The sequence below is a fragment of the Triturus cristatus genome, chromosome 9 (genome assembly GCF_964204655.1).
Source record: "Triturus cristatus chromosome 9, aTriCri1.1, whole genome shotgun sequence".
NCBI classification, from domain to species: domain Eukaryota; kingdom Metazoa; phylum Chordata; class Amphibia; order Caudata; family Salamandridae; genus Triturus; species Triturus cristatus.
The window spans coordinates 448811114-449659709 of NC_140592.1; the positions used below are offsets into that span (position 1 = coordinate 448811114).

At 44.3% G+C, this 848596-nt stretch overlaps 1 long non-coding RNA gene and 1 pseudogene across 2 annotated transcripts; both read right to left on the bottom strand.

Annotated features, from left to right (window-relative positions):
- Nucleotides 1-4992: 4992 nt before the first annotated feature.
- Nucleotides 4993-56122, bottom strand: LOC146798116 (uncharacterized). The gene is made up of 3 exons (XR_014969110.1): nucleotides 55951-56122; nucleotides 5880-6150; nucleotides 4993-5190 (listed from the first exon to the last, which is right to left on the bottom strand). It is a non-coding gene; the product is annotated as an uncharacterized LOC146798116 (long non-coding RNA).
- Nucleotides 56123-218981: 162859 nt separating this feature from the next.
- On the bottom strand, nucleotides 218982-811075 carry LOC146798117 (cytochrome P450 2C16-like; annotated as a pseudogene). The gene is made up of 10 exons (XR_014968608.1): nucleotides 810812-811075; nucleotides 744209-744371; nucleotides 667459-667608; nucleotides 656713-656873; nucleotides 613287-613463; nucleotides 434852-434993; nucleotides 434654-434673; nucleotides 416311-416478; nucleotides 412686-412826; nucleotides 218982-219187 (listed from the first exon to the last, which is right to left on the bottom strand). The product of XR_014968608.1 is annotated as a cytochrome P450 2C16-like (transcript).
- Nucleotides 811076-848596: the final 37521 nt, after the last annotated feature.

Consider the following 848596-nt stretch of genomic DNA (forward strand, 5'->3'; position numbering starts at 1 on the left):
CTACAAATGTAAATAATAATAGGCAGAAGCAGGGGAGCCACTAGACCAGAACTTCAGAGAGGGGGCTAACACTCCCAGTCAGGGCTGGTCCTAACGCTGGTCGCACCCGGTGCATCAGTCTTTTTTGATGCCCCACCCCCGTTTCCTCCTTCTTCATGAATTCCTTCACTGCCACTCACCAACAATGCACCGCATCTCTCTATAGCACCTTTCTGTTTCATTTCATATTTTATAGCACTACTCATAGTTTACTCACACTCATTTCTGGGATCTGCATGGTACATATTCTTTGTAGCAGGCACATTAACCCTCTGCACTGTGTGGGTGACAAGAGTGCCCATGTGAGTGCACGGTGAGCGATGCAACAGTGAGAGTAGGACAAGAGGAGTGACTGCAGGGTGAATGAGGTGGCATATGAATTTGGGTGCGGATGCAAGTTCAGAATGGGATGAATGAATGTATGATTACTGATGGGCTTGTTTGAGTGAGTTGCATATTGAGTAGTGAGGGGGACAGGTGATTGAAGTGTCACATGAGTGCAGGATGAGTAGTGTACTCGTGTGACTGCAGGGTGAGGTATAGGGTGAGCAGCACAAGTGCATTGTGAGTGCAGAGTGATCACTTATTACAGTACATCCCTCCCTCCCTCTCACCTGGTCAGACCACTACTTTCTCCCTTTTGACCTCACGCTTCCCTCGGCACCTGGTCCGGTGGTGCTTGGTAGGGAGTACAGGAGAAAATGGCATAAAGTTACCTGTACTGCCTTAGATCCCTTTTTCTCATATCAACCAGACTCACTGTCTAAAGATATTGATGCTAGCGTGGCTCAGCTCAATTCTGCTCTACTGCTTGCCATCGACGCCATCGCACCCCTACAACTTATCACCTCCGCTAGATCTCGACCTTCTGCCCCGTGGTTCTCCCCTGCCCTACGTGAGGAAAAGAGTCGCTGCAAAAAATTAGAACGTAAATGGCGGCAAACTTATGATCTAGAGGCTAAAACTATCTACAAGTCTGCTTTAAAAAACTTTTTACAATAAAAAAAATCCACGATGAGAGATTTCTTTGCTCTACAAATCAAGAATGCAGATAACTCCTCTAAAACTCTCTTCAATATTGTAAAGGACTTTGTTAAGCCCCCCGCTATGGTGCCTCAGAATTCCTCTTGCCAGGCTTTATGTAATGGTTTGTCGGTGTACTTTCAAGACAAAATTGACAACATTACGTCTTCTTTTCCTACTGACCTCCCATATCTCCTGTGCCAGTGACTCTGCGAGATCGTCATTGGTGGCTTTTAAAGAGCTTACTACTGAGTCTGCACTTAATCTGCTTACCCAGTGCAAGTCTGGCTCCCCTCTAGACCCGGTCCCTGCTAAGGTCATGGGCAACCTGGCTCCCCTGTTGGTCAGACCATTCCTCTTTATTTGGAATTCATCATTGCGCACGGGCCAGTTCCCGACTGTTTGGAAGGAGGCCATGTTAGTCCCCATTCTGAAGAAAGTGGATGCGGACCCGGCGCAATTTTGCAATTATCGCCCCATCTCTCTCCTCCCCAAACCAGCGAAAGTCCTGGAAAAGGCTGTGCAGTTACAATTGGCAGATTATTTAGAAGCCAATTCACTGCTTCATGACTCACAGTCAGGATTTAGAACTGGTTTTAGTACTGAGACTGCTCTATTAGAGGTCTCTGAGACGATCCGGGAGTTTGTGGATAGGGGCGAGGAGGCCATTTTGGTCCTTCTCGACCTATCCGCCGCTTTTGATTCGGTGTACCACGAAATTCTATTGGATCGTCTGAGGCAGATTGGATTGGGTGGCGCCGCTCTATCTTGGATTGCCTCCTTTCTTACAGGACGAACTCAGAAGGTTCTTCTCAAACCATTCGAATCAGAGGGTAAACCCCTCCTCTGTGGTGTGCCTCAGGGCTCTGCGCTGAGCCCTCTGTTTTTCAACGTGTATCTTGCCCCTTTGGCTGAGGTGGTGGAGTCCTGGGGGGTCAGAGTGATCTCTTATGCTGGTGATACTCAGCTTATGTTTTCCTTTAGAGATCACTCTGACTCCAGCTTCGCCAGTTTTCGCCATTGTCTTGGCAATATATGCTCTGGATGACTTCTAATCATCTCAGGCTCAACACCGATAAGACGGAGGTCTTATTTTTTAATCAGAAAACTACTCTACCTGCCACTTTGTGGTGGCTGACTGTGCTTAACCCCCCTCCCACTCCTGTCCAAACAGCTCGTAATCTGGGCTTTCAATTAGACAACGCTCTTTCCTGTAAGGCTCAAATTAATAAGGTCACGCCAGCCTGCTTCGGGAAACTGCGTATGATTAGAAAGATCTTTCCGTACCTTCCTTTTGATGCCCGTAGAACTGTCATCCACGCCCTGATTACGTCACATCTGGATAATGCCAACAGTCTCTATGCCGGTGCCCCCTTGTACCAAATTGAACGTCTTCAGATCGTTCAGAATGCGGCGGCGAGACTGATAGGTTATATCCCCTACCGTCAGTCGGTTGCATCCTACCGTAAGAAGTTACACTGGCTTCCCATCTCCCGTTGCATTCAGTTCAAGATGCTGACTCTTGCTTTTCGGGTCCTTAATGGGTCAGGCCCGGGTTACTTGAGAAAGAGACTTGTGCTATCCCAATCGGTCAGATCCTTGCAGTCGAACAACCTACGTCTCCTTACTGTTCCTCGCTTTCGCCGCTCCAGAATGGGCGGTAGAGCATTCACCGTAATGACGGCTAAACTCTGGAACAGCCTACCACTAGATCTTAGGTTTATTCCTTCAGAATCTCTTTTTCGTAATAAATTGAAAACCTGGCTGTTCACCATCCCTTAAAATTGCTTCTCTTTCAAAGTCTGCAGTCTACAGCGCCAGGACACCCCCTCTGGGGGTAGCCGTGCGCTTTACAAGCTTCATAAATAATAATAATAATAATCACTGTGAGTGCAAGGTGAGCGGGTGAATGGTGCGAGTGCATGGTGATCAGTGTGAGTGCATTGTGATCGCTGTGGGTGCAGGGTGAGCATGAAAATGAAGGGCGAGAATGAGGAATGAGTTGTCTGAATGCAGGGTGCATTCCCAGACCCATGAAGTAACTCAGCATGTTATTGATGGCGGTGTAGAGTTTAAGATCTAAGTTAAACTATTGTGGCATTAATTGGGGATCGAGGGTGAAGGAAATAAATAATGTGCTGATCCTGTAACAAACTTCCAGTCCTATGGTTAGGGTTGCCAGCAGATTATTTTGATGGCCCAGTCGGTACAAAAAAAAGCAGTCAACTAAAGCGGTATTTTCAGCACTTATCTGTGCATACTTCCAAAAGCAAATATAAATAGAAAGCACTTTTAATTGTGTTCTAGGGCTGCCTCAATGATCCATGACTGATAATTAAAGAGAACAAAGACAGAAAAGTCACATGATGAATGCATACATACTTTTTTATTTCTAAGTCTATTTAGTACCAAGAGGAGATCTTTGCAGGCTCTTTAAACAAAACACGACAGGCATTTTTCTTTTGGCAAGCCTATTTTGTATTCCTTTCCTTGAAATGTATTCTCACACTACAGCAGTAAATGTAAAATACAAATGAAAGGAATAGGCTGAGTGGGGACCCAGGGAGTACTGGAACCAGGAAAAAAACCTAAGCCTCTGTAACCAGTTTGCAAAGGCATGTAAAAATGCAAATGGTCTTTAAAGACCTGTGAAAAACATGGGGGTGCCGGAGATAAGACTCCAGACACTGCCCAGCTGAGCCCCCAGCAGCTGAAGTTTCACTGCAGCAGCCCGGGCTGAGACACAGGATGGGGGAAGAGGTGGGGGGGGCTGAAGCCCTTGGGCCTGGGCAGAAGTGTGACTGGGAAGGCGTGACCCCCTTTGCATGACTCCACGGCCCCCCTGGGGGTCGCGCCCCACAGTTTGAAGACCCCTGAGGTAGAGTCATGCAGACGGGAGACACGGTGTGGCTGGGAGATTATGGAGGGGTGCCCTTCCACTTCTTGGGGATCCTAAATGGCTTGCCTGACTTTGGATCAATGGGAAGTGGTGTGGGCACAACAGGCACACTCACCACCACAGCTGCAGCAGGTGCAGACACTGGCAGCCCCTCTGGTGATGTGCTGGACCCAGCGGAACACTTTGCCTGGCTTCGCCTCTGCCCCCCCTTCCCCTGTTTACTAGGTATTACCCCTACAGTGCACTCTGGCCCCTGCTTCACTGGGCTTGGAATGGGAGTCAAGGTGGTTGGTGATTCTGCCTTGGAGCCCTTCCTAGGTGTACCCTCGGCATGCACCACCTCCATGGTGGGCATACACACTGTATGCTTCTCTTTGCACAATGCTTTAAGGACAGGAGAGTCCTTGGATGGAGATGCCACTGAGGCATGTGTGCCTGAGGTCTGCTGCTTTGCTTTTTGTCCACTGGTGTCACCTGACTGGCTTTTCTCCCTGCACTCTAAGGTGGCTTTGGTCTTCTGTGGGGATGGTGTCTGCGCCCTGGACCGCTTAGGTTGCTGCTGCTGTGTGCTTTGTGTGCTGTATCGTGACTTTGACGTATGTGGACCGTGGTCACTATCGTCAGTCATGGCCACTGCCAGGGGGGTGGACAAAGAGACCAGAGCTGGACTGTGAGCATTTGCCTGTTGCAGGGCAGACGTTACAGTTGATGACAAAGCCTGGACTGTCCGGTGCAGCCCACCCACGTCTGAATGTATGCCCTCCATGAAAGCAAGCACCTGGGCCAATTTCTTGTCATGGTCAATGAAGGCATTGAGGAGAGCTGTCTGGCCTACAAACAGCTGGCGCAAAAGGTCCATAGACTCAGAACTGATGGCAGCAGGGGGACAGGGACAGGGCCAGCAGTGCCAGGGGTGAAGGACACTCTTACCCTCTTACTGAGGAGGACATGGGCAGCACCAGAGGAAGTGGCTGGGAGGGTGGGCACTGGCTGCTGTGTGGTGGAAGTCGATGCAGAGTCCCCGTTCCCTGTGCCCTCCAACTTGGAAGCATCCCCGCTGGCATCAGAGGATGTGGTGCTTTGCGTCTCTGGCTGGGATTCCTCCAGCAGACTCCTGTCCCCCTCTGAGGCGCTGGTGACATCTGTGTCACTGGGCTCCTGGGCAGCTGTTGTGCTAGTTTCACCCCCACTGGTGTCCGTCTCCTGTCCCTCCATGACCACAGGTGATGCTGCATGAGAGAGAGAGATGTAGGGTCAGGTCAGTGACAGCAACAGAACAAACATATACAAGCAATGCAACACAAAAGATGACCAAATCTACATGTTGCACACCACCCTGTGCAATCACATCGTGCCAACTTACTATATTGACTCAAGCAGTGCGTGGAATCTGGAAACTCAGGCATGAGTGAGCCATGTGATGACCACACAGCACAACACCCTGCTTGTGGCCCTGTTCAAACAGACACACAACTAGCGCTGAGCATACCTAGGGACATGATGGGGGCACAGTACTTGTTGTCAATGACAGATCTGGATGGAACAGGAGGGGACAACACAGACCCAGACTACAACATGACAGTCCACAATGGACATTAGCCCATGCCACCCACCATGTCGTACCTTGTGGACAATAGAATGGTGCACATTACTGTCAGATGTGTAGGCCTCCCCAATCCCTCCCATGGGATTCCCAGGACTACCCCAATGCAGAAGAAACCTGAATGTAATGTGAAGGCACAGCATCCAAATCACCTTTGCAATTACAGGTAGGGCAAATGCATGCCACCGGCACCCAGGACAGCAGCCACTTACATGCCACAGCATCACACTACCAACATCACATAGGCCAGCGTTGGCACAGGCTCTGTACACATGCAGCCACTCCCAGCCAAAGTCAGACTCCCCAAATGCTCACCCCTGGCTTGCTGCTGATGCTCCTTCAAACGTGCATCCAGCTCAGGCTGTGTGACTGCCAAGATGCGCCCCATTAGTTGTGTCATGCTGCGCTGTGCCAAACGCCCAGTGCGAGGAAGCAGCCCCAAGGTCATCTCCGCCACATTCTTTGCCAGCCGACTGATGTCATCCCATCTCTTGTGGCAGTGGGTGCGCCGTCAGTTTGAGACCCCCAGAGCTCGCACCTTCGCTGCAATGGCCCTCCACACGGCCTTACGCTGGTGTACCTTGAGCTGCAGGCATGGAAGACAAGAGGGGGAGATGATCAGTGACACAGTGTCATGTACCAACATCTATCAGTATAGCAGCAAGATACAAAATCATCACATATCCAACAATATGTCAATCAGAGACTGTAGCACAGATCACATGGGACACCTACATGGGAAAAGCTGATGTTAAAGCATGCAGGTGTGAGGGGAACACAGTCCCTGCACATCTCACGCACATGCAGGATACCAGCACTGAAACACCCATGTAGCCTGCCCACATCTCCAGTCCATTGTTGGCTTGAGCAACACATACATCACATGTCAACCTGTGTTTGGGGGTGGACTCACTGTGTCCAAGACTGCGCAGCCATCAATGTACCTGTCCTGTGAATAGATGAAAGTGTAATGGTGGTCACATTGAGGGACATGATCTCACAAATACAAAATGCCATTCACACAAGGGCAGTTGTGTGCAAAATACAGTACTGAGATGGCCCATGGCTGGAGTGCAATGTGAAAAGACTGATGTCATACTCTGTAAGTTAAGTGACGTGTCCTTGTCTTTGTAGGCGGGGACTGTGCAGGCCAGCTGGGCTCACACTGAGATGGACTACAGGGGTACACACAGCCATCCAGCCAAGCAATCACTGTCCTGACTACAGCATGAACAACCTTCTGTGTCACTGTATGGCTGACAACACAACACAGGTCACTCATACTTACATGTGCATGGAGGGAAAGCTGTGGCATTGGGTACACACACCCTCCCACTGGAGACAGCATGTCAGGAAGTGCATGACACCACCCCACACTCCCAGGCACATACTGCATCAGTCCAACTACATGTTGGGCCCCCTGCCTCACCCCACCACTGTTGAAGACTTACCACGACATTTGGGGCACCATATAGCCTTGGGTACTGTGTGAGCACCTCGTCCACCAGGACCTCCAGCTCCTCGCTAGTGAAGGGACTGGCACAGATCTTCTCTGTCCTTGCCATCACTGTGGACATGAGACAGCAACGGAATTGGGTGGTGAGGGGTCTCTGGCAGCAGTCCCTGGAGGCAGCAGCAGGTGAGGGGTCTCTGGCAGCAGTCCCTGGAGGCAGCAGCAGGTGAGGGGTCTCTGGCAGCAGGCTCTGGTAGCAGCAGCAGGTGAGGGGTCTCTGGCAGCAGTCCCTGGAGGCAGCAGCAGGTGAGGGGTCTCTGGCAGCAGTCCCTGGAGGCAGCAGCAGGTGAGGGGTCCTAGGCAGCAGGCTCTGGGAGCAGTGGAAATGTGAGGCTCACTCCCACACATATATAGCCCCCTGGGGTCATTTCAAAAGTGCCAAGCTGCAGCAATTGGTGGTCCAGGTCTGCCTCTTTCAAATGCATCCAATGACCACCTCTGCGGTGGCAGAGCACGCCTACTGTGATCTTCAAAATTACATCATGCCACCGCAATCATGGCTCCCATTGGCTGTAAGGGCATGCTCCATGGTGGTGACACAACGCTGGGGCCCGGGGTGCTCTACCGCGATGGTGCATCTTTCAAATGTAGCCAATGACTGCCTCTGCGGTGGCGGAGCACGTGTACCGCGATCTTCAAAATTGCATCATGCCACCGCAATCATGGCTCCAATTGGCTCTAGGGCAAGCTCCATGTCGGTGACACACTGCAGGGGCCCGGTATGCGCTACCGTGAATTTAGCGGCAGAGCATGCCATCAGCCATTTCCACATGTCTCCATGCCTATGACTACCGCACTTGTGTGAATGAGGGTGCTGGTAACACACCGCCGGGGCCAGGCGGTAGCTACCGCGATATGGGTGCCATACATTGACACGAGGCTCCACCATTCATGCGGCGGAGCATGCCAACCACCATTTCCACATGTCTCCATGTCTATCAGTACCACAATTTTGGGAATGGGGGTGCTGGTGACACACCGCAGGGGCCAGGCGGTAGCTACCGCGATATGGGTGCCATACATTGACACGAGGTGCCGCCATTCATGCGGCGGAGCATGCCAACTGCCATTTCCACATGTCTCCATGCCTATGACTACCGCACTTGTGTGAATGGGGGTGCTGGTGACACACCGTCAGGGCCAGGCGGTAGCTACCGCGATATGGGTGCCATACATTGACACGAGGCTCAGCCATTCATGCAGCGGAGCATGCCAACTGCCATTTCCACATGTCTCCATGCCTATGACTACCGCACTTGTGTGAATGGGGGTGCTGGTGACACACCACCCGGGCCATGCGGCAGCTACCGCGATTTGGGTGCCATACAATCGCAATGCCCATCTGTCAAACATCAACAGGGTACAGTGCCAAGGTAGTCAATGGAACATCACCGTGCACACGAGGCCATTGTTCCATTTACTCCACTGATGGCTACACATGCCATGTTTGTGTGTGTTTTTCGTAGATTGGTCTGTACCCACTCACATGTCACTTATGGATCTGAAGTTGGTGTAGGCAGGACAGTGATGTTCTGGACTCTACAATGTGTACACATGTCAATGTTTTGCGATGCAGTGACAATCACAGCGATGCTCATCTCAATGACTGATGAACTATGTTTCATTGTCTCTCATGTCTGCTCATGCACACATTCGTCATTCCAGCGCCGACTGTGGTCATTGTGTGGTGGATGTGTGCCAGGTTGTAATGATGCATTGAGGTGTGACAGGTACAGCAGCTAGGTATGAGACAGTGGGTTAGATTAGTTACACATTTGCTGGATGCTATACTCCCCGGTGTGCCCATTTGAAATGTGGCCGTATCCCTATGTGCATTCACATTGACCAAGGTGGTGTTTGAGGTACTTGCCTTGTGTAAGTTGACAGGTGTGGCCTTTGTGTACATGAAGGTGTCCCTACATGTGAGCTGGTCTGTTAGTCAAGATTGAGGTCAGTCATTGTAGTCGTATTGTCATCCAGAATGTGATGTGCTGTGCACATCTCATGCTGTATTGCATTGACATGTATTCACTATCATCTCCAATAGGAGGAGGCCAAATTTGATTCGTCACTTGACGGTGCTGGAGGACATGAAGGATGTTGCGATCATACGGAAATGCCACCTGGACAGAGCCACCCTGAAAACCCTTTGTGATCTGTTGGGGCCCCACCTGCAGCCCCGCAGAACATATCCAACAGCCTTCACCCCTACTTATAAGGTGATGGCAGCCCTGCATTTTTTAGCCACTGGATCGTTCCAAGAGACAGTGGCCAGCGCTGGTGGGATGTCACAACCGATGTTCAGCATGGTGCTACTTGATGTACTGGCCGCCATGATGCTATACAAGGACAGATACATCCATCTCCCCAGGGGTGTTGAATTGCCAGCTGTGAAGGGAGACTTCTATCCCCTTGGACACATACCCAATGTTGTTGGGGCCATTGATTGCACCCATGTCGGGCTTGTGCCACCACAGGCAAGTGAGCATATTTACTGCAATCGCAAGCATTACCACTCCATCAATGTGCAAGTGGTGTGCCTGGCAGATATGACCATCTCGCATGAGTGTGCCAAATTCCCAGGCTCGGCCCATCACTCCTACATCCTGCAGAACAGCATTGTGCCCCAGCTGATGGCTAATCTTCTTCCCGAGCGTGCATGGATTGTGGGTGAGTATGCCTAGTCGTGTCGCCTGCTGGGTGTGTGACTTGCTGCCCTCAGCCTCTGCAACATTGCAATGTCTATTTGTGTTTGTCATACCTAGGTGACTCTGCATATCCCAACCGTCCCTGGTTGCTGAGCCCACTGCGGAATCCCAGGTCCCCGGCTGAGGTCTGCTACAATGAGGCCCATGGGAGGACACGTTGTGTGGTGGAGCGTACTTTTGGTCTGCTAAAGTCACGTTTCCGCTGCCTGGACAAGACAGGAGGTGTACTGGCATACTCGCCTGGGAAAGTGTGTCAGATTGTAGTGACATGCTGCATGCTCCACAACCTAGCCATTCGCAAGGAGATTCCCCTGCTCCTGGATGATGGTGAGGACCCAAGGTCCCAACCTGCAAACCAAGCCGTGTCCAGTGATGAGGACAGTGGAGAGGAGGAAGGTGTTGACCTGCGTGAACAGCTCATCACCCGCTACTTCACTGGAAGGTGGGTGTCAATGTACAACATACCCATTGTCTGCTGATAATGCTGTTGTCATGAAGGGGCATGTGAGAATTGTAGCAGCAGCCAGTTGTAGACTCAGTGGTGGTTGGAAATGTTTCTGGGACAGGTAATTTGGGTACATCTACAGGACGTGTATGTTGACACTTGTTGCACATTGTGACATGTGCATGTTGGGTTATCCTGATGGTAGGTGTTGTGTGGTGTCTGTGATGCCACACCCAGACCAGTGAAAGTAGTTCTGTTGTGTTTCCCTAGGTGCCTTCGACTACTCCTGGCCTATATACAGCCCATGCTTCTGGTACATTGTGATCATGTTGAAGACTGTACATCGTGCAATAAAGACAGAGCAGACACGACAACATGTATGTGAGGATATTTTATTTGCAATGGTGAGATGCGAGGGGGTGTGTACATTTCCATTGGGGGTGGAGCAGTGAGCTGACAGTTGTGGTAGATGAGATAATCGAGTAGTCACCACATTGCTGTGGTGACCCAGTCCAACAGACAGATGCCATTCACAAGGCAGTGTGGGGAAGGACAGTCCAAAAAGTCAATGCAGTGGTGGAGAGGGTTGCCATCATGGCTGGCTCTGTGACTGGTGTCTGGCAGGTGCTTGTCCTCCAGATACTCCAGTGTCTTCTTGGGACGGCCCCTTCGTCGCTTTGGCTGGGGGGGGCTCTGCTACAGGGCCAGTGGGGTCTGAGGACTCAGCCCTCTCTGTGGGCGCAGGGGAGGATGGTGAACTGTCACTGTGCGCCCACCAGAGGGAGGTGGAGGTGTTGTCTGTGGTGCATGCCTGTCCCTCAGTATCGCCACTTGCTGGCCCAAGAGGTCCACGATTTGTTCCATGCGGGTGTCGATGGACCTCATTAGCAGGATGAGCTTGTGTAACAGTTCGTCTGACCGGCCCGTTCATCCCTGGGCCTGTTCGTATGCGCCCAGGACTCTGGTGATGTGTTCCAGGGATTGGGTCCCAGCCTCCTGGTGTCAGTGGGTGACCCTGCCCCTCCCACCTGCCCTGCTGCCACGGACATGTTGACTCACCACTGTGGGCACACGCATCCTCTCCCTGCCCTCCTCTGTCAGTGGTGTGTGCTGGTCATCCTCTGGGACAGGGAGGCTGTTGCAGGCAGCACTGCTGGTGGTGGTGGCCGCACAGGCTGTGACAGCAGGGGTCTGCTGTGAAGTTATTGTTGGCACAGATGTGGTGGGAGGGGCGATGGGGTCCTGGGACCTGTTGCTCCCTGGCACACCAGATGGACCGGCTTCGAGCTCATCGTCCATGGAATCCTGGAAGTCAACATCCGAGAGTCCATGTACCGGGGGGGAGACTGGCTCTGCAGGTTTCTGGTGTTGTCCTCTGCAGTGAGTTCTTGGTCACCTGTGGGTCAGATTGGAAATGGTCATTGTAGTGCACCAGATAATCCAATTGGCCGCACTCTGCTCGTCCTACCAGCATGTTACCCCAAGGAACTGTGGTCCATGTAGTGGCGACGGCGATTACGCCTGTGCCAAAAGTATTCGAAGGAAGTAAGTGTCGCATTAGCCATCCCTGGACACGTGTTTCGAGGTAGTTGCCTCTTGTCAGCAGGGAGTAGGTGAGTGTGTGGGGTTGCCGCGTAGACTGCCAAAAAAGTATTATCAGGTAAAGTACCACTCATGGCGTGCAGGTGCTGGTCCGGGGCTCGTCAGCCCAATGGCTCATGGGAGCCTTAATACAAAAAATCCAACTGGCCGCACTCTGCTCGTCCTACCAGCATGTTACCCCAAGGAACTGTGGTCCATGTAGTGGCGACGGCGATTACGCCTGTGCCAAAAGTATTCGAAGGAAGTAAGTGTCGCATTAGCCATCCCTGGACACGTGTTTTGAGGTAGTTCCCTCTCGTCAGCAGGGAGTAGGTGAGTGTGTGGGGTTGCCGCATAGACTGCCAAAAAAGCATTATCAGGTAAAGTACCACTCATGGCGTGCAGGTGCTGGTCCGGGGCTTGTTACATTTTGGCAGTCCACTCGGCACCCCGTTACACTGTCCTGCTCCCTGCTGACGAGAGGCAACTACCTCGAACCACGTGTCCAGGGATGGCTAAATGCAACACATACTGTTTTCTTTTTACACATCGTGGAATAGGCGTACCCGCCGTCGCCACTACATTCACCACAGTCCTTTGGGGCAACTTGCTGGTGTGACGAGCAGTGTGCGACCAACTTGTGTTCAAATTATTACGGCTCCCGTGAGCTAACGGGCTGACGAGCCCTGGTTCTGCACCTGCGTGCCATGAGAGGTATTTGACCTGTTTTAATTACATTTTGGCAGTCCACTCGGCACCCCGTTACACTGTCCTGCTCCCTGCTGACGAGAGGCAACTACCTCGAAACACGTGTCCAGGGATGGCTAAATGCAACACATACTGTTTTCTTTTTACACATCGTGGCATAGGCGTACCCGCCGTCGCCACTACATTCACCACAGTCCTTTGGGGCAACTTGCTGGTGTGACGAGCAGTGTGCGACCAACTTGGGTTCAAATTATTACGGCTCCCGTGAGCTAACGGGCTGACGAGCCCTGGTTCTGCACCTGCGCGCCATGAGAGGTATTTGACCTGTTTTAATTACATTTTGGCAGTCCACTCGGCACCCCGTTACACTGTCCTGCTCCCTGCTGACGAGAGGCAACTACCTCGAAACACGTGTCCAGGGATGGCTAAATGCAACACATACTGTTTTCTTTTTACACATCGTGGCATAGGCGTACCCGCCGTCGCCACTACATTCACCACAGTCCTTTGGGGCAACTTGCTGGTGTGACGAGCAGTGTGCGACCAACTTGTGTTCAAATTATTAGGGCTCCCGTGAGCTAACGGGCTGACGAGCCCTGGTTCTGCACCTGCGTGCCATGAGAGGTATTTGACCTGTTTTAATTACATTTTGGCAGTCCACTCGGCACCCCGTTACACTGTCCTGCTCCCTGCTGACGAGAGGCAACTACCTCGAAACACGTGTCCAGGGATGGCTAAATGCAACACATACTGTTTTCTTTTTACACATCGTGGCATAGGCTACCCGCCGTCGCAACTACATTCACCACAGTCCTTTGGGGCAACTTGCTGGTGTGACGAGCAGTGTGCGACCAACTTGTGTTCAAATTATTACGGCTCCCGTGCGCTAACGGGCTGACGAGCCCTGGTTCTGCACCTGCGCGCCATGAGAGGTTTTTGACCTGTTTTAATTACATTTTGGCAGTCCACTCGGCACCCCGTTACACTGTCCTGCTCCCTGCTGACGAGAGGCAACTACCTCGAAACACGTGTCCAGGGATGGCTAAATGCAACACATACTGTTTTCTTTTTACACATCGTGGCATAGGCGTACCCGCCGTCGCCACTACATTCACCACAGTCCTTTGGGGCAACTTGCTGGTGTGACGAGCAGTGTGCGACCAACTTGTGTTGAAATTATTACGGCTCCCGTGAGCTAACGGGCTGACGAGCCCTGGTTCTGCACCTGCGCGCCATGAGAGGTATTTGACCTGTTTTAATTACATTTTGGCAGTCCACTCGGCACCCCGTTACACTGTCCTGCTCCCTGCTGACGAGAGGCAACTACCTCGAAACACGTGTCCAGGGATGGCTAAATGCAACACATACTGTTTTCTTTTTACACATCGTGGCATAGGCGTACCCGCCGTCGCCACCACATTCACCACAGTCCTTTGGGGCAACTTGCTGGTGTGACGAGCAGTGTGCGACCAACTTGTGTTCAAATTATTACGGCTCCCGTGAGCTAACGGGCTGACAAGCCCTGGTACTGCACCTGCGCGCCATGAGAGGTATTTGACCTGTTTTAATTACATTTCGGCAGTCCACTCGGCACCCCGTTACACTGTCCTGCTCCCTGCTGACGAGAGGCAACTACCTCGAAACACGTGTCCAGGGATGGCTAAATGCAACACATACTGTTTTCTTTTTACACATCGTGGCATAGGCGTACCCGCCGTCGCCACTACATTCACCACAGTCCTTTGGGGCAACTTGCTGGTGTGACGAGCAGTGTGCGACCAACTTGTGTTCAAATTATTACGGCTCCCGTGAGCTAACGGGCTGACGAGCCCTGGTTCTGCACCTGCGTGCCATGAGAGGTATTTGACCTGTTTTAATTACATTTTGGCAGTCCACTCGGCACCCCCTTACACTGTCCTGCTCCCTGCTGACGAGAGGCAACTACCTCGAAACACGTGTCCAGGGATGGCTAAATGCAACACATACTGTTTTCTTTTTACACATCGTGGCATAGGCGTACCCGCCGTCGCCACTACATTCACCACAGTCCTTTGGGGCAACTTGCTGGTGTGACGAGCAGTGTGCGACCAACTTGTGTTCAAATTGTAGTGCACCAGGCAAGCTTTGTGTGAGCTGTGTGTCATTCACTTTTTGTACACTGCACAATTGACAGATCATCACATTGTTTACTATGTGCACTACTGTGCTTCCTGACCTGATGCAGTGGTACAGGCATTACTTGTCCATGGTATGAGGTGTCAAGGCATACCATGTGACCCGTGCACAATTGAGGATTACAGGGACTTGTTGCCATCTAGGGCTTGGCACAACATGTGTTTAATTGAGAACTCATTGTTTATTTGTCTGACCTGGCAGACGTCACATCTGGCCATGGACTGGCCATTGTCATCTCCTGCATACCTTTGTCCTGTAATGTGCAGATCTTGATTTGTACCACCACGCATGCTTTCATATCTTTCTAATGGTCCTTGTTGTACTTGCCCCATGGCGATGCACATGTAACTAGGTGCTGTGCATGATTGTGCCCTGACTTTCTTCTACTTGTGCATTGGTGTGTAACACTTTGGTAGCTGTGACAGTTTCCTTAGCTTACCTGTGTGCACACTGTGCTGGGCAATGGGGTAGCTATGCCTATTTGTGCAATGATATGGCTGGTGTTGTCATATGGCACCATTACATTTGTGAAAAATGGGTGGGTGCATGTACTGGCTACCTACCTGTAAGTTTGTTTGGTGTACTGCAATGGCTTCCAACTGCTTCTGCGTGGGGAAGTGCTCCATCCTGCTGAGGGGGGGCAGGGTGCATGGTGGGAGCAGTGGTGCAGGCCACCCACCCACAAACACCCTCACTGTGAAGATGGCTACCTACCTGTAAGTTTGTTTGGTCTACTGCAATGGCTTACAACTGCTCCTGGGTGGGGGAGTGCTCCATCCTGCTCAGGTGTGGGACAGAGGGTATGTTGGGAGTAGTAGTGCAGGCCTCCCACCCACAAACACCTTCACTGAGAAGATGGCTACCTACCTTTAAGTTTGTTTGGTGTACTGCAATGGCTACCAACTGCTTCTGAGTGGAGGAGGGCTCCATCCTGCTGAGAGGGGGCAGGGTGCATGGTAGGAGTAGTGTTGCAGGCCCCCACCCACAAACACCCTCACTGTGTAGATGGCTACCTACCTGTAAGTTTGTTTGGTGTACTGCAATGGCTTCCAACTGCTTCTGGGTGGGGGACTGCTCCATCCTGCTCAGGTGTGGGACAGAGGGAATGTTGGGAGTAGTAGTGCAGGCCTCCCACCCACAAACACCCTCACTGTGAAGATGGCTACCTACCTGTAAGTTTGTTTGGTGTACTGCAATGGCTTCCAACTGCTCCTGGATGGGGGATTGCTCCATCCTGCTCAGGTGTGGGACAGAGGGGCTGTTGGGAGTAGTAGTGCAGACCTCCCACCCACAAACAGCCTCACTGTGAAGACGGCTACCTACCTGTAGGTTTGTTTGGTGTACTGCAATGGCTTCCAACTGCAGGGGGGAGGGCTCCATCCTGCTGAGGGGAGGCAGGGTGCATGGTGGTGCAGGCTCCCCACCCACAAACACCCTCCCAGGGAAGATGGCTACCGACCTGTGAGTTTGATGTGGGTTGTGTAATGGCTGACACATGCTTCTGGGTGGGGTGGGGGGAAGGATCCATCTTGCTGATGCTGTGGGCAAGGGGGCGGCTGGGAGTTGTAGTGCTGTCTGCCTGTACACATGCCCCCTTGGTTATGTTGGTAGCTATGTTTGAGGTGAATGGGAGTGGGTGAATGTTGGATCTGTGAGCCATGTTTTTGTGAGTGTGTGGTGCAGATGGATGGTATGTGTCTTAGGTGGTGTAGCTTTGTAGTTGTGCAAGCAAGTACATAGCAGAGTGGCGGTAGTCATTTGTTTGTACTTACCAGCCTCCACTCCCCCGGCTACTCCTGTGAGACTCTCTGGATACAGTATGGCAAGCACCTTCTCCTCCCATGGTGTGAATGGTTTTGGTGGAATGGGAGGGCCACTGCCAGTCCTCTGAGCCAGCTCACAGTTATTTCTCCTCCTCTCCTTGACCACCCTCTTAAGATCATGCCAACGCTTCATCATCTCCTTTTTTGATCTTGGGGTGGTCCCTACTGCATTGACCCTTTGGACTATCCTTGGCCACATTTGTGTCCTTGTGGCTAATGGTGTCTGTTGGACCAGGGTACCAAAAACATGTGGTTCCACTCTGACTATCTCATCTACCATGACCTTCAACTCACTCTCAGTGAATGTGGGAATTTTCTGTGTGGCGATGGTGTGTGGTGTGCAAAGTGGTTGTGGGTGCAGGAGTGTGAGTGTTGGTTGTGGTTGTGCTGTGTATGGTGTGTGTTGAGCAGGGGGGTTAGTTGTACTGGTGTGGAGGTGGTGGTGGTGCTGTGTGTGGTGTGGCTAGTGATATTGTGTCCTTTGCCTCTCCTGTCAGCTGGGGTATGTGTCCCTTCTCTCCTGGAGTATTGCAAAGGATTGTGGTCAGGGAAGGGGCTAATTTTATACTCAGCTATGTGGGTGTGTCCAATTGGGGTGTTGATGACAGGTGTGTTGTCCTGGGATTTGTATTTTTCTTTTTTCCATGTGGTTGTGTCATCGGGTGTGTTTTGTGTATTTGGGGGGCATGGCTAGTTTTCTGTGTGCACTTTTTGGCCTTCTTGTGGGTTTTTTGCTTTGTCTGCCATATTTTATACGGATTGTCCGCCGCGGTGGCTGTCCTTCAGCTCTTCAGCTGGCTCTCTCATTCATCCCATTGTGCGACCGCGGCGGTCGGAGACAACGGTACGTACCACGGGACCGTCGGGGATATCCTAATTTCCGGTTCCGGTGTCTCCGCTATACTTGCGGCCAGTCGGTGTTTTTCCGCCGCGAATACGACCACTGCGGATGGATCTTGGTCATCTCTGCCCCCTACGGGCATTTTTTCTTGGCCTCGTTCCGCCGCGGTAGGAGTTTTTGGGCGTTTGATCCTAATTTGGTCGCCGGTTTTACCACGGTGCCGGCGGGCGGTTGTTTTCCGCTTCCATGGCGGTCGGGGTGCTTTTCCGACCGCCATCCAAATGGACCCCTTAGTTGTTAATTAAAATTAATTAATTAATTGATAATTAATTATGGTAATTGTGTCTTTTTTTTTGCAGGTTGTAGGGCTAATAGGGGCAAAGGGTGGGAAGTCATTTATTATTAATTTATTATTCATTAGGTGTTACTTAGTATTAATTAATTCATTGATGATTCGTTCTGGTAATTATGTATTTTTTTAAGGTGCGGTTTGCGGGGTTAATTGGGGCAAAGGATGGGAAGTAATTTATTTTTAATTAATTAATATTTTGCTGTTAATTAATATTAGTTAATTCATTGATAGTTAATTATGTTAATTGTTAAATTATATTTTTGGGGGTTTGTGTTTTAGGTTTATAGGGGTAAAGGGTGGGAAGTAAATTAATTTTGCTTAATTTATAATTAGTTGTTAAATACAATTAAAATCAATTTTAATTGTGTAATGAATGTTTTCTAAGTTTAATTTTAGTTGGGGGTTGTGGGTATTATGGGGTTAAGGGAGGGAACTTAAGTAATTTTAATGAATTATAATTTGTTTTTTAATTAATAACATTTGTTTAATTGATCATTTATTATGTTAATTGTGCAAATACATTTTTTTACATTGTAGATTTAGGTTCCAGGTTTTGTAGGAGTATGGGGTGGGAAGTAAATCAATTTCATGCAATTAATGATTTTTATAGAAATAATAATTATGAATAATTTAATAATTATTTGTGTTGTGTGTTTTGTGTGGGAATATTGTGGGACGTACATTAATTATAATGAATTAATAATTAATATTTAATTAATGAAAATCAATTTGTTGATGAATATTTATATTAATAGTATAAAAAATAATTAGGTGCAGGTTCTGACTTTGGTGGTGTTATAGGGTAGGAAGTAACTAAACTAGATTTATGTAAGAATTAATGTTTTTGTTAATAATTTCTAAATTAAAATATTTATTTGTATCAAAATCATTTTTCTATTTTATTGATATTAATATTTGTAGGTATTTTTTATATGTATTGAACATTATAATATGTTTTTTTTTACATTTTCAAATATATATCTATATTTTCAACATATTTATATATTTTTTTAGTTACTTTGTTTTTAAAATATTTTTATTTTGTTGAAGATATTTTGTTTGATGTTAATGTTGAACGGACTGTAGTGGGAATAGTAAATTGTACCCCTCGGTTAACCAACACTTTCCCTATTGTTGTATTTACTAGAGAGGGAATAGTAAATTTTACCCATCCGCAATCCAACCCTTTCCCCATTGTTTTACCGAGTGGAATGGGAATAGTAAATTGTATCCCTCAGCAATCCAACTCTTTCCCTACTGTTATACTGACTGGAGGGGAAATAGTAAATTTTGCCCCTCCGCAATCCAATGCTTTCTCTACTGTTGTACTGACTGGAGTGGGAATAGTACATTTTACCCCTTTGCAATCCAACGCTTTCCCTACAATAGCACTGAATGGAATGGGAATAGTACATTTTACCCGTCTGCAATCCAACACTTTCCCTACTGTTGCACTGGTTGGAGTGGGAATTGCTTTTTTTGTTACTTATACATTTTGTTGTTGTGTTAAGCGTAGTGGGAATAGTAAATTATACTATTTTGTAATGTTATATTTTATGTAACTTTATACATATTGTAGTTAGAATAGTAAATCGTATTTTTGTGTAGTGTAAAATATTTCGTTATTGTTGTGTTGTTTTAGGTGGGAGTAATTATGTTTATGTTTATATTTTTTTAGTAGAATTTTTTTCTTTTTAATGTTGTGGGAAATATATATATTACATTTATTTGGAAAACTGACCTGGTTTTAGCATTTGAGCGGGCACTGTATTTACTTGCTGACATTCCAGACCAAAGTCGCTAGTATTTCACATTCATGTTTATCATAGCAACTGACAGTGCATCACATGGTACTCTGGGACCATACAAAAGTGTTTTGACTCACCCGTCAGGCGCTCATGTGATCAAGGCCACTGCATTGACCGAAACGAGTTACGACCGCTTTGCACCGTTTATTTATTTAATAAACACGATATCCTGAACAGTAGAATACAGAGTATTCAAGAGTCCGTTTTTCTCTGCGTGGTGCCTGCTTGCATCTTGGAGCATAAACTGATGTTTATCAGGAAAAATCTGCTTGGTTTTCCTTCAACCGACCCCTCACTCGTAAGGGGCTGACCACTGTTTCTCAAGCCGGCACGGATTGGTAGCTTCGTTGGAGCTTTTTCGTGGACAGCCCCCTGCCCGACTTTTACACACAATCAGCCAGTTTGCAGTTGCTCGAGTGACCCTGGAGGGTCGGAGGACTCATGGGGACACAAGAGAGACATGCAGTAAGTCGGTGGACAGCAGGGTCATATGTGGCAGGTGGGGAGGTACTGAAATCTGCTTGTTCTTATGTTCGAAAACCACAAAGGATTTTGAACGAGTGTTAATCGATTAAAATAACAAAGGGTGCAATGTCGGACGAGAGGCTGCGGGAAAGAGAAAAAGTAGCAGAAGAACTATTTTTAAATTTGCCTACCATTTTGACAGTAATAACCAGAAATCAACACAAGTGGATCAAAACTCGGACGTTGAGAGCTTATTAAAATCTTTGAAAAAAAAGCAGTCGAAGCGATCTCACGAAGTGGTGGGAAATGAAGTCCCTAGAAAAGTACTGGCCGGGTACCGAGAGGTCTGCGCATAATGCTTGCCCCCAGCTTTGAAAGTCCTAACCCACTTCTCCTCAAGGAGTGGGCGGAAAGTCACCTCGAAGCTTCCATGCGACTCGTCTGTCTATTGGTAAAATATGCAAGGATCGAATGGGAGATTAACATCAAGGAAATAGCAAGTGTCCTCGATTTGGGATATTTGATATGGAACAAAGCGCTGGAACGGACGTTTAAATATAGAATCAGGCCTGTGAGGACTGATTGTGACGTATCAATATCCTGCGTTGCGTCGCTCATGCCCCTCTATCCATACCGTGATTCCACTACAGCCTATCCTGATCGATATCCTTCATTTTCATCATCTACCTAGCTGCCTATTGGAACAGTCTCTTGTGTAGGTGTTATTTTCATCTATATATCAGTACGGCGGCCATTTGGTATATCGGCGGTTTATGATAGGCCATAACTATAACTCACAAGTCTCGATCATATTTACCTGTTTTAATACATCGAAGAATCCTTGGCGCTTTGTTCCATATCAAATATCCCAAATCGATGACACTTGTACCCATTTGCAGTAGACACATCTTTGTGGTGTTGTGTTGCTCCATCACGTTTGAAGTATCGATATCCTCTTACTTACCTCAAGTTTTTACATCGAGGATTTCTTGTTATGATATAGATTCAAAAGCAATAGACGGTCTCCTGACGAAGGCTACACTGCCGAAACGCGCGTAGTTCTACATCTGCCGCATTGCTTGTATCAATTGTATTTGTATATATTGTCTGTCTGATTATTTAGTGATGATATATGAACTTGTATATAAAAGAATAAATCAACAATAATAAAACACTAAATGAATGATATATATACAGAAAATGAATAAATAAATATCATATTTATATTTTTCTAATTAATAACTGTGTATGGTCAATAATTTTCTCTTGATTTGTCATGAATAGTTGACTGTATGGTTTACACCTAGATGCTGGTTTTTTATAGATTCATCCACTTGCTATAGCACTTTTTACATAAATAACATATTTCTATGGCACTTTGCGGTGCAGGAAGTTACTTGATGAAGGCAAACGCTGAAATGCGTCGTCCTCGATAGTTAGTGCACAATAAAGTTTTTGTGCCGTTTCCTGGTGTGCTGTCTCTTGAATTCCTGGAACTTTCATGGAAAAAAGAAATTTATCGTACGATAGTGGCCGCTGCCGCCACTGACGGCATCAACGTCGCAGGCAAGGGAACTGCTCCGGCAGTGAATCAGCAAGTGCATACATATACATATATGCATACACATGCATGTTATATACATGAAAGTTTGAAAAACACTAATAAAAGCAAAGCTAAAAAGCCACCTTATTACAAACAGAATTGCTTTAACTTAACCGAGGGCGAGACCTATTGCATTTCCAATGCTTGTTTACTTTGGTTCCATCAAGAAGTTATTCAGATGTATCACACATTTGCCATAAATTCTGAATGTTAGCACTCTAGTTGCTCGTTAGATCACTGTAGTAAAGCTACTGCTCACCAGGGAAGCCTGCTGCTGGTATTCAAAGTGCATGTTTCGGTCTGCATGTCAGAATTTTTTAATGAAATAGAAGAGGATTTGACAAGTCAAAATGTGCCCTAATTTTCCTTTCTGCAGCACTAATCATAATTTCTATAGCAAAATAAATTCCCTCATTTTGTTCCTTTGCAAATTAAATGTTTTAAGTGTTACCACTTTATTCCAATCAAGATGGCTTCAGGTGTGCCATACTTTTGTAATAAGTAAGGCTGTTAGTGCTCTAGTTGTTCTTTAGAACGCTCTGGGACATTCTGTCATTGGGCTATACTTGGGCTACATCTGGGTGATATTTGTGCTATATTTGGTCTCTTTTGTCTCTGCTGGCCATCTTGGGAGACTTATTTGTTATGAAGTTTTCTAATTTCCTCATTTACTACAGTCTCCTCAGTAGGAATACTTTCAGTTTTTTACTTTGATTCCATCAAGAAGGCATTCAGATGTGTCACATATTTGCCATATATTCAGAATGTTAGCACTCTAGTTGCTCATTAGATCACTGTAGTAAAGCTACTGCTCACCAGGGATATCCGCTGCTGGTCTTCAAAGAGCATGTTTCAGTCTCCATGTCAGAATTGTTTAATGAAATAGAAGAGGATTTGAGAAGTCACTCAAAATGTGCCCTAATTTTTCTTTCTGCAGCTCTAATCAAACTTTCTATGCCAAAATGAACCCCCTCATTTTGTTCCTTATTAAATTAAATGTTTTAAGAGTTACCACTTTATTCCAACCAAGATGGCTTCAGGTGTGCCATATGTTTGTCATAAGTAGGACTGTCAGCACTCTAGTTGTTCTTTAGAACACTCTGGGAAGCTGCAGTAGAACACAAAGGAATCAACTGACAGTCTCTGTCCTTGTTGGATGTACATGTTTTGCTGAGAATGTCAGACTTCATTCTCACATGACTGAGAAAGATAATGTGAATTTACAGAAAATATGCTCTCAGGTTAGCTTATAGATCACCTTCCAACCCTCTGTGGGAAAAGCATGAGAAAATATTTTTCTCTCAAATATGATTCATGATATCCCAGCAGAAGGCGTTTTCACATGGTAAAATCAGCTGAGAACACATCAGATTTCCTAAAATGAGTATGATATCATCAAGAAATGATTTATAATGTAACTAAAGCCTTAAAACCTTCTATTAACTGCAATGCTTTTTAATGAGGTGGTATCATGTATATTGGTCCCAAGATGGCTGCCAATACTTCTTGGATGAAGTGCTGACAGCCAATCAGATCTCACGATGAGATGTGTGGTTAGGCTCCGCCCACATATATATGTGATTTTGATTTTGATTTTCTCAGGAACTGCTGAACAGAATGACACCATTTAAGCAAAAGGCACGAGTCTGAACTACCTCTTTGCCAAATATGGTGTAATTCCATTCAGCAGTTCGGGCTGTAGCTGCGGCTAAAGGTCCTATGGGAAATTGCATGGGAAAAACACGTTTTGGTACCCCCTTTTTTCTCGGCCCCCGCTACATGAATCATCCCAAGACTTTTAGGATAGGAGCGGACCGGAGCTGGCCAATAGTTTTGAAAGTTTCGCAAAGATTCGTTAATCGGCGCCAAAGTTATTGGGAATAGAATGCTGCGGATTTCATACGGAAAATAGGTCCTAACTATAACTACCTACTGGCGACCGCCAGTAGGTAATATATGTATATATATATTTTAATTTGTAAAAATTTATTTTATGTTGCAATTTATATAAATTTGTGTTTGATTTATTATAATAATATTATAATTTGTAATATGTTTTGTTTGCAACTTATTTTTAAATAATTTGTAAAGTATGTGTGTTGTTTAAGTTTTATTTTGAATTAAATTGATTCCCCTTTTTAATATTTTATGTTTTTGGTATATTTAAATATGTTTACATATATTTTTGTTAATATTATGCTATTTAAGATTTTTTAAATTATATTATCAATTCAAATATTAGTTTGTATTTTTTATATATGTATAATTACATAGATATATGTGTGTGTGCTTACATTTTTAAAAAATTGCATTTGTTCAAATATACATTTAATTATATTTTATAAATTAAATTTAGTATTTAATTTATGTTTATTTTAAGTTTTTTAATTTACATATATTTAAATTCAATATTTAATACAACTATATTATTGTAAACTATATATTTTTTTCCCAATATTTTTGTACTTACCTGTTTAAGTGTAGGGAGTCGATATTTTTGCATTCTATAGTTTTACCTCAATAGTCTTTACATCTATATTTTTGTGGTCAATATTCTGTCAGTGAACCACTAAACACTAGCAGCAATATTCTGAGACTCAGTAAAACCTATAGTTTGACTTAGTTATAATTACTTATTTGTACTCATAAACTGAGTCTCTGTGAGTGGATCACTGACAGAATATTGATACAACACAAAAATATCGGAAACTAAATATCGATCACAAAAATATCGACTTCCTATACTTCACTATAAAAAGTACAACTATCGAGAAAACACATATTGTTGTTAAAAATATTGATTTTTACCTATATCGAGAACAAAAACATTAGAAATAATGATATTGTTTCTTTTAAATAAACATAAAGTATATCAAACGTATTGATTCAAACAATATCAACTACAAAATAATTACAAAAATTATTCATTAATAATAGATTGATAAAAAACACTTTTACATAAACAATTACTTCAAATGAACCCAAAATGTGTTCTACTCATATTAAATAAAAATATATTACTTCAACAAAATATTTTTAATTCACCCCAAAAAATTATATATCTAAAATATTAACAATACAAACCCCAAAAAACCTTAGCATCAACTGCAACCATTTAAACACCAACCTTAGGGCCTCATTTCGATGGATTGTCTCCTATTTGGGCCAACCTGCCAACTGTGCAGCAGTCCCACAACAGAAATTATGATGCAACTGCCACCGTGGCGGTCGCATTACCCACCTTTAACATTGCGGCGGGTGCTGCTGGATGCAACACCCCCCGCAATGTTAAGAAGGGATGTTACACAAATCCCTGTGCTACGTGACAGGCACACTTGGTGCCCCCCAACACTCACAGGAATGGGACAGGGGGAAGGGAAGCCTGCTATGGGCCCCCAAAGCCCATCCTCGTCAGTCTTTTCATGGCTGTTGAACCGGCATGGAAAGGCAGGCGAGGATGGATATCATAATCTGTCCGACGGTGTTTACCAGGCACTGCCACCATTCTGTGTATTGTGGGCGGTCCGTTTGGTGGTTGGAATCTATCCGACTATCGGGACCGTGGTGGTTGGATATTCTGACCGCCACCGATCCGACCGCCATCGTAATGTGGAGGTCTGATTGGCCCTTAGAATAGGCGGGCTGACAGTGGCAGTCCTCCTGCGAACGTAATGAGATCCTTAGTATTAATAAATGTATATATCAATACATTTATATCCAAAAATAGCAAATTATATAGCATACATACAATATAAAACCTAAATTACTGTTTATCATAGAACTCAACTGCTCCCAAAAATTTCAAACTAAACTAAACCAACCAATAAAGTAAAACTATTAACCACTTTAATTAATAAAATCAAGCAATAAAAAAATATACATCTGAATAACTACCTAACCAAGTCAGTAAAAGTTACTCCTAAGCTAAAACGCAACTGTTATTAAACTTAAGAATGTAAAATAGCAAATAAATATTAACACACTCTCCAACTTCTACCTCTTTACATAGGCTTCATAAAGGAAAACATCCAGGATTTGAAAAATGATAAATTACTAGAAAATAATAACTATAACAAACAAGTAAAAAGGTATAAAAAAAGTAAGTATATACAAACTGATAAAAAATATAAACTTACCCATATAATGAGAACAAATAACCCTAATTACCTCAACCTCTACAAACTACCAACAAATTGTCATTTAAACTGAAACACAAGTTTTTTTTCATTCATCAGAAAGGAAAGCACTGGCTCCACATTAGAACATCCCCCTACGGAAAAGTTGCAAAACTGTGTTAAACATGTAAACATACATGTAAGTATGCTAAATAGAAGTAGTTGCATTTTTTTACATTTTAATAACAAACTTTCAATGATTAAAATATGATATATATTTATACGACTACTCTACTTCCATATAGGACAGAGGCTCCCAAATGTATCACTTCACAGAAAGGAAAGCAATTACTAAATCACATGGGCTACACCTACAGCCAAGAAAGTTCATCATCAGACAATATAAACTGGAAATGTACTAAATATTATTCTAATGCATGTACTGGGAGGGCAACTACAAAATATAATGTTGTAATTCTTGTAACAGAGCACAATAACCCCCCAAATGTGTCAAAAATAAAAGTAAGAGAAATATTGTAGGATATAAGAAAGGCAAGCATTAGCTCCCAGCAAACCACAAACATAATCCTTAAAGATATACTTCCTAAAGCATTTGATCACATAAACTAAAAAAGACACCTGTAATACCCTACCTGCCCCTAAAATATACCAAGACATACACATACGTGAACATTTAATAATAACACATAATGCGAACCTTTCCTTTTACACGACAACCTATATAATTGGAAGTGAATACTAGTATTTTCTACAGTAGGCAACTTAATAAAACTTATGCAATGTCAAACCTGGATGATGGATGGAACCTTCAAAATGTGTCCCAAACCATTCACTCAAATATATACAATACATGGTGAATATAAAATCTCAAGTATCGCTTTTATATATGGCCAACTATCAAATAAACAAAGCAGCACTCATTTCGACTTTTAGACCATTTTAGACCATGTAAGGCATAAAACAAATAACTAACACCACCCAAAAATAATCATAGACTTTGAGCAAGACATGATTCAACCATTCTCAAAATTTGCCGTCACACAGTCATACAAGGCTGTTACTATCATTTCAATCAAGTATATGGAGACACCTCCGAAAACCATCTGCACTAAGGGCCTGATTAAAAGTTTGGTGGTCCCAAGACCACTCTGGCATCGGATTGACCGCTGCACCGCTTGCGTTCTGACCGCTATATTATGAGACATGTGGTTACATGAACGAAAGACCGCCGCAGTCCCATGCAAATCTGACTGCGGCGGCATAGAGTAGGCCAGTGAGACTGTCGGAGGCTCAGGCTTTCAGTGTAACGGCCAGCCCAGTTAAGAGTTACCTTATAGCAGAGCTGGTGGAAAGGGAGGGAATAAAGATAAAACTCACTTCTCCACTTCCTATGCTGCCATGGAGCTGTTCATACATCTCATGCTGCAGCTGTACCTACTTGATCACGTCCAAAACCAACACAACTGACTTTAAGTCATACTACTACTTGTTTCCACAGACTCCTCAGCAAAACACTGCCCTGCCTTGTACCTGGCAAGGGGGTTGGATTCCCTTAGTCAAACACATTGTTTGAGACCCTGTTTGGGATTGTTTTAAATGTATAACCCCAATATATCTGTATGATGTCCTCCGTGGCCAAGTCACTGACACTGCACAGGCTCACCACACACAAATGGACATATTTTCACAAATCATAATCAGTGATAATGATGTGTGCATTAAATTGGGTTACACAACCTCCTTATTAATATTATACCGATGAATTTCTGTGATACCCTCACATTGGACATATCCTAAGTCCTGTTTTGATATCAAAGATGCGTCTGTATGATTGTGTCATGAAACTGAAATCCACCTTCTCTGCAACAACTCTGTATTGGACTCTTACCCTCATAAAAAGGCAATGTCAGTAAATGGGACTACAAAGAAAGAATCTGAGTGAGAAGCATTCTAAGGGCACAATGTAAACACTTTCTGCAAAATAGGTATGCATCTACCAGGGTGTACCCTGATAGGCTGAGGCCCTGGGGCACAGAACATTTTGCAGTTGCTTGAAAATGTGCACAGGACCTGTGGATTGTAGTATATCAAGGACAGCCAATAGCATAACCAAGTGCCATGCAGGTGTGTACAGGTGTGTACAAAAAAGGTGCGGATGCCCTCCGGGGTTACTCCCTTTCATTGTCGACGACAATGATGGGTAGCATGGCTAAAGCTGCTTATCTTCCTGTGGGCCCGAATAAAAAATTCAATTGACGCGTCATCAGCCCAAGGCAATGTCTGTGGAGATTCACAAAGAACATTAGGGGAGTTAGAGAAAATAATGTCCAATGTGTGGCCAGATGTATGCGTAGGGCCCTCATTAAGATTGGATAGCCCTAATGTGGCTAAGTCCGCCAGGAGTGTCTTTGCATCCACGTTGGAGGCACATTCACTGTGTATGTTGAAATCGCCCAGCAATAGAAAATTGCTGCTCGCGATCACATGCGGGGCGATTAATTCAATGAGTTGTGGGAAAATTCAGTTAGAGGGCCAGGAGGTCGGTAGACAAGAGCCCCCTTCCAACTTGTTTGGGGCGAGAGGTCTATACGAAAGACCATGACTTCCATAGTCAGATCACTTCGTTGTTCTAATATGGTGACCTTGATACTGTCTCTGTGCACTATGGCAATTCCCCCCCCCCCATCTTGGATTGTCTGTCCAAACGAACAAGCCTATATCCCTCAGGTAAGGCAAGTGTGATGGAGGGGACAGAATGGGGCTTCAGCCAAGTTTCAGTCAGAAACCCAAGGTCAGGCTGCGCAGATGAAAGAAAATCCCAAACCTCGGCAGAGTGCTTAGGAAGAGGTCTTACGTTACATAATAGACTTCTCCAGCCTTGCTTCGTGGGGCGTTTACTTGTATTAATGATGGCAAAGCCTGCATTGGAATATTCGGAAGGAGCAGGTTTATAGCCTGAAGATTGTGTAGTGACCGGGGCAGGTGGAATTGGAATACTCTCGTCCAGAGAGCCCTGAAACCGGCAGGCTAGGCATGCAAAAGGGCCCTCCGGAGATGGCCAGGTTTCAAACCAGTCGGCGGAACAGGGCTTAGTTCTGAGCTCCAACAACTCTCCAATAGAGTACACCAGTCTCAATGGGAGGTCGTCTGCTACTTCGGATTGGCCAGGGTCCCTGGCTCCAGGCGACTCCCGGGCGCAGACGTGCTAGCCTTTGGCGCGCCGGCAGCGCACCACCGGCGCGCCCACTGCGCGTCTCCGCTGCGCGACCGGGAGAGCATCCGGTTTTGTACAGGGGGTTAAGCCACTAGAGCGCTAACCCGCCTCCCTCCACTCCAACGAGCTAGCCGCGCGGTGGACCGGAGAGGGGTGTAGTGGTGTAGAAGTGCAGGTAAGTAAACAAATTTTACAAATATACAGTTTTTAAAACAAGTGCAGATTAAAAGGACCAGCTTGCCAGCGTAACACTCACTTCACACTGCCAGTGCGCGTCTGCTGCGTGACCAGGAGAACATCCGGTTTTGTACAGGGGGGTTAAGCCACTAGAGCGTTAACCTCCCTCTTGCCCGGAAAAAGGACCTGCCTCCCTCCACACCAACGAGCTAGCCTCGCGATGGACCGGGGAGGGGTGTAGTGGTGTAGAAGTGCAGGTAAGTGAACAAATTTTACAAATATACAGTTTTTAAAACAAGTGCAGATTAAAAGGACCAGCTTGCCAGCGTAACACTCACTTCACACTGCCAGCGCGCGTCCGCTGCGCGACCGGGTGAGCATCTGGTTTTGTACAGGGGGGTTAAGCCACTAGAGCGCTAACCTCCCTCTTGCCCGGAAACAGGACCCTCCTCTCTCCACTCCAACGAGCAAGCCTCGTGGAGGACCGGGGAGGGGTGTAGTGGTGTAGAAGTACAGGTAAGTTAACACATTTTACAAATATACAGTTTTTAAAACAAGTGCCTATTAAAAGGACCAGCTTGCCAGCGTAACACTCACTTCACACTGCCAGCACGTGTCTGCTGCGCGGTCGGGAGAGCATCCGGTTTTGTACAGGGGGTTAAGCCACTAGAGCGCTAACCTCCCTCTTGCCCGGAAACAGGACCTGCCACCCTCCACTCCAATGAGCTAGCCTCGCGGTGGACTGGGGAGGGGTGTAGTGGTGTAGAAGTGCAGGTAAGTGAACACATTTTACAAATATACAGTTTTTAAAACAAGCGCAGATTAAAAGGACCAGCTTGCCAGTGTAACACTCATTTCACACTGCCAGCGCACGTCCGCTGCGCGACCGGGAGAGCATCCGGTTTTATACAGGGGGGTTAAGCCGCTAGAGCGCTAACCTCCCTCACGCGCGTCAAATAGCAGAGGCACACAGAATGGTTAAACAAGAAAATGCCTACTTTCTAGAAGAGCTGTGGCAACAAATGATGGAGGAAATGCTGAATGAATCACGAATCCCCCCCCAGTTAAAAGATCTGGGTTGAATCCATTGTTCTTTTGCTCACTACGCCACCCTAGTTTGGACCCCGCCATATGTAAATAAGTCTTTTTTTTTTTTAGGTTTTTTTTTTTTTCACTGAAAAGCAAAATTTACAGATGGGAAAGGAAGTCGTTAATGCAAGAAGTGTGACCAATAGCAAGCATACAAGTACATCAGTGGACAATAAGTAATGTTGCAGGCTTGCCAATGATAAACACAGACTCACATCACCATTATCGACCTGTAAGTACATATGTCTAAACCCCCATAGTCCTGGCTCCGGATGTAAGGTAGGAAGGCAGTTATTAAGGGCCTGATCCTGACCACCCAGGAGACAGAGCGAGGGCTTTCCCTTCTACGGCTAGATCCAGCTTGTAATACTTCAGCCATGGGGACCAAATTCTCCGGAATTTACGTGGGCATCCCCTCGCTTTATAAACCACTTTCTCCGCAGCCATGTAGAGATCCATATTGGACTTCCACTCCGTAAGTGTAGGAAGGTGTTGTGCCCCCCAGTACTTGGCTATGTCCCTTTTGGTCACCACTAACCCAAGATTGGCCAGCAAGAGCCCGTAGCGCGGCAGGTCGATATCTGTGGGTATACCTAGGAGTAAGAATTTCACATCCAGCCCTAGACTCGCCCCTAGTATTGTGTTCAGTTCACCCATGATCGTATGCCAGTACGTTTGAATGTGGCTGCATTCCCAGAGAGTATGAATGTATGTGGCGTGCTCCGCCCGGCATCTGAGACAGGCAGGGTCTCCCACCCTCCCCATCTTGTGTAGACGTTCCCTATCAAAATAGACCCTGTGGAGGATCTTATACTGTATAAGGCGCAACCTGAGTTTGATCGCTACTTCACACGGGTCCATGAGGGCCGCTTCCCAGTCTATATCCTCAAGTGGCCCAGTGGTGAGTTCCCACTTCGCGTGAAGTGGATCAAGATTGTCAGGCATGTTATTAATTTGCGTTTTGTGTGTCAGGGATATCGCTTGGGTCAGGATCTCTTCCTGCAGGAGCCTGCCTTCAAGGGGGGCATACTCTGGCAGCGTCACACCGTCTAGCCCCTCCGCTTGCCAGGCATGTTTAAGTCTAAGATATGCATAGGCTTGTGAGCCTTTGGTAAATCCCGCGGGAGCTAGAGTGGTATAGCAACCCCGTCCCAGGAAAGAGAAGGTGGACCCCAGCAGGTGCGTTTCCTGCAGGAATACTATGTCGGGTTTATGCCTCTTAAGGTAGTGGGTTACCAACCCCCTCTTCACTTTATTTCCTAAACCATTGACATTCCATGTCATTACTGCATATCCATCATCTGACATAGTAACTAGACCTTGGGATCTATCTCAGTGCTTGCTCTGGGCAGGAGTCCACCCCCTCACCACCCCCTCCACCTTTTGTGGCAGTGTGATCATGACCCTGAATCAAGCTAACTCCATTCCGATCAAACAACCTCAAGACATTACTCAAAACAAAACAACAACCACCCCCCTCCCCACACTCTTCAGACATCCCCACCACCCCCTGCTCATCAACATGACAACTGTGGAGCAGATAGTCTGCTAAGAGGTCTGATACCCCCTTCCCTCCTACCCAATTACCTACACAATACTATAACAAAAGCTGCACACAAAATGCACCGGCTTAGCTCTAAGTCAGTGGATATCCACCAGGCCTCAGGAAAGCCTTACTGTCCGGTTGTGGCAGGCGGGCCCCGCTTCTCAGTTCTCCTCACCTTCATCAGGCGGCTGCCGGGTCTGCGTATCGGGAGCTTGGAGGTTTTAATCCGTCGCTTCTAATCGTAGGATACCGTTGAGTAACGGGTGATCACTAGGTATCTCGTCAGAGTCCTCCCGTCAGATAGGTCGGTTTGTCCAGTGTCTTCTGGTCTGATTATGGGATCTGCAAATCGCGAGCGAACCACATCGTCTCCAGATTCTGATAGGAGTATGTCCGTACCTCTGGATCTCAGTGTTCTTCCCGGAGTATTTCCCGCTGAGATCCTGGCCAGCAACCATCATCTCTGACGTTTGTCTTTGGGCCTATCTTGAGACCCGCTCACTCGTTTTAATGGAGAGTGGGTTGGATCTTTCAGTGTCGGCCGCCGTAGTTGCGGTCGTTCCTCTACCCAGGCCCACGCCTCCTCAGGGGTTTGAAAGAACAACGTGGACTCTTGAAAGATAACTTTCAGTTTGGCCGGAAATAACAACATATACTGGATCCCCAGAGCACATAGTTTGATCTTGACTTGGTCAAAGGTCCGCCTCTCCTTTTGCACGTCGCGGGAATAGTCAGGAAAGACCATCACTCTAGTATTTTCGTAACGGATCTCCCCTTATTCCCAATTTCCCTCAGTATTAAGTCTCTATCGTGAAAGTTCAGGAAACGTGCTATTAGGGGTCGAGGGGGGGCCCCAGGTGGAGGAGCAAAGTGTGGCATCCTGTGCGCCCGTTCTATAACAAAACATGTAGAGAACTTCGCCTGTGGTAGTACATTATTCAGGAATGTCAGAAGAAACTGTCCCGGGTCAACCCCCTCCACCTTTTCAGGAAAACCAACAAATCTGAGGTTGTTCCTCCTGGCCCTATTTTCGGCGTCGTCCACTCTCCAGGCCACTTCCGCTACTGTTGACAAGAGACCTGCAACATCCTTGCGTGTGACTTGGGAGGTATCTTCCAGCTCCGAGATGTGGTGTTCAATTTCGGTCACCCATTCTGAGACCTTACGGAGATCCTGGCACAACAGTGTCACCTCTGAATGGACCTCCGCAATTCTCCCCTCCAAACTTTCCCTGGACTCGCAAATAGTCTGCAGTATGGTCGCCGTATCCGGAGGTGGAACAGGACCGCCTTCCGCACCCAGCGCGGCCGGTACCACCTTGGTGAAGCGGTCCAATTTACCCTGCTGAGATTGCTTGGGTTCCTTGTCTTTGTCTTTGTCCTTCACCATCGTGAAAGGGCGTGGAGAAGGCGACAACCCGGCCAGCGTCAAAAGGGTCCTCTATTCCCACCTCTATTCAGCAGCGGAGCCAGCAGTCGAGCCCTAATTGGTTCATTGGTGGCCAAGGCGTCGGGCAAAGTCTGAGCAGGGTCCTGAGGCGGTGCGAGGTCTTGCAGACGTCCCTCCAGACTCGACGTCCCAGCGATGGATCTTCCCAGACACCGTTTTCCTCCAAAACATGGTCAAGATCACCCCAGACAGGAGAAATGGGAGTCGTCAGCATCCTGGGAGAATCGGCACCAGGAAGTAATGGTCTTCAGAGGAACTGCATGGGGACAAGGGATCCAGAACCAGTACCATGAGGGGTGGGGAACACCAACATCTGCACTCCTCATATATCCGCCAGCTGATAATAGGATCTTGTCACGCCAGTGCCACCAGCCGATGGCATCCCCCTCCAGTCACAAGTCCCACCGAAGCACCTGGAATCCGAACCCCGCCTGCGCTCAAAGAGGAGGGTGGGTCGGCCTGCAGGGAGAATGCGCGCCGGTCAGCGTGCCGTGATGGCTCTCCAGCATGGTGCAGAGGTTCCAGCTCAATGTTCGGGGAAGGGCACTGGCGCGTCAGGATCAGCCGACATCCAAGGCATGGTCTAACTGAGTTGAGTGGAGGGGTAGCAACGCCAGGGCAGCAAGCACGGTGCTTAGGGACCAAGCAGCACCCAGGTCGCCGCTGCTCACCTGGGCAAGTCATCCCTGTTGATGGAGGCAGCTACCGTGCCAGTCAGGAGCGAGGGGGCCCAGCTCAGTGCTGGTCACACGGGTCGTGAATCAGGCGACCGGGGTCCTCGCCGCACCAGCGTATCTCCACGTTATGCAGCCCTCCGCGCGGCCCAACAGGAACTAGAGCCCTGGAGAGGGAAGCAGCATCACCGTCTTCTCGGGCCAGGCCGCCTCCGTGGAGCAGAGAAGTGGCGGAGCGCTGACTGCGCCTGCGGTTCTCGCAGCTCGCCGCAGGGAACAAGCAGCAGTGCTGCACTCGATACTTCCGATGCAGGCGCTTACGTCTGCGCCCCGGGATCACAAACAGCCGGCCATCCTTTGCAGTGTCCTCAAACTCAGGGAGGCACATCAGGCACAGCTCCGGGTGTTTCTCTTACAGTTTTAGGTCCAGGTGACAATGCCAGGCTCCCCTTCCGGGCGGTTGCTGTGTCGGAGCGGCTCTCACTTGGCGCCGGGCTCCGGCTAGTGTGCCAGCGCCGCCATTTTGGAAGCGATCGCGCTCCAGCCCCAGTGCCAGACAACTTTGCGGTCACCGGGTCAGGATGGCACCTCAGGACCCAGCGGTGGCACCACCTTGTTCCAACAGGTTTCTGCCGGCAGGACAGCCGCTTAGGCAGCGAAGAGAAGCAGGATTACGTCAGGATTATGAGCGGGCCAGCGGAGCTCTCGTTCAGCACGTCTACTCCGCCATGCTGCTGGCCACGTCCCCCCATGTAAATCAGTCTTGATCCTGTTCCTCATGGGAACAGTCCAGCCCGAACTACCAAACAGGTCCTCTCTGGACTTGAACCAAGAATCCTGGAATCGGTTTCGGGGTAACACCCCTCATCAGCCAGGCTAGCTTGAATCCAGTGGCACAGTGAGCAAGGGACCCTCATCTGGGCATACCCATCCCACTTAGGGCAAAAGGTGCTGCAGCAACAAATGATGGACAGGATGCTGAATGAATAAAACATTGACCCCAATTCAAGAGATCTAAGTTTAATCCATCATTCTTAGGCTCACTACTCCACCCCAGTTTGGACCCAGCAATATGCAAATCAGTCTTGACTCTGTTCCTCTTGGGAACAGTCCAGCCTGAACAGCCAAGTTGGGTCCTCCCTTGGACTGGAAACAGGCATCCTGGGACTGGTTTCAGGGTAACACCCCTCATCAGCCAGACTAGCTTGAATCCATTGGCACAGCGAGCAAGGGATCCATGTCTGGGCATAAAGATGGCACAGATTGTTCATTAAGTTAGACTGATACACATAAGCATCAGAGAAGATAATAAGAAACTATTGGATAAACTCAATGAGAAAGGTATTATTCAAGGTACTGATTCCTCAAAGTGTTTTAGTCCCATTGTGAATGTCTGGAAAAAAAACAGGTGGCATTTGCTTGTGTGCGGATCTCCACGCACTCAATAAAAATATAATTGTAGATTGTCATACATTACCTAAGATTCAAGGCTTGCTGGCTAACAATGGGTATACAAAATTATTTTTACTTCAGGACTTGAGATTGGCTTGTCATCAGATTCCACTTTCCTTAGAGTCTCAAGACGTGACCACTTTTGTGATACTCTTTGGGGGTGTATAGATTCCATTGGGTTGGCTTCAGCAGCATGTGTGTTTCAAAAATTGATGGATACGGTTTTTGCAGGAATTAAAGGCGTACATGACCAGAAAAAAGACCAGAAGCTATGTAAGGTGCAAACCTCAGCCTCACAGACTATTACAAGTAACTACTCAAAAGGGGGTTAACCTACGTTATCGTGATCTCTTTGGACTGAGAGATTGGTTGCGGGGTCCTAGTAAAACACAAGAAATTGAAGGATCTACACCCATGTAAATTAGTGAGATCCTGGCATCTCTCATATATTTTTGTAGAATCCTATCCCACAGGTACCACCCGTGGCATGCTGCATCATCGGATTCTCACCCTCTACACCTAGCGTGAGTGGGTGGGCTCAACGCAGTTTGTAAGCTGAGCTCCTATTCTAAGAATGAGAGATTATCAGTAAATTAAAATTGCCTCCTTATCCTAGCTCTTTTTAATATAAAGGTTATTTGGCAGAGATAAAAACAGTGAGATGTTTTGTGGGTATGATGACCCAAAACATGAATAGGTCGACATGTATCAGCCTATAGTATGCCACACATGGTCAGTAGGCTTTCTTCAGGACCAAGAATTATATTGAATCCCTACAATTTGTGCTTGATATTTCCAATTCTAGGCTAGTTCAATTAGACAAACAACATGAAGCATGCATGCAACAAACAGACCATAGTGGACCTTTTCCTCTTTTTGGCCTCTAAATTGGAAATTGAAAATATGGTTATGTTTCTGTTAGAGGGGTCTTTTGCCTCTTAACATTCTGTTAGATCATGCTTTTAATGATCAGTCTCAAGCTTGTGGTGGTTCAAAGAAAATAATAAAGTCCCATCTCCAGTTGTTTCGAATTCCCTCAAACTGATTCCTGTTCACAAACTGTAGAATCTGACATTAATGCAGAGTTTCAATTGCAGGAAGATACTTCGGGGCAGATGTACACTAACTGGCGCATCCCTGCATATCAGCAGGGATGCGCCAGTTATTTTGTGTCACCGCAGACACCTCTTGTGCCACCATGGATGCGCCGCATTTACAATGCGGCGCACCATGGGGCAAGAACAGACAGATGCGTGATGCATCTGCTGCCATAAAGGTGACGCATTGCTGGAGTCGCATCGCAAGCGCGACGCAGCTCCAGCAAGGCTCGGGGTGCCCCTATGCCAAACATGCTGCGTCAATCCTTACGCCTGCTTCAAGCAGGTGCAGGGTTTTGACGCAGCATGGCCGTAAAAGTGGCTGAGTGAAATCTTGTAGTTTTCACTCAGCCACTTTTAGGAGGCGTTCCTGCGCCAGAACGCACCCCCCCTGCGCCGGAACGCCTACATGTGGCGCAGGGCTTTACAACGTGACGCATCTCCCTAGATGTGTCACGTTGTAAATACCCCGCAGCATGATGCTGGCTTTGCGCCGCCGCTGCGTCACAAAAGTGACGCAACGGTGGCGCAAATGTGGCGTACGGGGCTTGTAAATCTGCCCCTTCATCTTTTTCATTCAACGATTCTGGCAGCGATGGTACTGGTGATCGAATCTCTTCTGATTTACAATCAGATTTTTGTCCATGTTTTCAAAATAGTAGCGTGTCTCACAATGCGTTCATGCCTTCAAAGTTCAAAGATTTTTATTTTCATTGAAGAGTAGTCAAAGACTTTTTTTATAGTGTTGTATTTTATTTTGTGCTAACAATATTATTTCAGTGTTGATTTTTATTTAAAAAGGGGAAGATGATGTAGTGTTTTTGATGGTATCACTTTGTTTACCTTACTTACCTGTCTGTGATGTTTTTGTTGTATGCTGGGTGTTCCACCTTTCAGTTCATCTATCTGTGGGTTCCAACCAATGCAGCCTGAAGCAGTTGGAGTTGGAAGACACAGGAGTAGGTTGTGCTGGGCATGGGCTCATTTTATTTGGAAATAAAGCATCTTTCCTATCCCTGCTTTTGCTGTAACTTCCTTTCTTGACATTAGCACAGATTTAAAGTTGGTGCACATAAACCACATATTACTTAATGGTGCACATCATTCTCTATTGAGTTTGATGCACAGAGAAATAGACAAATGCAAATGCAGGCTTAAAAATAGGGGCCATGTTCTGGTTGTCTCTACGTGAGCGGGGGCAGTATAGCCCGCAACAATGCCCCCAATGAGGTGACCGGCTCCAGGTATATCGAGGCGTCAGCTCCAGTGACGCTGACACCAGCGCTCTCTGCTCCACTCCACTTCTCGCAGCCTCAACCTTTAGCGTCTCCTAGCATGTGAATGCATGTGTGTTGCAGTCGGTAATTCACTGTCACTTAAATCCTGCCATTCAAGTGTAAGGAAAATGTGAGAATCTGGTTGTCAAAAACAGATTGGGTGAAGCCAGCTATATATTTTAGAGTGGCAATGAATGGCCTAACACAGTACCAGTAGTGATGCCATCTTGAGTGGAAGACCACTTCACACCCTCTTGTGTGTATAGTACTCAAAACTAGCACTAGGGCCTCCGCCCACCCACCCTCCGATGAACATAAAAGCATAGATACAGAAGGCAGGTTTGCTGAAGTCAAAAGCAACAATGCTCCTTGGTAATGGTTAGCTTTAAGATGTTTCTAAACCACTTCATGGCCCTTTAAGTCACATCAGAGCACACATCGAGGGGTGGTGGCAGATGTAGAGAAACTTAGGGGCATATTATCAAGCACGGCGTTAAAATTATCCCCGCTTTGGCGGCAGAAAACTGCCGCTAAAGCTGCGATAATGGGCTTGTTAATATGCCGCAGAGAATTCCAATAGAAGTCCATGTTGACACCAGAACATGGGCTTCTATTGGAATTCTCAAGGGCATATTATCAAGCCCATTATCGCCGCTTTAGCGGCAGTTTTCTGCCGCTAAAGCGGTGATAATTTTAACTCCGTTTCTTGATAATATGCCCCTGAAGTGGCTGTCAGTGTGAGACCATATGATTTGCATCTTCCCAGAATTTACAAAGTCAAGTCTTCTTGGGCCCGATTCACAGAATTAACTTAAGACTAAATCCTAAACTTACTACTTTGTAGTATTCACAGAATGCACTTACTACTTTTGGTATTCACAGAATGCACTTACTACTTATGGTATTCACAGAATGGATTTACGACTACTAACTTTACGTCCGCGCTCGGGCTGGAAATTCCGGCCCGGAGGCGGGGCTTCTGGCCCAGAGGCGGGGCTTCCGGCCCAGAGGCGGAGCTTGCGGGCCGGAGGCGGAGCTTCCGGGTCGGAGGTGGAGATTTCGGCCATGGCTAAATTTCCGCCACCGGCCGGAATCCCCACCTCCGGGCCGGAAACTCCGCCTCCGGCCCGGAAGCCCCGCCTCCGGGCCAGAAGCTCCGCCTCCAGGCCGGAAGCTCCACCTCCGGGCCGGAATTTCCGGGCCGGAATTTCCGGCCCGAGTGCGGACGTAAAGTTAGTAGTCGTAAATCCATTCTGTGAATACCAAAAGTAGTAAGTGCATTCTGTGAATACCAAAAGTAGTAAGTGCATTCTGTGAATACCACAAAGTAGTAAGTTTAGGATTTAGTCTTAAGTTAATTCTGTGAATCGGGCCCCTTGTGTTTGCTTGCAGAGAAGATGATAACATCTTGATAGTGGTGGAACCATTGAAAATCTTTTGAGGCCATCTCAGTGGCAGATGTCAAGGGCAGGCCAGCGTGCATTTCTTTATTTTGTAGTACATCAGCTTTAAGCTATAACCGTGTCAAAGCGCTTGCAGAATAAATGGCAAGATGAGGCAAGGACAAATGCAGCTGCTTTCTCCCTCCAGAGCGGTAGCTAAACATGGCTTGTCGAGCATGAAGTATGTCAGTGCAGTAGAGCAGCAAAGATGCCATCAGCACTGGTAAAAGCTAGGAAAATTATCATTTTGACTACCGGTGTAGTAGTAAAATAAACCACATATCAGGGCTCAATTGGCCCCTCAGGGTTCTGGGCCCGATGCCACCACACGTGCTATACCAATGGTAGTTCTTCTTTGGGCTTCAGTAAAGTCCTGGTATTCAGCTGATTTATTCAATTCTGTGCCTCTTTGTAAAAAGGCATTTAGTGACACAAAAGTGGAACAGCACTCACACTACGCAGCAATCCCAAATGCAGTAAGAAGCATCCCCGTGGAACATAAACCACATGAAAAGTACTTTGTCAGGACAAAGAGTGAATGGCAGTAAACACTTTTACCACAACAAATGAGCAATGTAAGTGGTTTTATACTAGGATATTGTGTAAGAATATCTTCTGGGATCCCAGGACTGATGAGAGGAGGCCTCTTTTTCTTCATAATGTTAGGATACGGTTTTCTGTTGAATAGGCCCTTTAATGTCAAATGAGTATTGGACCCAAGGTCTATCGGGTACTCTTGTGTGGGCGAGTCGAGCCTTTCTGACTGCATGTGTCCTGTCACTTTCTGAACATCATTGACAACACTTTACCTTGCTGTCTATCAGACTGTCCATTCCTGGCCACCAATATTCTGAACGCACCTTACTCTGTCAGGCTGCGGACGAAATGAACCTCTTGTGCCAAATCTACCATCTTTTCTCTTAGCATGCATAGAGGAATGACTTTCTCACCACAACATACAGCCGCTTTTCTGACTCAACTCATATATGATGTCCCAGTACTTACATAAGCATTTTATTTTTATTTTATTTATTATTTTAATTTATAGGGCGCAACAGCTTCCCAAAAAGGGTTTCCCGGTGCCAAGCGGACTAGATGTAGCTAATAGAAGGCAGTAATAGAAGGAGTTACTGGTTAAATAACCAGGTCTTGAGTGATCTGCGGAAACGTGTGTAAACAGTCTCTTTGCGTATGGCGAGAGGAAGGGTGTTCCACAGTGATGGACCTAGGTAAGTGAAAGATCTTCCCCCCATCCTGGATAGTTTGAACCTAGGTACTGTGAAATATCCGAGAGTGGTAGATCGTAGATGGCGAGTGGGGGCATAGGGACGGACAAGAGAGTTAAGATACTGTGGTGCCGTTCCCATTTTGATCTTGAACATATAGCTCAGGGTTTTAAACTTAATGCGGGTCTCCACCCTGAGCCAGTGCAGGTTACGGAGGTAGCCAGATATCGGGGTGGCTTTGGGAACCTTGCAAAGTAATCTTGCTGCAGTGTCCTGTACTAACTGCAGTCTTCGAGTCACTGCTTTGTTTGATCCAAGGTAAAGGATGTTTCCATAGTCCAGCCGAGAGGTGATGAGGGCATGGACCACTGTTTTCTGGGTGTCATCTGGGAGCATCCAGATGATCTTCCTGAGGCATTTCAAGATGGTAAAGCAGATAGCTGTGACCTTTACTGCCTGATGGTGCATGGTTAGAGAGTCATTGATAGTTATCCCCAAATTACAGACATGACTGGAGGGTTTGGGGAGGGCGCCCATCTCAGCAGGCCAATGTAGTGGGCCCCACAGATCTTTATTTTTGCCTAGGATGAGGACTTCCGTCTTATCACCATTTAATTTCAGGTGATTGCGGTTCATCCATGTAGCAATTTTCCCTGGGCCTGTCTGAAGAAGGGAAGTCGAGCCGGGGTCAGTACTGGAGAGGGAAAAGATGATCTGGGAATCGTCTGCATACGTAAAAAGAGTTAGGCCTGCTTGTTCTGCTATGTCTGCTAAAGGCCTGACATATAAATTGAAAAGAAGAGGACTAAGGATGGAGCCCTGGGGCACACCATAGGGTGATGGGTAAATGTTGGAAGTGTCTGTGACAGAGAAGATCTGGAAAGTGCGGTTGGTTAAAAAAGAAGTAATCCAGTCCAAGGTTGAGCCACAGATGCCGAAAGACTTCAGTGTGTTGATTAGGACTGAATGGGAGATAGTGTCGAATGCCGCACTAAGGTCTAACAGTATCAGTGCGACTGTGTCCCCAGTGTCGAGATGATGGTGCAACTTCTCTGTGACCCCCAACAGTGTGGTTTCCATGGAGAATCCGGTTCGAAAGCCGGATTGAGAGGGGTGGAGGATTTTGTGAGTTTCGACAAACTGAGAGAGATGGGAGTGAATGTGTCTCAAAAGAATTTTGGAGAAGGCAGGCAGGAGTGAGATGGGCCTATAATTAGAGAGGACACTATGGTCGGCAGAGCGCTTTTTCAGGAGAGGGGTTACCATGGCGTGTTTCCAATGCCCAGGGACTGTGGATTCGAGCAGGGAAGAATTTAGAGCATTCAGGCTGACGGACAGATGAGAGAGGTCCAGCTGTTTTAGTGTGGAGATTGGCAGGGGATCCTTCAGGGAACCGGATTTGACCTTTCCAAGGATGGTTATCAAGGAGTCTAGGTCAAGAGGGGGCCAAGAGACTAGCTGTGGAACTGTTTGGGGAGAGACAGTGAGGTGTGGTAAGGGTAAGGTCTGGGGTAAGATGATGGATTGAGACTGTGGGGTTTTGCTTATATGTGAGTTAGCAATTTCAAAATAAATTTTCTCTATTTTTTGTGTGAAAAATTGGGCAAGATTGTCACATTTAGTTAAAGGCAGAGGTTTTGCTAGGGTCTCAGAGCCGGCAAGCTCTTTAACTAGGCCAAAAAGTGCTCTTGAACAGTTAGTGGCATCCGAGATGGTTTTGGAGACAAAGCTAGCCCTAGCGGAGTTACAGTACAGGTAGGTCTCGACCTGGTTAGGCCACCCCTTACACATGCTGTTCATAAGCGACTTAATTTGATTGTCACATTTCATGCTCTCTTCCGTATCCTTTTTACTCACACCTGCGGGTTTGATGGCAAAGACCATTTCATCCATTACACCATTCTTCTTCACTAATATCTGTTTCAATGGGCATATGTGAAAGACAGTCTGCCACAACATTTTTGGCACCTGGTAAGTATTGCTTCCTAAAGTTGTACACCTCTAAACCAAGAATCCAACAAGAGATTTTTGGCATGGTGCATTCAGAACCTTTAGTGGTATAAGGAAAGCCCCAAGGGTTTGTGGTCAGTCCTAATCACAAATGGTATATCCCAGAGAAAATAAAAGTGAAATTTCTAATCGCACCGTTTAAGAAAAATAACTATTTAGCATGTTCACCCTCCCTCTAATTTGTGGACTGATGCTGCTAGTGTATGAATTTTGTAAACACTGGGGTGCTTCCATAGAGCATCCAGGTTATTTGTTCTGTCTCCTAAAAACAAGTCGAATTGGCTAATCCCTCACTGGCATATTTAATTTACCTATGCATCCCTAGCATACAGTACTCTGTGTAGTCAGGGCCCGCAAGTTAAATGTCACCAGTAGACAGCGGCACCAATTGCACCACCACTAAAGTGACAATGCAAGGCATGTTTTCAGGCTTGCCCCTGCAGCTTGAGTGTGCAATTTTAAAACTGCAAATTCGACCTGCCAAAATGAACCCTTTTCCAGACCTAAACCTTCGTCTTTAACACCTAAAAGTCACCCCTAAGGGAGGCGCTAAATGCCAATGGGGTCGGGTAAATGATATTTGAAAAGTAGGACATGTGTAGTTACGTTATACGCGTCGTGACAGTGAAACATCTCCAAAGTTGTTTGTTACAATGGAAACCTGGCTCTTCCGTAGAAAAGCACTTGGTTACATTATAACACCTTAAAATGTATACCATCAGTTTGGGAATAGCTAGGACCATGAATGAAGGACTGAAATGAATAGGAATTTAAAATCCAATCTGATGGTAAAGTCAGGTTTAAACTACTATGCTAAAAAAGTCACTTTAAGAGAGTTGTCACTTTCCTGCCTAAGTGCCTCCAATAGCTTTTTCATAGATAATCCCCCACTGTCATGTAGCAGCCCACTATGAGGTGTGAATTGCTCTCAGGAAAGGAATCAAAGGAGTCTTGTCTGGGAGGAGGGGTTACCTCCTCCTGACAGGATAGCCTGGGGGATGTGGCCACCAACTGTACAAGCTACAAAGGGGTAGCCCTTGTCCCAGGCAGTTTTAACTCACACTTGGGTGTGCCCCTGCAATTGTCCATGTAGATAGAGTGGCACCAGTCCCAGTGGGGGGGGGACCTGTCCCAGAAAAGGTTTTGCAGGAAGGGTTCTTTATTCCCCCTAGACATACTTCAGAAGTGTGTTGAGAGCTCTGACCAAGAGAATAAAGATTCTGCCATTTTGGATTTTGGCCGAACAGCGTACTGTGGAAATGCTTAAGGTCAAACCTCAGGAACTTATGTCAAAGTACGTAGGATTGCCCCTGGAAACTTTCCCCTTTTGGTTAGGGAGTTACCCACACCCACTAGCTTGTGCTGGGGATGAAAGTGGTACCCGTGGATACTGTCTTCAGAACTCTGCTGGACCTCAGAACGACCGAGGAAGGACTGCTCCTGTTGAACACTGACTTCAAAAAGAGGGATGCACGTGATGTTATATGTGGAGAGAAACCACAAGGGCTGGACCTGCTCCCACTTGTATCCAGGACAGCAGTGTGGACTCCAAAAGGTCCTGGACAGTGGGCTAGTAAAGATTGGACTCTCTCTCCAACAAAAACTGCAAAACTGGACACTCGGTCACTTTTTCCCAATTTTCCCAAAAAGGACCATAGACTACAACTAGACCCTCACCAAGCCACAGCCTCCGACATTGCATCGCTGTTCAGATTCAACTTTCTGATATGCCCCGATGAAAGAAGTTTGACTTCTAAAAAAGTTTATAAGTTCGCAGTTGAAAACCCTAACCAGGAGAAGGTGCTATAAGCATCTGGCCTGTGAGGGACCTTCCCAGGGAGTGAATTTCAAACTTATCATACTTGGAGCCAAAAGTCAACGGCTTCACTGGCACTTCTACCAGTGGCTATCCAGCCTTGTGGTACCCATTTCAGCCACAGACTGCTGTCTTGACCTGCTGGGGATTTTCTACTTTCATAAAGCTTCTAATTCAGAAGGTTGAACTTTCCACCTGACAGAACTTGGCCCCTGTATCCGACCCATGCTCCATCGCAGTTGGCCTTAACTGTTTACTTCAACCCGGTCTAGTGTAACCTGATACTCGCGGGTGGTACTTTGCACATTTTGGAGCTAGAAACATCTAAAAATTTAAATCATATCTCCAGTTCACTACATCTGATTTTGTCATTTTTGTGTCCATTTGCGCATTACATTTTACTCTAATTTTGTAAAATTTAGTGTTTTTTATAGTGTTGTGTTTTCTACTTTTTAACGGAAAAGTTACCAAGGAAGAGCACAGATTTAAATGATTGAGACCCAACTGGACTTTGCCAGGAATTGTGCTATTTTTACTTGAAGGGGAATACCATCCACTTCAACCAATAATCCCCATTCTCACACACTCTATAGCTTCTCTTTTATCCATGGAGTAGAGCTTCTCTGGCCCTCTCAATGAGTGTGATGCAATGGCAATTTTCTTCTCATTCCCATCAGCAAGTTGAGTAAGAGTGGCTCCCAACCCTTTGTTGCTGGCATCCATGGTTAAACAAGTTGGTTAATTGGTATCAAATTTACCTAATGATGGGGCTTTAGTAATGCCTGATTTGACCTTTTCAAATACGCCTTGCCAATTTGAAAAGTTGGTTCATTGGTATCAAATTTACCTAATGATGGGGCTTTAGTAATAGCTGATTTGACCATTTCAAATATGCCTTGACAATTTGTTTTCAATAAGAAGCGTGTGTTTTTCTTTAAGAGAGGGCGCCAAGGAGTAGTGGTTCACTGGCCCTTTCAAAGAGCTGGATGCAAAATCTAAATTCTGCTCATTCCATCAACAAGTTGAGTACGCAATGGCTGATTTGACCTGTTCAAATGCACCTTGACGATCTGTTTTCCATAAGAAGCATTCTTTTTTCTTTAACAAAGACTGCATAGGTTCCACCAGACTGGCAACATGTTTGACAACTTTGGCATAAAATTCAGCAAGTTCCAAAAATGACTTGAGCTCTTCTTTTGTTTGTCAAGGTAGGAAGCCTAATAATAGCTTCTATAAGGTTCAATTTGGGTCTTATTCCCTCTCGGATTATGGTACGGCCAAGGTATTCCACTGACCATTCTCCAATGGGGCACTATTGTCTTTCAACTGTGATTCATGCTTGGCTTAGTAGCACAATCCTCTTTTACGATGAGATCATGGTCTTTTTCAATCACCCCAAATATCTCAATCCCGTTTTGAAAGCAGAAGACATGTGATAATCATTTTAGCTCATGTTGCATTATACATTGGAATACTGCAGCAGCCGAGGCTAGGTGGAAAGGGATTCTAAAATAATGCTCAGTTCCCAGGGGCATGACAGACAAGGTTAGATGATATGATGAAGGATGAAGTTCTGCCTAGTGATAGGCAGAGGATAGGTCCACTACACTAAATCGGGCAGCATCCTTAATCAAAGCAAGTATTTCATGGATGTGAAGAAGGGAATGTGATGGAAAGGATGCGACCTAACAGATAAAACGGTCTGCCTTGAAGCCGGAGAACCGGGTGCAAGTCTGGTGATAGTGGGCAAATCACTTAATCTCCTTCTCCCTAACAAAATGAGTGTGTCCAACACAACTGGTGCTCATGTAAAGTGCTCTGATACCTTCAGGTCGAGTTCGCGCCATATACAACTCTAGTTAAAAAAAATGTCGATCAACCCAAATATTGGCATATATCATGTTGGTCTACACAGAGTTTAATGTCCTTCCCACCAGATTTTGTGGCAATGATGACAGGAGCAAGTCAGTCAGAATTTTGTGTGGTTCGATGATCCCTTGGTTTAACAATGTGCCTTTTTCTTTTTGTAAGTTTGCCTATATCAGATGGAGATTGGGCCCTACTTTTAATTCTATTCAGTGCTGATAATACCTTGATAACCCTAGTTTATCTAAATTAGTGGACAAAATGTAGACAAACATAATTCCCAGAAATAGATGGATCCACAATGAGCACAAAAAGGATCAGAACAGTTGCGATCAAGTTTGATACTGAGATCCTTTTGGTGTCTCCACCCTAGTTAGGTCCCCTTTCCACCATATAAACTTTTCCTATAGTAGATCTATCTTTAAAGGTTATGTGCATCCTCACCATGCCTTCTAAGAGTATAGGATCAAAATAATATTGGGTTGCTCCTAAACATATTGGTCATTAGAAAACATTTAATTAAACACTTGACTATCTAGTAGTGTAATTGGAGAACAGGAGTCTGCAAACACAGTCACGGGTTTCTTGTCAAAAGATTTTCTTAACTGGGGTATTTAAGATTGTGAGAAAAGTGGTTTATTATAGGGTGTTTTTAATCAATCTCACCATTTAATAAAGACACAATACATTATCAGGTCCAGTCATGTTTGTTTGTAAAACCTGAGCTCAGTCCTAGGTAGCTGCAACTCAGAGCAAGCATACTTTATCAGAGGGACAAGTGTAAAGCATTAAGGGGTACTAAAAAATTAGAATAGGAGAAAATACAACACAATAAAGATCTGAAACAAATTTATACAAATAAGTTGTACTTTTATCTGAAAATAGACACCTCAATGACAAAAATCCCTACAGAAGGGTTCCAGAGATATGAATTTTCAATGAAACAATAAATCATTGTTTTCACTGAATGCAATAAATCTTTGCAATCTACTGCACTATTGGTTTAGGGTTAGTCACAACAAGCAATTTGAAAACAGCTATACTACTCTGATCAGAAGCCATTCACAGGGACCATTCCGGTCCACTTGGATAGCTACCAGTCTGCTTGAGTGATCTCCAGTCTAGTTGTTAACCTTATGGGCAATCCACCATTTAAGTCAATGGAGTGGGCCTGATGCACAGAATGCAGGATGCTGAAGATGCTCAAGCATACTGAGGATGCTAAACTGGTGTTGCGGGTCTGCCTGTGGCCACCCCTTGGTCTTCGGGGTTGGGGGGTGACTTTGGCCTCAGGGGTCAATGTCTCATGAAGTCTGGGTGAAGTCCAGCACAAGACCAGTTACCACTGGTCTACATGTTTCCGGTTATATTCAAAACAAGCGATTTCCTTTGGTTGGCAAATGCTTCCTGGCTGGGCAGCCAAACAGCTCTCTGATGACTCTACCGGGTCCAACAGATTTGGGTGCACATTTTGAGGATCAGGGCATGGTCTCCCAGGCAGCACCTCAGTGCCCATCAGTGGTCAGGCTTCTTGGCGCTGGGCCCCCTTGAGGGTGCAGACTTCTTAGCTTTTATCGCTCTGTGGCTGTAACAGGGAGTCAGCCAACTGAGACACATACTTAGTCTGGCAACTGTAGACAACGTTTTCACAAGTTGGGCACCGCAGGTGTTGTCCTCTCTTTCTTAGTCCACAAGTCAGCACGTGCAGTACAGTCTTTGGTATAACCTCCCTATGCTGGGTCCAGGGAACACCAAGGCAATCCATCTTCAGTCCTCTCTCTAGTACAGATGTGATCTGAGGTCTGGGTGCCAGAGTGCCACGTTTATGTCCGATATGAGCATGGTGGGATGTTGCGACTAGCTAATCAAGGGGCTACCAGGCCCCCTCTCACCTGATGACAACTTCCTATGTAGTGTGGCATCTAATTAGCCCAGAATGCACTATTCTGACCACTCCCAACATGGCAGAACCTTTTCTTGGTGTGTGAAGCCTCTTAGCCCAACCCAGAGATGTGGCTACCCGGGGGCTATAGTTCCTTTACAAAACCAGTTTGACAACGGCTTCTCCCTCTCTGTTCAAGACGCTAGCCTGTCTACCCAAACAAATGAGCATCACCTCCTCAGTGTGACTGCCATTTGCCTATCAAAGGTGACTTCCCCTTTGAAGCTAGTCTTTTAGGCACACAACAACTTTGGCCATCCCACCAGGAGGAGGTCACATCCCTTCCCTCATTAGGTCCTTTGTTCCTCTTCCTGAGAGTCATTCCCACGTCTCTCCAGGAGGGCAACAGGCTGTCTTGAGGACAGCGACTTGCATGAAACCCTAAACAGCTACTCAAACCTTTTGGGAAACAAAGTGGCAACTTTCTAAAGTTGCCATTTGTGAAATAGTTACATTAAATTTGACTTGAGCAGTGAGTTTAGTTTAATGCAACAATTCTTTTGATACCTTGAATTACCATATTTAGTAGTCCCATTTGAAAGATAGCACTGCTGAGTTGGCAGCACGTAAATCTATACTTCCCAATGGGGCTACTGTACTTGTAACAGTTAAAACAACAATGCAGGGTTTTTACTTCCAGGACATGTAAAGTTAACAAAACCCATGTCCTTCTTTTTTATATATTGCACCTTGCTTTAAAGCTCACCAAGCCTGCCTTAGGGGTGACTTATAAATGCAAAAAAAGGAAGGATTTGAGCTTTGCCATTGGTTCAAATGGCAAATATGTGTTGGCAGTTGAAAAAACGGTTTGCCAGCCTGCACTGGCATGCTGGGAGACATACTTTGCCTTGTCACGCTCATAGTGGCACAAATAGATCTACACTCCATGAAGGACACCTAACTTACAGGACCTAGGTACTGGAACCGTAAACTAGGGACTTATAAATAAGCTACCTTGTGCCAGTTGTGATAGACCAATTAGACATATACCTTTTAAAGGGCACCTCACTGGCACTGAGGCCTGTTTTACCGAACCCAGTACATTCTCAGAATCGAAAAACCAGCCACATCAGTCCAAAGGTTTGAAGGTGATCACATAAAAAGAGGCATTTCCTAATTTAGATCGTTATTCTTTTCCAGTTTTTGAAAGACCGATCTTTCCTCTGCTTCCTGTACTGGTTCATTCATATGATATGTCTTAGAGCTGCTTCTTTACAGACTCTCACATAAAATCCTTTCTACCACATTTGCAACCTATATCCCTTTTGCCTGGGAGATAACATTTTTCACCAGATGTTCACATCTACCACAGTGGTAGTTTTTAAGTCTGCATTGATAACAGCAGGTTTGGGTACTATGGGTGCCTAGTTCTTCATAAATTAATCTTGATTTCTGATGACATTAACTTCAGCCACTGTTTCCGAGGGAGTCAACCTTAGTTTTATGCGGTCAGCACTGTGTTTAATCTCTACTGCAATTGCTATGCTTTCTTTAAATCTGGATTATTGGCCGACGTTTTTCTGGTACTCGCAGATTGATGGTATACCTAAACAAGTTATCACAAATGAAGGAATGGGGTCTAATGGAGATCCAGATTGACAGATGAGGTCACCTAGAATGTGAACCAAAATTGCAAGTGTTTTTAAATGCCTCTCAGGGCACCTATATAGGGAATACCCTTTTCATTAGGGAATACCTTTACATGAGGGAATACCTTTTCATTAGGGAATACCCTTTTCACTTTTTCCTTGAATTCTACAAAACAACAGATCAGCTATGTTTTCATATGTTTTTCTTCCTTCAATACCTATCCTACGCAGGAGCATGTATTGTTTACATAAGGATATTATTTTTCTCCTCCAATTGCAATAGAATAGGGTTCAAACATATTTGTGCATTGTTTCCAGGGAAGGGAGGCTTCTCCAATGTCATTAGGAATTGGAGGAGGCTGTGACATGCTAGCTGCAGACATGATGTAAAGGAAGAAAATGGTAAGTAAAATGTTAAAGAAATACTACTGAGTAGCATGATGTCATGCTGAATGTGGTCCAAAGGCGGACCGGCTGACTAACTGCTTTACAAATGGAATCTGACTGTAGGAGTTCATAACATGTTGAGCATGACTTCTAGATAACCTTGCTGAGATTAGTCAGTATAAGATCATGGCCAACAGTGTCAAATGCCACTGAATAATTCAGTAGAATCAGACAATTGACACCACTGCAGTGCTGCCACTCTCCATAAAACATTCAGGAAGAAAGCTAGTCAGGGATTCATCTAGTTCTTTCCTAGACTCCAAGGAAAAGCTTAACTGCTTGGCTACAAAGTATGATAACATTTTGACCAATGCACCTAGGACAGCAAAGGGAGGGGCATTTCTCTGGGTAGAAGGGAACCATGGCAGATTTATTTTTAAGCAGAGGGACTATTGCTCAGTTTGAAGGAAGGAGGTGTCACATTGATCAGAAAATATAGTGTTAGAATATCAAGCAACGTTTGATTCACATTTGACTTTTATCTCAAAAAGAATATGAACAGAAATGGTATCTAATGAAGATCCAGATTAGAAAATGGGGTCATCCAGAAGATGAGATTAGTGCCAAACATGTATTCCATGTGGTTGGCTAAAGCTTCAATAAATATAGAGTAAAATGGAAATGAGTCTGTCAAACTTCAAGCAATCACATCTTAGATACTGCCAATTTTAGGCACAAAGTAAACTGCTCACAAAATGATTGCTAGAGATTGCAAAAGGGTGATATATGTTTTCAGCTCATCTATAATTGTAAAAATGACTTTTTTGCAAATTACTACACACTGTGATTAAACAAGACCTTCATTATGAGTTTTACACCCAGATACTTATTCCCAGGCGAAATTCTTCAACTTGCATTTCCATATCTCTGCAGGCCCGGAAGTATCATGTCTGAAAACTCTGCACCTGACAATTTTGGGCCTGTTGTCTTTTAGATGTTGCCTGGGCAGGATACTAAAGGCAGCAGCATTGCCCAGTACCAGCAAGCAGTCCAGAGGGAGAAGAAAAGGCTCTGCCCCGGAACAGACCCAAGCCTGCTCTGCACCCTTGATACTGCTTGACAGCCCCAAACCCCTTACAGTGTTCCTGCTGACATATTTTGTCTGCTCAGAGCAGGTGAAAAATGTCCTCAAAACTGGGCAAAATACACACTTTAAATGGCACAGTTTCACTGGGTCTCAGTGGTTATTTCCTAATAAAAAATTCTGAGAAAACTGAAAATAGCTGGAATTTAGTGCAGCTGTATGTAGTGTGATGACTCCGGAGCCAAGGTAAGTTAATAGGTTTAATTATTGGCTACACAGTTGTGGAGCAGGAGGAAACTGCTCTAACTGTCACCAACTGCCTCAAAATTTAAATTTCAACATTTTGAGTACACTACGCACGGGCATCACTAGGCAACATGGAATACTAAGGAGAACGCTCATTGAATTCTACGATTATGAATGTGTCATAATCAAACTTCCAGTAGCGATTTTGTCTATTGGATCATTCATCTGGTTCTACCGCTGCAAGTTAGGGGTATTCCTTTTGATATGTATGTTCTTGTTGCATACTACTGGGAACGCAAGGAGCATTTTCAACATTGAAAACACTGTATTACACACGTAGCATTGCGTTTGCTTGTAATTTTGTGTTTATCTTTTACAGATTTCTTCCTGTCTTCAAATGGGATGACAGGACACCTGACCGTGAGTAAATGGTTAGGTTTCTGTGACCAAGGGTAGGGTACATCTTAGCGTATTTACACCGCCCGGGTCACTTCATTCGGTCCTGACGAAAACCTAAGTAATATCATCACATAGGTTGAAACATGTAGACCTTCTTTTTGCACTTTTCAGCACTTCATTTCACTTTTAGATACCAGTGGGCAATTTAACCAATCAAGGTATCTCAGGCTTCTCAGCAACGTTTTTAATATTGGCCAATTGCTCCAGAATAAACCTTTTTAGCGAGTATATCTGGCCCATTTTTAAGTCACTATTCACACACTTGCACTACGAAAAACTACCAGCTCCACTGTAATCAGGTGTTGTAGCACACCCGGACGGCATTCAGCTGTTCGGGTGGAACCCCCTATGATGAAGCATGTCACCAACTAGGTTGGTGAGTGAGGGGTCTTTTAAAGAAAAGAAGGTTTTTCGTACCTTGCGCGTGTTTCCCAGTATTTCGGAGACCCTGACCAGTCTCCTGGATATACTCCTCTTTGTGTTTTTCTACAAAACAATCATCACAGTCTTCCTTACACAACTCACTGAAAGCAACATCAACACTTTCAACCCTCTTTTGAGGAAAAAAAGATAAGAAATCAGCCCTCCCATTTCTTCCCCCAGAAATGTGAAAAACATTAAATTGATATTGCAATAATTTACAAACCATTATTAAAATCCTTGATGTACAACACTTGTTGACACCAGCACTGAGAATAGAAACTAATGGTTTGTGATCAGCCATTAGCATGAAACGTCTGCCCCAAATATACAGGCGAAATTTTTCTATAGCCCACAAACATGCTAAAGGTTCTTTCTCAATGACTGAATATTGTGTTTCAGCATCCCTCAGAACTCTTTATGCAAAAGCACCTGTGTCATCACAATCATGATGTTTTTGTGTAAGAATTGCTCCAAGACCAACCTTGCTAGCATCAAGTGAGATACAACATGGTAAATCAAGATCAAAAGGCTTTAAAGCATTGCTCTCACTCAACAACGATTTGATAAGATTTAAAGCAGATGCAAACTCATCAGACCACACAAATCTAACACCTTTTTTAAGCAAATTACCAATAGGTTGAACTATAGTTGCAAAATCAGGAACAAAACGTGAGTAGTACTCACATAAGCCAAGAACGCACTTGACACCAACCTTGTCAGTGGGAGCAGAAGCATTGACTGTAGCCTCTACTAAACCTCCTCTAGGCTTAACTCCCTCTTGAGTTAATAAATGGCCTAAATATTAAACCCCAGAACACAGAAACTTGCATTTCTCAGGCTTTAAAACAAAACCTATCTCCTCAAAACGTTTAATAACTTTATGTAAAATGATGTCATGTGAACAAGTATCCTTTGCAAAAATTAAGACATTGTTATGAAAAACTAGGACTCCTTCAATATCTTTCAATAATCCTTGCATCACCCTCTGAAAAACAGAGGCAGCGGATGCCAGACCAAAGGGCATGCGCCGGTATTGGAATGTCCCAAGGGGTGAAATAAAAGCAGTAAGATGACGAGACTCAGGATGGAGTTCTATTTGATGGTAAGTACAGGCCAGATCTAATTTGGAGAAAAACTTGGCTCCATTGATACATGCAAACAGATCATTAATCTTTGACAAGGGATGGGAATCAATCCAAATCTCCTTATTAAGAGACCTAAGGTCCACACAAATCCTAAGTTGGCCACACCTTTTATGAGACACAACTAAAGGTGATAACCACAATGATGATTTAGTAGGTTCAACGATACCCTTCTCACAAAGACCCGTAAGTTCCTTGACTAAATCCTCTCTAACACTGAATGGAACACCCCTACATGTATGTTTAATAGGGATGGCATTATCTTTTACGATGGTTTTGTGCTTGAACCCATGGATCTTGCCCAATTCAACCCTAAAAACAATCAATTTTGACCATTGTCAATACAACTGGCAAGGAAAACTTGTTCTTTGGTACCCGGCCTGAGGATAATGCCTAAAAGCCCTTGGTAAAACCACCCTAATATGTTGAGTCCTTTCACAGCTACATAAGCTTTCCCCCTTATCTTCTTCCCCTTAAATTCCATGTCATCTTCAAAGAAACCTAGTAACTCAATGCGGCGTCCTTCATAAGAAACCGGACATCAATCTGGGAGTTCTAGGGTTTTGTCACCTCACACTTCTTCAAAAAGTTGTTGTGTGATCATGGCGATCCTGGCTCCAGAATCAACTAATAATTTCAAATCTTTACCACCAACCATGACTTTGCGATAGGATCAACACACTTAGAAGAATCACAAATTTCAGATGATGTAGTCACTCTGACCACCCACAGAATTTTCAAAAATTACAGAAACAACTTCAGACTCTGAGTCTTCCTCCGACTCAACAGCACAAACAACAGACTTCTTAGAGTTTTTAAGTTTGAGACACACTTCTGCAAAGTGTCCGACTTTCTTGCAATAATTGCATGTGACACTAACTACAGGACATTTCCCACCTTTAGGATGCGGTGGATTACCACAATGCATACAAACATTACTATTAGAAGATCCACCAGTTTTTGATTTGTTAGAAAAATAATTGCCAGAACGTACATTTTTTTGTTTTGGTTTGTTGACAGAAATGACATTAATAGGTTCTACTAACTTGTCCTCAAGTTCTTTTAAAGAGACTATGGAAGTTTCAATGCTTTTAGCAACCTTAATAGTCTCCTCAAGAGACGGATTGCCCATTGCTAACAGTTTCTGTTGTATTTGTTTGTCCTTACACTGACAAACAAATTGATCACGAATAAGTTGGGTCGTGAAGTTTTCAAACAAACACACTGCTGCTAGTCTCCTTAAAACTGATAAATAGGCATCAACATCCTCTTCATCATTTTGTTTCCTCATAAAGAACTTATGATGAAGGACCATGAGAATAGGCTGTTTGTCGAATCTATTTTTTAGTTTGATGATAGTCTCCTGATATTCGTCAATATTGTCATCATCAGTTCTCGTAAAATCGGGAAGATGTTGGAATATAGAACGTCCATCGAAAGTTTCGAAACCAAGAGAATGTAATAGAAGACATTTCTTTCTTTCTGCGCAAAATCTGGATGCACCAGTGGCCCCCACATAGGTCTCAAAAGCATCAAACCATACCTCCCATCGCACAGGTGGTTCACCAGGATTATCAAGAAAAGATGGTGGAGGAGTAACAGCTTGCATGTTAGATAAAAATAAATGCTGATTTTGTTTTTATAAAACAAATCAAAATGTAGGTATGCGAACAGCTGTGATGTGCACTGTTATTAGCGATATGAGAGAACAGATTCAACTATATGTAAAACATCAAACTTTAATTTATTGAAATAAGTGTAAAATGTATAAGTACTTGGATGAGTGTGCACTTAGTATGTATCAGCAAAATGCACAACTTAGGTAGCAGGTTAAACAAAACAAATGTAATGAGATAAGACTTTTGAAATACAGCTTTGTTGCTCAATGAAAGAGAGTTTTCTTTATTTTTTTTTTAACAAATAGATGTGGTGCGTATCAGCGAAAATATGCAGAGAATGCCATGTTGTTGAACACACAAATATGCTGATGTAATTATTTGCCATGCGTATCGGCAAAAATACGCAGAGAATGACACATTGTTAAACACACAATTATGTTGATCTAATTATTAGCTGTGCATATCGGCGAAAATACGCAGAGAATGTCACGTTGGTGAACAAGGATCCTACTGCCGCTTCGCTTCAGCATAGAAACATCTGCCAGGAATGCACAAATCTAAAAGCGCAGCTTCCCTTCATGAGTGATGTTAACAACAGCTTGTTGTTATTAAGGAAACCTTCAGCAGAATACGTAAATACAAACGCACCACTTCCCTTCAAGAACGACGTGTCTTAGGAATGACGTGCTGACACACCCCGCTTGACTTCTCCGACTCCCTCTGCATGTTCAAAAACGTCATCAAAAGGAAGAAGATGTAGTGACTGAAAGACCTCCGCACCGACCAACAGCTGATCCTGAGGTACGTGGCAGGCGATATCATGCACACCAACAGAACTGTAATAAAACACACCTGTGATACAAACTTCACAGTTCACCCAGCTGAACTAGTGAATAATCGCGCGAAGTTCATGCAAAGTGGGGCTCATACAACGCAACAACCACAAGGGGAAAAACGTCTCACCGTGTACTATAGAGGTGCTAGCCGGAGCAGTGCGAGTACCTTGAATGTTGTCAGGTAATTGCCTCAAAGCATCGGGAGTGATGTACGGCGAAAGTGAGTGAAGAGCAGGGACCACCAAGCCAAACTCACAGAAGAAATATCCCTGAACATGGAAACCAGAAGAAAACGGAGCCCATCAGTCAGTTGCACGCAGAAGGTTTGTCTGTATAGCCAGTTAGTCGCAAACAATCTGTAGTGACGACTCCGGAGCCAGGGTAAGTTAATAGGTTTAATTAATGGCTACACCGTTGTGGAGCAGGAGGAAACTGCTCCACCGGTTACAAAGCCTTTACAACTGTCTCAACATTTCAATATCAACATTCTGAGAACACTACGCAAGGTCATCACTAGGCAACATGGAATACAAAGGAGAATGCTGGAGGAGGCATAGGAACTTTAATGAACAGGTAAGTAAGATACAACAGTGTAATGGCCTCAACCCTCTCGTATCCCCTCACCGAATTCCAGACAAAGGTCAATAAGGGGCTTAAATTCTCTTGGAGTAAAAGAAGTAAATGGTTTTATGGTCAATGTGGACAGCAGATTTTGGAAAGGATAATTTAGTTGTGTACTCAAGCTTTTTTCCCTACATACTGATTAGAACACCATGTCGTGTTATCTTCTTTTGTACAGAGCTTGAGGCCCAGAATAGTTTTGTTAAACCAAGGTGTTGTTTCATTTGTCTTTAAGTGAGGGAGTAGAGTGTCAAGAACAGCAAAATTCTGATTGCAGTAATCCATATGGTCAATAGCAGATCTAAAATAGCAGCATAAAAATTGATGAGACAGTTTAAGAAAAGCTGAACAAAATCAGGGAATATTTTCCACCAGTCTCAGGTTTACTGAAATATTGTGGGGTTGAAATAACATTTTTTTTAAAGTGTAGCTCATACCCAGTATTTGTCATACTTAAAAATAATGTGAATATTGCCTTTATCAGTGGCTGCAATGTGCATACTGAAGTTTGACTTTAGTTTGTTTTCTGATTTCTTTTCCCGGATTGGTGTTTCAGTAAAAAAGTAGGAGTGCGAAAGGGATAGCATGTTAAATGGAAGGGGAATGTTTGCAAATCCTCGTCTGTCTCCTAATAGACTCCACAATTGCCAGTTAATGTTTTATCACAGGGCTATCCCAGGTCAGGGTCAGTTTTTCTTATGTCAACAACATACTGTTTTCTGTGTGATCAACTCAGACCAATTGAGTCCAGGTAGGTAACAGTGCCACTCAGCAAATGGTGCAATAGACAAGTGCAAGACAGAAAAATTCCTAAAAGGTTAAAACTATATATATACAGGCGGCAGTGGCACAGTGGTACACCCAAACATTACACCACTCTGATAGTCTGAAAAGATTCAAAAGTAGCTGTGAAGGGTACAATTGCTTCACTTTTGGGGTGCTTTCTCCCTAGGACCCCTATAATCAAAGAAATCTCCAATGAACCCTTGCTAGGTAAACTCATTGAAATCCTATCTTTTACATAACTCGTGCAATCTGTAAAAGAGGATTTCACTCTGTTTGTTGTACTAAATTATCCATAATCACCATCTTGTATGACATCCAGTGAACTTCTGTTGAGAAAGGAGTTGCTGCAACCCACGGCTGAAAACATGCCTCTGCCTTTACTTTTGATACAGTATCCATCCTTCTATTTGACCTCAACATTCAAGGAGTTGTATTGGACTTGATCTAATCACATTTCTCCATGTGATTCCAGGTAGTTTCCCTATTTCCGTTCAAGTTACCACCTTTCCTCTCCTATGCATGTACCTGGATAGCACACTTTTGAGATCCAATCTACTTTTGGGGAGGTGTTTTTTCAGACTGACCTGACTGAGCCAACTTCTAGCACAACCATAACTCACTGGAGGACTATTAGAATTAAACTTTCTTCATCACATTGCGCACTAAACGACTTGCAACCTAAACCTTGAGGACAGCTCTAGGGAAGTCTTAAGACTGATATTAGCTGAACTTGAACCACTTGCATATAAGACCATTAAGTCAGTTTATTGTTTCCTGAAAAGTCAGTTGTTGGCTGTGCCTTTGAAGCAAGATATGGAAAAGTACATTTTTACTTCCTTATATGCATATTAGAATGGGTCAAGCCCAACGATCTGCTAGGCCATATAAAGTTTCTGCATTTCTACTGTGGGCAAATTCATCATTTCATTTATCAAGCCCTACTCTCATTAAAGCATGGTATTTCTTACCTGTGTTTGTAAGGAATAGGCTCACCTGAATATTTAAATATATTGGGCCATATGTAGGTAGCATACAAGTTACCACTTCTTAAATACCGAACTTTACCGATTCGGTATTTAAGAAGTGGTAACCCGTATGTAGGTAATTATTCGGTAAATATTACCGAATCGGAGAAATTCGGTAATTACCGAATCGGTATTTACCGATTCGGTAATGAGGCATACCTTCCCATTGATTGAATCAATGGGAAGGTATGCCACATTACCGAATCGGTAAATACCGATTCGGTAATGGGGGGAGCACATTCAAGGGTGGCAGGGTGTCACATTGACACCCTGTTGCACCAATGATTCCTGCATGTGTGCACATGTGGCGCACATACATGCCCTAAGGGCATGTATGTCTGCCACATGGCACTGTTATTCCAGCAAAATATTGCTTTTTGCAATGAATTCGGTATTTAGCACCAACATATATTTGGTGCTAAATACCGAATTATTTTCCCTACACATCACTCATTTGAGTGTCACCTACATCTCATTTCAGGATTCGGTATTTACCGAATCGGTAAAATTACCGAATCGGTAATTTTACCGATTCGGTAAATACCGATCCTGAAATGGTCCCCCTACATAGCAAAAGCCTAAATACCGGTCGGTAACGGTATATTTACCGAAAATCGGCCGTTACCGACCGGTATTAGGCTACCTACATATGGCCCTAAGTATTTATTAGAGCCTAGTGATCCTAGTACATATTACTTATAACTCCTGGTCTTAACTAACATACCGTTCCTTGAAAACCCTTCACCCTTCTCAAATAGAAGTTACCATTCCAGGTGACATCACAGTCAGTGTCACCACGTCCATCATCACATCATTACATTCTCACCCCTCCCCACTTTTGAAACAGAGAAAGTAATAATTCAACAATGTTCAATAAGTCGCTCAGGTCTTTTTGAAACTTTTTCAGCTTTTCTGTGCATCTGCTCATTTTGTTGACCATTTAATTGTATATTTTCTTGTTCAATGCTCAGTTTGATTTTTCGAAAACATTCCTTATTTATTGTTGCTGTTGATGAAAGTTATTAAATAGAAAATCTATGCTGAATGTTATGTACTGGTGGTGAAGGAGTGTGGTGCACTGAAAGGACATTCACAGTGTAAAAGTAATTTATAGCACTGCCTGTAGCGGCTACAGCCCCACACGTTACTGTTACTGAAAAAATACAACAGAAAAAAGCAGCAAGTAAGACTGAAGTGAACCTCAACTGTGAGCTAATCTTAAAAAAAGATTTGAAAAATTACACCGCAGGAAGGTTAAAACAGTCCTGTGCAGACCAAATATTCGTTCACTTTTTCTCAGTTCTACTTTAGTGTCACTGCGTACACCAGGGAAAGACGGCTCATTTACCTCAATGATGACAAAACAAGAAATCCTGATTCTACACCTAGAGACTAGTCACCAATGGGACTGCCTATAAACTTACTGTGCTACAAACAAGAAATTGCGGGGCAGATTTATGTTTCCTGGCGCATCCCTGCAAATCAGCAAGGATGCGCCAGGAATGATGCGTCACGCAAGTTTACCCTTGCGCCACACATGATGCGCCGCATTTACAATGCGGCGCATCATGGCGCAGGAATAAACAGATGCGTGACGCATCCGATGGCGTAAGGTTGGCGCAGTGCTTCAGTTGCGTCGCAAGCGTGACGCAACTCCAGCACTGTTCCAACCTACCCTATCCCTAACATGGTGCGTCAAGCCTTACGCCTGCTTCAAGCAGGCACAGGGTTTTGGCGCATCAGCGTTGGGAAAGTGACTCAGTCAAATCTTATAGATTTGACTGAGTCACTTTTCAGGGGTGTTCCTGCGATGGAACGCCCCCCCCCCTCTGTCGACACACCCACGTGAAACCTGACGCAGGTTTTACGTGGCGCAGGGCTTTACATCGTGACGCATCTCCATAGATGCGTCACGATGTGAATATGGCGCAAAGTGGCGCAGGGTTTACACCGCCGCTGCGTCACAAAAGTGACGCAACGGTGGCGTAAAAGTGGCGCATCTCCAATATAGATCTGCCCCTACATTTGGCTTAATAAAACACAGACTATTAAACAAGGTACCCCTCTCACAATAAGCCTTAAAGATGGCCCAGGCAGTGCTACTCTTTTGCAACAGCATCTTCAAATTAACTGAAACAGATACAGCTCCTGGCCTCTGCACATGTGTTGTCTGATCAACCGAAAGCTAACATGTTAGCCTCTGTCTTCCCCAACTTCTAACTGTCAACTGATTACTCTTAAATCCCAAGCATTCTTCCTCACCTCAGCACCAGTTCCATGATCTCATTGATGAACTCACTGGAGGCCTAATGCCTGGTTGACACTGGAACATTTTGCACAAAATAACACATACAAATCAAGTAATTCTGATAAAAGGTACCACTGATCAGTAAATAAAACAATTAACTCTTAAAACTGCGAAGAGTAAGTGAAACTAGAATCACTGTGCCTTGTGCAATTAGCAACATCCCTGCTAACAGAATGTCCTATGCAATCAACTAAATTAATAACCTTAAAGGAGCTATGTATGAATGTTTCTATAAATGTATGTGCTTTTTATAAAGCAGAAACCTAGCCAAAAGGCTAAGCTGCCAAATTACATTTTGGTTTCCCTACTTCTCTTCTAACTGGCACGAGATGTTGGCCGAGGGAAAGTGATGTGAGATTGAAAACCGGTAGGTGCACATTTAAGAAATACTGTGTAAATCTGGCGTAAAATTTATAAGGGGAGATAAAAATGTGCATATATTTTGAAATCAAGGTTTACAAATCTGAAATGCTGATTCTGGTGAAACACAAGGCTTTATAATTTAAAAAAAACGTAAAATTCTACTCATGCTTATTTCAGCACCAAAAGTGATGATTCACACCCAAAAGTGATTAGTAGTCAAAAGATACATTTAAAAACAAATCATTTTTGGCAATTTTAAGGCACTTCCTAAGGGTTATTGTCAGTGATTTTAAAAAATTCAGACGTTTTCTCTTGACAGAAAATGACTCCAAGAACGGTTTATATCACACCCCATTCTGAATAAACACGACACTTTTTACGACCTCGAAGTGATCGAATAGATGTTTACTCATACTGTAAATTTTATGTTATGAAAATGACTATAAACATTCTCATTTTGGTGTTTGGCAAAATATGAAGTTACAAATATCGGGACACAGAAATTTCAGAAATTAAATACCGTGACACACAAATATCGTGACACACAAACATCGTTGGCAAGAACATGTTTTTTTTGTAAGTAAGCAATATCATTTTATATAATAATTATGTGTTTAATATCGTTTTAGTAATATAGTGGTTGACAATATGTGTTTTAGTTGATATATATTTTATGTATTCCTATTTTGTACATAAATGTAACTTTTTTTCAAATATAGCTTGTAATTTAGCATGATTTTGAATTTTTCATTTAAGAGTAATTTAAAATTCTGTACTGGTTTGTTGTGTTTGTAGGGGGATATCGCCGGAGGTTAGTTAGGTAATAATTGCTTATGAATTTTTCTAAAACTATTTATACATGATTGATATTTAATCTGGAAATTATGTATTACTGATTTATTTTTGTTCCATGTTATTTGTGGGCTGTTAGGTTTGTAGGGTTACAGGGTGGGAAGTAAAATAAGTAATAATTAATTATTAACTGTTAATTAAATATTTAAATGGTATTCACTAGGCCAGGGCCAAAATTTCGTTCCGTTCGTGGAAATTGCGATAATTTGGCATTTTCGCGTTCCGCGGAAAGCGCAAAAATGTCAAAATTTCCGCATGCCGCAGCTTAGCGATAATTTGTTTCTTGCTCGCGCTGTAAAATAATACATTCTCGCGTGCGCGCGATCGCCTTACCTGAATCCCCGCGTTCGCCGACAAGTTTTCCCGATCCGGTCGCGTTCTCCAAGAGATGTTGGATTGTTGGTAGCTATTTGAGCTGTCTAGCGACAGTTCGCGCCCGCAGTAACGTCATGCGTTGCGCGATCATGTCTTTCTTCTCGCGATCATGCACCGCGAGACAAGTGAAAACAAGATGGCCCGCGCCCGCGAGCAACCGCATGGGTAAGTTGGCGAGCCGCAACCACGCAGAAAATACCGCGAACGGGCGGGAAAAAAACTTCCGCATCTTCGCGATATTTCCACGTGTTTGCGGAGATTTTAACATTTTCGCGATAATTTGCGAAAGTGCATTTCGCAAATTCCGCCCACCCCTAGTATTTACCTAGGTAGTTTATGAAACACTTATTTATTTTACTCATATTTTAGTTAAAGGCTGCTAAGTTTGTAGGTTTCTAGAATGGAAAGTTAATTAACTAAAAATTAGCAATTTATTAGTAATTGTTAAATAATTATTTAATTGATTTTTATTTTTGTCAAATATGTAATCCTGATTTCTTTACTTAGATTTTAGTTGCGGGATGCTAGGTTTGTAGGGGTATAGGGTGGGAAGTTAATTAAGTAGTAATTAATTAATTATTATTGCCAAATTAATTATGTAAGTGAAGTTGAAATATGTAAATTATTGATTTTTTTTAGAAATTGATAATTCTTTAATTAAATTGTAATTATGTCAATTTAATAATTATTTTTAGTTATATATATGTGCTTGTGTGTGTGTTTTGCATGTCAATTAACACTTTTGATATCAAGAGTTTAATATTTTTCCTACATTCATGGGGTTACATATACATGTAATGTGTTTGAAGTGAAGTGCTTTCCCTACTCTTGTTTAGACTGCAGTAGGAATAAGAAAATGTACCTCTTCGCTGTTCAACACTTTAGATACTATTGCACTGTTTGTAGTGGGAATAGTACATTTCACACCTCAGAAATCCAACACTCTCCCTACTGTTGCACACACTGGGGGCGATTCCGATAGCCGATCGGACAGCTGTCCATAGCCCTACCGTGCGACCGACACGTACCTGGAGCCGGTCCGTCCTGTAGAGTAAGTACGATACGCACAACAGCCAAAAACCCGACCGACACGTAGGCTGTGATTCAAGCTCCATTCTCCGTCCGAGCCGTAACTCCTAACGCTGAACCGAGTCACCCGGAAGCAGTATCCATAGGAGTTTCCGGCATGACAAGTACGATGCGTACCTCCTACGTGCTGGATGGGTCGCTACGTACTGCACGTCACAGCATCCGGAAAACAAGCATATCAGCTACGATTCGCGCTACAACGCAATACACGGCTATGAGACCGACCAGCTTGCAGCGGGTATGAGACGGAGCAACAAGAAGCGTGTACGACACGAACACATCATGAATCCCATCGCGCATGTCATACCAGGCTCAGGAACCGACAGCGCAGGCGGTAAGTCAGACACCTACCACATAAACAAACGACACGTACCCGCAAAATGGCACACACACACAGGAGATCCACTTCCTGGCCACTGACAACAGCCCACAATAGGGGTTGCATGGCCAGCACCACTAACACCCCCACCCATAGGGCTTATGTTGCCCATCACCCCTGCCACCCCCACCCTTAGGGCTTATGTTGCCCATCACCCCTGCCACCCCCCACTCACAGGGGACCTGTTGCCCATCACCCCTGCCACCCCCACTCACAGGGGACCTGTTGCCCATCACTACTGCCACCCCCACTCACAGGGGACCTGTTGCCCATGACTACTGCCACCCCCACTCACAGGTGACCTGTTGCCCATCACCCCTGCCACCCCCACCCATAGGGCTTATGTTGCCCATCCCCCCTGCCACCCCCAGCCATAGGGCTTATGTTGCCCATCACTACTGCCACCCCCACTCACAGGGGATCTGTTGCCCATCACCCCTGCCACCCCCACCCATAGGGGACCTGTTGCCCATCACCTCTGCCACCCCCAGCCATAGGGGACCTGTTGCCCATCACTACTGCCACCCCCACTCACAGGGGACCTGTTGCCCATCACCCCTTCCAACCCCCACCCATAGGGCTTATGTTGCCCATCACCTCTGCCACCCCCACCCATAGGACTCATGTTGCCCATCACCCCTGCCACCCCCAGCCATAGGGCTTATGTTGCCCATCACCCCTGCCACCCCCGCTATAGGGCTTATGTTGCCCATCACTACTACCACGCCCTCTCGCAGGGGACCTGTTGCCCATCACCCCTGCCACCCGCACTCACAGGGGACCTGTTGCCCATCACCCCTGCCACCCCCAGCCATAGAGCTTATGTTGCCCATCACTACTGCCACCCCCATTCACAGGGGACCTGTTGCCCATCACCCCTGCCACCCCCACTCACAGGAGACCTGTTGCCCATCACCCCTGCCACCCCCAGCCATAGGGCTAATGTTGCCCATCACCCCTGCCACCCTCACTCACAGGGGACCTGTTGCCCGCCACCCCAGCCATAGGATGGGTGATGAGCAACACATCCAGCATACTCCAACATCAGGTATGTCCGCAAAATACATCCCCCCCAACATCATGTCAACAGTGTGTAGTCTTTGACAAATGCCCACAACAGTGATTATGGCTACAAACATACAATGTAAGTAACAGCACATGTGTGACCAACACATGAGTGTGACATACACAAGGCAAGCATCACCATAGCACTGTGGCAATGTAAAAAGAACACCACCTCACTGTGTAGAACAGAAGTTAAGTGTGGGCTTACAAAATGCAGCAGATGTTGAGCATTGTGGTGATGGGGACTAAACCCCCCCTCATCACAGTGACCAAAAGGTAAGTGTCATCATGGTCAAAGCTGCAAATAACAAACAGCATGTATGATCCCTGCTCCCAACACATTAAACACTTCTGGGGCAAACTAGTGGTTGTGTCCCATACACACAGAGATGTGGTGAGGCTAACAGTGCTGTGAAAACATAACACACTCTTGGCCATGTGTAGACAAGCACCACACATGGGGGCTGACAATGCATACAGTGTACAATGACACAAGAGCAGAAGTGACCATCACCAAGCAAGCACACATCTCGAAGACAGACACATCAATCAAAACAACATGTGTAGACTGTAGGTGTCAGCTCACAAACTCACATTCCATGCCAGCAATGGCACCTAACAATCAGGATGAATGTGCACAATGATGTGATATGACTCACAGGGTCAGCATGCAAAATCACAGAAACAGCATCCAGACAAAGGCGCACAACAGCAATACCAATGCACTGGTGCAGATGCACAAACACAAACAGGCAAACTCACACTGCACATCTAACACAGCATGTGTGTGTGTGTCACAGTATCCCCAGGCAACTACACAACACATGAGGGGGGCTGAACCACAGTGACACAGATGTGGACACAGTGCCATACAAAAGTAAACCATCATTGGGATACCCTCAGTGGGCAATCAGGCATTTGGAGTTGAGAGGGAGCACAACAGACACATGGGACACAAGCTGGAATGAACACCAACTAACACAGCAAGAGACTGACACACAGCAGCACTACCCCCAGGGACCAGACATTAGGGTGACACAAGCATGCATGACACCTCCACTGTGATGACAAAGGCAGATATCGTACAAACTGGGATACCCAGACATGTGTCGTGTTCCACAAACGTACATCACACATACACAAACACAAATCACTCAGCTATGGCCCCTCATCCATGGACAAACGGGAGCTAGGGGACTATCCATGCAAACATTCACATCAGTCCACCCTCAACACCACACACCCTGAACTGCAACAATGTGTATCTGTGAAGTCCACATGGACAGGTGACATTGCACATGCACCCATGACAAACACAGGAATGTTTGGAGGAACTAAGGTGCACAGACACACCACACAAGGACAGTTTACAAGCCTGGTGAATGACAGACATACTGCACAGTATGCGGTACATGGCCATGACCTCAAAGCTCATGTAACCTCCAGAATCCCTGCCACAGTCCCAGGACAATGCAGAAGCCAAGGAGAACCACAAGGCACACATGCTGACACCTGCCAGCATCGTAGCCATGAACCCGACAAGTGGGAGCAGTCACACACACATACAAATATCTCAATCACTGAAAACTACCACCTAGGGACAACTACATGATTTAGCAAATAAACAGGTACCCTGAGGGACCCTGACTGTGTCCGATCTGTGTCTCACAACATCATCACCACTCAGGACTGACAAATCCCAATGATGATACACCAATTAACAGTAGTATGTCTTGCACCCACACATCTGGTAGCCCATTGGAAAAGTAGTGGGATGAACCCAGTACCACTCAGCAACCATCAACAACAGGAACATATCAAGGGAACACTGTTTGTGTATGAACAGGGATGTGGACACACACACACATGCTCATACAACACACACCATGGGCCCAGGCCATTTCACTGGACAACACACTTACTTGAGGGGACCCAACTCCTGTGGAAGCCCAGCTGTGCCAAACATATTCACCGCAAGTCTCACTCATGTCTGCAGAACACTTGGTCAGTCAGCCATCAGTTACCACACAATGAAGGCTCTGGTCACAACAGCCTGGGGATGTGAGTCTCCCCTAAGTCATCTGCACATACCCAAAACATATGTCTAGCAAGTTGCACAGAGGACCCAGTTGGTCCTATTACAATGATGCCCACACCTGTAGGTCCAGTGTTGATGAGCACATGTGGAAGTGAAAAATTGGACAATGGGAAGCACATCATATGTGCATGGATGCAAGCCAGAGATGTGACCATGCAAATGAAATGCTCACAGAGAGATGTTCACAAATAGTTGATCCTGACACACCCAGGTAGCTGCAAAGGATGACATGGATACCCACTAGAATAGGATACATATCTCATGGACCCACAGGGAGTACCTCACAGCAACACATCAGTATTCAACATTGTAAACAAAGCATCACAGGTGCAAGGGCATGTTAAACATCATCAACATAATGTACAGCTAAATATAGTTTACAGGGAGAAAGAAAAAAGCTTTATTCAGCATTTTAAAGTATTTTAAAAGTTAAACGTCTGCAAAAACAAAAGGCCAATGTCCAGTCCATGTCCAAATGCCAAGGAGTGAAGTAGAGTGACAACTGTCACACCTTGCTTGCCTGCACTGCTAAGGACCGGGGTCATCCCCTCGGAGGGGCATACATGGGGACTGGCCAGGCACCGCAGGGACAGGATCAGGGCACAGCAGAAGGAGGCAGTGAAGAGGTGGGGGATGCAGGCGAGACACTTGCAACTGCAGTGGAGCTGACTGAAGTGGTGGGTGCTGTCACAACTGTGGGGCACAAGTCAGATGGTGTGGGTGCCGGCACAACTCCAGTGGGCAGGTCAGATAGAGTGGATTGGCTCACCACTGCAGTGCCCAAGTCAGACGGGGTGGTTGTGGACTCCAATGCAGTGCCTACATCCATGGGAGCAGAATGGGGGACAGGTGAGGTCGGAAGGGCAGGGGGGACACGGTCCCCACATCAGTGGCACTAACTGTCTGACCAGGTGAGGAGGAGCAAGTGCTAGGGGGGGATGGCCTTAGCATTTTGGGGATGGTGTATCTGTGGGTGGGGGAACCCAGGGTAGGGAGTGGTGGGGGAAACTCTGGAGTGGTGGCCTGGGGGATGGAGGACGGAGACTTTGCCTTGGAGTTGTGTGATGGTGGGGGTCTTGCTCTTCTGGTGCCGGGGGGACTTGCGGGTGGGGGTCTCTGTCTGACTGCACCTGGGGAAGGGTGGCTGGGTGTGAGGGGCACTCCCCTCTGTGTGTGGGGACTTCCTCTCCCCCTTGTAATCAGGATCTGCAGGGTCGGTGGGAAGAGGCCAAGGTCACAGAGGAAGAGCTTCTGGGGAGATGGGGTTGCAGGTGAGGCAAGGGAATGGGGCTGGGAGGGAGAGGTCTCGGAGGACTGCGGAGTGGTTGTGGATGACTGTGTGTGTGTCTGCAAACCAGCCCCTGTGAGTGTGGTATCAGTCCCCTGCACTTGCTTGTGTGCACATCTAGACCTTGGTTTGGGAGTTTCTGTGCTTGGGACAGGTAGGGTGCTTGGAATCGTGGGGTAGGAGGGGTGCAGGACTGTTGGAGGAGGGACACTGCTGCCGTCAGGGAGGAGGCCACGGACTGATTGGTCCTCTGTAGGGCAGACATGCCTGAGGAAATGCCCTCCATGACTGACACCAGTTGTGTCAACAGACCTGTGTGTGCATCAAAGTCTGCCCTACATGGATTTGTTGAAGTAAGTCCACAGACTCCTCACTCAGGGCAGCAGGGGACACAGGGGCAGGGGGTGCCGTGCCTGGCACAAAGGAGACATGCTCACGAACACGGGAGCCCACAGAGACCTCTGGGATGGAAGCCGATGGGAGGGTGGTGGTGGTGGTGGTGGCGGTGGCAGTGACAGCCTCACTAGCTGGGGTTTGGTGGCTGCTGACACCCGCCTCCACAGGGGAGTTATCCTCAGAGCTGCTGTGGCCCTCAGCTGGGGGTGATGGTGCTGACGTCTCCTCTGTGTGACTCCACTCGCCCTCCGTGCCACTGGGTCCACCCGACTCCTTTCCTTCTGTCCCTGTCAGGCTCTGTGGCTCCTCCTGGTCCGTGGAGCTGTCCCCTCCTGTGGCCGTGGATGTATCTGGATAGGAATAAGAAGGAAGAGAACAACATCAGTCACCTGCACCGACTGCACACAAAACAGTGAGAACATCACATCACAGGGCAAGCCCTGGCATCATCCGCTGAACACAGCTCAAAGTGCCAACACTGTTTAGCATAAGACAATTGTCATTCTCAACATCAACCATGGCAAACATATCCCTCCTTGACTTTCACACATATGTCTGTCGCATGTTGGATGCTAACACCCCAATGTGCCAACATGCACCACCCACACATTAGTTGTACATGCAAGTGAGCATGTAGGAGTATGTCACTATACACACAGCACATCTCTTGCTACTGATTCGCGCTTTTCACTACTTTGGCTGCCGTGAGGTGAACGGCCCTACGATCTACATACCCCTGCGTGAGGGGAACGGCCTTTGGGTGCTGAGAAACTTACCGCACACTACGGCGCCGTGAGGGGAACGGCTTCTGGCTGCTGAAAACCACATCCCCCATAAGGCCCTGCACAGCGCCGAGAATCGGCATCATCAGAGGGCGTCAGAAGCCCTCTTAATCAGCGCGGGGCATACGCAGCGCGGGACGCGCGTGGGCGTGCCCGGGCTCAGCCTGGGCCAAGGGCGGGCCCATCCGTGCCCGTCGGAGCCCGAAGGAGTCTGGGCTGGGCCACCCCTCCAACAATTCCAGATGGGTAAGCGCAAACATCTGGGTAACTCTGACAAGGGGGGCTTAAAAGCTAAAATACCCAGAATGGCACAGTCTATTATTTCTTACCTGACTTCGGCTGTGGGTGCCCTGAATAAAGAAAAAGCAAATGCGGAAAAGGTGTTAAGCTTGGACACAAGTGAAGCCCCTAGGGAAGGGATTGAGGCGACAGCATTTTTGGCATCTGCCCCCGTACCCCTGGACCCGGTGGTATTGATTAACGTCCCCAAGTCTAAGAGTGATGTTTTACCCCCTGTTTTGGCCGATACTGATGGCATGGTTAGCCCCCAGAGCTTTTACACTTTACCATGTGATAAATCAGAAAGGGCCCCATTGGAGGGGTCTATAGGAGTAAAACGCTCTTATAAAAAAACTATAAAGCGCTCTAAGGGCTCTAAGGACAGCACCTGTAAGCCCTCCCAGGAAATTGATGAATCTACTCAACAGACTTTGCGGTCCCTTATTGAGGATATTTTTAGGGCTAGATTTGAACTAATGTTGACTACTATCGCTAAGAATATTATTGATACCATGAACTCTTGTGTGGCTGATTTAAAAAAGAAATGTGAATGCTTAGACACTATTTTAGATTCTCATTTGAGAGAAAAATCGTGCCCCACGGAAGTTAATATTGATGTGTTTCCAGCAGCAACTGGTTTAACTATCAGAGGGAACAACCAATTGAGTGACTTGCTGCCATCCTCGGGGAGGGGCGGTATTATGAATCCAGGGGATAGGTCGGATGTCCCGCTTATTTTGAGTCAAAGGGATCCTAATGTTGCCCCCTGTACTGTTACTACGCAACCTAGAGGGTCGCCTATAGCTTTGAGGGGGAATTCTGAACAGTGTATGAATCCTATATCTTATAATAACAACAGGATTGATCTTCCCCCAGAAGCCACTCCTCTGGTTGCTGTTCTTGTTGGAGTTCCTTCCCTAGATCATCCGGAAAAAGAGTCAACAAATGGTGCGATGCGCAAAACAAAAAACTGGTGTAATCATTATTGTTCTGGCCCTTCTAAGATCTCAGATCATATTATTATAGCTAGACGGGTGTCTTTGGTGGGTAACCATCCCAAAAAATCTCTGGTGACTGTATAATAGTCAATTTTAATAAAGCTGATATAGCGGACAGATGGTTTTGGGATGCTACTGACCTAAACGGGGACGGCACAAGAGCTGTCCCTCTGGGTTATTTTTATCCACCAATAAGTACTGGTTATCTTCATAATAGGTCAAAGGTCAACAATACTTTCCATCCATTGTTGCACCCGTCCAGACCTTTAAGCATTGTCTCTAGCCCTGCAAGTTTGAGTGGGGTTGGTGCTTTGTCTCCTAATTTCACGGGTGTGCGGTTAGGACCTAAGGAGGAGGGTCTACCACTGTCAAATAGATTCAATCCATTAAGACAGCTGGAGTCAAATTATTGACTTTTGGTGAAAGAGGTTAGTTTATTTGCACCTAGCCTTAATGATCTGGAGGGCATCGATATCGGGAGCGAGAATTGTTTATCCGATATGCCTCATATCAATTATGCCCGAGAAGTTATTGGCGATCTAAATTTAACTAACTGTAAAATTATTAACTGGAATATTGCGGGTATAAGAAGTAAAAGAGACAACCCCCACTGGTTAGAATTTATAAAAACATTTGACATAATCGCTCTTCAGGAAACTTGGGACAGGGGGAATAATTTTTGGTTGGATGGTTTTAGCTCTTATTTTCTACCAGCTCGAGCTGTTCCAGCAGGAAGAGCAAAAGGGGGTCTTATGTTACTTCTGTCCCTAAACTTAAGGGGTTCTATAAAAAGGATTGACATAGACTCCTTTAACTGTCTGGCAATAGAATTATGTTCCTCAAACTATCCCAAGATACTTCTTGTGAACTTCTATAACTTCTATAACTCAGGGGAAAATGACTATAGGAACCAACATTTGAATATTCTGAAACTTTTTTTAGAAAATTACATAGCCATACAAACTACTCTGTACTATGTTGTGCTTATGGGTGATTTTAATATACATCCTTGCAGTTTGCACTGCTGTATTGAAGATGTTCTTGGGTATAATCTTGCTACGACCCCCCATTTTGAACACTCAGAGCGGGGGGAGGGCCTAGAATCTCTCTTGTCTGAAGCTGACCTTTTTGAACCTGGTTTTGCTAACATCCTCGAGCGGTGTCCTACGTTTAAATCTATAGTTAGAGATACCATTATTGATTACATTTTTTTGTCTCCTATGCTATTAGGTAAAGTAGTTTTTTACAACGCCAGGGAATCGCCTTTTAGCGACCACAACCCTGTCATCCTGGAACTACAAAAAGCTGCTGCCTATTAGCACTTGGTAGTAGGCACCTTGCTCCTAGTACTGTGACCACTTGTGATCAGGGGAGAAGGCTCAGATGGTCTAAAGTTATGCCGGACATTTTCTTTACAGATTTGTGCGAGAAATGCAAAGGGAATATTTTAATTTGTGCTGAGCCTTGAGCACGCAGGATGCTATTTTTAGAGCCTATGAGGGTATTTGCAATCAAATAGCTAGTGATTTAACAGCTAATTTTAAACAAAGAGCGTCACGTGGCCTAAAATGGTTTGATGATAAATGCTCACGTGCTCACCGATTTTTAAATGTAGCATTGAAAAGTTCACCACGTGATAAGGCCTTAATTGCTGATTTGCGGAGATTAGGGCTGAAGCATGGCATGCGCTGTTATCAGTAGAAGTACTCAGGGATAGTTCGAAATTCTCGGGAATTATCAATATCCCTTTTTTTCTGGCATGGACAATGAAATCCAGGAATGTAACATCACAGAGGCTCAATGGTTGTTGCATTTTAAGGCAATTTATGCCTCTCTAGAGACTCAGGACTTGTTTTTTAGACCATCATCCACTCAAGTCCTAGCCCCACTTGTGTTTCTTGAAGAGGAAGTAGAGAAAGCAATTAGGGAGCCTATTAGTGACAAGTCCCCCGTCCCCGACTCTGTTCCTGCAGATCTTTATAAAAGTGAACCTAAATTTTGGGCAAAGATTTTGGCTAACGTTTTTAATGCCTCTGGCACCTCAGGGTTTCCTGTATCATGGTCTCGATCGATTATTATTCCGATCTTTAAAAGGGCCAGAGAGGGGACCCGCGGTATTATAGACCAATATCCCTGATCAATTCTTCTGTGAATTTTAACTAAAATTTCGGATTGGGCCACTGAGAAGAATATCATTTCTGTTTTACAATATGGGTTTAAAAAAAGTAGAAGTACTATCGATCAGTGTCTCAATTTGTCCTGATTAATTAGTAAATATACCGTGGCAAAAGAAGGCTGTTTAAGGATGGCATTTATGGACCTATCCTCAGCGTTTGACCTGGTTAACAGGTCAAAGCTGTGGAATATTCTGATGGACAAAGGTCTTGACCCATCTTTAGTGTATTTCCTAGCAGATCTTCATCAAGATCTTACTGCCTCGGTCAGGATCTCACAGGATGGGAAATGCTCAAGTTCATTCAAATCAGCCCAAGGAGTCCGCCAGGGGTGTATCCTGGTGCCTGTACTTTTCACTCTGTATATTAATGACTTAGATAAATCCCTTTTGACGGCATTTTTGGATATCCCGCGTGTAGGAGACTGTTCTATCCCGGTTCTCCTATACGCGGATGCTTTAGCACGTACGGCGGTGGGTCTCCAGCGGCTCCTAGATGCATTTGGTGCCCACATGCAGGCGCTGGACTTGGTAGTAAATAATGGTAAGTCCCACATTTTGTCATCTGGTCGCAGAGCAAGAAAAACCTATTCTTTTTATTGTAATGGGTTGGAAGTGACCTCGGTCTCTTCCTTCACCTACTTAGGGGTTGTTTTTGATGAGAGGTTCTCGTCCATACCCCAACAGAAAATTAAAAAGAATTCTATTACTCAATCTGCCCTAGGATGAATGGGGTTTGCAAAGCGTCTAGGAGCCAGACCGATTGAGAGCATACTGAAAATATATAGTGCAAAGTGTGTGGCGATTGCGGCCTATGGTTCCTCTATATGGGGTTTTAAGGAACAGCCTGATATTCAAATAGCCGAAAATAAATTTTTACGCAGTCTCTTATCAGTTCCTCAATCTACTCCAGTCTTTTCGATTAATCAGGAACTGGGGATTGGTTATATCTCTGATATTTTGAGCCTAGCTCCGTTGCTTTGCTGGCTCAAAACATGGATAAACCCTGAATTGACCTTGAATCATAAGATCCTACGAGACTGTTAATTTAGAGAAGTCTAATAAGATCAAGTGGTTGTCTTATGTTAAACGTATGATAACTAAATTGGGGCGGCCAGAGCTATTTGAAGCTCCCGAAAAGATTCGAAAGGAGGATGTGCTGTGGGTGAAAACTAATTTTAAGAATTTATTGTCTGCGGAAAGGGAAGATTTTGAGCTGCATAAACCCTTAGTTAGGGCCCATTTTTTAACAAAAACTAATACCTGTATTGAACCTTATCTGGTAATAGTAAATAAGCCCCTCCATCGTTGGCTTTTAACTAGGTTTCGTTTTAATCTGGTTCCATGTTTATTAGGTGATTTTCAGGAGTGGTGTAATCCCAAGTATGCGGTTCCTTGTCATTGTGATAATTTTTCTTCCCAGAATACCCTCCATTTTATGATGTTTTGTCCTTTTTATACCAATATTTGCAAGAAGTATATAATTCCTATTCTGAGAGGAAGAGGTTTCCTGCAGGTTAGACCAGCGCTACTTTATCTCCAGACATTGAGTACTCCATGGGATATTTTTAATATTGCGTGTTTTTTGGTTGCTGCTATGAGGCTTAAGAAAAACAGACATTTGTCACTTGATTATTGTCCAGATATCTAAATGTTATTATATAAATCTAAAGGGCTGTGATTTTAGTCATAATGAATTTTATACAATGGATTGTATACATATTGTTGTCTGTATGTTTGTATTTATTTTGTATGTCAGTTGTGTATTGTACATTTATGATTTTAAATGAATCGAATAAAGTGATATGACTGACTCAGTACAGGTGTCCGGATGAAGGGATGGGCAGAGACTCATTTGACATGCTTGTGATGCATGCCAGCAACGCACACTATGATGTACCCATGTCCTGATGGGCAATGCCACAATGGGGGGCATGGTGCACACTTGAACACAATGCAGGATCACTCATAGCAAGTTCAATGCCATGGCACTGGGATGTCCTGAAAGTCAGTCAACACTGTCTCCTGTCACAGGGGCAGGGCATCCAGACAACAACAATATGCACTGACTCACAATCCTAGCTCAGGGGTAAAGCTAACTCTGCAGATGACCGGAACACTTGCCCATCCCATGCAAACAACATATCCAGGACCCACAAGACCCCACATCATACGAATCATACATATGAGTCTCTGCAAACACAAATCCCTGTACACTAACAAATCAGTCTGCCATGCATGTAACCCAGCTGCATGAAGGACACAGTTGCATATACCATTAAGCGCTGTCAGATTGAGGAAATATGAATTTTGTGATCAGTTATGTCCCCTATCGTAGACCCCAACGGCTCCATGTGCATGCTATAAGTACATGTATATTCCCTCCTGCTCCAGTTCTGAAGACGCAAATATATGTGCGTCCACCATCAACATGTCCCCTTTCAGATCCGCCATGAATGGGTCAGATATTCCATTCCTAAGTATGAAAGGCCACCGACTTTATGTGGTTCACTTTCCACATTTCACAGATTCAGGCGAGTAGGCCCGAATTCTGTCATCAAGCCTTTTCCTGCCTTCTGCCTCTGAAAGCTCCAGTCTGAGCCTGCATCTGTGACCATGAACTTTGTCTTACTCTTTGCGCGGCTAACGGTGCCTGATCCAGCCTGTCGCCTGCCAAAAAAAAAACTGTATTTCACCTTCGAGATTATCTCCTTCGCTCCTCATCCGATGCATTCCTGTCTAGCAGTTTAGGTAAACATTCCTCCAGCTCCCGTGCAAAGGGCCAGGCCTCGCTGTCCTCATGCAAGTAATTCATAGCCCCGTTACCATGGAATATTCCTACCCCCATGCATCTAGTGTAGACACTTAGACGCTTGTACACGCACTAACAGTCAGTATAGTCAGTATAGAATAAGATTCTATCCTAAGAGACCTCTCTTTTTGGATAACACAGTTCTTTAAACATAGGATATTAGATATGATTCGGGATTAGGTTGACATAACCCCAGACTTCTGTCTCCACATGTAGAGCTAAATGTCAAGTCCCCTTCACCCTCTCGTTGCACGTCAATCACACGTCATGCGGCTGCGCGCGCATCTCTGCCAACTATTTCTGCTGACATTGCAGGATTCTCTTATGGATCCACCCACTTATGACATCATGTATGATGACGTTTATTAAATTACGCCCTCTATAAGCTACGTATGCACATTTTATCAGCTGTTACGCCTCTTGCATCTGTTTTACTGTAATGTATTTTCTATAAAACTGCCTATCTGTCAATAATATATGCTCCCTTCCTTCCTGAACTTTCGTGGTGATGGAACAGAAGGCCCACAATTCGAATTGTCTTCCTTTGTATAGGAATAAAGCCTTTTAAAACCTCTAATACCACGGATTCTGCCTCTTATATTTACTGAGTTATTCTTGATAGATTTTACCGCATAAAAAATAGTACCGGTAACGAAATATTTACCACATAAATTGGCGCCCGAACGAGGACACTTTCTCATCTCACGCGCCGGCGGTGCGTTGCAGGCCCGGTCTCCTGCCACAGCTGAACGGACAAAAACGCGTACCCGCAGGATTTCCTGTATCTCCCTCCGGCCAAGCGGGAACGACTGAGGCTGCGATCAACACCCAGACGAGGCGGTGAGAAGTGCGAAGTATCCCGACCAGAGCCTAGCTGAGAGAGCAAGATCCGAGGTATACAGAGTCCCGCCAGGTTCCGAAGTTCCGAGTCCAGTCGAGTCGAGTCCAGTCCGGTCCAGTTTCAGTTCCGTTCCGAGGCCTTCCGTTCCGAGCTACCCGGTGAGTACCATTATCGGGGAGGCATTTTACGTGCACATAGTCTGTGCCGGTCAAGACGGGTTTGGGTACACAAATCCGGTCTGCACTGTTTCAGCAGTGTATCTGTACTGTTTAGCAGTATATATAGTAATATAGTATGTCTTGCATATAAATAAGTATCATCTAGTGTCAGTATAATGTCAAATAAATAGTTTTCTATTAGTTATCATTGTTCGTTAAAACTGTTAAGCGTTAAATGTTTTAAATACGTTCTATATACTGTGGTGTGAATGACTGTTCATTATTGTGTTTTCTTGTATAAAGTGTGTTCTAGAAACAAGATCTAAAAATGCCGCTCTTTTCGAAACTAAGACAGATCAAAACTAGAAAAGGTGTACTCGAAGAAGCTGTTCCCATTCCACCTAGGGACACTCCAGGATACTTTATGTATCATAAGCATGGCCTAGATGCCGTATTATTTCTTGATTTATGGGTGGACTACACCAAAGAATTACCAGAGAGTCAGAGATGGCCCCCAACGGGGACCTGGGATGCAGATTGCATCATGAGAGTAGAAGAAGAATTATGGAAAAAGAAAGCCAGACAGTCACAGAAAGATGCCATTGAATTATGGCGTAAAGAATCATATAGACGTACAGAAAAAGCACTTAGACACACAGAAGATAAGGGTAAGGAGAATTCAAATAAAACTCGAGAAAATCTATTACTTGAGGAAGGTACCCGAGTAAAATCAGAACAAATAGATAGACAAAGAAACGCCCTTATGAATGGTATGTATCCACTTCTGGCCGAAGGGTTACCTAAGGCTACTCCGGAAATACCAAAAGACTTGCCACCTCCATTGTTTCCGATAAAAGCACATCCCAAATCACATCCCAAAACAGAAAAGGACGTTTTTCTTTCGTCCTATTTAGATGACGCAGCTCCCGAGTATGCTAATGCCATACCACCCACACCGCTTGCCGATGGTGTTCAACACCAAGAGCATCCGTCTGTATCCCCGCAATTACAAACTCCTACACAAGTTCCAACAGACCCGCCCGTTTCTACAGTTTTTCCCGCATCTACAATCTCTATCCTACACCCAACGAATCCTTTCGTGCCTAGCACCTCAGACGGTGCTACAGGAGGTACGACAGACATGTTTGCCACCCCGCCGCGAAATAAACAGACTCTTAGAGATTTAGCCCTCCAACGTACGCCCAAACTAGCAACTCCCGACATGCTTAAGGAACTTCTAGTAGATTGTAGATATGATCCTGTGCCCGGTAAACGGGACGAAATGCTGCTGTCATCATTACGTATTCGACGAGCTGCAATATATTTAACGAAGCTACCAGGAATGACTACACATTTAGAAAATATATATCACTTTGTCCAGTCAGGGCGAAGTCCTGAAAGTATTAGCAGAGCCATGGAGTACCAGAAAGCGGAGGTACAGGGACAATTGTTACGTTTCCTCATAAACTGTGTAATCAGAAATCAAGACCGGCCTGGGGTAAATCCGGAAGAAATGCAAAAACTTGTCACTTGGGGTCGGAATATATCAGAAGGGAGACATGATAAACAGTTATGTATAGTAGCTATGTACCGAAAGATCTGCAAAGAAGTAGAACGAATACACGAAGAAAGATTAGAGGTAGACGCCGCTAACCTAAACAGAGAAGAGGAGGAGCAAGAGTCAGAGCAAGTAGAAACGATAGCTTATGTAGGTAGAGGAAGACCCCATAATAATTCCAGAGGTTTTAATGATCCGGTACGTCCAATACGTCTAGAATATAATAGACATTTTCCAAACCCTATGTTAAATACAAAATCCCCCGAACACTTATTCCAAGCCGCTGATAAATTACTCCGAGATCGAAGGGGGTACCACATGCTCGATTCCATGGACGAACAAGAATTAGCCAGGTCAGCAGTACAATGGGCTGACAGTCCCAGCGACTACAACGATGATGTACTTGCACACACGTTCCTGAATCTAGACCCATATGAACAGCGTTTAGCTAGTATATACATGATTCAACACCTCCTTATATTATATAAAAGCCAACACTCTGATCCAGGACCCTTACCTGACATATTGACAGAACTACTCACGAACATATGGAAAGGGTCAGGTACTGATTTGATTAAAGAAATACTAGAATCCCGAAACCAATATTTAAATTTCGTATGCCCAGAACACGTTCCAGTTCCCATCATGGGAAGAAAAATGTATCACATAGATAGACAGAACCCGCTACGCGAAGTACACCCAATTAGAGGTGCCGGTGATAATTTTACACGCGTATTTGTGTACACACCTATAACTAAATTAGAATTATTAGAAATGAAGAAAGTAGTACCCAGCCATGACAAGGACCCAGCAGGTTTCCACAGTGAGATAAAAGACATGTTACTCATGGGAGAGTATACCTACCCTGACATTATGAAAATATTAAAAGTCCTATTACCCGCCGGTGTTTATGAAAAACTCAAGGAAAAAGAATGGGAGGTGGGAGACCAAAAGATAGATTGGACAGCATTAGAAAACGAAGAAAAGGCCCGAGCTGCAGGAGCAGGGCTTGGGGAAAAGACTACAGCACTAGCAGGATTACTAATACAGGTACTGCCACGTTTATTAACTACGAAAAAGGAAGACTGGGGTGCAATCTCAGCCTGTAAACAAAAACCCGATGAAGACACTAGTGATTTCTATTCCCGATTTGAAAGATGTTTTGGTATAAATAGTGGCATAAAAGCCAGTAGTGAGTCATACCCACATCTGTTTGTGACAAAATTAGTTGAAAATTCTCTGATACAAGTTAAGAATAGAGTATTGAAATTCGAAAGTACCTGGCAAGGTAATACCCCATCACAGATGCTACAGATGTTACAATATCATCACAATAGAATTAAAGAAGAACAAGAACACGAACAAAGACGTATGAAAGATACAAAAATGAAAATGCTTGTTGCACAGTCGGTTCCAGCCGATAGTCATCAAAGGAGTTATTCCGCAGGCCCTGCAAAAGGGACATGCAACTATTGTAAACAACCAGGTCATTATATACACGATTGTCCAGTCCTGAAACATAATATTGCTACAGGTAGAACACATGAGAGACCACGTCCACCTAGACAGGATCAGAACCAACAACAAATATCTCAGCAAGCACAACCTAGGTTAGCTCCGCAACAGCTAGCTCCGCAACAGGCAGCTCCACAACAAATTGTAGCACCACCACAAGCGCAGCCTATTGCTGCAACACAAGCAACGACACAACAGATGTATCAGTATGCACAAGCAGATTATCATTATCCCGATTATCAGCGATACTCATGAGATAGCCTAGAGAGGGAAGTTGGCTTACCCCTTATTGAGGTTCCTGTAGACCAAGAGGGACCTTATGTACATAGCGAACTATTAGGGGAAGACAGAAAGTTTTTACTTGATACAGGGGCAAGCAGAACAACTATAAGACGTAGTGAAGTTCCAGGGGCACCCCTCTCAGGCTCACAGAATATTTCCCTTGGATTCTCAGGAAAACCTATAATTAATGATGTAACACAACCTCTTCCACTTACGATTGGTCCATTGAAACGTACTACAGATTTATTGCTTACTAAATCATGTCCAGAAAACTTGTTAGGCATAAAAACATTGAAAGCTCTAGGAGCTATAATATGTTGTTCTCCGGAAGGAGTACGACTATTTCTACGTGACTTTAAAGGTCACTACGTATCCAGAGACATGGATCACCGACTGCAGAATTTACCTACACATTTATGGGCACAAGGCCCCACTGATGTTGGTTGCATGAATATTACACCATATCGAGTTACACTGAAACCAGGAATAGTACTACCACGAATACGACAATACAAGTTACCACCCGATGCTGTTGTGGCTTTGCTGCAAATCATTGACGAGCTCATTACACAAGGAGTGGTTGTCGAAACTGACTCCAATGTATGTAATTCTCCGATAATTCCGATTCTTAAAAGAACGGATCCAAAAGCTCCACCAGTATATCGATTAGTTATTGATCTGCGCGAATTAAATAAATGTATTGTGCCACAATACCCCGTGGTCCCAGATATCTCTTCATTACTCACAGCTATTGACTCAGAAGCAACGTTCTTCACTGTAATTGATCTCAAGAATGCTTTCTTTAGTGTCCCAATTGATCCGGAAAGTCAATATTTATTCGGATTTAGTTTAAATGGACGAAGTTTTAAATTCACACGCGCACCTCAAGGATTTACAGAAAGCCCCAGCATCTATAGCCAAGCACTGAAACGAGAACTTGACAGTATCCACATGCCAGTTAACACTGCCTTGCTTCAATATGTCGATGATCTGCTGATCACCGCCCGAAGCGAACCTGAATGTGAAAAAGCGTCACTGACGGTTTTAAAATTTTTGGCTGACAAGGGGCACAAGGTGTCCCCTTCTAAGCTGCAATTCTGTGTCCAGCGAGTTGTTTACCTTGGGCACTCGCTGTCCAAGGAGGGAAGGCAGCTTACATCCGACCGCATCCAGTTAATCGCTAACATGCCACCACCCAAGACACAAAAGGAGGTACGGGCTTTTATAGGCCTCACTTCATACTGTAGGCAGTGGATCCCTCAATATGCATTTCTAGCAAAATCACTCATCCAGTTGACAACACAGGAGGCAGCCACATCGACTGTCCTCCCTTGGACTCAAGAACATACACACGCCTTTGAAAGCTTAAAGAAAGCTTTATGCCAAGCACCTGTCCTAGCAACACCATGTTACAGCAAACAGTTTACACTCTTTGTTACAGAACGCGAAGGTACTGCCTTGTCAGTACTCACTCAGGAACAAGCAGGATCACACAAACCATGTGCTTATTTCTCTAGTACATTAGATCCAGTAGCTCAGGCTCTTCCTGCGTGCCTGAAATCGGTGGCAGCAACAGCTTTAGCAATCAGACAAAGCGATGCCATAGTGTTAGGACATCAATTGACAGTACAAGTACCACACGCAGTAGAGGTTCTTTTGAATCGCACACAAACACAACACTTGACTATAGCGAGACTCACCGGTTACGAATTAACATTGTTTCAGCCACATATAGAAATCAGACGTTGTAATACGTTAAATCCTGCCACACTGTTACCAGTGGGCGGAACAGATCCATTGGCACATGATTGTGTTGAAGTTATTACTATCACGACGAAACCCAGACAAGACTTGACAGACATCCCTTTGTCAGATCCAGACTTGACATTGTATGTAGATGGGTCATGTATGAGAACAAGTACAGGAGAGCTAGTGGCCGCTTACGCAGTCACAACAGACACTGAAGTCATTGAGACAAATCGTATTAACACTTTGTCAGCTCAAGCAGCAGAGCTCACCGCTCTGACACAAGCCTGTATTCAAGCCACAAACAAAAAGGTCAACATATACACAGATTCACGTTATGCCTTCGGAGTCGTCCATGACTTCGGCGTACTGTGGCGAGAGAGAGGTTATTTAACTTCTCACGGTGCCCACATCCAGCACGGACCCCTTATTCAAGCCCTATTAGATGCGATTCATCTACCTACTGAAATATCGATTATGAAATGTAAAGCCCATACAAAAGTTACCGATATCATTTCTCAGGGTAATGACCTAGCTGACAGAACAGCTAAACAGACTGCTCAGAATCAGACTCTCACAATTGACGCGACAAAGACAATAGTCCCGATACTAACACATTGCATGACAGTTAAGGATCCCGCCCTTGATGTAATTGACATACAGACACATGCTACACCAGAAGAAATAAAGAAATGGACTGAATTAGGAGGGATCCAAACAGATCAAGGATGGATGACGAAGGAAAAATCTATATGGTTTCTTCCCGACTCTATGGTCCAAGTTATTATTAAAACAATACATAGTCCAGCACACCTCGGAGAGAAAGCTATGCTAGACAGCATTCAACACATTTGGTCCAACAAACACTTGCGAGCCGCAGATAAACAAAAAGTTCGTACCTGTATGATATGTTGTCAGTTTAATCCAGGTAAAAGCATCCCCGTAGAGCAGGGTGGATTTCAACCTCCTAATCATGCTTTTGAAGTCCTCCAGATGGATTATATCCAGATGGAACGATGTCGAGGATTCAAATATGTTCTCGTAGTTGTCTGTGCTCTTTCCCGTTGGACAGAAGCATACCCGGTTTCAGATTACACTGCCCCGACTACTGCCAAACAGTTAGTTCGAGAATTCTTCCCACGGTACGGTTTACCACGTGTTGTCTACTCAGATAACGGCCAGCCGTTCTCATCCGAACTAATGAAACACGTTTCCCTTCTATTAGGCTATCAATGGAAATTTCACTGTGTCCGACATCCCGAGGCAGCAGGTCTCGTAGAACGCCATAATCAAACTTTGAAAATTAGATTGTCCAAAATATGTAGAGAAAAAGGAGTCGATTGGATAGTAGCCTTACCAGTTGCGCTCTTTTACATGAGAATGGTAGCACATTCTCGAACAGGGCTATCCCTGTATGAGGTGATCTTCGGTAGACCACCAAATATGTGGGGGACGCCTATACCTCGTAAAATCACTGACGTTGACTGTAATATGCTGACAGATTACCTGGCTTCCTTGATGTCTGCACTACAATCTTGTCGTTCACAGGTATCCGCAGCTTTTCCCGGCAATACTGAGGTGAAGCCCCATGACGTGGTTCCTGGTGACTTGGTGCTGGTCAGGAACTTTGACCGGAAGACCCAACTGGATCCTAGGTGGAAGTCACCGAAGTTAGTTTTACTCACCACAAGGACAGCCGTGAAAATCGAAGGAAGAAAAGGGTGGTTGCACTCGAGTCATATCAAGAAATTGTATGGACTACCACCCAGTGTAGATACTCAACCCTGTATTCCCTCACAAACAGACTCAAAGCTCCCCTTGGTTGAGCAATCGAACTCTGAAATTTATAAACTAAAATTGAGGTCTAATAAGTCAGACAATTTGATTGTTTAAGTCCTCTCCAAGGTGAATCGGTTGAATTTGTCTCTGACATGTATCCTCTAGACCGGAATAGAGAAAGAAATCAGCGAATACAGCTGAAGAAGCATGCGTATTGTGAATCACTTCGTAGTCACTGTACAGTAACATTATTAATTTTGTTTTTTCTAAGTCTTCTGATTATTATTTTTAGCATACTATTGCACATGTATTACCCTATTCTTGAACGTGCTTATAATATAACTGCAGAACATTCTTTTAGCGAATTACCTCCACATGAATTGTCTTATAGATTTGCGCTGCGCAATAACACTTTCATTAGTATGTTACATCATTCCCATCAAACCAGCAATGCCACAAATTGTTGGATATGTGGCCGACTCCCCCCCTATCAGAACTATAAGGGAGTTTTGCCCCTCTTTCCCTATCCGTTTACACACAATGGCTCCTGTGGAGCATGGTTTAGTTTGATTAATACCCTAGATTCAAATTCTGCAGTTTATCAAGACAACTGGGTATGGGGCAACCTGAACTTAGTTTTGCTTAAAGTCTGCTACCCTAACAAGGAGGGACTTCCCAAAAGAACAGGAACTGATCTGGAAAATGAAGTATATGGATTAGGTAATTTTACACTTAACCTCATGATCCTGAACGTTGAATCTGAAGCTACACCAATCTTGCCCGCCATGTCAGTATTCCCAGTAAAAGGGGAATTATGTATAAGAAAGAATGGTTCCATACACATGGGCCATAGTAAATGCACCACTGTAATAAAATTCAGTGATCAAGGCAAGTCTACATTTAGAGCTTTCCATCATTCCTACTTCATATGTGGTCAGACCGCATATATATGTCTACCTTTAGATTGGGATGGTACCTGTTACATAGCATTCCTTCTGCCACCTGTTTTCCTAGCTCCTCCTGATTATCACAGAAATACCCATTTAGTACACAATAGACAACAGAGAGATCTCCCAATTGTCGATTACACTGAAACAGCATGGGAGAAATACACAGATTTCAATAAAGGTTTCTTTCCCTATATAGGTACAGTCACTAATAGTAAGCTGATACGTAGATTAACCAGAACCCTTGAAGCAGTAGTGAACGAAACTATTTCCGCCTTAGGCAATTTAACAGAAGAACAGTCTGCTATGCGGATTGTTGTGCTTCAAAATCGTCTTGTCCTTGACGTCATCCTGGCCGATAGGGGCGGAGCTTGTAGGGTCATCGGATCAAGTTGTTGCATTTTCATACCAGAAAATTCACCGTCAGTATATAAAGCCATAACCCGCCTTCATAAGATTATAAGCCAGATACACCAGAGTCCAGGCACCTGGACTTGGTCCGGTTGGTTCTGGGGCGTGTTGTCAGCCTGGGGATGGAGAATCCTATCCTTCCTAGGTATTGGCTTTCTCATACTATTCAGTTGCTGCTTATGTCTACAATGTGGGCCAGCGATTTGTGGTCTGTGTGCCACCTCGTGTATCCCACCTCCAAGTTTTCATTCGAGATCCCGGAAGAAGAAAGAAGAACAAATGATACTATATGAACAGATCGATGGATTGATGAAGATCGATATCTCCTAAGGGTCCGAAGGGGACAAGGAGGGAATGAGGAAATATGAATTTTGTGATCAGTTATGTCCCCTATCGTAGACCCCAACGGCTCCATGTGCATGCTATAAGTACATGTATATTCCCTCCTGCTCCAGTTCTGAAGACGCAAATATATGTGCGTCCACCGTCAACATGTCCCCTTTCAGATCCGCCATGAATGGGTCAGATATTCCATTCCTAAGTATGAAAGGCCACCGACTTTATGTGGTTCACTTTCCACATTTCACAGATTCAGGCGAGTAGGCCCGAATTCTGTCATCAAGCCTTTTCCTGCCTTCTGCCTCTGAAAGCTCCAGTCTGAGCCTGCATCTGTGACCATGAACTTTGTCTTACTCTTTGCGCGGCTAACGGTGCCTGATCCAGCCTGTCGCCTGCCAAAAAAAAAAACTGTATTTCACCTTCGAGATTATCTCCTTCGCTCCTCATCCGATGCATTCCTGTCTAGCAGTTTAGGTAAACATTCCTCCAGCTCCCGTGCAAAGGGCCAGGCCTCGCTGTCCTCATGCAAGTAATTCATAGCCCCGTTACCATGGAATATTCCTACCCCCATGCATCTAGTGTAGACACTTAGACGCTTGTACACGCACTAACAGTCAGTATAGTCAGTATAGAATAAGATTCTATCCTAAGAGACCTCTCTTTTTGGATAACACAGTTCTTTAAACATAGGATATTAGATATGATTCGGGATTAGGTTGACATAACCCCAGACTTCTGTCTCCACATGTAGAGCTAAATGTCAAGTCCCCTTCACCCTCTCGTTGCACGTCAATCACACGTCATGCGGCTGCGCGCGCATCTCTGCCAACTATTTCTGCTGACATTGCAGGATTCTCTTATGGATCCACCCACTTATGACATCATGTATGATGACGTTTATTAAATTACGCCCTCTATAAGCTACGTATGCACCTTTTATCAGCTGTTACGCCTCTTGCATCTGTTTTACTGTAATGTATTTTCTATAAAACTGCCTATCTGTCAATAATATATGGTCCCTTCCTTCCAGAACTTTCGTGGTGATGGAACAGAAGGCCCACAATTCGAATTGTCTTCCTTTGTATAGGAATAAAGCCTTTTAAAACCTCTAATACCACGGATTCTGCCTCTTATATTTACTGAGTTCTTCTTGATAGATTTTACCGCATAAAAAATAGTACCGGTAACGAAATATTTACCACATAAATTGGCGCCCGAACAGGGACACTTTCTCATCTCACGCGCCGGCGGTGCGTTGCAGGCCCGGTCTCCTGCCACAGCTGAACGGACAAAAACGCGTACCCGCAGGATTTCCTGTATCTCCCTCCGGCCAAGCGGGAACGACTGAGGCTGCGATCAACACCCAGACGAGGCGGTGAGAAGTGCGAAGTATCCCGACCAGAGCCTAGCTGAGAGAGCAAGATCCGAGGTATACACACCTATATGTCACACAGGTCTTGTCTCTCACAGTCACATCTCAGATGTCATGCTGACCCTCTGAATCATGGACACCCCAGTTGTACATAACAACAAGCCACACCCTAATGACAAAGAGGCAGACACCCGAGGGCACATGTCACTAAACACAACCTGCAATTTCATACACAGGAGTGGGATTACAGAGTGTTTCTAAATGCCCTTGGGGAGCCATAACTGGCCAGGTCTACATGAAACAGTGTTTGGCCCTGGACAGTAGTCAGGTGGCTAAGCAAGTGTGACATACTTGATATACATACTCCTGAGGCCCCAAAAGTGGAGTCCCCTGCTGCATGGGTTTGTTTGGAATACCCCAGCCACATGTTGCGAGTCAGACCAGCAATTGGTACACATCTCAAGGGCACACACAGATCACATGTCAGATCTCAGGCATTGTGTAAACAGACCCACCCATGTAACACACAACAGAGTCACGGGACCAGATGCTGACCGGTAGCTGAAGCATAGCTGACTGCAGGGACACAGTGCCCTAGTGACACAAGCAACAGACTGTAGGGGCCACACCTGTGGAACAGATGAGGAGGATGCATCACACAATTGAGGGACCTGAGTATTGGACTACAAGACCTACGTAATGTGGAAGTGTGACCAGACCAAACGACTGCAATTAGCATGTCAGACATAGTACACAGATTAGGCATGGACTTACCCCCTTCCTGCTGCTGTCTGGCCTTCAGCTGTCTATCCAGGTCTGGGAGACCACTGCCAGTATCTGGAGCATATGGGGAGTCAGGGTCCGGTGACCGCCCCTCCTGCGTGGAGGTGACAGCTTCAGCTGGACTCTAGCTATCCTCCGGGTCCAGCCCCGAAGGTCCTGCCACCTCTTCTGGCAGTTGCGGATCCGGCGCTTGTAGACCCCCACAGAACGAACAGCCCGGGCGATGGTCAGCCAGATCTCCTGCTTCTGGTGGGCATCAACCTGTGAGGATGACAAAGTGAAAAGTACATTAACACACATTCCCCAGATTTGTGCAGCACACATTTGGATATACATGTCATCATCATAAAGGGAAATGGATTACACAGGTAGTGCAACCATGGGGAAGGAAAAATCACCTGCATGTCTGACATGTTAACAATGCCTGGATAGTTTAAGCTTGCAATAATGCACTTTAGCAGCAGGAAACCTATTCATTACATGTACCCACACACTTTGGGGGATGAAAGTAGTCATTGAGAATGCTTGCCACTGGTGTACACACTGGTAGTACTACTAGTCAGCCAACATGCATAATTAGGAAGTCAGTGGACTGCACACTCACCTGCTCCCCTGGTTTCCCACAGAGCTTGTCGTACTGTGGAAGGAGCCAGTCCAGCAGGGCCTGGTTCTCCTCCTTAGTGAAGGCTGGGGCACTCTCCAGAGTATGTGCCATAGCAGGAGCCGGAGGATGCAGAGACAGCAGCAGTGGTAGCAGGGATGTGGTGCAGTAGCATGTAGTGCAGGCCAGTGAGCTCCCTGGGGGCCAGCCAGCCTTATGTATCTGTGCTGCAGAGAGAGAATCAGTGCCATGTGTCCCAAGTGATAGGTCCAACACGTTTGCATTCTATGAATCTGGCCAATCCATTTAAGAGTACGACTCATACACGCCTTCCGCATCGTTCAAATCTTCACCTTCATGGAACACTTGAAATTGCAACATTGTTGTAGGCATGCAACTGAATTTCCAGTGCACAACTCATACAAGTTTTGAATCCGCATCCGTCTCCATGACAGTCCGGAGCCAATGGGTGCGCCCGGCTCATTCAACTGACGTTACAACGCATATTTTGAATATACACATGCACCCGTCTCCATACGATTCAATGGCCAAGGCATACGCCTGTCTTGGACCATGCCTGTCCGACGCGTATGCATGATAGTCACCCGTGTCGGTCCTCATTGCATTCAATGACAAAGCGAACGCACGGCTCGGACATGACCCGTGCAATGCGTACGCATTGTCACCCGCGTCGGTCCTCATTGCATTCAATGACAAAGCGTACGCACGGCTCGGACATGACCCGTGCAATGTGTACGGATTGTCACCCTCGTCGGTCCTCATTGCATTCAATGACAAAGCGTACGCACCGCTCGGGCATGACCCGTGCAATGCGTACGCATTGTCACCCGCGTCGGACCTCATTGCATTCAATGACAAAGCGTACGCACGGCTCGGGCATGACCTGTGCAATGCGTACACATTGTCACCCGCGTCGGACCTCATTGCATTCAATGAAAAAGCGTACGCATGGATCGGACATTACACGTGCAATGCGTACGCATTGTCACCCGCGTCGGACCTCATTAGTGTGACTATTATATGGATGCAACACACATACGCCTGTCTTGGACCATGCCTGTCCGACGCGTATGCATGATAGTCACCCGTGTTGGTCCTCATTGCATTCAATGACAAAGCGAACGCACGGCTCGGACATGACCCGTGCAATGCGTATGCATTGTCACCCGCGTCGGTCCTCATTGCATTCAATGACAAAGCGTACGCACGGCTCGGACATGACCCGTGCAATGTGTACGGATTGTCACCCTCGTCAGTCCTCATTGCATTCAATGACAAAGCGTACGCACCGCTCGGGCATGACCCGTGCAATGCGTACGCATTGTCACCCGCGTCGGACCTCATTGCATTCAATGACAATGCGTACGCACGGCTCGGGCATGACCTGTGCAATGCGTACACATTGTCACCCGCGTCTGACCTCATTGCATTCAATGACAAAGCGTACGCATGGATCGGACATTACACGTGCAATGCGTACGTATTGTCACCCGCATCGGACCTCATTAGTGTGACTATTATATGGATGCAACACACATATACTGGCCAGGGACATCTGTGCACACCTACCACACTAGAGCATTGGCCACACAGTGTCCCATGGCATGTAAGGCTGCATTCCCTGGGTGTTTGGGGAGGACACATCTGTTTTTTTGGCTGGCACTTTGTGCAGCCACTCCCAGGCTGTGCACATGTACACTGTGATGTGCAATTGGACAGTAATGGGCATGAGTCACAAGCACAGTGTCAGGTTGGATATGTTTAGGTCACATACACCCTGAGTCCTGGGGGTGATGGCATGTACATCACAGTGATACCTGTAGCCACAATACTGATGTGCACCCACAGTCTGTGTGCATGCTGTGTCTCAGATGTGTCTGATCAAATGTTCCCAATGGGTGACAGTCTCCACATCCATGTGGTATATGCATCAACCTTGATGGGGTGTGTATCTAAGAGACGTACATGTCGGGCCAGCAGAACCAACAGTGGCCACTACCTGTGGAACTTAGGCTTGCCTTGTGGTGTGTACGTGCTACGCCATGTCCCTTGCTGTGTTGATGTGGCAATACAGGGAGCCTGGGTTTCTGCATGGCAGAGATCTGTGATGCCTGGGAGACATGAGGCCTCAATTGTCACTGTGGTGTGTGTTTGGAATGTTGCAGCAGCACATAGGTTGGGTGACACAGCCAGATGATTGGCCATTGCACTACATGGTACTCATGTGGACATGTGGAATTGAGATGTGAGGTGGTGGTCTTGTAGGTGACATATGTGTCCATGACCAACAGCACACACCTCAGTACATTGCGTAATGTAAAGAACTAGCATGTGATATTGATCTTGATCATGGCCACATGGGTGGATGAACTGACAATCTTCCTTTGTGCATCTCTGTACTCCAGGGCACCAGCTGTCCATCGGCCATTCCCAGACCTTGCAACCATGCAGGAACGCGACTGCATCAGACAGTACCGCTTCACCAGGCCACAGATTGTGGAATTGGCGGAGCAGTTGGTGCCACATCTGCTACCTGGCCGGACATACCCTACAGCACTGACCCCAGAGGTGAAGGTGATGGCAGCCCTGCACTTCTTTGCTACTGGTACCTTCCAGTACACTGTGGCTACTGCTGGTGGGATGTCGCAAACGATGTTTAGTCGGGTGCTACGCAATGTCTTGGAGGGGATGTTGCAATTCCTCGACCTGTATATCAAGTTCCCCAGCCCAGCTGAACTTCCTGAAATAAAGGATACCTTTTATACACTGGGGAGGATGCCGAACGTCATCGGATCTATTGATGGGACACATGTTGCCCTGATACCACCACAGGGACATGAGCAGGCATACCATAACAGGAAGCACTACCATTCGATCAATGCTCTGGTGGTCTGTCTTGCTGACATTTCAATCACACATGTGTGTGCACGGTTCCCTGGTTCTGCGCACAATGCCTACATTATGAGGAGCAGTCGCATTGCAACGCTGATGTCACAGATGCCAGCTCAGCATGCCTTGCTTGTCGGTGTGTACTGACTGTTTCTCATTGTGTGTGTTTGTCAATGTTGTATTCCGCACTCCTACAAAACTCAGCTACTTGTTCATTTTTGTGTGTGTAGGTGACTCCGGATACCCCAACATGCTGTGGTTGCTGACACCGCTCAGGAACCCTGTGACACCAGCCGAGCTGCGCTACAATGAGGCACATGGTCAGAGTAGGAGGGTGATTGAGCGCACATTCGGCCTCCTGAAAAGCTGCTTTCGCTACCTGGACAAGACCGGAGGAGCCCTCCCATATGGTGGTGCGGAAGGAGGTGCCTCTCATCCAGGATGACGATGACGATGACCAACGTCCGGTACCTGTGGAGGATCCCGGCCTGGGCCAAGATGCCAGTGATGATGAAGATGATGGTGACGTCCGCTCACAGCTCATCAACAACTTCTTCACCTGAATGTGAGTTTCCATGGTTGTTATGTGAATGTATGGAGGTAGCCTGGAATGTGTTGTGCCAGCTCTGTTGCTGACTGAGTGTGTCTGTGTGCCACTTGACTGGATGCATGCTGTGATGTGTCCATTCAGGCGGTGTGTACTCTACAATAGGGTAGTACTGCAAGCTAGTGTTTGTGTAGGTGTCTTGCAACATGTTTTGTGCATGTGTATGACATTTCTCTACTGTTCTTCTGTGCTTTTGAATGTATCTTGTCTGTTCTTCCCAGGGTACTTTGCATGTTGTGTGGTCAACACTGACCCCCAACATCCAGAAGCCAACACCAGTGTGGAAGTTGACAATTCCCATCAACTGATGTACCACACATCCCTGGACTTCCATTCTCCAACACATTGGGAGCGTGTGTCCACTGTTACGTAGAATTACCGTGCAACTAGTGTCGAATAAACGTGTTGCTGATGTGTAATGAACCTGTGCTACGCTTTGTTATGTGCGTTGTCTGTCTTCCCACATCTGAGTGACATCTGCTTATCTCACCTGTGTACTTGTTACCACTGACTGGGGTTGGTGTTGTGTCTGTGCATGCCAATGCATTTCAGGTCAACATCATTGTGTGTGATGAGTAACATGGCCATGGTGAGTATGTTTTGTGTTGCCATAGTGCTGTATCTCCCGCACATGTGTCACATCCCCATGACTCACCTTACGTTGGTCACATTGTTGCAGTATTTGGCATGCACTGTGTTGTGTAGCAGATCGACATCTCCCTGAACATGATAAGTTGGAATCACAACAGAGGCAAGTATGGTGTACTGGTGAGTTTATTTACAAACATGTGTGAGGGAAGTGCACAGGATGATGGGTGCTGTACAGTGGTTTGGGAATCCAAAGTTCACACTGGAGTTGGAAGTGCTGGTAGATGAAATGTCCAGAGTAAAGTCCACAGTCATCTGCTACATTGGCCCAACATAAACCCTCCATGTCATGTGGGCGATTTGTGTGCGATTGGACAAGGTGAACGGGTTGTGCACATAGAACATTGTCCAGAACAGGTTTAGAGGCCCTGGGGGATGTGCTGGGACATCTGCCTCTCACATGTCCTTCTTCGGACGACCCCTCTTCTTCCTGGGGGGGGGAGGGATCCTCATGTGCAGGCCTCTGCGGTGCAGGGGACTCTCTGCCAGAGTCCTCCTCCCTCCCTGTGGCGCTGGCAGATGGTGTTGCGACAGATGTTGTGGGCACACAGGGGGGTGTGGACAGGTTGGTGTTGATCTGGCGGAGGCATTGTAGTATGTCACGATGCAGTAATGTCATCCCACTTGGCCTCCATGCGGGCATGGTGGGCGACCTGCTCATGTTGCATGTCCTTGAGGATCCCCACTACCTGGCCAAATCCTCCGGTGCTATCCTGGTATGCATCTAAGATGTGTGCCAGGGTGGGGGTCATCATGCAGTCGACTCCAGACCCTCTGCAAGGCGCACCCTGTGCCTCCCACCCCTCCCAGCACCCCTCTCCACACGGGCAGGACCAGCGGCGGGATGCCCAGGTGACACTGGGACCCCTTGGGTAATGTTGCTGGTGGTGTTTGCTGTAGCTTCCGGGGGGTCCTGTGTCCCTGTGCTGTGGGTGTTGATTGGCCTTGGTCTTTCTGTGTTGGCGGGGGTGCCCTGTCGGTTTCCAGATGCTGGAGGCGTGAGTACAGGGGGGCAGATGTTGATGCTGCTGGTGCTGCATGATGGCTCACACCGAAGGGGCCAGGTTGGTCGTCGTCATCCGAAGAGGACAGTGAGAGAGTCAGACCAGAGAGCTCAGTGTCCACCAGAGTCTAGGACTGGGTATCCTCATCATTTGTTGCTGGGTGCCCAGCACCACCTGTGTTTGGAAGAGACACACAATGTGATATATGTTTCTACATGCATCGTTGGTTCACAAACATTACATTTTCTACTTTTCGAACAGATGCCTGCCTGTACACTGCTTTTTCCCAGCTTGTCACGGACAGAGTTTGATATTGTTGTTCGCCATTTCCCAGCATGGCCTTGTGCTCCCCACAACAGAGCCCAGTGTCAGACATCTTGTCAGTCCCTTCCTACTCCCTGTGAGGCGAGAATGGTTCAGTTTGATCTTGCTGGGCCATGTGGGTGGGAGTAGGTTGTCTGTGACTGTGAGTCCCATCATACTCTTGGCTACAACCCCCTTCCCAGCATGCCCATACTTCCTCCCTCTTGACTCTGCTTCCCTGTGAGGGGGTGTGACAGCAATAGCAAGATGGCTCACTGTGAATTCCTGATGTTTGTTGTTGGCCATTTCCCAGCATGGCCTTGTGCTCCCCACAACAGAGCCCAGTGTCAGACATCTTGTCAGTCCCTTCCCACACCCTGTGAGGCGAGTATGGTTCAGTTTGATCTTGCTGGGCCATGTGGGTGGGTGTAGGTTGTCTGTGACTGCGAGTCCGATCATACTCTTGGCTACACCCCCCTTCCCAGCATGCACATACTTCCTCCCTCTTGACTCTGCTTCCCTGTGAGGGGGTGTGACAGCAATGGCAAGATGGCTGACTGTGAAATCCTGGTGTTTGTTTGGCTACAAGTCCAAAGTGAGCCCCTGTGCTTCACACAGCAGCACCCAGTACGGGGTATCTTTTTCTGATATTTCAATGAGGTGTGTGCCAATGCATTGTACCCGGTGAATTGTGTGGAGTTTGTGTTGAGGGGGGTGTCTCCCCATGCTGATAAGTATGGTCAGGGCTGTCAGTCCTCCTTCCCATCATGAAACATGCTTCCATTGTTGGGCATGCAAGTTGTCTTTCAGGATGTCAGTCAGTGGTGTCCTGCTTCTGATTTGCACACAAGCCCTAGAAGGGCCTTGTGCTCCCCACAGCAGGACCCAGTGTCAGTCATTTTCCACTCCCTGTGATGTGGGCATGTTTCAGAGAGGTCTTTATGGGCCAATAAGGAGGGGGATCATTATCTGTGACTACAGGCCCCATCATGCTTTTGACTACACTCTCTTCACCTGCATCCCCACTATTCCTTCCTGACAGTCAGCTGCACTGTGAGGTGGTGTGTTTGTGGTGGCAAACTGTCTGGCAGGGTCTATTTGGCTTAGTGCCACTGGCTTGCTCTATTTGTTTGTAGGTTGGTGCATGTCATGACAAAGTTCCCAGTCACTCTGAGATGGCAGGTATTGTGTTTGTCTGACTGGAATACACACCTTGGGATGATTATCTATTGGTTACTGTAGCTTTGCTTGCGGTGCATGGTTTCACTGTTCCCTTGCCACACAATCTTGGGTATGTTGTTTGTGTACTCACCAGGCTCTGGGATGTCTGTTAGGCCATGGACGCTCTCTGGTGGTAGGATGTCCCGCACCTTCTCCTCCCAGGTCCTGAGTAGACTGGTTTGGCAGGAGGGCCACCGCCATTGCACTGACTCAGGGCGTGATCTTTTTCAATGAGTTTCTTGACCCTCCTGCGTACGTCATACAACCTGTTCTGGATATCGTCCTTTGTGCGCCTTGCTGGTGCTTGTGCGTTCACCTTGTCCACAATCCTCGACCACATCTTGGTTTTCTGTGAGATGGGGGTCCTTTGAACCAATGTACCAAACAAATGTGGCTCTACTCTGATGATCTCGTCTACCAGCACTTCTAACTCACTATCTGTGAACTTTGGATTCTTCTTTGGGGACATGGTGATGGGTGGTGGTGGTGAGTGATATGTGTGTGAGGGTGCAAGTGATGGTGGGTTGGTGTTGGTTTTGCTGGGTATATGTGTGTGTGCTTTTGTATGAGGTGCTGATGGTGTGTGAGTTGTGTGATGGGTGAGTTGTGAGTGTGTCTGTGGTTGCTGTGTACTGGTGTTTGCTGCTGGCTGTGTCTCCTGTTTGCAAGGGATGATGGTAGTGATTGCAGTCCTTTATATAGTTGGAGTCTTGGGTGTGTCTTTGTCCCATGTTTTTTTGGGGGGTATTTATTGGCTCTGTCATTGCTTGTTTGGTCCTTTTTTTGTTTTTTTTTCCTTTGTGTTTTGTAGGCATGAAGGAGACGTTCATGTGATGGAAACGGACGCTGCTGTTGTCTCGTGCGGGCTTCTCCGCCTCGTTCACGCTGCCTATCTTCTGTGTTTGGTACGCGTCGGTCACGGTGGTCTCTATTGCTTGTGTGCCGGGTTGTCTGTGCGTGTCGGTCGTGTAGCTTGGTCTCCGTGCGAGTCGGTTTGGTTTTACACGCATTGCATCGTACTGCGCAAATCGTACATCAAGGGTACGGGTCGGTCGGCTTCATTCCAGGTTCGTGTCGGTCGGTGATAATCGCGTCGGTTTTCCGGCCGGATCACTATTTTCCCTACGGCTCGGTCGTACGGCCTGTATTCTGTACGTGTCGGTTGTAATTCACACGCGTTGCATCGTACCGCACAGGTCGTACGGCGCTGGTCCGTGTCGGTCGGTATTCGGTCCGGGTCCGTGCCGGTCGGTTCGTTTTGCGGCCAGAATCGGAATCGGCCCCACTGTAGTGAGAATAGTCAATTTTACTCCTCCAAACACCAACACTTTCCCTACTATTGCGCTGTTTGGTGTGGGAATAGTAAATTTCACCCCTCCAATGTACAACACTTTCACTACTGTTGCAGAGACTAGAGTGGAATAGTAAATTTTACCCCTCCGAAGTCCAACACTTTCCTTACTGTTGCGCTGTTTGGAGTGAGAAAAGTAATTGTAACCCCTCCGAAATCTAACGCTTTCCCTACTGTTGTGTTGTTTGAAGTGGGAATAGTAAATTTAAACCCTCCAAAGTACAAAACTTTCCTTACTTTTGGACAGACTGGAGTGGGAATGGTAGATTTTACCCCTCTGAAGTCCAACACTTTCCCTACTGTTTCGGTGTTTAGAGTGGGAATAGTACATTTTACCCTACGAAATCCAACACATTCCCTACTGTTGTGCTTTTTGAAGTGGAAATGGTAAATGTAACCCCTCCCAAGTCCAACATAGTCCGCCCTCTTGTTTAGCCTGAAGTGGGAATAGCAAATTTCACCCCTCAGAAGTCAAACGTCTTTCCTTACTGTTGCAGTGACTAGAGTAAGAATAGTAAATCTAACCCCTCTGTAGTACAAAGCTTTCTGTACCATTGCATTAACTAGAGTGGGAATAGTATACTTAGTCTCCAATAGTTTTTATTATATTGATAAAAATAGATTTTTTAGCATTGTTTATTTTTATATTTTATATTATTTATTTAAATTTTATCTTTACATTTATTTTAATGTTTATAGCATTTATAGTAAATCTGCTTTTTGGGGTTTTAATTTTTAATATTTTAATTAATGTCTACATTGATTTATATATTTTTTTCTTATTGATAGTTCATAATTTTTTTAGGTTTTATTGTGCAATATATATATATATATATATATATAGAACAAACTTCTCTCTCGCTTCACCCTTAGTCCTGGGGTACGTCGCAATGAAGAAAAGCACGGCACCACAGAGAACACTTGAAGTGTTTATTCAGCAAAAGAACATCAGTAACACGCACAAAAGGACGGTCGACGCGTTTCGGCACTCAGCCTTCAACTGGACCATAGAGTCCTAATGTCCAGAGTGTCTTTTTATAGAGACATTTTTTTATACATGAAAAAAACGAAAAATAGAAAGTGAAAACATACTGGACTTGAAATGCATCGTTGATCAAGGTATGTTATTTGAAAGTAAATAAAGTTTTTAGATCACAAAGAACCACAATAATTCATCCATCATGGTGATTGCTGTAAATTAAATAGTGATATAAAATAAATGTAGTTTAAGCGGAAACAATTTTAAAGAATTTAAGAAAAATCGCAATCAAGGTAAAGTACCTATAGGCTCTAGAGGAATCAATTGGAATCAGACAATTTTAAATAATTTTGACGAATTCTAAATAAGGAAATCCTATTTGGCAATTCATGAAGTGAGTGATAACAACTTTAGACTACTCACTAAAAAATGTTAATCATTGGCGAATTTTACATAAAGTATGTAAAGTCAAAGTTGATTATTTGTCAAAAAATTCCAAATGTTACCAACATATAATTGTTTCAACTGTTACAATGTAAAGTTCATATGTAGATCACAGTCAGCAATCAGAAGGGAGAGAGATGAAAATATTGTTATGAGAGCAGGCGAAGATTTTGCAATGTTTTGATCAACAGTGGGATTTGTGTATGAGTATAAAAGGGAGAACAGGGATGAGTCCATCATAATTGATCAATTGAAGATGAATTACAGGTGCACATGTAGTTCAGCATCCAAATTGTGTCCTAATGGGTTTTCTGTACCCATTAGTAATATCATTCTCGACTCTGCTCTTCTTAGCTCAAGAATGCGGTTTCCACCCCTTTCTTTTTGTTTGATGATTTTGATACCTGAATACTTGAGTAAATTACTGTCACTTGAGTGAAAATCAAAGAAATGTTTAGCAATGGGATATGTGAAGTCCTTATTCTTGATAGCACGTAGATGTTGTAGGATGCGAAGTTTAAGTTTGTTAATTGTGCTGCCAATATAATATTTTTGACATGGACATCCCAGTCTATAAATTACATATTTCGATTCGCAAGTGATGTGATCTAGAATCTTTTCATGATGGCCATTCTGTAGTTGGTAAGAAGTGATGTTTTGGCCCTGTTCACACGCCTTACATTTTGAACATTTCCAGAATCCCGGTGTCGTTAACCAGGACGTGGTAGTTAGAGGTTTGATTTCAAAATGGCTGTGAGTGAGAATATCTCCCAGAGAGGCAGTTTTGCGGTAAGTAATTCTGGGTCCAGCTGGGAGAATGTTTTTAAGGGTATCATCTAGAAGCAGTACATCCCAATGTTTGGAAATGGTTTTTTGGAATTCTTTACTTTGGTTGTTAAAGTCGATTATGAGTCTAGTTATGGACGCAGTGTCCTCTTTGATTCGGCCTACTTGGAGTAATTCATCTCTATTTTTGTTTTTGACTCGGTTGATTGCAGTTAGAATTACTTGCATGGGGTAGCCGCGTTGTAGGAAACGTTGACTCATCTCGACTATTTGTGTATTAAAATCTGAGACTTCTGAGCAATTTCTTCTGGCTCTTAGCATCTCCCCGTAGGGGATACTCCATTTGAGTTTGGCTGGGTGTCCGCTGTTAGCATGAAGGATGCTATTGCTAGCCGTGGGTTTTCTATGCATTTTAGTGCAAAATTTACCATCTAGTATGTATACTTCGACATCCAGAAACACAATTTTAGTAGTGCTGGTAGTGAAGGTAAAAGTCAATTGGTAACTATTGGTGTTGAGAGAGACCAGAAAGTTCGTAAAGAGCTCAATATCGCCTTCCCAAATGATGAACAGGTCATCAATATATCTTGACCAAAATTTGATATTTTTTGCACGAACATCTTTTAAGACTTCAGTTTCCCATGTTGCCATGAGGAGATTGGCATAGGTTGGGGCAAATGAAGTGCCCATCGCGGTCCCTTGTTTTTGTAGGAACACTTCTCCTCTGAACAGGAAGACGTTGTGTGTCAAACAGTAGGTTAGCATTTCAATCAACATCTCAGAATGTTCCAAAAAACAAATTGCTCTGGTGTCAAGGAATTTTTTTACTGCTGCGATGCCATCAGAATGACGAATCGAAGTGTAAAGTGATGCAACATCAATGGAAGCCATGATGTAGTTGTCGTGCCACTGAAACTGATCAATTTTTTGCAAAAAGTCCATTGTGTCCCTCAAGTATGATGGGAGAGCTGTAACATAATTCATTAAAAAGATGTCAATGAACCGGGATGTGGATTCTAATAAGGAACCAATGGAGCTAACAATGGGTCTACCAGGTGGGTTGATAATTGACTTGTGGATCTTTGGTAAGAAATAAATGGTTGCCGTAGTGGGATGATTAGTTTTTAAATACAAATATTCTTCCAGATCAATAAGTTCTCTGTCTTTCCAAGCGGAGAGTTTCAGATGATATTCCTCTGTCCAATCCCTGATAGGATTCTTGGATAATTTTTCATAATGATCCTTGTTATTGAGTTGTCTGGCAGCTTCTTTGATATAATCCTCACAATTTTGAATAACGATGTTACCCCCTTTATCAGAGGCTTTGATAATGATGTTTTGATCATTGCGTAGTTCTTTTAATGCATTGTGTTCTTCATAGGTGAGGTTCCATGTCTTTCTCATGTTCTTGGATTTGGTTGAAGATTTAGGCTTTTTAGTAGATGACATAAGGCAGTTAGTAGACATTTTGTTGATCTCCTCCACCATGATTTCCTGAAAGAGATCAATTTTGTTGCCAGGAGGAAGTTGAGGACAAAAAGTTGATTGGTTTTTAGAACCGCTGTTTCCTCCTCTGTTAGTTTCAAGGCCAGTGTCTTGACAATATTGTAGATCCGACATGGAGGGAAGGTTGCTGGCACCAACTTGAGTAGAAGATTCTGTTTGTAATGAGGTGGCTGTTCTTAATGCTGGAATATCTTTAATACTTAAAGATTGAATAGTTTCGCTTGGTGGGAGTGTAGAAGATGGTTGAGAAGGTCGTTCTTCAAAATATTTTTTAAGTTTAATTTTACGGCAAAATTTGTACAGGTCAATGCGTATGTTAGCAAGATCCATGTCCTTGTTGGGACAGAAAGAAAGACCCTTGTTGAGCAATGAGGTTTGCGCTTTATTAAGAATTTTATTGGAGTGATTCACAATGAGGTTGAGATTTTGTGGTTTTAGTTTTACTTTGCTCTTCCTCTTCCTCTTTTGGGTCTGACCGCCTCTCCTGGTTCTCCGTTTCGGGTTTGTGGTCGTCCTCTCCCCCGTGATGGTCCTTGGCCGCGCCCTCTTTGTCGCGTTGTCATCTGCATGAGGCGCATTTCCCCGGAAAAATCCAGGCTAGAGGTGGTTTGATCCTCATCAGCTGAGCTCAATTCAGAGCTTTCTTCTGACACAGGAATTTCTTGTCCGCTGTGTTTATCCATGACTACACGATTTCTCAATGTATCGTATTTTCTGGCAAAAGTGTAGATTCGGCCATAAGTGTAGTCGAGTCTGTCCCTGTTAAATTTGTTGGCTTTACGTTTTTCCACATCATCTTCATGTTTATTGACTTTCTTTTCCATAGATTCAATTGATTTGGTAATTTCCTCATCAGTGGGAATTTGATTCAATTCAGTCTCCAAATCTTTAATAGTTGTGGCGATCAAAGCTAGTTTCCTATCGGCGTGAGCAATCAAGGTGGCCATTAATCTGAATGAGCATTCGTTGGTATCAGTTTGCCATTGTTTAATTAAATCTATATCCAAGTCATTAAGGGTGGGCATAATGAGAATTCTCAAGCCTCTGGGAATTCTTTTGAATTCGATGTATTTTTCAAGTGTAGTTTTCTCCCACCATTTATTAACTTCTTGGATACGGGCCGCTTGTAATTCCTTTAAAATGCAGGAGACGGTTCTATTTTCTTGTCTCCACTAGATGCGCCGTTGCCAGCTTTGTGAGAGAGATTGGAGTCATCGTTAAGAAGATCACATGCTCTCTGTGCTCGATTTTTTACTCTCTCGGCCATGGTGGATTGTGGGTATTGTGGTTCGGATTAGTTTGGTACGATGCAAAAAAATAATTCAATATTGTTAGTGCGTGTAAGTCGATGATAATGCAATGATTATTCCTACTGGGGTAATGTCTCTGTTACTTGACTAGTAATTCGTACTAGTCAATTCCGGGAATATGGTCATAGTACGCTGCTTCAAAAGTAATGGTACGATAAGTCAGGTTACGTTCCGGTATTGTGGGAGAAAGTGAGCCGAGGGTCTGTCGGTAACAATTCTGTGACACAGTTCCTTTGCACTTGAGCACTTTAAGAGAACAAAGGGTGTCCGGAGGTGCTAGGTATACGGCGAGGGTGACCCGGAAGCCGCACCCGCAGTCCCCAAGGTCGCCAGTAGGTAGTTATAGTTAGGACCGTGTTTCCATAGGAAATCCGCAACATTCTATTTTGAATAACTTTGGCGCCGATTGACAAATCCTGGCGAAATTTTCAAAATAGGTGGGGCGCTCCGCTCCGCTCCTACCCTGAAAGTCTCAGAGGGATTCGTCAAGTGGGGGCTGAGAAAAAAGGGGGGTCCCAAAACATGTTTTCCCCATGCATTTTTCCAGAGGACCTTTAGTCCAAGCTACAGCCCGAACGGCTGAACAGAATTACTTGAAATTTGGCAGAGAGGTAATCCTCAGGTCAGGGATGTGCCTTTTGTAGGTCTGGTGTAAATGTGTTCAGTATTTGCTGAGAAAATAGCATTTGAATCAATATATATATCTATAGGCGCGCTCCGAGCGCGTACGGTAAGCTTACCGTACGCGTACGGTGCCGTGCGCGAGCTTAATTCTGATTGGTGGTTACATGACTGTAAACATTCGAATCAGTCGAAATCAGGAAGTGTCGGCCTCCATTTTGTGTGTCTCACACTGATAAACAAAGGAGGAGAACGTGGAAAGGGGGCAACGAAGAGAGTTGCAGACCCCCTAGCGTTTGTCAGGGGGGTCCAAGAAGGTCATAAAAGTATGAAAAATAAATGTGACATTTTTTTAAAAAAATCCCGTGGTGCGCGTACGGTAAGCTTACCATACGCGTACGGTAGAAAAAAAATAAAATACAAAAAAAGAAGTAAAATACAAATTTAAGTGTTAAGATATTAGGGGGCTCTAAAAAGAGCCGTTGTGTTTATGAAGTGTTTTTTGGTACCTATAAGTAAGTACCGATGCAGAGTCTAAAGTTCAAGAGGAAGACTCTGTTGCCTTCATCATTGAAATGTACACCGTCTCCTCTATAAATGTCTTGCATGTTGTAACGCAAGTTGTTGTGGTGTCCTTAATAAGCATTTCCAGACCTACACCAGTTAAAGTGGCTAGGTCATTTCCACCACAGTGCACAATAAAAAGGTTAGGCTGTGGGAGATGTTGAAAGGTTTTCACCAAAGGCATTAATTGGTGCCACTTTAACCCTCTCTGACCAATCCATTTAATGTCTACATTTGGCAAAGCAAGGTCTCTCACCATACCTCTTTTTTCTGCATACTTTTCACTCCAGAAGACATAGCTGTGACCTACAATCCACACTGTGAACATCTTTCAAGGAGATCTGGATGCACTCAGAAGGTGTCTTTCAGTAGAATGGCAATATGAAATGAAAGACAGTTGTAAAATGGAGGCATACATATTTTTTTAAATAAAAAGAACTCATTGGCTGATTCAAATCTTTTTACAGTAAAAAGTAGGCTGTATGTGTACATTTTTAGAAGCATGTTTTGTATTGGTTCAGAAAATTGTGTTCCCACAGAAGATTAGTTTGGATTTGCTGTTAGATTGGACAGGTGAAGCTCTCTTGCTCTTTGGATTTGAAACATTGTGTGCTGAACTTCTGACCTCTCTCCTCACAGCAGTGTTCCATGAGCTGTTGCTAATGTAGCAGGCAGAAGTCAAGTTGGGGGAAGGGTACTTTTTTAAAAGGGTTGAAGTTTTCAACCAATAGAAATGTGTGATTTAATTTGAAAAAAAGTGGGAAGCACTGAGATTTGTAATTAACATGTATATGTGTGAAAAAAGAGAGGGAAACATTGCCATTTACTGGTTCTGGAGAGAGGAGAGAGGTGTAGAGCTCGGATATTCTGACTCTGATAGTCTGCTGTTTGAGTGCCACATTTCTTTCTCAACTAACTAATTTTAAAGGTGAGTTATGAGTTGAAATATGAAAATATGTGCACTGTATTATAAAATGTATTGTTAAATATTAATACCTTTTTCTTTTTTTTACAGATTGAGAAAGGAAAAATATGAAAAAATAAACTTCTTTATAGAAAGTTAAATAAATCACTTATTTTTAATTAAGTTATTTTGATTGGCAGGTAAGTGTGATGTTTCTGGAATTATCACACATTTACTTTAATGCTCACTTTTTTTCACTACTCTTCTCTATGTTTTTCTCATTTCTGTAGTAGTCCCTCAAGGACCTTGTAGGGTGATTAAAATTTTGTTGTTTTAAAAAATAAATGCGCGTACCGTACGTGTACGGTAAAAAATCTTTTTTAAAAAAAGTGATTAAATTTTTTTTTAAAAAGTTAAGAGGTAAGGTTGGCTCTTAAAAGAACCGTTGTGTTCATAAAGGGTAAGAGGAAAGAAAGAATGGGAATATTAACAAGGACCACAGATGTGCGGGTCTATCCTATTGTTTATTAGGGAAACACTGGTCTCCGCATGAACAATTAGGCCATGACATCTTGTGCACCTCATTGAAACCCTTCCAAAACGAGGGTTTATTTCCAGAGGAGCAGAAGAGGGTGATGCTCCCACCGCATAGGAAGGGCTCAGCTGAGCTGCCGAAGATGTTCTCGGCTGAGCTTCTGCAGGTGTGCTCGGGTGACTTACTGGAGATGTTTCTCCAGTATGTCGAGCATAAGTCCTGGGATGTTTATCCTTAATGTGTCTAACCATAGAGTGATTTCCAAAGGAATACTTCTTCCTTGGATTCCCTCTAGATAAGACACGCTCACAAAGTGAGCAGGTGACTAAAGGAGCATTTACCTTTTTCTGCCCCTCTGGAAAGGTAAAATATTCCCATACAAAAGAAGTCTTTTGTTTCCTCCTTCTCTCTCTGATGATGCTGCTACCAGGCTCACTCTCAGAAGAGGACTGCTGTTCTGCCATCGTATCTCAAAGACAATTCAGCTCCTTCTCCTAAGGGGTCACAAGCAGTAATGAGGGGAATGGGTGTGGTGTAGGAAGGTTCTAGAACTGAAAGTAGTTTAAACCAATCAAAAGTGTTGTTTCTTGATCACATGACTAACCGTACGGTACGCGCATTTTTTTTTTATTTTTTTAAACAAAATGTTTTTAATCACCCCACAAGGTCCTTGAGGGATTACTACAGAAATGAGAAAAGCATAGAGAAGAGTAGTGAAAAAAGTGAGCATTAAAGTAAATGTGTGATAATTCCAGAAATTTCACACTTACCTGCCAATCAAAATAACTTAATAAAAAATAAGTGATTTATTTAACTTTCTATAAAGAAGTTTATTTTTCATATTTTTCCTTTCTCAATCTGTAAAAAAAGAAAAAAGTATTAATATTTAACAATACATCTTAGAATACAGTGCACATATTTTCATATTTCAACAAACATTTATTTGCCCTTTTTTGCTGTTTTCAGAATATATTGCATTTCACTGTAAATCGTAAAAGCAATTGCATTCATCACTTGACAGCGGGCAAAAAAAAAAAAACAATCAGAAAGATTGTTTAAAAAAAGCCCAGAATCTCTTCTCACTAAAACATACCGTAATAGAAATGTAACATTTGCAATAAAAATCTCACCTAAGAACAATAACTAATTCCAATAAATATTGTCTGAAAATTCTGATGCATTAGCATAATCACCAAAATAATTTGTGTCAAAGAAGTCCACAATGCAAATTATTACCTTTCCTTTAGGCCAAATGGTAATTTTTAAAATATTTTTTGATGACATTTCCAATGGTAATCCAATTAAATTGCAATAATGTTTTATACAGATGTTGCAATTTCTGTCTAAAATTTTGGTTTCAGAAAAATTAAATAGGAATTTGCTAAATCAAAAGGCAAACGTTGCTTGAAAACCAATTGAGAATCATTACACAGTGTCCAGCCTTTTTCACATTTAAGAAAAACTGTGTAATGACCAGAAGTTACAATAGGCCCATCATGGAAAATTATTGCAACTGTGACAAAAGTTTTTCCAGAAATTGATAATTGCTGTCCTGTAAATTTCTTTATTAAAGTGTCCAATTTTGTTCCATCAGCTCTACAACGTTGCATCATTAAAATTACATACTGTCCATATTTCTTTAAAAGTAAGGTTGAAAACATGTCAGATTTACATTCACAACATTCCATGCTATGATTGGCATCTTTAACTAATTTACTAAAAGTCACTGATTTAGTCTCTGGCAATGTTAAATAGATAAACCTTTCTGAATCAACATTAGAGCTGCATGTGTAGAAACAGTTTTCACAACTTTGGGCCATATGTAGGTAGAAAGTGTTTTGCGATACTCTAATTGCAATTTTTAGGGAATCGCAATTAGAGAATTGCAAAACGGAATGTAGGTAGGATTAGCAAATAATTTAGCAAATCCTACATATTCCTTAATTGCGAATTGCAAATTGCAATTCGTAATTAAGGAATACCTCCCCATTCATTCCTATGGGCCTAGAGGCCCATAGGAATGAATGGGAAGACATTCTCAATTTGCGATTCTCAATTAGAGAATCGCAAATTGAGAATGCAATTTCAAGTGTTCCAGGGTGTCAAAAGGACACCCTGTTGCACCCCTGAAATGAGCATGGGTGCACATGTGGCACACATACTTGCCCTAAGGACATGTGTGTGCACCACATTCCACTTTGAAAAATGCAAAAATATGCATTTTTGAAAGAAATCTCAAATTACCACCAACCTGTAGTTGGTGGTAATTTGCGATTCCTTAAGGCCAAATTGCACTTTTTTGGTGCTTCCTACATTGCATTTAAGGAATCGCAAAATGTGCGATTCCTTAAATGCAATTGCAAAATAAGGAATCGCTAATTTAGCGATTCCTTATTTTGCACGCAGATTTGCCTTCCTACATTCCACTTAGCAAAATTGCGATCGCAAACGCCGAAATTCGGTGAATTTCGGCGTTTGCGATCGCAAATTTGCTTTCTACATATGGCCCTATGTTCCCATTTATAACAGAGACCAAACAAATTTTCAATTTCTATCCCTTCATCTTCAAGTACCAAAAGGATGTACATCAAGAATTCCTGTGCATCTTGCTGGACATTTTGAGAAAACTGTGTTCGTCCTGAACATACATCTAATAGATTTCTAATTTCAGTCGCACTTTCTATTTTAGCTTTATCAACACTCAGCTTCTCATAAAGAAGACTTAGCACAGAACAGAATCTTTTTTCATGATTTTCTATTATCTGCTCTTGCAAACTTTCAAGATAAAATACATCATTCAGCACTACATTAGCGTAGCAGTTGACACCAGAGCTATTTTCAAAATGACAACCAACAACCTCTTCAATACTGTTCTTTTTCTTTTTGCTTGCAGTCACATCACTCTTTTTTTGTTTTCTGTTCTCTACATCCTCATTACAGATATTCTCAAATTTCCTTTTCCGACAAACAACACGTTTTTCCAACACAGGATACTGACCTAAATGAGGAGCATAGGTTCTCCTTAATCTATTGTACTCCTTTACACAATTTGCATCTGCACTAACTTTTGTGTCATCAAAGTCTATCATGAATAAACCAGATAATGTTTTTACTCGTGACAGAGCAACATATGCCATACCTTCTTTGAACACAGTAGATCCAATGTTTACAAATGCACTATCAACAGTTAATCCTTGACACTTGTGAATAGTTACAGCATATGCTAGAGAAAATGGAAACTGCTTCCTACGTACATATAAGTCTTTCACAAGCAAAAAACGAACTGAACAACGACTAATGTCTTTTACCTCTTCAATCTGATCAAATTTTATTTTTAAAAACTCAATTCCTTCTTTTTTCTGGTGGTTAACAAAACCCACAACTTTACCCATAGCTCCATTTACTAAACCTTTTTCAACATCCAAATTTCTCCTTAAAAATACTCGACAGTTCATGCAAAGATATAGATTTTTTTCTAATCCAGCTGTTTTCGAAATGTTCTTCTCTAGAGAATCCAATTTATTTTTCAGTTCACCTGTTAATGTAATAGTAATTCTTTCATGTTGGATTTTGGCCACTGCTTCCATTTTCTTAATCTCTTCCTTTTCCAATTTCAAAAGTTCCTCATTGAATATTGAGCATTCGCGTAGTGTTGGCATTAAGCAGATTACAGTATTTTTTTCTGCAATGTTCTTGTATATTTTTTCTGCAACTAATTCTTCACTTGGAAATAAATTATGTAGCAACCGACTCTGTAATGCTTTTCTGCCAACTTCTATGAGTAGTCCAATTCTGATATCTTTCAGAATACTTCCATATTCTTCATCGTTTGCTTGCCTCATATTGGTAGTGAGTTCTTTGTACTCAAAGAATGACCAAATATTCGCATTACCAATGCTTCCTAATGACTTCTTCGTGTCCTCATGTGTCACAGTATTAAACACTGGTTGTCCTTTAACTGGAGTAAGCTGTAGAAGATCCCCAAAAACTATAACATGTTTTCCACCAAATAACACGTCATAGTCTCTCTTTAGAATTTGCAGCATTCTTAAATGCACAAAGGCAAGCATTAAGTTTGATACCATGCTTACCTCATCAATAATGAGAACTTGCATCTTCTTCAACACTCTTGAAACTTCGAAGCATGCTTCGCCAGTTAGCTTGTGATATTCTATTTTGTTCTCATGCTCCACTGGTAACATTAGCAAGCGATGGAGAGTAATTCCTTTAATGTTATATGCTGCTAACCCAGTTGGAGCAGTAACAACACAAGATAAAGTTGAATCAGTTTTTTGCTGTAGGTAGCTCCTGATGACTTTAATTAAGAAACGTTTCCCAGTTCCAGCTTGTCCACTCACATACAACCTAATTGGTTCAAATGATGTGCATGTGCACTCTTTATTTTCATGTAGTAATCCGTGATCAATTTTTTTCTGACTTCTTCATAAATTTGTTGTTGTTCTTCATTCAGTTGTTGTTCCAAATTTGGTAAGTCTATTAAATCTTCCTGAGCTTGATTCATAGCCGTTTCCACTTCAGTCATGGCTATTGCAGCTTCATTTTCTAAGACTGGCTGTCCTAGTGGATCTTGACTGAGCGTTCCAGAACTTTGGCTGTCTTGAGAACTGTCTCTAGCTACTTCAGCTGAAATTGTAGCTTCCTGTTCAATTTCTTTGTTTAACATTTGGACATAATTCCTGAAACTACTGCATTCAATGGTATCTTTACATGCATTAAATGAATCCTCATAGCTTTGAAATTCTCCAAGTAGTTCGTCCTCTGAACGCCATGGTTTAAACAGCTGTAAAAGTGCCAAGTAGTAAAATTACTTTTTGTCAGTAGTGTCACAACTCAGCTTCCTGTGATTAATCAAACTTCCTTTTGTTTGCTTCACCAAACATCCTTCCTCACCAATGACTTTATATTTTCCATTGTTGATGTCTTCTGTGGCTTTCCGTGAAAAAATGTAGTTCTGCAGCACTTCATAGAGACACATGTTCTCAAGATGATGACTTCTTTTTGGGTAATATGTGTCCAACATGTTTGTTTTCAAAATATCTGTACTTTCTGGGTCGTTCTCGGACAAATATTCAATTTCTCCAACAGATTTCAGTACCCGATTTCGCATTCCTGCAAGGCCTAAACTGACCCAAATTATTCTTCTTGATTTCGAGTACAAACTTGCAGATGATAACCTATCTGAACATTCGTAGGATCCAATTTCTCGATGGGATAACATCTTTAAACGGAAACTGTACAGCTTCTTACTGACAGTCTTCTCGTGAGAAATCTCTTCCCACATTTCCTTCAATTCCGTTTTCTCAGATTTAGTGATGTAAGATGTGACATACCGAGCAACAGCAATAGAATTGTCTGCCACATACTGAATATCCATGTTAGCATTCCACATGGATAAAATGACTGGGTTGTAGTCATTTATATATTTTGACTCTTCTTTCCTTCTTAGGTTGTACGTATTTTTGGGAGATTTTCTTCTAATAGTATGTCGCAGAGCTGACATAAAACTGTTGACTCTTCCTTTTGAAAGAACAGGTCTAGGAAATCCAAATCGACATTTTGTGTAGAATTTATCTTTGGTCTTGTACTTCCGTCGACAGTATTTTCCACACCGATGACTTTGGAAACGGAAAACTTGCTCTTTTAACTTTTTCTCTTCTGTGCTTTTAGGTATAGCACATGTTGCATATTCTTCAATGAAAGATAACACTGCTTCATCAGCATCTGTTCCAAATTTTGGAGCATCCTTGATCCACAACAGCATATGAATATGAGGAGCACCTCTTGCTTGGTACTCTTTTCTCCAAAAGAAATCCACAACTTCTCCAAGAGGTAGATTTTTTTTATTGCAGATGAAGGACATCATAGCCTCAAATCTATGATTGAAATATCTGCAAACATTAACCGGATCCAATGAGCACAGTTCTCCTGCTGTCTTGTATTCGATGTTTTTAATGTTTGAATTTGCCTCTCGTAGAAAATCCAGTCAATCATCCCAAGCGTGCTCGGCACAGCTTAGGGTTAGGAACCATGTAGGAGTTCCTAAATTCCGTAGCATACATTTCAATTCTCCATGGCGTCGGTACCAATATTCATTTGTCCCACGCTGACAAGCCATCAGATTGATCAATTGTGATTCCAAATGATCATCTCGCTGCAGCACTTTGTTCATAAAATCCTTAGCAGACACATTATGTAGATGTGTTCCACTTTTTAAAATGTGGTTTACTGCATAAGATAGTGCAGACAAGTCACTTTCAAATAACAGATGGAACAAATATGGAATACTTTGACGAAATCTTGTATCTTATGCATATAATCTTGTAGTCCGATACTCAGAAGCAGGAATCTGTACTGGGCGTTCATCGTATCGTCCACCTTCTCCTGTAGGAAACAGCTGGGGAAAACAACGAGCTTCCAAGCTCTCCTCCCATACACTCACGGGAGTTCCTTTGGCTTTTTTCATTTGAAACAGATCAATGGTGTTTGCCATTACTTCTTTTGAATGAAGAGGATGTATGCTGAAATGTTCATAAATACTTTCCATACATCTACCAGCTCCTGCCAAATTTTCTTATTCTTCGTAGGTACACCATTAACCAGAATAACTAATGTTTCAGTTTCCAAAGTATCTGCATCAATAGTTTCCATTTTTTTTTCAAATCCAACGGCAAATAGACCACTCTTCCTTTTAAACCTCTCTGTAAATCTGAAGGAGGTAATTTACCGGTTTTTGGCTCCGTACGTACTATGGTCTGGAATGGATGAACACATTGAATGAGTATAGACTCATACGTATTTAATTCAGAAAGTTCAACTGGAATATCAACCAGTTCTAAATTATTATGTACAGCTCTAGCAGGCATTTTATTTTCTTCTAACTTGTTATAACAATATTTGCAAATACGCTGATCTTCACCCAAATCAAAACATTTTTCAAGAAATATATATGTTGCAAAATCCTTCCACTTATAATTATCTTCTTCTTCACTTTTTTCATACAGATCAACATTCCTTGTTTGATTTTTGTAATGGCTTCTCCGGCAACATATACAAGTAATATTTGGTCTTTCATTAGAGGTGATAGCAAATTTTGTCATATGATCTTCAAATTTCTTACTTACAGAGGGTCCTACATTCTCTTCCACATTTTCCTCAATAACTGTGTCATTTTCTGCACTTTCTTGTTCCGGACCAAAGTAACTAAACTGAATTTCATCAGTAACCTTCTGAACATCTGATACAGTTCCACGGAACAGAGCCCTATTCAACTCATTTAATTTTAGTGCTGGACTTTTAGCAGAATACAATCTTTTCACAAATTTTCTTATTTCAGTATGATGTACTGCCAGCATCCTAAAATGGTGAAAAACACTTTGACAAATTTTCCTAGAAAGACAAGCCAGAGAATGTCCTTGCAAACCAGTATTCTCTCTCACTCTGCATGGATCTAGTCTTTGAAGCACCTTAATCTTCTGTTTAACACTTTTTTTTACTATATTCTCTTAGAAACTCACGTAATTTATCAATAGATTCCTGTCGCACAGTACAAATACTACTACAATTCCAAGTGTACACTGGGGCTTTAGGACGTCTCCCCATAACCTCAGCCGCCATCACTTCTTCCTCACTTCATAAGCTCGGCCACTGGTGTCAACTGGATGCAACAAACTATTGCTTTGAAAATAACTCTCTTCATTAAAAAATGGTTCAGAACTTGAACTATGCATCCATTTTCCTAAAAACACTTTACAAAAGTTATTTCTTTTTACTACTCTTTTCGTTTTGCTTTGTGACTTCATTACATTGACCATTTTATCTAATGTACGCATCCTGTTCAAAATTAAAATGAATAGTTTTCTTTTTAATTCTAAAGCCTTAGCTACAATGGCTTCAATATCTTTTTTTCTCTTGTAAAATTTAGCTCTTTTCTTATATTTTTTCACATCCTTTAGCAAATTGGACATCACTCTTCTCTGAAACATTTTCCTACGGATCTCTTTAAATGCTGATTTTCTTTTCAAGTCAATTTTTATTGCTTGTGCTTCTACATTAGCATTTAGTATATTCTCACTATTGTCCTGTTGTTTTCTACTTGAAACAGTTTTTCCACTGGGGACATTTTTTAAATTTTTCCTTTTTTTGAATATATTTTTAAAGAATTCCTTTGTCTGCTTACCAGAAGACTTTTTCTTTTTCCCAACATGAGCATCTTCAACTAACTTGGGTCCTCCAGTTGTCTTCAAATCTACATGTTTTTTCTGTTGTTTTCGCTTTCTTGATTTTATAGGCATCTTATATTTCCTTCACTGCTCTGCAGCAATACCTGAAAGAAACTAAAAAAAAAATACCTTTTTGTAATTTAAATATATTACTATATTTGTTATGATCTTTTCTAATCTTATAACACTATCTACCCCTTTCCTACAAGTGAAAAACACAACAAAGCCAACACTAATTTAATCTCTAAGAACAATTCCTGTGTGCACACAGACTCTTGGTGTGATTCTAGGCAGAACACGATATTTCATTTGCAATTCAAAAGCACACTTACTTTTTTTTTGTTGCAACTGTTAATTACTCTAACAGTCTGACACATTTTCTTTATAGTTTAGAGAGGCAGAAAAGAGCACATGTCCAATCAGCTCTTTCAGAGCATGTACATGTGTAACCTGGCTGACTGACTACACTCCAGCAAAGATAATGAGCCTTGGTGATGTTCAATGCATTAGCGTTCCTCACTCCTACCTAAAACACCACACAGTGCTGATTAGTAAGCATGAGTGTACAGGAAAAACAGCTAGCTCTCTGCTAAGAGTGTGGTTCTTGAGACTGTCTACTGTCAGGTGCAAGAGAGACTTGAATGGACCCTTACATAACTGCATAAACACTGTAAACATGTATGTAAGACTACATGTGTGGTAAGGGTTAATATGAGTTTTTTGTATGTAGCAACTACATGACCCATTGCAAGAGTGGAAGAAAAATCTGCCATGTTGATTTCAAATATGTTAGCATTTGCCTCTTATTTGAGAAACTGTTTTGGGCTGAATGCTAACCATCACATTTCCAGAAAACAAGCTTCCCCTTTCATACGAATGCAATTCTAAATGAAGCAGAGTATCACGAAATAGATCTCTGAGAACAATTCCTCTGTGCTCACAGACTCATGCTGTGATTTTAGGCAGAAAATGAAATTTGCTTGCCAATTTCAAAGCACACTTACTACTGTTTTTTTCTGCAAGTGTTAAGTACTCTAACAGTCTGATACATTTTCATTCCAGTTTTCAGATACAGATAACAGCACATGTGCAAACAGCTTTTTGAGACCATGAACATGTGTGACCTTGGTGACTGACTACACTCCAGCAAAAGAAATCAGCCTTAGTGATGTTGAATGTATTAGCGTTACTCACTGCTACCTGAAACACCACTCACTTGTGAATACTAAGCATGATTCTACAGGATAAACCAGTGGGTGTGTGCTAAGAGTCTGCTTATGGAGACTGTGTATTTTCAGTTACAAGAGACATATGCATGGATACATCCAAAAAGAACCAGAGTGACACGAAATACATCTCTGACAAAAATTCCTGTGTGCTCACAGACTCATGCTGTGATTCTAGGCAGAAAATGAAATTTGCTTGCCAATTTCAAAGCACACTTACTACTGTTTTCTGTGATTTTAGGCAGAAAATGAAATTTGCTTGCCAATTTCAAAGCACACTTACTACTGTTTTTTTCTGCAAGTGTTAAGTACTCTAACAGTCGCATACATTTTCATTACAGTTTTCAGATACAGAAAACAGCACATGTGCAAACAGCTTTTTGAGACCATGAACATGTGTGACCTTGGTGACTGACTACACTCCAGCAAAAGAAATCAACCTTAGTGATGTTGAATGTATTAGCGTTACTCACTGCTACCTGAAACACCACTAACTTGTGAATACTAACCATGATTCTACAGGATAAACTGCTGGGTGTGTGCTAAGAGTCTGCTTATGCAGACTGTGTATTTTCAGTTAAAAGAGACATATGCATGGATACATCCAAAAAGAGCCAGAGTGACACGAAATGCATCTCTGACAACAATTCCTGTGTGCTCACAGACTCATGCTGTGATTCTACGCAGAAAATGAAATTTGCTTGCCAATTTCAAAGCGCACTTACTACTGTCTTTTTCTGCAAGTGTTAAGTACTCTAACAGTCTGATACATTTTCATTACAGTTTTCAGAAACAGAAAAGAGCACATGTGCAAACAGCTTTTTGAGACCATGAACATGTGTGACCTTGGTGACTGACTACACTCCAGCAAAAGTAATCAGCCTTAGTAATGTTGAATGTATTAGCGTTACTCACTGCTACCTGAAACACCACTCACTTGTGAATACTAAGCATGATTCTACAGGATAAACTACTGGGTGTGTGCTAAGAGTCTGCTTATGCAGACTGTGTATTTTCAGTTACAAGAGACATATGCATGGATACTTCCAAAAAGAACCAGAGTGACACGAAATACATCTCTGACAACAATTCCTCTGTGCTCACAGACTCATGCTGTGATTCTAGGCAGAACATGAAATTTGCTTGCCAATTTCAAAGCACACTTACTACTGTTTTCTGTGATTTTAGGCAGAAAATGAAATTTGCTTGCCAATTTCAAAGCACACTTACTACTGTTTTTGTCTGCAGGTGTTAAGTACTCTAACAGTCGCATACATTTTCATTACAGTTTTCAGATACAGAAAACAGCACATGTGCAAACAGCTTTTTGAGACCATGAACATGTGTGACCTTGGTGACTGACTACACTCCAGCAAAAGAAATCAGCCTTAGTGATGTTGAATGTATTAGCGTTACTCACTGCTACCTGAAACACCACTCACTTGTGAATACTAAGCATGATTCTACAGGATAAACTGCTGGGTGTGTGCTAAGAGTCTGCTTATGCAGACTGTGTATTTTCAGTTACAAGAGACATATGCATGGATACATTCAAAAAGACCCAGAGTGACATGAAATACATCTCTGACAACAATTCCTGTGTGCTCACAGACTCATGCTGTGATTCTAGGCAGAAAATGAAATTTGCTTGCCAATTTCAAAGCACACTTACTACTGTTTTTTTCTGCAAGTGTTAAGTACTCTAACAGTCTGATACATTTTCATTACAGTTTTCAGATACAGAAAACAGCCCATGTGCAAGCAGCTTTTTGAGACCATGAACATATGTGACCTTGGTGACTGACTACACTCCAGCAAAAGAAATCAGCCATAGTGATGTTGAATGTATTAGCGTTACTCACTGCTACCTGAAACACCACTCACTTGTGAATACTAACCATGATTCTACAGGATAAACTGCTGGGTGTGTGCTAAGAGTCTGCTTATGCAGACTGTGTATTTTCAGTTACAACAGACATATGCATGGATACATCCAAAAAGACCCAGAGTGACACGAAATACATCTCTGCCAACAATTCATGTGTGCTCACAGACTCATGCTGTGATTTTAGGCAGAAAATGAAATTTGCTTGCCAATTTCAAAGCACACTTACTACTGTTTTTTTCTGCAAGTGTTAAGTCCTTTAACAGTCTCATACATTTTCATTACAGTTTTCAGATACAGAAAACAGCACATGTGCAAACAGCTTTTTGAGACCATGAACATGTGTGACCTTGGTGACTGACTACACTCCAGCAAAAGAAATCAGCCTTAGTGATGTTGAATGTATTAGCGTTACTCACTGCTACCTGAAACACCACTCACTTGTGAATACTAAGCATGATTCTACAGGATAAACTGCTGGGTGTGTGCTAAGAGTCTGCTTATGCAGACTGTGTATTTTCAGTTACAAGAGACATATGCATGGATACATCCAAAAAGACCCAGAGTGACACGAAATACATCTCTGACAACAATTCCTGTGTGCTCACAGACTCATGCTGTGATTCTAGGCAGAAAATGAAATTTGCTTGCCAATTTCAAAGCACACTTACTACTGTTTTTTTCTGCAAGTGTTAAGTACTCTAACAGTCGCATACATTTTCATTACAGTTTTCAGATACAGAAAACAGCACATGTGCAAACAGCTTTTTGAGACCATGAACATGTGTGACCTTGGTGACTGACTACACTCCAGCAAAAGAAATCAGCCTTAGTGATGTTGAATGTATTAGCGTTACTCACTGCTACCTGAAACACCACTCACTTGTTAATACTAAGCATGATTCTACAGGATAAACTGCTGGGTGTGTGCTAAGAGTCTGCTTATGCAGACTGTGTATTTTCAGTTACAAGAGACATATGCATGGATACATCCAAAAAGACCCAGAGTGACACGAAATACATCTCTGACAACAATTCCTGTGTGCTCACAGACTCATGCTGTGATTCTAGGCAGAAAATGAAATTTGCTTGCCAATTTCAAAGCACACTTACTACTGTTTTTTTTCTGCAAGTGTTAAGTACTCTAACAGTCTGATACATTTTCATTACAGTTTTCAGATACAGAAAACAGCCCATGTGCAAACAGCTTTTTGAGACCATGAACATGTGTGACCTTGGTGACTGACTACACTCCAGCAAAAGAAATCAGCCATAGTGATGTTGAATGTATTAGTGTTACTCACTGCTAACTGAAACACCACTCACTTGTGAATACTAACCATGATTCTACAGGATAAACTGCTGGGTGTGTGCTAAGAGTCTGCTTATGCAGACTGTGTATTTTCAGTTACAAGAGACATATGCATGGATACATCCAAAAAGACCCAGAGTGACACGAAATACATCTCTGACAACAATTCATGTGTGCTCACAGACTCATGCTGTGATTCTACACAGAAAATGAAATTTGCTTGCCAATTTCAAAGCACACTTACTACTGTTTTTTTCTGCAAGTGTTAAGTACTCTAACAGTCTTATACATTTTCATTACAGTTTTCAGAAACAGAAAAGAGCACATGTGCAAACAGCTTTTTGAGACCAAGAACATGTGTGACCTTGGTGACTAATTACACTCCAGCAAAAGAAATCAGCCTTAGTGATGTTGAATGTATTAGCGTTACTCACTGCTACCTGAAACACCACTCACTTGTGAATACTCAGCATGATTCTACAGGATAAACTGCTGGGTGTGTGCTAACAGTCTGCTTATGCAGACTGTGTATTTTCAGTTGCAAGAGACATATTCATGCATGCATCCATAACAGCTTAAACATTGTAGTAATGTATGTAAAAGTACATGTGTGGCAAGGTTTAATTGCAGTTTTGTATATGTATGACCAAGCTCAGCAATTGCATGATTAGAAGCAAAATCTGCGATATCAATTTCAAATGTGTTAGCATTTGCCTCCCATTTGTGTCTTACTGATTTATGCTGAATGGAAACCATCATATTTACAAAAAGAAAGCTGCCCCTTTCCTACAAATGCCATTCTTACAGAACCGGACCATCACTATTAAAATCTCTAACAACAATTCCAGTGTGCACACAGACTCATGGATTGATTCTAGGCACAAAACAGTATTCCTCAGTGATACCAGTACACCTTAACTTATGGGAAAAACACACTCCATAATATTTAACTAGTTAAAGACAGTTAAATATCTCCCAAACCACAATATGTAAAACACAACTTTAAAAGAAGAATGACAATTCTAATATTTATATCAAAAATCACCACATACATCCCCTCTCAAATTCATAACTCACCTTTAAAATTAGTTAGTTGAGAAAGAAATGTGGCACTCAAACAGCAGACTATCAGAGTCAGAATATCAGAGCTCTACACCTCTCTCCTCTCTCCAGAACCAGTAAATGGCAATGTTTCCCTCTCTTTTTTCACACATATACATGTTAATTACAAATCTCAGTGCTTCCCACTTTTTTTCAAATTAAATCACACATTTCTATTGGTTGAAAACTTCAACCCTTTTCCAAATGTACCCTTCCCCCAACCTGACTTCTGCCTGCTACCATAGCAACAGCTCATGGAACACTGCTGTGAGGAGAGAGGTCAGAAGTTCAGCACTCAATGTTTCAAATCCAAAGAGCAAGAGTGCTTCACCTGTCCAACCTAACAGCAAATCCAAACTAATCTTCTGTGGGAACACAATTTTCTGAACCAATACAAAACATGCTTCTAAAAATGTACACACACAGCCTACTTTTTACTGTAAAAAGATTTGAATCAGCCAATGAGTTCTTTTTATTTAAAAAAAATATGTATGCCTCCATTTTACAACTGTCTTTCATTTCATATTGCCATTCTACTGAAAGACACCTTCTGAGTGCATCCAGATCTCCTTGAAAGATGTTCACAGTGTGGATTGTAGGTCACAGCTATGTCTTCTGGAGTGAAAAGTATGCAGAAAACAGAGGTATGGTGAGAGACCTTGCTTTGCCAAATGTAGACATTAAATGGATTGGTCAGAGAGGGTTAAAGTGGCACCAATTATTGCCTTTGGTGAAAACCTTTCAATATCTCCCACAGCCTAACCTTATTATTGTGCACTGTGGTGGAAATGACCTAGGCACTTTAACTGGTGTAGGTCTGGAAATGCTTATTAAGGACACCTTTGTACAATTGAAGTCGCTTTTTCATCAATCTGCCTTTGTATATTCTAACATATGCCAAAGGCAAAAGTGGAACTGGTCCAACCAATTTTGTCCGCAGATTGACAAAACAAGAAAGCACATCAACAAATCTATTTCTGCTTTCCTCAGAGACTATGGTATGGGTTCTATATACCACAACAACTTGTGTTACAACATGCAAGGCATTTATAGAGGAGACGGTGTACATTTCACTGATGAAGGCAACAGAGTCTTCCTCTTGAACTTTAGACTCTGCATCGGTACTTACTTATAGGTACCAAAAAACACTTCATAAACACAACGGCTCTTTTTAGAGCCCACTAATATCTTAACACTTAAATTTGTTTTTTACTTCTATTTTTTTATTGTGTTTTTTTTCTACCGTACGCGTACGGTAAGCTTACCGTACGCGCACCACGCGATTTTTTTAATAAAAATTTAAATTTATTTTTCATACTTTTATGACCTTCTTGGACCCCCTGACAAACGCTAGGGGGTCTGCAACTCTCTTCGTTGCCCCCTTTCCACGTTCTCCTCCTTTGTTTATCAGTGTGAGAAACACAAAATGGAGGCCGACTCTTCCTGATTTCGACCGATTCGAATTTTTACAGTCATGTAACCACCAATCAGAATTAAGCACGCGCACGGCAGCGTGCGCGTACGGTAAGCTTACCGTACGCGCTCGGAGCGCGCCTATAGATATATATATTGATTTAAATGCTATTTTCTCAGCAAATACTGAACACATTTACACCAGACCTACAAAAGGCACATCCCTGACCTGAGGACTACCTCTCTGCAAAATTTCAAGTAATTCTTTTCAGCCGTTCGGGCTGTAGCTTGGACTAAAGGTCCTATGGAAAAATGCATGGGGAAAACACGTTTTGGGACCCCCCTTTTTCTCAGCCCCCACTTGACGAATCCCCCAGAGACTTTCAGGGTAGAAGCGGAGTGGAGCGCCCCACCTATTTTGAAAATCTCGCCAGGATTCGTCAATCGGCACCAAAGTTATTCAAAATAGAATGTTGCGGATTTCCTATGGAAACACGGTCCTAACTATAACTACCTACTGGCGACCGCCAGTAGGTAATATATATATATATTTATATATCAAAACACACCTGGTCCTCAGCTAGTGAGCAACGTCCGTTACATCCACCTTCACACCAAGGAACCACGAACCACCGATTAGAAGCAACAAGATGTTTATTGAAGCTGTTAGTTCTCTAGAAGACGCGTTTCGGGCGCCACTCGCCCTTGTTCATATCAATCCATATATCAATCCACGAAATTACTCCTTCTGAAGTTCAAGCCCCCGTAGGAGGGGTGGCGCGGACCGGCGGAGACAACCGGCAGTAATATGATCCCAAGCGGTGTCCCAAACGCGCTCTCGGAGTAAATAATAATTACCAGGGAAACGGATGGTCACATTGACACAGGTAGGTTTATTCACATCATAAACCTGCTGCAACGCGTTTCACCCGCGAACGGGCTTGTTCACACAGCGTGTCACACACTAATGCCACAATACATACTGTTCCGTAGACAAGTCAATAACGTAAACAAAGGACTTGAAAAATACATGCAGTCTGCAATGTTACGCTAAGTAAGGCGCCATATTATAATGTGTTTTCACTGGTAGTTAATATAACTGATCATCTACAATTTTTTCTGTTATTCTGTCAGGAAGTATTAACCATGATGGAAAGTGTCACCATTATAATAGTACTCGTATTTCATTAGTTAGCGAAAAAATCCACATCAATTTCAAACTCTGGCACATGTTGCGTTAATACAAACATCGATACACAAATTTCTTCAAGGCATACGATACTAATTTAACAACATCGTGTGATTCTGATTAAAGCATCGTGCCGTTCGTAATGTGAGGTCTCTAGTGTCGGGTTTGATCCTTCACATGCTAGGTAACCGTCTTTTGAATAAAACTTTATGCGAGCATGTGATTACAACGTTATCCCTAGGGTCGCGTAACGTTCGCCTAATAGTGGCAAGCAAAATTATATTGCATCTGTTTAGACATAAACAGTAACACGTTCCCCAGTTAGCCACCGTCATCTTTTCAAATAATATGATAAATTAATATGCTCAGTAAATGAAATTGTTCATTAACTTGTCAAAATGTTCAGACGGTTAAACAAAACTTCGCCATATAGTGGCAAAGAGAACATAACTTCTATCTCATGTTCTTCAGTCAATTAATTACGTCAGTAATACTTCGCCAAATAGTAGCAAAGAAAGCATAACGTCTATTCCATGATATCCTGGATGGAAAGAGCATCAACCATGATCTGAAAAATCTGTATAGAACTTTCTTCATGTATACGTAATGCTTTAAGCTATACAAGAAACGTCCTATGTCTCTATCGGAACTATAAATGTGGCATGTTGTGTTTACCCTGTATTTCTAGGGCCAACAGGGTCCCTACCCTTTTCTTCACTTACCTTCCAGACATTGGTGTTTTGACAACTATCAAGTAATTTATTGAAGTTTGAGGTTCCGAGTATATATAAACAAACTTTTGCCTTAATGCTGTACTTAATAGGCATGCCAGAGAATTTGACCTCTAATTTTACCTTTTGTCATCTAACAAAGTAAGGTGTTCTCTTCCCTCTCTATCTTCGATATAAATTCTTCTTCTTATATCATTTTGTTTTCACTGATGGGTGTTTTATAGGAAGTTAGTTTGAACAGGGTAAACACAACATGCCACATATTAATTTATCATATTATTTGAAAATATGACGGTGGCTAACTGGGGAACGTGTTACTGTTTATATCTAAATAGATGCAACATAATTTTGCTTGCCACTATTAGGCGAACGTTACGCGACCCTAGGGATAACGTTGTAATCACATGCTCGCATGAAGTTTTATTCAAAAGACGGTTACCTAGCATGTGAAGGATCAAACCCAGCACTAGAGACCTCACATTACGAACGGCACGATGCTTTAATCAGAATCACACGATGTTGTTAAATTAGTATCGTATGCCTTGAAAAAATTTGTGTATCGATGTTTGTATTAACGCAACATGTGCCAGAGTTTGAAATTGATGCGGATTTTTTCGCTAACTAATGAAATACGAGTACTATTATAATGGTGACACTTTCCATCATGGTTAATAATTCCTGACAGAATAACTGAAAAAATTGTGGATGATCAGTTCTATTAACTACCAGTGAAAACACATTATAATATGGCGCCTTACTTAGCGTAACATTGCAGACTGCATGTATTTTTCAAGTCCTTTGTTTATGTTATTGACTTGTCTACGGAACAGTATGTATTGTGGCATTAGTGTGTGACTCGCTGTGTGAACAAGCCCGTTCGCGGGTGAAACGCGTTGCAGCAGGTTTATGATGTGAATAAACCTACCTGTGTCAATGTGACCATCCGTTTCCCTGGTAATTATTATTTACTCCGAGAGCGCGTTTGGGACTCCGTTTGGAATCATATATATATATATATATATATATATTCACTGAAAAAACCATAAGTTTCAGGGACGTTATAGTTAGAAATTAGCATTTAAAAAACCTTAGCAATTCACTGAAAAAACCATAGGTTTCAGGGGTGTTATAGTTAGCTGGACATTTCACTCGTACAAAACCATAGAAATTCCCCCGTTATAGTTAGTTCTGCTAACTATAACTCGCGCCCCGCAATGCACTGCTGATGACATCACATATTACATCACTCATGACATGGTCAGTGACGGATCACTGACATAATATCGACTACCAAAATATAGACCTACAGAAATATTGATGCCAAAATATCGACTACAAAAATATCGACTTCCTATCTACAAACAGGTAAGTACAAAAATATCGAGTCAAAATATCGTTGTAAAAAATATAGTCAGTCAAAATATCGAATTTTTTTAAATGTATTAAAAGTAATGTAAAAGTAATTAAATAATAAATATAATTAACTAAAACATATTTAAAAATACTTAAATAACCTTAAAAATAATAAATAATTAATGTAACTTAAAAGAAATAAACTTACATTTTTATTTTTTAATAGAAATATATAAACGTAATATTAATACAAAATAATCAATATTTTTACCGTAGGATAGCGGCTGGGTAAAATGTACCATTACCACTCCAGTGAGTGCAACAGTAGGGAAAGCGTCAGATAGCGTAGGGGTAAAAATAACTATTCCCACTCCAAAGAGTGCAACAGTATGGAAAGCGTTGGATAGCGGGAGGGTAAAATTTACTATTCCCACTCCAGTGAGTGCAACAATAGGGAAAACGTTGGATAGCGTATGGGTAAAAATTACTATTCCCATTCCAAAGAGTGCAACAGTCGGGAAAGCGTTGGATAGCGGGAGGGTAAAATTTACTATTCCCACTCCAGTGAGTGCAACAATAGGGAAAGCGTCAGATAGCGTAGGGGTAAAAATTACTATACCCACTCCAAAGAGTGCAACAGTAGGGAAAACGTTGGATAGCGTAGGGGTAAAAATTACTATTCCCACTCCAAAGAGTGCAACAGTAGGGAAAGCGTTGGATAGTGGGAGGGTAAAATTTACTATTCCCACTCGAGTGAGTGCAACAATAGGGAAAACGTTGGATAGTGTATGGGTAAAAATTACTATTCCCACTCCAAAGAATGCAACAGTAGGGAAAGCGTTGGATAGCGGGGATCCTTTCCTTGCTGACTTGGGGACGTGCTTCCAGCGCCTGTGCCTGTGTCCCACTCACCTTGTGCCCTCTGCCTCGCTGCTGCTGTTCTTCGTCCTCCGCCGCCGCCATTTTCACCAGCGGCCGCCGAGAGGGGACGAACTGCAAGTCCCATCATCCTCTGAGACAGGAGACCTGCTGACATCGTTTCCCGCGCTAGGAGGCGCTTAAAAGCCCGGCGCTTCCTCTGCTGAGCGGGATCCTTTCCTTGCTGACTTGGGGACGTGCTTCCAGCGCCTGTGCCTGTGTCCCACTCACCTTGTGCCCTCTGCCTCGCTGCTGCTGTTCTTCGTCCTCCGCCGCCGCCATTTTCACCAGCGGCTGCCGAGAGGGGACGAACTGCAAGTCCCATCATCCTCTGGGACAGGAGACCTGTCGACATCGTTTCCCGCGCTAGGAGGTGCTTAAAAGCCCGGCGTTTCCTCTGCTGAGTGGGATCCTTTCCTTGCTGACTTGGGAACGTGCTTCCAGCGCCTGTGCCTGTGTCCCACTCACCTTGTGCCCTCTGCCTCGCTGCTGCTGTTCTTCGTCCTCCGCCGCCGCCATTTTCACCAGCGGCCGCCGAGAGGGGACGAACTGCAAGTCCCATCATCCTCTGGGACAGGAGACCTGCTGACATCGTTTCCCGCGCTAGGAGGCGCTTAAAAGCCCGGCGCTTCCTCTGCTGAGCGGGATCCTTTCCTTGCTGACTTGGGGACGTGCTTCCAGCGCCTGTGCCTGTGTCCCACTCACCTTGTGCCCTCTGCCTCGCTGCTGCTGTTCTTCGTCCTCCGCCGCCGCCATTTTCACCAGCGGCCGCCGAGAGGGGACGAACTGCAAGTCCCATCATCCTCTGGGACAGGAGACCTGCTGACATCGTTTCCCGCGCTAGGAGGCGCTTAAAAGCCCGCCGCTTCCTCTGCTGAGCGGGATCCTTTCCTTGCTGACTTGGGGACGTGCTTCCAGCGCCTGTGCCTGTGTCCCACTCACCTTGTGCCCTCTGCCTCGCTGCTGCTGTTCTTTGTCCTCCGCCGCCGCCATTTTCACCAGCGGCCGCCGAGAGGGGACGAACTGCAAGTCCCATCATCCTCTGGGACAGGAGACCTGCTGACATCGTTTCCCGCGCTAGGAGGCGCTTAAAAGCCCGGCGCTTCCTCTGCTGAGCGGGATCCTTTCCTTGCTGACTTGGGGACGTGCTTCCAGCGCCTGTGCCTGTGTCCCACTCACCTTGTGCCCTCTGCCTCGCTGCTGCTGTTCTTTGTCCTCCGCCGCCGCCATTTTCACCAGCGGCCGCCGAGAGGGGACGAACTGCAAGTCCCATCATATGCTGACATAGTTTCCTGCGCTAGGAGGCGCTTAAAAGCCCGGCACTTCCCCCGCGTCACGGGACCGCGCGCGGGTAGCGCCGGGAGAAGCCCGGGACAAGGGCGGGACCGTCTGTGGCCGTCCGGGGCCGGAGGAGGCCGGGCTGGGCCATATCCCCTTCGCCCTGAGACTGTGAGTCACTACGGTGTTTTATGTTATTGATTCGTAGTTGATTAGTACTAGACACAGGCATATGGATAAGCTAACTACCCACTGATGCACAAGACCCTCCATTTACGGACTAGAGACTACCAACAGTTTGGATTGCTATTTCCATCTACTGTTTACTAGTGGCAGAATTATCTCTATAGTTTATTAATTTGCTCTACGTGATAAAATAAGGAAATGATGAAACGGGGAAGGAAAACAAATGCCAAAACCCCTGCAACACGGTCACACACTAAGTCTTTAGCTGCAGGTCCCCAGCAACTACCAACGTTGACTGCTATTGATAAGATGTTGCAGCAGACCATTGGGGTTGTGGCTAATGCTATCGAGAATACCGAGAGACGGCTTTCCATTACACCATCACTGTACATTCCAAGTCAGGAAAGAGACACTTCGGTCACTATGACTGAAGCGCTGGAGGCTAGTTCTTTTATGACATCATCTTATATAGATCTACCTTCCAGCCAGGTGCCAACAGAAAACTCTAAAGATCCCCGAGATAGATCTATTATACTGGCTTCTCCCCCTGTTGTAAAGAAAAGGGTGGATACATGTAAGCCGTGTCCGAGGAATAAAAATAAAAATAATATTGCCCCAACTAAATTAAACAAAAATATCCATACCAACCATAACCTGGTGACTCCATCCGAAAATCTACGTGACTTAGCGCCAGGAATACCGTGTTGGGTTGCTAATATGGTCACGGACCTACAAACTTCCTTGGAATGCACAATTCTCACCCAGCTTAAGCCACTGGTATCAAAACTTGATAAATTGATTTCCATGTTGAATGTCAGAGGTGGGGGGAAAACTGAGGCAGCTAATCCCCAAAGATCGTTGGCCCCTCTTGTTATGGAAGCCCAACAACATAAAGCTTCCTGTACTTTAGTACCTGGCACTACTAGTCAACCGGTACAGATTGTAAATACGGGAGTGACTTTGGACACCCACAAACTTACATCCTCTCCACCCCAAGACACTTTTAGTGTTGCTTCTCAGCAAAGAAATAGCCAACCTACAAAAACTCTGGCAAGTAAACCTGATAAAGTCCCGATTAAATCAAAGCAAGGCCAACTGAGTAACAATACTAGCATCCCCATGAAAGTTAATATGATACCAGAAACTAATGCCCAGCACTTACCCACAATAAACTTACCTCCCGAAGCGCAAACCTTTGTCGTTGCACTGGTGGGTGTTCCACCTTTAAGTGAGGGCAAAAGAGAAAACGAGGGTGAGCTAAAAAATAAGTGTATTCAGTGGCTCACAGTAAACAGGCCCCTACCAAGAGACATTTCAGGAGAAATTTTGCTGGCTAGAAGAGTGGGCTGGATTGGGAGGAACCCAAAGACTGTAGCAGGAGATGTAATAATCCTAAATTTCAGGGATGCCACTGCTGTACAATACATATGTAGTAGTGGCACTTATAGACAAAACACCCAAATATCTGCTCTACATCTCTCCTATTTCTATCCTACCCCTAGCTGGGAACCACACTGTTCTAGAGCCAGGCTCTTCAATAGGGGGCATCACCTCCCACCCTGCAATTCGGAAAGTAGAGGAATACATAGAGAAGGTTGGCCTATCCGTACTCCTCTCTACCCGCTCCAGCCACATTGGAATAGATTCAGTGTACTGGAAGAGGTGGATTGACTTAGCTTAGGCGGAAAATTAGATCAGCAACCCACCAGTAAAACCTCTAGCCGGACAAGGGTCACAGAGGAAGAAGTACCGCTAGCAGATTGTACAAACAGCTCACAAACTGATCAGACGAGTGTGAGCAGGGAAACCAATATAAATAGCTTGGACACTGAGAGCTCTGATGATCTGTCACAAGGTTGTATAAAATTGGTCTCTTGGAATATAGCTGGCCTAAAAAACAAGTTGGGTACCCCAGATTGGACTGCATTTATGACTAAATTCGATATCTGTCTAATGCAGGAGACTTGGGCATTGGAGGATAGCAGTAGCCCGACCTTTGCTACCTACAATATCCTCGCAACATCACTAGGTAAAGGCCGCCCCTCTGGGGGATTATCGATATGGGTAGCCACACATTTGGGAACCCAGGCTGTACAAATACCAACAAAATCGCTGGATTTCCAATGTGTTTTATTACAACCGCTAAATAACCCCCCAGTAGCACTAATTAATGTTTATTCAAGGCCAATCAGAAACGGTAAAGAATCAACCACACTGAGTGAGCTGACATCATTTATCTCAGGGCTAGATCCTTGTATTTCTATAGTCCTTGGTGGGGACTTCAACTGCCAGTTTGAACCATTGGGTGGGGTGGATCAGGGTGAGCAGGATGAGGTAGATGCGCTATGGCACATTCCAGACCCTGATATTTCCCCAGCCAGAGCTTGGACACCTTTGGTATTACAAGTAAAATCCTTCTGCCTTACAACGTCTCTGCGGGCGTGTAATGGGAGAATGGACTCTGACCGCCCAGCAATAGGAACGTTTAACCGGACAGACAGGGTCTCCATCATTGACTATATAATGATAGAAGCTAAAAACTGGAGTAAGTTAAAGAACTTCAAAGTTGAAAAAAGGCAGGATAGTGACCACAACGCTCTGATTTTAACTTTGAAGCCAGGGTCCTTCGGGCTAAAAAACCCTGAGACTACATTAAATGTGGCAATTCCTCCCCTTGTATTATCTAACAATCGCAGAAGGGTGAAATGGCCTCGTCTGGAAACGTCACCTTCACAACTCGCGAAAATGTATCAAACTGCGATACCCTTGATAACCCGGATGGCTGCTGAAATAGGGCCTATGCAGGTAGTGGAAACACACAAACAGTTAGTGTTGGAATTGGGGGATGTTTTCTATCCAATAGCTAGAGCAAAGAGGTATGTGCCCAAAGCTTTTCCTTGGTTTAACACTAGGTGTAGGGAACAAAAAAAGAACCTTCTCGCAGCAATTAAATCAAAAAATAAACCCAACATTCGAGATGCTAGACAAGCGTATAAGAAGGAACTGTCTAGGAGTAGGTTGGAATGGGAAGAAGAGAGGTGGGAAGCGCTGAGGGATGCCTTGGTGACAAAGGACGCTAAACTCTTTTGGGAGCTAGTGAATTCTTCTGTAGGAGGCAGTGGGGAATCTTTTCTGCCAAATATTGCTCCCTCAGTATGGGAAACGCACTTTGCCACATTGTATTCTTCCCCCTCGGTCACCTTGGAGCCACTGAATAGGGCTCTGATAATGCAATCAAATGACCAACTCGGTGTCCCATCGGATTTAGATCCTACTCACGAGCATTGTTTACAGGAGCTGTCAGATCATGGAAACCACTCTGGCCACCTAAGAATTAGGAAGCAGATGACTTCTGAAAGTATTGAGGATATCTCAATCAAAGAAGTAGAATCCGCTATTGCCAGGCAGCCCTCTAATAAAGTCCCAGGGCTTGATAAAGTGCCAGGCGATCTCTTTCGTTCACAACCTAAAATCTGGGGACCTTATCTAGTTGTATTATTCAATGCAGTTTTGGCAGGAGCTAATTTACCAGATACCTGGGCAGGGGCTGAAATTGTTCCTATTTATAAAAAAGGTTGCCCTTTAGTTCCCTCGAATTACAGGCCTATAAGTCTCTTGGATACTACACAGAAACTTATGGGCCGGATCATACTAGATAGAATACTTGGGTGGACAGAGGAGAACAAGATATTAAGTACCTACCAGGCAGGGTTTAGAGCAGGGATCTCGACCTTGGACCAGCTCTTTAGATTACAGGTCTTGTTTTGGAAGACCGTAATTCTGGGAGGGGGTAGCCTCTACCTGGTCTTCGTAGACTTACGGGCTGCTTTTGACCTCGTGCCTAGAGAAAGTCTATGGAAGGTCCTGAAAGATCTAAACCTCCCGCCTTACCTACTAGAAGTTTTGAAGCATTTCCACAAAGAGAACTATGCCCAGGTACGCTGTGGGAAAAATGGAGAGCTTTCAGAACGTTTTCCAGTTACCAGAGGAGTACGTCAGGGCTGTGCCCTGGCCCCCACTCTCTTTAGCCTCTACATTAATGGCCTGGTGGGTGAGTTAGATAAGGTTAAGAATAGCGATGTTCCTCGGTTGGCATCTGGACGGGTGCCTGCATTGATGTTCGCAGACGACACTCTACTGTTGTCTCGAACCTCTACAGGCATCCAGAGGGTATTGGATGGCTTTGTAATATTCTGCGCTTCGCGGGGGCTTGAGATCAATCTAGAAAAGACAAAGTTCATGATCTTTGGCCCCCCGAAGCGCACTCGCCCCTGCCCAGTCCTAAATGGCATCCCATTAGAAAGGGTTGGCACCTTTGTCTACCTGGGTGTTACCCTGACTGAAGATTTTGGCTGGGGCCCACAGGTGGTTAAATCTGCCCTGAGGCTCACACAGATAGCGGGGGGTATAAATAAATTTCAAAGGAAAACGCTATTTAAACCAGTCTCCCCTGGTCTTGAAATATATAAAGCCCAAGCTAGACCTGCTGCAATGTACGGTGCAGAACTCTGGGGCTACACCCGTGTATTGGCCCTTTCCAAGGTCGAACATACATTTATTAGAAATTTGATAGGGCTCCCCCAGAGCACCCCGCTGATACCACTGAGACTAGATTTAGATCTAGAGCCTATATCTGAACTCCTGGCGAGCAGACCCCTCCTGTACTGGAGAAGGTTGTGGACAGCACCAGAGCTCGGCGATTACAGAGCTGAGTTTCTAGCAATTTGGGATCAGCTGAAGAGCAGAAACATACCTTGGCTATCCCATATAAAGGCCACATTATACCAGATTGGTCTCCCTCAATTATGGGAGACTCCAGAGGAAGGCTGTATGGCGGTAAAAAGAACGGAGTTGCTAGCTCTAGTTAGACAGCACAATCTGGACCAACTATACCGCCTGTCATCCATGGGTAGGCTGACTACGGAATTCCTGCAAGTAAAATTGACCCCTAGCAGGGAGGAGTTCCTAGATTTGATCCAGCCGCCCAGAGCAAAGAAATTATATATCCAATTAAGGTATGGTTGTGTCCCGATTGGGGAACTGACTTGCAAGTGGACGGGAAGAGGTGCGGGGGTTTGCCCCGTCTGTAATAAAACCAAAGAAGACCTTGCTCATGTTTTATTTTTCTGCACCGCTTATAATGAAATACGCAGAGCCTGGCTTGTGCCATTGTGCAGAAATTTGGGATTAAAGCATTGTGCACAAGCCTGCAGGATTTTACGCTATGACACTTCCCCCCCAATTGTGTTCTCTGTTTCCCGTTTTTTATATGGTATGTGGAGAAGAAGGTCTGCCTTGATAAACTAATCAACTGTTTACTTTTAATACAAATGGAATCTAATTGTTCATTGCTGCTACTTTGATAACTGTTGTTTAATAACTTTTTATCTAAAATACGGAATTATTTATGTATTTTATGTATATGTATATATTTTATCTGTGGTTTTATGGTCACCGACCGAAATAAAGCTATCAAAGTGAAGTGATAGCGGGAGGGTAAAATTTACTATTCCCACTCCAGTGAGTGAAACAATAGGGAAAGCGTTGTATAGCGTATGGGTAAAAACTACTATTCCCATTCCAAAGAATGCAACAGTAGGGAAAGCGTTGGATAGCGGGAGAGTAAAATTTACTATTCCCACTCCAGTGAGAGCAACAATAGGGAAAGCGTCAGATAGCGTAGGGGTAAAAATTACTATACCCACTCCAAAGAGTGCAACAGTAGGAAAAACGTTGGATAGCGTAGGGGTAAAATTTATTATTCCCACTCCAAAGAGTGCAACATCAGGGAAAACGTTGGATAGCAGGAGGGTAAAATTTACTATTCCCACTCCAGTGAGTGCAACAATAGGGAAAGCGTTGGATAGCGTATGGGTAAAAATTACTATTCCCACTCCAAAGAGTGCAACAGTAGGGAAAGCATTAGATAGCAGGAGAGTAAAATTTACTATTCCCACTCCAGTGAGTGCAACAATAGGGAAAACGTTGGATAGCATACGGGTAAAAATTACTATTACCACTCCAAAGACTGCAACAGTAGGGAAAGCGTTGGATAGCAGGAGGGTAAAATTTACTATTCCCACTCCAGTGAGTGCAACAATAGGGAAAACGTTGGATAGCGTACGGGTAAAAATTACCATTCCCACTCCAATGAGTGCAACAGCAGGGAAAACGTTGGATAGCGGGAGGGTAAAATTTACTATTCCCACTCCAGTGAGTGCAACAATAGGGAAAGCGTTGGATAGCGTATGGGTAAAAATTACTATTCCCACTCCAAAGAGTGCAACAGTAGGGAAAGCATTGGATAGCAGGAGAGTAAAATTTACTATTCCCACTCCAGTGAGTGCAACAATAGGGAAAACGTTGGATAGCGTACGGGTAAAAATTACTATTACCACTCCAAAGACTGCAACAGTAGGGAAAGCGTTGGATAGCAGGAGGGTAAAATTTACTATTCCCACTCCAGTGAGTGCAACAATAGGGAAAACGTTGGATAGCGTACGGGTACAAATTACTATTCCCACTCCAAAGAGTGCAACAGTAGAGAAAGCGTTGGATAGTGTGAGGGTAAAATTTACTATTCCCACTCCAGTGAGTGCAACAATAGGGAAAGCTTTGGATAGCGTATCGGTAAAAATTACTATTCGCACTCCAAAGAATGCAACAGTAAGGATAGCGTTGGATAGCGTAGGGGTAAAAATTACTATTCCCACTCCAGTGAGCGCAACAATAGGGAAAGCGTTGGATAGCATATGTGTAAAAATTACTATTCCCACTCCAAAGAGTGCAACAGTAGGGAAAGCGTTGGATAGCGGGAGGGTAAAATTTACTATTCCCACTCCTGTGAGAGCAACAATAGGGAAAGCGTTGGATAGCGTAGGGGTAAAAATTACTATTCCCACTCCAAAGAGTGCAACAGTAGGGAAAACGTTGGATAGCAAGAGGATAAAATTTACTATTCCCACTCTAGTGAGTGCAACAATAGGGAATGCGTTGGATAGCGTATGGGTAAAAATTACTATTCCCACTCCAAAGAGTGCAACAGTAGGGAAAGCGTTGGATAGCGGGAGGGTAAAATTTACTATTCCCACTCCAGTGAGTGCAACAATAGGGAAAGCGTTGGATAGCGTAGGGGTAAAAATTACTATTCCCACTCCAAAGAGTGCAACAGTAGGGAAAGCGTTGGATAGAGTAGGGGTAAAAATTACTATTCCCACTCCTATGAGTGCAGTAGTAGGGAAAATAATAATTTAATATTTTTATTAAAATAATTTAATTATTAATACCAATACAAAAATTATTAAAATTAATTACCAATCACAAAATATGTAATAATCAAATAATTATAAATACCAATAAATATTGTTTATTTAATTAATTATCTATTAATAATTAATTAACAAACAATTAATTTTCAATACCACAAATGATTAAATACAAAACTACCAATTAATAATTAATTAATAGTAAATTAATTATCAATATACAAAATTAATTTCAATAATTAATTATTTAAAATTAAATTACTTCTCACCATATTCCCCTATAAACCCACAACCCACTACAAATAATAAATTAAAACAATTAACATAATTATCAATTAAACAATTAATACAAATTAATTACCAATTAATACAAATTAATTACCAATTAATAATTAATCAACAACCAATCACCAATTAATACAAATTAATTACCAATTAATAATTAATCAACAACCAATTAATTTTCAATACCAAAAATTGATAAATAATCAAAAATGAAAATTAATAATTAATTAACAGTAAATTAATTATCTATACCAATAAATAAAAATAAATATTTACTTAATTAATATTAAATTACTTCCCACCCTATTCCCCTATAAACCCACACCCCGCTACTGAATTAAATTACGCAAAAATGTAATAACATAAAATTCATTACTTTAACAAAATTAAACATACATTACAAAAAATAATATACACTTTTAACACATATACTAACATGCAAAACACTTTAAAAAATCGATATTAATAAATATTCGATATTTTTTCATGCCTATATTATGACATTCGATATTACTTACCTGCAATTCGATATTTTTAACGACTATATTATGTCCATTCGATATTGTGTCCATTCTATATTTTAGACTCGATATTATGTCCATTCGATATATTTTTTTCGATATTATGTCTAGTTACCGTCAGTGACATCACTGATGACATCACTGATGACATTTCAAATGACATCACTGATGACATCATCCATGTGATAATTTCATGCATCTTCTCACACACAGGACTATCATATGCACTCATACACCTATATAAACACACACAAACCACCACTCATCCATAGAGGTACTCACACACCTAGTTAGTCATGCAAATAATTAATCACACTGCCATTTACTCACCTATACAGTCATACACACACCAGCTCAATCGCTCATACAAATACTAGCACATTCTTACACTCTTGTACAATTACTGATACAAGCACACACTCATCCATGCAGCCACTCTCACATTCACACACTCTCACTTATGGCCATTTATATACTCCAACACACATATACACTACCTTTCACATATGTAGTTACTCACATATGTACCACTGAGATATACATTCACTCACTAACACACCCATACACACACTCACCCACCCATACAGTCCATCACAGAAGCACTCTTGAAACTATGCACCCACTGAATCACCTACTCACACATCTATGCACAGAGTCACACACACCCCACCCACATAAACACTCAGGCACCCATACAGATACAACCAATCAATAACCCATGTAGACACTCATGTAGCTATTCACAAACCCATGTAGCCGCTTACACACCAACAGACAGACGATATAGACATTCACACAGTTTAGTCACTAACCCATGCATTCAGTAAGATATGTTTAATAACTCACTTATAGAGTCAGTCACGGACTTACTAAATCATCCATTCAGACACTTATACACCCACTCATTCTTCAATACACCTTTCCCTATATATATTAAACATATTTAAACTTTACAGAAACACAGTCACTAGATGATATCATCAGTGATGTCATCAGTGATGTCATTTGAGATGTCATCAGTGATGTCACTGACCATGTCATGAGTGATGTAATATGTGAAGTCATCGGCAGTGCACTGCAGGGGGCACGAGTTATAGTTAGCAGAACTAACTATAACAGGGGAATTTCTATGGTTTTGTACGAGTGAAATGTCCAGCTAACTATAACACCCCTGAAACCTATGGTTTTTTCAGTCAATTTCTAAGGTTTTTTAAATGCTAATTTATAACTATAAAGTGCCAGAAACCTATGGTTTTTTCAGTGAATTTCAATGGATTTTTAAATGCTAATTTCTAAGTATAATAGTAGTTATACCTATGTTTTTTGTACTGAATTAGAAGATTTTTTTAAACTGTTAATTTGTAAATATGTTATTTATTAAACAATATTATATACTTTTCTGAAAATTGTATAAACATTTTTTTTAAATTAAAACTGACATATACTGTTATTATTTTGTTTTATTTTAATATATTTATATTATTTTTATGTTTTTTAAAGAAATTCTGGAGTCGCGCACTCAAAGCGTACCTAAAACGACGGGTGCTCGTATTAAAGCCGCCATATTGGAAAAGTCGTGAAGGATCCGCGTACGGTGTGCGACGGGCGCGTGTTTTTCAGTTACTTGATATACGTATATTATTACGTGTTTTGCGAGATAGGCATGCGACTGATGCGCGACTCCTGCTCCCGCTAATTCACGACACATGCGCATTACGGTACGTGACGCTTGTGCGGTGGCGGGCCCCGCGTGACGTCATATGCAGGGCGTGCTGCGTGTGCGGTTCCCGCAAAAGTTTTTATATATTAAAATGATATGTAAGTGTCTTTAACTTACATATTAGGGCAAGAGATTATCTAAGGTATTCATAAAAATAATACATTTCTACTTATAATAAACTAATATTATTTTTAAATATATTTTCGCGGAGTCGCATCGGGTGAGTTCTTCGTGAGCGCAGGGTGCGCGACTCCCATGTGACCTTAAAAAAAAGGATTTGATTGGTTTATAACATTTCCCACTGTAACTATTGAAGGACCCCATCCATTTTAATCATTCTTCTTGGACTATCTTTAGAGAAGCATCTCTTCTCCAACTTGAACCTGTTTGTTTTTTTTGTTGTTTTTTGTGAAGTCTAATCAAAAATGGCATCTGGAGAGGAGCAGCAGGTACTACTACTTTCTGAAGAAGAAGTGTTGGAGGAAGACCCACCCAAGAAGAAACCAGAGTCTGTTGTCTGGAAATTCTTCACTTTTCCAGATGGGGAGAAGAAGGTAAATGCAAGAACGGTGACATGCTTGCTGTGTGGGAGGGTCATGTCGTGAGGCAGTGAGAAGAAATACTCCTGTGGTGCAGCAAGTATGTACAAGCATTTGCGCACCATTCACCCCCGGAATGTTGCTCGGGAGGAAATTATGCGAGCTGCGGAAAATCCAGCACCAACAGTTGCTAGCACCTCAGGAGCATCACAACCAACACCTCCTATGGACATTAGGGCAGAATTTGTATTTTTGGAACAGCACTGTGTGATGTGCAAAAAAAATTATCTGCTACAGCGAGCAGTCGGTGGATGCAGTTTGTGCTGTCCAACGCAACCACCGCTGTTAATTTTTTGTTGTTGTTGTTTTTGGAATGAATACTAATTCCAAAAGTTACCTGTTTATTTCCTTTTTTTGTTCAGTTTTGAAAAACCAACAAAAAAATTGCTAAAAAAAATACAAAGAAAATACAAAAAAAAGAAGAAAAAAAAAGTTCTTGGCAGAACTACCTTATCTGGTTAAACAGAAGAACTATAATTGCATGGTAATGTGTGAACGTTTGGTTGAATATATGTGTAGAGCATGATTGACTGAAAGAATGCATTAGTAGTGTATGGTGAATGTATAGGGGCAGATGTATGAGGAAGTGCTGAAGTGTGACACTGCAAACCTTTTTGCTGTACTGCGCTGCAGCACTTCTGAAGCACAGAGATGCAACATATTCACACGAATATGTCGCAACTCTGTGCTTCCCTCTGCATTGGTGCACAAACTGTAGCCATGTGCTGGCACAGGCACCCTTGCACCATGGATGCCTGCATCAAGGGGAGATTGTTTTTGTGCAGGAAGGGACACGTTCCTGTACAAAAACAATCACTAAAGGCATTTTCCTCCTTCAATGTGTGGTGTAGAGTGCAGCACGCATTGAAAGAGGAAAAAATGAGGAGAAATGAAAACTTTCTCCTCGTTGTGTCTTGCTACGCCAGCTCTAGAGTGGTGCAGAATTCACACACATGTCTAGATTTATGATTTCTTGTAAATCTAGAGATATGTCTTGTTCCATGGGTGTTGTGTGGGAACATACACAGCAACAGCCAAGGAACGCACCTTCAACTGAAAGTGTTGCGTATAAAGGGGCTGTATTTACAAGGAGAGGAAAAGCCATGCAAGATGGCTTTTCCTCTCCTTGTAAATCTGGAGCTGCCACCAGCACCACCACTAGGTCACAAAGAGTGATGTACTGGTGGTGCAGGGGGCTTGTAAATCTGCTCCATATGAGCTTACATATTGGCAGAGTAATATGATAAGTACATAGTGCTGGATGGTTGATTGAGGAAGTGCATAACAGGAGGATTGCTACACCGCATGGGTAGTACCTTAGTATTTACAGGAGTGTTCCAATAGTATGTATTGGGTTAGAGGTGTGCATGCATAGTGCTGTGAATACTGTAGGTGTACTTGTGTTAGTGGCTAGGCCACTCTATATGTATATCTTTAGTCAGGATAATTACAAGAGTGGCGAGAGAGTGACAGTGTGATTGGAGCACTGCATGAGTACTACCTAGATTATTGCAAGAGTGAATCAGTAGTCTGCAGGGGGTTAGAGGCCTGCATACATTGTGCACATTTAACTGTAGCACAGTGTCTCTTCATGTCTGAATCATTGTACAAGTGCATACTCAGTGACTGAGTAGATAGAGGGTGGGTAGTTGACAGAAAGATGAGTTTATAAGTGCTTGTATTTCGGCACAGAGATTAGTTAAAGGCCTTGGTTCTGTCAGGATGATTGCAAGAGTGGCGTGAGCGTGACAGAGTGATTGGGGCACTGCATAAGTACTACTTAGATTGTTACAGGAGTGAATCAGCAGTCTACATGTGATTAGAGGCCTGCATACATTGTGCACATTTAACTGTAGCACAGTGTCTCTTCATGCCTGAATCATTGTAAAAGTGCCTACACAGTGACTGAGTAGATAGAGTGCTGGTAGTTCACAGCAAGGTGAGTTTATAAGTGCTTGTGTTTTGGCACAGAGAATAGATAAGGGCATGGTTCTCTGAAGATGACTGCAAGAGTGGAGAGAGAGTGACAGAGTGATTGCGGCACTGCATAAGTACTACTTAGATTATTACAGTAGTGAATCAGTAGTCTACATGGGGTTAGAGGCCTGCATACATTGAGCACATGTAACTGTAGCACAGTGTCTCTTCATGCCTGAATCATTGTACAAGTGCATATGCAGTGACTGAGTAGATAGAGTGCTGGTAGTTGACAGCAGGGTGAGTTTATAAGTGCTTGTGTTTCGGAACAGAGATTAGATAAGGGCATGGTTCTGTGAGGATGATTGCAAGAGTGGAGAGAGAGTGACAGAGTGATTGGGGCACTGCTTAAGTACTACTTAGATTATTACAGGAGTGAATCAGTAGTCTACATGGGTTTAGAGGCTTGCATACAATGAGCACATTTAACTGTAGCACAGTGTCTCTTCATGCCTGAATCATTGTACAAGTGCATATGCAGTGACTGAGTAGATAGAGTGCTGGTAGTTTAAAACAGGGTGAATTTACAAGTGCTTGTCTTTCGGCACAGAGATTAGATAAGGACATGATCCTGTGAGGATGATTGCAAGAGTGGAGAGAGAGTGACAGAGTGATTGGAGAACTGCATGAGTACTACCTAGATTATCACAGGAGTGAATCAGTAGTGTACAGGGGGTTAAGGGCCTGCATAGATTGTGCACATTTAACTGTAGCACAGTGTGTCTTCATGCCTGAATCATTGTACAAGTGCATACACAGTGACTGAGTAGATAGAGTGCTGGTAGTTCACAGCAAGGTGAGTTTATAAGTGCTTGTGTTTCGGCATAGAGATTAGATAAGGGCATGGTTCTGACAGGATGATTGCAGGAGTGGAGAGAGAGTGACAGAGTGATTGGGGCACTGCATGAGAACTACTCAGATTATTATATGAGTGAATCAGTAGTCTACATCGGATTAGAGGCCTGCATACATTGTGCAAGTTTAACTGTAGCACAGTGTCTCTTCATGCCTGAATCATTCTACAAGTGCAAACACAGTGACTGAGTAGATAGAGTACGGGTAGTTCACAGCAAGGTGAGTTTATAATTGCTTGTGTTTCGGCACAGAGATTAGATAAGGGCATGGTTCTGTGAGGATTACTGCTAGAGTGGAGAGAGAGTGACAGAATGATTGGGGCACTGCATAAGTACGACTTAGATTATTACAGGAGTGAATCAGCAGTCTACATGTGGTTTGAGGCCTGCATACAATGAGCACATTTAACTGTAGCACACTGTGTCTCGTCATGCCTGAATCATTGTTCAAGTGCATACACAGTGACTGAGTAGATAGAGTGCTGGTAGTTCACAGCAAGGTGAGTTTATAAGTGCTTGTGTTTCGGCACAGACATTAGATAAGGGCATGGTTCTGTCAGGATGATTGTAAGAGTGGCGAGAGAGTGACAGAGTGATTGGGGCACTGTATGAGTACTACTTAGATTATTAAAGGAGTGAATCAGTAGTCTACAGGGGGTTAGAGGCCTGCATACATTGTGCACATTTAACTGTAGCACAGTGTCTCTTCATGCCTGAATCATTGTACAAGTGCAGATGCAGTGACTGAGTAGATAGAGTGCTGGTAGTTTAAAACAGGGTGTATTTACAAGTGCTTGTCTTTCGGCACAGAGATTAGATAGGGGCATTGTTCCGTGAGGATGATTGTAAGAGTGGAGAGAGAGTGACAGAGTGATTGGGGAGCTGCATGAGTACTACCTAGATTATCACAGGAGTGATACAGTAGTGTACAGGGTGTTAAGGGCCTGCATAGATTGTGCACATTTAACTGTAGCACAGTGTGTCTTCATGCCTGAATCATTGTACAAGTGCATGCACAGTGACTGAGTAGATAGAGTGCTGGTAGTTGACAGCAGGGTGAGTTTATAAGTGCTTGTGATTCGGCACAGAGATTAGATAAGGGCATAGTTCTGTGATGATGATTACAGGAGTGCACAGAGAGAGACGATGTGATTGGGGCACTGCATGAGCACTATCTGGATTATTGAAAGAGTGAGTCAGTAGTCTAAATGGGGTTAGAGGCCTGCATACATTGTGCATATTTAAGTGTAGCACAGTGTCTCGTCATGCCTGAATCATTGTTCAAGTTCATACACATTGAGTGAGTAGGTAGAGTGGTGGGAATTGACAGAAGGGTTAGTTTTTAAGTGCTTGTGATTTGGAACATAGATTAGATAAGGGCATGGTTCAGTGAGGAGGCTTGCGAGAGTGGAGAGAGATTGACAGAGTGATTGGGGCACTGCATGAGTACTACTTAGATTATTACAGGAGTGAATCAGTAGTCTGCATGGGGTTAGAGGCTTGCATACATTGTGCACATTTAACTGTAGCACAGTGTGTCTTCATGCCTGAATCATTGTACAAGTGCATACACAGTGACTGAGTAGATAGAGTGCTGGTAGTTCACAGCAAGGTGAGTTTATAAGTGCTTGTGTTTCGGCACAGACATTAGATAAGGGCATGGTTCTGTCAAGATGATTGCAAGAGTGGAGAGAGAGTGACAGAGTGATTGGGGCACTGCATGAGTACTACCCTAGATTATTACAGGAGTGAATCAGTAATCTACATGGGTCTAGAGGCCTGCATACATTGTACACATTTAACTGTAGCACAGTGTCTCTTCATGCCTGAATCATTGTACGAGTGCATACAGTGACTGAGTAGATAGAGTGCTGGTAGTTAACAGCAAGGTGAGTTTATAAGTGCTTGCGTTTCGGCACAACATTAGATAAGGGCATGGTTCTGTCAGGATGATTGCAAGAGTGGCGAGAGAGTGACAGAGTTATTGGGGCACTGCATGAGTACTACTTAGACTATTACAGGAGTGAATCAGTAGTCTACAGGTGGTTAGAGGCCTGAATACATTGTGCACATTTAACTGTAGCACAGTGTCTCTTCATACCTGAATCATTGTACAAGTGCATATGCAGTGACTGAGTAGATAGAGTGCTGGTAGTTTAAAACAGGGTGAATTTACAAGTACTTGTCTTTCGGCACAGAGATTAGATAAGTGCATGGTTCAGTGAGGATGATTGCAAGAGTGGAGAGAGAGTGACAGAGTGATTGGGGCACTGCATGAGTACTACTTCGATTATTACAGGAGTGAATCAGTAGTCTACATGGGGTTAGAGGCTTGCATACATTGTGCACATTTAACTGTAGCACAGTGTGTCTTCATGCCTGAATCATTGTACAAGTGCATACACAGTCACTGAGTAGATAGAGTGCTGGTATTTCACAGCAAGGTGAGTTTATAAGTGCTTGTGTTTCGGCACAGAGATTATATAAAGGAATGGTTCTGTCAGGATGATTGCAAGAGTGGAGAGAGAGACAGAGTGATTGGGGAACTGCTTGAGTACTACACAGGAGTGAATCAGTACTGTACAGGGGGTTAAGGACCTGCATAGATTGTGCACATTTAACTGTAGCACAGTGTGTCTCCATGCCTGAATCATTTTACAAGTGCATACACAGTGAGTGAGAAAATAGAGTGCTGGTAGTTGACAGCAGGGTGACAGCAGGGTGAGTTTATAAGTGCTTGGGTTCTGTGAGGATGATTGCAAGAGTGGAGAGAGAGTGACAGAGTGATTGGGGCATTGCATGAGTACTACTTAGATTATTATAGGAGTGAATATGAAGTCTGCAGGGGGTTTGAGGCCTGCATACACTGTGCACATTTAACTGTAGCACAGTGTCTCTTCATGCCTGAATCATTGTAAAGTGCATACACAGTGGCTGAGTAGATAGAGTGCTGGTAGTTCACAGCAAGGTGAGTTTATAAGTGCTTGTGTTTCGGCACAGAGATTAGATAAGGGCATGGTTCTGTCAAGATGATTGAAAGAGTGGAGAGAGAATGACAGAGTGATTGCACAGCATGAGTACTTCCTAGATTATTACAGGAGTGAATCAGTTATCTACATGGGATTAGAGGCCTGAATACATTGTGCACATTTAACTGTAGCACAGTGTCTCTTCATACCTGAATCATTGTACAAGTGCATATGCAGTGACTGAGTAGATAGAGTGCTGGGAGTTTAAAACTGGGTGAATTTACAAGTACTTGTCTTTCGGCACAGAGATTAGATAAGTGCATGGTTCAGTGAGGATGATTGCAAGAGTGGAGAAAGAGTGACAGAGTGATTGGGCACTGCATGAGTACTACTTAGATTATTACAGGAGTGAATCAGTAGTCTACATGGGGTTAGAGGCTTGCATACATTGTGCACATTTAACTGTAGCACAGTGTGTCTTCATGCCTGAATCATTGTACAAGTGCATAAACAGTGACTGAGTAGATAGAGTGCTGGTAGTTGACAGCAGGGTGAGTTTATAAGTGCTTGTGTTTTGGAACAGAGATTAGATAAGGGCATGGTTCTGTGAGGATGATTGCAAGAGTGGAGAGAGAGTGACAGAGTGATTGGGGCACTGCTTAAGTACTACTTAGATTATTACAGGAGTGAATCAGTAGTCTACATGGGGTTAGAAGCTTGCATACATTGTGCACATTTAACTGTAGCACACTGTGTCTTCATGCCTGAATCATTGTACAAGTGCATATGCAGTGACTGAGTAGATAGAGTGCTGGTAGTTTAAAACAGGGTGAATTTACAAGTGCTTGTCTTTCGGCACAGAGATTAAATAAGGGCATGATCCTGTGAGGATGATTGCAAGAGTGGAGAGAGAGTGACAGAGTGATTAGAGAACTGCATGAGTACTACCTAGATTATCACAGGAGTGAATCAGTAGTGTACAGGAGGTTAAGGGCCTGCATAGATTGTGCACATTTAACTGTAGCACAGTGTGTCTTCATGCCTGAATCATTGTACAAGTGCATACACAGTGACTGAGTAGATAGAGTGCTGGTAGTTCACAGCAAGGTGAGTTTATAAGTGCTTGTGTTTCGGCACAGAGATTAGATAAGGGCATGGTTCTGACAGGATGATTGCAGGAGTGGAGAGAGAGTGACAGAGTGATTGGGGCACTGCATGAGAACCACTTAGATTATTATATGAGTGAATCAGTAGTCTACTTCGGATTAGAGGCCTGCATACATTGTGCAAGTTTAACTGTAGCACAGTGTCTCTTCATGCCTGAATCATTCTACAAGTGCAAACACAGTGACTGAGTAGATAGAGTACGGGTAGTTCACAGCAAGGTGAGTTTATAATTGCTTGTGTTTCGGCACAGAGATTAGATAAGGGCATGGTTCTGTGAGGATTATTGCTAGAGTGGAGAGAGAGTGACAGAGTGATTGGGGCACTGCATAAGTACGACTTAGATTATTACAGGAGTGAATCAGCAGTCTACATGTGGTTTGAGGCCTGCATACAATGAGCACATTTAACTGTAGCACACTGTGTCTCGTCATGCCTGAATCATTGTTCAAGTGCATACACAGTGACTGAGTAGATAGAGTGCTGGTAGTTCACAGCAAGGTGAGTTTATAAGTGCTTGTGTTTCGGCACAGACATTAGATAAGGGCATGGTTCTGTCAGGATGATTGTAAGAGTGGCGAGAGAGTGACAGAGTGATTGGGGCACTGTATGAGTACTACTTAGATTATTAAAGGAGTGAATCAGTAGTCTACAGGGGGTTAGAGGCCTGCATACATTGTGCACATTTAACTGTAGCACAGTGTCTCTTCATGCCTGAATCATTGTACAAGTGCAGATGCAGTGACTGAGTAGATAGAGTGCTGGTAGTTTAAAACAGGGTGTATTTACAAGTGCTTGTCTTTCGGCACAGAGATTAGATAGGGGCATTGTTCTGTGAGGATGATTGTAAGAGTGGAGAGAGAGTGACAGAGTGATTGGGGAGCTGCATGAGTACTACCTAGATTATCACAGGAGTGATACAGTAGTGTACACGGTGTTAAGGGCCTGCATAGATTGTGCACATTTAACTGTAGCACAGTGTGTCTTCATGCCTGAATCATTGTACAAGTGCATACACAGTGACTGAGTAGATAGAGTGCTGGTAGTTGACAGCAGGGTGAGTTTATAAGTGCTTGTGTTTCGGCACAGAGATTAGATAAGGGCATAGTTCTGTGATGATGATTACAGGAGTGCACAGAGAGAGACGATGTGATTGGGGCACTGCATGAGCACTATCTGGATTATTGAAAGAGTGAGTCAGTAGTCTACATGGGGTTAGAGGCCTGCATACATTGTGCACATTTAAGTGTAGCACAGTGTCTCATCATGCCTGAATCATTGTTCAAGTGCAGATGCAGTGACTGAGTAGATAGAGTGCTGGTAGTTTAAAACAGGGTGTATGTACAAGTGCTTGTCCTTCGGCACAGAGATTAGATAAGGTCATTGTTCTGTGAGGATGATTGTAAGAGTGGAGAGAGAGTGACAGAGTGATTGGGGAGCTGCATGAGTACTACCTAGATTATCACAGGAGTGAATCAGTCGTGTACAGGGTGTTAAGGGCCTGCATAGATTGTGAACATTTAACTGTAGCACAGTGTGTCTTCATGCCTGAATCATTGTACAAGTGCATACACAGTGACTGAGTAGATAGAGTGCTGGTAGTTGACAGCAGGGTGAGTTTATAAGTGCTTGTGTTTCGGCACAGAGATTAGATAAGGGCATAGTTCTGTGAGGATGATTAGAGGAGTGAACAGAGAGAGACGATGTGATTGGGGCACTGCATGAGCACTATCTGGATTATTGAAAGAGTGAGTCAGTAGTCTAAATGGGGTTAGAGGCCTGCATACATTGTGCACATTTAAGTGTAGCACAGTGTCTCGTCATGCCTGAATCATTGTTCAAGTTCATACACATTGAGTGAGTAGGTAGAGTGGTGGGAATTGACAGAAGGGTTAGTTTTTAAGTGCTTGTGTTTTGGAACATAGATTAGATAAGGGCATGGTTCAGTGAGGAGGATTGCGAGAGTGGAGAGAGATTGACAGAGTGATTGGGGCACTGCATGAGTACTACTTAGATTATTACAGGAGTGAATCCGTAGTCTACATGGGGTTAGAGGCTTGCATACATTGTGCACATTTAAAAGTAGCACAGTATGTCTTCATGCCTGAATCATTGTACAAGTGCATACACAGTGACTGAGTAGATAGAGTGCTGGTAGTTAACAGCAAGGTGAGTTTATAAGTGCTTGTGTTTCGGCACAGAGATTAGATAAGGGCATGGTTCTGTCAGGATGATTGCAAGAGTGGAGAGAGAGTGACAGAGTGATTGGGGCACTGCATGAGTACTACCTAGATTATTACAGGAGTGAATCAGTAATCTACATGGGGTTAGAGGCCTGCATACATTGTGCACATTTAACTGTAGCACAGTGTCTCTTCATGCCTGAATCATTGTACGAGTGCATACACAGTGACTGAGTAGATAGAGTGCTGGTAGTTAACAGCAAGGTGAGTTTATAAGTGCTTGCGTTTCGGCACATCATTAGATAAGGGCATGGTTCTGTCAGGATGATTGCAAGAGTGGCGAGAGAGTGACAGAGTTATTGGGGCACTGCATGAGTACTACTTAGACTATTACAGGAGTGAATCAGTAGTCTACAGGTGGTTAGAGGCCTGAATACATTGTGCATATTTAACTGTAGCACAGTGTCTCTTCATACCTGAATCATTGTACAAGTGCATATGCAGTGACTGAGTAGATAGGGTGCTGGTAGTTTAAAACAGGGTGAATTTACAAGCACTTGTCTTTCGGCACAGAGATTAGATAAGTGCATGGTTCAGTGAGGATGATTGCAAGAGTGGAGAGAGAGTGACAGAGTGATTGGGGCAATGCATGAGTACTACTAAGATTGTTACAGGAGTGAATCAGTAGTCCACATGGGGTTAGAGGCTTGCATACATTGTGCACATTTAACTGTAGCACAGTGTGTCTTCATGCCTGAATCATTGTACATGTACATACACAGTGACTGAGTAGATAGAGTGCTGGTAGTTCACAGCAAGGTGAGTTTATAAATGCTTGTGTTTCGGCACAGAGATTAGATAAGGGCATGGTTCTGTCAGGATGATTGCAAGAGTGGAGAGAGAGTGGCAGAGTCATTGGGGCACTGCATGAGTACTACCTAGATTATTACAGGAGTGAATCAGTAATATACATGGGGTTAGAGGCCTGCATACATTGTGCACATTTAACTGTAGCACAGTGTCTCTTCATGCCTGAATCATTGTACAAGTGCATATGCAGTGACTGAGTAGATAGAGTGCTGGTAGTTTAAAACAGGGTGAATTTACAAGTGCTTGTCTTTCGGCACAGAGATTAGATAAAGGCATGGTTCTGTGAGGATAATTGCAAGAGTGGAGAGAGAGTGACAGAGTGATTTGGGCACTGCATGAGTACTACTTAGGTTATTACAGGAGTGAATCAGTAGTCTACATGGGGTTAGAGGCCTGCATACAATGAGCACATTTAACTGTAGCACAGTGTCTCTTCATGCCTGAATCATTGTACAAGTGCATACACAGTGACTGAGTAGATAGAGTGCTGGTAGTTGACAGCAGGGTGTGTTTATAAGTGCTTGTGTTTCGGCACATAGATTAGATAAGGGCATGGTTCTGGGAGGATGATTGCAAGAGTGGAGAGAGAGTGACAGTGTGAGTGGGGCACTGCATTAGTACTACCTAAATTATTACATTAGTGAATCAATGGTCTACATGGGATTAGAGGCCTGCATAGACTGTGCACATTTGACTGTAGCACAGTGTCTCCTTATGCTTGAATCATTGTACAAGTGCATGCACAGTGACTGTGTAGAGAGAGTGCTGGTAGTTGACAGCAGGGTGAGTTTATAAGTGCTTGTGTTTCGGCACAGAGATTAGATAAGGGCATAGTTCTTTCAGGATGATTGCAAGAGTTGACGAAGACTGGTAGCGTGATTGGGGCACTGTATGAGTACTATCTAGATTATTGCAGAAGTGAATCAGTAGTATATATGGGGTTAGGGACCTGCATAGACTGTGCACATTTGACTGTAGCTCTGCGTGTGTTAATGCCTGAGTCATTGTACAAGTGCATGGACAGTAACTGGGTAGATAGAGTTCTAGTGGTTGACAGTAGGGTGAGTTTATAAGTGCTTGTGTTTGGTACAGAGAATAGATAAGGACATAGTTTTGTGAGGATGATTGCTAGAGTGGGCAAAGATTGATAGTGTGATTGGGGCTCTGCATGAGTACTACTTAGATTATTATAGGAGTGAATATGTAGTCTGCGGGGGGTTAGAGGCCTGCATACATTGTGCACATTTAACTGTAGCACAGTGTCTCTTCATGTCTGAATCATTGTACAAGTGCATACAGAGTGACTGAGTAGATAGAGTGCTGGTAGTTCACAGCAAGGTGAGCTTATAAGTGCTGGTGTTTCGGCACAGAGATTAGATAAGGGCATGGTTCTGTCAGGATAATTGTAAGAGTGGAGAGAGAGTGACAGAGTGATGGGGCACCGCATGAACACTATCTGGATTATTGCAGCAGTGAATCAGTAGTCTTCGTGGGGTTAGAGGCCAGCAATACACTGTGCACATTTAAGTGTAGCACAATGTCTCTTCATGCCTGAATCATTGTACAAGTGCATACACAGTGACTGAGTAGGAAGTGTTCTGGTAGTTGACAGCAGGGTGAGTTTATAAGTGCTTGTGTTTCGGAACAGAAATTAGATAAGGGCATGGTTCTGTGAGGATGATTGCAAGAGTGGAGAGAGAGTCACAGAATAATTGGGGAACTGCATGAGTACTACCTACATTATTACATGAGTGAATCAGTAGTGTACAGGGTGTTAAGGGCCTGCATAGATTGTGCACATTTAACTGTAGCACAGTGTGTCTTCATGCCTGAATCATTGTACAAGTGCATACACAGTGACTGAGTAGATAGAGGGCTGGCAGTTGACAGCAGGGTGAGTTTATAAGTGCTTGTGTTTCGGCACCGAGATTAGATAAGGGCATAGTTCTGTGAGGATGATTACAGGAGTGGAGAGAGAGTGACAGTGTGAGTGGGGCACTGCATTAGTACTACCTAAATTATTACATGAGTGAATCAGTATTCTACAGGGGGTTAGAGGCCTGCAAACATTGTGCACATTTAACTGTAGCACAGTGTCTCTTCATGCCTGAATCATTGTACGAGTGCATACACAGTGACTGAGTAGATAGAGTGCTGGTAGTTAACAGCAAGGTGAGTTTATAAGTGCTTGCGTTTCGGCACAACATTAGATAAGGGCATGGTTCTGTCACGATGATTGCAAGAGTGGCGAGAGAGTGACAGAGTTATTGGTGCACTGCATGAGTACTGCTTAGACTATTACAGGAGTGAATCAGTAGTCTACAGGGGGTTAGAGGCCTGAATACCTTGTGCACATTTAACTGTAGCACAGTGTCTCTTCATACCTGAATCATTGTACAAGTGCATATGCAGTGACTGAGTAGATAGAGTGCGGGTAGTTTAAAACAGGGTGAATTTACAAGTACTTGTCTTTCGGCACAGAGATTAGATAAGTGCATGGTTCAGTGAGGATGATTGCAAGAGTGGAGAGAGAGTGACAGAGTGATTGGGGCACTGCATGAGTACTACTTCGATTATTACAGGAGTGAATCAGTAGTCTACATGGGGTTAGAGGCTTGCATACATTGTGCACATTTAACTGTAGCACAGTGTGTCTTCATGCCTGAATCATTGTACAAGTGCATACACAGTCACTGAGTAGATAGAGTGCTGGTATTTCACAGCAAGGTGAGTTTATAAGTGCCTGTGTTTCGGCACAGAGATTATATAAGGGCATGGTTCTGTCAGGATGATTGCAAGAGTGAAGAGAGAGTGGCAGAGTGATTGGGGCACTGCATGAGTACTACCTAGATTATTACAGGAGTGAATCAGTAAGCTACATGGGGTTAGAGGCCTGCATACATTGTGCACATTCAACTGTAGCACAGTGTCTCTTCATGCCTGAATCATTGTACAAGTGCATATGCAGTGACTGAGTAGATAGAGTGGTGGTAGTTTAAAACAGGGTGAATTTACAAGTGCTTGTATTTCGGCACAGAGATTAGATAAGGGCATGGTTCTGTGAGTATGATTGCAAGAGTGGAGAGAGAGTGACAGAGTGATTGGGGAACTGCATGAGTACTACACAGGAGTGAATCAGTAGTGTACAGGGGGTTAAGGACCTGCATAGATTGTGCACATTTAACTGTAGCACAGTGTCTCTTCATGCCTGAATCATTTTACAAGTGCATACACAGTGAGTGAGAAGATAGAGTCCTGCTAGGTGACAGCAGGGTGAGTTTATAAGTGCTTGTGTTTCGGCACAGATAATAGATAAGGGCGTGGTTCTGTGAGGATGATTGCAAGAGTGGAGAGAGAGCGACAGAGTGATTGGGGCATTGCATTAGTACTACTTAGATTATTATAGGAGTGAATATGAAGTCTGCAGGGGGTTAGAGGCCTGCATACACTGTGCACATTTAACTGTAGCACAGTGTCTCTTCATGCCTGAATTATTGTAAAGTGCATACACAGTGAATGAGTAGATAGAGTGCTGGTAGTTCACAGCAAGGTGAGTTTATAAGTGCTTGTGTTTCGGCACAGAGATTAGATAAGGGCATGGTTCTGTCAAGATGATTGCAAGAGTGGAGAGAGAATGACAGAATGATTGGGGCACCGCATGAGTACTTCCTAGATTATTACAGGAGTGAATTAGCTATCTACATGGGATTAGAGGCCTGAATACATTGTGCACATTTAACTGTAGCACAGTGTCTCTTCATACCTGAATCATTGTACAAGTGCATATGCAGTGACTGAGTAGATAGAGTGCTGGGAGTTTAAAACAGGGTGAATTTACAAGTACTTGTCTTTCGGCACAGCGATTAGATAAGGGCATGGTTCTGTGAGGATGATTGCAAGAGTGGAGAGAGAGTGACAGAGTGATTGGGGCACTGCATGAGTACTACTTAGATTATTACTTCAGTGAATCAGTAGTCTACATGGGGTTAGAGGACTGCATACATTACGCACATTTAACTGTAGCACAGTGTCTCTTCATGCCTGAATCATTGTGCAAGTGCATACACAGTGACTGAGTAGATAGAGTGCTGGTATTTCACAGCAAGGTGAGTTTATAAGTGCTTGTGTTTCGGCACAGAGATTAGATAAGTGCATGGTTCAGTGAGGATGATTGCAAGAGTGGAGAGAGAGTGACAGAGTGATTGGGGCACTGCATGAGTACTACTTTGATTATTACAGGAGTGAATCAGTAGTCTACATGGGGTTAGAGGCTTGCATACATTGTGCACATTTAACTGTAGCACAGTGTGTCTTCATGCCTGAATCATTGTACATGTACACACACAGTGACTGAGTAGATAGAGTGCTGGTAGTTCACCTCAAGGTAAGTTTATAAGTGCTTGTGTTTCGGCACAGAGATTAGATAAGGGCATGGTTCTCTCAAGATGATTGCAAGAGTGGAGAGAGAGTGGCAGGGTCATTGGGGCACTGCATGAGTACTACCTAGATTATTACAGGAGTGAATCAGTAATCTACATGGGGTTAGAGGCCTGCATACATTGTGCACATTTAACTGTAGCACAGTGTCTCTTCATGCCTGAATCATTGTAGAAGTGCCTACACAGTGACTGAGTAGATAGAGTGCTGGTAGTTCACAGCAAGGTGAGGTTATAAGCGCTTGTGTTTCTGCACAGAGATTAGATAAGGGCATGGTTCTGTCAAGATGACTGCAAGAGTGGAGAGAGAGTGACAGAGTGATTGCGGCACTGCATAAGTACTACTTAGATTATTACAGTAGTGAATCAGTAGTCTACATGGGGTTAGAGGCCTGCATACATTGAGCACATGTAACTGTAGCACAGTGTCTCTTTATGCCTGAATCATTGTACAAGTGCATACACAGTGACTGAGTAGATAGAGTGCTGGTAGTTGACAGCAGGGTGAGTTTATAAGTGCTTGTGTTTCGGAACAGAGATTAGATAAGGGCATGGTTCTGTGAGGATGATTGCAAGGGTGGAGAGAGAGTGACAGAGTGATTGGGGCACTGCTTAAGTACTACTTAGATTATTACAGGAGTGAATCAGTAGTCTACATGGGTTTAGAGGCCTGCATACAATGAGCACATTTAACTGTAGCACAGTGTCTCTTCATGCCTGAGTCATTGTACAAGTGCATACACAGTGACTGAGTAGATAGAGTGCTGGTAGTTCACAGGAAGGTGAGTTTATAAGTGCTTGTGTTTCAGCACAGAGATTAGATAGGGGCATGGTTCTTTCAGGATGATTGCAAGAGTGGAGAGAGAGTGACAGAGTGATTGGGGCACTGCATGAGTACTACTTAGATTCTCACAGGAGTAAATCAGTAGTCTACATGGGGTTAGAGGCCTGCAAACATTGTGCACATTTAACTGTAGCACAGTGTCTTTTCATGCCTGAATCATTGTACAAGTGCATGGACAGTGACTGGGTAGATAGAGTGCTGGTAGTTGACAGCAGGGTGAGTTTATAGGTGCTTGTGTTTTGGCACAGACATTAGATAAGGGTATAGTTCTGTCAGGATGATTGCAAGAGTTTACAAAGACTGATAGTGTGATTGGGGCACTGCATGAGTACTATCTAGATTATTGCAGAAGTGAATCAGTAGTATATATGGGGTTAGGGGCCTGCATAGACTGTGCACATTTGACTTTAGCGCTGCATGTGTTAATGCCTGAGTCATTGTACAAGTGCATGGACAGTAACTGGGTAGATAGAGTTCTAGTAGTTGACAGTACGGTGAGTTTATAAGTGCTTGTGTTTGGTACAGAGAATAGATAAGGACATAATTCTGTGAGGATGATTGTAAGAGTGGGCAAAGATTGATAGTGTGATTGGGGCACTGCATGAGTACTACCTAGATTATTGTAAGAGCGAATCAGTAGTCTACAGAGGGAAAGATGCCTGCATACATTGTGCACATTTAACTGTAGCACAGTGTCTCTTCATGCCTGAGTAATTGTCCAAGTGCATAGATAGTGACTGAGTAGGTAGAGTGCTGGTAGTTGACAGCAGGGTAACTTTATAAGTGTTTGTGGTTTGGCACAGACATTAGATAAGGACATAGTTCTGTCAGGGTGATTGCAGGAGTGGACAAAGTTTAGTAGTGTGATTGGGGCACTGCATGAGTACTATCTGGATTATTGCAGGAGTGAATCTGTAGTCGACATGGGGTTAGAGGCCTGCCTACATTGTACACATTTAACTGTAGCACAGTGTCTCTTCATGCCTGAATCATTGTTCAAGTGCATACACAGTGACTGAGTAGATAGTGTGCTTGTAGTTGACAGCAGGGTGAGTTTATACGTGCTTGTGTTTCGGCACAGAGATTAGATAAGGGTATGGTTCTGTCAGGATGATTGCAAGAGTGGAGAGAGAGTGACAGTATGATTGGGGCACTGCATGAGTACTACTTAGATTATTACAGGAGTGAATCAGTAGTCTTCATTTGGTTAGAGGCCTTCATACATTGTGCACATTTGACTGTAGCACAGTGTCTCTTTATGCCTTAGTCATTGTACAAGTGCATACACAGTGACTGGGTAGATAGAGTGCAGGTAGTTGACAGCAGAGTGAGTTTATTAGTGCGTGTGTTTCAGTACAGAGATTAGAAAAGCAGCTGATTCTCTCAGGATAATTGCAAGAGTGGACAGAGACTGATAGTGTGATTGCTGAACTGCATGGCTAGTACTTTTATTTTTGAAGGAGTGAATCAGTAGACTGCAGGGAGTTATGGGACCATATAGATTGTGCACATTTACCTATATACTAACTACGAAAGTAGACATTATAGAACCACAAAAACACTTCTCATGCACTTATAAAATCACATATTCACTTCCTTTGCACTCTTCTAATCAATCAGGTAACCTCTCATTAATTCAGTAAATATGGAGACAACTATATAAATATAATCTAAACAAATACATGACTCGTGACATACAATCTACTTAAGAAGACCACTACTACATACCAGAAAGAGGAAAATCTAGTGGCTTTGTTTTGAACTATATGTTGCCAATTAAATGTAGAAATATGCAACATCATCAAACTGCACCTCTCAACAGACTTAATTAAGAAGTGTAATCAACAACACCTTTTTTATGAGGATTCCTAAAACCACACAAACTGTACAAACTAATAACAGAATAATAATCATTAACACCTTATATGATCAATTTGCAAGCAGCACAGTTGTACCCCCTTTTCCCAAACTATGTATAATAATGCCATTTTGTTAAACTATACCTTTTAACTCAAAAAAATATGCATGCCTAATAAACTGCACCTTATATAAACAGTGTTGAAAATACACATTCTTCATGCATATTTAACCAATTAATAATAAATAAGAAGCATCATTCAACTATACCTTTCAAGACACTTAATAAATAATATATATATTAGTACACATACTATTTTTTAAACAAAGTTCAAATACAATAGTAATTATAACATTATATATTTGTGCATTTCATAAATTAATTTAACCAGCAGGGTTTCATATAAATGTCAAATCTATATTACATAAATCTCTTAAAAATATAACTCACCTTTTAAATAAATCTGTTGAATGAAAAATCTCATACACTCAGTCAGGATTTTCTTTTTCACATAGAGAATGTAGATGAGCACACTCTCCAATGTAAAACCAGTAATGGCAAACTGGCCCTCTAATTTTCCATACATATACACATAACCAACAAATGACATTGCTTCCCAGTGTTTTTCAAATTGAAAATTAATTTTCCATTGGTCACAGAGAATAATACTTTTCAACTGACATCTTCACCCCTTGTCCTTAATATCAGTTTCCATAGCAACAGGTCATGCAACATTCAACTTAACTGCAATGTCACAAGTTCACCACACAATGCTGCAAATGACAACAGTAGGTGTGGTTGGCTTTGCAAAGCATGCCCTTATCCTTTCTGCTGTAACTTTCAAACATTTCAAAATAACCAATTAGAAACATGCTTTCTAAACAAAGTAAAATGCACCCTATATTTGAATGTAGAGTGTTCTTAAACAGCCAATCAAATCTCTATTTTCTTAAAAACAGCATGTTGTCCACCATTTTAGGTAGATTTCATTCTACCACCTGCCTACCTCAGGTAAAGACATCTTATGATTACCTACAGAGATCCCTTCAAGATGCTTTCAGTGTGGATTACAAAAGGTATGCTGAAAGCAGAGGTATTGACAAAGACCTAGCTTTGCAAAATGTACATATTAAATGGATTGGACAGAGAGGATTGAAGTGGCACCAATTGATGCCATTGGTTAAAACCTTTATGCACTTCCAACCCCCTGACCGCATGATTGTGCAAAGTGGTGGCAATGACCTAGGCACATTGACTGGGGTAGGTCTGGAAATGCTAATGAAAGACATCTTTTCAGAATTGATGATTTTTTCCCTCAAAACTGCCTTTGTGTACATATGCCAAAGATAGAAATGGAAGTGGTTGAATCAATTTTGTCCACAGATTGAGAAAGCTAGGAAAAATGTAAATAAAGCTGTTTCTGCTTATCTCAGAGACCATAGTATGGCGTCCATATACAACAACAATCTGCATTTTGATATAGATGGTATCTACAGGAGTGATTGTGTACACTTCACAGATAAGGGAAACAGTGTCTTTCACAACAACTTAAGACTCTGCATCGTCACTTACATGAAGCTTCAATAAACACAAAGGCTCTTTTTAGAGCCACCCAAGATGCTAACATATAATATAGCTTTTTAATGAAAAAATCTTAAATTTTTGTATTAAGAGTCGCACACCCAGTGCGATTAGAAACAACCTCGTGTTCACACCAGGGGGCCATTCTGGGAGTCACGCACCCCTCACGTTCACACCAGGGGCCATGCTGGGAGTCACGCACCCCTCGTGTTCACACCAGTGGACCGTGCTGGGAGTCATGCACCCCTCACGTTCACACCAAGGGCCGTGCTGGGAGTCGCGCACCCCTCACGTTCACACCAGGGGGCTGCACTAGGAGTTGCACACCCCCCGTGTTCACACCAGGGTGCCGCGCTAGGAGCAGTGCACCCCTCGCGTTCACACCAGGGGGCCACGCTGAGCGCCGCGCTGGGAACACGACTCCAATTTGTTTTTGTTTTTTAATTCCGGCTCCTACCACTAATTTTTATTCGCCCCTCGACCCCATCCCCCGGGGCCTACTCACTTCATTGGGCACTGTGGGGGGAGCCCCAATGCCCCCATGGTCCCGCCGGCTCCCCGCGTCCTGCAAGAGCCGGCATTGCTTTTCCACATGGGGAGCTGCTGACATGCAGCTCCCCGTGTGGAAAAGCAATTCTGCTTTGGATTTTGGAATAGAGAGCAGGTTTCCCTTCCTGGTTTGGATTGTTGACAGCCAATTAGAATAAAGCTCAAGGTCGGGAGGGTCCGCGGATCCTCCACGGCCATAGATATCGAAATTTTTTGGGGGGATTTTTTCAGCAACTACTGAACAGATTTACACCATTTAAAAAAATGGCACTTTCTGAACCAAGCACTACCTTTTTGCCAAATTTGGTGTAATTCGGTTCAGCAGTTCGGGCTGTAGCCGTGTCTAAAATTTCCTATGGTAAATAACATTGAGAAAACACGTTTTGGGACTCACCTTTTTTCTCAGCCCCTGCTTGCAGAATCACCCCGAAACTTTCAAGATAGGATCTGACTCTAACGGGCCATAAGTTTTGAAAATGTCGCGAAGATTCGTCCACCGGCGCCAAAGTTATTGGGAAAACAAAAAACAAGTTTCCTATGGAAACTAGGTCCTAACTATAACTACCTACTGGCGACCGCCAGTAGGATATGGATATATATATGGTGGTGTGTAATCAATAAACGATTTGCAGCACGGATTTGGGTCCACACTCGTCTTTTTTCAGAAGAAACAGTGGAACGAGGAGTTTAAATATATATGGACCTAATATCCATAGGAAATCCGCAACATTCTATTTGGAATAACTTTGGCGGCGGTTGACGAATCCCCGCGAAAATTTCAAAACTTGTGGCCTGCTCCAGTCCGCTCCTATCCTGGAAGTCTCGGGGTGATTCGTCAAGCGGGGGCCGAGAAAAAAGGGAGGTCCCAAAATGTGTTTTCCCTATGCAATTTTCCATAGGGACCTTTAGTCGCAGCTACAGCCCGAACTGCTGAAAGGAATTACACCCAATTTGGCAAAAAGGTAGCCCTTGGTTCAGAGTCATGCCTTTTGGTTAAATAGTGTAAATCCGTTCTGTAGTTCCTGAGAAAATCAAAAGTAAAATCACATATATATCTGGGCAGAGCCTAACCACACATCTCATCGTGAGATCTGATTGGCTGTCAGCACTTCATCCAAGAAGTGTTGGCAGCCATCTTGGGACCAATATACATGATAGCACCTCATTAAAAAGCATTGCAGTTAATAGAAGGTTTTAAGACTTTAGTTACATTATAAATCATTTGTTGATGGTACCATACTCATTTTAGGAATTGTGGTGTGTTCTAAGGTGATTTTACCATGTGAAAAAGCCTTCTGCTGGGATATTATGAATCATGTTTGAGAGAAAACTATATTCTCATGCTTTTCCCACAGAGGTTTGGAATGTGATCTATAAGCTAAACTGAGAGCATATTTTCTGTAAGTTCACATTATCTTTCTCAGTCATGTGAGAATGAAGTCTGACATTCTCAGTAAAACATGTACATCCAACAAGGGCAGAGACTGTCATGTGATTCCTTTGTGTTCTACTGCAGCTTCAGTAGGGGGACCATCAACAGTGCCAGAAAACACTGCCCTGGAGGAGCTGGTAGAAGGGACCATCGAGCCAGAGGCCGTCGTGGGAGTCACACAGATGGACACCTCCGGCGCAGCCACAAGTGCCCAAGGTAAGATGCATGGCTGTGCCCATACTCAGCATTGCGTACAACCATTCCCAAACCCCCAGCACGATCACAGTGTGCATGCAGAATTGCCACACACATCTTCACTCATAACAATAGTGCATCATGGGAGTCGTAGTCATGTCAGGCCGGTGTGCATGTACAGGAAGAAAAAATATACTTTAGTCAAAACATCTGTAGAAGCTAGAAATAGACTTTAATTCAGTGAATTATATAAGGACATGTATGTATTAAAATACACCTTAGTAGTAACAATCCCACTAACCATGCACTGTTTCACACACAGATGCATCTCCTGGCGATTCCGACGACAGCGGCCGGCTAATCATATCAGAGACACCAGCCGATTCAGACGTCGATACTCCGGCAGAGCCGCATTCACCACCTCCACCACCACCACCACCACCTGCTGATGCGCCAACTGCAACGAGACAGCGGAGACGCAGGTCACAAGTCCCACCCATGCAGGTGATGGATGCAAGTCAGACACCTGCAACACCATCGGGCCAAAGTCCAACATTCGTCCCACCGCGTGAAGCACCACCAGCACGTGTCCGACTCCCACTGCGCCGCAGGTCTCTGCGCAGTACACCAAATGTAGGCGAAGATGCAAGCTCCCCAAATGGTGGCATTGAAGAACAGATGCTGCGTGTCCAACGCCTGCAGGGAAGACACATGGCTACCATCAGCAGTCACATAGCGCGCCTAGCAAAAGAAATGCGTACCCTGACTGCGGCAGTGAGGGACATGACCACTGTGGTGGTAGAGGGTAATGGGAACCTGAGGGAGGACATCCAGTAACTCACCCGTGCCATGACAGCAGGGCATGACAGCGAGAGAAGGAGGAACCGGCAGAACTTGCTCCGATCCGCAGCCTCTACGAAGGCCATCACTAGGCTGTACAACAGCACAGCTGTTTTGTCACGCCGCTCGGTGTCACTGCAGGTGGACCTGGGCCATTATTGCGGTGATGTTGCCAAGGCCCTAGGCCAGGTGACCGCTGCAGTGGAACACCTGCAGAGCGGTACTTTCAGTGCTAGCGCATTGGGAGGGGAGGACAGCAGTGAGGCTGCCTCAAGTGTGAGCAGTGTTTCCGTGGCGGAGGCCAGCACCAGGAGGCGCAGTTCGCGCAGCTCCACAGCCACAGGGACAGGCCGTGGTGAGGTAGAGGAAACACCTGAAAGGAGGCTGGGCATTCGTGGCAAGCGCCACTAGACAAACTGAAAGCCAGCCATGACCATGGTGGGGTAACCATGGTCCTCTCCTATTTGACACTTGCACACCCGTGACTACAACGGGCATGTTTTGTTACACTTGTTTTGGGGAGCTCTTATTTTCTATCATGCGTGCCCGCACATACCTCAGTGCTCCTGTGCATTAAACAGTAGCACCACAAAAGAAATCGTCATGGTTCATTCTTACCTGGATCAGAAATTATGTTGCGTGATGTATGTCCGCCTCCTTTGCCCCTCAGCTGTGTTAGGGACGTGTGCCTGACGGTGTTGTGCGGGTGGTTGGTCATCCAGGTAGTCGTCATTCCTGTCCACCTCTATGGGTATCCCCCTTCTGGTTGCGATGTTGTGCAGCATGGCACATACAGCTACAATCCTGCAGCAGGTGTCAGGTTTGTATTGCAAGGCACCGCCAGTCTTTTGTAAGATTCTAAAGCGACTCTTCAGAATCCCAAAGGTCCTCTCTATTACATTCCTGGTGCTTATGTGGGCCGCGTTGTATCGTTGCTCCTCTGGTGTTGCTGGAGTGATGTAGGGGTGAGTATGTATTCCCGCAGGGTGTATGCACTGTCACCTAAAAGATGGAAGCAAAGGCTTAGCAACGGTGATGTATATACATGTGTGGTGCTCATGTTTGGAAGAGGTGTGTATACGTACCAAGCAGTAGTCCCTCTCCAAATTCTCCATTGAGTAGGCGCCTGTGGATGCCACTGTGTGAATATGTAGGAGTCGTGTGTGCTCCCCGGAAATTGTGCCACTAGGTCCGTGATGATGTGCTTGGCATCGCACACAACCTGCACGTTGATTGAGTGGTAGGACTTCCGGTTACGGAATATGTACTCATTGGCAGAGGGTGGACAGATGGGGACATGCGTGCAGTTGATGCATCCAATAACATGGGGGAAATGGGCCACCTGGTAGAATGCCTTTTTGTTGCGGTCCAACTGCTGTGGGGTTGTGGGGAAGCTGATGTGGGTGTGTATCATTGTCAGCATAGCATCGATGAATTTGTGGAAGAAGCGTGAGAGTGCGCTTTGCGATACGCCTCCGGCTACGGCGATGACCCCCTGGAAACTTCCTGAGGCCAGTAGGTGCAGGCTGCATAGGACCTGGACGTGCGCAGGAATTGCATTGGTCCGATGTGTCTGGTGCTGCAGTAGTGGTTCGAGGTCTGCAATTAGGCGCATGATCATGGCACGATTCAGTCGATACTTGTCGTACACCTCATCCTCATTCTGTCCTAGCAATGTGATACGCACTCTGAAGACTCTCTCCTGGACCCTTCTCCTGCGCTGTCCTGCTGCATTGATTCGCATCCTCCTTGCAAGCACGTAGAGGGCTGCCATTTTGTGCAAGCCAACAGGGTCTCCAGGGCCAATTTTAAGGGCTTACTGATTAGTACCATCTGTGGCACATGTTTCTTTTTTTTGAGTTTTTTTTTTTTTTTTTGTAACTTTACCTCCAGGTTATGATTCCCCTTAATCTGCTCATGCTAAATAGCGATTTTTGGCATTTTCGGTATTAGCGATTTTTGATGCATTGAGTAGCGATTCGTTATTAGCCATTGGCACTTGCCGGTAGCTAATAGTGATTTCGGTGATAGCGAGTTCAGTATTTAGCTAATCTTTATTTTAGCGGGTTTGTTATTAGCGATTCTTTATTTTTCCGGGTAATTATTTTGCGATTCTTTATTTTGGCCCGATTACTGTTGATGCATTGGGATTCGGTTTTTGACACTCGCTAACGGCTGATTTTACTGATTCGGTATTTTACCGACTGGATTTTTCCTTGATGCATGTGCCAGTTAATTTGCAAAGGAACAAAATGAGGAGGTTCATTTTGCCATAGAAATTGTGATTAGTGCTGCAGAAAGAAAAATTAGGGCACATTTTGACTTTTCAAATCCATTTCTATTTTGTTAAAAAATTCTGACATGCAGACTGAAACATGCACATTGAATACCAGCAGCAGACTTCCCTGGTGATCAGTAGCTTTACTACATTGATCTAATGAGCAACTAGAGTGCTACCATTCAGAATTTATGGCAAATGTGTGACACATCTGAATGCCTTCTTGATGGAACCAAAGTTAACAAGCATTGAAAATGCAATAGGTCTCGCCCCCGTTTAAGTTAAAGCAATTCTGTTTGTAATTAGGTGGCATTTTTAGCTTTGCTTATATTAGTGTTTTTCAAACTTTCCTGTACATAACATGCATATGTATGCATATATAAATATGTATATATATGCATGCATTTATATTTGTATTTATATAGATATGCAGATTATATATATGTTCACATATGTATGTATATATAAACACATACATATATATAAATGCATTTGCATATATATATATATATATATTACCTACTGGCGGTCGCCAGTAGGTAGTTATAGTTAGGACCACGTTTCCATAGGAAAACCTCAACATTCTATTTTGAATAACTTTGGCGCCGGTCGACGAATCCTCGCGAATTTCTCAAAATAGGTGGGGTGCTACGCTCCGCTCCTACCCTGAAAGTCTCGGGGGGATCCGTCAAGCGGGGGCTGAGATAAAAGGGGGGTCCCAAAACGCGTTTTTCCCATGCATTTTTCCATAGGACCTTTAGAACGAGCTACAGCCCGAACGGCTGAACAGAATTACTCAAAATTTGGCAGAGAGGTAGTCCCTAGGTCAAGGAAGTGCCTTTTGTAGGTTTGGTGTAAATCTGTTCAGTAGATTCTGAGAAAATAGCCTTTAAATCAATATATATATCTGAGCCAGCTTACGGTACGCTTACCGTACGCTTACGGTAAGCGTACGGTGGCGTGCGCGAGCGCGATTCTGATTGGCTCTTAGATCTTAGTAAACATTCGAATCGGCCGAAACCAGGAAGCGGCGGCCGCCATTTTGTGTATTTCACTCTGAAAAAAAAGAGTGAAAACAAGGAAAGGGGGCAATGAGGAGAGTTACAGACCCCCTAACAATTGTAAGGGGGTCAAAGATGGACAGAAAAGTACAAAAAAAATATTTATTGATTTTAAAAAAAATCACGGGGTACGCGTACGGTAAGCTTACGGTAAGCGTACGGTAAAAAAAATAAAAATAAATAAATGAAAAGCAGATTTAAGAGTTTAGAAATTAGGGAGCTCTAAAAAGAGCTGTTGTGTTTATGGAGTCATTTTTTTAGTGGTACCTACAAGTAAGTACCGATGCAGAGTCTAAGGTTCAAGAGGAAGACTCTGTTCCCTTCATCATTGAAGTGCACACCATCTCCTCTATAAATGTCTTGCATGTCGTAACGCAAGTTGTTGTGGTAAATGGCACCCATACCATAGTCACGGAGGAAAGCAGAAACAGATTTGTTGACGTGCTTTCTTGCTTTGTCAATCTGTGGACAGAAATGATTGGACCAGTTCCATTTTTGCCTTTGGCATATGTTGGAAAACACAAAGGCAGTTTTAGGGAAAAGTGAAAACAGTTGTGCAAAGGTGTCCTTCATAAGCATTTCCAGACCTACCCCAGTCAAAGTGCCTAGGTCATTGCCACCACAGTGCACTATTATGAGGTCAGGGTGTTGGATTTGCATGAAGGATTTCACCAATGGCATCAATTGGTGCCACTTTAACCCTCTCTGACCAATCCATTTAATGTCTACATTTGGCAAAGCAAGGTCTCTCACCATATCTGTTTTCTCTGCAAACTTTTCACTCCAGAAGACATAGCTGTGCCCTACAATCCACACTGTGAACATCTTCAAAGGAGATCTGGATGCACTCAGGAGGTGTCTTTCAGTAGAATGGCAATATGAAAAGAAAGACAGTTTGGAAATGGAGGCATACATATTTTTTTCAAAACAAAAAGAACTGATTGGCTGTTTCATACCATTCTAGAATAAAAACTAGGCTGTATGTGTAAATTAATAGAAGCATGTTTTGTATTAGTACAAAAAAATGTGTAACCAAAGAACAGTACTATGGATTTGCTGTTAGGTTTGAAAAGTCAAGCACTCTTGCTCTGTGGAATTGAAACATTGTGTGTCGAACTTCTGACCTAACTGCACACAGCAGTGTTCCATGAGCTGTTGCTATGGTAGCAGGCAGAAGTCAAGTTGGGGGAAGGGTACTAGGCAGAAGTCAAGGTGGGGGAAGGGTACTTTTGGAAAAGGGTTCGTTTTCAACCAATAGCAATGTGTGATTACATGTGAAAAAAAGGGGGAAGCACTGAGATTTGAAACTTACATGTATATGTGTGGAAAAATAGAGGGAAAGTTTGCCATTATCTGGTTCTGCTGAGAGGAGAGAGGTGAACACAACAGAGATCCTGGCTCTGATAATCTGCTGTTTGAGTGTCACATTTCTTTCACAACTAACTAATTTTAAAGGTGAGTTTACAGTTTGAGAGGGTATGTATGTGGTAACTTAAGAAATGAATAATAGAAATGGGAATTGTTTTTGTTGTAGTTACACATGGTGGTTTCATAATGTGTCAGTGTGTAAAAGTGATTTACACTTGCCCCTGAAAAAAAAAAGAGCAGTAAGTGTGCTTTCAAATTGGCAAAGAAATTTCGTTTTGGGACTAATGTGAAAATATGACTCTGTGTGCATAGAAGAATTATAGGCAGAGATTTATTGCGTCTTGCTCTGGTGATTTCACAGTTGCATTAGATGGAAAGGGGGAGCGAATTTTTGGGGGAATAAGCAGAGGGTTAGCACACACCCATGTCCTTGCCGTGTATAGTCATGCACAGTATTTACAAGCCAGTGGGGTTTTCAGGTTTAAGTCTGTAATGCAAATACATTCAGCATCACTAAGGCTGGTTGCCCTTGGTGGAGTGTAGGCAGTCACAGAGAATGCACATGGTGGTGGTCTGAAACAGCTTGGACACGTGCAATTAAATAAATCAAAAATAGTGGTTTCATAATGTGTCAGTCTGTAAAAGTGATTTCCAATTGTTAAAAGAGGCAAAAATATTTTTGGGAAAAAAATGTAAATATGTGTACTGTATTATAAATTGTTATAAAAATATTAATACTTTTTTCTTTTTTTTCAGATCGATATAGAAAATTTTTGAAAACTACAACCATTTTAAAAACTATTTTTTTAAAAAACAAATGAATAAATATTTTTTTGAGTGAGTATGGTAAGTCAATGTAATGTGATAAATGATTTTTAGTGTTTTTTTTAAAAAAAATAAAAAAGGTACGCTTACCGTACGCGTACGGTAAAAAAAAAATAAAAAAAAGTTTTTAAAAACATATGTAAAAAAAAGATGAAAGATAAGGTTGGCTCTTAAAAGAGCCGTTGTGTTCATGCAGGGACAGAGGAAAGAAAGATTGGGAATATTAGACGGTACGACAAGTGTGCTGATCTATTTTATTGTTCACTAGGGAAATACTGGTCTCCCTATAAGTAATTAGATCGTGACAAGTGGCGCACCGTACTTCAACCCTCGCAAACCGAGGGTTAATTTCCAGAGGGCCAGCAAAAGGAGATTCTCCCCCCACAGATGAAGGGCTCACCTGACCTGCAGAAGAAGGAGTCTGCCCTGCAGATGATGGTCCAGGCTGAGCTGCTGTGGATGTACTGGCTCGTCTTTCTGAAGAGTTACCTCCAAAAAGATGACCATGTGTCCTTTTGTGTACATCCTTGAGGTGTCTGATCATGGTATGATTCCCAAAGGAATACTTCCTGTCAGGATTACCTCTAGAAAGTACACGCTGACACAGCCTGCAAGTAACTAAGGGTGCATTCACCTTTTGCTGGCCTTCTGGAAAAGTAAAATAATCCCAAACATAAGAAGGCTTTACTTTCCTCGCTCTCTGCCTCAAGACAGTGCTGCTGGTGCTAGCCTCACTCTCAGAAGGGCTCTGCTGTTCTGCCATCGTATCCCAAAGACAAACCAGCTCCTTCTTCCAAGGGATCACAAGCAGAAATGAGGGGAATGGGTGTGGTGTAGGAGAGTTCTAGAACTGAAAGTAGTTTCCACCAATCAAAAGTTGTGTTTCATGATCACATGACCTACCGTACGCTTACGGTACGCTTACGGAGCGCTTACGGCAAAAAGTACGCGTGCGCGTAAAAAAGACACGCGCTTGCGCGCATGCGCATAACAGTCATTTCCCGGCACTTCCGCGTAACGTGCGCGTGTTGCGTAAGCGCGCACGCGTCCCACGCGCAGTACGCGCGGCTACGCAAAGTACGTAACTATGCGCAAGCAGCGTAGATAGATTACGGACGTTGCGTAAACCGTACGCTTACCGTGAGCTTACGGTACGCGTACTATAAAAAAAAAAAAAAAAAAAAAAAAAAATCTGGAAATACATTTTACATGTTTATTTTAAAAAATATATATAAAAAAAATATTTAAGGATTTTAAAAATTTAAGCATAGTCTTTATAAAAGATAAGAAAATTAAATTAAAAATATGTTTGAAAAAAATGAAGAATAAAAAAAAAAAATAGCATTTAAAAAACCTTGCAAATTCACTGAAAAAACCATGGGTTTCACACACGTTATAGTTAGGAATTAGCATTTAAAAAACATTGCAAATTCACTGAAAAAACCATGGGTTTCACACACGTTATAGTTAGGAATTAGCATTTAAAAAACCTTAGAAATTCACTGAAAAAACCATAGGTTTCACACACGTTATAGTTAGGAATTAGCATTTAAAAAACCTTAGAAATTCAGTGAAAAAACCATAGGTTTCACACATGTTATAGTTAGCTGGACATTTTACTCGTAAAAAACCAATGAAATTGCCCCGTTATAGTTAGTTCAGCTAACTATAACTCGCGCGCCCGCAATGCACTGCTGATGACGTCACATATTACATCACTCATGACATGGTCAGTGACATCACTCATGACATCACTGATGACATCTCAAATGACATCACTGATGACCTCACTGATGACATCATCCTTGTGATAGAGTGGCAGACCTCCTCTCACCTTAATATAAGCTTTGATACACACATTCAAAAATAGAGACTAAAAATTTCAAAACAATGGACATACCAATACCAGTTACAACAACCTCTTCAGTAATTCTAAGATCCACATACACATCCACTCATTCACCAACAGTCCTATACAGTCACTCATACATGTACTCACTCATCATATGTACTCATACATCTATACATCCTGTTACACAATGCCACTCATCCATAGAGTTACTCACACACATAGTCACTCATGCTAATAAAGAATTAAACATACATTTACTTGCATATAAAGTAATACACACACCACCATACTTACTTCTACGGAAACTTACACATACTTAGTCTTTTAAACAATCACTTATAGAAACACATACTTATTCATACAGGAACTCTTTCAATCTCTCCCTCTCACATATACTCACATATATACACCAATAGTCACATATACTAGTTTAAAACATATGTAGTTACTCCTGAAGACACTATTGAGACAGTCATTCACTCACTAACACACCCATACACACACTCATCCACCCATACAGTCCTGCACACATGCTGTCTTCAACACATACAAACAGTGAGTCACTCATTCATGCATCTATGCACTACGTAATACCCCCCACCGTACCATACAGACACTCAGACTGATACTCAAAAAAACAACTAATAACCTATATAGACACCCATGTAGCTACTCACCAACCCATGCAGCCACTTATACACAAAGTGAGAGATACACTTAATCAGTCAGTTACACAATCAATTTTTCAAAAACAAATCATCCATTTAGACACTTATATACCCATTTATTCTTCCATCGACCTTGAGATATACATATATAAAACATATTTAATTTTCAGAAAAACACACATTCACTGGATGATGTCATCAGTGAGGTCATCAGTGATGTCATTTGAGATGTCATCAGTGATGTCATGAGTGATGTCACTGACCATGTCATGAGTGATGTAATATGTGACGTCATCAGCAGTGCATTGCGGGCGCGCGAGTTATAGTTAGCTGAACTAACTATAACGGGGCAATTTCATTGGTTTTTTACGAGTAAAATGTCCAGCTAACTATAACATGTGTGAAACCTATGGTTTTTTCACTGAATATATATATATATATATATATATATATATATATATATATATATATATATATATATATATATATATATATATATGTGGATATGTGTGCGTTTAGAGAGAGGTAGAGAGGTAGAGGTGTAGAGGTAGAGGTAGAGAGGTAGAGAGGTAGAGGTAGAGAGGTATAGAGTAGTAGAGAGAGAGGTAGAGTGTAGAGAGTGAGTAATAGAGAGCAGAGACTGAGCAGTAGAGAGTAGTAGAGTAGTAGAGAGTAGTAGAGAGAGAGTAGTAGAGAATGAGTAGAAGAGAGTAGTGGAGAGTGAGTAGTAGAGTGAGTAGTAGAGAGTGAGTAGTAGAGAGTAGTAGAGAGAGAGTAGTAGAGAATGAGTAGTAGAGAGTTGTAGAGAGTGAGTAGTAGAGAGTGAGTAGTAGAGGGACAGTAGTAGAGAGTGAGTAGTAGAGAGTAATAGAGAGTGAGTAGTAGAGAGTGAGTAGTAGAGAGTAGTAGAGTGAGTAGTAGAGAGTAGTAGAGAGCGAGTAGTAGAGAGCAAGTAGTAGAGAGTGTGTTGTAGAGAGTTAGTAGTAGAGAGTGAGCAGTAGAGAATGAGTAGTAGAGAGAGTAGTACAGAGTAAGCAGTAGAGAGAGTAGTAGAGAGTAGTAGAGTGTGAGTAGTAAAGTGAGGAGTAAAGAGTAGTTCAGAGTGAGTAGTAGAGAGTGAGTAGTAGAGAGTGAGTAGTAGAGAGTGAGTAGTAGAGAGTGAGTATTAGAGAGAGAGTAGTAGAGAGTAGTAGAGAGTGAGTAGTAGAGAGTAGTGGAGTAGTGGAGAGTGAGTAGTAGAGAGTAGTAGAGTGTGAGTAGTAGAGAGAGTAGTAGAGAGTAGTAGAGAGTGAGTAGTAGAGTGAGTATTAGAGAGTAGTAGAGAGTGAGTAGTAGAGAGCAAGTAGTGGAGAGTGTGTAGTAGAGAGTAAGTAGTAGAGAGTAGTAGAGAGTGAGGAGTAGAGAGAGTAGTAGAGAGTGAGAAGTAGAGAGAGTAGTAGAGAGTAGTAGAGTAGTAGAGAGTGAGTAGTGGAGTGAGTAGTAAAGAGTAGTTGAGAACGAGTAGTAGAGAGTGAGTAGTGGAGAGTGAGCAGTAGAGAATAATAGAGAGCAAGTAGTAGAGAGTGAGTAGTAGAGAGTGAGTAGTAGAGAGTAGTAGAGAGTTTGTAGTAGAGAGAGAGTAGTAGAGAGTGAGTAGTAGAGAGTAGTAGAGTGAGTAGTAGAGAGAGAGTAGTAGAGAGTGAGCAGTAGAGTAGCAGAGAGTGAGTGATAGAGAGTAGTAGAGAGTAGTAGAGAGTGAGTAGTAGAGAGAGTAGTAGAGAGTGAGTAGTAGAGAGTGATTAGTAGAGAGAGTAGTAGAGAGTAGTAGAGTGAGAGTAGTAGAGAGTGAGTAGTAGAGAGTAGTAGAGAGCGAGTAGTAGAGAGTGAGTAGGTGAGAGAGAGAGGTAGAGAGTAGTAGAAAGCGAGTAGTAGAGAGTGAGTAGTAGAGAGTGAGTAGTAGAAAGTGAATAGTAGAGAGTGAGTAGTAGAGTGAGATTGTAGAGAGTGAGTAGTAGAGAGTAGTAGAGTGAGTAGTAGAGAGTGAGTAGTAGAGAGAGAGTAGTAGAGAGTGAGTAGTAGAGTAGTAGAGAGTAGTAGAGAGTAGTAGAGAGTGAGTAGTAGAGAGTAGTAGTAGAGAGTAGTAGAGAGCAGCAGAGAGTAGTAGAGTGCGAGTAGTAGAGAGTGAGCAGTAGAGAGTAGTAGCGAGTGAGAAGTAGATAGTTTGTAATAGAGAGAGAGTAGTAGAGAGTGAGTAGTAGAGAGTGAATAGTAGAGAGCATTAGAGAGTGAGTAGTAGAGCGAGAGTAGTAGATAGTAGTAGAGAGTGAATAGTAGAGAGTGAATAGTAGAGAGTATGAGTAGTAGAGTAGTAGAGAGTGAGTAGTAGAGAGAGAGTAGTAGAGAGTAGTAGCGAGTGAGTAGTAGGGTAGTAGAGAGTAGTCAGTCAGTGTCAGTCAGTGTCAGTCAGTCAGTGTCAGTGTCAGTCAGTCAGTCAGTGTCAGTCAGTCAGTGTCAGTCAATCAGTGTGAGTCAATCAGTGTCAGTCAGTGTCAGTCAGTCAGTGTAAGTCAATCAGTGTCAATAAATATCAGTCAGTCAGTGTCAGTGTCAGTCAGTGTCAGTCAGTGTCAGTCAATCAGTGTTAGTCAGTGTCAATCAGTCAGTGTCAGTCAATCAGTGTCAGTCAATGTCAGCTAAGGCAGGTCTGCTGACCTGGTTCTCTGGCTCTAAAGCAGCTCTGCTGACCTAGTTCTCTCGCTCTAAAGCAGCTCTGCTGACCTGGTTTCTATGGCTCTACAGTAGGTCGGCTGACCTGGTTCTCTGGCTCTAGAGCAGCTCTGCTGTCCTGGTTCTCTCCCTCTAGAGCAGCTCTGCTGACCTGGTTCTCTCCCTCTAAAGCAGCTCTGCTGACCTGGTTCTCTCCCTCTAAAGCAACTCTGCTGACCTGGTTTCTCTGGCTCTAGAGCAGCTCTGCTGACCTGGTTCTCTGGCTCTAAAGCAGCTCTGCCGACCTGGTTTTCTGCCTCTAGAGCAGCTCTGCTGACCTGGTTCTCTGGCTCTAAAGCAGCTCTGCTGACCTGGTTCTATGGCTCTAAAGCAGCTCGTCTGACCTGGTTCTCTGGCTCTAAAGCAGCTCTGCTGACCTGGTTCTCTCCCTCTAATGAGCTCTGCTGACCTGGTTCTCTGGCTCTAAAGTAGTTCTGCTGACCTGGTTCTCTGCCTCTAGAGCAGCTCTGCTGACCTGGTTCTGTGGCTCTGAAGCAGCTCTGCTGACCTGGTTCTCTGGCTCTAGAGAAGCTCTGCTGACCTGGTTTTCTGGGTCTAAAGCAGTTCTGCTGACCTGGTTCTCTCCCTCTAAAGCAGCTCTGCTGACCTGGTTTCTCTGGCTCTACAGCAGCTCTGCTGACCTGGTTCTCGGTCTCTAGAGCAGCTCTGCTGACCTGGGTCTCTGGCTCTAGAGCAGCTCTGCTGACCTGCTTCTTAGGCTCTAGAGCAGCTCTGCTGACCTGGTTCTCTGGCTCTACAACGGCTCCGCTGACCTGGTTCTCTGCACTCAAAATGCACGCACCCGACTTCGCAAAAATATATTTAAAAATAATATAAGTTTATTATAAGTACAAATATATTATTTTTATGAATATCTTAGATAATCTCTTGCCCTAATATGTATGTGAAAGACACATACATATAATTTTGGAACATACATTTTTTTTGCGGAAGTCGCGCACCCAGCGCGACTCAGCACGTATATGACGTCACGCGGGACCCGCCACCGCGCAAGCATCTTGTACCGTAATGCACATGTGATGCAAATGCGCGGGAGCAGGAGTCGCGGACTGGTCGTATACCAATCGCGCACATCACGTAATATTAAATGTATATGATGTAACTGAAAAACACGTAGACGTCACACACCGTACGTGGATCCTTCACGACTTTTCTAAAATGGTGGCTAGAATCCGTGCACCCACCGTGATGTGTACACTTTGAGTAAAAAAAAATAATATAAATATATTAAAATAAAAAATGAAAACAAAAAAACAAATCAATATTTCAGTTTCAATTTTTTTTCCATTTATTTTTGCAATTTTCAGAAAAATATATAATGTTACTTAATGAATAAAATATTTATAAATAAACAGTTAAAAACTGTAGAAAATCAGTAGAAAAAAATAGGTATAACTACTATCACACTTAAAAATTAGCATTTAAAAAACCTTTGAAATTCACTGAAAAAAAACCATAGGTTTCAGAGATGTTATAGTTAGCTGGCCATTTCACTCGTACAAAACCATAGAAATTCCTCCGTTATATTTAGTTCTGCTATGCACTGCTGCTGATGTCACATATTGCATCATTCATGACATGGTCAGTGACATCACTGATGACATCACTGATGACATCTCAAATGACATCACTGTTGACATCATTGATGACATCATCCAGTGAATGTGTTTTTCTTTCAAATTTAAATATGCTTATATAAATACCAAGCTGTATTGCAGAATAAGTGGATGTATAAGTGTCTGGATGGAGGATTTAGTAGGTGTGTGACTCACTGTTTAAGTGAGTGATTAAATGTGTCTTACTGAATACATGGGTTAGTGACTAAACTGTGTGAATGTCTGTATCAGTCTGTCTGTTGTTGAATAACCTGCTGCATCAGTTGGTCAGTAGCTCCACAGGTGTCTATATGGATTATTGATTAGTTGCCTGAGTAATTGTATTGGAGACTGAGTGTGTGTGTGTGGTTGGGTGGGGTGTGTGTGACTATGTGCATAGATGTGTGAGTGGTTAATTGAATGGTGTGTATGACTTTAAGAGTGCATGTGAAAACAGTTCTATGGGTGAGTGAGTGTGTGTATGGATGTGTTGGTGAGTGACTGGATGTCTCAGTGGTAGATGTCAGAGTAAGTACAAAAGTAAAAGGCAGTGTATGTGAGAGTTGGAGTATATAAGTGACTGCATGTGAGAATCAGTGATTGTGGGAGCGGCTGTATGGATGAGTTTATACTTGTATTAGTGATTATATAAGAGAGTAAGTATGCATTAGTATCTGTATGAATAAATGAGGTGGTGTGTGTATAACTGTGTAGGTGAGTAAATGGAACTGTGATTGATTCTTTGCATGACTAGGATAAGTGCATGACTGACTAGGATGAGTGGTGGTGTGTGAGTGTCTGTATAGGTGTATAAGTGCAAATGATAGTGTTGAATTGATCAGTGACTCCATGTATGAATGGTTGTATGGATGAATGAGTGCATGTGTCTGTAGACCTAGGAATTAGTGAGTGCGTTAGTAGTAACTGATATTGGTGTGTCAATGGTTTTGAAAATCGTAGTCTGTATTTTACAGGGGGTGTATCAAAGGTTATATTAGGGTATGGGGAGGTGCATCAGATTGTCATGTGGAGGATGTCATCAGTGATGTCATTTAAGATGTCATCAGTGATGTCATCAGTGATGTCACTGACCATGTCATGAATGATGTAATATGTGACGTCATCAGCAGTGCATTGCGGGGGCGCGAGTTATAGTTAGCTCAACTAACTATAACAGCCCTGAAACCTATATTTTTTTCAGTGAATTTCAAAGGTTTTTTAAATGCTCATTTGTAACTATAACGTCCCTGAAACCTATGGTTTTTTCAGTGAATTTCAAAGGTTTTTTTAATGCTAATTTGTAACTGTAACATACCTGAAACCTATGGTTTTTTCAGTGAATTTCAAAGGGTTTTTAAATGCTAATTTCTAATTATTTTCTTCTTTAAACCTATAGTTTTTTCAGTGATTTTAAATTATCACTTCATTGTCAACCTAGCGAAAACAGCCAATATCCCCAGTTTTCCAGCAATAGCTTCCACACAAAAAAATTAGCCGCAAATGAGAACAACAACTAACGGTAATAATATACAGAGTAGACGTCCCTGTGCAAAAATTAACACAAAAGCACCAGTTCACGGTATTTTCAACAAGCAGCCAAATCTGGGGTGCGATCAAAAAACAGGGAATAAGCCATGTTTGCAGTAGGTATCTAACATCTGCATATAGGCTGAGGGCAAGATGGCCGCGGACGGGCTGTGCTGAGCGGTCGCTGCTGACATCTCTCCCATCAGTAATGAAATCGGCATCAACGATGAGTTAGTTTACAGGATTTTGGACCCCTGATGACTTTGGTATAGACGTGGTATCCAGATTTGTATACTCATCCACCAATGCATTCATCCATCACAGCGTTTAAATATAATATGCTGGTAGAGCTGGTCTGGCTCAAGGAAAGTTGGGGGAGATTTTGGAGGACTATTGGTTGCATAAAGGCACGATATACACAGCCACGGAGAATGCCACCATGCCCTGCTAAAAGTGATAAACCAAAGGGGAAGGAGAAGGCAAAGGAGCAAGCGGAGGCCGGTAAACACCCCCCAAAAGTTCTAAACGAAGAAGCAGCACCAACCGCCAAGGAGCTAGGGGCGATACGGAAAACGGCGGCCCCGCAGCTAAATAAGAAGATGGAGACGGGAGGGGGGGAAAAAGTGTCATAATCGGTGCTACTGAGTCAGGTAGCCAGCCAGGCAGTCTCGTTGAAGCAAGGAGTAAGCCGCCAGCAAAATACGCTGAAAGGGCTGAAAGAATTGACAGATTTGACAAAACTAAACCAAAAACTAGGGAGACCCCCCTCAGGCAGCCTACCTTGTCAAAAGTATTCACCGCTCGTTCTATGGCACCAGGCGATCGGTCACCAAACGAAGGCAGCAGAAGCATCGGCGGATCTAGCGATCCTGGAGGCGTCCTCGAGGACGCTGGAGGTATGTCAATCGCGGATGCTCCCGTTGCTAGGCAACAGCAACAGCAACAGGCACAGCGTTCTGCGGGGGCTCAGGATCGAGCGAGGCTTCAGATAGAGTCGGACTTGGCTTCTGCAACAGGCTCCCCCCTGGTATGTACTGAGCAGGGACAGGCTCAGTCAGGGAATGTAATACCAGGTGAGAGGGGGAATGTGGATGCAGACATGTTGGGCGCCATCATGGTGCTAGAAGCAGAGTTGTTGGCCTCCAAGAACCCCAAAAACCCCAAAAGAACCCTGCCTACATGGGGAAGCTCTGTTAGTTTGACAAATAAAGAGAAACTACTTGGTTGCAGAGAGGAGGAGGCAATTGAAAAGGACGATGTGGATTCGGGTGAAGGAGAGAGATTCTTCTCTCTCAATGAAGACTCAGACTCAGCACAGCCAAGTGAGGAGATCTCAGAGGAGGAAGATGACGAAGCAGAGGAGGTCTCATTTTCAGGCTCCAGTTCCTCTGGGGGGGATATAGGTACAGGTAACGACTCGACCTTGAGGAAGAGACAGCTAAAGCCAAAGCTAAGTAGCCAACAGACCGGATCACCGGGAGGCACAGATAAGGGGCTGCTGTGGGACTATTCAGGCACTTCCCAGATATATCAGGAAGAGGATGTCACTGGGTCGCTAAAACAGAGTGCTCCTTTTGACATCTTGTTTAATATGCTGAAACAGATGCAAGCAGAGACTAGAGTCGTGTGCCAGAAAGCAAGACAGGATGCTAAAAAAATACAATCTTCACTGAGGAAGACTAATAAACTGTACGATGATTTGGTGGGCAGAGTTACGGAGGTGGAAGAACGCACGAGTAAGCTTGAAGATGATCTTGGCAATTGGCAAAACTTTAAATCGGCTCAAGAAAAGGTGGCAGAGGACTTCCAATGGAAAATGGAGGATTTTGAAAATCGCCAAAGGCGTAACAATGTCAGAATTTTGGGTGTGGCTGAGGGGTTGGAAGGGCAGGACATAAGGCGCTATGTGATCAATTTACTTAAAGGGGCGTTCCCGGAGTCTCAGTGGCAGTGGGACAGGGAAGTCCAGAGAGCGCATAGGTTCCCTTTTACCCACAAAAAGGCGCATGGGGCAGATGGTGGAGGCAATGCAGCTTTTCCGTGAGCTATCTTAGTTTATTTAGGGAATTTTCTCTTAAGGCAAGAAGTAATCGAGAAAGCTAGACCTGATAGCAAGAGATCATTTGAGGGCACCACCTTCTTCGCCAGGCCGGATTTTTGCCATGTGATGGTCGAACGGAGGTGGAGGCTGAGGCAGTTGATCTCAAAATTCCAGGTGTTAGGTTCAGAGGCTTATTTATTGTTCCCTGCCAAATTAAAAGTAATTACTAAAGAGTTAGGATGTTTTTTTCAGAGATCAAAGCCCAGCAGTTTATGGACGATTTGAAAAAGCAGGTTCCGTAAAGGTAACGTTATCTCTATTTTAAAAAGCCAGGGTGGTGCTGTAACACTTGGCCTTTTTGTTTAGAAGCTTGCTCGGATCCAGGGGATATCAATATCTGTCTAAGATGGGGGATGGGAGAGGGGTGCGAATGTCGCAGCCCAAAACCGGTCACATATAGACTCTTATGGACCTATTTGCCTGTACAGGGGGGGAGGGGGTGGGTGTGTAGGGGTGGATGGTGAGAGGGTGTGGGTGGGGGTCTTTCAATATGGTTAACATTTTTTGACTTTTGTTGTTTGAAAATGCACATTTTTTTCTCCTTATTCTTTTGTGTGAGACATGGTACATACAATACAGACCAGGGGTCTCCAACCTTTTCTGAATTGAGAGCTACTTCAGCTCAAGGAAAGTCCTGTTGAGCTACTAGCAAATTTTATCACTGTAAAATATTTACAGCACATGTAAACATTACACTATGACCACCCTAAGCAGGATTATCATAGTGCCACCCAAGTATTCCAGGTGATAGTAGCAGAAGAAATGCTAGGGAAACATTTATCAATATTAAATGCCCCCACCTGACTGATAAAGTAACATTCAAATCTTCACATGCCTTGTGGCACAAAGGACATAACCGCAGCAATACGTCTCCTCAATTCAGCTAGACTTATCTTTCAAGTATCAACTTTAAATGTGTTTTGGAATTGCAACCTTTTTTCTTCATCAGCATGTCAATTTCTGAATAAATACAGATTTTTCTATCACCACTTTCCATTTTGTGCAAACAAACTAAATTTTCCTGAAGAAAACCCTTGTTTGAATTAAATGCCTTTAAAATACACATTTTTATTTTTAGGAAATACAGAGTACCCAAACATCAGCTAGTCATTTTAAATGGGCACTCACCTGTACAAATGCCTCACATGGACAGACTGCTTTAAATGCTCAGGTATTAGTCATTATCCATGGCACCATAGCACCGAGAACGACTGTATAATGCCAATAATGCCCACCAGTTTAAATTGTGCCAAGTCTGAACACCATATTATTAGTCATGGTCATTATTATGCAAGGGGCAGCCACAATTATATCAGGGACACCTAAATATAGTGCAGTCATGCTCTTAATATGTCACTGATGGCTGACAGTATACCATAACTAGACAACGAATACCCAAAATAGTAAAGGATGGCCATAATTATATCATTGGCACTATTATGCCATGAAATGACACAATTGTGCCACAGACAAAACCCATATGATGGGTGATAGCATACCCATTGGGTAATCCTTGATACCAGCTTACAGGAAGCAACAGTGTTTATAATGGACGCACACATAGATGAATGTATATGAGGCTCTTCATTTTCTCTGCTCAGGATCATAGCTTTCCTCAGACCCTGGCTGCTCATGCACCCAACTGAAACATTTTCACTCTGACTCCTGCAGTCTCACACTTTAGTGGGTCAGCACTGATTACTGCTCAGGCTACCACTGCCACTCTTAATTTATGGCCCACTGTTCACACACATGGTGAAATTGATAAAGCAGGGGACTACCACATGGCTAATCACCTTCGGATTTAGTCCGAGACTGGATAAAGCTGACCATGTGGCAGACTCAATAGGCCGACACAGTGTGTGTTTGATTGTTAATATAAGTCGCTGCCATAGGCGGTTTGGCTAAAGATCTTCAGATGAGAAGTGCTGCCTTTTTCAATATGCTTAGAGTCTCTGCAAAGACTCTCTGAATGAGATACTGGGATTGACTTTACCTCTGAGAGCTACTTTGAGGGTACTGGTGAGCTACCAGTAGCTCCCGAGCTATTCGTTGGAGACCCCTGGCATAGACAGTATCAAAGGAGTGTAGGTTGTTGTAATTTTATGCTATCTACTATCTGGCTGATTATGAGTAGGAATTTCTCGGATATCCCTTAATGCCTTGCAAGATTGCTTCAATTAATGTATGTGGCCTCAATGATCCTAGGAAGAGAGCGAAGGTAACAGGTTTGCTGAGATCTTTACATTTGGACCTGGTATGCCTCCAGGAGACCCACATTGAAGTATCGCAGGTATATCTTTTGAAACAGCTAGGATTTGATGTATAAGCAGCAAGTAAGCAAGGGACTAGAACTAGGGGGGCAGCAATATTAGGGAGAAGTAGTGATTTAGTGGTGCATAGGAAAAAGGAGGATCAATGGGGTAGGTGGGTCATTGTGGAATTATGTTTTAAAGGGACGTGGTTTACACTAGCCACTATATATGGATCCACGGAAGATAATCCTGATGTTTGGCAGTTTATGGATATGGAATTGCCGCAGTGGCCGGAACCTATTATATGTTGCGGGGATTTCAATATTCATGACCCAAGAAGCTCCTTTGCAGAACCAGGGGGAAGGTACTTAAGGAGAAAGAAGAAGTCATACAGAGCCCTTGCCGCTATGGTTCAACATAATTCCCTTGGGGACCCGTGGATGAAGTTCCATCCCTCTATAGATGGCAGCACCTTCTTTTCCGTCCCACATAAAACACTGGTCAGGTTGGATTATTTTTTAATCTCCAACTCTTTAATCCCTCATTCAAAAATAGAAAAACAACCCAGAATTATTTCAGACCATAGTCCTCTTGTTTTAACACTAAATACTACTCAGGTAAATGTTAGGAAAACCCAGTGGACCTTCGAGCGTATTCTACTAAAAGATGAGGCTTATCAGAAACATATGGAATGTTGGATAAAATTCTTTTGGGAAGTTAATAGAGGTACGGCTTCCCCTGGCGTGGTCTGGGATTGTTTTAAAGCTGGGGTTAGGGGGGAAACGATGAGTTATGTATTGGCAAGACGGAAAAGGGAAAGAAGTCACTTGGAAGATATAAGGCTTAGGTTACTTGCAGCAGAAGAAAATCTTGCCATAGCTATAACGCAGGTTATCCCACTTGAGCCTTATATACTTAGTATAGTTACCCTCAAAGGAGATGCTACGGAGGGTATCATTTCGAAAGCCGCTGAGAAGTATCTTACACATAAACAAAATACCTACGAGTTAAGCGAGAGAGTTGGACATATTCTCGCTGTTAGAACTAGGCATCGTACAGCCACTGCTGATATCAAGGAGATCCAAGATCCCCAGGGAAACTTAGTTATGGATCCTGATCTCATTAGGGAAGGCTTCCGCAATTTTTACACCAAGCTTTATTCTTTGGATGATGTGAGGGGCTCAATAGAGGTAAATAGGTACCTTAGCAACATCTTGGCTCCTGCTTTACTGTTAGATGATAGAGAGTTGTTAGACGCCCCCTTTCATTTGGATGAACTTAGGGGTGCCTTGGAGAGTCTCCCCTTGGGAAGAGCTGCTGGGCCAGAGCAAATCCCGGTGGAATTTTATAAATTGTTTCAGAATATTCTGCTGGTCGAGATGTTTGATATTATGCTACATACGCAACGGGGTGGTTCTCCTCCGGAGTCTTGGGGGGGGGCAGATATTATAGTTATTCCAAAAAAAGGGAAATCCCCGACACTCCCTGGCTCATACAGACCCATTACCCTTATGAACTCTGATGTTAAAATCTATTCGAAAATGCTCGCAACGAGGCTTGCAGGGAATATAGAGCAGCTTGTAAGCCCGTCACAACATGGCTTTATACCAGGTAAGAGAACTACCCAGCATGTAAGGACAGTTATTACAATGTTTGACGCCGCAGGCACCCTGGGTGACCCTATCGCAGCGTTGTTCTTAGACGCTGAAAAGGCCTTCGATAGGGTCGCCTGGGAATACCTTTTGGCAGTCTTGAGATGGAGTGGTATAGGGGAAGGCTTCCTAACAGCTATCCAAGCCCTATACAAAGGACCAACAGCTAAAATTAGAGTGAATAGAGGACACTCAGATGCAGTAAAAAATGTTAGGGGAACGAGACAGGGTTGTCCTTCATCCCCTCTCTTATTTGCGTTATTTCTTGAGCCCCTAATACGAAGGTTGGAGAGAAATAGTGGGATTTCTCCAATGGCTCTGAATGGTCGTACAGTTAAAATCTTGGCATATGCCGACGATGTGGCTATACTCACCCCCGACCCGGATTTGGCTATCATAGAGGTTGAACGGGAAGCTAGTATATTTGGGCAATTCTCTGGTTATAGTTTGAATAAATCTAAGACCCAGATAGTTAAGAATAAATATGCCACTTGTGCCCATCCCAGGGTGGTTATGTCAGCTATGTATTTAGGTATAGTAATAGTAGCAAACCTTGATGCTCTCGTTGAGGTTAATATGACTCCTCTACTAGCCAAAGTAAAAACAGATTTAGACAGAATCAACAATTTACATCTTTCTTTAGTAGGCTGTACCAACGTGGTGAAAATGATGATTTTGCCAAAGTTTCTTTATTTATTTAGAGCAATTCCATTATTTTTCGAAGCTAAATGGTTTAATATACTGGAAGGTATCTTAAATAGGTTTATATGGGCGCATGGAAAAACGCGTAGAGCTTATAGATTTATGTCCCTACCTAGAGAAAGAGGAGGGTGGGGAGCTCCTGATTTTAGATTATATTATTTGGCAAACGCCCTTCAATATATGCAGGGTTTAATTGGAGGAGGGGGGATCCTGCAGAAAATTACTTCCTCATCTACAGATGTTTATGCAATTGTGTTAGGACAGGAGACAGAAAACAGTTTCTTATACTATACTGATCTTGGGTACCTCAGAAGGAAACAGTTTAGGACTCTAGCTGCGGCTATTAAAATATGGAATGCTTTTCTGAAAAAGATGGGACTTGGCAGATTCAACAGATACATCAAATTATATAATAACAAGTCTTTTCCTTCGGAAAATTTTTCAGACACAGTTATGGCCGCATGGGACCAAAAGGGAATTAAGCAAATTGGGGATTTAAGATACTCTGTGGGTGTAGCACAGTTTGGCGCACTTGTAAACAAATTTGATATAAGCAATAGAGACTTTTTTAAGTACCTAGAGGTTAGGAGCTTTCTGGGCAATAAACAGGGCGGTTCAGTAGGATATAAGATTAATGACTTTCTGGAGACTTTAACCACTGGTGGCGCACACACGATTAGCTCAGCGTATGCGTTATTAGTTAAAACCAAAGTGGATGACTTGGAAAAGCACAGGCATAAGTGGGTTGAGAAGCTTGGAGGAGAATTTGATGATTTCCAGGATTCGTTGGATTTGGGTTGTACTATACTGTGTTCGGCTCCTCTGCAATCCCAACATTATAAAACCTTATTCTCACTTTACCATACGCCAGCCAGAATTGCTAAATGGGGGGGTACGGTCGGGATAAGCTGCCCTCGATGTAGCTCAACTGATGCAGATATAGTTCATATGTTTGCTACCTGCCCTCAACTACATACGCTAATTAAGGACATAGAGGGTTTTCTGGCTAGGGCACTGGGGTTACAGATATCCCTAACCCCCTTGCGGATATTGCTGGGAATAGGACATGATGGAAATAATAGTAATTCAGACAAGGAGTTTCTGTTCATGATTACGGCTGTGTATAGACTAACCTTAGCCAGGGCTTGGCTTGACAAGGCCCCCCCCGGTCATGCAAACATGGTTGGCGAATCTAATTGCTACATTTAATCTGGAGAAACCTATATACGCAAGAAAGGGAAGAGCAGGGAGAGCTTGGGGTCTAAGAATCTGGGAGCCACTAGCGCGGTGGAGGGACGGGATAGGGTAAAGGGACTTTGTGTCTGGAGATGGGATTATGGATTACTGATTATGATTTGATTTGTTAAACATGATTTATTTATGTGTACTACATTTTGTTTAAAAAGTGTTGTGGAGTTAACAACTAACTGATTTTATGAAATGTGCGCTATGGAAAGTATAATAAAAATAAATAAAAAAAAGAATGAAGAAAAGGTATCTAACATCTGCATTTTACAGGTGTAAACCAGGACGACTACCTACAATGTGAAAGGGATCGCAGCCCAGAATCACATCTGAAGTGAAACATATGTCATAGAGTTACTGATCATGCAGCTCAAACACCCATGAAGGCCACAATACTCACTGCCACCAGCCTCAGGACGTCCCCCCGGACCACCCCCCTCCCTACTATCACTGAGACAGCGCAAAACAGGACAGGGGACCTTCCAAAAACGGCATGGGTCCCTCAGCCACAGAATACTTGAATGTTGGCAGATATGGCAAGCAAATATGTGTGAAGGACGCAACTCATCCATCAATAATAATAATGCACACAATACCAAGTGTAGCGGTGATGTGCTGGACAGACCTCACTATACAGATCATAAACCTCTCCATCTGTACATATATTGCTGGTGCTTTTAGTGTTGTGCTCAATTGAAGTAACCATGTAACCTCCGGCAGTGGGGAAGATCTCGGACATGTAGCTGTGTTGTCCTCCCCTGGAAGCAGAAGCGCAGTGGGCTGGTGCAATGTATGCCTCTCCAGCGTAGGAGTATGACTAAATAAGCCGGGGCTCTGGGCGTGGTTCACTTGTGAACTGTGAAGACAAACAAGTCTGCCAGACCGGCGGGCCTCACCCTGCCACGTGGCTGCCGCCATGACCGCGGGTCTCCTCAACACAGGCCCCCTGCGAACCCAGTGGCACAGCACCTCAGACTTATGTCTGTACAGACTACTGCCTTTGATCTACACTGCGGACAGCAGGCATCACAATTCAGATGGAGTAGCGATTGCAGATGACGCAGTCCAGTACGCAGGATACATTGCTCCCAGTGCGGTCCTCTTGGACCACGCATCATCGCAGGGTGCGCACACGCTGAGTGCTTCAGGTGCCACTAACTCAGTGCGCCACAAGTCATTGCCACGAGGCCTTATTGAGGCAGAATTCAATAGACAAAAGACATTGCTCTGAGTGTGGCTCCCCCCGGACCACCCATCATCGCACGGTACGTACACGCTGAGCGCCAAAGGTACTACTAACTCAGTGCACCATAAGTCATTGCCTCGTGGCCTTATTGAGGCAGAATTCAAAAGACAAAAGACATTGGTCCGAGTGTGGCCCTCCTGAACCACGCATCATTGCAGGATACGTACACATTGAGCGCCAAAGGTACTACTAACTCAGTGCACCATAAGTCATCCTTATTGAGGCAGAATTTAATAGACAAAAGACATGGGTCTGAGTGCGGCCCTCCCGGACCACGCTTCATCGCAGGGTACGTACACGATGCGCACCAAAGGTACTACTAACTCAGTGCACCATAAGTCATCGCCACGTGGCCTTATTAAGGCAGAATTCAGTAGGCAAAAGACAGTTCTCCCAGTGCAGCCCGCTCAAACGATGCATCATCACAGGGTGCGCACACGCTGGTTGCTTCAGGTGCCACTAACTCAGTGCACCACTTATCATCGCTGGCTGCACACATGCTGAATTGCCAATAACTGTGCAGCTCTACTGAACGCCACGTGGCTGTGGGCCCTTGCTGACTGCTGCCTCTGGCCCACACTGCAGTCAGCATGGCTCACAATTAAAATTGAGTGTTTATTCATTAATTACAGAGTCCAGTAGGCATCTAACTACAACATCTTCGAAACCTAAATAATATCCTTTTAGTATCCTTGCTTCAAGAACTTTTTTGATATCAATTATAGCTTCACGAAATTCATCTTGCAAGTCCAAAGGAACACTGAATGGCAGTCTGCACTGCAGCCAGCAGAGCTCACAGTTCGAATTCAGTCTTGATTCATGAATTTCAGAGTCCAGTAGGCAACTAACTGGAATGTCCCTGAAACCTACCCATCTCAACAATGTATTCTATACATATTTCATCTTTTGTTACCTACACTGCGGTCAGCACAGCTCACAATTTACATTGAGACAAGATTTATTAATTGCAGACAGAATTGTACTCTATGTCCTCGGATTTTGTCAAGAGGAAGTGACAAAAAGCATTCCTCGATATCTGTGCTGACTACTGCCTTCCATCTACATTGCGGATAGCAGTGCTCGCAATTCACATCAAGTCGCAATTACAGATGACGCAGTCCAGTAGGCAAGAGACATTGCACCCAGTGCGGCCCACCCGGAACACGCATCATCGCTGGCTGCCCAGACGCTAAATGCTTCTGATGCCCTCATCTCAGTGCATCACAACTCATGCACCCTTTCTGATACCATATTTTATGTATAATTTCCCATCTGCTGTCCTACCTCAGTGTATCACAAGTCATGAATCCTTTACGATAGAATCTTTTCTGTATGATTTCTGGTACCCGTACCTTAGTGCAGCACAAATCATTGACCCTTTATGATTGAATCTCTGTGTCTGATCCAATGATTACTGTTGTACTTGTTGCCAGCATCAACCATTCCCGGAGGGTTGGCATACAATCACCCCACACGCATCCACCACAGACGTCACTGAACATGTGACCCTGGTAATAAAAAGGAGTTGAGCGCACGTGCCCGTACCCAGTTCCACTCTCTATCTGTGTCCGTGTGTTCGTTATGTATGCAACATGCTGCCCCTAGGCCTTACCTCATTATATAGTACTCTGAACAGTGTATGCAACTATCTTACCTTTGACAGTGGGGGAAACTTTAGTTATATAACTTGGTCTTGGTCATTGTACAAGTACGTACATAGAGACTGCATCATTAGAGTACTGCAAGCAGAGTGTATAGAGAATTCATAAGTGCGTGAGGATCATTGCAGTGATTGTATAAGTACATATGTTGGCGCAGCCTAACTCCGACAACAAGCTTGTCTCTAATTGGCTGCCCTCCATGTGCCAAAAACTGAAACTTCAACTTTCCGTGACCCTGTATTGCTAGAGCTGCAACACTCCACTGAATGTGCAATAAACATTCATATCCACACAGATGTCTCTTTTCCACCATCTTTCTTGTGTGGAACTATGGAGGAATATAGGGTCAGTAATTCCCTGTACCTTCATCGTTGGCCATATTGTTGGACTTGGCTCACAGAGTGACACTTTGGCTTTTGCAACCCGGTGACGGTAGAACACGGACAGCCACGCAGCCACTCCCTCACGGCTGGTATACACCCACACCACACCTATCCAGCACAGGCATCACAGGACAAGTGACCCTACTAATAAAAAAGACTGGGCACACCTGCTCTGCGCCATTTTAGAGTTGCTCGCAATGCATGCACTGCGGCCGGCACAGTCACACCGCCACGGTGATGGCCCGTCCAGGTGGTCCGGACACTTGATGTTTTGTGTGCTCTGCTGCACTGCAGTGTAGGCCTGAGCCCAACAGCTAGGGCCTACCGCCATGTGCGTGGCCTCACTTCTCACTGAGTTAGTAGCACCGCAAGCACTGAGCTGGTGTACAAACTGCGATGATGATAGGTGCACTAGTATGTCCTCTGCCATGGCGATATCAAAGACTGACTACCAAATGTGAGACCTATTAGCTTGCAGAACGGAGCTGCATGATGTGGAGGGTGTCGTGACTGCAAAAAGGTGAGCAGTGAGTCCTTGGTGCGCAGATACCTTTGGGTGGCGGGAGTGGATGGGATACAGCAGCCTGAATGCAGAAACACGGCAGAGTGATTTAGGCGTACGCACTCGTATATACTCTGCCACAGCTTCGGATTGGTAACGCGGGCACTGGTGCAATGCCTGAGGAGCCGGTGCCGAGTTCCAACTGTGGGCTGCTTTTTTTAGCAGCTGGGGGGCAGATTTGGGCGGTGTCACTGTTGTTTGGATATAGCCGGTAGCCCAGTGGGTGTCTGAATGGCCTTTCTGGAGGCAGATGGGAGTCATTACTTCACGTTTAATAACAGGCAGAGGTGTCACTTTCTTTCTCTCGCAGGGCCTCCCATAAATGTATGCATACCTAGCAGGGCAGGGGGCCTGAGCAGAAGTGGCCTCATTTGTTTTTAAGTCACCAGTGTAAACGAATCCGTGCATTTTTTTGTATCTCCCCCACACCCCCTTTTTGTAAATCAAATTTCGCCGAAGCAGTGTTTTCAGGAAAGGTAATATGCAAATGTGGGAGACTTATTTTTTAGCATGCCCGGGCCGATTTTGAAGCCTAATCCAACCCTGCCTTGCCATTACTAATTCTGTACTACCTTTCAGATGTGGGAGCTTGAGAGTTCCACTTGGTCGTGGCACGTGGCTGGAGACAGAGCGGTGGCGTAAAGGTAAGCTGTGATGGTTTTGTACACAGTGTGGGCACTCAGTGTCCCTCCTCATCTCTTCCTTTCTCTCCCTCACACTCTTTCTATATCCCTCTTCCTCTTACACTGTTTGTCTCTTTCTCTCTCTCTCGCTTCCTCTCTCTCTGTTTCACTCTCTCTCACTGTTCCTCTGTTTCTCTGTTCCTCTTTCTCACCCTCTTTCTCTCTCTCTCTCTCACTGTTTCTCTCTCTCTCTCTTCGTCTTTCTCACTAATTCTCTCTGTTTTCTTCTCACTTTCTTTCTTTTTTCTCTCTCTTTCTCTCACTCTCACTGTTTCTCTCTTTCTCTCTGTCTTCTGCTCACTCTTTCTTTCTTTCTCTCTCTCTACCTCTCTCCTTTGATGGATGCATGACGCACAATCTTATCTTGCTTTTTATCTAATAGGCTGTGAATCACAAATCGACGTTCACCCCCCAACACCACCAAAGCTGAATGCGCAAACAATCTGTGATGATGCTTGGCCATCCTGAACACATGACAAAGTTGCTTCAGCACGTGGTGGACCCTCTTACACACACGCTGGTGGTGGAAGGTGAGCAGAGAGACTTCTTTCCGCAGCAGTGGGCAGTCACCTCTGGGCGGTGGGAGTGGATAGTGTGCAGCTGTCTGGGCACACAAGAGCGTACAGACACCTCAGAGTAGTGGGAGTGGATGGGGCGAACCAGCCTCATTACGCATTAGCCAAACAGAGAATTACGCGTGTGCAGTTGTATGTACTCTGCAATTACTAATTCTATACTATCTTTCAGATCACTAAGCTTAAGGGCTGCACTATCTCCCAGCACATGGTTGGAGACACACTGATGGCACAAAGGTGAGCTGCGAAGATTTTCTACAGTGTCAACACTCCCTCGCCATCTCTTCCTTTCTCTCTCTCACACTTTCTCTCTTTCTCTGTCTCACTGTCTCTCTCATTCTTTCTTTCTCTCTTCCTCTCTCTCACTCTTTTTCTTTCCCTTTCTCTCACTCTTTCTCTATCTCTCTTCCTCTCTCTCACACTGTTTCTTTCGATCTACCTTGTATCTTACTCTTTCTCTCTTTTTCTCCCACTCTTTCTCCTCCTCTCTCTCACTCTTTCTCTCTTTGTCTGTCTTCTTCTCTCCCACTCTTTCTCTCTTCCTCTGTCACTCTCTCTCTTCCTCACTCTCACTCACTCTTTCTCTCTCTCTCTTCCTCTCTCACACAGTTTCTCTCTTTCTCTCTTCCTTGAAACAGAGACTTACGCGTGTGTAGTTGTATGAACTCTGCAATAACTAAATCTATACTATCTTTCAGATCACTAAACTTGATGGTGCACTATGTCCCGCACGTGGTTGGAGACACACCAGTGGCACAAAGGTGAGCTGCGAAGATTTTCTCCAGTGTCAACACTCCCTTACACTTTCTCTCTTTCTCTGTCTCTTCCTCTCTCTCTCATTCTTTGTTTCTCTCTTCCTCTCTCTCACTCTTTCTCTCTCTCCCTCTCTAATTTTCTCTCTCTCTCTTCCTCTTTCTCTCTTTATCTCTCTCTCTTCCTCTCTCTCACACTGTTTCTCTCGTTGTCTTCCTCTCTGTCTCACGATCTCTCTCTTTGTCTGGCTTCTTCTCTCTCACTCTTTCTCTCTTCCTCTCTCACTCTTTCTCTCTCTCTCTTCCTCTCTCTCACTCTTTCTCTCTCTCTTCCTCTCTCTCACACTCATTCTCTCCTTCTCTCTTCCTCGTATCTCACTCTTTCTCTCTTTCTCTGTCTTCCTCTCTCTCACACTGTTTCTCTCTTCCTTGTAGCTCACTCTTTCTCTCTTTCTCTCTCTCACCCTTTCTCTCTCTTCCTCTCTCACACTTTCTCTCTTGTCTTCCTCTCTTTCTCACTCTTTCCCTGTCTTCCTCTCTCTCTCACTCTTTCTCTCTTCCTCTCTCTCTCTTCCTCTCTTTCACTCTTTCTCTCTCTCTCTTTCTCCTTTGCTGGACGCATGATGCACCATCATATCCTTCTTTTTGTCTTGTAGGCTGTGAATTACAAATGGACCAGCGATGACACGCCACGGATGTACATAGTTTTATTTGTTGTTGTTTTGTTTTAATAAAATGTTTTATATGTAAATTTATACATGACTAAGATTCTTATCTCTCCAACCTCACAAGCATCTTTTTATTAATAGTTCGTAGAGGGACACTTCCGGGCCGAAGAAGGTTGTTGGGGGTATGCTGGTGAAGTGAGAAGAGGGTGCGTTACCTGCTAATGTGGGGAGACGCAGCGTGAAAGGGGTATCTCTCACAGAAAGAGCTCCGGTATGTTTTCAGAAATGCCTCGGACAGATGCCAGCTGACGGAGTGAATCACAAAATGGCTTTTCAATGCTCATATAGTGTGACTTATGAACAGTTCGTACCCAGGCTCGCAGAGGGACAACTGCGGCTCATCCGCTCGACTCACAGAGGCAGAACTACTAGCCGTCCACTCCCAAAGGAACAGCAGCGTAGTAGCTCGCAGAGGTAGAGGCACAGCAGCGTACTAGCTCGCAAAGGTAGACAGCTGCAAGCCGACAGACTGGCTTTAAAAGGCATAGCTGAGAAATGGTGATGTTGTGCACAGGGAGCCTGAAAGGGTTATCTTCCTACTGGTGTCCTGGAGTGGAAGTTTCGCTGCCTGCTGCTCCCCTATTTCTCCTTTATTGTTCATGAATCTTAAACCTTCACTGAGTCCAAATCATCATTACACACAGCTCCGCTATATTAAATAGCCCCGGAATCTTTCTTTTATATTTTCACTCGATGCGAGGCACAAGATGGATGCTTACAGTTCCTGGTTTGAAGTGTTAGCAGCCAATCAGAGGACACTTCCTGCTTTAAAGTGTTAGCAGCCAATCAGAGGCAAGTTTGTGCTCGGGAGTTAGGCACCGAGGAGATATATATATATTTTTTTCCTTTATTATCTAAAAAACTACTGAACGGATTTACACTTTTTCTACAAAACCACGCTTTCTGGACCAAGACCTTTCTCCCTGCCAAATTTGGCGTAAATCCGTTCAGCAGTTTGACCTGTAGCCTTGTCTAAAGTTTCCTATGGAAAATGCATTGAGAAAACATGTTTTGACAGCCCCCTTTTTTCTCAGCCCCCCCTTGACCAATCAACCCTAAAATTTCAAGATAGGAGCTGATCAAAAAAGAGAAACGTTTTGGAAAATTTCGGAAAGAATCATCAAACGATGCCACAGTTATAAGCAGATGGAGGGCTCCAGGAGGGGGGCCGTGCAACCCCCCTCCCAACATGAGTAAAGCCCCAAGACTGCTGGGACACCAGCGGGCCCCCGCAGCCCAAGCGAGCTCCCGCTATTATTTTTTAAGAAATGTCACCGGACCTAGCCCAACCCGGGGTCTCATTAAAATAAAACACGGGAACCCACGACCCCAGCGCAAATTGCGTCAATTTTTTTAATGGTTTTGTTTACCCTGGGGGTACTTCTGGGACTCCCTGAGCAGGCCTAGGGGGTCAGGGTGTTTCTACCCTGCCCCCTTCTCTAGTTTTCTACCTTTGTTTCTCTGTTTTCTAGCGACTCGCTTTTACTGAGTCACAAGATGGCTGTCAACACTTCCTGGTTTGGAGTGTTGGCAGCCAATCAGAGTGAAGCTCGTGCACGGAACTTAGGCTCCGCCCAGATATCAAAACTTTTATTTTTCTAATTTCTCAGCAACTACTGAACGGATTTACACCATTTAAAAAAAAGGTCGCTTTCTGACCCACACACTTTCTTTGTGCCAAATGTGGGGTAATTCCGTTCAGTAGTTTCAGCTATAGCCTTGCACAAAGATTCCTATGGGAAATTAATTTTTTGACTCTTATTTTTTGAATTTCTCCAAAACTACTGAATGGATTTACATTATTTAAAAAAAAGGTCCCTTTCTGAACCAAGCTCTACCTTTCTGTCAAATTTGGGGTAATTCCATTCAGCAGTTCGGGCTGTAGCTCATCGCAAAATTTCCTATAGAAATTAACATGGGGAAAACGCGTTTTGGGACCCCCCTTTTTTCTCAGCCCCCCCTTGACGAATCACCCCCAAACTTTCAGGATAGGAGCTGACCTGGATAGACTTTTTGTTTGGAGAATTTTGCAAAGATTCATCAAAGAACTCCAAAGTTATTAGCAAATCAAAAATGACCACCAGTAGGTGATATATGTATATATATATATATATATTCACTGAAAAAAACATAGGTTTCAGGGGTGTTATAGTTAGCTGGACTTTTCACTTGTACAAAACCATTGAAATTCTCCCGTTATAGTTAGTTCAGCTAACTATAACTCGCGTGCCCGCAATGCACTGCTGATGACGTCACATAATACATCACTCATGACATGGTCAGTGACATCACTCATGACATCACTGATGACATCTCAAATGACATCACTGATGACATCACTGATTACATCATCCAGTGAATGTCTGTTTTTCTGAAAATTAAATATGTTTAATATATGTATATCTCAAGGTCGATGGAAGAATAAATGGGTATATAAGTGTCTAAATGGATGATTTGTTTTTGAAAAATTGATTGTGTAACTGACTGATTAAGTGTATCATAGTGAATACATGGCTTAGTGAGTAATGTTTAAATATGTAAATATCTGTATCAGTCTCTCACTTTGTGTATAAGTGGCTGCATGGGTTGGTGAGTAGCTACATGGGTGTCTATATAGGTTATTAGTTGGTTTTTTGAGTATCAGTCTGAGTGTCTGCATGGTTCGGTGGGGGGTATTACGTAGTGCATAGGTGCATGAATGAGTGACTCACTGTATGTGTTGAAGACAGCATGTGTGCAGGACTGTATGGGTGGATGAGTGTGTGTATGGGTGTGTTAGTGAGTGAATGACTGTCTCAATAGTGTCTTTATGAGTAACTACATATGTTTTAAACTAGTATATGTGACTTTTGATGTATATAAGTGAGTATATGTGAGAGTGAGAGATTGAAAGAGTTCCTGTATGAATAAGTATGTGTTTCTATAAGTGATTGTTTAAAAGACTAAGTATGTGTAAGTTTCCGTAGAAGTAAGTGTGGTGGTGTGTGTATAACTGTATATGCAAGTAAATGTATGTTTGATTCTTTATTAGCATGAGTGACTATGTGTGTGAGTAACTCTGGATGAGTGGCATTGTGTAACAGGATGTATAGGTGTATGAGTACATATGATGAGTGAGTACATGTATGAGTGACTGTATAGGACTGTTGGTGAATGAGTGGATGTGTATGTGGATCTTAGAATTACTGAAGAGGTTGTTGTAACTGGTATTGGTATGTCCATTGTTTTGAAAATGTTAGTCTTTATTTTTTAATATGTGTATCAAAGGTTATATTAGGGTGAGAGGAGGTCTGCCACTCTATCACAAGGATGATGTCCTCAGTGATGTCATCAGTAATGTCATTTGAGATGTCATCAGTGATGTCATGAGTGATGTCACTGACCATGTCATGAGTGATGCAATATGTGACGTCATCAGCAGTGCATTGCGGGCACGCGAGTTATAGTTAGCTGAACTAACTATAACGGGGGGATTTCAATGGTTTTGTACAAGTGAAAAGTCCAGCTAACTATAACACCCCTGAAACCTATGTTTTTTTCAGTGAATTTCTGAGGTTTTTTAAATGCTAATTCCTAACTATAACGTGCCTGAAACCTATGTTTTTTTCTGTGAATTTCAAAGGTTTTTTAAATGCTAATTTCTCAATTTCAAAATATCTTTTTTGAAAAGTTTTATGAAAACAAAAAAGAGAAACAGTACAGGAGTTGGGATCAGGGCGAGGGCCCCCGAATACCCATGACTGTGTTTTACCGGATCAGCAGATAGCTGACAACATTAGAAGAACACCATACCAGTGATGTCCCCCCGAAAACTCCAACTCCCGAAGAGGGGGAGGAAGAAAAAAGAAAGAAAGAGAGAGAAAGGAGAGAGGGTGAATGGAGAGACAGAAAAGAGGGGAAGAAAAGAAAGGGAGAGTTATCCGGCGCCTCTAGCTTCACAATAATATACCGTGATGCAGCATCAAGTGTCCGTTCTAACAGTAGCCATGGTATGATGACAACTTGCGAATTTTCTTCTAGAGAATAGAGTCATGGCGGCTTATGAGAAGCAAAGTAGTCATCCAGGGTAGACCAAATGTTCCTCGTGGAGGATTTCCAGGGTGACTGTTGTAGGACAATATTATCTGCTCCCCTGAGATGAATGACCCAGTTCATCCAGCACTTGTAAGAGACCTTGCTAGTGTCCTTCCAATTGGTGAGTATCATTTTAACTGCAGAAATCAACAGTAGATCAAGGAGATCACGATCCCCCTCCGAATGCAAGTCCTCCTGTAAAAAAGCAGTTACTACGGTTGACAAGGACCTAGGAAGAAGACAGTTAAATAATTTATACAAAAACAGATAGACCTTATCCCAGAAGGGTTTCACAATAGGACAGTGCAGAATAAGGTGAGCCAAATCCCCTTTGTCTTGCTTACAATTCCAGCACACATCGTCATCCCGGATCCCCACGGAAAACAGCCTGGCCGGTGTCCAAAAGGCTTTGTGTAATAGCCAAAATTTTGTTTGGGAGAGGACTGGGGAAATCTTATTACGTGTGACTGATCTCCATAACTGGGGCCAAGAAGCATCGGATAGCTGAGTATCAGACAGATCGTTCCAGTAGCTTACCACCTTAGTATTAAGCTTGGAGGATTTGGGGCGCAGAAGTCGGTAGATTTGGGAGACATGGTGACCAAGCCTATTAAGTTTTGCCACAAAGTTGGGAAGCGAAGGGGAGCTGGGAGACATTCTGGATTTCGTAATGGCAGCCCTCACTTTCAGGAAATTATAGAATTCGATATCAGCCAAGTGGAAGCGGGTTTGGAGATCCCTGAATGTCAAAGGATATGTGCCATCCATCAATTGGTGTGGAAAAAAGATACCTCTTCTACACCAAGAGTCAAGGAGTAAAGGTTCGCCATTATAAAGGAACTTGGAATTAAGCCAGAGTGACTCCATATCGGATCCCCTCATACCAACCTCCAAGGACCTGTCCACTTTTAAGAGAGCCAGTTTAGTGTTCCTAAATATGGATCTGGAGTGGGTGGCAGCAAGGCGGTTGGCCGTGAGAACTGACAGAGGACGTATGTTCTGTAAAAGAGCCCCTTCCACCTCTAGCCACACCGGCGTATAGTGAACAGGAGGAGAGACCCAGAGCAAACCCTGTCTCGCTAGGAAGGCATATTGGTATAAACGAAAGTCTGCAAGGTTAACGCCGCCCATAGACTTGTCAAGCCTCAATTTACGGATGCTGATTCTGGCTTTTTTACCACGCCATAGAAAGGACGTTAGAAGAATATCTAGTTTGTGGTAAAAAGGAGTCGGTAAGTAGCAATGGCAACATACTGATGAGATAATTGACTAAAGGAGTAACCATCATCTTAATAGTTTCAATTCTCCCCCACCACGTGATGAATTTAGGGGAACAGGTTTCCAGGAGTGTTTTAATTTTCTGCAGGAGTACCTTCTCATTTTGATACAGGGTTTCCATGATGTTATTACCAAATTCAATCCCCAGGTATTTGATGAAACTCGGTTGCCAAGCTAACCCAGAGTCCCCCAGTATGTTGCTAGTACAAAAAACGTTCAGTGGTTTAACCTCCGATTTGTCTCTGTTAAGTTTGTATCCAGAGTGCAGAGAATACTCTGCAATCGTCTCCATTAGAGCAGTAATGGAGGAGTCTGGACGCTCTGTAACTATCAAAATGTCATCCGCGTACGCGGCCAGTTTGACCCGGATGCCATTGATATCCACACCCGCAATATCCCTGTTAAGTTTGATAGCCTGAAGAAGGGGTTCTAGCACCAGAAGGAAAAGTGATGGAGACAGAGGGCATCCCTGCCTGGTACCCTGATATAGGGGGAAGGGTTCCGAAAGAGCCCCATTGACAGCTATACGCCCAGTCGGTTTTAGGTAGAGTGACATAATCATTTTAATAAAGTCCTTACCCAGACTAAAAGAATGCAGACAACGCTCCAGGAACGGCCAAGAGACTCTGTCGAAGGCCTTCTCGGCATCTAATGTGATGGCAATCGAGGGCACAGTTTTGGTTGCAGCGTTTTCTAATACGTGGCATAACAGTCGTGTGTTGTCATTAGATAATCGTTACGGAGGAACCCCACCTGGGAGTTGCTTATCAATTTATGGAGGACCGAATTGAGTCTGACCGCGAGAATTTTGGCATAGATTTTGCAGTCAACATTTATAAGCGAGATTGGCCTATAGTTTTTTGGAAGAACAGGGTCCTTCCCCTCCTTGGGGATAACTACAATGTTTGCTTCCGTCATGGAATCGGGTGTGTGTCCAGTATCGGCCATATGATTAAAAACCTGCAACATAACAGGACCTAACTGGGTTAAGAAAGACTTATAAAAGGATGCCGTGAAGCCATCCGGCCCTGGGGCTTTATTTTCCTTCAAAGACCTGACCGTCTTATCTAGTTCCGAGCTACTGATTTTCATTGCTAGCATGGCAGAGTCATCGTCTGAAAGGCATGGGAGATTAAGATCACGGAGAAAGGCAGAGCACTTCTCAGTGTCGAAAATCTGGTTATTTGAGTATAGGTCCTGATAGAATTGTTTGAAAGTATTAAGAATGGCCTTGTGAGATGTGTGGGTTAGGTTATTAGCGTCCTTGATGGAAGAGATTACGTGTTGATTTTGTCTATGCTTAAGGTATGAAGCCAAGAGTTTCCCCGCCTTGTTGGCCTCGCAGAGATTCAGTGCCTTAAATTTATTAATCCACACCCCCGCTCGTTCACTCAGTATCTTATTGTACTCATACTTCTTCTGTGTCAGAGTCAAGAGTAAATTGGAGTCATTCAAGGAGGCAATATGGGCGGTCTCTAAGTCTCTAATTTCCCGTTCTAATTGAAGGAGTCCCTGGTTCAATCGTTTATTTATTTTAGTTTTTATCGCAATGATTGTCCCCCGTATAGTGGCCTTCAAAGCGTCCCAGTGTGTGTTTATATTAGTGTCAGACACCTTATTGTGGTCAAGGTATTCTGAGATGGCCTCCGTAATCTTTTTTTTATCTTCAGGATCCGATAGGACATCATTGTTAAACCGCCACCGTTTGGGAGTTTGTTCTCTGTGGCTACCGGTCAGGGTGAGAGAGATGCATGAGTGGTCGGAAATCAATCGTGGAGCAATATTAGAGGACTCAATGAGGCTGGTGTATGCACCGGAAACAAGGATATAGTCGATCCTAGAGTATGAATTGTGGGGGGGCGAGTAGAAAGTATAATCCCTTGAGTCTGGGTGTTGGAGTCTCCAGGAATCCTTAAGGTTAAATTTTGAGCAAATAGAGGTGAGCTCAGCATGCGCGCTTGTGGGGTGATATTGGCAAGTGGACTGTCTGTCAATTATAGGGTCCAGGGAAAGATTGAAGTCTCCTGCCATTATTATCAAATCTTCCCGAGGGATACCATCAAGCTTGTCGGAGACGCCTGACCAAAAGGTGGGATCATCTGTGTTGGGCCCATAAATATTGATCACATGGAATACGTCTTCGCCCCTCCTCAAGTGAGTGAGCAAGAAACGGCCCTCATCATCGTGTTGGGAGGATTCTAGCGTGATGTTAGCAGATCTCGAGATCAAGGTTAAGACCCCTCGCTTCCTCTTAACTGCCGATGAGCATGCCAATTGCGAAATCCAGCTGCCCTTTACCAGATTATTGTCTACTTCGGAAAGCTTAGTCTCCTGTAGGAGAACTATATCACTTTTGGTTTTGGCTAAATACTCCAAGACCTTACGTCTCTTCACAGGATGGTTGAGGCCCTTGACATTCAGGGAAGCTATCTTCAGATCACTCAGAAGAATCCCCTGCTTGTCAGTGGTCATGAGTAATGTGTCTATATGGTGGATTCAACAAGTATGGGTCATAACATAAGAACAAATGTGAAAGTTCTAATGACACCGGCGCAGGCCCAATGTGGGCGCCAATATAAACATACAACCATAACTGTATTCCACATCTGGAGACTGGACAACCCCAACCCGAACAAAGCATACGGTACATAGGCCACTTGTCATATCTAGAGAGTAGGAGGCGCCAGATAGAGAGAGGAGACAGGCAGAAGGAGGAAAGGGAAGAGAAAAGAAGACGACAGGAAAGTAGAAGGAGAGCAATTGAGGAAGCAACTGTGAAAACCATCAAAATGGTCGTATAAACGTGGGCGCTCTCAACCCCAATCCCCCCCACACCCACCCACCCCACCCCACCCTCAAAACCTAGCATGTGGGAGGTGCGACGACAGAAGCGTCCACCCGCCCCCCAGGGGAAACAACATGTCGAAATATATACATAAACGTACCTTCCCAGTATCCAACTTTCAAAAAGCCGTTGGTAAGAATGCAATTCAAGTACAAATAACTGTTGACATATCAGCATGGCAAATCCCACAAAGAAAGATCCATACCACCCATATGGGGGTCTGCCACTCTATCACAAGGATGATGTCATCAGTGATGTCATTAGTGATGTCATGAGTGATGTCACTGACCATGTCATGAGTGATGTAATATGTGACGTCATCAGCAGTGCATTGCGGGCGCGCGAGTTATAGTTAGCTGAACTAACTATAACGGGGGAATTTCAATGGTTTTGTACGAGTGAAAAGTCCAGCTAACTATAACGCCCCTGAAACCTATGGTTTTTTCAGTGAATTTCTAAGGTTTTTTAAATGCTAATTCCTAACTATAACGCCCCTGAAACCTATGGTTTTTTCAGTGAATTTCAAAGGTTTTTTAAATGCTAATTTCTAACTATGCCTACAGAGATAGGACATGTGAAGAAAGAAGAAAAAATGCACAGAAAGAAAAAAAAGAAGTGCAGAAAGAAGCAACAGAAGTCCTCAAAGACGAAGAAAAGTGCAGGAAGAAGGATAACGTGCAGAAAGAACAAAAAGAAGAGCAGAAAGAATCCTTTTTGCAAAATCATCCTGTACCCTCAACTTTTTCAGACGGATACTGGTGGTAACTGAGTCTGACTAACCAGTCCTAGAGCCAGTGCTATGTTAAAAGACACTTAGAATACAGTGAAAACACCTACATACACTAGGGAACATTATGCGTTGGGGTCCCCCTGTGATTAGCATGACCTCCTCTGTAAGCCCCTAGTATATAATAGGGCAGGGGGATTAAAACTACCTCTTAAAACAGGCCACCGGGCGTTTTTGCACACGTTAACTCAGGCCCCGTCCCCTCCCTTCACCACTGTGTAAACACGCCCTGTGTCCGTTTTTAGTTGGGAGATTAAGTTCATTTGAATCCTGAGGGTCCCTAGGGTCCAACTAGCCCACTAGGTACCTCCAGTAAGTGCCACAGAGCTGCGTTGCAGAGAGGTGTAAAAAGTGGCACAGCCTGAACCACCTCTCTGCACTGCAGCTCAGTGGCGCTTACTGGAAGCACTTGGTGGGCTAGTTAGCCCCCAGGGCCCTCAGTATTGAAGGGAAATTATATCCCCAATTTAAAACGTGCCATAGTGCGTGTTTGCACACGTCACCTCAGGCCCCGTCCCCTCCCTTCACCACTGTGTAAACGCGCCCTGTGGCTGTTCTAAGTTGAGAGATTAAGTCCCCTTGAATCCTAAGAGTCCCTAGGGTCAAACTAGACCACTAGGTACCTCCAGTAAGCGCCACAGAGCTGGGTTGCAGAGAGGTGTAAAAAGGGGCTTGGCCTCAGAACACCTGTCTGCAGCGCAGCTCCCTGGCGCATACTGGAGATGCCTGTTGGGCTAGTTGGCCTTCAGGGACCCTCAGTATTGAAGAGGAATTAATTCCCCAACTTAAAACTCGCCAGGGGGCGCATTTGCAGACTGCTGCAAGGAGGGGGTGTGGCATCCGGCACGATGCCAGTCTTTTATTTATTTTAATTTTTTAAGAAGGGGGGCTGTGTGGTTCCCCTTCTTATTCTAATTTATTGGCCCTGATGACCCCATCCCCCAGGGCCTGTCTCCTAATTATATTTTTTTACCCCAATCCCCAGGGCCGGCCACTGTTTTTTATTATTTTTAAAAAATATATATTTATAGACACACCTAGGACATGCTGGACAAACCGTACGTACCTATCACCATGACGATTTGAGTGATATTCATTAAAAGGCGACTATGCATACAATGAATCCACGTGGAATGTATTTACACCACTAGTGAAGCTCTGACATGTCTGATGCCCTACCGTGCCTAATCCCGGTAGACACCCTTGTCGTTTATTTATACAAACATGGGTAGCTATTTGCGGGCACATTTAATACACATGCACACCAAGCCATTCAAAGGGGATTCGACAAAAATTCGACCAAAACTATGTAAGAAACCCCCCTCACGGTTAATAAAACACACATCCACTGCCGGATGTGTAATACTTTTTATTTTACTCTCTGGAAAGGGGACGAACATCACTTGAGAGTCACAGTGCGCTCCTGGCAGAGCCCAATGCTGTGTTACACCCACCATTGCCTGCCGAGTGCCACACACCTCTGTGTTGTATTCCACCAGCTAGTGCATATGCTATGACACTCTCTAGCCCATGTACACTGTAACACCACCCCGTGAATATGTCATGCCACATTTGTCTTCGCACGGGATATATTGCCCCATCTAACGTGCCTTCCTCGATGCCTATGTTATAACGCACAGTGCTATGCCATACATATTAAAATCTGGGATCCATATCTTTGTCACAGTGCATATGCAACGTTACTGTGAGACCGGCCTCGTGGCGTGGGCCCTCCCGACCAGCAAGTTACCCTGCAACCACGCCGAACCTCGTTGATACAGCCTTCCGGCTCCCGCGGGCCAACATCCCGAGGGCCGACCAAATCCCCAACACGCATGCCCGGCCGAGGTAGAGCGAAACCCCCCCCCCCAAACCAGACCGAGAGGCGCCGATCCTGGGACACCTCTGGTCTCTCCCCCGAGGGAGGTTTCGATCAACCACCAGACTCCCGGGGAGCAGGCGCCTCGCCCGCTGGGTGTCTGGAGTCCCTCCCGGACCCACCTGAACAGATCAAAGGGCCGAGCGACAGGACACCCCGACACACCGCCCCCCAGGCACCAGACCCCTCTCCGCGAGGACCCCGGACTTCAAAGAGGAGGGGGAGTATAACAAGGGGTGCTGGAGGGACAAAAGGAGAGAAGACCTGGACTGACGAGAGCCTGCTGACCTGGTCGGAGTGGAAAGAGTGGGGGGAAGCGCAAGGCTCTGCTGCAACCCTTCCCAGTCGACAGTACCCCTTTTGAGCGGGTAGGGATCGACATCGTGGGACCACTGGACCCCAAGACAGCCCAGGGCCACCGGTTCATCCTCGTCCTGGTGGATCATGCCACCCGTTACCCCGAAGCCATCCCTCTCTGCACCGTGACGGCCCCCGTGGTAGGCCGGGCCTTGATGGGGATCTTCTCCCGCGTGGGGTTCCCCCGCGAAGTCGTGAGTGATCGGGGTACGAACTTTATCTCCCGATACATGAGGTCCCTCTGGCAGCAGTGCGGAGTATCGTACAAGTTCACCACCCCATACCACCCCCAAGGGAACGGCCTAGTCGAGCGCTTTAACAAGACACTGAAAGGGATGATCATGGGCCTCGCGGAACCCCTACGCCGGAGGTGGGACGTCCTCCTCCCCTGCCTCCTGTTCGCCTACCGGGAGGTTCCCCAAAAATCCCTGGGGTTCAGCCCATTCGAACTGTTATATGGACACCCCATCCGGGGACCCCTGAGCCTGGTCAAGGAGGGTTGTGAAACGACCCCCCGGGGGACCCCTCCGGATGTGTTCCGATACATCTTGGCGCTCCGCAACCAGACCCGGACATTCCGCGAACTCGCAGAAGCGAACCTCGAGGCTAGTCAGGAAGAGATGAAGCGCTGGTATGACCAGAATGCTACGCTGGTCGAGTTTCAGCCAGGCCAACAAGTCTGGGTCATGGCCCCGGTGAAGCCCTGCACCCTCCAAGATAAATGGACTGGACCCTTCAAGGTGGTCGAGTGGAAGAGCCAAGTCACCTATCTCATCGATGTGCAGTCCCCGCGGAACCCCCTCCGGGTTCTCCACGTGAACCGCCTCAAACCCCACTTTGTAAGGACAGAATTGAGTTTGCTCCTGGCCACCGACGATGGGGCCGAAGAAGACACCGAGCCCCTTCCAGACCCCCTGGGGGCGAAAGAGACCGATGGCTCCGTGGAAGGGGTGAGACTATCCACCACCCTCACAGCCCAACAGTCCGCCGACTGCCGCCAGCTCCTAAGGCAGTTCGCGGACCTCTTCTCCCTAACCCCTGGGGTCACCAACTGGTGTTTCCACGACGTGAACACCGGCGACAGCCCACCCGTGAGACACCGGGCCTACCGGGTCCCTGATTGGGTCCAAACCAGCATCCAGACCGAGGTAGCGAAGATGCTGGCCCTCGGGGTGATTGAACCCTCTGACAGCCCCTGGGCCAGCCCGGTAGTCCTGGTTCCAAAAGCGGCTACCCCGGGTGTCGCCCCCGAACTGAGGTTTTGCGTGGACTACCAAGGACTCAATGCGGTCACCCGAGCGGATGCTCATCCTATCCCCCGTGCCGACGAGCTCATTGACCGCCTTGGGGCCGCTCGCTACCTCAGCACCTTCGACCTAACGAGTGGGTACTGGCAGATTGCCCTCACCGAGGGAGCCCAGGAGCGCTCTGCCTTCTCCACCCCAGATGGGCACTACCGCTTTAGGGTGATGCCGTTTGGAATGAAGAATGCCCCGGCCACCTTCCAGCGGCTGGTGAACAGGGTCCTGTCTGGACTAGAGGGGTTCAGCGCAGCATACCTCGACGATATAGCGGTATTCAGCTCCCAATGGACCGAGCACCTCCAGCACCTCCGACAAGTCCCGCTGGCTCTGCGCCAGGCGGGCCTCACCATCAAAGCCAGCAAATGTCAAATTGGGCACGGCTCCGTAACCTATCTGGGGCACCAGGTGGGAAGTGGGCAGGTCGCCCCCCTCCAACCGAAGATCAATGCCATCTTGTCCTGGGAACCCCCCACGACCCAAACGGAAGTCCGGGCCTTCCTGGGCCTCACCGGTTACTACCGGAGGTTTATTAAGAACTATGGTGGCATCGCAGGCCCCCTCACAGAACTAACCTCCAAAAAACACCCCAAGGAAGTACACTGGACTCCCTCCTGCCAGAAGGCGTTCGACACCCTAAAGGCCGCCATGTGCGCGGCGCCGGTGCTCAAAGCCCCCGACTACGCCCAGGAGTTTGTGGTCCAGACGGACGCCTCGGAACACGGCATTGGGGCAGTCCTCTCCCAGTTCGACGACAAGGGCATAGATCGGCCCATAGCCTTCATCAGCCGAAGGTTGCTGCCCCGAGAACAGCCGTGGAGCACCATTGAGAGAGAGACCTTCGCAGTAGTCTGGGCCCTCAAAAAGCTACGGCCCTACCTGTTCGGAACACACTTCCGAGTACAAACAGATCACCGACCCTTGCGGTGGTTGATGCAGATGCGAGGGGAAAACCCCAAGTTGCTACGCTGGTCCATCTCCCTCCAGGGGATGGATTTCACGGTGGAACATCGCCCCGGGACGGACCACGCCAACGCGGACGGCCTGTCCCGATTCTTCCGCTTCAGCGAGGAGAACCCCCAAGTGGATGGGTAGTTCTCCCCGCCTTTCAGCTGGGGGGGCACGTGTGAGACCGGCCTCGTGGTGTGGGCCCTCCCGACCAGCAAGTTACCCTGCAACCACGCCGAACCTCGTTGATACAGCCTTCCGGCTCCCGTGGGCCAACATCCCATGGGCCGACCAAATCCCCAACACGCATGCCCGGCCGAGGGAGAGCGAACCCCCCCCCCCCAAACCAGACCGAGAGGCGCCGATCCTGGGACACCTCTGGTCTCTCCCCCGAGGGAGGTTTCGATCGACCACCAGACTCCCGGGGAGCAGGCGCCTCGCCCGCTGGGTGTCTGGAGTCCCTCCCGGACCCACCTGAACAGATCAAAGGGCCGAGCGACAGGAAACCCCGACACACCGCCCCCCAGGCACCAGACCCCTCTCCGCGAGGACCCCGGACTTCAAAGAGGAGGGGGAGTATAACAAGGGGTGCTGAAGGGACGAAAGGAGAGAAGACCTGGACTGACGAGAGCCTGCTGACCTGGTCGCAGCTCGATCGCTCCCCAAACCGAAGAACGCTATCCGAACTCTGAACCATCTGAGCCCTGCTGACGCTGTCGCGGCTCCCCGAACTCTGAACCATCTGAGCCCTGCTGACGCTGTCGCGGCTCCCCGAACTCTGAACCATCTGAGCCTTGCTGACGCTGTCGCGGCTCCCCGAACTCTGAACCATCTGAGCCCTGCTGACGCTGTCGCGGCTCCCCAAACTCTGAACCATCTGAGCCCTGCTGACGCTGTCGCGGCTCCCCGAACTCTGAACCATCTGAGCCCTGCTGACGCTGTCGCGGCTCCCCGAACTCTGAACCATCTGAGCCCTGCTGACGCCGTCGCGGCTCCCCGAACTACGAACCCCCGGTGCCTGCTGAGTGACTCGCCGTCCCGCTACTCCAAGAGAAACGGCAGAGATTGCCGATAGAAGCAACATCCCCTCAGCTCGAGGATTGAGAGCTGTGCGCCGGATACCTCACAGAGACACTGATTCAAAGACTGTCCCGCTACCCCTTACCCCTCATTACGAGACCACTGCCGCTTCTGGCACAAATTCTGCTCCTGCCTTCCGGATCATAAAGATTCCTATACCCTGTGATAAAATCTATTATCCTGCAGAGAACTACTGTGTGGTGTCCCTCTATCTGAAAAGAGTAGTGCAGCGTGTGCGATCCTAGGTATGAGACCCTTCCAGGAAGGGCCTCCCCGCTCTTGCTCGGCCGAACTCGAGGAGAGGTGGGCCTCCGGGTGGTCAGGAACGTATTCCGCAACCTCCCGGGGAAACGCTTTCCAACAGTTACACTCCCCAGCACATATTTTATATTACAACTTTAGAGACTAGTTAGGTTACACAACACTGCCCTGTGCATATTACACTCCAAGGCGCACATCGCATAGCACGCGCTAGTGCCTGTGCTATCTCGCGCTCTCCAATGAATCTGTCATTGCGCACAATGTATTGCATATTATATTTCACGCCCGGTTCATCTTATATCACACTTTTTGGTGCATAGTTTATACCATACACTATATCTAGTTTTCATTTTCAATCGTGCTCTCAGGACTATGTTCTGTATAACACTGTGTTCACCTACCCTTTTCACGGGCATTACATTTTGCGATAGGGGGTGGAGGGTCAGGGGGTGTTTCTGCCAAGTGAGCCCGGAGTCACAGTCACAAACGTCCTCTTCTTCCTGAATAAAAGTGAGATTATGCTGCATACTTGTTCATATTTTAAGTAGTTCGCACAGACACACGTTTTAAAAACAATAAAGTTCCTAATACCCGCCTTCTCTGAACAGTTAGCTTGCTGCCCCATCCCCCTCCTCCCTATCCTCTGTTGTGTGAATCCATGGACTAGCCTCCTCCCTCCTGCCATGCATGGTCTGATGTGCTGCCACTGCCCTCAATTTAGTATGATGTACCAGTCCCCTCCTCCTGCCCTCCATTGCCCAATTCTATGCCCCATCATTGACCTCCTGCTTAAACTCTGTGCTTAGCTTGCTGCCCCTATTCTCCTTCCCCCTGCCCTCCGATGTCTTTGTGCATGCCCCTGCTCCATCCTTTTTGCCCACCATGTTCCATGGACCTGCCACTCCTATCTACTCTGAGTGTTCTGTTGAGCTGCCACTCCCCTCCCACCTGCCTAGCATTGTCAGATGACTGTAACCTGTCCCTACCACCTCCACCCTGCCTGTCCACATGCCATGCCCCTATCCTCTTCCTCCTGTCCTACATGGTCCATTGTTCTGCCACACCCTTCTGCCCTCCCTGGTCTGTTGTGCTGCAACTGCTCCTCCTGCCTGCCCCGTGCGGTCTGTTGTGAGGCCCCTTCCCCTGAACTTTCTTGTCTGTGCACAGGTCCTGACCCTTCCTTCTATCCCCCATCGTCCTTTGTGCATGCCCCTGCACCCTCCTTCTTGCCCATCATAGCCATTGTGCTGCCACTAACCCTCCCACTTGCCATGCATGGTCTTCTGTGCTGCCATGGCCCCTCCCACCTTCCCTCTGTGGTCAGTTAGCTGCCCCTGACCCCCTCCCACCTTCCCTCCATGGTCTGTGTGTATGCCATCACAGTCTCACTGTTGCTCTTCATGGTGTGTCTTGCTTCTAGTGCCCATCCTGCCTGACCTCCATGGCTATCTTGCTGCTCCTGCCCTGCCCTCTTGCCCCCAGCCCTCTGTTTACATGTGCAGACCCCTACTCTCTCCCTCCTGGCTTGTCTGTTCCATTGTAATGCCCCTGATCCGTCCCTCCTGCCCTTTATGGTCTGTTATGCTGCAGCTTTCTCTCCTGTCTGTCCATTATGGTCAGCTAGCTACCATTGCCTCTTGCCCCTCTGTTCTCTGTTGTCCATGTGCATGGTCCTGTCCCCTCCCTCTTGCTTTCTATGGATTGTTGTGCTGCACTTCCGTCCCGCATGCCCTGTGTGGTGTATTGTGCTGCTGCAAACCCTGATGCCTGCCCTGCAGGGTCAGTTTGGTGCACCTCTCCATGTCCCTCCTGTCCTCTGTTATCCAAGTCCATGTCCCTACCCCATTTCCTTCCATGATCCAATGTACCATACTTGCGAACATTTTGAACTTGGTAAGAGGGAGATTTTAAAAAAAAACTGGAGTATTGATTTTCCCCTTTGAGTTACATTGAAAAAGAGGAGATTGTAGACAGGAGACAGATCAAATAAAGCCCATTTGAGCTTAAAAACATTGGACGTTTCCTGGCTGAATCAGGTCTGTTGGCATGTATGGTTGTACTACCATTGCCTCTTCCTTCTGCCCACAATGGTCTATTACATTGCCACAGCCTCTCTTGCAAGTCCTATATTGTTGGTTTGTTGCCCCTGCCCCCCTTTCCACTGCCCTCCATAGTCTGTTGTGCTGCCACGGCCCTTCCTGCCTACTCAGTGTGGTTAAATTGTTGCCTTTGCACCCTCCTACCTGCCTTCAATTTTCAGAGTCCGTGCCCCTGGCCTATGCCTCTCAACAGTATCCTAATGAACAACTAGATTGCTAACATTCTATATTTATTACAAAAGTGTGGAACACCTGACGTCATCTTGATGTAATCAAAACTGTAATACCTAGAGCATTTCCTTTAGAAATTACATATATGAGAGGGTCTTAGTGGCATCAAAATTATGGTTAGTGCACTAAAACACTAAAATAAGACATATTTTCTGAGTTTTCAAATAGCAACAAAGCACTTTTAAATTATTTTTTATCTTTATGTTTTTTTATCCAGTTGACCACTTGATTAAATGTTGCACTTAGGGGAGAGGATGTGGTGTTACTTCCAGAACTACAGACTTTGCAACTGGGGAACCAGGTTGGAGTTTCTGCTTCAGCTCGACATTCTGTGATTCTGGTCAAATCACTTAGTCTCCCCATGTCTACAACCAAAATGAATTTGTTCTTGTGTGATGTAACCAATGCTCATGTAAAGCACTCCAATACCTGACAAGTCTGCACTATATAACACTGCAAAAACACAAAATAATAAGTGTTTTGCACACTTCTGTCATTGGGCTATATGTGGGCTACATCTGGGTGATTTTGGGCTACATTTGGGCTCTTTTGTCTCCGGTGGCCATCTTGGGAGATTTATTTGTTATGAAGTTTCCTAATTTCCTCATGTACTGCAGTCTCCTCATTAGGAAATGCCTTCAGTTTTTTACTTTGATTCCATCATGAAGGTATTCAGATATGTCACACATTTGCCATAAATTCTGAAAGTTAGCACTCTAGTTGCTCATTAGATCACTGTAGTAAAACTACTGTTCACCATGGAAGTCTGCTCCTGGTATTAAAAGTGCATGTTTCAGTCTGCATGTCAGAATTTTTTTAATGAAATAGAAGAGGATTTGAGAAGTCACTCAAAATGTGCCCTCATTTTCTTTCTTCAGCATTAATCATAATTTCTATGGCAAAATGAACCCCCTCATTGTGTTCCTTTTTAAATTAAATGTTTTAAGTGTTACCAGTTTATTCCAATCAAGATGGCTTCAGGTGTGCCATACTTTTGTCATAATGAAGACAGTAAGCGCTCTAGTTGTTTTTAAGAACACTCTGGGACATTCTGTCATTGGGCTATACTTGGGCTACATCTGGGTGATATTTGGGCTACATTTGGGCTCTTTTGTCTCTGGTGGCCATCTTGGGAGAATTATTTGTTATGAAGATTCCTAATTTCCTCATTTACTGCAGTCTCCTCAGTAGGAAATACTTTCAGCTTTTTACTTTGATTCCATCAAGAAGGCATTCAGATGTGTCACACATTTGCCATAAATTCAGAATGTTAGCACTCTTTTTGCTCATTAGATCACTGTAGTAAAGCTACTGCTCACCAGGGAAAACTGCTGCTGGTATTGAAAGTGCATGTTTCAGTCTGCATGTCAGAATTTTTTAATGAAATAAAAGAGGATTTCAGAAGTCAAAATGTGCCCTAGTTTTTCTTTCTGCAGCACTAATCATACTTGTTATGGAAAAATGAACCCCCTCATTGTGTTCCTTTTTAAATTAAATGTTTTAAGAGTTACCACTTTAATCCAAGCAAGATGGCTTCAGGTGTGCCATACGTTTATCATAAGTAGGACTGTTAGCGCTCTAGTTGTTCTTTGGAACACTCTGGGAAGCTGCAGTAGAACACAAAGGAATCAACTGACAGTCTCTGCCCTTGTTGGATGTACATGTTTTACTGAGAATGTCAGACTTCATTCTCACATGACTGAGAAAGATAATGTGAATTTACAGAAAATAAGCTCTCAGTTTAGCTTATAGATCACCTTCCAAACCTCTGTGGGAAAAGCATGAGAAAATATTTTTCTCTCAATCATGATATCCCAGCAGAAGGCTTTTTCACATGGTGAAATCACCTTAGAACATACCACAATTCCTAAAATGAGTATGGTACCATCAACAAATGATTTATAATGTAACTAAAGTCTTAAAACCTTCTATTGACTGCAATGCTTTTTAATGAGGTGCTATCATGTATATTGGTCCCAAGATGGCTGCCAACACTTCTTGGATGAAGTGCTGACAGCCAATCAGATCTCAGGATGAGATGTGTGGTTAGCCCACATATATATATGATTTTACTTTTGATTTTCTCAGGAACTACAGAACAGATTGCCACCAGACCTGCAAAAGGCACTTTCCTGAGCTGAAGTAATTCTGTTCAGCCGTTCAGGCTGTACCTTGGACTAAAGGTTCCTATGGAAATTGCATGGGGAAAACGCGTTTTGGGACCCCCTTTTTTCTCAGCCCCTGCTTGACGAATCCCGCCGAGACTTTCAGGGTAGGAGCGGAGCGGAGCGCCCCACCTATTTTGAAAATATCGCGGGGATTCGTCAACCGGCGCCAAAGTTATTCCAAATAGAATGTTGCGGATTTCCTATGGAAACACGGTCCTAACTATAACTATCTACTGGCGACCGCCAGTAGATAATATATATATATATATATATATATATATATATATATACATATATATATATATATATATTACCTACTGGCGATCGCCAGTAGGTAGTTATAGTTAGGACCCTGTTTCCATAGGAAATCCGCAACATTCTATTTGGAATAACTTTGGCGCCGGTCGACGAATCCTCGCGAAATTTTCAAAATAGGTGGGGCGCTACGCTCCGCTCCTACCCTGAAAGTCTCGGGGGGATTCGTCAAGCAGGGGCCGAGAAAAAAGGGGGGTCCCAAAACGCGTTTTCCCCATGCATTTTTCCATAGGACCTTTAGACACAGCTACAGCCCGAACGGCTGAACAGAATTACTTGAAATTTGGCAGAGAGGTAGCCATAAGGTCAAGGAAGTGCCTTTTGCAGGTCTGGTGTAAATCTGTTCAGTATTTCCTGAGAAAATAGCATTTAAAAGCATATATATATGTGGGCGGAGCCTAACCACACATCTCATCCTGAGATCTGATTGGCTGTCAGCACTTCATCCAAGAAGTGTTGGCAGCCATCTTGGGACCAATATACATGATAGCACCTCATTAAAAAGCATTGCAGTTAATAGAAGGTTTTAAGACTTTAGTTACATTACAAATCATTTGTTGATGGTACCATACTCATTTTAGGAATTGTGGTATGTTCTAAGGTGATTTCACCATGTGAAAAAGCCTTCTGCTGGGATATCATGATTGAGAGAAAAATATTTTCTCATGCTTTTACCACAGAGGTTTGGAAGGTGATCTATAGGCTAAACTGAGAGCTTATTTTCTGTAAATTCACATTATCTTTCTCAGTCATGTGAGAATGAAGTCTGACATTCTCAGTAAAACATGTACATCCAACAAGGGCAGAGACTGTCAGTTGATTCCTTTGTGTTCTACTGCAGCTTCCCAGAGTGTTCCAAAGAACTACTAGAGCGCTAACAGTCCTACTTATGATAAACGTATGGCACACCTGAAGCCATCTTGCTTGGATTAAAGTGGTAACTCTTAAAACATTTAATTTAAAAAGGAACAAAATGAGGGGGTTCATTTTTCCATAAAAAGTATGATTAGTGCTGCAGAAAGAAAAACTAGGGCACATTTTGAGTGACTTCTCAAATCCTCTTCTATTTCATTAAAAAATTCTGACATGCAGACTGAAACATGCACTTTCAATACCAGCAGCAGTTTTCCCTGGTGAGCAGTAGCTTTACTACAGTGATCTAATGAGCAAAAAGAGTGCTAACATTCTGAATTTATGGCAAATGTGTGACACATCTGAATGCCTTCTTGATGGAATCAAAGTAAAAAACTGAAAGTATTTCCTACTGAGGAGACTGCAGTAAATGAGGAAATTAGGAAACTTCATAACAAATAAGTCTCCCAAGATGGCCACCAGAGACAAAAGAGCCCAAATGTAGCCCAAATATCACCCAGATGTAGCCCAAGTATAGCCCAATGACAGAATGTCCCAGAATGTTCTTAAAAACAACTAGAGCGCTTACTGTCTTCATTATGACAAAAGTATGGCACACCTGAAGCCATCTTGATTGGAATAAACTGGTAACACTTAAAACATTTAATTTAAAAAGGAACACAATGAGGAGGTTCATTTTGCCATAGAAATTATGATTAATGCTGAAGAAAGAAAATGAGGGCACATTTTGAGTGACTTCTCTAATCCTCTTCTATTTCATTAAAAAATTCTGACATGCAGACTGAAACATGCACTTTTAATACCAGGAGCAGACTTCCATGGTGCAGTAGTTTTACTACAGTGATCTAATGAGCAACTAGAGTGCTAACATTCAGAATTTATGGCAAATGTGTGACATATCTGAATACCTTCATGATGGAATCAAAGTAAAAAACTGAAAGCATTTCCTACTGAGGAGACTGCAGTACATGAGGAAATTAGGAAACTTCATAACAAATAAATCTCCCAAGATGGCCACCGGAGACAAAAGAGCCCAAATGTAGCCCAAAATCACCCAGATGTAGCCCAAATATAGCCCAATGACAGAAGTGTGCAAAACACTTATTATTTTGTGTTTTTGCAGTGTTATATAGTGCAGACTTGTCAGGTATTGGAGTGCTTTACATGAGCATTGGTTACATCACACAAGAACAAATTCATTTTGGTTGTAGACATGGGGAGACTAAGTGATTTGACCAGAATCACAGAATGTCGAGCTGAAGCAGAAACTTCAACCTGGTTCCCCAGTTGCAAAGTCTGCAGTTCTGGAAGTAACACCACATCCTCTCCCCTAAGTGCAACATTTAATCAAGTGGTCAACTGGATAAAAAAACATAAAGATAACAAATAATTTAAAAGTGCTTTGTCGCTATTTGAAAACTCAGAAAATATGTCCTTATTTTAGTCTTTTAGCACTAACCATAATTTTGATGCCAATAAGACCCTCTCATATATGTAATTTCTAAAGGAAATGCTCTAGGTATTACAGTTTTGATTACATCAAGATGATGTCAGGCGTTCCACACTTTTGTAATAAATATAGAATGTTAGCAATCTAGTTGTTCATTAGGATACTGTTGAGAGGCAGAGGCCAGGGGCACGGACTCTGAAAATTGAAGGCAGGTAGGAGGGTGCAAAGGCAACAATTTAACCACACTGAGCAGGCAGGAAGGGCCGTGGAAGCACAACAGACTATGGAGGGCAGTGGAAAGGGGGGCAGGGGCAACAAACCAACAATACAGGACTTGCAAGAGAGGCTGTTGGAGGGAAGATCTATTACGGGTCAAGGAAGCTAGGGGCGGTCCCCAGATCCCCGGGAGCCACCACAGAACTGAGCAGGAGAGTGAGTCAGGGACAAAAGGGGCTCCTTAATTTGAGCCGGGGTGCCTAGGAACGCTTGCTCCAAAAATGAAGAAAACAGACATATGAGACATGGAATTGGAGGCAGAATACAATGGCAGTTTAATGAGAAGATGCAACTTCAAAGAAACCGCAGAATAGAGACATAAAGTACAAAATACAGAATCCAGATAATCATACAGCTGTCATAATATTCTCTGTATCTCAATTAATGTACTGACAGAGAGAGAGAGAAAACACATCTATAAATGCATCATGGGAAACAAGTTACACCAAGGAAAATGTTACCTAGGAACACTCACGTTTACTCTTAGAGCAAGCATTCCTGCAATTACAATACAAAATCTTTTAAATGCAAAAGTAAAGAGAACAATGGTTAAACATAACATGACATTTCATATAGGTAAAATAGAATAAGATACTTCAAGCAAAGCAGAGCAAGACATTTTAAGCAAAGGAAGACAAGAGCTCCCAGCTCTTGGGGAAAACCTGCACTGCCTGTTAACCTACATACAGACGGCGAGGTAGTCCGTCGATATCTGTGGGTGCTCCCTTTTTATATCATTTTGTGGGCTCCTTTGCACGCTACATCTACCTACGTATGCTACCCAAAAGCTTCGTCTGCAGATTTTACCAGACATTTCGTCATTTACCCACTTAATGCTGACAATGGACTGGGTGAAAAGGTCAGTCTCTCAGGCCAATCGCTTATCGTAAGTTCCATAGAGCAAGCAGAAAATAATGGGTATTGTACGGGAATTCAATATATTCATGTATAAAATCTCCTCAGTTCTCCTAACTTGACGCTCTGCGGTTGCCACTTCCTTAAAAGCGGGAAACCTGCCCAGGAAGCAAGTACCAGTCCAGGATGCAGCCTACTGTATGTCGACAGCTTCAGGGGGATGTTGAACTTTGATACCGAGCACGGAGCACTCGGGTAGGGTGGGGGCTACTAGTTTGGATCAGAAGGCCTCGCAGACCTGCCTTCAGACTGCTATACACTAAAATTGCAGAGCTATGGTCAATTTAACAAAGAGGCCTACATATTGAACAGAAGGGCCTACACAGGGGTTTTATGCTGGCTGAGTGGTAAGGATGTCTCAGGATAATTATATAGCAACACAGGACCCGCTGGTCAATTTAATACGGCCTACAAATGCAGCTGGCAGGGCAAGGACAAGGGTCTCATACTTCAGGTGTGGACAGAACGGGCCAGGGGCCCCCTGTGATACAAAATCTACCCTCCTTCAAGGCTGTGGCAATGTAATAGACCATTGTGGGCAGAAGGAAGAGGCAATGGTAGTAAAACCATACATGCCAACAGACCCGATTCAGCCAGGAAACGTCCAATGTTTTTAAGCTCAAATGGGCTTTATTTGATCTGTCTCCTGTCTACAATATCCTCTTTTTCAATGTAACTCAAAGGGGAAAATCAATACCCCAGTTTTTTTTCAAAATCTCCCTCTTACCAAGTTCAAAATGTTCACAAGTATGGTACATTGGATCATGGAAGGAAATGGGATAGGGACATGGACTTGGATAACAGAGGACAGGAGGGACATGGAGAGGTGCACCAAACTGACCCTGCAGGGCAGGCATCAGGGTTTGCAGCAGCACAATACACCACACAGGGCATGCAGGACGGGAGTGCAGCACAACAATCCATAGAAAGCAAGAGGGAGGGGACAGGACCATGCACATGGACAACAGAGAACAGAGGGGCAAGAGGCAATGGTAGCTAGCTGACCATAATGGACAGACAGGAGAGAAAGCTGCAGCATAACAGACCATAAAGGGCAGGAGGGACGGATCAGGGGCATTACAATGGAACAGACAAGCCAGGAGGGAGGGAGTAGGGCTGGGGGCAAGGGGGCAGGGCAGGAGCAGCAAGATAGCCATGGAGGTCAGGCAGGATGGGCACTAGAAGCAAGACACACCATGAAGAGCAACAGTGAGACTGTGATGGCATACACACAGACCATGGAGGGAAGGTGGGAGGGGGTCAGGGGCAGCTAACTGACCACACAGGGAAGGTGGGAGGGGCCATGGCAGCACAGAAGACCATGCATGGCAAGTGGGAGGGTTAGTGGCAGCACAATGGCTTTGATGGGCAAGAAGGAGGGTGGAGGGGCATGCACAAAGGACGATGGAGGACAGAAGGGAGGGTCAGGACCTGTGCACAGACAAGAAAGTTCAGGGGAAGGGACCTCACAACAGACCACACGGGGCAGGCAGGAGGAGCAGTTGCAGCACAACAGACCAGGGAGGGCAGAAGGGTGTGGCAGTACAATGGACCATGTAGGACAGGAGGAAGAGGATAGGGGCATGGCATGTGAACAGGCAGGGTGGAGGTGGCAGGGACAGGTTACAGTCATCTGACAATGCTAGGCAGGTGGGAGGGGAGTGGCAGCTCAACAGAACACTCAGAGTAGATAGGAGTGGCAGGTCCATGGGACATGGTGGGCAAAAAGGATGGAGCAGGGGCATGCACAAAGACATCGGAGGGCAGGGGGAAGGAGAATAGGGGCAGCAAGCTAAGCACAAAGTTTAAGCAGGAGGTCAATGATGGGGCATAGAATTGGGCAATGGAGGGCAGGAGGAGTGGACTGGTACATCATACTAAATTGAGGGCAGTGGCAGCACATCAGACCATGCATGGCAGGAGGGAGGAGGCTAGTCCATGGATTCACACAACAGAGGATAGGGAGGAAGGGGATGGGGCAGCAAGCTAACTGTTCAGAGAAGGCGGGTATTAGGATCTTTATTGTTTTTAAAACATTGTGTCTGTGCGAACTACTTAAAATATGAACAAGTATGCAGCATAATCTCACTTTTATTCAGGAAGAAGAGGACGTTTGTGACTGTGACTCCGGGCTCACTTGGCAGAAACACCCCCTGACCCTCCACCCCCTATCGCAAAATGTAATGCCCGTGAAAAGGGTAGGTGAACACAGTGTTATATAGAACATAGTCCTGAGAGCACGATTGAAAATGAAAACTAGATATAGTGTATGGTATAAACTATGCACCAAAAAGTGTGATATAAGATGAACCGGGCGTGAAATATAATATGCAATACATTGTGCGCAATGACAGATTCATTGGAGAGCGCGAGATAGCACAGGCACTAGCGCGTGCTATGCGATATGCGCCTTGGAGTGTAATATGCACAGGGCAGTGTTGTGTAACCTAACTAGTCTCTAAAGTTGTAATATAAAATATGTGCTGGGGAGTGTAACGTTGCATATGCACTGTGACAAAGATATGGATCCCAGATTGTAATATGTATGGCATAGCACTGTGCGTTATAACATAGGCATCGAGAAAGGCACGTTAGATGGGGCAATATAACCCGTGCGAAGACAAGTGTGGCATGACATATTCACGGGGTGGTGTTACAGTGCACATGGGCTAGAGAGTGTCATAGCATATGCACTAGCTAGTGGAATACAACACAGAGGTGTGTGGCACTCGGCAGGCAATGGTGGGTGTAACACAGCATTGGGCTCTGTCAGGAGCACGCTGTGACTCTCAAGTGATGTTCGTCCCCTTTCCAGAGAGTAAAATAAAAAGTATTACACATCCAGCAGTGGATGTGTGTTTTATTAACCGTGAGGGGGGTTTCTTGCATAGTTTTGGTCGAATTTTTGTCGAATCCCCTTTGAATGGCTTGGTGTGCATGTGTATTAAATGTGCCCGTCAATAGCTACCCATGTTTGTATAAATAAACGACAAGGGTGTCTACCAGGATTAGGCACGGTAGGGCATCAGACATGTCAGAGCTTCACTAGTGGTGTAAATACATTCCACATGGATTCATTGCATGCATAGTCGCCTTTTAATGAATATCACGCAAATCGTCATGGTGATAGGTACGTACGGTTTGTCCAGCATGTCCTAGGTGTGTCTATAAATATATATTTTTTAAAAATAATAAAAAACAGTGGCCGGCCCTGGGGATTGGGGTCAAAAAAATATAATTAGGAGACTGGCCCTGGGGGATGGGGTCATCAGGGCCAATAAATTAGAATAAGAAGGGGAACCAAACAGCCCCCCTTCTTAAAAAACTAAAATAAATAAAAGACTGGCATCGTGCCGGAGGCCATGCCCCCTCCGTGCAGCACTCTGCAAACGCGCCCCCAACAGGCATCTCCAGTATGCGCCAGGGAGCTGCGCTGCAGCCAAGTGTTCTGAGGCCAAGCCCCTTTTTACACCTCTCTGCAACGCAGCTCTGTGGCGCTTACTGGAGGTACCTAGTGGTCTAGTTTGACCCTAGGGACCCTTAGGATTCAAGGGGACTTAATCTCTCAACTTAGAACAGCCACAGGGCGCGTTTACACAGTGGTGAAGGGAGGGGACGGGGCCTGAGGTGACGTGTGCAAACACGCACTATGGCACGTTTTAAATTGGGGATATAATTTCCCTTCAATACTGAGGGCCCCTGGGGGCTAACTAGCCCACCAAGTGCTTCCAGTAAGCGCCACTGAGCTGCATTGCAGAGAGGTGGTCCAGGCCGTGCCACTTTTTACACCTCTCTGCAACGCAGCTCTGTGGCACTTACTGGAGGTACCTAGTGGGCTAGTTGGACCCTAGGGACCCTCAGGATTCAAATGAACTTAATCTCCCAACTAAAAATGGACACAGGGCGTGTTTACACAGTGGTGAATGGAGGGGACGGGGCCTGAGTTAACGTGTGCAAAAACGCCCTGTGGCCTGTTTTAAGAGGTAGTTTTAATCTCCATGCCCTATTATATACTAGGGGCTTACAGAGGAGGTCATGCTAATCACAGGGGGACCCCAACGCATAATGTTCCCTAGTGTATGTAGGTGTTTTCACTGAATTCTAAGTGTCTTTTAACATAGCACTGGCTCTAGGACTGGTTAGTCAGACTCAGTTACCACCAGTATCCGTGTGAAAAAGTTGAGGGTACAGGATGATTTTGCAACAAGGCTTCTTTCTGCTCTTCTTTTTGTTCTTTCTGCACGTTATCCTTCTTCCTGCACTTATCTTCGTATTTGAGGACTTCTGTTGCTTCTTTCTGCACTTCTTTTGTTTCTTTCTGTGCATTTTTTCTTCTTTCTTCACATGTCCTATCTCTGTAGGCATAGTTAGAAATTAGCATTTAAAAAACCTTTGAAATTCACAGAAAAAACCATAGGTTTCAGGCACGTTATAGTTAGGAATTAGCATTTAAAAAACCTCAGAAATTCACTGAAAAAACCATAGGTTTCAGGGGTGTTATAGTTAGCTGGACTTTTCACTTGTACAAAACCATTGAAATTCCCCCGTTATAGTTAGTTCAGCTAACTATAACTCGCGCGCCCGCAATGCACTGCTGATGACGTCACATATTACATCACTCATGACATGGTCAGTGACATCACTCATGACATCACTGATGACATCTCAAATGACATCACTGATGACATCACTGATGACATCATCCAGTGAATGTGTGTTGATTTTCCCCTTTGAGTTACATTGCAAAAGAGGAGATTGTAGACAGGAGACAGATCACATAAAGCCCATTTGAGCTTAAAAACATTGGACGTTTCCTGGCTGAATCGGGTCTGTTGGCATGTATGGTTGTACTACCACTGCCTCTTCCTTCTGCCCACAATGGTCTATTATATTGCCAAAGCCTCTCTTGCCAGTCCTGTATTATTGGTTTGTTGCCCCTGCCCCCCTTTCCACTGCCCTCCATAGTCTGTTGTGCTGCCACTGCCCTTCCTGCCTGCCCAGTGTGGTCAAATTGTTGCCTCTGCACTCTCCTACCTGCCTTCAATTTTCAGAGTCCGTGCCCCTGGCCTCTGCCTCTCAACAGTATCCCAATGAACAACTAGATTGCTAACATTCTATATTTATTACAAAAGTGTGGAACGCCTGACGTCATCTTGATGTAATCAAAACTGTAATACCTAGAGCATTTCCTTTAGAAATTACATATATGAGAGGGTCTTATTGGCATCAAAATTATGGAGCGCCCCACCTATTTTGAAAATATCGCGGGGATTCGTCAACCGGCGCCAAAGTTATTCCAAATAGAATGTTGCGGATTTCCTATGGAAACACGGTCCTAACTATAACTATCTACTGGCGACCGCCAGTAGATAATATATATATATATATATATATATATATATATATATATATATATATATATATATATATATATACACTGAAAAAACCATAGGTTTCACACACGTTATAGTTAGGAAATAGCATTTAAAAACCTTGCTAATTCACTGAAAAAACCATAGGTTTCACACATGTTATAGTTAGCTGGACATTTTACTGATAAAAAACCAATGAAATTCCCCCGTTATAGTTACTGTAGGCAACTATAACTCACGCGACCGTAATCCTCTGCTGATGCTAATACTGTATTTAGACACTTATTTGCCCATATCTTCTTCCATTAAATTTTAGCTATACATATATTACAAATATTTTTTTTTCATAAAGACACATATGTCATCAGCAGAGGATTACGGTCGCGTGAGTTATAGTTGCCTACAGTAACTATAACGGGGGAATTTCATTGGTTTTTTATCAGTAAAATGTCCAGCTAACTATAACATGTGTGAAACCTATGGTTTTTTCAGTGAATTAGCAAGGTTTTTTAAATGCTATTTCCTAACTATAACGTGTGTGAAACCTATGGTTTTTTCAGTGAATTTGTACGGTTTTTTAAATGCTAAGTTACTTTACGCCATTTGTGGCGTGCGCGCCCACTTAACGCAGTTCGTTCCGTGCACGGTTTTTATCAACTTTAATAAGCCCTGTACATTTGGTGGCCTTCGGCCACCAAAAGCACAGGGGGTGAGGTCAATGTGGATAGTGTTTTTTTTATTTCGATTTTATAATTTCATGTTGCCAAAATTACGTTTTTTTTCTCTATTAATAAGCCCTGCACATTTGGTGGCCTGCGGCCACCAAAAGCACAGGGGGTGGGGTAAGTGTGGATAGTGTTTTTTTTATTTTTATTTTTTTACCGTAAGCGTACGGTAAGCTTACGGTAAGCGTACGGTAAGCGTACGGTAAGCGTACGGTAAGCGTACCCCGCGAAATTGCCGAAAAAAAAATAAAACCGTTTTTGCTCTTGGGGGATGTTTGGGGACTCCCTCAACATGACTATGTGGGAGGGAGTTGTCAAAACAGCCCCGTAACATGTTTTTGGCCATCATGTTTGATAAACAACACTCAGTGCGAGAGACAAAATGGCGGACGCCGCTTCCTGGTTTCGGCCGATTCGAATGTTTACTAAGATCTAAGAGCCAATCAGAATCGCGCTCGCGCACGCCACCGTAAGCTTACGGTAAGCGTACGGTAAGCGTACGGTAAGCGTACCGTAAGCGGGCTCAGATATATATATTGATTTAAAGGCTATTTTCTCAGAATCTACTGAACAGATTTACACCAAACCTACAAAAGGCACTTCCTTGACCTAGGGACTACCTCTCTGCCAAATTTCTAGTAATTCTGTTCAGCCGTTCGGGCTGTAGCTCGTTCTAAAGGTCCTATGGAAAAATGCATGGGAAAAATGCGTTTTGGGACCCCCCTTTTATCTCAGCCCCCGCTTGACGAATCCCCCCGAGACTTTCAGGGTAGGAGCGGAGCGTAGCGCCCCACCTATTTTGAGAAATTCGCGAGGATTCATCGACCGGCGCCAAAGTTATTCAAAATAGAATGTTGAGGTTTTCCTATGGAAACGTGGTCCTAACTATAACTACCTACTGGCGACCGCCAGTAGGTAATATATATATATATATATACATATATATATATATATATATATATATAAAACAAAGCAGATACTGGTTTTGGTACAATCCAGTCAATTGTGGGCGGTTCGTGTACGGGTTACCAGCAACTCTGTATTTGCAATGCAGCTCCTCTGTAATACCAGAAAGTCACTCGAACACTCTTGAAAGCTGCAGCAAAAGGTATTTTCACACGGTCAGACCTTAGCCCACCATGCTTTGCACCCATATTAACTCCCCATCTGTCTCTGTATATACAATACACCAAATGATTGATTAGATGGCTGCCTGAAGTCAGCATACACAATACCCTCACCTAAAAGTGAAAAAATATAAATTAATATGAAATACAGTAAAAAAAGAGGGGAAGAGACCAGCAGCAAAATTGCATTACAAAACACACAAGTGGTTAACTATGTAAGTGGACAGCCAATTCTTCATTTGAATTCAGGCCCCTCGGTGTCATGGTTTCCAAATCAATAATGTACCTTGACTCCAGTTGACGTAGTGAGAGTTCTCAATTACCACTTCTCACATTATTGAGCACAGTATCAATTACCACCATTCTGAGTAGTTTTTCGTTTTAAAAATGATGGTCGAAAAAGTGGCGTGCAACAGGGTACTGTCTATTGTTGTTGCGAATAGCACTCACATGTTCAACTACTCTCTTTTTGGTGCGATGTATAGTGCTGCCTATACATCGTGCCAAAAAGAGAGTACTTGAGTGAGTGGATGTGTTTACACCTGTGAATCAGTGAGTACTAACTGGCATTGGTTTGTTTATCATTTTGAGAGTGGTAGTGTGTATTTTACAGTGGGTGTATCAAAGGTTATATTAAGGTGTGAGGAGGTACATCAGATATTAAGTGCATGATGTCATCAGTGATGTCATTTGAGACGTCATCAGTGATGTCATCAGAGATGTCACTGACCATGTCATGAGTGATGTAATATGTGATGTCATCAGCAGTGCATTGCGGGGGCGCGAGGTATAGTTAGCTCTACTAACTATAACGGCCGAATTTCTCTGGTTTTATACGAGTGAAATATCCAACTAACTATAACGTCCCTGAAACCTATGTTTTTTTCAGTGGATTTCTAAGGTATTTTAAATGCTAATTTCTAACTATAACGTCCCTAAATCCTATGGTTTTTTCAGTGAATTTCTAAGGTTTTTTAAATCCTAATTTCTAACTATAACATCCCTGAAACCTATGTTTTTTCAGTGAATTTCCAAGGTTTTTCAAATGCTAATTTCTAACTATAACATCCCTAAAACCTATGTTTTTTCAGTGAATTTCTAAGATTTTTTAAATGCTAATTTCTAACAATAACGTCCCTGAAACCTATGGTTTTTTCAGTGAATTTCCAAGGTTTTTTAAATGCTAATTTATAACTACAACTTAGCAGTCAGGTTTGCAGAGTGGTGGAGAAAGGTGAGCGTGGCCTCTGAACACCTCTCAGCAATCCCACTGTGTGGGATTTACTGGAGGTAACAGGAGGGGTAGTTAGCCCCCAGCATCAACCTTGGGGCCAACTACCCCTCCTATTACCTCCAGTAAGTCCCACATAGCAGGATTGCTAACTTCTCATACCAGGCCACGCCCCCTTTCTCCACCATTCTGCATACATGCTACCTGGCATGTTCTGGGTTGGGGGATCAAGTCACCTTGAATCCTGAGGGTCTCTGGGGCCAACTAACCCACTAGGTACCTCCAGTAAATGCCACAGAGCTGGATTGCAGGGAGGTGGTCCAAGGCCACGCCCCTTTTACACCACTCTGAAAACGTACCTCCTGGCACACTGCTGCTCAGAGGATGAAGTCCACTTGTGTCCTTAAGTCCTCAGGACACAAGAGGACCTCATCGCCCCACCAGCATACCTCAACAATAGATGCTATTGTTGAGGTATGCTGGGCCAGCGTTATGTAGTGCCTTGAAGGTGTGGGTGAGGAGCTTCTTCAGATGTGGTGTGTTCTGAGTGCGGCATGGTAAGTTGATAGTGATTCTGGCCGCAGAGTTCTGAATGGTCTGCAGCCTTCTAGTAAGTTTCGTATTGATCCCGGCAGAGAGGGTGTTCCCATAGTTCCGTTTGCTTGTGACTAGGACATGCACGACTGTTTTCCAAATGCTGATTTGGAGCCATTTGAAAATCTTCCTTAGCCTCTGACAGCATTGACTTCGGTGGTCCTTTCAAGTTTGTTGTCGATGATAATCCCGAGGTTCTTGACGTGGATTGTGGGTGTCAATTCAAGCTCTGTTGGCCAATAGGTGGAATCCCACAGTTATGTGCTCTTCCTGAAGATCACGATTTCAGTCTTGTTGGTGTTCAGCTTTATACAGTTGGTCTTCATCCAGTGGGCTATTTCAGTCAAGCAAGCATTGACGTTAACCCTGGTGCTGGACATTTTGTCCATTAGGGAGCGAATGAGTTGTGCTCTACATCCAAAAGTCATAAATAGTAGAAAGATGCAACGTTTGAAAATGAATAATTTTTTACTTTTTAAGGCATTTCTTAAGGTCTGCAGTCAGCGATTTAAAAAAATAAAAGTTACATTTTTAGTTGAATAAAAAATTGCACCAAATGTTGTTTACATCACACCTGTAGTGGATAAACACTTTTTTAGATCTCAAAGTGGCCAAATAGGCCATTTTGATAGATTGTAATTGCACCGGAGTAACTGGAGTAATTTCAGTAAGTTTGCCTTACTATTGTGAAGAAAAATTAAAGAAAATTGGATGCTGCAGTTCATGTTCTGCTGTATTTTGTACTACTTTCTTAGTGCAAAATGCATCCTCTGGTTCCTTTTGAACGCAAGGGTGCATTTTGCTCTTAAAAAATTATGCAGGGTTTCGTTATTTTCATAATTATGTGTAATCTTGCATAATTGTGCTGTAATTTTGCATAATTACACAACAGCAAATTACATGAGTTACACTCATCCATAGTAGGGTACCCTTCACTAGGGCACTATCCAGCTATTATCTCTCTCTCTCTGAACTCTTAGGGCCTTTAGTTGTAACTTTTTTGATGTACATTTTTTTTTGTCCTCATGTTGTGAAAATTCTCAAGTCAATGTTGTGTCTTCAAATTTTCTGCTTCATTAAATGAAATGATGTATTTATTTAATCTGTTCTTCCCTCCTCTTCTTCGTTGTTAGTTCCTTTCACAAATTCATGTGAGGGACTTGTATTAGAAACTGATCTGTAGCACAATGATAAAACAGAAAAACAATAACTCAGCATTATGGAATGAACATCTAACACAAGTTTCCATAGGTCAAGCAAGACTCAATCCACTGGATAAATTAAGTTTTGCTAGGATTTGTATGTGATATGCCTGGCTTGGCACTGCCCTTGCTGTCCCTATTCTTAGGATCCATGATGGCAATAGCAGAAGGCGAAAGTAAATTGTTCTTGTAGACTTGATTAACTTTGTATGATGTCCACTTTTTGCCCTCCCTTAGAACCATTAGCAAGAAACCGGGGGCCTTTGATTTGTCAAGGATGAAGCACGGTGTCAACCCTCATCGGGTTCTTGGAGGGGTTCATGTTGCTTCCACCACTGAAGCATTTGGTGAATCAACGTCCATGGCTCACTCATAGAACAATCACCTTTTTTCATTTTGAATAAATGGAAAAGTAACTTGTGGGAATACCCACGGATATCAGGAGGCTATTTTTGTATATGTAGAATTTTATCATTTTGAAATTTCTAATATATCCCATACTTTCAGTTTTAGAACAGAACACTTAACAGAAATTTTTAATTCTAAAATAAAAAATAATTGCTCTCTTCTTAAAAGTCAGATAGTTCATATGGGAATTTGACACCTTCATTTAATGTACATAATGAAATCTCTAAATTAACAATCTGCAGTGGTTTATTTAAACCGTGGAATAAGATGAAGTGTATAACATTGGGGACATTTAAAAAATCCACTCGTCTCTGGACTAAGGTCAATATCATCAGCATTTCCAGCCACTTTTAATGCGAAGTTCTGCAGTATGGTGGTGAAGAACAGGAACAACTCCATGCGGGCAAGACCCTCTCCGAGGCACATGCGCTTCCCTGAAGAAAAAGACATGATTTGATCAAAATATTAACAATCACGGGCAATTGAGAAACTTCATAAACAATTTGAGTGGGTACTGAAAATGGCGTTGATCAACACATTTTATAGTGATTTACCTCTTGGATAGAAATATGCCTATTAATTTCCATGCACATTTAGAATTTGTTCATAATTTCTTTCATTATCATTGAGTTTGAAAACAGGAACAAATTAATAGCATATAACTATACTAGTGATTTGCAGACAATGGTTCTTTTCATCCACATGTCATTTGCTTGCTGTTACCATAAATGTGATGATCTGTTTCACAGGATGAAAAAAGACCTCTTGCACAAATTACAAAAGAACATAAGTTGCCCTTTTGGGTGTATTAAAATATCTCGGGTAGGCCAATATTACATATATGGTTTAAACATAAATACTGTGTCCTAAATATAGTTTGCAAAACATTGACCCACTGGAGTTAATGATAGAAATCTACACTGAGAGGAGGCAATATTTTGTAAACAATATTTAGGACACAGTATTTATATCAGACGATATACTGTATATGACATTCTGGTACCATACCACTAAAATATTTTAATAGCCATTATTTGTTAAATCTTTAGCATTTGAAAAAAAGTGAGAATCATAATTTGCTTTCTGTTTAAACCAGATATCTAATCTTGGCCTTCCTGAGATATTTTAATAAACCCAAAATGGCAGTTTCTGTTCATTTGGAATTTTTACAAGAGATCTTTCTTCAGCGTGTGAAACAGATCATAACATTTATGGCAACAGCAAGAGACAATATTTGGTAAACAATATCCGGGGCACATTATTTATGTCAGGCCACACTTTTCTTTGCAATATTTTGAAAGATATTTATTTTTCCATAATACAAACATGTCAAAAGTCTCAGATGGTCATGTCATTGGAGAGAATCACTAGTTTTATATTAAAAAAACAATAAAATGCTTTAGGTGTTCATTGAGGTCAGCTAATCTTTTGGACGTTTTGTTTTTTGTTCAGAAATACTTTCCTTCGTACCTTGAGACATTGTGTATTTGCTACAATAACATTTGAATCAAAAAAGTAAAGAAGGAAAAAGAGAAAGGGTAATAGAATTTGAAAGGATATGATAAGCAGGTGATATGAAAGGGTAAAAAAAAAATCAGGAATGAGTGAATAATTAATCAGGAGGTGTGTAGATATTTTTTTTTTTTAAGTAGCAATATATAGACTAGGGTGCAATTCTCCGCTGTTATCTCTCCAATGTCTTGATAGTCTCTTACCTTTAAGAAAAAAATTAAAATTAATCTGCTAGCCATGTCCTCGGCAACCTAAGCAATTTGTCAGCCTTGAGCCCCAGGACACCATATTCCTGGGCATTTGGATGCTTTTGAAATGTTTATTTTTATTTTTATAGCTTTTCTAAAGCTAACGCCCACCGGAAAGTCCCGTACACTGAAACAACATTCAGAACTATTAAAAGGCAGAGCCCTATGGAAACCAATAGTTTGCTAGAGAAAAAGCCAGGGTTTTAGCAGCCCCCTAAATTTTAGTAATGGTGATTCAATATGAAGTGGAATGGTACAGTATTCCACAATCTTGCCGCTGCAACAGAAGGGGCTTGCCACTCAAAATTACTCACTTAAAATCTGGAACATTTAATCTGCACACTTTTGCAGATCTTAAATTGTACCTTGGTTTATAAAAAGAGAATCTCCCAGATTAGAGGACTCATCTTATCTCTATACAGAGTTTTATGTCTCTAGTATAAAGCTTTAACTTTGAAACTTGGACAAATGGTAGCCAATGCAAATTTAATCAAATTCGGTCTGATGGATTCTGATTTCTTCATATGTAGAATGAATATAGATGCTGCATTTTTGACTAATTGCAATTTGTTTATTGATTTTGCTGGTCATCTTAGATAGTGTTTTGCGATAGTCCTATTCGGCCAACACAAAGGCATTTAAAATCTGGACCTTTGGTGTGATATTATACAGACAGATGATTTTTCTTAGTTCCCGCATTTGAAAGAAACAATGTATAACACCAGACTTTATATGACCATTTAATAGAAATGTTTGGTTCAATTATGAGTCTCAGAGTTTTTACTTTGTGAACAGGGGAGGATCGACACCCATTGACCAGATTTTTGAACTTCAATTTAAAATTTCTCTAATATGTGAGACTAAATAATACATTTATTCATTCATTTAAGAGTCAGTAAAGCTAATTCACCACCCCACCAAGCCTGCTGTTCCCCCATTGCTTTTAGAGGTGATAGAAGTCAAGGATTTCTGCTGGTAAAAATTCAGCTATTTCCTATTGCCGAATCCAGAAACCCTTGACCTGGAAGACTGTGCACTGTGGGGCTATAAGTCACAGAAATGGCTATAGTGATGGTCTCCATGCTCAATTATTTCTGCAAGTGTCTTTAACTATAGGCTCAAATCTCCAAATCTGTCACACCAACAAGGTCCACATTCAAATCCATATGCTAAAACATCACCACCCTCCTCTTCTTCTCAGGACTGATCAATGTTGAAATGAAACAAACGTCTGTTCTCATTCACGGACAAGATCATTGACGTAACAAACAATTCAAGCAACGAACAGCCCAAGCATTTACTAGTCATCTGTACCTTGGACAAATGTAACATGTGTGGCATGGTTATTATATTTGGATAGTGTTACATACAAGACAGCCTTGTTTTGTGGTCATTTCATCAATTGGATATACTGGGTTGGATGACAAAAGGAATTACTTAGAAGAAATGCCTATTCATTACTAACATGAAGCTTTTAGTTTTGTGGAGTCACATATTTTTCTGCTGCTCACATGAACAAGCTAGGGAAACAATTTTCCACTCTCTCCAGTGCTTTGCTTTTGACAGTAGCTGGGTATCTGTAAGTGTGAGTGAGCTTACATGGTTCAATAATATAAGGATTGGAGAAATACCACAAACGCACCTTCTGCCTGCTTTTCAAATTAAAAAGGGGGCATTATTTATCATCCTTTTTAATAAATACAGAATCTAAGTGTGAGTAGGTTGGTCCTTGCTTCATAGAGCACCATATACAAAAAAGGTTTAAGAGATACCAGTGATTGGGGGAGGCAAAGCACATTGGCTGGTTGCTACACGGATGCCCCAACTGTTGCCTGCTGGCATAAAGGTATGTATGGATAAACATTCAAAGGATAAAACATTCCAGAGTAACCAGCTGTATATCAGATAATCTTGAAAAATGTAGGATTCAAACTAAGTGGTTAGGAATATGTGATGAATTATGATTGACCTGTATTTAGTGTTTATCCTTTTATTTATTTTGTTTGCTAATTAGTTAAATATGGCGATAATTCTTACACTATTTGAAGGATAATACACAATAAAAGTTAGTTTATTGTAAGATACCAATCCTTGTAAGTACTTATTTCAGGGGGGTAGAGTTGAGCTCTGTAAAGTCATCTGCAGATGTGGGATCTGTGACAAGCTGATGACAAGCAACTTTCATAATAGAACACAAATAAACTGGATAAGGTGAGGGACGCTTGCTTTCCTTTCTTTCACAAAGGTTGTAGTTTCCTTTTAAGGCCTGGGAAATTTACTGGGTGTGACCCCATTAGTTTTAGCACACATACTCACTCTCCCACACAGATATTAACACAACCACTCACTTACCTATACAACCAGTCACACATGTACTCACTCATCCATACAGCTACTGAACATGTAGTCACCAACCCACCCATACAGCTACTGACACACCCACATACTCACCCATATACTACTCATGAATGCACCTATACACCCATAAAGCCAGTGACATACCCACTCACTCAACCATACTCTACTAATACATCCACTCAATCACGCAGACAGATACTCACACACCTACTCACACAATCATATACCTACTCATTCATCCATACATACACTCACACAAGCACGTATAGACCCATACAGACATAGAGAAACCCACTCATTCACTTATACAGGTAGGAAGGCATCCACCTCCCCATCCATACAAGCACTCACACATCCACTCACTCACCCATACACCACTCATGCATCTACTCACTCACCCATAAAGCAACTAGCACACCTACTCGCCCACCCACACAAGTACTCAAACATCTACTCACTTGCACATACAGCCACTCACACATGTACTCACTAACTCATACAGCCACTGACACACCCACTCACTCACCCAGACAGCCACTCACATATGCATTCAGCCACCCAAATGCCCACTCACTCATCCATACAGACACTCACACAGGCAGTCACTCACCCAAATAGGTAATCATACATTTATGCATTTACCCATACAGCCATTCATACCTACTCACTCACCCATATGGGTACTCATGTGACCACTCACCCACACATACAGCCACTCATGCATGCACTCACTCACCCATACAGCCAATCACACACCCACTGGCCAATCTACACAAAAACTCACACACCTACTAACTCACCCATATACACACTCACACAGGCACTCACTGACCCATACAATGACTTACATACCCACTCACTCACCCATATAACTACTGACACATACACACACAGTCACTCATAGTCTACTCATGCAATCTGTCACTCGCTCATACAGATACTCACACATTTACTCACTCACCTATATACCACTTACGCACTCACTCAATCACCCATTCCCAACTCACACATGCACTCACCCGTATCTACAGCTACTCATACACACATTCACTCACCCATGCAGCCACTCACATATCTGCTACCCATCCATACAGCCATTCCCTTACCCATACACACACTCCTATAATACAGCTACTTACACAGGCCCTCACTTACCCATACAACCACACACTCACTCATATACCCATATAAGCACTCTTAGACCCACTAAAAATCCATGCACTCACTTACATATGCAGTCACTTTCCCCATACAAATACTCACACACACATACTCATTTATCCATACAGTCACTGACCTATACACTTATTCATATTACAGGAAACAGTGGTCCCTGAAAGCAAAACGATAGAACAAAAAATGAATATAGTCAAAATTGAAACTATATTATAGCCAATGTCCAGCCGGGCATGGCAACTTTAATAAGTGGAAGTTCTTAACAGTGAACCAGAAAAAGCAAGTAGAATCTCGGTGGGACACAAGCCTGTATCCTATGACTTACATATCAAGTTGACAAAAAATGAGGGCCTGAGGGCAATTTAACTAAATAAGTCCTGATGATGATCCTGTATCTCTCTCATAAGGATCGAAACGCCGTCGACTCTGTTGCCCACCCTACACCTTAATATTGCTGCATGTAATATAGTGTGAAGGTGGCAATCTGAATACCAGATGTTTCGCTATTCATTATTTCTAAAAAGAAACATCAATGTAATTGCCTGAATGTGTCTTATCATTTTTTGTCAACTTGATATGTAAGTCATAGGATACAGGCTTGTGTCCCACCGAGATTCTACTTGCTTTTTCTGGTTCACTGTTAAGAACTTCCACTTATTAAAGTTGCCATGCCCGGCTGGACATTGGCTATAATATAGTTTCAATTTTGACTATATTCATTTTTTGTTCTATCGTTTTGCTTTCAGGGACCACTGTTTCCTGTAATACTTATCTACCCAAGGTCCCTGTCTAATTCCTTTGGGTGCCCTTGTTCCCCCTTTTGATACTATACACTTATTCAGCCATACAGCCACTGACACACCTACTCACTCACCCATGTACCAGTCATGCATTCACTCACTCACCTGTACAGCCACTAGCATACATAGTCACTTACTCATACAACACTCATGCATCCACTCAATCACTCATACAGCTACTCACATACCAACTCACACACCCATACAGCCACTGACACGCCCACTCACTCACCCATAAATCCACTGACACACCCAATCCTTCACTCATGCAGCCAGTCATGCACCCACTCAATCATCTATGCAGGTACTCATGCATCCAGTCAATCACCTATATACCACTCATACCCTCAATCACCCATACACCCACTGACACACACACTCATTTACTTATAGCTTACTTACACAGCCTGTCAGTGACTCATACAGATACTCACACAGCTACTCACTCACCAATACAAAACGTATGCACCCACTCACTCACTAATACTCATCGTATACATCCAATCATTCACCCATACAGCCACTCCCACACACACTGGCTCCCCTACAGCTATGTCACTGTATGGGTGAGTGAGTGAGTGGGTATGCAGGTGGCTGGCTGTATGAGTTGATGAGTGGCTCTTTGAGTGGGTGTAAGGGTAAATTAGTGGTTGTGTGAGTGGCTGCATTGCGCAGTAGTTATTTGTGTGAGTGGCTATATAGGCAAGTGAGTGGGATTATAAATCCTTGTATGGATGTGTGAATGGGTATGTAAGTGGTTGTGTGGGTGAGTGAATGGGTGTGTGAGTGGCTTTATTAGTGAGTAAATAGCTCTGTTAGTAGCTGTATGTGTGAGTGAGTGCTTGTGTGTGAGGCTATATGAGTGAGTGTGTGTGTGTGGGAGTGGCTGTATGGGTAAGTGAGGGGTCATATGACTAGGTGTATTGGAGAGTGAGTGGGTGTGTGAATGGCTATATGGATGAGGGAGTTGGTATGTGAGTAGTTGTATGGGTCTGTGAATGGGTAGGTAAGTGGGTATGTGAAAGGTTATATGGGATTATGAGTGGGTGTGTGAGTGGTTCTGTGGATGATGTCATCAGTGAGGTCACTGACCATGTCATGAGTGATGTGATATGTGAGTTCATAAGCAGTGCATTGTGGGGTGTAAGTTATAGTTAACTCAGTTGACTATAACTGCTGAATTTCAATGGGTTTGCACAATTGAAATTCAAGCCTAACTATAACACCCCTGTAACCTTTTGTATTTTCAGAGAAAAAAATGTTATATATATATATTCACTGAAAAAACCATAGGTTTCAGGCCTGATATAGTTAGGAATTAGCATTTAAAAAACCTTAGAAATTCACTGAAAAAACAATAGGTTTTAGGTGTGTTATAGTTAGCTGGACATTTCACTCGAACAAAACAATTGAAATTCCTCCGATATAGTTAGTTGTACTAACTACATCTTACGCGCCTGCAATCCACTGCTGATGATGTCACATATTACATCATTCATGACATGGTCAGTGACATCACTGATGACATCTCAAATGACATCACTGATGACATCACTGATGACATCATTCGGTGAATGTGGTTCGGTTCGTTATTTAAATATGTATATATATCTATATGCCTTAGAGTCTTCCGTTTATGAAGTGCCTCCACCTGAGCGAGAGTTGCTTCGTTGTAATGGACCGCACGGAAGCCGGTCTCTATCAAATGAAAAGAATTTTCTCCCCTGTATACGGAAGAAAAACGAAGCCGTGTGCGGTTGGAAAAATGCTTTTATTCCTCAGTCAGCCGTCCGTCAAACGCGTTTCGAGTGCGCAGCACCCTTGTTCACTGACGCTGAGTAAAGTTTTCACAACCATTTTAACTTTGTGCTTTCCACGTGACTATACAACTACACAGTGAGTGTATTGGAAGACAGACTCGTAGTTTTTACATATATTCCTACGTTATTAACATAGTCAACTCAATGAGATTTCATAATATTAAACTTAAATAGTAAATCAACAGTGATTATGTTGGAAATCAAATACTCTGTCATCCATTGCATTTTTAAATAACAATAATAATAATACATTGAGCGGTATCAGTAATGCCCAAGTGGGCTTTCATGTAGTTGTTGCACATATTTCCACGTTGCTGGCATACTCATCACAGTGCGATTTCATTGATGTTAAACTAAAATAGTTCAGCAGTGATCAATCAAATAAACCACGTCAAATGATGTAAGCCCACTGGGGCATTATTGACGTGGTTTATTTGATTGATTAATGCAATGGATGATGGAGTAATTGTTTTCCAATACAATCACTGTTGAACTATTTTAGTTTAACATCAATGAAATCGCACTGTGATGAGTATGCCAGCAACGTGGAAATATGTGCAACAACTACATGAAAGCCCACTTGGGCATTACTGATACCGCTCAATGTATTATTATTATTGTTATTTAAAAATGCAATGGATGACAGAGTATTTGATTTCCAACATAATCACTGTTGATTTACTATTTAAGTTTAATATTATGAAATCTTATTGAGTTGACTATGTTAATAACGTAGGAATATATGTAAAAACTACGAGTCTGTCTTCTAATACACTCACTGTGTAGTTGTATAGTCACGTGGAAAGCACAAAGTTAAAAAGGTTGTGAAAACTTTACTCAGCGTCAGTGAACAAGGGTGCTGCGCACTCGAAACGCGTTTGACGGACGGCTGACTAAGGAATAAAAGCATTTTTCCAACCGCACACGGCTTCAATTTTCTTCCGTATACAAGGGAGAAAATTCTTTTCATATATATCTATATATATATATATTACCTACTGGCGGTCGCCTGTAGGTAGTTATAGTTAGGACCCTGTTTCCATAGGAAATCCGCAACATTCTATTTGGAATAACTTTGGCGCCGGTCGACGAATCCTCACGAAATTTTCAAAACTAATGGGGCGCTATGCTCCGCTCCTACCCTGAAAGTCTCGGGGGGATTCGTCAAGCGGGGGCTGAGAAAAAAGGGGGGTCCCAAAATGCGTTTTCCCCATGCATTTTTCCATAGGACCTTTAGACACAGCTACAGCCCGAACGGCTGAACAAAATTACTTGTAATTTGGCAGAGAGGTAGTCCTCAGGTCAAGGAAGTGCCTTTTGTAGGTCTGGTGTAAATCTGTTCAGTAGTTCCTGAGAAAATAGCATTTAAATCAATATATATATCTGTAAGCGCGCTCCGTGCGCTTACCGTGCGCTTACGGTAAGCTTGCCGTACGCGTACGGTGCCGTGCGCGAGCTCAAATCTGATTGGTTGTCACATGACTGTAAACATTCGAATCGGACGAAATCAGGAAGTGTCGGCCGCCATTTCGTGTGTTTCACACAGAAAAAAAAGGGAGATAACGTGAAAAGGGGGCAAGGAAGAGAGTTACAGACCCCCTAACATTTGAAAGGGGGTCAAAGAAGGACACAAAAGTACGAAAAAAAAATTATTAATTTTAAAAAAAAATCCCGGGGTACGCGTACGGTAAGCTTACCGTACGCGTACGGTAGAAAAAAAAAGAAAAAAAGAAATAAAATTCAGATTTAAGTGTTTAGATATTAGGGGGCTCTAAAAAGAGCCGTTGTGTTTTTGAAGTGATTTTTTAGTGGTACCTACAAGTAAGTACCGACGCAGAGTCTAAGGTTCAAGAGGAAGACTCTGTTCCCTTCATCATTGAAGTGTACACCATCTCCTCTATAAATGTCTTGCATGTCGTATCGCAAGTTGTTGTGGTAAATGGAACCCATACCATAGTCTCGGAGGAAAGCAGAAACAGATTTGTTGACGTGCTTTCTTGCTATGTCAATCTGCGGACAAAAATGATTGGACCAGTTCCATTTTTGCCTTTGGCATATGTTAGAATACACAAAGGCAGTTTTAGGGAAAAGTGAAAACAGTTGTGCAAAGGTCTCCTTCATAAGCATTTCCAGACCTACCCCAGTCAAAGTGCCTAGGTCATTGCCACCACAGTGCACTATTATGAGGTCAGGGTGTTGGATTTGCATGAAGGATTTCACCAATGGCATCAATTGGTGCCACTTTAACCCTCTCTGACCAATCCATTTAATGTCTACATTTGGCAAAGCAAGGTCTCTCACCATACCTGTTTTCTCTGCATACTTTTCACTCCAGAAGACATAGCTGTGCCCTACAATCCACACTGTGAAAATCTTCAAAGGAGATCTGGATGCACTCAGGAGGTGTATTTCAGTAGAAAGGGAAAAAGAAATGAAAGACAGTTTGGAAATGGAGGCATACATATTTTTTTAAAATAAAAAGAACACATTGGCTGTTTCATACCATTCTACACTAAAAACTAGGCTGTACGTGTCAATTTATAGAAGCATGTTTTGTATTGGTACAGAAAAATGTGTTACCAAAGAACATTACTATGGATTTGCTGTTAGGTTAGAAAAGTCAAGCACTCTTGCTCTTTGAAAATGAAACATTGTGTGGTGAACTTCTGACCTGACTTCACACAGCAGTGTTCCATGAGCTGTTGCTATGGTAGCAGGCAGAAGTCAAGTTGGGGGAAGGGTACTAGGCAGAAGTCAAGTTGGGGGAAGGGTACTTTTGGAAAAGGGTTGGTTTTCAACCAATAGAAAAAAAAGGGGGAAGCACTGAGATTTGAAATTAACATGTATATGTGTGGAAAAAGAGAGGGAAACATTGCCATTATCTGGTTTTGCTGAGAGGAGAGAGGTGTATAGAACAGAGATCCTGGCTCTGATAATCTGCTGTTTGAGTGACACATTTCTTTCACAACTAACTAATTTTAAAGGTGAGTTATGAGTTTGAGAGGGGCGGTATGTGGTAAATTAAGAAATGAATAATAGAATTGGGATTCCTTTTGTTGAAGTTGTGTTTATCATTTTGTGTTTTGGGAGAAATTTAAATGTAAGGAACATGTAAAATATTATGGACTATGTTTTTACCATAAATTAAGGTGTACTGGTATATATGAGGAATACTTTTAGGGTTTGAGGTTGCAGTCAGTAATGCAAATACATTCAGCATCACTAAGGCTGGTTGCCCTTGCTGGAGTGTAGTCATTCACCCAGGTTACACATGTTCCTGGTCTCAAAAAGCTGTTTGGACATGTGTTGTTTTCAGAATCTGAAAAGTGGATTGAAAATGTGTCAGACTGTAAAAGTACTTATCACTTGTCAAAAAAAGAGTAGTAAGTGTGCTTTCAAATTGGCAAAGAAATTTCGTTTTCTGACTAATATCAAACCATGACTCTGTGTGCAAAGAGGAATTATAGACAGAGATTTATTGCGTATTACTCTGGTAATTTTACATTTGCATTAGTAGGAAAGGGGCAGCTATTTTTCTGCAGAAGCAGACTCTTAGCACACACCCAGCTGCTTATCTTGTAGAATCATGCATAGTATTCACAACCGAGTGGGGTTTGAGGTTGCAGTCAGTAATGCAAATACATTCAGCATCACTAAGGCTGGTTGCCCTTGCTGGAGTGTAGTCATTCACCCAGGTTACACATGTTCCTGGTCTGAAAAAGCTGTTTGGACATGTGCTGTTTTCAGAATCTGAAAAGTGGATTCAAAATGTGTCAGACTGTAAAAGTACTTATCACTTGTCAAAAAAAGAGTAGGAAGTGTGCTTTCAAATTGGCAAAGAAATTTCGTTTTCTGACTAATATCAAACCATGACTCTGTGTGCAAAGAGGAATTATAGACAGAGATTTATTGCGTATTACTCTGGTAATTTTACATTTGCATTAGTAGGAAAGGGGCAGCTATTTTTCTGCAGAAGCAGACTCTTAGCACACACCCAGCTGCTTATCCTGTAGAATCATGCATAGTATTCACAACCGAGTGGGGTTAGAAGATGCAGTCAGTAATGCAAATACATTCAGCTTCACTAAGGCTGGTTGCCCTTGCTGGAGTGTAGTCATTCACCCAGGTTACACATGTTCCTGGTCTCAAAAAGCTGTTTGGACATGTGCTGTTTTCAGAATCTGAAAAGTGGATTCAAAATGTGTCAGACTGTAAAAGTACTTATCACTTGCCAAAAAAAGAGTAGTAAGTGTGTTTTCAAATTGGCAAAGAAATTTCGTTTTCTGCCTAATATCAAACTATGACTCTGTGTGCAAAGAGGAATTATAGACAGAGATTTATTGCGTATTACTCTGGTAATTTTACATTTGCATTAGTAGGAAAGGGGCAGCTATTTTTCTGCAGAAGCAGACTCTTAGCACACACCCAGCTGCTTATCTTGTAGAATCATGCATAGTATTCACAACCGAGTGGGGTTTGAGGTTGCAGTCAGTAATGCAAATACATTCAGCATCACTAAGGCTGGTTGCCCTTGCTGGAGTGTAGTCATTCACCCAGGTTACACATGTTCCTGGTCTGAAAAAGCTGTTTGGACATGTGCTGTTTTCAGAATCTGAAAAGTGGATTTAAAATGTGTCAGACTGTAAAAGTACTTATCACTTGTCAAAAAAAGAGTAGTAAGTGTGCTTTCAAATTGGCAAAGAAATTTCGTTTTCTGACTAATATCAAACTATGACTCTGTGTGCAAAGAGGAATTATAGACAGAGATTTATTGCGTATTACTCTGGTAATTTTACATTTGCATTAGTAGGAAAGGGGCAGCTATTTTTCTGCAGAAGCAGACTCTTAGCACACACCCAGCTGCTTATCTTGTAGAATCATGCATAGTATTCACAACCGAGTGGGGTTTGAGGTTGCAGTCAGTAATGCAAATACATTCAGCATCACTAAGGCTGGTTGCCCTTGCTGGAGTGTAGTCATTCACCCAGGTTACACATGTTCCTGGTCTGAAAAAGCTGTTTGGACATGTGCTGTTTTCAGAATCTGAAAAGTGGATTCAAAATGTGTCAGACTGTAAAAGTACTTATCACTTGTCAAAAAAAAGAGTAGTAAGTGTGCTTTCAAATTGGCAAAGAAATTTCGTTTTCTGACTAATATCAAACCATGACTCTGTGTGCAAAGAGGAATTATAGACAGAGATTTATTGCGTATTACTCTGGTAATTTTACATTTGCATTAGTATGAAAGGGGCAGCTATTTTTCTGCAGAAGCAGACTCTTAGCACACACCCAGCTGCTTATCTTGTAGAATCATGCATAGTATTCACAACCGAGTGGGGTTTGAGGTTGCAGTCAGTAATGCAAATACATTCAGCATCACTAAGGCTGGTTGCCCGTGCTGGAGTGTAGTCATTCACCCAGGTTACACATGTTCCTGGTCTGAAAAAGCTGTTTGGACATGTGCTGTTTTCAGAATCTGAAAAGTGGATTCAAAATGTGTCAGACTGTAAAAGTACTTATCACTTGTCAAAAAAAGAGTAGTAAGTGTGCTTTCAAATTGGCAAAGAAATTTCGTTTTCTGACTAATATCAAACCATGACTCTGTGTGCAAAGAGGAATTATAGACAGAGATTTATTGCGTATTACTCTGGTAATTTTACATTTGCATTAGTAGGAAAGGGGCAGCTATTTTTCTGCAGAAGCAGACTCTTAGCACACACCCAGCTGCTTATCTTGTAGAATCATGCATAGTATTCACAACCGAGTGGGGTTTGAGGTTGCAGTCAGTAATGCAAATACATTCAGCATCACTAAGGCTGGTTGCCCTTGCTGGAGTGTACTCATTCACCCAGGTTACACATGTTCCTGGTCTGAAAAAGCTGTTTGGACATGTGCTGTTTTCAGAATCTGAAAAGTGGATTCAAAATGTGTCAGACTGTAAAAGTACTTATCACTTGTCAAAAAAAGAGTAGTAAGTGTGCTTTCAAATGGGCAAAGAAATTTCGTTTTCTGACTAATATCAAACCATGACTCTGTGTGCAAAGAGGAATTATAGACAGAGATTTATTGCGTATTACTCTGGTAATTTTACATTTGCATTAGTAGGAAAGGGGCATCTATTTTTCTGCAGAAGCAGACTCTTAGCACACACCCAGCTGCTTATCCTGTAGAATCATGCATAGTATTTACAACCGAGTGGGGTTTGAGGTTGCAGTCAGTAATGCAAATACATTCAGCATCACTAAGGCTGGTTGCCCTTGCTGGAGTGTAGTCAGTCACCCAGGTTACACATGTTCCTGGTCTCAAAAAGCTGTTTGGACATGTGCTGTTTTCAGAATCTGAAAAGTGGATTGAAAATGTGTCAGACTGTAAAAGTACTTATCACTTGTCAAAAACAGAGTAGTAAGTGTGCTTTCAAATTGGCAAAGAAATTTCGTTTTCTGACTAATATCAAACCATGACTCTGTGTGCACACAGGAATCGTTTTTAGATATTTAATTTGTGATGGTGTTATTGTGATTTTCACTTGTAGGAAAGGGGTACATAGTATTTTAAGATTTGAAAAGATCATAAAAAATATAGTAATATATTTAAATAAAATAAAGGATTTTTTTTTTAGTTTTTTTCAGATATTGATGAAGAGCAGTGAACAAAATTTAAGATGCCTACAAAATCCAGACTAAGGAAAAACCACAAAAAAATCTATATTTGAAGACAACTGGAGGACCTAAGTTAGTTGGAGATGCTCATGTTGGGAAAAAGAGAAAGTCTTCTGGTAAGCAGACAAAAGATTTTTTAAACAATATCTTCAAAAAAAGGAAAAATGTACAAAATGTCTGTACTGGAAAGAATGTTTTAAATAGAAAACAACAGGAAAAAAATGAGCATTTAGTTAATGCAAATATACCTTCAGAAACAATAAAGATTAACTTAAAAAGAAAAACAGCGTTTAAAGAGATTCGTAGAAAAATGTTTCAGAGAAGAGTTATGTCCAATTTAATAAAGGATGTGAAGAAATATAAGAAAAAAGCTAAATTTTATAAGAGAAAAAAAGAAATTGAAGCCATTGTAGCAAAGGCATTAGAATTAAAAAGGAAACTATTCATTTTAATTTTGAACAGGATGCGTACATTAGATAAAATGGTCAATGTACTGAAATCACAAAGCAAAAGGAAAAGACTAGTGAAAAGAACAAACTTTTGTAAAGTGTTTTTAGGACAATGGATGCATAGTTCAAGTAGTGAACCTTTTTTTAATGAAGAGAGTTATCTTCAAAGTAATAGTTTGCTGCATGCAGTTGACACCAAAGGTCGTGCTTATGAAGTGAAAAATGGTTGTATAATGGAGAAGGAGAAAATGGTTCCAAGAGATGAGGAACAAGTGATGGCGGATGAGGCTATGGGGAGACGTCCTAAAGCCCCAGTGTATACTTGGAATTGTAGTAGTATTTGCACTGTGCGTCAGGAATCTATTGATAAATTTCGAGAGTTTCTAAGAGAATATAGTAAAAAAAGTGTTAAACAGAAGATTAAGGTGCTTCAAAGTCTAGATCCATGCAGAGTTAGAGAGAATACTGGTTTGCAGGGACATTCTCTGGCTTGTCTATCTAGAAAAGTGTGTAAAAGTGTTTTTCATCATTTTAGGATGCTGGCTGTTCATCATACTGAAATGAGAAAGTTTGTGAGACGATTGTATTTTGCTAAAAGTCCAGCAATAAAGTTAGATGAATTGAATAGGGCGCTGTTCCGTGGATCAGTATCAGATGTAGAGAAGGTTACTGATGAAATTCTGTTTTGTTACTTTGGTCCAGAACAAGAAAGTGCAGAAAAGGACACAGTAAATGAGGAAGAAGTGGAAGAGAATGTAGAACCCTCTGTAAGTAAGAAATGTATTGATCACATAACAAAATTTGCAATAATCTCTAATGAAAGACCAAATATTACTTGTATTTGTTGCCGCAGAACTCATTATAAAAAACAAACCAGGAATGTTGATCTTTACAGAAAAAGTGAAAATGAAGATAATTATAAGTGGAAGGATTTTGCCACATATATATTTCTTGAAAATTGTTTTGATTTGGGTGAAGATCAGCGTATTTGTAAATACTGTTATAATAAGTTAGAAGAAAATAGAATGCCGACCAGAGCTGTACATAATAATTTAGAATTGGATGCTATTCCTGCTGAACTTTCTGAATTAAATACATATGAGTCTATACTTATTCAATGTGTTCATCCGTTCCAGACCATAGTACGTATGGAGCCCAAAACTGGTAAATTACCTCCTTCAGATTTACTGAGAGGTTTAAAAGGTAGAGTGGTGTATTTGCCCTTGGATTTGAAAAAAAATATGGAAACTATTGATGCAGATACTTTGGAAACTGAACCATTAGTTATTCTGGTTAATGGTGTACCTACAAAGAATAAGAAGATTTGGCAGGAGCTGGTAGATGTACGGAAAGTACAAAGAGCAAATTTGTATTTGAAAAGGAATAACAAATGGTATGAATCAATTTAAATAGAAGAAGAAGAAGAAGATTTACAAGAAGACACAGAAACACCAACTGGACAAATTGAAAAAGTGGACAAGTCAAAGGAAGAAGAAATTTATGAACATTTTAGCATACATCCTCTTCATTCAAAAGAAGTTATGGGAGACACTATTGATCTGTTTCAGATGAAGAAAGCAAAAGGAACTCCCGTGAGTGTATGGGAGGAGAGCTTGGAAGCTCGATGTTTTCCCCAGCTGTTTCCTACAGGAAAAGGAGGACGATACGATGAACGTCCAGAACAGATTCCAGCTTCAGAGTATCGGACTACAAGACTATATGCAGAAGATCCAAGATTTCGACAAAGTATTCCTTATTTGTTCCATCTTTTATTTGAAAGCGACTTGTCTGCATTGTCTTATGCAGTAAATCACATTTTAAAAAGTGGAGTACATTTACAAAATGTGTCTGCTAAGGATTTTATGGAGAAAGTGCAGCACCGAGATGATCATTTGGAAACACAACTGATCAATCTGATGGCTTGTCAGCGTGGGACAAATGAATATTGGTACCGACGCCATGGTGAATTAAAATGCATGTTACGGAATTTAGGAACACCAACATGGTTCCTTACCCTAAGCTGTGCTGAGTACGCTTGGGATGATTTACTGGATTTTCTACGAGAGGCAAATTCAAACATTAAAAACATCGAATACAAGACAGCAGGAGAACTGTGCTCATTGGATCCGGTTAATGTTTGCAGATATTTCAATCATAGATTTGAGGCTATGATGTCCTTCATCTGCAATAAAAAAAATCCACCTCTTGGAGAAGTTGTGGATTTCTTTTGGAGAAAAGAGTACCAGGCAAGAGGTGCTCCTCATATTCATATGCTGTTGTGGATCAAGGATGCCCCAAAGTTTGGAACAGATACTGATGAAGCAGTGTTATCTTTTATTGAAGAATATGCAACATGTGCTATACCAAAAAGCACAGAAGAGAAAAAGTTAAAAGAGCAAGTTTTACGTTTCCAAAGTCATCGGTGTGGAAAATACTGTCGACGGAAGTACAAGACGAAAGATAAATTCTACACTAAATGTCGATTTGGATTTCCTAGACCTGTTCTTTCAAAAGGAAGAGTAAACTGTTTTATGTCAGCTGTGAGACATACTATTACAAGAAAATCACCTAAGAATACCTACAACCTAAAAAGAAAAGAAGAATCAAAAAATATAAATGACTACAACCCAGTCATTTTATCCATGTGGAATGCTAACATGGATATACAGTATGTAGCTGACAATTCCATTGCTGTTGCTCGATATGTAACGTCTTACATTACGAAATCAGAAAAAACTGAATTGAAAGAAATGTGGGAAGAGATTTCTCACGAGAAGACTGTCAGTAAGAAGCTGTACAGTTTCAGTTTAAAGATGTTATCGCATCGAGAAATTGGATCCTACGAATGTTCAGATAGGTTATCTTCTGCAAGTCTCTACTCAAAATCAAGAAGAATAATTTGGGCAAGTTTAGGCCTTGCAGCAATGAGAAATCGGGTACTGAAATCTGTTGGAGAAATTGAATATTTGGCCGAGAATGACCCAGAAAGTACAGATATTTTGAAATCAAACATGTTGGACACATATTACCCAAAGAGAAGTGTTCATCTAGAGAACATGTGTCTCTATGAAGTGCTGCAGAACTACATTTATTCACGGAAAGCCGCAGAAGACATCAACAATGGAAAATATAAAGTCATTGGTGAGGAAGGATGGTTGGTGAAGCAAACAAAAGGAAGTTTGATAAATCACCGGAAGCTGAGTTGCGACACTACTGACAAAAAGGAATTTTACTACTTGGCTCTTTTACAGCTGTTTAAACCATGGCGTTCAGAGGACGAACTACTGGGAGAATTTCAAAGCTATGAAGATTCCTTTAATGCTTGCAAAGACAGCATAGAATGCAGTACTTTCACAAATTATGTGCAAATGTTAAATGAAGAAATTGAACAGGAAACTACAATTGCAGCTGAAGTAGCTAGAGACAGTTCTCAAGACAGCCAAAGTTCTGGAACACTCAGTCAAGATCCCCTAGGACAACCAATCGTTGAAAATGAAGCTGCAATAGCAATGACTGAAGTGGAAACGGCTATGAATCAAGCTCAAGAAGAATTTATAGACTTACCAAATTTGGAAAGACAACTGAATGAAGAGCAGCAACAAATTTATGAAGAGATCAGAAACAAAATTGATCACGGATTACTACATGAAAAAAAAGAGTGCTCAGGTACATCATTTCAACCAATCAGGATGTATGTAAGCGGACAAGCTGGAACTGGAAAAAGTGTCTTAATAAAAGTCATCAGAAGCTACCTACAGCAAAAAACAGATTCAACTTTGTCTTGTGTGGTTACTACTCCAACTGGGTTAGCAGCATATAACATAAAAGGAATCACCTTACATCGTTTGCTAATGTTACCAGTGGAGCATGAGAACAAAATACAATACCACAAGCTAACTGGAGAAGCATGCTTGGAAGTTTCAAGAGTATTGAAGAAGATGCAAGTTCTCATTATTGATGAGGTGAGCATGGTATCAAACTTAATGCTTGCCTTTGTGCATTTAAGAATGCAGCAAATTCTAAGGACAGACTATGACGTGTTATTTGGTGGAACACATGTCATAGTTTTTGGGGATCTTCTACAGCTTACTCCAGTTAAAGGACAACCAGTGTTTAATACTGTGACACATGAATACACAAAGAAGTCATTGGGAAGCATTGGTAATGCAAATATTTGGTCCTTCTTTGAGTACAAGGAACTTACTACTAATATGAGGCAAGCAAACGATGAAGAATATGGAAGTATTCTGAAAGATATCAGAATTGGACTACTCACTGAAGCTGGCACGAAAGCATTACAGAGTCGGTTGCTACATAATTTATTCCCAAAGGAAGAAATAGTTGCAGAAAAAATATACAAGAACATTGCAGAAAAGAAAAGTGTCATCTGCTTAATGCCAACTCTACATGAATGCTCAATATTCAATGAGGAACTTTTGAAATTGGAAAAGGAAGAGATTAGGAAATTGGAAGCAGTGGACAAAATTCAGCATGAAAGAATTACTATTACATTAACAGGCAAACTGAAAAATAAATTGGATTCACTAGAGAAGAACATTTCCAAAACTGCTGGATTAGAAAAAAATCTATATGTTTGCATGAACTGTAGAGTATTTTTAAGGAGAAATTTGGATGTTGAAAAAGGTTTAGTGAATGGAGCTATGGGAAGAGTTGTGGGTTTTATTAATTTCCAGAAAAAAGATGGAATTGAATGTTTAAAAATAAAATTTGATCAGATAGAAGAAGTTATAGACATTTGTCGTTGTACAGTTCGTTTCATGCTTGTGAAAGACTTATATGTACGTAGGAAACAGTTTCCGTTTTCTCTAGCATATGCTGTAACTATTCACAAGTCTCAAGGATTGACTGTAGATTGTGCTTTTGTAAACATTGGTTCAACTGTGTTCAAAGAAGGTATGGCTTATGTTGCTTTGTCACGAGTGAAAACATTATCTGGTTTATTTATGATAGACTTTGATGACTCAAAAGTTAGTGCTGATGCAAATTGTGTAAAGGAGTATAATAGATTAAGAAGAACCTATGCTCCTCATTTAGGGCAGTATCATGTGTTGGAAAAACGTGTTGTTTCTCGAAAAAGGAGAATTGAGAATATCTATAATGAGGATGTAGAGAGGAGAAAAAAAAAGAGGAGTGATGTAATTGCAAGCAAAAATAAAAAGGAAAATGTTGAAGAGGTTGTAGGTTGTCATTTTGAAAATAGCTCTGGTGTCAACTGCTACGCTAATGTAGTGCTGAATGTTGTATTTTATCTGGAAAGTTTGCAAGAGCAGATAATAGTAAATCAAAGAAAAAGATTCTGTTCTGAGTTGATTCTCCTTTTTGAAAAGCTGAGTAATGATAAAACTAAAATAGAAAGTGCTACTGAAATTAGAAAACTTTTAGATGTATGTTCAGGACGAACACAGTTTTCTCAAAATGTACAGCAAGACGCACAGGAATTCTTGATCTATTTTCTTCAGGTACTGGAAGAAGAAGGGGTACACATTGAAAATATGTTTGGTCTCTCTTATAAATGGGAACATAGTTGTGAAAACTGTATCAATACATGTGGCTCTAATGTTGATTCTGAAAGGTTTATTTATTTAACATTGCCAGAGAGTAAAACAGTCACTTTTGCTAAATTAGTTAAAGATGCTAATCATAGCATGGAATGCAGTGAGTGTAAATCAGACATGTTTTCAACGTTAATTTTAAAGGAATACGGACAGTATGTAATTTTAATGATGCAACGATGTAGAGCTGATGGTTCAAAATTGGATACTTTAATAAAGAAGTTTATAGGACAACAATTATCAATTTCAGGAAAAACTTTTGTAACAGTTGCAATAATTTTCCATGAAGGACCTACTGTAACTTCAGGACATTACACAGTTTATCTTAAATGTGAAAAAGGCTGGACACTGTGTAATGATTCCCAATTGATTTTCAAGCAACGTTTGCCTTTTGATTTAGCAAATCTTCCTGAAACCTAAATTTTAGAGAGAATTGGCAAGATCTGTACAAAACAATTTTACCATTTTATTGGATTACCATTGGAATTTTCAAATAAAAAGATTTTTCAAATTACCCTTTGGCCTAAAGGAAAGGTAACCAATTGTATTGTGGACTTATTTAATTCCTAATGAATCTTTCGGAAACCAAAAATTTAGAGAGAATCGGTAACATCTGTACAATTTAAATTTTGGAATTTTATTGGATTACCATTGGAAATTTAATCAAAAAAGATTTTTAAAATTACCATTTGGCCTAAAGGAAAGGTAACCAATTGTATTGTGGACTTATTTAATTACTAATTAATCTTTTGGAAACCAAAATTGTAGAGAAAATCGGTAACATCTGTACAATTTAAATTTTGGAATTTTATTGGATTACCATTGCAAATTTAATCAAAAAAGAATTTTAAAATTAACATTTGGCCTAAAGGAAAGGTAACCAGATGTATTGTGGAGTTATTTGAGATGTATTATTTTTGTGATTATGCTTCTGTAACAAAATTGTCAGATGGTATTTTAAAGAAAAAGTTTTTGTTATTAGATGATATTTTTTTTGAATATTTTGCATTTCTATAATGTTATGTTTAAGTGAAAAGAGATTCTGGGCTTTTTTTAAAACAATCTTTGAGATTGTTATTTTTTTTTTGCCCGCTGTTAAGTGATGAATGCAATTGCTTTCACGATTAATAGTGAAATGCAATATATTCTGAAAACAGCAAAAAAATGGCAAAAAATTGTTTTTGGAAAATATGTAAATATGTGTACTGTATTATATAATGTTTTATTAAATATTAATACTTTTTTCTTTTTTTTCAGATTGAGAAAGAAAATTTTCGAAAAAAAAAAACATTTTTACAAGCAATTTCAATTAAATATAAATTGATAATTAAATTGTTGGGTGGGTCAGGTAAGTCAGAAATTAGATGGTCCCTTTCTTCCACTTCTCCTCAAACAGATTTTCAGTATTTTGTTATTAATCCCTCAAAGACCTTGTAATGTGGTAATTGTTTTTTAGTGTTTTAAAAAAAAATTAAAAAAAAATACGCTTACCGTACGCGTACGGTAAAAAAAAAAAAAGACGTTTTTATGAAAAAAATTTAAAATGTTGAGAGGTAAGGTTGGCTCTTAAAAGAGCCGTTGTGTTCATGCAGGGACAGAGGAAAGGAAGAATGGGAATATTAGCTGGTAGGACAAATGTGCTGGTCTATTTTGTTGTTAATTAGGGGAACACTGGTCTCCCTATGAACAATTAGACCATGGCAATTTGAGCACCGCATTGTAACCCTCGCAAATCGATGGTTAGTTTCCACAGGATCATAAAAAGGTGAATCTGCCCCCACAGATGAAGGGCTCAGCTGAGCTGCCGAAGATGGACTCGGCTGAGCTGCTGTGGATGTGCTTGGTCGACTTACTGAAGGGTTTCCTCCAGTATGTCGAGCATGTTTCCTAGGGTGTACATCCTCAAGGTGTCGTAACATAGTGTGATTCCCGAAGGAATACTTCTTGTTAGGATTACCTCTTGAAAGTACACGCTGGCACAGCTTGCAAGTCACTAATGCAGCATTCACTTTTTTCTCACCCTCAGGAAAAGTAAAATATTCCCATATAAAAGAGCTCTTCTGTTTCCTCCTTCTCTGCCTGATGGTGGTGCTGCTAGCCTCACTCTCAGAAGTGGAGTGCTGGTCTGCCATCGTATCCCAAAGACAACTCAGCTCCTTCTCCTAAGGGATCACAAGCAGAAATGAGGGGAATGGGTGTGGTGTAGGAGAGTTCTAGAACTGAAACTACTTTAAACCAATCAAAAGTTTTGTTTCTTGATCACATGACCCACCGTGCGCGTACGTTACGCTTACGGAGCGCTTACGGAGCGCTTACGGAGCGCTTACGGAGCGCTTACGGTAAAAGTACGCATGCGTGTATAAAAGACACGCGCACGTGCGCATGCGCATAACAAGCACGCCGCAACACTTCCGCGTAACGTGCGCGTGTAGCGTATGCGCTTACGCGCCACGTACGCAGTACGCACGGCTACGTAAATTGCGTAAACATACGCAAAAAGAGTAAAAATATTATGCACATTACGCAAACCGTACGCTTACCGTAAGCTTACCGTACGCGCACGTAAAAAAAAAAAAAAAAAATGGATAAAAAGAATCACTATGTTATAGTAATATATCTTTCCTGTTTGGTAAAAAAAAAATGAGAAAAAATAATATATTGCAGAATTTTTTAAAATTAAGCATAGTGTTTTTAGAGAATATAAAGTAAAAAGAAAAATTGTAAAAAACCTTGCAAATAAAAAAAAAAATCACATGTTTAAAATAAGAATTTGTATTAAAAAAACCATACAAAATCACTGAAAAAAACATGGGTTTCACACACGTTATAGGTAAGAATTAGCATTTAAAAAACCATACAAATTCACTGAAAAAACCATGGGTTTCACACACGTTATAGTTAGGAATTAGCATTTAAAAAACCTTGCAAATTCAGTGAAAAAACCATGGGTTTCACACACGTTATAGTTAGGAATTAGCATTTAAAAAACCTTGCAAATTCAGTGAAAAAACCATAGGTTTCACACACATTATAGTTAGCTGGACATTTTACTCGTAAAAAAACAATGAAATTCCCCCGTTATAGTTAGTTAAGCTAACTATAACTCGCGCACCCGCAATCCACTGCTGATGACGTCACATATTACATCACTCATGACATGGTCAGTGACATCACTCATGACATCACTGATGACATCTCAAATGACATCACTCATGACATCACTGATGACATCATCCATTGAGTATCTGTTTCTTAACAATGTTAATATGTTTAATATATATATAGAGAAAGGCCTGTTGAAGAATGAGTGGGTGTGCAAGTGTGTAAATGGATGATTTTCTGTGGTGCATAACATTATTCTTTAAGTAAGTCATTAAATGTATCTTACTGCAGACTAGCGACTAAACTGTGTAAATGTGTGTATGTATCTGTATGTTGGTGTATAAGTGGCTGCATGGTTTTGTGAACAGCTATAGGAGTCTCTATATGGGTAATTGATTGGTTGTCTGAGTATCAGTATGGGTTCGTGAGTGTTTGTGTGGGTAGGGTGTGTGTCACTCTATGCCTAGATGTGTGAGTTGTGATTCTATGGGTGAATGGTTTTAGGAGTGCATCTGTGATGGACTGTATGGTTGAGCGAGTGTATGTATGGGTGTGTTAGGGATTGAATATATATTTCAGTAGTACATTTGTGACTAACTACATATGTGAAAGGCAGTATATGTGCGTGTAAGAGTATATAAGTGAGTAGATATGAGAGTGTATGATTGTGAAAGTGACTGTATGGATGAGTGTGTGCTTGTATCAATGATTCTATAAGAGTGTAAGAATGTGATACTATTTTTATGAGTAAGTGAACTTGAGTGTGTTTTACTGCATAGGTGAGAAAATGGGAGTGTGATTATTTGCATGACTGAGTTGGTGTAACAGTAGCTCTATGGATACTTGTTAGTGTGTGAGTATCTATATAAGTGTTGAAATGTATATTATAGTTTTGTATGGGGTGACTGTAAGTATGAGTGTCTTTACAGGTGAGCAAGTGGAGGTATATGAAGACCAAAGAGTTAATAAGTGGGTATGTAATGATTGGTTTTGCAGTATATATGGTTTTGAGAATGGAACTGTTAAAATTTTACTCGGTGTATCAAAGGTTATATTATGGTGTAAGAAGATGTGGTAATTTTTCTCATGGATGACATCATCAGTGATGTCATCAGTGATGTCATTTAAGATGTCATGAGTGATGTCATGAGTGATGTCACTGACCATGTCATGAGTGATGTAATATGTGACATCATCAGCAGTGGATTGCGGGTGCGCGAGTTATAGTTAGCTTAACTAACTATAACGGGGGAATTTCATTGGTTTTTTACGAGTAAAATGTCCAGCTAACTATAACGTGTGTGAAACCTATGGTTTTTTCACTGAATATATATATATAGATATATATATATATATATATATATATATATTATCTACTGGCGGTCGCCAGTAGATAGTTATAGTTAGGAACGTGTTTCCTTTGGAAATCCGCAACATTCTATTTGGAATAACTTAGGCGCCGGTTGACGAATCCTCGCGAATAGGTGGGGCGCTCCGCTCCGCTTCTACCCTGAAAGTCTCGGGGGGATTCGTCAAGCGGGGGCTGAGAAAAAACGGGGGTCCCAAAACGCGTTTTCACCATGCAATTTTCCATAGGGACCTTTAGTCCAAGGTGCAGCCCAAACGGCTGAACAGAATTACTTGAAATTTGGCAAAGAGGTAGTCCTCAGGTCAGGCATGTGCCTTTTGCATATATGGTGTCAATCTGTTCAGTAGTTCCTGAGAAAATCAAAAGTAAAATCACATACATATCTGGGCGGAGCCTAACCACACATCTCATCGTGAGATCTGATTGGCTGTCAGTACTTCATCCAAGAAGTGTTGGCAGCCATCTTGGGACCAATATACATGATAGCACCTCATTAAAAAGCATTGAAGTTAATAGAAGGTTTTAAGACTTTGCGCCAAAGGTAAGCCCGTCTGCGCCCGTCCGTGCCTGGACCGCGCCCAGCACCAGAGCCCCTGGTCCACGTCGCAGCCGGCGCACCCGACTCACCTACGATGCCACAACCCTCCTCGCACTCAACGCCAGACAAAACAACACCTGCCACCACGCCACCCCGAGACGCACCCACGGACCCTTCTCCTGCCTTGACTGCCGATTCTCCTGCCTCCGAGCCTGCACCGCACCAGCCAAACCGAGCCCCAGCAACAACCATCTGAAGTGCATCCTGCTCAACACCCGCTCCATCCACCGACACGCCGTCGAACTGTGGAACCTCCTCGACTCGACATCACCAGACATCGCCTTCCTGACGGAAACCTGGACGAATGCCTCCTCAGCGCCCGACATCGCCATAGCCATCCCGGATGGATACAAGATCACCAGGAGGGACCGCGTCAACCAGACGGGTGGAGGCATCGCCATCGCCCACAAGAACACCATCCGCATCACGACCAACTCAGATGACACCCTCACCTCCGCCGAACACCTCCACTTCCAGATACACTCCGACCCCAAGACCACGCTCAGAGGCACCCTCGTCTACAGACCACCGGGACCACGCACACAATTCAGCGAAGTCATTGCAGATTTCGTCAGCCCACACGCCATCAACTCCACCGACTACATCCTCCTAGGGGATCTCAACTTCCACCTGGAGAACAACAAGGACCGCAACACCGTCGCCCTGCTGGACAACCTTGCCAACCTCGGACTCAAGCAACTGGTAACCACCCCCACCCACTACGCCGGCCAAACGCTTGACCCAGTCTTCTCATCCAGCAAGCACGTCGCCTTCAGCCATGCCACCAAACTCCAGTGGACAGACCACAGCTGCGTCCACTTCAGCTTCAGAAAAACGACGACCCACCACCACCCGCAACAAGCCCCTCGAAGGAACTGGAACAAGATCACAAACGACCAACTCACCACCTTCCTCAGCCAGAACCCCCCCACCAGCTCAATGGACCCCAACGAAGCCGGCAACAACCTCACTCAGTGGATCACCAACTGCGCTGTCGCCCTTGCACCACTGAAGAACCCCCCCAGTAGACGCGGCAGCAAGAAAACCCCTGGTTCACTGACAAACTCATCACCTCCAAGAAGAACTGCCGCTCCCTGGAGAATATCTGGCGCACCAACCAGACCACAGACAACATGACTGCCCTCAAGCACGCCGCCCGCAAACACCACCAACTGATCCGAGCCACGAAGAAGACAGCCTTCAAGGAACGATTGGACAACAACACCCACAACAGCAAAGAACTCTTCACCATCGTCAAAGAGCTCTCCGACCCCGACAACAACATCACTCCCTCGCAAGACCTCTGCGACTCTCTCGCCGCCTTCTTCCACGACAAGATCGCCAACATACACAACAGCTTTGGCCCTCCTACCATGACCCCCACCACCGAACCGACTCCCCCCATCACCACCCTCCGCACCTGGACCCCGGTCAGCACCGAAGACACAACACGCACAATGAAAACCATCCACTCCGGATCCCCCACGGACCCCTGTCCACACCACATCTTCAACTCGGCCGACCACATCATCGCACCCCACCTCCGCGACATCATCAACGCCTCCTTCAACACCGCCACCTTCCCGGATAGCTGGAAACACGCCGAGATCAACGCCCTGCTGAAGAAACCTACAGCTGACCCCACCGACCTCAAGAACTTCCGCCCCATCTCGCTCCTCCCGTTTCCTGCCAAAGTCATCGAGAAGACCGTCAACAGACAGCTAGCCGCCTTCCTTGAGACCAACGGCTCCCTCGACCACTCGCAGTCCGGCTTCCGAGCCAACCACAGCACGGAGCCACAGATGACATCAGATCCCTACTGGACAACGGGGAAACAGCGTCCCTCATCCTCCTGGACCTCTCCGCAGCATTTGACACTGTCTGCCACCGCACCCTGGTACAACGCCTGAACAACGCCGGAATCCAGGAGAAGGCCCTTGAGTGGATCACCTCATTCCTCGCCGGAAGAAGCCAGAGAGTCCGCCTCCCCCCATTCCGGTCAGCGGCCACTGAAGTCATCTGCGGCGTTCCACAGGGGTCATCGCTCAGCCCCACCCTCTTCAACGTCTACATGAGCCCCCTCGCAGCCATCGCACGCCAACACAACTTCAAGATCATCACCTACGCCGATGACACCGAGCTCATCCTCTCCCTCACCAACGACCCGGACACCGCCAGAGCCAGCCTACACGAAGGGATGAAAGACGTCGCCGAATGGATGGAGAACAGCCACCTGAAACTGAACTCAGACAAGATGGAGGTTCTCATCCTGGGGTCATCACCCTCCGCCTGGGACGACTCCTGGTGGCCCCCTGCCCTGGGCGCCACCCCCAAGCCAACGGACCACGCACGCAACCTGGGCTTCATCCTGGACTCCTCCCTCTCAATGTCCAGACAAGTCAACGCCATCTCGTCTTCGTGCTTCAACACCCTGCGCATGCTTCGAAAGATCTTCCGATGGATCCCCACCGAGACCAGGAAGACGGTCACCCAAGCCCTCGTCACCAGCCGGCTGGACTACGGGAACACCCTCTACGCCGGCACCACCACCAAACTCCAGAAGAAACTCCAACGGATCCAGAATGCCTCAGCTCGACTCGTCCTGAACATCCCCCGTCACAGCCACATCTCCGGACATCTGAGAGACCTTTACTGGCTCCCTGTCAACAAAAGGATCATGTTCAGACTCCTCACCCATGCACACAAGGCCCTCCACGACCTGGGCCCCAAGCTCCTCAACAACCGCCTGACCTTCCACCAGCCCACCCGCCAGCTCCGCTCCGCCAGCCTCGCCCTCGCCGCCGTCCCACGCATCCACAGAGCCACCGCCGGAGGAAGATCCTTCTCCTACCTGGCAGCCAGGACATGGAACTCCCTCCCCATCCACCTCCGGACAACCCAGGACCATCTCGCCTTCAGGAAGCAACTCAAGAACTGGCTGTTTGAGCAGTAACTTCCCCCCCCCCCCAGCGCCTTGAGACCCTCCGGGTGAGTAGCGCACTATACAAATGCCATTGATTGATTGATTGATTGAATAAAGTGGTAACACTTAAAACATTTAATTTACAAAGTAACAAAATGAGGGGGTTCATTTTGCCATATAAATTATGATTAGTGCTGCAGAAAGAAAAACTAGGGCACATTTTGACTTCTGAAATCCTCTTTTATTTCATAAAATCATTCTGACATGCAGACTGAAACATGCACTTTGAATACCAGCAGCAGACTTGCCTGGTGAGCAGTAGCTTTACTACAGTGATCTAATGAGCAACTAGAGTGCTAACATTCAGAATTTATGGAAAATGTGTGACACATCTGAATGCCTTCTTGATGGAATCAAAGTAAAAAACTGAAAGTATTTCCTACTGAGGAGACTGCAGTACATGAGGAAATTAGGAAACTTCATAACAAATAAATCTCCCAAGATGGCCACCAGAGACAAAAGAGCCCAAATGTAGCCCAAATATCACCCAAATGTAGCCCAAGTATAGCCCACTGACAGAATGTCCCAGAGTGTTCTTAAGAACAACTAGAGCGCTTACTGTCTTACTTATGACAAAAGTATGGCACACCTGAAGCCATCTTGATTGGAATAAACTGGTAACACTTAAAACATTTAATTTAAAAAGGAACACAATGAGGGGGTTCATTTTGCCATAGAAATTATGATTAGTGCTGAAGAAAGAAACATTAGGGCACATTTTGAGTGACTTTTCAAATCCTCTTCTATTTCATAAAAAAATTCTGATATGCAGACTGAAACATGCACTTCTAATACTAGCAGCAGACTTCCGTGGTGAGCAGTAGCTTTACTACAGTGATCTAATGAGCAACTAGAGTGCTAACATTCAGAATTTATGGCAAATGTGTGACATATCTGAATACCTTCTTGATGGAAATAAAGTAAAAAACTGAAAGCATTTCCTACTGAGGAGACTGCAGTAAATGAGGAAATTAGGAAACTTCATAACAAATAAATCTCCTAAAACAAAAGAGCCCAAATGTAACCCAAATATCACCCACATGTAGCCCAAATGTAGCCCAATGACAGAAGTGTGCAAAACACTTATTTTTTGTGTATTTGCAGTTTTATATAGTGCAGACTTGTCAGGTATTGGAGTGCTTTACATGAACATCGGTTACATCACACAAGATCAAATTCATTTTGGTTGTAGACATGGGGAGATTAAGTGATTTGACCAGAATCACAGAATGTTGAGCTGAAGCAGAAACTCCAACCTGGTTCCCCAGTTGCAAAGTCTGCAGCTCTGGAAGTAACACCACACCCTCTCCCCTTGGATGCAACATTTAATCAAGTGGTCAACTGGATAAAAAAACTAAGATTACAAATAATTTAAAAGTTCTTTGTCTCTATTTGAAAACTCAGAAAATATGTCCTCATTTTAGTTTTTTAGAGCACTAACCATAATTTTGATGCAAATAAGAACCTCTCATATATGTCATTTCTAAAGGAAATGCTCTAGGCATTACAGTTTTGATTACATCAAGATGACGTCAGGCATTCCACACATTTGTAATAAATATAGAATGTTAGCAATCTAGTTGTTCATTGGGATACTGTTGAGAGGCAGAGACCAGGGGCACGGACTCTGAAAATTGAAGGCAGGTAGGAGAGTGCAGAGGCAACAATTTGACCACACTAAGCAGGCAGAAAGGGCAGTGGCAGCACAACAGACTATGGAGGGCAGTGGAAAGGGGGACAGGGGCAACAAACCAACAATACAGGACTGGCAAGAGAGGCTGTGGCAATATAATAGACCATTGTGGGCAGAAGGAAGAGGCAGTGGTCATACAACCATACATGCCAACAGACCCGTTTCAGCCAGGAAACGTCCAATGTTTTTAAGCTCAAATGGGCTTTACTTGATCTGTTTCCTGTCTACAATCTTCTCTTTTTCAATGTAAGTCAAAGGGGAAAATCAATACCCCAGTTTTATTTCAAAATCTCCCTCTTACCAAGTTCAAAATGTTCGCAAGTATGGTACATTGGATCATGGTAGGCAGGAGGAATTGGGGTAGGGACATGGACTCAGATAACAGAGAAAAGGAGAGACATTGAGAGGTGCACCAAACTGACCCTACAGGGCAGGCATCAGGGTTTGCAGCAGCACAATACACCACACAGGGCATGCGGGACGGGAGTGCAGCACAACAATCCATAGAAAGCAATAGGGAGGGGACAGGACCATGCACAAGGACAACAGACAACAGAGGGGAAAGAGGCAATGGTAGCTAGCTGACCATAATGGACAGACAGGAGAGAAAGCTGCAGCATAACAGACCATAAAGGGCAGGAGGGACGGATCAGGGGCATTACAATGGAACCGACAAGCCAGGAGGCAGGGAATAGGGGTCTGCACATGGAAACAGAGGGCTGGGGGCAAGGGGGCAGGGCAGGAGCAGCAAGATGACCATGGAGGTCAGGCAGGATGGGCACTAGAAACAAGACACACCATGGAGAGCAACAGTGAGACTATGATGGCATACACACAGACCATGGAGGGAAGGTGGGAGGGGGTCAGGAGCAGCTAGCTGACCATACAGGGAAGGTGGGAGGGGCCATGGCAGCACAGAAGACCATGCATGGCAAGCGGGAGGGTTAGTGGCAGCACAATGGCTATGATGGGCAAGAAGGAGGGTGCAGGGGCATGCACAAAGGACCATGGAGGATAGAAGGGAGGGTCAGGACCTGGGCACAGACAAGAGAGTTCAGGGGAAGGGGCCTCACAACAGACCGCACGGGGCAGGCAGGAGGAGCAGTTGCAGCAAAACAGACCAGGGAGGGCAGAAGGGTGTGGCAGTAAAATGGACCATGGAGGAAGGGGATAGGGGCATGGCATGTGGACAGGCAGGGTGGAGGTGGCAGGGACAGGTTACAGTCATCTGACAATGCTAGGCAGGTGGTAGGGGAGTGGCAGCTCAACAGACCACTCAGAGTAGATAAGAGGGGCAGGTCCATGGAACATGGTGGTCAAAAAAGATGGAGCAGGGGCATGCACAAAGACATCGGAGGGCAGGGGGAAGGAGAATAGGGGCAGCAAGCAAAGCACAGAGGCTAAGCAGGAGGTCAATGATGGGCCATAGAATTGGGCAATGGAGGGCAGGATGAGTGGACTGGTACATCATGCTAAATGCAGGGCAGTGGCAGCACATCAGACCATGCATGGCAGGAGGGAGGAGGCTAGTCCATGGATTCAGACAACAGAGGATAGGGAGGCGGTGGATGGGGCAGCAAGCTAACTGTTCATAGAAGGTGGGTATTAGGAACTTTATTGTTTTTAAAATGTGTGTCTGTGCGAACTACTTAAAATATGAACAAGTATGCAGCATAATCTCACTTTTATTCAGGAAGAAGAGGACGTTTGGGACTGTGACTCCGGGCTCACTTGGCAGAAACATCCCCTGACCCTCCACCCCCCATCGCAAAATGTTATGCCCGTGAAAAGGGTAGGTGGACGCAGTGTTATATAGAACATAGTCCTGAGAGCACGATTGAAAATGAAAACTAGATATAGTATATGGTATAAACTATGCACCAAAAAGTGTGATATAAGATGAACAGATTCATTGGAGAGCGCGAGATAGCACAGGCACTAGCGCTTGCTATGTGATATGCGCCTTGGAGTGTAATATGCACAGGGCAGTGTTGTGTAACCTAAGTAGTCTCTAAAGTTGTAATATAAAATCTGTGCTAGGTAGTGTAACATTGCATATGCACTGTGACAAAGATATGGATCCCAGATTGTAATATGTATGGCATAGCACTGTGCCTTATAACATAGGCATCGAGGAAGGCACGTTAGATGGGGCAATATAACCCGTGCGAAGGCAAGTGTGGCATGACATATTCACGGGGTGGTGTTACAGTGCACATGGGCTAGAGAGTGTCATAGCATACGCACTAGCTGGTGGAATACAACACAGAGGTGTGTGGCACTCGGCGGGCACTGGTGGGTGTAACACAGCATTGGGCTCAGCCAGGAGCACACTGTGACTCTCAAGTGAGGTTTGTCTCCTTTCCAGAGAGTAAAATAAAAAGTATTACACATCCGGCGGTGGATGTGTGTTTTATTAACCGTGAGGGGGTTTCTTGCATAGTTTGGTCGAATTTTTGTCGAATCCCCTTTGAATGGCTTGGTGTGCATGTGTATTAAATGTGCCCGTCAATAGCTACCCATGTTTGTATAAATAAACGACAAGGGTGTCTACTTGGAGAGTACCCACCGGCGGGGGCGCAGGGATTAGGCACGGTAGGGTGTCAGACATGTCAGAGCTTCACTAGCGGTGTGAATACATTCTACATGGATTCATTGTATGCATAGTTGCCTTTTAATGAATATCACGCAAATCGTCATGGTGATAGGTACATACGGTTTGTCCAGCATTTCCTAGGTGTTTCTATAAATATATTTAAAAAAAATAAAAATCAAAGGCCGGCCCCGGGGGATGGGGTCCCCGGGGCTAATAAATTAGAAAAAGAAAGGGGGCCACACAGCCCTCCTTCTTAAAAATAAATAAATAAAAGACCGGCATCGCACCGGAGGCCACGCCCCCTCCTTGCAGCACGCTGCAAACGCGCCCCCTGGCCAGTTGTAAGTTGAGGAATTAATTCCCCTTCAATACTGAGGGTCCCTGAGGGCCAACTAGCCCAACAGGTATCTCCAGTATGCGCCAGGGAGCTCCGTTGTTGACAGGTGTTCTGAGACCACGCCCCTTTTTACACCTCCATGCAACGCATCTCCGTGGCGCTTACTGGAGGTACCTAGTGGGCTAGTTTGACCCTAGGGACCCTTAGGATTCAAGGGGACTTAATCTCTCAACTCAGAACGGCCACAGGCCCTGTGGCGCGTTTTTAAGTTGGAGAAATAATTCCCTTTCAATCCTGAGGGACCTTGGGGTCCAACTAGCCCACCAGGTTCTTCCAGTAAGCACCACTGCTCTGCGTTGCAGAGAGGTGGTGCAGGCAGTGCCACTTTTTACACATCTCTGCAACGCAGCTCTGTGGCGCTTACTGGAGGTACCTAGTGGTCTAGTTGGACCCTAGGGACCCTCAGGATTCAAGGGAACTTAATCTCCCAACTTAAAACTGCTACAGGGCGTGTTTACACAGTGGGGAAGGGAGGGGACAGGGCATGAGATGACGGGTTCAAACACGTCCTGTGGTGCGTTTTAAGAGGTAATTTTAATCTCCTGCCCTATTATATGCTAGGGGCTTACAGAGGAGGTTATGCTAATCACAGTGTGCCCTAGTGTATGTAGGTGTTTTCACTGTATTCTGAGTTTCTTTTAACATAGCACTTGCTCTAGGACTGGTTAGTCAGACTCAGTTACCACCAGTATCCGTCTGAAAAAGTTGAGGGTACAGGATGATTTTGCAACAAGGCTTGTTTCTGCTCTTCTGTTTGTTCTTTCTGCACGTTATACTTCTTCCTGCACTATTCTTCGTCTTTGAGGACCTCTGTTGCTTCTTTCTGCATTTCTTTTTTTCTTTCTGTGCGTTTTTCCTTCTTTCTTCACATGTCCTATCTCTGTAGGCATAGCTAGAAATTAGCATTTAAAAAGCCTTTGAAACTCACTAAAAAAAAATAGGTTTCAGGCACGTTATAGCTAGGAATTAGCATTTAAAAAACCTTAGAAATTCACTGAAAAAACCATAGGTTTCAGGGGCGTTATAGTTAGCTGGACTTTTTACTCGTACAAAACCATAGAAATTCCCCCGTTATAGTTAGTTCAGCTAACTATAACTCGCGCGCCCGCAATGCACTGCTGATGACGTCACATATTACATCACTCATGACATGGTCAGTGACATCACTCTTGACATCACTGATGACATCACTGATGACATCATCCTTGTGATAGAGTGGCAGACCTCCTCTCCCCCTAATATAACCTTTGATACACACATTCAAAAATAAAAATAAAATTTTCAAAACAATGGACATACCAATACCAGTTACAACAACCTATTCAGTAATTGTAAGATCCACATCCACATCCACTCATTCACCAACAGTCCTATACAGTCACTCATACATGTACTCACTCATCATATGTACTCATATACCTATACATCCTGTTACACAACGCCACTCATCCATAAAGTTACTCACACACATAGTCACTGTTGGAGGGAGGACCACCGGGGAGTCGGGAAGACTAGTCCGGCACCCTTCCTACCGCACAGTTATAGCCGAGCGCCGCTGAGAAGCCCCCTTCGGGGAGGACTTTCTCCTATAATCGTACTAGGCCCAGTAACACCACCACACAGGACTCAATATCAGTTGCTTGATTCCGTTCTTTATCAGATGTAGCACGTTTCAATATTTACAGTGGGATCGAGGGATCCAGTAAGAGTCTCAATGTCTGTTAGAGGGATAGGGTAGCGGGACAGTCTTGGTACCAACCAGGTACGGGAGGCTCTGTGCCAGACCTTGGGTGCTGGCCGCGGGGTGGCTCGGACGTGGGGAGCCGCGACGGCGTCTGCAAGGCTTGGGTGGTAGTTCCGCTTGGGTTGAGCCGCGACACAGTCAGCAGGGCTCCGGTGGTAGGTCCACTTCAGTCGAGCCGCGACGAGGTCAGCTGGGCTCTGATAATGAGGTTCGACAAGGTCAGGCCGCGACAGCGTCAGCAGGGCCCCAAAGTTTCGTGAAGGTCTTCAAGCACGGGGGAGCCGCGACGTCGTCAGCAGGGCTCAGAGTGTGGGTTCAGGATGAGTCTTCTTCCGTAGGGTCAGCCGCGATCCGATCAGCAGGGCTCTTGACTCCGGGATACAACTACTGTCCTGTTGTTGGGTTGCCCCAGATATAGGACTGGAGCCCTTTGATGTCCGGACCCTTGCGCCCGGAGGGGGCGGAGAGGCCGGTTGGGGAGCGGCCAGACGCCCAGCAGGAGAGGCGCCAGGCCCCAGAGAGCTGTGAGGTGATCGCACCTAGGTGTGGAAAGACGGTTGGGGGTCCCATCGATACTGCCCTCCGCCGGGAGTGGGAAGGGTTCACGTGGTATCCCCCGGGCCAGGGGTTGGCGCCTCGATGTCGGGCCTCGCTGGGACAGAGGCCGGGTGAAGCAGGGTCACGCAGGTGGTCACGTGAAGTGACGTATAATCCAAAATGGAGGAGCCCCGAGGTGCATGGGACCTCGTGCGGCTTAGCGAGGGGGAACAGGACCACGCCACGAGGCCGGCTCCCACATGCGTCCAGCTGAAGGCAGGGAGAGTCACCCATCTCCTTGGGGGTTCTCCTCGCCGAGGCGGAAGAATCGGGACAGGCCGTCAGCATTGGCGTGGTCGTTGCCGGGCCGATGTTCCACAGTGAAGTCCATCCCTTGCAGCGAGATGGACCAACGCAACAGCTTGGGGTTCTCGCCCCGCATTTGCATGCAGTTTGGACCCTGAAGTGGGTGCCGAAAAGGTAGGGCCGGAGCTTCTTGAGGGCCCATACCACGGCGAAGGCCTCCCGCTTTATGGTGCTCCACCTCTGTTCTCGGGGCATCAGTCGGCGGCTGATGAAGGCCACAGGCCGGTCGAGGCCCTTGGCGTCCATCTGGGAGAGGACTGCCCCTACCCCGTACTCCGAGGCATCGGTCTGGACTACAAATTCCTTGCTGTAGTCAGGGGCCTGTAGCACAGGGGCAGCGCACATGGCCGCCTTGAGGGTCTCAAAAGCGGTCTGACAGCGGGGCGTCCAGTGCACCGCCTTGGGCTGTTTCTTGGAAGTGAGCTCCGTAAGGGGCCCTACAATGCTGCCATAATCCTTGATGAATCGTCGGTAGTAGCCTGTGAGGCCTAGGAAGGCCCGGACAGCGGTCTGGGTTGCGGGGGGCTCCCACGCCTGGATGGCGTCGAACTGGAGGGGCGCCACCTGGCCACTCCCCACCTGGTGGCCCAGATAGGTCACCGATCCTTGACCTATCTGGCTTTTACTGGCCTTAATAGTGAGCCCGGCCCTTTGGAGAGCGGCCAGGACTTCTCTGAGGTGTCCTAGGTGCGCGGCCCAGTGATCACTGAAGACCGCAATGTCATCGAGGTAGGCCGCGCTGAAGGCTTCTAGTCCAGCCAGGACCTTGTTCACTAGCCTCTGAAAGGTCGCTGGGGCGTTCTTCATCCCGAAGGGCATTACCCGAAAGTGGTAGTGCCCATCAGGGGTGGAAAAGGCGGATCGTTCCTGGGCGCCGGGAGTGAGCTTGATCTGCCAGTACCCGGCGGTGAGATCGAAGGTGCTCAGGTAGCGGGCGGCCCCCAAGCGATCGATCAGCTCGTCGGCTCGTGGCAAGGGGTGGGCATCGGTCTTCGTGACTGCGTTCAGGCCCCGGTAGTCGACACAAAATCTGAGTTCTTGGGCAGTGCCGGGGGCGGCGGCCTTCGGCACCAAGACTACCGGGCTGGCCCATGGGCTGTCGGAAGGCTCGATGACTCCGAGAGCGAGCATCTTGGTGACCTCGGTCTGTATGCAGGCTCGGACTCGGTCAGGTACTCTGTAGGCGCGGTGTCGCACAGGGGGGCTATCCCCAGTGTCCACGTCGTGGACGCACCAGGGGGCCACGAGGCCGGCTCCCACAGTCACTCATACTAATAAAGAATCAAACATCCGTTTACCTGCATATACAGTTATACACACACCACCACACTTACTTCTACAGAAACTTACACATACTTAGTCTTTTTAACAACCACTTATAGAAACACATACTTATTCATACAGGAACTCTTTCAATCTCTCACTCTCACATATACTCACTTATATACACCAATAGTCACATATACTAGTTTAAAACATATGTAGTTACTCATAGAGACACTATTGAGGCAGTCATTCACTCACTAACACACCCATGCACACACTCATCCACCCATACAGTCCTGCACACATGCTGTCTTCAACACATACAAACAGTGAGTCACTCATTCATGCACCTATGCACTACTTAATACCTCCCACCAAACTATACAGACATCAGACACTTATACTGATACTCAAAAAACCAACTAATAACCTATATAGACACTCATGTAGCTACTCACCAACCCATGCAGCCACTTATACACAAAGTGAGAGACTGATACAGATATTTACATATTTAAACATTACTCACTAAGCCATGTATTCACTAAGATACACTTAATCAGTCAGTTATACAATCAATTTTTCAAAAACAAATCATCCATTTCGACACTTATATACCCATTTATTCTTCCATCGACCTTGAGATATACATATGTAAAACATATTTAATTTTCAGAAAAACACACATTCACTGGATGAAGTCATCAGTGATGTCATTTGAGATGTCATCAGTGATGTCATGAGTGATGTCACTGACCATGTCATGAGTGATGTAATATGTGACGTCATCAGCAGTGCATTGCGGGCGCGCGAGTTATAGTTAGCTGAACTAACTATAACGGGGGAATTTCTATGGTTTTGTACGAGTGAAAAGTCCAGCTAACTATAACGCCCCTGAAACCTATGGTTTTTTCAGTGAATTTATCTCTCTCTATATATATATATATATATATATATATATATATATATATATATATATATATCAAAACGCACAGGTTGCCCATGAGGGGAGCCACACACCTCCAGACTCACACCAACACATGGGTGGAAGTGCACACAACGGGCGTTCTTCATTCCATTCGCCATACGCGTTTCGAGCTCAGCAGCTCTTGATCACTGGCATAGAGAGGCAAGAATCTGGTTTAAAAGAACACTGCTTTATTGGCTTAATAAGAGTCCCGCCCCAGTGGGCGTTGTCAATGAGGCATGCTGGTTATGATAGTCCCAAATTGCTGCCCAGGACTCTGATGTTCTCTTGCCCAGTGGCCCCAGTCCTGCCACTCGATATGATAAAATCCCCAATCAGGAGGAAGGCTAAAACTGTCCCGCTGATGTGCATCTCCAATATCACCAAAGTTCTTCACACACTGCTTCCTGTCTCTGATTGCCAGTGAACAAGAGCGTCCTAATCGCTCGAAACGCGTATGGCATTTGTAACGCGTGGAGCCTTCTGTCTACACTGTCGCCTGTGGACTGGTGTGCAATCCTGACGTGTGAGGCTCCTCTCAAGGGTAACCTTCTGCGTTTGATGTTTAAGCGGCTCGCTCGGTCGCGAGGAGCCCCGACGCTTGCGGGCGGATCCCGAGTGCTGAGAAACCTTCGGTGCTCTTGGGACGTCAGGAGCCTCGCCCACAGAGATATTTGACATTGTGGTACAGCGGTGCATCCTGCGCTGTACACCCAACAGGGTATTTGACTTTTTAACATTGGCAGGACTTGTGGCCACTTGGCAAAAGAACGATGGAGTCCTTCAGCAATACCTGAACTACTAGTACCAGCATGCTAATGGACACGCCCACAGGGGCCGGCCTCCAGATATTCAATTAAAACAAAGTTCTTCACACACTGCTTCCTGTCTCTGATTGCCAGTGAACAAGAGCGTCCTAATCGCTCGAAACGCGTATGGCATTTGTAACGCGTGGAGCATTCTGTCTACACTGTCGCCTGTGGACTGGTGTGCAATCCTGACGTGTGAGGCTCCTCTCAAGGGTAACCTTCTGCGTTTGATGTTTAAGCGGCTCGCTCGGTCGCGAGGAGCCCCGACGCTTGCGGGCGGATCCCGAGTGCTGAGAAACCTTCGGTGCTCTTGGGACGTCAGGAGCCTCGCCCACAGAGATATTTGACATTGTGGTACAGCGGTGCATCCTGCGCTGTACACCCAACAGGGTATTTGACTTTTTAACATTGGCAGGACTTGTGGCCACTTGGCAAAAGAACGATGGAGTCCTTCAGCAATACCTGAACTACTAGTACCAGCATGCTAATGGACACGCCCACAGGGGCCGGACTCCAGATATTCAATTAAAACAAAGTTCTTCACACACTGCTTCGTGTCTCTGATTGCCAGTGAACAAGAGCGTCCTAATCGCTCGAAACGCGTATGGCATTTGTAACGCGTGGAGCATTCTGTCTACACTGTCGCCTGTGGACTGGTGTGCAATCCTGACGTGTGAGGCTCCTCTCATGGGTAACCTTCTGCTTTTGATGTTTAAGCGGCTCGCTCGGTCGCGAGGAGCCCCGACGCTTGCGGGCGGATCCCGAGTGCTGAGAAACCTTCGGTGCTCTTGGGACGTCAGGAGCCTCGCCCACAGAGATATTTGACATTGTGGTACAGCGGTGTATCCTGCGCTGTACACCCAACAGGGTATTTGACTTTTTAACATTGGCAGGACTTGTGGCCACTTGGCAAAAGAACGATGGAGTCCTTCAGCAATACCTGAACTACTAGTACCAGCATGCTAATGGACACGCCCACAGGGGCCGGACTCCAGATATTCAATTAAAACAAAGTTCTTCACACACTGCTTCCTGTCTCTGATTGCCAGTGAACAAGAGCGTCCTAATCGCTCGAAACGCGTATGGCATTTGTAACGCGTGGAGCATTCTGTCTACACTGTCGCCTGTGGACTGGTGTGCAATCCTGACGTGTGAGGCTCCTCTCAAGGGTAACCTTCTGCGTTTGATGTTTAAGCGGCTCGCTCGGTCGCGAGGAGCCCCGACGCTTGCGGGCGGATCCCGAGTGCTGAGAAACCTTCGGTGCTCTTGGGACGTCAGGAGCCTCGCCCACAGAGATATTTGACATTGTGGTACAGCGGTGCATCCTGCGCTGTACACCCAACAGGGTATTTGACTTTTTAACATTGGCAGGACTTGTGGCCACTTGGCAAAAGAACGATGGAGTCCTTCAGCAATACCTGAACTACTAGTACCAGCATGCTAATGGACACGCCCACAGGGGCCGGACTCCAGATATTCAATTAAAACAAAGTTCTTCACACACTGCTTCCTGTCTCTGATTGCCAGTGAACAAGAGCGTCCTAATCGCTCGAAACGCGTATGGCATTTGTAACGCGTGGAGCATTCTGTCTACACTGTCGCCTGTGGACTGGTGTGCAATCCTGACGTGTGAGGCTCCTCTCAAGGGTAACCTTCTGCGTTTGATGTTTAAGCGGCTCGCTCGGTCGCGAGGAGCCCCGACGCTTGCGGGCGGATCCCGAGTGCTGAGAAACCTTCGGTGCTCTTGGGACGTCAGGAGCCTCGCCCACAGAGATATTTGACATTGTGGTACAGCGGTGCATCCTGCGCTGTACACCCAACAGGGTATTTGACTTTTTAACATTGGCAGGACTTGTGGCCACTTGGCAAAAGAACGATGGAGTCCTTCAGCAATACCTGAACTACTAGTACCAGCATGCTAATGGACACGCCCACAGGGGCCGGACTCCAGATATTCAATTAAAACAAAGTTCTTCACACACTGCTTCCTGTCTCTGATTGCCAGTGAACAAGAGCGTCCTAATCACTCGAAACGCGTATGGCATTTGTAACGCGTGGAGCATTCTGTCTACACTGTCGCCTGTGGACTGGTGTGCAATCCTGACGTGTGAGGCTCCTCTCATGGGTAACCTTCTGCTTTTGATGTTTAAGCGGCTTGCTCGGTCGCGAGGAGCCCCGACGCTTGCGGGCGGATCCCGAGTGCTGAGAAACCTTCGGTGCTCTTGGGACGTCAGGAGCCTCGCCCACAGAGATATTTGACATTGTGGTACAGCGGTGTATCCTGCGCTGTACACCCAACAGGGTATTTGACTTTTTAACATTGGCAGGACTTGTGGCCACTTGGCAAAAGAACGATGGAGTCCTTCAGCAATACCTGAACTACTAGTACCAGCATGCTAATGGACACGCCCACAGGGGCCGGACTCCAGATATTCAATTAAAACAAAGTTCTTCACACACTGCTTCCTGTCTCTGATTGCCAGTGAACAAGAGCGTCCTAATCGCTCGAAACGCGTATGGCATTTGTAACGCGTGGAGCATTCTGTCTACACTGTCGCCTGTGGACTGGTGTGCAATCCTGACGTGTGAGGCTCCTCTCAAGGGTAACCTTCTGCGTTTGATGTTTAAGCGGCTCGCTCGGTCGCGAGGAGCCCCGACGCTTGCGGGTGGATCCCGAGTGCTGAGAAACCTTCGGTGCTCTTGGGACGTCAGGAGCCTCGCCCACAGAGATATTTGACATTGTGGTACAGCGGTGCATCCTGCGCTGTACACCCAACAGGGTATTTGACTTTTTAACATTGGCAGGACTTGTGGCCACTTGGCAAAAGAACGATGGAGTCCTTCAGCAATACCTGAACTACTAGTACCAGCATGCTAATGGACACGCCCACAGGGGCCGGACTCCAGATATTCAATTAAAACAAAGTTCTTCACACACTGCTTCCTGTCTCTGATTGCCAGTGAACAAGAGTGTCCTAATCGCTCGAAACGCGTATGGCATTTGTAACGCGTGGAGCATTCTGTCTACACTGTCGCCTGTGGACTGGTGTGCAATCCTGACGTGTGAGGCTCCTCTCAAGGGTAACCTTCTGCGTTTGATGTTTAAGCGGCTCGCTCGGTCGCGAGGAGCCCCGACGCTTGCGGGCAGATCCCGAGTGCTGAGAAACCTTCGGTGCTCTTGGGACGTCAGGAGCCTCGCCCACAGAGATATTTGACATTTTGGTACAGCGGTGCATCCTGCGCTGTACACCCAACAGGGTATTTGACTTTTTAACATTGGCAGGACTTGTGGCCACTTGGCAAAAGAACGATGGAGTCTTTCAGCAATACCTGAACTACTAGTACCAGCATGCTAATGGACAGGCCCACAGGGGCCGGACTCCAGATATTCAATTAAAACAAAGTTCTTCACACACTGCTTCCTGTCTCTGATTGCCAGTGAACAAGAGCGTCCTAATCGCTCGAAACGCGTATGGCATTTGTAACGCGTGGAGCATTCTGTCTACACTGTCGCCTGTGGACTGGTGTGCAATCCTGACGTGTGAGGCTCCTCTCAAGGGTAACCTTCTGCGTTTGATGTTTAAGCGGCTCGCTCGGTCGCGAGGAGCCCCGACGCTTGCGGGCGGATCCCGAGTGCTGAGAAACCTTCGGTGCTCTTGGGACGTCAGGAGCCTCGCCCACAGAGATATTTGACATTGTGGTACAGCGGTGCATCCTGCGCTGTACACCCAACAGGGTATTTGACTTTTTAACATTGGCAGGACTTGTGGCCACTTGGCAAAAGAACGATGGAGTCCTTCAGCAATACCTGAACTACTAGTACCAGCATGCTAATGGACACGCCCACAGGGGCCGGACTCCAGATATTCAATTAAAACAAAGTTCTTCACACACTGCTTCCTGTCTCTGATTGCCAGTGAACAAGAGCGTCCTAATCGCTCGAAACGCGTATGGCATTTGTAACACGTGGAGCATTCTGTCTACACTGTCGCCTGTGGACTGGTGTGCAATCCTGACGTGTGAGGCTCCTCTCATGGGTATCCTTCTGCTTTTGATGTTTAAGCGGCTCACTCGGTCGCGAGGAGCCCCGACGCTTGCGGGCGGATCCCGAGTGCTGAGAAACCTTCGGTGCTCTTGGGACGTCAGGAGCCTCGCCCACAGAGATATTTGACATTGTGGTACAGCGGTGTATCCTGCGCTGTACACCCAACAGGGTATTTGACTTTTTAACATTGGCAGGACTTGTGGCCACTTGGCAAAAGAACGATGGAGTCCTTCAGCAATACCTGAACTACTAGTACCAGCATGCTAATGGACACGCCCACAGGGGCCGGACTCCAGATATTCAATTAAAACAAAGTTCTTCACACACTGCTTCCTGTCTCTGATTGCCAGTGAACAAGAGCGTCCTAATCGCTCGAAACGCGTATGGCATTTGTAACGCGTGGAGCATTCTGTCTACACTGTCGCCTGTGGACTGGTGTGCAATCCTGACGTGTGAGGCTCCTCTCAAGGGTAACCTTCTGCGTTTGATGTTTAAGCGGCTCGCTCGGTCGCGAGGAGCCCCGAAGCTTGCGGGCGGATCCCGAGTGCTGAGAAACCTTCGGTGCTCTTGGGACGTCAGGAGCCTCGCCCACAGAGATATTTGACATTGTGGTACAGCGGTGCATCCTGCGCTGTACACCCAACAGGGTATTTGACTTTTTAACATTGGCAGGACTTGTGGCCACTTGGCAAAAGAACGATGGAGTCCTTCAGCAATACCTGAACTACTAGTACCAGCATGCTAATGGACACGCCCACAGGGGCCGGACTCCAGATATTCAATTAAAACAAAGTTCTTCACACACTGCTTCCTGTCTCTGATTGCCAGTGAACAAGAGCGTCCTAATCGCTCGAAACGCGTATGGCATTTGTAACGCGTGGAGCATTCTGTCTACACTGTCGCCTGTGGACTGGTGTGCAATCCTGACGTGTGAGGCTCCTCTCAAGGGTAACCTTCTGCGTTTGATGTTTAAGCGGCTCGCTCGGTCGCGAGGAGCCCCGACGCTTGCGGGCGGATCCCGAGTGCTGAGAAACCTTCGGTGCTCTTGGGACGTCAGGAGCCTCGCCCACAGAGATATTTGACATTGTGGTACAGCGGTGCATCCTGCGCTGTACACCCAACAGGGTATTTGACTTTTTAACATTGGCAGGACTTGTGGCCACTTGGCAAAAGAACGATGGAGTCCTTCAGCAATACCTGAACTACTAGTACCAGCATGCTAATGGACACGCCCACAGGGGCCGGACTCCAGATATTCAATTAAAACAAAGTTCTTCACACACTGCTTCCTGTCTCTGATTGCCAGTGAACAAGAGCGTCCTAATCGCTCGAAACGCGTATGGCATTTGTAACGCGTGGAGCCTTCTGTCTACACTGTCGCCTGTGGACTGGTGTGCAATCCTGACGTGTGAGGCTCCTCTCAAGGGTAACCTTCTGCGTTTGATGTTTAAGCGGCTCGCTCGGTCGCGAGGAGCCCCGACGCTTGCGGGCGAATCCCGAGTGCTGAGAAACCTTCGGTGCTCTTGGGACGTCAGGAGCCTCGCCCACAGAGATATTTGACATTGTGGTACAGCGGTGCATCCTGCGCTGTACACCCAACAGGGTATTTGACTTTTTAACATTGGCAGGACTTGTGGCCACTTGGCAAAAGAACGATGGAGTCCTTCAGCAATACCTGAACTACTAGTACCAGCATGCTAATGGACACGCCCACAGGGGCCGGACTCCAGATATTCAATTAAAACAAAGTTCTTCACACACTGCTTCCTGTCTCTGATTGCCAGTGAACAAGAGCGTCCTAATCGCTCGAAACGCGTATGGCATTTGTAACGCGTGGAGCATTCTGTCTACACTGTCGCCTGTGGACTGGTGTGCAATCCTGACGTGTGAGGCTCCTCTCAAGGGTAACCTTCTGCGTTTGATGTTTAAGCGGCTCGCTCGGTCGCGAGGAGCCCCGACGCTTGCGGGCGGATCCCGAGTGCTGAGAAACCTTCGGTGCTCTTGGGACGTCAGGAGCCTCGCCCACAGAGATATTTGACATTGTGGTACAGCGGTGCATCCTGCGCTGTACACCCAACAGGGTATTTGACTTTTTAACATTGGCAGGACTTGTGGCCACTTGGCAAAAGAACGATGGAGTCCTTCAGCAATACCTGAACTACTAGTACCAGCATGCTAATGGACACGCCCACAGGGGCCGGACTCCAGATATTCAATTAAAACAAAGTTCTTCACACACTGCTTCGTGTCTCTGATTGCCAGTGAACAAGAGCGTCCTAATCGCTCGAAACGCGTATGGCATTTGTAACGCGTGGAGCATTCTGTCTACACTGTCGCCTGTGGACTGGTGTGCAATCCTGACGTGTGAGGCTCCTCTCATGGGTAACCTTCTGCTTTTGATGTTTAAGCGGCTCGCTCGGTCGCGAGGAGCCCCGACGCTTGCGGGCGGATCCCGAGTGCTGAGAAACCTTCGGTGCTCTTGGGACGTCAGGAGCCTCGCCCACAGAGATATTTGACATTGTGGTACAGCGGTGTATCCTGCGCTGTACACCCAACAGGGTATTTGACTTTTTAACATTGGCAGGACTTGTGGCCACTTGGCAAAAGAACGATGGAGTCCTTCAGCAATACCTGAACTACTAGTACCAGCATGCTAATGGACACGCCCACAGGGGCCGGACTCCAGATATTCAATTAAAACAAAGTTCTTCACACACTGCTTCCTGTCTCTGATTGCCAGTGAACAAGAGCGTCCTAATCGCTCGAAACGCGTATGGCATTTGTAACGCGTGGAGCATTCTGTCTACACTGTCGCCTGTGGACTGGTGTGCAATCCTGACGTGTGAGGCTCCTCTCAAGGGTAACCTTCTGCGTTTGATGTTTAAGCGGCTCGCTCGGTCGCGAGGAGCCCCGACGCTTGCGGGTGGATCCCGAGTGCTGAGAAACCTTCGGTGCTCTTGGGACGTCAGGAGCCTCGCCCACAGAGATATTTGACATTGTGGTACAGCGGTGCATCCTGCGCTGTACACCCAACAGGGTATTTGACTTTTTAACATTGGCAGGACTTGTGGCCACTTGGCAAAAGAACGATGGAGTCCTTCAGCAATACCTGAACTACTAGTACCAGCATGCTAATGGACACGCCCACAGGGGCCGGACTCCAGATATTCAATTAAAACAAAGTTCTTCACACACTGCTTCCTGTCTCTGATTGCCAGTGAACAAGAGCGTCCTAATCGCTCGAAACGCGTATGGCATTTGTAACGCGTGGAGCATTCTGTCTACACTGTCGCCTGTGGACTGGTGTGCAATCCTGACGTGTGAGGCTCCTCTCAAGGGTAACCTTCTGCGTTTGATGTTTAAGCGGCTCGCTCGGTCGCGAGGAGCCCCGACGCTTGCAGGCGGATCCCGAGTGCTGAGAAACCTTCGGTGCTCTTGGGACGTCAGGAGCCTCGCCCACAGAGATATTTGACATTGTGGTACAGCGGTGCATCCTGCGCTGTACACCCAACAGGGTATTTGACTTTTTAACATTGGCAGGACTTGTGGCCACTTGGCAAAAGAACGATGGAGTCCTTCAGCAATACCTGAACTACTAGTACCAGCATGCTAATGGACACGCCCACAGGGGCCGGACTCCAGATATTCAATTAAAACAAAGTTCTTCACACACTGCTTCCTGTCTCTGATTGCCAGTGAACAAGAGCGTCCTAATCGCTCGAAACGCGTATGGCATTTGTAACGCGTGGAGCATTCTGTCTACACTGTCGCCTGTGGACTGGTGTGCAATCCTGACGTGTGAGGCTCCTCTCAAGGGTAACCTTCTGCGTTTGATGTTTAAGCGGCTCGCTCGGTCGCGAGGAGCCCCGACGCTTGCGGGTGGATCCCGAGTGCTGAGAAACCTTCGGTGCTCTTGGGACGTCAGGAGCCTCGCCCACAGAGATATTTGACATTGTGGTACAGCGGTGCATCCTGCGCTGTACACCCAACAGGGTATTTGACTTTTTAACATTGGCAGGACTTGTGGCCACTTGGCAAAAGAACGATGGAGTCCTTCAGCAATACCTGAACTACTAGTACCAGCATGCTAATGGACACGCCCACAGGGGCCGGACTCCAGATATTCAATTAAAACAAAGTTCTTCACACACTGCTTCCTGTCTCTGATTGCCAGTGAACAAGAGTGTCCTAATCGCTCGAAACGCGTATGGCATTTGTAACGCGTGGAGCATTCTGTCTACACTGTCGCCTGTGGACTGGTGTGCAATCCTGACGTGTGAGGCTCCTCTCAAGGGTAACCTTCTGCGTTTGATGTTTAAGCGGCTCGCTCGGTCGCGAGGAGCCCCGACGCTTGCGGGCAGATCCCGAGTGCTGAGAAACCTTCGGTGCTCTTGGGACGTCAGGAGCCTCGCCCACAGAGATATTTGACATTTTGGTACAGCGGTGCATCCTGCGCTGTACACCCAACAGGGTATTTGACTTTTTAACATTGGCAGGACTTGTGGCCACTTGGCAAAAGAACGATGGAGTCTTTCAGCAATACCTGAACTACTAGTACCAGCATGCTAATGGACACGCCCACAGGGGCCGGACTCCAGATATTCAATTAAAACAAAGTTCTTCACACACTGCTTCCTGTCTCTGATTGCCAGTGAACAAGAGCGTCCTAATCGCTCGAAACGCGTATGGCATTTGTAACGCGTGGAGCATTCTGTCTACACTGTCGCCTGTGGACTGGTGTGCAATCCTGACGTGTGAGGCTCCTCTCAAGGGTAACCTTCTGCGTTTGATGTTTAAGCGGCTCGCTCGGTCGCGAGGAGCCCCGACGCTTGCGGGCGGATCCCGAGTGCTGAGAAACCTTCGGTGCTCTTGGGACGTCAGGAGCCTCGCCCACAGAGATATTTGACATTGTGGTACAGCGGTGCATCCTGCGCTGTACACCCAACAGGGTATTTGACTTTTTAACATTGGCAGGACTTGTGGCCACTTGGCAAAAGAACGATGGAGTCCTTCAGCAATACCTGAACTACTAGTACCAGCATGCTAATGGACACGCCCACAGGGGCCGGACTCCAGATATTCAATTAAAACAAAGTTCTTCACACACTGCTTCCTGTCTCTGATTGCCAGTGAACAAGAGCGTCCTAATCGCTCGAAACGCGTATGGCATTTGTAACACGTGGAGCATTCTGTCTACACTGTCGCCTGTGGACTGGTGTGCAATCCTGACGTGTGAGGCTCCTCTCATGGGTATCCTTCTGCTTTTGATGTTTAAGCGGCTCACTCGGTCGCGAGGAGCCCCGACGCTTGCGGGCGGATCCCGAGTGCTGAGAAACCTTCGGTGCTCTTGGGACGTCAGGAGCCTCGCCCACAGAGATATTTGACATTGTGGTACAGCGGTGTATCCTGCGCTGTACACCCAACAGGGTATTTGACTTTTTAACATTGGCAGGACTTGTGGCCACTTGGCAAAAGAACGATGGAGTCCTTCAGCAATACCTGAACTACTAGTACCAGCATGCTAATGGACACGCCCACAGGGGCCGGACTCCAGATATTCAATTAAAACAAAGTTCTTCACACACTGCTTCCTGTCTCTGATTGCCAGTGAACAAGAGCGTCCTAATCGCTCGAAACGCGTATGGCATTTGTAACGCGTGGAGCATTCTGTCTACACTGTCGCCTGTGGACTGGTGTGCAATCCTGACGTGTGAGGCTCCTCTCAAGGGTAACCTTCTGCGTTTGATGTTTAAGCGGCTCGCTCGGTCGCGAGGAGCCCCGAAGCTTGCGGGCGGATCCCGAGTGCTGAGAAACCTTCGGTGCTCTTGGGACGTCAGGAGCCTCGCCCACAGAGATATTTGACATTGTGGTACAGCGGTGCATCCTGCGCTGTACACCCAACAGGGTATTTGACTTTTTAACATTGGCAGGACTTGTGGCCACTTGGCAAAAGAACGATGGAGTCCTTCAGCAATACCTGAACTACTAGTACCAGCATGCTAATGGACACGCCCACAGGGGCCGGACTCCAGATATTCAATTAAAACAAAGTTCTTCACACACTGCTTCCTGTCTCTGATTGCCAGTGAACAAGAGCGTCCTAATCGCTCGAAACGCGTATGGCATTTGTAACGCGTGGAGCATTCTGTCTACACTGTCGCCTGTGGACTGGTGTGCAATCCTGACGTGTGAGGCTCCTCTCAAGGGTAACCTTCTGCGTTTGATGTTTAAGCGGCTCGCTCGGTCGCGAGGAGCCCCGACGCTTGCGGGCGGATCCCGAGTGCTGAGAAACCTTCGGTGCTCTTGGGACGTCAGGAGCCTCGCCCACAGAGATATTTGACATTGTGGTACAGCGGTGCATCCTGCGCTGTACACCCAACAGGGTATTTGACTTTTTAACATTGGCAGGACTTGTGGCCACTTGGCAAAAGAACGATGGAGTCCTTCAGCAATACCTGAACTACTAGTACCAGCATGCTAATGGACACGCCCACAGGGGCCGGACTCCAGATATTCAATTAAAACAAAGTTCTTCACACACTGCTTCCTGTCTCTGATTGCCAGTGAACAAGAGCGTCCTAATCGCTCGAAACGCGTATGGCATTTGTAACGCGTGGAGCATTCTGTCTACACTGTCGCCTGTGGACTGGTGTGCAATCCTGACGTGTGAGGCTCCTCTCAAGGGTAACCTTCTGCGTTTGATGTTTAAGCGGCTCGCTCGGTCGCGAGGAGCCCCGACGCTTGCGGGCGGATCCCGAGTGCTGAGAAACCTTCGGTGCTCTTGGGACGTCAGGAGCCTCGCCCACAGAGATATTTGACATTGTGGTACAGCGGTGCATCCTGCGCTGTACACCCAACAGGGTATTTGACTTTTTAACATTGGCAGGACTTGTGGCCACTTGGCAAAAGAACGATGGAGTCCTTCAGCAATACCTGAACTACTAGTACCAGCATGCTAATGGACACGCCCACAGGGGCCGGACTCCAGATATTCAATTAAAACAAAGTTCTTCACACACTGCTTCCTGTCTCTGATTGCCAGTGAACAAGAGCGTCCTAATCGCTCGAAACGCGTATGGCATTTGTAACGCGTGGAGCATTCTGTCTACACTGTCGCCTGTGGACTGGTGTGCAATCCTGACGTGTGAGGCTCCTCTCAAGGGTAACCTTCTGCGTTTGATGTTTAAGCGGCTCGCTCGGTCGCGAGGAGCCCCGACGCTTGCGGGCGGATCCCGAGTGCTGAGAAACCTTCGGTGCTCTTGGGACGTCAGGAGCCTCGCCCACAGAGATATTTGACATTGTGGTACAGCGGTGCATCCTGCGCTGTACACCCAACAGGGTATTTGACTTTTTAACATTGGCAGGACTTGTGGCCACTTGGCAAAAGAACGATGGAGTCCTTCAGCAATACCTGAACTACTAGTACCAGCATGCTAATGGACACGCCCACAGGGGCCGGACTCCAGATATTCAATTAAAACAAAGTTCTTCACACACTGCTTCCTGTCTCTGATTGCCAGTGAACAAGAGCGTCCTAATCGCTCGAAACGCGTATGGCATTTGTAACGCGTGGAGCATTCTGTCTACACTGTCGCCTGTGGACTGGTGTGCAATCCTGACGTGTGAGGCTCCTCTCAAGGGTAACCTTCTGCGTTTGATGTTTAAGCGGCTCGCTCGGTCGCGAGGAGCCCCGACGCTTGCGGGCGGATCCCGAGTGCTGAGAAACCTTCGGTGCTCTTGGGACGTCAGGAGCCTCGCCCACAGAGATATTTGACATTGTGGTACAGCGGTGCATCCTGCGCTGTACACCCAACAGGGTATTTGACTTTTTAACATTGGCAGGACTTGTGGCCACTTGGCAAAAGAACGATGGAGTCCTTCAGCAATACCTGAACTACTAGTACCAGCATGCTAATGGACACGCCCACAGGGGCCGGACTCCAGATATTCAATTAAAACAAAGTTCTTCACACACTGCTTCCTGTCTCTGATTGCCAGTGAACAAGAGCGTCCTAATCGCTCGAAACGCGTATGGCATTTGTAACGCGTGGAGCATTCTGTCTACACTGTCGCCTGTGGACTGGTGTGCAATCCTGACGTGTGAGGCTCCTCTCAAGGGTAACCTTCTGCGTTTGATGTTTAAGCGGCTCGCTCGGTCGCGAGGAGCCCCGACGCTTGCGGGCGGATCCCTAGTGCTGAGAAACCTTCGGTGCTCTTGGGACGTCAGGAGCCTCGCCCACAGAGATATTTGACATTGTGGTACAGCGGTGCATCCTGCGCTGTACACCCAACAGGGTATTTGACTTTTTAACATTGGCAGGACTTGTGGCCACTTGGCAAAAGAACGATGGAGTCCTTCAGCAATACCTGAACTACTAGTACCAGCATGCTAATGGACACGCCCACAGGGGCCGGACTCCAGATATTCAATTAAAACAAAGTTCTTCACACACTGCTTCCTGTCTCTGATTGCCAGTGAACAAGAGCGTCCTAATCGCTCGAAACGCGTATGGCATTTGTAACGCGTGGAGCATTCTGTCTACACTGTCGCCTGTGGACTGGTGTGCAATCCTGACGTGTGAGGCTCCTCTCAAGGGTAACCTTCTGCGTTTGATGTTTAAGCGGCTCGCTCGGTCGCGAGGAGCCCCGACGCTTGCGGGCGGATCCCGAGTGCTGAGAAACCTTCGGTGCTCTTGTGACGTCAGGAGCCTCGCCCACAGAGATATTTGACATTGTGGTACAGCGGTGCATCCTGCGCTGTACACCCAACAGGGTATTTGACTTTTTAACATTGGCAGGACTTGTGGCCACTTGGCAAAAGAACGATGGAGTCCTTCAGCAATACCTGAACTACTAGTACCAGCATGCTAATGGACCCGCCCACAGGGGCCGGACTCCAGATATTCAATTAAAACAAAGTTCTTCACACACTGCTTCCTGTCTCTGATTGCCAGTGAACAAGAGCGTCCTAATCGCTCGAAACGCGTATGGCATTTGTAACGCGTGGAGCATTCTGTCTACACTGTCGCCTGTGGACTGGTGTGCAATCCTGACGTGTGAGGCTCCTCTCAAGGGTAACCTTCTGCGTTTGATGTTTAAGCGGCTCGCTCGGTCGCGAGGAGCCCCGACGCTTGCGGGCGGATCCCGAGTGCTGAGAAACCTTCGGTGCTCTTGGGACGTCAGGAGCCTCGCCCACAGAGATATTTGACATTGTGGTACAGCGGTGCATCCTGCGCTGTACACCCAACAGGGTATTTGACTTTTTAACATTGGCAGGACTTGTGGCCACTTGGCAAAAGAACGATGGAGTCCTTCAGCAATACCTGAACTACTAGTACCAGCATGCTAATGGACACGCCCACAGGGGCCGGACTCCAGATATTCAATTAAAACAAAGTTCTTCACACACTGCTTCCTGTCTCTGATTGCCAGTGAACAAGAGCGTCCTAATCGCTCGAAATGCGTATGGCATTTGTAACACGTGGAGCATTCTGTCTACACTGTCGCCTGTGGACTGGTGTGCAATCCTGACGTGTGAGGCTCCTCTCATGGGTAACCTTCTGCTTTTGATGTTTAAGCGGCTCGCTCGGTCGCGAGAAGCCCCGACGCTTGCGGGCGGATCCCGAGTGCTGAGAAACCTTCAGTGCTCTTGGGACGTCAGGAGCCTCGCCCACAGAGATATTTGACATTGTGGTACAGCGGTGTATCCTGCGCTGTACACCCAACAGGGTATTTGACTTTTTAACATTGGCAGGACTTGTGGCCACTTGGCAAAAGAACGATGGAGTCCTTCAGCAATACCTGAACTACTAGTACCAGCATGCTAATGGACACGCCCACAGGGGCCGGACTCCAGATATTCAATTAAAACAAAGTTCTTCACACACTGCTTCCTGTCTCTGATTGCCAGTGAACAAGAGCGTCCTAATCGCTCGAAACGCGTATGGCATTTGTAACGCGTGGAGCATTCTGTCTACTCTGTCGCCTGTGGACTGGTGTGCAATCCTGACGTGTGAGGCTCCTCTCAAGGGTAACCTTCTGCGTTTGATGTTTAAGCGGCTCGCTCGGTCGCGAGGAGCCCCGACGCTTGCGGGTGGATCCCGAGTGCTGAGAAACCTTCGGTGCTCTTGGGACGTCAGGAGCCTCGCCCACAGAGATATTTGACATTGTGGTACAGCGGTGCATCCTGCGCTGTACACCCAACAGGGTATTTGACTTTTTAACATTGGCAGGACTTGTGGCCACTTGGCAAAAGAACGATGGAGTCCTTCAGCAATACCTGAACTACTAGTACCAGCATGCTAATGGACACGCCCACAGGGGCCGGACTCCAGATATTCAATTAAAACAAAGTTCTTCACACACTGCTTCCTGTCTCTGATTGCCAGTGAACAAGAGCGTCCTAATCGCTCGAAACGCGTATGGCATTTGTAACGCGTGGAGCATTCTGTCTACACTGTCGCCTGTGGACTGGTGTGCAATCCTGACGTGTGAGGCTCCTCTCAAGGGTAACCTTCTGCGTTTGATGTTTAAGCGGCTCGCTCGGTCGCGAGGAGCCCCGACGCTTGCGGGCGGATCCCGAGTGCTGAGAAACCTTCGGTGCTCTTGGGACGTCAGGAGCCTCGCCCACAGAGATATTTGACATTGTGGTACAGCGGTGCATCCTGCGCTGTACACCCAACAGGGTATTTGACTTTTTAACATTGGCAGGACTTGTGGCCACTTGGCAAAAGAACGATGGAGTCCTTCAGCAATACCTGAACTACTAGTACCAGCATGCTAATGGACACGCCCACAGGGGCCGGACTCCAGATATTCAATTAAAACAAAGTTCTTCACACACTGCTTCCTGTCTCTGATTGCCAGTGAACAAGAGCGTCCTAATCGCTCGAAACGCGTATGGCATTTGTAACGCGTGGAGCATTCTGTCTACACTGTCGCCTGTGGACTGGTGTGCAATCCTGACGTGTGAGGCTCCTCTCAAGGGTAACCTTCTGCGTTTGATGTTTAAGCGGCTCGCTCGGTCGCGAGGAGCCCCGACGCTTGCGGGCGGATCCCGAGTGCTGAGAAACCTTCGGTGCTCTTGGGACATCAGGAGCCTCGCCCACAGAGATATTTGACATTGTGGTACAGCGGTGCATCCTGCGCTGTACACCCAACAGGGTATTTGACTTTTTAACATTGGCAGGACTTGTGGCCACTTGGCAAAAGAACGATGGAGTCCTTCAGCAATACCTGAACTACTAGTACCAGCATGCTAATGGACACGCCCACAGGGGCCGGACTCCAGATATTCAATTAAAACAAAGTTCTTCACACACTGCTTCCTGTCTCTGATTGCCAGTGAACAAGAGCGTCCTAATCGCTCGAAACGCGTATGGCATTTGTAACGCGTGGAGCATTCTGTCTACACTGTCGCCTGTGGACTGGTGTGCAATCCTGACGTGTGAGGCTCCTCTCAAGGGTAACCTTCTGCGTTTGATGTTTAAGCGGCTCGCTCGGTCGCGAGGAGCCCCGACGCTTGCGGGCGGATCCCGAGTGCTGAGAAACCTTCGGTGCTCTTGGGACGTCAGGAGCCTCGCCCACAGAGATATTTGACATTGTGGTACAGCGGTGCATCCTGCGCTGTACACCCAACAGGGTATTTGACTTTTTAACATTGGCAGGACTTGTGGCCACTTGGCAAAAGAACGATGGAGTCCTTCAGCAATACCTGAACTACTAGTACCAGCATGCTAATGGACACGCCCACAGGGGCCGGACTCCAGATATTCAATTAAAACAAAGTTCTTCACACACTGCTTCCTGTCTCTGATTGCCAGTGAACAAGAGCGTCCTAATCACTCGAAACGCGTATGGCATTTGTAACGCGTGGAGCATTCTGTCTACACTGTCGCCTGTGGACTGGTGTGCAATCCTGACGTGTGAGGCTCCTCTCATGGGTAACCTTCTGCTTTTGATGTTTAAGCGGCTCGCTCGGTCGCGAGGAGCCCCGACGCTTGCGGGCGGATCCCGAGTGCTGAGAAACCTTCGGTGCTCTTGGGACGTCAGGAGCCTCGCCCACAGAGATATTTGACATTGTGGTACAGCGGTGTATCCTGCGCTGTACACCCAACAGGGTATTTGACTTTTTAACATTGGCAGGACTTGTGGCCACTTGGCAAAAGAACGATGGAGTCCTTCAGCAATACCTGAACTACTAGTACCAGCATGCTAATGGACACGCCCACAGGGGCCGGACTCCAGATATTCAATTAAAACAAAGTTCTTCACACACTGCTTCCTGTCTCTGATTGCCAGTGAACAAGAGCGTCCTAATCGCTCGAAACGCGTATGGCATTTGTAACGCGTGGAGCATTCTGTCTACACTGTCGCCTGTGGACTGGTGTGCAATCCTGACGTGTGAGGCTCCTCTCAAGGGTAACCTTCTGCGTTTGATGTTTAAGCGGCTCGCTTGGTCGCGAGGAGCCCCGACGCTTGCGGGTGGATCCCGAGTGCTGAGAAACCTTCGGTGCTCTTGGGACGTCAGGAGCCTCGCCCACAGAGATATTTGACATTGTGGTACAGCGGTGCATCCTGCGCTGTACACCCAACAGGGTATTTGACTTTTTAACATTGGCAGGACTTGTGGCCACTTGGCAAAAGAACGATGGAGTCCTTCAGCAATACCTGAACTACTAGTACCAGCATGCTAATGGACACGCCCACAGGGGCCGGACTCCAGATATTCAATTAAAACAAAGTTCTTCACACACTGCTTCCTGTCTCTGATTGCCAGTGAACAAGAGTGTCCTAATCGCTCGAAACGCGTATGGCATTTGTAACGCGTGGAGCATTCTGTCTACACTGTCGCCTGTGGACTGGTGTGCAATCCTGACGTGTGAGGCTCCTCTCAAGGGTAACCTTCTGCGTTTGATGTTTAAGCGGCTCGCTCGGTCGCGAGGAGCCCCGACGCTTGCGGGCGGATCCCGAGTGCTGAGAAACCTTCGGTGCTCTTGGGACGTCAGGAGCCTCGCCCACAGAGATATTTGACATTGTGGTACAGCGGTGCATCCTGCGCTGTACACCCAACAGGGTATTTGACTTTTTAACATTGGCAGGACTTGTGGCCACTTGGCAAAAGAACGATGGAGTCCTTCAGCAATACCTGAACTACTAGTACCAGCATGCTAATGGACACGCCCACAGGGGCCGGACTCCAGATATTCAATTAAAACAAAGTTCTTCACACACTGCTTCCTGTCTCTGATTGCCAGTGAACAAGAGCGTCCTAATCGCTCGAAACGCGTATGGCATTTGTAACGCGTGGAGCATTCTGTCTACACTGTCGCCTGTGGACTGGTGTGCAATCCTGACGTGTGAGGCTCCTCTCAAGGGTAACCTTCTGCGTTTGATGTTTAAGCGGCTCGCTCGGTCGCGAGGAGCCCCGACGCTTGCGGGCGGATCCCGAGTGCTGAGAAACCTTCGGTGCTCTTGGGACGTCAGGAGCCTCGCCCACAGAGATATTTGACATTGTGGTACAGCGGTGCATCCTGCGCTGTACACCCAACAGGGTATTTGACTTTTTAACATTGGCAGGACTTGTGGCCACTTGGCAAAAGAACGATGGAGTCCTTCAGCAATACCTGAACTACTAGTACCAGCATGCTAATGGACACGCCCACAGGGGCCGGACTCCAGATATTCAATTAAAACAAAGTTCTTCACACACTGCTTCCTGTCTCTGATTGCCAGTGAACAAGAGCGTCCTAATCGCTCGAAACGCGTATGGCATTTGTAACGCGTGGAGCATTCTGTCTACACTGTCGCCTGTGGACTGGTGTGCAATCCTGACGTGTGAGGCTCCTCTCAAGGGTAACCTTCTGCGTTTGATGTTTAAGCGGCTCGCTCGGTCGCGAGGAGCCCCGACGCTTGCGGGCGGATCCCGAGTGCTGAGAAACCTTCGGTGCTCTTGGGACGTCAGGAGCCTCGCCCACAGAGATATTTGACATTGTGGTACAGCGGTGCATCCTGCGCTGTACACCCAACAGGGTATTTGACTTTTTAACATTGGCAGGACTTGTGGCCACTTGGCAAAAGAACGATGGAGTCCTTCAGCAATACCTGAACTACTAGTACCAGCATGCTAATGGACACGCCCACAGGGGCCGGACTCCAGATATTCAATTAAAACAAAGTTCTTCACACACTGCTTCCTGTCTCTGATTGCCAGTGAACAAGAGCGTCCTAATCGCTCGAAACGCGTATGGCATTTGTAACGCGTGGAGCATTCTGTCTACACTGTCGCCTGTGGACTGGTGTGCAATCCTGACGTGTGAGGCTCCTCTCAAGGGTAACCTTCTGCGTTTGATGTTTAAGCGGCTCGCTCGGTCGCGAGGAGCCCCGACGCTTGCGGGCGGATCCCGAGTGCTGAGAAACCTTCGGTGCTCTTGTGACGTCAGGAGCCTCGCCCACAGAGATATTTGACATTGTGGTACAGCGGTGCATCCTGCGCTGTACACCCAACAGGGTATTTGACTTTTTAACATTGGCAGGACTTGTGGCCACTTGGCAAAAGAACGATGGAGTCCTTCAGCAATACCTGAACTACTAGTACCAGCATGCTAATGGACACGCCCACAGGGGCCGGACTCCAGATATTCAATTAAAACAAAGTTCTTCACACACTGCTTCCTGTCTCTGATTGCCAGTGAACAAGAGCGTCCTAATCGCTCGAAACGCGTATGGCATTTGTAACGCGTGGAGCATTCTGTCTACACTGTCGCCTGTGGACTGGTGTGCAATCCTGACGTGTGAGGCTCCTCTCAAGGGTAACCTTCTGCGTTTGATGTTTAAGCGGCTCGCTCGGTCGCGAGGAGCCCCGACGCTTGCGGGTGGATCCCGAGTGCTGAGAAACCTTCGGTGCTCTTGGGACGTCAGGAGCCTCGCCCACAGAGATATTTGACATTGTGGTACAGCGGTGCATCCTGCGCTGTACACCCAACAGGGTATTTGACTTTTTAACATTGGCAGGACTTGTGGCCACTTGGCAAAAGAACGATGGAGTCCTTCAGCAATACCTGAACTACTAGTACCAGCATGCTAATGGACACGCCCACAGGGGCCGGACTCCAGATATTCAATTAAAACAAAGTTCTTCACACACTGCTTCCTGTCTCTGATTGCCAGTGAACAAGAGCGTCCTAATCGCTCGAAACGCGTATGGCATTTGTAACACGTGGAGCATTCTGTCTACACTGTCGCCTGTGGACTGGTGTGCAATCCTGACGTGTGAGGCTCCTCTCATGGGTATCCTTCTGCTTTTGATGTTTAAGCGGCTCGCTCGGTCGCGAGGAGCCCCGACGCTTGCGGGCGGATCCCGAGTGCTGAGAAACCTTCGGTGCTCTTGGGACGTCAGGAGCCTCGCCCACTGAGATATTTGACATTGTGGTACAGCGGTGTATCCTGCGCTGTACACCCAACAGGGTATTTGACTTTTTAACATTGGCAGGACTTGTGGCCACTTGGCAAAAGAACGATGGAGTCCTTCAGCAATACCTGAACTACTAGTACCAGCATGCTAATGGACACGCCCACAGGGGCCGGACTCCAGATATTCAATTAAAACAAAGTTCTTCACACACTGCTTCCTGTCTCTGATTGCCAGTGAACAAGAGCGTCCTAATCGCTCGAAACGCGTATGGCATTTGTAACGCGTGGAGCATTCTGTCTACACTGTCGCCTGTGGACTGGTGTGCAATCCTGACGTGTGAGGCTCCTCTCAAGGGTAACCTTCTGCGTTTGATGTTTAAGCGGCTCGCTCGGTCGCGAGGAGCCCCGACGCTTGCGGGCGGATCCCGAGTGCTGAGAAACCTTCGGTGCTCTTGTGACGTCAGGAGCCTCGCCCACAGAGATATTTGACATTGTGGTACAGCGGTGCATCCTGCGCTGTACACCCAACAGGGTATTTGACTTTTTAACATTGGCAGGACTTGTGGCCACTTGGCAAAAGAACGATGGAGTCCTTCAGCAATACCTGAACTACTAGTACCAGCATGCTAATGGACCCGCCCACAGGGGCCGGACTCCAGATATTCAATTAAAACAAAGTTCTTCACACACTGCTTCCTGTCTCTGATTGCCAGTGAACAAGAGCGTCCTAATCGCTCGAAACGCGTATGGCATTTGTAACGCGTGGAGCATTCTGTCTACACTGTCGCCTGTGGACTGGTGTGCAATCCTGACGTGTGAGGCTCCTCTCAAGGGTAAACTTCTGCGTTTGATGTTTAAGCGGCTCGCTCGGTCGCGAGGAGCCCCGACGCTTGCGGGCGGATCCCGAGTGCTGAGAAACCTTCGGTGCTCTTGGGACGTCAGGAGCCTCGCCCACAGAGATATTTGACATTGTGGTACAGCGGTGCATCCTGCGCTGTACACCCAACAGGGTATTTGACTTTTTAACATTGGCAGGACTTGTGGCCACTTGGCAAAAGAACGATGGAGTCCTTCAGCAATACCTGAACTACTAGTACCAGCATGCTAATGGACACGCCCACAGGGGCCGGACTCCAGATATTCAATTAAAACAAAGTTCTTCACACACTGCTTCCTGTCTCTGATTGCCAGTGAACAAGAGCGTCCTAATCGCTCGAAATGCGTATGGCATTTGTAACACGTGGAGCATTCTGTCTACACTGTCGCCTGTGGACTGGTGTGCAATCCTGACGTGTGAGGCTCCTCTCATGGGTAACCTTCTGCTTTTGATGTTTAAGCGGCTCGCTCGGTCGCGAGAAGCCCCGACGCTTGCGGGCGGATCCCGAGTGCTGAGAAACCTTCGGTGCTCTTGGGACGTCAGGAGCCTCGCCCACAGAGATATTTGACATTGTGGTACAGCGGTGTATCCTGCGCTGTACACCCAACAGGGTATTTGACTTTTTAACATTGGCAGGACTTGTGGCCACTTGGCAAAAGAACGATGGAGTCCTTCAGCAATACCTGAACTACTAGTACCAGCATGCTAATGGACACGCCCACAGGGGCCGGACTCCAGATATTCAATTAAAACAAAGTTCTTCACACACTGCTTCCTGTCTCTGATTGCCAGTGAACAAGAGCGTCCTAATCGCTCGAAACGCGTATGGCATTTGTAACGCGTGGAGCATTCTGTCTACACTGTCGCCTGTGGACTGGTGTGCAATCCTGACGTGTGAGGCTCCTCTCAAGGGTAACCTTCTGCGTTTGATGTTTAAGCGGCTCGCTCGGTCGCGAGGAGCCCCGACGCTTGCGGGTGGATCCCGAGTGCTGAGAAACCTTCGGTGCTCTTGGGACGTCAGGAGCCTCGCCCACAGAGATATTTGACATTGTGGTACAGCGGTGCATCCTGCGCTGTACACCCAACAGGGTATTTGACTTTTTAACATTGGCAGGACTTGTGGCCACTTGGCAAAAGAACGATGGAGTCCTTCAGCAATACCTGAACTACTAGTACCAGCATGCTAATGGACACGCCCACAGGGGCCGGACTCCAGATATTCAATTAAAACAAAGTTCTTCACACACTGCTTCCTGTCTCTGATTGCCAGTGAACAAGAGCGTCCTAATCGCTCGAAACGCGTATGGCATTTGTAACGCGTGGAGCATTCTGTCTACACTGTCGCCTGTGGACTGGTGTGCAATCCTGACGTGTGAGGCTCCTCTCAAGGGTAACCTTCTGCGTTTGATGTTTAAGCGGCTCGCTCGGTCGCGAGGAGCCCCGACGCTTGCGGGCGGATCCCGAGTGCTGAGAAACCTTCGGTGCTCTTGGGACGTCAGGAGCCTCGCCCACAGAGATATTTGACATTGTGGTACAGCGGTGCATCCTGCGCTGTACACCCAACAGGGTATTTGACTTTTTAACATTGGCAGGACTTGTGGCCACTTGGCAAAAGAACGATGGAGTCCTTCAGCAATACCTGAACTACTAGTACCAGCATGCTAATGGACACGCCCACAGGGGCCGGACTCCAGATATTCAATTAAAACAAAGTTCTTCACACACTGCTTCCTGTCTCTGATTGCCAGTGAACAAGAGCGTCCTAATCTCTCGAAACGCGTATGGCATTTGTAACGCGTGGAGCATTCTGTCTACACTGTCGCCTGTGGACTGGTGTGCAATCCTGACGTGTGAGGCTCCTCTCAAGGGTAACCTTCTGCGTTTGATGTTTAAGCGGCTCGCTCGGTCGCGAGGAGCCCCGACGCTTGCGGGCGGATCCCGAGTGCTGAGAAACCTTCGGTGCTCTTGGGACGTCAGGAGCCTCGCCCACAGAGATATTTGACATTGTGGTACAGCGGTGCATCCTGCGCTGTACACCCAACAGGGTATTTGACTTTTTAACATTGGCAGGACTTGTGGCCACTTGGCAAAAGAACGATGGAGTCCTTCAGCAATACCTGAACTACTAGTACCAGCATGCTAATGGACACGCCCACAGGGGCCGGACTCCAGATATTCAATTAAAACAAAGTTCTTCACACACTGCTTCCTGTCTCTGATTGCCAGTGAACAAGAGCGTCCTAATCGCTCGAAACGCGTATGGCATTTGTAACGCGTGGAGCATTCTGTCTACACTGTCGCCTGTGGACTGGTGTGCAATCCTGACGTGTGAGGCTCCTCTCAAGGGTAACCTTCTGCGTTTGATGTTTAAGCGGCTCGCTCGGTCGCGAGGAGCCCCGACGCTTGCGGGCGGATCCCGAGTGCTGAGAAACCTTCGGTGCTCTTGGGACGTCAGGAGCCTCGCCCACAGAGATATTTGACATTGTGGTACAGCGGTGCATCCTGCGCTGTACACCCAACAGGGTATTTGACTTTTTAACATTGGCAGGACTTGTGGCCACTTGGCAAAAGAACGATGGAGTCCTTCAGCAATACCTGAACTACTAGTACCAGCATGCTAATGGACACGCCCACAGGGGCCGGACTCCAGATATTCAATTAAAACAAAGTTCTTCACACACTGCTTCCTGTCTCTGATTGCCAGTGAACAAGAGCGTCCTAATCACTCGAAACGCGTATGGCATTTGTAACGCGTGGAGCATTCTGTCTACACTGTCGCCTGTGGACTGGTGTGCAATCCTGACGTGTGAGGCTCCTCTCATGGGTAACCTTCTGCTTTTGATGTTTAAGCGGCTCGCTCGGTCGCGAGGAGCCCCGACGCTTGCGGGCGGATCCCGAGTGCTGAGAAACCTTCGGTGCTCTTGGGACGTCAGGAGCCTCGCCCACAGAGATATTTGACATTGTGGTACAGCGGTGTATCCTGCGCTGTACACCCAACAGGGTATTTGACTTTTTAACATTGGCAGGACTTGTGGCCACTTGGCAAAAGAACGATGGAGTCCTTCAGCAATACCTGAACTACTAGTACCAGCATGCTAATGGACACGCCCACAGGGGCCGGACTCCAGATATTCAATTAAAACAAAGTTCTTCACACACTGCTTCCTGTCTCTGATTGCCAGTGAACAAGAGCGTCCTAATCGCTCGAAACGCGTATGGCATTTGTAACGCGTGGAGCATTCTGTCTACACTGTCGCCTGTGGACTGGTGTGCAATCCTGACGTGTGAGGCTCCTCTCAAGGGTAACCTTCTGCGTTTGATGTTTAAGCGGCTCGCTCGGTCGCGAGGAGCCCCGACGCTTGCGGGTGGATCCCGAGTGCTGAGAAACCTTCGGTGCTCTTGGGACGTCAGGAGCCTCGCCCACAGAGATATTTGACATTGTGGTACAGCGGTGCATCCTGCGCAGTACACCCAACAGGGTATTTGACTTTTTAACATTGGCAGGACTTGTGGCCACTTGGCAAAAGAACGATGGAGTCCTTCAGCAATACCTGAACTACTAGTACCAGCATGCTAATGGACACGCCCACAGGGGCCGGACTCCAGATATTCAATTAAAACAAAGTTCTTCACACACTGCTTCCTGTCTCTGATTGCCAGTGAACAAGAGTGTCCTAATCGCTCGAAACGCGTATGGCATTTGTAACGCGTGGAGCATTCTGTCTACACTGTCGCCTGTGGACTGGTGTGCAATCCTGACGTGTGAGGCTCCTCTCAAGGGTAACCTTCTGCGTTTGATGTTTAAGCGGCTCGCTCGGTCGCGAGGAGCCCCGACGCTTGCGGGCGGATCCCGAGTGCTGAGAAACCTTCGGTGCTCTTGGGACGTCAGGAGCCTCGCCCACAGAGATATTTGACATTGTGGTACAGCGGTGCATCCTGCGCTGTACACCCAACAGGGTATTTGACTTTTTAACATTGGCAGGACTTGTGGCCACTTGGCAAAAGAACGATGGAGTCCTTCAGCAATACCTGAACTACTAGTACCAGCATGCTAATGGACACGCCCACAGGGGCCGGACTCCAGATATTCAATTAAAACAAAGTTCTTCACACACTGCTTCCTGTCTCTGATTGCCAGTGAACAAGAGCGTCCTAATCGCTCGAAACGCGTATGGCATTTGTAACGCGTGGAGCATTCTGTCTACACTGTCGCCTGTGGACTGGTGTGCAATCCTGACGTGTGAGGCTCCTCTCAAGGGTAACCTTCTGCGTTTGATGTTTAAGCGGCTCGCTCGGTCGCGAGGAGCCCCGACGCTTGCGGGCGGATCCCGAGTGCTGAGAAACCTTCGGTGCTCTTGGGACGTCAGGAGCCTCGCCCACAGAGATATTTGACATTGTGGTACAGCGGTGCATCCTGCGCTGTACACCCAACAGGGTATTTGACTTTTTAACATTGGCAGGACTTGTGGCCACTTGGCAAAAGAACGATGGAGTCCTTCAGCAATACCTGAACTACTAGTACCAGCATGCTAATGGACACGCCCACAGGGGCCGGACTCCAGATATTCAATTAAAACAAAGTTCTTCACACACTGCTTCCTGTCTCTGATTGCCAGTGAACAAGAGCGTCCTAATCGCTCGAAACGCGTATGGCATTTGTAACGCGTGGAGCATTCTGTCTACACTGTCGCCTGTGGACTGGTGTGCAATCCTGACGTGTGAGGCTCCTCTCAAGGGTAACCTTCTGCGTTTGATGTTTAAGCGGCTCGCTCGGTCGCGAGGAGCCCCGACGCTTGCGGGCGGATCCCGAGTGCTGAGAAACCTTCGGTGCTCTTGGGACGTCAGGAGCCTCGCCCACAGAGATATTTGACATTGTGGTACAGCGGTGCATCCTGCGCTGTACACCCAACAGGGTATTTGACTTTTTAACATTGGCAGGACTTGTGGCCACTTGGCAAAAGAACGATGGAGTCCTTCAGCAATACCTGAACTACTAGTACCAGCATGCTAATGGACACGCCCACAGGGGCCGGACTCCAGATATTCAATTAAAACAAAGTTCTTCACACACTGCTTCCTGTCTCTGATTGCCAGTGAACAAGAGCGTCCTAATCGCTCGAAACGCGTATGGCATTTGTAACGCGTGGAGCATTCTGTCTACACTGTCGCCTGTGGACTGGTGTGCAATCCTGACGTGTGAGGCTCCTCTCAAGGGTAACCTTCTGCGTTTGATGTTTAAGCGGCTCGCTCGGTCGCGAGGAGCCCCGACGCTTGCGGGCGGATCCCGAGTGCTGAGAAACCTTCGGTGCTCTTGTGACGTCAGGAGCCTCGCCCACAGAGATATTTGACATTGTGGTACAGCGGTGCATCCTGCGCTGTACACCCAACAGGGTATTTGACTTTTTAACATTGGCAGGACTTGTGGCCACTTGGCAAAAGAACGATGGAGTCCTTCAGCAATACCTGAACTACTAGTACCAGCATGCTAATGGACACGCCCACAGGGGCCGGACTCCAGATATTCAATTAAAACAAAGTTCTTCACACACTGCTTCCTGTCTCTGATTGCCAGTGAACAAGAGCGTCCTAATCGCTCGAAACGCGTATGGCATTTGTAACGCGTGGAGCATTCTGTCTACACTGTCGCCTGTGGACTGGTGTGCAATCCTGACGTGTGAGGCTCCTCTCAAGGGTAACCTTCTGCGTTTGATGTTTAAGCGGCTCGCTCGGTCGCGAGGAGCCCCGACGCTTGCGGGTGGATCCCGAGTGCTGAGAAACCTTCGGTGCTCTTGGGACGTCAGGAGCCTCGCCCACAGAGATATTTGACATTGTGGTACAGCGGTGCATCCTGCGCTGTACACCCAACAGGGTATTTGACTTTTTAACATTGGCAGGACTTGTGGCCACTTGGCAAAAGAACGATGGAGTCCTTCAGCAATACCTGAACTACTAGTACCAGCATGCTAATGGACACGCCCACAGGGGCCGGACTCCAGATATTCAATTAAAACAAAGTTCTTCACACACTGCTTCCTGTCTCTGATTGCCAGTGAACAAGAGCGTCCTAATCGCTCGAAACGCGTATGGCATTTGTAACACGTGGAGCATTCTGTCTACACTGTCGCCTGTGGACTGGTGTGCAATCCTGACGTGTGAGGCTCCTCTCATGGGTATCCTTCTGCTTTTGATGTTTAAGCGGCTCGCTCGGTCGCGAGGAGCCCCGACGCTTGCGGGCGGATCCCGAGTGCTGAGAAACCTTCGGTGCTCTTGGGACGTCAGGAGCCTCGCCCACAGAGATATTTGACATTGTGGTACAGCGGTGTATCCTGCGCTGTACACCCAACAGGGTATTTGACTTTTTAACATTGGCAGGACTTGTGGCCACTTGGCAAAAGAACGATGGAGTCCTTCAGCAATACCTGAACTACTAGTACCAGCATGCTAATGGACACGCCCACAGGGGCCGGACTCCAGATATTCAATTAAAACAAAGTTCTTCACACACTGCTTCCTGTCTCTGATTGCCAGTGAACAAGAGCGTCCTAATCGCTCGAAACGCGTATGGCATTTGTAACGCGTGGAGCATTCTGTCTACACTGTCGCCTGTGGACTGGTGTGCAATCCTGACGTGTGAGGCTCCTCTCAAGGGTAACCTTCTGCGTTTGATGTTTAAGCGGCTCGCTCGGTCGCGAGGAGCCCCGACGCTTGCGGGCGGATCCCGAGTGCTGAGAAACCTTCGGTGCTCTTGGGACGTCAGGAGCCTCGCCCACAGAGATATTTGACATTGTGGTACAGCGGTGCATCCTGCGCTGTACACCCAACAGGGTATTTGACTTTTTAACATTGGCAGGACTTGTGGCCACTTGGCAAAAGAACGATGGAGTCCTTCAGCAATACCTGAACTACTAGTACCAGCATGCTAATGGACACGCCCACAGGGGCCGGACTCCAGATATTCAATTAAAACAAAGTTCTTCACACACTGCTTCCTGTCTCTGATTGCCAGTGAACAAGAGCGTCCTAATCGCTCGAAACGCGTATGGCATTTGTAACGCGTGGAGCATTCTGTCTACACTGTCGCCTGTGGACTGGTGTGCAATCCTGACGTGTGAGGCTCCTCTCAAGGGTAACCTTCTGCGTTTGATGTTTAAGCGGCTCGCTCGGTCGCGAGGAGCCCCGACGCTTGCGGGCGGATCCCGAGTGCTGAGAAACCTTCGGTGCTCTTGGGACGTCAGGAGCCTCGCCCACAGAGATATTTGACATTGTGGTACAGCGGTGCATCCTGCGCTGTACACCCAACAGGGTATTTGACTTTTTAACATTGGCAGGACTTGTGGCCACTTGGCAAAAGAACGATGGAGTCCTTCAGCAATACCTGAACTACTGGTACCAGCATGCTAATGGACACACCCACAGGGGCCGGACTCCAGATATTCAATTAAAACAAAGTTCTTCACACACTGCTTCCTGTCTCTGATTGCCAGCGAACAAGAGCGTCCTAATCGCTCGAAACGCGTATGGCATTTGTAACGCGTGGAGCATTCTGTCTACACTGTCGCCTGTGGACTGGTGTGCAATCCTGACGTGTGAGGCTCCTCTCAAGGGTATCCTTCTGCGTTTGATGTTTAAGCGGCTCGCTCGGTCGCGAGGAGCCCCGACGCTTGCGGGCGGATCCCGAGTGCTGAGAAACCTTCGGTGCTCTTGGGACGTCAGGAGCCTCGCCCACAGAGATATTTGACATTGTGGTACAGCGATGCATCCTGCGCTGTACACCCAACAGGGTATTTGACTTTTTAACATTGGCAGGACTTGTGGCCACTTGGCAAAAGAACGATGGAGTCCTTCAGCAATACCTGAACTACTAGTACCAGCATGCTAATGGACACGCCCACAGGGGCCGGACTCCAGATATTCAATTAAAACAAAGTTCTTCACACACTGCTTCCTGTCTCTGATTGCCAGTGAACAAGAGCGTCCTAATCGCTCGAAACGCGTATGGCATTTGTAACGCGTGGAGCATTCTGTCTACACTGTCGCCTGTGGACTGGTGTGCAATCCTGACGTGTGAGGCTCCTCTCAAGGGTAACCTTCTGCGTTTGATGTTTAAGCGGCTCGCTCGGTCGCGAGGAGCCCCGACGCTTGCGGGCGGATCCCGAGTGCTGAGAAACCTTCGGTGCTCTTGGGACGTCAGGAGCCTCGCCCACAGAGATATTTGACATTGTGGTACAGCGGTGCATCCTGCGCTGTACACCCAACAGGGTATTTGACTTTTTAACATTGGCAGGACTTGTGGCCACTTGGCAAAAGAACGATGGAGTCCTTCAGCAATACCTGAACTACTAGTACCAGCATGCTAATGGACACGCCCACAGGGGCCGGACTCCAGATATTCAATTAAAACAAAGTTCTTCACATACTGCTTCCTGTCTCTGATTGCCAGTGAACAAGAGCGTCCTAATCGCTCGAAACGCGTATGGCATTTGTAACGCGTGGAGCATTCTGTCTACACTGTCGCCTGTGGACTGGTGTGCAATCCTGACGTGTGAGGCTCCTCTCAAGGGTAACCTTCTGCGTTTGATGTTTAAGCGGCTCGCTCGGTCGCGAGGAGCCCCGACGCTTGCGGGCGGATCCCGAGTGCTGAGAAACCTTCGGTGCTCTTGTGACGTCAGGAGCCTCGCCCACAGAGATATTTGACATTGTGGTACAGCGGTGCATCCTGCGCTGTACACCCAACAGGGTATTTGACTTTTTAACATTGGCAGGACTTGTGGCCACTTGGCAAAAGAACGATGGAGTCCTTCAGCAATACCTGAACTACTAGTACCAGCATGCTAATGGACACGCCCACAGGGGCCGGACTCCAGATATTCAATTAAAACAAAGTTCTTCACACACTGCTTCCTGTCTCTGATTGCCAGTGAACAAGAGCGTCCTAATCGCTCGAAACGCGTATGGCATTTGTAACGCGTGGAGCATTCTGTCTACACTGTCGCCTGTGGACTGGTGTGCAATCCTGACGTGTGAGGCTCCTCTCAAGGGTAACCTTCTGCGTTTGATGTTTAAGCGGCTCGCTCGGTCGCGAGGAGCCCCGACGCTTGCGGGCGGATCCCGAGTGCTGAGAAACCTTCGGTGCTCTTGGGACGTCAGGAGCCTCGCCCACAGAGATATTTGACATTGTGGTACAGCGGTGCATCCTGCGCTGTACACCCAACAGGGTATTTGACTTTTTAACATTGGCAGGACTTGTGGCCACTTGGCAAAAGAACGATGTAGTCCTTCAGCAATACCTGAACTACTAGTACCAGCATGCTAATGGACACGCCCACAGGGGCCGGACTCCAGATATTCAATTAAAACAAAGTTCTTCACACACTGCTTCCTGTCTCTGATTGCCAGTGAACAAGAGCGTCCTAATCGCTCGAAATGCGTATGGCATTTGTAACACGTGGAGCATTCTGTCTACACTGTCGCCTGTGGACTGGTGTGCAATCCTGACGTGTGAGGCTCCTCTCATGGGTAACCTTCGGCTTTTGATGTTTAAGCGGCTCGCTCGGTCGCGAGGAGCCCCGACGCTTGCGGGCGGATCCCGAGTGCTGAGAAACCTTCGGTGCTCTTGGGACGTCAGGAGCCTCGCCCACAGAGATATTTGACATTGTGGTACAGCGGTGTATCCTGCGCTGTACACCCAACAGGGTATTTGACTTTTTAACATTGGCAGGACTTGTGGCCACTTGGCAAAAGAACGATGGAGTCCTTCAGCAATACCTGAACTACTAGTACCAGCATGCTAATGGACACGCCCACAGGGGCCGGACTCCAGATATTCAATTAAAACAAAGTTCTTCACACACTGCTTCCTGTCTCTGATTGCCAGTGAACAAGAGCGTCCTAATCGCTCGAAACGCGTATGGCATTTGTAACGCGTGGAGCATTCTGTCTACACTGTCGCCTGTGGACTGGTGTGCAATCCTGACGTGTGAGGCTCCTCTCAAGGGTAACCTTCTGCGTTTGATGTTTAAGCGGCTCGCTCGGTCGCGAGGAGCCCCGACGCTTGCGGGCGGATCCCGAGTGCTGAGAAACCTTCGGTGCTCTTGGGACGTCAGGAGCCTCGCCCACAGAGATATTTGACATTGTGGTACAGCGGTGCATCCTGCGCTGTACACCCAACAGGGTATTTGACTTTTTAACATTGGCAGGACTTGTGGCCACTTGGCAAAAGAACGATGGAGTCCTTCAGCAATACCTGAACTACTAGTACCAGCATGCTAATGGACACGCCCACAGGGGCCGGACTCCAGATATTCAATTAAAACAAAGTTCTTCACACACTGCTTCCTGTCTCTGATTGCCAGTGAACAAGAGCGTCCTAATCGCTCGAAACGCGTATGGCATTTGTAACGCGTGGAGCATTCTGTCTACACTGTCGCCTGTGGACTGGTGTGCAATCCTGACGTGTGAGGCTCCTCTCAAGGGTAACCTTCTGCGTTTGATGTTTAAGCGGCTCGCTCGGTCGCGAGGAGCCCCGATGCTTGCGGGCGGATCCCGAGTGCTGAGAAACCTTCGGTGCTCTTGGGACGTCAGGAGCCTCGCCCACAGAGATATTTGACATTGTGGTACAGCGGTGCATCCTGCGCTGAACACCCAACAGGGTATTTGACTTTTTAACATTGGCAGGACTTGTGGCCACTTGGCAAAAGAACGATGGAGTCCTTCAGCAATACCTGAACTACTAGTACCAGCATGCTAATGGACACGCCCACAGGGGCCGGACTCCAGATATTCAATTAAAACAAAGTTCTTCACACACTGCTTCCTGTCTCTGATTGCCAGTGAACAAGAGCGTCCTAATCGCTCGAAACGCGTATGGCATTTGTAACGCGTGGAGCATTCTGTCTACACTGTCGCCTGTGGACTGGTGTGCAATCCTGACGTGTGAGGCTCCTCTCAAGGGTAACCTTCTGCGTTTGATGTTTAAGCGGCTCGCTCGGTCGCGAGGAGCCCCGACGCTTGCGGGCGGATCCCGAGTGCTGAGAAACCTTCGGTGCTCTTGGGACGTCAGGAGCCTCGCCCACAGGGATATTTGACATTGTGGTACAGCGGTGCATCCTGCGCTGTACACCCAACAGGGTATTTGACTTTTTAACATTGGCAGGACTTGTGGCCACTTGGCAAAAGAATGATGGAGTCCTTCAGCAATACCTGAACTACTAGTACCAGCATGCTAATGGACACGCCCACAGGGGCCGGACTCCAGATATTCAATTAAAACAAAGTTCTTCACACACTGCTTCCTGTCTCTGATTGCCAGTGAACAAGAGCGTCCTAATCGCTCGAAACGCGTATGGCATTTGTAACGCGTGGAGCATTCTGTCTACACTGTCGCCTGTGGACTGGTGTGCAATCCTGACGTGTGAGGCTCCTCTCAAGGGTAACCTTCTGCGTTTGATGTTTAAGCGGCTCGCTCGGTCGCGAGGAGCCCCGACGCTTGCGGGCGGATCCCGAGTGCTGAGAAACCTTCGGTGCTCTTCGGACGTCAGGAGCCTCGCCCACAGAGATATTTGACATTGTGGTACAGCGGTGCATCCTGCGCTGTACACCCAACAGGGTATTTGACTTTTTAACATTGGCAGGACTTGTGGCCACTTGGCAAAAGAACGATGGAGTCCTTCAGCAATACCTGAACTACTAGTACCAGCATGCTAATGGACACGCCCACAGGGGCCGGACTCCAGATATTCAATTAAAACAAAGTTCTTCACACACTGCTTCCTGTCTCTGATTGCCAGTGAACAAGAGCGTCCTAATCGCTCGAAACGCGTATGGCATTTGTAACGCGTGGAGCATTCTGTCTACACTGTCGCCTGTGGACTGGTGTGCAATCCTGACGTGTGAGGCTCCTCTCAAGGGTAACCTTCTGCGTTTGATGTTTAAGCGGCTCGCTCGGTCGCGAGGAGCCCCGACGCTTGCGGGCGGATCCCGAGTGCTGAGAAACCTTCGGTGCTCTTGGGACGTCAGGAGCCTCGCCCACAGAGATATTTGACATTGTGGTACAGCGGTGCATCCTGCGCTGTACACCCAACAGGGTATTTGACTTTTTAACATTGGCAGGACTTGTGGCCACTTGGCAAAAGAACGATGGAGTCCTTCAGCAATACCTGAACTACTAGTACCAGCATGCTAATGGACACGCCCACAGGGGACGGACTCCAGATATTCAATTAAAACAAAGTTCTTCACACACTGCTTCCTGTCTCTGATTGCCAGTGAACAAGAGCGTCCTAATCGCTCGAAACGCGTATGGCATTTGTAACGCGTGGAGCATTCTGTCTACACTGTCGCCTGTGGACTGGTGTGCAATCCTGACGTGTGAGGCTCCTCTCAAGGGTAACCTTCTGCGTTTGATGTTTAAGCGGCTCGCTCGGTCGCGAGGAGCCCCGACGCTTGCGGGCGGATCCCGAGTGCTGAGAAACCTTCGGTGCTCTTGTGACGTCAGGAGCCTCGCCTACAGAGATATTTGACATTGTGGTACAGCGGTGCATCCTGCGCTGTACACCCAACAGGGTATTTGACTTTTTAACATTGGCAGGACTTGTGGCCACTTGGCAAAAGAACGATGGAGTCCTTCAGCAATACCTGAACTACTAGTACCAGCATGCTAATGGACACGCCCACAGGAGCCGGACTCCAGATATTCAATTAAAACAAAGTTCTTCACACACTGCTTCCTGTCTCTGATTGCCAGTGAACAAGAGCGTCCTAATCGCTCGAAACGCGTATCGCATTTGTAACGCGTGGAGCATTCTGTCTACACTGTCGCCTGTGGACTGGTGTGCAATCCTGACGTGTGAGGCTCCTCTCAAGGGTAACCTTCTGCGTTTGATGTTTAAGCGGCTCGCTCGGTCGCGAGGAGCCCCGACGCTTGCGGGCGGATCCCGAATGCTGAGAAACCTTCGGTGCTCTTGGGACGTCAGGAGCCTTGCCCACAGAGATATTTGACATTGTGGTACAGCGGTGCATCCTGCGCTGTACACCCAACAGGGTATTTGACTTTTTAACATTGGCAGGACTTGTGGCCACTTGGCAAAAGAACGATGGAGTCCTTCAGCAATACCTGAACTACTAGTACCAGCATGCTAATGGACACGCCCACAGGGGCCGGACTCCAGATATTCAATTAAAACAAAGTTCTTCACACACTGCTTCCTGTCTCTGATTGCCAGTGAACAAGAGCGTCCTAATCGCTCGAAACGCGTATGGCATTTGTAACGCGTGGAGCATTCTGTCTACACTGTCGCCTGTGGACTGGTGTGCAATCCTGACGTGTGAGGCTCCTCTCAAGGGTAACCTTCTGCGTTTGATGTTTAAGCGGCTCGCTCGGTCGCGAGGAGCCCCGACGCTTGCGAGCGGATCCCGAGTGCTGAGAAACCTTCGGTGCTCTTGGGACGTCAGGAGCCTCGCCCACAGAGATATTTGACATTGTGGTACAGCGGTGCATCCTGCGCTGTACACCCAACAGGGTATTTGACTTTTTAACATTGGCAGGACTTTGGCCACTTGGCAAAAGAACGATGGAGTCCTTCAGCAATACCTAAACTACTAGTACCAGCATGCTAATGGACACGCCCACAGGGGCCGGACTCCAGATATTCAATTAAAACAAAGTTCTTCACACACTGCTTCCTGTCTCTGATTGCCAGTGAACAAGAGCGTCCTAATCGCTCGAAACGCGTATGGCATTTGTAACGCGTGGAGCATTCTGTCTACACTGTCGCCTGTGGACTGGTGTGCAATTCTGACGTGTGAGGCTCCTCTCAAGGGTAACCTTCTGCGTTTGATGTTTAAGCGGCTCGCTCGGTCGCGAGGAGCCCCGACGCTTGCGGGCGGATCCCGAGTGCTGAGAAACCTTCGGTGCTCTTGGGACGTCAGGAGCCTCGCCCACAGAGATATTTGACATTGTGGTACAGCGGTGCATCCTGCGCTGTACACCCAACAGGGTATTTGACTTTTTAACATTGGCAGGACTTGTGGCCACTTGGCAAAAGAACGATGGAGTCCTTCAGCAATACCTGAACTACTAGTACCAGCATGCTAATGGACACGCCCACAGGGGCCGGACTCCAGATATTCAATTAAAACAAAGTTCTTCACACACTGCTTCCTGTCTCTGATTGCCAGTGAACAAGAGCGTCCTAATCGCTCGAAACGCGTATGGCATTTGTAACGCGTGGAGCATTCTGTCTACACTGTCGCCTGTGGACTGGTGTGCAATCCTGACGTGTGAGGCTCCTCTCAAGGGTAACCTTCTGCGTTTGATGTTTAAGCGGCTCGCTCGGTCGCGAGGAGCCCCGACGCTTGCGGGCGGATCCCGAGTGCTGAGAAACCTTCGGTGCTCTTGGGACGTCAGGAGCCTCGCCCACAGAGATATTTGACATTGTGGTACAGCGGTGCATCCTGCGCTGTACACCCAACAGGGTATTTGACTTTTTAACATTGGCAGGACTTGTGGCCACTTGGCAAAAGAACGATGGAGTCCTTCAGCAATACCTGAACTACTAGTACCAGCATGCTAATGGACACGCCCACAGGGGACGGACTCCAGATATTCAATTAAAACAAAGTTCTTCACACACTGCTTCCTGTCTCTGATTGCCAGTGAACAAGAGCGTCCTAATCGCTCGAAACGCGTATGGCATTTGTAACGCGTGGAGCATTCTGTCTACACTGTCGCCTGTGGACTGGTGTGCAATCCTGACGTGTGAGGCTCCTCTCAAGGGTAACCTTCTGCGTTTGATGTTTAAGCGGCTCGCTCGGTCGCGAGGAGCCCCGACGCTTGCGGGCGGATCCCGAGTGCTGAGAAACCTTCGGTGCTCTTGTGACGTCAGGAGCCTCGCCTACAGAGATATTTGACATTGTGGTACAGCGGTGCATCCTGCGCTGTACACCCAACAGGGTATTTGACTTTTTAACATTGGCAGGACTTGTGGCCACTTGGCAAAAGAACGATGGAGTCCTTCAGCAATACCTGAACTACTAGTACCAGCATGCTAATGGACACGCCCACAGGAGCCGGACTCCAGATATTCAATTAAAACAAAGTTCTTCACACACTGCTTCCTGTCTCTGATTGCCAGTGAACAAGAGCGTCCTAATCGCTCGAAACGCGTATCGCATTTGTAACGCGTGGAGCATTCTGTCTACACTGTCGCCTGTGGACTGGTGTGCAATCCTGACGTGTGAGGCTCCTCTCAAGGGTAACCTTCTGCGTTTGATGTTTAAGCGGCTCGCTCGGTCGCGAGGAGCCCCGACGCTTGCGGGCGGATCCCGAATGCTGAGAAACCTTCGGTGCTCTTGGGACGTCAGGAGCCTTGCCCACAGAGATATTTGACATTGTGGTACAGCGGTGCATCCTGCGCTGTACACCCAACAGGGTATTTGACTTTTTAACATTGGCAGGACTTGTGGCCACTTGGCAAAAGAACGATGGAGTCCTTCAGCAATACCTGAACTACTAGTACCAGCATGCTAATGGACACGCCCACAGGGGCCGGACTCCAGATATTCAATTAAAACAAAGTTCTTCACACACTGCTTCCTGTCTCTGATTGCCAGTGAACAAGAGCGTCCTAATCGCTCGAAACGCGTATGGCATTTGTAACGCGTGGAGCATTCTGTCTACACTGTCGCCTGTGGACTGGTGTGCAATCCTGACGTGTGAGGCTCCTCTCAAGGGTAACCTTCTGCGTTTGATGTTTAAGCGGCTCGCTCGGTCGCGAGGAGCCCCGACGCTTGCGAGCGGATCCCGAGTGCTGAGAAACCTTCGGTGCTCTTGGGACGTCAGGAGCCTCGCCCACAGAGATATTTGACATTGTGGTACAGCGGTGCATCCTGCGCTGTACACCCAACAGGGTATTTGACTTTTTAACATTGGCAGGACTTTGGCCACTTGGCAAAAGAACGATGGAGTCCTTCAGCAATACCTAAACTACTAGTACCAGCATGCTAATGGACACGCCCACAGGGGCCGGACTCCAGATATTCAATTAAAACAAAGTTCTTCACACACTGCTTCCTGTCTCTGATTGCCAGTGAACAAGAGCGTCCTAATCGCTCGAAACGCGTATGGCATTTGTAACGCGTGGAGCATTCTGTCTACACTGTCGCCTGTGGACTGGTGTGCAATTCTGACGTGTGAGGCTCCTCTCAAGGGTAACCTTCTGCGTTTGATGTTTAAGCGGCTCGCTCGGTCGCGAGGAGCCCCGACGCTTGCGGGCGGATCCCGAGTGCTGAGAAACCTTCGGTGCTCTTGGGACGTCAGGAGCCTCGCCCACAGAGATATTTGACATTGTGGTACAGCGGTGCATCCTGCGCTGTACACCCAACAGGGTATTTGACTTTTTAACATTGGCAGGACTTGTGGCCACTTGGCAAAAGAACGATGGAGTCCTTCAGCAATACCTGAACTACTAGTACCAGCATGCTAATGGACACGCCCACAGGGGCCGGACTCCAGATATTCAATTAAAACAAAGTTCTTCACACACTGCTTCCTGTCTCTGATTGCCAGTGAACAAGAGCGTCCTAATCGCTCGAAACGCGTATGGCATTTGTAACGCGTGGAGCATTCTGTCTACACTGTCGCCTGTGGACTGGTGTGCAATCCTGACGTGTGAGGCTCCTCTCAAGGGTAACCTTCTGCGTTTGATGTTTAAGCGGCTCGCTCGGTCGCGAGGAGCCCCGACGCTTGCGGGCGGATCCCGAGTGCTGAGAAACCTTCGGTGCTCTTGGGACGTCAGGAGCCTCGCCCACAGAGATATTTGACATTGTGGTACAGCGGTGCATCCTGCGCTGTACACCCAACAGGGTATTTGACTTTTTAACATTGGCAGGACTTGTGGCCACTTGGCAAAAGAACGATGGAGTCCTTCAGCAATACCTGAACTACTAGTACCAGCATGCTAATGGACACGCCCACAGGGGCCGGACTCCAGATATTCAATTAAAACAAAGTTCTTCACATACTGCTTCCTGTCTCTGATTGCCAGTGAACAAGAGCGTCCTAATCGCTCGAAACGCGTATGGCATTTGTAACGCGTGGAGCATTCTGTCTACACTGTCGCCTGTGGACTGGTGTGCAATCCTGACGTGTGAGGCTCCTCTCAAGGGTAACCTTCTGCGTTTGATGTTTAAGCGGCTCGCTCGGTCGCGAGGAGCCCCGACGCTTGCGGGCGGATCCCGAGTGCTGAGAAACCTTCGGTGCTCTTGTGACGTCAGGAGCCTCGCCCACAGAGATATTTGACATTGTGGTACAGCGGTGCATCCTGCGCTGTACACCCAACAGGGTATTTGACTTTTTAACATTGGCAGGACTTGTGGCCACTTGGCAAAAGAACGATGGAGTCCTTCAGCAATACCTGAACTACTAGTACCAGCATGCTAATGGACACGCCCACAGGGGCCGGACTCCAGATATTCAATTAAAACAAAGTTCTTCACACACTGCTTCCTGTCTCTGATTGCCAGTGAACAAGAGCGTCCTAATCGCTCGAAACGCGTATGGCATTTGTAACGCGTGGAGCATTCTGTCTACACTGTCGCCTGTGGACTGGTGTGCAATCCTGACGTGTGAGGCTCCTCTCAAGGGTAACCTTCTGCGTTTGATGTTTAAGCGGCTCGCTCGGTCGCGAGGAGCCCCGACGCTTGCGGGCGGATCCCGAGTGCTGAGAAACCTTCGGTGCTCTTGGGACGTCAGGAGCCTCGCCCACAGAGATATTTGACATTGTGGTACAGCGGTGCATCCTGCGCTGTACACCCAACAGGGTATTTGACTTTTTAACATTGGCAGGACTTGTGGCCACTTGGCAAAAGAACGATGTAGTCCTTCAGCAATACCTGAACTACTAGTACCAGCATGCTAATGGACACGCCCACAGGGGCCGGACTCCAGATATTCAATTAAAACAAAGTTCTTCACACACTGCTTCCTGTCTCTGATTGCCAGTGAACAAGAGCGTCCTAATCGCTCGAAATGCGTATGGCATTTGTAACACGTGGAGCATTCTGTCTACACTGTCGCCTGTGGACTGGTGTGCAATCCTGACGTGTGAGGCTCCTCTCATGGTTAACCTTCGGCTTTTGATGTTTAAGCGGCTCGCTCGGTCGCGAGGAGCCCCGACGCTTGCGGGCGGATCCCGAGTGCTGAGAAACCTTCGGTGATCTTGGGACGTCAGGAGCCTCGCCCACAGAGATATTTGACATTGTGGTACAGCGGTGTATCCTGCGCTGTACACCCAACAGGGTATTTGACTTTTTAACATTGGCAGGACTTGTGGCCACTTGGCAAAAGAACGATGGAGTCCTTCAGCAATACCTGAACTACTAGTACCAGCATGCTAATGGACACGCCCACAGGGGCCGGACTCCAGATATTCAATTAAAACAAAGTTCTTCACACACTGCTTCCTGTCTCTGATTGCCAGTGAACAAGAGCGTCCTAATCGCTCGAAACGCGTATGGCATTTGTAACGCGTGGAGCATTCTGTCTACACTGTCGCCTGTGGACTGGTGTGCAATCCTGACGTGTGAGGCTCCTCTCAAGGGTAACCTTCTGCGTTTGATGTTTAAGCGGCTCGCTCGGTCGCGAGGAGCCCCGACGCTTGCGGGCGGATCCCGAGTGCTGAGAAACCTTCGGTGCTCTTGGGACGTCAGGAGCCTCGCCCACAGAGATATTTGACATTGTGGTACAGCGGTGCATCCTGCGCTGTACACCCAACAGGGTATTTGACTTTTTAACATTGGCAGGACTTGTGGCCACTTGGCAAAAGAACGATGGAGTCCTTCAGCAATACCTGAACTACTAGTACCAGCATGCTAATGGACACGCCCACAGGGGCCGGACTCCAGATATTCAATTAAAACAAAGTTCTTCACACACTGCTTCCTGTCTCTGATTGCCAGTGAACAAGAGCGTCCTAATCGCTCGAAACGCGTATGGCATTTGTAACGCGTGGAGCATTCTGTCTACACTGTCGCCTGTGGACTGGTGTGCAATCCTGACGTGTGAGGCTCCTCTCAAGGGTAACCTTCTGCGTTTGATGTTTAAGCGGCTCGCTCGGTCGCGAGGAGCCCCGATGCTTGCGGGCGGATCCCGAGTGCTGAGAAACCTTCGGTGCTCTTGGGACGTCAGGAGCCTCGCCCACAGAGATATTTGACATTGTGGTACAGCGGTGCATCCTGCGCTGTACACCCAACAGGGTATTTGACTTTTTAACATTGGCAGGACTTGTGGCCACTTGGCAAAAGAACGATGGAGTCCTTCAGCAATACCTGAACTACTAGTACCAGCATGCTAATGGACACGCCCACAGGGGCCGGACTCCAGATATTCAATTAAAACAAAGTTCTTCACACACTGCTTCCTGTCTCTGATTGCCAGTGAACAAGAGCGTCCTAATCGCTCGAAACGCGTATGGCATTTGTAACGCGTGGAGCATTCTGTCTACACTGTCGCCTGTGGACTGGTGTGCAATCCTGACGTGTGAGGCTCCTCTCAAGGGTAACCTTCTGCGTTTGATGTTTAAGCGGCTCGCTCGGTCGCGAGGAGCCCCGACGCTTGCGGGCGGATCCCGAGTGCTGAGAAACCTTCGGTGCTCTTGGGACGTCAGGAGCCTCGCCCACAGAGATATTTGACATTGTGGTACAGCGGTGCATCCTGCGCTGTACACCCAACAGGGTATTTGACTTTTTAACATTGGCAGGACTTGTGGCCACTTGGCAAAAGAATGATGGAGTCCTTCAGCAATACCTGAACTACTAGTACCAGCATGCTAATGGACACGCCCACAGGGGCCGGACTCCAGATATTCAATTAAAACAAAGTTCTTCACACACTGCTTCCTGTCTCTGATTGCCAGTGAACAAGAGCGTCCTAATCGCTCGAAACGCGTATGGCATTTGTAACGCGTGGAGCATTCTGTCTACACTGTCGCCTGTGGACTGGTGTGCAATCCTGACGTGTGAGGCTCCTCTCAAGGGTAACCTTCTGCGTTTGATGTTTAAGCGGCTCGCTCGGTCGCGAGGAGCCCCGACGCTTGCGGGCGGATCCCGAGTGCTGAGAAACCTTCGGTGCTCTTGGGACGTCAGGAGCCTCGCCCACAGAGATATTTGACATTGTGGTACAGCGGTGCATCCTGCGCTGTACACCCAACAGGGTATTTGACTTTTTAACATTGGCAGGACTTGTGGCCACTTGGCAAAAGAACGATGGAGTCCTTCAGCAATACCTGAACTACTAGTACCAGCATGCTAATGGACACGCCCACAGGGGCCGGACTCCAGATATTCAATTAAAACAAAGTTCTTCACACACTGCTTCCTGTCTCTGATTGCCAGTGAACAAGAGCGTCCTAATCGCTCGAAACGCGTATGGCATTTGTAACGCGTGGAGCATTCTGTCTACACTGTCGCCTGTGGACTGGTGTGCAATCCTGACGTGTGAGGCTCCTCTCAAGGGTAACCTTCTGCGTTTGATGTTTAAGCGGCTCGCTCGGTCGCGAGGAGCCCCGACGCTTGCGGGCGGATCCCGAGTGCTGAGAAACCTTCGGTGCTCTTGGGACGTCAGGAGCCTCGCCCACAGAGATATTTGACATTGTGGTACAGCGGTGCATCCTGCGCTGTACACCCAACAGGGTATTTGACTTTTTAACATTGGCAGGACTTGTGGCCACTTGGCAAAAGAACGATGGAGTCCTTCAGCAATACCTGAACTACTAGTACCAGCATGCTAATGGACACGCCCACAGGGGACGGACTCCAGATATTCAATTAAAACAAAGTTCTTCACACACTGCTTCCTGTCTCTGATTGCCAGTGAACAAGAGCGTCCTAATCGCTCGAAACGCGTATGGCATTTGTAACGCGTGGAGCATTCTGTCTACACTGTCGCCTGTGGACTGGTGTGCAATCCTGACGTGTGAGGCTCCTCTCAAGGGTAACCTTCTGCGTTTGATGTTTAAGCGGCTCGCTCGGTCGCGAGGAGCCCCGACGCTTGCGGGCGGATCCCGAGTGCTGAGAAACCTTCGGTGCTCTTGTGACGTCAGGAGCCTCGCCTACAGAGATATTTGACATTGTGGTACAGCGGTGCATCCTGCGCTGTACACCCAACAGGGTATTTGACTTTTTAACATTGGCAGGACTTGTGGCCACTTGGCAAAAGAACGATGGAGTCCTTCAGCAATACCTGAACTACTAGTACCAGCATGCTAATGGACACGCCCACAGGGGCCGGACTCCAGATATTCAATTAAAACAAAGTTCTTCACACACTGCTTCCTGTCTCTGATTGCCAGTGAACAAGAGCGTCCTAATCGCTCGAAACGCGTATCGCATTTGTAACGCGTGGAGCATTCTGTCTACACTGTCGCCTGTGGACTGGTGTGCAATCCTGACGTGTGAGGCTCCTCTCAAGGGTAACCTTCTGCGTTTGATGTTTAAGCGGCTCGCTCGGTCGCGAGGAGCCCCGACGCTTGCGGGCGGATCCCGAATGCTGAGAAACCTTCGGTGCTCTTGGGACGTCAGGAGCCTTGCCCACAGAGATATTTGACATTGTGGTACAGCGGTGCATCCTGCGCTGTACACCCAACAGGGTATTTGACTTTTTAACATTGGCAGGACTTGTGGCCACTTGGCAAAAGAACGATGGAGTCCTTCAGCAATACCTGAACTACTAGTACCAGCATGCTAATGGACACGCCCACAGGGGCCGGACTCCAGATATTCAATTAAAACAAAGTTCTTCACACACTGCTTCCTGTCTCTGATTGCCAGTGAACAAGAGCGTCCTAATCGCTCGAAACGCGTATGGCATTTGTAACGCGTGGAGCATTCTGTCTACACTGTCGCCTGTGGACTGGTGTGCAATCCTGACGTGTGAGGCTCCTCTCAAGGGTAACCTTCTGCGTTTGATGTTTAAGCGGCTCGCTCGGTCGCGAGGAGCCCCGACGCTTGCGAGCGGATCCCGAGTGCTGAGAAACCTTCGGTGCTCTTGGGACGTCAGGAGCCTCGCCCACAGAGATATTTGACATTGTGGTACAGCGGTGCATCCTGCGCTGTACACCCAACAGGGTATTTGACTTTTTAACATTGGCAGGACTTTGGCCACTTGGCAAAAGAACGATGGAGTCCTTCAGCAATACCTAAACTACTAGTACCAGCATGCTAATGGACACGCCCACAGGGGCCGGACTCCAGATATTCAATTAAAACAAAGTTCTTCACACACTGCTTCCTGTCTCTGATTGCCAGTGAACAAGAGCGTCCTAATCGCTCGAAACGCGTATGGCATTTGTAACGCGTGGAGCATTCTGTCTACACTGTCGCCTGTGGACTGGTGTGCAATTCTGACGTGTGAGGCTCCTCTCAAGGGTAACCTTCTGCGTTTGATGTTTAAGCGGCTCGCTCGGTCGCGAGGAGCCCCGACGCTTGCGGGCGGATCCCGAGTGCTGAGAAACCTTCGGTGCTCTTGGGACGTCAGGAGCCTCGCCCACAGAGATATTTGACATTGTGGTACAGCGGTGCATCCTGCGCTGTACACCCAACAGGGTATTTGACTTTTTAACATTGGCAGGACTTGTGGCCACTTGGCAAAAGAACGATGGAGTCCTTCAGCAATACCTGAACTACTAGTACCAGCATGCTAATGGACACGCCCACAGGGGCCGGACTCCAGATATTCAATTAAAACAAAGTTCTTCACACACTGCTTCCTGTCTCTGATTGCCAGTGAACAAGAGCGTCCTAATCGCTCGAAACGCGTATGGCATTTGTAACGCGTGGAGCATTCTGTCTACACTGTCGCCTTTGGACTGGTGTGCAATCCTGACGTGTGAGGCTCCTCTCAAGGGTAACCTTCTGCGTTTGATGTTTAAGCGGCTCGCTCGGTCGCGAGGAGCCCCGACGCTTGCGGGCGGATCCCGAGTGCTGAGAAACCTTCGGTGCTCTTGGCACGTCAGGAGCCTCGCCCACAGAGATATTTGACATTGTGGTACAGCGGTGCATCCTGCGCTGTACACCCAACAGGGTATTTGACTTTTTAACATTGGCAGGACTTGTGGCCACTTGGCAAAAGAACGATGGAGTCCTTCAGCAATACCTGAACTACTAGTACCAGCATGCTAATGGACACGCCCACAGGGGCCGGACTCCAGATATTCAATTAAAACAAAGTTCTTCACACACTGCTTCCTGTCTCTGATTGCCAGTGAACAAGAGCGTCCTAATCGCTCGAAACGCGTATGGCATTTGTAACGCGTGGAGCATTCTGTCTACACTGTCGCCTGTGGACTGGTGTGCAATCCTGACGTGTGAGGCTCCTCTCAAGGGTAACCTTCTGCGTTTGATGTGTAAGCGGCTCGCTCGGTCGCGAGGAGCCCCGACGCTTGCGGGCGGATCCCGAGTGCTGAGAAACCTTCGGTGCTCTTGGGACGTCAGGAGCCTCGCCCACAGAGATATTTGACATTGTGGTACAGCGGTGCATCCTGCGCTGTACACCCAACAGGGTATTTGACTTTTTAACATTGGCAGGACTTGTGGCCACTTGGCAAAAGAACGATGGAGTCCTTTAGCAATACCTGAACTACTAGTACCAGCATGCTAATGGACACGCCCACAGGGGCCGGACTCCAGATATTCAATTAAAACAAAGTTCTTCACACACTGCTTCCTGTCTCTGATTGCCAGTGAACAAGAGCGTCCTAATCGCTCGAAACGCGTATGGCATTTGTAACGCGTGGAGCATTCTGTCTACACTGTCGCCTGTGGACTGGTGTGCAATCCTGACGTGTGAGGCTCCTCTCAAGGGTAACCTTCTGCGTTTGATGTTTAAGCGGCTCGCTCGGTCGCGAGGAGCCCCGACGCTTGCGGGCGGATCCCGAGTGCTGAGAAACCTTCGGTGCTCTTGGGACGTCAGGAGCCTCGCCCACAGAGATATTAGACATTGTGGTACAGCGGTGCATCCTGCGCTGTACACCCAACAGGGTATTTGACTTTTTAACATTGGCAGGACTTGTGGCCACTTGGCAAAAGAACGATGGAGTCCTTCAGCAATACCTGAACTACTAGTACCAGCATGCTAATGGACACGCCCACAGGGGCCGGACTCCAGATATTCAATTAAAACAAAGTTCTTCACACACTGCTTCCTGTCTCTGATTGCCAGTGAACAAGAGCGTCCTAATCGCTCGAAATGCGTATGGCATTTGTAACACGTGGAGCATTCTGTCTACACTGTCGCCTGTGGACTGGTGTGCAATCCTGACGTGTGAGGCTCCTCTCATGGGTAACCTTCGGCTTTTGATGTTTAAGCGGCTCGCTCGGTCGCGAGGAGCCCCGACGCTTGCGGGCGGATCCCGAGTGCTGAGAAACCTTCGGTGCTCTTGGGACGTCAGGAGCCTCGCCCACAGAGATATTTGACATTGTGGTACAGCGGTGTATCCTGCGCTGTACACCCAACAGGGTATTTGACTTTTTAACATTGGCAGGACTTGTGGCCACTTGGCAAAAGAACGATGGAGTCCTTCAGCAATACCTGAACTACTAGTACCAGCATGCTAATGGACATGCCCACAGGGGCCGGACTCCAGATATTCAATTAAAACAAAGTTCTTCACACACTGCTTCCTGTCTCTGATTGCCAGTGAACAAGAGCGTCCTAATCGCTCGAAACGCGTATGGCATTTGTAACGCGTGGAGCATTCTGTCTACACTGTCGCCTGTGGACTGGTGTGCAATCCTGACGTGTGAGGCTCCTCTCAAGGGTAACCTTCTGCGTTTGATGTTTAAGCGGCTCGCTCGGTCGCGAGGAGCCCCGACGCTTGCGGGCTGATCCCGAGTGCTGAGAAACCTTCGGTGCTCTTGGGACGTCAGGAGCCTCGCCCACAGAGATATTTGACATTGTGGTACAGCGGTGCATCCTGCGCTGTACACCCAACAGGGTATTTGACTTTTTAACATTGGCAGGACTTGTGGCCACTTGGCAAAAGAACGATGGAGTCCTTCAGCAATACCTGAACTACTAGTACCAGCATGCTAATGGACACGCCCACAGGGGCCGGACTCCAGATATTCAATTAAAACAAAGTTCTTCACACACTGCTTCCTGTCTCTGATTGCCAGTGAACAAGAGCGTCCTAATCGCTCGAAACGCGTATGGCATTTGTAACGCGTGGAGCATTCTGTCTACACTGTCGCCTGTGGACTGGTGTGCAATCCTGACGTGTGAGGCTCCTCTCAAGGGTAACCTTCTGCGTTTGATGTTTAAGCGGCTCGCTCGGTCGCGAGGAGCCCCGACGCTTGCGGGCGGATCCCGAGTGCTGAGAAACCTTCGGTGCTCTTGGGACGTCAGGAGCCTCGCCCACAGAGATATTTGACATTGTGGTACAGCGGTGCATCCTGCGCTGTACACCCAACAGGGTATTTGACTTTTTAACATTGGCAGGACTTGTGGCCACTTGGCAAAAGAACGATGGAGTCCTTCAGCAATACCTGAACTACTAGTACCAGCATGCTAATGGACACGCCCACAGGGGCCGGACTCCAGATATTCAATTAAAACAAAGTTCTTCACACACTGCTTCCTGTCTCTGATTGCCAGTGAACAAGAGCGTCCTAATCGCTCGAAACGCGTATGGCATTTGTAACGCGTGGAGCATTCTGTCTACACTGTCGCCTGTGGACTGGTGTGCAATCCTGACGTGTGAGGCTCCTCTCAAGGGTAACCTTCTGCGTTTGATGTTTAAGCGGCTCGCTCGGTCGCGAGGAGCCCCGATGCTTGCGGGCGGATCCCGAGTGCTGAGAAACCTTCGGTGCTCTTGGGACGTCAGGAGCCTCGCCCACAGAGATATTTGACATTGTGGTACAGCGGTGCATCCTGCGCTGTACACCCAACAGGGTATTTGACTTTTTAACATTGGCAGGACTTGTGGCCACTTGGCAAAAGAACGATGGAGTCCTTCAGCAATACCTGAACTACTAGTACCAGCATGCTAATGGACACGCCCACAGGGGCCGGATCCAGATATTCAATTAAAACAAAGTTCTTCACACACTGCTTCCTGTCTCTGATTGCCAGTGAACAAGAGCGTCCTAATCGCTCGAAACGCGTATGGCATTTGTAACGCGTGGAGCATTCTGTCTACACTGTCGCCTGTGGACTGGTGTGCAATCCTGACGTGTGAGGCTCCTCTCAAGGGTAACCTTCTGCGTTTGATGTTTAAGCGGCTCGCTCGGTCGCGAGGAGCCCCGACGCTTGCGGGCGGATCCCGAGTGCTGAGAAACCTTCGGTGCTCTTGGGACGTCAGGAGCCTCGCCCACAGAGATATTTGACATTGTGGTACAGCGGTGCATCCTGCGCTGTACACCCAACAGGGTATTTGACTTTTTAACATTGGCAGGACTTGTGGCCACTTGGCAAAAGAATGATGGAGTCCTTCAGCAATACCTGAACTACTAGTACCAGCATGCTAATGGACACGCCCACAGGGGCCGGACTCCAGATATTCAATTAAAACAAAGTTCTTCACACACTGCTTCCTGTCTCTGATTGCCAGTGAACAAGAGCGTCCTAATCGCTCGAAACGCGTATGGCATTTGTAACGCGTGGAGCATTCTGTCTACACTGTCGCCTGTGGACTGGTGTGCAATCCTGACGTGTGAGGCTCCTCTCAAGGGTAACCTTCTGCGTTTGATGTTTAAGCGGCTCGCTCGGTCGCGAGGAGCCCCGACGCTTGCGGGCGGATCCCGAGTGCTGAGAAACCTTCGGTGCTCTTGGGACGTCAGGAGCCTCGCCCACAGAGATATTTGACATTGTGGTACAGCGGTGCATCCTGCGCTGTACACCCAACAGGGTATTTGACTTTTTAACATTGGCAGGACTTGTGGCCACTTGGCAAAAGAACGATGGAGTCCTTCAGCAATACCTGAACTACTAGTACCAGCATGCTAATGGACACGCCCACAGGGGCCGGACTCCAGATATTCAATTAAAACAAAGTTCTTCACACACTGCTTCCTGTCTCTGATTGCCAGTGAACAAGAGCGTCCTAATCGCTCGAAACGCGTATGGCATTTGTAACGCGTGGAGCATTCTGTCTACACTGTCGCCTGTGGACTGGTGTGCAATCCTGACGTGTGAGGCTCCTCTCAAGGGTAACCTTCTGCGTTTGATGTTTAAGCGGCTCGCTCGGTCGCGAGGAGCCCCGACGCTTGCGGGCGGATCCCGAGTGCTGAGAAACCTTCGGTGCTCTTGGGACGTCAGGAGCCTCGCCCACAGAGATATTTGACATTGTGGTACAGCGGTGCATCCTGCGCTGTACACCCAACAGGGTATTTGACTTTTTAACATTGGCAGGACTTGTGGCCACTTGGCAAAAGAACGATGGAGTCCTTCAGCAATACCTGAACTACTAGTACCAGCATGCTAATGGACACGCCCACAGGGGCCGGACTCCAGATATTCAATTAAAACAAAGTTCTTCACACACTGCTTCCTGTCTCTGATTGCCAGTGAACAAGAGCGTCCTAATCGCTCGAAACGCGTATGGCATTTGTAACGCGTGGAGCATTCTGTCTACACTGTCGCCTGTGGACTGGTGTGCAATCCTGACGTGTGAGGCTCCTCTCAAGGGTAACCTTCTGCGTTTGATGTTTAAGCGGCTCGCTCGGTCGCGAGGAGCCCCGACGCTTGCGGGCGGATCCCGAGTGCTGAGAAACCTTCAGTGCTCTTGTGACGTTAGGAGCCTCGCCTACAGAGATATTTGACATTGTGGTACAGCGGTGCATCCTGCGCTGTACACCCAACAGGGTATTTGACTTTTTAACATTGGCAGGACTTGTGGCCACTTGGCAAAAGAACGATGGAGTCCTTCAGCAATACCTGAACTACTAGTACCAGCATGCTAATGGACACGCCCACAGGGGCCGGACTCCAGATATTCAATTAAAACAAAGTTCTTCACACACTGCTTCCTGTCTCTGATTGCCAGTGAACAAGAGCGTCCTAATCGCTCGAAACGCATATCGCATTTGTAACGCGTGGAGCATTCTGTCTACACTGTCGCCTGTGGACTGGTGTGCAATCCTGACGTGTGAGGCTCCTCTCAAGGGTAACCTTCTGCGTTTGATGTTTAAGCGGCTCGCTCGGTCGCGAGGAGCCCCGACGCTTGCGGGCGGATCCCGAGTGCTGAGAAACCTTCGGTGCTCTTGGGACGTCAGGAGCCTTGCCCACAGAGATATTTGACATTGTGGTACAGCGGTGCATCCTGCGCTGTACACCCAACAGGGTATTTGACTTTTTAACATTGGCAGGACTTGTGGCCACTTGGCAAAAGAACGATGGAGTCCTTCAGCAATACCTGAACTACTAGTACCAGCATGCTAATGGACACGCCCACAGGGGCCGGACTCCAGATATTCAATTAAAACAAAGTTCTTCACACACTGCTTCCTGTCTCTGATTGCCAGTGAACAAGAGCGTCCTAATCGCTCGAAACGCGTATGGCATTTGTAACGCGTGGAGCATTCTGTCTACACTGTCGCCTGTGGACTGGTGTGCAATCCTGACGTGTGAGGCTCCTCTCAAGGGTAACCTTCTGCGTTTGATGTTTAAGCGGCTCGCTCGGTCGCGAGGAGCCCCGACGCTTGCGAGCGGATCCCGAGTGCTGAGAAACCTTCGGTGCTCTTGGGACGTCAGGAGCCTCGCCCACAGAGATATTTGACATTGTGGTACAGCGGTGCATCCTGCGCTGTACACCCAACAGGGTATTTGACTTTTTAACATTGGCAGGACTTGTGGCCACTTGGCAAAAGAACGATGGAGTCCTTCAGCAATACCTAAACTACTAGTACCAGCATGCTAATGGACACGCCCACAGGGGCCGGACTCCAGATATTCAATTAAAACAAAGTTCTTCACACACTGCTTCCTGTCTCTGATTGCCAGTGAACAAGAGCGTCCTAATCGCTCGAAACGCGTATGGCATTTGTAACGCGTGGAGCATTCTGTCTACACTGTCGCCTGTGGACTGGTGTGCAATTCTGACGTGTGAGGCTCCTCTCAAGGGTAACCTTCTGCGTTTGATGTTTAAGCGGCTCGCTCGGTCGCGAGGAGCCCCGACGCTTGCGGGCGGATCCCGAGTGCTGAGAAACCTTCGGTGCTCTTGGGACGTCAGGAGCCTCGCCCACAGAGATATTTGACATTGTGGTACAGCGGTGCATCCTGCGCTGTACACCCAACAGGGTATTTGACTTTTTAACATTGGCAGGACTTGTGGCCACTTGGCAAAAGAACGATGGAGTCCTTCAGCAATACCTGAACTACTAGTACCAGCATGCTAATGGACACGCCCACAGGGGCCGGACTCCAGATATTCAATTAAAACAAAGTTCTTCACACACTGCTTCCTGTCTCTGATTGCCAGTGAACAAGAGCGTCCTAATCGCTCGAAACGCGTATGGCATTTGTAACGCGTGGAGCATTCTGTCTACACTGTCGCCTGTGGACTGGTGTGCAATCCTGACGTGTGAGGCTCCTCTCAAGGGTAACCTTCTGCGTTTGATGTTTAAGCGGCTCGCTCGGTCGCGAGGAGCCCCGACGCTTGCGGGCGGATCCCGAGTGCTGAGAAACCTTCGGTGCTCTTGGGACGTCAGGAGCCTCGCCCACAGAGATATTTGACATTGTGGTACAGTGGTGCATCCTGCGCTGTACACCCAACAGGGTATTTGACTTTTTAACATTGGCAGGACTTGTGGCCACTTGGCAAAAGAACGATGGAGTCCTTCAGCAATACCTGAACTACTAGTACCAGCATGCTAATGGACACGCCCACAGGGGCCGGACTCCAGATATTCAATTAAAACAAAGTTCTTCACACACTGCTTCCTGTCTCTGATTGCCAGTGAACAAGAGCGTCCTAATCGCTCGAAACGCGTATGGCATTTGTAACGCGTGGAGCATTCTGTCTACACTGTCGCCTTTGGACTGGTGTGCAATCCTGACGTGTGAGGCTCCTCTCAAGGGTAACCTTCTGCGTTTGATGTTTAAGCGGCTCGCTCGGTCGCGAGGAGCCCCGACGCTTGCGGGCGGATCCCGAGTGCTGAGAAACCTTCGGTGCTCTTGGCACGTCAGGAGCCTCGCCCACAGAGATATTTGACATTGTGGTACAGCGGTGCATCCTGCGCTGTACACCCAACAGGGTATTTGACTTTTTAACATTGGCAGGACTTGTGGCCACTTGGCAAAAGAACGATGGAGTCCTTCAGCAATACCTGAACTACTAGTACCAGCATGCTAATGGACACGCCCACAGGGGCCGGACTCCAGATATTCAATTAAAACAAAGTTCTTCACACACTGCTTCCTGTCTCTGATTGCCAGTGAACAAGAGCGTCCTAATCGCTCGAAACGCGTATGGCATTTGTAACGCGTGGAGCATTCTGTCTACACTGTCGCCTGTGGACTGGTGTGCAATCCTGACGTGTGAGGCTCCTCTCAAGGGTAACCTTCTGCGTTTGATGTGTAAGCGGCTCGCTCAGTCGCGAGGAGCCCCGACGCTTGCGGGCGGATCCCGAGTGCTGAGAAAACCTTCGGTGCTCTTGGGACGTCAGGAGCCTCGCCCACAGAGATATTTGACATTGTGGTACAGCGGTGCATCCTGCGCTGTACACCCAACAGGGTATTTGACTTTTTAACATTGGCAGGACTTGTGGCCACTTGGCAAAAGAACGATGGAGTCCTTTAGCAATACCTGAACTACTAGTACCAGCATGCTAATGGACACGCCCACAGGGGCCGGACTCCAGATATTCAATTAAAACAAAGTTCTTCACACACTGCTTCCTGTCTCTGATTGCCAGTGAACCAGAGCGTCCTAATCGCTCGAAACGCGTATGGCATTTGTAACGCGTGGAGCATTCTGTCTACACTGTCGCCTGTGGACTGGTGTGCAATCCTGACATGTGAGGCTCCTCTCAAGGGTAACCTTCTGCGTTTGATGTTTAAGCGGCTCGCTCGGTCGCGAGGAGCCCCGACGCTTGCGGGCGGATCCCGAGTGCTGAGAAACCTTCGGTGCTCTTGGGACGTCAGGAGCCTCGCCCACAGAGATATTTGACATTGTGGTACAGCGGTGCATCCTGCGCTGTACACCCAACAGGGTATTTGACTTTTTAACATTGGCAGGACTTGTGGCCACTTGGCAAAAGAACGATGGAGTCCTTCAGCAATACCTGAACTACTAGTACCAGCATGCTAATGGACACGCCCACAGGGGCCGGACTCCAGATATTCAATTAAAACAAAGTTCTTCACACACTGCTTCCTGTCTCTGATTGCCAGTGAACAAGAGCGTCCTAATCGCTCGAAACGCGTATGGCATTTGTAACGCGTGGAGCATTCTGTCTACACTGTCGCCTGTGGACTGGTGTGCAATCCTGACGTGTGAGGCTCGTCTCAAGGGTAACCTTCTGCGTTTGATATATATATATATATATATATATATATATATATATATATATATATATATATATATATATATATATATATATATATATATATATAGCAATTTGCATTGAAGAATGGGTGGATATATAAATATAAATATCTGGATGGAGGATTTAGTAGCAGTGTGATTGACTGTTTGCTTGACTAATTTATAGTGTCTCACTAAATATATTGGATAGTGACAAAACTGTGTGAATATCTGTATCACTTTGTCAGTTGTTGTGTAAACTGCTGCACCAGTTGGTTACTAGCTACGTGAAAGTCTATATTATTTATTGATTAGTTAACTGAGTATTTGTATGGGAGAGTGGATGTGTGTGTGGTTCGGTGGGGGAGGGGGTGTGACTGCCCAAAGATGTGTGAATAGTTGATTCAGTAGGTATCTGAAGTTAAACCTACATGTTATAACAGTTGTTTGGGTTAGTGAATATCTTTATGGGTGTGGTGATGAGCCGATATATGTCTCAATGGTACATGTCCAACAAACTAGAAAAGCTAAAAGCCAGTGTATGTGTCAGGTGTTGTATATAAATAAGTATACATAAGACTCAGTGATTGTATGAGTGACTGTATGGATAACTGTATAGTTGTAATAGTGTTGTTATAACACACTAAGTATGAGTTGTTATCTATATGAATAGATGAAGTGGTGTTTTTATAAGTATATAGCTAAGTAAAAGTAAGTATGATCCATTGTTTGCATAAGTGAGTAGGATGACTTCATAAGTGATTAGGATGTGTGCTGGTTGGCAATGTCGATATAGGTGTATAAGTATATTTGATAGTGTTCTATTGATCATTGACAGCATGTATGAGTGAATCTATAGGTGAGTGATTAGATATGTGTATAGATCTAGGAATCACTGAGTGGATGTTTAGAAACTTGTATTGGTGTGTCAATGGTTTTAAATCTGGCACTCTATTTTACAGTGAGTGATGAAAGGTTATACTAGTGTATGATGAGGTGTATCTGATTGTCATGTGGATGATGTCATCAGTGATGTCATCAGTGATGTCATTTGAGATGTCATCAGTGATGTCACTGACCATGTCATGAATGATGTAATATGTGACATCATCAGCAGTGGATTGCGGGCGCACGAGATGTAGTTAGTACAACTAACTATATCGGAGGAATTTCAATGGTTTTGTTTGAGTGAAATGTCCAACTAACTATAACACCCCTAAAACCTATTGTTTTTTCAGTGAATTTCTAAGGTTTTTTAAATGCTAATTCCTAACTATATCAGGCCTGAAACCTATGGTTTTTTAAGTGAATTTCAAAGGTTTTTTAAATGCTAATTCATAACTATATCAGGCCTGAAACCTATGGTTTTTTCAGTGAATTTCAAAGGTTTTTTAAATGCTAATTCATAACTATATCGGGACTGAAACCTGTGATTTTTTCAGTGAATTTCAAATGTTTTGTAAATGACAATTTTTAATGTATTAATTGTTATACTGATTTTTTTGATACTGATTTACTACATTGTTTAAACTGTTTATTTTTAGATAGTTTATTTTTGTATTTACATTCTACATTACAATACAAAATATACTTTCTCAGAATGAATTACTTTAGTTTAAATACTTTGCAAATAGGCAATAGACTTTTAAGTACAGTAGTTACAGTTGTTGCAATGGGCAACTCAATTTCAAACACAAAGCAACATTGAGCTCAATGTGAATTTCTAGTCAAATGCAATTAATTACTTTATGGATTACTTTTCGAACGACAGGACTGGATGCTAGATTCAGTCCTTGGACATCTCCTGTAAACAGTTGAGTAAAAGCGTTTTGGTTACAGTAGTGATTTTTAAGGATTATTATTGTATTTTAAAAGTTGACACTTAAAACATTTTTCACATAGAATCATCAATGTTATCCTATGGCAGAAAATTCACTTAGCAGGTAAGTAGTGTTATCGTTACTTTTTCTTACTCAGTGGTGGATCCTGGATCCAGCACAGGTGAATCTCCTGTAAACAGTTGAAAGAATGTGTTGAAGTCATACAGACGATTTTTTAGGAATATTTTTAGTTTGTGAAAATAGACACTTAGAAACTTTTCTACTTGAATTGAAAATAAGCTTTATTTCGATAAAAATATCTTAAAAAGAACATGCAGATGTAAAATGTACAAACATGTGAAACCAACAAACGAATCATGTAAATATAAAATCATCACATTCCCAAGATCTACAAAAAATTAAAAGAAACATGTAGACATTATAAATAGGACAATATAAAATAGATATGCAGGCAAGCAGAAGAAACAGTCGGGCTACTTAGTCAAGGACTACAAGGGCACTTAGAAACTTTTCTACTTAAAAGCACACAATGGATTCCTATGGAAGGAAATACAAGTTAGTGTTAAGTATGCTTAGAATTAATTTTCAGGGTCAGTGCTGGTCTAAAAGATACAGCCCTGGGTTCTCTCCTGATAACAGGTGAGCAAATCATAATTCGTAGTTCGGCTGATTTTAGAGGAATATTTGTAAGTTTCAAAAATGGACATAAACTTTTCAGCTGAAAACCACACAATGTATTCCTATGGAAGGAAATACAAGTTAACGATTGATATTATTTTTCAGGGTCAGTGCTGGGCTAAAATATGCAGCCCTGGGTTCTCTCCTGATAACAGGTGAGTAAATTGGAATTCATAGTTCGGCTGATTTTAGAGGAATATTTGTACGTTTCAAAAATGGACACAGAAACTTTTCTGCTGAAAACCACACAATGGATTCCTATGGAAGGAAATACAAGTTACTGGTAAGTATGCTTAGAATTACTTTTCAGGGTCAGTGCTGGTCTAAAAGATGCAGCCCTGGGTTCTCTCCTGATAACAGGTGAGTAAATCGGAATTCGTAGTTCGGCTGATTTTAGAGAAATATTTGTACAATGGTAAAGGAAGGGGGCGGGGCCTCAGGTGACGCGTTTTAAGTTGGTGAAATAATTCCTCTTCAATCCTGTGGTCCCCTGGGGGCCAACTAGCGCACCAGGTGCCTCCAGTATGCATCAGGGAGCTGCGTTGCAGAGCGATGTTCAGAGGCCACGCCCCTTTTTACAACACTCTGCAACGCAGCTCCGTGGCGCTTCCTGGAGGTACCAGGTGGGCTAGTTGGCCCCTAGGGGACCTCTGGATTGAAGAGGAATGAATTCCCCATCTTAAAACGCGCCACAGGGCGTGTTTGCACACATATCACCTCAGGCCCCGCCCCCTACCTTCACCAGTGTGCAAACGTACCCCATGGCGTGTTTTAAGTTGGGGTATAAAGTCAACTTGAATCCTGAGGTCCCCTGGCGGCCAACTTGCCCACCAGGTACCTCCAGTATGTGCCAGGGAGCTGCGTTGCAGAGAGGTGTTCAGAGGCCACGCCCCTTTTGCAAAACTCTGCAATGCAGCTCCGTGGCACTTACTGGAGGTACCTGGTGGGCTAGTTGGCCCCTAGGGGACCTCTCGATTGAAGATGAATGAATTCCCCAACTTAAAACGCGCCACAGTGCGTGTTCGCACAGTATCACCTCAGGCCCTGCCCCCTACCTTCACCATTGTGCAAACGCACCCTGTGGCGCGTTTTAAGTTGGGGGATTAAGTCCCCTTGAATCCTGAGGTCCCCTAGCGGCCAACTAGGCCACCAGGTACCTCCAGTAAGCGCCACGGAGCTGCGTTGCAGAGAGGTGTACAAAGGGGTGTGGCCTCATTACACCTCTCTGCAACGCAGCCCCCTGGCGCATACTGGAGGTTCCTGGTGGGCTAGTTGGCCCTCAGGGACCCCCAGTATTCAAGGGGAATTAGTTCTCCCTCTGCAAACACGCCAGGGTGCGCGTTTGCAGAGTGGTGTAAGGAGGGGGCGTGGCCTCCGGCTCGATCCCGGTCTTTTTTTTTCTTTTTTTTTTTAGAAAGGGGGCTGTGTAGTTCCCTTCTTTTTCCATTTTTTGGTCCTGGGGACCCCATCCCCCAGGGCCTGCGCCCAATTTTTGTTTATAAAACAAAAAATCGGGAAGGGGGCCCCCCTCCCGAGGCCATAATTTGCCCCGGGGGACCCTGGGGCATGGCCCTTTTTTTTAATTTTATTTTTTTTAATGGAGGGGGGCTGCGTAGACCCCCTCCTCTGGCCACTTTAAGGCCCCGGAGACCCCATCGCCCGGGGCCGGCCATTGTTTTTTTAAAAATATTTATTTTTTAAGTAGGGGGGGCTGTGTGGCCCCCCTCCCAGGCCACTTATGGCCCCGGACACCCCATCCCCCCGGGGCCTGGCCTTTGTTGGGGGCTGTGGGGGGTCCCCAATCCCCCATGGTCTCAGCCGGCTACCCCCGTCCTGCGGTAGCCGGCATTGCTTTCCCACATGGGGAGCAGCTAACATGCTGCTCCCCATGTGGAAAATCAATCTGCTTTGCTTCATTGAAGTGAGAGCATGTTTCCCTGCTCTCTCTTCAATGAAGCAAAGCAGATTGCAATGAAAGGGCAGGAGCCGCCCGCGAGGGCACCCCGGGACACTGCAGGAGCCGGCCCTGGGTTGTGGCAGACGCCAGGGCCTATTCAAGGCTCCAGGAGGGGGGCCGCATGGCCCCCCTCCCTCAATGACAAGTTGCCCCGGGGGGTGGCAGTCCCCGGGGCTGGGGGGGCCTGAGAGCCCAACCATCCCAAATAATTTCAAGCCCCGGGGGGTGGCGGTCCCCCACCCATTTTCAATAAGCCCCGGGGGTGGCGGTCCCTGGGGCTGTGGGGGGCCATGAGCCCCCCGCATATAGTATCTTTGAGCCCCGGGGCCCCCCTCCCTCAATGACAAGTTGCCCCGGGGGTGGCGGTCCCCGGGGCTGTGTGGGGGGTATCGGGACCCGCCCACACTCTTTTTTAAATCTGCCCCTAGGATTTGGCCCCCCCCCCTTTTTTTCGGCCGAATTTCGCGCTGGGTGCGCGAATCTTGACGGTTTTTTTAAAAAAATGCTTTTTTTGGCCCTGGGGGTCCTTGTGGGACCCTCTCAGCAGGCCTAGGGGGTCAGAGTGTTTCTACCCTGCCCCCTTGTTGCGTTTTTCACGTTTGTTTGATAGGTTTCTTGTGCCTCGGTTCTGCCGAGGCACAAGATGGCTGTCAACACTTCCTGATCTGGAGTGTTGACAGCCAATTAGAATACAGCTCGTGCACGGCAGGGTGCTCTCTGGGTGCGGGGAGGGTGTGTGGATCCTCCGAGGCCATAGATATATCTATCTTTTTAACTCTAATTTTCTCGGGAACTACTGGACGGATTTACACCATTTAAGCAAAAGGCACGAGTCTGAACTGAGGACTACCTCTTTGCCAAATTTGGTGTAATTCCATTCAGCAGTTCAGGCTGTAGCTGCGTCAACAGGTCCTATGGGAAAATGCATGGAGAAAACACGTTTTGGGACCCCCCTTTTATCTCGGCCCCCACTTGACAAATCACCGTGAAATTTTCAGGATAGGAGCGGACCGGAGCTGGCCAAAAGTTTGGAAAATTTCATGAAGATTCGTCAATCGGCGCCAACGTTATTTCAAATAGAATGTTGTGGATTTCCTATGGAAAATAGGTCCTAACTATATCTACCTACTGGCAACCGCCAGTAGGTAAAATATAAATATAAATATAAATATTATCTACTGGTGGTCACCAGTAGATAGTTATAGTTAGGACCTATTTTACATAGGAAATTCGCAACATTCTATTCCCAATAAGTCTGGCGCCGGTTGACGAATCTTTGCAAAATTTTCCAAACTTTTGGCCAGCTCCGCTCTGCTCCTACCTTGAAAGTTTCGTGGTGATTCGTCAAGTGGGGGCCGAGAAAAAAGGGGATCACAAAACACGTTTTTCCCATGCAATTTCCCATAAGATCTGTTGTCGCAGCTACAGCCCGAACCGCTTAATGGAATGACACCAAATTTGGCAAAGAGGTAGTCCTCAGTTCAGACTCATGCCTTTTGCATAAATGGTGTGAATCTGTTCAGTAGTTCCTGGGAAATTTAGAGTTAAAAGTACATATATATCTATGGCCAGGGAGGATCCGCGCACCCTACCCGCAATGTAAGCGCACCCTCCCCGAACCGAACGCGCACCCTTCCGATCGCGCGCTGAATGCTAGTTGGCTGTCGAGTGTCTGTCTACATTCGAAACCAGGAACTGTTGGCGGCCATTTTCTGCCTCGGTAGAAGCGAGGCTGAAGAAGCAAGGGGAATAAGTGTGTAAAACATATAAGGGGGCAGAGTGGAAATACTCTGACCCTTTAGAGGTGCTTAGAGGGTCCCAGAAGGACCCCCTGGGGCCCCCTTTAAAAAAAAAATGGCGAAATGCACGCAGGGTGCGCGCATCCTATCGCGTTTGGTGCACGGATCCTCTCGCGTTGGGTGCGCGGATCCAAGGAAAAACAAATTGAAAAAAGACAAGAAATCATTGGTTGTATGACAACTTTCTACATTGAAAGGTAGGGTGTATATTTCTGTTTTTTTAACGCATGATTCTTATTGGTTAACAAAAACTGATTGTAAGGAACATTATATATCATAAGCTGATATGATGAAAAGTCAAGCACACTTGCTGTCTTGTTTAGCATCATTGTGTGCTGAACTTGTGACCTGTGTGCTCAGTACAGTGTTCCATGACCTGTTTCTATGGTAACAGGCAGAAGGCAGATTGGGGGAAGGGTTGAAATGTATTTCAAATTGAAAGGGTTGAAATGTTTAACCAATAGAAATGTGTGTTTGCTTTTGAATTTGTGTGTGAAGGATTGTGATTTGATGTTTACATGTACATGTGTGGAAAATGAAAGGAAACTTTGCTATTCTTTGTTTTTGCTGAGAGGTTCACAGTGCAGAGATTCTGTATAAGAAAATCTGGTGTGTGACTGATATCTGATGTGTGACTGATATACTTCTTAATCTTCAAAACAACTTGAAAGGTGAGTTATTTAATTGTGAGGGGATGTATGTAGACTATTTTGATTTTAATCAGACTAATGTATTTCTCCTGCTAAAGTGTAGGGAGTACTTTTTTTCTCTACAATCTTATTGACAGTGTGTGTGCATGTAGAAACCATTCTGTGATAAGCATTTGTGTTTTTCATGTGTTTGCAGTCAGATAACTGTGCTGTTTTTATATTTTGGTAGAATTAGAAACCAGTCATTGTTTATGAATTTGTGAAATGAGTTATGTTTCTATACTAAAATGTAGTACTCCTTCTAGATGAAGAAATGTGTTTGGTATAGTGCAAGGGATAGTGCTGTTTGTCTAGAATCACACAGTGAGTATGTGTGCATTTGGGAACCACTGTGAGAGAAGCATATGGTAACATTGTGTATTTGTGGACACATAACTGTTTTAAAACATGTCATGTTGTCAAGTTTTAGTAACATTAGAAGCCAGTCTTTGCTTATACTTTGATTAAATGAGTCAGGCTTTGACACAAAAATGCAGTCCTGAAATATGTAGATTGTGTGTAGTTCCCTTATCACTTCCACTGTAGTGAATGAGTTTTGGTAAACTCCTAGGGATAGTGGTTGTTGTCTAGAATCACACTGTGAGTCTGTGTGCATTTGGGAACCACTGTGAGAGAAGCATTTGGTAACATCGTGTATTTTCTGGCAGATAACTCTTTTAAAACCTGTCATGTTGTCAAGTTTTAGTAGCATTAGAAGCCAGTCTTTGCTTATGCGTTGATTAAATGAGTCATGCTTTGACACTAATGTGCTGTACTTAAATATGTAGATTGTGTGCAGTACCCTTACATCTTCTAGACGAGTGAATGAGTTTTGGTATACTCCTAGGATAGTGTTGCTTGTCTAAAATCACACTGTGAGTCTGTGTGCATTTGGTAAGGATTGTGATAGAAGAATTTGGTAACATTGTGTATTTGCTGACAAATAACTGTTTTAAAACCGGTCATGTTGTCAATTTTTAGTAGCTTTAGAAGCTATTCTTTGCTTATGCATTGATAAAATGAGTCAGAGCTTGACACTAATGTGCAGTACCATGTACTATTCTCTTCACTTCACTTAATTAAACTTACCTTCACAATAATAGGAAGAAAAAATGGTATACATTTTTTCAGATTTTCATTGCAATCTAAATTCATATAAATTGCTTATTTTAAAATTTGGATCTGTGAAAGAAAAGAAAAAAAAATATAACATGTAATAATACATTTTAAACAACACAACATAATTTCCACAAAGTAATTTGTTTGCCTTTTTTGCTGTTCTCAGAATATATTGAATTTCACACCGTCAATTCCCTAGTCAGTATCCATACAGTCCAGCAAACATCCTGTTACTCCCTTTGCACTCCTCTAGTGACCCACTCAGTACCAAGTACTAATCCATTCACTGTGTCAAAAGCCAACCACTTATAAATTCACCCAGGCACTCTCCTTGCTGTACTCTAATCATTCCGTCAGTACCCAAGTACTCATGCAGTGAGCCAGGCCTTAGCACATAGACTGCTTCAAATGCCTATTCACTATGGATGCAGTCCTCTAATCACCTACACAGTTGTCTGTCACACCTTCAATTCCCCAATCAGTATTCATACACTCCTAGCAAACACCCTGTCACTCACCCAGTGTGTCTCCTTATAGTACTGTAATCATTCAGTCAGTTAGTATGTAGTCTTTTAGTGAGGTAGGCTTTAGGGCATGAACTGCTTCAAAGAAGTATGCACTATGCATGTAGTGTTTTAAGCATCATCACACTTGTGGTTCAGGGCTATAGTTTCTTATTCAGTTTTTATATAAAATGTGTTTGTACAGTAATGGAATAGTATAAATTTGAAAGTTATTAATATACATTTATTTGTGATTCTTTTTTACAGATACTGTTTTTCAACGTAAAAATAGAGAAATCATGCCAGAAAAAAAAAGAAAAAGAAAAGAAACTCAGAAAGGCGCAGGAGCAGGAGTTTGCACTCTTCTCGTGCAAGATTGTTCGGATGAAGGGTCCTTAGGTGTTTCATCATACTTGCTGTGCCGTACGAGTATTTCTTGTTAGGATCCCCTCGCGACTCTTTTGCAAATCTTGCACGTGACCAAGGTGGCATTGGTCTTTGTTTGCCCCTCGGGAAAAGTAAAACATTTCCACACCACTGAAGAACAACGTTGTGGGCGTGGTGCCTTCTCCAAAAATGTATCCTCAGATTTGGTGAATATTTTAAAGCGGCAACATTTACAGTTTTTGTAAGTTAAACTTATAAAATTTTGTTAGCCGTAAGCATTTTATATATCTGTGATTTGTATCTTGTGGTATTTTGCTGAGAATGGCATGTAGGGTTTTTTTTAACAATCTTTCTGATATTTATTTTTTTGCCCACTGTTTAGTGATGAGTATGATTGAAATCACTATTTTTTGTGAAATTCAATATATTCTGAGAACAGCAAAAAAGGCAAACAAATTACTTTGTGGAAATTATGCTGTGTTGTAAAAAATGTATTATTACATGTAATAATTTTTTTTTCCTTTTCTTTCACAGATCCAAATTTTAAAATAAGGAATTTATATGAATTTAGATTGCAATGAAAATCTGAAAAAAATGTATACCATTTTTTATTCCTATTACTGTGAAGGTAAGTTTAACTAAGTCTCAATATGCAGAATGAGGAGGTCTGCAAGAAGCTACAAAGTTGAAACACGTTTCTAAAAACACTCTGTTTATACCTATGGATTACAAGTTCTATAGTTTAATTGTTAAAAATAACATCTTCACCGGCTGGATACTGGAGACTAATTATTTAATAAACCAGATTGTTTTTCGTGTTGCCTGGCCCCTCTTCAACCATAAGCCTAAGTCGAAGCTCGGCCATGTATCTCCCAAACCTGGCCAAGTCTGGCGGTAGAGTACAGGAAAAGAGTACCGAGGCAGCTTCTTTTACAGTCCGGACCTCGTTACGCAGCCATATTTGTTTTAGAAGGATCTGACGGGGCTGAAGCATACCGGGACAACAACAAATCAAGTGTAGCAGAGATTCATGTTTGAAATTGCAGATTCTACATCTGATTTTGTGTTCAAGGAACTTCCACCCAGGATTTAGTTCTTTGAATGGGAGGGGCACTAATCTGGCCCATACAATGTTTTTGAGTGCTTTCCTTCCCAGAGCTTGATTGAGATAGGGCTTAATTTTGTGCCCTGCATAAGAAGTTGACAGCCCTGGAGGACCTCTTCCCTTTACATGTTCCGCTAGGTCATTTGTATGAGACAGTTGGTAACATTGTTTATTAATTTAGTTTTTAATGGCCAAATAGTTTATAGACCCTTTGTCCCAATTTTCAATTGCCAAACTCAGCGTTTCCACTGCTTTCTCTGTATAGCATTGCCACGGGTTGATTGATCCTCCATAAATTGGCTTCAGCATGCTTTTTAAGCTTCCGGGTGGGGCTGTCAATACTTGATAGTGATATTTTGCGTGCATTCCCAAGCATTCTTTGCTTTGTTGGTTCAGTCCGAATTCCAAACGAATTAGGCTGTTGCGAGTGTATTTGGGCAGTTTGAAAATGCATTTATAGGCCAGGCATTGTGTTTTGTCCAACATTGCTTCCATTTTTCCTGGGAATGCCTGCTGTGCATAACCTGCAGTTGCCCTAATTTTGGCTTGTATTACTTTTCTGATAGGGGCTGTTGTTGGACTATGCATTAACTCATTTAGTTTGCATAGGGCATACGTTGTTGACTGTGCTCTGGCCTTTATTTTATGGAGATGTAAAGTTGCTTTACCTGTTTCACTTAACCAGCACCCGAGGTAGTTGTAGGATTTCGCAGTGGCGATAATTTCTTTGCCCACATGCCATTTTAGTAAAGCTTTTTTAGAAAAATTACCGAAAATGAATACTTTTGTTTTTTGAGCATTTAGAATAAGCTCATTTCTTTCTTTATAATTATTGAGGGTGTCTAGGCCCCTTTGTAGCCCGATTTTTGTGTGGTCCATTACCACTAAGTCATCTGCGTATTGTAATATTTGCAGTTTGTTGGTTCCAATTTTAGGAGTTACCAAACTGCCATTGTGAAGATTCTTCCCCAGGTCAGCAGTGTATAGGTTAAACAATGTGGGGGCAAGTACACATCCCTGTTTTAGTCTGCGGTTTGTCAAGCACTTCTTCGTTGTGGTATTGTCTGCTAACTTCACTTTAATCCAGGTATTACTGTATAATGAGATAATGGCATTGAGGAGACCTACTGGGATATGCCAGTTACGCAATTTGACCCAAAGCTTATGTCGGGGCACCCCATCGAAGGCAGCTGAATAGTCAACAAAGCATGCAGACTGGTTTATTGTTTTTGTTGTTTGCTTGCTGGCTTAGATACGACATGGCCACAATGTTATCAGTTGTGGAGCAACCTTTACGAAATCCAGTCTGGTAGGGAGGAAGGATTTCGTTCTCTTTAATCCATCTATTTAATTAATTCAGTAAGGTGCTGGCATAGGCTTTTCCTTCAATGTCCAAGAGGGCAAATAATCTAAAGTGTTTTGGGTCTGTGTTGTCTCCTCTCTTGAAAATTGGGGGTAAAAATGACCCTCGTCATGAATCAGGCACCTTTGCTTTCAGTCGACATTCGATGAAAAGTTCTGATAAAACTTTTCCCCAATATGCTGGATCTTCTCTAAAGATGGCTCCTGGAAGACCATTGGGCCCGGGTGCCCCGTCTTTTCTTATGTTTTTTATTACTTGTTTGACTGCGGTACAGTCTTGTTCTTTACCCAGACATTCCACTGGGGTCTCCTGGTCTCTATTTGCACTAGTTGAGGGACAAATCTCAGAGCTTTCACGGTCTGTGGAGCCTGCTTTTTCGATAAAGATTATCGCGACATGTCTCAGCCATGCGTCTGCGTGTACAGAGTTACGCCTGTCTGCTTTACCTTTCTCCAGGCTGGCTATGAATTGCTAAAGCTGACGTTGTTTATGTGGTTTTGAGAGCTTGTGTATTGTTACCCAGTCTTTCTCTATTTTATTTTGTTTAAGTGACCATAGCAGATGTCTACGCTTTTTAGATAGGTCTTTATAAAACTCCCTTGTTTCTTGAGTTCCTACCATTCTTTGTGCTCTTTTTGCCTTCTTTAATTTATGTATTATTGAGGTTAGTTTTGTGTTATTAAGACTAAATTGTGAAGTGTACATTGTCGTTCCATGTGGACGGACTTTATGGCTGTTGACAAGTATGGATTTTAGAGCGCGAATCCACCCCGTCCAATTATCCACACTGGGTTGGATTCCAGGATGCTTATCTTTACACTCTTGTTTTTCTTTCCATACGTTAAATAGCCTGGCCTGATGCTCGTTCCATTTTAGCCTTCTAACTAGTGTGTGTTCTTCAATTCCTGTTGAGTGGGATACTACAGTTGCTGGTTCCCTCTGTGTAATGCTGGAATTTAGTTCCACCTGCAACAGTTTGTGATCACTAGTTTCTTGTGATTTTACTTCAAAATTGACTATTTTTTGTACGAGAAGGCTGCATAAAAAGATGTAATCAATTATGGAACAGTTCTTAAATGTGGGTATGCCCGGGTGTTTGGAATCCAAACTTTTCCAGGTTTCATTGGCGGAATTTAAGTCATAGTTTTGCAGAAAGGAATTAAAAGCTCTTTCAGAACTGGTTAGACACAACCTTTCATTCTTATGTGTTCCCAGGTGGTGCAGATTAAAGTCTCCTTCAATCACTTTGGCCAATTGCGGTTTGATATGTATGATTTCCTTTATTAATGTTATAATATTTTTTGTAGCTTCCAGTTTTTCCTGACCGTATGCATTTAGGTACGGGTTTATAACTAGGATTGAGGCACTATCATCTCTGTCCCTTTTTCCCTCTATTACAAGCGCCTGTAACACGTCTGACTCGATTTTTACCCTTTTTACTGTTATCTGTTTTATATGTTTTACATAAATTGAGATTCAAATTTTACCTATGTAGTTTTGAAATCTGACCATAATCAGATATCATGTGACCTCCAAAAAAAGAGATTTGACGGGTTCATAATATTTCCCATTGTACCTATTAAAGGACCACAATCATTTCAATCATTCTTCTTTGAACATCTTTGCAAACAAAACTCTGTGCTTACCTTCTATCATTCGCAAGGAATTTTAAAACCGGAAATATGTCACTTTTTGTAACATAGTTATTGTACAAGACACTCTTTCATATTTACAAAGAGATGAAAAGGCACTCTCTGCACTTTTTATACTCTATGTAAATACAACCTCATTATGCACACCACTTTGCGTTGAAAGGGTGTTCTATAAGTGTTGTTGTGCATGATTGCACTGAATACTCATAGAACAAGACACATGTCTAGATTTATCAGAAATCATAAATCTCGATTTGTGTGTGAATGCTGCACCATTCTAAAATTGGTGTAGGAAAGCACAACAAGGAGAATTGTTTTCATTTCTCCACATTTTTATATCTTCAATGCATGCTACAATGCTCAGCATACATTGAAGGAGAAAAATGCCTTTACTGATTGTTTTTGTGCAGGAAGGTGTGTCTTTCTGCACAAAAACAAACAGCACATGACACAGATATCCTTCCACTATGGTGCAAGGGGGCCTGTGTCACCACATGGCTGCAATTTAAGCAGCCGTGCAGAGAGAAGCATAGATGTGCAACATATTTATGTACATATGTTGCATCCCTGTGCTTCGGAAGTACTACAGCACACTGCAGTTAAAGTGGTTACTGTGTGATGCTGCAGCACATCCTCATAGTTCTGCACTTATACATTCACCATACACTACAAATACATTCATTCAGTCAATCACGTACTACACATATATTCATCTAAAGTTTCACACACCTGCAAACAAATATAGCTCTTTTTTTAAACCAGGAAAGTTAGTTCTTAGAAGAACTTTTTTTTCTTCTTTTTTCTTTTTTAATTTTTTTGTACTTTTTGGAACAATTTTGTTATTTTTTTGTTTTTTTCAAAAGGAAAAAAAGACAACAGGAAGAACAAAACAGTCAACTTCTGCAAAAAATAAACACAAGTTTAGCACTTGTGGTTTTGCTGCGCTCAGCAGATAAGTTCAATTGACTGCTCGCCGTAACATAGCAGTTTGTTGCATTTAATGCAATTCATTGTTAGTTTTCCAAATTCTGGACATATGTCCGGGTGAGTGTTCGATGGTGATGCTGTAGAAGTGCTTGCCACTGCTGGCTGAGGCTGCTGTCAGAGTCTTCTGCATTCATGCTTGGCCAGGTTCACAGGATGCAGAATCTTCAGGTGTTTTAACATACACGCAGTCCCACAAGAGTATTTTTTTGATGGATCTCCTCTGGAAAGCACTCTTTGACATATTTTACATGTCACTTTTGTAGAATTAGTTTTATTTTGTCCTTCTGGGAAGGTAAAAAACTTTCCACACCACAGAGGTGTATCTTTCTGTACGTGGAGGTTCCACAACAAATTCCTCATCGGACGAATGGTCTGAATCTGATGGTGGCTGCTGTGCAGAAGCTATTGTCTTCAGAAAAATTGCAGCTGTGGAAATCTTCCCCAAAAAGTTTCTTCTAGTTCTAAGGTGTGAGATGTTCCTCCAAAGAAGCTCAAAGAAGAATGATTGAAATGGGTGGGGTTTTCAATAGTTAGAATAGGAAGTGTAATGAACCAATCAAATCTCTTTTTTTGCAGGTCACATGGGATCAGCGCACCCTGCGCTTACGCATCACGCACCCAGCGCGCATCCGCGAAATTGAATTAAAAAGAAATATAGGATTAGATGTAAAAATATATTACTTTTATGACTGGTTTAGAGTTTGTCTTCAATTAATATTCACATGAAATACATATATATGTTTTAAATATTTTGCGGAATCCGCGCACCTACTGCGTCATAGATGCAGATGACGCATCGCGGAAGCACATAAACGTCGCGTTACGTACATCGAACGTGTCGCGTAAAGGCTGGGAGTCCCGTACAGGTCGCATTGCGATTGCGCACTAAGCACGTACCCAACGCATACCATGCGCAGATGCTATCGCGTAGGAATCAAGAACGGTGCGCATAGGGTGCTTGGAACCAAAAACATGGGAAAAATATATATAAAAAATGTTTTGAACATATAGTTAAAAAAATATCGTTAAAAATATTTAAAAAAAGATTGAAAAACCCAATAAAAACAAATGATATTTTTTAATTTTGAAAATATTTAAATGAAAAAATAGGTTAAAAAATAATGTTAAAAAAGGAATTCAAAAAAACATAATTAATGAAATTGACACACTGAATTTGAAAAATATAGAAATCCAATGAAAATCATTAAACATGATATCTTTAGAGATAAGCTATAGATAGGAATTAGCATTTAAAAACCCTTTGAAATTCACTGAAAAAACCATAGGTTTCATGCACGTTATAGTTAGGAATTGGCATTTAAAAAACTTTTGAAATTCACTGAAAAAAACAAAGGTTTCAGGGGCCTTATAGTTAGAAATGGGCATTTAAAAAACCTTAGAAATTCACTGAAAAAACCATACGTTTCAGGGGCGTTATAGTTAGCTGGACATTTCCCTCGTACAAAACCCTAGAAATTCCCCTGTTATAGTTAGTCCCGCTAACTATAACTCGCGCCCCCACAATGCACTGCTGATGACGTCACATATTACATCACTCATGACATGGTCAGTGACATCACTGATGACATCACTGATGACATCTCAAATGACATCACTGATGACATCACTGATGGTGTAAATATAAGTGTCTTGCGCAATAACTATGTTACAAAAAGTGACATGTTTCCGTTTTTAAAATTACTTGCGAATGATAGAAGGTAAGTACAGAGTTTTGTCTGCAAAGATGTTCAAAGAAGAATGATTAAAATGATTGCGGTCCTTCAATAGGGACAATGGGAAATATTATGAACCCCTCAAATCTCTTTTTTTGCAGGTCACATGATATCTGATTATGGTCAGATTTCAAAACTACATAGGTATAAACAGAGTGTTTTTAGAAATGGGTTTCAACTTTGTAGCTTCTTGCAGACCTCCTCATTCTGCATATTGAGACTTAGTTAAACCTACCTTCACAATAATAGGAATAAAAAATGGTATACATTTTTTTCAGATTTTCATTGCAATCTAAATTCATATAAATTGCTTATTTTAAAATTTGGATCTGTGAAAGAAAAGAAAAAAAAATTATAACATGTAATAATACATTTTTTACAACACAACATAATTACCACAAAGTAATTTGTTTGCCTTTTTTGCTGTTCTCAGAATATATTGAATTTCCCTAGAAATAGTGATTTCAATCGTACTCATCTCTTAACAGCGGGCAAAAAAAAAACCAATCAGAAAGATTGTTAAAAAAAAAACAACATACTATTCTCAGTAAAATACCAGAAAATACAAATCACACATATATGAAATGCTTACAGCTTACAACATTTTATAACTTTAACTTATAAAAACTGTAAATATTGCCCCATTAAAATAATCACCGGGCCAAATGGTATTTTTGCACTCCTTCTTTATGTAAATTGTCCAATGGTAGTCCTATTAAATTATAATAATGCATTCCTCGGAAAGTGAATTATCTTCCTAAAACTTTGGCTTTAAATATTAGGTAGAAATTTGGTAATTCACTCGGCAAACGTTGTTTGAAAACCAACTGAACATCATTACAAAGTGTCCAGCCTTTGTCACATTTTCGATAGGCAGTGTAATGTCCAGATGTTGTGGAAGGACCATCATAGAAAATTATTGCAATTGCTACAAAAGTCCTTCCTGATATTGATAGTTGTGCTGCTACAAATTGCTTTATTAAAGTATTCAATGTTCTTCCGTCAGCTGCACAACATTGCATCATTGAAATTATGTATTTTCAATATTTTGTGTCAGGCATTGACGAGCCGCGCCTACCTAAGCAAGAACTACTTTTCCCCGTCACGCCTATCTACGGAAGCACGTGAACTACATTTCCCAGCGGACCCCCCTCAGGAGGGGAGGAGCCACGGGCATATACTCGCGTACGGCGCTGGGAGCGTTGTACGTGATACTGATTAGTTCCTCGCAAAGACGTTCCCGTTTGGATTGTGGCGTTTGCTGTGAGATCGCGAAGAGCGACGAAGACGCTAACTCTGGGCTCGTTACTGAGCCACTTCTGCCGCCCCGCTCGGCTGAGCGCAGCGGACACCCTTAGCTTTGCCTAACCTTGCGCGGAGGACTCTGTTACCGCCCAAGGTGGTATCCCATCTGGTCGAGGCTAATCGCCAGGGGGACCCTGTTCCTAGTGAGGAGCGACAACCGGAGGGGCTCTTGGACCTTTGGGAAGGCCCTAGAAGAAACCGGTAAGCCTCTTGACGTCCAGCGAGACGTTCAAGAGAATCAAGAGGCATTTTTCCTTTTTCTTGGGAGTAACGGCTCTGGATGTCCGGGAAGGAGGTTCAGAGACAAGACACTTCTCTTTTTTGATTTATGCGCGAACTATGAGGGTACCCGCCTACTGACTAAAGAGGCTTTATTTTGTTGAGACAGTTATCGGTTCAGTGTCATTGGGACAGTGGACGAAGGATTTGGTTTGGAACTTCAGTACTGTTTGGCAGTTCAGCGACCAGCTCAAAACTTTACCTTTCATTTTTCACCGGAGTGGGGGCCTCGTTTTCCTTTCCTTGGTTCCTAGAGTTGGTCAAGTGTTTCTATGATTTATAGGGATAAGGAATGTGATACGTGTGTGGCGGGATGAGGGTCGATAATAAATAGGAACATTGAAGGAGCAAGTTGCTTATATATGTCTTGCCTTTTGTGTGTCACAGCTTCCCATTGGTGAGAGGCGCATCTTGCTAGCAGCACGACTGAGGGGAGAGTTTACACCCAGAGAAGGGAAACTGTTTATGGTACGGAAGTTACTTAGCGAGAATTACATGAGAGCAAGATATTGTTAACCCTTTGTTTTTCTCTTTTCAGGTATCCCTTCCCCTGCTGTTCCTACCCTACCCTATCCCTCGCTTGATTACCTCTATACTCTGTAATTATTTGTTTATTTGGAGTGTAGGAAAAATCAGGAGGTGGACCCCTCTGAGCATCACCCTGATCCTGAGGAGCTTGGACCGTCGTTACATTTTGTTAAGAATAATGTGGATAACATGTCTGATTTACATTGGCTACACTCCATGTTTTGAATTGCACCTTTAACTAATTTATTGAAAGACACTGATTTACAGTCTGGTAATGTTAAATACAGAAATCTCTCAGTGTCTACATTGGTGCTACATGTATACATGCAATTTTCACAATAATGTTAATATTTGTAAGAAAGGCCAAAAATATTTTCTATTTCTACACCTTCATTTTCAAAAATGGTAAGCATATACATTAAAAATTTCTGAGCATCTTGTTGGATATTTTGTGTAAATTGTGTAGAACCAGAACACACATCCAAAAGACTACGAACATCTGAAACAGATTGTATTTTACTTCTATCAATTTTTCATGAACAGAATGCAACAGAGAACAAAATCTTTTTTCCCGATTCTAAATAATTTGTTCTTGCAAACCTTCCAAATAAAAAACAACATTGACCACTACATTAGCATAGCAGTTGACACCAGTACTATTTTCAAACTGATAACCAACTACCTCTCCAACAGTGTGCAATTTCTTTTTACCTGCAATCACAACATTATCTTGTTCTTTTCCCTTCTTGACACCTTCAGAACAGATATTCTCTAACCTTCTTTTTCGACCAACCACACGCTTTTCAAATACAGGATATTGACCTAAATTTGGAGCACCCTTCTTAACCTATTATACTCTTTTACACAGTTCGCATCTGCAGTAACCTTTGTCTCATCAAAATCAATCAAAAACAAACCAGATAATGTTCTGACTCGCGACAAAGCAACATATGCCATACCCTCTTTAAATACGGTAGATCCAATGTTCACCAATGCACTGTCTACACTTAATCCTTGAGATTTATGAATAGTCACTGCATATGCCAGAGAAAATGTAAATTGTTTCCTACGGACATATAAATCTTTAACAAGCAAAAAACAAACTGAACAACTACCAATTTCTTTAACTTCATCAATCTGATCAAATTTAATTTTTTAAAATTCAATTCCTTCTTTTTTCTGATAATTCACAAAATCCACCACTTTGCCCATTGCACCATTAACTAAACCTTTCTCTACATCCAAATTACGCCTTAAAATTACCCGACAGTTTACACACGCATATAGTGTCTTTTCTAAACCAGCAGTTTTAGAAAAAAAATTTCTAAACAATCCAGTTTTGATCTCAACATTCCCGTTAAAATAATAGTGATTCCTTTATGCAGTATCTTAACGATGGCTTCCATTTTTACAATTTCTTCATTTTCCAGTTTCAATAAATCTTCGTTGAATATGGAACACTCGCGCAGTGTTGGCATTAAGCAAATCACTGACTTATTTTTAGCAATTTCCACATACACTTTTGCAGGAACTGCATTTTCATTTGGAAAGACATTGCAAAGTAATCGACTCTCCAAAGCTTCTTTGCCTAGTTTTGAAAGAATTCCAATTCTTATATCTTGAAGAATACTTCCATATTCAGCATCATTTGCCTGTCGCATATTTGTTGTCAGTTCTTTGTATTCAAAATTACTCCAAATGTTCACATTACCAACACTGCCAAGAGACATTCTGGTATCTTCATGGGCAAGTGTTTTAAATACCGGTTGTCCTTTTACAGGAGTCAGTTGCAGTAGATCTCCAAAAACTATGACGTGTTTTCCTCCAAATAACACGTCATACTCTGTTTTAAGAATTTGCTGCATTCTTAATTGCACAAAGGCAAGCATCAAGTTTGAGACCATGCTCACCTCATCAATAATGAGAAGTTTCATTTTCTTCAGGACTCTTGAAACTTCACAACAAGCTTCTCCAGATAGCTTGTGGTATTCCAATTTGTTCTCATGCTCTACTGGTAGCATTAGTAAACGATGTAAAGTAATTCCTTTGATGTTATGTGCTGCCAACCCAGTTGGAGCAGTAACAACACAAGACAAATGCGACTCAGTTGTTTTCTGCAGATAACTTGTAATTACTTTAATTAAAAAACTTTTTCCTGTTCCAGCTTGAACACTCACATACATTCGGATAGGTTGAAATGATGTACATGAGCACCCTCTCTTTTCATGAAGTAATCCGCGGTCAATCTGCTCTTTCACTTGCTGATATATTTGTTTCTGTTCAACATTTAGTTGCTCTTCCAAGTTTCCTAACTGTATTGCATCTTCTTGAGCTTGATAAATTGCTGTTTCCACCTCATTCATTGCAATCGCTGCTTCATTTTCAACAATTGGTTGTCCTAGTGGATCTTGACTCAGTGCAGCAGAACTTTGACTGTCTTGAGAACTGTCTCTAGCAATCTCAGCTGCAATTATAGCTTCTTGATCAATTTCATCATTCAACATTTTGACATAATTTGCGAAAGCACTGCATTGTATGCTATCTTTAGAAGCATTAAATGAATCTTTATAGCTGGGAAAATCTCCAAGTAATTCCAGTTCTGAACGCCATGGTTTGAACATTTGCAAAAGGGCTAAATAGTAAAATTCCCTTTTGTCAGCAGTGTCGCAACTCAGTTTCCTGTGATTAATTAAACTTCCTTTCCTTTGTTTCACCAGACATCCTTCGGAACCAATCACTCCATATTTTCCATCGTTGATGTTCTCTGTAGTATTCCGTTTAAAAGTGTAGTTTTGCAGCACTTCATAGAGACACATGTTCTCAAGATGATGACTTCTATTTGGATAGTATGTGTCCAACATATTCGTTTTCAAAATATCTGTACTTTCTGCGTCATTTTCTGCTAAATATTCAATTTCTTGAACAGATTTCAGTACCCGATTTCGCATTCCTGCAAGACCTAGACTCACCCAAATGATTCTTCTACTTTTGGAATATAGACTTGCAGATGATAACCGATCTGAACATTCATATGCTCCAATTTCATGATGCGATAACATCTTCAAACTGAAACTGTATAATTTCTTACTTAGAGTCTTCTCGTGAGAAATCTCTTCCTACATTTCTTTCAATTCAGTCTTTTCTGATTTAGTAATGTAAGACGTTACATATCGAGCAACAGCAATGGAATTGTCAGCAACATACTGAATATCCAGGTTAGCGTTAGAGACTTTCTTGTGATGGTATGTCGCATAGCTGACATAAAACTGTTCACTCTTCCTTTGGATAATACAGGACATGGAAATCCAAAACGACATTTGGTATAGAACTTATCCTTTGACTTGTACTTTCATCGACAGTATTTTCCACACCTGTGGCTTTGAAATCGTAAGACTTGTTGTTTTAAGTTTTTATCTTCTCTGCTATTTGTAAGAGCACATGTAGCATAATCTTCAATGAAAGACAAAACAGTTTCATCTGAATCTGTTCCAAAGTTGGGGGCGTCCGTGACCCATAACAACATATGTATGTGAGGAGCACCTCTTGCTTGATACTCCTTTCTCCAAAAGAAATCCACAACTTCTCCAAGAGGAGGATTCTTTTTATTGCAGATGAAAGACATCATAGCTTCAAATCTATGATTGAAATATCTGCATACATTGACAGGATCCAAAGAGCACAATTCTCCAGGTGTCTTGTATTCAATATTTTTTAGATTGGAATTTGCCTCTCGAAGAAATTCAAGTAAATCATCCCAAGCATACTCAGCACAGCTTAGTGTAACAAACCATGTAGGAGTTCCCAAGTTCCGTAGCATATATTTCAGTTCTCCATGTCGACGGTACCAATATTCATTAGTCCCACGCTGACATGCCATCAGATTAATCAACTGAGATTCTAAATGATCATCTCTCTGATGCACTTTATCCATAAAATCCTTTGCAGTTACATTTTGAAGATGCATTCCAGTTTTTAAAATGTGATTTACTGCATATGAAAGTCCAGACAAGTCACTTTCAAACAGAAGATGAAACATTTAAGGGATACATTGTCGAAATCTTGGATCTTCTGCATATAATCTTGTTGGCCGATATTCAGATGCAGGAATCTGCACAGGACGTTCATCATATCGTCCACCTTTTCCTGTTGTAAACAACTGCGGGAAACAACGAGCTTCCAAGCTCTCTTCCCATACTGTGGTAAATATTTCGTTACCGGTACTATTTTTTATGCGGTAAAATCTATCAAGAATAACTCAGTAAATATAAGAGGCAGAATCCGTGGTATTAGAGGTTTTAAAAGGCTTTATTCCTATACAAAGGAAGACAATTCGAATTGTGGGCCTTCTGTTCCATCACCACGAAAGTTCAGGAAGGAAGGGAGCATATATTATTGACAGATAGGCAGTTTTATAGAAAATACATTACAGTGAAACAGATGCAAGAGGCGTAACAGCTGATAAAAGGTACATACGTAGCTAATAGAGGGCGTAATTCAAGAAACGTCACTAAACATGATATCACAAGTGGGTGGATCCATAAAAGAATCCTGCAATGTCAGCAGAAATGTTTGGCAAAGATGCGCACGCAGCCGCATGACGTGTGATTGACGTGCAACTAGAGGGTGAAGGGGACTTGACATTTAGCTCTACATGTGGACACAGAAGTCTGGGGTTATGTCAACCTAATTCCAAATCATATCTAATATCCTATGTTTAAAGAACTGTGTTATCCAAAAGGAAAGGTCTCTTAGGATAGAATCTTATTCTATACTGACTATACTGACTGTTAGTGCGTGTACAAGCGTCTAAGTGTCTACACTAGATGCGAGGGGGTAGGAATATTCCATGGTAACGGGGCTATGAATTATTTGCATGAGGACAGCGAGGCCTGGCCCTTTGCACGGTAGCTGGAGGAATGTTTACCTAAACTGCTAGACAGGAATGCATCGGATGAGGAGCGAAGGAGATAATCTCGAAGGTGAAATACAGTTTTTGGCAGGCGACAGGCTGGATCAGGCACCGTTAGCCGCGCAAGGAGTAAGACAAAGTTCATGGTCACAGATGCAGGCTCAGACTGGAGCTTTCAGAGGCAGAAGGCAGGAAAAGGCTTGATGACAGAATTCGGGCCTACTCGCCTGAATCTGTGAAATGTGGAAAATGAACCACATAAAGTCGGTGGCCTTTCATACTTAGGAATGGAATATCTGACCCATTCATGGCGGATCTGAAAGAGGACATGTTGACGGTGGACGCACATATATTTGCGTCTTCAGAACTGGAGCAGGAGGGAATATACATGTACTTATAGCATGCACATGGAGCCGTTGGGGTCTACGATAGGGGACATAACTGATCACAAAATTCATATTTCCTCATTCCCTCCTTGTCCCCTTCGGACCCTTAGGAGATATCGATCTTCATCAATCCATCGATCTGTTCATATAGTATCATTTGTTCTTCTTTCTTCTTCCGGGATCTCGAATGAAAACTTGGAGGTGGGATACACGAGGTGGCACACAGACCACAAATCGCTGGCCCACATTGTAGACATAAGCAGCAACTGAATAGTATGAGAAAGCCAATACCTAGGAAGGATAGGATTCTCCATCCCCAGGCTGACAACACGCCCCAGAACCAACCGGACCAAGTCCAGGTGCCTGGACTCTGGTGTATCTGGCTTATAATCTTATGAAGGCGGGTTATGGCTTTATATACTGACGGTGAATTTTCTGGTATGAAAATGCAACAACTTGATCCGATGACCCTACAAGCTCCGCCCCTATCGGCCAGGATGACGTCAAGGACAAGACGATTTTGAAGCACAACAATCCGCATAGCAGACTGCTCTTCTGTTAAATTGCCTAAGGCGGAAATAGTTTCGTTCACTACTGCTTCAAGGGTTCTTGTTAATCTACGTATCAGCTTACTATTAGTGACTGTACCTATATAGGGAAAGAAACCTTTATTGAAATCTGTGTATTTCTCCCATGCTGTTTCAGTGTAATCGACAATTGGGAGATCTCTCTGTTGTCTATTGTGTACTAAATGGGTATTTCTGTGATAATCAGGAGGAGCTAGGAAAACAGGTGGCAGAAGGAATGCTATGTAACAGGTACCATCCCAATCTAAAGGTAGACATATATATGCGGTCTGACCACATATGAAGTAGGAATGATGGGAAGCTCTAAATGTAGACTTGCCTTGATCACTGAATTTTATTACAGTGGTGCATTTACTATGGCCCATGTGTATGGAACCATTCTTTCTAATACATAATTCCCCTTTTACTGGGAATACTGACATGGCGGGCACGATTGGTGTAGCTTCAGATTCAACGTTCAGGATCATAAGGTTAAGTGTAAAGTTACCTAATCCATATACTTCATTTTCTAGATCAGTTCCTGTTCTTTTGGGAAGTCCCTCCTTGTTAGGGTAGCAGACTTTAAGCAAAACTAGGTTCAGGTTTCCCCATACCCAGTTGTCTTGATAAACTGCGGAATTTGAATCTAGGGTATTAATCAAACTAAACCATGCTCCACAGGAGCCATTGTGTGTGAACGGATAGGGAAAGAGGGGCAAAACTCCCTTATAGTTCTGATAGGGAGGGAGTCGGCCACATATCCAACAATTTGTGGCATTGCTGGTTTGATGGGAATGATGTAACATACTAATGAATGTGTTGTTGCGCAGCGCAAATCTATATGACAACTCATGCGGAGGAAATTCACTAAAAGAATGTTCTGCAGTTATATTATAAGTACGTTTAAGAATAGGGTAATACATGTGCAATAGTATGCTAAAAATAATGATCAGAAGACTTAGAAAAAACAAAATTAATAACGTTACTGTACAGTGACTACGAAGTGATTTACAATACGCATGCTTTTTCAGCTGCTTTCGCTGATTTCTTTCTCTATTCCGGTCTAGAGGATACATGTCAGGGACAAATTCAACCGATTCACCTTGGAGAGGACTTAAACAATCAAATTGTCTGACTTATTAGACCTCAATTTTAGTTTATAAATTTCTGAGTTCGATTGCTCAACCAAGGGGAGCTTTGAGTCTGTTTGTGAGGGAATACAGGGTTGAGTATCTACACCAGGTGGTAGTCCATAAAATTTCTTGATATGACTCGAGTGCAACCACCCTTTTCTTCCCTCGATTTTCACGGCTGTCCTTGTGGTGAGTAAAACCAACTTCGGTGACTTCCACCTAGGATCCAGTTGGGTCTTCCGGTCAAAGTTCCTGACCAGCACCAGGTCACCAGGAACCACGTCATGGGGCTTCACCTCAGTATTGTCGGGAAAAGCTGCGGATACCTGTGAACGACAAGATTTTAGTGCAGACATCAAGGAAGCCAGGTAATCTGTCAGCATATTACAGTCAACGTCAGTGATTTTACGAGGTATAGGCGTCCCCCACATATTTGGTGGTCTACCGAAGATCACCTCATACGGGGATAGCCCTGTTCGAGAATGTGCTACCATTCTCATGTAAAAGAGCGCAACTGGTAAGGCTACTATCCAATCAACTCCTTTTTCTCTACATATTTTGGACAATCTAATTTTCAAAGTTTGATTATGGCGTTCCACGAGACCTGCTGCCTCGGGATGTCGGACACAGTGAAATTTCCATTGATAGCCTAATAGAAGGGAAACGTGTTTCATTAGTTCGGATGAGAACGGCTGGCCGTTATCTGAGTAGACAACACGTGGTAAACCGTACCGTGGGAAGAATTCTCGAACTAACTGTTTGGCAGTAGTCGGGGCAGTGTAATCTGAAACCGGGTATGCTTCTGTCCAACGGGAAAGAGCACAGACAACTACGAGAACATATTTGAATCCTCGACATCGTTCCATCTGGATATAATCCATCTGGAGGACTTCAAAAGCATGATTAGGAGGTTGAAATCCACCCTGCTCTACGGGGATGCTTTTACCTGGATTAAACTGACAACATATCATACAGGTACGAACCTTTTGTTTAGCTGCGGCTCGCAAGTGTTTGTTGAACCAAATGTGTTGAATGCTGTCTAGCATAGCTTTCTCTCCTAGGTGTGCTGGACTATGTGTTGTGTTAATAATAACTTGGACCATAGAGTCGGGAAGAAACCATATAGATTTTTCCTTCGTCATCCATCCTTGATCTGTTTGGATCCCTCCTAATTCAGTCCATTTCTTTATTTCTTCTGGTGTAGCATGTGTCTGTATGTCAATTACATCAAGGGCGGGATCATTAACTGTCATGCAATGTGTTAGTATCGGGACTATTGTCTTTGTCGCGTCAATTGTGAGAGTCTGATTCTGAGCAGTCTGTTTAGCTGTTCTGTCAGCTAGGTCATTACCCTGAGAAATGATATCGGTAACTTTTGTATGGGCTTTGCATTTCATAATCGATATTTCAGTAGGTAGATGAATCGCATCTAATAGGGCTTGAATGAGGGGTCCGTGCTGGATGTGGGCACCGTGAGAAGTTAAATAACCTCTCTCTCGCCACAGTACGCCGAAGTCATGGACGACTCCGAAGGCATAACGTGAATCTGTGTATATGTTGACCTTTTTGTTTGTGGCTTGAATACAGGCTTGTGTCAGAGCGGTGAGCTCTGCTGCTTGAGCTGACAAAGTGTTAATACGATTTGTTTCAATGACTTCAGTGTCTGTTGTGACTGCGTATGCGGCCACTAGCTCTCCTGTACTTGTTCTCATACATGACCCATCTACATACAATGTCAAGTCTGGATCTGACAAAGGGATGTCTGTCAAGTCTTGTCTGGGTTTCGTCGTGATAGTAATAACTTCAACACAATCATGTGCCAATGGATCTGTTCCGCTCACTGGTAACAGTGTGGCAGGATTTAACGTATTACAACGTCTGATTTCTATATGTGGCTGAAACAATGTCAGTTCGTAACCGGTGAGTCTCGCTATAGTCAAGTGTTGTGTTTGTGTGCGATTCAAAAGAACCTCTACTGCGTGTGGTACTTGTACTGTCAATTGATGTCCTAACACTATGGCATCGCTTTGTCTGATTGCTAAAGCTGTTGCTGCCACCGATTTCAGGCACGCAGGAAGAGCCTGAGCTACTGGATCTAATGTACTAGAGAAATAAGCACATGGTTTGTGTGATCCTGCTTGTTCCTGAGTAGGTACTGACAAGGCAGTACCTTCGCGTTCTGTAACAAAGAGTGTAAACTGTTTGCTGTAACATGGTGTTGCTAGGACAGGTGCTTGGCATAAAGCTTTCTTTAAGCTTTCAAAGGCGTGTGTATGTTCTTGAGTCCAAGGGAGGACAGTCGATGTGGCTGCCTCCTGTGTTGTCAACTGGATGAGTGATTTTGCTAGAAATGCATATTGAGGGATCCACTGCCTACAGTATGAAGTGAGGCCTATAAAAGCCCGTACCTCCTTTTGTGTCTTGGGTGGTGGCATGTTAGCGATTAACTGGATGCGGTCGGATGTAAGCTGCCTTCCCTCCTTGGACAGCGAGTGCCCAAGGTAAACAACTCGCTGGACACAGAATTGCAGCTTAGAAGGGGACACCTTGTGCCCCTTGTCAGCCAAAAATTTTAAAACCGTCAGTGACGCTTTTTCACATTCAGGTTCGCTTCGGGCGGTGATCAGCAGATCATCGACATATTGAAGCAAGGCAGTGTTAACTGGCATGTGGATACTGTCAAGTTCTCATTTCAGTGCTTGGCTATAGATGCTGGGGCTTTCTGTAAATCCTTGAGGTGCACGTGTGAATTTAAAACTTCGTCCATTTAAACTAAATCCGAATAAATATTGACTTTCCGGATCAATTGGGACACTAAAGAAAGCATTCTTGAGATCAATTACAGTGAAGAACGTTGCTTCTGAGTCAATAGCTGTGAGTAATGAAGAGATATCTGGGACCACGGGGTATTGTGGCACAATACATTTATTTAATTCGCGCAGATCAATAACTAATCGATATACTGGTGGAGCTTTTGGATCCGTTCTTTTAAGAATCAGAATTATCGGAGAATTACATACATTGGAGTCAGTTTCGACAACCACTCCTTGTGCAATGAGCTCGTCAATTATTTGCAGCAAAGCCACAACAGCATCGGGTGGTAACTTGTATTGTCGTATTCGTGGTAGTACTATTCCTGGTTTCAGTGTAACTCGATATGGTGTAATATTCATGCAACCAACATCAGTGGGGCCTTGTGCCCATAAATGTGTAGGTAAATTCTGCAGTCGGTGATCCATGTCTCTGGATACGTAGTGACCTTTAAAGTCACGTAGAAATAGTCGTACTCCTTCCGGAGAACAACATATTATAGCTCCTAGAGCTTTCAATGTTTTTATGCCTAACAAGTTTTCTGGACATGATTTAGTAAGCAATAAATCTGTAGTACGTGTCAATGGACCAATCGTAAGTGGAAGAGGTTGTGTTACATCATTAATTATAGGTTTTCCTGAGAATCCAAGGGAAATATTCTGTGAGCCTGAGAGGGGTGCCCCTGGAACTTCACTACGTCTTATAGTTGTTCTGCTTGCCCCTGTATCAAGTAAAAACTTTCTGTCTTCCCCTAATAGTTCGCTATGTACATAAGGTCCCTCTTGGTCTACAGGAACCTCAATAAGGGGTAAGCCAACTTCCCTCTCTAGGCTATCTCATGAGTATCGCTGATAATCGGGATAATGATAATCTGCTTGTGCATACTGATACATCTGTTGTGTCGTTGCTTGTGTTGCAGCAATAGGCTGCGCTTGTGGTGGTGCTACAATTTGTTGTGGAGCTGCCTGTTGCGGAGCTAGCTGTTGCGGAGCTAACCTAGGTTGTGCTTGCTGAGGTATTTGTTGTTGGTTCTGATCCTGTCTAGGTGGACGTGGTCTCTCATGTGTTCTACCTGTAGCAATATTATGTTTCAGGACTGGACAATCGTGTATATAATGACCTGGTTGTTTACAATAGTTGCATGTCCCTTTTGCGGGACCTGCGGAATCACCCTTTTGATGACTATCGGCTGGAACTGACTGTGCAACAAGCATTTTCATTTTTGTATCCTTCATACGTCTTTGTTCGTGTTCTTGTTCTTCTCTAATTCTATTGTGATGATATTGTAACATCTGTAACATCTGTGATGGGGTATTACCTTGCCAGGTACTTTCGAATTTTAATACTCTATTCTTGACTTGTAGCAGAGAATTTTCAACTAATTTTGTCACAAACAGATGTGGGTATGACTCACTACTTGCTTTTATGCCACTATTTATACCAAAACATTTTTCATATCGGGAATAGAAATCACTAGTATCTTCGTCTGGCTTTTGTTTACAGGCTGAGATTGCACCCCAGTCTTCCTTTTTCGTAGTTAATAAACGTGGCAGTACCTGTATTAGTAATCCTGCTAGTGCTGTAGTCTTTTCCCCAAGCCCTGCTCCTGCAGCTCGGGCCTTTTCTTCGTTTTCTAATGCTGTCCAATCTATCTTTTGGTCTCCCACCTCCCATTCTTTTTCTTTGAGTTTTTCATAAACACCGGCGGGTAATAGGACTTTTAATATTTTCATAATGTCGGGGTAGGTATACTCTCCCATGAGTAACATGTCTTTTATCTCACGGTGGAAACCTGCTGGGTCTTTGTCATGGCTGGGTACTACTTTCTTCATTTCTAATAATTCTAATTTAGTTATAGGTGTGTACACAAATACGCGTGTAAAATTATCACCGGCACCTCTAATTGGGTGCACTTCGCGTAGCGGGTTCTGTCTATCTATGTGATACATTTTTCTTCCCATTATGGGAACTGGAACGTGTTCTGGGCATACGAAATTTAAATATTGGTTTCGGGATTGTAGTATTTCTTTAATCAAATCAGTACCTGACCCTTTCCATATGTTCGTGAGTAGTTCTGTCAATATGTCAGGTAAGGGTCCTGGATCGGAGTGTTGGCTTTTATATAATATAAGGAGGTGTTGAATCATGTATATACTAGCTAAACGCTGTTCGTACGGGTCAAGATTCAGAAACGTGTGTGCAAGTACATCATCATTGTATTCGCCGGGACTGTCAGCCCATTGTACTGCTGACCTAGCTAATTCTTGTTCGTCCATGGAATCGAGCATGTGGTACCCCCTTCGATCTCGGAGTAATTTATCAGCGGCTTGGAATAAGTGTTCGGGGAATTTTGTATTTAACATAGGGTTTGGAAAATGTCTATTATATTCTAGACGTATTGGACGTACCGGATCATTAAAACCTCTGGTATTATTATGGGGTCTTCCTCTACCTACATAAGCTATCGTTTCTACTTGCTCTGACTCTTGCTCCTCCTCTTCTCTGTTTAGGTTAGCGGCGTCTACCTCTAATCTTTCTTCGTGTATTCGTTCTACTTCTTTGCGGATCTTTCGGTACATAGCTACTATACATAACTGTTTATCATGTCTCCCTTCTGATATATTCCGACCCCAAGTGACAAGTTTTTGCATTTCTTCCGGATTTACCCCAGGCCGGTCTTGATTTCTGATTACACAGTTTATGAGGAAACGTAACAATTGTCCCTGTACCTCCGCTTTCTGGTACTCCATGGCTCTGCTAATACTTTCAGGACTTCGCCCTGACTGGACAAAGTGATACATATTTTCTAAATGTGTAGTCATTCCTGGTAGCTTCGTAAAATATATTGCAGCTCGTCGAATACGTAATGATGACAGCAGCATTTCGTCCCGTTTACCGGGCACAGGATCATATCTACAATCTACTAGAAGTTCCTTAAGCATGTCGGGAGTTGCTAGTTTGGGCGTACGTTGGAGGGCTAAATCTCTAAGAGTCTGTTTATTTCGCGGCGGGGTGGCAAACATGTCTGTCGTACCTCCTGTAGCACCGTCTGAGGTGCTAGGCACGAAAGGATTCGTTGGGTGTAGGATAGAGATTGTAGATGCGGGAAAAACTGTAGAAACGGACGGGTCTGTTGGAACTTGTGTAGGAGTTTGTAATTGCGGGGATACAGACGGATGCTCTTGGTGTTGAACACCATCGGCAAGCGGTGTGGGTGGTATGGCATTAGCATACTCGGGAGCTGCGTCATCTAAATAGGACGAAAGAAAAACGTCCTTTGCTGTTTTGGGATGTGATTTGGGATGTGCTTTTATCGGAAACAATGGAGGTGGCAAGTCTTTTGGTATTTCCTGAGTAGCCTTAGGTAACCCTTCGGCCAGAAGTGGATACATACCATTCATAAGGGCGTTTCTTTGTCTATCTACTTGTTCTGATTTTACTCGAGTACCTTCCTCAAGTAATAGATTTTCTCGAGTTTTATTTGAATTGTCTCTACCTTTCTCTTCCTGTCTGTGTGCTTTTTCTGTACGTCTGTATGATTCTTTACGCCATAATTCAATGGCATCTTTCTGTGACTGTCTGGCTTTCTTTTTCCATAATTCTTCTTCTACTCTCATGATGCAATCTGCATCCCAGGTCCCCGTTGGGGGCCATCTCTGACTCTCTGGTAATTCTTTGGTGTAGTCCACCCATAAATCAAGAAATAATACGGCATCTAGACCATGCTTATGATACATAAAGTATCCTGGAGTATCCCTAGGTGGAATGGGAACAGCTTCTTCGAGTACACCTTTTCTAGTTTTGATCTGTCTTAGTTTCGAAAAGAGCGGCATTTTTAGATCTTGTTTCTAGAACACACTTTATACAAGAAAACACAATAATGAACAGTCATTCACACCACAATATATAGAACGTATTAAAACATTTAACGCTTAATAGTTTTAACGAACAATGATAACTAATAGAAAACTAGTTATTGACATTATACTGACACTAGATAATACTTATTTATATGCAAGACATACTATATTACTATATATACTGCTAAACAGTACAGATACACTGCTGAAACAGTGCAGACCGGATTTGTGTACCCAAACCCGTCTTGACCGGCACAGACTATGTGCACGTAAAATGCCTCCCCGGTAATGGTACTCACCGGATAGCTCGGAACGAAAGGCCTCGGAACGGAACTGAAACTGGACCGGACTGGACTCGACTCGACTGGACTCGGAACTTCGGAACCTGGCGGGACTCTGTATACCTCGGATCTTGCTCTCTCAGCTAGGCTCTGGTCGGGATACTTCGCACTTCTCACCGCCTCGTCTGGGTGTTGATCGCAGCCTCAGTCATCCCCGCTTGGCCGGAGGGAGATACAGGAAATCCTGCAGGTACGCGTTTTTGTCCGTTCAGCTGTGGCAGGAGACCGGGCCTGCAACGCACCGCCGGCGCGTGAGATGAGAAAGTGTCCCTGTTCGGGCGCCAATTTATGTGGTAAATATTTCGTTACCGGTACTATTTTTTATGCGGTAAAATCTATCAAGAATAACTCAGTAAATATAAGAGGCAGAATCCGTGGTATTAGAGGTTTTAAAAGGCTTTATTCCTATACAAAGGAAGACAATTCGAATTGTGGGCCTTCTGTTCCATCACCACGAAAGTTCAGGAAGGAAGGGAGCATATATTATTGACAGATAGGCAGTTTTATAGAAAATACATTACAGTGAAACAGATGCAAGAGGCGTAACAGCTGATAAAAGGTACATACGTAGCTAATAGAGGGCGTAATTCAAGAAACGTCACTAAACATGATGTCACAAGTGGGTGGATCCATAAAAGAATCCTGCAATGTCAGCAGAAATGTTTGGCAAAGATGCGCACGCAGCCGCATGACGTGTGATTGACGTGCAACTAGAGGGTGAAGGGGACTTGACATTTAGCTCTACATGTGGAGACAGAAGTCTGGGGTTATGTCAACCTAATTCCAAATCATATCTAATATCCTATGTTTAAAGAACTGTGTTATCCAAAAGGAAAGGTCTCTTAGGATAGAATCTTATTCTATACTGACTATACTGACTGTTAGTGCGTGTACAAGCGTCTAAGTGTCTACACTAGATGCGAGGGGGTAGGAATATTCCATGGTAACGGGGCTATGAATTATTTGCATGAGGACAGCGAGGCCTGGCCCTTTGCACGGTAGCTGGAGGAATGTTTACCTAAACTGCTAGACAGGAATGCATCGGATGAGGAGCGAAGGAGATAATCTCGAAGGTGAAATACAGTTTTTGGCAGGCGACAGGCTGGATCAGGCACCGTTAGCCGTGCAAGGAGTAAGACAAAGTTCATGGTCACAGATGCAGGCTCAGACTGGAGCTTTCAGAGGCAGAAGGCAGGAAAAGGCTTGATGACAGAATTCGGGCCTACTCGCCTGAATCTGTGAAATGTGGAAAATGAACCACATAAAGTCGGTGGCCTTTCATACTTAGGAATGGAATATCTGACCCATTCATGGCGGATCTGAAAGAGGACATGTTGACGGTGGACGCACATATATTTGCGTCTTCAGAACTGGAGCAGGAGGGAATATACATGTACTTATAGCATGCACATGGAGCCGTTGGGGTCTACGATAGGGGACATAACTGATCACAAAATTCATATTTCCTCAATACACTCATGGGACTTCCTGTTGCTTTTTTCATTTGAAACAACTCAATTGTATTCCCCATCAACTCTTTGGAATGAAGTGGATGTACACTGTAATGTTCATAGATTTCTTCACATCTGGACGTGTCCACTTTTTCTATTTGTCCACTTAATGTTTCAGTATCTTCTGCTAAATCTATTTCTTCTTCTCCTACAAACACATTTCTATATTACTCATTATTTTTTATCAGATACAATGATGGTTTTTGCACTTTTCTAACATCCACTAACACTTGACAAATTTTCTTATTCTTAGTAGGAACACCATTAACTAGAATGGCTAGTGGCTCATTTTCTGCATGGTATACACCAATAGTTTCAATATTTTTCCCTAAATCTAACTGTAAATACACAACTCTTCCTTTCAATCCTCTTTGCAACTCTGATGGAGGTAATTTACCTGTTTTGGGCTTCATACGAACAATAGCCTGAAACGGGTGAACACATTGTATGAGAATAGACTCATACGTATTTAAATCTATCAGCTCTGGAGGAATAGCAACCAACTCTAGATTATTATGAACAGCTCTAGCAGGCATTTTATTCTCATCTAATTTGTTATAACAATATTTGCAAATACGCTGCTCACATCCCAAATCAAAACAATCCTCTACCAGCAAATAAGTTGCAAATTCCATCAACTTATCATTATCTTCTATTTCACTCTTTAAATACAGATTGACACCCCTAGTCTGATTTTTATAGTGACTTCGCCGACAACAAATACAAGAAACATTTGGTCTTTCTCCTGAAATTACCGTAAACTTTGTGATTTCATACTCAAATTTTTCTGTAATTACAGGTTGTACATTGTCTTCAACATTTTGTTCTACTAATGTGTCAGTTTCTTCACTCTCTAGCTGAGGACCAAAGTAACAAAACTCAATATCATCACAGACCTGCTTCACATCTGATACTGACCCACGCAAAAGAGCACTGTTCAACTCACTTAACTTTAGTGCTGGACTTTTTGCATAATGCAACCTTCTCATTAACTTCCGCATTTGAGTATGATGTACTGCCAGCATTCTGAAATGGTGAAAAACACTTTCACAAACTTTCCTAGAAAGATAAGCCAGAGAATGACCTTGCAAACCAGTATGTTTTCCCACTCTGCAAGGGTCTAGTCCTTGCAACAGCTTAATCTTTTGTTTTACACTTTTTTTGTATAGGCTCGTAAAAAACTACATAATTTTTCAATTGATTCCTGTCATACACTGCAAACACTACTGTAATCCCAAGTATACACAGGGTTTTTAGCACGTCTCCCTAAAACTTCATCAGCTATCACTTCTTCTGCATTTCTTTCAACCATTTTCACTTTCTCAATTGGACAACCGTCGCTAACTTCATAACCTCTACCACTGGTGTCGACTGCATACAATAATTTTTCGCTCAGTGAATAACTCCCTTCGTTAAAAAAAGGCTCTGAACTGGAACTGTGTTTCCATTCTCCCAAAAAAACATCACAAAAATTGTTTTTATTAATAACTCTTTTCCTCCCACCTTTGGCCTTCATTACAAGGATTGGTTTATCTAGTGATCGTATTCTTTTTAACACTAAAATAAACAGTTTCCTTTTTACTTCAAAAGCCTTTTCCACAATGTTTTCAATATGCTTCTTCTTTTTATAAAATAAAGCTCTCTTTTTATATTTCTTCACATCTTTCAGCAAATTATGCACTATTCTCTTGTAAAATATTTTTTTGCGTAATTCCTTATACTGACTTTTCCTTCTTTTACCATACTTTATCTCCTTTGACTGGCCATTTGCTTTTTTACTTTTCCTCTTATTTTGAATTTTTTTCTTACTTGCAGAATTCTCAGTAGTTCCAGCATTATCTACATTCTGTTTGCTCCTACAAACATTTTTAATAAATTGCTTTGTGATCTTACCAGAAGATTTTTTCCTTTTAGCCACATTATCTTGTACATTCAATACTTGTGGTTGATGTTTCTTCAAATAATCCTCCTGTCTCTGTTCTTTTCTTTTCTTTTTTTTCTGCCATGATTTCTCTATTTTAACGTTGAAAAACAGTATCTGTAAAAAATAATCACAAATAAATGTATATTAATAACTTTTAAATTTATACTATTCCATTACTGTACAACACATTTTATATAAAAACTGACTAAGAAACTCTAGCCCTGAACCACAAGTGTGACGATGGTTAAAACACTACATGCATAGTGCACACTACTTTGAAGCAGTTCATGCCCTAAAGCATATCTCACTAAAAGACTACATGCTAACTGACTAAATGATTACAGTACTATAAGGAGACACACTGGGTGAGTAACAGGGTGTTTGCTAGAAGTGTATGAATACTAACTGGGGAATTGAAGGTGTGAAAGACAACTGTGTAGGTGGTTAGAGGACTGCATGCATACTGGATAGGCATTTGAAGCAGTCAATGTGCTAAGGCCTGGCTCACTGCATGAGTACTTGGGTACTGACTGAATGATTAGAGTACAGCAAGGAGAGTGCCTGGGTGAATTTATAAGTGGTTGGCTTTTGGCGCAGGGAATGGATTAGTACTTGGTACTGAATGGGTCACTAGAGGAGTGCAAAGGGAGTGACAGGATGTTTGCTGGACTGTATGGATACTGACTAGGGAATTGAAGGTGTGAAAGACAAGTGTCTAGGTGGTTAGAAGACTGCGTGCATAGTGGATAGGGGTTTGAAGCAGTCCATGTGCTAAGGCCTGGCTCAGTGCATGAACACTTAGGCACTGACTGAATGATTAGAGTACTGCAAGGAGAGTGCCTTGGTGAATTTATAAGTGTTTGGGTTTTGGCACAGTGAATGGATTAGTACCTGGTGCTGAATGGGTCACTAGAGGAGTGCAAAGGGAGTGACAGGGTGTTTCCTGGAAGTGTATGGATACTGACTAGGGAATTGAAGGTGTGAAAAACAACTGTGTAGGTGGTTAGAGGACTGCATGCATAGTGAATAAGCATTTGAAGCAGTCTATGTGGTAAGGCCTGGCTCACTGCATGAGTACTTGGGTCCTGACTGAATGATTAGAGTACAGCAAGGAGAGTGCCTGGGTGAATTTATAAATGGTTGGCTTTTGGCACAGTGAATGGATTAGTACTTGGTACTGAATGGGTCATTAGAGGAGTGCAAAGGGAGTCACAGGGTATTTCCTGGAAGTGTATGGATACTGACTAGGGAATTGAAGCTGTGAAAGACAAGTGTATAGTATGTTAGAAGACTGCATGCATACTGCATAGACATTTGAAGCAGTCTATGTGGTAATGTATGGTTCACAACATAAGTACTTAGAATCTGACTAAATCATCAGACTACTGCTAGGACAGTGCCTGGGTAAATCTTTTACATTTTCAGTTCTGGCGCAGTGAAGAGAATAGTACATGGTACTGCACCTTAGTGACAAACCCTGACTTATTTTATCAAAGCATAAGCAAAGACTAGCTTCTAATGCTACTAAAACTTGACAAAATGACCGATTTTAAAAGAGTTATCTGTCAGAAAATACACAATGTTACCAAATGCTTCTCTCACAGTGGTTCCCAAATGCACACACACTCACAGTGTGATTTTAGACAAGCACCACTATCCCTAGGAGTTTACCAAAACTCATTCACTACAGTGGAAGTGGTAAGGGAACTGCACACAATCTACATATTTCAGGACTGCACTTTAGTGTCAAAGCATGACTCATTTTATCAATGCATAAGCAAAGACTGGCTTCTAATGCTACTAAAACGTGACAACATGACAGGTTTTAAACAGTTATCTGTCAGAAAATACATGATGTTACCAAATACTTCTCTCACAGTGGTTCCCAAATGCACACAGACTCACAGTGTGATTCTAGACAAGCACCACTATCCCTAGGAGTTTACCAAAACTCGATCACTACAGTGGAAGTGGTAAGGGAACTGCACACAATCTACACATTTCAGGACTGAACTTTTGTGTCAAAGCCTGACTCATTTAATCAAAGCATAAGCAAAAACTGCCTTCTAATGCTACTAAAACTTGACAACAAGACAGGTTTTAAAACAGTTATCTGTCAGCAAATACACAATGTTACCAAACGCTTCTCTCACAGTGGTTCCCAAATGCACACAGACTCACAGTGTGATTGTAGACAAGCAACACTATCCCCAGCAGCTTACCAAAACTCATTCACTACTGTGCAAGGGGTAAGGAGACTACACACAATCTACATATTTCAGGGCTGCACTTTTGTGTCAAACCCTGACTCATTTGATCAAAGCATAAGCAAAAACTGCCTTCTAATGCTACTAAAACTTGACAACAAGACAGGTTTTAAAACAGTTATCTGTCAGAAAATACATGATGTTACCAAATGCTTCTCTCACAGTGGTTCCCAAATGCACACAGACTCACAGTCTGATTCTAGACAACAACCACTATCTCTAGGGGTTTACCAAAACTCATTCACTACTGTTGAAGTGGTAAGGGAACTGCACACAATCTACATATTTCAGGACTGCACTTTTGTGTCAAAGCCTAACTCATTTAACCAACGCATAAGCAAAGACTGGCTTCTAATGCTACTAAAACTTGACAACATGACAGGTTTTAAAAGTGTTTTCTGTCAGCAAATACACGATGTTACCACATGCTTCTCTCACAGTGGTTCCCCAATGCACACAGACTCACAGTGTGATTCTAGATAAACAACGCTATCCCTTGCAGCTTACCAAAACTCATTCACTACTGTGCAAGGGATAAGGAGACTACACACAATCTACATATTTAAGTACTTCACTTTAGTGTCAAAGCATGACTCATTTTATCAATGCATAAACAAAGACTGGCTTCTAATGCTACTAAAACGTGACAACATGACAAGTTTTAAAACAGTTATCTGTCAGCAAATACATGATGTTACCAAATGCTTCTATCCCTAGGAGTTTACCAAAACTCATTCACTACTGTGGAAGTGGTTGTAGTGAAGATCGTTATCTACCTATGTACAATGCTAAGTTAGCATAACCGCATTAGATGTTAAAAAGCCATCTTGCTGCTTTTGCTGCTTTTGCACACGACACTGTAGTCACATGTTATTAAATTGAGAAATGCTTACTCGACTTTGCTTCACATGAGAACTGTCTGTTGTTAACATCCCAAACAGTGAGCAGCGACCTTGGTCTGTACACAGTGTAAAAGAAACAGTCTGGGTCGCTAGACGGTGCATGTTGTTGAGTTCAGGTTGATCGGCCCACTAGTTTAGCCATAACACGCATGCAGCTGCAAATACCTGAAAGTCGAGTGCTTTTAATATTGCAGCGTTACATGTTTTCATGACATTCGGAATAAGAGCGTTACCAGGAGCAGAGCATAGCTGATCCTGTGATGTGAACTCTCTGAGCTGATCTTTACAGTATGGGGTTCCCCATTGAAGCCTAGAGACCTTTTATTAGTCTAATAATACTATTAGTGTGTTAGAGAAAGGAAGGTGGCTTAGATCCACTGTCATTTTAGTATGATTGCTCCTTTAATTTTCTATGGTATTGTAACTATGCTGATGGTTTTGATTTTAATCGTTTGTCTGCTAATGTTAGCCAAACTGCTGCATCTTAGGACACGAGGCTTATAAAATAAACTCTTTAAACTTTTACCGTGTCTCTGTTTATTCTGTTGTGGACTGGTACGAGAATAATTACGAAAAGGTATTTCTGATTCCCACCATTCCTGAGAAATATACTAAGTCGCTTGTTCTGGGTTGTCTATACATTGGGACCGCCGAGCTAAACCTCGGATAACGAATAGGACACTGATGCTGGCCGGATAAGGGGTTCTGGGTTCTGAGGTGAGTTTTTGGTACACCACAATTCACTGAGGGCCTGGGTTCCTGCGCATAGTTCTGCGCATAAGCAGAATCCCTGCAACATGGCGCACCTAACGTTTGGTCAATTGATTTGAGACGCCTTAGTAGTGCTTGTATTGGTCCACAACACCCTCACTCCGGTTTCCGGATAACGGGAGTGACGGTTTAACCTACCTGTGTTTTGACTAAATAGGTTCCTTCAAGCTTGATCATTAAAAAGGTTATTTAATCTGAACCCTAGTGCTACTAATATACTGTAGATTTACTGTTTGTGTCCTAATGGCGGTCGATATTCCGGCTCATAGCCGGGCACCCCTGAAACGTCATCTGGCGCAGTATGGGGTGCCGGACGATGGTATGGCTGTGATTTTTGTGGTAAGTGCCGATGCGTTGTTTCCGTTTGAGTTGTTCTACTCTTGGGTTACTTTGCCGGCGGTGAGTGAAGATGATGATACGTTCCACACCTATACTGCCTCGCAGCTACCAGCCAACTATACGCCATATAGGACTCAGGAAATTCCTATTTCTGCCTGGCAGCACAGCATTTGGTTTAATGGCGCCCTTCCCCATGCGGTTATACCGGCGAGAATGGACCCTTTGTAGATTGCAGGGGCCACATGGCCGGTACTAGCCGGATATACGCCTCATCCCTGCTATCTACAGGTAACAGTGGCTGAGTTGCGTGCGCTTCACACAGCCCTTATTACAGTACATAGTGCTTTAGTGCAGTACGTGTCACGCAACGTGCAGGTGGTCGCTACTGCTGTTGCGGGACAACCGACGGACCACCACGCGATGGTTATTAGTCCTGTTATGGTTAATTCAGTTGTGGGCAAGCGACCTCAAAATAGGGATGATTTGCCTTATTGGCTTCCTGAGAAATTTGACCAGTTAGAAGCGGTTTATCCGCATACGACTCCTGTGGAAAAACACAGGATCCTTACCATCACTTTGCCGAAAGACTTAGTCCCAGATATGGCCGATTGTGAGAACTGGGGTAAGGTCTTTGCAGCGACATACTCGAAAAGCTTTGGCACTCCGTCTCTGTCGGTACTGCCCTCCGTTATTAAACGTGTTCAGGAGAATCACGGTGCGGAGGCTGCCGTAGAATTGGGAATGTGGCTTGTCGGAGTGTTCGATGTGGTTGCTACCATGATACTGGGCAACCTCAAAGGAGATGCTATGCAGTTCCAAGTGCTTAATAAATTAGACGCAGTGAACGAAGACGACAAGCCAAGGGAATTCGCGAAAATTATCGCGAACGCCTATAAACAAGTTGGTCATAGCGCTTTAGGTGTTAAACCAACTGTGAAGAATCCTGATTTAATACAGCAGACAAAGGCAAACTCGTCTGGTAAGGACGAACGCCCTAATTTTCCAAAACAAAGTTGGCAGGCGAAAAAACAGGAGAAGCAGCAACAAAAACAGGGGTCTCGTCCTGCCTCTCCAGTACAGTCAGGTAGTGAACGCACTTATGATCTGTGCGATCGTGCTACTATTAAGTCACCTGATCGATTTCAGGTTTCTGAACAACGTTCTCCTCGTTCTTCACCGGAAACATCGGCTTCACAGTCCGGTGGCGGAGGCGGTGGCAAAAGTCGGGGTGCACCGCAAGCACGTGAGCAATCCCGACAGACTGACGGCAAAGGCAAGCAAGAGGACTCTGCACGTCAAAGACCCCCATTTCAGAAGAAGAAAGTTGCTGCACTGACAGCGAGGTATGCCTCAGATGGTACGGACGCAGCTTCAGAACCTGACATGGGCGCTAACGCTGCTAGACAGCGCGGCGGAAGTTACAGTAGTGCGACAAGCACTGCGTCCATATCTGGTGGCGACAGCAACTGATATTTTCGTGAATATTGAAACTGCTGTCTCCCCCTGATAGACTGTATAATATAGTGATTCAAATTGAAGGTGACATACAACGTACAATTCAAGGTTTTTTTTGGGATGATCTGACTGCTACCTATGATATTCTGTTGGCGGAGGCAGACTGGCCCCCGGCTTTCGTTTTAGATGCTCCTAGAGGGGAGGAGGTAATCCTCCCATCCTTTACCCACACAGTGCCTAAGGTCCTAGCTAAAAAGTACGCTGGGGAATGAGCTCAGGTGCAAGCGCCTGCGTTATTTCGAAATCAGGTTGGCTGGGATAAATTGTCTCCCGGCCATGAGATTCCGTTGCGGACTACACCCCAACCTCAACCCCAATACCCCATGCATCGTGAAGCTAGACCTCACGTTGCGTCGATCCTTGAACAATTGGAATATCAAGGAATAATCGAAACATGTGTGTCACCTATGAATAATCCTTTGTTCACTGTGACGAAGCCTGATGGGTCGTACCGCCTAGTTTTGGATTACCGGCACCTAAACTCTCATTGCCGGACCTGTGCAGTACAGAACACCCATAGTTTGGCTCTCGTCGATAGTCTCGTGAGAAAAAGGTTTAAAACCACACTTGACATTTCCAATGGCTTTTACAGCCATAACCTGTCCTCTCTTAGTAGTGAGTGGACGGCATTCACCTCTGGTGGCAAACAAAAACAATTCAAAAGATTACCAATGGGCTATCAGAATAGCCCGGGAGTCTTTGCCGCTCGGGTGGTCTCCCTCTTAGAGGGTATAGACCCGGATGCGTACTCGTATGTGGATGACATTTATCTCACAGATGACGAGTTGGACGCGCATCTCCGACGCGTTGATCGCATTATTGTTTTGTTTGCAGACTTCGGTTACAAATTCAACTTTGCGAAGTCACATATTGCGGAATATAAAGTGTTGTTCTTGGGGTACGAACTCAACAATGAAGGTCGAGGATTGGCTCCACACTTTCTAGAGAAGTGCGCATGCCTCCGTGCTCCTACTTCACTGAAGAAATTACAATCCCTGCTGGGTTTTCTGAATTTCGGTCGAACTTACATCCCGGATTATGCCCAGCGTATCAAGCCGCTTTATGCCTTGGTACAACCTACTTTTTCAAAATCTTGTTGGCTGCCAGAGCATTCAGCTATATTGCAATTATTGCAAGCTGATCTTCTTGCATCTAAATACTTACTGATGCGTGATAACCACAGTAACCTGGTCATAAGAATAGTGCCCGGCGCAGTTGGTTTCACATACTTAACGTTCAATGAGGGCGATAAAGTCCCCATTGCTTACAAATCTCACTTGTACACTTCAGCTGAACTGTGTTTTTCCGCTGTCAAGAAAGTTCTGACAGCAGTGCAGATGGCGATTCTGAAAGAACGACCGCTGTCGCAAGGAAAACGCATGTTGGTGGTAACACCCTATCCTGCCCTTGAGGCGGTGACAAAAGCAAGTGTACCGAATTCTAAAGCTTGCATCCAAGGTGGATACAATGGGCCACTTCCTTGACCTCGCCGGACGTCACTTTTATCTTTGAAGCGGCACTTCAGACTCAGGAGTTTTTGCAGTATGAATTTGTTCATCCGGCTCCTCTGTCCTTGCTCCCGCTCGTGGATTACCATTGTGTCATATACACTGACGGTTCTGCGCAACCCGCAACTGGATCAAAGCACGCCTATTCAGCGGCTTGCGCAATTGTAGTCGGTACTTTCGTAAATGGTGAATTCCAGTCCGATGTCGTGCATACGCAGTCATTGAGTGATTGTACCGCTCAGTTGGCGGAGCTTCATGCTCTGGTGCTTGCACTGGAGTTTGCTGATCCCCGAGGCACTACTCTTATAGTGAGTGACTCCTTTTATTGTGTTCAATCTTACAACGACAATCTACGTTTTTGGTCTCAGAATGACTACCATGATTCCAAAGGTAGCACTATTAAGCATAAACTGCTTTGGGTTCGAGTGGCAGATCTTAAAGAACGTCTGCCTCTCGTGAATGTAATTCACACTCTTGGTCACCAACGAGTTGGTGTCCATGCAGTCGGCAACAGCCTAGCTGACGAGGCAGCAAAAACAGCAGTGGCGACATACTTAGTAGCAGCAGTTACAAGATCCAAAAGTAAGATCGATGATGACATCTTGGAAGCTATTGCTGCTACAGAACAGGGAACAAGGCCACCGAGAGGTTTCCCTGCTCGTTACCATTATCGCTTAAGTCCTGATAAAGTCCCATTAGTGAGGATTAATGACGTTGGTGACAGATTGATTCCCAACGCGGACTGCAGACCTTCTTTGATATTAGCGGCTCACGAGGGCATGGCGTCCGCGCATGCCGGCGTTGCGGCTACTGTATCTCTGCTACAACAACGTTACTGGTGGTGCGGTTTGTATAAACAAGCCAGGGCTTATGTTCTTAATTGTGACATTTGCCAGCAGATTAAACCTTCAACTGCGGTGCGCCCACCACAAACTCAGTTGTACATATCTAATAAACCAATGGGTTGTGTTTATTTAGATCATTGCAGTCCTTTTACCTTTGATACTGCGTACAAATACATCTTGGTTGCAGTTGATACGTGCACACGTTTTCTGTGGGTGTGGCCACAAAGGAGTGCTGATTCTCGCACTGTCATAAAAGATTTGCGTGTCTTTGTTGGTAGTTTTGCATGTGGTACCTTTCATTCTGATCAGGGCCCGGCGTTCGCCTCTAAGGCGTACAAAGAGGCCATGAGAAATTTGGGGGTCCAAGTCAAATTTTCGTCTCCATACCGGCCTGAGGGTATAGTGTAGTGGAGCGAATGAACCGTGACTTAAAGCAATCTTTGACAGCCAGAGTTTTGGGTACTGGCCGGAACTGGCTAGCCCACTTGTATGACGTGCAACGTGCACTTAATAATCTCCCTAGAAGGTGTCTGGGTGGGCGGACCCCATACATGATGCTCTTTGGTGTTCGAATGTTTGTTCCAGACCTTGATGGTCTAGACATGGCGGTGTCAGCTGCACCCTATGACGTAGATGAACACTGTGCTGTATTGCAGTATTTTCAAGAAGCCAGAAACAGTCTAGCGAAGGAACACGTACCCTCCTCATCTGAAGCTGAACTTCAGATTCCGGTAGTCGGCTGGCTACCTCGAGTTGGTGATCTGGTCTGTGAGAAGGTGGAGAACAAGAAGGAGTTTGGCCCCTCTTATCGTGCACCGGTTCCAGTGCTTGGAGTGCAGGGTACTAGAACAGTCATTTTACCTCCACTTCCTGGTCGAAAGGATAACAGGTACATTTCGATTGACAATGTCAAACTACAACGAGTGGCCGATTCTTCTTAGTATGACTCCGGCGGTATCCTGCCCTTCGATGCTGAGAAATTCTGTTGTGGCCCGAGCTTCTGACACAGTGCCTGATGTTGCCATCGAGATGCATGCCGTTACTGGTCCCTTGTTGCCACAAACGCCTAGTGGTGTGCTTGAAGAAGTTGAATATGCTTATCCTGCGGATGTTACATTGCCTGTTTTACAATCCACCACAGTTGCCCTCTCACAAGACTCTTTTGATTCTCGTTCAATGACTTCCATTGCCCCGTCCAAGGTTTCAATTATTGTGGCTTCGTTCAAAAGACATTTTTTAATACCCCCTTGGACTTACATTTGGCTGGTGCTCATATGTGTTTTTTTGTTTATGTCCATTGGCTTTGTGGTAGTGTTTTTTAGACTTATCAATGGATACTACCTGAATGAAAGGTCTACGATTCGACTAATTAATGGAACTTTGGCCCCCCACTCCTCATCACACATTATGAAGAGGGACCAGACTTTTGTGAACATTACTGCCTGGTCTGTACATGATGGGATCGCTTGGGATGCCGTTAAATTTCAAATTCATGGCCCCACTGATGTAATTAATGTGCCAAATGTATTTCGTGTTTCTATGGGTGATGTCATTAAGCAGAACATTCATTCAGATGACTTGGATGTTCAGGCCATAGAAGCACTGTTTTCTGATTTGAAATATTATGCTGCATTTGATGCTGAGGATTTGTATTTAGATACTGCTAATTATGATGAGCAATTTTGTTATCAACATTATGGCGCGCATTTCCTACACAAAGCAAATACGTTTAGAAATTTTGTAAATTTTACGCAGTGGGAACACTGCCCCACCCCTAGGATGGGCAGCTCTGCCACGTTAGTGGGAAAGTTCACTTGTTTTTCTGATTTTAGTGTGTCCAATCCGGCCTCCTTTTATTTTAAAGGTGTGCCTGAGTCTGCTTCTAAAGTTAGACTGACACACACCAAATTGTTGTATTCCAAGTCTTTTATGGACGAGTTGGCAATTGGCGGGTATGATCTGTGGAAAGCTACAGTCGATCTTAAATCAGTTTGGGGCTCCAAACGATGGCAAGTACAGGGAACAGAAGCTTTGCATCGTGCCTGTCTTATCCCGAATCACATGTTATTTTTAAATTCATCCATTTTTCAGACAACCTGTTTTGGATTGGCTACTTCTAAAAAATTAAGTTCTCCCTCAGTTCCGGGTCTGGGTGCTTATCCCAATTGGGGTAATCATACGGATCTATCACTTGCTGTGTTGCAGACACAGGATTCCAACACGTCCTTCAATATTTCTAAATTGAATCCGGAAGGGTGGTTGGTGTGGCAAACAAGTTCAGACTCCTGTCAACATCCGTTTCTGGATCTCAAGCAGGGGTATACACAGGTTCGTGTAGACCCCCGTTTTGAATCTTCTCACACTGTAACTACTTACTCAGAGGGGAAGTTATGCCAGTCTTGACTGCAACATTCCACTTTAGCGTCTGTTAAACTTCATTTACTACGATTAAATGACAAAATAGATTTGAATGATTTTGTTAAGGGTCCTGCTGTTGGCAGGCCCAAACGATGGGCGTATGCTGTTTATAACGAAGTTTGGAAGTTATCACAAATTGAGGCTGCGTCCAGATTGCATGCTATTGATCAAGCCAATATGGAAAAGGTGTTGACTGTAAGAGATAATAGTATTAACACCCTCTCTTCTAGAATTTATACCTTAGATCAGGCGCGCAACACCCATTGGACTCACAGGGCTTCAGCCCCCCGTCACGTGTGGCAGCCTGGAATGAGACAGCCTCGCGGCGCACACACAGCTGCACCCGAGCACTTCACAGGTCTTTAAAAGACCATTTGCATGTTAATGAGGCCTCGCTGTTGTTTCACCCCTTCTAAGAGTCCCTGCAGCTCCACTCTGCCTATGGCTTAAAAGATTCAGCCCCCCCCCCCGAAATTGTTTCTTAGCCCCCCCTCAAAATTTGGCTCTGGTTGCGCCTCTGCCTTAGATACTATTGTATCGTCTGTGGTAGACATTGTGCAGGATGATTTGTCTGTATTGTATCATGGTCAAAATCAGTTGCGCTCTATTATGCAGTTTGCATGGATGTTGCAAACTTTAAAGGCAGGGAAGGTCCCTTGGGATTACAGGAATACTTCATCTTTGTTCCTCCCTTTTAATTTAACTGCAAAACAGCAGTTCATGTCCATGAAAGATGCTACATATTCATTGCTACACATTGAAAAGTTAGAACCTTTGCCTTTCTCTGTTGCTGAATTGAATTCTGCTGTGTGGCTTGTACATGGGTTGATCACGTTACTGTTTCCCCTGTTCAAGTTTAGTTCATGCATGAAACATTATGCTCTAGGCAGATATGAACAACTGGGTACTGCCTTCCTGCATGAAGTTTGGTCACTCCCTTTCACATACAGATGTGTGAGGGATGGCAAGGAGGTTTACTTTAAAGGTGAAGAGTGCACTTCCACTCCGGATCACTCTGTTGTGTGTAGGCACATTCAATTGCATGGTGCATGTAATGTGCACGCCCCTAATTTAGCTTGCGTCCTGAAAGGGATTCCTGTGCCGGTTATTACTCCATCTTTTATGCTGCTTGCTAACGGTAGTTATTTGCTGTTAAATAATGAAGCTTGCTGTGGGATGTTAGTGGGAACTCCCTACATAGTGACTGTATCACAGAGAGTAGTTTGCTGTAATAACGTCCTGTTCCCACCCCCGCATGGCCGGCTCGATATATCCATCTGGCCTTCCATTCCAAACTTGAAAGCAGAGTTCAACAAGATGAGCAGAATAAGGGCTCTATTGTCTCAAAAAGAAATCGCGTTGACTTCATCCCAGGAAACATTAGCCTATGGATTGTCCTTCCGGTTTCCATACTTTACTTGTGTACAGCCCGTTTTTCATTGCCTAGATTGTCCATTCCAATGGGCTCTGGATTTGTGTCTGTCAAACTCGGGGTCTCCGGCTCCGGATTTTGATCGGCTAATGAGCCCCTTAGTGGCTCATGAGTTAGACTGTTCGGGAGTTGCGATTATGGCCTGTGGTGCAGCACATGGAGTCCTTGGGAATTGGGACATCGGAAAGACTGCGATTGAATTCTTAGAGAGAAGTTATCTTGAAGAGCACGCCAGTTGTCCTCATCTGGTGCTGGAAGCTCCGGTGGTTGAGGAGCATGTATGTTCCTTCCCCGTCCTGAACTGGATGGCAGATAATTTTGCGGAACGTTCCAATGATTTCCGCTTGGAAGCTGTTGCAACTTATTGTGCCTATACATTGATGGATTGACTTCTGTACTTTCATTTCGTTCTACGTCCTTCAATGATGTTTTTGCTCCTCTACATGGTTTTTATTACTCCGTTTTAACTTTTTTCTTTGTTTTTTTCTCTTCAAACTTTTTTCACTTCCCTTATATGGACTTATAGTTCATGCCCTTGGTTCCGTTCTATCAAACTTGAACTCTGCGTTCTTGCAAGTGCGCCCTTACTGGTTAGTGGTCTGATCATGGGGAGGTGTAGGGAAGATCGTAATCTACCTATGTACAATGCTAAGTTAGCATAACCGTGTTAGATGTTAAAAAGCCATCTTGCTGCTTTTGCACACGACACTGTAGTCACATGTTATTAAATTGAGAAATGCTTACTCGACTTTGCTTCACATGAGAACTGTCTGTTGTTAACATCCCAAACAGTGAGCAGCGACCTTGGTCTGTACACAGTGTAAAAGAAACAGTCTGGGTCACTAGACAGTGCATGTTGTTGAGTTCAGGTTGATCGGCCCACTAGTTTAGCCATAACACGCACGCAGCTGCAAATACCTGAAAGTCGAGTGCTTTTAATATTGCAGCGTTACATGTTTTCATGACATTCGGAAGAAGAGCTTTCCTAGGAGCAGAGCATAGCTGATCCTGTGATGTGAACTCTCTGAGCTGATCTTTACTGTATGGGGTTCCCCATTCAAGCCTAGAGACCTTTTATTAGTCTAATAATACACAGTGTAAAAGAAACAGTCTGGGTCACTAGACAGTGCATGTTGTTGAGTTCAGGTTGATCGGCCCACTAGTTTAGCCATAACACGCACGCAGCTGCAAATACCTGAAAGTCGAGTGCTTTTAATATTGCAGCGTTACATGTTTTCATGACATTCGGAAGAAGAGCTTTCCTAGGAGCAGAGCATAGCTGATCCTGTGATGTGAACTCTCTGAGCTGATCTTTACGGTATGGGGTTCCCCATTCAAGCCTAGAGACCTTTTATTAGTCTAATCATACTATTAGTGTGTTAGAGAAAGGAAGGTGGCTTAGATCCACTGTCATTTTAGTATGATTGCTCCTTTCATTTTCCATGGTTATGTTGATGGTTTTGATTTTAATCGTTTGTCTGCTAATGTTAGCCAAACTGCTGCCTCTTAGGACATGAGGTTTATAAAATAAACTCTTTAAACTTTTACTGTGTCTCTGTTTATTCTGTTGTGGACTGGTACGAGAATAATTACGAAAAGGTATTTCTGATTCCCACCATTCCTGAGAAATATACTAAGTCGCTTGTTCTGGGTTGTCTATACATTGGGACCGCCGAGCTAAACCTCGGATAACGAATGGGACACTGATGCTGGCCGGATAAGGGGTTCTGGGTTCTGAGGTGAGTTTTTGGTACACCACAATTCACTGATGGCCTGGGTTCCTGCGCATAGTTCTGCGCATAAGCAGAATCCCTGCAACATGGTAAGGGAACTGCACACAATCTACATATTTCAGGACTGCACTTTTGTGTCAAAGCCTAACTCATTTAATCAACGCATATGCAAAGACTGGCTTCTAATGCTACTAAAACTTGACAACATGACAGGTTTTAAAAGAGTTATCTGTCAAAAAATACATGATGTTACCAAATGCTTCTCTCACAGTGGTTCCCAAATGCACACAGACTCACAGTCTGATTCTAGACAACAACCACTATCCCTAGGAGTTTACCAAAACTCATTCACTACTGTGGACGTGGTAAGGGAACTGCACACAATCTACATATTTCAGGACTTCACTTTTGTGTCAAAGTCTAACTCATTTAACCAACGCATAAGCAAAGACTGGCTTCTAATGCTACTAAAACTTGACAACATGACAGGTTTTAAAAGAGTTTTCTGTCAGAAACTACACGATGTTACCAAATGCTTCTCTCACTGGGGTTCCCAAATGCACACACACTCACAGTGTGATTCTATACAAGCACTACTATCCCTAGGAGTTTACCAAAACTCATTCACTACAGTGGAAGTTGTAAGGGAACTGCACACAATCTACATATTTCAGGACTGCACTTTAGTGTCAAAGCATGACTCATTTTATCAATGCATAAGCAAAGACTGGCTTCTAATGCTACTGAAACGTGACAACATGACAGGTTTTAAAACAGTTATCTGTCAGAAAATACACGATGTTACCAAATGCTTCTCTCACAGTGGTTCCCAAATGCACACAGACTCACAGTGTGATTCTAGACAAGCAACACTATCCCTAGCAGCTTACCAAAACTCATTCACTACTGTGCAAGGGGTAAGGAGACTACACACAATCTACATATTTCAGGACTGCACTTTTGTGTCAAACCCTGGCTCATTTAATCAAAGCATAAGCAAAAACTGCCTTCTAATGCTACTAAAACTTGACAACAAGACAGGTTTTAAAACAGTTATCTGTCAGCAAATATACAATGTTACCAAATACTTCTCTCACAGTTGTTCCCAAATGCACACAGACTCACAGTGTGATTCTAGACAAACAACACTATCCCTAGCGGCTTACCAAAACCCATTCACTACTTTGCAATGGGTAAGGAGACTACACACAATCTACATATTAAAGTACAGCACATTAGTGTCAAAGCATGACTCATTTTATCAATGCATAACCAAAGACTGGCTTCTAATGCTACTAAAACTTGACAACATGACAGGTTTTAAAAGAGTTATTTGTCAGAAAATACACATTGTTACCAAATGCTTCTCTCACAGTGGTTCCCAAATGCACACACACTCACAGTGTGATTCTAGACAAGCACCACTATCCCTAGGAGTTTACCAAAACTCATTCACTACAGTGGAAGTGGTAAGGAAACTGCACACAATCTACATATTTCAGGACTGCACTTTTGAGTCAAAGCCTGCCTCATTTAATCAAAGCATAAGCAAAAACTGCCTTCTATTGCTACTAAACCTTGACAACAAGACAGGTTTTAAAACAGTTATCTGTCAGCAAATACACAATGTTACCAAATGCTTCTCCCACAGTGGTTCCAAAATGCACACAGACTCACAGTGTGATTCTAGACAAGCAACACTATCCCTAGCAGCTCACCAAAACTCATTCACTACTGTGCAAGAGGTAAGGAGACTACACACAATCTACATATTAAAGTACAGCACATTAGTGTCAAAGCATGACTCATTTTATCAATACATAAGCAAAGACTGGCTTCTAATGCTACTAAAACGTGACAACATGACAGGTTTTAAAAGAGTTATCTGTCAGAAAATACATGATGTTAACAAAGGCTTCTCTCACAGTGGTTCCCAAAAGCACACACACTCAGTGTAATTCTAGACAAGCACCACTATCCCTAGGAGTTTACCAAAACTCATTCACTATAGTGGAAGAGGCAAGGGGAATGCACACAAACTACAAATTTCAGAACTGCACTTTAGAGTAAAAGCCTGACTCATTTAATCAAAGCATACGCAAAAACTGCCTTCTAATGCTACTAAAACTTGACAACAAGACAGGTTTTAAAACAGTTATTTGTCAGCAAATACACGATGTTACCAAATGCTTCTCTCACTGTGCTCCCAAATGCACACAGACTCACTGTGTGATTCTAGACAAGCAACACTATCTCTTGCACTATACCAAAACACATTTCTTCATCTAGAAGGAGTACTACATTTTAGTGTAGAAACATAACTCATTTCACAAATTCATAAACAATGACTGGTTTTCAATTCTACCAAAATATAAAAACAGCACAGTTATCTGTCTACAAACACATGAAAAACACAAATGCTTATCACAGAATGGTTTCTACATGCACACACACTGTCAATAAGATTGTAGAGAAAAAAAGTACTCCCTACACTTTAGCAGGAGAAATACATTAGTCTGATTAAAATCAAAATAGTCTACATACATCCCCTCACAATTAAATAACTCACCTTTCAAGTTGTTTTGTAGATTAAGAAGTATATCAGTCACACACCAGATATCAGTCACACACCAGATTTTCTTATACAGAATCTCTGCACTGTGCACCTGTCAGCAGAACCAAAGAATGGCAAAGTTTCCCTCTCATTTGCCACACATATACATGTAAACATCAAATCACATTCCTTCACACATAAATTCAAAAGCAAACACACATTTCTATTGGTTAAACATTTCAACCCTTTCCAAATGACATAAATTTGAACCCTTCCCCCAATCTGCCTTCTGCCCGTTACCATAGAAACAGGTCATGGAACACTGTACTGAGCACACAGGTCACAAGTTCAGCACACAATGTTGCTAATCAAGACAGCAAGTGTGCTTGACTTTTCAACATCTCAGCTTATCATATATAATGTTCCTTACAACCAGTTTTTGTTATCCAATAAGAATCATATGTTTAAAAAACAGAACTATACACCCTACCTTTCAGTGTAGAAGGTTGTCAAACAAGCAATGATTTCTTGTCTTTTTTCAAAATTGCATCTTAGCCACTATTTTAGAAACATCTTACTTTCCAAACTGCCATTCCATTTACAGAGACCATCTGAGTGCATCCAGACCTCCTTTCAAGATGCTTAGAGTGTGGATTGTGGGACACAGCTATATTTTCTGGAGCCAAAGGTATGCAGTAAACAAAGGCATTCACAAAGACCTAGGTTTGCCAAATTTAGACATTCAATGGATTAGACAGAGAGGGTTAAAGTGGCACCAATTGATGCCATTGGTGAAATCCTTTATGCAAATCCAACACCCTGACCTCATAATAGTGCAATGTGGTGGCAATGACCTAGGCACTTTGACTGGGGTAGGTCTGGAAATGCTTATGAAGGACACCTTTGCAGAACTGATTTCACTTTTCCCCAAAACTGCATTTGTGTATTCTAACATATGCCAAAGGCAGAAATGGAACTGGTCCGATCATTTTTGTCCACAGATTGAGAAAGCTGGGAAACATGTGAATAAATCTGTTTCTGCTTTTCTCTGAGACTATCGAATGGGGTCCATTTACAATAACAATCTGCGCTTTCATATGCAAGAGATGTATAGGAGAGATGGAGCACACTTTACTGATGAAGGAAACAGAGTCTTCCTCAACAACTTCAGACTCTGTATAGGTACTTACTTATAAGTACCAAAAACTCTCAATGAACCCAACGCTCTTTTTAGAGCCACTCAAGAACAAAACACTTAAGCTTGATCTTTATCTCCCAACAATTTCAATTTTTTTTTCCTTGGATCCGCGCACCCAACGCGAGAGAATCCGTGCCCCCAACGCGATAGGATGCGCGCACCCTGCGCGCATTTCGCCGTTCTTTTTGTTTTTTTAAAGGGGGCCCCAGGGGGTCCCTCTGAGACCCCTTAAGCACCTCTAGAGGGTCAGAGTATTTCCACTCTGCCCCCTTTATATGTTTTACACACCTATTCCCCTTGCTTCTTCAGCCTCGCTTCTACCGAGGCAGAAAATGGCCACCAACAGTTCCTGGTTTCGAATGTAGACAGACACTCAACAGCCAATTAGCATTCAGCGCACGATCAGGAGGGTGCGCGCTCGGTTCGGGGAAGGTGCGCTTACGGTGCGGGTAGGGTGCGCGGATCCTTCCCGGCCATAGATATATATGTACTTTTAACTCTAATTTTCTCAGGAACTACTGAACAGATTCACACCATTTATGCAAAAGTCACGAGTCTGAACTGAGGACTACCTCTTTGCCAAATTTGGTGTCATTCCGTTCAGCGGTTCGGGCTGTAGCTGTGACAACAGATCCTATGGCAAATTGCATGGGGAAAACGTGTTTTGCGACCCCCCTTTTTTCTCGGCCCCCCCTTGACGAATCACCACAATACTTTGAGGGTAGGAGCAGAGCTGGGCAAAAGTTTGGAAACTTTTGCGAAGATTCGTCAACCGGGGCGAGACTTGGGAATAGAATGTTGCGGATTTCCTATGGAAAATAGGTCTTAACTATAACTATCTACTGGTGTGTGTGTGTGTGTATATATATATATATTCACTGAAAAAAACATAGATTTCACACACGTTATAGTTAGGAATTGGCATTTAAAAAACCTTGCAAATTCACTGAAAAAACCATAGGTTTCACACAAGTTATAGTTAGCTGTACATTTCACTCGTAAAAAACCAATGAAATTCCACGTTATAGTTAGTGCAGGCAACTATAACTCACGCGACCGCAATCCTCTGCTGATGCTAATACTGTATTTAGACACTAATAAGGGATGAGATTTTATGACACGAGCTAACACCCCCTTATTATCAATCCCCTTCCAGACCACCCTAAGTTTATCTGTCGACACAGCTAGATTTTTAGCCCCTATTTCTCTCCGGTTCGTCATTTTATTAATAAATTTAAAACAGGATAAGATCGGATGGTGGTCACTATATACAGTCCTAACAACTGTGGTAAATAAAATCTTCTTTTTACCGGACTGAATTTCATACGGGATCTTGGAATAAAATAAAATAGCTCAGAATAACAAGAGGCAGAATCCGTGGTATAAGAGGTTTTCTAAATGGGCTTTATTCCATATTCAAAATGGCCGACTCGAGTCACGGCCTTCAGGTTCCGTCACCACGAGGGTTCAGGAAGTGAAGTACAATACTTTATTGACAGACATGCATTTTTATAATAAGTGCATTACAATGAAACGAATGTAGAAGGCGTAACATTTGATAAGAAAAGTGACATGACGGTACGTAATCGAAACTAGGCGTAATAAGGAATAAAAGAAACATGATTGGTTAGGTTTATCAGACATAGGTGGATCTATAAGATAATACTTGGCATAGATGCGCGCGCGGCAGCATGACGTGTAATTGACGTGCAACTAGGGGGTGAAGGGGACTTGACATTTAGCTCTACATGTGGAGACGAGAAGTCTGAGGGGTCAAGTCAACCTAATCCCAAATCATATCTAACATCCTATGTTTAAAGAACTATGTTATCCACAAGGAAGGACTCTCGGACAAGATCTATTCTATACTAACTGTATGTGCGTGTACAAGCGTCTAAGTGTCTATATGAGATGCGAGGGGCAGAAAACTTTCCATGGCAGCAGGGCTATGAATCACTTGCAGGAGGACGGAAAGGCTGAGTCCTTTGCTTGTGAGCTAAAGGAAATGTTTACCTAAATCACTAGACAGGAATGCATCGGCTGAAGAGCAAAATAGATAATTCGAAGGTGAAATACAGCTTCTTGGCAGGCAGGCGAAAACTGGCCGAGGCAGGCACCGTTAGCTGCACAGGGAGTAGGACAAAGTTCATGGATACAGATGCGAGCTCAAGCTGAAGCTGTCAAAGACAGAGAGCAGGGAAAGGCTTTGAGGACAGAATCGGGCCTACTTGCCTGAACTGTAAAAATGGAGTAACTTAGCCATATAAAGTCGGTGGCCTTTCATGTTTAGGAATCGAATATCCAGCCCATTGATGGCGGATCTGACAGAGAACATGTTGACGGTAGACACACATATGTTTGCGTCTTAGAAACTGGAACTGGAGGGAACATACATGTACTTGTAACATGCATATAGAACCGTTGGGGTCCAAGATAGGGGACATAACTGATCAGGAAAATCCACATTTCCACATTCCCTCCTTGTCCCCTTCTTGCCCTTCAAGAGATATCAATCTTCATCATTCCATCGATTTGCTCATGGAGCATCATTTCTTCTTCCTTCTTCTTCCGGCATTTTGAACGAGAACTGTGATATGGAATGCATGATGTGGCACACAGACCACAAATCGCTGGTCCACATTGCAGGCATAAACAACAACTGAAGAGCATAAGAAGGCCAATACCTAGGAAGGATAGAACTCTCCATCCCCAGGCTGATATCACACTCCAAAACCACCCGGACCACGTCCAAGTGCCTGGATTTTCGTGTATCTGGCTTACAATCTTATGAAGGCGTGTTATAGCTTTATATACAGATGGCGAATTTTCTGGTATGAATATGCAGCAGCTGGATCCGATGACCCTGCAAGCTCCGCCCCTATCGGCCAGGATGACGTCAAGGACAAGACGATTCTGGAGAACAACAATTCTCATCACTGATTGTTCCTCTGTCAGATTGCCTAGGGCGGCTATAGTCTCGTTTACTACAGCTTCAAGAGTCTTGGTGAGTCTACGTATCAGCTTACTATTTGATATTGTACCTATATAGGGAAAGATACCTTTATTGAAATCTACATACTTGTCCCATGCCGTCTCAGTATAATCGACAACTGGGAGATCTCTTCGCTCTCTATTGTGTACTAAATGAACATTTCGATAATAATCAGGGGGGGCTAGGAAAACAGGTGGTAAAAGGAATGCTATGTAACAGGTACCATCCCAATCTGGAGGCAGACGCATATATGCCGTCTGACCACATATAAAGTAAGAATGGCGAGAAGCTCTAAATGAAGATTTACCTTGATCACTATATTCTACTGTAGTAACGCATTTACTGTGGCCCATATGTATGGAACCAACTTTTCTCACACATAATTCACCCTTGACTGGAAATACTGACATAGTGGGCAGAATTAGTTCAACTTCGGATTTGACATTCAAAATCATAAGATTAGGCGTAAAATTACCTAATTTATACACTTCATTTTCTAATTCAGTTCCTGTTCTACTGGGGTGACCCTCCTTATTAGGGTGACAGACTTTGAATAAAACTAGATTCAGATTTCCCCATATCCAATGTTGTTGATAAACTGCTGTGTCTGGGTCTATGGAATTTAATAAACTAAACCATGCTCCACAGGAGCCATTGTGTGTGAACGGATGTGGAAAGAAAGGCAGAACTCCTTTGTTATTCTGATAGGGAGGGAGTCGGCCACACACCCAACAATTGGTGGCATTACTAGTCTGATGGGAATGATGTAACATACTAATGAAGGTGTTATTGCGCAGCGCAAGTCTATAGGACAACTCATGTGGGGGTAATTCACTAAAAGAATGTTCATCAGTTATATTGAAAGCACGTTTAGAAACAGGATAATACATATGCAACAATATACTTGCAGTAACTATTAAAAAACTCAAGAAAAACAAAATTAATAAAGTCACAATACAGTGGCTACGCAGTAATTTACAATAAGCATGTCGTTTCATTATGATTCTGGACTCTACATCATTCAGACCTAAGGGATACATGTCGGGACAGATTCAACCGCTTCACCTTGGAGAGGACTTAAACAATCAAATCGTCCGACAGTTTGGATCTGGACCTGAGTTTCTGCTTATAGAGTTCGGTGCTACTGGCCTCAGCCAAAGGTAGCTTTGAGTCAATGGGGGAAGACACACAGGGAGTACTGTTTGTGTCAGGAGGAAGTCCATGAAATTTCTTGATATGGCTGGAATGCACCCAGCCTTTTCTCCCTTCGATCTTCACAGCTGTTCTGGTCGTCAGCAGGACCAACTTAGGAAGTCTCCACCTTGGCTCCAGTTGGGTTTTCCGATCAAAATTCCTGACGAGAACATAATCGCCGGGAATTACGTCATGAGGTTTCACCTCGGTGTTGTCGGGAAAAGCTGCGACTACCTGTGAACGACAAGATTGTAGTGCAGACATCAAGGAAGCCAGGTAATCTGTCAGCATATTACAGTCAACATCAGTTATTTTACGGGGTATAGGCGTCCCCCACATATTCGGTGGTCTACCAAAGATCACCTCATAAGGGGATAGCCCTGTTCGAGAGTGTGCTACCATCCTCATGTAAAATAGCGCAACTGGTAAGGCTACTATCCAGTCCACACCTTTTTCCTGACATATTTTAGACAATCTGATTTTTAAAAGTTGATTATGTCGTTCCACGAGACCTGCTGCCTCGGGGTGTCGGACACAGTGGAATTTCCACTGATATCCCAACAAAAGTGAGACATGTTTCATTAATTCGGATGAGAAAGGCTGGCCGTTATCTGAATATACAACACGTGGTAAACCGTACCGTGGGAAGAATTCTCGAACTAGCTGCTTGGCAGTAGTCGGGGCAGTGTAATCTGATACGGGATACGCCTCTGTCCAACGGGAGAGAGCGCAGACAACTACGAGAACATATTTGAATCCTCGACAACGTTCCATCTGAATATAATCCATCTGGAGGACTTCAAAAGGATGGTCAGGAGGCTGAAATCCACCCTGCTCTACGGGAACACTCTTTCCTGGATTAAACTGACAACATATCATACAGGTACGAACTTTTTGTTTAGCTGCTGCTCGTAAATGTTTGTTGAACCAAATGTGCTGAATGCTGTCTAGCATAGCCTTCTCTCCTAAATGTGCTGGACTGTGAACTGTAGCTATAATGGCTTGAACCATGGAATCAGGGAGAAACCATACAGATTTCTCCTTCGTCATCCATCCTTGATCTGTCTGGATCCCTCCTAGTTCAGTCCACTTCTTTATTTCTTCTGCTGTGGCATGTGTCTGTATGTCAATTACGTCAAGTGCGGGATCCTTAATTGTCATACACTGTGTTGGTGTCTGAACTATTGGCTTTGTCATGTCTAATGTGCGATTCTGAGCAGTCTGTTTAGCTGTTCTGTCAGCTAAATCATTGCCTTGAGAAATGATATCAGTAACCTTCGTGTGTGCTTTACATTTCATAATTGATATAGCAGTGGGTAGATGTATTGCATCTAACAGGGCATGAATGAGGGGTCCGTGCTGAATGTGGGCACCATGGGAAGTTAAATAACCTCTCTCTCGCCACAGCACGCCGAAGTCGTGTACAACTCCGAATGCATAACGTGAGTCAGTGTATACATTAACTTTCTTATTTGTGGCTTGAATACAGGCTTGTGTTAGAGCAATAAGTTCTGCTGCTTGGGCTGACAAAGTATCTATACAATTTGTCTCAATAACTTCAGTGTCTGTTGTGACTGCATACGCGGCCACTAAATCTCCTGTACTTGTTCTCATGCACGATCCGTCTACATACAACGTCAGGTCTGGATCTAACAATGGAACGTCTGTCAAGTCTTGTCTAGGTTTCGTCTTTATTTCAATGATTTCAACACAATCATGAGCTAGTGGGTCTGTTCCAATTACAGGTAATAGTGTAGCAGGATTCAATGTATTACACCGTCGGATCTCTATGTGTGATTGAAACAATGTCAGTTCATAACCGGTAAGTCTTGCTATGGTCAAGTGTTGTGTTTGTGTTCGGTTCACAAGAACCTCTACTGCATGTGGTACTTGTACTGTCAATGGGTGTCCTAATACTATGGCATCGCTTTGTCTGATTGCTAAAGCTGTCGCTGCCACTGATTTCAGACATGCAGGCAAAGCCTGAGCTACGGGATCTAATGTACTGGAAAAATAAGCACATGGTTTGCGTGATCCTGCTTGATCCTGAGTGAGTACTGACAAGGCAGTACCTTCGCGTTCTGTAACAAAGAGTGTAAAATGTTTGCTATAACATGGTGTTGCTAAAACAGGTGCTTGACATAAAGCTTTCTTTAAGCTTTCAAAAGCTTGTGTATGTTCCTGAGTCCAAGGGAGAACAGTCGATGTGGCTGCCTCCTGTGTGGTTAACTGAATGAGTGGTTTTGCTAGAAATGCGTACTGAGGGATCCATTGCCTACAATATGAAGTGAGGCCTATGAAAGCTCGCACCTCCTTTTGTGTCTGGGGTATTGACATGTTAGCAATTAACTGGATGCGATCTGGTGTAAGCTGCCTTCCCTCCTTGGACAGCGAGTGACCAAGATAAATAACTCGCTGGACACAGAATTGCAGCTTAGAAGGAGACACCTTGTGCCCCTTGTCGGCTAGAAAATGTAAAACTGTCAGAGAAGCTTTTTCACATTCTGGCTCGCTTCTCGCGGTGATCAGCAGATCATCGACATATTGAAGCAGTGCAGTATTGACTGGCATGTGGATACTGTCAAGTTCTCGTTTCAGTGCTTGGCTGTAGATGCTGGGGCTTTCTGTGAATCCTTGGGGAGCGCGTGAGAATTTAAAGCTGCGCCCATTTAAACTGAATCCGAACAAATATTGGCTTTCCGGATCTATTGGGACGCTGAAAAAGGCATTCTTGAGATCAATTACAGTAAAGAATGTTGCTTCGGAATCAATTGCTGTCAACAATGATGATATATCAGGGACCACAGGGAATTGTGGTACAATGCACTTGTTTAGTTCACGCAAATCAATAACCAATCGGTACACTGGTGGGGCAGTAGGATCAGTTCGTTTAAGAATCGGAATTATCGGTGAATTACATATATTTGAGTCTGTTTCTACAACTACTCCCTGGACAATCAGCTCATCAATGATTTTCAGTAAAGCCACTACAGCATCATGCGGTAACTTGTATTGTCGCATTCGTGGTAGTACCACTCCTGCTTTCAATGTGACTCGATAGGGTGTAATGTTCATGCAGCCAACATCCGTAGGGCCTTGTGCCCATAGATGTACTGGTAAAGTCTGTAGTCGGGGATCCATGTCTCTAGACACATAGTGACCTTTAAAATCACGCAAAAACAACCTTACTCCTTCCGGAGAACAACATATTATGGCTCCTAGTGCTTTCAGAGTTTTAATTCCTAACAGATTTTCTGGGCATGATTTAGTAAGCAATAAATCTGTAGTTCGTGTCAAAGGTCCTATCGTAAGTGGTAGAGGCTGTGATACTTCATTAACAATAGGTTTTCCTGAAAAACCAAGGGAAACATTTCGAGAGCCTGAGAGGGGTGCCCCTGGAACTTCACTACGTTTTATGGTTGTTCGACTTGCCCCTGTATCGAGTAAGAATTTTCTATCCTGACCTAATAATTCACTATGTACATAAGGTCCTTCTTGATCTACAGGAATCTCGATAAGCGGTAAGTCAACTTCCCTCTCTAGGCTGGTTCATGCGTAACGCTGATACTCAGGGTATTCATACTGTGCAGTCTGATACATTTGTCGTGTTGTGGTTTGTGTGGCAGTAGCAGGCAACGGTGGTGCAGCTGGCACAAACTGTATGGGTTGCTGTGAGGCTGGCATGGACTGTTGCTGAACTGGCATGGACTGTCCATGCTGCATAGTTCCTTGTTCATTCTGATCTTGTCTAACTAATCGTGGTCTCTCTTTTGTAATACCTGTAGCTATATTACGTTTCAGGACTGGACAATCGTGTACATAATGGCCTAGTTGTTTACAGTAATTGCAGGTTCCTTTTACAGGAACTGCAGAATCACCAGAATGTGTCACACCCTTTTTGTGACCATCTGCTGGTACTGTCTGAGAAACTAGCATTTTCATTTTTGTATCCTTCATGCGTCTATGCTCGTGTTCTTGTTCATCCCTAATTCTATTGTGATGATACTGTAACATTTGTAGCATTTGCGACGGAGTGTTACTTTGCCAGGTACTCTCGAATTTCAATATTCTATTCTTTACTGGAGGTAATGCATTTTCCACTAATTTTGTCACAAATAAATGTGGATATGAGTCACTACTTGCTTTTATACCACTATTTATACCAAAACATTTTTCAAATCGAGCATAATAATCGCTTGTGTCTTCATCTTGCTTTTGCTTGCAGGCTGTGATTGCACCCCAATCTTCCTTTTTTGTAGTTAATAAACGTGGCAGTACCTGTACTAGTAAACCTGGTAACAGTTTAACTTTATCCCCGAGCCCTGAACCTGCAGTTCGGCCCCTTTCTTCCTCTGCTAATGCTGTCCAGTCTATCTTTTGGTCTCCCACTTCCCACTCTTTTTCTTTCAGTTTTTCATAAATGCCAGCAGGCAAAAGCACCTTTAATATCGTCATAATATCAGGAAAGGTGTACTCTCCCATCAGTAACATGTCTTTAATTTCTCGGTGGAAACCCGCTGGGTCTTTGTCATGACTAGGTACTACTTTCTTCATTTCCAATAATTCCATTTTTGATATGGGTGTGTAAACAAATACACGGTGAAACTCATTGTCTTCGCCTTTTATTGGGTGCACTTCTCGTAAAGGATTTTGTCTATCCATATAGTACGGCGCTCTTTCTCTGCGGGGCAGCGAGAGAGAATCCGGACTTACAAAAAGGACATACTGTTTACGTGACACTAATATCTCTTTAACTAGCTTGTTACTAGAACCTCTCCATCTGTTCGTGAGTAGTTCCGTTAATATATCAGGTAAAGGACCAGGGTCAGCATGTTGGCTCTTATATAATACGAGGAGTTGCTGAATCATATATATTCCAGCTAAACGTTGTTCATCTGCACTGAGATTAAAAAACGTGTGTGCTATGGTCTCATCACCGTATTTTTCAGGACTGTCAATCCAGTGAACGGCTGATCTGGCTAATTCTTGCTCATCCATGGAATCGAGGAGGTGGTAACCTCTTCGTTCTCGTAGTATTTTATCTGCGGCTTGAAACGAATGTTCAGGAGACTTCAGATTTATTACAGGCGTCGGATACGTTCTGCTATTATTTGGGCATACAGAGTGTATGGGATCAGAAAAACATCTGGTATTTTCACAGGATCTTCCTCTGCCTACATAGGCTATGGTCTCTGACTGTCTTGCGGAATTCCCTGATTCGGACACTTCATCTTGCTCAAACTCGTCTGTTCCCAATCTTTCTTCATGAATACGCTCTATTTCTTTACGGATTTTTCGGCACATGGCTATTATACAATTTTGTTTATCGTGTCTCCCTTCTGATATATTCTGACTCCATCTTGTAAGAATAAGCATTGTATTCGGGTCTACCCCCGGACGGTCTTGATTTCTGATCACACAGTTTATGAGGAAACGTAACAGTTCCCCCTGTATCTCTACTTTCTGGAATTCCATAGCTCTGTTAATACATCCTGGATCTCGTCCCGTTTGAACAAAATGATATATGTTATCTAGATGCGTAGTCATTCCTGGTAACCTTGCTAAATACTCTGCGGCTCGCCTGATACGTAATGATGCCAGGACCATTTCGTCCTCTTTACCAGCCACTGGGTCATATCTACAATTTACAAGGAGTTCCTTAAGCGTACGTTCACTTACGAATTTAGGTGTACGTGAATGCGCTGACTCTTGAAAAACAAGTTTATTTATTCTGGGTGGTGTAAAAGTACTGCTAGCACCTCCCGTGGCCCCATCTGGGGCGTCGGGTGTGAATGGATTCGTTGAACGTGACACAGCAACTATGGGTGTCGATACCCCTGTAGAATCGACTGCGGAGACAGATGCGGAAACAGATGTGCTTGCCGAAGCTTGTATCGGGACTTGCTGTTGCACGGGGACAGATACCTGATCCTGACGTTGAACCCCTCCGCCAGACGGTCTATGTGGTGTGGCGTTAGCATACTCGGGAGCTGCGTCGTCTAGATATGAGGAAAGAAAAACATCTTCTGCGGTTCTGGGATGCCCTTTAGGATGTACCTTAATTGGAAATAATGGGGGTGGCAAGTCTTTTGGCATCTCTGGAGCCGCCTTAGGTAGTCCTTCGGCTAGAAGGGGATACATACCATTCATAAGAGCATTTCTTTGTCTATTTATTTGTTCTGATTTCACTCGGATACCTTCCTCAATTAATAGATTTTCTTGAACTTTATTTGAACTTTCTTTACTCCTCTCTTCTTGTCTACGTGCTTTTTCTGTTCGTCTATGAGATTCTTTACGCCATAACTCAACAGCGTCTTTCTGTGACTGTCTGACCTTTCTTTTCCATAACTCTTCCTCCACTTTCATGATGCACTCTGCATCCCAGGTTCCCGCTGCGGGCCACCTTTGACTTTCCGGTAATCCCTTGGTATAATCTACCCATAGATCAAGAAACAATATGGCATCTAAGCCATGCTTATGGTACATAAAATGCCCTGGAGTGTCCCTAGGAGGAATAGGAACTGCTTCTTCAAGCACCCCTTTTCTGGTAGTAATCTGTCTTAACTTCGAGAAGAGCGGCATATTGACAACTGATCTGATACTTACTCTTGAACTCACTTAATACGAAAAACACAATAATGAACAGTGAACAATGAACAATCATTCATACCACAATATTTGAACACTTTAAACATTAAACATTAAACATTTTAACAACGACCGACAATGATGACAGTCTGCCTAACTAATCACCACGCTGAATTCTTGACAATAACTGAATACTTCGGAATACTTGATATACTGCTAAACAGTACATATACACTGCTAAACAGTGCAGACCGGATTTGTGTACCCAAATCCGTCTTGACCGGCACAACCTATGTGCGCGTCAACACGCCTCCCCGGCGATGGTACTCACCGAGTAGCTCCTTGAAACGGAAGGCCTCAGAGAATGGACAGGACTCGATGACTGCGGACAGCGGACCCTCTGGACATCGGGATTTCGAGAAACCTGGTGGGCCTCTGTATACCTCGGATCTTGCTCTCTCAGCTAGGCTCTGGTCGGGATACTTCGCACTTCTCACCGCCTCGTCTGGGTTGATCGCAGCCTCAGTCGCCCCCGCTTGACCGGAGGGAGCTTACAGGAAATCCTGCTGGTACGCGTTTATGGTCCGTCCAGCTGTGGCAGGAGACCGGGCCTGCAACGCACCGCCGGCGCGTGAGATGAGAAAGTGTCCCTGTTCGGGCGCCATTATGTGGTAAATAAAATCTTCTTTTTACCGGACTGAATTTCATACGGGATCTTGAAATAAAATAAAATAGCTCAGAATAACAAGAGGCAGAATCCGTGGTATAAGAGGTTTTCTAAATGGGCTTTATTCCATATTCAAAATGGCCGACTCGAGTCACGGCCTTCAGGTTCCGTCACCACGAGGGTTCAGGAAGTGAAGTACAATACTTTATTGACAGACATGCATTTTTATAATAAGTGCATTACAATGAAACGAATGTAGAAGGCGTAACATTTGATAAGAAAAGTGACATGACGGTACGTAATCGAAACTAGGCGTAATAAGGAATAAAAGAAACATGATTGGTTAGGTTTATCAGACATAGGTGGATCTATAAGATAATACTTGGCATAGATGCGCGCGCGGCAGCATGACGTGTAATTGACGTGCAACTAGGGGGTGAAGGGGACTTGACATTTAGCTCTACATGTGGAGACGAGAAGTCTGAGGGGTCAAGTCAACCTAATCCCAAATCATATCTAACATCCTATGTTTAAAGAACTATGTTATCCACAAGGAAGGACTCTCGGACAAGATCTATTCTATACTAACTGTATGTGCGTGTACAAGCGTCTAAGTGTCTATATGAGATGCGAGGGGCAGAAAACTTTCCATGGCAGCAGGGCTATGAATCACTTGCAGGAGGACGGAAAGGCTGAGTCCTTTGCTTGTGAGCTAAAGGAAATGTTTACCTAAATCACTAGACAGGAATGCATCGGCTGAAGAGCAAAATAGATAATTCGAAGGTGAAATACAGCTTCTTGGCAGGCAGGCGAAAACTGGCCGAGGCAGGCACCGTTAGCTGCACAGGGAGTAGGACAAAGTTCATGGATACAGATGCGAGCTCAAGCTGAAGCTGTCAAAGACAGAGAGCAGGGAAAGGCTTTGAGGACAGAATCGGGCCTACTTGCCTGAACTGTAAAAATGGAGTAACTTAGCCATATAAAGTCGGTGGCCTTTCATGTTTAGGAATCGAATATCCAGCCCATTGATGGCGGATCTGACAGAGAACATGTTGACGGTAGACACACATATGTTTGCGTCTTAGAAACTGGAACTGGAGGGAACATACATGTACTTGTAACATGCATATAGAACCGTTGGGGTCCAAGATAGGGGACATAACTGATCAGGAAAATCCACATTTCCACACAACTGTGGCTTCTAATAAAAGATCCACGAGCGGGGAGGTTATAAATACGTAGTCAATTGTGGATGCACTCCCACGCCCGAAAAAAAGTAGCCACGGGACATTTATTTACGGCAGTGTTTGCCTTTTACATAACATTAGCTAGGTCCCGTGTGACCAAATGGTTAGACAGTTCTTCACCTCTTTTACAGGGAGGGGTTTGACGGTGAATGTGTGCATTAAAGTCTCCTCCTAAACATATCCCATCAAATTTACCATACTTTTGACCATCTGTAATATCATCAATAAAATCAAACAACTTTATAAAATTCATATTAGGATGTGTTTTAAAATCATTGTTATAAAAGTTAATTAAACATATTCTTATTTTGCTGATGTAAAGCAATGCCTGAAAACTCATATCTTTTGTTTCCAACGGTTCAATTTTGACATCTGGGCTAATTTTAGCCCAGATGGATAGTCCCCCGCTGGGTCTACCCATAGCCGGGGTTGGTACAATTTGATTAAAACAGCTGTATCCATCAAAAAGTAGAGGGCTGGTGCACCAAGTTTCTTGAAACATCAAGATGTCAAATTTAGAAACCCAGTCCACCCAGTCCCTAGTTGTTACTTTCGCATTGAGGCCTGTAATATTCCAACTCAGGATTGTCAGATTATACTTAGGTGTTAACAAGGTAGTGACATGACTGTTACCTTTAGGATGGGATAACAGTGTGGGCACCTTGGTGTCATTGAAGGTCTCTATAGTCGGGTGGATAGTTAATTCACCCGCTAAGCTGAGTGTATTGGAATAATTCCTGCTTACTGGATCTGAGAGGATAGTTGATGGTCAGTCCAAGGTGCCCAGATCAGACAATGCGCTAAACCTATTATGCAAAGGAAAAGGTGGTAAAACAGGCCTGGGTGGTCTATGATGGGGTCTATAAAAGTAGCCCAATGGCAAAGAGGTTATGACAGTAGAAGGGGAAAAATACATGTTAATACTGCCAAGGATGAATTTAACTGTGGAGGGATTTCTAAAGTTAATAACAATGCAATCCCCTTCTATGTTCTTAAATAATGGCCCAACCCAGCTCACCCGTCGAACGGACAGGATTTCTCTCGAAATATTAGGACCTACCCCTTTGTGTTTAGATAGCCAATCTATACACTGGTTGTTTAGCTGAATCCATGACTCGCTCTGTCCCTCCCTTAACTGAGGTACGCCTGCCAAGATTATAACATAATAGCAGGCGTCGGGGGGCAGATGAAGGGCAGGCCCCGGGTGTATAGTTGGCCTAGTAACGATAGTTTGGCCCTTGTCTAATCCAATATTGATAGGTACCTCCATCCTTGTAGAGGGCAAAGTAGGAGCATCCTTTAACGTATTGGTGGCCGTACTAGTGGGGCGAACTAGTTCCGTTACTCCAACCAGGGTATGCTGGGGGGACTTTACAATGTGGTTGCTCCCTTCATTAACGCCTTTAGATATGGTATTGGATATAGTTGCGCTATTTAAAGTATTGGATCCTCCACCCAGAATGCCCTTATTAGCAGCTTCCAACTCTTTCAGAAGGCGATCTCCCCTCATTAAATCAAGGCTAATTGCCCCTTTCCTTTTAACATCTTCATTTTTTATCAAAGTTTCTATTCGATCTAATATTATTAAACTGTTTGATCATTTGACATTCTAACTGTTTAAAAATAGTGTCCACAATGGTTTCCCTAAAGTTTGCATTTGGCTTTTTTAATGTGGTGCTTTCAATAGCAGGATCAGTCTGTGTGCATGAGCAGTTATAACCATTTCTTGAGGGAACGGTGTCCGAGGGTCCTTCAACAGATTGCACTTGTTCAGTCATAACGCTACTGCCCCCTGATATTTTTTGCTTCCCTCTAGTCCACATGCTCTGTGGTGTTGGTTGGCTTTTATTACGTGTGGGTTGTTTCCTTTTGTTGGTTAATGGTTTCGAGGAGCCTCTTTTCCTTTTTTCCCCAGCGGTTTTGGTATTCGGGGATAGAGGAGGGATGGGGGAGTGCGCAGTAGGATCAGGCTGTGAGTCAATGATAATAGTGCCACTTTTTCCCCCAGAAGAAATAGGTGGTAAATTAGATAAATTGGGTTTGGCAACTGTGACCACGGGGGATAAAGGTAAAGTGTACTCTATGCTTAAATCCTGGGGCTCTGGATGTACAAGTAGATGCTCCAAAGACATCCGTCTCTCAGTACTCGCTATTTCATTAGCGACCATATTGAATGCGTTATCCAACATGCTTTCTAGGGATAGCGGCATTGCAGAGTGGGCGATAGCCGATTTACTGGTTAAATTTGCAGTGCATTTCCCCCTGATAGACATGTTGCCTCTCTCACCTTACTTTGCTGCTTAGTGGGATGGCCCGCCCGACCACTGATGACCTCTGAGGGCCACAGAGGGCCCGCCCTTTGCCCGGGCTTCGCCCGGCGTGTCCCGCGCGCGTCTCGCGAAGCGGGCCTCAGTGTTATTTGAAGGCGCCTCCTGGTGCTGGCGCTGCGTGTGGTGATGACGCGCCGCCACTGGGGCAGCCGGGAGATGAAGTCCCGGGGCGGCGACGCGGGAAAATGCCGGTTTTCTGTTGTGAGCCAACTCCCCGTGACTCTTGGCGGTGGCGGCGTGCTGGCGTGCTGCTATGCAGGTAAGTTTTGGCTCCCCCTGCTCCGCCGGCCTCGGTGTTATTTGAAGGCGCCTCCTGGCGCTGGCGCTGTGTGTGGTGACGACGCGCCACCGCTGGGGCAGCCGGGAGATGAAGTCCCGGGGCGGCGATGCGCGAAAATGCCGGTTTTCTGCTGTGAGCCAACTCCCTGTGACTCTTGGCGGTGGCGGCGTGCTGCTATGCAGGTAAGTTTTGTCGCTATTTGAAAACTCTTTTAGAGCACTAACCATAATTTTGATGCCAATAAGACCCTCTCATATATGTAATCTCTAAAGGAAATGCACTAGGTATTACAGTTTTGATTACATCAAGATGACGTCAGGCGTTCCACACTTTTGTAATAAATATAGAATGTTAGCAATCTAGTTGTTCATTAGGATACTGTTGAGAGGCAGAGGCCAGGGGAACGGACTCTGAAAATTGAAGGCAGGTAGGAGGGTGCAAAGGCAACAATTTAACCACACTGAGCAGGCAGGAAGGGCCGTGGCAGCACAACAGACTATGGAGGGCAGTGGGAAGGGGGGCAGGGGCAACAAACCAACAATACAGGACTTGCAAGAGAGGCTGTGGCAATGTAATAGACCATTGTGGGCAGAAGGAAGAGGCAATGGTAGTACAACCATACATGCCAACAGACCCGATTCAGCCAGGAAACGTCCAATGTTTTTAAGCTCAAATGGGCTATATTTGATCTGTCTCCTGTCTACAATCTCCTCTTTTTCAATGTAACTCAAAGGGGAAAATCAATACCCCAGTTTTTTTTCAAAATCTCCCTCTTACCAAGTTCAAAATGTTCGCAAGTATGGTACATTGGATCATGGAAGGAAATGGGGTAGGGACATGGACTTGGATAACAGAGGACAGGAGGGACATGGAGAGGTGCACCACACTGACCCTGCAGGGCAGGCATCTGGGTTTGCAGCAGCACAATACACCACACAGGGCATGCGGGACGGTAGTGCAGCACAACAATTCATAGAAAGCAATAGGGAGGGGACAGGACCATGCACATGGACAACAGACAACAGAGGGGAAATAGGCAATGGTAGCTAGCTGACCATAATGGACAGACAGGAGAGAAAGCTGCAGCATAGCAGACCATAAAGGGCAGGAGGGACGGATCAGGGGCATTACAATGGAACCGACAAGCCAGGAGGGAGGGAATAGGGGTCTGCACATGGAAACAGAGGGCTGGGGGCAAGGGGGCAGGGCAGGAGCAGCAAGATGACCATGGAGGTCAGGCAGGATGGGCACTAGAAACAGGACACACCATGGAGAGCAACAGTGAGACTATGATGGCATACACACAGACCATGGAGGGAAGTTGGGAGGGGGTCAGGAGCAGCTAGCTGACCACACAGGGAAGGTGGGAAGGGCCATGGCAGCACAGAAGGCCATGCATGGCAAGCGGGAGGGTTAGTGGCAGCACAATGGTATGATGGGCAAGAAGGAGGGTGCAGGGGCATGCACAAAGGACCATGGAGGATAGAAGGGAGGGTCAGGACCTGGGCACAGACAAAAGAGTTCAGGGGAAGGGGCCTCACAACAGACCGCGCGGGGCTGGCAGGAGGAGCAGTTGCAGCACAACAGACCAGGGAGGGCAGAAGGGTGTGGCAGTAAAATGGACCATGGAGGACAGGAGGAAGGGGGTAGGGGCATGGCATGTGGACAGGCAGGGTGGAGGTGGCAGGGACAGGTTACAGTCATCTGACAATGCTAGGCAGGTGGTAGGGGAGTGGCAGCTCAACAGAACACTCAGAGTAGATAGGAGTGGCAGGTCCATGGAACATGGTGGTCAAAAAGGATGGAGCAGGGGCATGCACAAAGACATCGGAGGGCAGGGGGAAGGAGAATAGGGGCAGCAAGCAAAGCACAGAGGCTAAGCAGGAGGTCAATGATGGGCCATAGAATTGGGCAATGGAGGACAGGATGAGTGGACTGGTACATCATGCTAAATGCAGGGCAGTGGCAGCACATCAGACCATGCATGGCAGGAGGGAGGAGGCTAGTCCATGGATTCAGACAACAGAGGATAGGGAGGAGATGGATGGGGCAGCAAGCTAACTGTTCATAGAAGGTGGGTATTAGGAACTTTATTGTTTTTAAAATGTGTGTCTGTGCGAACTACTTAAAATATGAACAAGTATGCAGCATAATCTCACTTTTATTCAGGAAGAAGAGGACGTTTGGGACTGTGACTCCGGGCTCACTTGGCAGAAACATCCCCTGACCCTCCACCCCCCATCGCAAAATGTAATGCCCGTGAATAGGGTAGGTGGACGCAGTGTTATATAGAACATAGTCCTGAGAGCACGATTGAAAATGAAAACTAGATATAGTATTTGGTATAAACTATGCACCAAAAAGTGTGATATAAGATGAACCGGGGCGTGAAATATAATATGCAATACATTGTGCGCAATGACAGATTCATTGGAGAGCACGAGATAGCACAGGCACTAGCGCTTGCTATGTGATATGCGCCTTGAAGTGTAATATGCACAGGGCAGTGTTGTGTAACCTAAGTAGTCTCTAAAGTTGTAATATAAAATATGTGCTAGGTAGTGTAACATTGCATATGCACTGTGACAAAGATATGGATCCCAGATTGTAATATGTATGGCATAGCGCTGTGCTTTATAACATAGGCATCGAGGAAGGCACGTTAGATGGGGCAATATAACCCGTGCAAAGGCAAGTGTGGCATGACATATTCACGGGGTGGTGTTACAGTGCACGTGGGCTAGAGAGTGTCATAGCATACGCACTAGCTGGTGGAATACAACACAGAGGTGTGTGGCACTCGGCAGGCACTGGTGGGTGTAACACAGCATTGGGCTCAGCCAGGAGCACGCTGTGACTCTCAAGTGAGGTTTGTCTCCTTTCCAGAGAGTAAAATAAAAAGTATTACATATCCGGCGGTGGATGTGTGTTTTGTTAACCGTGAGGGGGTTTCTTGCATAGTTTGGTCGAATTTTTGTTGAATCCCCTTTGAATGGATTGGTGTGCATGTGTATTAAATGTGCCCGTCAATACCTACCCATGTTTGTATAAATAAACGACAAGGGTGTCTACTTGGAGAGTACCCACCAGCGGGGGCGCCGGGATTAGGCACGGTAGGGTGTCAGACATGTCAGAGCTTCACTAGCGGTGTGAATACATTCTACGTGGATTCATTGTATGCATAGTCGCCTTTTAATGATTATCACGCAAATCGTCATGGTGATAGGTACATACGGTTTGTCCAGCATGTCCTAGGTGTTTCTATAAATATATATTTTTTAAAAACAACAAAAAAAAACAAAGGCCGGCCCCGGGGGATGGGTCCCCGAGGCCATAAGTGGCCTGAGGAGGAGGGCAACACAGCCCCCCTCCTAAAGAATAAAAAAAATAAAAAAAGGCTTTGACCTGGGGGTTGGGGTCCCCGGGGCCGATTAAGGCCTTGGGAGGGCCAAATTAAGTTTTTTTCAACAAAAAAAATTAGGGTGCAGGCCCTGGGGGGTGGGGTCCCCAGGGCTAATAAATTAGAAAAAGAAAGGGGGCCACACAGCCCTCCTTCTTAAAAATAAATAAATAAAAGACCGGCATCGTGACGGAGGCCACGCCCCCTCCTTGCATCACTCTGCAAACGTGCCCCCTGGCCAGTTGTAAGTTGAGGAATTAATTCCCCTTCAATACTGAGGGTCCCTGAGGGCCAACTAGCCCAACAGGTATCTTCAGTATGCGCCAGGGAGCTGTGTTGCAGACAGGTGTTCTGAGGCCACGCCCCTTTTTACACATCCATGCAACGCAGCTCTGTGGCGCTTACTGGAGGTACCTAGTGGGCTAGTTTGACCCTAGGGACCCTTAGGATTCAAGGGGACTTAATCTCTCAACTCAGAATGCCCACAGGCCCTGTGGCGCGTTTTTAAGTTGGGGAAATAATTCCCTTTCAATCTTGAGGGACCCTGGGGTCCAACTAGCCCACCAGGTGCTTCCAGTAAGCACCACTGCTCTGCGTTGCAGAGAGGTGGTGCAGGCCATGCCACTTTTTACTCCTCTCTGCAACGCAGCTCTGTGGCGCTTACTGGAGGTACCTAGTGGTCTAGTTGGACACTAGGGACCCTAGGAACCCTCAGGATTCAACTTAAAACGGCTACAGGGCATGTTTACACAGTGGGGAAGGGAGGGGACGGGGCATGAGGTGACGTGTTCAAACACGCCCTGTGGTGCGTTTTAAGAGGTAGTTTTAATCCCCTGCCCTATTATATACTAGGGTCTTACAGAGGAGGTCATGCTAATCACAGGGGGACCCCAACACATAGTGTGCCCTAGTGTATGTAGGTGTTTTCACGGTATTCTGAGTGTCTTTTAACATTGCACTGGGTCTAGGACTGGTTAGTCAGACTCAGTTACCACCAGTATCCGTCTGAAAAAGTTGAGGGTACATGATGATTTTGCAACAAGGCTTCTTTCTGCTCTTCTGTTTGTTCTTTCTGCACGTTATACTTCTTCCTGCACTTTTCTTCGTCTTTGAGGGCTTCTGTTGCTTCTTTCTGCATTTCTTTTTTTTCTTTCTGTGCATTTTTCCTTCTTTCTTCACATGTCCTATCTCTGTAGGCATAGCTAGAAATTAGCATTTAAAAAACCTTTGAAATTCACTGAAAAAAACATAAGTTTCAGGCACGTTATAGCTAGGAATTAGCATTTAAAAACCTTAGAAATTCACTGAAAAAACCATAGGTTTCAGGGGCGTTATAGTTAGCTGGACTTTTCACTCGTACAAAACCATAGAAATTCCCCCGTTATAGTTAGTTCAGCTAACTATAACTCGCGCGCCCGCAATGCACTGCTGATGACGTCACATATTACATCACTCATGACATGGTCAGTGACATCACTCATGACATCACTCATGACATCACTGATGACATCATCCTTGTGATAGAGTGGCAGACCTCCTCTCCCCCTAATATAAACTTTGATACACACATTCAAAAATAGAAATTAAAATTTTCAAAACAATGGACATACCAATACCAGTTACAACAACCTATTCAGTAATTGTAAGATCCACATCCACTCATTCACCAACAGTCCTATACAGTCACTCATACATGTACTCACTCATCATATGTACTCATACACCTATACATCCTGTTACACAACGCCACTCATCCATAAAGTTACTCACACACATAGTCACTCATGCTAATAAAGAATCAAACATCCGTTTACCTGCATATACAGTTATACACACACCACCACACTTACTTCTACAGAAACTTACACATACTTAGTCTTTTTAACAATCACTTATAGAAACACATACTTATTCATACAGGAACTCTTTCAATCTCTCACTCTCACATATGCTCACTTATATACACCATTAGTCACATATACTAGTTTAAAACATATGTAGTTACTCATAGAGACACTATTGAGACAGTCATTCACTCACTAACACACCCATGCACACACTCATCCACCCATACAGTCCTGCACACATGCTGTCTTCAACACATACAAACAGTGAGTCACTCATTCATGCACCTATGCACTACGTAATACCCCCCACCGAACCATACAGACATCAGACACTTATACTGATACTCAAAAAACCAACTAATAACCTATATAGACACTCATGTAGCTACTCACCAACCCATGCAGCCACTTATACATAAAGTTAGAGACTGATACAGATATTTACATATTTAAACATTACTCACTAAGCAATGTATTCACTAAGATACACTTAATCAGTCAGTTATACAATCAATTTTTCAAAAACAAATCATCCATTTAGTCACTTATATACCCATTTATTCTTCCATCGACCTTGAGATATACATGTATAAAACATATGTAATTTTCAGAAAAACACACATTCACTGGATGATGTCATCAGTGATGTCATCAGTGATGTCATTTGAGGTGTCATCAGTGATGTCATGAGTGATGTCACTGACCATGTCATGAGTGATGTAATATGTGACGTCATCAGCAGTGCATTGCGGGCGCGCGAGTTATAGTTAGCTGAACTAACTATAACGGGGGAACTTCTATGGTTTTGTACGAGTGAAAAGTCCAGCTAACTATAACGCCCCTGAAACCTATGTTTTTTTCAGTGAATATATATATATATATGTCACCAGGAATCGCCTCACCAAATACGCAGCTTCAATGCGCAGAGACGAACACGGACCCAAAGTAAGTGCTGCAAATCTTTATTCGGACAAAACCTTTACACAGCCGCCATGACGCGTTTCGGCCTACGGGAGGCCTTGATCACATGACGCTGCTGTCAGAAGCCTGACCTTTTAAAGTGCAAGTGCATACATAATTGATGACATCATAGCAATGGACATAGAAAACAGCTTGGGAATAGCACTGTAGGATGAAAATGACCGTGCAAAATACAAAAACAACTATATATTTGTTGTTTAAGATAGTCCTCCTTATACATGTAAAATACGTGATCATTCCTAGATAGGACCATAATCAGGAGTCAAATTTCATACATAAAAAATTATTGTTCCCATAATGTTAAAGTTATATGAGGCAAAATGCTGGAAACCCAAAAGGGCCTAGTATGGTTTTTAGATGTTAAAAGTTAAAAACTTAAACTAAACATCAACAAAGACATAAGCGCCAAATAAACGTCACTCCACATATATAATTCAAATGAAAGGAGAAACTGGCTACAGATGTCTAATGCAATAAACTAATGCAAATTAGGGTTATTCTAAATACCTGGTTGAATCCAGTGCCACAAACCGGCATGATGCCCCAAGGTTAACCCGATTGATCATAAAGGTTACCCACACATTATACCGTCCACTGTACCTCATGTCATGATTCAAAAGAACATACATAAAAAATTCGTGAAAAAATTATATATAATAGGTGAGAGAGGAAGCAAAAACAAATAACAATAAATAATAAAGTATAAAAAAAGAGATACAGTTCAACCTGTATAGAAATCGGTTACATCATAATTCATGTTTCAAGATTCAGGAGAAACCTGTGCCACACAGCATATTTGTTCAACAACAGGAAAACTCATAAAGTAACAGGAACTGACCATGCAACAAGAGTGCAGACTTAGAGCCAAGTGAAGAAGTCCTCGCTAGAGTTCAATCCATTGGGGACCTTGGAGTCTAGCTCCAAGATATACCTAGTCTCTAGCTTTCTGAGGGAGGCTTCCCTATCACCACCCCGTCTAAGTGGAGGCACTGCATCTATGACAAAGTAGCACAGATGTTCCAGGCTGCTGTTATGCTTGTCACTAAAGTGCCTTGCCACCGGGTAAGACGCGTCATGATTGGTGATAGCCCTCATGTGCTGGAGTATACGTTTGTGTGCCTGCAACTTGGTCCTCCCAACATATTGCAGGCCACAAGTACACTCCAGCACATAAACTGCAAAGTCTGTCCTGCACGTAAGTTTCCTGTTGATCTTACAGGGGGTACTGAAGAAGGGAGAGATGTAAGATGTTGTGCTCTTGCCAAGGACACAGGCCTTACAAGAGGAACATTTAATGAATCCCTTGCTGGCCTGTAACCAATTACTGGTATTGCTGCTCAGTTCAGGACTACTTTTAACCAGCATATCGCTCATTGAGCGGGCCTTGCGGAAAGTTATGGCAGGGGAATTGGGTATACCATTGCCAATTACCGGGTCCTGACGAATCAGTGACCAGTTCTTTTTAAAAATTCTACGCAAGTTAGAATGCTGGCGACTAAAGGTTAAAATCAGTCTTGGTACATCATTTTGTGCAGAAAGAAGGCTAGGAGTGGCTGCTGAAGGGGAATCAGCTACAGAGGGACTCAAAATCTGATCTCTAGCCAGAGATCTGGTGCGAGAAATAGCTTTGTCAATAATGGCCGGGGCATAACCCCTTGCCAAGAATCTAAGCTTGCTCTGCTCCTGAGCTTCCCAACAATGTAAGTCAGTACTGCAAATACGTCTTATACGCAGCATCTCCCCATAGGGAATACTACGTATAAGATGACTGGGATGATGACTAAAAGCATGCAGTACAGTGTTCCCTGCAGTTGCTTTGCAAAATAATTTGGTTTGAAGCTTGCCCTCTAAAACAAAAACCTCAACATCTAAAAAGTTGACATGTTCCTGGCTTAACTCAGCTGTGAAATGCAAATTCAACTGATTAATATTGATGGCCTGAATAAAGTCAGAGGCTGCTGATTTCGACCCCTTCCAGATGACAAAGAGATCATCAATATAGCGATGCCAGGCAATGATGTTATTTGCCATGACATCGCTGTAATCATTGCGGAGGACTTGCTCCTCCCACATGCCCATGTGTAAACACGCGTAGCTTGGGGAGAAGCAAGCCCCCATAGCCACGCCTCTTAACTGTTGGAACACTGTATTCTGAAATAGAAAAAAATTATTGTTAAGGCAGGTGTTAATCATGGCTAGAATCATCTTGCAATGGTCCATCATGTACATGGGTTCTGTTCTTAAAAAGTATTCCACCGCCTTGATCCCATCCTGGTGCTGAATACTAGTATACAACGCAACAACGTCAAGAGTAATTAGCCAGTAATCATCATGCCACTCCATATCCTTAATCCTTCTCAAAAAATCATTAGTGTCCTGTATATCGGAAGGTAAATTCCTCACATGTTTTTGTAAAAAGAAGTCAATATACAGTGACGTCTTCTCCAAGATACTGCCCCTTGCCGAAATAATTGGCCTCCCTGGGGGTTTAGCTAAATTCTTATGTATCTTGGGGATAATGTAGAAGACTGGCATGACCGGGTGGTTTACTTTCAAGAACTTGAATTCATCTGAACTGAGGAGACCTGTACTTTTCCATGCCAATAAGTTGTTAAAAAAGTCACCCCAAGCTGCTTTTACTGCTTTCCACTCACTCCTTTTATAACACGACCTGTCATTCAGGTGGAGCAGGGCTTCCTCAACATACAACTGTCTTGGCCATAAAACAACATTACCTCCCTTGTCCGATTGTCGGACGATCACGTTGTCATCACCTTGGATCTTTTTCATCAAACTTCCATAGCCATGGTTCCAATGTTGTTGATTTTGCCGAATATTCTTGACGGTTCTATGCAAGGATTTTAGCTGGCCGGTTACCATTTCGTTGTAAACTTCAATGTTGTCATGAACCATGACAGGACTAAAGGTGGACTTAGGTTTGAAAGAGGTTGTACCTGGTATATTAGTAATGGGAGCAACATCGCTTTGAGTAGAGTCACACGTGCGGCCCTCTTCGTGCAGTAGTTGGAGATCTCTGAGGAGATTGAAGTCACCCACAGTCCCCACAGGGGAACCAGAAAACCCAGTAGAAGTTTCTCCTTGTTTGGTGCTCATTTTATCTTTATTGAGCTCAAAAAACTTTCTAAGTTTTAGCTTCCGTACGAATTTGTAAGCTTCTATGCGCGTTTGCGCATAGTTGAAGTCATCCGCTGGGCAAAAAGAAAGTCCGAGGGCCAGAATTTTCTCCTCATTGGCACTTAATTGCATGTTGGTAAGGTTGATAACTGCACGGGGTTCAGTTGACGTGTTTAGCGTTTGCGAACCCATCGCTTCTGGCCCCTTTTGCTGTTCTGTGTTCTTTGACCGCTGTTTGATCCTGTGCTGTTGCCTACATTCCCTTCGCTTGCTGTTGTTCCTTCTGTTCCTCTCACATTTGGTGCGCGAGGTCTTAACGTTTGGCGTCTGTCTTGCCGTAGGTAATCCACCTCCTGTGCCGGGGTAAGCCTTGTAAACCCCAATTCCTTAATCGTGGAGGTTTGTTCATTCTCGGACTCACTGCCCGGGACCGAGCTTAGATCGGAAATTGAGGATGAGGAGTGACCCACGGTCTTGTTGGTTGCTGCAGCTACAGCCGACTGACATGCTTTCTGTTTGAGGGTAACAAATTTTCGTGCAAAAGTGAATATTTGCCCGTTCTGATAATCGATCTTGTCCCTTTGAAACTTGAAAGCCTTCCGTTTCTTAATTGCCTCCTCCTCCCTGGACAACCGGGTCAGCATTTCCTCACGAAACTTTTTTTCCGTGTCAGAAGGACCAAATTTATTGATTTGTTTATTTAAATCGTCAATTGTTGATTGCATTTTTAGACGGTCACTTTCAGCGTATCTGACCAAGATTTTCAACAGGTTAGCTGATGATTGTAAGTTACACTCTGCCCATTCGACCAACATCTGAGGGTCCGGGTTCTCATAACTGGGTGCCAGCATGATGCGTAACCCCCGCGGTATACGCCCCACTTCCAAATAGCGTGACAGAGACCGATGCTCCCACCATTTGGAGGTCTCAATGCGCATCGCTTTCTCAAGTTTCTTAAAAAGATCCTTCAAATCAGTATTTCCCGCCCTGGGAATCTCCTGAGAACATGTTGGTTCCGATTCTATCACAGGTGAATCATCAAACATGGCTGATGCCGCTTCCTCGCGGCTTCTTGCAGCGCCGGCGGCCATTGTTTCAAGTTTTAAAATAAATATCCGTAATAGTGATCCCACTACCGTTGAAACTAGCCAAATGGCAGTGTTCACAAGGGTGGGTACGCACACTTCTTCACCGGTTACTAATGCCGATTCGCCTACCTCAGCAGTTTTCACGGCCGCGTGCAATCCGGGCAGGCTGACCTCTGGCTTTTCGGTAGGTGTAGTTGTCGGCTGACCGGGGGCTCTCACGTCTGCTCCAAGCCGGAGCTCCACGAACTTCCGGAGACCCAGAAGGATACTTCCTTTCGCTTGGCCCAAACTCGAGGAAGGGGTCCGTGACACTCCGTGGAAGATAATCGGAGAAAACGTGAATGTCACCAGGAATCTCCTCACCAAATACGCAGCTTCAATGCGCAGAGACGAACACGGACCCAAAGTAAGTGCTGCAAATCTTTATTCGGACAAAAACTTTACACAGCCGCCATGACGCGTTTCGGCCTACGGGAGGCCTTGATCACATGACGCTGCTGTCAGAAGCCTGACCTTTTAAAGTGCAAGTGCATACATAATTGATGACATCATAGCAATGGACATAGAAAACAGCTTGGGAATAGCACTGTAGGATGAAAATGACCGTGCAAAATACAAAAACAACTATATATTTGTTGTTTAAGATAGTCCTCCTTATACATATATATATATACATATACGGAGAACCGAGCACGTATTTGTGACTGCGACTGCCTCTGAAGAAGAAGGATTTTGCCTTCGAAACGCGTCAGGTGTATCGCGTCTGCAGCTGTCAAATCATATCTACCAGCAGCATCTTGCCTGTACTGTTTATTAAAGGCTTGCCACCTTAAGTCCAGCATTCGAGTGCAGCTCAATTTTGGGGTATGGCAATCAAGCATTCATATATATATTATGTACTGGCGGTCGCCAGTAGATAGTTATTGTTACAACCTAGTTTCTATAGGAAATCTCAAAATTCTATTTTGAATAACTTTGGCGCCGGTTGACGAATCCTCGCAAAATTTTCAAAACTAATGGGCCGCTACGCTCAGCTCCTACCCTGAAAGTCTAGGGGTGATTCGTCAAGCGGGGGCCGAGAAAAAAGGGGGGTCCCAAAACGCGTTTTCCCCTTGTTATTTTCCATAGGACCTTTAGACACAGCTACAGGCCGAACGGCTGAACAGAATTACGTGAAATTTGGCAGAGAGCTAGCCATAAGCTCAAGGAAGTGCCTTTTGCAGGTCTGGTGTAAATCTGTTCAGTATTTCCTGAGAAAATAGCATTTAAAAGCATATCAATAGCTATACGCACGCACACTGCGCGCACAGTGCGCGCACCCTGCCGTGCGCGTGCGCAATTCTGTTTGGTTGTTAGATGTCGGTAAACATTCGAATCGGTCGAAACCAGGAAGTGTCGGCCGCCATTTTGTCTCTCGCAGTCTGAGGGGGTGTAAAAAAAAGGTGGAGAACGTGAAAAGGGTGCAGAGTGGACAGTTCCTGACCCCCTAGCCTTGGTCAGGGGGTCACAGAAGGACCCCCAAGGGAGAAAAAAACAATTATTTTTTTTTAAATCGCGAGGTGCGCGCACCCTGCGCGCACGGCACGCACTGCGAATCGTGGGTGCTAGGTGTGGGAAGCGCACCGTGCGCCCACAGCGCGCGCACGGGGCACGTAGTGCACCGTGCGCGCAGGGTGCGCGCACCTCGCGATTTAAAAAAAAATTTAAAATTTCACGTTGCGCGCACGGTGAAAAACCTGAAAAAAAAATTTTATAAATACATAACTTAGCATTTAAAAAAACCTACAAATTCACTGAAAAAACCATAGGTTTCACACACGTTATAGTTAAGAATTAGCATTTAAAAAACCTTGCAAATTCACTGATGACATATGTGTCTTTATGAAAAATAAATATTTGTAATATATGTATAGCTAAAGATTAATGGAAGAAGACATGGGTAAATAAGTGTCTAAATACAGTGATGTAATATCTGACGTCATCAGCAGAGGATTGCGGTCGCGTGAGTTATAGTTGCCTGCAGTAACTATAACGGGGGAATTTCATTGGTTTTTTACGAGTGAAATGTCCAGCTAACTATAACATGTGTGAAACCTATGGTTTTTTAAGTGAATATATATATATGTATATATATTTATATCTACCTATCTATCTATCTATCTATCTATCTATCTATCTATCTATCTATCTATCTATCTATCTCTCTGGTCCTACAAAACTGCATGTCTTTATTTAGGAGAGCCGGAACACGCTATACAGCTTCTAGCCACTTTGAAAAACTGCTGTATTGAATTGCAGCATTTGTGTATCGCTTCCCTCCCTAATATGGGGCGCTGAAGTGCTTATCAACACAGATAGCTCACTACACTGTGTGGGGTATTTCAGTTAATATTAATCAATAATATTATTAATCAATTATATAGTGGTGATGTGCAGACTCTATTTTGTGTGACTATGAATATGGGTGATTAGCACTGTAATTAGCAAAAACATAAGGTGGTTTTATGAACAGTAGAAAAAAGCGTTCACTCACTTGCCTTGTATTTGTACATATAGTATTTTTTCTATGTTTATTTAAAGGCAGTGATTGGTGTCACATGTTTATTTGAATTCACCTATGAGTATCTACCGGCACTAGCGCGATCATGTGACCAAGGCCACTGTGTTGGCTGAAACGCGTCATGATGACCGACTGCACATCAATATGAAATAAAACGTTGAAATTTGGCATCCAGTATATTGAAGTTGTCCGTATTTCCTGTGTGTGGAAACAGCGCGAAGGAATGGTAGTTTGAGATTACCTGGGAATTGTCGCTTGCATTCCCGCTACGGACCCCTCACCCTAAAAGTTGGCTGGTTGTCTTCGCAAGCTATGAGGATTTTTGCTCAGAGGAAGCTTTTTTACGGCCAGCCCCCTGCACAGCTGACAAACAGTTTCTCTGCCACGCATGCGGTGTCGGAAGCGAACTCAGTAGGTCGGACGACTGGCGAGAACGCCGAGATACGAGCAGTAAGTCGAGCAGTTAATTAAGCTTTAGCATTTTTACTGCAGGTGGGGAGGTACTGATTTTGTGTGCCTTGTGAAAGTCTAACTATTTACTGTCAACGTGTGTCAGTAACTCTATATATATCATGAGTGCAATGTCGGACGAGGCGTTACGGCAGAGAGAAATGGCAGCAGAGGAATTATTCACTAATTTACCCAAAGTCAATGACAATTTGAACCGCATTACTAGCAATACGGATCAAAGCATGGATGTAAGGAGTTTGTTGAAATCACTCGAGAAAAATAGCAGAAGCGAGCTCTCCAAGTGGTGGGAAGTTAAATCCCTGGAAAAATATCATGAAGTAGATCGAGTGCCAAGAGGTCTCCGGATTATGCTGGCCCCGAGTTTCGAGAGTCCAAATCCTTTGTTACTAAAAGAATGGGCCGAAAGTAACTTAGAGGCATCGATGCGATAAGTGTGTTTATTGATAAAATATGCTAAAATAGATCATGACATCAATATATCTGAGATTGCACGCATTCATAAAGACTTGGATACACTAACGAATCCTAGCAATAGGGAATCTATTGAAAAAAGCATCAACAATATGAAAGAGCTTTTAAAGAAACAAGAGGATGTCATTAAGAATAGAGAGGCATATAAATTTGCGCGCGACAAAAATGACTATGAACAGGGACAAGTATTTACATTCGCGCGCAAATATGATACCATCAAAAAACAAAAAATGATAAAACCAACTTTCAAACACACTAATACTAATGTTAATATGGCTACCGACACGTGTGCCACAACATCGGATATTAGTACAATTCCAAGCGATACAGAGTCAGAAAGAAGCAGTGACTCTATTTATGCAGAAAGATCAGGAATGGGGCCTCTAACCTATGCCGAGGAAATGGATTTTATCAGGGAACAGAGAAAACAAACATTACGACCGAGGAATATAAACGTAACATCAAACAAAAAAGAAATTTCCGAAGACGCGAAAGGCGCAAATGCATCAGGCGCCAGAGGTAGGGGTTATTCGAAGAAAAACTGGCAACGACGTTAAATACAATTGACAAAACAATCATCAATCTTACCAACATTGAACTTAATATGGCCGAAAAACAACTCTTAGCCTTGGGACTCAGTTACTGTGCGGAAATTAATTTTAATTACAGTGCGACTCGAGTTGATGTCTACAAATTCATTCGAAAACTCAAATTAAAAAAGTTTTTTTCAATAAAGAATCATGAGCTAAAAAACAAAGAGCCACTGGCACAGACTTCTACATCTAGCTTCAGTGCTGGCGACATGCCCCTTCTAATTACACTGCATATGCTGCAAGATGACCATTACAATATCGACTCTGAAAATGTCAGTAGCCAAGAGGTGGCGAACAGGGAAGGAATCACCATCTCGGCCCCCGGAGAGAGCCCATTTAAAACATCATCCACCTTTGTACCGATTATGCCCCGTGATGCGGTGGATATATTTCCCGATAGGGTCACTGACCAACTGAAAAAACTCTATCACAAGTCTAAAAAAATAAATCGAGAACCTAGCCACCGCATGAAGCAATATTTTCAATTAATGACTAAGCTTAAAAACAATACAACGGTAGTCATAAATAACTCAGACAAAGGTGGAAATATTGTACTCTGGGGGAAAGACAAATATAAAAGAGAGGCATATCGCCATTTGAATGATCCAGAATGTTACTGCTCAATAAATGCATTGGACATTAAGAAAATTAGTAAGAACTACAAAGATGACCTAGCTGTCTGGAAAAGAGAAGGATTAATAACGAAAGACGAATTAAATTTCTTAAACAAAGAATTTCCGGTAACACCAACGATCTATTTTATACCTAAGGTCCATAAGGATGTTACCCCAGTTCCAGGAAGGCCGATCATCTCTGCAATTAACAGCATTTTTGAAAACACTAGCAAATATGTTGATTTTTATTTACAGGAGTTTGTAACCAGTCTTCCAACATATATCCGTGATTCTAAGGATTTCCTTTCCAAAGTGAGCAAACTAACATGGTCCAAAGACTATATTCTCCTTACGTTAGACATAACTGCCCTGTACACGAGTATCAAGCATATAGATGGACTTAATGCAGTGGAATTTTTACAGAAAAAAGACCTTTGTCCATGTATAATCATAACATCATGCTTTTAGAAATGATCAGATGGTGTCTATGTAATAATGTATTCACATTTAATGGTAAATTATTCAAACAGCTACAGGGAGTTGTGATGGGGGCATGCTTCTCCCCCAGCGACGCGTGTTTACACGTTGGTTGGTGGGAAGAGCATGTCCTGAAATTACAACATCGTGATATTTGGACTAACAGCATAGTCCATATGTGGAGATACATAGATGATGTCTTTATAATTTGGAAAGGATCTGAAATTCAGGCAAAAAACTTTGTAGATGACATTAATTGTAATCAGATGAATTTGAAGTTTACTGCACATATAGATTAAAGTGCGGCCAATTTCCTTGATATCACTGTTTTTATCAAAGAGGGCAAAATAGAGACATCACTATATAGAAAACCAACTGCCGGCAATACTATATTGCATGCAAGTAGTTTCCATCCGAAGCATACGATAACTCCTTATTGTGAGTTCCTACGTATTCGACGAGCATGCACACAAGAGGCCCTAGTCCTTCATCAAGAGGCCGCCAAGCAGAGATTCTTGGAAAGAGGGTACAATCGTATCGGCTTAGAAAGAGCTCTGACTAAAGTTAACAGCAAAGATAGGCAGACACTTCTGGTCAATAAGCACTGAGACCACTGTAGAAATTCCTGAACTAAGCAGTTCAGCACTTATTGATATTAGGGATGAACCAGAAAACTGCCAATGTAGGATTATCACTACATATAGCAAACAGGCCAATGCTATTAAGGCCATCATAAATTCACAATGGCCTATCGTATTAACTGATGTCACCTTAAAATGTATTTTACCCAAAAAATCTAATTTAACTTTCCAGAAACCCTACTCCAAGAGAGATGATTTAGTTAAAACCAGCCCGGAATGCAATAAAGTTACCAACTGGTTCTCACCTAAAAAAGGCTTTTATAAGTGAAGCACATGTCATGCTTGCAAATTTGGAATTAATACGGCCACATATTCCACGGCATTTTCAGATGTGCCAGTCAAACTGAAAAGCCATTACACATGCCGATCTGATTTTGCAGTGTATGTGTTACAATGTAACTGCGGGCTACGCTATGTTGGAAGTACTAAGCTTCAAGTTTATGTTCGCATATTACAACATCTCCGAGCCATCGTAAACTCGGACCCTACATACCCTGTGGCCCGACACATAAAGATGAATCATAACAATGATCTCAATTGTATCCAGTATTTCGTAATTGATACAGTACCAGCTAACAAACAGGGAGGGAATCGAGAAAAGAAATTGAGACAGTTAGAAAGTAAATATATTGTCGAGCTTGATACTAAGTCCCCGATGGGCCTAAATTTATGTGAGGATTTGCATAACTATTTGTAGGCAGATACACATATATATATAAAATGCGTAACATTTCCAACACAGCTTAATGGGGTATTATAACCACTGTATTTTCCTCTTGATTCCAATGTCAAAATCTGATATTTTCCATGCAGTTCCTTAAGGGATATTTCTAGAGTCAGACATGCAATTAATGATGTCTAATTTAATTCAAACTGTTTATAAAGAGTTTCTCTTTTTATTTTTGATTCAACCCTAGAAAAAAACAGCATATATTTGAAATAAATTCAGTCCACTGCTAGCCATATGTTTATATATAATTTCATACATGCACTGCAGACACCTTTTTATTATTTTTCATTTTTATTTTTGCACTAAGTATTGCACTTTACCAGTTTAGCACTGCATTTTTAATGGACAGGTATGCTACAATTATTGAATATAAAATTCACCTGCAGGCACTTGATTTGCATAATCAAGTGTATAAGTGATGCTACAGCAATTAGATGTACAAATTTGCTTTCTGTTCTATGCCTAAAACCAATTGATATTGATAATGATTAGATGAATTTGTTAATATAGTTTTTGGTAGTCCACAATTCCTCCACCTTAAGAAAATGTCAAAAATATGCATTGGTGCATTTCAGTTAATGTTAATCAATAATAATATTAATCAATTATATAGTGGTGATGTGCAGACTCTATTTTGTGTGACTATGAATATGGGTGATTATCACTGTAATTAGCAAAAACATAAGGTGGTTTTATGAACAGTAGAAAAAAGCATTCACTCACTTGCCTTGTATTTGTACATATAGTATTTTTTCTATGTTTATTTAAATGCAGTGATTGGTGTCACATGTTTATTTGAATTCACCTATAAGTATCTACCGGCACGTAGCGCGATCATGTGACCAAGGCCACTGTGTTGGCTGAAACGCGTCATGATGACCGACTGCACATCAGTATGAAATAAAACGTTGAAATTTGGCATCCAGTATATTGAAGTTGTCCGTATTTCCTGTGTGTGGAAACAGCGCGAAGGAATGGTAGTTTATACCATTATTTATTATGCATCGTTAAAATGTTCAAAACTTCAAATGCAAGCTCCATCGATATCAGTATGGTACAAATTATCTTTGTTTTCTATGTCCATGAATCCAACATTGTGTTTTTTTATGCACTAGCACTTTATATAACTGGCAAAAAAACCTGAGCAGTGTCATGTGATCAAGGCCGCTTGGACAGCCGAAACACGTAATGGCAGGCGAGGAGGAATAAAAATATTTAATTTCACCTAATGAGGTCTACGTTCGTTCTTTTTCCTGGAGAAACTTGTGAGCGAAGAGTGGTCATATTGTGCCGGTTTTTCGACTGTCGCCGGTTCGTAGACCCCCTCCTGATGAGAAGGCTCTGCAATTGACAGCCGTTTGCCCCGACTTGGACCTCCTCCTTCAGTGACACGGGCGCGTGTTGCTGCAACGGTGGGGACCCCCGGGGCACTGTGTGGTGTTCGTGAACGAAAGGAGCAGAGCCCCCCGATGTGGTGTGACTAAACAGTATTGGACTGTACTAACCGCGGACATTTGCAAGCAGTTCGAGGGCACGCAAGGATATCTCAGCCAGAGGCCACCGGTGTTTCCGTTGGATATATCCCGCTCGGCCGAGCGGGGGATAGACGGGCGCACCACGGAGTGACCGAGCTGGGAGTTCCCAAGGCGAGAGCAACTCAAGGTACGCAATACAAAACACCACATGGGTCGGGTGGTATTTATCCCTTTGTACAGCCCCGAATTTCATTTTAAATTACGAGGGCTTTATTGGAGGGACTTTAAAGATTTTTTCCAAATACTCAGTATGTCTGCTGACATGCTTAGAAGTCGAGAACTTGCCGCAGAGGAGATGGTCTCAGATGCAATTGGAGACGCTAATAGTGTAAATAAAGGGGGAAATGAAGAGTTGAATGCCAATGCCAGCACTAATGGAATCAGGGAGAAGTTTAAATCATTGGAAAAACTGAAACGGCAGGAGCAATCTAAATGGTGGGAGGCACGCTCCCTTAAAAGATATCTTGACATAGAGTGAATACCAAGAGGACTCCGCATCATGATTGCCCCCAGTTACGAGGCACCAAACCCAATAATGATGGCAGAATGGGGGGAATGTAATTTGGAATCATCACGGCGCTTGGTGGAAATTTTGGTCAAGTATGCTGAAAGAGACAGAGAGGAGCTACAGAGAAAAATTGAAACCCTAGAGAGTGACATTAAAGATAAGGAAGGAGACTCCCATGTAGGCCATAAATTGAGGGAGGAAATGAATAGCAGATTGGCCAAAGAGGAGGAAAAAATAAAAACACGCAAAACATACAAGTTTAAATGTGATCGTGATGACTATGCTAATGGCCAAATATTCACATTTGCGCGGCGCTATGACTCACTTAGAGAACAACAGCAAATAGGCACACACAAAGTGATGATCCAACAAAGAAAGTGCAGCAACGTACTGAATTGACTTCAATATCCGACTTAAGTTCAGCCCCCGAAAGTGAATCAGATAATGAAAGTGCAAGGAGAAATACCCACACAGGAATCAAGTTCACTCTGGGGGAAGAGTTGGACATTTTAAAACAAAGCAGACGAGATACATTGAGACCATGCAACAAGGGGCCAGTTGCAAAACAAAATCCAAAAGGCGAAGGGAGCGACGCCAGGCAAACCGAAAAAGGAGAATACAGGAAATGGGGCCGGGGCAGGGGAAGGCGACAGTAGGGGATGCTAACAATGGCAACGAAAGAACAAATAGCCCCACTATCGAACATAATGCCAAAACCATTATCAATTTGGCCAATGTCAACCTTTCGGCAGCCGAAGCCCAAATCTTATCTCTCGGCTTGTCTCACTGTTTGGAATCTAATTTTCAATACACCAAAACGCGTGTAGACATATATCAGTACATTCGCAAACTCAAGTTGCTCAAATTCCATCAGTTGAGATCTTCAACAGACCAAAGTCAAAGGAACATTCAAATCACAGAAGCTGACAACTATTCAGGCCTCACTGTATCAGATCTGGGCATTTATCAGGACCTATGTGAGTTGGGGGAAGAAGCACAAGCCAGCAGTTCAAACCTGTCCCCCCTGGGCACGTGTACTAGACCAACTACACCGTTCAGAAGTAAATCCAAATTTGTGCCTATCCTGGTTAGAGATGGCTTGGACGCTTTCAGTGAGCATGTTGTAAATCAAATCAAAAAACTAAACTACGTCATCAACAGATCGAACAGAATATATACTAATAAAGAAATAAAATACAATCAACTGATTTCTAAACTACAAAAAGAAAATGTTATCAGGAACTCTGACAAGGGCGGTAATATCTTCCTGTGGCCTATGGATGAATATATGAAAGAAGCTCACATCCAGCTCAACGATGTCGAATGTTACAAAAAAAGCACTCCTTTCAAATATAAGAACCTTCAGGAAGTACTATTTAAATATCTCTTGGCATGGAAGAGTCGGGATGAATATAAATTCATTAAAAAAGAACATCCTTCGGTTCCTGTTATTTACTTCATACCCAAGGTACACAAAAATATCAACAGGCCCCCAGGCAGACCCATCAAAGCGGCCGGTGATGGGCCACTAGAGAATCTATCCAGATACATTGACTATTTCTTGCAGCCTTATATGAAGAATTTGAAATCATATGTCCAAGACACATGTGACTTCTTGAACAAAATCAAAAATTTGAATTGGAGATCGGATTACCTTTTGATAACATTGGATGTGTGCTCACTGTACACTTGTATCCATAACAAAGATGGTTTGAGGGCGGTCGAACATTTTTTGTGCAGTAGACCTATTATATATGCCCAACATACTAGAATGTTATTGGATATGTTATTATTCTGTCTTGAAAACAATCTTTTTCTTTTCAATGGCCAAATGTACCAGCAAACGCAGGGTGTAGCTATGGGGGCCAGTTTTTCTCCGAGCTATGCCTGCATCTTCATGGGCTGGTGGGAGGAACTGGTCCTCATGCATCAATTTGAGCAGATCTATAACAACAATGTGATCTGTTGGCTTCGTTTTATAGATGACTTGTTTATTGTTTGGAAGGGGAGCGAAAATGGAGCTATTAAATTCATTGAAGAGATCAATCAGAATGACATTAACTTAAGGTTCACTTCTACCATCAGCAAACAAACAGTGACTTTCTTGGATGTGCAGGTTTCAGTGGACAATAGCATTTTAACTACAACTCTTTTTAGAAAGCCCACTGCGGGAAATACTGTTTTACATGCATCTAGTGCCCATTCCCCCCACCTAATCAAAAGTATACCATATGGGGAGATGCTCCGCATACTTAGAATTTGTAGCAATGAGGAGGATGCGAAAATCAAGCAGGCAGAGAGCAGTGCTAGGTTTTTAGCCGGAGGGTACAATATAGAGATTGTAGATGCAGCCATCAGAAGGTCACGCACGAAGGCGAGGGAAGATCTTTTAACATACAAGGCCAATACACCACAACCAGGGGTCATTGCTACCGCACAACCTGTGAGATTGATTTTATCATATTCTAAACATGAAAAACAAATTAGGAGCATAGTTAAGCACAATTGGCATTTCATCCAAGATGACCCAGTAATAGGTAATCAGATGCTTACCAATCCATCAATTACTTTCAGAAAAACTAGATGCATGGGAAACAAATTAGTCAATAACAGACAAGAGGATTGCCGTAAAGATATGTGGCTCACGGCAAGAAAAGGCTTTTTCAAGTGTTCCACCTGCAAAGCTTGCCAATTTGGCATTAATGTCAAAACATACACATCAGCTTTCTCGTCTAAGATCCGAGAAATCAAACAGCACCTAACATACAAAACAGAGTATGCAGTGTATGTTCTTGAATGTAGCTGTCAGCTCAAGTACATAGGGAGCACCAAATTGGCTGCCCACAAGAGAATATTACAGCACATACGGGCCATAACAAATAAAGATCAGAACTACCCAGTTGCCAGACATTTTCAAGCAGCTCACAGCAGTGATCCCAGGCATCTTAAATACTATGTAATCGAGGCGATCCCAGTTACTAAGAGGGGAGGTGATAGGGAAGCTAAGTTAAGACGACTTGAAACTAATTACATACCGGAGTTCGATTCCAAATATCCTGGAGGGCTTAACGCAACTGAAGACCTTTACACATATTTATAAATTATGTAACCCCCTCTTGGTCTTAATTTGCCATCTTTTACTCCTTTAAGATTGTTAAATTATTGGACTTTTTTCATACTAGTCATGTTTTTATAGATAACCAATTGTTTTAGTATTTATACTGTTCTTATTTATATATATTCTTGCTTGGACTTTTTAGGACAGATTTTAGACATATAGTTTTTATTGTGTGTCTTTATCATTGTTCTGATGGTACGGAGCTTTAGGATACTTTATAAGAATGCAAGCATTACTTGAGTTATCTCGATCTATTTATGGACTGTACTTGGAATTTAGTAGCTATTTTCTCCCCTACGGCATCAACTCTGGTGTATATATTTTGTGTATATTAACATGCATTTTTTTGCACATACCCCTTTCCAATATTTGCACTTTATTTGTCTATATTGACCTGCACAGCACTTTTGAACTTTTTTGCACCTTTAGATTTTATACATTATAAACATTTTTATCACTGGGCCCAATAGTCCAAGAAGTGATTGTTTTTTTTTAGCCAAATTGGTAGAGAAATTGAGATTATCTTATTTAAAATCTCCCAGGCACCCAATCAATATCTGACAATGATCACATGTATGTGAAAGACATTCCTTACGCTATTGGTAAATAAACTACAAGAAAAGAATTCAAAATGAATCTTTTTTCCTGGTGACATCTTATACAGGTATTTTACAATATAATATTATTATCCATGGGTGTATTTATTAGGTATTTTATGCAGGTATAGGGTAGCACATTTACATATTTTTTTATAAAACACATACTCTTATTTATGGTTGCGCTCATGGTCTTATAGATTAGGCAGGGTTTTAATCTCTCATGTATTATACGATGATTACCACTATTTCTAATGTTTTGAACTGTGGTCAGCTTCAATCAATTATGCCACATGATAGGTAAATGTTGGGTATTATACCATTATTTATTATTATGCATTGTTAAAATGTTCAAACTTCAAATGCAAGCTCCATCGATATCACTATGGTACAAATTATCTCTGTTTTCTATGTCCATGAATCCAACATTGTGTTTTTTTTATGCACTAGCACTTTAAATAACTGGCAAAAAAACCTGAGCAGTGTCATGTGATCAAGGCTGCTTGGACGGCCGAAACACGTAATGGCAGGCGAGGAGGAATAAAAATATTCAATTTCACCTAATCAGGTCTACGTTCATTCTTTTTCCTGGAGAAACTTGTGAGCGAAGAGCGGATATATATATATATATATATATATATATATATATATATATATATATATATATATTTCATTCACTGAAAAAACCATAGGTTTCAGGTACGTTATAGTTAGGAATTAGCATTTAAAAATTCACTGAAAAAACCATAGGTTTCAAGGGTGTCATAGTTAGCTGGACTTTTCACTCGTACAAAACCATTGAAATTCCCCCGTTATAGTTAGTTCAGCTAACTATAACTTGTGCGCCCGCAATGCACTGCTGATGACGTCACATATTGTCCATTGTTTTGAAACTTTTAGTTTCTATTTTTGAATGTGTGTGTCAAAGGTTATATTAGGGGGAGAGGAGGTCTGCCACGCTATCACAAGGATGATGTCATCAATGATGTCATTTGAGATGTCATCAGTGATGTCATGAGTGATGTCACTGACCATGTCATGAGTGATGTAATATGTGACCATCATCAGCAGTGCATTGCGGGCGCGCGAGTTATAGTTAGCTGAACTAACTATAACGGGGGAATTTCAATGGTTTTGTACAAGTGAAAAGTCCAGCTAACTATAACGCCCCTGAAACCTATGGTTTTTTCAGTGAATTTCTAAGGTTTTTTAAATGCTAATTCCTAACTATAACGTGCCTGAAACCTATGGTTTTTTCAGTGAATTTCAAAGGTTTTTTAAATGCTAATTTCTAACTATGGCTACAGAGATAGGACATGTGAAGAAAGAGGAAACAACGCACAGAAAGAAAAAAAAGAAATGCAGAAAGAAGCAACAGAAGTCCTCAAAGACGAAGAAAAGTGCAGGAAGAAGGATAACGTGCAGAAAGAACAAACAGAAGAACAGAAAGAAGCCTTGTTGCAAAATAATCCTGTACCCTCAACTTTTTCAGACGGACACTGGTGTTAACTGAGTCTGACTAACCAGTCCTAGAGCCAGTGCTATGTTAAAAGACACTCAGAATACAGTGAAAACACCTACATACACTAGGTAACACTATGCGTTGGGGTCCCCCTGTGATCAGCATGACCTCCTCTGTAAGACCCTAGTATATAATAGGGCAGGTGATTAAAACTACCTCTTAAAACGCGCCACAGGGCGTGTTTGCACACGTCACCTCAGGCCCCGTCCCCTCACTTCCCCACTGTGTAAGCACGCCCTGTGGCCGTTTTAAGTTGGGAGATTAAGTCCCCTTGAATCCTGAGGGTCCCTAGGGTCCAACTAGACCACTAGGTACCTCCAGTAAGCGCCACAGAGCTGCGTTGCAGAGAGATGTAAAAAGGGGCACGGCCTAGACCACCTCTCTGGCCAGAGGGTGCATTTGCAGAGTGCTGCTAGGAGGGGGCGTGGACTCCGGCGCGATGCCTGTCTTTTATTTATTTTTTTAAGAAGGAGGGCTGTGTGGCCCCCCTCCTTTTTCTAATTTACTGGCCCTGGGGACCCCATCCCCCAGGGCCTGCACCCTAATTTTTTTGTTAAAAAAATAAAAAATTTGCCCTCCCAAGGCCTTGATCGGCCCCGGGGACCCCAACCCCCGGGTCAAGGCCTTTTTTTTTTTTGTATTCTTTAGGAGGGGGCTGAGTTGCCCCCCTCCTCAGGCCACTTATGGCCCCAGGGACCCCATCCCCCGGGTCCGGCCTTTGTTTTTTATTATTTTAAAAAAATATATATTTTTAGAAACACTTAGGACATGCTGGACAAACCGTATGTACCTATCCCAATGACGATTTGCGTGATAATCATTAAAAGACAACTATGCATAGAATGAATCCACATGGAATGTATTTACACCGCTAGTGAAGCTCTGACATGTTTGACGCCCTACCGTGCCTAATCCCGGCGCCCCCGCCGGTGGGTACTCTCCAAGTAGACACCCTTGTTGTTTATTTATACAAACATGGATAGCTATTGACGGGCACATTCAATATACACGCACACCAAGCCATTCAAAGGGGATTCCACAAAAATTCGACCAAACTATGCAAAAAAAAACCCTCACGGTTAACAAAACACACATCCACCGCCGGATGTGTAATACTTTTTATTTTACTCTCTGGAAAGGAGACGAACATCACTTGAGAGTCACAGTGTGCTCCTGGCTGAGCCCAATGCTGTGTTACACCCACCAGTGCCCGCCGAGTGCCTCACACCTCTGTGTTGTATTCCACCAGCTAGTGCGTATGCTATGACACTCTCTAGCCCATGTGCACTGTAACACCACCCTGTGAATGTCGTGCCACACTTGCCTTCGCACGGGTTATATTGCCCCATCTAACGTGCCTTCCTCGATGCCTATGTTATAACGCACAGCGCTATGCCATACATATTACAATCTGGGATCCATATCATTGTCACAGTGCATATGCAACGTTACACTCCCCAGCACATATTTTATATTATAATTTTAGAGACTAGTTAGGTTACACAACACTGCCCTGTGCATATTACACTCCAAGGCCCATATCGCATAGCACGCGCTAGTGCCTGTGCTATCTCGCGCTCTCCAATGAATCTGTCATTGCGCACAATGTATTGCATATTATATTTCACGCCCCGGTTCATCTTATATCACACTTTTTGGTGCATAGTTTATACCATATACTATATCTAGTTTTCATTTTCAATCGTGCTCTCAGGACTATGTTCTATATAACACTGCGTCCACCTACCCTTTTCACGGACATTACATTTTGAGATGGGGGTGGAGGGTCAGGGGGTGTTTCTGCCAAGTGAGCCCGGAGTTACAGTCACAAACGTCCTCTTCTTCCTGAATAAAAGTGAGATTATGCTGCATACTTGTTCATATTTTAAGTAGTTCGCACAGACACACATTTTAAAAACAATAAAGTTCCTAATACCCACCTTCTCTGAACAGTTATCTTGCTGCCCCATCCACCTCCTCCCTATCCTCTGCTGTCTGAATCCATGGACTAGCCTCCTCCCTCCTGCCATGCATGGTCTGATGTGCTGCCACTGCCATCCATTTAGCATGATGTACCAATCCACTCCCCCTGCCCTCCATTGCCCAATTCTATGGCCCATCATTGACCTCCTGCTTAGCCTCTGTGCTTAGCTTGCTGCCCCTATTCTCCTCCCCCCTGCCATCCGATGTCTTTGTGCATGCCCCTGCTCCATCCCATGGACCTGCCACTCCTATCTACTCTGAGTGTTCTGTTGAGCTGCCACTTCCCTCCCACCTGCCTAGCATTGTCAGATGACTGTAACCTGTCCCTGCCACCTCCACCCTACCTGTCCACATGCCATGCCCCTATCCCCTTCCTCCTGTCCTCCATGATCCATTTTACTGCCACATCCTTCTGCCCTCCCTGGTCTGTTGTGCTGCAACTGCTCCTCCTGCCTGCCCCGTGCGGTCTGTTGTGAGGCCCCTTCCCCTGAACTCTCTTGTCTGTGCCCAGGTCCTGACCCTCCCTTCTATCCTCCATGGTCCTTTGTGCATGCCCCTGCACCCTCCTTCTTGCCCATCATAGCCATTGTGCTGCCACTAACCCTCCTGCTTGCCATGCATGGTCTTCTCTGCTGCCATGGCCCCTCCCACCTTCCCTGTGTGGTCAGCTAGCTGCCCCTGCCCCCTCCCACCTTCCCTCCATGGTCTGTGTGTATGACCTCATAGTCTCATTGTTGCTCTCCATGGTGTGTCTTGTTTCTAGTGCCCATACTGCCTGACCTCCATGGTCATCTTGCTGCTCCTGCCCTGCCCTCTTGCCCCAGCCCTCTTTTTCCATGTGCAGACCCCTATTCCCTCCCTCCTGGCTTGCCTGTTCCATTGTAATGCCCCTGATCCGTCCCTCCTGCCCTTTATGGTCTGTTATGCTGCAGCTTTCTCTCCTGTCTGTCCATTATGGTCAGCTAGCTACCATTGCCTCTTTCCCCTCTTTTCTCTGTTGTCCATGTGCATGGTACTGTCCCCTCCCTATTGCTTTCCATGGATTGTTGTGCTGCACTCCCTGATCCCTGCCCTGTAGGGTCAGTTTGGTGCACCTCTCCATGTCCCTCCTGTCCTCTGTTATACGAGTCCATGTCCCTACCCCAATTCCTCCTGCCTACCATGATCCAATGTACCATACTTGCAAACATTTTGAACTTGGTAAGAGGGAGATTTTGAAAAATAACTGGGGTATTGATGTTCCCCTTTGAGTTACATTAAAAAAGAAGAGATTGTAGACAGGAGACAGATCAAGTAAAGCCCATTTGAGCTTAAAAACATTGGACGTTTCCTGGCTGAAACGGGTCTGTTGGCATGTATGGTTGTACTACCACTGCCTCTTCCTTCTGCCCACAAAGGTCTATTATATTGCCACAGCCTCTCTTGCCAGTCCTGTATTGTTGGTTTGTTGCCCCTGTCCCCCTTTCCACTGCCCTCCATAGTCTATTGTGCTGCCACTGCCCTTCCTGCCTGCCCAGTGTGGTCAATTTGTTGCCTCTGCACTCTCCTACCTGCCTTCAATTTTCAGAGTCCGTGCCCCAGGCCTCTGCCTCTCAACAGTATCCCAATGAACAACTAGATTGCTAACATTCTATATTTATTACAAAAGTGTGCAACGCCTGACGTCATCTTGATGTAATCAAAACTGTAATACCTAGAGTATTTCCTTTAGAAATTACATATATGAGAGGGTCTTATTTGCATAAAAATGATGGTTAGTGCTCTAAAAAACTAAAATGAGGACACATTTTCTGAGTTTTCAAATAGCGACAAAGAACTTTTAAATTATTTGTAATCTTTATGTTTTTTTATGCAGTTGACCACTTGATTAAATGTTGCACCTAGGGGAGAGGATGTGGTGTTACTTCCAGAGCTGCAGACTTTGCAACTGGGGAACCAGGTTGGAGTTTCTGCTTCAGCTCAACATTCTGTGATTCTGGTCAAATCACTTAATCTCCCCATGTCTACAACCAGAATGAATTTGATCTTGTGTGATGTAACCAATGCTCATGTAAAGCACTCCAATACCTGACCAGTCTGCACTATATAAAACTGCAAATACACAAAAAATAAGTGCTTTGAACACTTCTGTCATTGGGCTACATGTGGGCTACATCTGGGTGATATTTGTGCTGCATTTGGGCTCTTTTGTCTCTGGTGGCCATCTTGGGAGATTTATTTGTTATGAAGTTTCCTAATTTCCTCATTTACTGCAGTCTCCTCAGTAGGAAATGCTTTCAGTTTTTTACTTTGATTCCACCAAGAAGGTATTCAGATATGTCACACATTTGCCATAAACTCTGAATGTTAGCACTCCAGTTGCTCATTAGATCACTGTAGTAAAGCTACTGCTCACCACGGAAGTCTGCTGCTGGTATTAAAAGTGTATGTTTCAGTCTGCATGTCAGAATATTTTTATGAACTAGAAGAGAATTTGAGAAGTCCAAATGTGCCCTAATTTTTCTTTCTGCACCACTAATCATAATTGCTGTGGCAAAATGAACCCCCTCAGTTTGTTCCTTTGTAAATTAAATGTTTTAACTGTTACCACTTTATTCAAATCAAGATGGCTTCAGGTGTGCCATACTTTTGTCATAAGTAAGACTGTTAGCGCTCTAGTTGTTTGTTAGAACACTCTGGGACATTCTGTCATTGGGCTATACTTGGGCTACATCTCGGTGATATTTGGGCTACATTTGGGCTCTTTTGTCTCTGGGGGCCATCTTGGGAGATTTATTTGTTATGAAGTTTACAAATTTCCTCATTTACTGCAGTCTCCTCAGTAGGAAATATTTTCAGTTTTTTAGTTTGGTTCCATCAAGAAGGCATTCAGATGTGTCACACATTTGCCATAAATTCTGAATGTTAGCACTCTAGTTGCTCATTAGATCACTGTAGTAAAGCTACTGCTCACCAGGGAAGTCTGCTGCTGGTATTCAAAGTGCATGTTTCAATCTGCATGTCAGAATTTTTTTATGAAATAGAAGAGGATTTGAGAAGTCAAAATGTGCCCTAATTTTTCTTTCTGCACCACTAATCATAATTGCTGTGGCAAAATGAACCCCCTCAGTTTGTTCCTTTGTAAATTAAATGGTTTAACTGTTACCACTTTATTCCAATCAAGATGGCTTCAGGTGTGCCATACTTTTGTCATAAGTAAGACTGTTAGCGCTCTAGTTGTTCGTTAGAACACTCTGGAACATTCTGTCATTGGGCTATACTTGGGCTACATCTCGGTGATATTTGGGCTACATTTGGGCTCTTTTGTCTCTGGTGGCCATTTTGGGAGACTTATTTGTTATGATGTTTCCTAATTTCCTCATTTACTACAGTCTCCTCAGTAGGAAAAACTTTCAGTTTTTTACTTTGATTCCATCAAGAAGGCATTCAGATGTGTCACACATTTGCCATAAATTCAGAATGTTAGCACTCTAGTTGCTTATTAGATCACTATAGTAAAGCTACTGCTCACCAGGGAAGTCTGCTGCTGGTATTGAAAGTGCATGTTTCAGTCTGCATGTCAGAATGTTTTAATGAAATAGAAGAGGATTTGAGAAGTCACTCAAAATGTGCCCTAATTTTTCTTTCTGCAGCACTAATCATACTTTCTATGGCAAAATGAACCCCCTCATTTTGTTCCTTTTTAAATTAAATGGTTTAAGAGTTACCACTTTATTCCAACCACGATGGCTTCAGGTGTGCCATACTTTTGTCATAAGTAGGACTGTTAGCGCTCTAGTTGTTCTTTGGAACACTCTGGGAAGGTGCAGTAGAACACAAAGGAATCAACTGACAGTCTCTGCCCTTGTTGGATGTACATGTTTTACTGAGAATGTCAGACTTCATTCTCCCATGACTGAGAAAGATAATGTGAATTTACAGAAAATATGCTCTCAGTTTAGCTTATTGATCACCTTCCAAACCTCTGTGGGAAAAGCATGAGAAAATAGTTTTCTCTCAAACATGATTCATGATATCACAGCAGAAGGCTTTTTCACATGGTAAAATCACCTTAGAACTACCTCTCTGCCAAATTTCAAGTAACTCTGTTCAGCCGTTCGGGCTGTAGCTGTGTCTAAAGGTCCTATGGAAAAATGCATGGGAAAAACGTGTTTTGGGACCCCCCTTTTTTCTCAGCCCCCGCTTGACGAATCCCCCCGAGACTTTCAGGGTAGGAGCGGAGCATAGCGCCCCATTAGTTTTGAAAATTTCGTGAGGATTCGTCGACCGGCGCCAAAGTTATTCCAAATAGAATGTTGCGGTTTTCCTATGGAAACAGGGTCCTAACTATAACTACCTACTGGCGACCGCCAGTAGGTAATATATATATAGATATATTTTACAAGTCGCACCGGAGGGGTGTCCGTAGAATACTGCAGAGTCAGAGAATTGCCACAGAACCCAGAAGAACTACATCTCTCATGATGCCATGGGTATTCGACATAGCGGACGTCAGACCGTTCTAGGAGGGAGTTGCATTTAATCAGTGCCTGAGCACCGGGTGGGTGCCATTTACTATTGCTGCTGAGCTTCGTGTGTGTCGAGAGCCGGTCCAGTAGGGTGCTACAAGCACCACTACTTCCAAGTCCTTTTGTTTAATTGATGTGTGCTCAGTAGTCAGTGGCCTGATTTCTCTGGTGTCATTTTTGTCTGCTAATTTCGCCCCGTTGGTTGAACCATTATTTCTGGTTCTTGCAGGGCAAATTCGAGCAGCGTGTATTTTCCTGACAATTCCACAGTTGTATGGTATGTGGAAGAATTGTTTTAATCCCTAAAAGTGTGGTGGATGCTGTCTTGTCAAACCATGTTCACCACACTCGAGTAATTGCAGTCTGTGGTTGTTTTGCGGCTGCCGTTACCAACTGATAAAGCTATTCATTGGTGTTCTCTCACTTTTGGGAGTTGAGTCCCAACTCATGCAGAGAGAACACATTCAGCCGGGACAATCTGGCTAATACTGGTGTTTACCTTCTGAGTGAAGAAGTATCGTTATCCAAGGAACTCTTTGGGATTTCCCAATTTGTTATGACACGTAGTGTTTTGTAATAGCATTACGCATTGGTTGCTCCTACAAAGGGTTACAAACTAACTTATTGTTTACTCTTGGAATATTGGAGCCACAGTTATGAGAATTTATAAGAAGAGTGACATCTAGCTATCACCCTGAGGATGTTACACTTGGATTTCTTTGTTTGCATTTCTCTTTGGGTTATACCACAGTTTATGCACTATCATTAATAGTGCTGGGGCACTTGTTTGTTTCTTTGTGTCTCTTCAACCCTGTTTCGATTCATTGTACAGAATCCTGGGTAGGTGTTGTTTCTCGAGAATTGGGGTTCTCAGGATTGGTTTGCCAGGAGAGGTTATTAATATGTGGCTCCATCCTTAGATCTTAGTGGAGTCTTTCACCACAAAAAGCTGTCTATGAATCAGGAAGAACTTTATTTTACAGGTATGATCAGATATTTAAATAAGAGATAAAACAGGTATCACTGTGCATGTATTGGTGCACTGTGTTCTAAAAGTTTTTGCTCTCGTTACATGTCTCCTTCCCTGCTGTTCCCATCCTTCTCTTCCTCCACTTGATCACTCCATTAAGTCTGTATACTCAATCTGACCTTGGGGCTATCAGGAGGTGGACCATATAGAGCAACATACGATCCTGAGGATTCAAGGCCACAACAATATATATATCATAGTGGCAGTAGCCACTGTAGTTTTAGTTAGGGTCACCTGTTGCACCTTTTACATTGTTGGAGGACTGAAACCGTTTGGTCAAGGGGGTGGGGAAAACACGGGTGGTCCCAAACTGGGCTTGAAATCCAATGCATTTTATGGAGACTTTTGTATTTTGCATAGTGTGAAAATTGCCAGTCGGGCTCTGCTGATATTAGGGTGCACAGAAAATTCTTTTGGGTATTATATGTAAGTAAAGTAAGTATTTTTTAATTTATAAGGTTTTTCATCTTAGTGATATCTTGTAGCGCAATCCTACTAAAAATAGCTAAGTATCCCCCAAAATAAACTAGACTGCTCATGTAAAGTTTCAGATTTACTACATGAACAATTGAAAGACCGATATATAGTCACATGCTGATGGAAACCTATACAAATATATGTAACAAATAGAATACATCTTAATCTACATATGTTTTCTGTGCTCTCTGGCTCACAAAATAAAAGTGGCCCCACAAGCCAAACAAAAAACATATTTCTGATGCACTCCTGTTCAACAAAATGATAAATTGCCCAGCAGTGACCCACACAAAATACTATTTGGAGGACATAGTAATTGGCCACAAGAAAAAAAATTATAAAAATCTCAGTTTTTATAACAATAACAATGACTGCCTTTCATTCGCTTTGGAGTTCAAATGCAGCACAATCCTACTAAATGTAGCATGGGGCCCAAAGAATAAACGAGACTGCATATGTAAAGTTACAGATTAACTACATGAACAACCAAAATGCCCATTTAAGTCACATGCTAATGGAAACCTATTAACAAATACATAGAATACATCTTAATCTACATAAGTTTTTTATGCATGCTGTCTGGCCCAACAAGCCAAACAAAAACCATCTTCCTTATGTATTTCTGTGCAAATGGAAATTTGACCGAACAGTGAGCTACAAAAACTACTCTATGAAGGACATGATAATTGGCCATTAGGAAAAAAAAATCTTATTTGTATAACAATGATTGCCTTTCAATTACTTTGGACTTCATATGTAGCACAATCCTAATAAAAGTAGCAAGGAAGGTGGAAAAATAAACCAGACTGCATATGTAAAGTTTCAGAATTACTACATGAACAACTAAAAAACACATTTATCGTCACATGATTATGTAAACCAATAAACAAATACGTAACAAATACAATAGATAAAGAGAAAGAAATCAAATTAACTCGGATTTCCACTCTGTTGTTATAGTTAGTATTCCCAAAATAGGAATTCCTAGCATATTAGCTCCCTAATAACCTTTCACCCATTTGAAGAATAACCATAAAACTTTCCAGACCTATAGTATTTTCAATGGATGTGAGTGTATTAGCAATTTTGAAAAAATCTCTGGTGGGGTTATAGAGTGTTAAATGCACGATTGATAATAAAAAGCCTGAGCTGTCTTGGTTTTGTTTTATAGGAATGCAGGTGTAGGCCCTTTTCGACTCATCCATATAATTCATTCTCCACTGTCCTTTTAATGACTTACAGCAAGGTTTTGCTGTCATAACTTTGGCGGTGAACTACAGCGTTGGAGATTGGTGGCATGATTTGTAATGTTTTGGTAGTGTTTGATTTAATGCATTAGTCATCCATTTGTTAAAGATCCTGGTAATATTGGAAGACTGTAAGTTAAATGAAGGTACGTTTGTACTCTGCCTTGAGGATCATTCTTCCTTCAGACCTTCATTCAAGGATATTTGTATGAGGTGGGCCATTGAGGGGACATTTGATTTAACTACCATTTGCTTGGTGATCTTTATACTCAAAAATATAGCTTAAAGCTCTGTCCAAGGTATGATCTTATAGAATGTTATCATCATAAACTTTATTTTGGCCACAAAGGCCATAAAAGTACCATCAATTTTTACAAAATACAATTCTAAAATACATCAAAGTCGACTCACAATTGTACATAAAATAGTATAAAAAATTACCAAAATTACAGAGATATATTTGAGCTTAGTAATTAATTGCAAAATTTCCTACATTTGATCCACATAGCATTTAAAAAACGTGAAACTGCAAAGACATTTGGAGGATGGGTGTCGTATTTCAGAACTCGCAAGGCTTTTTCACACTCTCTAAATCCCAAGTTTCTACAGATAGGTTTTACCCAGCGTTTTCTTTGCAGGTGATACATTGGGCAGAAGAAGAAAACATGTTTTTCATCCTCCATTCTATAACCACAGGCATGGCAAGCAGTGATTTTATTGGGGTCCCAACTTGAGGTAAAGGACCTGAGCGGTAGACTGCCTATTCTCAACTGGAAGTACAACTTCCGAGCAACAGCAGGAAAGATCAGATCTAAAAATACCTCCCTCCTTATAGAATGTTATGACAAGGGAAGGGTTGTCTAGGATCTGGTGCAGGGTATGTCCCGCCTTGTGGGTGGGTTCTCATAACAGTTGCTGTAAGTAAGACATTAGGCAGCTGAACGTGGAATTATGGAAAATAGTGTTTTCACAATCAGTGAGGCAATTCCAATTGTAGGTAAGTCGCTTCAGTGGAGATCATTGCCATTCTGGTTTGAAGTCTTAGGCCCATATTTATCTACATTTCTTGCAATGTAGCAAGCCACCATATTTAAAATTATACAGCACATTCCTGCTCTGTGCCAAGGTGGCCTTGCATGGCTCTGGAAATCTCTTTTGGTGCAAGGGTGACGCAAAACCTTGATAAATAAGGGCCTAAATATGGTACACATTCCCATGACACTTTTGAAGAGCCTAGAAAATTCCCCAGAGTGACATATAGAATTTCCACCAGTCAAACTAGAAATCCGCTATTTAAGCACTTTCTGTCTTGATTATTGACTTCTGCATCCAATACTCTCTAGAAGTTCTATAGCTGTTCGTACTGTTGAAGATAAATTCGAATACCTGTAGAAAACGGCATGAGTGCATCATATTTCTTCACGTGTCCGTCGTCATCCAAGAAACGCCTGGGGTCAAAACATTCTGGTTTCCAAACTTCTTTTGGTCATGGAGCACGGAGGATAGTACTGTGATTACATCCATACCCTGTATGAACATATGAGACAGTAAAGTGAATTACACAGTAGAACAAAAATCCTAAGGACATTGTTCCATTTAGATTGTGACATTTTTGAGCACATATGTCTTGAAAGTAGAAAGACTAAAGTCTTTGATTAAAAGCATGACTGAGTGATGAAAAGCAAGAGTAATTGTAAGAATGGTCATGAAAGTATATAAATGCAATTGAGAAAATATGTTTCCTGGCAGCAAGTGATGCATGATTCATCCTCCATGAGGGACTTTTAGTTGTCAAGCAGACCAATTACTAAATGGTAGAGTGATATCATGTTTTGCACAATCCTGATTTCTCTTCTCTCACCCACTAGCCACACAAAGCGCCTGTCCTAAGGCAATGCCACACCATGCAGCCACCTGAGGTACCATCCGCTGAGACCACCGGATTGATCCTGAAAGCACACATAGATGCATGGGAGGCGATGTGAGTCATGGAATTTTAAACACACAAAAGATGATGGGAGGCTGCTTGCAATAAGTCTAACCAATTCAATAGTTCAGGGTAGCACTCCAACCCATTATTCTTTTGCTCACCATGACACCTAAGATTGCAGATTAGCCTTAACCCGGCTATTCATGGGAACAGGTCAGCCCGAACTACCATGCCAGGTCCTCCCTGAAACAGAACACAAGCAACACAGGCCCGGTTTCTCCATAGTTATTGGGTCTTCAGCTATATTCCAGTGACACAGTGAGCATGGGACCCACAAATGGGCATACCCATGTCACTTATAGCACTACATAAAACACACAAAAGGGGATAGGAGGCTGCTCTAATAAGTATAACCCCTGCAATAGCTTAGGGTAGCATTCCAGCCATCATTCTTTTGTTCACCATGGTACCTCTGTTTGGACCCAGCCATATGCAAATCAGCTTTGACCCTGCTCCTCATGGGAACATTCCAGCCCGAACTGACAAGCCAGGTCTTTGCTGAACTGGAACACAAGCAACCCAGGACCGGTTTCACCCTAGTTATAGGCTTATCAGCCGGGTACAGCTTGGTTCCAGTGACACAGTGAGCATGGGACCCACGTCTAGGCATACCCATGCCACTTAGAGCAGTACATGATATAAATGAAAGGTGATGGGACACTAGTAATAATTCTAACCACTAGCAATAGCTCTGGGGTAGAACCCCAGTCCATCATGCTTTTATTCACCATGCCACCTTAGTTTGGACCACCCATATGGAAATCAGTCTTGTCCATGCCCAGACTGAACTGCCAAGCCAGGTCCTCCCTGAACCCGAACACAAGCAACCGAGGATGGTTTTGCCCTAATTTTGGGCTCAGCAGCTGGGTAACAGCTTGGTTCCATTGACATATTGAGCGTGGGCTCTATGTCTTGGTATACCCATACCACTTAGTGCTGTATATGAAATACACAAAAGGTGATGGGAGGCTGCTTGCAATAAGTCTAACCACTGCCAATAGCTATGGGTGGCACTCCCACCCATCATTATTTTGCTCACAATGCCACTTCGGTCTTGTCCCTGCTCCTAACCTAATGGGAACAGTCCAGCCCGAACTGCTAAGCCAGGTCCACCCTTAACTGGAGCGCAAGCAACCCAGGACCAGTTTAGCCATAGGTATGGACTCACCCGTCGAGTACAGCTTGGTTCCTGTGACACAGTAAGCATGGGACCCACATCTGGGCATACCCATGTCACTAAAGGCAGTACATGAAACAAACAAAAGGTGATGGTAGGCCGCTTGCAATAAATCTAACCACTGGCAATAGCTCAGGGTAGCACTCCAACATATCATTGTTTTGCTCATCACGCCACCTCGTAGAAACAGCCATATGCAAATCATTCTTGACAGTCCTCTTCCTTGTAACTGTCAAACCCAAACTGCAAAGCCAGGTCATCCCTGAACTGGAACACAAGCAACCCAGAACTGGTTTCACCCTAGTTCTGGGCTCATCAGCCTGGTACAGCTTGGTTTTGGTGACACAGTGAGCATGGCACACATGTCTGGGCATGCCTTTGCCACTTAGGGCGGTACCTAACACACACAAAAGGTGATTGGAGGGTGATTGCAATAAGTCTGGGTTGCTTGTGTTGAGATGTCCTGGTGAGCAAAAGAACAGTGTGCTGGGATGCTACCTGGAGCCATTGCCATTCCATTACAAGCAGCTTACCATCACCTTTTTGTGTTTCATGTACTGCCCTAAGTAGCAGTGGTTCTCAAAATGATCCTAACTTACATGGCAAGAGCCGCTTCTGGGCAAAATGATCCATGATAACAGATCTGTCATTCCACACAGGCACAGTGTACCAGTCATCTGATATGTGTTTACCGAAGATACACTCCAACATGAGAGTCCTTCTTCAGGACAGTAACACCATGGCAGTCCTGGGTTGAAAAATCCTTGAAATGTCTACCATGCACTGACAGAAACTAGGCGTGGGTGGTGATCTCTGCTTCGTTTGCAGAGTTTGCAGAGTTTTCGGCACTCTGCGGAGCATGCAGAGTTCCAAAAAAGGAGCCGAGTTTTTCCTCGCTCGCGCTTGCCATCATCAAGTTGGTGAGTGCATGTGAAAAAAACGACCTCCCGGCGAAATTTCTCAACGCGATGGTCAGATTTCTTAACGTAGGTGGTCGTGGATGGTCACGACTGCTCACTTTGAGAAACTTTTTGTTCGCGTTGAGAAAGCAGCCGCTCGAGTAGGACATCTACTCGAGCACCAGAAAAGAAGTGGAGCCCTCTTGCACTGCACATTGTGCCATTCTTGTTGTTACAGCAAAAAACAAACACCCGGCACTGAAAATCACTGCGAACAATGTGACCAAATGATCTCCGCCACTTGCGGAACTCCGCGTAACACGGCAGTTTTTTAGTCACTTTGCAGAGTTCTGCATATTGGAACTCCATGAACTCCGGCCAGGCCTAGCAGAAACTTCCAGGCAAGGAGGCATTTCAAGAATTTTTAAGTCTAGGATCACTATGGTTTGCTTTGCATGCCAGAACTGAAAATACATCTGGGGAAATTTGTATTGGAGGAACTGCCCCACAATTGAACTCTCCTATGTTGGGTTTGCACCCATCTTCAGGCCCACTGCAAGGGAGTATCTAAATGTGAAGGTGGTTGGGGAAAGGCAGAAGTTGGCTTCTCAGATATTTGTGTTTTTTGACAGATGTCCCTTTACTGTCCACCTTTAAATTCGACTTTGAGTCTATAATTTTAAACATGTTCTCAAATTGCTACTTAAGGAAACTGATTAGATATTTGATTCACTTAACAAAGCAATCTTGAGTCTCTACATAGCATACAAAAAAGTAATTGAATAAGTGTCTATTATGAATAGTGGGTATTAAATTGAGACTACCAATATTTTCATCATATCAAGGCAGAGCATACTACATGCCTTTACCCACATTGTTTAGTTTTTCAGAAAGCCAGTTTTCAGACTACAAGTTTACAATGCTCCCTATATATTTTATATTTACCTTTGGAATGAAGTATTTCCTAAATGTGGTGTCACGTTTCAAGGAAAATGGTATATTCAGTGGTACGATATCAATGAAGCGCTGGATCTCATGGATTACTGCTTCGGTGTATGGCATCTTGCTTCGGTCCTCCATACATGGTGGGCGACTTTGGCCGATCACACGGTACTACTCTGATGTAGTGCTTAATTGAAAAAAAATCACACACACAAATAAGCACAGGTGTCCCAAACCTTTCTTAGGACGTCGCCGCTCTTTTTTACTACTGGTTCACCTACTTTATCAAATGGCACCACCTACTGAATGCATGTACAATGCCCAAACTGGATAGTGGTGAGAGAGAGGAGCAAGCAAGTTGTCTGAAAGGGAGATTAGGAGGTATTCTCCCTCAGAGACAATTTTGAAAAACGTAGTCAAATAGTATATGTTGAAGTCAGATTTTCACTTAAATTTGCTAAAAACCTTTATACCCTAAGAGGGCACTCTGAAAGGGCAACAATTAAATTTCACTGTACTTCCATGGTCTGGTATGGGGGAGAGCAAGGGCAGTCATATTTGAAGAGGTGCTTTGTCTTTAATTCTACTTGTTACATTTTACTACAATGCTAAATCATCATAGTTGTCACTAAGGTCAACAGAACTATACTCCTTTTATCTACTTAGTTAGAATCTAAGAGGCCTATTTGAGAAAAAGTCAGGCAGAGCAGTGCAGCAAGTCACCTTGCTGAGCTGCGATGTCCTGCCTGACAGGTAAAGGGCCCTTATTTGACTTTACAACAAGGTACTTAACAAGGTCGCCCCCTTTCCCCTTTACTTTTTGTCCTTTATTTAGAGTAATTCCTTGAACATATTTGTTGTAATACACTTACCTCCGGATTTACAAACAATTCCCTAGAGATTAAATTATCTGCCTATGCTGATGATGTTCTCATTTACATGATTAATCTCCTGATCTCCCTGGACCCTTTCCTACCACAAATTGTTCTATATTCTAATATTTCTGGATATAACCTTAATTTTTCTGAAGTGTTACTATTGAATTCCCTTTGTTATCAATGTATGTTTGTCGATACTAATTTTACAAGGTGTACCTCCAAAATTAAATACCTTGGTGTCTGGTTTTCTCCTGGTATCTCCAACACAGTCAGTCATAATTCTAATACTCTAAAATCAAAATTAAAAACATTACTCTCCTCTTGGTTTACTTTTATTTGTCATGGTGGGGTAGACTTGATGCTATTAAAATGATTGTACCACATGTTCTTTATACAATCTCTATGCTACACTTCAAGATCCCTAATTATTACTTTTCACAAAGCAACTACATTTGAGCAAAATTCGTTTGGAACAATAAACATCCACATAATGTCATTTCTAAACTTAAACACAAGAAGTTTGATTCCCTGATTTTAAGCTTTCTCACTCTGCTTTTTTGATTAGACAATTTCATGTTCTAATTAATGACTTTCAAGACTCACTCATTCCACGATGGATTAAATTTGAATGATCCATCTTGAATGATTTCTCGTTCAAAGATGTTTTATATCCAACAATCCTACTTTACACTACTCCCATCATTTGTTGCATACACTATTTTCGACTGATCTCAATTTTTAGCAATGTTATTATCCTCCTCAATTTGGTATAGTAAGTTTCTCAAATTTCATAATAAATCTTTTTACTTTAAACACTAGAAGGAAAAGGGCATTCACTATAAGTATAATTATGTTATACCTTTTCCACAATTGCAAATCAAATATCACTTACCTAGTTCTTTTTTTAAAGAATACGAATTAATCTCTTCTGCCCTCCATTCCTTTTTTCTCATACACAAATTCCCAACTCATTTGATTGCACCTCTGCCTTTGACACCTTTGGGTATCATTTGACTCTATTCCTAATGCGGTCAGAATATATACCAAATTATTATCACCATCTTCTGTTCAAACTAAAAGCTCCTTTGAAATATAATGGAAAGCTGATCTTTCCATCTTGTGTTCTGCACAATTCTGGCATAAAATCTGGCTTAAAACATTTAATACCTATAAAGCTGCTCATATTACGCAATCTCTATTTTTTGTTTTCAATAGAGCTGTCATTACCCCAGAATGAATTTCTTTTTTTTTTTTAAGTTTGAGTTTATTGAAAAGATAAAGAAAGGAAAAGAGGGGGAAGGGAGAGGGGTAAAGACATTGTGATAAGCATGTACGGAGAATAAGCAGTTCAATAAAAACTCTCATTAAAAGCAAACAAAACAAGCATGAGGTCTACAGAAACAAACTTCCGTAAAGTGACAAAAAATACCATATAATATAGTAGAACGCAATATCATATCAGAAAGGCAATATAGAACAAGGAAATCATGGTGGTTTACGCACCTCAACTGTGTCAGGGTCTGGAGGGACATGAACTGGGGCAAGGGAGGAGAGATAGGATACCAAAGGAAGCCAAATTAGGTCACGCTTAATTGCTAAGGAAATAGGGGATACGTAATTAGTATCTAGACGATGATGGAAGCAAACTGCATTCCACCAAGATTGATAGGAGACATTTGCAGCCTGCTTCCAATTAGAAGTAATGGTATGAAAAGCCACAGCAATTAAAAGGTCAAGTAATAAATAATGGGAAGGAGATCGTGGGAGGGACGGTGATAGGGAACCTAGAAAAACTTGTTGAGGGGAAAAGGGAATTTGAAATTGGAATATCTTTTGTATTTGCGTCCAAACTAGGCGCCAAAATTTGGAGATATGGGGGCATTCAAACAACATGTGATTAAGATCTGCAATAGGACATGAACAGGACCAACAAATAGGGGATGTGTTTGATGAAAAACGGGATAAAGCAAGTGGAGTACATAAAGTTCTATTATAAATGAAATATAAGGTTTGGGTAGTGTTAGCAGCTCTAGAGGTCTTATGAAGCTTAGCCCATAATTTGTCCCAGAGGGGTATTGGCCAATCCTGAGAAAGATCCCGTTCCCATGTATCCTCAATTTTAGATTTTGATCTGTCGAGGGAGTGACGAAAAGAGTTATAAATGGCAGAAGCTGAAGGAGACGCCTCCAATAATAAAGAAGTAGCTTTGCGGTCCGAGGGAATATCGGTAAGAGGCACTAAGGAATGGAGATATGAAAACAGAGCTGGGAGAAGAGCAAGATATTGCGAATGAGCAGAAGAGGGCAGTGAGAAACTGGATTGAAGTTCCTGGAAAGGAAGTGGGGTATCCTGGGAAAGTAATTGAGAGATCCAACACAATCCTCGAGAATGCCATGACTTCCAAAATATGGTGCGATTACGGATTTTGAGAAGAGAGTTGTGCCATATCGGTTGGTTGTGAATAGAAAGGAGGGAGGGGTAAGACGATGCTATGTAAGGGAGAAGAAGAGTACGGGAATAGGAGATAACAGGCGTACGAAAGCGAACTAAAGAAGATGAGAAGGACAAGAACTCGCGGAAAGTAAAGGGGGATAAAAAGGAAGATTCCATATTTAACCAGACCGGTGGATAGCGCGGGAGATCGAAAGAGAGACAACGGGTCGATAGTTTCAAAGTGAAAGCCCGATGATATTCTCTGAAATCCGGAAAGCGCACGCCAGATTGGGCCTTATCCTTACGTAATGAAACCAAAGCTATCCGAGACCGCCTGCCATTCCATAAGAATTTCAGCAGCAAAGAATCAATCCGTTTAAAAAAGGAAACTGGAATGTGTATTGGAAGCATGGAAATGGTGTAAAGTAGAAGGGGGGATAACATCATTTTTATAGAATTGAGCCGACCCCACCAGGACAGAAAAAGCGGATTCCAGCGTTGAATAGCTGTGTCCATTTTCTTGAAGACATAATCAACATTGAATTTGAGCGTATCGGACAAAAGAGGATCGAACCAAACACCCAGGTATTTGATCTTTGATGGTTGCCATGAAAAACCTGTTTGGGAAAAAAGGTGTTTTTGACAAATGGGATTTAAAGGAAGAATCTCACACTTATCAGCATTTAAGCGATAACCAGAGACCGTGGAAAAGGAAGACACCTGTTGGAGAAAAGAGGGAATAGAGGAAACGGGATCAGAGCAGTAAAAAAGAATGTCATCAGCATAGACCGAGAGTTTAACCTGATGCGAACCAAATTTAAAACCAGAAATATTGTTGTCCAGACGAATTTTGGTAAGGAAGGGTTCCAAGGCTAAAACAAAAAGTAGAGGGGAAAGGGGACAGCCTTGTCGCACTCCTCTATGTAACGAGAAATAATCCAAGGTCATCCCGTTGACAAAAATGGAAGCCTGGGGATTAGAATAGAGTAAAGAAATAATAGAGATGAATTTGGAAGAAAAGCCGATCCAGCGCAAAGCTTGAAACATAAAATCCCACCCAATTCCGTCAAAGGCTTTCTCCGCGTCCAAAGAAATAGCCGCGAAGGGAAGCTACATAGAGGAAGTCTTACTAAGAATATTAAGAAAAACACGGGAATTGTCAGATGAGAGACGACCTTTGATAAAACCTGATTGTTCAGGGCCAATAAGATCAGGTAAGAGGGGATCCATGCGTAATGCCAGAATTTTAGCCAAAATTCTATAATCCGTGTTGACCAAGGAAATTGGTCTGTAATTTTTGCATAACGAGAGGTCCTTATCTTCTTTGGGAATCAAACAGATTAAAGCTTGTTGGAAAGAACCACTTGAAGAGCCCGCTGCAGAGAAGGATTGGAATAATAATAATAGTTTAGGAAGAAGTAGAGAAGCAAAGTGACTATAAAACTCAATAGTGAAGCCATCAGGACCTGGAGATTTACCATGACGTAGTTTAGAAACAGCATGGGAGATGTCAGAAAGCGAAATGTCCCGTTCTAGGGCAGTAAAATCAACGTGAGAAGCCGGGGGGGAGGGAAGTGAGTGAAAATATGAGAGGAGATCCGTGGTCTCCGGGATATGTTCGGGGGTATAAAGATTGTCATAGAATTTAACAAACTCAGAAAGAATGTCTTTGTCTTTTAAGCAAGAGTTCCCAGTGGTAGTCCTAATGGATTCAATCTTTGTTCGCTTCTTCCTTATCTTTAAGTAATTTGCCAGAAGTTTCCCCATCTTGTTCTTACCTCCATAGTATCTAGAGTTACATTTTAGCAAAAGGTTGGAAGCCGCGTCCGTTGTAAATTTATTGAAGGAGAGTTTCGCATCAATAAGCTTTTTAAGAGAAGCCTCAGATTTAGAAGCTTGATAATCAAGCTCTAGGGTCTTAATAGTAGCTAAAATACGTCCGGACTCGACTACTCGGAGCTTCTTCCGTCGGGCTACAAAATTAATAATAAAACCCCTAGAGGCTGCTTTAAAAGAATCCCAGACAGTGACAAAAGAGGAATCAGGGGTATTGTTAAGAAGGAAAAATTCAGTGGCAAAGGCTTTAAAGTCAGAACAAAAAGTTGGTTCCAAAAGTAAAGCATTGTTGAAACGCCATCTGCCAGAGTGAGGGGAAAAGGGAAGTAGGTCCAGATCTACATGAATTGGAGCATGGTCCGAAATTAGGATGGAACCAATATCCGAGCGAATGGCGTGTTGTGAGAGGGGTTTGCTAAGGAAGATATGGTCAATGCGGGATTGTGACTGATGGGGGGGGAATAAAAACTGTATTCTCTCAGAGCAGGATTACATAATCTCCAAATATCTATCAAAGCATTGTTTTGAAAAGTGTTAACAAATTGGGAGTGCATCTTAGAAGGGACATATTTAACATTGGAATGACGATTGAGGAAGGGATCAACAACTTGGTTACAATCTCCCCCGAGGAGTATGTAATCTCCAGAAAGGGAGGACAGCTTAGTTGAAATAGAGGGCCAAAATAATCTGTCAATTCCAGTTGGGGCATACACGTTAAAAAGAGTAATAGGAATATTATCTATATGCAGTGTAACAATAACCCATCGGCCAGCATTATCACATTCATAAGAAATTGAAGAAACATTTAACTTTTTATGTAATAAAATCACAACACCGTTTTTCTTGGAAACTGTGGGGGAGCAGAAAACATGACCCACCCAACAACGCTTGAGTTTCAGAGCCTCCGAGTCCGAGAGATGAGTCTCCTGAAGGAGGGCAACATCGGATTTAAGTCTCGCTAAATGTGATAAAACCCATTGCCTTTTAATGGGGTTGTTTAAACCCTTAACGTTCCATGATGTAACACGGAATGGAACAACCAAGAAAAAACAACTATTAGCGACATGCTTATTATGACATAAAAATAACTTGAAAAAACTAAGAAAATTGTAACGAATTGATGAAGGTGAAAGAGCAGAAGGAGAGAGGATAAAGAGGAAGAAAGGGAAAGGAAAAGAAGGGAAGAACCTCTATGAATGTAATATTGAGTCCAAGGAAAGGTAGGAGCAAGAGAAAGAAAGAGAAGGTGAAAGAAAGTGAAGAAAGATGGAAGAAGAGAGAAAAGGGAAAAAGGTAAGGGGTCAGATGTAGAAAGAAGGACAGAAACAGAGATCAACAAGGAGACAGTACAAGTTCGAGACGAACGACTGAAGAACATACTTACAGAACGAAAAACTCAAGAACGAGGATGGGGTGGGGACGCCGGGAGACAACGACGACGACGACATCCAGAGTAGACATCAAACCTCAAATACCAAGGATCCAAAAAACGCAGTAGAAAGAAAGTGGCAAATCACATCGGGATATGAGGAAGGGATAAGGTGACCATAAAGACAAAAGAGATTAACAATTAAAGGGAAAGATGTGCCACAAGGAAACCACAAATGAATCATCAAGGGGATACATGAGAGTGAAACCTGCTGTCAGAATAAAAGACAGTAATAGATACTCAACATCAGCTATAACGGAGAAAACAACAGAATCATAACATAACGAAATCCAGGAAGAAATAGCAAAACTTGTCAACCAGGTCTGGATACATCCATAACATCTGGGCCATGCCGTTGGAGAAACGCTTGCAGGGCTGTCGGGTCTTCATACGTGATTGTTCTATCTTTATAAGTGACCTTAAAGAGACAAGGATGTAGTAGTCCATATCTAGCATTCAGGGCTCGTAGCTGGGGCCGCATGTCCAGGAACTTTTTTCTTCGATCCGCAGTGGCTTTGGAGACATCTTGTGAAAGAAAGAGGCGATGACCTTCCCACATAATTTGCTTCTTGAGCTTGGCGGCTGAAAGGACCTGTAGAAGGTCTGTGAATTGCAGGAATAACATAATGACACCTCTGGGCTTACTAGCAACCCTCGGGCCAAGACGATGGGCTCTTTGGATGTTAACAGAAGATAAGGCTGGAGCATCTAAGATCTTGGCAAGAAAGGATTGGAAGAAGACGGTGGGGTTTGACCCCTCTGTGAGTTCCGGAAGGCCATAAAGGCGAAGATTGTTCCTACGGTTCCTATTTTCCAAATCCTCTGTCTGACGTTTAAGAAGATGTATCTCCGCCTCCATTGACGGAATATGGGAGCAAGAGGATTGCAAAGAATCTGCGGAAATTTCCAAAGTCTGAACACGCGATTCCAGGGACGACCATTTTTCCTGCATAGCCTGCATGTTCTTTGTTGTGGCTTCCATAAAAGGTTTAAGTGCACGAATTTCCTCCAGAATGAGATCCATGGAAGCTGATGAGGAGTTACTTCCTGGAGAAGGAGGATCTTTTTTCAAGCGCTTAGAGGAGGCTGTAGAGGATGGCAACTTCCCTTTGTTGCGTGCTTTGGGGATAGCTCCTCGTATCAAATCTGATTTTGGTATTGTGGTATCTACCATGGCCTGAGGAGAAGGATCCGAATCCGAGTCCACAGGCAATTGAGAGGAGGCAGCCAGATCTGAGTTCCGGAGTTTCCCCATGAGGAGCCAGGAAGTCGTTGGACGAAAACAATAGGACAATAATGAAAAATATAGGAGATCTGGAATCCAAGAGAACAGGCAAATGCAGAAGGTGGATTGAAGTCACCCTAGGGCGAGGCAATGTTAAGCCGAAGCAAAAGCAAGCTTGGTCATGCAAAAATACTAAGAGGTGTGAGAGGAGACATGGTTATAACCCTGAAATTGAAAATCCCCTCATAGAGTGCCTGAATGTGAAAAACTCTTCTCCAAAATGGTGTTTACGCCCGTAAAAACGACACATCATTTCCTCGAGGAGCATCCAACTATGATTCTTGAGGGTGCGTGAAACTTTAGCGAAGTACATCCCCGATTATCCACACATCAGAAACAGCTTGTAAACTCAAGCTCGTCGCGTCAGCTCCAGCTTCAGGGATATCGCTCTGTCATATTCCTAGGACGCCAATAACGTCTTCTCAGCGCCACTATAATAATGCATCAAAAATTACAGGCATATATATCAACTTCTGCAGGGCTCAACCATAATTCAAAATAACATTTCCTCAGTAATGTTGAGAGTCAGACAGTGTTAAAAAGTACTATTTGTTATGTTCACCTTGTGTTGAAATAATGCCTGATATAGATAGAAAATTTGAGAAACAAAACAAACTGTTCCAACTAGGTAGGAGAGGCTGAGGAGAATTCACGGCATGGCAAGCAGGAAAACAAGCCCAGTTATTCACCAGAAGAGCAGCTGGTTAGTAAATAAAGTTCACTCTGCATTAATCACAGAAGAAAATCCGGTATCTGCATGAAGTTACTTCATTTAGGGGGTGTAGGTGGCACATAGAGCCTTGAAGGTAGACAGTTCCTCATATAAAGAAATGCTGACAGGAAAAGAAAACTGCCGCTTTAAAGTACAAGCATTCAGAAAGAAAGGAGTAGCTTGTTACCAGTGGCCCTTATTGCAAACATTCACACGGAAATCAGGTGACTACCGGTCACGAATATAGTAATTACCGGTGATGGTTCGTTGCGCGCCGAGGAACGTCAGGCGCGATATAAGATGGCGGGTGCTCCCGTCACTGAAGCGCGTTAGCGCGGTTGAGATGTAGCGGTCCTCATGGGGCACCACGAGAGATAAAAATGAACTCCGGTGAAGCTGTAATGGCTCCGAGCGCAAAACCGCTACTCTAGGGATCCAGGTGCAGGCAATGGCTGTGTCATGTTCGTCTTTCTCACCGCCGTCGCGAGAGAGTCACGGTCGAGCCGCCATCTTCTCGGGCGTTGGCCACGCCCCCCCAGAATGAATTTCTAAATTAGAAACATTTGCTTCTTCATTGTATTTGTCATGCTCCACATGTAACAGTTCCATGACTTACTTATTATACTTTCATGCCACATTAACTCTGGGGGCTGCATAGCAGGACTGCAGGATCTAAACTTCCTTGTGCCTGGAGGCACTGATACCCACTTCCTGCAGCATGCTGCCCTGGCACTGATAAGTGCTTCTGCACTCCAGCAGTGGCGTATACTTTCATGCCGCACATAAAGTATAGAAATCCGTGCCATCTAAGAGAAAGGCACAATGAAAATACTAAAAGGTCATTGATGCCGCCATAAGGCCACGCTTTAAGCCCAATGTTTTAGCGCAGAAAAGGGTTAACTTGATTAAGCCTGACATTAGGGCGGAACTATATGATGTGTGTATACCTTTTTTTGACCATCTGGAGACTTTGGTGAAGGATCTCCGGCCTGATGTTTCCACACAGATCAAGACCCTTGGGGACAGAGTTTAGAGTCTCACGGACCTATGCCATAATGCTCGTCAACTCCCTCCTCCGCCTCAGTTCCTTCAAGCTACACACGCTAATGGCTTGTCCTCTTTTGTGAATGTTCATCCTTATTTTATTCCCACTGATCAACTATTGCTTCAGCTTGCTCCTCACATGTCTATACATTTAAAGTCTTTGAAACCTACCCAAGAACCGCGTTCTATCCAAATTCCTCAGTCTGCCAGTTTAAAGGGTAATACGGTTATGACCCGAGAGTGTGTGGATCATTTGCAACTACTCCCTGAGTGTACACCACACGTTGCATATTAGAAGGTGTCCCACCTGTGAGTATGGACGTGCACAAAGATTGGCATAGCTCAAAAATTAAATTTGGCCACAGGTGCAAGTTAAATTCATGAGGGTCATTTGATTTAGCAGATGAAATCCTTATGGCTACAAGGGTGGGCTGGCTTGGTTACTCTCCTAAAACCTCAAGCAGCGATTGATTAGTGGTGAATTTCAGAAATCCATGGTTGGTGAACCTATTATTGCATTGATTGGATCATTTAGTGAATAGCTAGCATGAGCGTCTTTTACCGACTGTCTTCCCTACCAGCAATGGGCCACAAAATGCCCAGATTAGATTCCAACCTTGTCACTCAGCCTATCTCCCCTTTTGTTCATAAAAAACAATATGCAGCCCTTTCTAGTATGTTGGATGTCGAATGATTGGTTGTGTCTTCGGATTCCCCTGCATTTTCTTCCCTATCATTACCCCCTGTTGCTGGTTCAGAGATTCATAGAGAAGAGGCTCCAAATATAATTATTGCCCAAGATGGTGTCATCAGGCCTGGCTATCTTCCCTTCCTGTCATGGAATATAGAGGGGGTCATCAAAAAGTTGGAAAATGAGGATTAGTTGCAACTGATCAATAATTATGATATTATATGTTTCCAAGCGACCTGGGTTCTTGAAATTTTTCTCATTAATGGTTTTAATCCTTTTATGTAGCAGCTACACCCACCACATCAGGCAGATTGATTGGGGGTTTAGGAATTCTTATCTTTATAAGTATTAACAATTTACAAGTTAAAGAGCTGCTGGGCACCCCTGTAATGTCAAATTATGTGATTGTTATTTTCTGGCTTTTTGGCTGTCCTGTAATCTATTTTTAGTTTTAATATTTTACAAATCATCCCATTAACCTAATTGCTGAGATGGATCATTTTATAATAGATTTTCTTGAGAACCATTCAGCTAGGCAGGTCATTATTTGGATGGGTGACTTTAACATCCTGAGTTGTCCCCTAAGTGGAGACCGTATCTGTGGGGTTACTGATTGGCGAGGGGAAATTTTAACACCCTTTACACATACTCCATATGGGGCTGTGCTGAATAAAATTATTATCAACAAAGTTTACTTTTTAGTCCTGATTTCAATCTGCTAACCCTTATAGGTAAAGGTAAAGATCATACAAAAGGTTTTATTCTGTTGTCACAGCATATAGCCCTGTTTACTCAGGAATCAATTATTCTCTCCTCCAGTATCAGTGATCACAACCCTATCGCTGTAAGCTTAAAATGTCCCCAGGCCAAATCAGAGTCTAATTTCTCTCTCGATCTACAGCCCACCAAAAACAAAGGCATTCATATAAAATGGGAAAGTGTAGATCATGCCAAATTTTGGGAAAGTTTAACTACCATAAAACAAGTTGAAGTCATTTGTTGTTTTTCCGAGGAGGCAAAGGCATGTATGTCCTAAAAACCTTTGATGTCTTTTGTAAGTTGGCAGCTAGTATGTTAGTCACCAAGACAATGGATCTCCCCCTATATAAATGGTTCAACACCACCTGTATGGTTGCCTTTAAACAGTTAAAAGTGGTAACCAGCATGTCACCTCATAATATTGAGGACTTTAGAAAGGCAAGGCTCATTTATGAGGCCACCATAGTTAAGAGAAAACAGGAGATAAGGGGGCAGGCTTGGGATGATTTGCAAGCTGCCTTTAACTCAGGGACTCTAAGGCTTTTTGGGAAGTTCTAAATCGATCTTTCTTCCCAGACAAGAAACAACCCAGAATAGAATGCCATATTCCTGCTGAGGAGTGGGTTTGTCATTTCACTAATATTTTTGCTCAGCACCATATATTGCAAACTGCAACTGATATAGCACCCCATTCTTGATAATATATTTGCTCTAGGTAACTCTCTAGAAGTGTGTGCAGTAGAAAGAGCTATCTTAGAATCCCAAGCTGAAAAGGCGCCAGGGCCAGATGGGGTTTCCATAGATGTTTTCAAACAGAATCCCACATTTTGGGCACCTATGTTAACACCTGTTTTACGTGCTGCGATAAGACATAATTGCCCAAATTCTTGGAAGGAGTCTACCATTATTCCGATATTTTAAAAGGGGGACAAAAGCCAGCCAACTTGTTAACGATCCATCCCTTTTTTTGATTTTTCTGTAAAGAGCTTAGGGAGAGTAGTGCTCCAAAGGTTAGAAGAATGGGCAGAGAAAAATAATATCTTTATAGAAGTGCTATATGGTTTTTGCACGGGTTTAGTACAGTTGAGCAAACTTAAACTAGCACCTGTTATCAGGGAAATATGCTCAAACCAGGGGTGGTGCCCTTCATATGGTGTTTATGGACCTCTCCAGCGCGTTTGACTTGGTTGACAGGTCCACGTTATGGGATACCATGGCCAAGGCAGGTACCGATCATGCCTTGATTTACTTTTTGAAGTGCTTGCACTAGGGAACGACCGCACTAGTTCAGTTTGGTTTAAATGGCAAATACTACCCCCCCCCCCCTTTTAATTCTAGTAGTGGTGTTAGACAAGGTCGCAATTCAACCCGTTTTTTAATTTCTTTTGTTATATAAACGCCCTCGAATCAGAGTTGGTAACCAGAAGTAAGACTTTACCTATGGTTGGGAGACACCCAGTCCCCGTTTTTACTTTACGCGGATAATGTGGTTTTAATTGCTTGTATAGCAAATGGGTTGCAGTTGCTCCTTGACTGAAATAATTTTTGGAGGAATAAATCTTAAAAATGAATCACCAAAAATCATATATAATGATCTGTGGTCAAAAAAATATTTGCATACATAAATATAATATTGGTGGAATACCAATCATCAAGGTGCAGAATTTGAACTATCTTGGGGTTATGCTGGAGGATAATTTGAGATAGGACAAGCTCTTGAGCCAGAGAGTTTGCAAAATTGCTAACACCGTCCAAGCAATTCGAAATGTTCAAGGAACCCTTGGGTACATATGGGGCTGGTGTCTGGGGCTACGTCTCCCCAGGGAGTCTGCAAACCAAGAGAGTATGTTTTTTGTACAGTCTACTGGCATCTCACAAGAATACTGCTTTTCATAATGGCCATCTAGAACTAAGGCTAACTTTTTTGGAGGACATAGTTAAGGTTGCGCCCCGTCGCCTCTGGCTCAAGAGCTGCCATTTTCCATACCCCAAATTCTTCTGATCACTTCTTGAAGATTGCATTAGGCTAGACCACATGGATTCCTGTTGGTGAGTTAATGTTAAGAGAGCGCTCACCGGTTTACAAAATTTCTTTCTTTCATCGAATGAAATTGATAACAACTCAAAGAACCTGGTGAAATCTCTTTTTACAAACACAGAAACCAAGCTACATTCTCTAATAGTTTATCTATGAAAACAGCTGGTCATTATCTGGAGATAGAACTAGACAAGGGATGGAATCATATTTATTGTCGAGAGTGAACCCTAAATATAGATTTATTTGGACTCGTTTTAGATTAGGCACCCTGTACTTTCTGGTAGCTTTACCTCAGTGGGGCACCAGATTCTCTACTTTAACTTGATGTCCTTGCGATAACACTTCCAAGCAATCGCTCTCCCATTTGATGCTATTTTTGAGTTTTTTATACATCTCCTGGACAGCCGTTTTTATGCCCACTATTGTGCCTACCTGGTCTCAGATAACACATTTTAAGTTTGCAATTCTTAGAGCACATTGATTCTTAGTATATTTGCTATGCTGTTATATTTTTTTTTTATCGCGGTTTATGGACCGCCAGAATTTCCACAGGCTTTGAGCCCTTCATATTTTGTATTTCTTGCTTGAGTCATTTGGTCTATTGTGCTTATTCCAAGTAGGTTTGTTAAAATGTTTTATCCATGAATTGTGTGATAATAAGTGATTAGGTTTCATGTGACATGAAATTGCCTTCTGTTTCTTGAATCATGTGCATTTTAACTCTGCAATTTCGTATTGTTCACTGGATAGTATGCATCTGTGTTTGTTGTCTGGTTTTTTTGGGGGTTTCTAGCCGAATAAAAGTACTTGACTGACTGACTCCCTCACTTATTATATTACTGTTGTCATGTTCTTAACTTTTGGAAATCTATTTGGTGTAAATGTTTAATGATCTTCAAATGTAATATACCATTAACTTTTCAAACTGTTTTCTGATAATCTTTATCGCCTGGTTTTGAACACCTATCTTCCAAACCACTGCTGTTTGACAGTTTCATTGCACTTGCTTTCACAGTAATACTTACTTGTTGGAAAGATCCTTCTAAATGATCCTTATTAACATGGTGGAACTCTATTCATGATAAATACAAAACACATAATGTCCCTTCACTAGCGTTACACCAGAAGATCGAATTGGATTTATATTGGTTTCCTTTAATTCTTATATGTCCTCACATTCCTCATTAGTTTAATTAAATATTTATTTCTTACTCTCTTTCTCTCATTCTCTTCTCTCTCTCCCATGCTTTCCTGTTTGCTCCCTTATTCTTTCTCTCTTTTTATCCTTTCTTCCTTTTTATATAAAATAATAAACATTTTCTCTCTTACATAAGTTTCATTTTAATCACATGCAATAATATTGCTATCTATGTTCTATCGTAAGTGTTAATACTCTTGGTATTGTTTTTGAATCTTCAACAGGATAGGAAAGGATAAAACTTGTAGAGGGCACTAATACCCATAGGTGTCAAGGTGCTATCGCAGAGCAAGGGGATCAGCAGAAGAGAGAAGGCCAGGAAAAGGATACTAAAATGTAAAGAGCCAAGTTTTCAGATGTTTTTTAAAGGCCATAAAAGAGTCTGCATCTGAAATGTAGATGGGTAGGGTGTTCCATAGTTTGGCAGCTGCTGCCCAAAAAGAGCAACCACCCCATCTAGTCTTACGAAATCTCTGGATTATACGTTTTTTCAGAAAAGAGGGTCTCAGTTGCCTCCCCAGAATGTACCATTGAACAAGCGACTTTAAATGGGAGGGGCTCTATGATGCAGGGCCTTAAAAACCAGACACAAAGCTCCAAAAACGATGTGTTTTCTGACAGGAAGCCAATGTAGGGAGCAAATCCCCTCCATAGCGGAGTGCCGCTTGGTAGTGTTCAGAATGAGACGAGCTGCCGCGTTCTGTAATACCTGCAGTTTGTTAAGGGAGGAACTGTTGATGTTCAGATACAGAACGTTGTACTTATCCAGCTGTGAGGTAACCAGAGCAATGATGACTGACTGGTGCAGTTCGGATGGAATATAATAGAAATGGAGATGATAATTTGCGTGTCATCAACATATGACCGCACTTAAAAGCCAAAAGAATGCAATGCTAGAGGGGCCACATAGAGATTGAAAATGGTAGGACTCAGTGATGAGCCCTGTGGTACCCCACAGGGAAGACTAAAGGCCTTAGCCTTGACGCCTCCACAACTGACGATTTGAGCCCTGTTGGACAGAAATGAGTGGAGAAGCTGCAGGGCTGTCCCAGTGAACCCCACTTACTGCAGACACGGAACCATTCGTGCCAGGGAGGTGGTATTGAATGCTGCAGAGAGGTCAAGCATTATTAAGATCACTGCCTCACCCTGATCAACCTCGGCACAGATGCTGTCGGTAGCCACAATAAGGGCAGTCTCTGTGCTGTAACCAGCACAATCGTCATCCTGGGAGAGATCCAAAATCCGCTAAGGGTCAATACATTTAAACAACTCCTGGTTGATACACTTTTCCAAGGTTTTAGCAGAAGGTAAAGAAATAGGATGGGGATTCTTCAAGTCCTAGAGGTCCTGCTGGGTTTCTTAAGAAGCGATCTGATAATCGCTTCCTTCCAGATGACAGGATAAATTCCAGATTGAAGCATACAGTTGAACACCTTGCATAGAAATTTGGCCATCAGCTCTGGAGCCAGTTTAAGTATGGCATGCGTACACACCTTCAAGGGGGCACCTGATTTTAAACTCAGCAGTAGATCCTTGGTTTGCTGAGTATCTGGGGGAAGTCAGCAAGAAGATTCTCATAGGACAGTGAGCGGGTTTATCAAAGATGATTTCCTTTACCACAGGCGGGTCGAGATCTTGAATGATGCTAAGAACCTTTTCTTAAAAATAGACTGCAACTTTGTCAGAAAACTCCTGGGAGGAGTTAAGTGCCCGTAGGCTTGGAGGCTCAGATAATTCAGGTATTACTTTAGACAGCATACTAGAGGAGTTATTAGCAGATCTAATCATCTCTGTAAAAAAGTGTGCCTTGGCCTGTACTATGGCCTGGTTATAATTCCTAAGAAGTTCTTTCTTTTTCTCTTTTTCACTGGAATATGGGTTACCTCTCAGATCTGCTCTTGTCTGCCGGATTCCTGCCTAAAGGGCATGAGTTCTGCAGAATTCCAAGGGGCCTAGGGTTTGCTTTTTTTTCCAGTCCTGGTTTTATAGGTAGCAACAATGTACAGGGCAGCATTAACCCAATCACGAAAGCCGATGGGGAGTGCAAACTGTCCCTAGCAGCTCATAAAGATTCCAGAGCTACTTTTCATCCTTCTGCTGTTATCTTATTAAAATTCCTACAACGTAGATGCCAAGGAAAGATCAGGCTCACACCAGTAGTGGGGCGAGGAGAAAAATAACTTAAACAGGATCAGCCAGTGATCAATCCATCTGAGAGGCTGGACTTCCCCAATGACCAAAATATTGTAATTTGTGAAAATCCCATCTAGGGCATGGCCCGCCGTGTACATGGGGGATCGCACCAGCTGTTCAAAACCAAAGTTGGACATAAGTTCCAGGAGGAGGGCTGAGTCCTTTTTTAGAGGGTCATCGAAATTAAAATTAAAATCTCCTAAAATGGTGCATTGGGTGGCACTCAAATATGGTTCCAGGGTCTGGCACCAAACCCCGCAAAATTAGCTCGTGAGCCTGGAGGGTGATATATCAAGAGTCCCGTAAAAGTGTAGTTAGCTGAAACCGTAAACCCAAATAAAGCTGCCTCCTAGGAGATAACTATGCTCTTCTCCACTGGGTTAAGGGTACAGCTAAAAGCCTTGCAAGCAACTAAGGGTAAGCCACCCCCTCCAGCCCAGACAATCACATTGAAGTATAATGTACCCAGGAGGGACTACATATACCAAGTCAGGACCAGAGTCTCCCTTGGCACAGGTCTCAGAAATAAATAGGCAATTGTGGGCCAGTGTCTGAATTAAAATTGCGATTTCTGATTTGTGGTTTATAAGGGAACCCTTCCCTGGTCTTATCCTTAGAGGTTCTACCCACCACCGACAGCTGGGATGGCCTGAGTGTCCCTGGGGTAAAATCTCATGCATTTGTAGGATTAAACTGACAATGTTGGCAGTGCCCTAGTTCACAGTCCAGTAAGTTAAGTTTAGCAGTACATGCGCCATACTGATCATTAGAACGCAGCTCCAGAAGTTGTGAGGGTGAGTTTTGTCTTACCCTTGAACATTTAGCCTCGGATTTCAACTGGCCATCCAGGCGCAGATGGGTGCAGACTAGCTTGCCTTAGGCGTGCCTTGGATGCGCCAGTGGTGCGCCCACTGCATAGGTCCGCTGCCCGTCGGCACCAGCAGGAACTAAATAGGGGCGGCCCTAATGTGTATCAGCTGGTTCGCAGCCGTCCAAAATGGCAGATGTGGTAGACCAGCAGGAAGGAAATGTGAGAGTTTCAGCTCCCTCCACTCAAAAGAGAGCCGTGGGGAGCTGAAAATAAGCCAAACCAACACCGAACGTAATCAAAATCCACTCAAACGGTAAAGGAACAGCCGTACTGGGCTGTGGAAGAAGGGTCAAGAAGATCACATTCAAGCCATCATCACACAGGAAAACAGCTTAAAACCATTAGACAAAAATGGAAGGATGAATTTGCCAAGAAATAGGAAGAAAGACAAAAGCTCAAAATCTCTCCCACACACCAAATAACACAGTCTTTAACTCCAATAAAAACACCCCACAAAAAAAATGGCCGGCTCAGATGAACCTGCATCATATAAAAACATTACGGTACACCATGCCATATTTTGCACAGTTGTTTTTTAACAAGACGAATGGTTCTTGCATATTGTTTGCATGCTGAGCACTAAGCCATTTTGCGTGAAATTGGTAATTATTACAAAGTACTTAGCTATTCTTACAAAAGTGCTAATAAATAAATTCTAAGCGAGTGGACTGGAAGGGTCTCCATGCCTGACAAAATGACAATTATTATGCCTGCGAAGAGCAAAGGGGAAAGATAGGTTAGGTGACTTCCCAAAGAGCAGGTGTTTAAAGGTTTATTTGTTAGTTTGTTGATATTATTGTGAGTATCGAACCCAAAGTCAAGCACTGTATGCACTTTCTACAGACTTTGTTGAATAAACAACTGTTTATAGTATGTTCAAGCAGCTTTGAAAACTAGCCACCATTAACAGCATTCTTATTCTTAAAAGAACATGTGCAGGAATGTAGGAGAACCACTAACTAAACCCAAGTGACACAATTCTCTCTCTCTATGTCTCTCTCTCTCTCTTTCTTTCACTCCTTGTATTCATTAGATGAGGGAGATGTGTTATTGCTGTGACGTGGCGTGATATAATGATTCCATGCTGAATGTTTTTACTGAATGACATATTAGCAACCTAAAAATAATGCTTTCAGAGAAATGTATGTTGTTTTCTATTTCAAGGTGGTCTCACCTTCTATTTCTGGATTCTTCAGGATTATCATGAGCCCATATCTGAGGGTTGTGCTGACTGTTTCAGTTCCTGCAATAAAAAGATTCAATGTGGTCGCCACCAAATTCTTTTTGGAAAATTCACTGTCCGGATTCTGTTTTTCCTGAAGGAAAAGCAAGATTTGCACATGAATATGAATATACTTTTATGGCCACAGATGAACTTATATATGATGGATGCTTTTTGTGATTTGTAATGCAGGCCATAATAAATGGAAGTCTACAAAAAAAAGTATTTAACCTAATCAGGGAGCAAATAAAGTTGACTGGTAAGACCACTGTGAAAAGAGATTGATCGAAGGTAATGGGCATGATCCACAAACTTAGGTTTGCTTGTGTAGATCTACTGAAATTGAAGAGCTACTCCTACATCTAAGTGGCCTTTTACGATGTCAGTCGGAAAGCCTCCGGCCTCATGTCGGAGGCTTTTTAACCGAGATCTTTGGTTTAAATTCCAACCGCCTAATTACAATCTAGGCGGTTGGAATTTAAACCAGCCAGTTACTCCGGCTGGATTCCAAAGGGGGCCAGTCGGAGACCGGCCCATAATCCCAATGGACGGCGTTTCCGCCATTGAGATTGCGATGCTCGGTTTCCCACAGGCTTTCCATGCTGGGGTTTCCGACATGGAAAGCCTGTGGGAAAGTGAGTTGGGGTCCCCTAGCAGGCCCCTCTTCTCTTTGCAGCCTTCGGATGGGGTGCAAGGGGGCACCTACGGTGCCCCCCTGTTGATCCCTGCATCATGTGACAGGCACCATTATGTAGGTATGCAGTTATGAACACAAACTCCCATTTCTCTATGGGAGCTTGTGCTATGGCAGGTTTAGGGATGCCCACAAGCTCCCATAGAGAAATGGAAGTATGTGACCGCACCATGTGCAGTCGCATCGTAATTCCCGACCAGGACAGCCAGCCAGAGATTGGTCGGTCCCGATTCCACGATGATGTCGGTCGGAGGAAACTATGACAGACATCATTATCGGCCCCTAGGAGTTAATCTTCACTGTTGTGCTATTCACCATGTCCGAGTGGCAATCTACGATGTTTTTGGTGGTGGTAGCCGGTCGGAGTCCTGGTGCGTTTAGATGCAAGCACACTTATTTCTGAATGCCCACGCATGCTGCCACCTGTTTTGGAGCCGGTCATGATTTTGGTGCACATTGATATGAACACATTTAGTGGAGTGGAATGGAGTACAATGGAGTGGCATAGAGAGCAATGGCGTACAATGGATTGGCATAGAGTGAAATAGTGTACAGTGGACTGTTGTAGAGTGTAGTGGCATAGAGTGTAGTGGCGTATAGTCCAATAGTGGATAGTGGATTGGCAGAGATTGGAGTGGGGTGCTCTGGAGTGGCGTAAAGAGCAGTGGCGTAGAGTGGAGTGGCATATAATGGAATATCATATGGTGTAGTGGTGTAGAGTGGAGAGGCGTTGCTAGAGTGGAATAGGGTAAAGTGGAGTGGCATACAGGGGAGTGCTGTAGAGGGAATGGTATAGAATGCAGTGGTTTAGAGTGGAGTGGTGTAGAGTGTAGTAGCATACAGTGGAACAGTGTATAGTGGAGTGGCGCAGAGTGGAGTGGGGTACAGTTGAGTGGCGTAGATAGCTGTGGCATACAGTTGAGTGACGCAGAGTGGAATAGCTGACAGTGAAATTTTGTAGAGTGGTGTGGTGTCAGGAGTAGCGGCGTACAGAGCAATCGCGTAAAGTGGAGTGGTGTACAGTGGAGTGGCATAGAGTGGAATAGCACAGAGTGAAGTGGGGTCAGATGGAGTTATGTACAGGGGAATAGCTTGGAGCACAGTATCACAGAATGTAGTGGCATACAGTAGAGTGGCGTTGGCTGCAGTGGCGTAGAGTGGAATGGGTTTTAGTGGAATAGCATACAGTCGAGGGTTGTGAAGTGGGGAAGAGTAGAGTGGCGTACAGTTGAATAGGGTCAAGCAGAGGAGCGTACAGGGGAGTGGTGCAAAGCAGAGTGGAAAAGAGTGGAGGTGCAAAGAGTGGAGTGGTGTACTGTGGAATAGTGAACAGTTGAATGGTACAGAGGAAAGTGGCACACAGTGAAACAGCTTACAGTATAGTAGCATAAACTGAAATAGCCTAGAGTGGAGTAGCATAGAGTGGAGTGGCGTACAGTGGAGTGGTGTTGCATAGAGTGGGGTACAGTGGAGTAGTGTACAGTGGAATAACATAGTGTGGTGTGGTGTGCAGTGGAGTGTCATAGATTGGAGTGGCATAGAGGAGAATAGCATAGTGGTCAGTGGTGTAGAGTGTAATTGAGTACAGTGCAATGGAATATAGTAGTGTGGTGTAGAGTGGAGCACAGTGGAGCATCATAGAGTTTAGTGGCATAAAGTGGAGTAGCGTAGAGTGAAACATGGTACACTTGTGTTGTAGAGTGTTGTAGAGTGGGCTCGCATATGGTGGAGTGGCATACACTAGAATAGGGAACAGTGGAGTGGTTATGAGTGGAGTGGCATACAGGGCAATAGTGTATAGTGGAGTGGCATAGAGTGGGGTACAGTGAGATCGTATAGAGTGGAGTGGCATATAGTGGAATAGTCTAGAGAGGAGGGGTGTAGAGCAGAGTGGTATAGAGTGGACTGGGGTAGAGTGGAGTGGCATCCAGTGGAATAGGGTAAAGTTGAGTGGCATACAGGAGAGTGCGGTAGAATAGAGTGGTATAGAGTGGAGTGGCTTAAAGTGGAGTGGAGCAGAGTGGAATGGTGTGCAATGGAATAGCATAAAGTGGAGTGGTGTACAGTGTTTTGGCACAGAGTGGAGTGGCATTGAGTGGTGTAGCAGCGAGTGGAGTAGGGTAGACTGGCATGTCATACAGTGGAATAGCATAAAGTGGGGTGGCATACAGGAGAGTGACATATAGTGGAGTGGCATAGACTGGAGTGGAGTAGAGTGGAGTACAGTGGAATAGCGTACTGTGGAGTGGTATAGAGGAGAGTGGTGTCCAGTGGAATATAGTGGAGTAGGGCAGACTAGATGTGGAATAGCATAGTGTGGAGTAGCGTAAGTGGAGTGACTTAGAAAGGAATAGGTTATAGTGGAGTAGCATACAGTGGAAAAGGGTGCAGTGGAGTGGAATACACAGAATGGTAGAGTAGAATGGCATAGAGTTTCCTTAGAGCTGAGTGGTGTGGAGTGCAGCTGCATACAGTAGAACAGCATATAGTGGAGTGACATAGAGTGGGGTACATATGGATGGCATAGAGAGCATTGGCATACAGTAGAGGTGCTTAGAGTGGAATAACGTACAGTGGACTTTTGTAGAGTGGAGTGGTATAGAGTGTAGCGGCGTACATTGCAATAACGAATAGTGGAATGGTGTACAGTGGAGTGGCATAGAGTTGAATAGCACAGAGTGGAGTGGGGTTGATTAGTGATATGTATGCAGTGGAATGGCACAGAGCACAGTGTTGTAGAGTGAATTGGCATAGAGTAGAGGGGTGTTGACTGCAGTGGCATAGAATAGAGTTGAGTATAGTGGAGTAGAATTCAGTGGAGTGCTGTAGAGGGGACTGGTGTACCTTGCAGTAATGTACAGTGGAGTGGTGTTAAGTGGAGGAGCATCAAGTGGAGTGCGATGGAGTGGCATAGATTTGAATTGAGTACAGTAGGGTGGCTTAGACTGGAGTGTCGTAGAGTGGAGTGGGGTATAGTGGAGTAGTGTACAGTGGAATAGGGTAGTGTGTAGTGAAATGCAATGCAGTGCAGTGCAGTGTGGTAGAGTGGAGCAGCATAGAGTAAAATAGCATAGAGGTGAGTGATGTAGAGCGTTATTGCATACAGTGAAATAGAGTATAGTGGAGTGGTGTAGAGTGGAGTGAGGTTCAGCAAAGTAGCGTAGAGTGGAGTGGTGTACAGTGGAGTAGCATAAAGTGGAATAGCATACACTGGTGTGTTGTAGAGTGGATTGGCATAGAGTGTAGTGGTATACACTAGAATAGCAAAGAGTGGAGTGGCATATAGTGTAGTGTGGTACAGTATAATACCATACAGTGGAGCAGCACAGACTGCAGTGGCCTATAGTGGAGTGGGGTACAGTATTGTGGCATACAGTACAACAGCATACACTGGAGTGGTGTAGAGTGGAGTGGCATACAGGGGAATAGTGTATAATGGAGTGTTATAAAGTCGAGTGGCACAGATTGTAGTGTTGCGCAGTGGAATAGCTATAGTGTAGTGGCCAAAAATGGAATGGCATAGAGTTGAGTGGTGTAGAGTGAAATAGCATACAGTGGAATGGCATCGAGTGGAGTAGCATAGAATGCAGTTTTGTAGACAGGAATAGCGTAGAGTGGAGTGGCGTACAGTGGAGTGGAGTGTCATAGAGTGGATTGGGGTAAACTGAGGAGTGGTATAGTAGAATTGCATAGAGTGAAGTGACATACAATGGAGTTGGGTACAGTGGAAAAGGGTATATTAGAGTTGCTAACAGAGGAGTGGTGTAGAGTTGGTTAGCATAGAGGGGAATATCATAGAGTGGAGTGTCGTACAGTGGAGATACATACAGTGGGGTGGTGTAGACTAGGATGTCATACAGTAGATCAACATACAGTGGAAAAGCATACAGTAGAGTGGTGCACAGTGAAGTAGCATTTAGTGGAGTGTCTTAAAGTGGACTGGCGTACAGTGGAAGAGCATAGAGTGGAGTGACAGAGATTTGAGTGGTGTACAGTGTAATAGCATCAGGTGCAGTGTTCTACTGTGTAATATCATAGAGTGGAGTGTGGTGTTAATATTGATAACAATGATGTCAATGTTCACAATGATACACTCGAATATATAATCGAATCACTACTGTCAAACTCTCCCGTCATGAACTCTCCATCAACCCCAACTCAGAAATATGGTCACGAGGCTCTGTGACCTAGGCCTGAGGTTACAGATTTACAGGTCGCAGGTGGGGTGGCAGGTAGCCGGCAAACAAATGTTTTAAAAGGAAACTTTCAGTGCCAAAATGGACCAGGAAGATTGGTCCCAATAAATCACACTTGGCTAGAGGGGTGCGCAACTTCCCAAAACATCATAAAGTCAGATGCCACATAAAATTAGGAACACATGCCAATCAAGACACAACACACACAGTACAGGCAGTGATCTTACAACCCTCATGCCAGATATCTGGACACGTTACTAACTGGCCCCCATTGTGTCCACTCAAGGTCGAGGCCCAACTGCATTATTTATGACTCCACAGACAAGGCCCACATTCTTTTACCCAAAAAGGTTAGTCGGAAGTACTTTATGACACTCAAGATCTGTATAAAGACTTGTTCAGATTGATTGTACTTTGAGACAATCCTATGACTCACTTCTCTAACCGTGGTGCCGGCTGAAGTGTTTAATTAAACAAACTGGTCCTGTTTCGCCAAACGCCTATTGTCTTTTTTTTTTGTCAAGGTAAATTCATATTCGAGCAACAGTTGTAGAATGGAGTGGGGTAGAATATGTTAGAGTACAGTTTAATAACGTACTGTGGAGTGCTGTAGAGTGGAGTTTTACAGAGTGAAGTGGCATACAGTGGAATAGTGTAGAGTGTAATGGTGTGGAGCTGAATGGAGCGCAGTGGCGTACAGTGGAGTGGCGTACAGTGGAGTGGTGTAGATGGAAGCATGTTGACTGTTACTGGCATACAGTGTAGTGATGTAGAGTGTAGTGGCATATAGTGGAATAGTGTAGAGTAGCGTATAGTGGAGTGTCGTAGAGTGAAATAGCACAGAGTGCAGTTGGGTAGAGAGGGTTGGCATAGAATGGCATGGCATAAGGTGAAGTGATGTACAGTGTAACAGAGTATAGCAGATTCACAAAGAGTGGAGTGGTATCCAGTGGAGTGGGGTACAGTGGAGTGACATAAAGTGCAGTTGTGTACAGTGGAGTAGCATAGAGTAAAGGGCCATATAGTGGAATGGCATACACTGGAGTGTCATAAAATGTAGTTGTGTAAAGTCTAATAGTATTCAGTGTAGTAGTGAAGAGTGGAGTGGCATAGAGTGGAGTAGGCAGAGTGGATAGGCCTACAGTGGATTACCAGACAGTGGAGTGGCATATAATAGAGTAACGCTGAGTGAAGTTTTGCAGTGTCACAGCGTAGAGTAGAGTAGCATAGACTGTAGTGACATAGAGTGGAGTGGCGTGGAGTGTGGTAATTGAAATAGACGTAGCATGAAAGTGTGTAACTATGGCAGGTAAATACATTATTAGGTGTAATTGGTCTTATTGTTAGTATGTGTAAATAGTGTGGAAAAGTTATATGTTTTATATATTGTGCTGTGGTATACTGTTATAAGTTCACCAAATACCGTGGTACATTTGTATGAAAATGCGTTATGTGATTGTCTAATGGATGTGTTTACCACATGTAAAACACAGCTATGTAGTTTTCAGCACAGTTTAACTGCGTCCTGCATGCTGTGTTTCGCTACATTCTGGGTTAGTGTCTTAGATATCGGTAAGTAGTTGGTTTGATGTTGTTACCTGTGTATTACCACTTTATTAAAGTGTTACTGGGTGGTGAAATGTATTTCTATAATTTTCTATATATCTTTACTGCAGTTTAGAGTGTATTGCACATTTTAAAAAACATTTTCTAAGTAGCCTGGTAATTTGTAGGTATTTCTGCGATACTGCATAGACATTTTTGTTAAGATTTAAAAATCCAATCCAACAAACTTTATTGCGATTGTTTAAAATCATAAAAGTACAATATAAAACAATTCATTTAGAATACATATTCCAGTTAATACAATAGCCCATGTTAGAAAACATGATGTCATGGTAGTTTATCAGTAGACAGACCCCTTTTGGAACCAATGGATCAATCAGTGTTGTTGCTTATTAGTTTCCTACGGATTAACCACATCGCGAACAGAAACTTAGAAACTGCAACCACAACAAGTGGATTTAAATCGCTTCGCAAGATCCTAAAAAAATCAAGGTAACTCCTAATACCCAAGTTTAAACATAATTGTATGATCCATTTTTTTCCGGATACCGACATATGCTGGGCAGAAAAGCACGACATGGATCATAGTTTCCAGTTCGGATGAACAACCAGGACAACTATGCTGGGAACCGCCCACCCATCGGTCAGTAAAAGAATAAAGAGGGAGGGTTCCATATCTGAACTGTAAATACAGCTTCTTTCTAAAATGGGCTGGATAGCATCAAGGTCAGGTACAAAGGCGTAGTGAGATTTAACATCCAGGAAAGCATCTGTCAGACTAGATGGTCTGACTGAACTATAAGCTTTCATTAGGAAGTAATCTTTAAATGTTAAGGCAAGAGTTTTTTTGGAAATGCCTAGAATAGAATTCTCTGGGTTAACCCAGAGATGGGCAAGGCCAATATGGGTTAATGTCTGCCTAACATACTGGAGCCAAGGGATCTTATCGACACCCAAGTGAGCCCAGGATTACTTTCAATTCGTCTCTGTAACATGCCAGCTCTGGTGTACTCCAGAGCCTTTTCCAGTACATCACCGGTCTAGTGGCAACGACCTCTAAGATGGGGAGGATGTTAAGATCCAACCTCAATGGCATAAGCGGCGTGTTAATTGGAAGGGATAAGAGTTTCCTCATAAAATTGTTTTCAGTGGTGGCCAAATCATTTGCACGGGTATGGCCCCAAAGTTCAGCCCCGTACAGTGTGGAGGATCTAGATTGCACACAGTAGATTTCTAAGGGGGCACTTATGATTTTTGAACTACATTTCTTGTAAACTTTAAGGATGGCCCCCACAGCCTGGTTAAGTTTTAAATTGGCTTTACGCATTTGTGGGGACCAACCCATTTTGTCGTTCAAGGTCAGACCTAGGTACTCAAATATAGTAACCCGGTCAAGGGCGATACCTTCCATTTTGGGGTGTGGGTAGTTGGAGGGTTTTACATTAAAAGCCATGTACTTCGTTTTACCTATATTGACCACCAGGTTCCTTTTTTTACAAAAGTTAGTAAACTGATCCAACACCCGCTGCATACCAGCAGGGTGTCGTCAGCAAACATGAGGGCAGGATATTTTCTAGAGGCCAATTTTGGTGCGTCTATGTCAGTGGTGTCCAAAAGATCGGCAATGAGCCCATTAAGAAAGAGAGAGAACAGGGTTGGGGCAAGAACACAGCCCTGTCGTACTCCCTTTTCAACGGGGAAGGGGCCAGTCAAATTGCCATGTTTACCGTAACGGACTCTAGCATAAGTCCCATCGTGGAGAATCTTCAATTGATAGCATAGGTATGGTGGGGCCCCCATGGCTAGCAATAGGTTCCATAACTGGTTTCGATCCACCATATCAAATGCGGATTTCAAATCCACGAAGGTCATATATAGGCTACCCCCATCCAATATGACATGTTTCCAATAAAGCATCTGGAGCCTAAATAATTGATCCATAGTTGACGTTTTGGGCCTAAATCCCGCTTGAAGTGGGGTTAGTATATTATTCTCTTCTATCCAATTCTGTAGCCGTTGCAGAAGGAGCCTAGAATAGATTTTTTGGCTCACATCTATAAGGCTTATAGGCCTGTAGTTACCTGGATCAAGGGGAGATCCCTTTTTAAAGATGGGAATAATTTCCGCACCCATCCAGGTTGATGGTACCGGTGAACCTTGTAAGATGGCATTGAAGAGGATTTGAAGGTAAGGGGCCCAGATCTTCGGTTCGTCCTTATAGAGGTCCCCGGGAATACGATCTAACCCTGGGGCCTTGTTCGCTTGAAGCTGGTCCAGTGCCAGATCCACTTCTGATAGGGTCCAGGGGGGAACAAACCAGGAAGGATCCATGGCCATTAAAATGGCAGAGGGATCAACACTCCTGATTGTATTAATCGAATGCAAGTTTTCAAAGTGAGAGGCCCAAGCGTCTTCGGAAACGTTTGGGTCAATCAGGGTGTTGCCCTCCGGTTTCCCAAAATGGACAAGGTTCCAGAATGATCTTAGATCTTTTGCCACGAGAGCTAATCTCATAGCAACCCATCTTTCCTCTTCCCACTCGGTCTTAGCAATAAGAATTAGCTTTCTATATGCCCGCCTAGCTTCCCGAATAAATAAAGGATTGCCCCCCCTGATGGCCTGTAATAAGTCCTGTTTAGCTAGCCTACAGTCCTTTGTAAACCAGGAATTTTTGTTACCCGGCTTCTTTGCATTGACTGTACCTGTGGTGTAAAAAGAGGCACGCAGTATTTCTACAAGATCCTTATGGATTTTAACCAAATTCAAGGTTCCATCAGCTGCAATATTGTTAATGTCTCCTTTAAACACCTTATCAAGTAGAGGGAGTATTTTTAGGTACAAGCTGGCTATTGCCGTGTCGGACTGTTTTATAGTTTGCCAGCGAATCCTCTTCCCCCCCCTTGTATAACTCTTAGGTTACCTGCTGGAGGAGTAACTATAACTAGCCACATGTTCAATAGGTGGAAATTTAGAACAACTGTCAAGGGATCATGGTCACTTTCAGTTCGTCTAGTTATCTTAAAGTCCAGCACATTGGGCCATAGATCTAGACTGACCAAAACATAGTCAATCACAGATTCATGTCCCATTCCCCTATATGTTGACTGGCCCGGTATGTCTCCATTAAAACGACCATTACACGCTCTCATAGAGAAAGCGTAGGTAAGGGAGGTAAGCTGGAGAACCAGGGGGGTCCAATGTTTAACTGGGTACATACTAGTGGATGGTATAGATCTAGCCTCATCTTCCTCAAGTGTAAATGGGGTTACTCCAGACAGAGGCTCAAAGTGACAATTGAAGTCTCCTCCGATCATCAACATAACATCGTCTGGAAGTGATTCCAAAAGGGTTAACAAGGATTCGAAAGTGGGTGATGAACCACCCCCACGAGTAGGGCGCAAGTAAATATTAATAAGTGCAATCTTAGGAGTCTTTTTATGGGACAAAAGAATGCATATTATATCGCTACTATTCGTTTCAACCCTCTTGATGTTAAAACCAAGATGAGTGCCCACCCAGACACACAAACCCCCCGAAGGCCTCCCCCGATAGCCTTTTATGGCAGGTTGCATATAAGTAATGTACCCCAGTCTATGAATAGGTTCAGTTGACCAGGTTTCCTGGAATAGGCAAATCCCGAAGGGGTCCATAAAGGAACACCACTCTGGGTTGCCGGTATTAGTAGCTAGGCCCGCGATATTCCAGCTAAGAACTTTGAGCTGGCTGTCAGAGTTAGGGAGAACCTCTATAGAATTAGACTGGGCGGTAAAGTGTCAGTAGTTACTAGTTGGGTCACAGTGACAACCTTCAAAGCCGAAGGTTGAGTGGGGGCGTCCCACGTAGAACCTAAAAGGATAGAAGAAATGGTTTTGACTGCCAAAGGTGCAGAACCCACAAAAATGGTCACTGGTAGGTCACCGTGTCCTCCCTTGGCACCGGTCTCGTCTACAGTGGGGGTGAAGGAAGTTAGGTAGTTAGCTTGTGTCTCTAGTCATTCCACCTCATCCAACAGGCTAAACCTATTATAAGTTGGAAAGCCTAAAGCTTCATTAACAGGCTGCCTACCCCACGTGCCATCACTAAATTGCTCTCGGTCAACATAATTGTGAGACGGAGCAAGAGGCCTTAGGCATAGAAAAGGGGGTTTGGTAGACGGGGGGTAGAAATAACCTAGGGAAAGCGTTTTAATGTTGGAAGATACATTATCAAAGGCGGGGCTACAAATGTGGTCAACCACCTCAGGGTCTTGAAAGTTAACAATGACACAGTCACCTCCCACATTTTTTTGTTTATGGCCCATCCAACCAACTCTTCTGGCAAACAAAATAGAAGATCGTGCGTTCATAGGCAGGGGTCTGTAGGTGTTCAACCAGAACATTACTTTATTTTTAAGTTCCTGAAAGGATTCTGGTCTCTTAGAGGTCAGTTTGGGAACATTGGTCAAAACGACCACGTAGGGGCACTTTCGGGGGGAAGATCGATACGTGGGGATTCCAACAAATGAGGAGCCTCAACAGGAGGTTCGGGACAATGGTTGGCTGTTGGAAGGAAGCTAACAGACATATTTTTAGCAGGTGGTTTGGATAAAGAAGGCCCCCGTCTAAGACTCTGGTGGGAATTACATGCAGCTCCCCGTTGTTGGATCGACTGAGTATCAGTTAGATCTTGCAGAATTATGGGGTTTTCAGGAATTTTAGCCTGATTTTGGCATGACTGTAAGCGAGGTATAGAAGATTGTATATTTTCGTCATATTTAGCTAAAGCTGTCTCCAGTGCAACCAACCTATTTTCTATAGCAACCAATCTAAGCTCGAGTGGCCGTATGGCTAGATCTAGTACAGGAGACATCTTCCCAAGTAGCAAGTCTATATCAAAAAGCGGTAAGACTACATCTGGGGAAGGACGCTCTGTGCAAGTTAGATTGGTGGTAGCTGTAGATACAGCCAAAGAAGTGTCCAAGGTATCAGGATTGGGTTTCTGTATTTTGTTCCTCCTGCGTTTTGGTGATATCCCAGTTCGTTTCCTTTTGGGGATGGTACCAACTTCCCGAACTGGAGTTGCAGGCATAATGGAAGGGCCCAGTACAGAAGAGGGAACATTAGTGGCCGTAACTATAGATTCATCAGTGGGAACGATAGATAGAGTTGATGGGCAAGGATGACCTTTATGAGTGATCATGGTGGACATAGTAGCGGGGGAGACAACAGGAGAGCGGCTAGATGCAATGGTGCCCAATGAAGAACGTTTAGAAGAGAGTGGTTCCATAGACAACCGACGCTCAGTAATTGCAATTTCGTGCTCAAGTATTGAAGAGGCTCTTACAATAAATTTGTCCAGCGAGCCAGCAACATAATCAGTGGCACTCGGTTTCAAGCCCCTTTTATTCACCATTGTTCTCCTGCACTTTGAACAAGATTTAAATGTACTCACAAGATTGATGCAATTAGAGGGTATGGCCGGACTGGACTCTCTCGGGCACGAACGGGCATAAACGGGCCCGCCCTTGGCCCGGGCTTCGCCCGGGACGACGCCCCGGACGTGTCCCGCTTACGCGTAAGTGGAGAACAGTTATAGTGGTCAAGGAGGGAGGGGCCGGGAAGAGCCAGCAGCTGCAGCAAATAATCCGCAAGGCAGTAGGGCTGCTGGTACTCGCAGTCCCGGGGATTGATGTAGAAGAAAATCACCACTCCCGCACTTCTCCGCCCAGCAGATGCCTCCGGTGAGTTGTAGAATGTGAGCAAAGTTCGTATGCCAAATCAGGCTCCGAGCGGCACCCGCGAAGCTTTATAGTGGGAGGGAGGGGCCGGGAAGAGCCAGCAGCTGCAGCAAATAATCCGCAAGGCAGTAGGGCTGCTGGTACTCGCAGTCCCGGGGATTGATGTAGAAGAAAATCACCGCTCCCGCACTTCTCCGCCCAGCAGATGCCTCCGGTGAGTTGTAGAATGTGAGCAAAGTTCGTATGCCAAATCAGGCTCCGAGCGGCACGTAACTTGCTTGGAGGATTCTTGTTTTGAATGTTGTTGTGGTTTATTTGATCGTTGATGATACTTCATTTGTTTTTTCTTCAGGTTGGTTTAGTTTTTTTGCTGAGACTGTCACTTTTGGGACACTGTTTGCTTCTTATTGCTGTATCAGAATCTGCAGTCTGTGATGAAGTGCTGCCTCTCGGCACCCCAGGATACTGGTTACAAACTGCTACACCTTGGATTTAAACGCGTATCCAAATTAACATGACTCGAGCCTTGCCAGTAAGCTGTTGCAAGATTTAAAAATAGAAAATACACTGTATTACACTATATTTGTAAAAATATAGGGCAGTACAGTGTAATTTTAATTTGTAAACATATGTAATTTTTTAATCATCTCTTTTTGGCACCGCAGCACTCCCGTGGCAGTACAGTGGCACTCCATACATAATTTTTTTTAATGAATCCAAACTTAGAAATATTATTACCTATAGCCACTGTATTAAAGTGGTAATAGGTAGGGAAACATTATCAAACGTAATACTTACCTATATCTAAGCGCGAAGCACAGCCAAAGAGTACCTAAAACAACACATCTGCCTTTAACTTTTGCAAAGGCAGTCATCAACTAATCACATAATTCCTTGTCATTATGTACTGCAGTAGTTCAGCAAAATACTGCACAATTTTACAAACATTTCACAACAACAGATATCACTTATTTAAATTCCCTATAACTTAACAAATACTTACCCTAATTACCTTTAATTTGCAAAAGGATCATCTGTGCACCATAAGGAGTAATCCTGCCAAATTTCATGTAAATCCATCAAGCAGTTTTAGTGCTACGCGAGAAACAAGTCTATTGAAAATGCATTGGTGGAAAAATGCATTTTGGGATTGCACCTTTTATCCTTGAAGCCACTTGATCGAGTAACGCAAAACTTTCTATCCTCCAGCAATGGTAGAAGAAGCAATAGGTCTGGAAAGATTTGTGGAGATTCAATAAATGGGGGTGAGGTTATTAATGACCAAAATTCTAAGGAACTCCTATATATGTATATATATATTCACTGAAAAAACCATAGGTTTCAGGGGCGTTATAGTTAGGTATTGGCATTTAAAAAACCTTAGAAATTCACTGAAAAAACCATAGGTTTCAGGGGCGTTATAGTTAGCTGGACATTTCCCTCATACAAAACCCTAGAAATTCCCCCGTTATAGTTTGTTCAGCTAACTATAACTCGCGCCCCCGCAGTGCACTGCTGATGACGTCACATATTACATCACTCATGACATGGTCAGTGACATCACTGATGACATCACTAATGACATCTGAAATTACATCACTGATGACATCACTGATGACGTCATCTATGTGATAAATTAGTGCATCTTCTCACACCCTTTGATATACTGAATCAAAATTTCAGACGTCCATTCTCAAAACCATAGATACTCCAATACCAATAACTACATACCCACTCATTGACTCTTAGATCTACACACACATCCACTCACTCACCTGTACAGTCACTCATATTTACAGTCACTCAGTACAGGACTATCATATGCATGTATACACCTACATAGACACTCACACACCACCAATCATCCATAGAGGTACTCTGACACCTAGTCAGTCATGCAAATAATTAATCACACTCCCATTTACTCACCTATGCAGTTATACACACACAAGTTCACTTACTCATAAAAATAGTACCACATTCTTACGCTCGTATACAATCACTGATACAAGCACACCCTCATCCATACAGCCACTCTAACAATCACACACTCTCACATATACCCACTTATATACTCTTACACACATATATACTGCCTTTCACATATGTAGTTACTCACACATGTACCACTGAGATATACATTCAATCACTAACACCCCCATACATACACTCACCCAACCATACACTCCATCACAGATGCACTCTTAAAACCATGCACCCATAGAATCACCCACTCACACATGTATGCACAGAGTCACACACACCCCACCCACACAAACACTCAGGCACCCAAACAGATACTCAGACAACCAATCAATAACCCATAGAAACTCTCATATAGCTATTCACAAAACCATGCAGCCGCTTATACACCAACAGACAGACAGATACAGACATTCACACAGTTTAGTCACCAGTCTGGAGTAAGATAAGTTTAATGACTCACTTATATAGTCAGTCACACACCTACTAAATCATTCATTCACACACTTATACACCCACTCATTCGTCCATAGGTTTTTCCCTATATATATATTAAACATATTTAAAATTTACAGAAACACACACTCACTGGATGATGTCATCAGTGATGTCATCAGTGATGTCATTTCAGATGTCATCAGTGATGTCATCAGTGATGTCACTGACCATGTCATGAGTGATGTAATATGTGACGTCATCAGCAGTGCATTGCGGGGGCGCGAGTTATAGTTAGCTGAACTAACTATAACGGGGGAATTTCTAGGATTTTGTACGAGGGAAATGTCTAGCTAACTAGAACGCCCCTGAAACCTATAGTTTTTTCAGTGAATTTCTAAGGTTTTGTAAATGTCAATTCCTAACTATAATGCCCCTGAAACCTATGGTTTTTTCAGTGAATTTCAAAGGTTTTTTAAATGCTAATTCCTAACTATCTCAGGCCTGAAACCTATGGTTTTTTCAGTGAATTTCAAAGGTTTTGTAAATTACAATTTTGAATGTATTAATTGTTATACTGATTTTTTTTTTATACTGATTTACTATATTTTTAAACTATTTCTTTTTAGATTTTTTTTTTTAATTACATTATAATTACATTATACATTACAATACAAAATATACTTTCTCAGAATGAATTACTTTAGTTTAAATACTTGGCAAATAGGCAACAGACTTTTAAGTACAGTAGTTACAGTTGTTGCAATGGGCAACACAATTTCAAACACAAAGCAACATTGAGCTCAATGTGAATTTCTAGTGAAATGCAATTAGTTACTTTATGGATTACTTTTCTAACCACAGGACCGGATCCTAGATTCAGTCCTTGGACATCTCCTGTAAACAGTTGAGTAAAAGCGCTTTGGTTACAGTAGTTATTTTTAAGGAATATTATTGTATCTTAAAAGTTGACACTTAGAATTTTTTTCACATAGAATCACCAATCTTATCCTATGGCAGAAAATTCACTTAGCAGGTAAGTAGTGTTATCATTACTTTTTCTTACTCAGTGGTGGATCCTGGATCCAGCACTGGCCAACCTCCTGTAAACAGTTGAAAGAATGTGTTTAAGTCATACAGATGATTTTTTAGGAATATTTTTAGTTTGTGAAAATAGACACTTAGAAACTTTTCTGGTGAAAACCACACAATGGATTCCTATGGAAGGAAATACAAGTTACTGGTAAGTACGCTTATAATTACTCTTCCGGGTCAGTGCTGGGCTAAAAGATGCAGCCCTGGGTTCTCTCCTGATTACAGGTGAGTAAATCGGAATTCGTAGTTCGGCTGATTTTAGAGGAATATTTTAACATTTCAAAAATGGACACAGAAAATTTTCTGGTGAAACCACACAATGGATTCCTATGGAAGGAAATACAAGTTACTGGTAAGTACGCTTAGAATTAATCTTCAGGGTCAGTGCTGGGCTAAAAGAGGCAGCACTGGGTTCTCTCCTGCTAACAGGTGAGTAAATCGGAATTCGTAGTTTGGCTGATTTTAGAGGAATATTTGTACGTTTCAAAAATGGACACTGAAAATTTTCTGGTGAAAACCACACAATGGATTCCTATGGAAGGAAATACAAGTTACTGGTAAGTACGCTTAGAATTACTTTTCAGGGTCTGTGCTGGGCTAAAAGATGCAGCACTGGGTCCTCTTCTGATTGCAGGTGAGTAAATTGGAATTCGTAGTTTGGCTAATTTTAGAGGAATATTTCTACGTTTCAAAAATGGACACAGAAAATTTTCTGGCGAAACCACACAATGGATTCCTATGGAAGGAAATACAAGTTACTGGTAAGTACGCTTAGAATTAATCTTCAGGGTCAGTGCTGGGCTAAAAGAGGCAGCACTGGGTTCTCTCCTGCTAACAGGTGAGTAGATCGGAATTTGTAGTTCGGCTGATTTTAGAGGAATATTTGTACGTTTCAAAATCGACACTTAGAAAATTTTCTGCTGAAAACCACACAATGGACTCCTATGGAAGGAAATACAAGTTACTGGTAAGTATGCTTAGAATTACTTTTCAGGGTCAGTGCTGGGCTAAAAGATGCAGCCCTGGGTTCTCTCCTGATAACAGGTGAGTAAATCGGAATTCGTAGTTCGGCTGATTTTAGAGGAATATTTGTACGTTTCAAAAATGGACACTGAAAATTTTCTGGTGAAAACCACACAATGGATTCCTATGGAAGGAAATACAAGTTACTGGTAAGTACGCTTAGAATTACTTTTCAGGGTCAGTGCTGGGCTAAAAGATGCAGCCCTGGGTTCTCTCCTGATAACAGGTGAGTAAATCGGAATTCGTAGTTCGGCTGATTTTAGAGGAATATTTGTACGTTTCAAAAATGGACACTTTGAAAATTTTCTAGTGAAAACCACACAGTGGATTCCTATGGAAGGAAATACAAGTTACTGGTAAGTACGCTTAGAATTAGTCTTCAGGGTCAGTGCTGGGCTAAAAGAGGCAGCACTGGGTTCTCTCCTGCTAACAGGTGAGTAGATCGGAATTTGTAGTTCGGCTGATTTTAGAGGAATATTTGTACGTTTCAAAATCGACACTTAGAAAATTTTCTGCTGAAAACCACACAATGGACTCCTATGGAAGGAAATACAAGTTACTGGTAAGTATGCTTAGAATTACTTTTCAGGGTCAGTGCTGGGCTAAAAGATGCAGCCCTGGGTTCTCTCCTGATAACAGGTGAGTAAATCGGAATTCGTAGTTCGGCTGATTTTAGAGGAATATTTGTACGTTTCAAAAATGGACACTGAAAATTTTCTGGTGAAAACCACACAATGGATTCCTATGGAAGGAAATACAAGTTACTGGTAAGTACGCTTAGAATTACTTTTCAGGGTCAGTGCTGGGCTAAAAGATGCAGCCCTGGGTTCTCTCCTGATAACAGGTGAGTAAATCGGAATTCGTAGTTCGGCTGATTTTAGAGGAATATTTGTACGTTTCAAAAATGGACACTTTGAAAATTTTCTAGTGAAAACCACACAGTGGATTCCTATGGAAGGAAATACAAGTTACTGGTAAGTACGCTTAGAATTACTTTTCAGGGTCAGTGCTGGGCTAAAAGATGCAGCCCTGGGTTCTCTCCTGATAAGAGGTGAGTAAATCGGAATTCATAGTTCGGCTGATTTTAGAGGAATATTTGTACAATGGTAAAGGAAGGGGGCAGGGCCTGAGGTGACGTGTGCAAACACGCCCTTTGGTGCATTTTAAGATGGGGAATTAATTCCTCATCAATCCTGCGGTCCCCTGGGGGCCAACTAGCCCACCAGGTACCTCCAGTATGCGTCAGGGAGCTGCGTTGCAGAGCGGTGTTCAGAGGCCACGCCCCTATTTACAACACTCTGCAACGCAGCTCCGTGGCGCTTCCTGGAGGTACCTGGTGGGCTAGTTGGCCCCTAGGGGACCTCTGGATTGAAGAGGAAATAATTCCCTAAATTAAAACGCGCCACAGGGCGTGTTTGCACACATATCACCTCTGGCACCGCCCCCTACCTTCACCACTGTGCAAACGCGCCCTGTGGCGTGTTTTAAGTTGGGGGATTAAGTCCCCTTGAATCCTGAGGTCCCCTGGCGGCCAACTTGCCCACCAGGTACCTCCAGTATGCTCCAGTGTGCTGCATTGCAGAGAGGTGTTCAGAGGCCACGCCCCTTTTTACAACACTCTGCAATGCAGCTCCGTGGCACTTACTGGAGGTACCTGGTGGGCTAGTTGACCCCTAGGCGACCTCTCGATTGAAGAGGAATGAATTCCCCAACTTAAAACGCGCCACAGGGCCGTGTTTTCGCAGTATCACCTCAGGCCCCGCCCCCGCCCCCTACCTTCACCACTGTGCAAACGCACCTCGTGGCGCATTTTAAGTTGGGGAATTAAGTCCCCTTGAATCCTGAGGTCCCCTAGCGGCCAACTAGGCCAACAGGTACCTCCAGTAAGCGCCACGGAGCTGCATTGCAGAGAGGTGTGAAAAGGGGTGTGGCCTCATTACACCTCTCTGCAACGCAGCCCACTGGCGCAGACTGGAGGTTCCTGGTTGGCTAGTGGGCCCCCAGGGACCCCCAGTATTCAATGGGAATTAGTTCCCCCTGTGCAAACGCGCCAGGGGGCGCGTATGCTGAGTGGTGTAAGGAGGGGACGTGGCCTCCGGCCCGATCCTGATCTTTTCTACCGGCATTGCTTTTCGATCATTGGGGAGCAGCTAACATGCTGCTCCTCATGTGGAAAAGCAATCGGCTTTGCTTCATTGAAGCGAGAGCAGGTTTCCCTGCTCTCGCTTCAATGAAGCAAAGCAGTTTGCAATGACAGAGTGGGAGCCGCGAGGCTCCCGCCCTGTCATTGCAAACAGCAGTGTCCCGGGGGTGGGCACCCCGGGACACTGCAGGAGCCGGCCCTGGGGGGGTGGCGGTCCCCAGGGCCATCATTGGCTCCAGGAGGGGGGCCGCATGGCACCCCTCCCACATGGACAAGTTGCCCCGGGGGTGGCAGTCCCCGGGGCTGGGGGGGCCTGAGAGCCCCCCCATCGCAAATACTTTCAAGCCCCGGGGCATGGCGGTCCCCGGGCCTGGGGGGGCTGCGAGCCATTTTCTATAAGCCCCAGGGGGTGGTGGTCCCCGGGCTGGGGGGGCGTGAGCCCCCCCATATAGTATCCCCGAGCCCCGGGGGCTGGTGGTCCCTGGGGCAGTGTGGGGGGATTGGGACCCCCCACACTATTTTTATTTCTGCCCCCGGGATTTGGCCCCCCCGGGGGCCAATTACCAAAGAAGCGCGGGAGCCCCACGCTTCTTTTTTAAATCTCGCCGATTTAAAAAACAAAAAAAAAAAAAAAAGTTTTTTGGGACCCCCTGAGCAGGCCTAGGGGATCAGGGGGTTTCTACCCTGCCCCCTTGTCGCGTTTTGCACCTTTGTTTTTGTGCTTTCTTGTGCCTCGGTTCTACCGAGGCACAAGATGGCTGCCAACACTTCCTGATTCAGAGTGTTGGCAGCCAATTAGCATTCAGCTCGTGCTCGGGAGGGTTCGGAGAGGGTGCGGGTAGGGTCCGCGGATCCTCCCCGGCCATAGGTATCACTAACTTTTAACTCTAATTTTCTCAGGAACTACTGAATGGATTTACACCATTTAAGCAAAAGGCACGAGTCTGAACTGAGGACTACCTCCTTGCCAAATGTGGTGTAATTCCGTTCAGCAGTTCGGGCTGTAGCTGCGACAACAGGTCCTATGGGAAATTGCATGGGGAAAACGCATTTTGGGACCCCCTTTTTTCTCAGCCCCCACTTGACGAATCACCATGAAACGTTTAGGGTAGGAGTGCAGCGGAGCTGGCCAAAAGTTTGGAAAATTTCCCGAAGATTCATCAACCGGCGCCAAAGATATTCCCAATAGAATGTTGCGGATTTCCTATGGAAAATAGGTCCTAACTATAACTATCTACTGGCGACCGCCAGTAGGTAATATATTCACTGAAAAAACCATAGGTTTCAGGCACTTTATAGTTAGTTGCACATTTCACTCATACAAAACCATTGAAATTCGGCCGTTATAATTAGTTGAGCTAACTATAACTGCGACTGCCAGTAGGATGGAGATATATATATATCTGCCGATCAAAAAGGTCATGACTTATCCAAAGCCAGGAGTGCCTCGCCATATGACGGACACCCACAGCAAGCCAACAGTCAAGATCCAGCGGCAGGCGAGAGGCGATGTGACACAGCGAGAGTGAGAATAATTTCTTAAAATAACTATGTGGCAGGACAGTGGCATTAACCGGGACATTGTTTCACATAATCTGACATTGGTCGAAAAGGTTAATTAGTACCTAAATTGCATTGAAATACGGTATAATACCACGTGAAAAGGAGTCCTCCCATTGGCCAAAATCCAACCAATCAGGCCATACATTGGTTTAAAAGGTCTCTCGCTGTGGCAAAAAGGATGGCTTTTAAACGCACTGACGAAGGCGAATGCTGAAACGCGTATGCGAATATTAAAAGCCTCTTCACAATACCTCGTGAGTGCACCTCCTCTTTTGTAGTTGTTGTGTAACACAACAGGTCTCCACCCCCTGTAATTTTGGATGCACCCGCCGTGTGTTCGGCAAGCTCTGGTGGAAACGACGCTGGAATATATATATATATATATATATATATATATATATATATATATATATATATATATATATAATATGCAGGCCACAAGGTTGGTTGGGTGTCCAACCTGAAGAAACTAGTGGTCGAAATTGGTCTGGACCAGGCTTGGGAGAGCCAGATGCCCCCGCCCAAACCTTTAGTGAAAAGGCTTTACTGGGACTGGATTTCTGCTATTACCATCAAAAATCATAATGGTATTCTGTCAGAGAGATTTTTGGATGTCAAGCCTACCCTAAGATTGGAATCCTTCCTTGACCTCATCGAGTCCCCGGGGGACAGAGTGCTCTACCTAAAATTTAGGTATGGCACACTTCCCCTCCGAGATTTCCAGAATGGTTGGAGCGGCCAGTCGGGAAACAACGGGGGCTGCCCGGGCTGTGCTTGCCCCACGGAATCTATAGCACATTTTATCTTTGCTTGTAGGGCATACAGCCAAGCGAGGTCTAGGTGGCTAAAACCAGTTTGCATTAATTTGGGCTGTTCATCCCACCGGGTGGCCTTACGCATTTTAACTTATGAGACGCTTATCCCAAGTGTTACCTGTGGTACAGCAAAGTTTTTAGGACATGCATGGAGGATAAGGCAAAGGCTTGTCAAGGGAAAACTAGCTTAATAAACTGTTGTGAGCTTTGTTTACCGAGCTCCCTTGTTCTGGATGGGTTTTTAACTATACTGCCATGTGGTTTTTATGTAGTATTTTGGCTTTGTCTATTTTTAGCCCTGTTTTAGCTTTGCTTCATTCTTATATTCAGCTATGAGAACAAGAAAACTGACCAATTGCTGATATGAATTTTCTGGTCTTTTTAAATATTAACTTGTGATGTATTTTTGTAACTTTTATGATTGATATCTTATTAATCGAATAAAGTGATACAACAACAATATATATATATATATATATATATATATATATATATATATATATATATATATATATATATATATTATCTACTGGCGGTCGCCAGTAGATAGTTATAGTTAGGAACGTGTTTCCATAGGAAATCCGCAATATTCTAATTTGGAATTACTTTGGCGCCGGTTGACGAATCCTCGCGAAATTTTCAAAATAGGTGGGGCACTCCACTCCGCTCCTACCCTGAAAGTCTCGGCGGGATTCATCAAGCGGGGGCTGAGAAAAAAGGGGGTCCCAAAACACATTTTCCCCATGCAATTTTCCATAGGGACCTTTAGTCCAAGGTAAGGCCCGAACGGCTGAACAGAATTACTTGAAATTTGGCAGAGAGGTAGTCCTCAGGTCAGGGAAGTGCCTTTTGCAGGTCTGGTGTCAATCTGTTCAGTAGCTCCTGAGAAAATCAAAAGTAAAATCATATATATATGTGGGCGGAGCCTAACCCCACATCTCATCCTGAGATCTGATTGGCTGTCAGCACTTCATCCAAGAAGTGGTGGCAGCCATCTTGGGACCAATATACATGATAGCACCTCATTAAAAAGCATTGCAGTTAATAGAAAGTTTTAAGACTTTAGTTACATTATAAATCATTTGTTGATGGTACCATACTCATTTTAGGAATTGTGGAATGTTCTAAGGTGATTTCACCATGTGAAAAAGCCTTCTGCTGGGATATCATGATTGAGAGAAAAATATTTTCTCATGCTTTTCCCACAGGGGTTTGGAAGGTGATCTATAAGCTAAACTGAGAGCTTATTTTCTGTAAATTCACTTTATCTTTCTCAGTCATGTGAGAATGAAGTCTGACATTCTCAGTAAAACATGTACATCCAACAAGGGCAGAGACTGTCACTTGATTCCTTTGTGTTCTAGTGCAGCTTCCCAGAGTGTTCCAAAGAACAACTACAGCGCTAACAGTCCTACTTATGATAAACGTATGGCACACCTGAAGCCATCTTGCTTGGATGAAAGTGGTAACTCTTAAAACATTTAATTTAAAAAGGAACAAAATGAGGTGGTTCATTTTTCCATAAAAAGTATGATTAGTGCTGCAGAAAAAAAAATTAGGGCACATTTTGAGTGACTTCTCAAATCCTCTTCTATTTCATTAAAAAATTCTGACATGCAGACTGAAACATGCACTTTCAATACCAGCAGCAGTTTTCCCTGGTGAGCAGTAGCTTTACTACAGTGATCTAATGAGCAAAAAGAGTGCTAACATTCAGAATTTATGGCAAATGTGTGACACATCTGAATGCCTTCTTGATGGAATCAAAGTAAAAAACTGAAAGTATTTCCTACTGAGGAGACTGCTGTAAATGAGGAAATTAGGAAACTTCAGAACAAATAAGTCTCCCAAGATGGCCACCAGAGACAAAAGAGCCCAAATGTAGCCCAAATATCACCCAAATGTAGCCCAAGTTTAGCCCAATGACAAGAGCTAACACTAGACCCGAAACTGGCGTTACTGGGAATGGTGACCGAAGTAGACCTGCCGCGCCCACATATCATTTTCCTGGTGTTGGCGCTGGTGGTAGCGAGAAGGGACATTGCGAAATATTGGGGGGTGGCGGAGCGGCCAGTGATAGAGGAATGGAGGAGAGGTCTGGACCTCTATATGGCAGCAGAACGAGTGACATACAAAGCTAGAGGCTGTCCAAAAAAATTCCGAAAGATATGGAGCAAATGGAGACAATACCATGGTCTAGAGGTGGGACACATAGGAGGACACACATAGAGGGGTAGATGGCGGGGATGGGCGGGAGGGACCACCTGATAACGATGAGTACCCGTACAAGACAGTGACAGTGATTCATTTAGAGATTCCGTACATGCGAGATGCTATATTGTGTTATGGGAGGGGGGACAAGCAGTAATGCACTATGCACGAATGAAACCGGTGGACTGGTGACACATAGTTGGATGGACTTGGGAGCTATCTGTCAACCCTGGAGGGGGACGTGCTATTAGTTCTGTAGGGGTTAGTGGGGGAAGGGGGGGGGTGTTGTGGGAGAAAATAGACAAAAAGCAGGATCGTGGGGTTCCATGTTGAACGCGTAACATTGGAAACATTTGCACACTATTGGAATACCTAGGTGTTGCTGCCCGGCCTCAGGGTTATGGGCATAACGGCTGTGGACTAATAACAAGATGTAAGTTTGACATGATGGTATGGACGTGCCACATCTGTAATCTTTTCATGCCTGCACAAAAATAAAGTTAAAAAAAAAAAAAAGTTTAGCCCAATGACAGAATGTCCCAGAGTTTTCTTAAAAACAACTAGTGCGCTTACTGTCTTCATTATGACAAAAGTATGGCACACCTGAAGCCATCTTGATTGGAATAAACTGGTAACACTTAAAACATTTAATTTAAAAAGGAACACAATGAGGGGGTTCATTTTGCCATAGAAATTATGATTAATGCTGAAGAAAGAAAATGAGGGCACATTTTGAGTGACTTCTCAAATCCTCTTCTATTTCATTAAAAAATTCTGACATGCAGACTGAAACATGCACTTTTAATACCAGGAGCAGACTTCCATGGTGAACAGTAGTTTTACTACAGTGATCTAATGAGCAACTAGCGTGCTAACATTCAGAATTTATGGCAAATGTGTGACATATCTGAATACCTTCATGATGGAATCAAAGTAAAAAACTGAAAGCATTTCCTACTGAGGAGACTGCAGTACATGAGGAAATTAGGAAACTTCATAACAAATAAATCTCCCAAGATGGCCACCGGAGACAAAAGAGCCCAAATGTACCCCAAAATCACCCAGATGTAGCCCAAATATAGCCCAATGACAGAAGTGTGCAAAACACTTATTATTTTGTGTTTTTGCAGTGTTATATAGTGCAGACTTGTCAGGTATTGGAGTGCTTTACATTAGCATTGGTTACATCACACAAGAACAAATTCATTTTGGTTGTAGACATGGGGAGACTAAGTGATTTGACCAGAATCACAGAATGTCGAGCTGAAGCAGAAACTCCAACCTGGTTCCCCAGTTGCAAAGTCTGCAGTTCTGGAAGTAACACCACATCCTCTCCCCTAAGTGCAACATTTAATCAAGTGGTCAACTGGATAAAAAAACATAAACATAACAAATAATTTAAAAGTGCTTTGTCGCTATTTGAAAACTCAGAAAATATGTCCTTATTTTAGTCTTTTAGAGCACTAACCATAATTTTGATGCCAATAAGGCGCTCTCATATATGTAATTTCTAAAGGAAATGCTCTAGGTATTACAGTTTTGATTACATCAAGATGACGTCAGGCGTTCCACACTTTTGTAATAAATATAGAATGTTAGCAATCTAGTTGTTCATTAGGATACTGTTGAGAGGCAGAGGCCAGGGGCACAGACTCTGAAAATTGAAGGCAGGTAGGAGGGTGCAAAGGCAACAATTTAACCACACTGAGCAGGCAGGAAGGGCCGTGGCAGCACAACAGACTCTGGAGGGCAGTGGAAAGGGGGGCAGGGGCAACAAACCAACAATACAGGACTTGCAAGAGAGGCTGTGGCAATGTAATAGACCATTGTCGGCAGAAGGAAGAGGCAATGGTAGTACAACCATACATGCCAACAGACCCGATTCAGCCAGGAAACGTCCAATGTTTTTAAGCTCAAATGGGCTTTATTTGATCTGTCTCCTGTCTACAATCTCCTCTTCTTCAATGTAACTCAAAGGGGAAAATCAATACCCCAGTTTGTTTTCAAAATCTCCCTCTTACCAAGTTCAAAATGTTCGCAAGTATGGTACATTGGATCATGGAAGGAAATGGGGTGGGACATGGACTTGGATAACAGAGGACAGGAGGGACATGGAGAGGTGCACCAAACTGACCCTGCAGGGCAGGCATCAGGGTTTGCAGCAGCACAATACACCACACAGGGCATGCGGGGCGGGAGTGCAGCACAACAATCCATAGAAAGCAAGAGGAAGGGGACAGGACCATGCACATGGACAACAGAGAACAGAGGGGCAAGAGGCAATGGTAGCTAGCTGATCATAATGGACAGACAGGAGAGAAAGCTGCAGCATAACAGACCATAAAGGGCAGGAGGGATGGATCAGGGGCATAACAATGGAACAGACAAGCCAGGAGGGAGGGAGTAGGGGTCTGCACATGTAAACAGAGGGCTGGGGGCAAGGAGGCAGGGCAGGAGCAGCAAGATAGCCATGGAGGTCAGGCAGGATGGGCACTAGAAGCAAGACACACCATGAAGAGCAACAGTGAGACTGTGATGGAATACACACAGACCATGGAGGGAAGGTGGGAGGGGGTCAATGGCAGCTAACTGACCACACAGGGAAGGTGGGAGGGGCCATGGCAGCACAGAAGACCATGCATGGCAAGTGGGAGGGTTAGTGGCAGCACAATGGCTATGATGGGCAAGAAGGAGGGTGCAGGGGCATGCACAATGGACAATGGAGGATAGAAGGGGGGAGGGTCAGGACCTGTGCACAGACAAGAAAGTTCAGGGGAAGGGGCCTCACAACAGACTGCACGGGGCAGGCAGGAGGAGCAGTTGCAGCACAACAGACCAGGGAGGGCAGAAGGGTGTGGCAGTACAATGGAACATGTAGGACAGGAGGAAGAGGATAGGGGCATGGCATGTGGACAGGCAGGATGGAGGTGGCAGGGACAGGTTACAGTCATCTGACAATGCTAGGCAGGTGGGAGGGGAGTGGCAGCTCAACAGAACACTCAGAGTAGATAGGAGTGGCACGTCCATGGAACATGGTGGGCAAAAAGGATGGAGCAGGGGCATGCACAAAGACATCGGAGGGCAGGGGGAAGGAGAATAGGGGCAGCAAGCTAAGCACAGAGTTTAAGCAGGAGGTCAATGATGGGGCATAGAATTGGGCAATGGAGGGCAGGAGGAGTGGACTGGTACATCATACTAAATTGAGGGCAGTGGCAGCACATCAGACCATGCATGGCAGGAGGGAGGAGGCTAGTCCATGGATTCACACAACAGAGGATAGGGAGGAGGGGGATGGGGCAGCAAGCTAACTGTTCAGAGAAGGCGGGTATTAGGAACTTTATTGTTTTTAAAACGTGTGTCTGTGCGAACTACTTAAAATATGAACAAGTATGCAGCATAATCTCACTTTTATTCAGGAAGAAGAGGACGTTTGTGACTGTGACTCCGGGCTCACTTGGCAGAAACACCCCCTGTCACTCCACCCCCTATCGCAAAATGTAATGCCCGTGAAAAGGGTAGGTGAACACAGTGTTATATAGAACATAGTCCTGAGAGCACGATTGAAAATGAAAACTAGATATAGTTTATGGTATAAACTATGCACCAAAAAGTGTGATATAGGAAGAACTGGGCGTGAAATATAATATGCAATACATTGTGTGCAATGACAGATTCATTGGAGAGTGCAAGATAGCACAGGCGCTAGCGCGTGCTATGCGATATGCGCCTTGGAGTGTAATATGCACAGGGCAGTGTTGTGTAACCTAACTAGTCTCTAAAGTTGTAATATAAAATATGTGCTGGGGAGTGTAACGTTGCATATGCACTGTGACAAAGATATGGATCCCAGATTGTAATATGTATGGCATAGCGCTGTGCGTTATAACATAGGCATCGAGGAAGGCACGTTAGATGGGGCAATATAACCCGTGTGAATACAAGTGTGGCATGACATATTCACGGGGTGGTGTTACAGTGCACATGGGCTAGAGAGTGTCATAGCATATGCATTAGCTGGTGGAATGCAACACAGAGGTGTGTGGCACTCAGCAGGCAATGGTGGGTGTAACACAGCATTGGGCTCTGCCAGGAGCGCGCTGTGACTCTCAAGTGATGTTCGTCCCCTTTTCACAGAGTAAAATAAAAAGTATTACACATCCGGCAGTGGATGTGTGTTTTATTAACCGTGAGGGGGGTTTCTTGCATAGTTTTGGTCGAATTTGTGTCGAATCCCCTTTGAATGGCTTGGTGTGCATGTGTATTAAATGTGCCCGTCAATAGCTACCCATGTTTGTATAAATAAACGACAAGGGTGTCTACCGGGATTAGGCACGGTAGGGCATCAGACATGTCAGAGCTTCACTAGTGGTGTAAATACATTCCACGTGGATTCATTGTATGCATAGACGCCTTGTAATGAATATCACGCAAATCGTCATGGTGATAGGTACGTACGGTTTGTCCAGCATGTCCTGTCTATAAATATATATTTTTTAAAAATAATAAAAAACAGTGGCCGGCCCTGGGGATTGGGGTCAAACAAATATAATTAGGAGACAGGCCCTGGGGGATGGGGTCATCAGGGCCAATAAATTAGAATAAGAAGGGGAACCACACAGCCCCCTTCTTAAAAAATTAAAATAAATTAAAGACTGGCATCGTGCCGGAGGCCACGCCCCCTCCTTGCAGCACTGACAGATCAAATAAAGCCCATTTGAGCTTAAAAACATTGTACGTTTCCTGGCTGAATCGGGTCCGTTGGCATGTATAGTTGTACTACCATTGCCTCTTCCTTCTGCCCACAATGGTCTATTACATTGCCACAGCGCCTCTTGCAAGTCCTGTATTGTTGGTTTGTGGCCCCTGCCCCCCTTTCCACTGCCCTCCATAGTCTGTTGTGCTGCCACGGCCCTTCCTGCCTGCTCAGTGTGGTTAAATTGTTGCCTTTGCACCCTCCTACCTGCCTTCAATTTTCAGAGTCCGTGCCCCTGGCCTCTGCCTCTCAACAGTATCCTAATGAACAACTAGATTGCTAACATTCTATATTTATTACAAAAGTGTGGAACGCCTGACGTCATCTTGATGTAATCAAAACTGTAATACCTACAGCATTTCCTTTAGAAATTACATATATGAGAGCGTCTTATTGGCATCAAAATTATGGTTAGTGCTCTAAAAGACTAAAATAAGGACATATTTTCTTAGTTTTCAAATAGCGACAAAGCACTTTTAAATTATTTGTTATCTTTATGTTTTTTTATCCAGTTGACCACTTGATTAAATGTTGCACTTAGGGGAGAGGATGTGGTGTTACTTCCAGAACTGCAGACTTTGCAACTGGGGAACCAGGTTGGAGTTTCTGCTTCAGCTCGACATTCTGTGATTCTGGTCAAATCACTTAGTCTCCCCATGTCTGCAAACAAAATGAATTTGTTCTTGTGTGATGTAACCAATGCGCATGTAAAGCACTCCAATACCTGACAAGTCTTCACTATGTAACACTGCAAAAACACAAAATAATAAGTGTTTTGCACACTTCTGTCATTGGGCTATATTTGGGCTACATCTGGGTGATTTTGGGCTACATTTGGGCTCTTTTGTCTCCGGTGGCCATCTTGGGAGACTTATTTGTTATGAAGTTTCCTAATTTCCTCATGTACTGCAGTCTCCTCAGTAGGAAATGCTTTCAGTTTTTTACTTTGATTCCATCATGAAGGTATTCGGATATGTCACACATTTGCCATAAATTCTGAATGTTAGCACTCTAGTTGCTCATTAGATCACTGTAGTAAAACTACTGTTCACCATGGAAGTCTGCTCCTGGTATTAAAAGTGCATGTTTCAGTCTGCATGTCAGAATTTTTTAATGAAATAGAAGAGGATTTGAGAAGTCACTCAAAATGTGCCCTCATTTTCTTTCTTCAGCATTAATCATAATTTCTATGGCAAAATGAACCCCCTCATTGTGTTCCTTTTTAAATTAAATGTTTTAAGTGTTACCAGTTTATTCCAATCAAGATGGCTTCAGGTGTGCCATACTTTTGTCATAATGAAGACAGTAAGCGCTCTAGTTGTTTTTAAGAACACTCTGGGACATTCTGTCATTTGGCCATACTTGGGCTTCATCTTGGTGATATTTGGGCTACATTTGGGCTCTTTTGTCTCTGGTGGCCATCTTGGGAGACTTATTTGTTCTGGAGTTTCCTAATTTCCTCATTTACTGCAGTCTCCTCAGTAGGAAATACTTTCAGTTTTTTACTTTGATTCCATCAAGAAGGCATTCAGATGTCACACATTTGCCATAAATTCAGAATGTTAGCACTCTTTTTGCTCATTAGATCACTGTAGTAAAGCTACTGCTCACCAGGGAAAACTGCTGCTGGTATTGAAAGTGCATGTTTCAGTCTGCATGTCAGAATTTTTTAATGAAATATAAGAGCATTTGAGAAGTCACTCAAAATGTGCCCTAATTTTTCTTTCTGCAGCACTAATCATACTTTTTATGGAAAAATTAACCCCCTCATTTTGTTCCTTTTTAAATTAAATGTTTTAAGAGTTACCACTTTAATCCAAGCAAGATGGCTTCAGGTGTGCCATACGTTTATCATAAGTAGGACTGTTAGCGCTCTAGTTGTTCTTTGGAACACTCTGGGAAGGTGCAGTAGAACACAAAGGAATCAACTGACAGTCTCTGCCCTTGTTGGATGTACATGTTTTACTGAGAATGTCAGACTTCATTCTCACATGACTGAGAAAGATAATGTGAATTTACAGAATAAGCTCTCAGTTTAGCTTATAGATCAGCTTCCAAACCTCTGTGGGAAAAGCATGAGAAAATATTTTTCTCTCAATCATGATATCCCAGCAGAAGGCTTTTTCACATGGTGAAATCACCTTAGAACATACCACAATTCCTAAAATGAGTATGGTACCATCAACAAATGATTTATAATGTAACTAAAGTCTTAAAACCTTCTATTAACTGCAATGCTTTTTAATGAGGTGCTATCATGTATATTGGTCCCAAGATGGCTGCCAACACTTCTTGGATGAAGTGCTGACAGCCAATCAGATCTCAGGATGAGATGTGTGGTTAGGTTCCGCCCACATATATATATGATTTTACTCTTGATTTTCTCAGGAACTACTGAACAGATTGACACCATATATGCAAAAGGCACATCCCTGAGCTGAGGACTACCTCTCTGCCAAACTTCAAGTAATTCTGTTCAGCCGTTCGGGCTGTACCTTGGACTAAAGGTCACAATGGAAAATTGCATGGGAAAAACGCGTTTTGGGAGCCCCCTTTTTTCTGAGCCCTCGCTTGACGAATCCCCCCGAGACTTTCACCTATTTTGAAAATTTCGCGAGGATTCGTCAACCGGCGGCAAAGTTATTCCAATAGAATGTTGCTGATTTCCTATGGAAACACGGTCCTAACTATAACTATCTACTGGCGACCGCCAGTAGATAATAATATATATATATATATATATATATATATATATATATATATATATATATATATATATATATATTCGGCCGTTCTAGTTAATAGAGCTAACAATAACTTGCGCCCCCGCATTGCACTGTTGATGACATCACATATTACATCATTCATGACATGGTCAGTGACTGATGACATCTCAAATGACATCACTGATGACATCATCCAGTGAATGTGTGTTTCTGTAAAGTTTAAATATGTTTTATAAATGTATTGGCCAAGGTATATTGAAGAATGAGTGGGTGTATAAGTGTGTGGATGGAGGTTTTAGTAGGTGCGTGACTGACTGTATAAGTGAGTTATTAAATGTGTCTTGCTGAATTTATGGGTTAGTGACTAAACTGTGTGAATGTCTGTATCAGTCTGTCTATTGATGTGTAAGCTGTTGCATTGGTTGATGAGTAGCTACATGAGTGTCTTTTTGGGTTATGGATTGGTTGCCCGAGTATTTGTTAGGGTGCCTGAGTGTGTGTGTGGGTGGGTGGGAGGTGTGTGACTTTGTGCATAGATGTGTGACTTCTTCATTCACTGGGTGTATGGGTTCAAGACTGCATGTGGAAACAGCTCTATGGGTGGGTAAGTGTGTGTATGGGTGTGTTGGTGAGTGAATGGATATCTCTGTGCTACATGTCCAAGTAACTATATATGTAAAAAGCAGTGCATGAGAGAGTTGGAGTATATAAATAACTATATGTGAGAGTCAGTGATTGTGAGAGTGCTGTATGGATGAGTATGTACTTGTATCAGTGATTGTATAAGAGAGTAATTATATGTTAGTATCACTATGAATAAGTGAGGTTGTGTGTGTATAACTGTATAGCTGAGTAAATAGAAGTGTGATTGATTATTTGGATGACTGACTAGATGTGTGAGTAACTCTGGATGAGTGGCGGTGTGTGAGTGTTTGTATAGGTGTATGAGTATCTATAATAGTGTTGTATTGATGAGTCACTGCATGTATGAGTGACTGTATGGGTGAATGAGTGGATGTGTGTGTAGACCTAGGAATCAGTGCCTGCGTACATAGTAACTGGTATTGGTGTCTCTATTGTTTTGAAAATGATAGTCTGTATTTTAGAGTGGGTGTATCAAAGGTTTTATTAAGGTATGAGGAGGTGCATCAGATTTTCACGTGGATGATATCATCAGTGATGTCATCCGTGATGTCACTTGAGATGTCATCAGTGATGTCATCTGTGATGTCACTGACCATGTCATGAATGATGTAACCAGCAGTGCATTGCGGGGGCGTGAGTTATAGTTAGCTCAACTAACTATAACGGTCGAATTTCTATGGTTTTGTACGATTGAAATGTGCAACTAACTATAACGTACCTGAAACCTATGGTTTTTTCAGTGAATTTCAAAGGGTTTTTAAATGCTAATTTGCAACTATGACGTCATTGAAACCTACGTTTTTTTCAGTGAATTTCAAAGGTTTTTAAAATGATAATTTGTAACTATAACGTCCCTGAAACCTATGTTTTTTTTTTTGTGAATTTCAAAGGTTTTTTAAATGATAATTTCTAATTATAATGTTAATTAACCTATGGTTTTTTCAGTGATTTTAAATTATCATTCCATTCTCAACCTGGTGAAAACAGCCGATATCACCATTTTTCCAGCAATAGCTCCCGCAAAAAATAAATCGCCACAAATGAGAGCAACAACTAACGCTAATAATAATAATGAAACAGGCAATAAACTGCGTTAGCACTAGGAATGTAACATCTGCCTTTTACTGGTATAAAGTAGGATGACTACCTACAATGTGAAAGGGAGCCCAACCCAGAATCACATCTGAAGACCAACTCATGTAATAGAGCCACTGATCATGCACCTCTCACTCCCAAGAAGGCTACAAAACCCACTACCACCACCCTCAGAACCTCCCCCCAGACCGCCCCCCTACTACCACCGAGGAAGCACACAACAGGACAGCAAACCTTCCAAAAATGGCATGGCCCCTCAGCCACACAATAGCTGAATGTTGTGAGATGTGGCACAACCAAACATGTGTGAAGGATGCGAGTCACCCACCAATAATAATGCACACAATACCAAGTGTAGCGGTGATGTGCTGGACAGACCTCACTATGCAGAGCACAAACTTCTCCATGTGTACTTATACTGCTGGTGCTTGTAGTGTTGTGGAGAGTAGATGCAGCCATGTTACCTCAGGCAGTGGGGAAGATCTCGCTCATGTACCTGTGTCGTTGTCCCCTGTAAGCAGAAGCGCAGTGGGCTGGTCCAATGTACGCCACTCCAGCATAGAAGTGTGAATAAATAGGCCAGGGCTCTGGGCGTGGTTTACTTGTGTGAAGGCCAACCCATCTGCCAGAGCGGCAGCCCTCACCCTGCCACGTGGCTGCCGCCATGACTGTGGGCCTCCTCGACACAGGCTCCCTGTGAACACAGCGGCACAGCACGACAGAGTTACGTCTGTACACACTACTGCCTTCGATCTACACTGCGGACAGCAGGGCTCAAAATTCAGATGGAGTCACGATTGCAGATGACGCAGTCCAGTAGGCAAAACACATTGCTCCCAGTGAGGCCCGCCCGGACCATGCATCATCGCAGGCTGCGTACACGCTGAGCGCCAGAGGTACCACTAACTTAGTGCACCACAAGCCAATGCCACGTGGCCTTATTAAGGCAGAAATCATTAGACACAAGACATTGCTACCAGTGTGGCCAGTCCGGACCATGCATCATTGCAGGGTGCGCACACACTGAGTGCTTCAGGTGCCACTAACTCACTGCACCACAAGTAACCGTCACGTGGCCTTCCTGAGGCAGGATTCCTTAGACAAAAGACATTTCTACCAGTGCGGCCCGCCCGGACCACGCATCATCGCAGGCTCCGCACACGCTGAATGCTTCTGATGCCACTAACTGTGCACCTCAACTCAATGCCACGTGGCTGTGAACCCTTGCTGACCACTGCCTCTGACCTACACTGCAGTCAGCACGGCTCACAATTAAAATTGAGTCTTGATTCATTAATTACAGAGTCCAGTAGGCAACTAACTACAACGTCCCTGAAACCTACACAATATCCTTTTGGTATCTTTGCTTCAAGAACTTTTTTGATATCAATTATAGCTTTCGTACAATCACCAAATTCATCTTGCAAGTCCAAAGGAACACTGAATGGCAGTCTACACTGCGGCCAACAGAGCTAACAGTTCGAATTCAGTCTTGATTCATTCATTTCAGAGTCCAGTAGGCAACTAACTATAACGTCTCCAAAACCTACACATTTCGACAATGTATTCCATACATATTTCATCTTTTGTTACTTACACTGCGGTCAGCAGAGCTCACAATATACATTGAGACATGATTTATTAATTGCAGACAGAATTGTACTCTATGTCCTCGGATTCTGTCAAGAGGAAGTTACAAAAAGCATTCCTCGATGTCTGTGCTGACTACTGCCTTCCCTCTATATTGCGGATAGCAGGGCTCACAATTCACATCGAGTCGCAATTGCAGATGACACAGTCAGTAGGCAAGAGACATTGCTCGCAGTGCGGCCCACCCGAACCACGCATCATCGCTGCGTGCACACACTCTGAATGCTTCTAATGCCCCTACCTTAGTGCAGCACAAATCATTGACCCTTTATGATTGAAACTCTGTGTCTGATCCAATGATTACTGTTGTACTTGCTGCCAGCACCAACCATTCCCGGATGGCTGGCTTACACTCACCCCACATGCATCCAGCACAGACGTCACAGGACATGTGACCCTGGTAATAGTCGAGCGCACGTGCCCGTAGCCAGTTCCACTATCTATCTTTCTGTTTCCATGTGTTCATTAAGTATGCTACATGCTGCCCATGAGCCCTACCACATTCCATTGTGCTCTGGACAGCGTATGTAACCAACTTACCTTTGACAGTGGGAGAAAACTTTGGTTATGTAACTTTGTCTCGGTCATTGTACAAGTACGTATGTAGAGACTGGATGATTAGAGTACTGAAAGGAGAGTGTATAGTGAATTTATAAGTGCGTGAGGGATTGTATAAGTACATATGTTGACACAGCCTTACTCCGACAATGAGCTTGTCTCTAATTGGCTGCCCTCCATGTCCCAAAAACTGAAATTTGGACTTTGCATGGCCCTGTATTGCTACAGCTGCAATAATCCACTGAATGTGCAATAAACATTCACATCCACACAGATGTGTCATGTCCACCATCTTTCTTGTGTGGAACTATGGATCAATGTAGGGTCAGTGATTCCCCGTACCTTCCATGTTGGCCATGTTGTGGGACTTGGCTCACAGAGTGACACATTGACGCTTGCGACCCGGGTGATGGCAGCACAACAACACGAACACCTGCATGCCATCAGTTGATTCCTCATACAGCTCACGATGGAGCCACATCCATAGCTCTGGAGTCATTCTTCACAGCCTCACGTAGGACTGGCATACGCCAGGCCAGCCCACTCTGCTTACGCTTACAGGGAAGGACAACAATGCTACATGGCCCAGATTTTCCTTCTAGTGATCTGCTGGTCACAGGTCTAGTTGTCAGTATGCCACAGCCACTCCCTCACAGCTGGTATACACCCACACCACACCCATCCAGCACAGGCGTCACAGGACACGTGACCCTACCAATAAAAAAGACTGGGCGCACCTGCTCTACGTCATTTTGGAGTTGCTCCCACCGCATTCACTGTGATTGCCCGTCCCGGTGGTCTGAACACCTCATGTAGGCCTGAGCCATCGAATAGGGGGGCCTACCGCCACATGCGTGGCCTCACTGGTCACTGAGTTAGTGGTAACGCAAGGACTAAGCGGGTGTGCAACCTGTGATGATGATAGGTGCACTAGTATGTCCTCTGCCATGGAAAAATCAAGACACAGCACCAAATGTGAGACTTGTAGGCTTGTGGAGCGCGGCTGCATGATGTGGAGGGTGCCCTGTCCACGAAAAGATGAGCAGTGAGGCCTGGGTGCGCAGCGGTGGGCAAATACGTCTGGGCAGCAGGAGTAGATGGGGTGCAGCAGCCTGGATGCACAAAAGCGGCACAGCGATTTAGGCGTACGCAGTCGTATATACTCTGCCATTACTAATTCTGTACTATGTTTCAGATGTGGGAGCCTGAGGACTCCACTAGGTCCCAGCACGTGGTTGGAGACACAGCAGTGGTGTAAAGGTGGCTGTGAGGGTTTTGTCCACAGTATGGGCACTCACTGTCCCTCTTCATCTCTTCCTTTCTCTCCTTCACACTCTTTCTCTCTCTCTCCCTCTCACACTGCTTCTCTCTTTCTCTCTCTCTTCCTCACACTCTTTCTCTCTCACTGTTTCTCTCTCTCTTCCTCTCTCTCTCTCTTCCTCTCTCTCACTCTGTCTCTCTTTCTCTCTATCTTCCTCTCACTCTTTCTTTCTTTTTCTCTCTGTCTTTCTCTCACTCTTTCTTTCTCTCTCCTTTAATGGATGCATGACGCACAATCTTATCTTGCTTTATGTCTAGCAAGCCTGCGATGATGTGTGGCCATCCTGCAATCAACCCTCAACCTGAATTGTGAGCTCGGCTTCATGGCATGTACACAATGGGTGAGGAAGTTGCTTCGGCATGTGGTGGACCCTCTTCGTCACACACCGGTGGTGGAAGGTGAGCAGAGAGGCTTGTTTGCACAGCGGCGGGCAGTGGGAGTGGATGGGGCAGCAGCCTGGGTGCACAGTGGCAGGCAGTCACCTCCGGGCAGTGGGAGGGCATGGGGTGCAGCAGCCTGGGTGCGCAGCGGCTGTTATACACCTCTGGGCAGTGGGAGTGGATAGGGTGCTGCACCCTGGGTACGCAGCGGCGGGCAAACACCTATGGACAGTGGGAGTGGATGGGTTGCGGCAGCCTGGGTGTACTGCAGTGGGTAGACACCTCTGGGCAGTGGATGGGGTACACTAGCCTGGATACACAAAGGTGGGACAGTGATTTAGGCATGCGCAGTTGTATGTATTCATCCATTACTGGTTCCACACTATGTTTCAGATGACTAAGCTTGAGGGCTGCCCTATATCCCGGCACGTGGTTGGAGACACATCGGTGGCAGAAAGGTGAGCTGTAAGGTATTTTCTAGGCCTGGGCGAAGCACTACGCTACGCTCGCGTAGTTTGCGCTACTTCGCGCTACGCGAACTGCACGTAGCACAGTGCGAACACGCGTAGCGTAGTGTTGCGTAGTGCTGCGGTCATTTTTTGCTTGCTCGCGGTCCTCAACGTCAAGTTGGCGACCGCGAGCAAGCAAAATGACATCCTGGCGAGACTTTTTCCTTGTTCGCGATCGCGAGCATGGAAAATAAACCTCCCGGCGAGATTCCCAACGCGAGAAGGTCAGGTTTCTCATTGCGAGGGGTCGCGTATGCTCGCGACCGCTCGCGATGAGAAACTACCAGTTCGCGTTGAGAAAGCTGCAGCTCGAGTAAAAATCTACTCGAGCAGCAGAAAACTACAGCTCGCACTGTGCAAGATGCCATTTTCAATGATTGCACAGTGCCGGTTACTTGTCCGCACTGTGCAATCATTGAAAACAACATCTTGCACAGTGCGAACATGTTACTTCGCAGTTCGCGAAGTGCTACGCGTAGCTCGCGTAGTGCGAACTTCACTTTGCGTAGCTTCGCGAAGTGCTACTTCGCGAACTACGCCCACCCTTAGTATTTTCTCCATAGTGTCAACACTCACTCTCCCTCGCCATCTCTTCCTTTCTGTCACTCACATGCTTTCTCTCTCTCTCACTCTCTATCTCTTCCTTCCTTCCTTTCTCTCTCTCAAACTCTTTCTCTCTTTCTCTGTCTCTTCCTCTCTCTCTCATTCTTCCTTTCTCTCTCTTCCTCTCTCTCATTCTTCCTCTCTCTCTCTTCCTCTCTCTCACACAGTTTTTGTCTCTCTTCCTCTATTACACTGTCTCTCTTTCTCTGTCTTCCTCACTCTCACTCTTTCTTTCGCTCTCTCTCTTCCTTTCTCTCACTCTTTCTCTATCTCTCTTCCTCTCTCTCACTCTTTCTCTCTCTCTCTTCCTTTCTCTCACTCTTTCTCTCTCTCTTCCTCACTCTCACTCTTTCTTTCTCTCTCTCTCTTCCTTTTTCTCATTCTTTCTCTCTCTTCCTCTCTCTCACTCTTTCTCTCTCTCTCTTCCTCTCTCTCACTGTTTCTCTCTCTCTTTGTCTCTCTCACTCTTTCTCTCTGTCTTCCTCTCACTCTTTCTGTCTTTTTCTCTCTCTCTTCCTCTCACTCCCACTGTTTCTCTCTTTATCTCTGTCTTCCTCTCACTCTTTCTTTCTCTCTCTCTCTCTCTTTCTCTCTCCTTTGAAGGACGCATGACGCAAAATCTTATCTTGCTTTATGTCTAACTGACCGTGTGATTCACGAATCGACGTCCCCCTAACACCACCACAGCTGAACGCGTGTAGAACCTGCAATGATGCGTGGCAATCCTGACAACGCCTGAGAAAGTTGCTTCGGCACGTGGTGGACCCTCTTACACACACACGCCGGTGGCAGAAGGTGAGCAGAGAGGCTTCTTTCCGCAGCAGGCAGTCACCTCTGGGCGGTGGGGGTGGATAGTGTGCAGCAGCCTGGGCGCACAAGAGCGCAAGGACACCTCCGAGCAGTGGGAGTGGATGGGCTGCAGCAGCCTGAGTGTGCATTGCGGAAACAGAGAATTAGGTGTGGGCAATTGTATGTACTCTGCAATTACTAATTCTATACTATCTTTCAGATGACTAAACTTGAGGGTGCACTGTGTCCCGGCACGTGGTTGGTGACACACCGGTGGCACAAAGGTGAGCTGCGAAGATTTTCTCCAGTGTCAACACTCCCTCTCTTCCTTTCTCTCTCTCACACTTTCTCTCTGTCTCTTCCTCTCTCTCATTCTTTCTTTCTCTCTCTTCCTCTCGCTCATTCTTTCTCTCTCTCTTACTCTCTCTCACACTGCTTCTCACTATCTTTTCCTTCTATCTTACTTTTTCTCTCTTTCTTTCTTTCACTCTTTCTCCCTTTCTCTGTCTTCCTCTCTCTCTCACTCTTTCTGTCTTCCTCTCTCTCACTCTTTCTCTCCTCTCTCTCACTCTTTCTCTCTTCCTCTCTCTCATACTGTTTCTCTCTCACTCTTTTCCTTGTATCTTACTCTTTCTACCTCTCACTCTTTCTATCTTTCTCTGTCTTCCTCTCTCTCACTCTTTCTATCCTCTTCTCTCTCACTCTTTCCCTCTCTCTCTTCCTCTCTCTTCCTCTCTCACACTGTTTCTCTCTTTCTCTCTTACTTGTATCTCACTCTTTCTCTCTTTCTCTCTCTTTCTCTCTTTCTTTGTCTTCCTCTCTCTCTCTCTCTCTCTCTCTCTCTCACTCTTTCTTTGTTTTTCTCTCTCTCCCTCTCTCTCACTCTTTCTCTCTTTCTTTTTCTCCTTTGCTGGACGATTGTCGCACCATCTTATCTTTCTTTTTGTCTTGCAAGCTGCGATTCACAAATGGTCCAGTGATGACACAACATGGCTGTACATAGTTTTATTTGTTGTTGTTTTGTTTTAATAAAATGTTTTAGATGTAAATCCATACATGACTAAGATTCTTATATGTCCAACCTCACAAGCATCTTCTTATTAATAATTAAACAACATTATCCAATTGCTTACGTTCCAGATTCCCTAATGTGACTGTCACATTTGTTTGTGGGGGTGGGGGTGAGTGGGGATGGTGGACAAGGAGCTCCTGCTGGGGGATGTAGGAGCAAAGTTGGGTGTCCGACCTGCATGATCGTTGCCTCCATTGCATCTGTTCTCAGAGACTTACGAGCCGGCGGGCTGGCTCGTAGATGAAGAGCTGCGAGCCAACTGGCAGGCTCATAGAGGGAGAACCGCAGCCCGTCAGCTCGCAGAGGGAGAGCTGCGGACCAGCTCGCAGAGGAACACCTGCGAGCCGACTGGTATAGGGAAAGGTACGGGCCATCAGCTTCCAAAGGGATAGCTGCGGAACAGTGATGTGGGGAGAGGGACCGTGAAGAGCGTATCTTGCAGAGAGAACTGCAATATATTTCCAGTCTTGGCTTCACAGATACAACTGCGGCCCAAGAACTAACACCCGAAGAGCTGTGAGCCAACAAGTAGTTCGCAGAGGGAGACTTGCGGGCCCAAGAATGTTGTTGGAGGTATGCTGTTGATGGGGGAAAAGGGTGCGTTACCTGTTGATGTAGGGAGACACAGCGTGAAAGGGGTATCTCGCACAAACAGAGATACGGTATATTAAATTGCCCCCGGGACCTTTCTTTTATATTTTCACTCAATGCGAGGCACAATATGGCTGCTAACACTTCCTGGTTTGAAGTGATAACAGCTAATCAGAGGCAAGCTCGTGCTCGGGAGTTAGGCACCGTCCAGATATATATATCTTTTCTTCCTTTAATATCTCAAAAACTACTGAACGGATTTACACCATGCATTGAGAAAACACTTTTTAGGACCCCCTTTTTTCTCAGCCCACCCTTGACCAATCACCCTGTAATATGTCTTCGCAGCTGGATGGCACCGGTCGTGGGTGCAAATATCTCGCAATAAACTTGCTTTCAATCAACAACCAACCTTGTATGTCCTCAATACACCCCTAAACTTTCAAGATAGAAGCTGATCAAAAAAGAGAAACGTTTTGGAAAATGTAGTAAAGATTCATCAAACGACGCCAAAGTTATAAGCACATGGAGGACTCCAGGAGGGGTTTCACACAAACCCCCTCCCAACATGAGTGAAGCCCCGGGTCTGTGGGGACCCCAGCGGGCCCCCGCAGCCCCAGCGAGCCCCAGCTATTATTTTTTAAGAAATGCCCCCGGGACCTAGCCCACCCCGGGGTCTCAATAAAATAAAACGCCGGGACCCATGACCCCAGCGCGAATTGCGCTGATATATATATTTTTTAATGCTTTCTTTGGCCCTGAGGGTCCTTCTGGGACCCCCTGAGTAGGCCTAGGGGGTCAAGGTATTTCTACCCTTCCCCTTCTCTTGTTTTATACCTTTGTTTCTCTGTTTTCTGGTGGCTCGCTTCTACCGAGTCACAAGATGGCTGCCAACACTTCCTGGTTTGGAGTGTTGACAGCCAATCTCAGTGAAGCTCGTGCACGGGACTTAGGCTCTGCCCAGATATCAAAACTTTTATTTTTCTAATTTCTCAGCAACTACTGTACAGATTTACACCATTTACAAAAAGGTCGCTTTCTGAAGCAAGCTCTACCATTTTGCCAAATTTGGTGTAATTCCGTTCAGCAGTTCGGGCTGTAGCGCGTCCCAAAATTTCCTATGGAAATTAAAATGGGCAAAACACGTTTTGGGACCCCCCCTTGTTTGTCAGCCCCCGCTTGACAAATCACCCCCAAACTTTCCGGATAGGAGTTGACCTGGATAGACTTTTTTGGGGGAGAAATTTGCAAAGATTCGTCAAACTATGCCAAAGATATTAGCAAATCAAGGAATGCTTTCGCTATGGAAACTAGATTCTAACTATAACTACCTACTGCCAGTAGGATGGAGATATATATATATATATATATATGATCAAAATCTTGTGTTCCGTGTCAATTCCAGGAATGAGAAGACAGCACACCAGGAAACCGCACAAAAACTTTATTGTGCGCTAGCTTTAGAAGGACGACGCGTTTCGGCGTTTGCCTTTGTCAAGTTACTTCCTGCATGCCAATCGACCATAGAAATACAAGTGCATAGTTCATTAACATGGAAAAAATACTTCAAGATTGCACTGCATAGCAAACGCTATGTGAAGTGGATTCTAATACATTCATTCTATAATACTTTAAACGAAAGGGTAAATGCAGTTGCATAAAACAAAATTGCAATTTACTTGAAGAGGCATGCTATTTTAAATAAATATTTGTGTTAGATGATCGTAATGTTGAGGGAATTGTTCAAAAACAATAAAGTTGGAATTGATACAAACGCAGGTAGTGACTGCCCATTATATACATCATAATTTATATATTCCTCTGCGCGATTACGCCATTTAGAATACGGACACTTAATTCAATGTAGGCTAAAATAGCCATGTAAGTAATCTAAAATGCTCCAAATTGCGCTAGATGGCACACGCTATGTGAACTGAGTACTAACACATTCATTGTTATAATAATTCAATTGATTGCATAAGCCACAAATTTCAAATAATAAAAAAAGCATGCTATTTGGATGAGAGTTCCATCCTCATGTTAAATGTACATAATGTTAAGGGAATTGTTATGACGTAATAAAGTTAGAGTTGATATCTACACATCGATGATAGCTGCCCATTGTCTACATCATAGTAAAACATTACTATGCGCAATTGCGCCAATTAGAATGCAAATCATTAATTCAATGTAGGCTAAAATAGCCATGTACATGATCTAAAATGACATCCATTGCACTTATAATCGCATAGGACCCTAAGATCATACTGTTATTTTATTTTGTGATGGGCAGATGATGTGGGCAGTAGGTACTAAATGTATCAATAATTTTCAATAGGTTAATTACTGGACTATCCCTTTGTTAATCTGATTGTGTGACTGGCGAATTTCGGAAGTATCCATTGCTAAGTGCTAGACATGGGGGAGTGATAGGATAGTGATATATATAATGAAAATACGTGAAAGAGGAAGGGTAATGGGGAGTAACTGGGATCAAATTGGGAAACCCAAAAGGGGTTCCGATAGGAGCATCCACAATTGTGGTAAAGGCTCGTGTAATATCCCAATTGGGAAATATTGTATCATCCTCAGTACACCTATATCCCTATCTTATTAAAAGTGAATATAAAAAACGAAGAAATGAAAATAAATTCGAAAATAACATAAAATCCCAACTGTAAATTGGGAGTGCTCATATTGCTATAGAGACCATATTGTAGTGATCATGTTACTCTAGAGACCATATTATTGTTAGCTACAAGCCTATGTGAGTTGCAAGTTCCTCCCCACTATTGAGTCCTTTAGGTATTTTGCAATCCAGATCTATGATAAATCTGGACTCCAGTACTCTTAGATTTTTCTCTCTATCCCCTCCTCGAATGTGTTTCGGAATTCTCTCTACTCCAAAAAATCGCAGACTACTGTTGTCACTGTTGTGGAATTCAGAGTAGTGACGTGCTACTGGATAGTTGTGATCACAGTTAGTAATGGCACGTAAATGCTGCAGAATTCTTAGTTTGAGTGGTAGTTTGGTACTGCCTACATACCGGAGGCCACAAGGGCACTCAAGTATGTAGACAGTAAAATCACTATTGCAGTTAATCAGGTGTTTTATTGGACGTTTTTGTTTGGTACCTATACTGTATTCTTTGCAGTTTATGCCATTGCGATCTGCCTTGCACATTCCACATGTGGTGAAACCATTGGGCATTGTCAGCCACTGTGGTTGGGTAGCCTCTTCGCGGTAGCTATGGACCAGCTTGTCCTTAAGTGACCTAGCCTTTCTGTATGTAATTTGTGGTCTGGTTCCTATGGATCCCCCAATAATGGGGTCTGCTATTAGTAGATTCCAGTGTTTTCTCATGATTTTGTTAAGTGTCCATGCTCCCCTGCTGAATTGTGTTATCATTCTTGGCATACTAGCCTGGTTGCTGTCATTATTGATTCTCTTAATGGTACTCCTAGAGGGCTTAAAGAGTATGTCATGTTGTTTCAAATCCTTGACTTTACTTTGGGCTCTCTCTAAGGTTTCCTCTTTGTATCCTCTTGCTCTAAAACGTGTGAGCATAGTATGTTGCTCTTTCGCAAAGTCACTGTTTGTGCTACAAGCACGGCGTGCTCTTAGCAACTCCCCATAGGGTATGCTTTGTTTTATGGGGACTGGATGATGACTCGCCGCGTGCAACAATGTGTTGCCAGCGGTCTGTTTTCGGAAAAGACGTGTTGTAATTTTGTTTTCTTTAATTTCGACTGCAATATCCAAGAATTCGCAGTAGGTTGGACTGATCTTGTGAGTAAATTGCAAGTTCAAGTCATTGAACCCCAATCGGTCAATGAAATCATTAGCTAGATTTTGTAGGCCATTCCAGATAAGGAACAGATCGTCTATATACCTGATCCATACAAGTGTGTGATCGGTATAAGTTTTTAACTCATCTGTCCACACTATCTGTTCTTCCCACCAACCCAGGAAAAGGTTCGCTAGGCTGGGGGCAAAACAGGTACCCATCGCGGTACCCGATCGCTGACGATACACTGACTTTTCAAAGAGAAAGATGTTGTTTTGGAGACAGAATAACATCATAGTCTCTAACATTTTGTTGTGCTCCCAGAGATCTATGTGTCTACTTTTTAGAAAGTGCATACATGCTGCCACCCCTTTCCGTTGATCAATGCATGTATATAGGGAGCAGACATCTAGACTGATCATAGTGTAACCATCCTCCCATTGTATATCGTGTAGTCTGCGCAAAAAATCTGAACTATCTTTGCAGTATGACACTAAATTAAGCACATATTTACATAAGAACGAGTCCAGAAAAATTGATGTGTTTTCAAGTAGTCCCCCATTAGATGAAACTATAGGACACCCTGGTGGTAAAGTGGCGTGCTTGTGGATCTTCGGTAAAAAATAAATACACGGTATGCGTGGTTTGTCTGTTCTCAAGAAATTATACTCATCAGTATCAATAAGCCCATAGAAATACCAATCACTTAAAAGTTTATGATAATCAAAGATAGTTTTTTTGTATTGGGCCCAATCAATAAGTTCATAGCAAGTTTCGTCCATAAGCTGTCTCATCGCTTCTGATCTGTATTTCTCCACATCCATCACCACAACATTACCTCCCTTATCGGAGGGCTTAATTATAATTGTAGAATCAGACTCCAAGATTTTGATGGCTTCCCGTTGGTCCTTTGTAAGATTGTCCCATTTAGATTTTTGGAATGCCTTTCTTGATTTCTTTAATTCAATAATGACCGCTGAATTATATGCCTCGATGTTGTCAAAGGGAACGTTGGGATTGAACTTTGATTTCCTTTTTAGACCGCTATGTTCATGTTGTTTATTGGTAACACCACATGATTGTAACAGTGAATTATCATTACCACCATAGTTGTCATCCATCTTAATAGCACTTACGAGCTATTAGGAATGCAGACAAAACCTATCCAGTTGCTCGTCATTTTGCGAAGTGTCACAAGAGTGATGCCAAAGGGTTGTCATATTTTGTAATCGATGCTGTTCCAGTGAATAGCAGGGGAGGAGATCGACAAAAAACATTACGCAAGCTGGAATCCAGCTATATTATCAAACTGAACACTAAAATCCCGATGGGGTTAAATATGGAAGAGGATCTCCATACATATCTGTAATTTTCCTCAAGTTCCTAATTTTAACTGTTTGATTTTATTTCATTATGTTGACATTAGTAGTAAGAGGGTAAGAATGATTAATTAATAGGCATTGTTGCTAGTCATCATATCCATTGCCTCTTTTCTCATTATTTGAGAATGAATTGGTTAACAGCCCACTGGGGCTGTAACTATATGTATTTGACTATCTGTATGTTCTGTTACTTTAAGATCGGGAGTTGGGCACAATAGGACACCTGACTGTTTCAAGATATCATTAAGCATATTGACGTCATAGGCGATTACAGCCCACTGGGGCTGGACCCATAAGATAAAAAGACTAAAAGATATAAAGTTAAATGACAATTTGTAGTAATTCTGATTTCAGTCTTACTATATATATAGCGTGGTCTGCTCATTTTTGGCTTAATGAATGTGAAACCACCCAATTCGAAGTTATACGTATAACAAGTTCATTAACAGATGGACGGATTTTGTAAATATTTGTATAAATTGCACTTGCAAATATTTATATTTGTGAAAGTAACGATACACTATGTGATGATTAACTTTGAATGAAATGACATATAATTTATGCAATAGGAAAAGAATGCCTTCGATGTAATACAAACTACGAGTCTGTTTTCACCCTCTATTACTTTGTAGTTTTCACGTGACACGGCATATATTTTTCAGTTAAATAGAAGGTAAAACTTTATTGCAATGTTAGTGAGCAAGCCTGCAGGACAGGCGAAACGCGTCTAACATCACCAGCTGACAATAAAGAGAATTAGCTGAACGACACGGCGTCGACTCTCCTTTCATAGGATTTGGTGCATATTGGAACCGAGTCTCGGAGGTCCGGAACGCCGACGCGCCATTCGGTCTGGAGGAGGTGGGATTACCGAGGCACTTGTGGAATATATATATATATATATATATATATCTACTGGCGGTTGCCAGTAGATAGTTATAGTTAGGATCGTGTTTCCATAGGAAATCCGCAACATTCTATTTGGAATAACTTTGGCGCTGATTGACGAATCCTCGCGAAATTTTCAAAATAGGTGGGGCGCTCCGCTCTGCTCCTTCCCTGAAAGTCTCGGGGGGATTCGTCAAGCAGGGGCTGAGAAAAAGGGGGGGTCCCAAAACGCATTTTCCCCATGCATTTTTCCATAGGACCTTTAGTCCAAGCTACAGCCCGAACGGCTGAACAGAATTACTTGAAATTTGGCAGAGAGGTAGTCCTCAGGTCAGGGATGTGCCTTTTGCAGGTCTGGTGTAAATCTGTTCAGTATTTCCTGAGAAAATAGCATTTAAAAGCATATATATATATATCTGTAAGCGTGCACCGTGCGCGTACGGTAAAACTTACCGTACGCGCACGCTGCCGTGCGCGAGCGCGATTCTGATTGGTTGTTAGATCTTAGTAAACATTTGAATCGGTCAAAACCAGGAAGTGTCGGCCGCCATTTTGTCTCTCGCAGTCTGAGGGGGTGAAAAACAAGGGTGGAGAACGTGAAAAGGGGGCAGGGTGGACAGTTCCTGACCCCCTAGCCTTTGTCAGGGGGTCCCAGAAGGATCCCCAAGGGCCAAAATGTCCTTTAATTTTTCTGCGAAAAATCGCGGGGTACGCGTCGCGTGCGCGTACGGTAGAAACGGAAAAATTCTGCAAACTGCGTAACGTGGGCGCGCGGTGCGGGAAGCGCACCGTGCGCCCACAGCGCGCGCACGGTGCGCAAAGTGCACCGTGCGCGTACGGTACGCGCACGGTGAAAAACCTTAAAAAAATACATAACTTAGCATTTAAAAAACCGTACAAATTCACTGAAAAAACCATAGGTTTCACACACGTTATAGTTCGGAATTAGCATTTAAAAAACCTTGCAAATTCACTTAAAAAACCATAGGTTTCACACATGTCATAGTTAGCTGGACATTTCACTCGTGAAAAACCATTGAAATTCCCCCGTTATAGTTAGTGCAGGCAACTATAACTCACGCGACCGCAATTCTCTGCTGATGACGTCAGATATTACATCACTGATGACATATGTGTCTTTCTGTAAAATATTTGTAATATATGTATAGCTAAAAATTAATGGAAGAAGACATGGGTAAATAAGTGTCTAAATACAGTGATGTAATATCTGACGTCATCAGCAGAGGATTGCGGTCGTGTGAGTTACGAGTGAAATGTCCAGCTAACTATAACATGTGTGAAACCTATGGTTTTTTAAGTGAATTTGCAAGGTTTTTTAAATGCTAATTCCTAACTATAACGTGTGTGAAACCTACGTTTTTTTCAGTGAATATATATATTACCTACTGGCGGTCGCCAGTAGGTAGTTATAGTTAGGACCCTGTTTCCATAGGAAAACCGCAACATTCTATTTTGAATAACTTTGGCGCCGGTCGACGAATCCTCGCGAAATTTTCAAAATAGGTGGGGCGCTGCGCTCCGCTCCTACCCTGAAAGTCTCGGGGGGATTCGTCAAGCGGGGGCTGACATAAAAGGGGGGTCCCAAAACGCGTTTTTCCCATGCATTTTTCCATAGGACCTTTAGACACAGCTACAGCCCGAACGGCTGAACAGAGTTCCTTGAAATTTGGCAGAGAGGTAGTCTACAGGTCAAGGAAGTGCCTTTTGTAGGTTTGGTGTAAATCTGTTCAGTAGATTCTGACAAAATAGCCTTTAAATCAATATATATATCTGAGCCAGCTTATGGTGCGCTTACGGTGCGCTTACCGTACGCGTACGGTGACGTGCGCGAGCGCGATTCTGATTGGCTGTTAGATCTTAGTAAACATTCGAATTGGTCGAAACCAGGAAGCGGCGGCCGCCATTTTCTCTCTCGCACTCTGAGTGGGGATTAAAAAACAAAGGACCAAAACATGTAAAGGGGCTGTTTAGACAGCTCCTAAGCACCTAGCCATGTTGGGGGAGTCCCCAAAGATCCCCCCAGGCCAAAAACGGAATTTTAATTTTTTCGATAATTTCGCCGATTACGCTTACTAATCCGAGTTATCCATACTCTCCCCACCCCATGTGCAAATGGTGCCCGAAGGGCACCATTTGAGCATGGCATATCACAGATGTGAAAAATTAAAATATTACCTTTCACAACGAAACGCATCATATGTCCTCCATGTGCGCACGGTGCGCGAAGCGCATCGTGCGTACATGGCCCATCTAGCGTAACGTGGGCACGCGGCGCACGGAACGAACTGCGTTAAGTGGGCGCGCACGCCACGAATGGCGTAAAGTAACTTAGCATTTAAAAAACCGTACAAATTCACTGAAAAAACCATAGGTTTCACACACGTTATAGTTAGAAATTAGCATTTAAAAAACCTTGCAAATTCACTGAAAAAACCATAGGTTTCACACATGTTATAGTTAGCGGAAATTTTACTGATAAAAAACCAATGAAATTCCCCCGTTATAGTTAGTGCAGGCACCTATAACTCACGCGACCGCAATCTTCTGCTGATGACATATGTGTCTTTATGAAAAAAAAATATTTGTAATATATGTATAGCTAAAAATTTATGGAAGAAGACATGGGCAAATAAGTGTCTAAATACAGTATTAGCATCAGCAGAGGATTGCGGTCGCGTGAGTTATAGTTGCCTGCACTAACTATAACGGGGGAATTTCATTGGTTTTTTATCAGTAAAATTTCCGCTAACTATAACATGTGTGAAACCTATGGTTTTTTCAGTGAATATATATATATTCGGCCGTTATAGTTAATAGGGCTAACAATAACTTGCGCCCCCGCATTGCACTGCTGATGACATCACATATTACATCATTTATGACATGGTAAGTGACATCACTGATGATATCCCAAATGACATCACTGGTGACATCATCCAATGACTGTGTGTTTCTTTAAACTTTAAATATGTATTATATATATGCCAAGGTGTATTGAAGAATGAGTGGGTGTATATGTGTCTAGATGGTGGATTTAGTAGGTGTGTGACTGACTGTTTAAGTGAGTTTTACATGTGTCTTACTGAAGCTGCTGCTTGGGTTGGTCATTAGCTACATGAGTGTCTATAAGGGTTATCGATTGGTTGCCTGAGTATTTGTATGGGTGCCTGAGTGTGTGTGTGGGTGGGTGGGAGGTGTGTGACTCTGTGCATAGATGTTTGAGTGGTTGATTCACTGAGTGTATGGGTTCAAGAGTGCATGTGGAAACAGCTGTATGGGTGGGTGAGTGTGTGTATGGGTGTGTTGGTGAGTGAATGGATGTCTCAGTGGTACATGTCCAAGTAACTACATATGTAAAAGGTAGTGCATGTGAGAGTTGGAGTACATAAATGACTATACGTGAGAGTCAGTGGTTGTGAGAGTGGCTGTATGGATGAGTGTATACTTGTGTTAGTGACTGTATAAGAGAGTAATTATGCGCTTGTTTCAGTTTGAATAAGTGATGTGTTGTATGTATAACTGTATAGGTCAGTAAATGGAAGTGTGATTGATTCTTTGCATGACTGACTAGGTGTGTGAGTAACTCTGGATGAGTGCTGGTGTGTGAGAGTCTGTATAGGTGCATGAATGCTTATGAAAGTGTTTTATTGAAATGAATGAATGAATAAAATGAAAAGAGGATTTCTAATGCGCCTGGTTACCCATAGGCATACCCACGCTAATGTCTGCTTACACACTGAGCTGTGACCCATTCATTTAGGGAAGAGTAGTGTTTTAATCTGTCTCCGGAAGATGAGGTAGTTAGGTTGGGCACGGATCTGCAAAGGCAGACTGTTCCAGATTTTAACCACATTATGAGAAAAGAGGCAGCCACCACTTCGTGCTCTCTTTATTCTTGGTTTTGACAGTAAGTATTTGGTTTCTGACCTTAGGGCTCTATTTGGGCAGTACAGATGGATGAGAGACTGAATAGCCAAGGATCCCTTGTCTCCAAGTGCCCTATGAGCTATGCATAATGCCTTAAACTGAATGCACTCACAGATGGGGAGCCAATGTAAAGATGCCAAAGCTGATTTAGGTGAAGAACACTTTGGGATGTTCATGAGCATACGTGCCGCACAGTTTTGAACAACTTGTAACTTTCGTATCGAGGAGCAATTGATAGGTGACTGCATGTATGAGTGATTGTATGGGTGAATGAGTGGATGTGTGTGTAGACCTAGGAATCAGTGAGTGCGTAAGTGATAACTGGTATTGGTGTGTCGATGGTTTTGAAAATGGTAGTCTGTATTTTATAGTGTGTGTATCAAAGTTTATATTAGAGTGTGAGGAGGTACATCAGATTTTCACATGGATGATGTCATCAGTGACGTCATCAGTGATGTAATTTGAGATTTCATCAGTGATGTCATCAGTAATGTCATTGACCATGTCATGAATTATGGAATATGTGACGTCATCAGCAGGACATTGTGGGGCCGCAAGTTATAGTTAGGCCCACTAACTATAACAGCTGAATTTCTCTGGTTTTGTACAAGTGAAATGTCCAACAAACTATAACGCCCCTGAAACCTATGTTTTTTTCAGTGAATTTGTAAGGTTTTTTAAATGCTAATTTATAACTATAACGTCCTGAAACCTATAGTTTTTTCAGTGAATTTCGAAGGTTTTTTAAAAGCTAATTTCTAACTCTGCCTACAGAGGTAGGACATGTGAAGAAAGAGGAAAAAAAGTGCAGAAAGAAGCAAGAGAAATGCAGAAAGAGGCAACAGAAGTCCAGAAAGACGAAGAAAGGTGAAGAAAGAAGCAAGAGGTGTGGAGAAAGAACCAACAGAGGTGCAGCAAGAGGCCTTGTTTCGAAGTCATCCTGTGCCCCCAACACACAGGTACCGGTGGTAACTGACTCTGACAGCCCAGGCCCAAGCCAGTGCTATGCTGAAAGACACTTAGAATACAGTGAAAACACCAACATACACTAGGGTACACTTTGGGTTGGAGTATCCATGTGATTGGCATGACCTCCCCTGTAATGCCCTAGTACATATTAGGGCAGGCGATTTAAACTACGTCTAACTCAGAGGTGCAGAAAGAGGCAACAGATGTGCATAAACAGGCAGGAAAGGTGCAGGAACAGGGAACAGGGTGCAGAAAGAGACAAGTGAGGTGCAGCAAAAAGCAAGAGCACTGCAGAAAGAACCAACAGAGGTGCTAAAACAGGTGTGCAGGGTGCAGAAAGAGCAAGAGAAGTGCAGAAAGAGGCAACAGAGGTACAGAAAGAGGCAAGAGAGGTACAGAAACAGGCAGGAAAGGTGCAGAAACAGGGAACAGGGGTGCAGAAAGAGGCAAGAGAGTAGCAGAAAGAAAAAAGACGAGCGCAGAAAGAAGCAAGAGATCTGCAGAAAAAAGCAACAGAGGTGCTGAAAGAGGAAAGTGGGGTGTAGAAAGTGGCAAGAGATCTGCAGAAAAAGGCAACAGAGATACTGAAAGAGGCAAGTGAGGTGCAGAAAGAAGCAAGAGAGGTACAGAAAGAGGCAAGAGATGTGCAGAAAAAGGGAAGAAGGGTGCAGAAAGAAGCAAGAGAAGCGCAGAAAGAGCCAACAGAGGTGCAGAAAGAGGCCAGAGCGGTGCAGAGGAGAGAGAAGTGCAGAAAGAAGCAAAAGAAGTGCATAATGAGGCAAGAGGGGTGCAGAAAGAGGTAAGAGATGTGCAAAAAAAGGGAAGAATGGTGCAGAAAGAAGCAAGAGAAGTGCAGAAAAAAGCAAGAGAAGTGCAGAAAGAGGCAAGTAAGGTGCAGAAAGAAGCAAGAGAACTGCAGAAAGAGGCAAGAGAGTTGCAGAAACAAGCAAGAGCAGTGAAGAACGAACCAAAAGAGGTGCAAAAAGAAGTATGGGGATGCAGAAAGAAGCACCAGAGGTACAGAAAGAGGCAAAAGAGGTGCAGAGAGAGGCAAGAGATGTGCAGAAAAAAGAAAGAAGGGTGCAGAAAGAAGCAAGAGAAGTGCACAAAGAGGCAAGTGGGTACAGAAGGAGTCAGAAGGGGTGCAGAAAGACAGAACAGGTGTGCAGACAGAGGCAAGAGAGGTGCAGAAAGAGGGTACAGAAAGAGGCAAGAGGGATGCTGAAATTTGCAACAGAGGTGCAGAAAGAACCAAGAGCAGTGAAGAACGAACCAACAGAGGTACAAAAAGAAGTATGGGGATGCAGAAAGAAGCACCAGAGGTGCAGAAAGTGGCAAGAGAAGTGCAGAAAAAAATAACAGTGGTGCAGAAAGAGGCCAGAGAAGTGCATAAAGAGGCACAAGGGTTACAGACAGAAAGGAAAAAGGTGCAGAAAGAAGCAAGAGAAGTGCATAAAGAAGCAACAGATGTGCAGAAAGAGGCAAGAGGGGTGCAGAAAGAGGGAAGAGGGGTCCAGAAAGAGGCACAAGGGTTACAGAAAGATGAGACAAAGGTGCAGAAAGAAGCAAGAGCAGTGCAAAAAGAAGCAACAGAGGTGCAGAAGGAGGCAAGAGAAGTACAGAAAGAGGCAAGAGAGTTACAGAAACAGGCAAAAGAGGAGCAGAAAGAAGCAAGAGCAGTGCTCACCTTGGATGTACAGTACCTCTCACTGTCTGACTTACGCTCACCTCTGGTGTACAATATCTCTCACTGCCTGGCTTACACTCTCCTCTGATGTTCAATACGTCTTAAAACCTGACTTGTGCACATGTCTGATGTACATTACCTCTCACTTCCTAGTTTACACTCTCCTCTAATATACAATACCTCTACAATACCTATCAAAGCCTGGCTTACACTTTCCTCTCATGTAGAATACCTCTCACTGCCTGACTTATGCTAACCTCTGATGTACAATACCTCTCATTGCCTGACTTGCGCTCACCTCTGGTGTACAATGCATCTCACTGGTTTACACTCCTCTAAAGAAGAATACCTCTACAATACCTAGCGAAGCCTGGCTTATACTCTCTGCTGATGTTCAATTCAATACCTCTTACAGCCTGACTTGCATTCACCTCTAATGTACAATACCTCTCGCTGCCTGCATTATGCTCACCTCTGGTTACAATACCTCTTACTGCCTGACTTACGCTCACCTCTGATGTACTATACCTCTTGCTGCCTGACTTACACTCACCTCTGATTTACAATATGTCTGACTACCTGCCTTACACTAGTCCCTGTTGCACAGTACCTCATACTGCTTTACCTACACTCTCCTCTGATGCAGAATACCTCTCATACCCTGGCTTACACTTACTCTGCTACACAATATTCACCTTACATTCTTCTCGTATTTACAATACCTGTCACTGCCTGAATTGCACTCACCTCTAATGTACAGTACCTACCTCTGGCTTCCAGCCTTACACTCATCTTTGATGAACAAAACCTCTCACTGCCTGAATTGCGCTCACCTTCGATGTACAATACCACTCACTGCCTGGTTAACACTCTACTCTGATGTACAATACCTTTAAAATACCTATCACTGCCTGGCTTACACTCTCTTCTGATGTGCAATACCTCTGATTGCCTACCTTACACCTATCTCTGCTGTACAATAACAAACAGTGCCTTTCTTACGCTCACCGCTGGTACACAATACCTCTTGATGCCTGACTATTGCGCACCTCTGGTGTGCAATGCAATGTAATAAGAATGATAATCTGAAATAATGTACAATGCCTCTGGGTGCCAGACTTACACTCATCTCTTATGTACAATATCTCTCACTGCCAGACTTACGCTCATCTCTGGTGAACAATACCTCTCACTGCCAGACTTACACTCATCTCTTGTGTACAATATCTCTCACTGCCAGACTTACACTCATCTCTGGTGTACAATATCTCTCACTGCCAGACTTACGCTCATCTCTTGTGTACAATATCTCTCACTGCCAAACTTACGTCCATCTCTGGTGTACAATATCTCTCACTGCCAGACTTACGCTCATCTCTTGTGCACAATATCTCTCACTGCCAGACTTATGCTCATCTCTGGTGTATAATACCACTCACTGCCAGACTTACGCTCATCTCTTGTGTCCATATCTCTCACTGTCAGACTTGCTCTCATCTCTTGGGTGCAATACCTCTCACTGCCAGACTTACACTCATCTCTTGTGTATAATATCTCTCACTGCCAGACTTGCGCTCATCTCTGGTGTACAATGCCTCTCACTGTCAGACTTACACTCATCTCTTGTGTACAATATCTCTCACTGTCAGGCTTACGCTCATCTCTGGTATACAATACCTCTTACTGCCAGACTTACACTCATCTCTTGTGTACAATATCTCTCACTGTCAGACTTAAGCTCATCTCTGGTGTACAATATCTCTCACTGCCAGACTTACGCTCATCTCTGGTGTACAATATCTCTCACTGCCAGACTTACGCTCATCTATGGTGTACAATGCCTCTCGCTGCCAGACTTACATTCTTCTCTTGTGTACAATACCTCTCACTGCCAGACTTACACTCATCTCTTGTGTACAGTATCTCTCACTGCCAGGCTTACGTTCATCCCTGGTGTACAATACCTCTCACTGTCAGACTTACACTCATCTCTTGGTACAATAGCTCTCACTGCCAGACTTACGCTCATCTCTGGTGTACAGTACCTCTCACTGCCTGATTTACACTCAACTCAAATGAAAAATACCGCTACAAAGCTATCACTGCCTGGCTTACATTCTCCTCTGATGTACAATACCCCTGATTGCCTGCTTTACACATATCCCTGCTACACAATAACACCCAGCGCCTTGCTTATGCTCACGTCTCATGTACAGTACCTCCCACTGCCTGGCTCATGCTCACCTCTGATTTAAAATACTTCTCACTGCCTGGTCAACACTCACCACTGATGTATAAAACCTCTTGTTGCCTAACTGACGCTCACCTTTGTTGTACAAATCATTCTCACTACCTGACTTACGTTCACCTCTGGTGCACAATGCCTTTCGCTTCTTGGCTTACATTCACTTCTAATGTACAATACCTCTCACTGCCAGACTTACACAGAACTCTAGTGTACAATACCTCTCGCTGTCTAACTTATAAATACTTCTCACTTCCTGACTTAAGCTCACCTCTGATGTATAATACGTCTCAGTGCCTGACTTACCTCTGATGTACAATGCCTGCCTTACTTGCCTCTCGCTGCTGTGCCTCACCGTGGCCACCATCCATGAACTGCAGACCACACTATCTACCTCACTGGCCTTAATCTGTCTTCTAACCTGTGGGCTTATTGCCTTCCTCTCACTGCCCCGAGTATGCCCAACACACTGGTAACGCGACATACTGCCATCGACGTGTTTCTGCCATCTCACCTTGGATTCCGAGTCATGCACGACATCTCCTCGTTACCTCACCCCATTCACTTCACGGAATCCCCTCATTTTCCTGCCTCAAACTTACTTCTTCTGCACTTCAGGATGCGTAAATCTCCACCGAGACACCCTTTGCCCTGGCCCTCAACTGTTGCATTTCTTCTATGCATGTGCACTTCTAGCACCTCGGTGGACTTTGAGGCGGCTGAGAGGTCACATGGGTGGCAACATAAAACAGTGCATTACTTCGTGTCCCTCCCCACTGGATATCACTATCACTTCACTGCACGACACCTCGTGCCCCCATACCCACCGGTGCATCTGTACTCTTTGTCCAGTGTGCACTGCACACCAGCCTTCGGTTCAGTACCCCCTTGCACAGCAGTGCAAGGCTCTGTACTTGTTACTCTGCGCTCATGGCATGTCAGCCTCCTGCAATATCCAGCGCTGTCCCCACTGCACAACAGTGTCTTGGACTCTGGAATTGCAATTCTAAATGCTTTATATAGCACTTACTACCCCTGTCAAGGCCACAAAGCGTTTACTCTGTACTCTATATCCAGTGCCCATTGCATGCCTCCCACCCACACAATGCAGTGGACATCACCCCGTGGTTGCTGCACTACACAGTGCTCAGTGCGTGTCTCCGTAATGCACACAACCCTGTGCCATCTGCAGTATACAGCGTTCACTGCACGCCTCGCCTTTGCACAGCACCCTGTGCTCTCTGCACTATACATAGCTCACTGCACGCCTCCCCATGGGACATAACACTCTGCTCTCTGCACTATACAGCGCTCCCTGCACGCCTCGCTGTTGTACAGCACCTTGTGCTCTCTGTACCAAACATAGATCACTGCATGCCTCTCCATGGGACATGACAGCCTGGTCTCTGCACTATACAGTGTTCACTGCACGCTTCGCCTTTGCCCAGCACCCTGTGCTCTCTGCACTATACATAGCTCACTGCACGCCTCCCCATGGGACATAACACTCTGGTCTCTGTACTATACGACGCTCACTGCACGCCTCTCCAAGACACAACACCCCTCTGCTCTCTGCACTATACAGCACTCACTGCACGCCTCACTGTTGTACAGCACCCTGTGCTCTCTGTACAATACGTAGCTCACTGCACACCTCCCCATGGGACATAACACCCTGGTCTCTGCACTATAAAGTGCTCACTAAACGCCTCCCCTGCGGACGATATTGTTTGGAATCCATTAATACACAATTCAAGTCACACTTGGCATTCAGACGATAGTTCAATGGGCTGGACGCTAGCTACTGAGAGCAATGTATATAACGGAAACCCCAGAAGGTGCATTGGGTCTCCCATGTGGTAAGACAGCGTTATATATTTACAGTGCGCATAAGGTAGTACACAAGGTTATTGTGTGGCGGGGCGCTATTCAGCATATTTCACTTCTACTTGGCGCTCTGTGAAATAGTTGGGAGAGCTGAACACAATTCTGACCCCTCTGGTAATTAAAGCGTGTTCACAATTCACTCCTAACATTCAGTAAGACAAAGGAATGGGCTATGCCCTCGCTCCCGAGATGCCTCTGCATTAAAGCACACACCTCAGTGGTTCAAGCGTTAAATGTTGCCGCTATAAAAATGCAATTCAGTTATTACTCGGTAGGCTAGCTGAACGGGTGAAGTGCTTTATGTAATGTAATGTAATGTAATGTAAAAGGAATTTATAAAGCGCAACTAACACCAGACGATTTCTTGGCGCTGGGAGCAGAGAGAAGGAAAACCAAACAGTCCAGGGGGCTAAGGAGGTTCTAATTATAGGCTCTACGGAACAAATGGGTTTTTAGGAGAGACCTAAAATGGGTTAAGGGGGAAGCCAGTCTCAAACTTAATGGGAGAGCGTTCCAAAAGGAGGGGGCAAGGAATGAGAACCTTAGTCCTCCATGTTTTTTACGTTTGAAAGTTGGGATTTGAAGTAAGGCCAGGTGGGAAGAACGGAGGTTGCGGGAAGGGACATATGGGTGCAGGAGTGAAGAAATAAACAAGGGTCCTGTACCAACAAGGGACTTAAAAATAATGCAGCCCAGTTTAAATTTGCACCATTCAGTGACGGGGAGCCAGTGAAGAGATTTTAGAAGGGGGCGTACGTGCTGGTATTTGGGTTGGTGGTAAATGAGCCGTGGTGCCTGGTTCTGGACCAGTTGAAGCCTCTTTAATTGGTATACAGGTAGGCCGACATACAGAGAGTTGGCATAATCTATCCTGGAGATGACAAGCACCAGTAATACCAAGGTGAGGGCTTCAGTGGTCAGGAAGCGGGAAATCTTGCGGATTTTTCTCAGCTGAAAGAAGCTGGAAGACACCACCGCACTGATCTGCGATTTCATTGAGAGATCATTACTGATGATAATCCCGAGGCTCTTCACTGAGCTGACAGGATTAGGGGGGGTGCCCAGCCTGGTGGGCCAAAAGGTGGAATTCCAGGGGTTGACTATACCCCCGACAAGCAGGAGTTCAGTCTTGTCGGGGTTAAGTTTCAGATGGTTCGCCCCCATCCAATCAGTGATATGACAAAGAATGGATTGGAAATTGTCGATGGACTGGGCCGTGGAATTAATGTTGAAGACCAGCTGGATGTCATCCGCATAATTAAACGCGGTGACACCACTGCCTTGTAACGAGCGGATAAGGGGAGTAAGATATAGATTGAAAAGAAGAGGGGATAAGGAGGATCCCTGCGGGACACCACAGGTTAGCTCAACCTCATCCGCAGAAAACTGAGAAAGCCGGACCGCCTGATGGCGGTTGCGCAAGAAGGAGCGGATCCAGGCCAACGCAGGGCCCTGGATTCCGGCCTCCCCAACACGGCCGACCAGAATATCATGGTCGACCGTGTCAAAGGCGGCCGACAAGTCCAGGAGCACCAGGACCTGGCTGATGTTAGAGTCCGCCCCTCTCCGCAGTTCCTCCATAACTGAAAGTATAACAGATTCTGTAGAGTGGTTGGGTCTGAATCCAGCCTGTTGGTGGTCGAGGAACTGGGAGTCCTCGATGAAGGTACTCAGAGTGTAGGTCACATGGGCCTCAAGGACCTTGCTAAGGTAAGGGAGGAGGGAGATGGGATGAAAATTGCTCATAATTGTGGGGTCTGCTGTGGATTTTTTAAGGATAGGCGTGACCTCGGCTCGTTTAAATGATCCGGGAACAGTGCCAGAGGAAAGAGAGTTATTCAGCAATGCCAGAGGGGGAGAAGGGCATGCTGTAAAGACCTCGCGGAGGACTGAGGGGGGCAGCAGTCAGTAGGGGATACCGAAGCAACCTTCTTAAGAAGGGCTAAGAATTCTGTCTCGGAGATTGGGGGGATCTGGGTCAGCTGCCTGGGATTGAGAGAAAGCAAAGTGGATTCGGGCCCATGGTGGTAGGAAAGGGCTGAGGATAGAATACTGTTCTTAATGTTAGCTATCTTCTCGACAAAAAAGAGGTTTAGAGAGTCACAAAGTGCCCGGGATGGGAGGGGTTTAGGGGTGATCCTGTCTGGGTTTGACAGCTCCTCGACAATAGAAAAGATGTCCTTGGTTTTAGTGACAGGGCTGGCGATCTTATTTGAGAAATAGGTGGATTTAGTTCACAGGACTGCTAGTTTATAATCTTTGAGCAGGGTGGCGAAACGTAGTTTCATGTCAGGTGCATAGCCTCGTCGCCTAGGCTTTAAGATCGTCCGTAAACCATTTTTGGGCATCATGAAGGCGTCTAAGTTTTAATTGTCTAAGAGGGGCCACGATGTCGCTAGCTGACTCCAGCCAGTGTGTGAGGGCAGAGGCTTGGGTGTCAATAGATCCCAGACTGGAAGGAATAGAGGTTTTAAGTAGGGTGGCAAAGTCATTGAGATTAGCCCTGTTCCAATTCCGAGCTGAGAAATTTCCTTCCTTGGGTCTACTAAGGCTGGGAATAACCGTGATGGAGAAGGAAATTATAAAATGATCTGACCAGAGGCAGGGTGAAATGAGGGGGGTAGAAATGTCCAGGTTGGATGTCCAAACCTGATCCAGAATATGGCCCTTAATGTGGGTAGCTGCCTTTGTGTGAAATACAATTCATACTAGACAAGAGCTCAGTAAATGATATGGAACAGGTGTTCTCCTTAGCATGAGAGGGCCAATAGTTAAAATCGCCCAGAACCAGGATTCTGGAATTGTTAATGATGAGTTGGGATAGCATATCGCCAAACAGCAGAGGAAAATTCTGCAGAGGTTGAGGGGGGCGGTAGACTAACACACAGATAAGTGGGGTGGTAGAGGATTCCAGTCTAGCCGTAAGGAATTCAACTGAGGGGATGCCAATTAAGGTCAAGGCAGAGAACCGAATGGGGTTTTTAATAATCGCTGCTACCCCACCTCCCGGCCTTCCAGAGGCTCTGTTTACATGGAGGATGTAGTAACCAGTAGGGATTGCAGCAAGTAAATCAGGAGCAGAGTCGTCGTTCAGCCAAGTTTCTGTTAACAAAAGTATGTCCGGCTGCTCAGAGTCTAGCAATGCAAAGATTTCCAGCTGATGCTTTACCAGTGATCGTGTGTTGAGGTAGATCACTGTCAGCTGAATGGATGGAGTATGATTATTGGATAGAAGAGTAGTGTTTGGGGGGGCAGTTGGGAGTGGGCCTGTTATCTCGGGGAAAATGTCTCTAGTGTGAAGAACTCCCAATGACTCGGAGTCCGACAGAGTAAGGGGGGGAGGACCTGTATGGATGAAGTCGGACCAATTCTAAGGAGGTGTATTTCCTCAAACCAGCAGGGGGACGTGCCCCGTGCCCCAGCCGGCCGCGGACGGGCGCAGACGGGCTTGCCTTAGGCGCGCCTTTGGCGCGCAGACGGCGTGCCCGCTGCGCTCGTCCGCTGCGCGTCCGGCTGAGGCACATCCTTTAATGGCAATGAGGGGGGGTGTGGCCTCGCAGTGGTGGGCGTGGCCTCGCTTCAGGCTATGGCGGCGAAGGAAACATTTTTCCCGCGACAGCGTTGATCAGCTGTGCGGTGGGATCCAGATCGAGTGTTCCAAGGAGAGAGAGTGCCCAGGGGAGAATACAACAGTGAGTAATGCCACAAAGTAAAAGACAATAATTTTTAAAAAAGCGCTAAGCTTTACATTTGACTCATTTTTGTGCGCACGCTCTGTGAATGCCCTCACTGGTTTTTGGTTGTCCACGGCGTGTGCAGTGGGGGACGGACAGGCACGTGGCCAGACCGGGACACTGATAGATGGTGTGACTGTGTTGGACTATCCGCGCTCCACAGGAATGACCCTTTGGGGGTGGGGGTGGGGGTGACGGGATGCAGTTTGTAAAAAAGATTCAGTTCCAAGAAAATTAACCACATTCATTACTACTGTCACCTGCCGGTGCCTCCCGCCCCCACCTCTGGACCAGACATAGCTCTCGTGCCCTGGAGGGTCTCGCTGCCCCCCACCCGCCCCCCGCAGTGCATGTCAGAGAGTACTGTGGTCTAGGGGCACTGTTTGCAAAGGTGGGTATGTGGCCAGGGAAGACGTTTTGTGGCACCGCACGTGTGATGCAGTGATCTGAGTTTGCAGTTGTAACTCATGCTACAAAAGTACTCAACTCTAGGCACTTTTATATATCTTGTGGGGGTGCACGTTTGTTCTGAGCATCATTATAGTGCCCTGCCAGGCTAATAGACAAACGTTATGCTCGTGCAATGCAGACCTTTTTTTATCGGCAGGATTCACGCACCCAGCTGTCTTTGGGCCTGGGAGTCCCTGTGGGACCACCTGAGCAGGCTTAGGGGGTCAGATTGTCTTTACCATTCCCTCTTGTCTTGTTTTTCAACTTCTTTTTCACTGTTTTCTTGTTAGTGTGTTACGGAGTCACAAGATGGCTGCCAACACATTCTGCTTTGGAGTGTTGACAGCCAATTAGAGTGAAGCTCATGCCAGGGAGGGTTCGCAAATCCTCCTCGGTGCTCAGATATCGATATGTTTTCTTTTTTAAATTTCTCAGAAACTCTTGAGCGGATATACCCATTTGAAAAAAATGGGCTCTTTCTGAACCAAGGGCTAGCTTTTTGCCCAATTTGCTGTAATTCCGTTCAGCAGTTCAGGCTGTAGCCTGTTCCAATTTTTCTTATGGAAATTAACATGGGGAAAATGCTTTTTGGGAGCTGCGTTTGCAGAGTGGTGTAAAAAGGGGCATGGCCTCGGACCACTCTCAGCAATCCACGTGTGTGGCGCTTACTGGAGGTACCTGGTGGGCTAGTTGGCTCCCAGGCACCCTCAGGAATAGAGGGGACTTAATACCCCAACTTAGAATGGGCCAGGAGGCATGTTTGCAGGCAGAGTGGTGGGTAAAGGCGGCCTGCCCTGTGTCCAATCTCAGCTATCCCACTGTGTGGGGCTTACTCGAGGTAAGAGGTAGGCTGTTTAGCCCCTAAATGACCCCCATCAGCGAAGGGGACTTCAATCCCCATCCAAGAGCAGGCCAGGGAGCGCATTTGCAGAATGGTGGGCAAAGGAGGCATGGCCAGCTATGACAATTTAGCAATCTTGCTGTGTTGGACTTACTCGAGGTAGTAGGAGGGGTAGTTGGCCCCCAAGGTTGTCCTTGGGGGCCAACTACCCCTTTTGTTACCTCCAGTAAGTCACACACAGTGGGATTGCTAAGACGTCTTTGGAGGACATGCCCCCCTTTCTCCACCACTCTGCAAATGTGCCTCCTGGCAGTCTACCGGATGGGGGATGAAGTCCAATTTACTCCTGAGGGACTTTGGGGGCCAAGAAGCCCTCCTCGTATCTCCTCTAAGTCCTATGCAGTGGAATTCCTGAGAGCTAGTCGGAGGCCCAGCACCCTTTCTCCACCACTCTGCAAACTTGACTACTACTTAAAGAAGCATCTTTCTGCACCTCCGACTTAGAGGTAGTTTTAATCCCCCTGCGCTATTATGTACTAGGCCTTATGGAGGAGGTCATGCCAATCACAGACGTACCCAAACGCATAGTGTTGCCTAGTGTATGTAGGTGTTTTCACTGTATTCTAAGTGTCTTTTAGTATAGCACTGGCTCTAGGCCTGGTTAGTCGGTTACCACCAGTACCCGTCACCAAAAAGTTGGGGGCACAGGATGACTTTGCAACAAGGCCTCTTTCTGCTCCTCTGTTGGTTCTTTGTGCACATCTCTTGCTTCTTTCTGCACCTTTCTTTGACTTTCTGCACATGTCCTACCTCTGTAGGCATAGTTAGAAATTAGCATTTAAAAAACCTTTAAAATTCACTGAAAAAAACTCAGGTTTCAGGGACGTTATAGTTAGTTGGACATTTCACTCATTCAAAACCAGAGAAATTCGGCCGTTATAGTTAGTTCAGCTAACTATAACTCACGACTAGTGCACGGGAGGCACATTTGTGGAGTGGTGAAAAAAAGGGGTGTGGCCTCTGACAACTTCTCAACAATCCTGCTGTGTGGGACTTACTGGAGGTACCTGGAGGGGTAGTCGGGTCACAAGAACGTCCAGTAAGTCCCACAAAGCAGGATTGCTGACTTCTGAGTACTGGCTATGCCCCCTTTCTCCACCACTCTGCAAATGCACCTCCCTGTGCAATGCTGGTTGGGGGATGAAGACAACTAACCCACCTGTTACCGCCAGTAAGCCCCACAAAGTGGGATTTGCTAAGAGGTGGTTGCAGGCCACACCCCCTTTTCTCCACCACTCTGAAAACGCAATGTGAGGATGAGCAGAATCTCAATATAGCCGACATCCCTACCCCTAGTGAGAAAACAGAGAACGTTCTAGCTCTCAAACGGGACGCGACATGTGGGTGGCCAAGCCCCCTTTTCTTCAGCGTAAGTGCCAAGCTGGATCAGGGAAGAGGGGAGAATGGCGAACACAGAGGCGGTGCGGAACCGAACAGCGGAGGAGAAGACGCAAAGTAGGAGACGAGGAGAACAGATAATGCAAGGAACACAGCCCGAGCAGAAGAACCAGAAGAGAGGATGACCCGGCTTGCGGGGACGACCAGAGCAGAAGTTCCCAAGGAAGAATTGAACCACATCATTGCCTGCGGTAGCAGTGAACCCCAGAGTGAGAGCACCACCACAGTCCCATCCACCTTGACCCAGGAGGCGGGTCGTGGTCCAAGGCAAGTACCTTCACCTAAACGGTACTTCTGGTGGGGTTGGTGGGGGTCGGCAACGTAGGAGGCACTCTAGTGACATACGACTTGGGAGAGTCACAGGGGAAAATGGTGTCACTTTGCACAGTCCTCCCGTTTTGACCCTACACACACACAAACCCTTTTCTTTTTGGTGGCGGTAGCACATAGATCTCCATTTCAAGGGAAAACCCATGACTCATTATTTGTTTTTGGCTTCCTGTTTTTTTTTTCTTTGCTGCCACTTATGAGGATCGCCACTTCCTGACGAAGACAAGGAGGAAGAGCCCCGTGTATAGTCAAGAAAACCCTGAGACTGGTGTCATTTTTTGATTATCTTGGATTCCTTTTGTGAAATTAACGGAACGTTCTAAAAAAAATGTAACCGAGTATCTCCTACCCCTGTTTATTCTGTGCCTCTTAACAATACGGTCCGCTAGTATCACCATTACCCCCTTCGTTCCCCCCTTACACGCGACGGGAAACAACCTTTACAGCGCAACTATTACATCGCACTACACTTACAACGCAGGCATTACAATGCAACATCCTTTACAACACATGACACTACAACGCATACCATTACAACGCATACCATTACAACGCAGACACTACATCGCATGTCACTACAATGCAGGCATTACAACGCATACCATTACAATGCATACCATTGGAGTTAGAATAGTAATTTTTAACCCCTACACTATCCAACACTTACCCTACTGTTGCACCCCCTGGAGTTAGAATAGTAATTTTTACCCCTATACTATCCAACACTTACCCTACTGTTGCACCCCCTGGAGTTAGAATAGTAATTTTTACCCCTATACTATCCAACACTTACCCTACTGTTGCACCCCCTAGAGTTAGAATAGTAATTTTTACCCCTATACTATCCAACACTTACCCTACTGTTGCACCCCCTGGAGTTAGAATAGTAATTTTTACCCCTATACTATCCAACACTTACCCTACTGTTGCACCTCCTGGAGTTAGAATAGTAATTTTTACCCCTATACTATCCAACACTTACCCTACTGTTGCACCCCCTAGAGTTAGAATAGTAATTTTTACCCCTATACTATCCAACACTTACCCTACTGTTGCACCCCCTGGAGTTAGAATAGTATATTTTACCCCTATACTATCCAACACTTACCCTACTGTTGCACCCCCTGGAGTTAGAATAGTAATGTTTACCCCTATACTATCCAACACTTACCCTACTGTTGCACCCCCTGGAGTAAGAATAGTAATTTTTACCCCTATACTATCCAACACTTACCCTACTGTTGCACCCCCTGGAGTAAGAATAGTAATTTTTACCCCTATACTATCCAATACTTACCTTAAATGCAATTTAACATTATGCGTTGTAATGGTATGCGTTGTAAAGGTAGTATGCGATGTAATGGAATGTGTTGTAAAGGTAGTTTTTAAAAATGCGTTGTAGTGTCATGCGATGTAATGGAATGCGTTGTAGTGGATGTTGCGTTGTAAAAATTGCGTTGTAAGTGCATGCGTTGTAAAAGTATGCGTTGTAACATCATACATCCACACGCGACTTCTGGTGCTCTCTTGGTTGTGGAATGAAGTTCGAGCTGTAGCTGCGTTAAAAGTTTCCTATGGAAATTAACATGGAGAGAAAGCATTTTGGGGCCCCCCCTTTTTCATGGTCCCCGCTTGACGGATCACTCTGAAATTCTTAAGACAGCAGATGACGTGACCGCCCTATTACTTTTAAAAAATGTGTGATTTGTCAAACAGTGCTAAAGTTATTGGCAAATCAAATAATGCTTTTCCTATAGAAACTAGGTCCTAACTATAACTACCTACTGGTGACCAGTACGTAATATATATGTGTGCATATTATCTACTGGCGGTCGCCAGTAGATAGTTATAGTTAGGACCGTGTTTCCATAGGAAATCCGCAACATTCTATTTGGAATACCTTTGGCGCCGGTTGACGAATCCTCGCGAAATTTTCAAAATAGGTGGGGTGCTCCGCTCCTACCCTACCCTAAAGTCTCGGGGGGATTCGTCAAGCGGGGGCTGAGAAAAAAAGGGGGTCCCAAAACGCGTTTTCCTCATGCAATTTTCCATAGGGACCTTTAGTCCAAGGTACAGCCCGAACGGCTGAACAGAATTACTTGAAATTTGGCAAAGAGGTAATCCTCAGGTCAGGCATGTGGCTTTTGCATATATGGTGTCAATCTGTTCAGTAGTTCCTGAGAAAATCAAAAGTAAAATCACATACATATCTGGGCGAAGCCTAACCACACATCTCATCGTGAGATCTGATTGGCTGTCAGTACTTCATCCAAGAAGTGTTGGCAGCCATCTTGGGACCAATATACATGATAGCACCTCATTAAAAAGCATTGCAGTTAATAGACGGTTTTAAGACTTTAGTTACATTATAAATCATTTGTTGATGGTACCATACTCATTTTAGGAATTGTGGTGTGTTCTAAGGTGATTTTACCATGTGAAAAAGCCTTCTGCTGTGATATCATGAACCATGTTTGAGAGAGAACTATTTTCTCATGCTTTTCCCACAGAGGTTTGGAAGGTGATCTATAAGCTAAACTGAGAGCATATTTTCTGTAAATTCACATTATCTTTCTCATTCATGTAAGAATGAAGTCTGACATTCTCAGTAAAACATGTACATCCAACAAGGGCAGAGACTGTCAGTTGATTCCTTAGTGTTCTACTGCAGCTTCCCAGAGTGCTCTAAAGAACAACTAGAGCGCTAACAGTCTTACTTATGACAAAAGTATGGCACACCTGAAGCCATCTTGATTGGAATGAAGTGGTAACACTTAAAACATTTAATTTACAAAGGAACAAAATGAGGGGGTTCATTTTGCCATATAAATTATGATTAGTGCTGCAGAAAGAAAATCTAGGGCACATTTTGACTTCTGAAATCCTCTTTTATTTCATAAAAACATTCTGACATGCAGACTGAAACATGCACTTTGAATACCAGCAGCAGACTTTTGTGGTGAGCAGTAGCTTTACTACAGTGATCTAATGAGCAACTAGAGTGCTAACATTCAGAAATTATGTGTGACATATCTGAATACCTTCTTGATGGAATCAAAGTAAAAAACTGAAAGCATTTCCTACTGAGGAGACTGCAGTAAATGAGGAAATTAGGAAACTTCATAACAAATAAATCTCCCAAGATGGCCACCAGAGACAAAAGAGCCCAAATGTAGCCCAAATATCACCCATATGTAGCCCAAATGTAGCCCAATGACAGAAGTGTGCAAAACACTTATTTTTTGTGTATTTGCAGTTTTATATAGTGCAGACTTGTCAGCTATTGGAGTGCTTTACATGAACATTGGTTACATCACACAAGATCAAATTCATTTTTGTTGTAGACATGGGGAGATTAAGTGATTTGACCAGAATCACAGAATGTTGAGCTGAAGCAGAAACTCCAACCTGGTCCCAGTTGCAAAGTCTGCAGCTCTGGAAGTAACACCACACCCTCTCCCCTTGGATGCAACATTTAGTCAAGTGGTCAACTGGATAAAAAAACTAAGATTACAAATAATTTAAAAGTTCTTTGTCGCTATTTGAAATCTCAGAAAATATGTCCTCATTTTAGTTTTTTAGAGCACTAACCATAATTTTGATGCAAATAAGACCCTCTCATATATGTAATTTCTTAAGGAAATGCTCTAGGCATTACAGTTTTGATTACATCAAGATGACGTCAGGCATTCCACACTTTTGTAATAAATATAGAATGTTAGCAATCTAGTTGTTCATTGGGATACTGTTGAGAGGCAGAGGCCAGGGGCACGGACTCTGAAAATTGAAGGCAGGTAGGAGAGTGCAGAGGCAACAATTTGACCACACTGGGCAGGCAGGAAGGGCAGTGGCAGCACAACAGACTATGGAGGGCAGTGGAAAGGGGGGCAGGGGCAACAAACCAACAATACAGGACTGGCAAGAGAGGCTGTGGCAATATAATAGACCATTGTGGGCAGAAGGAAGAGGCAGTGGTCATACAACCATACATGCCAACAGACCCGTTTCAGCCAGGAAACGTCCAATGTTTTTAAGCTCAAATGGGCTTTACTTGATCTGTTTCCTGTCTACAATCTTCTCTTTTTCAATGTAACTCAAAGGGGAAAATCAATACCCCAGTTTTATTTCAAAATCTCCCTCTTACCAAGTTCAAAATGTTCACAAGTATGGTACATTGGATCATGGTAGGCAGGAGGAATTGGGGTAGGGACATGGACTCGGATAACAGAGGACAGGAGGGACTTTGAGGGGTGCAAAAACTGACCCTACAGGGCAGGCATCAGGGTTTGCAGCAGCACAATACACCACACAAGGCATGCGGGACGGGAGTGCAGCACAACAATCCATAGAAAGCAATAGGGAGGGGACAGGACCATGCACATGGACAACAGACAACAGAGGGGAAAGAGGCAATGGTAGCTAGCTGACCATAATGGACAGACAGGAGAGAAAGCTGCAGCATAACAGACCATAAAGGGCAGGAGGGACGGATCAGGGGCATTACAATGGAACCGACAAGCCAGGAGGGAGGGAATAGAGGTCTGCACATGGAAACAGAGGGCTGGGGGCAAGGGGGCAGGGCAGGAGCAGCAAGATGACCATGGAGGTCAGGCAGGATGGGCACTAGAAACAAGACACACCATGGAGAGCAACAGTGAGACTATGATGGCATACACAAAGACCATGGAGGGAAGGTGGGAGGGGGTCAGGAGCAGCTAGCTGACCACACAGGGAAGGTGGGAGGGGCCATGGCAGCACAGAAAACCATGCATGGTAAGCGGGAGGGTTAGTGGCAGCACAATGGCTATGATGGGCAAGAAGGAGGGTGCAGGGGCATTCACAAAGGACCATGGAGGATAGAAGGGAGGGTCAGGACCTGGTCACAGACAAGAGAGTTCAGGGGAAGGGGCCTCACAATAGACCGCGCGGGGCAGGCCAGAGGAGCAGTTGCAGCACAACAGACCAGGGAGGGCAGAAGGGTGTGGCAGTAAAATGGACCATGGAGGACAGGAGGAAGGGGATAGGGGCATGGCATGTGGACAGGCAGGATGGAGGTGGCAGGGACAGGTTACAGTCATCTGACAATGCTAGGCAGGTGGTAGGGGAGTGGCAGCTCAACAGAGCACTCAGAGTAGATAGGAGTGGCAGGTCCATGGAACATGGTGGTCAAAAAGGATGGAGCAGGGGCATGCACAAAGACATCGGAGGGCAGGGGGAAGGAGAATAGGGGCAGCAAGCAAAGCACAGAGGCTAAGCAGGAGGTCAATGATGGGCCATAGAATTGGGCAATGGAGGGCAGGATGAGTGGACTGGTACATCATGCTAAATGCAGGGCAGTGGCAGCACATCAGACCATGCATGGCAGGAGGGAGGAGGCTAGTCCATGGATTCAGACAACAGAGGATAGGGAGGAGGTGGATGGGGCAGCAAGCTAACTGTTCATAGAAGGTGGGTATTAGGAACTTTATTGTTTTTAAAATGTGTGTCTGTGCGAACTACTTAAAATATGAACAAGTATGCAGCATAATCTCACTTTTATTCAGGAAGAAGAGGACGTTTGAGACTGTGACTCCGGGCTCACTTGGCAGAAACATCCCCTGACCCTCCACCCCCATCGCAAAATGTAATGCCTGTGAAAAGGGTAGGTGGATGCAGTGTTATATAGAACATAGTCCTGAGAGCACGATTGAAAATGAAAACTAGATATAGTATATGATATAAACTATGCACCAAAAAGTGTGATATAAGATGAACCGGGGCGTGAAATATAATATGCAATACATTGTGCGCAATGACAGATTCAATGGAGAGCACGAGATAGCACAGGCACTAGCGCTTGCTATGTGATATGCACCTTGGAGTGTAATATGCACAGGGCAGTGTTGTGTAACCTACGTAGTCTCTAAAGTTGTAATATAAAATATGCGCTGGGTAGTGTAACATTGCATATGCACTGTGACAAAGATATGGATCCCAGATTGTAATATGTATGGCATAGCGCTGTGCTTTATAACATAGGCATCGAGGAAGGCATGTTAGATGGGGCAATATAACCAGTGCGAAGGCAAGTGTGGCATGACATATTCACGGGGTGGTGTTACAGTGCACATGGGCTAGAGAGTGTCATAGCATATGCACTAGCTGGTGGAATACAACTTAGAGGTGTGTGGCACTCGGCGGGCACTGGTGGGTGTAACACAGCATTGGGCTCAGCCAGGAGCACGCTGTGACTCTCAAGTGAGGTTTGTCTCCTTTCCAGAGAGTAAAATAAAAAGTATTACACATCCGGCGGTGGATGTGTGTTTTATTAACCGTGAGGGGGTTTCTTGCATAGTTTGGTCGAATTTTTGTCGAATCCCCTTTGAATGGCTTGGTGTGCATGTGTATTAAATGTGCCCTTCAATAGCTACCCATGTTTGTATAAATAAACGACAAGTGTGTCTACTTGGAGAGTACCCACCAGTGGGGGCGCCGGGATTAGGCACGGTAGGGTGTCAGACATGTCAGAGCTTCACTAGCGGTGTGAATACATTCTACGTGCATTCATTGTATGCATAGTCGCCTTTTAATGAATATCAATCAAATCGTCATGGTGATAGGTACATACGGTTTGTCCAGCATGTCCTAGGTGTTTCTATAAATATATATTTAAAAAAAAAGCATAAAAAACAAAGGCCGGCCCCGGGGCCATAAGTGGCCTGAGGAGGAGGGCAACACAGCCCCCCTCCTAAAGAATAAAAAAATTTAAAAAAGGCCATGACCTGGGGGTTGGGGTCCCCGGGGCCGATTAAGGCCTTGGGAGGGCCAAATTAATTTTTTTCAACAAAAAAAATTAGGGTGCAGGCCCTGGGGGATGGGGTCCCCAGGGCTAATAAATTAGAAAAAGAAAGGGGGCCACACAGCCCTCCTTCTTAAAAATAAATAAATAAAAGACCGGCATCGCGCCGGAGGCCACGCCCCCTCCTTGCAGCACTCTGCAAACGCGCCCCCTGGCCAGTTGTAAGTTGAGGAATCAATTCCCCTTCATTACTGAGGGTCCCTGAGGGCCAACTAGCCCAACAGGTATCTCCAGTATGCGCCAGGGAGCTGTGTTGCAGACAGGTGTTCTGAGGCCACACCCCTTTTTACACCTCCATGCAACGCAGCTCTGTGGCGCTTACTGGAGGTACCTAGTGGGCTAGTTTGACCCTAGGAACCCTTAGGATTCAAGGGGACTTAATCTCTCAACTCAGAACACCCACAGGCCCTGTGGTGCGTTTTTAAGTTGGGGAAATAATTCCCTTTCAATCCTGAGGGACCCTGGGGTCCAACTAGCCCACCAGGTGCTTTCAGTAAGCACCACTGCTCTGCGTTGCAGAGAGGTGGTGCAGGCCGTGCCACTTTTTACACCTCTCTGCAACGTAGCTCTGTGGCACTTACTGGAGGTACCTAGTGGTCTAGTTGGACCCTAGGGACCCTCAGGATTCAAGGGGACTTAATCTCCCAACTTAAAACGGCTACAGGGCGTGTTTACACAGTGGGGAATGGAGGGGACGGGGCATGAGGTGACGTGTTCAAACACACCCTGTGGTGCGTTTTAAGAGGTAGTTTTAATCCCCTGCCCTAATATTCTAGGGGCTTACAGAGGAGGTCATGCTAATCACAGGGGGACCCCAACACATAGTGTGCCCTAGTGTATGTAGGTGTTTTCACTGTATTCTGAGTGTCTTTTAACATAGCACTGGCTCTAGGACTGGTTAGTCAGACTCAGTTACCACCAGTATCCGTCTGAAAAAGTTGAGGGTACAGGATGATTTTGCAACAAGGCTTGTTTCTGCTCTACTGTTTGTTCTTTCTGCACGTTATACTTCTTCCTGCACTTTTCTTCGTCTTTGAGGACTTCTGTTGCTTCTTTCTGCATTTCTTTTTTTTCTTTCTGTGCGTTTTTCCTTCTTTCTTGACATGTCCTATCTCTGTAGGCATAGCTAGAAATTAGCATTTAAAAAACCTTAGAAATTCACTGAAAAACCATAGGTTTCAGGGGCGTTATAGTTAGCTGGACTTTTCACTCGTACAAAACCATAGAAATTCCCACTGCTGATGACGTCACATATTACATCACTCATGACATGGTCAGTGACATCACTCAAGACATCATGATGTCATGAGTGATGTCACTGACCATGTCATGAGTGATGTAATATGTGACGTCATCAGCAGTGCATTGCAGGCGCGCGAGTTATAGTTAGCTGAACTAACTATAACGGGGGAATTTCTATGGTTTTGTACGAGTGAAAAGTCCAGCTAACTATAACGCCCCTGAAACCTATGGTTTTTTCAGTGAATATATATATTAGTGCAAACATATGAGTATAAACATGCTTAGAAAAAAGTATGTATATAGTAATGTGTGTAGGGCAATGTTCAGAATGGATTTTTTACATATTGTTTTTGGATATGTTGGTGGCCATTGAATAACTGCTTTTGTTTTCCTTTTTAGCGACATATCCACGGGGATTGCGACGTTACGTAGTTCCCCAAAAATTAAAGTAAAACAAACCTTTTAATAAAAAACTTGTTGTTGTGTGTGATTGGTTACCGGTTGCAGAGTTTCAGATTACTGAGAAACACCCTGTTGGCTTCATTTGTAAAGTGCACTCCATCATTTCTATAAATTCCATAGATGTCAAAACACAGATTGTAGTTACAGATACAGCCCATACAATGGTCTCTGAGGAATGCAGAAACCGTTTTATTAACATGGTTCCTGGCTTTGTCAATCTGTGGACAGAATTGACTTGACCACATCCATTTCTGTCTTTGGCATATATATTAGAGTACACCAAGACAGTGTGAGGGAAAAGCAACATCAGTTCTCCAAAGGTTTAATTCATTAGGATTTCCAGCCCTACCACAGTCAGTGTGCCTAGGACGCTGCCACCACAGTGCACAATCATGAGGTAAGGAGCTTGGGAATCTGCCTTTCAACCTGCAGACTATAGGACGAATCCCGGACATGGCTCCAGCTTCATTATACTACGACCACCAATACAAACGTACATAATCCCAGAGCGCTTACCACTCCAAGGACTGGATAATACAGTGAGATACCCAGGGGCGGCTTTTGAGTCCAAAGGCTCTTTAACAGCCAATTCCTTCTCGTGCCACACCTACCTTTACCTACGATGCTAGTCACACGGCATCACTAATCACCCTGAAGAAGTCCTTGTTTGGACGAAACATGTTGGCTGTTCCCAAAATGCAAACAATGCATTTCTGAAAAAAAGTCACACAAAGACTCTCTGCCAACGGCTTGTTCTTGTTTGTCAACTTCTATACATTGCTTTTTTTTACTTGCTATTCGTTCACGCCCACTCACATAGCCGGAGACAACTTCGACCCTTCGACCCAATCTCGGAAGGACGAACATCTGCTTCAGCCACACCACCCAGCCCCCCTGAACGGACAGCCACTGCGTCCATTTCACCTTCAACACCACCACAAAGGAACTGGAGCCAGGTCACAGAGGAACACTTCAACACCACCCTCCTCCAAGACCCCCCCAGCGCCAGGACCGACGCCAACTCCACGGCCAGAGAATTTCACCACTGGATCTCCGACTGCACCGACGAGCTGGCACCCCTTTGCCACCCCACCAAACAACGCCCTCTGAAGGTCGCCTGGTTCACCATGGAACTGCACGAAGCCAGAAGCTCCTGCAGACGCCTAGAGAAAACCTGGCAAAACCAGAAAACCATGGAAGCACGGAACAACTACAGGAGCGCCCTGAAGGAATACCAAGAGCACATAAGAGTCACCAAACGGACCTTCATAAGAGAAAAAATCCAGACCAACACGACAAACGCCAAGGAACTGTTCAATGTCATATAGCAGTTCGCAAAACCCCCCAGCGAAGCCACGGAGAACACCTTCCCAGGAACTCTGCGACAAGCTCAGCTCCTACTTCCAACAGAAGATCAGGGTCCTCTATGACAACTTCAGCAAACAGACACCGGACACCACCCCCCCTACACCGCCGATAAGCCAACCATCATGACCTGGAACCCCACCACCGTCGAACACATCACCGCGACCATGAAGAAAACCCACTCAGGAGCCCCAAAGGACCCCTGCCCTCAGCACATATTCTACAAGGCCGCCGCCGCCATGTCGCCCAAACTAGAATGGACCATCAATGCCTCCTTCTTACCCGGCACCTTCCCAGACGACTGGAAGCAGGCAGAGGTCAAATCCCACCTCAAGAAACCTACGGCCGACCCAGCAGACCTGAAAAACTACCGGCCCATCTCTCTCCTCCCTTTCGCGGCCACAGTCACCGTGAGACTTGTCAATGCCCAACTGACCGCCTTCATTGAAGAGAACTCCATCCTGGATGCCTGCCAGTCTGGATTCCGCAGCAACCACAGCACCAAGACTGCCCTCCTCACCGCCACCGACGACATCCACATGCTACTCGACCAGGGACACACTGCAGCCCTCATCCTTCTAGACCTCTCCACAGCCTTCGACACCGTTTCACATCACACGCTCGCAGCCAGACTCCACGAAGCGGGGATACAAGGAGCCACCATCAACTGGATCCAATCCTTTCTCTCTGACCAAACCCAGAGGATCAGACTTCCTCTCCGAACCCACCGATATCAACTGTGGAGTACCCCAAGGTTTATTACAACACCTTCTTCAAAACTCTACATCTTTTATTCAAAGGTTCGTTTTTTATACATTGATCCAATATGTCTCTTCTTGTTTAAATCTTTACCTTTTTTCTTCAAGCACGTGTTGGCACTTTTTGGTGTTTTTGGGGTTCTCCTTAGGTTAATCTTTTATTTTGGGTTAGCTATGTGGCAAATGCTGACCATCACTTGGGCACACATTTCGAGTCCTGATTTAATACATTTGTGAAAAAATGTTCTTTCATTTTTTTCTTCACGGTTTCTTTCGGTCCTTCATCTTCAGCATGCAATCTATGCACATTAAAGTTTTCTGACTTGGCGTTTTCATAATGTTACCTAACCGATGGATTGGGATGAATGATACATTTATGCTTATATCAATGTCTTTACAGCATTGAGAAAGTCACAGTTTGTGACAAAACACGTGTTGGGTGTGTCTGTACCTGCTCACTTGAAACTGATGCACATCATCCCGAAGGAAATGTATTGCCATCTGTACCTATACAGGGATTAATCTTTGAGTGCATCTGATTTGATGTAATAATTGTCACAGTGATGCTTTTTTACATGTCTCAAAAAAGTTTTACATGTTTCAAAAAATATAATACTTTATATATATAATAAATTGATGATAATCTTTTTCAAAGATACTTTGTCGTAATCCATCTCTGAGCTCTTACTTGTGATCGATTAGAATTTGTCCATATTGATGTAATCGAATAGAATTTGTCCATATTGATGCAAAACTTATCAAGGTTACATATTTGTAATTCATAAAAAAATTTAAGAGTGCCATGATTCATTCAGTTGCATATATATATATATCCTCCCTAAAATATGAGAAGTTACTTGGAAGAAGGATTATCTTTTTATAGTGATGGACATCTGTTCTCTCTATACCAGTATACATCACACAGATGGGCTAAATGCTGTAAAGTATTTTCTAGCTAAGAGAAACATTCAATTTTTCAGACAGAATGCTGTTACTGAAAATGATTGAGATGTGTTTAATGAACAATTTCTTTTTGTTTAACAAAGAAATATACCAGCAGTTACGTGTGGTGGCTATGGGGGCATGCTTCTCTCCCAGCTACGTGTGTTTACACGTGGGCTGGTGGGAGGAGCATGTCCTCAAGCACACTCACAAGGCAGCGTTTGACAGTCATGTAGTAAAATGGTGGCGATTTATTGATGACGTATGTGTGATTTGGCAAGGAACAAGGGAATCAGCATTAGATTTTGTCAATAACATTAACAAGAATGGTCTAAATCTTGAGTTCACGGCCACATTAGCAAAGAAAGATTAGAGTTTCTTGATGTGGAGTTATACATTGATAATGCGAGTATTCAAACGAAACTTCACAGAAAAAGTACAGCAGGGAACTCAATACTGCATGCTAATAGTTGCCACCCCCTACACTTGATAAAAAGCATTCCGTATGGAGAATTTTTAAGGATTAAGAGAATTTGCAATTCTGATACTGATCTTGAGCAATGCCAAGCACATTCACTACAAAGATATTTAGTATGAGGATATAAGCTCAAGGAGTTACAAACTGCAATGCACAAAGCCAGCAATTCTAGCAACGCGCATGATGTGACTAATGTAGATGTTAATACTGTACCATCTACGATGGGCAGGAAGGATAATGAACAGAAGAGTGAAGAGGTGGTCAGATTAATAACTACAAACAGCTGACACGGGAAGCAAGTTAGAAGTATTATCAATAAAAACTGGCCAATACTCAAATCTGATATTACTCTTTCTCCTTTGTTACCTGAAACGCCTTCTATTACTTTCAGGAGGGCACCAACCATGAGGGATGCATTAGCCAAGACCAGCCCTGAAGTTTTAACATCTACACATTGGATCTCAAACAGGAAAAGGTTTTTTAAGTGCAGCTCTTGTAGAGCTTGAAAGTTTGGGGTAAATAAAAGGGAGTTTACTGATGCCTTTGGAAATATTCCATCTAAGATTAATGGAATGTTTACCTGTAAAACAGAATTTGCAGTCTACGTATTGGAATGGTCTTGTCATCTACAATACGTAGGCAGCACTAAGCTGCAAGTATACACTTGTATTTTACAACATCTACGAGCAATAGTAAATTCTGACCCCAGTTACCCAGTTGCTAGGCATTTCAAACTTGTACATAAGAACAACTTGATAGACATTAGCTATTTTGTAATTGATGCAGTACCGAGGTCAATAAGAGGAGGCAATAGAGAAAAGGAATTAAGGCAACTAGAAACACGATATATCTTACAATTCGATACCAAGATGCCTAACGGCTTGAATACGGGGGAAGATTTGCATAATTTTTTATAATAATATTTCTTAATAAATTTGCATTTACTCCCCTCCTTATGTATTCACATAAGACATTAAATCCATTTTCTGTCTCTTATAATTAAAAAACAAATGCAGTCACCAATATAGAACTACTAATTATCTTTCTCATAATTATTTTATTTGATTGATTTTAGTCTGGTTTTTATCCCTGGTTTTACCTTGTTTTATTGTTTTTTTTTACTTGGTGTCTAGGGTTTTTTTTAATGTTTGAAATGTTGTTAAGCACTGATGGACTACTAGTTAAGATTTATCTATTCTTGGAATCTACTTACAGCATTTTTTGCACCTCTATAAATATTGGAAAAGGTTCAATTAATGACCAAAACTATTGCTCAATTGCACTATTGCGTATTTGCACGTTCAATTCTGCGAGTTTTGCACAATGCGTGATTTCTGCATTCTGTATTTGCACTATGAAATGTGTTAAGTTTGCACTACTTAATCTATTGTAATCTGACTCCCCATAGAAAGTGTGTTCTTTTGATTGTCTACAGAATTTGTACTGTATATTTATGAAAACTTAGTTTGGTTTATGTGCATTCATGCATATGAGATTATGATGGAAAAATGTATTATACACTATTAAGATATAGGCTCAGCATGACCGATCAATAATATTTATGTAGGCAATGATATAAGACTATGGAAAAATAGTAGGTGTATGATTGTCAAATCACTTTGTTTGCACTAGCACTTTGTTTATGATATTTTTGCACAGTCACTGGCAGATGCTCTTTATGCTCTACAACATGTTTATTCTGCTTGGTGGCAATTCCGTGGGTTCCTGGTACACAAGTGATAACAATGTAAGGCACTTGCCGATACATGTACTCAGCAGGATGTATTATCATGATTAACCATGGAAGATATACATTTTAAATAATTACTTTTACTTGTACTTACAAAATAGTTTTTTACACAGTACAGTAGTTATTGTCACCAATGGGGGTTCTTTTAAAAGTGAGACTATACATATAGTCTGTTGTTGAGCTTTATAGAGCGAGGGGGAGGGTTCACTCTCCCAGGAAGTGACTATTTAATCACGTTTAGGGTCCTGGCAAGTCATGTGATCAAGACTGGGGTGACCTAGTCGAAACGTGTCATGCTGTGGAATACTGCAATAAAGCACTGATAACCCAACTATATGCTGTGGTCTGTACCTGCTTGCAAGACGAATACGCTTCAGGACTGTGATATATATATATATATATATATATATATATATATATATATATATATATATATTTTCCAATCGAACACGCCCACAGTTGGAGAACCTCACACAGCGTGTCTTGAATTCTTTATTACGCCAGGCAGTACAGCAATGCAGACTTGTGTTGCAAATTAGCAAGATCAGCCAAATGCAGTCCCAACATGTTTCTGGCACTTCCGCCCTTGGCATACTGGGAGAGGCAGCGGACAAGTTGCTTGTTAAAGTATTCAAAGTCCCGCCCCCACGGGTGTATCGGCGCATTGCCTCTTGGTATTTGAAGTGTTAGTCCATCAATTCTTGCGTGAATGCCGCTGTGAGGTTCTCCAACTGTGGGCATGTTCAATTGGAATATATATATATATATATATATATATATATATATATATATATATATATATATATATATAAAACCACAGGTTTTATGGACGTTATAGTCAGGAATTATGCACAAAAAGCAAAACAGTTATATTGGGAGGCAGTCTTGATCCAAACGTGGGAAACATACCCAGAGAGCAGTTTGACAGGCCAGTTATTGAATCATAAGTGTGTCCCAGGCCTTGAACCCTACATGGACAGAATGTATCCCTTACAGTCCAAACGTTTATATGTTCAGCTTCTACCCCTGAGAATTCACGCTTCGATATGGACTAATGTGCCTTCCCATCCTAAATGTTGTCCTAACTGCCCTACTATTGAAGCATCCAAGGTCCATTTTATGTTTTCCTGCCCTTTATATAGGTTCGCTCAAAATAAATGGCTCATAGCTATATGCAAACTTGTGGGCCCAAGATATTATTGGGAAGTCGTGAGACTCTTCAAGAGTGACACGAGTGAACAACTAGCCTTCGGGGTATCGCAGTACCTGAATTGTGCGTGGAAACTAAGAAAGAAGGCTATAGATAATTCCTAACTATAATAGTTAAATTGTCAAGCAAAGCTTAAACAGGCTGTCTAGTGACCTCTTTTTTTCTCTCTACACCCAGGACATTGATTGATGCCATATTGTTATGAATTGTTTTTAGATTGACATTTGAATGTGTTTCTTACATAATTATGTGATATCTTTTCTTTTTAGACTGTTTGTTGTACAGCTGGATATATTCACATTTTATAAGGAAATAGAATTATCATATAGCAACGATATGGCTATGATCAATTGCATTAATAATGATTTGTTAGCTGCTATTTCTCCTTTTTATCTATATCTCCCCATGTGCAATAATTCTGTATGTATGATGATTTTTGTGTTAATCTTATTTATCTAAACTTTTTATGGCTTGGTTGCCAAAATAAAAGATATCTGGTTAGGAATTTGCTTCAAAAAACCTTAGATATTAAATAAACAAACCAAAGGTTTGAGGGCCGTTATAGTTAGGCTGTCATGCCACTCATTCAAAAGCTGAGAAATTCAGCTTTTATAGTTAGCTGAGCTAATTATAACTTGTGCCCCCACAATGCACAGCTTATGATGTCACATATTACATCACTCATGACATGGTCAGTGACATCACTCATGACATCTCAAATGACATCACTGATGATATCATCCATTGACTGAGTGTTTCTAAAAAGTTTAAAAATGTTATTTATATCTGCTGGCAATATCCTCGAGCAGACGCGCACAGATAGGACCATGGACACAGAATATGCTGTTGCCAATAACCGGTGCTTTATTTGAAGGAAAGGTGCAGTCTCAGACGTGTTTCGGACACAGACTGTGTCCTTAATAACTTGGCGACATATTGGAAACCAGGAAATTTAAACCACATAGCACTTCCGGTTCACGTGATCGTCAGAAACTAAACATGAAAGAAATACTTCACATTTTGTTCCTTATTTAGAGGAAACCTCGCTGTAAATACAGAGACATGGCTCCAAGTTAAAATGCGAAAAATGTACGCACATTGCTATTGAAAATTGTATACTAGACATATTGCTAGCATATTAAAATATATGTATAGTTGTAACGTTAGCAGCAGTATGTCATTATTTCACCTGTGTACAGAATAAGATGACTGAAATGTCCTGTCAAATGTGCAAATACGCAATGTTAAAATTGATGAGCCAAATAGAGAAAAATTAAAAATGTCATGCCTACACGCTATCGCTAAAGTACTATTGGTGGGAGGGGTGCAAAATGAATAGTATGTGAACCTGAAGTTTTGTGCTTCCAACATAGCATAGATCACAACTACATCTAAGAACATATACAGCATGGTCGGTCCTACATGTGTAGTGTTCTCTTAGTGGATACTCAAAATCTGAAAAGTGTGTTTTATATGTTTTATATGTAGAGGTATTGATGCCAAATGTGCAGGCTCTACATGAACTACAACTTACAAAACCTTTTTTCGAGGTGAGCCAATTCCTAGACTTAATGTTCTCTGGACTTTTCGAAATGTCACAGTAGGACTGGGAGGGAGCACCTTTTTAAGGGTCAGATCGGTCATGACTATTGGCGATTCTTTTTTAATTATAGCTGTAATTGCTTTGGCCTGTTTGCTATATGTGGTCACTAGTCTGAGCTCATCTCCTTCACCATGTGTTTTTCTGTCCATATCACTGTTGGTATTAGTGGTCTCTCTATTTGGATCTAGTAGAGTTGTCCTGTCATTCATATTTGCTTTTCTCCTAGCTATATCCAGCCTCTTAGGGACATATCCTTATGCCTCTAAGCATTTCTATGTTAATTCCTGATGATAATCTCGGGCTTCCTCTATACTGCAGGCTCTATGAGTCCGCGAAAATTCTCCATACGGCATACTAGCTATCATATGAGGAAGATGAAAACTCTTAGCATGTAGTACCGAGTTTCCGGATGTGGGCTTTCTATCAAGGCTAGTTTCTATTACACCTTGTTTGGCTTGGACAGTAATGTCTAGGAAATTGGCGCTGGTTTTGTCGATATGGGCAGTAAACTGCAGATTCAAATCGTTAAGAGTGATGGAGACGACAAAGTTCTGGGCCTGATCTTTAGTTCCCCTCCAAATGACAAAAATGTCATTGAGATATCTCCACCATTTTATAATGTGATTGAACCACGGCGTGCCGGACCATGAGGACATGCTCCTCCCACCAACCCACATGCAAGCAAGCGTAGCTCGGGGAGAAGCGTGCCCCCATGGCCACATGGCGCAATTGTTGGAATACAGTGCTATTAAACATAAATACATTGTTGAATAAACATCACTTGGTCATGCACAACAGCATTTGATTGTGACAATACATTTGAATCGGTCTTTTGCCCAAATAGTATCCCACTGCCTTAAGTTCATCCTCATGGGCTATACTCGTGTATAAAGCAGTGATGTCCATATTCAAAAACAGATATTCATCTGTCTTGCTAAGTTGAAATAGAAAATCCGTAGTGTCTTTTATGAAAGTTGGCAACTGTATCACGAAGTCTTGAAGGTAAAAATCAATATACTTAGATGTATTTTCAAAAGTACTTTTAATAGATGAAACAATTGGTCTGTCTGGGACAGGCAGTGTCCCTTTATGTACTTTTGGTATAAAGTATATATTGGGCAGCACAGGGAAATCATTGTTCAGAAAGGAAAATTCGTCTTTGGAAATGAATCCTTCCCTTTTCCATTTGCTAAAATCATCTTTATAGTTCTTCTGAATTTTTTTCACATTCATCAAAGTGCTTTTGCAATAGCAGGAGGCGTCATCCAGATATTTATATGCTTCTTTGATATAGTCTTTTTTGTCCCATATAACTACGTTACCAGCCTTATCAGATTTCTTGACTACTATTGTAGCGTTGTTTTTAAATTTTTTCATAAGCTCAAAATATTGCTTGGTGTTGTATTTAGGGATAGTTCGTTGTTTTTGCGTGTTCTTCAATAGCTTTTTAAGTTCTTCTATTACTCACTCATGGTAGATATCAATAGCGTCTCGTGGCAAATTAGGGAAAAAAGTGGAGGTCGGTTTAAAGGGACTCCTGCCTGGTTTTGCAATGTCCACCCCTTCTATATTGGCTACTTCTTGTGTACTTATCTCTCCAGATGGCTGGTCACGTAGTTGGTATAACGTTTGCATTAAAGATATGTCTTTAGCCTGCAATGTTGTCATTTGTGTTACGTCAAAATTTTCCTCTTTTCTATTTGTTATTTCCACATTTTTCTTGATAGTGAAATACTTCCTCAATTTGATTTTCCAGATGAATTTATACACATCCACGCGAGTGTTGTAATAGCTAAAATTACTTTCGGGACAGAATGATAGTCCTAATGTAAGGAGTTGTTTTTCCGCCTGATCAAGATCTATATTGGTGAGGTTGATAATAGTGTTGTCTTCCATTATTGAGCTTTTTTCAGCGTTGGTTCTGCTTTTTGCGCCCTCTTATGCTTGAGACATTTCCTTCTTTGGCGCCTTCGTGCATTTCTCCTTTGCTTGTTGAGGCGTTTGGATTGCGTGGCCTCAGTGATTGTTTTCTCTCCATTCTGATGTATTCTAGTTCTTCTGCAAATGTCAGCTGGCCCAAATCTCCTTGCTCTGAACCTGGGATGCTTGTTTCAGAATCAGTATCACTATGGACTAGGCTGGCATCTGATGTGGACAGATTGGAATTACTGCCAGCATGTTCAGGCGGTCTGGTGGCTGTCGGTGTTTTGTTTGCCATCATGCCTTTTTGTCTACGTAGGTTGTCAAACTTTTGTGCAAATGTGAATACCTTCCCTTGCTCATAATCATTCTTATCCCTCGCAAATATAAAGGCTTTCCTGGTTTTAATCACTATCTCTTGTTTTTTCAGGCGGTCACTCATTCAAAAGCTGAGAAATTCAGCCGTTATAGTTAGCTAAGCTAACTATAACTCGCGCCCCCACAATGAACAGCTTATGATGTCACATATTACATCACTCATGACATGGTCAGTGACATCACTCATGACATCTCAAATGACATCACTGATGATATCATCCAGTGACTGAGTGTTTCTTAAAAGTTCAATAATGTTTTTTATATATACATCATGTGACCAAGACCCCATGTGAGGTCGAAACGCATCTTGTTTCTCTGCCGAATAAACAAATTTGAAGCAACAAGTCCCATCATACATTAAAGACGAAGAGACGTGTCTGTGTCGAAACGCGTCGGCATGAAATAAAGAATGGCAAGAGAGAGGCAAGCTGCGGCGAGGCAAAGAGACCGGATGGTTGGGAGCGCCATTGAGTGCCCCTTCAATGCTTCAGGGCATTTTGGTGATGAATTTATCTGCACGGCTGTCCGGCCGTGGAATGGAGCACCATTTCGCTACAACAGAAAGGCTTTGGAGTGGAACTGGTTTATTCCGTGCAGTACAGCATTCCCGAATAAAAACAGTGCCCGCCTTGACATTGCCTATCCTACAAACGATGTAAATATGCTTTTAAGAGATACAAACCTGGCATTGAACCTACTAAGATATTCATTTGTACTCACCTCGAGGGACTACAAGTCCCATCATGCATTAAAGACATTGCACTAAGCAAAGGCCATTGGGGAAATTGTTAATAAAAGCATGGCGAAAATGATCGGAAGTGAACCTTCAATGCCTGTTTGACTTGCAGCCCATGAAGAAGAGGCGTGTCAGCCTCAAAACGCATCGGCATGAAATAAAGAATAGCAAGAGAGAGGCGAGCTCCAGCGAGGCAAAGAGACCGGATGGTTGGGAGCGCCGTCGAGTGCCCCTTCAATGCTTCAGGGCATTTTGATGATGGATATATATCCACAGACACCAGCACTTGCTCCCATGAAGAAACTGGACCAGAATCACAGATGACCAGCTAACCTCATCACTCAGCAACTCCACCCCAACCATCGTGGAAAACGACAAAGCCAACACCGCAGCCCGAACCATGCACAGATGGATCTCTGACAGCGCCAAAACCATAGCCCCCCTCAAGAAAAACAACACCCATGCCAAGAAAGCTAGATGGTTCACCACCGAACTTCGAGAGTCCAGACGCAATTGCCGCTGCCTCGAAAATGCCTGGAGGAACACAAAATCCACAGAAGCCCACAACAACTTCAGAACCACCACCAACTCATCAGGAAAACAAGGAAAAAAGCGATTGAAGACAGAATCTCTACTCATGCACACAACAGCAAAGAACTCTTCAACATCATCAAGGAGATTGCCCAACCCACCAGCGAGTTCACCGACATCCCTCCCTCACAAAACCTCTGCGACAAACTCAGCACCTTTTTCCATCACAAAATCAAGAGCAACTACGACAACTTCGACGAAGACAACCAACACACTGAACCCTCACCAATCACCCCCGACACCCTGAAGCCAGCGATCGACAACTGGACAGCCCTCACTACCAGACACATTGAAGACGATGAAGTCAATCCACTCCGGGGCCCCCACGGACCCCTGCCCCCACCACATTTTCAACAGAGCCACCAACACCATAGCACCCATGCTTTGCCACACCATCAACCGCTCCGTGGCAAGCGCCTTGTTCACTGACGACTGGAAACACGCTGAGATCAACCCCCTCCTGAAGAAACCCTCGGTGGACCCCACCGACCTCAAAAACTACAGACCCATCTCCCATCTCCCTGCTCCCATTCCCAGCAAAAGTCATTGAGAAAGCCATTAACAGCCAACTCGCCACATTCATCGAAGAGCACAACACCCTTGACTCCTCCCAATCTGGCTTCAGAAAAAAAACACAGTATGGACACCGCCCTCCTCGCCGCAACAGACGACATCCGTACCTTACTGGACAAAGGAGAAACAGCAGCCCCCATCCTCCTCGACCTCTCAGTGGTGTTCGATACAGTCTCTCACCGCACCCTAATATGCAGACTCCATGATGCAGGGATCCAAGACAAGGCACTCGACTGGATCTGCTCCTTCATCTCTGGCAAAACGCAGCGGGTCAGACTCTCCCCTTTCCTCTCGGACCCTACACCTACCACCTGCGGAGTCCCCCAAGGGTCCTCCCTCAGCCCTACACTCTTCAATGTCTATATGGCTCCACTCACCCCCATCTCCAGAACCTACAGAGTCAACATTGTGTCATACACAGATGACACCCAACTCATCCTCTCCCTATCCAACGAACCCAACACCGCCAAACACAACTTTCGGAGAGACATGGAAGCCATCGCTAAATGGATGAAAAACAGCTGCCTACAACTAAACACCAACAAAACAGAAGTAATCATCTTGGGCCCAAACCCAGATGCCTGGAACAACACCTGGTGGCTCCCCGCCCTCAGAAACCCGCCCACCCCCATAGACCACGCACGCAACCTGGGAATCATCCTGGACTCAGAGCTCAAAATGGACCGCCAGATCAACTCTGTCTCATCCTCCTGCTTCCATACCCTCCGCCTCCAACGTAAGACCTTCAAATGGATCCCACTTGAACTCAGAAAGCCATCACTCATGCCCTGGTCATCAGGAGGCTCGACTACGTCAACGCACTCTATGCCGGAATAAACAAAAACCTCACCCGCAAGCTCCAGAACATTCAAAACGCCGCCACAAGACTGGTCCTCAACCTGCTAAGACACTGCTACATCTCCCAGCACCTGCGCACACTCCACTGGCTCCCCATCGAAGCTAGAGTCACCTTCAAGATGCTAACCCATGCTCACAAGGCCCTCCACGACACCGGACCAGCATACCTGAATAGCCAACTCAAATTCCATGCACCCCAAAGGACCCTACAATCAGCCCAGCTCTTCTACGCCGTGGTCCCCCGCACCAGAAAGACCAGATCGGGAGGCCGCTCTTTCCGCGTGGCCAGAGCCTGGAATGACCTTCCGCTCCACCTGAGACAGATAACATCGCTCCCCATCTTTGCAAGAAACCTCAAAACCTGGCCCTTCGACAGACCTCCTCCTTGATGGACTGGAACCTGCGAACCCCCCCCCCCCCCACACCCCTCAGCACCTTGAGACCCTTACGGGTGAGTAGTCGCACTTAACAAACACCTGATTTGATTTGATATATATATATTCACTGAAAAAAACATAGGTTTCAGACATGTTATAGTTAGAAATTAGCATTTAAAAAACCGTAGAAAGTCACTGGTGTGTTAGTGCCTCACAGTGTGGCAGGTGTATCCACTGTGCTTCCTGAAGTATCAGTGGCACACAGAGCGGAAGACAGTCCATCACAGTCCACTGATGTGTCAGTGGCATACAGTGCGGAAAACAATCCATCTTTGTCCACTCATGTGTCCGTGGCACACAGTCCCACAGCTGGTACAGAAAAACCCACAGGTGGGGCAATGCACACATACGAGGATGAGGACGAGGACGTGGATGGGTTTGAGATCAGAAGAAGGCACTACCATTCATTTCTGCCACCTGGCCTGTTTATCCTTGGTGCCACACATGGCCCCACGACCTTCCATTGTCCCACATTACACTCTGATGCACTCACCTTGGTCCACGACATGGCCTGCCTTATCCTCTTCAATGACCAATGACACGGCGACCTCACTGGGGACTGTACCCTTCCAGTTCCGCGGTACCTGTCATCCCCGGATGGACTCTGGTTCGCCCTCTATGACCCCATATTGTGAAGTGTGTTTGTCCTGTCCCTCTACCGCTTCAGCTGCGAAACTCCACTGGATGTGCAATAAACATCCAGTGACGCACTGCTGTGTTATGTCTTACCTAATTTATGTATGAATATGTGGAAGAATGTAGAGACAGTGATTCACCTTACGTCAATGATGCTCATCTAATGCTACATAGCCTATTGTGTTTCTAGTGCCGTAAACACTACAATGGGGACACACGCATTAGTCACTTCCTTGTCCGAACATGTACTGAACCACGCCCAGAGCCCCAGTCATTGTGGCAGTCCCTGCCCTGTTATGTCCTACGCCACACCATTCCGATTATGTTCCGACTTTGGCCCCACATAGCTACCTGTCGCAGGCGTACTCGCTGTTGGTGTGCAGGTCAGTGGTCTAGTTGTCAACATGTCACAGCCACTCCCTGACGGCAGGTTTGCACACGCACCACACCCATCCGGGTATGTGACCACGCAAATATAATGGATCGACAACATCACATCCTTTATTGCCGGTGGTGACTGGATGGCGGACGCTCCACGGGTCTGAATCATAAAGAGTCCATGAAAAGTTGCGCAGAGGGTTAGTCGCACCCTGAGCTGTATGGCCGTCACGGGCCTACCACCACGTGGCGCGGACTTGAGTTGCACAGGGTTAGTACCACCCAAAGATGATGTGGCTGTCAGGGGCCTACTACCACGTGGCGCGGACTTGAGTTGCACAGAGTTAGTGCCACCCGAAGCTGATGTGGCCATCAGCGGCCTACCACCACATTGTGCTGACTTGCGTTGCATAGGGTTAGCAGCACCAGAAGTTGATGTGGTCTGTCTCCACCATTGATGACTCAGGACTCAGCGACATGTGTGAGATCTGCTGGGCCGCGGAGCGGGTCTACATAATGTGCACCAAGCCATTGTGGCAGGACCGGGCCCTGGAGCTTTCATGGGCACGTGGAGTGCCCACTGGTAGACACTCCGGTGGCAGCAGGTAAATATTTGGTCATGGATGCGCAGGGGTGGCGGTGTCTCTCTCTCTCTCACTCTCTCTCACTCTCTTCCTTCCTTACCTTCTATCTCTCTCACTCTCTCTCCCTTCTCCCTTTCTCACTCCCTTCCTTTACTTCCCTCTCTTTTGCTCTCAGGCTTTTTTTTCCTTCACTCTTTCTCTGTGTCTCACTCCTTTGATATGCTCATTACACACATCCTTATTTTGTGCTTTATTTTCCAGGCTGTGCCATCGACATTGATGGACCCAACAGGAGTCTTCCACTTTGTTGTTTTGTGTTGAGTTTGTTAAATTGCAATAAAGTTTTTGGTTGTTACTTAAGTGCTGTGTGACTCTTTCTCGTTCTTATTATTGTTATTTGGTGGTGTCCCCCATGGTGTTAAATTTTTGGGCAGTTATCACGGGTATACTGGTGATGTCTGCAGTTTCCACCAGCTTCTGAATAGTGTGTTAGATTTATCTCAACTTTAGTTGCATTAAAGTGCTGATAATGAGATGCAGAGTAGGCGTTCCCTTGCAAAAACACACGAGGTGCACCTTTGCGATTTATTCTAAATACTAAAATCCTTTATTGAATTGCACTGTGGTAGTGGGTGCATTTACAGTGTACACACAAAATCAATGAAGAAATCTCATTGTATTTATATTGATTGGGAATAGTGGGTCAAGTGCTGGATCTTGACGGGATACACTGCCCAGTTTGTTTATTTTTCTGTACACGAAAAAACCACATCACAACTTTCACAACAAAAGGCAAAAACTGCATTGCGAAACAAATTCCGGCGATAAGCCGCATTAGCACCAGGGATTTTACACCTGCTTTCTGCTGGTGTTAAGCAGGATGACTACCTGCAGCATGAAAGGGAACACAGCCAAGAGCCACACCGGAACACCCACAGGTGCCATAGAGTCAATGAGCATGATACACGGATACCCATGAGGGCCACAACACTCATCGCAACAACCCCAGGACTGCCAATGCCCCTGAACCCGCATCTGAGCATGTGTGTCCATGTGGTCATTGTGTTAGCATGATGGGCACGGGACCTGCAACATCACAGTGTGCTGTCTTCAGCGGACGTTACCATGTCACCTCAGTGTTGGCAGTGAGCCTGGACATGTAGATATGCACGCATTCTCCTGCATGCACAAGCAGCGAGTGCTGGTCTGGCGTACACAGGTCAGCGCAGGGGTGTGCCTATCCAGCAAGGGGAACAGGGTGTCTCGGACATGTCTGTGTGTAGGAAGTGCAGTAAGTGTGTCTCTGTGGTTCTGGTGTGGCCGCCACAAGGGTCGCAGCAGTCGATGTTGTAAAGTGGCATGCACCACCTCCAAAGGGCAGTGTCATGGTGTGGTTGGAATGCCGCAGGACATACACGAATAGGCATTACAATGGTGTGCTGTAGGAGTGCACGGGATACAACAGTGCAGCGCACAAAAGTGTGGGGGCTCATTTTAGGAATTGTGGTGTGTTCTAAGGTGATTTTACCATGTGAAAAAGCCTTCTGCTGTGATATCATGAATCATGTTTGAGAGAACTATTTTCTCATGCTTTTCCCACAGAGGTTTGGAAGGTGATCTATAAGCTAACTGAGAGCATATTTTCTGTAAATTCACATTATCTTTCTCAGTCATGTGAGAATGAAGTCTGACATTCTCAGTAAAACATGTACATCCAACAAGGGCAGAGACTGTCAGTTGATTCCTTTGTGTTCTACTGCAGCTTCCCAGAGTGTTCTAAAGAACAACTAGAGCGTTAACAGTCCTACTTATGACAAACGTATGGCACACTGAAGCCATCTTGGTTGGAATAAAGTGGTAATTCTTAAAATATTTAATTTAAAAAGGAACAAAATGAGGGGGTTCATTTTGCCATAGAAAGTCTGATTAGTGCTGCAGAAAGAAAAATTAGGGCACATTTTGAGTGACTTCTCAAATCCTCTTCTATTTCATTAAAATATTCTGACATGCAGACTGAAACATGCACTTTCAATACCAGCAGCAGACTTCCCTGGTGAGCAGTAGCTTTACTACAGTGATCTAATAAGCAACTAGAGTGCTAACATTCTGAAATTATGGCAAATGTGTGACACATCTGAATACCTTCTTGATGGAACCAAAATAAAAAACTGAAAGTATTCCAACTGAGGAGACTGCAGTAAATGAGGAAATTAGGAAACTTCATAACAAATAAATCTCCCAAGATGGCCACCAGAGACAAAAGAGCCCAAATGTAGCCCAAATATCACCCAGATGTAGCCCAAGTATAGCCTAATGACAGAATGTCCCAGAGTATTCTTAAGAACAACTAGAGCGCTTACTGTCTTACTTATGACAAAAGTATGGTACACCTGAAGCCATCTTGATTGGAATAAACTGGTAACACTTAAAACATTTAATTTAAAAAGGAACACAATGAGGGGGTTCATTTTGCCATAGAAATTATGATTAGTGCTGCAGAAAGAAAAATTAGGGCACATTTTGACTTCTCAAATCCTCTTCTATGTCATAAAAAAATTCTGACATGCAGACTGAAACATGCACTTTGAGTACCAGCAGCAGACTTTCCTGGTGATCAGTAGCTTTACTACAGTGATCTAATGAGCCACTAGAGAGCTAACATTCAGAATTTATGGGAAATGTGTGACACATCTGAATGCCTTCTTGATGGAACCAAGTAAAAAACTGAAAGTATTTCCTACTGAGGAGACTGCAGTAAATGAGGAAATTAGGATGCTTCATAACAAATAAATCTCCCAAGATGGCCACCAGAGACAAAAGAGCCCAAATGTAGCCCAAATATCACCCAGATGTAGCCCAAGTATAGCCCAATGACAGAATGTCCCAGAGTGTTCCAATGAACAACTAGAACGCTAACAGTCTTACTTATGACAAAAGTATGGCACACCTGAAGCCATCTTGATTGGAATAAAGTGGTAGCACTTAAAACATTTAATTTACGAAGGAACAAAATGAGGGGGTTCATTTTGCCATAGAAATTATGATTAGTTCTGCAGAAAGAAAAATTAGGGCAAATTTTGACTTCTCAAATCCTCTTATATTTCATAAACAAATTCTGACATGCAGACTGAAACATGCACTTTGAATACCAGCAGCAGACTTCCCTGGTGAGCAGTAATTTTACTACAGTGATCTAATGAGCAACTAGAGTGCTAACATTCAGAATTTATGGCAAATGTGTGACACATCTGAATACCTTCTTGATGGAACCAAAATAAAAAACTGAAAGTATTCCAACTGAGGAGACTGCAGTAAATGAGGAAATTAGGAAACTTCATAACAAATAAATCTCCCAAGATGGCCACCAGAGACAAAAGAGCCCAAATGTAGCCCAAATATCACCCAGATGTAGCCCAAGTATAGCCTAATGACAGAACTTCCCAGAGTATTCTTAAGAACAACTAGAGCGCTTACTGTCTTACTTATGACAAAAGTATGGTACACCTGAAGCCATCTTGATTGGAATAAACTGGTAACACTTAAAACATTTAATTTTAAAAGGAACACAATGAGGGTGTTCATTTTGCCATAGAAATTATGATTAGTGCTGAAGAAAGAAAAATTAGGGCACATTTTGAGTGACTTCTCAAATCCTCTTCTATTTCATTAAAAAATTCTGATATGCAGACTGAAACATGCACTTTTAATACCAGCAGCAGACTTCCGTGGTGAGCAGTAGCTTTACTACAGTGATCTAATGAGCAACTAGAGTGCTAACATTCAGAATTTATGGCAAATGTGTGACATATCTGAATACCTTCTTGATGGAATCAAAGTAAAAAACTGAAAGCATTTCCTACTGAGGAGACTGCAGTAAATGAGGAAATTAGGAAACCTCATAACAAATAAATCTCCCAATATGGCCACCAGACACAAAAGAGCCTAAATGCAGCACAAATATCACCCAGATGTAGCCCACATGTAGCCCAATGACAGAAGTGTGCAAAACACTTATTTTTTGTGTATTTGCAGTTTTATATAGTGCAGACTTGTCAGGTATTGGAATGCTTTACATGAGCATTGGTTACATCACACAAGATCAAATTCATTTTGGTTGTAGACATGGGGAGATTAAGTGATTTGACCACAATCACAGAATGTTGAGCTGAAGCAGAAACTCCAACCTGGTTCCCCAGTTGCAAAGTCTGCAGCTCTGGAAGTACCACCACATCCTCTCGCCAAGGTGCAACATTTAATCAAGTGGTCAAGATTACAAATAATTTAAAAGTTCTTTGTCGCTATTTGAAAACTCAGAAAATATGTCCTCGTTTTAGTTTTTTAGAGCACTAACCATAATTTTGATGCAGATAAGACCCTCTCAGACATGTAATTTCTAAAGGAAATACTCTTGGTATTACGGTTTTGATTACATCAAGATGACGTCAGGCGTTCCACACTTTTGTAATAAATATAGAATGTTAGCAATCTAGTTGTTCATTGGGATACTGTTGAGAGGCAGAGGCCAGGGGCACGGACTCTGAAAATTGAAGGCAGGTAGGAGAGTTCAGAGGCAACAATTTGACCACACTGGGTAGGCAGGAAGGGCAGTGGCAGCACAACAGACTATAGAGGGCAGTGGAAAGGGGGGCAGGGGCAACAATCCAACAATACAGGACTGGCAAGAGAGGCTGTGGCAATACAATAGACCATTGTGGGCAGAAGGAAGAGGCAGTGGTAGTACAACCATACATGCCAACAGACCCGTTTCAGCCAGGAAACGTCCAATGTTTTTAAGCTCAAATGGGCTGTATTTGATCTGTCTCCTGTCTACAATCTCCTCTTTTTCAATGTAACTCAAAGGGGAAAATCAATACCCAAGGTTTTTTTAAAAAATCTCCCTCTTACCAAGTTCAAAATGTTCGCAAGTATAGTACATTGAATCATGGTAGGCAGGAGGAATTGGGGTAGGGACATGGACTCGGATAACAGAGGACAGGAGGGACATGGAGAGGTGCACCAAACTGACCCTACAGGGCAGGCATCAGGGTTTGCAGCAGCACAATACACCACACAGCGCATGCGGGACGGGAGTGCAGCACAACAATCCATAGAAAGCAATAGGAAGGGGACAGGACCATGCACATGGACAACAGAGGACAGATGGGAAAGAGGCAATGGTAGCTAGAAAGCTGCAGCATAACAGACCATAAAGGGCAGGAGGGACGGATCAGGGGCATTACAATTGAACAGACAAGCCAGGAGGGAGGGAATAGGGGGTCTGCGCATGGAAACAGAGGGCAGGGGGCAAGGTGGCAGGGCAGGAGCAGCAAGATGACCATGGGGGTCAGGCAGGATGGGCACTAGAAACAAGACACACCATGGAGAGCAACAATGAGACTATGGTGGAATACATACAGACCATGGAGGGAAGGTGGGAGGGGGTCAGGGGCAGCTAGCTGACCACACAGGGAAGGTGGGAGGGGCCATGGCAGCACAGAAGACCATGCATGGCAAGCGGGAGGGTTAGTGGCAGCACAATGGCTATGATGGGCAAGAAGGAGGGTGCAGGGGCATGCACAAAGGACCATGGAGGATAGAAGGGAGGGTCAGGACCTGGGCACGACAAAAGAGTTCAGGGGAAGGGGCCTCACAACAGACCACGCGGGGCAGGCAGGAGGTGCAGTTGCAGCACAACAGATCAGGGAGGGCAGAAGGGTGTGGCAGTAAAATGGACCATGGAGGACAGGAGGAAGGGGATAGGTGAAAGGCATGTGGACAGGCAGGGTGGAGGTGGCAGGGACAGGTTACAGTCATCTGACAATGCTAGGCAGGTGGGAGGGGAGTGGCAGCTCAACAGAACACTCAGAGTAGATAGGAGTGGCAGGTCCATGGAACATAGTGGGCAAAAAGGATGGAGCAGGGGCATGCACAAAGACATCGGAGGGCAGGGGGAAGGAGAATAGGGGCAGCAAGCTAAGCACAGAGGCTAAGCAGGAGGTCAATGATGGGCCATAGAATTGGGCAATGGAGGGCAGGAGGAGTGGACTAGTACATCATGCTAAATATGAGGGCAGTGGCAGCACATCAGACCATGCATGGCAGGAGGGAGGAGGCTAGTCCATGGATTCAGACAACAACTGTTCAGAGAAGGTGAGTATTAGGAACTTTGTTGTTTTTAAAATGTGTGTATGTGCGAACTACTTAAAATATGAACAAGTATGCAGCATAATCTCACTTTTATTCAGGAAGAAGAGGACGTTTGTGACTGTGACTCCGGGCTCATTTGGCAGAAACACCACCTGACCCTCCACCCCCATCGCAAAATGTAATGTCCGTGAAAAGGGTAGGTGAACACAGTGTTATATAGAACATAGTCCTGAGAGTACGATTGAAAATGAAAACTAGATATAGTGTATGGTATAAACTATGCACCAAAAAGTGTAATATAAGATGAACCGGGCGTGAAATATAATATGCAATACATTGTGCACAATGACAGATTCATTGGACAGCGTGAGACAGCACAGGCACTAGCGCGTGCTATGCGATATGCGCCTTGGAGTGTAATATGCACAAGGCAGTGTTGTGTAACATAACTAGTCTCTAAAGTTGTAATATAAAATATGTGCTGGGGAGTGTAATGTTGCATATGCACTGTGACAAAGATATGGATCCCAGATTGTAATATGTATGGCATAGCGCTGTGCGTTATAACAAACACATCGAGGAAGGCACGTTAGATGGGGCAATATAACCCGTGCTATGGCAAGTGTGGCATGACATATTCACGGGGTGGTGTTACAGTGCACATGGGCTAGAGAGTGTCATAGCATACGCACTAGCTGGTGGAATACAACACAGAGGTGTGAGGCAATCGGCAGGCACTGGTGGGTGTAACACAGCATTGGGCTCAGCCAGGAGCACGCTGTGACTCTCAAGTGAGGTTCGTCTCCTTTCCAGAGAGTAAAATAAAAAGTATTACACATCCGAAGGTGGATGTGTTTTTTATTAACCGTGAGGGGGGTTTCTTGCATAGTTTGGTCGAATTTTTGTCGAATGCTCTTTGAATGGCTTGGTGTGCGTGTATATTAAATGTGCCCGTCAATAGCTACCCATGTTTGTATAAATAAACGACAAGGGTGTCTACTTGGAGAGTACCCACCGGCGGGGGCGCCGGGATTAGGCACGGTAGGGCGTCAGACACGTCAGAGCTTCACTAGCGGTGTAAATACATTCCATGTGGATTCATTCTATGCATAGTCGCCTTTCAATGAATATCATGCAAATCGTCATGGTGATAGGTACATACGGTTTGTCCAGCATGTCCTAGGTGTTTCTATAAATATATATATTTTTAAAATATTAAAAAACAAAGGCCGGTCCCGGGGGATGGGGTCCCTGGAGCCATAAGTGGCCTGAGGAGGGGGGCAACGCAGCCCCCTCCTAAAGAATTTAAATTAAAAAAAGGCCATGACCCGGGGGTTGGGGTCCCCGGGACCGATTAAGGCCTTGGGAGGGCCAAATATAATTTTTTTCATCAAAAAATATTAGGGTGCAGGCCCTGGGGGATGGGGTCCCCAGGGCCAGTAAATTAGATAAAGAAGGGGGGCCACACAGCCCTCCTTCTTAAAAAAATAAAATAAATAAAAGACCGGCATCGCGCTGGAGGCCACGCCCCCTCCTTGCAGCACTCTGGAAACGCGCCCCTTGGCCAGTTGTAAGTTGGGGAATTAATTCCCCTTCAATGCTGAGGGTCCCTGAGGGCCAACTATCCCAACAGGTATCTTCAGTGTGCGCCAGGGAGCTGCGTTGCAGACAGGTGTTCTGAGGCCACGCCCCTTTTTACACCTCTATGCAACGCAGCTCTGTGGCACTTACTGGAGGTACCTAGTGGGCTAGTTTGACCCTAGGGACCCTTAGGATTCAAGGGGACTTAATCTCTCAAGTGAGAATGGCCACAGGGTGCGTTTACACAGTGGTGAAGGGAGGGGACGGGGCCTGAGGTGACGTGTGCAAACACGCCCTGTGGTGCGTTTTAAGTTGGGGAAATAATTCCCTTTCAATCCTGAGGGACCCTGGGGGCCAACTAGCCCACCAGGTGCTTCAAGTAAGTGCCACTGCTCTGCGTTGCAGAGAGGTGATGCAGGCCGTGCCCCTTTTTACACCTCTCTGCAATGGCGCTTACTGGACGTACCTAGTGGGCTATTTTGCCCCTAGGGATCCTCAGGATTCAAGGGGACTTAATCTCCCAACTTAAAAAACGGCCAGAGGGCATGTTTAAACAGTGGGGAAGGAAGGGGATGAGGCCTGAGGTGACATGTGCAAACACGCCCTATGGCGCGTTTAAGTTGGGGAAATAATTCCCCTTCAATCCTGCGGGCCCCTGGGGGCTAACTAGCCCACCAGGTGCTTCCAGTAAGCGCCACTGAGCTGCGTTGCAGAGAGGTGGTCCAGGCCGTGCCACTTTTTACACCTCTCTGCAACGCAGCTGTGTGGCGCATACTGGAGGTACCTAGTGGGCTAGTTGGACCCTAGGGACCCTCAGGATTCAAATTAACTTAATCTCCCAACTAAAAATGGCCACAGGGCTTGTTTACACAGTGGTGAAGGGAGGGGACGGGGCCTGAGTTAACGTGTGCAAACAAGCCCTGTGGCGCGTTTTAAGTTGGGGAAATAATTCCCCTTCAATCCTGAGGGCCCCTGGGGGCTAACTAGCCCACCAGGTGCTTCCAGTAAGCACCACTGAGCTGCGTTGCAGAGAGGTGGTCCAGGCCGTGCCACTTTTTACACCTCTCTGCAATGCAGCTCTGTGGCGCATACTGGAGGTACCTAGTGGGCTAGTTGGACCCTAGGGACCCTCAGGATTCAAGGGGACTTAATCCCCCAACTTAAAACGGCCACAGGGCGTGTTTACACAGTGGGGAAGTGAGGGGACAGGGCCTGAGGTGACGTGTGCAAACACGCCCTGTGGTGCGCGTTTTAAGAGGTAGTTTTAATCCCCTGCCCTATTATATACTAGGGGCTTACAGAGGAGGTCATGCTGAGCACAGGGGGACCCCAACGCATAGTGTTCCCTAGTGTATGTAGTTGTTTTCACTGTATTCTGAGTGTCTTTTAACATAGCACTGGCTCTAGGACTGGTTAGTCAGACTCAGTTACCACTAGTATCCGTCTGAAAAAGTTGAGGGTACTGGATGATTTTGCAACAAGGCTTCTTTCTGCTCTTCTGTTTGTTCTTTCTGCACGATATCCTTCTTCCTGCACTTTTCTTCGTCTTTGAGGACTTCTGTTGCTTCTTTCTGCATTTCTTTTTTTTCTTTCTGTGCGTTTTTTCTTCTTTCTTCACATGTCCTATCTCTGTAGGCATAGTTAGAAATTAGCATTTAAAAAACCTTTGAAATTCACTGAAAAAACCATAGGTTTCAGGCACGTTATAGTTAGGAATTCGCATTTAAAAAAACCTTAGAAATTCACTGAACAAACCATAGGTTTCAGGGGCGTTATAGTTAGCTGGACTTTTCACTCGTACAAAACCATTGAAATTCCCCCGTTATAGTTAGTTCAGCTCACTATAACTCGCGCGCCCGCAATGCACTGCTGATGACGTCACATATTACATCACTCATGACATGGTCAGTGACATCACCCATGACATCACTGATGACATCTCAAATGACATCACTAATGACATCACTGATGACATCATCCTTGTGATAGAGTGGCAGACCTCCTCTTCCCCTAATATAACCTTTGATACACACATTCAAAAATAGAAACTACAATGTTCAAAACAATGGACATACCAATACCAGTTACAACAACCTATTCAGTAATTCTAAGATCCACATACACATCCACTCATTCACCAACAGTCCTATACAGTCACTCATACATGTACTCACTCATCATATGTACTCACACACCTATACATCCTGTTACACAACGCCACTCATCTATAGAGTTACTCACACACAGTCACTCATGCGTATAAAGAATCAAACATCCATTTACTTGCATATACAGTTATACACACACTACCACACTTACTTCTACAGAAACTTACACATACTTAGTCTTTTAAACAATCACTTATAGAAACACATACTTATTCATACAGGAACTCTTTCAATCTCTCACTCTCACAAATACTCACTTATATACACTAATAGTCACATATACTAGTTTAAAACATCTGTAGTTACTCATAAAGACACTATTGAGACAGTCTATCACTCACTAACACACCCATGCACACACTCATCCACCCATGCAGTCCTGCACACATGCTGTCTTCAACACATACAAACAGTGAGTCACTCATTCATGCACCTATGCACTACGTAATACCCCCCACCGAACCATGCAGACACTCATACTGATACTCAAAAAACCAACTAATAACCTATATAAACACTCATGTAGCTACTCACCAACCCATGCAGCCACTTATATAAAAAGTGAGAGACTGATACAGATATTTACACATTTAAACATTACTCACTAAGCCATGTATTCCCTAAGATACACTTAGTCAGTTATACAATCAATTTTTCAAAAACAAATCATCCATTTAGACACTTATATACCCATTTATTCTTCCATCGACCTTGAGATATACATATATAAAACATATGTAATTTTCAGAAAAACACACATTCACCGGATGATGTCATCAGTGATGTCATTTGAGATGTCATCAGTGATGTCATGAGTGATGTCACTGACCATGTCATGAGTGATGTAATATGTGACATTATCAGCAGTGCATTGCGGGCGCGCGAGTTATAGTTAGCTGAACTAACTATAACGGGAGTATTTCAATGGTTTTGTACAAGTGAAAAGTCCAGCTAACTATAACGCCCCTGAAACCTATGGTTTTTTCAGTGAATATATATATATATATATCCATACACACAGAGGTTGCCCTCGTTGAATACGCCTGCACACTTTGAAGCAAACACCTCCTTTATTGTGGCCAGCAATGAAAAGTGCTCTCAATTGAAAGAGTTCGCCATACGCATTTCGGGCTCAGAACTCCCTTGTTCACTGGCTGAGCACATGTAGATCTTGGCAGCATGTGAGGAACACTTAAATACTTAATAGACACGCCTCAGTGGGCTTCACCTGCCCCGTTGCATCTTGGTTCTTGTGGTTCCTTCATTACCTTATATATATATATTCACTGAAAAAACCATAGGTTTCAGGCCTGATATAGTTAAGAATTAGCATTTAAAAAACCTTAGAAATTCACTGAAAACAATAGGTTTTAGGGGTGTTACAAAACCATTGAAATTCCTCGATATAGTTAGTTCTACTAACTACATATCGCGCGCCCGCAATCCACTGCTGATGATGTCACATATTACATCATTCATGACATGGTCAGTGCCATCACTGATGACATCTCAAATGACATCACTGATGGCATCACTGATGACATCATACAGTGAATGTGGTTTGGTTTGTTATTTAAATATGTATTATCTACTGGCGGTCTCCAATAGATAGTTATAGTTAGGACCGTGTTTCATTAGGAAATCCGCAACATTCTATTTGGAATAACTTTGGCGCCAGTTGACGAATCCTCGCGAAATTTTCAAAATAGGTGGGGCGCTCCGCTCCTACCCTGAAAGTCTCGGGGGGATTTGTCAAGCGGGGGCTGAGAAAAAAGGGGGGTCCCAAAACGCATTTTCCCCATGCAATTTTCCGTAGGGACCTTTAGTCCAAGGTACAGCCCGAACGGCCGAACAGAATTACTTGAAATTTGGCAGAGAGGTAGTCCTCCGCTCAGGGAAGTGCCTTTTGCAGGTCTGGTGTCAATCTGTTCAGTAGTTCCTGAGAAAATCAAAAGTAAAATCATATATATATGTGGGCGGAGCCTAACCACACATCTCATCCTGAGATCTGATTGGCTGTCAGCACTTCATCCAAGAAGTGTTGGCAGCCATCTTGGGATCAATATACATGATAGCACCTCATTAAAAAGCATTGCAGTTAATAGAAGGTTTTAAGACTTTAGTTACATTATAAATCATTTGTTGATGGTACCATACTCATTTTAGGAATTGTGGTATGTTCTAAGGTGATTTCACCATGTGAAAAAGCCTTCTGCTGGGATATCATGATTGAGAGAAAAATATTTTTTCATGCTTTTCCCACAGAGGTTTGGAAGGTGATCTATAAGCTAAACTGAGAACTTATTTTCTGTAAATTCACATTATCTTTCTCAGTTATGTGAGAATGAAGTCTGACATTCTCAGTAAAACATGTACATCCAACAAGGGCAGAGACTGTCAGTTGATTCCTTTGTGTTCTACTGCAGCTTCCCAGAGTGTTCCAAAGAACAACTAGAGCGCTTACAGTCCTACTTATGATAAACGTATGGCACACCTGAAGCCATCTTGCTTGGATTAAAGTGGTAACTCTTAAAACATTTAATTTAAAAAGGAACAAAATTAGGGGGTTCATTTTTCCATAACAAGTATGATTAGTGCTGCAGAAAGAAAAATTAGGGCACATTTTGACTTCTGAAATCCTCTTTTATTTAATTAAAAAATTCTGACATGCAGACTGAAACATGCACTTTCAATACCAGCAGCAGTTTTCCCTGGTGAGCAGTAGCTTTACTACAGTGATCTAATGAACAAAAAGAGGGCTAACATTCTGAATTTATGGCAAATGTGTGACACATCTGAATGCCTTCTTGATGGAACCAAAGTAAAAAACTGAAAGTATTTCCTACTGAGGAGACTGCAGTAAATGAGGAAATAAGGAAACTTCATAACAAATAAGTCTCCCAAGATGGCCACCAGAGACAAAAGAGCCCAAATGTAGCCCAAATATCACCCAGCTGTAGCCCAAGTATAGCCCAATGACAGAATGTCCCAGAGTGTTCTTAAAAACAACTAGAGCGCTTACTGTCTTCATTATGACAAAACATTTAATTTAAAAAGGAACACAATGAGGGGGTTCATTTGGCCATAGAAATTATGATTAATGCTGAAGAAAGAAAATGAGGGCACATTTTGAGTGACTTCTCAAATCCTCTTCTATTTCATTAAAAAATTCTGACATGCAGACTGAAACATGCACTTTTAATACCAGGAGCAGACTTCCATGGTGCAGTGGTTTTACTACAGTGATCTAATGAGCAACTAGAGTGCTAACATTCAGAATTTATGGCAAATGTGTGACATATCTGAATACCTTCATGATGGAATCAAAGTAAAAAACTGAAAGCATTTCCTACTGAGGAGACTGCAGTACATGAGGAAATTAGGAAACTTCATAACAAATAAATCTCCCAAGATGGCCACCGGAGACAAAAGAGCCCAAATGTAGCCCAAAATCACCCAGATGTAGCCCAAATATAGCCCAATGACAGAAGTGTGCAAAACACTTATTATTTTGTGTTTTTGCAGTGTTATATAGCGCAGACTTGTCAGGTATTGGAGTGCTTTACATAAGCATTGGTTACATCACACAAGAAAAAATTCATTTTGGTTGTAGACATGGGGAGACTAAGTGATTTGACCAGAATCACAGAATGTCGAGCTGAAGCAGAAACTCCAACCTGGTTCCCCAGTTGCAAAGTCTGCAGTTCTGGAAGTAACACCACATCCTCTCCCCTAATAGCAACATTTAATCAAGTGGTCAACTGGATAAAAAAACATAAAGATAACAAATAATTTAAAAATGCTTTGTCGCTATTTGAAAACTCAGAAAATATGTCCTTATTTTTGTCTTTTAGAGCACTAACCATAATGTTGATGCCAATAAGACCCTCTCATATATGTCATTTCTAAAGGAAATGCTCTAGGTATTACAGTTTTGATTACATCAAGATGACGTCAGGCGTTCCACACTTTTGTAATAAATATAGAATGTTAGCAATCTAGTTGTTCATTAGGATACTGTTGAGAGGCAGAGGCCAGGGGCACGGACTCTGAAAATTGAAGGCAGGTAGGAGGGTGCAAAGGCAACAATTTAACCACACTGAGCAGGCAGGAAGGGCCGTGGCAGCACAACAGACTATAGAGGGCAGTGAAAAGGGGGGCAGGGGCAACAAACCAACAATACAGGACTTGCAAGGGAGGCTGTGGCAATTTAATAGACCATTGTGGGCAGAAGGAAGAGGCAATGGTAGTACAACCATACATGCCAACAGACCCGATTCAGCCAGAAAACGTCCAATGTTTTTAAGCTCAAATGGGCTTTATTTGATCTGTCTCCTGTCTACAATCTCCTCTTTTTCAATGTAACTCAAAGGGGAAAATCAATACCCCAGTTTTTTTTCAAAATCTCCCTCTTACCAAGTTCAAAATGTTCGCAAGTATGGTACATTGGATCATGGAAGGAAATGGGGTAGGGACATGGACTTGGATAACAGAGGACAGGAGGGACATGGAGAGGTGCACCAAACTGACCCTGCAGGGCAGGCATCAGGGTTTGCAGCAGCACAATACACCACACAGGGCATGCGGGACGGGAGTGCAGCACAACAATCCATAGAAAGCAAGAGGGAGGGGACAGGACCATGCACATGGACAACAGAGAACAGAGGGGCAAGAGGCAATGGAAGCTAGCTGACCATAATGGACAGACAGGTGAGAAAGCTGCAGCATAACAGACCATAAAGGGCAGGAGGGACGGATCGGGGGCATTACAATGGAACAGACAAGCCAGGAGGGAGGGAGTAGGGGTCTGCACATGTAAACAGAGGGCTGGGGGCAAGGGGGCAGGAGCAGCAAGATAGCCATGGAGGTCAGGCAGGATGGGCACTAGAAGCAAGACACACCATGAAGAACAACAGTGAGACTGTGATGGCATACACACAGACCATGGAGGGAAGGTGTGGGGGGGGTCAGGGGCAGCTAACTGACCACACAGGGAAGGTGGGAGGGGCCATGGCAGCACAGAAGACCATGCATGGCAAGTGGGAGGGTTAGTGGCAGCACAATGGCTATGATGGGCAAGAAGGAGGGTGCAGGGGCATGCACAAAGGACGATGGAGGATAGAAGGGAGGGTCAGGACCTGTGCACAGACAAGAAAGTTCAGGGGAAGGGGCATCACAACAGACCGCACGGGGCAGGCAGGAGGAGCAGTTGCAGCACAACAGACCAGGGAGGGCAGAAGGGTGTGGCAGTACAATGGACCATGTAGGACAGGAGGAAGAGGATAGGGGCATGGCATGTCGACAGGCAGGGTGGAGGTGGCAGGGACAGGTTACAGTCATCTGACAATGCTAGGCAGGTGGGAGGGGAGTGGCAGCTCAACAGAACACTCAGAGTAGATAGGAGTGGCAGGTCCATGGAACATGGTGGGCAAAAAGGATGGAGCAGGGGCATGCACAAAGACATCGGAGGGCAGGGGGAAGGAGAATAGGGGCAGCAAGCTAAGCACAGAGTTTAAGCAGTAGGTCAATGATGGGGCATAGAATTGGGCAATGGAGGGCAGGAGGAGGGGACTGGTACATCATACTAAATTGAGGGCAGTGGCAGCACATCAGGCCAAGCATGGCAGGAGGGAGGAGGCTAGTTCATGGATTCACACAACAGAGGATAGGGAGGAGGGGGATGGGGCAGCAAGCTAACTGTTCAGAGAAGGCGGGTATTAGGAACTTAATTGTTTTTAAAACGTGTGTCTGTGCGAACTACTTAAAATATGAACAAGTATGCAGCATAATCTCACTTTTATTCAGGAAGAATAGGACGTTTGTGACTGTGACTCCGGGCTCACTTGGCAGAAACACCCCCTGACCCTCCACCCCCTATCGCAAAATGTATTGCCCATGAAAAGGGTAGGTGAACACAGTGGTATATAGAACATAGTCCTGAGAGCACGATTGAAAATGAAAACTAGATATAGTGTATGGTATAAACTATGCACCAAAAAGTGTGATATAAGATGAACTGGGCGTGAAATATAATATGCAATACATTGTGCGCAATGACAGATTCATTGGAGAGCGCGAGATAGCACAGGCACTAGCGCAGATGTGCGCCTTGGAGTGTAATATGCACAGGGCAGTGTTGTGTAACCTAACTAGTCTCTAAAGTTGTAATATAAAATATGTGCTGGGGAGTGTAACGTTGCATATGCACTGTGATAAAGATATGGATCCCAGATTGTAATATGTATGGCATAGCACTGTGCGTTATAACATAGGCATCAAGGAAGGCATGTTAGATGGGGCAATATAACCTGGGCGAAGACAAGTGTGGCATGACATATTCACGGGGTGGTGTTACAGTGCACATGGGCTAGAGTGTGTCATAGTATATGCACTAGCTGGTGGAATACAACACAGAGGTGTGTGGCACTCAGCAGGAAATGGTGGGTGTAACACAGCATTGGGCTCTGCCAGGAGCGCGCTGTGACTCTCAAGTGATGTTTGGCCCCTTTCCAGAGAGTAAAATAAAAAGTATTACACATCCGGCAGTGGATGTGTGTTTTATTAACCGTGAGGGGGGTTTCTTACATAGTTTTGGTCGAATTTTTGTCGAATCCCCTTTGAATGGCTTGGTGTGCATGTGTATTAAATGTGCCCGTCAATAGCTACCCATGTTTGTATAAATAAACGACAAGGGTGTCTACCGGGATTAGGCACGGTAGGGCATCAGACATGTCAGAGCTTCACTAGTGGTGTAAATACATTCCCCGTGGATTCATTATATGCATAGTCGCCTTTTAATGAATATCACGCAAATCGTCATGGTGATAGGTACGTACGGTTTGCCCAGCATGTCCTAGGTGTGTCTATAAATATATATTTTTTCAAAATAATAAAAAACAGTGGCCGGCCCTGGGGATTGGGGACAAAAAAATATAATTAGGAGACAGGCCCTGGGGGATGGGGTCATCAGGGCCAATAAATTAGAATAAGAAGGGGAACCACACAGCCCCACTTCTTAAAAAATTAAAATAAATAAAAGACTGGCATCGTGCCGGAGGCCACGCCCCCTCCTTGCAGCACTCTGCAAACGCGCCCCCTGGCGAGTTGTAAGTTGGGGAATTAATTCCTCTTCAATACTGAGGGTCCCTGAGGGCCAACTAGCCCACCAGGCATCTCCAGTATGCGCCAGGGAGCTGCGCTGCAGACAGGTGTTCTGAGGCCAAGCCCCTTTTTACACCTCTCTGCAACGCAGCTCTGTGGCGCTTACTGGAGGTACCTAGTGGTCTAGTTTGACCCTAGGGACCCATAGGATTCAAGGGGACTTAATCTCTCAACTTAGAACAGCCACAGGGCGCGTTTACACAGTGGTGAAGGGAGGGGACGGGGCCTGAGGTGACGTGTGCAAACACGCACTATGGCACGTTTTAAATTGGGGATATAATTTCCCTTCAATACTGAGGGCCCCTGGGGGCTAACTAGCCCACCAATTGCTTCCAGTAAGCGCCACTGAGCTGCATTGCAGAGAGGTGGTCCAGGCTGTGCCACTTTTTACACCTCTCTGCAACGCAGCTCTGTGGCACTTACTGGAGGTACCTAGTGGGCTAGTTGGACCCTAGGGACCCTCAGGGTTCAAATGAACTTAATCTCCCAACTAAAAACGGACACAGGGCGTGTTTACACAGTGGTTAAGGGAGGGGACGGGGCCTGAGTTAACGTGTGCAAAAACGCCCTGTGGCCTGTTTTAAGAGGTAGTTTTAATCCCCCTGCCCTATTATATACTAGGGGCTTACAGAGGAGGTCATGCTAATCACAGGGGGACCCCAACGCATAATGTTCCCTAGTGTATGTAGGTGTTTTCACTGTATTCTAAGTGTCTTTTAACATAGCACTGGCTCTAGGACTGGTTAGTCAGACTCAGTTACCACCAGTATCCGTCTGAAAAAGTTGAGGGTACAGGATGATTTTGCAACAAGGATTCTTTCTGCTCTTCTTTTTGTTCTTCCTGCACTTTTCTTCGTCTTTGAGGACTTCTGTTGCTTCTTTCTGCACTTCTTTTTTTTCTTTCTGTGCATTTTTTCTTCTTTCTTCACATGTCCTATCTCTGTAGGCATAGTTAGAAATTAGCATTTAAAAAACCTTTGAAATTCACAGAAAAAACCATAGGTTTCATGCACGTTATAGTTAGGAATTAGCATTTAAAAAACCTCAGAAATTCACTGAAAAAACCATAGGTTTCAGGGGTGTTATAGTTAGCTGGACTTTTCACTTGTACAAAACCATTGAAATTCCCCTGTTATAGTTAGTTCAGCTAACTATAACTCGCGCGCCCGCAATGCACTGATGATGACGTCACATATTACATCACTCATGACATGGTCAGTGACATCACTCATGACATCACTGATGACATCTCAAATGACATCACTGATGACATCTCAAATGACAAATCCTTGTGATAGAGTGGCAGACCTCCTCTCACCCTAATATAACCTTTGATACACCCATTCAAAAATAGAGACTAACATTTTCAAAACAATGGACATACCAATACCAGTTTCAACAACCTCTTCAGTAATTCTAAGATCCACATACACATCCACTCATTCACCAACAGTCCTATACAGTCACTCATACATGTACTCACTCATCATATGTACTCATACACCTATATATCCTGTAACACAATGCCACTCATCCATAGAGTTACTCACACACATAGTCACTCATGCTAATAAAGAATCAAACATACATTTACTTGCATATACAGTTATACACACACCACCACACTTACTTCTACGGAAACTTACACATACTTAGTCTTTTAAACAATCAGTTATAGAAACACATACTTATTCATACAGGAACTCTTTCAATCTCTCACTCTCACATATACTCACTTATATACACCAATAGTCACATATACTAGTTTAAAACATATGTAGTTACTCATAAAGACACTATTGAGACAGTCATTCACTCACTAACACACCCATACACACACTCATCCACGCATACAGTCCTGCACACATGCTGTCTTCAACACATACAAACAGTGAGTCACTCATTCATGCACCTATGCACTACGTAATACCCCCCACCGAACCATGCAGACACTCAGACTGATACTCAAAAAACCAACTAATAACCTATATAGACACCCATGTAGCTACTCACCAACCCATGCAGCCACTTATACACAAAGTGAGAGACTGATACAGATATTTACATATTTAAACATTACTCACTAAGCCATGTATTCACTATGATACACTTAATCAGTCAGTTACACAATCAATTTTTCAAAAACAAATCATCCATTTAGACACTTATATACCCATTTATTCTTCGATCGACCTTGAGATATACATATATAAAACATATTTAATTTTCAGAAAAACAGACATTCACTGGATGATGTCATCAGTGATATCATTTGAGATGTCATCAGTGATGTCATGAGTGACACCCCTGAAACCTATGGTTTTTTCAGTGAATATATATATATATAGCAATTTGCATTGAAGAATGAGTGGATATATAAATATAAATATCTGGATGGATGATTTAGTAGCAGTGTGATTGACTATTTACTTGACTAATTTATAGTGTCTCACTAAATATATTGGATAGTGACTAAACTGTGTGAATATCTGTATCACTTTGTCAGTTGTTGTGTAAACTGCTGCACCAGTTGGTTACAAGCTACGTGAAAGTCTATATTATTTATTGATTAGTTAACTGAGTATTTCTATGGGAGAGTGAATATGTGTGTGGTTCGGTGGGGGGTGTGTGAATGCCCAAAGATGTGTGAATAGTTGATTCAGTAGGTATCTGAAGTTAAAACTACATGTTATAACAGTTGTTTGGGTGAGTGAATATCTTTATGGGTGTGCCGATGAGCAAATATATGTCTCAATGGTACATGTCCAACAAACTAGAAAAATAAAAGCCAGTGTATGTGTCAGTTGTTGTATATAAATAAGTATACATAAGACTCAGTTATTGTGTGAGTGACTGTATGGATAACTGTATTCTTGTAATAGTGTTTTTATAACACACTAAGTATGAATTATTATCTATATGAATAGATGAAGTGGTCTTTTTATAAGTGTATAGCTAAGTAAAAGTAAGTATGATCCATTGTTTGCTAAGTGAGTAGGATGACTTCATAAGTGATTAGGATGTGTGCTGGTGTGTAATGTCGATATAGGTGTATAAGTATATTTGATAGTGTTTTATTGATCATTGACAGCAGTTATGAGTGAATCTATAGGTAAGTGATTAGATGTGTGTATAGATCTAGGAATCACTAAGTGGGTGTTTTAAAAACTTGTTTTGGTGTGTCAATGGTTTTAAATCTGGCACTCTGTATTTTACAGTGAGTGATGAAAGGTAACTAGTGTATGATGAGGTGTATCTGATTGTCACGTGGATGATGTCATCAGTGATGTCATTTGAGATGTCATCAGTGATGTCACTAACCATGTCATGAATGATGTAATATGTGACATCATCAGCAGTGGATTGCGGGGGCACGAGATGTAGTTAGTACAACTAACTATATCGGAGGAATCTCAATGGTTTTGTTCGAGTGAAATGTCCAGCTAACTATAACACCCCTAAAACTTATTGTTTTTTCAGTGAATTTCTAAGGTTTTTTAAATGCTAATTCCTAACTATATCATGCCTGAAACCTATGTTTTTTTCAGTGAATTTAAAAGGTTTTTTAAATGCTAATTCCTAAAAATATCAGGCCTGAAACCTATGGCGTTTTTCAGTGAATTTCAAAGGTTTTTTAAATGCTAATTCCTAACTATATCAGGCCTGAAACCTATGGTTTTTTCAGTGAATTTCAAAGGTTTTATAAATGACATTTTTTTGATACTGATATACTACATTTTTTAAACTGTTTATTTTTGGATATTTTATTTTTTTAATTACATTATACATTACAATACAAAATATACTTTCTCAGAATGAATTACTTTTGTTTAAATACTTTGCAAATAGGCAATAGACTTTTAAGTACAGTAGTTACAGTTGTTGCAATGGGCAACACAATTTCAAACACAAAACAACATTGAGCTCAATGTGGATTTCTAGTCAAATGCAATTAGTTACTGTATGGATTACTTTTCTAACCACAGGACTGGATCCTAGATTCAGTCCTTGAACATCTCCGGTAAACAGTTGAGTAAAAGCGTTTTGGTTACAGTAGTGATTTTTAAGGATTATTATTGTATTTTAAAAGTTGACACTTAGAAAAAATTTCACATAGAATCACCAATGTTATCCTATGGAAGAAAATTCACTTAGCTGGTAAGTAGTGTTATTGTTACTTTTTCTTACTCAGAGGTGGATCCTAGATCCAGCACAGGTGAATCTCCTGTAAACAGTTGAAAGAATGTGTTTAAGTCATATAGACGATTTTTTAGGAATATTTTTAGTTTGTGAAAATAGACACAGAAACTTTTCTGCTTAAAAGCACACAATGGATTCCTATGGAAGGACATACAACTTACTGGTAAGTACGCTTAGAATTACTTTTCATGGTCAGTTCTGGGCTAAAAGATGCAGCACTGGGTTCTCTCCTGATAACAGGTGAGTAAATCGGAATTCGTAGTTCGGCTGATAATAGAGGAATATTTGTAAGTTTCAAAAATGGACACTTAGAAACTTTTCTGCTGAAAACCACACAATGGATTCCTATGGAAGGAAATACAAGTTACTGGTAAGTATGCTTAGAATTACTTTTCAGGGTCAGTGCTGTTCTAAAAGATGCAGCCCTGGGTTCTCTCCTGATAACAGGTGTGTAAATCAGAATTTGTAATTCGGCTGATTTTAGAGGGATATTTGAACAATGGTGAAGGAAGGGGGTGGGGCCTGAGGTGACGTGTGTAAACATGCCCTGTGGCACGTTTTAAGTGGGGGAATTAATTCCTCTTCAATCCTGTGGTCCCCTGGGGGCCAACTAGCCCACCAGGTGCCTCCAGTATGCGTCAGGGAGCTGCGTTGCAGAGAGGTGTACAGCGGCCACGCCCTTTTTTACAACACTGCAACGCAGCTCTGTGGCACTTACTGGAGGTACCTGGTGGGCTAGTTGGCACCTAGGGGACCTCTGGATTGAAGAGGAATTAATTCCCCAACTTAAAACGCGCCACAGGGTGTGTTTGCACACATATCACCTCAGGCCCCGCCCCCAACCTTCACCACTGTGCAAACGTACCCTGTAGCGTGTTTTAAGTTGTGGGATTAAGTCCCCTTGAATCCTGAGGTCCCCTGGTGGCCAACTAGCCCACCAGGTACCTCCAGTATGCGCCAGGGAGCTCCGTTGCAGAGAGGTGTTCAGAGGCCACACCCCTTTTTACAACACTCTGCAACGCAGCTCCGTGGTGCTTACTGGAGGAACCGGGTGGGCTAGTTGGCCCCTAGGGGCCCTCTGGATTGAAGAGGAATGAATTCCCCAACTTAAAACGCACCACAGGGCGTGTTTGCACAGTATCACCTCAGGCCCTGCCCCCTACCTTCACCACTGTGCCCGTGGCGCGTTTTAAGTTGGGGGATTAAGCCCCCCCACCCCAAATTGTTTCAAGCCCCAAGGGGTGGCGGTCCCCGGGGCTGGGGGGGCGGAGAGCCCCCCCACCCATGTTCAAGAAGCCCCGGGGGTGGCAGTCCCTTGGGCTGCAGGGGGGCCGTGAGCCCCCCGCATATACAATGTTTGAGCCCCGGGGGGTGGCGGTCCTGGGGCAGTGTGGGGGGGATGGGGGATTGGGACCCCCCACACTTTTTTTTATTCTACCCCTGGGATTTGGCCACCCGGGGGCAAATTAGCATATTCAGCGTTAGAGTCTGCGCTGAATTTTTTTTTCTATCGGGAAGATCCTTGCATCCAGCGCGCATCCTCCCGTTTAAAAAAAATAAAAAATGTTTTGGGCCTTGGGGGTCCTTGTGGGATCCCCTGAGCAGTCCTAGGGGGTCAGGGTGTTTCTACCCTGCCCCCTTGTCACGTTTTGCGCCTTTTCTTTTGGTTTTCTTGTGCACAAGATGGCTGCCAACACTTCCTGATTCAGAGTGTTGGCAGCCAATTAGCATACAGCTCGTGCTCGGGAGGGTGCGCGGATCCTCCGAGGCCATAGATATATATGTACTTTTAACTCTAATTTTCTCAGGAACTACTGAACGGATTTACACCATTGAAGCAAAAGGCACTAGTCTGAACTGAGGACTACCTCTTTGCCAAATTTGGTGTAATTCCGTCCAGTAGTTTGGGCTGTAGCTGCGGCTAAAGGTCCTATGGGAAAATGCATGGGGAAAATGCGTTTTGGGACCTCCCCTGTTTTCTCAGCCCCCGCTTGACGAATCACCGTGAAATTTTCAAGATAGGAGCGGACTGGAGCTGGTCAAAAGTTTTGAGAATTTCGCAAAGATTCGTAAATCGGCGCCAACGTTATTCCAAATAGAATGTTTCGGATTTCCTATGGAAAATAGGTCCTAACTATATCTACCTAATTGCGACTACCAGTAGGTAATATATATATATATATAAATGCAAAAAAGAAGGAGAGAACTCTGGGTAGTTCCCAAGTTTAGGGGGACGGCAGCTCGTGTACAGAGCACCCTCAACACCAGTGACACTCTAAATTTGCTCACCTCAAATGTCTGCTTTTCTATCAAAGTTTTTAAGCATAGGATTAGCACAATGCTATCCACGCCGAGATAGAAATGGACAAAGTCTTTTGCCATTTATACATCAAAGTCTTTAAGCATAGGATTAGCACAGTGCTATCCACGCCGACCTGTAAAATGACAAAAGCCATTTATCGCTCCAGGCACAGTATTATAGCTTTGGATTGGTGAAATACCATCCAAGCCAACCTGAACTGAATAAAAGCAACCCCTGACACGTGTTTCGCTGTCATTACAGCTCTTCAGAGATGTTTAGCTTTGTCCAGACACAAGGGAGCACCCAGTATCAGTCAACACAATTCCCTTGCAGGCATAGAGTGACGCATCAATTATGCAAAAAAGAAGGAGAGAACTCTGGGTAGTTCCCAAGTTTAGGTGGACGGCAGCTCGTGTACAGAGCACCCTCAACACCAGCAACACTCTCAATTTGCTCACCTCAAATGTCTGCTTTTCTATCAAAGTTTTTAAGCATAGGATTAGCACAATGCTATCCACGCCAAGATAGAAATGGACAAAGTCTTTTGCCATTTATACAGCAAAGTCTTCAAGCATAGGATTAGCACAGTGCTATCCACGCCAAACTGTAAAATGACAACAGCCATTTATCACTCCTGGCACAGTATTATAGCTTTGGATTGGTGAAATACCATCCAAGCCAACCTGAACTGAATAAAAGCAACCCCTGACACGTGTTTCGCTGTCATTACAGCTCTTCAGAGAGGTTTAGCCTCGTCCACACACAAGGGAGCACCCAGTATAAGTCAACACAATTCCCTTGCAGGCATAGAGTGACGCATCAATTATGCAAAGAAGAAGGAGAGAACTCTGGATAGTTCCCAAGTTTAGGTGGACGGCAGCTCGTGTACAGAGCACCCTCAACACCAGCGACACTCTAAATTTGCTCACCTCAAATGTCTGCTTTTCTATCAAAGTTTTTAAGCATAGGATTAGCTCAATGCTATCCACGCCGAGATAGAAATGGACAAAGTCTTTTGCCATTTATACAGCAAAGTCTTTAAGCATAGGATTAGCACAGTGCTATCCACGCCGAGCTGTAAAATGACAAAAGCCTTTTATCACTCCAGGCACAGTATTATAGCTTTGGATTGGTGAAATACCATCCAAGCCAACCTGAACTGAATAAAAGCAACCCCTTACACATGTTTCGCTGTCATTACAGCTCTTCAGAGAGGTTTAGCTTTGTCCAGACACAAGGGAGCACCCAGTATAAGTCAAAACAATTCCCTTGCAGGCATAGAGTGACGCTTCAATTATGCAAAAAAGAAGGAGAGAACTCTGGGTAGTTCCCAAGTTTAGGTGGACGGCAGCTCGTGTAAAGAGCACCCTCAACACCAGCGACACTCTAAATTTGCTCATCTCAAATGTCTGCTTTTCAGTCAAAGTTTTTAAGCATAGGATTAGCACAATGCTATCCACGCCGAGATAGAAATGGACAAAGTCTTTTGCCATTAATACATCAAAGTCTTTAAGCATAGGATTTGCACAGTGCTATCCACGCCGAGCTGTAAAATGGCAAAAGCCATTTATCCCTCCAGGCACAGTATTATAGTTTTGGATTGGTGAAATACCATCCCAGCCAACCTGAACTGAATAAAAGCAACCCCTGACACGTGTTTCGCTGTCATTACAGCTCTATATATTCACTGAAAAAAACATAGGTTTCAGGGGGGTTATAGTTAGCTGGACTTTTCACTCGTACAAAACCATTGAAATTCCTCCGTAATAGTTAGTTCAGCTAACTATAACTCGCGCGCCCGCAAGCCACTGCTGATGACGTTTCATATTACATCATGGTCAGTGACATCACTGATGACATCACTGATGACATCTCAAATGCTGCATTGCAGAGTGTTGTAAAAAGGGGTGTGGCCGCTGAACACCTCTCTGCAACGCAGCTCCCTGACACATACTGGAGGTACCTGGTGGGCTAGTTGGCCCCCAGGGGACCGCAGGATTGAAGAGGAATTAATTCCCCAACTTAAAACGCGCCATAGGGCGTGTTTGCACACGTCACCTCAGGCCCCGTCCCCTCCCTTCCCCACTGTGTAAACACGCCCTGTCGCCGTTTTAACCCCTTCAGCGCTCATGACGGAGCCACTCCGTCATGAGCCACGGGTGCCGTGTGCTCATGACGGAGTGGTTCCGTCATGCTGCGGCCTTTGGCCGCCGCTCCTCCCACGCTGTGCTGATTCCCCGCCTGTGCGGGCGATTAGCGCAGTGGGCGGAGTCATGACGGAACCACTCCGTCATGAGCACAGCTCAACCGTGGCTCATGACGGAGTGGCTCCGTCATGAGCACAGCGCCACCGCGCTGCCACCAAACCCCCCCCAGCGCTGCGGCGGAATTCCCGCCGCAGCGAAGGGGTTAAGTTGGGAGATTAAGTCCCTTTGAATCCTGAAGGTCCCTAGGGGCAAAATAGCCCATTAGGTACGTCCAGTAAGCGCCATTGCAGAGAGGTGTAAAAAGGGGCACGGCCTGCACCACCTCTCTGCAATGCAGAGCAGTGGCGCTTACTGGAAGCACCTGGTGGGCTGGTTGGCCTCCAGGGTCCCTCAGGATTGAAAGGGAATTATTTCCCCAACTTAAAATGCGCCACAGGGCGTGTTTGCACACGTCACCTCAGGCCCCGTCCCCTCCCTTCACCACTGTGTAAACGCGCCTTGTGGCCGTTCTAAGTTGAGAGATTAAGTCCCCTTGAATCCTAAGGGTCCCTGGGGTCAAACTAGCTCACTAGGCACCTCCAGTAAGCACCACAATGCTGCGTTGCAGAGAGGTGTAAAAAGGGGTGTGGCATTAGAACACCTGTCTGCAACGCAGCTCCCTGGCGCATACTGGAGATACCTGTTGGGCTAGTTGGCCCTCAGGGACCCTCAGTATTGAAGAGGAATTAATTCCCCAACTTACAACTGGACAAGGGGCGCGTTTGCAGAGTGCTGCAAGGAGGGGGCGTGGCCTCTGGCGCGATGCCGGTCTTTCATTTATTTTATTTTTTTAAGAAGGAGGGCTGTGTGGTCCCCCTTCTTTTCTAATTTATTGGCCCTGGGGACCCCATCCCCCAGGTCCTGCCCCCTAAGTTTTTTTGGGGGAAAATATTTTGGGGGAAGGGGGCCTCGTGGCCCCCCTCCCAAGTCCTTAATCGGCCCCGGTACCCCAACCCCCGGGGCATGGCCTTTTTTGTTTTTTTTAATTCTTTAGGAGGGGGCAGCATTGCCCCCTTCCTCAGTCCACTTATGGCCCCGGGGACCCCATCCCCCGGGGCTGGCCTTTGTTTTTTATAATTTTTTTTAATATATATTTATAGAAACACCTAGGACCTGCTGGAAAAACCGTATGTACCTATCACCATGACGATTTGCGTGATATTCATTAAAAGGCGACTATGCATACAATGAATCCATGTGGAATGTATTTACACAGCTAGTAAAGCTCTGACGTGTCTGACACCCTACCGTGACTAATCCCGGCGCCCCCGCCGGTGGGTACTCTACAAGTAGACACCCTTGTTGTTTATGTATACAAACATGGGTAGCTAGTGACGGGCACATTTAAATCACATGCACACCAAGCCATTCAAAGGGGATTCTACAAAAATCCGACCAAACCTATGCAAGAAACCCCCCTCACGGTTAATAAAACACACATCCACCGCCGGATGTGTAATACTTTTTGTTTTACTTTCTGGAACGGAGACGAACCTCACTTGAGAGCCACAGCGCGCTCCTGGCTGAGCCCAATGCTGTGTTACACCCACCAGTGCCCGCCCAGTGCCACACACCTCTGTGTTGTATTCCACCTGCTAGTGGGTATGCTATGACACTCTCTAGCCCATGTGCACTGTAACACCACCCCGTGAATATGTCATGCCACACTTGCCTTCGCACGGGTTATATTGCCCCATCTAATGTGCCTTCCTCGATGCCTATGTTATAATGCACAGCGCTATGCCATACATATTACAATCTGGGATCCATATCTTTGTCACAGTGCATATGCAACGTTACACTCCCCAGCACATGTTTTATATTACAACTTTAGAGCTGTGCATATTATACTACAAGGCGCATATCGCATAGCATGCGCTAGTGCCTGTGCTATCTCGCGCTCTCCAATAATCTGTCATTGCACACAATGCATTGCATATTAAAATTCACGCCCCAGTTCATCTTATATCACACTTTTTGGCGCATAGTTTATACCATACATTATATCTAGTTTTCATTTTCAATCGTGCTCTCTGGACTATGTTCTATATACCACTGCGTTAACCTACCCTTTTCACGGGTATTACATTTTGCGATGGGGGGTGGAGGGTCAGGGGGTGTTCCTGCCAAGTGAGCCCGGAGTCACAGTCACAAACGTCCTCTTCTTCCTGAATAAAAGTGAGATTATGCTGCATACTTGTTCATTTTTTAAGTAGTTCGCACAGACACACATTTTAAAAACAATAAAGTTCCTAATACCCACCTTCTCTGAACAGTTAGCTTGCTGCCCCATCCACCTCCTCCCTGTCCTCTGTTGTCCGAATCCATGGACTAGCCTCCTCCCTCCTGCCATGCATGGTCTGATGTGCTGCCACTGCCCTCCATTTAGCATGATGTACCAGTCCACTCCTCCTGCCCTCCATTGCCCAATTCTATGCCCCATCATTGAACTCCTGCTTAGCCTCTTTGCTTAGCTTGCTGCCCCTATTCTCCTTCACCCTGCCCTCCGATGTCTTTGTGCATGCCCCTGCTCCAACTTTTTTGCCCACCATGTTCCATGGACCTACCACTCCTATCCACTCTGAGTGTTCTGTTGAGCTGCCACTCCCCTCCCACCTGCCTAGCATTGTCAGATGACTGTAACCTCTCCCTGCCACCTCCACCCTGCCTGTCCACATGCCATGCCCCCATCCCCTTCCTCCTGTCCTCCATGGTCCATTTTACTGCCACACCCTTCTGCCCTCCCTGGTCTGTTGTGCTGCAACTGCTCCTCCTGCCTGCCCCTCGCAGTCTGTTGTGAGGCCCCTGCCCAGGTCCTGACCCTCCCTTCTATCCTCCATGGTCCTTTGTGCATGCCCCTGCACCCTCCTTCTTGCCCATCATAGCCATTGTGCTGCCACTAACCCTCCCACTTGCCATGCCTGGTCTTCTGTGCTGCCACGGCCCCTCCCACCTTCCCTGTGTGGTCAGCTAGCTGCCCCTGACCCCCTCCCACCTTCCCTCCATGGTCTGTGTGTATGCCATCATAGTCTCACTGTTGCTCTCCATGGTGTGTTTTGTTTCCAGTGCCTATCCTGACTGACCTCCATGGTCATCTTGCTGCCCCTGCCCTGCCCCCTTGCCCCCAGCCCTCTGTTTCCATGTGCAGACCCATATTCTCTCCCTACTGGCTTGTTTGTTCCATTGTAATGCCCCTGATCCGTCCCTACTGCCCTTTATGGTCTGTTATGCTGCAGCTTTCTCTCCTGTCTGTCGATTATGGTCAGCTAGCTACCATTGCCTCTTTCCCCTCTGTTCTCTGTTGTCCATGTGCATGGTCCTGTCCCCTCCCCATTGCTTTCTATGGACTGTTGTGCTGCACTCCCGTCCCGCATGCCCTGTGTGGTGTATTGTGATGCTGCAAACCCTGATGTCTGCCCTGTAGGGTCAGTTTGGTGCACCTCTCCATGTCCTTACTGTCCTCTGTTATCTGAGTCCATGTCCCTACCCCAATTCCTCCTGCCTTCCATGATCCAATTTACCATACTTGCGAACATTTTGAACTTGGTAAGAGGGAGATTTTGAAAAAAAAATGGGGTATTGATTTTCCCCTTTGAGTTACATTGAAAAAGAGGAGATTGTAGACAGGAGACAGATCAAATAAAGCCCATTTGGTATGTATGGTTGTACTACCACTGCCTCTTCCTCCTGCCCACAATGGTCTATTATATTACCACAGCCTCTCTTGCCAGTCCTGTATTGTTGGTTTGTTGCCCCTGCCCCCTTTCCACTGCCCTCCATAGTCTGTTGTGCTGCCACTGCCCTTCCTGCCTGCCCAGTGTAGTAAAATTGTTGCCTCTGCACCCTCCTACCTGCCTTCAATTTTCAGAGTCCGTGCCCCTGGCCTCTGCCTCTCAACAGTATCCTATTGAACAACTAGATTGATAACATTCTATATTTATTACTAAAGTGTGGAACGCCTGACGTCATCTTGATGTAATCAAAACTGTAATACCTAGAGCATTTCCTTTAGAAATTACATATATGATAGGGTCTTATTTGTATCAAAATTAAGGTTAGTGCTCTAAAAGACTAAAATGAGGACATATTTTCTGAGTTTTCAAATTGCGACAAAGCACTTTTAAATTATTTGTTTTCTTTATTTTTTTATCCAGTTGACCACTTGATTAAATGTTGCACTTAGGGGAGAGGATGTGGTGTTACTTCCAGAGCTGCAGACTTTGCAACTGGGGAACCAGGTTGAAGTTTCTGCTTCAGCTCAACATTCTGTGATTCTGGTCAAATCACTTAATCTCCCCATGTCTACAACCAAAATAAATTTGATCTTGTGTGATGTAACCAATGCTCATGTAAAGCACTCCAACACCTGACAAGTCTGCACTATATAAAACTGAAAAAAACACAATAAATAATTGTTTTGCACACTTCTGTCATTGGGCTACATGTGGGCTACATCTGGGTGATATTTATACTGCATTTGGGCTCTTTTGTCTCTGGTGGCCATCTTGGGAGATTTATGTGTTATGAAGTTTCCTAATTTCCTCATTTACTGCAGTCTCCTCAGTAGGAAATGCTTTCAGTTTTTTACTTTGATTCCATCAAGAAGGTATTCAGATATGTCACAAATTTGCCATAAATTCTGAATGTTAGCACTCTAGTTGCTCATTAGATCACTGTAGTAAAGCTACTGCTCACCACGGACGTCTGCTGCTAGTATTAAAAGTGAATGTTTCAGTCTGCATGTCAGAATTTTTTTATGAAATAGAAGAGGATTTGAGAAGTCACTCAAAATGTGCCCTAATTTTTCATCAGCATTAATCGTAATTTCTATGGCAAAATGAACCCCCTCATTGTGTTCCTTTTTAAATTAAATGTTTTAAGTGTTACCAGTTTATTCCAATCAAGATGGCTTCAGGTGTGCCATACTTTTGTCATAAGTAAGACAGTAAGTGCTCTAGTTGTTCTTATGAACACTCTGGGACATTCTGTCATTGGGCTATACTTGGGCTACATCTGGGTGATATTTGGGCTCTTTTGTCTCTGGTGGCCATCTTGGGAGACTTATTTGTTATGAAGTTTCCTAATTTCCTCATTTACTGCAGTCTCCTCAGTAGGAAATACTTTCAGTTTTTTACATTGGTTCCATCAAGAAGGCATTCAGATGTGTCACACATTTGGCATAAATTCTGAATGGTAGCACTCTAGTTGCTAATTAGATCACTGTAGTAAAGCTACTGCTCACCAGGGAAGTCTGCTGCTGGTATTCAAAGTGCATGTTTCAGTCTGCATGTCAGACTTTTTTTATGAAATAGAAGAGGATTTGAGAAGTCAAAATGTACCCTAATTTTTCTTTCTGCAGCACTAATCATAATTTCTATGGCAAAATGAACCCCCTCATTGTGTTCCTTTTTAAATTAAATGTTTTAAGTGTTACCACTTTATTCCAATCAAGATGGCTTCAGGTGTGCCATACGTTTGTCATAAGTAAGACTGTTAGCGCTCTAGTTGTTTGTTAGAACACTCTGGGACATTCTGTCATTGGGCTATACTTAGGCTACATCTGGGTGATATTTGTGCTACATTTGGGCTCTTTTGTCTCTGGTGGCCATTTTGGGAGACTTATTTGTTATGAAGTTTCCTAATTGCCTCATTTGCTACAGTCTCGTCAGTAGGAAATACTTTCAGTTTTTTACTTTGATTCCATCAAGAAGGCATTCAGATGTGTCACACATTTGCCATAAATTCAGAATGCTAGCATCTAGTTGCTCATAAGATCACTGTAGTAAAGCTACTGCTCACCAGGGAAGTCTGCTGCTGGTATTGAAAGTGCATGTTTCAGTCTGCATGTCAGAATTTTTTAATGAAATAGAAGAGGATTTGGGAAGTCACTCAAAATGTGCCCTAATTTTTCTTTCTGCAGCACTAATCCTACTTTCTATGGCAAAGTGAACCCCCTCATTGTGTTCCTTTTTAAATTAACTGTTTTAAGAGTTACCACTTTATTCCAATCAAGAGGGCTTCAGGTGTGCCATACGTTTATCATAAGTAGGACTGTTAGCGCTCTAGTTGTTCTTTGGAACACTCTGGGAAGCTGCAGTAGAATACAAAGGTATCAACTGACAGGCTCTGCCCTTGTTGGATGTACATGTTTTACTGAGACTGTCAGACTTCATTCTCACATGACTGAGAAAGATAATTTGAATTTACAGAAACTATGCTCTCAGTTTAGCTTATAGATCACCTTCCAAACCTCTGTGGGAAAAGCATGAGAAAATAGTTTTCTCTCAAACATGATTCATGATATCCCAGCAGAAGGCTTTTTCACATGGTAAAATCACCTTAGAACATACCACAATTCCTAAAATGAGTATGGTACCATCAACAAATGATTTATAATGTAACTAAAGTCTTAAAACCTTCTATTAACTGCAATGCTTTTTAATGAGGTGCTATCATGTATATTGGTCCCAAGATGGCTGCCAACACTTCTTGGATGAAGTGCTGACAGCCAATCAGATCTCACGATGATATGTGTGGTTAGGCTCCACCCAGATATATATGTGATTTTACTTTTGATTTTCTCAGGAACTACTGAACGGATTTACACCATTTAAGCAAAGGGCATGAGTCTGAACTGAGGAGTACCTTTCTGCCAAATTTGGTGTAATGCCGTTCAGCAGTTCAGGCTGTAGCTGCGGCTAAAGGTCCTATGGGAAATTGCATGGGAAAACCCGTTATGGGACCCCCTTTTTTTCTTGGCCCCCGCTACACAAATCATCCCGAGACTTTCAGGATAGGAGCAGACCAGAGCTGGCCAAAAGTTTTGAAAATTTCGCGAAGATTCGTCAATTGGCGCCAAAGTTATTGGGAATAGAATGTTGCAGAATTCCTATGGAAAATAGGTCCTAACTATAACTACCTACTGGCGACCGCCAGTAGGTAATACACATATATATATATATATATATATATCTGTATACGCCAAGGTGTATTGAAAAATGAGTATCTGTATGGATGATTTAGTGGGTGCATGAGTGACTGTATAAGTGAGTGATTAAACGTGTCCTAGTGAATGCATGGGTGAATGACTAATCTTTGTGAATGTCTGTATCAGTCTAGTTGGTGTGTAAGTGGCTGCACAGGTTGCTGAGTAGCTACATGAGTGTCTAAATGGGTAGTCTGACTACCTGTATGGGTGCCTGAGTGTCTTTGTTGTGTGACTTTCTGCATGGATGTGTGAGTGGGCGATTCACTGGGTGTATGGGTTCATGAGTGCATCTGCGAGGGGCTGTATTGGTGAGTGAGTGTACGTATGGCTGTGTTGAAGAGTGTATGGATGTCTCAGTGGTATATGTGTGAGTAACTACAAATGTAAAAGGCAATATATGTGAGTGTTGGAGTATGTAAGTGTTTATTTGTGAAAGTGAGTGAATGTGAGAGTGGCTGTATAGATAAGTGTGTGCTTGTGTCAGTGATTGTATAAGAGAGTCAGTATGTGCTGGTATCTGTTTGAATAAGAGAGGTGCAGAAAGAGGAAAGAGAGGTGCAGAAAGAGGCAAGATATGTGCACAAACAGGGAATAAGGGTGCGGGCCTGCGGAGTACAGGATAAAGCTTGGACATTCCTGAATTTCTTCTTAGCTGACAGACTCCATATAGTCTCATTGGGTGAATTTTACTCTACACCCTTTTTGCTGCCCTGTGGAGTGCCGCAGGGGTCTTCTGTGAGCCCTACACTTTTCAGTGTATATGTGTCTTCATTGGCTCCCCTGATTAACTCCTTTGGCTTTTGCCCTACCTCGTATGTGCATGACATGCAAATTGTGGTGTTGCTGCGGCCTGGGCAGGAAAAGGCAACAGGAAAGAGGCTCCATGAATGTATGGAGGCAGTAGGAAGGTGGATGCTCCAAAATTGTTTAAAGCTCAATTCGAGCAAAACAGAGGTCTCCTGTTCGGTAACGGTGCTAACTTTTGGACCCCAACTTAGTGGCCAGACTCTTTGGGATAGCTGCCGATACCCGTTAAGAAAGTTAAAAATTTGGGAGTGTTTATAGATGATAAACTTGAGTTGGGCAACCAAGTCAACGCAGTAATTTCAGCCACAACATACACTCTCGGAACAATGAAGAAAATTCTCCCTTTTCTGCCAAAAAACAGCCTTCGAACAATGGTTAAAGCATTGACTATGTCAAAGCTGGATTATTGCAACAGCTTATATTTGAATATGCATGAGCTCTTTCTTCATAAATTACAAGTGTTGCAGAATGAGGCAGCTAGACTGCTCACCGGCACATCAAAATTTGCACTGATTTCAAGTGAAACCAAAATACTTCACTGGCTACCTGTCAAAAAGCGGGTGCAATTCAAATTCCTCTGTTTGGTCTTTAGGGCCCTACAAGGGACGGGCCCTAAACACTTGAAACAACAATTCCAGTGGTACGTGCCCAAAAGGTCACTTCGCTCCTTGGAAGCACAACTGGTCACAGTACCACCCACAAAAAAAGCAAGGTGGGGAAGGAGAAATTTTGCTGCAGGTGCAGCAAAGGCTTGGAATAACCTCCCTTTTTATCTCAGGAATGCTGCAGTTTTACTGGCTTTCAGGAAGGCGCCAAAAAGTAGCTGTTTGAGTGATAAACAGGTTGTAAGTTATGTATCACGGAGAGGATAGCAGCTAGCGCCAGGACACCTCAGGGTAACCACTGCACTGTACAAATTTCTTTAACATAACATAACAGAAAGAAGCAACAGAGGGTTACAGAAAGAGGCAAGAGAACTGCAGAAAGAGGCAAGAGAGTTGCAGAAACAGGCAAAAGATGGTTGCCAACACATTCTGTTTTGGAGTGTTGGCAGCCAATCAGAATTGAGCTTGTGCTTGGGAGGGTTCGCGAATCTCTCCTTGGTGCTCAGATATCAATATTTTTATTTTTTTAATTTCTCAGCAACTACTGAACGGATTTACACCATTTAAAAAAAAAGCACGCTTTCCAGACCAAGACCTACTGTTTTTTGCCAAATTTGGAGTAATTCTGTTCAGCAGATCAGGCTGTAGCTTTTTTTAAATTTCCTATGGAAATTAACATGGAGAAAACGCGTTTTGGGACCCCCTTTTTTCTCAGCCCCCACTGGACGAATCACCCCAAAACTTTCAAACCAGAACCTGACCTGAGTGAACATTTTTCAGTGTAATTTTAAGGTCCTAATTTAGTTCCGTTACTTATCCAGCCCTCCAGTGCGCCTTACACTTAATGAAAATGTCAGTTTTTTATTTTCTTCTCTGCTGCGCCACTAAGAGGTTTAGCAATATTCTAAGCCACTTGAGTCCCAGTGCTTCAATTCCATGGTGGTGAGCCCCCCACGGCCAGGCTGCTGTGATGCATACCATCCAAAAGTTGCCCTAAAGCAAGTACACACTCGGCAGCAGAGTGATTTATCCAAATCATTTATTTGAAGAGAACCAACATTTCAATTCCAATTCTTTTTCATTTTTCCTCCTGAGGCGTTTCAGGGCTCTCAGCCCCTTACTCATAGGCTGACATTGAAATGCATTTATTTTGCTGCCCCACCCTTCTGTTCTCCATGTTCTGCTGTGCTGCAACTGCTTCTCCTGTCTGCCCTTCATGGTCTGTTGTGAAGCCCCTGCCACCTTCCCCTGCCCTCTCTTGTCTTTGTTCAGCCCCTACCCCTCCCTTCTACCTCCATGGTTCTTTTTTCAATGCACCTGCCCTCTCCCTCTTACCCACTATGGCCATTGTGCTGCCACTTACCCTCCCACTTCCCTGGTCTTTTGGTTTTTTGTTTGTTTATCTTTTTTTTTCCTCATATGACACAAGAGGCAAGGAGTCTGTTATGCGATACTGATGGAGCCTGACCCGACTAAGGACCACCTTCTTCTGATTGAGGCTTCGGTCAATATTTTTTATGGGTTTCCAAAGTCCCAACTCTGTACTCCTCCTTTTGTTGATTTTGTCCTTAATCCTCGGACCTCCAGCCTGGCAGCGGCCTCGCTATTAAATTGACCTTCCCCTTCTTATCATTTGTACCATGCCAAAAAGAGTTCCACATTCTAATCGGTTGTTCTGACCCATTAACACAGTCCAACCTGCTAATATGCTGTCCTGATCTACCTTATTCAATGCAGGTCAATGAGTTGGTGGAAACTCATTTCATGCATATTTCTCTTCGTGCAATTAAAACTAATATAATAAGTAGCTGTGACTGTAACTTCCAAGTCTTCCATCAGGCCTTTTACCTTTCACAGATGCTGAAAATAACCAGTGCAAGGCTTACCTTAATCTCTCTCCTCATTATATCTGTTGCAACATTGTCTGCTTTCTCTAGACCACATTTAGGGCAGCACCTCCTCTTTTGCCAACCCAGCTTTAACAGCTTCTTTGAGGACCATAGGCCATATGTACTGTAATGTATGTTTCTCCTAAGAGGGACAGATTTCACAGAGGCCTAAAGTGTAGACATTGATACTAGCCATACATGTGTTAACTCAAGGGATGGCACGTCCGTTCTCAACATTTCCTCTGACAGTATAAGGGGCCTGTCTTCACCTTGCACCAGCATCCAGTACCATTTTGGCACCTCTTTCTTCTGAGGAAGAGTACTTTGCAGCTTCTCTCCACATACTGTATTTACTTGCCCTACATCCCAGTGTTCATCTGCCCAGCTCGCCAACTGGTGAAACTTAAATTTAGAGACTCTGTTGTCCGTGATCTGAGACAGTGTTTCCCATGATGTCTAAGTACCCCATCCCTCAATTGTCCTCATCTTGGTATTCCAGTATCTGTTAAGGGCCTAGCTAGTATATCCTGCAGACAAACTGGCATTGCAGGTGGGTTCCATATAGGAGCAAATTTGCTGTAATACGGAATTCCTTAAACCCGCCTATCCTGGATCCAAACTTTACACACAGCACTCAGGGTGTTTAGCCTAATCTTTTTGTAAAATTTGGGAGGTAGTCCCCTTTTCCAGTACAATTTTGATTTAGGGCTCAATAGAGAGGGAAATTCTGCTGAAAGCCTCCCCTTAGAAGTGGCCTTACATTTTTCAGTTGAAAAGCCCAACAGCATAGCTGGAAATCTGGGAAGGCTATGCCTTCGTCTAATTTGTACTTACCTGTTTCTTCCAGGCAATTCTCACACTTTTAGGAGCCCAAAGAACACTCCACAGCTCCCCATGTAATTTTCTGAACCATTCTGCCCTAAAGTTCTAGGGTATTGCGTTAAAGATGAAGCTGAACTTCGAAAGTATCATGATTTCAATTACATTAGTTCTGCTAAATATTGAAAGGGGGAGATATGCCCGTGGGTTCAAAAGTTTATTAGTTTCTGTCAAAAGTTTGCTAAAGTTTATTTGAGCAATCATATGCAGATCTTTGACCACCTGAATCCCTAGGTATCTAATTTTCTTTTCAGAGGGGGCATTCCATGTTATCAATTCTGTTTTCTGTTGGTTTACTAAATGACCTGAGACCCTCCCATAGTAATTTAATGTATGTAGAAATAGGTGAAAAGAGATTGTGAAGTCCTGCTGTAGATCATCCAAATCATCCGCGTATGGTGTCAGTTTTTTCACCCAATCATGATATTTGAAATTCATGATTTTATGATCCTACTTGCTAAAGGTTCAATGTATACATTGAATAGCAGAGGGAACAAAGAACACCCTTGCTGTGTTCCTCTTCCTATCTGAAATTGCTTTGTTAATTTCCCATTAACTATGATCCTTGCTGGTGGTTCTCTATAAATAACCTTGATTACCCCAAGGAACGTTTTCTCCTAAGTTGTACTGCTTGATTACTTTGAATAGGAAGGGCCAACTCACCCTATCGAAAGCCTTAGTGGTCTCAAACGGTGAGAGGGGAGTTCTCAGCTATCACCACGTCAATTGCACTCACTAAATCATGAGTGAATTCATATAGTTGCCTACCTTTCATAAAACCCTTTTGGTCTTCGGGCATAAGCCCACTGATCAACTTCTCCAACCTTTTGGCTAGAATTTGTGTGTCGATTTTATAGTTATTGTTCAGTAGGGATATTGGTGTGTTTGATTCATGCACTTTAGGGTCTTTGTTGGGTTTTAGAATTATGCTAATTGTCGCTTTGTCCCATGAACATGTGTAAGAATGGCCTTCCTAATATATTGCAGTTAACAGCCTACTCAGGCTTGGATTAAGTTAATCTTTTAGAGCCCTATACAGCTCATTTGGTAAACAGTCTGGAAGAGCAAGCTTCCCTTTTTTTGCCTGCTAAGTACTCTTTCCACTTTCTCTGCACTTATTTCCTTATTTAGGCTCTGCTTCAGTTCTAGTTGTAATACATGGAGAGCATCGTCCTTAAGCAAATTATTTATTAAGGGTGGGCGTAGTGGGCGTAGTGGGGCTACGTGAAGCAGCACGTAGTGTGCCCAAATCGACGCACACTACGCGCTCCGCGTAGCCCCACTACGCGCCACCCGCCTCCCGCCCGCCCTCCTTTTAAAACATACCCTGAATTTATAATAAATAAAAGTTTCCAACTTCTTGCGAGAAATGCGCATGCGCGGGCGTCCGCGCATGTGCATTTGTCAGAAGAAGTTGGAAACCAGGAAGAGGGAGCCCCGGAGACGCCGCGCTTCAGGTAAGTGTCTTTACTTTTATTTATTTTACATTCAGGGTATGTTTTAAAAGGAGGGCGGGCGGGAGGCGGGTGGTGGGCGGCAGGCAGCTACGCTTCGCCCTAGCGTGTGCGTAGCGCTGCCTGCTACGCCTACTTCGAAAACTGCGAAGCAGGCAGTGCTACGTACACTACGTGGACGAAGCGTAGTGTCACGCCCAGGGCTGCTAGTTATCTGTGCTTCTGTGGTTTTTGATTCATATGTATATATGCCCTGAAAGAAGTTAACAAAAGCCTGTTCGATGTCTGAGTCTTCTGAGCATCGTTTCCCAGTCTCCTTAATTATTATTTCCTTCTTCTGGTTTTTAGCACTTTCCACTCATCTTCCCGGCCAATAATTTCCCACAGCCTTCTCCAAACTCATAGTGGGCCAATTTGCTAGCCTCCCACTTTCTCTGTACTACTCCTTTTAAGTAATCTACCAATTAACCTCTTGTTTCTTTGAGTTTATTACGTAAGGTTAGCTGTTCCCCAGCATTTCCACAGGTGTTAAAGTACCTTTTGATCCCTCGATCTTTAATTCCAACTATCTCACTCTGTGCCTATTTTTCTATGTTTTGTGTGCCGCATAGCTAATTATCATCCCCCAAAAAAAGGCTTTAAGCATCCCATATGGTTTGTAGGGGAGTGGAGTCTTCCTATTTAACTAATAACTAATGTGTCACCTAATAATCTCATATCCAGGGTCCTTCTAGGTGGAGATGATCCTCTATCTAGAAAGAGCTCTAACTTCACCACTGCGTGATCAGATAAGTGTTCCGGCTGATGTACTACTTCTTTAACTCATGCTTATCACTCTGTCTTCTCATTGAGCACAACAGTAGCACCCTACGGGGAACATGGCGGCTAGCTGACATGCTTGTCATTAGCTCCTGTCTCTCCGGTGCTACAAACTTAATATCACACAAACAAAATAACTCACGTGCCTCAGGCGACTCAAGAGCTTTGCAGAAACCAATGAGTCTCTACTCTAATCAGCTTTCAGGGATCTCAGGGCAGCGTCAGCACAGGCTGGCAGCTGCACGCTATATCAATAGCTGCATTGTCCGCGCTCCAGGTGTTGGCCGCCAATGAGCAAAAACAAAAGGAAGCGACAACACGGAGTAGTGTTGGGTAGTAAAGGGTAAGCCCTGGGAAGTGGAATCTTTACCTGCCTCTATGAGGAAAGCCCAAAGCAGAAAAACAGCACAACTGGGTGCAAGAAGACCTGTGAAAATGGATACAGTGACAACTAAAGGTAATAAAAACAGATCTACACACCAAAATAAGCTTGTAAGTCTGGAATTACTCTTAACCAAAGGGAATGATAGTGGTAAAACACAACGGAGCAAAGTAATAAATTCCCCTCTCCCCGTTCTCAACAGAGTGTGTGTAGCATGCCTCAGGCTCCATTAACACGGCCTAGCATTAAGCACAAGCGAAGGGAAACCTGCAGAAACCTGGCCAACCCCGAGGGTAGTTAAAATCCCACCCTACTCGTGATCCTTCTTCAAGGTAAAGGCCAGATGAGAAGAGGGGATTAAGCTTAACCCCTACCAATCTGATGCATTGGCCCATTAGCTGATAGCTGTAACATGGAAGCAAGACAACAAGACAACAGAGCCTGGTTGGGGGAATAGGGTTGGTGCTCACAAACAGATTTCAAGCACTTTCTCAGGAGCCCCCTGGGAAACATAAGGAATGGGAATACAATTACCGCCTCGAGCGGTGGGAGGCCATGCGCAGGATATCTCAGAGCAACCTGGTATAGAATCTCTGCTAGAGGCACTGAAGGAGGAGATCAAATATAATTTTGCAATCTCTGAAAGGAATCAGGCTAAAATACAAGGTGTCTGACATTCTAGAGCTCAAAATGACTGACCTTACAGAGAGACTATGCTCTATGGAAGCCTCTATAGAGGTATTAAATAAAGAGGTTGATGCCAATCGCAAAGAAATTTAGACACTGAAAACAAAGGAAAAATTAACTACAAGACAAGATAGAGTACCTGGAGAACAGCACTAGAAGAAATAACATAAGAGTGCTAAATATTCCATAAGGTATGGAAGGGGTATTCTAAAAGGGTTTGTGAATAACTTGATCAAGGAGTGCATTTCTCCAGTAGTCTCAGAGGATCTGGAGGCTGATATACAGAGGATTCATGGGGATCCCTTTAAAAGAAGTCCAAATAAAGAAAAACCTAGAAAGATACTGGACAATTTCAAAACCTACTTCTTAAAGAAGCAGATTCTATCTGAAGCCCAAAGGTTAACAGTTTCAAAAAAGGTGAGCTGTCCTTCCACATTAGATCAGAGCTCTTCAGGGTGACTCAAGCCAGGCAATGGGAGTTGGGGAAGTATATACAGGAACTCAGATCCCTAGGCGCTACTGCTCAATTGAAGTTTCCCGCCACTTTCAGAATAATGAGGGATAATCCTACTAAGCATGAGAGTTTGGTGCAACAGATAAAAGCAAACATAAGTAGACATCAGAGAGATGAAGTTCAAGGGTACCATGAGCTACCCAACATGGTTGTCGAGGAGGGTTAGGAGGGAGCACTAAAGAAGACCGAAGAATAGACAGGATGATCACTGGTGGGGAGCATGTGCCAGAAAAACAACAACAAAAATCCTCATTTGAAAGAAAAGGTGCTAGAGAGATCAGAAAATCTGTTAAAACAGGGGGTCTTAAAGATATAATAGCAAACTTGAGTAAAACATGTAGCCTAAGGGTCTTGACATGGAACGTCATATGGGCTTAGGGTACAAAGTAGGAGGAAGAGAATCCTAGGATAATTAACACAATCAGACAGCAATGTCATATTATTTCAGGAAACACACCTACTCCAGGAAAAAAGGGATAAAATCCCAAAGGGGCAAAAATGGATAAGCCAGTGTGCATGCATAAACTAGTGGTGCCATGTAAAGGAGGTTGCCATCTTGTTGAAAAACTCAGCATAGGCTACTGCGGAAAACTATGTTGTTGATACCAGAGGGAGATGACTGATCGTAAATGTAAAGACACATAGAGTAGGGTATACATTCATAGGATACTACATTCCGAATATCGATGGCCTGGTGCCTCTCCGAGAATTGTAGTCAACCAGTGCAAGTTCTGAATTATATAGCGATGGGAGGTGATTTTAATTTACTATTAGACCCCATCCTAGACAAATCTTCTATCAGATCAGTGGTTAAGTCTCCCAAGATGAGGGACTGTGTACATCATATGATGAAAGACTTAGGGTTAGTGGATGTTTGGAGGCAGAGGGCAGGCCGGAAAAAGGGCTTCACATGTTATAGTAAAAAATATTGGCACAACTCTAAGCCTGGGCAAAGCACTACGCTACGCTCGCGTAGTTTGCGAAGTTCGCGCTACTTCGCACTACGCAAATTGCACGTAGCACAGTGCGAACACGCGTAGCGTAGTGTTGCGTAGTGCTGCGGTAATTTTTTGCTTGCTCGCGGTCCTCAACGTTAAGTTGGCGACCGCGAGCAAGCAAAATGACATCCCGCCGAGAGTTTTTCCTTGTTCGCGATCAGCAACATCAAGTTGGCGATCGGGAGCATGGAAAATAAACCTCCCGGCGAGATTCCCAACGCGAGGAGGTCAGGTTTATCATTGCGAGTGGTCGTGTATGCTCGCGACCGCTCGCAATGAGAAACTACCAGTTCGCGTTGAGAAAGCTGCTGCTCGAGTAAAAATCTACTCGAGCAGCAGAAAACTACAGCTCGCACTGTGCAAGATGCCATTTTCAATGATTGCACAGTGCCGGTTGCTTGTCCGCACTGTGCAATCATTGAAAATGACATCTGGCACAGTGCGAACAAGGTACTACGCAGTTCGCGAAGTGCTACGCGTAGCTCGCGTAGTGCGAACTGCACTTTCCGTAGCTTCGCGAAGTGCTACTTCGCGAACTACGCCCAGGGTTACACAACTCCCAGATAGATTTTTTTTTATAAGCATGAGGCTGAGATGCACAGTCTTTTATGCTGCCACTGTCCCTCCCACCATGGTCAGCTTTCTGCCCGACCCCTTCCCACCTTTCCTTCATTGTCTGTGGGTTTACCGCTATATTCTCCCTGTTGCCCTCCATGATGTGTTGTGCTTCCAGTACCTTTCCCGCCTACCCAATAAGTATACAAAACAGTTATGGATGGAATGATTGAATTAAACTCAGCCACTGGTAATCACTCAGGCATCATCCCAATCCGTCATTATTTTGCACACCATGCAAATCAGTCTTAACCCCACTCCAATAGGAACAGTCCAGCCCTAACTGCCAAGCCAGGTCCTCCCTTAACCATAACACAAGCAATCCAGGACCAGTTTTGCCCTAGTTATGGGCTCATCAACAGAATACAGCTTGGTTCCAGTGACAAGGTGGGTATGGGACCCACATCAGGGCATCAACAGGATATAACTTTGTACCAGTAACACAGTGTACAAAGGACCAACTTCTGGCCGTACGCATCCCACTTAGGGTGACAAAATAAGTGTACAAAACAGTGATGGATGGAATGCTTGAAATAACCTCAGCTGATGGTAATCACGCGAGCTACGTCCCAAACCACTGTCTTTTTGCACATCATGCCACCTCAGTTAGGACCCAGCTATATGCAAATCAGTCTTAACCCTGGTCCAATGGGAACAGTCCAGCACAAACTGCCAAGCCAGGTCCTCTCTGAACCAGGACACAAGCAACCCAAGACAGGTTTCACCCTAGTTATGGGCTCATTAGCCAGGTACAGTTTGGTTCCGGGAACACAGTGCACACTGGACCCATACCCTGCATGGTTTAATTTCTGCTTCTGCTCCGCCCCCTTCCCCCTTGCCCTCCATTTTCCATGTGTGAGCACCTATCCTCTCCTTCCTCTTCATCTACCTCAGCTCGTTCCTAGAAGTTTCAAGGTGCTCTGCCAAGCGGGGTGAGAAACAAGGGGGGTCCCAAAATTCAAAATCCCCATGCATTTTCCAGATACTGCTTTAAGAAGGGCTACAGCAAAAATTACAAAATGAAATGACATCAAATTTGTGGTCCACAGATAGTGCTTTTGCGATTTGGTTTAAATCTGTTAAGTAGTTGTTTTTTTTTGAAATTACAGATAAAATATATTTGTATATCTGGACTGTTGGGTCCACAAGAAGTTTAAGAGAAAAATGAAGCATTATGATTGACCCAGAGAGATTTTTTCCCCTAGGGCCGATTGGCTCCCACAGAAGTGTGGCTCCCGTGGGAGCGAGCTCACTGTTTGGCTGCCGGCAACATCAGAAAAATATTGCTGTCATTCATTACGGAACACTGGGACTTAGGGCCTTATTAAGAGTTTGGCGCGGTGGGAGCGGGACCACCCCACTCTTGCACCGCCAAACCCATGTAGAAACTGCCCACCAGATCAGGAGTTTTCTCCTCTCTGGTGGGCAGATTTTTGTGTTCCCAGGGCAGTACCTATGAAATAAGCACTGCAATGGGTATGTCAAAGGCAGTACCTGCAAGGCATGGGCTGCTCCAGTCCATGCCATGCTTTTACTGGTGTGCATACACACAGAGGGGACAAGTTGTGCACCCTTGTGTGCATTCACATGGCGTGAGGCACAAAGAGGCCATGTAGGGCCCCCTTTGTTTCCTCACCGCCACATTTTTGATGGCAGTCGCACCTCCTTAGAAAGTGTGTCGGTGAGGAAACTCGAAATAGACTTCGTGGGGTCACAGCTGCCGGCCAAGTATGTTGCAGCCTCAGGACCGCCACGCATCTGCCAGGGAATGGCGGTTGCAGCAGATGCAGTGGCCTAACTGCCCTAGTCATAATAGGGCGGTCGTGAACTGCCAGACTCACAATAAGCCCCTACGCCCCTGTCCTGAAGTGAAAAAACACAAGAGGCAGGGTAAGGATGCCCTGCTCCCCTATGCAAATTTTGTAGCGATCCCACAGGGTGGGGGAAAAACAGAATGTTTGGAGAGGGGAGGCACGGCACCCCCTCCCCTTTTAATATATAATCCCCAGAGCCATAATAGCTCAGGGATGGGGGGGTCAGGTGGCCTCCCACCCCTTTAAAACATACAAACAGCCCTGGGGTAAGGGCTCCAACAGGGTCTGAAGATGAAGATGCTCAGGGAGGAGGGTTTTGGGCCCTCCTTTAAATATATAGGGCCCTGGAGGTTGGGGTCCCCAGGGCCTAATGAGGCTCAGGGAGGAAGGCCACACGGCACCCCTCCCTTTAACAAATACACAGCGCTGGGAGATGCGGTCCCCATGGCCTTTTTAGGGCACGGGGAGGAGATCCACACGGCCCTATTTCTTTTTTCTAAAATGGCCTTGGGGGATGGGGTCCCTGGGGCTTAATAAGGATCTGGGAGGGGGTCACATGGCCCCCCCCTCCTCTTTGATATACATAAGGCCTGGGGAAGGGGTCCCTGGGGTCGAATAAATGTTGGGGGGTGGGGCCGTGCAGCCCTCCTTCCCTTTTTCCTTGTATTTGGCCCTTGATGGGATCCCTGGGGCCCGAAGGCAAAGTCCCTGCACAGCGAAGAGTTGGCTGCCTGCTGGGGATTTGACATCACTAATGACATCACCCAAACCTCTTTTGCACACATTTCTCTATAAGTTAGTATGGCATTACAGGCCTGAAAGTAAGTAAAAAATATCTCAAAATAATATGAAGTATCACTAATGACATTACAGATACAACTCCCTTAGGTGTAGCAAGCATGTGTTAAGAGCAAACATTGACCCTATAACACACACTTCATGCGTAGACTAGTTCACAATAACAATCAACCACACATATATGGGAAATCCTCATTGCACACAGTGTTCAATATGTGTAAAACTCTTCAGAGATAGCCAAGTTCTTCAAGATACTCAACATCTGTTCCAAGATGAATGCCCTATTACAGGAACTTTTTTCTGTATCAAGCCCCTCACAGCCGCCGAACCTAAATTGAGAAAAGAAGTTGATGCAGCCGCGGCCCATGGAGGGAGTTCCGTGGGGCAGAGAGGCGGGGCGGGGGATGGGCAGTGTGGGGGGTACTAAAAACCGGAATATGGATAATTGGAGGTAAGTACATAATTAAATAAATAAAACGAATTCCGTAGCGCGTGCTGCATTGCATTTTGCGATGCAGCGTGCGCTACGAAATTCGTTTTATTTATTTAATTGTTTACTTACCTCCAATTATCCATATTCCGTTTTTTAGTAACCCCCACCCTGCCCCTCCCCCGCCCCGCCTCTCTGCCCCACGGAACTCCCTCCACGGGCCGCGGCTGAGTTGATGTGAGTAGGAAAGTGGGTATTGTAATCAGTGTTTACTTTATGGAGAGAGTTTACTCTGTACCACACTGTTTGCAGATAGTGAAATGTTCATGATAAATACACCACAGAGTATTACAATCTATCCACTAAGAATAGTGTGCACTCTAAGCAACACTTTTAAAAAACAGACCCCATTCGCTTAAAATAACCAAGGCCTGAAGGTGCTAAAGATTATACTACCTGCAGCCTTCATACTGTGCTAAACACTTTACAGATAGGCTGTTTTTTTATACAAAATGAGCATATGTAGGTGGGTTAGTACCTGGTGCACACAGTCTTCTATGTAGAAAGTGTCATGCAGAGACAAATCTGTCTAATAACTCAAGGCTGCTTACAATATTTAATATGTTTTACATAGAATCCTTGCTCCAAAGTACTTGTGTGGAACATACTGGACAAGGCATCAATTGTCATCTGCACAGAGTTACTCTTCAATACTAAGATTTATAACATGTTCAATACCTTTACACACCTCATAAATTAGAAGCACATGCGTTTTGTAAACACACACCCATTCGCTGGACACAGACTGTACAAAATTAGGTAAAAACGTAATATTGTAGTTACTCGTGACTATGTAAACTATAAAACAAAGTAACACACTCATTGGATGGTGTCATCAGTGATTTCATCAGTGATATCATCTGAGATGTCATAATTGATGTCTTTAATGATGTCAGTAACATGTCATGAGAGATGTAATATGTGAGGAATGCATATTTGGATGAGGCAAGTTACAATTAGCTCTGTTAACTATAACTGGGGAATTACTTTGTTTTTTTAGTTTTAAACTTTAATGTTGAGACTGACATATTCACCTAACTAAACCGGTTCTTTAACCTTTGGTTTTTGTCAGTGAACTTCTAAGTTTGTTTTAAACAAAAACAGATTAGCGGTCTGTTCTAAAGACTTAACCTTAGTTTTTTAAATTGAATATACACAAACACAAACAAGGATGCACACATGCACACATTCGCACACATACACACACACACACATATATAAATCTATATATATCGATATTCAATTCAATTCAATTCAATTCAAAAAGTCTTTATTGCGATTATTCATCTTAAAAGACAGAACAGTCAGTATATTAAAATTAGATACTACCACATATATACCATACCAAGACCTAAGACTGGTTTACAAGTTTCTCAGTAAGATATAAAAAATAAAAAATATCTATATTTACATATTAAAACAGTTCCTAATACAGGATTAAATATATGCCACGCACAAGACTTTAAGCGCATCATAAAAAACCATAAAAATACATAATTCCACGTAGTTCGTTCAAGACCCCAAGGAAAAGTATCTTAGCTATTAGGGCCCCCCATTTTTCATCCGCAACACCCATGCCCAACTCAGGAACTTAGCTACTCCTATTACTGCGATCTCATTATAGCCAGATTTCAGCAACCTCTTAGCGGCCATCGCAGAGCTGGTTCCTAAGGACCGACATGCTGGTTTTAGCCACAAGCTACGAGGTTTGTGATAGGCCGGACATACAAATAGGAGATGGTCAATATCTTCAGTATGATTTGGGCAAAATCGGCACTTTTCACCGATTCCTGGTTGCCACTTACATGTAAACTTCCGGAGTGGCAATGACCCAACTCTGAATTGGTGGTAAAGCTTGCGGTCTGATGGCATTGATATAAGGTCCCAATAGCTTTCCAGGCAGGGTTCAACATTTAGATCTAAAAAATCTCTAGAGAGAATAGGGCTAGTGACAGAGGAGAACTTCCTTATTTCAATTAGCTCCCAATATGCTGCTCGATAGGATTCTTTGGAAGGAAATTCCACCAATTCAGGGCTCTCTCAAAGTTCCCTCATCCCCATGTCAATAAGGAGAGATTTTATGTCAATCAGCCATGGGATCCTATGCAGGTGATCCAATCGTCTTACTTCGGACAAAGCCCTAGCAAAGAGATGGAGCTCTGGAGTAATCCAGAGACACCTCCAAAAGGCCAATGGCCTATAACGGGCAGTATCTTCAATACTATGACAGCCTAAGTCAAACAGCAGTGGAGTACGGGGGAACGATTGGGGCAGGCCCACAACCGATCTCATAAATTTATTCTGGGCTGTGGACAATTGGGTCAGGTTACAAAACCCCCAGATCTAAGCACCATATAAAATAGATATATATTACCTACTGGCGGTCGCCAGTCGGTAGTTATAGTTAGGACCTATTATCCATAGGAAAGTCATAACATTCTTTTCCCATTAACTTTGGCGCCGGATGACGAATCTTCACGAAATTTTCAAAACTGGTGGGGTGCTCTGGTCAGCAACTTTCCTGAAAGTTTGGGGGTATTTCATCAAGAGGGGGCCGAGAACAAAAGGGGGTCCCAAAACATGTTTTCTCCATGTTATTTCCCATAGGAAATTTTGGAAGAGGCTACAGCATGAACTGCTGAACGGAATTACACCAAATTTTGCAAAAAGGCAGCACTTGGCTCAGAAAGAGACTTTTTTTAAAATGGTGTAAATCTGTTCAGTAGTTCCTGAGAAAATGAAAAAAATAGAAGTCAAAAAATCAATTTCCCATAGGAAAGTTTAGACACGGTTATAGCAAAAACTGCTAAACAGAATTACACCAAATTTGGTAAAAAGGTACTGCTTGGCTCAGAAAGCGACATTTTTAAAATTTGTGTAAATCCGTTCAGTAGTTTTTGAGAAATTAAGAAATAAAGATAATGATATCTATGGCCGCAGTGGATCCGCGCACCCTCCCGATCACGAGCTTCATGCTAATTGGCTGTCAACACTCCAAACCAGGAAGTGTTGGCAGCCATCTTGTGCCTCGGTTCTAGCTAGAACCGAGGCACAAGAAAACAGAAAAATAAATGCACACAACAGGAAAAGGCGGCAGGGTAGAAACACCCTGACCCCCTAGGCCTGCTCAGGGGGTCCCACAAGGACCCCAGGGGGCCCCAAAAATATATATATTTTTTTTAAATTTGCGGGATGCGTGGAGGATCCGCGGATCCAGCCCAAAAAAAAAAAACGGGGCGCGGCCTCCCGCACTTTGTTATTAATTAGCCCCCGGGTGTGCCAAGTCCCGGGGCACTGCAAAAAAAAGAATTGCAGGGGCCCAAGGGGACCTCCGCAGCCCCAGGGACCGCCACCCCCCGGGGCTTTGATTAATTATTTGTGGGGAGGTACACTGCCCCCCTGCAGCCCTGGGGACCGCCACCGCCCGCGGCTTCTTTTAAAAAAAACTAAAAATACCTGTGTGGGGGGCTCGAGCCCCCCCCCCACACGCCCTGGGGACTGCTACCTTCCCGGGGCACTAATATGTAAATTAGGGGGTCCGTTAAGAACCCCTAAGCCCCGGGGACCACCTCCTCCCTGGGGCTGTGTACAAATAGGGAGGGGGGCCGCACTGCCCCCCTCCTGGAGCCTGTGATGGCTCCCGCCCTGTCATAGCAAACACTGGTTTGGATTTTGGAAGAGAGAGCAGGGAACCTGCTCTCTCTTTCAAAATCCAAACCAGATTGCTTTTCCACATGGGGAGCTGCATGTTAGCAGCTCCCCATGTGGAAAAGCAATGCCTGCTCCAGCAGGACGCGGGGAGCCGGCAGGGACTGTGGGTGCATTGGTGCTCCCCCCACAGTCCCCAGTGAGTGGCCAGGCCTCGGGGGATAGGGTCCCCGGGCCCAGAAGTGGCCAGGGAGGGGGGCCACGCGGCCCCCCTCCCCAAAATAAAAATAAATAAATTAAAACATTTTTTTTTTAAAAGGTTGGCCCCGGGGGATGAGGTCCCCGGGGCCAGAATTGGCCACGGGAGGGGGGGCCCATGTGGCCCCCTTCCCGTTTATTTATTTATTTTTTAAAAAGGGGTCAGGCCCTGGGGGATGGGGTCCCCAGGGCCCAAAAAAGGGGAAAAAAATGTTTTTTAATAAAGGACCGCAATCGTGCCAGAGGCCCCGACCCCTCGGAGCAACACTCTGCAAACGCTCCCTGTGGAGCATTTTAAGTTGGGGAATTAATTCTCCTTCAGTCCTGAGGGCCACTGGGGGCCAACTAGCCCACCACGTACCTCCAGTAAGTACCTCAGGCCTGCGCTGCAGAGAGGTGGTCCAGGCCACGCCCCTTTTTACACCTCTATGCAACGCAGCTCTGTGTCACTTACTGGGGGTACCTGGGGGGCTAGTTGGACCCCAGGGAGCCTCAGGATTCAAGGGGACTTTATCCGCCAACTTAAAACGCGCCACGGGGCCACTGACCATGTCATGAGTCATGTAATATGTGACATCATCAGCAGTGCATTGCGGGCGCGCGAGTTATAGTTAGCTGAACTAACTATAACGTGGGAATTTCTATGGTTTTGTACGAGTGAAATGTCCAACTAACGATAACGCCCCTGAAAACCTATGGTTTTTTCAGTGAATTTCTCAGGTTTTTTAAATGCTAATTCCTAACTATAACGTGACTCAAACCTATGGTTTTTTCCGTTAATTTCTAAGGTGTTTTAAATGCTAGTTTCTAACTATGCCTACAGAGGTAAGATATGTGAAGAAAGAAGAAAAAACACATAGAAAGAAGAAAAAGCAATGCAGAAAGAAGCAACAGAAGTCCTCAAAGATGAAGAAAAGTGCAGGAAGAAGGAAGACAAGCAGAAAGAACAAACAGACTTTTTCAGATGGGTATTGGTGGTAACTGACTCTGACTAACCAGTCCTAGAGCCAGTGCTATGCTAAAAGACACTTAGAATACAGTTAAAACACCTACATACACTAGGGAACACCAACTAGCCCACCAGGTATCTCCAGTTAGCACCACAGAGCTGCGGTGCAGAAAGGTGTAAAAAGTGGCATGGCCTGGACCACCTCTCTGCAACACAGCACAGTGGCGCTTACTGGAAGCACCTGGTGGGTTACTTGGCCCCCAGGGTCCCTCAGGATTGAAGGTGAATTATTTCCCCAACTTAAAGCATGCCACAGGGCGTATTTGCACACGTCACCTCAGGCCCCGTCCCCTCCCTTCACCACTGTCTACACATGCCCTGTGGCCGTTTTAAGTTGGGAGATTAATTCCCTTTGAATCCTGTGGGTCCCTAGGGGCAAATTAGCCCACTAGGTACCTCCAGTAAGAGCCATTGCAGAGAGGTGTAAAAAGGGGCACGGCCTGGACCACCTCTCTGCAACGCAGCGCAGTGGCGCTTACTGGAAGCACCTGGCGGGCTAGTTGGCCCCCAGGGTCCCTCAGGATTGAAGGTGAATTATTTCCCCAACTTAAAACACGCCACAGGGCGTGTGTGCACATGTCACCTCAGGCCCCGTCCCCTCCCTTCACCAATGTGAAAACACGCCCTGTGGCCATTCTAAGTTGATAGATTAAGTCCCCTTTAATCCTCAGGGTCCCTAGGGTCAAACTAGCCCGCTAGGTACCTCCAGTAAGCGCCACAGAGCTGCGTTGCAGAGAGAGCTGTAAAATGGGGCATGGCCTCTGAACAGCTGTCTGCAACGCAGCTCCCTGGCGCATACTGGAGATACCTGTTGGTCTAGTTGGCCCTCAGGGACCCTCAGTATTGAAAGAGAATTAATTCCCCAACTTACAACTTGCCACGGGGCGTGTTTGCACAATGGTGAAGGAAGGGGGCGTGGCCTGAGGTGACATGTCTGCAAACACGCCCTGTGGGGCGTTTTAAGTTGGAGAATTAATTCCTCCTCAATCCTGAGGGTCCCTGGGGGCCAACTAGCCCACCAGGTACCTCCAGTATGCGCCAGAGAGCTGCGTTGCAGAGAGGTGTTCAGAGGTCATGCCCCTTTTTACAACACTCTGCAACACAGCTCCGTTGTGCTTATTGGAGGTACCTGGTGGGCTAGTTGGCCCCCAGGGACCCTCAGGATTGAAGAGGAATAAATTCCTCAACTTAAAAGACACCACAGGGCGTGTTTGCACACATGTCACCTCAGGCTCCGCCCCCTTCCTTCACCACTGTGCAAACGCGCCCCGTGGCGCGTTTTGAGGTGGGCGATTAACTCCCCTTGGATCCTGAGTGTCCCTGAGGTGCAACTAGCCCACCAGCTACCTCCATCAAGCACCACAGAGCTGTGTTGCAGAGAGGTGTAAAAAGGGGCGTGGCTTCAGAACACCTCTCTGCAACGCAGCCCCCTGGCGCATACTGGAGGTTCCTGGTGGGCTAGTTGGCCCCCAGGGACCCCCAGTATTCAAGGGGAATTTGTTCCCCATCTGCAAACGCGCCAGGAGGCGTGTTTGCAGAGTGCTGCAAGGAGTGGGCGGAACCTCTGGTGCGATGTCGGTCTTTTTTATTTTCTTTTGTTTTAAGAAGGGGGCTTGTTTGCCCCCCTTCTTTTCCTAATAATTTGGCTCTGGGGACCCCATCCCTCAGGGCCTGACCCCTTTTTATTATTTTTTGTTATATAATTTTGGAAGGGGGCTGCGTAGGACCCCATCCCCCTTATTTTTTTTATTTCTGAGGGGGGGCGCGTGGCCCCCCTCCCTGGCCACTAATAGTCCCAGGGACCCTATCCCCCGGGGCTGGCCCTCTCCGTTGGGGACCGGGGGGGCTCCCCAATACCCCCACGGTCCCGCCAGCTCCCTGCGTCCTGCGGGAGCCGGCATTGCTTTTCCACATGGGAAGCTGCGAAAATGCAGCTCCCCATGTGGAAAAGCAATCGTCTTTGGTATTTGAAAGAGAGAGCAGGTTTCCTGCTCTCTCTTCCAAATACCAAAGCAGTTTGCTATGGCAGGCCGTGAGCGCCCCGCATATATTGACATAAAGCCCCGGGTGTGGCGGTCCCCAGTGCTGGGGGGCTGTGAGCCCCCCACACATTTTGTTATAAAGCCCCAGCGGGTGGCGGTCCCCGGGGCCCCTCTGGGGTCCCCATTACATTTATTTATTATTTATTTATTTTAAGCATTTATAAAGCGCACTGTCACCATTGCAGGCATCCTGGCGCTGACTAGATCAGAGGGAGACGTAAAGTGAAGCAAAAAAACGAGAGTTGTCAGACAGAAGTTTTAGGGAATAACCAGGTTTTGATCCTTCTCCTAAATGGGAGAAGTTCAGAAATGTGCCTAATATCAGCTGGGAGCGAGTTCCAGAGCTTGGCAGCGGTTACTTCGAAGGATCTGCCTCCAGATCTAACTCTCTTGAATCTGGGAACAGCTGCCAGTTTGGCCTCAGAGGAGCGAAGCTGCCTGGCTGGAGTGTACCACGTGAATTTCGATTGTAGGGAGGCAGGGCCAGTTCCATGGAGCGCCCTAAATGCTATACAAAGGGCTTTGAATTGTACTCTCTGCCTCACCGGCAACCAGTGTAGTTTGCTCAGAGAGGAGAGCCCGTGTGCTCTACTCGAAAGCCCCAAGGCCATCTTAGCAGCTGCTGATTGAACCCTTTGGAGCCTGTCCAGCAAGAATCCAGGGGATCCCAGCAGAAGGGCATTGCAATAATCCAATCTGCTGAGAATGGTGCATCTTACCACTTGAACACGAGCATGTAGGGGGAGGAGAGGAAGGACTTTCCTTAGGGAACGGAGGATAGCAAAGCAGCAAGCAGTAGTCTTATAGATATGTGTCTCCAAACTGAGCTTATAGTCCAGCATGACCCCTAGGTTACGAACTGATTCCACCGGCCGGACAGTGGTCCCAGTTTCAGGGGGCCAGAAATTATCTGGGAAGGGTCGGGGAATCTTAGTTCCAGCGCAGAAGAGCACCTCCGTTTTCCCTGCGCTAAACTGAAGGGAGTTGTCCCTGAGCCAGCGGGAGGTGGCACGCAGGCAGTTGTGAAAGATCTCAACCGAAGAAGAGTCCTCACCCTCCAAGGAGAGGATCAATTGCGTGTCGTCGGCGTAGTTGACAATTTTAATATCGAAACTTTTAATTAGTGTAATCAGGGGTCTAAGATAGAGGTTAAAAAGAATTGGGCTACTTGCTGAGCCCTGGGGGACCCCGTGTGAAATCAGAGTAAAGACTGACTGAAAGGGAGGGATAGACACCGCCTGCTGCCTATCCTGTAGAAAGGAGTGGAACCACTGCACAGCCGACCCTCGTAATCCCGCCTCAGACAACCGCTTCAACAAGATCTTATGGTTCACAGTGTCGAAGGCGGCAGACATGTCAAGCAGGATCAAAAACATTGCCTGCTTTCTATCTGCACGCCTTTGGAGTTCGTCCATAGCGGTGATAAGGGCGGTCTCGGTACCGTGGGCGGGCCGGAAGCCAAATTGATCACCATCTAGTAGTTGAAGGAGTTCCAGATGATTGGAGAGGGTGTTGCTAACCCATCTCTCAACAATCTTGGCTGGAAATGGTAACAGAGAGATGGGACGGTAGTTTTTTGAGCAGTCCGGGTCTAAAGAGGGCTTTTTTAGTAAAGGAGATACTAGCGCCCGCTTCCATTGAGCTGGAACAGTCCCAGTCACAAGAGATTGATTGCAAATAAGATGGAGGGATGGGAAAAGTTCCTTCTCAAATTCCTTCCATATTTTTTGTGGAACAGGGTCTAAGGGCGACCCGAGGAAATCTCTCTGGCTAATTTGCCGAAAACTTCATACGTAAGAGGTGGAAACTCGAGTAAGAGATCGTTTGAAGCCAGAGATGGACCTACAAGAAGGTCCACTAAGGATCCCAATCTCAGATCAGGGGGAGGGATAAAGTCTGGCGAGACTTCCAAGTCCTTAATGATAAGCTCAACTTTTTCCTTAAACACAGAGTTCTTGCGAGGGGATGATGGAATTTTTGGTGCATTCCGGATTGGTGACACTATTCAGGATATTAAAGATGTTTCTGGAGATGTTGGTGGAATTACAGATCGTGGAGGAATAATAATCCGCTTTTGATTTATTAATCAGTTTCTTATATTCACGAACTTTATTTTTCCACAGCTCCTTAAAAGTGTCTGAATAGTCACGTCTCCACCTTCTCTCAGCTTGTTTGCAGCATTGCTTCAGATCTTTTAAGGATTCATTGAACCAAGGAGCGGAGTCATTGCCCTTACAGCTGTGCAATTTCAAAGGGGCATGGACGTCAAGGATAGATGTCATACCTGTGCAGAGTGAGGAGTAGTTATCATCTACCTGTTTTTTCTCATCAAAGACTTGTTCCAACTGGAACACTACCCCTGAAGAGTGCAGACGAGTAAGAGCTTTCCAATCTCTACAGTTAATTTTTCTGGTCAACCCAGGAGCCTTATAATGGCGATCATTCACGTGTATAAAAAATTTGATAAGTGAATGGTCCGTCCAATCCATAGGTAGGGTTTCCCCCATCCCAACTAACTGGGGATCTGCGAACAATATATCTAAGAGATGTCTGCCTTTATGGGTTGCTCCGGTGACCAACTGAGAGAGGCCAAAGCTAGCGCAGGAGTAAAGAAGGTTATTGAGACCAGAGTCGAGAGCGCCATTGCGCCAGAGGTTAAAATCCCCAAGAATGAACAGTTTGTGATGGGAAAGTGCAATATTAGTCAGGGTGACCAGGAGCGCTTGTTGATGCAGGAGGCTAAACGCCCCAGGAGGGCGATAACATAGTATCCCGGTGACAATAATGCCAGGGAGGGCCTGGAATGATAATGCCAACAATTCAATGCCTATGGTCGGGTCTAGAGCGAGAGTTTTAATGCTACAGGATGCCTTAAAAATGACACCTACCCCCCCTCCTCTCCCACTAGCCCTAGGGGTGTGTAGAAATTTATACCCAGGAGGACATGTGAAGCCAGGATCAACCAGGCAATCAGGGCGAGTCCATGTTTCCGTCATGAACAGAACATCTACTTCATGAGTTTCAATAAGTAGCTGGATCTCAATACTATGCCTAGGCAGGGACCTTACATTCAAAAGGCCACATTTTAACAGATTGTTACCCAGAAAATCGGCTCGCGGAAAGGCTGCATGTAATAAGGTAACAGTGCCTTTGTTTGCGTGTAGCTTACCCAATTGCAAGAGCGCCTCTCTGGAGTAGGGAGGGCCAGCAGGAGGCATGCTGAGGTCGGTTGGGCTCAAACAGGTAGCGTAGCTGGCGCAAGGCGCTACCTTAGCGCGGACGGGCGCAGACGGGCTTGCCTTAAGCGCGCCTTCGGCGCGCAATCAGCGCGCCCGCTGCGCTCGTCCGCTGCGCGTCCGGACATGGCACATGATTTAAGGAAGAGGAAAATAGGGGAGGGGGGGGTGTGTGGCCTCAAAAAGGGACGTGGCCTCAGCGAACGCCGGTGATGGCGGCAGCAGTGAACCCTGTGCAGCTTCAGCGACAGCGCTGTAACTGCTGCGCGGCCAGGTTAGGAGCACACAAGTTGCTTGCAAGGTGCAGGAGGGGGCAAGGGGTGAGTAAAATACACAATAAATTGGTGACACTCAAAGTTATTTAAAAACAATACACACTCCCGGCTTTCCGCCTCAGGAGATCAGGTCAGTCAGAGCGGCGAATGTATTCCACGCCTTTAAAGGCTCGGAGGGGGCGTGGCCTCAAAAAGGGGCGTGGCCTCAGCGAACGCCGGTGATGGCGGCAGCAGTGAACCCTGTGCAGCTTCAGCGACAGCGCTGTAACTGCTGCGTGGCCAGGTTAGGAGCACACAAGTTGCTTGCAAGGTGCAGGAGGGGGCAAGGGGTGAGTAAAATACACAATAAATTGGTGACACTCAAAGTTATTTAAAAACAATACACACTCCCGGCTTTCCGCCTCAGGAGATCAGGTCAGTCAGAGCGGCGAATGTATTCCACGCCTTTAAAGGCTCGGAGGAGGTGTGGCCTCAAAAAGGGGCGTGGCCTCAGCGAACGCCGGTGATGGCGGCAGCAGTGAACCCTGTGCAGCTTCAGCGACAGCGCTGTAACTGCTGCGCGGCCAGGTTAGGAGCACACAAGTTGCTTGCAAGGTGCAGGAGGGGGCAAGGGGTGAGTAAAATACACAATAAATTGGTGACACTCAAAGTTATTTAAAAACAATACACACTCCCGGCTTTCCGCCTCAGGAGATCAGGTCAGACATAAAGCACATTGCCCCAGGACTCTTTTTTTTTTACGTCAGGATCCGCGCACCATGTGCGAATTTTGCCGATTTAAAAAAAAAAACATATTGCGACGTGTACCCCCAAGCAGCAGATACCCACATAAGTAGAAGGCAAGCGTTAGCGCAAGTGTGCATAATTTCCAAATGAGACTATGGTGAACCATATAGCAACGTGCACTAAGAGATACACGTCGCTATATGGTTCACCATGGTCTCATTTGGTACTTGCCCATAACGCTATTCCCTAAGAATAGCTTTAATTCTGTGTTGCTGCCAGGCATTCTTGGGCATTACCCTAGACCACGCAGCTCTCAGGGCTCTTATGTAGAGCATTTCCAGCTGTTCACATTGGTCTGATTTGGAGATTAGGCGCACGTGCGCTCATGCTTGCCTACCTAGCCTGTGAGTATCTGGTGTGTGGGTGGGCACTTGCCTTTCATCGCTACTTAGACCTACAAGATGTACAGGCAGTTTCCTTTACCTGCACTCTGGTGCCATCTGTACCAACTGCTACTCCACACAGCATGTCCTTCCATTATGGAGTCTCTATGATACAGACATTAGTATACATTGTCACTATGTTCTTTCAATTTGTCATGTATGTTTAGATACTGGACTCGTTGCTCCCTCTACAATGCTCATTGATGTCATCATTTTCATTTTGTTATTGATTTGACTATTGGTACCTCATTAGTGATAATTTTGTGTATGCTTTCTTGTTTATTAAGTATATTCCTCTGCTTAATAACATACAAATATAACCATTATATCATGGCCGCCATGATTCCTGGCAACATTCACAGTCCTTTTTCTATTTTGTGTACTCGTTGAAACTTTATCAGTTACTGCCATTGATGTACACTTTACACATGAGCAAGGCTCTTTTCAGTCGAAAGGCGCAGTGCAATAAACTTGAACTACAGACTGGTGTCCTGCCTTTTGTACTGAGAGCGTACATTATTGGATTTTGTTCTTGATTACTGATTGTCGGTACGCTCTGCCGGCATGTACGTCACCCTTCTTGGGTCCCTGCTCTCCAGAAGGAGCAACTTTGAATTGGATATGTGTGTATATATATATATATATATATATATATTACCTACTGGCGGTCGCCAGTAGGTAGTTATAGTTAGGACCCTGTTTCCATAGGAAATCCGCAACATTCTATTTGGAATAACTTTGGCGCCGGTCGACGAATCCTCGCGAAATTTTCAAAATAGGTGGGGCGCTACGCTCCGCTCCTACCCTGAAAGTCTCGGGGGGATTCGTCAAGCAGGGGCCGAGAAAAAAGGGGGGTCCCAAAACGCGTTTTCCCCATGCATTTTTCCATAGGACCTTTAGACACAGCTACAGCCCGAACGGCTGAACAGAATTACTTGAAATTTGGCAGAGAGGTAGCCATAAGGTCAAGGAAGTGCCTTTTGCAGGTCTGGTGTAAATCTGTTCAGTATTTCCTGAGAAAATAGCATTTAAAAGCATATATATATGTGGGCGGAGCCTAACCACACATCTCATCCTGAGATCTGATTGGCTGTCAGCACTTCATCCAAGAAGTGTTGGCAGCCATCTTGGGACCAATATACATGATAGCACCTCATTAAAAAGCATTGCAGTTAATAGAAGGTTTTAAGACTTTAGTTACATTATAAATCATTTGTTGATGGTACCATACTCATTTTAGGAATTGTGGTATGTTCTAAGGTGATTTCACCATGTGAAAAAACCTTCTGCTGGGATATCATGATTGAGAGAAAAATATTTTCTCATGCTTTTACCACAGAGGTTTGGAAGGTGATCTATAGGCTAAACTGAGAGCTTATTTTCTGTAAATTCACATTATCTTTCTCAGTCATGTGAGAATGAAGTCTGACATTCTCAGTAAAACATGTACATCCAACAAGGGCAGAGACTGTCAGTTGATTCCTTTGTGTTCTACTGCAGCTTCCCAGAGTGTTCCAAAGAACTACTAGAGCGCTAACAGTCCTACTTATGATAAACGTATGGCACACCTGAAGCCATCTTGCTTGGATTAAAGTGGTAACTCTTAAAACATTTAATTTAAAAAGGAACAAAATGAGGGGGTTCATTTTTCCATAAAAAGTATGATTAGTGCTGCAGAAAGAAAAATTAGGGCACATTTTGAGTGACTTCTCAAATCCTCTTCTATTTCATTAAAAAATTCTGACATGCAGACTGAAACATGCACTTTCAATACCAGCAGCAGTTTTCCCTGGTGAGCAGTAGCTTTACTACAGTGATCTAATGAGCAAAAAGAGTGCTAACATTCTGAATTTATGGCAAATGTGTGACACATCTGAATGCCTTCTTGATGGAATCAAAGTAAAAAACTGAAAGTATTTCCTACTGAGGAGACTGCAGTAAATGAAGAAATTAGAAAACTTCATAACAAATAAGTCTCCCAAGATGGCCACCAGAGACAAAAGAGCCCAAATGTAGCCCAAATATCACCCAGATGTAGCCCAAGTATAGCCCAATGACAGAATGTCCCAGAATGTTCTTAAAAACAACTAGAGCGCTTACTGTCTTCATTATGACAAAAGTATGGCACACCTGAAGCCATCTTGATTGGAATAAACTGGTAACACTTAAAACATTTAATTTAAAAAGGAACACAATGAGGAGGCTCATTTTGCCATAGAAATTATGATTAATGCTGAAGAAAGAAAATGAGGGCACATTTTGAGTGACTTCTCAAATCCTCTTCTATTTCATTAAAAAATTCTGACATGCAGACTGAAACATGCACTTTTAATACCAGGAGCAGACTTCCATGGTGCAGTGGTTTTACTACAGTGATCTAATGAGCAACTAGAGTGCTAACATTCAGAATTTATGGCAAATGTGTGACATATCTGAATACCTTCATGATGGAATCAAAGTAAAAAACTGAAAGCATTTCCTACTGAGGAGACTGCAGTACATGAGGAAATTAGGAAACTTCATAACAAATAAATCTCCCAAGATGGCCACCGGAGACAAAAGAGCCCAAATGTAGCCCAAAATCACCCAGATGTAGCCCAAATATAGCCCAATGACAGAAGTGTGCAAAACACTTATTATTTTGTGTTTTTGCAGTGTTATATAGTGCAGACTTGTCAGGTATTGGAGTGCTTTACATGAGCATTGGTTACATCACACAAGAACAAATTCATTTTGGTTGTAGACATGGGGAGACTAAGTGATTTGACCAGAATCACAGAATGTCGAGCTGAAGCAGAAACTCCAACCTGGTTCCCCAGTTGCAAAGTCTGCAGTTCTGGAAGTAACACCACATCCTCTCCCCTAAGTGCAACATTTAATCAAGTGGTCAACTGGATAAAAAAACATAAAGATAACAAATAATTTAAAAGTGCTTTGTCGCTATTTGAAAACTCAGAAAATATGTCCTTATTTTAGTCTTTTAGAGCACTAACCATAATTTTGATGCCAATAAGACCCTCTCATATATGTAATTTCTAAAGGAAATGCTCTAGGTATTACAGTTTTGATTACATCAAGATGATGTCAGGCGTTCCACACTTTTGTAATAAATATAGAATGTTAGCAATCTAGTTGTTCATTAGGATACTGTTGAGAGGCAGAGGCCAGGGGCACGGACTCTGAAAATTGAAGGCAGGTAGGAGGGTGCAAAGGCAACAATTTAACCACACTGAGCAGGCAGGAAGGGCCGTGGAAGCACAACAGACTATGGAGGGCAGTGGAAAGGGGGGCAGGGGCAACAAACCAACAATACAGGACTTGCAAGAGAGGCTGTTGGAGGGAAGATCTATTACGGGTCAAGGAAGCTAGGGGCAGTCCCCAGATCCCCGGGAGCCACCACAGAACTGAGCAGGAGAGTGAGTCAGGGACAAAAGGGGCACCTTAATTTGAGCCGGGGTGCCTAGGAACGCTTGCTCCAAAAATGAAGAAAACAGACATATGAGACATGGAATTGGAGGCAGAATACAATGGCAGTTTAATGAGAAGATGCAACTTCAAAGAAACCGCAGAATAGAGACATAAAGTACAAAATACAGAATCCAGATAATCATACAGCTGTCATAATATTCTCTGTATCTCAATTAATGTACTGACAGAGAGAGAGAGAAAACACATCTATAAATGCATCATGAGAAACAAGTTACACCAAGGAAAATGTTACCTAGGAACACTCACGTTTACTCTTAGAGCAAGCATTCCTGCAATTACAATACAAAATCTTTTAAATGCAAAAGTAAAGAGAACAATGGTTAAACATAACATGACATTTCATATAGGTAAAATAGAATAAGATACTTCAAGCAAAGCAGAGCAAGACATTTTAAGCAAAGGAAGACAAGAGCTCCCAGCTCTTGGGCAAAACCTGCACTGCCTGTTAACCTACATACAGACGGCGAGGTAGTCCGTCGATATCTGTGGGTGCTCCCTTTTTATATCATTTTGTGGGCTCCTTTGCACGCTACATCTACCTACGTATGCTACCCAAAAGCTTCGTCTGCAGATTTTACCAGACATTTCGTCATTTACCCACTTAATGCTGACAATGGACTGGGTGAAAAGGTCAGTCTCTCAGGCCAATCGCTTATCGTAAGTTCCATAGAGCAAGCAGAAAATAATGGGTATTGTACGGGAATTCAATATATTCATGTATAAAATCTCCTCAGTTCTCCTAACTTGACGCTCTGCGGTTGCCACTTCCTTAAAAGCGGGAAACCTGCCCAGGAAGAAAGTACCAGTCCAGGATGCAGCCTACTGTATGTCGACAGCTTCAGGGGGATGTTGAACTTTGATACCGAGCACGGAGCACTCGGGTAGGGTGGGGGCTACTAGTTTGGATCAGAAGGCCTCGCAGACCTGCCTTCAGACTGCTATACACTAAAATTGCAGAGCTATGGTCAATTTAACAAAGAGGCCTACATATTGAACTGAGGGGCCTACACAGGGGTTTTATGCTGGCTGAGTGGTAAGGATGTCTCAGGATAATTATATAGCAACGCAGGACCCGCTGGTCAATTTAATACAGCCTACAAATGCAGCTGGCAGGGCAAGGACAAGGGTCTCATACTTCAGGTGTGGACAGAACGGGTCAGGGGCCCCCTGTGATACAAAATCTACCCTCCTTCAAGGCTGTGGCAATGTAATAGACCATTGTGGGCAGAAGGAAGAGGCAATGGTAGTACAACCATACATGCCAACAGACCCGATTCAGCCAGGAAACGTCCAATGTTTTTAAGCTCAAATGGGCTTTATTTGATCTGTCTCCTGTCTACAATATCCTCTTTTTCAATGTAACTCAAAGGGGAAAATCAATACCCCAGTTTTTTTTCAAAATCTCCCTCTTACCAAGTTCAAAATGTTCGCAAGTATGGTACATTGGATCATGGAAGGAAATGGGATAGGGACATGGACTTGGATAACAGAGGACAGGAGGGACATGGAGAGGTGCACCAAACTGACCCTGCAGGGCAGGCATCAGGGTTTGCAGCAGCACAATACACCACACAGGGCATGCAGGACGGGAGTGCAGCACAACAATCCATAGAAAGCAAGAGGGAGGGGACAGGACCATGCACATGGACAACAGAGAACAGAGGGGCAAGAGGCATTGGTAGCTAGCTGACCATAATAGACAGACAGGAGAGAAAGCTGCAGCATAACAGACCATAAAGGGCAGGAGGGACGGATCAGGGGCATTACAATGGAACAGACAAGCCAGGAGGGAGGGAGTAGGGCTGGGGGCAAGGGGGCAGGGCAGGAGCAGCAAGATAGCCATGGAGGTCAGGCAGGATGGGCACTAGAAGCAAGACACACCATGAAGAGCAACAGTGAGACTGTGATGGCATAGACACAGACCATGGAGGGAAGGTGGGAGGGGGTCAGGGGCAGCTAACTGACCACACAGGGAAGGTGGGAGGGGCCATGGCAGCACAGAAGACCATGCATGGCAAGTGGGAGGGTTAGTGGCAGCACAATGGCTATGATGGGCAAGAAGGAGGGTGGAGGGGCATGCACAAAGGACGATGGAGGATAGAAGGGAGGGTCAGGACCTGTGCACAGACAAGAAAGTTCAGGGGAAGGGACCTCACAACAGACCACACGGGGCAGGCAGGAGGAGCAGTTGCAGCACAACAGACCAGGGAGGGCAGAAGGGTGTGGCAGTACAATGGACCATGTAGGACAGGAGGAAGAGGATAGGGGCATGGCATGTGGACAGGCAGGGTGGAGGTGGCAGGGACAGGTTACAGTCATCTGACAATGCTAGGCAGGTGGGAGGGGAGTGGCAGCTCAACAGAACACTCAGAGTAGATAGGAGTGGCAGGTCCATGGGACATGGTGGGCAAAAAGGATGGAGCAGGGGCATGCACAAAGACATCGGAGGGCAGGGGGAAGGAGAATAGGGGCAGCAAGCTAAGCACAGAGTTTAAGCAGGAGGTCAATGATGGGGCATAGAATTGGGCAATGGAGGGCAGGAGGAGTGGACTGGTACATCATACTAAATTGAGGGCAGTGGCAGCACATCAGACCATGCATGGCAGGAGGGAGGAGGCTAGTCCATGGATTCACACAACAGAGGATAGGGAGGAAGGGGATGGGGCAGCAAGCTAACTGTTCAGAGAAGGCGGGTATTAGGAACTTTATTGTTTTTAAAACATTGTGTCTGTGCGAACTACTTAAAATATGAACAAGTATGCAGCATAATCTCACTTTTATTCAGGAAGAAGAGGACGTTTGTGACTGTGACTCCGGGCTCACTTGGCAGAAACACCCCCTGACCCTCCACCCCCTATCGCAAAATGTAATGCCCGTGAAAAGGGTAGGTGAACACAGTGTTATATAGAACATAGTCCTGAGAGCACGATTGAAAATGAAAACTAGATATAGTGTATGGTATAAACTATGCACCAAAAAGTGTGATATAAGATGAACCGGGGCGTGAAATATAATATGCAATACATTGTGCGCAATGACAGATTCATTGGAGAGCGCGAGATAGCACAGGCACTAGCGCGTGCTATGCGATATGCGCCTTGGAGTGTAATATGCACAGGGCAGTGTTGTGTAACCTAACTAGTCTCTAAAGTTGTAATATAAAATATGTGCTGGGGAGTGTAACATTGCATATGCACTGTGACAAAGATATGGATCCCAGATTGTAATATGTATGGCATAGCACTGTGCGTTATAACATAGGCATCGAGAAAGGCACGTTAGATGGGGCAATATAACCCGTGCGAAGACAAGTGTGGCATGACATATTCACGGGGTGGTGTTACAGTGCACATGGGCTAGAGAGTGTCATAGCATATGCACTAGCTAGTGGAATACAACACAGAGGTGTGTGGCACTCGGCAGGCAATGGTGGGTGTAACACAGCATTGGGCTCTGTCAGGAGCACGCTTTGACTCTCAAGTGATGTTCGTCCCCTTTCCAGAGAGTAAAATAAAAAGTATTACACATCCGGCAGTGGATGTGTGTTTTATTAACCGTGAGGGGGGTTTCTTGCATAGTTTTGGTCGAATTTTTGTCGAATCCCCTTTGAATGGCTTGGTGTGCATGTGTATTAAATGTGCCCGTCAATAGCTACCCATGTTTGTATAAATAAACGACAAGGGTGTCTACCAGGATTAGGCACGGTAGGGCATCAGACATGTCAGAGCTTCACTAGTGGTGTAAATACATTCCACGTGGATTCATTGCATGCATAGTCGCCTTTTAATGAATATCACGCAAATCGTCATGGTGATAGGTACGTACGGTTTGTCCAGCATGTCCTAGGTGTGTCTATAAATATATATTTTTTAAAAATAATAAAAAACAGTGGCCGGCCCTGGGGATTGGGGTCAAAAAAATATAATTAGGAGACTGGCCCTGGGGGATGGGGTCATCAGGGTCAATAAATTAGAATAAGAAGGGGAACCAAACAGCCCCCCTTCTTAAAAAACTAAAATAAATAAAAGACTGGCATCGTGCCGGAGGCCATGCCCCCTCCATGCAGCACTCTGCAAACGCGCCCCCAACAGGCATCTCCAGTATGCGCCAGGGAGCTGCGCTGCAGCCAGGTGTTCTGAGGCCAAGCCCCTTTTTACACCTCTCTGCAACGCAGCTCTGTGGCGCTTACTGGAGGTACCTAGTGGTCTAGTTTGACCCTAGGGACCCTTAGGATTCAGGGGGACTTAATCTCTCAATTTAGAACAGCCACAGGGCGCGTTTTCACAGTGGTGAAGGGAGGGGACGGGGCCTGAGGTGACGTGTGCAAACACGCACTATGGCACGTTTTAAATTGGGGATATAATTTCCCTTCAATACTGAGGGCCCCTGGGGGCTAACTAGCCCACCAAGTGCTTCCAGTAAGCGCCACTGAGCTGCATTGCAGAGAGGTGGTCCAGGCCGTGCCACTTTTTACACCTCTCTGCAACGCAGCTCTGTGGCACTTACTGGAGGTACCTAGTGGGCTAGTTGGACCCTAGGGACCCTCAGGATTCAAATGAACTTAATCTCCCAACTAAAAATGGACACAGGGCGTGTTTACACAGTGGTGAAGGGAGGGGACGGGGCCTGAGTTAACGTGTGCAAAAACGCCCTGTGGCCTGTTTTAAGAGGTAGTTTTAATCCCCATGCCCTATTATACACTAGGGGCTTACAGAGGAGGTCATGCTAATCACAGGGGGACCCCAACGCATAATGTTCCCTATTGTATGTAGGTGTTTTCACTGTATTCTAAGTGTCTTTTAACATAGCACTGGCTCTAGGACTGGTTAGTCAGACTCAGTTACCACCAGTATCCGTCTGAAAAAGTTGAGGGTACAGGATGATTTTGCAACAAGGCTTCATTCTGCTCTTCTTTTTGTTCTTTCTGCACGTTATCCTTCTTCCTGCACTTATCTTCGTATTTGAGGACTTCTGTTGCTTCTTTCGGCACTTCTTTTGTTTCTTTCTGTGCATTTTTTCTTCTTTCTTCAAATGTACTATCTCTGTAGGCATAGTTAGAAATTAGCATTTAAAAAACCTTTGAAATTCACAGAAAAAACCATAGGTTTCAGGCACGTTATAGTTAGGAATTAGCATTTAAAAAACCTCAGAAATTCACTGAAAAAACCATAGGTTTCAGGGGTGTTATAGTTAGCTGGACTTTTCACTTGTACAAAACCATTGAAATTCCCCCGTTATAGTTAGTTCAGCTAACTATAACTCGCGCGCCCGCAATGCACTGCTGATGACGTCACATATTACATCACTCATGACATGGTCAGTGACATCACTCATGACATCACTGATGACATCTCAAATGACATCACTGATGACATCACTGATGACATCATCCTTGTGATAGAGTGGCAGACCTCCTCTCACCCTAATATAACCTTTGATACACACATTCAAAAATAGAGACTAAAATTTTCAAAACAATGGACATACCAATACCAGTTACAACAACCTCTTCAGTAATTCTAAGATCCACATACACATCCACTCATTCACCAACAGTCCTATACAGTCACTCATACATGTACTCACTCATCATATGTACTCATACACCTATACATCCTGTTACACAATGCCACTCATCCATAGAGTTACTCACACACATAGTCACTCATGCTAATAAAGAATCAAACATACATTTACTTGCATATACAGTTATACACACACCACCATACTTACTTCTACGGAAACTTACACATACTTAGTCTTTTAAACAATCACTTATAGAAACACATACTTATTCATACAGGAACTCTTTCAATCTCTCACTCTCACATATACTCACATATATACACCAATAGTCACATATACTAGTTTAAAACATATGTAGTTACTCATAAAGACACTATTGAGACAGTCATTCACTCACTAACACACCCATACACACACTCATCCACCCATACAGTCCTGCACACATGCTGTGTTCAACACATACAAACAGTGAGTCACTCATTCATGCACCTATGCACTACGTAATACCCCCCACCGAACCATGCAGACACTCAGACTGATACTCAAAAAACCAACTAATAACCTATATAGACACCCATGTAGCTACTCACCAACCCATGCAGCCACTTATACACAAAGTGAGAGACTGATACAGATATTTACATATTTAAACATTACTCACTAAGCCATGTATTCACTATGATACACTTAATCAGTCAGTTACACAATCAATTTTTCAAAAACAAATCATCCATTTAGACACTTATATACCCATTTATTCTTCCATCGACCTTGAGATATACATATATAAAACATATTTAATTTTCAGAAAAACACACATTCACTGGATGATGTCATCAGTGATGTCATCAGTGATGTCATTTGAGATGTCATCAGTGATGTCATGAGTGATGTCACTGACCATGTCATGAGTGATGTAATATGTGACGTCATCAGCAGTGCATTGCGGGCGCGCGAGTTATAGTTAGCTGAACTAACTATAACGGGGGAATTTCAATGGTTTTGTACAAGTGAAAAGTCCAGCTAACTATAACACCCCTGAAACCTATGGTTTTTTCAGTGAATATATATATATATACACACACATATTATCTACTGGCGGTCGCCAGTAGATAGTTATAGTTAGGATCGTGTTTCCATAGGAAATCTCAAAATTCTATTTTGAATAACTTTGGCGCCGGTTGACGAATCCTCGCAAAATTTTCAAAACTAATGGGGCGCTCCGTTCAGCTCCTACCCTGAAAATCTTGGGGTGATTCGTCAAGCGGGGGCCGAGAAAAAGGGGGGGTCCCAAAACACGTTTTCCCCATGTATTTTTCCATAGGACCTTTAGACACAGCTACAGCCCGAACGGCTGAACAGAATTACTTGAAATTTGGCAGAGAGGTAGCCATAAGGTCAAGGAAGTGCCTTTCGCAGGTCTGGTGTAAATCTGTTCAATATTTCCTGAGAAAATAGCATTTAAAAGCATATCAATATCTATACGCGCGCAGGGTGCGTGCACTGTGCAAGCCCTGTGTGCGCACCCTGCCGTGCGCGAGCGTAATTCTGATTGGTTGTTAGATGTCAGTAAACATTCGAATCGGGCGAAATCAGGAAGTGTCGGCCGCCATTTTGTCTGTCGCACTGAAAAGGAAAGGTGGAGACCATGAATAGGGGGCAGGGTAGGGAGTTCTTGACCCCCTAGATATTGTAAGGGGGTCACAGTAGGACCACGAAGGGAAAAAAAAAAGATGTTAATTTTTTTGAAAAACATCGCGAGGTGCGCGCACCCGAAAAAAAACATAAAAAAAAATAGAAATACAAACCACGTTTAAGTGTTTAGATATTGGGTGGCTCTAAAAAGAGCCCTTGTGTTCATTGAGTGTTTTTCGGTACCTACAAGTAAGTACCGATGCAGAGTCTAAAGTTCAAGAGGAAGACTCTGTTCCCTTCATCATTGAAATGTACACCGTCTCCTCTATAAATGTCTTGAATGTTGTAACGCAAGTTGTTGTGGTATATAGAACCCATACCATAGTCTCTGAGGAAAGCAGAAACAGACTTATTGACGTGCTTTCTTGCTTTGTCAATCTGTGGACAATAATGGTTGGACCAGTTCCACTTTTGCCTTTGGCAAATATTAGAATATACAAAGGCAGTTTGTGGAAAAAGTGACATCAATTGCAGAAAGGTGTCCTTAATAAGCATTTCCAGACCTACCCCAGTTAAAGTGCCTAGGTCATTACCACCACAGTGCACAATAATAAGGTTAGTCTGTGGGAGATGTAGAAAGGTTTTCACCAAAGGCATTAATTGGTGCCACTTTAACCCTCTCTGACCAATCCATTTAATGTCTACATTTGGCAAAGCAAGGTCTTTGAAAATACCTCTTTTTTCTGCATACTTTTCACTCCAGAAGACATAGCTATGACCTACAATCCACACTGTAAACATCTTCCAAGGAGAACAGGATGCACTCAGGAGGTGTCTTTCAGTAGAATGGCAATATGAAAAGAAAGACAGTTGAAAAATGGAGGCATACATACTTTTTTTAATAAAAAGAACTCATTGGCTGATTCAAACCATTTTACAGTTAAAACTAGGCTGTATGTTTAAATTTTTAAAAGCATGTTTTGGATCGGTACAGAAAAATGTGCTCTCACTGAACATTACTTTGGATTTGCTGTTAGGTTTGAAAAGTCAAGCACTCTTGCTCTTTGGATTTGAAACATTGTGTGCTGAACTTCTGACCTCTCTGCTCACACCTGTGTTCCATGAGCTGTTGCTATGGTAGCAGGCAGAAGTCATGTTGGGGGAAGGGATGATTTGGAAAGGGGTTGAAAGTTGCAACCAATAGAAATGTGTGATTCCATTTGAAAAAATGTGGGAAGGACTGTGATTTTACATTAACATGTATATGTGGGAAAAAGAGAGGGAAAAATTGCCATTTACTGGTTGTGGAGAGAGGAGAGAGGTGTACAGCTCTGAGATTCTGTCTCTGATAATCTGCTGTTTGAGTGCCACATTTCTTTCTCAACTAATTAATTTTAATGGTGAGTTATGAGTTTGAGAGGGGAAGTATGTGGTGTATTTTGATATAAATAATATAATTGTCATTCTTGTTTTAAAGTTGTGTTTTACATTTTGTGATTTAGGAGAAATTTAACTGACTTGAACTAGTAAGATATTATGGAGTATGTTTTCACTGTAAGTTAAGGTGTAGTGGTATCACTGAGGAATACTGTTTTGTGCCTAGAATCACATCATGAGTGTGTCTGCACACAGGATTTGTTGTCAGAGATTTAATTTGCATTGCTGTTGTTCTGTTACCCTTGCAGTTGAAGAAAAGTGGCAGTTTGTTTGCTTAAAGTGTGATGGTTAGCATTCGGCAGAAATTAGTTACTCACAAAAAAGAGGCAAATGCAAACACATTTGAAAATTGCATGGTACATTTTCCTACCACTTTAAAAGTGGTGTTTTACATTTTATGTTAAGGAAGATATTTAACTGCCTTGAACATGTTAGATATTATGGAGTATGTCTTCACTATAAGTTAAGGTGTACTGCTATCACCCAGGAATACTGTTTTCTGCCTAGAATCACACCATGACACAGTGTGCACACAGGAATTGTTATCAGAGATTTAATTCGTGTTGGTCTTGCTCTATTACCCTTGCACTTGAAGGAAAGGGGCAGCTTGTTTTTTGTAACACATGCTGATGGTCTCAAGTACCTGTTAGGACATGTGCTCTTTTTTGCCTCTCTAAAATATAAGGGAAATGTGTCAGGCTGTCTCAGTAACTATCACTTGCTTCATCCACAGTACTAAATGTGCTTTCAAATTGCCAAAGGAAATATTGTTTTCTGCCTAGAATCACAGCATGAGTCTGTGTGGATAGAGGAATTGTTGTCAGAGATTTTATTTGTGTTGCTGTTGTTCTGTAAAACTTGTACTTTCAGGAAAGGGCCAGCTTCTTTTGTTCAAATGTGATGGTTAGCACTCAGCAGAAATCACTATCAGAAAAATGAGAGGCAAATGGTAACACATTTCAAATCAACAGGGTAGATTGTCCTTCCACTCCTGCAATGGGTGAGGTAGTTCCTACATGTATAAAACTCTAATTAACCTTTACCAAAGATGTACTCTTACACACATATCTGCAGTCTTCATGCACTTGTAAAAGTCTCCATGCAGATCTGTCTTGCAACTGACAATACACAGTCTCCAGAAACACACTGTTTGCACACATGCAGCAGCTTCTCCTACACTCCCATGCATAATACTCAGCTCTGTGTTGTGTTTCAGATAGCAGTGTGTAACACAAACAAAATGTACGTCACCAAGGCTCATTTCCGTTGCTCTACTCTAATCACTCACCCTGTAACACATGCTGATGGTCTCAAGTAGCTGTTAGGACATGTGCTCTTTTTTGCCTCTCTAAAATATAAGGGAAATGTGTCAGGCTGTCTCAGTAACTATCACTTGCTCCATCCACAGTACTAAATGTGCTTTCAAATTGCCAAAGGAAATATCGTTTTCTACCTAGAATCACAGTATGAGTCTGTGTGGACACAGGAATTGTTGTCAGAGATTTTATTTGTGTTGCTGTTGTTCTGTAAAACTTGCACTTTCAGGAAAGGGCCAGCTTGTTTTGTTCAAATGTGATGGTTAGCACTCAGCAGAAATCACTATTTCACAAATGAGAGGCAAATGTTAACACATTAGAAATCAACAGGGTAGATTTTCCTTTCAATCTTGTAATCTGTGAGGTAGTTCCTACATGTAAAAAACTCTAATTGACCTTCACCAAAGATGTACTCTTACACACATATCTGCAGTCTTCATGCACTTGTAAAAGTCTCCATGCAGATTTCTCTTGCAACTGACAAAACACAGTCACCAGAAACACTCTGTTTGCACACATGCAGCAGCTTCTCCTATACTCCCAGGCATAATACTCAGCTCTGTGTTGTACTTCAGATAGCAGTGTGTAACGCAAACACATTCAACGTCATCAAGGCTCATTTCCTTTGCTCTACTCTAATCACTCACCCTGTAACACATGCTGATGGTCTCAAGTAGCTATTAGGACATGTGCTCTTTTTTGCCTCTCTAAAATATAAGGGAAATGTGTCAGGCTGTCTCAGTAATTATCACTTGCTCCATCCAGAGTACTAAATGTGCTTTCAAATTGCCAAATGAAATATCGTTTTCTGCCTAGAATCACAGCATGAGTCTGTGTGGACAGAGGAATTGTTGTCAGAGATTTTATTTGTGTTGCTGTTGTTCTGTAAAACTTGCACTTTCAGGAAAGGGCCAGCTTGTTTTGTTCAAATGTGTTGGTTAGTACTCAGCTATCGTTTTCTGCCTAGAATCACAGCATGAGTCTGTGTGGACAGAGGAATTGTTGTCAGAGATTTTATTTGTGTTGCTGTTGTTCTGTGAAACTTGTACTTTCAGGAAAGGGCCAGCTTCTTTTGTTCAAATGTGATAGTTAGCACTCAGCAGAAATCACTATCAGAAAAATGAGAGGCAAATGGTAACACATTTCAAATCAACAGGGTAGATTGTCCATCCCCTCCTGCAATGGGTGAGGTAGTTCCTACATGTACAAAACTCCAATTAACCTTTACCAAAGATGTACTCTTACACACATAGCTGCACTGTTCATGCACTTGTAAAAGTCTCCATGCAGATCTCTCATGCAACTGACAATACACAGTCTCCAGAAACACACTGTTTGCACACATGCAGCAGCTTCTCCTACACTCTCATGCATAATATTCAGCTCTGTGTTGTGTTTCAGATAGCAGTGTGTAACATAAACAGAATGAACGTCACCAAGGCTCATTTCCTTTGCTCTACTCTAATCACTCACCCTGTAACACATGCTGATGGTCTCAAGTAGCTGTTAGGACATGTGCTCTTTTTTGCCTCTCTAAAATATAAGGGAAATGTGTCAGGCTGTGTCAGTAACTATCACTTGCTCCATCCACAGTACTAAATGTGCTTTCAAATTGCCAAAGGAAATATGGTTTTCTGCCTAGAATCACAGCATGAGTCTGAGTGGACAGAGGAATTGTTGTCAGAGATTTTATTTGTGTTGCTGTTGTTCTGTAAAACTTGCACTTTCAGGAAAGGGACAGTTTTCTTTGTTCAAATGTGATGGTTAGCAGTCAGCAGAAATCACTATGAGTAAAATGAGAGGCTAATGGTAGCACATTTCAAATCAACAGGGTAGATTGTCCTTACACTCCTGCAATGGGTGAGGTAGTTCCTACATGTACAAAACTCTAATTAACCTTTAGCAAAGATGTACTCTTACACACATATCTGCAGTGTTCATGTACTTGTAAAAGTCTCCAAGCAGATCTGTCTTGCAACTGACAATGCACAGTCTCCAGAAACACACTCTTTGCACACATGCAGCAGCTTCTCCTACAGTCCCATGCATAATACTCAGCTCTGTGTTGTGTTTCAAATAGCAGTGTGTAACGCAAACAGAATGAACGTCACCAAGGCTCATTTCCTTTGCTCTACTCTAATCACTCACCCTGTAACACATGCTGATGGTCTCAAGTAGCTATTAGGACATGTGCTCTTTTTTGCCTCTCTAAAATATAAGGGAAATGTGTCAGGCTGTCTCAGTAATTATCACTTGCTCCATCCATAGTATTAAATGTGCTTTCAAATTGCCAAAGGAAATATCGTTTTCTGCCTAGAATCACAGCATGAGTCTGAGTGGACAGAGGAATTGTTGTCAGAGATTTTATTTGTGTTGCTGTTGTTCTGTAAAACTTGTACTTTCAGGAAAGGGCCAGCTTCTTTTGTTCAAATGTGATGGTTAGCACTCAACAGAAATCACTATCAGAAAAATGAGAGGCAAATGGTAACACATTTCAAATCAACAGGGTAGATTGTCCTTCCACTCCTGCAATGGGTGAGGTAGTTCCTGCATGTACAAAACTCTAATTAACCTTTACCAAAGATGTACTCTTACACACATATCTGCAGTCTTCATGCACTTGTAAAAGTCTCCATGCAGATCTGTCTTGCAACTGACAATACACAGTCTCCAGAAACACACTGTTTGCACACATGCAGCAGCTTCTCCTACACTCCCATGCATAATACTCAGCTCTGTGTTGTGTTTCAGATAGCAGTGTGTAACACAAACAAAATGTACATCACCAAGGCTCATTTCCTTTGCTCTACTCTAATCACTCACCCTGTAACACATGCTGATGGTCTCAAGTAGCTGTTAGGACATGTGCTCTTTTTTGCCTCTCTAAAATATAAGGGAAATGTGTCAGGCTGTCTCAGTAACTATCACTTGCTCCATCCACAGTACTAAATGTGCTTTCAAATTGCCAAAGGAAATATCGTTTTCTGCCTAGAATCACAGCATGAGTCTGAGTGGACAGAGGAATTGTTGTCAGAGATTTTATTTGTGTTGCTGTTGTTTTGTAAAACTTGCACTTTCAGGAAACGGCCAGTTTTTTTTGTTCAAATGTGATGGTTAGCAGTCAGCAGAAATCACTATGAGAAATATGAGAGGCTAATGGTAACACATTTCAAATCAACAGGGTAGATTGTCCTTACACTCCTGCAATGGGTGAGGTCGTTCCTACATGTACAAAACTCTAATTAACCTTTAGCAAAGATGTACTCTTACACACATATCTGCAGTGTTCATGTACTTGTAAAAGTCTCCAAGCAGATCTGTCTTGCAACTGACAATGCACAGTCTCCAGAAACACACTCTTTGCACACATGCAGCAGCTTCTCCTACAGTCCCATGCATAATACTCAGCTCTGTGTTGTGTTTCAAATAGCAGTGTGTAACGCAAACAGAATGAACGTCACCAAGGCTCATTTCCTTTGCTCTACTCTAATCACTCACCCTGTAACACATGCTGATGGTCTCAAGTAGCTATTAGGACATGTGCTCTTTTTTGCCTCTCTAAAATATAAGGGAAATGTGTCAGGCTGTCTCGGTAATTATCATTTGCTCCTCAACAGAAGTAAATGTGCTTTCAAATTGCCAAGCAAATATCGATTTTTGCCTAGAATCACACCATGAGTCTGTGTGCACACAGGACTTGTTGTCAGAGATTTAATTCGTGTTTCTCTTGTTTTGTAAGACTTGGACTCGTAGGAAAGGATCAGCTCATGTGATAGGATTTGAAAAGTTGAAAAAAAAATTTTATAATGAATTAAAATTACATAAAGGTATTTTTTTTTTAGTTTTTTCCAGGTATTGCTGAGCAACACTGAAAAAATATAAAGATGCCTATAAAGTCAAGAAAGAGAAAAGAAAAGAAACAACAATTATATTTGAAGACGACTGGTAAAAAAAAATAGGAGGCGAAGCGTGTGTTGGAAAACAGAAAAAGTCTTCTGGTAAGCAAACTAAAGAATTTTTAAAAAATATCTTCCAAAAAAAAAATGATCGAAACATAAATTCAAACAGTGTTTCAAGTACAAAACAACAACAGAGTCGACAGCAAAAAGAAAATGCTAATGTAGACTCAGAAGTAAGAAAGAGTAACTTAGCACGGAAAACAGATTTTAAAAACATTCGTCGAAAAATGTTTCAGAGAAGAGTGATGTTAAATTTGCTAAAGGATGTGAAAAAGTATAAGAAAAAAACCACATTTTATAAGAAAAAGAAATTAATAGAAAATATTGTTACCAAGGCATTAGAAATAAAAAAAAAACTATTCATTTTAATTTTGAACAGGATGCGTAGATTAGATAAATTAGTCAATGCAATGAAGTCACAAAGCAAAAGGAAAAGAGAAGTAAAAAAAAATAACTTTTGTAAAGTGTTCTTAGGAGAATGGAAGCATAGTTCAAGTACTGAACCATTTTTTAATGAAGAGTTATCTTCAAAGTAATAGTTTGTTGCATGCAGTTGACACCAATGGAAGAGCATATGAAGGTAAGGATGGTTGTGTAATGGAAAAGGAGAAAATGGTTCCAAGAAATGAGGAAGAAGTGATGGCTGATGAGGTTATGGGGAGACGTCCTAAAGCCCCAGTGTACACTTGGAATTGTAGTAGTATTTGTACTGTGCGTCAGGAATCTATTGATAAATTACGTGACTTTCTAAGAGAATATAGTAAAAAGAGTATTAAACAGAAAATTAAGGTGCTTCAAAGACTAGATCCATGCAGAGTGAGAGAGAATACTGGTTTGCAAGGACATTCTCTGGCTTGTCTATCTAGGAAAGTGTGTCAAAGTGTTTTTCACCATTTTAGGATGCTCGCTGTTCATCATACTGAAATGAGAAAGTTTGTGAGAAAATTGTATTTTGCTAAAAGTCCAGCACTAAAGTTGAATGAGTTGAATAATGCTCTGTTCCTTGGATCTGTAGCAGATGTAGTGAAGGTTACTGATGAGATTCAGTTTTGTTACTTTGGTCCAGAACAAGAAAGTGCAGAAAATGACACAGTTATTGCTGAAAATGTAGACGAGAATGTAGAACTTACTGTTAGTAAAAATTTTGATGATGAAATGACAAAATTTGCTATCATCTCTAATGAAAGACCAAATATTACTTGTATATGTTGCCGGAGAAGCCATTACAAAATTCAAACAAGGAATGTTGATCTGTATAAAAAAAGTGAAAATGAAGATAATTATAAGTGGAAAGATTTTGCAACATATATATTTCTTGAAAATTGTTTTGAATTGGGTGAAGATCAGCGTATTTGTAAATACTGTTATAACAAGTTAGAAGAAAATAGAATGCCAGCAAGAGCTGTACATAATAAATTAGAATTGGTTGAAATTCCTCCAGAGCTTTCGGATTTAAATACGTATGAGTCTATACTTATTCAATGTGTCCATCCTTTTCAGACCATAGTGCGTATGGAGCCAAAAACTGGTAAATTACCACCTTCGGGTTTACAAAGAGGTTTAAAAGGAAGAGTTGTCTATTTGCCATTGGATTTGAAAAAAAATATGGAAACAATTGATGCAGATACTTTGGAAACTGAACCATTAGTTATTCTGGTTAATGGTGTACCTACGAAGAATAAGAAAATTTGGCAGGAGCTGGTGGATGTACGAAAAGTACAAAGAGCAAATTTGTATTTGAAAAAAAATAATAAATGGTATGAAGCCATTTATTATGGATGAAGATGAAGAAGAAATACTAGAAGACACAGGAATACCAACTGGGCAAATAGAAAAAGTGGATAAGTCAAAAGAAGAAGAAATTTATGAACATTTCAGCATACATCCTCTTCATTCTAAAGAAGTTATGGGAAACGCTATTGATCTGTTTCAGATGAAGAAAGCAAAAGGAACTCCTGTGAGTGTATGGGAGGAGAGCTTGGAAGCTCGTTGTTTTCCCCAACTGTTTCCTACAGGAGAAGGTGGACGATATGATGAACGTCCAGTACAGATTCCTGCTTCGGAGTATAGGACTACAAGATTATATGCAGAAGATCCAAGATTTCGTCAAAGTATTCCTTATTTGTTCCATCTTTTATTTGAAAGTGACTTGTCTGCACTATCTTATGCAGTAAATCACATTTTAAAAACTGGAGTACATCTACATAATGTGTCTGCAAAGGATTTTATGAACAAAGTGCAACAGCGAGATGATCATTTGGAATCTCAATTTATCAATCTGGTGGCTTGTCAGCGTGGAACTAATGAATATTGGTACCGACGCCATGGAGAATTGAAGTGTATGTTACGGAATTTAGGAACTCCTACATGGTTCCTTACCCTGAGCTGTGCTGAGTACGCTTGGGATGATTTACTGGATTTTCTGCGAGAGGCAAATTCAAACATTGAAAACATCCAATACAAGACAGCAGGAGAATTGTGCTCATTAGATCCGGTTAATGTTTGCAGATATTTCAATCACAGATTTGAGGCTATGATGTCCTTCATCTGCAATAAAAAAAATCCACCTCTTGGAGAAGTTGTGGATTTCTTTTGGAGAAAAGAGTACCAAGCAAGAGGTGCTCCACATATTCATATGCTGTTGTGGATCAAGGATGCCCCAAAATTTGGAACAGATGCTGATGTAGCAGTTTTATCTTTCATTGAAGGATATGCAACATGTGCTATACCTAAAAGCACAGAAGAGAAAAACTTAAAAGAGAAAGTTTTACGTTTCCAAAGTCATCGGTGTGGAAAATACTGTCGAAGAAAGTACAAGAGTAAAGATAAATTCTACACAAAATGTCGATTTGGATTTCCACGACCTGTTCTTTCAAAAGGAAGAGTAAACAGTTTTATGTCAGCTGTGCGACATACTATTACAAGAAAATCACCTAAGAATACCTACAACCTAAGAAGAAAAGAAGAGTCAAAATATATAAATGACTACAACCCAGTCATTTTATCCATGTGGAATGCTAACATGGATATACAGTATGTGGCTGACAATTCTATTGCTGTTGCTCGGTATGTCACGTCTTACATCACTAAATCTGAGAAAACGGAATTGAAGGAAATGTGGGAAGAGATTTCTCACGAGAAGACTGTCAGTAAGAAGCTATACAGTTTCAGTTTAAAGATGTTATCGCATCGAGAAATTGGATCCTACGAATGCTCAGATAGGTTATCATCTGCAAGCCTGTACTCGAAATCCAGAAGAATAATTTGGGTAAGTTTAGGCCTTGCAGGAATGCGAAATCGGGTACTGAAATCTATTCAAGAAATTGAGTATTTAGCAGAGTTCGAACCAGAAAGTACAGACATTTTAAGAACAAACATGTTGGACACATATTACCCACAAAGAAGTCATCACCTTGAGAACATGTGTCTTTATGAAGTGCTGCAGAACTTCATTTTTAAACGGAATGCCACAGAAGATATCAACAATGGAAAATATAAAGTCAGTGGTGAGGAGGGATGTTTGGTGAAGCAAACAAAAGGAAGTTTGATAAATCACCGGAAGCTGAGTTGCGACACTCCTGACAAAAAGGAATTTTACTACTTGGCACTTTTGCAGCTGTTTAAACCATGGCGTTCAGAGGATGAACTACTTGGAGAATTCCAGAGTTATGAAGATTCCTTCAGTGCTAGCAAAGACAGCATAGAATGCAGTACTTTCACAACTTATGTTCAAATGTTAAATGAAGAAATTGAACAAGAAGCAACAATTGCAGCTAAAGTAGCTAGAGACAGTTCTCAAGACAGTCAAAGTTCTGGGACATTCAGTCAAGATCCTCTAGGACAACCAATCATAGAAAATGAAGCAGCAATAGCCATGAATGAAGTGGAAACAGCTATGCATCAAGCTCAGGAAGAATTAGTAGACTTAACATATTTGGAGCAGCAACTGAATGAAGAACAAAAACAAATTTATGAAGAAGTCAGGAAAAAAATTGATCACGGATTACTACATGAAAAGAAAGAGTGCTCATGCACATCATTTGAACCAATCAGGATGTATGTGAGTGGACAAGCTGGAACTGGAAAAAGTTTCTTAATTAATGTAATTAGAAGCTACCTACAGAAGAAAATGGATTCCATTTTGTCTTGTGTTGTTACTGCTCCAACTGGGTTAGCAGCGTATAACATAAAAGGAGTTACCTTACATCGTTTGCTAATGTTACCAGTAGAGCATGAGAACAAAATACAGTGCCACAAACTAGCAGGAGAAGCATGCTTGGAAGTTTCAAGAGTATTGAAGAAATTGAAAGTACTCATTATTGATGAGTTAAGCATGGTATCAAACTTAATGCTTGCCTTTGTGCATTTAAGAATGCAGCAAATTCTGAAGACAGAGTATGACGTGTTATTTGGAGGAAAACACGTCATAGTTTTTGGGGATCTTTTGCAACTTACTCCAGTTAAAGGACAACCGGTATTCCATACTCTTACACATGAAGACACGAAAAAGTCGTTAGGAAGTATAGGCAATGTAAATATTTGGACATATTTTGAGTATAAGGAACTCATTACCAATATGAGGCAAGCCAATGATGAGGACTATGCAAGTATTCTGAAAGATATAAGAATTGGACTACTCACAGAACATGGCAGAAAAGCATTACAGAGTCGATTGCTGAGTAATTTGTTTACAACAGAAGAAATAGTTCCTGAGAAAATATACAAGAAAATTGCTGAAAAAATACTGTAATCTGCTTAATGCCAACACAACATGAATGCTCTGTATTCAATCAAGAACTTTTGAAATTGGAAAATGAAGAGATCATAAAACTGGAAGCTGTGGATAAAATTCAACATGAACGAATAACTATTATATTGACAGGCAAATTGGCTACTAAATTGGATTCTCTGGAGAAAAACATTTCAAAAACAGCTGGTTTGGAAAAGAATCTTTATGTGTGAATGAACTGTAGAGTGATTTTAAGACGCAATTTGGATGTAGAAAAAGGTTTAGTGAATGGAGCTATGGGTAAAGTTGTGGGTTTTGTAAAGTACCAGAAAAAAGATGGAATTGAATTCTTAAAAATAAAATTTGATCAGATTGAAGAGGTTAATTCATGATAGACTTTGATGACTCAAAAGTAAGTGCTGATGCAAACTGTGTAAAGGAGTATAATAGATTAAGAAAAAGCTATGCTCCTCATTTAGGTCAGTATCCTGTGTTTGAAAAACGTGTTGTTTGTCGGAAAAGGAGATTTGAGAATATCTGTAATGAGGATGTACAGAAGAGAAAACAAAAAGACAGTGATGGGACTGCAAGCAAAAAGAAAAAGGACAGTGTGGAAGAGGTTGTTGGTTGTCATTTTGAAAATAGCTCTGGTGTCAACTGCTACGCAAATGTAGTGCTGAATGTTGTATTTTATCTTGAAACTTTGCAAGAGCAGATAATACTAAATCATGAACAAAGATTCTGTTCATTGCTGAGTCTCCTTTATGAGAAGCTGAGTAATGATAAAAATAAAATAGAAAGTGCTTCTGATGTAAGAAATCTTTTAGATGTATGTTCTGGATGTACACAGTTTACAAAAAATGTCCAGCAAGATGCACAGGAATTCTTGATGTATATCCTGATGGTACTGGAAGATGAAGGAGTAGAAGTAGAAAATTTGTTTGGTGTCTCTTATACATGGGAACATTGTTGTGATAACTGTATGAACACAAGCAGTAGTAATGTAGATTCTGAAAGGTTCATATATTTACCATTACCAGAAAGTAAAACAGTGACTTTTAGTAAATTAGTTAAAGATGCTAATCACAACATGGAATGTTCTAAATGTAAATCTGAAATGTTGTCAACGTTATTTTTAAAGAAATATGGACAGTATGTAATTTTAATGGTACAACGTTGTAGAGCTGATGGAACAAAATTGGAAACTTTACTAAAGAAGTTTGTTGGCAACCAATTATCGATATCTGGGAAAACTTTTGTTACAGTTGCAATAATTTTTCATGATGGTCCTTCTATAACTTCTGGTCATTACACAGTTTATCTTAAATGTGAAAAAGGATGGACACTGTGTAATGATTCTCAATTGATTTTCAAGCAACGTTTGCCTTATGATTTACCCAATTCTTACTTAATTTTTCTGAAACCCAAATTTTAAACACTAACATCATCATCGGAAGAAAGCATTATTAAAATTTAAAAGGATTTAAATTGGATATTTCACTCAACAGGGATTTTAAACTTACCATGTGGCCTTAAGGAAAGGTAAAAAAAACAATTGTGGACTTCTTTGACAGATATTATTTTGGAAAATGTTCTTTTGCAACAAGGTTTACAGACGTTATTTTTCGAAAATTGTTATTGTTCTTAAAAGGTATTTTTGACATTTCTATTAAGGTATGTTTTAGTGAGGATACATTTGGGGCTTTTTTAAACAATCTTTCAGATTGTTTTTTCTTTGCCCGCTGTTAAATGATGAATACAATTGATTTCACTATTTTCGGTGAAAATCAAAACATTCTGAAAACAGCAAAAAAAAGGGCAAAAAATTGCTTTGCTAAATATGAAAAAACATGTACTGTTTAATAAAGTGTATTGTTGAATATTAATACTTTTTTTCTTTTTTTCAGAACTAGAAAGAAAATTTAGAAGATGTTTTTCAGTTTTCTTTGCAATTAAATAAAAACATTTATTTCTAAATAATTTACTTTGATGGTCAGGTAAGTTTAACATATCTGTATGTGTCACTGCTTTCGTTTCATGCTTCCTTTTCTTCACCTCTCCTTACTCTGCTTTTCTCATTTCTCTTCTCACTCTCTCTTTCTGCTTTACTACTCTTTTGTAACTCCCTTACTCCTTCTCTACTAGTCCCCTACCTTTACTACCTCCATCACTAATTTTTCATCCATGTTTCTTTCTCTGTATCCATATGTGTTAGTATTTTTAACTGCCTTACTCCTTCTCAGTTGTTTGCTTTCTGTCTCTGTCACTCTCTGTTTGTCTGTTTTACCCTTAACTTCCTTAACATCTCTGGGGCAGATTTACAAGCCACCTGCACCACCACTACGTCACTTTTCTTGACGTACTAGTGTCGCAGGGTGCTCTTCCATATTTCCAAGGAGAGGATAAGCCACTCTGTGTGTCTTTTCCTCTCCTTGTAAATACAGCCAATTCAAATGCAGCACTAAAATGAGCTATTATCTTTTTTGATAGGTTTAGGGTACCTATAGGTAAGTACTGATGCAGAGTTTAAAGTTTAATAGGAAGACTCTCTTCCCTTCATGTGTGAAATGTACACCATCTCTTTTTTAATTACTTTGCCACTCCCCTCTCTTTGTCAGGGAGTCCCTGAAGGTTTACTAAAGGTGAAGAAAATTATTTTTTTTTAAAAACCCCATTGGGTGCGCGCACCCAAAAAAAACCCCCAGAAAAATAGATTCAAAAAACAAGTTTTTGTGTTTTGATTTTAGGTGGCTCTAAAAAGAGCCCTTGAGTTAATCTAGGGACAGAGGAAGTGAAAAACGAAAAAAAAAATAACAAAATGATGGCCTTTTGCAAGGATGCTCCTCAAATTTTCTTTGAATGAGATCAATACTGCTCTCACCCAAAGTAATAAGAGTACCACAATCCATGCAGTGTGTACTCATCCTCCCAAAACAAGGACGAATATCCAGAGGTGTGGAAGAAGGTGAAGGCACCATCGCAGAAGAAGTGCTTGCCTGAGCTGCCGAAGATGTGCTCGGCTAAGCTACTGCAGATGTCGTCGGCTGAGCAGGTGGAGGGTTTGCTCCAGAAGCTTGACGAAAAGTCACAGGATGCATTGCCTTAACGTGCCTCATCATAGTGTGAATACTAAAAGAGTACTTCTTATTAGCATTCCCACGTGACAAAGTGCGCTGACACAGTATGCAGGTGACCTTTGGTGCATTAACCTTCTTTTGTCCCTCAGGAAAAGTGAAAAACTGCCATATAAAGGAGTCTTTCTGCTTCCTCTGCCTCTGTCTCTCAAGAGTGTCCTGTTCACTCTCAGAAGGTGGCTAGTGCTCTGCCATTGTCTCACAAAAACAGAGTAGCTCCTTCTCCAAGGGAATCAGAACTAACAATGAGGGGGGTGGGTGTGATTTTGGAAGAATCTGGAACTGAAAGTACTTTGAACCAATGAAAAGTGATGTTTCTTGATCACATGACTTGCCATGAGGGGATTGGGTGTGGTGTTGAAACAATTTGAAACTGAAAGTAATGAAAACCAATTAAAAGTGTTGTTTTATTAATCACATAACCCGAGTTGCGCGCACTGAGCAAGCTCCAAGCGCGCACGGTGCAATTACGCATGCGCGAACGCGTACGCACACATGTGCATAAGTATTATGCGCGTACGTAACGCGCATATGCAGCACGAGCGCATGCGCGAACGTCAGCGCGCGTACTCTACGCGTATACGTAAGTGTACCGCGTGGAGCACGTACGATGCACGTATGCGTACGTACGCATGCGTACTGGGTGCGCGCTGCGAGCACGCACTAAAACGTATGTATGCGTACGTAGATAACGTACGCCTGCATACATGAAAAACGTACGCACCCTAAGAATTAAAAAAAAAAAAAAAGTGGACATAACTTAATAGAAGATATTAACTATGCTGTTCAACTTTATCCAAATTCAAAGTAAAAAAAAAATGAGCCACACCCAATTAAAGGATACAGATAATTTATAAATGTATACATAGGGAAATTTATGAAAAAGAAATATATAAAAAAAATATAATAAAAAAATAGCATTTAAAAAACATTTGAAATTCAATGAAAAAAACATAGTTTTCACACGCGTTATAGTTAGGAATTAGCATTTAAAAAACCTTGCAAATTCACTGAAAAAAACCATAGGTTTCACACACGTTATAGTTAGGAATTAGCATTTAAAAAACCTTGCAAATTCACTTAAAAAACCATACGTTTCACACATGTTATAGTTAGCTGGTCATTTTACTCGTAAAAAACCATTGAAATTCCCCCGTTATAGTTAGTTCAGCTAACTATAACTCGCGCGCCCGCAATCCACTGCTGATGACGTCACATATTACATCACTCATGACATGGTCACTGACATCTCAAATGACATCACTGATGACATCACTGATGACGTCATCCATGAGAAAAATTACCACATCTTCTCACACCATAATATAACCTTTGATACACCGAGTAAAAATTTAAGAGTTCCATTCTCAAAACCATATATACTGCAATACCAATCATTACATACCCACTTATTAACTCTTTGGTCTTCATATACCTCCACTTGCTCACCTGTACAGTCACTCATACTTACAGTCACTCCATACAAAACTATAATATACATTTAAACACTTACATAGACACTCACACACTAACAATTATCCATAGAGCACTGTTACACCAACTCAGTCATGCAAATAATCACACTCCCATTTTCTCACCTATGCAGTAAAACACACTCAAGTTCACTTACTCATAAAAATAGTATCACATTCTTACACTCTTATAGAATCATTGATACAAGCACACACTCATCCATACAGTTACTTTCACAATCACACACTCTCATATCTACTCACTTATATACTCTTACACGCACATATACTGCCTTTCACATATGTAGTTAGTCACAAATGTACTACTGAAATATATATTCAATCCCTAACACACCCATACATACACTCGCTCAACCATACAGTCCATCACAGATGCACTCCTAAAACCATTCACCCATAGAATCACCCACTCACACATCTATGCATAGTGACACACACCCTACCCACACAAACACTCACGAACCCATACTGATACTCAGACAACCAATCAATTACCCATATAGAGACTCATATAGCTGTTCTCAAAACCATGCAGCTACTTATACACCAACATACAGACACATACACACATTTACACAGTTTAGTCACTAGTCTGCAGTAAGATACATTTAATGACTTACTTAAAGAATCATGTTATGCACCACTGAAAATCAACCATTTACACACTTGTACACCCACTCATTCTTCAACAGGACTTTCCCTATATATATAAAACATATTGAAATTCTTGAGAAACACATACTCACTGGATGACGTCATCAGTGATGTCATTTGAGATGTCATCAGTGATGTCATGAGTGATGTCACTGACCATGTCATGAGTGATGTAATATGTGACGTCATCAGCAGTGGATTGCGGGCGCGCAAGTTATAGTTAGCTGAACTAACTATAACGGGGGAATTTCAATGGTTTTTTACGAGTAAAATGGCCAGCTAACTATAACATGTGTGAAACCTATGGTTTTTTAAGTGAATTTGCAAGGTTTTTTAAATGCTAATTCCTAACTATAACGTGTGTGAAACCTATGGTTTTTTCAGTGAATATATATATATATATATACACATATATTATCTACTGGCGGTCGCCAGTAGATAGTTATAGTTAGGACCGTGTTTCCATAGGAAATCCGCAACATTCTATTTGGAATAACTTTGGCGCCGGTTGACGAATCCTCGCGAAATTTTCAAAATAGGTGGGGCGCTCCGCTCCGCTCCTACCCTGAAAGTTTCGGTTGGATTCGTCAAGCAGGGGCTGAGAAAAAAGGGGGATCCCAAAACGCGTTTTCCCCATGCAATTTTCCATAGGGACCTTTAGTCCAAGGTACAGCCCGAACGGCTGAACAGAATTACTTGAAATTTGGCAGTGAGGTAGTCCTCAGGTCAGGGAAGTGCCTTTTGCAGGTCTGGTGTCAATCTGTTCAGTAGTTCCTGAGAAAATCAAAAGTAAAATCATATATATATGTGTGCGGAGCCTAACCACACATCTCATCGTGAGATCTGATTGGCTGTCAGCACTTCATCCAAGAAGTGTTGGCAGCCATCTTGGGACCAATATACATGATAGCACCTCATTAAAAAGCATTGCAGTTAATAGAAGGTTTTAAGACTTTAGTTACATTATAAATCATTTGTTGATGGTACCATACTCATTTTAGGAATTGTGGTATGTTCTAAGGTGATTTCACCATGTGAAAAAGCCTTCTGCTGGGATATCACGATTGAGAAAAAAATATTTTCTCATGCTTTTCCCACAGAGGTTTGGAAGGTGATCTATAAGCTAAACTGAGAGCTAATTTTCTGTAAATTCACATTATCTTTCTCAGTCATGTGAGAATGAAGTCTGACATTCTCAGTAAAACATGTACATCCAACAAGGGCAGAGACTGTCAGTTGATTCCTTTGTGTTCTACTGCAGCTTCCCAGAGTGTTCCAAAGAACAACTAGAGCGCTAACAGTCCTACTTATGATAAACGTATGGCACACCTGAAGCCATCTTGCTTGGATTAAAGTGGTAACTCTTAAAACATTTAATTTAAAAAGGAACAAAATGAGGGGGTTCATTTTTCCATAAAAAGTATGATTAGTGCTACAGAAAGAAAAATTAGGGCACATTTTGAGTGACTTCTCAAATCCTCTTCTATTTCATTAAAAAATTCTGACATGCAGACTGAAACATGCACTTTCAATACCAGCAGCAGTTTTCCCTAGTGAGCAGTAGCTTTACTACAGTGATTTAATGAGCAAAAAGAGTGCTAACATTCTGAATTTATGGCAAATGTGTGACACATCTGAATGCCTTCTTGATGGAATCAAAGTAAAAAACTGAAAGTATTTCCTACTGAGGAGACTGCAGTAAATGAGGAAATTAGGAAACTTCATAACAAATAAGTCTCCCAAGATGGCCACCAGAGACAAAAGAGCCCAAATGTAGCCCAAAATCACCCAGATGTAGCCCAAATATAGCCCAATGACAGAAGTGTGCAAAACACTTATTATTTTGTGTTTTTGCAGTGGTATATAGTGCAGACTTGTCAGGTATTGGAGGGCTTTACATGAGCATTGGTTACATCACACAAGAACAAATTCATTTTGGTTGTAGACATGGGGAGACTAAGTGATTTGACCAGAATCACAGAATGTCGAGCTGAAGCAGAAACTCCAACCTGGTTCCCCAGTTGCAAAGTCTGTAGTTCTGGAAGTAACACCACATCCTCTCCCCTAAGTGCAACATTTAATCAAGTGGTCAACTGGATAAAAAAACATAAAGATAACAAATAATTTAAAAGTGCTTTGTCGCTATTTGAAAACTCAGAAAATGTGTCCTTATTTTAGTCTTTTAGAGCACTAACCATAATGTTGATGCCAATAAGACCCTCTCATATATGTAATTTCTAAAGGAAGTTCTCTAGGTATTACAGTTTTGATAACATCAAGATGACGTCAGGCGTTCCACACTTTTGTAATAAATATAGAATGTTAGCAATCTAGTTGTTCATTAGGATACTGTTGAGAGGCAGAGGCCAGGGGCACGGACTCTGAAAATTGAAGGCAGGTAGGAGGGTGCAAAGGCAACAATTTGACCACACTGAGCAGGCAGGAAGGGCCGTGGCAGCACAACAGACTATGGAGGGCAGTGGAAAGGGGGGCAGGGGCAACAAACCAACAATACAGGACTTGCAAGAGAGGCTGTGGCAATGTAATAGACCATTGTGGGCAGAAGGAAGAGGCAATGGTAGTACAACCATAAATGCCAACAGATCCGATTCAGCCAGGAAACGTCCAATGTTTTTAAGCTAAAATGGGCTTTATTTGATCTGTCTCCTGTCTAAAATCTCCTCTTTTTCAATGTAACTCAAAGGGGAAAATCAATACCCCAGTTTTTTTTTCAAAATCTCCCTCTTACCAAGTTCAAAATGTTCACAAGTATGGTACATTGGATCATGGAAGGAAATGGGGTAGGGACATGGACTTGGATAACAGAGGACAGGAGGGACATGGAGAGGTGCACCAAACTGACTCTGCAGGGCAGGCATCAGGGTTTGCAGCAGCACAATACACCACACAGGGCATGCGGGATGGGAGTGCAGCACAACAATCCAAAGAAAGCAAGAGGGAGGGGACAGGACCATGCACATGGACAACAGAGAACAGAGGGGCAAGAGGCAATGGTAGCTAGCTCACCATAATGGACAGACAGGAGAGAAAGCTGCAGCATAACAGACCATAAAGGGCAGGAGGGACGGATCAGGGGCATTACAATGGAACAGACAAGCCAGGAGGGAGGGAGTAAGGGTCTGCACATGTAAACAGAGGGCTGGGGGCAAGGGGGCAGGGCAGGAGCAGCAAGATAGCCATGGAGGTCAGGCAGGATGGGCACTAGAAGCAAGACACACCGTGAAGAGCAACAGTGAGACTGTGATGGCATACACACAGACCATGGAGGGAAGGTGGAAGGGGGTCAGGGGCAGCTAACTGACCACACAGGGAAGGTGGGAGGGGCCGCACAGCACATGGCAAGTGGGAGGGTTAGTGGCAGCACAATGGCTATGATGGGCAAGAAGGAGGGTGCAGGGGCATGCACAAAGGACGATGGAGGATAGAAGGGAGGGTCAGGACCTGTGCACAGACAAGAAAGTTCATGGGAAGGGGCCTCACAACAGACCGCACGGGGCAGGCAGGAGGAGCAGTTGCAGCACAACAGACCAGGGAGGGCAGAAGGGTGTGGCAGTACAATGGACCATGTAGGACAGGAGGAAGAGGATAGGGGCATGGCATGTGGACAGGCAGGGTGGGGTGTGGCAGGGACAGGTTACAGTCATCTGACAATGCTAGGCAGGTGGGAGGGGAGTGGCAGCTCAACAGAACACTCAGCGTAGATAGGAGTGGCAGGTCCATGGAACATGGTGGGCAAAAAGGATGGAGCAGGGGCATGCACAAAGACATCGGAGGGCAGGGGAAGGAGAATAGGGGCAGCAAGCTAAGCACAGAGTTTAAGCAGGAGGTCAATGATGGGGCATAGAATTGGGCAATGGAGGGCAGGAGGAGTGGACTGGTACATCATACTAAATTGAGGGCAGTGGCAGCACATCAGACCATGCATGGCAGCAGGGAGGAGGCTAGTCCATGGATTCATACAACAGAGGATAGGGAGGAGGGGGATGGGGATGGGGTAGCAAGCTAACTGTTCAGAGAAGGCGGGTATTAGGAACTTTATTGTTTTTAAAACGTGTGTCTGTGCGAACTACTTAAAATATGAACAAGTATGCAGCATAATCTCACTTTTATTTAGGAAGAAGAGGACGTTTGTGACTGTGACTCCGGGCTCACTTGGCAGAAACACCCCCTGACCCTCCACCCCCTATCGCAAAATGTAATGCCCGTGAAAAGGGTAGTTGAACACAGTGTTATATAGAACATAGTCCTGAGAGCACGATTGAAAATGAAAACTAGATATAGTGTATGGTATAAACTATGCACCAAAAAGTGTGATATAAGATGAACCGGGCGTGAAATATAATATGCAATACATTGTGCGCAATGACAGATTCATTGAAGAGTGCGAGATAGCACAAGCACTAGCGCGTGCTATGCGATAATCGCCTTGGAGTGTAATATGCACAGGGCAGTATTGTGTAACCTAACTAGTCTCTAAAGTTGTAATATAAAATATGTCCTGGGGAGTGTAATGTTGCAGATGCACTGTGACAAAGATATGGATCCCAGATTGTAATATGTATGGCATAGCACTGTGCGTTATAACATAGGCATCGAGGAAGGCACGTTAGATGGGGCAATATAACCCGTGCGAAGACAAGTGTGGCATGACATATTCACGGGGTGGTGTTACAGTGCACGTGGGCTAGAGAGTGTCATAGCATATGCACTAGCTGGTGGAATACAACACAGAGGTGTGTGGCACTCGGCAGGCAATGGTGGGAGTAACACAGCATTGGGCTCTGCCAGGAACGCGCTGTGACTCTCAAGTGATGTTCGTCCCCTTTCCAGAGAGTAAAATAAAAAGTATTACACATCCGGCAGTGGATGTGATGTCATTTGAGATGTCATCAGTGATGTCATGAGTGATGTCACTGACCATGTCATGAGTGATGTAATATGTGACGTCATCAGCAGTGCATTGCGGGCGCGTGAGTTATAGTTAGCTGAACTAACTATAACGGGGGAATTTCAATGGTTTTGTACAAGTGAAAAGTCCAGCTAACTATAACACCCCTGAAACCTATGGTTTTTTCAGTGAATTTCTGAGGTTTTTTTAAATGCTAATTCCTAACTATAACGTGCCTGAAACCTATGGTTTTTTCTGTGAATATATATATATATATATATGTATATGTCCACAAACTCCTTCACCCACAAAGGAAGGCGCGCTCACATGATTGGTGATATTTAAATCTTTAATTTAGCATTTCCATCGGACATCGCACCTGACACGTTTCAGTCTCAGCGACCTTTCTCAAAGGTTATAGTCAGGCATTACCATTGTTGCAAAACCTTTCCGTCCCAACAGGTTGCTGATTTTATACTGTTGGTCCCCATTGGACCTCCTCGGTGGTGTTACTTTCGCTGCATTGTGGGACTTGTGGTTTGCACATTTCCAACCCTCCAGTGGGTGAATGCCTGGTCTACAGATGTCCGTTTCATTATTATTTTCGTGCTCTTTTTCCAATCATGTTCCCTCGCAAGCCCACTTTGAAGGCTGCGCGGACCCCTACCTCGGCTGGTCCGTGTATGTTCATTTATAGATTTTAACAAAATGCAATATTAAATACCAATATAAATGTTACTGTGGGTGGTATTTTTTAAATTATTTTTTAAGAAATAGTATTTAGTACTCAAAAAATACACTTTAACTAAATAATATCTAATACTCATTTAATGTAATTAATGTGCTATAAAAAATATTTCATTATTTCCAGGTATATATTAAATATTTTCAATCATTATATATTTATATTAAAATATTTTTAATGTATTTTCTTTGAAAAAGAGTAGCAAACTTTAGTATATTTCTCTTTATTTTTCCATAAATAGATCTCCGCCATGATGGCAGAGATCTTCACCTCATTGTGAAAAGTTACTAATTTCACACTAGTAAATCCTTCACTGAGGTGTGGAGACATGTAAACCTACACTTTAGTGTAAACCTGCACATGGAAATGGTGCATGACAAAAAAGTGTAGATTTACACATAGATGCTTTAGAATAGGTACATGTGATTACATTTGCAAGTGTAAATGTACCTTTGAGAATAGGCCCCTATAGAGTTTCATTGAATTTACAGTGTTAGATGACAGTATTAAATATAGGTAAATAAAGATGATTAGTATTTATATTTGTTCTACATAATGCAGCTTGTCTCGGCTTCTTTGTATCCAACCAATAGCCTCACAGACAGCCCTAGCATAAGTGCTCATAGGAAAGGTATAAACACACTAACATCGTTTAAATATCCATAGTTAGGGGTCTCCATGGAGACATATTTATTAACTCACCTGCTGCATTTTAATGAGGAAGCAATCAATGAAGTCACGGGTGTTGCTGGGATCCAGAGTCGCTTGATGTTCTTTGATATATTCCTTCACCATTCTTCTTACTGTCTTGGCATTGTGCATAACCTTCTTGTGAGGACCAGGCAATAATTGCATAATTTGTGGAAAGTTGTTAAACAGCTGCAAAAAGAGGAGAGTATTAGCTTGCTACATAGTTCATATATGTGACTGCAGCTATTGGCTGTTCTCTTTTCCGTGTCCTTTGTTTGTACTCACATGTATCGTCTGAGGTTTTTAGCAACCTCAATCAAAATTTAGTTTTTCCCTAATGATTGCACAACTCATGTTAGAATGCTGAGAGACAGATTTATCAACATTTGTCCCCAGTGCAAAGTCAACGAAAGTGATGCTAACAGGAGACAAGTGTTGACTGGTACTCACTTTTCAGTGCAAACCTTTTTTCTGCTAATAGTTGCTTAAGAGTTTAACAAAGTAGTGCTTAGTGCTACTTTACAGGGGTGCCCAATGGAGAGATGTGGGTTTTAACCTGGAGAAATCTTTTAACTTTGCATGTGTGCTGCACTGTACTACACACATATAATTTTTGTAAAGTTGTAATGCCAGTTAAGCATAGTATTTTGTACTGGAAGGACAAAACCTGTGATAGACATCATGCACACATGTTTCGCACTGAGTATCTTAAAAGGGTGCCATAGCGGGGGAGTGAGAGCAACAACATCATATCAAAATTGATATGAAGCTGCCCCACTCTCTTCTCCTAGCACAACACAGCTCAACAACTTTAGTTGCTGTACTGCATTGCACTAGATTTTATTAATTCTTTCCCTAAGTATTACAGCTCCAGAAGATAAGTACTTATAGTTTGAGAAGTTCAGTTTCTAGCTTGGTCTCTACTAGCATTGTACAGTGAAACATGAAGCCTGGCTAGTTGACTATACCTTCACATGTACTGCAGTTGCTTCACTGATGTAAACATGTGTTTTTTGAAGGAGGTACTACATAGTGGCTTCTCTGTTGACTTTGAAACCTAAAGACCTGTCTTCTAATGTCAGCTTCAGCCTTTGACCAAATATTGTGCACAGACTCCTTCCTGTTCCCCCAATGACATTGAGCCCTCACCCATAAATGTTTATACCATATCAATGTCAATGCATAATGTATGATAAAATATAAGTAGCATACTTTTGTTCTGCCATCAATGAAGTCACATTGCATGTGATCTAGAACAAAGGGGTATGCTGTGGTTGAGGCCTCATTCAATGTATGAGAATACATAAATACCTCTATATATAGCGCAATGTAGGCATTAACGGTACCATTCTGACTTCCTCATCATCTCACATCAAGATACTAGGGCTGGATTTAATGATACTGGATGATATCCCCCATGAGATAATGAGGAGTACATATTTTCCCCCATATTGGAGAATAACACGTGGACCCGGCACTACTTGGTCAACGTCTGCATGTTTTTTCCCTCTTCTAGAGGACATAATGGACTCAAATACACACAAGTTTAATACTTGCTTGGAGCAAGTGGAAAATGTTTTGGGGCTTGGAGGTGTGATACCCAAATCCTTAAACTTCCTCTAGGGGGAGCCTTTTTGTTTCACCCCAGCTGAAATATGAGCAGGTGGGAGTTGCAGTTGCACAAAGCTCATACAGCTCTTCAACGATCTTTGGGTCTGGTGTCTTTGGGATGGAAATATCAGGCCCAGAGTTCAAGAACCCTATGATTCCAGGCACAGAGACACCGAAATACTTGTTGTTGGCTGGAGCAGTATCCTGAATAGATCCTAACATAATTTAACAATGATGGACACAATATATCCTTAGAAACAAACTTACAAGTACCAATATATTTTTCTCCTTCTGCACATTTTTCACATCCTCCCAATAATCCTAAGATACATCAGTAGATAGGCCATGAACGATTTTAACGTTTTCACCCATAAAAGACATTTATTGTTATGCATTTTGGAAATTTGAACCTTAGTATTTTCATATCACCATTCCACAAAGTTGGTGAAATTCTTATGCCATCCTGGGATTCCACATGCATTGTGGCATTACAAAACAATAAACTACCCGTATTCTTCCAGGCAGCGCTTAATTTGAGCTGGCAGTTGCTGGTGAGGTACACCGGCACTCATGTTTGAGGACTGGCACTTATTTTTCCTCTTCAAACATTTCCTGAGAGCAAAAGAGGGAACACACATAAAGAGGAAAGGACAAAAAGGAAGACAGAAAAAATGTTACAAATGGAGAAGGTAGTAACCTACAAGAGTGAGATAAAGAGCAAGGAAGCATCTGGTAATCAGTTAAAGCAGCATGGGACGGGGTGTAGCTTGATGCCTTCAGAGATGGACTCCCACTAGAGGACCTCCATGGTGGCTTGAAGGGGTGTTGTTCTCCCTGTGACTGCATGGGGGCGTGGCTTGACACCTTCAGAGATGGACGCCCGCTAGAGATGCTCCATAGTGGCTTGGGAGAGGTGTCGGCCTCCCTGCAGACTGAGCGCCACATGTTCCTTTGAAGTATTGTCCTTCGGCGTGTGAAGGACTCCAGACCCCAGGCATGTGGCTTTCATGGCACTGGTGACTGCTGATGTTCTTTTATTTCTGTTGACTTGGCGGGTGTGTTCCTCCTCACAGACTTGCGCCTGCCATTTTGAGTGATTTATTGCCGCTTTATCTCAATAGCAACCCGTTTTTCTCTGGTAAATGGAGCAACATTTATCAACACCATTTGTCAGAAATTCTGCATTTCGTTAATGTACAACATTTTAACATGAAGCTTTTCTATTGAAAACATATCCAAAGCACATATTACTATTTTCTTGTGAATTCCTGCAGGAAATGAAAATTGTTTTCCCAATTAAGACATACTTGTCAAACAGTGACTTAATATTCTTTCAGCTTTTGGCATATTTTTACCTTGCTTTCAAATTACATTTTGTCTATTGAGAAGTGTGCCCTGCCTCAGTTTCTTCAGAATTCAGAGTCATCAGCAGGATTTTTGCTCCTCATTGAGTATTATCTTTGGATTCACTGGCCCTCCTACAGTAATGGTTTTGACTGTCTTTTATTGTGGCTGTTACTTTTCAACATTATGAAAGTTCTGGTTAATGTGGCTTCTTTGTCTGTTTATGGGGAGAACGAAATCTATTCACCGCACTTCAACTACTTTTGTTCCCTCATACCTGTAGAAGATTATAATTTTTTCAAAATTCTTCAAAAGGACATGGAGTTATCTGATCCCAAAACGTTACCTCACGCAGTGGGATCTACACTATAATTATCAAATATCCCACTTCCAACTGCCATACATGCTTCTAAAGTACTTGCCTCCTCTACACTTTAATCTGGCAAATGTATTAAAAAAGACCCTCCAATGCCTGTCACATCTGCTCCGCCTATTTCCATGGAATTACTTCTTGAGGAGATGCAGTCTCTTAGACCATATATGGAAGAGACCAATAAAACATCTTCAAAATTTAGATGATAAATAGTCATGCATGGAGACCAAAGTTGTAGAAGTGGAGCAACGTGTATGGTCTTTCAAGCAGTGGTGAACCAGGTTCGCCCTATGCAATTGGAAATTGCTGATCTAAAAAAACAGGTGGACAATCTTGGAAATCATAACAGGCATAATAATTTATGCATATATGAATTGGCAGAAGACTTGGAAGGTTCAGATGCCATCTAATTTTTTTAAGTCTTTTCTTCCAAATGTCTTTATTCTTTCGGACACTCCTATTCTAAATATTCAGTGGGTTCATCGCCTGGGTCATGGTCCACATTCTACAGAATCTTCTACTAGACATAAAGATGTTATCATGTTCTTTTTGGAAAATACTGGTTTATTGAAAGCTCTTCAAATAACCAAATGTAGGGGTTGAGTTTCCTAACAGGGATCTACTCTTTTCTTTTCCCAATACTATTCTAAAGAAACGGCGGATAGGAGAAAGACATTTTTGGACATGAGACCTGCGCTTAGAAATATCAATGCTCGATTTGGTCTCTTTCGTGCATGTTTGTTTAAAGTAACTTCTGAAAATAAAACTATGACTTTTGAGGATCCTGCTATATTACAATCTTTTTTGGACAATCACAGAGAAGAATATATGGATGTTACAGGCTTTCAACTGTTTGATTAAGTTGTGACATGCTTTGAATGCTTTTCTCCTGTTCATTTGTTATAACTGCATATTGTGGTTTTTGGCAATATGTGTTGCTCAACCTTCATGTTTCTTATTTTTGTTAGGTGCGGCTTTCATGTTTGATCATTGTGCTTCCTGATCGATGGCAATTTTTCTATGTAATTTTTTGTATGTTAGTTTGTCCCTTATCTATATGTTTCTTGTTTTCTCTATTTGTACTTCCCCTTTTCCTTTTTTCTTTCTTCTATCCCTTTTATAACAATCTAGTAATATATATTTTTCTCTTGTTTTGTACATTCTATACTCTGTCTCTCTTATATCTAGCTTTATACTGGCTTTCCACTTTTACTTCATTCGTGATTATGTATTTCTTTTTATACGCTAATCAATTTTGCTGGTTTATTCATGCTTGTTTTTCGATGATTTTCACTAGCAATAAGTTTTGTTATATTTTAACTGTTGCATCAAAGTTATACACTCTTAATTGCATTATAGATGGCTTTAAGAATTCTATCTTGGAATGTTAAGAGTTTAGGTTCCCCCATAAAACCTCAGAGAGTACTAACACATATTTCTAATTTAAACTGTGATATTGCTTTACCGCAAGAAATTCATTTTCTGGCAAAAGAAATGTCTAAACTCAACAATGAGTTGGCCATGTTTTTGCTTCTCCATGGCACTGGAAAATCTAATGGAATAGCCATTTTATGTCACAAATGTTTAGATATACAAGTGCTCACACAAGATACTAATGTGAAGGATAGTTGGGTTTCTATTTCGTTGTTGGTTAATAAAATCCCTATGACTATCTTTAACCTAAATGGGCCCACTTCCCCAGACAACTCCTTTTGGTCTGAAATCCTTTCCAAATTCATGACTCACAAGTATTTATTAGTGGGTATCGATTGTAACATGGTCTTTGAACCCATTATCAACCGCAATTCTAAATCTAAATTCATTCCTTCTCACATGCATTCTCAGTTTACATCACTGTTCAACAAAGGTCTCTAGTGGATGCTTCGAAACTATGTAATCCCACACTTTTAGAATATATACGTTTCTCTCCCCTGTACATTCCTCCAAATCTCAACTAGATTATTTGTTCCATTTTACACATTCTGATATAGGCTCCATGTTAATCGCAGATCATGCCCCTGTCACTTTGGATTTTAATCTTTTTCCGCCTACTCAAGGTACCATAAGGTGAAGATTTAATAATTCCCTTCTACTGGATCCCAATTTTACTCAAAGGTTCGAAAATGTTGCCGAATACCTTTTTTTTATGAATGAGAACCCAAACACCTCTTCCTAGATTATATGAGACACCTTTAAAGCTGCCTCTAGAGATTTCATTATTTCTTTTGTATCTCATAAAAAAGCCTTGTTAAGTAAATTGAAATTACTTACAGCACATATTAAACAATTAGAAAATGTTCATTATCATAAAAATTCTAAAACTTGCTTAGAGAAACTCATTTGCCTTTAATAAATTATCTACGGAAAATGCCAACTCAATTTTACTCAAGGCTTCTGCCAAATACTATGGTGGTCAGACTTAAGCTAGAAAACTTCTGGCAAATTACCTCAGATTTAAAAAGGAGTGCACCAAGATTGTTCCTATCCTCACCTCTACTAATCACATGATTTATAAAAATGAAGAAATGTCTTCTTCCCAAGGATAATAAGGATCATACATTGTGTAAAATGTAGAGGCCCATTTCCTTAATTAATGTAGCTTATAAAATATTTCCGAAACCTTTGGCTCTTCGTTTAGAATCCTGATTGGTCAAAAACAATGTGGTTTTATTAAATGTAGGCATATTTCAGATACCACTAGATTATTTTGTAATGTCCTTGGCAATTCCATAATCTTATAAACATTCTTTAGCAGCTATCCCTTTAGAAAGTTTGTTTGATCGTGTTAGCTTGCCTTTTGTCCTCTCTACACTATCCTGTTGTGTTTTTGGTCCTACTTTTCTTAAATATGTCTGTTTGTTGTATTCTTCTCCTACATCTGCAATTTTAGGTAACGGCCTCCTCTCTCCATCGTTTTCTCTATATTGAGGTGTTCGACAAGGTTGCCTTCTTTCTCCTCTTCTGTTTCTTCTTGTCATTGAATCTTTTTTGATAAAAATTAGTATAAACCCCCAAATTAAAGACTTTCAATATGGTGATAATCTAGTAAAAACTATCAGTTTATGCTGTTGATATTTTACGTTTTATAACATGTCCACAAACTTTGTTACCTGCCTTTTTATGAGAGGTAAATGGTTTTGTCTCTATGTCAGGCTATAAATTAACTGCTGACAAGTGGGAGATTATTCTGTTAAATAAATGTTGTTATCATGCAGATTTTACCTCTTCTAATTTTAGTTGGGATTTGAAAAAAATCAATTATCTTGGTTTATGGTTTAAATCTTCTATCAAATATATATCTCTTAATTTCAAAGAATTACAAGAGACATTGAAATCTCTTACATCCAGATGGAATCCCTTATTTTTATGCTCCTGGGGTCGCCTAGAGACAATAAAGATGTTACTAGATCCTACATACTTTTTCATCTTTCTAATATTCCTATGAATATTCTTAATTCTCACAATAGGATAATTTATTCTATTTTATCTAAATTCTTATAGAATAACAAAAACGTTTGTATGTCTCTTCATAGACTCAAAAGACCTAAACATTTGGGGGAGTTAATTTTACATATTTTCATTCCTACTATACAGCTTGCCCCTCAAACAATCTTCTTTGTTGATACAAGAAGACACTTTATTAAACCTACCCCTATGGACTAATATCGAAAAATCCTTTATTCAGCCATTTTCTTTTAAAGAATTGCTATCTCTTAAACATAGACCTATGTTACTATCCTTTCCAATTTTCAATGATATATGTAAAGTTCTACAACCTATTTTTATTTATTATCAAAATGCTAACAATCAATTTTTGCAGTCCTTGATAGGGTATAATACATTTCATAAAATTAATAACAAATTCATACTATGGAAGGATTGGCATGCCATAGGAATTTGTTGGATTTATCAACTGTTTCATGATGATATTTGTATACATTTTATAACTGCTCAAACTTGTTTTTCCTCACCTTCCTCCTATGAATCTAAATATATAGCTTTAATGTTGGCGACTGAATTAATTTACAATCAAATTTCACATACTCCTATTTCTACGTCCTCCAATCCTATTATACGTTTGTTTTGAGCTATTTCTCCTTCTGCATCTCAATTATATAAATATTTAACTTCTTTTCCAGATACTCAAAGTAAAACAGAGGGGTTCTCTCTTCGGAATCTGATTTCAAACTTCCTTTTCCATTTCCGTTTGGAATAAAATCTGGACTAAAATGAGGAAATCTTCTAGAGCAGCTAATACTATTCAAACATTACTTTTCATTTACAATAGGCTTACGTACTCGCTAGTTTCATTACATAAAATAAACTCTACTTTCTCTTCTTCTTGTGGTCACGTAATGCCAATTCAGCAGATCTAAAATATATGCTTTTTGAATGTCCTCATATTTATAATTTTTGGTTGCAAGTCTGGCAACAGGTCAATGACAATTTTCACACGCAAATCCCTTTTCACTTTGTTAATATTTATCTATGCAGTGTTTCTGAAGATTGGGCCTCCCATTCTAATAACTTTCGCATAATAGATTTACTTATTGCAATTGCTTTTCAACAGATTAACAGGGCTTGGAAGAATTGTACTAAGGTGTCTTACCAAGCCCAGTGTTATGGTATCTGTAATAATCACAGATTAGATAGAGCATTTGTTTCTCAAGACTCTCTTGCTATCAAGTGAGTTTTTCTATAGCTACCCATAACTATTTTTTCTTTATATCTCTGCAAATGAAACAGGTTTTAGCCAATTAATGATGACTCTGAGGGAAAGGTAGTCTTTTGACACTTAGTCATCACTACCAGAGTGTAAGGTTAATCGGTTACCAAACCAGTACCTGGGGGCACCTACCTGAGGAAGTCGAGGCACGGCAGGGCGAGGAACTTTCATCATTCATGGGCTACAACTGGTGATTGAATGTACTTTTATTATTAATGCACGATTAGTTTCTACTAAAGGGACAGTGTTCACTTAAACGCATTTACGAGTGTGCATTTATTTTCACTTAGAAAAAAGACATTTAAAAGTGGCGCACATAAAAAAGCAGAGAAGGTTCAAGTCAGTTTTTTCTTTCTCTTTTTTCACCAGTGACCACCTGTCCAATGGGAACAAGAGCAGGTCATATAAATTGAATCCATGTGAACAGAACTGTGAGAGAGGCATTGAGAAAGGCTGTGTAGCCGAAATGTGTTTGCCAAATGAATTAGACAATGATGTTCAGACACCGTGGAGTGCATCGATGTTTTGTTGGTTATGTGATTGCATGGTAAGTCACTACTATGAACGGGAGCACCCGCCTGTAAGCAGTACGGCAAGATGAAGTTGCATTTGGTGGAACAGTACGTGGGAATTGCCTTAACCGCTGCCGACTCTGAGGGAAATGGAGCCTTTCGACACTTAGTAGTCACTACCAGAGTGTAAGGTTAATCGGTTACCAAATGAGTACCTGGAGGCACCTAGCTGAGGTAGTCAAGGCACGGCAGGGCGAGGAACTTTCATCATTCATGGGCTACAACTGGTGATTGAATGTACTTTTATTATTAATGCACGATTAGTTTCTACTAAAGGGACAGTGTTCACTTAAACGCATTTACGAGTGTGCATTTATTTTCACTTAGAAAAAAGACATTTAAAAGTGGCGCACATAATAAAGCAGAGAAGGTTCAAGTCAGTTTTTTCTTTCTCTTTTTTCACCAGTGACCACCTGTCCAATGGGAAGAAGAGCAGGTCATATAAATTGAATCTATGAGAACAGAACTGTGAGAGGCATTGAGAAAGGCTGTGTAGCCGAAACGTGTTTGCCAAATAAATTATAAAATGATGTTCAGACACCGTGAAGTGCATCGATGTTTTGTTGGTTATGTGATTGCATGGTAAGTCACTACCATGAACGGGAGCACCCGCCCGTAAGCAATATGGCAAGATGAAGTTGCATTTGGTGGAACAGTACGTGGGAATTGCCTTAACCGCCGCCGACTCTGAGGGAAATGGAGCCTTTCGACACTTAGTAGTCACTACCAGAGTGTAAGGTTAATCGGTTACCAAGCCAGTACCTGGGGGCACCTACCTGAGGAAGTTGGAGCACGGCAGGGCGAGGAACTGACATCATTCATGGGCTACAACTGGTGATTGAATGTACTTTAATTATTAATGCACAACTTTTTCTACCACAGGGACAGTGTTTACTTAAACGCATTTACGAGCCTGCATTTAATTTCACTTAGAAAAAGGACATTTAAAAATGGCGGACATAAAAAAGCAAAGAAGGTTCAAGTCTGTTTTTTCTTTCTCTTTTTTCACCAGTGACCACCTGTCCAATGGGAAGGAGAGCAGGTCATTTAAATTGAACCCATGACAACAGAACATATATATATATATATCTATATCTATATCTATATATATTACCTACTGGCGGTCGCCAGTAGGTAGTTATAGTTAGGACCACGTTTCCATAGGAAATCCGCAACATTCTATTTTGAATAACTTTGGCGCTGGTCGACGAATCCTCGCGAATTTTTCAAAATAGGTGGGGCGCTACTCTCCGCTCCTACCCTGAAAGTCTCGGGGGGATTCGTCAAGCGGGGGCTGAGATAAAAGGGGGGTCCCAAAACGCGTTTTTCCCATGCATTTTTCCATAGGACCTTTAGACAGGGCTACAGCCCGAACGGCAGAACAGAATTTAATGAAATTTGGCAGAGAGGTAGTCCCCAGGTCAAGGAAGTGCCTTTTGTAGGTTTGGTGTAAATCTGTTCAGTAGATTCTGAGAAAATAGCCTTTAAATCAATATATATATCTGTGGCAGCTTACGGTGCGCTTACCGTGCGCTTACCGTAAGCTTACCGTACGCGTACGGTGGCGTGCGCGAGCGCGATTCTGATTGGCTCTTAGATCTTAGTAAACATTAGAATCGGTCGAAACCAGGAAGCGGCGGCCGCCATTTTCTCTCTCGCTTCCTGAGTTGGGCAGCAAAAACGAACCCCAAAAATGTGTAAAGAGGCAGTTTCATGAGATCCTAACCACCCAGCATTGATACAGGGGTCCCCAAACCACCCCCAAGACCAAAAAAAAAAAATATTTTTTTTTTCGGAAAATCGCCGATTACGCTTACTGTACGCGTACGGTAAAAAATTGTAAAAAAAAAAAAATTATCCACATTCTCCCCATCCCGTGTGCAAATGGTGCCCGAAGGGCACCATTTGTGCATGGCATAAAACATGTAAGAAGTTAACAAAGAATACATGTCACACAGATGCGCAAAATATGTCCCCCATGTGCGCACGGTGCGCGAAGCGCATCGTGCGCACATGGCCCATCCCGCTTAACGTGGGCACGCAGTGCGCGCAGCGCACCGCGTGACCACTGTGCGTGCACGGCACTAACTGCGTAAAGTGGGCGCGCGGTGCGCGAAGCGCACCGCGCGCGCACGGAACGAACTGCGTTAACTGGGCGCGCACGCCACGAATGGCGTAAAGTAACTTAGCATTTAAAAAACCTTGCAAATTCACTGAAAAAACCATAGGTTTCACACATGTTATAGTTAGCTGGACATTTTACTGATAAAAAACAAATGAAATTCCCACGTTATAGTTACTGCAGGCAACTATAACTCACGCAACCGCAATCTTCTGCTGATGACATATGTGTCTTTATGAAAAAAAAATATTTGTAATATATGTAAAGCTAAAATTTAATGGAAGAAGACATGGGCAAATAAGTGTCTAAATACAGTATTAGCATCAGCAGAGGATTGCGGTCGCGTGAGTTATAGTTGCCTGCAGTAACTATAACGGGGGAATTTCATTGGTTTTTTATCAGTAAAATGTCCAGCTAACTATAACATGTGTGAAACCTATGGTTTTTTCAGTGAATATATATATATATATATATATATATATATATGTATATATATATATTCACTGACAAAACATAGGTTTCAGGGGTGTTATAGTTAGCTGGACTATTCACTTGTACAAAACCATTGAAATTCCCCCGTTACAGTTAGTTCAGCTAACTATAACTCGCGCGCCCGCAGTGCACTGCTGATGACGTCACATATTACATCACTCATGACATGGTCAGTGACATCACTCATGACATCACTGATGACATCTCAAATGACATCACTGATGACTTCATCCAGTGAATGTGTGTTTTTCTGAAAATTAAATATGTTTTACATATGTATATCTCAAGGTCGATGGAAGAATACATGGGTATATAAGTGTCTAAATGGATGATTTGTTTTTGAAAAATTGATTGTGTAACTGACTGATTAAGTGTATCATAGTGAATACATGGCTTAGTGAGTAATGTTTAAATATGTAAATATCTGTATCAGTCTCTCACTTTGTGTATAAGTGGCTGCATGGGTTGGTGAGTAGCTACATGGGTGTCTATATAGGTTATTAGTTGGTTTTTTGAGTATCAGTCTGAGTGTCTGCATGGTTCGGTGGGGGGTATTACGTAGTGCATAGGTGCATGAATGAGTGACTCACTGTTTGTATGTGTTGAAGACAGCATGTGTGCAGGACTGTATGGGTGGATGAGTATGTGTATGGGTGTGTTAGCGAGTGAATGACTGTCTCAATAGTGTCTTTATGAGTAACTACATATGTTTTAAATTAGTATATGTGACTATTGGTGTATATAAGTGAGTATATGTGAGAGTGAGAGATTCAAAGAGTTCCTGTATGAATAAGTATGTGTTTCTATAAGTGATTGTTTAAAAGACTAAGTATGTGTAAGTTTCCGTAGAAGTAAGTGTGGTGGTGTGTGTATAACTGTATATGCAAGTAAATGTATGTTTGATTCTTTATTAGCATGAGTGACTATGTGTGTGAGTAACTCTATGGATGAGTGGCATTGTGTAACAGGATGTATAGGTGTATGAGTACATATGATGAGTGAATACATGTATGAGTGACTGTATAGGACTGTTGGTGAATGAGTGGATGTGTATGTGGATCTTAGAATTACTGAAGAGGTTGTTGTAACTGGTATTGGTATGTTCATTGTTTTGAAAATTTTAGTCTCTATTTTTGAATGTGTGTATCAAAGGGTATATTAGGGTGAGAGGAGGTCTGCCACTCTATCACAAGGATGATGTCATCAGTGATGTCATCAGTGATGTCATTTGAGATGTCATCAGTGATGTCATGAGTGATGTCACTGACCATGTCATGAGTGATGTAATATGTGACGTCATCAGCAGTGCATTGCGGGCGCGCGAGTTATAGTTAGCTGAACTAACTATAACGGGGAATTTCAATGGTTTTGTACAAGTGAAAAGTCCAGCTAACTATAACACCCCTGAAACCTATGGTTTTCTCAGTGAATTTCTGAGGTTTTTTAAATGCTAATTCCTAAATATAACGTGCCTGAAACCTATGGTTTTTTATGTGAATTTCAAAGGTTTTGTAAATGCTAATTTCTAACTATGCCTACAGACATAGGATATGTGAAGAAAGAAGAAAAAATGCACAGAAAGAAAAAAAAGAAGTGCAGAAAGAAGCAACAGAAGTCCTCAAAGACGAAGAAAAGTGCAGGAAGAAGGATAACGTGCAGAAAGAACAAAAAGAAGAGCAGAAAGAAGCCTTGTTGCAAAATCATCACGTACCCTCAACTTTTTCAGACGGATACTGGTGGTAACTGAGTCTGACTAACCAGTCCTAGAGCCAGTGCTATGTTAAAAGACACTTAGAATACAGTGAAAACACCTACATACATTAGGGAACATTATGCGTTGGGGTCCCCCTGTGATTAGCATGACCTCCTCTGTAAGCCCCTAGTATATAATAGGGCAGGGGGATTAAAACTACCTCTTAAAACAGGCCACAGGGCGTTTTTGCACACGTTAACTCAGGCCCCGTCCCCTCCCTTCACCACTGTGTAAACACGCCCTGTGTCCGTTTTTAGTTGGGAGATTAAGTTCATTTGAATCCTGAGGGTCCAACTAGCCCACTAGGTACCTCCAGTAAGTGCCACAGAGCTGCGTTGCAGAGAGGTGTAAAAAGTGGCACGGCCTGGACCACCTCTCTGCAATGCAGCTCAGTGGCGCTTACTGGAAGCACTTGGTGGGCTAGTTAGCCCCCAGGGGCCCTCAGTATTGAAGGAAAATTATATCCCCAATTTAAAACGTGCCATAGTGCGTGTTTGCACACGTCACCTCAGGCCCCGTCCCCTCCCTTCACCACTGTGTAAACTCGCCCTGTGGCTGTTCTAAGTTGAGAGATTAAGTCCCCTTGAATCCTAAGGGTCCCTAGGGTCAAACTAGACCACTAGGTACCTCCAGTAAGCGCCACAGAGCTGCGTTGCAGAGAGGTGTAAAAAAGGGCTTGGCCTCAGAACACGTGTCTGCAGCGCAGCTCCCTGGTGCATACTGGAGATGCCTGTTGGGCTAGTTGGCCCTCAGGGACCCTCAGTATTGAAGAGGAATTAATTCCCCAACTTACAACTCGCCAGGGGGCGCGTTTGCAGAGTGCTGCAAGGAGGGGGCGTGGCCTCCGGCACGATGCCAGTCTTTTATTTATTTTAATTTTTTAAGAAGGGGGGCTGTGTGGTTCCACTTCGTATTCTAATTTATTGGCCCTGATGACCCCATCCCCCAGGGCCTGTCTCCTAATTATATTTTTTTGACCCTAATCCCCAGGGCCGGCCACTGTTTTTTATTATTTTTTAAAAATATATATTTATACACACACCTAGGACATGCTGGACAAACCGTACGTACCTATCACCATGACGATTTGCGTGATATTCATTAAAAGGCGACTATTCATACAATGAATCCACGTGGCATGTATTTACACCACTAGTGAAGCTCTGACATGTCTGATGCCCTACCGTGCCTAATCCCGGTAGACACCCTTGTCGTTTATTTATACAAACATGGGTAGCTATTGACGGGCACATTTAATACACATGCACACCAAGCCATTCAAAGGGGATTCGACAAAAATTCGACCAAAACTATGCAAGAAACCCCTCTCACGGTTAATAAAACACACATCCACTGCCGGATGTGTAATACTTTTTATTTTACTCTCTGGAAAGGGGACGAACATCACTTGAGAGTCACAGCGCGCTCCTGGCAGAGCCCAATGCTGTGTTACACCCACCATTGCCTGCTGAGTGCCACACACCTCTGTGTTGTATTCCACTAGCTAGTGCATATGCTATGACACTCTCTAGCCCATGTGCACTGTTAACACCACCCCGTGAATATGTCATGCCACATTTGTCTTCGCACAGGTTATATTGCCCCATCTAACGTGCCTTCCTCGATGCCTATGTTATAACGCACAGTGCTATGCCATACATATTACAATCTGGGATCCATATCTTTGTCACAGTGCATATGCAACGTTACACTCCCCAGCACATATTTTATATTACAACTTTAGAGACTAGTTAGGTTACACAACACTGCCCTGTGCATATTACACTCCAAGGCGCATATCGCATAGCACGCGCTAGTGCCTGTGCTATCTCGCGCTCTCCAATGAATCTGTCATTGCGCACAATGTATTGCATATTATATTTCACGCCCGGTTCATCTTATATCACACTTTTTGGTGCATAGTTTATACCGTACACTATTTATTTAGTTTTCATTTTCAATCGTGCTCTCAGGACTATGTTCTATATAACACTGTGTTCATCTACCCTTTTCACGGGCATTACATTTTGCGATAGGGGGTGGAGGGTCAGGGGGTGTTTCTGCCAAGTGAGCCCGGAGTCACAGTCACAAACGTCCTCTTCTTCCTGAATAAAAGTGAGATTATGCTGCATACTTGTTCATATTTTAAGTAGTTCGCACAGACACACGTTTTAAAAACAATAAAGTTCCTAATACCCACCTTCTCTGAACAGTTAGCTTGCTGCCCCATCCCCCTCCTCCCTATCCTCTGTTGTGTGAATCCATGGACTAGCCTCCTCCCTCCTGCCATGCATGGTCTGATGTGCTGCCACTGCCCTCAATTTAGTATGATGTACCAGTCCACTCCTCCTGCCCTCCATTGCCCAATTCTATGCCCCATCATTGACCTCCTGCTTAAACTCTGTGCTTAGCTTGCTGTCCCTATTCTCCTTCCCCCTGCCTTCCGATGTCTTTGTGTATGCCCCTGCTCCATCCTTTTTGCCCACCATGTTCCATGGACCTGCCACTCCTATCTACTCTGAGTGTTCTGTTGAGCTGCCACTCCCCTCCCACCTGCCTAGCATTGTCAGATGACTGTAACCTGTCCCTGCCACCTCCACCCTGCCTGTCCACATGGCATGCCCCTATCCTCTTCCTCCTGTCCTACATGGTCCATTGTACTGCCACACCCTTCTGCCCTCCCTGGTCTGTTGTGCTGCAACTGCTCCTCCTGCCTGCCCCGTGCGGTCTGTTGTGAGGCCCCTTCCCTTGAAATTTCTTGTCTGTGCACAGGTCCTGACCCTCCCTTCTATCCTCCATCGTCATTTGTGCATGCCCCTGCACCCTCCTTCTTGCCCATCATAGCCATTGTGCTACCACTAACCCTCCCACTTGCCATGCATGGTCTTCTGTGCTGCCATGGCCCCTCCCACCTTCCCTGTGTGGTCAGTTAGCTGCCCCTGAACCCCTCCCACCTTCCCTCCATGGTCGGTGTTTATGCCATCACAGTCTCACTGTTGCTCTTCATGGTGTGTCTTACTTCTAGTGCCCATCCTGCCTGACCTCCATGGCTATCTTGCTGCTCCTGCCCTGCCCCCTTGCCCCCAGCCCTCTGTTTACACGTGCAGACCCCTACTCCCTCCCTCCTGGCTTGTCTGTTCCATTGTAATGCCCCTGATCCATCCCTCCTGCCCTTTATGGTCTGTTGTGCTGCAGCTTTCTCTCCTGTCTGTCGATTATGGTCCTGCCTCTTGCCCCTCTGTTCTCTGTTGTCCATGTGCATGGTCCTGTCCCCTCCCTCTTGCTTTCTATGGATTGTTGTGCTGCACTCCCGTCCCGCATGCCCTGTGTGGTGTATTGTGCTGCTGCAAACCCTGATGCCTGCCCTGCAGGGTCAGTTTGGTGCACCTCTCCATGTCCCTCCTGTCCTCTGTTATCCGAGTCCATGTCCCTAACTCATTTTTGTTTTTATATCCAGTTGACCACTTGATTAAATGTTGCACTTAGGGGAGAGGATGTGGTGTTACTTCCAGAACTGCAGACTTTGCAACTGGGGAACCAGGTTGGAGTTTCTGCTTCATCTCGAGATTCTGTGATTCTGGTCAAATCACTTAGTATCCCCATGCCTACAATCAAAATGAATTTGTTCTTGTGTGATGTAAACAATGCTCATGTAAAGCACTCCAATACCTGACAAGTCTGCACTATATAACACTGCAAAAACACAAAATAATAAGTGTTTTGCACACTTCTGTCATTGGGCTATATTTGGGCTACATCTGGGTGATTTTGGGCTACATTTGGGCTCTTTTGTCTCCGGTGGCCATCTTGGGAGATTTATTTGTTATGAAGTTTCCTAATTTCCTCATGTACTGCAGTCTCCTCAGTAGGAAATGCTTTCAGTTTTTTACTTTGATTCCATCATGAAGGTATTCAGATATGTCACACATTTGCCATAAATTCTGAATGTTAGCACTCTAGTTGCTCATTAGATCACTGTAGTAAAACTACTGTTCACCATGGAAGTCTGCTCCTGGTATTAAAAGTGCATGTTTCAGTCTGCATGTCAGAATTGTTTAATGAAATAGAAGAGGGTTTGAGAAGTCACTCAAAATGTGCCCTCATTTTCTTTCTTCAGCATTAATCATAATTTCTATGGCAAAATGAACCCCCTCATTGTGTTCCTTTTTAAATTAAATGTTTTAAGTGTTACCAGTTTATTCCAATCAAGATGGCTTCAGGTGTGCCATACTTTTGTCATAATGAAGACAGTAAGCGCTCTAGTTGTTTTTAAGAACACTCTGGGACATTCTGTCATTGGGCTATACTTGGGCTACATCTGGGTGATATTTGGGCTACATTTGGCCTCTTTTGTCTCTGGTGGCCATCTTGGCAGACTTATTTGTTATGAAGTTTCCTAATTTTCTCATTTACTGCAGTCTCCTCAGTAGGAAATACTTTCAGTTTTTTACTTTGATTCCAAAGGCATTCAGATGTGTCACACATTTGCCATAAATTCAGAATGTTAGCACTCTTTTTGCTCATTAGATCACTGTAGTAAAGCTACTGCTCACCAGGGAAAACTGCTGCTGGTATTGAAAGTGCATGTTTCAGTCTGCATGTCAGAATTTTTTAATGAAATAGAAGAGGATTTGAGAAGTCACTCAAAATGTGCCCTCATTTTTCTTTCTGCAGCACTAATCATACTTTTTATGGAAAAATGAACCCCCTCATTTTGTTCCTTTTTAAATTAAATGTTTTAAGAGTTACCACTTTAATCCAAGCAAGATGGCTTCAGGTGTGCCATACGTTTATCATAAGTAGGACTGTTAGCGCTCTAGTTGTTCTTTGGAACACTCTGGGAAGCTGCAGTAGAACACAAAAGAATCAACTGACAGTCTCTGCCCTTGTTGGATGTACATGTTTTACTGAGAATGTCAGACTTCATTCTCACATGACTAAGAAAGATAGGTTTTTGTGACATTTTTCAAGGTATTGAAAAGCTGGGGAACACCTCAACGCCACGAAAGGAGAATGGCGGTTGTGAAGTGATTTCACCTCACACTGGGCGGGATGCATGGCAATACCTGCCCCCGCTGGATGGATTCCAAGGCACGGAGGTTGATGTGGTTCAGGGACCCAGGGGAGCGCTTGATAGACATCGCAGCAGGACATTGGTTTCGGAAGCACCTCTGTTTGTTCAGCACGCAGCACGACCATTTTGGCATCACAATACCCCCCTGCATTACCTACCTGAAAGCCAACAGCACTCTGGGACCAGTAGTTCACTCAAATCCCGTGAGCTACTATTCGTTAACAGACACACCTGGTTGGGGGTGGAGCCTACGTTGTCCAATAACAACGGAGCGGGGCATATTACAATTGGGACTGCGAAACCTCCTGAACACTGCTTGGGCACTGAGGAAGGCCGTCAGGCCGAAATGCATATGCCGTAAATAAAGTGTTTCCCTGGATTTCCCCTGTTTGGCCTCTGCTCTTTTTGTGAGGAGGGAGTCTATGGTGATGTTACTCACGTCAGCCAGAGACGTGATACAGAGGCCCCCACATTGCAAGTTGGCTCCAACTCTACTGGCTGCTGCCTCGGCGGTTTTTGTGACAATTTTCAAGGTATTGAAAAGCTGGGGCACACCTCAATGCCATGGAAGGAGAATGGTGGTTGTGAAGTGATTTCACCTCACACTGGGCGGGATGCATGGCCATACCTGCCCCCGCCGGATAGATTCCAAGGCACGGAGGTTGATGTGGTTCAGGGACCCAGGGGAGCGCTTGATAGACATCGCAGCAGGACATTGGTTTCGAAAGCACCTCTGTTTGTTCAGCACGCAGCACGACCATTTTGGCATCACAATACCCCCCTGCATTACCTACCTGAAAGCCAACAGCACTCTGGGACCAGTAGTTCACTCAAATCGCGTGAACTACTATTCGTGAGCAGACACACCTGGTTGGGGGTGGAGCCTACGTTGTCCAATAACAACAGAGCGGGGCATATTACAATTGGGACTGCGAAACCTCCTGAACACTGCTTGGGCACTGAGGAAGGCCGTCAGGCCGAAATGCATATGCCGTAAATAAAGTGTTTCCCTGGATTTCCCCTGTTTGGCCTCTGCTCTTTTCGTGAGGAGGGAGTCTATGGTGATGTTACTCACATCAGCCAGAGACGTGATACAGAGGCCCCCACATTGCAAGTTGGCTCCAACTCTACTGGCTGCTGCCTCGGCGGTTTTTGTGACAATTTTCAAGGTATTGAAAAGCTGGGGCACACCTCAACGCCACGGAAGGAGAATGGCGGTTGTGAAGTGATTTCACCTCACACTGGGCGGGATGCATGGCCATACCTGCCCCCGCCGGATGGATTCCAAGGCACGGTGGTTGATGTGGTTCAGGGACCCAAGGGAGCGCTTGATAGACATCGCAGCAGGACATTGGTTTCGGAAGCACATCTGTTTGTTCAGCAGGCAGCACGACCATTTTAGCATCACAATACCCCCCTGCATTACCTACCTGAAAGCCAATAGCACTCTGGGACCAGTAGTTCACTCAAATCCCGTGAGCTACTATTCGTGAACAGACACACCTGGTTGGGGGTGGAGCCTACGTTGTCCAATAACAACGGAGCGGGGCATATTACAATTGGGACTGCGAAACCTCCTGAACACTGCTTGGGCACTGAGGAAGGCCGAAATGCATATGCCGTAAATAAAGTGTTTCCCTGGATTTCCCCTGTTTGGCCTCTGCTCTTTTCGTGAGGAGGGAGTCTATGGTGATATATATATATTTATCTTAGATACGGGTGATCTCCTGTGCAAGTTGGAGGATATTGTATGGCATGATGATTATCTGCTCATCTCCTTGGATGTCTCTTCGCTATATACTAGCATCAACCATAGAGACGGACTTAAAGCTGTAGAGTTTTACTTGAACAAACGCCCCATTTGTTTTACTGAACATAACAAAATGCTGATGTCAATTATTTCTATGTGCCTAGAAAACAACAACTTTTTATTTCAAAAAATTGTTTACCAGCAGATTAGAGGCGTTGCGATGGGGGCCTGTTTCTCCCCGAGCTATGCTTGTTTGCATATGGGACTTTGGGAGGAGCGGGTCCTCATGGCATCGTTTCAAGAGGTTGTTCGCAACCACATAATCCGTTGGTACAGGTACATTGACGATCTCTTGATCATTTGGAAGGGCCCGGAGATTGGGGCTCTCCAATTTATTGATGACATCAACAGCAATGATTTGAATCTTGAATTTTCAGGTCAAATAAGTTGCAATAGTATTTGTTTTCTTGATGTTGAGCTATTTGTCCTTGATAACCACCTACACTCTAGACTCCATAGGAAAATGACTGCTGGAAACTCCCTTCTACATGCAACTAGTCATCACCCTGCACACCTGATTCACAGTATCCCCTTTGGGGAGATGCTGCGCATCAGAAGAATATGTACCACTGATTTGGATTGTTTCAAGGCACAATCAGAATGCCGAGAACGGTTCTTGAATCGGGGATATACCACGAAAATGATAGATACAGCTATATCTAAAGCCAATAATCAGGGCAGGACCAAGGCACTAACCAAAAAACCATCCAGGGATCAGATTATTGACCCTAATACCTCAGAATCTCCTAGATTAATTCTGACATATAGTCAACAACAGCATACTATAAGAAGAATTGTAACTAGAAATTGGGCGTTGGTCAAAAGTGATCCAATTTTGGGGGACACCTTGTGTCGATCACCTAATTTGACCTTTAGAAAGGCACGCTCTATGAGGGACCAATTGGTCAGTAGCAGCCCTGAATTGGTAGACAACATATCATGGTTATCCACTAGTAAAGGTTTCATTAAGTGTGCTAGTTGCAAGGCATGTAAACACGGGATTAACAAAACTGAGTACACCACACCATGGAGTGAGAGGATGACTAGAATTGATAAAAAACTCACCTGCAAAACAGAATTTGTTATTTATGTTCTAGAATGCCCATGTGGCTTACGCTACGTGGGCAGTACAAAACTGCAAGCACATAAAAGAATTCTGCAGCATATTCGAGCCATCAACCATGGTGACTCTAGTTATCCAGTAGCACGTCATTTTGATGAAATACATTCTAGGAGATCTAGTGAACTTAAATATTTTTTGATTGACTCAGTCCCTCCTCTAAGGAGAGGTGGTAATCGTGACTCTTGGTTAAGAAAACTTGAAACACGATACATAATCCAATTAGACAGTAAGATTCCAAAGGGATTGAATTTTAGTGAGGATTTTTTTACTCACCTATGATATACTGATTTTTATCAACATTCAATCCTGCTGTCTATTGACCACTGAATCACTAGCGCTCCCTCTTTTCTCTGTTCCTTTTTAACCTATGATAATTTAAGATTTTCTTTTTCTTTACACATACAATTTTATGATTCATGTTATTTATAGCACAATTTTGCACTTTTAGGTTACCCTACACCGTCTGTGAACTTGGCTGGTGCTGCTGCCCTTGAAGGGATTCCTCGGACTCTTATTTTAGCTTTCTTGGAACCAATACCGCGCCTCGCGGCCCCCGCTTCGCGGGAGCCGCTCGAGGGACCGGGACTTTGCTGCTGCTACTTGGGGCATTGTTGGAGTGCTGACCCTGCAAGAACCGGCGTATTCAGGACTGCGAGGACCAGGGTGCTGTGCACGAAGCAGATCAGCCGCACCTGGTCCTCTTCCTGAGTCCTCCCCCAACACTTTAAACAGGCGGTGTAGCCCAGCATCGTGGGCTCCGTCTGTGAACTTGGCTGGTGCTGCTGCCCTTGAAGGGATTCCTCGGACTCTTATTTTAGCTTTCTTGGAACCAATACCGCGCCTCGCGGCCCCCGCTTCGCGGGAGCCGCTCGAGGGACCGGGACTTTGCTGCTGCTACTTGGGGCATTGTTGGAGTGCTGACCCTGCAAGAACCGGCGTATTCAGGACTGCGAGGACCAGGGTGCTGTGCACGAAGCAGATCAGCCGCACCTGGTCCTCTTCCTGACTCCTCCCCCAACACTTTAAACAGGCGGTGTAGCCCCAGCATCGTGGGCTCCGTCTGTGAACTTGGCTGGTGCTGCTGCCCTTGAAGGGATTCCTCGGACTCTTATTTTAGCTTTCTTGGAACCAATACCGCGCCTCGCGGCCCCCGCTTCGCGGGAGCCGCTCGAGGGACCGGGACTTTGCTGCTGCTACTTGGGGCATTGTTGGAGTGCTGACCCTGCAAGAACCGCCGTATTCAGGACTGCGAGGACCAGGGTGCTGTGCACGAAGCAGATCAGCCGCACCTGGTCCTCTTCCTGACTCCTCCCCCAACACTGCTGCCCCTTATTATATGTACGTTTCCCTGCCTACACGCGCTAGCGGGACGCGCGCGGGTCTTAGCACGGGGCTAAGACCGGGCAAAGAGCGGGCCGTTTGAGGCCGTTAGAGAACGGAAGAGACCGGACCGGGCCACCCCCCTAACACCCTCAACTTTGTGTGAATAGTGTACGTATTACTTCATGTAATTTTATCAGATTATATTATTAGTGTATATTTATGGTTTTAAAAGTGCAACGATACCTGAATACGTACACTTAATCCCTCACCCATTTTCCATTGGTATCTAGAAAACATGGTATTAACGAGAGGGGAAAAATCTAAAGTGAAGGGGGGTGGAGGGAAGTGCCTAGGCCCCATGGATGACTTTATAGCCAAGGCAAACACATTCATTGACCAGAGTATCAGCCTAATAGAAGACAGGGTCTCTCTGGATTTAGCTTTGGCCAAAAGATCATCCATTGGAAACTTAAGGAATGCAAAAAGCCCGGAAACTCTTAGTACAGATGGGCGCAGGCCACCTTGTGAGGGTAGACGTAGCCTGCCAAATAACGTTGATTTATCGGCCTCCCAACTATCTGAGTTCCAGACAAGTTTAGATTTAGAGAAGACACCAGACATGATTCCTCAATTAACACCGGAAGAAGTGAGACAATCAAGAGGGAGGAGAGAGGGTGCCATAAGGAAACGAAAAAACACCTTTAAAAACTCTAGTCTTCGCCAAATTGCTGATCACTGTAGTGGGGAAGAGATAGAACCTCACAACGCAGAACATCTATCTGATCTAATAGCGATAAATCAGTCTACGCAAGACACTCTAGAAGTAACAAACGAAGAAATTCCTATGCACTCACCTCACAGTAAAACAAGAAATGAGACTGATAATTCACAATTGATTAACAATCTCACGGCCCTCCTAAAATCTTCCCTTGCTCCACTTGAATCAAGACTAATGCGGATAGAGCAACAGCTAGTGAACCTGATAGATGATATAAAACTTAAGCAAGGCCCAGGGGATTGTAGCAAGGAAAGAACTAAGTTGCCCCCTCAAAAGCCAGCAAACAGACAACATAAAGTTTTAGAAAATGTATCAGCAAAACTAACACCAAAATTACCTCCTTCTAAAGTGCGAAATGGCAATAGAGTAGTGGAACCCACCCTAAACCTCGTGACAACTCCGTCTCAGAATAACACCCCGAAAGAAAAAATATCAGCTCCGATAACCTTGGCCCCAAAAAAACTCATGCCTAACAAAAAAATAACGCCGACAAACAAAGCCCCCAAAAAAAACGTGGTGCCCGATAGTAACAGTGGCGACGTAAGGAAGCCTCCTGAACCCAGACTGGCTGTGGATTTGCCCCCAGAAGCAACTCCTTTCGTGGTTGTAATGACAGGCGTCCCCGAAATAGATAACCCAAATACAGAACCTACGTGGTCTTTAAAAAATAAAGTCCAATACTGGCTTAATACTAATCGTCCTGTACCAGTAAATTGGACTTGTAGGATTCTGATGGTACGCAGGACCCCATGGGTGGGAAACAGTAGAAAAACTATACCAGGAGATTGCATTTTGATCACATTTGAGGACCCAAGAGTGGTAAACTATATCTGCTCTTGGGAGTTCTCGAATGCAAATGAGGAAATAGGAACTAGGAGACTTTCCTTTTTCTATCCCTCTGGTCTTGTTAAAGGGATCCCAAATTATGCCGTTCGCCCCTGGGAAGCAATAGTTCTACCTCAGGGGAAACAACCTAACCATTGGCAAGTAGCGGGTTCCCGCCACTATGATAACGATGACCCCTGGCACGCATCGAGACCACAACATTGGAGAGGAGGGCGGGAGGACTGGGGTTCTCGAATGGTATACAGAGAGTCACCCCAAAGTGATTTTTGGTCTAGTATTCCGATGACAAATAGGTATAGTGTTCTTGAATCAGTTGATTGACTACCAGACATGATAGAAACAACAACATGCAAACTAAAGTCCAAGGAAAAAACAATCTGTCCAACAACTGAGCTTGTGACCATCTCGGAAATTACAAACCCTAAGACATGTTACCCAGAACCTAAAGAAAAAATGACCTATATAATAAATAAAGCCCCGGTCAATATAGAACTGCAGCATTTACCCATCCTCTTTTGGAACGTAGCGGGCCTCCGCTCCAAGATTAATGATGGGACGGCCGTTGCTTTCCTGGAGTCAGGGAAAATCATATGTCTCCAGGAGACATGGTCTATGACCGAACTCCATCTTCAGGGCTATAAAACATTTTTCACTCCCGCACAGAGTAACAATGTAGGTAGACCCAAGGGAGGGTTGACCACATACATAGCAAACACAGTCAACTTTCTGAAAGTCTCTGTAGTTGTGTATGAACCAAACTTTCAACTACTCTCCCTTGTGAAAAATAATAAAGAGACGATCCTATTGCTTAATTTTTACAATAACTTGGAAGAGGATAAATTTTTGTCTGTTCTATCTGACATCAAGGAAAGGATAACCCATAAACTAAGGATAGGAAAAGGGATAGTTCATCTTCTATGGGGAGGAGACCTGAATCTACACCCATGCCCACATGTAGGGAAAAATCGTTGCGGGATCGTGGACGAAAATGATATTCCCCTGATGCATTTTTTTCATAGCAGGGGGGGAAACGCAATGAATAATGTTTTGACAGACCTGGAACTTGTAATCATCAATGAATCAAGTCCAGGTACAAATTCCCTGCAACCAACATACGTGGGTCGGGGCCATAAAACCACAGTAGATTATATCCTCGCTTCAACAGGATTGTTGCCCCGAGTTAGGCTGTTTGAGGTGTTGACAAACGATTTAAGTGATCATTCTGCCCTTAGGATGGAATGTCATGTAACCGATTGTCAATCTCCAACCGCTTTTATAGCGAAGACCCTCGCACAAAATAATCTTGAGATGGGAAGGCAAAATGGCTATACATTAAAATGGGGAAAAGTGGATCCGGAAGAATTTACAGGCAAATTGGTCAACGAGGCATATGAAAATATAATTAAGTGTTTGGATTTAGGAGTAACAGATGTAGAAGTCCTAAATAATTTTGCACAAATTATAGAGAAAATTAAGGAACTTCTCACAGTAACTTTACACAACTCAAATCCAACTACTAAAAGATGGTTTAACCATAGCTGTACTATGGCCTTAACCAAATTAAAGGAGGCGTTAAACAAAACCGATAGAGATCAGGTTCAGATCCAATTCTTGAGACATCAATATCGACGGGCTCGCAAGCAAAGAACCAAAGACTTAAAAGAGAAACTTTGGAATGATTTACATTCTAGCGCCGTTTCTAATAATAGCGCTGCCTTCTGGAGAACTGTTAAAACTCCTTATCTACAAGATAAAGATGGCCCAAAGATAGAAGTCGCAATTGAGGAAGATATCTGGGTGTCTCATTTTTCCAATATTTTTAATAATACAGCTACATCGACAGGGGCACAATTGCTACTTCCTACAGTTGTATACCCAATCTCCCTGTACATTGATATTTCCGAAGTTATAGAGGCCTTGGTAGCGAGCAAAAGTGGGAAAGCCCCAGGCCCAGATGGGGTCCCAGTGGATCTTTTTAAATTTAATTTAGATCTCTGGTCCCCCATCCTTACGAGAGTATGCACTGCATCAGTGAAGCTGGGCCTGTTAAAATCTTGGACGAAATCGATTATGGTCCCTATCTTTAAAAAGGGAGACCGTCAAGATGTGAAATGTTACTGTCTGATTTCCCTATTAGACTCCTTGGGAAAGGTTGTTGGCAGAGTCGTGCTTGAGCGACTCCAGAACTGGGCCGAAGAGAAAGATATTGTCTCAGATCTTCAATTCGGTTTTCGGGAGGGCTTTGGAACTGTGGAGCAGGCTCTTAATCTTAGCATGATAGTGGCCAAATATCTTCAAGCAAAAAATGACACAGTCTACATGGTTTATGTGGACTTGTCCGCTGCGTTCGACTGCGTTTCGCACGCAAAACTTTGGACGATCTTAGCCCACATGGGAGTGGATTCCCCCATTCTAGACTTTTTAAGAGAACTGTACTCAAATGCAACAGCAAGGGTTCGCTTTGGCACAAGAGGGGAGCTGACAGCACCTTTTGCAGTAGAGCGTGGAGTCAGGCAGGGATGTGTCCTGGCTCCCTTCCTCTTCTCTCTATACACAAATGGATTAGAGGAGGCGATGTTGAGGGGGGCGCAGGACCTACCACGAGTAAAACAACGCCTGATTCCCGCCCTGCTCTATGCAGACGATGCTGTCATTTTGGCACGCACACCACGAGAACTGCAAAACTCCCTGAACAGATATGTCAATTTTATGGGTGGGCTGGATCTACAAGTAAATGTAAAAAAAACGTTTGTTATGGTAACAGGTAGCGGGAAAAAACGTTTAAAGAACATTTTCCTTAATGACCAAAAATTGGAGATAACCACTCAATACTGCTACCTGGGCATCATGATTGATGAAAAACTCAATTGGAGACCAGCAGTAGCGGCCAGATGTCATCTTTTCAAAAGAGCAATAATTTCCTTGATGAGTTTTTCTCAGAGATTGGGGAAAAGGCCCCCAGTGGAACTATTAAGAATATATATAGCCAAATGCCAGGCCATTGCACTATATGGGGCGGGGCTCTGGGGACATGTAGACGTTAGTGCCCTACAGGTGATTGAAAATACCTTTCTTAGTTTCCTGTTAGCAACACCACGTAGCACTTCGATCTACGCCTCCCATCTAGAACTCGGAATCCCATATTTAGAGGACCTATTAAAGATCCAACCATTATTGCTTTGGCGGCGCATATGGACCTCTGAAAAAAATAGTATAACTCAGGAAGTTGTTGCAGATTCAATGATCCTTGATCAATCATTAAAAATCAAATGGCTTCGATACATTAGAAATTTCTTCAAAGATCTTGGATTGGAGAAATATTATCTCGAACCCAAAAACGTTATCGAGCTATCAAAACGATCATTGAAACAACTGGCCCTGACACATTTAGAATCACTAAGGCTGGCATCTGAGTGGTCAAAACCCTCGGTTTTACATGCCAATACGATCCAGCTGACGTTCCTAATCCAGCCCTATCTTACATTACAGATTAGCACCTATGACAGAATGCTATTAACAAGATTCAGACTAGAGCTTTTTCACAGATTAGTAGCATTCCCTGATAGAAAAAAGTGGGATTTAACTCTCTCTACCTGTCCCTGTGATGAAAAATCAATACAGTCAAATTTACACACAATATTGTTCTGTAAATTCCATCACCCACACAGGAGGGTTTGGCTACTTCCTTTATTAAAGCAGTGGGGATTTAGACAATGTCGTCCAGCCATGTTACGCCTTCAACTGCTAGAATCTGAACTGGTCTGTGCGTTCTCAATTTTCTAAAATGTATTGTAAAACACAGGAAAAATCTGTAAGACAAAATGCCATCGAAAACATAAGAATTGCTTTCTGTAAAACACCTGACTTTGGATTTGTGTAACTATTTCCCATGATTATCATTTTTATTGTATATTTGTATATTTTTGTGTGTGAAATGTACCTTTTATGGTTTTACAATTTGTAAAAATCGAATAAAGAAGTTTATTACTATTACACCATTTAAAGATGACACCAGGTAGATTCTAGTTTTAATGTGCTACTAGTGTTTCGCTATGTGCAATTATCCATTATGGAAACTAATAATACAACAATGTTGCTTGTTTCCAATCATGTGTCAATAAGGTTATATATAGATGGTTTCTTTAAAACCACTACTATATGTAATAGGATTTTTTTTTATAAAAAAATAAGAGTGTTTATTTAAACCCTGTTTTTTAATCCTGTCTTTTAACCATATGTGAATTTTTTATGAATATATTTATATATTTATTTATTTATTCATATCTCATTTGACCATGTATTGCGTTTTGGTATTCAGACCATAACACTTGCACTTTTTTGCACTTAGCAGTATTTTGCACATGTAGTACTATGTTTACACTCTACAAAAAAACTGTATTTTCAAAATAACAAACTTGTATTTATACAGTTATTAAGGGAATTACGATGCATCAGTCAAAGATGTTTTCTATGTCTATTACTATGACGCGGCAGAATACGCCGTCCCTTTTAGTGTATTGTCTCTTTAAAAGGTGTAATGACAATCATGTGGTGTATCATGTGATCAAGGCTCTTGTGGAGCTGAAACGCGTAATGGCGGTGGTGCTGGGCACAAAATAAATCTTCATTCACAGAATTTGGGTTCGCCTCGTCTTTCCAGTATACGGATTGTGGGCGAGTTGTGGCGATATATATATATATATATATATATATATATATATATATATATATATATATATATATGGTATTCCAGCACATTAACGGAATTCTTATATACCTGGCCTCTGCTTTCTGAAAAACTGTGGAGGGCAATGTTTTCTAGATTATTATATTTGGGGGCCAATTAGAGCTGAGTCCTGAACGAATATTCGTGTCACAATTTGGGACACGTTACTTGGTTCTTGGCATCATTCATAGTTCATGTGGATTTCCTAGTAAGATCACAATTTGCAACAAGGTTACATCAACCCTTTGACAGATTCCTTATATCAGTCCATGTTCAGGTGGGGTCACAGATCACTGTCACTGCAAGGTCACAGTTCTGTCACTGCTAGGCCACAGATTACACAATTCATAATAACACACACCTGGTTTCTCTTTTTAGCTCCCATAGGAAAATGTCTCATAGATATTGAGGTGTTGAAGCTCGGGATGAATGAGAAAAACTTCTAACATCATGAACACCTCCTGCCGGCATTTTGCTATCATCCAGCTCTCATCCAGTTTGTCTATACAATATTTTCAGACAGTCTGGCTTATGCCCAAGTCTAAACAATCGTCTGCTATTAAGTAAAGAGCCAATCTAAACCACTGTACTAGATAAATGTCTTCTGTTTTCTCACAAATATCAATATTAGTTTTCTCACAAATATAAATTATTTTTGTTTAAGCAGAAGCTTTATCAGGAATTTCTGCAGATTCTGTGGCAAACGTAGCAAGTTCCTTTTAAAACTTTCCTAAAACATTGTTGCTATTGGAAAATATGTTTGTTAATCTTCACAATCTCCGCGTTTGCTTCACTTGGACTTTCAGGGCCAAAGTATTATCTATAACAGAGGTCAATTCAGAATTACTACCTCTTAATGACGAGTTATTTAGTTTTTATAAATGAAGGGATGGACTTTTTGTAAAATACAGTCTTCTTACTAGGTTACGCATTTTAGTGTGGTGCGCGGACAGCATCACTGTTCATATATAAAGGAGATTTTTGGTCTCATGTTGCAACTTTTCCTGCATGTCCACTAATTAACTGGTGCACAAAGACATTGTCCTAAGGCTTTATCAGTTATATCTTCTTCTAAGTTTCTATGTATTATTTCTTCTGTCTGTATTAGTCTGCGTTCATGCATTTTTTTATATTCATGTGCATCTATCAGTTGCAAAAATTAAATTATTTTCCTGTAAGTAACTTTCCTGACTAAAAAACTGCTCCGTACTGGAAGTGTGTATCCAGTCTCCCTGGAAAGCAGTGCAACACGGTGCAAAAGTTTGTTTTATTGACTTGCACATTTTGCTGACATTTCCTTTTAGGTGAATCAACTAGTTTATCTAAAAATTTCATACTTTTTTAAATCAGAAAAAAACTGGTTTTCTCTTCAACAAAATGCCTTATCTACTCCTGCTTGTCTCTGTACTGATTTCATGGTCCTTATAATATTTGTAACTAATCTACTATGGAAGAACTTCTGGGGAAGTTCTTTGAATTTCTTGTTTTTTAATCTAATTTGCTGATTAGTTTTTTTTCTATTATTATTATTTTATTTTTTTAAATAAAGAATGAGATTTTTTATTAGACATTGATACTTCTTCATTACAAGTGACCGCTGCATGAGAAATGTTACATGACATTCTTCATTTTTCATCATCATTTTTTATTTTAATGGCACGGCCCCCCTCCCTGTGCCAATACTGCCCCGGGGACCCCATCCCCCTGGGCAAGGCCATGTCATTGCAGACCACGGAGGAGCCTCAAGGCATTTTCACTGCTCCCAATTCCATGAACCAAGACCTCCTCCTGCCAGGCCATAGCAAACGGCACTGGACATTGCCAGTGCCATTTACGGCTCCTCAAGGGGGGACGCACAACCCTTTCCAACAAAAATTAAACCCCGGGGAGATGGTGGTGCCTGGGGCTGCGGCCCCCATATATAGTTTTCTATAGAGGTGCCCCGGGGAGGTGGTGGTCTCTGGAGTTGCCAGCGGGGCTGGAGTCCACCATGCATTATTTTTAAAACTGGCCCGGGGAGGTGGCAGTCCCCAGGGGCTGTGTGGGGGAGCTAGAGAACCCCACGCTTTAATTTTTAGCATAGCACCGGGGAGGTGGCGGTCCCAGGGGCTGCGGGAGGGCATTTATGTGAATTATTCCCAGGAAGGTGGCAGTCCCAACAGGGCCCCCTATCATTATATCTAATTGTCCCCGGGAAATGGCTCACCCAGGGGCCTAATTGAATGCAGCACGGCAACCCACGCTTTCTTTTTTTTAAACTTTTCGGCAGGACTCGCGGCTCCAATGCGACTCCCGCAGAATTATTTTTTGAAAAATGCTTTTTGGGCCCTCGGGGCCCAGAGAGTCAGGGTGTTTCTACCCTGCCACCTTAACTTTTTTTAAAAAAGTTATTTCTTGTGAGTAGGTTCAACTGAGTCACAAGATGGCTGCCAGCACTTCCTGGTTTGAAGTGTTGGCAGCAAATCGGAAGGGTCGAGGTTTCACTGCGGCCACAGTTGTAGATCTGAGAAATCTTTACATTTCTCAGTAACTACTGAACAGATTTACACCATTTAACAAAATTTGGTGTAATTCCGTTCAGCTAGTTCGGGCTGTAGCCATGTCTAAAGTTCCCTATGGAAATTAAGATGGAGAAAAGCATTCTGAGGCCCCCCGTTTTCTCGGGCCCTGCTTGATGGATCACTCTGAAACGTTCAAGACAGCAGCTGAAGCGACTGGTGCATTAGTTTTGAAAATTTTGTGAGGATTCATCAAACTATATATATATATATATATATATATATATATATATATATATATATATATATACGCGCTCACTCTCAATCTTTTCAAGACTCGGAAAGCACTCAACGGGCAACTCCTGCAATCTTTTAAATCCTTTATTGCGTTGCAAGCATGAAAAACATGACGCGTTTCGGCTATGCCTTAGTCGAATGTTCTCATTGAGCGCGCCAAAAAAGCGGCATATTTAAAAGTGCATTACGTGAATCACATGACACAGTGAAGCATGGAAATTAACAAAGGACAATCTCCTTACAAAATATAGCGCCATATTGGAGTGTAGTTTTGAAACGCTCAAATGCAGATTCGCAATGATTTCTAATAAACTACTTACATCTTTCAAAAAGTTTTCACTCATATTGACTTCCTTATTGTAAGGGAGACTCATAAAACTATATCGCCGTGTATCGGCGTAGTCGGTGTCCATATTGCATTATATCACCATGGATTGGTAACCATTCGCTCAATACTAGTGTCATGCCAATAGACTGTTTATACTAGACAGCGTATGATTAAACATTTCACAATTCAATGCCGTATATCGGCTGTCTCAACAATATGCTGATCTAACAATTATTACGCCGTGTATCGGCTTCAACTTCATCATAGTTGATCACATCGCCACAGTCTGCTGATTCACATAAAAACATCACATAAAAATAAACCTTCAAGGAATGATCAAAAATAGAGCACTTAGCTGACACAAATTATCAGTAAAAAATGATATCGTCACTTTCAAAATTCATACAATTAACATCGGTATATTCAACCAAAAAACCCCACTGTTTGTTTCATTTGGTTCAGTCCCCTAGATGAACCGCCAGTTCTTCCCCTACGTTCATACCAAAGGGGTTCTTAGTTCCCAGGTCTATGATGTATCGTGATTCCAACCTGCAAAGTTTTTTAATTCTATCCCCCCCCTTATGCTTATTGGGACATGATCCAACCCATAATAGCGTAACAGCTCCCTGTTACTATTGTGTTTCTCAGAATAATGCCTCGCAACGGGATAGGTAACATCACCCTTAGTTATGGCACGCATGTGCTCCAAGATACGTATCTTGACACAATGGATCGTGCTACCAATGTAGCGTAAGCCACACGGGCACTCCAAACAATATACCACATAATTGGTGTTGCATGTTAGAAACTTTTTGATAGGCCTAGGTTTCTTTAGGCCAGTTACTAAATAGGTGGATGTCCTCTTACTGCCCACGCAGGCCTTGCATTTTCCACAAGGGATAAAACCCTTAAGATCCCTGAGGGTTCCGGCTGCCTTGGATTTCGTAGGGAAATGACTCTGCACCAGACTATCCCTTAATGATCTGGCTTTCCTGAAAGTTACCAAGGGGACAGAAGGAATATCCGACCCTATGATGTTATCAGTTTTTAGGATATGCCAATTCTTTCTCAAGATCCTTCTTAACTCATTAGCATCACTTGAGAAAGTCGTCACCATCCTTAATTTATTTTCACCTGCCTCATTTATCTTTCCTATCTTGTTTTCGTCTTCCTCTTTCTTTGTATTTTTATCATTATCAAGTAGAGTAGCTCTAGGTATGTTCCTGACTCTTTGGAGGGTTGTATCAAGATATTCTTTATTATATCCTCTCACTAAGAATCTATTAGTACTCTCTTGTGCCGCATTATCGAAATCCCCTTCCCTAGCGCTATTGCGTTTCAAACGCAGGAAATCCCCATAAGGGATATTCCTGACTAGCCCAGGGATATGATTACTGGCGGCGTGCAAGGTTGAATTACCTGCCGTGGGTTTACGGTACAAAGACACAAACAACTGATTGTTCTCCACTCTGATTTTAAGATCTAGGAATTTAACTGTTTCCGAGCTTACTTCCCCACTGAATTCCAGATTTACAACATTCTTGTTCAGATTGTTAATGAAAATGGATGCCGATTCATCGGACCCATTCCAGATTGTACAAAGGTCGTCGATATATCTATACCAACAGATCACCTTACTCATATCAATTTCACCAGGCGTTTTGGACACCTGCTCCTCCCACCAGCCCACGAACAAGTTCGCGTAACTGGGGGCGAAGCAGGTGCCCATCGCCGTGCCTGACCTCTGATGGTAAAACTCTTCACCAAAGACAAAGATGTTGTTGTTTAAACAAAACTCAGTAAATTGGAGAATCATTTTGTTGTGTTCCGTAAATTTCAATGGCTTTTTTTTCAAAAAATGAGCTACAGCTTCCAAACCATATTCATGCCTAATCCTCGTGTAAAGACTAGTAATGTCTAATACAATAAGTTTATATCCAGGATCCCATTTTTGTTTCTCAATGCGTTTCAAAAAATCCTGTGAGTCCTTAATGTACGCAGGTAAGGTCTCCACTAGTGGAAAGAGGAAAGAGTCAATAAAAATCGATAAATGTTCTGTTAGACCACCCTGAGAAGAAACAATAGGTCTTCCCGGAGGATTATCTTTGTTCTTGTGGATCTTAGGGATGTGATAAAAAGTGGGGACCACTGGGTTGAGACATCGAAGGAACAAATACTCCTCCATACTCAGCATAGATTTATCAAGCCACGATTTGATCATATCATGGTATCTTCTGATGCTGTCCAAATACATCTCTTTGGAGACTTTCTGGTAGCTCTCATTAGCCGACAATTGCCTGATAGCTTCCATCTCATAGTTTTCCCTGGTTTGTAAAACCACGTTGCCCCCTTTGTCTGAAGGTTTGCAAATCACTGTGTGGTCATTTCCCAAATTGTCAATGGCTGCGCGTTGATCTTTGGTTACATTCTGCTTGTTATTGGAACGTGTGAGTTTTTCTCTCAGGGCTAAAAGATCTTTGTTAACTGCCTCAGCAAAAACATCAATGGCGTCCGTGGGCAATTGTGGTAAGAACTGTGAAGTTGGTTTAAATCCACTCTCATCCTTCACCTGATCAAATCCCAATCGTGTTACTCTGTGCATTAGGTCGTATTCTTGGGTACTCCCATCCTGTCCATCCGTTGAGTTACCCATCCGAAGTGATTCCATCGTTTCAAGGGCGGCCAAATCTTCACCTGTTAAGGTATCCGTCACTTTGAATGTACTCAGATGTTTTTTAGTTTTTAGAGAGTTAGGCTTCATTTTGAAGTATTTGTGAAGTTTGAATTTTCGTATGAGTTTAAAAAGGTCAATACGTGTCTGTGTATATTCCATTTTATTAGAGGGACAAAAAGTTAAACCCAGTCTCAATACTTCCTCTTCCGCAGATGTGAGAATCTTGGGTGTTAAATTGATTATGGTAAGATTGTCTAATTCCATTTTTTTCCCCTCCTGTTGCGTGAAGCTCTGGTAGGGGCCTTTGACCCTTCGTTTCCAACCGCCCCGCCTTGTTTGTCTTTTTCTTTTTCCCCCTCGGGCGGTCTGCTTTTTCCACCTCTCAGCCACGTTTGCCTCATTATGCGGAATCTCACCGGTGGGGAGTCCTCAGATGATACAGCAGGCCAATTAAGACCTACTCATACTCCTTTTCAGGAGGAATTCCGCATAATGAGGCAAACGTGGCTGAGAGGTGGAAAAAGCAGACCGCCCGAGGGGGAAAAAGAAAAAGACAAACAAGGCGTGGCTTGATAAATCTATGCTGAGTATGGAGGAGTATTTGTTCCTTCGATGTTCGGCATCCATTTTCATTAACAATCTGAACAAGAATGTTGTAAATCTGGAATTCAGTGGGGAAGTAAGCTCGGAAACAGTTAATTTCCTAGATCTTAAAATCAGAGTGGAGAACAATCAGTTGTTCGTGTCTTTGTACCATACACCCACGGCAGGTAATTCAACCTTGCACGCCGCCAGTAATCATCTCCCTGGGCTAGTCAGGAATATCCCTTATGGGGAATTCCTGTGTTTGAAACGCAATAGCACTAGGGAAGGGGATTTCGATAATGCGGCACAAGAGAGTACTAATAGATTCTTAGTGAGAGGATATAATAAAGAATATCTTGATACAGCCCTCCAAAGAGTCAGGAACATACCTAGAGCTACTCTACTTGATAATGATAAAAATACAAAGAAAGAGGAAGACAAAAACAAGAGAGGAAAGATAAATGAGGCAGGTGAAAATAAATTCAGGATGGTGACGACTTTCTCAAGTGACGCTAATGAGTTAAGAAGGATCTTGAGAAAGAATTGGCATATCCTAAAAACTGATAACATCATAGGGTCGGATGTTCCTTCTGTCCCCTTGGTAACTTTCAGGAAAGCCAGATCATTAAGGGATAGTCTGGTGCAGAGTCATTTCCCAAGGCAGCAGGAACCCTAAGGGATCTTAAGGTTTTTTTCCCTTGTGGAAAATGCAAGGCCTGCGTGGGCAGTAATAGGACATCCACCTATTTAGTAACTGGCCTAAAGAAACCTAGGCCTATCAAAAAGTTTCTAACATGCAACACCAATTATGTGGTATATTGTTTGGAGTGCCCGTGTGGCTTACGCTACATTGGTAGCACGATCCATTGTGTCAAGATACGTATCTTGGAGCACATGCGTGCCATAACTAAGGGTGATGTTACCTATCCCGTTGCGAGGCATTATTCTGAGAAACACAATAGTAACAGGGAGCTGTTACGCTATTATGGGTTGGATCATGTCCCAATAAGCATAAGGGGGGGGAAAGAATTAAAAAACTTTGCAGGTTGGAATCACGATACATCATAGACCTGGGAACTAAGAACCCCTTTGGTATGAACGTAGGGGAAGAACTGGCGGTTCATCTAGGGGACTGAACCAAATGAAACAAACAGTGTTTTTTTTTGGTTGAATATACCGATGTTAATTGTATGAATTATGAAAGTGACGATATCATTTTTTACTAATAATTTGTGTCAGCTAAGTGCTCTATTTTTGATCATTCCTTGAAGGTTTATTTTTATGTGATGTTTTTATGTGAATCAGCAGACTGTGGCGATGTGATCAACTATGATGAAGTTGAAGCCGATACATGGCGTAATAATTGTTAAATCAGCATATTATTGAGACAGCCGATATACGGCATTGAATTGTGAAATGTTTAATCATACGCTGTCTAGTATAAACAGTCTGTTGGCATGACACTAGTAATGAGTGAATGGTTACCAATCCATGGTGATATAATGCAATATGGACACCGACTACGCCGATACACGGCGATATAGTTTTATGAGTCTCCCTTACAATAAGGAAGTCAATATGAGTGAAATCTTTTTGAAAGATGTAAGTAGTTTATTAGAAATCATTGCGAATCTGCATTTGAGCGTTTCAAAACTACACTCCAATATGGCGCTATATTTTGTAAGGAGATTGTCCTTTGTTAATTTCCATGCTTCACTGTGTCATGTGATTCACGTAATGCACTTTTAAATATGCCGCTTTTTGACGCGTTCAATGAGAACATTCGACTAAGGCATAGCCGAAACGTGTCATGTTTTCATGCTTGCAACGCAATAAAGGATTTAATAGATTGCAGGAGTTTCCCGTAGAGTGCTTTCCGAGTCTTGAAAAGATTGGGAGTGAGCGCGTATATGTAAACGCGGATGCACCTTCGCGTTAAAAGCACCCATCCAGAGAGTGCGCTGTCTCAAGGTACAGATGGAGCAGTGATATATATATATATATATATATATATATATAGATAGATATATACATATATGTACATATATGTACAGATAGATAGATAGATAGATAGATAGATAGATAGATTTATATTTATAAATAGATAAAATGAAATAATTAGTGCAAACTATTTGTTTTACATTCTATTATTTTAAGAGATACAAATATTTTTAGGCTATTCTTTTAAAGTGTATGTATATATAAAAAAACATAATTTTCACTTTTTTACCTGTTTTTGGATGATATTCCTTGATGTAGCAGTCTAGTGTTCAGGCAGGCCGACAAGGCCACCGGAATAAACCCCATACATTGTATCACTCTCTGGCCAGGCGTGGCCAGAGAGCTTGAATAAAGGAGCGGAGGTCGCACGGGACTTCCGGCTCGTACTGTGTAGCTGCGGGTCTGGTGTCTGTTATTGTCCACTGTGAGGTCTGTGGGCTGATACATTTATGCATGCGCAGAAACTCTACATTGGCGACGAGGATGGGATCCTCACCACGACCCGCCCGCATCTCCCAGCTAATCTCTGCGGCCTGACCCTGCAACTGCCAACATCGGGGAAAGACGGGGGCTGCCAGCGAGAGCGCCGGGGGCGAGCGCGGACATCGAGCGCTGTGTCGAGCGCGTACCTTGTGGCGCCCGAGAGCGGAGGCGGTGAGTGGCATCTGGCGCGTGAGCTCAGCATCAGCATTTGGCCCGCTCGTGCTCCCGGCCCGATCAACACGGGCGTGAAGCCCCGCCCCCTGGCAGCACGATCCGGCGCGAAGGGCCCAGAAGTCAGCGCCCACGCGACGATCCTTCAGGAGGGAAAAACAAGTGGCAAGAAGCGCATACCTGCACACCCAACTGCCAGTTAGCCCTGCAGTGGCACATGAACTCGAGTGGCTGCCCCTCACCTGCCTCCACGTGGCTCACAGTCAGTAAGGCACCATCACAAGGCCCAGAAAACACAGAGTGACACACAAAGCTGAGGCACAGAGCCTCATTGAAGGAAAGCAAACAAATCAAGTATCACCAAGACAGGAGCCCTGCACTCTGCCAGGGTCATTTCTAACCTACCAGCGTCTTCGTCGCAACAAGCAGCCCCACAGGCAGTGGTCCCAGCGGCACTACCACTTCCTCAACACTCCCAAATCAGCGCATTGCCTCCATTCAGTGAGCTGATTGACCCGGCCACTGCGTCGCCCAGATGGACCGTCTGGATTGGCCATCTGGATAACTATTTTATCGCCACCAGAGAAACCGATGGGGCCGTGAAACGCTCCCTGCTTCTCCATTTCGCAGGGGACGAGATCTACAAACTTTTTGCACACTTCTGTAACACAGGACCTCCAACAGACTATGATGCAGCGGTGAGGGCCCTGAATGCGCATTTTGACCCTCAGCTAAACCCCGATTACGAACGCTTTAAGCTCCGCCAGGCACGCCAAAGAGAAGGAGAATCTATGGATGCATTCCACGCACGACTACGGGAATTGGCCAGCACGTGCACCGAGGACGACCAAATCAAGGAAGTACGGTCACAAGTAATCCAGGGGTGCCGCAACAAAGCCCTACGGACCCTCATACTCTGGCAGCCGCGCATTCTGCTAGAAGACATCCTGGTGCTAGCGCGGTCCCACGAGCTATCAGACGTCAGAGCGACAGCTATGGACGCCGCCTTGATCCAACCAGGAGAGCAGCCAGTAACAATAAAGACGGAGAAGGTGGACGCGATACACACGCAGCAGAAAGGAGCCCGAGGCTGGTGGCTGCCTAGAAGCGCGCGAAGATCATAGTGTGGGTACTGCGGAAGAGAAGAACACCCGCCGGAAGAATGTCCAGCACGAGGCAAGGTATGCTCGAAGTGTAACATCCCTAACCACTTCGCAAGCGTATGTCGAGGCGGCATGAGGAACAGAGGAACCGCCAGCCGCCGACCACCATCAAGAGCAGTCAGGCACCTGACGCTAGAAGAAGCGTAAGTCACGAAGGGAAGTAGGCCAGCAACGCAACGCAGGCAGTATCTCGAGGACTCGTCAACTGACGAAGAAGAGGAGTGTCACATGATTTCGTTTGCCAGCGACCTCAAGCGAAGACGACGACCGCAGCCAACATGCTCCATCGAAATCGCGGGTTCTCCCGTGACTGCGCTTATCGACACAGGGGCGTCAGTAAATGTTATGGGATGCCAACAATACAAGCAGTTAAACCCAAGGCCAGCTCTACTACCATCACAGGTGAAGATTTTCACATATGGCAGCCAAACGCCACTGCATCTGAAAGGCAAAATGACAGTCCAAGTGAAAGGCGAGGACCATGAAGTTATCACAACGTTCCACGTGGTTGACCAAGAGGCGGACATATTGGTAGGGAGCCACACCGCAGAGGATTTAGGTCTCGTGACATTTGCCAACACGGTAAGGACACTACAGACTGAAGAGATCCTGGCGATGTTCCCCCGGCTGTTCAAGGGCCTAGGGAGCATAAGAAGACCGCCTGTGAAGCTCCACATTGATAGGGCAGTAGCGCCAGTAGCATTACGACACCGACGGATACCATTCCACCTCTGGCCGCTCGTAGAACAAGAATTAGAAGAGCTGGAGCGACAAGGCGTCATAGAAAAGGTGACGGGACCCACCCCGTGGGTGTCCCGGAGTGGTGATAGTGGAAAAACCGAAGCAGCCAGGGAAGATCCGGCTTTGCATTGACATGTGCATGCCCAACCAAGCCATCAAGAGGAAGAGACACATCACACCCACCGTAGATGACATCCTAGCAGACCTAAATGGCTCCCGGTGGTTCTCCAAGTTGGATCTTAACGCGGGCTATCACCAACTGAGGTTAGCCAAAGAAAGTCGGTACATTACCACTTTTTCCACTCACCTAGGTCTCCGGCGCTACAAACGACTAAACTTTGGCATTTCCTCTGGGGCAGAGATCTTCCAAAACACAGTAAAAGAACTACTATCAGGTCTTCAGGGAGTTCTAAATGTCAGTGACGACATTCTGATCCACTCGGCAACAATGGAAGAGCACCATCGGCACCTGAGAGCAACCCTCCAGCGACTGGCTGAGTATGGGGTGACCCTCCACAAAGATAAATGTCAATTTTTCAAGAAGTCTATTGGTTTCTTCGGCTATGTGTTCAGCCAAGATGGCGTGAAGGTAGACCCCCAGAAGTCTCAGGCGATCCAACATGCTCCGGCTCCTCAGACGACATCGGACGTAAGGAGTTTCTTGGGTATGGCAACATATTGTGGACGTTTTATCCCCGACCTTGACACAATATCCGAGCCCCTGCGAGCACTGACGAAGAAAGATGCAGTGTGGATGTGGGGTCAGAAAGAAGAGGAGGCTTTTCGCAAGGTAAAAGCAGCACTGCAAGAAAAGACAACCATGGCATACTTTGACACCGCCAAAGCAACAGAGCTGATAGTCGATGCCAGCCCCATCGGCCTATGAGCGCTGCTGACCCAAGAAGTAGAGCCCGGGAGACGGGTTCCCCTAGCATTTGCAAGTAAGGCGCTTACAGCTACCGAAACTAGGTACTCACAAATCGAGCGTGAAGCGCTCGCCATCAAATGGGGGTGTAATCATTTCCATCTATACCTCAGCGGGCATCCCTTCCGGGTCGTAACAGACCACCAACCACTACTGTCAGTGTTCAAAGGCACCTCGCTGCATCCACCACCAAGGATCGAGCGCTGGGCCATACAATTGCAGCACAACCAACTAGATTTAGTATACAGACCAGGAGCCAGAAACCCGGCCGACTTCCTGTCGCGGCACCCATCGAACCTAGCTGCCGACCACTCCCACCAAGAGCAGCAAATAGAAGACTACATAAACATGATCTCCCCGTGGGCCTGTCCCAAAGCCCTCACAATCGAAGAAGTCAAAAGGCACACGGAGAATGATGCGGTCCTCCAGCGGGTGGTTACTGCCCTGAAGGCCGGGTCGTGGGAACATTTCCTACACAATATCAGCGGATGGACCGAGACCGACCGAAATCGGCTAGGGAAACTATGGAAGATCCGAGACGAGCTAAGCGGGGCTGACAACGGAGTGATTCTGAGGGGATCCAAGATTGTAGTGCCAGCGGACCTTCAAGAACAGACAACCCTGCTGGCGCACGAGGGCCATCAAGGGATCAACAGGATGAAATCCAAGATGAGAGAGAAAATGTGGTTTCCGGGGCTAGATGAAGCAGTCGAGAGGGTCGTCAGGAACTGCCGAGCATGTCAGCTCACCAGTAGTCAGGAGTCGCCAGCACCGGTAATAACGGAAGAACCAGCTCCGTCCCCGTGGTCGTGGGTGAGTCTAGACTTTGGAAGCTTTCCAGACGGGAGAGTAACAACGGTCATCGTCTACAGCTACACCAAGTATCCCATCGTGGAAATACTTCCATCTACAGCATTCCACCATCTGCGGCCAGTGTTGGAAAAGGCATTCGCACTATTCGGACTAACACAAGTCGTCAAAACGGGTAATGGGCCCCCGTTCCAAGGGGGAGAATTTAAAAAATTTCTGGTGCAGCTCGGGATCAGGGATCAGTGGCCGCAAGCAAACGGCAAAGTAGAACGCTTCATGCGAACCATAAACAAAGTATTTTGCATCGCCATGGCCGATCAAACAGATCCCGAAGCAGCCCTCCAGACATTCCTGCGGGAATATAGAAGCACACCGCATTGCACCACCCAGAGGGCACCATGGTCGCTGATGCTGGCAGGACCTCAGAGAGACACTCTACCCATGGCTGACACCTGGGCACCACAACCCTATGACCCAAAACGCACACAAGATCGCAGGCTGGCAACCAATGACAAGACCAGCAAAAAGAGTAGAGCCCGCTCCCGAGTCATCATGCAAGGTCACATGGTGTTTGTGAGGAACCGCTGGGGTGGAGGCAAGTTCCGCACCGCCTATGAGCCGGGGCTATGGATGGTGACAAAGATCAGGGGAACTGCAGTTACGGCGGAGAAAGGAGGAGAGACCATCCCCCGGAATGTGTCGTGGTTCAAAAGAGTCCAAGCCCCAGAAGTTGATGTGCCGGCTGGCCACCAACAAGCGAGTAATGACACATACCAAGAAGAGGTACATCCCGGCCAGACAGAAGAAGCAGGTAGAGACGAGGGACTAGTGAGTCGGGAGCCGGGGGATGAACCAACACCCAGCTCAGGATGCCCCGAAACGAGCAGCCCAACCGCCAGCCAGCGCCTACGACCACAGCGATATAATCTCCGGCCTAATCCACAACCGAGCCAGAGACTTGTGGAATTCGCATGTTGAACTATGAGAGAGCTTTTGTTAAAATCTAATTTGGGAAGGGATGTAGCGGTCTAGTGTTCAGGCAGGCCGACAAGGCCACCGGAATAAACCCCACACATTGTATCACTCTCTGGCCAGGCATGGCCAGAGAGCTTAAATAAAGGAGCAGAGGTCGCACGGGACTTCCGGCTCGTACTGTGTAGCTGTGAGTCTGGTGTCCGTTATTGTCCACTGTGAGGCCTGTGGGCTGATACATTTATGCATGCGCAGAAACTACACCTGCCACAATATTTTGGTCGATATTTTTGTCATTTCCATGATATGTATAGAAACACAATATTGTAGTAAACAATATTTTTCGCACAATATTTTTGTCAACAATAGTTTTTACCACTATTGTGTCAGAGAACCTCATTTGAATGTACTCTTCTTGAAGCAGCTTTTGCAACCACATATTCAGTACTATCCGATTATCAGACTGCTGCGTCCAAGGTATATACTTATATTTTTCTCATTCTCTCCCTATAAAATTCAAGTTCTACATTTTCTCCATATACACATTATCTCTGCTGTGTTCTGAAGCTATATAGTTTCTCCTGTCCTTGCCCCCATCCTCCGGCAGTACTTAATGCTGCCCATTGGTAATTGTGTTGAAAATCAACTATTGCCTCTATGTGAAAGCTTGTTTAGCCCTGATTGTAAATTATTTTTAAATAGTGTTCTAGGAGGCCTCCCCTTTCTCAATACTAGTATACACAGCAATGCTACTTACAAACCCAACAGCAATGCTACTTACAAACCCAACTGTGCAAATATGAAACATGCCCTAATAATATTTGCATCAACAATCACAAATGAATATCTTTGGATGCCAAGGGAATCCCATGGTTAAAGATAGATATCAAGCTTACCTATAGACATGGACAAGTCTCTTCGGAGGGGCGTAGTTATGACTGTTGCAGGAGCCCTGGGACACCAGAGTATGAGGGATGGGTGCTGATTTTCCGGTTTGTTTTAGGGCCCACAACACCCGTGCTACATCACTCTCTTATTTTACATCATGGCATACAATCAGGTGTGAGATAGTAGTCAAAGCAATCACAGTCAATCACCATGTTTTCAGACATATTACCTGTCCCCAGGAGGACCCGACGAAGCGGAAATGATCATTGAAACGCTGGAGCAGATTTAGAAACGTTTTGTCTTCATAATCAAACCGGTTTCCAAAGACAACTGAGGAGATGACATTGGACACTGCTTTGCTGAAGAAAAATGTGGGGTCAAAGGCCTGCTCTGCAGTAGGTAAAGAAAAAAGAACAAGCTTGTATTAGACAGTAAGCTCTGTAAAGTTGTGTCTGCTTTCATCATGTTAACTTAATGTAAGATGATTTAATAGTTTGCACTCTCCCATTACGTCCTTCCTCTGAATCCAGAGTTTGAGAATTTCTTGGGATAAAAAGATGAACAGAGCTTGTACAAGGGTGTCTTGATGAACAGGCTTTAAATAAGAGAGGTATTCAGACGCTCACTAAAAATATTCATTTTGATTTTAGATCTTCTAATGCAGCTAGACCTCTTGTTAAGTCATTTTCCTCTGTATGATGTGAGCGAGGCATTATCTGTGTTCCTACGGGTCTACGCAATCCACATCTACCTCCAGGCTGCTGCATACATCCATCCATATAGCATGGACACTGACAAGGAGTCACCCAGATGGAACCCAGCCGTGAATGGGCAATAGAACTCCTGCTTCTGTTTCCAACGTGTTCTACTTCATTGGCTTCTAAGGAACCATGGCAGATTTATGAGGCCCGTTGCGCCATCGGAACGTCACTTTTTGTGACGTTCCGTGGCGCAGAAGCCTGCGTGATATTTATCAGGCACCACTGAGCCACTTTTTGTGGCTTAATGCTGCCTCGTTAATATCAGTCCCTTTAACTCAGTGTTCTGCGTTAAAGGGGAGTGCAATGGGTGTTGCTGGGGGCGTTCCCAGCAACATCCATGGCCTTTTGACACTGCCCCAGATTTACGAGAAATCGTAAATCTGAGGCAGCGCCAAAAGCTTACGCCTCCCCAGGGGAGGTGTAAGGGAGGCGCAACGGGGAGAAATATCTTTATTTCTCCTCGTTTTTCCTTTTTCTATGTGTGCTGCATTCTGGCGCAGGGGAAAAGGACAGGAATGCGCCGCATTTTATAGATACGGCGCATCCCTGCCCTTTTCTTTGGCCGTAGGGAAGCGCAGCAGGAAGGCCTGCTGCGCTTCCCTACGGCAAAACCTCATAAATCTGCTCCATGTCTCCAAGCGACACTTTACGGGTCAATTCTGTTTTTTTTATTTTCCAAAATGTGAGCAACAGAAATTAATACAAAGAAAAGACAAAGTGCACACCAGTGCTTACAACACGAAGGTTTCATAAGCACCAAGCTCAATAAAACGTAAAATGTCTGTGTTGACAACTAAACAAAACCCCCATGCCCTTCCCCAGCACTAATACTCCTCAGGATAATTATATTTTGGGAAATATTATATAGTTGTTTCATACAATCTCAAATAAGCAAAGAAGATTAAATTAAACAATGAGTAGGTGATAAAACATGGAGCACAATGTACTTTTTGCAAAACCTGTAAGTCAAGAAAATACAGGGTTTGCCATGGCATAATACCTTCTACAATAAACAAAAGCCATTTTGTGAATCAGAACAACTTTTCAGAATCGCAAATTGTTTCATAGGAAATCTAAACCCTGCAAAGTCCAACACTTTCCCTAGTGTTGCTTAGATTGGAGTGGAAATGCAGATCTAACACCTCCAAAGTTGTACACTTTCCCTGATTTAGCTTATGTGGGAGTAGGAATAGTAAACCAAACCTCTCTAAAGACCAACACTTTCCCTACTGTTGTTTAGGAGGGAGTGGATTTAATAAATCTAACCCCTCCAAAGTCCAGTACTTTTCCTTATTTTACTTCGGTTATAGTAGGTATAGTAAACAAGGGAGGCTCCTCCATGTGGGTGGAGGAGCGTTGCCCCACTGCTTTCTCGCAGTGCGAGAAGCAGAAACATAAAATGGTATTATGAATACCATTTTATGTTTCTGCTTCTCGAATTGCGAGAAAGCAGAAGGGTTTGATTGGAGCGGTCCTGCTCCAAGCAGGGAAGGAGTGGTTTGCCCACTGTTGTGGGCGCTGATGGTAGACCAAACCAGTCATGCACACTTTCCATTTTCTCCACGTAGGCTGCATGCAGCTGCATGGAGAAAACGGCCTCCCCATAGACACCTGTGCGGTTCGCGTACCAGCCAATCAAAACACTGCCATTGCAGCGTTGTGATTGGCTTAGGGGAGGGGAGGGAGGCTGCCTGCTTGGCTGCTTTCTGTGTGGAGGAGAGGCAGGGGACGTCGCGGGACCAGACTGGAGCCGGCCGCAAAGGTAAGTTCCAATAAAAAAATATATTTAAAATTAAACCCCCCACGCGAATCCCTCCCCGCGTGACCACCCACCCCCTAACCCGTGTGTCACGATGGCCGGGATGTGCTCTATAGGGGTCCACCTCTCATCTGCCCCCAGTCCGGAAAACGTATTATACACACGGACTCAGGAGATAGGTGAGCGAGGGAAGGAAGGGGAGGAACAGCTGGGAGAGGGACCTGTAAAGACACAAACACACCATAAGAGTTACGATAACTGAATATACCCCTGTCCTGTTACCCAATTCTCTCTCCTGTAACTCTCTCACCTGCCACCTCCTCCACCACCGTGTAGTGAAAGGCGCTAGGTCAGGGGAGTACCCGTACCACAGTTAAATGTAAATGTAAATGTGCAAGAATTTATATAGCGCAAATCACCAAGCGGTCTCTAAGCGCTTGCTTAGGGAACCCATCCTGGTATTCCCCTGTGAGATAACCCGGCAGGGCATCCGCAAGGTGAAAGCCAGGCATCCCGCCGCGAGGGGCCCATGTGGAGATTAAGCAAGCTATTGCCCAGAGTCGCAGAGTGTGAACCCATGAATCGAGTATGCACTGGAGCGAGAATTATCAAGTCCATGGACATTTATGGACTCAAGACCCAGCAGAGCCGGGAATTGAACCCTGGTCCCAGGCTGACCTCTGCTTCCAGGTCTGCCTCCTCTAACCAGTGAGCCACACTTCTCCACTGGATGACGGATATGCAGCTAGGGTGCGACCTAGACACTGGTCCCTCAGGAGATAGTACACTGGAAATCGAGGAGCAAAGGACAGCACTTCCAATCAGTGCTTAATGCTCCCGAGTGCACTCAAACAGCAGGGTCATAGAAGTAAACGAAAGAAGATGCCTTCCTGAAGGCAGAAGGTGGGGGTGTCGGGGGTGGAGGTTCTCCGGCGCCGTCTTCCCGAGTCTTGAATTCCTGGAGTGGACGTCGGCACAGGAGCGAAGGTGTCTGTGCGAAGGTTCAGCAGAGGGCCGAGGCAGCAGCACAGGACCGAAGGTTCAGCGGAGGATCAAAGGACAATCAAGAATCATCGGCACCACTCTCTGGACGCGTTGGGCTATATCCGCTCTGCCAAGCGTAACGCGGGTCACGTGGGGCGTGCATGGCCGAGCGCGCCGCGGGTCACGTGGGGCATGTTCCTCTGGCCTTATGGGGAGTGTAGTTCACGCAGAGTCCGTGTGGGGGAAAAGGATGTTTGCGGTAATGCGAAGAGCGCGTTATCGGTACTTGGCTCGTGACAGTACACCCCCCTCCCGCCGCATCAGGCGCTGAGAGCAGCCCCGGGTTTACCAGAACTACGCCGGTGAAAGGCCGCCACCAGGCGGGAAGCATGAATTGCCGTCGCCGGCTCCCAAGAATTCTCCTCAGGACCATACCCTTTCCACGCCAAGAGGTACCAGACCCTGACCCGCACCAGCTTAGAATCAAGCACCCTTTTCACCACGTACTCCCGCTCATGCTGCACCCATACGGGAGGAGGGACTTTTTTCACAGGGCATTGTGAGGGTTTGAGCAAAGACACGTGGAACACGGGGTGAATGCGCATGTGCGCCAGGAGCCGAAGTTGCACCGCCACGGGGTTGACATGGCGGACCACCGGGTAGGGGCCTATGTACTTGGGGTTGAACACACTGGGTCTCTTAAACTTGATGTTCTTAGTGGACAACCATACCCTGTCCCCCTTGTGGTACACGGGATTGGGCCGGCGGTGTTTGTCGGCTTGTGCCTTGTATCACTCTTTTGCAAGGCGAAGGTTCACGCGGGCTGTCTTGAGGGTGGAGCGTATCTGCATGAGCCTGTGTTGTAGAACAGGGAGAGCTACGCGTGCGTGAGGGAGCAAAAAAGGGGTGAAACGGGGGTGGAGCCCCGAAGAGAGGAAGAAGGGTGTGTGTTGTGTGGACGCGTGTAAGGTGCTGTTATATGCGATTTCCGCCACCCACAGCCAGTCCACCCACGCCTCGGTGGCCTTGTCCACGTAGCATCGAAGATACTGTTTCAGGGTTTGGTTGAGGCGCTCAGTTTGTCCATCAGATTGGGGATGAAAACTCGTGGACAGGGATGATTGAATGCCCAATTCGGTGCACCAGACCTTCCAAAAACGGGCGGTGAACTGGGATCCTCTGTCTGACACGATTTCAAGGGGAAGTCCGTGCAGCCGCACAATGTGTGTTAGCATGAGCCTTGCCAATGTACCTGCCGTGGGTGTCTGTTTGCACGCTATGAAATGCCCCATCTTTGTGAGGAAATCGATGACCACCACGATTGCCGTACAGTTTTGGTCTTTAGGTAGTCCCACAATAAAATCGACCGATATCTTTTCCCAAGGATTCATAGGGGTCGGCAGCGGAAGCAGAAGGCCTTGTCTTCTGCTGTGGTCGGTCTTCATCTGGGCACATACGGAGCAGTCTTTCACCCATCGCAGCACATCAGGTCGAACCGAAGGCCACCAGAATTGTCGCAGGACCCTTTTCTAGGATTTTGGTGCCTCCCATATGACCGGCGCTTGGTACTTCGTGACACCAGCAGAACACAAGCTTCCGGAGGCGGAGAGTAGGGACCAACACCCGTGAGCCACACATGGGAAGGCCTTGGTGCAGTCGCCATTCCTTGTGGCTTCGTAACCAGGAGGCCCAAGCGAACGACCGTATGCCTCGTTTTACTCCTTGCACGAACGTCTCCGTTTCCACTCGTCCCACCACCTTGTCGGGTGAAATAATGGGCTGTTCTGAATCCGCCGAGGGGAGATAGACCGTTTCCCGTCGTGACAAGGCGTCCGCCTTCCTGTACAGCGTTCCTGGTCGGAAGGTAACAAGGAAGTGGTACTCCGCGAAGAACAGCATCCACCGTCGTTGGCGTGGCGAGAGATGCCGCGCTGACAGTAAGAACTGGAGGTTGCGATGGTCTGTGTAGACCGTTACCTGGTGTTGAGCGCTCATCAGCCAGTGTCGCCATTCCAGAAAGGCTTCTCGGATGGCCAGCAGCTCCTTCTCGGCGATGGTGTAATTTCTTTCAGCGGGGTTTAGTTTCCTGGACAGGTAGGCCACGGGATGGAGCTGTCCGGTGTCTGGATGCCTTTGTGACAGAACGGCTCCCACGGCGATGTCAGAGGCGTCGGCCTCTACGATAAATGGAAGTTCAGGTCTGGCGTGTCTCAGGATAGGGGCGGAGGTGAAAGCCGTTTTGAGCTGCTCGAACGCCATCTGCGCCTCGGGGTGCCAGGAAAACAGTACGCCTTTGCGTGTCAATCTCGTGAGTGGGGCCACCAGCTGAGAGAAATGGTGGATAAAGCGCCTGTAAAAGTTTGAGAAGCCGAGGAAACTCTATACGTCTTTGACGTTTTGAGGTGGAGGCCAGTTCACAACGGCTTGTACTTTGCGGTCCGTCATGACCTGTCCGGCGGGTGTTAGCAGGACGCCCAGAAACTCCACTGTAGTCACGTGAAACTCACACTTAGTGAGTTTACAGTACAAGCGATGTTCACGTAGAGCTTGCAAAACCTGTCTCACATGGACGACGTGCTCTTCCGGGTTGGGCGAAAAGATTAGAATGTCGTCGATGTACACTATAACAAATTTATCCAGGAAGTCTCTCAAGGCCTCGTTGAGGAAGAACTGAAAGGCGGCAGGGGTGTTGCAAAGCCCGAAGGGCATTACTAGATATTCGAACAACCCATACCGCGTCTTGAAGGCCGTCTTCCATTCGTCACCCTCTCTCATCCTCACTAAATGGTACGCCCCACGGAGGTCCAGTTTGGTGTATTGGGCAGCTTCCCGAACCTGTTCGAGCAACACCGGAATCAACAGCAATGGGTATTGGTTCTTTATCGTCACTGCATTGAGGGCGCGATAGTCTATGCAGCATCGCAACTCGCCGTTGGCCTTCGGGATGAAGAAGAGCGGAGATGCCGCGGGTGACCGGGAGGGGTGTATGAAACCCAACGCGACGTATGTGTCCAGGTACTCTCGGAGGTGGCTCGTTTCGGGCCCGTGAGTGCGTAAATGCGGCAACACGGGATGACGGCCCCTGGTTCCAAGTCTATGCGACAGTCGTAGGCCCGATGTGGAGGCAGCTCCTCTGCCTTCTGTTTGTCGAATACATCTGCATAGGTGCCATACCAGGCAGGAAGAACCACTTCCTTCTCTTCCGCCGTGGCAACATATTGTGGAGATGCCAACGGTAGGGCCGGAGAGGAATCGGGCACCGTGCATTGTTGTCGGCAAAAGGCGGAACAAAAGGATATCGTGTTCATGGACCACTTGATGGTTGGTTCATGTCGTCTAAGCCACGGCAGGCCCAAGATGAGTTTGCACCGGGGGGCTTGGATAATGTTCAGGGCAAGCCATTCACCGTGGGTTCTCCCGATGGTCATCCAGACGGCAGGTGTGACGTAACGGATGGGTCCGGATTCCAACTCCTTTCGGTCTACGGCGTAGACGAGTTCAGGTGTGGGTTTAGTTAGGAGCTTCACTCCCAATCGCTGGGCCTCTGCTTCATCCAGAAAGCAGCCGGTGGCCCCGGAATCAATCATGGCACGAATCGTCCGGGTCGTTTGGTTGATTACTAACTCGAGCGTAAGGAAGAAATGGTCCGGTTCTTTGGCAGCGTTCGACTCCATAGAAGGGATGGAGTGGTAGCTTGAAGGCTTCCCTTCGTGGTCCTTCAAGCCCGAGCGTTTCCCGCTTCTCCGTCGCCAGTCACCGCTGCCGCTTGCCCCGCGCGAGGCCGCCCAATCTTGGGTCGAACGGGGCATTCGTGGAGGTAGTGGCCTTTTTTGCCGCAGTACAGACAGAGGCCCTGTTTCCTGCGGTAATCCCTTTCGCTCAGTGCTAGTGACGCTCTTACCGCCCCGATTTCCATGGGTTCGGATCTGGACAGTCCTTGCTCAGGAGCTCGTGTCTGCTCGCATGCAGGAGGGGTTCTCTCCTTCCTTCTATGGTCCCCCTTTCTCTCTCGAAGTCGGTATTCTAGTCGAGAGGCGAGCTCCACCATTGCGGCACAATTGCGGGGTTGGGGGTCTATTTGGGCTATGACATCCTTCAGCTCCTCCGTTAACCCCCTGTAGAAGATAGCGAACTGTTTTGCTTCCGGCCAGTCCGTTTCCGCTACTAGACGTCGGAAACTGTTGAGGTATCCGAGGAAGTCGGTACTGCTTTGTTTAAGGTCTAGAAGATCACGGTCCGGGGAGAAGGTGTCGGCTCGTCGATCGAAGGTTCTCTCGAACTCCACTCGGAATGCGTCCCAATCGTACAGCAGGGCGTCGTCTCTCCGGACAATCGGGACCGCCCATTGAGCCGCTTCTCCGGTTAGGTATGAGATAAGGAACGCCACCCTTGATTGGTTGGTGGAGAACAGTTTAGGCTTACAGTGGAAATGCAACAGTATTTGTGTCATAAACACCTGTACCTTCTGAATATCCCCATGAAACTTTTGGGAGGGGCCAAGGGAACGTGAGCGGGCATTTCAACCACGACCTGGGGTGTTTGGGTAGGCGTTAAGCTACCTGCGTCAAAGGGGTTTCTTTGGAGTCGGTCTATCCGGGAGTGCAACGCTGCTGTGTCTTGCCGCGAAGCTGCCAACTCCACCTGCACTTGCGCCAAGGCTGCCACTACATCCTCTAAGGTGGCCATCCCCTATGTCAGCACAATCGGGAGGAGCAATAATTCGTGGGCCGATGATTCTGTCACGATGGCCGGGATGTTCTCTCCTCAGGATGGCGCTGATGCTCTATAGGGGTCCACCTCTCATCTGCCCCCAGTCCGGAAAACGTATTATACACACGGACTCAGGAGATAGGTGAGCGAGGGAAGGAAGGGGAGGAACAGCTGGGAGAGGGACCTGTAAAGACACAAACACACCATAAGAGATACGATAACTGAATATACCCCTGTCCTGTTACCCAATTCCCTCTCCTGTAACTCTCTCACTTGCCACCTCCTCCACCACCGTGTAGTGAAAGGCGCTAGGTCAGGGGAGTACCCATACCCCAGTTAGGGCATTGGATGATGGATATGTAGCTAGGGTGCGACCTAGACACTGGTCCCTCAGGAGATAGTATACTGCACCTCGTGGAGCAAAGGACAGCACTTCCAATCAGTGCTTAATGCTCCCGAGAGCACTCAAACAGCAGGGTCATAGAAGTAAACGAAAGAAGATGCCTCCCTGAAGGCAGAAGGTGGGGGTGTCGGGGGCGGAGGTTCTCCGGCGCCGTCTTCCCGAGTCTTGAATTCCTGAAGTGGACGTCGGCGCAGGAGCGAAGGTGTCTGTGCGAAGGTTCAGCAGAGGGCCGAGGTAGCAGCACAGGACCGAAGGTTCAGCGGAGGATCAAAGGACAATCAAGAATCATCGGCACCGCTCTCTGGACGCGTTGGGCTATATCCGCTCTGCCGAGCATAACGCGGGTCACGTGGGGCGTGCACGGCTGAGCGAGCCGCGGGTCACGTGGGGCGTGTTCCTCTGGCCTTATGGGGAGTGTAGTTCACGCAGAGTCCATGTGGGGGAAACAGGATGTTTGCGGTAATGCGAACAGCGCGTTACCGGTACTTGGCTCATGACACCATGAGTCATGACGGCCGCGACTGATAGTAAAATAAACCCGTCCAAACACCAATACTTTCCCTACTGTTGCTTAAATTGGAGTGGAAACAGCAAATCTAGTCCCTTCAAAGTGCATCGCTTTTCCTGCTTTTGCTTACACTGGAGTGAGAGCAATAAATCTAACCCCTCCAACCGTCAATACTGTTGCGTAGATTGGAATTCGAACAGCAAATATAACTTCTCCAAAGTCCCACTTGTTCCTGATTTTGCTTATGTTGGATAGGGAATAGAAAGAGTTGCGGCCAGCATGACTCGCGGGTGGGGAGGCGCATGGGGGAGGTTTAATATAAAATTAAAAGAAAAGTTAATTTACCTTTGCCGGCCCGGTCCCGCGTCATCTTCTTTGTAACAGGAAGCAACCGCAGACAGCCTCCCTCCCCTCCCCTAAGCCAATCACAACACTGCATTGTCAGCGTTGTGATTGGTCGGGACACCGACCAGCCAGGCGTCAATGGGGAGGCCATTTTCTCTGTGTAGGCAGGAGAAAATGGCAGCATGCACATGACTGGTTTGGTGGGCCATATAGGGTTGACCAAACAGTCACACTCACAACAGTGGGCAAGCCACACCTCCCCTGCCCTAGAGCAGGACTTGCCACCAGCCCACCCCAACGAAACCCTTCTGCTTTTTCAAAGTGCAAGAAGCAGAAATATAAAATGGTATTTATATTACCATTTTATGTTTCTACTTCTCGCACTGCGAGAAAGCAGTGGGGCGATGCTCCACCGCCCACATGGAGAAGCCGCCCCTGAAGAGAAAATCTAATTCCTCCTTACTCCAACTCTTTCTCTACTGTTGATTAGATTGGAATGGAAATAAATAGCTTTGGTTGGTCCTTTTTGCCACATCATATCAACTGGAGAAGGCATATTTGGAATTCACAAAGCTCCCCATAGCCTCAGATTCAATAGCTTACGACCTTGCACGTTTGTTTCAAAAGGCACCATTAGACCTACACAGTAATGTGGGATGTGACAGTCATTTGCCACAGAAAAGGGTGAATCTAAAAGTCAAGTCACTGCTCTTTTTATATCCAAGTTATAGCTTTTTCTAGCAGTAGTTACTTATGCCTAGCTGGACATTATTTTGCAAAAGTTACTGAACTAGGTAAATATTTAGAGGTCGTTTCAGAATGTACAGAGGCATCCTTTAAATCATCCCACAAGCTGCAGCCAAAGACCAGTGCTTTTTTCTCCTTGGGCAAAGCGACATAGACCATGAAACAATTGAAGTGTATCAATATGTCATGGCAGCCCTATTTCAGGTCCTTCAGTACAATGTGCATTGACTAGTGATGGATGCCCTATGAAAAATGTGGTTGAAATTTGAAAGAAAAGCATCCCAATTGAATGGTATTTGATTGATTGGATTTGAAAGGGTATTGCACAAGACACATTAGGAGATCTGCTGATACCTCTTTGGCATGTCCCACAACAGTTGGATGCGTGTCTAGGGCACTGTGCTGATATGCTCACAGGAACTGGCACCCCCTGCTGCCAGTGTGATATGATGAAGGCTCTTGGAGAGCAACTGAATGGCTCTACCGCACGTTTTCAAAGACATTTGCTGTCACCTCTAGCTGAAGCTTAAGCAAGAGGATAGATAAAGCGGGCAATTAGATATAGATATTGTCCATACTACCAATTGTGTAATTTCCTAGTTTTACTCAACCGCTTACAGTTTAGTACCAAAGGACTAATTCCCCAAGCTAAATTGAAGTTTGTGTCTCATTTCCCTGCACATGTGTTGTTAAGGTGTACATGTATGTGACAGGGTTTGGATTAGGTCAAATATTAAGTACTGTGGCAGTTGTAGTACCTTTAGTTTTTCTGAGCTCTTCCACCAATATTTGTGCCTCCTCCTGGATCCGCTCCTCAATGCTCCTCTTTCCCATCCCAAAATTCCTTAAGGTCATGAGCGAAAATCGTCGCATTTGCTTCCAGCGCTCTCCATTCGTAACTACGACCCCTGAAAAAGACACCGAAATTTTGTAATCAATCTTGGACGTAAAAAATTACTTTAAGAAGCTAAGATCATGACCCTAGAAATATGTTTCCTGGACAGCAGCACCACTAGACTCATATTTCATAGTGTAGGCTTTAATATTGATAATCTCCATTTTCCACCTAGTAATGCTGATTAGACCAACAAATACACTCTAGCATTGACAATATCTTTAGGCGCCTTGGTAACGCTGATTAGACCAACAAATACTCTATGGGGACTGGCGGCTCATAGCAGGAGAAGATCAGAATTTTATTGTCAGAAGAACAAACAAAAGCCAGAATAAGGTTCATGAAAGTACCTATTATCAGACCAAGATTCCCTATGCTATTCTCTTACATCACAGGCAGAATGCCTATTGGAAAAGTCTACGTGGGTGCTACACTCAGCTTCCTTTCTGTTGTTCTTCCTGCTATCACCATCCTTCTTCTCCTTTATGCTATCTAGATGCTACCAAGGAATGTTTCGTTTTGACAAGACATTGCTGAACTTTGATTATCCTGAGCACCCGAAAAAAGCTTGTCTCTTATTATTCTAATACATGTGCATCTGTGTCTTTGTAAAAGTGGTGAGAAGCACCGGATATCCTTCTGGTACCTTACCTCAATCAAAATCATCTCTACAAGTACATGTGCTGGAGCAGAGCTGTTTATCAAGCTCTCAATGCAAAATGCAGCGGCCAGAGCAGAGATGGAAATCAGATGGATTCTCCCCACAGCAGTCATGCACTGATTGTGCCTGAGTCGGGAGCTGCAGGTGCATCTTGGTGAATTGGAGGTGGGAGATGGAGCATCTCGGTATAAGAACACCACACATTGCTGCGTCAATAAGGTGTGTGAGAACGTTGTGGGTGTAGCCCTTCTGCATCCAGTTAAGACCCTACATGTGCAGTTGCATGTGGAAACCTTGCCCTCGCCATTTTGCTTCATATAAAAATAGGAAGTGATTTTTAATACAACAAGAGGAGCGGCCAATTTAGGATTACGATTGAGACGTGGATTGTTATTGCATGAGTATCGGGTACAGTTCTTTTTTTGTGTTTTCAAACTAGGTACTTATATAAGATCATTCAAAATATTAACAATGGAATAACAGTACCTATACACCGGGATTAAATAATGTTTGGCAGATATATAGGAAATAGGAATGATAACGCACGATTAAAAGAAACAAGGGAGGAATATAAATTATTGTTCATGTAAAAACTAAGAATAGAGCTACTATTAATAACCATAAAAAACTTATAAATATGGAAGTAAATAGAGAAATAGAATAAAAATGAATTGATTAAAAATGAGTATATATATAGTGGGCAATTGGTTTCCAAAAATTATGATATACAGAATTATTATGAGTAACATCAGATAAAGATAGACTAGCACCACATCTAGTTAACACTATCCATGACCACCATGGGTGTACTGATAATGAGGAAGAATCTTTCCAATTAGCCATAATGGATTTAAAAGCTGCTAAATCTAGAAAATTAAAAAGTTTAGATTCTAGAACTGACATATTCATAGAAAAAACTGCAGATTTAGAAATCAAAGTGGTATATGAAATTGTTCCTGAAAAATTGAATATACATTTGATAGTATCCCAAACCTCCATCCAAAATTTAAATATATTACATTCATAAAGCATATGTTTTAATGAACCTTCATGTAAATTACAATGCCGGCAAATAGAAGAAGGCAAAAGCTTAGCTTTAATTAGCTTTAGAGGAGTCCATAAACAGCTAAAGAGAGTTAAAGAGTTGGTTTGATATAAGGGCACTGGAAGCCATCCAGATACTTGATTTCAGCAGATTTTCTACCAAATTTCATCTGATAATGATAATTCTATTTTCCAGAAGTTAGAAATCATACCAATATTATTCCCCTGAAAATTAGACATCTTCTTATAGATTAAGGATACAGCATGAGGCGAGGTAGTTACTGTTTGAATATAAACCTATAAATCAGAAGTATTATTTGAGGGATATTACCAGAAAAGGAATCTAACTAAGAATTACCTAAAAGCTCGCATTTGGAAAAAGTAGAAGAATGTAAACCAAACTTTTGCTCCAATTCATTAAATGAGAGAAAGGCATTATTAAGGTATATGTCTTTGAGGAAGAAAATACCATTATTTATCCAAGTTTTCCAAAATTGCACAGTTTTGGAAAGTTTTAACTATGGATTATATCATAATGATATTTTCGAGGTATGGGAGACAGGAGATTGAAATAACAAATCTAAATCATGGAAGCTTAGTTTAGTGGATTTTACAATAACAGATTTATTAAGCAATGGTGTTGTATTAGACATTGTTATTAAAGTACACAAAGGAAAGGGTGCTATTAACCCTTTCTCTATAAGAAGCCATGTGGGAGGGTTAATGAGTTTTAAATGAAAAAACGAAATAAAATTTTGTTTTTTATATAAAAGCTTTGTGATAGTTAAAAAAAATCAGGTAAATCAGAACCCCCATTACATTTTACCATTTTCAATTTATTATAACGAATGTGAGGAGTTTTATTATTCCAGATACATTTAGAAAAAAGTTTACCAATAGTTTTATAAAATGACCTAGGGAATGGAGTCGGTAACATAGCAAGAAGATATAATATTTTAGGAGCAATTATCATTTTGATGGAGTCAGTTCAGTTCTTAAACTTTATTCGATCTCTTATAAAAACATATCATAAAAGCATCAATTCATCAAGTAAATCATACAACAGCGTTAAATGATCTAGATAAAAACCACAGTTTAAAACATTTAAAAGATCAATTCAAATGGAGTAATTTCATAGGTGAACTCTACCAGTGCAAATATTAGTTAAAATCATGTATGGGGCAACCATACAAACAGTTCCGGTGACTAGGGCCACCACCCTTTAAGTGCAAACAAAATTTCAATTTTTCCAGCAATTTAATTGAGAGAGTCCCAGTTCTTCCGCCTTCTCATGCATGCCTACAAGAAACAGACTACAGAGAAGCTCACAAAGGGGTCTTAAAGTGCTTTTAGGAAATACAGTGCCACCCTGCATTGGGTAAAATTATGGAGCCTTAAAATCGGGAAGATAATAGTTTTCCTTTCAATGTAATAAAACTTGCAAAAAAACACTATGTGTGGGTCGGATTGGGAAGAATGGTTGTCACAGGGGCAGAGGGGAAAATCTGAGGTTTGAACTTCCTTATTGGGAGGGCTAACATCAGAGGGATATAATTCAAGGTGAAGCGTAGTATGATGAGCTATATTAATGCATGAGAGATATGAAAAACCGTCGCACACTCTTGCAGGAATGAGATCATAAACAGCTACCGCCCTTTGTTTGTGGTTTTTTCCCTCCTGAGACAGTCAGCCCTTTAAACGTATAGCTCGATGATTTTCCTCTTCAAAACCTTCGTACACAGTGCGGGGTCACTAAATAAAATACCCTGCCCTATTGCAATCAATTAATCCTCTATGTAGCTGAGCCAACTAATCCTGCTACTGTGGTCCAGTTTCATGCAGCTATCAATTATACGTTGTGTTAAATGAACGGTTGACCTACGCCAGATCGAAAGCCAAAGCAGAATTGGGGCCAATCTAATGGAATCAAACGAGTGTGGTAACCCCAACTCCAAATGTAAGGTATAGTTGGATTGTGATTGGGGTAAGGATGCCCGATTTTTTAAAAAGTGTCTTCAATTCTCTGGAGAGTGTCAGCGTTAACCATCCCCCACAATCCCACCCCATACATCGCCATTGCCTTTGTTTTGGCACAATAGATGTTTTTAATCGTGTCCAAAGGACTGGCTCCCAGTTTTCTTGCAAAACCCTTAATAGCCTGCAGGCTCATTTCCATAGCAGAGGCTCTTCCCACAACCAGGTTTTTCCAGTAGTGGTTCTTGTCAAATAGGACCCCAGGTACTCATCCCCTGAGGACGCTGTGGACCGACTCTACTCCTCGCGGCCCCCGCTTCGCGGGAGCCGCTCGTGGGCTGGTTGTTCACCTGTGCCGCTGATAAGTGCGGGGACGCTTTTGGGTTTGCTCTTGCCTGATTTGAGAGGACGCTTTGCTGACATCTGAGGGACCCACCGGGGAGGCTGATCGCACGGGACTGCGAGGCCCAGGGTGCACACTGCCAATTCTTCCTGCACACCTGGTTCCTCTTCCCGGCCCCGCCTCCATTGATTGATTCCCCGCTTTCCTATAAAGTGCTGGGATACTGCTGAGTTCGCTGCTACTCACCCCCTGAGGACGCTGTGGACCGACTCTACTCCCCGCGGCCCCCGCTTCGCGGGAGCCGCTCGTGGGCTGGTTGTTCACCTGTGCCGCTGATAAGTGCGGGGACGCTTTTGGGTTCGCTCTTGCCTGATTTGAGAGGACGCTTTGCTGACATCTGAGGGACCCACCGGGGAGGCTGATCACACGGGACTGCGAGGCCCAGGGTGCACACTGCCAATTCTTCCTGCACACCTGGTTCCTCTTCCCGGCCCCGCCTCCATTGATTGATTCCCCGCTTTCCTATAAAGTGCTGGGATACTGCTGAGTTCGCTGCTACTCCCCCCCTGAGGACACTGTGGACCGACTCTACTCCTCGCGGCCCCCGCTTCACGGGTGCCGCTCGTGGGCTGGTTGTTCACCTGTGCCGCTGATAAGTGCGGGGACGCTTTTGGGTTCGCTCTTGCCTGATTTGAGAGGACGCTTTGCTGACATCTGAGGGACCCACCGGGGAGGCTGATCGCACGGGACTGCGAGGCCCAGGGTGCACACTGCCAATTCTTCCTGCACACCTGGTTCCTCTTCCCGGCCCCGCCTCCTCCACGCCCTCCCTCTCTTAAACATCCTCCCTGTCCCTACGCGCTAGCGGTACGCGCACGGGACGCAGACCGGGGCGAAGACCGGGCAAAGAGCGGGCCGTTTGAGGCCGTTCGAGGACAGTCGAGATCGGTCTCGGTCAGTCACCCTGTTACTTTGCCCTCCCGTGCCCCCCCCTGCTTGTTAGAGGATAGCCGCTGAAGAATGGCCATGAGGGAGACCCGAAGCAAGACTCAGAGTGCTGCTGGGAATCCTCAATGTACTTTGGACTCATACTTTGCCAAAGCTGGCACACTATTAATTGAGGACATCACCACACTGGAACGCCGCATCTCCCAGGAAATCGAATGGGTAAGAAGATCATCGTTGGGCCCCATAGCCGCAATAACAACCCCGACTCAGAGACTTGATGTCAGCCCAGAAATGGATGGGAGTGAGGGTTTACATGGATTGCTTGAATCGGCTAGATCGCCATGTCCCACTCTGCAAGGCACTTCCAACTCTGACTGTACTATTTCATCTCAGGTTGATCTTAGTATATTGCCCCTCCCCCTCCCCCAACTTAAACCTCCCCATTCTAAGACTAGTTCCAATACTTCCGTACTTCGCAGGGAGGATAATAGTTTGGGGTTTACGCAGCTCGACCGCAATGGGACAGGGGTGAGGGAAGGAGCCATTTCCAAAAATAGTAAGAAGCCCCAGACGCCACGGGGAAAAAAAGGTAAAAACACCAAACTTCTAGCCGCACCACAGGCCAAGAATTCTGAGTCTACTAATAAACGTCAAACATCACTACAATCTAAAGGGCACTTGCCACTTAATTTGTCATCAAACAAACCAGACATTACGGGTTCAACCCTGGGTGAGGAGGACATTACACTCTCAGATATCTATAATCTGATGAGGAGATTACTTAATCCCCTGGAAGCACGTCTGGGGAAAATTGAAACTTCCCTAAATCGTATTGTCAATGATATGACTAAATTAAAAGCTACCTGTGTAAAAGACAATACAGCCCCAGATATTGTCTCAAGTGGCGCGACGAATAATTTACCCCCCCCCCCAGTAACCAGTCTGAATCCTTCCACTCTTCCTTCTAAAACTTATATACCGCCTCTTCAACGCAAAGTACTAGCTTCTGACTCAATACCAAATAGAAGCCCAAATAAGAATTTGCCCGCATGTTGCACCAAGGGCTTGAATAAGAGCACCAGTGAGAAACCAATGATTATTAATCTACCGCCCGAGGCCAGCCCCTATACTATAATTCTAGCAGGTATTCCTCCTTTGAAAGAACCATCCCAAGAGTCAGTTGAATCGCTCAAAAACAAGGTTATCAATTGGCTCACAATTAATAGACCACTCCCCGTTGGAACAAGTAGCCAGGTTCTGATGGTAAGAAGAGTTCAATGGTTGGGTGGCCTGAAGAAATCTATACAGGGAGACTATGTTTTGGTCAATTTTAGAGACCCCAGGTCAGTCTCCCATATATCTAACTGGCCCTACCGTGACAGGGGAACCACTATTCAAGCTCTACCATTATCTTTCTTTTACCCACCTCTAGTACAAGCGCAGGGAGAGGGTGACTGGGAACTTGTACGCTGTAGAGGCCATAGGCAGAGCTATGAGAAAAGGGGCATCCCCTTTACGAACGACAAATCACACCTTGACTACTTCCCCACACAGAATAGATTTGGGAGTTTAGATTGGGTGGACTGACTGATTAGGATGAGCAATAAAGAGGAAAGTGTCCCACTTGCCCTAACCAAGGAACCCAACCTATCGGAGGCTGAGCCCAGGAACTTGGTAGACTACAATTTTTCAATCTTGGATATCCACCCAGATGAGGTGGTGTTTACCGCAGCCCCTGTCCCTGACAGGTGTATATCTCCAGCAAATGATCTGGGTAGTACCCTACTCACAGATGAATCCAATGGCATTACTAACCCCCATGTTATCAAAGTGCTATCGTGGAATGTGGCGGGCCTTGTAAACAAGCTACACTGCCCAGAATGGAACACATTTATCAGGAGCAAGGACATCTGTATGTTCCAGGAAACATGGGCATGTGACGAGGTGACGTACCAAGGATACGCATCATTCACCATGAAAGCAAAATGGGGAGGAAAAGGATGACCCTCGGGTGGACTGGCAATATGGCTAGCAGCTGACCTGGGATGTAGTGCTGTCCTACATTCAGTTTCCACAGAGGATATTCTTGTGGTACTATTGGAATGGCCCAACTCCAACAGACTCATGTTGGTAAATGCTTACTCCCGCCCAGTAACCCACGGGTCGGAATCCCGTACCATTGAGGAACTTGCTCTAGTTTTAAGCAAAATTCCTGTGGATACGCCCTACTTAATTGGTGGTGATTTCAATTGTCACTACGAGCCACCTCTCGCGGTCCAACTCACAACACTTACCTTAAAATTCGGTTTACGGGCATGCAATGGCCGGAAAAAATCCGATATCCCACCAAAACACACATTTAGCAGGGGTGGGAGGGAATCAAAATTGGACTACATTCTTGTCCCCTTAGCATCCTGGTCTTCTATCGTAGACTTTAGGGTTTTGCCAGGTGTGGATAGTGACCACCGTGCTCTTGAAGCAGAATACATTTTCCCTGATCGTGTGGTCATGAGGGAGCAGACCACGTCACTTCGGGCGGGCCTAACAATTGCCAACAACCGACGGAGAGTGAGATGAGAAAGATTACTTCTTAATCCAGACAATCTCCCCAGTCTTTATGCCCGGGCGATTCCTATCTTTACTAAGGCTCTGGAAGTCATTGATCGAAATGACTGCCCCGATAACTGGAATGAGTGGGGGACTCTTCATACAGACCTAACCCTGGCACTATCTGACATCCTTTTTACAACGCAGGGAGGACCCACTAAATGCCAACACACTCCTGGATGGTATAACTCTACATGCCGGAAGGCTAAATCAAACCTCCTGGCTGCACTGAAAGAGGGTTTAGGGATCGAGGTCATCAGGGCTAGGCGTTCAGTTTACAAACGCATGATTGGCGCTGCCCAAAAGGAATGGGAACACAATAGGTGGGAGAAACTAAAATTGACACTAGCAAAAGGTGATTCCCGCTTATTCTGGCGCCTCGTAAACACAGGGACAGATACACTACCTGACGCAACTGAACCTAATATCTCAGCTAATGCATGGCGTGATCATTTTAAATCCCTATATAGCACACTAAATACACCGGAGACGTCCAATTTTATTATTGACAATAACAGAGGGCACTTTTTTACTCTAAGGGAGGTACATGATGCGATAGACAGATTAGCACCAGGCAAGGCACCGGGACTTGATGGACTGCCTGGTGACTTATTTAAAAATGAACCAGCCGTCTGGGCGCCATACCTACTGTGCTTATTTAACTCCATTCTGGCCGGCATGGAGGTCCCAAATACTTGGTTGGGAGCAGAGATTGTCCCAATTTTCAAAAAGGGATCCCCTCTGCTCCCTTCCAATTATAGACCAATCAGCCTAATAGATGTCACACAAAAGTTGTTTGGTAGACTACTATTGAATCGTCTCCAAACTTGGATTGCAGAGAGGGACATATTAAGCCCTTTTCAGGCTGGGTTCAGGGAAGGCGTCTCTACAATAGACCAGATTTTCCGATTCAATTACTTATACTGGAAAACTGTGACTGCGGGCAAAGGCACGCTGTATACGGTCTTTGTCGACCTGCGGGCAGCATTCGACTTGGTCCCCCGTGCAAAATTATGGATGGTACTAAAAGATTTAGATGTTCCGGGCGATATCTTAACTATGCTGATGAGGCTCCACCAGGGCAACTATGCTAAAGTCAGATGTGGCAAGGGAGGTGCACTAACAGAGAACTTTCCCGTGGACACGGGGGTCAGACAGGGCTGTGTGCTCGCACCGACTCTGTTCTGCCTCTTCGTGAACGGTGTTATAGACTTCCTGACAGTGTGGTAAATAATTTAATTACCGGGACTTAATTTGATACAGAAACATAATGAAATAGCTCAGTAAATAAGAGGCAGAATCCGTGGTATTAGAGGTTCGGAATGGGCTTTATTCCAGAGGTCGATTATAATCGGTTGCTCCAGGTTCCATCACCACGAAGGTTCAGGAAGTGAAGTACATACGTTATTAACAATTAGTTACTTTTATACAATAAGCATTACAGTGAAGCTAATACAAGAGGCGTAACAATTGATAGTGGAGATAATATATTCATATATGGCAAAGATAGGCGTAACTGGGTGTGTTTACAGAACGTCATCAGATGTGATGTCATAAGAGGGTGGTTACATGAAAGAATTTCGCAATGTCAGCAGAAATACTTGGCAGAAATGCGCGCGCAGCAGCATGACGTGTGATTGACGTGCAACTAGGGGGTGAAGGGGACTTGACATTTAGCTTTACATGTGGCGACAGAAGTCTGGAGGGTCAAGTCAACCTAATCCCAAATCATATCTAACATCCTATGTTTAAAGAACTATGTTATCCAAAAGAGAGGTCTCTTCGAGTGGAATCTTATTCTATACTGACTATACTGACTATTAGTGCGTGTACAAGCGTCTAAGTGTCTATGCTAGATGCGAGAGCGGAATCTTCCATAGTAACAGGGCTATGAATTACTGGTATGAAGACAGAGAAGTCGGGCCTTTGCTTGGTAGCTGGAAGAATGTTTACTTAAGCTACTAGACAGGAATGCGTTGGGCAGGGAGCGGAGCAGATAATTTTCGAAGGTGAAATACAGTTCTTGGCAGGCAGCAAGCTGATGTCAGGCTTTGTGAGCCGCGCAAAGAATGAGACAAAGTTCATGGTCACAGATGCAGGCTCAGACTGGAGCTTTCAGAGGCAGAAGGCAAGAAAAGCTTGATGACAGAATCAGGGCCTACTTGCCTGGACTGTAAAATGGCATAAGTGAACCATATAAAGGCGGTGGCCTTTCGTACTTAGGAATGGAATATCCGGCCCATTCATGGCGGATCAACAGAGGACATGTTAACGGTGGACGCACATGTATTTGCGTCGTCATAACTGGAACTGGAGGGAACATACATGTACTTGTAACATGCACATAGAACCGTTGGGGTCCAAGATAGGGGACATAACTGACCAGAAAAATCCATATTTCCACATTCCCTCCTTGTCCCCTACTTGCCCGTCAAGAGATATCAATCTTCATTAATCCATTGATCTGTTCATATAGCATCATTTGTTCTTCTTTCTTCTTCCGGGATCTTGAATGAAAATCTTGATGTGGAATGCACGAGGTGGCACACAGACCACAAATCGCTGGTCCACATTGCAGGCATAAGCAGCAACTGAATAGTATGAGAAGGCCAATACCTAGGAAGGATAGGACTCTCCATCCCCAGGCTGATATCACGCTCCAAAACCAACCGGACCAAGTCCAGGTGCCTGGATTCTGGTGTATCTGGCTTACAATCTTATGAAGGCGGGTTATGGCCTTATATACAGATGGCGAATTTTCTGGTATGAATATGCAACAGCTTGATCCGATGACCCTACAAGCTCCGCCCCTATCGGCCAGGATGACGTCAAGGACAAGACGATTTTGAAGCACAACAATCCGCATAGCAGACTGCTCTTCTGTTAAATTGCCTAAGGCGGAAATAGTTTCGTTCACTACTGCTTCAAGGGTTCTAGTTAATCTACGTATCAGCTTACTATTAGTAACGGTACCTATATAAGGAAAGAGACCTTTATTGAAATCTGTGTATTTTTCCCATGCTGTTTCAGTGTAGTCGACTATTGGGAGATCTCTCCTTACTCTATTATATACTAAATGAATAGTTCTGTGATAATCAGGAGGAGCTAGAAAAACAGGTGGCAAAAGGAATCCAATGTAGCAAGTACCATCCCAATCTAGAGGCAAACGTACATATGCCGTCTGACCACATATGAAATAGGAATGGCGGGAAGCTCTAAATGTAGACTTGCCTTGATCACTAAATTCTACTACAATGGTGCATTTACTATGGCCCATGTGTATGGAACCATTCTTTCTTATACATAATTCACCTTTTACTGGAAGTATTGACATAGCGGGCAAAATTGAAGTAGCTTCGGATTCGACATTCAAGATCAGGAGATTAAGCGTAAAATTACCTAATCCATATACTTCATTTTCTAGATCAGTTCCTGTTCCTTTAGGAAGTCCCTCCTTGTTGGGGTGGCAGACCTTAAGTAAAACTGAGTTCAGATTTCCCCATACCCTATTGTCTTGATAAACTGCAGAGTTCGAATCTTGGGAATTAATTAAACTAAACCATGCTCCACAGGAGCCGTTGTGTGTGAACGGGTATGGAAAAAGAGGTAGAATTCCTTTATAATTCTGATAGGGAGGGAGTCGGCCACATATCCAACAATTTGTAGCATTGCTAACCTGATGGGAATGATGTAACATACTAATAAACGTGTTATTGCGCAGCGCAAATCTGTATGACAACTCAAGCGGAGGTAATTTACTAAAAGAATGTTCAGCAGTAACATTGTAAACATGTCTAGAAATAGGATAATATATGTGCAACAATATACTTGCAATAATTATTAAAAGACTTGAGAAAAATAAAATTAATAACGTCACTATGCAATGACTACGCAGTGATTTACAGTACGCCTGTCGTTTCAACATTTTTCGGGTGTTTTCTCTATTTAGGTCCAAGGGATACATGTCAGAGACAATTCAACCGCTTCACCTTGGAGAGGACTTAAACAATCAAATTGCTCGACTGATTGGGCCTAAGCTTTAGTTTATAGTGTTCAGAGTCACTTTTTTCCACAAAAGGAAGTTTTGAGTCAATGGGTGAAGACACACAAGGTGAGGTATTCACGTCTGATTTTAGTCCATGAAATTTCTTGATATGACTTGAATGAATCCATCCCTTTCTGCCTTCGATCTTCACGGCTGTTCTTGTGGTGAGCAACACCAGCTGAGGTGACCTCCACCTAGTTTCCAGCTGCGTCTTTCGATCAAAATTCCTCACGAGGACTAAGTATCCCGGAACCACGTCATGGGGTTTCACCTCAGTGTTGTCAGGAAAAGCTGCAGCTACCTGTGAACGACAAGATTGTAGTGCAGACATCAAGGAAGCCAAGTAATCTGTCAGCATATGACAGTCAATATCAGTTATTTTGCGTGGTATAGGCGTCCCCCACATATTTGGTGGTCTGCCGAAGATCACTTCATACGGGGATAGCCCTGTTCGAGAGTGTGCTACCATTCTTGTGTAAAAGAGTGCAACTGGTAATGCTACTACCCAGTCGACACCTTTCTCTCTGCATATTTTGGATAATCTTATTTTCAGAGTCTGATTATGTCTTTCTACGAGACCTGCTGCTTCGGGGTGTCGGACACAGTGGAATTTCCACTGATAGCCTAACAAAAGTGAAACGTGTTTCATTAATTCGGATGAGAACGGCTGGCCGTTATCTGAGTGAACAACACGTGGTAAACCGTATCGTGGGAAGAATTCTCGAACCAACTGTTTGGCAGTAGTCGGGGCAGTGTAATCTGAAACCGGGTATGCCTCCGTCCAACGGGAAAGAGCACACACAACTACGAGAACATATTTGAATCCTCTGCATCGTTCCATCTGGATATAATCCATCTGGAGGACTTCAAAAGGGTGATCAGGAGGCTGAAATCCACCCTGTTCTACGGGAACGCTTTTTCCTGGGTTGAACTGGCAACAGATCATGCAGGTACGAACTTTTTGTTTCGCTGCTGCTCGTAAATGCTTGTTGAACCAAATATGTTGAATGCTATCTAGCATAGCTTTTTCTCCTAGATGGGCGGGACTATGTACCGTGTTAATTATAACTTGGACCATTGAATCAGGAAGGAACCACACAGACTTTTCCTTCATCAACCATCCTTGATCCGTTTGGATCCCTCCTAATTCCGTCCATTTCTTTATTTCTTCTGGTGTAGCATGTGTCTGTATATCAATTACGTCAAGAGTAGGATCTTTAACCGTCATACAATGTGTTGGCGTCGGGACTATTGTCTTTGTCATATCGGATGTTTGAGTTTGAGCAGTCTGTTTAGCTGTTCTGTCAGCTAGATCATTGCCTTGAGAAATGATATCAGTAACTTTCGTATGTGCTTTGCATTTCATAATCGATATTGCAATGGGTAAATGTATTGCATCTAATAAGGCATGAATGAGGGGTCCGTGCTGAATGTGGGCACCGTGAGAAGTTAAATAACCTCTCTCTCGCCACAGCACGCCGAAGTCATGTACGACTCCGAATGCATAACGTGAATCAGTGTATATGTTGACTTTTTTATTTGCGGCTTGAATACAGGCTTGTGTCAGAGCGACGAGCTCTGCTGCTTGAGCGGACAAGGTATTTATACACTTGGTTTCAATAATTTCAGTGTCTGTGGTGACTGCGTAAGCGGCCACTAACTCTCCTGTACTTGTTCTCATACATGAACCATCTACATACAACGTCAGGTCTGGGTCTGACAATGGGACATCTGTCAAGTCTTGTCTGGGTTTCGTCGTGATTGTAATAACATCAATACAATCGTGGGCTAATGGGTCTGTTCCATTTACAGGCAAAAGTGTGGCAGGATTCAATGTGTTACAACGTCTGATTTCTATATGTGGCTGAAACAATGTTAGTTCGTACCCTGTAAGTCTTGCTATAGTCAAGTGTTGTGTTTGCGTTCGGTTCACAAGAACCTCTACCGCGTGTGGTACTTGTACTGTCAATGGATGTCCTAACACTATGGCATCGCTTTGTCTGATTGCTAAAGCTGTCGCTGCCACTGATTTTAGGCACGCAGGCAGAGCCTGAGCTACGGGATCTAATGTACTAGAAAAATAAGCACATGGTTTGTGTGCTCCTGCTTGTTCCTGTGTGAGTACTGACAAGGCAGTACCTTCTCGTTCTGTAATAAAGAGTGTAAACTGTTTTCTGTAACATGGTGTTGCTAAAACAGGTGCTTGACATAAAGCTTTCTTTAAGCTTTCAAAAGCGTGTGTGTGTTCCTGAGTCCAAGGGAGAACAGTCGATGTGGCTGCCTCCTGTGTTGTCAACTGAATGAGTGGTTTTGCCAGAAATGCATACTGAGGGATCCACTGCCTACAATATGAAGTGAGGCCTATGAAAGCCCGCACCTCCTTTTGCGTCTTGGGTATTGGCATGTTAGCTATTAACTGAATGCGGTCGGGTGTAAGCTGCCTTCCCTCCTTGGACAGCGAGTGACCAAGGTAAATAACTCGCTGGACACAGAATTGCAGCTTAGAAGGGGACACCTTGTGCCCCTTTTCGGCTAGAAATTGTAAAACCGTCAGTGATGCTTTTTCACATTCAGGTTCGCTTCGGGCGGTGATCAGCAGATCATCGACATATTGAAGCAAAGCAGTGTTAACTGGCATGTGGATACTGTCAAGTTCTCGTTTCAGTGCTTGGCTATAGATGCTGGGGCTTTCTGTAAATCCTTGAGGTGCGCGTGAGAATTTAAAGCTACGTCCATTTAAACTAAATCCGAACAAATATTGGCTTTCCGGATCTATTGGGACGCTGAAAAAGGCATTTTTGAGATCAATTACAGTAAAGAATGTGGCTTCGGAATCAATAGCTGTCAGTAATGATGAGATATCGGGGACCACAGGGAATTGTGGCACAATACACTTGTTTAATTCGCACAGATCAATAATCAATCGATATACTGGCGGGGCCTTCGGATCTGTTCGCTTGAGAATCGGAATTATCGGTGAATTACATACATTGGAGTCTGTTTCTACAACCACTCCTTGGGCAATGAGCTCGTCAATGATTTGTAGTAAAGCCACTACAGCATCTGGTGGTAACTTGTATTGTCGCATTCGTGGTAGTACCACTCCTGCCTTTAGTGTAACTCGATATGGTGTAATATTCATGCAACCAACATCAGTAGGGCCTTGTGCCCATAGATGTGTAGGTAAAGTCTGCAATCGGGGATCCATGTCTCTAGACACATAATGACCTTTAAAATCACGTAAAAACAATCTTACTCCTTCCGGAGAACAACATATTATAGCTCCTAGAGCCTTCAGTGTCTTTATTCCTAATAGATTTTCTGGACATGATTTAGTAAGCAACAAATCTGTAGTTCGGGTCAAAGGTCCTATCGTAAGTGGAAGAGGTTGTGACACTTCATTAACAATAGGTTTTCCTGAAAAACCAAGGGAAATATTCTGTGAGCCTGAGAGGGGTGCCCCTGGAACTTCACTACGTTTTATAGTTGTTCGACTTGCCCCTGTATCGAGTAAAAATTTTCTGTCTTGGCCTAATAATTCACTATGCACATAAGGTCCTTCTTGATCTACAGGGATCTCGATAAGGGGTAAGTCAACTTCCCTCTCTAGGCTTGTTCATGCATACCGTTGATAATCAGGATAGTCATACTGTGCGGTCTGGTACAGTTGTCGTGTCGTGGTTTGCGTGGCAGCAACAGGCAATGCTGGTGCGGCTGGCACAAACTGTATAGACTGTGGTGGAGCTGGCATGGACTGTGCATGCTGCAAAGCTCCTTGTTCATTCTGATCCTGTCTAAGTGGCCGTGGTCTTTCTTTTGTAATACCCGTGGCGATATTACGCTTCAGGACTGGACAATCGTGTACATGATGACCTAGTTGTTTACAATAGTTGCATGTCCCTTTTACAGGTCCTGCTAAATCGCCAGAATGTGTCGTACCCTTTTTATGTCCTTCAGCTGGAACTGTCTGGGAGACTAGCATTTTCATTTTCGTGTCTTTCATGCGTCTTTGTTCATGATCTTGTTCCTCTCTAATTCTATTGTGATGATACTGTAACATTTGTAACATTTGTGATGGAGTGTTACCTTGCCATGTACTCTCGAATTTTAATACTCTATTCTTCACTTGGGGCAAGGAATTTTCAACTAATTTTGTCACAAACAGATGTGGGTATGATTCGCTACTTGCTTTTATACCACTATTTATACCAAAACATTTTTCAAATCGTGCATAGAAATCACTAGTGTCTTCATCTTGCTTTTGTTTACAGGCTGAGATTGCACCCCAGTCTTCCTTTTTCGTAGTTAATAAACGTGGCAGTACCTGTACTAGTAAACCTGGCAGTGCTTTAGTTTTGTCCCCAAGCCCCGAACCTGAACCTCGGGCCTTTTCTTCATTTTCTAATGCTGTCCAATCTATCTTTTGGTCTCCTACCTCCCACTCTTTTTCCTTGAGTTTTTCATAAATGCCAGCAGGCATCAATACCTTTAATATTGTCATAATGTCGGGATAGGTATACTCTCCCATGAGTAACATGTCTTTAATTTCTCGGTGGAAACCCGCTGGGTCTTTGTCATGACTGGGTACCACTTTCTTCATTTCCAACAATTCTATTTTCGATATGGGCGTATACACATATACACGTTTAAACTCATTGTCCTCGCCCTTTATTGGGTGCACTTCTCGTAAGGGATTCTGTCTGTCCATGTAATACGTGGTTCTTTCCTTGATGGGCAGTGAGACATGTTCTGGGCATATGAAAAGAATGTACTGCTTTCTTGATTCTAGTATTTCTTTAATTAGCTTAGTACCTGAACCTCTCCATCTATTCGTGAGTAATTCGGTCAATATATCAGGTAAGGGACCAGGATCTGAATGTTGGCTTTTATATAGTATAAGAAGTTGTTGAATCATATAAATCCCAGCTAAACGCTGTTCATCTGGGGTGAGATTCAAAAATGTGTGTGCTACTGTGTCATCACTATACTTCCCGGGACTGTCAACCCAATGGACAGCTGACCTGGCTAATTCTTGTTCATCCATAGAATCGAGAAAATGATAACCCCTTCGTTCTCGGAGTAATTTATCTGCTGCTTGGAATGAATGCTCGTTAGACCTTATATTTATTATTGGTGTTTGAAATTTCCTGTTATTTTCTAGACACATCGGACGTATCGGATCAGTAAGACATCTAGTACTATTACAAGATCTTCTTCTACCTACATAGGCTATAGTTTCTGACTGTCCTGTGGGCAGTCCTGATGCTTCTTCCTCGCTTTGTTCGAACTGGTCTACCGCTAATCTTTCTTCGTGTAGGCGTTCTATCTCTTTACGGATCTTTCGGCACATGGCTAATATACAGTTTTGCTTATCATGTCTCCCTTCTGATATATTCTGGCTCCATCTGGTAAGAGTTTGCATTGCTTCCGGGTCTACCCCCGGTCGGTCTTGATTTCTGATCACACAATTTATGAGGAAACGCAACAGTTCCCCCTGTATTTCCACTTTCTGGTATTCCATAGCTCTGCTAATACATTCAGAATCTCGCCCGGTTTGGACAAAATGATATATATTATCTAGATGTGCAGTCATTCCTGGTAATTTCCCTAAATACACTGCGGCTCGTCTGATACGTAATGATGCTAGGGTCATTTCGTCCTCTTTTCCGGGCACAGGGTCATATCTACAATCTATAAGAAGTTCCTTAAGCGTACGGGCATTTATGAGTTTGGGGGTACGTGAATGTGCTGACTCTTGAAAAGTAAGTTTATTTATTCTAGGTGGCGTAGAAAAGATATTGGTAGCACCTCCGGTAGCCCCATCTGGGGTATCGGGTGTGAAAGGATTCGTTGAACGTGATACAGCAACTATAGGCGTGGATACAGCTATAGAAGTAGCTGTAGGAACAGATGCAGAAACAGATGTGCTTGCCGGAACTTGTGTCAGAACTTGATGCTGTAAGGGTACAGGTACTGGATCTTGGCGTTGAACCTCCCCGGCCAACGGTCTATGTGGGGCGGGGTTAGCATACTCAGGAGCTGCGTCATCTAAATATGAGGAAAGAAAAACATCTTCTGCGGTTCTAGGATGCCCCTTAGGATGTACCTTTATTGGGAATAATGGGGTTGGCAAGTCTTTTGGTATCCCTGGAATAGCCTTAGGTAATCCTTCGGCCAGGAGGGGATACATACCATTCATAAGGGCATTTCTTTGTCTGTCTACTTGTTCTGATTTCACTCGTGCACCTTCTTTAATTAATAGATTTTCTCGGACTTCATTGGAATTCTCTTTACTCTTCTCTTCCTGTCTACGTGCTTTTTCTGTACGTCTATATGATTCTTTACGCCATAATTCAATGGCGTCTTTCTGTGATTGTCTAGCTTTCTTTTTCCATAATTCTTCCTCTACTTTCACGATGCACTCTGTATCCCAGGTCCCAGCTGCGGGCCACCTCTGACTGTCTGGTAATTCCTTAGTGTAGTCTACCCATAGATCGAGAAATAATATGGCGTCTAGGCCATGTTTATGATACATGAAGTACCCTGGAGTGTCCCTAGGAGGAATGGGAACAGCTTCTTCGAGTACCCCTTTTCTAGTTGTGATCTGTCTTAGTTTCGAAAAGAGCGGCATATTGAGAACTGATCTGATACTTGATCTTAAACAAACTTAATACAGTAATCACAATAATGAACAGTCATTCATACCACAATATGCAGAACGTACTATAAACATTTAACATTTAACATTTAACTGAGCAACAGTAATGATGACGATGATCTAAGAAAAACTTAATCATTAAACATGATACTCGACTTGAACTGAATTATTCTGAATTTTTATACTTGATATACTAGATATACTGCTAAACAGTACAGATACACTGCTGAAACAGTGCAGACCGGATTTGTGTACCCAAACCCGTCTGGACCGGCACAACTTATGTGCACGCCAGAACGCCTCCCCAGTAATGGTACTCACCGGGTAGCTCGGAACGGAAGGCCTCGGAATTTTGACTGAACTTGAACCGGACTGGACTTGACTCGAACGCTTCGGACACTGGACTCGACTTGGGACTTCGGAAACTGGTGGGCCTCTGTATACCTCGGATCTTGCTCTCACAGCTAGGCTCTGGTCGGGATACTTCGCACTTCTCACCGCCTCGTCTGGGTGTTGATCGCAGCCTCAGTCGCCCCCGCTTGACCGGAGGGAGATACAGGAAATCCTGCTGGTACGCGTTGTTGTCCGTCCAGCTGTGGCAGGAGACCGGGCCTGCAACGCACCGCCGGCGCGTGAGATGAGAAAGTGTCCCTGTTCGGGCGCCATTCATGTGGTAAATAATTTAATTACCGGGACTTAATTTGATACAGAAACATAATGAAATAGCTCAGTAAATAAGAGGCAGAATCCGTGGTATTAGAGGTTCGGAATGGGCTTTATTCCAGAGGTCGATTATAATCGGTTGCTCCAGGTTCCATCACCACGAAGGTTCAGGAAGTGAAGTACATACGTTATTAACAATTAGTTACTTTTATACAATAAGCATTACAGTGAAGCTAATACAAGAGGCGTAACAATTGATAGTGGAGATAATATATTCATATATGGCAAAGATAGGCGTAACTGGGTGTGTTTACAGAACGTCATCAGATGTGATGTCATAAGAGGGTGGTTACATGAAAGAATTTCGCAATGTCAGCAGAAATACTTGGCAGAAATGCGCGCGCAGCAGCATGACGTGTGATTGACGTGCAACTAGGGGGTGAAGGGGACTTGACATTTAGCTTTACATGTGGCGACAGAAGTCTGGAGGGTCAAGTCAACCTAATCCCAAATCATATCTAACATCCTATGTTTAAAGAACTATGTTATCCAAAAGAGAGGTCTCTTCGAGTGGAATCTTATTCTATACTGACTATACTGACTATTAGTGCGTGTACAAGCGTCTAAGTGTCTATGCTAGATGCGAGGGCGGAATCTTCCATAGTAACAGGGCTATGAATTACTGGTATGAAGACAGAGAAGTCGGGCCTTTGCTTGGTAGCTGGAAGAATGTTTACTTAAGCTACTAGACAGGAATGCGTTGGGCAGGGAGCGGAGCAGATAATTTTCGAAGGTGAAATACAGTTCTTGGCAGGCAGCAAGCTGATGTCAGGCTTTGTGAGCCGCGCAAAGAATGAGACAAAGTTCATGGTCACAGATGCAGGCTCAGACTGGAGCTTTCAGAGGCAGAAGGCAAGAAAAGCTTGATGACAGAATCAGGGCCTACTTGCCTGGACTGTAAAATGGCATAAGTGAACCATATAAAGGCGGTGGCCTTTCGTACTTAGGAATGGAATATCCGGCCCATTCATGGCGGATCAACAGAGGACATGTTAACGGTGGACGCACATGTATTTGCGTCGTCATAACTGGAACTGGAGGGAACATACATGTACTTGTAACATGCACATAGAACCGTTGGGGTCCAAGATAGGGGACATAACTGACCAGAAAAATCCATATTTCCACAACAGGGCTAAGCTATATTGACGCCCCAGTGCTGAATGGCAGGAGGGTACCCACAATCATGTTTGCGGATGATACCCTCCTGCTCTCAAAATCACCAATGGGCCTCCAGAGAATCTTGGACGGATTCATTAATTTTTGTGAGCTCCGTGGTCTGGAGGTGAATGCGACCAAAACTAAATTTATGACCTTTAACCCACCCCTTTCAACCCGCCCAAACCCTTCGATTGGACAAGAAAGTTTGGCCCGGGTCTCTACATTTGAATATCTAGGTGTTACCTTGAATCAATCTTTGACCTGGGATACGCATATTACCAGAGCAAATTTGAAACTTGCCCAACTCGCAGGTGGTATAACCAGGCTGATTTCAAGATCCTCCTACAAGCCTCTCGGCCCACCTCTCCATATCTACAAAACACAGGCTAGAGGGGCAGTAACCTACGGGGGTGAGATATGGGGACATGTAGCATGTCAGAAGTTGCAGATAACCGAGAACAACTTTATCCGACAACTGACTGCCTTACCATCAAACACCCCGCTCCTCCCGTTGAGATTGGATCTTGGCTTAAGACCAATTTCTGAAGAACTAGGACTGAGGCCCTTGATGTACTGGCGTAGAGTCTGGAGTTCACTAGAGTTATCCAGTTATAGAGCAGAACTAGAAGAAATTCTGCGCTTCCCCAAGGTGTTGCATATACCTTGGTTTAAATATATCAAGAACACCTTTGAAATGATGGGGAAATCAGAGTTGTGGCTTGACCCGCGGAGCGCCTGTCCAAGGATCTCTCGTGGATCATTGGCCAACGCTTACCGCGAGTACAAGTTACAGGCAGCATTCCAATTACTTCGTCAAGACTCGTTGTCCATACATTTTATTGCTCTCAAGGACCATTACCATCTGGAGCTGGTCCTCGATGATGTTGCTCCACCATTAACACTCAAATTGTATTTGCAGTGGCGCTATGGATCACTCCCGCTGAGGGCACACACAGAGCACTGGCTTAACACGCAGACTACACCTAACTGCCAGGCTTGCCCTCTCACGAGAGAAGACGACTTACATATGATCTTTTTCTGTCCTGCATATAACAAACCACGTAAATACTGGCTTGTGCCCCTCCTCAGGAACTTAGGTTTTAAGGAATACCGTCCTGCATATAGAATCCTAAAATCCGACCTGTCCGCCCCTACTGTTTGTGCCGTAGCCAAATTTTTAACCTCAGCATGGTTTATTCGCAATCGCCTCATGTCCAGATAAAACTCCATCTTAAATGTTTTTATGATTGTTTTTACGAGGTATTCATTGTTCAAGCTATGTTAGCTAATATTATAGCTATAAAAGTGTTTATTTTATCATGAAACCATTATTGCTCATGTTTTACTGTTAAATTTGACATTGTATTTCTTTGTATCTTTTATGGTCCATAGTGACCGAAATAAAGATTTGATGATGATGATGATGATGATGAAAAGGAGTCTACCACTTCAAGTTTCTTTGAGGCCAGTTGGAATTGGGTGTATTTTTCTCCTCTTCTGGCACCTGCTATGACAATAAATGTTTTTGTCTCATTTACTCTAAGATCTAATGAAGCCATAAATGAGGAATATGATGTTATAAGAGACTGTAAGGCCACCCTTGTCCTGGCAATCAGGACCGTGTCATCTGATTACGCCCATATCGGTAGTGGCCTGTTGTCAAAAATAGGGATGTCCCGGTGGGCTCGAGTCAGGGCGGTCTCCACCCCGTTAGTGTAGATGCAGAAAAGAAACGGGTAGAGGACACAGCCCTTCCTTGCTCCCCTCTCGATTTTAACTGAGCGTGTACATTCCCCATTTGCACCATACCGAACAGAAGAAGAGGCTTTGGCATATAGCTGGCGGATGAAGCAAATTATCAGTGAGACAAACCCCATCTCTTCCAGCATGAGCCACAGCTTTTGGTGGGAAGCACAATCGAAGGCCGCAGAGAGGTCCATAAACACCATAGATTTTCCCCCCTTTTGCTTTCGTGTACTTGTCAATGGAGAATTACAAATTTAAACATTGGTCCACAGTCCCCTCTCCCCTCTGGAACCAATATTGCGCTTGAATAAGTAAGTTATTCTCTTCGGCCCAGTTCTCCAATCTGGCTAATAGAAGCCGGCCCATAAGCTTTGCCGTGGTTTCCAGAAGGGAAATGGGGCCGTCAACTGCCATCCTATTAAAGACATTTGTTAATAAGGGGACCCACAAATCATAGCTCTGCTGGAAAAGATCAATTGGGATCCCATCAGGTCCCGGGGTTTACCTGGTGGGCAAGACTCCAACCCTTTTCTAACTTCTTTTAGTGAAATTTTCAAAGAGCCCAATGGCCTTTCGGCAGGGTCAGCCAAAGCTAGAGGTGGATTATTTTTGAGGCCAAAGATGTTTTCAAAATAAGTCACCCATTCCTCCTCATCCACGTGAGACGTCAATGAAGGATCCTTAGAGTCCTTAAAATAAGGAGCTTTTATGACTCTCCAAAAGTCCCTGCTGCTGCCGGGGGATGCAGCTTGCTCCAGGTCACTCCAAGCCTTTTCCCTTATCTCCTTCTTCCTTTTTTCCCTGACCTGTTTGTAGTCACTATGCAACAAATTGAGCTCTAGAGGATCTCTACGGTGGGCTTTAAGAGCCTTCTTAAGCGCTGCCCTAGCTGTCGAATATTCATGATCAAACAATCGTCTTCTTTGGTTCAAATTCAGTGATTAAGTGCGAGTAAGTGCCATTTTTTTTTTCGTGAGAAGTGCTAGAAAGTGGGTGACTAAGTGTGGAGACATGGTACCCTCAACCAGTCAGTGTGTGATGTCTTCCCTTACTTGCGCTATTATTTTATTAGCCAGTTTCTCTACCTGTGCCCATTTTAGCTGGTATCCATTTATCCTAGATAACAATAAGTTATCTGCTACATGTTGGTGTTTCTATTGTCTGACAAGGAAGATCTAAGGAGCTAAGGAGGATGGCTTAATCGCTGAACGGTGTAAATAAGTTTTCTAAGTGGGCCACTTTACTGCTTAATATGGAAGAAGCTAAAATAAAATCAATCGTTTATACCTAAGAACCCAGCCTGAAAGTTGTCCCTATCTGGCCATGTTTAGTGTTGTTAATTATACCCAAGTTACTTTGGTACAGAAAGTTATTCAGGGTGTCCCCTTTCTCATTGTGTGAAAAGTGAGTGAGGGGATTATCCTGGGGGTCCATTAAACCACACACTTTAGAGGCAGTATACTTACATTGGTGAGTGTTAAAATCTCCCACCCAGATGATGTGTGGAATACCTATTTTCTTAGTTTGTGTAAATTTTCCTAGCTCCCTAATTAGGTCTTCGACTATTTTATTCATATTTCGCCCATATTTGTTATTATAAAAATGTATTAAGACCCACGGTCCCTCGTTTTTGAATTCAAGGGAAAAAATCTGGAAGTGAGTACTTGGGGGGGCCAGCCTGTCTAATTTGGACTGGGATAGTATTAGAGAGCACAGTTAATATTCCCCTCTTTACTCTGCCTGATGAAGAGGGCACTGTGGGATTATGAAAAGTGCGAAAACCAGGGAAGAATACCGGCTCCTTTGCCCAGGTCTCCTGGAAATAAATAATCACCATGGAGTTCCACAAATTGAACCACTGTCCATTATCCACTTTAGAGGCAAGTCCTGCCACGTTCCAGGATGCTAAGGGGATCTTATTATTGTTCTTACTACACTGGGTGATGGTGATTAAAGGAATTGCCTATGTTCCATTTGGTAAACCAGCTAAATAGATGGTTCACCAGGGATCAATAATGGTTAATCACAGGATTCTAGGTCGGAAAGAGGAGCAAATCTGTTAAATAACCTTACCCCCTGTGGAACAATAGGGCCATCCACATATCTAATGGGGGATGACCTAGTCTTTGCACATTCCTATTTCCTGCTCCTGTTTATAAAGGTGGTGCAATGGTAAAGTTGTAATTTGAGTACTCCCAGATGGAGGTCTGTGCAAGTTTACTCTCACGAGATGAGCCACCTGAGTGCTGTTGAAATTTATCACCACGCAAACCCCCCTAATTAATTTGGGGAACTACTCACCCACCCCACTCTCCTTGCCATGATGACTTTGTTTGTCAGGTTGTGGTTACTTATTTCCGAGTTCCTTAGGTTATTCAAAAGCCAGTGGAGGCATTTGTCCAATTACATTTTGATAAACTAGGTAAAATTACCTATGATTTCTTTTTCCCAACAAAAAAACGGAAAAAAGATTAGCAGCCTATCCATCCTTGGTATAATAGCTCCTGCCGTAAGGCAAAAAAGGAATTGGTATCAGCCATTAAAAATAAAGATCGTTCTTCAATAAGGATGGCTAGAGCACGCTACAAAATAGTTATAAATAAAACAAAACAAAGCTGGGAAGTAGAAAACTGGGCTACCATGAAAATCGCTTTGGGTGATAGAGACATGAGGACCTTCTGGGGAATAGCCAATTCAGGCACAACTATTTTACGCAGTGCGGTCGAACCAAATTTAGATGAACAGACCTGGCGGACCCACTTCGAAACCTTGTATGCCAAGGAACCTGAAGTTGCCCATGCTTATGGCTGTGATCCACCAACCTCTGGCCCAGTGATTAACGAAGATTTAAATCCTTTATTCGAAGATGATCTGATATTGACCATCGCTATAAAGAAAATAAATACCGCATTAGCTAGTATAGCTCCGGGCAAAGCCCCAGGGTTAGACAAGATACCCGGTGATCTATTTAAAAGCGAATCTGTTATTTGGGCTCCTTATCTTTGGATGCTTTTTAATTCAATTATGCAAGGCATGAAGATCCCTAAAAGCTGGTTAGGTGCGTAAATAATTCCGATTTTTAAAAAGGGTTCCCCACTTCTCCCCACCAATTACAGACCCATAAGTTTAATAGACATCTCCCCAAAATTTTTTGCGAGAGTTCTCCTCCTCAGACTACAGTCCTGGATGGAGGAGAGGGACATCTTGTCTATCCTCCAGGCTGGGTTCAGAGAAAAATTATCAACTCTGGACCAAGTCTTAAGACTGCAATTATTATACTGGAAAACTGTGTGCCTGCAGGGGGGTAGTCTTTTTTTAATATTTGTTGATCTAAGATCAGCATTTGATCTGGTCCCAAGGGAGAAATTATGGTCTGTTTTAGGTAGGATGGGGGTTCCTGTTTATTTAATAGATCTTTTTAAACGTTTGCATGAATGTAATTACGCCCAAATTAGGTATGGGAAGGATGGAAATCTCACTGCTCCTATTCCAATCAATCGTGGAGTTAGACAGGGTTGTGTTCTTGCACCAACCCTGTTTAGTCTCTACATTAATGGCCTAATTGATACCCTGTCTGCAGCAAAAGACCTAGATGCCCCCAAGCTAGCCACTCGTAGAATTTCGGCCATGATGTTTGCCGACGACACCCTTTTGGTTGCCAAATCATCCATGGGGATACAGAATGTTTTGGATAAATTTGAGGAGTTCTGTAGGGATCGTGGTTTAGAAATAAACCTTCAAAAAACTAAATTCATGGCATCTAATTGCCCAAAAAGTACACGTCCCAATCCATGCCTAAATGGTAAACCCCTTGAAAGGGTGTCATCTTTTGTGTATCTGGGACTTACAATAACCGAGTCTATGGACTGGGGGGCACACATTATAAAATCTACGTTAAGATTAGCACAAACTTCAGGAGGGATCATGAAGGTTTTTAATAAGTCCAGCAAAAGGAATGTTAGTCCAGCTGTGGAAATTTATAGGGCTCAGGCAAGGGGTGGAGCATTGTATGGTGCAGAGTTATGGGGCCACCTAAACACGCCAAAATTATTGCTGGTGGAGAAACAATATTTAAGACAACTATTTAAACTGCCCCGTAGTACCCCTCTGGTCCCGCTTCGCCTGGACACAGGCATAACGCCAATAGATGAAGTAGCGGGACTTAAACCCATTATGTATTGGCGACGCCTGTGGACAATCCCCGAGCTTACACCATACAGGGAGGAGCTCTCTGAGGTACTAAGGTCATGTGGTTCTTTGAAAATTCCATGGTTTGACCATATAAGACTTCTCCTAACTAGCCTGGGCCTTAGAGATTGTTGGCTTCATCCCGAGTCTGCTTGTTTGTTAATATCAAAGGGTCAAATGAAGGCTTGTTACAACGAATATAATCTTGCACAACTTAATAATTCCTCTGGGACAGGGAAATGTACTAGTGCCTTCTTAGAAATCAAAGCCTTTCCACGCTTTGAACTGGCAATTGATCTCATTACTCCACCTGCAGCCAGGAAGCTCTTTTTACAATTTAGATACGGGGTACTCCCACTACGTTGTTTTACATCTAAATGGAGTAAACAAAACCCGACCCATTGTCCAATGTGTGATTACCCTGAGGAAACAGAGCTCCACGTTTTTTTCTGTTGCTCTGGGCATCAGAAGGCAAGGAGTCGCTGGTTGGCCCAGATCTGCAGGAATCTTGGCACCAGGTCTTGTTTTGAAGCATTTAGGATACTGAAATCGGATACAAATATCCCAATAGTTTTTTCGGTGGCCGGTTTTCTATTTTCGGTATGGTATGGTGCACTAGAAGGGCCCATTTGAGAACCCAGAATGTAAATTGTTTGCGCTAGCATATGTTGTATTTTTATCTCTTACCTATCCATTCATGCATTAGTTTTAATTATAGGAATCCCTCTTCCTATTTTTATTGGAAAAATGTTTTTAGCTTAATTTATATACTTATTGTTCCATGAACTCTCTAACTAAAACCGTGATATCTCTGTCCAAATTTTATGATGCAATGTTTCGATGATTTTCTAAATTTGAAATTGTATGCATAATTGTATTGTTTTTATTTATTTACATGTACTTTTTAGGACATTTTGTCCGAAAGAAAGTTTTTTTTTTACTTGACTTGGTTACTTATTTCCGAGTTCCTTAGGTTATTCAAAAGCCAGTGGAGGCATTTGTCCATCAATTGTGACGTTGACTCCAACTAATTTTCCCAGAGGGGCGGTACATTTGCCAGAACCGGTACCAGGTGCGAAGCCTCCGATGGAAGATGGAGTACTATTGGGGTGAGAACCTCTATATGGTCTTCGTCAAGGAGGGGGCAAGTGCCACATATACCAAGAGCCTGGTGAGTTGTCCTTAGGTTCTCCTCTGTTGGGCATATGGCCCCCGTGCCATGGCTTGATGGTTTTGAGCCTCCCTTTGCAGATTTTCATGGCTGCTTGCTATAGGGGATGGCCCATTTGCCTAGGTAATCAGGGTAGGTGTGTTGGTCCGTGGTGGTGCAGATGAGATAGATCTAGCCCCCCTAGGTAGAATTGGAGATGCAACTGTAGGTATGTTACCAGGATGCGCTCTGGAGGATTCGGCAAGAGAGTGGAGAGATATTTTAGATGTTGTTAGGCTGGCCAGCCGCTATTTGATCTGGGTTAGCTTGGTTATAATTGAATCCAAGAGTATCATAATCCTTTTACTTATTTCTACCCATAAATCCTCATTGATGGAAGATTGCAGAGGCAGAGTATTTGCCATTTGAGTCATTTCAGGTGTTTTCAGTGAATCAATATGGGGGCTTTAGGTTGTATGACCCTTGACTTTGTGACGCGAGTGGGTTTGGTGGGTTTAGTTTGTGTGGTGATATTGGATGTACCTGTCCTATGCCGCTTTGCGGGGGGTCATTTTGAAGGTCCGTTGGTAAGGTAGCAGTTTGATGGAGGAACTCTGCATCCTCTTCAGGTATAAAAAGTGATGAACCGGAATTTGTAAAACGGGAAGGACAGACATGTAAAGAATCTTCCAAATTTGTCCCAGAAGGTGGCCTTCGATGGAAAGAGAAGGGTCTCCATTGACAGGTGCCTGTGAGTTAACTCAAATTCATGGGTGAGATAAAAATGCATCCAAAGTTGCTACAGAGCCTCCACCCACCTTCGCCACAGGGCCTTTCCGCTTTCCCATATTAAAAGAACACACAGCACGGAGAAATAGAAAACCAAACTGTACCTTTTTGGACGACGGAAGGTGTTAAAGGGGGGCCCAGCCCAGCCTCCTCCAGGCTCTGATGGGCGTGGACGGGCTTGCCCTTGGCCCGGGCTTTGCCTGGGTGCGTACCGTGCCGCAGGGCCACGTTGGCTATTTGTACGCGCTCCTGCGCGAGGGATGATGGGAGGTGTAGTCCCCTAAAACAGCTTCCTCGTTGCTGGCTGGTGTGGTGTGGAGCAAAGACCAGGTGAAAGTGGCTACACATGCCGCAGGGCCGCGTTGGCTATTTGTACATGCTCCTGCACAAGGGATAATGGGAGGTGTACTTCCCTGAAACAGCGTCCTCGTTGCTGGCTGGTGTGGAACAAAAACCCAGGTGAAAGTGGCTACACACACCGCTGGGCCATGTTGGCTATTTGTAGGCGCTCCTGCGCAAGGGATAATGGGAGGTGTAGTCCCCTGAAACTGCGTCCTCGTTGCTGGCTGGCGTGGTGTGGAGCAAAGACCCAGGTGAAAGTGGCTCCACACGTCGCATGCCACGTTGGCTATTTGTACGCGCTCCTGCGAGAGGGATGATGGGAAGTGTAGTCCCCTGAAACAGCATCCTCGTTGCTGGCTGGCGTGGAGCAAAGACCCAGGTAAAAGCGGCTACAAACACTGCGGGCCACGTTGGCTATTTGTGCGCGCTCCTGCACGAGAGATGATGGGAGGTGTAGTCCCCTGAAAGAGCGTCCTCGTTGCTGGCTGGCGTGGCGTGGTGCAAAGACCCAGGTGAAAGCGGCTACACCGCTTTTACCCCAAGTAGAAAGATGTAAAGAATGCCATATGGAATATTTTTCTTTGATATAAGTTATATCATCATCACAATTTAGTGTGATTGTTTTTTTTTGTACTTTTATGGGAAAAAGAACACCTAAATATTCAACATCAAGAACTTCGCTCAAAATGAAATTGCTTGTGATGTTTTTATTACTGGTAGACAATGCAGGTATAAGTTGCAAGAGAAAAAGCAACAAGCCGACACATGTTTCGCCCTAGTGGCCCATTGGCATTGGGCTTTTTCAAGGCAGTTTTCAGTAAATAACAATTGCAATCCGAGCCTGAACCCTTCTGACAGCTTTTTCCCCAAATTCTCCGAGACCGCAGAGACTCATCTACTTAATCCGCAGGAAGACTTTGTTATTTACTGAAAACCGCCTTGAAAAAGCCCAAGGCCAATGGGCCACTAGGGCGAAACACGTGTCGGCTTGTTGCTTTTTCTCTCGCAACTTATACCTGCATTGTCTACCAGTAATAAAAACATCACAAGCAATTTCATTTTGAGCGAAGTTCTTGATGTTGATTTTCCACTCACATGGACCAATTAAGAAGGCACCATCCTCCACCATTTCTCAATCTTACCCTTTTAATGGCTCTTGGGTGTAGCCATTCATGAGGATTGTGCCACATATGAAATTGGGCCCTGACAACTGTAGCGCCGCAAGTCCAGAACTTTCAACCCATACAGCGTTTTCACCTAAATATTCAAATCCCTCCCTTTGCCAAATTTAACATGGATAGGTATCATATCAGGCATGCAATATACATTTAAAGGAAAAAAATAAGTTTTGTTTGTATTTAACTTCTATCCAGAAATTTGAGAATACAACGATATTACATTAAATAAGGGAAGAAGGGATGACTCAGGATTACTAATGAACAAAAGATCATCATCTGCATAAGCTAATGTTTTTATCGTAACATCATTAATATTAGTACCAATAATTTCCACAAAATTTCTTATAGCAGTAAGCAGAGATTTTATAACTAGAAGAAAAAGTACAGGGGACAAAGGACAACCTTGTACTGTACCCCTAAAAAGAAAATAATTGATTTGAAATATGACCATTTAGAAAAAGTCTAGCCAAAGGTGTGGTATATAAAGCACAGATATCATGCGAACAAATGATTCCCCAAAATTAAATATAGCTAGTGATTGAAATACAAATTGCCAATGAACTTTATCAAAAGCCTTCCCTGCATCTAATGCCAACACTCCAGAAGGTATTGATAATTTAGGTCCTTGGTCAATAGCGTGAAGTAACACTCTGGTATTATTTGCAGAATATCTATGTTTCATAGAAAACTGATCGGGATGTACAATAGAATCAAGCACAGAAGTTAATCTAGTTACAAGTATTTTGGCATAAAGTTTACAATCTTGATTTATTAAGGAAATTGGCCAACAATTTGAAACAATAAAGGGATCTTTGTTGGGTTTTAGAAGAACCACAATTAATGCTCCCGTAAATAAACCTGAAGTTGTTCTCAATGTGCTAAAAGAGGTGAATAGCTGGAGCAGGTGAGGTAGGAGGTGTGGAGCAAAAACATTATGATATTCAGCCGGGATTCCATCTGGCTCAGGTGATTCATTATGTTTAAGGGATTTAATAGCCAAATCAAGTTTTTTTTAAAGTAATTGGATAATCCAAATTATTTTAGAAGGAGGATTATTATGGATGAAATAAATAATCTCTCAATATTTGCAATTTGTATGTCTAAATGTTTAATTTTAGCATGAGATTTGGTTTCATGACCCATAATGGAAATAGTTGGTCCTCTAATATATGCTTTAAATACATCCCATCGTGTTACCAAGGATACAGAATCCTCAGGATTAAAAGTAAAATAATCCTGAAGTGCAGATAGATGTTTTGGTGTATTATTTTCATTTAGAACAGTATGAGTTTTCATACGCCATCAAGAATGAGTAGAAAGAGTAGGGGTAAATTTACAAACAGCTGAAATGAGAGCATGGTCAGAAATATCTATATTATGTATGAATGGAGTAGAAGTTGACAGAGTTAATTGTCGGGATACAAATAAATAATCCAATTGTGAATACAAATTATGAGTATTTGGGGAAAAAAGTTGAATATTTTTCAGTTGGATGATGTAATAACCATATATCAACAAATTAAGTTGTTTTAAAAAGAGATTTGTAAGTTAAAAAAAACTTTGGGTGGGCGATATTCAGCTTGTGATGATCTATCTAATAAAGGATCACATATTAAATTAAAGTCTCCTCCAATAATAAGTGGAACATTACCTAGTTTGAGTTTCTCTGAGGTGAATAAGGACCAACATTTGGGATCATCATTTGTTGACCCACAGATAATAATTATTAATTAAGTAAATAGATGTAGTATTTAATTTAATCAAACAATACTGTTTCAACCTTCTGTATCTGAAAATGTATTCAATATTTGAAAATGTAATTTTTTTGAAAAAAAATAGCCACTTCATTTTTCTTATTAACTGCAGGTGAAGAAACTATAGCACCAACCCATTTTTTTTGCATATATGATGCACCTTATCATCAATATGTGTCTCCTGTAAAAAATAATATATCCGTTTTAAGACTTGCTAAATAATCTAAAATGTTAACACCTTTAACAGGATGGCTTAAACCTTTAACATTCAAAGAAACTTTTTTATTATGTTATTATGATTGAAAGTAGCCTTATATTAATAGAAAGCATGCAGAAAAGGATAGAACAAATAAAGATAGCACATCAAAAGTAGCTCTACATAAGATAAATCGGGAGAAAAGGAGAAAAAGACAGGGACAAACATACATAAGACAACATGAAAACATAAATAGAATTTTAGAATCACGTACACACATGACCAAGAACAACCCACTGGAAAAGTATGCCCATATAGCTAATCTGGAAAGGGCAAGTTCTGAAGTTTCCCGACAGTTGTTGAAGGCCTTTGATAAAATGCCCTGCTACTCCACAGTACAGGTATATACCTATTTGTGTCACATTTCCTTTACTTTTGCTATGAGAGTCCTGTGAACCTGCCCCAACTGTATCAGCTCCTCAGGTGTGACCAAGAAATGTATCACCTTTGTTGAGGTTGGCATTAAATTCCTCAAAAGATAGAAGGATCGCTCTTGGTGTCTTTGCTTCTTCTTGGTCTCAATTTGCAGTATTAAGTTGAAGAGGGCAATAGAGGGTTCGGGATGACTAACCACCAAAGATAATGCCTCTGATGCCATGATAAAATGGTGCAGTGACTGACTCATCAGTTTATGCTACTTTGGCCACCAATTACTGTTATTGACTAATATATATAATTAGGGGTCTGTAACTTTGGCGCAGGGTAAGTAATCCAGCATGACCTACAGTTTAATTTGATTCCTCCCAAAGATAGCTATGGACTGTTGTACAAAGGAAGAAAAAATGGAAAGGCATGGACTCTGGATTAGGATCAAGGGTGAGACTGTGCTAATGGATTTTTTTGCAATATAAAAGGAAAAAGGTAACTTTAAACTGATTGGTGGCACGCTATTGGGGTTACGCCATTTAGTGTAAATTATATTGTGCCGTAAGTGCTTGGAACTGATGGGGATCAGTTGAAAATCTTACAGGTGGTGCATTTCCTTTTGAGTTCAGCATCCTGCAAGGAAAATCTTGGCATGGAATTCACCATTCCATTATCTGAAGCACTGTTTGTGCTACTCGTTGACATAGTACCTGTGACACCACTTTTAGATGTGCTAGGAATGGTTTGCCCTACCATTTGTCGAAGCTTTTCTTATAGGTATGAAACTGTCACGGCCCTTAAAGACTTAAATCCCACATTTTCTCCTCATTGGTAAATTTACCTCCTATATAGAGACTCCAGTCAGGTGAAGGAAACTTAGAGCTTGTTGAAAAGGCAGTGGGGAAGAGAGAAAGAGAGAGACAGAGAGACAGAACGAAAGAACACTTGTGCCAGTAGATTGCACGTTAGAAGATCTGGACTGGACTCTCAGGACTACAAATAGCACTGTTTCACACATTTGAGGCCCAGCTATCTATTAAAACACAGGGCAGCAGGCGATAAGTGTGGCAACAGAATAGAAGGGGAATTATATAATAATAATGATAGACGACAAAAATGGTTAGAGCCAGAGTCTCACAGTAGCTAGCCACAAATGTTCTGGGAAACGTGCCAGTGAACCGAAGTAGGACAAACTAAAAAAATACTGGGCAGGCTGAGCAAAGACAAAGTATAGTACATACTGGAGACAAAAGTGGAGGAAACACTGAATCATAGTCAATGAACCCACGGTATTGGGGGAACTGAGAGAGCCAAGGAAGAGAAAGGCAAATGTGTGGGAACAATGTCGGGTGCGAGAATTGTAACAACTGCTGCTGCCAGACACCCTCTCTCAGTTCAAATGAGTCTTTACAGGGCTATACTAATTCTGGGCTTTCAAATGTGTTGATCTCTATGGGCCAGTAGCCTCTGGGGCAGTATCCATATAGTAATGACCAGGAAGTGCCTGTTCTGCAGGACTGTAATTTCCATTACCCCATTTTCCATCTCTTGCAAGTCTCAATTTTCTTGGGCCCTTCCTGCAGTGTTTCTCCCTGATAATTGACACTGGCAGTTGGATTTCTGATGGTCTGGAGTAAAGTAACTAGAGCATATTGTGGGTCATACTCCCTCCTTTTCTCTTGGACCCTACAACAACCACCCGCAGAGTTCCCCATGGATCCTCCCTCAGCCCCACGCTCTTCAATGTCTACATGGCTTCACTCGTCCCCATCGTCAGAACCCATGGACTCAACATTGTTTCATATGCAGACGACACCCAACTCATCCTTTCCCTATCCAACGAACCCAACGCAGCCAAACACAACTTTCAAGAAGACATGGAAGCTGTTGCCAAATGGATGAAAAGCAGCTGCCTACAACTCAACACTGACAAAACAGAAGTACTCATCATGGGCCCACACCCCGGTGCCTGGAACGACAACTGGTGGCCCCCGCCCTCGGAAGCCCGCCCAACCCCATGGACCACACACGCAACCTTGGAATCATCCTGGACTCCGAGCTCAAAATGGACCACCAGATCAACTCCGTCGCATCCTCCTGCTTCCACACCCTCCACCTCCTGCATAAGACCTTCAAATGGATCCCCCTCGAGCACCGAAAGACCGTCACTCACGCCCTCATCACCAGCAGACTTGACTACGGCAACGCACTCTACGCCGGAAAAAAACAAAAACCTCACCCGCAAGCTACAAAACATCCAGAACTCCGCCGCAAGACTGATCCTCAACCTGCAAAGACACTGCCATATCTCCCAGCACCTGCACACACTCCACTGGCTCCCCATCGATGCTAGAGTCACCTTCAAGATTCTCACCCACGCACACAAAGCCCTCCACAACACCGGACCAGCATACCTGAAGAGCCGACTAAAATTCCACGAACCCTAAAGGACCCTACGATCAGCCCAGGTCTCCTACGCCATGGTCCCCCAAGCCAGAAAGACAAGATTGGTAGGCCGCTCCTTCTCCTTCCTCACTGCCAGAGCCTGGAACGCCCTACAGCTCCACCTCAGACAGACAACATCACTCCCCATCTTCACGAGAAACCTCAAAACTTGGCTCTTCGATAGACCTCCTCCTTGATGGACTGGAACCTGCACCTCCCCTCCTCCCCAGAGCCTAAGTTGAGACCCTTACGGGTGAGTAGTCGCGCTTAACAAGTACATGATTGATGATTGATTGATTGAGCCTCATCCACCATATGTTTTGCCAAGGTGTTAAGGTAAGTATACCAGACATGGAGGCAGCTCAACCACCCTATTTAGAATGATTTATTCACCACCACCCATGCCTGAGATACCTTTGTGAAAGATTACAGCAGGAAGGGTGGCAGCCTTCCACTGAAAAGGAAGTATAGTACACTCAACATGCTGGAAAATACAACTCAGCAAGCACAAGGAGATGATGGACGGAGTGCTGAAACTTTTCAAATAATTTCACCCCCAGTCACAGGTCTGGGTTGAATCCATCACCATTCTTTAGCTCACTTCACCACCTCAGTTCAGACCAAGCTATTTGCAAATGAGTCTTGTCCCTGTGCCTCATGGGAACAGTCCAGCCCGAACTGCCAAGCCAGGTCTTTCCTGAACCGGAACCTAGCATCCTGGGACCGGTTTCGGGGTAACACCCCTCATCAGCCAGGCGAGCTTGAATCCAGTGGCAAAGTGAGAAAGGGACTCACGTGTGGGTATACTCCTCCAACTTAGGGTGAACAAAGCAAGCACAAGGAGATGATGGCCGGACCGCCGAATCTTTTCAGACACTCACCCCCTGTCACAGATCTGGGATGAATCCATCATCGTTCTTTAGCTAACTTCGCAACCTCAGTTCATACCCAGCTATATGCAAATGAGTCTTGTCCCTATGCCTCATGGGAACAGTCCAGCCCGAACTGCCAAGTCAGGGCTACCCTAAACCGGAAACAAGCATCCTAGGATCGGTTTCGGGGTAACACCCCTCATCAGCCAGGCTAGCTTGAATCCAGTGTCAAAGTGAGCAAGGGACCCACGTCTGGGCATTCCCCACCAAAATACAACTCAGAACGTTTGGGAAATTAGCTATGTGAACACTAACAATGAACCACAATTTATAGGTATATCTCCTTTGGCCACAAAGGTTCATAAAAATCAGAAAATGCCACGAGAAGTGTTTGGTTTGCCAGCCACTTAGCTCCTCATATAGAGGTGGGGTAAGCACTGCATTTGTGACAACAGAGCCAGGGATGGATTTGGAGTCTGAAACGCCTTTAACTGCACCATGTCAGCCATTTTGGTACCTGCACAAGACAGCACAATAAAACAATATTCACCATGTGATGGGAGAAAACTCCCAAGACATCATGGCCATTGATTTATCTTTGAATTTATCTTTGAATTACAAAAAAAATCCTCAATTTGTTAGGTTTTTATTTGAAAATCAAATAAATGCAGAGTGGCCCACAGGGCAGCACTGATTTCTTTTCACTAACATGTAGAAAAGTCAAAACATGGTTAGCATGCTGGGATGGCAGAGGCGGTTCTTTTAATTCTTTTAATGAAATGATAATAGTAGCACACTCCTTGTTTCACATTGATATATTCTTTGTTTAAAAAATGTTTCACAATAGCTGTGTGCTGCACCAGGCCAGGGAGTTGTCTGTCCCCCGTTTGTCTTATCTCAAAATATTTTTCAAGGAAGTGTGTACCTGAATCCCTATGAGCAATGCAAGATCTATTTAACATTCAATATTTGACAATATATACACATACAACTTGCAAAGTTTTTCTAAAATAATTTTTCATTTTGTCTGATAGGGAATTCTCAAATGTTTGTTGCATATTCAAAAAACAATGTTCACATCAAAACAGATTGGGTGTATCACAAAATAATAAGATATACAATGATTTTTCTTCTGTAGATTCCACTTTGTTCTTGCGTCGCCCTATGCATTTAGGGACAAGTGTCCCTTCCTCAGGGGCCTAATGTAGTGGAATCTTCAATCCTTCCAACAAGAGAAAAGACCATCCAGTCCTTCTTAGTTTGTAAATTTGGTATCAAAACCTTGGTCTGGATATACATGTGCTTGGTCACCTTCACGGGTCTATACAAAACCTATTTCCTGACGATCGTCACCATCCGTTCTCCACTTCTACCTCTTGAACCTCGTACTTTTGCCAACCCAGCCTCTTGGTGACCTGCCAACCAAAAGCTAATTGAGGCCCTACATTAGTGCAGGAATTACCTGAATACTGTGAGATTATAGGAAATTATTATTTTATAACTGTAGCATGTACAGCCAGATTTTAATGCATTAAATATGGGAGGCATTAGGAACGAATGTACATAAAACATTATGAACTTTTTACAGTCTAGACAGGAATGGGACAGTTACTCCCAGAACTGGAACAGAACTGTTTCAGCCTAGTCTGATTCAAGTTAAGAACGTCAATTACCTCAATGTTTATAAGATTAAATTCATAATGTTGCAGTAGCCACCAAATACATCTGAGTAACAGCAGTCCAGTTAAAAAGAAAATCAATGTGCAAGTTTAGGAGGACATGAACTGGAGTTAGGCATGTAAAGGGTGGGTGAGATGGCTGACACCTCTAGGCAGATTTACTAGCATTTTGTGTGAGCTGTGTATAACAAAATTGAAGCCTACAGATGCAAAATATTTATTTGGGACTTCCAGCCAAAACTTGTTTTGCAGTGGAAAGATGCCTGAAAGTAATGCAAACCACCACTCTCCTATGCTTTGCATTAATTTTCTTCTAGGAGGCAATCTATGGGTGGTAAATGGGATTTCCATGCAACCACCCATGTTTTTTGATGCAGAGCGCTATCTACTAACATTAGTATAAATGGTCTTGTACCAAAGATAACGCCTCTTTGAGGTAGGAATTAAAAAGGAGAAATGTTTTTAGTCTTCAAACTTTTCTGACTTTGCATGTGTACTGCACTGTACAGTAAATATGGAAAGTGGAAAAAGTGTTAACGTTCCTGAAGGCATAGTATTTTGTACCAGGTTACCCTTCCAATACAAAATCTATGCAGGACATAACACAGACACTTTTTCACTGTGTCTCTAGGCATACTGATTGTGTGCCAGCTGTAGAGAAGAGAGCAAGAGTGGAACATCTTAGTAGATATGGTGTTGCCCTGCTCTCTCCCTTTCATGCAACACAGCACAGTAACTTTGGTTGCTCCGCTGCCTCATGTGAAATATTAGTACACCTACCCCTGGAATATTTTTCAATTTTGGTTGGTAGTGGCTGCTTATAGTGGATGGGTGAAAACAAACTAGTCTAATTCGCAAAGCCATGTGCAAACAGCTGTTTGTAAGTGTAAAAAGGTATTTTCAATGTTTTAATTCAATGGTTTTACACCTGTAAACAGATTTACTGGTATAAAGATTTTCATTGTGTAACGCTATTTCCATAGGTAGTGAATAGACAGGCCTGGGCGTTACCAGGCAGGCTGGCCTGTGAGCATATGAACACACTAAAACATATACATTTTAAGGTCATATCAGGTTTTTTTAATCCTGATCTGCTCCCTCAAGGAGCGTACATGGAGATTATGTGTTAAGGTAAGGGCTAGATATTTGTTGTGTGAGGATTCTCAGCTGACAGCTCGGTTTCATTTTCCTTAGATAAAATTATTCCCTGGTGACCAGGGCCAATTTAAGATATAAGGTACCTCAAGGGGGCTAGCGTGGATGGGAGTGAGCAAACTCCCTTAATCTACTTCTCTGGAAGAAGCTGAAAAGCTTTTACAGGTGTGGAATGAAAGAGATGGGCCCTCCGCAGGAAGGTTTATCTCCCACTAATGCATCTGCAGTATCTAGTATGCCTTTACCTCCCTAGTAGGGCAAGCTGTCAATCTAACATTCCGGGAAGATGGAGGGAATAGAATAAATCCCTTTGTTGGAAAGGGTCTAGCTTCCACCATTTATATCTTCCCCTTCACTCATGGACTTTCCCCCTCCCAAGAAGGGCCAATAGAGGGATAACCTCTTATATCCGCCACAGGGGAGGGGAATAGCTGACATAATGGTGAGGGGCATAGGGAATAGCCTCTATACCTGAGGTACACGTCCTCCAATCCTTTCATCCCTGGTAATTTGTGGGATTTTCCCTACCTCAAGGTAGGGAGTTCTACCCATTGTGTTTGTCTTTAACTTATCACAGGCAATACTTTATTATTTGTTTAAGTTTGCAGTTCTATAGCACGAATAGTCAGAGTTCTAGACAAGCCTTCCCTCTCTCGCATGTCAATGACAAAGTAATTCAACTGGAATATTTGATGACTTATTTTTAATACTTATGGATTACAAATGTGTCTAGATGCAAAGAAGCAATGTGTTGTTAAGAGTGTATATATAGTCTGCAGTGGATGCTACGACTGTTACTGTATTCATTGGTAAATGTGTGCATGTGGCGGCTAATTAGGGTTACTTCTTTTGAAGAGTACTGGGGCATATGTGTAATGTTCAAACCCACAAGGGCCCTGAAGGGCCAGAGGTGTAAACACTGCTACAGAATATGGACATTTGTGGCTTCTTGCTAATCAGACATTAATGTGGAGCCTGTCTGCTTAGGACAGCGTTGGGGACTGGATTGCTTGACTGGCGATTTTACTTACTTTCAGGTCCTAACACAGACCAATGATTGCTTTGGGAATCATCTAGTTTTGAAACTGTGGTAATGGCAAGGGGGTGGCTAAAGCTATAAGATACATTGTTGACTTCAGCATAGGCATTGGTCCGAAGTTGAAGACATTTATTTTTCTACACAGGATGCATATATTGGACGATATTTCATCCTGGGGATCGTCTCAGCTGGCCTCTGGAGATGGGGTTGTGTGATTTTCTCAAATATAACCTCTCTCTTATAGCATTAACGCAGAGTAGGTTCATCTGCCTACTATCAAATTAGATTGTCTCCCTCTTCACAAGAACGTTTTGTTCCTTCATAACTCCTATGGGAGCTTTCAAATTTCTGAGAATGCCATTAATTGCCATCTGAAGCCTCTGTCTTCCAGAGGGTTATGAATTCTATGCTAGGCACCATGGAAGGAGTCTGCCGTTTTCAAGATGATGTGCTGATTTATTGAAAAACACAGGAAGAACATAATAAAAGGGTTAATGCAGTCTGAGAAAGCCTCAGGGCTGGAGAGCTTATTCTAAATTTGGATAAATGTAGATTTGAAAAAAAGGAAATCTCTTATTTAGGACACACATAGACGAGTCCTGGGGTTAAACCTACAGAAGAATTAGTAAGCACAATTTGTTATTTGAGTTCACCTAGCAATAAAGAAGAGGAAGTAGCTTTCTTGGGTATGGGTGATTTTTACAGCAAGTTCATAAATAATTTGTCCAATAATACCCAGGAATTGCGCAAATTATGCAAAAGAGAAGTAGAATTTGTATGGAGTGCAGAATGTCAGCAAGAATTTGAATGTGTAAAACAAGATTTGCAACAAGCACCCAATCTTAAGTGAACACTGTTGCAGGTGCATCCAGGACTTTGAGGGGATCAGGGAAAACTGTGCATGGTGGCAACAGACCACAAGCCCTTAAAGGAATTTCTTCAAGAGAAAAGGGTGGGACTGCATGTCAGCAAGAATGCGCAAATGGGTGGTAAAGTTGCAGAAATTCAAATTTTCCGTAAAATACATTCCAGGGGTGCAGAATTGCATTGCTGACTGCTTTTCTTGCTTAGTTCTAGTGAGTGAGAAGGTGGAGGAAATCACAGAAGATGTGGCGTGGTCAGATGAAGGAGGGTGTGTTATGATTGAAGGGGCAATCTCAGAAGAGGAGTGGAAATATGAGATTAAAACAGATGAAGTTCTGTACACAGTAGCTTCTTGCATTCAGAAAGGCTGTCCAGTAAAGAAGGCTCTGAATGTGTTGATTCAACTATACGTGATGATTAAGGAGGAGTTAGCAAGTCAATATGATTTGGTTTTCAGAGGGGATCGATTGGTGGTTCACGATAAAGTGAGAGGCAGGATCCTTGAAGTTGCACTCATAGGACATTTGGGGATATTCAAAACCAAGGAGAGAATAAGTACCCACTTTTGGTGGCCAGGTATGGATTTGGATATTGAAAGAAAGATAAGGGAGTGCTGTGAATGAAGGGAAAGTGATACAATCCATAAGATAAGACAAAATCCCGTGGTATGAAGAGAGTTACCTAATGGACCGTGGCAGGAAATTGCAATGATATGCTCAGCCCATCAAAATGGTAAAAAGGCATCCTTTATTTATTAGTAGTGGTAGACTTGTTCTCTAAGTGGCCAGACGTTGTGTGTGAGGCAGGTATAACAACAGGGGATTTCATTAGAGTCCTAGAGAGCATATTCAGAAAAGAAAGCGTTCCTAAAAGTATACTAACTGACAACAGTACACAATTTTGTTCTAAGGAATTCAAGGATTTCCTTAAGAAAATATGTATGAAACACAAGAAATCTACACTATACCATCCAAAATCAAATGGAATGGTGGAGAGATTTAATAGGAATATCAAGGAGATTTTCCAGTTGGCAAAAAACAGTTGAATGGATTGGAAGAAAGAACTGCAAAAGCACTCGGTGTCCTATCGTCTCTTTTCCCCATGGGACCATGGGCAAATCGTCCTGAGTTGGTTCCAGGCTGGCTTGATTGGAACAAAGGCTGGGCCAAGGCATGTGATGAGAATGAATGGAAGATGAGAGAACAAAACAGAATGAGGGAGAGGAAACTATTTTGATGTTCGACATGCTGTGAGAAAGATACAAGTTGAGATAGAAGACTGAGTTAAATTTGGGGCTCAAGTTGCTGCAAGATCGGAGTCCAGGTACACAGATCTCAGAAAAGTCATCAAAGTTTCAGAAAAGTGGCCAAAACCGATGATGATATACTTAAATAGAGTTGTGTTACTAAGCAAAACTACTGGTACTGGTAGATCTGGAAAAAATAACATGAGCAGGACTAATGGCAATATTAAAGCCACATCAGGAGATGATGTCAAAGAGAAAACAACTCTTGTAGGGGAAAAGTGGTTAGACCAGAGAGTTGTCAGGTTTCAATGCCCCTCAACTGGTTTAATGTCTTGTGTAATATGCCAACTATCCCAGGGTCAAACCATGAATCATGTCAAAAGATAAACTAGGCAACCTTATTGCTCATGTACTATTTCCAAACCGCTATATTGTATTCTCATAGGGCTGCATCCAACTTCCTTGTTATTCCACAGAAAAAGGTTGTGGTCCTGCTTGTTTTCTTTTCTTTTCCACAGGTTTTTGTTTCCCTTTATTTTTAGGTACATTATTTATTTATTGGGACTGTGTTATTTGCCTGTTTACTGGTCTTCACACTCGCCTGATGGAAGCACGAGTGTTGTTTACAAATGGTTGCCAGGGAACCAACTTCCTGACAACCACGTTGCTCTCAAAAGAGCTCCAAACACGCGCTTGGAAATGTGATTGACAATGCCCAGGTACTGGCTACAAATAGCCATGATCCCTGCGCTCTGTGCTTGACTTCTTTCCAGCAACCCGTCCTGTTAGCTGCACGGAAGGATTCCCTTGACACGTCAAGAGCCAGCTCCATCGTAGGACATCTCCTCTTCAGACAGCTAAGTTCTGTGAACACAAGCGCATTCAAAAGCCTTTAATTCTTTTTCCTGGTATTTTATGGGACATCTGTTTCTTCTCAAATGTCGGATGCACAGAGGAAACTCACTTTGCATTAAGACACTTATTCCTTTCCGTGACTTTTTGAAAAGATAATTAATCTGACCTTTGGAACATTTAGCGTGAGTTCTGAAAAGACTTTCAATGTGACTTTCTGAAATCTTTTGGTCTTTGGTAACATTATCTCTCACTTAATTTAAATAATAAAAAACCCGGTAACTAAAAAGCAATTAATTTTAATTGTGTTTTGTATATATCTCTTCCCTGATAGTATGAGTCTAGATTTTGAGTAATATCTTGTGCTGGGACAAAAGAAAAAACCACAGAGAGTAGAAATGCACTACGCATTTCAAAGCCTTGCAGTCTTTAACAGGTGATTAGTGTACTTTTTAAATGTTTCAGGATAAAGGTAACACTTGTAGATTCATGTAGGGATTGTGTATTTCTCGTTCTGTATAGATAAAAGGAGACGATTCTGCGTATGCAATCCCAGCAGGTCCAGGTTGCAGAACACGGCAGTCTCTCTTCTCTCTGTTTGTATGTATCTTATCCCAAACCCCTTCCCTCTTAGAATATTTGCCAGAATCACTGTTGTTATATCAAGTGGTCCTGAGAGATATTCTGAGCTGATAGGGGCATCGTCATCGCCCCTGTCGACTGCCTGGATTTCAGGTGAGTGGTTGGACCAGACTAACAGGAGTAAACGTAGATTTCCTGTACGATTCAAAGAATATGTAAGGTCATAGAAATGCTAAATACTATGTATTAATGTAGTTTCTGTTATTTATGTGTATCTCTAGCTTGTGTAAGTTTCATGATAAATGTTATAACTATTTGGGATTATAGGTATATTAAATAGTAGTGATAATTTTAGTTTCTGTTATTTATGAATATTTCTCTGTGTTTTTAACCCCTTCGATGCGGCGCCGATTCCCGCTCAGCGCTGACCGTTTCTTGCGCGGGCGGGGTCATGACGGAACAGTTCCGTCATGAGCACAGCTCAACCGACGCTCATGACGGAACCGTTCCGTCATCAGCGCCGAAGGGGTTAAGAGAGGACGAAATCCTGCATGACACACAGTCCGGTTTCCGGTCTGGCTTTATTACCGAAAGGGTGCTGGTGGAGGTGGCGGAGTCGGTAAGAATGTCTATGGACTCTGAAGCTTCAGCAATTTTGGTACTTTTAGACCTGTCTGCAACATTCGACAAGGTTGCACATCCAATCCTATTAGACAGACTCAAACTGCTGGGACTGTGGGGGATGGTTTTCTCATGGATTCAGTCCTACCTTAAAGACCGAGCTCAAAGGGTCTTTCTTCAACCCCATCAATCGTAACCTAAGCCACTGTGGTGTGGGGTGCCCCAGGGCGGGGAAACAACCTTTAGACTGTGGATTTTACTCCGCAATACAATCACAATGCGCTTGTTACAATGACAGTGTTGTAACCATGCTGCACCATTACTACGCAAGTCATTACATCGACTTGCAGTAGACGGCAAACTAACATAAGGAATAGTATAGTTTACTATTCCAACACCTTCCCTACTGTTACGTAGGCTGGAGTTGGGCTAGTAAATTATACATTTCTAATGTTACGGTGCCATCTACTGCAAGTCGGTGTAATGACCTACGTAGTAATGGCATTGCGTGGTTACAACGCGGTCACTGTAACGACCGCGTTGTGATTGTATTACGGGGTAAAATCCGCAATGTTACGGTATATATTCCCCAGGGCTTGGCCTTGAGCCCACTACTCTTTAACACCTATCCGATGCCTCTTTTCTCTCTCATTGCTTCCTGGGAAGTGAAGGCAGTCTCCTATGTGGATGACACCCAGCTGGTGTTTTCTTTTAAGAATCATTCTGCTGATTCTTTTACTAGATTTAAGGTGTGTTTGAAGGACATTTCATGATGGATGAATAATAATAGCTGAAAACTTAATGCGGACAAGACCGAGTTCTTGTTCTTCGGTCAGGCATCTCCTCCTCCCGCTGAACTTTGGTCGTCAGCAGAAATGGGCTCGCCAGCTACTCCAGCAAGCACGGCTAATAACCTGGGTGTCAAATGGGATACGGACCTTTCTTTCTCGTCCCAAGTCTGTCATATATCAGCCTAATGCTTCGGTAAGCTGAGAAGCCTAAGGAAATTCCTGCATTTATTGCCAGAGGATTGCCGAAGGGTCATAGTCCATGCCATGGTGACATCTCTGCTGGACTACGTAAATTGTCTAGGATTACCTGCCTATCTGATCAAGAGATTGCAGATGGGACAGAATGCGGCTGCGAAATTAATTCGATGAGTGCAGTTTTGGCACCACATCTCTCTGCATATAAGATGGCTTCACTGGCTACCTCTGGCGAAAAGGATAGAGTTCAAGGCCCTGACTCTGGCCTTTTGTGCATTGCAAGATGGTAGCCCAGATACCTCAAGCATCGGCTCTACCTATACCAACAAAAATGATCGCTGAGATCTAACTCCCAGCACCTGCTTTGTGTACCTTGTTATGCTAAGTCCCGCTTAGGCGGTAGGTCCTTCACGGTGGTGATGGCCAGATTTTGGAACTCCCTGCTTTCCCAGATGTGCCTGATTCAGTCTAAAGATGAGTTCAGAAAGACCTTAAAGACTTGGCTCTTCAGCCAAGTCTGGCACTCCAGTGAACTCCCTCTCTTGCTTGTCCGCAAGCGCTGGGACACCTCTGCTTGAGGTAGCTGAGGCTCTACAAATGCTGTTATTATAATTATAAGATGTGTGATGTTCTCATATATATCTATTCTCTTATAGCATTCATGCAGAGTAGGTGTACATGCTGATTAATGTTCCACCAGGCTCATGACTTCATGGGGTTCTTGAATGAGACTGGAGAGTGAAGTCATGTCAGTTGAAGTTGAGTAGCGGCTGAGGCGGTATCTTCATTCTTACCTTTGGTGTTGTTATTCACAACATCTCAGGTAGGTGTGCTGTTAAAAAGTAGTTGGCATACATGCCTTCAGATTTTTACTACAGGTGATGGTTTCCTAGGACGGGATAATTTCAAAAAGGTGAAATGTCAGGCATTGCTAAGAAGCTGTTTCACAATCATATAATGTATTTGCTGTTTACTTGACTTAAAAATGTGTGATTCCGGATTTAAAAATTGTATTAATGGTAAATACCTGAGGCCTCATTATGAGTCAACCGGCATCTTGCCTGGTAATTCTGCACCTCTCACCCGAGTAACTCTTCCAGGGGTAACTTTAATACCAGAAGTGGAGTTGCTGGGAGATTACAGGTAGAGTCCTGAGGGTCCCCTATGAAATGATGTATCACTGAGGGAACCAATAAGTTTGCCTCTAAATCCACACACAAATCTTACTTTTGCTCTGGAATCTAACCCGAAGATTTGTTTGCTTTTGGCAGTGGTCTCACATATCCCATAAATCTGATGGGGAAAGTAACTGCTGTGACTAGTCCCATGGGAACCAAAAGGGATCTTGAACTCTAGAGTGTACTGTTCTTTGTACTGAATGATTCAATGGTTGTGGGGTCGGTTATTTTGACTTAGTATTAACCTTCGTCTTTACTTTCCTATTTCCTTCATCACTCTGATCAAATCCCTCCATGCCATCTTTCCTTCCTTCCTTTCTTCCTACCTTCCTTCCTTATTTCATCCTTTCTTTTATTCATTCCTGCCTGTCTTCCTTTTTTAATTTGTTTCTTTTTTTCCTCGCTCCCTACCTTTCATTGTTTCTATCTTTCTCTCTTTCTCATCAATGCACATTATATTAGTGTGCTTCTGTGCAGGTCTTAAGGTGATCTAATTCTAAAATCGAATAACAACTCTTATTTTTACCATATCTAAATGTTTTTACTTTGCTATCCCTAAAAGCTTAAAATGCCCAGCTGTTCGTCGAAGGATCCAAACATATACCCTGCAATGTACAAGGAAATCTAAGCAAAATTAATCACAGAGCCATTTTACTGGAACTCACATATGCCCTAGCTCACATAGAGAGATTTGAACATATTACATGCATTTTAAAACAGACACTGTATATCAACAGTGAAAAAACTGAACTAGCTTATGCTCATGGGAACATACCAGTTTATGTAATCACACAAGGGGGCTAGAGGAGGTTTAAGGACCCACCGTAGCCAACTCCCCATTGAACAACACAAATCACACAAAGAAGCTCCGGGTCCGTGCCAGTAGGGAGGTTCAACCAGTGACTTAATGTGCCTAGGTTTATAACATGGGATTTCCCTTTTTAAGGACAGTTCCCCTCACACACCAGAGGTGTCATGCTTCATCATGGGGGTACCTCCTCACGTGAGAGACCTAGTCCTCACGTGGGTTACAGCCCCTCGCTGCGAGGGAGGAGCTCAAGGATGTTTTATTAGAGAGGGTGGGTATACTTAAACCCTATGAGAGCTCGGTGTGTTGAGAAAAGGTGCAGTGCTGTGTTCAAAGTGATTAAAACTAGCTACAGGGTCAGCTATGAGGCTACTTTATTCAACTGCCCGGTGTCGGGATTAAAACCAAAGTGTCGTACATAGCGCAGGTGCTAGGATTCAAGGCTATTGCGCTCTTACAAGACCAACATGTTTCAGCCTAATAGACCTTGATTAGTGTCACGGCTTTCTTCAAGGTCAGTCAATATAGCTACTGCAATAAATAAGTGAAAAAGGGTGTGCAAAAACACAGGTAAAAAGTGATAAATAAATTAAACAATACTGAACCAGGACAGATTTCACTGTTGAGTATGTTCAATGTATACCATTCTAGGTTACTGAGTTCACCACATCTGTCGTGGCTATTTAGCCATATGGTACAAGGGCCACATCCGCCATTAGTGCTCAGGTCCGTGGCGCTTGTCCGGACAAGGTCCGACTTAGACTCCCTTCAGTCCGACACACCAAAGCCCGGAGTGACGGATCGCTGAGGACACCCAGGGTAGATGGGCCCTGAAAGACACAGTGTGGCTGAGCTGCAGAGGTTTGCCTGATGACCTGAGTGCCTGGGCTGAACCGAGGAGCTACATAGTGGCCAGATTTTCCAGAGCCGTGAGTGCCAGCGGTCTGCGAAGATGGAGCGCACTGCCTGCTGGCCTTCCCCCTTCACCTTACGGGGATTGAATACGCTGCTGGCCGGAGTTGAAGCTAGATCCTTGTTCGGGGGGGGCAGGTGCCTGGGGGTTGTCGAGAAAAATGTGCCTGGTAGCGATGAACGCCTTGTCTATAGTACGCAAGGCCTGAGCAGACGCTGCATAGACCCCTGAACACTTGCCACTGCTCCGGTCGCCTACCTCACCCACTGCTGAATTGAAAGGTTTTGAAGCTGCCACGGCCCGTCGCTTAGGGCCCCCAGCGTGCAGTCCTGTACAACCTATGCAGCACTGAGTTCCTGCTGGCCACATCATGTGGATGCAGCTTTGGTGAGTTTGAGTGGCATGTGCGGTGCCCTGCAGGGGGCCCATCCCAGATCCCTGCCTCACACACTTCAAGACCTTGGGGTGCTGATGGTTGTTGGACTTGCAAGTATGAGCTCTACTCATTGCCAGGTGCTGCTAGCTGGACAGCACAGCCTATAATATTGCACAACGGCTTGCTCTGTTTTCCTAAATCTTTTTTGCTCTACTGTTGTGCAGGGGCATGTTGCACCTGTGAATCTGGGGGCTGTCTGACATTTAGCTGGGGGGAGCATATCAAACTTGTACTGACACCAGGGCCAATGTCATGAGCCCTCTGTCATACTTCCAAGGGGGCTACCCACACCTTATTCTATTATCCCCCGGATAGGCATTACCATGGGGTACTAAGTCCACTAGTTCGTTGTCCCGGCAGTGTCATGGGCCTTCCCAGCAAAGTCAATTCTATGGCTCCTCCACACATTCCCTCAAGGTTTGTGTTCTGCCCACGAGCCGGGCCCCTCTACTAGGTAAGCTGGACCTGATACTGAAGGAGATTTGAGATTCCAGGTCTGCCTTCGAACACAGTATCTATTCCCTTTCAACAGATCTTGGCATTTTACGAGTAAATTATCTGAAAAATGCACACAGCGGAAACTACTTTTCGGAACTTGTCCCCCCAGTAGGCTTCATATTCCACTGCCATTGTCGAGCTTAAGGAACAACTTAGGTTTCCTCATGAGAGAGCAGAGGATGCTGAGGGCCGAGCACGCTGGAATAATGTGTGAATAGTAGAGATGATGGAGGACACGGAAGGCTCCAATCCAACAACATTCATTGAACAATTCCTGCAAAAGGCGGCTGCACCTCAGATCCTATCGCCCCTGTTAACTCTGGAATGAGCACACAGGGTGCCAGCCCATTGCCCACCCCTCGGAACACAACCTTGACCCATGGTAATCCAGATACTTAATTACAGTGATAGTGAAACTCTCCTCCAGAAGGCCAGAGAAGCAGCTCCTATCACGGTGGATAATGTCACATTGTCACTTTTTTTGGACTATACATTGGAAGTGCTGAGACGTTGCCCATCCTTCCAGGTGGTCAAGCTGCGGCTGCGCTCCAAAGGATTTACGTATGCCTTAATGTTCCCAGCCCGCTTGAAGTTCATACATGACAACCGTTCATTGTTCTTTGACAATGCTGATGCTGCTTGGGACTGGTTAGAGTGCCGGTACCCGAACGCAAATCACCCAGCTCCTTCGGAGCTCACACAGGGGGTAGTGTGTGGGCTGCCTCACCACCGGAGACGGGCAAAACGGCTGGTCTCGAAGGTGGGGCATTCTTTATAACAGGCCTTGGATGGCAGGTTAGCAGTATTGAGCACTATGGCTTGATTTAGATCTCGGAGGATGGGTTGCTCCATCACAATGGTGATGGATATCCTGTCTGCCGAAATAAAATACCAATAGATCCTATGGGATTTATATTTTGGCAGGCAGCATATCCATCACTGTTGTGACGAGTAACCAGTCTACGAAGATCTTAATCAGGCCCTATGTCATATCTCGGATGGCAAAATGGACAGCTCCCCCCCCTAAAACTCTTCAGCAAGTGCAAACTCTCACTAATGCCAGTATAGCACTTTTCCTTAATGTGACACCGCAAACTGCTGATAATTTGAGCTGACCATTACAGGGGTTGGCATCCCCTTGTGACTCTTCATGACCAATCGGCAGTCTGGTTCGACTTGATATTAGTTTCTTCCTTCCTCTCACCTGTTTTCCTGGCTGAATGTTTCTTCTCCTTTCCTCTTCTGCTTTCCTCCCCTGCCCTTCCCTCTTTCCTGCTAATTCCCCCCTCCCTTGTTTTCTCCCTTCCACTGCGTTGTTGCATCCTAATGCTCATGGTGGGGCCTGTATGCAAGCAGGTGCCCCTTGGTGTTCGGTATGCACTCATTTTGATTTTGATTCTGATGCTATATGACTGTCATGTATCATTACAATTGCTCACATTTGGGATTCCTGGGTAGCCAATTCAGAGCATAAGTGACACTGTTCCGTCCAAGAGAAGGTCTTAATCTGTTCCACACTTCTTCCCCTCCTCAAGCGAATGCACAATGGTTTATTTGATTCCTATGTTTTGTTTGTTCATTCTAGTTTGGTCAAACATCTGTTACTTGTTGGACCTAGCATTGGGGAAATGTTCTTTTTCACACCAGATAGGCCCCAATGCCTCCTGTATCCTTTCCTATAGAGGGAGTGTCCCCACCACTACAGCTACTAATGTGACAGTGCCATGTTGATGACCTTCCAGCATTACAAGATACTGACCTGGAATGTCAGGGGACTGGGGTCCCTTCATAGATTGGATAGGGTTCTGGTGCAATCACACCATTGCACAGCAACTATAGTTTACTTGCAGAAGACTCACCTCTCCACCCCTGAAGATGTGCATGAAATGGAGAGGACAACTGTTTGCCACAACATATTCAGGGTTTGACTGCGGGGTGGCTGTCTGGCTAAGGGCTGGTGTTTTGTTTGAGGCACAGGCCACAAAAATCGATACCCACGAATGATATGCCCTTCTCCACAGGATTTTGGATGGTGTGATGGTAGCTCCAGAAGTAGAGTAGTCCTAGCAAATGATGAGCGCCATTGAGCATAGCTCCAGAAGTAGTCCTAGCAAATGGTGAGCGCCATTTAAAGTGGAGCAGGGTCGTTGAGCATCCTGAGACCTTGCTTTTAATTAGGGAAGAAGTATCTAAGGTATTGCTACTCCTGGGACCTCACGAGCTAACCCCCAAATTTCAGCTTAGTACCATTCAGGTACATGGTACACTTTTTGATAAACTCAAGGCCCACTTTTGTAAACCGGGACGGGGAAAAATGAAAAATAAGAAGAAGGAAGAAAGTTGGTATAATGCGGTTTGTAAGCAAACCAGATCGAATCTGGGCATAGCAATAAAAAAACGGGACCCCACTCAGGTAAGAGAGGCGAGGAAGCTGTATAGGGAGGCTCAGAAGGAGGCAAAGAAAGAATGGGACAGATGTAAGTGGCAGGAGTTGAAAGAAGCTTGCAAAGCTAAGAACCCAAAATTGTTTTGGGATATATTTAAATGGGACAGGGGAGGGTGTCCTGAACATGTACAGAATAATGTAGCCCAACATCAGTGGCTTGAATTTTTGAAACCACAATATGCATGTGATAGAAGCTATGAGTGTGGAGACATCATTCCAAACACGTTTTATAAAGATGCTACCTTTAGCTTGGAAGATGTGGATAGGGCTCTTGAGGCTGTTACAGAGGGACGGGCTCCAGGAATGGACTGTATCCCCGCAGACGTTTTCTTAAATGATAAGCAAATGTGGCGGAAGTATATAATTTTATTGGCTAATGCAATAGCCCAGGGCGGGGTCATTTCTCCTTCCTGGAAGGGGGCAGAAATCGTGCCAGTCTATAAAAAGGGGGATAAGTCAGTTGCAGGCAATTACAGGCCTATTAGCCTGATTGACTCTATTCAAAAAATTAAGGGCAGTTTGTTCTTTTTAAGATACAAGTCTGGATTGATGAAAACAACATCTTGAGTCCATTACAGGCGGGTTTTCGTAAGAAAACTAGCACAATAGATCAAGTTTTTCGATTGGTAAACCTGTATTGGCGATCTGTGGTCCTGGGGAAGGGGTCCTTATATGCAGTGTTTGTGGATCTAAGAGCAGCTTTTGACCTAGTTCCAAGGGCCAAATTATGGCAGGTCCTGAAAGATCTTGGGATGGCTCCAGAGCTATTGACTCTGATCGTCCGCTTGCATGAGAACACTTTTGCACGGGTGCGGTGGAGGCCACAGGGGGAGGTTACTGAAGCCTTCCCCGTTGAACGAGGAGTGAGGCAGGGGTGCGTAATGGCGCCTACCCTGTTCTCACTCTTTGTCAATGGGGTGGTGGATTACCTCTCTCTGTGCCCCACGGATGCCCCGGCGCTGGATGGCATTCGCATCCCTGTTCTCATGTTTGCGGACGATACCTTAATCATCTCTAAGACTCCCAGTGGCCTGCAGAAAGCTGTGTTGCGTTTTGAGGATTTTTGTCGCCGGAATGGGCTGGAAATAAATACAGCCAAAACCAAGTTCATGGCGTTTAATGAACATAGATCGTTTAGAGGCAATATAGTTATGGATAATTGTCCCCTAGAACAGATGGATGCTTTTACCTACCTGGGGTAACTTTGCAAAGGGGCATGTGCTGGAATCGTCATATTGATATGGCTGTTTTAAAGCACCAGCAACAAGGTGGTTGTCTACTGCAGAAATTCAAAAGCTCACAAACAAAACCTATTTGCCCAGCTCTGGAGATCTATGGGATGAAGGTATTGAGTTCGGCCTTTTATGGAGCCGAACTCTGGGGCTTTGAAAACACAACTCGGTTGATCAAGGTGAAAAATGAGTTTTTACGCAAGTTGACAGGTGTCCCGCAAAGTACCCCTTTAATTCCTTTATTATGGGATCTAGGGAAAAAAGGGGTCAAAGACTTAGTAAAATTGCGCCCACTGTTATATTGGTGTAGAATATGGACTACGGAGGAATTGATGCATTATGCTCGGGCCTTATGGATATCATCAATAACGACCCCTTCCATAAAATAAAATGGCTGAGGGAGATCAGATCACTTTTAGGGAATATGGGAATGTCTGAATTGTGGAATAATCCCCAAAATGCAAGTTTCCATCTCAAAAGATTATGAAAGCAAGATATTGGGAAATGGTGCACTATGCATCCATGAAGGAAAAGCTTTCTACAAATCTTACGGGTCGGTTTTTTTTATTTTAAAATGCACCTGATTTTGAAGAATATCGGGATGCAATTGAAAGACCCTAAGACCGTAAATTATCCTTGCAATTTAGGATTGGTACATTACCAACTAGACAGTTTACGGGGAAATGGGATGGGTCCCAAAGTGATAGATGCCCCTGGTGCCCGGGTCAACAAGAAACAGTTGGTCACATTTTGTTTGGATGTCCCCAATATGTTGCACCACGCCGGATGTGGATCAAACCTATTTGTAAATTTATGGGCACTCGGAGATATGTTGATGCTCTAAGAATTTTAAGGACAGACCCGAAACTTACAAATGCAATTGCTATGGTGAAATTTTTGCATTGGGCCTGGACAATTCGAATCAAATTACTTTCCTTGCCCAGAGCTTAACTGCAAAGTCCTCTGTTTCCTGTTGTGAAGAATTGACACCTTTCACCCATTAACCATATTGGTACGTTTTAGACATGATGAAATTGTATTGTATTATATTTAGTAAATGAGATTTTTAGATATTGTGTTTTAAACCTATTCTTCATGAGTTATATTATTGAATTTAATACTTTCTTAACTGTGTATGGAATTTGATGTATTTATGAATGACTGATGTATTTTATAGATATACTTTGATGACTCAATTGTCGAATAAAGTTTATGATAAAGGTAGCTCTGGGGAGTGTCTATGCACCAAACACTGAGCAAGATGTTTTCTGTCAGAGTGGCAGCACCTTCCTTGGTTCTTGGGTAACGATTTGAATGTAGTTCTAGATATCAACCTTGACCGTTCACATCCTCCTTTGCCCAATACTAACTCGGCTAGGCTGGCCCAGTCTGTCTCAAGATGGCTGTCATATTAGTGCCTTTTCGATATATGGAGGGCTCATAATGAGGGTATGTGGGAAAGTACCTTCTTTTATCCACCGCATGGTCTACATGCCTGTTTAGACAGCATCCTCTGCCCAGTACCTATGGCAGGAGTGTTCTCCAATGCAACTTATTTGGGGAAAACATTCTCCGATCATATCCCAATTGAGCTGCTCCTGACATGGGGAAGAGTCCCTACACCAATACCCATGTGGTTCATGCAACCGGTACTATTGGAGAATGCCATATTTAGGGATACTCTGGGTACTGCTATCAACACTTACCTTATCTTGAATGAGAGCACTGCCTCCATACCAGCTGTGGAATGGGAGGCATTTACATGAAGAGAATAAGTGGATATGCTAAAGTGATTTGCACATCATCTTGTGTACATATGTCATGTAAATTCAAAAAAATCAATTCTTAGCCACAATATAGGGTGCTAATACAATGCCAAATACTTATCCACCTTAAGTATTTAAAAAAATGTTTGTAACTACAAGTGGATTGGGAGGCATTTAAGGTTGTGATTAGGGGAGTCTCCATAGCTACTGCTACAGGAGTTTGGCATTCTGATCTTGGCCCCCTACAATGACTAGGGAAGCAACTGGGAATCATCGAACAGGAGACAGTCCATGACTCCACACACCTACCAGCTCTACAGCACATTAGTATATAACGCGCAGAAACCATAGAGCATCTGCAGCTTCTTGACTAAAAAACCTACACACAAAAAATACACAACAAGGGGGATAGGCCCGTACACTTCTTGCCCTCATCATCCAGCCACATTTTCACCCACACCAATCCTATCCATCACTTCAGCCACAGGAGCACACTGCACAACACAATTGGACATTAATGACTCTTTCCATTCATATTATGCAAATCTGTACAAGGCTACACTTCTGCCGCTCCCAGTGGTAAGAGATGATTTCCTGGAAGGCTTGAGACTCAGAAGGCGTGTGTGCACCAATCGCAACATCCTATACACCGGAAAAACTGCGCTCTGCGATTTGGGGGATGGCACTAACAAGACACTGGGCATCACCAGTTTGCCCATTGAATTATGTTCTACTTTTGCCACATGGCTGGTCCCCAATTTGGGAAAGCTTAACAAGGCATCTCTAAAGGCAGGCTCTTTACCCTCAGCAACCAGTCAGGCTCTTGTCACCTCTCTGCTTAAACCCGACTGGGCCCCAGATGATCTCTCTTCTTACAGACCACTCTATCTTTTGGCCATAGAATAAAAAATCAACAGCAAATTGCTGGCGAAGAAGCTGCTTCCTTTGCTCCTGGATTTAGTGCATGTGAACCGATGTGGCTTTGTCCCATGTACAAGCACTTCACTAAATATTAGGCGCCTCTACCAAGTTATGGAAATAGCGCATGACCCTTTCCCTAATGCCAGCTGTCTCTCCCTAGATCTGCAACAGGCGTTTGATTCCTTGGATTGGGACTACCTGTTCTCAGGGTTGTGGAAATTTGGCATTCCTAACACCTACATTACTTGGTTCCGAGTGCTTTACTCTAATCAAACAGCTCAAGCCAAAATGGGCACACACATCTCTGAACAATATCTGATATCCTGTGGAATGTGTCATGGTTGTCTGCTATCACCTCTATTATTTGTGTTGGCGACAGAACCCCGTGTGCAGAAACATTGACAGGAAGCAGCAGACTGGGATATCATGTGTGGGCTTCAATCACACATGGTTTCCTTGTTGCAGATGATATGACTATATACACCTGTGACCCTGGATTGGACCTTACCCCTATTTCTACTATACTTCACACAACTGGTGAGTTTTCTGGCCTGCATGTTAACCACACCAAATCATACGCATTTTCTTTCCGGGGAGCTATGCCACATGATAGAATTCCCCTCGGTACATGAACACTTTCGGAGGCACACCACATGTTCAGATACCTGGGTATGCAGGTCTATCGATCCCACATAGACCTGCTTGGAAGGAACCTACTTAAGGCTGTTTCTGCACTGAGCATCCAAGTAAAAGTCTGGGTCACCCTACCCCTATCGATGACTGGCCGGATGGCCCTTGTCAATGGGTGATGCTCCCTAAATTATGGTACTATTTCGTTAATCTACTGATAATGATTCCACAGCCTATCTTTAAGACCTTGGATTCTCTTCTGATTGGCACCATATGGCCTCCTTAAGTTACAGTTGCCGACGGAGAGCAGCGGGATAGGTGCCCCCAATTTCCAATCTTATTGTCTTGCCAGCTACAGTGGCTTTCATACTGACTGGCAGACTTACATCTACAAGAAATAGGTTACACGCCTTCCAAACTGAGTACTGGGAGCTTCTAGGTGTTGCTTTTACCCGGGTGCAGATGACCCCTCTCCAAATTGCCTTTGCTCCTGTACGGTGCTCTTATGTACTAGAACACTGCACTCTGTATCACACACATCACGACTCCTTGCTTTCCAAACAGTCCATTATGTGACTTACCCACCCTGGCGGGAACTCATACATCTGCTAAACTATTACCTTGGAAGCAGTTGGTGTCTTTGTGTTTTTTGACCTCTTTGAGGATGGAATATTGCTTTCACACTGTAACTTTATGCAATCTCACAACCTTCCTGGGGCTCTATTCCTTACACTTGCCACTATACTACGTTACATATGTCAACACTGGTCGCTATAAGGTGGATAACTGGACACACACGCACTAGTACAGTCACTTTATGATACGGGCACAGGTAGGCACTTGGTTAAGTGGCTATACAAAGGTCTGCGCTCCCATTTACATATTACGATGCCTTCTGTAAGAGACCGATGGAAGTCTGATTTAGACTGCCCACATCACAATAAGAAGCGACAGTTTCTTCTGGAATATCGCAGCAGGATACCTCGCAAAACTCTATTTAAGTTCATTCAATTCACACTATTACACAGAGCCTATTTGACACCCACTAACTTACACAAAATCTTCCCTACAGCCGTGTCCAATTGCCCAGGTGCCACGTAGGAGAAGCTGACCTCCTGCATATGAAATGGGCATGCCCTATTTTGTCCTATTACTGGGAAGGGGTCCGGGAAAATTGTAGAACCCTTTCTGAAAATTCACACTGGGTCACTATGGAACATTGCATACTGGGATTATACTCTTGATCTAAATCTTCCTTGACTGAATCTCGTTTTGTGGACTTGGCCCTTTTCCTTGCTAAGCAACACATAATGCATTTTTGGAAGTCTCCTGCTCTGCCTACAGTGCTGAGCTGGCATGATGAGGTTCACCGCTGGGGTTCTGCTGAGAGTGTGGCATTACATAGGGAGGAGTACTGAGGGCGACACAAATTACGTATTCCCAAGATATGGGACACTTTGTTGGAGCAGTTCAAGGTGCAGACAGAGGATGCCCCCAGATACCTGATCTGCTCCTCTGGGCTTTACACACCTGGGCCCTAACCCCTGTCATTCCCCTTGTCATTGCTGTTAGCATTAGGCACTGACAAATTGGATCTTTCATAGGCTGGTACAACGTCCACACTCCTAACAACGTTCTGTGATGCCTAGGATGTCAGTTAGACTATCATGGTGGTAGGGTTTAATGGGAGGGGATGGGGAGGGAGAGTTTTCAGTCAGTTAGCCTTTATATTTGCAAATACGAGCTATTAGCTAATGCACTACAAACATGCACGCTGTCAGTTTGGGATACTTTTAGTGTCACATAGATATTTTCTCTCCTGTACATGTTTTGACTAAAACGCTGTTTGTATTGGAATGCAAAATGTATGTTGTGGCAAACTACCATGTACAAGTTTGGGAAATACAATATTTTATTATTTTATTTTTCATTTTACAGAGTTTTATATTGACCCGAATCAGGTATCAGAGCGCTTTACATAGCACCAGTTGCGTTACATGAGGACACATTCATTTTTTTTGTTAGGCATGGGGAGATTAAGTGATTTGCCCAGAATCACAGGATGTTCAGCGTCATTGCCGAGACTCGAACCTGGTTCCCCAGATTTGAGGTCGACCGCCGTAGCCGTTAGGCCAAAACCTCTCCCTAATAAAATATGCTTTAAAAAAATTATTGAAGTAAGTGCCATTGGAATATGAAGGAATATTCCCAGTAAATCACAAAGACATATAGGTGTCAAAAACACAAAACGAAATAAACTGAGAGATCATTTTTGATTTATTGCAAATTTTGTAGGAAATAAGTCACTGTGAATAAACAGAGCATTTTTATTACCTCCGATCTTTTCACAGTCCCACTTGAACATGTACTTTCCAGGTAGGGGAAATGATTCCACTGTCTAAGGTGTCAGAGCTGGTTTGGGTGGTCTCTTTCAAATGTCAATTCTGGCTGTAGATCAGACACAGTCTTTGTGCAAGGTGATAAATCCCCCAGAAGTTAGCTATAGTGCTGGCACTAAGCAGAAATATTCAAAACAAGGGCAAGATGAAATGTGAGCTCTATACACTGGGCCATCATCATAGTTCCTGAAGCAGTCATTAGGCACAGAAAAAAGGGTGGGCCCTACTTAAAAACGTAATCCCCTTTAACAATAGAAGCCTCTGACCTACCATTCACTCCAATTATCCATCCCACGGCATTGCGCAGGAAGAACTAATCAGTAGCCTTTGCTAAGAAGGACCTTGTTGAGTTTCTACGGATAGCTCTTTATCCATTCTCCCTCATTTCAATCTACTAATTTACAAAACACACTTCACTTACACCATTACCACCACCACCACTACTACCACCACTTCATGATGAACCCAGGAGCTCATTTAAACATGAGCGCACACTTGGTGCATCTCCACAGGTCTCAGAACAGATTGTGTAACTGGTCTAGGCCTCTAGGCACATGCTAGATTTGTGTGGTTGCAGAGCCAATAACAAATTCAGCATCTGAGTTTCACAAGCAGTTGTTCACTCAGAGCATAGGTACACACTTGATTACCATGCAGAGGACATTCCTGTTGCAACATTGTCTAAATGTCTTTCTTGAACATACCAATTCAATACCTCTGCAAAGTGAAGTCCAGCCCTACCCATTCAAACTGCCTTAATCCACACCCATCCCATTTTCATAACTCCATTAGAACCTCTTCTATGCTTTATTTTACAAAATCCCATTCAAATCCCCTTTTTCCATAAAACCTTTCCACCAGTTCATCAATCTCCCCTTTTGGACCTGAGAGCATCCTGCCAATGCTATGATTAACTCTACACTGAACCAGCATTAGAGCTCCTGTGACAAGCCTACTCACAGAATTCCATTGTACTCCTGGTCATGATATTCATAGTTGTCCTCAATCTGGCACTGCTCCTCCTGGCCCTATTTCTCCTAGTCCTCCTGCTCTTTGTCCTTATGGTTCTACAATAGTGTGTTCTGGCCACCACTGATAATCATAGCCTTTCTTAGTTCTAATGCCCAGGGCCTCATGTTCATGCGAACCTTAGAACTTACTGATCTAAGACGTTGTGGTCCTGGTTCATCTGGTCATTAGTCTGCGGTAGTCCTGCCTCATGTGTTCTCAAACCTGGTTCTTTGGTTGAACAGGCTCCCTGTCCTGACCCTTTTCATCCTCCTCACCCTAAATCTGGTTCTTTGGCTGCTACTACCCTGGCTTACTCTGTTCTTCTGGTTTACCCATCCCTAATCCTTCTGCTCATTGTGTAGACCTAGTCTTCTTAGTACTGGTCCTTCTGAGTCTAGACTGCAAGTGCTGGTCCTCTGGCCTTTGCTTGCCTAGTCCTCCCAGTCCCCCAGTTCTCATGGTGCATCCTAGTCCTACCAATCCTCCTAGTTTGTCGGTTCCACCTTGTTCTTGTCCTCGTGACCCTGGTCACTTCTGTCATGGTCCTGCTAATACTGATCCTCCTGTGTTTATTTCTTCCTTGTTCTAGTTTTGTAATAAGAATGGTTTAGCTGTGTTGGTTATGTATTGTGGGCCTTAAGTTAGCATTCACTGCATCATCTTAGTTTTAGCCTCCATTTTGAGTTACGATTGAAATTGTTTTCTTTCCCTGCCTCTGCTGAAAACAGCTGCAATAGTTTTTATTCCTTCAATCTTGAGCCTAGCTGTACTAATGAATACACTGTTTTTATTATAATCAAGAGCGTGCAGCTCCATGGCAACATACAGGAACTACGTCATAGCTGAGCCGCCCCCTTTCCATTTCAGAACCCGGAAATACTCCGGTGTTTATCACGGCTCGATTGCAGGACCTATTTGCAATGCCGCTAGCGCGCATAGAACAAGAGATTCGTTGACCGCTTGAAGCTGTTCCCATGCTTGAACACCTGAGGGAATTATACCGCCAAGCTGTGCCCCGCCTGAAAATAGCCCGGGAATGGTCGTCAGATTGACCATGGGGGGCCCCCCTCCTAGACGCCGCGTTATAAGTCATCCATCAGCAAGCCAAGCTTAAAGATTCTTCTCCATCAAGAGAGCCAAGAACCTTGAAACAAATTAAAGACAAATTTGATATCACCAGTCCTTCGTACCAATATTTCCACCCTGATGAAGACCTCTGATATAAGAAGCGCCACACAGAAGGTCGAGACGCGTTGGTTATTTTTCTTGTGAGGTGAGCCTAAAGAACCCAGGACAAATTTATGTCAAGATACTTATAGCCCATTCAATACGGCTTTGACCTGGTTTCCAGATTTAGAGGCGACCTCCCTTTGGCATATAAAAGACTACTGTACTGCGAGGACCTCATGAAAAGCAGTCCCCGTACCTTTATTTAAGAAGAGAGTAGGACTACTTGCTGCACGTAAAACTGCAGGGTTTGATGTTTGCAAATTGTACAGTAATTTCTTTTGTATATATTGCATAATCTGTTTTCTCGCTATATGTACAGATGTAAGTCTTAGGCAGTCCCAACCTAGAAATTCCGAGTTGTGACTTTTTCTTTGTATCTATTTTACACTGTTCAAGCACTAAGTTATCTTTTGAGTAGGTTTTGCACAGGGATAACATGGCTTGATGAAAACAAAAATAGATTTGATATGCATCTAACTGCAATCCAGGGATAAATAAAAAATCCATCTGGCAGCAAAGTTGAGTGTTATCAATGGTGTCAGAAGTAATATGTTTTTACTATAGTATTAGGATTCCAACCTCTGCACTCCTTAACAGAATCATTCCCCTGTTTTTTATCGTCCGTCTACACTGTTTTTATTAGCACATACCTTTCTCACTAGATAGGCCTGCTTCCACCCTTAGAGCGGTCGTCACAGGCAGAGTGACCTTGGCATCAAGACAGCGTGTGTCTGGTTTCAGGATCGAAACTCATCCTTCTGTATATCCTTTGTTCAACTGCTACCAACTAGAAATTTCCAGTCCGGGAGTGTCTTTCTTGGTTCTGAATTGCACATAATGTATCGCTTTGCATGCTGAAGGCAGTCCCTCTGCAGCAACCCCTGGAGGCTGGTCAGACTGGACTCCGCTCAAGTGTACCTGAATAAATATGCTTGGTATGTATTCGCTACTGTTTGACTGACTCTTCATTTGTGTGGAAGACTGAGAGGTGGTCGTAAGTCACCTGGGTGGCCCTAATCGGGTCACTTCCTTCACTAGTACCCCTGGCCCAGGTCCTTCTAGACCCTCATGTACATTCAGATGCATGTTCCACTGGACCTGAACTCACTGGTCATTTCTATTCCTCCTGGACCTGTTGATGAAGGGCCGTTTGGTTCTGCTAGCCCTTGTTCTTCCTAGTCAAGGTCAGGACCAGGTCCTGGTTCACCTGCTGCTGCCCCTCTGGTTCTCCTTGATCTGATCTCTTTAGTACTCATCCTTCTGTCCCTGATCCTCCTTTCCGTTTTTCTCCTGGTACTGGTAATTTTGAGTCAGCTACTAATGGTGTTGGCCTTCTTCATCCCTCTAGTCCTGGTTGATGCTCTTGAACCCTTATAGACCTCCTCATATTGCTGGACCAGGGCCTTCTACTTCTCCTACTCCTAGTCTTTCTCTTACTTTAAACCCTGGTCTACTGGGTTCTGTTCCCCTTTTTTTCTACATCCTTCTAGTCCTACTGAACCATATCACCCTGATAGCAGTAGTGCTAATCCTATTTTTCCTGGTTCCTCCTTGTCTATGTGTTCCTGGTCCCCGCTGGCCTTGCTTACCCTGGTCCTCATAGATTAGGTCTCGTTGATCCCAGTTTTTCTTGATTTGTTCCTCATGACCAGTGTTTAATTTGTAAAAAACAAAAGGGCCAGTGCCCTCGTCAGGAGGCTACTGCAGCTTGCACTACCCTTTGCACCTGCAAGTACTGCCAATACCAGTACCCACACAACTACTAACCATCACACTCCTATTGTGTGACAGTTTAGAGTATTCCAGGACGCAAAGCAATAAGAATAACTATGGTGGCTGGTATTACTTATTTTTAATGTATACTAAATTAATAAACAACTGTTGTGCTCATCTCTAAATTAGACAAACAGTGCCACCATGTGACAGATTGTCACAAAAGTCGGTGTTGACAATTATGTGCTAGTGCTGAGCCCTGGAAAACACTGGCACAAATTAGGCACTGCTCATGACTCTAGATGTCATATCCTACATATCCTGGTCCCTGTCCTCCTTCTGGTCATTATGCTTCTCTTACCTGTCCTTCTCCTTCCTTGTCCACATCTCCACCACAATGACATTAGCTGTGCACAGCGACTGAGACTTTCACTCAAATGTTCTTTTTTTTAGCTGCCACATTTCTTTTGCTGAGACAATATTGTCGAGGATGGAAATGAGATCCCAGTACAGACTACAGCTTGCCCACTGAAAATGCTCCATAACATGTTAAAAACAAAACTACAATTCCCAAAATACATTAGGCGGGTGACTAAAGTGTGCTGAATGGTCCACTTATAACGTGGAAACAATAACCATCTATGTCTGAAGCCCACCTCTGCTGGGTGTATAGTGTGAAAAAAGTGTGTATATTCATCTGGTAGCTGAGTGAATAGACACTGTACTGGTCAATTACCCAGGTGCTTTGAATACCTGTCCCTTGCTGTCAAGTTCCAAGTTCTACAGAGACCCATAACTGTGCTTAACCCAAGTTGCCTCCTAATGTTCCCCAACGCATTGTCCCCCTAGTACAAATTGCCTAAAGTTCACGTTCCTCCCTCTGTCGCCCAGATACCAGCTATCTCTCTGCACTCCCTCTGTGTGCTGTTTGTTGGATGTTGCTGTGTTGCGTGGTCTAAAATGCTAAGCAACCATAACCCTCCTTAAATGAAGCCCAAAACTGACACAAGGTCTTACATAAGAACCCGAAAATTAGCCCGGCCCTCAAATGCCATGAAAAGGAAGTTTGTGAATTTTGAAAGTAAATGTGGCCTCATGAGTGAAGGAAATGCGTGTGTACTATGCAGAAAAAACATACTCATTGTTCTTTGAAGACAGCCAAATACTTCACTCCTTAGCAAAATGTATCTGTTTGCCATATCATGAAGTTTATGAAGCAGATATTTGACTCCTACATTTCTTCTTTTCATATTATATTAATGTAAGTGTATTTAATCGAAACTGCCAGTCCTGTTTATTTCTCTGTAAACAATGAAACTTTATTCATGTACTTACGTTTGTACATTTGTATATGAACTTACTTTCAAATGCTTCACATACTTTTTAGTATTCAACCGCAAAAACAGTGGAGTTTCAAATATAAGAAAGTCATATAAAGTTCAAAAGAGCATAAACGTTGATTGGGCAGGAACATAGTCACAGAGGCAACGTGAAAGTGAGGGAAGCCAGGAGCCCACTAGTGGGAAAGTCACAAGGAAATAATCTATGTTTAATTTAAATCTAGTGAGATACAATCTGTGCTCTGAATTTACTATCCAGTTCAGATAAGGCTCCATATCAGATGATGTGAATATCTGCATATATCTTGTAACTGTAGGCATATCAAGGGATTTTTCTAGTCTAATTCCCTCCTTGTAAATTTCATAGCTCTCCTAGACTTCCATATTAAGATCAGGAGTTATACTTTGGGGGGCCTCAAAGAGATGACTGTACCCCAGGTTATGGAAGGTGTTTCGCACATAAGCCAACCATGGGACAGCAGTCATGTTATATTAATTTAAACAATCTAGTAATACCTTCCTTGAGAAGTCTGCATTCGGGGAGCTCCATAGCTTTATCCATAATAAAAGAGGTGCCATGGAGACCCGGTCCCACATGAACTCTATACCCAATTCCAAATGTGCAATAATGCTTAAGGATTTAGGAATGGCCAGAAGCCTGCACAAAAACCTATTTTCATCTACTTGAAGTTTTGTGCAGGCAGTACAGCCCCAGACTCCTGGTGACCACTGTCTAACCCCTTCGCTGCGGCGCGAATTCTGCCGCGGCGCTGGGGGGGTTTGGGGTGAGCGCGGCGCCACCATGCTCGTGACGGAACCACGCCGTCATGAGTCACGGGCGGGCTGTGCTCATGACGGCGTGGTTCCGTCAGGACTCCGCCCACTCAGTACTTCGCCCGCACAGGCGGGGAATTAGTGCCGCGTGGGCGGAGCGGCCGCAGCATGACGGAAGCACGCCGTCATGAGCACACGCCGCCCGTGACTCATGACGGCGTGGTTCCGTCATGCGCGTGGAAGGGGCTAAATAACGGAGATTGTGTACTATTTTGCTTGCGGACGGATAAACAGACACTTTGTTTTGCATTTGGTTCATTCCTGTCTCCTGTAGGATCAGTGAGTGCTGCACTGACCTTCAAAGCTTTAGGGGGAAGGGGTTGATGTGACTGCTGTTACTTGGGCCAGATAGCCCAATATTTATGATAAAAGCTCTCCAGAATTCATAACGGTATTCCTCTTTATAATACCACCCTTGCATTATATTTTAGCTTAGTATATTAAGTTATACAAATGCACTGAGTGTATGTTATTGTTGGAAGTGATAGATTCAAATCATGAACTTAGAAACATGCATGCCCCAACCACCACTGCCTTGAAGACAAGGTTATTAGTGAAGCAAGCGAAAATCAATTGTCTTTTGCCCCCTATACATGGCCTGGGGTGTTTCTATACACAGAGTAGCATTATATTCTTTTGCTTTAGAGTAGCTCCCACCCCAAATTGATGGATTTGAAGGTGCTCTTATATGACGATGAAGAAAAAGGAGGCACTGTGAAAAAACAGTAATTAACTAGGATCACACAATGTGGTCAAGTGGATGCTGGGATTGATGCAAGGATTCTAGGTTTTACCTTGTGCAATTCAGCCACTTTATAATTATCATATCAGCTCTCCTGTTTTAGATCAAAGATTAACAATTTTTATTTAAGTCCTTGAGGTGTTAAATCAGTGCCCTGTGTTAAGTGCATCGCGGCTATTCATGTTTCACAAGGATGTGGCAGTGTTTGGTAAGGGTGAAATTTTAATGCGTAGCTCACCCGCTAAAAGTCTTTATTCGTTGTCATCTATTCTTGAAGTAATTCAGCCACTCACAGCTCACCCATCCATTTATACATTTGATTGTCCATATAGCTATGTTTCCAATCTCCAGCCATACAATCAATGACTGAGCAAGCAACTATAATAAATAATGTATTGTAAAATGAATGGTTTTTGCATTTTTAAAAAGAAATTCTTGTGGAAAGAACCCCCTCAATCACCCCTTCCCTTGGTAAGGCTCGCTCACTGAACTCACCCGCTACATGAAGTATGGGAGGTGATCTGACAAAATATGCCAGGGCTGCTTTTGGTTACCAGTCTAGCCCTGCCTTCAAAGCAAAGGTCTGTCATCTGTAGTAACTGAATCCACTGACATTTTGGAGCAAGATTGATGAGATGTGCTTTTTTTTTAAAGAACAGACAGTGCTTTTTTAATTACGAACCCTATTATTAACCCATTTCACCCGGATATCGTTGCAGCAAAATATGCCATTTTGACATATTCCAAAGTAATTCTGATCATGCATCAGTCTATCCTCACTTCCCACAACCACTTTGGCTACAAACTCACCACCAGACGCATTCTCTAGCCATTTTGCAGTATTCGCATTTAGGGTCAGATGTACTTAAACTTCCATTTGCGATTTCCTGATAACACATTTTTGCAATTTGCTATTAGGAAATCGCAAACAGCTGTGTATAACAGTGTATTTTACACTGTTTGTGATTCCCAATGGGTCGCAAGGGATCTGCCTCCTTCACTCACACGATTGTAGATCCGGAGGGGAGGTTTGTATTGGTGTCTGGCCGGCTGGATGGCAGAGATGTGACACTCTGTAGTGTCTATGCCCCGAATTCCGACCACTCTGCATTTTTTGCGCGGCTTTCTGGGAATTTGGCGTCTTTCCTGGTTGGTACGGTGTTCCTCGGGGTTGACTTCAATTCTGTAACTGACGTGGAGTTGGATCGTTCCCACCCTCCGCTGGCTCAATCCACGGTCCGTAGAGTGGCCAGGGTGAGAAGGGACTGGCAGGAAGCTTGGGGCCTTCTGGATGCCTGGCGGGTACAGCATCCGTTAGATAGGGATTATTGTTTCTACTCAGTGCCGCATGACCTGCATGTTCGGCTTGATGGTTTTTTGTATACCCCGGGTGCACTGGAGCTCACGCGCTGTAGTGAGTATCTGGCGAAGACACTCTCGGACCACAACCCCTGTTTGATAACGATACTTTGGTCCCAGCAGCGGCAAGTGATTCCGACGTGGCGGTTGAACCCGGTGACGTTGGAGGATCCCGTGTTCAAGGCGGAGCTAGGGGAGGGCGTAGAGCGTTATTTCTCAGACAATTCAGGGACGGCGACGAGTAGAGCTCAAGAGTGGGATGCGCTTAAGGCAGTGGTGAGAGGGATCTGCATCTTGTCTGTAGTCGGGACGCGCAAGGTGCTGCTGCAGGATATTGATCGGGCTGAGGCCCGGCTACGCCAGACGGAACGCGATGGTCACTTGACTGGGGGCACCCGAGAGGAGGTGTTGGCAGCACAGGAGGAGGTGGCGGCTCAGGTGGAGCGGCTTCGCTGCTATGATTATAAAGACTATATGGTACGGGCGCATGCTGAACGGGACAAAGTAGGGTCGTTACTGGCCTGGCTGGCCAATCCGGTTGCCCAGGGATCCCCAATAGTATCGCTGTCTACTCCTGAGGGGGGTATGGTCTATTCACAAAACGAGATTAATGACCAATTCCTGGACTATTACACGCTGCTGTACCAGAGTAGGATGAGGGATCTGCCAGACGATCTGGACGCCTATTTGGAGGCGGCAGGTTTACCACACTTGGACCCGGAACTGGGCACTGCATTAGGGGCAGCTATCTCTCTTGGAGAAATCAGGGCAGCGGTGAAACACATGGCCCGGAGGAAGACTCCAGGGGCTGATGGCCTTCCGGTGGAATTTTATGCAGCATATTTGGATATCCTGGCACCGCGATTACAGGCGGTGTACGAAAAGGCGTGGGACCTGGGTAGACTTCCGCTCACTACAAGAGAGGCGATCATAGTGCCACTGCTGAAGAAGGGGGGGGCCGCCTCCAGAGCGGCGTACTGGCTGCTTTCCATGCTCTCGGTTGACTAGAAGATCCTCAGGAAGATCCTGGTCACGCGTCTTCTAGATCACATGCGCACCCTGGTACACCCGGATCAATCGGGTTTCATTCCCGCCACGAATACTGCGACGTGCATTCGACGGTTGGCGCGGATCATGGGGGAAAGAGGGGGGGTGTGCTTCGGAGGCAGTGGTGCTGTCGGTGGATATTGAAAAGGCATTCGACAGTGTGGAGTGGCCGTATCTGTTCAGGGTGTTGAAGGGGTTCGGTTTGGGTGATAATTTTGTACGTTGGACCAGCCTGCTGTATAGCTCTGCCACAGCTAGGGTTCGTACGGGACATACTATCTCAGCGGCTTGTCGGTGGAGAGAGGCACTCGTCAGGGCTGTTCTCTATCCCCACTCTTGTTTGCACTGGCAATAGAACCCCTTGCAGCGCATGCCTGACGGGGGCGGTCATATGAGGGTGTTCCGCTGAGTGGGGAGCTACATCACATATCCCTGTACGCGGATGACCTCCTGTTGTATCTGGCTGATGCGGGGGAATCCTTACGAGGTGCCAGAACTCTGCTCCGGGATTTTGGTCATTTGTCGGGGTTGCAGGTGAACTGGGCGACGACCTGCCTGTTCCCATTGTCCCCTGGAGTTCCGATGCCCCTGACGCTGGAAGACCTGAGGTGGGAACCTGCCTGCTTACCGTATCTGGGTTTCCGCATATTTCATGCTCCCGCCGACCTTTTTGAGGGGAATGTGGGTAGCGCGCTGAGGGGGCTCAAGGGCAGTATGGCGTTCTGGCGCATGCTCCCTCTTTCAGTGGCCGGGCGAGTAGCGCTGCTGAAGATGATAGCGCTACCGCGGCTGCTCTACTTTTTTCGTACCCTACCGATATGGATCCCGGCCCGGGGTGCCGTTCGCAGAGGAGGTCAAGCCTAACTTTGCCCTGCCTGCCTATCTTGGTGAGAACACAAGCCCTGGAACTTTGAAAAGCATCACCGGCGCATTGACTCTGGGAGCGCACGAAGGACGGGACTGCGAGGACCAGCAGCCCCGTAACAGCAAACAGCTGTGTCCTCTTCCCGCCCACTGTTGCCTACAATTGCTATTTAAACGTCAGTGCTCCTAGCAGCGCGGTCACATGCGGTTGCGCGCTGGTAGAAGCCCGGGACAAGGGCGGGACCGTTTGTGGTCGTTCGTGGATGGCAGAGGACGGGACGGGCTCAGTCTTTAACGTTGGGGCTGTTATATGCTTACTGGGGGGTGCCTTAAGTGTGAGACTCTGTAAGTGTTGTTTACTAATCTTGGTTTTAACAGTTGCTTTGTTGTGGGACTATGAATTCCTCTCCGGGATGTCCAGGTCATAAGTCCCCCATTAGGGGTTCAGTTTCTGGGACATTAGATAGATTTCTTATTAGAGCGTCATCACTATTGGCACATGAAATAGAACTCACGGAGCGGAGATTGTCGTTGGATATTATGGCCGATAAACGCTCCTCCCTGGGTTCAATTAGACATGCTAATTCCCCCAATCCCCCGGTTGTAATTATACCAGATTCATCAGTTGATACTATGACAGGTAATAGGAGTTTTTCATCCTCGACTGAGAAAATATCGGAAACTACGCAAAGATGCTATCCTATTTCCGAGGAGGAAGGCATGCATAGTAGCAGAAAATCTTGCCACTCCAATAGTTTAAATCCATCAGTCCCTCCTACTACACTTTCCCCAGTTCGAACCAGATCGACTTCTGTCATTAAGCAGGGCCTGCCTAGGACATCTTCTGTTACTACCACGAAGGGGGTTTGCCCTAAAAAGAAAAGGGGGAAGGCAAACGATTCGGGAACATCGTCCAAAAGCCGCAAACATGAGCCTCCAAAAGGTAATCCCGCAGCCCCTGCTAGTCGAGATCAAGGGGTGGGGTTGCATGATGTTACGCCGAACTCTTTGGCGCCGGCTGATAGTCAGTTAAACAAGCTGGGTGAGGATTTTTGGCATAGATTAGATTCAATGTTAAACAAATCCTTTTTACCGATTAATGATAGACTAGATTGTATCGAAAATAGGATCTCTTGTCTTGAATTGGCCTTTGCTTCTTTTCAAACCAGATCGGATCTGCGGGGGAGGGCCAACACAAGTGTCCCGAATTCAACATCTTGTATACAAGAGGGTCCACCTGTTAACGAAGGATTAGTTCCCCAACCACAGGCTATCCCACCACCGTCTAATATACCTCCTGGTCAATCCGCTAATAGGGTGCTACCTAACTTGTCTAATGAGATGGACGGATTTGGGCCTGGGATGGGAGGTAATGCCAATATTACAGGAACTATAGGGCATCGGGCCCCCAAAATTCAGTTGCAATAAATCGAAGACAATTATTAAATACTCCGCCTGAATCAACCCCTTATGTTGTTGTTCTTACAGGTGTCCCTAAATTGACTAACGGGAAACGGGAGGAGTTTCTGGACCTAAAACACAAGTGTATTCATTGGCTCAACCAACATAGGCCATTACCTATGTCGGTCTCAGCTGAAATTATTTTCGCATGCAGGGTAGATTGGGTGGGTCCTAAAGTTAAATCGGTAAAGGGAGACTGTGTTGTCATAAATTTTAGAGACAAAAGGGCCGTGGAGCATATTTGCGCCTGGCCCGCTAATAACTCGGTCTCTCTAATTAATTCTTTGCCACTTACATTTTTCTACCCACCCTTAAGTCACAATTGGAGCTGCCCGCGCCCGTTAACATCTGGTATTCCTGCTGAAAGGTTGGATGTAGGAATTCCCCAATTCAACTGGTTTGAAGCTTTGTCGGGTCTGGAAGACTGTGACTGACGGTTTACCGTCCAGCAGAGTGAGTTACTTGATATGAATGATACTGGACCCCTTGGAGGATATGTTAAACATAACATGTTCCTATGGGTTCCTCTCCTGAGCTGGAGACCATTAACGTTGACTCACCCGTTGGTGGAGCAGAGGTCATTGCTTCGGATGCAGTTGCAGATAGGGCCCCGAGTTTGTTCACCGACTCCACTTCCATTGAGAGCGTTACTACGCCTTTAGATATATTGTCCCAGACACATCATGTTCGATCTAGCTTTACCGGCACTGGCTATTATTTAGCCACCTGGAATATTGCCGGGTGGCAACGAAAGCGGGATATTTTGGGCTGGAGGGAGTTCGTCGGTTGTTGCGACCTACTCTGTATGCAGGAAACTTGGTGTAAAGATCAAATTAACCTCGACGGGTTTGTTTCCTTTAATCTCCCTGCCCAGGAATCCGTGTCAGGCCGTGCAAAGGGTGGCCTTTTAATATTATTGTCAATCAAACTTCCAGTGGTCGTCAAGGCATATGAAATGGTTGGATATCACTCACAAGTGTTATGGCTACAGCAAGAGCATGGTCGTAATGTTCTGATTATTAACTACCACAACAATTTATTCAATCAGACGCAATCACTTGCGGTTATGGAATTAATGGGTGCTCTTGATAAATTATGTGCCTATAACCCCAGTAATTTTGATTTTATCTGGGTGGGCGATTTTAATACCCCCCTCTGCTCCCTATCTCTAATAGAGGCATGTGGGTATGCTGTCGACAGTGCGGATCCAGAGGTCCATTTTCCACACAATCCTTATGGAGAGCTGTTGAACTCTGTTATGGCTAAGTACGATCTAGCAGCACTACAGAGTGCAAAAGATGATCATGGCAATCCCGTCCCTACTTTTACGGGCAGGGGCGCTGGTTCGGTTATTGACCATTTAGTTATTTCGGTGAATATTGCTCCCCTCTGTGGAACTCCGGTAACTCTGGACTTTTCTGTTAGTGACCACAACTGCATTATTCTGTGCCTGTCTTTATGGGGCCACAGGAAACAGGGGTCTGAAACTATTGCTAATGATGTTGTTTTAAGCAGGCCAAATGGCCATAGGATCAAGTGGACTGCCACTAACTCAGACACGTACTTGAATAGAATTGTTACCTTATGCCTACCAGAGATAAGTATGTGTCTTGAAGTTGATGTCGGTCACTTAGGTATCCTACAATGCTTCAGGAAAATTAACGATATTATTAATAAAGTCCTGACTATCACTAACATAAAGCATCGTAATCAGAATCATGGGTGGTTTGACACGGCTTGCACCAAGGCTTTACAGAAGCTGAAGAATGCTCTCTCGTGTAGACCCCAGAACATGCCATTTATCATCAACCTTAGGCTAGCCTACAAGGAACAGCTGAAGCGTAGGAAATGTGAACTCCAGGCAGAAGCATGGGACAAACTGACAGTTGCGGTGGAGCTATCTAATAGCAAGCTCTTTTGGGATACCGTCAATAGTCCTTTCTTAAGGAATGACGATGTCCCGATCATTACCTCCCAAGTTAGTAAGGAAAGCTGGGTTCTTCACTTTTCATCTATTTTTAACCATAGTGATACATTATGCATGCCTAGTCAACTTGCTGCCATATGGCCCATTATCCCACTTAATATTACTCCTTCCGAAGTAGTACTTGCTTTAAAATGTAGCAAAGGTGGGCTGATGGTGTGCCAATTGAACTTTATAAAGCCGACACAGCTATATGGGGCCCGTTTTATCTAACATTTTTAATGCGGCTGTAGAGGCAATGATTCCGTTGACTTGGGGGGAATCCATAATTATCCCTATATACAAAAAGGGCCTTAGATCTGAAGCCAAAAATTACCGTCCCATTTCACTCCCAGACTCTTCATTAAAAACGTTGAGTCGGGTTTTGTTATTTAGATTAGAGGAATGGGCAGAGGATAAGGGGATTTTGGCCCAATCCCAATATGGGTTCAGGAAAGGTAGGGGAACCTTGTAACAATGCGTAAACTTAGATCTCATTATTGGGAAATATACACGTGCTAAGCAGGGATCTCTTTTTCTCTGCTTTGCCGATCTCAGTAGCGCATTGGATTTGGTTGATCATGGTTTACTTTGGTCAACCCTTTTGGACCTAGGTGCCCCCCAGGCCATTATTTTCTATTTGGCTCGACTTTATGCAAAATTATCTGCAAAAATACGCTATGGTTTAGCAGGTGAATGTACAAGTCAAATTCCGGTGAGCCTTGGTATCAGACAGGGCTGTGTGTTGGCACCCCTTCTTTTCTCTCTTTTTATTAATGCCATAGAGGCCGAATTAAAAAAGGTCCAATGTGATGCCCCGCAAATTGAGGGTCAGGAGGTACCTGTGTTGCTTTACGCCAACGACACGGTTCTCCTCTCAAGAACCCCCATCGGTTTACAAAAATTAATGAATAAATTCTCTGATTTTATAAAGGCAAGGAAATTAAAACTCAATAATTCCAAGACCTTTGTTTTACCGTGTGGTCATAAATTAGGAAATCTGAGAACCTTCAACATTGAGAATCAGAAAATTCTTGTTGTTAACAAGTTTTGTTACTTAGGCATCATGTTCTCAAATAATGGTATGTGGCATGAAGAGATTTTAAACGTTAAAGCTAAAATGGTTAGATGTGCCTACGGCATTTTTAAATTTGCACTCAAATTGGGGGATCGTTGCATATTTGATATGTTGCACATTTATAATATTAAGTGCGTTTCGGCAGCGCTTTATGGCGCTGGGGTTTGGGGTTATTGTCCTCATGGAGAGCTTCAGATTGAGGAAAATGCTTTCCTACAAAAGTTATTATGTCTCCCCTCGTCCGCACCTACCTCATTAATTCATAATGAACTGGGGCTGAATTATTTGTCTGATTTAGCAGAGTTGAAACCATTAATGTTATGGAGGTCGATTTGGATGAAGGAAGAGACTGGATTTAACAGAAGCATTATTAAGGACTGCCTTAGTCTAGACAAATACCTTCAAATCCCATGGTTAAAATATGTGGTTACTGTTTTTAAGGATTTCTATAAGGTGAATATCCTAGTAAACCCAAACTATGCGTCTGATCTGTCCAAGTCTGATTTTAAACAAATCTTTTTAAAGGAAAAAGTCCAACGCCGCCTTTTTGAGAGTATGCAGCTTGTAACCGTGGCTTTTTATCATTCACAGGAGCTTATTGCAGGGTTCCAACCATACCTTTCTCAAGTCACTCGACCTTCACATCGGTTCGTTTTGACTCGATTAAGATTAGGTATTGTTCATCATTTGGTATCTTTTCCACTAATGAGAAAACATCCCACTGTTCCCTGCCCATGTGACGGAGTTACTAAACAGAGTGTTACACATTTTCTCCTTACATGTGATTTGTATAAGCACTTGCGTATTGCCTATCTGAAACCACTTTTTAAGAAACACGGGTCTCGTACCTTGAAATCTGCTCTGAACCTGTGGTTTTCTTTAAATGAGATAGACATATGTTTTTTTACTGCCACGTTTATTCTTAAATCCATTGCTGCTAGAAAAAGTATGGTTTTTTAATCTTGTTGTTTGGGTGGCTGTTCATTAGGTTTCATAAATTTTATATACTTGATTCCTTTATATTACATTTGGTTTTAATTGCACAGTAAGTCTTGTATTTGTTGTCTTATGCTTTTATGATTGTATTTCTGATAACCGAATAAAGCTTACTTGAATTGAATTGAATTAAATTGAATTGGATCCCGGCCCCCTTTTTTAAGACGCTTCGGACATTAATGACAGGATTTATCTTGGGATCGGGCAGACGGCGGGTGGCATTGGCCACTCTGATGAGACCAAGAGAGGAGGGGGCATTGGCGGCCCCAGATTTTGAGTGGTACTACTTGGCAGCACAGCTGCAATGGCTTACCCAGGCGGTGGCGCGTGAGTTTAGAGGCCCTGATGGTCCCCAGGGCAGGGTCATCCCCCGACACGTGTTGTCCTTTATTGTGCTTCGGCAGAAGCTCAGGTTGGACCAGCTCACCTTCGAGGAGCTGCTGGATTCGTAGTCAGAAGCAGGCGGGATTCTTGGCTCCTTATGCCCCGGAGATTCCTTTGGGCATGTGTACGGCCCTCCCACATGGTGGGGATTGGTCGGCGTTGGCTGGTTGGGAAGAGTGTGGGGTTCACATGATTGGGGACTTATACAGAGATGGTGTCTTGTTGCCCATCCAGGATTTGCAGGGGGCTTATGATCTACCAAGGGGGGATTATCTTTTACACACAGCCTTGGTATTGGGGATTCAGAAATAATGGAGGATGGGCCTGTCGGAACCCCCAAATTCTTTGGGGTGCCAATACGTCACTATGGCGGCGGGTACGTTTAAGGCCATAACCTGTCTCTATAGGCGACTGTCCACCGAGAAGCTTACTTCTTTGGATGCCTTGCGGGGTAAATGGGAGGGGGATCTTGGTAGGCCCATCCCTGAGACGACATGGCCACAGCTGTTGCGACGAGCCTGGAAGGGCACACGCAATGCTAGATTTCAAATGGTCCAATTCTTCACTTTCCACAGGGCCTACTTAACTCCGGTAAAAATTTTGCTGTACTTTGGAAGTTCCCAGTCCCCATGTCCCCGGTGCAGGGCAGAAGGTGCTGATTTCGGTCATACGTTTTGGTCTTGCCTGGGCTGAGGCTCTTATTGGTCGGATGTGGTGGCGTGTCTGAATCGAGTGACTGAGCGCGAGTTGGCAGTGGAGATGGGGACTTGTCTTCTGCTTTGGTTCCCACACACCCCCAGAACTAAAATTACGAGCAAATTCTATGATTTGGGGTTAATAATGGCGAAGAGGGAGCTCACCATGCATTGAAAGGCAAAGGCGGGGCCGAGCTTTCGGAGGTGGAAGGCGAGTTTCCTAGCATGGGCGAGGAGCGAAGGAACGCTTCGGCTACAATTGGCCTGGTGGGCTTCTAATGACAAGGCACTGGATGCGGCAAGGGCATGGGGAGTTCTAGTAGAGGGGCTTCGTTCCTTGGAGGAGCTGGACGAGGGGGATAGGGCTCCTGTAGACATTGACCAGGTTGCGGGACCTGGGGCGGGGCCCTTTGGGACTGTCGGGGAGCATACCCCGGACGAGACCACCTAGGCATACTCTGGAGGATTCGGCGTCTGCACTAATATTGAGAAGCGGTTGGGTGATTAGGGTGTGAGCATGGAGCGCATATGGGTGGGGAAGTGGAGCCTCTGGTCCTTTGAGAACAAGGAGGATGGCTTTTCTATTGAGTTGAGCTCGACTGACTCGGACCTCGGGGTGCTTAATGGCTAAGCTCAGGAGGGGTTGACGCGGCAACGCTGACAGAGGGCGGGTGGGGGTAGAGAGGGTGGTGGGGGGGCTAGGGTAGTAAATGTTGAAGAACTGGTTTCTCCTGCTATGTACATTGATGGTTGGATCTGATACAAGTTGCTATTGTATGTAACAGTGATTTATCGGTACGTTGGTTGGAAAAATTCAATAAAATATTCAATATAAAAAAAAAAAGGGACCTGCCTCCTTAATATTCATGAGGCAGGTCGCAATTTGCGACCCATTGAGAATGGCTTGCACTGACAGGGATGGGAGCCTGCTGGAGTCAGCAGACCACATGTCTGCTTTTTAAATGAAGCAGTTTTTTTTATTTTGAAATGTAGCCCTTTTTTATTAAAGGAAAATGGAATGCATTTAAAAAAGAAAAATGAAAAGTTTCCTTTTTTTTTTAAGAGTAGGCAATGCTCCGTGAGGCCACTGCCTGCTTTTAAAGAATATTGACGTCCACTCCTTCCTGTTTGCGAATGGGTTACCACCTCCCTTACAGAGTCGGTAAATCATGAATATTTTGCGACCGCATTCCATTCGCAAAACATTAATACATGCGCCTGCAATTCATTATTAGAAAGTGACGCCCTTGGTACGCCTCTTCCTAATAGCGACTAGCAAACTCAATTTGCGATTCGGTAATAGCCTACCGAATTGCAAATAGAGCTTTGTACATTTAAAAATGTTTTTTTCAGGTTGCAAATGGCCCGATTCTGCGAATTGGGAAGTTTGCAAGCTGAAAAATGCTTCATACATCTGGCCCTTACTCCTATGTTATCTACGTTGCATTTAAAATATTGTGCAAGCGATTGCTCTAAAGTGACAGTTTGTTGATTTACTGGCACATGCATCAACAATGCCATTTGCGATTCCTTATTAGCGAAAAATAAGGATTTGCTAATAAGGAATAGCAAAAGGCTATGCATGTAGAAATCGCTTACAAAATACCGATTTCTAAACATTCCTTAATTGCGACTCGCAAATTGCGAGTCGCAATTAAGGAATACCTCCCCATTTATTCCTATGGGCCTAGAGGCCCATAGGAATGAATGGGAAGACTTTCTCAATTTGCGATTCTCAATTAGAGAATCGCAAATTGCTCATGCAATTTCAAGGGTGCCAGGGTGTCAAAAGGACACCCTGTTGCACCCCAGAAATTTGCATATGAGTACATCTTGCACACACACATGCCCCAAGGGCATGTGTGTGTGTAAAATGGAACTTTGAAAAGTGCACTTAAGTGCATTTTTCAACGTTTTTGCAAATTACCATGAAGTTCAACTTCATGGTAATTTGCTCCCCCTATTAGAGAAATCGCTAATATTTTTACTTTAATGCATTGCATTTAAGGAATCTCAATGTGAGATTCCTTAAATGCAATCGCAATTTAAGTAATCGCAATTTAGAGATTACTTAAATTGCTATTTTTGCATTTGGGATGATGCATCCCAAATGCAAAAATACCGGTCGCAAAGGGGCAGATTCTGAGAATCTGCCCGTTTGCGACCGATTTTTGTTTTGATGCATGTGGGCCTTAGTGCATTAATAAAAAACAATTAAGGTAACAATAAATAGGTAAATAAGTTTAATGCATAACAGATTGTTTGAATAGTATATAATACACAATATATATATAATCAACTTGAGATTATGTGATCCCAAATATATTTTAGGAGCTTCATTCTGAGATGCACTACCCCAACAGTCTGTCACACAGTGAAAAAATAAATTTTTTACCATATCCTTTGCTGAGCAGATTGAGAAGTGCAAAGTTTCCTCGCCCACTGAAGTCTTCTCCATGATCCACCAGAGCTTCCTTCACCGTCTCATAACCGCAAAGCACCACAACTGGTTGCGAGCCGAGGTAGACCATAAACACTGGGCCATACTTTTTACTGAGCTGTGGTGATAATGATAACTTATTGAGAGCAAAAAGTGAAATCTACAACTTAAATCAACTTAATAAAATTTCATTAGGCTTTCCTGTTTTCAGTTTCTATTTTTGGTAAATTCTGGGGGGGGGGGGTGGGTTTGAGTTTTTTTAATACCTTAAAAAACAGTGGTTATCAGTGGTTACACATTTTCACGCCATTAAAAACAACAGAAACAGTGTTTTTCCGGTGTCTGTGGAATTATTATTTAATTTTAATTATTGCTTGCTTTCTGCACTGATAGTGCATGTGCACAGTGTATATGAGAGCCAAAATATATTTTTACTGCACCAGAATGGACTACAAAGTCAATAGCATTCTTCATTAACTCTGACGATTGTAAAGATGCTTTCAGCATACCGTCTAGCAAGTGACAAGGATCGCTTCCAGGGAAGCACTTCAGCTCAGATATCGATTTTGACAGACCATCATATAACTTTTTCACATACGTAGCTAAATTACTGCAAATACAAACAATATCACTCCAATCTTTATTGAACTTGGTAGGATCTTTTTTCAGAAGCATTCCAATGGACACTGCGTTCCATTTTTACCAAACGACTGGTGTCATGTTTTCACCACTATCTCCGATGCTTGGTGACAACATTCTTTTCACATATGTCTGTCACTACATCTTGCATTGAATTTTTAACGCTTGGGGTGTTTGGCAATTCACTTGCAATCAATTTCTGACTCACTAGAAAAGGGGGCTGATGTATCAAAGTATTTCACCCATTCTCTGTCAGTGGGTAAATGTGATGGTACATATTAGGAAAGATTCTTATGAAACCGGCCATTTTACCTATCAGTGAAATCAAATGTAGCCAAAATATCAAATATGATTTTGATATTTCCCTATTCTCTACAGTTTATAAAATAAGTAAATAAGACCTAAAACATGGTTCTAAACACTGCATCTTTAGACCAAAGACCACAAAACTGAAAAAAGCAGAAGGAAGAAGAGACAATGTTTTAGTGACATCCCTAAACAACAAAACTCAAGCAGAATAATGTTAGCCCAGTCTTTCTTGATGCTACTGCATATAACAAAGTTACATTGTATTGGCCCCTTCAGGAAGAAATAAAAATGTCTCTTTCACTCATCTTTTCTTTTCTTTAAACGGCACTTAGTTTGTGGTTGCAAAGGTGTTTTTTAAGTGTTTATATGTTTACACCAGTGATGGCTATTTTCCTTTCAGTGGGGTTTTTATAGGCTTAAACCTAAAACCAGTTATTATAGGCTTAAACCTAAAACCAGATAGCATAAACATAATTGACTGGGACATTGACATGGCCAAAAATATCAGCGAAGATGTTCAGAAAACAAATAACATGTCCTTTTTCACTTGATGGTCATGAGGTGCTCATGTGATTTTTTTAACTTTGTCTCTAATTTTACAAAGCAGACTTTGTAATATTAATACTCACTTTACATGGCAAACAAGAGGTGGGCTATCTTTAGGAGACACACATCTGTAGTACTTTTGTGTAGCTTTCAGACCCACATTGATTGTGATTCTTTATATGCAAGAGTGGTATTTGGTTAGTGAATCATTTTGAGATCTCAGTTCACATGATTTGTGCCTGCGTTTCAGAATCAGCATATGGATTTTTACTGCTGTGGATGTTGTGCCTTCTTGACTCTTCAGCAGAATTGTAGGATTCTGAATGCTAACCCAAGAAAAGGACATCCAAACCATCTGTTTAAACTGTGAAATACAGCAATAATCAGGGTTCTGTGGACCCATTAATCCTCCGGGCCTCGGTTCTACTGTACCTGCTGCACCAATAAAAGCTAAGTCTCTTCACCTGAGAGCTGAATGAAGCGCTAGGCGGCTAAACCTAGCCGTCCTGTGGTGGCGGAACGCTAATGTTAAGGCTTAGCCAGGAGGGTGCAGCTTGCAGGGATGGGGCGCACCCGGTTGCAGGGAAAGTGCATGTTGATATTAGATAAACAGATTCAGCTGGTGTATGGGTCACAGAACCGTCATTGTCCTCTGCAGTATCAACAAAGACTGATTGTGTCGTCAATGGGCCCTGCGCCAAAATAGATAAGCCACGTCAAAGGTATTGGCAGGCAATCATCTGGGGACATGATCAGAGGTCAATCCGGTGACGCAGCTTTGCTCACTATGCACATTGCTTAATTGGGTCTTATTATAAGTCATCAAATCACCATATTAATTCATATAATATTTGAGGCACATATAATGTTTTGTGGCTGCTACTTTATAACAAGCATTTACAATGCAATGGTCTCGGCATTGTTAAAGTTAGAGCTATTGGCATTGCTCATGACATTATTTTTGTTTATGTTTTTGTTTTTAAAACATTTAAAGAAACGGCATTGTTATTTACAATGTCAATAGCTTAATCTCTCTCAAATGCGAGACCTGTTGCATTTGCACCCACACACAGAGCCACACACACAAAGCCACCTACATAGAGCTATTCACATTGAGCAACCCACACACAAATAGAGCCACCCACACAGAGCCACCTACACACACAGAGAGAACTGCAGTTACACGCAAATAACGTTTTCATTTTTTTAGCCAGTGGATTAATTCCTGAGAAATAATACTGTGACCGGATATCTGAGATTTGCCGGCAAATTTTAGTAAAAGTGCCTAACGTCCTGGTTTTTAAAGAGAATTTATGAAGCACAACCCAAAACTAGTTTTCATCTGCACCTGTGCAGGATTAGCTAGCTGCACTGACCAAGAAGCAATTTAAGTCACGCGAAGACTGACTGGCAAAGTTGCATTTCATACTCCATGTTATTACCACAAATGACCAGTCATGGCAACTTAGTACCTTTCAGTCGTGAGTGTTCTGTGCAGAACAAATCTCTTTAGCTCAGGTGGAATCAGTGGCAGACATTACTTATACAGTAGTCCTACTTCTATATCAGTGGTGTGTGTCGGTTTTTGGCTTTCAAAATCTGGTAACGCGTACGGGGACAGAAAGCTTACCCATGCAGGTTATAAAATATTTGATAAGCAGGAGCATCAACCACATAATTTGCGTTACAGGATTGAAATCCGTAGCCCGCAGATATTCACAAATCTTTGGAACAAGTGCATTGAGCACAAGAACAACTGAGCTGTTCTACTTTGACTGATACCAGTGACACAGAGATCTCTACAGAAGATGCAAGAAACGCAGACATGCCAACCCTCCCGATTCAGGCGGGAGACTACCGATTTCAAGGCTAGTCTCCTGCCTCCCAATTCAAGCATCCAGAAACCCGATTCCTCGGGGTTTCAGCAGCCAGGGCTTGGTATTGTGTAATGTGCTAATTCTTCCAGCAATAGTCAGTGGCGATGCAGGGGCTCTAGAAGGGGTGAAAAACCAACAAAGCCCCAATAACAAGCGAATGGTATTTTAAAGACCTGTGAAGTACTCGGGGGTGGCTGAGTGTGTGCCCGGGGTGTCACACACAGTGGGGTGGGGGGGGGGGTTGGTGTATGCACTGCCAGCAACCTTCCAGGCCAGTGCACAACACTTGCATCACCCTCTCTCTGCCTACCATCGCGCTCCATGCTTCTGAAAGATAAGAAAAAAACGTGCATTTGCGTTTCAGATGTCCGATCCTGCAGCAGCACACTTCCAAAGCCCATACAAGATAGTAACCCGATTCACGCCCCGATTCTCCCGATTTTTTCTAAACCATCTCCCACTTTGCTCTTCTGAAATGTTGGCATGTATGGAAACGTGTGCGCTGTCTTATTGAAGACGGACCCACACTCCCATGGACAGCATTCCCTACCTCGTCATCGTCCTCATCAAGCTCGTCCTCGGGAGGCAGCGCTGCCAGTGGGCTTGGAGTCTCCATTTTAGCGACGGCTGGTGGAAAGGCAGCTACCATTCAAGATCCTCGGGTTGCGTGCAGCTCAGGGTCAAGGGAAGTACGTCACCGGAAAGTTGATGGGAACTAGAGTGTAGGTCGCCAAGTTGGTGCTGCCGCAGCGAGCCAGCCCAGCTGCCAGTCGTTGAGGGAATCGCCATGAACACCACCATGTTTCTCTGAGGTCAAGCAGAAATGCCTCGGAGAAACGCAGCGTCATTTTTGGATTCGGGGTCATGTTTTTCTTTCTCTCCTCTTCCAATTGGCTGGAATGTTTACATTTCAGAGGAGAGAAAGAAACTAAAAAACACGCCCCCGAATCCGAAAAAGATGGGGCTCAAATGGACAGACGCCCCTCTCCTCCAATGACTGGCCTCCGTTTAGGAAGCCAGCCAATGGAGAAGAGGGGCGGGTTCAAGCCCCATACTAGAAAACATAAAATCTAGCCGAGACCTAAAAAGCATCACAGACATCACACTTGCACTGTTATTGCATGTTCTGTGACATATACAACAGTTATGTCCCTGCAGTTGTCTTTTTTGGCCTCCTACGCGTGCCAATATGACCCAATTCACAAAGGTAAATCTCCTGGTTGGGAACTACATCAACAAAGTAAAGTGGTACTCTAATCAGAAGCCATTTAGTGGAAAAAATATTGTTTAGTAGTGGTTGCACATGTTCCCACCCTTTCTAAACTATGCAAATGAGGGGATGCGGACACATGCACCTCAAAGTGTGACTTCTAACATAATGCTTTTATTGTGGTGTAACTCATCCAACAGTGTATTGGCGTAGAAATCTACAGATAATGCATAACATTCCAAATGCCAAAGAGTATGGAAGAAACCAGCACTTGAGCACAATCACTCACATCACCAAAGAATGATAAGCTTGAACACATAAATAACATGTCACTTCTTGGTCTTCACCCTATGTGCTGCATTTGGTTGGTAGAGCCCTTAAAAGGCCGTAGATGCAGCCTGATACACTCAAGTGGACAACAGAACTTCACTAACGAGGAGACAGACATTGCTGTCAACTTTGCAGTCGTCTGCTACAAAGAAACAGAAGGACAACCTTGTCATACACGCAGTGGAGCCGAGGAGATGGCCTTGTGGCAGGATGTCAGCCACAAAGTTAATGCATTGGAGATGGAGTCAGACACGTTCAGGACATCAAGCAAAAGTGGCAGGATGAGATGAGGATAGTGACAATAAGTCTGCCAAGTAAGAGTTGGCGAAGGCAGTGCTAGCCGGAGATCCCAGATCATGCATCTGTCTTTCCCCAGTGGACTACTGTATACTCTCTACCAAGTACACCAATCATCTACATTCACTTCCTGTTCCATAGAACAGCAGGACTGGGACTGAAAATAGGTCCAGGCACCAAAATAAAAGTGGCACCCATTGGTAAATCAGAAGGCAAAAAAAGTGGCACCACATTTGCAAATTGGGCAGTTTTGAACATGTAAAGGCATGCTATATGAACTATCAGGCCAGCCTATCTGGCACTGCCTGATTGCTCTACAGGCCAGTCTGACTGTGCAGAACAGCAAATCAGGCGAGATCCTCCTGAAAATAATCAACAAACTTGCTGCTAAAACCATCATGCCCCACCCCCCATTCAGCACAGATATCCAGTTTGAGACATACTGGAAAATAAATCAAATACCATTGCCAGTCACCTCCAGTAAAGCAAAAATTACCAGTGTTGACATGTCAGTTATTCACCTCTCTCAAACCTTGTGCAGCCAACGGGTCAAGCAGTTGTAGCTACCACGCATGTTGTAGAGCAACACACTATCCCAATCACTCAGGCTGGTGTGTGTCATTGCGATGTCGATCATCTCAATTGTGTACTGACTGCTATGCTTAAATGTCTTAGAAGACCATTACAACAGAAATATAAACAATTACTAAACTGTGGCACTATCTAGCATCTAGATCATACCTTTAGTAAGGTAAAATAGAGAAGATCCAAGGTCATGTGTTCAAAACAATTTGAAGTAATATCCGGTGATGATAATATGTAGCTAAATATTCATCTTCACAGCTGCAGTGGTCTAATGTCCCTTGTAAAGACTCCAGGAGCTGCCCGTGCAGGTAAGAGTTGTGGAGCAGGATGGGGGGAGAAGGGCGGCACTCAATAGACGATGACGAAAGAAAATTAAATAAATAAGTAATTGTTCCTCGTCTGTTGAGTTCCCCCCAAACCCACCTCACCACTCTTACCTGCACGGGCCGCTCCTGAATGACACCCAACAGCTCACATCAGGGGACACTCTACAGGCGCCTGGTGCACAAACTAGCTTTATCCCAATAGATGAGGATTAATAGGCACCATTACCCAAAGGGATATGAAAAAAAGCTATTTAAAAGAGCTTAGATTGCCCTCAGTAGTTTTTCATTTATTACACAGTTTCCCAGCTTTGCCCACATTCTTGTAGCGTCAACACAATAAAAAGCCGCTCAGTAAGAAACAAGGCAGGTGAAAAGTAGACACATCTGGAAATAGACTGGCTTGTGGTAAATACTTCCCTACGCTGTAATATTGTTTATTGTTGAACATCCCTGTCAAACAGTCTTCGTAGACCTAAGAAAAGTGCATTGTTACCACTCGAACTCTGCCTTGGAAGCAAAGTCCTTGAGTCTGCACCCTAAATATAGATCGCAAAATATTGTTGGGATTATCTATACCTAACTCCACAGATATGTCCCTTTGTGTTACATATATCATCAAGATACGTAGATGTGGAGTTAGGAAAGTAAATCTAGACTTCCCTATATGCACTTACCTTTTGATATCTTGTCCCTAGATATTCTGTCCTTGATATTCTTGTACCACGATATTTCTGGTGGTGAATATTCAGCAGTACAATCGAGCCCTTGCACTGAGGCATGCCTCAATATTAAGTAAAGCAGTAAGCTTCAAATTCAGAGATCACTAAATTTAATAATTGAGCACAAAATGGCACCGCCTGAAATAATCCCACAATTAAGATTTTATTAAAACTGTGGATGGGGCCCAATATATCACATCAGTTTTAAGATTGGGCAGACATTATGGTCATGTCCCCGTAAGGTTTAGCGTGCATATTTAGCTTCTTATGTGAGATTTTGGTCACAACTAAGCTCAACTGGATTTGTGCTGTTTCAGTTAGTGCTATGTCTTATTCCACAACATGTAATCTTTATATGTGCTTTACACATGCAGCACGGTAACAAAGTGAGTTCCTTGGGGACTAGCGGCTACATCTAAAACGTTTTGTTTCTTTTCATTGTATAATTTCAAAGTTTTCGTCCTCTGCTGTCGTCCAAACATCCTAATCATACTGTCTATATTTTCTTTTTAAGACAGATATTTTTTGAGTTTGAAAAGCTTTATTCGAGAAAATGTTAGTACAGAGATATCAGCAATGGCTTAAGAAAGAAGGAAATAGAAATTAAATGACATTAAACAAGCTAATATCCTATAAAAATGAGCAAAAGCATTTTATACAGTTTAAGGAAAATGGGAAAGAAAGGAAGCAAACGAAGAAATAAAAAGGGAAAGAAAGGGAAACGATAATAACATATTATGAAAATATAAAATTATGCATTAAAGAGTGGGTGCTATAGGCAAGACTTCAATCAAGAAATAACTTAGAGAAACAACTAGAACAATAAATAAATCCTGTACTATTAATATAGGAGAAAGAGGAGTAATTCCCTCAAGGCGGTTCAAAATTTTCCGAAGTGATACTTGAGACATTCTTCCGAACAATCTGATCTATGTATGAGGTAAGAGGTAACCAAAAGAGACAGATATTTAAACATATGTTCTTAGGATGTTACACACTCTTCTCATGTTCAGATTTTCGATCTATTTCCTTCCTCCTTTTGTCTTAGTTCTCTGGTAAACCAAGCATGCGAAAACCTAACAGACTATGGAGGCTATGGCCTGGATTTACAAACATATTATGTAAGTTGCTGCACTGCGTTACGTGAAAGGTAGAGAGCAGAACTATATCATATTTTCAAATAAATTCTGCAGTTTTGCTCTCTACCTGAGCTGGTGCACTTTGTGCTGCCTATTGCCAATGCAGACACCCATGCACCATTGTAGACGAGTTCCTGTGTTATGGTCAGGACAGTTTTTGTGCAGAAAGGGAAATCTTCCTGCACAAAAACTATGCTTGGAGGATTTCAGAAGCGGAACACATGCTAAGAGGAAATAACAAGGAGAAATAATGATATTTCTTTCTTTCTCCTCATGACCCCAGTTTTAGGCAGTTACACCATTTTGGTGCATACGCATGCCTACAACTCTTTGTAAATATTGGTTTGCATCAAAATCTATGGGTGGATGCACTGGAACGCCCATGCACTACCCATGAAACACCTCCCAGTCACAAAGTAATGCTAGGTAGAACAATGCACTGCCTTGTGTGACTGTTTTTTTTTTTTTTACAAAGCAGCACAAATCATCATTCATGTTGCCTTCTAAATACCAACATGGATTTCGCATCGGGTCTGCATCAAATAGGTGACACAAATCTGATGCGAAATCTTGGAAAATCTGGGATTCTATTTTTGGATTACTTTGTGACAACTGTGAAGAAGCAGTGGCTATTTTTGGATTGGGTGGGGTGGCAGGAATGGCCAGCACCCCCGCTCATTCGGCCGCCACGTGCAGCAAACGCAGGGGCCGCCACGGGCGGCCTAAGGTCTAGTTACACCACTGCGAAGAGGTAAAAAAATGTATCAAGAAACACCACCAAGTGGCTTCCCAAAATGTAAGAGTTGTATCCACATGTTTTAACAACCCCTTGAAATAAAAGAAAGTCGCCAGTAGCTCTTTCTTCCTTCTATTAAGTGTGCTTCTACTTTGGAGTCCACCAGGTGGATTTTCGGTCCTCAGTGCCAGCTTGGCGTCCAATCACAGGACTAGGTGAGGATTTTCTCAAACCAAGTCAAATGTTACGAGGTTGCTGTGGAAAGGATCACTTTCAATCCTGGTTAATGTTTCCAACAGTGCTGGACCAAAGGTGATATAAAGTATAGTCTAAGAGTCAATCTAGCAAATGAGCAATGTGAATAATTAATCTTCTACGCTGTACTACTGATAGGGCACAATGTTGCATTCTGAACTACAGCACGCCATTAGCTGGGTGTGCAGAGTGCAGAATGGGACACGAACAAGCACTCTGAACACCTTAGTGAAAGGTGGAGGAAGCCTCAGGTCTGCCTTTCGCTTGCAGCCACAAATCCATCCTCATTTTAAAGTGGTTGGTGAATGACTGCACCTGCCTGCAGGGGGATACCTGGGGTGGTCTGTGGAAACTCTCTTTCTTCTTCTGAGGTGGACCATCTGGGGACTCATTGACTGAAGCCTACAGACAATTTCTTAGCCATTGTTCCCATATCTGTAGTACATCATGGGCACAACGGCACATGGTTAAGGTACCACCGGCTGGTAAAATTTGTCCTGGTAAGATCTGTATTACAGATGAAGTCTTTCAAGCATCTGTTGCACTTTCTGTGATAGCAAAGGGCCCAGGGGCACAAACAACTGGCGCACATGCCCGTTGTGGTTCATACCCGCATTTTCTGTACCATGGCCCCTGGTCTGACTTACATCTGCATTAGAAAGTGCACAGATTAGTATTGTGTAACAGGTGTGAGAAATATTATCCTAATGTATTATTTTTAAGACTGTGACCCTAGGGGGCCCGGATGTTTCATACGTCATCTGTACAATCATAAATATCTAATCTCAAATGTGTACAGGTCACTTTCAAGTTGGAGTCCCCAGTTGTAATGAGTAACGCATTAAACGTTTCACAGATAATTAACCAAGAGTCACATTTAGCTTCTTTAACAACTGATTATATTGGCTCATAGATATTAATGTGGACGTTAATTGGTGCAGGCCAGAGCAGATCCTTACCATAGGAAAGAAACAACAATTGTGTTGAATCTGTTTTTTAAACGCATAATAATGTCATTGCATAGTACCATCGGAGCCCCAGCTACTGACCAGTAAAGCCCAGGATGTAACTAGTACCCTTGGCGGTGGATTAACTCTACCTTGATGAAAGGGCTTTGGTAAATTAAGATCTCTGCGCAGCAACAAGGTATGCATTATTTATCGCCCCTGGTAAAACCCAGTAGGGATTTAAAAAAATTGTACCCTGTGGAATTTAATGGAGCAAAGGGCCTGATTAATATCGATATGTCGAAGGGTGCAGCATACACGTCAATTCACCAAAATTCCAGGGGTAGTCGAAATGAAATCACGCGTCCTTTGACTTTCACTCACTTTCACATTTACGTACAGTCTCGTTCACGTAAACACATTCTCACCAGTGAGCACAACGAGCACACACGCAATAGACATTTAAAATAAATTTGTTGCTTACCTCAACTACCAGGGAAGGTCATATTCCACTTAGGGGTGGATTCCGATCCGGGTTGGACAGCTCTCCGAGAGCTGTCCGTTGCCTTACCTTGCGACCGACACGTACCCGGAGCTGGTCCGTCCCGCTGATGAAGTACGATGTGCATAACCGCCAAAAATCCGACCGACACGTAGGCTGTGATTCAAGCTCCATTCTCCGTCCAAGCCATAACTCCTAACGCCGAACCGAGTCGCATGGAAGCAGTAACCATAGCAGTTTCTGCCCTGACAAGTACGATGCGTACTTCCTACGCGCCGGACGGGTCGCCACGTACATCACTTCACAGCGTCCGGAAAAGAAGCATATCGGGTACGATTCGTGCCAGAACTCAATCCACAGCTACGAGACGGACCAGCTTGCAACGGGTATGAGATGGAGCAACAAGCAGCGTGTATGAGACACATCATGAATCCCATCGCGCAGGTCATACCAGTACTCTACATCTATGACCAGATCAGGAACAGACGCGGACGGCGCAGAAGGTAAGTCAGACACCCACCACACAAACAAACAACACGTACCCGCAAAATGGCACACACACACAGGGGATCCATATCATGGCTACTAAAAGGCCACCATAGGGGTTGTATGGCCAGTACCACTACCACCCCTACCACCCCCACCCATAGGGAATCTGTTGCCCATCACCCCTGTCACCCCCACTCATAGGGCTTATGTTGCCCATCACCCCTGCCACCCCCACACATAGGGCTTATGTTTCCCATCACCCCTGCCACCCCCACTCATAGGGGACCTGCTGCCCATCACCCCTGCCACCCCCACCCATAGGGGACCTGTTGCTCATTACCCCTGCCACCCCCACTCATAGGGCTTATGTTGCCCATCACCCTTGCCACCCCCACTCATAGGGGACCTGCTGCCCATCACCCCTACCACCCCCACTCATAAGGCTTATGTTGAACATCACCCCTGCCACCCCCACTCATAGGGCTTATGTTGTCCATCACCCCTGCCACCCCACTCATAGGGCTTATGTTGCCCATCACCCCTGCCACCCCCACTCATAGGGGACCTGCTGCCCATCAGCCCTGCCACCCCCACCCATAAGGGACCTGTTGCCCATCACCCCTGCCACCCCCACTCATAGGGCTTATGTTGCCCATCACCCCTGCCACCCCCACTCATAGGGCTTATGTTGCACATCACCCCTGCCACCCCCACTCATAGGGGACCTGCTGCCCATTACCCCTGCCACCCCACCCAAAGGGGACCTGTTGCTCATCACCCCTGCCACCCCCACGCATAGGGCTTATGTTGCCCATCACTACAGCCACCCCCACTCACAGGGGACCTGTTGCCCATCACCCCTGCCACCCCCACTCATAGGGCTTGTGTTGCCCATCACCCCTGCCACCCCCACTCATAGGGCTTATGTTGCACATCATCCCTGCCACCCCCACGCATAGGGCTTATGTTGCCCATCACTACAGCCACCCCCACTCACAGGGGACCTGTTGCCCATCACCCCTGCCACCCCCACTCATAGGGCTTGTGTTGCCCATCACCCCTGCCACCCCCACTCATAGGGCTTAAGTTGCACATCACCCCTGCCACCCCCACTCATAGGGCTTATGTTGCCAATCACCCCTGCCACCCCAACTCAGAGGGCTTATGTTGCACATCACCCCTGCCACCCCCACTAATAGGACCTATGTTGCCCATTACCCCTGCCACCACCACTCATAGGGGACCTGCTGCCCATCACCCCTGACACCCCCACCCATAGGATGGGTGATGCACCACACCTCCATCATACTACAACATTAAGTATGTCAGCAAAATACATCCCCCCTAACATCATGACAACAGCGTGTAGTCTGTGACAAATGCCCACAACAGTGAGCACATGTGTGACCAAAACATTAGTGTGGCCTACACAAGGCAAGCATCACTATAGCACTGTGTCAATGTAAAAATAACACCCCCTCACTGTGTAGAACAAATGTTAAGAGTGGGGTTCCAAACTGCAGCAAATGTTGAGCATTGTGGTGATGGGGTCTAAACCCCCCCTCATCACAGTGGCCAAAAGGTAAGTGTCATCATGGTCAAAGCTGCAAATCCCAAACAGCATGTATGATTCCCGGTCCCAACACATTAAACACTTTTGGGGCAAACTAGTGGTTGTGTCCCATACCCACAGAGATGTGGTGAGGCTAACAGTGCTGTGAAAACAAAACATACTCTCAGCCATGTGCAGACAAGCATCACACATGGGGGCTGACAATGTATACAGTGTACACAAGAGCAGAAGTGACCATCACAAAGCATACACACATCTCGAAAATAGACACACTAATCAAAACAACCTGTGTAGACTGTAGGTGTCAGGTCACAAACTCCCATTCCATGCCAGCAATGGCACATAACAACCAGGATGAATGTGCAGAATGATGTGATATGACTCACAGGGACAGCAGGGAAAATCACAGAAACAGCACCCAGACAATGGCTCACAACAGCAATACCAATGCACTGATGCAGATGCACAAACACAAACAGGCAACCTCACACTGCCCATCTGACACAACATGTGTGTGTGTGTGTCTCAGTATCCCCAGGCAACTATACAACACATGAGGGGGGCTGAACCACAGATGTGGACACAGTGCCATACAAAAGTAATCCATCATTGGGACCACCTTAGTGGGCAATCAGGCATTGTGAGATGAAAGGGAGCACAAAAGACACATGTGACACAAGCTGGAATGAACACAAACTAACACAGCAAGAGACTGACACACAACAGCACTACCCCCAGGGACCAGACATTGGGGTGACACAAGCATGCATGACACCTCCACTGTGATGACAAAGGTAGATGTCTTACAAACTTTTAAAACCAGACATGTGTCCTGTGCCACAAACGTACATCACATCTACACAAACACAAATCACTCAGCATGGCCCGTCATCCATGGACAAACGGGAACTAGGGGCACATCCATGCAACCATTTACATCAGTCCACCCTCGACACCACACACCCTGAACTGCAATAATGTGCATCTGTGAAGCCCACATGGACAGGTGACATTGCATATGCACCCATGACAAACACAGTAATGTTGGGAGGAACTAAGGTGCACAGACTCATCACACAAGGACAGTTTACAACCCTGGTGAATGACAGACATACTGCACAGTATGCGGTACCTGGCCATGATGTCAAAGCTCACGTAACCTTCAGAATACCTCCCACAGTCCCAGGACAATGCAGAAGCCAAGGAGAACCACAAGGCACACAGACTGACACCTGCAAACATTGCAGCCCTGAACCCGACAAGTGGGAACAGTCACACACACATACACATGTCTCAATCACTGAAAGGTATCACCTAGGGACAACTACATGATATTGCGAACTAATAAGTGCCTTGGGGACCCCTGAATGTGTCCCATCTGCATCTGACAACATCGCCACAACTCAGAACTGAAAAATCCCAATGATGAACCACAAATTAACAGTAGTGTGTCATGCACCCACACATCTGATAACCCATGGCAAAGTTGTGGGATGAACACAGTACCACTCAGCAAGCATAAACAACAGGAACATATCAAGGGAACACTGTCTGTGTTTGAAAAGGGATGTGGACACACAAACACATGCTCACACAACACACACCAGGCGCCCAGGCTATGTCACCGAACACAATTACTTGAGGAGACCCAACTTCTGTGGAAGCCCAGCTGTGCCAAACATAGTCACAGCACGTCTCACTCATGTCAGCAGAACAATTGGTCAGTCTGCCATCAGTTACCACACAATGAAGGCTCTGGTCACAACAGCCTGGGCACATGAGTCTCCCCTAAGTCATCTGCACATACTCAACACATATGTACAGCAAGTTTCATAGAGGACCCAGTTGCTCCTATACCAATGATGCCCACACCTGTAGGTCTAGTGGTGATGTGCCCAAAGACAGGGAAATTGACAAATTGGACAATGGGTAGCACATCATATGTGCATGGGTGCAAGACACAGATGTGACCATGCAAATTAAATGTTCACAGAGATGACCACATATTGTTGATCATGACACACCCAGTGAGCTGCAAAGGATGACATGGCTACTGACCAGAATAGGATACATATCTCATGGACCACATGGAGTACCTCACATCAACACCTCAGTATTCAACATTGTAAACCAAGCATTACAGGTGCAAGAGCATGATAAACATCATCAACCTAATGTACAGCTAAATCAAGTTCACAAGTATAAAGAAAAAAGCTTTATTCAGCATATGAATTTTTAAACGTCCTTTCAAAGAAAAGGCCAATGGCCAGTCTATTATCAAACGACAAGGAGTGAACTTGAGTGACAACTGTCACACATTGCCTGCCTGCACTGGTGAGGACAGGGGACATCCCCTCGGAGGGGCATACATGGGGGCAGGCCAGGCACCACAGGGACAGGATCTGGGCGCATCAGAAGGAGGCAGTGAAGGGGTGGTGGATGCCGGAGAGTCACTTGCAACTGCAGTGGAGCTGACTGAAGTGGTGGGTGCAGTCACAACTGTGGGGCACAAGTCAGATGGGTTGGGTGCCGGTACAACTTCAGTGGGCAGGTCAGATGGAGTGGACTGGGTCCCCAAATCCATGTGAGCGGAATGGGGTGCAGGTGAGGTCGGCAGGACAGAGGGGGGACACGGTCCCCCCATCAGTGGCACAAACCGTCTGACCGGGTGTGAAGGAGCAAGTGGTAGGGGGGGAGGGCCTCAGCATTTTGGGGTTGGTGTATCTGTGGGTGGGGGAACCCGGGGCAGGGTGTGGCGGGGGAACCTCTGGAGTGGCGGCCTGGGGGATGGAGTATGGTGACTTCACCTTGGAGCTGCGTGGCGGCGGTGGGGTCTTGCTCTTCCAGCTCCAGGGGGACTTGCGGGTGGTGGCCAAAGTATGACTGCACCTGGGGGAGGGTGTCCGGGTGTGAGTAGCACTCCCCTCTGTGTGTGGGGACTTCCTCTTCCCCTTGTAATCTGGATCTGCTGGGTCAGTGGGGAAGAGGCCAAGGTCACAGAGGAAGAGCTTCTGTGGAGATGGGGTTGCAGGTGAGGCAAGGGAAGGGGGCTGGGAGGGAGAGGTTTCGGAGGACTGCGGAGTGGTTGTAGATGACTGTGTGTGTGTCTGCAAACCATCCCCTGTGAGTGTGGTATCAGTCCCCTGTGCTTGCTTGTGTGCACGCCGAGCCCTTGGTTTGGGTGTTTGTGTGCTGCCCATGTCTGTGGCTTTGTGAGAATGTGCAGGTGTGTGTGTGCTTGGGACAGGTAGGCTGCTAGGAATCGTGGATGGTGCAGGGGTAGGAGGGGTTCAGGACTGTTGGAGGAGGGACACTGCTGCCGTCAGGGAGGAGGCCACGGACTGATTGGTCCTCTGTAGGGCAGACATGCCCGATGAAATGTCCTCCATGAACGACACCATTTGCGTCAACAGCCTGGTGTGTGCATGGAGGACACTCAGCATCGACGTCTGCCCTACATGGATCTGTCTAAGTAAGTCCACAGACTCCTCACTCAGGGCAGCAGGGGACACAGTGGCAGGGGGTGCAGTGCCTGGCACAAAGGAGACATGCTCCCGAACATGGGAGCCTCCACGGACCTCTGGGATGGGAGCCGATGGGAGGGTGGTGATGGTGGTGGTAGGGGCGGTGGCGGGGACAGCCTCACTAGCTGGGGTTTGGTGGCTGCTGACACCCGCCTCCACAATGGAGTCATCCTCTGAGCTGCTGAGGCCCTCAGCTGGGGGGGATGGTGCTGACGGCTCCTCGGTGTGGCTCCACTCGCCCTCCGTGCCACTGAGTCCCCCCGACTCCTCTCCTTCTGTCCCTGTCAGGCTTTGTGGCTCCTCCTGGTCCGTCGAGCTGTCCCCTCCTGTGGCCGTGGATGTATCTGGATAGGAATAGGAAAAAAAGAGAACAACATCAGTCACCTGCACTGACTGCACACACCACAGTGAGTACATCACATCACAGGGCAAGCCTTGGCATCATCAGCTGAACACTGCTCAAAGTGCCAACACTGTTTAGAATAAGCCAATTGTCATTCTCAACATCAACCATGGCACACATATCCCTCCTTGACTTGCACCCATATGTCTGTTGCATGTTGTATGCTAATACCCCAATATGCCGACATGCACCACCCACACATTAGTTGAAAATGCAAGTGAACTTGTAGGAGTATTTCACTATACACACAGCACATCTCTTGCCACTGACTCAGTACAGGTGTCCGGATGAAGGGATGGGCAGAGGCTCATTTCACATGCTTGTGATGCATGCCAGCAACACACACTATGATGTTCTCATGTCCTGATAGTCGATGCCACAATGGGGTGCATGGTGCACACTTGAACACAATGCAGGATTACTCATAGCAAGTTAAATGCCATGGCACTGGCATGCCTAGAAACTCAGTCAACACAGTCTCCTGTCACAGGGAAAGGGCATCCAGACTAGGCCTGGGCAAAAATTTCGTTCCGTTCGCGGAAATTGCGATAATTTGACATTTTTGCGTTCCGCGGAGAGCGCGAAAATGTCAAAAATTCCGGTTTCCGCAGCTTGGCGATAATTTGTTTCTTGCTCGCGCTGTAAAATGATACATTCTCGCGCGCGCGCGATCGCCTTACCTGAATCCCTGCGTTCGCCGACAAGTTTTCTTGATCCGGTCGCGTTCTCCATGAGATGTTGTATTGTTTTTAGCCATTTGCGCTGTCTCGCGACAGTTCGCGCCCGCAGTGACGTCATGCGTCGCGCGATCACGTCTTTCTTCTCGCGATCATGCACCGCGAGAACAACTCAAAACAAGATGGCCGCGCCCGCAAGCAACCACATGGGTAAGTTGGCGACCCGCAACCATGCAGAAAATCTCGCGAACATGCCGGAAAAAAACTTCCGCATCTTCGCGATATTTCTGCTTGTTTGCGATAATTTTAAACATTCTCGCGATAATTTGCGAAGGTTAATTCCGCAAATTCCGCCCACCCCTAATCCAGACAACAACAGTATGCACTGTGTCACAATCATTGCTCAGGGGTAATGCTAACTCTGCAGATGACAAGTGCACTTGCCCATCCCCAGCAAACAACATATCCAGGACCCAGAAGACCCCACATCATGCAAATCAGACATATGAGTCTCTGCAAACACAACTCCCTGTACATTAGCACATCACAGTCTGCCGTGCATGTAGCCCAGCTGCCTGAAGTACACAGTTGCATACACCATTGTGCGCTGTCAGATGATCACACACCTATATGTCACACAGGTCTTGTCTCTCACAGTCACATCTCAAATGTCCTGCTGAGCCTCAAATTCATGGACATCCCAGTTGTACGTAAGAGGAAGCCACACCATAATAACACAGAGGCAGACACCTGAAGGCACATGTCACTAAGCACAACCTGTAAGTTGATACACAGGAGTGGTATTACAGAGTGCTTCTAAATGCCCTTGAGGAGGCATGACTGCCCAGGTCTACGTGAAACAGTGTTTGGCCCTGGACAGTAGTCAGGTGGCTAAGCAAGTGTGACGTACTTGATATACATACTCCTGAGACACACAAATTGGAGTCCCCTGCTGCATGGCTTTGTTTGAAATACCACAGCCACATGTGGTGAGTCAGACCAGCAATTGGAACACATATCGAGGGCACACACAGATCACATGCCAGATCCCAGGCATTGGGTAAACAATTGAACCACCCATGAAACACACAACAGAGTCACGGGAACAGATTCTGTACGGAAGCTGAAGCATAGCTGACTGCAGGGACACAGTGCCCCAGTGACAAAAGCAACAGACTGTATGGGCCACACCTGTGGAACAGATGAGGAGGGTGCATCACACAATTGAGGGACCTGAGTATTGGACTCCAAGACCTACGTAATGTGGAAGTGTGACCAGGCCAAAAGACTGCAATTAGCCTGTCAGACATAGTACACACAGATTAGGCATGGACTTATCCCCTCCTTGCTGCTGTCTGACCTTCAGCTGCCTATCCAGGTCTGGAAAGACCATCACCAGGATCCGGAGCATGTGGGGGGTCATGGTCCGGTGTCCGCCCCTCCTGCGAGGAGGTGACAGCTTCAGCTGGACTCTTATGATCCTCTGGGTCCAGCCCCGAAGGTCCTGCCCCCTCTTCTGGCAGTTGCGGATCCGGCACTTGTAGACCCCCACCGAACGAACTGCCAGGGCGATGGTCAGCCATATCTCCTGCTTCTGGTGGGCATCAACCTGTGAGGATGACAAAGTTAAAAGTACATTAACACACATGCCCCATATTTGTGCTGCACACATTTGGATAGACATGTCATCATCACAAAGGAAAATGAGTTCGACAGGTAGTGAAACCATGGAAAAGGACAAATAACCTGCATGTCTGACATGTTACCAATGCCTGATAAGTTTAAGCTTGCACTAATGCACTTTAGCTGCAGAACACCAGTTCATTACATCTACCTACACACTTTGGGGGATGAAAGTACTCAGTGAGAATGCTTGCCACTGGTGTACACACTGCTATTACTGCTAGTCAGACAACATGCATAATTAGGAAGGCAGTGGACAGCACACTCACCTGCTCCCCTGGTTTCCTAGCTTGCTGTACTGTGGAAGGAGCCCGTCCAGCAGGGCCTGGTTCTCCTCCTCAATGAAGGCTGGGGCCCTCTTCAGAGTACGTGCCATAGCAGGAGCCAGAGGATGCAGAGACAGCAGCAGTGGCAGCAGGGATGTGGTCCAGTAGCATGTAGTGCAGGCAAGTGAGCTCCCTGGGGCCAGCCAGCCTTATATCTGTGCTGTAGAGGCATTAGCTGTGCCATGTGTCCCAAGTGTTAGGTCCAACACGGTTGTATTGTATGAATCTGGCCAATCCATGGAAATGTACGACTCGTACACGCCTTCCGCATCGTTCAAATCTTCACCTTCATGAAACACTAGTAATTGCAACATTGTTGTAGGCATCCAACTGAATTTCCAGCGCACAACTCGTACAAGTTTTGAATCCGCATCCGTCTCCATGACAGTCCAGAGCCAATGGGTGCGCCCGACTCGGTCAACTGACTGTACAACGTGTATTTTGAAAATACACATGCACCCGTCTCCATACGATTCAATGGCCAAGGCGTACGCCTGTCTCGGACCATGCATGCCCGATGCGCATGCATGATAGTCACCCGCGTGGGACCTCAATGCAGTCAATGGCAAAGCGTACGACCGGCTCAGTCATGAACCGTGCAATGCTTACGCTAGAGATGTACATGTACGGCCTGCAGGGACAACAGTGGCCACTACCTGTGGGACTCACGCTTGCCTTGTGGTGTGTACCCGATACGCCATGTCCATGCCAGTGTCGATGTGGCAATACAGGGACCCTGGGTATCTGCATGGCAAAGATCTGTGATGCCTGGGAGACATCAGGCCTCACTTGTCACTGTGGTGTGTGTTTGTAACGTCACAGCAGTACATAGGTCGGGTGACACAGCCCAATGATTGGCCATTGCACTACATGGGACTTATGTGGACATGTGGAATTGAGCTGTGAGGTGATGGTCATGTAGGTGAAATATGTGTCCATGCCCAACAGCACACCCCTCCGTACATTGTGTAATGTCATGATGTATCATGTGATATTGAGCCTGGTCATTGCCACATGGGTGGATGAACCGACAATCTTCCTTTGTTCATCTCTGTTCTGTAGGGCACCAGCTGTCCATCGACCGTTCCCAGACCTTGAAACCATGCAGGAACGCGACTGCATCCGACGGTACTGCTTCACCAGGCCACTGATTCAGGAGTTGGCGGAGCAGTTGGCACCACATCTGCTACCTGACCGGACATACCCTACAGCACTGACCCTAGAGGTGAAGGTCATGGCAGCCCTGCACTTCTTTGCTACTGGTACCTTCCAGTACACTGTGGCTACAGCAAGTGGGATGTCGCAAACTATGTTTAGTCGTGTACTACGCGATGTCTTGGAGGGGATGTTGCATTTCCTTGACCTGTACATCAGGTTCGCTAGCCCAGCTGAACTCCCTGAAATAAAGGATGCCTTTTATACACTGGGGAGGATGCCGAACGTCATCGGACCTATTGATGGGACACATGTGGCCCTGATACCACCACAGGCACATGAGCAGGCATACATGAACAGGAAACTTTCCACTCGATCAATGCTCTGGTGGTATGTCTTGCAGACATGTGTATCACACATGTGTGTGCACGGTTCCCTGGTTCTGCGCACGATGCCTACATAATGAGGAGTAGTCACATTGCAACGCTAATGTCACAGATGCCAGATCAGCGTGCCTGGCTTGCCAGTGTGTACTGACTGTTTATCATTGTGTGTTTGGCAATGTTGTATTCCGCACTCCTACAAAAATCAGCTACTTGTTAATTTTTTTGTGTGTAGGTGACTCCGGATACCCAAACATGCCGTGGTTGCTGACACCCCTCATTAACCCTGTGACACCAGCCGAGATGCACTACAATGAGGCACATGGTCGGAGCAGGAGGGTGATTGAGCAGACGTTCGGCCTCCTGAAAAGACGCTTTCGCTGCCTGGACACGACCGGAGGGGCCCTCCCATATGAGCCTGCAAAGGTGTGCAAAATTATCCTTGTATGCTGCATGCTACACAACATGGCAGTGCGGAAGAAGGTGCCTCTCATCCAGGATGATGATGACCAACCTCCGCCACCTGTGGAGGATCCCGGCCTGGGCCACGATGACAGTGATGATGAGGGTGACGTCTGCTCACAGCTCATCAACAACTTCTTCACCTGAATGTGAGTTTCCAGGGTTGTTATGTCAATGTATGGAGTTAGCCTGGAATGTGTTGTGGCTGCTCTGTTGCTGTCTGAGTGTGTCTGTGTGCCACTTGACTGGATGCGTGCAGTGATGTGTCCATTCAGGTGGTGTGTGCTCCACAATAGGGTAGTACTGCTAACTTGTTTCTGTGTAGGTTTCTTGTGACATGTTGTGTGCATGTGTGTTGCATTTCTCTCCTGTTCTGCTGTCCTTTTGACTGTGTCTTGTGTCTGTCCTTCACAGGGTAATTTGCCTGTTGTTTGGTCAACACTGACCCCCAACACCAAGAATCCGACACCGGTGTGGGATTAGTCAATTGACATCAAGTGATGTGCCACACACCCCAGGACAACAATTTTCCAACACTCTGTGACCGTGTGTCCACTGTAACTAACGTACAATTGCCTTGCAACTATTGTGGACTAAACATGTTGCTGATGTGTAATGAACCTGTGCTATGCTTTGTTAGGTGAGTTGTCTGTCTTCCCACATCTGAGTGACATTTGCTTACCTCACCTGTGGACTTGTTACCAATGACTGTAGATAGGTGTTGTGTTTGTACATACCTATGTGTTTCAGGTCAACATCATTGTGTGGGATGAGTAACATGGACATGGTGAGTATGTGTTGTGTTGCCATAGTGGTGTTTTTCCCTCACATGTGTCACATCACCATGACTCACCTAACGTTGGTCACATTGTTGCAGTATTTGGCATGCACTGTGTTGTGTAGCAAATCGACATCTCCCTGACACATGACAATTTGGAATCACAACAGAGGCAAGTATGGTGTACTGGTGAGTTTATTTTCAAACATGTGTGGGGAAAGTGCACAGGATGGTGGGTGCTGTACATTGGGTTTGGAATCCAAAGTTCACATTCGAGTTGGAAGTGCTGGTAGATAAAATGTCGAGATAAAGTCCACAGTCATCTGCTACATTGCACCACCATGAACCCTCCATGTCATGTGAGCGAGTTGTGTGCGATTGAACAAGGTGAACGGGTTGCACACAGGTGCAGGCCTCTGCGGTGTAGGGGACTCTCCGCCAGAGTCCTCCTCCCTCCCTGTGGCGCTGGCAGATGGTGTTGCAACAGATGTCGTGGCCACACAGGGAGGTGTGGACAGGTTTGTGTTGATCTGGCGGAGGCATAGGAGTATGTCTCGATGCACCGCAGTAAGGGCATCCCACTTTGCCTCCATGCAGGCATGGTGGGTAGCCTGCTCCTGTTGTATGTCCTTGAGGATCCCCACTACCTGGCCAAATCCTCCGGTGCTGTCCTGGTACGCATCTATGATGCGTGCCAGTTGGGGGTCATCATGCAGTCCAGACCCCTCTGCAAGGCACGCCCTCTGCCTCCCACCCCTCCCAGCACCCCAATCCACACGGGCAGGACCAGCGGCGGGCCACACAGGTAACACTGGGAACCCTTGGGTGGTGTTGCTGGTGGTGTTTGCTGTAGCTTCCGGGGGGTCCTGTCTCACTGTGCTGTGGGTGTTCAGTGGCCTTGGTCTGTCCGTGTTGGCGGGGGTGCCCTGTCAGTTTCCAGATGCTGGAGGCGTGGGTACAAGGGGTGCAGATGTTGATGCTGCTGGTGCTGCATGATGACTCACACCGGAGGGGCCAGGTTGGTCGTCGTCATCCGAAGAGGACAGAGTCAAACCAGAGAGCTCAGTATCCACCAGAGTCTGGGACTGGGAATCCTCTTCATTTGGTGCTGGGTCCCCAGCACCACCTGTGTTTGGAAGAGACACACAATGTAAGTTATGTTTCTACAGGCACCAATGGTTCACAAACATGACATTTTCTACTGTACGAATGGATGCCTACCTGTACACTGCTTTTTTCCGGCTTGTCACGGACAGAGTTTGATATTGTTGTTGCACATTGCCCAGCCATGAAGAATCATTTCAATGTGCATGTCGAAGTGTGTGCATGCCCAGCTCATGGATACATATGTCTGTCCCCGACCATTGCTACTCAAGGGCCATGACATTGCTGACACAGGTGTGTCATCCCTGTACACATGTGAGCTTTAACAAGAACATACGTGCTATTCCACTGGGAAATGTTGTACTATTGGGGCATGTGTGGTAGCAGAGTTTGCTAGTTTTTGTGTTCAACATTGGTGTATTGGTACAACATGGTCACAGTCAGGTATGCCTGTAATCTCTTTGGAGGAAGTGTTTTCTTCCAGTGTTCCTAGTTCCCATCTCATTTCATACAAGTGATGATGTCACCATCGTTAATGATTCTGGTGCTGAGTTTTGTACGTGCATATGTGATTTGACTTGTCAATGTTCCACATGTTGACATGGATTGGGCAAGGTAGCACTCTGGCTTGTCAATGTTCATGACGGTGATGGCCGTTGGTGTGTGTGTTGCAGTTTGGCTGCTGTGAGTAGCATGTCTCCTACAATGCTGTCCATGTTTGACCTTGTGTCTACAGTGTCCATGTCAGTGAGTGGTGTGTTGTGTGAAGGATGCCTATGTTTCAGCACGATGTAGGGGTGAAATGCAGCTCACAACAGCACCGAGTGTGAATGTGACCATGCTATGGTGTCGGCTATATTGGTGTGTCCATTCCATTCACTGTCAGATGTCCCCTGTCAATGATGTATATGTGAATTCCTGTGTGTTTTGTACAATGTACCATATAGATGGTTCTCCACATTTGTCATCTGCAAGACACACCTCCCCTGCCCGGCCAGGGGGCACCTCTGGACACTGCATCCCCGGACAATGATTTTGAACACATGGTTTTAATGGCTGTGTGTGAGACCGGGTTTTGTTTGGTCAGTGCATATGTGTGATTGTCAGCCACATCATTTCTCAGGCCCCGTGTCAGACATCTTGTCAGTCCATTCCCACTCCCTGTGAGGCAAGCATGGTTCAGTGTGAGCTTGATGGGCCATGTGGGTGGGTGAGGATTGTCTGTGACTGCAACTCCCATCATGCTCTTGGCTACACCCCCCTTACCAGCATGCCCATACTTCCTCCCTCTTGACTCTGCTTCCCTGTGAGGGGGTGTGACAGCAAGGGCAAGATGGCCTTGTGCTCCCCACAGCATGACTCAGTGTCAGCCATCTTGTCAGTCATTTTCCACTCCCTGTGATGTGGGCATGGTTCAGTGAGGTCTTGATGGGCCAATCAGGAGGAGGAGCATTATCTGTGACTACAAACCCCATCATGCTTTTGGATACACTCACTTCACCTGCATCCCCACTATTCCTTCCTGTCAGTCAGCTGCACTGTGAGGTAGTGTGTTTGTGGTGGCAAACTGTCTGGCAGTGTTTATTTTACTTTGTGCCACTGCCTTGCTCTATTTGTTTGTCGGTTGGTCTGTGTCATGACACAGTTCCAAGTCACTATGAGATGGTAGGTATTGTGTTTGTCTGACTGGCATACACATCTTGGGATGATTATCTATTGGATACTGTGGCTTTGCTTGCGGTGCATGGTTTCACTGTCCCCTTGCCACACAATATTGGGTATGTTGTTTGTGTACTCACCAGGCTCTGGTATGTCTGTTAGACCATGGACGCTCTCTGCTGGTAGGATGTCCCACACCCTCTCCTCCCAGGAAGTAGACTGGTTTGGCAGGAGAGCCACCGCCGGTGCACTGACTCAATCAATCAATCAATCAATCATGACATTTGTATAGCGCGCTACTCACCCGGAAGGGTCTCAAGGCGCTGGGGGAGAAGGGTCCGTTACTGCTCGAAAAGCCAGGTCTTGAGTTGCTTCCTGAAGGAGAGGTGGTCCTGGGTTAGCCGAAGGTGGATGGGGAGGGAGTTCCATGTCTTGGCTGCCAAGTAGGAGAAGGATCTTCCTCCGGCGGTGGCTCTGCGGATGCGTGGGGCAGCGGCGAGGGTGAGGCTGGTCGACCGTAGCTGGCGGGTGGGCGTGTAGAAGGTCAGGCGGCTGTTGAGGTACTTGGGGCCCAAGTCGTGGAGAGCCTTGTGTGCCTGGGTGAGGAGTCTGAACGTGATCCTCTTGCTGACGGGGAGCCAATGCAGGTCTCTCAGGTGGACGGTGATGTGGCTATGTCAGGGGATGTCCAGGACGCGTCGTGTGGAGGCGTTCTGGATGCGTTGGAGTCTTTTCTGAAGTTTGGCTGTTGTTCCGGCGTAGAGGGTGTTTCCGTAGTCCAGTCGGCTGGTGACGAGTGCCTGGGTAACCGTCTTCCTGGTTTCAGTGGGGATCCATCGGAAAATCTTTCGGAGCATGCGCAGGGTGTTGAAGCACGATGATGAGACGGCATTGACTTGTCTGGTCATCGAGAGGGAGGAGTCCAGGATGAAGCCCAGGTTACGTGCGTGGTCCGTTGGCTTGGGGGTGGTGCCCAGGGCAGGGGGCCACCAGGAGTTGTCCCAGGTGGAGGGCGATGATCCCAGGATGAGGACTTCCGTCTTGTCTGAGTTCAGTTTCAGGCAGCTGTTCTTCATCCACTCGGCGACGTCTTTCATCCCTTCATGTAGGCTTGTTCTGGTGGTGGCTGGGTCGATGGTGAGGGAGAGGATCGTCAGGGCGTGATCTGTTTCGATGAGTTTCTTGACCCTCCTGCGCACATCATACCACCTGTTCTGGATATTATCCTTTGTGCGCCTTGCTGGTGCTTGTGCGTTCACCTTGTCCACAATCCTTGCCCACATCTTTGTTTTCTGTTACATGGGGGTCTTTTGGACCAATGTACCAAACAAATGTGGCTCTACTCTGATGATCTCGTCTACCAGCACTTCTAACTCACTATCTGTGAACTTTGGATTCTTCTTGGGGGGCATGGTGATGGGAGGTGGAGGTGAGTGATGTGTGTGTGAAGGTGCAAGTGAGGGTGGGATAGTGTTGGTTTAGCTAGCTGTATGTGTGAGTGCTTTTGGTGAGGTGCTGATGGTATGTGAGTTGTGTGATGGGTGAGTTGTGAGTGTGTCTGTGGTTGCTGTGCGATGGTGTTTTCTGCTGGCTGTGTCTCCTATTAGCAAGGGATCATGGTAGTGATTGATGTCCTTTATATAGGTGGAGTTGTGGGTGGGTCTTTGTCCCAGGTTTTTTTTGTGATATTTATTGGCTTTGTCATTGCTTCTTTGGTCCTTTTTTTGTCTTTTTTCCTTTGGGTATTCTAGGCATGAAGGAGACGTTCTCTGACCGAGATGGACGCTGATGTTGGCTAGTGCGGGCTTCTCTGCCTCGTTTACGCTGACTTTCTTCTGTGTTTCATACGCGTCGGTCACGAAGATCTCTATTACTTGTGGGCCTGATATTCTGTGCGTGTCGGTTGTGGGGCTTGGGCTCCGTGCGAGTCGGTCTGGGTTTACACGCATTGCATCGTACTGCACGGGTCGGACATCGCGGGTACGTGTCGGTCGGGTTCATTCCGGGTTCGTGTCAGTCGGTGAAACTCGCGTCAGTTTTCCGGCCGGATCACTATTTTCCCCATGGCTCGGTCATACGGCTTTTCTTCCGTACGTGTCGGTTGTAATTCACACGCGTTGCATCGTACTGCACGGGTCGTACGGCGCTGGTCCGTGTCGGTCGGTCTCTGGTCCGGGTCCATGTCGGTCGGTACAATTTGCAGCCGGAATGGGAATCGGCCCCTTAATTGTACCCCTTGTTTTATTACACTGATACTGACTAAAGTAATATTATACACTACTAGAGTAATAAAAAAAGTTAATGAAAACAAAGGGAGTGGAGCCCCAATCAATGTAGTAAGGACAAGCTGTCGCTGTATTTCTAGCACTGATTTTGCCACCTCTAATGCCAGGGGTCACGAGGGGCAAGTTACGGTCGCAGCTGAAACCCCTGGCGACCCCTAAATGGCGTCCATAGGGTGCGGTAACGAACCTCTCGCCCTCTGGGCACTCGTAATCAAGGAAAGAGTCTTGTGTAAACAAATGATGCAATTCTTCAGAAAGATCTAATGAGTCTCCGGCCAGTCTGTAAAGCGATTTAGACCAGACAAACCTCAAGGTGACGTGGGTGAGGAGCTCCAGTTAAGCTATCAGTCCTCCTGTTTTGGGTCTCTGCGGCCAGCTGGTCTGCTTGTGAATCTATACCAATGCAACTCATCTTCAACCAAGAGACTCTTGTGCCAACACTCAAAATTAGGAGCCGGACCTCTTTAATGGAATCACTGACAAAATATCGAAGATCAGAATATCGACCTACAGAAATATTGCAGCAAGAATACCAAAATCAAGAATATCGACATCGGGGGGTGTGGCCAAGCACGGGCTGAAGATGGCTGTGCTGTGAGGGAGCTCCGTCATCCTACCCGGCCCACGACTATCCTGATTAACGATTCGACTTACCCGATAAAGATTTCTAGAATTGGAACACGAGCGGAGCCCATCCCGCTGGCTCCGGTGATCGTGGGGTGCCCAGCAGCGGAGGAATCGCCGCTGGAAGAACGGACCACGGCAGGGCCTGCAGCCGCAACCAACAGTACTGGGCCCGGCTGACTGTGGGGCTCCGTCCGGCCCTCTGCGATTTGGCGGTGACCCAGCGACATGAAAGCGGGCGCGGGGGCGCCCGAGGTGGCGGCCGCATGTGAGGCTATTTCATTTGTGTGAGGAGGCTGTGGTGGAGGAGTACTCGGAGCCTCGTCAGAGCTCCAGAAGAGGGGAGAGACGAGCTGCAGCGGTGATGCGGGGTGCGCTGGCAGCGATACACAAGATGGCGGCAGCACGTACCTGATCTTCACTGTCTCCCGCGATCTTTGCTACGGGGGTTGACCTATCTGTCCCACGGGAGATCTGGGGTACGCTTGCACCTTTTTGGCACACGCCCCCGGCTGCCTGCACCCCCAGGAGAGTAGCTGGGTGGGGGTGCTCCTCCATTGCAGGGGCAAAGCGCGGACACAGCGCACAGCTGGGTTCTCAACACCATGACCGCTGGGATGCAGAGCACTAGATCGGCAACGGTCTGACCCTGGACACACCCTGCTTGGAAGGCCCGCTCTCCCCCCCCCCTGTTTGGGCCTGTTGGTCCAGGGCCGTGGATATAAGAGGAGCCATGACATTGGTACAGCTGGTAAGGCCCTGGGGAGCTGAACATGCACTGCCAGCAAGACTTGTGGTACTGGTCGCACTGGGGGTTCGGAGTGGAGCGTGCTCAGTTGGACTGGGGCCGGTGAAAAGTGTGGGGTTTGTGTTGGGGGCTCTCCCCCCCCTCATCCAGAAGGTGCGCAAAACAGCCCGGGTTGTGGGCTGTGACTTATTGAATCTGCTTCCTTCCGGTCCCGGCCGGCGGCGGTCCTGGGCCCAGTGCATGGATGGGAGCGGCCTCTCGTGCCCACTACGGAGCAGTGGACTTTGGCGTCCGGGATCGGCGGGGCCGGAGGCCGTGAGGGGAATTGAGCCTGACTGGGGCATGCTAGAGGAGTGGTGGAACGCGGAGCGGCTTGCCAGGAGGGTGCACGGGCCGTGAGGTAGTTATTGTTGGTGGCGCATTCTCAGCGGTGGTGGCTATCCTCGGCTTGTCTTGCCTCTGTCGCCCCTGCATACCCGTGTTGAACAGCTTTGCACCATCACCGGTGAGTCCTCGCCGCCCCTCTGGAATTGGCTGGTTGGTGTGAGCTGGGGCGGGCTGCAATGGATCGAGTTAGGACCACGGGACAGCGTGGATCCAAGAGCACGCAATCAAACAAACTGGATCGCTATACTGTCCCAAAAGATGCACAACAGACCCACGAGCCCAGAGATTCAGGCTCCGGAGGACCGGGTGAGGAGGAGCAAGAAATCTCTCTCAAAGATGTTATGGCTACCATCACTGGGGTCAAGACTTCTCTGGACATGGTGACTATAGATGTTAACCTCATTAGGGCGGATATGGGTAAACTAAGTGAAAAGGTCAAGCAAGTGGAAATTACGACAGCTAGCTTGGTGGACGATGTCTCACAACTCCAAGGGGCGGTCAAGGAACTTCAGGACTTCCGCATCTTTGCCGCCCTCAAGCTGGAAGATTATGAGGGCCGCTTGCGTCGCAATAATATACGCATTCTTAGGGTTCCGGAAAACTCGGAGGGACAAACGCCGGACCTTTTTGTTGAGGACCTAATTCTCAACCACTTGAAACCCAAAGGCCTCAGTAAGTTGTTTGTTGTCGAGCGTGCCCACAGGAACCCGGGCGGCCGTCCCAAGCCGGGCGTTCCCCGGGCCCATGTTGGCGCGGGTCCTGAACTTTCGAGACAGAGATGTTATCCTTCAGAACTCCAGCACCGGAGCCCTCCTGCGGTTTGAGAACTCAGACATATCCTTCTTTCTGGATTTTACCCAACAGGTGCAGCAACAAAGATGATCCTTCATGTCGATCAAGCGTGTCCTCAAGGATTGGGGAATGAAGTATTCCATGCTGTTCCCTGCCCGTCTTCGAGGGACAAGTGTGGTTTTTCAAACATCCTGAGGCAGCTGCCGATTGGATTGAGAGTAGAGGTGCGAGGAGTCCGACCCACCGAGGGGGGGGAGATATTGATAATAGCCCATCGGCCTGAGACAAGAACTGTCCGGGGGTCGGGTTCTTGCCTCTGGCAGTATGGGGTGGGTGTGGGGTGAGAGGGGGCATCTGGTGCTTCTGCCTTTTGGTGCGTGGACTCATATGGGGCGTTATGATCTTAGTAAGATGGGTATACAGTAGGTCCATATCCTCCCCCCGCTGGTTTTTTTTTTCTCTCTCTTTTGAACAGATGTTATGGCGACAGACACTCTGCAAGTTTTTCATGGGCAGTTCTAAGCCCAGAGGGCAGGGCAGCGGGGTGGGGGGTAGTTGGGTGGGAGTGTTTATGTTTTGCTTAAAGTTTTGTTTACGTCAGCAACTGCTAGTGATACAATGCTCCGGAAAGTGGGGGTGACCGCAGTTAGTTTTGATATATATCGATATGGCACCAGCGGAGGACAGAGGGGTTAAACTGTTGAGTTGGAATGTCAACGGGCTGGGGGACAAAATTAAGCGTAGTGTCGTTCTTCAGAGTATTAAGCATCACGCCCCAGACATTGTTCTGTTACAAAAAACACATTTGATCGGCAACACATGCAGGGCATTGCACAGAGGGGGCTATTTCTTATTGGCCCACGCAGGCTTCACCACAGGTTCCCGGGGGGTTGGCATATTGATGAAAAAGGCCTTTCCCCTTGTAGTGCAGAATACTTGGTCGGACACTAGAAGACGATATGTAGGGGTTTCGGGCATCTGGAAAGGCCATCCGATTACCTTCCTATCGGTCTATGTACCCCCGGGCATCCAGGCCACCACGTTTAGGGACTTGGGTGCGCTGCTGTTGGGGATCCCGGAGGGTCTCGAGGTGTTGGGAGGGGACTTGAATTCGGTGGTTTCTGGGGACCTGGATCGGAACCCCCCCCCCGGGCTCTCCCTCGCTCGCATTGCTGGCTGCCGGACTTCCTGGAATCCCTGGGGTTGGTGGATGCATGGAGGGCCTTTCACCCCGATGCTTTACACTATACCTTTCACTCCAGGGCGCATGGGAGTCTCTCTTGAATCGATTACTTTCTAGTACCTGCTTCCCAAATTGCCCAGGTTCGAGAGGTAGGGCATCTGGCAAGGGGCATTTCGGATGACTCACCGGTCTGGCTCCAGGTGGTGCTAGGCCACCAACAACAGGGTCGTGTCGCCCCCATCAATCCATGGTATTTTCGCGATCTCCGTGTCCGCCGAGGGGCCATGGATAACTATTTCATTGAGAATGTAGGATCGGTGGGATCCCCGCAGATGCTCTGGGAGGCATTTAAGGCAGTGCTACGGGGTCAGGACCTTTCCTTAATATCTGGGAAGAAGAAGGAACAACGCAAGGAGTTGATGGCGTTGGAGGTAGAGGTGGGAAAACTGGAAACAGATTTAAACGTAGCGGTCACACCGGACAAGCTCCACGTACTTGGACTCAAGCAGCAGGAATACAGGGTGCTTGCGACGGATCAGGCTATGGCCATGGGGAGAGCGGTTCAGGGGCGTTTGTATGAGGTGGGCGACAAGGCCGGGAAACTCTTGGCCTGGTTGGACAAGAAAGAGTGGGCCAGCTTACTGGTGCCTGAGCTTCAAGGACGGGAGGGTACTTCCCTGTCGGACCCGCAAGCAATAGCGGACTGATTCGCGACCCACTACCAGGCTGTCTATACTTCTGCAGCCCCTTACCCTATCGAGGACTCCCGCCAGGTGCTCACTGACATCACCTTGCCCAGGCTGTCGGCGGTTGACCATGATTTCATGGAAAGGGACTTGTCCGGCGACGAAATAGCGGCAGCCACCTGATCGCTCAAGCCTGGTAAAGCCACCGGCCCAAACGGGCTACCGATTGAGCTATACAAGCTGAAACCAGACAAGTTAGCCCCGCACCTGAGGGCCATGTATGAGGACACGAGGCACGCGGGAATACTATCATTAGACCACAATCATCACTATTCACAAAGAGGGGAAATCCAAAAATGAATGTGGTTCCTACAGACCGATATCTCTGTTGAACGCTGAACCCAAGATTTTGGCTAAGCTTCTGGCTACACGGCTCTTGACGGCGATTGGATTACTGGTTCACCCTGACTAATCAGGGTTCATACTGTACCGTAACACTGCGCTGAACCTGCACAGGGTCCACGGGGTACTGGGCAGGGCGGCCACAATATCGGAGCCGGCTGTGATAATATCCCTAGACACAGCGATGGCCTTTGACACCATCAAATGGCCCTACCTTTGGGCGGTGTTGGAGAAATTTGGGTTTGGCCCCAAATTAATACAATGGGTGCAGTTACTATATTCCCGACCTATGGCCCAAGTGGTGGTTCATAACAAGAAGTCGACTGCCTTCGAGCTTGGCAGAGGGACCCGTCAGGGCTGCCCCCTGTCCCCGCTGCTGTTTGCCCTAGCTCTGGAACCGTTGGCAGCGTGGATATGTCAGGACCTGTGTGTAAGGGGTATGCGCTGGTCCCCAGACTGGGAGGACCGGATTTCTCTCTATGCGGATGACATCCTCTTGTACTTGTCCTCCCCAAGGAACTCACGAATAGCGGTCTTGGATATTTTCACGACCTTTGGACGGTACTCCGGCTACTCCATAAATTGGAACAAGTCCCTCCTGTTTGTGGTGGTGGGTGAGCCCCCGATTCCACCATCTGGGTGCCCACTGTGAATCTGTACCGAGGGGTTTACTTACCTAGGTGTCTTTCTCAGGTTAGACCCCTCTCTTCAATATTCCTGAAACCTTCAGCCCCCCCTGCTTCAGCTGCGCAAGGACATCGCTAGGTGGAAGGCGCTCCCCATCTCTTTATTAGGTAAAGCTGCTCTTTTTAAGATGATGTCTCTACCCTGATTCCTCTATGACCTTCAGAACTCCATGGATCTGATACCCCCGTCATATTTCCGAGAGGTCGAGAGCCTCCAGCGAGATCTACTCTGGAACGGTAAACCGTGCATTGCTCTCGGTAAACTTTCCCTAAATTGGTATCATGGTGGCATCAGCCTCCCAGACATACGATTGTATTATTGGGCGTCACATTTGTCCGCCATTAACCACTGCACATATGGTCAGCCATGGGAACCCGGGATATAACATGGATAGGTGGCTCCTCCCGGGATGAACCTTTAGTAGAGCCCTTTATTCTAGGCCTCGGCGCTACCCTCTTACAGGCCCCACTAACCATTCAGTACACGTTTGGCATGCGGCCACCAATCACTTAGGCTGGAGAAGGAAGTTAACGCTCGCAACACCGCTATGGGATTCCGAGCAACTGGGTGATCTATGGAAGAGTAAGGGATTTGCCAAATGGGATCTCATAGGTATTGCAAACATAGGGGATCTGTGGGATAAATCTGATATTAAGTCTTTTGCATCGCTATAGCAGCAATATTGCCTGGCCGAATCTGAGCGCTTCCGATACACACAGGTTCGACACGCGCTTCGCACACACTTATTGCCCGTCACCACGCCGCCTGAATCCTCCCCACTGGAAGATAGGGTACTAGATGGCCATCTCCCTGACAGCACTATCTTTCTAATATATAAGAAACTGGTAAATAACGTTCCGGATCCCCTCCTGGCTCTCCGAGAGAAGTGGACCAGGGATGGCATAGAAATGGATGATGAGGAATGGCAGGAGGCAGTCTCCTCTCCCAGGGTTATGGCAATTTCAGCTCGCCTCCGTCTCGTTCAATTAGAAATCCTCCACCGTGTCTATGTAACGGGGCCCCAGCTGGTACGAATGGGAAGGGTGGAAGAGGGCGCCTGCAGGCGCGGTTGTGGCCAGCTGGGGACCTTTTTCCATATACTTTGGGAATGTAGGCAGATCCAATCCTACTGGCGTGCCATTCATGACATTATCAACACTGTTCTGTCAGCGCAGCCCCGAGTGGAGGCCCGTAGATGTCTTCTGAACATCTGGGAGCCGACTGACCTGAATGTTTGCTTGACACAGTGGGTGACTCTGGGCTAATGTTTGCCAAGAGGAATATTGCTCAGCGGTGGGGGGGCTACAGATCCAACCACGGCACGGGAATGGGAGAACGATATGGATTGGGCAATGTTCAGAGAGAAGACTGTATATGTGTCATGTGGATCCCCCCAAAAATGGTCTCGCGTGTGGGGCATGTGGAACTCCTATCGAGGAGATATTTGTCAGCCCCCCCTTACCCCTGCATGTGATGATCCCCGTTCGCCTTAGACACTCCACCATGCACAATTGTAATTAGTGTATTGCCTTCTGCACCGCTGATGCCCCTTGGTCTGCCCCTCCCATATGATCATGTAACTGCTGATGTTTGTTTTTTGTTTCTCAAAAAATAATAAAAATATATTTAAAATAAAAAAGAATATCGACGTCCTATCTACATTATGGGAAGTACAAAAATATTTAGAAAAAAATATCGATGTCAAAAATGTCATTGTTAAAAATATCATTTTTTAATTAAAAATAATAATATAAAATAAAGTAAATAATACATACAATTAAAATAAACATAGTTAAAAATATTTGTTAAATGTTTAAAAATGATAAGTAATATAAATATATATATATATATATATAATTTAAAAATACACTAAACATATAAAAATAATATACAATATATATACAGGGAACAACCTTTACAACGCAACTTTTACAACGCACTACCATTACAACGCATTTTTTACAACGCATAATCCATTACAACGCATGACATTACAACGCATGACACTACAACGCATTTTTAAAAACTACCTTTACAACGCATTCCATTACAACGCATACTACCATTACAACGCATACCATTACAACGCATAATATTACACTATACTATCCAACACTTACCCTACTGATGCACCCCCTGGAGTTAGAATAGTAATTTTTACCCCTATACTATCCAACACTTACCCTACTGATGCACCCCCTGGAGTTAGAATAGTAATTTTTACCCCTATACTATCCAACACTTACCCTACTGTTGCACCCCCTGGAGTTAGAATAGTAATTTTTACCCCTATACTATCCAACACTTACCCTACTGTTGCACCCCCTGGAGTTAGAATAGTAATTTTTACCCCTATACTATCCAACACTTACCCTACTGTTGCACCCCCTGGAGTTAGAATAGTAATTTTTACCCCTATACTATCCAACACTTACCCTACTGTTGCACCCCCTGGAGTTAGAATAGTAATTTTTACCCCTATACTATCCAACACTTACCCTACTGTTGCACCCCCTGGAGTTAGAATAGTAATTTTTACCCCTATACTATCCAACACTTACCCTACTGATGCACCCCCTGGAGTTAGAATAGTAATTTTTACCCCTATACTATCCAACACTTACCCTACTGTTGCACCCCCTGGAGTTAGAATAGTAATTTTTACCCCTATACTATCCAACACTTACCCTACTGTTGCACCCCCTGGAGTTAGAATAGTAATTTTTACCCCTATACTATCCAACACTTATCCTACTGTTGCACCCCCTGGAGTTAGAATAGTAATTTTTACCCCTATACTATCCAACACTTACCCTACTGTTGCACCCCCTGGAGTTAGAATAGTAATTTTTACCCCTATACTATCCAACACTTACCCTACTGTTGCACCCCCTGGAGTTAGAAAAGTAATTTTGACCCCTATACTATCCAACACTTACCCTACTGTTGCACCCCCTGGAGTTAGAATAGTAATTTTGACCCCTATACTATCCAACACTTACCCTACTGTTGCACCCCCTGGAGTTAGAATAGTATTTTTACCCCTATACTATCTAATACTTACCTTAAATGTAATTTAATATTATGCGTTGTAATGGTATGCGTTGTAAAGGTAGTATGCGTTGTAATGGTAGTGCGTTGTAAAAGTATTTTTTAAAAATGCGTTGTAGTGTCATGCGTTGTAATGTCATGCGTTGTAATGGATTATGCATTGTAAAAAATGCGTTGTAAGTGCATGCGTTGTAAAAGTGTGCGTTGTAACGTCATACATCCTATATATACTTACTTAATAATATGTTTTAATAATTATTTTAATAACTTGTTTAAAAAAATCTTATAAATTATAAACACATCTATACACAAAACAATAATATAAATAAAACTTAAAAAATATATGTAACAAATTATAAAAATTAAAAATATTTTTTAATCTTTTTCATATGTATTATATACTACATTAGCTAAAATAATACAAAACATATTAGACAGCAGAGGGAATAAAATTACTTTTCCAACTCCAAACAGTGCAACAGTAGTGAAAATGTTGGATAGCGTAGGGGTTAACATTACTATTCCCACTCCAGGGAGTGCAACAGTAAGGAAAGTGTTGGATAGCATAGGGGTAAAAAAAACTATTCCCACTCCAGTGAGTGAAACAGTAGGGAAAGTGTTGGATAGCATAGGGGTTAAAATTACTATTCCCACTCCCGGGAGTGCAACAGTAGGGAAAGTGTTGGATAGCGTAGGGGTTAGAATTGCTATTCCCACTCCAGTGAGTGCAACAGTAGGGAAAGTGTTGGATAGCGTAGGGGTAAAAATTACTATTCCCACTCCAGTGAGTGCAACAGTAGGGAAAGTGTTGGATAGCGTAGCGGTTAAAATTACTATTCCCACTCCAAGGAGTGCAACAGTAGGGAAAGTGTTGGATAGCGTAGGGGTAAAAATTACTATTCCCACTCAGTAAGTGCAACAGTAGGGAAAGTGTTGGATAGCGTAAGGGTTCAAATTACTATTCCAACTCCAGTGAGTGTAACAGTGTGGAAAATGTAGGATTGCGTAAGGGTTAAATTAACATACTTATCAATTAAATCATTTTTGTAAAATAAAGAACATATTAATAATTAATTAACAAAAATAATATTAATAAATACCAATAAAATTAAATTAATATTTACTTAAACAACATTAAATTACTTCCCATACTATTCCCCAATTAACACACAACACGCTACACATAAAAAAACCAATTAATTTAACTATCAATTAATAAAAAATATTTAGCAATGAAAAATGAACAATAAATTAATAATCAATAACAATAAATACAAATTAATAATAAATTAATTATAATTAAATATATATATATATATATATGTAAATATATATATTTAAATTAACCAATTATTAAAAATTAATTACCAAGTAATAATTGACAATAAATTAATAATCAATAAAAATAAATAAAAACATATTAATTAATTAATTATAATTAAATTACTTCCCACCCTACTCCCCTATAAACCCACAACCCACTCTGATACTAAAATGAAAAATGTACTTTAAAAAAAATTACTAATTTCTAAACATTTAGGTGCCGATTCTGATCCTGGAGAAATTTTCCCCGTACGAATCGTATCCGGATTTTTTTCCGTACGAATCGTACAAGTACCGTACAAACTGGCAAGTACGATTCGTATGGGAAAAAATACATACGAATCGCATTGGGAAAATTCCCCGACACGTCCTCGGGTCGGGAAAAGTGTCCAACACGTCCCCGGACGATTTTCCGTACGATTCTTAAAACTGAAGTCCGAGCGCGCAAGTACGATCCGTCCCGTGCGTCCGATTGTACAACCGTATGGAAAAAACACCGTACGGAGCGAACTTCTATAGCAACCATGGAGACATGTGCCCGCATACGCGCCATCCCCCCAGCCCCCGTATGTACGCGCCGTCCCCCAACCTGTGTATGTACGGTGCGGACCCCCACCACACCCGTGTATGTACGGAGCGTACCCCCACCCGTGTATGTACGGTGCGGACCCCCACCCCACCCGTGTATGTACTGAGCATACCCCCACCCGTGTATGTACAGTGCGGACCCCCACCCCACCCATGTATGTACGGAGCGTACCTCCACCCGTGTATGTACGGTGCGGACCCCCACCCCACCCGTGTATGTACGGAGCGTACCCCCACCCGTGTATGTATGGTGCAGACCCCCAGCGCTACGTGCTGGGTTTCCGCACCGTACATACACGGGTGGGGGTACGCTCCGTACATTCACGGGTGGGGTGGGGGTCCGCAACATACATACGCCGGTGGGTGTACGTCCCGTACATACACGGGTGGGGGTATGTCTCGTACATACACGGGGGGCTGGGGGGGACGGCACGTATATACGGGGGCTGGGGGGGGCGGCGCGTACCGGGCTCCCTATACCGCTCGCATCGCGGCATACTTACCTTTTCCGGCACTTTTTGGGTGCCATAAAAATATTGCCGTCCGGACTGCTGTCGGTACGAATCGTACTTGCTGGTACGTAAAAACATGCCTAACTCCGTCCGGACGTCACGTCCGCGGTGTCCCGGATCACATTCGTATGTATTTTACTGTCGGTCGGTGTTTTGTCCGACTCGTACGGAAATGGTGTTTCCGTACGAATCGTACTTGCAAGTTTGTAGGGTTTTTTTCCCGGGTACGAGTCGGACGGAGAAAACGCTCCGACCGACGGTTCGTACCCAGTTTTTCCAGGATCGGAATCGGCACCTTAATACATATATTTAAAAATTATGAAAATACATTCAAATAAAATGTTAAACATACATATAAAATACACACTAAAATACATAACACTAAAAAAAAAATCGATATTATTGACAACGATATTTTTGCTAACAAAATTACTTACTTCAATATTACTTACTTCGATATTAAAAAAAACGATATTACTTACCTTAAGGTCGATATTCTAGTCAATGATATTCTTGACTTCGATATACTGTCCCTATGATATTAAAAGCTCGATATTGAGGTAGGTCGATATTTAAAAATCGATATTTTGACTGTGCACCTCTTTAATGTATTTATGAAGCCCAGTTTGTAATTCCTTTTTCCTCGTTAGTTGTGGTAATACCTTGAAGAGTGCATGCATTATTGAAACTACTTTTTAAATATGATCACCAAACTCAGTGTCATTAAGAGTTTGTGTGCCTTCGAAACTTTTGTTTTTTTGGCAGGTCTTTTATGAAATCACCCTCTGAGTGAATATGTTATTTAAATTAAATCAGGCCTGAATTGACTAGTGTAGGGCTTTTTCTAAATATTTCCATCAATGCTGTAATTACAATTCGCATGTTGCTTGGTTTTGTCTTTCTCCTGATGTCATCAAGTCAATTGTTATGTTGCACAGCATTTGTAAAGCGCACATACACCAAACAGGTTTCATGGCACGAAATAAAAAAAAGGGAGCAACAAGATCAAAAGTCTAGCCATAAGCTTATTTGAAGAGACAGGTTTCTAGAAGTGTCCTAAATCTGGAGTAAGCAGTTGTAGATCTTACGTCAGAGGGAAGAGAGTTCTAAAGATGCGGGTTAATCACAGGAAATCAGGTGCCACCCGACCTCTTGTTTTTAAAACTTAGGGACAGCTAATAGATTGTGGTGGTCTGATCTGAGATTGCATTTTGGGATGTAGTTTTGACCTCTGGAGGACACAAAAATTGGGCTGCTCCCAAAAGTGATTTACAAATAATACAACCAGTTCTATAGATGGTCCGCTATGCAACTGGGAGCCAGTGCAGCTTTCTCATCAAGGGCTTAGTGTGACAATATCTTGGCTGATGCCGGACCAATTGGCTCTATCTGATGCTCATTTTTACTTGTGTCACTCCATTTTGCAAATGTCCTTCTTCCACTCACCGATAATGGATTCTAGTATTTCTGGCAGTGTAACAAGTTTATACACAATTGAGGAGAAATTACATAATGCAAAAATATCAGTTGATTTAATGACTTCTAATGAGTTCCATCTAATAGTTTGGCCACCATAATTTCAACTAAGGGCATTGAATTAGTAGGGCTTGAAGAGTTGAAACCTGAGATGCGAGTTTAGTGGACTGTCAAGTTAAAGCATTGAACATCAAATATATAATTTGACATATTGATTTAATCATAGTCAATGATGGCTGAGCAGCAGGGCTGGCAGAGGTTTGCCAGTCAGTAATTACCTCAGTGTGATACTCAGTTCTCATCAATGCAGGTTTGAACAGTGACAGAAATAGTCCCGGACGCCAAATTAAAAGTGTTTGGGAATCAGATATCTTAAAAAATTGGCTACATTTGCAAACCAAGGCAGTTTCAAACATATAAAGGCCACGCTGTGCGGGTGTTTTGCAAAGAATGGGAGAATGGGTGCATTTCTACAGAAGGTGTCTGGCAAGGGTGCATCTTAGCTCCATTCCTTTATTTATACTAATGGCCTAGAGGCATTTTTATTAGACAAGGAAATTGATTTCCCCCATATTGGGGGAAAACCTGTCCCGCTACTATTGTATAAGGATGACACCGTGCTAATAGCTCTGACAGCAAACAGCCTCCAAAAATTACTCAAAGCTTTTACGGGTTTTACGTCGGCGCTTGACCTAAAAGTCAATTTTACTAAAACTAGAAATTTTGCTGTAAGGGGCAAGAGTATTGAGAAGCTGACCAATTTTACTTATATGGGGAACATATTTAATAATAAGATGAAGTGGGAACCCCTCGCCATTGCAAGAGTTCAGCAGACAAGCAAGGTTGTGGAGGGGCTTTTCTGCTTTGTCTGTAAACAAGGTCTCAAGCTGGTGACAGAGCTAGTTACCGTATACAAAGCAAAATGTTTGTCAGTTGCTTCCTATGGGGTATGGGTCTGGGGCTACTATAAAAGTTGCCTCCTACAAGTCATGGAAATCAAGCTCATAAAAAGGCTACTGATGATCCCAAATAGAGCCCCTACACTCTTTTGTTGCCAAGAGTTGGGGCTGAAATATGTAGAGGACCGCATTGACATTGCCCCTTTGCTCCTATGGGTAAAAATCTGGCTGCTGGAGGAATTATTGTTTTCACAGGAGATGATTGAAGATTTTATTAACTTGGATACTGCGCTGTCGATCCCTTGGCTCCGATTTGTGAGAGACAGGCTCTTTGAGATAGGCCTGGAACATTACTTTGATAACCCTGTGACTATTCACACAAATGCTAAGGCCATTATAAAAGAGGCACATTATTCTTGGGCAACTATGTGCCACACACAATCTGAGGTGACAGGTCCCTCTTGTTTCCTTCTGGCCCAACAGCAATTTTATCTAAACTTTACCACAAATGCACAGACATGATTTCTTCTAACTAGATTTAGTTTAAGCACTCTGCACTTTTTAATGGCATTTCCAAGACAATCTGGGTGGGTTGACAAACTTACACCCTGTACATGTGATAATATGGCAACTCAGAGCACGCTGCACTTTACGTTATTTTGCCCCCTTTACAAAGAGCCAAGGGGAAAAGTTTTAGCCCCACTCCTAAGGGATATCCGGCCTTGTACTTACATCAAGGTTTTATTTACTTGCAATCTTTGGCTACTTCTGTTATTTGTATTGCTATCTCTAATTATATCAACGTTGCAATGGCTATTTGAAAGCGTTACGAGCAATAGCAAATAAATAGGAATGTTGTAATTTTTACTGCACAATTTTAATTCCCATAAAATTTTATGTTTGATGATATTTTATCTCAATAGTTCTATCTATTTGGTTACACAAAAATTATATGAAAATTTTTAAATTCTAATGTATGTTTGCCAAACTTTTATGGTCTTTGAACAAATAAAGTTATTTTGACTTGACTTGGGTGCATTTGTGATTGCAGCAGGCAACATTTGTGGTAAAATCAAAGTAATTAACAGTAAAAACCGACCCATACAATAAAACAGGCCCACAAACAGGCAGAAACAGCTCACCCACTGATCTGTCAGACCAGCCCTTCAGGTACTGCTGATAACAAAACGTCAGGTAAGACAGAAGTGTTTAAAGGCACAAATTCATTAAGTCATTAATACTTGCATGTCTCCTAAACAAGCCTTACATGTACAAAGCAAACATTCTGATTCTCCTAAATTACAGGGCCAGACAACTAGCCAGACAAAACGTCACAAAAAGGTTGATCACTCTCTTTTGTGTAATTAAGCAGTCAATTACACAGTCTCTCGCCAGCAGCTCTTCCTCTCTCACTCTGCCGTCACTATTCAAGCAAACCCTCAAGGTACTTGTGGGTTCTCTTTTTCGAATCCAGAATCTTGTGTTGTAGTTCTTTCTTATAGTTAGACTCACAGCAGCATCGTGATCTGGACATGAAAGCAAAGCATATCCCTGGGGATGGGTTCCAGCAGTGCATGAAGGTCGTCTGGCTGAGACCAATCCCACTGCATTCTTAAGGCGAGTAGTTCAAGAGACAATGCCAGGTGAAGAGGGGCTGCAAGTGAAAAGGAGAGAAGGTCATTGCTCCTGTGGGCATGTGATGGGTTGGTCTGAACTTGCTCATGGTGAAGACTTGTGGGACAAAACGGGCCTGGTCCATAAACTTGTGGTAGATGGAGGCCAGTATAAATTAGATCACCAGGAATAATGGGTGGTTGGTGCTCCCCGGATCCTGCAGTGTAGCTTCTTGTGGGGGGGGGAAGCCTTCTGAAAGTTTGGGGGGGATACCCAAGACTTGGTGTTACACTGGTGAATTGTAACCCACGTTGCAAGGTTGCGTATCCTGATAGAGATACCGTTGTGTAGCTCTGCACTCATTAAATGAAATGCTACTGCTTGATTTCACTTGCCAGATCAGCTATTTGCCCAGGATCGCCTGTTTCATCTCAGTAGGATGAACAGGTGCAGAGTCGGTTTTGGAGACTGACCTTGACTTGCCTTACTACTTGGATTTCCCATCTGTAATGTGGCCTTCATGAGTGTCCTAGCGGTGGGGTTGCTCTGCAGCAGACTCTCCTCTATATATCACTACAGTACAGTACAGAACTGACTGCAGTGGTGTTAGGGGCTGAGGAGCTGAAGTGGAGAGGATTCTACACTACCACAGCCACACAATGCCTACGGGGGCAGGCAAAGATTTCATTCAAGGACGGGCAGGAGCAACACACATTGGAGGAGGGTTCTGGTCAGGAACAGTGCGGGGATAGGCAGAGGGGCTTGCATCAGGATCACACTGAGGTGGTGGATGTAGAAAGTGTTAGTGGCCCAAAACTGGATGCCCTAACATGCAAGTAGGAGCACGTACAGGCCAGATAAGATAAATATGTGGTGGTCTGATCTGAGATTGCATTTTGGGATGTAGTTTTGACCTCTGGAGGACACAAAAATTGGGCTGTTCCCAAAAGTGATTTACAAATAATACAACCAGTTCTATAGATGGTCCGCTATGCAACTGGGAGCCAGTGCAGCTTTCTCATCAAGGGCTTAGTGTGACAATATCTTGGCTGATGCCGGACCAATTGGCTCTATCTGATGCTCATGTTTACTTGTGTCACTCCATTTTGCAAATGTCCTTCTTCCACTCACCGATAATGGATTCTAGTATTTCTGGCAGTGTAACAAGTTTATACACGATTGAGGAGAAATTACATAATGCTAAAATATCAGTTGATTTAATGACTTCTAATGAGTTCCATCTAATAGTTTGGCCACCATATTTTCAACTAAGGGCATTGAATTAGTAGGGCTTGAAGAGTTGAAACCTGAGATGCGAGTTTAGTGGACTGTCAAGTTAAAGCATTGAACATCAAATATATAATTTGACATATTGATTTAATCATAGTCAATGATGGCTGAGCAGCAGGGCTGGCAGAGGTTTGCCAGTCAGTAATTACCTCAGTGTGATACTCAGTTCTCATCAATGCAGGTTCGAACAGTGACAGAAATAGTCCCGGACGCCAAATTAAAAGTGTTTGGGAATCAGATATCTTAAAAAATTGGCTACATTTGCAAACCAAGGCAGTTTCAAACATATAAAGGCCACGCTGTGCGGGTGTTTTGCAAAGAATGGGAGAATGGGTGCATTTCTACAGAAGGTGTCTGGCAAGGGTGCATCTTAGCTCCATTCCTTTATTTATACTAATGGCCTAGAGGCATTTTTATTAGACAAGGAAATTGATTTCCCCCATATTGGGGGAAAACCTGTCCCGCTACTATTGTATAAGGATGACACCGTGCTAATAGCTCTGACAGCAAACAGCCTCCAAAAATTACTCAAAGCTTTTACGGGTTTTACGTCGGCGCTTGACCTAAAAGTCAATTTTACTAAAACTAGAAATTTTGCTGTAAGGGGCAAGAGTATTGAGAAGCTGACCAATTTTACTTATATGGGGAACATATTTAATAATAAGATGAAGTGGGAACCCCTCGCCATTGCAAGAGTTCAGCAGACAAGCAAGGTTGTGGAGGGGCTTTTCTGCTTTGTCTGTAAACAAGGTCTCAAGCTGGTGACAGAGCTAGTTACCGTATACAAAGCAAAATGTTTGTCAGTTGCTTCCTATGGGGTATGGGTCTGGGGCTACTATAAAAGTTGCCTCCTACAAGTCATGGAAATCAAGCTTATAAAAAGGCTACTGATGATCCCAAATAGAGCCCCTACACTCTTTTGTTGCCAAGAGTTGGGGCTGAAATATGTAGAGGACCGCATTGACATTGCCCCTTTGCTCCTATGGGTAAAAATCTGGCTGCTGGAGGAATTATTGTTTTCACAGGAGATGATTGAAGATTTTATTAACTTGGATACTGCGCTGTCGATCCCTTGGCTCCGATTTGTGAGAGACAGGCTCTTTGAGATAGGCCTGGAACATTACTTTAATAACCCTGTGACTATTCACACAAATGCTAAGGCCATTATAAAAGAGGCACATTATTCTTGGGCAACTATGTGCCACACACAATCTGAGGTGACAGGTCCCTCTTGTTTCCTTCTGGCCCAACAGCAATTTTATCTAAACTTTACCACAAATGCACAGACATGATTTCTTCTAACTAGATTTAGTTTAAGCACTCTGCACTTTTTAATGGCATTTCCAAGACAATCTGGGTGGGTTGACAAACTTACACCCTGTACATGTGATAATATGGCAACTCAGAGCACGCTGCACTTTACGTTATTTTGCCCCCTTTACAAAGAGCCAAGGGGAAAAGTTTTAGCCCCACTCCTAAGGGATATCCGGCCTTGTACTTACATCAAGGTTTTATTTACTTGCAATCTTTGGCTACTTCTGTTATTTGTATTGCTATCTCTAATTATATCAACGTTGCAATGGCTATTTGAAAGCGTTACGAGCAATAGCAAATAAATAGGAATGTTGTAATTTTTACTGCACAATTTTAATTCCCATAAAATTTTATGTTTGATGATATTTTATCTCAATAGTTCTATCTATTTGGTTACACAAAAATTATATGAAAATTTTTAAATTCTAATGTATGTTTGCCAAACTTTTATGGTCTTTGAACAAATAAAGTTATTTTGACTTGACTTGGGTGCATTTGTGATTGCAGCAGGCAACATTTGTGGTAAAATCAAAGTAATTAACAGTAAAAACCGACCCATACAATAAAACAGGCCCACAAACAGGCAGAAACAGCTCACCCACTGATCTGTCAGACCAGCCCTTCAGGTACTGCTGATAACAAAACGTCAGGTAAGACAGAAGTGTTTAAAGGCACAAATTCATTAAGTCATTAATACTTGCATGTCTCCTAAACAAGCCTTACATGTACAAAGCAAACATTCTGATTCTCCTAAATTACAGGGCCAGACAACTAGCCAGACAAAACGTCACAAAAAGGTTGATCACTCTCTTTTGTGTAATTAAGCAGTCAATTACACAGTCTCTCGCCAGCAACTCTTCCTCTCTCACTCTGCCGTCACTATTCAAGCAAACCCTCAAGGTACTTGTGGGTTCTCTTTTTCGAATCCAGAATCTTGTGTTGTAGTTCTTTCTTATAGTTAGACTCACAGCAGCATCGTGATCTGGACATGAAAGCAAAGCATATCCCTGGGGATGGGTTCCAGCAGTGCATGAAGGTCGTCTGGCTGAGACCAATCCCACTGCATTCTTAAGGCGAGTAGTTCAAGAGACAATGCCAGGTGAAGAGGGGCTGCAAGTGAAAAGGAGAGAAGGTCATTGCTCCTGTGGGCATGTGATGGGTTGGTCTGAACTTGCTCATGGTGAAGACTTGTGGGACAAAACGGGCCTGGTCCATAAACTTGTGGTAGATGGAGGCCAGTATAAATTAGATCACCAGGAATAATGGGTGGTTGGTGCTCCCCGGATCCTGCAGTGTAGCTTCTTGTGGGGGGGGGAAGCCTTCTGAAAGTTTGGGGGGGATACCCAAGACTTGGTGTTACACTGGTGAATTGTAACCCACGTTGCAAGGTTGCGTATCCTGATAGAGATACCGTTGTGTAGCTCTGCACTCATTAAATGAAATGCTACTGCTTGATTTCACTTGCCAGATCAGCTATTTGCCCAGGATCGCCTGTTTCATCTCAGTAGGATGAACAGGTGCAGAGTCGGTTTTGGAGACTGACCTTGACTTGCCTTACTACTTGGATTTCCCATCTGTAATGTGGCCTTCATGAGTGTCCTAGCGGTGGGGTTGCTCTGCAGCAGACTCTCCTCTATATATCACTACAGTACAGTACAGAACTGACTGCAGTGGTGTTAGGGGCTGAGGAGCTGAAGTGGAGAGGATTCTACACTACCACAGCCACACAATGCCTACGGGGGCAGGCAAAGATTTCATTCAAGGACGGGCAGGAGCAACACACATTGGAGGAGGGTTCTGGTCAGGAACAGTGCGGGGATAGGCAGAGGGGCTTGCATCAGGATCACACTGAGGTGGTGGATGTAGAAAGTGTTAGTGGCCCAAAACTGGATGCCCTAACATGCAAGTAGGAGCACGTACAGGCCAGATAAGATAAATATGTGGTGGTCTGATCTGAGATTGCATTTTGGGATGTAGTTTTGACCTCTGGAGGACACAAAAATTGGGCTGTTCCCAAAAGTGATTTACAAATAATACAACAAGTTCTATAGATGGTCCGCTATGCAACTGGGAGCCAGTGCAGCTTTCTCATCAAGGGCTTAGTGTGACAATATCTTGGCTGATGCCGGACCAATTGGCTCTATCTGATGCTCATGTTTACTTGTGTCACTCCATTTTGCAAATGTCCTTCTTCCACTCACCGATAATGGATTCTAGTATTTCTGGCAGTGTAACAAGTTTATACACGATTGAGGAGAAATTACATAATGCTAAAATATCAGTTGATTTAATGACTTCTAATGAGTTCCATCTAATAGTTTGGCCACCATATTTTCAACTAAGGGCATTGAATTAGTAGGGCTTGAAGAGTTGAAACCTGAGATGCGAGTTTAGTGGACTGTCAAGTTAAAGCATTGAACATCAAATATATAATTTGACATATTGATTTAATCATAGTCAATGATGGCTGAGCAGCAGGGCTGGCAGAGGTTTGCCAGTCAGTAATTACCTCAGTGTGATACTCAGTTCTCATCAATGCAGGTTCGAACAGTGACAGAAATAGTCCCGGACGCCAAATTAAAAGTGTTTGGGAATCAGATATCTTAAAAAATTGGCTACATTTGCAAACCAAGGCAGTTTCAAACATATAAAGGCCACGCTGTGCGGGTGTTTTGCAAAGAATGGGAGAATGGGTGCATTTCTACAGAAGGTGTCTGGCAAGGGTGCATCTTAGCTCCATTCCTTTATTTATACTAATGGCCTAGAGGCATTTTTATTAGACAAGGAAATTGATTTCCCCCATATTGGGGGAAAACCTGTCCCGCTACTATTGTATAAGGATGACACCGTGCTAATAGCTCTGACAGCAAACAGCCTCCAAAAATTACTCAAAGCTTTTACGGGTTTTACGTCGGCGCTTGACCTAAAAGTCAATTTTACTAAAACTAGAAATTTTGCTGTAAGGGGCAAGAGTATTGAGAAGCTGACCAATTTTACTTATATGGGGAACATATTTAATAATAAGATGAAGTGGGAACCCCTCGCCATTGCAAGAGTTCAGCAGACAAGCAAGGTTGTGGAGGGGCTTTTCTGCTTTGTCTGTAAACAAGGTCTCAAGCTGGTGACAGAGCTAGTTACCGTATACAAAGCAAAATGTTTGTCAGTTGCTTCCTATGGGGTATGGGTCTGGGGCTACTATAAAAGTTGCCTCCTACAAGTCATGGAAATCAAGCTTATAAAAAGGCTACTGATGATCCCAAATAGAGCCCCTACACTCTTTTGTTGCCAAGAGTTGGGGCTGAAATATGTAGAGGACCGCATTGACATTGCCCCTTTGCTCCTATGGGTAAAAATCTGGCTGCTGGAGGAATTATTGTTTTCACAGGAGATGATTGAAGATTTTATTAACTTGGATACTGCGCTGTCGATCCCTTGGCTCCGATTTGTGAGAGACAGGCTCTTTGAGATAGGCCTGGAACATTACTTTAATAACCCTGTGACTATTCACACAAATGCTAAGGCCATTATAAAAGAGGCACATTATTCTTGGGCAACTATGTGCCACACACAATCTGAGGTGACAGGTCCCTCTTGTTTCCTTCTGGCCCAACAGCAATTTTATCTAAACTTTACCACAAATGCACAGACATGATTTCTTCTAACTAGATTTAGTTTAAGCACTCTGCACTTTTTAATGGCATTTCCAAGACAATCTGGGTGGGTTGACAAACTTACACCCTGTACATGTGATAATATGGCAACTCAGAGCACGCTGCACTTTACGTTATTTTGCCCCCTTTACAAAGAGCCAAGGGGAAAAGTTTTAGCCCCACTCCTAAGGGATATCCGGCCTTGTACTTACATCAAGGTTTTATTTACTTGCAATCTTTGGCTACTTCTGTTATTTGTATTGCTATCTCTAATTATATCAACGTTGCAATGGCTATTTGAAAGCGTTACGAGCAATAGCAAATAAATAGGAATGTTGTAATTTTTACTGCACAATTTTAATTCCCATAAAATTTTATGTTTGATGATATTTTATCTCAATAGTTCTATCTATTTGGTTACACAAAAATTATATGAAAATTTTTAAATTCTAATGTATGTTTGCCAAACTTTTATGGTCTTTGAACAAAAAAAGTTATTTTGACTTGACTTGGGTGCATTTGTGATTGCAGCAGGCAACATTTGTGGTAAAATCAAAGTAATTAACAGTAAAAACCGACCCATACAATAAAACAGGCCCACAAACAGGCAGAAACAGCTCACCCACTGATCTGTCAGACCAGCCCTTCAGGTACTGCTGATAACAAAACGTCAGGTAAGACAGAAGTGTTTAAAGGCACAAATTCATTAAGTCATTAATACTTGCATGTCTCCTAAACAAGCCTTACATGTACAAAGCAAACATTCTGATTCTCCTAAATTACAGGGCCAGACAACTAGCCAGACAAAACGTCACAAAAAGGTTGATCACTCTCTTTTGTGTAATTAAGCAGTCAATTACACAGTCTCTCGCCAGCAGCTCTTCCTCTCTCACTCTGCCGTCACTATTCAAGCAAACCCTCAAGGTACTTGTGGGTTCTCTTTTTCGAATCCAGAATCTTGTGTTGTAGTTCTTTCTTATAGTTAGACTCACAGCAGCATCGTGATCTGGACATGAAAGCAAAGCATATCCCTGGGGATGGGTTCCAGCAGTGCATGAAGGTCGTCTGGCTGAGACCAATCCCACTGCATTCTTAAGGCGAGTAGTTCAAGAGACAATGCCAGGTGAAGAGGGGCTGCAAGTGAAAAGGAGAGAAGGTCATTGCTCCTGTGGGCATGTGATGGGTTGGTCTGAACTTGCTCATGGTGAAGACTTGTGGGACAAAACGGGCCTGGTCCATAAACTTGTGGTAGATGGAGGCCAGTATAAATTAGATCACCAGGAATAATGGGTGGTTGGTGCTCCCCGGATCCTGCAGTGTAGCTTCTTGTGGGGGGGGGGGAAGCCTTCTGAAAGTTTGGGGGGGATACCCAAGACTTGGTGTTACACTGGTGAATTGTAACCCACGTTGCAAGGTTGCGTATCCTGATAGAGATACCGTTGTGTAGCTCTGCACTCATTAAATGAAATGCTACTGCTTGATTTCACTTGCCAGATCAGCTATTTGCCCAGGATCGCCTGTTTCATCTCAGTAGGATGAACAGGTGCAGAGTCGGTTTTGGAGACTGACCTTGACTTGCCTTACTACTTGGATTTCCCATCTGTAATGTGGCCTTCATGAGTGTCCTAGCGGTGGGGTTGCTCTGCAGCAGACTCTCCTCTATATATCACTACAGTACAGTACAGAACTGACTGCAGTGGTGTTAGGGGCTGTGGAGCTGAAGTGGAGAGGATTCTACACTACCACAGCCACACAATGCCTACGGGGGCAGGCAAAGATTTCATTCAAGGACGGGCAGGAGCAACACACATTGGAGGAGGGTTCTGGTCAGGAACAGTGCGGGGATAGGCAGAGGGGCTTGCATCAGGATCACACTGAGGTGGTGGATGTAGAAAGTGTTAGTGGCCCAAAACTGGATGCCCTAACATGCAAGTAGGAGCACGTACAGGCCAGATAAGATAAATATGTGGTGGTCTGATCTGAGATTGCATTTTGGGATGTAGTTTTGACCTCTGGAGGACACAAAAATTGGGCTGTTCCCAAAAGTGATTTACAAATAATACAACCAGTTCTATAGATGGTCCGCTATGCAACTGGGAGCCAGTGCAGCTTTCTCATCAAGGGCTTAGTGTGACAATATCTTGGCTGATGCCGGACCAATTGGCTCTATCTGATGCTCATGTTTACTTGTGTCACTCCATTTTGCAAATGTCCTTCTTCCACTCACCGATAATGGATTCTAGTATTTCTGGCAGTGTAACAAGTTTATACACGATTGAGGAGAAATTACATAATGCTAAAATATCAGTTGATTTAATGACTTCTAATGAGTTCCATCTAATAGTTTGGCCACCATATTTTCAACTAAGGGCATTGAATTAGTAGGGCTTGAAGAGTTGAAACCTGAGATGCGAGTTTAGTGGACTGTCAAGTTAAAGCATTGAACATCAAATATATAATTTGACATATTGATTTAATCATAGTCAATGATGGCTGAGCAGCAGGGCTGGCAGAGGTTTGCCAGTCAGTAATTACCTCAGTGTGATACTCAGTTCTCATCAATGCAGGTTCGAACAGTGACAGAAATAGTCCCGGACGCCAAATTAAAAGTGTTTGGGAATCAGATATCTTAAAAAATTGGCTACATTTGCAAACCAAGGCAGTTTCAAACATATAAAGGCCACGCTGTGCGGGTGTTTTGCAAAGAATGGGAGAATGGGTGCATTTCTACAGAAGGTGTCTGGCAAGGGTGCATCTTAGCTCCATTCCTTTATTTATACTAATGGCCTAGAGGCATTTTTATTAGACAAGGAAATTGATTTCCCCCATATTGGGGGAAAACCTGTCCCGCTACTATTGTATAAGGATGACACCGTGCTAATAGCTCTGACAGCAAACAGCCTCCAAAAATTACTCAAAGCTTTTACGGGTTTTACGTCGGCGCTTGACCTAAAAGTCAATTTTACTAAAACTAGAAATTTTGCTGTAAGGGGCAAGAGTATTGAGAAGCTGACCAATTTTACTTATATGGGGAACATATTTAATAATAAGATGAAGTGGGAACCCCTCGCCATTGCAAGAGTTCAGCAGACAAGCAAGGTTGTGGAGGGGCTTTTCTGCTTTGTCTGTAAACAAGGTCTCAAGCTGGTGACAGAGCTAGTTACCGTATACAAAGCAAAATGTTTGTCAGTTGCTTCCTATGGGGTATGGGTCTGGGGCTACTATAAAAGTTGCCTCCTACAAGTCATGGAAATCAAGCTTATAAAAAGGCTACTGATGATCCCAAATAGAGCCCCTACACTCTTTTGTTGCCAAGAGTTGGGGCTGAAATATGTAGAGGACCGCATTGACATTGCCCCTTTGCTCCTATGGGTAAAAATCTGGCTGCTGGAGGAATTATTGTTTTCACAGGAGATGATTGAAGATTTTATTAACTTGGATACTGCGCTGTCGATCCCTTGGCTCCGATTTGTGAGAGACAGGCTCTTTGAGATAGGCCTGGAACATTACTTTAATAACCCTGTGACTATTCACACAAATGCTAAGGCCATTATAAAAGAGGCACATTATTCTTGGGCAACTATGTGCCACACACAATCTGAGGTGACAGGTCCCTCTTGTTTCCTTCTGGCCCAACAGCAATTTTATCTAAACTTTACCACAAATGCACAGACATGATTTCTTCTAACTAGATTTAGTTTAAGCACTCTGCACTTTTTAATGGCATTTCCAAGACAATCTGGGTGGGTTGACAAACTTACACCCTGTACATGTGATAATATGGCAACTCAGAGCACGCTGCACTTTACGTTATTTTGCCCCCTTTACAAAGAGCCAAGGGGAAAAGTTTTAGCCCCACTCCTAAGGGATATCCGGCCTTGTACTTACATCAAGGTTTTATTTACTTGCAATCTTTGGCTACTTCTGTTATTTGTATTGCTATCTCTAATTATATCAACGTTGCAATGGCTATTTGAAAGCGTTACGAGCAATAGCAAATAAATAGGAATGTTGTAATTTTTACTGCACAATTTTAATTCCCATAAAATTTTATGTTTGATGATATTTTATCTCAATAGTTCTATCTATTTGGTTACACAAAAATTATATGAAAATTTTTAAATTCTAATGTATGTTTGCCAAACTTTTATGGTCTTTGAACAAAAAAAGTTATTTTGACTTGACTTGGGTGCATTTGTGATTGCAGCAGGCAACATTTGTGGTAAAATCAAAGTAATTAACAGTAAAAACCGACCCATACAATAAAACAGGCCCACAAACAGGCAGAAACAGCTCACCCACTGATCTGTCAGACCAGCCCTTCAGGTACTGCTGATAACAAAACGTCAGGTAAGACAGAAGTGTTTAAAGGCACAAATTCATTAAGTCATTAATACTTGCATGTCTCCTAAACAAGCCTTACATGTACAAAGCAAACATTCTGATTCTCCTAAATTACAGGGCCAGACAACTAGCCAGACAAAACGTCACAAAAAGGTTGATCACTCTCTTTTGTGTAATTAAGCAGTCAATTACACAGTCTCTCGCCAGCAGCTCTTCCTCTCTCACTCTGCCGTCACTATTCAAGCAAACCCTCAAGGTACTTGTGGGTTCTCTTTTTCGAATCCAGAATCTTGTGTTGTAGTTCTTTCTTATAGTTAGACTCACAGCAGCATCGTGATCTGGACATGAAAGCAAAGCATATCCCTGGGGATGGGTTCCAGCAGTGCATGAAGGTCGTCTGGCTGAGACCAATCCCACTGCATTCTTAAGGCGAGTAGTTCAAGAGACAATGCCAGGTGAAGAGGGGCTGCAAGTGAAAAGGAGAGAAGGTCATTGCTCCTGTGGGCATGTGATGGGTTGGTCTGAACTTGCTCATGGTGAAGACTTGTGGGACAAAACGGGCCTGGTCCATAAACTTGTGGTAGATGGAGGCCAGTATAAATTAGATCACCAGGAATAATGGGTGGTTGGTGCTCCCCGGATCCTGCAGTGTAGCTTCTTGTGGGGGGGGGAAGCCTTCTGAAAGTTTGGGGGGGATACCCAAGACTTGGTGTTACACTGGTGAATTGTAACCCAAGTTGCAAGGTTGCGTATCCTGATAGAGATACCGTTGTGTAGCTCTGCACTCATTAAATGAAATGCTACTGCTTGATTTCACTTGCCAGATCAGCTATTTGCCCAGGATCGCCTGTTTCATCTCAGTAGGATGAACAGGTGCAGAGTCGGTTTTGGAGACTGACCTTGACTTGCCTTACTACTTGGATTTCCCATCTGTAATGTGGCCTTCATGAGTGTCCTAGCGGTGGGGTTGCTCTGCAGCAGACTCTCCTCTATATATCACTACAGTACAGTACAGAACTGACTGCAGTGGTGTTAGGGGCTGAGGAGCTGAAGTGGAGAGGATTCTACACTACCACAGCCACACAATGCCTACGGGGGCAGGCAAAGATTTCATTCAAGGACGGGCAGGAGCAACACACATTGGAGGAGGGTTCTGGTCAGGAACAGTGCGGGGATAGGCAGAGGGGCTTGCATCAGGATCACACTGAGGTGGTGGATGTAGAAAGTGTTAGTGGCCCAAAACTGGATGCCCTAACATGCAAGTAGGAGCACGTACAGGCCAGATAAGATAAATATGGTGATCGATTTGGCCCATTTGGATAGGCAGAAAAGAGGATCTCACATATCCTGGATGTGTTTGCAGTGGCTTCAGGATGGATGTGGAAACTTCAGTGTCAAATGCTGCAGCTGCAGGTAAAGGTAGGGGATTTACATGGATGGTCATGCACCAAAACAATCTGTTTTCTTGGCGTAGACAAGACTGTGCAGATGAGTGCAGTGGAGGAGTTTGTTAAAAAGTTACTGAAGACATTGTTCGTTGACCACCCATTCCTGATATGTTTCATTTTGGAAAGAGCCCTTTAGTTATTGGCGGTTAGGCGAGCTCCAGTCCGACATCCGAGTCTGAGTTTCAGGGATGAAGATCAGATACCTGGACTGGCTCGGAAGAAGCAACTGTTTCAATATCATTCATGGTGCTTATTTTCCTAGACTTTCACTCGTCAGTCCAGGTGGACACGAAAACATTTAGCACAGTTAAAAAAAAGTCCAGTAGGAGAAATAGGTTGAATACTCCCTGCCTACACACACCTCAAATTGAGTACCAGGGAAAAGCCTTGCAGTCAGCTCTAGTCAGCTCAGAAGGAGGCCCAATGGTGGACATAAATCACTATTTGAGTTTGATTGCTCTTCTGTGGATTAAGTGTGAGCTGAGACATCTTTTGTGCTCTCCACTCACTACTGAGAGTGTAGAGGCTACTTGCGAGTGCCATGGTTCCAAAGTACCCGGCTAGGATCTCCTGACTTGTGAGTTTTACCAGACCTCCAAGGCAATGCTTCTGTCATAACTCCTTAAGACAGAAGAGACATTGGCTGAGGGCAAATTAGCAAATGACATTAACGAGGCTCTTATAAATCTTTTGGTGGAACCAGGCAACCCAGGAGAGCTTAGCAACTTCTATAGGCCTCATACCTTATAAGTTTTGATTGAAAATCTTGGCTAGATTGATAGAGATTCTCCTAATCTTATAAATGTGGCTGCATGTGTTGTCGGACCAAGTGGAATTTATTCAGTACAGTGATAACTCTAATATCTTAAGGTGTGTACTCGTTACTCTATATAAAGTGGATCCAGGGACAGACGTTGTGTTGTCCACACTCAATTTGGAGAGACGTTCCACACCTTTGAATAGCCACTCCTGCTGGAGGTTGAGGAGGAGATGGTAGTGGCAAAGGCTCTTCTTGCCTTGGTGTGACTTTTGCATACTGTGTTATAAGCAAGGGATAAAAACAACTCAAATGCATATGAGATATTTTACTCTCACAAGGAGGATGAGGCCAGGATGTGAGTTCTCCCACCTGATCTTCATCCTACGTGTAGACCCTTTGGCCAGTGTGTTAAGGGAAAAACACAAGGCCAGTAATTATACTTCAATGGTTCCTCAACAATGCTCTGAATCTCTGATGATGATATTCTTCTGTTTGTCAGGGATCCTAGGGTGAACGATTTACCAACTGTTGAAGAGTTAATTACCTTTGGGGAATTGTCAATTCTGAAAATACATTGGAATAAGTCAGAGCTTCTGCCCCTGCCCCACAGGAGTCAGAGTGGGGAAGGGTTTTGTGGAAGGAGGGCAACATATCTAAGGATTAATGTCAGCAGTAACATGAGTTTCCTGTATCAGAACAAGTTTGAATGGGCTCTGAGCCTATTGGAGCGGCCTGTAGTTTTCTGGGTCAAACATCCTCTATCCTTGATATGCAAGGTGTCTTTGTTGAAAATGGTGTCTCTCCCTCGATTTCTGAGCTAGTCCATGAACACCCTAGTGATATTGCGAGCTAATTCATTTGTCAGTTTACAAGGATATGCATCCTTTAATTTGGGTGATGAGGACAGCCGAATTTTCCTGGGACACACGGTTCATGTTTTATGGGCTGCTTTCAGGTGTATTGCATGGCAGCTCAGATCCAATATGTGTTGTGCATGTTTTTAAAGTCTTAGCTTTGACCGTCTTTGCAAATAAATAAACTTTGGCTTGCCCTTATGATGTGATAGAGTTACTCGGTAGGACGCAGGTGTCGAACAGAAAAAATATCAAATCATTTATGTGCAGCTGACAATCAAGATTGGTGTGAATGTGTTGCCCTGAATTTTTATTTTATTTTTAGAGTTTTCTATAGCGCAAACTTGACCCAATGGTATCAGAGCGCTTTACAAGGGTTGGACAGACTCTACTTTTACAAAGCATTCAAAAGAATGGTAGTAGGCATACAGAGTAGTAGTAGTAGACAATAAAAGGTAGATTAATTGTTCACTATTTTCCATAGGTAGAGATGATCATAATTTTCGGCAATGGGAGCTAAAGTGCTCAGAAGCAAGCCCATTATCTTGGGTGGGTGAATCCAGCTGTTTGTTGAGTAGGAATAATTTAAGGTTTTTCCGGAAACGTAGAAATGAATGATTGTCATGTAGATCTTGGGATAAAGCATTCCAAAGTCTGGGCACATTCCCAGAGAAGGAACGGGCGAGTGATTTTTATTTCTTGAATTTGGGAGGAATCAAGAGCAAGGTGATTGAACTCCGCAGTGGCATCTTTCTGACGGCTTTTGATAATTTGTTTGTGAGGAAGTTTGTTTACTTTTTGTAAAGAGATTTGTGGGTTATGCAAGTGATCTTGAATATGCTTTTTACTTTAATTGGAAACCAGTTTCTTAAGCATGGAAGTGGTGTGTTCATAAAGTCTCTCCCCTGAGAGAAGTCTAGCCGCTGCGTTGAGCGTAGTCCTCACAGGGATAAGGTGGCTTTTTGATGTGCTGGTGAAAGTGGTGTTAGGGTAGTTCAGCTTACAGAGGACTAGCAATTGAACTACAGTCTTTACATCTTCTTGGGGAATGAGTAGTTTGACATTTTTAGGTGTTTCAGAGGGTAGAAGCCAATTTTTACTGAGGCATTAATATGATCCTTCATGCTCAAGTTTTTGTCAACTGTTATCCCTAGTGATTTTTTGGGATAGTTTGCAGTTTAATGCATCTCGGCTGCCAAGTCAGTTATGGATAGGATGTGACTTTTCTTTTGAGTGGATAAGGAGAAGTTTGGTTTTATTAGGGGTAAACTTTAAGTGGTTGTTGGACAGCAAGGATTTCACCACAGTGAGAGCTGTTCAGGTGCTGGATATCTTTAGATGACAATGCTTTGATGTAAGTTGGGTGTCATCTGCATAAAGATGGTACGCAATTCTGTCCTGATGACTGCAAGGTGTTTCATGTAGAGGTTGAATAGGACAGGGGACAGAATTGATCCCTGGGGAACCGGTACTGGTTGTTAGGTGGCATTGTTTAACTTAATGAGGTGTGGTAGAAATGGGGGTCTCTAGTTGGCAATGGTATGCACTTTGTCCTAACAGGGAGTCTTCCTTCTAGTCAGGGTAAGGGGGATACACTTCTAAAATAACCCCTGCTCACCCCTTTGTTAGCTTGGCACGAGCAGTCAGGCTTATCTCAGAGGCAATGTGTAAAGCATTTTCACATAACACATAGTAATAGAGTGAACACACTGCAAGTTCTTTAGAAAAATAACCCACATTTATCTGTGCAAACAAGACCAAAACGAGAAAAGACCAACATACAGTAATAAAAAATGTGCATTTTGCAATAATGACTTTAAAATGCAGTTCGTTGAAGTAGGTAGCTCTGTCTGGAGCAACTGCAGTGCTGAAAACAACAGAATCCAACAGTTCTGACCAAACATGTTGGTGCGGACTGGTGTCTGTGTCAGCAGACTGGTAAACAGTACCTTTTCGTTCCAGCCCACTGCGGCAGTATTTATCAATCACCTGGACCCTCCTCTGTCTTCATTTTCCTATATTAAGCCACTTCCCCGCTCACCCTAATTTCCTCTCCCTTCCCTCCTTCCCCCCTTACACAGCACTATTTTGAAACTCATGAAATCAATCGGATAGAAACACCGTTGACTACCCAGCATAGAACGTTGGCCCTGTTGTGGGCAATTAATTTATTTTGAATTCTACATACCAATATTGTATATATTTATCTTGTATTTTTTACCACATTGTAATTCTCCTTACATCTTTCTCCGTTCACGCTGTTACCTTTCATCCCTGTGTCACTGCGCCGCTCACTATCACTAGCACGCCCAGTGCGCACTTGTGTGTTATGGTCACTGTATATTGAATTGTACTGTAGTGCTGTCATAACTACCTACAAATAATAACTCCTTCACCTTGTCCTTTCCCTTGTGGTCTCCCTTCCTTTTTTCCCCTACCCTATGTGATTTATCTCACTGTTTTATTGCCCTTGTCAATGATTTCCAGCTGAGACATTGTTGTATGGTACATACTTTGCCCGGTCTCACCTGGGTAACAGGTTTACTCCTGTAATTGCTTCTTTTTTCTACCTTTCACACAGAATGCACCCTGCCCATAGGGGTGACTTACATGTAATAAAAGGTAAGGTTAGGGCTTGGCAAGTGGATGCACTTGCCAAATTGACATGGCAGTAAAACTGCATGCAGACACTGCAATGGCAGGTCTGAGAACCCTTTGAAAGGCTGCTCATGTGGGTGGCACAATCAGTGCTGCAGGCCCACTAGCAGCCCTGGATTTACAGGCACAGGCACTATCAGTACACTTTACTACGTAAATCAAACACGCCAATCATGGAAACACCAATCCATAATACAATTTAAAATAGGAGCACTTGCACTTTAACACTGGACAGCAGTGAGAAGATGCGCAGAGACACTAAACCATCAAAAACAGAGTCAAAACCAGGAGGTCAGAAAACAAAAAGACAGGGGAAACACTCCAAAAGGTGCCAGGTCTAACAAGGTGAGATCATTGGTTGAGGTTAAGGCAAGCCAAGGCAGTTCCATTGATGCCTGCATGTTGTGAGAGGGTGTTTAGGAAAATATTGTGGTTTACCATATTAAAGGCCACTGAGAGGTCCAGGAGGATTAGGAGGCAGGCCTTATCATCTTCAAGAGTTCTGTGGATGTCATCAAGTATGTTTAGGATTTCAGTCTTCATACTACATCCTTTCCTGAACCCTTATTGGAAGATGTCATGGATGCCAAATTTTTCAATGTGGTTGTGAAGTTGTATTAGCAAACATTTTTAAATGGTTTTGGTACAGTGAGGGAGGTTGCTTATGGGTCTGAAGTTATTTAAGTCATTTGGGTCAGCACCTGGCTTTTTGATGGAGGGGTGACTTGGCCAAGTTTAAGGGAGGCAAGCATTGAACCACTGGATAAGGAGAAGTTAAGGATTTTAGTACATGTTGGGGATATGATGTGTCTGAGATTTTTGACTACCGAGTAGCGAAGAGGATCAGAGAATTGCGATGTTGGTTTCATGCAGACAAGTATTTTGATGGCTTCTTCTTTAGGGATGTTTTCAAACTCGTCCAGGGTGCATTGTCTTTCAATTGTTCATTATTGTTGTTGGTGTTCCTGTTTTCTGAGGGGATGGACTTTGGGAGGCCATCATTTCTCGGAGGAAAGGCAGTGGGGGATTATCCTTGGTAAGATGACTAACTTTAATAGGAGGTGAGGCAGTGTGTGGGTCAAGAGAGAGTTCAATGTTTGTTATTTCGTCTGAGAAGAATTTGGTGAACTCTTTACAACGCTCAACAAAGGCTTCAGTTGAATGTTGTGGAAATGTGGAGGTTTGCGGTTTAATAATGTTGAAGAGGTCTTTGAATCTATTTCTTCAATGGTTCTCTAAAGTGCGGATTTCTCTCTGTAAATATGCTTCTTGTATTTTAGGCGTTCAGCTCAGAGGAGAGAGAGGTACTCAGTGAGGGGTGTTGTCTCAAGGTTCTTTCATTCAATTTTAGTTGTTTTCTCTCCATATTTAGGTCTTTATTGAACCAGGATCTTGGGGGGATGCTTCTTGACTTCTAGAGTTTTATTAGGGCGACAGTGTCAAGAAATTCTGCCATTGTCATAATATAATGAGAGGTAAGATCATTGACAGAAATTAGATGTGGTGGAGGTAGAAGATGGGAACTGATTAGGGATTCTAACTTAGATTGGGGTATTTCATGTATATTTCTCGTCCAGTGCTTGGGAAAATTAGTTTGGGTAGGGTGCTTTAGATGGTTGCCATTAAGTTTGAATAGAATTAGATAGAGGTCTACCCAGTCAGTGTGTAGGATAATTTGAACTGATATTGTATTGTGGTTGGCAGTGATTGTGTCAAGGGTGGAGCCTTTATTATGAATTTGCTGTTTTCAGTGTTTGTTTGAGAGCAGTTGGATCAAGGAGGGTGGTTAGGGGACTTGTATTGTTGCGCATCATTCAAATACAGGTAAAGTCTCCCAGTATAAAGTCTGTGGTGTCCATCAGGGAGTTTTGCATTATTTGGTCTTTTAATTTCTTGAAGAAGTTCTGTTTTTCACATGGGGGTGGTAAATGGAATTTGATAGGATTGGCACCTATGGAGGTAGAGTTCGACTCTTAGGGCCTCAAAGGTGGAATATTCAATGGAACGGAAGGGTTTTAGGCACAGGTCCTTTTTTGTGTATGATAGCTAACCCACCACCAATGTAACCCTTGCTGTCATGACTAATGATTGGGAAGCCCAGTGGATTGAGGTAATGGATAATGGGGGATGAGGGTCATTTATCCAGGCTTCAGTCAGAAAAAAAATGTTTATTTAATGTAATAGGATTGTTTCCACTATTTCAGTAGCATGCTTGACTGCTGATTTACAGTTCAGGAGCATGCAATTTATCTTGGGTGATGTTCTTGGTTGACATTGTTCTGGGTGGAGGGTAGAGAGGTGGACAAGCAGCCTGAGGGGGGCAATTTATTGATAGGGCTGTGCTTAAAATGACTGGAATCTTAAATAGTAGGGTTGGCTGGGAGCATTGTTGTATATGTTACTCAATGCTGCCGCATCCAGATGCGACATTCCATTAGTGCTGTGTCTAGGCTTGTGATGGTGCTAGCTGGAAGGGATAGTGGATCAGAAGGCAGGACGTGTTGTCTCATGGTACTTGCTTATGGTAGGAGCAGTGCTTGCCACAATTGTGTGATTAGGAATTAAGTTAGAGCATATCTTAGTGTCCTTCTGCAATGAGGTGAATTTATCCATTATCATATTGTCTTTATATTCAAGTCGGGTAAGTGTGGACATCAATTGGGAGGTGTAGTGTAGAAAGGGGTTAACTTGGGGCCATAATTGACTAGGGTGTGGCCTTTAGTTGGATCCGACCTGGTGTGGTTGGTGGTCTGTGAGGTTTCATGTTTGCTAGTTTGGCCTAGGAATGCAGGAAAATTGAGCATTGCTGGAGGAGGAGATATTTCCTACAGTATGGCCTTCTCCTCATATGGTTTGGGAATGGAAAAGGGTGTAGGGGGTGTTTATGTATGAGGATTGGGTAGTGATAGGTTCCTCTAGGTGGAGAAGGGGCATGGAGATATGTGCATTTGGGCAGGAGGCAGAGGGTAGTTGAGAACAGGCAGCATGGAGGTTCAGAGATCATGGAATTGGTGGTCAAAGAGAGAGGGGTTCTGTCCTGAGGCTAGGATTAGGATGGTTCTATTTCTGTGTGTGAATATGGAGACCTCTCTGCCAAAATTCTGGGATGGGTATATAGATAGTCTGGATACATATGGGATGTTGATTGTGCTCGTTACATGCAAGTTCTCTAGGCAGCCATTTGACAGGCTTCTTGGTGTGAAGATAAAGTAAATTATTTGGCCTCTATTTGCCACTCTGTGGTAAATGTCTGTTATTAGTGTTTCTGAGTGTTCCTTGAGGATTTTATGCTTGTAGGTTTTCAAGACATGTTTTGAGAGGTTTTGTGGAAATTTTATGAGGTAGGAATTAGGGCCACACTTTTCCAAGATGTTGCAGTGTGAGGCCTTAGGTGGGTGCGAGGGGTGTGGCGTCAATATCAAGAGGTGGTTTGTTAGTTAAGGTGGGGTGGCAGAATTAGATGGGGTGGTTTCATGTGCTAAATTGGGTCCATTCAGATGATTCCACGGCATCCAATATCTTTATTATATGGCTGGGGTTAATCTTTGTGGGCAAAATTTGGTTTCAGCATTTCTCTATCAAGTTGTGGATGTGCCAGTTTAAGACAGTTTATAGATTTTCCGGGCTTTGGGATATGCAAGTACCTTTCTTGTGTTGGGGAGTTTAAATGGTAGAGGTCAGTTTTGATTACTGCAATTTTGTGGTGTCTGAAGGGTTTTACCTTGATTGTCATCAATGATAGGTTTAGCCAATGGGTTGAGCTCCTAGACTGTAGATTAAGGCCCACTCCTCTTTCCGTTGCCCTGAAATTGAGTCCTTGGCTGGTCTGGGTCATAGTCCTTATTTTCTTTTGAGTTAAATTTGGCCTTTTTTGTTGAGAGTTTGTAAGGGTTCAAAGAAGATGGCAGCCATGTGAAAATACACATGGCTGGGATGAGGCAATCAGTTCAGTTCCAAACTGGAGGCCCCATTCTTGGCCATACTAGATCACATGTGACCCCTCTTCTCTCACCACAGTAGACAGTGAGGTAGTAGCTATAATTTGTTTTATATATATGTTTTCTTTGTTCAATAATGAGTCAGGGAGGGAATGCTCTTCCCAGGGCACCTATTTGATGTCTCACAGTATGGATTGAGGTGAGCGCGGGAGTTGACTGCCTCAGGAGCTGCCCTGCCACTGCGAGTCACCAGATTCACGACCAACTTGTAGCTCTGCTATAGAGAGAACGCAGGCAGTAAAGGCAATAGCAAATCTCCGCGAAGGATACCAGTAGCTGTGGGTGCTCAGTTGCCAGTGTCAGAGGCAGTGGGTGTAGTGAGGTTGGTGCATCTCCCAGGAGGGCATCAATCGCCCAAAAGTCACAGCTGGGGGTCAGCATCAGAGACCTCTGGACATGATGTAGGGTGAAATAGGGGTGGGAGGCCGCAGTTAGCCAGAGTATTGAGGTGGACTGGATAGGCAGTAGGGCGCTACCCATTTACGCGTCACCACTGTGGGTCAGACAGCAGGGACGTGATGAAGGGGGCAGCAGAGGCCAACAGGGTGAGGTCCCCAGACCAGGTTGGAGTTATAAGTGAAGGAGTTCCAGGGTGGTACTCACTGGAACTGAAATCTCACCATGAGGATCTTCCACCAAATCTTCTTCCTTGGAAACGGCATTTGGGGGAAACTGGAGCACCCTCTGCAGTCTCCATCATGGGATTCTCTCAGGTCTTGATTTTGCTACCAGAAAGGTAGGCAATGAAGCCGCCAGGATGTGTGCTGTTAAGTTGGATTGACACCGCTCTCCAGACGAGGAATGGGATGAGCAGCTTCAGTGAGTTTCATAACGTTTGCCTACTGCCTTCCTGCCAGAGACTAAATCGCCATGATGAGCCTGGACTGTCTTGAAGAGGTATTCTGCAGTTGATTTCCTTGTTTTTTCAGTCAGTCCTTCTCTTTGTTTCTTTGCATTTTGTTTTTTCCCTAGGAGTTGGAGTTTGATAGCTGGGCTTTAGCAGGGTTTTACGCGGACTGCGATCCCTGGTCCATTGAACTAACTAGGGAAGCACCTTCTCAGGCAGCCATCTTTATTCCTGAATGATCTTGTTGGGCGAGGGTTGTCATAACCTTTTACATAAATTCAAAGTCACACGGAACAGGGATTTCCTTCAGGACAATTCGTTCATTACACTAAAGGGATTTAGAGGCCATAGGCCATAGTCTACTGGATATTTTTTGCACTTCAGGAGTAGGCATGAGTTTGAGGCAGTGCTACATCAATTTCAAAATAATCTTAACTATTGTACAACCTGAATGAGGCCATTTGCATGAGGGGAATGAGATGACTAGTCTTCACTCAAGGCATAATAGTAGTGGGATCCTTGGGAGATGGGTTTGGGAGGAGTAGGGAGAAATAGAATGCAGTGTCATCTGAGCTACTTACTGACAACTGGTGCTTTTTTTTTGTGACACTAGGTAGGATATGTCCGAATATCTTGGGTCATAGTGGCAGGTGAGGCTCAGAAAAGACTGATTTAATTTATCTGGCTTGGAGCTGTGTAACTCTGCAGAGAGTAAGATTCCCACATTGTTAAACTTCCCGTTTAAATAGAAGTGCCACAAGTACTGATAGGCTTAATTGCCGTACACACCCATGATACCCACGCACCCACTGAAAAAACTTCCTGTTTGTGTGGGTCATTACTTATTAATTTTTCCCAAAAAAACTCCCACTTTGGAAGTTTGCTTTTGAAAAACAAAAGGTTTGGTGGGCACTTGTCAAAACCGATAGCTGTAGTCTGCCAAACCCAAAATCAGACTCTAAGTCACGAACACATAAATATATATTACAATCTCATATAACAAATGCACAATTAACCTGTGCTACTATCATGCCACTAATTTCTGCATTAAAGTTGTTAATATCACGTGTAACACCTATCATTCAACTGGTCAGTTAGAAGTATATACTTGGAAGTGTCAACAAGGTATATAAGCGTGGAAAGGAAGCTAGGGCTGGCTGTTGGTGTGACAGATAAAAGGCTAGGATCAGCGCTTGACTATTATATGAAGACATCTTTGTTGTGTGCACTTTCCTACCAGGAATGTGTTTGTTGTGTGAAGGACAGAGACACCTCTTGTTCAGCTAACAATTATCTGGAGTATGCCATGACCAGCAGCAGACGCACAAGCATAAAACATGCTAACAAGTACACTCTTATGTACACTCACTCTCATTCATACTCACTTTCCACCTCATTCAATACCTCTCCCCCACTCACCATAACTCACACTTGTTCCCTTAATACTTCTGAGTCTTACTCACTCCTACGCTCACAGACACTAATTCTAACTCTCACTCTCAAAGGCACTTAAACACATTCACTCTTTCACAATCACTGATCCTTACTCACAACTACTGGTGTACAGGTGCTCTGCTTCAATAAATATGTTTTAGTAGCCCCCAGGCCTATAGGACCTGGTGCAACTGCAAAAGTTGCATCATTAATAGTGGCACCCTGACTCACTCCCTCTCACATTCTCCCCTTCACTTACTCATTCTAACACATTCACACTGCTTTACTCACTCCCTCACTTTCGCTTTCACTTATTCATATTTACTCTCAAACTCACTCCTTATTTGACATTGTTGCACTCTCATTGACACTCTCAAGCTCAATAAAGTAAAGTAACACACACACTCTCACTTAATATCATTCGCTCTCAATCACTTATAAACACACTTTCACTGATACATGTAGGAAGACCAGGGTGTTGGTTAAACTGGGATTCACGCATGACCCAATGTGATGCTGGTAGGTGCCTCATAAATGGCTACACCCAAAAGCCATTGTAGAAAGGTAGATTTAGGAAGTTGGCGAATGTTTGTTCCTCTTGTTTCTGATATAATTGAAGAAGGTAATATCCTTATTGTTTTAGGTTCTTTATTTGTCACTTTCGAGGACCGCAGAGATCACGTTGCTCTACCTTACATTACCGTCTTCATGAACACTATTTAAGAACCTTGCCTTGAAAAAGCCCTCGGCCTTCCGGCGAACGGGCGAAACACGTGTCGGCTGTTCCTCTGTTTGTTTTTCACCCTGACGAGGTGTAATATTGAAAACAAATAAAGAACGTAAAACAATGGGGATATTACCTTCTTCAATTATTTCAGAAACAAGGGTACAAACCTGTGCCAACTTCCTGAACACACTTTCACTGATGCATACATTTACTACCAACAGTTTTTTGTTTACAACTGAATTTCCTTTGCTGGCAACTCAAAGGCTCCATGGCAGTAGCAGAGTATTAATCTGGAACTGGACATTGGAACTGGTAAGCCAGATTCCCAATGAGGAACCAGACAGAGCACCAAGGCCAGGTTTAAAAAGGAGAAACTCACCTCAGTGTCTAGCCCACCTTCTTGATAGGACTGGAAGCACAGCTCTATAAGAAGCTGGTACAGTATTGAGGATCCTGCCCATATTATTCTGCGTGGCTCCGAATTGGCCTGAGGGATGCACTGATGTATGCTATGACAGTCCCATTTAAGCATATATGCAGTGCTGCCTGAGGCACATGCAGTATGTCTGCTAAGTAAAATGGATTGTGCCTGAGTGAGGGGATCATAGTTGGTCAACGCCCCTCACATGTGCACTCTAGATATTCATCTGTAGATGGAGATGGATCATCGCTCAGCCCCCTCTTTCTCCACCTATCACCAGGAGCTTGGAGAAGAGACCAAGAGGGCTGAATTGTGCGCTGGCATTCTTCATGAAAATCATGTTTTCATGAACACTGCTAAGTTGAATAGTTAGCAGTGCAGACAAAGCCTCCCAGCATTGTATGGCGCATCACAGGTGGCAGGGCTGTGATCTGACGAGGAACGGCCACTTGTTCTGGGGGTCATTTGTGAGGGCGATAGATGTTCTCCACTGAACTAACATCTTACCTAACACCAAACCATGACCACCTGGCAATTACTTTCAATGACATTGCGATTTTGACACAGGCACCTCGACCTATATCGTATCTTCTTAAATGAATGACTCCCAAGTCACCCAAAAATCAGAACAAGAAATCTGCATTCATGAATAATGCCAATATATTAAGCAATTATGTTTCTAAGTACCACCTAACAATAGAGCCTTATAATCAACAATCTGCAGTGTAAAACAGGTTATTAAACTGTGAGAAGAAATAACAATGAAACTTACATATCAATTGTGTTTCCAATATATTACGAAAGCTGTAAATTCGCGTACCTTACATTGTTTCTAAGGGAGGGGGATTCTTTGGTGAAGAACAACACCAAGCAACAGGACCACACTTGCTAAAAATACTCTTACCTATCGCGAATCTCCATACCTTCAGTAATGACTGAGCCATGTTTTTGCTATCCAACTGGAGGATGTTCCCAAGGAACGGTAGAGGAAAGGGTCCTGGGGGCATTTTATTTCTTTGGCGCATGGATTTGGAGACCATGATGAAAATCAGGCAGGTCAAGGTGAGAACCAAGGAAAGTGAGAAGCCCCTGCCTTCCCAGACATCCATTATTGAGAAGAAATTTTCCATGCTCTCAAAGCAACAGGGGTTTTCTTGTATATCAGTAGCTCACTGCCTGACCGTTGTGTTGTTTCAACAAAATGAAGGGGAACTTTGTCTTCAAGTACTGTTTACCCTGCGCAAGCTATGTTAATGTTCAACTTTGGGGTTCATTATCCCAGTTTAAAATATTAACACAATAACCTCTACCTTTCTTGGCAAAAGAAAGGCTTGCATCAAGATAACACAGCAGTGCATAGGCCTGAGGAAAAGTATCAAAAGGGAACATTAACACATTGTTTGCACTGCTTCCTTGCTGGGCTGAACGGAAAATTCCCAGCTGGCAAGATAGCTCATTGCATTAATAACCCCCTGAAGTGATCAGCGTGTGACCTACAGTTCCACTGCATCAAAAGAGTCATCTTTCCAAAGTTAGAAAACATAAATAATATGCCATATTCCACAGGGAAAAAATGGCACAGCACCATTATCCCTTCATAGGAACTCCTCGTCCAAGTCCTTAGTGGGTGAGGCAGCCTCGCACCCAGACAAGCATATCTACACATTAGTCCTTCTTTTATTTTTCTTAGTTTAAAGGCTGCTCCTTCCCTCCTCCATATCTGCTTTTTTCCCTGTCTGCAGCAGGTAGGAGATGCAGTTGCCTTTAGTTTACATTTAAAATGGTGTACTGATACTGATAGGGTCGGGTTCCTCACTACCAATTTACTCTGCAACCCCTGGTTAAGTAATCTTTGTTGCCTGCTGAGAAGTGTAGAGGGGAGAAATAACCCATTAAGAAAAACTTTGAAGAACCATGATTCTGAAGAAACACATACTCTGAATTCAAAATTAGTGGGTTTTTACAAAGCCAAAATTAACTGGACATACAAGCACCTCAAGACGAGGTTGTAGAAGTACATGGTAACTAATACCAATCTGAATCTACGAGCAAGACGAAGCCGCTGGATCATAAAAAGAATGACAAATTCCAGAACCAGGACACAGGCAATGATTGCCCCCACGTCGAGATCTGTCTTCATTTGGGGAAAATAAATGGAAAGCATTAGTCTATCCCTACACTACCACTACTGTGACATCCTTACTTAGCATTTACCAGGCAAGACCAGGAAAAGGTGTCAGCTTGTGAAGACTTCCTAAGAATTGCACTCAGGTTGTATGGGTCAAGTAGCCAAAGCTACAGAGCTCATTCCAAGATGCTCCTTCTCTCTCCATAGATCTTCTCACCTCTTCTCCTGACTCAAACCCCGGGGCACTGTCCCTAATTCAAAACGTAAAACATAGAACACGCCCACTGCTTGCATTTTGATCACCCCATCCTGCGGGGTACTTCTCATAGGTGATTTTCCGTTTGGTTTCGATACTCCCAGCTCCTGGCTCGATGACCTTGATTCCCAGGCCTCCTTCAGTGAGAAAGAACACCGGCTTCCAATTAGCAGCATCTTGCATAAAACTATCTTCTCCTCCCTGAGCCTAACTCCTAAAACAAAAGACATTATTCTAACTAACAAAGACGACTTTCTACACCTGCAACAGAAACGTGAGAACAGAACATATCCAACATACACATGAAATTCATCTCTCTACCCCACTATGAGAGCCATCAGGGAGAATACATTTCAGGTCTACAGAAATCAGCTAACATAAGAATGAAACACATAGGCCCTACGGAAATGCACATAAATGAACAGTTTTGCTTAAGCATTTCATTTTACATAAACACTTTGAATGCGCAAATCATTGCGGGCAGCCTATGATTTCTACACATTTAAACTCGAGTTGCCACATCTTTGTGCAACTTTAATCTGGTGCACGTTTAAACTATGCATTACATTACAAATGAACAACTTCGTTAATCAATTGCATACAAACGCTAAAGGTTACCTTATCAAAAACACAACTGCCACGTAATTTCTTTCCATGGCACCTAATAATCCTAACATGTCACGTTCACATGTTATTACCAAGTACACCCTAATGACCAAATGTTAATTCCACAAATAAATGGAGGTGCAGACTACTCATTATAATAATGCACCCCTACAAATTAAAGAGCACCATCACGCTCCATCAATACTTAATTTAAACTCTAAATTTAAACTCACTGTTTGCTGGGCAATTGTGATAATTGCATTGCCCGCGGCCTCCCTTTCAATTTATGTGCTCGGCTGGGTCGGAAAGCACGGCATGTGGTCTGTTGGCAGATCGTTTAGATGCTGACATTAGTAGCAGCATTCTGGCCCTGACAAGTGCCAGTTGTACGTGAGCTGCAGTGGGGGGACATAGTGTTTCTTATGCAACCAAATCTTGTGAATCCTGAGATTTGGTTGATAGGAAAGGCATATACATAATAAGTGGATGCTTTTAGCCCTGCTTGCTTCCTGCTTCTGGTATTCTGGTGCACGATGGAGGCTAGTGATGAATCTACTTCTGTTCCTGGAGGGACGGTGACACAGAAAGAAAAACATGTGGAATTGATGTGATTATGACCTCTTGCAGATTTCAAAATCTGTGCTCCAGGAACTAATTTATCAAGCAGTAGAAGCTTCCATGAGCGACCCCCAGGATAAGAAACAGAAGAGTGAGCCTGAGGTTGATGAGGATAATTCACCAAAAGGAAACTATCTCCAAGAGAAGGTTTTCTCAGATATGCTGGTACATACGCGAGGAGACCTTGGCTTTGAACAAAAACCCTGGACAAGGAGGGGTTTTATTCACAGTACAATGCCTCTTTTGTTGAAGACCATCCTCTTAAAGATGTCATGAAGGATATAATTGCGATGGAATGGAAAGACATTGATAAGCAAAATATTCAACTTTTTTTATCTATGAGGTATCTGATTGCGTAATTTGAGGATTAATATCCTCAGATCTCAAAGGTGAATTCTATTTCAGCACCAATGGCTTCCTCCTTGTTCTGCTTTTCTGATGAATTTACTTAGACTGATCCTGTTGAAAAGAAAGTAGAATCAGCCCTAAAGAGAACAGACCTAGCTTCCAATTTTGGTTTACCTGCTAGTACATACTCTGCATACGCATCCCAAGTCTTACTAAAGTACTTTGAAAGACTGTTTGAATGCTTCCAGGATAAAGGACATCGCACTCCAATTTTGGCCCAAAAGGTAATATTGGAGCAGTTTCTTTCAGACGTGACTTTTGATAACTTATAGGCATTTGCATCTGCATCAGGAATGGCAATTGCAGGGCACCGATCTCTGTGGATGAAGCCTTAGAATTTGGAGACTAACCAGAAAATCATGGTGCATAAACTTCCATTTGTGGGTCCCAAACTTTTTGGTGTAGAGTTAAATACCACTGCTCAAAGATCTGCTGATGAAAAGAAGATCTTGAAGCCTTTTAAGCGTCTTCAAAGAAAGAAATACCTTTCTCAGAAACAACATTTTCAGGGTCTCCAGGAAAGTTCTTATCCCTTTCAAGGCCACGGTTGAGATCAGGGAGCTGTGTTTGCCAATAAAACCTGACCACAGGGACAAAGCATTGTAGGGTGCAAGTCAAAAATGACTATTCTGAGCTGGGAACGAGGCTCCATTCCTTTCATCCTCAATGGATTTGACAGATCATGGATAAGTGGGTCCTCTCCATCATTCATCATGCATATCAAATTCACTTATTTGAATAGCCATGAGCTGGACAGCTGGAGTGTTCCGGTTCACACAATTATCAAAAGACCCACAAAAAAAGGAAGCAATGTCAACTGGTGTGGACAAATTGCTCCTAAAGAAAGCAATAGTCAAGGTCCCAAGAGAAAAGGTTTTTATTGAATTCTCTACCTTGGTTCGCAAATAATATGGTTTATTTTGTCTGATCCTCGATCTGAAAGCACTGAACAAATATGTGAGGCTGGAACCTTTTCGGATGATAACATTAATGTTCCTGAGATTTGCAGTGGAGGGGAACCATTATTAATTCCAGACTCTGTCATTCAGCTTGTCAATGTCTCCTCGGACCTTCACCAAGGTACTGGCCCCTATGGTTAGAGTTTTACAACTTAATAGAATATCTCTCTTTCTATACCATGATGATTGGCTAGTTTGTGCTTCTTCTCTCCTTAAGGCACAGTAAACAGTAAAATCTACAATTTCTCTACTACAGCAAAGTCCCATCTTGACGTAGTTCAACATTTACAGTTCATAGGGAAAATATTCAACACTCCAGAGAGTGCTGTTTTTCTACCCCAAACCAGAATCGAAACATTACATTCCAACCTGGGGACACTTTTATCCCTGCCTTCAGCACCAGCCAGGTGTTGGTTGAGTGTTCAAGGATTAATGGTGACAAAGACATCAGAGGTCCCTTGGGCTTGTCTACACCTAAAACCGCTTGTAAAATATCTGTTGACTCATTGGAACCCTTCCATGGCCATTCACAGCACACAGGTAGCGTTGTCTCTGACAGTTGTGCAGGAACTGGGTTGGTGGCTTCACAGTCCCAATTTAAAGAGGTTTGTGCTATTTCAAATGCCTGCCCCAGTGTTATTAACACCAAATGCCAGTTTATGGGCCTGTGGAGCAACTCTGGGGGAGCTGGAAGCGATGTGGCAGTGATCAATGGTGGACAGGAATTGTTCTTCCAATTTGAGGGGGTTAGCTACTGTATGGAAACAGAAAAATACTTCCAACGAATGTTGCAGAGTGTGAACCAGGTGAAACGCAGAATCAGGTAGAGAGATGCTACCTGACTCAGTGAGAAGGAAAAAGTCCTCTTCTAAACATGGTGGCTCATCAGATTTGTTCTTGGGCAGAAAAGACTCTAATTGACATGAGGGCAGTGTACATTCTGGGGGAGCTCAATTTTCATGCAGACAGCTTCAGCTGCAATCTTCCCTCTTCAGTGCTCTACCATTTATCCCATTCTCTGTTTTTTCAGATCTGTCATCCATTTGGGACCATCGATAGATTTGTTTGCCTCTTCCCACAATGTGCGGCTTCCAATCTTTTGTTCAGAAGTGGTTTGCTAAAAGCCTTGAGTGGTAAATGCCCTGTCAGTTCCCTGGCCACCAGGTAGCCTTTCCACTGATTCCCCTCCTCCCCAGGGTGCCGCAGAAGATGTTGGAGGAGAGGATGTAAGTTATACTGAAAGCCTCATTTTGGCCTTGACACCTTTGGTTTCCTCTGTTACTCAATCTCTGCAAAGCCAGGTTTGTTAGACTTCTGTTCATTCCATACCCTCTTCAGTTTCCACTGTTGCCGTTGGGTCAGCTTCAACAATTGAAGTTGACGGCATGGTTCTTGAAAGGTTAGCAATGGAAAAAATAGGTTGTTCTAGCCAGCTAGCGACTGAGATCTAATTATCCCATAAACAATACACTCTTACCTCCTATTAAAAAATTGGACTTCTTTTGGTAAATGCAGTGCTGCTAAGGGCTTGCATCCTGCCTTAGGAGATCCCTTTTAAATTCTGAAATTCATAAAGGAAGGTTGTTTAAAGAATTTGTCTCCAGCCACCGTAGCTGCTCAATGTGTAGCAATCAAAGCCTTTCGTAGTGTTAAAGGGGAATTGCAGGATTTTGTACCATTGGTGGCTTGTTTGCTGAAAAGTTCAATCCCCTTCGTAGTGCTAAAGGGGAATTGAAGGATACTGTACCATTTGTGGTCTGTTTGCTGAAAAGCTTTTGTTTAAGAAAACCAGTCACACAGGTTAACATCCCTTCCTTGGATTTACCTACGGTCCTCCAGGGTTTGCAATTACCTCCATTTGAACCTCTTGAGGCGGCAGATATGATCTGGGTGTAAGGTAAAATGGCTTTTGTATACCTATTGCATCCGCTAAAAGATTGGGTGAGTTGGAGGAATTTGTGGTGTCTTATCACTACATGAATCTCCCTGATAGAGTGGAGTTAGATTGTTCCCAACTTGATTCTAAAAATGTCTTCTAAATTCCATTACAAAAAGTGGTAGTGCTGCCAGTTTCTACCCCGATTAAGGCCTTCTCATCCCAGCTACTGACCCTCCCTCCCTCCCTTCTGGTGTTACAACTTTGGTGTAGACTTTTGTGTACACAACTTTTGTGTAGCCTCCCTCCTCCTTGCAAGCATGGAGGAGGGAGGGAGGAGACTTTAAACTAAGAGAAAATAAAAGAAGGACTAGCCTGTAGAGATGCCTGCCAGCGCCATTTATTTACAGGTGGTTGGTGCAAAACTGCAATCAAGCAGGGAGAGAGAGGTATATATTATAAAATCTATCATTGGGAATCAAGGCTAAGATATATCAACCTTTCACACAACCCAGCAAGAAACCTTGCTGCGCGAGGCATTTAACATTATATAGCTCATTCCTGTCCTTTCCTAGCACTGGTGCACAATATGCTGCCTTACACCAACGCTGGCACCCTTGCGTCATTGTGCACGGGTGCCTGCATTGTAGGCAGGATTGTTTTTGTGCAGGAAGGGACACCTTCCTGCACAAAAAAAACTCAGCAGAGGCATTTACATCTTTCTATGTGTGTTGCATAATAAAGATATGGCTCCTCATTATACCTCACCAGGGGAGGTGTAGCATTTTGACGCACTCCCAGGTCTACCACTATTGGTAAATCTGGGAATGTGCCCACAATCTACCCATGGAACACCTCCCAGAAGCAGAGTAATGGAGGCAGCAATTTGCGCTGCCTTGTGTTACACCAAATTTATCAAGCCATACAGGGCTAATCAAGGTGGCCTTGCGTGCCTATAAATCTCATATAGGTTTTGCGTCGCTCTTGCATCCCCTTGCATGGTGCAAGGGCAATGCAAAACCTTGATCAACCTGGCCCCAGGCGCGCACCCTTCCAGAGCGTCAGCACCTTTCCAGTGAATTAATAAAGACGCTCAAAGATGGCTATTGCACATTTTATAAGCACACTTGCATTTATCGTATTCCCACAATGTATATGACCACATTTTTTTCCGTATAATGCTCGCTGTGACAACTTTAAAATTTTGTATCACTTTATAGTAAAGGTCTTATTCTTGGACATAGTCCCGTCTGGAGAGAATGTGATATTTTGGCCAAAGCTGATGACAGGTTCGAGTCTCGACGTCATCTCAACATAATGTAATATAATGGGTAAATCAGGTTAATCTATCTCCCGTGCCTTAAAGAATAAAAAATGAATGTGATTTTATGTTATGTAACTGGTGCTTCATTTAAAGCGTTACAATACCTCTTGATCGAGTTTGTGCTGTACAAACCTTCAAAAAAGGCAAGATTGAATATAAGATATCAGTAGGATAAGAGCTGACTGCACTCTTTTGGTGCGTTAAGTGGCAGTTGCTAATTGTGTAGTACTTTCCATATATTTAGTCAGGGTGAGAGCACTAGAGTGTGGGTTTTAATAAGAGTTTGTGTTACCAGATTTTGAAAGCTCTTAGATCTCATCTCAGTAAACAGTTTACTCTACGGATGTTTTTTAAGGCAAGAATTATTAGAAATGTCCAAGCTCTTACTTTATAAAAAAAAAACTACCGTGCTTCGATATTTCCAAAAATGATAGTTATACACAAGTTATTGACTACTATGGACATTCCTTACCCCACCCTCTTCGGTTTCCTTATAGGACTGCTATGCCCAACATACACCCTGTACTTTACTTTCGGTAAACCAAAATCATGAAGCGGTAGGTAGGTTTTCGAGTTGTTGCAGTGATGAGACTTGCGCCTGATAGAGTATGTCAATGCGCAAAGTTATCCAAAAGTACAACTCACGGGGCATGCCAATGGCTAGAACCCGGAACGAAGATGTCCCGATACAGACTTTGGTGCTCCCTGACAGCAGCCGTCACTAACTCTATTTGTTTAAATTCAACTGTAGATGCCAAAACATTCTTGTAAGAATGACAGACAAGAGTTGTTGTTTCAAAGCTTTATATAAAGAGCTAATAGGCAGGTGAAAAAAGAGTATGCCATAATTAAATTTAGTATTGAAGCTCACACATCATAACTACAAGGAACTTAATACAGTTCTAAGTGAAAACTGGCATATATTTGCCTTTCTGAAGGAGGTGAAAACGGGTCTCCTCAATAGAGAACTCAACATGTCCTTTTATAGGACTTTAGACAAAGGCATTCACACACTCTAGATGAGTACATGGTTCTCAGGATATGCCTCAATGGAGATCAAGCAAGAAGAAATATTTTACTCAGAATTCGAAGATTCTCTCATGGTAGTAATATATTGGGTTTTTAGTTATTCTCACAGTTTACTCAAGCAATTCAAAGATACATTGCATAGCAACAGCCTGGGGCAGTTGAAATATTTTTGGTTAGGTAAAATGATAGAAAGTCTCTGCGAACAATCTCTGTTTATTAGTGTGGACCCTAGCAATGCCTTATTTAGAACAGGAAGAACAGCAATAGTCACCATGTGATATATTGTGACATCACTGCAAGATGGAGGACAGTGTAAACACAATCTAAGCATAAACTCAGATTGCAATGTGTTTAACCCCTTTGAGGAAATATGAATTTTATGATCAGTTATGTCCCCTATCTTAGACCCCAACGGCTCCATGTACATGCTACAAGTACATGTATGTTCCCTCCAGTTCCAGTTATGAAGACGCAAATACATGTGCGTCCACCGTCAACATATCCTCTTTCAGATCCGCCATGAATGGGTCAGATATTCCATTCCTAAGTATGAAAGGCCACCGACTTTATGTGGTTCACTTTCCACGTTTTACAGTTCAGGCGAGTAGGCCCTGAATTCTGCTATCAAGCCTTTTCCTGCCTTCTGCCTCTGAAAAGCTCCAGTCTGAGCCCGCATCTGTATCCATGAACTTTGTCCTACTCCCTGCGCGGCTAACGGTGCCTGATCCGGCCTGTTGCCTGCCAAAAACTGTATTTCACCTTCAAGATTATCTGCTCCGCTCCTCATCCGATGCATTCCTGTCTAATAGTTTAGGTAAACATTCTTCCAGCTACCGAGCAAAGGGCCAGGCCTCACTGTCCTCCTGCAAGTAATTCATAGCCCCTGTTACCATGGAAGATTCCTGCCCCCTCGCATCTCATGTAGACACTTAGACGCTTGTGCACGCACTAACAGTCAGTATAGAATAGATTCCGTCCGAGAGACCTTTCCTTTTGGATAATACAGTTCTTTAAACATAAGATATTAGATATGATTTGGGATTAGGTTGACATGACCCCCCAGACTTCTGTCTCCACATGTAGAGCTAAATGTCAAGTTCCCTTCACCCTCTAGTTGCACGTCAATCACACGTCATGCGGCTGCGCACGCATCTCTGCCAAGTATTTCTGCTGACATTGCAGGATTCTCTTATGGATCCACCCACCTGTGACATCATGTTTAAATGACGTTTTTAGTCTACGCCTATGTTTACGCCTTTTTTCATTACGTATGTGTATTATTATCTGTATTATCAGCTGTTACGCCTCCTGCATCTGTCTTAATGTAATGCTTTTCATATAAATATCTTTACTTGTCAATAATGTATTGCCTTCCCTTCCTGAACCCTCGTGGTGATGGAATTTGATGCCTATGGTTCGAACCATAATTCCTTTGTAGAGGAATAAAGCCTTTCAGAACCTCTAATACCACGGATTCTGCCTCTTATTTTTACTGAGTTATTCTTACTAGACTTTACCGCATAAAAAATAGTACAGGTAATGAAATATTTACCACATAAATTGGCGCCCGAACAGGGACACTTTCTCATCTCACGCGCCGGAGGTGCGTTGCAGGCCCGGTCCCCTGCCACAGCTGAACGGACAAAAACGCGTACCCGCAGGATTTCCTGTATCTCCCTCCGGCCAAGCGGGGGTGAGTGAGGCTGCGATCAACACCCAGACGAGGCGGTGAGAAGTGCGAAGTATCCCGACCAGAGCCTAGCTGAGAGAGCAAGATCCGAGGTATACAGAGGCCCACCAGGTTCCGAAGTTTCCGAGTCAAGTCGAGTCCAGTCCGGTCCAGTTCAGTTCAGTTCCGAGGCCTTCCGTTCCGTGCTACCCGGTGAGTACCATTGCTGGGGAGGCAGTTAGACGTGCACATTAGGTTGTGCCGGTCAAGACGGGTTTGGGTACACAAATCCGGTCTGCACTGTTTCAGCAGTGTATCTGTACTGTTTAGCAGTATATCTAGTATGTCTTGCATATAATTCAGTATTATCTAGTGTTAGTATTATGTCAGTAACTAGTTTTCTATTAGTTATCATCGTCCGTTAAATGTTAAATGTTAAATGTTTTAATACGTTCTACATATTGTGGTGTGAATGATTGTTCATTATTGTGTTTATTGTATTAAGTGTGTTCAAGATTAAGTAATAAGGTCTAAAAATGCCGCTCTTTTCAAAATTAAGACAGATCAAAACAAGAAAAGGGGTACTCGAAGAAGCTGTTCCCATTCCACCTAGGGACACTCCAGGGTACTTTATGTATCATAAGCATGGCCTAGATGCCGTATTATTTCTTGATTTATGGGTGGACTATACCAAAGATTTACCAGAAAGTCAGAGGTGGCCCGCAGCTGGGACCTGGGATGCAGATTGCATCATGAGAGTAGAAGAAGAATTGTGGAAAAATAAAGCCAGACAGTCACAGAAAGATGCCATTGAATTATGGCGTAAAGAATCATATAGACGTACAGAAAAAGCGCTCAGACAGGAAGAGAAAAGTAGGGAGAATTCGAATAAAGCCCGAGAAAATATATTAATTGAGGAAGGTACCCGAGTAAAAGCAGAACAAGTAGACAGACAACGAAACACTCTTATGAATGGTATGCATCCTCTTCTGGCCGAAGGGTTACCTCAGGCCACCCCGGAAATACCGAAAGACTTGACACCTCCATTACTCCCGATAAAAGCACATCCCAAAACAGCAAAAGATGTTTTCCTTTCTTCCTATTTAGATGATGTAGCTCCTGAATATGCTAATGTTCCGCCACACACACCGCCCACCGATGGTGCTCAACGCCAAGATCATCCGTCTGTATCCCCGCAACAACAAACTCCTACGCACATTCCCACAGGTCCATCTGTTTCTACCGCTTTTCCTACATCTACAGTTTCTATCTTACATCCAACAAATCCTTTCGTGCCTAGCACCTCAGACGGTGCGACAGGAGGTACGACAGAAATTTTTGCCACGCCACCCCGAGGAAATAAATTATCCCTTAGAGATTTAGCATACGAACGTACACCCCAACTAGCAACTTCCGACATGTTTAAAGAGCATCTAGTGGATTGTAGATATGATCCTGTGCCCGGTAGACGGGACGGTATGCTGCTGTCATCACTACGTATACGACGAGCTTCAAGGTATTTAGCGACGCTACCAGGAATGGTGGCACATTTAGACAATATATATCACTTTGTCCAATCAGGACGAGGCCCTGAAAGTATTGACGAAGCCATGGAATACCAGAAAGTGGATGTACAGAGACAACTGTTACGATTCTTCATAAACTGTGTGATCAGAAACCAAGACAGGCCTGAGGTAGAGCAGAAGGAAATGCAAGTACTTACCAAATGGGGTCAGAATATATCAGAAGGGAAACATGATAGACAGACATGTATAGTAGTTATGTGCCGAAAGATCCGCAAAGAAGTAGAACGAATACATAAAGAAAGATTAGAGACAGACCAACATGAATCAGAGGGAGAGGAGGACGAAGAATCAGAAATGCCCACAGGACACTTAGAGACAATGGCTTATGTAGGTAAAGGAAGATCTTTTAATAATACCAGATGCTTTAATGATCCAATACGTCCGATACGTCCAGAATGTAACAGAAATTTTCAAGCCCCTATGTTAAATATAAGGTCTCCTGAACACCTATTCCAAGCTGCTGATAAACTACTCCGAGACCGAAGGGGGTACCATATGCTCGATTCCATGGATGAACAAGAATTAGCCAGGTCAGCAGTACAATGGGCTGACAGTCCCGGCAAATACAGTGATGATGCACTAGCACACACGTTTTTGAACCTTGCCCCAGACGAACAACGATTAGCTGGTATATACATGATTAAACACCTCCTTATATTATATAAAAGCCAACACTCCGATCCTGGACCCCTACCTGACATATTGACAGAATTACTCACGAATAAATGGAGAGGGTCAGGTACTGATTTAATTAAAGAAATTCTAGAATTTCGAAACCAGTATATAGTTTTCGTATGCCCAGAACATGTTCCAGTTCCCACTATGGGAAGAAAAATGTATCACATAGATAGACAGAATCCCTTACGCGAAGTACACCCAATCAGAGGTGAAGATAATACCTTTAAACGCGTGTTTGTGTACACGCCTATAACTAAAATTGAATTATTAGAAATGAAGAAAGTAGTACCCAGCCATGACAAGGATCCAGCAGGTTTCCACCGTGAGATAAAAGACATGTTACTCATGGGAGAGTATACCTACCCCGACATTATGAAAATATTAAAAGTATTAATGCCTGCCGGTATTTACGAGAAACTCAAAGAAAAGGAATGGGAGGTGGGAGACCAAAAGATAGATTGGACAGCATTAGAAAACAAAGAAAAGGCTCGAGCTGCAGGATCAGGGCTTGGGGAAAAGACTACAGCACTACCAGGATTACTAGTGCAGGTACTGCCACGTTTATTAACTACGAAAAAGGAGGACTGGGGTGCAATCTCAGCCTGTAAACAAAAGCAAGATGAAGACACTAGTGATTTCTATTCCCGATTTGAAAAATGTTTTGGTATAAATAGTGGCATAAAAGCAAGTAGCGAGTCATATCCACATCTGTTTGTGACAAAATTAGTTGAAAATTCCCTACCGCAAGTTAAGAATAGAGTATTGAAATTCGAGAGTACCTGGCAAGGTAACACCCCGTCACAGATGTTACAGATGTTACAATATCACCACAATAGAATTAGAGAAGAACAAGAACATGAACAAAGACGTATGAAAGACACGAAAATGAAAATGCTTGTGGCTCAGTCAGTTCCAGCTGATGGTCATAAAAAGGGTGATTCCGCAGGTCCGGCGAAAGGGACATGCAACTATTGTAAACAACAAGGTCATTATATACACGATTGTGCAGTTCTGAAACATAATATCGCCACGGGTAAAACCCAGGAAAGACCACGTCCACCTAGACAGGATCAGAACCAACCACAAATCCCTCAGCATGCACAATCTAGGCCAGCTCCGCAACAGGCAGCTCCACAACAGACCGTAGCCACATCACAGCAGCAGCCTATTGCTGCCACACAAGCAACAACGCAACAGATGTACCAGTATGCACAAACTGATTATCCCGATTATCAGCGATACACATGAAATAGCCTAGAGAGGGAAGTTGGCTTACCCCTTATCGAGGTTCCTGTAGATCAAGAGGGACCTTATGTACATAGTGAACTATTAGGGGAAGACAGAAAGTTTTTACTTGATACAGGGGCAAGCAGAACAACTATACGACGCAGTGAAGTTCCAGGGGCACCCCTCTCAGGCTCACAGAATATTTCCCTTGGATTCTCAGGAAAGCCTATCATTAATGAAGTATCGCAACCCCTTCCACTTACGGTTGGTCCATTGACACGAACTACAGATTTATTGCTTACTAAATCATGTCCAGAAAACTTGTTAGGTATAAAAACATTGAAAGCTCTAGGAGCTATAATATGTTGTTCTCCGGAAGGAGTACGATTATTTTTACGTGACTTCAAAGGTCACTACGTGTCCAGAGACATGGATCACCGGCTGCAGAATTTACCTATACATTTATGGGCACAAGGCCCTACTGATGTTGGTTGCATGAACATTACACCATATCGAGTCACACTAAAAACAGGAGTGGTACTACCACGAATGCGACAATACAAGTTACCACCAGATGCTGTTGTGGCTTTACTGCAAATCATTGACGAGCTCATTGCACAAGGAGTGGTTGTGGAAACCGACTCCAATGTATGTAATTCCCCGATAATTCCGATTCTTAAAAGAACGGATCCAAAAGCACCACCAGTATATCGATTAGTTATTGATCTGCGCGAATTAAATAAATGCATTGTACCACAATACCCTGTGGTCCCAGATATCTCTTCATTACTAACAGCTATTGATTCAGAAGCAACGTTCTTTACTGTAATTGATCTCAAGAATGCCTTCTTTAGCGTCCCAATAGATCCGGAAAGTCAATATTTGTTCGGATTCAGTTTAAATGGACGAAGTTTTAAATTCACACGCGCTCCTCAAGGATTCACAGAAAGCCCCAGCATCTATAGCCAAGCACTGAAACGAGAACTTGACAGTATCCACATGCCAGTTAACACTGCCCTGCTTCAATATGTCGATGATCTGCTGATCACCGCCCGAAGCGAACGTAAATGTGAAGAAGCGTCACTGACGGTTTTACAATTTCTGGCCGACAAGGGGCACAAGGTGTCCCCTTCTAAGCTGCAATTCTGTGTCCAGCAAGTTGTTTACCTTGGGCACTTGCTGTCCAAGGAGGGAAGACAGCTTACACCTGATCGCATCCAGTTAATTGCTAACATGCCACCACCTAAGACACAAAAGGAGGTGCGGGCTTTTATAGGTCTCACTTCATACTGTAGGCAGTGGATCCCTCAATATGCATTTCTAGCAAAACCACTCATCCAGTTGACAACACAGGAGGCAGCCACATCGACTGTCCTCCCTTGGACTCAAGAACATACGCAAACCTTTGAAAGCTTAAAGAAAGCTTTATGCCAAGCACCTGTTTTAGCAACACCATGTTACAGTAAGCCTTTTACACTCTTTGTTACAGAACGCGAAGGTACTGCCTTGTCAGTACTCACTCAGGAACAAGCAGGATCACACAAACCATGTGCTTATTTTTCTAGTACATTAGATCCCGTAGCTCAGGCTCTTCCTGCGTGCCTGAAATCAGTGGCAGCAACAGCTTTAGCAATCAGACAAAGCGATGCCATAGTATTAGGACATCAATTGACAGTACAAGTACCACACGCAGTAGAGGTTCTCTTGAACCGCACACAAACACAACACTTGACTATAGCAAGACTCACCGGTTATGAATTAACATTGTTTCAGCCACACATAGAAATCAGACGTTGTAATACATTAAATCCTGCCACACTTTTGCCAGTAAACGGAACAGACCCATTGGCACATGATTGTATTGAAGTCATTACTATTACGACGAAACCCAGACAAGACTTGACCGATATTCCATTATCAGATCCAGACCTGACATTGTATGTAGATGGTTCATGCATGAGAGTTAGTGGCCGCTTATGCAGTCACAACAAACACTGAAGTCATTGAAACAAATTGTATTAACACTTTGTCAGCTCAAGCAGCAGAGCTCATCGCTCTGACACAAGCCTGTATTCAAGCCAAAAATAAGAAAGTCAACATATACACAGATTCACGTTATGCATTCGGAGTCGTCCATGACTTCGGCGTACTGTGGCGAGAGAGAGGTTATTTAACTTCTCACGGTGCCCACATCCAACACGGACCCCTCATTCAAGCTCTATTAGACGCGATTCATCTACCTACTGCAATATCGAATATGAAATGCAAAGCCCATACAAAAGTTACCGATATCATTTCTCAGGGTAACGACCTAGCTGACAGAACAGCTAAACAGACTGCTCAGAATCAGACTCATACAACTGACACGACAAAAACAATAGTTCCGACACCAACACATTGCATGACAGTTAAGGATCCCGCCCTTGATGTAATTGACATACAGACACATGCTACACCAGAAGAAATAAAAAAATGGACTGAATTAGGAGGGATCCAAACGGATCAAGGATGGATGACGAAGGGAAAATCAATATGGTTTCTTCCCGATTCCATGGTTCAAGTCATCATTAACACAATACATAGTCCAGCGCACCTAGGAGAAAAAAGCTATGCTAGACAGCATTCAACACATTTGGTTCAACAAACACTTGCGAGCAGCAGCCAAACAGAAAGTACGTACCTGTATGATATGTTGTCAGTTCAACCCAGGTAAAAGCATTCCCGTAGAGCAGGGTGGATTTCAACCTCCCGATCACCCTTTTGAAGTCCTCCAGATGGATTATATCCAGATGGAACGATGTCGAGGATTCAAATATGTTCTCGTAGTTGTCTGTGCTCTTTCCCGTTGGACAGAAGCCTACCCGGTTTCAGATTACACTGCCCCGACTACTGCCAAACAGCTAGTTCGAGAATTCTTCCCACGGTACGGTTTGCCACGTGTCGTGTACTCAGATAACGGCCAGCCATTCTCATCCGAACTAATGAAACGCGTTTCACTTCTGTTAGGTTACCAATGGAAATTCCACTGTGTCCGACATCCCGAGGCAGCAGGTCTCGTGGAACGCCATAATCAAACTCTGAAAATTAGATTGTCCAAAGTATGTAGAGAAAAAGGTGTCGATTGGATAGTAGCCTTACCAGTTGCGCTCTTTTACATGAGAATGGTAGCACATTCTCGAACAGGGCTATCCCCGTATGAGGTGATCTTCGGTAGACCACCAAATATGTGGGGGACGCCTATACCTCGTAAAATCACTGATGTTGACTGTAATATGCTGACAGATTACCTGGCTTCCTTGATGTCTGCACTACAATCTTGTCGTTCACAGGTAGCTGCAGCTTTTCCCGATAACACTGAGGTGAAGCCCCATGACGTGGTTCCAGGTGACCTGGTTCTTGTGAGGAATTTCGACCGGAAGACCCAGCTGGAGCCCAGGTGGCAGTCGCCCAGGCTCGTCTTGCTGACCACAAGGACAGCCGTGAAGATTGAGGGACGTAAAGGGTGGTTGCACTCGAGCCATATCAAAAAATTTTATGGACTACCGTCCGATGTGAACACTCAGCCCTGCATTCCCTCACAGACAGACTCAAAGCTCCCCTTGGTTGAAAGGACGGAGAACGAACTCTATAAACTGAAACTAAGGTCTAGCAAGTCAGACAATTTGATTGTTTAAGTCCTCTCCAAGGTGAATCGGTTGAATTTGTCTCTGACATGTATCCTCTAGACCGAAATAGAGAGAGAAATAGACAGATACAGCTTAAAAAACATGCGTACTGTAAATCGCTTCGTAGTCACTGCATAGTGACATTATTAATTTTGTTTTTTCTAAGTCTTCTGATCATCATTTCTAGTGTATTGCTACATATGTATTACCCTATTTCTAAGCGTGCTTACAATGCTACTGCTGAACATTCTTTTAGCGAATTACCTCCGCATGAGTTGTCTTATAGATTTGCGCTGCGCAACAACACTTTCATAAGTATGTTACATCATTCCCATCAGACCAACAATGCTACCAATTGTTGGATATGTGGCCGACTCCCTCCCTATCAGAACTATAAGGGAGTTTTGCCTCTCTTTCCGTATCCGTTCACACACAATGGCTCCTGTGGAGCATGGTTTAGTTTGATTAATTCCCTAGATTCAAATTCAGTAGTGTATCAAGACAACTGGGTATGGGGAAACCTGAACCTAGTTTTGCTTAAAGTCTGCTACCCTAATAAGGAGGGACTTCCCAAAAGAACAGGAACTGATCTAGAAAATGAAGTATATGGATTAGGTAATTTTACACTTAACCTCATGATTCTGAATGTTGAATCCGAAGCTACCCCAATCTTGCCCGCTATGTCAGTATTTCCAGTTAAAGGTGAATTATGTGTAAGAAAGAATGGTTCCATACACATGGGCCATAGTAAATGTACCACTGTAATAAAATTCAGTGATCAAGGCAAGTCTACATTCAGAGCTTCTCGTCATTCCTACTTCATATGTGGCCAGACTGCATATATACGTTTACCTCTAGATTGGGATGGTACCTGTTACATAGCATTCCTTCTGCCACCTGTTTTCCTAGCCCCTCCTGATTATCACAGAAATACTCATTTAGTACACAATAGACAGCAGAGAGATCTCCCGATTGTCGATTACACTGAAACGACATGGGAGCAATACACAGACTTCAATAAAGGTTTCTTTCCCTATATAGGTACAGTCACTAATAGTAAGCTGATACGTAGATTAACTAGAACCCTTGAAGCAGTAGTGAATGAGACTACTTCCGCCCTAGGCAACTTAACAGAGGAGCAGTCTGCGATGCGGATTGTTGTGCTTCAAAATCGTCTTGTCCTTGACGTCATCCTGGCCGATAGGGGCGGAGCTTGTAGGGTCATCAGATCAAGTTGCTGTGTTTTCATACCAGAAAACTCGCCGTCAGTATATAAAGCCATAACTCGCCTTCATAAGATTATAAGCCAGATACACCAGAGTCCAGGCACCTGGACTTGGTCCGGTTGGTTCTGGAGCGTGTTGTCAGCCTGGGGATGGAGGATTCTATCCTTCCTAGGTATTGGCTTTCTCATATTATTCAGTTGCTGCTTATGTCTACAATGTGGGCCAGCGATTTGTGGTTTGTGTGCCACATCGTGTATTCCGCATCCAAGTTTTCGTTCAAGATCCCGGAAGAAGAAAGAAGAACAAATGATGCTATATGAACAGATTGATGGATTGATGAAGATCGATATCTCCTGAGGGTCCGTAGGGGACAAGGAGGGAATGAGGAAATATGAATTTTATGATCAGTTATGTCCCCTATCTTAGACCCCAACGGCTCCATGTACATGCTACAAGTACATGTATGTTCCCTCCAGTTCCAGTTATGAAGACGCAAATACATGTGCGTCCACCGTCAACATATCCTCTTTCAGATCCGCCATGAATGGGTCAGATATTCCATTCCTAAGTATGAAAGGCCACCGACTTTATGTGGTTCACTTTCCACGTTTTACAGTTCAGGCGAGTAGGCCCTGAATTCTGCTATCAAGCCTTTTCCTGCCTTCTGCCTCTGAAAAGCTCCAGTCTGAGCCCGCATCTGTATCCATGAACTTTGTCCTACTCCCTGCGCGGCTAACGGTGCCTGATCCGGCCTGTTGCCTGCAAAAAACTGTATTTCACCTTCAAGATTATCTGCTCCGCTCCTCATCCGATGCATTCCTGTCTAATAGTTTAGGTAAACATTCTTCCAGCTACCGAGCAAAGGGCCAGGCCTCACTGTCCTCCTGCAAGTAATTCATAGCCCCTGTTACCATGGAAGATTCCTGCCCCCTCGCATCTCATGTAGACACTTAGACGCTTGTGCACGCACTAACAGTCAGTATAGAATAGATTCCGTCCGAGAGACCTTTCCTTTTGGATAATACAGTTCTTTAAACATAAGATATTAGATATGATTTGGGATTAGGTTGACATGACCCCCCAGACTTCTGTCTCCACATGTAGAGCTAAATGTCCAGTTCCCTTCACCCTCTAGTTGCACGTCAATCACACGTCATGCGGCTGCGCACGCATCTCTGCGAAGTATTTCTGCTGACATTGCAGGATTCTCTTATGGATCCACCCACCTGTGACATCATGTTTAAATGACGTTTTTAGTCTACGCCTATGTTTACGCCTTTTTTCATTACGTATGTGTATTATTATCTGTATTATCAGCTGTTACGCCTCCTGCATCTGTCTTAATGTAATGCTTTTCATATAAATATCTTTACTTGTCAATAATGTATTGCCTTCCCTTCCTGAACCCTCTTGGTGATGGAATTTGATGCCTATGGTTCGAACCATAATTCCTTTGTAGAGGAATAAAGCCTTTCAGAACCTCTAATACCACGGATTCTGCCTCTTATTTTTACTGAGTTATTCTTACTAGACTTTACCGCATAAAAAATAGTACAGGTAATGAAATATTTACCACACCTTCCCCGCTCATGACGGAGCCCCTCCGTCATGAGCGGTTCCGTCATGCCGCGACCGTTGGCGGCCGCTCCGCCCACGCGGCGCTGTTTCCCCGCCTGTGCGGGGGGACAATGCAACTGGGCGGAGTCATGACGGAACCACTCCGTCATGAGCACAGCTCAACCGTGGCTCATGACGGAGTGGCTCCGTCATGAGCACAGCGCCACCGCGCTGCCCCCCTACACCCCCCAGCGCTGCCGCGGAATTCCCACCGCAGCGAAGGGGTTAATAAAAGAAGAAAACAACTACTACACCTCTTCCTTTGTTTTGTGGGAGGGTGTGCATATTTGTCTTTATTTAGTCTCTATTCAGTCTCAAGGCACATTTGTTTTAGTAGTAGGTGGTCTACATATTTATTTCTGTCTTTGTTAAATTACCTGTCAGTTTATATTTTGATGGTACAAGGACATGCACTGTATTGATTAGATCCAAGGGCGCTGTTGGCTTTTTACTTCGGTCCTGAATTGCCTGAGCTTACCGATAAGCGACTGGTTGGTGATTGTGGCAAATTCTTTTGCCAATCAGGGCAAAAGCAATTAAAGCACTGATTTTTTGTATTGAGGAACCTACTTGAGGGGCAGTTCATGCATTACATAATAATTTCTGTCTCTAGGTTTCTGAATTCTCTGATTTGTAAATGGTGTGGTACAGCAAAATAAATTCAGGTAAGAAATTGTCAGTTGTTTTCCTTTTTAAAAATATAAGCAAAATATTTAATATTGGCTATATTAATAAGTAGCCATACTACCACATATAAAAACTGAAAGTGAGAAGAAATTATAATTTGGAAATCATCCTTTTCTTTTGCTTGGTAAGTGATGCTATTAGTCTCCTATTGAATGGTATTACATACCTGGAGTATTAACCCCTTGCATGCCCGCCCCTTTCCCCGCCCAGTGCCGCGCCTTCCATTAGCGGGCGGAGTTCATGACGAGCTGGACTCGTCATGGGCACAGCGCCACCGCAGCCCATGACGAGTCCAGCTCGTCATGGGCACTGAAGGGGTTAAAGACCTGGACTCGAGGAAGCTATGTCATTTTCCTGATTGCTTGATGGCGAAGCACACCCGTAAGCAACACCATACTACTCCTTATTCGAGAAAGGAGCATAACCATTGAGAGTTTACTAGAGAGACATTATCTTGCTTTATCACAGAAGCTGATCAAAATTATTATTAAATCAATTTCTGATCCCTGGAAAACTCAGCAGGGGAAAAAGCTTCTCCTCCTGGTTTGCCAAGCTCTTCTGTGGATTCTGTTTTCAGCTTCTTCACTGTCTAATGTTGATTCCTTGTCATCATCGTCTGAATATAATGAAGAGTATGTGGGTTTGGGAATGGTTATGTGAATCACAGAGGTAAATGTATTAAAAAAAGAATTTGTTATAAAATATTTACTAAACAGTCTTTAGTTAGCTCCAGTTGAAGACAAGCCAGCGCCTAGTGAGGTGTGCTTCTTTCAGTTTCACAGACCAAACTCTTCAAACTTTCCAATAAATTACATGGTTCAATAAAAAATCTAGATAAATCATCAGCTCGTAGGGTGACTATATTCTATTTCAAAATGTGAAATGGATTTCCTGAAAGTTTAATGGGTGATCTATTATTGACAAATCTAACTAGCCAAAAAGCAATAACCATTGAAAATGCACTTGTTTCTGATCCAATAGATAAAAAGACGGAGTCTGCAGGCAAAACATCATATGCTGGTTTAAGTTTTTCTATGGGGGCAGAAATATAAGCACAGAGGGGTCGATTCCGATCCGGGTCGGACAGCTCTCCGAGAGCTGCCCGTAGCCTTACCGTGCGACCAACACGTACCCATAGCCGGTCCGTCCTGTAGATGAAGTACGATGCGCATAACTGCCAAAAATACGACCGACACGTAGGCTGTGATTCAAGCTTCATTCTCCGTCCGAGCCGCAACTCCGAACGCTGAAACCGAGTCGCCCGGAAGCAGTATCGATAGCAGTTTCCACCCTGACAAGTACGATGCGTACTTCCTACGCGCCGGACGGGTCGCCACGTACGGCACATCACAGCATCCGGAAAACAAGCATTTCATCTATGATTCGCGCCACAACTCAATCCACGGCTACGAGACGGACCAGCGTGCAACGGGTACAAGACGGAGAAACAAGCAGCTTGTACGACACAAACACATCATGAATCCCATCGCGCAGGTCATACCAGTACTCTGCATCTATGACCGGATCAGGAACCGACGCGGACGGCGCAGACGGTAAGTCAGACACCAACCACACAAACAAACGACACGTACCCGCAAAATGGCACACACACACACAGGGGATCCACATCCTGGCCACTAACAACAGGCCACCATAGGGGTTGTATGGCCAGCACCACTACCACCCCCACTCATAGGGCATATGTGGCACATCACCCCTGCCACCCCCACTCATAGGGGACCTGTTGCCCAGCACTACTGCCACCCCCACCCATAGGGCTCATGTTGCCCATCACCCCTGCCAACCTCATACATATGGGACCTGTTGCCCAGCACTACTGCCACCGCCACCCATTGGGCTTATGTTGCCCATCACTACTGCCACCCCCACCCATAGGGCTCATGTTGCCTATCACTACTGCCACCCCCACACATAGGGGACCTGTTGCCCATCACTACTGCCACCCCCACTCATAAGGGGACCTGTTGCCCATCACTACTGCCACCCCCACTCATAGGGGAGCTGTTTCCCAGCACTACTGCCACCCCCACCCCTAGAGGACCTGTTGCCCATCACCCCTGCCACCCCCACTCATGGGGCTTATGTTGCCCAGCACTACTGCCACCCCCACCCATAGGGCTTATGTTCCCCATCACTATTGCCAGCCCCACCCATAGGGCTCATGTTGCCCATCACTACTGCCACCCCTACACATAGGGGACCTGTTGCCCATCACTACTGCCACCCCCACTCATAGGGGACCTGTTGCCCATCACTACTGCCACCCCCACCCCTAGGGGACTTGTTGTCCATCACCCCTGCCACACCCACTCATAGGGCTTATGTTGCCCAGCACTACTGCCACCCCCACCCATAGGGCTTATATTCCCCATCACTACTGCCACCCCCACCCATAGGGCTCATGTTGCTCATCACTACTGCCACCACCACACATAGGGGACCGGTTGCCCATCACTACTGCCACCCCCACTCATAGGGGCCCTGTTGCCCATCACTACTGCCACCCCCACTCATAGGGGACCTGTTGCCCAGCACTTCTGCCACCCCCACCCATAGGGGACCTGTTGCCCATCACCCCTGCCACCCCCACTCATAAGGCTTATGTTGCCCATCACCACTGCCATCCCCACTCATAGGGGACCTGTTGCCCATCACTACTGCCACTCTCACTCATAGGGGACCTGTTGCCCATCACTACTGCCACTCCCACTCATAGGGGACCTGTTGCCCAGCACTTCTGCCACCCCTACCCATAGGGGACCTGTTGCCCATCACCCCTGCTACCCCCACTCCTAAGGCTTATGTTGCCCAGCATTACTGACACCCCAAGCCATAGCGCTTATGTTCCCCAGCACTACTGCCACCCCCACCCACAGGGCTCAGGTTGCCCATCACTACTGCCACCCCCACACATAGGGGACCTGTTGCCCATCACTACTGCCACCCCCACTCATAGGGGACCTGTTGCCCATCACTACTGCCATCCCCATTCATAGGGAACCTGTTGTCCAGCACTACTGCCACCCCCACCCATAGGGGACCTGTTGCCCATCACCCCTGCCACCCCCACTCATTGGGCTTATGTTGCCCATCACCCCCGTAACCCCCACTCATAGGGCTTATGTTGCCCAGCACTACTGCCACCCCCACCCATAGGGCTAATGATGCCTATCACTACTGCCACCCCCACACATAGGGGACCTGTTGCCTATCACCCCTGCCACCCCCACCCATAGGATGGGTGATGCGCCACACATCCATCATACTCCAACATTAGGTATGTCAGCAAAATACATCCCCCATAACATCATGACAACAGTGTGTAGTCTGTGACAAATGCCCACAACAGTGATTATGACTTCGAACATACAATGTAACTAACAGCACATGTGTGACCAACAAATGAGTGTGCCCTACACAAGGCAAGCATCACTATAGCACTGTGTCAATGTAAAACTAACACCCCCTCACTGTGTAGAACAAAAGTTAAGTGTGGGGTTCCAAACTGCAGCAAATGTCGGGTATTGTGGTGATGGGGTCTAAACCCCCCTCATCACAGTGACCAAAAGGTAAGTGTCATCATGGTCACAGCTGCAAATGCCAAACAGCATGTATGATCCCTGCTCCCAACACATTAAACACTTCTGGGGCAAACTAGTGGTTGTGTCCCATACCCACAGAGATGTGGTGAGGCTAACAGTGCTGTGAAAACAAAACATACTCTCGGCCATGTGCAGACAAGCACCACACATGGGGGCTGACAATTCATACAGTGTACAATGACACAAGAGCAGAAGTGACCATCACAAAGCATACACACATCTCGAAAATAGACACACTAATCAAAACAACCTGTGTAGACTGTAGGTGTCAGCTCACAAACTCCCATTCCATGCCAGCAATGGCACCTAACAACCAGGATGAATGTGCACAATGATGTGATATGTCTCACAGGTACAGCAGGGAAAATCACAGAAACAGCATCCAGACAATGGCCCACAACAGCAATACCAATGCACTGATGCAGATGCACAAACACAAACCTCACACTGCACATCTGACACAACATGTGTGTGTGTGTGTGTGTCTCAGTATCCCCAGGCAACTACACAACACATGAGGGGGCTGAACCACAGTGACGCAGATGGGGACACAGTGCCATACAAAAGTATGCCATCATTGGAACACCCTTAGTGGGCAATCAGGCATTGTGAGATGAGAGGGAGCACAACAGACACATGTGACACAAGCTGGAATGAACACCAACTAACACAGCAAGAGACTAACACACAACAGCACTACCTCCAGGGACCAGACATTGGGGTGACACAAGCATGCATGACACCTCCACTGTGATGACAAAGGTAGATCTCGTACAAACTGGGAAACCCAGACATGTGTCCTGTGCCACAAATGTACATCACACCTACACAAACACAAATCACTCATCATGGCCCGTCATCCATGGACAAACGGGAGCTAGGGGCCCATCCATGCAAACATTTACATCAGTCCACCCTCAACACCACACACCCTTAACTGCAACAAGGTGCATCTGTGAAGCCCACATGGACAGGTGACATTGCACATGGACCGATGACAAACACAGGAATGTTGGGAGGAACTAAGGTGCACAGACTCATCACACAAGGACAGTTTAAAACCCTGGTGAATGACAGACATACTGCACAGTATGCGGTACATGGCCATGACGTCAAAGCTCACGTAACCTTCCGAATACATGCCACAATCCAAGGGCAATGCAGAACCCAAGGAGAACCACAAGGCACACATGCTGACACCTGCAAACATTGCAGCCCTGAACCCGACAAGTGGGAGCAGTCACACACACATACACATGTCTCAATCACTGAAAGGTACCACCTAGGGACAACTACATGATATTGCGAACAAACAAGTGCCTTGGGGAACCCTGACTGTATTCCATCTGCGTCTGACCACATCATCACCACTCAGAACAGACAAATCCCAATGATGAACCACCAATTAATAGTAGTGCGTCATGCACCCACACATCTGGTAGCCCATGGCAAAGTTGTGGGATGAACACAGTACCACTCAGCAAGCAACAACAGGAACATATCAAGGAAACACTGCCTGTGTATGAAAAGGGATGTGGACACACACACACACATGCTCATACAACACACACCATGGGCCCAGGCTATGTCACGGGACAACACATCCGTGACATAGCCTGAGGGGACCCAACTCCTGTGTAAGTCCAGCTGTGCCAAACAGTCACAGCACGTCCCACTCATGTCAGCAGAACACTTGGTCAGTCAGCCATCAGTTACCACACAATGAAGGCTCTGGTCACAACAGCCTGGGTACGTGAGTCTCCCCTAAGTCATCTGCACATACTCAACACATATGTACAGCAAGTTGCACAGAGGACCCAGTTGCTCCTATACCAATGATGCCCACACCTGCAGGTCCAGTGGAGATGTGCCCAAAGTCAGGGAAATAGACAAATTGAACAATGGGAAGCACATCATATGTGCATGGGTGCAAGCCACAGATGTGACCATGCAAATAAAATGTTCACATAGATGTCCACAAATTGTTGATCATGACACACACAGTTAGCTGCAGAGGATGACTTGGATACCGACCAGAATAGGATACATATCTCATGGACCACATGGAGTACCTCACATCAACACCTCACTATTCAACATTGGAAACCAAGCATTACAGGTGCAAGGGCATGCTAAACATCATCAACCTAATGTTCAGCTAAATCAAGTTCACAAGGATAAAGAAAAAAGCTTAATTCAGCATATGAAAATTGAAACGTCCGTTCAAACAAAAGGCCAATGGCCAGTCCATCATCAAATTACAAGGAATGAACTTGAGTGACAACTGTCACACGTTGCTTGCCTGCACTGGTAGGACAGGGGACATCACCTCGGAGGGGCATACATGGGGGCAGGGCAGGAACCGCAGGGACAGGATCAGGGCGCAGCAGAAGGAGGCAGTGAAGGGGTGGTGGATGCAGGAGAGTCACTTGCAACTGCACTGGAGCTGACTGAAGTGGTGGGTGCAGTCACAATTGTGGGGACAAGTCAGATGGGGTGGGTGCCAGCACAACTTCAGTGGGCAGGTCAGATGGAGTGGACTCCACTGCAGTGCCTAAATCCATGTGAGCAGAATGGGGTGCAGGTGAGGTCGGCAGGAGAGAGGGGGGACACGGTCCCCACATCAGTGGCACTAACCGTCTGACCGGATGTGGAGGAGCAAGTGGATGGGGGGAGGGCCTCAGCATTTTGGGGATGGTGTATCTGTGGGTGGGGGAACCCAGGGCAGGGTGTGGCAGGGAAACCTCTGGAGTGGTGGCTTGGGGGATGGAGGACGGAGACTTTGCCTTGGAGCTGCGTGGCAGCGGTGGGGTCTTGCTCATTCGACTCCAGGGGGACTTGCGGGTGGGTGCCTCAGTCTGACTGTGCCTAGGGAAGGGTGTCTGGGTGTGAGAGGCACTCCCCTCTGTGGGTGGGGACTTCCTCTTCCCCTTGTAATCTGGATCTTCTGGGTCGGTGTGTAGAGGCCAAGGTCACAGAGGAAATGCTTCTGTGGAGATGGGGTTGCAGGTGAGGCAAGGGAAGGGGGCTGGGAGGGAGAGGTTTCGGAGGTCTGCGGAGTGGTTGTGGATGACTGTGTGTGTGTCTGCAAGCCATCCCCTGTGAGTGGGGAATCAGTCCCCTGCGCTTGCTTGTGTGCACGTCTAGCCCTTGGTTTGGGTGTTTGTGTGCTGCCCGTGTCTGTGGCTCTGTGAGAATGTGCAGGTGTGTGTGTGCTTGGGATAGGTAGGCTGCTAGGAATCATGGGTAGTGCAGGGGTAGGAGGGGCGTGGGACTGTTGGAGGAGGGACACTACTGCCATCAGGGAGAAGGCCACAGACTGATTGGTCCTCTGTAGGGCAGACATGCCCGATGAAATGCCCTCCATGAATGACACCAGTTGCGTCAACAGACTGGTGTGTGCATGGAGGACACTCAGCATCGATGTCTGCCCTACATGGATCTGTCTAAGTAAGTCCACAGACTCCTCACTCAGGGCAGCAGGGGACACAGGGGCAGGGGGTGCGGTGCCTGGCACAAAGGAGACATGCTCCCAAACACGGGAACCTCCACAGACCTCTAGGATGGGAGCCAATGGGAGGGTGGTGATGGTGGTGGTGGTGGGGGCGGTGGTGGGGACAGCCTCCCTAGCTGGGGTTTGGTGGCTGCTGACACCCGCCTCCACAAGGGAGTCATCCTCAGAGCTGCTGTGGCCCTCAGCTGGGGTGGATGGTGCTGACGACTCCTCGGTGTGGCTCCACTCACCCTCCGTGCCACTGGGTCCCCCTGACTCCTCTCCTTCTGTCCCTGTCAGGCTCTGTGGCTCCTCCTGGTCCATGGAGCTGTCCCCTCCTGTGGCTGTGGATGTATCTGGATAGGAATAGGAAGAAAGAGAACAACATCAGTTACCTGCACTGACTGCACACACCACAGTGAGTACATCACATCACAGGGCAAGCCCTGGCATCATCAGCTGAAAACTGCTTAAAGTGCCAACACTGTTTAGAATAAGCCAATTGTCATTCTCAACATCAACCATGGCACGCATATCCCTTCGTGACTTGCACCCATATGTCTGTTGCATGTTGGATGCTAATACCCCAATGTCCCGACATGCACCACCCACACATCAGTTGGACATGTAAGTGAACATGTAGGAGTATGTCACTATACACACAGCACATCTCTTGCCACTGACTCAGTACAGGTGTCCGGATGAAGGGATGGGCAGAGACTCATTTCACATGCTTGTGATGCATGCCAGCAACACACACTATGACGTTCTCATGTCCTGATAGTCAATGCCACAATGGGGTTCATGGTGCACACTTGAACACAATGCAGGATCACTCATAGCAAATTAAATGCCATGACACTGGCATGCCTGGAAAGTCAGCCAACACTGTCTCCTGTCACAGGGGCAGGGCATCCAGACAACAACAGTATGTCACAATCATAGGTCAGGGGTAAAGTAAACTCTGCAGCTGACAAGTGCACTTGCCCATCCCCTGCAAACAACATATCCAGGACCCAGGAGACCCCACATCATGCAAATCAGACATATGAGTCTCTGCAAACACAACTCCATGTACATTAGCACAGCACAGTCTGCCGTGCATGTAATCCAGCTGCCTGAAGTGCACAGTTTCATACACCATTGTGCGCTGTCAGATGATCACACACCTATATGTCACACAGGTCTTGTCTCTCACAGTCACATCTCAGATGTCCTGCTGACCCTCAAAATCATGGACACCCAGTTGTACGTAACAGGAAGCCACACCATAATGACACAGAGGCAGACACCTGAAGGCACATGTCACGAAGCACAACCTGTAAGTTGATACACAGGAGTGGGATTACAGAGTGTTTCTAAATGCCCTTGAGGAGGCATGACTGCCCAGGTCTACGTGAAACAGTGTTTGGCCCTGGACAGTAGTCAGGTGGCTAAGCAAGTGTGACATACTTGATATACATACTCCTGAGGTCCCCAAATTGGAGTCCCCTGCTGCATGGGTTTGTTTGAAATACCCCAGCCACATGTGGCGAGTCAGACCAGCAATTGGAACACATATCAAGGGCACACACAGATCACATGTCAGATAACAGGCATTGGGCAAACAATTGAACCACCCATGAATCATACAACAGAGTCAAGGGAACATATGCTGTCCGGTAGCTGAAGCATAGCTGACTGCAGGGACACAGTGCCCTAGTGACACAAGCAACAGACTGTAGGGGCCACACCTGTGGAACAGATGAGTAGGGTGCAGCACACAATTGAGGGACCTGAGTATTGGGCTACAAGACCTACGTAATGTGGAAGTGTGACCAGGCCAAAAGACTGCAATTAGCATGTCAGACATAGTACACAGATTAGGCATGGACTTACCCCCTTCTTGCTGCTGTCTGGCCTTCAGCTGCCTATCCAGGTTCGGGAAGACCACTGCCAGGATCGGTAGCATGTGGGGGGTCAGGGTCCGGTGTCCGCCCCTCCTGCGTGGAGGTGACAGCTTCAGCTGGACTCTAGCTATCCTCCGGGTCCAGTCCCGAAGGTCCTGCCACCTCTTCTGGCAGTTGCGTATCCGGCACTTGTAGACCCCCATCGAACGAACTGCCCGGGCGATGGTCAGCCATATCTCCTGCTTCTGGTGGGCATCAACCTGTGAGGATGACAAAAGTACATTAACACACATGCCCCATATTTGTGCTGCACACATTTGGATATACATGTCATCATCACAAAGGGAAATGAGTTACACAGGTAGTGCAACCATGGGGAAGGACAAATCACCTGCATGTCTGACATGTTAACAATGCCTGGGAAGTTTAAGCTTACACAAATGCACTTTAGCAGCAGAACACCTGTTCATTACATGTACCTACACACTTTGGGTGAAGAAAGTAGTCAGTGAGAATGCTTGCCACTGGTGTACACACTGCTAGTACTGCTCGTCAGGCAACATGCACAATTAGGAAGGCAGTGGACTGCACACTCACCTGCTCCCCTGGTTTCCCATACAGCTTGCGGTACTGTGGAAGGAGCCCGTCCAGCAGGGCCTGGTTCTCCTCCTCAGTGAAGGCTGGGGCCCTCTCCAGAGGATGCAGAGACAGCAGCAGTGGTAGAAGGGATGTGGTCCAGGAGCATGTAGTGCAGGCAAGTGAGCTCCCTGGGGGCCAGCCAGCCTTATATCTGTGCTGCAGAGGCATTATCTGTGCCATGTGTCCCAAGTGTTAGGTCCAACACGGTTGCATTGTATGAATCTGGCAAATCCATGGAAATGTACGACTCGTACACACCTTCCGCATCGTTCAAATCTTCACCTTCATGAAACACTAGTAATTGAAACATTGTTGTAGGCATCCAACTGAATTTCCAGCGCACAACTCGTACAAGTTTTGAATCCACATCCGTCTCCATGACAGTCCAGAGCCAATGGGTGTGTCCGGCTTGGTCAACTGACTGAACAACGTGTATTTTGAAAATACACATGCACCCGTCTCCATACGATTCAATGGCCAAGGCGTACGCCTGTCTCGGACCATGCTTGCCCGATGCGCATGCATGATAGTCACCCGCGTGGGACCTCAATGCAGTCAATGGCAAAGCGTACGCCCGGCTCAGTCATGAACCGTGCAATGCTTACGCTAGAGACGTACATGTACAGCCTGCAGGGACAACAGTGGCCACTACCTGTGGAACTCACGCTTGCCTTGTGGTGTGTACTTGATACTCCATACGATTCAATGGCCAAGGCGTATGCCTGTCTCGGACCATACCTGCCCGACGCGTATGCATGAAAGTCACCCGCTTCGGACCTCACTGCAGTCAATGGCAAAGCGTACGCATGGCTTGGTCATGAATTGTGCAATGGGTACGCATTGTCACCCGTGTCGGACCTCATTGCAGTCAATGGCAAAGCGTACGCACAGCTCGGTCATGAACCGTGCAATGCGAACGCATTGTCACCCGCATCGGACCTCATTGCAATTAATGGCAAACCGTACGCATGGCTCGGTCATGAACCGTGCAATGCATACGCATTGTCACCTCGTCGGACCTCATTGCAGTCAATGGCAAAGCGTACGCATGGCTTGGTCATGAACCGTGCAATGCGTATGCATTGTCACCCGTGTCGGACCTCATTGGTGTGACTATTCGACGGATTCAACACACAATTACTTGCCAGGGACAGCTGTGCACACCTACCACACTACAGCATTGGCCACACAGTGTCCCATGGCATGTAAGGCTGCATTCCCTGTGTGTTGGGGGGGCCACATTTGATTTGTTGGGTGGCACTTTTATTCAGCCACTCCCAGGCTGTGCACGTGTACATGAGGGCAGAATCCTTTGTGTGTCGTGCACATTACCACTGTGATGTGCAAATGTACAGTAATGGGCATGAGTCACGGACACAGTTTCATGTTGGATATGTTTAGCACATGTCACATACACCCTGAGTCCGGGGGCGATGACATGTACGTCACAGTGAGACCTATAGCCACAATTCTGATGTGCACCCACAGTCTGTGTGCATGTTGTGTCTCAGATGTGTCTGATCAAATGTGCCCAATGGGAGACAGTCTCCACATCCATGTGGTATATGCATCTACCTTGATGGTGTGTGTGTGTCTAAGAGACGTACATGTAGGGCCTGCAGGGACAACAGTGGCTACTACCTGTGGGACTCACGCTTGGCTTGTGGTGGGTACGTGATACACCATGTCCATGGCAGCGTCGACTTGGCAATACAGGGACCCTGTGTATCTGCATGGCAAAGATCTGTGATGTCTGGGAGACATTAGGCCTCACTTGTCACTGTGGTGTGTGTTTGTCACATCACAGCAGTACATAGGTCGCGTGACACAGCCAGATGATTGGCAATTGCACTACATGGGACTCATATGGACATGTGGAATTGAGATGTGAGGTTATGGTCATGTAGGTGACATGTGTCCATGCCCAACAGCACACACCTAAGTACATTGTGTAATGTCATGATCTATCATGTGATATTAAGCCTGGTCATGGCCACATGGGTGGATGAACCGACAATCTTCCTTTGTTCATCTCTGTTCTGCAGGGCACCAGCTGTCCATCAACCGTTCCCAGACCTTGCAACCATGCAGGAACGCAACTACATACGACGGTACCGCTTCACCAGGCCACTGATTGAGGAGTTGGCAGAGCAGTTGGCGCCACATCTGCTACCTGTCCAGACATACTCTACAGCATTGACCCCAGAGGTAAAGGTGATGGCAGCCCTGCACTTCTTTGCTACTGGTACCTTCCAGTACACTGTGGCTACATCAGGTGGTATGTCGCAAACTATGTTTAGTCGTGTGCTACGCGATGTCTTGGAGGGAATGTTGCATTTCCTTGACCTGTACTTCAAGTTCCCTAGCCCAGCTGAACTCCCTGAAATAAAGGATGCCTTTTATTCACTGGGGAGGATGCCGAACGTCATCGGATCTATTGATGGGACACTTGTGGCCCTGATACCACCACAGGCACATGAGCAGGCATACCGTAACAGGAAACATTTCCACTCGATCAATGCTCTGGTGGTATGTCTTGCAGACATGTGTATCACACATGTGTGTGCACAGTTCCCTGGTTCTGCGCACGATGCCTACATAATGAGGAGTAGTTGCATTGCAACGCTGATGTCACAGATGCCAGCTCAGCATGCCTGGCTTGTCGGTGTGTACTGACTGTTTATCATTGTGTGTGTTTGTCAATGTTGTATTCCACACTCCTACAAAACTCAGCTACTTGTTCATTTTTGTGTGTGTAGGTGACTCCGGATACCCCAACATGCCGTGGTTGCGGACACCCCTCAGGAACCCTGTGACACTAGCCGAGATGCACTACAATGAGGCACATGGTCGGAGCAGGAGGGTGATTGAGCGGACATTCGGCCTCCTGAAAATCCACTTTCTCTGCCTGGACAAGACCGGAGGGGCCCTCCCATATGAACCTGCAAAGGTGTGCAAAATAATCCTTGTATGCTGCATGCTACACAACATGGCAGTGCAGAAGAAGGTGCCTCTCATCCAGGATGACGATGACGATGACCAACCTCCGGCACCTGTGGAGGATCCCGGCCTGGGCCAAGATGCCAGTGATGATGAGGATGAGGGTGACGTCCGCTCACAGCTCATCAACAACTTCTTCACCTGAATGTGAGTTTCCAGGGTTGTTATGTCAATGTATGGAGTTAGCCTGGAATGTGTTGTGGCTGCTCTGTTGCTGTCTGAGTGTGTCTGTGTGCCACTTGACTGGATGCGTGCAGTGATGTGTCCATTCAGGTGGTGTGTACTCCACAATAGGGTAGTACTGCTATTTTTGTGTAGGTTTATTGTGACATGTTTTGTGCATGTGTATTGCATTTCTCTCCTGTTCTGCTGTGCTTTTGTCTGTCATTCACAGGGTAATTTGCTGTTGTTTGTTCAACACTGACCCCCAACACCCAGAATCCAACACCAGTGTGGGAGTAGTCAATTGACATCAAGTGATGTGCCACACTCCAGTGGACTACAATTCTCAGACACTCTTCAACTGTGTGTCCACCGTAACGTGCAATTGCCTTGCAACTATTTTTGAATAAACATGTTGCTGAAGTGTAATGAACCTGTGCTATGCTTTGTCAGGTGCGTTGTCTGTCTTCCCACATCTGAGTGACATTTGCTTACCTCACCTGTGGACTTGTTACCATTGACTGTGGATAGGTGTTGTGGTTGTGCATGCCTATGTGTTTCAGGTCAACATCATTCTGTGTGATGATTAACATGGCCATGGTGAGTATGAGTTGTGTTGTCATAGTGGTGTGTCTCCCTCACATGTGTCACATCACCATGACTCACCTAACGTTGGTCACATTGTTGCAGTATTTGGCATGTACTGTGTTGTGTAGCAGATCGACATCTCCATGACACATGACAATTTGGAATCACAACAGAAGCAAGTATGGTGTACTGGTGATTTTATTTTCTAACATGTGTGAGGAAAGTGCACAGGATGGGGGGTGCTGTACATTGGTTTTGGAATCCAAAGTTCACATTAGAGTTGGAAGTGCTGGTAGATGAAGTGTCCAGAGTAAAGTCCACAGCCATCTGCTACATTGGCCCAACATGAACCCTCCATGTCATGTGGGCGAGTTGTGTGCGATTGAAGAAGGTGAACGGGTTGCGCACAAAGAACATTGTCCAGAACAGGTTTAGAGGCCCTGGGGGATGTGCTGGGACATCTGCCTCTCACATGTCCTTCTTCGGACGACCCCTCTTCTTCCTGGGGGACAGATCCTCAGGTGCAGGCCTCTGCAGTGCACGGGACTCTCCGCCAAAGTCCTCCTCCCTCCCTGTAGCGCTGGCAGATGGTGTTGCAACAGATGTTGTGGCCACATAGGGAGGTGTGGACAGGATTGTGTTGATCTGGCGGAGACATTGGAGTATGTCCTGATGCACTGCAGTAAGGGCATCCCACTTGGCCTCCATGCGGGCATGGTGGGCAGCCTGCTCCTGTTGCATGTCCTCGAGGATCCCCACTACCTGGCCAAATCTACCGGTGCTATCCTGGTACGCATCTATGATGCGTGCCAGTTGGGGGTCATCATGCAGTCCAGACCCCTCTGCAAGGCACGCCCTCTGCCTCCCAACCCTCCCAGAACCCCTATCCACACGGGCAGGACCAGCGGCGGGACGCACAGGTGACACTGGGACCCCTTGGGGGGTGTTGCTGGTGGTGTTTGCTGTAGCTTCCGGGGGGTCCTGTGTCCCTGTGCTGTGGGTGTTCAGTGGCCTTGGTCTGTCGTGTTGCCGGGGGTGCCCTGTTGGTTTCCAGATGCTGGAGGCGTGGGTACAGGGGGTGCAGATGTTGATGCTGCTGGTTCTGCATGATGACTCACACCGGAGGGGCCAGGTTGGTCATCGTCATCCGAAGAGGAGAGAGACAGAGTCAAACCAGAGAGCTCAGTGTCCACCAGAGTCTGGGAATCCTCTTCATTTGGTGCTGGGTCCCCAGCACCACCTGTGTTTGGAAGAGACACACAATGTGAGTTATGTTTCTACAGGCATCAATGGTTCACAAACATGACATTTTCTACTGTACGGACAGATGCCTGCCTGTACACTGTTTTTTTCCAGCTTGTCACGGACACAGTTTGATATTGTTGTTGCCCATTTCCCAGCAGGGCCTTGTGCTCCCCACAACAGAGCCCAGTGTCAGACATCTTGTCAGTCCCTTCCCACTCCCTGTGAGGCGAGCATGGTTCAGTGTATGCTTGCTGGGCCATGTAGGGGGGTGTAGATTGTCTGTGACTGCGACTCCCATCATACTCTTGGCTACACCCCCCTTCCCAGCATGCCCATACTTCTTCCCTCTTGACTCTGCTTCCCTGTGAGGGGGTGTGAAGGCAATGGCAAGATGGCTGACTGTGAAATCCTGGTGTTTGTTTGGCTACAAGTCCAAAGAGAGCCCCTGTGCTTCACACAGCAGCACCCAGTATGGGGTATCTTTTGCTGATATTTCACAGAGGTGTGGGTCAATGCATTCTACCCGGTGAGTTGTGTGGAGTTTATGTTGAGGGGGGGTGTGTGTCTCCACATGCTGGTAAGTATGGTCAGAGCTGTCAGTCCTCCTTCCCACCCAGCGAGACATCCCACCATGAAACGTGCTTCCATTGAAGGGCGTGCAAGTTGTCTTTCAGGATGTCAGTCAGTGGTGTTCTGCTTCTGATTTGCACACAACCCCTACCAGGGCCTTGTGCTCCCCACAGAAGGACCCAGTGTCAGTCATCTTGTCAGTCATTTTCCACTCCCTGTGATGTGGGCATGTTTCAGAGAGGTCTTGATGGGCCAATCAGGAGGGGGAGCATTATCTGTGACTACAAACCCCATCGTGCTTTTGGATACACTCACTTCAGCAGCATCCCCACTATTCCTTTCTGTCAGTCAGCTGCACTGTGAGGTAGTATGTATGTGGTGGCAAACTGTCTGGCAGTGTCGATTTAGCTTTGTGCCACTGGCTTGCTCTATTTGTTTGTAGGTTGGTGCATGTCATGACACAGTTCCAAGTCACTATGAAATGGCAGGTATTGTGTTTGTCTGACTGGCATACACATCTTGGGATGATTATCTATTGGTTACTGCAGCTTTGCTTGCGGTGTATGGTTTCACTCTCCCCTTGCCACACAATCTTGGGTATGTTGTTTGTGTACTCACCAGGCTCTGGTATGTCTGTTAGCCCATGGACGTTCTCTGGTGGTAGGATGTCCCACACCTTCTCCTCCCAGGTCCTGAAGTAGACTGGTTTGGCAGGAGGGCCACCGCCGCTGCACTGACTCAGGGCGTGATCTTTTTCGATGAGTTTCTTGACCCTCCTGCGCACGGCATACCACCTGTTCTGGATATCATCCTTTGTGCACCTTGCTGGTGCTTGAGCGTTCACCTAGTCCACAATCCTCGCCCACATCTTGGTTTTCTGTGACATGGGGGTCATTTGGACCAATGTACCAAACAAATGTGACTCTACTCTGATGATCTCGTCTATCAGCACTTCTAACTCACTATCTGTGAACTTTGGATTCTTCTTTGGGGGCATGGTGATGGGTGGTGGTGGTGAGGGATGTGTGTGTGAGGGTGCAAGTGAGGGTGGGTTGGTGTTGGTTTTACTGGTTGTATGTGTGTGTGCTTTTGGATGAGGTGCAGATGGTGTGTGAGTTGTGTGATGGGTGAGTTGTGAGTGTGTCTGTGGTTGCTGTGTAATGGTGTTTGCTGCTGGCTGTGTCTCCTGTTTGCAAGAGATCATGGCAGTGATTGTAGTCCTTTATATATTTTGAGTTGTGGGTGTGTCTTTGTCCGAGGTTTTTTTATTTGATATTTATTGGCTTTGTCATTGCTTGTTTGGTCTTTTTTTTGTCTTTTTTCCTTTGGGTTTTGAAGGCATGAAGGAGACGTTCATCCGACGGAAACGGACGCTGATGTTGGCTTGTGTGGGCTTCTCCGCCTCGTTCACGCTGCCTATCTTCTGTGTTTCATACGTGTCAGTTGCGGAGATCTCTATTACTTGTGGGCCCGGTTTTCTGTGCGTGCCGGTCACGCGGCTTGGTCTCCATGCGAGTCGGTCTGGGTTTACACGTATTGCATCGTACTGCATGGATCGGACATCGCGGGTACTGGTCGGTCGGGTTCATTCCGGGTTTGTGTCGGTCAGTGAAAATCGCGTCGGTTTTCTGTCCGGTTCACTATTTTCTCTAGGGCCCGGTCGTACGGCTTGTATTCCGTACGTGTCAGTTGTAATTCACACGCGGTGCATCGTACTGCACGGGTCGTACAGCGCTGGTCCGTGTCGGTCAGTATCCGGTCCGGGTCCGTGTCGGTCGGTACGATTTGCGACCAGAATCGGAATCGGCCCCAGAATGTATTTCAGTCATGGTAGAGTTTGGTCTCTGGCTTCAGCAGTTCAAAAAGGTGAAGTTTGTTGACACACTGAGTAGTTATAGTTAGTTCAGCTGTTTCATAGGAAAAGTGTTTTCTGTGTTGCT